This window comes from Penicillium solitum (assembly GCF_028829755.1).
Source record: "Penicillium solitum strain IBT 25940 chromosome Unknown utg000003l_segment0_segment0, whole genome shotgun sequence".
Taxonomy (NCBI): Eukaryota; Fungi; Ascomycota; class Eurotiomycetes; order Eurotiales; family Aspergillaceae; genus Penicillium; species Penicillium solitum.
In genome coordinates this window covers 68368-1043000 of record NW_027072123.1, presented here as the reverse complement: position 1 = coordinate 1043000, position 974633 = coordinate 68368, and the positions used below count along the sequence as shown (strand labels likewise).

At 46.7% G+C, this 974633-nt stretch overlaps 340 protein-coding genes across 340 annotated transcripts in view; 154 read left to right on the top strand and 186 right to left on the bottom strand.

Moving 5' to 3' along the window:
- Positions 1 to 45838: 45838 nt before the first annotated feature.
- N7455_004282 (uncharacterized protein) lies at positions 45839 to 46198 on the top strand (the record flags this gene model as incomplete). The annotated part of the gene is made up of 1 exon (XM_065604769.1): positions 45839 to 46198. The coding sequence occupies one exon, from the start codon at positions 45839 to 45841 to the stop codon at positions 46196 to 46198; it is 360 nt and encodes a 119-aa protein (XP_065461669.1).
- A 13636-nt stretch (positions 46199 to 59834) lies between these two features.
- Positions 59835 to 60074, bottom strand: N7455_004281 (uncharacterized protein; the record flags this gene model as incomplete). The annotated part of the gene is made up of 1 exon (XM_065604768.1): positions 59835 to 60074. One exon carries the CDS (start codon positions 60072 to 60074, stop codon positions 59835 to 59837), a length of 240 nt encoding a protein of 79 aa, XP_065461668.1.
- Positions 60075 to 60638: 564 nt separating this feature from the next.
- On the top strand, positions 60639 to 61856 carry N7455_004280 (uncharacterized protein; the record flags this gene model as incomplete). The annotated part of the gene is made up of 1 exon (XM_065604767.1): positions 60639 to 61856. One exon carries the CDS (start codon positions 60639 to 60641, stop codon positions 61854 to 61856), a length of 1218 nt encoding a protein of 405 aa, XP_065461667.1.
- A 1817-nt stretch (positions 61857 to 63673) lies between these two features.
- N7455_004279 (uncharacterized protein) lies at positions 63674 to 63907 on the bottom strand (the record flags this gene model as incomplete). Its single annotated transcript, XM_065604766.1, has 1 exon — positions 63674 to 63907. One exon carries the CDS (start codon positions 63905 to 63907, stop codon positions 63674 to 63676), a length of 234 nt encoding a protein of 77 aa, XP_065461666.1.
- Positions 63908 to 64535: 628 nt separating this feature from the next.
- N7455_004278 (uncharacterized protein) lies at positions 64536 to 64949 on the top strand (the record flags this gene model as incomplete). Its single annotated transcript, XM_065604765.1, has 1 exon — positions 64536 to 64949. The coding sequence occupies one exon, from the start codon at positions 64536 to 64538 to the stop codon at positions 64947 to 64949; it is 414 nt and encodes a 137-aa protein (XP_065461665.1).
- Positions 64950 to 65087: 138 nt separating this feature from the next.
- N7455_004277 (uncharacterized protein) lies at positions 65088 to 66090 on the top strand (the record flags this gene model as incomplete). Its single annotated transcript, XM_065604764.1, has 3 exons — positions 65088 to 65784; positions 65833 to 66003; positions 66053 to 66090. 3 exons carry the CDS (start codon positions 65088 to 65090, stop codon positions 66088 to 66090), a joined length of 906 nt encoding a protein of 301 aa, XP_065461664.1.
- Positions 66091 to 67151: 1061 nt separating this feature from the next.
- On the top strand, positions 67152 to 67718 carry N7455_004276 (uncharacterized protein; the record flags this gene model as incomplete). The annotated part of the gene is made up of 1 exon (XM_065604763.1): positions 67152 to 67718. The coding sequence occupies one exon, from the start codon at positions 67152 to 67154 to the stop codon at positions 67716 to 67718; it is 567 nt and encodes a 188-aa protein (XP_065461663.1).
- A 4032-nt stretch (positions 67719 to 71750) lies between these two features.
- Positions 71751 to 72358, bottom strand: N7455_004275 (uncharacterized protein; the record flags this gene model as incomplete). Its single annotated transcript, XM_065604762.1, has 2 exons — positions 71751 to 72140; positions 72272 to 72358. The coding sequence occupies 2 exons, from the start codon at positions 72356 to 72358 to the stop codon at positions 71751 to 71753; spliced, it is 477 nt and encodes a 158-aa protein (XP_065461662.1).
- A 1714-nt stretch (positions 72359 to 74072) lies between these two features.
- Positions 74073 to 75304, top strand: N7455_004274 (uncharacterized protein; the record flags this gene model as incomplete). Its single annotated transcript, XM_065604761.1, is given in 7 exon segments — positions 74073 to 74274; positions 74288 to 74553; positions 74571 to 74640; positions 74662 to 74810; positions 74830 to 74953; positions 74993 to 75041; positions 75094 to 75304. The coding sequence occupies 7 exon segments, from the start codon at positions 74073 to 74075 to the stop codon at positions 75302 to 75304; spliced, it is 1071 nt and encodes a 356-aa protein (XP_065461661.1).
- A 3230-nt stretch (positions 75305 to 78534) lies between these two features.
- Positions 78535 to 80085, top strand: N7455_004273 (uncharacterized protein; the record flags this gene model as incomplete). Its single annotated transcript, XM_065604760.1, has 6 exons — positions 78535 to 78616; positions 78640 to 78668; positions 78722 to 78799; positions 78863 to 78916; positions 78944 to 79051; positions 79462 to 80085. Coding segments are annotated over 6 exons (975 nt in total), but the record flags the coding sequence as incomplete, so codon positions are not given.
- Positions 80086 to 80300: 215 nt separating this feature from the next.
- Positions 80301 to 80902, bottom strand: N7455_004272 (uncharacterized protein; the record flags this gene model as incomplete). The annotated part of the gene is given in 5 exon segments (XM_065604759.1): positions 80301 to 80405; positions 80437 to 80522; positions 80551 to 80626; positions 80752 to 80803; positions 80817 to 80902. Coding segments are annotated over 5 exon segments (405 nt in total), but the record flags the coding sequence as incomplete, so codon positions are not given.
- A 1226-nt stretch (positions 80903 to 82128) lies between these two features.
- On the bottom strand, positions 82129 to 86584 carry N7455_004271 (glycoside hydrolase family 55 protein; the record flags this gene model as incomplete). The annotated part of the gene is made up of 6 exons (XM_065604758.1): positions 82129 to 83051; positions 83109 to 84957; positions 85016 to 85163; positions 85223 to 85560; positions 85615 to 85824; positions 85880 to 86584. 6 exons carry the CDS (start codon positions 86582 to 86584, stop codon positions 82129 to 82131), a joined length of 4173 nt encoding a protein of 1390 aa, XP_065461658.1.
- Positions 86585 to 87312: 728 nt separating this feature from the next.
- N7455_004270 (CAZyme family GH18) lies at positions 87313 to 91305 on the top strand (the record flags this gene model as incomplete). The annotated part of the gene is made up of 6 exons (XM_065604757.1): positions 87313 to 87583; positions 87655 to 87930; positions 88025 to 90273; positions 90334 to 90469; positions 90531 to 90748; positions 90808 to 91305. 6 exons carry the CDS (start codon positions 87313 to 87315, stop codon positions 91303 to 91305), a joined length of 3648 nt encoding a protein of 1215 aa, XP_065461657.1.
- A 706-nt stretch (positions 91306 to 92011) lies between these two features.
- On the top strand, positions 92012 to 92602 carry N7455_004269 (uncharacterized protein; the record flags this gene model as incomplete). The annotated part of the gene is made up of 1 exon (XM_065604756.1): positions 92012 to 92602. The coding sequence occupies one exon, from the start codon at positions 92012 to 92014 to the stop codon at positions 92600 to 92602; it is 591 nt and encodes a 196-aa protein (XP_065461656.1).
- Positions 92603 to 97467: 4865 nt separating this feature from the next.
- On the bottom strand, positions 97468 to 98032 carry N7455_004268 (uncharacterized protein; the record flags this gene model as incomplete). The annotated part of the gene is made up of 2 exons (XM_065604755.1): positions 97468 to 97580; positions 97633 to 98032. 2 exons carry the CDS (start codon positions 98030 to 98032, stop codon positions 97468 to 97470), a joined length of 513 nt encoding a protein of 170 aa, XP_065461655.1.
- A 651-nt stretch (positions 98033 to 98683) lies between these two features.
- Positions 98684 to 99320, top strand: N7455_004267 (uncharacterized protein; the record flags this gene model as incomplete). The annotated part of the gene is made up of 2 exons (XM_065604754.1): positions 98684 to 99012; positions 99140 to 99320. 2 exons carry the CDS (start codon positions 98684 to 98686, stop codon positions 99318 to 99320), a joined length of 510 nt encoding a protein of 169 aa, XP_065461654.1.
- Positions 99321 to 100296: 976 nt separating this feature from the next.
- Positions 100297 to 101142, bottom strand: N7455_004266 (uncharacterized protein; the record flags this gene model as incomplete). Its single annotated transcript, XM_065604753.1, has 2 exons — positions 100297 to 100866; positions 100972 to 101142. The coding sequence occupies 2 exons, from the start codon at positions 101140 to 101142 to the stop codon at positions 100297 to 100299; spliced, it is 741 nt and encodes a 246-aa protein (XP_065461653.1).
- Positions 101143 to 101330: 188 nt separating this feature from the next.
- N7455_004265 (uncharacterized protein) lies at positions 101331 to 101575 on the top strand (the record flags this gene model as incomplete). Its single annotated transcript, XM_065604752.1, has 2 exons — positions 101331 to 101456; positions 101486 to 101575. 2 exons carry the CDS (start codon positions 101331 to 101333, stop codon positions 101573 to 101575), a joined length of 216 nt encoding a protein of 71 aa, XP_065461652.1.
- A 1782-nt stretch (positions 101576 to 103357) lies between these two features.
- On the top strand, positions 103358 to 104461 carry N7455_004264 (uncharacterized protein; the record flags this gene model as incomplete). The annotated part of the gene is made up of 1 exon (XM_065604751.1): positions 103358 to 104461. The coding sequence occupies one exon, from the start codon at positions 103358 to 103360 to the stop codon at positions 104459 to 104461; it is 1104 nt and encodes a 367-aa protein (XP_065461651.1).
- A 3072-nt stretch (positions 104462 to 107533) lies between these two features.
- On the top strand, positions 107534 to 108479 carry N7455_004263 (uncharacterized protein; the record flags this gene model as incomplete). Its single annotated transcript, XM_065604750.1, has 2 exons — positions 107534 to 107540; positions 107587 to 108479. 2 exons carry the CDS (start codon positions 107534 to 107536, stop codon positions 108477 to 108479), a joined length of 900 nt encoding a protein of 299 aa, XP_065461650.1.
- A 4573-nt stretch (positions 108480 to 113052) lies between these two features.
- N7455_004262 (uncharacterized protein) lies at positions 113053 to 114321 on the bottom strand (the record flags this gene model as incomplete). Its single annotated transcript, XM_065604749.1, has 1 exon — positions 113053 to 114321. One exon carries the CDS (start codon positions 114319 to 114321, stop codon positions 113053 to 113055), a length of 1269 nt encoding a protein of 422 aa, XP_065461649.1.
- Positions 114322 to 120962: 6641 nt separating this feature from the next.
- N7455_004261 (BTB/POZ domain-containing protein) lies at positions 120963 to 121993 on the top strand (the record flags this gene model as incomplete). Its single annotated transcript, XM_065604748.1, has 3 exons — positions 120963 to 121102; positions 121145 to 121271; positions 121328 to 121993. 3 exons carry the CDS (start codon positions 120963 to 120965, stop codon positions 121991 to 121993), a joined length of 933 nt encoding a protein of 310 aa, XP_065461648.1.
- A 1189-nt stretch (positions 121994 to 123182) lies between these two features.
- Positions 123183 to 123671, bottom strand: N7455_004260 (uncharacterized protein; the record flags this gene model as incomplete). The annotated part of the gene is made up of 1 exon (XM_065604747.1): positions 123183 to 123671. One exon carries the CDS (start codon positions 123669 to 123671, stop codon positions 123183 to 123185), a length of 489 nt encoding a protein of 162 aa, XP_065461647.1.
- Positions 123672 to 130780: 7109 nt separating this feature from the next.
- N7455_004259 (uncharacterized protein) lies at positions 130781 to 131432 on the top strand (the record flags this gene model as incomplete). Its single annotated transcript, XM_065604746.1, has 2 exons — positions 130781 to 130994; positions 131044 to 131432. The coding sequence occupies 2 exons, from the start codon at positions 130781 to 130783 to the stop codon at positions 131430 to 131432; spliced, it is 603 nt and encodes a 200-aa protein (XP_065461646.1).
- A 653-nt stretch (positions 131433 to 132085) lies between these two features.
- Positions 132086 to 134415, bottom strand: N7455_004258 (uncharacterized protein; the record flags this gene model as incomplete). Its single annotated transcript, XM_065604745.1, has 3 exons — positions 132086 to 133540; positions 133601 to 133947; positions 133998 to 134415. The coding sequence occupies 3 exons, from the start codon at positions 134413 to 134415 to the stop codon at positions 132086 to 132088; spliced, it is 2220 nt and encodes a 739-aa protein (XP_065461645.1).
- Positions 134416 to 135094: 679 nt separating this feature from the next.
- N7455_004257 (SUR7/PalI family protein) lies at positions 135095 to 135883 on the top strand (the record flags this gene model as incomplete). Its single annotated transcript, XM_065604744.1, has 2 exons — positions 135095 to 135628; positions 135677 to 135883. 2 exons carry the CDS (start codon positions 135095 to 135097, stop codon positions 135881 to 135883), a joined length of 741 nt encoding a protein of 246 aa, XP_065461644.1.
- Positions 135884 to 136227: 344 nt separating this feature from the next.
- N7455_004256 (uncharacterized protein) lies at positions 136228 to 136578 on the bottom strand (the record flags this gene model as incomplete). Its single annotated transcript, XM_065604743.1, has 1 exon — positions 136228 to 136578. The coding sequence occupies one exon, from the start codon at positions 136576 to 136578 to the stop codon at positions 136228 to 136230; it is 351 nt and encodes a 116-aa protein (XP_065461643.1).
- A 393-nt stretch (positions 136579 to 136971) lies between these two features.
- On the top strand, positions 136972 to 137685 carry N7455_004255 (uncharacterized protein; the record flags this gene model as incomplete). Its single annotated transcript, XM_040959545.2, has 1 exon — positions 136972 to 137685. One exon carries the CDS (start codon positions 136972 to 136974, stop codon positions 137683 to 137685), a length of 714 nt encoding a protein of 237 aa, XP_040810069.2.
- Positions 137686 to 139393: 1708 nt separating this feature from the next.
- On the top strand, positions 139394 to 139949 carry N7455_004254 (uncharacterized protein; the record flags this gene model as incomplete). The annotated part of the gene is made up of 3 exons (XM_065604742.1): positions 139394 to 139445; positions 139490 to 139704; positions 139902 to 139949. Coding segments are annotated over 3 exons (315 nt in total), but the record flags the coding sequence as incomplete, so codon positions are not given.
- A 706-nt stretch (positions 139950 to 140655) lies between these two features.
- Positions 140656 to 141015, bottom strand: N7455_004253 (uncharacterized protein; the record flags this gene model as incomplete). The annotated part of the gene is made up of 1 exon (XM_065604741.1): positions 140656 to 141015. The coding sequence occupies one exon, from the start codon at positions 141013 to 141015 to the stop codon at positions 140656 to 140658; it is 360 nt and encodes a 119-aa protein (XP_065461641.1).
- A 1008-nt stretch (positions 141016 to 142023) lies between these two features.
- Positions 142024 to 142362, top strand: N7455_004252 (uncharacterized protein; the record flags this gene model as incomplete). Its single annotated transcript, XM_065604740.1, has 1 exon — positions 142024 to 142362. The coding sequence occupies one exon, from the start codon at positions 142024 to 142026 to the stop codon at positions 142360 to 142362; it is 339 nt and encodes a 112-aa protein (XP_065461640.1).
- Positions 142363 to 143634: 1272 nt separating this feature from the next.
- N7455_004251 (uncharacterized protein) lies at positions 143635 to 144141 on the top strand (the record flags this gene model as incomplete). Its single annotated transcript, XM_065604739.1, has 1 exon — positions 143635 to 144141. One exon carries the CDS (start codon positions 143635 to 143637, stop codon positions 144139 to 144141), a length of 507 nt encoding a protein of 168 aa, XP_065461639.1.
- A 1180-nt stretch (positions 144142 to 145321) lies between these two features.
- Positions 145322 to 145964, bottom strand: N7455_004250 (uncharacterized protein; the record flags this gene model as incomplete). The annotated part of the gene is made up of 3 exons (XM_065604738.1): positions 145322 to 145505; positions 145559 to 145576; positions 145639 to 145964. The coding sequence occupies 3 exons, from the start codon at positions 145962 to 145964 to the stop codon at positions 145322 to 145324; spliced, it is 528 nt and encodes a 175-aa protein (XP_065461638.1).
- Positions 145965 to 146501: 537 nt separating this feature from the next.
- On the top strand, positions 146502 to 147080 carry N7455_004249 (uncharacterized protein; the record flags this gene model as incomplete). The annotated part of the gene is made up of 2 exons (XM_065604737.1): positions 146502 to 146898; positions 146950 to 147080. The coding sequence occupies 2 exons, from the start codon at positions 146502 to 146504 to the stop codon at positions 147078 to 147080; spliced, it is 528 nt and encodes a 175-aa protein (XP_065461637.1).
- A 2329-nt stretch (positions 147081 to 149409) lies between these two features.
- Positions 149410 to 149679, top strand: N7455_004248 (uncharacterized protein; the record flags this gene model as incomplete). Its single annotated transcript, XM_065604736.1, has 1 exon — positions 149410 to 149679. The coding sequence occupies one exon, from the start codon at positions 149410 to 149412 to the stop codon at positions 149677 to 149679; it is 270 nt and encodes an 89-aa protein (XP_065461636.1).
- Positions 149680 to 150091: 412 nt separating this feature from the next.
- Positions 150092 to 151798, bottom strand: N7455_004247 (reverse transcriptase; the record flags this gene model as incomplete). The annotated part of the gene is made up of 1 exon (XM_065604735.1): positions 150092 to 151798. The coding sequence occupies one exon, from the start codon at positions 151796 to 151798 to the stop codon at positions 150092 to 150094; it is 1707 nt and encodes a 568-aa protein (XP_065461635.1).
- An 83-nt stretch (positions 151799 to 151881) lies between these two features.
- On the bottom strand, positions 151882 to 153666 carry N7455_004246 (exonuclease/endonuclease/phosphatase family protein; the record flags this gene model as incomplete). The annotated part of the gene is made up of 1 exon (XM_065604734.1): positions 151882 to 153666. The coding sequence occupies one exon, from the start codon at positions 153664 to 153666 to the stop codon at positions 151882 to 151884; it is 1785 nt and encodes a 594-aa protein (XP_065461634.1).
- Positions 153667 to 153725: 59 nt separating this feature from the next.
- On the bottom strand, positions 153726 to 155549 carry N7455_004245 (uncharacterized protein; the record flags this gene model as incomplete). The annotated part of the gene is made up of 1 exon (XM_065604733.1): positions 153726 to 155549. The coding sequence occupies one exon, from the start codon at positions 155547 to 155549 to the stop codon at positions 153726 to 153728; it is 1824 nt and encodes a 607-aa protein (XP_065461633.1).
- A 255-nt stretch (positions 155550 to 155804) lies between these two features.
- Positions 155805 to 156074, top strand: N7455_004244 (uncharacterized protein; the record flags this gene model as incomplete). The annotated part of the gene is made up of 1 exon (XM_065604732.1): positions 155805 to 156074. The coding sequence occupies one exon, from the start codon at positions 155805 to 155807 to the stop codon at positions 156072 to 156074; it is 270 nt and encodes an 89-aa protein (XP_065461632.1).
- A 1115-nt stretch (positions 156075 to 157189) lies between these two features.
- On the bottom strand, positions 157190 to 157477 carry N7455_004243 (uncharacterized protein; the record flags this gene model as incomplete). The annotated part of the gene is made up of 1 exon (XM_065604731.1): positions 157190 to 157477. The coding sequence occupies one exon, from the start codon at positions 157475 to 157477 to the stop codon at positions 157190 to 157192; it is 288 nt and encodes a 95-aa protein (XP_065461631.1).
- Positions 157478 to 160809: 3332 nt separating this feature from the next.
- On the top strand, positions 160810 to 161261 carry N7455_004242 (uncharacterized protein; the record flags this gene model as incomplete). Its single annotated transcript, XM_065604730.1, has 2 exons — positions 160810 to 161140; positions 161233 to 161261. 2 exons carry the CDS (start codon positions 160810 to 160812, stop codon positions 161259 to 161261), a joined length of 360 nt encoding a protein of 119 aa, XP_065461630.1.
- A 1210-nt stretch (positions 161262 to 162471) lies between these two features.
- Positions 162472 to 162773, bottom strand: N7455_004241 (uncharacterized protein; the record flags this gene model as incomplete). Its single annotated transcript, XM_065604729.1, has 2 exons — positions 162472 to 162543; positions 162645 to 162773. The coding sequence occupies 2 exons, from the start codon at positions 162771 to 162773 to the stop codon at positions 162472 to 162474; spliced, it is 201 nt and encodes a 66-aa protein (XP_065461629.1).
- Positions 162774 to 170826: 8053 nt separating this feature from the next.
- Positions 170827 to 171228, top strand: N7455_004240 (uncharacterized protein; the record flags this gene model as incomplete). Its single annotated transcript, XM_065604728.1, has 1 exon — positions 170827 to 171228. One exon carries the CDS (start codon positions 170827 to 170829, stop codon positions 171226 to 171228), a length of 402 nt encoding a protein of 133 aa, XP_065461628.1.
- Positions 171229 to 172284: 1056 nt separating this feature from the next.
- Positions 172285 to 173244, top strand: N7455_004239 (uncharacterized protein; the record flags this gene model as incomplete). Its single annotated transcript, XM_065604727.1, has 1 exon — positions 172285 to 173244. One exon carries the CDS (start codon positions 172285 to 172287, stop codon positions 173242 to 173244), a length of 960 nt encoding a protein of 319 aa, XP_065461627.1.
- A 719-nt stretch (positions 173245 to 173963) lies between these two features.
- On the bottom strand, positions 173964 to 174368 carry N7455_004238 (uncharacterized protein; the record flags this gene model as incomplete). Its single annotated transcript, XM_065604726.1, has 1 exon — positions 173964 to 174368. The coding sequence occupies one exon, from the start codon at positions 174366 to 174368 to the stop codon at positions 173964 to 173966; it is 405 nt and encodes a 134-aa protein (XP_065461626.1).
- Positions 174369 to 175835: 1467 nt separating this feature from the next.
- On the bottom strand, positions 175836 to 177071 carry N7455_004237 (uncharacterized protein; the record flags this gene model as incomplete). Its single annotated transcript, XM_065604725.1, has 2 exons — positions 175836 to 176947; positions 177041 to 177071. The coding sequence occupies 2 exons, from the start codon at positions 177069 to 177071 to the stop codon at positions 175836 to 175838; spliced, it is 1143 nt and encodes a 380-aa protein (XP_065461625.1).
- A 1005-nt stretch (positions 177072 to 178076) lies between these two features.
- On the top strand, positions 178077 to 178799 carry N7455_004236 (DJ-1/PfpI family protein; the record flags this gene model as incomplete). Its single annotated transcript, XM_065604724.1, has 1 exon — positions 178077 to 178799. The coding sequence occupies one exon, from the start codon at positions 178077 to 178079 to the stop codon at positions 178797 to 178799; it is 723 nt and encodes a 240-aa protein (XP_065461624.1).
- A 1550-nt stretch (positions 178800 to 180349) lies between these two features.
- Positions 180350 to 180640, top strand: N7455_004235 (uncharacterized protein; the record flags this gene model as incomplete). The annotated part of the gene is made up of 1 exon (XM_065604723.1): positions 180350 to 180640. One exon carries the CDS (start codon positions 180350 to 180352, stop codon positions 180638 to 180640), a length of 291 nt encoding a protein of 96 aa, XP_065461623.1.
- A 1389-nt stretch (positions 180641 to 182029) lies between these two features.
- On the top strand, positions 182030 to 183654 carry N7455_004234 (zinc finger protein; the record flags this gene model as incomplete). Its single annotated transcript, XM_065604722.1, has 2 exons — positions 182030 to 182265; positions 183261 to 183654. 2 exons carry the CDS (start codon positions 182030 to 182032, stop codon positions 183652 to 183654), a joined length of 630 nt encoding a protein of 209 aa, XP_065461622.1.
- Positions 183655 to 190440: 6786 nt separating this feature from the next.
- Positions 190441 to 190715, bottom strand: N7455_004233 (uncharacterized protein; the record flags this gene model as incomplete). The annotated part of the gene is made up of 2 exons (XM_065604721.1): positions 190441 to 190469; positions 190523 to 190715. 2 exons carry the CDS (start codon positions 190713 to 190715, stop codon positions 190441 to 190443), a joined length of 222 nt encoding a protein of 73 aa, XP_065461621.1.
- A 4608-nt stretch (positions 190716 to 195323) lies between these two features.
- On the bottom strand, positions 195324 to 195623 carry N7455_004232 (uncharacterized protein; the record flags this gene model as incomplete). The annotated part of the gene is made up of 1 exon (XM_065604720.1): positions 195324 to 195623. One exon carries the CDS (start codon positions 195621 to 195623, stop codon positions 195324 to 195326), a length of 300 nt encoding a protein of 99 aa, XP_065461620.1.
- Positions 195624 to 195850: 227 nt separating this feature from the next.
- On the bottom strand, positions 195851 to 196112 carry N7455_004231 (uncharacterized protein; the record flags this gene model as incomplete). Its single annotated transcript, XM_065604719.1, has 2 exons — positions 195851 to 196004; positions 196105 to 196112. The coding sequence occupies 2 exons, from the start codon at positions 196110 to 196112 to the stop codon at positions 195851 to 195853; spliced, it is 162 nt and encodes a 53-aa protein (XP_065461619.1).
- Positions 196113 to 196133: 21 nt separating this feature from the next.
- Positions 196134 to 196425, bottom strand: N7455_004230 (uncharacterized protein; the record flags this gene model as incomplete). Its single annotated transcript, XM_065604718.1, has 2 exons — positions 196134 to 196314; positions 196394 to 196425. The coding sequence occupies 2 exons, from the start codon at positions 196423 to 196425 to the stop codon at positions 196134 to 196136; spliced, it is 213 nt and encodes a 70-aa protein (XP_065461618.1).
- A 1374-nt stretch (positions 196426 to 197799) lies between these two features.
- On the top strand, positions 197800 to 198315 carry N7455_004229 (uncharacterized protein; the record flags this gene model as incomplete). The annotated part of the gene is made up of 3 exons (XM_065604717.1): positions 197800 to 197919; positions 197965 to 198093; positions 198118 to 198315. 3 exons carry the CDS (start codon positions 197800 to 197802, stop codon positions 198313 to 198315), a joined length of 447 nt encoding a protein of 148 aa, XP_065461617.1.
- A 768-nt stretch (positions 198316 to 199083) lies between these two features.
- On the bottom strand, positions 199084 to 199806 carry N7455_004228 (uncharacterized protein; the record flags this gene model as incomplete). Its single annotated transcript, XM_065604716.1, has 3 exons — positions 199084 to 199167; positions 199571 to 199612; positions 199738 to 199806. 3 exons carry the CDS (start codon positions 199804 to 199806, stop codon positions 199084 to 199086), a joined length of 195 nt encoding a protein of 64 aa, XP_065461616.1.
- A 2757-nt stretch (positions 199807 to 202563) lies between these two features.
- N7455_004227 (uncharacterized protein) lies at positions 202564 to 203716 on the top strand (the record flags this gene model as incomplete). Its single annotated transcript, XM_065604715.1, has 3 exons — positions 202564 to 202871; positions 202941 to 203348; positions 203401 to 203716. The coding sequence occupies 3 exons, from the start codon at positions 202564 to 202566 to the stop codon at positions 203714 to 203716; spliced, it is 1032 nt and encodes a 343-aa protein (XP_065461615.1).
- Positions 203717 to 204421: 705 nt separating this feature from the next.
- On the bottom strand, positions 204422 to 205176 carry N7455_004226 (uncharacterized protein; the record flags this gene model as incomplete). The annotated part of the gene is made up of 2 exons (XM_065604714.1): positions 204422 to 204564; positions 204636 to 205176. The coding sequence occupies 2 exons, from the start codon at positions 205174 to 205176 to the stop codon at positions 204422 to 204424; spliced, it is 684 nt and encodes a 227-aa protein (XP_065461614.1).
- Positions 205177 to 210072: 4896 nt separating this feature from the next.
- On the top strand, positions 210073 to 210541 carry N7455_004225 (uncharacterized protein; the record flags this gene model as incomplete). The annotated part of the gene is made up of 2 exons (XM_065604713.1): positions 210073 to 210321; positions 210452 to 210541. Coding segments are annotated over 2 exons (339 nt in total), but the record flags the coding sequence as incomplete, so codon positions are not given.
- A 2044-nt stretch (positions 210542 to 212585) lies between these two features.
- N7455_004224 (DUF3435 domain-containing protein) lies at positions 212586 to 215334 on the bottom strand (the record flags this gene model as incomplete). The annotated part of the gene is made up of 5 exons (XM_065604712.1): positions 212586 to 213745; positions 213803 to 214194; positions 214329 to 214651; positions 214710 to 214962; positions 215018 to 215334. The coding sequence occupies 5 exons, from the start codon at positions 215332 to 215334 to the stop codon at positions 212586 to 212588; spliced, it is 2445 nt and encodes an 814-aa protein (XP_065461612.1).
- A 14495-nt stretch (positions 215335 to 229829) lies between these two features.
- On the top strand, positions 229830 to 231854 carry N7455_004223 (uncharacterized protein; the record flags this gene model as incomplete). Its single annotated transcript, XM_065604711.1, has 3 exons — positions 229830 to 230420; positions 230470 to 231214; positions 231268 to 231854. 3 exons carry the CDS (start codon positions 229830 to 229832, stop codon positions 231852 to 231854), a joined length of 1923 nt encoding a protein of 640 aa, XP_065461611.1.
- A 9623-nt stretch (positions 231855 to 241477) lies between these two features.
- N7455_004222 (uncharacterized protein) lies at positions 241478 to 243742 on the bottom strand (the record flags this gene model as incomplete). The annotated part of the gene is made up of 7 exons (XM_040962509.2): positions 241478 to 242766; positions 242825 to 242836; positions 242905 to 243049; positions 243108 to 243212; positions 243266 to 243361; positions 243414 to 243606; positions 243657 to 243742. The coding sequence occupies 7 exons, from the start codon at positions 243740 to 243742 to the stop codon at positions 241478 to 241480; spliced, it is 1926 nt and encodes a 641-aa protein (XP_040807051.2).
- A 1484-nt stretch (positions 243743 to 245226) lies between these two features.
- Positions 245227 to 245619, bottom strand: N7455_004221 (DNA-directed RNA polymerase core subunit RPB10; the record flags this gene model as incomplete). Its single annotated transcript, XM_040962508.2, has 4 exons — positions 245227 to 245269; positions 245322 to 245408; positions 245465 to 245523; positions 245584 to 245619. The coding sequence occupies 4 exons, from the start codon at positions 245617 to 245619 to the stop codon at positions 245227 to 245229; spliced, it is 225 nt and encodes a 74-aa protein (XP_040807052.1).
- Positions 245620 to 245966: 347 nt separating this feature from the next.
- On the top strand, positions 245967 to 248777 carry N7455_004220 (WD repeat protein; the record flags this gene model as incomplete). Its single annotated transcript, XM_040962506.2, has 3 exons — positions 245967 to 246262; positions 246322 to 247043; positions 247099 to 248777. 3 exons carry the CDS (start codon positions 245967 to 245969, stop codon positions 248775 to 248777), a joined length of 2697 nt encoding a protein of 898 aa, XP_040807054.2.
- A 330-nt stretch (positions 248778 to 249107) lies between these two features.
- On the bottom strand, positions 249108 to 251112 carry N7455_004219 (Clr5 domain-containing protein). Its single transcript, XM_040962503.2, has 2 exons — positions 250899 to 251112; positions 249108 to 250836 (listed from the first exon to the last, which is right to left on the bottom strand). Exons 1-2 carry the CDS (start codon positions 251012 to 251014, stop codon positions 249159 to 249161), a joined length of 1794 nt encoding a protein of 597 aa, XP_040807050.1. The 5' UTR covers positions 251015 to 251112; the 3' UTR covers positions 249108 to 249158.
- A 500-nt stretch (positions 251113 to 251612) lies between these two features.
- Positions 251613 to 252920, bottom strand: N7455_004218 (uncharacterized protein; the record flags this gene model as incomplete). Its single annotated transcript, XM_040962507.2, has 1 exon — positions 251613 to 252920. The coding sequence occupies one exon, from the start codon at positions 252918 to 252920 to the stop codon at positions 251613 to 251615; it is 1308 nt and encodes a 435-aa protein (XP_040807053.2).
- A 1168-nt stretch (positions 252921 to 254088) lies between these two features.
- N7455_004217 (Het-C domain-containing protein) lies at positions 254089 to 256897 on the top strand (the record flags this gene model as incomplete). The annotated part of the gene is made up of 4 exons (XM_040962505.2): positions 254089 to 254420; positions 254485 to 254657; positions 254714 to 256589; positions 256648 to 256897. The coding sequence occupies 4 exons, from the start codon at positions 254089 to 254091 to the stop codon at positions 256895 to 256897; spliced, it is 2631 nt and encodes an 876-aa protein (XP_040807048.2).
- A 76-nt stretch (positions 256898 to 256973) lies between these two features.
- On the bottom strand, positions 256974 to 259001 carry N7455_004216 (FAD-binding oxidoreductase; the record flags this gene model as incomplete). The annotated part of the gene is made up of 4 exons (XM_040962502.2): positions 256974 to 257066; positions 257176 to 257351; positions 257415 to 258689; positions 258770 to 259001. 4 exons carry the CDS (start codon positions 258999 to 259001, stop codon positions 256974 to 256976), a joined length of 1776 nt encoding a protein of 591 aa, XP_040807047.1.
- A 703-nt stretch (positions 259002 to 259704) lies between these two features.
- On the top strand, positions 259705 to 260876 carry N7455_004215 (NAD(P)-dependent alcohol dehydrogenase; the record flags this gene model as incomplete). The annotated part of the gene is made up of 3 exons (XM_040962510.2): positions 259705 to 259719; positions 259771 to 259893; positions 259950 to 260876. 3 exons carry the CDS (start codon positions 259705 to 259707, stop codon positions 260874 to 260876), a joined length of 1065 nt encoding a protein of 354 aa, XP_040807049.1.
- A 258-nt stretch (positions 260877 to 261134) lies between these two features.
- N7455_004214 (putative Ras family GTPase (Rab4b)) lies at positions 261135 to 262366 on the bottom strand (the record flags this gene model as incomplete). Its single annotated transcript, XM_040962501.2, has 4 exons — positions 261135 to 261982; positions 262046 to 262080; positions 262196 to 262260; positions 262310 to 262366. 4 exons carry the CDS (start codon positions 262364 to 262366, stop codon positions 261135 to 261137), a joined length of 1005 nt encoding a protein of 334 aa, XP_040807056.1.
- Positions 262367 to 263504: 1138 nt separating this feature from the next.
- On the top strand, positions 263505 to 264401 carry N7455_004213 (uncharacterized protein; the record flags this gene model as incomplete). Its single annotated transcript, XM_040960960.2, has 1 exon — positions 263505 to 264401. One exon carries the CDS (start codon positions 263505 to 263507, stop codon positions 264399 to 264401), a length of 897 nt encoding a protein of 298 aa, XP_040808582.2.
- A 760-nt stretch (positions 264402 to 265161) lies between these two features.
- Positions 265162 to 265569, top strand: N7455_004212 (putative extracellular serine-rich protein; the record flags this gene model as incomplete). Its single annotated transcript, XM_040960970.2, has 1 exon — positions 265162 to 265569. The coding sequence occupies one exon, from the start codon at positions 265162 to 265164 to the stop codon at positions 265567 to 265569; it is 408 nt and encodes a 135-aa protein (XP_040808568.2).
- Positions 265570 to 266318: 749 nt separating this feature from the next.
- N7455_004211 (putative mRNA processing protein (Mss51)) lies at positions 266319 to 268000 on the bottom strand (the record flags this gene model as incomplete). The annotated part of the gene is made up of 3 exons (XM_040960958.2): positions 266319 to 266349; positions 266402 to 267059; positions 267136 to 268000. 3 exons carry the CDS (start codon positions 267998 to 268000, stop codon positions 266319 to 266321), a joined length of 1554 nt encoding a protein of 517 aa, XP_040808592.2.
- Positions 268001 to 268305: 305 nt separating this feature from the next.
- Positions 268306 to 272466, bottom strand: N7455_004210 (OSBP family protein; the record flags this gene model as incomplete). Its single annotated transcript, XM_040960989.2, has 5 exons — positions 268306 to 269076; positions 269154 to 269507; positions 269562 to 270943; positions 271016 to 272229; positions 272447 to 272466. The coding sequence occupies 5 exons, from the start codon at positions 272464 to 272466 to the stop codon at positions 268306 to 268308; spliced, it is 3741 nt and encodes a 1246-aa protein (XP_040808579.2).
- A 336-nt stretch (positions 272467 to 272802) lies between these two features.
- Positions 272803 to 273974, bottom strand: N7455_004209 (ATP synthase complex assembly protein ATP12; the record flags this gene model as incomplete). Its single annotated transcript, XM_040960965.2, has 2 exons — positions 272803 to 273596; positions 273680 to 273974. The coding sequence occupies 2 exons, from the start codon at positions 273972 to 273974 to the stop codon at positions 272803 to 272805; spliced, it is 1089 nt and encodes a 362-aa protein (XP_040808584.1).
- Positions 273975 to 274925: 951 nt separating this feature from the next.
- Positions 274926 to 276072, top strand: N7455_004208 (uncharacterized protein; the record flags this gene model as incomplete). Its single annotated transcript, XM_040960955.2, has 4 exons — positions 274926 to 274929; positions 275252 to 275747; positions 275800 to 275877; positions 275934 to 276072. 4 exons carry the CDS (start codon positions 274926 to 274928, stop codon positions 276070 to 276072), a joined length of 717 nt encoding a protein of 238 aa, XP_040808565.2.
- A 1618-nt stretch (positions 276073 to 277690) lies between these two features.
- N7455_004207 (glycosyltransferase family 2 protein) lies at positions 277691 to 279594 on the bottom strand (the record flags this gene model as incomplete). The annotated part of the gene is made up of 4 exons (XM_040960996.2): positions 277691 to 277804; positions 278100 to 278391; positions 278629 to 279498; positions 279557 to 279594. The coding sequence occupies 4 exons, from the start codon at positions 279592 to 279594 to the stop codon at positions 277691 to 277693; spliced, it is 1314 nt and encodes a 437-aa protein (XP_040808569.1).
- A 4576-nt stretch (positions 279595 to 284170) lies between these two features.
- Positions 284171 to 285121, bottom strand: N7455_004206 (SSH4 family protein; the record flags this gene model as incomplete). The annotated part of the gene is made up of 1 exon (XM_040960944.2): positions 284171 to 285121. One exon carries the CDS (start codon positions 285119 to 285121, stop codon positions 284171 to 284173), a length of 951 nt encoding a protein of 316 aa, XP_040808585.2.
- A 529-nt stretch (positions 285122 to 285650) lies between these two features.
- N7455_004205 (uncharacterized protein) lies at positions 285651 to 288576 on the top strand (the record flags this gene model as incomplete). The annotated part of the gene is made up of 2 exons (XM_040960969.2): positions 285651 to 285933; positions 285991 to 288576. The coding sequence occupies exons 1-2, from the start codon at positions 285847 to 285849 to the stop codon at positions 288574 to 288576; spliced, it is 2673 nt and encodes an 890-aa protein (XP_040808605.2). The 5' UTR covers positions 285651 to 285846.
- An 809-nt stretch (positions 288577 to 289385) lies between these two features.
- On the bottom strand, positions 289386 to 290495 carry N7455_004204 (5'-methylthioadenosine/S-adenosylhomocysteine nucleosidase family protein; the record flags this gene model as incomplete). Its single annotated transcript, XM_040960986.2, has 1 exon — positions 289386 to 290495. The coding sequence occupies one exon, from the start codon at positions 290493 to 290495 to the stop codon at positions 289386 to 289388; it is 1110 nt and encodes a 369-aa protein (XP_040808564.2).
- A 2994-nt stretch (positions 290496 to 293489) lies between these two features.
- Positions 293490 to 295325, bottom strand: N7455_004203 (uncharacterized protein; the record flags this gene model as incomplete). The annotated part of the gene is made up of 2 exons (XM_065604710.1): positions 293490 to 295168; positions 295220 to 295325. The coding sequence occupies 2 exons, from the start codon at positions 295323 to 295325 to the stop codon at positions 293490 to 293492; spliced, it is 1785 nt and encodes a 594-aa protein (XP_065461610.1).
- Positions 295326 to 295592: 267 nt separating this feature from the next.
- On the top strand, positions 295593 to 296392 carry N7455_004202 (LysM peptidoglycan-binding domain-containing protein; the record flags this gene model as incomplete). The annotated part of the gene is made up of 3 exons (XM_065604709.1): positions 295593 to 295732; positions 295799 to 296024; positions 296270 to 296392. 3 exons carry the CDS (start codon positions 295593 to 295595, stop codon positions 296390 to 296392), a joined length of 489 nt encoding a protein of 162 aa, XP_065461609.1.
- A 241-nt stretch (positions 296393 to 296633) lies between these two features.
- Positions 296634 to 297725, bottom strand: N7455_004201 (NADPH:quinone oxidoreductase family protein; the record flags this gene model as incomplete). The annotated part of the gene is made up of 2 exons (XM_040960991.2): positions 296634 to 297626; positions 297693 to 297725. 2 exons carry the CDS (start codon positions 297723 to 297725, stop codon positions 296634 to 296636), a joined length of 1026 nt encoding a protein of 341 aa, XP_040808610.2.
- Positions 297726 to 298362: 637 nt separating this feature from the next.
- On the bottom strand, positions 298363 to 299556 carry N7455_004200 (Clr5 domain-containing protein; the record flags this gene model as incomplete). The annotated part of the gene is made up of 2 exons (XM_040960980.2): positions 298363 to 299335; positions 299429 to 299556. 2 exons carry the CDS (start codon positions 299554 to 299556, stop codon positions 298363 to 298365), a joined length of 1101 nt encoding a protein of 366 aa, XP_040808561.2.
- A 1390-nt stretch (positions 299557 to 300946) lies between these two features.
- Positions 300947 to 301180, bottom strand: N7455_004199 (uncharacterized protein; the record flags this gene model as incomplete). The annotated part of the gene is made up of 1 exon (XM_065604708.1): positions 300947 to 301180. The coding sequence occupies one exon, from the start codon at positions 301178 to 301180 to the stop codon at positions 300947 to 300949; it is 234 nt and encodes a 77-aa protein (XP_065461608.1).
- A 1733-nt stretch (positions 301181 to 302913) lies between these two features.
- swr1 (putative SNF2 family helicase/ATPase (Swr1)) lies at positions 302914 to 307950 on the bottom strand (the record flags this gene model as incomplete). Its single annotated transcript, XM_040960959.2, has 1 exon — positions 302914 to 307950. The coding sequence occupies one exon, from the start codon at positions 307948 to 307950 to the stop codon at positions 302914 to 302916; it is 5037 nt and encodes a 1678-aa protein (XP_040808601.2).
- A 474-nt stretch (positions 307951 to 308424) lies between these two features.
- N7455_004197 (uncharacterized protein) lies at positions 308425 to 309021 on the top strand (the record flags this gene model as incomplete). The annotated part of the gene is made up of 3 exons (XM_040960975.1): positions 308425 to 308547; positions 308616 to 308927; positions 308995 to 309021. The coding sequence occupies 3 exons, from the start codon at positions 308425 to 308427 to the stop codon at positions 309019 to 309021; spliced, it is 462 nt and encodes a 153-aa protein (XP_040808577.1).
- Positions 309022 to 309816: 795 nt separating this feature from the next.
- Positions 309817 to 314042, top strand: N7455_004196 (C2 domain protein; the record flags this gene model as incomplete). The annotated part of the gene is made up of 4 exons (XM_040960961.2): positions 309817 to 311735; positions 311797 to 311982; positions 312035 to 312503; positions 312558 to 314042. 4 exons carry the CDS (start codon positions 309817 to 309819, stop codon positions 314040 to 314042), a joined length of 4059 nt encoding a protein of 1352 aa, XP_040808607.2.
- Positions 314043 to 314425: 383 nt separating this feature from the next.
- On the bottom strand, positions 314426 to 315205 carry N7455_004195 (uncharacterized protein; the record flags this gene model as incomplete). The annotated part of the gene is made up of 4 exons (XM_040960987.2): positions 314426 to 314572; positions 314697 to 314870; positions 315021 to 315034; positions 315160 to 315205. The coding sequence occupies 4 exons, from the start codon at positions 315203 to 315205 to the stop codon at positions 314426 to 314428; spliced, it is 381 nt and encodes a 126-aa protein (XP_040808611.1).
- Positions 315206 to 315598: 393 nt separating this feature from the next.
- N7455_004194 (uncharacterized protein) lies at positions 315599 to 317559 on the bottom strand (the record flags this gene model as incomplete). Its single annotated transcript, XM_040960990.2, has 2 exons — positions 317334 to 317559; positions 315599 to 317143 (listed from the first exon to the last, which is right to left on the bottom strand). Exons 1-2 carry the CDS (start codon positions 317487 to 317489, stop codon positions 315599 to 315601), a joined length of 1701 nt encoding a protein of 566 aa, XP_040808570.2. The 5' UTR covers positions 317490 to 317559.
- Positions 317560 to 319613: 2054 nt separating this feature from the next.
- Positions 319614 to 320283, top strand: N7455_004193 (adenine phosphoribosyltransferase APT1; the record flags this gene model as incomplete). The annotated part of the gene is made up of 2 exons (XM_040960981.1): positions 319614 to 320079; positions 320138 to 320283. 2 exons carry the CDS (start codon positions 319614 to 319616, stop codon positions 320281 to 320283), a joined length of 612 nt encoding a protein of 203 aa, XP_040808602.1.
- Positions 320284 to 320680: 397 nt separating this feature from the next.
- On the bottom strand, positions 320681 to 321394 carry N7455_004192 (gamma-glutamylcyclotransferase family protein; the record flags this gene model as incomplete). The annotated part of the gene is made up of 1 exon (XM_040960999.2): positions 320681 to 321394. The coding sequence occupies one exon, from the start codon at positions 321392 to 321394 to the stop codon at positions 320681 to 320683; it is 714 nt and encodes a 237-aa protein (XP_040808566.2).
- Positions 321395 to 321793: 399 nt separating this feature from the next.
- Positions 321794 to 323118, bottom strand: N7455_004191 (cytochrome P450; the record flags this gene model as incomplete). The annotated part of the gene is made up of 2 exons (XM_040960947.2): positions 321794 to 322442; positions 322496 to 323118. The coding sequence occupies 2 exons, from the start codon at positions 323116 to 323118 to the stop codon at positions 321794 to 321796; spliced, it is 1272 nt and encodes a 423-aa protein (XP_040808599.2).
- A 763-nt stretch (positions 323119 to 323881) lies between these two features.
- N7455_004190 (EXPERA domain-containing protein) lies at positions 323882 to 324901 on the bottom strand. Its single transcript, XM_040960976.2, has 4 exons — positions 324666 to 324901; positions 324438 to 324601; positions 324151 to 324385; positions 323882 to 324081 (listed from the first exon to the last, which is right to left on the bottom strand). Exons 1-4 carry the CDS (start codon positions 324868 to 324870, stop codon positions 324005 to 324007), a joined length of 681 nt encoding a protein of 226 aa, XP_040808600.1. The 5' UTR covers positions 324871 to 324901; the 3' UTR covers positions 323882 to 324004.
- Positions 324902 to 325815: 914 nt separating this feature from the next.
- On the bottom strand, positions 325816 to 327346 carry N7455_004189 (uncharacterized protein; the record flags this gene model as incomplete). The annotated part of the gene is made up of 2 exons (XM_065604707.1): positions 325816 to 326582; positions 326647 to 327346. The coding sequence occupies 2 exons, from the start codon at positions 327344 to 327346 to the stop codon at positions 325816 to 325818; spliced, it is 1467 nt and encodes a 488-aa protein (XP_065461607.1).
- A 1691-nt stretch (positions 327347 to 329037) lies between these two features.
- N7455_004188 (uncharacterized protein) lies at positions 329038 to 329388 on the top strand (the record flags this gene model as incomplete). The annotated part of the gene is made up of 1 exon (XM_065604706.1): positions 329038 to 329388. The coding sequence occupies one exon, from the start codon at positions 329038 to 329040 to the stop codon at positions 329386 to 329388; it is 351 nt and encodes a 116-aa protein (XP_065461606.1).
- A 486-nt stretch (positions 329389 to 329874) lies between these two features.
- Positions 329875 to 330870, top strand: N7455_004187 (sugar phosphate isomerase/epimerase family protein; the record flags this gene model as incomplete). The annotated part of the gene is made up of 1 exon (XM_040960992.2): positions 329875 to 330870. One exon carries the CDS (start codon positions 329875 to 329877, stop codon positions 330868 to 330870), a length of 996 nt encoding a protein of 331 aa, XP_040808562.2.
- Positions 330871 to 331071: 201 nt separating this feature from the next.
- On the bottom strand, positions 331072 to 334491 carry N7455_004186 (glycoside hydrolase family 47 protein; the record flags this gene model as incomplete). The annotated part of the gene is made up of 4 exons (XM_040960952.2): positions 331072 to 333294; positions 333345 to 333886; positions 333982 to 334343; positions 334418 to 334491. The coding sequence occupies 4 exons, from the start codon at positions 334489 to 334491 to the stop codon at positions 331072 to 331074; spliced, it is 3201 nt and encodes a 1066-aa protein (XP_040808609.2).
- Positions 334492 to 335366: 875 nt separating this feature from the next.
- Positions 335367 to 335645, bottom strand: N7455_004185 (uncharacterized protein; the record flags this gene model as incomplete). The annotated part of the gene is made up of 2 exons (XM_065604705.1): positions 335367 to 335523; positions 335602 to 335645. The coding sequence occupies 2 exons, from the start codon at positions 335643 to 335645 to the stop codon at positions 335367 to 335369; spliced, it is 201 nt and encodes a 66-aa protein (XP_065461605.1).
- A 61-nt stretch (positions 335646 to 335706) lies between these two features.
- N7455_004184 (uncharacterized protein) lies at positions 335707 to 335895 on the bottom strand (the record flags this gene model as incomplete). The annotated part of the gene is made up of 1 exon (XM_040960953.2): positions 335707 to 335895. The coding sequence occupies one exon, from the start codon at positions 335893 to 335895 to the stop codon at positions 335707 to 335709; it is 189 nt and encodes a 62-aa protein (XP_040808590.2).
- A 989-nt stretch (positions 335896 to 336884) lies between these two features.
- N7455_004183 (WD40 repeat domain-containing protein) lies at positions 336885 to 338205 on the bottom strand (the record flags this gene model as incomplete). Its single annotated transcript, XM_040960985.2, has 5 exons — positions 336885 to 336937; positions 336991 to 337746; positions 337813 to 337893; positions 337951 to 337996; positions 338068 to 338205. 5 exons carry the CDS (start codon positions 338203 to 338205, stop codon positions 336885 to 336887), a joined length of 1074 nt encoding a protein of 357 aa, XP_040808589.1.
- Positions 338206 to 338920: 715 nt separating this feature from the next.
- N7455_004182 (TRAPP complex core subunit BET3) lies at positions 338921 to 339599 on the top strand (the record flags this gene model as incomplete). Its single annotated transcript, XM_040960946.1, has 3 exons — positions 338921 to 339148; positions 339215 to 339406; positions 339480 to 339599. 3 exons carry the CDS (start codon positions 338921 to 338923, stop codon positions 339597 to 339599), a joined length of 540 nt encoding a protein of 179 aa, XP_040808594.1.
- Positions 339600 to 339636: 37 nt separating this feature from the next.
- N7455_004181 (uncharacterized protein) lies at positions 339637 to 340712 on the top strand (the record flags this gene model as incomplete). The annotated part of the gene is made up of 3 exons (XM_065604704.1): positions 339637 to 339661; positions 340105 to 340413; positions 340549 to 340712. The coding sequence occupies 3 exons, from the start codon at positions 339637 to 339639 to the stop codon at positions 340710 to 340712; spliced, it is 498 nt and encodes a 165-aa protein (XP_065461604.1).
- Positions 340713 to 341394: 682 nt separating this feature from the next.
- somA (putative cAMP-dependent protein kinase pathway protein (Som1)) lies at positions 341395 to 343963 on the top strand (the record flags this gene model as incomplete). Its single annotated transcript, XM_065604703.1, has 6 exons — positions 341395 to 341874; positions 341944 to 342092; positions 342171 to 342504; positions 342559 to 343419; positions 343476 to 343736; positions 343793 to 343963. The coding sequence occupies 6 exons, from the start codon at positions 341395 to 341397 to the stop codon at positions 343961 to 343963; spliced, it is 2256 nt and encodes a 751-aa protein (XP_065461603.1).
- Positions 343964 to 345931: 1968 nt separating this feature from the next.
- On the bottom strand, positions 345932 to 346192 carry N7455_004179 (uncharacterized protein; the record flags this gene model as incomplete). Its single annotated transcript, XM_065604702.1, has 1 exon — positions 345932 to 346192. One exon carries the CDS (start codon positions 346190 to 346192, stop codon positions 345932 to 345934), a length of 261 nt encoding a protein of 86 aa, XP_065461602.1.
- A 1786-nt stretch (positions 346193 to 347978) lies between these two features.
- On the bottom strand, positions 347979 to 348806 carry N7455_004178 (uncharacterized protein; the record flags this gene model as incomplete). Its single annotated transcript, XM_040960967.2, has 1 exon — positions 347979 to 348806. The coding sequence occupies one exon, from the start codon at positions 348804 to 348806 to the stop codon at positions 347979 to 347981; it is 828 nt and encodes a 275-aa protein (XP_040808598.2).
- A 1003-nt stretch (positions 348807 to 349809) lies between these two features.
- On the bottom strand, positions 349810 to 351611 carry N7455_004177 (uncharacterized protein; the record flags this gene model as incomplete). The annotated part of the gene is made up of 4 exons (XM_040960994.2): positions 349810 to 350963; positions 351021 to 351032; positions 351171 to 351214; positions 351271 to 351611. 4 exons carry the CDS (start codon positions 351609 to 351611, stop codon positions 349810 to 349812), a joined length of 1551 nt encoding a protein of 516 aa, XP_040808603.2.
- Positions 351612 to 352974: 1363 nt separating this feature from the next.
- N7455_004176 (RNA-binding protein) lies at positions 352975 to 354353 on the bottom strand (the record flags this gene model as incomplete). Its single annotated transcript, XM_065604701.1, has 4 exons — positions 352975 to 352977; positions 353050 to 353794; positions 353859 to 354002; positions 354061 to 354353. 4 exons carry the CDS (start codon positions 354351 to 354353, stop codon positions 352975 to 352977), a joined length of 1185 nt encoding a protein of 394 aa, XP_065461601.1.
- A 56-nt stretch (positions 354354 to 354409) lies between these two features.
- N7455_004175 (uncharacterized protein) lies at positions 354410 to 355472 on the bottom strand (the record flags this gene model as incomplete). Its single annotated transcript, XM_065604700.1, has 2 exons — positions 354410 to 354492; positions 355265 to 355472. The coding sequence occupies 2 exons, from the start codon at positions 355470 to 355472 to the stop codon at positions 354410 to 354412; spliced, it is 291 nt and encodes a 96-aa protein (XP_065461600.1).
- A 2759-nt stretch (positions 355473 to 358231) lies between these two features.
- N7455_004174 (general transcription factor IIH subunit TFB6 family) lies at positions 358232 to 359524 on the bottom strand. The gene is made up of 2 exons (XM_040960974.2): positions 358873 to 359524; positions 358232 to 358735 (listed from the first exon to the last, which is right to left on the bottom strand). The coding sequence occupies exons 1-2, from the start codon at positions 359255 to 359257 to the stop codon at positions 358281 to 358283; spliced, it is 840 nt and encodes a 279-aa protein (XP_040808591.2). The 5' UTR covers positions 359258 to 359524; the 3' UTR covers positions 358232 to 358280.
- A 512-nt stretch (positions 359525 to 360036) lies between these two features.
- N7455_004173 (putative ribosomal small subunit assembly protein) lies at positions 360037 to 361034 on the bottom strand (the record flags this gene model as incomplete). Its single annotated transcript, XM_040960962.2, has 2 exons — positions 360037 to 360045; positions 360117 to 361034. 2 exons carry the CDS (start codon positions 361032 to 361034, stop codon positions 360037 to 360039), a joined length of 927 nt encoding a protein of 308 aa, XP_040808606.1.
- A 310-nt stretch (positions 361035 to 361344) lies between these two features.
- Positions 361345 to 362743, bottom strand: N7455_004172 (recombinase DMC1; the record flags this gene model as incomplete). Its single annotated transcript, XM_040960982.2, has 7 exons — positions 361345 to 361412; positions 361465 to 361627; positions 361680 to 361702; positions 361764 to 362191; positions 362259 to 362458; positions 362538 to 362630; positions 362702 to 362743. 7 exons carry the CDS (start codon positions 362741 to 362743, stop codon positions 361345 to 361347), a joined length of 1017 nt encoding a protein of 338 aa, XP_040808613.2.
- A 766-nt stretch (positions 362744 to 363509) lies between these two features.
- Positions 363510 to 364575, bottom strand: gisB (putative zinc knuckle nucleic acid binding protein; the record flags this gene model as incomplete). Its single annotated transcript, XM_040960971.2, has 6 exons — positions 363510 to 364007; positions 364076 to 364194; positions 364250 to 364291; positions 364349 to 364360; positions 364430 to 364465; positions 364521 to 364575. The coding sequence occupies 6 exons, from the start codon at positions 364573 to 364575 to the stop codon at positions 363510 to 363512; spliced, it is 762 nt and encodes a 253-aa protein (XP_040808604.2).
- Positions 364576 to 365300: 725 nt separating this feature from the next.
- N7455_004170 (UDP-N-acetylglucosamine diphosphorylase) lies at positions 365301 to 367228 on the bottom strand. The gene is made up of 3 exons (XM_040960948.2): positions 366373 to 367228; positions 365571 to 366305; positions 365301 to 365517 (listed from the first exon to the last, which is right to left on the bottom strand). The coding sequence occupies exons 1-3, from the start codon at positions 367087 to 367089 to the stop codon at positions 365446 to 365448; spliced, it is 1524 nt and encodes a 507-aa protein (XP_040808581.2). The 5' UTR covers positions 367090 to 367228; the 3' UTR covers positions 365301 to 365445.
- Positions 367229 to 367535: 307 nt separating this feature from the next.
- Positions 367536 to 369068, bottom strand: N7455_004169 (PPIL4 family peptidylprolyl isomerase; the record flags this gene model as incomplete). Its single annotated transcript, XM_040960978.2, has 4 exons — positions 367536 to 367913; positions 367968 to 368164; positions 368216 to 368916; positions 368989 to 369068. 4 exons carry the CDS (start codon positions 369066 to 369068, stop codon positions 367536 to 367538), a joined length of 1356 nt encoding a protein of 451 aa, XP_040808580.1.
- A 2884-nt stretch (positions 369069 to 371952) lies between these two features.
- N7455_004168 (uncharacterized protein) lies at positions 371953 to 373405 on the top strand (the record flags this gene model as incomplete). The annotated part of the gene is made up of 3 exons (XM_040960993.2): positions 371953 to 372036; positions 372088 to 372195; positions 372263 to 373405. The coding sequence occupies 3 exons, from the start codon at positions 371953 to 371955 to the stop codon at positions 373403 to 373405; spliced, it is 1335 nt and encodes a 444-aa protein (XP_040808560.2).
- A 3030-nt stretch (positions 373406 to 376435) lies between these two features.
- On the bottom strand, positions 376436 to 377142 carry N7455_004167 (40S ribosomal protein eS24; the record flags this gene model as incomplete). The annotated part of the gene is made up of 3 exons (XM_040960956.2): positions 376436 to 376512; positions 376612 to 376859; positions 377066 to 377142. 3 exons carry the CDS (start codon positions 377140 to 377142, stop codon positions 376436 to 376438), a joined length of 402 nt encoding a protein of 133 aa, XP_040808573.2.
- A 282-nt stretch (positions 377143 to 377424) lies between these two features.
- Positions 377425 to 378759, top strand: N7455_004166 (protein-lysine N-methyltransferase; the record flags this gene model as incomplete). The annotated part of the gene is made up of 4 exons (XM_040960995.2): positions 377425 to 377661; positions 377833 to 378387; positions 378438 to 378573; positions 378638 to 378759. Coding segments are annotated over 4 exons (1050 nt in total), but the record flags the coding sequence as incomplete, so codon positions are not given.
- A 476-nt stretch (positions 378760 to 379235) lies between these two features.
- On the bottom strand, positions 379236 to 381888 carry N7455_004165 (uncharacterized protein; the record flags this gene model as incomplete). The annotated part of the gene is made up of 2 exons (XM_040960964.2): positions 379236 to 381359; positions 381721 to 381888. 2 exons carry the CDS (start codon positions 381886 to 381888, stop codon positions 379236 to 379238), a joined length of 2292 nt encoding a protein of 763 aa, XP_040808575.2.
- A 75-nt stretch (positions 381889 to 381963) lies between these two features.
- On the bottom strand, positions 381964 to 382314 carry N7455_004164 (uncharacterized protein; the record flags this gene model as incomplete). The annotated part of the gene is made up of 2 exons (XM_065604699.1): positions 381964 to 382175; positions 382308 to 382314. 2 exons carry the CDS (start codon positions 382312 to 382314, stop codon positions 381964 to 381966), a joined length of 219 nt encoding a protein of 72 aa, XP_065461599.1.
- Positions 382315 to 382486: 172 nt separating this feature from the next.
- N7455_004163 (uncharacterized protein) lies at positions 382487 to 384813 on the bottom strand (the record flags this gene model as incomplete). Its single annotated transcript, XM_040960979.2, has 6 exons — positions 382487 to 382617; positions 382699 to 383208; positions 383265 to 383511; positions 383565 to 383695; positions 383747 to 383973; positions 384032 to 384813. 6 exons carry the CDS (start codon positions 384811 to 384813, stop codon positions 382487 to 382489), a joined length of 2028 nt encoding a protein of 675 aa, XP_040808572.2.
- A 1065-nt stretch (positions 384814 to 385878) lies between these two features.
- N7455_004162 (uncharacterized protein) lies at positions 385879 to 386764 on the bottom strand (the record flags this gene model as incomplete). Its single annotated transcript, XM_040960998.2, has 2 exons — positions 385879 to 386284; positions 386373 to 386764. 2 exons carry the CDS (start codon positions 386762 to 386764, stop codon positions 385879 to 385881), a joined length of 798 nt encoding a protein of 265 aa, XP_040808571.1.
- Positions 386765 to 387831: 1067 nt separating this feature from the next.
- Positions 387832 to 389026, bottom strand: N7455_004161 (J domain-containing protein; the record flags this gene model as incomplete). Its single annotated transcript, XM_040960966.2, has 3 exons — positions 387832 to 388335; positions 388396 to 388920; positions 388982 to 389026. The coding sequence occupies 3 exons, from the start codon at positions 389024 to 389026 to the stop codon at positions 387832 to 387834; spliced, it is 1074 nt and encodes a 357-aa protein (XP_040808578.1).
- Positions 389027 to 389327: 301 nt separating this feature from the next.
- On the top strand, positions 389328 to 390491 carry N7455_004160 (DNA-directed RNA polymerase I subunit RPA43; the record flags this gene model as incomplete). The annotated part of the gene is made up of 1 exon (XM_040960977.2): positions 389328 to 390491. One exon carries the CDS (start codon positions 389328 to 389330, stop codon positions 390489 to 390491), a length of 1164 nt encoding a protein of 387 aa, XP_040808612.2.
- Positions 390492 to 390707: 216 nt separating this feature from the next.
- On the bottom strand, positions 390708 to 392876 carry nfr1 (putative AIF-like mitochondrial oxidoreductase (Nfrl); the record flags this gene model as incomplete). Its single annotated transcript, XM_040960997.2, has 3 exons — positions 390708 to 391947; positions 392382 to 392574; positions 392654 to 392876. 3 exons carry the CDS (start codon positions 392874 to 392876, stop codon positions 390708 to 390710), a joined length of 1656 nt encoding a protein of 551 aa, XP_040808595.2.
- A 1303-nt stretch (positions 392877 to 394179) lies between these two features.
- Positions 394180 to 398341, bottom strand: N7455_004158 (uncharacterized protein; the record flags this gene model as incomplete). The annotated part of the gene is made up of 3 exons (XM_040960968.2): positions 394180 to 395446; positions 395494 to 397929; positions 397989 to 398341. The coding sequence occupies 3 exons, from the start codon at positions 398339 to 398341 to the stop codon at positions 394180 to 394182; spliced, it is 4056 nt and encodes a 1351-aa protein (XP_040808576.2).
- Positions 398342 to 398912: 571 nt separating this feature from the next.
- N7455_004157 (uncharacterized protein) lies at positions 398913 to 399819 on the top strand (the record flags this gene model as incomplete). The annotated part of the gene is made up of 3 exons (XM_065604698.1): positions 398913 to 399439; positions 399514 to 399591; positions 399645 to 399819. The coding sequence occupies 3 exons, from the start codon at positions 398913 to 398915 to the stop codon at positions 399817 to 399819; spliced, it is 780 nt and encodes a 259-aa protein (XP_065461598.1).
- Positions 399820 to 399981: 162 nt separating this feature from the next.
- Positions 399982 to 402334, bottom strand: N7455_004156 (arrestin (or S-antigen), N-terminal domain protein; the record flags this gene model as incomplete). Its single annotated transcript, XM_040960972.2, has 5 exons — positions 399982 to 401000; positions 401053 to 401613; positions 401670 to 401882; positions 401932 to 402045; positions 402122 to 402334. The coding sequence occupies 5 exons, from the start codon at positions 402332 to 402334 to the stop codon at positions 400293 to 400295; spliced, it is 1809 nt and encodes a 602-aa protein (XP_040808608.2). The 3' UTR covers positions 399982 to 400292.
- A 659-nt stretch (positions 402335 to 402993) lies between these two features.
- On the bottom strand, positions 402994 to 404489 carry N7455_004155 (triglyceride lipase; the record flags this gene model as incomplete). The annotated part of the gene is made up of 9 exons (XM_065604697.1): positions 402994 to 403019; positions 403076 to 403110; positions 403161 to 403397; positions 403447 to 403576; positions 403638 to 403676; positions 403727 to 403841; positions 403925 to 403934; positions 403999 to 404239; positions 404291 to 404489. 9 exons carry the CDS (start codon positions 404487 to 404489, stop codon positions 402994 to 402996), a joined length of 1032 nt encoding a protein of 343 aa, XP_065461597.1.
- Positions 404490 to 405513: 1024 nt separating this feature from the next.
- N7455_004154 (uncharacterized protein) lies at positions 405514 to 406396 on the bottom strand (the record flags this gene model as incomplete). The annotated part of the gene is made up of 5 exons (XM_065604696.1): positions 405514 to 405784; positions 405855 to 405955; positions 406099 to 406132; positions 406190 to 406228; positions 406280 to 406396. The coding sequence occupies 5 exons, from the start codon at positions 406394 to 406396 to the stop codon at positions 405617 to 405619; spliced, it is 459 nt and encodes a 152-aa protein (XP_065461596.1). The 3' UTR covers positions 405514 to 405616.
- Positions 406397 to 406490: 94 nt separating this feature from the next.
- Positions 406491 to 407090, top strand: N7455_004153 (protein PET117). Its single transcript, XM_040960973.2, has 2 exons — positions 406491 to 406655; positions 406713 to 407090. Exons 1-2 carry the CDS (start codon positions 406560 to 406562, stop codon positions 406884 to 406886), a joined length of 270 nt encoding a protein of 89 aa, XP_040808559.1. The 5' UTR covers positions 406491 to 406559; the 3' UTR covers positions 406887 to 407090.
- A 698-nt stretch (positions 407091 to 407788) lies between these two features.
- Positions 407789 to 408885, top strand: N7455_004152 (glycosyltransferase family 34 protein; the record flags this gene model as incomplete). Its single annotated transcript, XM_040960988.2, has 2 exons — positions 407789 to 408138; positions 408189 to 408885. The coding sequence occupies 2 exons, from the start codon at positions 407789 to 407791 to the stop codon at positions 408883 to 408885; spliced, it is 1047 nt and encodes a 348-aa protein (XP_040808588.2).
- Positions 408886 to 409809: 924 nt separating this feature from the next.
- N7455_004151 (uncharacterized protein) lies at positions 409810 to 410796 on the top strand (the record flags this gene model as incomplete). Its single annotated transcript, XM_040960954.2, has 1 exon — positions 409810 to 410796. The coding sequence occupies one exon, from the start codon at positions 409810 to 409812 to the stop codon at positions 410794 to 410796; it is 987 nt and encodes a 328-aa protein (XP_040808586.2).
- Positions 410797 to 411976: 1180 nt separating this feature from the next.
- Positions 411977 to 412639, top strand: N7455_004150 (uncharacterized protein; the record flags this gene model as incomplete). Its single annotated transcript, XM_040960983.2, has 1 exon — positions 411977 to 412639. The coding sequence occupies one exon, from the start codon at positions 411977 to 411979 to the stop codon at positions 412637 to 412639; it is 663 nt and encodes a 220-aa protein (XP_040808558.2).
- Positions 412640 to 413794: 1155 nt separating this feature from the next.
- Positions 413795 to 415577, top strand: N7455_004149 (indoleamine 2,3-dioxygenase family protein; the record flags this gene model as incomplete). Its single annotated transcript, XM_040960134.2, has 5 exons — positions 413795 to 414288; positions 414396 to 414712; positions 414774 to 414934; positions 414995 to 415297; positions 415362 to 415577. The coding sequence occupies 5 exons, from the start codon at positions 413795 to 413797 to the stop codon at positions 415575 to 415577; spliced, it is 1491 nt and encodes a 496-aa protein (XP_040809427.2).
- Positions 415578 to 416061: 484 nt separating this feature from the next.
- On the bottom strand, positions 416062 to 418128 carry N7455_004148 (Leucine Rich Repeat domain protein; the record flags this gene model as incomplete). Its single annotated transcript, XM_065604695.1, has 6 exons — positions 416062 to 416760; positions 416811 to 417351; positions 417404 to 417531; positions 417623 to 417733; positions 417794 to 417925; positions 417982 to 418128. 6 exons carry the CDS (start codon positions 418126 to 418128, stop codon positions 416062 to 416064), a joined length of 1758 nt encoding a protein of 585 aa, XP_065461595.1.
- A 481-nt stretch (positions 418129 to 418609) lies between these two features.
- N7455_004147 (uncharacterized protein) lies at positions 418610 to 420444 on the top strand (the record flags this gene model as incomplete). Its single annotated transcript, XM_040960181.2, has 4 exons — positions 418610 to 418789; positions 418841 to 418921; positions 418978 to 420180; positions 420247 to 420444. The coding sequence occupies 4 exons, from the start codon at positions 418610 to 418612 to the stop codon at positions 420442 to 420444; spliced, it is 1662 nt and encodes a 553-aa protein (XP_040809425.2).
- A 344-nt stretch (positions 420445 to 420788) lies between these two features.
- Positions 420789 to 421892, top strand: N7455_004146 (NAD(P)-dependent alcohol dehydrogenase; the record flags this gene model as incomplete). The annotated part of the gene is made up of 1 exon (XM_040960158.2): positions 420789 to 421892. One exon carries the CDS (start codon positions 420789 to 420791, stop codon positions 421890 to 421892), a length of 1104 nt encoding a protein of 367 aa, XP_040809398.2.
- Positions 421893 to 422317: 425 nt separating this feature from the next.
- N7455_004145 (RTA1 domain-containing protein) lies at positions 422318 to 423302 on the top strand (the record flags this gene model as incomplete). The annotated part of the gene is made up of 3 exons (XM_040960167.2): positions 422318 to 422474; positions 422535 to 422783; positions 422842 to 423302. 3 exons carry the CDS (start codon positions 422318 to 422320, stop codon positions 423300 to 423302), a joined length of 867 nt encoding a protein of 288 aa, XP_040809356.2.
- A 166-nt stretch (positions 423303 to 423468) lies between these two features.
- On the bottom strand, positions 423469 to 424766 carry N7455_004144 (Zn(II)2Cys6 transcription factor domain-containing protein; the record flags this gene model as incomplete). Its single annotated transcript, XM_040960166.2, has 2 exons — positions 423469 to 424632; positions 424692 to 424766. The coding sequence occupies 2 exons, from the start codon at positions 424764 to 424766 to the stop codon at positions 423469 to 423471; spliced, it is 1239 nt and encodes a 412-aa protein (XP_040809357.2).
- Positions 424767 to 425244: 478 nt separating this feature from the next.
- On the bottom strand, positions 425245 to 425856 carry N7455_004143 (uncharacterized protein; the record flags this gene model as incomplete). The annotated part of the gene is made up of 1 exon (XM_040960201.2): positions 425245 to 425856. One exon carries the CDS (start codon positions 425854 to 425856, stop codon positions 425245 to 425247), a length of 612 nt encoding a protein of 203 aa, XP_040809386.1.
- A 1169-nt stretch (positions 425857 to 427025) lies between these two features.
- N7455_004142 (putative nuclear pore complex subunit Nup85) lies at positions 427026 to 430606 on the top strand (the record flags this gene model as incomplete). Its single annotated transcript, XM_040960199.2, has 3 exons — positions 427026 to 429536; positions 429593 to 430094; positions 430152 to 430606. The coding sequence occupies 3 exons, from the start codon at positions 427026 to 427028 to the stop codon at positions 430604 to 430606; spliced, it is 3468 nt and encodes a 1155-aa protein (XP_040809404.2).
- A 1686-nt stretch (positions 430607 to 432292) lies between these two features.
- Positions 432293 to 432562, top strand: N7455_004141 (uncharacterized protein; the record flags this gene model as incomplete). Its single annotated transcript, XM_065604694.1, has 1 exon — positions 432293 to 432562. One exon carries the CDS (start codon positions 432293 to 432295, stop codon positions 432560 to 432562), a length of 270 nt encoding a protein of 89 aa, XP_065461594.1.
- A 1302-nt stretch (positions 432563 to 433864) lies between these two features.
- Positions 433865 to 434863, bottom strand: N7455_004140 (uncharacterized protein; the record flags this gene model as incomplete). Its single annotated transcript, XM_040960169.2, has 1 exon — positions 433865 to 434863. The coding sequence occupies one exon, from the start codon at positions 434861 to 434863 to the stop codon at positions 433865 to 433867; it is 999 nt and encodes a 332-aa protein (XP_040809371.2).
- Positions 434864 to 435612: 749 nt separating this feature from the next.
- On the top strand, positions 435613 to 437181 carry N7455_004139 (carboxylesterase/lipase family protein; the record flags this gene model as incomplete). The annotated part of the gene is made up of 1 exon (XM_040960159.2): positions 435613 to 437181. One exon carries the CDS (start codon positions 435613 to 435615, stop codon positions 437179 to 437181), a length of 1569 nt encoding a protein of 522 aa, XP_040809407.2.
- A 721-nt stretch (positions 437182 to 437902) lies between these two features.
- On the top strand, positions 437903 to 439486 carry N7455_004138 (carboxylesterase/lipase family protein; the record flags this gene model as incomplete). Its single annotated transcript, XM_040960193.2, has 1 exon — positions 437903 to 439486. The coding sequence occupies one exon, from the start codon at positions 437903 to 437905 to the stop codon at positions 439484 to 439486; it is 1584 nt and encodes a 527-aa protein (XP_040809355.2).
- Positions 439487 to 439679: 193 nt separating this feature from the next.
- N7455_004137 (uncharacterized protein) lies at positions 439680 to 440474 on the bottom strand (the record flags this gene model as incomplete). Its single annotated transcript, XM_040960132.2, has 1 exon — positions 439680 to 440474. The coding sequence occupies one exon, from the start codon at positions 440472 to 440474 to the stop codon at positions 439680 to 439682; it is 795 nt and encodes a 264-aa protein (XP_040809384.2).
- A 3411-nt stretch (positions 440475 to 443885) lies between these two features.
- N7455_004136 (glycoside hydrolase family 76 protein) lies at positions 443886 to 445253 on the bottom strand (the record flags this gene model as incomplete). Its single annotated transcript, XM_040960190.2, has 3 exons — positions 443886 to 444464; positions 444523 to 444996; positions 445050 to 445253. The coding sequence occupies 3 exons, from the start codon at positions 445251 to 445253 to the stop codon at positions 443886 to 443888; spliced, it is 1257 nt and encodes a 418-aa protein (XP_040809405.2).
- Positions 445254 to 446516: 1263 nt separating this feature from the next.
- Positions 446517 to 448173, bottom strand: N7455_004135 (uncharacterized protein; the record flags this gene model as incomplete). The annotated part of the gene is made up of 6 exons (XM_040960133.2): positions 446517 to 446606; positions 446662 to 447359; positions 447411 to 447742; positions 447800 to 447872; positions 447931 to 447944; positions 448010 to 448173. The coding sequence occupies 6 exons, from the start codon at positions 448171 to 448173 to the stop codon at positions 446517 to 446519; spliced, it is 1371 nt and encodes a 456-aa protein (XP_040809379.2).
- A 1832-nt stretch (positions 448174 to 450005) lies between these two features.
- On the bottom strand, positions 450006 to 450913 carry N7455_004134 (uncharacterized protein; the record flags this gene model as incomplete). The annotated part of the gene is made up of 3 exons (XM_040960174.2): positions 450006 to 450174; positions 450221 to 450298; positions 450354 to 450913. The coding sequence occupies 3 exons, from the start codon at positions 450911 to 450913 to the stop codon at positions 450006 to 450008; spliced, it is 807 nt and encodes a 268-aa protein (XP_040809373.2).
- A 1692-nt stretch (positions 450914 to 452605) lies between these two features.
- Positions 452606 to 453582, top strand: N7455_004133 (uncharacterized protein). The gene is made up of 4 exons (XM_040960142.2): positions 452606 to 452934; positions 452991 to 453125; positions 453185 to 453271; positions 453327 to 453582. The coding sequence occupies exons 1-4, from the start codon at positions 452706 to 452708 to the stop codon at positions 453455 to 453457; spliced, it is 582 nt and encodes a 193-aa protein (XP_040809397.1). The 5' UTR covers positions 452606 to 452705; the 3' UTR covers positions 453458 to 453582.
- A 266-nt stretch (positions 453583 to 453848) lies between these two features.
- Positions 453849 to 455405, bottom strand: N7455_004132 (uncharacterized protein; the record flags this gene model as incomplete). Its single annotated transcript, XM_065604693.1, has 3 exons — positions 453849 to 454255; positions 454346 to 455008; positions 455057 to 455405. The coding sequence occupies 3 exons, from the start codon at positions 455403 to 455405 to the stop codon at positions 453849 to 453851; spliced, it is 1419 nt and encodes a 472-aa protein (XP_065461593.1).
- Positions 455406 to 456292: 887 nt separating this feature from the next.
- Positions 456293 to 458178, bottom strand: N7455_004131 (uncharacterized protein; the record flags this gene model as incomplete). The annotated part of the gene is made up of 3 exons (XM_065604692.1): positions 456293 to 456867; positions 456926 to 457178; positions 458134 to 458178. The coding sequence occupies 3 exons, from the start codon at positions 458176 to 458178 to the stop codon at positions 456293 to 456295; spliced, it is 873 nt and encodes a 290-aa protein (XP_065461592.1).
- A 2645-nt stretch (positions 458179 to 460823) lies between these two features.
- Positions 460824 to 462401, top strand: N7455_004130 (nicotinate phosphoribosyltransferase; the record flags this gene model as incomplete). The annotated part of the gene is made up of 5 exons (XM_040960195.2): positions 460824 to 460929; positions 460981 to 461064; positions 461120 to 461739; positions 461800 to 462127; positions 462181 to 462401. 5 exons carry the CDS (start codon positions 460824 to 460826, stop codon positions 462399 to 462401), a joined length of 1359 nt encoding a protein of 452 aa, XP_040809412.1.
- A 236-nt stretch (positions 462402 to 462637) lies between these two features.
- Positions 462638 to 463715, bottom strand: N7455_004129 (protein kinase family protein; the record flags this gene model as incomplete). Its single annotated transcript, XM_040960188.2, has 2 exons — positions 462638 to 463636; positions 463695 to 463715. The coding sequence occupies 2 exons, from the start codon at positions 463713 to 463715 to the stop codon at positions 462638 to 462640; spliced, it is 1020 nt and encodes a 339-aa protein (XP_040809429.2).
- Positions 463716 to 464259: 544 nt separating this feature from the next.
- Positions 464260 to 464620, bottom strand: N7455_004128 (uncharacterized protein; the record flags this gene model as incomplete). Its single annotated transcript, XM_065604691.1, has 2 exons — positions 464260 to 464404; positions 464577 to 464620. The coding sequence occupies 2 exons, from the start codon at positions 464618 to 464620 to the stop codon at positions 464260 to 464262; spliced, it is 189 nt and encodes a 62-aa protein (XP_065461591.1).
- A 946-nt stretch (positions 464621 to 465566) lies between these two features.
- Positions 465567 to 467993, bottom strand: N7455_004127 (transcription factor domain-containing protein; the record flags this gene model as incomplete). The annotated part of the gene is made up of 2 exons (XM_040960131.2): positions 467333 to 467993; positions 465567 to 467282 (listed from the first exon to the last, which is right to left on the bottom strand). The coding sequence occupies exons 1-2, from the start codon at positions 467906 to 467908 to the stop codon at positions 465567 to 465569; spliced, it is 2292 nt and encodes a 763-aa protein (XP_040809383.2). The 5' UTR covers positions 467909 to 467993.
- Positions 467994 to 470468: 2475 nt separating this feature from the next.
- N7455_004126 (uncharacterized protein) lies at positions 470469 to 471084 on the bottom strand. The gene is made up of 3 exons (XM_040960192.2): positions 470909 to 471084; positions 470790 to 470839; positions 470469 to 470721 (listed from the first exon to the last, which is right to left on the bottom strand). Exons 1-3 carry the CDS (start codon positions 471032 to 471034, stop codon positions 470715 to 470717), a joined length of 183 nt encoding a protein of 60 aa, XP_040809375.1. The 5' UTR covers positions 471035 to 471084; the 3' UTR covers positions 470469 to 470714.
- Positions 471085 to 471355: 271 nt separating this feature from the next.
- On the top strand, positions 471356 to 473604 carry N7455_004125 (beta-catenin-like protein 1; the record flags this gene model as incomplete). Its single annotated transcript, XM_040960182.2, has 10 exons — positions 471356 to 471382; positions 471432 to 471486; positions 471541 to 471773; positions 471830 to 471936; positions 471988 to 472222; positions 472276 to 472369; positions 472421 to 472935; positions 472986 to 473270; positions 473319 to 473436; positions 473482 to 473604. The coding sequence occupies 10 exons, from the start codon at positions 471356 to 471358 to the stop codon at positions 473562 to 473564; spliced, it is 1752 nt and encodes a 583-aa protein (XP_040809416.2). The 3' UTR covers positions 473565 to 473604.
- A 908-nt stretch (positions 473605 to 474512) lies between these two features.
- N7455_004124 (DNA-directed RNA polymerase II core subunit RPB2) lies at positions 474513 to 478343 on the top strand (the record flags this gene model as incomplete). The annotated part of the gene is made up of 2 exons (XM_040960144.2): positions 474513 to 478120; positions 478181 to 478343. 2 exons carry the CDS (start codon positions 474513 to 474515, stop codon positions 478341 to 478343), a joined length of 3771 nt encoding a protein of 1256 aa, XP_040809423.2.
- A 968-nt stretch (positions 478344 to 479311) lies between these two features.
- Positions 479312 to 480097, bottom strand: esdC (GTP-binding protein EsdC; the record flags this gene model as incomplete). The annotated part of the gene is made up of 1 exon (XM_040960183.2): positions 479312 to 480097. One exon carries the CDS (start codon positions 480095 to 480097, stop codon positions 479312 to 479314), a length of 786 nt encoding a protein of 261 aa, XP_040809413.2.
- A 1565-nt stretch (positions 480098 to 481662) lies between these two features.
- On the top strand, positions 481663 to 483272 carry N7455_004122 (class I SAM-dependent methyltransferase; the record flags this gene model as incomplete). The annotated part of the gene is made up of 11 exons (XM_040960187.2): positions 481663 to 481683; positions 481731 to 481786; positions 481836 to 481892; positions 481942 to 481971; positions 482022 to 482063; positions 482116 to 482188; positions 482248 to 482288; positions 482338 to 482363; positions 482431 to 482617; positions 482708 to 483136; positions 483191 to 483272. 11 exons carry the CDS (start codon positions 481663 to 481665, stop codon positions 483270 to 483272), a joined length of 1044 nt encoding a protein of 347 aa, XP_040809354.1.
- A 992-nt stretch (positions 483273 to 484264) lies between these two features.
- N7455_004121 (ankyrin repeat domain-containing protein) lies at positions 484265 to 485476 on the bottom strand (the record flags this gene model as incomplete). Its single annotated transcript, XM_065604690.1, has 2 exons — positions 484265 to 485179; positions 485234 to 485476. 2 exons carry the CDS (start codon positions 485474 to 485476, stop codon positions 484265 to 484267), a joined length of 1158 nt encoding a protein of 385 aa, XP_065461590.1.
- Positions 485477 to 485961: 485 nt separating this feature from the next.
- Positions 485962 to 487244, bottom strand: N7455_004120 (uncharacterized protein; the record flags this gene model as incomplete). Its single annotated transcript, XM_040960196.2, has 2 exons — positions 485962 to 486986; positions 487049 to 487244. 2 exons carry the CDS (start codon positions 487242 to 487244, stop codon positions 485962 to 485964), a joined length of 1221 nt encoding a protein of 406 aa, XP_040809353.2.
- Positions 487245 to 490066: 2822 nt separating this feature from the next.
- Positions 490067 to 490606, top strand: N7455_004119 (uncharacterized protein; the record flags this gene model as incomplete). Its single annotated transcript, XM_040960162.2, has 1 exon — positions 490067 to 490606. One exon carries the CDS (start codon positions 490067 to 490069, stop codon positions 490604 to 490606), a length of 540 nt encoding a protein of 179 aa, XP_040809408.2.
- Positions 490607 to 491521: 915 nt separating this feature from the next.
- Positions 491522 to 492284, top strand: N7455_004118 (uncharacterized protein; the record flags this gene model as incomplete). Its single annotated transcript, XM_040960130.2, has 2 exons — positions 491522 to 491549; positions 491656 to 492284. 2 exons carry the CDS (start codon positions 491522 to 491524, stop codon positions 492282 to 492284), a joined length of 657 nt encoding a protein of 218 aa, XP_040809392.2.
- A 1369-nt stretch (positions 492285 to 493653) lies between these two features.
- Positions 493654 to 494758, bottom strand: N7455_004117 (SMP-30/gluconolactonase/LRE family protein; the record flags this gene model as incomplete). Its single annotated transcript, XM_040960164.2, has 2 exons — positions 493654 to 493960; positions 494037 to 494758. 2 exons carry the CDS (start codon positions 494756 to 494758, stop codon positions 493654 to 493656), a joined length of 1029 nt encoding a protein of 342 aa, XP_040809389.2.
- Positions 494759 to 496047: 1289 nt separating this feature from the next.
- Positions 496048 to 496650, bottom strand: N7455_004116 (UbiX family flavin prenyltransferase; the record flags this gene model as incomplete). The annotated part of the gene is made up of 1 exon (XM_040960175.2): positions 496048 to 496650. One exon carries the CDS (start codon positions 496648 to 496650, stop codon positions 496048 to 496050), a length of 603 nt encoding a protein of 200 aa, XP_040809419.2.
- A 758-nt stretch (positions 496651 to 497408) lies between these two features.
- On the top strand, positions 497409 to 497914 carry N7455_004115 (Carboxylyase-like protein; the record flags this gene model as incomplete). Its single annotated transcript, XM_065604689.1, has 2 exons — positions 497409 to 497540; positions 497573 to 497914. 2 exons carry the CDS (start codon positions 497409 to 497411, stop codon positions 497912 to 497914), a joined length of 474 nt encoding a protein of 157 aa, XP_065461589.1.
- A 15-nt stretch (positions 497915 to 497929) lies between these two features.
- Positions 497930 to 498383, top strand: N7455_004114 (uncharacterized protein; the record flags this gene model as incomplete). Its single annotated transcript, XM_065604688.1, is given in 3 exon segments — positions 497930 to 498061; positions 498131 to 498340; positions 498351 to 498383. 3 exon segments carry the CDS (start codon positions 497930 to 497932, stop codon positions 498381 to 498383), a joined length of 375 nt encoding a protein of 124 aa, XP_065461588.1.
- A 942-nt stretch (positions 498384 to 499325) lies between these two features.
- On the bottom strand, positions 499326 to 500435 carry N7455_004113 (alkene reductase; the record flags this gene model as incomplete). Its single annotated transcript, XM_040960151.2, has 1 exon — positions 499326 to 500435. The coding sequence occupies one exon, from the start codon at positions 500433 to 500435 to the stop codon at positions 499326 to 499328; it is 1110 nt and encodes a 369-aa protein (XP_040809360.2).
- Positions 500436 to 503960: 3525 nt separating this feature from the next.
- On the top strand, positions 503961 to 505399 carry N7455_004112 (uncharacterized protein; the record flags this gene model as incomplete). The annotated part of the gene is made up of 2 exons (XM_065604687.1): positions 503961 to 504151; positions 504202 to 505399. The coding sequence occupies 2 exons, from the start codon at positions 503961 to 503963 to the stop codon at positions 505397 to 505399; spliced, it is 1389 nt and encodes a 462-aa protein (XP_065461587.1).
- Positions 505400 to 505761: 362 nt separating this feature from the next.
- N7455_004111 (uncharacterized protein) lies at positions 505762 to 507526 on the bottom strand (the record flags this gene model as incomplete). Its single annotated transcript, XM_065604686.1, has 4 exons — positions 505762 to 505767; positions 506051 to 506425; positions 506507 to 507244; positions 507332 to 507526. 4 exons carry the CDS (start codon positions 507524 to 507526, stop codon positions 505762 to 505764), a joined length of 1314 nt encoding a protein of 437 aa, XP_065461586.1.
- A 1811-nt stretch (positions 507527 to 509337) lies between these two features.
- On the top strand, positions 509338 to 510585 carry N7455_004110 (putative PHD finger domain protein; the record flags this gene model as incomplete). Its single annotated transcript, XM_040960138.2, has 1 exon — positions 509338 to 510585. One exon carries the CDS (start codon positions 509338 to 509340, stop codon positions 510583 to 510585), a length of 1248 nt encoding a protein of 415 aa, XP_040809395.2.
- A 150-nt stretch (positions 510586 to 510735) lies between these two features.
- Positions 510736 to 512334, bottom strand: N7455_004109 (RPC34 RNA polymerase subunit family protein). The gene is made up of 2 exons (XM_040960139.2): positions 511952 to 512334; positions 510736 to 511890 (listed from the first exon to the last, which is right to left on the bottom strand). The coding sequence occupies exons 1-2, from the start codon at positions 512194 to 512196 to the stop codon at positions 511080 to 511082; spliced, it is 1056 nt and encodes a 351-aa protein (XP_040809396.1). The 5' UTR covers positions 512197 to 512334; the 3' UTR covers positions 510736 to 511079.
- Positions 512335 to 512619: 285 nt separating this feature from the next.
- Positions 512620 to 514515, top strand: sti1 (Hsp90 cochaperone STI1; the record flags this gene model as incomplete). Its single annotated transcript, XM_040960189.2, has 4 exons — positions 512620 to 512684; positions 512749 to 512942; positions 513013 to 514298; positions 514363 to 514515. 4 exons carry the CDS (start codon positions 512620 to 512622, stop codon positions 514513 to 514515), a joined length of 1698 nt encoding a protein of 565 aa, XP_040809377.2.
- A 1606-nt stretch (positions 514516 to 516121) lies between these two features.
- On the top strand, positions 516122 to 521336 carry N7455_004107 (uncharacterized protein). The gene is made up of 5 exons (XM_040960148.2): positions 516122 to 516330; positions 516405 to 516666; positions 516738 to 516800; positions 516859 to 519532; positions 519586 to 521336. Exons 2-5 carry the CDS (start codon positions 516460 to 516462, stop codon positions 521196 to 521198), a joined length of 4557 nt encoding a protein of 1518 aa, XP_040809415.2. The 5' UTR covers positions 516122 to 516330; positions 516405 to 516459; the 3' UTR covers positions 521199 to 521336.
- A 1848-nt stretch (positions 521337 to 523184) lies between these two features.
- Positions 523185 to 525043, top strand: ugp1 (UTP glucose-1-phosphate uridylyltransferase; the record flags this gene model as incomplete). The annotated part of the gene is made up of 2 exons (XM_040960165.2): positions 523185 to 523274; positions 523580 to 525043. 2 exons carry the CDS (start codon positions 523185 to 523187, stop codon positions 525041 to 525043), a joined length of 1554 nt encoding a protein of 517 aa, XP_040809382.1.
- An 845-nt stretch (positions 525044 to 525888) lies between these two features.
- N7455_004105 (uncharacterized protein) lies at positions 525889 to 528385 on the top strand (the record flags this gene model as incomplete). Its single annotated transcript, XM_040960204.2, has 6 exons — positions 525889 to 526071; positions 526147 to 526761; positions 526864 to 527015; positions 527067 to 527243; positions 527295 to 527642; positions 527713 to 528385. 6 exons carry the CDS (start codon positions 525889 to 525891, stop codon positions 528383 to 528385), a joined length of 2148 nt encoding a protein of 715 aa, XP_040809380.2.
- A 657-nt stretch (positions 528386 to 529042) lies between these two features.
- N7455_004104 (uncharacterized protein) lies at positions 529043 to 531774 on the top strand (the record flags this gene model as incomplete). The annotated part of the gene is made up of 3 exons (XM_065604685.1): positions 529043 to 529525; positions 529744 to 530381; positions 530439 to 531774. The coding sequence occupies 3 exons, from the start codon at positions 529043 to 529045 to the stop codon at positions 531772 to 531774; spliced, it is 2457 nt and encodes an 818-aa protein (XP_065461585.1).
- Positions 531775 to 532111: 337 nt separating this feature from the next.
- N7455_004103 (tetratricopeptide repeat protein) lies at positions 532112 to 533848 on the bottom strand (the record flags this gene model as incomplete). The annotated part of the gene is made up of 1 exon (XM_040960157.2): positions 532112 to 533848. One exon carries the CDS (start codon positions 533846 to 533848, stop codon positions 532112 to 532114), a length of 1737 nt encoding a protein of 578 aa, XP_040809394.2.
- A 687-nt stretch (positions 533849 to 534535) lies between these two features.
- On the top strand, positions 534536 to 534898 carry N7455_004102 (uncharacterized protein; the record flags this gene model as incomplete). The annotated part of the gene is made up of 2 exons (XM_065604684.1): positions 534536 to 534761; positions 534804 to 534898. The coding sequence occupies 2 exons, from the start codon at positions 534536 to 534538 to the stop codon at positions 534896 to 534898; spliced, it is 321 nt and encodes a 106-aa protein (XP_065461584.1).
- A 1212-nt stretch (positions 534899 to 536110) lies between these two features.
- N7455_004101 (uncharacterized protein) lies at positions 536111 to 536600 on the top strand (the record flags this gene model as incomplete). The annotated part of the gene is made up of 3 exons (XM_065604683.1): positions 536111 to 536155; positions 536177 to 536375; positions 536434 to 536600. The coding sequence occupies 3 exons, from the start codon at positions 536111 to 536113 to the stop codon at positions 536598 to 536600; spliced, it is 411 nt and encodes a 136-aa protein (XP_065461583.1).
- Positions 536601 to 537413: 813 nt separating this feature from the next.
- N7455_004100 (sugar phosphate isomerase/epimerase family protein) lies at positions 537414 to 538589 on the top strand (the record flags this gene model as incomplete). Its single annotated transcript, XM_040960129.2, has 1 exon — positions 537414 to 538589. One exon carries the CDS (start codon positions 537414 to 537416, stop codon positions 538587 to 538589), a length of 1176 nt encoding a protein of 391 aa, XP_040809421.2.
- A 932-nt stretch (positions 538590 to 539521) lies between these two features.
- N7455_004099 (MFS transporter) lies at positions 539522 to 541263 on the bottom strand (the record flags this gene model as incomplete). The annotated part of the gene is made up of 9 exons (XM_065604682.1): positions 539522 to 539667; positions 539691 to 540108; positions 540161 to 540324; positions 540377 to 540474; positions 540529 to 540814; positions 540869 to 540928; positions 540987 to 541044; positions 541102 to 541122; positions 541180 to 541263. The coding sequence occupies 9 exons, from the start codon at positions 541261 to 541263 to the stop codon at positions 539522 to 539524; spliced, it is 1335 nt and encodes a 444-aa protein (XP_065461582.1).
- A 461-nt stretch (positions 541264 to 541724) lies between these two features.
- N7455_004098 (putative NRPS-like enzyme) lies at positions 541725 to 544170 on the top strand (the record flags this gene model as incomplete). The annotated part of the gene is made up of 2 exons (XM_040960170.2): positions 541725 to 542252; positions 542326 to 544170. The coding sequence occupies 2 exons, from the start codon at positions 541725 to 541727 to the stop codon at positions 544168 to 544170; spliced, it is 2373 nt and encodes a 790-aa protein (XP_040809372.2).
- Positions 544171 to 544882: 712 nt separating this feature from the next.
- On the bottom strand, positions 544883 to 547315 carry N7455_004097 (uncharacterized protein; the record flags this gene model as incomplete). Its single annotated transcript, XM_040960184.2, has 1 exon — positions 544883 to 547315. One exon carries the CDS (start codon positions 547313 to 547315, stop codon positions 544883 to 544885), a length of 2433 nt encoding a protein of 810 aa, XP_040809390.2.
- A 1449-nt stretch (positions 547316 to 548764) lies between these two features.
- Positions 548765 to 550328, bottom strand: N7455_004096 (uncharacterized protein; the record flags this gene model as incomplete). Its single annotated transcript, XM_040960141.2, has 6 exons — positions 548765 to 548948; positions 549017 to 549161; positions 549215 to 549362; positions 549419 to 549712; positions 549773 to 550028; positions 550093 to 550328. The coding sequence occupies 6 exons, from the start codon at positions 550326 to 550328 to the stop codon at positions 548765 to 548767; spliced, it is 1263 nt and encodes a 420-aa protein (XP_040809376.2).
- Positions 550329 to 551865: 1537 nt separating this feature from the next.
- N7455_004095 (uncharacterized protein) lies at positions 551866 to 552468 on the bottom strand (the record flags this gene model as incomplete). The annotated part of the gene is made up of 3 exons (XM_040960177.2): positions 551866 to 551971; positions 552032 to 552252; positions 552316 to 552468. The coding sequence occupies 3 exons, from the start codon at positions 552466 to 552468 to the stop codon at positions 551866 to 551868; spliced, it is 480 nt and encodes a 159-aa protein (XP_040809364.2).
- A 1251-nt stretch (positions 552469 to 553719) lies between these two features.
- Positions 553720 to 554184, top strand: N7455_004094 (uncharacterized protein; the record flags this gene model as incomplete). The annotated part of the gene is made up of 1 exon (XM_040960163.2): positions 553720 to 554184. One exon carries the CDS (start codon positions 553720 to 553722, stop codon positions 554182 to 554184), a length of 465 nt encoding a protein of 154 aa, XP_040809411.2.
- A 536-nt stretch (positions 554185 to 554720) lies between these two features.
- On the bottom strand, positions 554721 to 556176 carry N7455_004093 (uncharacterized protein; the record flags this gene model as incomplete). Its single annotated transcript, XM_065604681.1, has 4 exons — positions 554721 to 555065; positions 555121 to 555461; positions 555515 to 555837; positions 555896 to 556176. The coding sequence occupies 4 exons, from the start codon at positions 556174 to 556176 to the stop codon at positions 554721 to 554723; spliced, it is 1290 nt and encodes a 429-aa protein (XP_065461581.1).
- Positions 556177 to 556996: 820 nt separating this feature from the next.
- Positions 556997 to 558147, top strand: N7455_004092 (Glycoside hydrolase superfamily; the record flags this gene model as incomplete). Its single annotated transcript, XM_065604680.1, is given in 4 exon segments — positions 556997 to 557224; positions 557300 to 557372; positions 557383 to 558029; positions 558052 to 558147. The coding sequence occupies 4 exon segments, from the start codon at positions 556997 to 556999 to the stop codon at positions 558145 to 558147; spliced, it is 1044 nt and encodes a 347-aa protein (XP_065461580.1).
- Positions 558148 to 558362: 215 nt separating this feature from the next.
- N7455_004091 (polysaccharide deacetylase family protein) lies at positions 558363 to 559499 on the bottom strand (the record flags this gene model as incomplete). Its single annotated transcript, XM_040960160.2, has 4 exons — positions 558363 to 558531; positions 558596 to 558699; positions 558760 to 559337; positions 559394 to 559499. 4 exons carry the CDS (start codon positions 559497 to 559499, stop codon positions 558363 to 558365), a joined length of 957 nt encoding a protein of 318 aa, XP_040809409.2.
- A 587-nt stretch (positions 559500 to 560086) lies between these two features.
- On the bottom strand, positions 560087 to 561712 carry N7455_004090 (uncharacterized protein; the record flags this gene model as incomplete). The annotated part of the gene is made up of 4 exons (XM_065604679.1): positions 560087 to 560176; positions 560233 to 560306; positions 560363 to 561631; positions 561694 to 561712. The coding sequence occupies 4 exons, from the start codon at positions 561710 to 561712 to the stop codon at positions 560087 to 560089; spliced, it is 1452 nt and encodes a 483-aa protein (XP_065461579.1).
- Positions 561713 to 562304: 592 nt separating this feature from the next.
- Positions 562305 to 564241, bottom strand: N7455_004089 (MFS transporter; the record flags this gene model as incomplete). Its single annotated transcript, XM_040960154.2, has 7 exons — positions 562305 to 562537; positions 562589 to 562876; positions 562931 to 563298; positions 563351 to 563497; positions 563557 to 563873; positions 563933 to 563984; positions 564051 to 564241. The coding sequence occupies 7 exons, from the start codon at positions 564239 to 564241 to the stop codon at positions 562305 to 562307; spliced, it is 1596 nt and encodes a 531-aa protein (XP_040809367.2).
- Positions 564242 to 564699: 458 nt separating this feature from the next.
- Positions 564700 to 565840, bottom strand: encD (Fe(2+)/2-oxoglutarate-dependent oxygenase encD; the record flags this gene model as incomplete). The annotated part of the gene is made up of 3 exons (XM_040960137.2): positions 564700 to 565038; positions 565092 to 565570; positions 565615 to 565840. 3 exons carry the CDS (start codon positions 565838 to 565840, stop codon positions 564700 to 564702), a joined length of 1044 nt encoding a protein of 347 aa, XP_040809391.2.
- A 507-nt stretch (positions 565841 to 566347) lies between these two features.
- On the top strand, positions 566348 to 568093 carry N7455_004087 (Major facilitator superfamily domain general substrate transporter; the record flags this gene model as incomplete). The annotated part of the gene is made up of 5 exons (XM_065604678.1): positions 566348 to 566491; positions 566648 to 566813; positions 566872 to 567413; positions 567457 to 567851; positions 567898 to 568093. 5 exons carry the CDS (start codon positions 566348 to 566350, stop codon positions 568091 to 568093), a joined length of 1443 nt encoding a protein of 480 aa, XP_065461578.1.
- A 685-nt stretch (positions 568094 to 568778) lies between these two features.
- On the top strand, positions 568779 to 571311 carry N7455_004086 (uncharacterized protein; the record flags this gene model as incomplete). The annotated part of the gene is made up of 2 exons (XM_065604677.1): positions 568779 to 568938; positions 568988 to 571311. The coding sequence occupies 2 exons, from the start codon at positions 568779 to 568781 to the stop codon at positions 571309 to 571311; spliced, it is 2484 nt and encodes an 827-aa protein (XP_065461577.1).
- Positions 571312 to 571395: 84 nt separating this feature from the next.
- Positions 571396 to 572809, bottom strand: N7455_004085 (alkene reductase; the record flags this gene model as incomplete). Its single annotated transcript, XM_040959619.2, has 3 exons — positions 571396 to 572003; positions 572051 to 572381; positions 572441 to 572809. Coding segments are annotated over 3 exons (1308 nt in total), but the record flags the coding sequence as incomplete, so codon positions are not given.
- Positions 572810 to 573498: 689 nt separating this feature from the next.
- Positions 573499 to 574480, bottom strand: N7455_004084 (uncharacterized protein; the record flags this gene model as incomplete). Its single annotated transcript, XM_040959613.2, has 4 exons — positions 573499 to 573565; positions 573620 to 573950; positions 574006 to 574130; positions 574185 to 574480. The coding sequence occupies 4 exons, from the start codon at positions 574478 to 574480 to the stop codon at positions 573499 to 573501; spliced, it is 819 nt and encodes a 272-aa protein (XP_040809936.1).
- A 1000-nt stretch (positions 574481 to 575480) lies between these two features.
- On the bottom strand, positions 575481 to 577505 carry N7455_004083 (uncharacterized protein; the record flags this gene model as incomplete). Its single annotated transcript, XM_040959591.2, has 5 exons — positions 575481 to 576353; positions 576408 to 576718; positions 576765 to 577128; positions 577179 to 577353; positions 577405 to 577505. The coding sequence occupies 5 exons, from the start codon at positions 577503 to 577505 to the stop codon at positions 575481 to 575483; spliced, it is 1824 nt and encodes a 607-aa protein (XP_040809882.2).
- Positions 577506 to 577624: 119 nt separating this feature from the next.
- Positions 577625 to 578642, bottom strand: N7455_004082 (uncharacterized protein; the record flags this gene model as incomplete). The annotated part of the gene is made up of 5 exons (XM_040959655.2): positions 577625 to 577783; positions 577831 to 577887; positions 577941 to 578301; positions 578353 to 578515; positions 578576 to 578642. 5 exons carry the CDS (start codon positions 578640 to 578642, stop codon positions 577625 to 577627), a joined length of 807 nt encoding a protein of 268 aa, XP_040809972.2.
- A 205-nt stretch (positions 578643 to 578847) lies between these two features.
- Positions 578848 to 580463, top strand: N7455_004081 (uncharacterized protein; the record flags this gene model as incomplete). Its single annotated transcript, XM_040959649.2, has 5 exons — positions 578848 to 579553; positions 579599 to 579737; positions 579787 to 579933; positions 579981 to 580308; positions 580355 to 580463. The coding sequence occupies 5 exons, from the start codon at positions 578848 to 578850 to the stop codon at positions 580409 to 580411; spliced, it is 1377 nt and encodes a 458-aa protein (XP_040809941.2). The 3' UTR covers positions 580412 to 580463.
- A 920-nt stretch (positions 580464 to 581383) lies between these two features.
- On the top strand, positions 581384 to 581808 carry N7455_004080 (uncharacterized protein; the record flags this gene model as incomplete). Its single annotated transcript, XM_065604676.1, has 2 exons — positions 581384 to 581530; positions 581587 to 581808. The coding sequence occupies 2 exons, from the start codon at positions 581384 to 581386 to the stop codon at positions 581806 to 581808; spliced, it is 369 nt and encodes a 122-aa protein (XP_065461576.1).
- A 1365-nt stretch (positions 581809 to 583173) lies between these two features.
- On the top strand, positions 583174 to 584873 carry N7455_004079 (uncharacterized protein; the record flags this gene model as incomplete). The annotated part of the gene is made up of 4 exons (XM_040959641.2): positions 583174 to 583293; positions 583346 to 584469; positions 584527 to 584635; positions 584685 to 584873. The coding sequence occupies 4 exons, from the start codon at positions 583174 to 583176 to the stop codon at positions 584871 to 584873; spliced, it is 1542 nt and encodes a 513-aa protein (XP_040809884.2).
- A 568-nt stretch (positions 584874 to 585441) lies between these two features.
- On the bottom strand, positions 585442 to 586915 carry N7455_004078 (uncharacterized protein; the record flags this gene model as incomplete). Its single annotated transcript, XM_065604675.1, has 3 exons — positions 585442 to 585884; positions 585967 to 586223; positions 586458 to 586915. The coding sequence occupies 3 exons, from the start codon at positions 586913 to 586915 to the stop codon at positions 585442 to 585444; spliced, it is 1158 nt and encodes a 385-aa protein (XP_065461575.1).
- A 563-nt stretch (positions 586916 to 587478) lies between these two features.
- N7455_004077 (uncharacterized protein) lies at positions 587479 to 588359 on the top strand (the record flags this gene model as incomplete). The annotated part of the gene is made up of 3 exons (XM_040959595.2): positions 587479 to 587705; positions 587793 to 588000; positions 588063 to 588359. The coding sequence occupies 3 exons, from the start codon at positions 587479 to 587481 to the stop codon at positions 588357 to 588359; spliced, it is 732 nt and encodes a 243-aa protein (XP_040809887.2).
- Positions 588360 to 589399: 1040 nt separating this feature from the next.
- Positions 589400 to 590579, bottom strand: N7455_004076 (uncharacterized protein; the record flags this gene model as incomplete). The annotated part of the gene is made up of 4 exons (XM_065604674.1): positions 589400 to 589660; positions 589723 to 589934; positions 590143 to 590165; positions 590203 to 590579. The coding sequence occupies 4 exons, from the start codon at positions 590577 to 590579 to the stop codon at positions 589400 to 589402; spliced, it is 873 nt and encodes a 290-aa protein (XP_065461574.1).
- Positions 590580 to 591519: 940 nt separating this feature from the next.
- N7455_004075 (MBL fold metallo-hydrolase) lies at positions 591520 to 592829 on the top strand. Its single transcript, XM_040959682.2, has 3 exons — positions 591520 to 591634; positions 591703 to 592312; positions 592364 to 592829. Exons 1-3 carry the CDS (start codon positions 591561 to 591563, stop codon positions 592784 to 592786), a joined length of 1107 nt encoding a protein of 368 aa, XP_040809959.2. The 5' UTR covers positions 591520 to 591560; the 3' UTR covers positions 592787 to 592829.
- Positions 592830 to 593239: 410 nt separating this feature from the next.
- Positions 593240 to 594346, bottom strand: N7455_004074 (zinc-dependent alcohol dehydrogenase family protein; the record flags this gene model as incomplete). Its single annotated transcript, XM_040959579.2, has 2 exons — positions 593240 to 593766; positions 593836 to 594346. The coding sequence occupies 2 exons, from the start codon at positions 594344 to 594346 to the stop codon at positions 593240 to 593242; spliced, it is 1038 nt and encodes a 345-aa protein (XP_040809953.2).
- Positions 594347 to 595526: 1180 nt separating this feature from the next.
- N7455_004073 (uncharacterized protein) lies at positions 595527 to 598060 on the bottom strand (the record flags this gene model as incomplete). The annotated part of the gene is made up of 3 exons (XM_065604673.1): positions 595527 to 597810; positions 597862 to 597913; positions 597970 to 598060. 3 exons carry the CDS (start codon positions 598058 to 598060, stop codon positions 595527 to 595529), a joined length of 2427 nt encoding a protein of 808 aa, XP_065461573.1.
- A 768-nt stretch (positions 598061 to 598828) lies between these two features.
- N7455_004072 (aromatic ring-hydroxylating oxygenase subunit alpha) lies at positions 598829 to 600153 on the top strand (the record flags this gene model as incomplete). The annotated part of the gene is made up of 3 exons (XM_040959629.2): positions 598829 to 599625; positions 599683 to 599908; positions 599959 to 600153. 3 exons carry the CDS (start codon positions 598829 to 598831, stop codon positions 600151 to 600153), a joined length of 1218 nt encoding a protein of 405 aa, XP_040809950.2.
- Positions 600154 to 600839: 686 nt separating this feature from the next.
- On the bottom strand, positions 600840 to 601170 carry N7455_004071 (uncharacterized protein; the record flags this gene model as incomplete). The annotated part of the gene is made up of 2 exons (XM_040959680.2): positions 600840 to 601093; positions 601152 to 601170. The coding sequence occupies 2 exons, from the start codon at positions 601168 to 601170 to the stop codon at positions 600840 to 600842; spliced, it is 273 nt and encodes a 90-aa protein (XP_040809906.2).
- Positions 601171 to 601816: 646 nt separating this feature from the next.
- Positions 601817 to 603340, bottom strand: N7455_004070 (uncharacterized protein; the record flags this gene model as incomplete). Its single annotated transcript, XM_040959602.2, has 1 exon — positions 601817 to 603340. The coding sequence occupies one exon, from the start codon at positions 603338 to 603340 to the stop codon at positions 601817 to 601819; it is 1524 nt and encodes a 507-aa protein (XP_040809948.1).
- Positions 603341 to 604473: 1133 nt separating this feature from the next.
- On the bottom strand, positions 604474 to 604982 carry N7455_004069 (uncharacterized protein; the record flags this gene model as incomplete). The annotated part of the gene is made up of 2 exons (XM_065604672.1): positions 604474 to 604758; positions 604800 to 604982. The coding sequence occupies 2 exons, from the start codon at positions 604980 to 604982 to the stop codon at positions 604474 to 604476; spliced, it is 468 nt and encodes a 155-aa protein (XP_065461572.1).
- Positions 604983 to 606265: 1283 nt separating this feature from the next.
- N7455_004068 (uncharacterized protein) lies at positions 606266 to 606594 on the bottom strand (the record flags this gene model as incomplete). The annotated part of the gene is made up of 2 exons (XM_040959650.2): positions 606266 to 606355; positions 606418 to 606594. 2 exons carry the CDS (start codon positions 606592 to 606594, stop codon positions 606266 to 606268), a joined length of 267 nt encoding a protein of 88 aa, XP_040809944.2.
- A 2155-nt stretch (positions 606595 to 608749) lies between these two features.
- N7455_004067 (uncharacterized protein) lies at positions 608750 to 609192 on the bottom strand (the record flags this gene model as incomplete). Its single annotated transcript, XM_040959684.2, has 2 exons — positions 608750 to 608905; positions 608968 to 609192. The coding sequence occupies 2 exons, from the start codon at positions 609190 to 609192 to the stop codon at positions 608750 to 608752; spliced, it is 381 nt and encodes a 126-aa protein (XP_040809940.1).
- Positions 609193 to 610392: 1200 nt separating this feature from the next.
- Positions 610393 to 612036, bottom strand: N7455_004066 (uncharacterized protein; the record flags this gene model as incomplete). Its single annotated transcript, XM_040959610.2, has 1 exon — positions 610393 to 612036. The coding sequence occupies one exon, from the start codon at positions 612034 to 612036 to the stop codon at positions 610393 to 610395; it is 1644 nt and encodes a 547-aa protein (XP_040809963.2).
- A 3031-nt stretch (positions 612037 to 615067) lies between these two features.
- On the top strand, positions 615068 to 615588 carry N7455_004065 (uncharacterized protein; the record flags this gene model as incomplete). Its single annotated transcript, XM_040959672.2, has 2 exons — positions 615068 to 615361; positions 615421 to 615588. The coding sequence occupies 2 exons, from the start codon at positions 615068 to 615070 to the stop codon at positions 615586 to 615588; spliced, it is 462 nt and encodes a 153-aa protein (XP_040809970.2).
- Positions 615589 to 616397: 809 nt separating this feature from the next.
- Positions 616398 to 617778, top strand: N7455_004064 (uncharacterized protein; the record flags this gene model as incomplete). Its single annotated transcript, XM_040959621.2, has 2 exons — positions 616398 to 616429; positions 616482 to 617778. 2 exons carry the CDS (start codon positions 616398 to 616400, stop codon positions 617776 to 617778), a joined length of 1329 nt encoding a protein of 442 aa, XP_040809872.2.
- Positions 617779 to 618207: 429 nt separating this feature from the next.
- N7455_004063 (uncharacterized protein) lies at positions 618208 to 619884 on the bottom strand (the record flags this gene model as incomplete). Its single annotated transcript, XM_040959636.2, has 2 exons — positions 618208 to 619459; positions 619517 to 619884. 2 exons carry the CDS (start codon positions 619882 to 619884, stop codon positions 618208 to 618210), a joined length of 1620 nt encoding a protein of 539 aa, XP_040809928.2.
- Positions 619885 to 620676: 792 nt separating this feature from the next.
- Positions 620677 to 621625, top strand: N7455_004062 (uncharacterized protein). The gene is made up of 4 exons (XM_065604671.1): positions 620677 to 620846; positions 620908 to 621079; positions 621133 to 621307; positions 621332 to 621625. Exons 1-4 carry the CDS (start codon positions 620729 to 620731, stop codon positions 621551 to 621553), a joined length of 687 nt encoding a protein of 228 aa, XP_065461571.1. The 5' UTR covers positions 620677 to 620728; the 3' UTR covers positions 621554 to 621625.
- Positions 621626 to 622995: 1370 nt separating this feature from the next.
- Positions 622996 to 624196, top strand: N7455_004061 (uncharacterized protein; the record flags this gene model as incomplete). The annotated part of the gene is made up of 3 exons (XM_065604670.1): positions 622996 to 623569; positions 623651 to 624027; positions 624086 to 624196. 3 exons carry the CDS (start codon positions 622996 to 622998, stop codon positions 624194 to 624196), a joined length of 1062 nt encoding a protein of 353 aa, XP_065461570.1.
- Positions 624197 to 624508: 312 nt separating this feature from the next.
- Positions 624509 to 626677, top strand: N7455_004060 (putative cholinesterase; the record flags this gene model as incomplete). The annotated part of the gene is made up of 1 exon (XM_040959583.2): positions 624509 to 626677. The coding sequence occupies one exon, from the start codon at positions 624509 to 624511 to the stop codon at positions 626675 to 626677; it is 2169 nt and encodes a 722-aa protein (XP_040809883.2).
- A 471-nt stretch (positions 626678 to 627148) lies between these two features.
- Positions 627149 to 628798, bottom strand: N7455_004059 (uncharacterized protein; the record flags this gene model as incomplete). Its single annotated transcript, XM_040959623.2, has 2 exons — positions 627149 to 628648; positions 628700 to 628798. 2 exons carry the CDS (start codon positions 628796 to 628798, stop codon positions 627149 to 627151), a joined length of 1599 nt encoding a protein of 532 aa, XP_040809967.2.
- An 816-nt stretch (positions 628799 to 629614) lies between these two features.
- Positions 629615 to 630244, top strand: N7455_004058 (uncharacterized protein; the record flags this gene model as incomplete). Its single annotated transcript, XM_040959637.2, has 1 exon — positions 629615 to 630244. One exon carries the CDS (start codon positions 629615 to 629617, stop codon positions 630242 to 630244), a length of 630 nt encoding a protein of 209 aa, XP_040809955.2.
- Positions 630245 to 630808: 564 nt separating this feature from the next.
- N7455_004057 (Zn(II)2Cys6 transcription factor) lies at positions 630809 to 633109 on the bottom strand (the record flags this gene model as incomplete). The annotated part of the gene is made up of 6 exons (XM_040959651.2): positions 630809 to 631492; positions 631542 to 632048; positions 632101 to 632651; positions 632706 to 632806; positions 632860 to 632988; positions 633042 to 633109. 6 exons carry the CDS (start codon positions 633107 to 633109, stop codon positions 630809 to 630811), a joined length of 2040 nt encoding a protein of 679 aa, XP_040809977.2.
- Positions 633110 to 633501: 392 nt separating this feature from the next.
- N7455_004056 (uncharacterized protein) lies at positions 633502 to 635977 on the bottom strand (the record flags this gene model as incomplete). The annotated part of the gene is made up of 4 exons (XM_040959611.2): positions 633502 to 633704; positions 633759 to 634814; positions 634897 to 635340; positions 635398 to 635977. 4 exons carry the CDS (start codon positions 635975 to 635977, stop codon positions 633502 to 633504), a joined length of 2283 nt encoding a protein of 760 aa, XP_040809971.2.
- Positions 635978 to 637893: 1916 nt separating this feature from the next.
- Positions 637894 to 639116, top strand: N7455_004055 (uncharacterized protein; the record flags this gene model as incomplete). The annotated part of the gene is made up of 2 exons (XM_040959594.2): positions 637894 to 638035; positions 638089 to 639116. The coding sequence occupies 2 exons, from the start codon at positions 637894 to 637896 to the stop codon at positions 639114 to 639116; spliced, it is 1170 nt and encodes a 389-aa protein (XP_040809886.2).
- A 921-nt stretch (positions 639117 to 640037) lies between these two features.
- On the top strand, positions 640038 to 640354 carry N7455_004054 (uncharacterized protein; the record flags this gene model as incomplete). Its single annotated transcript, XM_040959656.2, has 2 exons — positions 640038 to 640144; positions 640198 to 640354. The coding sequence occupies 2 exons, from the start codon at positions 640038 to 640040 to the stop codon at positions 640352 to 640354; spliced, it is 264 nt and encodes an 87-aa protein (XP_040809946.1).
- Positions 640355 to 640950: 596 nt separating this feature from the next.
- Positions 640951 to 642861, top strand: N7455_004053 (putative acetamidase; the record flags this gene model as incomplete). The annotated part of the gene is made up of 4 exons (XM_040959668.2): positions 640951 to 640991; positions 641047 to 641450; positions 641511 to 641981; positions 642038 to 642861. 4 exons carry the CDS (start codon positions 640951 to 640953, stop codon positions 642859 to 642861), a joined length of 1740 nt encoding a protein of 579 aa, XP_040809885.2.
- Positions 642862 to 645052: 2191 nt separating this feature from the next.
- On the top strand, positions 645053 to 646969 carry N7455_004052 (uncharacterized protein; the record flags this gene model as incomplete). The annotated part of the gene is made up of 2 exons (XM_040959588.2): positions 645053 to 646134; positions 646197 to 646969. 2 exons carry the CDS (start codon positions 645053 to 645055, stop codon positions 646927 to 646929), a joined length of 1815 nt encoding a protein of 604 aa, XP_040809908.2. The 3' UTR covers positions 646930 to 646969.
- A 741-nt stretch (positions 646970 to 647710) lies between these two features.
- Positions 647711 to 649903, bottom strand: N7455_004051 (putative MFS transporter Fmp42; the record flags this gene model as incomplete). Its single annotated transcript, XM_040959666.2, has 3 exons — positions 647711 to 649199; positions 649261 to 649423; positions 649492 to 649903. 3 exons carry the CDS (start codon positions 649901 to 649903, stop codon positions 647711 to 647713), a joined length of 2064 nt encoding a protein of 687 aa, XP_040809982.2.
- Positions 649904 to 651653: 1750 nt separating this feature from the next.
- Positions 651654 to 653688, top strand: N7455_004050 (Zn(II)2Cys6 transcription factor domain-containing protein; the record flags this gene model as incomplete). The annotated part of the gene is made up of 9 exons (XM_040959681.2): positions 651654 to 651664; positions 651728 to 651756; positions 651808 to 652002; positions 652051 to 652349; positions 652401 to 652668; positions 652734 to 653201; positions 653253 to 653359; positions 653408 to 653507; positions 653558 to 653688. 9 exons carry the CDS (start codon positions 651654 to 651656, stop codon positions 653686 to 653688), a joined length of 1608 nt encoding a protein of 535 aa, XP_040809954.1.
- An 889-nt stretch (positions 653689 to 654577) lies between these two features.
- On the bottom strand, positions 654578 to 655834 carry N7455_004049 (uncharacterized protein; the record flags this gene model as incomplete). Its single annotated transcript, XM_040959624.2, has 1 exon — positions 654578 to 655834. The coding sequence occupies one exon, from the start codon at positions 655832 to 655834 to the stop codon at positions 654578 to 654580; it is 1257 nt and encodes a 418-aa protein (XP_040809964.2).
- A 305-nt stretch (positions 655835 to 656139) lies between these two features.
- Positions 656140 to 656433, bottom strand: N7455_004048 (uncharacterized protein; the record flags this gene model as incomplete). The annotated part of the gene is made up of 2 exons (XM_065604669.1): positions 656140 to 656374; positions 656411 to 656433. The coding sequence occupies 2 exons, from the start codon at positions 656431 to 656433 to the stop codon at positions 656140 to 656142; spliced, it is 258 nt and encodes an 85-aa protein (XP_065461569.1).
- Positions 656434 to 656570: 137 nt separating this feature from the next.
- Positions 656571 to 658694, bottom strand: N7455_004047 (NADPH cytochrome P450 oxidoreductase family protein; the record flags this gene model as incomplete). Its single annotated transcript, XM_040959618.2, has 1 exon — positions 656571 to 658694. One exon carries the CDS (start codon positions 658692 to 658694, stop codon positions 656571 to 656573), a length of 2124 nt encoding a protein of 707 aa, XP_040809912.2.
- Positions 658695 to 660386: 1692 nt separating this feature from the next.
- On the bottom strand, positions 660387 to 661044 carry N7455_004046 (uncharacterized protein; the record flags this gene model as incomplete). Its single annotated transcript, XM_065604668.1, is given in 3 exon segments — positions 660387 to 660422; positions 660436 to 660662; positions 660900 to 661044. The coding sequence occupies 3 exon segments, from the start codon at positions 661042 to 661044 to the stop codon at positions 660387 to 660389; spliced, it is 408 nt and encodes a 135-aa protein (XP_065461568.1).
- Positions 661045 to 662170: 1126 nt separating this feature from the next.
- Positions 662171 to 663839, bottom strand: N7455_004045 (cytochrome P450; the record flags this gene model as incomplete). Its single annotated transcript, XM_040959642.2, has 2 exons — positions 662171 to 663654; positions 663725 to 663839. 2 exons carry the CDS (start codon positions 663837 to 663839, stop codon positions 662171 to 662173), a joined length of 1599 nt encoding a protein of 532 aa, XP_040809899.1.
- Positions 663840 to 664627: 788 nt separating this feature from the next.
- On the bottom strand, positions 664628 to 667420 carry N7455_004044 (putative C6 transcription factor (War1); the record flags this gene model as incomplete). Its single annotated transcript, XM_040959676.2, has 3 exons — positions 664628 to 665721; positions 665775 to 666058; positions 666120 to 667420. 3 exons carry the CDS (start codon positions 667418 to 667420, stop codon positions 664628 to 664630), a joined length of 2679 nt encoding a protein of 892 aa, XP_040809895.2.
- A 607-nt stretch (positions 667421 to 668027) lies between these two features.
- N7455_004043 (phosphatidylinositol-3-phosphate-binding ubiquitin-protein ligase) lies at positions 668028 to 669653 on the bottom strand (the record flags this gene model as incomplete). The annotated part of the gene is made up of 2 exons (XM_040959576.2): positions 668028 to 668588; positions 668646 to 669653. 2 exons carry the CDS (start codon positions 669651 to 669653, stop codon positions 668028 to 668030), a joined length of 1569 nt encoding a protein of 522 aa, XP_040809893.1.
- Positions 669654 to 670526: 873 nt separating this feature from the next.
- On the bottom strand, positions 670527 to 674608 carry N7455_004042 (uncharacterized protein). Its single transcript, XM_040959599.2, has 2 exons — positions 673827 to 674608; positions 670527 to 673767 (listed from the first exon to the last, which is right to left on the bottom strand). The coding sequence occupies exons 1-2, from the start codon at positions 674420 to 674422 to the stop codon at positions 670983 to 670985; spliced, it is 3381 nt and encodes a 1126-aa protein (XP_040809915.2). The 5' UTR covers positions 674423 to 674608; the 3' UTR covers positions 670527 to 670982.
- Positions 674609 to 678874: 4266 nt separating this feature from the next.
- On the top strand, positions 678875 to 682608 carry N7455_004041 (uncharacterized protein; the record flags this gene model as incomplete). Its single annotated transcript, XM_040959654.2, has 5 exons — positions 678875 to 681734; positions 681786 to 681983; positions 682031 to 682082; positions 682134 to 682480; positions 682535 to 682608. 5 exons carry the CDS (start codon positions 678875 to 678877, stop codon positions 682606 to 682608), a joined length of 3531 nt encoding a protein of 1176 aa, XP_040809938.2.
- A 167-nt stretch (positions 682609 to 682775) lies between these two features.
- On the top strand, positions 682776 to 684025 carry N7455_004040 (cystathionine gamma-synthase; the record flags this gene model as incomplete). Its single annotated transcript, XM_040959593.2, has 2 exons — positions 682776 to 682937; positions 682994 to 684025. The coding sequence occupies 2 exons, from the start codon at positions 682776 to 682778 to the stop codon at positions 684023 to 684025; spliced, it is 1194 nt and encodes a 397-aa protein (XP_040809980.1).
- Positions 684026 to 684315: 290 nt separating this feature from the next.
- On the top strand, positions 684316 to 684576 carry N7455_004039 (MoaD/ThiS family protein; the record flags this gene model as incomplete). Its single annotated transcript, XM_040959662.2, has 1 exon — positions 684316 to 684576. The coding sequence occupies one exon, from the start codon at positions 684316 to 684318 to the stop codon at positions 684574 to 684576; it is 261 nt and encodes an 86-aa protein (XP_040809905.2).
- Positions 684577 to 684668: 92 nt separating this feature from the next.
- On the bottom strand, positions 684669 to 685529 carry N7455_004038 (uncharacterized protein; the record flags this gene model as incomplete). The annotated part of the gene is made up of 3 exons (XM_065604667.1): positions 684669 to 684878; positions 684940 to 685268; positions 685368 to 685529. The coding sequence occupies 3 exons, from the start codon at positions 685527 to 685529 to the stop codon at positions 684794 to 684796; spliced, it is 576 nt and encodes a 191-aa protein (XP_065461567.1). The 3' UTR covers positions 684669 to 684793.
- A 941-nt stretch (positions 685530 to 686470) lies between these two features.
- Positions 686471 to 688224, bottom strand: N7455_004037 (FAD-binding oxidoreductase; the record flags this gene model as incomplete). Its single annotated transcript, XM_040959587.2, has 6 exons — positions 686471 to 686794; positions 686853 to 687048; positions 687099 to 687465; positions 687518 to 687631; positions 687684 to 687916; positions 687968 to 688224. The coding sequence occupies 6 exons, from the start codon at positions 688222 to 688224 to the stop codon at positions 686471 to 686473; spliced, it is 1491 nt and encodes a 496-aa protein (XP_040809877.1).
- Positions 688225 to 688270: 46 nt separating this feature from the next.
- Positions 688271 to 688574, top strand: N7455_004036 (uncharacterized protein; the record flags this gene model as incomplete). The annotated part of the gene is made up of 2 exons (XM_065604666.1): positions 688271 to 688312; positions 688347 to 688574. 2 exons carry the CDS (start codon positions 688271 to 688273, stop codon positions 688572 to 688574), a joined length of 270 nt encoding a protein of 89 aa, XP_065461566.1.
- A 3261-nt stretch (positions 688575 to 691835) lies between these two features.
- Positions 691836 to 692875, top strand: N7455_004035 (uncharacterized protein; the record flags this gene model as incomplete). The annotated part of the gene is made up of 2 exons (XM_040959603.2): positions 691836 to 691939; positions 692005 to 692875. 2 exons carry the CDS (start codon positions 691836 to 691838, stop codon positions 692873 to 692875), a joined length of 975 nt encoding a protein of 324 aa, XP_040809976.2.
- A 1651-nt stretch (positions 692876 to 694526) lies between these two features.
- Positions 694527 to 697808, top strand: N7455_004034 (exoribonuclease II; the record flags this gene model as incomplete). Its single annotated transcript, XM_065604665.1, has 2 exons — positions 694527 to 694641; positions 694735 to 697808. The coding sequence occupies 2 exons, from the start codon at positions 694527 to 694529 to the stop codon at positions 697806 to 697808; spliced, it is 3189 nt and encodes a 1062-aa protein (XP_065461565.1).
- A 133-nt stretch (positions 697809 to 697941) lies between these two features.
- Positions 697942 to 698626, bottom strand: N7455_004033 (MARVEL domain-containing protein; the record flags this gene model as incomplete). The annotated part of the gene is made up of 4 exons (XM_040959616.2): positions 697942 to 698080; positions 698133 to 698258; positions 698309 to 698421; positions 698483 to 698626. The coding sequence occupies 4 exons, from the start codon at positions 698624 to 698626 to the stop codon at positions 697942 to 697944; spliced, it is 522 nt and encodes a 173-aa protein (XP_040809951.2).
- A 222-nt stretch (positions 698627 to 698848) lies between these two features.
- Positions 698849 to 699752, bottom strand: N7455_004032 (Frag1/DRAM/Sfk1 family protein; the record flags this gene model as incomplete). The annotated part of the gene is made up of 4 exons (XM_040959615.1): positions 698849 to 698985; positions 699036 to 699508; positions 699565 to 699646; positions 699698 to 699752. 4 exons carry the CDS (start codon positions 699750 to 699752, stop codon positions 698849 to 698851), a joined length of 747 nt encoding a protein of 248 aa, XP_040809889.1.
- Positions 699753 to 700313: 561 nt separating this feature from the next.
- N7455_004031 (uncharacterized protein) lies at positions 700314 to 700626 on the bottom strand (the record flags this gene model as incomplete). Its single annotated transcript, XM_040959685.1, has 2 exons — positions 700314 to 700537; positions 700590 to 700626. The coding sequence occupies 2 exons, from the start codon at positions 700624 to 700626 to the stop codon at positions 700314 to 700316; spliced, it is 261 nt and encodes an 86-aa protein (XP_040809927.1).
- Positions 700627 to 701350: 724 nt separating this feature from the next.
- N7455_004030 (uncharacterized protein) lies at positions 701351 to 702818 on the top strand (the record flags this gene model as incomplete). The annotated part of the gene is made up of 3 exons (XM_065604664.1): positions 701351 to 701763; positions 701874 to 702274; positions 702523 to 702818. Coding segments are annotated over 3 exons (1110 nt in total), but the record flags the coding sequence as incomplete, so codon positions are not given.
- A 3343-nt stretch (positions 702819 to 706161) lies between these two features.
- Positions 706162 to 707656, top strand: N7455_004029 (uncharacterized protein; the record flags this gene model as incomplete). Its single annotated transcript, XM_040959659.2, has 2 exons — positions 706162 to 706300; positions 706368 to 707656. The coding sequence occupies 2 exons, from the start codon at positions 706162 to 706164 to the stop codon at positions 707654 to 707656; spliced, it is 1428 nt and encodes a 475-aa protein (XP_040809894.2).
- Positions 707657 to 707926: 270 nt separating this feature from the next.
- Positions 707927 to 709884, bottom strand: N7455_004028 (acyl-CoA synthetase; the record flags this gene model as incomplete). The annotated part of the gene is made up of 4 exons (XM_040959606.2): positions 707927 to 708194; positions 708258 to 709162; positions 709215 to 709516; positions 709572 to 709884. The coding sequence occupies 4 exons, from the start codon at positions 709882 to 709884 to the stop codon at positions 707927 to 707929; spliced, it is 1788 nt and encodes a 595-aa protein (XP_040809983.2).
- A 174-nt stretch (positions 709885 to 710058) lies between these two features.
- Positions 710059 to 710661, top strand: N7455_004027 (BolA family protein). The gene is made up of 3 exons (XM_040959600.2): positions 710059 to 710209; positions 710272 to 710378; positions 710438 to 710661. Exons 1-3 carry the CDS (start codon positions 710108 to 710110, stop codon positions 710634 to 710636), a joined length of 408 nt encoding a protein of 135 aa, XP_040809933.2. The 5' UTR covers positions 710059 to 710107; the 3' UTR covers positions 710637 to 710661.
- A 494-nt stretch (positions 710662 to 711155) lies between these two features.
- N7455_004026 (syntaxin) lies at positions 711156 to 712389 on the bottom strand (the record flags this gene model as incomplete). Its single annotated transcript, XM_065604663.1, has 5 exons — positions 711156 to 711223; positions 711283 to 711562; positions 711629 to 712101; positions 712154 to 712313; positions 712384 to 712389. The coding sequence occupies 5 exons, from the start codon at positions 712387 to 712389 to the stop codon at positions 711156 to 711158; spliced, it is 987 nt and encodes a 328-aa protein (XP_065461563.1).
- A 2326-nt stretch (positions 712390 to 714715) lies between these two features.
- Positions 714716 to 715060, top strand: N7455_004025 (uncharacterized protein; the record flags this gene model as incomplete). The annotated part of the gene is made up of 1 exon (XM_040959614.2): positions 714716 to 715060. The coding sequence occupies one exon, from the start codon at positions 714716 to 714718 to the stop codon at positions 715058 to 715060; it is 345 nt and encodes a 114-aa protein (XP_040809888.2).
- Positions 715061 to 715233: 173 nt separating this feature from the next.
- Positions 715234 to 717325, bottom strand: N7455_004024 (peptide MFS transporter). The gene is made up of 2 exons (XM_040959577.2): positions 717201 to 717325; positions 715234 to 717147 (listed from the first exon to the last, which is right to left on the bottom strand). The coding sequence occupies exons 1-2, from the start codon at positions 717233 to 717235 to the stop codon at positions 715443 to 715445; spliced, it is 1740 nt and encodes a 579-aa protein (XP_040809907.1). The 5' UTR covers positions 717236 to 717325; the 3' UTR covers positions 715234 to 715442.
- A 3940-nt stretch (positions 717326 to 721265) lies between these two features.
- N7455_004023 (uncharacterized protein) lies at positions 721266 to 722132 on the bottom strand (the record flags this gene model as incomplete). Its single annotated transcript, XM_040959677.2, has 1 exon — positions 721266 to 722132. The coding sequence occupies one exon, from the start codon at positions 722130 to 722132 to the stop codon at positions 721266 to 721268; it is 867 nt and encodes a 288-aa protein (XP_040809979.2).
- Positions 722133 to 723082: 950 nt separating this feature from the next.
- Positions 723083 to 723913, bottom strand: N7455_004022 (uncharacterized protein; the record flags this gene model as incomplete). Its single annotated transcript, XM_040959653.2, has 3 exons — positions 723083 to 723550; positions 723610 to 723681; positions 723737 to 723913. The coding sequence occupies 3 exons, from the start codon at positions 723911 to 723913 to the stop codon at positions 723083 to 723085; spliced, it is 717 nt and encodes a 238-aa protein (XP_040809939.1).
- Positions 723914 to 724457: 544 nt separating this feature from the next.
- On the bottom strand, positions 724458 to 725240 carry N7455_004021 (Mpv17/PMP22 family protein; the record flags this gene model as incomplete). The annotated part of the gene is made up of 5 exons (XM_040959575.2): positions 724458 to 724522; positions 724588 to 724893; positions 724952 to 725057; positions 725117 to 725171; positions 725230 to 725240. 5 exons carry the CDS (start codon positions 725238 to 725240, stop codon positions 724458 to 724460), a joined length of 543 nt encoding a protein of 180 aa, XP_040809892.1.
- A 520-nt stretch (positions 725241 to 725760) lies between these two features.
- On the top strand, positions 725761 to 727045 carry N7455_004020 (40S ribosomal protein uS5). Its single transcript, XM_040959660.2, has 3 exons — positions 725761 to 726107; positions 726269 to 726526; positions 726604 to 727045. The coding sequence occupies exons 1-3, from the start codon at positions 725841 to 725843 to the stop codon at positions 726859 to 726861; spliced, it is 783 nt and encodes a 260-aa protein (XP_040809942.1). The 5' UTR covers positions 725761 to 725840; the 3' UTR covers positions 726862 to 727045.
- Positions 727046 to 730120: 3075 nt separating this feature from the next.
- Positions 730121 to 731993, top strand: N7455_004019 (uncharacterized protein; the record flags this gene model as incomplete). Its single annotated transcript, XM_040959631.2, has 3 exons — positions 730121 to 730238; positions 730340 to 731516; positions 731588 to 731993. The coding sequence occupies 3 exons, from the start codon at positions 730121 to 730123 to the stop codon at positions 731991 to 731993; spliced, it is 1701 nt and encodes a 566-aa protein (XP_040809901.2).
- A 374-nt stretch (positions 731994 to 732367) lies between these two features.
- N7455_004018 (opsin family protein) lies at positions 732368 to 733578 on the bottom strand. The gene is made up of 5 exons (XM_040959640.2): positions 733397 to 733578; positions 733276 to 733342; positions 732721 to 733208; positions 732523 to 732657; positions 732368 to 732469 (listed from the first exon to the last, which is right to left on the bottom strand). The coding sequence occupies exons 1-5, from the start codon at positions 733531 to 733533 to the stop codon at positions 732388 to 732390; spliced, it is 909 nt and encodes a 302-aa protein (XP_040809937.2). The 5' UTR covers positions 733534 to 733578; the 3' UTR covers positions 732368 to 732387.
- Positions 733579 to 733925: 347 nt separating this feature from the next.
- Positions 733926 to 736916, bottom strand: N7455_004017 (isoleucine--tRNA ligase ISM1; the record flags this gene model as incomplete). The annotated part of the gene is made up of 1 exon (XM_040959674.2): positions 733926 to 736916. The coding sequence occupies one exon, from the start codon at positions 736914 to 736916 to the stop codon at positions 733926 to 733928; it is 2991 nt and encodes a 996-aa protein (XP_040809968.1).
- A 210-nt stretch (positions 736917 to 737126) lies between these two features.
- N7455_004016 (uncharacterized protein) lies at positions 737127 to 738188 on the top strand (the record flags this gene model as incomplete). Its single annotated transcript, XM_040959671.2, has 1 exon — positions 737127 to 738188. One exon carries the CDS (start codon positions 737127 to 737129, stop codon positions 738186 to 738188), a length of 1062 nt encoding a protein of 353 aa, XP_040809969.2.
- A 578-nt stretch (positions 738189 to 738766) lies between these two features.
- On the top strand, positions 738767 to 743040 carry N7455_004015 (ABC transporter ATP-binding protein; the record flags this gene model as incomplete). Its single annotated transcript, XM_040959584.2, has 9 exons — positions 738767 to 738859; positions 738909 to 739096; positions 739154 to 739810; positions 739866 to 741043; positions 741100 to 741275; positions 741326 to 741855; positions 741948 to 742063; positions 742122 to 742309; positions 742366 to 743040. 9 exons carry the CDS (start codon positions 738767 to 738769, stop codon positions 743038 to 743040), a joined length of 3801 nt encoding a protein of 1266 aa, XP_040809896.2.
- Positions 743041 to 744022: 982 nt separating this feature from the next.
- On the bottom strand, positions 744023 to 745656 carry N7455_004014 (uncharacterized protein; the record flags this gene model as incomplete). The annotated part of the gene is made up of 5 exons (XM_040959683.2): positions 744023 to 744442; positions 744502 to 744896; positions 744950 to 745141; positions 745200 to 745461; positions 745522 to 745656. 5 exons carry the CDS (start codon positions 745654 to 745656, stop codon positions 744023 to 744025), a joined length of 1404 nt encoding a protein of 467 aa, XP_040809947.2.
- A 1318-nt stretch (positions 745657 to 746974) lies between these two features.
- On the top strand, positions 746975 to 749802 carry N7455_004013 (uncharacterized protein; the record flags this gene model as incomplete). The annotated part of the gene is made up of 3 exons (XM_040959597.2): positions 746975 to 747728; positions 747812 to 748447; positions 748499 to 749802. The coding sequence occupies 3 exons, from the start codon at positions 746975 to 746977 to the stop codon at positions 749800 to 749802; spliced, it is 2694 nt and encodes an 897-aa protein (XP_040809924.2).
- A 742-nt stretch (positions 749803 to 750544) lies between these two features.
- On the bottom strand, positions 750545 to 752249 carry N7455_004012 (UPF0183 domain protein). The gene is made up of 2 exons (XM_040959608.2): positions 752085 to 752249; positions 750545 to 752025 (listed from the first exon to the last, which is right to left on the bottom strand). Exons 1-2 carry the CDS (start codon positions 752143 to 752145, stop codon positions 750563 to 750565), a joined length of 1524 nt encoding a protein of 507 aa, XP_040809926.1. The 5' UTR covers positions 752146 to 752249; the 3' UTR covers positions 750545 to 750562.
- Positions 752250 to 752520: 271 nt separating this feature from the next.
- Positions 752521 to 756189, top strand: N7455_004011 (putative kinesin family protein (BimC); the record flags this gene model as incomplete). The annotated part of the gene is made up of 3 exons (XM_040959648.2): positions 752521 to 752985; positions 753038 to 755185; positions 755236 to 756189. The coding sequence occupies 3 exons, from the start codon at positions 752521 to 752523 to the stop codon at positions 756187 to 756189; spliced, it is 3567 nt and encodes a 1188-aa protein (XP_040809962.2).
- A 387-nt stretch (positions 756190 to 756576) lies between these two features.
- On the bottom strand, positions 756577 to 757689 carry N7455_004010 (uncharacterized protein; the record flags this gene model as incomplete). The annotated part of the gene is made up of 1 exon (XM_040959646.2): positions 756577 to 757689. One exon carries the CDS (start codon positions 757687 to 757689, stop codon positions 756577 to 756579), a length of 1113 nt encoding a protein of 370 aa, XP_040809929.2.
- Positions 757690 to 758132: 443 nt separating this feature from the next.
- On the bottom strand, positions 758133 to 758793 carry N7455_004009 (anaphase promoting complex subunit 11). Its single transcript, XM_040959592.2, has 4 exons — positions 758631 to 758793; positions 758539 to 758570; positions 758415 to 758478; positions 758133 to 758364 (listed from the first exon to the last, which is right to left on the bottom strand). Exons 1-4 carry the CDS (start codon positions 758770 to 758772, stop codon positions 758339 to 758341), a joined length of 264 nt encoding a protein of 87 aa, XP_040809903.1. The 5' UTR covers positions 758773 to 758793; the 3' UTR covers positions 758133 to 758338.
- A 158-nt stretch (positions 758794 to 758951) lies between these two features.
- N7455_004008 (sulfurtransferase) lies at positions 758952 to 760192 on the top strand. The gene is made up of 2 exons (XM_040959669.2): positions 758952 to 760021; positions 760092 to 760192. Exons 1-2 carry the CDS (start codon positions 759060 to 759062, stop codon positions 760147 to 760149), a joined length of 1020 nt encoding a protein of 339 aa, XP_040809956.2. The 5' UTR covers positions 758952 to 759059; the 3' UTR covers positions 760150 to 760192.
- A 172-nt stretch (positions 760193 to 760364) lies between these two features.
- N7455_004007 (uncharacterized protein) lies at positions 760365 to 762493 on the top strand. Its single transcript, XM_040959607.2, has 3 exons — positions 760365 to 760426; positions 760563 to 760783; positions 760863 to 762493. Exons 2-3 carry the CDS (start codon positions 760663 to 760665, stop codon positions 762032 to 762034), a joined length of 1293 nt encoding a protein of 430 aa, XP_040809930.2. The 5' UTR covers positions 760365 to 760426; positions 760563 to 760662; the 3' UTR covers positions 762035 to 762493.
- A 303-nt stretch (positions 762494 to 762796) lies between these two features.
- On the top strand, positions 762797 to 763382 carry N7455_004006 (RPEL repeat-containing protein; the record flags this gene model as incomplete). The annotated part of the gene is made up of 3 exons (XM_040959657.2): positions 762797 to 762927; positions 762984 to 763084; positions 763207 to 763382. 3 exons carry the CDS (start codon positions 762797 to 762799, stop codon positions 763380 to 763382), a joined length of 408 nt encoding a protein of 135 aa, XP_040809919.1.
- Positions 763383 to 763864: 482 nt separating this feature from the next.
- N7455_004005 (translin family protein) lies at positions 763865 to 764778 on the bottom strand (the record flags this gene model as incomplete). The annotated part of the gene is made up of 2 exons (XM_040959667.2): positions 763865 to 764513; positions 764573 to 764778. 2 exons carry the CDS (start codon positions 764776 to 764778, stop codon positions 763865 to 763867), a joined length of 855 nt encoding a protein of 284 aa, XP_040809920.2.
- A 769-nt stretch (positions 764779 to 765547) lies between these two features.
- On the bottom strand, positions 765548 to 766153 carry N7455_004004 (YwbE family protein; the record flags this gene model as incomplete). Its single annotated transcript, XM_040959626.2, has 1 exon — positions 765548 to 766153. One exon carries the CDS (start codon positions 766151 to 766153, stop codon positions 765548 to 765550), a length of 606 nt encoding a protein of 201 aa, XP_040809873.1.
- A 654-nt stretch (positions 766154 to 766807) lies between these two features.
- N7455_004003 (uncharacterized protein) lies at positions 766808 to 767839 on the bottom strand (the record flags this gene model as incomplete). Its single annotated transcript, XM_040959625.2, has 1 exon — positions 766808 to 767839. The coding sequence occupies one exon, from the start codon at positions 767837 to 767839 to the stop codon at positions 766808 to 766810; it is 1032 nt and encodes a 343-aa protein (XP_040809935.2).
- Positions 767840 to 768426: 587 nt separating this feature from the next.
- On the bottom strand, positions 768427 to 770449 carry N7455_004002 (uncharacterized protein; the record flags this gene model as incomplete). Its single annotated transcript, XM_065604662.1, has 10 exons — positions 768427 to 768561; positions 768620 to 768802; positions 768874 to 769202; positions 769267 to 769585; positions 769635 to 769766; positions 769825 to 769854; positions 769911 to 769925; positions 769986 to 770186; positions 770242 to 770319; positions 770384 to 770449. 10 exons carry the CDS (start codon positions 770447 to 770449, stop codon positions 768427 to 768429), a joined length of 1488 nt encoding a protein of 495 aa, XP_065461562.1.
- A 730-nt stretch (positions 770450 to 771179) lies between these two features.
- Positions 771180 to 772324, top strand: N7455_004001 (uncharacterized protein; the record flags this gene model as incomplete). The annotated part of the gene is made up of 3 exons (XM_065604661.1): positions 771180 to 771223; positions 771276 to 772148; positions 772207 to 772324. 3 exons carry the CDS (start codon positions 771180 to 771182, stop codon positions 772322 to 772324), a joined length of 1035 nt encoding a protein of 344 aa, XP_065461561.1.
- Positions 772325 to 773415: 1091 nt separating this feature from the next.
- Positions 773416 to 775356, top strand: N7455_004000 (flavin-containing monooxygenase; the record flags this gene model as incomplete). Its single annotated transcript, XM_065604660.1, has 5 exons — positions 773416 to 773627; positions 773679 to 773773; positions 773846 to 774466; positions 774516 to 774813; positions 774864 to 775356. 5 exons carry the CDS (start codon positions 773416 to 773418, stop codon positions 775354 to 775356), a joined length of 1719 nt encoding a protein of 572 aa, XP_065461560.1.
- A 661-nt stretch (positions 775357 to 776017) lies between these two features.
- On the bottom strand, positions 776018 to 777616 carry N7455_003999 (general substrate transporter; the record flags this gene model as incomplete). The annotated part of the gene is made up of 5 exons (XM_065604659.1): positions 776018 to 776390; positions 776442 to 776765; positions 776826 to 777046; positions 777106 to 777200; positions 777556 to 777616. 5 exons carry the CDS (start codon positions 777614 to 777616, stop codon positions 776018 to 776020), a joined length of 1074 nt encoding a protein of 357 aa, XP_065461559.1.
- A 252-nt stretch (positions 777617 to 777868) lies between these two features.
- On the bottom strand, positions 777869 to 778090 carry N7455_003998 (uncharacterized protein; the record flags this gene model as incomplete). The annotated part of the gene is made up of 2 exons (XM_065604658.1): positions 777869 to 778011; positions 778042 to 778090. 2 exons carry the CDS (start codon positions 778088 to 778090, stop codon positions 777869 to 777871), a joined length of 192 nt encoding a protein of 63 aa, XP_065461558.1.
- A 629-nt stretch (positions 778091 to 778719) lies between these two features.
- On the bottom strand, positions 778720 to 780833 carry N7455_003997 (uncharacterized protein; the record flags this gene model as incomplete). Its single annotated transcript, XM_065604657.1, has 6 exons — positions 778720 to 778950; positions 779027 to 779130; positions 779190 to 779615; positions 779683 to 779944; positions 780008 to 780588; positions 780818 to 780833. The coding sequence occupies 6 exons, from the start codon at positions 780831 to 780833 to the stop codon at positions 778720 to 778722; spliced, it is 1620 nt and encodes a 539-aa protein (XP_065461557.1).
- A 702-nt stretch (positions 780834 to 781535) lies between these two features.
- N7455_003996 (Transketolase) lies at positions 781536 to 783978 on the top strand (the record flags this gene model as incomplete). Its single annotated transcript, XM_065604656.1, has 6 exons — positions 781536 to 781803; positions 781872 to 782189; positions 782258 to 782955; positions 783008 to 783139; positions 783208 to 783374; positions 783444 to 783978. 6 exons carry the CDS (start codon positions 781536 to 781538, stop codon positions 783976 to 783978), a joined length of 2118 nt encoding a protein of 705 aa, XP_065461556.1.
- Positions 783979 to 784528: 550 nt separating this feature from the next.
- N7455_003995 (SDR family oxidoreductase) lies at positions 784529 to 785749 on the bottom strand (the record flags this gene model as incomplete). Its single annotated transcript, XM_065604655.1, has 2 exons — positions 784529 to 785434; positions 785492 to 785749. 2 exons carry the CDS (start codon positions 785747 to 785749, stop codon positions 784529 to 784531), a joined length of 1164 nt encoding a protein of 387 aa, XP_065461555.1.
- A 613-nt stretch (positions 785750 to 786362) lies between these two features.
- On the top strand, positions 786363 to 787538 carry N7455_003994 (uncharacterized protein; the record flags this gene model as incomplete). The annotated part of the gene is made up of 6 exons (XM_065604654.1): positions 786363 to 786471; positions 786536 to 786680; positions 786744 to 786821; positions 786878 to 786959; positions 787017 to 787240; positions 787304 to 787538. The coding sequence occupies 6 exons, from the start codon at positions 786363 to 786365 to the stop codon at positions 787536 to 787538; spliced, it is 873 nt and encodes a 290-aa protein (XP_065461554.1).
- Positions 787539 to 788550: 1012 nt separating this feature from the next.
- On the top strand, positions 788551 to 790185 carry N7455_003993 (NAD-dependent succinate-semialdehyde dehydrogenase; the record flags this gene model as incomplete). The annotated part of the gene is made up of 3 exons (XM_040959605.2): positions 788551 to 788845; positions 788898 to 789499; positions 789574 to 790185. 3 exons carry the CDS (start codon positions 788551 to 788553, stop codon positions 790183 to 790185), a joined length of 1509 nt encoding a protein of 502 aa, XP_040809910.2.
- A 1846-nt stretch (positions 790186 to 792031) lies between these two features.
- On the bottom strand, positions 792032 to 794796 carry N7455_003992 (beta-mannosidase; the record flags this gene model as incomplete). The annotated part of the gene is made up of 5 exons (XM_040959586.2): positions 792032 to 792829; positions 792877 to 793112; positions 793163 to 793593; positions 793663 to 794613; positions 794675 to 794796. The coding sequence occupies 5 exons, from the start codon at positions 794794 to 794796 to the stop codon at positions 792032 to 792034; spliced, it is 2538 nt and encodes an 845-aa protein (XP_040809904.2).
- Positions 794797 to 796773: 1977 nt separating this feature from the next.
- On the top strand, positions 796774 to 799151 carry N7455_003991 (uncharacterized protein; the record flags this gene model as incomplete). The annotated part of the gene is made up of 2 exons (XM_065604653.1): positions 796774 to 798057; positions 798121 to 799151. 2 exons carry the CDS (start codon positions 796774 to 796776, stop codon positions 799114 to 799116), a joined length of 2280 nt encoding a protein of 759 aa, XP_065461553.1. The 3' UTR covers positions 799117 to 799151.
- A 245-nt stretch (positions 799152 to 799396) lies between these two features.
- On the bottom strand, positions 799397 to 800806 carry N7455_003990 (DUF3712 domain-containing protein; the record flags this gene model as incomplete). The annotated part of the gene is made up of 3 exons (XM_040959632.2): positions 799397 to 800055; positions 800116 to 800540; positions 800604 to 800806. 3 exons carry the CDS (start codon positions 800804 to 800806, stop codon positions 799397 to 799399), a joined length of 1287 nt encoding a protein of 428 aa, XP_040809890.2.
- Positions 800807 to 802576: 1770 nt separating this feature from the next.
- Positions 802577 to 803959, top strand: N7455_003989 (glycosylphosphatidylinositol-alpha 1,4 mannosyltransferase I; the record flags this gene model as incomplete). The annotated part of the gene is made up of 3 exons (XM_040959638.2): positions 802577 to 803560; positions 803610 to 803717; positions 803789 to 803959. 3 exons carry the CDS (start codon positions 802577 to 802579, stop codon positions 803957 to 803959), a joined length of 1263 nt encoding a protein of 420 aa, XP_040809978.2.
- A 543-nt stretch (positions 803960 to 804502) lies between these two features.
- On the bottom strand, positions 804503 to 806241 carry N7455_003988 (uncharacterized protein; the record flags this gene model as incomplete). The annotated part of the gene is made up of 2 exons (XM_040959598.2): positions 804503 to 805728; positions 805797 to 806241. The coding sequence occupies 2 exons, from the start codon at positions 806239 to 806241 to the stop codon at positions 804503 to 804505; spliced, it is 1671 nt and encodes a 556-aa protein (XP_040809934.2).
- Positions 806242 to 807122: 881 nt separating this feature from the next.
- Positions 807123 to 809449, bottom strand: N7455_003987 (DNA damage response protein RcaA; the record flags this gene model as incomplete). The annotated part of the gene is made up of 5 exons (XM_040959581.2): positions 807123 to 808908; positions 808961 to 809112; positions 809166 to 809245; positions 809302 to 809364; positions 809413 to 809449. The coding sequence occupies 5 exons, from the start codon at positions 809447 to 809449 to the stop codon at positions 807123 to 807125; spliced, it is 2118 nt and encodes a 705-aa protein (XP_040809922.2).
- Positions 809450 to 809608: 159 nt separating this feature from the next.
- Positions 809609 to 811511, top strand: N7455_003986 (Y-family DNA polymerase; the record flags this gene model as incomplete). Its single annotated transcript, XM_040959580.2, has 2 exons — positions 809609 to 809746; positions 809802 to 811511. 2 exons carry the CDS (start codon positions 809609 to 809611, stop codon positions 811509 to 811511), a joined length of 1848 nt encoding a protein of 615 aa, XP_040809952.2.
- A 643-nt stretch (positions 811512 to 812154) lies between these two features.
- Positions 812155 to 813972, top strand: N7455_003985 (uncharacterized protein; the record flags this gene model as incomplete). The annotated part of the gene is made up of 1 exon (XM_040959589.2): positions 812155 to 813972. The coding sequence occupies one exon, from the start codon at positions 812155 to 812157 to the stop codon at positions 813970 to 813972; it is 1818 nt and encodes a 605-aa protein (XP_040809909.2).
- A 536-nt stretch (positions 813973 to 814508) lies between these two features.
- N7455_003984 (uncharacterized protein) lies at positions 814509 to 815662 on the bottom strand (the record flags this gene model as incomplete). The annotated part of the gene is made up of 3 exons (XM_040959645.2): positions 814509 to 814908; positions 814972 to 815558; positions 815606 to 815662. The coding sequence occupies 3 exons, from the start codon at positions 815660 to 815662 to the stop codon at positions 814509 to 814511; spliced, it is 1044 nt and encodes a 347-aa protein (XP_040809984.2).
- A 1175-nt stretch (positions 815663 to 816837) lies between these two features.
- N7455_003983 (histidine phosphatase family protein) lies at positions 816838 to 818394 on the bottom strand (the record flags this gene model as incomplete). The annotated part of the gene is made up of 1 exon (XM_040959612.2): positions 816838 to 818394. The coding sequence occupies one exon, from the start codon at positions 818392 to 818394 to the stop codon at positions 816838 to 816840; it is 1557 nt and encodes a 518-aa protein (XP_040809925.2).
- Positions 818395 to 818871: 477 nt separating this feature from the next.
- N7455_003982 (DnaJ domain protein) lies at positions 818872 to 821022 on the bottom strand. Its single transcript, XM_040959658.2, has 5 exons — positions 820797 to 821022; positions 820696 to 820739; positions 820540 to 820633; positions 819429 to 820480; positions 818872 to 819374 (listed from the first exon to the last, which is right to left on the bottom strand). Exons 1-5 carry the CDS (start codon positions 820900 to 820902, stop codon positions 819198 to 819200), a joined length of 1473 nt encoding a protein of 490 aa, XP_040809943.1. The 5' UTR covers positions 820903 to 821022; the 3' UTR covers positions 818872 to 819197.
- Positions 821023 to 821313: 291 nt separating this feature from the next.
- On the top strand, positions 821314 to 822802 carry erg9 (bifunctional farnesyl-diphosphate farnesyltransferase/squalene synthase; the record flags this gene model as incomplete). The annotated part of the gene is made up of 2 exons (XM_040959661.2): positions 821314 to 821381; positions 821449 to 822802. 2 exons carry the CDS (start codon positions 821314 to 821316, stop codon positions 822800 to 822802), a joined length of 1422 nt encoding a protein of 473 aa, XP_040809875.2.
- A 601-nt stretch (positions 822803 to 823403) lies between these two features.
- Positions 823404 to 824123, top strand: N7455_003980 (hemerythrin domain-containing protein; the record flags this gene model as incomplete). Its single annotated transcript, XM_040959675.2, has 2 exons — positions 823404 to 823592; positions 823652 to 824123. The coding sequence occupies 2 exons, from the start codon at positions 823404 to 823406 to the stop codon at positions 824075 to 824077; spliced, it is 615 nt and encodes a 204-aa protein (XP_040809931.2). The 3' UTR covers positions 824078 to 824123.
- A 1154-nt stretch (positions 824124 to 825277) lies between these two features.
- N7455_003979 (A4/G1 family peptidase) lies at positions 825278 to 826090 on the top strand (the record flags this gene model as incomplete). The annotated part of the gene is made up of 1 exon (XM_040959617.2): positions 825278 to 826090. One exon carries the CDS (start codon positions 825278 to 825280, stop codon positions 826088 to 826090), a length of 813 nt encoding a protein of 270 aa, XP_040809918.2.
- Positions 826091 to 826457: 367 nt separating this feature from the next.
- N7455_003978 (uncharacterized protein) lies at positions 826458 to 826994 on the top strand (the record flags this gene model as incomplete). Its single annotated transcript, XM_040959585.1, has 1 exon — positions 826458 to 826994. One exon carries the CDS (start codon positions 826458 to 826460, stop codon positions 826992 to 826994), a length of 537 nt encoding a protein of 178 aa, XP_040809902.1.
- A 340-nt stretch (positions 826995 to 827334) lies between these two features.
- On the top strand, positions 827335 to 828962 carry N7455_003977 (FAD-dependent oxidoreductase; the record flags this gene model as incomplete). Its single annotated transcript, XM_040959633.2, has 8 exons — positions 827335 to 827436; positions 827496 to 827621; positions 827681 to 827755; positions 827808 to 827993; positions 828060 to 828318; positions 828376 to 828567; positions 828630 to 828830; positions 828880 to 828962. The coding sequence occupies 8 exons, from the start codon at positions 827335 to 827337 to the stop codon at positions 828960 to 828962; spliced, it is 1224 nt and encodes a 407-aa protein (XP_040809923.2).
- Positions 828963 to 830905: 1943 nt separating this feature from the next.
- N7455_003976 (uncharacterized protein) lies at positions 830906 to 832369 on the bottom strand (the record flags this gene model as incomplete). The annotated part of the gene is made up of 1 exon (XM_065604652.1): positions 830906 to 832369. One exon carries the CDS (start codon positions 832367 to 832369, stop codon positions 830906 to 830908), a length of 1464 nt encoding a protein of 487 aa, XP_065461552.1.
- A 452-nt stretch (positions 832370 to 832821) lies between these two features.
- On the top strand, positions 832822 to 834654 carry N7455_003975 (LipA and NB-ARC domain protein; the record flags this gene model as incomplete). The annotated part of the gene is made up of 1 exon (XM_040959635.2): positions 832822 to 834654. The coding sequence occupies one exon, from the start codon at positions 832822 to 832824 to the stop codon at positions 834652 to 834654; it is 1833 nt and encodes a 610-aa protein (XP_040809958.2).
- Positions 834655 to 834839: 185 nt separating this feature from the next.
- N7455_003974 (TauD/TfdA dioxygenase family protein) lies at positions 834840 to 836059 on the bottom strand (the record flags this gene model as incomplete). The annotated part of the gene is made up of 3 exons (XM_040959582.2): positions 834840 to 835269; positions 835328 to 835907; positions 835957 to 836059. The coding sequence occupies 3 exons, from the start codon at positions 836057 to 836059 to the stop codon at positions 834840 to 834842; spliced, it is 1113 nt and encodes a 370-aa protein (XP_040809916.1).
- Positions 836060 to 836566: 507 nt separating this feature from the next.
- N7455_003973 (proline permease PrnB) lies at positions 836567 to 838268 on the bottom strand (the record flags this gene model as incomplete). The annotated part of the gene is made up of 2 exons (XM_040959639.2): positions 836567 to 838017; positions 838082 to 838268. The coding sequence occupies 2 exons, from the start codon at positions 838266 to 838268 to the stop codon at positions 836567 to 836569; spliced, it is 1638 nt and encodes a 545-aa protein (XP_040809891.2).
- A 1096-nt stretch (positions 838269 to 839364) lies between these two features.
- Positions 839365 to 839973, bottom strand: N7455_003972 (uncharacterized protein; the record flags this gene model as incomplete). Its single annotated transcript, XM_040959678.2, has 1 exon — positions 839365 to 839973. One exon carries the CDS (start codon positions 839971 to 839973, stop codon positions 839365 to 839367), a length of 609 nt encoding a protein of 202 aa, XP_040809914.2.
- Positions 839974 to 840997: 1024 nt separating this feature from the next.
- On the top strand, positions 840998 to 841279 carry N7455_003971 (uncharacterized protein; the record flags this gene model as incomplete). Its single annotated transcript, XM_040959578.2, has 1 exon — positions 840998 to 841279. The coding sequence occupies one exon, from the start codon at positions 840998 to 841000 to the stop codon at positions 841277 to 841279; it is 282 nt and encodes a 93-aa protein (XP_040809975.2).
- Positions 841280 to 842675: 1396 nt separating this feature from the next.
- On the top strand, positions 842676 to 844752 carry N7455_003970 (uncharacterized protein). Its single transcript, XM_040959647.2, has 4 exons — positions 842676 to 843357; positions 843418 to 843617; positions 843684 to 844264; positions 844331 to 844752. Exons 1-4 carry the CDS (start codon positions 842758 to 842760, stop codon positions 844567 to 844569), a joined length of 1620 nt encoding a protein of 539 aa, XP_040809880.2. The 5' UTR covers positions 842676 to 842757; the 3' UTR covers positions 844570 to 844752.
- Positions 844753 to 844957: 205 nt separating this feature from the next.
- N7455_003969 (uncharacterized protein) lies at positions 844958 to 846408 on the bottom strand (the record flags this gene model as incomplete). The annotated part of the gene is made up of 4 exons (XM_040959601.2): positions 844958 to 845253; positions 845313 to 845441; positions 845498 to 846193; positions 846252 to 846408. The coding sequence occupies 4 exons, from the start codon at positions 846406 to 846408 to the stop codon at positions 844958 to 844960; spliced, it is 1278 nt and encodes a 425-aa protein (XP_040809881.2).
- Positions 846409 to 848603: 2195 nt separating this feature from the next.
- Positions 848604 to 850326, top strand: N7455_003968 (sugar porter family MFS transporter; the record flags this gene model as incomplete). Its single annotated transcript, XM_040959590.2, has 2 exons — positions 848604 to 849590; positions 849661 to 850326. The coding sequence occupies 2 exons, from the start codon at positions 848604 to 848606 to the stop codon at positions 850324 to 850326; spliced, it is 1653 nt and encodes a 550-aa protein (XP_040809911.1).
- Positions 850327 to 850940: 614 nt separating this feature from the next.
- On the bottom strand, positions 850941 to 851906 carry N7455_003967 (glycoside hydrolase family 75 protein; the record flags this gene model as incomplete). Its single annotated transcript, XM_040959664.2, has 3 exons — positions 850941 to 851333; positions 851392 to 851760; positions 851811 to 851906. 3 exons carry the CDS (start codon positions 851904 to 851906, stop codon positions 850941 to 850943), a joined length of 858 nt encoding a protein of 285 aa, XP_040809973.2.
- Positions 851907 to 855386: 3480 nt separating this feature from the next.
- N7455_003966 (uncharacterized protein) lies at positions 855387 to 856757 on the top strand (the record flags this gene model as incomplete). The annotated part of the gene is made up of 1 exon (XM_040959652.2): positions 855387 to 856757. One exon carries the CDS (start codon positions 855387 to 855389, stop codon positions 856755 to 856757), a length of 1371 nt encoding a protein of 456 aa, XP_040809949.1.
- A 634-nt stretch (positions 856758 to 857391) lies between these two features.
- Positions 857392 to 858202, bottom strand: N7455_003965 (uncharacterized protein; the record flags this gene model as incomplete). The annotated part of the gene is made up of 2 exons (XM_040962592.2): positions 857392 to 857984; positions 858037 to 858202. 2 exons carry the CDS (start codon positions 858200 to 858202, stop codon positions 857392 to 857394), a joined length of 759 nt encoding a protein of 252 aa, XP_040806966.2.
- A 1045-nt stretch (positions 858203 to 859247) lies between these two features.
- On the bottom strand, positions 859248 to 859634 carry N7455_003964 (uncharacterized protein; the record flags this gene model as incomplete). The annotated part of the gene is made up of 1 exon (XM_040962589.2): positions 859248 to 859634. The coding sequence occupies one exon, from the start codon at positions 859632 to 859634 to the stop codon at positions 859248 to 859250; it is 387 nt and encodes a 128-aa protein (XP_040806968.2).
- Positions 859635 to 861893: 2259 nt separating this feature from the next.
- On the bottom strand, positions 861894 to 862658 carry N7455_003963 (GNAT family N-acetyltransferase; the record flags this gene model as incomplete). The annotated part of the gene is made up of 1 exon (XM_040962591.2): positions 861894 to 862658. One exon carries the CDS (start codon positions 862656 to 862658, stop codon positions 861894 to 861896), a length of 765 nt encoding a protein of 254 aa, XP_040806967.2.
- A 4381-nt stretch (positions 862659 to 867039) lies between these two features.
- Positions 867040 to 868876, top strand: N7455_003962 (uncharacterized protein; the record flags this gene model as incomplete). The annotated part of the gene is made up of 6 exons (XM_065604651.1): positions 867040 to 867151; positions 867202 to 867286; positions 867345 to 867594; positions 867645 to 867678; positions 867735 to 867992; positions 868101 to 868876. The coding sequence occupies 6 exons, from the start codon at positions 867040 to 867042 to the stop codon at positions 868874 to 868876; spliced, it is 1515 nt and encodes a 504-aa protein (XP_065461551.1).
- Positions 868877 to 869450: 574 nt separating this feature from the next.
- On the bottom strand, positions 869451 to 869840 carry N7455_003961 (uncharacterized protein; the record flags this gene model as incomplete). Its single annotated transcript, XM_065604650.1, has 2 exons — positions 869451 to 869602; positions 869651 to 869840. The coding sequence occupies 2 exons, from the start codon at positions 869838 to 869840 to the stop codon at positions 869451 to 869453; spliced, it is 342 nt and encodes a 113-aa protein (XP_065461550.1).
- A 26-nt stretch (positions 869841 to 869866) lies between these two features.
- N7455_003960 (uncharacterized protein) lies at positions 869867 to 870512 on the bottom strand (the record flags this gene model as incomplete). Its single annotated transcript, XM_065604649.1, is given in 4 exon segments — positions 869867 to 869925; positions 870023 to 870041; positions 870063 to 870237; positions 870253 to 870512. 4 exon segments carry the CDS (start codon positions 870510 to 870512, stop codon positions 869867 to 869869), a joined length of 513 nt encoding a protein of 170 aa, XP_065461549.1.
- A 9-nt stretch (positions 870513 to 870521) lies between these two features.
- N7455_003959 (uncharacterized protein) lies at positions 870522 to 870994 on the bottom strand (the record flags this gene model as incomplete). Its single annotated transcript, XM_065604648.1, has 2 exons — positions 870522 to 870816; positions 870903 to 870994. 2 exons carry the CDS (start codon positions 870992 to 870994, stop codon positions 870522 to 870524), a joined length of 387 nt encoding a protein of 128 aa, XP_065461548.1.
- A 1110-nt stretch (positions 870995 to 872104) lies between these two features.
- On the top strand, positions 872105 to 874483 carry N7455_003958 (dynamin family protein; the record flags this gene model as incomplete). The annotated part of the gene is made up of 4 exons (XM_040962330.2): positions 872105 to 872476; positions 872526 to 873122; positions 873187 to 874025; positions 874084 to 874483. The coding sequence occupies 4 exons, from the start codon at positions 872105 to 872107 to the stop codon at positions 874481 to 874483; spliced, it is 2208 nt and encodes a 735-aa protein (XP_040807232.2).
- An 8956-nt stretch (positions 874484 to 883439) lies between these two features.
- On the top strand, positions 883440 to 883916 carry N7455_003957 (hydrophobin family protein; the record flags this gene model as incomplete). Its single annotated transcript, XM_040962331.2, has 3 exons — positions 883440 to 883707; positions 883764 to 883831; positions 883893 to 883916. The coding sequence occupies 3 exons, from the start codon at positions 883440 to 883442 to the stop codon at positions 883914 to 883916; spliced, it is 360 nt and encodes a 119-aa protein (XP_040807227.2).
- Positions 883917 to 888374: 4458 nt separating this feature from the next.
- Positions 888375 to 890853, top strand: N7455_003956 (uncharacterized protein; the record flags this gene model as incomplete). Its single annotated transcript, XM_040962325.2, has 4 exons — positions 888375 to 888766; positions 888823 to 888934; positions 889032 to 889708; positions 889773 to 890853. The coding sequence occupies 4 exons, from the start codon at positions 888375 to 888377 to the stop codon at positions 890851 to 890853; spliced, it is 2262 nt and encodes a 753-aa protein (XP_040807226.2).
- An 8378-nt stretch (positions 890854 to 899231) lies between these two features.
- Positions 899232 to 906567, top strand: N7455_003955 (uncharacterized protein; the record flags this gene model as incomplete). Its single annotated transcript, XM_065604647.1, has 4 exons — positions 899232 to 899579; positions 899626 to 899801; positions 899867 to 906463; positions 906519 to 906567. 4 exons carry the CDS (start codon positions 899232 to 899234, stop codon positions 906565 to 906567), a joined length of 7170 nt encoding a protein of 2389 aa, XP_065461547.1.
- A 5087-nt stretch (positions 906568 to 911654) lies between these two features.
- On the top strand, positions 911655 to 912124 carry N7455_003954 (uncharacterized protein; the record flags this gene model as incomplete). The annotated part of the gene is made up of 3 exons (XM_065604646.1): positions 911655 to 911922; positions 911972 to 912039; positions 912101 to 912124. 3 exons carry the CDS (start codon positions 911655 to 911657, stop codon positions 912122 to 912124), a joined length of 360 nt encoding a protein of 119 aa, XP_065461546.1.
- Positions 912125 to 915457: 3333 nt separating this feature from the next.
- Positions 915458 to 915985, bottom strand: N7455_003953 (uncharacterized protein; the record flags this gene model as incomplete). Its single annotated transcript, XM_040962335.2, has 1 exon — positions 915458 to 915985. One exon carries the CDS (start codon positions 915983 to 915985, stop codon positions 915458 to 915460), a length of 528 nt encoding a protein of 175 aa, XP_040807223.2.
- A 1066-nt stretch (positions 915986 to 917051) lies between these two features.
- N7455_003952 (uncharacterized protein) lies at positions 917052 to 917231 on the top strand (the record flags this gene model as incomplete). Its single annotated transcript, XM_040962327.2, has 1 exon — positions 917052 to 917231. One exon carries the CDS (start codon positions 917052 to 917054, stop codon positions 917229 to 917231), a length of 180 nt encoding a protein of 59 aa, XP_040807224.2.
- A 5093-nt stretch (positions 917232 to 922324) lies between these two features.
- On the bottom strand, positions 922325 to 922801 carry N7455_003951 (uncharacterized protein; the record flags this gene model as incomplete). The annotated part of the gene is made up of 3 exons (XM_065604645.1): positions 922325 to 922348; positions 922410 to 922477; positions 922534 to 922801. 3 exons carry the CDS (start codon positions 922799 to 922801, stop codon positions 922325 to 922327), a joined length of 360 nt encoding a protein of 119 aa, XP_065461545.1.
- A 6791-nt stretch (positions 922802 to 929592) lies between these two features.
- N7455_003950 (uncharacterized protein) lies at positions 929593 to 930069 on the top strand (the record flags this gene model as incomplete). The annotated part of the gene is made up of 3 exons (XM_040962528.2): positions 929593 to 929860; positions 929917 to 929984; positions 930046 to 930069. The coding sequence occupies 3 exons, from the start codon at positions 929593 to 929595 to the stop codon at positions 930067 to 930069; spliced, it is 360 nt and encodes a 119-aa protein (XP_040807035.2).
- A 6469-nt stretch (positions 930070 to 936538) lies between these two features.
- N7455_003949 (uncharacterized protein) lies at positions 936539 to 936841 on the bottom strand (the record flags this gene model as incomplete). Its single annotated transcript, XM_065604644.1, has 1 exon — positions 936539 to 936841. The coding sequence occupies one exon, from the start codon at positions 936839 to 936841 to the stop codon at positions 936539 to 936541; it is 303 nt and encodes a 100-aa protein (XP_065461544.1).
- Positions 936842 to 949526: 12685 nt separating this feature from the next.
- On the bottom strand, positions 949527 to 950370 carry N7455_003948 (glycoside hydrolase family 12 protein; the record flags this gene model as incomplete). Its single annotated transcript, XM_065604643.1, has 3 exons — positions 949527 to 949612; positions 949677 to 949897; positions 949955 to 950370. 3 exons carry the CDS (start codon positions 950368 to 950370, stop codon positions 949527 to 949529), a joined length of 723 nt encoding a protein of 240 aa, XP_065461543.1.
- An 11663-nt stretch (positions 950371 to 962033) lies between these two features.
- On the bottom strand, positions 962034 to 963321 carry N7455_003947 (uncharacterized protein; the record flags this gene model as incomplete). The annotated part of the gene is made up of 6 exons (XM_065604642.1): positions 962034 to 962315; positions 962376 to 962713; positions 962734 to 962768; positions 962789 to 962919; positions 962980 to 963047; positions 963108 to 963321. 6 exons carry the CDS (start codon positions 963319 to 963321, stop codon positions 962034 to 962036), a joined length of 1068 nt encoding a protein of 355 aa, XP_065461542.1.
- Positions 963322 to 966202: 2881 nt separating this feature from the next.
- Positions 966203 to 967902, bottom strand: N7455_003946 (sugar porter family MFS transporter; the record flags this gene model as incomplete). Its single annotated transcript, XM_040958846.2, has 3 exons — positions 966203 to 966887; positions 966940 to 967667; positions 967720 to 967902. The coding sequence occupies 3 exons, from the start codon at positions 967900 to 967902 to the stop codon at positions 966203 to 966205; spliced, it is 1596 nt and encodes a 531-aa protein (XP_040810661.2).
- Positions 967903 to 970716: 2814 nt separating this feature from the next.
- N7455_003945 (Major facilitator superfamily domain general substrate transporter) lies at positions 970717 to 972516 on the top strand (the record flags this gene model as incomplete). Its single annotated transcript, XM_065604641.1, has 4 exons — positions 970717 to 970933; positions 970987 to 971256; positions 971311 to 971984; positions 972052 to 972516. The coding sequence occupies 4 exons, from the start codon at positions 970717 to 970719 to the stop codon at positions 972514 to 972516; spliced, it is 1626 nt and encodes a 541-aa protein (XP_065461541.1).
- Positions 972517 to 972874: 358 nt separating this feature from the next.
- Positions 972875 to 973637, top strand: N7455_003944 (uncharacterized protein; the record flags this gene model as incomplete). The annotated part of the gene is made up of 3 exons (XM_065604640.1): positions 972875 to 973059; positions 973122 to 973196; positions 973394 to 973637. 3 exons carry the CDS (start codon positions 972875 to 972877, stop codon positions 973635 to 973637), a joined length of 504 nt encoding a protein of 167 aa, XP_065461540.1.
- A 930-nt stretch (positions 973638 to 974567) lies between these two features.
- Positions 974568 to 974633, bottom strand: part of N7455_003943 (glycoside hydrolase family 16 protein) — a gene marked incomplete at both ends in the record, with an annotated part of 1256 nt that continues 1190 nt past the window's right edge. The window contains one exon of the mRNA XM_065604639.1: positions 974568 to 974633. This exon is cut by the window's right edge and continues 234 nt beyond it. Coding sequence (XP_065461539.1) covers positions 974568 to 974633 — 66 coding nt within the window.

Below are 974633 nucleotides of genomic sequence, written 5' to 3'. Positions count from 1 at the left end.
GCTAGAAAGAACTCCCGTCGTTAGGGACTAGCGTTAATATAGACTGCAAAAGCACGGATCTAGAAATAGTGTAAGTATGCTTCAATAAAGATTTTGAATAACTAACCTTTATAAGTGTATAGATGATTCCTTTCTCAGATTTAGCCTTTTAGAGAGCCGACTTATTCTCTTCCTCTGACTAGATAGTATCGGCGGTATCATTGTTTAGGTTGGCTTTTATCAATCCAAAGAGGTCCTTTAAGCTGAGCTGAATCATATAGGTAAGGCATAGAATTCGTACAACTCGTATACTATCTAGGAGATTGAGCTATTCGATCGACTAGTAAAGGCTCTCTATAAGTGTTTTATTATTAGAGGCGTTATCAGTAGTCACCGCAAGCACTCTATCAATAATATTATACTGCTATAGTACATCCTATAGTATCTCACTTAGGTAACTACCAGTGTGCTGACTATATACTGGCTTAAAGCCTAGTAGTATCTCATAATAATTCCAGCCAGTAATTGCCATAAACGCTTATTAAAAAGGTGAAGTCTAGCAGTTAAGTGCTATTGAAAGCTTAGCATTCTTTAGTAAAAGAGAAAGGGCCTTTTAATAATCCCCCTTAACTATCATTTATAAGCGACGCCGTGCTGTCTTAGGAGTCAAGATTGGAGGTATATCTTTTAAGAGGCGAGCAAATCGAACAAATTCAAATATTTCCGGCCTTCCGAGGAACTGGAAGGGGAGCTAACATATTGTGATTAAATTGATTTGAATTCGTTCCTAATCCTTAGTATTAAAAGTAGTCTTCTGCTCCGAAGGACACTTAGACTAAGATATATTAAATTAGTATATAGTTCGTTTTAGGGTATAATAGTATATATTACCGTAAGCTGTAGCGATTGCCTTAATATATACTGAAGAGAAGAACTCCTTCCACCCTACTGATAGGTCTTACTCTTACGGTGCTTTTTTAACGAGTAAAGACCTCTAGACTGTAATAGATAAGGAATCGCCTTTCTATATCGTCGACAAAGTGCTATCGGCTGTCTAGTCTAATAGTGTACGACCTAGTCGAAGTACTCCCAATGTAGTGATATATAATTCGCTTTAAAGTTCACTTTACGTCGTAAAGTATTTAGCTGGGCGTATATAGTATATCGCCACCACTTAATAAATTGTGTTTTATTTATCTTCGTATAGTATACCCAAAGCTTCTTAGCTCTAGGGCCAATTCGTTCGAGGGTTGTTAGAGTAGTGATAGTATATAGAGCCTAGAACTCTGAAATACTAAGGATTAAGAGGGCTTCGGGATTTGGTATTTATTAGCTAATTGACTGGTCAGGAGTAAGGGGATCATACGTTAAATCGTATAAAAGAAAGTCGTAGTCGGTAAGGCGGTCTAGATATCCAATTTACGATAAAGATACCTACGAAGAAGGGCCAGCCTCAGCGTACTATCCAAAATATAACATATTGAAGGTTAAGGGCAAATAGTATATATAGTATAAGGTAAAGGGGAAAGCAGAAAGCACAAATAGCCTACCTAGACAAAATCTACGACCGATATAACTAACAATAAGTAGGGAGAGCGTCTACTATATTAGGGCTTTAGTAGATAGATCATAAAGCCGAATATAGATCTCGGTTTCTATTGGCTATTTACCTCCGACTCCTATAATAGCCCCACCGTAGTGCTGCAGCACTCCCGTAGCACTCCTATAGCACTCCCGCAGCACTCCCGTAGCACCACGATATAGTGCTATGATATAATGTATTTCGGGGTCTATATTATCCCCTTATTCTATATAGCTGCCTAAAGTCCAATTTTCTGACCTCGGTCAGAAAATAGATAGTATATTAAATCATTCGACAAAGCCTTTATACCTCATATTTCTAACCGGGGTCAGAAAATAGACAGTATATCAAGATAGTATATCAAGCCTATATAATATATTAATTATAAAGATCAAAATAAGATATAGGGTAATTCATCCGGTCGCAGCACTATACTATTTAAAAAAAGGGTGAAATACAGGCTTTTACTATAGAAAAATAAAATCGAAACTGGAAGGTAGAAACTGGAAGGTATATATATAGAGTAAATATATATATCTATATATAATACTAGCACATTCTCTTCTATATAATATCAACCACTAATTCTACACTGTTTTAGGCTGATTTTACTTTGAATCTACATTTGTATAGTACTTAAAGCTTTTAATCTATTTTTTTGAACGTGAGTTGATACGAATCTTAGCAGTGAGTGACCATAACTGCCTCCCAATGCTAATACATGAGTAAAAAACAGTAATTTATCAAAATAAGTCAGCATTTTATCCATCCATTTTGGGTAATCCTTGGCAGAATTATACTAGCGCAGCACCATATCGCAGCACCAAAATTGCCTTGGTGCTGCGGGACTTGTCAAGGCCTAACGAGGCCCTATAGCTATATAGTTAGTTATAAGTATCCGTCTAAGGTTTACTAAGAAAGGGGTAAAGAAGACTATCCCGCTAATTTATAACCGTAGCCGTCTACTTTATAATAATAATAATCTAGATAAGCTATATAAACGCTAGAGGACTACTATATTAAGGCTTAGGTATCTATTTAAGATAACTCTTCGCCTATATCTTAAGATAGGCCTTTAGTATCTAACGATCGAGAACCTGACCTATAACTATAAATCCTTACTAGTATTAACCTATCCGATCTAACGAGCTCTTAATCTTACCTATAAGAAGAGCGAGCTAGCGTATACGCTTTCTTAAGGCTATATAACTAAGTAGACTATTACTAAGCTATATAAGACTAATCCTAATACTATCTTAGTTCCCTAGGATATTTATAACGCTCGTCGGAAGCTAAATAAGATCTTTCTTACCGGTTATACGCCTCTTTAAGTATTATTAATAGAACTTTCGAAGGATAGTAGCTAGATCTTTAAATATAAGCTAGATAAATAATCCTATATATCTACTTTATTTTATATATATAAATTGAGCGTTATAATACTTTAGAAGAACCCTTAGATAATCTCTATAGACTATATATATAAGACTAATCGGTACGCTCTTCCTTTACTAGATATTATAGGCTTTACTACTACTAGATCGATATTCTAGATTATATATAAAAGGAATAGATCGATAACCATCCGGAGAGATTTCTTTATTATATATTATATAATATCTCTATAAGATATACTTTTAGACTATAGAATATAATATCCGATCTACTAATAAAAGCTTAGATATTAATAATCCTAGTAATCTAAATAATTACCTAAGAAATTAAGATATAACCCTAAAAATAGCCGCGAAATTAGTTAAATTTATAAGTAATATATTATTCGGAGACTATAAAGATCGAAAGAGCTCCGAAGCTTACATCTATAAGTTATATAGTAGCCTAATTAATTAGAAGACTACTAAATAAAAGACTATTACTATATTAACTATCGAGGCCTAATTACTAGCTTTAGTAGAGATAGAAAAAACTATATAATAATAGAGAAGAGTACTTAAATATACTAGATTTTTAACTAGATTACCTACTATCTATTATATATAATAACTAGTAAGCTATAAATCTATTAACGAAAGAAGGGGCTATAATATATATAAAGCTTCGATATATCGATATTAATCGCTACTAGATAAAGTAAGAATTGGTATAGGCTAAGTATATATAAACTAGATACTAACCGCTATAATATTAGTAGATAGGCTTATAAAAAGCGCTTCTAAAATAGAAGTAGATATATTTTAGAGAGTTAGTTAGAATATAGGATATCGGTTATATAATCGGTTATATAACCTCTAAAAATAGAGGCTAATTACGAAAACTATATAAATCGACGATTTAAAACGAAATCAGTAGAAAAATCGGTTAGGGATAGGTAAGGCTAGAAGGAATTACTTACGAACTATTTATAAATTATTTATAAAGTAATTAAGAGATAGTTAGAGAAGGTAGTTCTTAAAGCTCTAAAAAGCTTTAAAAACTAGGGGGTATATCGAGTACTATATATAAAGTATAGTAGAGATTACTATATTAATACAGCCCGGAAAATCAATAGACCGTTATAATAATAATATTATATAAAAACATATATATTACTTAATTATCGATATCTGTATAGATTAGAAAAATAACAGACTTTATTATTTTAGTTAGAGATTTTGTATATAGGTTAATTTTACATATGTTATCGTATACATCTTATTTCTGTTATAAATTATAGCTCTAGAAAAAGATAGCGAGGAGATATTAAGAGTCCCCTCTTTAAAAGAGATAACAGATCTCCTATTAGTATCTATATTAATAGCGGAGCTAAGGGTTAAGATTATATCTCTAGAAGCTTCCCTATATTACTATAAAGAGCTCTACTATAAAGGGTTTTACTATAGAGAATATTATCGCCGTCGCTAAAAGAAAGATCTCCTATATTATTATTATTATTAGATCCGATTAATATTATATAGTAGATTAAAGCTAAAGGGGGAGAGGGAGATTAATATAATAAAGATAAAATAGAGATAGAACCTTAACTATATATAATAAGAGATATAATATATACCTTCTCCGCAGCTAGAAAATCGGCTTATTAGAGAGATCTCTATCATAATTAATAAATCTAATATTATCTTAGGCCCTAAAATACGAAGGCTAAAGGTAAATCTAGACTTCGGCAGAACCCATTTTGGGTCGGAGCCTCCGACCCAAAACCCAATGGGTTAAACCTAATAACCCAATAATAACTAACCCATTTGAACCTATTTTGGCATAAAATATAGGTCTTGGCGTTTATAGTAATACTAAGTCATCGAACAAAATTACTGTTTTTTATAACTATTCTGGTTTGTCTATCGAATATTACTATATTATCACGGTGATAAGTTACAAATTTTATATAATTACTCTGAATTTAAAGCCAGTTTACTTTATATTATATTAATTACTAATAAAAATTTAGATTAATCATAGTATAGTGGTATTCTATCAATTTATATATTTATTAACCATAGACTATTAGAAATATATATTTATAGCAGAGGTAAGTCTATATATACTTAAATATAAATAGAAATTTCTTAATCTTAGTTTATTTTCTATATAATTAATATTATTTTAAAGCTATATATCTCTTTTCTTATATTCTTAATTATTATATCCAGTAATTAATATAGTATACGAATTAGGGTAGTTTATAAACGATCTCTATACTCTTATACGTACTCTAGATAAAATATTTCTAAGTGATCCTTAGGGGGAATAGGTTATTAATAGGTTTTATTAGGCTTCGATAGATTCTATTAGGTTAGACCTATTTAAACATAGCTTATATAGCTAATTATTTAATCTTATATCTTATACCTTTTAATATATCTACTTTACTATAGGATTTAGCCTATTTAGGTATCTATTATCTAAACCTCCCTTTTTATAAGTATATACTCCCTCTAATTATCCCCCTTATATCCGCTATAGTATTTATCTTTATAATAATTATATCCTAAAGCTAGTATTCTAACTTCCTACCTACTCTTCTCGATAGGGATATAGATAACCTTAGCTATCTTATTCCCTCTTCTCGGGCTCTAACCCTATCTAATAGCTAACTTATAATTAAGTCTTTTAATACTATTAATACTGTTAGCACTCACGCAGATAATATATTATAGCCTAACAGTAGGTTATAATATTATATGGGGAAGTAATATTAGGTAAGCCTTATATCTTATATAATAGGTTTATATAAGGTATAAGAGAGAGGTTATACTTAGCTGAATAGGCAATAGTAGTAAGCAAAAGGCAAGTTGATTGTTCATATTGTTCTTAATTAACATACCAGCTAGTAGGAAACGTTGATTCCTTATATAGCTAGTTGGGAGGCAATTATAAGAGAGGTTTTGCCTCCAAATGATGCTATATTGTCTTGTGACAATATAGATGACTTCAATACTTATGGCGATATTGAGTGAGTCACAATATAGTTTACCATATATCATCTGTCTAGGGATCATTTAGATAGTGCCGGTAAAATATATATAACTCTTCTTCACACCATAGTATATATCTTACATAATAATATACTAGTATGCTAACAAATACTAACTTCCTTCGGCCTTCTAACCTTCTACCGATCCTACCTTGTCTTACCTACGTTAGCCCTAATCGGAGAAAGGTATATATACTTTATAACAATATAGTATATAAATAATAGGTTAACTAGTAGCTATAAACCGACTATAGATAGAAAAGTAAGCTTTCCTAGGACTTAAAATCGTAATTTAAATATATAGAGTAACTTCGACTAAATTGCCTATACTAAAGATAGTACACTAAAGGTAATATATAAGCGCTACTTAAAGATCCTAAAGTATCCTGATTCTTTATCGCCTAGTAGAAAGGGCTATTATAGTATATTAATAATATTAAAGTATTTAAAGATAGTAGGCTATTATAAAGTTTAGTAGAGAGGGAAAAGAGAAATTAGTAAGTTCCTTTAAAAGGTAGTAAACCCTGATCTATTATCTTATTAATCTTTAGAACTAGAGTAGCTCCGGTATACTAATTATAGAAGCTATTACCACCTAAAAGACTATAAAGATATCTAATATCTAATACTCTAATACTTAGTAATAGAAAAGAAGTCCGATTCGAAACCTACGAAAATATAATCGAATAGAAACTTAAACTAAATACTAACTACTAGTTAACGTATTTCACATACTAGTGGTCCACACAAACGAGTGGTCCACCCCATCTAACCTATTAAATTTAAATGCATTTATCTCAACCATCACGCCATTAAATTAAATCAACTAACTAACTTGTCTATCTGGACATGTTTCTCTTCTATGCCCTGGCAATCTGCATATTCCACACCCCCGGGGGGGGGGGGCCGCGTACGTGGCTGAATAGTCGATTCTCTAGGTATGCCGGGGCCGGGGGGAGGTGCCTCAGTTGCCTCCTGTTGCTGCATAATTAATGCAGAGGCTTCTTGAACTGAAAGGCCTTCTTCGGCGGGTATATGCCTCCGAGATCTAGTACGCTTTTGCTTCTGCTTCTCGTTGGCGGCGCGTAAATCGCCTACTTCTTTCTCGAGAAATGCGGCGGATTGCATAGTGATCTGGCATGCCTTTAAAACCTGGTTTATAGCAGAATTGAGAGGACTTGGAGGGCTCCTTGATCTTATACGAAGTAATGCTTTAATTGACGAAGTTTGCTTTTGCAATTGAACGTAGTTCGAAGGGGTTTAGGGGTCCTAATCACTGCCCCGGCTAGGGGGGGGGGGGGGGGGGTTCGAAGCCGGATATTGAGTTTTGAAATCACTCTCTCTAGTTCAAAAGGGACTAAACCGGCTGTCCCGAAGCTATTTTAATGGTCTCCGATTTAAAAGCTTCAATTCGGGCGAGGGGATATACTTCGAGGAAGTCAAATTTGTCAATATAGTTGATCCCGGTCCGTATCTTATTTTCAACTATCTGACCGTAGGCACGTTTTAACACCGCAAAACAACTAATATCTAGAGGTTGTAAAAGATAGGACGAATGAGCTAGTATATAAATTGGTATTACCTTATTTTGCTCACAAATTTCGTCAAATTAAGGTATTAAATGACTTCCGTGGCCGTCGAGTATTAAAAGCCGATACCCCCCCTTAGTATATAAAGAAGTACTAGGAATAAAGAGGTTCTTAAGCTAACGAAGTCCAATTTTATTAGAGGTCTAGCCGTTAGGACTAACTTCGAAACGCTAATTATCCGGAAGGCCGTCAAACTATAATTTAATAAAGACTTTACCTTTAAAAATCATATACGGAGGAAGGGCCTAGCTAGAAGTATTCGTATATTTAACTACCGTCACCTATTTATAATTTCTAGGTTATAAAAACTAGTCTCCGACTATAGTATTTACTCCGTATAATAACCTTTATAATTATAGTTAATCTTATCGCGAAACCGGTCTCGTTAAAGTTATAAATATCGTCGGGATCGATTCTATATTGAAGGACTGTCTTTTGAACTAAATTAAACCACTCTATAATGATTTTAGGGTCTTCGTATTTCGCACGCTCGTAATTATACCGTTTCGAGAATCGGGGGGAGAGGAGAGGACGCCTTTTAACGAAATTCGTAACCCAATTTTCGCCGACCGAAAGAACCGGGGTAGTTCCACGCTTTTGAAGAAGAAGATCCGCCATTTCTCGTACCATAGAGGGCCGGGGGGCTGCTCCACGTAGATCCATAGAGAGAATCCATTTTTCAAGAGATTCCTCTTCAATTTCAGTCAATTTTTGTAAATTGGCGCGAGATATCGCGCGGCTAGGGGTGCCCTTTAGTCGGCGTAGGAGAGTCGACTTTGGGACTTCGAAACGGCGCGCCACTTCACGAATTGAAGAGATTTCTTGATTCTTAAAAGCCTGTATAGCTAGTAAGATCCTACCCTCTTGCTCTGTTGAATCTTTAGAGCTTCGGGAGCGTATTGGTGGCATAGTGGGTGGTTGAAGAAGAAAGGGTTAAATTAATTGACGCGTTTTAGGTTAGGTGGACCACTCGTATGTGAAATACGTTACCTATAACTAGTTTATTATAAGCTTTATATATAAAGTCATTATAAGAGAAAGGCTTAGTTATATATTATACCCTAAATAAGTTCTAACTTAAGTAACCTATATATTAATATTAATAATATAATTGTTTACTTAAAGACTATTTTCGCGAACCCGAATCGCTATACTAAAGCCTATATCTTATATAAAATCTAAAGATAGCTTTACTAATTTCCTTACCGAATTTATATAGCTTATAGAGGAAGCTATTATTATTAAAAAGAACTAAAAATATAACTTATACTCGAAACTCCTATATCTACTTTAAAGCTAAATAATATAGATAGTTAACTAAGATTTAATATCTTTTAAAGTCTTTATATAGAACTACTAGAGTATATTATATAAAATTAACTTATAGTAAGAGTCTAAGAGTACCTCTTATAACCGCTTAACTATCTTAGCTAGAAGTAGAGGTAGTACTATCGGAGTCTTGGAGGTTATAGGGAAAAGGATTAGGAAGGAGAATAGATAACAAAATTAGTATCAAAAATATAAGAAGTAATGTAAATCAATCCATTCAGTAAGAAAAAAAACCCGTGAAGAATAAAAAAAATCTATATACTAGGGTCATTGCCCTGTATTTATAAATATTATAATCATAATTAGTTTTAGATATAATGATTTCATTAGATTCATAATGCAACATTAATGTTACATTTAATTTAGATTAAATGATTTCATTATATTATAGTATAGTATTAATATTACATTTAAATATTAATGAATCATATATTTGAATTAATTATGATCTTTATAATATTATGACTTTATATTTATTATAAGATTATTTATTATAAGTCATAAGTTATAATTAAACCTTATATTACAATTATATTTTGAATGTCTAGTTATGTGAGATTAGTTATAATTGTATTTATTTATATTTAATATAATTGGTATTTTATAATTTATATACTCTAAGTTGTAAGAATATAAATTTTAAATATGATACGGAGTAACTACTAATGAATATACTCCTTATGTAAAGAAAGTATAAAATAAGTACTAGTTTAACTAGTCTATTAGTAGGCCTTAATAAGTCCTATAGTACTACGAAATATTATAGGACTAAGCTAATGTTAGTACTATACTAGTATAATTCTACTAAGAATTATCTTAAATAGATAGATAAAATACTAACTTATTTTAATAAATTATTATTTTTTACTTATATATTAGTATTAGGAGGCAGGTATAGTCACTTATTACTAAGATTTATATTAACTTATATTAAAAAAATAGATTAAAAGCTTTAAGTACTATATAAATATAGATTTATAGTAAAGTTAGCCTAAAATAGTCTAGCATTAGTAGTTAATATTATATAGAAGAGAATATACTAGTATTATATAAGGATATATTTATTTACTTTATATATATCCTAGGATATCTACTATTATAGATATAGATCTTTTAATATAATAGCTATTTAAGATCCAATAATACTCCGTTATATAATATATTTTAATATAAATTATACTTAAGACTAGCTATCTACAGAAAGCTAGGATCTAAGTAAAAGGATAGAGATAGATAAGGTAGAGGCCTAACCATCTAATTATAATATAGCTAGTATTAGCGATAATAAGGAACTTAAGCCTAAAAGTAAATATATATCTAAAGCTAATAATATAGACGCATATAATGATAATATTTTACTTAGTCTTTAGGACCTAGACCTACCTCTTGATTAAGAGATAGACTTAGTTAAGCTTCTAAATTATCGCCTAATAGTTAGAATTATATAAAGTAATAGTTAATATCTGTATAAGGAATAAATATATATATACTAAGAGGACTAAATAAAGCGTAAATAATTAAATAAATATAATAATAATCTTTTCTAGATTCTATATTTACTATAAGTAAAATACCTAAAGATTACTAGCTTTTCTATATAACTTATATATATCGCGAGGTTAGTTATATTTATACTATTTATAGTACTATAGTACGCCCGCTATAGTATTATAGTATTAAATTAAATATCTAGTACTACTATAGTACTAGTACTATAATACCGGTACTATATGACTTATTAAGGCTTAGTTATTAGTAACTAAATCTTAGAATTACTACTATAAAGCCTAGATCTTAAATTATTAAGATTAAAGAGTTAGAGTCTAATTCTAACTAGCGAAAAGTTACTATCTAGATAAAGTCTCCTATCTAGGTAGTTATAAAATATTATTTTACAAAATTTATAAAAGTTAATCGGAGGTCCTTAAGATAGCTTAATATTTAATATATAACTAATATATAATAGATATTCCTTTTCTCTTTTAGTATTAAGTAATATTAGAGTAAATAGTTAAATATAGTAATAAATCCTAATATTAATTATAGATCTTAGAAAATATAATATCATCCTTATATATATATATATATATATAGTTTATAGAATATAATATTCTCCTCGATTATAAGCGATATTATATAATCTAGCTATAAGAAAAGATACTTTTTAATAAAGTAGTAGATAAAATAATAGTATCTATATCTATCTTTATCCTTTAAAAACTAAAATATAATGTTAATTATTAAGTAGATATAGATTATAGAGATTATCTCTTTAAAAAGTAAGAGAAGCAGTAAGGCATAATAATTAAAAACTATTTTTATTTAAGAGAATATTAGTATAGATACTAATAAAAAAAGAAGTAGTAGAAAATAACTTAGAATTTAAATAATGATATAAAAATAGTTATCTTAAAGATTAAAGATTAGAATAAAGAAGTACTATTAGAGGTATTAGCTTTAATAGACTTTATAAGAAAGAGAATATTAATAAAGAAGTTAAAATCTTTATAATCTTCCTCTATAAAATTAATTATATTATTAATATAAAAAGTATATATCTAAAATCCTAAAATTGATAAAATCTTAAAGATTCTTCTAAAAGTAAAGAAATATATCTTTAATAATCTTAAAAAATGATTTATTATTCTAAATTTAGCTTTATATATCTTACTAATTCTAATAGTAAAGAAACTTAGTAATAGTCTCTATTTTTATATCGATTTTTTAAAGTTAAATACTATTATAAAAATAAACTATTATTCTCTACCTTTAATTAATGAAGTCCTATAATATATAATAAGTAAGGCTAAATTCTTTATAAAGTTAGATATTTATTAAGATTTCTATTAAATCTATTTAATACTAAATATAAAGGATCTTATAATATTCTAAAGATTTATAAATAGTATACTAAGAATATATAGATAAATATATTATTATTTTTATAGATAATATCCTAATTTATAGTAAGATAATTAAGGAATACTAGTAGTAAGTCTATAAAGTACTTTTATAACTTTAAAAAGTAGGTTTTTAAATTATACTACTAAAATATAAATTTATAGTATAAAAGATAAAGTTTCTTAGCTTTATTGTAAGTATAGATAGTATAGCTATTAATCTAAAAAATATTTAAGTTATATAATTATAGACTATATAACTACTATAAAGAGGGTTTAGTTATTCTTTAGATTCTATAGTTTTTATAGATAATTTCTTTAAGGATATAGTAGATAGAATATCTTATTTAAATAGTTAATAAAATATAAAGAAGTATTCTAGTTTTTGAAGAAGTTAGTTAATATATTAATTCTTTAATACTATAATCTAATTTAATAAACTTAGATTAATATAGATATATCTAGTAGAGTTCTAAGAGTAGTACTCTTCTAATACTATAAAGAATTAAGACTTCTAATATCTAATAATATTCTTAAAAACTATATAATCTATAGAATTAAATTATAAAATATATAATAATTAACTTCTTATAATTATATATATATTATAAGAATAGAGATCTAAATTAAAGGATCTATCTTAAAAGATCGTTTTAAAATCCTTATAGATTAATTAGTTAAATATTTTATAATAATTTATAATAATTTAATAAATAAATTATTAATAAGATAAAATAAACTCCTTTTTTTGTTTTACTTTATAATTAAATATTATCTTAATAAAAAAATATGATTACTAATATCTTATTATAAAAAGAATCTCTTTATATAGATAATAGATAATAATCTATTATACTTTTAAAAGACTATTTAGATAAAGAAGTTCTTTTAGTTTATTTAGTTCTATCTAATTCAAAGAAATTCTTAAATAAGTAAAAGAAGCTAATTATTAAAATCTAGAATTAGATAAATTCTACTAAGAAATGTTACTTCTCTATTAGGATTATCTTAAAATATCTAATAAAGAAGATCTCTATACTTATTTATTTAATAATATATACTATTAACTATTAATAGTATATCTAAATATTAAGAAGTTAAAGAAACTTATATCTAACTATAAGATATTATTAGCCTAGATAGATAACTAATATAAAGCGCTATATTAAGAATTATTTAACCTATAAATATATAAAGACTTAGAGAGATTATATATCTAGATTACTATAACTATTATCTGTTCCTAATAGATCTTAATAATATATCCTTATAGATTTCTATTTATTCTTAAAGGATTATTATAACTATAATATAATTTTTATTATAGTTAACTAAAAGGCTAATATCTTCTTTATTATAAAGATATAAATATAAAGTAGATAGCTGAACTATTCATCGATAATATTATTCGAATGATTAGTATTCTAAAAATAATTATATTAGATCGAGGATAGTTTATTTCGGAATTCTAGACTAAGTTGTATTGAATGTTTAATATTAAGAGGAACCTATCGACTATATACTATCCTTAAATAGATAGATAGAGTAAGATTACTAATTAGTATATAGTATAGAGACTATATCTATATATTAAATAAAATTAGGATAATTAGTTAGAGGTTCTACTAATAGTTAATTTTATAGCTTCGATTCTTCTATAAGATATAACGAGGAATTTACCTTTTTTTATAGAAAGAGGTTATAAACCTATAATAACATTCCATTAGAAAGATTAAGAAATAGTAATATAGTATAAATAACGTATTTCACATACGAACCGCCCACCCCACCCAACCTATTAAATTTAAATGCATTTATCTCAACCAAAACACCATTTAAATCAACTAAGTAACTGGTCTATCTGGACATGTTTCTCTTCTATGCCCTGGCAATCTGCATATTCCACACCCCCGAGGGGGGCGCGTACGTGGCTGAATAGTCGATTCTCCAGGCATGCCGGGGCCGGGGGGAGGTGCTTCAATTGCTTCTTGTTGCCGCATAATTAATGTAGAGGCTTCTTGAACTGAAAGGCCTTCTTCGGCAGATATATACCTCCGAGATCTAGTACGCTTTTGCTTCTGCTTCTCGTTAGCGGCGCGTAATCCCTTATTTTCTTTAGCGAGTAGGATACCACCTTATATTATAAGACGGAAGCCTTTCATAAACTAGTTTAATATACGATCTGACGGGCTAGGTAGGCTTCGAGATCTTATATAAAGTAGAGCTTTAATTAACGAAGCCTACCGATATAGATCTTTCTCTGTAATTAGTATTTTTAGTATAAAATTTCGACTTAATTCGCTCCCCCGGCTAGGGGGGGGGGGAGGGGGGGTAGGCGTTCGAAGCTAAATATTAAGCTTTAAGATCACTCTCTCCGGTTTAAAAGGGACTAAACTAGCTACTACGAAGCTATTTTTAATCGTCTCTAATTTAAAAGCTTTGATTCGTACGAGAGGGTATACTTCGAGGAAGTTAAGTTTATTAATATAATTAATCCCGTCCCGTATCTTAATTTTAACTATCCGACTATATATATATTTTAATACCGTAAAATAACTAATATCTAGAGGTTATAAAAGATAAGATAAATATACTAGTATATAGATTGGTATTACCTTATTTTACTCGTAAATTTTATTAAATTTAGGTATTAAATGACTTCTGTGGCCGTTAAGAATTAATAGCCGGTATACCCCCTTTATACGTGAAGTACTAGGAATAAAGAGCTTCTTAAGCTAACGAATTCTAATCTTATTAGAGGTCTAGCTATTAGGACTAACTTTAAAGCGCCAATCCTCCGGGAGGCTGTTAAACTATAATTTAATAAAGACTTTACCTTTAAAAATTATATATAGAGGAAGGGCCTAACCTAAAGTATTTATATACTTAATAATAGTTACCTACTCTCGATTTCTCGGTTATAAAAGTAAATACTAACTATAGTTTTTACTCTTTATAATAAATAACCTTTATAGTTATAGCTAATCCTATTATAAAGCTAGTCTGATTAAAGTTATAAATATCGTTAGGATTTATTCTAAATCAAAGGATTATCTTTTAAACTATATCGAACTACTTAATAATTTTAAGGTCTTTATATTTCGTACGCTCGTAGTTATACCGTTTCGAGAATTAGGAGGAGAGGAGAGGAAGTTATTTTATAATTTTTATAACCTAATTTTAGCTAACCGAAAGAACTAGGGTAGTTCTACGCTTTTCGAGGAGAAGATCCGCTATTTCTCATACTATAGAGGGCCGGGGGGCTACTCTGTATAGATCTATAGAGAGAATCTATTTTTTAAGAGATTGCTCTTCAATTTCGGTTAATTTAGATAAATTGACGCGAGAATTCGCGCGTTACTAATAGCTATATAGTCGATCTTAAAGTATTGAACGTGGTATATTAAAACGGCGTACGACTTCGTGAATTGAAGGGATTTCTTGATTCTTAAAAGCCTGGATAGCTAGTAAGATTCTACCCTCTTACTCTACTAAATTTCTAGAGTATTAAGTAGACCTGGCTTTGAACCGCCCATAGGTTCCAAATCTCAGAACCTAAACCTAACCTTAACCTTAAGGAGGGTCGTTAAGGTTCAACCTCATGAACCTATATGAACCTACATATACATAATTTTTCGACGCTTTTCCTCTTTTAGCTGTATAAATTTTGGGGATTGGTACAGGGACACCCCCCCCCCTGTAATCGGACACCCCCTACCTGAGGATCCAGGCATTAATTATACCGCCTTCTCAATCGGGTGCGACACCGGATTCCGCCATATATTTCTGCCAGATACAGAATTTTCTGCCATATATTCTGCCACCCCCATATAATTCTGGTTTATATAGTAAAAAACACTACATTTTGATCAGAAAAAATCGTACATTTCATTGATTTCTGTATTGATCTACTCTACATATTATATATACTTCTTTTTAGGTCCCTCCGCGCGCGCGTTTTCGTCCTCGACCACGTCCTCGACCACCACTACTAGCTTTACTATTACCAGTTTCACCACCCCCGGTTCTACTACTACCCTATCCTCGACCGCGTCCTCGTCCTCGTCCTATACCACGTACCCGACCTCGGCTTAATTCCTATAATAATGGGTCTCGGTAGATAGAGGAGCTCTCTTATATTAATAGATCGGGGGAAGACTAGGTATTCTCGGTCTAGATAGTTGGTAAATTCCTCGCACCTCGGGGTCGTCCTCGTCGATAAGCACGAAGGGGATCTTATATAAGAAGCGAGGGGTCAATTAGAGGAGCATTATTCACACTATATAAGTACTAATATTGATAGAAAAGGTCTAGTTCTAGGGACTTCTTCTCGTTCTTATACTCCTTAATAATATAAATATACGGAAATCTAGAGGTATTCTTCGAATTACAGTCACAGATAGGGTAGATTAGTCGCTTCCCCTCTCCTCCCTCTAGTAGATATCTCTCGTATACCTCCTTTATAAGTTCAATCGCCCGTAATAAGATCCGATTAGTAAGAAGGCGGTAAAGTAGCGGAACTTACTTTCTTAGCCTCCGAATCTTCTAATTATTAATTCTATTCTTAAGCTTAGTAAATTGGAGGTTAACTAAGCGATCAAAACTACAAAGTATAACTAGTAAATCGTTATTTAATACCTAAAGACTAAGCTTTAGAAGCTAATAAGTACCTTTAGCATAAGAAATCGCAATTTTATTAAGATAAAGGTACTAGGAGGTATAAATATAGAGAAAGCGCTCGGGGCAGTCATTAAGCTATTCCTTTTATATATACTCGACTAAAGGCTAGAAAAGGGGATTATTATACTATTCTTTAAAATTTACCCACTAACGATAGTATTCCTCTATTATTATCGCGTAGATAATACGGCTCTATCTTTAAAGTATCTTCTTCTACCCCTCTTCGACTTTTTCGCGGTCTTCTTTAGCTTATTAAGCTTTATTTTAGCGCTAAGAAGACTAGGTAGACTAGGTAGACTAGGCCTTAGTAGACTAATTACGATTACGGCAGGCTTATACGACTTAATCGGCTAGAAGGGGACGAGCAAGCTTCATAATCCTTATATTAATATACTAGATACAAAGTATATACTTTATCTCTAAGAAAACGCTCTCAATAGCAGTGATAAGTGCTTTCTCTTTATCTATAAAGATTATATAGGGGTAAGGAGGAGTAAGACTAAGGGACTAGTATACTTCAGTAAGGTAGCTAAGCATAACTTTATATATATCCTCCTTCTTATTACGTATAAAGGTAAAGCCAGTATAGAAGGTTAATCCTATCGTAGCAAATCCTATAATATTAAGTAAAGGAAGACTATATTAATTAGTCTTATATATACAATCTATAGAGATAACCTATAGGTTTATTTATAGTATTTTAATACTAGATTTATATATATAGAATAAAGCAGAGACATAGTATTAATCGTCGATTTCGTATTTAAAGATCTAATCTCCGTCCTTTAGAAGTTCTTATAAAAGAGCTTAGATAGGTATTCGGCTAGCTAAGAAAAGCTAATTTAGCTTCTTACGGGTATTATAGATATCCTAGGCAATAATAGTACTCTCGGGATCAGCCTTACGTAGCTTAGTAAGGATTTGACGGGTTATACGGCCTTAACGAAATACGTTCTCGACCTTATCTCTCTTATATATAAGCTCGAGCGCCCGCTAAGCAGGGTAGGTTGACGGCGGCGAGGGTTTATAGTTATATATAGAATTTCTCACTATTATATACCAAATACCACTCTAGAGATTAAGACGAAGCACGATTATAAAGGGGCACCTAAATACAAGTATACTAGTATTCCGCCGTTTTACTTAGGGGGGATCCTCGGTTATAGTAAAGGGAGACGGTTTTCTTAATACCCTTTCCCTTCTATATAAACTTTAAACGTCGTATTATAACGGTATAGCTATACGGACGTACGAAGGAATTGATAGCTTCGACCCCTTCCTCTAGTATATAGTATATCCGATCTATCGGCGGAAGGGGGAACGTAAAGCTTAGTATTAGCTCCGCGGGAAGGGACTCGGTAATTAGCGTATTAAGTAGGGACTCGGTGATTGGCGTAGTAGGAGATCGAGACTCGGTGATTAGTATAGCAAGTGGGGACTTAGGAACAATCTCTAGGTCGGATTCCAGATATTCTAGGCCTAGGGAGGCTATATTGATAGTTAAATTTGATAAATTTGACGAAGAAAAAATGGGTATAAAGAAGGTAGGTTAATATATGTAAATCAGAATTAGAGTATCAATTTGTTTGATCCTATCTATATAATTGTACAAAGCATAATATAACAAAAGTGACTTAATTTTGTTAGGGGCTTATATATAAATTGTAGGTACTAGACTGCGGCACGATCCGCAATATCCGCGGATATCCAATGGATATCAAACAGAGCAAACATGCCAAGAAATGCAAAGGAATTACCTATTTGGGCGATCATGTGACTAAAATCTATAGTGATATCAAAAAGATTACTAGATATAGTAAATTTAGCGGGATTTTACTAGTGCGGATATAAGGATCGACCTGATATCCATTGGAGCGGATATGCCGCAGTCTAGTAGGTACCTACCGTCTGGCTAGTATTATATAGGTGGTTTGATATGAAGGCGGTGTGGAGAGCGGTAGGAAGAAGTAGGTGTTAAGGTAGTAGTGACACTTAATTAGGTAGGCGGTATAATTAATGCCTGCATCCTTAGTAGTCTTCCGCACGACCCAGTAAAACCTAGACCTTGCCAACTCCCACCATTTGGTCCCATGGGAGTGCCAAGAGATGGGATTAGGGTACCCAGTCCGGTCCCATGGGACTATGATGGGACTCCCATGGGACTGTAAACAATGCAAACATGCAGAAAAACGTGACCTGCATAAGATATGAAGAAATGCCCTGTATTAATAGGTATTTGGCTTATAGTGAGAGTAGAGTGCGCTAAAAACAGCAAACCCAAACCATACTTTCTATAACTAGGATTTCTAACCGCGGTCAGAATATATGCTTATTTAGCTATTATAGGCTTTTGACCGCGGTCAGAATATAGGGTGGCATAGAATGTAATGATTGAACTATCTAGTATACTCGTATAGATCATCATCCCTACGCCTCTTACGATCTCTTTGGGGTCGAGCTTGACTTGTACTATCAATAACAATAAGAGGTAATGGATGTAGTGCCGAATTATCCTCTGACTCCTCAGCAGCCTCCTAATCTATATCAATATTAATACCTCCGACTTTATCTAAGTCCTTACTATCTTCACCCTCGCTAATTCCCTCTAATATAGACTCGGGAAGATTTGCTTCCCTTACCTTATCAGCCTCCGTCCTTTCGTCTGTATTTAGAATAGATTTAGGTTAGAACTCTTTACTAGTTTCCTCGCTCTTAATATCAAACTTAGACAAATAACGGAGTATCATTAGATCCTAGATTGTTGCTTCGTTTAATAACCCTCGTCGATAATGGTAGATATCGCGAGCAGTATTAAAGAGGCGCTTAACACCTACACCGGTGGCTAGGATAGAGAAAATATCCCGTGCGACCGCTACGAGTGTCGGAAACCGATACTCGTTCTCTTTCTAAAAGTAGTATAGGTTGATTAAGCTCCGTTCTATATAGAATTAGATTAGTTAACTTATGATTATAATTATATAAATATACTAGTATTAAGATATCCCTTTAGTTCTTCTTGCTACCTAGTCTTCGGCTGCGGTAGTGGCTCTAGCTGATCCTCTTCGAAGAGACTTATTATTATATTTATACTATACAAGGAGGACTTTACCTTCGTAAGTACTTACTTTTCTGGCTGGCGTTTTGAGTATTCCTCTAAGTGCCTATAAAGAGAAGTCTTATATATATTATACTAGGAGGAATCTATACTATTAATATTACCTGCCTATTCTGGCCCTTTAAAGAATTTAAGCTTATACTGGGGTATAAGAATTGTACTAATTGTATATAGGCTACTATATGCTTGCTTAGTCGCTTTATAGTATATTGAGAGTTTCTTACTTCCGGCCTTAAGGGCCTTTAGTATAGCCTTTTTCTAAGGTACTTTCTTTTATCGAAGGCTGGCCTATACCTACTTAAAATGGGTAAATAGTCGGTTATAGACCCGGAATATATTATATATTGTTGTCGCCTTGATCTTTAATAGGCTAACGGTCTATCTATAGAAAGGCTTTATGATATAGAGTAAGTATTCGATCTGCCGCTACTCGCTTTTGCTTAGCCGGAATTCTAGGCGCTAATGTTCTACGTAATACCGTTAGTAGCTACCGGAAAGTCGATTAGCGCGCTAGAGTATAAGATATATTGAGTTCTACCGAGTTCGTATATTCTAGATCGGAGTAAGCCTTAGTTCTTCACTTTATAGATTTAGAAATGCCTCCCGTCGCTATAGACTAGTATTAATAAAAACTATAAAGGCCCGTACCTAGTAGTATAGTGGTTAGTATAAAATGAAATTGTAGGAATGCTTTAATTACTATACCTTAGCTAGTGTATAAATGATTCCCTTTTGTCTCTTTACTTATTAAAGAATACTCCCGTTTTCTTCTGACCAGACTGTTACTATTTTATCGTTTTTTAGATCAGCCTTTATTAGGCTAAGGAGATCTTTTAGATTTAATTAAATTATATAAGTAAGGTATAGAACCCGTATAATTTCGGTGAAATTAGGAAGCTCTATCCGTTCGATTGAATTATATAGACTATTAACTAAGGTCTTATTGTTTAACGCGTTATCTATAGTAATTGTAATTACTCGATTTATAATATTCTGCTGCTAAAGAACCCTAAGGAGAATATCTGCGAGATTAGAGCCTATATACTAGCTGTAAACTAGTATAAAACCTAGAAGGATCTTATAATAATCCTAATTGGTATCCACAAAATAGCCTGTAATTGCTATAAATGCCTATTAGAAGGGCGAAGTCTAATAATTAAGGGTAATTGATAACTTTGCTCTAGCTAGGAGTAGAGAAAGAAGCTTTTACTGCTCTGTATAGACGATTGACTAGAGCCGACGCCGCGCGCTCTTTAGTAATAGAAGGGTAAGCTTTTATTAAGAAAGCTAAGCCTCTGTAATAAGGTCTTCGAATTCTTTATACCGGAGGACCTCGAATAGAAGGCGTGAGTTCGCTATAAATTTAACTTAGGCTTTTTCGAATCGCTGTTAGTTAAATACCTTCCGGGTAGTTAGGCGAGTGGACTAAATATAATAAAAGTATTAGTATTAGATAGATAGAATATAGAATCAGATATATATAATACCGTAAGTTCGAGTGATTGCTATATATCCTATTATATAGACCCCTTTTTCGATATAGTTATATATACGCGACTAGATAAATGCGTAGCGAGTGACTTTAAACTATTTGCTGATAAGGATGGGTGTAAAATTGCTTTTCTATATCTCCGATAGAGTGCTATTAGTTTCCTAGTTTGGAAGTAGGCTACTTGATTAAAGTGCTCCTAAGCGGTAGAGGTATACCTTATATTAAAGTTCACTTTACGTAGCGGAGGGTATAGTTGTGTATCTACTGTATAACGCTACCACTTAATAAAGTCGGTTTTATTTATTAAAGTCTAAAGAACCTAGAACTTCTGATATTTAGGACCGATATAACGGAGGGTTAGAGGAATCGGATTCGGCTCTATTTAGAGGATTGAAGATTCGGGCCCGCTGTAGATCGGCTGCTAGCTAATTAAATAATCTAGCGTAAGGGGCTTATTAATAATACTAATACTATAGACTGAAGAAGGTGGAGGGTTTCCCGCTTAGGAGAACGAAACCTAGGATAAAGGGCTAGCCTTAGTATATAGTTTATATTGAGATATACTCGAATAATAATTTTATTAAAACGGAAGAGGGTATAAAAAGGATATCTCTAAGGCCTACCTTTATAATTAGGAGAGTCGCGTCTAGCTACTAGTAGATTCTAAATAATAAGTAGCGCGACTATATATTATAAATAGGTAACGACCCACTTATTATATCTCACTTATTGGTTTATTTGATAGGAGTCCTACGGGAGTCCCGTAGGACTCCTGTAGGACTCCTATATAAAGGGGAAGTTGATAGATCTAGGGGTATCTAGAATCCCTTATAACTTCAATTGGAAAATCTTCACTTTTAAACCTACTTTATCCTAAAATTCTGTAATAACCATATAGTAGAGAATAGTAATTCTAAGATAAAAATAAATAACTTAGGGGTAACGTTTCTTATGGTATAAGAATTAATTATGTTTTACTATATATCTATCGAATTTTTGCAATCGCAATAATATTTGAGAAATGTAGTTTAGTACCTTATATGAATATATATATCTTGTTCAACTACTTCCACCAAATACAATGTTTATATCTCTTTTATACTAATAGGCGATAATGGTCTATTATATAACTTTTTATCTCAAAGGAAGATACTTTTTAATATAGACTCAAGTCATTTATGCACTTAATTGCAGACTATGTCATATAAAAAAACCATATTGGTTGATATTGAAGGTAGGGACGCTTATACACCTGTAAATAACAGTATTTTATCTGATTACTTTGCAGATTTGTGCAGCCGAAAGAGGAAATTCTTGGTAAAATTATACTAGCGTGGGACCATATGGGAGTCCCATAAGTCCCACGGGAGTCCCATGGGACTACTAGGGTTATGGGACCAGAATTTTTTTAGTCCCATGGGAGTAGATGGGACCAGGATATGGGACCAAAAATTTTGTAGTCCCATGGGAGTTGTCAAGGCCTAGTAAAACCCAGACCCAACCCAGACCCAACCCAGTCTGGGTTGGGTTTTGGGTCAAGACCTTCGACCCAGTAATGGGTCTGGGTCGGACTGGGTAACCCAGTACTGGGTCTGGGGCCCCAAACTGGGTTACAAATAGGCCTTGACAAGTCACGCAAGAATGGTACCGCCAAGGCTTCTTGGCAGGAGTAAACCTTAAATTCTATGCCAAGAGACGTTGAACTGCCTATTTAGGTAATAAAATTACCTAAATAGGTTTAGTTTAGTCACGTTAGTCACGCGGTACCATACAGCACCGAGCAACGGTACCAAAATTTGCTTGGTACCGCGTGACTTGTCAAGGCCTATCTACTAGTACTAACTAACTAGTCTTAGTATCTCGGGACTCGGGGTATTCGGGTCGTAAGTAATTATATCCTACTTATTACTATCTTCTTTATTAGGTATAATAACGGGTTGCTTACCGCGGGTCGCGGGTAGGTTTCGTTTCGGTCCGACTATCTTAATTAGTCGGATTTCAGTTTAAGTTCGGTTCGAGTCTTAGCTATACGGTGCTAAGGAACGGAGAGTGGGGTAAAGCGTAACTGAGACCAATTAGGACGATAGTCTATACAGTCGTACTACTTTATTAGAAATGAGAATGGTACTTAGTATTATATTACCAGCCAATTCTTCAAAGTAAAGAGTGTATTAAACGAAAATACTAAGTATAGAGAAAGGAAGAAAAGAGGAAGAGAGGAAACAAGTCTCATAGGACCTTTATGGGGTCCTGGTCGAACAACAAACAAACTATGCAAACATCCATCGAAGTCGGAATCTAATGGCAGAATCCTCCTTCGCACCTCTTCCAGATCGTAACACCTATTTTATATTATTTGCCCTATTATATACTCCTTCCTATTATCTATCACCCCGCGTAAGGGCATACGATCTCTAGAGAGGGGATAAATTGTTACGATATATCTTTATAAGTAGACTGCGACAACGCCCATGAAAGTGGAGACACTTTTAGCGTCGCCAAGACATATGCGGGCACTCTTGGCAAGGTGGGTACTGCCAAGAACTAATTATACACATAAAATAGCCTAATAGGGTAATTTTTGCATTATTTTTGCATAAGGGTGGGCGATGGGCGTTAAATTCCAAAAGGCCCACGGGCCGTGGACACTTCCTAGTGCCCATGGACGGGCGATGTCGCAGTCTATTTATAAGGTTATTCGCGGAAGGATGCCTTAGGCACGTAGTGTCTGATAGAGCGGTAACCTTTCGATAGTAGAACGGTTATATTCCGCCCGCCTCTCGCTAAGGAAATCCTATAGAGGTGACTTCAATTCCCTTCGTCATATTATATCCGGTTTTACCGACCTACCGATCTATCCGGGGAGGACTATATATAATGAAGGATCATAGAGAAAACTTGAGGGGACCTTAAGAAACAGTCCTTAACTTTTATGACAGTTTTGTTGACTTCCATTCTCTTACCTGACTGACAGGCATCTACCCTGACTAGTAGTATATCCTTACACCACGATCATGCTCAGTGAGCAGGAGCGTGATCAACCCTAAGTAAGACCCACTATCAGGGACGGAGCGATATATATGCATCTATCCGTACCGGATAGTACCCACACTGACAAATTACCCATTCGAGCATTACGGAACACGTGACCGTGACTCCCGTATCGACTCTAGAAAGTATACGTAGGAGTATGCGGTGACTCTAGAAGTGACTCCGAGAAGTCACCTAAGGAGTAGGATACGAAGGATATATAAGGACACTCCCTTATATACTTAGTTTAGTTCTTCGTCTTCAATTATATATTATTACTTATATTTACCTTTTAGATTACTATAACTCTTTAACTTAATTATAACTTAATAATACTTATAAGTAGACTAATACTCCGGTATAAATCTACTCGGCGCTCTACCTAGTATTATTCCTCGATCTCTTAGAAGGACTTAGGCTATAGTAAGACCCTACGTAGTAATAGCTTAGTTACGACAGATCATTAATATTAGATATATAAGGAATACTAAGGTAAGTATAACCGGAACCTATCTAACCTAACTATAACTAGTTTATAGTATATAATATATTAAAGACCGTCTTAAATTAAGTTTCGAGTTATAAGTAAATATATTATCTAGTAAGGTACCTTTAGCTAAAATACCGGCTAGATAGGAGTAGGACAACTAGGAAGAAGCGTAGAAGGTAACTAAAGACCTAGGAACTTTAATAGTAGGTTAAAACTCTATTAAAGTAGCTCGTAGAATAGGAAAAGTATAACTCTTAGGTAGAAGGCTATCCAGTATAGATATATACTTAAGTTACCGCTTTAGTACTAGCTAATACTATCCAAAGACCGCGAATCCCTAAAGCTAAGTACTTTAAAGGAAACCGAACTAAGCTTTAAAGATTCCTTACTTGGATATATATATATATCGATATAAATAAAGTTAAGCTACCTAGCGAAGCTAGTAAGATAATCTTTATATTAACTTACTTATATAGCCAAGCTTAAAACTAGCTTAAACTATATATCTAGGACTACTATAAGAAAGTAACCGACGAATAGTTAGCTATAACTACCGAAATCTTCGGAAGTTACGGTAGTTTCTAATAATACCTTAAGCGAATATTCGGAGATATCGATACTACTAAAATAGCTAAATATAAGGTATAGAAAATTAGATAATAAACTAGCGTATCGGTATACGCCTTTTAAGTTCTAATAAATTATATCCTACCTAGATCTATCCGACCGAGCGTATATTTTATACTTCGAGGTAGGACTTAAACTAGATATTAAGGATAAGTTAATACGAATTAATAGGCTATAAACCCTAGACTAACTTATTATAATCGTAATTAAGATCGATAATCGTATTAACGAACGACGATATAAACGTCGAGAAATAGATTAATAAAAAAAGGGAAAAAGCCATAGATTTAACCGATTTAGTAACGGGCGCTATAATAAGGTACCCCGAGACCCTAATCTGTATAGCCTAAAGCTAATAGAGTTAGACGCCACTTAAGATAAATAAAGGGAGCGCTGATAAAAGAATCTTTACTTTATATATAGGAAACTAGGATACCGCGCGAGAGAATATAAATAGAAGAAACCGTACGAGAAACGGTAATATATACGAGCGATATACGAAGAACTATATATAGACCTGGCACTTACCCGCGGGTGACCCTGAAGAACCTAACCTGAACCTCCATTTGGGCGGGTCAGGTTCTAGGTTTTGGAACCTGAGGGAGGTTCCATCCGAGGACCGAACCTTAGGTTAAACAAACATGACAAACAGCTAAAAAAACGTGACTCGGGCTCAGTTGCATAAATTATATAGAAACAGGCTGTATTGCATTATAACTGTAAACCAAAATTTTTATACTTTATAGCCTTATAGAAGGACACTATATGTCTAATATTATATATTGTAGCTTTATCTTCGATAGGGATTTTAAATATCAGTTTTCTATATTATATCTAGAATATAGGGTTCTTAAGACTTGAACTGTTAAACTATATACCTATCTAATAGTCTCGACCTCTTCCGTATTCTACCTAATATACGCTACTGCGTATTAGGTAAGGGTAATTCTAAGGTCTCTTCTAGATCTATAATATTATCGGTATCAGGGTCTTCCTTATTATTAGAATCGATAGCCGGCCGCTTTCTAGCGGTAACGGCTAAGAGTAGTGCTACGGCCGGGGTATTAAGGTATATTTCGATATCTTCCTTAGTATCACTAATAGCTTCGGTATAATATATTTTAATATAAAGCTCTTCGGACGTAGTTACGATCTCTTACTCTAAAAGATATTATTAGAGAATCTAACGCTACTCCTCCTTAGTATTAAATCTTATTATATATATATATATAATATAATATTACGGATAGTCTCTAGGCTTAACGACCCCTAGTAATAGTAGTAAATATCCCGGGTAGAGTTAAAAAGACGCTTAATACCGGTACTAGTCGCTAGGATAGATATTATATTATAAGTAATACTTATAAGGATAGGAAACTCCCTCTTATAGTTTCTCTAGAAGATCTAAGCGGATTTATTAATAGTAGCTAAGAAGATTAGTATTATACTTTATATCGAAGACTTCCTTACTTACTACTCTAGAGGTATCTAATAAGCTTATCCTACTATAGACTACTAGTTAATCGTTATAAGGAATCGCCTGTAATTATCCTCTCGAGCGCTGATTTAGCTAGGAATAATAAACTATTAGACGGTAATATATTTAATAGTATACGAAGGCGGTATTTCTTAAAAAGGGACTAGAGACTCCGATAGTATTCCTTTTTATAGTCTCTTCCTATATTATCTAGGGCCTAATTACTTATTAAAAAGAACTCTATTTTATTAGATAGATCTAGGATCGTTCTAATAGTATAGAGATTACCTTTAATAAGATCTATTTAACTATAGTACTTTAATAGCTTATCTTTTATAGCCTTAAGGGAGGAAAGTATTAGCTATTTCTAGGTAACTTTCTTACGACGAAGCTAACGTATCGATCTTTTAAGATAATTAAAGAGCCTATTATAAATACTAAAGATAAGATAAATACTCGAGTTATTAGTCTAGTAGACTAGGGTAGTATATATAAAAAAGGGCTAGAGAATATAAAGTAGATAGTCGATTTACCGCTACCCCTCTATACTTAATATAAAATAGGGTTAGTTAAAGAACGAGATAGAATAGTACTCGTTAAATATAGTACGAAGCCTTGTTACCTAGCGAAGTATAAGAAATATTAAATTCTATCGCGTATAGATATCTTAGATTAGGATAAGCTTTTACCTATTAGACTCGAGCTTTAGAAACCCTTCTTTACGTTAAAGACTTCTATTAATAAAGACTATAAGACCTCGAACCTATAATAATAGTTAGTATATTAAATATATAGAATATTATCTACTAGAAGTATACCCTATTTAGGGTATCGGTGATATCTCGCTTCTACTAGCGCGTATAAAGCGATCGAATACGATCCTTAGACTATTATAATTTAGTATTATCATTCTTTAGTAAGGCCTTGATTTTACTAAGTAATTTAACTAGACTTAATTAGATAATATAAGTAAGGTAGGGCATTTAAATAATCGTTAAATCTATATTTAGTTATAGTTCCCGGATTGAATTATTAATCGCGGCTATAAATATCTTATTATTAGATATATTATTAGTTATTACCGCTAGTATATAATTCGTGATTCTATGCTTCTATAGAATCTAGAGAAGAACTTTACCTAGGTTTAAGCTAGAATAAGTTCTAGAAAGTAGCTCGAAACTAAGAAGGACCTCGCGATACTCCTATTCGTTATCTAGGAAGTATCCTATTATAGCTATAAACGTATTATAGAATAGTAAAGTCTAATAGTTAAGTATAAGTAATAGCTTTACTCTAGATAGGAGTAATTATAGTATCTCTTATTAATATTATAGTATAAAACCCTAGAGGCGCTTACGAATCACCTTTCTCGATAGAAAGCTAGATAGCTCGGGTACTAGCCGTATAAAGGAAAAGAGGTTATAGAATTTTTAATACTCGATAAATAGAAAGGGTAAATTCGATATAGTAATAAGATTAAGAAGTATCTACTCCTATATTTATTAGATAAAGGTAGGCGCTAGTCTTTTCTCGGCCTATTTAATAGTAAATTTATTATTAGTGTAAATATAGGATTTAGACTATAGAGAATATACCGCGTTACTAAGTAATTATTAGATACTACTAGTACCCCTCTTCGGTAGTTACTTTCGGTACCTTAGACTATTAAGATATTTCTATATCGATAACGTTCTAGTATAATTTGTAGTAGGATACGTAAGAACTATACACTTATTATATATAACTAGACTGCGACATCGCCCGTCCATGGGCACTAGGAAGTGTCCACGGCCCGTGGGCCTTTTGGAATTTAACGCCCATCGCCCACCCTTATGCAAAATAATGCAAAAATTACCCTATTAGGCTATTTTATGTGTATAATTAGTTCTTGGCAGTACCCACCTTGCTAAGAGTGCCCGCATATGTCTTGGCGACGCTAAAAGTGTCTCCACTTTCGTGGGCGTTGTCGCAGTCTATATATAACGCCTAGCTTACTATCTTTAGTATTTATAACTTATTAGAACCCTTTCTAGTACTCTACTCGACGATTTATTAGGTTTATATTATAGTTAATCTATTTCGACTTGTTATAGCTAGTATTAAGCTACTACTTTATAAATTCCGCTATTATTTCGGGTATATAGATAATAAATTTATTAATATAATTAGGCTTAATTCGCGGTAGGGTGCTTAGGGCCCGATATACTATATAAGATTGATAGTCTAGAAGGTCTAGAACTAAGTTAAGTTGGCCTTTAGATAGTATTTAGCTCTAGCTTTCGCGTTAGGATAGTGAATTATTAGGGAGAAGGTATTAGAGCGCGTCGAATAGTAAACTATCTATAATATCGAAGCTAGATAATACGTAGGCGCCGGAGGACTAAGATATAATAGATTTAGTAAGCTAGTAGAGGGTATAATTATTAAGGAGGAAGAGAATAAGGAACTCACTTATTAGTTCTTTTAAAAAGATATATAATATTCCTAGGGGATCCGTTTAACCCTATTCTACGTACTAGAATTGATCTATTATCTTTTATATCTATCGACCTATATCTAATTAGCTATTATAGTAGATTATTTTAGAAGAGAACCTTACTTACCCGTATAGAACCTAAAAGTTAACCTTATTTATCCGTAAAGAACCTAGAATTTAACCTAACTTACCTATATAGAACCTAGAGGTTAACCTCGAGTTAGGAAAATCGTCTTGTTAAAATTAGCTAAGTGTAATAATAAGAACCTTTAAACTAGCTTTGTAATATATATAGATAATTTAACCCGAATCCTCTAAGACGAATTTATAGAGGGAGGTATAACGGTTTAATTAATATAAAAATAACGGGATTTTAACTATATCCTAGTGGTTTTCTTAATAAATTATAGTTCTATTAGTAAAGATATATATAGGCTATAGTATTTAGAATATATATATCTATATCTTTATATACAATTTCGCTAATAACCTCTATTAACCACCTACCATATAGATATCATCGAATATTACATAATTTATTAATAACTGTGCCTTCTATTTACTTCTAAATAATTATTTCTTTATAATTCACCACGTTAACAAAGTAATCAGATAAATACCGCTAGATCAACGAAATAGCTATAAAAGATTATACAGCTAAAAGAGGAAAAGCGTCGAAAAATTATATATATGTAGGTTTATGTAGGTTCATGAGGTTGAACCTCAACGACCCTCCTTAAGGTTAAGGTTAGGTTCAGGTTCTGAGATTTGGAACCTATGGGCGGTTCAAAGCCAGGTCTAACTATATATAACTCGAGAATCTAGATAGGATATTCTAAAAAAGGAAACCTTAGAAGATCTCTTAGTAAAATTAGAAAGCCTAAGCCTAGAAGAGATAATAGCGGGTAATCTATATATTAAAGGATTAGCCGACGAGCTATATATCGATTATCTAGAGATTAACTAGGATATAGTAGAGAGTTAGTGTTAGACCTAATATATCTCTTAGGAGCTAAACTACTCCCCGGAATAGTCTAATAACCCCCAGGAATAAGAAGTAGGGCTCCTAGGAACGCTAATTATATTCCTAGGAACCACTATTAGTCTAAGAACGCTACGCGCGCTCCCGGGAACAGACTAAATAATCCTAGAAATACTACTTACTAGAAAGTCCTAGGAACTATTATTAACCGAGTAACGATAAATAAGCCGACGAGCTTATCAGTTATCTTTAGAATAAGATTTAGACTAGCAGACTAGACCAGCACCTTATTAATGCGATTAAGGAAGGCGACGACCTAGTAGGATGCCCTTATAAAGATTCCACTTACGCGTATAAAGGATATACACGACACCTAGGATATAACAGAATAGCCAGTATTATATACTACGACGAAACACATACAGTTTATAGGTCAGCAAAGTTAGATCGAGGTATCGAACCTAGACCACTGAGGTAGATAAGGAAGCTAGAATGGAAACAGGAATACCAAGAGATTTGGTATAACAGGTAGACTTCGGCAGAACCCATTTTGGGTCGGAACCTCCGACCCAAAACCCAACCCAACCTAAAACCCAATGGGTTAAACCTAATAACCTAATAATAACCTATTTGAACCCATTTTTGCATAAAATATAGATCTTAGCGTTTATAACGATACTAAGTCATTCAAATAAATGACTATTCTTTACAACTATTCTAGTTTGTTCATCGAATATTACTATATTATCATAATACTGAGTTGGAAAATTTATATAATTGCTCTAAATTTAAAGCTAATAGGCTTTATATTATATTGATTACCGATAAAAATTGATATTAATTATAGTATAGTAGTGTTCTATTAATTTAAGTATTTATTGACTATAGACTGTTAAAAATATATATTTATAGTAGAGGTAAGTATATATATATTATAGGATAACTATAAATATAAATAGAAATATCTTATTATTATTTTATTTTATATATAATTAATATTATATTAAAGCTATATTTCTCTTTTCTTATATTTAACTTTTTATATATAATCCGAATTATATTTTCTAACTATAGTCGGAAAATCACTTTTAGGAGGGTAGGTATATATATTATTATTTCTAACCGCGGTTAGAAAAGCTCTTTTAAGAGGGTAAATAAAATATTTTTAATGGATCTTCTAGGGAGTAGGTTATAAATAGGTCCTCTTAAGTTTTAATAGGTTATAAATAGGTTCTCTTAGGTTTCGATAGGTTATAAATAGATTCTTATAGGTTTCGATAGGTCCTATTAGGTCCTATTAGATTCTCTTAGGTTAGACCTATTTAAATAGAGCTTATATAGCTAATTATATAATATAATAGCTTATACCTTTTAATCTATCTACTTTACTATAGGATTAAGGTATTTAATATTTATATACCCTTCCTTATAAGTATATACTCTCTCTATCTCTCCCCTTTATCTCTATAGTATTCCTCTTTTCGGTTATAATATCTTAAAGCTAGTATTCTAACTTTTTACCTACTCTTTACGATATAGATATAGATAACCTTAGCTATCTTATACCCTCTTCTCGAGTTCTAACCCTATCTAGTAGCTAGCTTATAATTAAGTCTTTTAATACTATTAATATTAGCTTCCTTTAGCCCTCCCTTCTACCGATTCTATACTCTCTTTTCGCGTTAGTCCCGATCGGAGAAAGGTATATATATATACTTTATAATAATATAGTATATAAAGAATAGGTTAAGTAGTAGCTATAAACCGACTATAAGTAGAAAAGAAAGATTTCCTAGGATTTAAATTATAATTTAAATATATAGAATAACTTCTACTAAATTATCTATACTAAAGATAGTACGCTAAAGGTAACATATAAGCGCTACTTAAAGATCCTAGAGTATCCCTATTCTCTATTACCTAGCGGAAAGGGCTATTATAGTATATTAATAATATTAAAGTATTTAAAGATAGTAGGCTATCGTAAAGCTTAATAGGGAGGGAAAGGAGAAATTATCTAATTCCTATAAAAAGTAGTATCTCCTTACCTCTTTATTTAGTTATTCAATTTCCCTAATACTCCTAGATATATAGGATTATAGCTTATTAAAGGCTCCTTTTTTATAATTAATATAAGAAGAGTATCTTCTCTAATTTCTTACCCTTAATCGACTTCTATTTTACCTTATCGAATATTTAATACTTTATAAGCTATTCCGATTAGCCCGCTCTATACTATCTCTCCTTTCGATACCCTCTACTACTATAATATATCGTCGTTTATATAATATTATTATAAAACGATAGAAATTTATCCTTTAAATACTACCTAATAATATAAAAATCTTAATTATATTAGATTACTAGACTTCTCTATATAACTAGGCGTTTATAGCTATTACTAGCTATTTTATTAATAGTAACTAGATATACTAAGAGTTTCTACTTAGATTTAAACTACTTTATAGCTCCTATACCGGTTTAAATCTAAGTAGTATACTTCTTAAAACTCAAGTTAAGTATAAGATCTAGGATCAGGTATTTAGAGTTATAACTAATAATAAGATAGTAGTTAAGGCTATTTAGTAGGCGCTCTCTAGTAATATAATAGTAATCCGAATACCCTATCTTACCTATATTATCTAGCTTTATTTAAATTAGCTCCTTAATCGTTTAAAGGCTATCCTTCTAAATAAGAATATAGAAATAAAGTAGACTAACTAGTTATCTAATAGTAAAGATAAATACTTAGTACTAGATACGGAGGATCTTATATACCTTAAATATGGTCTATTATCTTACTATATATATCTATATAAGTCTATAATACTAAGCGGCCTTTCTCCGACTTTAAGAAAAGGGACTCTAGCTTATTCTAATCTAAGATATAAGGACTTAGTAGAATTCCACCTTCCTAATACTTCGTTATATAAAGAGACTACGTAGTTTCTTCTAGCCCTTCTATAAGGAGTATAGCTATAAGGAGATATTACTTAATAATTAAGAATAGCGTTAAATCGACTATCTTCTATAAATCACTCGGCTATTCTTTAACTATATAATAGAGCTCTCGAAGATAAAGGAGGTTACTATAATATATATCTTATCTTTAAGATTTATAATACCCTCTTTAATCACTTTTTTAAAGTAGAGGCGCTACTTAAACGTAAGTATTTTCTATAGAAATTAGATATATTTAAAAGTACTTACAGCTAGTCGCTTAAAACTTAATAAGTACTACTCTTAAACTAATAATCATAAAGGATATATCTATATAGTTAGGATAATACTAGTACCTAATAGTAGATTTTAGTTCTTTCTATCTAATAACTAGGAGCCTTATTAACGTAATACCTATCGGAAATCGTTTTAGAAATTATTAATTCTGTATTAAAAGTGTTTTATAATAAATTAAGGATCGATTAATACTCTAATAATAGTATTATCTAGTTCTAGACTAAATAAGATACTAAAGAGTAATAAGATATCTATAAAGCTAGCTAGTAATAAGATGACTTAATATCTCGATAGTAGTATATTTATAATCTATTTCTTCCCTATATAGGATAATATTAATATATTTATACTACTAGATCTAATTAATATTAAACCTCTTTAATTCTAGTAGGAGAACTAATCTCGTTTCCCTATAATTACGTTATTTACTCGCGATATTCTCTCTATTCTAATAACTAGTACTAGTATCGAACGGCTCTTTAATACTACTTAGGATATTTATTACTACCGCTATAGTTATCTAAAGTCCGAAATAATCGAGAAGCTTATATTATTTCTATATATAATAAGATTTAATATTAAAGATATTAAGATAAAGTAGCTTAAGCAATTTTTTATACTAGCTAAGATTAAATCGGCGAAGGAGTAGAACGATAAATATATAGAGGATACTAAGCTTAACCTAATTAGTGATAATAAAGAGGAAGAAGGAGTAGATAATAGACTACGAGAGATATCTTCTTATTTAATAGATATAGATATAGAGGTAATAGAGTCAGAGTTACTAGAGACTATAACTTAAATACGGGCCTTAGGGAGGAAGCGTAAGAGTAGGGTAGATAAGGATTTTTCAATAATATTAGAGAAATATATCCTAATTCAATTATTTAATTTATTCTTAATTTATTCTAGAAGAGCGCTATAAGTAAAATACTCAATATTATAAGCAAAAAATGCATTAATTATATAGTTATACGCTAGAAGTCTATTTATCTGGTTTACACTATATTGGGGCCCTAATGGTAACCGTTACCCAATGGGTTGGATTGGGTTGGGTTGGGTCCGGGTTAGAGTGGGTCGTGCCGAAGTCTAGAAAAGAAGCTTTAGTTATATTAAGATAGCTATATTAAGAGTATAGCAGCTAAATATAACTTAATTACTACTAGGAAAGTAGGATCTCCCCTAGCTATTAAGTAACTAATTCCGTACGATAGAGTGGTATTACCGAGTTAGATTTATAGTTTCTAGGCTAAGGTTAGATCTACTTAGTATATAACTACTACTACCCAGCTAGATACTATAAAAGTAACAGCTAAACTAGCTGAATTCTTAATAAACCCCGGTCTAAAGTATATTGATATAATTGACCGAGCTATTTATTACCTATACGAAACTACCTATTATACCACCAATACGCTCCCGGAGCTCTAAAAATTCAATAGAGTAAAAGGGTAGGATCTTACTAGCTATCTAGGCTGTTAAGAATCGAGAAATCTCTTCAATTCGTGAAACCGCCCGCCGATTTAATATACCGAATTCAACTCTCGCTATACGCCTCTATAGTATACAAAACCACGCGATTTTTAGCGTTAGCCTATAGAAATTGACCTAGATTGAAGAGGAATCTCTTAAAAAATGGATTCTCTCTATAGATCTACGTAGAGTAGCCCCCCGGCCCTCTATAGTACGAGAAATAGTAGACCTTCTTCTTTAAAAGCGTAGAACCACCCCGCTTCTTTTAGTCGGCTAAAATTGGGTTATAAAATTCGTTAAATAATATCCTCTTCCCTCCTCCCGATTCTCGAAATAGTATAACTACGAGCGAGCGAAATATAAAGACCTGAAAATCATTAGGGAGTGGTTTGATCTAGTTTAAAAGACAATCCTTTAATTTAGAATCGACCCTAACGATATCTATAACTTTAATAAGACCGGTTTCGCGATAGGGTTAATAGTAACTACGAAGGTTATAACGAGGAGTGAATACTATAGTCGGCGAGCACTTTTATAACCTAGAAATCGAGAGTAGGTAACTATAATTGAGTGTATAAATACTTCTAGTTAGGCCCTTCTAGGCCTTGACAAGTCCCGCCGATTTGGTCCCGCCTTGGCGCCTGCTTGGCGCCAAGGCGCTAGTTTCAGTACTCTCTTGGCATTATCATGCCGATCACTTTCCTATATAGGTAATACTCTAACCTAAATAGGTATGGTCGCAGCACCACAGCACCAGAATTCTATTTAGTGCTGCAGCACCGGAACCAAAAATTGGCTGGTGCTGCGGGACTTGTCAAGGCCTAGGCCCTTCCTCTATATATGATTTTTAAAGGTAAAGTCTTTATTAAATTATAGTTTAAAGGCCTCCCGGAGGATTGGCGCTTCGAAGTTAGTCCTAACGGCTGGACCTTCGATAAAATTGGGCTTCGTTAGCTTAAGAGGCTCTTTATTCCTAGTACTTCTTTACGTACGAAGGGGGAGTATCGGCTTTTAATACTCGATAGCTATAGAAGTCATTTAATACCTAAATTCGATAAAATTTGTGAGTAAAATAAGGTGATACTAATCTATATACTAGCGTATTTATCTCATCTTTTACAACCTCTTAATATAGGTTGTTTTACGGTATTAAAACAATCGTACGGTTGGATAGTTGAAACTAAGATATAGAGCGGGATTAACTATATTAATAAACTTAACTTCCTCGAAATATATCCTCTCGTACGAATTAAAGCTTTTAAATCGGAGACAATTAAGAATAGCTTCTTAGCTACCGGTTTAGTACTATTTAGACCCGACCGAGTGATTTTAAAGCTTAATATCCGGCTTCGAACCCTAACCCCCCCTACTAGCCGGGGTAGTAAATTAAGCCGGAATTTTACCCTAAAAACCCCTTTAACGGAGAAAGACCTACGTCGATAGGCTTCGTTAATTAAAGCTCTACTTCGTATAAGATCTCGAAGTCTATCTAGCCCGTTAGATCGTATATTAAACTAGCTTATAAAAGGCTTCCAACTCTAGATATAAAGTCATATTCTACAAGCGTAAGAGATCAAGGAATTACGCGCCGCTAACGAGAAGCAGAAGCAAAAGCGTACTAGATCTCGGAGGTATATACCTACCGAAGAAGGCCTTTCAGTTTAAGAAGCCTCTGCATTAATTATACAGCAACAAGAAGCAATTGAAGTACCTCCCCCCGGCCCCGGTATGCCTAGAGAATCGACTATTTAGCCATATACGCGCCCCCCTCGGGGGTATGGAATATATAGATTGTTAGGGCATAGAAGAGAAACATGTCTAGATAGACAAGTTAGTTAGTTGATTTAATTTAATGGCGTTTTGGTTGAGATAAATACATTTAAATTTAATAGGTTAGGTTGGGTGTCCAGCTATAGGGTGTGTCTAGCAATGGGGTGAGATACGTTAAAGCTTAATATCTAATAAAGATTCTACTAGATCCGGTTAATACCTAAAGTAGAGGACTTTATTATATTCTATATAAGATACAGATCTTTAAATATAAAGTAATACTATTTAGATTAATAAATAGTCTAATAATATTCTAGAGATTTATAAATAATATACTCTAAGTATCTAGATAAATATACGATCGCCTTTATAGATAATATCTTAATCTATAGTAAGAATATCGAAGATTATTACTCTATTATCTATAAGCGGTAGGACTATAAGTTATATTATAGAAATTTAAATTCTTAGTTAAAAAGATTAAGTTCTTAGGCTTTATTATAAGTAGACCTGGCAGTGACCCTCCGGGTGGTCCATGATCTTGGACCCTCCACCCGCCCCTCCGAGGGTCAGGGTCGCTCGCGGGTGACCCTCCACGACCCGCAGCGACCAGCAGCTGCATAAATCTATCGCGCTAAGCCTAATTAAGGTGGATAAATCTGCTTACCTGTCTTAATAAATTACTGTTTTTTACTCATGTATTGGCATTGGGAGGCAGTTATAGTCCCTCACTACTAAGATTCGTATCAACTCACGTTCAAAAAATAGATTAAAAGCTTTAAGTACTATACAAATGTAGATTTAAAGTAAAATCAGCCCAAAACAGTATAGAATTAGTGGTTGATATTATATGGAAGAGAATGTGCTGGTATTGTGTGTGGATATATATATTTACTCCATATATATACCTTCCAGTTTATACCTTGTAGTTTGGATTTTATTTTTCTAAGTAAAAGCCTATATTTCACACTTTTTTTTAAATAGTATAGTGCTGCGACCGGATGAATTATTCTATATCTTATTTTGATCTTTATAATTAATATGTTGTATAGGCTTTATATACTAACTTGATATACTGTCTATTTTCTGACCTCGGTCAGAAATATAGGGTATAGAAGGCTTTGTATAATAACTAGATACACTACTGGCTTTCTGACAGGGGTCAGAAAAGTGAGGTTTAGCTAAGGAGATAGGGTAGACCCAGAAATAGTTGAAAGGGGAGGTTTGCTATAGGTTACTGCGGGTCGCTGAGGTTCGTTGAGGGTCTAAACGAGGGTCGCTGAGGGTGACCCTTATAAACTAACCAATAGTAATTGTTGTGATAAGTTGAGAGATCAACTTCGTAAATTGTAAATGTTAGTCCTCTACACTTTAATTATAGAAAGTAATTTACTGTAAGTCCTCTCCTTACTGCATTTATATTTACATATCTATATTGAATATGTCCCAATTTTCTAACGCTTATGCTTCCTCAATATACGAGGGGGTACCGTTAGATGCTCTTCAATATATTCTTCCTACCGATACACCATTTACGACCCCTCACGCGTCGGAAAGTCAATAAACCTTAATATCGGTATACGATAGTTATCCGTTCCCTCTAAGCTCTCCGCAACGTCTACCTCTACCTCCTTATCTTACGATAATCAATCCCGACCGTATCAATTCCTTCGCCCTATACTGTGATATAATAAGTAAGGAATTCGTTGAATAGTGGCTTTAGACAGAATTCGGGAAGTCTAAGCGCGTCAACTGGGACGCGCGCTATCAAGCACTATGCTAGGATAGTTTTGAGTAAGTGGCGAATACTAAGGATGGGAAACCAGGTGTAATGTGTAAGCAATGTCGGAAGGTTCTTAACTATCTAGCAGCTGCTTATACCGGTACCTTATCTATGAATAAGTATAGGAAGGGGATCAATTGTGCTAGATATGCGTTAGGAAGACCGAATATCAGGAATTTACTAGAGAAAGCTGTATATTATATTTTTATATATTACCTTCTTTACTAACTTGTCTATAGGTAGTAAATGTACCGGCTCCTATCTTCTTATAGGATATTTGGGAGCAGAAGCTACTGAACCTTATTACTGTGTTATATCTTCTATTTTTGTTCCTTGAATACCAGGAGTTTGCCGATATAATTAAATACGCACGCCTTGCTCCAGCTATACTAACTATTCCCTCGCGACGAACTATCCGTGAGCGGTTAAAGGCATTTATTAATGAATACTAAGAAAGGCTCCTTCAGAGTCTACTACCGAATGGAAAGCTTTCCCTTACGCTAGACTGTTGGATATCGCTATTCCAGTAGGCGTTTATGGTAGTAACGGGCTACTTTCTTAACGAAGATTGGGAGTACCGAGAGGTTCTCCTTAGCTTCGAGCCACTCTCTGGTATATATTCTGGGTCGTATCTTGGTAAGGTTGTTACCTGTATATTATAAAAGTACAACATTCTTGATCGAGTACTCGTAATCACTACCGATAATGCCTCAAACAATATAACACTGGTTTAGGCTGTAAACGACTTAGTAAGGACGATCCAATTAAGCACTGATTCTACGATTATCCGTGTACCTTGTATTGCTTATGTTATCTAAATCAGCCTTATAGATCTACTCGGGAAGATAAAGGCTTCTCTAAGTAATGACACTGCTGAGTTATACTGGTCTGATGATCGTATAAGGGCACTACGTATACGTTAAAGAAAGTATGAGATCGCAGATACACTTAATAAGGTAGGCTATATTCTAAATATTACTTCTATATACTAATATCTATTCTAGGTTCGGAATCTTGCTATTTATATTAATATAAGCCTATAGCGGCGGGATACATTTTATACTCTCTAGGATAAAGAGCCTAAACTTATTCTAATCTAAGATATTAGGATACGGTAGAATTCAACTTTTCTAACACTTCGGCGAGCGAAGAGACTATAACTGGTATTCGATACCTTCTACTCGTAGTACGAGCAGCCTCACTTTGCGTTAAGTCTAGGAGAATAGAGGCAGATTAAATATCTACTCTTTATCCTTAAACCATTCTATAAGTTTATAAGTCTTATATCTAAGACTAAAGACTCGAGTATTTACGTTATTTTTAGTATATATAATCGCCTTTTTAATTACCTTAAGAAGGCTATTGCTACACTTAGACGGAAGAAGGTTCCTTAGAAATAGCTTATATAATCTACCCTCGAAGCCGCGTTAGAGAAGCTTTTAAAATACTATAAAGATATAGATAGTATCGAGGGGTATCTTTATACTATTAGTACAATTTTGTCTCTATCTTAAAAGCTTCAGTTCTTCTTATTAAAGGAATAGGAATCTGAGAATCCTAACGAAGCTAGTTAGAAGGATATTTACCGAGGTAGTCTTAAGACTTAAGTTGAGCGCTATAAGGAGCGGCTTAATATTAGGGAAGGTCAGTTATCGCTAAGTGGTCTTTTATCTAGGGTTAAGATATCCGAGCTTGAATCTGCGTTAGAGATGAATGACTCCTAGTAGTCTATCGCTCTATAGGAGGATAAGCTAACTTAATATCTTTAGTCCGGTAAGTCTAACTACCGATCTCAGAGCTTTATATCGAACTAATATTAATATATATCTAGCACCGTAGCGTTTATTACCTCGTGCTTTCTGGAAAGAAAACTAATATAAATAGCCTATTCTTTTAAGTATTGCACGTGATATTATGTCTATTCTAGCTACTGGTATAGGCGTAGAGCGACTGTTCAACTCTGCGCGTGATATTTGTTATTACCGGCGAGGTTCACTTAAGCCGAAGACAATCTAGGATATCATAATGTTTATATATATAACAAGGTTTGATCTATAGGAGAATTAGCGGCTGATTCTCCACGAGTACCTATCTTCCTAGGAGATTGCAGCTTCGATGGAGGCAAGCAGCACAGAGACCGTATCATTTGAACCAATTAGTGATACCGAGGAAGATATGGTTGAACAAACTCAGTCCCGACCGACTTTACAACCATTATCTAACACTATACTTGGGAGGAGATAAAGAAGTGGCTCACTAAGTGAAGGTGATAATATATAAACCAATCCTGAGGACGGTATAGATGAAGATAGTGAAATTCCTCTCCCTCGATCGTCTGGAAGAGTTCGGAAGGTGTCAAAAAGGCTCAATGGATATGTAGTAGATAGAAACTAGGTTTAAGAATATATATTAGAAGTTGTTGCAACAGTATATCACTAAATTAATTGCTCAAGAAGTTCAGGCATGTAATCAGGTTACTTAAAATTACAGAGGAAATCTGCATAAATTATACATGTCACGAGATTTGCCTGTTTGTACTGTTTGACGACCCTCAGGGTCACCCGCGGGTGACCCTCGGACCACCCTAGTGGCGGGGCGGGTGGAGGGTCGTGAGGGTCACCCGCGGGTCACTGCCAGGTCTAATTATAAGTATAGATAATATTACTATTAACCTAATAAAGAAAGATATAAGTAGTCTAGTTATAGTTAGTACTAACTATAGTAAAAGGAGTTTAGTTATTCCTTAGCTTTTATAACTTCTATCGATAATTTATCTAAGGATATAGTATAATCTTAAAGCTATTATATCGACTAATAAGATAAGACGTTTCTTTCGAATAGTTAGTTATATATAAAGAAGCTTTCTAATATTTAAAGTAGAAGTTAATAAGTATATCGGTTCTTTATTATTCTAATCTAACTCGATAAACCTAAGTTAAAACTAATATATTAGATAGAGTCTTTAGAGTAGTACTAAATTAGTATTTTATTCGAAGATAATATAATCTACGGAACTAAACTATAAAATCTAAGATAAAGAACTCTTAATAATTATCTATATATTATAGGAGTAGAGACCTAAGCTTAAAAGATTATTATAAAAGGATTATTTTAATATCTTTACCGACTACCAGTTATTAGAATACTTTATAATAACTTAATAGATAAACTAGTAATAAGTAAGATAGAGTAAGTTCCTATTATAGTTCTACTTTATATAGATAAGAGTCGACATTTTATAATATTATTAAAAAGCTATTTAAATAAAAGAGTTTTATTAGTCTATCTAGCTCTAATTTAATCTAAAGAACTAGAGATTATTAAAGTTATTAAAATAGTTCGAGAATCTAATTATCGAAGTTTAGAATTAAATAAGTTCCGCTAAATAGTATAAATAAGAGATAGTTCCTAATAGATAATATAAAATAGATTACTTCTTTATAAAGAACGACTTAAAGTACTAAATAAAGGAGATCTCTATACCTACCTATTTAATAAGATATACCGATAGCTATTAATAGCTTATCCTAAAATTAAGAAAATAAAGAAGCTAGTCTCTATAAGATATTATTAGTATAGATAATAGATAACTAATATAAAATAAGGGGATTGATCTATGTACCCCCCCCCCCCCCCCTGCCTGAAATAATCAGGCATCGATACTACCGCCTTCCCGATCGGGTGCGACACCGAATTCTGCCACAATTTCTGCCAGGTTTAGAGTTTTCTGCCATATATTCTGCCACCCCCATATAATTCTGGTTTACATAGTAAAAAAACATGCATTTTGATGAGAAAAAAATCGTACATTCTGCTTGATTCCTGCCTTAATACTCTACATATTGATTATTCTGCTTCTTATGCACCCCCCCCCCCCCCCCCCCCCCCCCCCCGAGCCCGTTTTCCTCCACGTCCACGTCCTCGACCACCACTGCTAGCTTCACTACTGCCGGTTTCAGTACTATCAGTTCCCCGTCCTCGGCCACGTCCTCGTCCCCGTTCCTGCGAAAGTATATGTTCGAATCCTGATGGATCTCGCTGGGTGGATCGATCCTGAGTGAGGGGATCTGGTGAAGAGAGGATATCCTGGGTGCTTTGCTGGGTGGCTTGCTGGGTAATGAAATTTCGCGCTCCTCGCGGACGCGCTCGTCGGCGAATATGGAGGGGGTCTTGGAGTAGGAGTAATGGGTTAATTGGAGGTGCCTCGACGCCGTATAACTGCCAATACTGGTGGAAAAGAGAAGGTTCAAAACTCTTTTTCTCTTCTTCGTATTGCTTGATAAGATGGATACACGGGATCCCAGCTGTCTCCTTAGAGTTATAGTTACAAACTGTAGGAATTGGCGGTTTACCTTCCCCTCCCTCTGGGAGATACCTTTTGTAAATGTCCTTTGTATGTTGAATTGCTTTGAAAGAGACTCTTCTAATAAGGAACTTGTAGAGCGGGAGAACGGTGGTTAGTAGACCTGGCTTTGAACCGCCCATAGGTTCCAAATCTCAGAACCTGAACCTAACCTTAACCTCAAGGAGGGTCGTTGAGGTTCAACCTCATGAACCTACATAAACCTACATATATATAATTTTTCGACGCTTTTCCTCTTTTAGCTGCATAAACTTTTATAGCTGTTTCGTTGATCTGGCGGTATTTATCTGATTACTCTGTCAACGTGGTGAATTATGAAGAAATAATTATTTAGAAGTAAATAGAAGGCATAGTCATTAATAAATTATAAGTAATATTCGATGATATCGACGTGGTAGGTAGTTAATAGAGGTTATCAGCGAAATTGTATATAAAGATACAGATATATATATTCTAAACACTATAGCCTATATATATCTTCACTAACAGAACTACAATTTATTAAGAAAACCACTAGGATATAGTTAAAATCCTATTATTTTTATATCAATTAAATCGTTATACCTCCCTCTATAAATTCGTCTTAGAGGATTCGGGTTGAATTATCTATATATATTACAAAGCTAGTTTAAAGGTTCTTATTATTAGACTTAGCTAATTTTAATAAGACGATTTTCCTAACTCGAGGTTAACCTCTAGGTTCTATATAGGTAAGTTAGGTTAAATTCTAGGTTCTTTACGGATAAATAAGGTTAACTTTTAGGTTCTATACGGGTAAGTAAGGTTCTCTTCTAAAATAATCTACTATAATAGCCAATCAAATATAGGTCGATAGATATAAAAGACGATAGATCAATTCTAGTATATAGAATAGGGTCAAACGGATCCTCTAGGAATATCGCGTATCTTTTTAAAAGAACTAATAAGTGAGTTCCTTATTCTCTTCCTCCTTAATAATTATACCCTCTACTAGCTTACTAAATCTATTATATCTTAGCCCTCCGGCGCCTACGCGTTATCTAGCTTCGATACTACGGATAGTTTACTATTCGACGCGCTCTAATACCTTCTCCCTAACGATTCACTATCCTAACGCGAAAGCTAGAGCTAAATACTATCTAGACTTCGGCAGAACCCATTTTATAACCCATTCTTGGCATGCCAAGGACCCATCGGAACCCATCGGAACCCATCGGAACCCAAAATACATAAAACCTGCACAAAACCTGCATAAATATACCTAATTAGGCAGGTCTTGGCATTTTTATGCCTAAACTTTAATTTTGGGCTCTTGGCATTGGGTTTTGGGTCGAAACCTTCGACCCAAAATGGGTTTTGCCGAAGTCTAATACTATCCGAAGGCTAACTTAGACTTCGCCATAAACCGCAAAACCCATAAACCGCCCCACCCCAAACCGCAATTGGGGTGGGTTTTGGGGCGAGGTCTATAAACCGCAATGGTTTATGGGGCCCCAATTGGTTTTTAAAGTGGAGTAGAATTGTAGAGCATGTGACCTTCATAATTTATGCAATTTTCCTTGAATTCTTCTGTATTTCATTTACATATCTGAGATTATTTTGATAAAAAACAAGATTGTATGATTGTATTCTCTCCCTAATGATAATCATATATATCCTTATCGCGTCTCACACGCTTACGAGCTCGTAAATTAGCCCGTAATTGAGTACTACTCTCCGAATTAGAAGGTAGTGTAGGCTTAGCTGTGTGATCCACTATATCAACTGTACTATCTAGATCCTCTATATCCTACCCTTCTTCGTGACTAGTATCTTCCTCTGTATCACTGATTGGATCAATATCAACTATATCAGATGTAATCCCCTTCTCTTCCTTAGCTTCTTCAATCTTATCCCGTGTAAAGAACTCTTGTAATAATGCCGAGTCCTATTCTTTGTCGAACTTCGATATATATAGATATATTATCAATTCCTGGATTGTGGACGTATGTAGCCTACCATGGCGGTAGTGATAGTTATCTCGAGCGGTATTAAACAATTGTTTAATACTAGTACTAGTAGTAGGGGTTGAGAGAATATCCCGAGTGAGAGCTAAAAGAGCGGGGAAGCGAGGTGTATTAGTCCTCTAGAACTCTAAAGGGGCTATATTAATAGTAGCTAGATTAGTTAGTTTAATAGAATAAAGGGCAAAAGTAGAGGTAGACTGCGACATCGCCCGTCCATGGGCACCTAGGAGGTGCCCATCGCCCGTCCACGGTGGGCGGTGGGCTATTTGGATTTTCGAGTGCCCGTCCATAACGCCCACGGCCCGTGGGCATGCCCACTATGCCCACCATTGCATAAATTCTCCCAAAATGGACGTATAACTCGCTGACTTCGCACAATAAATAACTGTTATTTACACCTGTTTTGCCAACTCCATGTAAAATCGCTGCTTTAATCTACAACATCTATGAATTTTATTGAAATATCCAAGTAAATGAAAAACTATAATATACATGATACGATTTGGAATATATTTCTTATCGAAATACACCATATTATGTGGTATTTTTATTAACTTACTAAATCATGCTGTAACAGTTTGAAGATATATATTTAAGTTAGTAGTACATGTCTACCATTTTCTATAAGTAAAATACTACTTCTGTCTTCTACTCTATCGTTCGTTTAGATATAATTCTTTCCGGTAGATCGAAAGAGTATTGGTATAATTATTATTATATAAGATTATATCATTAAATTCCGTCTATTCTATTACTAAAAGACTTGTTTTATCATTCTGAGAGTTTTAAATCCTTGGATTCTAACTCGAGATGGGCGTTTGGGCATAGTCCCGTGGGCACGCCCATGGACAAAAACCCTTATAGCCAATCAGCTTATAAAGGATAGTGGGTCTATACTCAATTTATGATATATCAGATCTATACAAAGCCCCCCTTGTACTAGTAACCCCCGTTTCACACGGTCGCAAGTTACCTATTGTAAGTTAGGACTACACACTGTCCCTTAGTCGTTGACTCGTTTATACTATCCCTTACAGCATATTAACTATGTCTCAACCTAGTGCGTATACCGCAGGGCCTTCTTCACTTCCTCCGAGCTCTCAACCAGACCTCTCCTACGTCGCCGATATCTTTGATTCTACCTTTGATCCAAATATTGATCCTAGTCTCTTCAACAGCCAACAGACCTCTATATCACTGATAGAGTCTGAGTTCACTCAACCGGCCCTTCTTGATTGCTCACTCAAACGCGTCGGCCCCAATCGGAGAAAGCAGTTTATCCTCTACGACGCGATGAACAACGCGTCTAAAGCAAAGTTTATTGAGTGGTGGCGTACAACAGTACGCGGCAGTGATACTGAGACACAAAGGCTACGATGGGATGCAAAACATACATCAGATGTCTAGGAGAACTTCGACCAGGTAGCACATCATATTACAGGCGAACCTTTGGTTATATGTCGGACGTATGGGGCCACATTGCCTCATCCAAGAGCGAAGCAAAGCGGCACTAATACACTGAAGCGGCATATGACCTCGGGCAAATGCCAAAAGGGTAGTAAAAGCAAGTCTACACAACAGTCGATTAAAGAGACTATACAGCATATACCGGTAAGTCTTATATGATTATACCCTTTAAGATAACTAACAAGTTGTATATTAGGCACTAGCGTTATCTCATATATCAAAATTCTCGAATGATAAATGGGAAAGAGAGCAGATTGAATATCTTACCAGTCTAAACCTACCTTTCCGGATACTTAAGAGGAAGTAGTTTGCTTCCTTGATTCGAATAGCACAAAAGGCTCCAGCTGAACCTACCCTACTCCATCCTCGTACTACTCAACGCCGGCTAAAGAAATTAGTCGATAACGAGCAGCATACAATTCTCGCTACCTTACCACAAGATACGAAGCTCTCAATCGCCCTTGACTGCTGGATATCGCCTTTCCAGCAAGCATTCATAGCGATCACAGGATACTTTATCGACCGAGACTAGAATTACCGTGAGCTTCTACTTAGGTTCGAACCACTTGATGGAGCGCATTCTAGTATAAATCTAAGTGAAGTGCTTATAGATATATTCAAGAAGCTTGATATTACTGATCGTATATTAGCGATTACATCAGATAACGCATCTAATAACACAACTCTAGTACAGGCGGTTCAAGACTCTATTGACTCCCTTAAACTACCGAATAGCCCAGTGGTTGTTCGAATCCCTTGTCTTACACATATTATCCAACTGAGCCTTCGCGAGCTACTTAGATCAGTGAAGGCCGACCCCCAGAACGATACGACAGATCGGAATGTTTCTGATATCCAAGCCCACGCCCAAGCTCGATCGCTCCGTACTTCCCAGAGTGAACAAGTCATTATACAAACCCTTATTAAGGTAAGTGTATCACTTTATTTATTATTTAATATACCTAATAAATATATAGATTCGAGGGCTTACTGTGTTTATTAATGCAAGCCCCCAACGTCGTGATGATTTCTTCCGTCTCCAGACCAATAGAGCAAAACTTACGCCTATCCAAGATGTCCGCACACGCTAGAATTCAACCTTCTTAATGCTTCGTCGTGCGAAACGCCTTAGCAAGTCATGTGATGAATACTGTGACAACATTGGGACTCAGAAATACAAACTCAGTAAGGCAGAATAGCGGCAGGTCGACTACCTTCTATATATCACAGAGCCGTTCTACCGCTTTACTACAGTACTTTCAAAGACCAAAGAGATAACAGTACATCATATTATTTAGTATTTATAATGCCCTCTTCGAGCACTTCGAGGAATCCATCGCACGACTCACCCCGAAAACCATACCATAGAAGAAAGCGATACTACAAGCCCTCAATACTGGGATAGCAAAGCTTACATCTTACTACACAAAGACAAAAGAGATCCATAGTAGTCTCTATACGATTGGAACAATTCTTACACCCCAGTATAAGCTTCACTTCTTCTCAAGTAAGGCATGGGGTACGTCGGAGAACGACACAGACTGGAGTGATCAGTACAAGGAAACGCTTCGCCAGTTCATAGCTCCTTACGCCCAAAGACACACCGAGGCACAGTCCATACGAGGAGAGCAAACTCCCAAGCGTCACTCAGCTAGTACAAGTGACCTAGACGCTCTCCTCGACATTCGGCCTCACATTCACTCTAATCTATCAACATCAGAGCACGAACTCGCTAGATATCTTAAAAAGCGTACGTTACATTCACTATTATTACGATCGGGAATACTTATACCTATTATAGCAAGGAGAAAGGTCGATCCTTTAGAATTCTGGAAGGAATATGAGAATGAATTCTCGATTCTTTCAAGTGTTACTCGCGATATTCTCTCCATTCCTGCAACAGGTGCTGGAGTTGAACGTCTATTCAATTCAGCACGGGATGTCTGCCACTACCGACGTGGGCGGCTAAGTGCGAAGACAGTCCAGGATATCATGATATTCCGGTGTAAAACCCAGTTCGACATTGAAATGGAAGAACTACCCGATGACGATACGTCCTTAGATTCTATCCAAGAAGCAGACGAGCAGAGAGAGGCTGAGCTTACCACTGACATACCTGAACCAATCAGCGATGGTGAGGATTCCGAGGATAATGATCCTATCGGACTGATCGAGCACGAGTTTATAATGGAGAGTCAGCTTCCTTGTCCTTCCATAGTACTGAGTACGCGGAAGCGACAGAGAAGTGAGCTAGTCGACAGCGAAGATGAGAGCAGTCCTCATCTCCCTCCTTATGGAGATGAGGGTGGTACTCAAAGGCGGCCTGGGTTAAGAGAAGCAAGGAAGCGTGGCAAACCTAGTGATGATCAATTTGTATCGTATTAGTATGAATACATGACTATAATGAATGCCGATATCATTATACAGCGGCTTCCAAAGCTCATTTCTGACCTCGGTCAGACAATTGACAGTGGTGTCAAGTCATTGTATAAAGGCTTCCAAACCTACCATATTCCAATGCCACTACTATATACATGTAATCAAATTACTTAAAAATACAGAGAAAAATTGCACAAATAATGCAAGTCACGAGGTCAAGGAATTTTGCTTACTAAAAAGGCCCATGGGCGCCCACGACGCCCACGGCCCGTGGGCCCTAAGGGTAGGGCTAGACTTCGGCAAAACCCATTTTGGGTCGAAACCTTCGACCCAAAACCCAATGCCAAGAACCCAAAATTAAAGTTTAGGCATAAAAATGCCAAGACCTGCCTAATTAGGTATATTTATGCAGGTTTTGTGCAGGTTTTATGTATTTTGGGTTCCGATGGGTTCCGATGGGTCCTTGGCATGCCAAGAATGGGTTATAAAATGGGTTCTGCCGAAGTCTAGGTAGGGCCCGTCCATGGGCCTCTCCATAGGGCCCATTTCCCGCTTACATAAGGCCCATGGGCTATGCCCACCCGCCCGTCCATGGGCGATGTCGCAGTCTAAGTAGAGGCGAGGATATACCACTATCTAAGTACTGTGTAATCTTATCGCCCGAAACCGTAAGATATGGACGGTTAGGCTTTAATATAGAGGTAAGGCGGGACTGTGATCCGATTAACGAAGGCGCTTCGGAAGAATTTGGCTGAAGATTTAGGCGCTTTTTATATGGAGATAGGTGATCTTCTAGACTTTGTCGGTATATTGCTCGCTAATTATTATCCTAATCGTTAGTTTGAAAGAACTGGAACTTATTGATAGGATTAAGTATTGTACTGATCGCATATAGATGTCCCCGAATATTATCAGTCTCAGAGTAGTACTGACCGAGCTTCTTCCGGGATGCTTGTAAGGCCTGTAATATCTGTCGCTTCTAGCTAGTTCGTTTCCTAGTAAGCTGGGAGATTAATTTCTTAAGGTATTTAAATAGCTTATTACAAATTAGGAAGATATAGTGTGTTGTAGCGTTACGTGTCTTCGAGAGTTTAATTGTAAAATCGAAGAACGGCTGGGTGAGAAAGAGAAGGTAATCAACCTAACGCTATTCTTTATTACTAAGCGCTATATCAGCTCGCTTATACTTATTATAGAAAGGCTGGAAGATTGGCCGTAGGCGTTTTATACGTCGAAGTATTAGGAATGTTAAGTTCTAACGCGTTTTTATATCCTATAAAGGTATAATCTTAATAGTATCGCTTTGTAGGTTATAGAATGTCTCTCGGCGTTGAGGGCTTGCGTTTATATAAATAGTAAGATTTCGAATCTAATAGTAATAATAGTTAGTAATATATATTAAGAGAATTGAGGAATATATATTACCTTCGAAAGTGTATAAGTAATATTAATCTTCCCCGAATTAGTATATATAGATAGTGATCTCTGCTTATTCTATCGCGTATCTGTTGATTTATTGAGCGGGTAAGCCTTAATATAACTAAGCAGCTTATTCAGACTAAGCTGAATTATATGTATAAGGCATGGAACCCGAATAAGAGTAACGTCTTCAGATATAGACTCTTTTAAGGTATTAACTATTGTTTAGTTGTTTGATATATTATCTATCGTAACTGTAAAGACTCGGTCCTCAATCTTATGCTGTTTTAAGATATTAAGGAGGACGATACTTAGATTCATACTAGTATGTGATCTATGAAGCGGTTCAAACCTAAGAAGAACCTTACGGTATCTCTAGTCTGTATTAATAAAGTAGCCGGTAATAGCTATAAAGGCCTATGTAAAGGGTGAGGTCTAGCAATTAAGGGCAATAGATATCCTTATACCTTAAGGAAGTGTTCGTAAGATCCCTTCTTATTAGTCTTATATAGAGGCCTTAAGCCGGCGCCGTAATATCTTTGCTAAGGGGATAGATAGTGTAAGAGGGGCGGATTAGGCTTACTGAATTAATTTATAAAATATAGGATGTTCAACTAGCTGAAAGGGAAGCCGTGTATCCGTAATAAAGGTAAGAAGGCCCTACTCCTAGCGTTCCTAAGAGAATTCTTCGATATCCGGTATATTCTACTTATAGTAATTAGAGCCTAAGTAATTATAATTATGTAGAATATCTATATACCTTTTATAAAAACCGAGTAATATCCGATTTCTAACCCTATAAGGCCTTAATATAAGCTACAGTTTTAAGGTATGTTTTTATAGTCGAGGTTCCTTGACGCGATTTTCTTCTATCCTTAGTCTCTCGGATAAAGTTTGGATACTTAAGAATCTAACTACAGCGCTTATATATAACTTTTAGTGCTCCGTCCGAGATATTTGCTACTTATTAGAAATCATTCTAAGTAGTAGATTGATGTGCTACGTCCTAGGGTATATTATGCTTTTTCCTAAAGCTAGTTTTAAGCCACTAGCTTACCTATTCGTTATAAACTATCCCGTCGTAAAGAAGATAGTTTTTTACACAATTAGGGCTAATACGGGTTAAGTATAATAGAATTGAGAAAGGAATAGCCGGTCGGAGAAAATCCTCGGTTAGTAGAGTCTCCTAGCTCTCTAAGAAATCGGGAGTAAAATGATTATATGGAATAAGATTGTCTAAATTACTATCGTAGATAGACGAAGAGAAGGTTGACTGCTAAGTTTGAGATATAATAAGTTATAGAAGGTAAAATGTAAGGGGAAAATAATAGAACGGAGGGAATAATACCTATAGAAAAGCTTTAGATCCTTATAAACGCGACCGATAAATAGGAGAAAGAAGAATTAGTTGATATATCGCGTTTCTAACCTATATCTCGCTACTAATTAGTTGACTAAGTAGGTCAAGCTCCACTGTAAACCGTAATAAACCACTACAAACCACTATAAACTGTAATAAACCACTATAAACCGCATATAACCCGCAATAACCTATCAATAAACCGTAATAACCTATCTACAACCCGCAAAAAAACCACCAACTCCTCTTAACACTTCGTAACTATATATAATCATTAAAACAGTAGCTTTGAACTTAGATATAGCCTTACCTCTAGTACCTTTCTAGTTAAAAATAATACCTGATTTTAAACTATGGAATTCCCTATCGAATGATATTAATAAGGTATAATAACAAGGGAAATCATAAACTGTAGAACCCTAGCTTTTACTTCGAGGAAAATCACTCAGCTTACACTATATCAAATATATATCTCTATAGCAAAATATGTAAAAAATTACAACACTTAATTCAACACACTACTTTTGCTTAAAACTAATAGAAAAAAAGGCTAAATAATATAACTATAACTAAATTTTAATAATATCTGTAAAGCAATATAAAATTCGAATATTTTGTAGCCCATCCAAGATAATAGTTAGAAGAGTACCTAATATAAGGTTAAAAAACAGTAATTTATAGTGATAAATAAGCAGAATTATGTATACCAAGACCTTAAGTTTATGTAAAAATGGGTTGTAAATAGGTTTTTTGGGGCCCCAACAGAACCCATCAAAAACCGCAGTGCGGTTGCGGTTTGGGGGTTGGGGCGAAGGTTTGGCCCCAATTGCGGTTTATGGCGAAGTCTAGGCTAACTTAACTTAGTTCTAGACCTTCTAGACTATCAATCTTACGTAGTATATCGGGCCCTAAGCACCCTACCGCGAATTAAGCCTAATCGTATTAACGAATTTATTATCTATATACCCGAAATAACAGCGGAATTTATAAAGTAGTGGCTTAATACTAGCTATAGTAAGTCGAAACGGATCAACTAGGATACAAACCCAACAAATCGTCGAGTAGAGTACTAGAAAGGGTTCCAATAAGTTATAAATGCTAAAGATAGCAAGCTAGGCTTTATATATAATAAGTGCCGTACAGTTCTTACGTATCCTACTACGAATCATACTAGAACGTCATCGATATAGAAACATCTTAACGGTCCAAGATACCGAAAGTAACTACCGAAGAGGGGTACTAGTAGTATCTAACAATTGCTTAGTGATATAGTATATTCTCTATAGTCTAAATCCTATATTTATACTAATAATAAATTTACTATTAAATAGGCCGAGAAAAGACTAGCGCCTACCTTTACCTAATAAGTATAGGAGTAGATACTTCTTAATCTTATCAAAAATTCTGTAACCTCTTTTCCTTCGTACGGCTAGTACCTAAGCTACCTAGCTTTCTATCGAGAAAGGTGATTCGCGAGCGCCTCCGGGGTTTCGTGCTATAATATTAATAAGAGACACTATAATTACTCCTATCTAGAGTAAAGCTATCACTCGTACTTAACTGTTAGACTTCACTATTCTATGACGCGTTTATAGCTATAATAGGATACTTCCTAGATAACGAATAGGAGTATCGCGAGGTCCTCTTTAGTTTCGAGCCACTTTCTAGAACTTATTCTAGCTTAAACCTAGGTAAAGTTATTCTATAGATTCTATAGAAGTATAGAATCACGGATCGTATACTAGCGGTAACAACTAATAATATATCTAATAATAAGACGCTTATAGCTACAATTAATAATTTAATCTAGGAACTATAACTAAATACAGATTTAACGATCATTTCAGTGCCCTACCTTACTTATATTATCCAATTAAGTCTAGTTGAATTATTTAGTAAAATCAAGGTCTTACTAAAAAATAACAATACTAAATTATAATAGTCTAAGGATCGTATTCGATCGCTTCGTACGCGCTAATAGAAGCGAGATATCGCCGATACCCTAAATAAGGTATACTTCTAGTAGATAATATTCTATATATTTAATATACTAACTATTATTATAGGTTCGAGGTCTTATAGTCTTTATTAATAGAAGTCCTTAATATAAAGAAGGGTTTCTAAAGCTCGAGTCTAATAGGTAAAAGCTTATCCTAATCTAAGACGTCTATACGCGATAGAACTCAACGTTTCTTATACTTTACCGGGTAAGAAGGCTTCGTATTATATTCGACGAGTACTATTCTATCTCGTTCTTTAACTAACCCTATTTTATATTAAATATAGAGGGGTAGCGGCAAATCGACTATCTACTTTATATTCTCTAGCCCTTTTTTATATATACTACCCTAGTCTGCTAGACTAATAACTCGAGTATTTATCTTATCTTTAGTATTTATAATAGGCTCTTTAATTATCTTAAAAGATCGATACGTTAGCTTCGTCGTAAGAAAGTTGCCTAGAAACAGCTAATACTTTCCTCCCTTAAAGCTATAAAAGATAAGCTATTAAAGTACTACGGTTAAATAGATCTTATTAAAGGTAATCTCTATACTATTAGAACGATCCTAGATCTATCTAATAAAATAGAGTTCTTTTTAATAAGTGATTAGGCCCTAGATAATATAGGAAGAGACTATAAAAAGGAATACCGTCAGAGTCTCTAGTCCCTTTTTAAGAAATACCGCCTTCGTATACTATTAAATATATTACTGTCTGATAGTTTATTATTCTTAACTAAATTAGCGCTCGAGAGGATAATCAAGGGCGATTTCTTATAACGATTAACTAGTAGTCTGTAGTAGGATAAGCTTATTAGGTACCTCTAGAGTAGTAAGTAAGGAAGTCTTCGATATAAAGTATAATACTAATCTTCTTAGCTACTATTAATAAATCCGCTTAGATCTTCTAGAGAAACCACAAGAGGGAGTTCCCTATCCTTATAAGTATTACTTGTGATATAATATCTATCCTAGCGACTAGTGCCGGTATTGAGCGTCTTTTTAACTCTACCCGGGATATTTGCTACTATCGCCGGGGGTCGTTAAGCCTAGAGACTATCCGTAATATTATATTATATATATATATAATAAGATTTGATACTAAGGAGGAGTAGCGGCAGATTCTCTAAGAATATCTTTTAGAGTAAGAGATTTTAGCTACGTCCGAAGAGCTTTATATTGAAATATATTATACCGAAGCTATTAGTGATACTGAGGAAGATATCGAAATATACCTTGATACCCCGGCTGTAGCACTACTCTTAGCCGTTACCGCTGGAAAGCGGCCGGCTATCAATTCTGACGATAAGGAAGACCCTGATACCGATGATATTACGGATCCAGAAGAGACCTCGGAATTACCCTTACCTGATACGTAGCAGCGTATATTAGGCAGAATACGGAAGAGGTCGAGACTGTTGGATGGGTATATAGTTTAATAGTTTAAGTCTTAAGAACCCTATATTCTAGATATAATATAGAAAACTGATATTTGAAATCCCTATCGAAGATAAAGCTACAATATGTAATATTAGACATATAGTGTCCTTCTGTAAGGCTATAAAGTACAAAAATTTTGGTTTACAGTTACAATGTAATACAGCCTGTTTCTACATAATTTATGCAACTGAGCCCGAGTCACGTTTTTTAGCTGTTTGTCATATTTGTTTAACCTGAGATTCACCCGCGGGTGAACCTGATGAGGTTCGGTCCTCGGATAGAACCTCCCTCAGGTTCCAAATCCCAGAACCTAACCCGCCCAAATAGAGGTTCAGGTTAGGTTCTTCAGGTTCACCCGCGGGTAAGTGCCAGGTCTAATAACGTAGTTGCTAAGATATAAGGTTGTAAAATATCGTATTTATTATGGTGTTTTAGGGTGGCCACTCGGTAGTGAAATACGTTATATTACTCTCAGATAGATAGGGTAAGATTACTAATTAGTATATAGTATAGAGACTATATCTATATATCGAATAAAATTAAGATAACTAATTAGAGGTTTTATTAATAGTTAATTCCGTAACTTCGATTCTTTTATAAGATATAAAGAAATTATAAACCTATAGTAATATTCGATTAGAAGGATTAGGAAATAGTAATACTAAATAAATAAGATATAGTATAAATACTCTCCGAATTATAAGAGATTTAATCTTAGACTAAAGAGTAAATTATAAAGTTATAGCGGTTATAGATTTATTAAATAAATAAGTATTAAAGAGAAGAAGATTTTAGAGTTAGAGATTTAGTTTTTATTATAATAAAAGATTAGTTATAAGTAGACTGCGGCACGATCCACAATATCCGCGGATATTCACAATCCATATCCGCAAACTGCGGATATAGATATTTTTTGATATCCAAGATCCGCAGCCTTACAGATTTGGATATAGACCTCATATCCATTGGATATTTGCGGATATCTAATAGATATCAAACAATATAAACATGCCTAGACTCGTGACCTCGAGGGGTGTGTATTAATTTTATGTTTTCCTCTGTATTTTTCGTATAATAAATAGTATATCATATTAAATAATTAAAATCTAGATCTTTTTAGGTTATATAAATATAAATCTTATTTATTTATATATACTATTTACAGATCTAACTAGAAGCTATCTAGTAACCTTAGCTGTTTTCGAATTCGCCCTAAACGACCTAGTATACTCCTATCGACCGGTATCTCTAGAAGCTTATTATCCTCTTTAATAGCCTCGTATAGTCGTTTTTAAGGTTATTTTCCTTTTACCCGTTTATATCACTTAGTACTATTATTATCCGAGTTATTATTACCGCTCTTAGTATACTAGGTAGCCTCGAGTCTAGTCTCTTAATCCTCCTCCTCGTTATTACTAATAGGCTCTAAGACCTTAAGCTATAGTAATAATCTCTAGATTTAATCTAGTAAAGGAGCTTTACCTTAGGATAGATTAGACTACGACATCGCCCGTCCATAGGCACTAGGAAGTGTGCACGGCCCGTGGGCCTTTTGGAATTTAACGCCCATCGCCCACCCTTATGCAAAAATAATGCAAAAATTACCCTATTAGGCTATTTTATGTGTATAATTAGTTCTTAGCAGTACCCACCTTGCCAAGAGTGCCCGCATATGTCTTGGCGGCGCTAAAAGTGTCTCCACTTTCATAGGCGTTGTCGCAGTCTAGGATAGATACTCTTTAATAATCCCTAGCTCCTCTTACCGAAGATTAAAGTTAGTAGTAAACTAATATAGTATTAGGCTATAGATTATACTCGGCTTCAATTAACTACGATAGTAATAATAGATATTACGAGTATAGTTAAATAGTCGTTTAATACTAGTACTACTAGTAGGGATAGATAGAATATCCCTTACTATCCTAGCTAGGGTCGGGAAGCTCTTCTTATATTCCTTTTAGAAAAGTCGAGGTTTCTATCGCTTAATTCTATAAGTAAGATATTATATAATCTCGTCGTTATCTAGTTTTATAAGCTCCTCTAATAGCTAGTTCTAGGATATATAAGTAGTATTAAGATTATAGTTATTATTCTTATCGATAGCTACTCTAGAAGTCTCTAGTACCGCTAGATTATTAGTATTATCTAGCTAGGTCTTAATAAGCTTCTTAGGAAGCTTAAGGTAGTACTAAGTAATAAGGAGATCGAGTTAGAGTAATCTAACGAAAAAACCTACTCCTTATAGAATAAGCGTAATACCTCCGGCAGTATCTAGATTATAGATATATTAAAAAAGGTATATCTTCTACCCCTAGATCCTTATAATAGCTAGACTAATAAAAGTATAGAAGATCCGAGGACTAGCAGTCTTTATTAATATAAGCCTATAACGTCGGGAGATATTTATAGCCCTTTAGCCGGAGCCTATACTAATTCTAATCTAAGATATTCGGATATAATAGAACTTAATATTTCTAATACTTAACCGGGCTAAGAAGCTCCAGCCATTTTATAATTAGTATTATACTGATTATTAATATCTTTATTTCAAGCTCGATTAAGAAGAGTAGCGTTAAGTCGAATATCTTCTTCTAATAAAGCCCTTCTTTAATTTCATAATAATACTATTAAAGACTAAGGATATTACCGTATATAATATCTATAGTATCTATAATAAGCTTTTCTCCTATCTCGATATAGCCGAGGCGAAGCTTAAGAATAAAGTTATAATCTAGAAGAAACGGATATTATAGGCACTCTAAATAGTAAAGAAAAAGCTCTCTAAATACTATATTACTACCGACTACAAGCCTTATAGTAATATCTACACTCTAGTAATAATCTTCTCTCTATTAAAGAAGCTCCGGTAGACCTTGCCAACTCCCATGGGACTAAGAAAATTTTGGTCCCATTTCCTGGTCCCATCACTCCCATGGGACCAAGCTAAACCTATTTAAGTAATAAAATTACCTAAATAGGCGAAGATCACGACTCTTGGCATGCCAAGATATTTTCATGGGAGTGGGTCCATGGGAGTTGGCAAGGTCTAAGCTCCGGTACTTTTCCTCGACTAATTAGTAGGGCGATATTAATTATACGAATCGTTATTAAGAGGTCCTAAGCCGAGAGTTTAATAATAAAAATATTAAGGATTATAAGCGATAAGTTAAAGAAGTACTTTATTATTTATAGGAAGTAGGACTATAGGTTATATTATCGAAATCTAAGTTCTTAGATTTTATTATAAGTACTAATAGTATTACTATAGACCTAGTAAAGATTAAGGTAGTCTAGTTATAGTTAGTACCGACTATAGTAAAAGGAGTATAGTCGTTCCTTAGATTCTATAACTTCTACCGACGATTTATTAAGGCGTATAGTATAATCCTAAAGCTATTATATCGGTTAATAAGGTAAGGTATTCCCTTTAAATAGTTAATAAAATATAAAGAAGCTTTTATACGCTTAAAATAGAATCTAGTTAATATACCGGTTCTCCGCTACTACAATCTAGCTTAATAGACTAGAGTTAAGATAGATATATTAGATAGAGTTCTTAGAGTAGTACTTAGTATTATAAATAAGAAGATTTCTAATATCCGGTAGCGTTCTACTTAAAGATAATATAGTAAGCCGAATTAAATTATAAAGTCCGAGATAAAGAGCTTCTAGTAATTATATATATATTATAAGAGTAGAGACCTAAACTCGAAGTATTATTACGAAAGGACCGTTTCGAAATTCTTACTAATTATTAGTCCTTAGAATATTTTATAACTACTTAGTAAATAAATTAGCGATAGGTAAGATAGAGTAAATTCTTATTATAGTTCTACTTTATAATTAAATATCGGCCTAGTAAAAGGAATATTATTACCGACGCTCTATTAAGAAAAGAGACCCCTTATATAGATAAGAGTCGTAATATTATAATATTACTAAAGGCTTATCTAGATAAAGAAGTACTACTAGCTTATCTAGCTCCTATTTAGCCTAAAGAGACCCCTAGAGAGACTATTAAGATTATTAAGAGAATCCGAGAATCTAATTATTAGAACTTAGAATTAGACGACTTCCGGTAGATAGCGTAAGTAGGGAATAGCTCCTAATAGATAATTTAGAATAGATTACCGATATAAAGCGATATATTAATAATTACTTAATCTATAAGCGTACAAATATATAGAGAGATTATATACCTAGATTACTATAACCTCTACTAATTCTAGAGCGACTTTAGTAATATCTCTATAGATTTCCGCTCGTTTCTAAAGGATTATTATAGGTACGATATAATTTTTATAGTTATTAATCGTTTAAGTAAGAGACTAATCTCTATTCTATACTAAAAGAAGATAAAGGCTAAGTAGATAACTCGATTATTTATTAATTATATTATCCGAATCTTAGGAATCTATAAAAGCGACTATATATTTATCTAGATACTCTTAGAGTATATTATTTATAAATCTTTAAAATATTATAAGGCTATTCGTTAGTCTAAATAGTATTATTTGACACGGTGAGCGGGGGGCCAGAAACGGCTCCCATTGCACCGCCGTCCTGCCGCCCTCGACCGCCTACCCGTCTCCGCCATTCACTTACCCCTTCAGGATTAGCGTCCTCATACTCTACCCGTTTGGGGTTAGTGCCCCTCTGGCCGCTTTTATCGCGCCCAAAGCCTGCCCTCCATCTATAAAACACCGCTCGTCCTCTTCGCAGCTTTGTCGACGCACTTTCACTTTGTTTTCCCATCTGACCCCCTTTTCTCTCGGCCCCCACCAACTTATCCGCACTGGCTTGCCACCTCATGTACCACCCCTTTCATTTCCACCGGAGACGCCGCTCGATCCACCGTTGAGCCCGTTCTGGCCGGCGTTGCAGGCAACGCCGGCCGGTCTCTTGCGAGTTGATGCACCGATGTCATGAAACCCTCGGTCATGTGCAGTATTATGCTAGCCTCCGCGCCAACTGTTGGTTATACTACGATGATCTCGACTTGTCCTCCTGTTGCAAGCCTTTCTCGCCGAGCGTCTCGCACATTTCGCACATTTCGCTGGTGTTCCTTGCGCGGCCAAAGAACAGTGTCTCGGAAACCCTCGGCATGCGCGCTCGGATTTGCCACAGTCCGCGCGAGGTTGCATTGTCCGGCCCCCAATGGTGAGAGTGCAGCCTGGTCCGCTCGTTCGAGGGTGCCTCGGGGTAAGACTGTCGTCATAGTCCGTTTCACTTGGCCGCTGTTACCCCCGATGTTACCCAATCGACGAAAATTCGGACGACTATGCCATTGTACGGACCAATTGCGAAATTGCCGCATTCTTGCCTGATCTAAATCAACGCCAAGTACTGCGTCACCGAGGCCGACGATGGTCTATTCTACAGACGGCCCCTGACCACGCGCATAGATGGGCAACTGGAAACTGGGCTGACGACCACTGTGGAACTAGGTTATGTTGGGGCGCCACCGAGGTGTGCGGAAGCTTTTGCCGACGGCCTTCGGTTCCTGTTGAGCAACCGGTGTGGCTCCGCGCCTTGGATTAAACGCTTCGGACTGAATGACATAGAGGGAATTCTCTGCGCCGCTTCACTGGCAATTCTCATCTATAAAAGAGATGACAATCCTCTTTGCATGGCTCATGTAGACAGAGACCCATCAACACTTCCCCCTCTCCCTTCCCCCTTACCCCTGCTCTGTATCCTATACCCCCATTTCTGAGTGCCCCGTTCTTACAGGTTCGAAGTATACCCACAGGATTCTTCTGGCTATCTGCCTTTACACAACATGTCGAGCACTAATTTTCGCCTGGAATTGTTTCGTCCATGGAATCCTTTCCAAGACAAAGCTCAGCCATTGCACGATCCCTCCGGGACTTGTCGCTACCCAAGCCCGGTCTCGATCACTGCCACCCCGCCAAGTTCCAATTCTAGCGATCATGGCCCAAAAAAGCAAAATATTCTTTGCCCCAAACCTGAGCGACACCCCCTTCCTGCCCGCCCGCCGACGGAAGTCTGCTTAGATGGGCAGAATTCGGAGGTTCAAACCACTCGACCGGGATCGGAGGGCTTGGGCCAAACACTCTCCGCTGTTAGTGATCAAGAGCCCTTCAACTTCGAAAACATCTTGCAACCACAAAACATAGATGGTGCCGATGACGTCGCTTCTCCAAGTTTTGCCGATGTTATCTATTGGGAAAGAGAGCATGAATTCCTGGAATTGGGATTGGATGACTCGGATCCTGTCGATTTTGCCCGTCAGCATCCTCAAAGTGTTGATCTTGGAATTCCTACTCAGAATGGAGAGCTTCTAAATTTTGAGAACGTCGATCCTGCAATCCTTGATGACCATGAATCTCCGGTTGCCGAACAGGCTGAAACAACTATGGATATCGCCAGTATCGTACCGCCCCCGGAAGAATGCCCCGCGGTGTCCATTCGCCCTCAGAACAAGGTCTCAACTCTCCATCGTCGACGGAATTCAAAGGGAATGGTGGACAGTGACCACCGTCAGCCCACAAAAATAAAGAAGGGTTCGGGTACGGGAAAAGGGGATACAAGGATTGGCTCTACTCGGCTCAAGAAAGGTTCGGGTCGTCAGAGCACTTCTTTCACTACAGTCCGTGCCCAATTCTCGGCCCTTTCAGTCGAAGACCGACTACAATTCCTGTCCTGGCTCTTTGAGGGTGCGTTAACTCATTGTGCTTCTGCTGTTGCTTCTCCCTCAATCCAATGTGATGACAGAAGCGACAACCGTGTTCATGCGAGCTTGAACACTGACGCGACTGATGCGCAGCACGCCTCTTCAAGAAAGGGACTAAAGTGGTCTGCGGAGGAAGATCATCTTCTAAGGAAGTTAAGGGACGAGCAAAACCTCGCTTGGTCAGAAGTGGTCAAGCAATTTTCACGAGAATTTCCTGGGCGGAGCGAGGGGTCAATCAAAGTGTACTACAGCACAACTTTGAAAAAAAGACGGCCATCTTTCCCCATTGTTCTTATCGCCTGACATGATTAACATGAGACATTACCGATAGAATCGTCTAGAGTATCTAGAACATTATGTGTGGGGATGATCAATTGTATAAATGCATAGTCGAAGACATGGTGGTATAGTGGGACCGGTGGTCTGGAATTTGTCTGGAATTTGATCGGGCATCACAATATTTATTTTGAGATTTTGTAAGATATTGATTCCAGTATTCACTTCCTGTTGGTGTGGTACAACCGCAGCGGCGTTGGTCAAATCCGAAGCTCAGTACGGAGGCACACAGGTTCCCAGGTTAAAAAAAATTCTCGACGCGCCTACTCGCTCGAACTAGAAGAGGGTACCCAGACGCTGGATGCCCGGACTAGCCAGGATGGAGAATGGGGCATTAATGACATGAAACGCCGGGATGTGTATTGAGTGTTACGCCGCAGTTCTTCCGGTATGTTTGTTTTACCATACATAACACGTAGGCGTTAGGATGGGTACTGGTGATCATGTACGACAATACAATGCGGAGAACTCGCGGTATTTTTCCCCTCATATACGATTACATAATCCCGGCGGCTCAGGGGTGGCTCAGGGTATGCTCAGGGTATGCTCAGGGTATGCTCAGGGTAAGCCCAGGGTTGGCTCAAGGTTGGCTCAAGGTAAGCTCAGGGTTGGCTCAAGGTTGGCTCAAGGTTGGCTCAGGGTTGGCTCAGGGTTGGCTCAGGGTTGGCTCAGGGTTGGCTCAGGGTTGGCTCAGGGTTGGCTCAGGGTTGGCTCAGGGTTGGCTCAGGGTTGGCTCAGGGTTGGCTCAGGGGTGGCTCAGGGTAAGCTCATGGTAAGCTCCGGTCTGGCTCAGTTGTGACTCAGAGATACTTACGCCGCCTGTGGATCGATTAATGGCCACACTGTAAATTGCGAAGTAACTTGGCGTTGTCTTCGCGCCTCCGTCCCAAGCTCAAAAATCCTTGCAGTTGGAAAAATTAAAAGAAATTGGAGAAACCAAAGTCAGTCCTTGTGCATTCCTGACACACATCAGTTATACTTGATTATTATTTCATCGATAATTGATATGTTGATACCGTAGGGCTAAATTTTGAACCAATGTAGAGAACAACTAAAGAGGCCATCCACCGTGCGAAATTCACGGGGAGGATTAAGGTTGCCTTCAAATCCTTGTAATCCTTGTATTGGTGGCATGCTCTAAGATAAAATGGGATACGTAGTCTACTTCACGACTTGGAGTAACGCAGGGAACGATGTATGAAGAGCCTTGACAATAAGTATCATTCGAGATGATCAACGGTATCGCATGTCTTGAAATCGTTAATTTCCAGACTGGTTGTGTGGCTATCAGTTCAAATTAAATTGAAGTATAGCTGGACTGCACCTATGTGGTGCCGGTGGGCCGGTTCGTCCTCCTAGTAAGCGAATCGTATCTGATATCTTTGGGAAGGAAGGTGTTGATAAATAGGAAGCCACAAGCTTCTCTAGAAGTGGAAAGCAGCAGCAGCAACGGGCTTGCCTTAGGTTGCCTAACCAAGGTTGAGACACTCCGCTGATTGCTTTAACGAGAGGAGCAGTCCATCTATATGATTTCGCATAGTTCTTATTTGACAAAGTCAAAGATAAATGCATATCAATGGCCATATAAGAAGATGTATGTTACCTTCTACGAAGGGTGGTGGAAGGTGACCCCCCGTCTTCATCACATGGCTTTTGGGAATTGGGCTAAAGCGACCTCGAGGAAATGACGAAGAAAAATGGCGGGGAACTACTGAGTGTAATAGTATGCATAAGAGATATAGTTTTTCGACCATTCTCAATCCCCCTTCCTACCGAAAGGCATTTTAGACCTCTAACTTTAGTTTGCAGCAGAGATCCGAGCACAGGTAAGGTGAAGCAACTCCCAGGATATGCAATGCAAATCCCTGGATACTGGTCTTTTCTGGAACTCCTTCCGTCAGGGCTCGAGCATATTGCCAGTTCCGATGTCTGATCGCGGAATAAACATTGTGCTTTTCCGGCCAGCTATCGTATGACGCATCCCAAGCACCAGCATCCCCTACATCTCCGCGAGGCATTCCCAAGGTTTCATGATGGAATGGATGGTTGGTACTTAGGGCAATATCTCGACTACTCCTAGGACGAAAAAGCATTTCCTAGGAGCTTAATCTAGCTCCGCAATCCGACTGTGGTCATCAAAGAACCTGGCAACATATTAGAACATAGGATAAGTTACGATGCCAACGGGCATTATAAGTAGTGTTCTCCTCCTCCATCTAAGGATACACTTCTACCCATATAACTTTCCGTTTATCTCAAACGTATTGCGCTACGATCACTACTTCTGTACACTCATTTCTCTGCCTACTGTACCGACGTCGCACCATTCACAGGGATTACCTGGCAGCAATACAGATACCGCCTCCCGAGAAGATCATTCCACATATCTTTCTGCATTACATGCCAGAGTTATCATCTGCCACCAGTTCTTATACCCAAGCTTCCAAATAGCTGCTATACATCTTTTTTCACAGGTCCAAAGCAATGGTGTACCGCTTCCCCGTTATAACCTTCGATTCCTCCGAAACCCCTCTTCGTTCCTGTCGACCATGCTACTATTCAAAAACTCGATGCAACCGTGGATTTCCTCATTGTCAGACCTGCCTCAAGCGTGGCAAACCTTCGTTGTGCGTCTATGAAACGCAAATGCCAGACCAAAAACATGCTCTTCCAGAGCCACAACCAAAGCGGCAAAAGCAAGAGCAGGAGGGTGAATATGAGGATAATCACATTCCATGGAAGACTTTGGAGCGGCAATCCGAACAGTATTTGCATCACGAATCAAGTACAAGGAAGGAGATGCAACACACCATTGAGCCTGCAAACGAAGAACATATCAAGCACACGAGTCATATACATTCTGAGCAGGGCAATTTAGCACCTCATGAGGCCCCACCAAAGAGTATTGCGGCTGCGAATGCGGAGAAAGCTTCGATTTTCCAAACGAAACATGTTGAGGATACTTTTCAACGGCCGCGGTGCACATCAGTACCTCAGAAAACAGAGCCCTATGTGCAAATGATTCCTCCGGTAACCAATTCCAACTACGAGGAAATCTAGATTACGACGCTAACACTCAACAAGGCTTCTTTGCCTCCACGCCCAAATTTTGATCTGACCATATCTGGGAGACATATTTGCGGCCCACATACGCCCCACCAGCTCTTGTTGGTGTTAAATTATCTTTTCATCTCTTCAATGCTTCCTGCAGAGGAGGGGGCTCTGTGGAAAGTCATATGTCGCCGCCACCATGACTGGGAAGAGAGCTTTGTCTTGCAACACGAGCAGCTTCAACAGTGGCTCATCAGTGTCCGCAATGTCTTGACCAATTCTGATGGGCTTCACACAATAACATTGGAAGACATAGAGCGCCAAACAAGATATATTCTGTTCATTCTTGGAGAGAATACATCCCCTCACTCGAGCTTTATATTTGAATGTTTCCGAAGCGAGAAACCCCCATACCGGCCGTTTGGAGTGAGGGCAAGTATTGCTTTGATTTGTCATGCCTTTGGTGGAATCCAGGCCGATGAGCTTGCAGGATATGAAGCAAAGGAAATTTGGACCCGCGATCAAAACTTTCTGTCGACCATGGCTTTCCGGCTCAAAGAATCGCCACTGTTTGGCGCCGAAGTTTCAGTGAACCATTTACAGTCTATGATACTAGGTCTCCAGAAGGCTTTTCAGTGCGAAGAAATCCGTGTTTCCGGGATGGAGTTCCAAACATTGAGAATCGAAAGCGAATTAGAAGTGCTGGGATATTACCGACGGGCATTTCTAGCTTTCAACCCAATTCTATTACCAAAGATTCTAGCCCCTTTGAGAGAAGCGAATGATCTTACTACCCTACTATGGCACTATCAGCTTATCAATATGGAGAGAAACTTGGACAGAAGTAAGTGAATCGATCTTTAGGCTGATATGGTGTTTGACAAGAGTATAGCCAATTTGGCCTTGCGTCTCGCCAACATATTCATGTCACTGGCACCAGAACGCTTGGACGCTGCGTTCCAGAATACACGCGAGATTCAGCTATCAAAAGCGGATAGAGTCGTCGCTATGGAGATGATGCACGTCAGGTCATTCGAAGAAGCATACAAGTTGAACCCTACTGGTAGGTTCTCTCATTTCGAACTAAAAAAAGAAAATTCTAATTGTTGCAGAACCTACCACTGTCCGTGTTTTTCATGTTTCGCCGTGAAAATGCGAGGGGATATCGGAATGCTTCTCTTTTGACGAATTCAAGGCTTGCATACTATAAGGAATGTGTTGGAATCTGGAATTTGTGTTGAAATAAACCTTCATAAAGCCTCACGCGCCGGAAACGAGTCTATCGACCTGGCTCTTACGGATTAAGCTTCTATTGTTTCTCATGGAGGGCTTGAACCGATCCTTGCTCTATACCGGCGAATATCCCTCAGGATGTATAAAAATTAACAGCTCCTATTCATCTTAAATGCTGGCCCAATGACATATCCAGCGTCAAATATGAAATTCATTCGATAAGAGCCCACCGGGCTGTTATGAACTCGAAGGAAAGGAATCGCATAATTAATGGAAATGCACCAAGTGCCGAACATGGTTCGTAAAACTGCAACCGACTATCTATACAAGATATAGCACGAGAAATCCAAAGATAGAGATTACCTATATTCAGGGGAGTCAATATGCACCATGTAGGTCCGGCATATCATATCTCTCCTCATATCATAGTTTTATTTACGCATGTCCCTGAAACCCTTAAGTATACATGGATGGGACAGAATGGTTGGCAGAATTTTAGTTGGACTGGCCAGCCTTTCATCTTGGAAGCCTTTTTGAGAATATCAACTTGCAACGAGAAGTATTGTTGAAAGACTGCACTAAATGAGATACACGCGGTGAATAAACGCTGGTGACGAAGATACAGCGTTAATTCAATTGGATTAACCGTGGCTTTCTCTAAAATGCGTATTGAAAGTTTTCTGTGCTAGTAAGAGAGTTGTAATATTTACTCAGGAACGTGGTCTGAAGATTCAAGAGGTAAATTTTCAGCTCCACGAGATATATAGCTTCTACACCTGCTTTTGAGGTTCACAGGGCCAATTTAATAATCTCCACGGCCCATTCAACCTATGCACTTAAATGTTCCTTCGTGCTTTTAGCCAGCCCTGAATCTTCAAAGTCAAGCGACTCTCCACTTCACAGCTCAATTCTCCATTTCATTATCAAAATTCCAGCACAAACCACAACATACACAACCTGCATCTTCTAACCCCCAAAATGAAGTTCCTCGCATTCTTTTTCATGCTGGCTACCTTTGCCACCGCCGCACCCGTCGCCATTTCGTCCTCCAAGCACTTCAGACCCTCAGTGCAGCAATCTGAGCACCTTAAAATCAAAGAAAATATGATTGCAACTCCCGACATGGTGCTATACATCGTCATACATGATACCGGTCTTGAGAGGGGCCAGATTCTGCTTCGCCATGATCATATTGATGTCAACCTCAAAGACTGGTGGCTCGAGGATATTTTGATGTTGGTAGCCAAGGGTGGACATTTCCCCATCGCAGACGGGTTCGCGGTGGATGGCAGACGAAATGTTGGCAATTTGAAAAGACCGTTGTATTCCGCGCGGAATCACTGCATTCGGATGGCCATTGAGAGCAGATGGAACACCACAACTATCATCAATACTCTTTGGCGCCGTCACCGAGAGGAAGGTTTGGTGGTCTCTAAGACATGGCAGCATCAATTTCAGATAGCTCCCGTGATATGCAAGGTGGGCTTTTCTCGGCACAAATACTCTTTGCATATTATTGAGGTGCATATGGGACAGAGCAGCTAAGTGCCATACATCTCAATGCGGTCTTCCATATCTCCCAGTTATGTATTCAATTTGCTACCGTTTCCCAAAATGTATATATCAGACATCGCACAACAGTTTGTACATTTATACTCGTATTCACCACTGACGCATTTGTTAAGAGGAACCTCAATCCTTTCAAAATGATACTGCAGATTCCTGTAAATACACACTAGAGATTTTTCTGTAGTAACGCACAGTCTATGGATTTCCAGAACGCACGAGTGCATCCTGATTCAACAGACTCAGCGCTCACGGGGCGGACCATATCGTAGTTATTCAATGGTTTACATAAACCAATATACAGTAATCGCCGTAGATACCCTACTTGCTAGTATTACTAGCACGACAGCCGGGCTGTCCCGATCACGGAGTTGCGCATATCGATGGACTGGGTTCTAAGTGGCAGCTACCATTCCTAGGAGAGAGACTATCAAGGAAAGACCAGTATTGTGATACATGCCGTTTATGGTGGATCTTGCAAATAAAAACTCCAAGGTGATATGTTCTGTGCGAATCTGAAGGCTGATGGAAGCTGAGGGAAAGGTTTTTATAAATAAGTTGCGGTCCAGAGGGAAATTTGAATTGGGGGGAGAAACAATAGAGTCGCGTAGCTAAGCTTGTGCGACAACCAACCCTCACAGCTTACTATAGTGGTGAAATGAATCAACTGGTGCTGGCTCTTTTCAACTCAACTTCAGATATAATGTTAAAGTCGATCACTAGCCAGCCGTTGGGGGTGGTAAAATCCGGATACATTGCCCCTGAATGCCGTTGCTTACCAGTTGTTTCAGCTTCCCAGTATTCACCACTGGTTGAAGTCTGCAAGCGACATACATACGTACTTCTGAAACATTCACATTAGTTTAGCTGTTTCCCTCGTTACTTTACTTCTTGCGTTTAGGCTGCTTAAAATTCATCTATCATGGATGTCTAGCAATCCAGTACCGCTACGATCTCAAGTATTGGGCTTTGGATGGCTAGGTTTATCTTTTAATATAGAGATTGTGAGCGCTTTGAAAGAATATCTAAGGCTTTATTATCGAATACAGATTGCCCACATGAAATCCTTTAGACTCGGCTCTTCAAAGGTTAGGTATATCACCAGAAGTCCCCATAGTATTCAAAGTTAGCCTTGATTTTTCACCAGCAATATAACGTTAATTATGTAGCATTCAGTTCACAGGAGCGCAATATTAGAAGAATTTCAGCAGAGCAACACAATGAATTATGCTGTAGAAGGGAAAAAGCGCCCTAATATATACCAAGAGAACTGTAGGAGAGGCGTGGAATGTTGGATATTGGTAAAGCCTACGACCAGGACGCGAATTCGCGAATATCCGAGAGTGTGCGCCAGATCTTTATCCCTTAGCAAGTTTTAGGACCGGGGTTATAAATACAATTCAAGCTACTAGAGAGCAGAGCTGCTCTTGCGAGAACCACCAGATCATCGTTTAGGCGGTGCTTCCCCGCCAATAGGGGCTACTACAGGGCATTAGCGAAACACAATATCTTGCTAGTATGACTCATATTTCTTAGCGACCTGATTGATTCTACCGTCTCGGTAGCGGACAAAAACTCCACAGCGGCAGAATCGATTAGCCATCGCTCCAGATCATTCACACCAACAACGCCTTAATCTTTGCCATTTTCCTACATAAGCCGCATCATGATCGACAGAAGAGCCGCAATATATACTAATTCAGATTGCTTTAGCGTGCAATCTATATATAGGTCCAAACTCGCTGCGAAATGTTAGTCAGATAATACAAGGATATAGCCGTCAACAAACCTATCTTAATGATCCCATCAATGCCAAATAATATATCACTATAGGTCAGTAATTGGTGCGCAAGGCCAAATAAAGATAAGTAGTAGGCACTATCCAGGATCTAAAATATTAGAACAGCTTATCGAAGGGAATAAGGGATAAACCTAGTATATAATAGATCCTATTTCTGTCTCGCTAGGATAAACAGACAGAAAAGCGACAATATACGCTAGCGTTAGCGGCAAGTCATTAACTAAGAAGAACGCGAGATCTTCGTGTATATAGTATTCATGTAAGGAGAGAACGTTCCTATTTTCTAGGCGTCCGAATCTATATATCAATCTTCGAGTATTCTCTTTCCCGTATATCCGGATAGCTACTATACGAGACGGGCGAGTACAGCGTGTGGCAATTGTAACTTTACCAGTATTCTTATACGTAATGACTTTCCGATAGGTATCCTATGGTGACTCCTACCTTACAATTAGGATAGATACAATATTTTCTAGACCACACAAATAGGGTAGGTAAAGGCTTTTAGTAGGCCCCATAACAACCTTCAATCTACCGCGGCGGTAAGGTTCTGTTAGTTTCGTAGTGGCCGCCGTATGACTCTCACGGGTGGTAGGGGCCGATATCGAAATAGGGAGCTAAGATTAGACTTTGATAGTGCCAAGGTCATATATCATGTTGTCTTTAGGTAGGTTGGATGATATGATAACAGGGCGGTGTTTTTCTCGGATTCGGGATATGTAAGAACTAAGAGAGAAAGTGAAAACCCGTTTGTTTTGTACGCGCGGTATTAAGGATTCGGCTCTCGGCTGTGATAGGAGATACTAGCTTCGACTGACTATCATAAAATAAGGCCGATCAGCCATAGTGCTTATATACAAACTACTAACGGTACGTGTATCCTTTTATAACTGATAATAAGCCGTTCAGCCATCTTAAACCTGAGTTTCGAGCTAATTAAAAACCTAATGCGAATTGACAAATGACCGCACTACTTAACATAACTCAACTTCCTTAGGATCTTGTTACCCTTAATAGCGCTAGGGAATGATATCTATGGACAGATTCTAGGTTTCCTATAACCGCCAACGCGCCAAAAATAAAGAGACGGAAGCTATCAAGCGAGTCAGAGTCTACAGCAGCTTCTTTGTAATGGCGGCCTCATGTTTCGCTCCTAAGTCAACAAGCGTATCGGATCAGACATGGTATGGTTATTGCAATAATTGGTAGGCCCATGAAGTGGCAAACTTGCCAGTAATTATTGCGTTATACAGAGTTCATTTATATGGCCATATAATGATCACTCGCAACTTCTATGCGACCAGCATCTAGTTAACGCTATAACAACCATGTTGGCCAGGTAAAGAGAGATAACCCGGTGGACTTATTTATGGCTAGGTATGCCTTTGGCTTGGAAGCTCGCTTTTCAGCAGGGCAAGTCGCTCTCCCACAATTCTCGGACGAATACTGGCATAGCTGGCTTGGGCCTCGGTGTTCTAGAATTACCTGCCTTACCAATACTACAGTTTAATATAGTCTACAACTGATGCCATAATGAGTCACTTGGATTAATATGCTGACATTTAGACTCAAAGTGACAGCCAAACTGCCGAGTTATCAGGACCAGCAGCCATGAGCTGATTAACGGAATAGCACAAATATTTCGATACTTGTAGAGCACGGAGCCATTGTACCATTACGAAGGAAGTGGGTTGAATAATGTAAGGAGTGGCTGATTTTGATATTCGAGGCAATTTGATTTGCGAAATTGCGATTTCTTCATTGCTATCCCCGATTGGCCTCGCACACGCTGTCTGATTTCTCTAATATATTGCATTAATTGAAGATCAAGATGCAGCTGGTTTTGCATATTTCTTTCTGCTTGCTGAGCGTACTAACATCGCACAGGAAACCGTTCAAATCCTTCGCACCTGAAAGTCCCTTAGTCATATACTGATAGATTTGGAGCTCAACAGGTTCTCAAGTACCGATTAACGGTTACATAACACTATAATTGCTCCTCAAGTTCAAATGACCGGTTACGCTATTAAAATATAGCCAACAAGGTAAAAAGAACGGGGTGCGTCTCAGTCATACAGCCGCTCCTCGTCTACAGCAGCACACTTCCGGCACTTTTCTTCTAGATACACTGGTGGGGAATCAAAATCGGGGACAGCAGCCGTTTACATCTCTTTTCTCATGATGATCTCTTCGTACCTACTCTGTAGCAATTAGGTGGCGAGATATATAGTGGCCCACTCCCTAGGGGAAATGGTGTCGCAGATCAAGATATAGTCGGATAGCATTTGTAGGTATTGAATTGTATCATTGACCATTTTCCTACTAATTTTTATAAGGCATAGGGGTCTCTTTTGATACGCCAGTTGTGGGTGGCCCGGTATTTGAGAGGTGGAGTATGAATCCCGGCGTCGCTTTCGTGGGACGATTGAGGATTCGGCTGCTCCCTTTTTCACGTTCAGAGGGGGCAGGTCTTGGTTTTCAGCCCTTATAACGCTTAGAGACAACGTAGAGGCCCTTAAGCTACCAAGAGAGGTACCAACAGAAGTAACTGCCTCTATAGCTACAGAACCGGTGGACTGGCCAACAAGGGTTTGTGAAACCTATCTTATATGGCTGCGATTCCCGTGGATGAATAGGCCAACGACCCGACAGAAGTTATTAGCTGATTCATTGCCTTCATAAAATAGATTTGTTAGCCGATGGATTCCTTGAGAAGGGGATCTAAAATAACGATACCAGTTTTGCCTATATATCCATTGTGACCTTCTGTGTCTGGGGTATTGGACTTCTTTGGAACCTGTGATAGGTTGTGATCCATGATTGATTGGCTTCGCTGGTGATGGTGTTATACTGGCAAGTTATTGGAGCAAAAGATGGACAAGAAAGCATCAACCGTGAGGACAATTACGACCTTTTAAATGTTTGGGGCTGAAGCGGTCATGCCCACCGTCCACAGTCAAGATTTTGCGGGTTATTATTATCAGCACCGGCTCCTAGGACGACTATGGATGCCAGTATGTGGCCAAAATAGTGGTACGTACACCCATGATCGAACCAAGGATGTTTTAATCCAGTGCCGTATCCACATGGTTCTCGAGCCCCCAATTGTTTCGAAGCATATTCCCAGGAGCAACATGGCTGCCAAATAATTGTTGTTCATGAATAGGGCGTATGGAAGGGAATTCCATTTCTCACACCTTGGGGGCTATTAGAGGGCGATGATTGAGCCGCGCCGCGCTGCCACGATAAAGATTCGACTGGCCGAGGGTCTTTTTTGTGCTTCCAGGAGCTCTGGAGATTGAGTGTTTTCATTTCAGCACCTCTAGAGATGTACGAAAGGCGAATGATGTCAGGAAGTTGAATCAACGTTCACATCAACGTTGAACATAACCGTTGAGCACCAGCAGAATGTGTTTTTTCCGCCCATAAAAGATATCCATCTGAGCCATGTTGTTTTTTTGCGAATACTGTGACTTTATTCAGTTTCCCACTCGAAACTCGTTTCCTAATCGGCCGCGTTGGTTCACCTAACAGTGATGGTTTTGCCATGGCTTAGAGACGCATCCTACACTAGCTGACTACATCTTTCTGGGGAGGACTGTTGGGTAGATTTTCTATCAATAGAAAACCGCATTTTCCTCGGGTACAGCGGAGTGATAAATCGCAAGCAGACCAAGGCGAACTACGTCGGTATCAGAAAGCTTCCGTCGATGTTCGTCCAAATTTGAAAGATGTCATGCGCAATCACGACACATATAAGGAGGTTAATAGTATAGTATCAGGAAAGTAAATCCAAGGAACAAACGGTTGATTTCCGGGACCCGTACTGAGAGATCAGCACTCCTGTAGGAATAGTGCTTCAACTTGAAATATTTTTGCAAGGGCAAATAATGCACTGCCGTCCAAATGCGACACAGTTCACAGCAAAAGCTCGTTGGGCAGCTCTGTAAGGTTTCGCTCTGATGTATTAGCTCATCGGTAAAATCAGCAAGGAATTGAAACAGACCATGATTGGAGAGGATTGGAGCTAGGAAGCAAATGAAATGTAAATGAGGGTGAGGTCCGAAAGTAGGACGCCTTATATATCTCGCGTCAGCTAAATTCTGTGGTCAGCTAGAAATGAAGCCCGTCACTCCGCTGAGGCGCGTAGCAACCACACGGCAGCATCAAAGTCTTGACAAGATTGTTTGCGCGGCGTTGAAGAATCTCTAGCGTCTAGCTCCCGGGAACGCCAAATCAGTTCCTAGTTATGTCGATAGCCTAGAGACCGAATCTACCTTGGTACCCACTTCTCACATCTAGCTCCATAAGAGTAAATCATAACCTATCACGCGCTTCAAAGTTCCATAGGCAACCCAGAATTTCACCCAGCGTTTGTCGACTTTGCGGCTAACCGCAGTAGATAGTCTTTTCGCCAATGCATGGCCATCTCGATGGACAGTAACAAGTGCAGCTGATTGCAGCAGTGGTCTGAAATGATATCCCTTCTCGCAGGCCACTGATCGGTCTATACCGGCACGTACTGCATCCAAATGCATTCTTCGACGTACCTACTGTTTCAAGGAAGTGTTCCATGCCCACCACGTAGCCATATAGATAAGGAGCCACGACGATGGCATATAAAGCTGGCGAGGGAACGCCGCAGTGGATTGCCCAACACCACCACAATCCGAAGCATTTTTGCCTTTGACGACCACCTCAATGACTACCATGCTGCCTTGGAATCCGCTTCTGGTTTGTGAGATAGAGGTCAGCCCCAATGGCGGTCCTGGCTCCTGTTGCGGGATGACGAAAAAAGGCGAGCCATGCAAGAACTCGATCAAAGTTAAAGACACCAAGATCGGCCATCAAAAGTTAGCCACTCTCGCCAGACAGCCATTTGACGTGTCATCGTTGCAGCCGAAACTCTGTGATATCGCCAGAGACTTCCTCTGCGCGAGGTGGCACCGGCATCGGCAGGCCGACCAGGTTGGCCAGCAGTGGTATGAAGCCGCCGTCCGCAACCAGGCGCGAGTATTATATGGCTCCAGAATGGCTTCTCCATCAGTCATAGTACAGCGGGGCTAGCGTCAAACATCGTCAGCCTCCAGGCGCCGCCCCGTATCAGACAACACTGACCAGTCACCTCGCGGGCTCAGACAAGACCCCCCGGTGCACCTGGCAACCAACCCCGAGCCAGTGTAGCCTTTCAATCTATTTATGACCTCTATAATACTACGGACGAACAGTGTTCTATGGCGTGTTTCGCCGGCCTAACCGGCTATTCTGGCGTCGGTCGCTAATATCTAGGCTGGTTTCCAAGAATTGACGCTCCGGAGTCTAACCACGAGTAAAGAGGTCAATAGCATCCACTATGTGTTCTGCCTAACCGAGGATGAAGACCATGCAAATAAGTGCGTGATCTTGCGCTGCCGTTAGTGTATATCCCTCTGTTATCTATCCTGCGCGGAAGAATGGTTGCAAAAGCGAGATATAGACTTTAGCACCTCATGCTGTGTGTGGTAAGTGTGGATGACCTTATTTCTGCGACAACCAGGATACTGATGACTTTAGTCGAAACGACGGAGCCCTAGACGCCTTGGTTCGCCCTTTACCGATCCCCACGTCGGATGCCGAGACACATTCCGTCCACACAGCAAGCGAGTCGTCTCCCGCTAGTGGGCCCCGTCGCTCAGCCAGACTAGCTGGGCCTCATATACCGGGAGACCCGTCCACCTCTGTAGCGCTTCGCCGGTCGGCACGACTCTCCAATCTGCTTGGGTGATCGTAGGGTGCAGGCGAGTTAAGATGGAAATAGAACAAGCGACAGCCAATCAGACGTAAGTGCACCGGACCGACAAACTTTCGCCATAGCATTGATATAGATTTTTGAAGCAAGCCTAGCAAGAAATGAGTTCCAGATTGTTTAGAATTCAGATTACAAGGCGACCGTTCATCTTTGCAAGTGCTGGACACCACTAGACCTTAGCCAAAATTTACTGGCCGCGTCGCTCAATTCGAATCTGACATAGTTACCCTACCGGCGATGACAAAACGACACGGATTCAGCTCACTGGAGCCGCGTCGAATAAGGCGGAGATTGTTGACAGAAAACGCAACGCGTGGGGCTGGAGCAACTGACAGATCTCTGTGCTTGTTGAATTGACTGTAGAAATCACTATGTGGACCCTGGAACCTTCAAAAGCATTTCTAAGGGCTATTTGTCCCTAGGAAATCGTCATTAGGCCCTGGGGCTATTTCTCTTTCTAGGAAAGCGAGGTTTACCCCTGGGATCTTCACTTTTTGTTCCTGATTGAATACGGAACTGGCTCTAGGAATACATTGACAAGATCTAGGAGCTATAGGGCCCCTAGGAGCTTCCTTTAGGGTCCTAAAGTCAATTGCTTGCCTTCCGAGATCGGCGAAAGCCTCACAAAACACCTTCGCCGGGCCTACGCAATTCTACGTCATTGGATCCCCCAGGAGGTCAAATCATCACCCCAGGGATCAATAAGTCGTCAATAGGAACGCGGCTTTGATTCCCTGTGGTGGTGATAGCAGACCCTAGAAGCTACATCGGGTTTCCTAGGGGCTCCGTGGCTCCTAGAAGCTGCTTCTTTGCTCCTAGAAATATTTTAGGAGCTCCTAGGAGTAAGATAAGTCCTAGGGTTAAGAGATAAACTCCTAGCACTAATCGAATCGTTAATAGAGCGTAAGAAGTTTCTCTATAGTACCTATAGGTAGTCTTTACGAACCGCGAATAAAAACCCGTGTAGTTAACTCTACGTCCACACTAGCCTACGGTTTCTAAATATTACGTATCGATAGCTTTAAATAGCGTTGACTCTAAATATTCGACACTAAGTATTAGTTACGCAATATAGATCTATCGCCGAGCGGAATTTAATAACTCATAGAGCTTTATCACGTTTAGGGGTATCTAGACGCACTCTGTGGGTCCTAGGTAGATCGTATAGCCATCCGTCCTATATATTTTATACGTATCTCTCACACCGATCAGTCAGAGTCCTAGGAGGGAGCCTACTGTCCGATGTCTAGGTAAACTCCAACGTACAAACTCTTATAAGGTCGGACCCCCTCTAAAGATATTGTGTGGGTAGAGCTCCCAGGAATTAATAACCGCTTTCCAAGAACAATATAAGGAATGATAGGAACTAGATAGGTTAAACCTCTCCTACGCGGGAATATAGGCAAAAGAGCAAGATGAAAAGCCTACTATTTACTTCCTAGAACTTATTTAATTATACTCTCCCTATATGATCATAGATATTAGCTCAACAATAATATCTTCTCTAGCTAGTTATATACAAACCTCGCGATTGACCCGAGACGCTTTTACACTTACTTTTTCATCATGTCCTGGAATCCTGCTGATTTATAATAGGTATTAGGCCAAGTATTAGGTGATTCCTTGCACCGTGAGCGGTGTATATGGGTTAGAGATAACGGGAATCATTGTCAAAACACTGTGCCGCTTAACTCCAGGATAAATGGAGTATTGTGCTTTCAGCTGCTCCAGGCCCCTTAGTTCGTGTATCAACTAGCGCAGGAATTTTTTCTTTGGCTGCAAAGTAGTTACTTTGCTTTAAGTGCAGACACTATCACTATCGCCGGAAATTGTGGGCCACCTAGATTTTGCAGTTATTAGATGGTCGCTAAGATAAATCCAAAGATATCTCTATACACTCAAAACCACTTGATTCGGCACTATTGGTACATCAATGGCCAACCACCATATCCCACAATATCGCTATAGCCATGCGCCCCGAGGAGCCCTTCCTAGAAACTGGAAGTAGCAGCCTGGTAAAGAAGCCAAACTAGCAATATACCCCTAGGTACATTTAGGTTAGCCAGAGCCGGAAATTCCATTCTCCGAGCCTTCTTTAGACAATAAACAGCTTCAATTGCGCCATATTTGTTACACGCGTTGGTAATAACCGTAAAATATACCGATAATAATAGTTAGCTACTTATCCACGCAGTGCGATCGCTTAAGTTCCCTCACTCGCGAGGCTCGCGCGGAATAGCCACCGGAAAGCTCTGTGTTCTTACACGGCCGACCCCCTAGGTCATTGCTCTCCTTTCAGGCTGTGGAACTAAAATAAGTTTAGCTCTAGGCTGCTTATTGAATGCTCGCGGTATTAGATCGAAACTAATTAGGGTGCCTTCGTCTTATTTTCATGATCTATTAACTTTATTTAGGGACGCCTCTGGAGATAGGGCTACTGATTGTTGTGTGCGTTCTAATTCGGAAGCGGCGGTAGGTATCTCTGGGAGAGATTCTGATCGACTGAAAAGAAAAGCATATTTGAATTCATGAAGCTTTCGCTTAAGCCTCTGAAATCTCGAAGAACAAGTTTTCCTCATATCTCACAGTCAACGTGCTTGTGGTGTGTGGGAGGACAGCAGTTTGAGGAGATCGTTTGGATCTGGGAAATAACAATAATGCCCGGGGGCCTATCCAAAACAAAATAATATGATAACACTCATCGAACCTTTTGGTACAGTCACTAAGGATTGGTAGCCTAGAAGAGCTAGTGAAATCTACTTTTGGTAGGTCCGTACCACAATGCGAGATTCGCGGTTACCAACGTCAATTGGTATCGATATTAAGGTCAAACGCGGTATATCTATTTCCTTCGTTCCAAATGATTTGCAGTCAAATTAATATCACGGTTAAGTTTTAACGAGGTCTACTTGATGTCTAACATTAAACGCGTCATAAGTACACTTATAAACTACCTTCAGTAGGTTCGGTAACGATTTTTCAACGTTTACTATTTCTCCCTTTTCGTATATCGTTAGGTGATTCGTGAGTAGCCGGTAAGATCGAGTATCAACAGCTAAGCTAACTATTCACTGGCCTTTCGAGAGTGCGTTCGATCCTAGGTGAAGAAGCACTGGTAGAAGTAACAGTAGCCTCGCGTGAATTGTTAGCTATAAATACGCCTTAAGCGTAATTTCAGATCCAATTCATCTTGATGACCAAAATAGACCATCCCACTTCGCCTTCCCCTATTGATCGGCCGGCCAAGAGACAGTGCCGAGTATCCCAAGCTCCAGAAGATAAACCCACGTTGGAAAACCAACCATAGCAAGTCACAAACGGCATAACCATCGAACCTAAGGTCGGTCATATCCCCCACGGCAGGGAATGAAAACCCCCACTAATACTAAATAGATCCCAGTGAGAACACGCGGTACCCTTACAGCGGAGTTCATGAAAGTAGTAAACCTCAATGACTCCCTCGCTACACTAGTCCTCAAATTGCTCGACTTATATATTTGCCTATAGGAATACTACATCGTTAAATCGGCCTAGAAAATACGACTCGAGGAGGGGCAGCGACAGCTTCAAGCGTCAAATGACTTACTAGTAAGCGATAGCGATATCCTTCTATAGCTCTACAATATACAAGCGTCAGTATTGTGGGAGCGCAAACGAGCGGTTCAGGCTCTTTGTAATGGCGTTGTTTCAGCCTTAGAAGCGAGCGATCTTCAAGCCTACTCTGTCGATAAGCCTGAGCCTTGATAAAGACTCTATGTGGTAGAGCGTTTATGGGCAGGATGAATGATATTTGGTTTTCCGCTATCTATTTGTGCTATCCCTAAGGATAGATAAGGCCTATACTACTAGTGAACTTTCGTTGGGTTGGTGACAGGTACCAACAGTGCACGCTATTGATATATTCAACGCATTCGATAACTTAGCATATGGTTATAAATTCCCCTAGTTTATCCTCATTCTGTGTAATAAGAGAGGAATAAAAAATGCTCCGTCTCCAACTTTCCATCCCTCCCAACCCATGTTAAATCGCTGCTTTACACACCTCCATATTCTCCCTATAGCGTTCGACGGCCAGTCATATAGCAGAAATGGACAGATTGAACGAGAATGGTCTGTACCCGTTTCTTTGTTAGGGGTTTACGCTAATACTACTAGACTACGATTTGGATCTCGATCTTCACGCTATTTGGCACGAACCTTCTGGCATACCGACACCGCCTCCCTGTCTCGCTACTGATCCCAATGATATGTGGCAGGATTTCCTTGGCAAAGACGACCCTACAGAATACGAAACTCAAGAGCCTTCCTTGATCGAATGCCTTTTCTATCCCAATCTCGACAGTCTATCCGGGTTCAAGTGGATAGGTCCAGATCCTCTGACCAACTCTACTCGGGCTAACGATATTTTCCTCCATATGTCAGCGCTCCTTTTCCCTAAAGAGGTACACTGGATAGAATTTCGGTTTGTGCGGTTTGACCGGATATCTAGTGAGACTATAGGAGAGGACCTGTTCTTCCTGCCACGGGTTGAAACAGCCATAGGGAATCTCTATCGGATACGCAGACAGCTACTAGACACAGTCACCTGGCATGCTGTCCGTGCAACCGGCACTGGCTTCCGACTGTCCCTTTGGCCTCGTACGGAATCTCTACCGTATTCGAGTCTCTCGATATATTCTCTGTTGACTAGGCTTCCCCCGACGCTATCCCTAGACCCACAGTTTTTTGTACATAATATATCGAGTAATTACGAGTGAGATTAATCTAAGTCAAGCGGGATTGTTCGTATACTCATTTCAGTAAAGACCACAATAATGAATAATAACTATTTGGTGCCCTTCTTGTTAAAAGTCTCGGGAATATATAACCTGCTTTGCATGCGGTGTAATTTCCCTTACACTGCGTCGCCGCTTATACAGTAGTATTTATATATTTTCAATATAGGACGGGGCAACCCGGAATAGGCACTTTCTTACTCTTCTGTTGCAATGTCCGGTAGCCCTATCAGACTGGAACTAGAGGGGTAGTTCCAGTCATCTAGTAGGCTAGTCAGTCGTTCCCGAGATGATTCTAGTGCCTACTCAAAAAAGCGCAGTCGAGCTAGCTACTTGTCGTGGCGAAGCTGAAGTCCGTCCCTCTCTTTTCTCAGGTGTGTACCAGCCTCCTTCAAGTTCTGATTGCTCTACTCTAGCCTCTGGCCATCGATATACTTGGACACACACGACTCCCATAGGCGTCGATAGAGTCCAACAAGTCGAGCTGCTGGAAAGGCAAATTTGGGATCATCGCGTTCGAGGTCTGCTAGCACCTTCAAGATTGGTTGAAACAGCTCGGTCGCCAAGGTATGTCTTGTTTCTTCGTGTTACGAAGGGGAGGTCTACGATGGTCAGCCAAAACATCTGAAGCCGAACCATTTTACTTACCCTTAGAGGAACATGATCATAAGTTTCCAGATTATTGTCCTTATCATCAAGGCTAGGCCATTTACCGGGCTGCTATTCTCCTTCTTCCTGGTCTGGCGAGCTGTCCGAGGCTACCATTTCGCCCGCAGGAGAAAGTCGAGATCTGGGCAGTACTGTTTCTATCATGCCTTGGTGTCTCTTATAGAATATGCAGATGCAGGTAACTATGCACTGGGTTTTACGATCACCGAGTTAGGTTGGTCAATAAACGCAAGCAGCTTTTGAAGGAATTGTTTTTATTTTGAGTGGGTGATTAGCAATAAATTTGATAGAAGGGATAGTGATCAATGGGTTGAAGGGGAAACTAATAAAGCCTCACTATGTTAAGGGCCTGATAAAAACGCTCATTGAGGAGAGATACATTTCAATTAAACATCTCTACCACTTTCGTTGAAAGCCTGAAACTCAGTGAACAGTATTTCAGAACTTACAATCACCGAAAAATAAGTTCGGAAAAATAAACGGAAAAGATAGAAAGAAATGTATCCTTGTCACAACTTCAAAACTTGAGTGTTGACCACGTTTGGCGAAGCTTCAATGGGTTGACGGGTCGAGCACCCGCACAATCTACCGTGACCTCGTATTCTGCAGTCTCGACAGACAGATCCACACAGCTCAACACAACCAAAACAACACTAAAGCGAGGCCAGTGTAAAAATTCCATTATTTCTAGGGGTGAAATTGTAGGCGCTTTCGGTGATTCAACGTTGAGTCGCTCACAGATGAGATTGATTACAACACGAAATATGAGCCCTGTCATTACGGATTGAATATCTCCCACAAGCCTCAGTTTCAGAGGGCCGTGGATTTAACAGACAGGCAACGTTTTTCTGACCGGCTCAGCATTCCTTTTCCCAACACCACTCTTCCCTTTCCCTCTCGCTGGGCATCTAAAAGCAAAAGCAGCTGTCCCTGGAAATAATTGAGGTAAAACGAAATCCACGATCGGCAGCAACTGTGGTTAATTTTGCCCATTCAGGCTATTACACTAATTCTGCCATTCGTCATATCCTAGAAAAATGAGATTGATAAATGTTCGATATATAGGATATCCACGTTGTGGCATGTCATGCCCACCCACATGGTACCCCCGCATTTTGGGTTCCCGCCCTGACACGGATTTGAAATTCGGTCGCCGCGACGATATAAGATTATTTGTTCAAGTCTGACTTACCTGAATATTCAAGCTTACACCGCATAATACCTAGGTACTACATTATTTGGTGGGTAAGACAGCCCTGCCTCACTGGTAGCCAACGCTTTAATAAACCATTCATACCAGCTGCTAAGTATTGGTGTACATTGTCAATGCTCTATTTTAATTTTGCTATCTAAAATCTATGGTAGGCCCGTCGAAGAACTTGCTGAAATAGCACTACTAGTGCTCTCACTAGTCTGATTCCAGGAATAGGTCGGGCCAACACAGTAGGTCTTTCCAGCCTGCAAGCTGTCCGAGCAGGTCGCCGAACGTAAAGATGGGTTCACCATAGTGAGAACTGCATGAGTGATACTGTAGCTCCCACAGATACCCACGCAGCTGTCTCCATTCTTTGACTCGTGCCATTTTCCACAATTTTTCGTTGTTCCCGTCGCCAGAGTCGCATTCGAAGGTGGAGCCACGCTGCTATACACGAATCCATCTGATCCAGCAGGGGCAAGGCTGCCGCCCCAGGTGCCATTCCCGGTATGCTCGCCACCTTGAGGTGAGAGACAGATGTTTGTGCCGTAGATCTTGCTCGCTACCTGCAGGTTATCGCAGTCATAGGAGACCCAGGGGTTAAACTTTCGCACATCACGCGTGTTCAGAGAATATGCGTATTCGATGTCAGAACAGTTGTCGCTGGGCTGGATAGAATACGTCTTTTCGCAGGTAAGAGGAAGACAGAATTTCAGTCCTGCGGAAAGAGAATCACAGTCAAGGATGAGATTCTGGTTTCCCATGTATAATGCCGCGGAGGAAACGCTCTGGGCTTTGCCAATCGATGTGCAAGTATCACCCTTCACAGTAGTGTAGACATTGTCCGATGCACAGAACTCATCTTCCTTTTCTGGGGTATTGCGAGGAATTTCAAGAATCGTGGTAGGCGCGTTAAGTCCGCAACGCTTGTTAATTGCTTCTAGGACTGTCTGATAATAGTTATCGTATGCCGAATAGGGAGTACGTTGCATCATTTGAAGGCGTTCGGTGTAGCAGTAAGAGCATAGTTCGTCATCAGGCATTGCTGCAGTGTTGGGAACCAAGGTAAAATCATCGATAACAGCTGTTTCCCCTGGTCAGATAATTCAAGCAAATTGGGTGTACCTTGTGGTATACGTACCATTGCAATATTTGCCCGAAGTTTCATCCTTGCTACATGTTTCGTTATAAGCAGTCCACATTCGACCACCGAAAAGTTCTGGAGGAGCTCCACTGATATTGTATCCAGCGCAATTTTGCTGAACTGTTCCATACCACTCTTTGAGACTTTGGCCACAAGAAGTATTACACAACGATTTGGTAAGCGTGTCATTGTTGAGGGAGCCATGATACCCAGCAGCCATCATCGTACCCAGAAAATCGTCGCACTTGAAGCGATCCATCATTGCAGTCTTGCAGCTCGCTGGGATATCAAGGGATCCCAGCGAGGCGCTGCTGTATATACTAAACCCGGGTAATTCTCGCTGGCCTGCCATTTGGTTTGCACCTCCAAGCCAGGCAAGAATGGAGGAGAGAAGTCCATTCACGTTATCCTTGGCGTATGTGGGTGTTCCCTTGAAAGGCGAGATCATCTCCATGATGGATTTGGTACAAAGATTATAAATCCAGATATCCTGACTTTGTTCGATCTCGAAAGCTCGCTGTTGGCAGTTGTCTGTGTCAAGACAGGCTTGGGAATAATCCGAGAACCAGCTGTAGATACCACTGCCCAGGATCCAAATAGAGGAAGAATCGACAATCCGCACAGCCCAAGAGACGGCGCAGTTGTCTTCACCATCACAGTTATTAAACTGTGGATCATTGGGAAACATGCCAGGCGTAAATGGACTTGGGGCTTGCGGGACGGGTTGGTAATAAGGTGATTCTGTCTGAATCATTCCCATGAGAACATTTTGAGCGCCAGAAAGTTGATACTGATAGAGAGTACTGTGCTCAGATGCAGTGCCATAAAGCCATGCTACATGGCTCTCGATGAGGATTCCACGGGCTGCATACACATCAATCTGATCTTGAGAAGAAACGTCCAGATCGTGGTCGGCCACCCAGACCCATATGTTCTCAAGGTAGGCCGTAGAAGACGCAGTCAAATGCAATAAAAGGGATGCAGCAATACAGTCCTTGTTGATTTTCCCGGTCTTTTTAGGACATTGTTTGTTCTGAAGCTTTGAGCCGATCGCACCGCCAATGCGAATGTGAGAATCCCACATGGCAGCAGATCCCTTCACAGATTGCTCAACATTCCACTCGACTAGAATCGCACCCGCCGTAGGACCAGACACAGTGAAAAGTAGATCCTGAATTTCTACTAGGCCAATGTCACCAGAGTACCCGACCATGACGGCAACTCGGGGATCTTCGGCATCTGCAAAGTTATCGCCAGTTGCCATGATCTGAGACCAAGCTTGTCCTATGATGCGGGATCCAACAGGAATATGCAACGTATCATGAATCATGTATATACCATGAGGAATATAGACGACAGAAGAAAGGTTTGCAGCGTATGAAAAAGCGTAATTGAGAATCGCAGTGTCATCCGTGGATCCATCACCCTTAGCTCCGAAATTCTTGACATTGACGATTTGATCGGCTGCGAGATTTTCGTATTGAGGTCGGCGACGAGTGAATAGGTTGGCCCTGACATAGGACTGGTTTCCTAGTAGCACACTCGGTCGCAAAATCGCAGGGATATCCTCGCCATTGGCAAAGGATCCGACACCAGATGCATCGCTGATCTTGCCGAAGCCCCATGAAGACTTCAAGACCTCATCACCGCCAGCGAGAAGAATCTTATTCTTGGCGGAATCAATGACCGCAGTCTTGACGTTGAAAAAGCCAACATTCTGCAAGAGAAGGGAGGTGGAATTCTCTGCATGAAGGGAAGTAACGATGCCATTCGGGGTGTTGGCGATAATGGCATCTGCTAAGATGAGAGATCCAACACCCTGGCCTGTACTCGAGGGTCCACCGGCCTGTCAAAGTTAGTTTATTTGGGCCAAAAAAGGTAGATATGTTCTGATGATGCCTTACTCCGCCCACAATCGTGAGTCCGTTCGTACAAGACTCAATAACGTAGTCCTGCATGGTCCACGCCCAGTCCCAATGTACTTGGAGAGCCGTGTTACAATTCACAAAGACGAGCTGACTTGAAGTAAACTGTTGGTTACCGAAATAAGCGCTATAAAATCTTGATATTAGCTTCGACAAGATAACAAAAATCAGGCAGCATGCAATTACCCGAAATTGCCTCCCACAAATGTGAGGTCAGCCAAGAAGCCTCCAGAACCATTTTCCATGTATATACCTTGCTGCGTATTCGACGGAACGTCCGAGTTGTATAACATGTAGAACTCAATGTTTTCCAAAGATGTACCTTGACCAACTTGCCAATGAATAGCACAGACGTATGCTGAGGGATCGGTAAGCCGAATATCGATTTTGAAATTTCTCACGCTGCGCAAAATATTGTTCTGGTTGATATACCACTCTTCATCGTCGCTCACGTAGACATCGGAGGTTATGACACCAAGGCCGACGAAACTTGATGCGGCCAGGATAGTAGGAACATTGAGAGGCTTGTGTTTGGTGATTGTCAGTAGATAACAGCGTCGTGATCGAGAATAACTAACATCACCTAAGAACTCGGTATTGTAGTACTGAATGATTGGCGAGCTGATCAAGTAGGTACCAGCAGGAAACCAGACTGTTGCAGGGTAGATCGTACTCGAACCACATCCAACACCACAGCGTCCACCGTCGGAGATGGCCTTATTAATAGCCGCGGTATCATCTGTGACACCATCTCCCTTTGCTCCATAGTCGCGAACATCTCTCCATACCTATTCATCTGTCAATATAAAAATAACCAAAGTGAAAAAAAGAACAGCGAAATACATTGTAGCCAGTTGGAGCAAATGGACTTTGTCCATTTTGCTCCACCGTAGTCATCCAGTACTTCGAGGTGTCTCGTTTTTGAATTTTACTCTGAAAAGTATCATTGCCAATTGTAATCTCATCACTAGTGCCGGTCGATATATAGTCATAAAGACCGTTCGAATGTACCAGGGCCTGGCGGGGAGTATTGGTATCCCTACGACCTTTCCCGTACTTCTTGCGAATCTGGGAAGCCACATTACTATGGTTTCCTGTTGGCTTGTTTGGAGTAGTCTCGGCGACGATTGCAGCCGCGCGGGCGAGTTCACTTGGAATTGAATACGCCCGGTTGCCACTAGGCGTAGCAGTCGTTGTGTCGCGGTGTCGAAGATGAGAACTTTCGACAGTCTTGTTGTATTCCAGAGGTGTGGCAGTTGACTTGGTATTTTTCTTCGCTCTCTGCGCCTTGTCAAATGCGAGGTTGTTAAAGTTGGGGTTCGATGTTCGATCTTTGTTGACTTTTGCCAGAGCTGCCAAAGCATTCTTGACCAAAGCAGCTGGGTCATCACTGGTTGTGTTGGTATCAAGACTCCGGTGATGAAGTCTCGCATGGCGGTGGTGCAGATGATGATCTCCGAGTACACAGGCTGTGAAAGCAAGAAAGACCAAGCTGACGATCAGCCCCGCTGATCGTAAATGAATCGCCAATCTCCCGTTGAACTTCATCTTGACAACAACAACATCAAGATATTCTATGTCCAAGGAAAACAATGCCGGACTCTCGATAAGCGAGACTGGGGGCCATATGATATTTGACCTAATTTCAATTCATTCAGCTCGCTCTTCTTCCACACAAATTTTAGCGGCAATTTCCATGATACGACTATAACCCCCCCCCCCCCCCCCCAAACTAATTTCGCCGCGGATCCTTCGGGTATGTCGCCATGCCAAGTCCTACCAAGGAGGGTCCACTACGCTCTTAGCTCAACCTAAGGACGCTCGACCTCGGATAGCCCATCGCAAAGACTACTAGGGCCTTGGCTGTCTCACTTTAGTCTACGGAGTATCTCGGTTTCTATCCTAGCAATTCTCTTCGCTATTTTCACTAGCAGACTATTGACAGTTAAGCGAAATGATGCTCCACTACCACCCAAAGTTTGTATATGTCTCTGCAAGGATTTCGGGTTTTGTGGAGCAATTCCGAAAAAAGCTCGTCCGGTCAGTAGGGGGGCCAAAAACATCTCATGCAACATCATTCCACTTAGTGCTGTGGCAGTCCTGGAACGAAATTAATAGACTAATATGAAATAGGTTCGGTGGAATGGACAAAGCAATTGTCTCGGTGGGCTCCGTTCCGGGCGGGTTTAAGAAAATAAATTACCGAGTGATATACGAAATATAATATCTCGAAGCCTTTCTCTTCTAGTTGTCATGTTGGGACTGTTCAGCCAGAAATGAACAGCTTACGCCCAACTGGAGGAGCCTTCCTCTGGCTCCTTCTCGTCTCCTACTTTATTTTCTTGACTGCCAATGCACAAGATTGCAGCTCTCTCAATCCGTGCGGCACTGGTTGCTGCAACAAAAACGGATACTGTGGTGTCGGTGATGATTACTGCGGTGCAGACTGCATTGCAAACTGCGATTACGAGCCCGAGTGCAGTGTCTCGAAGCCATGTGCAAAAGGATGTTGCAATGAGTATGGCTACTGTGGTTTAGGACCAGACTGTACGTTCCCTGCCCCTCTCAAATGAAAATTGTGTGCTTTCATAGATAAAGATTCTAACAAAAGTATTCAGTCTGCGGAGACAAGGTCTGCGTGGGAAACTGCGATAGAAAGTCCGAGTGCGATCCTGACAACTACGGTGATTTTGCTGAATCTTCCAAGTGTCCGCTGAATGTTTGCTGCTCAAAGTTTGGCTTCTGCGGTACCACTAAAGAGTTTTGCGGCAAGAAAACGGTCAAACGTCCTTCGTGTTCCAAGAACGGCTCACTCAACAGAGTTGTTGGTTACTACGAGGGTTGGAGTCCTGAGCGTCCATGCCATGCCTTCTATCCCGAGCAAATCCCTCTGGGTATCTATACACACCTAAACTACGCCTTCGCCTCGATCGATCCTGAGACATTCAAGATGTGATCATGAGAAAAAGCTTATGACACGCTTGACAGATCTGAAGAGGATTGACCCTGATCTCAAGGTCTTCATTGCTGTTGGAGGATGGGCTTTCAATGATCCCGGTACCACCCAAACTCTGTTCTCAGATCTTGCTGCATCGGAGTCTAATCAGAAGAAGTTCTTTGCATCACTGCAAAGCTTCATGTCTACATACGACTTTGATGGAATTGATCTTGACTGGGAGTACCCTGTTGCCGATGACCGTGGTGGCCGAAAAAAAGACTTTGATAACTTCCCCAAGTTCTTGGCGAATTTGAAGAAGTCTCTCAAATTGACTGGTGGTCGTGATGGATTGAGTATTACACTGCCAGCCTCCTACTGGTATCTCCAGCACTTTGATATTTCGAACCTTCAAAAACACGTCGACTTCTTCAACATCATGACCTATGACATCCATGGAAAATGGGACCTGGGCAATGAGTGGCTTGACCCAGTACTCGATTCTCATACCAATCTTACGGAGATCACAAATGCTCTGGATCTGCTCTGGCGAAATGATATCGACTCCGATAAGGTAGTTCTGGGACTTGCCTTTTACGGTCGAGTTTTTGCTGCTGCCGACACAAGTTGCATGGAGCCGGGCTGTCTCTTCGCCTCCGGAGGTAATCCTGGAAAATGCAGTCACGAAGTTGGAATTTTGCTGAATTCTGAAATCATGGATATTATGGATGAGCAGAATCTGAAGTCCGAGTTTGATAAAGAAGCCGCCGTCAAAATTCTCAAATTTGATGATACTCAGTGGCTCACCTACGACAACGGGGACACCTTTAAGTTGAAAGCTGACTTTGCCCGGAGTGAATGTCTTGGTGGCGTGATGGTGTGGGCAGTTTCTCATGATTTACCTCATGGCAACTTTTCACGGACACTTGGAGATGCGGTAGATCGGCAAGTGAAATCCCTTGACAATAGTGGCCAGGCCGAGTCAATGCAAATCAAAAAGAATCATTCTCAATGCAAATGGACCAATTGCGGCATCGATTGCCCCGCTGGATGGTCCAGGGTTCGCCGTTCAGATGATGGTGCCCGTACCGACGAACATATGTGGGATCTTAGCTCGTGCAGTGTAGGACAGCATACTTTCTGCTGCCCACCTGATGCTGATCTACCTAAATGCGGATGGTATACCCATAACAATGGCAAATGCAATTCCAAATGTCCTTCAGGTACCGTGGAGGTCGGATCTGACAATAGACATTGCTCCAACAACAATGACGACTACCAAGCTGCTTGCTGTACGACTGACACTCCAAGCATGAAGATCTACTCCAAGTGTGACTGGGAGGGCAAAGCGCGAAAATGCAACGGCAAATGTCCCAGTGGAAAGACCGAAGTTGCTTTGTCGACTTCCGGCAGTGGTGATGTATTCTGTAATCCCACAGCTTTCCATTATACGTGGAACGGCCAAGAGGCCGACGATTGGGAGAGACGCAGCTACTGCTGCACTGAGGAAGATGACCTTAAATGGAGTGAATGTGAATGGCGTGACGACATTGGATTCGCCGACGTCGACGATGTTGTCGATGGGTACTGTTTACCCGGATGTCCGGATGATTACGTGCGTGTTGCTATTGATAAACATGGTGGTGGCTGCAAAGGCTCTGGTGGTCGAGCCAAATGCTGCTTACCGAAGTATAGCACAACCACCAAAAGATCCTATACCTCGGAAGAAAAGGATGTAGAAGACCTGGTGAAATCATTCATGAAAGACCCGACTTGCGACTTGGAGTACGAATTCAAGAGGGATTTGGACGGCCTTAATTTTCTCCCTTTGTGGAATACTTCGATGATCAAATATTCTGGTTCACTTGCACGTCGCTCACCAAGCAAAGAACTAGAAACTATGGAAAGCGTCCTTTACAGCCTCGTCATATCATATGCGGCCCACGCGGTCTATACTGAGATTTGGAACAAATACGTGGTATCTGTTTACTCAAATCTAGCAGCTCACACTATTCGCACATACTTGAACACAAATAGAGACTGGGTTGATCGAGGATCAACGGTTATTCTAGATGAGATCATCTGTGACATGGCCTTGTACAACAGTCGAATTGGAGGCCTCGATTATGTCTCTTGCGAATGCGAAACAGATGATTGCTGTGATTCGGACGACTCTTGCCCGGGGCCTGATGATGATACTACTAATAGCAAGAGAAGCCTAGAGAAGAGAGTAGCAAGTGCTCGCGATTACGATGTCGATTTGCAAGACGGTGGAAGAGACGTTGTGGTCCTTTCTTGGACGGTATGGATGCTAGATCCCCAATGGCTCTACTTATTTCCAGTCTTCTAACCAAGCGAGCAGTATATGGAACGTCAAAGTATTCAAGCAAATGATCCCATCTTACGTCGAGGCTTTGAATACGATGAACCGGAAAACTGCCTCAATAGTCAAATCGGCGTCGTTACAATTCCTATCACGAGAATCACATCTTATCAAAGTAAGCTCCTCTTCTTCTCTTCTTTTATCGGCTTTCGAGAGATGGTTACTAATTTGGTTAGTCGAACATGTCGTAGAATTGAACACCCCCGCCTTTTTCCTAAGAGATGCAGCTCGAGGGATCATTCCGTCCGGGACTACTACCATGCTGGGCGGTGGACTGTCAGCGACTTTTGTCAGACAGGCTCTATTTAGACCGATTCTCAATAATCCACCGGTAATGACGGGAGGCGACCAATCCTTGGTCCCCATTGAGCGGGTCATGCAAGCTTTGGGCAGCGTGAACAATCGAGCGGAGTTCACACTTATGCTCACAAAATTGAACGGTTTGAAATCTAGGGTAATTCATCCTTTACTGATTGCTTATTTGATTTGATCATGATACTAACCGATTTTACCCTCCAGTTCTGGCGTGCAGAAACCTTATTCGCTGATACGAAAATGAAAAAATTACTCGACGCCACAGACCCCAAGAACTTCCTCAAGAATCTTCGCGCGCCTCTCACTGTGATCACCTACCTCAATCATTTCACAATTCAGGATCATATGGTTGAGACATTGAACACGGTCCGGGTAGAGTTCGGTCGAGCAGAAACTTGGTGGGTCAACGCTGGAAATGCGCCAGTACAAATAGAACGCAGATGGGATCAATGGATCCGTGACTCTCTGGATTACGACGTTCAGCGAGTCCGCACCTTCATTAAAAAATGGGGTAACGAGATCCTTAAATACTGGGCAGTTCGAACCGGTCCCCAAGCTCTTCAAGTGAATGAAATTGTGCGGTCCTTGATGAGCCAGGCCCAAACTGCAGCGATCAATCTAAATGGTCTGGCTTGAAGTGCAGCCGAGAGAATTTCATATTTTGAAAATAAAAGATGTATTTATTGGAGCAATACATATACGATGATTAACATTCCGGGCAACAGTAATTCACAGACAAAAATTGTAGCCAGTGTTTATTAAATTCCTCCTACTTCAATGTCTAGTAATCAAGCATGAGAAATCTGGAAGAAAGGCAATTGAGCTGAAGCTAGACTTAGTGGACCCACGACTTCCACTGGTAAGACTCGCACACTCATAAAGATTTTTAGTCAAACTCATAAGAGACGAAATAATAATAATTTATCTTCTACATAAATCACCAGAAACTCGAAGAGCAAAAATCGAAGAGTAGTGTGCGGTTGTAAGCAGTGACAAATTATGTATAGCCATTCCACAAATTGACTTCATCATACTGAGACACCTCTTTGCTAGTCCCACTTTGAAGAACTTAGCACATTTTATTAATTGGACGAGTCCGGACCCATTTTATGTTGGCAAACTCGGTTATTTTTAATTAACCTTGGCAGCGATACCCGGATCTTGCCCTTAGCAAATCTGGGTGGCTTTAGTTGGCCTTGGCATGGACACCCTTAGTGTATAACAAGGCAAACACGCCGGGACTCAGAACTTCCCTTCCTCACATCCTCTTCCTTCGCGAAACCACCAAATCCGATTGAAAACACTTGCCTCGACTACACCCTACCCTAAACCAGTTGCGAATATGGAAGAACTCCATGGCAGACTTTCTGTTTTTCCAGACTGGGGATATGTCATTTATCGCACGACCTACTCTGCCGAATCGAATGCTTTTTTCCCAGACATTATCAGGTTCATCGAGGCCTGTATTAAAAAGCAGTTTGTGAGCGCTGGCGCTGATCGTCCTCGAAACTATGTCTCCGAAGATTGGCCTAAGTACCGATCGACGATTATGGAAGACCCTGCACAATTCCAAGGAGCATCTCTCGACGAAATTCGCACTCATTTTGAGACATGGGTGGATGCGCAAGGCATGCGAGATAAATGGACCAAGTTTCGAATGTGCATTATTATTGATGAAGAATCTCTACAAACGCTGAAAGATGCAACTGTGGCGGAAACTGAAGCAGAGAATTTTCATGAGCCCTTAAGATATGTGAAGGTTCTTGAAGCATTCCCGGACGTCGATCAGTATGATATTTTTCCCGGATGGATGAAATGCTGGACATATGCACTCTGGAGTCTCTGGGAGAATATGCAGGATGGCGACGATATGAAGATGCAACATGCATTCATCGAAGAGGATGACCCGTGGCCGGATGTTTATATCGGGTGAATTGAGAGTGCTGATCAGTCACTTTGAAAATGATCTTTGCGGACGATCGTATGCTTCCGAGGAGCAACTGAAAAGGCCTAAGCGAACTGCATTGGATTTCTATGGAGCGAGCGCTTATCTATTCCGGCTGTTATGACATTCTTTGGATAGTTCAACGCCGTATGTTATGTCATTCATGCGATCTTCACTTCGTATATTCTGGCTTCTCACTTCCTATTTTTACATGTACAAAAACGCAGAGTATTACTTTTGTGAGATGAAGTTGAGGCGTTATCGGATAGACTCGTTCGATGGGAGCACAAACAGCCCTATTATTATATTGACCAATTGAAGGACGACAGATGGGTGAAACGGAGGTTGAAAATCCACGATTTTGGGTGTTAAGTTGGCTCTCTCGAGTCCTCGCTCATGTCTATTATTAATTCCAGTGCAGTGTTGTCTAGGATACGGGAATACGATCTTTTTTTTTTTTTTTCAAAGGCTAACACCGGCCGGAGTATACTACAAAACATAGACAGAAATTAGAAGCTGGTTGTGCTTTCATGTACGGCGAGATATGACGACTTACTGCCAGTCTACTTTCCTGCTATAGTCGTTACGTTCGTGTCTGGGGAAAGTGCAAGGGATCACATGGTGGATGACACACCCAGGACATATCCAAAACTGTGTGAAATCCGCCAAGGAAAGCAAGCCATCTAGGTTGATAAAACGATCGTTTATTACTCTGTACTCCGTACTGTAAAATATACCAAGGTAATCAAAACTTGGTCATTGTGGATTCGAGTTCTCCGGTTTAACCCGATAGCTCGGAACGTAGCGGAGGTGGCCAGGGGTGAAATAAGTGCAGCAGAGACCCGGGGCATGCAAAGGTATATGGAAATGCACGGACCTATGCTTACGGTGGAGAAAGTGTCTTCAGATGGCCATCCCTTCCTACAATACACTAATTTTGCGCAATTTTCCTAAGCTTGGCACGGGGCTTGCCCAGGACATCTCTAACCTGGGTGAAATGAATTTTTTGCTGTAGACCTTGGGGGTGTCTAGGTATTAGGAAAATGCGCTGATTGGAGTGGAGACGGTTGTCTAGCCAATGATATTCAATAAACGCCCTACTTCTTTCAGTTATTTAGAAAGAAAATGAATTATTTAATCTTATTTCAACCCTCACATTTCTAATAACCGATCGTTTAATCAACAGCTGCAAGTTTGCTTGCCGTTGGCCCTAGTTTCTCACCACTATGGAGAGTGTACTACTCGTCGATTTTTTACAGACTATGTGTTTATTCTCGTTATTCTACTGTACTGATTATGGTGGAAGGCGTCGTTACCGGTCAACTCCCAAATAATCGTTGGCTGCATGTTATTTATTGTTCATCAACATCATGTCTCTTCAACTGGTGTCTTTGCACTTAGCCCGCGCTTTGATTTGCATTCTAATATTGATTAACTACCCATACCAGAGCCACTCTTTATCTCGCGGGTGGGACCCTCACTTTTCTGGTATCGAATATGATCCCAGAGTCCATAACATGGCTCCTAAGCTCTTAGTCACTTCTAGGAGTCAAGTCATGGTTCCCAGGGGATCTCCAGCTCCCGGGAGTGGACTGTTCTCTTATCAGCAGAACATGGTTGATTGCATTAACTTGGGACACCACTTCCCAAAAGGCAATTGCCGTCACTTCGATCCGGGATTGGTTGAAATATGATCCGTCGTTGCCGAGGCATAGTAGGAGCCAACCGGGTATTCTTGATTGCTTGCTTGTCCAAATCTCTCAGCAACATGGTTGTCTCTTTGGTAAAGTTACTTTGATTCTTGCGCTCTCTGGGATATAAGAGAGATGACTTTGACTTCGCAGGGCACAAAGCCTACCGCATGGCTAATTTTACTTAAGCCATTCGTTCGGCACCTCATCACATGCTTCTACACGTGGGTCTTGGGCGTATTGCTTGGTCATAGTCGAACCAGTGGATCTACTATCCCTATCGGATTGAGGCTGTATGCCAACTTCACCGAGTGATCAGAATGGGACTAGAAATTTTCGCTTACGAAATAGAATCTATAGTGATTGATACATTTATCCATGTGGGTGAGATGGCATGAAAATCTCCGTACTATGTCCGTGAGACATTGATAAACCTCGCCACGGGCCATGAGGCCCATGGATTCACACTGAGTTATTACCCCCTGCCTATGGGCGGGCGGGCGGTTGACCGTAGCCCCGTGTCATCTAATTGGCCCATGGGTCGCTTACTAATAAGCACTTCAGTCACTTATAATTTTATAATGTTTAGCTACGCACGTATATGTCCTATAATGCTACGTATTCAGGTTATTTGAGTAGAAAGTTATACAATGGATGTGTTCAGCTATAACCAAACCTAGTAAAAGCAATGGACTATCCAGTGTAAGTGAAATTGAAAGTGTGATCCGAAATACATAGAAATTGTGATGCGTCTGCATTGCGCGTATATATATATATGACTACAAAACATGCTGAACCTACAAAACCACTCACAATATAATGCCTACCAGCGCATCAGTAAATTTATTATAAACACGACATACTAGTTATACTGCATACTAGGATTCGCCTTTATTATGATCAATTATCTGCTATACTAGTGGTTATTGAGTTAGGTGACAAGTGATAGATTTCCAAAAGTTGAACCCCCTATTCAGGAAACTTACATAATCTGAGGGTGGCATGGACCGATGGCAAGGTCTAGACGTTGACCACCTTTTTCACCGCCCGACCATTCACCACCACGCTCACCACCACGCTCATCAACACACATCAACACTCACATCAACACTCACATCAACACTCACATCAACACTCACATCAACACTCACATCAACACTCACATCAACACTCACATCAACACTCACATTATCACTCACATTCACACTCAGGGTTCAACGCAACAAGCATTGCAAGACAACACTCATCTCTGTTTGCCTACATCTGAATGAAAGATGCCAATTTCTATTGTAGCGAGGAAGCTATTGGATCACAAGCTACTTCAGAGTCAAGTCTCGACCTGCTTTCAAAAACTTGCGTTCAGTATGGTGAACCACTTTTTCGACTGTTGAAAAGACAGTGATACTGCAAGGATATGATTCTCACATATCATTGAATTTGCAATTAAACCGCTCAACGCTGTGGCAGACTGACTACTCTGCCCGTTTTGACCATGGCCACTAGCCACGGTCACCGTCTCTTTCATGAGGATTGAAGTGCTTCAACAAATGCCGCAATAATGGGTTGGAGGCTTTGTGTACCCGTGGTTGGCCATAAGACGTGCCTCCCATTGATCCCTCTACAATCCCTTTTGCCTAGCCTCGCGCTAACGGTACTTTCTGTGTTGCTCGCAACCAACTGATGTTGCCTCTGCTAATACTTCTGCTACCTGTCGGTACAGATACTATGAATATACTCCCAAATCCAGGGTATTGGTTGTTTTCCTTGACGGAGAATAAAAAGTCTAGACCTTGTTGGAAAGCCCAGAATAGAAACCCGACTCCAGTTTCCAGGACAATGAAGTGAGTTATTTCAGCTCCCATGGCTCACGAGCTAGGTTTTCGTGATCGCCACCCCCTCGCAAGATTGCAACGCTACTATCACAGTCATGAGACCCTGGAGAAGAATAGCACCCGACGGGCCAATCAAACACCACGCGCGAATTTAGACAGACGCAGGTAGGGTTCCGCGATGCAGATCTCAGCAACGACCCACGGGACAGTAGATCAAGGAGGTTCTATTTGTGGAGAGAAAATGGAAACAATTGCAAAGGTCTAGGCACGATCCACAAGCCCAAACTTTTCGGCCATCAGTGTACGATGGACCGGGGGATTGTTGCCTAGGTACTGCTGGGGCAGGTGAGTATTTGGAATAATACGCAGGCTTTGGCGACAGAATGGTAGGCTACAATCCGATCCGTGGTTGTGTTCACTTGGTCGCAGTCATTAGAAAGTAAGTACCCCTGTCAAGTGGGAAGCAGAACTTTGCCTATCTGGTCAGTAGAACGTTCTAGAAGCTATGTATCTTCTCCTGCACCAAGCTTTCCCCTGATGATTATACTATACTCTCTTCGAGCCAGACAATTCCTCTCCATATGCTCAATTCTATCGCCAGTCTGGTAACTCTAGCAGATGGCTTGTAGAAATAATGCCAGTGGATCACATGAGCTTACGTAAATATCTCCCGGTTTTTGAACTAAACCCGGAAAACCGATTGGCTCCCGGGAGTGGGTTCTGTGGGCCGGCCCACCTGCGGCACCTAACCTGTATTCCAAGCACCCTGCCCATCTCGAGAATGACGCTGAATGCAGTATCTTCTAATAAAATATTGTCCTTTCCCAATACATGAGCAGCATGAGAATTTGTTGGTCCTGCTCTGGATCTCTTTTTTTGGGCTAGCAATCTACAAAGCATGTGTAGCAGAGGCTGTTTAGATAAGCTTTCCATGAGGATCATTCGTGACAGCCGCATCCTCCCGCATCCTCTCACCGAGGGAGCATTCCATGGCTTATCGAACTTTATTTTCCGGGGTTCGGCGATCGATCGACGATCCCGGCCATGTTCTACGATCTCTGGGGAACTAACTTTTGTCAAACTATAACCTTGGTACTCCCTCGCTATTGTCGTAATTCCAAGGAATGGTGCTTGTTTATATTTTGATAATATGTGTATTCGTACATACAACAATCATGCAGTAGCTTGATTGCTCAGCTGCCATGTTTGCCATTTTCCCCGTTCGTAGCACATCAAACAACACTAATTCATCGAGGTAGTTGCTATTGCTGCTTCGAGATCGCGATGTAGCGCAGATACCAACAAACTGCTGGTAGCATGGATGTTCCGCTCATCGGTATCTCAGCTTCCTGGCTGCACAGACACGATGTACATAGTTCCAAATCTGCGATGACGATCGTGATTCTTCACGCCGTAAAGGGCGGAGTAATGGCATCGCGCGGCCTGTGATGTGTGATTAGCTTGTGGTCAAAGGGTGGTAAACATTAGTTCGTACCTGGTCTCGAGCCTTTCCTCTTCGTTGATTCAATGCTGTCGATCTGGCTAGTCTCAGTGGTTAGGATTGTTTGAATCCATTTTTCAATATTACTTTGCGCAGGCCTTCTGCTTGTGAGATTCGCTAATGAAGCCTTATGGCCGGCCGAGCGATGAGCTCCTGCTCGGCTTCGATGGCTTGGACGGCCTGGATGCTTGAGCGGTCTGGCACCAATTCGACGTTGCTTGCGCAAAATATGGTACTTTTTCCCTCGCAGAGACTCAACGCTTCGGTCCACCTGATATTGTTCAGAATATGCGTGGGAGCGGGCTTTCCACGGCAGCGCCCGATGAGCGTCCAGCCAGGCGAGAAGGTTCTTTTCCTCCCATTCCTCCCAGGCCACCTCGCTTCGAGGGGACATATCGCATGAACTAGCAGTAACCAGAATAGACCTTTTCGGACAATAGCACGACTTGAGCTCCTGATAGAAGGGAAAAGTGAGCATAAATCCTCTCCAGGTCCCAGTAAAAAGTTAAGATAGTACCCTTGGTTCACGAAAATTCTTCTAAAGTCTCAATAACATGACCCATGGACCATTCTGGGGAATCGGTTCGGTGAGTCTGAATTGTGAATTATTGACTCCGTATTTCAGGCTCCCCCAAGCCATCTGTGTTGAAACAATCCCTAGCTATAAGAACGCCTAACTGTCAATTTCGTACTCCTGGAAATTGTTCTTGAATGCAATTACTGTACGCCAAAAGAACAAGCAATGAGTTCCCAGACCAAGCCCCACCGGGTACTGAATAATGTAACCTCAAACAGACTTTAGAGGCAAAACTTGCCTTCCTACAAAGTTCATTCCCCTAAAGTTTAATGAAAATCGTGACTGATTGGCTGAATGTATTCCAAACCAAGCGAAATTTGCTGCAAGTACGGATGTAACATAGTGGCCTAGCACACCCCGATCACAAGTTCCGGTTTGGAGAACTAACTCTTCATATCAGCCTGTGCGACTTCTCCTGTAACATCTGGCTGGGAGAGCTCATTATCTCACCTTGACACAGATCCAACTATGGGGAGAATTCGAAAAATTCCGTTCACTGATCAACGACAAAGCTTTCGGAGCCGATTACAACGTGCACTGTCCCTGTCATCCTCCGGGTCCGAGGATATCTGGAGCCCGCCAGGGTCAACGGTATGCGATACCACGGAGGAAGAGTCTTCTTTGCAGGAAAATGGCTCCTTTGGCAACTACCACAACGACATCGTAGTGGAGGATGGCCAGGAAAGTCCTCCACACACCTGGAGTATGGGCCCGAGACCAGAAGAAGAACTGGAACAACCCGGACAGGCTAATGTCGCGGAGGACTGCAATATGATCGCCTTACAATGTGCCGCAGAGTGAGTGCGGATTTGCCCCTTATAATAATGTTTTGTGATGCGTCTGCTTACAACAATTAGACTAGATATCCGAACGAAGTTAGTTATGCGACTCACCAGAGAACGAACAAAGACTGACTTTTCCCAGGCTCATGCAAAAAGCATTGGAGAGCTCTAACAGCTTGATTGCAACTATTCGCAGTGACCTGGAGGACATCTGCAGCCGGCTGGCGGTCGTGGAGACAGCTATGGAGATGATGGCCAAAGAGGGGAAGAACAGTACTACAGAGGATAATGCAACTAGGCGAACCCTTCGGTCGCAGCAGTGATCTGGATCGAAATATGATGTGGTTGTGGAATATATCCCAGAGCCTGTTGTCAGCCTTGTTAGCTGAGGTATCACCATCGCATTGTGCTTCGCGACCAACCATATCTCACTGGGGCAGACTGGAAGCTGTAAATAACCGTAAGGCTGCGGAAAGTAGACAAATATCTACTATAATTGCGCTGTAACGAACTGAGCTCCTTGGAACGAATTCTCTGACTCCGCCAGTGACAGTTGTAAACCGATTCGTGCCATTAAGGTTTCTCGAGCGCCCGGGTATCATTTTTATCGGCTACCCTCTCCCTGGCCCACTGGACCCTCACGTCCACATTCAGTGGTGGATCAATTTGAGATATAAATTGGCTGTCGTACGCTTGGTAGAGTATTCCAAATCTTATGTTATGACCCGCGGTTAGCCCGCTCAATTGGGTTTCGGCCACTTTGGGCGGACCGGAAAAATACCGTAGTTCGTGCCAGCGTCGTAGGCTGTCGCTTGAAATCCTATTATCTGCCAAGTGGCAAGAAAAGCATATGTGAACCAAGCGCCAAGGAAACAGCCAAATTTCTTCATGAATGTCGCCGAGTCATATTGCCTATCAAATGCTGGGTGGAGACCACGGACATGATTAGTTAGATTCGGTTGCTTCCGACGGATCAGCGCATCATCTCTCCGGGCTGTGGGCCCTGCCGCTAACCACATTCAGCGATCATGGAACATTCTCTCTGCCTTCCAAGCTGCGCTTGGCGGAGCGAGTCAAATCGTCAGAGGATCTACGTCAATATCCTTCCACGGCAGAACACCGATCGACGCAATCTTTGTTTTCTATATTTACTGTTGTCATGGGACGGTGGTGGCGTTACTGAAGATTATCTCATGAGCTATCCACCTGCTAGTGCTTGTATAAACTGACTAGCTGGTTCCTCCATAGTAAAGCCAGGACCGCCGGACACGCTGAATTTGCCATGCTTCACACAGGTGATTAGTATTGGTTGCTTGAAACTGGCGCCTCCTGATTTACAAGGGCATAATCACACGGAGCGGAAAACTGAGGCAGGGCATTGTGACCTAGAGTCCCAAGCGGGCCATCCTGCTCGGGCCAACTTCCGTTGATGCCTCCCGAGCTAGGCAAGTAGGATGCCAGTCTACGGTTCTGGAGGGCGTCGATCGTGTTCCAGAACCGAGTAGTCGCCGATACTAGCTCGCCATGCGTTTGATGCAAGACCGGCTGAATATCGTGCCATGAGACCAGGCCCTGCATGGTGGCGTGAGATGACTCCTGCGCCTGCTGCAGTTGACAGAGCTCTCTTTCAAGCCTCTGGTTCTCTCCCAAGGCTTTGTCTCTTGCTGTGATAGCCTCCTGTAGTTTCGAGGTGTCCTGGGCTTTTTCAGCATGCAAACGCTGCATCGACAGGGAATCATGGGCTCTTTCTTCGTCTATCTCCTCAAGAGCCAGCTGGACCTCCTTTTGGATCTGGTCCATCACATCTAGGCACTTTCGGTGGGTCGCTTCATGGTCTTTCTTTCGGGTGCTTTTCGCTGTAGCATGTCCCTAAAAGCTAGCGTCAGCAAGGTGTAGTTATAAACGACTGATGGGATAAAGTAAAAGAATACAACGCAGCTCGAGCAAGTGAAGGAAAAACAGAGACTAACATACCAGCCCTTTGTGATTCCCTACCGCCTTGAGAGGGTTACGTTCCGCCTTGGACCTAGAGGCCGTGGACCGATCAGAACAAGGCGAGGAGGCACATGCCCTGCCAGTCCCGGGTTTCGTTGTGGCAGTACCGCAGCCTGCACCTCGCCGAGAGGGCTTGTGGTCTTTTGCCATGCTGGATCCTCCGTCCGGTGAGTCAATGCGGACTTAGCGAGACGCCGGGCAAAGTGAAGGTATGATTGATCGCAGTGGCCTTCTGGGGGGTCTCGACTTTAAAGGTTTAGGTGGGGACAATCGAATGCCCTGAAACGAGGTGAAAGCGTGACTCCCTCCTGCCAAGCAGCTGTGCCAGCATCAGCATCATGAGCCTGAAAGGCAAGTGCCCATTGACACAGGGGCCCCACGGTGCGCTAGTGCGAAAGCACAAGATCTGCGATTTTATTGTGGAGGAAAGTGATCGACTGCCCCGTACCGGGATCTACGTTGAGGTATACGGTTGTGTCTCAGTATCAACCAGAGTCGAACCATCCGAGCCGCTCTTGGAAACAAGAAGGGCTCCCTGGCCTCAGCCATGTGTGGTGTAGTTGTACTACTGTCCAAGATGTAACTTCCACTATCTACACTGTCCCACTATTGCAACAGTTTCTGAAAGTTGGGCCCTAAAGACTTCCATTTCATTTGGAGAAGAAAACAATCCAGAAATATTAGGGCATGTATTATGGAACTAGGATTTGGAATCCAAGTTGGACCAACCATTGCCACTGTCGTGCTAAATTTTCCTTCGTCAAAGCTCACCAGGGTTCCATAGCTGACCATGAGACTTCTAGATCGTGTCGAAAAAGCCATAGCAGGAACCTGGGCTTAGTTTCCGGGGCAACCATTTGAGGCATTTCAACTACCAAGGCTCATGAGCTGGGTCCTCGACGATCGCCATTTTACCCCGCGAGATTGCAACGCTACTGTCACACTCTGGTAAGACCCTGAACAAAGGAAGCACTTGTAGGACCAATCAAAAACCGCTTGTGAATATGGACCGATGATGGTACGGTCCTGTGATTTAAAAACTCGGCGATGACCCATGGGGCAAAAGATCAAGGAGGTTCTATTTGTAGTCAAGAGAAGAAGTAGCAAAGTTTTTCAAAAAGGTCCAGACACGATTCACAAGCCCAGTCTCGACAGAACAGTAATGATGCAACATACCTTTGTTGCTTGGTCCTTCTGAAGAGGCCACCCTCACAGGTACGGTAGTTGAGGTATTTGGAATATCACGCAGGTGTCCAGCAGAAGAATGGTACGCTGAAAGCAATCCATGGTCGGGTTCTCCTACCTGCTCTCACAAGAAAATAACTTGGTCCTCCGTCGAGTGGCGACCTGTTGGTTCTCGTTAGCCTCGTTTTTTGAGGGATGTTCAAGAAGGTATGTAACTTCTTCTGTACTAGCTTCCGTAATGAGTATACTCTCTTCGAATGCGAAATCTGCGCTTTCTACCTGCTCAGATTCGATCGCCAGTCTTACAACCCGAGCAGACAATTTATAAACATTGAATACGGGTTGGAAAGGACCAGCTGGGGTTACATAATCATATTTTCTGGTTTTTGCTTGAAAAGCCGAGAAACCGATTGGCTCACGGAAATGGCAAGAGTCGGCGGTGTGGGCCGCCATCTGCGGTCCCACTCCTTTTCCAGCATCCGGCTCATTCTACCCGTCCTCAGACTCTGGAGATCGAGAATATTTTGAATACAGTAGTGCTACCTCATAATATGTCAAAACACTACGTCCGTGGTGAGCATACCCGATTCTTCTGGATTCTCCTATGACTGTAGGGACAGCTTCAACCACGGCCGACCTAGAAAGCAGGTGGAGCAGAAACTTTATTGGTAAGGTTTCCGATGAGATCGAAACTAAATCCTATTTATCCACGGATAATACCATTTTCTCCCCGAACCAGCATTTCCATGGTTCATCGAAAATCATTTGTCGAGATTCAAGATGAGGCGATCAGCCATGGGCCGACGATCCCGCCCTCGGTTTTGCAGTCATCGTGAAACTAAGCCTATGACTTGCGAACGGCGGGAAAGCTTTCACTTCACGTCAAAAATAACTATGGCATGAATTGAAAAACAATTTGATGCCTCAGTACCAACTACAAACCACTCTGGTTTCGATATAGCTACCCGTTAGACCCATTCAGACCACTGGAAACCCAGCCAAGCATGTCCCGAGCCGATAAGAGTCCAGACGTTTTTAGAGCTTCAAAGGAGCCCCCTAGCTACAATGTCATGATCTCATTGGGGGGACAGTTCTCGGTTCGGAGGCTTTTATAAACCAAGCTGCGGATCGTTTATTCTCTATACCTCTGGCCTTTGTACTCGTTAAGCCATATTAGACCATGGATACACTCATGACCAGCCTGCCACCAAAAGTTGGGGCCATCCTCATGGAGAACATCTCCATCATCCAGATCGTGTCCATGTTCTCTATCGGTGCGTACAATGCCCTAGAAACAGGGATTGTCACGTTCGACTCATTCAAGCGCTACCGGGGCCTCTATTTCTGGAGCATGCAATTTGCATCCTGGGGAATTCTCGTGCATGCCATTCCTGCTATGGCTCGCTTTATTTCTCAGGCGTCCAACCTCCCGACGTCCATCCCGTTCATGATAGAATGGTACGCCATGGTTACCGGCCAAGCTGTCGTCCTCTACTCGCGTCTGCACCTCGTTTTCTCCGACATGAGAAAGGTGCGGTGGGTTCTATGGATGATCATTACAAACGCTTGCTTCCTACATATCCCAATGACCGTTTTTTTCTTCGGCCTCAACCGCGGCGATGCACGCTTTGCTCGCCCTGCCGCGATATTTGACCGGATCCAATCGACGGTTTTTTGCATACAAGACTTCGTCATCTGTGGCATATATATATATAAAGCGGTGCATCATTTCAAGAGCGCCATTACAATCCGCGGTCGCGACGGCCGCAACGCCATTATCCATCTATTTTGCATCAACATCCTCGTTGTAATCCTGAACGTCTTACTACTCCTCGCGGAGTACAAGCTACACTACATTCAAGTGAGCTTCAAGACGGTGGTGTACAGCATCAAGCTGAAGTTGGAATTCTCTGTGCTCAACCGTCTCCGGTTGCTGACGAGTACGAAGCCCTGCGTCTGCCAGCATGGACCCGAGGGAAGCCGTCCATCAAACGATAAGAATATTTTTGGCATGGTCTCTTCACGATCAGTTGTCGCACCAGATGTGAGCTCGCAATCTGGAGCTGCCCAAACCAATATGCCACGTTCGTTGCGGCCAAGCATCTATGGATACGATGAAGCACTACGCGAGACGTCGTGCGAGAATATGATGTCCCCTGGAGACGTTTATTCTTCGGCAACGCTATCAGAGGGCCACTCAAACACCCTTCCGGGTGGCTCCTCAGAAACCCTGCCTGCGCTAGAATTGAGCCTATCGCAATTCTCGCCAAAGTTCGACGTCTGAGCATTCCACGAGGGAGTACTGCTCGGTTATTTCGGCTCATCAACAGCGGTGCGGGGATCTTGTGCCTTTATCCCAGACGGGCATAATTCCGTACAACCTTGCTGGTTAGTAGGTGGCGACATCCTTACTGAGACGTTTGATACCAAGTCTTTTTAGACGGTGTGATTGATGAATCGTGCCTAAGAGGATGCTGTTCTACGCTTGTTAAGCGAATGTCGTCAATGTCGGTCGGCGCGATAGGCCAATCGCAGGATGGGATAGAATGGGAAATACATGTACAGATCAGCGATGGAGTATACAAGGGATATGTCGTCATACAAGTCTCGTACTATCTGCACGCAAGTTCGTTGTCCAACGATGTTTGCCAAGATGCCTTTTGGTTTCAGCCCACTGGATGTGAACCTGATTAAGAAGGGTCACTTATTGCAATTCGTACTTGGAACCATGATGAAAGCTGAAACGGGGTACCAGAGAAGGTTTAGCTCAAATAAAGGCAATCCCTATCTGGCTAGGTGAGCCTACCGCGTTTTACCTTTGGGATGGCGGATCCATCGTTAGTCCCTTTGGTGGAAGTGAATTTTCATAGCATTCAATGCGATCGACTAAGTTTGACATACATTTTCCACAGCACTTGTACATGAATCATAAGGTTGATCGACTTTGAACAGTCTTCAATTCCCAGAGCATATGTTCTAATTAGTAGAGCACAGCAGAAGCCTTTGGGGAGTTAATATCTTGCACAGAGTGATAAGAGAGAACGACCTTGGAGGGATATAGGTTGCAAGGGGTACTGAACGAATCAGGAGGCCCCTACAAGTGCATCCAATTGAGGGAGACGCTTGTTGCTAGTATAGTGGAGACTCACGGCTTGGACACTGGGACGCCTGGAGACATTTGAATGGGTGTAGGGTGATAAGACCTCTTGGAATCAAGTTAGTACCTTTCTGGCGACAAAATCGATGACCCAATGATCTTACTAGTTGATGTTGGGAAAGAGGCCAATCTTTTGTGTTTGAGGCCAGAACGAAGATCTTCCCGGATTTCTTCATCCGAAGAACGAGATGGATATCGGCATCGCATTCCGAACTATACTCCGATGCCTTTTTGAAAAGAGACTTTCTTCTCCTGCGTGCTTTTTGATTCACTGCGTCGGCTGGTTTGGTTCTCACATTTGGCTGAACATCCATATTGGGATTCTTCGCTGGCTCTGACGGAGAGCGGGCTCTACCGGTCCGTTCCCTTGCGGTCTACTGTATGGAGTGGCGCGAGACAGTCAATAATAGGAGGGTGTTTAAGGACACGGAGGAAGATGTCGTTTTAGCTATTAGCGCTTTCTGCTAGCTGTCCTTGGGAAAAACACGTTAGAAGAATCTTTACGACGCAAAATTGCTCGTCATCGCCAAGTGAGATCAGATAATACTGTCGTAGTCGCATCAAGAACCGATCATACCAAGAGACATCTGATCGAAGATTTGACGATACTGATATACAGTATCCTGGATCGCCATCAAAAGCAGCTTCTGATATGGTCAGATCTTTTGCTCTATGGTGGAGAACCGATGTTAAAATTCACAATCAACTATGTCGATGATCGTCATTCTCTATCCGCTGGCCTGAAAGGAGAGGAAACTGTGCAGGAGTCAAGATAGGTATCGCTCGACGTTTTGTAGAGGACATTCGTGAGAGGGTTTCAGAACGTGAAGAACACGATACCTGTTCTAAAAATTATTTGATCTATACTGGTCTTCATTTTGGCGCCAGTGCACCATCTGGCAGTGTGTTTATATACCCAATGTAAAAAGGGAAAAAACAAAAGCACCGTTGTTGAGATATCAAGTTGTAATATATCGCATTTACAATGGTGTTTTGGGATGGCCACTCGCTTGTGGAATACGTTAAATTTTGAGACGGTTCTTTGCACCTTTGATATTAATTGAGCATTAGATACATACTGAGGATGCGGTGGTGAGATAAAGTGGGCTTTGCAAGGCAAATATTTGATGAGTGGCAAGGAAACATTTTTGGGGCAATCAAAAATTGCGGGTCCAGCTACAGTAGCTGAACTGCTTCCTGGGATCGCCTTATCGTGCGTGTGATTCCACTCTTTGACAGCCACGAGTCCACGACTTAGATGACCCACCCCCGCTTTGCTATTCAATCTGTGACATGCTTGACAGCCTTCTCATCTGTTTTCTGAAGCCAGTACTTTTTCTCTCTTCCATCTACTGTAGCTTCGTTCCCGCTGCCAGCGCACAATCCACGAACTTCCCAAGCGTTGGGCGAGCGTTTCAAACTTGTACAATGAACCAAGCCTTGGTCCCCGACGATCGTCACATCGCAATCCAGAAGTCGCTTTGCTGCCTCCGTTGTGGCGGATTCGCAACAAAAAAGCCTGCCAAGCCTTGGACTGAGAATCGCAATGGTCGTCGTCCATACTATGTCTGCCCCCGCCTCACTTGCCAACCAACCTCTTGCTTTACAGGTATGCGAGGTGTGTTGATCCAAAATCCTACGTGCTTCTGTGACCACAGAATACAGTTCAGTAGACAGATTATTGCGCTTCGAGCGGCGTAGGGAAAACCAAATAGCACAAATGAGGGAGCAACACGTTGTGCAGGCCATATTTGAAACAGGAATACGCTACGCAGCCGCTTCTGCGGGCTACCAAGTAGAGTATTTCCTCTAGGCATAGACCATCGAAGCAGTACGTGTATATTTATGATTGGCTACTTACATTGCCATCGTATTTATTTGATTCATTTTGTCGCAAGTGAACTATGAAGTGGCTTAGTCTAGACTCTTTTGCTTGCATAACACCGAAAAAAGATACTCCAACGAGGACTAGAGAATTCATGCGTACGTGAATGACGAATAAAGGGCCCGCGAGTAAAAGTAATCTAAGTCAAGGTATCGCTCATTCATCTGCAAGGTTGCCTCGTATCTGTACAGTATCCTTGGACATAAAGACTTCGCATTCCCCCATTTTACCAGTAGTTGCTGCACTGGTGACATTACTGCCTGTTCCATCTTTACTCCCCTCAAATCCTTGACTCGGACGCCTTTAGCCTCGAGATGTCGAGTGAGTTGGTCTTGCTAAGAAAAATAAGCTGCGCTGACATTAAAAGCTATCACCACGGCTTCTCTCGCAAGTGCAAAAGAATTGACGCCGACACCGACCACCGAGCAGTCTCAGGCACCACATGCAGTATCGGTGAATCTTGATCAAGATGCTTTGGAATCACTGACGGCGGCTTTCCAAAGCTCAGCGCTGGAAGACAAGGCTTCTATTACTTTTATCGATACTTGTGCAGGGGTGGCTGAGTTGATCGGAGATTTGACTGATCTGCCGGCAAAGCCCCCATCTTTGTATATCGACCTCGAGGGCGTCAACCTCTCTCGACATGGAACAATCTCGATTCTGCAAATTTTTGTCCTCCCAAAAAGATCAACATTCTTGATTGATATATACGGCCTGAAGGATAAAGCGTTCTCTTATCCTGGACCGAGCGGAACTACACTTCGGGCTATCCTTCAGTCACCTTCTATTCCAAAGGTGTTTTTCGACGTCCGCAACGATTCAGATGCTCTTTTCAGCCACTATCAGATTGAACTATCAGGCGTGCAAGATCTTCAGTTAATGGAGCTTGCGACGCGCAAGTTTTCGAAAAGATGCGTGAATGGACTAGGTAAATGCATAGAAAACGATGCTCCAATGACTGCGGATGAAAGAGCGAGTTGGAAAGCTGCCAAAGACAAAGGAAAAAGATTGTTTGCACCTGAATGTGGAGGCTCTTACGAAGTTTTCAACACTCGACCCCTTCCAGATGAAATTCGACAATACTGTGCGCAGGACGTACAATTTTTGCCCAAGTTATGGCAAAGATATGATCACCGAATGACTCGACAATGGGCAGCGAAAGTAGAGTTGGAAGTGAAGAAACGTGTGCGGCTTTCCAAATCCGAGACATTCAACGGCAAAGGAAGACATATGGCCTTAGCACCTGCAAGCTGGGCTTAGCCTCGTCAGATCAACGATCGGGAGAGCGCCTGGCGTCCGTGGTGAAACAACTGCGAAACGCTAGACAGAAGATGATTATATGAAATGCCAATCGAACAATAGAGCTTTTTGCTGGAATCCCGTGGTGTAACTTTCTAGTGTCTTGCTGAGTGTTTCATAGTGATACACATCCTCGTTGTAAAGGACTGGGCTTTCTATCATATTACGAATCAGATGAAAGTTCCAAGTAGGAAGCCTAGGAGTCATGTCGTCTCATCTGATCTTGGACTCTGAATCTCGCAGAAAGGCGGATGGTCACAGAGGAAATACCTCCTACCATGGATGGAGGGGCACACCAGATAGCATGCGTATAGCACTTTCGTGTAAAGTACATCCAGTGATGTTATACTACTGTATTGTAAAATACACCTACTAGTCTAGAAAGCGGTCTAAAAGGCGGGGCCTTCATCGCCTATCCAATCAGGTCTCACGACCTTCGGGTTTAATCTCCGGGAACCAAGTCGCAAGAGTGTGAAGGTATAACTGAATTCGAATATTACTGTACGTCGCCGTAATCAACTCAACTATGGAAACCTCGAGCCGGAGTCTAGGCTAGACAGCGATTGGACCACAGCGCAGGATGCTTCGTCTGCGGGTGATACGGACATGGAATCCGTTGGCGCTTGACGCTCAGATGACGAATCTAGAATCGTCGCAGGCGCCTCAAACTCTACTAAGAGGTGTACATGATGGCCGGCGATGTATCCCAGATATACTATATATACAAGGATTAGTGCAAGCGATGTCTGCTCTCCTGGCATGCAACTAAGTCGATTGAACAAACGGTCGAATCCCAATTCTTATAAGTTGGACTGCATGATTTTTCAAGACCCATCAAGTAATGCTGTACTATTTACAAGACACTGGAGATCGAGTGGTCCGCAAAAATAGTAGGTTCCTCCGACTTTTGGGGAGCATAGGATGAATGTGTCTTCTCGCCTTATTATGATGCGGTAATTATGCTGCTGTCCTGTGCATTGTGAGGAAGCAAGAATGATAGAAATGCATTCTTTGGTTATGGTAGGATGTCTCCTCATCGAAAGACATAAACAGATTGGATTGGTCTCGCACATATGGTCCCTTTCGCTTACAGCAACGAGATCTCTCAAAAAATTAACTATACTACTTCAGCGGGGATATTCCTTCCAACAATCAAACCGATATCATGGGAAGGATTTTAAATGTTCTTACAAGAGCTCGGAAAAAGCACCGTACCAAAAGATTCGGATTAAATGACGTACCACTATGCACGCCTCAGTCGGCCGTCGACAAAAAGATCTTCTATCCCGACTGGACGCCTAGGCCGGATTGGAAACACTATAGAGGCAAGGACTTTGTTGGGAACAGGTGTTGGATTTTCACGAGCCCAGATGACCCAAACCTCCGACTTGACGAGATGCAACTAAAGCTCTACCGAAATCTCTCCTTCCAACTGGTATTCGTGAAGGGCAAAGTGGAGTTCGTGCATAAAGAGGACCCTCCACTTATTTGTATCACAAGCCCAGGTGCTTTGGAAGCCGCAAGACCGTATTGCGTCGGCAATTATCGGTAGTCGACGCCGCGTGCTAGAGAAAGGGTAGCTGTGCCTTATATGAAGCTTGTTATGTCTCCTCTGGAATAGACTGACCCCCCATGTAGGGCTAGCGGCGACCCTTGGTTTAATGAGAGTGTTCGCGGGCTTATTTTGATTGAATTATTAGGTGAATACATCATCCTGGGTGCTATAAGACCGTGTTTAGTAAGCTGAGCATCAAAGTGTAGAAGATACAGTGTGTGCGTTGGAATGGGTGTGGGAGAGAGATTCATTTACGCTGACCTCTCGTCGAAGTTGGATTCTAAACCACAACCCACTAGGCTGGGTACGGATTTGTATTTTGGTCTAGTGGATAAATCAACTGTCGAGACGATACATAGCTTATCACTGATACGGAAACCCAAGGAACCGGATTAGTCGGTCCCTGGGGCCTATCGCCCAATCTCACTGCTTAACACGCTAGGCAAACTTCTCGGAGCGGTGATGGCGCGACGAAGAACGCATTTCCTCTACAGTCCGTCCCGAAACTTGTGCAACCACCTACACTCTTCGATTGTTTCTCTAATCTTGATTACCAATTCACGCTAGTACGCATTAGTAGTTTTTCCGGAACACCACTGCCCATGGGTATTGTACTGTTTCTTACGTAGAGTACCTGCCACAAAGGTGGGGTGTATTCGCTTGTAATATTAATATACACCTCACACCTCTGTGCCCCACCTTGAAATACGTAAGAAACAACAGATGCTAGTTACAGTGAGACCTCCAAAGTAATTGCACCCCTAGACCCACGCCTCCTGATTACATAATATACTGCAGTACAAAAACTCCATAAATTCAATGGTACCTAGTACGATGTATACCAGCCCTCACTTTCAATAATAGCCTGTACACGACGGGGCATAGTATCAGATAGATGTTTCAAATGGTCCAGATCTAGCCTCCCCCATGCTATTTGGGCCGTTTCCGCAAATATTGCCTTTGTTTCATCGTTGTTTCTCGTATCTAATAGATCAGGTCGAATCTTATAGATTTCGGCCTTTACCAACCCCGGAGGTTCTCAATTGGATTCAAATCAGGAGAGTAAGGAGGCCATTACATAACCTCAATACCCATCTCACGTAAAGCGTCCCGAACAACGTACGCAGTATGCGTTGGGGCATTATCATGTTGAAAAATGCTACCTTCATTGGCAAGAAGAATAGGGAGATTTCGGGTATATAAATCCCGAATAACGAAACTATTTACGCCTCCACGTTCAGGTTCTGGGCCTCCGAATAGTAGAATCAAGCCGGATCGTTGTTGGGCGCCGGAGAATGCATAGGAGCTCAATTAGTGGTTCCTGGAAGTACTCACAGCCACTAATACTCATCTAGCGGAAGGTTAAAGATTGGCTGTACAGTTCTGGCTTGGGTCGATCCGATTCCTGGGAAGATGATAATTACACCTCACATAAAACTTGGTCTGCACCAATCTGATTCCCTGTCCTAGAATAGGAATCATCTGATGGTGGATCTGACGATCTGACGATATCTAATGGTCAAATAGATGTGGGGGGCATCCATCCACTCGAACCATCACTAAATGGAGATCACCGCCTTTCATCGCGGCAGTTTTTGGTATTTATAATCCCGCACCTTCCAGGCACACTAAATCATTTCACCCCTCATAAAGCCGTACGACTCATGAGCGCTTTTTGGAACCTCCTTGTCATGTCTTTCTGGACATGAGATCTCATTGCTTCTTCCTGCCTCAAAATCCTTTCTACACGCACCAGCGTTGCGCGTTTCGACGAAATGACCACAATAGAATCACTACCGTTTGATATTATATCAATAACTCTCCATACTCTCGATTACCCCGCTCCCAAATCACTTTGTTGCGTCTCTCAGTTTTTTCGATTTTGGACGCAACCCCTCCTTTTCAGGAAGTTTCAATCAAGTTTTGACCAAGAAAAACACCAATCCGGCTGCAAGCATTTGGGAATGCTCTCAAACAAAAACCGTCTCTTTACAAAGCGATCCGCATCATCGACATCATCGAAATACCATTTTTCCGTTCGGCACCGCAAAAATTGCTTGCCTACTCAATCCAAAACTCGCTAAAGCTCCAAATATTTGCGAACTTGCCATCACAGTCGACCAACATACAGTAGCGCCCAACATCGCCTTCCATGTCGGAAATATAGAGATGCTCCTTCAAACGCTAATCACATGATACCAGAAACCTGACACGTTTTGTCCATACCCGTAATAATAATACGAACTCTTGAAATCTAACCATAGTAAAGTGTCACTTCGCTATTCTGTATCTCGCAGGTGCTTCATTGCAGAGAGCTTTGTCTTCCCTGGGTCAATTTGGTGTCAAGGTGATAGGGATAGACAAGGCTCAAATATAAGGTCTCCAATCGGTCTTGCTAGGAATCACTTATTCCCATATGCGAGCTGCGCAGCCGAAACACCATAAGAAATGCGATCTATGCTACAGTACACTTACATCTCCACAGCCAACGCTTCCTTATTAAGTGTCTATCTGCTGATGGCTATTAATAAAATTTTGAGGCACGGACTACGAGTCAAGAAAGAAAATTGAAAGCTGCATTATCATTGTATTGTACTCTACGCCACTCGGCCCGAGAAATAAATTTATCGCAATTGTGCAGCAATGAATATTTTCGAAACGCCCTAGAAAAAGATGTTACAGAGGAAGCATCCGCATATAAGCAAAGATCCATAGAGGCAAGAATCGCTGAAACATCCATTTGTATTTATTGCCATTGATATATAAGTAAGTACTGGGCTGCGCAGGTCGCTATAGGTCCCTATCCATCTGATCGATATCAAGTAGAAGCCGCACCATCTTCGTATGACCACATTCTCTAGCCGCGGATAAAGGCGTCCAGCCCTCATAGTCTCTTGAGTTGACATCGACCTTGCCAGTCCTAAGAAATACTTGGACCAGGTTCTCATACCCACTTGCTGCGGCAAAAAATAACGGTGTTCAACCTTGCGAATCTTTCAAATCCACATTCACCCCTTCAGTCTCGAGTAATAATTCTACCGCTCTATCGCGGCAAAGAAGTGACGCCCAGGACAATGGCGTCCGACCCTCAAAGTCCTTTGAATTCACGTCCACCTGTCCAGTCTCAAGGAGCAATTGCATTACCGCCTCCTGACCACTTATCGTGGCCCAGGAAAACGGCGTCTGACCGTCACAATCCTTTAGGTTCACGTCCACCTGCCCGGTCTTGAGTAACAACTGCACCACTGGCTCATGACCCAGTCGCGCGGCCCAGGATAATGCTGTCAAGCCTGTGGAGTCCTGTGAATCCACGTCCACATGTCCAGTCCCAAGAAGTAATTTCACTACTGCCTCCTGACCACTTCTCGCGGCCCAAGAAAACGGTGTCAGACCCTCACAATCCTTTAAGTTCACGTCCACCTTCCCAGTCTTGAGCAACAACTGCACCACGGCCACATGACCGCGTCGTGCAGCCCAGGATAATGGTGTCCCGCCCCTGGGGTCAAAGGACTCCACGTCCACCTGTTCAGCCTCAAGGAGTAATCTCACGACCGCCTCATGGCCATTTTCTGCAGCCCTGGATAATGCCGACCGGTTTTTACCATCGTTCGAGTTCATGTTCATCTGTTTAGCTCCAAGTAATAGCCTCACTACAGGCTCACGGCCATTTTCCGCGGCATAGGACAGTGGCGTCTGGCCCATACAATCCTCCAAGTTCACATCCACCTTCCCAGTCTCAAGAAATAGCTGCACCACTTTCTCATGGCCACTGAATGAGGCCCAGAGTAATGGTGTTCGACCCTGCTCATCCTTCACGTCCACGTCCACCTCTTTAGTCTCGATTAATAGCCTCACCACTCCATCGTGACCTTTCATAGACGGCTTGAATAATGGCGTCCAACCATTAACGTCCTTTGACTCCACGTCCGCCCGTCCAGCCTCAAGGAGTAACCTCACTACCATCTCATAGCCATTTTCCGTGGCCCAAAATATTGATCCACAGCCACTATCATCCGCGAATCTGATGTCCGCCTTTTCTCGTATTGACTTTCGAGCTGTATCCTCATTTTCGCATGTGGCAGCCCATACCAGCGCCGAGCTTGATTTTCGCGAGTTCACGCGATAGAGATGTCGAATAAGATCCACGTAGAGTCGTTTGCTAGTTTGACATAATGCGTTTATATCACTCTCCGCTTCTAAATGTGTGCCTATCATTTGGATTAATTCCGACGGCAGGCGGAGAGGCATGGTGCGCCAATATAAAATAGTTAAGTCAGGCCGAGCGGAAAATAAACTCAAATCGTTGTGAACAAAGTGAGGATTGGGTTTGTGGTGGGCGCTGGTGCCTTGGACAAATTTGAGATGATGCGCCCGTGAAGGTGGAGGGTAGAGAAATGACTTGAACAGTCTGAGAGTTTAGGCGCCCCTTTGGATACCGCCTTCTTAAATAATCTTAGTATTGTCTGAGCGGTCATAGATTATAGGTCTCTAATTGGTGAACTTGGCGCGGCCAGAATAGGGGTACCCAAACTTACTGACAGTCACTGTACGGTATAGTTTGGTGTTATACGTTTTCGCCGTGTGACGGCATTTGAGATACGAAGCTAATCATATATGGTTTAGCGCCGCAGGTGATTAGGGTTTGAGAAAGCTACTGCGTGTTATCCATGGAAGGCGAAAGCGGTCGCTACTGTATTCTGCGGGAATCGACACTAGAGAGACACACGGAGAGGAACGTTGTGGTCGATATAAAAGCGATACAAAGCTACTGTGTTGTGTACCGAGCCGGAACTAACCCCTGACCGATGGCGGACCCACCCACGGGAGGGCCCGAGACCCCTCCCACAAACACGCAAGAAACCACCGCCAGCTTCACGGAGGACGACCTCGAAGCCAGAACTACCGTCGAAAGCCGGAAGCGAACCCGGAGTGGAGATGCCTTCGCCCCGTCGGACCCAGCCGGTCGAATCACCACTAAGGAGGTATGGAAACTGATCAGCACGCTAAAGGACGTCATCCGCCACCAAACCACAACCATCGCATCTACCCAAAACGAACTCCAGGAGATCAAACACAACCAGAATGTCCTCCAGGAACAGAACGAGAGACTCCATGAAGAAGTGAAAGCACTACGGGCGCAGCTCGAAAGCGCCCCAGCAGTGGCCGCGACTACGACCTGGGCGACAGTTGTAGCCAATGGAGGCAATACCACACCGTCACTAAACCACCAACAACCTAAGAAGGAGCAAAACTACGTCCGAATCAGCACCCAGAGAACCTTTGTCGATCTAAGAGACAGGGATGACAGCGAGGGAAACGCATTTGGACGATATCTTCCCACCGATACCGTCAACACCCATATTCGCGCTATATTGCGGAGCGAAGACGTAACGTATAACGTCTAAGTGGCGGGCATCGGCACCACCAAGACCGGCTATCTTATTCGATTCAAAAATACGGAGTCAGCTAAAGCAGCGCGCAATAACACTCGATGGCTACATAAATTAGGCAACAACACGAAACTGGTCAAACCACGATTCGGGGTTATAGTCCACCGTACCCCTACCGAGGAATTTGACCTAGAAACGGGGACCACCTAGGCAGCGGAGAAGATCATCAACGATAATGACTTAGCGGAACTCGGTTTCCATATCGACGAACTGGCCTGGATGAAAGCGAAAGATAAAGCCTTGGGGAAGTTCGCTTCGTTAGGAATCTGGTTTGACTTAGTAGAGGGAGCAGAATATATACTATAGAACGGCTTCCTTGCCAGCCAGCACTATATCCCTCACGTTGAGCGACGTGAGATCAAGAAAAGAGATATTTTCGGTGCCAGCGGTTCGGACACTTGGCATGGACGTGCAAGGAAACGCCTCGATGTGGACACTGTGCAGGACAACACGAGCGTAAACGATGCCCACCGGGAGTGAGAGCGCGGTGCCTAGATTGTAATGGCGAACATCCGACTAGTGATCGACAGTATCCAGAGCCAGCAACCTCTAACCCCGTCAGATACTAGAGACAAACCTCCGCATCCTACAGTTAAACATAATAAAATCTAGACCAAGAATGGAGGTACTGATCAATAATCCTTATAGCCAAGATTTAGATATTCTACTAATCCAGGAGCCCTCTATCACCATGTACCGTATATACGTCAATCACAGCGCCTAGCGACTACATCGGCCTACCGCACAGCTCGATACTAATCGGTTTCGTAGTCTGATCTATGTTAACAGACGAATCTCCACCTCCTCACACCGTTAAATATCATACGACCACCCAGATATCGCAGCCATCAAGATCTGGATAGCTAACTCTCAAATACTTCTCTTTTCAATCTATATACCGCTAGTACCACTTTTCACTAGCGGCGACGTATCGGCGTTGCTAGCTTTCACTACAATTTAGAGCTCTATCGCAGCTACCACCCAAAACGAGCATCGCTCGACTAGTATTATTGTTTCTAGCGACTTTAATCGATACCATCCGATATAGGGCGGCAATCATATCGCGCCCACATTTATCGAAGACGCCAGCGACCTAATCGACTTTTTCCAGGCTCATAACCTCCAAAGCTACCTCCCCCGAGGCATAGCAACTTACTAGGCCTTAAATAACCCAGGCCAAAACTTAACCATTGATCAGACAGTAACAGACAGCCTAGGCCTGCTTATCAAATGCCATCTATACCATAAGAACTACGGATCTGACCACCGCGCCACCTACTCGGAATGGAATTTATAGCCTCAGACTAAGCCAAGAACCAAAGCGAGGAAAGCGTACGAGCGGGCAGACTAGTCTAGAATCGGCGAAGAAATAGCTCGTCGGATTTCTCCATAGAAGGACATTAAGATCCGGCTAACACTCGACCGAGTGGTGGAGGAGCTTATATCAGCAACAGCCCAGGCAGTCGACCGATTCACGCCCGATATACGCCTAACGCCATACTCTAAGAGATGGTTTACCCCGGATCTCAAAGTGCAACAAGTTGAAGTCAATCAACTACGTAGGAGGTGGTAAGCGAGCTACGCGGAGCTCGGACAGGACCACGCTAGCACCACAGCTACCTTTGAGGCCATATAACAAAAGCGGCGAGCATGGACCCAGACCATCGAGAAAGCCAAAGCATCGCACTAGAGACAGTTCCTAGACGAAGCGGGCAAAGGAAAACTCTGGAAAGCCGCGACCTATATAAAGCCTCGGGAAGCATAGGGTTGTACCCTAACATTGCGAGCTAGCCCTAAAGAGATTATCCAGAACGAAGATAAAGTAAAGACGTTCCTCGACGCGTTCTTCCCCGCAATAAACATACCCGAGCCTAGCCCACCAGCTTCACCACCCCCGGAGCTACCATGGCACCCAATCACGGAACTTAAGATTAAGCGATCACTAAGGACAGCGAAAGGGACGACAGCGCCAGGGGAGGACAATCTACCAATATTGGTCTAGAAAAATCTATGGGTATATCTAAAGGCCTTTATTATCCGTATCTTCACGGCATGTGTAGATCTAGGACACCATCCAAAACAATGGCGTAGTGCGAGGATCATTGTGTTACGGAAGCCAGGTAAACCAGACTACTCGCTTCCCGGCGCCTATCGACCAATCTCACTACTGAACACACTCGGCAAGCTTCTCGAAGCGGTTATAGCGCGACGGCTATCCTATCTAGCAGAAAAGCACAACCTACTGCCGAATAGCCAATTCGGCGGATGACCAGGCCGAACCACCGAGCAAGCCTTGTTAATGCTGTCAAATACGATCGATCAAGCTTAGTACAAACACAAGGTAGTGACTCTAATTTCGTTCGATCTCAAGGGTGCTTTTAACGGGGTGAACTGGGTGAGCCTAGACTACTCTTTACAGGCGAGAGGGATTCCGATGGTAGTACGGAAGTGGATTACAAGCTTCATAAGTGACCGCTATGCCAACAGGATTTAACGATTTCCGCACCGAGACAGAGCCTCTCGCGCATACGGGACTAGCGTAAGGGTCTCCACTCTCTCCTATCCTATTTATATTCTTTAACGCCGATCTGGTCGACCAATCTATCGACTCCCACGGAGGCGCGTCGGCATTCATTGACGACTACTTCCGATAGTGAGTAGGCCGCTCGGCCGAGGAAAACCTAGCCACTATACAGTCCGAAGACATTCCTCGTATCGAGAAGTGGGCATGGCGAACCGGATCTAGCTTCGTAGCAGAGAAAACCGAGCTAATCTACCTCACCAGAAAGAGGGATAAGCACCTAGAAGGGCAACTTACCTTCGATAGAGCCGACGTTAAACTGTCACCTACAGCAAAACTGCTGGGGGTGATGTTTGATTAGAAACTCCGCTAGAAGGAACACGTTCAGTAGGCCATCAAACGTGCCACCAAAGTGACTATCGCTTTAAGTGGGCTACGATATCTACGCCCAGAGCAAATACGACAGCTTTACCAAGCGTGTATCACGCCTATCGTGGACTATATATCAACAGTCTGGCATGACCCGCTTCGGGACAAGACTCACCTCCGACAACTAAACACGATACAGAGAGCGTTATTGATCCGAATTCTCTTGGTATTCAAGACAGTAGCGACAATAACGTTAGAGGTAGAGGCCTATATACTTCCTACCCACCTCCGCCTCCGCCACCGAGCGCAACGCACCATCGCAAGACTACACACTCTACCTCGCGATCACCCTATCTGGAGTGCCCTATCACGAGCCCAGAGACACAGGGACAATATAAGATCACGCTACAGGTTCCCCCTCGCGGAAACTCTCAAGACCATAGACCCATCCAGGTTAGCAACACTAGAAACGATCAACCCTAGACCGCTACCACCATAGCGTGCCGAGGCATTCGCGGAGATTGAAGTCAAGTCGGACCGGGAGACAGCAAGGGAACGGGCTAAGACCATACGGGCCACATCTGACCTCGTCGTCTATTCGGACGCCTTAGGGCGCGAGGGCCACCTCGGGGCGGCTATCGTCACATTCAACGAAAATGACGAGGTGACTAAACTCCAATAGGTCCAGGTAGGCCCGATGGACCGTTGGTCAGTTCACGTAGCGGAACTCATTGGCATCTTCTATACGGTCAACGTGGTGTTCAAACTGTTCCACCAACGCTTAAATACCGTAAACAGGGTTCCTATAATAGCAACAATCCTATACGACAGCAAATCGGCCTTACAGGCGATCCAGAACGTGAAGAATAAATCAGGACAACGCATTATCCATGCGATCCTCCAGGCAGCCACCGAGGTTCAAGGGGAGAACATCAGGCTTCGCCTCCAATGGATGCCAGGGCACTGTGAAAACCGAGGGAACAACACTGCAGATCGACTCGCCAAAGAAGCCGCGCAACCGGGTAAAACCCACCCCTTCCGACCGCTACTATCGAGGGAGAACGCGTTTGTCCGCAACAGGATTTATGCCCAGTAGGAGCAAGAGTGGAAAACAAGCACCAAAGGTACTCACCTACGAAAGATAGACGGTGGCCTACCAGCGCGGTACACGAGAAAGCTTTACGGGAATTTACCTAGGAACCGCGCCTACCTGCTGACACAGCTACGCACGGGCCACAGCTGGCTATCCACCTACGCGAAGAAATTCGGCTTCCGCGATAATAATCTATGCGAATGCGGGGCGCAGGAGACGGTCACCCACGTGCTGATAGAATGCCTGAAACTCCGAGAGCTGAGGGTAGAATTGAAACGGAAAGTCGGGGACACGCTGAGCAGCGTATCGAGTCTGCTGGGAGGCTCAAACGAAGGTGAGAAAGGTAAACCAGACATCGTCTCGAGGACCAAGACAGTTCAGGCCGTATTGGACTTCGCCGAGGCGTCACAGAGGTTTCAGAGTCGTGCGCCATAAGGGCAGCCTAACAATGGGAGCGGCAATGGGCCATGAGAGGCCGTGACGAGGCTCTAAGTTCATGTCAGGAAGTGGATCATTCTCAATGTACATACTAGGATATATAGTTGTCGTATACTGCATATCGCTTCGGCGAGGGGCCAGTGTAAATGAATACTACTACTACTACTACTACGCTAGCAGTGATAAGCTATATATCGTCTCGACGAGGTCAGCGTAATTGAACCTCTCACACAGACACACCTACCAACACACACACACACACTGTATTTTCTACAGTTTGATGCTCAGTTTACTAAACACGGTCTTATAGCACTCAGGATGATGTATTCACGTAATAATTCAATCAAAATGGACCCGTGAACACTCTCATTAAACCAAGGGTCGCCGCTAGCCCTACATGGGGGTTCCGGAGGAGACATAACAAGAAGCTTCATATAAGGCACGGCTACCCTTGCTCTAGTACACTGCGTCGACTACCGATAATTGCCGACGCAATACGGTCTTGCGGCTTCCAAAGCACCTGGGCTTGTGATACAAATAAGTGGAGGGTCCTCTTTATGCACGAACTCCACTTTGCCCTTCACGAATACCGGTTGGAAGGAGAGATTTCGGTAGAGTTTAGTTGCATCTCGTCAAGTCGGAGGTTTGGGTCATCTGGACTCGAGAGTCAGATCACCGCTTAACACTTGGGACATGCCATCTACGCGAAATTTGTTTCCGGACTTTGCTACCATCACGTATATATATTAAAAAATTGAGTCCATATAGGCATAAATCATGACGTCGTACATACGTGACTGCTCTTTTACACAGCCCAAAGCCCTAGGAAACTATTAATCATGATCGGTTTCTAAAATTAATCAATGACCTCAAGACACAGGTCCAGAATGAAACCGATCATAATTCGCCACAGCTACATATGATGCCTTGCAACTGTCTCGGCCTCTTTTGATTGTTGATATCCACAGTATCGAACGCTTGAGGTGACACAAATTACCAGTTCCACGTCGTCGTGATTATGCCGAAGAAGAAGGCTTGTGCCGCGAAAATAGTTGAGAAGCCGTCATGGATTCCAGATCCACCAGATTTGTCCCGGGAGGGGGTTATTCAAAACAACCTTCCCGGCAAAGAGCTTCTTCATGCTCTAGCAAGGTACCAGTAAGCCTCTGAGGCGCTAATGCGGATCTAATAATACTATAGCCTACGTCTTGACTCGAAATATAGCGATATGTCGATTGCGTGTGGTGACGCTGTGTATGCGGTGCATAAGTGTATTGTTTGCACGCGGTCGGAGTTTTTTGCAAAAGCCTGCAGCAGTGGATTTAAGGTGAGATAGTGACGACAATGGAAAAAGAGAACCCCTTGTCAACTCATCATACTTAGGAATCCTCCACAAGTACTGTTGTTTTACAAGAAGAACCATTATTGGTAGAACGAATGATTGATTATCTCTACTCGTTGGATTATCAGGTCAAGGATTGTCATTCGGAATCTGGCCACGATATTCTAGAGGAGACGTCGACCGTCAATGAAGCCGACAGCCCTACGGTCTTTGCTGCCAAACTAATCTCCCACAACGCAGAGAGTGGAGCGGATGAGGACAGCCTACCGAGGACCGCTGAGCCTGTCGAAGATTCAATTGCTGAAATTGATCCCCTGTCATTTCATATTTTGATGTATTCTCTCGCAGACCGAATGTTTATCGCAGGTTTGAAAGCACTGTCGAAGGCTAAAGTCGAACGAGAACTACTACGGCGGCTGGATGCCAACACATTCCAGAGCGCTATAGTAGAGATATACAACTCTACTCCGGCAAGTGATCGAGGTCTACGGGACTTGGCAGTGGAAATAACTCTGAATCATCTTACGGAACTGAGAACTAGCAAAGAACGAGCTGATTTTGCTTTTCCAAACAGCCTGGCGAGATCCGTGCCACAATTTGCGTCTGATTTGCTTGTCGCAATGATGGATAATATTGTCTTTGATTGGATCCAACACGGCGTGTGCAGGAGAAATTGGGCTCACGAGAGAGATCCATGGTCTTATTGAATGTATCAACTGTGCAGGGGATCTGCAAGCTTCCAAAATAAAATTGTACTGTAACATTAGGAAGGAGGTTCGGGTGAGGATTCTGCATGGAAGCATATCGGGATTCGGATAGGTCAATAAATGCGTTTTTGAAATTAGCGCGACCACTCACTCCCGTAAAGATCATTGCAATACAACGTTCAAAATACAGTGTGAAAATGCGAGAAATTATAAGGGTCATAATTCCCTCCACTTTCTCTTGTCTCAGTAATCGTTCTCCCTCAAGCATCCTGGGAGGGGACGCGGTATTTGGGCGACTTAATATTCCAAGATGGTTAAGCCGTGCATTGGGGGGGGGGGGAAGTGGGGCAGCGCGGCGCTTTATTAGCGACATCAGCAATTGGGTGATGCGGCATAAAGTAACAAACGGCCATGAAGAGCTTTTGTAATCTGTTCAAAATTTATATAGTGGTTAAATAACATCCATGGTCTTATTCAGGAGCCGCGATTTAACTGTTTTGAGTTGTTTATGTCGCATGCTAGGTACGTCCCATCCAAGTACCAAATGGAGCGAATCACTGTAGCAATGGAAACTTTAGTATTACAATGGCAAAACAGCGAGAAATCGCCTTCTACGTGATATTAGAGTCATTTAAGTCATTTATCTGCCCCACCAGCTTTTGTGACACGTTTGGAAATATCATGTAACAAAACAAGGAGCCTCGACCAGAGAAATATGCCCGTTATGGAACTCCATTTGACATATCGTCTCCAAGAATCAAGACCTATTAGCGCAGGCCACGGATCCCCGTATCAATCACAAATGCCTCTCTAGCGACGCGCAACGTGGCCCGACCGCGATTCATGCACTGAAGGCTTTCAGTAGGTTCACCAACCACAAATCTAGTACTTGTCGATGATGCACGTGCAAGGATTGGTGCAAGCGGTGTCTACTCTCGTGGCATGCAACTAAGTCGACTGAACCAACGATCGAATCCCAATTCTTAAAAGTTGGGCACAGGAGTTGGAACAAAGAAAGAATCCTTTGTGATCCTGGTCCCTGATTTGTTTAAAGAAAAATACATAAGAGAATATTTGAGCACACGATGGGACGTTAGTTGGATTTGTTATCATTCAATAGTTATCTTAGGGAAGACGAAATGCCAATTGTAGTATCTCCCGCCTTTCCTGTCTTTCCTGTATTCTGCCATCAGATGTCCCTTCCAATTTGGAATCGCTTTCCGAAGTACCGACAGTCACCCGTATTTCTCGTTTCTACCGACCCGTCGGCAAGCCATGGGATTTCGTCCCTCAAATGGCGCATGCGCTGTGTGGTTTCATTGGGGCTCCTTTCTGTAAACTGGACTCTCTCTGCCTTCATATGTAATCCTAGCAGCGCCCGTGTGGTACGTTCATCCAAACTGCCTTCAATTTTCAGATTGATGCGGAATATCCACGTGTTGTACCACACCTTGTTTAGAAGGTTGAGTCCGTTTCCTCCTCCACATGCGTAAACGATTCCCCTCCGGAGCCAGGATGGATGGGGCCGTCTGCGATCTTGGTGCAAACAAATACCGTGGCACTGAGCATTCTCCCCAAATTTATGCTTGATGGCTTGCTCTAGAAGTTGGATCTGTTGTTGTGCAGTATCTGTAGTAATTCCATGTTGCCTGCCATACACGTGGATATAGTGAACCATCTTGTTTTTCTGGCAATGTAGCCCCTAAGCTCCCATTGAATTGGCCTGATTTATGTATTTCAATGATACTACGTGCCCAATAATAAAACCAATTTAATATGGGTGGTGGCACCAATTTCCTCCCGTTTGGTAGGCTGAAGTTTTGACATTGCACGCTGAGGGGGATAATGTAGAGGAGTGCTACCGATAATTGAGCCTTCACAGATTCAACCAAAAAAAGGCTCGCATCTAGTACAGCTACTTTTTTATTGTGAGGGCTTTCGTTAAAATTACTACCCTGGCCAGGAACATTTCAGGGTGGCTGGAAAGCGGAAAATGGAATATTTTTATAAACCATCTTGCATGGGAGAGAGAGGGGGTGGTAATTCGAGGGGCAATCAACCTATTCAATTGATTTCTATGGAAGCAATTATTTCTCAGACATCCAACCGGTCTGGCCTGATAGTTTGATTTATCTGGTCATATTTGTGATCTTAGAGCATTCGGTGTGTAAAACAACTGTTTAATTATAACTCCGATCGAACATGTTGAGATGTGACTGAACTGAGCGTTGGGACATCACTTCCTGCCTCGGCATTAAACTCATAGCAATCAGCACTCTTGTGTGAGGGCGAACAATAGACCTCATGAACAAGCCCTGGTTGGACACAGCTTATCAAGCGAATTGATCGCATCTGTTTGTGTTCGATACTGTAAATAGCCGTACTCACAATAGAGAATATAATAGACCTAAATCATCTCATTGCTCTGCATGTACCAGTACTATAATAGACATCCACCTCAACTTAATACAACAAATTGTTCATTTCGTCGAATCCACCACTGCACTCTATCCCAACGTAAAGTAACCATTCAGGTTGCCTGTAGCCCTGGGTTGTTCCACAATCGATGACATGTAAATGGTGGTGTGTTGTAACATGACGTACTTCCATTCATCGCATAGTAGCTCTGCAGAAAATTGGTGCATGAGAAGCCATTATGGGAGTACTCATACTTGTCTGGATACCACGCTGCGAAGTTGCTGGCCACAGAGATGTCTAACTGTTCTTGGTTTTCGAGTGTGCGATTGAGCCGAAAGCTGCGCGCAATGACAATGTTTGACATGTTTTGTCCAATGAAAGGATGCGCGAAGGTAAATTCCGTCTGAGCGTCGCTATTACCCGGGCAATTTGGCGCTTTCCAGGCATCGAGTAGTAGTGGAGCAGAAAGATTCTAGAGCGGGTTAGCAAATTGCGTCGCATGGCGTTGCGAAGAATTTACATGTCTTGATGCCCCGTCACGCATGGTGGGATTTGGAAGAGCCCATGTTGGAATGCCGAAAAGTATCGCTATCGCGAATGTTTTGGTAAACATGGCCGTTATCCTGTATTCTATTGGATCGGATTGCAGCAAGGAATTTTTCAAAGGGCGCAGGTCTGCGCTTTAAGTTATTTGTAGTTTGTTGTCGTTTGTCTCTACAGTCATCTCGAAGTTTCGGCTTGCAGATACACACTTAATAACGAATAACCACATGCTATCCAGCCGCAGAGTTGAACAGAAGTGCGATACGCGAAATGAACACGCTTGACAGCGGGAGGAATAACCTTCTTTTCTTTCGTTGTGTCCAGCCATTTTCCTTTACCCAGGAACCCACTATCTGCTTAACTGGAAGAAGCCATTGGGTTGAAGTTTCTCCAGAGCCAAGGATAAGCAGGATGGTCGACTGTTCATCTCGTTGCAGGATTATTGCGTATCTAGATCAGGACTTGCTAAGGCCGGTGAAGTGAGCATCAGTAAGGCCAGCTTCTGTGGAAAGAGATTTCAATCTTTCATTGTTAGATCGTGACCAACATTGGTGTTCAACTGAAAAATCTCCTACCCTAGCACTGAATGCCGGTGAGATTGCCCGCGAGTCTCCCCATTAATTCCTACATAGACCTGTACTCATAGCCCTTTTCTGTTCTACAACTGTGGATAAGCTAGTCCAGACGTAGATTAAAGTGGGCCTGGCCAACACTCAAAATGAATTAGAGAGAATAAAGTGATGAAACCAGTTTTGAGCGGACCTGTAGCGCTGGCACCGGACTCACAGACTGTACCTGGCGGACCAATGCAAGTCGCAGTCAGCAGCTCGACACGAAATGGGCTCGTAGGATTTGGGTGGCGATCTAGAAGCAGCCACCTCGATATCGAAAATTGAGACTGAAGACCGTTTCCGTGATCAGGGCGAATCCATTCTCCGCGGAGCTTGCAGCAATGACACATACATTGAACATGCTAGTGGGACTGAAGGATTACAGGATCATGCTGCTCACGGGCAACAAACCAGCGGCTTCCACGATAAGGAATCCTCGACAACAGTCAGGCCAGGGATTCGTCTGCCAAACGTACAAGTTGATGAGATGACTGCGGAGAAGTGGAAACCACATCAATATTCTTTGGGTCCCTACTAGCAAAGACAATAAACTGCTAGGTATGGCTAAAGAGCAGGCCAGAACCGCGACCCAGAAGGATGCTGCCCTACAAGAATCAGTTTCTAGGATGAAGTCGACACACTGAAGATCGCTCGGTCCCAAGCAGTGGCCAGCAACGATTTTCCAGAGAACGTAGGGAGACACGTGAAACGAGTGGATGCAGCACTCCCTGGGAAACACACCCGGCAGGTGTATGACCGACTATCGTGGAAAGAAGCGAGCACGTTGGCTCAACTACGGACTGGCATGGCAAGGCTAAATGGATATCTCTTTCGAATCGACGTAGCGCAGACGGATCGATGCTCAGTTCAGCATAGTCATCGTTTGCTGCCCCCGGTCGCTGCTGAGTCGGTCGACATTTCAATGTAGGGCGACGTTAAGTCAATGATCAAAGCACGCCCAAGCTATTCACTCCAAAGGAAATTGTCTCGCCTGAGGTCTCCATGTATTATTCCGAGGGCTTTGATTCCTTGTTCGATTTGTGAATATAGCGATATACTCCCCTCCCTGAGGCATCACGAGCATACGAAGTGATCTGAAGGCATTTCCGGCCATCTATACCAGAAGATTGTACGGCAGTCTGCCTAGGAATCGTGCGTATCTATTAACTCAGCTACCCATAGGACACAACTGGTTATCCACGTACGCCAAGGCCCATCGATTCCTCGACGACGATCATTGCGAGTGCGGCACACAAGAAACAGTTACCCATATGTATGCTGGTGGACTGTCCAAACCTGAGGGAAATCTGACGGAAGGTCAGGAGTGAAGCTGGGGACTACTCGTTCAATAGCATATCGAGTCTGCTGGGAGGTTCAAGTGAAGGTAGGAAAGATAAACCAGACACCCTCTCGCGGGTCAGGATAACAAACGCCGTCTTGGGCTTCGCAGAGGCGTCAAATGCCAGAAAGACACAATGTTTGTGGTCAGCGACAAAACACCTAGCTACTATATGAGCTTGAACTCTGACACGAGCCTCAAACACGATATCTTCCTCTGAAAGGCCCTCAGAAGCAAAGGTTTACCAGGAAAGTTTCATAAATTAATATTTGTTAGATAGCTCCCCATGATTCATACATAGTCGACGTGATAGTAGGCCAAAAGTGGTATAAGCCGCAACGACGAGGAGTGATTACAGTATCATACATAGCCATACCTGTTTCAGGTAGCTCGTAAATTACAGTTGTTTCACGCACTGTGGCTGATCTGTGTCAAAGCGGTGGCTGTGCGGGTTGGACAGAAATTTGGTAATTGTCTTACGACGGTAATTAATAAGCAATTGTACCAAATACGAACCCAGAACAGCCCTGACTAAGCGATTGCCGAGATGCTCTCGACATCACCCAGGCTGTCGATTTTCTTTGCGATATCAGATAATTTGCATAAAGAACCATGTTATGCTTTTACTCTGGCTGGAGGGTTGGAAGGTGGCAACCCTATACGACAGCAGAAGCCCGGTTGGACAAGGTAGGGAGGGCTAGGGGGCAAAAGGAGTGGAATGACACAGACTGAAGACTGGCAAGCGAGGCTCTTGATTATTGTGGCATGGCCGGTAATAGTCATATGGGATCGTGCTCATTAGTGATGGGAGGGAGCGAGGGCTCATCTCTATGCGTTTTTGTAGCAACTCCAAACTCTCCCTTTCAGGTGAGATACTCTACCTCTGGGGCATTCTGGGTTTCCAAAGTAGTATTGTGCCGTATAAATCTCATCTAGATAAGTATCAGTTTAGACTAAGTTTGTGAAAGGTTCAGATCCCTCATAGCCGTTGGTCTATGGCGGTGCCTGGCAATTCATAGAGAAGAATGGGCATCACTGATCAAGCTCGCTTGCGTGGGAGGTTAGTCTGGCTCAATCGGCGGAAGCATGCCATACCCGATTTACTATTTGCGTCTAGCTCAATGACAAAAGAGCATGCGCAATTAAAGTGGGTTTTAGTACGTGTAATTAGACCGGCAAATCAAGCTTGGATCTATTTTCTCTCAGGTTTCAGTGGATTTTATGCTACCAAATTCAGTCAGCCACAAGCCCCCTGCAAATTCTCGCCTTCTCCCCCTGGTACAATGAGAGTCACTTACATCTTCCCATTTAGGTCTTGACCATTAACAAACTCAGAACTCTGGAATTTGCAGGAAACTGTCTTGCAACTCTCATCGAATGGGAAATATTAGATGTCAACCACGATGTCGCGTTAGAAAATCTGCATACTAGTTAGGCTTTTGCTCTGGCCGAGGGCCTAATAAGAGACAGACTGGAATGCTGGTGGTTGCTTGAACTTATGATAAGTCTTAAACCTGGATATTTCCTTCAAGGAGGGATCGGGGTCCCATTTATACACTTTGACACTCACCATTATTAGTCACAGTTCTTGCGAATAGGTACTGGCACTTAAGCTCCTAGGACTGATATCATTCACATTGTGGTGGCGCGAAAGGTCTGGAGCTCCTAGGAAGTCCTCTCGGACTTCAGCTAGGATGAGGTATTTTCTGATTGCTAGTTTGAATATGTTGGGCAAATGAAGGGCCGCAAATTTCGTCATGGACGGCTAGATCATCCAGTAGACATAATCGATTGGTCTAGAATATTTTTGCGGATGTCCAAGTCGCTACAGCTGAAGTGGTATTCCTAGGAGCAAGTGGGCAGGCAGCAAGAGCGATAAGCCAGTGTTATTCAAGAGAAAAAAAAAATAATAATAAAATTTTAAGAATAAAACACTAAACTACATTTATGAACCACTCAATTGGGGTTTTCTGAGTTATTCTTAGATATTGTAGAACCAGATATTGAGGGCTGGACATCTTCCGCAACTATGTAGAGACGGTATTGTAGAATGCGAGACTCGGCGAGTTGAGTAGTAGCATAGCCGCAGAATAGTAAAACCAATAAACGTAGCCCCACTATCAATTTGCCTCTCAGCTGGAGGCGAAATAACCAGGATCGACTGCCAAATTGATGACGCCAGCCTTTCGTTGAGGGGACAATGGTCAAGAGTCTGGTGAACAGCTGCATTTGGATGGGGCTAGCGTGGTGCATTTTATTGAGGTGAGCTGCTGACTTAGCTGCTCCCCACGCTTTGCTCCAGTGAGCACGTCTTGAGCTTATGTAATAATCAGGTCGTGCTCAGTGAGCTAGTCAGAGCGCTCAGGTCAAGCTCAGTCAGTAAGATCAGGCTACTCAGTGAGCAAATCAGAGCGCTCAGGTGGCGCTCAGTGAGCGAGTCGTCCAGCTTATGTAACGATCAGGTGATGCTCAGTGAGCGAGGGTGGTGATTATGTAATACTCAGGGGCGTGCTCAGTTCTACTCAGTGAGCAAAAAGCGGCAAGGACTGAGCACTAAGACGGAAATGGATGGCCAAGAAGTGGCAGAGGAAATCAAGTACATAGGAAAAACAGCTCCCTAATTTTGAGAGTTCTATAAGAATCTACATACGAAAATGTGAATCACATCCGTGCTACGCTCCGGCAGCACCTTAATTGGTCCACCTCGAATACCAATCCGACTCAGTGGCAAGGTCGTGAGGTCTGAACTACTCTATAGGATACCCCATGGTTTCGCCCGCAACTACCAAGTGAAAGTCAATCGAGTAACTCGCGTTTTGAGAAGAGCCGCCGATTATTCCAAACGTATAAAAGTTGTCTACCTGGCATGTTTGTTGAACCTTTGTCGCCAGGGGCACAAGGCTTCCACAGTTTGTTGAGATGCGCTCGAGGCTCTTAGTGCCGTCAGCACGGAGCCCTATTTGCCTTGAAGTTTGGAGCACTTACATAGTTGCAAAGGAATATACCAGATAGGTTGGCATATGACAGACGATGACGATTTCCAGCATCAACGTTGCACGAGGTTTCGCTGACTTTGCTCAAGTGGTCAATGTTCTCCGTCGTAGCGTCCATGTAAGCAATTCCGTGCGAATATACACAAGCCGGAGTTTGCTGTTGCGACCATTAGATACTTGCAAACAATCAATGATAGGGACCGACCTCTATAATCATTTCGTACGGTAGTTTCGGCAGTGGGAATGTTGGCGAAGAATGATACTAGAAAATACGTCAGCGGGTCACGGTCGCGGATGCGCTTTCTGGGGATCGCACTGGATGGGTGGATGTTGCTGTGTGGATAGGGTCATCATGGGGCCTTGCGACCTATCGAAAGTCAGTATATGAAACCCCCATAATGCAGAGCGAATGTGCAGCCACTCACGACTAAAACGGCGAGAAGAAGCAACAAAATGCCAGCAGAATCTACACTGGCCCTCATCACGTTAATGCGAAATAGACAAAGTCCGTTACAGAGAGGGGGATCGAGGGTAATTTATATCTCTTGGGTCTTGGAAATGGTATATTTCTAAAGTTATAGCTTCACACGCATGGAATCTTAAATTGAGCTATACGGGCACAAATGTGCTGTCCCAAAATTAAAAGTTGATTCTTCTGCTGACATCAATTTTCAATGTCATTGGCATTTCTTTGATGCCAGTGATGCCAACATAATGATGCACCACCCGTCGTTCTTCTCTATTTCTTTTACTTTCATGGATTGCCACGCCTCCTAGGTAAATTGGCGCCTCGGAAATATGCTCATCGAGCCTTGATGATATAAAAGCGCTTCGCAGCACTACCCGCCAAAGTCAGGTCTTCGGATACCAAAGTAGTTTGGTCATGTTCAGGTCTCTGCTCACAGTCATCGCTATCCTCGGTCAGGTTCAAGCCCTTGACCTTAGGCCCCTCATTCAATCCACATGTAATACAGTCAGCACATGGCACCAAGCTATGGGAGGAAGCTTGAATGCCACGCTTTCAACTTCTGGACACACGCAATCAGTTTCCTTGTCGTCTGACTGTGAGGCTGAGATGGAAAGCGCACTCAGTAGATGTAGGTATCATACTACCCTCGCATTATACCTGACTGCTAATCTTTACAGGTGTTGATGGTGCTTCCATCGATTGTCGTGGTATTGCAGTCTCCCTGGACGGTCAACTTCCCCTGATGGCTTCGGTGAGGCAACATGCAGAAAGGGCAGCTGGTGATGAGGTTCCCTCGCAACAGCAGGGCAATTGTTCATGCCAATCGCCGCCACTGAATAAAGAGACTACGAGACCCGAAAGCACTCAACAACAGACAAGCACCAGTACCGAGAGTACCGGGTCTGCTACCCATACTGCGAGCTCTAGCTGCGAGCTCCCGAATACATCAAGCTTTGCGAGCATCTCGGCATCTCCAAACACACCTATCGAGACACATGGCCCCACCACAATACCCTCACCGAAGGGTTCTGGGGAACTCGACCTGAATACCTGCCTCATCAAGTAAGCCACTCTTTGATTAGGAATTCAAGTTGTGTTGTCTAATTATATCTTTAGGGAGGCGGACCATCGTGAGGGTGGTCTTTGTCATTGCGCCTCTGGGTCAGCAAAGGTATTTGAGTCGGCGGAGTGTACCATAGTCCATTGAGATAAAAGAGGCAGCACCTCACTTGTTAAACTTGAAGCGATGCCAGTTGGTGTAGAACCCTTGATGGTGGCCAGAGAGTGAACTACAAGTATGACGCTATGTGTTGAATGGAAGAAGAGTATATAAATCAGAGAATAGTTGAAGCCATTGAGATTCCTCGGGCTATGGAACTTACTATCTAATGTGCCAGGCTGTAAAATATAAATAACGATCAGTGCCGGACACCAAGCATATGTCTAATTCTATTTAATCGAACCACAATGCTTCCCAATAAATCAAGAAGTGCATTATCATCTATTCCTAAGCACTATATAAGATAGATACCATAGGCTTGCTCGCTTCAAGCTAAAACGTTGCCGCTTAGATGACCATGCTCCGAGATATGATAGGTCATTAGCATATGAATTTTTTAACATGCCCCACTCATACCATCTCTACCAGACCAGGCCTCCTCTATACCGTGAGCCTCTTCAAGGCCTTGGTGAAACCCGAATTCGATACCACCTTTCCCGTCAAAGGTCTTCGTCGCCGTCATGGGGATCTATAAGCCGCGCAATTTGCTCCTGTAACCATATTTCCGCTCTAGCCATCTGCTCGTCTTCATCAAGCATCCTTCTCTTGCTCCCAGCGCCGATTTGCGAGGGTGCAATAGCGTAGGTAGTATGCTCATTTTGTCTGAATTCGGCGTGTAGCACCGACGACGGATTGTGCAGATAATGAGAGTAGCACGTATATGGGGAAATGGATCGCTTTTCCCTCTCATCGGTCTGGACGTTGAAGTTGTTGTTGAATAGGCCAGTCGAGAAATCTTTCATAAATGAGTCGTGGATTGGTAGGTCTAATACTCGTGTAGTTCCTCCAACCGTGATGGTCATGACACCCAACGGCGGCAGTATGTCAGCTGGTGAAGCAGTAGCCGCGGCATTATGCGTCCGCGCTGCTGAGGTGACGAGAGGGTTTGGCCTGAGGCTCCCAGGATCCACGTCCATGCCGTCTGTGGCCATCATGGCCCGACCAACATTTGCTGTAGTCGGCCTTTCGTAGCGATGGTGAACTTCAATGTTGTCATCAGGAGGATCACCACCGGCCATTTGACTATTGTTATTCCACAGATAGCCAAAGAACGCCTTAAAAACAGACTGTCGGAGAAACCCCGCCGTCACTCGAACTGAGGCTTGACTCTGCCGCAGCGACTCTGCGGACAAAGCGAATCGATCTGCCTCGACAGTATTCGAGTACGGCTTTCCACATCTTTTCGCAACTTCTATTTCTTCGGCTAAGTCTTCTGGGTATTCGCACACTCTAGGGGAGGGTAGCTCCCCTGTTGCAAATGACGTGTCGTCTGTGACGGATGCTTGGAAACCTCTCGCTCTCACCAGTGTAAAGAAATGGCGCCATATTTCCTGCTTGGGAAGAAAGGACGATCCGGAGCTCCGTCGACTAAGCAAGTCCTCAGGATCAGCGTCTGTCGGCCATTTAAGGCGTTGGTGATCGGTCATTTCAAATCCATACTGGAAGCTGAAGCGCCAAAATTCGAGCAGGTCGGACCCTAACCATTCCTGTCTCAGCGCCATCGAAACGGGAACCGGAGTGTCATACTTCCCATACACACCCTGGTCAATGGTAATCTTTTCCCTTCGCGGCTGGACGAACAGTCTCTTCATGACACTTTGAGCCACCTCAAGATAGAGCCGATCTTTGAAAAATGTTTTCAAGGTTGGAATTGGATAATCGATCTCTTTCAAACGCGCCCATATGTCCTGCCGAGCCTCTTCCGAGAAGTTCGGGAAAAGCCGGCCCTCCTCCAACTCGACCTGCAAGGATTGCAAATCTTTACGGGAGATTTTAGGGACGCAAGATTGAAGCAGCTCGACCGTAACTCCGTCAATCAGCAATAAAAGCTCTTCCCTTCCTCCAACCAGTCTCGAAAAAGTGGAGAAGATCAAGTCCCAGTAGCATGCTACTGGCTAGATTTGCAATCAAGTTAGCTGAGATGGAACTGGCTTTGTGGTTCAGAGTAAACTTACCTCGTCGCAATGCATGGCTGTCAGTTTATGAAGTAGCCCAATCCGCATCCCTCCCCAGAGACCCGGAATAACGAGCAAAGAATTTAGCTTTTGGTGTAAGGTCTCGTGTTTGAAAAATTGCTTCAAATACTTTCCTTTCTTGCTTCCCGCGAGGGCCTCCAGTACAGCCCACCAGTTATTCGCAGCGAGCGGATCCCTGGGCGTATCAAGGTAGCCTTCGTACCGGTTAATCCGCTCGTAGATCAGTCCATCAGGTGGGCGATTGTCGTTTGGATACCGCTCCTTCAGCGATTGGATGAATTTGTGACGAATAGACTCCGCTTCATTTCTGTGGTCGTCTGGCGACACTATAAACTTATCAACGACGATCTCTGAGAGCTGAAACTGAGCAACGCACCTTCCTCATTATCCGTTAGATAGACATCAACGATCCACCACTGATCGTCGTGGTCAAGGAAATTTCTTGCAGCTGTTATGAGGTTCTCGTGGTCGTATGCGCACAACCTATAGTCCAGCTCCATATCCAAGCTAGGAATGATTCCACCGCCAGATCGGGGCCGCACGCGATCTTGCCAATGAGCCCTGGGGACTATCACCGGCACGTGGTTGTCCCTCATCAAGCGTTGACAGCCTTGCATCTTCATCATTTGTGTCAATCGACGGATATTCTGCCGGCCGTCCATCCGTCTTCTGAACCCACTCTCGAAGACGAGGTGAGAGATGTGCACTCTGGCAGATAGCTCGAAATGACTTTCTCGATAGTCATATAATTTCCGCTCCCAATGTTCAACCTCTGACTGCCTAGAAAATGACATGACGGGGTCTAGTACAAGTCACCTGTGATTTACAGGTGAGGAGGTGTATGGAATAACGAGAAAGACAACTTAGATGTCGAGGGTCACTCCGTGCAGTAGTATTTATACCACCTTAACTATTGAATCTATCAGGGAACAATTGTGGGCCGAAGATCTGACGCGCCAGCCTGATCACTTGTAATTGCATGCCCTCATATTCCGGCGGTTAATGCTGTCAATTATTTGCCTGCCCTCACAACACCTATGTATTATGGATCCCCATTCTCTGGTAGTTTATCTGACACATTTAGCTACTACTGCCCATAGAATGAGGCGGAAAATTGCGCCGGCCTCAGTTAAATTTGCAGAACACTGCCCACACGGGTTAAGTTGACCATATCTGGAAAGCTTATATATATGCTTCCCTGAATTGCGATACAGCATAGTTCTCAATTGTTCTCTCGATCTCAAAGTCTATTATTCGGTCAAGAGACACTCCTCTATCTTCTCCCTTCTGAAGCCATGAAGTTTTCCACCAAGAGCAGATTAGATTCGCTAGTTTCAACCACAGCATTGTCATTTACCGTCGCCGTTCTAGTGTGTCTATCTTTTGTCTTTGTGGGATGTTCGTCGTCTTCCTCGCCGAAGGGTCTACATTTTCTAAAAGTAAGATACGCCCGAGAAACTTCCATGCTAATCAATGCCAAGCAATCGGCAGGTAGACCTGAAAGAATTTCCAAAGCTGCGTGATTTGCAAATCCGGGACTCATTCAATATTGATACTGCGCGTATCGAGAGCGGGGGAAGAAATGCCGTCGAAGGCGTGGCATCTAGCATCCATACCAGTACAAATGAAGCAATCCATGAGGCAACGTCAGCTGCCAGCAGCATGGTCGAAGCCCAGGTACACGAATTCAAGTCACATCTGCCTCAATACTATTTGGTCGGCCTCTGGAGCTACTGTAAAGCCAAGGATGGCTCGGAGATGGTTTGTTCCGACCCCAGCACCTCTTTTACTTTTGATCTATCCGCCGTGCTTGATTCCACACCCATAAATCTCAGCAACATACTTCCAGATATTGACCTAAGCTTGATTTCCGGCTACCGACGGTTTTCCCAGAGTGTGATCTGTTTGTATATTGCTGGGTTTGTGGTAACCACATTATCCGGAGTTTTGGCTTGTCGCAAAGTTTTCTTTTCAAAAGGCAGCAGACCCCTTGCCATATTTTGCACGGTATGTGATACTTGGACAAATATCGAAGAGACATGCTGATAAATTAAGCTTTCCTCGATGCTGATTACGACTGCCACAATTGTGGTCACGGTGATGTATGGGGTTTTTGCTTCCAAGGTCAAAGACACCCTGCAGCCTTACGGCGTTGAAGTTACCCTTGGAGCTAAGATGTTTACCACAGCATGGTTGGCAGTGTTCTTTTCTATTGGTGGTTCAACCATATGGTTGGTCCATCTTTTCTGCTGTTGCATCTAATTGGCAAGCCCGTAGATGGTCATTCGGCTGGGAGTGTGGGAAATGATATATAGGGACGGTGGCAGATGGTGGGCTAAACATTGCTCGCCTTTATGGTGCACATTCTGTGGTAATCGAAACTTCTTGATAGCTGCGTCTGATTCATGAGAGCTTTGTGTTGGTGGGCTCCTACATGGTGTATGAGCTTTTTGAGAGAAATACTGTGGTACACAAAGTACATTATGATTTTCACGCGGCTATATAGAATTACAGAAATTCCGCCTTTGAAAATATCACTATAGTAGAGTGACCAGTCGTGCTCGTCCATCTTCCCAGGCGACGATGCCAGGCTAGTAGTTCCACCATCATCTTGTACCCTGCAATGAGGCTTGTGGGTCGGTGTACATTCTCCTAATGGGCTCGAAGACAACGCGCGCTGAGTGTGATTCATTCACTGAGCAGAACTCCTCGCATTCCGCTTGGGCTTCGCATGCTCTTTCAACCAGATTACAGATTGTGTTCTGAAAATTTCGGAGAAGTTGATGGACAGAATTGGTCGAGCGCTCGGTGCCGGATTTGTAAAGTCTTTGTAGTTCGGTGAACGTATGTTCTGTGAGCTCTTGGAGTAGCTTGAAGAGGGAATAGCAATCGCGATAATAAGCATTATGAGCTTGTTGTTGACCGATCTGGCGTACAATCTGTACAATATCTTCCATGGTGCTATCATGGAAGAGAGATAGAATCACGATTCTCAGGTCTTGCATTTGCATAATGAGAGAGACCAATTACATAGTCAGGGAGGTCTGTCGGTCGGTTGGTAAGATTGAATATCGATGAGGCAAAAAAGGAGTTTCTGGCAACTCAACATAAACGTGGTCATTTCTGAGGCGCCGGCCGTTGAGGTGGGTGGTCATTACAGATATGATGGTTCCTCACCGTTCTTGTGATCAACACCGCACCCATCAGTATTCCAACACTTACTGTATGTTTCTGCAATACCTCTCCCACGGTCAATGAGTAAATCTGAGTTCCATTCTTGTCTATAAAGCCAAATGCTCGCCCGAGGAATGCTGCCTCAAGAGGGCCGGTGCTTACCCCAACTTTACACAATGGACACGCTCGATTACCGAAACCTGCGCAACTGCGCCATAGGTGTCATCATAGGCACGCTTGGATTCTCGTACTTTGTCATTTATCTACTTATGTTCTTGATCTTCCATTTCCCCTCATCTCAACAGTCAATCCCATACGCTCTAGCAGTGATGGCGTTTGGTGGAGGAAGTGCCATATGGTATCTGTACGTTATCTTTCAGAATGGCTTCAGTGCATTCCAGAAGGAGAAAATGACGAAAGAGCAAGATTCCCCGTGGTTTGTTGGTTTATTCCTGGTCTGGACCACAGCTCTTCCCACGATCGCTTTTCTCTTTCCCACCCAACCATTGCTACAACTTGGGTACGCATCGGCTTTCACCATGATCGCGGCCGGAAGCCTCTCGGACGGCTATCTCAAAGACGTGGACACGGGGGCATTTCCCGCCCGATTATCTCTTCAATTCGCCTCAGTTGGTCTGTTGGCCTTGGTACCGTCCATTCACGCATTGGCCGAGCCGCTCCACGCTCCCTCTCCACTGGCCACTGCATTCGGCAAACTGGTACTTCTCAACTTCTGCGGTTGTGCTCTGTACGCTTTGCGCCCTCTTGAGAGAATTGGAATGGTCCAGTTCTGGCAGCCCAGTCTCCACGGCATGTACTTGGTTTTGACATACAGCCTCGTTGAGTATTCCAAAGCGGTGTTGCAGGTAGCAATTCCTCACATGTCTTGATATCGAGAAGTGTGTGGAAGTATGGGCAATAGTGGACTACAAAGGCTCGCACGCATGAAACTCCATGTCCTGTTGTCCATCGTTCATTTTATTCCTGGTGTACTGTCTAGATGAGCCGTTAACATTGAAGTGCGTGACTTATTCACCATATGAAATGTCTGCGTCGCGTTGATCCAGATGCTGTTTTCGATTTTATTATTATCTCTTATTTATGTGATTATTTTTTGTTTCTTAGTTTGAGAATCCTGCGTGTATCTTTTCGAGGAGCAAGAGGAATATATCAATTTTAGAACACATCCCTCCCGAGCAGATTGAAACTTGGCCTAAAATAGCAGAAGTATTTACGTCACGTCTATCGACGTTTAGTTGCATATCGCATGCTGTAAAGTATTGAGAAATGCCTCGTATCATCAGTTGCCTGAGGCCCTCTAATACGCGAGTGAGAAAAGGGAAACACAGTCTTTATATCATTGCAGAGCTTGGCCACTTAGCGCTGTTGGAACAACTACTTATTAGCTGACACAATATAGAGGCTCTTTAGAACGGCCAGTGAAGATTATAAGCGATTAAGACACCTAAATAGAGCATTTTTCACTTACTTTGATGTTTTAGTGATGTAGCTATCCATTTTGCTCCGTTCCATTTCATAGTGTGCCGACGAATAGCAAGATACTATCATGACGGTGAACGGATATTGTAACCCCGGCCTCCGCATTTTCTGATCCCAGCACCCTTTGAAAAGGAGATACGTATTGAAATTTGCCGATGATAAAACATTATCAAATCATGGGTCTTGAGCAAGGGTTAGTTACGGTTTTCGGCCTAAGGAGTAAACACGATAAGCTAATGAGTCCGTCCAGGGCAGACAACCATGGGCTGCTGAAACTGACACGGAGAATCCGCGGTGCATGAAAACTGCCCTTGGGATATACTCATTCAAGACACCGTATACTCTATGGCTATTTCCAGCCATTTTACACGTGAATGCTGTTTTATCGAAACATTGTGTGACTTCCAGGCATTTTGTAGCGAGCACACACTTTACTTTTGCTACGGGCCCAAAGACTGAGTCCTGAGAGAATGGCAGTGCTCTCCAGAATTCGAGTTATGCATTTATAAATGTATGCACCACCTCTGTATATCCTCGATGTCTATGTGAAAGCAGGACACTGCAACTGTGATTGGCCCTTGTAAATGTGGTCTTACATGATGCAAGCTAAATCAGAAACTATACTGCAAGCTTTAAATGTGGTATCTATTTTCAGGTCTGCGCAGAAAAAGAGCCAAAGTGTTGCTCCGAAGCCGCAAATGAGAATCCTCAGTTAACCTTCTGTGCCATAAGATTGATGGCAGCTGCTTTTTTATAGGCAGGAAACTCAGTATAAGAAAGTCCTAGACTGAAGTGAAGACATCCTGGGAATTTATCCACTATTACCTGGCCAATATGTCTCTGTCACAGTATATAAATCTCAAGGGCTCGTTCAAACAAGAACATTAACTGGCAGTCAAGTATGGTTGTGGTTTCACAAAACATCATCAGATCCGTCTTGGTGACTATTCTTCTACTTCTCAACTTTGGGAGACTATTTCTTTTGTATTGCATCCAACCACGCTGGCGGTGGTATAAAGTCGATTTAGCGCCGTGTGCCTTGTCTTGTAGTTCCTTTGCCATTCTTGCTGGGTTGTTCTGGAGCAACAGGTTTCCAGCATGGAGTCAAGTACTCTTTTGGATTACCCCAATATTCCCACCACTACAAGCGGTAAGTTGACAGCACACCGAACTCGGTCACATACAGTGTTTTAGTTCTAACTAACAATGCTGCAGTACATCCGCATAGTCTTCCAGCAGCGCGAAAACCCGCTCACGCCTCGATTACTACGTTTCATATGCCCTTCCTTCTCTCTGGCTTCAACATTGGCGAAAATAGCAGTCTCCCTCGTTGGGACCTTCCTTCTGAGCTCTGCTCATCTGGGTGGCCTCTATATTCTCTTCGCGGACTACCTTTGTGTAGTTGCATGGTATTGGTGGTTGTTTCAACAGTCAACTGCCGGTCGAGCTAAGTTGCGGTGTATCTCGTGTCATCTCTCTGCAATGGCACTTCTTTTGCTTGTGATTGCCGTCATTGGTACGTTGGAGAGATCGTGGATGATTGCATTGGAGGTAATCGCGGATTCCCACGTTATACCGTTATACCAATAATGCTGACACTCAACAGTTCGAACTGGTCATCATCGCCATCTGGGCGTCGTCCTTGCAGTCAATTCCGTGAGCCAAATAGGTGATAGGTGGGTCCTTGGTTATCTCCAACTAGCTTGTGGTATGTGGACGGGTGGCTCAGACAAGGCCATTGAAACCAGGAGTTTGTTAATCGTGCTGTCTCTAAAAGATTAAATGTTCACAAGAATCACGCAACGGATCGTTTTCAAGTCTAAATTAGGTATATAAAAATAAAACTTGACGGCCCTCTGTCTACACCGTAAACTGCGTTCTCCTTGCTTTAGTGCGTGTAGAGTAGCAGGTAGCATGATCTCTTCTCAGAACAACTTGGTGATACAGGCTTTGAAGAATATGTATTTTGAGAGACCTTTGCGAATTTCGAGAATGGCACGGATAATGGCACACCTATCATGCAAGCAAGCAGCATTAAATCCCAGTACACTTCTTCTGGCCGTTCTATGCGCCCCAATTACAGTAAGCACTTGTATATGCAATTGTATACAACAGGCATCATAAAAGTGTACAGAATATCCTCTTGTATACTGGCAATTTTGCGTATACCAATCGATAGGATGCCTAGCTGAGCAATCCGCTACATAGAGTCCATGTTTACGGGCTAACTCATCACGCACTGCATTCTCACTCTCATTTTCTGGCAAGTTATTTTCATCTATTCAACGATGTAGGAGCGAAACTAGAGATTGCAACATGCCGCCCTCTGGGTCTTCATGTCTGCCCTATCCTTGTCCGATCTACCAACGTCTATGGGGCTTGGGACGAAGTCGCCGCATCCAATCCAGTCGAATTGCCTCTCGCTCTGAAACAGCTCGCTTCCGGCGCCGACGTTCTTTGGAACCCTTCCTTTGGGGTCTGCCAGGCTGTCCTTCTAGGAACGTAACGTGCGAGCCATGAAATCGACGATGAATCCTCAATTCAAGGACCTTCTTGGCTCGCTGCAAAGGTGGGCTCGATGAGTCAGTGCGAATGTTACGACCGGCATGGCGAGTGATCATCTTTGATGGCAGAAGATTTGAGGAGTCACACAGTAGTGGCATCAGATCGTAGTCGCTGGCTAGTCTTTGGCGGCGGGGCCGGCGAGCTGTTGGAGTCATTGCAATTTTAACAGATAGATGGCACAAAAGACATGGAGTCGACCCAATCTTGCTCAATATATATATTCCAATATTTGCTGGGTCTTTGGGAATGTTGTTAGCGAACCCGACAGTCTGCTCAGTCGCATCAGCTTTCCACCCTCCATTAAGTTACTATCGGTTCCGCCGGCACCTTGGAAGGCAGAAATCTTTGGCAGCGTGAAGACGCCCCAACCAAATTAATTCCAGCGTTTGCCGACCAAAAGTTAATGATTGAGGATGTATTTGAACAGAAATTGAGGTTACTTTTTCCTGTGTTTTCTTTAGTAGCCCAGTTTATTTGATGAGGTCTCAATAAAACTTATACCCGACTTTCAACCAAATCTCAACTAATCCAAGTTTTCAGCTGAAACTTTATTTACCCAATTTGAATGGATACTGGTGGGCCCCACCCACGGATACCACTTTCGACTTGAGAAAGAACGAATCATCGATCCTACATTGAGCCGGTGTTTTGGCGGAAGGGTCAGTTCCGAATCATATTTTAAATACCCGCGTCCCCATTCCCTTGATATTCTTTGAGTGCTGAAGGTACCCTACGATGCCTAAGCGTAGCAACGAGAAGCGCTTAAAACTGAATCAGCAATGTCGAGAAGCCCTAGCGGCCAATATATGTATTTGTGGCCCTCTACTGACAATAACTCAGCTAATACTCCTAGATGACCGACTTCGCATCGTAGTCGCTCCTGAAAAAGTCCGTCTCCAACCGCGACCTGAAGATGGATACGCTTGGTCCGTCACGAGCGCAAATGCTAGTGTGCTCAAATCTAGCTTGAGTAGCGGTAAGATTCATCTTTACCGGAAAATTTGCAATGAGATCGGCCATTCAATCGAGGCTGTTTCCCCGCACGCGTTGGGACACTCACAGTCAAATACGAGCTGTATTTCAAGGGGGGTGAGCATTACTAAACATCCTTATTGATACAGCATTGCTGACAGAGCCTGGAGACGGAGAGTTTTGGTGACGGAATGGATGGTTCTTTCACAGCAGAGATTTCCAAGCTTAAGGCTGCTAATAGCAGCATAGAAATCGAGTTGGAACGCACTCGTGCCCGACTGAATGACTGTCTTGACGAAAGTTACACGGTCCGGGCTGAGGCCAATGAACTCCGCCACGATATGCAAATTCTTCGGTCGCACAATAAGAAACTGCATGATGAATTAACAGAGGCGAAAGCGGGAATTGCTGGAGCAAGGCGGATATTAAACTCATTACAAACGGAGGGAATTGGGATCGAACTTGGCACCCGCGATATCCAATCGTCAGTCAATGGCATCCATGAGGTAGCGAGCGAGGTCTTGGATTGACGGGAGCACGCGGCAGAGATCCCATATGCGCTAACAGCCTACTGAGTACCCTAGTTGTCATGCGTCAAAGACAACGTTAATGTTACCCTCCAATAATACGCCTTACAATTCGGTAACAAATTCATCTAAACTCAAATCATCGCCGGTGTCGTGATGTATAGTATACATAGACTGTGATCGTGGCCTACCAGGAAGTGAGCCGTAGGAGTCTCAAGCTGGGTGCTTGATAGCAGAACCCTCAACGGGTGAAGGCCGAGACCCATGCCGTAGCTTAAACTAACAATTATAACATGCTCAGGTACCTGCTATGACTGCCGCTTGATTCGTAGCACTGGAGGTTCCTATCCCCCCAAGCATGTCTATGCCATGGTGGACACTAGATTGATACCCTTACTACTGAGTCTTGGCCGCAAGAAATGCCTTTCCCCCGAGGCTCAAGTAACGGCTTGTTAAGGAATCCAGACGTATGGGGACAGGAAACTTAGAACTGTTAATTCGGAAGACAACGCCGCTATTTTCTAGGGCTGACCAATGGATAGTCCTGGGAGTCGGCAAACTTCACAAAACATTGAAAGATGACATTTTACTCTTAGCTCTACACTTTGGACGGGATGTAACCGATTGGTCCTTTCTATCATGAGACAGGGTTGTATGCAACAACTACATATTTGTGCGGACCTGTGGCTCGCACCCTCCATAATCGAGCGGTAGGTATTTTGTGCGTTCGCACTAATGCCCAGTGCTCAGTTTTCTTAGGATTATGACCCTTGTTTGGCATACGTCCTGGGCAGGAGCAAGAGCGGTTTCATTCGGGTTCAAGTCCTGCGCTTGGGTCTCCTCGTACTATATAGTTCAGCTTCTCGAAACACACTTCTTGTATTACTTTCAAGCTTCTACGTCTCGTTGCGCTATTGTTCATCTCACGATCGAACACACCTGGCATGGCAAAGAATCACAAGGCTTTCCGGGAACAGGCAGATTACTGTAGCGAAGTACAGCTGCGTGCTGCGTCTTCCTGTTATCCCCTTCGGTCTACGCGGTCTAGATCTAAAGACGATCGGAACCCTCTCAAACCGGCGACTGGGTTGCACAAGCATACGGTACCCAATCTTTACCTTCCACCATATGTTCTGGATTTGCCTTGGCCAACATTGCCCTGGTGACATACCTTGACGTACTCCCAACTGACTGTGTTAGGCATCCTCCATCACGAGAACACGAAAGCCTAGGCTGAAACTTGATAAAGCGTCCCATAGGACATGTCTTCATATTATGTCCATCGTTGAGGAAGAGATCCAAAAAGCGCAGGAGGAGAGAGAAAAGGAGAGAGACAAGCATTGCCAGCTGCTGGAACAACTTGAGGCCGAGAAAGCCGATGAAACTTCGAAATTGCAGCTGGCTATTGCAGCAAGAGATGCAGCGTTGGCTGACAGTCAACGGGTCAGGCACGAGGTCTGTGAGTTGCAGCAGCAGCTAGAGTCCACAAATGCCGCTCTGCAGGATCTGGTGCCATGGAATGATATTCAGCTGGTTCTGGATCAGGTACACGGGGACATGGTATCCACGACCACTCGATTTTGGAACATGATCGATGCCCTCCAGAACAGACGACTGGCATCCTATTTGCCAGGCTCCGGGGTGACTCACGCGGACCGGGCCGAGCAAAGCGGCCCGGCTACTCAGGGCCACGATGCCCTCCTCAGCCTCTCTGAATCGAATGTCCCGCTTCCTAGCCAGCAAGAGCCGTCTGCGACCAACCAATTCGGATCTCTTGTCTGAAAAGAATAACTGCGTTGAACTTGCTGGGTCTTAATTTCCACTGGATAGAATTGCCTTTTTAATGAAGTCAACGCGCAGATAGCTCATGAACAGGCTTCCTGCAACATTATCACCAAACCATTCTTAGGGTAGTGATTACGAAGTATGTGTATTGCCAATTTCTTGCTCCGAAGAATATCGCTGGGCGCCTTGGTCCAAGAACTACCAGTACGAGTAAGCACAGGCGTCTCGATACAGTCAGTGTTCGGCGCAGGTTAACGGCGGGTTCACCACTCTCTAGGCCGACCAACTCCAGACTCCTTGGTTGTTTTTTATACATTAAGAAATGTAATGAGTAGGTGGGACTGATACTTGTAGAGACGCAGTCGTGGTGAATTCAGTATCACACCTCTTAGATACGCTTCAGAAATAGGAAAGTCCTTGGCACGCTGCTCTGTGGAGATGATATTTATTGTAGTCCATGTAAAGGGAATGCATCTTGATAGTCCGATCAGGACAATGCTAGGCCTTGTGGCTATGGGTCCAATGGAGAAACCCCCGCTTCTCATGCGCACTACAGTTGTTATCTCTTCTCGTTCCTCAATCCAAAGCTTGCCGTAGTATGTCCTGATCTAACTCAATCACAAATAGCAATTGCTCAACTACTAGGCACATTGGACTACTCTACTAGTATCGATCGCGAAGGATTGCACCTTAATAGTCGCAACCAATATGCAATCATCTTTACATGGCGTATAATTCCTATGTACTACTGTGGCTTTAGCCTTTGGGGCATGTCTCCAGTTGTACAAATTGTGCAATACTGGACTAGACAGTACAAATCATCTTCAATGGTGGAACTAATGAAAGGCTTAAAGTACTCGTTTACATATAGTGGGTCGCGACTATAGCCACTCGGCTCGGGCGAGATAGCTTTGGTGTGCACAACCTAGGCAAGCATTGATAAAATTCGAAGACCCAAATACAACGACAAACTATACATGGCTCACCTGGTACCAGCTCGCATGGGTCAATCAGACCTTTTCCTGTGTCCGTCCAACTCAGCGTCCATGATGAGAGTGTCCATATTCAGTAATATTTTCAGTCGGTGAAGCAATCGTATTCACAACTCAAGACCAACACGAATTATATCCTTCCTCTGGTATATATGGTCGGATATCAAAACACAGTTTGGGTCGCATCACTGCTGCCGCCGACGCATGGATCGCCCAGTCTTCTGGCCCTCTGTAGATTTGTTTGTACCCTGTCCGGTCACCTTCTGTACCTCAGTCTCGACGATTGCCAATCGGCCCAAGATGTCAACCAGGTCGTTGCGAACGGCTTCATTCCAGGCGCCTTGGTCATGCGATAAGCGCTCAATAGACCTGCGGGGACAGTTAGTGCTTTAAATTCTCACGCATTAGCGACCGCAACTTACCCCATTCGGTTATGTAGTCTGGACATTGTTAGCAGGCCAATTCCCAATTCTAAATTACGTCCGTGTGGGATTGTACTTACTCCGTCAGGCATTCAAGAGCAACCATATTACTGTCTCCGGAGGGCTGAGTTTGCCCACGTATTTCCAAATCCGTTTCATGTCCAAACACAGTTCTCCGCTGTCGTGCAGCTTCTTGCTCACTCTCATCAGCTGCGTCACTATTTTGCTGGTCGCCTGAGTCATTTTCCTCCTGAGGTGACTCGCCCCTTGTTGTATCACCTGTAGCGCTGCTGGACACACTGCCGGTATCCTCAGACTCTAAGGACGACAAAGACAATGCACGTTGCAATCTGGTTCGAAAGTCTGGTCGTCGAAGAGGGCGCGAGGCTTTTCGAATTCCACCCATGTCTGCGTCTTAGTTACGCTGAGGTGAAGAGAGTTCCCACTTCTGGTTGAGTGTGATAGGAGAAAGCACTCCGGCTTTATAGCAAGTTGTATCGCGAGACTAGAATTAAGTGTTGTGCTTGCTCACGATAACGGGAATCTCAAGCGCACGCATTTTTCACCCATGCGTTCTGATTCTGCACGTAGAAATCTATTCTATTTCTGCATGGCTCACTAAGAGTCGGACATGTTTCAACGAACTGGTGAAACCATGTGATATTGTCAACAGGTGCACGGTGGCCGTTCAACGTTGTTGATTCTCAACGAAACATAGTACATCAAAAGTTGAAGGCTTCTGGACTTCAGAAACTTGAGCTGGGACGAGCCGTGAGAGTCTGGTACCAGTTCACCAAGCTGAGCCATGGCTCATAAACGCAATCGCCATTTTTATGTAGAACACTATGATCTTTTAGACTCAACAACCCTTCCTCTTCGAATTCACTTTCTGCTGTTTTATTCAACCGTTCTTCCCACTTTTGTGACTTGCCCGAGCATCACCATGTCCCCACGTAGCGCATGCGGCTGGCCAGAATGGGAAGAGAAAAACCTTCTCTCTTGGCTGGATTCCCATCGGGGCCTGTCGTGGAAAGCCCTCTCCGACGCATATTATGAAGAATATCTGGTGTATCGAAGCGTTGAGTCTTTACGAGGGAAAAAGTACCATATTCTGCGGAAGCAGCGTCGCACTGGCGCCAAAGTTCCCGGACGTTCAGGCAGACAAAAGCGCCCAGGCGACGTGCGGCGCTCGCTGGTCGATAGCGGTTCACGATCACCCCTGCCAGACAATAACTCTGCCCAAAGGAACATTGATAAATGGTTTCAAACAATTCTAGCGGCCGACCCTAGCCAGTCTGGCGATAGCGATAAACCAGCTCAAACAGCACGCTCGAAAATACGTATGAAATACTTTTATTCTTCCTATATAAGAGGCTGACCTTTTGCCACAGGCTGCGTGACGCCAGCACCGCTTCCGTACTCGCCTCAAAGAACACGATCATCGTCCTGGATGTGGGACTATGTACATCGTGTCTGTGCCGCCAGGAAACTGAGATACCGGCGAACAGAACGTCCACACTAGCAGCATGTTATCGACTGGAGCGCTACATTGCTAGGTCGAAGGAACAGTGGCCAACCATTTCGATGAAATAGTCCTGGTGTATGTTATTGCCATAAGAGGCAGTGATTACTCGACAATAGATCCCTCAGCATGAGAGATATGAATTACTCCATGGATTTCGTATAGGAAGGAGCAATCACCCTTTTTTGGAATTACAACAGTAGTGAGGAAGTTCCAAAGTCAAAGGTGAACATTCGAGCATGGTCGTGGTGCCTCTGAGCAGGCCCAGCTACACAGTTTCGTCCTTGTCATTCTAAACCAGGGGCATGGCCCATGTGGCCTGCAAAATACTGCGGACAGTGTATAAGGATTCACGGTACTATGAGTTTTCCCATAAGCAGATAGGACAGGGTAGCAAGACTAAAAATATATGGGTTCTTGTTAGCCCAAGGAAACATGTCCGCTTGGATTTAATTGGATCGGTGGTCGAGAGCGGAGTGATCTTTGGAATGAAGCGTCCGATCTGCTTTCGACCCACGCGCAAGTCACAAGTAAATCAAGTTTGACACAGACTGCGGAACCACGAGCGGGACTGCCGATCAGTCGCGGAACTGCAAATCATTTCGAGAGTTTGTTGTAATGAACCATGGAAATGCTCGCTCGGTGAGAGAATGCGGTTTTAATGATGAATTCAAGCCTGGGTTTCTGCCCACTTTCTGGTCTGTTCGTGACTAAACCTTGCAGCCCAAAAATGAGAACTAGAACAGAAACACTACAATCTCCGCCGGGCGGTATGTAGGATAAATTTACTGCGGTAAGGCCAACATTTTATTAGAAAGTTTCTTTAAATTCAGCATCTTGATAGATGTGCAGATCGATTGAAATAAGGTTTAGGGCCGCAGGAGGGCCGGTCCACATCGAAATCTTGTCCGGGGCCAATCGGTTTTAGTAAAACGGAGGCATTTTATTTAAGCTCATGTGGTTTGTCCATAATTAGCATAGTTCTTTACAAGCCGTCTGCTAGAGTTATTGAAATAGCGGTAGATTTGAAGAGATGGAGAGGAAGTGTTGTTATGGTCCAAAGAGAGTAATAATCATCGGAGAAAGGCTTATTGCAGGAGAAGATACGTAGCTTCTAGAACGTTCTACAGACCAGATAGGCAAAGTTCAGCTTGCCACTTGACAGGGGAACTTACCTTCTCATGCCTGCGACCAAGAACACAACCACGGATCGGGTTGTAGCCTACCATTCTGTCGCCAAAGTCTGCTGTTATTCCAAATACTCGCCCGCCCCAGCAGTACCTCCTAGGCAACAAAGTCCCGTTCCATCGGACACTGATGGCCGAAAGCTTTGGGCTTGTGGATCGTGTCTGGACCTTTGCAATTCTTTCCAATTTCTCTCCGGGCCACAATTAGAACCTCCCTGATCTACTGTCCCCTGGGTCGTCGCTGAGATCTGCATCGCAGAACCCTACCTGCGTCTGTCTAAATTCACGCGTGGTGTTTGATTGGCCGGTCGGGTGCTTTTCGTCTCTAGTGTCTCAATAGTGTAATAGTAGCGTTCAATCTTGCGAGGGGGTGGCGATCTCGAGAACCTAGCTCGTGGGCCTTGGTTGCATCAGTTCACATGGTTGTCCTGGAAACTAGACCCAGTTTCTTGTCTGAGCTTTCCAAAGTTCTGGGCCCTTTTTGGCTATCATGCCAAAGAAAGACAATCTTCATCCTGAGATTGCAAGTATGCCAAGGCCTACGCGCCCAGGGAGTAGAGATTTAGTAAAGGCAACATAAGTTGGCTGCGTAAAAAGGAAAGGAATAATATTCAGCGGCGCGAGCCTAGAGATGGACAGGATTGATTCTAGTGAGTCCAAAGGGTCCTCCGGTCAACCGAAGGTACAGCACAGCGTTTCCGTCAGTCACAAATTCTCCAACCCATTATTTCGGCATCTGTTGAAGGATATCAAGCCTCATGAAAGAGACGGTGACCGTGGTTAAAACGGAGAGATATAGAGTGCAAGCGCGTTGAGCGATTTAATTGCAAATTCGATGACAGGTACGAATCTTACTTTCGCGGCATTACTTTCTTCTCAACAGTCGATGAAAGTGGTTCACCACACTCAACGCACAATTTTGAGAGGAATTATTCCAGGTCGAGGCTTGACTCTGTAGGCCACAAAGTCTCCAAACACCACTTCAACGTCGTTGAAATCGCTTCAACGCTTATTAACGAGACCGTGGCTCTAGTAAGTAAGTAAGTAAGTAAGTAAATTTCATTCGCGGATCTGTCAGGCGGGGAAGCCCGATTTGCCGGCAGGGCACTACGTGATAGCCGGGACAACTATATCACATGACGATGGCTGTTTACTCCGTTGTTTCCGACGATCCGCTCCGACGCCCCTTTGTTACGCATTTCACCTACCCGGGTCATGGCAACCCAGAATTCACCAGGGCTGTCCAGGCTTGGCAGAGCCATGAACAGTCCGGCGGCGTACAGAAGGCGTGCTCTCTCCAAGGAAACAGGGCAAACTTGCCATCCCCGTCTTCAGTTGATCGCTTTCATCCCTGCGGGACCGAGGCCTGTACTGTCCAGCAACTCGCACAGCAAGCCGTGAAGGTGATCTAGTGACGTAGGGGGGTACTCACTGTAGTTCTGGGGACCCGAAATGGGGCAAGCGAGAGGATCTATAATCCTAGGGTCACGAGTCTACTTTGTTAGTGACTCGGTAGGTGGTCGGCAGGCTCCTAAATTGGCCGAGGAGCTTACTTTGCATCAGAAAGTTGACTGCTTTGACTGCTAACGTTGGCTTTGAGAGCCATTCTTTCCATGGGTCGTGGCCCCCTCGGTCAAGACCAAGAATTCGGTGACGGAGTTCTGTGAAATGGGGGCAAGAGAAGAGGATGTGTTGTGTGTTTATCGTGCCTTGATCACATGTGCAACGCGATGGGTTGCGTAGTGGGTTATTTTCCAGGGCCTGTTCCCTCCACTGCGGCAGGGCAGCGAGGTAAGCGGGGAGACCTATCTTACCAGTCTGCATCTACACCAGCACTGAGCTGGCTGCGCGTCTCAGAGACTCGTGTATCGCGAAGATCGCTTTCGTCGGTTCAGGGAAAAGTGCGCGGAGGTGAGCACCACTGTTGTTGGACGCCCACTCCTCCTTCCACCGCTTCGCAGCGAGTTCGCGGAGCTTAGTGCGGCAGCCGGAAAGGAGGATGACCGCTTCGGCGGGCCCATATGTGCTTGCTGCGAGCTTCGCTAGGATGTCCGCACGCTCGTTTCCATGCACTCCCATGTGACCGGGGATCCAGTGGATTCGGACGCGCCAGGCCGCTAGTCGTAAGTTTTCTATCTGGATGGCGATGTTGCGGAGAATCTGCTGTCCGGAGCTGCGTCGCGGGTGAGCACATGCTTGGATGGCGGCCTGGTTGTCCGTGAAAATGGTCATTGTGCGGGTGGGAGCTCTCGAAGTAGCGACAAGCTCCCTCACCAGGTCATCTTTGATATGACCGAGCGCGAGTAGGATACCCTTGAGTTCAGCCGCGTAGACCGTATCCTGGTCGTTAAGCCTGGCGGTTGCATTCCCTCTGGATGTGACTGCCGAGGCACCAACGCCTCCGTTCTCTGTTTTGCTCCCATCCGTGTAGGCGACTGCCGAATTCGGTCCGTAGAGAGGCGTCGCGCGGAGAATCAGATCATGTTCTTGGATGGCGGTGTCCTTATCTGGGGCTATCCGGGTCTCTGGCGGTTGCCACCACGGGGGAACCGCGAACGGCCGGATCAGCTCCAATCTGTTGACTTCAATCCCTTTGAACTTGAGATGTGTCTCCAGTTGTTTGAGTGGCGATATCAGTCCGTATCGTCGTCCTTCGTCGCTTCGTCTAGCGAGTGTGGACCTAAGAGGTGATGCATGTATGCGAAGACAGGCCTCTTCCGCGAGGCGTTGTATGGCGATTGCTGCCGGTGGGACGAAGAGACATACCTCTAGGGCTGGTCCCGCTGTCGTCCTGAAAGCGCCTGCGATACACTGGAGCACGTGTCGTTGCATCGACCGAAAGGCGCTATTGGCTCGATCCTCGAAAGATTTAGACCCGTATGCTCCTTGCGTATACCACGCGGAGCAGGCGAATGAGATCTGAGGGAGTAGGACTGCCGTCCACATGCGGCGGAGGTGTAGGGTCGAGACGCCCCACGTCATCCCCGCGATTGATCGTAGCGCGGCAATCAATTGTGCGGCCTTCTTGCGGCACTGCGCGATTTGGCTTTCTCCCGTGAGGTGTTCATCTAGCATGACGCCCAGGTATTTTAGCGACAAGGTGGGCCGGACTTCAACACCTTGAAGGGTGATGCTCTCGCCCGATGGCGGTCGATCTACTCTTCGAGCCCCCCAGCCTTTCTTCCACATGTGTATCAGTCCGTACTTGGCGGGTGCGAAGCGTGATGCGTGGCGACTGGCCCAGTCATCTGCGACTTGGTGCAGTCTCTCCAGGAGCTGGCAGTTGTCTAGCGCGGATTTACTCCATACCAGGATACAGATATCATCGATGTACCCGGTGACAAGAGCTTGTCCGGCTGCGGCGTCATGGAGTTCGTCGATGAGGTCTGCATTGTAGAAGAGGTAGAGGATCGGTGATAGCGGTGAGCCCTGTGGAATACCTGTGGCCACCGGGTGTGTGCCCATCGAGCCTTCCTGTAGAACCAGCGTTGTTGAGCGGTCTCTCAGGAAGCTGAGGATCCACCGGACCATTTGCTCCGGTATCCTCCGTTTCCTTAGACAGTGGGCCAGTCTCTCGTGCGCCACATGATCGAACGCGCCGGTCACGTCAAGAGTTAGCAGCGTAGCGACGTGGGCGTCTTGCCTCCATGACTCGTATATCCGCTCAAGGAGAAGGTGTAGGGCATGGTCGCATGACCTTCCGACTCTCCCCCCATGTGAGTATCCGGTAGGAGTGTGTGGGCCTCGACTAGGTAGCTCAGTCGGGTAGCGAGCACTGACTCGAGCGCTTTCCCCAGCGTGCTCAGTAGAGTGATCGGTCTGTAGGCCTTTGGTATGGTATAATCCGGTTTCCCAGGCTTTCTGAGGATGACAGTAGTGGACTCGCGGAAGTGATTAGGGCAATACCCTAGCCGCAAACATTCGTTGAACAGATGTGTCAGAAACGTGAGGAGGCCTGGTATCTCGATGGCCTTCTTCAGTGCGGCATTCGGGATCCCGTCCGGTCCCGGTGCCTTGTACGATGCAGATCTCTGTATAGCGTGCATGACTTCGTCGGAGGTGATTAGTGGCGCATTGACTGCAACAGGGTAGTCGTACCCCCCAAGGTCTGATAAGTCCGCAGTGGGTGCAGGAGGGAAAAGGACCTCGCGGAGGATGTCCGCCTTCTCTTCTGCCGTCACGTACTCCCTGTCCCCTTCACGTAATGTCGGAGTGTGGGTCGCCCGCGGGGTAGTATTCCTGGCCCATCTCGATAGCTTCCAGAAGTCGTCGATTGATTTGGTCGCTGCTTCCACCCGTTCCCTATGTGCTTCATTGGCAACCTTCGCGCTCTGGCGGCCAAGTTCGTGGCGTAGCTGTCGGAACAGCTCCTGGTCTTCGTCACTTCCGGTCTGTTTTGCCCATCTTCGCGCCCGTTTAACTTGGCGTCTTAGATTTTCTAGCTTCTTCGTGTATGTGGGAAAGGAGTATGGACCGACTCTTCTTGTCGGGACCGCGTTGTGGGCGGCGTCCGCTATTGCGGAGATCAGTTCTTCGACTGCCTGGTCAACGTCGTCGGTGTTGTGAAGGAGACGATGGGACCACGTCTTGGATCTGAGTACTTTCAACCACTCATCCCAATCGGCCTCCCTCCAGTTCGTGGTCGTCCGCGCGGGCGCTTCGGGGCATTGGATGTCGAATTCGGTCAAGACTGGCACATGGTCGGCTGCATATAGCCACTGCCTTTGGGTGGTGCACCGTGTACATCGCTCGGCTAGGGATCTCGACGCCCATGCCAGGTCCAATGTGGTCTCAACACGGTTACCATACACCAGGCCCTCGTATGTAAGCGCGCCTCTTTGCGTCAGCAGTTGCATGTCTCTATCGCCCATGATGCTGATTAGGTCCTCGGCATCTTCATCCTCCTGTTGTGATTGCGTCGTTTGCGACCAGAGCGGATGGTGCAGGTTAAAGTCCCCTACCACCACGTGCTGGCCCGCACCGCTATTCCTTAGCAATCTTCTGACTACCTGGAGCGTGGCTTTGGCGGTCGCCGCTCGTAGTTCTTGCCGATTTTCGTCACCCTCGTCTCGGACCTTGCTCTCCACATATATGTTGTGTACGTGTATCGCCCCACGATCAGTCTTGACTGTGAGTGTGCTTGCGTCTCGTGTGTGGTAACGGATCGACCATGATTTCGGGTCGATTCTCTTGTTGACATAGAAACAAACTCTCGGTTTCGCCGCGTTTGCCTCAGGTTTTCCTCCGTGTACTTGTTCCGTCGGACGGAGAAGGACGTGGAAGCGTCCTCCCAACGCCTGGGAGTACGTCGTCATGGGGTCAGTGTGGTTATACACCTCTGGCTCCTGGATCGCCAAGATCTCCATCTCCCGCACTCCTTCTTCGCCGAAGAGGTGCATCATGACCTTGTTTCTCGACTTCCATGTGTTGGCCTGCAGTATTCGAAGCTGGGTGGATTTTAACATTTAGTGGGTCTTTCAAGGAGAGCCTTCCGTGTTTGTCGACGCGTGGAGCGCGCCGGGGGAGCTTCCTCGCTAGTCCCATCCTGGGGCTCGTCAAAGCTCTCACTACGTTCTCGGTGCTGTAGTTCGATCTGTAAAGGGCCCTCTGGATGGCCAGGTTCTGTCAGCGAGTCGATAACCACAACATCGTTCACTGAGTCTACTGGTTGGGCGCCAGAACCGGATTGGGCGCGAAGATCTTCTACTATCTCTTCCTGACTCTCCTCTCCGGACTCAACAACGCGCCGCTTCTTCATCCGTGAGCGGGAGCGACTTGAGGACTTCTTTTTCGCTGCTTTCGCTGCCCGTGCTTCCGCCGCTCGTGCGTCTGCTTGAGTTGTTTCGGATGGTGTAGGGTGATCTTCTTCTCTCGGCGGCGATGTACTAGGCTCGCTGTGTCGTTCCGGGTGTAACTGCGGGCCCAGGCGTCTGTTGAGCTGGATTTTAGCCAGCTCCTCGCCTCGAATAGGGCATCCCCGATCAAAGGCAAAATGACTGAAATCGGGTCTCTTGTGCTTAGCACATTCAGCGCATTTGGCCTTGCGGCGATCATGCGCATGTGGGCACTCCTTGGAATCATGATCCCCTGCGCAGTAAGCGCAGTGAATGTCTCGCTTGCAGTTCCGAGCTATGTGTCCATACATCTGACAGCGGTAGCATTGCTGGAGGCGGTGACTGCCGTCAAATAACTGACAGTCGTGGTTCCTTCCGTAGATCGCCAGACCACGTAGAATGGCCTGGTTGGCGGCGTATGGGTCGGCGAACTCGATCAGGAGCTTCGCCGACTCTGGCCTCGTTTCATCCATTTTTCTCTTGGTCATCAGCCAGTCCATGTAGACAATCTCGGCAGCGGTGGAGATTCGTCTCACATTCTCGGCCTTCAGCTGTTTCCGCGCATCCTGGACGGACGGTGAAAATCGACAGGTCACGCCGTGGGCGACCACAGTGTAAGTCTGTCTTTTCAGTCCCGCGTTCTCGCCTAGCACCTGGCACCAAGTGTCGGACGACCCGGCGGGAGCAGCCTTGACGAGGTCTTCGTAGTCTTTGATGTCATCTGTCTGGACGAGAACGTCGCCACTAGGCAGAACTCGTGCTGCGGAAACGACTCGGTCTAGAAGTCTGATACTAGGCTCGGTATTGCCTGGCTCCCTAGCTACATCATTGATGGATCTGTTCAGCCGTTTGACGAGCTCATCCTCTCTCCTCCGAAGAGGGTCAACGATGGCACGGTCAGTGCCGCGGACGGTTAGCTGAAGATGCTCGCGCATCATCACTGGGGCAGGTGCACTGCTGTTACTGCTTAGATCATTACTCGGGACCGAAGTCCCATTGGTCTGCGTCCTGCTCATCCATCCTGACACCATCGAGGTTTGTGTTGTCACGTGACTCGCTAGCGCATCGCGATATGAGGTCGATCGGGGGATCGGGAGGGGATTGACGGATTTGCTGGTTGCTGATGTCTTTGCGGCCTGGACTTCGATGGTGTGTTGCATTCTTGATATCATATCGGAGTGCTTTCTGTCGTGCTCGGTCAGCAGGGCGCGAATGCGTCCTAGTTCTTGGAGCATCTCGCTATCGCGCATCTTGGTCGTCAGGGACGTCACTGCGTCGAGGAATTCGACGAATCGATCATGAGGAGGAATTCCGCCTTCATCAGCTGTAGCTTTCCATTGCTGGGTAATCTTCAGGAGTTTCTTCGCATGCGCTCGTGGTTCTAGTTCCACGTGGTCGAAGTTTGGGTCGGCCGACGTGGATGACCCCTTTTTCCTTTTCCCACCCATGGCGGCCACCGCAGAGGCGGAAAACGGATAAATTTGGGGTCAATTGATTCGTCTGGTTGTGGAGAGTAAAATGAGGTAAGTCGCGAAGCGCCAAACCTGCTGTTTCTGCAGTTCGTGTTTCGCAAAGAGTTTTTAGACCGTGGCTCTAAGTAAGTAAGTAAGTAAGTAAATTTCATTCGCGGATCTGTCAGGCGGGGAAGCCCGATTTGCCGGCAGGGCACTACGTGATAGCCGGGACAACTATATCACATGACGATGGCTGTTTACTCCGTTGTTTCCGACGATTCGCTCCGACGCCCCTTTGTTACGCATTTCACCTACCCGGGTCATGGCAACCCAGAATTCACCAGGGCTGTCCAGGCTTGGCAGAGCCATGAACAGTCCGGCGGCGTACAGAAGGCGTGCTCTCTCCAAGGAAACAGGGCAAACTTGCCATCCCCGTCTTCAGTTGATCGCTTTCATCCCTGCGGGACCGAGGCCTGTACTGTCCAGCAACTCGCACGGCAAGCCGTGAAGGTGATCTAGTGACGTAGGGGGGTACTCACTGTAGTTCTGGGGACCCGAAATGGGGCAAGCGAGAGGATCTATAATCCTAGGGTCACGAGTCTACTTTGTTAGTGACTCGGTAGGTGGTCGGCAGGCTCCTAAATTGGCCGAGGAGCTTACTTTGCATCAGAAAGTTGACTGCTTTGACTGCTAACGTTGGCTTTGAGAGCTATTCTTTCCATGGGTCGTGGCCCCCTCGGTCAAGACCAAGAATTCGGTGACGGAGTTCTGTGAAATGGGGGCAAGAGAAGAGGATGTGTTGTGTGTTCATCGTGCCTTGATCACATGTGCAACGCGATGGGTTGCGTAGTGGGTTATTTTCCAGGGCCTGTTCCCTCCACTGCGGCAGGGCAGCGAGGTAAGCGGGGAGACCTATCTTACCAGTCTGCATCTGCACCAGCACTGAGCTGGCTGCGCGTCTCAGAGACTCGTGTATCGCGAAGATCGCTTTCGTCGGTTCAGGGATAGACCGTGGCTCTCGCTACCAACTGCGCAACTGGTTCCTTGGTAGAGACGTAGCCGAAAAAATATAAAAGGAGCCCGATTCCCAGCCCAAAAAAATATCAGGACTTCGGTCCTCACACTCCGTTGTGTCATGGTGTCCCTCTCTTGCCTGCGGGCTTGAGCGGGCTTGAGAGTCTCCGTGACCACGGCTGTCGCTGCCACGAGCCCAGTGATGTAAGACTTGCGCTCCCTCGCTGCCACGAGCCCCGCGAGTGTAAAAAGGTGCTTCGCAGGATAGGTCTGCGTGAACAACAATCCTCGCAGGGGGGCGCTGCGTTACCAAGTGAACTCCGCAGGGGGACGCTGTGATGACAAGTGAGACCCGCAGGAGACCGCTGCGTTAACAAGTTCTCTGCAGGAGACCGCTGCATTACCAAGTTCTCCGCAGCCTAGGCTCTGCGTCAACAACTGTGTCTCGCAGGGGGGTGCTGCGTCAACAAGACTACCCCGCAGGATAGGTCTGCGTGAACAACAATCCTCGCAGGGGGGCGCTGCGTTACCAAGTGAACTCCGCAGGGGGACGCTGTGATGACAAGTGAGACCCGCAGGAGACCGCTGCGTTAACAAGTTCGCTGCAGGAGACCGCTGCATTACCAAGTTCTCCGCAGCCTAGGTCCTGCGTCAACAAAGCGTCTCGCAGGGACATCTGCGACAACAAGAGTCTCCGCAGGGACATCTGCGAAACCAAGAGTCTCCGCAGGGACATCTGCGACAACAAGAGTCTCCGCAGGGACATCTACGAAACCAAGAGTCTCCGCAGGGACATCTGCGACAAAAAGTCCCTCTAGCCCGTGCAGGCACCTCTTCGTGGTGCTAGGGACCAGTATTCGAGTATTCAAGAGTACCCGAAGAAGCAAAGACCTGCGCAACATCTTCATCGTCTGTTTATTTTTCCGAAGGGTCATCATTGGATACATAGAAGGAGCCCTAGTTAGATCTTCGCCAATTCAACAGCCAAAATCATAAACTAACAACTGAAGCGTCTTCAGTATCAAATGACGTATTTCACATTTTTTTCCCTTGGTAGCTTGTGATCCAATAACTTCCTCGCTACAATAGAAATTGGCATCTTTCATTCAGATGTAGGCAAACAGAGATGAGTGTTGTCTAGGAATGCTTGTTGCGTTGAACCGTTAGCGTTGATGTGAGTGTTGATGTGTGTGTGTTGATGGTGAGTGTTCATGTGTGTGTGTTGATGTGTGTGGTGGTGAATGGTCGGGCGGTGAAGGAGGTGGTCACCGTCTAGACCTTGCCATCGGTCCATGCCACCCTCAGATTATGTAAGATTCCTGAATAGGGGTTCAACTCCAACTTCTGGATTAATCGGTTATTTACGTCTATCACTGTCACCTACCGCCATAACCACTGGTATAGTAGGTAATCGATCCTAATAACGGTGTATCCTGTTATATAATTTATTAGATATATTGCTTTCATTATAATTTAATGGTGAGACTAGTAGACAGTATAATGTGAGTGGATTTGTAGGTTCAACATATTTTGTGGTCATATATATATATATATATTTGCACATATTGTAGTCGCATCCCTATTTATATTTATTTTAGATCACACTCTCAAGCCTCATTCAGACCAGACTCAACAGTCCACCGCTTTGACAAGCTTGACTCAATCCATCTCGCCCTTTATGTATCCTTAGCATTGTGGGACCTGTACGTGCCTAAAACATTGTAAAGTAAATGCGTGCGTGAAGGGCTGGTTAACAAGCGGCCCATGGGCCAACCAACGCCATGCCCGCCCATAGGCAAGTGGAAGTAACTCGTTGCGAATCTATGGGCCTCATGGGCCGTGTCGAGATCGATCAATATCCCCAGACGTAGCACAAGGGTTTGCTTGCCCTCTCATCCACACGATAGATGTATCAATTTGTATTGATTCTATCCCGCAAGCCATCTCTAGTGCCATTCTGATCAGACGGTGAATCTATACGGCCCCCAATTCGATTGAGCTGATCAAATGCAAAGACCAGACTGCCCTCCGTCGGTCCAACTATGAATAGGCAATACATACGCTCAAGATCAGACCTACCAGGTGCAGAAGCATTTGATGAGGAGCCGCTCGAAAGTATCATTTGTGGCCCAACTAAACATCGTGATGCGATAGACTCTGCTCTGCCTTGCGTAGTCGAAGTCAGAGCTTCAGTCGGCGATTGCAAGTCACTTAAGCCTACTCTACTGTAGGATGGCTATATTCTAGAACCATCCCCAGTGTGATAGTGGATTCGCAACAAAGAAAACCAACCAAGAATATCCGATCGGCTCCTACATTCGGGAGTCACCGCAACATTGTAAGTAATCCCCCCGTTGGTAACTACAATTCATATCGTACCCCATGTATCAATATCCAGTACTGCGTCCGAACCGCCGGTCGTTGCTTTCTGGGGCGTAGTACCCGGGTTCATGCGATCAAGCTTGCTCTGCTGCCGATAGAACGCAGCAGGATGGCTCTGGGTGGTGTTGTTACAGACTGAAACTCATCTTCACAAAGGATCTGCTTGAACAGTGATCTGTCAAATGTCGTCCAGGGCGTGGTGAGTTTGACAAATATATACTTAATGCTGAAAGGATGCCGACGCTGGTGGACAGAATCCGACGAGGCCCCTGGCAGGAGCTGCTTGCGCGATAGGTTAGAAAACGACATCAAAAGACAGAGACACGCAGCCAGCTTGGTGACCTGCAGTTTCAGTGACATCCAAAGCATATACGACTTTCTGGATAGTTGCTGGGCTTTGATAGAGAAATGTGTGCTTGGGGTCCAAATACACCAAGCACCTGTTCCAAGGAGACATTTCTGACTCCGACTTGATGCAGCTCCGTATATTTCCGCTTGGTTCATTTCCGCTCGTTCGTATATGTCGAAGCCTGAGCAACACGGAGTAAGAGGTGGGACAGTATCGGACGGTATTTTTGGCTCTTTAGTTGGCTCGGCTGTGCCTCGGTATAAACGGCCTTGTCTTCTCGGTTCGTATCTGGTACCGAAATTAGCCTGTAGGTCAGAAACGAAGGGAGTTGTGCCTCACCTTCTCCTTGCACGCCGATTTGGACTAACAACATGGCCAACGGCGAAGGTAGGAATCCCCTGTCATTATGCAAGACGAGACATCGGCATTTCTCGGCGCCTGCCAGATATTCAGGCTTGAAAAGATGCCATCCGAGAACGTGGGGCCACCCATTGGACGCCACTAGTCCAATTCACGAGGGCTATTCGTCATGGTGTTCGAATAAGATACACGGTGGTATAAGCAGTGGAATTTGGGGTATTTATCGCGTAGACACATCAGCATATGACCTGACGTACAGAGTCGACTGAGAGAGAAGGGCGAAGGTAGAGACGATCAGAACCTTACATTGACTCAATATCGACGCCACCAATGGCCATGTCGGGGTGATAGAGCGTAGGATCGCATCGGTATGATTCATGATCAACGGTATTCATGACCGGATTACGTTAAATGAGAGCCTAACAAAAACAGCGGAAGTGCAATGTTTCGGGACTCACAAAGTGGAGGGATTCAGTGGGTTAGCTTCAATTTTAATGAGCAAGAGGGGCAGTTCTAGGCCATGTTGCTGAGATAGTAAAATCCCGCAGCGAAAATGTCCAGAAGCTGTCATCCTCTATCATTTAATTGCGTGCAACATCACCTCGCCAGTATTGGTGTGTTTGGTCAATGCCATGCTTTGTGACTCCTCAGAACTAAACATTTGTTTGCGGGATCCCTAGGTCAGCAGAAATATTGACAGCTTTGCACAGGAGATAGTACTGTATCACGAGTATCTCTCGAATAGTCATTATTTGTTGCTCTCCAGTAACTAAATTTAATTGGTGGGTCATATGATTACGAGCTCCGTTTACCCCGCACTCAGGTGCTAGATTTCCAAATTTTGATTAATGACATATATCAATATTTAATATTTTGAACTTTCGCTTCCAAACAAGTTACGCTGACGCGTGCTGCTTTTGGAATGGCCGACCTGATGGTTCCATGGGGATTTAGACAAACCATCTCGGCGCACGGGGGTGATTGAAATCATAAACCATCCACACCGTGTTCTGAATCAAGCCAAGATATTTTTCGGGTAGATCAAGGCATATACCTCGTATTGCTGATTAATAAGCTTCACTGCTCGCGGGCATCGGCTTTGAACTTGGATTCACCTTATCATTCTTTGCAATTCTTCTACCGATCACCATGGATACTACCGAAATTCATACTTGCGAGGCCAGCGCATGGAATGCACTTTGCCAGTCCAGAGTCGCTCTCATCCCATTGCTCGCAAGAGATTGCGTGATGCTCTTCCCAGGCGGGATGATGCTCGCAGACGAAACTCTCCGATCCGCTCTGTCCGGCGATGCTTTTCAACCATGGAAAAAATACACTATAACTGATGCTCGAGTGCTTCCCATCGACAGAAATGGAACATGTGCACTGATTGTGTACAGGGTAATTGCTGAGCGAGAGGTGGGAGACGGAGAGGATAAAGCGGTGTTCAATGCTCTTTGCTCCAGCATATGGCGCCGTTGTATGAAAAACGAAGTACCGGAAGGTTGGGAAATGGTGTCTCATCAACAGACTCCTGTGTATGTTTCTGACTCTTTTGACTATGCATTATAGTACTTTATACTTATGCGTCAGGCAGGTAAAAGTACATATCCACCTATTAAAGCTCTAAATGTCTTGTCAATCTCCTCATCAAAAATCAAATGCCCCAGATGCCATAAGCATGATCCTAGGATCGGTGATTAAATATAGCTCCCTAACTCAGCATATCGTAGGTTAATAAAAAAAAACAGCTAGCTGGGTTTAGATCAGAACGAGACAGGCAAACGCATTTAAGTGCGGCGGCGTTGAAGAATTGAGAAGCCGCTCATTTTCGATGGCATTAAAGGCCGATTCAACATGTTTGAGCTCTCGTCATAGTAGAGTGAGGAAACGGATGCCCTTCAAGAAATGTTATTGTGGAAATCGGGTGGATTAGTTGATCCTGGACGTGTGTTGACCATTGCACACGTCGAACCCGATAAACGTTGAGTAATTAGGATGTCAACAGTTCTTGACGGCAGTGTTAGTTCTCACGGACTTTGCCCTTCATGCGCATGTCAAACGTGAAGGGGTTTACTGGGTGAATGTTTTAATTGTTCGAAGAAATCATATTGTTTAATTATTTAATCAAATTGATCACCACTTAGCAGAAAAGGAAGGATGGTGTTTATTAGATGTTATTGGCTTATTTGTCTCCACTTGCTCTGATGGATGTCCGTGCATTCTCTAATACCCTGCCACCCCCACGTCTACCAGCGATAATTTTTCACTCCGCTCCTACAAGATTGTTCTCAGCCGATTGCGAATACTTGAGCCAAGCCTCACTCTCGCGAGATAAGGGAAAAAAAAATACCGGGACCTGCTGTGGGTAACTGATACTTGGAAGGCAAAGTGCAAAGACACTGTTTGAAGAGACATGACGTTGATAAATGCACCCAACAGTTATTTGGAGTTGACCGAAAGCACAATCAATATCAACGATATCTTCCACGGCAATCAGTAGAATAAACGAGAATAGGACACATAGTCTGTAATACATCGTCGATGAGTAGTACAAGGCCCATGGTCAACGGCGCTCTCGAATTTCTCGACTGTGTTACTGGGAAGACGGGAAGGCCTAGAACCTTCGATTTAGCTATTTCCCCTCGCTTCCTCCATAGCTAGCTAAACGATGAAAGACGGTGATTGTGTGATCTACACTTAAGTCAACTATCGTAGAGTATTCCAGCAATCATAGTTCGAAGGAGAACTCGCTATTTCAAAACATTTTATCAAGAGCTCGTTCTACCATATGCATCAATGTCCAGCCCCTCAGCCGCCCATCTCATCGAAGTTTCGGGATTCGCCAAAGTACCCGGATAGTTTAAGTCCTAGGGAGTTTTCCTGTTTCATCAAGCAAGCTCGTACTAAATCGACAGCGTTGGCAAGGTGTAGTTTGCGTAGGGAGTATGGACTTAACATTTGGCAGGTGCGGACTTACACACCGCCTCTAACCTCCATCCATCAGGGTCAATAACGAAGGCAGCAAAATAGGATTGACCATAATGTTCCCGTAATCCAGGCTTGCCGTTGCAAATTCCCCCATTCGCTATAGCCGCCGCATAGAAGGCCATAACTATATTGTGACTTGAAGCATTAAAAGCAATGTGACATCCTCGCCCGGGCGCATGTGCTTCGTCACCATGCTCAAAGATGTTAACAATCTCGTTGTCTTCGTCGGGGCCATATCCTAAAGTGCGGGGTTCGGATCTTGATGGAGAAATGCGGCTCTCATACACAAGACCTAGACCGAGAGGAGAGAGTGTGGCAGAATAAAATTTCCTTGATATCTCAAAATTGCGAACCCCAATAGAAATGTGACTCAAAGCAAGATTGTCTTGGGGCATCCTGCGCTTAAGTTGTGAAGAGCTCCGTATCGCAGGTGTGGGGGACGGGAGTGTTGCATGGAACTATGAATCAATGCGTCGCACAAAGACGGTGGTCTTATTAGTAAAGCGATACGAGAGCAAGATTACAAGTCTATGCTAAAACTACAATATCGTTATTTACTATTGTACTACAATACTGCCAAGAAAATGTGTCAGAGCCATAGTAACCGTAATAGGTATAGCGTGTTTCGAAATAGAGTTCGAGAAAGAAACTCCGTGTGCAAGTGATGAAACTGATTTTGATCCATCCCGTATAACTTGCGATGCGGAGAGGGAGGGGAGAGCATAGCCTGTATCCACCGATCCTGTACGACAAGGGCGGACCTTTTCGACGTTGAACTGGGACGTCGTGGTTGATATCATTTTCAATATAAAACTGTTGTGGATGTGTACCGACCGGGAGCTAACCCCGGAACGATGGCGGACCCACCCGCGGGAGGGACCGAGCCCCCTCCCACAAACACCCAAGAAACCCAGGCCAGCTTCTCAGTTAAAGACTTCCAACCTCGAGTATCGATCGACGCAGGCCAAATCATAGGGAAAAGAACGAGAAATGGCGAAGCTTATACACCCGCCGAGGGCACAGGCCGGATTACCACCAGAGAGATATGGAAGCTCATCGACAACCTCAAGGATATCATCCATCGCCAAACCACGCTCATCGAATCCACCAAAGCCGACCTAGAGGAGGTCAAGCATGACCAGAACATCCTCCGAGAACAGAATGACAGGCTCCATAAGGAAGTCAGGGCCCTAAGAGCACAAATCGAAGCCACCCCACAACCAAACCCGCCTAGAACATGGGCAGCGATAGCAGCCAGCGGTACCAGTGACCCGCAACCAAGCCTCCAACGACCAGAAAAGGATCGGAACTACGTCCGCATTAGTACACAGAGATCATTGGTGGACCCAAGAGACAATAAGAACAGCGAAGGGAATAGTTTCGGCCGATACCTCTCTACCGACTCGGCTAACACCCATATCCGTTTAGCGCTGTTAAGCGCACCTTCGACTCAAGATACACAAGTGGCCGGCATTGGCACCACTAAAACGGGATACTTAGTTCGCTTCAAAGACCCAGGATCGGCCGATACAGCCCGCAACAACACTGAATGGTTAAATAAGCTAGGAAACAATACAAAGCTGGTCAAGCCGCGGTTCGGCATCGTCATGCACCGCACTCCTACAGAGAACTTCGACCTAGAGAATACGAACTCTCAAGCCATTCAAACAATTATGGAAGAAAACGACCTAGCCGAACAAGGCTTCTAAATCGAAGAGTTAGCATGGCTTAAGCGGAAAGATAAAGTTCTGGGGAAGTTTGCGTCGCTTGGTATCTGGTTTGACTCTACAGAAGGAGCAGAATACATCCTTAACAATAGTCTCCTTGTTAGGCAAAGATATATCGGTAGCGTAGAACGCCGCGAAATCAAGAAAAAGAGGTACTTCCGGTGCCAACGTTTCGGTCACTTAGCGTGGTAGTGCAAGGAAACACCACGCTATGGGCACTATGCGGGTCAACACAAGCGGCAACGATGCCCTCCAGGGATCAGGGCCAGATACCTGGATTATAACGGCGAACACCCAACTAGTGACCGACAGTGTGCTACGCCCGCAGCTTCCAACCCCCATCAATGTTAGAAACGAACCTACGCATACTACAGTTAAACATCATAAAATCGGGACCTAGGATGGAAGTACTCATCAATGACCACCAAACCCAAAACTTGGATATACTTCTGATCCAAGAGCCCTCGGTCACCACCTACCAAACACATATCAACCATAGCGCCTAGCGGCTATACCGACCAACCCCAGAGACCGGCGCAGATCGATTCCGGAGTCTAATCTACGTTAACCAGCGAATCTCAACGTCTTCACACCGGCAGATTCTTTGCAACCACCCAGATATCGCCACCATCAAGATCTAGACAGCCGACACTTAACTCCTCCTCTTTTCTATTTATATCCCATCTATCCCGCTATATACGCCGGATAAGGCGTTGTCAGAACCAGCATTCACCGCCATCCAAAACACGATAACAGCTACTCTACGCGATGGTCGACGATCCACAAGTATCGTTCTCACAGGAGACTTTAACCGCCATCACCTAACCTGGGGCGGTAACCATATCCAACCGCGACTTATCGAAGAAGCAAGCGACCTTATCACCTTCTTCCAATCCAATGGTCTACATAGCTACCTCCCCCGGGGGACAGCGACATACTGGGCTCTAAATGACCCCGGGAGGAACTCCACTATTGACCAGATAGTGACGAACCGACCAGACCTACTCATCAAATGCCATCTCTACCACAACAACTACGGATCAGACCACCGTGCCACGTACTCAGAATAGAATCTCTAAGCTCAGTGTAGACCTGCCACCAAGGCAAGGAAAGCGTTCGACCGGGCGGAATAGAATAAGGTCGGTAAGGAGGTATTGCGGCAAATCGGTCCATGGAAGGAAATCAAAACACGACCAGCACTAGACAGGATGGTGCAGAAACTCATAGAAGCAACAAACGCAGCCGTAGATCGGTATACACCTAATATACGCCCGACTCCATATTCCAAGCGATGGTTTACTCCGGACCTCAAGGTTCAACAAACCAAGGCCAACCAGCTTCGCCGAAAATGGCAGGAATCCTATGCCCAACTTAGACAAGAACATTCTTCATCTATAATACTCTTCCGAGAGATACAAGAAAAACGCCGAGCGTGGACCCGCGCCATTAAAAAAGCTAAAGCATCACACTAGAGACAATTCCTTAACGAGGTAGGGGAAGGGAAACTTTAGAAAGCGGCCACCTACATAAAACCCCGAGATACCTAGGGGTATACCCCAGCGCTAAAGGTCGGTACAAGCGAGCTTACCGGGAATAAAGAGAAAGCACAGGCCTTCCTAGACTCCTTCTTCCCCGAAATAAATACGCCCTACGACAGTCTACCAACCTCAACACCACTAGAGCTCCCGTGGCAACCCATCACTAAGCTAGAGATCCAACGATCTCTCAAAGCCGCTAAAGGAACCACCGCACCGGGAGATAATAACCTACCAATACTTGTGTGGAAGCAACTATGGGCACACCTAAAGGGCATTATCACCAACATTTTCAACGCATCTATGACTCTAGGCTACCACCCTAAGCAATGGCAGAACGCGAAGATCGTGGTGCTAAGGAAGCCTAGAAAGCCAGATTATTCAGTCCCCGGGGCCTACCGCCCAATCTCACTCCTTAATACGCTAGGCAAGCTTCTCGAGGTAGTAGTAGCCCGTCGACTTTCCTATCTCACAGAAAAGCATGGCCTGCTTCCGGATACCTAATTCGGTAGGCGCCCGGGAAGAACCACCGAATAAGCTCTACTAGTGCTCTCTAACGTAATCGACCAGGCGTGGTATAAACATAAAGTGGTAACTCTCGTTTCATTCGACCTAAAAGGTGCCTTCAACGGGGTCAATAAAACAAGCCTAGATACCAGCCTGCGGGCTAGGAGGATCCCCGCAGTCGCAAGAAAATAGATAGCAAGTTTTATAAGCGACCGCTATACCAGCATAGGATTCGATGACTTCCGCACAGAGTTAGCACCACTCGCGAACATAGGACTCGCACAAGGATCACCACTGTCCCCGATTCTATTTACATTCTTCAACTCCGATCTAGTCGACCAACCTATCACCTTTCATAGGGGCGTATCAGCCTTTATCGACGACTACTTTCGCTAGCGAGTAGGACGCTCGGCAGAGGAGAACCTAGCCAAGATACAGTCCGAAGATATCCCCCACATCGAAACGTAGGCGCAGCGAACTAGGTCCTACTTCGCAGCCGAGAAGACCGAACTCATCCACCTAACCCAAAAAAGAGGAGAACACTTATAGGGCCATATTATCGTGAATAGCACAACTGTCAAGCCATCACCCATAGCTAAGCTACTAGGCGTGATCTTCGACCAGGAGCTAAGATAGAAGGAACATATACAACAAGCTATCAAACGCGTAACCAAAGTCACTATTGCCTTAAACGGACTACGACACCTACGCCTAGAGTAGATACGACAACTCTACCAGGCATATGTAACGCCAGTAGTAGACTATACGTCAACGGTCTGGCACAACCCACTGCGAGACAAGACACACCTCCGATAGCTAAACACGATACAAAGGACCTCACTGATCCGGATCCTATTAGTATTCAGAACAGTAGCCACCACGATATTGGAAGTGGAAGCACACGTTCTTCCCACCTACCTACGTCTCCGCCACCGAGCCCAGAGGACCATCGCTAGCCTCCACACTTTACCACGGGATCACCCTATCTAGAGTGCGCTCTCATAAGCCCAGAAACAAAGGGATAATATCGGCTCGTACGCTCGCTTCCCGCTTACGGAAGCGATAAAGACTATGAACATCGAGAGGCTAAACGAATTAGAAACCATCGACCCACAACCACTACCGCCGTGGCATCTCGATCCCTTCGCTAAGATTGAGATCGGGTCTAATTACAAGACAGCGGCATAGAAAGCCGAGACCACTCGCTCAGCATCCGACGTTATTATCTACTCTGACGCCTCTAGTCGATAGGACTACCTAGGCGCTACCGCGGTAGCACTCGACAACAACCAAGAGATACTCGAAGCGCAGCAGGTCCAAGTAGGACCGATGAACCGCTGGTCTATCCACGTAGCGGAGCTTATAGGTATCTTCTACGCGATCAGCGTAGTGTTCAAGATCGCCCACCAACACTTCAGAACAGCAGACAGGCAACTAACAGCGACGGTTCTATGCGACAGCCGATCCGCCCTACAGGCGGTTCAAAGCGCGAGAAACAGATCAGGATAGCGCATCGTTCACGCAATCCTCCAGGCTAGCGCCGAGGTTCTAGTAGTGGGAATCGCACTCCGCCTTCAATGGTTGCCAGGGCATTGTGACAATCCTGGAAACGACGCTGTAGATCGATTAGCAAAGGACGCCGCTAGCCCAGGCAAGACCTATCCTTTCCGCCCGCTCCTCACCAGGGAGAGGGCGCTTATCCGTCGGAACATCTACTCTTAGTGGGAATAAGAATGGAAATCATCCGCTAAGGGTGGTCACTTACGAAAGATCGATAACACCCTACCAGCAAGCTACACTAGAAGACTATATGGGAACCTGCCAAGAAACCGCGCGTACCTCTTGACGCAGCTACGCACAGGCCACAACTGGTTATCCAGCTACCGCATAAATGTTGGTTACAGTGACGACGACCAGTGTGCATACAGCGCACAAGAAACAGTCACCTATATGCTAGTGGATTGTCCGATCTTAAGGGAACCTCGGATAGAGCTAAGGAGAGAAGTTGGAGACGCGTTTAATAGCGTATCAAGCCTGCTAGGAGGCTCAAAACAAGGTGAAAAAGGTAAACCAGACACCGTCTCGCGAGCCAGGACGGTCAACGCCGTGCTGGACTTCGCCGAGGCGTCACAACGGTTTCGGAGTCGCGCGCCACCGGGGCAGCCTAACAACAGGAGCGGCAATTAGGCCACGATAGGCCTTGACGAGGCTCTAAGTTCGTTTTCAGGAAGTGGAACACACTATATGTACGTACATGGATATATATAGTTGTTGTAGCCCACATATCGTCCGCGAGGGGTCGGGGTAAATGAAATCATCATCATCATCATCATCATCATCATCCCGTATAACTTGCTCCCAATGTGCACACGGTGCAGTGCTTCGGGAATGCGGTGTCACCACCTACGTGTTCTTTGATTGTTTCTCGGAGCCTAATGTCAAGGGAGGATAACATTCTTTAGGCGACGTACAAAAGCATCACAGTTTCAACGACATGGGTATCGTAAGACTGAAAAGTATTCCGTAACACCCCGTAACACAAATAGAAAAGCTATCGTAATATGCCTCGTTGACAATTGTGCTGGTCCTGATGTCCTGCAGAATGACATACAATTTGTTTTCAATCTCAAGGCGATAACTTGGGCTTAGCGCTCGTGAGAGGTATGATCGTCCTGTCCCTCCTTGCTTATCGGTTCATCTTTAATATCTGCTTGGTGAAGGAGAGGACTCTCATCAATACTCGCGCTTTTCATATGCGTATCTTGGTTGGCATCTTTGTCAACGTTACTAGAGGCAGGGACGGGGGCATAAGGGTGCGAAATGCTTTCCCGATAAGGATGGGATCTGCCCGTTTGAATAGCGCCGTTATTAGTCTCGCGATGAGCGGAAGAAAGAGCGAAATCGCCAGAGTCAAGTATGTCCGTTCCTACCGGTTATTGCTTATCGCGCGTTATACGAAACTGTATTCTGTGTACCTTGTAGTAAGCCTCCACGCCGCAGCTTTCCGTACTTTTTGAGACTGTTATCGGATTTAGACAACAGCGGAGAGGATCATTAGCGTCGTTCGTTCCAGGAAGGGTGGGACGTACTCCGAGATCTGGTCCTCCTGGCTGCATTCTGAGGGATGAGTCGTGTATTTTCAGATGATTTTCCAAGCCTGCGATAGGGACTGCATCTGAACAGGGAATACTAAAATTCTCGAAATTATGATGTTCGTGACGTTATTTGCCCTGCGCGTGCGTGACCTTTGGACCTTCCAGGTTCCAAGGTTCCAAGGTTGGGATCCGAAGGCGATCGATTAGTCAGCTAGATCGGCTGGGCAATTGGAAAGCTGTACAGATTAAGTCGTCATTACCAGAGGCATATTGGTATTCCCGAGCTATTCTCAATACAATTAACGAATCCTGGCATTAAGGCTCGAGAAGTAATCAAAGAGGTGATTCTATCTTGTCCCAGGAATGCATTAAGGCGGTCAATTTAGAAGATATGGACATAGCAAGCAAAGGGAGGAGGGAGATAGCTTCCTATCCCTATGTGAGATATTAAGTGGAGTTGGGATTAGAGATTTGAGTACTGCATACAAGGCACTAGATGTTAGAAGACGAGATGTGGAGCTCCCGATGACATAGCCGAGTGGGTAAGACGGGACTCAAAGAGAAAGGCTTAAATGTACAAAAGTTAAACTACCATATACTGCATAACTATACGTATATAAGTATGTAAAGGATAGAAGATATGTCCCCTTCTATATATATCCGCGTGTCCGCATTCGACGTTCTAGACCAATGTAACCAACCATCACTCTTCATATATTTTCCATTGCAACGGCAAAAGATCTTGATCTGATAGACATCTAGAATCAACCTTTTTTTGACAGTTCACGACCCAACTCGGCCTACGTTTGCCCGAATTGGCAGGTTAACAAGAAGAAAATCCCTATGACGGCCTACCCGGGTAGATCCATGTTACGGATACCTCGGCTTGAAGAAGAGCGAGTCTAGGCAGATGTGTTTGTACGAGACAAAAAAAGTAGTCATGGCCAACCAATCGTTTCTATTAGATTGGGGCTCAATTTTGGTCCAGACGCGCGTATGTTCTATCATGTCTGAGACTTTAACTGGTGAGTTTTTTTACTTCGATCACCATGCTCTCTACATTTCTGGATATCCAGTGTATCCTATGTATCCTATATATTCTACATGTCCCTGCTTGCTTTTCTAAAATAATAACCACCCCCAGAACCGCAGTCCAATCGAGCCTGGGATTACGATCAAAAGAACCCAAGTTAGAGTTGTGAAGGCAATATTTCTATATTCGCCGCCCCCCAATCACTACACCAACATACACAACTTCGACCAGAACCCTCGAAACCACACATATCACCAACATAAGTCTATGTCAACATAATGTCCCCAAGCATAACTCCGACCCAATTGGACCCAGTCTCTGAATGGCGCGCCTGGCAAACGCTCATAATAATCTACACAATGCTTGTAAACCACCAAATCCGCCGGCGCTGGCTCCTCGAACAAAAGTGCATGCAAAACAGACCACTCCGCGAACGCTTCCTACCTGTACTTCTCCTCGAACCTATCCCGACCCTACGCAGGCCTTACGTACACCTAATCAACAAAGAAGCAACCAACAACCCTACCAACGAAACCATAATGGACAAACTCCGCACGCGAGTCGCGCTCCTACGCGCGCGCGTCGAAAAGGGGAAAAGAACTCGCTTCCGAGATCGAGCGTCGTATGGTCCAGCATCCGCCCATTCGCTTTCCGACGCATTTCTGTCATACTTGCGTTGAGGATGGGGAGAGGGTTAAAGTTGTGCTGACGACGTGTGGTCATCGGGTTTGTAGGATTTGTATCGAGTATTGGGTTAACGAGAATGGGGTTTATGAGTGTAGTATTTGTTTTGCGCCGACGAGGGTTGTGGCGCGAAGCCCTGTGGTGCTCGGTAAGGATTATCCTGGGAAAGTTGCGCCAATTTTGAAGAAGGGGAAGGTTGGGCGCGATAGAGATGTAGAAGTGAGAGAGAATTGATTGAAAAGGGTTTGCTGTTAATTAGGATGACTAGCGTTAGGTTATCACATTACGGAGGACAAAGAAGCTGATCGAAGCGCCGAACAGATCAAAATTGGCATACTGGAAGGGCTTGCGAAAAGCAACATCAGTACTAATAAAACTCCGAAGGGGATTATGGAGCTGGCGGAATACATCGATAGAGCTCGGAGAGGAGATGCTAACGGAAGCAAAGGCGGCGCCGATCGTGGATCGTGGCGAGGTTCATGATCGCAACGGGACTCCTAGGAAAGTTTCAGTTAGTAGACTGGGTCGCGATAGAGAAGGGGCAGGGGTAGGAGAAGAGGATTTAAATCCGACAACAAAACCAAATCATAAGACTACAAGTGCTAGAGAAACAGGAAGCATAATATAGTGGTCTAGCACTAGGTCTGGTGAGGCCACCTTACATCCACGAAGACAATGAAACATAACATCGTGATCCGGGCCTGTTCGTATACGACCTGCCGGCGTGATGTAAGATGGAGGACTGGCGACCCGAGTGATATAGGGACTCAGTGACAAAGGCAGATAATGTGAAAGGAGTGAGAGGCGAGAAGGGGCGAGAGGTCCAAAGCAGAGAAGGGGGACACTGCGCCCGCGGGAAATGCGTGATTGGCCATCTACGGATGGATTGACTTTCTTTACAATTCTTCGTCTATCATACTGCTTATTAAGCATGTCAATGTATCTAGGTAGGAATTTAAATTTTTACAGAGTTTTTGCACATCGTGAATCTGACCAATACGTTCCTCATACACCTGATTTTCCCAAGAATAGTTCTTTACGCTGAGATTACCATGCACCTAGATCACAAGATCCCTTGGAATACAGTGTCATCGCACTTTACCTTCATAAAAGACGACCCATGCATACGCAACGATCTTATCATCCATGATCGCTTCGCTGATCGTGAATCCGCCGAATTTAAACATTTCACGCGGTCTCTTATCTCCACTATCGAGGATTTCTCAACTACAGAGCGAGCTAAATACCCACATCCTACCGCTCTACCAACGTCTGGTCCTCTATATCATTCGTCTATCCTACCCAGCATTGAAGGGAAATACCAGCTTGGACCACACCACCCTAGCTCCGCGATATCAAATCCACTATGTGAGGATTTTCAAAATGTCGACTACTGGGTCGACAAAGCCCCCTATAGCACCTCTACTGCGTATCTGGCCGATGCAGTAAAGATGCTTATTATCTCGAATGAGATGCTCGCTCCCTTACGCCTAGCAAACCACGAGGAAGTCCCATTAGAAGATCTAATCCATCTAGGCTGCGGTCACAGTTTTGGTGTGGTGCATATTGCTGATGTGGCTCTGGAAATTTATATGCTGCTTAATATCGCTGCTTCTGTAAAAGCCAGTGCGAAACCAGGATCTGTGAATGCCACCGGTTATCTGGTGGAGACGCGGCCGTTCAGAAGTTTCGTCAATTGGGGATTGGCCGACTTTGATTTTCCAGCTCAGAATATACCACATCGGTTGTTTTGGAATGCGAAGGGCATACATGATGGTGTCTCATCGTGGGATGGTTTCTCATCGTGGGACCCATTGAGCCTTCAAAGTGATGATGAAAGGAGGGAGATGAAGGAGTATCTGAAGATGTGCTTTGAGTTGTTGTATCGATACGACCTTTTTATAAGGGAGATTGGGAGGGATCCTGAGTGGAATAAGAAGATTCTAGGGATACTGAGTCAGTGGGGGGCAAGGTCTATTACTATGGGCGCGACAGGGCTCTGTTTCATTTGATCTCTATTCTCACCATGTGCAACAATATAGGGGTTCGGGACTATGATTGGTTGATTAATGAAAATGATAAAACTACCCGCCGTGAATGTACTATGAAAAATAGGCCAGTTTGGTTCCTTCCGGAAACAACTGAGCTTTTTCCGCCCTGGTAAACTTGAAACCAATCCTCCAGGCCACGTCCTAGTCTCCCCACGACGTGTTGTCTCCCGCGTCACAGACCTCAAAAGGGGCCGGCTTCTCAGCCTTTTTTTTTTTTTTTTTTTTTTTTTTAAAAAAAGGAAAACATTAGGACTTCGGTCCTCACACTTGATGTGTCATGGTGTCCTTCTCTCTTCTCTTGCCTGCGGGCTTAATATTCTCCGTGACCAGGGCTGTCGCTGCCACGAGCCCCGCACGTATAAAAAGGTGCTTCGCAGGGACATCTGCGACTAAAAGATCCTCTATCCCGTGCAGACACCTCTTCGTGGTGCTAGGGACCAGTATTCGAGTATTCAAGAGTACTCGAAGAAGCAAAGATCTGCGCACCATCTTGATGACGTTTTCGTATTTCAAAGGATATTCGCCGGAGAAATAAAATGAGCCCTAGATAGATGCAAATCAATCGTCAGAATCGTAAATTCAAAATTCAACCTTTGGTATCGAGTGCTGTATTCCCAACCCTCCTGTCTTCATGATTTGCGGTCCGCTAGTCTTTCCGCCACAATAGAATGCATCTGCCATTAGGGCGTAGAGCGAATAAAAGGGTGGGTATTTTGGTGCGTCGCGGACGTGTTGATGATCGTTGATGGTCGTTGATGGTCGTTGATGGTCGTTGATGGTCGTTGATGGTCGTTGATGGTCGTTGATGGTCGTTGATGGTCGTTGATGGTCGTTGATGGTCGTTGATGGTCGTTGATGGTCGCGGATGAACGCTGGTGAATGTTGACGAGGGAGTTGTTGTGTGTTGATGTGTGGTGTGGTATACGGCCGGGTGGTGAAGGTGAGTGGTGGTCAACACCGCACCGACGTAGCGTGAGGTTTTCCTGCCATCTTACCAACACGACAAATGTATCACTTGCATTGTTCCAATTCCGCATCATGTGTCCCCAGCTGATCACTCGGTGAAGTTGGCATACGGCCTCCATTTCAATTGAGCTGGTCGAATGCAAACACCGGATTTCCCTCCATTGGTTCAGCAGCTATAATCAGGCAATACGCTCAAGATCAGACCTACCAGTTGTAGAAGCATTTGACGAGGAGAGCGCGAAATACCATTTGTGTTCTCAACTAAACATCTTGATGCAATAGACTGTTCCTTGCGTAGTCAACTTTATCCCTTCAACCGTATCTCGTCTCCCACTCTTCTTCACCTGCTCGCCGAGTTTCTTTTTCTGCCACGTCTTCTTGTGGCTCCCAGTTCATTATTTAAAGACTTTGCTTTTGTTTTCCTTCAGTCCTACTCCTCTGCTTCTTCCCCGAGACGTTTCTGGTGCCTTATTGCCAACCCCTTGGTCTTTGCTACCAGCATGGTAGCTTTCCAACGCCGCTATCATGAGTTTCCCACTGATTTCCTCTTATTTGAGAGTTGTTCCATCGAGGCTATAACCAGGAAAGAGTTTGATAAGAGATTACAATATCTACTACTCTTGAGAGCCTTTGATGCATCGCTCAAGACTCGTTTATGCTTTTATTTCTCGATAGCCACACTCCTCAACAACAGACGTACATGTAGGGGTGCATAAGAGGCATGGGTCTTTGTCAACGCATTCGAGGAACTAGTTGAGCAAGATACTATGGTTTGAAAGAGTCTGGGGGTGGACCGAACAGTGGCCCCATCCAGTCGCCCTTTGCCATCCATATTTTCAACCCAACCATTGTAGATTCATAAAGTACGGTGACCGATGACTTTACATGACGGGTCTATCATCTGACCACTGCTTCATGTTTGATGAAATTTGTCGCCAAGAATGAACCGATGATTGTCTTCTTTTCTATACTGAGTATCCACGCTGCCCCTAACGACACTTTATTCAAAAAGTCACGGGAAATGTGTCAGTAACCTCGCCCCACTACTTACCAGGAGGGTCCCGGTCGAGGAGACTGGCTGCTGCCTTCCGCTCGTTCCATCAGCAGGGATTCTAAGACCCGTATTACTAACAGTCCGGTGGGATAGCCCGACAGTTCCTCGGGTCCGGTGGAGTTTAGCGGGAGTTCTAGTCCCAAGTTTGTTTCAGAAACTCTGTCTTTTCCCGCCTTTCTCCGCGGTTCTACCTAAAAATCCTCAAAAAAAAGAGTGGGAATCTACAAAAATAGTCGGAAAAGACTATTTCTTGTCTCAAATTACCAGAGGGGAATGCGTTTCGTATCAAAAACATATCCACAATGAAGCATACATGTATTTATCATCTTCCGATGTGTTAGAATAAACTAATTACGGGTACTATATCACGGCTGGACGAGAACTAATCACAGTCCCGAACATGGTTATGTTTTCAACATACATGCTATGTCTGGAATGCATTTAGTGTGTATCTAGCGTACAGTTAAGCTTCCATTCAATGCAATTTATTTCCTAATATCTATGTAAGTCCGACTGTGAAAGAGTCAAATGATTACATTTGATCCATATCCTTGGCGTAAGGAATCCGATACATAAATTTGAAATAGTTCAACCACGCAATTCCCGTATATGTGACGGGAATATATCTGGCACCTCGTCGGATCCACCAGATTGCACACTTAGCTGCCCAGTCTGCAGATAATGCAGCAGCCCCCATGGGTGAATGAAATGCGGACGGCACGATATGGCGGTAAATGATATCTGGGTCGTCAAAAAAGGAACGAGCCTGCGGCAGGAACATTCGTTTTGACCGAGAGTTACGTTGTAGTTCTTTATTTCCCCAGGCAGGATGGAGCTCAATCTCGCTGCCAACGTACCATACCTCCGGGAGCGTCGGGCAGGCTGGGTTGGCCACTCTATGCTCCTTGAATAACTTGATAAGTCGAATAGCTGCATTGCAATTCGACTCAACTGCGTCCGCGCCTTTAGAGCCGTGAGCGAGGATCAAGATATCGGAGTTGGAAAGTACTGGGAGTGCCTTTTCAAAGTGATGGTGATCCCAATCAGTACCGAATTTCAACTTGCGAATGCAGCTTCCCCTTTCCTCACGATCGAGCTTTTTCACAATTGCTTGGCCAAATGCTCCGTTTCCCCCGGTGATCGCAATGCGCTTCCCTTTGAAGGTGTAGGCAGTACCCCAAATCCAGTCGAAGGCTTTGACAAACGAACCCATGTAACGATCCGGGTAGATATGATGGAGCGAGTGAAACTCCGGGCCCACAAATAACCAGTTGGTATCCTCCGGGGGCGTTTGGTAGGTGGTATGGTTCGTGTCGCGGCCACTTGAAAGGATCACAAAAGTGGTTCTCAGAATTTGGAAGATAATCGTAATCCAAAGGTGATTCCTTGTGACCCAAAAGACGCCCTTAGGCGCCACCAATCTGGCAAAGATATACCCTAGTACGGTTCCGATGATTTGAAGTACTAACTCAAGCGGTAAGGCTTGGAATCGATTCTGCTGAATATATTTTTTGTCGAACTTCAGATGCCGTGTGAAATAGAGGTGGTGGAAACGGTGGATCCGTGATAAGTATCGAAGGAAAGGATGAGATGATTTGTTGCATTGGTGGAGCATATAATGAACTGCGTCGAAAAACACAGAACCTATGGAAAGTAGGTAGAAAAAAGATAGTAAAGGTGGAAGGATACAATGTCTCAAGATGCTGAGGTAATGAACTACCGAGTCGGCGATCATACCGGTCGAGCGCACCTCGCCTGAGTCGTTCATCTCTGTGGGTTTAACTAAAAATACAAAGAAGGATTGAGTAAGGTCTCTCTTTATGTAAAGATTCACATTTGGCTCATTGACATACACTGATCATTTTCGGTGCCATCTCTATCTATAAATAACCGACAACATGGCGACTACCCGTATACGACTCAGCACTATTCGCTATGTTTTAAAACAAAACCCAATCTAGTGTTTCAAGCAGAGGAAATGGCACTTTGATCTACACATATTCAAGCAGGTGTACTCCGCCCCACGTAGGTTAGAGAATCTTCGGGGAAAATGTAGATTTTATCGAGACACGCACGGCGATGTCAGTCACGTGGAAGGGAGCTAGACCCAAAGAGGCACGCTAAACTGAAACTGGTAATTCGCCGTCACCGAAGAGTACGGAGTATTGTACACCTTACTTATTCAGTCCATTAGTTACGCCGAGCTACTACCGACATGTATATCCTCACAACCTTATCTAACCTGTCAACATTACTGGACTATTTATCACTGCAATAATGTACTTATAGCTAAGTGTGGGTCTCCATACCTCTGGTAGGTGCTAAACCCAATTAAAGTAACTGATCAGCCAGTAAGACCGAAAAGCTTAAAATTTGTACCTTGCAGAGTTCTATTAGCCCGTCCTCGACGCACGAGAAGGAGAATTGATAAGGATTTCTGAATTTGCCCCTAATAAGCATTTTCAAAGTATATCGATTCGTTACTAACTCGGAAGTAAGATCATACTACAAAGGCAAGTTGTAGTTAAAAGGATTGAGAATTAGAGGTATGCGCTTCACATATCGTTAGCAAGAGAAACCCCTTTACCGCTGTTCGCGCGGTACTTTATCTTAGAACGGCTAGATTCCTCGCCAAGCCTTTTCACTGAACCAGATCTGCGTTAAACGTCTATTGTACTCGATATCCGACCAAGTGTACTACTGGTACTGCGTAGTACTTCAGGGTGTAAGACGAGTAAGAATGGAATGATCTCTTAGAACTCACATCCTATTTATGCTTGCAACGGCGCCTATTCACCTTGGTATTCTGGTCTACGACTACCAGGCCATTGATATTGTCGGCCCAATTGACCTCCTTCACTCCGCCAATTCCAGGTTCTTGGAAGTGTCCAAAATGTTTGGCCCCATCAATGATGATGCTATCTCTCAGGCGCCAGACTTTGTTTTTCATCATGTTGGCATCACGAAAGATCCCTTCCGCCTATCCACCAGTGCCATTACCCTCAGCCCAAATACAACGGTGGATGATTGTCCCGAGCTTGATATTATCTTGCTAGGAGGTCCGAGTCCCGAAGGCTTCAAGCTGCACCTGAAATATATTGAGCTCATCCGTCAACATATCAGTACAGGAAAGCTGCTTTTCACAACTTGCACTGGCTCAGCCGTACTTGCGTCTACAGGACTCCTTGACGGAAAGAATGCAACCATCAACCATGCTGGGTATAAATGGGCGAAAAAGAACTATCCTGTCGTCAACTGGACCAAGGAAAAGAAATGGGTTGTTGATGGGAATATCTGGACTGCAGCTGGTGCTGTTGCAGGAATGGACATGGTTGCCTGTTGGCTCAAGGAGCAATTCGGACTAGAGGTTCTTACATATGCTGCCCGGAATCTGGACTACGAGCCTCGAGGGGTTGATGGTGTCTCACTTGTGATTCCTAGGAGATACGACGAGTGGGGAAGGCAGATCAGCACCCACGAATTTTTCTATTATTAGACAGTCAATGTTAGATTTCAAAGAATTAACGTACTGCACTCAAAGTAGTGAGAAATCCCAATGTTATCATTTCTTCAACTGCGTGTGCCCTGAAATCCTTCTGTAGGACCAAAAAGGAAATGTCCGAAACGGAAAGGTGGGGCGGGGCCAAACCCCGATTTGGTTGCATATTCCGCCAAGTCTTCATACGTCACAACAATTGCGGTATCCTCGACTTCCACGGCTTGGGGACTTTCGATATTTCATCTCCGCAAATACAATGAAAGTCAAGCAGAAATCTGTTTGTCAGAATTGTAGAACCCGGAAGCTAGGGGTATGTGCTCACCTCACTTGCCACGTTAGGATTGGACCACTGACGTTCCTATAATCTTAGTGCGATGGGAAGCGCCCAGAATGCGGCCAGTGTTTTCTCTCGGGCCACAAGTGTGACGGCTATCGAACCGATTGGAAATTTATATCACACACTCCGATGATTTCGTCTACTTCACAGCAACACAACCAAGCTGCTCTTGTTCGAAAGGAGAGCCAAGAGACCTTATCACGTGCCGATCAACAAGACTCGCCAACCGGACCTATACCTCTTCAAGTCTATGTGAACCCCCTTAGCGTATGTAATTTGACAGAATTAATAACGTAAAGTTATATTCCCCAAACCGAAAGGATTATACAAACGCGCAATTCGGACTATAATGAGCCTCGAATCTGCGGGTCTTGGGTTGAAGTGCTGTCGAGCCTTCCATCCCTGAACACCCCCAGTCCGGTTCTTTTGAGGGCGATAGCAGCATTGGGAGCTTCACTATTATCTCAGCGAAGTGAATCCAACATAACCTGCTCCCAAACCTACGACATGGCAATCCACACACTCCGACAAAGCTTTGGCTTGAATCCCCGTTCCCTTAGTACTGAGCAGATACCAGCTATCATGTGTCTTACGCTAGTGGAGGTACTATTCCCCAAGTCCGATATTTATCCACGCGCTCGCTAACTGGTCACAGCTTATGCTTCCAGATTCCGCGGCTGCTATAGCGTCGCACACCTAGGCTGTAGGCATGTTGCTACATGCCCACGGGCCGCACATGTGTAGCTCGGGGTTACTACATAAGCTATTCGCCGGTTTTCGACCTCTTCTGGTTCGTGCTCTGCCACTCTGATCTTTCTGTCTGTATGGCTGTTGAGCTTGGATATAGGTAGTGCAGGCGTTACGAAGCCGCCAGCCTACATTTTTAGCATCGCAACCATGGATTGACATCCCATTCTCTCATTTCTGCCCATCACTCACGCAAAGGCTCCTGCATGAAGTTGCCATCCTTCCTGCTCTCCTGTACCAAAGCGATTGTGTCCTAGGACGCTTGGTCCAGGCCGACTTGTCCGATATCAACAAAATATTCGGTTCAATCACCAACGTACTTACCCGGCTTGACGAAATGGAAACAGCGTTGCAGAAATCAGACCAACCTTACTATTGGCGATGTGGTTGTGTGTCACAAGAAGTACAATCAAGGGCCTCTGACGATACACATCTACCTCATTTTTGGTACCCCAATATCACCATGGCCAACACCTTTACCCACCTATGGGCCTTCCGAATTATATGCTTCTCCGAACTCATGAGATTCATTACGCATTTCCCTTGCCATGGCCAAGAACAGCCGATCTGGACCGGGAAGCTTAGTATGGAATATGATGACATTCAGGCCCAGATGATTGCGTTTGCGAAAAATATATCTCTGAGTATGGTTTACCTATTACAAGAGGAGATGAGACTTTTTGGGCCGGCATCTACCATCTTCCCACTCCAGATGGCCTACAAAGTATACAAGTCACTTGGCTCTGGGCATTAGGTTGATATTGCCTACATTGAGAGAATCGTTGATGAACTCCATAAAAAGGGTCTGAAGTCTGCCAGAGCTCTTGTATTTGGTGACTAAATGCAACGATGAAATGGAGCATACTTCAAAATTCCATAAGATACATGTAATGGCACCAAGTCTGGTTGCCTTTGATATCCAGAACACATCTGCCTGTCACATTCATATCTACCTACCTACCTAGGTAGGTGCCTACATAGTACGTAGCCTCCAACTTTAGGCACAGGATTAACCGTATGGCTGGACAAATGGACCCATGGATCTTTAAAAGCATGGTAAGCAGGAGCCTTGGAGTTCCGTAAATGGATTTGGTTTTCTCAGGCCACTCTCAGGTCTCCCAGTTCTCTCATTCCACTACGTCTCTCGCATCTCCATAATGTAGCGACGCCATCAAAGCAACGAGTCTGACATCCCCAGTTCTGCCATCACATCTACCTTGCGTAATGATATTGACCTTACGGACCGGTTTCCGCCTTACTTGATGCTGCCCGAAATGAATAGCTGATATCCGAACTGCAAATCCTTTCCTCAGCAGAATCTCATGAAGTGCTAAGCCGGGTTCTATCGCCAAGTCCCGTTGTTTCTACAGCCTCCTCTTTCGCATTTTTCAACCACGCACAGCAAGCGAGTTCTGTTGGGTTTCGCAGTGTCGGGTTTGGTCAATGTGGAATTGTCTATGAGCGGCCAGGCCGCGCGCATGTGGTCAGGTTTGCGCCCCCCCCCCCCCCCAACCAATCATTTGAAGATGCCCGTTGGGCGGATGTTCAAGCCTATTTGGCAGTGTACCACGCCTTCGCAAACCAGCAGTCCGTTGAAGTACGAACTCCCAAAGTCTTCTCATATGTGCCAAAAATGGACAATGAATGGTGGGACGCGCATCTTGAGCTTTGTCACGGACCCCACCTGTCCTTCCTCTACCGGCAATGGCGTTGATTACAGAACGAATACTTCCGCTACTAAAGCTCGCTCGACAAGCTCTAATAGATGCCTACTGCCCTGCACCATCGCGACTTTCTGACTTGTTGTAAGGGCTCAAGGCACTAACCGTGATTGTTTGGCACGAATATATCTTGGCCGTCACCGAGGTGTAAATGGCCCGCTTCCTGCAAACTTCACCTTAAGGAATCTCAACTTGTGTCTGGATCAGGTAATTGAGTTCAATCTACCCATCCAACATCACGCCAAAGCTATCGGCGAGGCTATGGCAATTATGCATTGGTCAGCAAACGTGGATTGCTACGGCGTTAAATTTGTCCTTGGTAGTGAAGGCGAAACAACCTACATCCAAGAAATCTGTCGTTCGTCGGGGCTCAGCGTGGAACAGCTGCATCAGTGCCTCCTCATACAAGCCTTGATCAAATGATGCGTACCAACTTTCGCCGCCGAACCACTTGTGTCTGGGTCCTTGATTTCAATTTGTACAGTAAATGGGAAGAACAAATGGGCCTTCAAAGGCCGGATGACTTGATCGCTCATCTTGTGGCAACATTCTTTGAAAATGACCCGTATTACCCTCGCCCATCACAAGATATTGAACCTGACAAGTCCCTCTGGTTCACGTTCAGCTCCTCATACCGTGACGCAGCAGCGAGTGTACTGTCAGTGCCAGGGAAGGACCCACGACTGGCATTGCTTCCACAGAAGTTTCTTGACGCTTGTGTACTGCGACAAATCGGAAGTTCAGCTTAGCGGGGATTGGGGAGAATCTCTTTAGTTGTGTTGGAAGGGGTGTGTTCTATCATGCTGTTGCTTTTTGAGGTCTCCATCAGGGATCAAACTTGCTTTGCTGAATGGATTCCCTATCATTATCATGCTTGTTATGAACGTGTTCAATGATCCAGACTTGCTATATCCAAGCAAATTGAGCCACGGAGTATTCTCCTATGGAAGCCCATCATATTCGACATCCAACACGCCGTTACTCCTGTATAAAGTTTTTGTGGTTCCATGACAATAACACCATTCAGCTAAAAGTAATGGACATCCATATCAGAGTACACTACACGTCAGCGTGCTAAAAGTATATTGTAGACATCATGGGCTCTGCTGAGATCCGAGTCAAAAACTCGCTGAGCGAGCTTACTGGATGAATTTCTTCATACCAATTTCTTCCTCCACTCCATTGTTCCCACTTACATGGAGAACTGTATCCTTCCTGTTTGACTTGACCTTTGTCATGTGACGGACTGGCTAGTTCCTCGTCAGGACTGTCCAAGTACCCAAACCCCCTCGTCACCTTCTGCTCTGTCTATTCTTTCTCCTCTCTCCAGTGTAGTCACAATGAACCCCATGTGAGTGAAGTGAATCCAACCAAGGCCATCCGCTAATGAGGGAATACCTAGTACTGGTAAAAGGCGTGGCAGAGTTGACGGAGACCAAGACCAAGACGACTACCCCCCGAGGTACAGGTCACCACCCTTCTGCCAGCACTGTGGAGCAAAGTATCACCCAGGAACATGCGGCCCCCCGCTGCCCCCGCTGCGACAAGAAGCATCCTGGAACGTGTACGGCGTTCTGTAGAAAGTGCGTAGGTATCGGTCACTCCTGGCGCCATTGCAGGTTGTTTGTCCCCGAGCACATATGGCGAAAGCAGTGCCGCGGGGTGCATACGATCAATTGAAAATGCCAACATCACTGTCCCTGTGGTCGACCCTGCGCCAGTGGTGACTTCCACTTCTCTGAACACTGCCATCCTCGCTCAGCTCCAGACAGCCCTTCGTGGGCTCCACGACAAGGCAGGCGTCCCCACTCATGCACGTGTGACCATAAACAACGTGAACATCACGACGAATATCATCGTTAAGAAAAGAGCTCCTCCTATTGCTCCTGATACCTCACTACTGCAAAGAGTTAAACGAGCCCCCACTGAACCTGGGTCCAGCATCCCTAAGACTGGACCTGTTCCTACAAGCACTACACATACGAAACCTGCTTTTGCCCAGCCATCCTTTGCTAGTCATGGGAGTCGTGTGTGTCCAAGCATTTAGATGGCCAAAAGCTAGAGCAGGGTAATCAGAACTTGAAGGAGGCTGGTACACACCTGAGAAAAGAGAGGGACGGACTTCAGCTTCGCCACAACAAGCAGCTAGCTCGACTGCGCTTTTTTGAACATACACTGGAATCGTCTCGGGAACGACTGATTAACCTACTCGATGACTGGAACTACCCCTACAGTCCCAATTTGGCCGGGTTGACGGACGTCGTAAGAGAAGAGTAAGGAATTACCTATTTCGGGTTACCCTGTCCTATATTGGCAACATAGAAATACTACAAGCGGCGACGTAGTGTAAGGGGAATTACACTGTATATAAAGTAGGTTATATATCCCCGAGGCTTTTAACAAGAAGGACACTAAATAGTTATTATTTATTATTGTAGTCTTTACTAAAATAAGTATACAAACAATCCCGCTTAACTTAGATTAATCTCACTCGTAATTACTCGATATATTATATACAAAAAAACGTGGGTCTAGGGATAGCGTCGGGGGAAGCCTAGTCAACAGAGAATGTCGAGAGACTCGAATACAGTAGAGATTCCGTACAAGGCCAAAGGGACAGTCGGAAGCTAGTCCCTATTACATAGACAGCATGCCAGGTAATTGTGCCTAGTAGCTATCTATGTATCCGATAGAGATTCCCTATGGCCGTTTTAACCTATGGTAGGAAGAATAGATCCTCTCCTATAGTCTCATTAGATATCCGGTTAAATTGTAGAAACCAAAATTCTATCTAGTACACCTCTTTAGGGAAAAGGAGCGCTAATATATAGAGGAAAATATCGCTAGCCCGAGTAGATTAGATAGAGGATCTAGACCTATCCACTTAAACCCGGATAGATTGTCGAGGGTAGGGTAAAAAAGGCATTCGATAAAGGAAGGCTCTTGAGTATGGTATTCTATAGGGTCGTCTTTACCAAGGAAATCCTACCATAGATCATTAGGATCAGTAGCGAGATAGGGAGGCGGTGTCGGTATACCAATATTTATACTAGATAGTGTGAAGGTCGAGATCCAAATCGTGGTCTATTAATATTAGTGTAAGATATTATCAAGGTAATAGGAATAGACTATTATTGTTCATTCGTTTATTTCTATTATAAGACGAAAATACCTAAGTGTATAAAGATTTAACGTAGGCTAGGAGGGATAGAAAGCTAGAGGCTAAGTAGTTATTTTATTCCTCTCTTATTATATAGAATCAGGACAAACTAGGGGAATTTATAGCTAGATACTAAGTTATCGAATACGTTGAATATATCAACAGTGTGTACCATTGGTACCTATTACCAACCTAACGAAAGTTCACTAGCAGTATAGGCTTATCTATCCTTAGGGATAGCACAAATAGATAACGGAAAATCAAATATTATTATTTCTGCCTATAAACGCTCTACCATATAGAGACTTTACCAACCCTTAGGCTCCTCGGTAGAGTAGGCTTAAAGATCGCTCACCTCTAAGGCTAAAATAACACTATTATAAAGAGCCTAAACCACTTGTTTACGGTCCCACAATACTAAAACTTATTCATTACAGAGCTATAGAAGGATATCGCTATCTCTTACTAGTAAGTCATTTAACGCTTAAAGCTATCGCTGCTCTTCCTCGAGTCGTATTTTCTCGGCCGATTTAACAACGTAGTATTACTATAGACAAAAGTATAAGTCAAGCAATTTAAGGACTAGTATAGCGAGGGGGTTATTAAGGTTTACTACTTTTATAAACTCCGCCGTAAGGGCACCGCGTATTCTTACTAGGATCTATTCAGTATTAGTGGGGCTTTCATTCCCTGCCGTGGGGGATATAACCGACCTTAGGTTCGATAGTTGTGCCGTTTATGACTTACTATGGTTGGTTTTCTAACTTAGGTTTATCTTCTAGAGCTTAGGATACTCGACACTATCTCTTGGCCGGCCGATTAATAGGGGAAGGCGAAGTAGATGGTCTATTTTGGTCATCAAGATAAATTGGATCAGAATCTATACTTAAGGGGCATTTATAGCTAATAGTTCACGCGAGGCTACTATTATTTCTACTAGTACTTCCTTACCTAGGATCGACCGCACTTTCGTAGCCAGTGAATAGTTAGTTAAACTACTAATACTCGATCTCGCTAGCTACTTACCTCGAATTACTCACCTATATACAAAAAGGGAGAATAGATTAAACGTTGAAAAATCGTTACCGAAACTACTAAAGGTAGTTTATAAGTGTACCTATGATACGTTGATTGTTAGATATCAAGTAGACCTCGTTAAAACTTAACCGTGACATTAATTTGACTACAAAATAGTTAGAACGCAGAAAAACAGATATACTACGTTTGAGTATAATATCGACACCAATTGATGTTGGTAACCGCGAATCTCCTATTATAATATAGACCTACTAGAAGTAGACTTTAATAGCTCTTCTAGGCTACCAATCCTTCTTAGTGATAGCACCAAAAGGTTCGATGAGTTTTTTATTATATTATTTTGTTTTAAATAGGCCTCCGAGTATTATTGTTATTCCCTAGATCCCAAAGATCTCCTCAAAACTATAGTCCTCCTTCTACGTACCACAAGCACGTTGACTATAAGATATAAGGAAAACTTGTTCTTCGAGATTTTAGAGGCTTAAGCGAAGGCTTCATGAATTCAAATATACTTTTCTTTTTAGTCGATTAGATTCTCTCCCAGAGATACCTACCGCCGCTTCCGAATTGGAACGCACACGACGATCAGCCACCCTATCCCTAGAGGCGTCCCCAAATAAAGTGAATAGATCATGAAAATAAGACAAAGGCACCCTAATCAGTTTCGATCTAATACCGCGAGTATTTAATAAGTAGCCTAGAGCTAAACTCATTTTAGTTCTATAGCCTAAAAGGAGAGTAATAACCTAGGGGGTCGGCCATGTAAGAACACAGAGTTTTCCGGTGGCTAGTCCGCGCGAGCCTCGCGAGTGAGGGAACTTGAGCGATCGCGCTGCATAGACAAGTAGCTAACTATTATTATCGGTATATTTTACGGTTATTACTAATATATATAATAAATATAGCGTAATTAAAGCCGCTTATTGTCTAAAGAAGGCTCGGAGAATAGACTTTCTGGCTCTAGCTAACCTAAATATACCTAGGGGTATATCGCTAGTTTGGCTTCTTTACTAGGCTACCACTTCTAGTTTCTGGGAAGGGCTCCTCGGGGCGTACGGCTGTAGCGATATTGTGGGATATAATGGTTGGCCATTGATGTACTAATAGTGCCGAATCAAGTGATTTTGAGTGTATAGAGATATCTTTGGATTTATCTTAGCGACCATCCAATAACTACAAAATCCGGGTGGCCCACAATTTCCGGCGACAGCGATAGTGTCTACACTTAAAGTAAAGTAACTGCTTTATAGCCAAAGAAAATCCCTGCGCTAGTTGATACGCGAATTGAGGGGCCTGGAGCAGCTGAAAGCACAATACTCCATTTATCCTGGAGTCAAGCGGCACAGTGTTTTTATTGTAGTTCAGAGGTATGAATTGTATTATTATTCCAGAGGGATATATGAGCCTATATATACAACAATTAGCCAAGTTGATTTCTAATCAACTTGGTTGTCTGTATAGACACTACGGAGCTAATTCGATGGTGCGGCTTGGTTCCTGATCTGCACCAGCCTCATATCACAACAGTTTTGACAATGATTCCCGTCATCTCCAACCCATATACACCGCTCACGGTACAAGGAATCACCCAATACTTGGCCTAATACCCAATGTAAATCAGCAGGATTCCAGGACATGATAAAAAAGTAAGTGTAAAAGCGTCTCGGGTCAATCGCGAGGTTTATATATAACTAGCTAGAGAAGATATTATTGTTAAGCTAATATCTGTGATCATATAGGGAGAGTACAATTAAATAAGTTCTAGGAAGTAAATAGTAGGCTTTTTATCTTGCTCTTTCGCTAGTATATTCCCGCGTAGGAGAGGTTTGACCTATCTAGTTCCCATCATTCCTTATATTATTCTTGGAAAGCGGTTATTAATTCCTGGGAACTCTACCCACACAATATCTTTGGAGGGGGTCCGACCTTATAAGAGTTTGCACATTGGAGTTTACCTAGACATCGGACGGTAGGCTCCCTCCTAGGATTCTGACTAATCGGTGTAAGAGATACGTATAAAATATATAGGACGGGTGGCTATACGATCTTCCTAGGACCCATAGAGTGTGTCTAGATACCCCTAAATATAATAAAGCTCTATGATTTATTGAATTCCGCTCGGCGATAGATCTATGTTACGTAACTGATACTTAACGTCGAATATTTAGAGTCAACGCTATTTAAAGCCATCGATACGTAATATTTAGAAACCGTAGGCTAGTGTGGACGTAGAATCAACTACGCGGGTTTTTATTCGCGGTTCGTAAGACTACCCACGGGTACTATAGAGAAACTTCTTACGCTCTATTAACGATTCGATCAGTGCTAGGAGCTTATATCTTGACCCTAGGACTTATCTTACTCCTAGGAGCTCCTGAAACATTTCTGGGAGCAAAGAAGCAGCTTCTAGGAGCCACGGAGCCCCCAGGAAACCCGATATAGCTTCTGGGGTCTACTATCACCACCACGGGGAATCAAAGCCGCGTTCCTATTAACGACTTGTTGATCCCTAGGGTGATGATTTGGCCTCCTGGGGGATCCAATGACACAGAATTGCGCTGGCCCGGCGAAAGTGTTTTGTGAGGCTTTCGCCGATCTCGGAAGGCAAGCAATTGACTTCAGGACCCTAAAGGAAGCTCCCAGGGGCTCTATAGCTCCCAGATCTTGTCAATGTATTCCCAGAGCCAGTTCCGTATTCACGGTCGTGGACTACGCGTCCAATGTCTGGATGCACGTGTGCAAGGATAAGGCCACGGGCCCGATCAACCGCGTCCAAAGGGTGGGAGCGCAGGCGATTGTAGGAACATTCCTCACAGTTGCGACCAGTGTAGCAGAAGCGGAGGTCCACCTTACCACTGTTCAACACCGTTTCTGGAGACGAGCCGTGAAGATGTGGACGGACATACATACCCTGCCAGAAACCAACCCTCTCCGCAGGAATACAGCACGGATCAAGAAATTCAGAAGATTCCATCGTTCGCCGTTGTATCAAGTAGCACACCCACTGAAGAACATTGAGATGGAAACACTGGAAACCATCAACCCGTTCACATTGGCACCATGGGAAGTACGCGTACAGGCTGGCGTTGAAGCAACTCCGCAGTCACCAACCGTACCAGGCGGGTTAATGCAGATCGCAACCAGCAGTTCGGCACGGAACGAGCTAGTCGGATTTGGGGTTGCGATCGAGAAGCAGCCACATCGGTACCGAAAACTGAAACTGAAGGCCCTTTCAGTCACATTGGGTGCAAGAGCAGAGCAAAATCCGTTCTCTGCGGAGCTAGCAGCGATGTCACATGCATTGAACATGGTAGTTGGTCTGAAAGAGTACAGTATTACGCTGCTCACAAGCAACAAAGCGGCGGCTCTGACACTAAGGAATCCTCGACAACAGTCAGGCCAGGAATTCGTCTGCCAACTCTACAAGTTGATGAGTAAGCTACGGAAAAATGGAAACCAGATCAATATCCGGTGGATCTCAACGAGCGAAGACAATAAACTGCGGGGTCTGGCTAAAGAACAGGCCAGAGCCGCGACACAAGAAGATGCTCTCCCGCAAGAACGCGTCCCGAGAATGAAGTCAACAACACTGAATATCGCACGATCCCAAGCAGTCCCCAGCAATGACCTGCCAACTAATGTAGAGAAACACGCAAAATGAGTTGATGCAGCACTCCCAGGCAAACACACCAGGCAGCTGTACGACCGATTATCTTGGAAAGAAGCGAGCGTGCTGGCTCAACTCCGAACCGGCATGGCAAGACTCAATGGATATCTCTATCGAATCAACGTGGCAGACACGGACCAGTGTGTATGTGGACAAGCGAGAGAGACCGTGGAGCACTTCCTATTTCGATGTCAAAAATGGACGGCGCACCGGACGGAACTACTACAATGTACCAACACCCACCGAGGGAATATATCCTTCTTCCTAGGAGGAAAGTCGCCTTCCGATGATCAGAAGTGGACGCCGAACTTAGAGGCGGTACGGGCCTCAATACGATTCGCCGTCGCCACGGGCCGACTCGAGGCCACCTAACCATGCCAACGAACATAGATCACCCCCTTTCGCCGATCTAACCCGCCAACCACCTCGTGTTACAGATGGTAGACGCGCTTCAACTGCCGAAAATAGGATGTTGAACACTTGGAGAAGCGCCTTCAAGCCAGCCTACTAACAAAATCATTAACCCATGAGGATCCGCTGCGATACGGACATCTGAGATGACATATATTGCAAGGCTTCATGTATGGGCTCGGAGGAGACACAGTACTATATATATTATGACATGTATAGTAGATCAGAGATAGTTGCCCTTTCGGCTTAGCCGCCGGGCGTTAATAAAGTGTGTGTGTACCAGAAGATTATACAATCAACGCATATCTCTCTTGGATATAGTGACTAACGCGCTCGGTGGAACTTCCATATCATTTGTCTGTTACTTCTCATAAACCAGTTCGCTTGTATCTATACCCGGCCCCTCCCCCAAATGAGCAAGTTTGGTTCAAAATCTTCTGCTTGCTTTGTACTATTGGTAGCACGCGCGGCGACAGGTAATTGATAGATCGGTATAGCAGGCGGTAAACTCCTTGATAGCGAGATAACTCGCCGGGTCTTTTGACCGTAATCCATGCTCATGTCCGAAATAATGGAAATCGGTACTCTGAAATCAATTAGTTTCCCAATATTACCCTGGTAATACCATAGACGCCTTACCGGTCCAGGATTCGAGATCATTCATACCATCAGCATAGAGACTGAAGACAATTTGCCTTTTCTCTTCCACCTCTTGAGTCGTTAAAAGCCCCTTCTTGACCTGGTGTCGGAAGGCTTTGACCTGGCAGGAAATCTCTTTGTAATGTGCTTTCTTAAGATCAAGGGCGTGAGACGACATGTGAACACCGGACATCGTGATCGCTTTCGTCATACGATACCCATCTCTCCACCTTCTGATAAAAGATTGTGATTCATAGGCCAATTGATAGTGCTCCGCACGTTTCCAATCTGATTGCTGTTAGCACGACATTTGAAGCATAAGGGACATACAAACCATATCTAGCCCCGAGAAAGGGATCTTTGCAATGCATTGCTATCAAATGATGTGAATGCAGCCAATTCGAGTGTGATCGTCTGCTTTTTCGTCGGGATTGGATACAGTATATATATACCCAAGGTGGAACATGTATATGTATATCCTATCGACCGGACCATTCACGTTCCTCAACGTTTAAAGTGAGGCGCGAAGTGACCTCAACAGGGCAAAAGGGAAACAATAAGGGATAATTTCTTGGTCTATTGCTGGCTCCTAGGAGGTATGCAGTATTTGTGTTGCATATTTGATCCTAGACGTTGAGCATTGAATACCAGCACCATTCGAAGCCACCAATATGTAAGAATAAAAAGACTTTAGGCCATGGTGTGACGCTAGAATCAACAACACGGAATTCGTTCGTGGCTTGTAAGACTGTCCAGTGTCACTACCAAGAAATCAGTCTCGTTCCTAGAGATGGCTTTATCAGCCCTGGGAATGCACATCTTGGCCCTGGGAGTTCTCTTGCTCCCGGAGACTTTAGTGCGCTTTCTGGGATCATACAAACGCTTCTAGGAGCCTCGTAGGCCCCAGGAAGCCCAACGGAGGTTCTGGGGTCTTGTGTCCCCACCTCGAGGAACCAAAGTCATGTTCCTGGGGCTATTGCTTGCCTTTCCAGGAGTAATTGAATGCCGCAGATTTGTGCGCAGGTCTGGTGAAGGTGTCTTGTGAGGGCTTTCCGCGACCTCAGCAGACAAGATATTGACTCTAGGATCCAGAAGTGGGGCCCCAGAAGCGCAATAGCTCCCAGATCTAACCAATGTGTTCCCAAAGCCAGTTCATATTCAGTCAGGAACGTAGAGTGAAGATCCCAGGGGTAGATTTAAATTTCCTGGAGATTAGAAATATCACTGTTAGGGTTTCACGCGTCCGTAGATGAAGACAGGGTGTTCAGATGAGTAATGACTAATTAAAGAAAGATATAGTCGACTCTAGATACAAGACGTAGCGTGAGGAAGTAAAAAAGGTACTGTAGCTTCCTCGCGTTCAGGGGAACCTACATACGCCATGTGGGTCTCGCATAGCCCATAACTCCATCCGTCCTGTATACTTCATGTATATCCCTGACAGGAGCTATAGTGCTTGGAAAATTCGGTGCCGTGGTAAATCAGTGAGATCACTTGCCGGAAATTTTTCAATAGCCGCGCGAATCGGGGTTTACAGGTTCGCCCTAACGTTGGAAATGAAGGAACCGGTTTGTCTAAATGAATCTTCTGGGAGAACATGGAGGGAGTTGCATTTGCGCTGCTAGAGCTTAGCGGTCTTCCGGCAGTAACTTGTATGGCGTTTCATATTGCTCAACACAGAGAATGCCCTGTCGCATCCAATGTTAGGGCAGTGGAAGGGCTTCTCGCACGTGTGAGAACGGAAGTGGATGTTGAGTGCTGAGGGGCGCAAAAAGAGCCTGTCGCAAGATCTACATTCATATTGATTGTTGTTCTTGCGCATTGCACGTATACCTCGCGAGAAGACACGTTTATGATATCCGGGCTGGCTGACTATTTGGGTCAAAAGCGGAGATTCAACCAGTTGCTGGCGGCCCCAAGCTTTGTGTATGTGCTCGATAGGGTCTGGCTGAAACGAACAGCAATGTGACATGGGATCATAAAACGTGGTCGTGTCCGGTGTGCACATGTAATTGCTTGCAGAATTAGTAGCGGGAGGAGAAGGGAAATAGATGAGGGAAGAGTAGGGATTCACGCTGGGCGCTGAGGAGGGGAAGAATCCCTGAACGTGTGTTCCAAAACTACCTGGACAGGCATTGGGGATAGAATAGTGCGGATAGCAACATATCGAGTTGGCGCTCTGGTGGTCTGTTGGGAATCTCAGTTTCTGGCTGAAGCTGGGGTCTGGATGATGTGGTTGAAAAGGGTGACAGATGGGCACGTGGGCGGCGTCACGGCGACATGATGCTGCTTGAACGGATCGATTTCCTGAATACATACTGTGAGTGAATAAGTATTGGGAAATATCTACTTAAGATGCACTGACTATCATTATTTGTTGCATAGTCAACGCTTTTCGCCAACGTCGAAAAGGATGGCAGCATGTTAGTCTGGACTGAAGATTGCCGCGGATGTTGTTTATTGGGCCAAATATACGCTGTGGGCGAGGAAGCATCGTTGAGAAGTTCATGCAAATCCATAGTGGAAATCAATAATCTAAAGCAAGAACGAAGGACATTGGTTAAATGCATTAAGTTGATGTGGCGTGGCAGGACTTCCGGCGAGTGATCAGAATACGTCATCACTCTTTAGAAAAGCATCCTTCAAGAAAGCATAAGATATTTTCGGAACATTGTTTTCTATGATTCAATAACTGTCTCAGCTCGGAATGGTGTCTGCAGAGCGAAATTTGTTTTAAAATTGTTACCATCTATGCTCCCGGATGTGAGAGTTTGGTATGGTTCGAGGCTCAAAGTTGTTGAGGGATGAACCAGCTTCACAAGCCCGAATGCCAACAAATTGTTGCTTTCATGTTCCTGGTCTGGCAAGCTGTTCGGGGCATCCATTTTGTCCGCAAGAGAATGTCAAAAATCTGGGTAATACCTCTCCCATCAATCTTTGGTGTTTGAAGTCTATGCAGACGCAGCTGACTAAGTATAGAGTTTTACTACAGCAGTAGTCAATCAATGTAGTCAGGTTTTGACTGGGGAATGGTTATTCTTCGGCGGTTGTTGGCGGTCAATTCGATCATAGGATAGTGATCAACGAGTCGGTCGGGCAAATTTGATCAGTCCTCAAAATGTTGAGGGTCAGAAGACACTCGGTGAGGAGGTATATATTTCAATCACCCTTTTCCACTTTGTTGAAAGCCTCACTCGATGAACAAAAACCTGTAGAGTTTACTGCCATCAAAATGAGAAAAATGTAGAAGCAAAAAGTATCTTGATAGTCTCGAGTTCAAAGATTTAGTCAACGTGTGGCCAAGCTTCGACGGGTTCACGGTCGTCAGCATTCGCACATCCGACCGTGACCGCAGTCTAGACAGACAGACCCACAGCTGAACTCCAGGGGTTCTAGAACGTTGATCCAGCAAACAAGGCAAATAGACAGTAGGGAGCCATTTAAAGCTGCGGACCTCAACAAATGTGATTGTTAGACCATGCATAAGTTCTACTATAATAACCAAAAAAAAAAAATAAAAAATATGAGATCTCGCATCTCTATTAGCACACTTGAAACGGAGGATAGGGGATAAGATTAGGCTGCTCATTGCACTCGAACTCGGATTAATAAGTTCCTAGGAGAGCGCTAATCCCACTCAGGCCACCCAGGATTCTGCCATTTCTTTCCGTCTTCTCAGACGCATAACACAGTTCTCCCTCCCCTCTCCATGGAGGTTCAATTCAAATTACTTGATGCTAAGTGATCGGAGCCACCAATCAGTGTATCGGGAGGCGAAGCGCTTGGCTGAGCAAGGTGCAATGTTCACATGCTGATATTTAAACCCCACGACCACCCTCAAGGCGACTCAATCCATTACACACCATTATTCCAATATCAAAATGGCTGAGAACACCTGCGCTCGTTCGTGCCAAAATTTGGCCTATATACACTCCAACCTTGCGCAACTGCCTCAGAGGGACACCAAGAAAACTGCAGACTCAAGTGACGTCCACAAAATCAACGCCATACCTCCACTAGTTGCTCTACCTCCTGAACTGCTCTTAAAAATCCTCGGAAATTTGCAAGATCTCGAAGACTTTTTTTCTTCAATACTTGTCTGCCGCCGGATTTTAAATGTTTTGCAAGCACAAAGACCACAAAGGCAAATAATCGAGTCAACTTTCGCAAAATATCTTCATCCAAAGACCGACTGGGGAACATACAAAGTGCTGATCCAGCTCAGTCAGATTATCCGGCGAGATATCGTACACAGAGATACTGTACGACACGTCTTTGAGACCGGATGGGAAATTTTTAAACAAAGACATCAAGAGGAACTACTTATTCCATTTGGAAGAGCCCTCGCATGGTCCTATGTCTTAGATTATCACCGAAATGATGCAATCTGTCTTTTGCAACTGATACAGAAGGGAGAGCCACCCTTTGGATGGTCGACAAGAACATCGTCACAGCGGCCCATTCAACCGATCAGTGAGCTTTTGGACCAACTAGTCTCGGAGGAGAATGGTGTTGATAGAATGTACATCAGCTCTGACTTGGACCATCCGCTGGTTGAGATTAACGGATATTCCAAACTAAGTCTCAATGACAAGGAGCGGGCCATTCTTTTGAGGAATGGAATCTTATTCAGGGAAAACTCAATTGTGACAAGAAAGCGCAAACCTTGTCCGCCGAGGGCCTCGTCCAGGCCTATGTTTTCCTCCAGGCCTATATTTTCTTCCAGTCTTGCCTACACTTTTTATCGCAGACGAATCCTCAATGAGACCATAAACGGGGACGCTATGGAAGCTCTAGCTCATCAACGCCCAAGTTCATGTGCGTGGGATGGACAGCACGGGTCTTTACGCGGACTATGAATGGCGGTAAGTCGCTGGCGACGCGTCGTCCGAACCGCTTCACGTTGGGCTACTGGCTTGCCCCGGGTTCTCTTCTTCTGTTGAGAGCGCGCATTTCTCTGCTGGATTTCGATCTCTTGCTCTTGGTCATAGTTGTTACGCGGTCTGGTGGTGCGTCTCGGTCTCAATAATGGTGGCGGCGATTTTTCGTGTTCGTCGCGGTCGGGCGGTTCAGGGGTTCGCGTCTCGGCCTGTCCCGACATTTCTGACCCCTTGCGTCGAGTAACAATGGGTCTTCGCTCTCCGAATCTGAATTCTATACAGTCGATCGCAGATACAGACGCGCTCCGTCCATTTTCACTCCATATAGTTTGCAGAAGTCCGTCTTGCCCTGAAGTCAGTACAATTGATCACGCGCGTTACTGTACGAACCCACCCGCGATAAACATTGCACTTCCATGGCAGATGAACGTGTCGCGATGCCAGAGGTTCAGGACTCCTCAACAGTGCGAAGGCGGTGGGGACGAAGGCGGAAGACGCGATGCGATGGAGCACGCTGTTCGGCCGCCACCTTGGTCTTATCTTCGATCTGGCGGAATATGCCACTCGCCACAGTATATTTCACCGTCAATGATGTGGTGCGTCTACAATAGTGTGAAGATGTCAGTGGTGTTCGTGGTTAGGGGAATAAGGCTTGGCGCGGATAATCAGACAGCGCAGCTGTAGGCGTTAGATCTCACTCACCTTAGCATGGAAATGGGAGTCTCAAGGTTCTATGCAACAAGTGGATGGCCGCACCCTATTGTTGACCAGCTACCTTGCTTTGCAATCTTCCACCTAGGACATGCTGCATTGTTCGAAGCAACGGGGCTATGAATAGTGTGCAAGCCATGGCTTTGCACTGACGGTAGTGCAGGGTTATCAGGGCCACTCTGGTGAGCTCCCAAAGGTTCACTGTCAATTATTAGCCAGTAGACCAGCGTGGAATTCCATAACTCGCATTTTCTGATGGTCAAGACCAGGATAAAGAGACCACAAGAAGCTGTGGCCCTTGCTCTGGTGCATTGTGTTCGAACGTCTACGGATCTGGCTGTCCCGCGTCTTTCGGGTCAGTGCAGTTTCAAGGATTTGTGGGCCCATATACCTAGAGTGTGAGCAGTTGCACTTCAAATCTGTGGTCAACCAGAGCCGCGACAGTAGATCAGCTCGCTATAGCAGAGACGTCTTCGCATAGACGCCTTGACCAGCTAATCCAAATCCCGTATCTCCCATCGGCTGGCGTAAATGGGGCTGTGAATGCTTGGAACCACGTCTCTTACAGTACAGGAACTGTCCGGTTTGCTGGTCCACGATGTATACTATAAATGTCAGCACGGTATAAATTCCAGTACTCGATCAAAGGGGGGAACTTATCGAGTGCGCCAGACACAAGCCTGCTCGACTTTGCAGAATCAAGTGAATAAATAGTAGAGCAATTGCAGGGGTAGAGGACGTATTTATAGGCTTTTCGGCTTCTGTCACTCACCGACCTGGTTGGAAGTGTTGAGGCCTGTTGAAACCCACGTCTTCTTTTACCGCAACTATTTGCAGCGACATTCTTGATGCCTTTAGATGCCTAGCGAGAGAGGCGAGTAAGAGTGGTGCTGAGAGAAAGGGACGCTGAGTCGGTCAAGCAACGTTGGCTAACTGTTGAATCCTTCATGTCCCTCTTAAATTGAGGCTTTGTGGGAGATATTCAATCCGCAATGACAGGCACATATTCACATATTTATTGTCCTAGTCACCTCATATGTTGGCGACTCAACGTTGGATCACCGAAAAGCTCCTACAATTCCATCACTAGGAATCATGGACCTTTGTTTCTGGCCTCGCTTTAGTGTTGTTGGTCTGTGGTGAGCTGTGGGTCTGTCGGCCTAGACTGCAGAAAGCGAGGTCACGGTAGGATGACCTGTCAACCCGTTGAAGCTTGGCCAAACGTTGTCAACGCTCAATTTGAGTGATGACCACCAAACTTCGAAGATAAATTGTATTTTTTTCTTTTTTTCTTTTTTTCTTTTTTTCTATTTTTCTCTTCGTTACTATCCGAACTACCCATTCTGCAATGCTGTTTGCCGGGTTTCTCAGGCTTCCAACGAAAGTGGAAGAGGTGTCTAGTTGAGATATCTCTCACGTCAATGGGCGTCCATATCTGGCCCTCAACATCGTCAGGCTTGATCAGTTTTCCCGGCCAACCCGTTGACACTCCTCCTCTCAAATTTACTACCAAGCGCCCGCTGAAAATAAAAGCAAATTCTATTCAGAAGCTGACTGCGTTGATTGACTGATGTGGGGATCGTAAAACTCAGTCTATAGCCGTCTGCGTCTGCATATTCTATAAGAGATACCAAGGCTAGTTGGAAACAGTACTATCCAGATCCTTGACTTTCTCCTGTGGACAAAATGGACTCCCCAAACAGCTCGCCCGACCAGGAAAAGCAAGGAGAACAGCAGCCCAATGAATTGCCAATCCTTAATGATAAGGACAATAATGTGGAACCTTCTGATGATGTCCCTCCTTTGGTAAGTGAAACATTCGGGTTCAGATGCTTTGGCTGACAATAGTAGACTTCCCCTTTACAACACGAAGAAGAAACAAGACATACCTTGGCGACCGAGCCGTTTCAACCCACCTTGAAGGTGCTAGCAGACCTCGAATGCGACGATCCCAAATTTGCCTTTCCAGCAGCTCGACTTGTTAGACTCTATCGACGCCTATAGGAGTCGTGTGTATCCAAGCATATCGATGGCCAGAAGCTAGAGCAGAGCAATAAGAACTTGAAGGAGGCTGGTACACACCTAAGAAAAGAGAGGGACGGACTTCAGCTTCGCCACGACAAGCAGCTAGCTCGACTGCGCTTTTTTGAACATACACTAGAATCGTCTCGGGAACGACTGATTAACCTACTCGATGACTAGAACTACCCCTATAGTCCCAATTTGGCCGGGTTAACGGACGTCGCAAGAGAAGAGTAAGGAATTGCCTATTTCGGGTTGCCCTGTCCTATATTGGTAATATAGAAATACTACAAGCGGCGACGTAGTACAAGGGGAATTACACCGTATACAAAGTAGGTTATATATCCCTAAGGCTTTTAATAAGAAGGACACTAAATAGTTATTATTCATTATTGTGGTCTTTACTAAAATAAGTATACGAATAATCCTACTTAACTTAGATTAATCTCACTTATAATTACTCGATATATTATATACAAAAAAACGTAGGTCTAGGGATAGCGTCGGGGGAAGCCTAGTTAACAGAGAATGTCGAGAGACTCGAATACGGTAGAGATTCCGTACAAGGCCAAAGGGACAGTCGGAAGCTAGTCCCTATTGCACGGATAGTATACTAGGTAATTATACCTAGTAGCTGTCTACGTATCCGATAGAGATTCCCTATGGCCGTTTTAACCCGTGGTAGGAAGAACAGATCCTCTCCTATAGTCTTATTAGATATCCGGTCAAATTGTAGAAACCAAAATTCTATCTAGTACACCTCTTTAGGGAAAAGAAGCGCTAATATATAGAGGAAAATATCGCTAGCCCGAGTAGATTGGACAGAGGATCTAGACCTATCCACTTGAACCCGGATAGATTGTCGAGGGTAGGGTAAAAAAGGTATTCGATAAAGGAAGGCTCTTAAGTATGGTATTCTATAGGGTTATCTTTACCAAGGAAATCCTACTATAGATCATTAGGATTAGTAGCGAGATAGGGAGGCAGTGTCGGTATACTAATATTTATACCAGATAGTGTGAAGGTCAAGATCTAAATCGTGGTCTATTAACATTAGTGTAAGATATTATCAAGGCAACGGGAATAGACTATTGTTATTTATTCGTTCATTTCTATTATAAGACGAAAATACCTAAGTGTATAAAGATTTAACGTGGGCTAGGAGGGATAGAAAGCTAGAGGCTAAGCAGTTATTTTATTCCTCTCTTATTACACAGAATCAGGACAAACTAGGGGAATTTATAGCTAGATACTAAGTTATCGAATACGTTAAATATATTAATAGTGTGTACCGTTAGTACCTATCACCAACCCAACGAAAGTTCACTAGTAGTATAGGCTTATCTATCCTTAGGGATAGTATAAATAGATAACGGAAAATCAAATATCATTATTTCTGCCTATAAACGCTCTACTATATAGAGACTTTACTAACCCTTAGGCTCCTCGGCGGAGTAGGCTTAAAGATCGCTCGCCTCTAAGGCTAAAACAACACCATTACAAAGAGCCTAAACCGCTTATTTACGGTCCCACAATACTAAAACTTATTCATTACAGAGCTATAGAAGGATATCGCTATCTCTTACTAGCAAGTCATTTAACGCTTAAAGCTATCGCTACTCTTCCTCGAGTCGTATTTTCTCGGCCGATTTGATAACGTAGCATTGCCATAGACAAAAGTACAAGTTAAGTAATTTAAGGACTAGTATAGCGAGGGAGTTATTAAGGTTTACTACTTTATAAACTCCGCCGTAAGGGTACCGCGTATTCTTACTAGGATCTATTCAGTATTAGTGGGGCTTTCATTCCCTGCCGTGGGGGATATAACCGACCTTAGGTTCGATAGTTGTGCCGTTTATGACTTACTATGGTTGGTTTTCTAACTTAGGTTTATCTTCTAGAGCTTAGGATACTCGGCACTATCTCTTGGCCGGCCGATTAATAGGGGAAGGCGAAGTAGATGGTCTATTTTGGTCATCAAGATAAATTGGATCAGAATCTATACTTAAGGGGCATTTATAGCTAATAGTTCACGCGAGGCTACTATTATTTCTACTAGTACTTCCTTACCTAGGATCGACCGCACTTTCGTAGCCAGTGAATAGTTAGTTAAACTACTAATACTCGATCTCGCTAGCTACTTACCTCGAATTACTCACCTATATACAAAAAGGGAGAATAGATTAAACGTTGAAAAATTGTTACCGAAACTACTAAAGGTAGTTTACAAGTGTACCTATGATACGTTGATTGTTAGATATCAAGTAGACCTCGTTGAAACTTAACTGTGATATTAATTTGACTGCAAAACAGTTAGAACGCAGAAAAATAGATATACTACGTTTAAGTATAATATCGATACCAATTGACGTTGGTAACCGCGAATCTCCTATTATGATACGGACCTACCAGAAGTAGACTTCAATAGCTCTTCTAGGCTACTAATCCTTCTTAGTGATAGCACCAAAAGGTTCGATGAGTTTTTTATCATATTATTTTGTTTTGAATAGGCCTCCGAGTATTATTGTTGTTCCCCAGATCCTAAAGATCTCCTCAAAACTATAGTCCTCCTTCTACACACCACAAGCACGTTGACTGTGAGATATAAGGAAAACTTGTTCTTCGAGATTTTAGAGGCTTAAGCGAAAGCTTCATGAATTTAAATATACTTTTCTCAGTATCAGCCGATCAAAATCTCTCCCAGAGATACCTGCCGCCGCTTCCGAATTGGAACGTACACGACGATCAGCCGCCCTATCCCCAGAGGCGTCCCTAAATAACGTTAACAGATCATGAAAATAAGACAAAGGCACCCCGATCAGTTTTGATCCACTACCGCGAACATTCACAAAGCAGACTGAAACTAAACTCTTTTAGTTCCACAACCTGTCAGGTCGTCGTGCGAGAACAAAGAGCCTTCAGGTGGCCATTCCGTGCGAAACTCGTTTGTGAGGGAAGTTGAGAGACCGCACTACGTGGGCAAGTAACAAACTTTCGTCATTCATGAATTACATAGTTTGTACCGGATGCATGTAATAACTGCACAATTGAAACCGCTTGTCGTCTGGAGAATGCCCGGATCCTCGATATTCACGGCTCGGGCCAACCTAAATGCACCTAAGGGTATGTCGTAGTTTGGCTTCTTCACCAGGCAACCTCCGGTTTTGAAAAAAGCCCATTAGGGTAAACAGCTGTGGCGACATTGTGGGACATGCTGGTTGGACATTGATGTACCAGTGGAGCCGAATCATGAGGCTCCGAGTGAACCGTGACATCTTTGGCTTGATCCAACAGATGCAAAAATCGGGTGGCCCACACTTTTGCCCGACAGCGATAACGTCTACACTCAAAGCAAAGTAACTGCTTTGCAGCTAAGGAAATCTCCTGCTACGCTAGTGGATACACTAACAGAGGGCCCTGAAGCAGCTGAAAGCACAATACTCCATTTGTCCGGGAGTCAAGCGGCACAGTGTTTTGACAATGAATCCCGTCATCTCCCGCCCATATACACCGCTCACGGTGCAAGGGATCACCCAATACTTGGCCCAATACCCATTGTAGATAAGCAGGATTGAAGGCCATGATGAAAAAGTAAATTTATAAGCGTCTCGTTCCAATTACGAGGTTTGTATGTAAGCAGCTAGAGAAGACATAGATTGTGAGCTAGTATCTGCTACCATGTAGGAAGGGCACAGTATATATAAGCTTCCGAAAGTACACAGTAGGCTTTTCTTCTTGCTCTTTCGCCAGTACATGCCCATGCAGAAGAGGCTTGACTTAGCTAGTTCCCAGCACCCCTCATCTTGTTCCTGAAAAAGCGGTTATTATTTCCTGGGAGCTCTAGCCACATTTGTCGGGATACGCGCGAGGCATACACAATGAGTGGAGATACGATATGCGGGACTCACACGGCATCTGGTTTCACTGGGATGTATATGCGACTTTCCCCTTACAACTGGGCCTCAAGATCCAAGAAACCGGCAAATAATTCATATAGCAGTGTAGCAATAGAGCCTAGGGGACCCATTTTAAGGGGGAACATACCACATGTCGTATCCAGAGCCTTCGGTCTTGAAGCTCATGACCCAACACGCTCTTCAAAATGCCCTTAGGCGACTCGCAGTTTGCCAGCTATGCCATTCCGCGAATGCACGGTCCAAATGCACGGCCCACTGAATCCAAAGAGTGAACCAGAATGAGACATCCTTCTTGCAACCCACTGATCAGCGGTGTAGCGGTAGATACTGCATCGCAGTGCATTCTTCGACGTTTTGACTGATTCAAGAGAGAATTTCCACGTCAGCAGCCCTGACACGATGTAAGTATAGTTCCCATGATGAAGGCATATAAAGCTGGCGAGGAAACCCTGCGGAGATTGCGCAACATCAATACCCATTCGAATCTTTTTCTGCCTTTGTCATCAGCTCAATGTCCTCTGTCCTACCTTGGAACCCATTTGCTGTCTGCGGGATCCCTTATGGTGGTCCTGTGTCCTGTTGCGGGGTGACGAAGAAAGGCGAGCCATGCAAAAACTCTGTCAAGGTTCAAGACACCAAGATCGGCCATCAAAAGTTGATCACTCTCTCCAGAGAGCCATTTGACCTGTCAACTTTGCAGTCAAAGCTCTATGATATTGCTAGAGTCTTTTTCTGCGCGAGATGGCACCGTCAACGGCAGGCCGACCAAGTTGGCCAGCGGTGGTATAAAGCAGCCGTCCGCAACCAGGCGCGAGTGACGTATGGCTCTAGAGTTGCCGCTCCATCCATTGCGCATCCGGGCTAGTGTCAGATGTTGTTAGTGTCTAGGAGTCGCCCTGCACCAGACAACACCGACAGGTCACCTCACGGGCTCAGACAAGACCCACCGGTGCCGCTGTTAACCAACCCCGAGCCAGTGCAGCCATTCAATCTATTTATCACTTCCGTAATGCTGCGGACGAATAGTGTTCCATGGCATGTTTCGCTAGCTCAACCAGCGATCCTGACATCGGTCGCTAATATCTGGGCTGGCGTCCAAGACTTGACGCTCAAGGGTCTCACCCTAAGTGACGAGTTCGACGATATCCACTGTGTATTTTGTCTGGCCGAGGATGATGACCTTGCAAATAAATATGTGATCTTGCGCTGTCAGTGTAAGGCGCTTTCCCACCTGGCCTACGCGGAAGAGTGGCTGGAAAAACGAAGTACAGGTTTTGGGACGTCATGCTGTGTGTGGTAAGTAGGGCTGATTCTGATTATGCAATGCCCGAGGTGCTGATCAATACAGTCGAAACGAAGGGCCTTTAGACGCTTCGATTCGCCCACTACGAGTCCAATCGTCGGATGCTGAGACACATCATATGCGCACGGCAAGTGAATCATCTCCCGAGAGAGAACCTGCCACTATCACGAATTCATCACTAAATGACCCGAGTCAGAGCCAGTCGCGTCAGCGGTCAGTGGGACCCCAAGGGAGATCAGTTGAGCAGAGCGTGGAGGATGGCCCCTGTCGCTCGGCTAGGCTAGGAGCTCATCTACCACGACGCCCTTCTACGTCTGCACCACCCCGCCGGTCAGCACGACTAAATTCCACTCGAAGGTGATCTTGGTCACAGCGGAGGTGTGACACAGTCGGCATTGGGATTAGTATCAGAGAGCATAGCCATGATTTAGACCTTGGAGTAAGCTTAGAAATGATACAAATGAAGTCCTGAACGTTCAAAATCGCAGAGCACCAAAACCACGCGACCTTTTCATCTTTGCAAGTACTAGATGCCAATACACCCCCAAAACCTGTTGGCAGTTTCGCTTAATTTCGGATATTTTAAGATCGAAACCATATTCATACCTAACGGTGGTGGCCAAAGAATTGTAGACATGGATTTATCTCAGTGGAGCGTGTCGCGTCAAGACGGAGATTGTTGACAGAAGAAACACATCTCGGGCCGGCAAGAGACTCTGGCAAACTCCTATGCTGGTTAGGTTGACTCTCGGAATCACTATGTTGAATCTGGGAAACTCAAAAGCATTTCTAGGATGTCAAGGATATACATTAAGCATGCGGAACGGATGGAGATATGATCCGCACGGGACCCACATGGTGTACATGGGTTCCCCTGAACGCGAGGAAGCTACCTTTCTTTTGCTTCCTCGCGCTACGTCTTGTATCTGGAGTCAACTATAGTTGTTTTTAATATTGATTATTCATCTTGAAACACTATCCACCTCTATGTATACGTGAGACCCCGCCAACCCCGACAACAAAGACAACAAAGACACCATGACCTCCAAGTCCAACAATGGGAATCCTAACGCTCGAGGAGCAGAGGAAGTAGAACGGAGAGGACGGACAAAATCAACGCACTGAGCAATCGCGCACACTTCGTGCCATCTTTGCCCATAGCTTGCTTTTCATATGACTTGGACGAATGATGTGGTTTGTCTTCATATCCTGGTTCAAAAGTGTAACCCTGCAACCGTTTTTTATGTCCCTGCCCTTGCAGGCTGGACCATACCACCTACCAAGCGCATGTGGATGCGGTCTGTAGTCAGGATCCCATTTCGCGATATCGGATGACCGAAGTTCCTTTATCGCCGGATATCTGTAGTAACAGTATTCCGAGTAGACTCCTTGCTTTGTGTTGGTGAAAACCTTTTCCAAAGGTAGCTTTACCGATTCATGACATTCAATAACATCGTAAATATTCAAGGTAATGCCAGACGGGAATTGCACCTCATATCTATTCTTGTCATATTTCCAGCCATCCCGAAGAGCGGCAAAGAACTTTTCACTTTCGTATCTGAGATCGCCTGAATAATCACCTGCGATAAGAGCAAGGTAGAGACGGGTTGACGATTTTCTGGGCCGATAGGCGCTCAAGTTATGGCCAATAAGAACTGGAGAACATCCATCAAATGTCAGAGCAAACTCCAGCCAACTAGTATTTTTGAAGATCTGTTTCCAGAGGATAGAACTGGTGTTTATGATGTTTTCGACATCTGCTGGCGTCAGAAAGTCCTTGATACTTAACCAAATATCAAGTGGGGTTTCAAAGAGCTTCATTGTGAATGACTGGCCCTGGTGCCGGTGTTGATCCAGATCGTACCAGGGAAAGTATTTATAACCCACAGCGCTATTTCAGAAATGCCTTAATCTTACAAAATAACAAGCAAGAGTCCTGCATTTTTGTCAGGCCCTCCGAAATGCACCTATACCTGTGGTTATAGAGCTGGTCAATAACAGAATCTATCCTCCGGAAAGTTGCGGTGGCCTAATTCCTTACCCATCCGAACCTCCCTTATTTGCACCCTAGCTCAAATAGATATTTTCCATAGGCGAGAAAACATGCTGTTGATGTTCAGTGGTTGTCATGTTCAACGTTCCGAACGTTAACATCAATTTTCTGACACCATTCACCACCCATACATCGCCAAAGGTTGTTATCTGAGAATGTTCAGCGAATGTATCAGCATGATACTACCAGGCTGTTGTGCCCCAGTGCTACAGGAAGCACAAACAAGACTCCGCCGGTCGCTTTTTTCTTTATTAGCTGAATCACGACGGGATAGCAACCCACGAGATATCGGAAATGCTACGCCCTTCCACATGTCCCTATTCACTACCAATTCCAATCTAGCAGCCATGTTGCTCCCGGGAATACACTTTAAATCAATTGGTGGTTCGGGCAACACGTGGATATGGCAACTGGATTGAGACATCGTTGATTGGATCGTCTTGATCTACGTACCGTGATTGAGGCAACAAATTAACATCCGCAGTCCTCCTGGGAGCCGGCGCCGATGTTGCTAACCCGCGGAAACTTGACAGCAGATATCTTTTTCATGGTGGACATCAAGCATTCAAATGCTCATGATTGTCCCATTGTGGAAGCTATTACACCCTTATTTTCCTCTTGCCAGTGCAGCACCATCACCAGCAAGAAGGAATCATCATGGACCACAAGCTGTCATAGGTATCAAAGGGTCCAATACCCCAGACATAGAAGAAAACAATGGACTCACATGGCAAACTGGTATCGTTATCTTAGATCCCCTTCTCGAGGAATTCATCGGCTGACAATCTATCTCGTGGAGGCAATGAACCGACTAAAAGCTTCCGTCGGGTTGTTGGCCAGTTTATCCTCGGAAATCGCGGCCACACAAGCCAGGTTTTACAGCCATCTGTTGACCAGTCCAGTGGCTCTATAGCTACAGAGTTAGCTACTTCTGTTGTTAGCTCGAGGGACTATATGATCACTCCAAGCGCCATAAAGGCTGAAAGCCACAACTTGCCCCCTCTGAACGTGAAAAAGAGACCAGCGGAATCCCCAACCTTTTCACGAAAGCGACGTCGACATTCATACTCCAGCTCTCAAATACTAGGCCGCTCGCAGACTTGTGTATCGAAAGAGACTCCCAAGCCTTACAAAAATTAGCAGGCGAATGATAAATAATACAATTCAATACCTACAAATACTATCTGACCACATCTTGATCTCCGACACCATTTTGTTTAGGGAGTGGGCCACTATATATCTCGCCACCCAATTGCTACAAAGCTGGTACAAATATATCATTGCGAGGTAGGAGATGGAATCAGACGCCGTATCCAAGTGTACTTTGCCACCGATACAGCCAGAAGAGAAGTGCACGAAGTGTGCTGCCGCGGATACGGACGAGCTGTATGATTAAGAGGTTACTCCTTTACTACCTCGTTGGCTATCTTTTGATAGAATAGCTGGCCCTTTTAGAAATGGACGAGCAAATATAGTGTTTTGCAACTAAGGGACAGTATTTAAGATCTTGTTAAGCTTCTAGTCTATCAGTCCGCGGACAAAGAACATTCAGGTGCGGAGACCACTCGACAAGCAAAAATAAATATATATAAGCCAGCTGCATCTTGATCTCCAAATAATGCAATAGCGACTAAAGATGCCTAGAGTACATGTATGTACCAGAAAAATCGGAATTGGAAGGATGAAGCAATAGCATTCTTCAAAATGCTATTGCCTTGAATATCAATTCCAGCCACTCTTTGGTTATTCAGCCCGCTTCACTCGTAGAGATGCAAATTTTTGTGCTTTACCATCTACAATAACTGGACCATTTTTGCCGTTCTGTTAATCGGCTCATGACTGCTGGTCCTTACAATTCGGCTATTTGGCGGTCATTCTGTGTCTAAATGTCTGCATATTCATTCAGATGAACCAATATAGAACAGCTTGGCCCTATCATTGGTAAGACAAGAAAATCAGAGCGCCGGGGCCCAATCAGCTGTGCCAGTATTCGTCCGAGAATTGTGAGAGAGCGACTCGCCGTGCTAAAAAGCCAGCTTCCAAGCCAAAGGCATACCTAACCATAACCAAGTCCACCGAATTCTCTCTCTTCACCTGGAAAACATGGTCGTTGCAGCGTTAACTAGATGCTGGTTGTATAGAAGTTGCGAGTGGTCATTATATGGCCATATAAGTGGAGCTCTGTGCAACGTAATAATTACAGGCAAGTTTACCACTTCATAAGCCTACCAATTATTGTAATAACCACACCATGCCTGATCCGGTGCGCTCGTCGACTCATAAGCGAAACATAAGGCCGCCGTTACAAAGAAGCTACCGTAGACTCTGACTTATTTGACAGCTTCTGTCTTTATTTTTGGCGCGTTGTCGGTCCTAGGGAAACTAGAATTTGTCCGTGGATAGTATTCCCTAGCGCTATGTAGGGTAATAAGATCCTGAAGAAGTTGAGTTTTGAGCAGTGCGGTCATCTGTTAATTCGCATCGAGTTTCTAATTAGCTCGAGACTTAGCTTTATGATGGCTGATAGTTTATTGTCAGTTATAAAAGGATACACATGCCGTTAATGGTTTATATATAAGCTCTATGGCTAATCGGCCTTATCTTACGACTATCAGTCGATGCTAGTATCTCCTATCACGACCGAGAGTCGAATCCCTAATACCGCACGTACAAAACAACCGAATTGCACTTTCTCTCTTAGTTCTTACGTTTTGAATCCGAGAGAACACCGCCCTGTCATCATGTCATCCAACCTACCCAAAGACAACATGATATATGACCTTGGCACTATCAAAGCTCAATATTAGCTCCCTATTTCGATATCGGCCCCCACTACCCGCGAGAGTTATACAGCGGCCACCACGAATTTAATAGGACCTCACCGCCGCGGTAGATTAAAGGTTATCACGGGACCTCCTAAAAGCCTTTGCCTACCCCACTTGTGTGGCCTAGAGAAGATCGTATCCGTCCTGATTGTAAGATAGGAGTCACCGTAGGATACCTATCGGAAAGTTATTACGTATAAGAATACTAGTAAAGTTACAATTACTACACGCCGCACTCGCCTATCTCGTATTGTAGCTATCCGGACATACGGGAAAGACAATACTCGAAGATTAATATACAGATTCGGACGTCTAGAACATAGGAACGTTCTCTCCTTACATAAATGCTATATACACGAAGATCTCGCGTCCTTCCTAGTTGATGACTTACTGCTAACGCTGGCGCATGTTGTCGCTTTTCCGTCTATTTATCCTAGCGAGATAGAATTAGGATCTATTATCTACCAGGTTGGTCCCTCATGCCCTTCGATAAGCTGTTCTGATATTTTAGATCCTAGATAGCGCCTGCTACTTATCTTTATTTAGCCTTGCGCATTAATCACTAGCCTATAGTGATATATTATTTGGCATTGACGGGATCATCAAGATAGGTTTATTAACCGCCGTATCCTTATATTATCTGACTAACATTTCGCAGCAAGTTTAGACCTTTATATAGATTGCACGCTAAAGCAATCTAAAATAGTATATATTGCGGCTCTTCCGTCGATAATAATACGGCTTATACAGAAAAATAGCAAAGATCAAGGCGTTGTTAGCGTGAATGATCTAGAGCGATGGCTAATCGATTCTGCCGCCGTAGAGTTTTTGTCCGCTACCGAGACAGCAGAATCAATCAGGTCGCTAAGAAATGTGAGTTCTCCTAGCAAGGTATCGTGTTTCGCTAATATCCAGTAGCAACCCCTATTGGCGGAGAAGCACCGCCCAAACGATGATCTGGTGGTTCTCGCAAGAGCAGCTCTGCTCTCCAGTAGCTTGAATTGCATTTACGACCCCGGCTCTAAAAAGTGCTAAGGGACAAGATCTGGTACGCAACTCAGATATTCGCGAATCCTTGTCATAGTCGTAGGCTTCACCAATAAGCAACATTTCACGCGTCTCCTAGAGTTATCTTACCACTTATTAGGGTACTTTGTTTCTTCCTCGACATAATCCATTGTTTTTGCACAAATCCTTCTAATGTTGCGTTCTAGTGAACTTAATACTACATAATTAACGTTACATTGCTAGTGAAAGATCAAGGTTAACATTGAATACCGTAGGGACTTCTAGTGACATAGACAACCTTTGAAGAGCCGAGTACAAAGAATTTCATGCGGGCAATCTCCACACGATAATAAAACCTCATGTATTCTTTTGGAGGAGCTCACAATTTTCCTACTAAAAATAAACTTAGCTCTTCAAAGCCCAATTCTTGAGATCGCAACGGTACTGAATTGCTAGACATCCATGATAGATGAATTTTAAGCAGCCAGAACGCAAGAAGTAGGGCAGGGAAACAGCCAGATTTCAGAAGTACGTATGTATGTCGCTTGCAGACTTCAACCAATGGTGAATACTGGGATGCTGAAACAACTGGTGAGCAACGGCATTCAGGGGCTATGTCTCCAGCTTTTATTACCCCCAGCGGCCGGTTAGTGATCGTCTTTAACACTCCAAAGTTGAGTTGGAAAGAGCCAGTACCAGTTAGTTCATTTTACCACTAGCAAACTAAAAGGTTGGTTGGCGTACGAGCTATCCACGCTGACTCTATAGTTTCTTGCCCCCATCTAAATATCCTCGGGAGCATAACGTATTTATAAAGACCTTCCCTCAGATTCCATCGGCATTCATGTTTACACAGAACACATCACTTTGGGGTTGTTATTTGCAACACCCACCACAAATGCCATACATTACATTACTGCTCTTTTCTTGACAGCCTCCCTCCTGGGAATGGTAGCTGCCACTAGGAACCCAGTCCATCGATATGCACAACTCTGTGCTTGCGGACAGCCCGGCTGTCGTGCTAGTAACCTTGGCAGGAAGGTATCTACGGCGATTACATTGGTTTATGTGTGCCATTGGGTAATTACGATACAATCCGCTCCGTGAGCGTTGAGTCTGTCGAATCAGGATGCACTCGTACGTCCCGGCAATTTTTAGACTGTATATTACCACTAACAAATCTTTAGTGTACATTTACAGGAATCTATAGTGTCATTCTGAACCGATTGAGGTTCCTCTTATAAAATGCGTCAGTGGCGAACACGAGTATAAAATGTACAAATTGGTATGCGATGACTGAGATGTACTTCCCAGGAAGTGGTAGCCAATCGAACACATAACTGGGAGATATGGAAGGCTGCATTGAACTGTATTGTATTTACCTGCTCTGTCTCATATGCACCCCAACTTATGCAAGAGGGAGTTTTCGAGACCCGCACTACAACCGAGAAAATCACAGGGAGATAAACCAGTCAGAAATTCCAGCAAATTAACTTCTCAAAATGTCAAAATGGCCTCCTCGAACTTGATTTGAGCAAATTAACATTTGGTTTCTTGATACACCAAACGCACTTGACCGTCCCAGGTTGACCATCCATGAGTGTTGGTTGTGGAGGATTGAAAGAGGCCTGCTATCATGTGCATAAGCTGACAATTCATTGAATTGTTTTCCTTTGAAGGCTCCTCAACGTTAGTCAATATTATCGGCAATGGAAGTCGTTTGAAATGTTGCCGCATCCCTGGCTTTGTGCTCTAAAATTCCTCGTGAAGCGTTCTTTTCAGTAGACGCAATGTTTCTTTTTATTATAAGCTGCCCCCCTCATTTACTGTATCTTTTTGCTATCCGAGAATTGACACACAAATTAGTGGCTCAATGAAAGGCCGAAAACCAATGTCAATGACAACTTTAGAGGCGTTGTTCTTCTGATATATATCTCTACAGTACTGATCATGAATATAAATAGTTGTAACTTTTCCAGCCTCCATCAATTGTCACAGCCATTACTCGCACTGGAATCGCCCCAAGTGCTCTCCGGCCAGACTGTCAAAGTGCCAAAAATCACTTTGAGCTGGTACTACTACTGCGTGATGGATGGTTCTGAACCACCACAGAAAAAGGGCACTCGCTATGAGCACACGCTTACGTAAAATTACTACCAGCCCCTCCGGGACGAACCCAGACTGATTTGATCATTGGGTAGCGCGTACTTTGCGCGTGAAGCGTAACCTTGCCTATTCCTTGTAGCTCACTGGGTTCTAACGCTATCAAATTTACATTGTATGTCCGCATTCTATTCAAATTACCGTGATAAAATCTAAAGAAAATGTAGTCTTGATATAGATAATATGCAAAAGTAATAGTCCTTACAAAAACCTAATAGATAGTAAGACAGAAGGCATTTTTATTACTGGTCTTCTGAAGAAAGAAACAAACAGAGCTCAAATTAGTATTTCGAAGATACCTCACTTTTAGATCGGGATGGGCTCAAGGTAAGCTCAGGGTAAGCTCAGGGTAAGCTCAGGGTTGGCTCAGGGTTGGCTCAGGGTAAGCTCAGGGTAGGCTCAGGGTGGGCTCGAGATAAGCTCAGGGTAGGCTCAGGGTAAGCTCAGGGTAGGCTCAGGGTAAGCTCAGGGTAAGCTCAGGGTAGGCTCAGGGTAGGCTCAGGGTGGGCTCGGGGTAGGCTCAAGATAGGCTCAGGGTAAGCTCAGGGTAGGCTCAGGGTAGGCTCAGGGTAGGCTAAGCTGTGGCAAAATTGGACTCAACTCCGATGGGGGGAAATTCTGTAAGTTCCCCGCACTGTATTGTCACACTTGGTTATCTGTTACCCGTCACTCATCGCTCTATGTTTTGTATGGTAACCTTGCACCATACCGGAAGAATATGCTGTAATACACCGTAATCGTGCCACGCGCCAACATAGCTTTCAATACGGGAGGGTGTTGATGGCCTTTGGGGCGATTACATAGATCATGGACCAATTTAATAGATCCTCAGATCAATTGTCTTTTCAATCTAGTCCTTAGCTGTGGTACTATACTACAGTTTCATGATTCGGACTCGTAGTTGGCAGCTGCCTGTATGTTTAAGAGCACGACATGACAAAGGAGGCACATATGACGATACCCCGTTCCTTCCACCAACATGACGTCTTTTACCCGAAATTGGCCAGGTTTATGGAGGCGAAAATCAAACATTCTTGTTACACGGCAAAGACCAGCTCTACCAAAATTTAAACGAGGCTATATGTCCCAACCAAGATAAAAAGTATCGCACCCATAACCCTGAACTACGAAATTCTCCGATAACATCTTCACGAAGTGAGGAAACGGAAACTTCTTCCTATTCATGTCAGACCAAGGGCTGTTTTAGAAGAGCGGGAGACAGTCCCATGCACCCTTTCCGCATGATTCAGTAGCGCGGACTTTGACTCCAACTTCTCCCCGCAAATAGAGCACTCACAGTGCATGTCATTTGAAAACGGCTTGATATGCCTGTTGACGAAGTGTCGGCTCAGAGATCCAGGGTTCTTGTACATCCACAAGCGCTCTCTTTGTGGCAGACTAGGGCTACCAAGGCAAATGAAGCAGATCGTTGGTCTCTCTGTTGGAGATTTAACGCAAACCGAAGCGATAGCCTTCGAAAACGTATCGTCGCTCTTATCTGAAGCGGTTGGATTCTGCCTTTTAGGCAGGGGGGCAGCTGGTGGCATATCGACATCATCGGCGGAGCGTTTTTGGGTGACACGACGCCGCGAGGGTGCACCCTCTTCTGCATCGCATACCGCAATCACTGCATTGATCGCAGCAATTCGACGCTCATATTCTTTCTCGATCGTCGTACCAGGCATCGTCAGGACAGTGTCAATAAGTGTCATATGCTGCGGTGTCATGTAGCCTGTTCGCTCCAGCGCAACCAATACTTCTTCGTCAACAACCTTTCCGGAAAGTTGCCGTTCGCTGTCGATCACTGGCTGCTCGTTCTTGTAACGCTCCAGGTTCTCACGAATCAAGAGGTTCCGTTGCCGCCCTTTCTCATTCCGCAGTTGCTTAACTGAGCGATCATACTGCTCGTCTGCATTATCAAACTTTTGCCATAGCTTTTTCACTCTCTTCTCTTGAGCTTTCCGTCGCTTGCGGATCGTTCGGGGTTGAGGGAAGTTCCTCCGCACAAGATTCTCACCAAACTCCCGCTGTAATGCAGCCTGGGCATTTTCATATGTGCGCTTTTTAGCATCTCGGTCTTGTTTCCGCACCTGCTTCCTCTCTTCTAGAGTGCGGACACGTGGAATGTCATTGATACAGCTTGAATCCTCTAGTCGATAGGGTCTGCGGGGATCGATGGACCGACTCATCGAGCAGGCAAACCGCAGGAGCTGCTTCTGAGCGGGCAGGCCCCGTACAATTGCCTGGGCATCTACATGAATACCCACGCTGTAGTGTCGAACAAACGTATCGATACTAGCATGCTGCAGCATAACGTTCTGTAGTTCATTGGACACATCCGCTGATTAAGAGGAAAGCATTAGTCTGGGGATACCATCATGCACGTTGTTTCACTCACGACTGTCGTTGAACGCTTTTGCTGCACCGTATCGGAGGCAATATGGCTTCGCGACTTCTGCGAAGCCCGTAATTTCACCACCTCGTTTCATTCGGTAACTCAGCCATCCCCTAGTAAGTCTTTCTTCTAGTGCGATTCGAATCCCATTAGGCTCGCGTAGTGCTTGGCAAAACACGTTTTGACTGAGAATTTCGTCTTTCAATTTTAATTCCTGCTCACCAAGTCCATGGAGGACCCGAAGACGGTACAGTTTCTCAGGGTTGTCCATCACAGGGCCGTCTTTGGACAGACTTTTGAATGCGCCAATCCTAAAGAGGATACCTAGCAGAAAGACATGAGGACTGAGAACCAGGGTGGGATCAAAGATGATTTCCGGAATTGGGAACGTATTCCTATTTCAAAATGGTAAGCAAGCTTTGACTGGATCCGTTGGCAGAAGAACTTCGGCATATAGAGTTGCGCAGAGAAAACAGCCATAAAGTGAAAGGGGAAGGAAAGGAAGCAAAAAGAGAGGGGACGTTCTTACGATTCTTTCTCGCCAAGAAATGTTTTTGTGAATTCCGGCCTCAAATAAATGAAAAGTCGGGGCCGTCCACCATTTGGATCTCGAACTAAGGTCAGCTTGAGGTCCTGGAAGCGAAGTTTCAATAGTGCCCCCGGACGGCTACCGGTGATAGCGGCTAGCTGGCAGAAAAGAAGGAGTTGTATCCGGTACCAGCCACAAGGAAAGGTCATTTCTGTTGTGGATAGGATCACTCGCGCAAACTCGGCCACATCTTCGACATACATCGTCGCTTTCGGTCGACCTTTCAGAGAAAGACCTTTTTCTGTCGCAACTATCGCAAGCACCTATAGAAAGTCAGCCGCGTCAACTGATATTGATATCGATACTCAATCGGAATCTCACGTCACGGATCTTAACATGGACATCTTTGCTGAGCTCATGTCCAACCTCGGCCTTGTAGATCAGATGCCACCACTTCCAAAATGCATCGAGCGTGCTTTTGGTTTTCACTCCCGCGGTGCGACGACGTCCGTCCTTTCCCCGTCGCTGGTCACACCGCCATGAGAAGAGAGCCTTGAGGAAGCGGACCGTCTCCTCGTTATCAGAAAGCCAAGACAAACATTCCACAGGATCGCGCTTGGTGCCCTTGCAGAACCTAGAACAATCAGCGAACCAAGCAAGGTAGGGGGGATCTTGAAGTGAAGTCTCACTCGTCCCAGAAATGCTGCGCCTCATCCAATCTCTCTTGGGTTTTCGGGCTGTAGCGTTTCTGTCGAAGCTGGGAAACATCAAGAGACTCGGCCTCGTGGAGGTAATATTCGGGTGGAAGTTGCTCCTCTTCATCTTCCGATGCTAGGTCATCTTCGGACTCAACTTCAGACTCAGACTCGGATTCGCTGCTTGAGTCGAAGACACTGGGTGCGGTGGAGGAGGAATCAGTGTCGGAAGCGTGGTCCGAAAGAATCTCAGAATGGCCTGGGCTAATATCGCTCTCATCCCCGGACGGAATAGAACCACGAGATGCCATGGCAGGAGGAGATGGGTGCTATCGAAGAAGGTACAAGGAAGAAGGCAAGTCAGAGACATGGAATTGGTAGAAACCGGTTCTCTTTTCACACCTGAGTGGTCGTGCCATTGAAGAGACCGACCTGAGAGTGGAAGGGTTGCTTGGTGGCAAGAAAAAACTTTTGTCGGGGTCATGGCCGTTGATATTTATAAAATCTGAAGGAAGGAGGGAACCAAGGAGGGGAGCCATCTTCGGTTCCTCTCCTTCAGGAGGATGGCTGAGGGTGGGGCGGCGGCGGCGGTTGCTATAGCAGAAGGGGCCTTTGTTCGGGCCAGGTACCAGGCACAGCCAACGCAAAGCATGAGTGGCAGTAGAGAGAGTCGGCCGTCGGCATTGAGGCACGTGATGCCAAGCCCAGAGACGGTGAGTAGAAGGCTTAAAACGGCCTCCGAGGCGGCCATTTCTGGCCTCCCATTCACCGTCTCATACTTATGTGTAGTATTACTTTATATTTAAAGGATCTATATCTTATATAGAATATAGTAAGGTCTTCTACTTTTAGTATTAGTTAGATCCGATAGAATCCTTACTAAATATTAAGCTTCGTATAGATCTTCGCTTTACTTATTTATTAAATTACTTTATTAATTAATAGTAGAGGGTAGTAATCTTTCTTTATAATTATATTTAACTTTCTAAAATCGATATAGAAATATAATCCTCTACCTAGCTTCTTTACTATTAAGATCGGCGAGGTATATAGAGAGGAACTTGGATAATAAAACCCTTTTATAAGTTCTTAAGAATATACTTCTTTACTACCTTTAATTCCTCTAATAATAGCTTATAGAGGGGAGAATATCTAAGCTACGCTTCTACTTTAAGTATAATATTATAATTGACCCTAGGCCTATAAGGCGGTAATTTATCTAACTTCTTTAAAAATATTTCTATAAGTTTATAGTACTCCTTTAGAAGCGTCTTTTTAATCTCTTCGATCTCTATATCTCGGATTTAAATACTCTTAATATTAATAATATAATCGATTTTATAGAGCGAGATAGAGAAGATTTTAGTCTCTTTATTAACCTTTCCTTATTTATATAAACGATTAAATCCTATACTACTAATAGTACTAATATTAATTAATAGTAGTGCTTCTTCTTAACGTCGAATTTTCGAAGTTATTATCTTACCTTTATCATTTAGGTTCCGGTTTATCTTTCTTTATTCTTTAACCTATTAGTATCTATACTAGTATTTATAAGTACGCCGATAATCGTCCTTTATCTTTAATTTCCTTTAGCCGAAAAGACAGTCTTATCGGTTAGTATTAGCTTAATAATTAGGGTTTAGCTTTAGTTTCTAAAGAATAGTAATAGATATCGGTACTACTATCTTACTTAATATATTATTAAAGAGTGTCTTCTTATCTAGCTAGATTATTCGATATCGACTATAGTCTAATAAAATATTATAATCTATAAACTATTTTCTAAAAATTATATTATATTTTCCGAGATTAGTAATTAGTATCGGAACTTATTACTATACTCTACTATCTATATATATTATAAAGAAAGTAATATATATTATTAGCTTACTAAGCTTTCCGTTAAATCTTTAGACAGGATATTCCTATCTAATACTCTCTACTTTTAATCTAAATCGTTTACTAGGAAGTATATTTAATCCTCGGTTTAAGAATACGTATCTATCTACTCTAGTATTACTAAACGCTAAAATAGAAAAAGAGTATCTATTATATATTAGTCTAGTACTACAAACTAAACTATCTATCTCTAGGACCTTTAATTAACTTATATAAATTTAGCGAGTATAGTAATACCTTCTATCTACCTAGGTAGGAGACTTAACCTAGATATCGGCTTTTCCCTAATTATTATCTTTATTATCGTTAAGTTTAATAATATAAGGAGAAGGGTAAGCTATAGTAACGGTACTAATTAGCTGCTTCTTTAGATATTTATAGATTATATATTCTTATTCCTTATAGTTAAAGTATCGACCTTCTCTTATTAAGGTATCTCGTTTAGAATTCGAGAGTCTACTAGGATTAGAGCTTTCTTTATATTTTATATAAGAAGTATATATTAACTTCGTAGTCGTTCCTATTCCTATACTACCGCTAAAAGTAGTAGTAGATTATATATGAGAAGTTATCTTCGCCTCCTACTAAAGATTAATCTCGTAAGATATACTCTAGTAAGTCTAAGAGAACTTTAAAGGTTATAGTATCCTAATTAACTACCTATATAATCTAACTCTATAGTAGGTATAGTAGCTTCGAGTATAAATTATATTTCCGGTTTTCTTTAATTATAGTAGCTTCTTTAGTAAGCTATATAAATTTAGTAAGGAAATCAGTAAAGCTATCCTTCCGCTTTATTATTAGTTTATAGTATATAGTATAAGCTTTAGTATATCGATTTAGATTCGCGAAAATAGTCCTTATATAGATAATTATATCTTCGATATCTATATATAGATTACTCGAGTTAAGAGTTTATTTAGGGTACGATATATAGTTAAGTCTTTCCTTTATAGCGACTCTATATATAGAGCTTACGATAAACTAGTAATTTATATTAAAGGATATAGAGTTATAGAATTTATAGCTCCTATATATTAAAGTAATTATAATTACTTATAAAGTATAGGACCAATACGATCTATCTCTAAAGGATAAAGATCGTCGTAAATTAGAGCTACCGGCTAAGATTATCTCTATTAATAAAGCTATACTCGACCCAACGCACGGCCCAACTCCCACCGGGGAGTTGGGCCGCACGGGTTAAATGCAAAAACGAGTTGAATGCAAAACCTCGCCTACCCACCATTTTTACACTCAATTTACTACTATTAAACATGCCTTTTCAGCCCAAAAATTGGAGGATCGAATCTAGACCTGGCTTTGAACCTCCGCATGGGTCCCTACCCCGGAACCTCGAACCTCACCTCAAGAGGTGAGGTTCCAACCTTACTAACCTCCAACCGCCCATTAACCTCCAGAGGTTCTTTGAGGTTCAACCTCCATCGACCCGCATGAACCTACATATACATAATTTCTTAACGCCTTTCCTCTTTTAGCTGGATAAAATTGATGATTCATCTCTATTTTTTACAGCTGTTTCGTTAACCAATAGACTTTCCACTAAATACTTTATTAACATAATAAATTATAAAGATATATTCATTGAAAAGTAAATAGGAGGCGTGGTTACCTACAAATTATAGGTAATATTCGATAATATCGACGTAGTAGGTTGTTAATAGAGGTTATCGATAAAATGGTATATAAAGTTATGGATATATATATCGCAGACATTGTAAAGTATATATATCTTTATTAGTAGAACTACTGTTCTTTAAGAAAACTATAAAGATGTAGTTCAATTCCCCTTATTTTAATATTATTTAAACCGTTATATCCTCTTCTATCACTTTGTCTTTTAGAATTTAGATTAATTGATTTAGATATACCGTGAATCCGGTTCAAATGTCCTAATTATTAGACTTAGACATTCTATTTTTCCTATATTAAGGTTCTCGTTAAGGTTTGTTGAGATTCGTTGAGGTTCGATAAGGTCTATTAAGGTTCGTTAAGGTTAGTTGAGGTTTATTGAGGTTCGTTTCTATAGTGATCTACTATACTAGCGAATCAGATATAGATAGGGCTTATAAAAGTTGATATATCAATTTGAGCATTATAGAATAGGGATAAATAGATACCCTAAGAAGACCCCGTAACTTCTATAGAATAACTAGTAAGTTCCTTATTATCTTCACTAAGTTACACTGGTTTACTAGAGTTATTATATCTTAGATTACCGACGGCTACGGCTACGTATTATCTAGCTTCGAAGGGTTACCTCTAGACGCGCTACAATACCTTACCCCTAACGATACGCTATCCTAACGCGAAAGCTAGTTTGATTCAGTTCTAGACCTTCCAGACCTTCTAGACAACTAAGTCCGATCTCGTGTAGGACCTCGGGCCCTAGATACCCTTACGCGAATTAAGCTAGATAGTATTAACGAGTATATCGTCTTTACTACCGATATATCCGCGGAATTCGTTAACTAGTGGCTTTAAACCGATTTTAGTAAGAAAAAGCGGCTAAACTAGGAGGTTAGCTGTCGCGTAGACTACTGGACTAGGTTTTAATAAGTTGTATATACTAAAGATAGAAAGCCTGGCGTTATATATAATCGGTGCCGTATAGTTCTTACGTATCTAGCTATAAATTATACTGGAAACTTATCGATACAGAAGTATCTTAATAGGCTAAGGTATCGACAGCGAATTACGAAGAAGGGTAATATCTAGTAACTACTCAGCGACGCGGTATATTCGAAATAGCCTATATTTAATATTAATATTAATAATGAATTCACTATATTTTAGGCCGAGAGAAGACTAGCGCCTCTCTTTACCTAACAAATATAGGAACAGAAGATTCTAAACCTAATCACTATATCATATTTACCCTTCCTCTTCATCGAGTACTAAGAATTCCATAACCTTATTTCCTACGTACGGCTAGCACCTATATCACCGAGCGTTCTATCAAGAAAGGTGATTCGCGACCGCCTCTAGGGTTTCGTTACAGAGTATCAATAAGAGATACTATAACAGCTCCTATCTAGTACAAAAATGTCGATTACGCTTAACTACTAGACATCCCTATTTAAGTACGTATTTATAGCTATTATAGGATACTTCCTAGACTAGGAATAGGAGTATCGTAAGATCCTACTTAGGTTTAAGCCAATTTCTAGATCTTATACTAGCGTGAACCTTAGGGACGTAGTTCTCTAGATCCTACAAAAGCACCAAATCGCTAACCAAGTGCTCGCGGTAACAACTAATAATACGTCTAACAATAAGATACTTATCGTAGCAGTGAATAATTTAATCAAGAAGCTACATATAAAGACGGAATCTACGATTATCTAAGTGCCCTACCTTACGTATATTATTCAATTAAGTCTAGTTGATTTGCTTAGTAAAATCAAGGCTTCGCTAAAGAATAATAACGCCAAGACAGAATGGTCTAATAATCGTATACGTTTACTTCGTACGCGCTAGTAGAAATATAAGATCGCCGATACTCTAAATAAGGTATACTTCTATTTATAAATCATAAATTATAATTTAATAATACTAACTATTCTAATTCCTAATAGGTCCGAGGTCTTACAGTTTATATCAACGGAAGCCCTCAACGTAAGGAAGCCTTCCTAAATAGACCTGGCAGTGACCCGCGGGTGACCCTAAGGGTCGTCAAACAGTACAAACAGGCAAATCTCGTGACATGTATAATTTATGCAGATTTCCTCTGTAATTTTAAGTAACCTGATTACATGCCTGAACTTATTGAGCAATTAATTTAGTGATATATTGTTACGACAACTTCTAATATATATTCTTAAACCTAGTTTCTATCTACTACATATCTATTGAGCCTTTTTGATACCTTCCGAACTCTTCCAGACGATCGAGGGAGAGGAATTTCACTATCTTTATCTATACCATCCTTAGGATTGGTTTGTATATCATTACCTTCACTTAGTGAGCCACTTCTTTATCTCCTCCCAAGTATAGTATTAGATGATAGTTATAAAGTTAGTCGGGACTGAGTTTGTTCAACCATATCTTCCTCAGTATCACTAATTAGTTCAAACGATACGGTCTCTATACTACTTACCTCTATCGAAGCTGCAATCTCCTAGGAAGATAGGTACTCCTAGAGAATCAGCCGCTGATTCTCCTATAGATCAAACCTTATTATATATATAAATATTATGATATCCTAGATTGTCTTCGGCTTAAGTGAACCTCGCCGGTAATAATAAATATCACGCGTAGAGTTAAACAGTCGCTCTACGCCTGTACCAGTGGCTAGAATAGACATAATATCACGTATAATACATAAAAGAATAGGCCATTTATATTAGTTTTCTTTCTAGAAAGTACGAGATAATAAACGCTACGGTGCTAGATATATATTAATATTAGTTCGATATAAAGCTTTAAGATAGGTAGTTAGACTTACCGGACTAAAGATATTAAGTTAGCTTATCCTCCTATAGAGCGATAGACTACTAGGAGTCATTCATCTCTAACGCAGATTTAAGCTCGGATATCCTAACCCTAGATAGAAGACCACTTAGCGATAACTGACTTTCCCCAATATTAAGCCGCTCCTTATAGCGCTCAACTTAAGTCTTAAGACTACCTCAGTAAATATCCTTCTAACTAGCTTCGTTAGGATTCTCAGATTCCCATTCCTTTAACGAGAAGAACTAAAGCTTTTGAGATAGAGACAAAATTATACCAATAGCATAAAGATACCCCTCGATACTATCTGTATCTTTATAGTATTTCGAAAGCTTCTCTAACGCGGCTTCGAGGGCAGATTATATAAGCTGTTTCTAAGGAACCTTCTTCCGTCTAAGTATAGTAATAGCCTTCTTAAGGTAGTCAAAAAGGCGATTATATATACTAAAGATAAGGTAAATACTCAAGTCTTTAGTCTTAGATATAAGACTTATAAACTTATAGAATAGTTTAAGGATAAAGAGTAGATATTCAATCTACCTCCATTCTCCTAGACTTAACGCAAAGTGAGGCTGCTCGTACTACGAGTAGAAGGTATCGAATACTAGTTATAGTCTCTTCGCTCGCCAAAGCATCAGAAAAGTTGAATTCTACCGTATCCTAATATCTTAGATTGGAACAAGTTTAGGCTCTTTATCCTAGAGAGTATAAAATATATCCCGCCGCTATAGGCTTACGTTAATATAAATAGTAAGATTCCGAACCTAGAAGAGATATTAATATATAGAAGTAATATTTAGAATATAGCCTACCTTATTAAGTGTATCTACGATCTCATACTTTCTTTAACATATACGTAGTACCCTTACACGATCATTAGACCAGTATAACTCAGCAGTATTATTACTTAGAGAAGCCTTTATCTTACTAAGTAGATCTATAAGGCTAATTTGGATAATATAAGCAATATAAGATATACGGATAATCGTAGAATCAGTACTCAATTGGATCGTCCTTACTAAGTCGTTTACAGCCTAAACCAGTGTTATATTGTTTAAGGTATTATCGGTAGTGATTGCGAGTACTCGATCAAGAATATTATACCTTTATAATATACGGGTAACAACCTTACTAAGATACGATCTAGAATATATACTAGAGAGTGGCTCAAAACTAAGGAGAACCTCTCGGTATTCCCAATCTTCGTTAAGAAAGTAGCCCGTTACTGCCATAAACGCCTACTAGAATAGTGATATCCAACAGTCTAGTGTAAGGGAAAGCCTTCTATTTAGTAGTAGACTCTAGAGGAGCCTTTCTTAGTATTTATTGATAAATGCCTTTAACCGCTCACGGATAGTTCGTCGCGAGGGAATAGTTAGCATAGCTAGAGTAAGGCGTACGTATTTGATTATATCGGCAAACTCCTAGTGTTTAAGGAACAAAAATGGAAGATATAACATAGTGATAAGATTCAGTAGCTTCTACTCCCAAATATCCTACGAGAAGATAGGAGCCGGTACATTTACTGCCTATAGACAAGTTAGTAAATAAGATAATATATAAAAATATAACATATAGCTTTCTCTAGTAAATTCCTAATATTCGGTCTTCCTAATGCAGATCTAGCACAATTGATCCCCTTCCTATGCTTATTCATAGATAAGGTGCCGGTATGAGCAGCTGCTAGATAATCAAGGACCTTCCGACATTACTTGCACATTACACCTGGTTTCCCATCCTTAGTATTCGCCACTTACTCAAAACTATCCTAGCATAGTACTTAATAGCGCGCGTCCTAGTTAACGCGCTTAGACTTCCCGAATTCTGTCTAAAGCCACCATTCAACGAATTCCTTACTCATTATATCACAGTATAGGGCGAAGGAATTGATACGGTCGGGGTTAATTATCGTAAGACAAGGAGGTAGAGGTAGACGTTGCGGAGAGCTTAGAGGGAACGGATAACTATCGTGTGCCGATATTAAGGTTTATTAACTTTCCGACGCGTAAGGGGTCGTAAATAGTGTATCGGTAGGAAGAATATATTAAAGAGCGTCTAACGGTGCCCCCTCGTATATTGAGGAAGCATAAGCGTCAGAAAATTAGGATATATTCAATATAGATATATAAACATGAATATAGTAAGGAGTAGAGAGTACTTATAGTAAATTACTTTCTATAATTAAAGTATAGAGGACTAACATATACAATTTACGAAGTTGATCTCTCAACCTATCATAACAATTACTATTGGTTAGTTTATAAGGGTCACCCTTAGCGACCCTCGTTTAGACCCTCAACGAACCTCGGCGACCCTCAGCGACCCTCAGCGACCCTCGTTTAGACCCTTAACGAACCTCAGCGACCCTTAGCGACCCTCAGCGACCCTCGTTTAGACCATTAACGAACCTCAGCGACCCGTAGTAACCTATAGTAAACCTCCCCTTTCAACTATTTCGGGGTCTACCCTATCTCCTTAGCTAAACCTCACTTTTCTGACCCCTATCAGAAAGCTAGTAGTGTGTCTAGTTATTATATAAAGCCTTCTATACCCTATATTTCTAACCTCGGTCAGAAAATTGATAGTATATTAAATCATTAGATAAAGCCTTCTACACCCTATATTTCTGACCGAGGTCAGAAAATAGACAGTACATCAAGTTAGTATATAAAGCCTATATAACATTTTAATTATAAAGATCAAAATAAGATATAGGGTAATTCATCCGGTCGTAGCACTATACTATTTAAAAAAAGGGTGAAATATAGGCTTTTACTATAGAAAAATAAAATCGAAACTATAAGATACAAACTGGAAGGTATATACATAGAGTAAATATATATATCCACACATAATACCAGCACATTCTCTTCTATATAATATCAACCACTAATTCTATACTGTTTTAGGCTGATTTTATTTTGAATCTACATTTGTATAGTACTTAAAGCTTTTAATCTATTTTTTGAACGTGAGTTGATACGAATCTTAGAAGTGAGGGACCATAACTGCCTCCTAATGCCAATACATAAGTAAAAAACAGTAATTTATTAAGATAGGTAAGCAGATTTATCCACTTTAATTAGGCTTAGCGCTATGAATTTATGCACCCGAGGGTCGCTGCGGGTCGTGGAGGGTCACCCGCAAGCGACCCTCGGAGGGGCGGGTGGAGGGTCCAAGATCATGGACCACCCGGAGGGTCACTGCCAGGTCTATTCCTAAATACCTAGCCTAGTAATACGCTATAGCTTCTTCTAATCTAGGATATTCGTATACGGTAGAATTCGATATTTCTAATACTCCGATAGGCGAAGAGGCTTTATATCGTATTCAATAAGTTCTATTCCGACTATAATTAACATTATTTTATATTAAGTGCAGAGGGGTGGCGACAGATTGACTATCTACTTTATATTCTTCAGCCCTTTTTTACGCTTACTACGCTAGTTTGTTATACTAAAGACTCAAGTATCTACCTTATCTTTAGGATTTATAATAAGCTCTTCGATTATCTTAAAAGATCGATAGGTTAGCTTCGTCGAAAGAAGGTTCCCTAAAAACAGTTAATACTTTCCTCCCTCGATACTACAAAAGAGAAACTAAAGAAATACTACGCCGAGATAGATAGTATCGAAGGTAATCTCTATATAATTAGGACGATCCTAGCGCTATCGAGTAAGATAGAGTTCTTTTCAATAAGTGATTAGGACCTAGATCCTAAGTAGACTGCGGCACGATCCACAATATCCGCGGATATCCACAATCCATATCCGCAAACTGCGGATATGGATATTTTTTGATATCCAAGATCCGCAGCCTTACGGATTTGGATATAGACCTCATATCCATTAGATATCTGCGGATATCCAATGGATATCAAACAATACAAACACGCCTAGACTCGTGACCTCAAGGGGTATGTATTATTATTATACATTCCTATATATTTTTGATGTAATACTTGGTACTCGAGGTTATTGAATATCACTAGGTAAACCGTAAGTATAATTTCTAACCTCGGTCAGAAATTATAGGTAGAAGGTCAAGTACTATTCTACTCACAGTAGTATACAATTGGAATCTCTAACCACGGTCAGAAATTCAGTCTATACATTTTTTAGGGGGTTTATAAATTTGAATCTTCTAGGCCCTATTTGCTATTTATAGATCTAACTGGAAGCCATCTAGTAACCTTAGCTATTTTCGAATCCGCCCTAAACGGCCTAGCATACTCCTATCGACCGGTATCTCTAGAAGCTCATCATCCTCTTCAACAGCCTCGTATAGTCGTTTTTGAGGTTGTTTTCCTTTTGCCCGTCTACGTCGCTCAGCACTATCATCATCCGAGTCATTATCACCGCTCTCAGTATACTAGGTAGCCTCGAGTCCAGTCTCTTAATCCTCCTCCTCGTTATCACTAATAGGCTCCAAGACCTCAAGCTATAGTAATGATCTCCGGGTTTGATCTAGCAAAGCAGCTTTACCTTAGGATAGATACTCTTTGATAATCCCTAGCTCCTCTTACCGAAGATCAAAGTTAGTAGCAAACTGATATAGCATTAGGCCACGGATTATACTCGGCTTCAATTAACTACGACGGTAATAACAGATATCACGAGTACAGTTAAATAGTCGTTCAACACTAGCATTACTAGCAGGGATAGATAGAATGTCCCTTACCATCCTAGCTAGGGTCGGGAAGCTCCTCTTATATTCCTTCTAGAAAAGTCGAGGTTTCTATCACTCAATTCCACGAGCAAGATATCGTACAATCTCGTCGTTATCTAGTTTTACAAGCCCTTCCAATAGCTGGTTCTAGGATGCACAAGTAGTATCAAGATCACAGTCATCATTCTCATCAATAGCTACTCTAGAAGTCTCTAGTACTACTAGGTCATTGGTATCATAGGTAAGCATCTTCCTATATCGATCAAACTCTCGGCTTAGGACCTCTTAATAACGATTCATATAATCAATATCACCCTACCAATCAGTCGAGGAAAAGTACCGGAGCTTCTTTAATAGAGAGAAGATTATTACTAGAGCATAGATATCACCATAAGGCTCGTAGTCGGTAGCAGTATAGTACTTAGAGAGCTTTTTCTTTACTATTTAGAGTGCCCGCAACATCCGTTTCTTCTAGATCACACCTTTATTCTTAAGCTTCGCCTCGGCTATATCAAGATAGGAGAAAAGCTTATTATAGATACTGTAGATATTATATACAGTAATATCCTTTATCTTTAACAGCATTATCGTGAAATCAAAGAAGGGCTTTATCAGAAAAAGAAGATACTCGACTTAACGCCACTCTTCTAGACTTCGGCAAAACCCATTTTGGGTCGAAACCTTCGACCCAAAACCCAATGCCAAGAACCCAAAATTAAAGTTTAGGCATAAAAATGCCAAGACCTGCCTAATTAGGTATATTTATGCAGGTTTTGTGCAGGTTTTATGTATTTTGGGTTCCGATGGGTTCCGATGGGTCCTTGGCATGCCAAGAATGGGTTATAAAATGGGTTCTGCCGAAGTCTACACTCTTCTAGATCGAGCTTAAAATAAAGATATTAATAATCAGTACAATACTAATCATAGAATAGCTAGAGCTTCTTAGCCCGGTTAAGCATCAAAAATATTAAATTCTATCGTATCCGAACATCTTAGATTGGAATTAATATAGGCTCCGTGTTAGCACTCACGCAGATAATATATTATAGCCTAACAGTAGGTTATAATATTATATGGGGAAGTAATATTAGGTAAGCCTTATATCTTATATAATAGGTTTATATAAGGTGTAAGAGAGAGGTTATACTTAGCTGAATAGGCAATAGTAGTAAGCAAAAGGCAAGTCGATTGTTCATATTGTTCTTAATTAACATACCAGCTAGTAGGAAATGTTGATTCCTTATATAGCTAGTTGGGAGGCAATTATAAGAGAGGTTTTGCCTCCAAATGATGCTATATTGTCTTGTGACAATATAGATGACTTCAATACTTATGGCGGCGATATTGAGTGAGTCACAATTAGGCCTTGACAAGTCACGCGGTACCAGTACCGCGGTACCAGTAACGTGCCGTGACTAAGGGTCTACTCCGGTCTCTACGGTACTAAGCTTGGCGGTACCAATGCTCTGGTCCGGTGTCGTGGTACCGCGACGGTAGTACCGCGGTACTGTAAACAGTGCAAACACAGCTAAATTTATCAAATCCCGTGATTTGCACAAGTTATGTAGAAAATCTCTGTATTTTTGGGTATTTAGCTTACAGCTTCAAATCGCAAATCTTTAAATCGCAAATAGTTCCAATACACATAATTTAATAATCTCAGCAATCTTCATTCTAAAGTCTACTTCTGCTTCTTTGTATATATATATTCATTCTCATCTCTACGGCGCTTCCGTTCTCTCTGGGGACGCTGGCTGTCAGAAACCTGTGCTTGAGGAATTAGGACTCTCGGTAATGGGAGTTTAGTCGAGTCATCCTCAGTACTATCAGCATCGTTATCCTGTTTATTAGGGCTAGGCTGTATAGTATGTTCCAGCTGTATATCATTTTCACTATCACCTTCCTCTTCATCATCACTAATTGGAGTTACATCATAATCAAGGAGCCGTTCTTCTTCTTCTTTATCAGCCTCCAATCGTTCAGTTGGATCTTCACTTCCTGTAGAAAGCTGAGGTTCGGAACTTTCTATATCAAATCGGGTTAAACAACGAAATATCATTAGATCCTAGATAGTCCTTGTATTAAGAGACCCCCGTCGGTAATGACAGATATTACGAGCGGAGCTAAATAAGCGCTCTACACCTACACCAGTAGACCTCGCTTTGGGTCGGGTTTGGGTCCAACTTCAGGACCCGTACCCACGGGTTGGGTTTATACCCAAGACCCAAAACCCATACCCGTAAAACCCGTGGGTTCTTGGCGGGTACCCATGGGTACCCGCCAAGAACCCATTATAGCATAAATCTCCCAATTAGTTCATGCGAAAATGTATAAAACTGCTGATTAACCATAATAAAATACTGTTATTTACATGTGTTCCGGTCACCTCTTTAACTTTTGGTCATGAATGTCTTTTCTCCTACGTAATATTGAGAAATTGCCTTGTTTTCAAATCAATAAATGATGGTAACAGATTGCATTTTGATTTTAAGGACTTCATGACATTATCGTGGTTGTAAAAATCAAAGTTAGTTGAAACGGTTCTTAGGAGTGCGGAAATATATATATAAACATGAAGTATAGTTGGAACATTTTCTGCATAGACAATATGAATTGTAAAATCACAATTTTTAGAACTGAACATAATCGTTTGGTCTCAGAATGGTCGCTATACATTCATTTATCTATAAGTAATCTAACCAAGTGCTCTTTTACCTTTGCTGCGTCTTAACTTAGGACCTCTACCCAACCATGGACTTGGTCAACTAATCGCTACAAGGCTTCCAGCGGGTTACCCATAGGTTACCCATAGATTTACGGGTTCTTGGCGGGTAACCCACGGGTTACCCATTATTCATGTAAGCCGTAAGCCAATCAGTATAGCTTTTTTCTACCTATGTGGGCCTTTATTGATCTATCATCTTTTTCATCTAGAAGAGCAGGGTTTCGCGAGGCCCCAGAATCAATGTCCACACACTAGGATTTTTTTTGTAAGTCTTCCAAAGTTCTCACAATCCTTACCCAAGTGCTCGTCTATTGGTATCTTACTAGATGTCTCAATTCACTGATGCTTACGGATCATCTTCATATGATTTAGACCTACCACTGCCAAATAACCTTCAACTTCTCCCATCAGACGATCTCACCCCTGATCTATCTGTGAGCCAACGAACATTTCCATACGTCGCAAGCTCAGTCATCGATTCCGATTCTATTCAACCAGGATTATTTTCACCTCCTGTTCCATCTAGCCTCGAGACTATTCGACCCGACCGTGTCAATCTATATGTGGTGTACTCTAAAGCAATGACAATTGAATTTGTACAATGGTGGCTACAAACAGACTTTGGAAGAAGAAAGCGCTTGCGTTGGGATTCACGACACTCTTCTGATGTTTGGAATCACTTTGATCAAGTGTCTAAGGCTACTAATGGGGAACCAAAAGTGATGTGTAAGTATTGCAGAGCTCTTCTCAACCATTCAGGGCTTGGGGATGGAACTTCAACGATGAAGAAACATGCTGCAAGCTGTAGCAAAAAGCCAAGAAGCCAAGATTTGAGGCAATTTATCCAAGCGGTATAATAGCCTACTTGTTCCTTATTAAGAAATACGCTGATTTTAACTACTTCTATAGGCGCCATCCCTTTCTACCGAGACCCTATTCAGCCAAGAAAAATGGGAACAATGTCTTCTTCGATTTATCACTGAATCAAGAGTACCTTTCCAGCTCTTAGAGCACCCAGGATTCCAGGATATTATTACTATGGCCCAAAAAGCCCCAAAGAAGCTTAATATTCTATCTGCAAAGGTAGCACGGAGCCGACTACGCACCACAGTGATCGAACGCCATCAGAGTATACTAGAAAGCTTACCTCAAGATGGAAAGATTTCAATTGCCCTTGACTGTTGGACATCTCCTTTCCAGCAGGCATTTATGGCAGTCACTGGATATTTTATCGATACGGACTGGAACTACCGTGAGCTACTTCTTGGGTTTGAGCCACTTAGTGGAACACACTCTGGTGTCAACTTTAGTGCTGTTCTATTACAGCTTCTACAGAAGTACAATTTAACCGATCGAGTGCTTACAATCACTACCGATAATGCATCAAATAACAACACCTTGGTAGCAAGCATCCAAGAAACGGTCCAGTCCCTTAACCTTGGCGATAACACAGCAATTGTTCGAGTTCCATGCATGGCCCATGTTATCCAACTAAGTTTGAAGCAACTTCTCGGTCAGATGAAGGCAGAGCCAAAGAACAACACTACTCAAGTCGAATGGACTGACTGCCAGGAGCAATCAGTTCGTTCTAGGCATCAGAAGCGGGAGATCATTGACACTCTTAATAAGGTTTGCTCCTCTAAGAGTTATAGAAGATCTAATTCTAACCTGGTTTTAGCTTCGAAGCTTAGCCGTTTTTATTAACGCGAGTCCACAGCGCCGTGAAGCTTTCTGTAGTCTTCAGACAAGCTCTAAAGCCCTTGTTCCAATACAGGACGTCCGTACGCGATGGAATTCGACGTTCTTAATGCTTCGCCGTGCTAAACGACTGCAATCTACCTTAGATGAGTTTTGTTCGAAGTATGGCCATCCTTACCTCCAGCTTGATCAAGAGCAATGGCGCCAGATTGATTATCTACTCTTGATCACACAGCCATTCTTCCGGTTCACGACTGCACTATCAAAGACAAAGGATGTCACTGTCCATCTTATCTTTGCTATCTACAACAAGCTTTTTGATCATCTTGAGAAGTCGATTAAACAGCTTACAAGGAAGAACGTAGCCTGGAAGAAGCTCATGCTTACCGCTCTTCATGCGGCCGAAGAAAAGCTGAGACAGTACTACAGCAAGACAGAGGATGTCCATGGTGATCTTTTCGCTATTGGTACAATGCTTGCTCCACAGTATAAACTCCGGTTCTTCCGGAGTAAAGACTGGGGCGGCGGCCCCGAGTTGGTTACTAGATATCGGCAAAGCTTTATGGACTACTTTGAACCGTATAAGCAACGTCGATCGGAGGAACAGACCGGTAGCAGTCAAGAGCCTTCTACGCTTAGTTTAAGCCTAGATCTTGATCATATGATTGGCCTTCCGGTACCTCCAGCTTTTCAACAGGACGAGCTCGCAAGTTATCTTGATAGTAGTAAGTATGCTCTCTCTGCAAATTACTAAATTTCGCTACTAAATATACATTAGCAACTACTCCTGCTGTAGCAATACGCACATTCTGGAAGGAAAACCAGGCTACATTCCCCACACTTGCAAAGCTCGCGCGTGATGTTCTCTCGATCCCTGCCACTGGCGCGGGTGTTGAGCGGCTATTTAATACTGCTCGGGATGTTTGTCACTATCGACGAGGTTCACTGAGTGCTACAACAATTCAGGAGCTTATGTTGTATCGTTGTACAACAGAATTTCAGATCGAGGAAGATACAATTGCTTTTCGGAAAGAGTATCTTTCTGAGGGGGAAACAGAAGTGGAGAATGAAGAGAAAGATAACCAACAACTTGAAGATACCGTGGAGCCGATTAGTGATAATGAGGAGGATAACAGCGATGGTACGCAAGAGGTTGTACTCTTTGTTCAAGCTGAATCAGCAACGCAAGGTCTCTCAGAACGTGTTCTTGGAAAGAGGAGAAAAAGTGTTACATCTGAACCGGATATTGAAGGATATAATGATGACAACGAGGAAGAGGTTCCTCTACCCGAGACTCAACAGCGTGTCTCTGGAAGATCTAGAAAGCGCCCACGGCATCATGATGATCAGTTTATAGTTTATTAGTTAGTTATACAATTGAAGCTGTTCATACTCAATCTAGTTCCTTCAAAAGTATACCGCTTGTAAGCCAAATACATATAAATACAGCACAGAAATGCACAATTTATGTATATCACAAGATTATCTATGTTTGCATTGTTTATCAACCCGTGGGTAACCCGCGGGTTGGGTACGGGTCTAATATCAAAACCCGTACCCGACCCTGGGTCCGAACTTTGAACCCAAAACCCGCCAAGAAATGGGTATGGGTCGGGTAAAACCCGTCTACCCACGGGTAAGGGCGAGGCCTATACACCAGTAGTAGGAATTGAGAAGATATCTCGTGTAAGCGCTGTAAGTGTTAGGAACTCCTTCTTATAGAGTCTCCAGAATCGACATGGATCATCTTTATCAGTACCTAGAATGATCAGTTAGCTATAGACTTAAGATCAGTAGATGATATATATACGAAGATTGAGATATCCTTAGAGTTCCTCTTGCTAACGTATCTTTCCTAGTGCTGGAGCCTGATTCCTTGGCTTAGCTTAGGCAAATAGACTAGACATTGCAGTACTAGCTGGAGCCTTACCTTTATCCGCTGCCTATATATTCGGCTGAACCTGGAAGTACTCTTCAAGGTAGGAATGTAGAGAGCTTTTATACTCATGATACTAATCCCGGTCATCACCAACCTAGTCGTTACCTTTAAAGTAGTCCAACTTATACGACGGGGCAAGAATTGTCCCTATCGTATAAAGATATCTATAAGCTTCTTCAGTATCATGGTAGTAGACTGAGAGTTTCTGTTCACCGGCTTTTAAAGCTCGTAACATAGCCTATTTCTAAGGGACTCTCTTCCGAGCCAATAGACGCTAGGCGTCTTCAAAATGGCGGAATAGTACATTGTATACTTCAAAGACTGAGGAAATAGTCATATCCTTAATCTTAGAGAGTCCAACAGTCCATATATAGAATGGCTTTGTGATATAAAGAAGGTAATCGACTTGTCGCCACTCTTATATACTGAGTTGAAATTGAGACTGGTTGTATACTGAGCAGTATTGGTTGAATACTTTAGAAAGGCGGTTTACGCGTCGGAGCATCAGATATATAGAGTTCTAGCGAGTCCGGACATCCTGTATTGGTGTAAGCCTTAGCTCAGCCTCTTGAAGATTCAAAAAGAGCTCTCTTCGCTAAGGGCTAGCATTAATAAAGACTGCGAAAGCACGAATCTATATTGATTAGATATATTTAAAGAAGACATAGATATAAAATATAGCTTACCTTTGTAAGGGTATAGATAATACCTTCTTCAGACTTTATTTATTGTAGCATAATACCATGATCTTCCTCTGACCATATAGTATAGGCTATATCATTCTTTAGATTAATTTTCATCAGTCCAAGAAGATCTTTTAAGCTTAGCTGAATCATATGAGTAAGACATAGGATCCGGACAATACGTGTATGATTTAGGAGGTTTAATGCTTCAATTGACTGGTAGAGACTTTCCACTAGTGTCTTATTGTTTGATGCGTTATCGGTGGTTACTGTAAGTACTCGATCAATGATATTATACTTATTGAGTACCTGTTGAAGGATCTCACTAAGATGACTACCAGTATACTGACCATATACTGGTTGAAATCCGAGGAGAATCTTATAGTAATCCCAATTGATATCAAGGAAGTAGCTAGTAATGGCTATAAATACCTGTTAGAATGGAGATGTCTAACAGTCAAGAGCAATTGAGATCTTTGCCCCGGTTAGAAGACGGGAAAGCACCTTTTGGTGGTCTGTTTAGACGATTGTTTTAAGGCGACGTCGTGCGGTCTTTAGTGTAAGGAGTGGAGGCATCTCCTTTGATAGACGGGCGAAACGGGTGAACTTAAGGAGCTCTAGCCGCGCGAGGAATTGGAAAGGAAGTTAACACATTCCGAGTAAATTGATCTAGATTCGCTCCCAGTCGTTGGTATTAAAGGCTGTCTTCTAGGGGGTTGGGCAATCAGACTAAGAAGTTAGAATATTGATTATCTGATTTAAGGATAAATACTTTACTGTAAATTGTAGCGATTGATATAGGGTTTATTGAAGTGATATATTAGTCCCTACCCTAATATAGGACTTACTCTCCTAGTGCTTTTTCAGCGAACTAAGGGTTCTAGTTGCTGATAGGTGAGGTATGGTCTTTCTATACCTCCGACATATAACCATCGGGTGGCCACTTTGGTAGTGCGCAACTTGATTAAAGTGCTCCTATAACTGTGATTTGTATTCAGCCTCAAAATTCACCTTACGGCCTAGAGGCTCCAATCGGGCCCTAGAGGTATATCGCCACCATTCAATGAATTGTGTCTTATTTATTTTTGTATACCGAACCCACTCTTTATTATGACCGCTACCAATTCTTTCAAGAGTTATTAGAGGAGTAGTGGTTACTAGAGTATCGTACTCTAAAACACTGAGTGTAGGGTGATCAATAATATTTAGTGTTTGTTAGCTGATTGATTGGTCTGGTGTAAGGGGGTTTTGGGAGAGAAGATCGAAATCGGTAAAACGATAAGGAAACTTAATTTGAGATGATGATACCTGAGACGAGGGACTAGCTTTAGAGAATGGCCGGAAATCTGACATATTAAAGTAATAGAAATAAAGGTGGTATATAGACAACTTAGGGAATAGAAGGAGTGATTAAAGGAATATACTCACTCATACAATCAGGTAGCTCTAGTCTATAAGAATAAAAGGAGTCGGGATTTAGTAATAATCAAATCTATCTTTATAAAACATGATAGTTATGATAGATCTTAAGCTATATAGTATTGTTATATTTTGATTGGGTAGTTCCCTCGTATTCTTATATATACCCCACCGGAGTACCGCGGGAGTACCGCGGTACTCCCGCGGTACCTTCTTTAGTACCGTAGGAATAGGGGTTTTCAGGGTCTATACTAGTCCCCTAGTCTATAGGTAGAAAGTTTTAGCTAAGTTAGCATTAAACCATTCTACATAGTATAGACTGAATTTCTAACGTTAGTTAAAGACTGGATTTCTGACCTTAGTCAGAAATTACTATTATATATTAAATTTATACTACTGTGAGTACTACTATATATAGTGCTTAACCTTCCACCTATAATCTCTGACCGCGGTCAGAAATTATACTTACCTAGTAGTATTCAACAACTTCACATAATAAGTATAAATCAGGATATAGTATATGGTCTGAAGTATAGAAGCTCAATATAGTACGAAATACAGTCGAAGGATAAAACCCTAAAAACGTTCTAGATATATATTTCTATATCAATATTACTTCACTCAGTCTAAAAGAATAATATATATACCCAAACACTAGATAGAAAGAACAATATAGATATGGAACGAAAGCAATAACAATATATATCAATAATTGTATGTCCAGGTACTTTGTCAAAGCAGAAACAGGTAGTTTTGAATAGACCTCTGCATAGCCCACAAAGCCCATAGCCCAACCCAACCCAACCCACGAATGGGTTGGGCTTTGGGCCCATCCTTCGAGCCCATCGGTGGGTTATGGGCCCAGAGTGAAAGCCCACAGGGCCCATTTCGGCCCATAATGGGCCCCCATTATTCATCAAACAATACAAACATACCAATGTATCGCAGCTGCATAAGTAATGCATTTTTCCCTGGTTTTTTTGGGTATTCCAATTACCGTCTAAGCCGTACATGAACCATCTTCTTCTTATAAGCTTATATGATTGATTGAGAAGATATTAAGTGATAGATGCTAGGTGGTTGAATTATATTAATAATGCTCATACATATCATCCTCAACTCGCATCCTCTTCCTCCCTGATGTACGCTGCTGAGTATGAGTAGTCGGTAATTGTGGTGCAGCAGCATCATCATCATCTCCGTCAAGACTATAGTTATCAATATCTATCAAATCCCTAGATAGATCACCCTGTTCTTCAGTATCACTAATCTCATCAATCTCAACATCATCCGGCGTCTCATCCTTCTCTTCCATCAATGCGTCGATCTCATTAGAAGTAAAGAACTGCTTCAATTCCTCCGCTTCCTGTACATCAAGGTCAAACTTAGATGTACAGAGGTATAGCATTAGCTCTTCGATGGTGCCCGATTTCAAAGAGCCGCGGCGATAATGGCAGATATCGCGCGTAGTATTAAACAGACGTTCCACACCAGCACCCGTTGCTAGGATTGCAAGATAATCCCGTGCAAGTGAAGCGATAGCTGGGAAACGAGATTCATTCTCTTTCTAGAATGAGAGCGGCTCCGAATCAGTTATATCTATATCAACATTAGTATCTATTAGATAAGTGATCGGAAGGATTCAACCTACTGCCATTAAGATACTGCGTTATTTTATCAACAACCGGCTTTGACTTGGGGATAGATTTCTGGCTTCGAATAAGATTGTGAAGAACTGATCTTGGTGTCGATGTAGAAGACCCTTGCGGGCCCTTAGCACTATTAAGACGTTCCTGGATTGGAGTAAGTGTATCCTGGAATGCTACTCGATACTGATCCCGTAGCTCTTTAGCGTCGGACCAGTCATCAGAAAGAAAGAATTGGAATCTATTATCCGGCGACAGTATTGTATAAACTGTATAGATATGCCCTCGCATTTTATTAGTCTCCTTGTAGTAGTCGCGTAATTTTGACTAGCTAGTATCGAGAGAAGCAAGTATCTGCTGCTTCTATACAACTCGCTTTCGTTTCAATTGTCTTTTTGATCGTTCAATATGCTCAAATAGCAAATTATAGATCTCAAAGACAAGATGTGATGTCACATCTCGTGTCTTTGAGAGAGTAAGTATATAATCAAAGAATGGCTTTGTAAGACAAAGAAGATAGTCAATCTGACGCCATTGATTATCATCTAGTGCGAAGTCTTGCTTATTGAACTGATCACAGAATTGTATGATAAAGATACGGAGTCTCTTGGCTCGCCGGAGCATAAGATATGTTGAATTCCACCGAGTCTTTATATCTTGGAGAAGTATAATCCCTTGCCCTGAAGGTTGAAGTGCGATAAATGAATCTCGGCGCTGAGGACTAGCGCGGATGTATATAGTAAGTGCTCGTATTCTTTTCAAAGTATGCGAGATATCCCGTTTTTTTGTATTCGCCCTTGCGAGAGTAACTTGTTGCTTAGTCCATTTGGTTTCTGTAGTCTCATTCTGAGGGACTGCTTTGAGACGGTCAAGTAGCTGGTTTAAACTCAATTGGATCATATGCGTAAGACAGGGGATGCGGATGATGTTGATATCCCGTGTATTAGATAAAGATTGTTGTAGTAAAGATTGCTGTAGTGTATTAACCAGAGTCTTATTATTCGACGTATTATTAGTGGTCAATCCAAATATCCGGTCCTCAATTTTATGCTGAGTAACCGTCTGTATGACAGTTGTACTTAGGTTCACACCGGAATGTGTTCTATGAAGGGGTTTGAAACCGAGTAGCACCTCGCGGTAGACCCAGTCAGTATCGATAAAATAGCCAGTAATGGCTATAAATCCTTGCCCAAATGGAGATGTCCAACAATCTAATGCAATTGAGATCCTTGTATGCTCCGGTAGCATCCTAAGTATATTCTTTTGCCGCTCTTTCACACGAAGAGATAGCCGACGTTGAATTGTAGTAGCGTATGGTATATCTAAAGGGCTTGGGGCTAACTGTGATTGCGAAATTAAGAGACGAAAGGATGGGTTTTCGATAAGTCGGAATGGGAGTCGGTTGATGGTAATGAATTGTAGGAGTTGATCGTTCCAGTCCTCTTGTGAGAAAGATGCTTCCGCTTCGGTATGACCCTATATTGATATTGATATAAGTAAGTAGTATGAAAGAAGGATAGGACTGTATATACCGATTGAATAAACCCTCTTATTACCCCCTTTTGCTTCCGTATCCCTGTAGCTTTTTTATAAGCTGCAGTTTCTAGATGACGAGTGATAGTCGTTGTACCATGACGGTTGACCTTTTTAGTACTCTTACCGTTGCCAGTTTGTTTCTTAGTGCCATAAGGATGCTTAAGGATAAGACCGTAACGCTTGCATATCACCTTCGGGCTCCTAGAAACTACATGCGCCACTTGTTTATACTGTTTCTAAGTCTCCGAAGCAGAACCATGCTGGGAGTCCTATGGAATCATCGTGTTGGTAGATCTATAGTCGGTCTGTAACTACCAATCAACCCAATTGCTGTGATTTATCGCGTCGAAAAGAAAATAAGTGCCTATTCTACTAGGACCAACTCGTTGAAAGCACTGAAAATGTTCTGCTTCTAAGGCAATTGACGAAGGAACAGACGGCTGAAGAAACGATGAACGACTACGGTGGTAGCTGCTGGATGCCTGGTGAGAGGTAGTAAATGATATAGTATCGAGGTTAGGTTCAAATGGGTCGAACTGAGATGATCCAAACTCGGTTTGCTGGCTTTGCGATATGATCAGTTGACGATTCAATAATGAAGATTGATTCAAAGATGAAGATGTATAGTATGAAATGTATAGTAGGAAGGATATAGGGCTTTAGGGGGATAGCTTCAAGGTCATACATTACAAAAGGCCACTTCTTGAATCTTGATAGTAGCATTAAACAGCAAATTGATGCAATAAACAGAGGATTTATCATAGTGCTAGTCAGAATTGAAACGTATGATTATAATACTCGTATATGATTGGCTGCATCGTGCATATTAAGTGGGCTTAGCCCATCAAAAGCCCATAGATAGCCCATTCCCAGCCCATTTCCCGGTCCATTTCGCAATATTATGATCCAAAAAATTTCACCCGATGGCTTAGGATATATTTTTAAACCTCTATTACCTCGAGATCAGCTATAATATCACCTATCTATAAAAGCAGAAACAAAGAAGGAGAGATAGGTATCCGTCAGTATAAAGTTCAGTCATGTAAACCTACAAAACATGAATTTGATACTTGGTTTTATACTTCAACAGAAAGATGCACCTAGTTCAATCTAGATAATATATATATCTCTTCATACTGATACTCAGTACGCTATAATAGTATGAATTCATGGTCAAATTGGATCTTTTTTGGGTGATTTTGTATGAAATCTGGCATCATGATGTTGAATTCAGTATAATATCTACTCAATTCCTACAATATTGTACTTCTGATGGTGATAATATAATAATACTGAATATACAGGCTGGAACTTGCGTAAAATACAGCTATTAATCAGCTACTTTATGCATGCCAAGACTGTATTTGTGCGTAGAAATGGGCTTTGATGGGGGCCTTATGGGCCCCCATTAATGGGCTGTGGGTTGGGTTGGGCTTTGAATATTGGGCCCATAGCCCACTGTGGGTTGGGCTTTGGGCCGGGGGTATGGGCCCATTTGTGGGCTATGCAGAGGTCTAGTTTTGAATGTTCATACTGGTCACTGATCATGAAGATAGAAGACTTGGGTCGAGATACAGCTCATACACTCGTAAAAAACAGTATTTTATCGACTTACACAGCATTTTATGCAACCCAAATAGGTAATTTCTTGGCAAATTATATAGGAACGGTACTATGTAGAGACTACCGTTGGTACCGCAGCACCATGCGGTACCGAGACCGAGTAACGGTACCAAAATCCGTAAAGTCACGCGGTACCCCGCGACACCGAGCAACGTTACCAAAATTTGCTTGGTACCGCGTGACTTGTCAAGGCCTAGTAAGGCATACTATATATATATATCTTGAATATATATCTTCAAATTGTTACAGCATGATTTAGTAAGTTAGTAAAAATACCACACAATATAGTGTATTTTAATAAGGAATATATTCCAAGTCGTATTATATATATTATAGTTTTTCATATACTTAGATATTTCAATAAAATTTATGGATGTTGTAGATTAAAACTGCGATTTTACGTGGAGTTGGCAAAACAGGTGTAAATAACAGTTATTTATTATGCGAAGTCAGCGAGTTATACGTCCATTTTGGGAGAATTTATACAATGGTGGGCATAGTGGGCATGCCCGCGATGGGCATGCCCACGGGCCGTAGGTGTCATGGACGGGCACTCGAAAATCCAAATAGCCCACCGCCCACCGTGGACGGGCGATGTCGCAGTCTACCTACCGGTAATATAAAATATACGCCGAGGAAAGTATAAGAATTCTATACGTTTATAAGAATAGCTCGATACTAATAAAGAGGACCGAGTTCTCGAAGACTATATTGACGATGATAAGCTAGTATTTAGGGACTAAATATAATTTTAGTTGGGGAGTATGTTACGATCTAGAAGAGGTGCGAGGGAGGATTCTGCCGTTGGATTCCGACTTCGATGGATGTTTGCATAGTTTGTTTGTTATTCGTCCAGGACCCACAAAGGTCCTGTCAGACTTATCTCCTCTCTTCTTCCTTTCTTCTCTTCTTTGTACTTAGTATTTTCGTTTAATGCACTCTTTACTTTGAAGAATTGGCTGGTAACAGTAATTATAGATTTATTAAGCGAATAAGTAGACTTCGCCATAAACCGCAATTAGGGCCAAACCTTCGCCCCAACCCCCAAACCGCGTTGGGTGCGGTATACAATCGGCCAAACCCCAACCGCACTGCGGTTTTTCCTGGGCTCTGTTGGGGCCCCAAAAAAACCATAAGTAACCCATTTTTGCATAACTTTTCATAAAATTCATAATAATTAATTACTGTATTGTAATTATATCATACTAATACTTTTTGAATTAATTTTGTACGTCAATTTACTAGTAAATTAATGATATATTTCAATTTATTTAGGTATGAGACTTACCATAATTACTAGGCCTGTAATTAATAACCCATTTGGGGCCCCAAGAACCATTGCGGTTTGAAAGTAAAAGCCCATAAACCATTGCGGTTTCCAGACCTGGCCCCAAAACCCGCCCCAATTGCGGTTTGGGTTGGGGCGGTTTATGGGGTTTGCGGTTTATGGCGAAGTCTAGTATTTAGGGACTGAATATAGTTTTAGTCGGGGGTTATATAACGATCTGGACTAGACTATATTCTCTACCGTTACTTACCGCCTACAAAGATCTTTTTGGCCGAAGAGTTTTCTACCAGATGTTTCCGCCTTATCGAGGTTTGCATTGTTTGTTGACGAGATAGGACCCCACAAAGGTCCTGTCAGATAGGTTTCCTCTCTTCTTCTTTTCTTCCTTTCCCTGTACTTAATGTCCTCGTTTAATGCACTCTTTTACTTGAAGAACTGGCTGGTAACATGGGAGTGGAGCATGTGAAATTAATTAAATGCGATGTAACTAACCTCTTTAAGAGGAATCTTGGCAACATAATAATGATGTGAATATATTTATATAAAATATATATGTATATACCTAGGTATGCCATTATCTTAAGTAAAAGAGGCTGAGAAACAGATCGAGATCCCACCCAGAGCTACGGATATATGGACCATGACACAAGCCCAAACTCCAACGGAATCCCCAAGGGAGAACACCCCGAAACAAGGAATATAGAACCACCAGCTCTGTACACAATACGAACGCGACGAAACAGCTCGTCCCCACTTCCCGACTTCGAATGGTGTTGGATATGCTCCTTTCCGACGGGGCTGAGCACCTTCCATAAGAAACAGTACGACACGGCGACGTGTGATGGGCCGAGACGCTAAGTTTGGATAATAACACCTTTGCGGCCGATCGCTTCTTCAATATGGAATCCAAAGACGAGTCGGTAGAGGTCACGGAGCCAGGAGTATTGGCCGCTTTGCAGCATTGCCTGGCATGCATGCGCGACATCAATGGCACTCACCCGGGCCTGCAGACCAACGCTTCTGAACGTCGGGTCAAACGCCACAACCTTTCTATAATTCTTCAATAAGGACGTCTGCCACATGGCGGAGCCAAATGCATCCGACGGAAGTGATTTCACAAAAGACGAGAGATTCTGCTTCCCACCCCGTTGATAACCACTCATGATAGCGGCTTTGGTGATCAGGATCTTTAGTCGCGTGAGGTTCGGATCTTCCGAGATAGTGGTCACCGTGTTGGCCGAGGATGCCGTGTGACTAGATGACCTAGACTGCTCCGAAATGCTGGATGCATTGGATGACCACTTTGTATGAGGGTTACTATGCCCGTTCCCATAACCCAGTACAAGTATATTCGGAATCGGAGCGTCGTCAGGTGAGGCCGTTGCAGTGTCCTCGAATATGGTGGTTGGAGTCTCGGGGTTGCCGAGTTGGCTCATTGGGTCACCGAAATCCAGCTCCGATTGTTGCGACGTTTGATGGAATGCCTGCGAGAACGTGGTTTGGCTCGGACGAGGTGTTCCCCGATCCGAGTTACGCAAATTATGGAGGGTCCAGCCCTCGCGGAAGAGATCGCAAAGCTCCCAGCAGGCTTGAACCGCAGACCCCAACAACTCCTCATCCAGTGGCTTCTCTTCCCTCTTGCTCTGGCGAATGCTGAACAACATCTCGGCTAATGTCCAACATGCACTCAGCAGAGAGTCTGTCTCCGTGATGCGGGTGCGCTGTTTCATGAGACGGTGGCACAAGGTAATATAGAAATCCAAGGTTCTTTCGCGGAAGGCATCGGGAAGATTCCGATCGTGAGTGTTGTAGAGATGGTTATTCAACTCAAAACTCACTCGTAAAACTGAGTCAGATAGGTCAGTGTCACGAATACGGGCTTCAAATAGCGCCTGGCAGAAATCCCGACAGAGATCAAGAGTCGGATGGATCTGCGATGCGTAGTCGTCGTCGCGTGTGTCATAAAGTTTCTGGCATAGTCTCCAACATGACCGCCATGCATCCTCTTGCATATCAACACTGTGGGATTTGAGGAGACGTTCTCGATGGATATAACTAAGATTGGCCAGCGTATTGCATAGTGTCCAGCATTCGTCGAGAGCAGCTCTTAGGGCATTGATTTCAGCCTCTTTGCTGGTTAGTCCTGGATCAAAATTAGTCTCATTTTCTAGAGCTCAAATGTATCTGCGTTCATGTTATACCTTCAGGGATATCTTTGGCAAAGGGTCAGCAAGGGCTAGCATGGATCGACGCATGACTTGAAATAAATTGGTTATAGTACCTTGTAAGCTACTCGAACGAGTGCGTCTCTCAAATTCTTCAAACTCATATCTTGTTTGTGCGCGTGGTGTCGCTCGCTCGGTACAATCGTTGTCGAGACTGAGGGATGTTGTCAACGGAGGTGGCGATATTGGACTATTACCGAACTGTATGGATAATTCTCATTAGATATATAAGCGGGCGAGGGGCTTATCATGAATATACCTTTCTCGGCCTTGGAGGTACATTTATTATGTCAGTTTGCTCATCTGAACCGACTGATGGCGACTGTGACTCCGCTGCGTCCTTGAAAGTAGGCTGCATTGGCGCCTAGGCAGATTCACCATTAGCCAATGCGACAGTCATCCTCGTGGGATTCATACAAAATCACCAAATCCTGGCGGAGCATGTATCACCGACTGCGGTTCATCGTCGTCCGACCTGCTGTTTCCCACATGATTTGGGTATTCGGTTTGAATCTATATAGTGTGAGCCCGACTGAGATGCCTGAGCCACGATTTTTGCACATACTGTAAGCTCTGGTTGAGGAGGAACCCCAGATCCAAGTACAGGATCAAGAGAGCTATCATTTCCCTTTGAATAGTCGCAATCATCACAATCGTCGCAATCCTCTTCATTGGCCGAGGCCCCCGATAAGCTGTTTATCGGCTCGGAAGCGGAGAAGTGGGAACTCTCATTTCCATCGAGGATCCCATCGACAGACCTATTTTTATCCATCAGCGATGTTTGTGAAGAAACTAGTAACTGTCTTACATTGAACCCGGGCGTGGAGAATAGTAGGCCAGACTTGTAGAGTTGACACGGTATGGTAGGACAGATAGCGGTGACCTGACGGCCATGGCCGAGTGTATATGGGGTATCAGAAAACAAAGCTCAAGTGAAAGTGGAATAAAAAAAAAGAGGAAGGGGGAGGGGGGAGCAACACTTGAGGGAGCTGAGCCCGGTCCCTTATCGCTTACCTAGCGCATCCTACACGTGATGTCTATTTCTTCAATACATCATCCTACTTTTTGGATGTTTAGGATGAGGGGGGAGGGGGTGGTTATATTAGATATGGCGCTGAGTAGGAGTTCCCCATTTGACATTGGCAATGTCCTAATATGTAAATTGAGGGTCAATTGCAGAAAAGAAAGGCCTTGGAGAAAAAGTGTGTATGGAGTACTCTGTACTACGTACTGTGAAGCAATTTCAAGGTTGTACCTAGGTATAGCTCTTCCAAGTTATTTTGTAATCCATCTTCGGTCTCTGATTGGTTGGAATTGAAGGAAGCGCTTTGGTCCTGGATGCGGTATAGTCTAATGCAGCTCCCCTCAATTTTAAGTGGCTGATGGAGTTCGAGATGCATGTTCATCACGGCGCCTATTATTCGACCCCTCGGGGATTTACGAATGGCATTTCTTCTTGTATTGCATATCTTTGGGCTTTGCGAATTCCAAGATCAATTCAAAATAGTAGAAATCCATATTGGGTACACTGCAGATCTAGCATGGGTCTCAAAGCTGAGATTATCTGAAGCGTTCGAGCGGGGAATTTGCCTGTTTATATCGGGTTAGACTGGTTGGGAACAACTCATCTAATATACCTACGTATATATAGTATATACACCGTATACATCTTTGTTTTTCACCTGGCCATTGCTAATTGCCATGTAGGAACATGGCAATACCTATTAAGGTCTGAGTATGTTATGCCAGAGAATCAATTCACTCTGTAATCCCGGCAAATGTACTTCTAACCAACAGAGGGCCATTATGCACGAGTGAAACCGGCCACAGCTCAAGGGTGGACGAAGAGGGACAAAGAACCAAGCAGAGTGGCGTGTGGGGGGAAATAGGGTAGGGCTGGGCTACAAATGGTGCTTTCCCAATGTTGGGCCAGACTGCAAGCTGCTGAGCTGTAAAATTCATTGAAGAAGATAATAACCAAAACGCAAATACCTCCCTTGACGCCATATGTGTAGAGTGCAACGCCCTAAATGCAAATACCGGAAACACCTCTGAGGAACTTCCTCCCATCTCCGGTGGAGCCTGGGTCACCCGTCGCATCCCAAACCACTTCACTGCCCCCAGAGAAATCCCCAAATCGGCATTTGAATGTGGAGATCAGCCAAAAACCAATGACCACGCCATTTAGCTTAAGATGGTGGTTTTTCTTCTTTCGCAAACTTCAATATGTTCCTGATGTCCTCTGGCTCACAGAACGTAAAAAGTCGGCCTAGCATGACCCGGCAGTAGGGGAGAATGGGGTATTTGTGTGATTCTTGGACCGAAAAGCCTCGGCTTGAGTCGATGGACAGGTTGACGGGCGTGAGGAATTGTTTGGCTTATACTTGAGCCTTGGAGCGATCTTTCTCGGCAGAATTGTAACTGTACAAAATGAGCAACAATTCCCAAAATCCCCAAATAACAAGAGACGTACCGGAGAAGTTTCTCGATCAGATCAACGTGGGTCATGATCATTCGCCGGCAGCAGTACCGCCTGCAGCCAAGCTGGTCCATAGCGTCGCTGTAAAAAGAGTTTGTTAGCCAGACATAGACGTCATAGACTGGAGGCTGTCATACCCATCTGGAACCCCGTCGTCCAAAAGCTGCAGGTAACGCTCCCAAAGGTCACCGACAACCTAGAATCGGGAGTTTTAGTTAAGGATCATGTTATCACGAACTCCAAAGTAGCTGCTTACCTTGCCACAGGAGAAACAACGGACGGGGATAATCATTTCGGCGATTCAACTTGGGATATGATTCGGAGAATGAGGAAACGAACAAGCAAAGGTCGATTGGAGGTGAATGATGTCGCTTTGAGCCAGACTTTTTTTCCCGCGAAGATCAAAAGGTCGATCTAACCCAATCAGGAGAACTGCGATTTTCTGCCAAAGATTCCCGCCTTAATTTTCCCTTGGGAAAAAAAAGTAGACGGATCTGCCATGAATATCCCCAGACTCAAGTCTTTACAACTGTGACTCAATTCACAAGAACTATGATTGTCTGAGTCGCACCAACTTACATTTGAACGTTTCCCCCCCTCCTTTTTGGCCTTTTTCTCGATCTTGCTTCACCCGCAAAAATGGTGGCCAATCAGTCAGCACGACAGCAAAAACGATCCCGGCTTAGCGATGCGGCCTCGGAGAAGCCTGCCCGGTCAAATGAAGAGCGATCCAAAAGGCGTAGAGTCTCGGGAGCCAACGAAAACCAAAGCCCGCAGACAGTTGAGCCAACCGACGGTGTGGAGGAAGGTTCCAATGGCGATGTCCAGACACAAGATGTTGAGACGAAGCAAAAAAGCCCCGCGCCATGGTCTTTCTCACGACCCGTTGGTGGTCGCTACAACAATTTAGATCCAATTCTGACCGAAGATGAAGCGTGAGGACTCTTTTCTGTCGACAGAGAGTGAGACACATTCTGACCTTTTTTTTTCATAGATATCTCCTGGTAGGACTCGACACGGCCGTTCAAGTATTCGCAACCTCAACCTCTCGCCTGTCACGTACATTGCAAATGGAGGCTGGCCAACATATCATTGGGTTCAGCATCTGCCCCGAGGACCAGGAAAGCCTCTATATCTTCACGTCTTCGGGCTCTATCAGCAAATGGAATTGGAGTTCCGGGAAGCGTATCGCCCGCTGGGAGACCACTTGTACAACCGTTTCAATGAGCCTAGCCTCGGTGGGAAAAGAAGGAAGTAGAGCTGCTATTTCCTTCTCTATCATCTCGCAAAAGGATGGAAAAAGACAAATTTCGATCAACACACTGGGGGACAAGAAGATCCAAGGCACCATCGCCCTCGAGACTAACCAGAAGGTCAATAGTATCAAGGTCACCCACGACGGCCGAGTGATCATCGCTAGTGATGGTAAGCATCTCTTTATGGGTACTACAACCAGCGCAGAGCTTGAAAACCTTGAGACTGTCCAGTACGCCTGGCGCGAGGCGACCCTGCCTGTCAATGCTACTTGCTTTGACATCCAGATCCAAGGCTCGGAATCCATCGATCTGGTAGTAGGGGAGAGTGCCGGTTCTATCTTGATTTACCAGAATGTCTTGAATACCCTCTTCGGCAAGGATTTCAGTGATAAGAGGTCTTCGCCTAGGAAGTTACATTGGCACCGCGGCTCTGTGAACACCGTGCGTTGGTCTAAAGACGGTATGTCCACTTGTATACATGTGTTTTTGAGAGAGGTGTTGCTCACATTCGTCAGGAAACTACATTATCTCGGGTGGTCAGGAGTCGGTCATGGTTCTCTGGCAATTGGACACTGGCCGGAAGCAATTCCTTCCTCATCTTTCCTCCCCTATCTGCAACATCGTCGTCTCCACTAGTGGCAGCTCATATGTGGTTAAATTGGCCGACAACTCAGTTATGATCTTGTCGACAAGAGAATTGCAACCTCTCACCACCATCACAGGATTGCAGTTGTGCCCAGACATGTCAGGCTCTGTGGAATCCTCAAAGGGATCTGTTGTGGCGAAATTGCACCCGCAGCAACCAGAGCGATTGATTGTGGCCGTCCCCGCTTCCCACCAGCTTACTCAAAACCAGCATGGCTCTCAGCCTGCAAATGCGGCTGTGCTTCAGACATATGATATCCGTGCCAACTCCAATATCTCCCGCCAAGCCCTTGCGCGAACCAATGCGACCACTTTGAGCGTCAGCCCTGAAGGGTCTCAAATTGTCGCACCCGATGTTAAGCACTTGGATATAGTACACGATGCGAAGTGGTTGGCTACGGTTGATACCTGGGCCCCTCATCCTCAGGACGTGGAAGCCCTAGATCGCTCTTCTAAGGCTAAATCCACCGCCACCCTCCGTCCGGAGGTCTTTTTGAAGTTCTGGAAGTGGGACGCTTCGTCTGTTACATGGGAACTGGTCACACGTGTGGACGGTCCTCATTTCTCCAAAAACCACCACTCAGCTGTACTTGGTCTGGTGTCTCGGCCCGGTGCCCACGAGTTTGCAACCCTAGGTGCCGACTCTGTTCTCCGCTTCTGGTGTCCAACTGCGAAATACCGAAGCGGGCTAAAGGCTAAAGATCAACCAGAACAGCCTCTGAACACATGGAAGTGTCGTGGTACCGTTGACCTGGAGGGATGTCTCAATTCAACGGAAGATTCTCCTCTGGATGCGGCTTGCATGAGTTTCTCCGAGGATGGTTCAGTACTGGCCGTCTGCCTGCCGTCGACATCGGCCGCAAATGACGGTCTCGTTCTCCTGATCGATGCACGAAACTGCTCTGTGCACTACCGACGCACCGGTGTTTTCCTTGGAAACCCCTGCTCAACGAGCTTCCTGGGAAGCCATTTGATCGTTGCTTCTACTCACTCGGTGGCTGTCTGGGACACAGTCGACGATGTCGTCAAGACTATTCAGTCGTCGGAGTCTGTGGATTCCCCTGCCGGAAACTCACAGCTCATTGCTGTGAATGCGAGAACGAAGTCATTGGCAATTGTTACGAGTTCGTCACACAAGAAACGGCGCAAGGTTCGATTCCAAATCAAGATCTACGACGTCCCATCCTTCGAAGTGGTCTTCCAGGAAATCCTGCAGACCTCCCCGGTTGCACTGCTCTCAGATGCTTATTCCGGTGATTACATCGTCGTTGATTCCGCGGCAACTGTGCAGCGACTTGGCTGTCTGGATAAGGCTTCCCAGAAGAGCCAGAATAACCAGTCTCGTGATGTGTCCGGCCAAATCGACAATGGATTGGCAACTCTCTTCAACCGGGGACCGGAGAGGCTTCTTGCTCAACCTGACGAGGTGGAAGACTTTTCTGCTCAAACCAAGGGACTGGCTAGTGTCTTTGGTGAGACTCCATCATTCTCCTTGCCCGCTATTGGGGTCCTTTTCAGGAACGTGGTCCAAACACTCAGCGCCAACTAAGCTGATTGTTTTGGTCTATGGCGGTTTCTTATTCGGTGCACGGGTGTAGCGGTTGACAGGGGTTTTCTGTTTTTGAACATTGGAATTGTGAACAGCGAACAATGTAGCATATGTATATGGTTCACCTTAGGTAGCCCCCAAAACTTCATGATTTTATCTTTTACTACACAAGCCCTGGTGGTGCCGACCATCTTGTAATGCGCACTTGTGTCACTTGTGTCAGAGAACCGGAGATTGATGTATTCCTAACCATCCAAGGAAGAAATAACGTCATATTTATCTTATTCCTTACAGTAAACTTTCATTTGTTATCCTAAAATGGGGGTAATAACGCTGTTTAGCTAAACCGAATATATGCCTCGCCACCAGGGCTGACAGTTTTCAGATCTGTCCCAAGGTAAAATCAAGCAACGCCTTCCTGCCGTGGACATGGGTCAAGTACGCATCCAATTCGTGATCATCGTCGATTGAGAATGGAATCTCATTCCCTTCCTCATCCCTGTCAATGCCCTCGATTCGGGTGATGATTGAATAGGGATACCTGGCGCCGATCAATTGCCGGAGCTCTTCCACTGTTCGTGTGGCTAGCTTTTCGAGCCAGGGTTTTTGGGTTGATTCTTGCGACTGGTCCTTCGAACTAACCTGGAACCAGACGGGGGTATGTAGTAGTGCGGAGCTTAGCATAGGATCCACATACTCAAAGCCATTGCCTGCGTCGTGGTGTGGATTGGCCGAGAAGGATGGGTCGTTCGCAGCCTGGAGTAGTGAGGGGTCAATCTGCATATCGCCAATCTCAGTAGCCGTAATGGGTGCACTGGCCAGCGCCTGAGAGGCCAAAGTACTAATCCCATTGCTGATCTCGTTGCCTAGCATGCTGCCCATAGAGGAGGTTGTTGGGGTTGGGTTTCGAGATTCGGCACGTGCCGAGGATCTCTTACGTGCCGGATCTCGCTTCGTCTGGTCGTCTCGAAGTCTCTTCATTACATCGCGACAGAGTACTTCCAGAGCCTTTAGTTTGTTGCCGTGATCTGGGTCGGCTGGCCCAGGTGCGAGGATTTGCTGAAGCAACTCTGAGTTCGCAATCCATTGCTCTTTGAGCTCTCTCCAGTGTTCATCGCCGGCCTCTAATTTGCTTGTGAAATGATCTACCTTCAAGGTGTCATAGAACGCATTTCGGATCTGTCGACTTTCTTCCGGGTTGATCCCCAGGGCGTTCTTCGCCTCCGCGATTGTCATGCGTCTTTCCAGAGTCCGCATTCGTTTGGTGACATCGGTGCACACAACATCGAGGGCAAGGGCCTTTGCGTCGCGTTGAGTAGGATCTGTATTAAACACCTGTTGGAGGTGTGGGGATTCCTGGATCAATTTGTCTTTCGCAGCTTGCCATCTCTCAGGGCCAGCTGCGGTTTTCTTGATGAAGCCTGCTTCTTCGCAGATTCGCTGGAAATGGTCTCTGGTCTGGCGGTACATAGTGTTGTCTAGGCTGAGATACTGCTTGCTCTCATCGATAGTTGTCTCCGACGGAAAGCGTGGAGGCCCGGGAGGGTCAGCCGGCAGCCCGGCCCATCCTCGAGTTCGACGACGACGTTTTCGCGAAGCCCAACGTTCTGCACTTTCGGTCTTTAGGCGGTCCAGTCGCTCTTGACGTTTTGCGATGACCTCTGGCGAAAGGGCGGGGGACTCGGTGGCTGGACGTTCGGCATCTGGTTGTGTAGGAAGAGGATGCGGATCATCGAGTGCGCTTTCGACCTTGTATACCTCCTGTTGCAGGGCAAGTAGGCCCTCGTCCTCCGGCGGGACAGCTTGTTCCTCGACACTTGACTGTGACTTCATTCCGTTGGGGACTCGCAGCAGCCAGCGATTCTTTGCACGCACTCGCATTAATTCCCTCTCTTTAATCTCAAAGCCTTCATCATTCAAGATGCGAAGCATATCCCGCTGGCTTGTGTTTCGTTCCCAAAGCTGTTTGACTCGGGCGACGAGCTCGATATTCTTGTGCGCTGGATTCTGTTTTGACGGAAAGCCCCATCGTTTGAATTGAGTCTGAAAGGCACGTTTGCTAGAGAAGAAGCGAAAATCAATTGGTGTTCAACAGATAAAGGCAAATATATATACACTTACCTTGGCGCAAACTGACAGGCAGTTCGCATGTAGTCCATGATCTCCTCCAACGCCTTCTTTTCCTGAATGTACATCTGGAAGCAGATTTCCCGCTTGCCAGACCAATCGTACACCATAATGAAGGAGACGCTCCCCTCCGTGGAGGCGCGTCTGTTGGAAGAAATAGATAGAGCTGGAAGATGTGGAGCTTATCAGGCGGTTGTTGTCGCTGCTGTGCGCCGTAGTCTTTGGGGGAAATTTGGGGAAGACGCGGACAGCGCAGTTTAGGCACGTGACCACATATATCCCTTGACAGCATTTACAACATTCGACGTTTACATCTACAAAGAACGATTGAATAATGGTATGAATTTCATTTCATAATTTGGCCTGGTACCTTTGGGGAATCATATCCCACATTTCTCGTTTCCCATGCATAAAAAAAAGAATGCCCTCGGAGATGCTATGTCCTTATCCCTAGGACACTCGACCTGCGATTGCCTAGAGATGGCAAACGCATGCGTTGCAAAGACAGCAATCCAGACGCCGTGTATCCCGCTCATATCGAGCCATATCCCCATAAAGGTGCAAAGAAAAAAAAAAGGAAAACTCCTAGATCAAACACCAGGGGAACAAACAAATCGCTCGCTCATTGGAAGTATGAACTTGGAAGAAAAAGAAAAGGGGGCGAAACAAAGGAAAAAACATAAGAAAAAAGTACGAAAGATATTAGAATCAATGAAGTTTCTTGATCTTTCGTCGCAGTTTGAACACTCGAGTTCGAAGCCAGGTCATAAAGAGAACCCATGTGCTCTTGGATTGGGATTTCCATGACGCAGAAGGTTCTTCGCTCCCATGCACGATGGATCTTTGGGGCTTCTCGGAGATCTCCTCTCTAGATTGCACAGGAGACTCAAGATCTTCCGACATGTGTCGTTTCAAGCGACGTCGGGAGCCCCTCTCTTCGGCTTTAATCTGTTGTTTTTCGAGCCGACGGTTTTTAGCGGCCTCTTTTTCCTCAAATGCCTGGCGGGCAGCCTGGACTGTGGCTGCACGGGAAATAGGATCGGTGCTAGTTCGAGTTCGGGATCGGAAAACGAAGTCGAGAGACGTCCTAGACATCGGAGATGCAGTACCATCAGTCTCCCGCGAATACCCAAAGGACGGTCGACTGGTCACATTGGTTTGTGAAATACCGGGGAGACGGGTGAAAGAATCATCTTGGATCTGCAATGACAGCCGGGGTAGGGCCATGCCTGAAGAAGTACGGGTTTCCTGGATAGACGAAGGTTCCGACTCGGGGCTTTCATCTAATTCTTCGCTATCATGGCTCAACTCCTCGTAGGACTGGCCCAATGGTGGAGTGTACGCTCGAGGCGTCTGTCGCATGGGATGCACGTACTGTGATCCGGGCTTGCTCGCAGTTGAACCTGAGCCATTTGAGAACTGAGATGTTCCACTGGTAGATCGATTGTGAAGACCAGAAGGTGTCCTCTTGTAAGTCACACCTGCGAGGGTCTCGCTGCGTTGCTCCCGCTCGAAGTTCATGTAAATGCCCAACCCCTCTTGGTCAGTGGAGGATCGGGACAGATCGATTGAGGTCGATGGTGCATCGTCCCGGGAGAGTTTCCGCAGAATGGGTTTGATATGGACCTTGGGTTTCATGGACTTGTTTTTGTGAGAGCGAGAGTCAAGCGCTTCGGAAGATATGTTGTGTGCAGAAGCATTCATCAACTGGTATTCCGAGTTCCACGGTTCTTCGCCGGGTGTGGTATCATGCATGGCCATGCTTGAAGCCATGGAGCTGCGCTTTTTCAGGTTGACAGGAGAATGCGAGTTGTCGGCCACATTGGAAAAGGAGAATTGATCTTGGGGGTTGTTGAGATCTCGAGACGGAAAGATATGATAAGAGGCAGCCCGTCCAGTTTCAATGCCTGGTCTCGCCTTTGTAGGACGCTGGAGCGATCCAGACTCCCCCACTAGTCGGTTTTTCATAGCGGGAAAGGCCGACTCACGGGAGTACGAATCGTCGGCACGCACCATAGTCGGAACCTCTTCAAGTCACGGCTTTTTAGTAACGAACTGTGTGATGCATGATTGTCAACACCAGCCGAATGAGAACCAGAGTATGGGGAGTTCAGAATTCAAGACCGAGGATGAGTGGGGAAGAGTGTGAAAAGAGGAGGCCGTAAGAGATCCCAAGTAATAGTAATCAAGAGGGGGCGCGCATCAGCGCATCAGCACATCAGCGGGGAAATGGAAGACTAAGATAAGCGCTTATGGCGGGAGAGATAAAGGATCTGACATTTGTGGTCAGGGCAGAACCTTGAAAGAGTAGAAGAGAGAGAGAGAGAGAGAGAGATAGAAAGGAAGTAAGCAAGTAGTTTTGGAGAGGGGAATAGCAATAGATATAATTCAACAAGAAGAAAAAGGAGACGGCGGTGAAGCCGGAGACAGACGGGATCGAGACCGCATGCGGCTTTGACTTCTCTCTCTCCTATTTTCCCCCCTATATTATCCCCTTTCCTCCTATTATTGGATCTTCCAATCCTTCTAGTTCTTCTAGTTTTGTCTAGTTTGATTATTTTATTTCGATTAGTTTAATGAGTTCGTTTAGTTTGATTAGTTTGTGTGGTTCGTCTGATCTCATCTTATTTTAATTTATTCCCCCTATACTCCGTAATCCTATCCACACCCCATCTACACGATATCCCAAGGTTTAGACATAGAAAAGTCCTCTGCACAGTTTATGATTTTTACTACCTTCGTATATACCTAAGCAGACATTTAAAAAGACACATTAAAAGAATATTAAAAAGAACATTGAAACACACACACACACACACACCAGAGGGTTCTTAGATCTAAGATCTCTAATACCATGATATATAGTACCTTATAATACAATAACTCCCCTGAAATATGTTATACGTATACGTATTGATATGTATCTATACATATCCATACGTATCTACACGGACCGATGCCAAGAGTATGCCAAGACCTACAAGCCAAGCCCGTCTGACGATTCCCCCACCAAAAGAATGTTTGACACTGTGTTGTTGTACATGGTGGGGTGGACTATTTTGGTCTTTTCTTCTTTCTCTTTCTCTTTCTCTTTCTCTTTCTTGTCTTCTTCTCTTCTCTTCTTTTTCTTCCCTTCTTTCTTGTACATACAATATCATCCCCGATCATTGTACTATTCTCAACCATGGGTCTGTCTCTGCAGAACCTGGGGTTGTCCCTGTTGATTCTGGTTGCTTTCTCCGGTCAGGCATATGCATTTGGCGCTGGTAATATCGCTTCTATTTCCCGCCTCGAAGGTCAAAACTGGCGTCATGGAGACATCGAGGATGCCCTTCTGGCTCTCTATATGGCAAGAGTCGCCGGTGGTAAGAAATTCGGCAAGCTGGACGTGAAGCGCGTCTACTTCGGTAATTGGTTACGCGATTACAGCCAAGCAGTCGATGTGGGCACCGTCAAATATGTTAGTGCCGAAGCTATCCGTATCCTGCTCTGGGTGCTAGGTTTCATGAGCTTTGGGTGAGTAGTAAATGTGGAGATCGAATATCGAGGCTGTTGGACATTGCGCTGAGACCTATAAAAGATACGGAACCAAGGAGTTTGAAGTCACGACGGAACGCCTGGGGTGTTACCAACCTACGGAGCATATCGATAACCCCTTGGGATACGCCACGGGTGAGGATGCGCGTGACTACGATCGTCGACTGCGTGGCCCCGTCGACGAAGAGCGAGAGCTTTCAGTGGACCCCCGCACCGGTATGGACTCTGATCCTGCGGTGGTCGATATTGGACTAACCCAACTGGAAACACAGGCTTGAAACATTACATCGCAACGGAGGACGTAGGTATCGATACCTCGGCTGCGTTGATTCGCCGTGTGCTCGGTCGCTCAATTCAGATGGGTCGTCGTTATGGCCAATCCAGGAACAAGGACGACCTATATGAAGCTCTACGATTGTTGGGCACTGGATTGCACTGCCTGGAAGATTATGCTGCCCACTCTAACTACACTGAGCTCAGTCTGATTGAACTGGGAGAGACAGAGGTCTTCCCTCACGTCGGACGTGACACCAAACTGCAGGTTAACGGTGTCGATGACGAAGTCTATCCAATCGTGACGGGTACATTTGGTGGAGTTGATTTCTTCCATTCCGTACTGGGAGAGTTATCCGATAAGACAATGCAGTCTGAAATTGAATCCTTGGAGAATGTTGTCGCCCAATCGGAGAACCAGGATGCCTCCGAGAGTTTCTTGCAGACTCTCCTAAGCAAGATTCCCGATGGTCTGCTTGGTGACAGCGGCGACCAGACTGGCCAGATGGATGACTTCAAGTCAAAGGCAGATGATGCCAAGCATGACAGCGAGAACGTCAATCCTCGTGAACCTGAAGAGTGGACACTCTACCTGGACAATGTTCAGAAGCAGATCTATCCGGTCCTCGAGTGGCACGACAACCTGTTGAAACGAATTAATGAGGCCATCGAAAAGATCCCAGTCTTGCCCGAGCTGGTCGAGCAAATTCAGGATCAAATCACCATTTTTGTCTTCTCTATTTTGGCTCCTTATGTTCTTCCCATTATCAAGCAGGTTAAGTCCGAGCTCGAAACCGGTTCATCCGAAGTGATCCAGAGCAGCCGGGAGCAACAGCACATTGTGTTCAACGATGATGACTGCTCAAACCCGACCCACTCAATGCTCTCAAAAGACCACTTCTCAAACATTTTGAATGAGCCCGCTGGTCGTATTGCGTCAGCTGTTGTCAAATGGTCGGTACCTCAGCTTATGTCATGCTGGGACGATGAGAATGCCGATATCGACCGGACTCTCGACAGAATCATTTCGGGTGTTTTCCATCACCCCGCTCTTCGTGAGTCTGGACGTGACGGAGCTACCGATATGCGTCAAATCATGTTCTCCACGGTCGAGAAGTGGTGGAGCGAGAAGGATGATGAGGAGCGGGACATCCTCCGCGAGCAGCTTAGCCGCGATGGTGTCCTTGAAGGCAGGAACCATAAAGATGGCGTGCAAGATTGCGGTCACGGATGTGGCAAGCCGCTCGCTCTTCCCAAGTCTCACGGCAGCTCTGGTGAAAGCCAAGGCTCCGGTGGCTCCGGTGGCTCTGGTATTGAGAACCTAGCCTCCGAGGCTGTAGGAGGAGGCGCATTTGGCGGTATACTCGGTGGACTCGTAGGAGGCATGGGCTCTATGCTTCTCAACAACAGCGGTTCGAAGCCTGATAGGGAGAGTCCAGAGCCTCAGAACTATGACAGTGGGAATTCTTACCAGAGTCGACCCCAACATGAGAGCCACGAACAATACGGAGGGAACTCGTTCAGTCAAATGCAACCCCCTCACCAGAGTGGATATGGACAGCCAAGCGAACCAGGCTACGGAGGCTACGGTCAGCCCCCAATTCATCACGAAGAATACCGTCCTCGTCCCGACGGATACGAATATCAGAGTGAAACTGTCTATCAACAGCCACCTGCGCGCCGCGATGAGTACTCTAGCTACGCACCTCCAGCGGAGAACTTCCGCCGCGAGGAGCACCACCAATACCAGTCGGAAAGCCAGGGATACTATCAAGAGCAGACACGGGAGACCTATCAAAGTGGCCAATCCGAATACCAGCGTACAGAGACACACTATGGACACGGAGGCCCGCCTCCCCGTGAGGAATATGGCCAGTAAGTTAACTTGATTATTTGTTATTGGCTAGTCTCTTATATTGACCACAATATACAGGGAGTTCTCTGGATATGGTAGACCGCAGCCTGGCTACAATGAATTTGAGAATTCTGGCTATAGGCCCCAGGAAGGATATGGTCAGCGAGAGGGCGGCGATGGATACCGCGCCGAGCGGCAATATGAGGGCGAGGAGCGCCCTAGGTACCGTTCGGGCTCTCGTAGTGGGGGTAGCGATGAGGAACGTTCTCACCGACACCACCGACACCACCATCATCACCATGAACGGTCTGGTTCGGATTCGGATTAGGTAGCCTCGGCAGTGCCCCCAGATATAGTGTTGGGCTAGTGGAAGATCCTGTCGCAATGGATGAATATACAGGCATCTACCATTCCTTGACCTCTCCGGGGGCCGGTTGTTCAGTGCGAACAACCTTGTCGCAGTTGAGCAGGCGGAGTGGATCAAGAGCCAATTTCAGCTAGGAATGCAGATATGAGTATTAGTGGCGTGCTTCATGGGCGTAGACAAAGGTATATTAGGATTTGGGGCAGGCGGGGAAATGAATGAGAATGTATGTGAAAGCTTACCCGGCGCATTGTGTCGACTGTAGTTTCACCCAACTCGTGCTCGAGGTAATCTCGCTTGACGAGACCAACACCGTGCTCCCCGGTGACAGTGCCCTCCATCTCCACAGCGCGTTTCACCATGCGGTGCACGACTCCCTCCGCTATAGCCTTCTCACTGTCGCTGAAGAGGATGATCGCTATCGACTGTTAGCGCATGTCGAATGACCTCTGGGTTATGTCAAATCAAGGCAATAGCTTACCGTGGAAGTTGCCATCTCCAACATGGCCACAGATTCCGGCTAACAGGCCATTCTTGGTCATATCTTCCTTGGTTGCCTCCATGATATCGGGCAACTTGCTCATCGGGACTGCGACATCGGTCGTCCAGACGTGGTCATCCGGGTTCTTTTTCATCGCCATGACACTCCACAGCGCCTGTTTGCGAGCACTCCAGAGTTCTTCCATTTCAGACTTGCCACGGGCAAACTCGAAGGTATTTCCCGAAGTTTTAGACACGATCTTTTGCACCATCCCAATCTGCTCCTTAACCGCATTTGGAGTGCCAGTGAATTTGAAGAATAGGGTGGGGGACTCCTTCCACTGACGGCTGGTAGTCTTGCTGGCATTGATGCACCTCATCTGGATATCGTCCAAAATCTCAACACCAGCGACGGGGATACCAGCCTCCACCACGTTGGTTACACACTCGGCGGCATTCTGAATAGTGCCAAAGCTTGCGACAGCAACATTCTCGCTCTGGGGCTTGACCGTCAGCTTCAAGGTCGCCTCCGTTACCAGACCAAGAGTGCCTTCGCTGCCAATAAACAGCTTAGTCAAGTCATAACCAGCGCTAGACTTCCTCGGCCGTTGCCGAGTCTTGATAATGGTGCCATCGGCGAGGACGACAGTGAGCGACAGCACCCACTCACGCATTGTCCCGTACCGGTAGGCATTAGTTCCCGAGCATCCTGTTCCGACCATACCGCCAATCATCGCACCCGGACCAGGGTCGGGCGGGAAGAAAAGGCCATCCTTGGCAATCTCCTCGTTCAACTCCTCCCATCCAACAGCAGGCTGGACAACAACATCCAAGTCACGCTTGTGGAGCTCCAAGATGCGGTCCATGCGACGGAAATCCACGCACACGCCACCTCTCGTAGATGCAAAATGGCCCTCCAAGCTCGTGCCGCCGGAGTACGGGGTGACGGGAATAACGCGCTGGTGACAGACCTTCATGATGCGCGAGACCTCCTCGGTACTTGACGGGTAGAGGATCAAGAAGGGCTTCTCATCCTCTTTCTGCGAATAGGAGGACCAATCGGATCCGGCATGCGATTCCAAGTCGCCACTTGCAGTCGAGACATTTTCCTTGCCCAGAATTTCGACGAAATCAGCCCACGCCGCCTGGAGGTTGGAAGGGGAGACGTTGTGTTTTGGAGCCTCGATCTCAGAGAGGGGGGTCGTAGACGAGGAGGGTAAAGCTGCGGGCTTGATAGATCCGAGGTAGTAAGCACCAGTTGAGAAGAAAACCAAAGCTACGGCGCGATTACAGATTTAGTTAGCCAACGACCTATCCAGAGGGAAAAAAAAGCAAGATTATCTCGGCATCGCATACCGAAGACCAGGGCGGCAGAGCGACCTGCGGGGGACTGGGTCTGATATTGGGCGAATTTCTCTTGTTCGGCACGCTCGCGCTTCAGACGTTGTTGGGTGCTTTCGTATAGTTGACTCTTGAATGATTGGTTTTCCTTAGCTTGCTTAGCCGAGGACGCAAAATGGCGCAGCAGGCGGGGTGATGGTCGAGTCCGGAGACTACGCGCCCCGAGAACGAGAGCATTGAAGACCATTGCGATGTGTAGAAGAAGTGAAGCTCTCAAGGCTTTCCAAGCAGGGCTGTCAGAAGCTCTCAGAGACCGAGAGAGAGGTGAGAGGTGGAGGACGGACCGAGTTCCGGGGTCTTGGCACCCGGGCCGATACTTTTTTTTTTTTTTTTTTGTTTTCGCTTGAAGGGGATCTATAGAGACACTGTATAATAGTATATAAGTATATAATAGGATATAATAGGATTTAATAGTATCCTATATGACTATATCCGAGTACTATATACTCCGTACTACTGAGTACAATATATACTATATATAACTATCTTTATATCCCACTTACATATGTACTATACGTCACTTGACCAAAAATGGTAGGTCACATGCCCCCCTCTATTATTACCGCTTGTGACTTCACACAGGAAGGATAATCCCGCACAGGAAAAGAGTCCGGTTAATATCATCGCGGCTAAAAAAAAAGGCAGAAATGGCTCCACATCCAAAGTGGAACTTGTCTCGACCTGCGGGGAGCTCTTCGGTTCAATTCAAACTGGATTCTCCCGGTTATTCTTTTTCCTTTTCTAGAGATCTCTTATATATATATATATTCAAAGATTCTACTAGTCTTGCTCGGTATATTCTCTCTTTCTCTACTATCCTCTCCATCCCCCCCCCCGGCCGCATTGTTGCCAATTTCCCCCGGAATTCCCATTGCCCCTCTAAACACATAATGGCCGCAGCTCAGGTAAGACTCGACTCACTGTTGAAAATGACACAAGTCTTGACACCTATCCAGAACCTTTCATTCGTCCTTCAGGGCATCCATATGGTCCAGTTTGAAGACCGCCCAGTTCCCGAGCTGAAGAGCCCTCACGATGTGATCATCAACGTCAAGTACACCGGTATCTGCGGCAGTGATGTACGTACCATGCCCCAGAAACAGTTATGACCCAGATTAATTAATCCTCGCCATAGGTGCACTACTGGGAACACGGCTCGATCGGTTCATTCGTTGTGAAAGACCCCATGGTCCTCGGACACGAGTCAGCAGGCATCATCAGCCAAGTCGGATCAGCCGTGAAGACCCTAAAGGTGGGTGACCGGGTCGCTATGGAGCCCGGCACCTCCTGCCGCCGATGCGAGCCCTGCAAGGCCGGAAAGTACAACCTATGCGAGGACATGCGCTTCGCTGCGACCCCGCCCTATGACGGCACCCTCGCCAAGTACTATACTCTCCCCGAGGATTTCTGCTACAAGCTCCCCGAACACATCTCTCTGCAGGAGGGAGCACTCATGGAGCCCCTCAGTGTTGCAGTGCACATCGTGCGCCAAGCCAACGTCAGCCCGGGCCAGTCGGTGGTGGTGTTCGGTGCCGGCCCGGTGGGCTTGCTGTGCTGCGCTGTGGCGACTGCGTTCGGCGCCTCCAAGGTCATCGCCGTGGATATCCAGCAGCAGCGTCTGGACTTTGCCAAGGATTACGCCACTACGTCGACATTCATGCCCAGCAAGGTTGCGGCCACCGAGAACGCCGAGCGCCTGAGAGAAGAGAATGGGCTCGGCGCCGGCGCCGATGTGGCGATTGATGCTTCGGGCGCTGAGCCTTCCGTGCACACGGGCATCCACGTCCTGCGCAACGGAGGCACATACGTGCAGGGTGGCATGGGCCGCAGCGAGATCCAGTTCCCTATCATGGCGGCTTGCTCCAAGGAGCTGACCATCAAGGGTAGCTTCCGATATGGTAGCGGAGACTACAAGCTTGCCGTTGGGCTGGTTTCATCCGGCAAGGTTGATGTTAAGAAGTTGATTACCGGCACGGTCAAGTTCGAGCAGGCCGAGCAGGCCTTTATTGATGTCAAGGCTGGCAAGGGCATTAAGACTTTGATTGCCGGTATTGATGTGTAAATTCCGTTCTAGAATTGAAACACTGGGGATAAACGGGGCGTTGGTTTTCTATTTTTTTCTATGGCCGATTTTGAACGAGAGATGAATCAAAAGTTGATGTGCAATAACTCCTCTTGGAGGTCTGAACTGTTGGGCAAACACAGTAACATGTAGAAATGATCAAGGTCAACGAAAGGGGGGGTATCGTGCAGTGTAGTAAAGCGAAAGACCAAATCAAAACAGGGACAATAAAACAAATGTACTCAGGGTGATACAATACTAACAACACCCTTGATTTGGGCGACTTCCAGAGCCCAGGCGGAAAACATCCTCCCATTCCCTCATCCCGCTCTTCCAGTTAGGTGTGCCAGGAGCTTTGGCTTTTCGACGGCTCCTGCGCTGCAGAGGCACGGAGTTATCGTCCAATGTCGCTCGACTTCTGATACTCGAAGCATCGCTACCTCCATATAAACCTCCATCCCCGTACTGAATGCCACTCTGTGGGTCATCGGGGTCGATCTCACCGAGCTCGATCTTGGTCAAAATGATCCGCGCCAGCCGATTAAAGACTTCCTCCACGCCATCCCCCGTCAGAGCCGAGATCTCCACAGCGACGGGGATATTCGACTTTGCAGCCCAATGGGATGTCTCCTCGGAGCTAACCTCTCTGCCTTCCGAGGCACGAGTAGCCGTCAATCTAGTCCCCGTCCCCATCAGGCTGGTGGAGCGAATCGACCCATTCACATCCCAGGGGATCGACGACTGTCTGCTGGACGTACTAGACGGGGTCGGAGGCGGGCGGGAGTTATCTTCGAAATCGGACTGGGCGTCGGAGGTCAGGTCAGCTTTATTCCCCGCTAGGATGACGGACAGGTTTGGGGAAGCGAGGGCGCGGGCGTCCATGAGGAAGGTCGGGAGGGAGGCGAAGGAGGCGTAGGAAGCAACATCATAGATGAGGATTGCACCTGCTGCGCCGCGATAGTATGATCTTGAAACCGATCGAAAGCGTTCTGTGCCTGCTGTATCCCAGAGCTGGAGTTTGATGCGTCTCCGGCGTGAACCCGTGCCGAGTTTCACGATGCGCGAGGCAAATTCCACGCCGATGGTTTGGGAGGAGAGTACTCGCCCTGGAGAAAAGATATGTCAGTAAGAGAGAGAGAGAAAGAAAGAGGATTGGAGGGTGGTTGTACATTCATCTTTCACGAAGCGGTGTAGTACACAAGACCTGTAATTCAAGGATCCAAGGATCCGATGTCAGCAGATGATCTAAGCTTGTATGTAACCATCCATGGATCCCTAGGTACCTAGGTACCTATAGGATTGAGATAGTTGGTACTCACTTTCCAGCACCGCTTGGTCCTAAAAGGATGACTTTGGCGAGGTAATCGTACATGCTCCCCAGCTCCTAATTGTATTAGCGGTCTCTCGGGGGGATTAGGGGGAGGTTCATGTACCTGGTCTGGGAGCGAGGAAGTGGACGAGGCATTTGAAAGACCTCTTTGACGTGCCATGAGCGTAGGGAACTGAGTTCTTGGGGTGGGTGAATATGAAAGAGAAGGGTAGCTTTGACTTGAGGGGGAAAGCTGTTGGGTGCCCGACCGGTGATCTCGCACTATTACTCTTTGGACTGTATAGTTTCTATATATTATACATTATTGTATATTAACTATACTCCGTAGTTATATTAACTATCTATTACTTAGTTCTAATAGAAATATCATGTTGGAATCATCCTTTTATAAAAAAGAAATAAAAAGAACCGAAACAGGCTAATAGCCACAGTGCTTTGATACTTCACTTCGTATTCAAACAAGGCGCATTCCCAACTCTAGTTATAGACTTTCTACTCTATTACTCTATTACTCTAGAACAAAGTAGAGTTTCTCACACTTTGGGGCTTGGAGCAAGGCTCATTCGATGTGGATTTACAGGGCGTAGATTGACGTAGTGCTTGGAGTATGGAGTATTATGAATAATATAGTAGTATAGTAAGATATAGTAATATATAATGCTCGGGCAATGAGACTCAGTAGATAATACCTAGGTACTCCGTATAGGTATATCTAATGCCTATCAGGCTACTCCGTACTTCGTATAAAGGTCATCCATACCCATGTGGATGTGGAGAAACAGGGATTGAGAGATCTACAATACATATGTACATACGGAGTACTTATGTAGTGGCAACTTTGAAACTTTGGAACCGTGGAAGTTTTCTAGAAAAGAAATGAGATCGTGGCAGTGCTTTATATACGGGAGCACTCCGTACTCCGCTCATAATATAGTTAATCCCTTCGTATTCGCTCTTTGGCTAAAAGGGGGGAGGGGGGTCAGGGTCCGAGGCTGAGTATTTTGGCTTTGATGAATTTTTTTATCGTCATTTTTATTCCTTGGAATTGCTTAAATCTGGGCACTTTTTAACACTTTTTAACACTTTGAACACTTTTTTAATGCTCTAAAAGGCCCCGAAATCTGAGGAGTCGGACTGAGTTCATCAGAATTTCGTCATACCGTTACTTCACTACTTCAGTACTTCAGTACTTCACTTCGCTTGGATTTCTCCTTATTAACATCTTCTTTATTACCATATCCCTCTATTCCTCTATCCCTCCATCCTTCTATTCTACTACTCAATACTCAATACTCACCATGAAGTTCACTTGGGCGACAACGCTCCTTCTACTCTCTACCAGGGTCACGGCCCTGACCATCCCTCACACAGAGTCTACCGATCTCATTGAACGAGATGTGGTCTCCCTGGACTCCCTGGATTCCACCCAGGATACAGATGTCATAACCCTGGAGAAACGGCGTGGCGGTGGTGGAGGAAGCCGAGGCGGCAGCAGCGGTTCGTCCGGCAGTTCATCCAGTAGCGGAGGAAGCAGTGGAGGCCGCACCGGTTCTTCCTCTTCCGGGTCCTCCGGCTCCAGTGGCAGCAGTGGCAGCAGTGGCAGCAGTGGAGGCCGCACCGGTTCTTCCGGCTCCTCTGGTTCAAGCAATGTTGGTGGTACAACCAGTGGCGGCTCTGGCACTCGAGCAACCTACGGTGGAGGAAACTACTATGCCGGTGGTGCACGCACTCCCTACAAGGCGGGCTCCCGGTCCGCTGGAGGAATCGCCCCCTACGTGCTCGGTGGAGCTGCACTGGGCTTCTTCCCGGGTCTTTGGCTGTACAGCGCCTATGCCTACCCCTACAGCCACCACTACAACTACTACAATGACAAGGACCACAAGAACGAGTCGCTCCCCATTGTCTGTTTGTGCCAGGAGTACTCCGAGTGTGGCTGCGACAGCAACACTAACCGCACCTACTACGAGTCCCTCTTCAACGGCACCGTGCCCAAGAACTCGAGTCTTGTGCGTGTGGTCGATGTGAACGGCACTCAGACCATCTACATCAATGGCACCTTGGCCAATGGCACCACTGCCCCCGAAAGAAGCTCGAGTAGCACCTCCTCGGCATCTGGGCCTATCGCGATGGTCCTGCATGCTAGCGGGTACTGGGTGACGGTTGCCGTGGTAGTGGCCGCCGTCTGGGGATTCTAAATGACAAACTATGCTTTTGCTTTCTGCTGTTTTTGCTTTCTGACTGCTGGGTTATTATGGCTCCACCTGGCTTGTGTTGATGATGGGCCTTAATGCTATGATAAAAGATGATTGGGATGGATGTTTGCTTGTGACTTTGATACCCCCGGCTTGGGAACTTGTGGCCTGTACCACAGTATTGTTTATATCCATAAGCGTTTTGCTTCTGATAATGTGAAGGCGAAATTGAATTGGACCTGAAACTGGATCGAAGTAAGAACAAGTAGAGGCGTGGATATTCCTAAATTGGACTAGTTGTATTGTCCGAAAGGGTTGAAGTAAGTATGAGTTTGAGAAAGACATTCAACAGTAGAGAAGGATACATCGCAAAATCTCTGATCTATGAATTGATATAACTATAGTTACTATAGATACATAGTATACATAGTATACTATGCAGGTAGGAATGATATTCCAACGAAGAATCCTTCATGCCTTAGTGCCTTGCTGCCTTGATACCTTGCTGCCTTGATACCTGTCCCGTAACGATCGATACAAGCGCCTTGGAACTCCCTTTCTCCCCTTTCCCTCTCTTGATCTTGCAACCTTCTCCTGTTCTAAACAGTGTCACTCTTTTGTTCTCCCAGCTATTACATTCTTTTATAAGCTGCATTCACTCTTTTGACTCGAATCACTCTCTCTTCGCAATTCGTAATTCTCAATTTGCAATTCTCAATTCTCAATTCGCAATATCATAACAACTTTGAACGAAACATCAACAATGCAGTTCACCAAGGCTCTCCTCTTCCTCTCGGCCCTCGCGCCCGTCGCGTTCGCCGCTGAATCTGCCTCAGCCGACTGTATCACCAAGACCGTCACTCTGGTGCCCTCCGGATACACTCCTCCCCCGTCGTCCACCCCGACTCCTACTCCAACCTCAACCTCGACCGAAACTTCTTCGTCGACCTGGACGCCTGTCATCACTAGCACTCCTTCCTCCAGTGCTACCCCTTCCATGAGCCACATTGCCAGCTCCTCTACCCCCCTGATCAAGGCTAGCAGCACCCCCCTCGGTGAGAGTGCCTCGGCTACTCCTTCCGCCCCTGCTACCGCCGGTGCTGCTTCAATCCACCTCCCTGGTTTCATGGCTGCTGGTGCAGCCGCCATCGCTGGTGTTCTTATGATCTAAACTCCATTTCCTGACTCATCTGAACGAGTGAATGTTTGAGTTGCCCTCCCCGATCTTGGTGTCGACTTTTGTCGCATTGCATCCAGTGTCAACCTTTGATACTGGACTGCTTCAGCCATCTAGAATGGCCTCCACTTGATCCTTCCCCTGTTTTCTTTTGGGGATATATTCTTCTTTACATATTCTTTCTTCCTAACATACCGTTTCTTTTTAACCTACTTTCTGGTTACGGTGGTTTTGATGTGTTTTCCGATGTTGATTTCCTGATGTTTATACCCTTTTTTTTCCCCTTCGATACTCCCCTTTTGATCTCATCCAAGCATTTTCTGACCTTAATGCTACTTCTTTTCTGTCTTGGTTGACCTTGGATTCTTTCTCCACATTGATGCTTGCATCTTTGCTCTTGGATGTCATACTACTGTTACTTGACGAGTGTAAGACTTACGAGCTTTACTTTTTATGCAATTGATACATTTCATTGTGGCTACATTCGACCTTTTGCTTAATCTGTAATATTTCAACTATGAGCGGAGCGTGTGGTCTTTAGATATATAGTATGAATTTCTAGCTTTTTGATGATAGGTTATGGCTTCATCTACGGCGTATGCTTGACAAAAGAACTGGCTGAATCAAGCGCATCGATAATCGTGAATAACTTAGGAGAGGACTGAAACTGATCTTATCTACTACAATGACCCCAAGAACGGGCACCAAAAAAATATCGTACAGAAAGGTGAGCTGGAACTAGTCTACTCCTCTTTGGAGAAAGCAGCTTCGTATCTGTCGAGCAAGTTAGCCAACATCCCTCGACTCAGCAAATGACACCACATACCTCTTGCCTCGGAAGGCCCACAATCCCCAGTTTCCACAAGAAACATCATGAGGATCCTGGTCATTCAGATCCCAGCGCAGACTGCGGAAGATATTCTCTCCGGGCTCAAGGAGCACATCAAATTCTCCACGACACTTCTCACCCACCCAGTTGATATCACGCTCCAGATCCCACTGGGTATACCCAGTACAGATGATAGGAACCTTAGTCTCAAGCAACTGAGGCAGCGTCTCCTCCCACTCATGCGAGCTAGCGGGGTGACCCAGACCAGGATGGAAGAGCATAAAGCAATCCAGATAAGGATCGAAGGGACCGAAATACTGCGCCTTGTTCATAGTGTGGAAGTAGTCCACGTAGGTAGTGATCTTCATCTGGCCACCAAGTCTGTCCTCGACGATGCCGCCGAAGGGGTTCTCGGGTGTGCGCTCGGGAAGCGGATACTCTCCGTCTCGATTCGCCATGCTCTCCGGCCCGATGAAGATGAGGTGCAGCAGGGCGCGGGGGTACATGTACTGCAGCTGCAGCCAGACGTCGCGGGGGAGGGACGACTCTGCGCGGGCGCCGAGAATGAAGATTCGTACTGGGGGCGCCTTCAAGCGGAGACCTTTAACGTCGATGCTTTCACCGGCTTTAGGCGGGTGGAGGGAGTAGCGGAGGGCTGGGGGGTGAATTAGTTTTCTGTGTGGAAATACTGCTAGCAGTCCTCTATTATGCTGCACAGAATCAGGACTTACCACTCAGACTCTTCAATCCCTCCGGTGTGAGCCGTCCATCGGAACGAACACTGTACGGGCTAAGCTCGTGCAGGACACTGCCGATTGTCTGGGGGTAGGTTAGCATGCGCGTAACCTGACGCATGGAGCGGTCGTCGTTGATAGCCGCGAATTCACGGGTGTAGAGATAAGTGTCCCAGTTAGTCATGTTGATAACGAAGTTATCATCCTGAGGACCGGGGTAATGGAATTCAGGGAAGACGCGGCCGGAGTTCAGGTCGTGGTCGTCTTCATTGATCTGGCGCAGCGTGTCACAGATCTCGAGGTGAGCCTCGAAGTCGTCCATCCAGTGGCCCTCGGAGCAGTAGACTGGCACACCGCAGTCGGGGCACTCGAAGTGCGAATGGGCCGGGGGCAGGTTTGCATCGTCGGTGGTTTTTCTGGCTTCGGGGTCGTGCGGCGAGACGGCCGCGCGGGTCTGCTGGTGGCTTGGGTGCGGGCAAAAGGCATTCTGCTTGATGAACTCCGCGCGTTTGCGGATTGCCGGCGAGGGCGAATTCGAGAAGGAGTGGAACAGGTTGTCGGGTTTCAGGACGGCCCGAGGGTTGACGGAGGACCCGGTTGCCGTGTGAGCTGCCCGCAGGGGGACAGGCGAAGGCGAGGACTTGGGAGCACAGCAGGACTGGCTGTGTGTGTGCTTGGGCTGCTCTGGGGCGCTGCCCAGCGATCGGTTGTTCCGTTGCGAGCCAAAGCTGCGGATGAAAGACGGGGAGATGGGGCTTCTTCTCCGCGCCGTGGCAAGGCTCTGCAGGCGAGCCTGAGGGGCTGAGGCCCGGACTCCTTGACGGAGAACCTGTAGGCACTGGACACAAGTGTATCCTGCCATTGTGATGTCAATTGGTTGTGGAGGGGAACTGATCAGACCACGGGATAGCTCTGGGGATGTTTTTGCGGCGACACGTGACTGAGACCATCTATGAAACGGGGAGATATCTTCAACTTGGGCTTTGAATTGTCGATTTTATTATCTCGATTAGGTGGATTTTACCTAAAGATATACCATTTACTGATCTGATCTTGTTCAGATGAGCCCATGTCCACAAGAAAGCTATCCAGAATCCATTCGTTTATTTATGACAATTGAGAGTCTTGTACAACGCAACCAAGCCAAAACAACAAGCCAAGTACCTCTCAGAAGATATCCTCGGATCGACTCCAATCCTGCGCATCTCTGGACTCCCAGTATTTTCCATTATGAGCCCAGAATTCCTCTCCAGTAACAGGGCACTTGTCACGAGCGAACCATTGCGGCGCGTAGACCTCGCCGTTGGTTTCGCGTTCTCTGCGCTTGGCACGCTGCTTCTCTTCCACACGGTGCTTCTCATCAGCGGCCAAATCATATTCACCATCTTCCATGGCACGCTGGTCGGGTCGCCGTCTGGTATCGGTAGGAGGGAGCCACTCCTTCAAGGGCTCGGGGAGAGCATTGAGCGTGATGACGAATGGAGTCAGGTTGAAAGGTATACCAGTAGGACGAGCATGAGCCTGCCAGACCAAAAAGGTCTTGGCAGACTCGGGATCCTGACCGGAGACAGGTGCCTCAAAGCCGGGGGTGTGGCGAGCGTAGATTTTATCGTTCCAGCGACCACCAATGCTCCACTTGGGGGAGCCTTCGCTGTCGACGACCTTTCCTGTCACCTGGTAGGCTGATGAGGCCTTCCAGCCACGGGGCTTGAAGTCAAGGTAGCAAACTTCGCCAGTGGTCCAGTTCTTGATTTCCATCAGACCGTAGTTGTCCACTGTGGGGTTACCGGTGATGATGCCGATGACCGACGAGGTCACCTTCTTCCATGTGTAAAGTTCTTCTCCGCCGGTGGAAGGTCGCAGCTTCAGGAACCATGTGCCCAGCAGGTTAATGTCGAAGGACTTGCCGTAGAACTTGGACTTGAGGGAGGATTCACCCTGAATACGTAGTTTTGGTTAGCCCTGTGGACAGATGCGGACAGACATTATTGGGTTACGAAATCGGATGCACTTACCCAGTAGTCCCATTTAGGCGACTCGGCCCACGCAGCTCCAATCGGTGGGTGGTGGCTGACTTGCTCCACAAAGAATCGATAACCCTTGTCCGGACGCACATACTCGAAAGTTTCACCCAGAAGGGGATTGAAAGGCTTTGCGACACGGCCGATGGTCGAGGCATATTCACTTGCGGCGTACGAGGCGACGTATACCAGGCGTTCCATTGAATCGGTCCGACCAGCAGCGATATCAAGGAGGTCAGTATATTCAAGATCCTCAGCTACTCGCTGAAGCAGTGAAGTTGGTTCGTTGAAGGATACCGGGAGTGTCATCTTCGTCATGTCCTTTCCAATCATAGATTTCAGAATACTCTAAACGGTAGTTAGCACTGCCGAAGAAAGGAAGAAGCAAACACCACAGCTTACCCATAAAGAGATCTTTGGCCGATCATCAGCATCCATCTTAAGTCGCTCTCTAATGGGATCTTCATAACCCTTGAAGGAGGGTGCAATGATAGTACTCTTCACAGCCCGAAGCTCAGCACCTTCATCTTTAGGTTGTTCCATATTGTCCTTCTTGGCGTTCAAGTCCTCCACCTCGATTTCACCAGCATCAATAGCATCGAAGAATTCTTCTCCGTCTGACTCTGAACCATAGAGACTGCTCAGCTTGGAGTAGGTCGATGGGTTGCGACTGAGTGCGGGTATCGTGGATAGTTGCTGTGCAGGCTGATCCGCCTCATTTGTCGTCTCGGTAACGCCAGCTTCAGTTTGGCTGGCCGCAAGATTCTGGGTGTCTGTTGCCAAACGGGGTGTCCCACCGGCGATAGAACGGCTACTGCCTGTCGCGCTCTCCAGGGCTTCCTTCAGAGCCCGCTTGGTCCGCTTCCGCTTCTCTTCAGACTCGCCCATCTTAGATTGCAGCTCCTCGTGCTCGCGGGCCACACGTGCCATGCTTTCTTCCCACATATGACGAATGGCCTCCTCTCTACTAAGACGAGACTGCCAATAAGAGTCTCGGTCCCGTGAGATCTTGAGTAGATTCTGCACTAGACCCTTGAGGCTGCTGACTGCAGCTTCATAGGCACCAAGGGCCTGTTCCAGGGCTGGATCCGCGATGGTCATTTCCGGATTTTTGGATTTCTCGGCCTGTAGCGAGGCAGCCACATTTGCAAGAAGATCTAACTGAAGCTTCGCGGATTGTGCGGTGATATTGAGAGCATCCTTATCAGCGGCCGGCATCTCATTCTCGTGGCTTGAACCATAGTCGATGAATTCTTCATCCTCGCCCTCTCCGTCTGGCGCAGATGTGACATGACTGATTACTCTATTCATGTCGTTTGGAGCAAGGACCTGGTCATAAGAACCACCATAAGCGGAGCTATCCTCGTCTCCGGGCGGGATATCCAGGGTTGTGCGGGATGCATATGTACTGAGCCTTGTACCACTGCTGCTACCACCGCCCAAGGATGGAGGAGCGAGACCCCTCGTGCTGGGCTTGTGAGAAAGGCCAGACTCCGATGGTGTATCCGTAGGGCGTCCTTCTGTCTGATCGATCTTAGCCTGGCGAAGCACCTCTGCATTCTTCGACCGCTGACGCTCCTCCTCCTTCGCCTCATCCTTGGCCCACTGAATAGCATTGTTGAGGGACCAGAACCAGCGTTTTGCCTCTACAACATGGTTGGCCTTGAGATGGTATTTGACCGATGATTTCCCGTGGATTTCAAAGCGTGTCTTGTCCTGCGCATCCATGTTAAGTCTAGCAATCTTCATGTTGATCGCACCGCGACAGGCAGAGCCTGCATCATCTATAGAGCACGTTAGCAGGGGTCGATGGCACGAGAAACGATGACAAGACTGAAGGTAACACTTGAACTTACCCTGGTGCTTATAATAACTCAAAACTCCATCCTCCAGAACGAACCAGCGCAACTTGTACCCCGTTGTGTAATTCGTCCATTTCTTGAGATAACCTCTCATCTCGCGGGCGTCCTTGCCTGCAAGCGGTGCATCGCCGACCGAAACGCGCCCGGCAAGGCCTTGGGCATTACTATTTCCGAGAATAGCCCTTTCCTGAATACCGCGCTGGGCAATAACAGCAGCGGGTGATCTCTTCAAGAGAGCGCGGGTTTTATCATCTTTGGTAACATCCTGCGGTAGCTTCCCCTTCTTATCACGACGGAAAGGATCCGCGCCATGTGTCAGAAGGATTTCAATGAGCTGTGCATCTTTATTTCTAGCACCCTCATGCAGAAGGGTGCCACCGGAATGGGCTGTCGTCAGGTCGGTAACCAGATCGTAGCTGTTCACATCCATGATACCCTCTACTCGAGGTTCCTCGAGCAAAGCTTCCAAGCCCTTATAATCAGAGTTTCCAATCAAAGCCTGGATTTCCTGGTTCTTGCTATCGATGAAGAGAGACCGCGCAAGCTGAAGTTGCTGGAAGATTTCAGGGGTACGGGCCAAATCGAGAGCCGTCTGACCCCGATAGTTGACAATGGAATCGTTGATAGATGGACGGTTCAACAATTCACGAACGAGCGGGGCCCGGCCCAGTTGGGCGGCAATGTGAAGTGGCGTGTTTCCATCCCGATCTCGCGAGTTGATATCGAGGTCCTCCGCAGTGGACAGCACATATTCCACGACCTGGGGTTCGGCACACTGCAGAGCCAAATGGAGGACGGTTGTGCCGTTGAGAGCACTCACGCCCTGCGGGTCGGTAGTATCCTTAATGGCATTGGAGATAGCGGTGGTATCACCGCTGCGCAAGATCTCGAAGAGACGAAAAGTGCGAACGGACTGCTCGAGTGACATGCTTCCAGTCTCCATTTGGTTCAAGGAAGGCAAGTCTTCGACTGGGTCCATGTCCTCGGCGGATTCTTGAATGGCCGGTGGCGGACTCAAGTCTTGGCCTTGTTTGCGACGGCTGTGGCGGCTGCTGCTGCGGGTGTGTTTCAACGAGCCGGGGCTTGAGGAGGCGGAGGCGACCGAGTTGGTGTCTCCGTTATCATCGGGGTCTTTGTCTTCGCCCCTGGACTTGTCACGATGGAGGAGGGCAAGTGCTATTGAGCTTCGAGAGCGTTTGTGTTTGTGCCTGAAAGACAGTGGAATATCAGTACAAAGTACGTACACCGTGTACACCGTTCACATGTGACTACTTCGAAGGTCGAAGGTCACAGGCTCAGGACAAATATACTAAGGCAGTTAAGCCAAGGTATTCCCCGGGGTCTCATAGCTGTCATGATGCATGATGAACCATGGATCGAGAGTTTCCTAGTACCAAACTCCAAACTTGGAAAACAAAGACTTACCCTTCTGGTTTATCAGACATCCTTGCACACTGGATTATATCCAATAGTGTTGTCTGAGGTTGAGGACTTTGGAATGAAATTCGAGAGGGGGGGGGGGTTTCTCGGGCCCTTGTTTGGGGGGCAAATGATGTTGATCTCCGCCTTGGCATGAGGGTACACTACAAAGTACATAGGTAGGAACCTCTCGAGTCATTTATTTATTATTTCGATGGTACAATATGGTGAAGCTGAGGATGGTAGTATTCATTGTACAGGTATTTATACAAAGCAAGCCCATATCGGCTATACAGGCCATAGATCATCTAGACCATCTATATCTATCATACAGTATAACCCAATATCCAGACGCTCGTAGCTTATCGAGTCTCCCCACTAACCAAGATCACAACACTACCCAATTGTCGCTTCAAGTCTTCCTTGCCAACATCGTGAGTATCCTCTACCTCACCCCACATATCAGTCTGCCAGGTCACCTCCAGACTCGACGCCTCAGCTGCCTCCTCAATACCGAACTTTTTCGTCTCGGGTCGTTGAATGTGGCGGAAGTTCTCACTCCATTCCACCACCAGGCGGACCGCGATGAGAAGACTCTTGGAAGCAAGGATTGCCCGCTCAAGACCGGCCAGGTCATATGCAGATAGTTCCGAAACCCAGGTGCAGATACTGTCTTTCGTACCCTTCGGCTGGGAGAGAGGGATGATGCTGTTGGCGTCGAGAATAGGGATGATTTCAAGGCCAGGCCAGACCTTGGTGGACAAGAAGCTCATGACATTCCCCGCGATTCTCGTTTGAATCTGGCGAAGAGACTCGATGGGCTTTCCGTCGTCCGTCGTCCGTTCCAACGCATGTCTTTGTCGCTCGGGCTCCCAGCAGAGTAGAGTATCGGTATCTAGGTAACGCATGGCAGTGGCGATAATCTGTTTTCTGGTGATGCTGTTGCCCTCGGCATCTTCGCGGGCAATATCGGTGGCGCGGGCTGCGAGGGAGGTCATGGGGATAAGGTGGCTTCTGAGAGCCTGCTGGGCGGAGGTCATCACATCCCACTCCAGTGCAACCGCGTGGGCGAGGTGAGGCTTTGTAGAAGGAATAGATAGGACTTCTTTCGCCGGAGTTCTGACGGGTCGCTTATCAAGCAGGACTTGATATTCGTCTGGAGAAGTGAATATGTTAGCTGGAGAGCTATTACCGGACGAGATCAATGAGAAAGACAGCCAATGGTCGTTCCGCTCATACCTGACTTCCCATGCACATGGACATCCTTCCAAAACCGCTTCTTCAGCGCAGCAGTGAGCTTGTATCGCGATGCTTCACCCTCGGAAGCTGGGAGCTCTGCATCGCTGGATTGTGAAATGTCCTTGAACTCTGATGACGGGGTAGCCGGAGCTTTAGGAGGAGGGCCGTGTGCAGTGACTGGGTGTGCCACGGCTGATCTGAAGGGAGACGAGTGGATGCGCCGGCATAACGAGACGGGGTGACGGGCAACGGCGGATAGCTGCGAGGGAAGCGCAGCGCGAGCAAAAGCGACCATTTCTTAAACGAAGGGCCCTTGGCAATGGATTATATTAGAGAAAGAAAGGGTTGAAGGACGATTATTGGTTCCTGGATCCAAAGGAGTTGGGGAACTCGAACATTTTGGCCCGGGAAGTCTTGGCTCGCCACACGCGCCACATCTTAATCCCAAAGGGGATCTGTACATACAAGTACGACCTACTCCGTACATAAGTAACTACATGGATTGTCTCGCTTATATACATCTGCACCGGACTTTTAGGCCGCGCGACATGGCTTTCCCTTTCCATTTTAGTGCTCACCCCTTGCCGCCCTTTGCTCACTGAGTAAAACTGTTATCAAACTCGCTCCACGTACTCATAGGAGGAGCCTGATGCTCACAACACATTAATTTCTAGGAGACACCTCGGTTGCATGCGAGGGAAAGATTTTACAAAATTAGCATCGACTAAAACCAAGCTTCGACATTATAACCTAATAAACACCACGGACAGACTGATACTTCGGTATCGATCTATCCGGCGCCGCCCGCCTAGTATTGTTTTCCGATTCCCTTGAGGACCGAGGCAGATCGTTAACGTTGGAAGGTAGAGCGGTACAAGGTAAGGTTATCCAATCTTCGAACACTAACCGTGACTAATTGGCAGTGCGTAACACCAAGCAGAAGTTAGACTGAATGAAGTTGAATAAAGGCACGATGGATATTTTAAGTCTGAAAGATCCAATAAATCAATCTATCTATGCGACACGAAGTTCAATTTGACCAAGAATTGACATTCTTCTTCGCACAGACACTTCGGGAGTCAATCCCAACGGCACAGCTTCGTTCCCAGTCTGCAACAGCCATACTCCGGGCATCACCCATCGCATATAAACTGGCACCATTTCGCTCTATCTAGCCATTTGAGCAGTTTAGCTCGGCGGGAAAACGGAAAATCACCGCAATTCCGTAGGGGTGAGTAGGGATAAGATGGGTGAGCGCAGGACTAGGCTGAGAATCACCCAAGTCGCACAATGATCTTGCCTTGTATTGAAGCCGGCTGGGTTCTACACAACTTGCCTATTGAGATTCTAGATGGAATGTGCCTGATTGACGAGGCTGAGAATTTAGGCAAACATAACTAGTTAGTTAACTAGTTACACAATATCATTGTTACGCCTTCAATCTTTTTTTTTCCCAACTCTATTTCTGAACTTTCACCTCTCATTATTCTTTTTTCCAAGCTTCTTTTTTTACGGTCTCATTAAAGTTCTTCGTCAAAATATCTACTCTCGGATTCTCTGGGCTTTACATAGGCACAGAAGTTACCTTCACCACACCCTCACTCCAAAAGTGGGTTATCGAGGAGAAGCTCACCGAGGATGTCCAACAAATGTCAAAGTGGGAACTTGATGGTGGCGCTGGGTCTCCCTTTGCCGTGTTCAGATATCTCTGCCACAGTGCGACAGAAAGCGATACGAAGGCATTCATGAGAATCTATTTTCAGATTCCTATCGCCGGAACTGAGCAGCAACGCCCTGAGGTTCGACAACGACAGGCCGCTCCGCCACGAAAACATCGTGAGCTAGACGTGCTAAAGGATCTGAAACTACGACAGTGTCCCGTGGTCCCAACTCTCCTCGCCTATAAAGAAGGAAAACAAGGAAATGATGGCGTGGTCCCAGATGGATACATTACATATGTTGTGTGGGATAAAGTTCCCGGAAAGTCACTAAATCAGGATCAATTCTGGGATATTAAATCAGGTCCATTACGTGAGGCCGTCCGCGCAAAGTTCCGCGATGTCTGGGAGTATGTTTAAACCCCTCTTTCACTAGTCGAGAGTGAAGCTAACAGACCTAAGAGAGTTGAGACGTTATGGATGGGAGCCAGGGATGCCTGGACTGGAGAACATCATCTACGACGAGGTTACAGAGACGATGTATGTGGTATCTTCTATACACCCAGTGCTGAACAGAATAGGCTGACTATCTTTAGGCACATTGCTGGTTTCCGACTCTCCGCCCCCCTTGACCCCGAACATAAATTTACCGATATGACCTTTGTCGACTGGGGCTTGGCTATACCACCCAATAACGCCGATTGGGAAAAAGACAGTACTAAGTGGGCTTGGTGATCAACATGCTTGGTGATCAACATGAATGTCCATTGCTTTAGCTAAAGTGCACACTTCCAATGAATCCAATCTTTGCTGCATATCTAGAAGGATAAGCTGATTTCCATACAGGAGGGATCGAAATCAGTTTCACCACTTGTACACAGAGATTCTTTATCGAACGCCCTTTTTGAAACACGCTATACCTATGATAGCTACTCTACCCCTAACTCCTTTTCTTGGCAGTATTCTAGTAAAGTTGTAAATAACCGCACCAAAATAGCTTCCGTGTTGCGCTTGTAAGGCTTTCGAAGCTTCTAGAATGTTGATCCTGCAAACAAGGCAAGAAAAAGGGTTAATTTGAGAGAGGAAATCTTGGCGCCATGTTGCGAAGAGAAGTCTAGACGCTGATAGAGAGAGCTTTGGCAGGGGCGGTGGTCGACCGTCGAGGAGGGATGAGAGCGAGTCTATCTGCTCATCCTTGCTCACCCCTCTGCTCAGTGAGCAGGGGAAATGATTTTGGGTCAAAAGTCTGGGGAATGCTAGGTATTAGGAAATGCATTTGACTTGACGGTCTCATAGTTCCTAGGAGCGTGGTCGCCATCTCAAAGCTGCGGGCCTCCGTAAGGTGGTTGCGGGCTGGAAAACCATGCGTTAATTTCGGCATTCAGCAACAAAATGAGATTTCGTACTTTTCATTCGTGCCAGTTGAAATGGAGGGGGTTAGGCTAGTTACCGCGTGCTACTCTAAAATCCGGTATATACTGTACATAAAAAATGATAATGATCAGCTCACTTTGACACTATTTTCTTACCACATCCACACCTCTTTGGACTGGTTCTAGACCAAATCATCTGCATAGCTCATCTGCATGGCATCAGAATTGGAAACTATGACATGCCTTTCCTTCGAGGTAGCTTTACAGATAGAGCTCTATTCTCTATATATCCCTGGTCAAATGATATGCGTATATTCCAATCAATTAGAAATTATCTGCAGTTTGGAAAAGCAACGAGAAAAAGACTAAAAGTTCAGAATACAACCTCGCATCTAAGAAAAAGGACCAAAAAGCTCTCACAGAAAACTCAGGGGAATCAAAGCTGAACAGCAAAATGAGACGCAAAGAGTCAAGCACAGAACAATCGCAAAACGACCTCCGCCCATGCTTTTGTAATTTACAAGAAGAGAAGGGGAAAAAGCCTCGATGATATCGAGACCACCATTTTGTTTTTGATAACCAGGCAATGTGCAGAGAAAAGAAAAACAATGGGCAGAAGTAAGAAGCCAACCACGAAGTGGTATCACTGGTATCACTCATTGGTTGGGAGGCTGATGTTGGAGAGGAAGAGCATTGCCACTTTGAAGCTCGTATCACACTCTCGGCAACTTGGCGACACAGGCCGAATAGACTGGGTAGAAGGTTTGGGGGGAGGCGGGGGAAAGATAAAAGTCAGGGCGGATCTAGAATCAAAGCAGAGCATATGGGTGTCGTCACGGCGTTTCGTCATGATATAAAGGGCCAAGTCAATGGGCTAGAAGTTCTCCCCTGTTCCCAGTACAACCGATGAGATATGGTAAACCATATCTCCGAGGGGAAAGAGAACAGGAAATGGTTCTTCGGTAAAAGAATCGAAGAACTCATTTAATGAGATATTGCGGATAATACGGTTGCTTCATTCGATCGGCATCCGTCCGCTTCTTCATACGCTCAGCGTCATAATCATCGGCACCATCACGGCTACCCCATGTTGTCTGTAAAAAAAGAAAGAAAAAACTCAAAGTCAGTCCAGCTCTGTATGTGAAAAGTATGTGAATCAAATCAGAAAGGCAGATGCGCGATCTACGGGGAAATAGGAGAATAGTGGGTAAACGGAGCAAGCGAGATGATCAAAGCGCTGTGATGCTGAGTTGTCATAGGAGGAGGGTTGCGCTTGGATACACTCGTATGCAGATAAGAAAAGAAAAAAAAAAAAAAAAAAAAAAAAAACAAGAAATGGGGAAAAAAAAGCGAAAGATGAAAAGGAGAAATAAAAAGAATTAAACATACCACATTCAATGTCATTACGGCATACATCTTGATTGCACCGTGTAAATAACCGAAGATGACGGAGACCGGTAGTAAGAACACATCGACGGGATAGCGAAGATAATGACCCAACAGCTTAATCCACTTGCTAGTGAAGATCCAGAGGTAGAGCATAGTCATGGATTGATCGTGGAATGACTCTCCCCACGATCCAGTTGCCTTGTGGCACAACCAGACAAGTAAAATGTCGCCTAAAAAGGCAGGCGGCGACAAAGTGGTCAGGTGAACGGCATAGGCACTCCAGGGTTGACGACTATAGAAAATGTTAGCTCTGTTCTGCATGCGAGAAGTGATTTCTTTGTTTTCTTTGTTTCTCCAAGGTCACACCAAGACCTTACACCTAGACTCGGAAAGAAAAAGTCTCTTTTTGACCCGATCAAAGAGAAAGGAGAGCCAAAAAAAAACACAAGACCGAGATGGAGGGAAAAGGAAAGGTAAAAGAGAAGAAAGAGAAGGTAAGACAACTCAAAAAGGGAAAGGTTGCACTCACTGCCAAATGTGCTTCTCGTGAAACATCGAGGTCAGATTGCTCCGCCAATTACTTCTGGACCAGCGGGCGCATTGCTTCAAGAAACGAGGGTTGTCCTCGAGAGTTGTCAGCACCTCCGCCTCTGGGTGGTACTGCATATAAGTTTCCCATCCGTGCGAGACCATCCAACGGGTGATAAAGTTATCATCGTCGGCGTTGAGTTGATACTTGCCCCACCACCATTCTTCATTGGTGAAAGCGTAGGTGAAGGCCTCATTCTGCAGAATTCGCGTCCGATACGCCACCGTCCGTCCCGACATGCAGGGAAGTCCACCGTCCACATGGGTAGTCGCGCCGCAGTCGAAGTTGCGTCGTTCCAGGTACAAGGCACCCAAGAAGCCCCAAAGGCGCTGTGAGAGGCTCGGCGCAATGGCCCGGCGCAATCGCTGGCAGGTCACCACACCACCATATTTCTCATCTTTTTCGAAGGGAGCTAGAATCCAAGGGAGCAAGGTACGTGGCCAGCTCACATCGTCATCGGCGAGAAGGGTAATGGCGGTTCGGACCTCGGGAATGGCTTCGGTCATTTGACGGCGCTTGTTGGGGTGCTTAACTGTGAACAAACGGATGCGAGATTTCGATGCTGGCATGGCGCTCAGCATGCGCTCAGCCTTGGTGCGATTGGCCTCGATTGTCACCAAGAGCAATTCGAAGGGTTGATTGTCGAGGATTGTCCGGATCGTCTCCACCAGCTCATCGCCACAGCCCTCCAACGAAGGAATGATCACCGTCACATCTTGCGATGTCAGTTTGGGATTCTCCGGTGGTGGGATTGGCTTGAATGACCAAAAGGAGAACAAGTTGAACACGAGCCGGGTATAACGATAGAGACTGGTTCCTGGTTAGCTATATTGTCGTGGTCGGTTTGAGCTCCCAGGCATGTACTCACAAGAGTGTGACGAATGCTCGCATAAATGGGAATGCCATGGTGTGAAACTCGATTGTCCCCACGTAACCCTAACTATTTTCTTTGAGGGGACGGATTCTCTTTTAGAGATGTGAAGGTATACAGCATCCAATGTGCTATAGCTATTGACCAAGTCTGGTGGTCAATTGCCTCTGTCGGCTTAGTCGATCCAAGTCTTTAACGAATGTCAAGGAGACAATGCTTCCTTCAATTCCAAAGGAAAATAGAGGAGAAAAGGAAAAAGGAAAAAAAGAAGATGAGTACTTTGATTGAGGGAGGGAGAGATTAAAGTAGGAAGAAAGGCAGCACATGCGAACTAAACAAAATAAATAGGATACTCTCGAATCTAATATTTTAATATTTTAATATTTAAATGTTTTTTTAATATAAAATGATTTAAATGATTTAAAAAATAGTTCCATAATAGTCAAATCACTAAAATCACTAAAATCCAAAAGCCGAACTAAAAAAGCTATGCCCCAGTCTTGGTTGTCGTTTCGAGTGTGCTGCAGGTAGGTTTTGCCTCGTGCGTCAGAGACCCTGGATCTAGAGGCCGTCCATGAGTGGGGGATGTTGGCGGCCCATGCAGAGTATTCATTTTACGTATCTTACATACCAAGATATATTTATATATTTATATAAATACATATATAGATGTACATACCTTATATCAGGTGGACAAATATATATCAAATTTCAAGGTTCAAAAACAAAATTACAAAGTTCAGCTTGCTCATGCTCAACATGTTCACCCTGTGGGGAACATATGCATGTACCTTTCTTGTTTTTGTTTTTGTTTTTGTTTTTTTTTTCCGGTTCTTTTTACTATTTAATTTAAACTAACTCGTTTAGTGATTTAGTGGGTTAGTGATTTTACAGTAAAAAATAAGATCGTGGATAGGCAACGGATTGGGTTGGATGCATATGGGATACCTGATAGTTTGGTTCTTTCCAAGCAATGCAACCCTACGAAAGGTACTTTGTTCCCAGGTACCATAAAAATCAATATATGTATTATTATTTTTTTATATATCGGCAAAAAGGCAACACAGCAATTCAAAATGGAGAACATATCCGATCATGCACGACTACACTCTTTGCCTCGGAACTCCAATGACCCGTCATTGGTGCTCAGGCAACCGGAACTCATGGCTGGCCACAGATCTGAGATATCTCTATTTATATATACGCTCGGAATTGACCTTGGACAATATTATTCTATAGCTTTGATAAAAAGGTGATTTGTGGAACAATTGCGACTTTCTGACAAGACACCATTCTAATTAGCGTGGTCCGCAGCAAAATGGAGTCCAGAGAAGATCCGCCAAAAGTACCCGGGCTAAGAAGGCGTTCTATTTTTTTTTCCACCTCATTTCTTTTTTGTTTCTGTACAGAGTAAGATTAAACAGGTTAAAACTAACGTGCATATTGGTCGGAACCAAGTGCCTAGGTGTAACTTGAAGTCGAATGCTTACATGTAGTACTAGTACCTCACTAATAGTAGTACTAATAGTAGTACTGGTCGTCCAATGTAAAAAGGTCAAGTGAAAAAACACAAAAAACACAACAAAATACAAAATACAAAAATACAAAAATACGGGTAACGGGTAATCCTGGTGGCGATCGCTAAAGGTGCCCGTGTAACAGCCTGTTCCTCTTCACAGTGGGGCAATACCCGGTATGCCCAGATTGGATTTTTATATAGGAATATTACTAAGAGTTTATAAAGATATGAGAAAATGGGGAAATTGAGAGCAAGGCAATGGGGGCAGTGAGGGAAACGTGTGAAAACGTGTCAAAGGGAAAAATGGGAAAACAAGAGCATGTCGACAGATCGCCTGATTGCGCGTTTAATGCCGAAGGGCAACCAGCTGCCTCGGTGGCGTGAAGGTAAATATCCCGGTCACGAGTAGACTGGAATGTGAATGAAAGTGAAAGTGGAAGCGAACCTGGACCGTGCTTACATTAGTACAATATGAGTAGTATAATATAACTCATATTGGCATCAGAATCTAGTATCTAATAACCAAGTATGTTGTATATATACTCCGTATGCTATACTACTTACTCTATTCTATATCTCCTATACTACCTAGGCAGTTACTCTAACTAGTTAGTTATACCACGTAACACGCAGCATATGCTCAATCCAGACACATCCCCTCATGAAACCAGGATCGTGATTGGTACCATCCTCACAACCCCGGTCACCTCCTTCCTTTCACAGGTAACAACCGCTGACTTCGCGCCAGTATGTCGCTTTGGCGTCTAACGGTGTTCCAGCCTTAGCGGAATGGGGGCACGGCCGGAGAGAATGGGATTAATGCATCTGCAAAAGGCCCAATCTGGATATCTCGTCGGTCGTGATCGTCCAAACTCGCAATCTGGTACTTTTGAGATCAATGGCTAAGACCTCTTCTCTCTTCATCGGGTTCTACAAGTGGTAATCCAACGTGTTTTTTTTTTCCCTTCTTTTCTTTCTCTTCTATTTTCTTATCTGCAACCGTTCCATCTGGGTTCTCTGCATATGCATCTTCCGTACCTTGTATATTTAGCGTGATGTGCTCTACTTCTCCCGGCCGAGCCGATGAGGACTCTTTTGAAAAGTACAAAATAGCCACGGTCTCCGACCGTGCCCAGATCACGTCTTGAGTGAAACAGACGCGTATCTCGGCTGCACGGACTCCCCGTAATGTATTGAACCCGCTTCAACTCCACCGGCAGCCGGGAATGGCCGGATTTTCTACTTCACTTTCAATATGATTTGTGAAAGGGGAGAGAGGGGGGGTTGTGGATTTCCGTGGGTTTACGCATAGACCCGAAGTCAGTCCGGGATATCAAATAACTGAGGTGGGGGCTAAACGGGATCCTCGACTGTCACGGGAAAAAGGGGCGATGACATGCAGTCGATCAGACCTTTTTTCTCTTTTTTTCTCCCTTTCCCCTTCGGCCAAACCCATTTTGAGATGATACTCTGTTACCCCATTCAGCTTTAGTTCAACTCTTCTATCGTACCTTAGGTGCCTAGTATTATTCAGAAATTTAGATCGGCTGTGGGGGGGATTCGTAACTTTCTCAGTGGATCGAACAAAGATACTACATAAACCCATTGTGATATCCTGATTTTACCCCTCAGTTAGGAGAGAGAGAAAAAAATAAGTCCACAATGACAACCCACATCACATCATACAATGTCTGAAAAACTGAAAATACCTAGATAAAGTATATCTGGCAACGTAATAGCTGTAGGAGCTAGGACGATCGAGCTGTAGTTCCCGTGTAAAAAAGGATGATCTTGGCCGGGGTATCACTCTCTGATTTCAAAAGTGGAAACATCCGTGCCATTCTAGCCGCTCTCTGGTGGGTTAGCTGCAGCAAATATGCCCAGGGCTTTTTGGTGGCTGGTCTCGGGATTATCGCCGACTTTGGTTCTCCACTTGGTATTTAAAATACAGGCATTCGTGTTTTTTTCGAACGTAAATTGTGTTTAGGAGAACATACGGCCGGCTTCTCCGTTTTAAAGCTATATTGCTATAATTCATGGATATATACACCTGGATGTACATATACTGGCAATTATATTGGTTATCCCTATCCCCTATAGCACTTTAACTTTGATGGCTTTTATCATGAACTCTGAACTCTCGGTCCGACACCACTGCGGCTCTTGCGTAATTGCGTCTTAAACACTCGTGGGCAGATCAACAGACGCATGTTCGTAAACGAACGTGGAGAGCACCGAGCGCACGCTTATCTCTGTATTGCTGACAGTGCGCATTACTCTTTCCTCCTTTGTAGGTATTGACTACGGAGGTCAAGTCTAGCTACATGGAGTATATTTATATATTTAATATATTGTGTATATTTAGTACATTGATTGAGATGAGCCTCACTGGTACTCTCCTCTTTCAGATCTCTATTGTCTCTCTTGTCTCTCTTGTCTCTCTTCTTTCTACCGTTGTCATACATAGATATACATAGCTGTATCAATATCAAACCCTAGGATATGAACCAAGAACTCTCCGAACTCGTACCTGCAAAAGGACAAAGATCGCAATGCCCTCGGCGCATCCTGACGTCAAATAGAACGATTTCCTGCCGTTCATGCAGCTGGGATAGACCGGGGATACGGAAAAGCGGCAGAGATGCACCTGCTCATCAGACATAGGACCGTGGTAGCGGAACTGCACCTCGTGCATCCCCCCGGCCACTAATGCGCTGCAGTTACCAGGAAGACTGTGGCCGAGAATAAAGGGAAATTAAAAATAAAAATACCGTTCTAGAACACACGTGCAGAAGCTCATTTACGCTATGCAGGGTATGTCTCCTCGGCGTTAGCCGTTGAAATCGGCTGTGCAAATTAGTCCACGGACATGGAGACGTTAGCTGTTTTTTTGTTGGCTTTTGATACATAGTATGTGCTTCTGATCTGAGCTCATATTAAAGCTATTTTGGATTGCGTTATCAAGCTATAGCTAAACGAGCATATCAAAGTATAAATCCATAAGCCATAAAAAAGCGAGAAAAAAAATTGTAAGAAAGAAAAATTCAGCCCTATGACCTGGCCCTATGACCTCCTTGGCAGATATCACACGTTCACTCTGGCTTCCATAGCCAGCCTGCAGGGTCAAAACAAGACTCGAAATCGACGCCACCGAACAACCCAATCGCCCCATAGAGGTCATAGTCACCTTCCAAGCCTTCAACACCCCCAGAATCCGCATCGACCTCCTCATGCAGATCCCAACCCCCAGATCGGCATCCATTCCGCGTGAAGAAGATATGCACCTTGCATCTCTTGCTCTTCTTATCCCCACTGTAGATATTCTCCGGCAGCTCAAACTCCATCCCCAACCCAACCGTCTCACCCACCTTAAACGCCGTTGTAAAATCCCGACCCCCAAATGAATCATTCACAAATCGACATCCATCATCCGAGAACACTCCCAACCCACCTCTCTCCCAACCAGGCGATCTCCACGACGGATAAGGCTGGGCAGCAAACCCAATGGAAATCCCACTACAATCCTGGGATGTCGGTCCCGCCCTCAGGGCCAGCAATTTCACCTCAAAGTAGATGGTCTTCTTCTGCTCCCGCACAAACGGCGAGTCCGCAGCGGGGAAGTACATGGGCAACTGGGTAAGAATGACACAATCCCCATTTCCATCAGCACTGTGTCCACGCCAGCGACCACGTGCAATAGCCGAGACATGACCACGCAGCTCGGCTGGCTGCACGGGACGAAGATCGTAAGCTTGCACGTCGTGATAGACCGCAGTTGAGGGCTGAGTTGGGAGCCAGAGGGGCACGGAGTCACAGAAATCATGGGCGCGTTGGGCGTCGTCTTCGGAGGCGTTCCCCGTACCTGAAATTAGATAGCCAGTGATTGGGGGTGGTGGAAATGTGGCTGTGTCTGGGACTGCTTCTTGCCAGTTGTGATATGGAGGTGGATGGCCTGAGGCTGCAGTCTGTGGCTGGGTGCCGGAGATCCCCCAGGATTGTTGTGATGCATCATAACTTGGCGGTAAGTCGTGGGGTTGGGACATTGTGTAGCTTTTGGTATTCTTTTTGGGTATCACCGAGGAATAGTTTTTAAGGCTGGTGGTGCAGAGTCGGGGAGATGTAAAAGGTGAGATTTTGATTTTGATGCCAAGCGGAGGGGTGTGACTCCTTGACTTTGGGCTTCGGATTGGATTCTCTCATTCTGACAGTTTCACCTTTCCACGAGTTTGGAATTGAACCGATTTCGTTTCTTTGGATTAGGGTGTTGCTTTTGGGTTTGAATTATCTAATTTACATATATACAATAATATACAATAATATAGTATAGATTGTAAGTAGATATATATACATCTAACCATCTAACCATCTATAAACCGACAGACCAGAAAGAAAAAGAAGAAAAAAACAAGAAAAGCACTAAGAATAGCCCATAGCCCAAATAGCCCAATAGCCCCCAGCGCGGTGGGTTTCAGCTGCAGCCAATGCACATTCGGAATTTCTTCGATTCTCGACTGTTACTGCTTTCTTTTTTATCTTTTCCTTTCCATCTTCTTTCTTTTTCTTCCTTTTTTCGTGTTTTCCTTTGGCCTTGGGCCTTTGTCCCTCGTTTTTGTTTCTCTGCTGGACTCGCAACTTACGACTCACGACTCCCTCACGTCCCACGTCTCATGTCTCACGATTCATAATTCCTTGATCTCCGGGCTGTTTCCCAGTTCAATGTCACTCGCTTCCTTTCAGATCAGACATTCGCTCAACCAGTTCAACGCCAATGGAGGCCTCCACAAAACCGCCCCGCAGGGCCCGTCGATCATCCATCTCGGACCACATCCACCGCGTCTTTAGCAAATCCATGGATGTAAGTGAACCACAGTAAAAAAAAAAAAGTGAAGGAACTTCATTTGACCCCTTGAAGAAACGACATAGTCAAAATGGTGAATTTGTTCCCCCGGTTCTATTTCAAGCCCGCGAAGCTCTCGCACATGAGGCGGCAACCGACAATAATTCTCATCCGAGACACTCTCTGTACGATGAGACAGGGCCCAGCTCGCTCTCTTACTCCTCCAACTCTCGCTTGCCCTCCACCGGTACACCTGGCTCAAGTCTATCAGTCGCAAACGGGCCCCCTACGGAGGATGAGACTCCGACCCAGCAAATGACGCCCTTGCCCAACCATCCCAGCGCAGATGTAGACAATATATGCAAATCGCCAACCTGGGACAAACCCAAAAAGAAAGAAAAGCGGGTCACAAAGCGCCTGGAAGCCGAGAGAAAGGAACTAGAGAAGCGCTTGCTAGCACTGGAGGATGCCCAATCCAAGGCCGACCTCGGAGTCTATGAAAGATCCTCTCGCCGCTTGACCAAGAAACAACCCGTGAGCAGCTCAAGCAGAAGCTCCAGTGCAAATGCAGAGCGTCCGAGATCGTCAAGTGGCCTGTCCTCGATATTCCGGCGTTCACGCCGGAATTCAAATTCGAGTGAGCAAGATTCTCCGTCTGCCGAGTTTAGCCAGCTTAGGACTGATACGAACCCACCATCTCTGCCTTTAACTCTACCGGAAAGGTTTGGAACGGCCATCACCCGGGAGCTACAGTCCACGCATGGTACTGCACTCAACCTATCCGCTTCGCACAAAATCTCCAACCCAACCCAGAATAACCGGTTACACGCCTCGGCAAAGTCTGATGATCTTCGTGAGAACTGGAGAATGGCTGAAGCCTGGAAGACAAAGGATGGACGTGAAACCAATCGGTCAGTGTCGGAGCAGATTTCCAGCCGTACTCGGTCCATGATTGGGAAAGGTGCTCGAAACGGCAAGACACCAGCATCCTCGGGCGATCTGGACAGGGAGTTGTTTTCGGCAGCTCTGAAGCATGACCGGAAGAGTGTGCCCGCGGCAGATAATCCCCTTGATCGTGCGACTCGCCATGACCGTTCTGTCAGGGCCACTAGCATGCCAATGTCGCAAAGCATGAGCCAGCCTAACTTCTATTCATCCGGTCATCCTGATTCGTCTACTCAAGTTACCACGGCTCGTCAGTTGCAGGAGTTAACACCTCCAGAAACTCCAGACAATCCACCGAGTCCATCCAGTGCCAGGCCGTATCCACCACCACTCAACCCAGCACTAATACTTGCTAGGAAAAGCCGAGTGGATCCCTTCCCGCGAGCATACAAGTCATCTCCCCTCGCGCTGAACCCTGCAAATACGGCTGAATCGTCCCAGAATGATTCCAGGAGTCCAACCCCACCGACAGCCCAAAACCTTGATGCAAAGCCACTCCAGCCCCCACAACCCCCCGCTCAACCTCATCCCGAGGATCGGGGAAGAAGCCGATTGCCTATCGCTTCATCGCATACCCCCAAGCGAACTTCAAGTCGTTTCAAGGAAAACTTCCAAGAAACTCCGCAGTCGAGTGAACTGCCACAGATCCCAGTCAAGAGCGACAGACGGAGTCTCGAAATTCGGAGAATGCCAACCACGTCAAACGATACGCCAAAAGACATCCCGGCGTCTCCTTTCCAGGTAGCCGTCAGATCTCCATTCCATACAGGAAGTGTTTCGCCCGGCGATAGAAACAACCGAATGTCTAAAGACCTGTCGGATGACAATTACACTGTTCCTGCGAGATCTCCCCGTCGAGCTTCTCGCACTTCCACCGAACTCCCTGGAAACATTCTTGCTATTGGAGGCCCCGGAAGATTCATACCAGGACATAGCCGCAGTCCTTCGCACGCCTCCTCCCATGATGGCCATTCAAATTATGATACTGCTGACGAAGATGCACCTGAATCTCCTGAATTCAAACGAAATTCGCTGACTCGCGTGGATACCACATCCTCGGTCTCTGCTGCTGAATCTTCAGTCGTACAGGAAGCTCCCGTTAGCCCCCTCATTCAAGCCAGTACCCAGCCAGGCATCCAATCTGGCATCCAATCTAGCATCCAGCCTGTCTTACAGCCTATCCAACAACCTGCTTCTCACACCGATAGTTACCGGGCCATACAACCTGGCATTCAGCCCGACATTCATCCTAGCATGCAGCCTAGCACGCAACTGGGTACCCAACCCGGCAGCCCCCAAACCCGAACAAGCCCCATGAGCATCCTCAAACGAAGATCCCAAAAAGCGAAAGCAGCTCGTTCCCCACAAACCATCGCCAAGATCTTCGTAATCTGCTGTCGCTGCAAGTACTGGCACGACCTACCTTCCGAAGTCTACGCGCGTCTCGCCTGCCCCGAGCGTCTGGGGTCGGATCCCAAGCTGGGTGGATCCCGCTCCAAGAAACAACCCGACAGTGGTGCCCGCAAGCTGACAGGCTCACGATCACTGCCATTCGGTCAATTCCCAGCTCCCCATGCTACTCAGGGCACACCCGATCTACGGCCTGCGCCTCTTCTTCCCCGCAAGGTTACCTGCTGCTGGTGTGGACATAACATGAGCCGGTCTTGTTGTGAGGGTTGGACCACTGTCGTTGAGATGCGTGAGCGTCATCACTGAGTGTGATGGGCTTCACGGCATTAATAACACTTATTGAAAAATATTTGAAAGCTACCTATGATATGAACGATTACCATGATGTTATGATCTTCTTTCTTCCTCTCTTCTCAGTTTCATGTCTTGTGTTTGGGATTTCTGCATCTGCATCTGCACCCGTGTCCTTGATGGTTACGATCTTTGGGCTATCTTACAGACAGTTTCCCATAGAGTTATTGAATCAAATGTATGTGAATTGAAACATGACTCTAATCAAAGCTACGCGTACTTGACTGTAAATGTATTGGGTGACTACCTAGGTGACTAGCTCTGTAATTAAAGAGGAGTGAGTAAACACCCCTAATGTATTCCGTGGGACTTGTCAAGTGACTATGGGGCCCAAACGCTTAGCCACTTGTCAAAGAACACACACGAGAAAGCCCCGTTTGATTTGGGTGTGGATCTGCATGGGCCTCAACAATGTTGATGTCTCATGCATAAGCACCCGGGTTGCTACGGGACCCTCCCCCTATGCTGTCTCATGGGGGCTACGGTGAGATAGTGGTCGAGAGGGAGAGGGTTGAAAGGAGGAAGAGAGGAAGAAGAGGAAGGGTGGGAGGGGACCTTTTATATGGTCACATCCCAGGTACTTCTTAGCAATATCCTAGGGTTTTATATCCAAGAGAAGAACTAACTGTCCAATCATTCTCGTGTGCTTTTATGGGTTGGATTATGTATACACACCAGAAGAGAGAACCTTGGAAATAATTGCTGTTCTAATTGCTGTTCTTTTCGCGAATTGAAATAGAGATCCCTAAAAAACAAAGTTCTCCTCACCAACCCGAACGAGTTGCTCCATGCGAGATTGTGCCGTTGTTCTGGCCAATTTGGAAGCCGGAGTTGTTGCCCCCAAATGTGATACTTGTATTGTGATGGCTATTGTCGCTATTGTCAGCCTTTAGCACTAGAGTGGCCTTTGGTTCCTGCGCGACCTGAGCTGGGCCAAGACGATTTAGTAGGTCCTTAGCATAGGCCGAAGCAACCATCGCCGCATAGCCCTGCCACTCCTTGTTTTTGTGGGAATCGGAATAGTCGCAAATCCCACGGATCACAAGACAAGGGAAACAATTGACCAATCCAGCTGCTTCCATCTCAAAGCATAAAACGTCGTGCTGTTCGATAAATTGGTCCCTGACCTTAGCATCTTTCATAAGTTGGTTGGCAGATGCGATCAGACCGTAGTGGATTTTAGGGTTATCGTCATATTCGTTACGCTTCTCTCGGATGACTAGCGAGGATTCATCATCACCGCAGGCAGTAGGGCAAGGTGTCTTGCTCCGAGACGGATGGACAACGTCAGGCTTATAAAGTCGATCTGTCGCTGGATCCGGCCGTCCAAATTCTCTTCCCAGCCGCGGATATTTCTTCAGTACTTCCTCGACAGCCTCTTCAATCTTATGACCCTTGATTGTGTACTGTTTTTCGAGTCCATGCACCGCCCCACGTAGGGATCTAGGCGCCGGACTGAGGAACCCAGTTGGTGTGAAGTCTTCGCCCTGGGTTGTCTTGCCAAAGTCATATTGCAACACACCACATTCACCATTACCGGGGACTCCAACGACTATATCACCAAGCCGAATGTCGTGCGCAGAGCTTGGCGCCCCACCGCCGATGCCAACCATCAGGGCAACCCGGATATTAGTGAAGCTACGGATCATATCCTTAGCCACACCAGTAGCCGAAGATATGCCGTATTCTCCTTTCGGGAGAGCAGAGATGACCACATGATGCTTCCCAATCCTTCCATAGGTATAATCGTTGGTGTCATCGGGCGATAGATCGGCAGGGCAATCGTGGGTTTCATCCAGGAATACTTCTGCGGCAACATATTCCGACTTGATGGCCGAAATCCAGCCCACGCTGTAATCCTTTGTGCTTGACATCGTAAAATGCGACACTCGAGTTTGAAAAGAACGGGAGTGAGATCTTTTTTTTGGAAGAAATGAGATCGTGGTTTTGGCCCCCTATCGACGAAACGCCTTGCTATTTATTCTATACCTAATTGGCTACTTGGCGGGTAAAGCCTAGGGTAACCCCCTCACCTGGGCATTCCGACGATCGTATCCTTATTCGGTTTTCTGACTGCATGAATATAGTTATCTCCCGTGCTATAGACTCCAGATTCTAGTATATTTTGCTAGCTGTGAATAGGCGAATGGGATTTCCATCATACGGAACCATAGGAAGGTCATCAGAACTTTAGAATACATTAGAGGACCTGCTAGAAGTAGATCCTAACGCTTTCAAAAGTTGCCGTGTTCCTCTGATTGCAGCAGATGGCATTCGCCGCCGTGATAATATTTCACAGTTAATGGTCGACATTGCCGAATGTAGTGCTTCGTTGAAGGGATTTGATGCTAATACCCACGCCCGACCAGCTGCGAGTTTTCATCAAACCAATCACGCAGTCATTGTTTTCATTCCCTCATCGAGTCTCACAAACAACGGCCCATTGAAACGATCACCGAATGTAATTGTATGGCCATCGATACCTCGGAGTAAGTCTTGGTATGCAGGTGGAATCGCCAAAATGTCTTCATCATCCTCCTGAATCCAAGATCGCGTGGCGAATAGAAGTGGGAATGGAGGTGAAGCACCAGGCAGCAGGTCATTCCCCCGCTCCGTGATAAGGTGTGTTCCAGACGGAGAAAATTGGATATCCCTGGTCTGGAAGTCAAGTTGAAGCCTAAACAAAGCCTTCAAGTCGCGTATTTTGAACAGATCAATTTGATGGCGTGGTTTATTATCCCAACAGGGAGATAAGAGTGCCAACAGCTTCCCATCCGGAGAGACGAATCCGTCGTGATATGGCGGCCCATACTTTATTATCTTTTCATCCTTGCTCCACCCTTTGCGATAATCACCCAACTCACGTAGTTCAAACGGAAAAAAAGGGGGAAGGTCGATATAGACCTCTCTGAGACCCTCCTGCTCGATGTTCCAAATCTGAATAGCTTGTCTTTGTCCTTCCTCCAGTTCTCCAAGAATCCAGATATGTTTACCATCTGGCATGAATTCTACCAGTTTGGCAACGCCTCGTAAGGCTGTGTGTCGAAGGTTATTGCTTGAAAAACTTCCGATTTCAAGGACTGCTGATTCTGGACTCCATAAGCAATACAACTCCTCGTTGGGTGAGAGCACAATCCTCATGCTCTTCTGAGACCGGACCGGAATCTCAAAACTGGAGATTTTGCGTAGGCCATCAAGTTCCCAACCATAGAATTGGGAAAAGACTTGGAGGTTCAGGAAAAGGCTCCTGGTGTAAATGACTCTTTCACCCTTCCCGGATATTCGTAAATTTCCAAATCCATATGTTTGCTGGCCATCAATCTTGAGTATGTCTCCTTTTTGGCCGGTTTTGGTCTCCCAAAAATGAACCCCAGACTCCCCCACCGCTGCAAAAACATTGCCTGATTGAGAGAATTCTGGATCATGGAGAAAGTCGGGTGCATTCAAGCGAAACTTCTCCTCTCCTGTTTTCGTATCCCAAATTGTGATGGTAGAGCCTTGAAGAGCACCAGTTGCTAGCAGACTTCCATCGTGACATCGAACCCACATACCAAACTGATCTTCAATAGCTTTTGTCCGATTGACATTCAGAGTCATACTCATTAATCTGCCCCAATTGGTGCCCCTTTCCAGAAGGCCCTGATAAATCTCCATCAATCGGGATGGCTTCGACTCAAATCCTTCAATGTTCCATATTATCACTCCATTGGATGAAGTGGCCGAAATGAGGTATTTTCCATTTGGCGAAAAGTCGATGGTTTTAATGTTGTGAGAGTCTTTGATCAGAAAGGTTTCTTTTTTGTGTTCGCCAAGCACCCACACAATAATGCCATGTCCTACAAGTGATGCAAGTAGGAACCTGCCGTCTGCGGGCCTACAAAGAGCTTTGATGGGTTGATCAGGGCCAAGCGGAATTCCCATGTCATCCAAGCCGGTACGGGCATCACGAAGAACCAGGCGTGCTCCGCTGTTCGATACCCGAGGGGAAATAGTAATATACCTCGTCCCAGGCATGATTCCCAGTAAAGGCCCTTTGACAACGCTTTTCTCGGTTGAAACCTTGATCCCAGTCGATGTATCCCAAGAATGGAGAGTTTCACTGCCGTTGGGATTTTCTGGCAAGACTGTAATGCAAATCAACAATGATCCATCCGATGAAAAATATACCCCAGTGATGGGTCGGAATAGGGACTGAGTCTGAAAATGGTACTTGACTGATTGCTTGACCCTCATATCCCAAACCCAGATATGATTGGGTTGATCAACGACTGTGACTAGATTCCCGTTCGGGGATAGAGCACAAATTGGGTGAGGGCTAGGTACTTTCCCAGACCCTTGACGGTTGAAACGAAACTGACACTCTGGCTGACACTTTGTACCAAGGGCTGCTTCGATGTTCCATACGGATACACAGTTTTGGGCAAACGAAGCAACAAGACACCCGTTCGGTGAGAAGCACACACTTGCCACCCCATCCGGATTCCCCTCGAGTCGTAATCTTTCTGCTCCAGTAATTGCATCCCATATATGTATCATGCAGTCCCCGCAAGCTGTAGCAACAAGAATACTGTCCGGTGAAATCGCAACAGATTGAATCCCGGAAGAATGCGCAATTGAAACCCCGTGAGGTGACTTGCTCCGATTATCTGGCACGCAAGGCTCATTCAAAATCCAGCTTGGTATCTCCTTGCGATTGTTTTTCCTCACTTCACTAGAGTTTGGACTGAAGATCAAGGCCGAAACATATAGTTGTAGAGGTGCTTCCTCTATCATCAATTTGTTGCTCAGTAGAAATTGCAGAGCGTCTGGCACGAATGTACCAAGCTGTGAAGATGTCTTCGATTTGCGATGGTTGGATGGCATCGACGTTAAAAATCCGCTCTGCATTGATTTCCCGGTCTATAAATCATCAGTCCTGCAACACATGATCTGGGTAGAGAATCAATCACAAGAATGGCATCCAGGTTCAACATAGCTTCGATGGCGAGCCCGAGCTTTCCGGGCCATGCGAGGCATTCAAGCCAGAAAAGATACTTGTCTTCCAGAAATTCCAGAAGGGGCAGCTCTTTTCGCGAGTGGTCATCGCTCTTTTGGAAGTGACCCCACCAGTATCTTGAGGAATATTGAAGTTCCATTGGAATCTGGGCGTCGATTCTGTCCATTGATACATCCCGGACTTTTGTCCCGGGCTTTGAAATGTCGAGGATATTCCGTTTCAGCTGAGACATCAGATACGCAACGCATCGTGTAAGAAGACGGCCGTGGGCATCAGAAACCAGAATCGAATAAAAGTTGTTGGTGCAACGGTTGGGATCTAGCAAAAATTCGCGAAATGACGGGTGGAGGATTCGAATAGGTTCAGACCGGCGTTCCGGGACATAGATGACCGAGTGGAGAGCACTCAATGTTGTGATGATACTCTCCCTCTTCACTCCAAGAAGATTTGCCAAGCTCTCAGAGCTCATCGTATCGAACATCACAATGATTGCGCCAATGACACGTTGAAACAGTTGGTGGACCTTTTCAACCTCGTCCGGGGTGATCCCATCTGTGACCGAAGCGAAAGAGTACTCTAGAACTACCGTGTACATCTTATTGAGCTCGAGCTCTGCGTCGTCGGACTTCTGTGTCTCCACTAGACGATTCAACCGTTCGACTGCATGCCATCCGCCCTCGCGCACAAATTTGCACACGGTGGCCGCGTGAATGAACAGCCCATTGGATCTCTCGACCAACTTTCCTATCGCTCTCTCAGAAATAATGTCCTCTTCGGAGGACATCATCGCCTTGATGCGGCAGAGCTGGTCTCTGTAATACAGTTGGAGGTCCTGATTGACAATCGATCGTTCAATATTATGCAAGATGAAGTTTTCCCGGGGTGCTGATGCGCTGTTATTCATCCCAAGCCTCATGGATTGGTCAGGCCTGCTGGTAAGAAAAACCCGACATCCAACGCCCTCTATGTGTGTCACCTCTTCAAGGCATCGGATGATGGCGTTAGTATCATTGGCGTCATTACATTCATCCAGCGCGTCAACAATCAGTAGAAGGGTCGTCCGATTTCCGGAAGTTTGGGAAAGCAGTGAAAGGGGCTCAATGACGAGTTTTTCCCACTGCGCTCGGATGCCCAAACTATTAAGACGAGGGTTATCTTCGATCACACTCTCAATCAGCTTCCGAAGCTCTCCCGAAGCCTCAGCAAGCTGTATCGCTATTGTTGCAGGAAATTTGCTCGCGGACGAAAGGTCGCCACCTCCTCTCGAGAAAAAGAAGGTCGCTCCCAGACACACGTTCCTCTGGCGATCTTTCGTTCCTACCGTGCGCTTGTTTGTTCGGGCCAGTGTCAGGGCGATGGTGGACTTTCCTGTACCGGCCATGCCGCTGAGCCAATAGACCTTCTTGGGATTATCGCCATCGATCCATGCCTGTATTTCTTTCAACACCTCGACACGCGTGCCTTGCAGACAACTTGGCAGATGTTCCTTGTTTGCAGCATCGAACGTGGCGTTATAAACCGCTTTTGGCAAAAGGATTTGCCTAGCTCTCTCTGTGACATTCAATCAATGTTTGTCCAAGTTGTTTGTTCTGTAGCCCTCACCGTTGATATTGATTGTCCCATTGTTCACACCCGCCTGGAATGCGATACCATTACCACTAGCGCACGCGTCCCCGAACTGGTTCTTGATATGTGATGGAATCTCCATCGCCGACTCGGTTCAAATTTTTACCATATGTCCTTCGAAGGGGAACCAGGAGCCTAACGAGTCCTCCTCATAGAAAGTTTCGAGCATCATGAGGGGAAGAGTTTGGCCACCACCGCATTTGGCGCTGCGGCTGAGACGTGCATTAGCGGGTGCCTGCCTGGGTGTGGTGTTATATATACGAAGGGGTATAGCGCATCCACCGAAGAACTCGAAATCAATCTTCATTTTTTTTTATTTTAATTCCAACATCCTTAGTAATCTCGGCAAATGGTCGCGCGAATGGCACCTCAGGGGAATTCTTGCCCAGCTCACCTTCCTATCTATAACCAACTCGGCCTGCTCATCTGTCGCGCGACACTAAGGCGGCGCCCATTCCTCGCCCAGCCAACACCTACAACACCACGGATGTGCACTTAGTTACCCCCTACATGCTTTGCTTCTCCTATATAACAATTCTATTAATAGAACCCCAGTGTTGGCTCTACTTGTACCAACTTGTGGCTAGGAGAAGCATACTGTGTCAAGGGACCGGCATCGTCGACCAGCGCAGCAGCAAATGCACCCACTCAGACGGGGATCGCGTCGAACTGCAACCAGTATTACACGGTGGTGGCGAACGATTCGTGCGTCAAGATCGAGACCGCGTATGGTATCACTTTTGCTGAACTATACAAGTGGAATCCTGCTTTGGATCGGGCTGTAAGTATCTAGGAGGGTATTGGGTATGTGTGGGGGTTTCTTCATAGATGCGACCCCAAGGTGGCAGAAAATTGGCGGTATATGTATGCTGAGTCATCGTCCTTTATTTTTCCCTTTTTTTTCTTCTTTTTTTTCGCCAACTTCCTCTGGACACTCTCTGGAAATTCAAGCCATTCCTCGGAATTCAATGCTATTCTGATTTATGGTGTCTATCAATACAAAACTCTACACTAACCCAATTTCAGATATACAAACTTCCAGACACGTTCTGTCATCCGCAACTCCTCAATCCAGCTGCCCCAGTCCATTTGGACATGCTCAAGGGCTCTCCTTCTGGAGAACAGTCACCACAGCGCTACGTCTTGTAGCCGTGACCGACTGGAGCTGGATTGCGAGCTGGGTACTTTCGGGTACTCATGCTCACTTTTGAAATACAAAAGTTGCCAGAGCAAGCAAAGGGCCTTCATAGTTCATGTTATACTTGCTCGAGTCTTTCCCTTCGGGGATTTCACTTTGTCTACGAGAGCATGACTCCTTGCGCATCTACATTCATCAGTTTATATCGAATCGAATCTATTGCTTTCCCTCGTATCTATCTTTCTCCTCAAACTACAGCTTGCTCTTTGAGTCCCCGACAATATTCACAACAACCTTTCCCCAAGTCTCTCTCCCACCCAATGCCTGCAAAGCCCTGGGCACACTCTCCAACCCAACAAAGCTCTCATCCTTGAAGGCTGTCCCCTTGAACTTCCCCTGCTTAACAAGGTCAAAGATTCCTTGCCAAACCTCACCCACAGTCTCCGTCTCGAACTTGGCATACTGCCCCCAATGCAAGCCAACAATACTTACATTCTTCAACAGCACCCGATTCAGCGCAACCTTTTCAATCTTTCCCGCCGCAAACCCAATAACCAACAACCGCGCATTCCACGCCACACACTTCAAACTCGTCTCAATCATCCCAACAGGATCATAAACGATATCCACCCCAACAGCCCCATTTCCCTTCCTATTCTCCTTGCAGATCCCCTTCACAATCTCCGGCCACGCCTTATTGGTGTAATCAACCACATAATCCGCACCAAACTCCTTGGCAATCTCCCTCTTCCTCTCGGTTCCGGCAGTAGCAATAACAGTCGCCCCCATAGCCTTAGCAATCTGCACAGCAGCAAGTCCAACTCCACCCGCAGCCGCATGAACCAGAACCCAGTCCCCGGCCTTCACGCCCGCGCGCTGCACAAGACCGCCATACGAGGTCGGCGCCGTGACGAATAGGCCCGCGGCATCTTCGAAGCTCCACCCCTCCGGCACGGGGAGGAGGGTTTGCTCTGCGGCTAGGACATGTGTTGCGTAGGCTCCTTGTGTAGCGCCGAAGACACGGTCACCGAGCTTGTAGCGGTTGTTTGTAGAGGTGGGCACGGCGATGATTGTGCCGGCGAATTCAGCGCCACCGATCCAGGGGAGCGGTGGTTGGTTTTGGTATTTGCCTTGGATTTGGAGAATATCGAAGAAGTTTGTGCCGGCCGAGTGGATTTCGATTAGGTATTTGTCCGCTGTTGGGGTTGGGGTTGGGACTGTTGTTACTTTTAGGTCTAGAGGGCCCTGTAAGTGGGTGGTTAGTTTGGGGTTGGAGTTGAGGTTTGGGGTTTGGGGATTGGCTGTAGGTACCTTGACGTATTCGCTGACTTGGACGGCACGCATTTTGACGGTGGTAAGGATGTATATTGGGATTGAGGTGATAAGTTCTGAAATTTTGGAGTGAAGAGATCGAAGGGGATGTTCAAATAAAAAGAGCTCTGGAAGGGGCGCATGGGGTTTCCCCGCAAGATGCCGAGGTTCCTTTTCGGGTAACTAATTGGGTCTTGGCATTTATAGAACACTTGGTCTATTTGTGCAGTTGATATTGATATAAATAGTATACATGGGGCCTGCGTAAGCCTTTAATGGTCTCATATGGTTGGCCTAAGATTATACTAGAGATGTTCTATGTAAGGACACTCCGATGGGTGATTGCATGTTCTTGGATGTCATTTTAGATGTATGCGAAGGATGATATGCATAAATGTACTCCGTACAGAAGCTTTTTCTATATATAAATAAGGATAGTATACATATGCATAATATAGATGCGTCAAGCTTAATTAATCAATAGGTATCAATATATACAGTTTCCTTTTCATCCAAACTCCCCAAAACCAAAACATAATCGGGTATGACAAAACAAACAACCACCCATATTTCACATAAAAGGTATCGAGGTATCGAGGTATCGAGGTATCAAGGTATCAAGGTATCGCAGGTATTTAACAGAAAGAAGAGCGTCAGTGCAAGTTACCACCTAGTATCCAATGCCGGGAGGCTTCTGCACATAATGGTCATGGCCCATGTAAGGCATTGGAGCACACATCACCGAATGAGGCCCACCGGACTGGGTATGCGGCGGTGAGGCCATAGGATGCGACTGGCCATGAGGCTGCGTATGCGGGAGCATCTGCTTCCTATCATGTTCGGGCCGAGCAGACAGATGGCCAGCCATATCATACTGCAACGACATAGCGCGCTTCCAGTTCTTGGCATCATAACCATGGGGGTACTCCGGTACCTCACCGTAGTGGTGGTGGTACTGGGGATGGTAGAGCTGGGCTTGTGGGAGGTAGCCGTTCATTGAAGGCGTCATGGGAGCAGCCGTGGATAGGGGGATGGCTGGGGGAGTGATGGCTTCAAAGGGCAGCGAGTACCACTGAGATGGGTTGAGGCCGTAGTCTACTGAAACAGCGCGGGGCGACCAGCCAATGCCGCCGGGGGTCGTTGCCGTGCCTGGGCTTGGGAGGCACGATTCGGGTGAGAGTGGGTAGGCTGGGTAGGATGGTGCCACGGCGGAGGTTGTGTTCAGCATGAGACCCTCTCCGACTGAGGAGGTGTGGGAGTGGTCAAAGGATGTTGTTGTTGGACTGAGGTCTGAATAAGAGACGGCTGTTGTGCGGTCTGGGATGAGGATATGTTCGTCGGAGGGGCTTGGGGTGAGTTGTTGGATCATTGGAGAGCTCCATTTCCGGTCCTGGTCTGGGACGGGGTGTTGGAGGGTGGACGGATGTCCGTAGTTGGATTGTGTCATGGGCCATTCATGGCGGGCTGATGCCTCTCTTGTTGGTAATGATGGCAGTGGTCTTTGGATGGTGGATGTTTTGCTCTTCGCATCCTTGTCTGTATCTTGGTCTTCTCCAGAGGCTGAAGCCAGACTCTTCTTTCGGGTCTGACGGGATGGCTTGGTCACTCGCCATTTCTTCAGTCTGCTTCGTAGTTGGGTTTCACTGGAAGTGTTAGTTGATATAGTCCATGATAATCCATGATAGAATCCGTATCGGTATCGGACAGGGAATATGAACGTGAATGTGTGTACTCACCTAGGATTGAAATCATCGGTACGTATCTGCTTGATGACTTGCTTCAAGGGCCATTCATCTTCCATATACAATTTGGAAATCAACGCCTTCTTCTTCTCCCATACATCGGATGAGATAGATGTCTTCATTATTGACGCACAGTCCAGGGGAGAGTGGAAAGGGGGGGGGGAATAGTTAACGAAGATCGAGGTGATCAACAAAAAACAGACAGGAAACGGGCGAGACAACGATTATTATATGTTAAGAGGAATAAATAATAAAAATATCCAAATATTCAAATATCCAAATATAAAAAAAATATAATAAGGTGAGTGGTTTGTTAGAGCCACACCCACATCTCCCATCACCCACTTCCCAGTTTCCACTTCTCACCTCTCACCTCCACATCTCCGTCTCCATTGTCTCGGTTCTGTCATTATGGAACCCTATAACACACAATCTATCCCTTGGGGATCCATTGGGCCTTAGCGTCTGTGGCGTCCAGCACGCGGGCGATCATCAACGAGATTCGCAAAGCAAACTTCATTGGTTATGGATCTCGACGATCAGGGCGATGTCATTACTCCAAGTGGATCACATCATCCAAGCGGACCAGCTCACCTACTAGGTCTTACTATCCCCAGTTGAGTGCTTGGCGCGTTGAAACAAAGCGGATAGAGGAATTCGATTGATCATCTCCCTCTCTACGGTGTACGGGCTTTGAAGGTTTCTTTTCTTTTCTTTCACCATTTGACCTATCGAGAGGATATTCAGATCCCATGTGTGAGGACCATTAACCCGATCAAGTCCGACGAGAATCGGGGAGGGTTGAAATCCCAGTGAGAAGACAACACGGCCTATAGTTCCCCAGGAGTGATTTACTGTGCATTGGGACCTGGTTCAAGGCCCCAGTTTTATCCCAATACGGTCATACTCCAAACCAGATAAGCCCTCCTCTCACTCGCGGATGGCGTCTTAGGCCTTATGGTCGCCGATCACCGCCACGTCGGGATCCTCTCAAATGGACGGTACTGACGGTTCCGACGGTTCTGCACCGGACGTCTATCCAAAAGCAGAGAGCCGTTGACTCCAAAACCTTCTATCAACTGGAGACAACCATGTGCTGGAAATTCAATTCCGCAAAAAGTAGAATCATGTGGTCAAATCCAACATTCGAAAGGGCCCGCATTACTGTAGGAAAAGAGCGGTGCCTATCCCCCAGACCACCAAGGCGCCTATGATTTTCTTTTTTTTTCTTTTTTTTTTTTTACGGCTGGAAGTGAATCCGCTAAGGCACATGGTGTCAGAACTAGTGTAAAGCCCCCTCTTAACTCACACCAATGGTGTCAAGCTCGTGGAGCACCAGTTCGTGCGAGTGCCAATCGATCTGGCAAATTGATCGGCGACGATCTGCCCGGGGGGTACTCAATTGTGGATTTATTGAACTCCACGTTGGTGACAATGCTGGGTTCCCCCTTAAACGGGATTTCTCAGACCAGTACGGAGTACCACTACCTTCTACTCCGTAGGGAGTATGTATCAAGTAATCGACAAGAGAAAAGATGAGAGACATTCAACATCCAAAGATGCACGGTCCCGACACTGCATGAAAAGCCGCCCAGTGCCAATCTTTACTTGCGTTCTTCGACCTGCATATGTCACATCTCGCGCGAACTGCAGATGTCCGGCTTCGGCTGTTGGATCTCCCATCTCCCATAGTCCATCTCCAGTCCATCTCCAGTCCATCTCCATATCTTCTTCACCTTCACCCATGGGTGAGAAATTCTTATTCCGTCCCCATCCGCCACCTCGGGAATGAAAATCTGGAGAAATGCCGACTTCTGGTCTGGATATTTCTGTCATTGGTCAGATATGAGAACACCCTCTCTTTGTTTTCTAACATATTATACTCCCTAAGCTACTCCATAACGAGGCAATGGGACATCCGATAGCGCAATCGGCATTTGCTCACCCGCGCGCCTCCAAACTAAAAGGGAGATCCCTTCTATGACATGTCTACAGCCGCCCTACAAAGAAATGTCCATTGGAAAAAAAAATATCTGTTGTTCTGGGCCCTGTGGTTTTATCTTTTTTTTTTTTTTTTTTTTTTTTCTTTCTCTCCCCGGTCCAATAGCAAAAATGCCATATATCTATCTACCAGCATGTCAAAACACCTACAACATCATTCGGACAGGGATAAATCAAGTCAATGATGTAAATTGTATCGAGATCCCCGGATCACCGTGGATCTGCTGCACCTCCAACGAGGTACTTTCCAAAAGCTTAATGGAGTCCGGAGTCTCTCCGTGAAAGCCCTAACTTGCTCCCTATTTTCCTCTCACCCGAATTCGGGGGGAGATATTTGGAAGATCAGTGGACAGTGGAGCCCTTACTCCAACAAGTCAAATTCACGTCAAATCAACGTGCACATCGGTAAATACTCGGTAACATGCTCAATCTCTCGGTTGCACCCACTTTTTTTAGTTTTCCTGAGATCATGTGCAAGTGTGCTCCGTATCCAAGTCGTATCTGAGGGTCGAACTGCAGAATGAGGCTCCACTTCCTACTTCCTCATGGTTCGGGTTATGGTTCACGTTTTCTCCACCGTTACTTCAACCACGCGGTCGCTTTCAAATTGAATATCCTTGATCGGAGAACACTTACCGAGGTAAGGGAGAATTGGGTTTGGGAGGGGGAGATCGACCCATGGTCCTCATTGGAGTATTTGAAGATATCAGACAAGAATAGGGGGGGGGGGGGGGGGAAAGCCGAGATGATCGCCATTTGTTTTTCTTCAACTTGATAGTGTCCATGGATGCCATGGATGCCATGGATGCCATATATATATTATACTATATTTACATACGAAGTATAAATATACAGATATCAAGATAGGACAGACAACATAAAGACCCAATTCACTATTGAGTACAGACTACTACCCCATACACGATGTAACATAGCTCTACTCCACAGCAATCTACTCCGTATGTACAATAACAATAGACAATCCCCCGGTTCTCACACTATTGATATTAATATATAAAGATCAAACTAAATCTCAATAGCCTCTGAGATCCAAGGGTCCAACAGTTGGAGTCAAAAAGGATCTACCTAGGCCGACCCAGGATGGATATGCCGGTCCACTCGTCTAGTTAAGGATAATCTCCGGGAAAATAGACTATTGATTTCAAAATTAATTAGTTCGGATTTGCGTGGATGAGTCTATTTCTGCCAATTGATTTCTATTGTCTTTGGGTAATATAGGATTTGATTGAACACATTGGAATGGGAAAAGAATAGAGCAAAAAAGTCATGAATAAAGACAGCTAATCAGAAGAGAAGAGAGAGAGAGAAAAAAAAAAAACATTATAACATCTCAAACGCCTAGAGTATACATAGAGACTATTACAAAGCTCATAGAGAGAAAACACAGGGGAATATTGAAACATGAAACGGAGTGGAGTCAAAAAAGGAGGGAAATGAGCATTGATCTCGCAATGGCTCTAGCGACGCCTCTTGAGATGGTGCTCCTTGCCCTTCTTGGACTTCTTCTTGCTCTTATCCGCCGGCAGAACCAGGGGTTCATCCCTCATGTTCCACTCCATGAAGCGCAAGAGATAGTCATCAATGTGGCCGGGTTCCAATTCGGCATCGGGCTGGTCATCAGACACGTGTGGAACCGGCGCAGCCCCATCTTCCACGGGTAAGGGCGTTCCCGCCTGAGCCGGAGTTCCCTGCGAGACGCTGTGCTCCTCGAAATCACCATCGTCGGCGTGCTCCTGTTCTTTCTGAGCGTTCTTCGCGGCAATCAGATCCTCCTTGTCTTCAGCGGCTTCGAAGACCCGGGTTCCACCGACGCGGTTGCCGAGGACTCGATCCATGGCGGCACTTGCTTCGTCTTGGCCGTCGCGCTCGTCGGGTTCGGCTATCTCGTGCGCGTTCAGCTTGGTGAAGTAGTCGGTGGTGAACTCGCCTTCTTGGATGATGACATCGTCCAGCATGCGCTTCTGGTTGGCTTTGCGGAGAATATTGGATTCAATGGTATACTCGGATACGAAGCGGTAGATGTGGACATCGCGTGTTTGACCGATACGGTGGCAGCGATCCTGACATTGCTTGTCCATAGCCGGGTTCCAGTCTAGATCGTAGAAGATGACCGTGTCGGCGCCCGTCAGATTGATACCGAGACCACCGGATCGACTGGATAGGATGAAAGCGAGGATACGGGGATCGCTATTGAATCGTTCCGTAAGCATCTGTCGGGACTCCACTTTCGTAGTTCCGTCGAGGCGGAGATAGCGATGGCCATGGATATTAAGGAACTGTTCGAGGATATCGAGCATCTTGGTCATTTGAGTGAAGATCAAGGCTCGATGGCCACCGGCTTTGAGGTCACGTAGGAGTTTGTCAAGGCGCTGCAATTTTCCGCAGTCGTATTGAAGCAGTCTCTTATCCGGGAATGCAATAGAGAGGCGCATCCGTGCCTCATGGAAAGGATCGTATGGCGGGTTTGGGCGATTATTCGTCAAAAGCCGGGTCTCGACAGGAGTCAAGGCGGCTTCGTTCATGCCCGCGGCGACGGCAGCGGGGGTGACGCAGGCGAATCTCTGGACATAGCCATGCATCTCAAGCGCCCGTTCCTCAACCGTCAAAATCATCGACGCGAGGACGGAGGATCGGCTTGACAACCAGTCGGCCATTGAACGCTTGCGCAGCGGTGCATTAGATAGCGCGTGTTCCTTGGTCCCAGCCCGGAGGAATTCGATAAGGCTACTACCGTATACAGGCCGACGGCCGTGCCGCTTGGACTCGAAGTAGAGACATCGCTCTAATTCCGCCATTCGCCTCTTCCGACAGGCGTTTTCCAATGACTCTAAGATGGTCTGCATGTTGGATCCATCAAAGCCCATCTCCCAGTTGGTCCGGTTGTACTGGCGTTCTCGGAGAGTCTTGAACGGGCCAATAGCCATCAGCCTGATACTGTCGTCGGCCAGCCGTCGTGAGATATCTTCCCGTGACACGGGTGCGAGGTTGAGGAAATCCAGGTCGATTTTGGTGAGTGGATGTTCAAAAAGGAGTCGTCGTCGAACGAGAGATTCCTTGATATTGAAATCCATGGCCACAGACCGCGGCATTGCAAAGGAAGTGGAGATGGGTCGGGTTTCAAAGAGATCGGGGTGGTTGCACACTTTGCGGAGTTGCATTAGACAGTGGATGATGGAGAGGAAGTTCCCGGACGCGAGCGTCTCCTTGGTCTGGGCCATCGACATGAAGCCGTCGTAGAGGTATCGCTGACGCTTTGATAGCCTACAGTAGACCACATGCTCGTATTTGCCAGGCATTTGCTTCTCGACATCGGCCTTCAGTCGACGAAGAAGATACGGGCGGAGAACGGTGTGAAGTTTGGTGATCACACCCTTGGCCTCTTCATCCATAGTCTCCCTGCCGTGCTCCAGAATTTGTTCAACGGGGCGCCGGAACCATTCAGAGAAATCCTTTAAATCAGCGAACCCATCAACACCACCATTAGTACCGTCCGAAGGCATCAAGAAGAACAAAAGAGACCACAGTTCCGTGAGGTTGTTCTGGAGGGGTGTACCCGTTAGGAGAAGCCTAGCACGGGACTTAAACGTAAGAAGGGCTTGCCACCTTTGTGAGCGGAAGTTCTTAATGTTGTGTGCTTCGTCAAGAATCATGTAGTGCCAGTCCTTTCGCTTGAGAGACATTTGGTCCTGCAAAACAAGTTGATACGATGTAATCAACACGTTCCAGGCGTTGTCATCTGTCCAGCCTCGGCGTTTCTGTTTGCGTTCTTCTTGGTTGCCGTAGTAAGTCATGATCTTGAATCCCGGACACCATTTCTTGAACTCCATTTCCCAGTTGAGCATGACACTGGTGGGCACGACTACCAAATGCGGCCCCCAGATACCATGGTCCACGGCAAGGTGGGCAAGAAGGGCAATGGTTTGAATCGTTTTGCCCAGACCCATCTCATCTGCCAGGATACCATTGATGTGGTTGTTGTAGAGACCCGCAAGCCAATCCAATCCGTAGTGTTGGTATTCACGTAGTGTACCACGCAGGATCTGTGGAATGGGTGTCTGTAGGCCTGGGGCAGGCGAGTGGCTTATTTGCAACGCCTTTTCGATTGCAGGCTCAAGCGATGAGACCGACTCAGGCTCGGATGGCTTGGTTGCAAAGGTTCCCGGCGATGGCTCACTGGACATATCCCCGCTTGGTCGAATGTCATCAACGTGATCTACTTCCATGGCTTGGGGGTGATCGATGTCATCCGCGATGTCAGCAGGAGTTGCCTCCTCGGTCTCTGGTTTGGAAGAGTCCAACTCGTGGGGTGGGTCAATGCCATGTACGATATCAGCAGTGGCTGCATCATCAGCTTCGGCTTCAGCTTCGGCAAGGTCCTCTTCCATTGGGGTGTTCACGGCAGGTGTTTCTCCTCCAGTAGCAGGAGAGGTTTCAGAAGCATTGGCAAGATGTAAAGGTGTGCCTTCTGTTGAAGTGCCCTCGCTGGTCGTTGGTCCAATTGGGACCAGGGAGACTTCATCTTGGTCTTCGAAATCAATGTCATCTTCACCCTCCGATGCGGATTTGATATCAATGTCTTGTTCGTGGCCCACAGCTGAAGCCTCATCGCCTTCTTCGCCATCTTTTGGTACAGGTGTTTCATTTTTCGAGAAGAAACCCAGCAAGCCAGATCTGGTTTCATCGTCCTCATCCGACTCCTCCTCACTCAAGTCTTCTTCCTCTTCGTCACTATCACCCATATCATCATCCATGTCTGTGGAGGCATCACTGTCATCCATCAACACTGAATCGACGTCGTCTAGCTGGTTGTCGTCGGGGGTAGCGTGTGAATCGAGGTCATCTAAAACAGCTTCAGGCTCCAAGGACTCGTTGGGGTTGGTCATTGCCGTGCTGGCTGAGGCTATAGACATCCGGTCGGTATAGTCCTCAGCCGGTAAGTTGGCGTACTTTAGCCGGAGCTCTTCTGCGGTCAATGTGGCATCATCGTCCACATTAGCCTCGTCGTCGGTTCCGGATTCAGAATCTGACATGTTACTCTCGTCTTCTTCGCCGGGGCCAGACGAAAAGCCTGACACGTTATCCTCATCGTCACTCGTCACCGGAGCATCACTGGGCAATTCACCCAAAATCTCCGATCGACGTTTCTCGAAGAGCATAGTCGACTTCTTTATTGCGCGATCAAGAGCCTGCTGGTCTTCCATCTTCCGCTCTTCTTCCCAACGTGCTAGGCGGACCCGATCAATATCGGCACGGGTCAGGTCGAACATCTTCTGGAGATCCTTTGACAGCTGCTTGCGTTTTCCACGCATCTCCTCCTGCTGCTCACGTAGAATATCTTCGGGGTTCTTGTGGCGTTTCCGATAAGCGTCAGCACACCACTGCGCAAACAGTTTGGCTGTTTGCCGGTGGCGTTTGTGTTCTTTGTCGAGGAGTTTCTGGAAATAGAGCGCGTGGGAAACCAAGTGATCCTGGTGCGAGTATTGTGGGGGAGGTTCCTCTTGCTGTTCCGTGATATATGCCGAGCAGACTTGCGCACTCAAGGGTCCACCGGGCTCAGCGGCAGTCATAACTTCATGACGTTTGCGTGCCTCCACTGCGGCCTCATCCTCTGACAAGATATTTGACGTATCATTTTGGTATACCCATTCTCTGAAAGACGTGTGTTTCTTCTGCGGTATGTGGCCGGGGTGTCGAATAGGAAGGACGGGCTTGTTCAATTTAATGCGCAATTTTGGAATTTTCAATGATCCTTGTTCGAGCTCCTTGCCATCCATATTGACATCATCTGAAGCTGCATTGACCTCCTGTGATAAATTTGAAAGGGATTGGCGATCGCGAAGAGAGCGAGAACTGGTACCGTTCGCATTGGCGCCAGGCGGGCGAGGAAGGGTAGCGGAGCTGCGGGATTTGGCGCGCGAATGGCTTGGTTTCGGTGCTGGAGATTGTGAGATGCGTGGCGGCTTGTTGGCCGCGACGCGCGACGGCGCTCTAGGCGATCCATTGGCAGTGGCCTTTCCACTCAGTTTCCCATTGACGTCGGCGCGTGACTGTGTTACCGATAGCGGCGAGGATGTAGCCGGCTTGCTTCCATCACGAGCAGACTTGCCAACATTCTTGTTCTGAGCCCCCCGCGTATGTCTCTTGTCCAACCCAGGTTGAAATTCGATGGGGACGGCGTTTGTCCGCGAAGACCTGCGCTTGCCTTCGGAGAGGAACGATGTAGGTCCCTCAAAGCCAGCCTTTTTCCAAGGCGGGGATGGTGGTCTGGGAGTGGACCGTTGCGACGAGGAGGAATCTGTGAGTCTTCGTTTCTTCGATGGGGGTTCTTCGGGTTGATGAACAGCTTCGACGTCTTTCGGCTCGGGAGGAATCGACTCGCGAGGGGCAGAATCCGATGAGTTTTCGATTACAGACCCGTTGAGCGGTGTCAAATCGGATACAGGCGTTACGCGTTCATCTTGGGGTGATGGGCCGTTGGGGGTGCCGTTTTGCATGACTTGTAGCCGCAGACGACAGGGGCCGTTGGCGGCAGGTGACCCCAGTTATCCCAGCAATGACGCGGTCGAAATAGAAGATTTTGGCATCAGCAAATAGGGACTATCGAGTAGAGATACTACAAGAAGTTTGACATGCTTATCGGCGCTGTAGCGTGGATGGGGACGGAAAAACAACGGAGATGATGAGAATACGTGGAGAGTGGTTTTTTTCCTTCGGGCGAGCAATTACCTGAGTCGCGCCGGCGCGTGGATGCCTGAAGTCTTGTGACTAGCTGCCTCAGGCCACAACATTCCGCAAACCTCCATCCGTTCATCATCGATATTCAACCCCCTCTACCCAATTGGCTCTCTTGCCTTCCTCTGACAACTCATTTGTTGCCTGTCTTTCAGCATAACTGTGAGTCTCTTTCTTTAGCTCCATCTTATCTTCAACGACTCTCCAGCCTTTCTGACCTTCAATTCCTCTCACAGATGCTGTCTCAACGAATCCTAGCCCGGCGCCTGCCCCAGGTTGCCGCCCGAGCAATTGCTCCTCGCGCCTCCTTCTCCCAGATCCCAGCTCTCCGTGCTGCTGAGGTTGACGATCCACTACAGGTATAGCATCCATATGGCACATTTACCGTCTCCCTACTTGGTATCCGGGAACCTAACCTCCGAGACAGAACAACAACTACCCCAACCCTCCCGCAGTGAAGCGGGCACACAGAGACCCCCACGGTGGCTGGTGGGATGCGCAAGAAAAGCGCAACTTTGGCGAGCCTGTGCACGAGGATAACGAAATCCTCGGTGTCTTCAGTCCCGAGCAATATACCCACGTCACGGCCGGCAAGGGTTTCTTCCACCTCGGATGCTTCGTCGTTGCTTTCCTCGGCCTGGTCGGCGTTGTCAGCCTTAACTACCCTGACAAGCCGAGTGCCCCCAAGGCCTACGTCGATGGTCTGGAGAAGGAGTTGGGAGGTCCCAATGCTTTGCCGGTATGTATTGACCATGATATTCACAAGAACCTCTTACAAGGGAACCAGAGCTAACCATTCGCTTTAGGCTCACAAGTCCGGCGACAAGTTGTGATTGACATCTGGTTTCTCTTTTTGTTTGTGTAAATACCAGTACGATTTTCTACCTTCGGCGTCTTTGGGGACTGGTGGTCGATTCACCAGTCCCATGTTTCATCAAAACCCGAAAAAGCCCGATCACATGCTCGGAATGAATTTGGATTAAAACTACTTTGTTGTGCTTGTCGTATGTCCCGATATCTTACATTGATCCATTTGATATCATGGATGTTATAGTTAAGATAACACTACGATATCCTGTTGGGCTGTCTTTTTAGATATTTTTGGGGGATATCCTTCTAGATGTCTTTTTAGATTTCTTCGAATGATCCTTCTGAGTATCTTTTTAGAGGGAATCTTTGACTTTGATGTCAATATTGATCTTCTGAAATAACCACGAAGCCCTTGCAGCTTTATCAGTTCGGCCCCAGCCAGGGAGAACAAGGATCAGGTCTCCTTGGACTAGCAATACGAAATAAGCATTTTTATGTAGAAGGAAAGGAAGAACAGAAATGATAGTAAATCCAGAAATATAGTCTGGTAAATATAGCATTGTTTTTGGACGGGGACGCCTCTACGTCAGTTGGTTCGGGAGCTTTTTGTTTCACTTCCCACCCCTCTCCCTCTCCCCCCTTCAAATAAACAAACCCACCACTCCAGCTTTGTGCCTTTCACTTCGGACTGAAAGAAAGAATCCAATTCTTTTGAAAAGCTTCTTCTCGGTGCTGGGTGCTGGGTACTTCCCAACTTTCTCCATGGTCCCACGCTATCTATCACCTCCTAACGTTGCACGAATTTAATTGACAACTCCATGTCGACAGCATCTACCCAATCCCGAGGAGTCAACCGACGGATTAACAGCCTCCAAAATGAGGGTCGTCATTCGCGCAACTCCTCTCTATCGCGGCGCCGCCCCCTAAGCGCCAACGTGGCATACAGCCATGCCATTCGGGTCGCCTACCTTGCCTATCTGCTCAATCCTCGCTCCCGTCGCATCCAAAATGCCCCCGTCGCGCCGGCGCGGCCGAAACGATCAGCTACCATGCATGATTTAATGAGCGATTTCTCCTTGGTCAGGGACTCCAAAAGTACCAGGATTCCGCATGGTTTCGTGTCCGAGCTGGAAAAGCGGTTGACGGGTGTGTTGATGGGAAAGGAGAAAAGGAAGGAATATCAAGATCACCTGGTGGTGCGGACATTCGCTGTCTTTCTCAACGTTCTGAAAGAGGACTCGTTCCGCAAACGCATGGAGAAGGACCGCCGAGCTGAAGATCTGCTCCTGATTTTCTACTCCAACGCAGTCAAAGAGATGGGCAAGGGCAAAGAACAAGACGATGACAGCTGGAAGTTCATGGTCGATCGACATGTTGCGCTTTTTGTCCGACTTCTCGCGCTCACCTTGAAAGATCACGAGTGGTCCAAGGACCGCCCAGAATTGGCCAATCGATTAACGGTGCTGGAGAACAAACTTCTCCTACAAGATCAGGACCTCATGCAAACGAATGGGCCTACGTCTACGACAGAGAGTGTTGGCACATTGAGTTATAACGTGAAAGATATGCCCCTGGTGCAACATGTGGCCAAGATCTTTGGGATGACCACATCCGAAGCACAATCCGAGATCGATAAACACAAGTCCACCTGGACCGAAAAGGCCGCTCTGCAGGACCTGAAGACCTATCAAGCCCATCTGAACCTCCAGACACATAAAACCCTATCAAGAGATGATTTTGAGTCGGACGAGGGTTATGATGGCTGGAAAAAGAGCGAAGGCCCTGATCTCTCACAGATGATGCTCTCAATCATGCAATCCCACCCCGACCTGGCCAAAAGCACCCCGGGGTCTCTTCCTCAGTTCAATTCGAGTTCTCACGACAACTCCGACTTGTCAAGGACATCGTCTGGTCGGACTGACAGAACATCTTCTATCATTGATCAGCCTGTTGATTTGAGTGGGCTTTCTCTAGAACAGTCAGATGAATCCGATACATACACATTCATACCATCTGACCCTAGGTCTTTGTACAAATACATCTTGACTCAGACCTTGACCCATGATCTGCGGGATCGGGAGTTTGAAGCTACGCAGGCCACCTCCGACGTGCCTTCAACGAAACTGTTGTCGAAGCAGTCAACGGAGATGCTTAATGAGATATGTCTCCGCTGGCGGATTCCACCCTGCTCCCGGGTTGTGCTGTTCCTCGAGGTGGCTCAGACTAAATTTGTTGACAATGAGATTGACCTCGACACCCTTGACTCGGCGTTTACTTTTGTGAAAGAAGTGCCTTCCGGGGAGAACCGCAAGCGCAGTAGCTTTGCGCCTTCCACGGTCTTTGATCGGCGACGATGGACCATACATGATCTTCAAACAATGCAAATGCTGCTATCCAAACTTCATGAGGCTTTGCTCCGGGAGCTATATGAGGCTATGATGGACTGCTTTGAGGCAAAGCCACGCCCACTCGGTCCAGTTATGTACATTCTTGACACCCACGTCCAAATGGATCCCAGCTACGTTGAGGACCCTGAAGACATCAATCGGTTCAGCACGTATGTGCAAGAAGGACTTGCCGAAAAAGCAACTGCAAAGTATCAAAGCCTTCTTAGTCAACTAATCCCCATGGAACAAGAGGCTTGGGATCCCGACCATGTCATTCAGCTTGGAGATGCAATCTCAAAACTTGCGCTAAAGATCCAGAAACGCTACCGCAATAACCCAGAGATCATGGGGTGGGTTTTTTTTTTCTTCTTTCTCGTCTGTCTAGTTGATCAGTCTCTAACTTACAAGTAGTGTGAACCCCTATACCACCTTGTGTCATAACGTTCTCCCTATGTTCGCCGAGGATGTACATGAAATGATCATTAGAATTCTCGAGCAGGCAAAAGCGCGAGGCGAGGAGATCGCCATTGATGACGGCTTCGACTTATACAAGCAGCTCGCTACGATCAGGCGGTTATTCCATAACACCCATGAGGAGTAAGCCCCTAGACTCCCATGCTATTCCTATGAAATTACTAACTTATCTTAGTGCTCCATTCCCATTCCATGTGGAGAGTCTCCTTCAAGACTTCGTCTGGAGATGGCTTCGTCTGACTGATCAAAAGATCATGGATTGGGTCAGCCAAGCCACAAGACAGGATGCATTCGCCGTTCGTGTAGATGGAACGACAGACCTTGCGCCTGAGGACGATCGTCACAGTGTGTCAGTTATTGACATTTTCCGGTCTTTCAACCAAGTTGTTGAAAGTATGGTGCAACTGGAGTGGGACGATGATCTTCAATATGCGAAGTTCATGACGCATCTCTCCAATTCAATTGGAAAAGGCGTGGCAACGTACTGTGACTCCTTAGAGAAGATGTTCACGCGGGAGATGGATCGTCTCACACCCGAGCAGGAGGCAGCACTGAACCAAACCACTCAAGAAAAGCTGATGCAGTTCGCCAAAGACACCTGGACAAACAAGGATAAAATCGAGCCCTTCCAATTCTCGTCGGAGGTACGTTATTGTCCATTTCGACTAGGTAAATATCTCAGCTAACATTTTCCACAGTCCCTGGTGAAACTGAACAATATTGAGTATGCACTTGCTCAACTCGACAAACTCGAAAGTGACATCAACGTCGACGGGTGCGCCGAAATCATTGCAAGAAATACTCCACCGCAGCTCAAGAAGGTCCGCAAGTCTACCACCTATGTCTTCACAATCAAGGTGGTGGAGGCAGAGGACTTGAAAGCATGCGACATTGGTGGTGGCAGCGATCCATATGTCGTCTTGACGGACGAATATCAGAAACGAATTGCCAAAACTCGCATCATCTACAATAATCTTAATCCCCGATGGGAGGATGCCGTGGATCTCACTACACAAGGCCCTCTGAATATGATCGCTACCATCTGGGACTGGGATGCAGTGGGTGATCACGACTATGTTGGTCGCACGTCAATCAAGCTGGATCCCGTGCACTTCAGTGACTTCTTGCCAAGAGAGTATTGGCTCGACCTGGATACCCAGGGTCGGCTTCTGCTCCGAGTTAGTATGGAAGGCGAGCGGGACGACATCCAGTTCTACTTCGGCAAGGCTTTCCGTACACTCAAACGAACTGAAAGGGATATGACTCGAAAGATCACAGAGAAGCTTTCGGCATATATCAGTCACTGTCTTTCCCGGCGAACACTCAAGTCTTTGCTCTCTCGTGGACTTAGTATATCTAGTGTCTCGAGCTTCTTGAATCGCAACCGAGCGCAACCAGCTCCTGCCGGACCCACCCCGGCAGATGTCGAAAATGCACTGACTCCTCTGTTCAATTACTTCAACGACAACTTCGCCATCATGAACAAAACCCTCACACCCGAAGCCATGAAGATGGTGATGGCTCGCCTGTGGAAGGAAGTGCTCGCTACTATCGAGAGTCTACTTGTACCACCTCTGTCAGATAAGCCATCCCATCAGAAGCCATTAACCATCCAAGAAGTCGACATCGTATCACGCTGGCTCGTGCTACTATTGAACTTCTTCCATGCAATTGACGACGAAACCGGCGAAGCAAACGGCGTCCCAATCGATATCCTGAAATCACCCAAATATCACGAAATTCAGTCTCTGAATTTCTTCTACTTCGAACCAACGGAGCATCTCATTCGCACCTCCGAGCGAATGGCCTCGGCGACTGTCAACCGCCAACAAGCAGCCCGCAACCGCAATTCCGCGCCTGTCCACCTCGGTGCCACAGGTGCCGGCTACGGCGGCTTGGGTCTTCCTGCTGCCCGTCGCGCCAAGAGCATCATGCTTTCCCGCAATTTAGGCACGATGAGAAAGGCCAAGGAAGAGAAACGGCGGGAGGCGCAGGCTGATCCGAACGACGACATGATCCTGCGCATTCTTCGCATGCGCCCTGAAGCTGCCGGCTATCTTCGCGACCGTAGTCGTCAAAAGGAAAGACTTGCTGCCGCTGCTGCTGCCGATGCTATTGTGAAACAGAGTCTGATGGCCGGTGCTGGAAGCCGCATGAGCGGTATCATCCCCCGCGGCAGGTGAACATCCACCTTTCTAGCAAGCTCTCCTACCTTTCAGCTTTTATTTTCCCTATTTTCCTTATCCATCAAGCCAGCAATGTTGTGTTCTTTTTCTTTTTCTTTTTCTTCCCTCTTCTCCATTTCCTTCGTATCTTGCATTCTGTCTCATTAAGCATGGACCCTTGACTCTTATGATTCCCAATTTGGCATCTGCTTGTACTCGCGCATGTATGTTCCTCGAGAGAAACGGGATCGGAAATGGAAATAATCAAGATGAAGATTTTCCCGAGGATTTCTACAACATAATTCGATCGAATTCATTCTTATTCTTATTCTAAACTGTCTTTTATATGGTTTTTCATGACTTGAATAGAAGTAAGTCCTAGATTAAATAGATTCCAGAATCTACTCCAGAGCAATGCACTCAATCTCAACGGGCACACCCTTGGGCAGCTGGTGAACAGCAACACAGCTACGAGCAGGCTTGTGAACGAAGAACTTCTCGTAAGTAGCGTTCATCTCAGCGAAGTTGGCCATATCAGTCAGGAAGACCTAAGAAAAAGAAATCAAGATCAGCAAAGCGGTCCTTCTTCTCATAACTTGTGTATACATCTCCCTGACAAAGCCAAGTCCAGAAACACCACAATAACAAAAATCCAAGGGAGAAAACACATACATTGACCTTGACGATCTTGTCCACGCTGGAGCCAGCAGCGGTCAGGATAGCCTTGATGTTATCGCAGCAGACCTGTGTCTTGGCGCCGATGTTGCCCTCGACCAAGTTGGCGGAGGCGTCAGCGGGGATCTGGCCGGAGACGAAGATCTGACCGTTGGCGCGGATAGCCTGGGACTGTAGTTGGTTTGTTAGATGGTTCTTTTATAGTCTGGAGAATATGTGTGGGTGTGGAATTGGTGTTTTGGAGTGGATTGTTTTGGTATGGAGGGGTAGCTCCCAAGGTAGATGGAGCTGGAGATGCAAAGGGAGGGGAGGACGACATACGTAAGGGCCGGCAGCTATAGGAGATGTGAGTTAGCTATTGCTCCTTGTTTGTTTTGATTCCTTTTCTGGTATTGAGTCTGCTTTCGATGTCTAAGAGACAGGGGAGGAAGCATAGCTGGCGGGAGTTGGCTTGACTTACGAGGGCAGGCATCCTTAGCGGAGATGATGGACATGTTGGCAGACATTATAGAAGGGAATTGAGGTCTGAGTGGGATTGAAGGACGGATGATTCGAGATAGAGATAGAAGACGAGGAGTAATTCGCAGCATGGGGAAGAGAAGAGGTTAATTATAGGAAAGGTGATGATAACGAAGGTGCCCCGCTCTGCAAGTTTCCCTCGGAGAGCGTCGATGCTCCCCGATGAAGTCATTCTTTTACTTTTACATTATGGATTTTGTTGCTATTGTAACTGTTGTGTAGCTGTTGTAGATATTATATTGGAATTTGTATTAAATCAGGATTCAATTGAGCTAATGCAATAGCAATGCTTGCTTAAAAAAAACTAAGTCGTTTCGTCGTGATGCGTTAAAAGCCTGCGCCTTCCATGAACATACTATACAAGTCAAGTTTCTTTAGGGTCATGATTTGCCCAGGTTGCCGAACTGCCGTAATAGGTTGGCAGTCTCCTCGGCGGAGTACCCGAAGAAGACGGGGCCATTGAAGATGATGTGGGAGGGAGTTGAGAGTGTCGAGGGCATGTCGGGTTTCGTAGTCGAGTCCTCGCTCACAGGGGCAGTCGGAGCAACCTGGGGAGCAGGCACTTGATCTGCGATAGCATCCTTGGGCCATGTCTTCGGCCACTCACCAGTCCAGGGGGTCTCGGTTTCAGGCATTGGAACTTCGGCCTTTGGTTTATTGTGGCCGAATGGACAACCGGTTTTCTTTGGTGTAGCAATGTCATTGTCGTCCTTGGACCTTTCATCACTCCAAGATGTTTCCATTTCGGGCTTTGGGGCTTCGGGCTTTGGTTTGCCGTGACTGAATGGACAGCCGCCGGTGGGCTTAGCATCAAGGACGTTGACATCGGTGGGTTTATCAGGGTTGTCGGCTTGAGGGTCGGCATATGTGGGGATAGACGCCGAACCAGGGAACGGCGCTGAGGCAGGAGGTAGATGTGTGACAGGTACTGAAATACCCCAAGGCCTGCTTGGGGATTCACCCACGCGGACTTCACGGAGGGGACGGTCGAAGTGACTCTGGCGGTTATCATCCTCATTCTTATCCTCTTCGTTCTTCTCCTCGTCCTCCTCATTCTGGACACTGGGTGTACTGGGGTCCACGTTCTCAGCCCATTTCTCAACACGTTCACTCGACGCAGAATGCGAGGAGTGGCCTTCGCCGTTGGTATGACGGTCCGGCAAGAAAGCTTGGTGCTTGACACCTAAGCCAGCGATCATGCTAGTCAGACCGCCATATTTGGCATCCAGTTGTCTCATGTCCTGTGGGTTTCGCTGATAACGCTTGACGCAAATTGCGTGGCTGCGGGGGATCTCATGTTTGTGTCGTTCAACGTATTCGGCGATTTCTTCTGGGGAGTGTTGATCGAGGAATCGGATCGGGCATCGGGAGACGGGGCATCCTCCTTTTGATGACGGGGCCGACGGGGTATGGCTAGAGCGTCGGTCTTCGAGTTCAGCCTTGATTGGGTCCAGATGCTCGTGGCCGCAGGTGGCTTCGATCTGGACCTTCGGCGCAGAATTTTTCCCACTGGGGGCCTCACTAGCATTTGCACTCTGCATCTTATTCGGTTTGGAGAAGGGGCAATGTAGATTTCCCTGGGTGCCATTCGTTGTGAAGTCCTTCTCCAGCGCGATTGCTGGAGCCGGTGCTTGCGCGAGGATGCACGAGTTGGAGGATATTTGGGAGGGGCTATCTTGAGAACGGAGCAGAGATTTGCATCCTTTGACTCCATTCTTGATGGCCAAGAAAGTATTTTCGTCTACATTTTGATGTGCAACGAGGGTCTTGATTACATCCATGGAATTCAACGGTTGTTCTTCAACTCGAGGCTTGCTGTGTACGAGGCCCTGACGGTATTCTTCTTGCTGGGCGAGCAGCTTGTTTTGAACGTCAAATGCACGATGTCTATCTTGAGGAGGCAGAATTTCTATCACATCTGTGTACTGCAAGATACAAAGTTAGCAATGTTCATCTTGTCAAATATCATAACAGCAAGGCAGTCATGGTCTCAATCAGATAATACATGTTAATCCGTCATCGCCACAAAAGTGACTCCTGATCTAGAGCTTTTCTTCGTCATGCGAGACCAGGATGCGGAGCAGGGGAAAGAGAGGGAGGGGGGTGTGTATTCACCTGTTTGAAGACATTATCCATGTGCTGAAACAGCTCATTTTGTCTGTGAGTCAGCCGGTACACGGTTAGTAGGAGTGCATCGAAAGCTTTGCCCACAGCCTCGAGCTGGTCATGGTGCAGATCCGGCTGCATCTCGGCAATCACGGCAGGTGACATTGAATGTATTACAGGGTATCAGAAAGAATTCATCTGAGATGGAAGTGGCCTGTTGAGGCTCTCAAACATCAAAAGCATGAGAGATGGAAAAAAGGAAAACAGGCGAATTTATAGCGATTGGGTCGACACCGGAAAAACTTGAAGCGAGGTGGTCTGTGCTGATCATGTGAGGGGGCTATCCCGTTTTAGGCTTGGGGCCGAGGCCGAGTATACTTCCATCGACAAGGGGGTACAAAGATCTACCTTTTGTACATTGAATAGAGTATCTATATGCAGGTACATGCAGGTACATAGAGGTGGAAAATTATTGAGGGACGATGAGAGTTTATAGTGTCTTGGAAGGGTAAGTGCGAGACAATGAGTCAGTACAGCCAATCTGCCCACCTGGGGGTATCCAGGTGAGATTACTTCGAGAACATATGATTGTTTTGGTGGCTTCTGGTATTTGGTGCTCGGGTTTATGGGGTGTACATAATACAAAGCTACAGGTTTATACGATTCACAATCCATGAAATCGACACTCGCCGAGCCGAAGTTGATATATATATATATATATATTCGCAATAAGCAGTCCAAATTAAAACATATATATATGTTATGGAAAAGACCATTGGTAGTAAGTAGGTAGATTATAGTAGAAGCCAAAATAAGGTAGATATCATATTGCACAATAATTCCAGCTTAATTAAACCAACCACAATTCCAACCTTGAAAGCGTTGGACTCTATTTCCTAACTCCCACTATTTCTGGCTTATGTAGCACTATATCGCAACCTCTTTCAACAGCCCAGCCGGGCTAGCTCAATCGGTAGAGCGTAAGACTCTTAATCTTAAGGCTGCGGGTTCGACCCCCGCGTTCGGCTATTCCTAAAAACCAAACCTGAGATTTCATTTTTTTTGCGGTTTTATTTGATTTAGGAACTATGATCTACAACTGAGTATCCATCCCCTTATCTTGTTTATCCTGGTTATTTTATTTAGTGGTTTGTTTATATCGTACTTTTGTTCCGGTTTCCCAGCCAAAACGAGGGGCGGATCATTATACGATTACACAGACAACGGACAAATCCCCCCCCACCATCTGCACAACAGACATCCCGACATGCAGCACGCATGTCTGTTTCCAGTAAAGCCACTGTGATGAGTTTCAGATCACGTCGTGGCCTAAGACATTCTATTGGCCCGGGGCTAGGTGTAATGGCTGTATGATGTGTCAAGGCCATCCGGCGCATATCCGTTCAGATGGTCTGATCCAATGCCGTTCGAAATCTCCGGCCTGGACAACATCCAGCGTGAGTCATTTATGATGATCTCTTGAGATACTTTGATAGTTTTAGTTATAGTTCGGGTGTCTGCCTGCTGGACCTCTAAAGTAACCGTAAACCCCAGGTCGTAGTCCAACGGTCTAGGCTTTTGGAGAACTGGAACACAAAGGGATGACGAAGGAGTGGTATCAGTTTGCGACAACAGTCCCCTGACGATGAGGGGACTGAGCACTAAGTTTACGGGGCTAATTAGGGTCTCGCAGATCCGACCCCGGTTGGGCATATCTAAGAGCTACGCTGTACTCCGTGGACTGTACGAGTATAGTAAGTATACTTACTAGTCTACTAGTTTACTAGTGTTAGTTAGTAGTAAGTACGGTAGTTTTACCCTTCTAGAAAGAAGATGCAATTGCGTGACCGCAGTATTTAAGTATTTAAGTATTTTACCGTAGTGGCGGGATCTGACCGCTGATTTGTATACATACTGTATATAACTTGGTATATTTGATATAGAATATCTAATATATCACACTATATCATTATATACAGTAGTATATTATTATAATTATATATATATATATACACATATATAGAGTATATAGAGTATATAGAGTATATAGAGTATATAGAGTATATAAAGTATATATAGTAATACAAATATAGGATATAAAATACTCCAAAGGTCAAAAAAACAAGTAACGATCTAGACCTGAGGGGCAAACCGATTATCCTTATCTGTAATTTTCACCCATTTCCTTTTTTTTCCCCTCCAAATATTTTTTGGTTTTTTTTTAATTTTTTACACCCTTTTACTTCAAAGCCTCTTTCCCCCCTCTTTCTTCTCTTCCTTTCTATCATCATGTCCTCCACTCTCCCAGATGCCTCCAAAGTCGGACTCCCCGCCTCCGATGCCACCAGCGCCGCCGAACTCGCCAGTCTTAAGGTAAGACTTCGCGCCGCCCTGCGCCAGTTCCCGGATTTCCCCTCTCCCGGAATCTTGTTCGAGGATATTCTTCCTATCTTCGCCGATCCTTCTATCCACGAGGCCCTGATCCGCTCCCTGGAACTTCACATCATTGCCAACTACGGTGGCCAGAAGCCCGATGTCATTGTCGGCCTCGAGGCCCGTGGCTTCCTGATGGGTCCCAGCCTGGCGCTGCGTCTGGGTGCTAGCTTCGTCCCCGTGCGCAAGCAGGGCAAGCTCCCCGGTCCTTGCGAGACCCAGGGCTACGAGAAGGAGTATGGTCAGGATTTCTTCCAGATGCAGGCCGATTCCATCAAGCCCGGCCAGAAGGTCCTCGTCATTGATGACATTATTGCTACTGGTATGTGATGAGAATCTTCGGTAGATAAATACCCGTCATACTAATAAACTATTTTTAGGTGGCTCCGCCAAGGCCGGTGGTGAGCTGATCCAGAAGATGGGCGGCGAGCTCCTCGGTTTCATCTTCCTCCTCGAACTTGAGTTCCTCCACGGACGCGACAAGCTCCCCGCGCCGGTTTACACTCTCCTCTCTGGCCAGGCATAATTTATACACACACCGCTTCCAAAAAAATCATTTTATTTCTGCGACGATCTCAACTGCCGATTATAATGACCCCATCCTTTCCAAAAGCCCGACCACACCCGATCTTGCGGTGAGCGTCTGCCATCCGCTCCTCCCGGGCCCAATCAAACCATTCACTCGAACTTCGAGTCTGGAGCCTTGTTTCGCTGGTCGACGGCACCCGCCACAGCTGGCGCAGAGCTGCCCGGATAATATCCCCAATATAGACAAATAGCTTTTATCAATGCAACTTGATATGTGTATAAACTGGCTAATCATCTCTTCTTATTTTAATAGAGTAGCTTTCTGTTGAACCTGACATAACCCAAAGATATATTGATATACTTTTTTTGAATGGATCTTATCAATCTATAGTATTTCACTCCTTAGGAATGAACTTCCTCATAACCTCCTCCACCCATTCCTCGGGAACCCCTAAATCCACCGATTCCCGAATAGCCCGATTCATCCTCGCAATATACTCAAATCTCGGTCCTGAAAGCTTCACACAGTTCTCATCGACATAAACCAAAACAGGCACCTTCCCCTCATCCAGCCCCGCCTTAAACTCCTCCGCCCCATCCAACCATTTCACAACATCCGCTTCGACAAACCACTTATTATAAGACCCCTCTCCCTGCACTTTGGGCCGAATAGAAACAGGCACACCATCCTCAGCCCCCGCATCAATAGCAGATGTATCAACACCCTCATAACCATCTAGAATCCTCTCATCGCCAAGATCCATCTGATAAAGAACACCGTAGATGGTATCCTCGGACCCGGAAATTGGGATCTTATGCGCAGTCTCGGAGTCTTGATTCGCGACGCGCAGACCAGGCGGTGGGAGGATATTTGCGTAGCCCGCTTCGCAGATTAACCAGCGCCAGTGCGCGAGGGTTGCGATTGCTAGTGGGGTGGAGGAGTGAGTTGGGTTTATGCGACAGCGGGTTTTCATTTGGGATGGCGAGAGATTGGAGCCGTAGGCAAAGTAGAGATATTTTGGATATTCAAGTGGGTTTAGGATTGGCGGGGGGATTGGGGCTTGGGTGTGTTTTTCTGCTGGTTGCAGGGTGATTGGACCGGAGGACATGGTTTCTGATGAAATTGGGTTGGGTTGGTTATGGTTATGTGTATTTGGATGTGGAAGGGAGAAGTTGAGAAGAGGTAGGAATATGAGTCAAAAGAGTAAACGTGTGCATATAAGCTTAGCTCCGATTGCGTTATTTTTATATTAATTTCTATGAGTCCAACCCATCTCTACTACTATACTTTTTAATTAGGTGTATACGAAGGAAGAAAAGCACTTTTCTATGTATAACCTTTGATTATCGCGAATCTTTGCTTTATAATTTACCTGCATTGGCCCGAAAAAAGTACTTTCAAGTAGTCTATATAAAGTACTAAACTACCGGGGACTGGCCTGTATAGATATTGTTGGTGGAATTAGGAAAGCCCAAGCTGGTCTAATTCTTCCTATTATCAAATAACCTCATTCTGTGTGTCTTCGAAGTCTCACGGCCACCTTCTTCGTAGGTGGTAATGTTCCATAGGGCACCCATCTTGTGTCCGGCCTGACCTGTTCAGCTTGTTGAACATCGACCAGCTCACATTCAAACAATTCCATGAGCAATCCCAGCGTTCCAATGATTTCATTCTTGGCGAAATGGCGACCTGGGCACATACGGTGACCTCCACCGTAAGGCATCCAACATTCAGCCAAGCCTTCAAGGCTGAATTTCGCATCTTTGTCCTTTCGAACAAGAAAGCGCTCTGGCCAGAATTCATCCAGAGGTTTAGTAACGCTCTCGGGTCTTGTGGCTTCCCAGGCTTGTCTGTTATAAGCCGTAACCGAAGAGAATATTGTCATTAGTATGTTTTTGCCAATAGTATAATCTGAATCTAGCTTGAAGTTGGCATCCTCATTTGTGCGTATCATGGTGGTTGTGACGCGGAGGCGCAATACTTCTGCGTAAGTGGATTGCAGCAAAGGTTTCGTGGAAAACTTGAGAATATCCAAATCGCCAGTTTCGGGCTTCAGACAATCCTGGAGCTCGGTCTTTAGATTTTCTTGTAATTCCAAGTCCTTGAAAGATTCGAAAATATACCAGAAAACAGCGGGAACGGCATTTGCATTAGATCTGGGGGTCATTCAGTTGAGAAAGTTTCCTTTTTAAAATGAGGAATTACTTACCCAAAAAGAAGGGCAAGGTTCTCCGATACGATTGAGTCGTCATTCATGCCATACTTCCTCATATAATCCTCACGGGCTTTGATGTATTTGGATCCGAAGAATTTATCCCACTCAGGCCCGTCTTCCCCATGCTGCCTATAATCCGATTCGCGATTTGCAAGCCGATTCCATGATTTGATATTCGCCAGCAAACGATCCCGAGTTTTGTATGCCGATGGAATCATCCAGCGAGGCAAGCCACGGGAATAGTTGGCGACCTGATGCTCGAATTCCCAAAAGTCCTCCACGATGCTGGGATACATTTCCAGCAGTTGCGAACCCATCATAGCTTCAATAACCGAGGGAGTAATCTGACTCTGAAGCCATGTGTAAAAATCCGAGATCTCTATCCAACTATCAGTCGGAACCTCGAGCTCCACTAGCCTGCTCTTGAGAACTGAAAGGTACCTCTCTGAGATTGCCAGGAGGTGTTTTCCTGACAAGTACTTGAGACTTGTCTTTGCTTGGAAATCATGCATATGCTCCGGCTTTTCTCCCGGTATTGAGGCGCTGGGATCATGGGCAGCATACAAGTGCAAATATTCTTTGGGCGTGCAGAACCATTTCTCCATGACAAATGCCATCAAAGGTCTGTTTGTCAAGGCTCTAGAAGACCGTAGTATGGATCTAATATGAATTGGGTTGACAATTATTGTGAACCCGAAGGGTCCAGCGCGGACTCCAATGGGTGAAAGATAGCCCCAGTGTTTACTAAAGTATTTGTTAGGTAACATCACGACTGCGTATAACTAAGTGACTGACACCGTGTTAGCCAGGAAGCTGGCCACGCTCCATCCTAGACCAAAGGCATGGCATAGTCCTGGAAGGTAGTATGGAAGGATTGGTGCTGGCTTTCTGCGCCTCTGGCTTTTTCGAGTCCAGATGAAGTTAAATAAGGATAGCGTATATGTTGAAGCAAGAAGCGTCAACAAGGCGAGGACTGCAACTTGGAAAGACGTAGAAAATATGCTAAAGGCTGGATTGACAAACAACGGACTTTCCTAGGAAATAAACAATGCTGTTAGCAAACTGAAGCTAAATCTGGTGCACTTTGAGACATGCATGGATTGGATACCTGGTGGAGTATCCGAAGTATGCCATGACTCTCAGAGATGTTCTCTATGCTTGAGGAGACCCTTTTCAAAACATTTGAAGCCATGAGGGCGGAAACAGAAATATTTTGAATGTATCCCTGGCGAAAGGGCATTATAGCCGATTTAATACAAAAGTGCGAGTGTATGCTGGTGTGTACTAGTTCAAAATGGGTAAGCTTATAGTGTACTCTGCATCCACCCTTGTCAATCCCGTCGGTGACCGTTTATAAAATAGATTATTTCATTATTTAGCATCCAATGAGACAGCTTCAAATACAAAATGAAGATATCATGGCATATGTTTGCTGGCGTATCCACAATGCATCATGTCTAGGGAGGGGTAGTTATCACTAGCTTTGAAGACACCAACCTCCGTTTATAGGTTCTTTTTGCAGTGAACGATGGATTGTCGGGACACTCCCACCATTGCCGAGTAGCTTTGGTACATGCAGACTATGGTGACAAATTAGCATTGCCACTCAATAATAGGCGATAAGAGCTCAGCGAAAGTGAATTGCTTACAGCCTGGAATAAGAATCCAAAAGGAGTTGAGAAAGATGAAGTATCCCCAATAGTAGAAAGTCTCTGGACGAGAATAAGACACTCCATGGTAGGATTCCTCCAAAATGCTTGTCCCATAATACAAGACGTCGCCGTAGAATTGGCCCATAGAGACAATGATCTGCGTTGGATGGCGGTGCGGAGACTCCGTAATGATCATCCATGCAATGAAATAGCACAGAGGTCCCCATGCAAACTGTGTAAGGTTTTAGTATAATCATTTATAGGCGAAGATGTAGCACACTTACGGCTGTAATCGACTCCATACAAAGTACGAATGGCTCCATAGTCATGTATCGAGAATCAGCCTTGGAATACTCCTTCCACATTTGACCAAGAAGATCTAGCCTACGTGGCATTGTCTTGTGGTTATACACAAAGTACCCTTCTAGAACAAAGTGTATACATCCACCTATAGAATTGCGTTAATAAAGCTTCATAGACAGACATTGTGACCGAGGTAATATTAAACTTACTAAAGATGAACCATCCCACCAGAATCTTATCTGCTCGCGATATACTCGGTTTTATCGTTTTTAGAACAAACGAACTGAACCCGATAATACCAACGGTTGCAATAGCGAAAACGCCAAGAAGTGCAGGGATGCTCATCGTATTGGCGGCATAACCAATAGCATTGAGACCAGGGGGGTAAAATGGGTGATCTGGTATGGTTGCCATATTCTTCAGGGAAATGGATTCCAGGGAATCAATCTATAAGAGTGGTGTCCACACGATTTGGCGTTTGCTAATGGGCCAGAAACCAAACTACATAGCTGATAGCAGCTTTTAAGGCCTGGGCGAGATTGAGACGGGCCGTGCCTGGATATGACCACGCCACTCGGAACGAGCTCCTGCTCCGATTCTTATTAAATATAGCAAAGATTGGTGGTAGCCTACGCCAATCACTCCGTAGTGCGTGTGGACTTCCCCGCTTAGATATGAACAGCGGCGGGTACCATGCGTATATTAGTTTCAACTCCCCGAGCCAATGACGAACATTCAGTTGGAGAATAACAGGGCGTGGTTGGTCACAGACAAGGCTGTGGGCTAGATCTATGTTGTAGAGCAAAAATGGCCCCTATCGCAGTCCCCTTTCCACCTGGGCATGCTCGGACATTCCAAACCCGCTAATCCCGAGGGTCCGAAAATAATACTCTGGTCAAATATTCTCACGTCAATTGACAAGAGCCATATGGAGTATATAAGCTCGCACTGGGAGATTGGTCTTGAAATGTTTGGTCTCATAATATTACACTTGTTTAGCTCATTACTTTACTGCATGACTGATACGTATCATCTTGATTGTATTTAAGTGGAAGCTCAACTCCAAGGATTTAGTGTTAGTTATCAAGCGATATTTAATACAGACCAAGTTGGATACATGAAGGATTGAGAGTAATATCCCAAATAAGTGCTCATAGATAGCTTTGAATACCGATTTATTGAAGCGAAGTAGATTCCCTACCAATTAATACCTATTTAAACTTGACCGTCACCTGTGGAGTGTTAAAAAATCGAACATTCTCAAGCAAATCTACTCCCAATGTCACAATGTCATAGATTAGAATCGGCAAATCAAGATGTAGGCGCTATAACGCAGATAAAACAAACTTATAATTCGCATTACAAGGGGGCAATCTCAACTTCAAGACCACCCCCAGTGTGTTCCGAGGCAACTTGATTCCAAAGTTGCAAGACGTGATTGTTTGGGTGAAATGCTGAAATAGCTTTCGCTCTCCTCGTCTCTTGTTCCCAGGGTTGAAACGAGGTACGCTTACACGAATTGGACCAGGTCGCTTTGGCCACTCCACCCTCCACTAGATACTCAAACTCGTGTTTTTCGCAGTTGGATGTGCCCAGCTTTATATATTTTAGCTTGGGCATCCGCAGAGCAGCCTTGCCAGCTGATATATAGAATTCATTGAACAATTCGTGATTGAACTTAGTTCGGATCGACTTGAACTTGCGGTCTTCGGGAAAAATCCAATATTTATCGATATCCTCCATATCATCATATATGGAGCTTGGATAGTCCGAGTCATAACCGTCATCTTCATCTCTAGCAGGCTCTTCCTTTTCGAAAAGCCACTTTCCCGAAGGTGTCACAGGCACATATGTCAAGTACACATAATTTAAATGTGGCCAAAAAGGAAGTTGGAGATTATTATCCTTCAACGGCCAGAAAAATTCTTTTCCTAACACACATCGCGTACCGGCCATTCCCGTTAGTTGTTGGGAGAAATTCCGTAAGCCTAAGCTGAGCGGGTCTGTGTTTCCTTCTGCCGTTAAAATAGTCGGAGGATAGTTTTCATCAGAAGGAGGTATATGGCAGAAGTCAATTGTAAGTTCACATACACTAGAAAGCCACAAATGAAGAGAGTTCGCAAAGTCTATAGATTTTTGATTAGTACATCACGTCGAACATTTACTCTAGGTTTTTGGTATATGACATACTATTCCGGTGACGTTTTCTAAGCTCTGGATCCCATTTGCAAGCATCAGACAAGTAAAGATGCAGGTTGTATAATCGAGGTAACTTCGACGCGATAAGAGAACTAGAGGCCGGTTCAATCTTCCTTATACACAAGCCGATAGTAAGGGTGGTAATTATAGGAACGGCTGCACACTTAACACCGATACTTTCATCGAAGTGAAGGTATGATCTTTCAAATCTCTTATTAAGAAGATCATCGGTTAGGTAGGCTTGGTGCCGCTCTTCGCATGCCTCGTCGGTCGTCGCTCCAGTGTCACCGGGGGACTGCGCTTGAATAGAAAGAGAAATACCTACTTCATTTTCTGGCCATGTGGCTAGAGTATTGAATAGGGAGTGGATGGCTCCGGTGAAAATCTTGCTATTTCGCTGCATCTCTTCTTCAGTCTCGTAACGTGTGCGTGCCTCTCCATAATATGACTCTAGTTCCACAAGCAAATTGATTTTCCGAACAAAAGATGTTCTGTAGTTCCATGGTAGTTGTCTGAATTCTGTTAATCGCTTAGCGGTGTTGATGTTGATGACCGAAAAGGTTCGCTTCCCGACGATTGCCTGCCAATAGCGGTTGATAGTGGCATATAGGCCCAAATGAGGGTTCTCTTGGCTGTCAATGACATACTCCAACACCATGGACATTAACTCTGATGGTAGTAGAACCCCCATATTGCCTTGTTTAAGGGAAGTTAAGGAAAGTCTTGGAGATATGATATAGAAATAGTTTGGACAAGAACTTCTCTGATAGGAGGCTGGGGTTGAGCTACTTATTACTTTGAAATTACCATTGCATGTTGAGTTGGAACCGGTGGTAATCATATTTTTCAATTTAGAATCTTAAATTTCAATCTTAAATATGGTTTAATGTGTTAGTTAGGTACTTCCTTATTTGGATGTTTTGAAGGTAAAATACATACCTACCTAGGTAGGTCCCTACTAAATCCAGCTACATCCATGGATACAGCGACAAGTATCCATGGAGATCTAAGTTGCCTACCATGGGACTGGTCTACTATGCCTTTTGGAGAGCTGGACTGGCAATCCTCCCATCTTTCTTTCCCACGTCTCTAATATGCCCACCCTGCAGGACCATTTGTCGGCCTTAAACCTTCATGAAACAAACTTGTCCATTTAGGTATTTCCGTCCGAGATATTGCTCATTATCTTCGACTGTCTACCAGCAGTGGACCGAGTCTACTTCGCATTGACCTGCAAAAGTCTCTATGCCCATTTTATCGGATCTCTCAAAACCAAACCTTTAGACCAGAGTCTTCCTAAGCACCTGGTTCCAAGACCATGCCATACATTCCGTTACCGCAACCTCGACCTTGAGAAACAAAACCGAATGCAGCTACTCCGTCGGTTAGAAAACCCCCGTTGGAAATGTTGCATCGAGTGCTTGAACCTTCATCCACACTCCGCATGGGAGAAGCCCAATGACTGCTCCGATCCCCGATTCCCCTCCGGAAAGGACTGTATGCCTTGGGCCGGCCTTGTTGATATTTGCCCCTGCACCCGCATCACTTTCAAAGACCGACTCGGCATTGCGGAAGACCTCAAATCCGGTGACAGTCCACGATACGATGGCTTTTCTCTGACGAGGGTAAACGGTTGTCGTCAATTCTGGCATCGGTGCGAAGTCACCAGTCACCGCGCCAAAGTGGTAATTCAGGCTGTGCTTCAGAAAAACCAAGAAGCACCCGCTTTACGGGTAATCAATGTCTATACGTTCCATTTCCCCAAAGGAATCCACTAGAAAAAGATGGAATGTCCTACCTGTCTACACGAGGACCCTAGGAAATGGCTCAAGCGATTCTTTGGAGATGCTGGAGTGGAATTTGTAGGGTGGGGCAAAGGTGAAACGTCAACTTTTGATGTACAAGGGACCGAACTCTATCTTTTCCAGCTTCGAGTTCATAGGTATTTGGGGCGTCGGGGGTGGGTTGATGAAGATTGTGAATCTAACCGCAATGATCATGAATAAATAGGATCTTGGGGGTAACACGGTCCCCTAGGTTGATGGGGTTGATCGATGGACTTGATGAAGTTATAAAGGTCTTTGATTGTGATTGCTGGCTACAAAAACACCGAAATATATTACTTAAAGGATGGTTTGCTATGAAGGTCTAGTTACCCGTTATACCAACTATCACAGTATAAGAAAATATGAAATATATCCCAAAGGAATACTTCAGAGCAGATTCGTTTGGGATTTAGTTCTTTTCTTATTTATGACATCTAGGCACCGGTAGATGCTCTATGACGTGGTAGCACTAGCCGCATCCAAATCGGGAAGTTCGATGTACCTGGTGCAATCTGGCATAAAACTTCCCTCTCCAATAATACTTACCACAGCCAACATGACGCTCAACTCAAGACTTCGACTGGCCGTATGCAGAAAAGAAGAGAAGCCCATCTCTCACCAACCCAAGACCTCAAAGCTTCACAATGGAGAGATCCCAGCAGAGATATTAGACCTTGTATACGAGCAACTCCCCGCGCTAGAACAAATTTATTTTGCACTAACCTGCAAATATCTCTACATCCACTTGGTCTCGTTTCTCAAGGCAAAAGACCTAGACCATGCAAAACATCTCATACCGAGAGAAGAGCGTCTACCGATACGCCACAATGCCGAGCTCGACGGCAAATCCACTAGTGACAGAGCCTCATCTTATAAAGATCTCTACTTCGAGGAATTTGGGTTCTAGAAACTGGAATAAGCGAGGATGGAAGAACAATCGGAATGATCGCGGTTGAACTTGTTATATAGTGTGGACACACTTGATCTCTGACTATATTGTGAGACTGGTTCGTCCGAAGGAACTTGCTGTTGATTAATCTGTGTTTATGTGTTTGCTATTTGCTTAATAAAAGACATTACATCGTTATATCGGATATTTTTTTTACCTGAGGCTGAAGTCCGGAGTTATAGTTCCAATCCTTGCAAGGCGATGATTAACCACTTCACACTTTTCGGTCATTAATGACCGATAGATATCCACTAAATATCCACTGGATATCCCCACAAATGACTATCCGACTGAAATAACTCGATGGCCAATTGCGGGGGTTGTCTATTCGTGCATCCACATACCGGAAACCGAGTTCCGCCAGAATTTCATATATCAAGTCTCCCAGAAGTCAAAGGATTCAATATTTTCAATTCTAAAAGAAAAATACAAGAACAATTCAAAATGGCACCCAACAAACTAGCAATCGCCAGCCTCTCCCTGAGCCAATATCCCGGCCACCTCCTCGACCACAAAATCCGCGCCGCAGCCCAAGCCGGCAGCGCGGGAATCGAAATAGTCTACAACGACCTCCTCATCTACAGCCAAACCCAAAACATCTCCATCCACACAGGAGCCCAAAGAATCCACACTCTCTGCCAGGAAACGAACATTCAAGTCCTCTCCCTAGCCCCCTTCGAAAACTTCGAAGGTTCAACAACCCCTCTAAAAGAAAGACTCGCTCTCGCCGCGCACTGGCTCGAGATCGCCCGTCTACTACACGCACCTTACCTCCAAGTCCCATCAATCTTCACAGCAGACTGCAGCCGCGATGAAAAAATAATCATCTCCGACCTCCAGCAACTATCCGATCTAGCCAGCTCCATAAAGCCAATAGTATCAATCGCCTACGAGCCCCTGTCATGGGGAACAAACTGCTCAACCTGGGAAAGCGCGCTGTCAACCGTGCAGCGGGTTGATCGTGCGAATTTCGGACTGTGTCTGGATACCTTCCATGAAGGGACGCGGTTGTGGGGTGATAATGCTTCTCCGACGGGAGTGCAGATGGATGCGGAGACGAAGCTGCGGGATTCGCTGAGGAGGTTTGTGCGGGATTGTCCGCGGGAGAAGATTTTCTATGTGCAGCTTTCTGATGCGGAGCGGTTTGAGACGCCTTATTCGTTAGCGCATCCGTGGGCGTTGTCTGGTGAGGCGAAGGAGTTTACTTGGTCGAAGCATGCGAGACCTTTTCCTTTGGAGGTTGAGTTTGGGGCGTATTTGCCTGTTGTTGAGATTGCCAGGGCGTGGATTGTGGAGGTTGGGTTTGAGGGGTGGGTTTCTATGGAGGTTTTTGATCGGAGGATGAGGGATGGGAAGGTTAGCCCTGAGACCGCGGCTAGGCGGGCGGTTGAGTCGTGGAGGAAGGTTCAGGTTGAGATGGAGGGTAAGTCCAGGCTTTGAGTTGAGGGGTGTGGGTTGTATATAGAACTAGGGTGGATGGTGAGTATAGTAGATTGTTATCAAATGAATCCAGTTCGATTCTGTGTGAGCTGGAGGTTTGACTATACAAGTCTAAACCTATGTACATCGGTGAAACATAAAACAAGCGCCACATATGATCTGAGAGTCTTCCAAAAGGGTATAGTATATCTGTGTGAATATTCAAACAATGTATAAATTCGTGATTGGGACGCCACGAGAGCGCATGCTATATCGTCTCTTGACTCCGATGCCGTTTGCATGGCGCAGTAGCTCGTATGTTTCCTCTCCGCCGCCGACCATGATCATGCTGATGAGGTAGTTTCGTGGAATGCCGCTGGCTGTCATTTGGGCTTCGTCGAGGTGTGGACGGATCAGAGTGGATTCGGCGCGGACGGCGGCGAGCGCAGAGCGAGACCCAGGTTGCTTCGTTGACTCTTTCCTCTGCTCGTGGAACCCGTGTGGTGGGATGTCATCGTATGAAACGACGACAATTAACTTCAGTGCGGATCGCGTTGGTCGGTATGCGGGGATGTTGCGAAGCTTTTCCGAGAATGTGCAGCCGCCACGTTTGATAACAAGGACTTCGTGGTTATGGGCAACCTCACGGGGAATACCCTCGTTACAGAGGTCGCCCGCGAAGTATATACTTGACCACGACAGGCGGTCTGTCGACGGGTTGCCGAGCAAAGACAATGTAACTGCATCTTCAATATCTGGAAGCGGGCTGGCCCCAATGCCTGAAGAGATAGCAGCGGGGAGAGTCAACCTGAGTGGAGCAGGTTCGGTCGGTTCGTTGTGAAGTAACGACGACACCGAGTGCATCAGAGACGATAGCATGGCTCTTACTGTTGAGTCCGGGGAGTCAACAATTGCGGCATCGTTGACAGAAGAGGCGGGGCTGTGGCCTGCGAGACGGCGCTCTGGCGGGTGTGGACTTTCTGGTTGAGTCTCTTCATCTCGTGGATGAGCCGAATCATTACGTCGGCGAGAGGGCTCTGGGAGAACGTCAATGACAAGGTCAAGCATGGCATTGTCGCGAACACGGGTGAAGTTCGGATCATACGGATCGACGACATCAAAGGTGATTTGGCGAGAGAGATATACCTTCTCATCTTTGCCTAATGGCACATTGTTGATCACCTGCACCCGGTACCCGTCTTCCTCCTCCCCAGTGGTGGCCGTTGGGGGTTCTAACCGTACATCCTGAACCATACTCAATCGGAGTCCTCCAATTGTTTTCACAAGTACCCCGTCTAGGACACGCTCCAACGCTCCAGGTCCCATGTTTACACCGCCTGGGAGTGATGGGAATGAGATGTCGAGCGTGGGTCGAACGGCCATAGGCGCGCTGGTGGCGTTGAATGGGACAAGTTGAGGTGGCAGCGTCCACGGGTAGAATGTGTAATTGGTTGGTGACGAAAGGTCAGACACAAAGACACTTTGATGTCCAGGTGAGTCTTTCAAAATAGGACCTGCGGCCACTCCTCGATCAGGCATCAGATCCAGCCGCGCCAAGTTGGCAGCATGGAAGATGTCTGTTCGGGATGCCGTGGAGGACACGCCGAAGAACGGAGAGGGGATAATTTGACATACTCCCCCGGCGATGTCCTGGCCTTGAGATGGGGTTTGCGGCGGGCGAGGTGTGGATGCCGATTTTCTCGGAATGATGAGAGGATGGCCTTCGGTGTTAAAAACCCAGGGAGCATCAATCTTGTTCAATGGATGCTCCTGGTCAAACAGCAGGTAGAGATATTTGGCTGTCTCTCCAATGAAGAAACTTTCCATCCGGTCGATGAGCTCACCAGTCAAAACATTCCGAATGCCAGCCCAACCACACTTGGTCCAGCAACGCCGCTTGAGGTCGCTGAGAACCATTTCTCCAACATGTAGATACCAAGGATCTTGGGTTGCGCGATAAATGTAGTAGTTGGACTCGATAAACTCGGGCCGACCTCCATACCACGGCATACCGTTGTCGATGTCACCAGTAGCCACGTTCCATCGCTCAGGGATGCCCGAGTAGCGTGTCCAAATGGCGGTAGTCAGCAGATGAATTTGGATAGCTTCATCTAACTTTCCATCCAGGGCAAGGACTCCTGGATAGAAAGCGCTCAGGCTATCAATCCAAAACGCTCTCGTGGCACCGGTGATCACATCCCCTACAATAAGGTGGGGATGTTGATAACCTTCACCTCGGAATAGGTGGCGATTGATCGCAGTGTGCGATTCTTCCCAAACCTGTCGGAAGGCCTCGGCAGTATGCTGGTAGTCCGTTAGAGGAGCATAGTACGAGTCCAATGCTGCCCAAGGGCTGTCGGAGTTGAAAGGCAGACGCTCGCCCTCGGACAGAAGAACATGAGCTTTGACGGCATACTCGTAGAAGCTGTCAATACCGGCGCCGATCTACTGACAATTAGTTTATGCTTCTACCTGTCAAAAGAGATGCTGCTTACCCCGGCCCATGGTCCCACCCATTTCCCCGACTCGACATCAATGCCAAATCCAAGCAGTCCGATGTCACTCCGGCGGTTCCAGACCGCCCAGAATGCTCTCTTACCCAAATCCTCATACCGCCCATCACCGGTGAGTCGGCTCAAGACGGTCAGCTCAAGGACTAGACTCCCTGCGCCGGCGCTACAAGTCTCAGCAGGCTCAGATGCCGAGTTTTTGGATTTGCGCTTGCCCCCGGCATCTCGGGTGTTGACATTTAAAGGCGCATTCTCGTAGAATGGGATCCCGTGGCGCAGGTTGACCCGAGGGTAGGGAAGGCCCGTCTCGGTATAGAATGCAGGGAGCAAACGGTGGGCCAGATCCACAGCAAGTCGAAGTAGTTGGCCATCATAAACAAAGCCATTGCTCCATCGAATGCCGTGGTCACTTTTTATAAACATACTTTTATCCCATGCGCTGGCGAAGGCAGCTCCCCGTTCTTCAGGCTCGTATCCGGTGATGGGTAGCTCGCCGACGGCGAAGAGATGGGCACTGAGCAATCCACCTGAAATAGGTTAGCACTAGAACATAAAGAGCCGGAAGTCGAGCACATGCGACATATCGATAAGTCGATAAGCTATGAAGGGGAAGTAATCATACCGAGTCCTCGAATCACAGTTTCAAACAATTGTACCTTGCTATCCAGATCAAAGCCCCTCGACCGCTCACCCTGACCAGCAGGGCCGTCCGAGCCATCACCATACAACCTAACAAAACCCTCGACACCATCCTGGAAATGCGCCAAGGCTCGCTCGCCACTGTCCGGGCTCGAGGACAGGATGGCCAGCGTCGACAAGCTGTCAATCAAGGTCAGGGAATAATTTCCCAGCACATCATTATTTTCGGGGTTCTTCTCGTCGCGAACAAGAGGGCCACATGTCAGGGCGCGTAATTCGTCTTCGGGGAACGCGTATTGGAGGTAGTTCTCGAAGCCATGGAAGAACATGCGCTCAGTTTCTTGTCTGTGGGAGGACAGGGGTGTATTAGTTAATTTGCAGGGCCTTTTGAAGAGGATTAACTGTAGCATATAGCATACCTTAGTTCTTTGACTTGGCTATCTCGCATGCCATGAACGACGGTGAGCCATAACAGGATGGCCCAAACCGCCATGCAGGCGGAGCGGAGGTTAAACATCACCTCCGTCGCGTGCGCTTCGAGCAGATCTGAGCGCCGTAGGGGTCATGGATAGGGCGCCAGATGGCCTTTTATTTAAGGCCTCTCTGAAAGGAGACTGTTCAAGGTGATCACCCTGTTCAAGTGGAGTGGGAAGGGGATTCGGCCAGATAAGCCTCTGGGGAATCTTTTTTCTTCCCGCTTATTGCATCATTCCATACTATACTATGTTGTATACTTTGTTTGTACAACTAGTTAATAGAAGGTTGAATATTTATAAATGTAGTTTATTATCAGTGTATACTAATTTATAGATGTAAACATATTATATACTGTAGACTTTAAGTCCACTGCTACCCTACTATAAACCATGGATACAGATACCAGATATAGAATACACAATGATAATGAGAATGTATGAAATGTCTTAATTATAACCATTTACGTACTACAGAAACTGGAAAAACCAAGCTTGAATTATTTACTTAAGTCGAAGGAAAAAAAAATTTACATCTATTAAGAGGTAGCAGTACAGGTATCAAAATGAATACATGTACCACTCTCTCATCAACCCTACTTGCCCAGCGAATCAAAGGCTATACATATAAAAGGCGTTTTGCACATTCTAAGTCATTATAGCTACAGCACTAATAAATGGAACATATTAAAACTTTGAAAAGGACGCCACCAAGCCGCTTATGACCACTCTTCCATAGGGTACATGAATAAAGCTAAGATATACGCAAGCACCTCAACCCTGCTTAACACACAACGACTGCAAGATCACACTCTAAGCTTATATGTCAGTAGCAGACGCATCGAAAACATGGAGTGATATAATCTCACCATTCCCTTTATCCTTCAAGAGAAACCTACTCTGTGTTCCCGGAAACGTAGGCATCGTCAGGATCCTTCCATGGCAGGGGAACACCCAGTCCACTGTCCACTGGTGGCGGAGCGAGCGTGTATGTGTATGCTGGTCCAAAAGAGAGATCATAACCACGACCTTTCTGTTCCCAACCTGCACGCCTAAGTGCCAAAAAATGTCTGACCACACCGTAGAATTGTACACATAGCATAAAGACCTGCAAGATGAGCACGGCATACCTAAAGGCGCTTGAGGCGTGGGGAGCTTCGATGTGGATGGCCATAACTACGTTGGAGTTTAGCAACGAATCTTCCAGATAGCTTGCATAAGTTGCAGTATTTGATTTAAGACGCACGGATCAAACTAAGTATCAAAACAGCGATACAACATCGCTCAATGCGGGGCTGCCACTTTTCTGATTCTGGCTTCACATTGGGCTTGAGGTAGAGCATGCGGTAGGTGATGGTGGTATCGGTGACAGAATCCACTTTGTAGTAGTAAGGGAGTCCGGAAGTATATTGTGGAACAGACATATTGTGGAACAGACATATTGTAGGATTTGAACAGTTGTGTTGAGATGGTAGAAGGGAAGAAAAGAAGAAAAGAAGAGACGAAGAGACGAAGAGACGAAGAGACGAAGAGACGAAGAGACGAAGAGACGAAGATACGAAGATGTCAAGGAGTGTTTGGAAAGTTAAATACTTCATTCCTACCTTGGAAACTTCCATGGATAGTACATTCATGAAGTATTACGTCTTAGTTACATGTACTCATCTTGGGTACTGAACCTTATACTTTGAGAAAGTAGAAAATGCGTTAAAAGACTTGAAAGTACCTGAAACTTGCAATATATGGTATATTTCTTCCAAAGGTTGGAACGATATACAAGTTGTATAATAATCTAAGATGGCAAAGGCACTGCCTCATCCACAGTATTCCCGTAAGAGGAGCAAGGGGATTACGATAGCCATCATCGTACCCTTTACATCGCTAGAGCCTACGATGATTGAAATAGTTGCTACGATGAAGTTAGTAACGAGGGCTTCAAGTAGCATGCTTGTAAGAGTATCACTGGAGCTCAAGAGCATAATTAAGGCCATACTGTTTGGGGTGATGTGTGAAGAGGTAGTATTTTCGGCGGCTCGCTGAAGAGGGAGATCGTGAGGCTGAGCCATGATATTGGGTAGAAGGTCAATCGAGAGTGGAAGAGCAGATGTCGAACTAGCCTGATATTTAGATTGTCCAATCTAACTCCTACATTGTCCCAAGGTCAACCTAATACAAAAGCCGCACAAGACTTGAGATATCCAAGAGCAAGATTGCTTTGAAATTTAGTTCTTATTGTACAATTCATAGATCCGGATGCATAGCCGGACAAGTCACCTCTGGAAGCTGGAAGATGCTCTCTGACTTGGGTAGCACAAGCCGAGTCCAGATCGGGAACGGATGCACATGGCATTTTGAAAAAATGAATTTGACGCCCGCTGATCTTCATTAAAACATTAATACCTATCATATATGCTTATTTGCCCAGCTCTCCAAGCACCAGGTTCCGATCGGAGGAACAAGAAACGACTGTGACCATGTTAGAAATTGTGGGCTTGCTTGCAAACAGGGGATATACTCACTGATCGGTTCATCATTGGGGGAGAAGCGCACGTCATTGACAGTGCCCTTATGACCGGGAAGTTTATACAGCAATTTACCCGTCTTGGCCTCCCAAACAACCACAGTTTGATCGCCACTGCCCGCAGCAATCTTCTCGCCCTTGGGATCCCAGCTGGCACGGATGAGGTTCTTCTCCAATCCGACAGGAGCGCCATCGTAGGTCTTCACTTGACGGTTGGTAGGGGCGAAGGGACGAATGTCCCATGTGCGAACAGTAGAGTCATGAGAGTTCGACAGCAAAGTCTGTGAGTCTGGCGAGATTTGTAGCGATGTGATGGTATCTGTGTGTCCGGCCATCGAGTAGACTATGGCCTTCTTCCGAATATCCCAGGCGTGGATTGTATTGTCAATACCTCCACTGTAGATTTCATTACCTGCTTCGGACAATGCCACTGCGGTAATAGGGAGTTCGGTCTGGAGGTAATCCAGAGCGTCCTTCTGCCGAGGATCCCAGATACCGATGGACCCATCATCACTACCACTGACTAGAAGCTCCTGTCCTCTTTTGCTGATATCGAGACAGTTGATGATCTCCTCATGGCCCACGTGACGACGTACTCGTTCCCCGGTCTCGACATCCCAGCTTCCGAGGGTCATGTCTGCGGATGCCGAGAACAGTGCCCGCGAATCGCGTGACCACTGAAGATCTAACACAGCTCCCCGGTGACCTGTCAATTGGCCGTAGTTTTCGCATTGTCCGTATGTATTCCACAGTACTATTCAAGAAATCTCGATCAGTAACGAATTCGGCGGCCGCATTCCCGGATAAGGATGAGACATACAGATGGAACGATCCATGGATCCAGATGCGATATGTTGCGCGGTAGGGTCGAATCGAACTGCGAAGACTTCGCCAGAGTGGCCTAGTAGGTTCCTGCTATTAGCGCATGTATAGCGACAAATTGGCGACAGTATCTCACCTGTCAGCTCCATGATAGGAGCATCCAAACCACTTGTGCGAGGAACCTGTACACTCGAATTAGCTGGTTATATTCTGTGAAAGCCCCTTGAGCTTCAGTGATAAACCCGGCGCATACAGATTGAATGAGAGCTCCATTTTGAGAGGAGCCCTTCACAAGCTCGGTTCCTGCGTTTTCGGCGGCCTTGTTCCGCTTGACCACGAGCTGGTGCGAGGTACCAAAGCCCTCTGGAGCAGGGCGCTTTTCACCAGACATTATCACAGCAAGCACCTCGGTTTGAATTTGGAGAGGTAAAAGAATTGGTTGGTGACCAATCGCAACTTAGAGCGAAAGTAGTGGAGAGCAAAAGTTCAGGGCGAGAAGCTGCGGGAAGAACGATAATCCCACCTGGGCTCGGCGGTGAGCGGGCTGTGTCCGGCGGACGAAAGCGACCATCGAGGCTTGATCGTATTGGGGTTATTTTTGTCTGGCAGAAAATAACATGGTCATTTACCCCACTCACCGAGCACAATACGTATTAATTAAAAGGCGGAGAAAAAGGCGGCGAATAACGTCAACCAATCAAATAAAAGTTTAACATGGTCAGTCTCGTCGGCCGTAGGATGACTGTGTACAATCAGCAACTCCAACAATCACGGACTCCCCACAATCACCCTGATCAACAGTTGACCGTCACATTTACCTGTGTTTGTCTGGATTTTACTTAATTTTCCTCTTTCACCAACAACCAGAGCTACCAGAGCATAATCCTAAGGATGTCGTCCACGAAAACCTCAAGAATAGGAGAAGAGTAAGTGGAACTCCCAAGGTCGGATGCCTTATCCAGTGTACCTTCTACTAATCAATGACCTTTGAACAGAATATGGAAGTCAGTAAGCCCCAGTGCCCGAATACTGGGACCCCAGAAGCGATGACCAATTGACTTCGCTGTATCTCCGTCCTCGAACTCGAACTAATCGGCTTTCTTCACATGCGCAGAACAAGAGTCGATAAAGTCAACGCGGAGCTGGTCACATTAACGTACGGAACAATTGTCGCACAATTATGCCAAGACTATGATAGCAACTACCAGGATGTCAACAAACAGTTGGACAAGATGGGATACAATATCGGAATGCGGCTCATTGAAGACTTCCTGGCCAAGTCAGGTGTCGGCCGATGCGCCAACTTCCGGGAGACCGCTGATATGATCGCGAAGGTGGGAGTCACTCCAGGACATGGCGAATGGAGATAATAAAGCTATGATGGCTGACAATCCGATCAGGTTGGCTTTAAGATCTTCCTGAACGTCACACCTACAGTCACCAACTGGACGAGTGATAACACCCAGTTCTCCCTTATCTTTGAAGACAACCCCTTGGCGGACTTTGTGGAGCTTCCCGATGATGGGCGGGCTCAGGACGAGCTATGGTTCTCCAATATTTTGTGTGGCGTCCTCCGGGGGTCCCTGGAGATGGTAAGTTACTAGCACCCCGGTCAATTGCAGTGGGTTCCCTTGTTCCGGGCCCCATCACTGACCCGGCTTTTAGGTTCAAATGCAGATCGAGGCGCACTTTGTCAGTGATGTGCTGCGCGGAGATGACACTACGGAGATGCGGGTCTCTCTCGTACGATACATTGAGGATGAGATGCCACCGGAGGAAGAGTAATAACCTTGTGAGATGTGCATTTACACTACTTTGAAGAATGGGCGTTCTGGGGTTCCTCGTTGGTTCTTTTTATTTTATTTTAGGGGGATAGGGTCTTTTTTTGCCCTTACTCGTCATTATTGCTTCCGATAATCACTTTATTTACACTCCGTACACCTGTCTTTTCGCGAATTAGGGTTTATGATATATCCTACACTAAACCACGCGATTTATCACTGGCATAGGTTGATACATTATAAGAATTCATTTTGGTATCAGATTTTGGAAGAAGAGAAAAAAAAAAAACCACTAAAAAAACTGGGAATAAGGGCAAGGTGAAGTTGCGATCAGTCCATCGAAATCGCATGATCTCCCTTTTTTCCCTTTTTTATACGTGTAGATCCTCGGTGAATCTGCCGCTCAGGAGCTTGATCTGTATGGTCATGACCAAACATGTATTGTAGAGTAAACCTGCAGTTCGGTCAAGTATTTTAACGTATATAATTTCGTATGGGCACCTAAATAGCGGTCAAGGGAACATCCAAGTTGGTGTATTTGTCAAGTATTGTATGTCATAAACGCAACACCATACCGGTTCTGTACCACTATCTCCGCCGCCCCTCAACTCTTTACAGATCGAATTTCCCTCCTTTCCATCTTTTTCTCAACCTCTACCTAGACAGGACTTTTCCACAGCAATTGATTCTTCTCTCAAGTTGTTCAATTCTCCTAGATCGCTCCATCTTCGGTATATTCAACCTTCGTGGTGGTCGCGAAATAGTGGCTTACCCTTACTTTTTAGACTCCCGCTGGGATCCATCGCAGGGCCCATCAGGTATCATATCACCCTTCTGACTTTCCTTCCTGCTTCCCTTTCTTTTTCTATATTTGTTCAAACCACCATATTCCCACGTATATCTCGGATTTCTTTTTCGATAATTCGCTGACGACTGTCTCTATTTTGTCGCAGACCGCAAATTCAATGGTTATCAGATCGGTGCATTCCCAGAAATACGCTTGACAGCGCCATCCCCAGCCCCGACCTCCGACCAGGTTGATCCGCTCCGAACAAGCGATTCTCCCGCAGAGCGCAGCGCCTGTCAATGTACGTCCCCCCCGGCTCTCTCTCACTGAATCCGTCCTCCTCTTCCCACTGTGAGATCCACATCTCTTAGACTCCCCTTTTCTATTCTTAATCTGTTCCCTTTTTTTTCCCCTCCCGTTTCTTGTCCTTGGGTCTTCTTTTTATTTGTACACGGGCTTGGTGATCTCCTGTCCGCGATTCTGCCCGATCGGGTGTCTGGCGCCGCCCCCCATACCAACCACCTCACTTGTGCGCTTTTTTCCGCCTCCTTGTACCTCCGTCATCGCCCACCCCCATATAGACTGCGCACTTGCTCCTGCACTAGGTCATTTGAAACGTTTAATCCTCTGGCAAGCGCTCATCAATTTCTCTAGTCAGAGACACCGAACATACTTCGTCTGCGCCTCCGAGCCTCCATCCTCTCGTTTCTACCTCGTCGCGTGGTTTCTCCGGAAGAAGACGCCACCGGTGATCCTGAGTTCTCTCATATTTCGCGATAATATACCCGTTTCATCGTTACGCACACGCGTTGCTCAGCCTGCGAGCATTCGATATTCCTTCAAAAGCGCTGACCGCTTTGCCTCCGCATCAATTCCCACGCGTCGCTTCTATCACCCCGCGTTAGGCTTGATAGCCTGAAACGGAGGTCGCGCGTCGGAAGCTTCTTATATCCGATTTGAAAATCTCACGATACAACAGGCAAGGGTGGCTGCAGTCCCACCGTTCGCCACCATGAACCAAATGAATGTCGGGATGAACCCCGGGGCTGGGGGCCCTGTGGGTGGAGTTCCTATGATCAACAACGGATCCACGGCTTCTCGTAACGACGGCACTATGAACAACCCCGAAGTCATGATCAACAACCTCAACACCTATATCTATGATTACTTTTTGAAGCGTGGGTACCATGACTGCGCCCGCGCTCTCTTGCAAGATGAAAACATCAAACTCAACACCGACAACAATCCCAAGACGAGTCCTGGAAATCGGCGTGATGGCGATGTCAATGGCATGGACCCTGATGCTATGATGACCGATGGGAAGGATGGTGACAAGATCAAGATCCCAGATGATCTCCCTCGCCCGAATATTCCCAACGAGAGCCCCTCTTCATTCCTCCTCGATTGGTTCAGCCTTTTCTGGGAGTTCTTCTGGGCTCAACGTAAGAAGGGAAATAGCACTGATATTAGGCAATACCTACAGCACAACCAGGTGTGTGAACGATCGTCTTCATCGAGGGCTTGGAAGATGGACTAATCCTGATTATTATTACTATCCTAGAACTTCATGCGTCTGCGAGAACAGCAACACAATCAATTTATGAGGCAGCAACCCATGATGCCCGGCCAGATGAACCAGCTCCGGAGACAGAATGGCATGGTGCCTCCTAACCTGCAGAAAACAGTGCTGCAGAACAACACCACTGGACTGTATGCTCTATCTGAATATCTTTTTCCCCATGCGGAGTGTTAAGTTGGGGGTGGACGTGCTGATGAGATTCTTTCTAGCTCGCAACAACAACAACAGATGGCGCAGTACCAGAAGACCCAGCAGTTGCAAATGATGCAACAAATGCAACGGGATCCGGACATGGAGATGGGGGGACATCGACCACAGTCACCAGCCTCTGCCGACAACGCCCCTTCGCCGTCGAAACGCCCACGTCTCGAAGGCGCCGTCAACGGACAGCAACTGGCACCGAATGGCCGTGGACAAGTACAAGGAATGCCTGGACAGCCCAACCCGCAGGCTATGATGATGCAGAATGGAATGCAGAGGGGAATGACTCCGGCACAATTCCAGCAGTTCCAGGGACAAGCTGCGCAACAGAAATCTATGCAGGTATATGCTCAAAACTTGGCCCTTCATCACTCTCGCTCAGCATCGAATTCCCAGGGTATCCCGAATGGTGGCATGATGAATCCCGGTGTTATGGCGAATCAGGCGGATCTGGTGCCGATGCCGGATGGCCAAGGAATGTATCCTATGGCCGCTGGTCCTGAGTACTACGGTGCAAACGGTCAACTCGCCCAGGTCCGACCCGGTGGTTTACAGACACCTGGCAGTCAGCATGGTAACCATGCTCTTCAAGATTATCAGATGCAGCTTATGCTGCTTGAACAGCAGAATAAGCGGCGTTTGATGATGGCTCGTCAAGAGCAAGATAGCATGGCCCGCACTGACGGCCAGCCCCCGATGCCCGGACAGGGAGGTTTGCCGCCAGGCACTTCCCCGGGCAGCAGGGCGGGCGCATCTCCCAATCCTAGCGACCAAATGAAACGAGGCACACCGAAGATGCCTCCGACTGGACTTCCCGGGTCGCCAAGCGCCGGCGACATGTCCCAGCGTGGATCACCCGGATCCATGAACCTCAACGGTGGTCCGATACCCCCAGAGATGGCAGCTCAGTTCTTCCCCGGACCGAATATGCGACCTCCTAGTTCTAACCCTGCCTTCACTGGAGCTCAAATGGGTCAGCCGATTCCGGCCAATGCCGGCCAGCGTATGCCTAGTGGACAATGGCAGCCAGGACAACCGCAGATGCCCCCGCAGCATTCGCCTGCGAACCAGCCCCAGGCTGGAACCCCGCAGGAACGAAGCGCGATGCCTCCGCCCTCGGCGCCACCCGTCACGGGTCCTAACGCTGGTCGTGGCCAGCCCGCGTCACCTCAGACGGCTGGGAACGCGCCACCAACGCCCCAGCAGACTGCCAAGGCTGCACCCAAGGGCAAGAAGGAAGCTAAGGACACCCGCAAGGTTTGTATACTCTCAAATGATGCTGTAATCTTTGTATCTGCTAACTTGAATTCAAGCGACCCAACAAGAAGCAAGCTGCTGCTGCTGCTGCCAGTGCGGCCGCAGGCGCGACTCCATCCACAGAAGCCGCAGAGCCACCGACCCCATCGACCCCCGTCACGCCCCAGCATCCTAACTCTTTCAATACTAAGAATGGAGCGAATGGAGCAAACGGGCCAGCTCAACCGGCACAGCCTACCTCGGCACCTGCTCCTCAGACCATGGTGCAGCAGCCCCCTGACCAACAGCAATCCTTCACCGACCTCAGCATTCCTGATGTATGTTCTTCCACCACCTCCTGCCACAATTATGCGTTTACTGACTCATATCAAAGGCTTCCGCATTCAACCTTGACTTCAGCGCACTGGAAAATCCAGACATTCTGGAGAACTTCGACTTTGACACATTCCTCAACACAGATGCCGACGCCACTGGATTTGGGTTTGACCCCAGCATATCCTATTCGGCCGATGGTGTTGAGACAGGTGCCGGTGATGGCCTGTGAACGTGTAAAAGTCTTGACGGTCCTTCAGGTGCTTCACCTCCGATATACCCTTGTTTGTACATTTGATCATTGCTCTAGTGCGTTTTCGCGGATACTCGATCTGTTCTGTTTTCTTGTCTCCCAAATATCTGGATATGTGTGTTCTGCGCATGTGCGGTTGTGAGATTGGCGTTGTTGTATCTTGTTCATCGCATCCTCTCCTGTCCCTCTCCTTGCTCGTCCTAGGAAGCCAGCATCCACCAACTGATACCAGGGACTGCTTGGGCTGACCGGGGCTCTTCTGTATTCGAGACTAGTGCACTGTGACCTACGAGTTTTCTTGGCTTCTCTTCCTTTCTTTCTATTATTACTATTATTACTTGTGGATGTGGTTACTTAATTCCTTGCTTTGCCTTGTCTGTACGGGCAACGTTGATACCTCTCAGTATGAAGTCCAATTCCCCACGGCTGATCCAGTGCACTTTCTTCCTTTCATTTATCAGGATTTCCTTGACCTTTTTTTTTTTTGTCACATCTTCTCTCTTTTGATTCAACTCGAACAATCTTCCAACAAATGCCGGCCGTTTTTTCTTTTCTTTTTGTCTTTGATTACCAGTATCACTGGTAGTGGACTCTTCCGTCTCTCTATTTCTATCACCCAGGCCATATATCCTGTGGTTTTCTTTTCTTCTCCTTTTCTTCTCTCTCCACCTTGCCTGTACTCTCGGATCAGACCCCTTTACCCCCACCCAGCCCGTATCATCACTGAAACCGGACACAGGAGGGACCAGAAGGGAAACGGGGACTGGTACAAAAAGGAACCAACTCAAAAGAACCAGGAATTCCTCGACTCTACTTGTTGCTGTTGGTGTTGGTGTGCTGATGGGATGTGACCGGATTGATATTGGATTTGGATATTCCCCTGCTAGCAGATTCCAGGAGTTTCGATGTCGTTATGGTTATGCGTTTCATGTTATTTTTTTCTGGTCTCAAAATATGGATCTGAATTCACATCTGGACAGTTTTTTCCCGTCCAACTTCCTCCAGTCTCCAGTAGATGTAGACACAGCCTGCATGATAGAGACAGTATACGCAAGTCAATTTAGTAGCCTGGTCTTAATGTAGATCTGAAGTCCTTTGTGGACTGTCTACTTGGTAAGTCTCACAGACACATAGTATGTCATCTTGATACTGTATTACCATATTGGAAGTCGGAAGGAAGTCGGAAGTCCATAATGCTACTTTTCCTAATTAGGAAGGGGCCTCAGATATAAAGTCCCCCCATTTCCTCTCTTCTCTTTATTTTCACCTTCCCTCTTCACAATCCCTCTCTTCCCCTATCCTCCCCTCTTCCCTCTCCATCTATCCATCCCCCATCCCCCATTCCCATCCTCATCCTCATCCTCCATCTCCCCCATTACCCATCATCCATTCTTTTTCATCCTCTCCCCTCCATGGACTCCCCTTCATGGTCTGCCCTCCATCGTCTACCATCTCCCCTCCATCCATTTTGTGAACCACACTCTGTTTGTTCCCCTTTGCATTTGTTATTCTTCCCTGCTACCCATATAACAGTGCACCACTCTTGTTATTTTCTCTCACCCACTTTGTGAGTCTTTTCCTGTCAATCTTTCCCGATGTTTTCCCTGATCATGTTGTACTATCCTAATGCTTGCATGATCTGCCGTCTTATACGGACACATGACTTGTGTAAGACAACAACTGGCTGACACTTCTGGTTCAACCCTCGTCTCAGTCTTTCGACCTTTGGTTTGAGACAGGTCTCGAGACAACCCTCCGAAGGCACAGCTCACTGTGGGATTCCTATTCTGAAGGCTGCCACTGATCACACGTTCCAAAGCTGATGCTTGAACGCTCCGACAGGGTCATGAATCTTATTATGTCACCCAAAGGATCATGGATTGATAAGTCCCTGTGTACTCATGAGACAACACATGGCTAACATTGCTCCTTTCACAGGTACACCAGTCAACCGATATCCTGACCTCCGGCTGGAAACAGCTTTCGACACAGCCTTCCACCGGACATGTGAGCTTGCCCCGTGAAGAGGACTCTGAGGGCATTCTTTGACGTCTGACTGCGCGCAAGCGTATCACGTCTCTGGAAGCCTGGGCTCTGAGACCCACTGTGGTATCGTCCCGGGGGAGCTGAGTGATGGGATATCTGAGACCCACTGTGGCCTCGACCCAGAGGAGTGGGGTTGCCCAGTGAAGAGAAATCTGAGAGCATTCTTGACGTCTGACTGCGCGCAAGCGTATCACGTCTTTGGGGAGGTGAAGGATGGGCTACCTGAGACCCGGCGTGGCCTCGTCCCAGAGGAGGAGTACTCCGATGGCAGACAGGGGGAGGACATAGGACAGTCACCCACCGGGGCTATAGACTTACATCCTACGAGATGGGAGGCGGAGGATAACCCATGGTACCCGAGGAATACACTTCCGAGGGATTACAGGCATGGATTCTCTGAATCCTTGGGTGGCCACAGACGCCATCAAACTCCAAATTTTTGGACCTTTTTCACCAGAGACAGCCCTCTGGTTACATTTTCAACAGCTTGATCTATTGCACTTTGAATCTCGCTGATGAGACGGACACTTACACTCTGCAAGTTTGACCTCGGTCTGCTTGTTTGTCTTGTCTCTCCAACCACTTGAACCATTTGCCAGGGACAGCGCCCTGGCATTAGATAGTATCTGAATCAATCATTCTTTTCATTTGATTTCCTTTTGTAACCAAATGTGTTCTTGTAGAGGGGTTGATGAACTGGTCCAAGGTATTTCTGTGTATCCAAACTAAGTATAGCAGATTGAAATTGCCAGAAGGATGTTCGAGAATCTTGGAGTTTGTTAATATTAGGGAGATACTTCGAACATGGTTAGTGTAAGTGTCTTGCAATGCTACCACCTATGTGGTCATTTGGTCTTGTGGTGTTTTGGAAAGTAATTGCAACACGTTCTTGAGCAGATTTCTAGATTCAACTCAATGATTGATGTTGTAGCTGGAACAGTAAGCAGAATCAGGCATAAATTGTAGAACATAAGGCCCATGGAAGCAGTGTACAATGCGATGTAGCCATATCTCAATCCGATTATTCACTGATGTCTTTTATACCACGAAATCCACGATGGATGATGGATGGATGACAGACAGGCATGTACAGGGTAACTATATAATATTTAAGCAATTGAAGGAGTTGATTCATACTAATACAGATTATATTGAAAATAATTCATTTCCTACATCCCTCCATCTCTATCGGGCATGTAAACCAACAATGTGCAGTCTCGAATCACCCACGAAATGCAAGCTACCAATCCACATCATCCATTGAAAGTTGGCAAGGGTCGGGAATTTCCCTCGGAAATCGAATTCAACCAGGCTAGTTGCACCCTTGGCCAAGTTCGGTATGTACTTGATGCAATGCAATGCTTTGTTGCCATATCTCCAACGGCCGCAGGGTCAGCGTGGTCGACTATGTTGAACTCGAGTGGAGTTGACGCACAGCGATTTCATGTGATATTGGTGATATTGGTGATATTGATCTCGAGTATTTCGAGGACACATTTGCCAGCAATTAGATGAGTCACTTCCCCTAAGAATGACCTTTTAGATAGCAACAAGTAAAGATGAAGTGAAGCAATGGTCAATGACTAGTGAGTACAAAGAGAGGAGAAGAAGAAGGATTGATTAAACAAGAAGCCGAGTACCTATGGCATTTCTTAGGGCTACGTAGTTCCTAGTGTCTCTCCCGCTCACCAGTGGACTGGCTTCACGAGAAACTCAGTCTCTACAATACAAATGAAGAATCTTAGTTTCAGATCAAATCTGAATTGAAAGAGAGATAAAAAAAAGATGATATTCCTATGACCCAACAACTATTCTTCTCACAAATCTGACGGAAGGCAGTATTCCTACCTGCGCCTCCGATCAGGCCCAGTTATCCAGCAAAAAAACAAAAAAGCAAAAAAAAAAATTAACGGAACCGATTTCCTCCCCCCCCCCCCCCCCCCCCCCACTAATGGGGGCGTCGCCAAGGAGGGGTGACTGCGAATCGGCGCCAAGGAGGGACGCCGCCAGCAGAATTGGCAGGAACAGAGGGAGAGGGAGGCACATCACTCGCAGTGAATGTGTTGTTGGCGGGCGCAGAATCCTGAATCAGTGTCAGGCCAGGGATTGATGGCCGAGTAGGAGATTGCTGGCCGTGAGGTTGCTGGCCATGTCGTCGGTGGCCGTGTCGTCGTTGGCCATGTCGTTGCTGACGCTGATCATGTGGCTGCGAAGGGTGGCGAACCCAAACTGGCTGGCCCTGAGGATACGACTGCCTCGAGGAGGTGGACGTGTTATTGGTAGGTGCAGAACGTTGAATCAAGGTCAAGCCAGGGATCGGCGGCTGAGCGGCAGGGTGTTGGCTGTAAGATCGCTGGCCCTGAGTACCCATGGGCAATCCAGCGGACAATTGGTTCTGATGACCAGCCATAGCACCATGTTGGCCCTGGTAGTAGGCGTACTGCTGTGGACGGTGACCCTCTGTCATGGTCAAACCACTTGGAGCCAAGTTGCCAGCCGTGGGCTGGGGGTTGATGGAGGCGTGAGTGTGAACCATATACTCCGGGCGCTGGGTCAATAGCGAAGGGTTGGCAAGTCCAGCTTGGAACGGAACCTGGTCAAGATAGAAAACGGCAGAACGCATGGTTGGAGCAGCGACAGAGCGATGAGGCTGGATGGCTGGGGCCATTGACCCCGAACGCTCGATGATGGGTGAGGTGGGGGCTGAGCCTGAGCCTGAGCCTGAGATGGATGATGCATCCATCCCAAGCCCAGTTTCATCCTGGCTGCCAGACATTGCTGTCTAGGTGGTGTGCACGAAGAAACAAAGAAAGAATACGGATGGTAGATGCTCCTGTGAGAGAGAGATGCGTGCGAGATGAGGCACGAAGATGAGAAAAGTCACGAGGAGGGAGACAAGAAGAAGAGAAGAGAGAGGGAGGGGGGGAGGAAAGAAAGCGAAGCCTTTTTAGAGTCGTCGGGTAGACCAGAAGGCGGTTGAGAAGGCGGTTGAGAAGGCACGAAGGCACGAGGTTTGAAACTGCCTTGTGCCATCACGTAATGCCAGGTATATGCCAGGTATCCCATGCCCATACTACTGCCATTGTTATATCATGTTGAGGGATAAAGATCATTCGTAATACCATGCAATGGAACACGGATTGATTGAAGTTAGCATAGAACAGTGTTCCTATCGACTCCATGTGTGGAAGGTATTGATTGAAGTTCGGACAAAGATGTAGCATTGTGGACTTCACAGATATATGAATTACATTTCATATAGAGCAGTATTCTTGTTAAATTTGGTCAGTATAAGACGTCTCAATTGCTTCGAAGGGAGTCATACATTGGCCTGTCAGCTTGATGTAGTAAAAAGTGTTGATCAAAGTTCGCATAGCATGTTTGTTGGCTTCAGACAGTGTAAGAGTATCGATTGGAGTTAGTATACAAAAATGTACACTTCTCAACTTCTACAGCAAAATACGTAGAAGTCGAACTTCATATGGAACGTATACCTGTCAATTTCGATTAGTAAAAGATGTATCAACTGCAATTCAAATAAGGGTTTGTACCTTTATCTGTTAACTTCATGTAGTAGAAATTGATCGAAGTGCACATAAAGTATGTTTGTCGATTGAAGTTCGTATACAACAGTATACTTGTCAGCTCCACAGAGTAAAAAGTGTATTGATTGAAGCTCGCATAAAAGATACATGTCGGCTTCATGTCAAGACTGAACTAAAAAAATGAATCAGGTAGGTAAGTATAAGTTGAAAAGCATCACCACAGCCAGTTCGATCCTACAAAACCGACTCATTCTCGTCCTGCGCATTTTCGACGTCCTTGGAATTGCAGGTTTCCTTCGCAGTCTCCTTACCGTTAGGTTGTGCTTTGGGGGTCTCCTGACTGGCCTCTTTCTGAGTCTCCTTTTTGCTCCGGACTTTGTCACTTGGACTTGCCCTAAGTTTGGATGGAGTCAAGTTCTTGGGCTCGCTCGATCCCGAAACATCACGGGTGCTTGGTTGTGAAATTTCTCTGAGTGTAGATGCACGGCGGCTTCGAGACTTGTAGCTTGCGGATCGAGCTTCGGCTGCGGCAGAAGGCTTTGAGGCAGATATTGCGCTAGCAGCAGTGGAGGGAGTATTAGAGGGCGCACGAGTACCCGCTGGAGGCGCTTTTGTTGGGGTCAGAGCTTGAATCAATTCATTGTATTGCTCATCGTCAAGGCACGAATTGATACTGGGTTGCTTGCTGTGTTCGTAGCTCATCCCAGTCATGCTAGATGAAATGGCCCGGCTGCTGGTTGATCCCGTAGAAACATAATCTGGCATTGGGACATCCTCGCGGGAGGATCTAGCACCACGCTGCCGCCATGCTCTATCATCAACGAAGGCTTCCATGACAGGTTCCACAATGTATGCATCCTGCGGGTCCCATCGAGGTTCCTGGGCATAGCCATTCCACTGTGTGGGAGGAATCGGGAAACCACGGTTAGGAGTCCAAGCATTGTAAGTTGATGAAGCACTGCCGCTGTAAGTAGCTGCATTGCTGCTAGACTGACTGCTCGTGTTAGCCGTGATTGTAATTCGATGTTCGGGTCTGCCAGGCTTGCTTGGTGAATGCCCATGAGCGCCGTCGCCAACTACCTTGGAGGTACCATATCTCGCTGCCGATCCATACCGGGATGCGTTCGGCATAGCAAGCCACATGCTGGGATTGGGCCAAGCAATGTCGGAGAATTCCAGCACATCTAGTGGCGCATGCTGGAAAGAAAAAGCAATGACATGCTTGTATCGTTCAAATGGGGGTGAGCGATTGGGGCGAGAGAAACCTTCTGCAATGACAACCTTGATTCTACCTTGAGAATCCCCGGCATCCCAATGTTTCTGCTGCAGTATCTCAGAATGAAATGGAGGGAATCGAAGGGTGTCTTGGTTTCCATCTCGGTCAAGATCTGCTTCAACCGTGAGAACTTGGAATCAAAGAAAGGGAAAGAAAATGAATTGCATACCAGAGCTCAGATCTGCCAAATGAATGTCAGTAGCTATTCAATAAAAAGCAGGACAGGGGAATGAAAGATGAATTCAGGCGAGGGGAGATTTCTAGAAGCTTGAAAATGCGTCCGACGATGTAAGCGATGATGTAAACGCGCGCAACTTACCCATAATCTGTGGCCAAGTAGTTCTCTGTTCATAGATACTGCCCCTGGAAGGAAGGAAGGAATCAGCTTAATCCCTTCATCAGACCGTTAAAATACTCACGCAGCAAAAACACCATCAATGAAGATCCGAACCTCGAAGAGTAAAACGTCTTCTGGTTCCATGTTGGACTCGATCTGGACACTGGGACGTGGCTTCTCCCAACTATGAACTGAGACCTGGAACGGACTGTCTTTGGGCAGACTCGGAATGAATGTTGTGAGAACTGGCAGCTGGTTAAAAACGCCTTGCTCGGGATGGTGTGCATGATGACCAAGGAAGACTGCACTGGGTAGATAGGGCGAGTCTTTATCCTTGGTCACAAAGCATTGGGTCTTGAACTCTTGGATAGGAACCTTCGAGCCTTCAGGGAAAAGAAGGACATCCCAGTTTCTGTACCGCATGGTGTCATGGAGGGTAAAAAAAGGATGAAGGATGGATTGCTCATGACGAAGCTGGTCGAAGCTGGGTATATACAAAATGGAAGCCGTGTAGGCGGTATACAGCAATAGGGTCGTTGTTGCCAAAAACAATATCCAAAGATCCGAATAACATTGAAAGTAGTAGGCGGTATTTCTATGTGCCTATCGATAGACTATCGATAAGAAGTAGACCTCCATGGATGTACGTACCTATGTACATAGTTATGTAGTTATACAGTTCATACAATTTGAAGTTCACCATACTCATGCGGTGAATACTAGCCCTAAAGACTGTAACCATATAAGCACACCAGGAATTAAAGAGGTGAAGGGCCATACATTCCAGCGTCTAGGAAATAAGTTTACAATGGTCCAGAAGAATTGTCTCAGGATCAATCCAGGTGAAATCTTAGCCCTAACCCAGTAGACTCTCAAGACATCAGATAGCAGACAGGAGACAACAGACAACAGACAGCAATACACGAAGACAAACCACCAGGGACCAACTACCTGAACAACCAGATATGCTGGAGTCCATTGAAGCCTCCACCTATTGGACCAGCCATAGGGGCAATGTTTATATAGGTAGATCCAGAAGCAAAGAGCCGACAATACAATACCGGGAAAATGGAGAGCTTGATAGTGCAATGCAAACACCAAACAAGCATACAGGACATTATTGCATACGATCAAAGCAATTTAGAATCGACAAACGCTGAGGCGCACGAAAGAAAGCGTGTTGTACAAGCCGGCAATCAGTCTTAACAAGGAAGAAACGAGGGGGAAAAAAGGCACAACGCAAAGATTCTCAAAGCGAACATAATTCAATTTAGCTGCTTGAAGAAAAGAAAAAAAAAAGAAAAAAAAAGGAACAAAGGAAATAAGGTGGTAGCGGTGGGGGAAATGGAACTTTTCGCAGAATGCCTGCCCAAGGAGTATAAGGGAAAAAGAAGCGCATGACAATTCGGACTTCCATTACACGCAAACAAAGACCCAGTGGCGGGAAAACCCGTAAGCATCAGGGCAGAGAGACATCGAAAATAAGATAACGAAAAAATAATAAAATACGAAAAGGTCGCAAAGGAGGAGTGTGTGTGGGGGGAAAAAAGGGGGAAATCAAAGGAAAGATACATAAGAACAAGACAGATCAAAAAGGGGATAAAGCTCAGATCTTGCTAAGGTAATAGCGCTCACGTAAAAAGGAAATGCGTAGCACAGGAGACAAATGCTCATCAAGAGCTATAGCCTTGGCCAAGAAACCAGGGAACGAATTTGTTACACAATAGAATCATCATTGGAATGACACAAATAACTCCTGCTGGTGCTTTCAATCAAAGGGAAACGCTTACTGGAAGAGTGTGTCAGCCGACCGCCTGCTTCACATTTGATCCGGGATCGGGCTGCCAGGGTGATCGCTCACCTTCATGGGGGCAAACCCGCCATACTGGTGGGCCGGGGGCATGCCCATGGAGGGGTACATGGGAGGCGGCGGGGGAGCAGGGCGGTAGGGGCTGCCGGCGGGGCCGGAGTTGTTCTGGGAGCGGCCCCAGCTCAGGCGCACGCGGGAGTTACCGATGGGGTAGCCCTGCATCTGGTTGATGGCCATCTCGGCGGCGTGGCGCTGCACGAACTGGACGAAACCACAGCCCTTTCCGGGGGGGATCTTGACGTAGGTGATTTCTCCGAAGCCCTGGAAGAAAGAACGGAGCTCATCCTCGGTGACGTAGCCGGACAGACCACCGACGAAAACAGTGGTGTTGTTGGGGTCGGTGAACTGGTTCATGGGCTGGGGAGCACCGTAGAAAGGCATAGGAGGGCCACCCATGGGAGGGTACATGCCAGCGGGACCGGGCATACCCATGGCAGCACCACCGTTGCCACCAACACCGGGACCCTTGTTCTTGGGGGTAGCGGTGGAGATACGCATGGGGCGGTTGCCACAGTAAACACCCTGCATCTCGGTGAGAGCACGCTGCTGGTCGTTCTCGTCGGAGAAGCGAACGAAGCCGTAGCCGCGGGACATGCCGCTGATGGGGTCGGTCATGATCTTAGCAGACTTGCAAGAGGGGAAGCGGCTCTGGAAGAGGGAGACGAGGACGTATTCGTTCACCTCAGGGCCGAGGTCACCGACGAAGATGGAGTACTCGGGTCCACGGTCATCACGGCTGGAAACAAGGGAGGGTCAGTTTAAAGACGGGAGGAAACGAAACGAACGAGATTCTCGCTTACCTGCGATCGGCAAGGCCGCCACCGGTAGCCCAGTTGAGCTTGAAGACCCGGTTGGTGTTGGGCATGGGGGTACCGTTCAGAGAAAGGGCCTTGGCAGCGGCGGCAGGGGAAGCGAAATCGACGAAGCAGTATCCAGCATTGCTCCTACTACCCACATTAGAAACAATTTTGGAAATTCCAGATGATAATTACGGTGTCTTACCCAGAGAACTTGTCACGGATCATCTTGACGTTGACCTGCTCACCCATCTGGAACCAGAGGTTGCGGATGAAGTTCTCGTCGATCCAGGGCTCGAGCTCACCCATCCAGAGGGTGGTCTTGCCATCGGCACCCTGCTGGGGGACGGGAGCGGAGTTGGCGTCACCAGGAGGGGGGCCCTGGAACTGAGCGGCGGAGGGGTCGGCCTGGCCGGTCATGGTGGTATCGACGGGAGCCGGGGCGCCAGCGGCGGCGGGGTCCTGCTGAGGGAAGTTTTCGTAGCCGTTGTAAGACATGGTTGCAAGAATCAAAGTCCGGAAAGTCGACGTAAGAATATAAGATGGCTGAGCGACTAGAACTTCGTGGAGTCGTTAAAGAAAGACCGGCGTGAGATCAAGTCGTAACGAAGCCAAGCAAAGAGGCGGGCGTGAAAGGCTGGTGAAAGATACAAATGTTAGATTATATCGATATCGATTGAAATTAAATCAGATCTGCACATGCGCAAAGAAGTGGAAGTGACAAGTGAAGAGTGAACAGCAGACAAAGGCACTCAAATCAAAAGCAAGTGAATGAAACGACGCGGAAGAGAAAAAAAAAAGTGGGTAGTCAGCATTTTGCGGGTTCTTCAGGCGCATATATATGATTCCGAGCCTCAAAGAGGTGCCGGAACTCGCCAAGACCAGTGCTTCGGGCACCATCTCATCTTAATGATGATGGTAGCTATGATTGGAGGGTGGATTGGCCGAAGACGAACAATTCAAGGGCGAAAATCGGGTGCGCGAGACGAAAATAGACTTGTTTCCACTCGGATTGCTAGGCGATCATCATGCGTCGACCGTTTCCGTCGATTCGATGTCCGAATGCGACCGTCCGCCCTCTCAATCCAGCACAATTTTCGGGCAATTCAGGCATCCCAGATCTGACCGATTCCTCATATTGACGATGTTTTTGAGGTTGGAGTGTGTGCGACCGGTAGATAATCGTCCCGAAAGCGCTGGTCAAGGCGAAGGCGTTGGAAGCGTAGGCGAATCACCATAGTAAAATCGTGGAGAACCCTGCAAAGAAGCTTGCGATCTAGGGCTAACGCGCGCTGCGCTGCGCCAGGTGACATATATGGGGAAAGGGCATAGTTTATTGAAACGATGAAACAGGTGATATGCGACAAAAAAAGACCAACCTCAACTTACCTAGATGATTCGAGGAAAACCTGGGAAAACACTGGAAATGCGCGAGGCAAAAAAAGAGTAATCGGCAACAAGGGAGGAAAAGCAGAACTCCCGATAAACTAAACAGAAAATTGAAACCGAGATCTTCGAACAATAAGAAAAGGGAGGGGAAGGTAGGAGGGGAAAAGAAGAAAATGAAGAATTGGAAATCTCGCGAGATGAAGAGAGAGGGGAAGTGGGAAAACGCATTACGTGAGTCTGTGTATGGTATGTGTATTACAAGGTATGGTATGTTCCGTTCCAGAATTGAAGTATGTAGTCATTACTAGTAGCCTACGGAGTACGGAGTACAATATACTATATTGTATAATAGTAGCAGGTAGAAAGTTCTAAAACTATGTTGTACTTTATGTATGTACGTTTATCAGTATCAATAGTATAATATCTATCAACTAGTCGTACACTTTTAACCGGTAGTTGCAGAGTGCCTTGCCTCTGCCGATCAGAACTCTTTTCCTTTCTTTGACTCCAAGGCAGGTACGAAGTACAGACGCCGACAATATATAAACCACCTACATAATACTTATACATAACTATCCAAGCTGTCCCCAGATTCCTGTCAATGCTGCATGATATCAGTCATGCGGGGGCTTGCTAGATTCTTCATCGTTCCAGGATCCCGGGAAGCCCGGTAGAATTCAAGACGATACATCATAGCCTCTGACCCGAGGTCTACATTCAAAGTTCTTTTGCCGATGATCGACCCTAGCCTTTTTTTTTTTTTTTAAGAGTCGGCTCTTCCGCTTGTCCGTATGTTCAAACACACAGCAAACACGTCGAAAGTGAAAGAGAAAGAGAAGGGAAAAAAAAATCAGATCTAAACAAAATCCGATCAAATCTCGGTGAAAGACAGGCGATCAAGGGGCAGGAAGCCCCAATGCATGAAATCTGCAAGGACCTGTCGCCGTCCTCGCAATGTGACTTGTCAACCGATCAGGTCTGTGTGGGCCTCTCCCGAGGTCATCGTCATATGCTGAGTAAGAGTACAGAGTACGGAGTAGGCGGAGCAGGATCAGGTACCTGTTGGGTACATACAGTCAATGGATCTGATATCTCATATTATATGTGAAACTAGGGCTATCCATGAATGCATTATCAAGTATATGTAGTACATATTATCCGATGTAGTTAGTTATTGACTACATATATAGTAGGTACTAGATCATAAATAAGCCCTGGAGCAAGAAAGACAACTCTTGCAAACCTTGGGAGCAGACGCCACCGAACCATGGAACCCAACAGCCCCATACGGTAATTCTATTTCCACAATACAGCAAGGTCACCCCAGATACCCGTCTAGCTGCAGCCCTGAGCTGAAAGTCCAGCAGAGCTCCAATCTTCTCGAAGCAAGGTTCTCTAATCCATGTCCTGTAACTGCCCTACACGCAAGGACTTCGCAACCCGGTCACCCCTCCCTTCGTATTCCAAGAATACGTCAGCCGCGCCCGTCCGGTCATGAAAGAATATGAAAAAATACCAGAAAAAGACATCAAAGAGAAAGAATGAAAAAAATTAAAAGACTCCATCCGAACCATGGGAGACTTCTGATGCGGAGTTCTGCTCTTATTGGCCGGGCTTTGGGGGCGGCTCGTATTGGAATTACTACTTTACCAGCAGAGATTTTCATTCCATTCAAACAACCTGCTTGGCTGATTTCACTTTACGCGGTACGCGAGACGTTTTTTTTAAAATATTGAATTACTGTATCCAGTAAACACGGTCCAGTGACATGCTTCCTACTACAACATACCTATGTACACTCCCATACATGATCTTTTATTTTATATGGAAGGGGTGTGCAAGGGATGATATTCATAACGGATGTTAGGTTTCAGATCCAACCCTCTTGTATGGAAATAAGCTAATCCAACCCTTGCATGGTAAGACACGGCAGACTGGGAGCCTTGTACAGAATGCTTTAAGAGTTAATAAGGTATAGCCCTAAACAATTAAGATAGACTACAACCTACATAAACCATCCCACTATATCTATAGCTTTCTAATAAGATGTAATATATAATAATTCCAACTCACCTGGGCATATTCCAACCAAATACACCAACCATGGAAACAAAGCAACTTGTTCCCACTAGCGGAAATATCATCCAAGCACACCCATATATATGTATATATCCCCTCTATCATACCACAGTTACAATCTTATTCAATTTCACATGACAAAAAAAACAAGTCAAAGTATAATCAAGTATACAAAGTATGTTGTATATCGTACATCTAAATTATAGCCCCTCGGACATACTACTGGTCATTGCAGTCCCCGAGCTGCGCAGCCCCAGGCCACTAGCTGGCCCCGATAACCCCCACTTTCAGGGCTCACATCCACTTAGTTCACTCCATTCTGACCAAAGAGAGTGCAAGCCCTGTCTGTGACTGATACCTGAATTCTAGGTACGGGAACGCTTACTGTATACTCCATTACTTTGATTACCGATTCCAGAGTCGGCATTTGTATGTTGAGTGAATAATATTCGACCATTCGACCATTTTTTTTGCCTGGACCCCACTGGCTCTTGTTTTTTATTTTTTGGTCCGGATTTTTTTTTCTTCTTTAACGAGCTAGAAGTTTCTAGAAGAAATATCTGGATCCATAAGTAATATTAGTACTATTTACTACGGAGTATCTATTGTACAGTGTGCAAATTGGAGTGGGACTTGCTTTCTCCAGAACTATGTCACTGTTTTGTGTGTGGCCTGAGCGTCTCGTATATATTGAGTGTACACCGACGTAATTGCAAGAGATCTGTTCTAAAAATATCCTCTTCAACATCTATTTATTACTTGGAGCCGCATGGGCAAAACATAGATCAGGCAACAGGATAGAATATATACTGTAAACAGTTAAACCCATCCATCCCCTCCTCGGGATCTTATTTAGTTTGTATACTCTGTGGAGCCGCATAAGCAAAACACATACAACATAGAACATAGACACAACCGCGTAGAATATATATATATATATATATATATATATATCAATTATAAACAATTAAACTCATCCATCCCAGCCTCCACGTCAGGATCCTGCTCCGCAAGTAACATAAGGCTCTTCTCATAAACCCGCGTAGCCTCCAACATCCACGGCTCATCGATCTCATCGCCACTATCCTCATCTTCATCATCCCCATCCTCATAACCGTTAACAGCATTACCTCTCTCATTCGACGTCGCCAAACAAGAAAAAACTTGAAACCTAGTCCTCTCCGCCAAACTCCGAATCCGCACTTTCTGCGTCTCCGTCACGAGAGACTGGCCCGGCTGTGCGCCAGGCAGAACGGCACCAGTGAGTGGATGTGTGCTTGTACACAGTGCTGCGAAGACGGAGTCGAGCTTGTGGAGGATGTTTAGGGTTGGTGGGGCATCGAAGGGGAAGGCTGGGAGGGAGGTTTGGGTTAGGCCTGCTAGGGTTATGAGGGCTTCGGTTTGGATTGCCGCTGGATGGATTAGTTAGAATGTAGACTATACATGTAACAAGAAAATGGAGGGGAAAAAAAAATAGTAAAGAAAGGGATATAGTATAAAACAATATAATCCTCTTCTACAACATGGATGTATAAAATATAAAACTCACGTGTTGCCGACGCCCAAAGCGTATCAATAAGATCCTCCACATCCGCAGCAAGGTCTTTGAAGCTATCATACCTGCGTTCCGAAGCGGGCGTATCCGGGGCATCCATGCCCATGTCGGATTTCATTTTTCGGTACGTGACTCTCTCTATCCCGGTGCTGATTTGGCCTCGGAGCTGGGTTTCTTCCTGGGAGCCCGAGGGGATGGGTTGGCTTCGCTGTTGAGGAAGTGATAGAGTTGGTGTCCATTGTGGCTGCGGATTTGAGCGGATGGTTATCGGGATTTCTATGTCTTCCCTGTTTCTGGACCTGGTTGGGAGGGAGATTGGGACATCCTCGAACTCGACATCAGAGTCGGAGTCGGTTTCTTGGATTGAGGCGGGGGACATCTTGGGTTTGTCTCTTTCTTTTGATATAAACAGAATGGGTCGAGCCCAATGATCAGGATGTTCACTCTTGTTGATGCTTTTATAGAAAGAGGAGCAAAAAAATCCCGAAAGAGGTGTAGTATGCTGGTGTGATAGGGCTGATCTTGCTGGATATATCGTGTGAAGCTTGTGTCTCAGGCTGAGCTTGGAGAATGCGATTTAGCCGAGAGTAGTATCACATGATACAGCTAACTGTAGCCCTTGGTCTCTGATGTTTTCAAATTGATCTATACTTTGGCAGAGCTATCAATCCCATCCATAGGAAAATGTACGGTTTCTCCAGAGGTGGGATGTAATGCCAAGCGTTGGTCTGTGCGGATCCGGAATTGGAGGCATCTACGGGTTGGCTACGGATGATACAGACAATTGGAACTACTTGTATATATATAATTGGATCATAAACTATTGATATTGAGATAACATGTATGTATGTATCTAACCTATTTTGAACCACAATTAGCAGATGCAACACCAAGAAGCACAATAAATCCCAACAAGACAGAAGCTCCAGTTCAGAAGGCGAGAAGATAGATAAGCTGGTGTTTGAAGTAATGGCATAACAGCGAACAAAGCGCGTTTTGCTACTATGGCCCCAGCGTGCTCATCATCGGAGCGAACATAACGAAAAAAGAAACAAAAGCAAAAGCAAATACTCACATGTACATAGGACACCACCTCGAAACCTTTTATCCTGTCATCGAAAAAAAGACACCCAGAACGCCATGCTATCATGCACCAGATCACTCAGGCTGTATAAAAAGTTAGCATCACCACTCCCAAAAGACCAACCGAACAAGCAAGAGAAGAAAGAAAAACTTACTCGAATCTTCCCCTTCCGAGCCTTAATCTCCGCCAACTTCTTCTTATCCTCATCAAAGCGCCTAAGCAACTGATTCTGTCTCTCCTTCCTCTTCTCCCTAGACTGGAACCGATAAAAGTCCTCAAGTCCCTCACCCTTCTTCTTCTGCTTCTCAACAAGCTCCCTCATCTCCTCCTCCCTCGCCACAGAATTCAACTTCGGTCCATGCGAAACAGTAACGAATCCATCCTCATCCGGCACAGCAAGACGCTTGTGATCCTCGCGCTTGCGCGCCTCAGATACCTGAGTGAACGTAGTCATGAACTCACTCACCGCTCGAAGCAACGTCCCGCGATCGGGGTACTGCATGCGCTCGTGCGCGATGTACCGGTTCAGTCCGAGGACGGGGATGCGGTCTGTTGGCAGGCTGTCACCCCAGACGATGGTGGTGCCGCGCTTGGCGGCCTTGGTGGCGGCCTTCAGACTGGATTCCATGCTGGGCTTGTCGGCGAAGATGACGACTGCGTGGGCGCCGCTCTTTTGCAGTTTGCGGTCCCAGGTTGAGGGGAGGGTGATGTCGTCGAGGTAGCGTTCGAAGTCGTCGGCGGTTACGCGCTTGCGCTTCTTTTTGGATTGGGTTAGGTTGGTTTCTGTGGTTGTTGCCGCTGCGCGCTTTTTGGTCTGCACATCTTCGAATTGGACTTTTTCTACGCGGCCGGCGGCGAGTTGCGTGCCGAAGAGGTGGCGGAGGTGGGCTTCTGTTGTGTCGATTGGGACATTCACGATGAAGAGGGAGCGGGTGGAATCTGGGTCTGGGATTCGGGGCTCGTGTGGTCGGATGTAGAGGTAGTGTGTTGCGGGTTTGGGGAAGAGGGGGGTTGTTGGGAGCTGCACGGGTAGGGTGGTGTACCCTTCCACCTGCACGGATTCGACCTTCATTTTGAATGGAGGTTTGATTGCCGGATTGTTGCGTTGATTGAGCTGAACTTTTTCTGCAGATTTGCTCTTGGCACAGAGTTTTGCCGGGGTGTCAGAGCGGCGGTGAAGGCGGTGAACCTCATCGTTAGGGCTTCGACTACATCGGCATGAACATAACTTGGAATCTTTGCTATTCTAACCTATTATCTATGATATAAATCGACTAATGGTATAATATTATCGTGGCATCAAACCTGATGCATCATGGAGATCATGACTGTAGAGAATTCCCTCAGCATCGATAAATCGTCTCGACCATACCATACCACCTTCAAGCCTTCTCAGGATCATTGATCCCGCCATTGGTAATAACATAGATTGCTTCACGCTCAGCGCAGTCTTAGAAAGAGTTAGAATAGTGATAACCCCCAGAATATATCGAGGTACTCACCAGGAGAATCCTGAATCTTCGCAACTCGCTCATCACCACGACCCTTCCGAAGGAGCACACGAGTAGTGGAAGCGTGGGCGAGAACATGGCCACCAACGGGCTTGCGACCATCAGCTCCAGCAAAGAGAGCACTAGCACCAGGGTCACTCTGGACTTGGTTTGTCTGCCCCGAAGCGTGAGCCACAACACCTCGAAACACATAAGCTCGCACTCACCATCAAGACACAAACATTGAACTCTGCAAGTCAAACAAAGTCAGCCAACAGCCACCAAAGAAAAGCACAGAACCAAAATCTCACCTTCGGCCATATGCGCCAGTTTCATCAAAAACTGATTCAACTTCTGCTGCCGATCCGCCAACTCCCCACGCCCACAATAATCAACCCGAAAACAGTTCATGATACTATCAATAACAAGCAACCGGTACTCGCCACTCGCGAACGCCTGAGAAAGCGTATTTAGTAGCTCGAGCTGGTGCTCGCTGTTCAGCGCGCGCGCATACGAGATATTCTCCTGCGCGGTATCCGGGTCCATACCAAACCGCTCGGCGATTTGGGCAATGCGCTCGGGTCGGAAGGTGCCTTCTGTGTCGATGTAGGCGACTCTACCGACTGCTCCGCCGGATTCTTTGGGTAGTTGGGCGACTACGGACATCGTGTGTGAGAGTTGTGTTTTGCCACAGCGGAATTCCCCGAAGACTTCGCTGATGCTCATGCTTTGGAAGCCTCTGGTATGGTATTAGGTAGGGCTTGTCCGGTGGTTTTGGATTTGGGGGTGGGTGTTATTGTACTCACCCATTGAGGATTGAATCGAATTGCTTGCTGCCGGTTGATATACGGACGACCTTCTTGCGTTGGTGGTGGAGTTCCATTGCTGTGATGAATCCCGAGGCCGTGGGGAGACATTTTTGAATTGCTTCTTTGACTTTTTCGACTTTGACCTCGCTGAAACCTTTTATCTTCAAGAGGGTCTTACGGGTGGCGCCGTGGACGGACTGGATGAATGGTTAGGTTGGGGGTGGCATGGGCTTGGAATATGCTTGGGGATGAGGTGGTTAGGGTTGAGGCACTAACGGCAACAGTGTAGAATCCATTGGCCTTCAGCTTGGTGATGTCGGCTGCGCCAATGCCATGGGCCTGGATGCCATCGATGTCTAGAATGAAGTTCTGCAATTGTAGACAATTCACTGGTTAGATTGACACCTCGAGGGTATGCGTGTGAATGGAGTTTATTGTACCTCGTCATCGTCGAATTCATCACTTCCTACCGAGCCTGGCATCTTGGTGAGATGAATTGGAGATGGCTATGCTAAGACGAGTGATGGGGGAGATTGTAGAGTGGACAAGAGATGTGAAGGGAGACTCGACTCAACCTGAGTGATCAAGGTCACGGGTTCAGACTGCTACTAGGCACACCACATCTATACACTACAAGAACAAGACGATTGAGATATTTCTTTTTTAGATTCTCGAAATGTGTTCTCAGGACTCTTCCCATCTGGAAGTCCTCTTTCTTTCAAGTTGCAACGGTCCCCGAATCCAATTCCCCTCAGCTTCCAACATATCCTCTCAATGCCACGCTTCATCTCCTCGTTCTCTCCTTGGCCCCATTCAGGAAAACCGCAACCAAGAGTCGATCGAAAACCAAGAAAGATAATCCATGAGAATAGACAACAGACGCCAATTCATAAGACTTGAAAAAAAAAGTCAAGTCGAGGACATCGCGAAAAACAAAACCAAAAAGAACTTTTTCTGTTTGTTCGTCGTATACATGATAGGGTGATAAAAAAAAATAAGTAAAAAAAAAGAACAAGTTCCAAAAGGGTGAAAAGGGGGAAATCAAAAGCTGTTGTTTTTAAGGTCCAGAACCAGACCCTCCCCAAAATAGAGGTCGTGATTTAAATATATGCAAAGGAAGAAATGGCGGAGGGAAAGGATCGATCGGGGTGTAGGGAAAGTGACCGTAATACGGAATCAAGGAAGAAAAGGAACTCCAGGCATTTCTCCAATTGCAGATGCATAGTGGAGAGACAGGGCCGAACACATTTAAGCGACGGTAGTAGTAGGAGCCGCAGCAGGGACAGTGTTAGCCTCAGTGGGAGTCTCAACAGCGACGACAGCAGGGGAAGCAGCGACAACGGGGGTGGTGGCGGCGGCGGCGGCAACGGGGGCAGTCTCAACGGCAGCAACAGGAGCAGCGGCACCCTCGTTGGTAGGGCAGTCGCGGGAGATGTGGCCAGCCTGGGCACACTTGTAGCAGACCTTACCGGCGGAGCTGAGGGGACCACCGTTAGGAGCGGTGCAGTCACGCGAGATGTGGCCGAGCTTGCCGCAGGCGTAGCACTTCATGGCCTGAGCCTGGCAGTCACGGGCGAAGTGGTTGGGACCACCGCACTTGTAGCAGGTTGCGGCACGGGGGTAACCGCTGAATCCACCACGGAATCCACCCTGGAAACCACCGCGAGCACCACCGGCACCGCGGCCAGCGGCGGGGCCGGTAGGGGGAGCACCGGCTCCGGGAGCAGCGGGGTTGGTGCAGTTGCGCTGAAGTGGAGTTAGTAACTGGTCTGGTCCAAAGGTTCGAGACCTGGACTCGGGGATCGGAAACGTACGGCAAGGTGGCCGGGCTGGCTGCAGTTGTAGCAGCGGCTGTTGGCACCGCCGTTCAGGCGCAGGGTGGGGCAATCAGCCTGGACGTGACCGAGACCCTGGCAGTTGTAGCACTGCTTGGCTGGATGGTGTTAGCAAGCTGGAATGGCGGGAGTGGATATAGAGTGATCGCTTACTCTCGGTGGTACGGGGCAGAGGGCAGGCGCTCGACTCGTGGCCTATATGAATAACTTAGAAGCCTGTTTTGGGGTACTATGACTCGTGATCGAACATACCGGGCTGCTTGCCTATGAAAGAGATAAATTAGCACTCAGTTAAGTAAAAGAGTATGACCTCTCGGGGAGATCTTCACGTACAGTTGTAGCAGAGACGCTCAGTGGAAGAGCAGACCTCTACCGAGGAATTAGTTTGACCCCCAGATATAGCAAGCTTCGAAGCTATACTAACCAGCATAGTGGCCAATAGTGCCACACTTGTAGCATGCGCGACGAGACAACATCATTCTGGCGGTATTCTATCCATCGCAAGTCAGCCCGGTGCCGGGTTTATATGGTTTCGTTATAGCTCCGTCGATAAGCAGCGTCTTCCCCTCCATTGCCGGAATTGTCGAAATGTGTAATGAACATACGTCGTCTGGTTTTGCTCAAATGTTTTGACTTCAATTCCATTGTGTATTGTATCCGACGTATTCCGAGTTGAGCACAATCGAATTTGCGCTCAAAAATTTCGAGCGAAAGAGGGGAAGACGTAGATCGGCGGGGGAGAGCACGAGCTTGAACGGCGAAACGCGAAACGCCATATCTCACTCACCCTCACAGTAACTCTTCTCAAATCCTTGTCAAAATCTATAGTACCCTCTTTGGTCAGCTTTTTTTTTTGAGAACCCTTGGAGAAAATGAGGCACGTTTCTGACAGCCCACTCGATAAAAAGTGGGACAAGGGAACCACACAGAAAAGAAAGAAGAAAAAAAAGCAAAAACAAAGAACAAAGAATTAAAAGAAATAGAATTCACTCACACTCTCTCAACAACTTCAATAACCTCAACTCCAACTGCTTTTTTAATTAAGAGAATGGACACAAAGAAGAGAGGAAAAGTGGAAAAAGAACAAACTCGTCAAACGGCTTTAGCTCCCGGGCTTTTCCGTATTGCGTAAGGCGTTTATTTACTATTTCTATGTTGTATATGTTGTATAACTCGACCATATAACAAGGTAGGAATATAGGTAGTATGCTATATATTTTCTATATTGAATGTTAGGGAATAAATACCTTAACCCCTACATTCCTACAGATCCATTCTCCCCAAAAAGTGCAATGCAATTCATTTCTTCGTTCCAGATCTCCGTGAGATCCGACTGGTTACATCCTAATCTACTCTTCCCGCTCCAGGATGGCCGGTGCCTTAATTTCCCGTCCCTTGAGGAATTCCAGGTTTTCACCGCCCTGTAATGCATGTTAGTTGAGTCAAGATGAGAGAAAAGAGGAAAGACACATACGTAGCTGATCAGAGGAGAAACTTCAACACCAACGGCCTCGCCATCGGTAATAACAATACCACCAGCAGCCTCAACCCACCGTTGACCTTGGGCCATGATGTCCGCACGGCTGGTATCAGGGTCGTCCTCACCAGTGCCCCGGGCGTTCTTCAAAGGAGAGAACTCGTCGTGACGGTGCACCTCGAGGGTAGCAAACTTCTCCAGCGGGGTCATGGGGAACACGTCAAAGACGAACTGCTCCAGCTTGATGCCGTTAGGCTTCTCGGGCTTGACAAGGTTACCAGTCTCGGTATCGACACAGGCAATCTTCTTGTGCGCCACGTGGTGGGGCAGCTGGTGAGCCCAGTTCTCGATCGACTCGAGGAACCGGAAGGAGTAGTAGTGATTGACGATGTTGGCGGCACGGTACTTGAGGACGTCGGGCTGCTTGGGGTCCTTGGCCTCGGCAGTCTCCTTGTCAATCTCAGAGTACTCGACCACATCGGGCTTGCCGTTCTTCAACAAGATCAGGCCGACGGACTCAGTGGCATTGCGCTTGCGCACCACCTTGGTAGCGATGTCGACGTTCTTGGAGGCAGCAAAGCCAATGAAGACTGGGTCGGCGACCTTGACAAGGCAGTTGTCCACTCCGTAGAGGTGGATGTGCTCGATGCCACGGCGGCGCATGTCCTCGCGCACACCGGAGACCACGAGGGCCTGGTAGATGCCACCGTTTCCATCAGGGGCCACGGCGACCTATAATTCAGGGTCAACAAATCTCTCCCTACATGGTTTTTGAGCTACGCCCGTATACTACACATACCTTGCCCTTGGTCTCGAGCAGAATCTTGCCGTCATTGGAGATACAAGGCAGAACACCCTGCTCGAAGATCATAACATTGCTCTTGTCGAGACCGAAGTAGTTGTTCTTCTCAAAGAACTCCTCGGTGGGTTTGCGTGTAGGTCCACTGGTCATGATGTACCAGGGGATGACCACGTTCTGACCACCGATGAGAGACTGCAGCTTGAGAATACGCTGAGCCTGCAATTGGAATAGCGACTTCTCACTCAACAGACCAATGTCGAAGCAGCCCTTGGGGGCAGAGCTGCCGAGCCGGGTACCCTGTCCACCAGCCATCAAGACCACGGCCACCTTGTTCGCCGCCACCTCCTTCAGGCCAGCTTCGTACCATTTCTGAATATCTGAGGGGTCGGAGTCGAGGATGGAGGCGGAGGCGACTTCAGGGAGGGGCTCGAGGGTCACGGCCCCCTGCTCGGCGGGAGGAGGGTTGACGGACTTGTCGGCCAGCTCGTTGATCCGAGTGGGGTCAAAGTTGGACAGCTGGTGGAAGAGCTGTGACTTCTCGACGGTGGTCAATTCCTCGACGAAGGCGAAGACATGCCCTTGTCCAGCATCTGTGTATTTCTTTTGTAGTGCTTGGAACTCCTCCACTGAGGGTTCACGGGGAACCTCTGGAGTGGCGGTGCCCTGGATCTTTCCAAGAACATTGGAGACAGCATCTTTGATTGCGCTTGCCATTTTGGAATATTTTTTTGGGAGAGAGAAAATCAAGAGAGATAATTTGGGAGAAAGGAGAAGGAAGAAGAGGAAGGGGAAAAGTAAATAAAAATAAAAAAAACGTGGGGTGAAGCTCCAAGCTGATTAAGTACTTCAAGTTACACCTTAAAAAGTCCACGCCACACGGTACATGTGCTCCAGTTGGCTAATATATCCCAGACTATTACGAACTTAGTGGACTCCGGTTTATTTTTAGGGATCTGCAAAGGCGAATAATAGCGAGTTGTCCATACAAGAAAGTGGCTAGCGAGCGCCGAGTGAGACCTGCCCACTGCCCAGTGGTATCCCACTAGTCAAAGCGGGGCCTTGGCTTGTTGCTACGGTAAGGGGCGAAGTCAAGTGGATAAATACTATGTTCAGAGGATGTTGTACTATTTATTTGACATCGAATAGGGGATATTTGAATACTATCGTCGGTCACGATCATTGTACCGGCCTCGTCCTCTCCGTGAATCTCTTGAATCCCGTTGTGGACTCCGACTATAGGATCGACGACGGTACCGATCCCGTCCATCCCGGCGGGGGCTTCGACTCCCTCGATCTCGACGAACACGAGTGCGATCTGACGGAGCTTCCCGTGGAGCCTCGCGGGGTGGAGCTGGAGCGCCCCTATTCTTGTTCTTGTCAAACATCATCCGATATCTAGCATCATCCTCATCGACAGGCGCATCATCCAACTCTCGGTACTGGCGTTTCGCTTCAAGGTCTGCAACACCACCAAATCCACCTCTCTCTCGGCGCTTGGTGACAGTGGAGTTGCGCCAGCTTTCGGATAATTTGGATACCTGGGATGTATTAGCATATTGGTCTAGGCAATAGTGGTGATGAGGGGTTCTTACACTCTGTGAGAAATCCACATGTATCCGGTGGTCATCGATCAAGACACCCTGCATCTTGAAATAGGCCTGTTCACAGTCCTTCTGTTCCTCGAATTCAATGAACGCATATTGTAGACTGTCCCCGGTGCGCTTGTCCCGAATAACTTCGCAAGATAAGATTGTTCCAAAGCGGCTGAAAATAAGATTCAGATCCTCATCTAACATGGGTTAGCACAATCTCACGGGGTCCGTAGGGGAATGCGACAAACCTTGTGTGACCGGATTAAGCTTGCAAACAAAAAGAATATTCTCTGGTGGCTTGACATCGGCGAACGGCAGATCTCCCACCATTTCCAATGTCAAGGCTTGTGCGCGAGCCTCACGCTCGCGACGCAGCTTGTCCATAGCCTCTTCATCCATATCATCATCCAAGTCCTCATCGTCCGCGATCCTGACCGTGGCCAATTGGGCTTTGGAGGGCACCGGGCTTTCAGGTGGTTCAACCAGATTCGGCGGGTCATCGAAGGGATCGTCAAGGACAGTAGTGTGACGAATGCGAATATCTTTCAACGGTCGACCTCGGTCGTCAATAAAGGATTCATTGATTTTCTCCAGGACATCGAAGCCCTCGACGACCTGGCCGAAAATCACGGCCTTGCCATCTAAATAATCCAGATTGTCTCCGAGTGTAATGATGAATTGACTGGCGGCTATCCGTTGGTCGGGATCGTTCTTGGACGGTACCGTGGCCATGCTCACCGTGCCGCGTTCTAAGTGTTTCAACTTGCGCGATACCTGGAGCGGAAAAGTTCGTTTCGACGGTCCGTCCAGCAGACCCCAGACTGAAGAACCTCCATCGCTCTCGGGTGCGTCAGGACCGAGCGGGTCGCCGGTCTGGAAGGTGAAGTTCTTTTGGACGCTGTGGATGGGCGAGAAATTGTAGTACTTGAGCTTGCATAGCTTCAAGAAGCTAAAAGCACACCAAATGAGCTTAGTTTCAGGTTTCAGCAGACTGGGAAAGCCAAGGAACGGAGCCACTCACTTGTCACACGCCTTGGGTGCATCATCGACCAACAGGTCAATTACAATATCGCCTAGGGAGGTCTCTAAAAGCGCGCTCATGGCGGGGGAATCGGGCGCGAGATACCGAATTAGGCGCTTGGTTGACAACCTTGAAAGGCAAACACTAATTTGGTAATAAGAAATAAAAGAGAGAGGTAGAGACAGACCAGCGACAGAGAGACAGAGACACAGAGAAAGTGAAAGTCCGGGAAATGTGAAATGCAAGAAGATGGAGCTTTGACCAATCACCGCCCGCGGGGATCCCCCAACCGCCGGGAACTGAGCCTCTGTGTTTCTTTTTCGTTTTTTCTTTTTTCTTCTTCTTTTCTCCCTTATTTTTACAAAGTTTTTCCACGAATGGGTACTTGCTGCGTAACAGCTCTAGGGCTCTCCGGATGATCGACCCGGGAGACTTGTGCAACGGTGCTTGTCAATCAAGCTGCATATCTTCCGAATGTCCCCGTTGGACATAATGAACATAACCTTACGCTTTTGAGATCGACGTGCAGCGGATCTTATTAAGGGCCTTGATCGACCCTGGGATTCCAAGTTTGAACTGTTTGTGTGCTTATATCCCTCATGCAGCAGCAGGCCCAGCCAAAAGAAGCATCTCTTGGCAGAAATTCGACAGTGGCTGATTGTTTACTGGATGCCAAATCCTGGGAGAGAGACCAAGCCACCCTGTTGTACTGTTTCGTTTTCTCTTTCTTTCTCCACTGAGATCATGGTGTCTCGCAGCCTCCATGGGAGGTACACAGTCCTCCTTTTTTTCTCTTTTTTTTTTTTCCTTCCTAGGACAGTACCAACTTCCCCCGTGAGCTGTTCCACAACAGAAACGTTGGGAAGGGGAAACGGGCGGCCTCCTGCAGCAGGATCCAACGGGTATAATCATCATCACAGACTAACTTCCTGGAAAAGAGCCACACACGTGGGATGGGATATGATCAATCCTGAATGAGCCTCTTGCCTAGACTTCTCTCGCCTTCTCGATTCTAGGGAGCAAAACTCCGGTCAGCCAGGGGTTGCCTCCACCGTATCGTCTGCAACAAAAGCCAGTCTCAATCCCAACATGTGTTCCTGGCGAGTCAACTCAGAGTCAGCTGGCATAGCCAAGGGCTTTCTCCTGACTCTAGAATCGTAATTCCCACTTCCCCCCCCCGGATGTCGTGCATCGTCAAACCTTGAACTGCCGGACACTTGTCTAAATACTTGCTAGAGACTCCATGAGGGTCTAGATTTGTATTTTGAAACCCCAACTTTGATTGCCTTCCCCACTGTTTTGATTTTTTCTGTCTCTCGTGTCCTGACACTGGATGTCTTGAGGTGAGTTAGAATGAGGGTTTACTATACTAATACTGGAGAACCCCTTCTTAATTCTCTGCCCCATGTCCTACTGTAACGTGAAACCCACTCTTCACATTAGCTCCAGGTAGCAAAGTGTGAACCTTGTAAGTATCCCAGAAGTTCATGCATCCCAGTCGGCACTTTTTAGATTCCCCCCCTTTAGCCTTTAGCGTCGATCGTGATCAAGATCTGATGGATATCAGAGTCCATGTACTTGGGTAAGTACTATATCCCTTCCTCATTTTATGGACTTGATTTGCTTTTTTTTTTCCCTCTTCCATTTCGATCTAGCTGCGTACCGGAAGCGCTAAAGAACACTGGGATCGACCCCCCATGTCGATGATCAGCCTTTTAGATCGTTGATCCCTGGATTTTTATAGAGCGTGCTTGGCTCGGGGAAGCTAACTCGTGCGCTTGTCAAAGTGACAGGTGTCATGAGAGATATTTTGCTATATTTTCTTTTTTCTTTTCTTTTTTTTTTTTCTCTTCTCTTTCTCTATTGAGACATTTGAAGCATCCTGAGACAGGCGTTTGGTTGTCTTCCTCCCTTTTTCTTATATTATTATTATTATTTTCTCTTCTGAAAGACCGTGCGTTTGCAAGATAACCCATGTTCCAGACCTCGACAACCGAGGAAGTTCGGACTATTTTAACCTGCAGCAATACCAAAACTATCGAGCAAACATTTACGGACATCGGGACAGACTCCCCCGCGGATCGTCAGGTATCTGCAAACAGTAGCTCGGCAGTTGCCCGTTTTATTTTCTCTATCTCTTTGAATATCCTGAGATACACCAAGTTCTTGACTTTACTGCTTCCTCTTCTAGACATAAAAAAGAAAGAAAAAGACGCCTTCAAATTGGCTGAAACACTACCTACCGGAGCCCTCTCTGCCTGGTTCTCGTCATGGCTATCAGGTCATGTCCGTGTGACGTTACCTTGTGAAACCTCTTCTTAAAACGCCGGGGGGACAGTTTTCTGTTTCTATCTGGGGGCAACTGGGGCTAACTAGGGCCAACTGGGGGAAATCTGGGCGGAAGTCTGCATATCATTTGGAAATAGAATAATAGAATAGAAATACGAAACACTGGTAATAAAATAATAAGATAAATAAGATAAATAGGAAATAGAAAATAAAAAGAAATAAAAAAATAAAAAGAAACCAGGTCCAGGGTACTTTTGGCCTATGTACTGTGTATGTCTTCTTCTCTTGGATCTCAACACACAGACAGCATCGATAGAATAATAATAATAAAATATATAGAAAAAAAAAAAGGCAGGGGGGCAAAAATATCGCTTCATGTCTATATATTATAAAAAAGGGAAGGCAATCAATCACACCGATTGTTACCAAAACATGGCTTAAATCTAGCCCTATTTCCCAGAGACATCTCTTTCACTTTCTACTTTCCACTTTCTTCTCAGCATTGACTTATAGGCATTCACTCTGAACTTTTCTTTTGGGTATTCCAAGGTTCTTTACTTTGCTAAACAGTGAGACGGGTTATTGTTCTTTGCCAATATCATGGATCACACATACGACAGTCTTTCTGGACTAGACCAAGCCCGGCATAACTCAACCATTTCTATGGCTCGATCCATGCGTGTGGCCAAACAGGAGCGCAGTCTTGTTGTAGAGCGGGATGAGAAGCCACGGAAACAGAGGAAGCGAGCCCTAGTCGCAGTAAGTTACTCTCTCGATCTAGATCACCCGGCGATTTCTAACCTCCCCCAGTGCAATCGATGCCGGAAGAGAAAAATCAAGTGTAACGGTGATCTCAACACCGGTCTGGCTTGCTCCAGCTGCCGTAGTGTTGGAGCTACTGAATGCCAATACATCCGAGTAAGTCCGAGTCCACAATATCCACAGTGAAAGAGTCACACTAACCTAGTTTCTTTTTGCTCCTCAGGTCAACTCTTTGGCCCCCGAAGACGCTGCTAGAGAAGCAGCTAGGCTCTATGCAAACAAGGGCCAGGGAAGGTCAATCCTCATGGGCTCCCCTCAAATGCGAGCTCCATACCAGCGAGAAGAATATGAACTGGACGTCCAGTCCAACTTCTCACGACATGTCGGCATGGACCACTCCTATGACGACCAGTCAGGCTACCACGGCCAGGCATCACCAGGGTACATGCTGTCCAACTCTCAGGGAGCAATGCTCGACTATGGCACCGCATGGGGCAACCGGGCCTGGGATCTCAACGGCAGACCCAACGGCGAGTTCTTCGAAGAACAAAGCACCAACATGAACCATGCGTACGGCTTCGTCCTCCCAGGCCAAGCCATGTCAACTGAAATGCCCCAGTCAACAGGAGCAATGACAGCCTACACAGACGCTGTAGCCCGCACCCTCCCAACACCCCCAACCTGTCGAAGCCAGCCCCAGCAAAACATCAACCTCTCCACCCTCCCAGACGGCCTCTCGGGCATGACCCTAGCCGCTGACCCAAAGGGTTGGAACTCGCGGTACGCAACCGGCCCAGATGGGCGGGCAGTGCCCATGCCCACCGTCACAAGCAACGGTCTTTACAACAACAGCCCCCCAGCCCCAGCACGCATCAAGTCAACCGACTCAGACGATGGAACACCAGACCTCGTCTTCGGATATATCCCCATGTCCACAACAGAAGATCCCTCCCCACTCCCCGCAGCCACATCCTCATCCATGGCCACCTCCGTTGCAAACCCACCTTACCCAGCCCTAGACACGATAGAGAACACTCTCGTGGGCGATTACAACACATCAGGACGCAATTTTTCTCGCGATAGCAATGCTGGACAGCGTCTGCTCACGCTGACTTCTGATTGTGCTCCTGATGTGTATGGGTATGCACGCAGTGAGCACAGAAAGTCGAGGGGCGTTGTCGAGGGTGATGTGCGTTGCTCGGCACCGACGCTTGTTAATGGCTTGCCCTATACGCGTGTTCGACATGCGGACTCGGCGGTTGGGCTGCCGTATGGTTTTTTGGCTGATGGCTTGTCGGATTATGGACGGTCGGTTGACCTTCATCGGTCTCCTATTTCACCGTTGGGTCATCAGGGGGCGTATTGAGTTGACTTCAATATGTCTTTTGGTCTCGTTATACCGAACGCGAGGTGTATACCTACCCTGACGAATTCTTTGGTCTTTGCTGTTCTCTTCTTTTCCTGGTTGGTCTCTTGCTTGGTTTCTTTCTTTCGCACAAGATACACAAAAGAGATACCCATATCAAGGCCGTTTATGTCTGCCTTTGTTCTGCCCATTTAATGTCTTTCTTATGTTTGCTCTCTGTTTATTCTGTATGTCGATTTGGTCTTTTGCTGTTTATTCTGTTCTGTTTTGATTTATTGTTCGTTCTGTCGTCTTTTTCTGTCTGCTTATGTTCATCCAAAAGAGAAAAAAATATCCATCGGAGGGACTTGAGGTGTCCATCCTGTCACACCCGTCCAAGATTACTCCCTAATACCCCAGAGTGGCTTTATGCAGTGATTTATATCTGTGGTTCTATGTCTGTTTCAAAAATATGCTTCTTTTTTTTTTCATGCCATGTGTGTTTAATCTTGTGGAATGTCTTATTTTATATTGCTACTACGAGGAACTCTCCGGTCTGTGATATGTGATATCCGTGTCTTGACTCGGGGAACGTGTTAATTCTAGTCTTGTGTGTTCTAGTCATTCTTCAAAGCGTGGAGGGTGTTTCTTATTTGCCTTGTATGGCACATCTGAAAGTAATGTCTTGAAAGTAATGTCTTTTATCTTCTCTATCTGTCTATACTCGAGTATCTATATCTCCATCTAACACCAAATAAAACCTAGTTAACTACCACATCCCCATGTATCTTCCATCAACTCCAATAATAAAAAGCACAAACTAGGGCTCACCATGTGCCCTCAATCAATCAATCAATCAAAGTTCAATTAACCTGTTGCAGTCTAACTAGTTGCGTATGACTATGCAGGCGCTTCATCCAACTGAAGCAAGAACTCGAAGCCAAACGCCGAGCGGGATCTCTCCCAGAGTATACAGGTAGATGCTAATTGTAAGGAGTGCGGAACCAGCCCATTCCTGTAGCCCGTAAAAACCCCAAATCCCCAAACCCGTACATAAGAAATAACATAATGACTGCATGGAGTGCACTCTCCATCTTCCATCTCTCACTTCCATCTCTCACTTCTCTCACTTCCATCTCTCCCTGCTCTCTCCCCTGCCTCAGTTTCAATTGATGGTGACGTTGTCCTGGCCAGTTGATTGGCATGTTTGTCGACTCTGGCTGAGTTTCTCGTTTCACAGCATCATTTATCGTCATTGGCTAATACCCATCGTCTTCCACACCTATAACCATGTGCCCTGCACCCCAGGACCAGCACCAGGATCCTTCCTAATTAACCAGAAAGTAGCACACAAATCTGTACATCGGCGAACTCCTGACTCCCGCCCTGAACCAGGATGCAGTGATACAATGATCCAACCGGCAATGCCGTATACAACCCTGACATGGACGTGTTCGGGTCCTGCCGAAAATCCTACGGTAGTAGATATGTATCTACGCCTTTAGTCAGACGACCAGTATCCTAACTTGAACAATTCTACGTGGAATTGAAATGTACTATTTTCATATGGGAAATGGGGGTTTAATGGGGAATATTGTGGGATAGGGAATTTGTTCTAGGTTGTGTAATCTACGCCCATCGTACAAGCGATCCACCCCCGAGGGATATACTTACATAGCCACTCCCGGTTGGGTTCCGTTCGAGGGCTTGTTATGCTAGATTTGATAGTTTGGCTTGAGAAGTTGGTTCCTGCATTTTCCTTACTGGTTTATTCTCTTTTTAATATTCTTTTTAATATTCTTTTTAAGAAAGAAGTCGGATGGAGTGACTGGTTGGCTTTCAGCTGGGGTGGCTGTAGTGGGATTTAGATCGTTGTTGTATATGTAGCCAGACACTACATACATATGTACATATTTTGCTTACTCTATATAACTAGATGAAATAGTTCCATTATTTCAAAAATATCACAATTAATCACAAGTGTTGGATTGCTCTGGCAATGATCAGCTGCAACATTCAGCAAGTTAGTATGAGTCTTCAATGGCCCTAAATTAGGGCTTTAACGCCTTGGACAATAACCTTCAAGTGCCTATGTAACCTAATGCATTGACGGAATATTTTCCGAAATTTTATTGCGGAGATGAAAAAGAAACTTGATTAGCATGCTTGCGCCTACCAAAATTGTGTTTTCTGAAAAACGAGGACCAATCGCTCACACCACGGCGGTTAGTGTTTTTTTTAATAGACATTCCCTTGCCCATGCCCTACCACCCCAATTGGTTCACATATAATTACTTTGTATATCGAGATATTATAAACGCCCGCATTTGACTCATAGGAGTATAAACGCTTATAAGATATACTTATAGTCAAGGAAATTCCGCCCGTAGACACCACACCCCGCATTGAAGTATAGAACATGGAGGGGCATGGGGACATGGCTTTATATAGACTGAGCCTAGACTACGCCGCAGAGGGTCTGGAGGCTACAGTCTGCAGATCCAACTACACCAGAGGATCCATGGCCCCGTACAAGTGTACAAGACGTACAAGTACAAGTACAGCTACAAGACCGCCAGACCGAGTGAAGAGAAACAAGTAAAATGTAATTTCATCCCGGGCAAACAGCCGAAGCCCGGATTCTCATAACCCCGGCCGTCTTCACGAAGACTGATGATCCCCTCCCCAAAAAAAAACATACACACAAAGAACCACAACACTGACGCCCTGTTTGTAAATTTCCATGGGGATCGCCAGGTCTTTTTTTTTCTCTCGGGAATCACCAGCTCCAACAAGCACAGGAAGAAAAAAGAGTATCCGTCCACGATCTTCACCAATCAACGGGCATCATTTTGGATTTTAGTCTGATGTTCGCTGAAAAGGAAGATAAACCACTCCCCCCACACACGACCGACCGCACCTGGGTCCAGACGAGCCATAACCAGGTGGGAAACTCCAGAGCCAAAGCCGTCACCGCCATTATCTTTTCCATCGCGCCATGCCGCATCATCGGTCCATGTTGAATCGTGCGAATAGTTACAGATGAGGCGTTTAATCCTTGTTCTTCTTGGGGCCCTTGACCTTGGCGATACCGCGGAACTTCTTGGAGCGGTTCTTCCGTTGCTTGCCTGTAGGGAGAGAAAGGGGTTAGCAAAAAAAAAGGATATTATAACATCATGTCTTTTGCGATTATCAATCGCAAAAGACGAAGAGGAAGAAAAACATACGCTGCTGGCGGGAAGCCTTCTCGATCTTGCTGGCGGCACCGATACGGACGAGACGGTAGTGGGGCTCGAACTTCTTGAGGGCCTCGGCGGAGTCGTAGACCAGAGCGAAGCCGGTGCTCTTACCACCACCGTACTGTGTGCGGAAACCGAAGACGGAGACCTGGTCCTTGTTGGACTTGTACAGGTCGGCCAGCTTCTCACGGAGCTCGTCCTTGGAGACGTTAGGGCGGTTGGGGTGGAGGACGTCCCTAGATATTCGCGAAAAGATGTCAGATCGGTGTTTTCTGGGTTTTCGATGCTTGTTTCTGTGTGTGTGCGTATTGCGAGTTCCGATTGTATTCCCATTTCTCTTTCTTTTTTTGTGCTGGGTGGTTGTCGATTCCATGTTGCGCGCCTGCGATGCATTTCCCACACACAGATCCAAAACGAGGGGGAAAATCAGGGGGGTTCTTACACGACCATCTGCTTGCGGGCAAGCAGAGGGTTGCGGATGAACTTGCGAGTCCGCAGAGTGACGGGAGAGTCGGCCATTTTGGTGTGTGCGTTGGATGGAGGAAGTGTCGACGGGGTCTCTGAGGATGTCGAACTTTCAATTTTCGTGTGGTGTGGGCTCGGCTAGGGTAGACGCTAGCCTAAATAGGCTATCTGCCTCAGGCTATAATGACTAAGGAATATTCTGCCTAAGGCGGAAAGGTGTTGATCAGCCCTTGCTTATCTCATTTCTGACTCATCCACTTTTTTCGCCCGGGCTCCAATGATATCTGCCGCATTGATCTCTTGGGATATCAAATTCATTACTATGTGCATTTAGCAACCATGACCGACTCTATTGATAAATTAGCAGCGCAATATTTCCAGCTGGTCGAGCTACAGAACTTGGCCCTCCCACCAGGCCCTGTGCTGATCCAACCAGCCGTGCAAGCAGCCTTGTACGAGCGCATGTTCAACGAAAATGCAGTCTTTCCTATCCCACCAGACAGCTACCGAAGCCGAGTGCTGAAACAGATTCTCTCGCGCATCGAAGAATCAATTACCAACCCCGAGGAGGATGTATGCTTACCCACCTGTTTAAATCCTTTTGTTTTGCATCTTGCATTTTCCATTTTAAACTTCCTATCTTTTCCTTTTCTATCCCATGTACATCCACCTCACACCAATGCAAAACCTTTTTATATTCCTTGATGTTCCACCTATCTAACCTCTTCCCTCTAATGAACACAGGAGATCAACGACGATCTCATGGAAAGCTGGAGCACACTAGTCTCCCAGCCGAAACCCTCAGCGCTGCAACAAGCGCAGCAGCTGTCCTTAGTCAAGTACACAGCACCAAAATCCAGTGCAGGAACCTGCCCAGAGCGCACTGTGACGATCTCTGAATCCCGCGGCCTGATCCTTTCCGGTGGAACCACCGGGAATAGAACATGGGAGGCTGCTCTGCACTTCGGTTCGTTCCTGGCGTCTGAAGCGGGCGAGGCTCTTGTGCGCGGTAAGCGCGTTATCGAATTGGGTGCTGGAACGGGCTTCTTGTCGCTTGTTTGTGCGCGCTATCTTGGTGTGCGCTCTGTTGTTGTTACTGATCGTGAGCCCGCGCTTATTGATAATATTCGTGATTGTGTCAGGCATAATTTGAATGGGCGCGAGTCTATTCCTATTTATCCTGCTGTTTGGGAGTGGGGGACTCCATTGGTGAGGGAGGGGGATCTTGCTGGGTTGGGTTCTGATGAGGATGAGGAGGGAACTGGGCTGAGGTTTGATGTTGCTCTCGGTGCTGATCTGGTAGGTGTTTTTATGGACTGTTTACTTGGGTTTCATGCTTACATGCCTAGATCTATGATACCGATCTTGTTCCCTTACTCCTGTCTACTGTGCGGGATCTTTTCGAGAACTACCATATTAAAGAATTCATCATTGCTGCGACTCTGCGCAATGAGGATACTTTCCGCACGTTCTTGAATGCCTGTGGTGAGTCTTGAATTCTATATACAACGTTGATGACCATGGCTTATGCAGCGCTAAACATTCACAGAAACCAACTCATTCGCTGTTGAAACCCTCCCGTTCGAATCAACACCATCAGAAGACCAGACAGGTTTCTTCCATTCGGCCAGCATTCCAATCCGGACGTATCGGGTTTCGCGGACGAAATAAGCAGCCATTCGAACTGCGTTTACATCACGAGGTAATGAGTATGAATAGAGAATGTGATATCATGCAAATGATGCAAAAGTTAGTGATTGCATAAATCTTGTTGCTACTGTATATAACTAGCCCCAAGGGAACTCTATGCAAAATTGTTCAACTCGATCTTTTTGACGGGTAAAACTCCAATGGTATTGAGGTACTCAATGAAGTCAAGTCCAAGACAGATGATCCTGTCTAAAACATACATTGTGAAAGGACCAAAGAAGTGTACATCGTATCATCTAGACAGGTTAGGAAATCAAAGATGAAAGCATGGGTATCATCGCAACTCGCGCCATTCCGAACCAGGAATCCAAGAAATGCAACAAAACCGTGATAGCAGGATGCAAAAGTAAAAATAAAGAGATAATAAGTGCAAGATTAAAACGAGTGTAGCGGCGCTAAAGAACAATGAATTTGCAGGTATTTAAGTTGCGGGGAATCTAGTGATTCTCTTCAGCCAGACTCTCGCGCAACAGGTTTTCGTCTATGCTTTCAGCATGAATTGAGATCGGAGCAGGAGGTGGAGGCCGCAGGCCCATTATCGGACCCTTCTGGTTCACGCCTGGATATCTGAAGCGGAGAGCTAGCGGGTCAACCGCTTTGGGCATAGATGTAGAGGTAGAAGGTGAGGATGCCACAGACGTGGTTGGTGAGTTTGTCGGATCTTGCGAATCACTGTCAGCCGAGACAGGTGCCACGCCCCAGCGGCCTAGGACCCAGCCTCCCATGCGGCGACCTAGGGTCGTAGCTTTGCGAGGCCCGAGGGTTGAGGTTGAGCCGGTGCTAGTGCTGTCTGTGGATACTATAGAGGCTGTATCGGACTTGGTGGGGTTTCCGGCAGCCATGGAAGCAAGCAATGATTGGGATGTGTGCTCCGAGCTCGCTGCACGATCGGCTGTGATGGCCGGGGCTGAAATCACAGGGGGTGTTGATAGGAGTTCGACACTGGGTGACAAGATCCGTCGAGGAATCCGCATGCCGGGATGCCAGTCTCCCATTCGCTTGTGGCGACTAGTGGGTGTATGGATGTCCATTCCAGCAACGGAGACGGAGAGCAAGCTATCATGAGAAGAAGATCTGCGCAAGGAGGAAGGCTGTACATGCATGGTAAAAATGTCGTCGGTGGTCGCCAGTGACTCACCCATGGGCGGAAAGTATGCTACTGATGGCGATGGTTCGGATTCTTCTGGGATAGCTGGCTCTCTCGTGGCATTATCGCCCATGTTCGAGAAGTCTTGGCGGATGTAGAGATCATCTTCATATGCGGATAGCTCGTCGGGTGCATCGTGGTGATCAAATCCACCCATTGGCCGGAATGGTATATCAAGACCCTTCAGGTTCCGTGCCTGCATCAAAGGCGAAGAAAACACGGTACTTTCAGGGCTGGTAGGCTCAGAGTACTCCGCGCCACGCTCAACACGATCAAATATCGATGACGTCCGGAACGCGGACCGAGGAGAGCTTGCCAGCGAGTCTGGAGCATGCGATTGTGAGGACCAGCGGCGGGAGGATGAATGGGGTGGGATGGATACAGAGGTCTGCGACAGAATAGTTGACATAGAGGATCCAGATGACTGGGAGCGATGAAGGGCTCTTCGAGGCGATTGCGCCCGTGCCGCAGAGTGCATTACTACCGGGCTTCCCAAAGTGGGGCGGCGTTTCTTCACGCGACGGTTGAGCGTGCCTTTCTCCTTCTTCGTAGTTGCAGCTGGACTTGGTGTGTGGAAATGATGATGAATATGTAATTCCTGAGATACGCGTCGTTCTTCCTTCGCTCGTAGCTCCTCGCTCAGCGTGGTCGAACGCCTTGGCTGTGTATTGTCCTCCTCATCGACGCCGGCCAGCGGCTGATGAGAGATAACCTGTTCCCGTAGATTCTGTACTTCTTCGTTCGAGCTTTGAAGCATGTCACGTAGCTCCATGATCCCGACCTGCAGATTGGCGTTGTCTTGCAATATGTCCTTGACGAAACGAGAGACCACGTTTGTACCACCGGCGTTGCGGTTGAGTTCGGAGGCGGCGGCGGCACCTTTAAGACGCCCCGCTGCATTGTCCAGCTCGCGCTCCACAGCTCTCTTGCGCTCCATGCGTTGGACGAGGTCAGTATGTCGATCCCTCTCCTCGCGCGCCTCTTTCTCAATGCGGTCGACTTGATCATGAAGGTCTCGCAGGATAGTTTCTGCTTGTTTCCACCGTTGGACGGCGGATTTCTCGTCTTCTTGTACTGACACAAGGCTCTCTTGGAGCTTAGACTGCTCTGTCTCCATAAGAGCTAGTTGCGCCTCGAGTTCTGCGGCACGCGTTGCAGCTGCTGTCAATCTTCGCAACTCAGATTCGGTGTTCTCCAGAGTTCTAGTTAGGGACTTGACATGGTTGTCAGACTCGGCGACCGCTTGATTCAAATTGTCAAGTTGCTCCAATAAATTGCGATTCTCTTCGATGATGCGCGCATTTTCCGCTTGAGCTTGTTGCTTCTCACGCTCTAGATCGTCAATGCTGTCGACCAATCGATGCCGGTCCTCTTCCGCTTCGGCCATATAACTTTCATGACGATGGAGCAAGGCCTGTAGGGCAAAAGTCAGTGATGATGCCTCAACGCATGCTGCCTGAGCAGTATAATCATGAAAGGTAGCCATGACGGACGCCAACACAGTGCGAGAGAATGGGAGATCGTGATCTGAGGGAGGCCATCTTTCGAAGGATGTGGAGTCTGCACAAGGTATGCAGAATGTGCAAGCCGAGTGGTATAAATGAAAGGGCAAAAGTAAAAAAAGTAATTAGATACAAAGTGGTCTGTGAGGAATGATAAATTGATATATCAAACAAACATGCATGGCTCAGCCAGCCCAAAAACAGTTTGGCGTCTTGTCATACCCAACCGACAGCACATCATTTTGGGCAGCTATATTTGAACAAGATACGTACCTGACCCAGCCTAGCAGCAGTCTCTAGATCCTTCTCCAAGCCCTCGAGAGCTACATTGTTATGCTCTAGTAAAGCACAATCATTGCGGCCACAGCAGCAGCGTAGGGTGGTGGAACCGCTGGAATGGGTAGGGATGCTGAGGATCTCAGCGCTATGTGGAGGATCCATTAAGAATGTGGCCCCTTGGGGGAGCTGAGTGTGTGCAGAGACCTGATCATCAGAGAACCTTGCAGCTTCGAGGTATCACAGACTCTCACAGACTCCATTTGATTTGAGAAAGCGGAGATCTCCGAATTCAGCTTGGATGAGATAAGCCTCCAGGTGTTCACGACCTCGGGAGGCCTTACCGCTTTGATATTGCTGTGTTTCACCGCCTCTAGGTATAGGAATGAAGTTGACGTCACAAATAATTAGATACAACAATGCTACTACATATGTAGTACTGAGGTAAGGAGCTCAAAAGTGTTATTATAATAAGCTAGGAGGCTCTTAAAGGGAAAGTGAAGATAAATTCAAGTTAAATTAAACGGACAAAAAAAATGAGAACAAGTCACTCATGAACATTCAAAAAAGTAATCCCAGCGGACTCATCATTCTGGCTAAGAGATACGTAGAATTAATTTGACAAAAAGAACAAAACCCGGGCAAAAAGAAATAGAGAGTCATGAAAGTAGAAGTAAATCAACACGAAACATCTGAGATCGGTAGCTCCCTTCACGAGAAAGAAACATTAGTGAAGAAACGAAAAGAACCTAACCAGCGCCAATCAAAGCAGAATATCATCCCGAATATTAATAAACGCCCCAGCGCCGCCGTCTTCACTGATCTCGTTAACCAACACTTCAGTTTGCTGGTATAACCTTTCCAGTGCTGCAGCAGATGATTTGCCCAATGAGACTATACAGTGCTGTGTTAGCGTTGTTTCTTGCAAGTAGGAACATAAACAAAGAAGCAGAATAAATAGACCAAGCAACATACCAAGAATAGCCGAGTTCAACTCCTCAGCTACAGCCACCCGCCCCTCGGCATCGAGGTAATGGCCATGCACAGACCTCTTCGGATCAGGATAAGCCACCAATGAGAAGATATCATCCAGCAGCTTCTTATCACCACCATTCTCATCAGTGGGGTAATCAGCACGCAGCTGCTGACCATACTGTACTGCCTCCGTAAGGAGCTGGTTGAACTGCGCCACAACCTCAGGCTCTTCGGTGTCCATGCCGTCCGCAGCCCAGCTATCGCCATCCCCGTCGTCGAGCTCCATCTCCTGATCGAAGACGGCGTGCTCGTGCGAGTTGGATGTCGAGCCCCGGCGCTTCGCGGCGGATGCTGCGGAGAGTTCGTTGGATCGTCGCATCATTTCGAGGAATTTGCGGCAGCGCAGTTTGAAGTGGATTTGCGGGTGGTCTTCTAGGACGTTGGAATAGTAGGCCTTGGTATGCTTGAGGGCCTTGTCGATGTCGCCGTCTAGGATTGCGGAGCGGATTTCTATGGGCTGTGAGTGGGGGCTTGGCGCTGGGAGGAATGTAGAGCTATAGACTTACTGTTCCGGTTGATGGCTTCGCGGTCTTCCTCGACCTCGTATTTCTTCAGTGGCTCGTTGCGGCCGTTCTGCAGGGCCAGTGTTTCGGTGGCCACCTCTTGTGCGAATGCACGGGCTGTGTCTACGTAACCGTCATGGGCTAGGAACTGCGCGACTAACTCTTGCAAAAGTGTCGACTCGTCCAACGGCGGCTGCAGACCAGCCGTGGATGTTTCGTTAATCTCTGATAGAACATTGAATCTCTCTTGCTGGTAGGAATTAGCTTGACAGCTTCCGAGTGTATAATGCAGACAGCACATACCTTGACCATGCCATCGATATCAAAAACGAAAGGTTCCTGTCCAAAGTTCGTTTTGAGATGTACTGGCGGTAGTTTCTTCATTCCGACAGACGGGAAAAGGTTCGTACTGCGCAGATCGTGAAACGCATTTCCTGTCAAAGTTAGCCTAAAATATCCGCGTTATAATCAATATAAAAACCTACCCAAGAAGACACCGTTCTTAGTGAAGAATGCAGACCCGGTAGAGAAATTGACACCACATCCGACTGTATCGCCAGCACCAAAAGTCGGTCCATATGCTCGACCTTGTCCTTGACTCTCACCAAAGAATGACTTTCCGTCATCACCATGGTAAGCCCAGGATTCGGTCTCCCAACCGGGCAGCCTCTCGACGGACGCCTTGGGGCTAGAAAAACCGATACCGATCATGCTAGAAAAGAACATTTAGCATTAACAATCAATATCCACCAACTAGCTAATTCACATACCCTTCCTTCGGCTTTGACTCAATCTTCACTTCAAAGTAATAGATCCCGCACTGCGGCGGCATAGGGTGATCCGCGCGCAAGGCAGCGGCTTCATGGTCATGCTTGTGCATAGGACCAGTGTAGCGCACATCGAAGTTCTCGTTCGACAATTCCAGGCCGGAAAACTTGTCTACAGAACTCCACTGACTGGGCAGCGGCATGAGGGGATCGGCCGGGGCGGGCGGTTCTTTCTCTATGATCTCATATGTCATGCCGCGGTGCGACGGGGCGATGCGGGGCAAGTGGACATTGCTGGATGAGGCGGATAGGGGAGGATTGGATGTTGCGGATGAGGGGTCTCGCTGTTGGGTAGCGATCTTAGCGCGGTGAGCAGTCTCGAGACGGGCGATGTAGCGGGAGTTGCGGAGGTAGGATGGGATGAGGGAGGCCGGGGCATCGGTGAGGCCTAGGCCGTGCGGAAACTCGGCCGAGCGTAGAAAGCCGGCATATTTGCGAGACCAGGGAGGAAGTGACTCTGTTGAACCTGTGTTTCTCCAGGCGGAGTTCATGTGCATGTCTGCGGCATCCACGCCGAACGGAGCCCGGTGGACTCGGCTGTCGGACGGGGGGTAGAAGATTGGGTGGGAGTCGTTAAGGAGATGTGAGAAGGAACTAGAGATTGGGGGAAATGGGTTGCCAGATACTACTGAGGCGTAGGAAGAACGGCGTGGGATGGAGGAGATGTTGGGGTATGAGGTTGGAGCTCGAGCTCCACCGGATGGGGGGAAAGGAGCATCGGCCATGATGTTCGCGGGTCGCCCCCCAAATGATGCCACGAAATCAAGGCCACCGTTTTCTGCGTTCCTGTTTGTTCGCTTCTGGCTTTTTGGGGGGGGGTCCACACTTCTGATTTCGTTGATTTCGTTTGACTTGTTAAGATTGAGGGGTACTGTAAGTGCGTGGTAGTAAACATTAGCCATTGTAGTAGTCTGAAGTGCGTGTGGATATACTAACCTCTTTAGTACTTTGTATGTGGTAGTCGAAGTTACAGGTGGGTAAAGTGCGTGGAAAGTAAAAGATAAGTAAAATAATGCGTGGAAACAAGACGCTCACGGCAGAAGGCTGACGTTGCGTGACAGGTCCGAAAGCAGCAGAGCTTACCACGTCCGACCTCACTATTCTATCGAAAGAGAAATACGAAGCCGTGAGATCCAAAATTCTAAAATAAAAGAGACGTGTAGAGCCTAGTAATAGCAAAATAACTAGAGAAGAAATCACGAATTCTCTTGCATAGATTGCGGGGAAAAGGGAATCCGGATATTATACGGAGTAAGGATAAGAAGGAAAAGAGGGGAGAAGAGTCTAATGTCACGAGCTGAGGTGGACTTGGACAATAAAGCTCGGCTACTGTACTACTAAGAGTCGGGCAGACAAGGACTTTGTTCAGATGTATACTTCCAAGTACTATGGTACCTAGGTAGATCCAAGCATATAACCCTATACCATCGAGTATAACCAGAACTTGAGCGAAATTAACTGCGTTATGCTCCCAGAGCAAAAGATCCTTGAACAGAAGATAGAAACATGGCCGATAAACAGCAAAACAAGAAGAAGTAAAGGGCTATAATACAGAACACACATACCGAGTGAAATAAGCCAGATCCCCGGCTAAGAACCCCGTGCACATAAAATAAAAAAAAAAAAAAAAAACAAGCCCTTCGTACAGAAAAGCCATTAGCCATAAACACTTCCCTCCGACGCCAAACCCAGATCCGACATAAAACCCAAAGAAAAAGAAAAGAAACAGAAGACGCGCGAAATCTATAAGTACAGCACGAAGACCACATCCGAACTCGTCACAGTCATATTCAAGCTGCCATAGCAATGGCCGGCGACGAGGGCTCCACGAGATGAGAAGCAGGGGTGACATCACCATCCCCGGAGTTGCTCTTCTCACTAGGCACTGCACTGCTGCCATTGGCCGTATCGGTGCCGGGGGCATGGAGTGTAGGCTTGGTGTCGCTGTCGCCACTTTCCATCGCTGAGACTTTGCCATCGACCGAGTCGTCGGACTTGGACATAGTGGGTGTGCGCCAGGATGGGAGTTGCCACATAATGCCGGTGAAGCTGCGTAGCTGCAGGGGCTTGCGCTCCCATCTGCGACACGCGGCTCCGGTGCGGTCTAGTGCGCGCAGACCGGCATTGATGGCTCCCGTATTGGCTTTTGGTCCCAGGCGCGCTGCGGCCGGGTTTTTCGTAGCATCGCCTTCCTCACTAAGATAGATGAATATGTTAGTATTTAATTGTTTTTTTTTCCGGCATTGTGGTGCTGTATTGGAGGGTATGTGTTAGGCTTGCTTACAGTCTGGGTTTCTTCTTGGGGCCAGGGCGTCCCCGTGACTTCGCAGTAGGGTCGGTTTGTTCTTTTGTTCTTTTGTTGCCAGGCTTGGGTCCCGGAACCCCTTTCCGACGCGGTGTATCGCCTGGAGTTGCCCCTGTGGCGGGTGTAGAAATGGCGTCGGCGTCGGAGCCATTGTCGGCAGAAGATGGACGGACAGGAGGGAGCTCGGCGGATGAAGCTGGTGATGAGTTGTCGTTGATTTTAACGTTGGGGGTATTATTTTGGCTGAACTTGATCTTGGGGCTGGCGAACTGCTGGAGGGTATCTCCAGATAGCTTGAGAACTACCATCAAGGAGTTGGATGAATTCTTGGCTCCAGCGCGAGAGCGACCATTTGGAGTGGCGGCGGGCATGATGGATGATTGAGGGGGGTCGGGATTGCGCGAGGGTACCGGGTACGGTTGGATGGTCGAGAGGGGAATTTCTGGTGACGGAAGTGTAGGCAATTCACCGTGACGTGGTTTGTGTCTCTACCGCCCGTCTCTTATAGATGTAGAAGAAGTATGTGATAGTCGATCGCATAGTCCGGAGTGAAGAAGATGGGGGGAGGGGAAGAAAAGGAAAAGGGAAAAAGGAAAAACAAGGAAGGGGCGAAGTAAAAAGGGATCGTGGGCCCTCTCATCGTAGAAAAACTCATTCAAGGTGAAGCACAGGGGATGTGTTGAAGGTGTGGACTTCGGGCCTTGTACGGTCATTTTCGAATGTTACAAACTTCCAAAAGGGTTGGAAAGTCACTTCGGGACCAACGGGGAGACCTTAATACGGGATTGTGACAATACAATACCACATCATCGATATACATATGTACTTCCTTTTCCTTTTCCTTTCTTCTCGAGACCTTCCTTGTGATTAATTTTGGAGTGAATACTTGAACATCTTCAACATCTTCATGATCTTTAGGGTCATCAGGGTGTTTCTTCCTCTTTGCTTAGACAAGAAAACCGACAGTCTGACCAATCTCCAATCTAACACATAACCCAACCCTAACCCGTTGATGGATCTCATTCCACCCGCTGCATCCCGAAAAATAACTCATTGACCGCATGATGTTTCGAGAGATGCGCCCTTTTTTTTTCTTCTTTAAGTCTTTTACAAGCAGAGAAACCGCACATCTCTTTGAGATCAAGTCCAGGTGGACCCATTCTGAACAGATCTGGTGAGGGTATCACGAGTCTTCTCACAAAGCCCCCCCTACAAAGTACGGGCACTACGGGTCGCCACTTCGGAAATGTGAACTTCGATTAGTCCACGGGTGAACCAAAAGAATTTGCCAAATTACGCGACTGCCAAGGGATCGTCCAGAATAAAGCACAAAATACCTATATACTTAATCGATTACGAAGAATTCATGGATACAATATCTGGAAATATGTAAATATACATCTAACCTCAAGTTTCAAGTCTACACCTGAAAATCCAATCAATCGCGCTTACTGTCACTCTCAGCCTTGCGTCGTTCAACCACTTGTGCCACGGCACGTTGCACCTCAGGACTGGACCGCACCCCGCCGAGGATCAACCCTTCCTTCATGCCCCGCCGGAGTGTTGATACACTCTCACGGTCACCACGGAAAGGTGCCAGACCCATCTGTAGCGTCCGTGTCGCCTCCATATCCGTGCCGCGCGTCAACTGGATCAACTCTCCGATCCGCTGCACAGTCTGCGGCGATATCTTATCGTTTCCATTCCCATTCCCGGCAACTTTGGCGGTGGGCGGTGCAGCCTGGGAGATGAAAATGTGCAACATGATGGAGGCGCGGCGTGCTAGCGTCAGGATCTGGAAGGGGAGGAGGTAGAATGAGTTTTTAGGGAGCCAAGCTTGTAGCGCCACGGGAAGGTATGTGGTAGGCATGAACACAGCCTGGGGGTGCGTAATCAAGCCAAGTTCGAGGGTCAGCATTGCGGCGAACGTGTAGAACCGCCACTAACAACGGAGTCAGCTTATGCAATTGAAAGTCTTCCGGTAATTATCTTGTGCACTCACATAACGGCCCCAATTCGCCCACCATAGCCAGTTAAGCACAAGCATTGTGACAAACCCGCCGATATACTGCGGGACAATCGACTTGACCAACGAAGTCATCAGGAAGTCGCGCATGGTCTTCTGCTCGCCCCATCCGAGCATAGCTGTCCCGAACCGGTCATACGCAAATCGTTTCACTGGGTCCACCAAGGTTTCCTGCGCCTGTCGAAGGTACAGGAAGTAAGCATCGGATCCGCTGTCCAGCCCGACCTTATCGGGGTGATATTGAGCTGCGAGCCGGCGGAATCGGGACTTGATTGCGCGTTCATCGGCAAATGGTGATACACCCAGGGCTTGGTAGTAATCACCTGCAAGCTGTACCTGGTAGAAGGTCTCGTAAAGCGTGTAGAGGAGGTAGCTGGTGATCACGAAGATGAAGATACGGCGACGGTGGCGCTCGTACCGCGGAGTCTGAGGGAGTGGCTTGGGTTCACCCGCGCGTATGGTTATGCCATAGTAGACACTTTGTAAGAATGATGTGGCATACTGTCATTCATATCAGCTTCCATTCCACGTGTTGTATAGCTCCGCATCGCGCTCCACTCACATTGGGGAGAAAAGCCCATCCGAAGAAAGGCAAAAGCGACGCCATGTCGAGTAAATCAATATCACCTAAATAACCTCAACTGCACCATAGCAAACAAGAAACCAGAAAAATAAAAGATAGATCTCTAAGCGCCACTTGGCGTTTACAAACAATAAGATCCCCAAAGAGCAGTTCCCCAAATAGTCCCGCCCCGTCACCGCCCAACCCCACCGCCTTCCCCTCTCGTCATACCAAAAGCCAAATGAAAAAAAAAAAGTTCTCGACGCCGAAAGGAAAAAAAAAAAAGCACTCCAATCCCTCCACATCGACACGACAAGCTCCGTGGAGCGCCCAAATTGCCTCCACGATGGCAATTGACGCAATGGAAATCGACAACCTGCCGATGCGCACAGCAGACGCAGAGCGCAAACGCAAATCCAAAAAGGACGCATCCTCATCCGCATCACCATCCAAAAAGCGAAAGCAAGCCCCATCTTCAAAAACTCCACAAATCCAAGACTCAAATCCCGAGTCTCCCTTCACCCTCACAACAGCAACCCTCTACCTGCCCCTGTCGCCCATCTCCATCTCGCCAACGCACGCGCTGGCCTCGCTGCTGGCCGAGCATCTCTCGCCACTGCTTCTGACCTACTTCCCCCCGTTGAAGGGTGTCGTCTTGGCTTATTCTAATGCCTCGATCTCCAGCAAGCCGCCGGCTCATCCTCGTGCTTCCTCGGATCTGAACCCGCAGCCGCTTACACTCGCCACAACAGCGGACGAGTACGGTGTCTTGTACGTCTACCTGACCGCTACGTTCCTGATGTTCCGGCCGCAGCGCGGACAGACCCTTGACGGATGGGTGAATGTGCAGTCGGAGGGATTCCTCGGTGCTGTAGTGTTCAATTTGTTCTCTGTCGGTGTTGAGCGCAAGCGTCTGCCCTCGAACTGGAAATGGGTTCCGCCTGGCGAGGAAGCCGAGACGCCGGCTTTGACCGATGACGACTCAGGCTCTGATAAGGATATGGCGGATTTCGACGCCGAGAAGGAATGTTTCAAGCCTGCTTCGCTTTCTGCGGAGGAGATCGCGATTAACGGTGAGGAGGAGGAGGATGAGTCTGCTCACACCGGTTACTTCCAGTCTGTTTCTGGACACCGCGTGAGTGGCTCTGTGCGCTTCCGTGTTGTTGATGTGGATGTTATTCCCGGTTCTGAGCGGGATCGTGGGTTCCTCAGTATTGAGGGAACTATGCTTTCTGTTGAGGAGGAGGAGAGGCTCTCTGCATCCGAGCGTCAGGGACAGTCTTTGCCTCCGTCTTTCTTCCCTGCGTCTCAGAAGGTCTCTGGGTCTATCCCCGTGATGAACGTCCCGGCGGCGTCGGCGGTGCAGGAGCTCTCGACTGTGGATGTGCATGTTGATGCCAGCCCCAAGAAGGAGAAGAAGGAGAAAAAGGAAAAGAAAGAGAAGAAGGAGAAGACCGAGAAGAAAGAAAAGAAGTCCAAGTCTTCCAAGTCGAAGAGCAAGGACGAATAAATTCGCTCTGTATACATGTCCGCATGAGCACCGATATCATACATCACTGTTGACTACATCCTGGATGGGCGTTCCGGTTTGCTTGCTCTTATTTTCCCTTTCGAATTCGAATGTGTATATGCCAATTGAACATTTAAAGAAAACACTTGATTCAAACTATCCGACATATCCATTAACATCCAAACCTCAAATCCCCTATTATATCCCAATATCCCATCAGACCTTAACAGCCAAAACATCCGCACCACCAACAATCTCCCCCTTCTGCAACATCTTCCCAACCCTCATCAACTCCGCAGACTTAACCATAACCGGATCAACCCCCATAGTAGCAACCGCCACAACCGTCTCCCCAGCCGTATAAAACGCAACGAACTTCGCCTCCCCCATCTCCTGCAGAACAACATCATCATACCCATTAACCGGATTGCCACAGTATCTCAACTGCGCTCCAAGCGCAGACCAAAACACCGGAATAAACGCCTTATATTTCAAAGACGACAGCGGACCACGCTGCGCATGCACGATGGCACGCGCAGCCGCACGTCCGGAATTCTGCGCGACGTTCCAGTGCTCGATGCGGACAGGCGAACCGCCAGCATCAGCGCCAGGGCCGTGATAAGGGTATGTTGCTATATCGCCGACGGCGAAGACAGAGTCTTGCAAGCCTGGCACGAGGAAGTGGGAAGTTGTTTTGATAGAGTCGTCTTTCTCGAGGGTTATGGATTTGTTGTCGCGGAGGAAATCTGTTGCTGGACGGACGCCGACGCCTAGGATGACGAGGTCGGCTGGGAGGGTTGTTCCGTCTTTGAGATGGACTGCGCCGACGGTGTTGGTGCTTGAAGGGGAGGGTGTTGCGTGGCTTACGTTTGCTGACAGGTTGAATTTGATGCCGGCTTTTTCGAGGTTTGATTGGAAGATTCGGCCAACTTGGGTGCCCATTACACGCTCCATTGGGGAGGTTTCCATTCCTACTATGGTCACGTTGTGGGATTTTGAGAGGGCGTTGCCGACTTCCATGCCGATGAAGGAGCTGCCGATTACCACGATGTTTCTTTTTTCTTGGCCGGCGGCTTTGAGGATGGACTCCACGTCTTGGATTGTGCGAAGGGTGAAGATGTTGTTTAGTTCGCCTTTGAAGCCTTGTAGTGGCAGTCTGCGTGGGACGCCGCCTGTTGCTAGGACCAGTTTGGTGTAGGGGATGCTCTGGCCGGATTTGGTGGAGATGGATTTCTGCTCAAAGTCCACGGCTGTCACTTCATCTGTGATGGTTTTTATAGCGGCTTCGGCGTACCACTCTCGTGGACGCCATTGGATCTTGGCAGGGTCTGTGATTAAAGCTTTGGATAGCTTGGTTCGATCTATGATTAGATCGGGCTCTTGAGAAATGATTGTAATCGACCCCGGGTATTTTAGCTCGCGGAGAGCTTGAATCAGGCCAAGAGTTCCACTTCCTCTGTTTAGTGTTAGTGTGGGTATCTCATTATCTGAATGAGAGGAAATGTAGAAACATGTGCATAGGGCGTATGGGACATAGGGCGGCACTGTGAAGCACTGTGAGGCAGCGTAAAGCAATGTGGAGTACTGTGAATAGCATCCCCGAAAAAAAGACGAAAAATAAAAAAGTCATCGCCCGGAGGCGATCCGGCAACTCGAGATCAAGCGGCACTCGAGTTGAGGATGGGCGGGTTCCAAACAGGCGGTGCTCTATCTCCATGGCTCTATCTCTATAATTGTCGCCAGCGACAACCGCTTGGCCAAGTGCCCGCCCATCCATATGTCCATACCGACAAGTTAAATATAACACGCGAAATGTGCATAATGTTGAGGTAAAAAGAACAAAAAAGAAAAGAAAAAAAAAGAAAAGAAAAAAAGAGAGATGAGACTTACCCTCCAACGACAACAACCTTCTCCTTCGGCTCTGACACGCTACATTTCACAACTGGATTGCGCTGTCCTGCTTTGACATCTTCCTCTTTAGCAAGGATGTATACGCCATCTTCTTTTTCGAAGATTTCGAACTTGTTCAGCGCGTTGGGAGCTGGGGCATCCTCCACATCACCAGTTGTGACATTGTAACAGGCTATATAGTATTGTGTTAGCTCTTTCTCTTTGTTCTTTACTTTTGGTTGAACAAAAGGAGACCCAAACAAGGAACTTACCTCCATGCCAGGGGCATGTAAGCCTTCCGTCTCCAGTAACAACACCATTCTTCATCGGTGCTCCGTAATGCGTGCACCGTGGGCTTAGGGCGTGGACTTTGTCTTCCAGCTTGACGAGGAGAACCTTTCCATCTTCAATGCCTTCGATTTCGGCCTCAATCTTGTCTAGAGAGTTGAGGGAAGCGAAGGAGGAGATGTCTTTTAGTTTGTATTCTTGGGCCATTGTTGATAGATTGGATAGATAGCGTTTTGATTGGATTGAGTTGAATGGAGATGAATGGGCGTTAGACGTTGAATGGATAGAAGAGGAAGAAGAAGCAGAAGCAGAAGAAGAAGAAGAGGTCCAGAGTAAGCTGGATATGCGGGGTGAGGGAATATGGCGTAATGACGAGAGTAGACAGTTACACCGCCGGGATACTTGGAGAGATGGCCATGGACTTAGACGATACATGATTAAAGGGGAGGAAAAGGAGAGAATGGAAGAAGAAGTTGTGTAAATAGGTTAATTTTTCTTTGTTTCAATCCATTGACTGGAATGCTTTTGAAGAGTCTCTGCCGTGCAATATACCTGAAGTATACACAACTCCCATGACATCAGTGGATAAATCAATCCAACCAATCATCGGCAGGGTTTTGTCATTGATCTACAACATCCGAATATCTTGTTTGAGTATTGACCAAAATATTAAGGAATAAAATAAAGAGACTTATTCTGGCTAGTATATATTAAAAAATAAATTGAATGTAATTGTGAGCAAAATGCTTAACTATTTACCTCCTATAGGTCATATATTTACTGTGACGTGGGGGTTAGTTAACTAAAGATGTATACCCGAAATAAATAAATAGTAGATAAGACCTCACTTGTTCTAGCTGACCAAATGATCCTTTCCTAGCATCCAGTCCAATACTCAGAATAGTACTCCGTATGCACACGTATATCTTGAAGTCCGTACCCCGCGCACCATGGGTGGACAGTCCAGGATCAGGTGATACTATGCAGCTGAGCAGCACAGCCCGAATGAACCCTGCGGTCAAGATATTATCAAAATGGCCCAAAGGAACCAGAAGCCTGCTAACTATAGCGAGATTTCCCAACACGATTGAAGTCTATGCGCACTGAGGATGTCATTCAGCTTCTCCATTGGTGACTTTTTGGCCGTCGGTCAGTTAATAGCCAAGATAGTGATCAGTCTGAGAGAGTCGGGCGGTGCAAATACCGAATATCAAGATATCATTCTGGAGCTCGAATCACTTCACCATGCCCTTCAGCATCTTGACAAGCTACAAGCCAAGACATGATCCTCTACTATGACATCACTAGGGTTTTATCATCTGCAAGAACATTCAGAATAATCATAAGATAGTATTGACTTTCAGCCGAAATAAAATAATGTCCAGGAATAAAATGAATGTGCAAGGTTCCTAGACGCCATCGCTCTGCGTCCATACATATACAGACAAGGTAAAATGCCAACAGTACATCCATATCTCCTCAACTTCAATAACGATCCATAAAGCATATTTCAGAATTTTCGCGACGACCGCCTCTTCTTCTGACTGGAAGGACTGATACTCACTTCCACCATGTGTTGGAGTCTCCCCGTAGAAGCTCGGGGTGGACGTCCAGACGAGCGAGGAATGTCCTCATCACGTTGTGACTTCCCATACACTGCAGATTTGGAGCGCTGGGATGGGTTCGAATTGGATGTGCTGGGTTCAGGTGATTCACGCGGGCTAGAAGTGAGGTCAATCACTTCGGATGCCTGGGAGGCGGGGATTTGGGAGGCGGATTCGGATTCATGCACCCGCTGGGAGAGTTTGGAGTGGGTAGATGTGGCGGGGGATCCCGTTTCAAATGCCGAAGGGAATGAGGCTTGTTTTTGAGATTGGGCATCCTGCTGGGCACTCGTTGGTGGGTTGGGAGAGCGCGAATTGGATACCCGTGGGGTGTCAAGTGGTGAGAAATTGAGGTCCAGGTAGGAGTGCTGTACACTGTCTTCCAACCGCTCGGGACTCTGATTGCCTTCACTGTTGTTGTCTTCGCTGTTGTTGCCGTCGTCTTCGTTGCTGTCGGCACCGCTCGTGATGAGTGAATCGCCCGGCTCCGATGGACCATTCCTTAATCTGTTCAAAAGATCCTTCCACGATTCAGAAGAGCTGTTGGGAGTGGCACTGCCCTTTTCCTTTTTCGTATCTCTTTTCACAAACAGAGAGTCAGAATCAGACGCACCATCCTGACCATTACGGTCAATGGTGGACAAGAGTGAACCAGACTGAGGACCGCTCTCTCCTGACTCGCCAGGCGGCACGAGATTTTCAACAACAACCTGGCGTTCATGCTCTTGATGCTCAGACATTTCTTGGTCCTCAGGATCATCGGCAAAGGATTGATTTGCAGAAGCATATGACACCGCGGAAGGATCCTCGTCTCGATTGACTAAAGCAGATGGCGTTTCTCCTCCGATGAGAGTATGGCCTTCAAGCTCGCGACTGAGCTCAGCACCAGGGGTCATTTGCTGCCAGGATCGAGCAGAGTGAAATCCAGTGAAAGAAGGTGAAGGGATTGGAGGTGTAATACTGCGCTCATCAGATCCTCTCTGGACTTGGATATGCGGCACGCCCCTGCCAGGGGTTTGTTGGATAGGTTCATCGGGCATTCCAGGGGATTCACGGGGGGACTCAAGACGGCTGACTTCATTTCCAATGGTGACAAAGGTTGTGTCGTCAAGGTACATTTCCTCAGATAGGGTTGGTTGGGCATTCGGTACGGATTCTTGAACTACAGAGACACTTGGACATGTAAGCATGAGCCATCAATCAGAGTTTATTTCACTGACATGCTACCTTCTCGAGTATTATTCTGGTCCTCAGATTCAGCACCCGACTGTGCTGCGGGTTGAAGAAGCTTCGGATCGCTGAGTTCCGCAAAGGCAAGCTCCCGATAGCCGTCATCCTCTCCCTCGTCATTGGCTAGGTCTGGTACTTCAAACTTGCTGAATTGACGGGGCTCGTCATACTCGCTGGATTCTGAACGGGGCTTTCGGTCTCGCTTGGCCAGTAGTACATTAATCACTCCATGATCTTTAACAGAGCGCACCTCAGCTACTCGGTACCCAGACATCTGAGGCTGCCAGTTCGTGGCTTTGGACATGTCTAACTGGCGGAATGCAATGATTGCGCCGACCTTCGCTTCGCTCTCGGCCAAATCAGGCACAGAACTTATGTCGGCGGGGATCGCAGGTAGGTCATCGAAGGTAGATTTTTCAGGTTCAGGAGCATCGTCATAATTCATCTGATCTCCTTCAGCTTCGCCAGCATAATGACCTTCATAGTAGGGAGCAGCTTCGCCTTCCCAATGACCCTCATAATGCGGATCGGCCTCACCTTCGTAATCACCCTCATGATTGGCTTGGTCGTCTCCGCCTTGGTATTGCTCATCATAGCCGTAGTAATTCCCATTTTCATCGTATTCCTGCTCCTCATATTCCTCGTAGACCTGGACACGCTGCTTTCTCTTCCGCTTCTTGTTGGGGCCCTTGAGCTCACGGATCAATGCATTGGCTTCTTGGTCCCAACGTTGAACGAAAGGATATGGAGGCGCGGTCATATCAACTTGAGGGTAGAGACACTCGACAGCACGGATGACAAGTTTGTTTTGCCAATCAATGTCGGATGCATCTTCGTCCTCTTGCATCTGGTCGGTCTCTTCTTGGGTGTCTTGCTTAGAAGGTTTGTTTCGGCGCCCGCATGCACTAGCTTTGGCAGCGAGCTTTCTCCGTGTTTCCTCTTCGTCTTCCTTGGTCTTCGGGGTTCGCATTCCGAGAGATCCAAACAGCATGCGTCGTGAGCTAGCTATGTCCAGGGAACGTCGGTTCGAAGGTTCCTGCCCCGGCTGATCTTTGCCGGGCACTTCTTGTGAAACAGGGATCTCTCCGACGACAGATGCGGCAGGCCGGACATTTTCCTTCTCTGATGTCTCGCTTACATCAACACCATTACCCGAGGCAAGATCGCGAAGCAGTTTCTGGCGCTTGGCTTCGAACTCCTTCTGCTCCTGTTCTTTCTTTTCTCTCTTTTGCTTCTTGCTGGAAGATTCGGCAGATACTTGTTCCGGTTCCACAGGTTCTTGGGGTTTCACGAATGGCTCCGGGTTAAGGTATTGTTCCGGAGTATGCCAGCCTCCGTGGCTGTTTTCCCACTCCCGCAATGCATCGAAGCCTGCTTTTTCGGGGAGAGCACCAAGCTCTTTGAGCTTTGATAGACGGCGGCGTAGTTTGATGCGGTTGTTACTCTTTTTGGTGCGGATGGACCCTTCACCAGGAGCGCCCACGGAAACTGGTTGCACTTTTTTGACAGGCGCGGGGGCTTCCTCTTCGGAATCCGAGTCTGATGAATCAGAGTCTTCGGAGCTTGAGGAAGAATCAGAATCAGAAGGTGCCTCTGCCGCAGGCGCCACCTCGCTCGAAGAATCATCATCGGAATCATCATCGGAATCGCTATCGGAGGAAGACGCAGACGAGTCGGATGAATCAGAGTCGGAAGATTCAGCAGCACTTTCCTCCGCCTGTGGCACTTGCGGAACTTGCGTAACTTGTGGGAGATCGGGCATATCTTCGTCCTCCTGCTCATCCCCCTTGTTGAATCTCACGGCCTTGGAGGTCCTGGGAGATGAGTCTTCTGCGCGAGACCGCTTGCTGGAAAGAGATGAGGCAGCTGCAAGTGACCCCTTGGAAGTTGGTCGCTTGACTATCGAGGTAGCACGTAGTGGGTGCCCACTGGCATTCCGAGTCTGGTTTCTGATGTCAACAAATTGAGAAGGTTCTTCAAAGTCCTCTTTGAGCGCTTGGAGTTCGCTCTCCAATTCATCTTCCTCGATTTCAGGCATATCAGACATGTCCGCTTCACTGTCAGATTCCGCGGTGTGGTCAACAGGATGGCGAATAACCGTGGCCATAGACTCTTCATGCTCGGGGGGCACAATAGAAAGCTCCTTTCCGAACCCAGTGTTTGGAGGCGGAAGCCACTCTCCATCACCTTCCTCGTCGGCATGTCCTTCGTCAGCCACAAATTCTGGAGCGTGCTCCCAGCCAGAGAAAACCGTGCGTCGCTTCTTCCTTGGGGGTATGGTGATTGCAGGTCGCGTAGAGGTAGTTCTTTTCAGGAACGGTGACCCAAAGGGCACGCCGTCGATCAGATGCTTGCCCTCGGCAGTAATTTGGTGGCGACCACAGAGCCTTCTGGTCCGGAGATCTGCCAATTGAAGGGCGCGGATACTAGAAGGTGAGAAGTTAGTTCAGTGTACGATATTAGAACAACCATTACATGCACATACACAACTTCGTCTCCATCTCGGAGTAACCCATCAACTTCCATAAAATGAAGGCATTCCGAGCCAGCAACTTCGACAACGTAATCTTCCAATCCCCACTGGCCACTGAACTCCGCATCAAATATACTTGGTTCGGTTTCCAGCGGCACGACTTCATTCACATCCTCGAGGAGTTGTGCAACCGTGTACCCGCCATTCGAGAAGGCGATGTTCGGGGTGCGAGACGATGCGACAGCTGCTGTTGATGCCGGGCGTTGAGTCCCATACTCGCCTAGTACAGAAGTAGACGAAGTCGTGGTCCACAGAATGCGCGTGACCGGCAGGCCATGCCGTGAGATAACAAGGTGGAGACGCATGGTGGATGGTCAGTCGCGAGCTAAATCATTGACGCGGTGAATGGACTTTTTTTCGTGTTGCTGTTGGGAGGTTTCGAGTGGAGTACTCGGTAATGTTTCGGTGCGGGGTTGATCCAATCCGGGCTGGTTTAACGGGGTTTGATTAAGATACAATGTGAGGACAGATGCCCATAGGATTGGACATGAGCTCAAGTGGAAGAAGAAAGCAGAGCTCAATCCGCGTGGAGGATACGCTAGCCGTTTTGGGACTAGCGCACATCATATTCCTTTTTCTATACATCCATCTTATGCCTTGGGACATCTTTGGGACATCTTTTTTCGTAGTCTTTTGAGATGTCTTTTTAGATGTCTTTTTCCAGTTGTAGCTAGCATGTAGTAGAAACGGCTTAAACCAAATCGACGTTCCTATGTATAACCTAACTATTCATACATACCTAAGTATGTGGTGATTTGTAGTAATAGAGATGATCTAAAACTTTCAACCTCTTTCTCCCACACCTCAGGTCATCCCGTCGATTCTATAACATATCTTCATCAAGAATACTCTCTTTGTATTGATAGCCAAACCAACATGACATCTCAAATAGAATACTTCACCGACCTTGAAGGAACTGAGATCACGCTTGACGCTGTTATCGAAGAGCCATTGCACATCCCCGCCCAGACCTGGGTAATTGTTGAGAAACTGAGAGAGGATCCGTGGCGGTTGACTCGAAAAGATGTCAGCGATGGTATGGGAGTCTCATACACTTCAGCAAAGTTCCTTTGTCACCCTGCCGGTCCCGGCAACGAAACCAAGCTCGCCTTCATGCGCATCCGCCAACAAGTACCTATTGCTGGTACCGAATTTAAGCCAACCCTCCGAGCTAGCCAGGCCGTTGAGGAACCAGAGAACAAAGAACTGAACGCCCTGAAATTTTTCCTGATACACGGATGTGAGGTCGTCCCGAGACTACTGGGCTATCAGCAAAGCAAGCAAAAGGAAGACGACATGGTTCCTGGGGGCTTTGTCACCTATATTGTCTGGGAAAAAGTCCCTAGCGATTCCTTTGATCTTATTAAATTCTGGCTTCGGCCCTTCAACGAGAGAGGTCATCCGTGACAAGTTTCGTCAGGTATTCACGTATGTTTGCGAAGCCTTATCATGGTGACTGCTAGCTAACATTAAACAGGAGGTTTGTGAAATTCGGGTTTATGCCACTTCCGGCTACTTCATCTAAAATCATCTATGACGAATCTTCTGGTCAAATGTATGCCTATGCTATCATTTCAAAATAGGGGAGTATTATCTAACGCTCTATAGGCACATCTCCGGGTTTACATTCGCATATCGTCTCGACGAACCACAGGAGTTCAAAGACCGCTTCTTTTATCAATTTCAACTTGCCCTCCCAGACGGTCACCCCGGTGCTCTTATACCAGGTATCGAAAAGAACAATGCGGATTGGAGGGAAGATGAGAACGGCTGGCTGTGGTAGGAGCTATGGTCACACTGAGTGCTACGATAAGTGGAAATGGATACCATGTCTGAGATATTCCCATAAACAAACCTATTTCTATACTGGCCTGATGCACACTGAGTGATATCGGCTTCATTGAATTGGGCTTATTCTTCAGACTAAGCGTATTTCAAACGAATTATCGCATTCAATAGACCCTACACCCGATCGGTTCAATTAAAGATCCCTTAGACACTAACACCTCCAGAGACCTTTGATGCATTTCAAGAACAAGATATTAAAAACACTTTTCATCACCGAAATTTGATGGGGTATCGAGTTCGAAGGTAGCAATAATGCAGTTTGTTTGATGGGTAATGCTATGAGTGCTGGAATAATCACTAGCGCAAAGTGCGATGAAGCTCCAATTAATTCCAAACCCATTGAGCATGAAAGAGGGGAGAATATGACCAAATTAGTGAAAATCAAACAACCTATTGAGCCCATTAGCCTCAAGGATTTGAACTTCGCGGCACAGGCTTCCGATTAGGAACACCCAAGTTCATAGGACGAAGATTATTCCGTGAAGGCTGGCGTTGCACAGCTTGGGGAGCGTCCAGCTGATTCCCCGCAACAGGCTCGTATTGCGGCGGGCTTTCTTCATCAACGGTGCTCCGAGGAAGTTTCATCATACTCGCGGGACGTCTCACGGGGGATGCGGGAGGCGATCCAGATGGTGACTCCGGGGGTGTGGTAGGTAGCATATCGAAGGACTCTGTGGAGGCACGATGGCCTCGACGAGGCGCCGAGGATCCTTCTGCTGCGGGCTCATCCTCAAGTGCCTTACCCGGTGGGGCTGCGGACTTGGAATCAGTTCCATATTCTACTGTGCGTTGTGATGAGGCGTCTGGTGGGTGATACTCGCGGCGTGGTCCATCCACTGGACTCAGGTGGTCTCCCATGGTATCCTCGTAACTGGGTGGTGCGTCGTCATATACATCTCCGGAATTGACAGGTACAGGCTCGCCGGTTGGCCGTGGTGGCATGGGTGGTCGGCTGCTTCCCACCTGTGCTGGCAAGCTGGGCTGGGGTTTCTGTTTAGAGCACGATGATGATGGCTGAAGTGATGCAGCGGCCATTGCATCCAGGAGGGCCTGTGGTGGAGCGATTCCCGAGAATACTCTGACTGGCATTCGTAGGGGCAGAACAATAAGTTGAGGCTATGCCATGGTCAGCGAAGAGACAACTCTAGGGGTTGGTGATTCAACATACCTGGAATCCATGGGTTAAGCCCACTCGAATTTCCAGCTCGTAAGATCTTTCAATGTTACATGTCTCAAAGGACGGTGCCACCGAGTTAGGTAAGGGATACCGATTCCACAGAGCTGGATCAATAGTCCAATCAGTGCCTACGGGGTCCTCTGGCTTGCCTAACGGGATACCCATATTGCTGCGGCTCATGATAACCCATGAGTTAATTTCAGTGCGGTTGAGGTCATGAGCCAAAATTTTAGTGTAGGATATTAGTTCCACCTGCAACATCTGAAGGAAGATTGCGTCGGGTCCCTCGCTCAGCCTTTTGGCGAGGAGACGGAGGGGGACAGGTTCGTTGCAAGTGAGAATAGATGGGTTGGGGAGTCGAGCATCCACAGACACCCGAGGAGGCTCTGGATATGAGTCTCTGGGTGTAGAAGCAGATCCCCGCGAGAAGATACTCTTTTTCTTAGATGCCATCTGCATTTTGGAGAATTGGTGTTGCCGCCTGGCGTAGGTTTCCTCATTGGGATTCCCGACTCTTGGTGGCTCAATTGGAAGGAAATTAAGAGGCACAATCTGAGAAGCCAATTAGCGAGTGCGACAATGGCATATTATCTGAGCATATCACTTACCGATCTGATGTTTTCTTTGTAGAACTGCGGCCGGATGACTGTTGCCTTGACGAAGTATTTGATATCTGCTACGCCCGGAAACCCGCTTAAAGATGGCGGGAGAGTCTTTCTGACGTGTCGATTGGTGTCTTTAGCTACCTCAACTTTCAACCCGGAGAAGCTTAGATTGGTGAGCATGCTGTTGGTGGTGCTGCATGAATTATTGAAGGGGAACTAGCAAAGCGTTAAAAGAGTTCTAATTGCCATAGAAAAGACTCTTTACCTTGAATTCGAAAGGATACTCATATGACCCTGCGGCAAAGGTATATGTAGGTGCAGGGGACTCATTCTGCATCACACCCGGTGTCGGGAAGACGGTAGCAACCTTGTACAATATCTGCATTCGTTGGTTAACCAATGCTCCAGTCGATATTTTATCTCGCCGATAAGTACGATAAACCACATCCTCTCACCTTGTGAACCTCAAGCTCCGTTCGCTTTTTGTCCGAGTGCACATTTTGAGGGTTCTTGGGACCGGATAGACGAGTGCGACTCTCGCACTCCAGTTTGACCTGAATGGCCCCAATGGCTGCTTCCGTCGGTAGCTGTAGCACAACTTTGCCCTTGAGGAAGTCCAGATTTGTATAATGGGTGTGGCGGCTGTCCAAGACGATATTTGCGGACATGGTGGCGGGCGCCCGGGCCCTGGCGGGGCTCTCTCTCTTCGGTTGGTGCCGGCGTTCGAAGGGTCAAATAGGGGAAACACGGTCGCTGGAAAATAATGCGACAAGTATCAAGCTGTTGAAAGATGCGAGTAAGGCAACCTCAGCGTGAGACGTGGGCCTGTGAGATGAGGGGGGGGGGAATGCAGATTATATGCGAAGGATCTCGGAATGACGTTTTGAGCGTTCGCGGGATCAACTGATTGCCAAGCAATATACAACTGCCACAGTCTCCAGCATAATCAGGGACTTTTACAGGATTAAAGGCTCCAGGGCTAGAGGTCTGGATTAGACTTATATGCTGCGCCTCAATCACATCACAGCCACATTTCTAAGACAAAGGCCTCAATTCCGTTAGTACCCGGAAACTATAAGTTCAACGGTTTATATCTGTACACTCTTTCATAGCTACTTGGATAGTAAATAACTTATTTTGAAATGCAATCGTCTATTGTACTAATCGACAGGTTTACTGGCTTGATTCTATACAATAATATGTCTATACATAAGTCTATAGGCAAGAAGAGAAAGAAAAATATCCGGTTTCCAGCTCCAGGCACCAGAATTTCCCATATCAAATCCGAAGCCACAACAGGGCTGATGGAAATCCAATTATATCTTTCTCAAAGTCCCTCTTTGGCCAACATGTCTAGTGAACAGCCAGCTTATTAGTCTCAAGTGATCCAATCAGACCGTAACACATACCTGCAATATCCAAGTAAAATGCAATGGCGTTAAACCTGCATGAAGATCAGCATAATTCCCAAAATATAATCTGCAATCAACTAACTTCCGTTTGTTGCCTGTTACTTCTCCGGCTAGCCACTTAAGGCGGTTGGTCCAGTTGATCAGGTCTAGATGGCTCACGCCCATCAGGGTTCCCTTGTAGCCTGCATCGCCACCCCAGCGGCTACTAGACACGCTGACTAGGCCATCATTGGGTCCTTCAATCTCCGCAAGTACTCGGTGTGAAAGCCGAAACGCAGACCATATACTTGGCTCCACTGCTGCTCCATATGAGAAATATCTGGGGAATGTTGGCAGGGCGTAAAGTGGGGAGAATATGTGGCACGTACCTGACATCATCCACATCTGGGGTATTGGGGTTGAAGGTCTCGGTCATGTATTTCCGTGTTAGTTGAGCGAATGCACCTGTCTCGACATTTAGTCGATTAAGGGCATAATAGATCTGAGGTAGGCGATCGGCTGCACAGAAATCAATGTTATCTTCTAAGCCATCCCAGTAAGCGAGTAAATAGTGACGAACCTCCAATTTGATCAAGTACATAGTCCGCCACAGATGAGCCTGCTAGACAGTTAGCAGGAAGGCGAATGAAAAGCTATGATGGGCCAGACCTCGATGCGGAGAGGCGATAGTGGTCAGTGACAAGACTTTGAACTTCTCCGGTCGTATGTGACTAATCATATATCGTGAATCAAGACCACTTTGCAAGCCATTAATTAGCTTGCGCTGTATAGTATGATCCTCTTGTTATGTCTCACCCCTAATCACAGGTAAGCATTAACTTCATCGCAATGATTGAGGTGTCTCACCATGCTATGCCTATACAGAAATCAGTCAGAATATGTATGTCCATATGCGTAACCAGTTAATGAAGATAACATACGCAATAATATTAACATCTTTTCCTCGAGCCCCAGCCTCGATATTTCGGGCCAATTGCTCAGCCCGCTCCTCAATGGAAGCCGATGGGGGCACTGTCGCCGTGATAACCTCAATACCTCGTGCCGTCAGGGCCTCTTTGATTCCACGCCAGTACTGAACACCGGGGAGATATGGGCCAGCAAGGCGTAGTTCATCAAACCCGAGCAAGCCATGAGCGAGAACGACAGGGTATTTTGGTGCGGCTAATCGCGAGTCAGCAATTGTCCACACCATTCAAGTCTAAAGGAACAAACCATATTTATCACGGATGATTGAGTATTCATCGACAATTACTTTGCCATGGTCCTCTAATCGCGGTTCGAGACTTGGTCTGGGTCTGCAAGGAGACCCGTGATACAACCTGTTGTTAGAGTAGCATGCAGTCTGGCCGTATGAGTAGGAGGTTATTGAAGACCGTTTAAGTGCATTCCGCGTAAGAATTGCATATTTCATTGTTCTGCGTCGTCCGCAGATAGGTTGTCGAATGAGACTCCGCGCGGAATGACGCAACGGGAAAGAGGGTTGGTGCCTCAGGCCAACATGGACTATACTTCTGTTTACAAAAGAGCATAACCTATACAAAAAGGAAAGAAAAGTTTCCTCAGCTAACTCTTCGAAAGTCGATGCATTATAATGAATGCTTTTTTTATGCGAAATTAATTCAAAACGACAACCAATCATTCCAAGATCTACCAATAGACAAATTTCAACAGCCACTCTCTTACATCGCAGCAATTTTGACCATTCGATGGGAAAACGTAGTCACGGTATACTCCAAGGTTGTTGTAGCGATATAGAAGCTGTAGTAGTAGCGAGAACTGTGACTGACTTCTCTTGTGCTGCGATTGCCTGTTGTGAGGGCCATCGAACTGCCGGGGAGAAGGGAGTGGCCCAGGAGAAAGACACATAGGAAGAGGTCGCTTTTTGGAATATGACATTACTGTACATCTAAAATTATCTTGTCTCGAATGAAGCGGAATCTCCTTTTATAATAACAGGCAACTGATATAGCCCGACGAAGGATCTGAAGTAGTAGAGACACCCCTTAAAACCAACAGCGCCACTGGCGCCAGCATGTGTTGCCAGCAGGACTCGTTGCCCTGAAATCCATTCAACGGGAATGAATACTGACACCTGCCTGGGGGTTCATCTAGCGCATTGAACCATCCTGCGCCTCTCGTTGCCATCACCTGGTATCGAGTAAGAACAGCCACGGGTATCAGGGGTGTGTTGTCTGGTTTGGTGGATTCGTGATGTAGTTTGAAATTCGTCAAAGCATAGCCCTCCACAAGAGGTTAAGAGTAATCTGGGTCAATAAGGACGAATAACTGTGTTGTGGTGCTCAGTACTCAGACAGGCCGCAGATTGAAAAGCCTAGATTCAAGCCTGATGTTTGGGAACACCATAAAATATGAATACGACATGCGTATTCCAGCATGAGTGAGATCCAGACTCCATCAAGATCATATACACAGGGTTAAACCAAAAAGAAAATCATATTGTCCGACAATTGGATATCGATGAACAGACACGCAAGCGCATTCACGCGAGGAAAGAAAAGATAACCCAGAATATCTACATTATGCCTTGATCTTCTCAGACGCCACGGGCTTGACGTCGGTCGTCACACGAATGAGGTCTGCGATCACCTTCTCGCCCTCCTTCTTGCCGGATTCCTTGATCTCCTGGAGCTTGACCTCGGCTTCCTTGTCGGCCTCCGCCTCGGCTACCTTGTATCCGCTTGAGTGCTAGCGAAACAGTCAGGTTAGCACTGTGAAGCCCCCTGGGTATAACCGCCGTTTAGAAGCTGTATCTCACCTCGCCCTCGAACTTCTTGTACTCCTCTTCCTTCTGGTTCTTGTATTCCTCGATCTCCTTCTGGGCCTCTGACTTGGCGTCTCTTATCCGCTGAGTACGGTCTGTATTGTTGCGAAACAATTAGTTCGATGAAGCGAATGGTGACAGGTAAGTTTGTATTGCGTACACTCTCTGGCTAAATGTGATGTGACGTATTAGTGTTTGTGATAGGCAGCGATGAGGGGTAAGCATAAGTTGGACTTACCTTTCTGCACAATCTTCTGAGCCTCTCTCTCGGCCTGGCAGTTCTGTGGTTAGTATCTCCACGCTGCGTTCAACATACAACCAAGACCTACATCGAGGAGGGTCTGAATGCCCGCGGAGTTCTGAGCCGACTGTTGTTCACCGTTAGCGACTGGCCATCAATTCCGAGATGGACTGCTCACCATATTTGCTAGAGACCTCTGAGCTTTGGAAATAGGGCAAAGGGGAAATAGGGCTGGACAGGAACGATTAAACGGCGAGTCTGGAGCTCCGAGCCTAGGTCGATCGGAGCCACGCATCGCCCCCCAGAGCGGTGGGGGTTCTGCCACCAAACGCCGCCCGGTGATCGATAAACTGATAATCCCGGGCCTCGTTTTGATGAACAGCTAACACGCCAGAACATTGTTTGTGACCATTATTTGCTGAACCTCTGTGTCGAGCCGTGTTCTCATTTATCCTGCCATGTCTCGCGCATCAAAACTCACATTCGCAGCCACTGGCCTCGGCACAATGGGTATTATCGGGTTTGTCCACTGGGCACAAGAGGCGGATAGAGCGGTATGTTACAGATTCGATTCTCTATTTCTGGCATATACTTACTTTTTTGGATGTTAGGCTATGCACAGAGGAGTCGAACGTGATATGGAAAAGCAGCGTGTCCGACTAGAACGCCAGGCCGACTTTGAAATGCAAAAGGCCCTCGAGCAGGAGTACCTCAAGCTCCAGACGGTACATAGCACCACCGGCGACTCAAATACAACCAGCCAAAACACGAGTCCAGGGTCATAATGCATGTGTTTGACTATGGATATCGAGCTACGTTATTTTGCGCGATCCAGTTCGCGATTCGTTCTGGATGGGTTCTGGCTATACCAATGAATTCAACGGCGGCCAGGTCGCTGATGCATGGGAACAAGGAGTTAAAGTTGTTTGCATATGTGATGCTGTACAAATATTTGAAACATGTGGTGTATAATATATGCTCATCTGTACCATATAACATGGAAATCGTCCCTCTGCCAGTTTTGGTACTATTTAACCGATATGTTATACCCAATGCTGTAATTTCCAGGTAATCTGGGTTGCTCTGTGATCTCAAAACAAGCTTAAGACCTACAGTATATACACCAGTGCGGTGACAAGAATCGGACATTCTGTTATGATTTTCTGGTCTATAATATAGTATGGGGCCATGTCGTGTGGGCGGTTAAATGCTCTTGTGTAATATATTAGGTGTCGCTCTTAGTCGCGGGAATGTTTCTTTGGAGATCTGGTGACATTCCTTCTTATCATAAATCTACTCCGAACACCCACCAAAGGTGTTCCTGGACACCACCGTTGCGGGCTTCATACGCGCCATGTGGGCAGTGGGCCCGTACCCGTACGCAACACAGATTTCCATGGGTTCTAGATTAAATGAACCTTTTGCTTACAATTATTGAACTAATACCTATTTATAAATCACCTTAATAGGACTTTATTCGTTGCTATCGATTGGATATGGTTGAGTTGCCGAAAACGGCATTCCCAATCCGGAAGTACGGATTCATACAACTCCCGGGCCTCGAATCAAACATGGACTCTAAATCCAGCAATAATCTCATCTATCTCAAGCAAGCATTATTTTTCTTCTCATCTACCATGAAAAGTCTGGCACCTGCGCGGTGATGTCAGCCATGATTCAGCACCAAATGGGATTCAAACAACGACCCATGAACATCATCCTGGTAGTTCTATCAGTTATATGTGTTTTTTGGGTCTCAATCAAGTCTTACAAGACGCTTTATATCCCCCAGTCAGATGATACTCCCAGCAACAAGTTGCAAAGAGTCGCCAAAGTGTCCATGCTATACGGAGAGACGAACCATATGTACGAAAGAGCGCTGCAGAGCCATGAACGCCACGGGAAGCGATGGGGATACCCCATGCATATCCTGCGACAGGACATTGCGGTCGGATTTTGGAATAAACCGAGCTATCTGCTATCTTTGGTGATCAATGAATTGACCAAGCCAGCCGGCGAGAGAATGGAATGGTTGATGTATGTTTTTTCTTTCTGTGTATCTGCTTGAGAAATACTGACTTTTGTAGGTGGGTAGATGCAGACTCGATTATACTGAACAACGACATCCCCGTTGAAGTCTTCCTTCCGCCATCAGACCTGAAAGATATCCACCTGGTGGCAGCCCAGGACCAAAATGGCCTCAACACAGGAATCATGTTCCTCCATGTCCATCCTTGGATGATCAGTTTCCTTACCGAAACAATGGGCTACCCTCTTTATCTCCCTCAGATTGACCTCGGTCGATCTGCCGACCAGGAAGGCATGAGACGTGTGCTCAACAAGACGACCGGGGGTCCAAAGGGACAGGGTTACGCGGATGGAGTCTCCTACCTGCCACGGCCATGGATCAACACCTACGAATGGGACTGGGCGTATGAAGGCAAAAGGGGAGATCTGCTCGTGCACTTCCCAGGCCTGGGGGAGCGCCGATGGCCGCACATGGCTAAATGGTTGGATATCGTCGAGACGACTCCTCATGAGTGGAATTTGCCTCTTGAGGAAACTGGATATCTCAACAAGACCACAGTGTACTGGTCGCAGATGCGAAGTGCGAAGGAAAGTATCAAATCTGCGGAGAAGAAACTGCAGTCTGGGGAGGCAGTGTCCGGAAATACCAAGGAAGCAGTCGGTGCGCTAAAGAACGCATTGCGGGAGAAATCAGACAATATGGAGCTGGTACAGCAGCTGCTCCAGGATCTTAATGGGTTGATCGGGGTAGCGTAGGCGTTCAATATGGGAGGCATCATTCGTTATTGGCTTGTTCAAAATGTCTCTCACTGGATGAAATATTTCAAAATCTAGATTCGATTTAAGCAAATTCTCTTGCTCCTTCACCCTCCCAGACCTTTGTTTTAGAAAATTCCAACGCGACACATCTCAAGAGGTCTATGACTCGGCCCTAGACTTTCGCCGGTCTCCGACAAGTGAACAGGGGTACCAGGGGCTCCTAGACTCCAAACAACAACATAAATTTCCAACGTTCTTATATATCCAGTACTTCGGTCTAAATGGATCGCGAAAGCTCTCCCGACTACAAGAAGCTTTTTCTTAAGTCCACCCAAAAGACGACCTTCATTGAATTCGTCCAAACCTGCCATGAATTGCTTTCTCAGCCCTTGCAAATCAGAACCACATCGCGTTCCACCCAAGGGACGCCCCCCCCCTTACCCTGGGGGAAGCATTGCCCTACCAGACTTGATAAGTGGGAAGACTGTCATATAGTACAGCAAAAGATATATAACCCAGTTTGCGATTACGTTCAGGCGGACAGCGAGCATCCATACCGACTTTTCTGGTCTGTGGCTGAACTTAAGAGGCGTCGCCAAATCATTGGGCATTCTACGCTATGAAGACGAGTTGGTAACTTACGAAAAACTTGGCGTTGAAAACCATGTGTGCAATCTAATTTCAGAGCTATGTAATCGATCCGAAGCTCAGCAGCGTTTCAGACTTGGTAAGGGGGTTTCCTTTGAAAGTCATACCAATAGCTTTGAAGCTGGTGCCCGTGATGATCCATCGCAACCACCGAGGCCTGATCGGTTCTGCATCCATCACAAACTAGATGGTAGTAGTGACGTTCTCGTGACTGTCGAATATAAGCCACCCCGCAAGCTCACAGTGGAGAATCTTAGAATAGGCCTGCGTCCAATGAACTTCAGGGATGAAGTGGCCCAGCGACAATCTATCCCTACAGACAAGGCATCAAAACTGCAATACAACGCAGAACAGATGGTCGGGGCGGTCCTTGCTCAAGAATATCACGTTATGATCTGTGAAGGGCCTGAATACTCTTATGTGACTATTGGACTTGCGTTAGTCCTTCTTCGTGTACCGCTCGAAGCCCCCGATACCCTATTATACTTTCTGTGTGAGCCCAATATGGAGGTGCAGGATGACTTGAGCTACCGACAACCGACCACGGCTATCGCTCGAGTTCTCTGTCTAGCTCTGATGAGCTGTCAATCCCATGTCCGCGATAATGCCTGGCGAAAGCAGGCTAAATCCAAACTACATACCTGGGCAACCAGCTTTGCTGTTATACGGTCACAGATCCCCGAGATAGAGTTACGGGAAACCCCATCAGGTTCAGAATACACAGGCTCTGACTACGAACCATCTTCATCTCTGCAATCGCCCACGCCTAAAGCTCGGGCACAGGTTGAAAGTGGCTGTGCGCCTACACGAAACATCAACCAACCTCCAGATTCAGGCTCAGACTCGGATTCGAGCCAGGGAGCGCCTGAACCTAGAAGAAAGCGAAATCTTAGCCAGGTCACATCATCCCCTCAGCAATCGTCGCGGTCGGGAGGTTTTCATCATAACCCAGGAGATAAGTCCCGACAACATACAATGCAGTTCTATACCCAAAAATGCTTGCTTGGGCTTCAGCATAATGACATCCTAGATCAGAATTGTCCTAATGTGGCTTTACATACACAAGGCCGAAGTAGCAAACATCAAATCACGGCACCGGACTTTCTTCGCCAGCTCAACCAGCAATTAGATACAGATATCGATCAACATTGTACACCACTCAACAAGTGCGGGTCATATGGTGCATTTTTCAAGATCACATGTGCCGTCTATGGCTACACAGTCGTCGGCAAAGGGACTACAACGCATCTCTGGCCATAGGTTTCTCTTGAAACAGAGTTGTATCGTATTCTTCAGAGAGCCCAGGGGTCAGCGATCCCTGTGTTCCTTGGCCCGATCGATCTAAATATGAGTTACTTCCTCCACGGAGCTGGTGAGATTCGGCATATGTTACTCATGGGGTGGGGTGGTGAGACTATTAATAGTATAGAGTATTCTCCAGAACTGCGAAAGCAGACTCGACGCTCTAGGAAAGAAATAAATTCCCTAGGGGTGATGCATGGGGGCCTTCGCTTAGGCAACATACTGTGGAATGAGGAGTTGCAGCGTGTTCTAATCATCGACTTCCACCGTTCGCAATTGAACTTCGAATTGAAGGGACGGGAAGTTCGGTCAAAGAAGAGGAATTCAGGAGAGGCAGCGTCGAAACCCCGGAAATCCATCCGGTTAGCTTTTTAGTCAATAGCGCAACTACATAATATAAGAAATGGAACGAACGGAAGCGAGAAGTAAATAAAGGCGTGTTAGTTCTCCGGAGCAAAAAGCGGCAAGAGGTGAGTATTCAAAATGGAATGGCAGAGGAAATCTGGTAGATATTCCATACTTCATCAACATTATGTCATGTCATGTCAATCCTATTCTATATCAAATCAACAGATTGGATCTCCATTTTACATGCATACACCATCTCCATGCGCCATCCAAGGTCAGGACTCATGTTTCCTCGCCGAGTCACCGCCATCTTTACTTCGAGTCTGATAGCGTGTGCGCTCTTCTGGGCCTACTCCTGCTTGAACAGTGTATTGATTGATCAACCAGCGCAGTGCGAGATCACCCAAAGCAAAACATTGAAATTAAACACTAACTTTGGTATAGAAAACACTTTCAATGGACTATCAAAAGCTCCCCATACTCCTCCACGGTTCGCAAACTATACAATCCGTATATACATCCCATTACGAAAACCATATTTGTCGGCCGCACAGGGAAAATGTTTTGGCTTGCGGAACCATTGAGGTTCACTGAACCATTAGGCAAGAAAATACTCATTTTAGACGTCGACAGCCGCCATCTTGATGGCCCAAAAGGTGTTTTGAGCAAGGCTCCATTGAACGCGACCGGACTTCCTCCAGATACTAGTGGAAGACTCAACCATTTCATGTTCGGTAATTAGTCCGTCCCACTTCTATCTGCTTTTACTTTGTGATTGACGAGTGTAGCAATGATTCACGGCTACGACTACCGACTCGTTCAAATCCCCCAGACAGTCGGTCGATCTGCAACATGGACCAAGGTCACTGCGATCAGGGAAGCGTTGAAACACTACGAATATGTTGTATTTATAGATGCAGATGCCATCATGCCCTACCCCAATCTACCCATGGAATGGCTATTCAACTACTGGGAGATCACTCCAGAGACTCTAGTTGCCATGGCTCTTGATCCAGACGCACCCCACAATCGTGATTGGAATAACCGCACATTTCTCAACACGGGCTTTATTATTGCCCAGCAGAGCCCTCGTACCCATGAACTCTTTGAGGCGTGGGAGAATTGTCCCAACGAAACGCGCTATCCAGAGTGCGGGAGGTGGGGTGGGGAATGGCCACATGAGCAGTCTGCATTTGGGAACCATGTTAGGTATGACTTCAACAGATCGCAAGACATTCGTGTCTTGCCTTGTACAGAGGCAAATGGGTGTCCCGGGGTCGCAGCTACCGGGTGTGCTGGGGAGTTAGTGCGGCACTATTGGGGTGACAAGAGCTCGCTGCCGGCTGGTGTTGCGGATGCAGTCTTACAGTATTTTTTGCCGCAGTTGCACGGGACTTTTTATCACAATTCTCGGACTTTGGTGGTGAATAGGACTGAGCGTGTTTTTGCATGAAAACGATATGGAAGGGAACGATGGATTGTGAGATTGTCAACCATAAAGAAAATTTAAATTTACATTCAGTTGTTTGGTATATAACATATAGAGTGGCTGAATATATCAAGTACTTTTGTGACGCAAATGTACTATAGGTTCTTTTGTTCACTTTCAATATATATTTGAAGATGTACCAAGTGCGACTTCAAATTTGCTGAATAGCAAGATAATAAAAGCTCCAAAGATATAAAACTGTCCATAGGTCAATCTTCACTTTATCTCGAGAATCACACAAAGTATAACACAAGTCATACCAATTTAGGGGTCCTATGTTGTGTATCAAACCTACCCAGGACATATAACGAGGCCGGCTACTCTCGGAGGCCGGTAGCATTCCGGCCTCCGAACGCTAGGGAAGTTAAATTTGTGCTTATCGTCCAATCAAAAGGTGGGATCTGGTCATCAATGCTTGGCAGCGCATGGACTATAGAGCATACATCATAACTTGAGTAGACAACATTGGTCATTTATCCGTAATAGATCACCATTAAGTGGCCAATTTCTTCGTTATAAGCATTTTAAACACCAGGTTTAACATACGCCACCATGGAATTTCATCAAATCCCAGGCAAAGCATTGAAACCGCCTTTCAAACCCCGTGCCGTATTGGGCCTAGCGCCATCCCGTGACTGTCCTCTGCCCTCTCTCACTGGGCAGTTGTATAGATCATATAGATGTCGAGATGGATGTCAAAGTATCTTATTTTGGCTGAATATACTCATATAATGTGCCTCGAGTCTTAGCTAGGATAGACAAAACCAATTTCCATGATGTAACATCGGATATCGCAGGATCCACGCTATCTGCTATTCTCTTTCGTAATATGGACTTGAGGCCGGAATTGTTACCGGCCTCAAAGTATTATAAGAATCTGCTCCTCACCCGCCCAAAATCTCAGAATTCCAAGTCTTCTTTCATCTCTCAGAGTCTCCTGGCTTCTTATTCATCCTTTTTTACCCATTTTCCCTACTCCCTAGGCTCTTGACTTGGTCTTTAGCCTTTGGCTTATACATCTACACTCTTCCCTACATTACCCCAACACACCCTTTATTCCCATACCCATATTGAATAGACTTATAGTCTTTTCTTTTACCTGGTTCATCTTATATCATCATGACTCGAACCCAAGTGCCCTACCCTTCCCCTACCACCCTGAAGCGGTTCCCTCACATCCATGATGACCCTTCATCCATCTCCCACTCCCTAGACCCCTTCACTATCACTACCAGGACAGGCTTCTTGCCCTACGAGACTGCCCCTGTCGAGCTGCCAGAGGCCTTCAGTGCCCTGCTGTCTCTCGTCAATCGTCTCCCTGTCGTCAGGCTTGATGGCAAGCCCGGTCTGTTGGCTACCTATGAGCTTGGCCCTGCTGTCAAGGCTGAGCTTACCGACTTGACTGACGAGGTCGAGAAGCTGGTCCTCGCTGATGGCTCGCATGATCGCTTCACTATTGCTGCAGTCTTCCGTGACTATACCTTCCTGGCCTCGTCTTACCTGCTCGAGCCTTGCTGGGAGCACTGGAACAATGACCCGGAAGGTGGCTATGGACTTGGTCGTGATGTCCTACCTCAGTCTGTTGCTCGTCCTATGTATCGCTGTGCTGAGATGTAAGTTTATCTCTTCTTTCCCTTCTTTTATTACCTTAATATCTTGTGGATCATATCGATACACATCTTCATCATATAACAAGAGTGTAACTAACATCTATCCTTAGCCTGAACCTACCACCTTTCATGTCATATGCTGCTTCATATGCTTTGTTCAACTACACTGTCGCCGACCCTGCCAAGGGTCTGAGCGAGTACTCCAATCTTCGTCTGATTCGCTCCTTCGAGAAAGGTCTCGACCCTAAGAGCTCCGAGGCAGGCTTCATCCTGACTCACGTCGACATGGTCAAGGAGACTGGCCCGCTCATTGGAGGTGTCTTGAAGATCGTTGATTCCCTTGAGCAGCATGGCTCCCGACAGGAAATCAACGATGGATTCCGAGAGATCCTAAAGTCGATGGAGAAGATCGAAGCATCCATGGAAGGTATACAGCCCTAATAATCATGATTCCATCTTCTAGATCGTCTAACCTGACATTAAAATAGACATGTGGGGCAATTCCAAGCCATCAGAATACCTCTCATTCCGCGTTTTCATCTTCGGCATCACCAATCAATCCATGTTCCCGAATGGCGTGGTTTACGAAGGTTGCGAAGACAACAAGCCCCTCTACTTCCGCGGCGAGAGCGGCGCCAACGACAGCATCGTAAGCAACCAAACATTACCAGAAGAAATAAACGATCAGCTCCAACTAACCAAACCACAGATCCCTCTCCTAGACCACCTCTGCGAAATCCCCATGCCGGAAACACCCCTCACCAAAATCCTCCACGAATTCCGCGCCTATCGCCCCCTCCCCCACCGCGAATTCCTCACCTACATCCGCGAAAAATCCGAAGAAATCGGCGTCCAAAAATACGCCATCCAAGACTCCGAGACCGCAGTCCTCTTCCTGCGCACACTGAACCACATCCGCAGTTTCCGCTGGCGACACTGGCTGTTCGCGCGTGAGTATATCATTCGTCGTACGCCGCATCCTACTGCTACTGGCGGTAGTCCCATTGTAACCGTGAGTACAAGTCCCATTTCTCTACTGTGTGAGTGTCAATATGCTGATTGTTCTGGTGTTATAGTGGCTTCCGAATCAGCTCTCTGCTGTTATGGAGCTCATGGTCAAAATCTACGATGATAATCTTGCGCCGAAGGATGGTGTCGCTGTTGTCAACGATAATGAGGACCTTGTTGCCTCGCACAGGAAGCAGGTTGAGCCTATGATGGAACTTGTGCGTGATCAGAAGGAGAAGCTCGCTAGAGAGGTTGAGCGGTGGTGTCAGGAACGGGGGGTTTAGGTAGCTGCCCAGGTGGCCTTTTACTTAGTTCTCGCTTTATTAACGCATTGCTTGAGACTGTCAGACTATGTTATCTTCTATTCTCGTGTGTGTAACTGTCGGTATCCGCTGTTATCTTGTATATTTACCGATTCAAGCCGATGTTTCACTACTAGGCCCAGGCTCAGTACGAAATCCCAATTGTAGAACTGTGATTCTTGGATAGAAGAATTTGACTTCTGTGTTTTGTATCAGCTGATGCCTATGCAAGGGTCTGTGCTAGATAGTTCTTGGTCGGATTGTCTTTACCGAGACGGACTAATAATCCGCGAGGCTACGATATGACCAAAATAATGAGGATAAAGAAGGAAGTTTCAAGATCAATTTCATAATCATATCACGTATCGTGTCCATCTAAGTCCACGTCATTGTATTGTACAGGGGTGATTCCCTAGGCCTTTGCGTATCATACGCCAAAGAGATTATCACCAAATGTTGTCAACCCCTAGGTGACAATCTTGAGTCCCATTTGCCGGCCATAGTCAATGGCATCACGAGACACATCGTCGCATCCTTTTATGATTAAGGCGTCAAGCTTTTCAATAGCCAATTCATCATTCCGGGCATCCGCAAACATGCGAATGGTACAACCGGTAATTCTGGTCTGCGACAAGTCAAGGATTTTCAGGTTTGGCAACATTTCCGACAGACGTTTGACGAACGAATCGTCCATGCCAGCCATGCAGGCAACTCCCAACTCGGTTAATTCTTTTAATTCTGGATTAAATTCGTCGAGCATGTAAAGAATTTCGGTGAGCACCGCGCTGTCCATGTTGTGGCAAAGGTTCACATGAAGGGTTCGAAGGGGAGCTTCGGAATGAAGTAGGAATATAGCGAGTGTTGAGTGATTGACCCATGGGGTGTCATTGAATATTAAGGTCTTCAGGTTTGGGAGTTTATTCTGTCCCGGCGACAACGTATCTCTACCAAGGTGAGTAGGCCCGATGGACCCTGAGAAAAACCGTAGGGTCTCAAGGCTGTTTGGAAGCATTGAATAAAACGAGGATTGGATAGTCGCGCCGCGAAGATCTAGTATGCGGAGCGGGGGAAGATATTCCTTCCCTGCCATCGGGTGAAATCGGAATGATTGTGATCGAGCAGGATCCCAAACTAGCCCCAGCTCCTCTAGATTGGGATATACAGCCTGAGTTGTGTTAGCGCAAGGACGAGATATCAAATGCAGAGAAAGATTACCAATCCCAACCCTGGAATTACCTCCTGGAAGATCAAGCCGTGAGGATTTTCTTGTGAAGACCCAATAGTTAGACTCTTCATATTTGGGAGATGTTCAGGCCATGTCGACGTGGGTTGTGGCTCTCTGGTAGGATTGTCCCAAACACGGAGAAAAACAGCTTTCTCAAGTTTCGAGAGGGTAGATAAAATACTCCCAACACACGCGTGAGAAAGGCTGATGTCAGCTCCACAGACGAGGCTCTTCAGGCGTCGAAAATCTTTGATCTTAAGGTAGAACTCTTTAGGATAGTCATAGCGAACCATCAACTCCAGGTGCTCTAGTTGGGGGCATCTGCTCAGCATGTCGAGCACCTTGGACGTGGTAGAGGGCACGATATTTGTAATAGTGGCATTGGTCAGTTGCGCCCGCGATCGATGGATGTAGTTTCGAATAGATGTCCATGGTACTCGAGATCTAGCTCCGGTGAGGTCAACACGCATCCAGAGGCTAGTCAGACCGCCTAAAAACTGGCTCCATCCTTTGCAGACGCGCATGATTCCCCTATATGATGTTGTGAGCTAGTGGGATCTCGGAGGTGAGGATGGAAACTTACGCGACCTGCTTGAAGGATAAATGCCGAAGCGTGAGTTGTGCGATCTCTAGTGGCAGGATCGTGAATGGGTCGCGCCGGTTACCTCCTGCAAGCTTATCCTGTAGTTTCTTGAGTAACTGCTCGAGAAGCTGAAGATAGTTAGCATGGGAAAAGAGATATAACGAAATAAATATCACATTGAAAGTGAACAGAACAGAAAGCCAAGGAGAAGAAACTTACCCCACGGCCTGAGTGATCAGCTGGAAGTTTTTGGAGGGCATATTCGTAGATGTCTCGGGCCTTGTTAAAGTTCCCATCTAGACATAGGACTTTGGCCAAGCGCAGATATCCCTTTTCCAAAGTCAGCGATCAGCCCACAATTGAGAAGTAAGCATCGAGGCGGATAATTACGCGGTCGTCGTTGGGTGCAAGCTTAACCATAGCTCTGGCATCAGCGCGGGCCTGGCTGTACTGCTTCAGCTTGCAATATGTGGCGGCACGATTATCCAGAATTCTAGTATCCTCATTGTTTGCCACCAATGCCTAGATATACACATGATTAGTATGAGTCGCGACGGAACAAACACGATGGGACGTACTTGGGTGAAGGACTCGATGGCGCCCTGGAGATCCCCATCTTTGTAAGCATTTTGGCCTGTTCGCTGAAGCGTAGCAGCCTGATCTATGTCCACCTTCTTTTTGGATGTTACTGCCCGTACTACACGCATATCTGGCCTTGAAGCCATATTGAAGAGCAGATGCAAAGGCGGTTGGTGAGAATTAAGGAGTGGGGTAGGAGGGAGAGGTTTAATGCCACGCAAGGGACAAATAAGACGTGGGGGGTTGGGTGATTGCTTATCTCCACGCGGTATGCACATGACGACGCACTATGTTACTATCAGGATATCATTCAATTGCTTCTGGATTCTGGGTTGGCTCTTCTAATTTTTGAAAAACAAAAAAAAAAAAAAAAAAAAAAAACAAAATTTGTTATGCTCAATTTTAATACCTCTCTCTATGGAAATCTTAGAGCATATCAAACTAAATTGGAGCTTGTCTTGACTCGCGACACAATTCCGCAATAAAAACGGCAGAATAAAAACGCCTTGCCTCACCGCCAATATAGCTGCACACTTGGCACGAAAGGGTCACCGCACCTCCGTGTTTACTTTCTTCCCCATTCGGCATTCGGACTTATCTGCGTCGACAATAGAAGTGATCGCTGCCATGGAGTCGCATAACCTGCAGGCAGCTTCGACCTATGTCAACAACATCTTACTGGCAAGGGGATTGCTAAAAGGTGGTCGTGCGATCGATTTTGCCGACCCAGAAAATGAAGATGGAGGGATAGACGGCACCATGGCTCGTGTGATCAATTTGGTCAACGATTTGGTCTTGAGACGAGACGTGCGTGTGCTGCACTGAGATACGACTTGATCGGCGACTGACAACTTCTAGCGCGAGTCCGAACACCGCGAAAGCTTATCTACAACTATTCGGACGCTGCAAGCCAGCGAGGTGGAACAGACCGCGGAGATCGTACGTCCTCACTCTACTCATGTTGCACAGCGCGCTAACGTTCGTTCTTTGTGCAGGGAAAACTGAAAACGAAGACATCCGAGTTGACTCGCTCGCTTGCTCTGGCAGAGGCGCAAACGCGCACGCTCAAGTCCAACATGTCCAGCGCCGAAGCGAACATCCGAAGTTTCAAGGAGCAAGTCCAGCGCATGAAGAGTACCGTCCAACAAGTCCGAGCGCAATGCGCCAATGATATCCGCAAGAGAGACCTGGAAATGCAGAAGCTCAAGTCGCATCTGGCTGAGCGACAACGAGGCAAGCGCGAGGGTCTGAGTGTGACTACTATCAACATTAACCCTGCCTCGGATCGATCCCGTCTTTTGGCTAGCGGCGGAGAACGGGTAAATGACCCCGGTTATAGCTTGAAGCAGGAAACCACCGACTTCTTGACCGAGTTATGCCAGCATCTCAGTGATGAGAATGATACCCTGATTGAGCTTGCGCGAAGCACTGTTCATACTTTGAAATGTCTACAAGGCTTGACGCAGGCTGAGAATGGGAATGGCGAGAATGAGCAGTCGGGTATGGCTATGAGCGTAGGAGCTCAGAAGTCTTCTGCGGGGCCTGTTACTTCGCTTCCAACCTCGTGTGAAGAACTATCCGTTCACATGGAAGGCGTACTAGATCATCTACGCACATTGCTTACCAACCCGTCATTCGTGCCTCTTGAAGAGGTTGAGATGAGAGACGAAGAGATCAAACGATTGCGAGAAGGCTGGGTGAAGATGGAATCCCGGTGGAAGCAGGCCGTTACTATGATGGGTGGGTGGCAGCGTCGTCTTGCAGATGGAGGAGACTCTGTCCAAGCGGATGAATTGAAGCGCGGCATGAATCTCGATCTTAGCATTAACTCAACCGAGGACATGAGCATGCAAAGCTTGCCAGAGTCCAATCCCATCCCGACAATCCTGGAGGACCAAGATGAGGAGGAAGGTATGAGTGAACCGGAGGAGAAAGCACCAGACCCGGAGATGCTCAATCCCCCGAAGATGAGGTCCAAAATTCGCAAAGTACCCGAGCGACCCGATCGTGTTTTGAGGGAACGCAGTGAAAACACCATGACAAAGCGTCCCCGGAAGGTCTCATTCACGCCAGGTTTACAAGGCTCACCATGTGTGGACACTACCGACGACGATACCCTTAAAATCAAAGCCTACAAAGTTGAAACCGTGACCCGCAGGCCAACCAGGCGAAAGACCGAAACAAAGGAACCCCATCAGGTATGCAACGAGAATGATTTCCCAGGAGATTGCCCCGGAGATTCCCAGGACTAATTCGCCCCACAGCTCAAATCCCACGAATCACTAAGCGTGCACCAAAAATTGGCCGCCGTCGAAGACGAGGCCCGTGCCGCTCAAAATGAGCAAAAGGAGCGCGAATCACGAAAGAGAAGCCGACCCGAGAAAGCTTCCAGACCAGCAAACCGGCGTCGAAGTACTCTCACTACTGATGAGCTTGACGATCTCATGGGCGTGGCCCGGTGAAAAATCAATTGATACCCCCCACTAGTCTGCACTGTACATACATACTTGGAGCGAGTGCATGTAAATATGGAGTCACTTTTCAAAATCGCGTACGATCGACATGAATCTAATAATGTATGCCTATTCCGGAGTTAAGATGGACCTCGGTAACTTTGCCCGCGGCTTCTCCGCATCATATGCCGAGCTTGTTTTGAGAATTTACCTTAAACCATTCAACCTCATAACCTTCGATCTCTAATTCTATAATTCTACACCCCAGGAACCTACCAAAAATCTCCCAATTACTCAATTCCATCAAAACACCTACCTCGGCACATACACGGCGCAACCACCATCACCAAACAATGTCCCCTCCCACAGAACCAGACACCTTCAAAGGCTGGGTTGCCCACGATGCCAAAGGCCCCCTAACATACACAACCTACACCCCCAAACCATTCACACCCACCGACGTCGAAATCTCCATCTTCCACTGCGGCATCTGCGGCACCGACATCCACACCCTCCGCTCAGGCTGGGGTCCCACCGACTACCCCTGCGTAGTCGGCCATGAGATAATCGGCACAGTAACACGCCTGGGCAGCGCCATCGAATCCGACTCCACCCCCCACGCAATCCGACTCGGCGATCGCGTCGGCATCGGCGCACAGAGCGACGCCTGTCTACGCGCAGACTGCGAAGCCTGCGCCGACGGCGAGGAATCCTACTGCGCCCGCATGACAGGCACGTACAACGGGCGGTACAGCGACAAGTCGAAGTCGTATGGCGGGTTCGCTGATAAATGGCGCGGACCTGCGCACTTCGTATTCCGGATTCCCGATTCTCTTCCCTCGGCTGAGGCGGCGCCGTTGCTGTGTGCGGGTGTAACTGTTTTTGCGCCGTTGCGAAAGTACGGGGCTGGGCCTGGGAAGACAGTGGGGATTGTTGGGGTTGGGGGGCTGGGACATTTGGGGATTTTATTTGCGAAGGCTCTTGGGGCGGATCGTGTTGTTGCTATTTCGCGGTCTTCGGGGAAGAAGGCTGATGCTGTTGGGGGGCTTGGGGCTGATGGGTTTATTGCTACGGGTGAGGAGAAGGGGTGGGCGAAGAAATACTCGCGTTCGCTTGATGTTATCTTCTGTACGGTTTCGGCGCATGATATGCCCTTTGCGCAGTATTTGAGGTTGCTTAAGCGGGATGGGACTTTTGTGCAGATTGGGGCGCCCGAGGATGCGTTGCCGCCGCTTATGGCTTGGAGTCTTATTCAGAAGGGGGTTAAGGTCACTGGGTCGAATATTGGTTCCCCCGGTGATATTAGGGCTATGTTGGCTTTGGCTGCGGAGAAGAGGGTCTTGCCTTGGATTCAGAAGAGGGATATGGTGCATGTTAATCAGGCGCTAGTGGATATGCATGAGGGGAAGGCCAGATATCGGTATGTACTGCAAAATGGGAAGAAGGCGAAATTGTAGATTTTAGAACAAATTCCCAGCCCCTCTATACGAGATGAGTTACGAACAAGCATCCATGGGATTCATCTCCACTTACAACGTTTATCTTTGGGAAGGTCCACGGGAGTCTCCACTTGATAAAAATAATTAAGATTTTAGACTCTCGTATCTCGTACTCCGCTCCATATTGGGACTAGTGGATATCCACCCCTCCACATCGGGACAAGATTACGAAGGTACGAAGGTACGAGTATACGAAATCTCCTTTCCATAACTCTACGAGTTTTCTTTTCCAAGGGTTACCTAGATCCCGTTTTAGATTTAGGGGAAAATTCTGAACTAGAACATATATAAGAGTGGAGAGAATGGTCTGTAGTTTCAGTTTTCCAAGTCATTCATTCAATCCAACCTAGCCTTACCTCCTACCTACTCAATCTACATTCAAGATGGCTCCCGCCGGCTGGATCGCCTATGACTACTACCCTTCAATGGGTGCTGCAGTAGTATTCATTGTCTTATTTGCAATTGTTACTTTAATGCACACATTCCATCTGTTCCGCACAAGAACATGGTTCTTCATCCCGCTCTTGATTGGCGGATACTGTGAGTATATCCATTACCCAAACAACCCCCAGACATCTCCAGTACTAACATACCTCCCAGTCGAGCTAGTTGGATATATTGGCCGCGCCATGTCATCGAAACAATCCCCCGATTGGACCATTGGACCCTATGTTATGCAGAGCACATTGCTGCTCATTGCGCCGGCACTCTTCGCTGCCAGTATCTACATGGAATTGGGTCGAATTATCATTATGGTCAAGGGAGAGCAGTTTTCCCTGATTCGGGTGAACTGGATGACCAAGATCTTCGTCACGGGTGATGTGTTGAGTTTCCTGATGCAGGCTTCTGGTATGGTTTCTTCCCCCTCTTGGCTCTTTCGAAGCTTAATGCTAATATACTCTCACAGGTGCGGGAATCATGGTCACCGGTGCAAACTCTACCGACCCCTCCTCCTCCACCAGCACCGGCCAGAACGTTATCATCGGCGGTCTCATCGTGCAAATCGTCTTCTTTGGTTTCTTCCTGCTTTCGTCGCTCGTCTTCCAGAAGCGTCTGGGCTCTAACTCCGGAGCTCTTACGGTGGCGGACCAGTACCCATGGCGCAAGCATATGTGGGCGTTGCAATCGTCCAGTATCCTTGTTCTCATTCGGTCCGTCGTTCGTGTCGTGGAGTATGCCCAGGGCACAGATGGTTATCTCATGCAGCATGAGGTTTTCATTTATGTCTTTGATGGATTGTTGATGTTTGCGATGATGGTCATTCTCGTGGTCATTCACCCTAGCGAGGTGAATTACCTTCTTGGACGGGGACATGCCGTCACGGCTATGGGTGGGTTGAAGGTCATGGAGGGCTCGAACGCGGTTTAACGGGTTCGGATCGGAATTTGTTGTGATTATTGTGGAAAGATTCAGGTGGAGATTCGAATTGTTTTTTGTTTTTGTTTTTGTTATGGAATTTCTCCTGCGGTTTCAGCGCTTTGAACTTGGGTATACGAATATGAATATGAATAGAACAGAAAAATGCTTCAGAATGTCAACCCCCAACCTTTTCCAGAAAGTTAACACCGAGAATCTCTTTCATGGCCCACTGGATCAGTGGCCTCCACTGATCGTCCAATATTGCCCACACGGCTTTGGAGACCCTCACACACCACTCGTCAAAACACCAGCGATGCTTCAAATATTGCAAGAGCACGCCATAGTGCGCTAGCATGACTAGCGCCAAGGGCTCTCGTTCGCGTAGCAACTCCATAAACCGAGGCTTCAGGCGGATCGCCCACTTCCCGGCAATCGTATTTGCCCTCATCCCGCTGTAGCACCAACTGAGCATTTCCTCGAGATTCGCAATAGACCCTTCATAAACCTGCAGTTCATGTCTCGGATCTCGCGCTGCGCAGAATTTGTTTGCCTCGCGCAGTTGTTTGAGCATAGCAATGGTATCCGTAGGCATCGGACCCTGAGTCTCCTCAATCTGCAAAATCGGTCCGAAAGAACTGTCCACTAGGAAAGTCGTAAAATCCTGCGGGGCATAGATAACCTGCTGCACACCGCGCGTCAAAACAAGAACCTGGTACAAATCGTCGACGCAGGCCCACGGATCCTGCGCGCCGGGCGTATGCGGGAATGCAAACGTGTAGATAACCACGATTCCCGCAAAAGCAAACATTGCCTTGGCATTACTCTCATTCACGTCACCCAGCATCTCCCGGAACAGCGCCAGCGCTTGATTCTGGTGCGCGACGGCACGATTGAGATACGACCCTCGACGGGTTGGATCTGGTCCTGTTCGAGCGAGATGCAGCGATGACAGGGCCAGGATGCCATGCATCAGAAATGGGTGCGAGAGGGCCTCTTCGGGCACGATGGTGCGCCAGATTGGATCGGTGCGCTCATTGCGTGACAGTGTCTGGAAGGTCGTGTTGCACCACTGGATCATCAGCTCTAGGTCGTTGAGGTTCAGTGCGGACCCGGCTGAGGTGGTGGCATTTTCGCTGTTGAGTTGGGTCAGGATTCCGAGGGACTCTGCTGCCGCTGTGTCTGTGGCTGGACTCGAAGGTGAACGAAGGCCTGAGACGGGCTCGCCTGTCTGTCCGCTATCGGACCCATCATTTGCCCACAGTATAGATGATGACGACCCGTACTCACATTCGGAGTGGCGATGGGCGCAGTTGTTGCAGGATGGTCGGGACTCGTCGCACTATGATGGGATGAGTGGGTTATTTTCTTCTTTTTTTTTTTTCCCCTCTTGTTTCATACCTTCACTCGGCGCCTCTTACATTCCACGCAACCGTGGCGAGATTTCCGATGTGGTCGTCGGAGCGCCATAGTCATGTGGTTATTGGATTCATAGTTTGAAAGAGAAAGAAAAAAGACCGAGGCTCTTGGTTTCCCACTATTTAGGGTTGTTTTTTACCTTTTTAAGGGTAGGCAACAGGATTCGATCTATTCGGGGGCCTCGGACCCCGGGGATAGTATAGGGTTATATAATCAAACCCTGTCGATCAAACCATTGAAAAAGGCTTGTCCCATTTGAAACATTGTCTCGCTTGCACTGCCTCCTTTATTTTGGGGCATTCGGAGCGAGCCTTTTATTTAACCGTTCAATTAGGTCTACACAAAGTACTTCGTACTTCGGTACTGTTGTATGCGTCGTACTCGGTAGTTTTAAACAAATTTAAGAAATTTAAAAGAATGTAGCAGTTGCGCTAAGGGTATTTCTCATAGCTAAAATAACGCTAAATAAACCGCAAGTCTCATCCAAGATTTCCATGACCTTATAATTATGTGCTATTAATGAGACATCCTCGGCCTAACAAATTCCTCCCCCACCGGCAGAAGAGCCCCCCGCAGCTCCCCCCGCCGCGTTTGGTTTCGCACGTCTGATCCTCTCGACTACGGCAATTCCAGAGATAAGAGCCACAAGGTAGAATCGCGGCCCTAGATTCGAGTAGATATCCAAGTAGCCGTAGCCGATTTTCTTTGAAAAGATGCCATCAGAAGAAAGCACCGCGATAACGGTCTGACTAGTCTCCTCGACTAGTTTATGGTTTCCAGATCCACTGCCATGCGAGCGGGTCTGTTTCCAGGTGAAAGTTTGCTTGGTGCCATCGTCTAGCTCCATGCGGAACCAATATGCGCGCTTAAAGATAAAGCCTTCTTTGTGCAGGTACTCCCAATTCATTTTGTTGGGCCGTTCCGGGTCCGTTAGACCAATCTCACAGTCCGAGGAGAAGTGTCGGAACTTACACACTCCCACAATGGGCCCATTGGAGTCAGGGCTGTGGTGGAAAGTCAGGTCTGGTTTTCCTATTGTGAAGGAGGAGTTGTCGATGTGGTAGAGGTGTATTTTGTCTGTTGTGCTGACATTGTAGCTCTCACACTTGGAGCGGTGGGTGATGTGATACTGGGCGGCTGGATTCATGATGGATGTGATGAACTTGAGAATGGTCTCATTCGGAGTAGATTTGTGAACATTTGGGATTATTTCCCCAAGGACTGGGGACCAGTGAGTTCGTTATATATCTAGATTCTCGGATCAATTAGAAGCTCAGCCCTCTTCGAGCAAGTATTATACGAGCCTACCCTTACAAGGCTGAGGTCATTAGGTGTGCCTTGTGAGCCCCCATGCAATCAGATGCGCGGGGTTTGGCCCCCAACTGCTGATCCCTGCCTGATGATCCTGGCAGTGCTTTACTTTGTACGGAGTACGGAGTGCACCTGACGGGGGTTACCGCAGCCAATTTAAAGTGGGGGGGACCCTGGCTTGGCACAACTCCTCACCCCCCGCCAACTACTCCGTACGTGCCCCGACGGATCAATAGAGATGCTTGGCAGAATTATTTAGGCAGACGGAATCGCTTTTGGGTCCATAGTATGTAGACTATGTAGCATGTATTGTAACATAATCGTAAGCTCTTCCGTATTAACCCTAATTAGGCATAGCCAATACATCCTGTAATTAATTAGGTGTATACAAAGACACGGGAAAAAGCATACTTTCTGCAAGAGACTTTTCTATTTATAACCTCACAAGACAAGAATAGTCGGCCTTGTCATGTCGTTTCAGGTGTTCTTGTCAGGTGTCTGTTAGGTGTCTTCTTAGATGTATACGAAGGTGGTAGAAAAAGTATATTCTGTGTTAGACACTTTTCTATGTATAACCTTTCATGATAGTATATGTACATTGCAACCTTCCAAGGTGGGAATCATGGTGATCGCCACGTGGTGGCCGTCCGCTCTTTGGCCTGATCTTCAAGGCTCCAAAGCAGCATGAGTAAGCAATAACACGTGACTAGCCTCAAGTAATATCACATGATCAAAATCTTTATGCCTGAATGCCTGATAACTTTCGCCGTCGCGTCGAAGCGGAAAGTGAAGGGCAAGGAAAAACAAGCAACTCTGGAGAAGAGGGAACTTCTCCGACAAACAATCAACTGCATCGACCTTCTTCGCTGCCTGGCGAATCAGTCTTTGTCGATTGATATCGTCGTTTGTTCCATCTAACAGTTCTTAGAGCTGTTGCGGCCTAAAACTTGCATCCTCTGATGCCGTCAACCCGTCTCTTCTCATTCTGAACAACCCCACCCCGCGATGTCGTTCCAAGTACCCTATGAGTCCAGTCCACCTGAGACTCCAGATAAAGATCGCTCTCGCAGTCTCTGGAGCAATGTGTCGACAACGCCTGCTGGCCCGCCGCCGTCCACTGCAGGGTCATTTATACCGCATTCTACATCCAACATCAACGGTGGCTCGCGCATCAACTCCTTCTCCACAAACAATAGCGCATTCTCTACAAACCAGAACTCCTTCTCGAGAAATGACTTCTCCAACTCTGTCTTTACCAAATCCGGTAACATCAACACAAATGACAGCATCTTCGGGTCATCCTTTGGATCGACGGATTATGCCATGCCCAAGCAGAACAAAGCCCCTTCCTTCAAGCCCACAGCCAATTCTAGCCTTCGCTTCGGTGTGCCAAACGGAGGCGGATTTGGGGATTCAATGGATTTCGGACAGTCTAATGGGTTTGCCTCGTCCCAAATGAGTGACTTTAATGAAGAGCAGGAAGGCCAGATGGAACCGGAGGAAGAGGAACTCCCAGAAGAGGAAACTGAAGAGGAAATGGACATGAGCACCAAGGATAGGTCCAAGAACTTCAACTTCTTAGACTCGGCTTTCGGAAACCCCTTCGGATCCCAGCCCTCCATGGGTGCGCAGCGCAAACCGATCTATTCGAATCCAAGCGATGCCAAGCGACCGAAGCTTGACGAACACTGGGCGCACCAATCGCCTGTCCGCAAGACCAACCTAGCCCCCAAGAAGCCGTCCGCGATGCCATCCATTCTTCACAACCTTGCGGCCAGGTCCCGCATTGCCCTTGTTAAAGAGCCAAGTGAGATGATTCTCAAAACGGAGGATGCCCTGGGCAAACTTTCCGACGAGCTCAAAGCTGCCGAATTCAAACACGTCGATTTTGATGCTGTATTGTCCAATGTATCAAAGGAACTGGCAGAGAGTTGGCAGACTTTCGCCGATGAAAGTGGGATTGACCGGCCCTACGGTGCCCATTCTGGCATTGGACCGGGGGAGAAGGCTCCCAACCTCGTGAAAGCTACCTTCTTGGCTTCGTTGCTGCTCCAAATCCACCACCCTTCCCGTGAAGCACCTTCAACTGCCCACATCAACCCCATGCGCACCGGGGCTGCTGGTATGGTGAAAGCCATGACAAGACCCCCCGTTCCTAAGTCTCTGCCACTGATCTTGCTTGACTGGCTCAGTGAAAACCACGCATCGCAGACCAAGGATCTCCAAGCATTGAAATATGTGGAACCAAACCCGACCGCATCCACAAACTTCTGGGATATTATCATTGCCTCTGTGCTGCGTGGTCGGTTGACTGATGCCGCAGATGTTCTCCGTTCCGCAGACTTCAACTACGCCCGCTCAGCGTTGGAGGATGGCCTCCCACAGCCTGGCTACCGCGGCGCACAGCTGCAAAACATCCAGCGCTGCATCAACAAGGCTCTTCAAATTCTAGAATCATGCCCTGGGACTCAATCTGAAGACTGGGAGGTCACCGGTCTTGATTGGTCTCAGTACCGGAAGCGAGTTCTTTCGGCTGTCACTGACCTGGAGGAATTCGCCGAGGGAGAGGAGCGGGATGAATCGATTGTGCCGGTCCCAGAGAATCGCTTCCAGGCAGTCAACTTTGGACTGTCCACTTTTAACTCAAACAAGAACCCAATTTCATTCGCACAATCGGCTCGCATGGCAGAAAGCCGTGTCCCATGGTCAATTTACCAGAGCTTGAGATCTATCTACAGAATTATTCTGGGCGACCCATCTGCCATCAAGGGCAAGTCTCAAGACTGGGTGGAGGCGACCATTGCTTTGACAGCATGGTGGGATGGTGAGGATGACACTGGTTCTGGCATGGACTTTGGTGCTACCTCATCCAGCGACAACTTCCAGGATTTCTTGCGCTCACGCGGCCCAAAGAACCACGTTCGCCCTGTTGATCGCAACATGCGCGGCGCTTACCTCGACCGCCTCGAACTAGCCCTTAGCCACACCACCACCGATGCGTCCGACAACGCTGATTTCCGACCCAATACACTCAGCAGCGTGGAGGTCGGTCTTGCATCTGTCTTCGAAGGCAACGTGCAGGGCGTATTGGAGCTAGTACAGGCATGGTCACTTTGCGTGGCTTCCGCTGTCGCAGAAGTTGCCAGCCTGGGAGGCTGGTTTGAGTCTGGAAGCAGCCAAAAGACACTACCTGGTCTGTCTGAGAATGATCTTATGGTTCTTTCGTACGGGCAGGATAACAAGTCTCCGGCTCGCCATTTGCACAAGGACGACATTCTTCACAGTTACGCATTCGGGCTGTATGACCGAACCGTTATTGAGGACGAACACAGCTCCCGTGAAGGCTGGGAGCTGGCTATTGAGGTATTGAGCCGCTTCGACGATGCAAACCAGATGAAGAAGGCCGTATCCGAGATCGTGGATAAGCTTCCTTTGGAAAGCCCTGATCAGTTGGATAAACTAGTGGTTCTCTGCTCGGAACTTGAGCTGGAGGATCAAGGGCGTCGGGTATCTGAGGTGAGTTGATGGAAGGGAATTGCTGGCTATCTGACCCAGTGCTAATTTATTGACAGCGATTTGGCGACATGTTGACTTCGAAATCCGAAAACTTCGGTTTGGCTCTCGTCTGCTATGCTCGTGCCCAGAGCCGACGCAAGGTCAAGTCAGTTGTTGATCTTTTGATTTCCTACAGCTTGGTTCAATCACGCGCGTACCCTGCGACGGCCGATCTCGATGAACAACTGCGCGCTTTGATGAAGGAACCCAAAGCATGCCTGTCGTTCATTGCACAAATCGACGAAGAAGCTGCTCGGATTCTCCAGTTCTATCTTAGTGGTTACGCGACGCTGCGCCGGTTCTATGAGATCCGCGACGAGGAATTCGAACTGCAAGAGGGTCAGCGACCACGGTATAAGCCGTTGGCTCGGCGACGCGCCGCTGCGCAAGCCCTTGCGGCTGTCATTGGGAGTGCGGCAGATAATATTTACGGAGGTCTCTATGACCCAGACCGTGATTCCGCTGTGCAGGTGGATGGACTGCTAGCTCTGCTGGGTGAAGCCTGTGCGTTTGTGAATCGTGAGTCTCCCAATCTAACCACATCACATTTTTTCGTTGATACTAACCCCCAACCAGAACCCACTGCCGTGCTCTCTGTGTCTCAACAATTTACCATCCTGTCCGCAATCGAGGATCTGGAAACCGTCACCCCCCGTGTATACGCACAGTGCGAGGAATGTTTCCGGTCTACCCTACTCGAATATCAATCCTCAACTCGCGGGGGACTAGATGGACCCCCCTCCCCGCGCGCGCTATTGAAGAAATCCGTGTCCAATTTCTCCGCGTCCAGCTTCGCCTTCATCGGCAATGACATGCTCGAGTCAGCGCGCACACGCTCCGGTTCAGGATCGGGCCCTACCTCTGTAGGCAGTTCTGGCGTCCTCGTGCCCGCGCCAGGTGACAAGGCCGCCGGTCGTGGGTGGGATTGGCGTGCCGGGCTTCCCGAGACTGCCAAGGGTGAGGATATCCTCCAGATGCTCCGACTGGGATTGGCACGCGGGTTGAGTCATGGCGCAATGGGATCGATGTGAAATTACGGAGTTCGAGTAAAATGGAGGCCTAGTTTTGGAAATGGGTGTTTTTAATCTGGGAAAATGAATTTAGCTTAGCCCACTTGCACACACACACACACCACCACTACTTATTCGGGACCCCGCTTTGTCTTTGTGACAGGCGCTGTACGATATCAGACCTACTATTCCACTTAATCCTCTTAGAGCCAGTACCTAAGTTCCCTGCATATCTTGCTGCAGCAGTGTATATGCAATGTAATGCGAATACGTACTCAATTCGACGTTCCTATTACCGAAAACGGCAATCATCAGCAAGTGGGCTTGACCCCTCAGCCCTACGGCCTCTGACGGTTAACCCACAAGGTACCTCCGCCCATTCAACGGGGAAAACGTAGTGATTAGCGTCAAACTAAAAAAAAAACCGGTTCTTGCGAATCGCTCCATCGGTATTCCGTACTCCGTTCTCCATACACAAGGCAACTCGGTTAATGTTAGCGTCAGCAGCTGAATGCGGGCGCCTAGTTCGCTCCACTCCAACACAACTTCACACAAAATATCACCGCTTGAATGTTACCAATTGTAAGAGAATAGATAATATTTTGTATAGAAATATAATTGTCAATATGCGGTCAACAGCCCTATATCCCTTGAGCCGCAGTACTCGGTACTAGTCGTGGGAATGACAGGGGGGGCTGTGTTAGAGGCTCTCTGACTCAAAAACGCCCCGATGTCCACTTGGGGCACTTTGGATTGACGATCGAACGTCTTTCAGCCAGTTATATTGCGATCCGTTATTCCTGATTCCAGTGATAATCAGTGATAATCACTTATGTTGGTATTTCGTTTACTGTGCTGTGGCTGCACAGCCTGTGGCTCACCGACTCGCTGTACTGAATTGCTCATCGCGGGGTGGCCTTCTTCACTATGTGTTCACCGTCTTTACTTCCCTGCCACACTTTGTAGATCATTTTAGTGGTGTTATTACTGTTCCTGTTACTATTACTCTGCCAAGTGAGACTTTAGAGTCAGAGATGTGAACATTCCAGCTGAGGGGATGGGACTGGACTGGTCTTTTTACTATGCATCACCCCCCCACTATCCTCGATAGTCACCCACTACATACAGCATAGAGGGGTAAAATGGATACTCTGCTAGACTCAACCCATGTACGGAGTAGACAGCATGTAGATATCCAGTCCCTGTCTACATAGTGGAGTATCATTCACACTTCTCTTCAGCCCTATTAGCCATTTGGGCGCGCCCCGTTTGGTTTCTGCCTGGGGCTACAACCCATAGGGCTGATGGATATGCATTGATCCCTTTGGATCTACATGTTATTTTATTTTATTTCATATTTTAATATTATTATTATATAATTATACTATTATTACAGTAGATTATTATATTATATATTCATAATTATAGATAATATCCATTCTATAACCACGGCATATATAACGCCTACTCCCTATACAACAACCCCTCTCGGTTTGTCAAACCAGTCACTCCCTCTGATTTCGTTTCGGGTCATTCTTTCGCGAGACAGCGTGCTTTTCTTCACTTGTCCGTTCTATCTTCTATTTTCTACTTCTTCTGTTTATTCAATCGACTGGTTCGCTTTCTCCCTTCGAGTCTCAAACAAACAACCCAAAACAACCATCAACTATCAATCCATTACCCCGACACTCCAAATACCCATACGAAATGTGTTACAAAGTCGTCGAGCGATACTCTGTCTGTAAATGCCTTTACTTCGAGCACTCCATCGACCCTTGCTCTGCTTATGGACAGCGCGGCCATGGAGTACAGGAAAAGACTGTGCTGGTTGGTTATACCTGTGACAAGCACTCGGGACGAGGGATCTATGCTGTTTCGCCTGGTGCGAGGCCTTGGTCTGATTCTGGGTATGGGAGTCACGATTTGAGTGGAAATGAGAGTGGGAGTGAGGGTGAGGAGGGAGATTGGGAGATTTGAAATGGACTATGTATTATGGCTGTGCCATTATCGCTCCACGAGGGTTTCTGGATGTTCCGGGTTATTTTTTTCCTTCTTTTTTCCCTATTTGATGTTCAATGTTGTGTGTCGAATGGGGGGTTTCTTCCGGTACTTATTGTCGACACTGGTGTTGATGATTCTTGATGCCGGGGAATTGGTGGGAATTGTTCTGCACTCTTTTTTTTCTGTGCCTTAGCAATGCTTTGTGGAACAGTGATTGATTCCACTGTCTGCATTTTACTCAACCAGGTGTTGAGTACCATCAAAATGCGCCGACATGAAATGCTAGTCCACCTCTGGGACGAAGAGTGCAGGGCGAGCGTGCGAAAGAGAACGGGTAACGAAGATACGTGTGAGATTATGCGGTATGGGTGATTGACCAAGGAAGGAGCATGATGTTTTCAAGATATAATGCATTGTGGGCGTTTCTTTTGTCTTTGAACGTGTCTGTCGCTATATATCCTGCTTTTCTAATTTGTATGAGGCGAGGACTGGTTCCTTCTTGTAGCAAGTGGTAGTAATCCATTGCATTCATTCTTTCCGTGATTCATTAAAAAGGACAGTTGGACAATACGAAGTTGAGCATTATCGAGATAAATAGTGACGGGATTGACTTGACGTGCTTAGGCCGAAGTGTCTACCACGGATCAATGGTGGTAGGCGCAGACGGTAAACAGTAAAATCGGACATTTGATGCGCGACATCGCCTCATGAAAGGCAACCCGCTACAGCATTGGCATCCCGAGGAACCGTTCATATCAATGTCTAGGCTCTTTTACGCGGGAGGTTTCCCATAGCGTCACCTTCCGGTCGAGGATTCGACATCCAGACACCAAGAAAGGAAGCCAGGTATTTCAGCGGCCCGAAGCGTGGCTGGTTCTTTATATGTGACAAGGTGTCAAAGCTGACTAGCGAGCGAAAATACTATACTGAGAAGGACATTGAAGCCCTCACTGCGGAGTTTGTAGATTTCTGCTGGCTCGCACGGCCATGGTCGAATATGTCTGGCCGAGGATGTTGGGCACAGGCCTGACGAAACTCCAGGAAGGAATGGGAATCTTTCAACACGGGAGTCTCTGGAAGATTGTGCTCCTGGGCGAATTTGTCATAGGTTCACGACTGTTCAGCAATGGTGGTCAGGATATTGTGGTGGTACATAACCGTCTCACGGGGTACTCAGCATAAAGCCATTAGCTCAAAATATTGAAATTTCAAGACAGTACATTCCATTATCCGAGTGCATAATATCACCTCTGCTATAGTACACGGTACTTCTCTAATCTAGTTCAGCTGTATTTCTAGCAATTGCGCACCGACCGCAGTCTCAGTACCATTCACATCGACGTTGACACCACTGCCACCACCGGTGGTGACATAAATCTTATTCAATTGATCCTCACCTCTTCCGAAGAAAACACCCGTAGGCTCAGCAACTTCCGTCGAGTCCTCAGACCCGGCAATAATCTCACTATCGATGGCAGTTCCATTACGGGTAAATATAACCTGCTCGATTGTATTTCCAGCGGAGGTAGAAAGGTAAGCGAATTTGAAGTTGGAACCGTAAGTCGAGTTAAGGGCGAAACCACTGGGAGCAATAGCAAAATCATCAAACGCGCCGCCCTGGAAGATCAGCTGTCCCGTGCCGGCAGTGATGTTGGGGTATAGCTTTGCGCGATACAAGGCGCTGTTGGCAGTCCAGTAGAGGAAGTTGTCTGACACTTTGATGCCGTTGATAGAGGACATGAGGCTTTCTTGTTTGATGGCCTCCCAGGTACGACCGGTGCGGGTGTCGATTGCGAAGATGGAATCTTGAAAGGAGGCGGTAGCGAGTATAATTGTATCGTTGAATCTTGCCAAGCCATTGAATCCGGTGGGTGCTGTAGGGCGGCACAGGAGTTTGATCTTCGGATTGTCGCCGTCTTTGGTGAAATCGACCTCCCAAACGTGAGTCGCATTCTTCGGTGGATCGCGGATATTATCGGATGTGGTATTGGCTCCAGTCACATAGAAGACATCGTGGGCACCTTCGGTGATACCGGAGAGACCCAGGACGGAGATGAAATCCTTAATCACCTTCTTCCGTGGATGTTTTTCGCTGGGATCAAAAGATAGGAGATTGGCTGGAGGACCAATCTCGGTGGTTAGGATGTTGCCATTGGATCGTATGGCCAGGTTCTCTAACCAGGTGTCGTTGGAGGAGAACTGATAGACAGCACGCGTCTTGAGCTCGGAAGCAGCGACAACGCCGAGATACAGAGCTAATGTAATGAATGAACGCATGTTGGAATGTATAAAGGGAGAAAAGCCTTGCGAGGAAAGCGCACTGACAGCATTCGTCGATGAAAACTAGACTGGTCCCTATGGAGTTTTATACCTCCAGAGTTATTATACTAGTGCAGAATGATTAGATTATTGGTCGGTTTAGACCACGCGGCATATACTCATGCTTCACCTATAGCTTCAGTCTCACATAAGGCAAGATCAGCCAAAGTTTTTGGGAGACGGAAGAGGGACGCGACTACGTTGAAACCCCTTCCAAGGTTGGCTTCGTTTAACTCCGAGGGTGTCGGTCGATATACCCATTTAGGCGTTTAAGGCCGAATAGCTCGGTGGTAACCTCAGTCGATCAGAATATCTACATATTATTGCCTACAATACTCCGTACGGAGCTACAATACGAAGCGGTTGGCTTATTCTGCTTCTGATTCACGGTAAATTCCGGACATCCGGACATCCGGTTTCTTAGTATTTCCTTGAGGTTCCAATTAAATAAGGTGTGGCGCTAAAATATGAGTGTATGAAGTGGACGGTGGGGATGCAACGCGTATGTGGCTCGGTATAACCTTGGAACATCCAAGCGGATCTTTCAGGGGGCTCTAATGAGAAGTGCCAATGCATATGATGACGACCACCGGTTGCACTTAAAAAGATCGAAGTATAAAGTCCCCGACCATCCAACAGCTTTAATCCTTTCATTTTTCTTGGCTTCTGTTCGTCCTTCGTCTTTATCAGGAATTCCGGCATTATCCATGCATTATAAATCAACTGCTGCAGCCATCTGCGGCATAGTGCCCATCGTCTCAGGCGCACTTTACAACACCGTCATCGAAACCAAGTATGGAGGTGTCCAGGGCTACCCTGCTTTCAATGCCTCCAGCACCGGCAACTTGACTCATTGGAAGGATATCACCGTGTGGAAAGGCATCCCGTTCGCTGCCACGACTGGAGGCCAGAACCGGTGGAAGGCCCCCCAAACGGCTAGCGCATGGAATGGGACTCTGGATGCCAAGAACTGGGGAAATGTTTGCCCTTCAGCAACTGATGGCAATAACGACTACACCATTGACGAAGATTGCTTGAACCTCAATATCTGGAGTCCTGCCAATTCCACCGATGCCAAGCTCCCTGTGGTCATGTGGAGTTACCCAGCTCTCTCGACCGCGGCAGACGCCCTCTTTGATGGTGGTGGGATGGCTGACCAGGGCATTGTCTTTGTCAATTACAACTACCGCACTGGTTCCTTTGGATGGCTGGCCTCTCCAGAACTGACTGAGGAGTTTGGAAATGGACACAACTCCTCTGGAAACTGGGGTATGCTGGACCAGTTCGCTGCCCTCAAGTGGATCAAGGCCAACATTGCTCATTTCGGTGGTGACCCAGATCGCATCACTGTTATGGGTCAATCTGCTGGGTCTGCTGCAACTCAGCATATCTTGAATAGCCCCTTGACAAAGGGATTGATTAATGGGGCTATTATTCAGAGCGGTGTTCGAGATCCACATGATCCTTTGTGTACCAGTCTCGCTGAGGCCTACACGACCCTTGATTCCTCCTACTCCACAGCGAGCTCTTACTTGGAGAGTCTGAATGTCTCTAGTATTGCCGAGGCCCGTGAACTGCCTATGGCGAGCCTAGTCACGAACTTCCTGAGTTCGAACTATGACTTCTCGGCCACGCTTGATTACTACGCCATCCCTGACACTTACTACAACACTTTGACCTACAAGTTAGCTCAAGATGTGCCTGTCATCACCGGAAACACAAAGGATGAAAGTGGTGCGAGTTACGGTTTGGATATCACCATATCAGAGTACCTGACAGACCTCAACGAGACCTACAGTGGCGCCTGGGTGCAGCGCTTCCTTCGTCTCTATCCGGCACATGACAACACCACTGCTTCTGGAGCATACAATTCCCAGTTCACAGACCGCTCCAAGGTTGGCACTTGGCTCTGGTCTCAGATGTGGAACAAGGCTTACAACAGCCCGGTATACAACTACTTCTGGGACCACGCTCCTCCTGGACAGGACCAGGGTGCTTACCACGAGTCTGAGATCAACTATGTGCTGAACAACCTTTATGCTACCGACAACTCATGGACTGCAGAGGACTATGCTATCGCCAAGAAGATGAATGGATACTGGGCCAACTTCATCAAGAATGGAAACCCTAACGGTGATGGGTTGGCTTCTTGGCCTGCCGTAAACTCGAGCGAGCTCGTTCAGCATGTTGGAAATGGATGGGGCCAGATCCCTGTGGCATTGAGCAAGAAGGTCGCCCTCTTTAAGTCATGGTTTAGTACCTTGAAGAAGTACTAGATTGATTATAAACTACCCTATGTGGATAAATGTAACGTGGATTATAGTTGAATTAACTGATGTTTATATGCAATTAGGGTTTTCATGAAGAGAAGATGAAATCCTACCACTATTAAGCAAATGGTAGGTATTTCATAGATCCCGCAATAGACGGGATGAAAAGCATGATCATCACCATTCCTCGCGTGCGCTGACACCTCCTCGGCTGAACTACGATATAATATCATTGCATCGTACCATGTCTCTGAAACGCTTTGTGTCTTGACCTCAGCCCGGGAAAGATATCTACCGGCCTTATTATAAGGCTAGGATAATATTGTGGATGTAAACCACATGCATAAGGCAGGGGATATGGGTAGTAGCTTAATACAACTAAGCCGGACAACGTAATTCATGTACGAGCCCAGTCCCACATATATTCAGGATTCTTCCACAACTTCAACGGCATTGACTACCTATTGAAGTTTAGCGCTTCGGTTTTATCAGATCAACCCCTTGAATTTCCCACACACCGAGCGATCCCCGGCTGATCATAGCTTTAATAATAAAGCATAACGGTGGGAACGCGTCAGCAACTCTTCGGATCGCGTCTCAATGCTAGTATTATTCTCCTACCTGGGCACTCTGCCGCTAATCAAGTTTCTAGTTTATATAAACACACACCCTTCGGATTCAATGTGTACTTGTCACTCTAGGGCCATTTACCTACGTCACTGGGAAGATGAAGTTTTCTGAAGACCTCACCCGCGCGGCTGGCATCTTTGCCCTGCTTGCCATGGCAGACGCAGCTCTATACGACCATACCATCAAGATTCCCCAGGGAAAGTTGCAGGGTGCTGCTGCCTTCAATAGCAGCAGTGCACCATCCACCATCTCTAACTGGAAGGACATCTCCGTTTGGAAGGGTATTCCGTTCGCAGGCACCACGGCCGGCGAACACCGCTGGAAACCACCCCAATCTGCCCCATCCTGGAACGGAACCTACAAGGCTACTTCCTTCGGAGCAAGCTGCCCCAGCCAGTCAGCTGGTGACGGTTACAGTGAGGACTGTCTCACCATCAACATCTGGAGTCCCGCCACCTCGGCCAATGCCAAACTACCCGTCATGTTCTGGTCGTATGCTGCTGGCGGCGAATCCTCTCAGTCGACCTATGATGGTGCTGGTATGGCTGGTAAAGATATCGTCTTTGTCAGCTACAACTCCCGCACCGGACCCCTGGGTTGGCTCACTTTGCCTGAGCTGGAAAAAGAAACCGGCGCGACGGGAAACTACGGCCTGTTGGATCAGATTGCTGCTCTCAAATGGGTTCATGAGAACATCGCCGCGTTCGGTGGTGACCCTGAGGCCATCACCGCCGCTGGACAATCCTTCGGCTCAGGAGCCAGCTACCACATCCTTAACAGTCCTCTCTCCAAAGGGCTGATTAAGGGAGTTATCGCGGAAAGTGGTATCAAGGACCCATACGACCCGAACATGGTGGGATACGGCAGTGACTACCGGAATATGTCCTGGGCATTGGATTTCAGCAACACCTTCTATGAATCATTGAATGTTTCCAGCCTGGTTGAATTGAGAGCCTTGGACCTTTCGACTGTGTTGACCGGAACTGGTACCACCGACTTCACCGGTTTTGACCCGGTACTGAACAATCACTCTATTCCCCACAAGTACATTGTTAGCTTGGAGGAGGGAGCGGCGAACAACGTACCGATCCTGGTTGGTAACAACAAGGACGAGGACGGTATCGATCTGACCGCAACCTACAACGTGATAGAGTATGAGGAGGAGATCACCTCGACCTATGGAGACTATGCCGCCGAGCTGCTAGCTCTTCACCCGGCCAACACCACCACCGCCGCTACGAATGCTTACAATGCCATCTTGCGTGCGGGATACTGCACCTCCACCTGGTCCTTCGCCAACCGGTGGAGTAAGACCTCCAACCAGCCCATTTACAACTACTTGTGGAGCTACTATCCCTCTAGCAGTGGCGCCACTCATGGCTCAGAGGTTGTCTACGCTCTGGGTAACCTGTATGCTCAGTCCTCAAGCTACAGCGAGACTGACTATGAGGTTTCCGAGAAGATGTCGTCTTACTGGGCCAATTTCGTCAAGACTCAGAACCCCAATAAGGGAGGGTCGAGCACCAATGGGACATTGCCATATTGGGGGGCTAATGTTCCCTCGCAAAATAGTCAGTTTGATTTGGGCACTTCCTGGAAGAAGATTCCCATCGCTTCCAGTGCCAAGGAGAAGGATGTTCTGTTGAAATATTTCAAGTCGGCTACTCCTAGCCCGTACTAGGTGTATGTATATATTGTAGTAGATGGAGGGCGCATGGCTATTTAGTGCACAGAAACTTATGATTCATGAGTACTCTAGCTATGCCACATAATGTACGCTATGTTCTACTGTGCTTTCATTTAATTCACCAACTACGTACTAGATGTTTATATGTATGACTTCAACAAAGTTAATATTGTTGAATTTATTCAACTCAAAGGTCAACAAAAATCTTGGAAATATTCACATCCGCCGGTCGGAAGGGATACGAAACCTCCCCAGACGCATCTTTCTCTTCGAACGCGCTCGTATGAAACTGCCCAATAATAGTCCCCTTGAACGGAGCCGGCGGGTTCGACCACACCTTTTGCACAGCATAAGAAATACTCTCGATCTGGATACCCCGATACCCTTCAGCCGCCGAACGTCTCATCATATCCTCAGCCAGAATTCTCATAAGGCCATGACCAGAATAAGATTGAAGGGTATTGGTTGCGTTGCGCATCAGCACTTGTCCACGAGCAGTGGGTTTCCACGACGCAGGATCGCGCTGGTCTCGTTCTTCGAGGCTGCGGTAGACTGTTTCGAATAAGGGGAGTGCTTCTATCAGAGGTTTTATCCCAGCCATGTCTAACTCGTCGATGCCATCGTAGGCCATGGCAATTGAGACTAGTGGGAAGTCCATTTGCTCTGCGAGATCGCTTTCGGTGGCATTTACATCTTCTAGATTCCAGTACAGTTTGCCCCCCGTGGCTGCGGATTCGGGTCGTTTGAACTGGTATTCTTTGTCGAAAATACCAAGGGACTTTCCTGAGTCGATTTGGTGTTTGATTAAATAGTGCGCATGTTGGAAAGTCTGGTAGGCTCGCTGGGTTTTGTTCTCGGGATACACAACCGGCCAGAGCGGGGAGTGGAATAGATTTGTATGAATGCAAATTGCCCGGGCCCATTCTTCATGCTCTGGTCCAAGAACGCGGATTTCGTACTGAGGTGGGAGAGATGGGGCCATTTTGGTCAAAGTACGAAAGTTGGAATGCGTCAGATGAGGGGGACAAGAAGACTATTAATACTATTAATACTCGTGCAGATCACGAGGTCGTATTAGTTGCTTACTTAATTGTCAACTGTGGTGTAACCGTTTCCTCTCTGGTGGAGTGATAAATATATAATTCATGTAACTAATGTAAGTATGGGATGATGTTATTTTATGGAGATAGGATAATCAGCATGGCTGCCTAGATGGATTCATTAAGTGGATACTTAATCATTGGAATATGAAACTAGAGAGTCTAGGATCTCGATGACTACTGTTTCATCGAGCGCACGCCTCCCAATGTGGACATCATTAAGAGCTAGAATGAAAATGCTCAGAAGATGCCCTATTTCCTTCAAAATGACTATAATAACACCTTTGCGTGGCCCAAGCATGCGTGCACCCTTTTCTTTGTTTGTTGAGCCCTTTGGAGTATTTGCGGTTCCGGTTCTTTGAGAAATGGCTCATCCCCCTTCTTCGGAGGATAAATTTCATCTTCCTGGAGTGAATAGAAGACTCGAAGGTTCATGCCTCCGACGGAGGAAGCGCCTTCCAAATTATGGAAAGAAGACAGCACCGAGTCAAGCCTTGGGTGGGTCATGGCGGTTTTTTTGCAAAGCCGTGTAATAGTGAAACTAGTTAGGTTCTGTACACAGTGGCTGAGATTCTCGAGAAAATATGGGTTTTCGTCTGTAGTTTTGTTTTTACGACAAAGGCTCGTAGGATGCTGCAAGTACTGGAATCTTACCCGGAAGATGAGGTCCCATATATATAGTATTTCTTTAGGCGCCCTCATGGTGCTCTTGTTCACTTTTGAACAGAGGTCAATATATGAGGAGGGTTGCATCCAGGAGTTGGGTAGAGTAGTATTTATGGAGGATGGCATTGACAGCCTAGTCCTCGCGCCAACACCTTTCCAACTAGCTTGAACACCGATGTTTGACCAATGAGGCAGCCTATTGATTGGACGACACTTCTTCCTGGACTCTAGTAGCATGAGTGATCGAGTATGCCTTAAATGATAATCATCTTATACTCCTTTGCTTCCAATGCGTTCTTTCGAGGAGATCATTGTGTTTTCTATGAAACGGGGATTATAGAGACATTATAGTGATTGAAGAACTACTGGTTATTAGTTACCGGTGTCTATTAGCGAGATATCCAAGGCGGATTGTGTTCATGTATATCATATATAGAGATGTCGTTGATCGTCGGACTCTAAAGGGCGGCTATACGATCACTGAACAGTTGCCGAGTTCGGTCAGGGCTCAAGTGGGTCCAATACTCGGATATTGGGCACCAAATAGGGATAGCTAGAACACATTGAGCACAAAGCGAAGGGAGAAAGTAGTGAACAGCAGAGTGAATAGAATAATAGAATAATAGTAGAGGTTAGGGGAGGGGAGACCACCTATAAAATGCCCTTAGGAAACCCTCTTGCCACCTCTTCTTTTTTTCCCCAGAGATCTCCCAGACCAGCTCCTAGCACCTGAGCCATAAAAAAGCGAAGTGCAATCGGCACACCATGGCAATACGGTGGACAAGGGTACGTCTACGAGGCCTTCTCCCTTCCCCCGTCTTTGTGCGGTCAGAATTGTACTGTCTTCCGGATGACACGATCCATGCATACCACGACTTTCCGTTAGGAAGTCGATGGTCCCTGGATCCCCGCTAGAAGAACAGAAAAAAGAGGTTCACACTGTTGTTTACGATGTGATGGCTTTGTCACCCATCATATCTGAAGAGTTATGGATATTGACTCTGACGGGCTGATCTGATCCCCCCCCCAGTTATCTCATATCCGCGGGTCATTGATGTGAAGATATCGACGCCGTGTCTTCGAATATTTCGAACACGCCTCGTGTCTATTGGTCGGATGTATTGACACCTAACTCTCTTTTGAACCCGACAGAAGACTTCGTCCTGTCGAAACAAGGGTTCACTGATGACGGCAATGGGCCCAGAAATCCAATGAGTAAACAGATGGTCTAGAGAACCTTGCAATCTGCTAGAACACCGATGAACCAGGTAATGCCTATGATGTTTGGTAACCGGAAGATTCGTGTCGTGATAAGGCAGCCCCCGAATGAGAGGTGATTGCAAGCATTTCTCGTGGCCAATGACTGCTGTTAAAAAGATGGTTAACTGCGCTCTGTTTGTGCTGCGATGATGAGAAACTAGCAGCGTGGCCAGCGCCCCTTCATGTAACCTCTCACCGGCCATTCATCGCCCGCTACCAGTGCGGTAATGGGACTGGAAAATGGGAAATTGCGCTCTGTTAGGACCACAGCACTAAAAGCTTTTTGTGAATTATCATTGTCACAAAACCATGAGCTACTTGTGAGTTATCATCATCACGACCTTCATAAGTCTCAACCATCATCGCCCGTCATAGTACGGAAAGAGGTAAATTCCGAGCAGCAAGATGACGAAGATTATTTTCTATGTTCCAACCTACTGCCTCGGAGGTGTTAGTACGGAGCAGCAAGTGGACGGGCCTTTGCCTACATTCTAGCCTACTGTTCTGGAACGCATCTTATTGGTCTGATCACTTTATCTGTTGTTTTTTTTTTCTTTTACTTTTACTTCTGGCATGCCCAGGAGGTTTTTTTGTTGAGGCTATATGCGATTTTCGGATCCGTAATCCTATGGTCTCTTCAGCGTCCGTTGAGAACTATACTCATGGTTCGCGATGTATGCTGAAGGGTCCATACGATCGCAGCTCCGACTTTTTCATCGAGAGTCATCAACAATATTGAAGGCGAAGTCAATCTTGGTAAGCATTGGGTTGGTCTTATGTGGTCACTAGCTAGATTTCAATATCATCACACCTTTTTATCAACTTGTTCAAATTCAAACCATGTCATTGAGTATCAACCTGACTTCCTTTTCTCGAGTAAAACCAACTTGCGTGCTCAGTCATTTCTACAATTCAGTCCAAACATCCATGGATGCTCACGGCAAAACCTCCCCCCCCCCCTCTCCAATACCACTACCTCCCTCCCCCTCCCCTACGCTCCGCCGACAAGCCAACAAGAACCCCAACGATTTCGTCGCCGAATCAGCCGGCTCCAATCCCTCTCATTCCAGAACTCCGTGAAATCCGTGCGGACAGTCCCAAGATACATCGCAAAAGAATCCGCTCTCTTTCCGTTTTTCGGGCGTTGATCTTGAAGCTGTCTAGCCCCATTAGCGGCGCCACTTCGACAGGATGATTTCTGGTCTCTCTACGCAAGGTACTGGGAATTATAAGGCCCAGTCTGATTAGTGTGTCCGGGTATTCCTGGTGGATTGTATCTCACAGGATACAAGTAAACAGAAAAGAATATTTATAACAACTCCAAATATACATTTGCGTAAGCTTCACCCATCTTCTTATTACAGAGGTCAGGGGTCCATAAACAAAAAGACCAACCCGCCTATCGTAACACACACGAAAAACGCAGTCAGGATTCCAGCTCCTGCTTTATCTCCCGTCGTGATAGGTGCCAACGTCGCAGGCCCCGAGGTTTTCCTCGTACCAGCATTCGGGTCACTTGTGCCATTTCCTCCTGTGGCAGTTGACACTGGTTTTGAGGATGAGCCCAGAAATTTCAGCATAACAGCACTCATGATCTGACTCCCACTGATGGCATTCTCCATTGAATTCTGGCCATCGTATCCGCCGTACCAGTGGTTTCCGCAGAGATTTTCGTTGTTGCCGGTGCATGATTTTGCAGCACCTTCAGCGGAAATTTGGAGTTTGGGTAGGATCGTATCCTTAAGCTCGGGGATGATCAATGCAATATCTGCAAGCCAGGACACCGTAAGGCCTTTGAAAAGTGGGCCGTTGGCGTCCAAATAGCATCGGCTCGATGCTTCGCAATTCCAGTCTGTTATCACACCTCCGTGTTTGGGTAGGGCAAATGTAGTAAAGATTGCGTCCACTAGGCTGGTTGTGATATTGAGCCACTTAGAGTCGTTCGTCTGCAAGGTTTGGTATTAGCATGTCAAAACAGGTAAGAAATAAAAGAACGATACTCACGTAGGCGTACATATACGCAGCACCAGATGCATAGGTACCATAGTTGTAGGTCCATCGGGTGTTGTCAGGAAGACTGCAACCATCGGGACCTCCAGTGCCTTGTCGGACACTATCTGCCACTGCCCAGGTTGTATCATTGACCAGATTCACATGGGTCGACCAGTCCCAGACTTTCTCCGCCCATGTAGAATACCCTTTCTCTTGTTTGAACCAAGCGAGACGAGCTGCGAGCATGAAAAAGCCACCGTTCGACACCGCGTTCTTCATGGTATAGCCACTTTGCCAGAGTTCCTTCTGCCAGCGAAGACCACCTCCGCAGACAGTCGTGTCCCACCCTTTGCCGTCTGGATCTTTCTGGTCATTGAAAACACCCTCTGCCAGGGTGAGCCAGGTGTCACCGGTTGGTCGATTCGGGAAATTATATTCCGCTGCCGTGATCGCCGCGAGGCCCCAGAACATTTGATCGTCATTTCCCTATAAAAGAGGTCAGCATGGTGCCATTTCAAATCTCGAAGCGGGGCACTTACTATGCCTGTTGCCCACGAAGGCATGAAGTCTCCGGTCGAACTCCCCTGGTGTTGCATGCCGATGCTGACCTCCTCGTTATAGGTTGTGTCGTTCGTCGCATGCCAATAGTTGAGACAAGCCAGAAACAAAGCGGCTCCTGTCCACCATGATCTTGAGATAAAACCCGGGTTATCCGTTCCATTCTCTTTGTACCATGTCATCATGTTGTATGTCGCGGTACTCCCGGCATCTTTGATGGATTCTACTCATTGGAAAAAAAAAGAACACAATGGCAATTAGCAATTCAACTCTTCGAAATGATAGGGAGAATATATATATTCCCCGCGATCCCACTCCTTACGTTGATCGTTAACATCGAGGTTAATCGCGCAGACATGACTGGCAAACGGTAGAATGCGCAAAGCCAGTATGGCCATATGCCCAGCACCTTTGAACCTCATCGTCCTGATAAACCGCAGGTGCCGAGAGTAGCCAAGGAGATTTATTTCTTGGCCGGTGGAGTTCGTTAAAGAAAAGGAACTTCAGGAACGTGATTAAGCAAATGTTTCAGCCTGGACGAGGCGAAGCATTCGAGATTGTCTTTCATTGGAGTCCCTCAAACAAAGTGGGACCCCCTGAAATGGGGCCAAACCCTCGGGGTGTGTTTCAATCAATTGATTCGTTAGAAAAAAAATACTCCGTAGTTGTGTTGTGTTAATATAAGTACGGATACGATGACTTTGAAAAGACTCCTATCACCGTCCCACACCATGTCTTACCCAATCTCCGTGCTGACCGGCGACGTGCAGAGGTACCCGGATACTCCGGCTCCCCGCGGAACCCTCACACTATTTTTATAATTTCCCCTTTCCTCTGCTCTCATTAAGTCCGAAAATACGAAGTAAGCGCCAAGCGTGCAGCTCTGCAGGGTCAAGATCAGGGTCAAATCAGGGTCGAGGTTCCACCTTTCGGCCCGTGGCGCAGGGCCCAGAGCCAAGACTATGTCTGTGAGGTCAACAGCTTGAGCCTACCTAATGTTGTATAAGACACTCACATTTGCTATCCCAGAATATAGAATATAGTATTAGTTCACTGCAGTCCCCATTGAGTATTGTGCGACCACACTGACCCCCTCTGTCTTTGGAATCATATTCTAAATTAGGGGATCTGGTCAAGGCATAATATATATGCCGCTGCAGACAACCAGACGTTTTGTTATGTATGATCTTTTACTCCATAGTCTAGCGGTTAAATGCTCTTATCCCTTAGGAGTACCTACCCAAGTCCCGCTTAGGTAAGCGGGCAAATCGTTCCGTAAAAAGGCCATTTCTGTCGGTAGATCCTCGGTTAATTAACGTACACAGCTAAAACAAAACGTTGGGTTATGGATCATTGAATAATATGAACAAATCCGTTTAAGCAAGTAACTTATGATAGCCATGTAATCTACAAGAATAGCCCGCGAAGACCAGACACAAAAGAGTCGTTTAGGCATTGGATGCGCAGGAGAAAGGCTTGTGTGCAGACTGCGCATTGATCCTGATGCTCGTTCCTGTAGCCCAAAGGCCCATTCCACACTATTCCGTGTTAGCATCACATTCTCGTCAATCAAATAGGGAAAACAAAGCTTACAATCAAGCAGCACAGCGCAACAAGAAAGACGTTAAGCGCAGTTAAAGCCATCTTCCGTTTGCTCGCAAGGTACTGTCCACGGTTCATCTTCAACCAAAAGAGACCCTCCAGACCAAACGAGAACCAACTGCAGAATGCCGCAGCGATCATGTTGAGTAGATCATTAAACACAGGGATCGCGTTTGCAATCAACCACGCGATAACCCACATGAGGAAAGTGATCAACACCCAAGTACCGTATGAACGGAAGGATCTCTCGCTCATCATATGCGTGCCACGGAACATCCGCACGTAAATGCACTTTGCGCCGACGTGACAGATGACCACGCCAGCAATGACGATCGTACCGATGGAGATGCCGAATGCGATTTTCGAAACCAGTTCGCTTGCACTCAGCAGGGCGGGGCTGAGGACGTCCGGTCCGGCATATCGGTAGATTACCAGGGCGGTAACGAGATACAGTGATGTATCTGTTGCTTGGAAGACAATCAGGGCCTTGGGGTAGTCACGTGGATCTGCGAGCTCGGACTGGAAGCTGAAGAATGACATGTGGCCGGAGTAAGCAAGGACGATGTTGAGAGTAGCGGAGAAGCCGTTCATCAGAGTTGGGTTGGTGATGGCGTATGCTCTGGGGTCGGGGGCTTCAATGCCAACGGCGATCATGGTGATCATCACGGCGGTGAAGATTGATAGCGAGGCTAGTAGCTGTTAGTTTTAGTTTCCAGCAGCAGAAAAGAGCTCTGTCATACAGATAATTCCCAGATACGAAACTTCCTCCAGGCGTCTTGAGAGGGTCAAGATGAAGCAGATGACGGTTCCCACCAGACAGAAAATGATGGTACAAGCACCGTGGTTAGTAAGAGTGTTCATCATGATGGAGAATGTTAAGACATGAGCGCCCATAAGGAAGATGAAGCAGATGACCTGGGCGACATTAACGATCTCACGACCCCAGGGACCGAATAAGATATCTGCGGCATCTGCCATGTTGTGGACCTGGGGGTATCGCAATTTGAATTGGCCGACGACATATCCAGTGTAGGTTGTCAAAGCTCCGATACCAACAATAATGATACAACCACTGCCAAGATTAGCATGAGTCCATAATAAATTTCAGAAGAATTCTCATCAGACATACGGGACCAAACCCAAAACTGCCATCGAGGATGGGAGGGAGAGAACTCCCAATGAGACAGACTGAGCAATCATCACTATTGACTGTTTAGCTGTGGACCATGATTGAATTTAGTTCATTTGGGGTGTATTTACAAATTGCACAGTTCCTGAATACAAATCTGATTAGCTTTCTGCATTGACTTGCTGAGAACCACTGTGTGTGTCGACTTACCACCATTTCATAGTCCTGTAACGCACTCCACCGACCTCTTCTCCGGCGAAGGGATCTTCTGATTTGTCTAGATCCATGACTTTCTCCATATCTTTCTCCATGTCCTTTTCCATATCTTTCTCCATGTCTTTTTCCATGTTGGTATTATCAATGTCTTTCTCCATGTTGGTGTTGTCAAAGGGTTGGTTGTAAGTTAGCGTTGACTCATTGAGCACCGGCGGCGATGTTGGAGAAATCTCTGACAGCCATGGCCGGCCCCACTATTTTCTTGGTCTGGGGAAAGAGAATTACGTACGAGACAGATAGAGCGAAGCAATGATTGTTGAAAGGTGCAAACAAAGGTGAGATTTTGAGCGGGATATTCGGAATATTCGAAATATTCGAAATATTGACCGAGATGATCTTTTTATCCACTGATTCTTCACCCACGTCGGAGGGAGGACAGTCGACAGGCATTATTTGGCCCTGTGCCTGGACAATGGCTATCACATTGAAAGATATAAAAGAAACCCCAGATTCTTACTTCTTCCCCGCATTAGGTGGAGCGTATCTGTAACGAGTAAGACTCTAATCTCTAATCTCCCCTATAAAAAAAAGGGTTCGTTGGCGTCTTCGCAGGGGCATGCAGCACTTCCTGTTCCGTTCCGGTTCCGGGCCCACAGTTTGATAAGCTAGGAAATCTCTTTGCCGTAAAATCTGTTGAAAATAACTGAACATGATTGAGTAGGAAGTACTTCTCATAGTATTTTATTCATGTTATGTGCTATTAAACAGAGTGTTCAACCTTCATATTCTTCCATTTCAGTGAGTGATGCCCAAAGCAAATTCAGCCGGTCTGCCCGGAAGCGGATATCCCCTTCCGTGTTCCGTCCGGCTTAGCGAACATGAAAATCGGGATAATAATATTTTCATGTCAGCAAAAAGAGAAGGGAAAAAAAACACTTCCCTTTTTATTTGACAGGGTCATTGAAGTTCTATAAAATATAAATTAATATTGAAGCTCATCCTTATCACGATCTATCATCGGCCTGATCTATTTTGTCTAAAAGCAGCTCACACCAACTCGTGATAATGCACAACCTGCTTATCTATGACGTAAACCTACAATTTAGTCCCTATGTAGACTATCCATACATAGAAAACCCCCTATACGGTTTATGTTTTTTACCCCCTTCATATACATCTAAAAAGACATTCAGAAAGACCATCTGAAAATTATCTGAGAAGAACAGATAAAAACACGTTGGTATATTCTTATGCATAATATCCCTGATACTATCTAAGACCAAATAAATGGATCGGATTGTTGAAGTCTTATATCGTCAAGGACAAAAGCCGTATGAGAGACGATAGCAGTCTTAAGTGCAAAACAGCTAGCAAAAGACTTCGTTGCGGTGCGCAAATTGCTGAATTGGCAAGCAATGGATGGAAATGCAGGTTCAGAAGCTAGCGCATGAAAAGATTTGGAAGAGTAGCGTGGAAGGGAAAGAGAAGGTGGATGAGAGAGAAGCTAGTAGCACTTATTGACACCTTTGGCACTGGTAAACTCGATCACTTCCGTACGGCGTTGTCTGCTCTATATCCAATTGAATGCTATTCGTACCATTGGCCTTTGGTTTATGGATCTGCGTACTCCCAACAGAGCAGATCGCAGCCATAACCACTGTTGGAATCTACGAACTAGTAGATGAGATCATGAAGGCATTCCAGCTAACCAGTGCACTTATACTACAGCGTGATGTGTCCAAACGCCATATAGGTGCCCGAAAGTCTAAACTCGGTGTTCAAATGGTCGTTTTATTCGACCGAGGGAAATGTGGTCAGCCATCCTAGGCAGGTGATGATTTCCTCATATACGGAGGAACTAGAGATATCCGTTCTTGATAGATCTTGGTAGTATTATTTTTTTAAGCTAGCTGACCAAATGCATGAGACCAAGTGACAAGGAATCGACGAGGGTTACCCCCTGGTTCATTCTGCGCATCAAATCTCCTTCTCACCACCTCCAGCCATTGTTTTGCACGTCTTTGAGATCGTTCGCCATGGTGGGAAAGTCCTTATCCTGCCTTGGGGAGATCAGAACCAGTGTAAACTTCACAAAGTTGTAGTCGTTCCATTCCGTCTCTGGCTGGATGGGGGCAGCCCAGCTGAAACCGGAGATTTTACTGTGTTTCATTAGCTTGAGACTTCAATAGATAGATTACAACATACATATCACCTGTGATCTTATCGAGTATGATCTTTGACGGGGTTGACAAAATCGGCTTATACCCAAAACATAGAACTTCCCTAATCCCAGTCAGCTATAAGTACATGCTTATAATCAAGTCGTTCAGTAACAAACGTATATGCCTTTCTAAACTTATCACGGATGATTTGTCGTCGGCTAAAGGGAAGGCTCCAGAACTCATTAATATCAAGTGGATCGCCTGGGACTTTTCCCCACGCAAGGTACATAATATATCCGCCAGGGACAAGGTCATTTACGTCTTGCTTGGCGATTCGATATCCAAGGAGTTTGGGGGTAGCAGTGCAATTGTTTTCTGTAAGATCCTTCAAAGCATCTAGCTCCACGTGGTTTCGTGGCTTAGAAGCCTGTGCTTCCCGAACTTTCATGCTGTCAAGTCTAGTGCCATATAGAGGAATTTGTTTATAGATACGCATAAAGGCGAGCTTGTCCTCGTCCCCGGCACTAGGCCGACAAAGATATTTTCCGGCAGTGAATGCGGGTCCCATACCACTAGCGAAGTCACTTTGGGTAATATCCCTCGATTCCTCACCCAACTTTTCGATGATGATCCAGTCGCGAGGGGGGTAATAAGCAGAGTCCTGAGGGTCACAGTATGTAGTAATTGTTTCACCAATCATCTTGGGAAGAACCTGGACACACTCGATTTCGGGCATGGTGAACGTAAGAGGTGATGGTAAGAGACGAGAAATCATACGAAGGTTTGATCAATGTGAAGATGAAAATGACGATATACCTAGGTCACGCTACCTACCTTTACCATGCGGGGCTTTCCTTTCTGAGACGCGGCCGCTTTTACGAATAAACATTATAATAGAAGACCGGACTAAAATAACCAACGTAAGTCGGGTTAAGTTGACTTTCTGTTTTTTTATATGCAAATCAATCTCACCGCAATATAGTGGTCTAGGAGAACATTGATGGTATAGGAAAAAAAGGTTGAAGATATAGAGGAACTAGATCACAGCTTTACCAGGAAATTCTAGAAATAAATCCCCAATTGTTACCAATCTGCTGCAAGGTATAGCGATTAGGACTCACACCACCTGTATTTGGTCGAGCCCATTGACTAAAATCTTTGCTGATCATGGCGGAACTTGAGCCCTACAAGGGTGGCTACTATTCATGGAAATATGTTCCTTCAATCGCCGCTGCCATTATTTTCCTGCTCTGCTTCCTTGCCGTAATAATATTTTACTTCCGGAAGCTTTGACAGACTAGAGCGCGCTTCTGCACGGCATTTTGTCTACCACACATTCACCGATGTCAACTCGTGAGCAAGATGTTCCTAATCAATATAAAACCAGGGAAGCCAAAATAAATCGCCGCTGGCTATCGTTGGGATTATCGAGATGGGAGTATATTATCATTCTACAAGAATAGTTAGCCACTTTTGCGGTCTTTTTACGTTTTTTTCGGTGGTCTTTTCTTCGGCCTTTTAAATAGTCCTTTAATATGTCTTTTATCTAGAGATTCCCCTCTTATTGGCGTTAACGTTGGCCTGTAGGTAACTTGGTGTCTCCCAGGAATTAGAGTCGGGTGTCAGAGCGGGTTAGTGAAGAGAGTACATCATTTGATCCTGCGCACATTATTTTCATCAACCAGCAGTGGTAACTCAGCGGTAGAGTGTGAGATTGCAAATATGCATCTATCTTGAAGTCCCGTGTTCGATCCACGGTCACTGCTTTTTTTTGGGATTTCTTTTTATTATTATTTTAACAATTTTAACAATAATGGTAGAACTCAGTTATTTTTTGATAAAGTCTATCTGCATTAAGATCTACGATTCCTCCACGGTCCTACCATATAAACGAAGTGGTAGCTTCATACACCTCTCATGGAGTTTATGTACGGTAACCCCTGTTTTCCTTTCCTGTGTAGAAAACTAACGTTATTTGACTAATATTTTCATTCATTGAGGTGAATACTGTTATGGAAGGAAAACCATGGGTTGCATTGAGCTAGCTGCCAGAGATAGGGAGAGAAAGACCAAACAAGGTAGGAGGACATCTAGAGGCTATCCGCCTGATGCGGAAACGCGGTCTCAACAAATACGTATTTGTAGCAATTCCAGTAAATTACGGTATTACTGATCATGTGACTTCTATATAATACCAGTTGACGTCACGCTATGTGTAGAAAGAAGTCCAAATATAGAAGCATGTGAAGCAATGCTCCAGGTTGGGTGATATTTAAAATGATGTGAAATGAACATAGGTATATATACATGTTGTATCTTTAAAATTGTAAAAGTCCATGTACTTGGGAGAGACTGGAGCTCAGTAAGGGCCACTTAAACCTTGTCCCAACGTAATGTTTATCACGTCACGGACAGGCCCGTGTTCCTTTCCCCATCCACAGTCCAGTTTCCATATCTGGAGGTTAATTTAACCACACACTTGAGAATTTTACCCCTACAGCATTACCTCGCGACATACTCTAGGGACCATGCTCGCCACTCACTGGCTACCAGCCGCCCGGCTGAACATCAACCAAGCGCGAAAGTTCTCCCTACTTTCCACCCATGCTTCATTCCCCGCGACCATGTATCGATACCAGCTGGAGCGCAAGGCCACACTATATGATGTGACCCAAGACGAGACCCGCCACAGGAAGGATGCAGTCAATGTATCTGCTGATGGGTTGGTTCATGCAACAATCTCGAAGTCAAGCCCCTGTCTGTAAATTCCTGTCGAGGTATTGTGCAATAGAGTCTAACTATCTACATATCAGACTCCAATGGGCCAATCTTCATGCCGAATTCTCGTCTTATGCAGCAAATGCTGCGCTTTGATTTCGACCGGTACCAGGAAGAGATCGGCGACGGGAAGGCTCTTATGGACCCCACTGTTATCTGTATTCCCCGAGGTATGTATGATTTTTTTCCATGTTGGATTTTGAGTGAAAATAGAAGCTTATGGGTTTAGGTACTCCCATCCCATCTGCGCTGGTACTATGGAGAGAGGGCATGTCCCGCTTCTCCTTGCAGCCTTCAGGTCCTATGGAAATCGAAAGTGAGTTCTTATACCAGACACCGGGGTGGATTGACCGGGTATTAACGATTCACAGAGCTGAACGACGCGCTCAGCGAGTTCTATGAGAAATCTGCTACCGTTGTCGGCGCACAGGAATGGATTGAGAAACATCCATACCGGGAGAGTTCTCCTGATGACAACGAGAAGGGATGGATGGAGGTTTAAATACCTGGGGGCTTTCTCTGTCAACTGTAAAATACGTACAAAAATGCATGGATGGCATTATGGACTGCAGATTAAGTAGGCACCACTTATCCCCTTGCCATTCGCGGCCACCTGTAAGACGAGGCAAGTCAAAGTATCGCCGGTGGGTGGTTGAGTGCATGCAATTATATCTCTCTTGATTTGAGAACCGGAATTGCGATTATGGCAGGGGACAGTGCCAAGGGAGGAAAGTACGCAAGTCGGCAAACATATTCTACCGCACACAACCGACCTGTCAGTCATACATTCGATTGTCAACAAGCTCCGCAATAATTCTAAGGGCACATCTGATCCAAGTTAGAAGTTTGATCATTTGAAAGATATTTGGCACGATGTAAGAATCGGCATCCAATCACTGCCTAAAACGAATGTCCTTAGCACCAGTGCGTTCCTTGATATCTTCTAAAAGATGATATGTGCGCATGATGTAGCCAACATTGCTATTCGCACCATGTCGCCCTCCATACAACATCCCCACGAGAATGTCATCACCGGTGAACACAAGGGCGCCAGAGTCCCCCGGGATCGTAAACGGTTTACCATTCAACCCAAGTACAAGATCACGATAAATAATAATGTTTTCCTTGCGTCCGTTTTCCTTGAGCGTCAAAAACGCTGCTTCCTGGGGGCCATTGGCGAGACCCCAGATCAACCCCTGCCTGCAACCGTATGCCCAGACTGGTTTGCCCGCAATGGGTAGTCTGGGGTCCAGGGATCCAATCTCTCTGACTTTCTCTCCGTCGGGCAGCTGTACATTGACTATTGCGTTAGCTCGAAACTTTGGAGGGTTGCCATCAAATTCCTACCATCGTCCAAAACAACCGAGATCCCATTGCCCGTCTGGCATACCTGGCAATCCCAATAACTCGACGAACCCCGTCAGAGTTCCCCATGTCTCATCGTCAAGCCTGGGGGCGATTGTCTGATACAACCTATTGAGACCATGCAAACTATCCAGATCCACTTGCACATGACGCTCTTCTTTGTCCCAGTCAGAAGCCGTGGAAATCTCCACGGCCACCATCGGAAGGCGTGCTCGGTCGAGGAGTTTGACAACATCATCTCTGAAAGGCTTCCAATCAATTCTGCACTGCGGATATGCCAAAATCAACACAGTCGCGGGATTATCATCCGCTTCACGACTTCTGCCTCGACGATAGCATCCAATGGATAAAAGATCAGTGTCGCGGATGTCCAAAATATGTGTCCGAATCGTTGGCCATTGGTCGTAGATCTCATCTTGCTCCAAAACAGGAAACATGTACATTGGGTAGTTATCCGTGATTTCCAAAAACTCAACCGCCAAGCTGTCGAGTAATCTTTTTGCGCTGGCATTGTTTTCTGTCTCTTTGTGTAATATAACAGAAGCTTGAATGGCTCTAGCCGCATTGAGCCACGTATCATCCACAACCGTGCGTACTGCAATAATAAGTACTGTCAGTTGAGAATTGACTTGGGAATCGCCTTTCTCTGCTCTTCCCACAACCTCCACGGGGTCAATATGGTCATCTTCTATATCAAATTGTCGGAGGACGTCAAAGATTCAAGTCAGCATTCGACGTTCTAGGACGTCAATGATAAGATAAAGCGGATGGCTGTCCTGAATTTCGTAGGTTTCGGTGGGTAATGAGCATAGGTTTGGCCCCCCAACCCGAAAGTCTTGGTTTATGAAACCGTCATCCGTGAAACCGCCGTGATCATCACTGGAGCCCAATAGCCGTCTATTTCTGCCGTCACTGCTCGCTTTGCCATCTTCATCCCTGAGGCGTCTGAGGGGTTGTGTTTGCTTGCTCGTATGGCGAATATGACTGTTTCTTTGGGCTCCTTTCTCCGGTACAACTACCGGAGACGCATATACCATCTCGAGGTCTGGGCCACTCCAATCAATGAAAAATGGATCGACGGGCATGGTGCGGGTGGATGATGACAGATGTATTTGAGTGAAACTGGAAATATGGATTGGTGATTTGATGATTTGATAGCCGTTCAAATGAGGTGAGGAAGCGCAGGTTCGAGATTTTAATAGGAGAAGGGTGCAAAGAACATCTTCATTTGTTTGCATAGTTACAGTTTCTACATTGCCTAGCACATAGAGAAAGGACAAACATCAACCCTGAAAGACGCCTAGCAATTCCAACTCGAATGTGCTTGTAGTATTAAGATTTATGCCCTGTATCGTATATGCTATATTTTGGGGTATAACAGTACATATATAGATTATTTAGGTTTATCACATACCCCTGGGCTTAGTATCACATATATCGAATCCTAAGAATTGTTTTAATTTATTTGCAATATGCAAGTAGCAGTGGATATATATATCTCAAGTTTTACCTGCAAAGATAGTGGATATTCCTTAGTGCAAAATTTAGCCACAGGCGACCACGGAAGATTTTCTAACAAAATAATCTAGCAAGGCTTGAATATTGAAGACATAACAACAATCCTACCTAGGTAATAATAGTCTATAGACAGTAATAAAAAGAGCTTAAGATCTCTTAGTGTATAATAGTGAGCCCTGTTATAATAACTAGCATCATTGGTCTAGTGGTAGAATTCGTCGTTGCCATCGACGAGGCCCGTGTTCGATTCACGGATGATGCACAACAATTTCTTTTTTTATTTTTGCAATGGATTTCTAGGAGCAATGGTTTGCCCTTTTGTTTTGCAGATCGTCTGAAAGTTGTAGCCGCTATCCTAGGGAATGTAGTGAACAAAGTCAGATTTCAACACGTGCGGTTGTTCTAGCAAATTATATTGACTTCTTACTCTACTAGAACATAGAATTGCTGCAGTCTAGCGCACCACTGTGCAGCTAAGCCAAGCCTTTGAGATCGTTTCTAATCCGTCTTTCAACCAATCCGTCTCCAACGTTGTCGCAAAGTCAAACCCATGATCACCATCTTGGCCGTGAAGATCAATAATTGCACCGGGCGCTTTTTCTCGCACTAAATCGGAGAACCGCTGAGAGCCTTCAAATGGCACGGCTGAATCCTGTTTTCCATGGAAAATGAAAGTTGGAGGCAGTTTCAGATTTCCAGCAGCAGCGAGATTCTCAACCCTGTTCATCGGGAAGAGATTGCCTTCCGACCCGAGGAACTCTAGTAATCGACCATTTTGAAATATCGAGAATGCCAGCTTGAGACGATCTGGGGGATTTGCAGCAGTAACCACAGTGGGCGAGGGCGCGGCTCGCGTGGCTGAAATGTGTTCTTCAATAATCTCATTCGGAAAGTTGGGCACTCCAAGAATAGGTTTGGAATATGCCTCTGTGTAGAACTTTGATTTCACATCGAGAACTGGGTAGGCTGCAATGATAGCACGAATTTCCGATGGGTAACTGAGTGCTAGTTGCATAGTCAGATAGCCGCCTGATACTCGAGTTAGATCCCTTGTTCGCCATATTAAATACTACCACGGAAGACTTACCAGCGCTTTCCCCAACAACGAGGAGCCTGTCAAGGTCTGGAATAACAAGACCGTCGCTAGCATCTTTGATTGTTTCAGCAAATTGCGGACTGTGTACCCAATGCCAAAAATCATCCATATCTTCCAATATATCGTTTCCGGATACTTCGGGCAGCAAACGGTAATCTGGAGCCACAATAATTGCCCCTGTTGATATGGCATAGTCTAATGTCCAATTGGCGAACCAAACAGGGTACCGACTAGAACCGGTGACCTGTAGGTTGGGTTAATTCTCGACCGAAGGATCGTAGCGTAGTCTGCTCAGCGCAAATGTAACTCATACCAAAAATCCGCCATGGATCAGTATCATGACCGGACATTCCGAAAGTTCTTGCTTCGATAATATGGTCCGAGGGATGAGAATATCGGCATTGATGTGAGAACAACCCTCGTCAAAGCTTTTGTAAGTCGTATTGATCACTTTGAACGGTTGATATTTATCAGCGTTGTCAAACATCGAAAGCACTTCCACCAGATGCAGATAAGGGTCGGTTGCCATTTTGACGCTTAATTTGGGAAAAAGGACAGGAGGAACGGAGCAAGGAGGGGTTATTCGTTTATATACCCCTGCCTTTCGTAAGACCTAATACCATTTTGGAGTTGGGCCCGAATGCGAGAGAGGCCGAGTACCCCGAGACCCACATAGTCGATGTCTACCAGTTGAGATAAGCTTTGGAGCTGCCCAGGTGGTTATGTAGATTGTCTACATATATGTAAGTAAGTCAAATGGACTTCGAACTAACTTGCGATTGATCCTTCTGTGCTACCACGCAAGAAATTACACAGGAAATCGAGTGCGTTGTATTTTGGATTAATAACTATTACTTCTAGTCAAAGCACGGATAAGGATCAAACGCATCCTCAATCAGATCCACCGGACTGTAAAGACGGACCTCATGGACATTGTCTTGTTAATGATTGCCAATAAGGCAAATCCTAATCTGAGAAATACAGATGGATACAGCCTAATAGATTAAGCTACGAAAAAGGGCCACGACGGAGTACTTCAATAGTTGCTCATCTATAAAGATATTTACAGCGCACTTCCTTGCATACCGTAGCAGAATATGACCACAACACAATCATGAAGCTTCTTTTAGCCTCTGATTGTGTGTATATTAATAAATTAATGATAATGGAGCAACACTACTTTACTTAGCTGCACATACGACCCATCCAGCTGTGGCCTTGTGAAGCCCCATAGAGGATGACATGGATGCTAATGCAACAGGCTAAATGACAGAACAGGTCTTTATAATGCGGCGCAGAAAGGAAACTTCCTATCACATATGCCCTTCTAAATAATAAAAAACTAGATTCGAACTATCCTGATGCCAACGAATAGGCGCCTCTTCAACGTCCTCATAGATATTGCTCTACTTAACTGCGAGGGAGTTGATACCTACATTGAATGGAGTGAGTCATCTCCGAGAAAACTAAGTGACGCGTAGTCAATTAACGTACCTTTCCGGCTTTACTCGTGCATATCTCCGAACATGCACGTTATAGCCGAGCAAGTGGTAAATGCCGTTGGTGGGGGCCAATGCCCTGTACAAATAGATATTGCGGGAGATAGGAACATAGCCTTTGATTTGAAAGCTTACATAAAATGAGCACAGCAATCAGGACAAGCTCATTAAAAGAAAAAGAAAAAGCAAGATAAAATAAAGATAGTGAACAGGAATAAGTACATAGCGAGGATGTAGAAAAGGTGCAAACAGGACAAACAGCTATCGGCATAACCGTGACTAAGCATTCACCTACACCCGTCCCGCGTGTAGGTGAGCCAATACCTATTAACAAACCAATACCTATTGACAAAAAATTCAACCTTTCAATTTCAGACCTATTTTTCAGCCACCATATCATCTGTATTTACATATTTAAATAGCTCATCGTCAACATCGAGGTAATCTCTACCTCCTGATGCCTCTTCTTTTTCCTTAAGAGCTTGGTTGGCGCGAAGCCAGTAGTCTCTAATCCTTGCGTCCGCACTCTCACGCTGAATGTCCAATCTGGATTCCTTCGTACAGCGCCGATAAACCCTCGAATTGCCTGCAATTGACGATAACGGAGACTTAGAAGCACCCTTTATAATACGCTTTGACTTTTTAATAGGAATTTTGTGGCTTTGCATCTTTTTGATCGTCTGTTTTGTAAGGGCTAGGTCTTAGATAGCCTGCTTACCGCCACGAATCGCACGGTTTATATGCTTTTGAACCTTCGGAAGGTCTGGTTCGTCGTTTTCAAATATCGCTTGAAGCTTATTCTCAATTTTTGAGAACCTTTGATCCGAATTAGGCGGCGAATTGGTAACTGAACTAGGAATTTCTATCCCTGGGTCCGGCGAAGGTGTATGACCATAGATCTCAATCATTGGTTCATCTTCCTAGCTAGGATCAATCTAATCACAGACAATATGTGGATTCTAAGGCCAAATGCCAGTATCATAGAATAATGATTTAACAGTTCGTGCTTTAAATGTGTCCTTACGAACTGTCTTAATCATCTGAAGAAAGTGCCGTTTATCGTCAACATCTCCACCCTATCGTACGATCTCGTTATTCTTCTTTCGGAACTTCTGTTTAAGGACCGAGAATGGCTTACCATCAAGAGGTTGGTATCGATATATCAATTTTGGTATAAACTACTAAGGTATAATGTTTAAGCTTTAGCAGATATATTCGAACTCCGGGGTTCCATAAGAACTATGGTTATCCATAACCAATACCCTAGGTCTGCCTTTAGTAACTCGCTTTTTGGTGGTATAATGGAAATCCAATAGCCATTGAATAGCAGTTTTATCGTCCGTCCAGCCTTTTGTAGTTGGTTTAATAACCCGGTAATTCGAAGGGTCATTATCGTTGTCGTACTAATCTTCCATTTATTCAGAACCACGTATTAAAAACCATGGATGTATAACCCAGCCATCGGCCGAAATACACTCAATACCAGTGATATTCTAGTCTATTCCACCGGTCGCAATAGTCTCATGTTCGCGGGTAGAAGCCACGTTTTCCTTAGTTCCAACGCCTAGCTGAAAGCCAGTTTCATCCCAGTTATATAGTTCGTGGGCCTGGATTTTGTTCTTTTTAAGGAATTGGCCAAAGACCTTATACCAATGAACTAATTCACCGTGTAATTCGGCCTCGATTCTCGCTTTTTCCATAGGCTTTTGTGTACGGAGAGTGATATGTGATGGTAGGCGCGCGACGAATTGGTAGCCGTACATTTTACTGACCTGCCGGTCGGAACCGCAGTGCTGTAAAATGCGGTTTGCAGCGCCCTCAATATCTAAAGCAGTCGGTGGTGTATATACTGAATTGAGTAGCTCGATCCAGCGAATAAGAGAGGCTTCTTGCGAGGAATTCAGGGCTTTTTTGGTGGCTATACGGCCTTTTCCATTTGTCCTGCCGTCCTTCCGGTTCCGAAGCTTCCACTTTGAGACGCCAAAATGAGAAGCTGCGGCCTGAATACTATTAAATTGTCCTGATTTATAGGCTTCGAGGGCATTTGAGAGAAGGATCTCTTCTTTTTCGGAGGAAATTGGCATTGTTTTGGTGGTAAAAAGTAAGGTTAAAAATTGAAGGTTGAATCTTTTGTCAATAGGTATTGGTTTGTTAATAGGTATTGGCTCACCTACACGCGGGACGGGTGTAGGTGAATGCTTAGTCACGGTTATCGGCGCGTTTCCCCGCTGTAAATTGATTGCGCAACTAAAGGAAAAAAAGAAAAGAAACTACAACAATCCGGCTATTTTCGCCTATTTAGCTCTCCAACTTGCCCTGCAACTTGTCGCGATCTACACCTCTCCATTGATCTACTACTGATAGACCGGAACCCCCGGTTAAGCAACAAGATGGGCAAAGACGCGTCCCCGCCACAGGGCGTCACATCCCTGCTAGACACAGATCTGTACAAGCTGACGATGCAATGCGCGGTCCTCAAATACTTCCCAGATGTTTGTGAGTAGCTCTAACCGAGGAATGGGGGATCTGGGGCTGATCTGGGCGCAGACGTGACCTACGGCTACACGAATCGGACCCCGCACATGAAACTGCGACGCGGGGCATACAAATGGCTTTTGGAGCAGATGGACAGTAAGGATATCCCTTATTGTCGCAATCCTACAGCTTCTAACTAATGCGCGTCTAGAGCTGGCCGTGATCCGTGTCACTGCCGAAGAGCGTGAATGGCTCCGCCAAAAGTGCCCCTACCTCAATGACGAGTACCTCACCTTCCTAGAGACCTTCCACCTCAGACCCTCCGAGCAAATCAAGATCAAGTTCGTTCCGGAACAAGATACAGGCAGTGATGACGATCAAGGCAACGTGGAGTACATCATCGAGGGTCTCTGGCTCGACACCATCTTGTATGAAATTCCGCTGCTGGCACTGACCAGTCAGGCATATTTCATGTTCACCGACAAGGACTGGGACTACGAAAATCAGGAAGAAAAGGCATACCAGAAGGGTTGCACTTTGCTCCAGAACGGCTGTGTGTTCTCTGAATTCGGCTCGCGCCGTCGCCGTGACTACCATACCCAGGACCTGGTTATGCAGGGACTCTGCCGTGCCGCAGAGGAGGGAAAGAAGCAGGGCTGGCCTGGTGTTATGGCCGGAACTAGCAATGTGCACTTTGCTATGAAATACAATAAGGGTGCCGTCGGCACCGTGGCACACGAATGGTACATGACCATTGCGGCTATCACGGACGACTACCAGAAGGCCAACGAGTTGGCATTGAGTTACTGGCTTGACTGTTTCGGGGAAGGGGTATGCAATTTTCAAATTCTTAATATTCAGAAATGTCACAGACTAACTAGAAAAACACAGGTTCTTGGAATCGCTCTCACTGACACCTTTGGCACGCCGGCTTTCCTCGATGCGTTCAGCAAGCCTATTTCAGCCCCAAACCAAAAGGGTGACATTAATCCGAGCACAAAAACCTACGCTCAGAGCTTCGCCGGTGTCCGCCAAGATTCAGGTGACCCAGCGTTCTTTGTCAAGCGGGTCCGGGACTTCTACGATAGCCAGGGTATTACCGACACCAAGGCCGTGGTATTCTCAGATTCACTGGATATTGAGCACTGCCTGGAATACAAAGCAATTGCCGAAAAGGCAGGCTTTAAACCTACCTTTGGTGTGGGAACATTCTTCACCAGTAAGTTTGAGTTTCGTAATCCTGCAGCAAGCAACACACTAACAAATCCCCAGATGATTTTATTACCAAATCAACCGGAAAGAAATCCAAGCCCCTCAACATTGTTATCAAGATCGCCACCGCGAACGGCAGTCCCGCTGTCAAGCTCAGCGACAACTTGGGCAAAAACATGGGCGATTCTGCCAAGGTCCAGGAAGTCAAGAAGAAGCTGGGCTACGTCGAGCACGAGTGGGAAGAAGGTGATGAGAGTCGCCGCTGGACGAAGCAGGCATAGACTGTCTACCCTTGCCATACTATTACCCACTGAGTCATAGAATATTTGCTAAACATTTGCTGAGCATGAGTCATGATCATATTGATATTGGGGAGGCTGTTATTGATTTTCGCTAGACATAATGTGCCAACTCCATAGAGAATAAGAATACACGATATCCTTGAAGACATCTCAATCCCATCCTTCTGGAATGAGACTTCGCAGTGATGTACATCTGAGTCATGCGCACTCAAGGCTTACAACACCTCGACGTCCTCATCGTCTTCGTATTCTCCGTCCTCGTCATCCTCGTAGTCTCCGTCCTCTTCATCTTCATACTCTTCGCCCTCCTCCCCTTCGATCTCTTCTTCGTACTCTCCGTACTCGCCCTCATTTTCAATCGGCGCATCCACATCCAGCTGCTTCAACGCCTCATCAACAAACTTGACAGCACTCTGAATCTCAGCGATATCAATCGAAACTTCAACAGCAGATGCATACTCCCCTCGCCAACACTTCTCCACGATATGACCACCGACATAATCATTCTTCGGATACTCCCCATTGGCAAAGCGAGCACTGATGATCTTCTCATCGTCAAAGTTGTCCAACTCAGGGAAAACCTCATGGCCATTAATAAGATGATAGAGAGCCGATCCGAGAGCGAAGAGATCAGTCTGATAACTCGCAGACCAAAGATTCTCCCTCGGCATGTACGACTTAGCGCACTCACGGGTCAATCCATCAAGCATGGTCAAGCCGGTCTCGCGCGAGATGACCAGACCCTGGAAGTCCGCGAGGACGATATCGAAATTGTCGTCGAGGAGGATATTGTGCACACAGATATCGCAGTGGATGACGCGCTTGGAGTGCACGAAGCACACAGTATCGACGATCTGCTCGCACCAGTCGATGCGGCGCTCGAGTGACTCGTATGGGTGGTTCTTGAGGTAGTTGCGGAGCGTGCCGTTGGGGTAGTATTTCAGGATGAGACCATCTTCGGCGAGACCCTTGGATTCGACGATTCGGGGGTGAGGACCGAGGATTTGTAGAATGCGGTACTCGACCTTGATGCTCATCAGATAGTTGGGATCGTTGAAGTCGGAGGCGTACTTCAGGACTGATTTGTCGTTTAGTCGTCCGACATGGCAGGAGCCACGTGAGATCACTTCTTCCACACCCGGGGGGATGCGTTCGTTTGGATCTTCGTAGCTGTGTCGGCGGACTTGGCGGAGCACATACCCGGACACAGGGAGCTGTTGGGATGTAGGTTAGTTGTGTTCGTGGTTAGGGGATGTGTATGTTGGTACTCACGGCCTGGCTAGTGATATTCATCGTGCATAGATTCCGTGTCACAGTAAACGATGATTATGGCTCAATGCAAGCACTGAGTAGATGGGGAAGCGGAGCATGATTGGAAATAGAGAGAAGAGACAGGTAAATATACTCTACGCGCGTGAAGAGAGTAACAAAAGATCTTGATGCTGAGTTTGAGGGCACAGTGGAGAGTACACGACAACGACTAAGCGGTTATTCTCGCCCTGGAGGGCTTGGGAAGCCACAACATTCTATCTAAATATGAGGAATTGGGAATATTTACCACGTAGTTAATCATCTGAATTGGAATGGCTAAACAGTCTTCATTTTGTGCAATGCTTTTGATAGCTTCTGTTCAGTGGCTACCAGATCATAGTAGACTCCGGAGACACCTTCCTGACAAGCTTGGACTTCAGTAAACATAACTCATGGTAACTATAGTTGTATAAAAGTTGTATAAAAGAAATCAGCCTATCAAAATCCCTTTGATTATAGAAATGCATCCAGGAAGCCAGCCAGACACCGCTTCTCCACTTTGATCTTGTCAATCCATGCACCATGTCTAGCCGTTGACAGTGTCACGCTCTTTGAACAACTCTGGTAGAGACATTTTGTTGCCGGGGGCATCCTTCTGAGCAGCACAGATGGGGATTTCACACGGCAAACTTATACTACGAATCACTTTCTCCCAGTGGTCCACAACATGTCTAATCCGGAATGCAAGGCGAGAAAGACTTTTTATACCGATCCTAGATGCTTCACACCATGATTCTGGTTTTGAAGAAGCCGAGGATATCAACTAGCCTTGTCAATACTTCTCCAAAATGAAATTGTAATTGGGGAAATGGAGAAAAGAAAAAACAAAAACAAGAAACTTACCTGACTGGAACCCACTCGGTGCTCAAGGGGGTCATATCATGCATAGCAAAGTCATGTTAAGAGGCTTGCAGCCTCAACAAACAACCAAGAACAAGACGTGACGACTCCAAACTCTGCTTGGCTCAGATAAACATCTTCTTCCACTCTCACCACACCACGCGCACATTCTGCACAGTGTTCGCGCTGCTTGAGCTGCCCAAAGTAGCTGTATCCCTGGGGTCCAGCATCCAACGCATTCTTCAGAACATCCTTGAATTATATCAACTTGAAAAGGTCGGCCACAGCCATCCAGGTCATGGTGTCAAAAAGGCATTTTAGGGGACGCGCTGGGTATCCCTTAAGAGACGCTGAGGTGTCTGAGGTGTGACTGGATCTTGTTAGACCTGTAAGTGTGCTCCAAGAGACTTTGATGCCCAGCGCTAAGCTATTTACTTGGCTCTTGATTCTCCATAATGGAAGGGATGGGATTGGATGAACAGAGTTAACTTTTGATAAGAAGAGGTTGATTTCAAGGGGATCTGAGGGGCGCCTAAGATTTTATCTGTCCCAGAAGATTTCCAAGGTCGGAAGGGGCCAGTATTACTCCTGTGAGGGGCAATATCCATGGATGATGGGTATCAAGTCGAGATATTATAATAGATGGGAAATGGCCGACTTGAAGGATTTATAAATCTGGGAGGTGGTTCAGAGACGGAGAATGATGGCTTATATGCCCACCTGGGCAGGTGGACAAATATAGTCACTCAGGCCTAGGCATGTGATTCACAAAGAATACGATCACGAAATTACGCAATGCGTGTTTGCTTTGCTTGAATGTACGCCTCGTAGGCCATTTTCTTTAGTTTAATGCATACATGCAAAGGTAGACCCATTGCTATCTACTTCCATCTTCTTCCATAAAGAACCAGCCCTTTCATCAAATATCTCAGACCAACGGATCATGAATCGAGACACGACAACAGTCAAATGTCAGTTTTTTATACTTATACACTAGAACATGTCATCCTCAGACTGGAACCCCAAATCCCGATCCAGATCGCCAGTGATTTCGGGCCTTGCATCATTCATTGATTGATGACGAGAATGAACGGAGCGAATGTCATCTGTATCCTTCAAAGTAAAAGAGAAGGGATCGTGGTGGGTTTGATCATGATCTAGTGGAGGTGTCTTTTCGGGCTTGGGGAAGGCTTCTGTATTACTGTACTGATTCAAGTCGGTGTCTTGGAACAGCTCTTCTGCCCAATCAATGGTGTCTGGGTCTTGGGGAGGTGGTGATATATAGGGTTTATCTTGGTTATTGAGTTTTGTTGGATTGGGAGGGGTTTGAATGTCGGGGAAGGAGTCGATGTCGATGGAGAGAAAGTTGAAAGGATTGTTGTCTATGATACCGAGGTCCATATATTGGTCGAAATCATTGGGGAATAAAGGTGGCGCAGGTTCATGTGTGCTTGCCACACTGGGAGTTCTTTGATGCATGTTTTCTTGCGTAGATGAGGTTCGTGCTTGTGGCCTGGGAGTCTCAGTTACACTAACAGGTGGATGTGGTTGGGCTTGGGAGATGGAGTTGGCATTGCTTGGTTTCCTAGTCGCCAAAGATGTGGCAGGAGCGTCGAGGTTGTATTCCATGACTTGGAAGAATGTACTGGAGGCACCTGCCTGCATCTTGATAGCGGCCTCGATGTTGGCAAACTCTTCACCGGCGGCTGGATAAATATCCTTAAGACAATGAAGAACTCGGATACAACGATGGAAATTGTCCACACTGGTTTCGCGGACAGCGGGGTCATCGGACATAGTGTTGGTTAAATGCGCCACAGCGGCAGGTAGAATCACAGTCACGCCAGACTGCGGCAGGAACCTGGTCAGGTTGAGATGATTCAAGCCTTGGATGATATGTGTGATCCCCGCAGCAGCGTCGTTCATTTTCGCGCGGGCAGCATTGCGCCAGTCCGTCCGCAATTTGGATTGATCTTTTGAAGCACTCGTCCATGGCCGGTGAAGTGCGCTGCTAGTAGCATGGTAGAGCATGCGTAACATCGCTCCGTGAAGCAGCAGCACATCCTCACCATCATGGAAATTATTGCCTGACTTCGGAATGAATTGTGCATCTTTAGGGAGCGCGCTAAGCCACGAGTCGAGTTTCTGGCCGCATCGCGCAAACTCAGAATCGGAAGCCTGTCGAGGGATAAGTGTGACCGTAGTTCGGTCTGTGGCTCCAAATTGGCGTTGAGATGGTGTATATTGTGCAAACAATACCCTACCAATACATTGACAGAGCTTCACTTTCTCGATGAACATGGTGGCGAGGCGTTTTTGATGTGACACATCTTGGAGTTGGCGGCAATAGAACTTGGAAACCACATATGGAGAGAAAGGTTCAAAATCAAAATCGTCCAGCTTGAGCATGGGGACACTGCTCGTTCCATCGTTAACCTGAAGCGGGCGCCGCATACCCATGGCGATCAACCGATCTCGAGAGTACAGACACCACCAGAGCCGGGAACGGAGCCTTCGAGTCTTTATATCAATTTCACCCGATGCAGGGTCTTTGTTTAAACCGATCGATTGTGCTTGTGTGTTGCAGACCCCAATCCAATCCCAAATATCTCGCTGTGGACTGTTCTCCGAATCGGACCAGTAGGTCATCAATAGCAGTGTTTGGAGAATCTCAATGCGATCCTCTTCGCAGTCGAGGGAATATAGTAGCTATCGATTATTAGTTAAATAATATCGCAGCCGCTTGAGGAAAAACCAACCCTTAATCGAGTAAAGAACGCATTACGCGCACTTTTCCGGGTTGAATATCCGGCATCTTGCAGATGCTTGAGGTCGACAAAAGCCGTACCAACAAACATGACCGCCTGGAAGAGTAAGATGCTAACATTTCCCTCCGGATCATTTTCAGCCACACATCGTAAGAACTCTTGCAAATTCAAAACTGGCATGAAACTGTGCACCCATTGGATGTAGCAGCGCAGAAGCTCATCCCTCAATCCACTCTCTGGAAGTGAGAGAGCACCACGAAATCGCAAGAATTCCAAGTCCTCCGGGGCGATGCGGGCTGGTAGGGGTTTTAAAAACCGGGGCTCGTCGTCCAGCATCGCCGTCAGTGGATCAAAATCCGGGTCTATCAGATCTTGAACGGCAGACACCATATTTGATAGAGGCATCGCATGTTGTACATCGGGATTCCCACGTGTCCGCCATATCCCGGTAGGTGACCCGTGTAGCCATGGGGACTGCGGATCGTATCCATGAAGATGGTGGCGCTTAGCTGTCGGCTCCTGGCGAGATTCTGCCAACTTGCGCTTAAGACCGGGGGTGGAAGACATAAGCTCTCAGGTATGTATCATTTGGCCCTGATTGGGAGTAAAAGTATGCGATTTCGTTACACAGAGACGTCAGCACAGAAGCCGTTCTGCAACTGCAAGAAGGCGGTGTTCGGAACCGGGGAAATGTGGGGGCGTTCTGCGGGGCCTTGGCTGGGGAGATCGCCGCCTTTCCCAAATTTGGTTTGTCACCCTTCATCTTGTCCACAGGTTCCATTAGAGACTGAGATTGGTAAAATTTAATTGGCCGGATTTATAACATTTCCAAAGTTGATATAAAAAAAGTGGATGATAATTTACATAGTTAGGTATATAGTTACATGTATCTTGATCATCTTACGTGTCACTGTACGTAAAGTACCAGAGGATGCAATATTTTCACCAGATGCAATATCCAGAAATCAGGTACCTTTTGTATGACTTTCCTATACAAAAGGTACTTAGGAACCCCGTAGGTATAACACACTTTTTCTCAGCCCTCGAACTAGCTAAAGTAATAGAAAGTATACGAATATATAGTGCCAGTATAGCTTAATTAGCATAATGGTAGTATTAATTCTTAATATCTAATATGGAAGAAGAATAATTATTTAGAAATAACACTATAACTAACGTATCTCACTACCGAGCTGGACAAACCCCCGAGCTGGACACCCGAAAACACCATAGTAAATGCGATATATTCCACATTTATACCTCAACAACCATATATTGATTTTATCTCCCTTTTTGCCGATAGTTATTGATAAGACCTGTTAGCAATATATATCAATTTTAAAGAGGGTAGAGTACTCCCTTACTACCATTTCAAAAATTACCGAAAATTACGTGATTAGAATCTAGAAATATATGTATCGCTGTCATAAAGATATTAAATTTCCTTAAATTCCCTAGGTATGCTAGGTATTACCTATAAAGCACTATGCTATAAGGAAAAGTCCCTATAGACCACGGTTGTTGAGATATCAAGTTGTACTTTACTATGTGTTTTTGGGGTGGCCGGCTCGGTGGTATGGCCGGCTCGGTAGTGAAATACGTTATAACTAGAGTATATAGCTAACTAATGGTTAGATACTTAGATAATTTCTTTGTTTTAGTATACTTAACATTCCTTACTAAGGTTCACACCATATATATCTTCTTACATCTTCCCTGACTAGTTCGACGGCCGAGAAAAAGGGTGTTATACCTACGGGGCTCCTAAGTACCTTTTGTATGGGTACTTCATACAAAAGGTACCTGGTTTCTAGATATTGCATCTGGTGAAAATATTACATCCTCTGGGGCGCCCCAACATTCGGCAGGTGTGTTAAGCGCTTGGCACGGCTATGCACTGACTTCCGAAGGAGCAGTCGGTACCCACAATACCGTTTATGTATTGGTGAAACATGAAACACTTTCTAATGGCTCAGACTATCCATTTGTAAAAGTGCTTCATCCTCCGATTTTCAAAATACAAGTTATATCGAGATTATGTAAATAGAGAGGCCCGGATTCTATGTTGAACGGTTGTGCAGGCGAAAAGGCCGTTTAAGGCCTTTTAGTCGCTTATGTAAAGTGGCACGAGCATCCATAAGTGCTTGGATATACATTGGTTCTATATCCCATCCATATTTGGAGCATCCACGTAGCCTTTACCCTTTAATTGTATCGGCTTCTTAGTTATATCTTTAGGATTCTTCTGGCACTTGCTCAGTCATGGGTAGAATACCCTTCTACGCTAGAAGGGAGGAGATTGCCAAAGAGAAGCGCTGAATTTGAAGAGAGCAGCTATGATTTTCGCGCTCAAATGGGCTCTACCCGAGAGAAAGATCGAAAAATAACTGACACCAAGGGGATGTACTCATCTGGTTTAATCAAATTGTTCTACTATCGGAATCATTTTAGTCCAATGAAATGCAATATCTATGTTTTTCCACCTAGTGCCCTGATTGTGTCGACTGGGACGATGCGCTAGATGGGACGGAAATGGTCATGTTTGAAGTACTTATCGAAGCTGTAATGGTGGGTGCGTGAATATTTTGGGTTAATGTTCGTATAATTTGCATCGGTGTTAAGAGTGACAAGAGGGAAAAGGTGAATGTCATGGATTTTTATTGGGTAGTAGCTCTACGTACCTAATGCGAATGCATATCTCTTCAGCACCATCTTGGATTGGAGAATGGATGAGGAGCAAGAAGGTCCTGCTAGATCTGTGGTACCCTGATTGAATATAGAGGTCACTATAGTGCGTTGCCAAGATAATTATGTCAAGTAATATCGCTCTCTATTTCAAACATGAATTTAAGATTGCTTTAACTCTCTTGTTTTACCTTAGGTATTAAATGGCGCCTCACATGGATTCAATATTCTAGACAAGAAATGTACACATTTATCTCTACTTGTTGCAGTCACTAACGGCCGTCCGTTCATGTTGCCCTCTGATGATCGATATTCATACTATCGAGGAATATAGAAGAAGTGGACTCTATTGTCACCAAGCGCGGTAGCCCAGATACCTATTTCCGCCTCTTCCAAATCTCTAGGGACCAGGTCGTAATTATCATAGACCAAGGATTGGATTGTACCATAGCCGGACATCCGGCAAATAGCAAAATTCCTGATATTCATGAATCTCAAAACAAGACACAGCATGTCGGATAGTACATGCCCTGCCAATAAAATATTGTACACATTATCCAATCGAAAAACTACCGAGCGAAAGATGCCCACGCATCATGTTTTCCTTTGACCGACGCCGATATGTTTCCACAGTTTCAAAAGATGGAGTCCGAGTCGTGTCACCGGAGGTATAAAAGGCGTGAAGATTTTACATACTGCGTGAAGTTAGATGATGTTCGTTCGGCTGATCTCGATGCAAACGTGTCGGGTTGGCTCGACTTACGGAGGAAGGAGGAACTCTCCGAAGCTGGAGTGGAGGAACGCGATGCCGGCCTAAAACGGATATCGTCAGTTTCATGGATCACAATATGATGTTGAAATTGTTGATTAGCCAATACGTACACCGAAGATGACGATGCTGCGGACAATGGTCTTGTTCTCGGGGTTGGTGGCCTCGTCGTAGAGGGTGCTGGCGAAGCCCTTCTGGGGGCGAGAGCCGGAGGGAACGATGCGCTGGTTGGGGGCCATTTTGTATGTGATGTGAAAGACGAAGGTAGAGGGCTTATGTTGATGTTGATGTTGGAGTGATGATCGGTCGTCGAGAAATCTGCGGCCTCGGAACGCTTGGCGTCACTGCGTCTTTAGCTCTTATTGGCCACCGTATTGCTTTTGCCCGCGCAGTGAAGGACGATGCGACAGCGTCGTCTGGCCTTTCCTTTATATTTATATTTTCCTCACTGCTGCTTTGAACGTTTCTCTCACACAATCAATCTCATTTGATATACTAGCGCGTCAGAGATTGGTTGTCTTCACATTGTCCACTTAACAGGCATTTTAGCCGCAGCAACCATGACGAACGTCGATGAGCTCTTTAAAGTGAGTTCCATGTCTGTCTACTTAACGAAGGCATATCTGACGCGCAAAGAAACCATCTGCCACAGGGAGCGCTAAGCGCAAGTTCGAGCCCGTCCAAGATCCAAGTACGCCCTTTCCCCGCAAACGTGCTGGTCGCAAATCCTGACGATAACCAACAGATGAGGTCTACAAATCAGCAAAATTAGATGCAAGTGGGGATGTGAGATCAAAGGGGAAAGCGCCCATGGTAGAGGACGACATTGACGATGGTGAAGCTGGACCCGAGCTCCCTCCAGACTTCGAGGATGAAGTCCCAGACGACGAGGAGGGCCGCTTCTTCGGCGGTGGAATGGAGCGGAAGACAGCTCAGGCAATGGAATACATTGACCAGCAAGAGGAAGACGAGGCTCCGGTATGGAACTTTGGGTACGCGGTATTTCTGTCCAGGTGCTGACAGTCCTCATCTAGCCCGAGAAGTTCGACTCTGCGTGGGTGCGCCGCTTCGCATTGAATTTCGAGAAGAAGATCTCCAAGAACGCTGAACTACGAGCAAAGTTTGAGAGTGATCCGCAAAAGTAAGTGGATGGCAGAACAGCTGTATGTACTAGGTGCTAATTATGCTGCAGGTTCATGACTTCCGAGGCCGACTTGGATACTGAAATCAAAAGCTTGTCGATCCTGTCTGAGCATTCTGATCTATACGAGGAATTTGCCAAGATGGGATGCGTCGCATCATTGACCTCTCTCTTGTCGCATGAAAATGCCGATATTGCAATTGATGTCGTCCAGATAATCAATGAATTGACAGACGAGGATGTGGAGGCAGAGCAAGAACAATGGGATGCTCTTGTTAACGCAATGGTATGTTGTGGCATGGTACTATGTGTAACAACGACAACGCTAACTATGACTAGATGGAGGCCGATCTCATCGAATTGCTCGCTCAAAATCTCTCTCGACTTGATGAAGGTTCTGAGACAGATCGTGCGGGAGTATACTATGTTCTAGGTGAGTATCCCGTTTTAATGAAAAATGGGAGGATATGCTAATTAGATACAGGTGTAATGGAAAACCTGGCCTCCCAGACATCACATGCGGAGAAAATAGGACAGGACGCTGCAATCTTGCCTTGGATCCTGTCCCGTATTCAGCGAAAGGAAGCAGCCGTCAGCCAAAACAAACAATATGCCGCAGAAATACTCGCAATTCTTTTACAGTCTACCCCAAAGAATCGTACGAAATTCATTGAGCTCGACGGCATCGATATTCTCCTCCAGCTGCTCAGTGCGTACCGGAAACGGGACCCAGCCAAGGACTCTGACGAGGAAGAATATGTGGAGAATCTCTTTGACGCTTTGATCTGTCTTGTCGAGGAAGATGCAGGAAAAGACAAATTCGTGGAGGCCGAAGGAGTTGAGCTTGCGCTGATCATGCTTAAGGAAGGTAAGTTCAGCAAGCCGCGTGCTTTGAGAGTTCTTGACCACGCCTTGGGCGGAGTGGGAGGTGCACCAGCCTGCGAGAGGTTGGTCGAGGCAGCTGGCCTGAAGACAGTTTTCGGAATGTTCCTGAAAAAGGTAAGCTCGGTCTCTCATAGTCAAATTGCGTTGTGCTAATATCCATCCAGCAAGAGGGACAAACCATTGAACATTTCTTGGGTATCTTTGCCTCCCTTCTCCGTCTTCTGCCCGGTGGTTCTGCTACTCGCATCCGGACGTTGGCCAAATTTATGGAGAAGGACTACGCGAGGATCGAGAAGCTCGTCAATCTCCGGCGCGAGTATGCCGCGCGCGTGTCACCTGTCGAACAAGCCATCGAGAAAGAGCGCAGAACGTTTGACAAAGAGGAGCAAGAACTTATGGCTGGCGAATGGTTGTCGAGGCGGTTGGACGCAGGCCTGTTCTCATTGCAGGTATGATTTATCTTCTTTGCTGGCAAGGCTGTTCGCTAACTGCTCCAGACAATTGATGTTATTTTGGCATGGCTCATTGCCGAAGATGATGGAGCGAAGAAGAAGATCGTCTCACTTCTTGCGGACCGTGACGAAGATTTGTCCCTAATCCGCGGCACATTGCAAGGTGAGTAACCCACATCGCTATAATAGTCGGAGCTAACTCGAGTAGAACAAATCGAAGGTCTCGGAGAGGATGAACCGGGCCATAAGGACTTGAAGGACATGCTGAGCACTCTTTTGCAGTTTGTTTGAATGATGACGGAATTGTAATGTATCATAATATCATTGTTATCAACAAATCACATCCACAAGGTCCACACATAGAAGCCAACATTCATACAGATACCACTAAGATATAGTAGGCCGTTGGGATTGAATGTCTTGCTCTTATAGACCTCAATCCCGTCACTTATCTATGAAGATCCCTGAGCATGGTGCTTCCAGAAATTACTACTGGCATGAAAGTTGGAAGATTCTAGGGTAGGCACCAAAGTGAATTTAATTCCGAAGAGAAATATATAAATAGGACTCTATGAAGTTTAGTGTAAACATAACAGGAATCCAGTAGCTTTTAATTGGACCCTGTCATAGTGAGAAAATGAGTTTGTGCTCACAACATAGGAGTTTTATAGATCAAGGTTGTCGGGGAACGTGCGTAAAATGCGTTTGTGGGCTATATACATTCTTGTATAGGTACATAGAACTCAATTCTTGCTGCGCGTCTCCGACAATCACGGCTCAATACGATTCATACAATTTGTCAACATACATGGTTCTATACTCATCTCTCCCTCGTCATGATCTCCGCCATATTTCCTTGGCGGTCAGGAGGAATCACGTGCAGCATCGACCATAATATTGCAAGGGCGGTGAGACAAAATCACGTGCAACCCACTCCATCGAGACTAGCGCCTGGCTGAGAAGCATCCAAACGTCTGGAGATCAGTCCCTTCATCGGAATATTGTCGGGGAGCCTCTCATTCATCCCCCCCAGTTTGTCAGCCTTGCCTTTTGCATCTGTCTCTGACTTCTTGACTTCTTTACAACCCCCATTTTCAGAAACTGACAGGCGGGCGTTGCAGCGCGTTGGGCGATTCTCGCGGAGCTGCTCCCACGCCGACGCGCCTTGCGCTTTTTTTGTTTCCTGTTCCTCCTCTCTTCATTATTTTAATCAATATCTAACCCCAGTTCGCCGCAACCATGGCGGACTACGACGAGACATACGAGGAGGAATTTTACGATGAGGCGGATGAGGGCATCACCTCCGAGGATTGCTGGACGGTGATTTCGTCCTTTTTCGACTCGAAGGGTCTCGTCTCTCAGCAGCTAGACTCGTTCGATGAATTCATCTCCTCGACGATGCAGGAGCTTGTGGAGGAGCAAGGCCAGGTGGTTCTCGACCAAACTCTCCCCCCATCCGAAGACGAAATCGAGCCGATCGTTGTGCGCCGTTACGAGCTCAAATTTGGCACTGTTATGCTTTCGCGCCCATCCGTTACAGAAGGCGATGGCGCAACCACGATCATGTTGCCTCAGGAAGCTCGTCTGCGAAACCTCACTTACGCTTCCCCACTTTACCTCGGCGTCACAAAGAAGATTGTGGAAGGTCGTGAGAGGATCGGCAAGCCCAACAACGACGATGATGATAATGATGGCGAAACCGATACAAAGACTCAAGGCACATATCTCGAGTGGAAAACGAAGGAGCTGCCCCAGGAGCAGATGAAGGAGGAGACAGTCTTCATTGGAAAGATGCCCATTATGCTGAAATCTAAATACTGTATCCTCAAGGATTTGAACGAAGCGTCACTTTATGCTTGGAACGAGTGTCCCTACGACTCTGGTGGTTACTTCGTCATTAACGGCAGTGAAAAGGTTTTGATCGCACAGGAGCGCAGTGCGGGCAACATCGTCCAAGTCTTTAAGAAGGCACCCCCCAGCCCGACACCATACATTGCCGAAATTCGAAGTGCGGTCGAGAAGGGCTCGCGCATGCTTTCGTCGCTTACTTTGAAGCTTTTTGCCAAGGGTGACAGCGCCAAAGGAGGATTTGGCCCGACTATTCGCTCAACGCTTCCATACGTTAAGGCCGATATCCCAATCGTCGTTGTTTTCCGTGCGCTGGGCGTCGTTTCCGACGAAGATATCCTCAACCACATTTGCTATGACCGCAACGATACCCCCATGCTGGAGATGCTGAAGCCGTGTATTGAGGAGGGCTTTGTCATTCAGGACCGTGAAGTTGCCCTGGATTTCATTGCCAAGCGTGGATCGTCACAGTCGAACCTGAACCATGATCGTCGTGTGCGCTACGCCCGGGATATTATGCAGAAAGAATTGCTGCCTCACATCTCGCAGAGCGAGGGCAGCGAAACTCGCAAAGCTTTCTTCCTTGGATATATGGTCCACCGACTTCTTCAGTGTGCTTTGGGTCGCCGTGATGTCGATGACCGTGACCACTTTGGAAAGAAGCGACTCGATTTGGCTGGTCCGCTTTTGGCAAGTCTTTTCCGGACTCTTTTCACCCGAGTCACAAAAGATCTTCAGCGTTATGTGCAGCGATGCGTTGAGACCAATCGCGAAATTTATCTCAACATTGGTATTAAGGCTAGCACATTGACGGGTGGATTGAAATATGCTCTTGCTACTGGTAACTGGGGTGAGCAGAAGAAGGCGGCTTCCGCCAAGGCTGGTGTGTCCCAGGTGCTGAGTCGTTACACATTCGCTTCCTCCTTGTCTCACTTGCGCCGAACCAACACACCCATTGGTAGAGATGGAAAGATTGCCAAACCCCGCCAACTCCATAATACTCATTGGGGCCTGGTCTGCCCGGCCGAAACACCCGAAGGTCAAGCTTGTGGTTTGGTCAAGAACCTGGCACTGATGTGTTACATCACAGTTGGTACACCTGCCGAGCCCATCGTGGACTTCATGATTCAACGCAACATGGAAGTCCTCGAGGAGTTTGAACCGCAAGTGACGCCTAACGCGACAAAGGTGTTTGTCAATGGTGTCTGGGTGGGTATTCACCGGGACCCTTCGCACCTTGTTACTACGATGCAGAATCTGCGTCGACGAAACATGATCTCCCACGAAGTCAGTTTGATTCGTGACATTCGTGAACGAGAGTTCAAAATCTTCACCGATACTGGACGTGTCTGCCGGCCACTGTTCGTTATCGATAACGACCCCAAGAGTGAGAACTCGGGTGGATTGGTCCTTAACAAAGACCACATTCGGAAGCTCGAGTCCGACAAAGACTTGCCAACAGACTTGGGCCCAGAAGAACGCCGTGAACAATACTTCGGATGGGATGGCTTGGTGCGTTCTGGAGCAGTTGAGTATGTCGACGCCGAAGAAGAGGAAACCATCATGATTGTCATGACCCCCGAGGACCTTGAGATCTCTCGCCAGCTTCAGGCCGGTTACGCTCTGCCGGAAGACGAAACCAGCGACCCCAACAAGCGTGTTCGGTCGATTCTCAGCCAGCGTGCCCACACCTGGACGCACTGCGAAATTCACCCTAGTATGATCTTGGGTGTTTGTGCCAGTATTATTCCTTTCCCGGATCACAACCAGTCGCCGCGTAACACCTATCAGTCTGCCATGGGTAAACAAGCCATGGGTGTTTTCTTGACGAACTTTTCCCAGCGCATGGAGACTATGGCCAACATTCTCTACTACCCACAAAAGCCTTTGGCTACCACTCGGTCCATGGAGTTCCTGCGTTTCCGAGAGTTGCCCGCTGGTCAGAACGCTATTGTCGCTATTGCAACTTACTCTGGTTACAACCAGGAAGATTCCGTTATCATGAACCAGAGCAGTATTGATCGTGGTCTGTTCCGCAGTCTCTTCTACCGCACCTACGCGGATACTGAGAAGATGGTTGGACTGCAAGTTGTTGAGAGATTCGAGAAACCCATGCGGATTGACACCCTTGGCATGCGCAAGGGTACTTATGACAAGCTGGACGAGGACGGTATCGTTGCTCCCGGTGTGCGTGTCTCTGGAGAAGACATTATTATTGGAAAGACCGCTCCCTTGGCTGCTGATGCGGAGGAGCTCGGTCAGCGCACCAAGGCACACACCAAGATTGATGTGTCGACGCCTCTGCGTAGTACCGAGAACGGTATCGTTGATCAGGTGTTGATCTCCACTGGTAACGATGACCTGAAGTTCGTCAAGGTTCGCATGCGTACCACCAAGATCCCCCAGATTGGTGACAAGTTCGCCTCTCGTCACGGTCAGAAGGGTACCATTGGTATCACCTACCGACAGGAGGACATGCCTTTTACTCGGGAAGGTGTCGTTCCCGATCTGATTATTAACCCCCACGCCATTCCGTCCCGAATGACCATTGCCCATTTGATCGAATGTCAGCTCAGCAAGGTTTCCGCTCTCCGTGGATTCGAGGGTGATGCTACTCCTTTCACTGATGTCACTGTCGACTCCGTCTCCCGTCTGCTGCGTGAGCACGGCTACCAGTCGCGTGGTTTCGAGGTCATGTTTAACGGCCACACTGGTCGCAAGATGGTGGCGCAGGTGTTCCTGGGTCCCACCTACTACCAGCGTCTTCGCCACATGGTGGATGACAAGATCCACGCTCGTGCTCGTGGTCCCACTCAGATTCTGACTCGCCAGCCTGTGGAGGGTCGTGCCCGTGATGGTGGTCTCCGTTTCGGAGAGATGGAACGTGATTGTATGATCGCCCACGGTGCTAGTGCTTTCCTGAAGGAGCGTCTCTTTGACGTTTCTGATCCGTTCCGTGTTCATATTTGCGACGACTGCGGCCTGATGACACCGGTTGCGTAAGTTTAATCCCTACTCTGTTGGCTTTTCATCGCACACAGAACTAACCGTCTTTATAGGAAACTGAAGAAGGGCCTTTTCGAATGCCGTCTTTGCAACAACAAGCACCGTATCTCGCAAGTCCACATCCCCTACGCCGCCAAGCTGTTGTTCCAAGAGCTGGCCTCCATGAACATTGCCGCTCGGATGTTCACCGATCGCTCTGGGGTTTCGGTGCGTTGATTTACGGTTGCTCTCTTCACATTTGTACTTTAATGATCTTGCTGGAAAAATGCGCATCTGCTTGGCCTGTTTCGCGGCGTCTCGGAGGATCGTTGGCCATCGCATTACAATAACCGGCCCTACATACTTGAATTGAAACACTTTTTTGTGGTTTTTTCCACTGCTTCTACCTAGGTAGACCTGTCAGTAGAGTTGATGCTCCAACACGTTCAGTACAGATAGCCTATACCCCTTTCTTCACGCAACCTTCACCCATCCATCTTGTGTCCTGTCGCCACACATATTCGAGTCTACTCGGGTATCCCGATCCCCGACTCTGGTATACCTAGTCAGGGACTTGGGACTACAATTACAAGAATCTTCAATCTACAGTAAACATGAACGCAGGTCATATCTCATTATTCATTGGCATCTCAGAGTAAGACCTAAACCAAAGCATGAAATAATTTCATGACATCGGGGGGATGTTCTTTGGTTGACGAGATACCGTTTTTCATCTTGGTCAGGCCTCCTTTGGATCCAGGAGGCGCAGGACCGATCTTGTCGTCTTATGGCTTGTGCTAGTCAGATCGGGATCTTGACCAGCTCAAGATAAGCTTGTCGGAGTCCACGAGGCTGGAATCGATGATCCAGGGTGGATGTTGTCCACATCGAAATACCTGGGTATTGTAATCGATGGCTTCTTCTTCTTTTTCTTCTTCTTCTTCTTCTTCTTCTTCGGCACTCTTCTTCCCATTCCCCTTATTTCTCCTCCCCTCTCATCACATAATCCTCATCCCCGCCCAACCGCAGCGCGAAAACCAGTCCACCCACGGCCCGGGCTGTTTTTAGTATTTTTTTTATCATTTTCAAAAATCAAAACAAACGCAATGACCAAGTCTCACCAGACCAGAACAAGTCAAGCGAAAGAACAAATAGAGCAAAATAACCTAGCAAGGTCCCAAGAACCCGCCACATAATACCCCCATCTACCGACGAACAACAATACCCTGACGACGAACAGCATTGCGAGCACGGTTGTACTCCTCATCACTCTCATACTCAGACTCCGAGCAGCTATCATCCGAAGACTCGACGTATCCACAGCGCGAACCACCACAGTCAAGCTTGACACGGTCACCCTTGCGAGTGATACCGTAGCGTTCGCAGCGGCAGTGGACAGGGGGCTCACTCATAGACGAGAGCGAGGAAGGCGAAGTCGATCCCGAGGACGACCGCGACGAAAGAGATGACCCCGCAGAGCTGGGTGGGCTGTTCGAGTACGAGTACTCATCTGACAGACGGGAGCCCGCGAAGCGACGGGTAAGGTCGTCGACGGTTGGAGCGAAGTCTGCTTCGCGGAGTTGGCGGGAGGCGTAGTGCTTTGTTGGCTTTGGGTGCTGGATGCGCGAGGGGGACAGGGCGCGGCCGGTGGCGATGTTACCGCGGCTGGTCTTTGGGGCGGATGATCGGGTGGTGGGCTTTCCGCCGGGAACATCGAGGATGTTGAGCTTGCGGCCGGTGGTGGGCTCGACGGTGTATTCGACGGCTGGGTCGTGCGATACGTGGTACCCGTCCATCATGTAGTAGTACCAGTAGCGGCCTCCGAGTTGGAGCATTGAGGTCTGGAAGCGGAATTTGCCGACCCAGGCGCCGGGCTTGTCTTCGCTGGAGAGCGGGATCTGGCGTTGGTAGTTGTCCCATGAACCGACCAGGTGGACGGTCTTGACGTTGGACGAGGTCCGGAGGGAGAACTTGAGTTGAACGGCGGCCATGATGAATCAAATGTAGACACAAAAATTGGAATTTTAAAAAAGGGTTTTGTCGTAGAGGCAAAAAGATCAAGAGTATCGTATATAGCTAGAACAACCTAAAACTACCGGAGTTTGGGTTGTCAAAGTTGATTGGAAATATTGGACTCTTTGTTGATCTTTGGGGAACCGGTCCGACAAAGAAAAGAAGAATAATCGAGCGAGATTATATTAAAGTTGAGTTTGTTGTAAATATCTGTTGAACAGTGAAATCAAGTCGACCGGCGACAAGTAAAACTGTTAATAGTTGTAAAATTCGAGGGAAATCCGTAGCAAGGCAGAATCTCAAAGAGCACAGCTCGTTTGAGAGTAAAAGGGTAAAAAAATTAGAATAGTATAGAAGATAAAGAAAGAAAAAAAAGGTCCAGGCAACCAGTGCTCAGGATCACTCGAATAGGGCAGGTAAAACACAACAAACACTCGCTGAAGAAAAAAAAAAGAGAGAAGAAATCCGCCTTGAGGTGGCTATGGCATTCTTTTAAGCAGGTCGATTCGATCAGCAGTGCAGAATCCATCGTACTGGAGGTGAGCGGGTAATTGACGATGTTGGTTGGTTCAATGCAGGTTGCACTGTGATGTGCTGCCCTCCTGGCTGTGGCCAATGACTGACCAGCATTTAACGCTGGCGCTCGGACCAGAAGAGGAGAGAGTTTGCTGTACGAGAGGGTCATTGTCCAAGCAACTTCAAGGATTGGAAGTCTGAAGAAGTTGTCAGCCTCATTAATTGTGGGAGGGGGTATGTGTTGTCATGTCTAGACTTTGTTGAGAAAGCCTGGGGGGATCGGAGCCTCGGGAGATGTGGGATGAGGTTGGATCGTCTCAACCCCTCATCTTCGTAGATATAGGCTCTGGAAATATGCGGGTAATGTGGTCTCTCATGCCAACACAGAGACCTGGCAACATTAAAGACTTGATTTCAAAGGATCCTGGTGTGTGTTAATGTACTCCCCGAGATTAAAATATCCGAGTCACAGACGTCACCAGTCCTTCCTAATTGAAAATCCACCGAGACTAAGACACGGGATGAGATGCATTAGGCCCTATTCAATCAGATGCAGGCTGACCGGGATTATTGAACAGGGATGATGACAAGGATGATGAGGACGGTGATTGTGCCATGTGGATGAAGTGCCGACTTTCTCCTTTTCCGCCTTTTCGGCAATTAACTCTGTCTGCCATTGTCTTCATCTTCTTTCCCTCTGTTTGAGAACAAAAAGAAAGAAAAAAAAGATACTTCAGTATAGAACTTGCGACCGATGGATTTCCTTATTTGTCTGATTGGTCCAATCCTTCAATCCTTCTGCAATGGTCGAGGTGGGTAAAATATATTAACGACCAGGGGGCAACTGTAAGGCCGTTGGTCGATCCATGAGACACTCAAAGCACTAAAGCTGAAAAGAGTCATGTATCCGTCTGGATCCTTGATGGGTTCTTTTGTCTTTTCAATCCACACAACGTGTTAAATAATGGAGTTCTTGTCTTTGTCTTCGAAATTGCACTTCTTTTATTTTCTTTGAGTACTTCTAGCGATGGACATATCAATCGAGATTGTAGGTGAATACTTATAATCTAATTGACGGGGGTCTAATATCAATAGGATCCGGTTTACTATGACCGTGGAGGTGATAATTATGTAGATAGTGACTTTGCTTCGTGGGTATATGCACTACGGTACTATCAATCATTCTAACCTAGACTTCAGTGAAACAACCTCTCTATCATCATCTGTCTACCGGGGAGTGTTTGAAAATGGAAGACGGTATGCATACCTTGGAATCTACCGAGGTCGAGTATTGACAAGATATCAGCTATCAGACTGTGAGGGAGGGTGCATCTTGGTACGTACCCGAATATCAACTCAACTATATGCCTTCTAATATTCCCCCAGGTTTCCATCCGACGAGCAACAATTTGAGAGTTTAGAGGCAGGGTGAGTTATGATATCGCCACACTAACACACACACATACACTAACCCAGCCAGTCACCTCCTGTGTATACTTCTAGACGCCGATACCGGCAACCCACTCTACCAGGCACCACTGAAAGACCCCAAGGTATACACACACACCCAGAAACTAAAGAACCATGAAAGCCCCGACTGACCAAATGCAAGCAAATCCTGGATATCGGCACAGGCCGAGGCAACTGGGCCATGTAAGAGCACAACTTCCCCGACCCAAGAACACCAACTGACAAAATACAGCGATGTAGCCGACATGTTCCCAAATGGTAAGCACCTGCTGCATCCATACATATATTTTCATACCCCATAGACAGCGAGCTAACCAAAACAAAGCAACTGTCAGAGGCGTAGACCTCTTCCCCCCACCAGGAGACTGGCTCCCCCCAAACTGCATCATGGAAGTCGACGACGTCCTCCAGGAATGGACCTGGCGTCAACCTTTCGACCTAATCCACATGCGCCAGCTAATAGGCGCCTTCACGCCTGTTGAATGGGATGGTCTATTCGCTCAGTGTTACAAGTAAGTCTATCTATTCTCATCACAGCACTCAATACGCACCACCCATACCCCCACTGCTTCCTGAATACCAATCTAACACTAAAGTACCAGAAACCTAACCCCAGGCGGCTGGATCGAACAAATAGAAGGCCACCCCCGAATCCACTGCTCAGATTCCAGCATGTCCCCAGACTCCAGTATGGTCCAGTTCACGGAAGCGGTATTCCGTGCCGGACAGGAATGGAATCATCCCCTCGATACGCTGGACACGATGCGTACAGCGATGGAAAAGGCCGGTTTTGTGGATATCCATGAGAAGTCGTATAGGTGGCCTGTTGGGCCGTGGGCGCGTGATCCTATACTCAAAGAAGTAGGGAGGTTGCATTATCATCAGTGGACGGCTGGTATGGAGGGTTGGGGCATGTATCTTCTTACTAAGTTTGGGGTTCCGATGCCGTGGGAGAAGGAGGAGGTGTTGGTTTTGTTGGCGAAGGTTAGGAAGGAGTTGCAGGATCCGCATATTCATATGTGGCAGTATGCGTGAGTTTTCTTCTTTTTATTATTTGATGGAGCGGTTGAGCTAACGTTACATAGAAGGAGGGTTTGGGGGAGGAAGCCTACGGCGGAGGAGGAGGGGAAGGTGAAGAGTGAGGAGGTTGATGCTAAGATAGTCTGAGTTATGTTTGTTTACTTAGTGTAATTGTTTTGAAGAATATGAGGTACTAGGTTGGAAAGTCGAGATGACCGGCAGATCATCCCTTTCCAAGGTACATCGCGATATACGAAAAGAATCACAGCAGGTCAACCCAAACCGAACAATGATTGAGTTTGCTTCATCCGACCTGCATAGAAGGCCCGATATCCCGTTCATCGAACGACTCGGGCAGAGACACTTTGTCATCGAGGACATCCTTTCAAGTAGGACTGACGGGGATTTCACACAGCAAACTCATATTGCAAATCACTTTCTCCCAGTGGTCTATAAGGTATCTAATCCGGAGTATAAGGCGATAGCGGCTTTCTGTGCAGATCCTAGATGCCTCACGACATGATTCAGGCATCAAAAAGGGGATATCAACTAGTTCTGTTAATAGTTCTCCAAAATGAAATGGTAATTGGTGAAATGGAGAAAAGGGGAAAGCAAAAACAAGAAGCTTCCCAATTAGAGCCCAGTCGGTGCCCAGGGAGGTCTAGTCGGGACCCAGTGCGAAAAAGGAGCGAAGATTCCGATGCAGGTTGGTCTGCGTTGCTGTAGAGGCCAAGAAGAAGAACTGAGATATATAGGAAGCAAGATAGCAAGATATATAGTTGTAGATGATGAATATACCAACCACCGTGGAGCCCTTATATAGCCCATGGGGACAAAGAGAGGTCTGACTAACCAGAGGCAAGCACATGGGCAAACAAAGCTTCGCTTCCTTGTTCGTTTATGTCTGTGCACTGAATTCTTACTATGTTCTAGATACAACGCTGGCGAAAGCCAGCTAGCCCGTAAATTGAACTGATCTACAAGTGGACAATACTTTACCACTTGTCCCAATAAGGGCTCAGCTTGTTTCGGGTACGGGCCGATAAACAAAGTGTGAGAGTGTCTGGTCTGGGGAGGGCACTGTTTTTAGAAATCGCTGTATATAACTGGTTCTCCGGTCGAATATAGCCTTGTGTTAGTTAATTCACACTCCCATACCAACTCCAAATACGCGCTTCAGCACCACTACAGGCACAATGCTCTCTAAGCAGCTGGGCAGTCGCCTCATGCCCACCCTCGACGGCGTAGTCTAGTGGTGTCTTGAGTTCACTGGATTCAGCTTCCCGAATGGCGCCCGCATCAAGTAATAGCCGTACGGCCTCCGTTTTTCCCCACTGAGCGGCGAAGTGTAGCGGCGTCCGACCATACAGTCGATCTTTATCCTCCTTTTTAGCATTCGCGTCGAGGAGTAGCCGTAAGACCGCTTTGTGTTCGTGCTCAGCGGCGTCGTGCAGTGGAGTTCCCGACCAAGAATTAGTAGCATCCTTATCGGCACCCGCGTCGAGTAATAGCCGTGTGGTTATGCTTTTGTTCAAAAAAGCTGCTCTGTGTAGCGGCGTTTGTCTCAATTCATTGAGAGCGTCTACTGGAGCGCCGGCATCGATGAGTAGTCCTGCGGCTGCCGCGGATCCATAATCAACGGCGAGGTGTAGTGGATCGCTCTTTAACGTACTATGCAGTCTCTTCTTCACGTAGGCAATATAGGGGCGCGCGTCGAGGAGCTGCTTCAAGACGGCTGTGTGCCTCCCCAGGACGGCTTGGTGTAGCACATTTCCGATTTCCGTATCAGCGCCCGCGTCAAGTAGCTGCCGTACGATGGCCTTGTGCCCACCCTTGGCGGCGTAGCCCAGTGGTGTCATCTCAGCGGTGTAGCCTAGAGGTGTCATATCCTTGCTTATAGCATTCTTATCAGCGCCCGCGTCAAGTAGTAGCCGCGTGGCCACCTTGTTCCCGTGCTTTGCGGCCCAGTGCAGCAGCGTATTATGCTTATCTACCATGGAATTGACAGAAGCTCCCACTTTGAGTAGTCGCTGGATCGTGGTTCCGAGCTCGTTCTCTATAGCAAATAGCAGTGGTGTCCAACTCTGACCTTTATCGGTATACTAGACCTCAGCGCCATCACCGACCAAGACCTTGACTATTCCGGGTTTGTTGTTGATCGCATTACAGTGCAGTGGTGTCCAACGGTCATTGTTTGCAGAGATGGCGTCAGCGCTCTTGCTATCTTTGCTATCCAGCAGCTTAAGTACCCCGACATGCCCATTTATTTCCGCGAATTGTCGAGGCGTCCAATTGCACTTGTCTTTAGGCGTGCTGTCGGCGCTCCTTTTGAGCAAAAGTTCGACGACCATTTTGTGCCCGCTTATCGCCGCGAGATGAAGGGGTGTCCAATTGACTCGATCATCTTGCGCGTTGACTGCCGCGCCACGATGGATCAGAAGTTCGACTAACTCCAGGTCCCCATGATCAGCTGCGCAATGTAGCGGAGTCCAGCCAATCTTATTATCCTTCGCTTCGACATTGGCACGTTTGTCAAGTAGAAGTCAGTATTGCGTATCAATTCGAAAAGAACAAGATAATTCACAATGCTGAGTCTCGTCGGTCCTATTGATCTAACAGCAAATAATCAGTAAACACGTATATTGGCGCTCACTTCCACTTAACAGCCTAGGTATCTAAGAATGACTTTAAAAATGACAAATACAGCCCATAATCAGCGTTTGAACAAGATCGTCCACGCTCTCCAAAGTTACATGGCTGTCTTGAGCGCGCCCGTATATGTTCGGGATAGTTTTAGAATAAGATTTCAGCCTGACGCTCCTCGGCTTTGAGACTGCTAAGCTTGAGGGGATTGAGCTTGCTGCTGTTGGGCTTGGAGCCTTCTAGCTTCATGGGATTTATCGATCTGTTCCCACTCTTTTTCTTCGTCTGGACGAAGCTTTCCAGGGAAAAACTCTTGCAGCATGCTCTGACCTACATACTGATAGCTTTTTTCAACGCCCTGCAGTGTTTCCATCACTTTCGTTTGGCCGAAGACATCCACGAAATCAAGAGGGATGCCGAAATTTTCTGGTCGCCGATTCCATCCAGCAACGAAAACATTCTGAACAATGCCAATAGCACCAATGCCAAGAAGAAACCAAGTGTTCGTCTTTAGACCCGATGCGGCGATAAGAAAAAGAACCCAAAGAGTCGAGAGTATTAGAAGAATAATTCGGGTAAGATTATTAGTAGAGGCATCAATGTTGCTCTGCCCCGATGCTAAATCTTCAAGATTCAAGCCATGTTTATTACCTAGGATGACGATAGCATGTTGGGCGCCATTGCCTCTAGTAAGGACATAGGTCTCCTTAGACTTAATCCGACATGCCCACTTTTCCTTCTTCCATTGTGGGAGAAGGCCCGTTGCAATGGCAAGCGCATTACCACATACTGTGATTAACAAAATACCCCAATCGCCAAACAGTCCACAGGGTATAGCTGCGATTCCCAGCTGAACTACCAAGACAAGCAAGCCACTCCAGTAGACCATATCGCGCTTTGCTACACCAGCGGGACTTTTGTCACTTGGCTTATAGATAGTAACGACAAGGCCAGCTCTTGTTGGCTTCTGTGCATCAGTATCTCGGGCTTTCATCTCGATCCACTTTGTGACCAAGAGGTCTCTAGTCTTTTTCTTGGTCGCAAGGTCGCTCCATATCTCAAAATCGCGCACAATTCTGCCTATAACCCAGCTCGAATTGTTTCTTATATGCCCATTCTTGCCGTTGATGACTTTGCATTGGCAATCTGGGCTCTGTGGCATAAGCTTGTTTTCGCCAACGGCAGAGACAAGCGCGGAGACGGAATAAGCGACCCATCCTGTTTGAGTATGTTGAGTTAGCATATAAATAGGGTCGGAATAGAGTATAGAGGCGCAATACCAAATGAGAATGTGAAAGGCGTTAGTCCACCATCTGCGAGTTGCGCTAAAGCGCGAGCGACGACATCACCGCCCAGAATGAGTAGGACACTAAAAATATCGCCTGGGTGGACCCATTGATCCCTGAATTCATTCGAGGTTGTAGCTGGATTGAATCGAGAGTCGCGGGGTATTAAGGTAGCGAGCAAGGGCGCCATAATGTCTAACTCGGGGTAGGTAGGTAAATTGTATAAAAATAACAGAAATGCGATGAAGACCCCTTGGGTGCGAGTGAGAATACGAATTGAAGGTGTGCCGGGGAAAATCTGAGGAAATAAGGCTTCTCTGGGTCCGATGGATAGGGAATTCTGGGGGCTGGCGCAAAGCCACATACAAAGGCCACTTAGGTTATTGCGACTAATCATTGGATATAACGGCTGACATTGAAATATCAACCTCTTGGCACCTGTATACTGTATATAGCCACGTCAGAGCGTTGTTGATTGGTGTGTGGCTACCTCTACGCGCCCGCTACCCTGAAGATCTCTGCGGGTTGGCTCTCAAAGGGTGCTCTCAATGGGTAATTTGTGAATAGTGTGTCTGTAACAATAAAACAGTAACATCACTATCAATTACCCTCGAACCTTTCATATGTGTCTATAAATAAAATTCACAGCTGGTATCACTCTTCTCTGCCACTAGTTAACGCGACAAATAGTCTTTGTTAACAAAATAACCTATTTATCAACAAGGCGGTTTGGCCGAGTGGTTAAGGCGATTGAGTACGTTTCTCTTGCATAATATACCCCAAAAATTCTTACTAACCCTCATCTCTAGCTCGAAATCAATTCCATTCGTGGGCGCATGTTCGAATCATGCAGCCGTCGTGATCTATCTTGATCTTTCTTTTTGCCGTCTAAATCTAGAATCTAGAGAAAACTTGGCTCGAAGGCACGCAGTATTAGTCTATTTAACTAAGTGAACTAAGTGATGGGTTTCTAAGCCAAGAGGCAACTAGTATTTTGTACTGATGGGGCAAAAATGGATAAAGTTTACTCCGGCGACGTACTCCGAACCAATGGAGGTGGATGAAAAGACCATAGTTCATCAAGCATTCATTGTTCAAGAATCAGGATATTGAGACTGCTCCATAAGATACATCAACAATATCTACTACATAACGTAACCCAATTCAATAGTAGCGTAATATTACTTCTCGTCATATTATTGACGGATTACCACTTTAAGATTGAGGGACTTGACATCACCCGTTTATTTCCTGCAACGATATCCTGGAAGTGATCTCACCGAGTCACCAACATAACCCCACGGAGGGCCACAGTTTCCGGTAGCGCGGTTGAAGAGATAAAAGCATCCTATTGCGCATATGAGTATGTGTCGTTCAAATTGGTAATTTTCCAGGAGAGTTATAGAGATCTTACCATCTCTACACTGGCAGAAGGTGCTGGCAACACCACAGTCAGGGTCTGCGCTATAGGATTGTCAATAAATCATTTGATACGCCCGATATATTTCAATACACAATGGATAGCATCCACTTGCAGAGGGAGGAGCTTTGTTATTCAACTCGATTGCCGGGATCGCCATTACCATGGCTCCATTCACAAGAACAAGGAAGAAGATAGTGGCCTTAATTCTACAGAAGAGAAAGAGATCGTTGAGTTGTTTATAAAATAATTACTGGGACAAATAAGAGTTGGGGCAGATGGCTCAGGTTGTCTTTATATCTTTTGATGTAGGAATGTGTCAGCTGGTCGAGTGTCAACATCACAATCTGTCCCACAAACTTTGATCCACAAGATTTTGCCTTGCTTCATCTATCGGTATAATTTTCAGACTTACTCCCTTGAGGATACAGTGAGCGAGATAGGAATTCGCTAGTAGCGAAGTGCCGAATGTAACACCATTCTGTCTGCTTTTGGACATTTTCTATATAGTATTAAGTTTTGCATGCGTTTATATATGTATAACGCAGTAGAGTAATCTATCCATAAGGCTAAGGCCTTTTATAATAAGGAATACATTCCTAGAAACCCCATGTCATACATAGAAATGCGCATTTAATTCGGAGTTTCCTTAGACCGAAAGATTCCGGATTTTGGGTTACAAAGTTAATGAAACTCCATTTCTCTTGAAAAGGCAATATATCGGATTTCAATAAATGCTCGGTGGCTACTCGCTTACCGAATACGTCACCAATTAATCAATAAGTAATCCTATCAAATAATTTCCGATATCGATCTCGGACTTACTCCGTATGTTGTAGGATATTACCGCCGATTCGTATTTTTCTATTATAATTAGGTAACTGATATAGAGTTTCGGGGTTATAACAAATACGAGGCCTATCATATCCATATAGTGATTCGATTGCGATTCTAAGGAAATACTTGCCGATCGGACATTACCCGAGCCGGCCGCTAATACCTATAAGGGCTGATACTATATCGTTATTACCAATCTAACCGAATGGCCTACTGTTAGCGAAAAAGTCGAGTCTCCAAAACTTTTATACGATCAGTTTCCTTTTAGTGGATATAGTATCTTTCTGCCTTAGAGGCTTTTGATCTTATCATAATGTGCGTAGCTAACATACATAGCCAGTGTCCGTCATGAATAGTATGAGGCTCTGTCAAAAAGATTACGGGTAAGACACTTTATCCTACGATGAACATATAATATATGTTCTATGTAAGTATATAGAAGTCGACAGAGCGCCAGATTAAGTTGTGTTAACTTTACGGATAGAATTTGATGATATATCTTTTTCGCCCCAAATAGGAAGGAGACGTAGCACCAAAACAGTGAGACGGAGAGACGGAGCAATACTTGCCTTTTCCCTTCGGCGATATCATCGGGGATCAGGAGATAGACTAAAGGTCAAGGGAATGTATATCAAGAGACACGCTATTATAAAAGGGCGACTTCAGCTTGTCGAGAGCTTGTTCTAGCGTGACTCTATAACATTTTTCGAAAGCTCCTCTCTGTGGTATCCTCAATACCGTAGCAATCTCCAAAAATGCATTCAGCCAGCACTGCCCTCACATTTGTGCTATCCCTCGCGACCCCAATCGCAGCCCAGACCATACCCTACTACCATATGTGGGCCGGCACGACCGGTGTGCCTCATGTCTCCCAATGCAACTTCACCGACTTACAACTTCAACTGCTATCGACGGGCGAAAGTCCGCAATACCTTGACAAAATCGGCTCAACTTTCTCCAACGGCACTTATTCAAACACCAACTTTACCACCGATATCACGTTCACCGTGCAACCTGCAGGATGGTCCACAGGGTGGCACGAGAATCCCAAGGTTCAGTTCATCGTTCCACTAAGCGGAAGCTGGACGATTCATATGACAGATGGCAGCATGGCCACAATGGGACCAGGGGAGGTGGCCCTCGGAGAGGATCAATTCGCTACTGCCATCTCAAGTGGAGAATATGCTGGTGCTATTGGACACAATGCCACCAATGTGGGTGATGAGGCAGTGAATTTGATGATTGTTCAGACGGACTGGATTCCAAAAGTTGGAGAGCCATGTTGGCTGGAATAAAGTGTTACTCGCCCCCTTTCCAATGGCACGGGTATCACGACGCAAGAATAGACCAGGCGGTGACACGGCATGTTGTCGCTCTGGTTATGACTACCCTGTAATGGAAGGACGGGTCATCCTGTTGGAGACCATATCAGAGTTCTCCAAGGATCACCATGATCACTACGATCACCACGATCACTGGTATACGTGACCAAAGTGATCACCACAGAACTACATATATCACAGTAATTACCTTAGTTTAGCTATTGGATAGTCCTCAGCTATAAATAAAGATTACTCAAGTTGTATACGTTCCGCGCGCCCATTCATATAGACTTCCGCACGACCCAACCGGGTCTGGGTCGAGGCTAGGCAACCCGGACCCGACCCAGGACCCAGACTGGGTAGATCAACGCCGTCAAGAGGCATAGGTAGATGTTCGTGGAGACTTACCTTAACATTCTGGTGTTCAATATATATTTCCACCAGAGACAATATCCGGTCCAATCCCTCTGTCACCACAACATTACCGGCACAAACGGCCAAGTCGCTGCTAACACATCGTTACAGATACTTGATCATGAAAATACAATCGCGTTTCCTTACTTTTCAAACCCTTTCGTGATTATAAAGCGACATCATTTCTATGAGCCCCAGGAACGGTGCGCTACCGGATTCAGGTTATCATTGGCTCGGTACAAATCGGTGATGGAACAATTCATGAGATGTAGGTTTTATGCGCCAGATTACAAAGCTATAATGACACTACGATTTGGGTTATTTTATTGAAAAGATAATTACAAACTTATCTTCCCCAATGCACATGTCAACGTTCAAGTATCCTAAATCTCTGATGAAGCTTTACGAATACATTTTCCAAAATCTTAACGAAGTATACTGGAACAGTGAACTTTGGCAGTGGGAGAAAAAAAAATGGCTGCAATGATATGGAATATCACAGGTGAGAAAGTCAAAAGCAGTTCTCTACCTCGCACTGTTACTGAATTTTCACAGGTGAGAAAGTCAAAAGCAGTTCTCTACCTCGCACTATTACTGAATTTTCACAGATGAAAAAGGAACTCTCATATTTATTCTCTGTGGGGACCACGGACAACTAGTACCCCTGGAAGAGTTGAAAGAATCTTTGGTTGACATCAAGATCTATCTACAGACACGACGGGCGTTAACAATGACTGTTGTTGCAGAAGCTTCATGTACGAAAGCTGAATCAATTTCCTCGTATTTTACCCTTTTAATCCGCATGCACTTCTCGAAAATCCTAACGGGTTATGTTGAGCAATTGAAACCTGAAAAGAATGCCCTGTTTGAGAAGGCATCAAAAATCGTGGGATGTTTTGCCAATGATTCCCACGTCCGAGGCATTGCCTGCCTGCCCCAGACAAACTCAATTCAGACGACACCCATGTCCAGCTCGACGACACGGTCTGGCATATTCCATGACATGCCGCCAAACAAACCCATAGCGCAGCAGATTATCGCTTCTGATGAGGTCCTTCCCCATACCACAATAGCGAAGCCTTGTTTCCCCGACCTAGAGCGTCCCTCCGTCGATGCCAAAACATCTTCGAAGCCTCTCTATCCTCAAATACCTCATTGTGTAACTGGCTGCATCCGCACCTTCTCACGCAGTGACAAGCTTCGAAATCATTATATCGGCGTACATGGTAAGTATTGAGACTCTGAAGTTCTAAGCCCCGCGACAAACTCTACCCTTTTTAGGGCGGGTTATTCCCCCCCCCCCCCCCCCAAAACGCGATGTCTCAAATTAATTTTTTCCTTAAAAAGAATATCTTACTAATCTATATAAGATAACGCCTGTATATATACCAGTAGTATTATGAGAGAGTGGTTAAAAGGCCATAAGGTATACGTCGAGGACTTGCCTCTATATTTACCCGACCTAAGCCCTATTAATCCCTGTTGGTGGCTATCAAAGGTTAAATTATTTAAACTATACCCCTAATTAGTAGAAATAGGTATGATTAAGATAGAGTAGGAGTATTTTAAAAGAGCTATACGCTGTATAGGATGCACTTGATTAAAGACAACTTGATCCGCTCTGTACCTAGGAGATTGATTGCTTACTACGCGCAAAGCAAAGGGTTACTACACTAAACATTAAATGCATTGATTTCTTTGGCCAATTCCCTATCTTTAAATGTTAAAATTAATATATATTTACTATATTGGTGTGGTAAAATGCATAGTTGAATGTAGAGAAATATATTGGTTGGCGTGCGGGTAAAAACCGATTGTCGCAGGACTCAGCCTCATAGGGTGTATGACCTTCTTCTAAAGACACCAAACACACTCTACAATAATACCGAGAAAAGTCCAGAGACTACTCGGTTGATAAAGGACGAATCGAGAGATTGCGCCAGATTGAATGCATTACAAAAATTGACGCAGAGCTCCAAGATTTCCGTCTCAAGGTCCCCGGATCACAACATTGAAGATATTGTGGGATAAGTGCCAGGCTGTTGTTGAGCGCCCGAAAGACCACAGCAAAGTAGCAGGGCGATGTGCCGGTAGCATGGAGACGATTTGATCAAAGTTGTTGACCGCTCTGTCGGGTAAGAGATCCATCCTTGGTATTGATTGATGTTAAGCTAATTCGAGAAACAGAAGGTGACCAACAGCAAGACCCCAACGAACAACCTGACATAGCAGCGCACAGCATTGGGCAAATGCCGTTTCCGGAAGATCTTTTTTGTGACTTCGCTTTCGATAACCAAATCTTTTTTGACCCTTTTTGGTATGATTTGGAATTTTGATGATTTCCAGCTTTAGTTGGGAAATCGCTCTCTTACTGCAGAAACTAGTGCTTTGTGAAAGTTCGAAGGAGAAGTGTAGTAGTAAAATAAAATTATAAAGGATGAATAGTGAGCGTACGAGGATAGAAGTGGCTTGACGCGTATCAATTTTAGAATTTCATAGGCAATATAGCATGTAACAATAGCATAATACATAGTATAATACATAGCCCCTATAAGAGAAGTGTGCAGACTTCACATTGTCACTGACCTATACACTTCCGTGCTTCTTTAGTTGTTCCAAAGAGTGCTGCGCAGAGTGCTATTCAACTGCGCACGGTAGAGCTTGTGCTCGTTGAGAATGTACAATTGCCCTTTCTTGCCGAAAGAGAAGTTTGAAGAGCCACCGTTGACCAAAATCTTTCCCAGTAAGACACCGCCAGACGACCAGACATTGACACCGTCACCGCAGCCAGCGTACACATTACCGTACTGATCAACCTTGAGACCATCAGGAATACCATCACTAGGCATGGCAAAGACCCGACGGTTAGTTAAGAAAGGCTGTCCGTTGATGGTGGACACATCGAAAGCATAGCTAGACCATGTTAGTCAAAATTCCCCATCGCATCTCATTCATGCATAGGTGAAAACCATTCCAGAGCTCAACTTACATAGTGGCAGGCTTCAGCACATCAGTAGTCCCATCACCGATTGTCTCGGCAGTATCGGAAATATACACGGTCTTCTCATCAGGCGAGAAAGAAATTCCATTAGGCCGAGCGAGTCCATCCGCAATAACGCGCACAGCTTTGGTAACAGGATCATACCGGTAAACCTGAGCCGGCAGCTTGGGCTTCGGCCGAATACCCTGGAGCCAGCCATAGATGGGATCCGTGAACCAGAAGGAGCCGTCCCCGGCGACAACAACGTCGTTAAGGGAATTGAACTGGCGGCCGTAGAAGCCTCCCACGATGAACTCGGCCTTGTTCGGCGATTGTGCGGACATCTGCCATAGACCACCTGTGGTGTTCATGGTGCCTTGATTGGTCCAAAGGATACCACCATCGTGGTTTACGCCGCCATTGGGCATGGGGATGGTCGAGTTGAGGATCTCGGCTGTGACGGGGTTTGCGGTCACGTTCACCTTCGAGATCTTGATGGTCGTTTCATTGGTGACTGGGTCAGTGAACATGTTGCTGGACACGAACAGTTCATCTGTTGTTGGGACATAGACGCTTGCCTCGTGGGCGAAGGGAAGGTCATTGTTCTCCAAGATGACCTCCAGCTTCGGGGCTGAGCCGAGGATGTTATAAAAGCCATTGTCATACACGGTGAATGCAGATGGAATGGAGGTACTGGCCGGGGAGGCAGCGTGTGTGAGAGAGGTGGTCATCGTGCGTTTGACTTTCTGTCGTAGGGATGGTAGAAGTGTCTCGGAGATCTTCATCAGGGGGGGGGGGACCCGCGACCTTATTTAAGGTTGGATTGAGAGTGGCTTAGATTTATTGACTGAGATGATGTCAGCAAACAGTGAATCCATGGATCCATGGATCCACTTCCTGCAGATGGATAACCTTACCACCTGCCCAGGTGGGCAAGCCCCTCCAGTCCACCTCCAGTCCACCCGTGGACGGGTAGAAGGTGGGGTTAAATAATGGCTTGGCGGTAGGAATTTCGCCGAGAATTCACCTTATAGATCCACTATTTTAAGTTATCATGCATGATTGTTGACCGGGATATATTTAATCTTCTCGGTTTGCTGGCTATATCCCCGGGGTACAATGACTTGGAGGACTCAGGGTTCAAACCTCCTTTTGTAGGTGGCTTGGTGCCTGAAGGCAGAAAAATTAAGTTACCAGAATTACTACTACACAGGGCTCACTGCCTATGTTGTAGGTGATTCTGGTCGCGTTTACAAATCTAAAAATGAAGCTTCTGATCCCATACAAACCCCGGTATCTCTATTTTGTCTGGGTGTTTTGCAAGTGTCAAAAATGAATATACCTCCATTTTTTTTTTGATTAGTTGACATGTATTAAAAACAAACCTTTTGATATATAAATTGATACATCTCCATATTCCTAGGGGATTTTGCAAGTCCAAAAATGATGGTCTTCCCACCATGCAAAAAAATACAGAGATCTCTCGATTTGTATATGATCAAAAGTTTCATTTTTAATATATGTCAACCACTCAAGAAAATGAAGATGGATTCATTTGTATGGGGCCAAAAGCTTCATTTTTGACAGCTGTAGGATTAATAAATTTACCATACACTGTATAGTTGTAAAAAGCGGTTCTAAATAAGGCATTCTGGCATCAATTCCCACCTACAAAAGGGGGTTTGAACTCTGAGTTCTATAAGTCTTTGTACCAGGGGTAAGTTTCATCGACTTCACGGGACTATGGTAGACCACGATGCCCCCGACAGCTCTTGGATCACCGAGCCAGGCCGCAAAAGGGACTATCTATGAAATACAACCATCATACAAATGCTACACGACCGCTCTTTGAGATCATGTATGTAGCGCTGCTATGCGTGCAGTCGTACAGTATCGCGATTCATGCTAAGAGTTTTAGTTTTCAGCCTAACAAAGTCAAGTCCCCCAAAACAGCAGTTGATTGAGTTTTAACACGACGGCGACATGGGCTCGGTGGTATCTTCTGACTGGCTTTACATTATTACTCCTTTTCCCACCCGTTCCATCGTTCAAAATTTCCCGCATCGAGGTTGAACATATCCAGCATTCTCCCCACACTCTGACTGACCAGATCTTCCACCGACGAAGGTCGAATGTAAAATGCTTGCACAGGTGGAAATATTATCGCTCCACTCCGTGACACAGACAACATATTTCGCAGATGAATGTCGCTCAATTGCGTTTCTCTGGTCACTATGACCAATTTGCGCCTCTCTTTCAGCGTCACATTTGCGGTCCGAGAAATCAAATCATCGCAGAACCCGGAATTGATCGCTGCAAGAGTCTTCATACTGCAAGGCACGATGATCATTCCATCTGTGTGGAACCACCCACTGGATATGGGAGCTGCCATGTCACTGATATTATAGACGTGATCAGCGAGAGCCTTCACGTTGGCAGGATGATAGTCTGTTTCGTATTTGATGGTTGCTTCGGCCCATTTGGATATGATCAGGTGGGTTTCGACGTGAAGATTGCGAAGGGCGACAAGTAAATTGATTGCCAGTGGTGCTCCGGTAGCGCCTGTAATTGCTACCACAATCTGCTTTCGTGGCTCGATTGCTTGGGGCTGACTGACGGACATTGTCGGATTGCGAGTATCAGGAGAGTGTATTCGAAGCTATCGGAGGAATGAGAAATGAAATAGAACAATACTATGTTTTGGTGCTAGTAGTTATGGAAGCGATGGCTAGGGTCGAGAAGGGATCCCTTTCATTTAAATAAGCCCGCATCTTCCTTCGTTGTCTTATCGGAGCTATTAGAGTCATTTGTCCTGCTTGAAACTATAGTGGTGGTTATCTTTAGCTTGGCAATTGCTGCCCGGGTGTGGGACATTTCTCACAATGCGGAAACTGCATTAGTAATTGGGTCTACGGGGACATCATCGGCCTATCGGGCCGGTGCGATGGACCACTGATCATGGCCTGCTGCCGTCGGGAAGTAATAATCAAATTACCACGGATAGATCGGCCGGGGATATATGATGAGATCTGGAGTTCAAAACAGGATTTCGGGGCCACAGAAAATAATGATGTGGCCATAGTGTGGTTATGCACGGCTGCTTCTGGCATGATACTTAGATGATAGGATGTTGGGAATATGATTGGTATGCCGCGGCTTAGCGAACCCTACGATATCCCTATCTCCCCGGGGATAGTTTACGCCATACATCGCAGAATCAGAGAAGCTGAAGAACGAATATATTTAGCTGGGCCTTAACCAAGATGAACCAAAAACCAACTCTACTGACTCGACTTCCAAGAACTACTTGAAGACACCTTAGGAACAAAGCATTTGCTGTCATCGACCTCTCTGTCATTCCCGGAACTCAAGCATTGAAACATGTCTACAGGAAAGCTCTCTGCCGCATCATCCCTGCGCACATTCCTTGAAGAATGTAAGGCGGAGAGAGATGTTGTGGAAATTGATCCGGAAGTGGTTCCCCATCTCGAGCTCGCCGTGCATACGAAACAGGTAGTCCAATGCCGCTCATCAACAATCCCAAGGGGAAAGACGGCCCAGAAGGTCTCTTCCGTATCCTCGGTGCTCCAGTGGGTGTCCGATCTGATCGAGCAACTAGATACGCTCGTTTCACGAAGTCTATTGGGCTTCCTTCCAACGCAACTGGACATAACATCATCCAGAAGCTCCTAGCCTACAAACGAACCGACCCAATTCCATCTGTTCTCGTTGATGATGCACCGCTCAAGGAGCACAAGATCTCTGGTGATGAAGTTGACCTTCTCAAGCTTCCAATTCCACAGAATCACGCAAAGGACGGAGGCAAATATTTCCTCACATACGGGCTACACAGTGTTCAAACTCCGGATGGGAAATGGGTGAACTAGGCTATCACTCGTTGCATGGTGATCGGTAAACGGCAATTGACCGGCCTCGTGGACGTGAAGCAGGACATTGGGGTCATCTGGGCGATGTGGAAGGCTCAGGGAAAGGACACACCCTGGGCTTGCGCTCTTGGCGTTCCGCCAGCAGCCGTAAGTTCTATTCTACTCTTTTTTATATTTTATGTCAGCGCCATACGCTAACATTTGAAAATTTGCAAGGGCGTGGCTAGTGGTATGCCACTCCCTAAATTTGTGAACGAGGGTCTTCAATCGCCGTATGCTTTTGATATGAAGACAAATGCTGATAGTATTCTAGCATTCAATGCCGCATTGGTAATAGTTGGCTGCATGGTAGTAGCTTGGAAAAACCGAGATGACAGTCCTTCAACATGGGACACGGTGGATAAGTCCAGGGGTTATATTGAGAAGGTAATTTTAGCGCTTCGCCGACTTGATTCCGGAAATTGAGTAATAGCACGATGCATTGAATACCTTTCGCAGCTTGTCCTCATCTTGGATACTTTGAGTAAGTTACGTGTTCCCTTTAGGATCGGTGGCAACAGCTTAATGCAATTACGCTGGCCACTTATAAAACCATCAATCTTGCAAAGCTACAGTCAGCCAATATATCTTTTGAAATTCACCATGGCTGATGAAGTTTACATACAGCCTCGGATCGATGGCATTCAAGCAACACAGCGGCTTCCAGTATGCTCTCAGAATACTTCGACGACCTTTTCACATCCGACTACACCGGCGCATTACCTCGCGCATCCAGGGGGTTTTGTTATTGATTCGGATCTGGAATTTCTTAGAAACGTTTTCAATGCAGATGCGGAATGAAGCTGGAAGGGTACGGAGAACCTTGCCTTTAAATAATTTGTATCGCACACTGATCAAGTAACCTGTCGATGATATTATATCGCGGTCTTGCACAGATTTCTATATTTTACATTTGTATGACTACGTTGAATCAAATCCTGTGTTTGGTGAAGTCAATAGAATACATTAACCAAATTCCACGAACTCAATGAATTGGACCTCTTTTGTGTTGTAATTAATTGTACAGTGCATATCCGTGCAGGATATGCCTTTCTCAGGCAGGTACTATACAATCTACCAGTTCTACTGATCTCCACTCTTGATGCTTTTTTTCTCAGCCGAGACCTCGGGAGTTGCGTCCCCTTACGCTACCATGTTTCAACGGGCGCCATCATTCTTAGTGCGCCTACGTGAGTACTCTAAGGATATTGGGCCTCATAACTGGAGGGTTGAGGATAGAACTTGTTAGTTACTCTAAATTTCTCTTACTCTGAGGGATAGGTTTGAACAGTGAATGAACATAGACTACCCCCTCAGCACCATCGTCATATTCATCATAGGTATAGTATCTTCCCCCTGTAATTCAACACCCTCAAGCTGCCACCTGGACAGTCTTAAACTCGGCACTAAACTCATAATCAATGTACCCCTTCGGGTCCTTGGCGGGATAGAAAGTGTCCCTATTGTAAGGAACCAGCTCTACCCCCTTGAGAATCCTGAACACCAGATCAGGGTTTGAAATGAATGGCCTTCCAATCCCAATAATCGCATCATAATCCTTATACTTCCCATCAACTGCCTCCTTCGTTGAATCAGGCTTGTATCCTCCAGCAATAATAACTGGCCCTACCTTACCATACGCCTCGAGGAAGAAGTCCAATTGATCCGTCGCCCCAACAACATCCGTGTTTCCGGCAATCCGAGATTCGACAACATGCACATATGCAAGCTTGAACTCCGCTATCTTGCTCGCGAGGTAGCTGAATTGTGGTACTGGGTCATCCATGCGCATTCCCTGGAATGTGCTGTAGGGACTGAATCGGATACCTGTGCGGTCTGCACCCACGGCATCGACCACGACGCGGGTTACTTCGAGTGCGAAGCGGGCGCGGTTCTCGACGCTGCCACCCCATCGGTGTGTACGAGTGTTTACGGTGTCCTGATTGAACTGGTCGATGAGGTAGCCGTTCGCGCCGTGGATTTCGACACCGTCAAAGCCCGCGGATATGGCGTTGCGGGCCGCTTGAGCGTAGTCCCTGATCCAGTCTTGAATTTCAGATTCGGTGAGCTCGTGGGGCACTGCTGTGCCGGGCATGATAGGGTTGGGGCTGCTAGAGACGAGTTGGAAATCGCCTTCCTTTTTGAGCTGGTCAGGGCTTGCGACGCAGCCTAGGGCCCAGAGTTGGAGGTAGATGTATGAGCCCTTGGTGTGAACGGCGGAAGTAACTTCTTTCCAGGTGGCGATTTGGGAGGAGGTGTAAATACCAGGCACGTTAGGTGCGCCGACGGCACGTGGCGAGATGAAGGTTGCTTCCGTGATCAGGAGAGTTCCCGGTACTGAGGCGCGCTGGGCGTAGTACTCTACCATCATCGGTAGAGGTGTATGGCTGTCGTCGGCGCGGAAGCGAGTCATTGGCGCCATGGCGATGCGATTGGAAAGGTCTAGCCGACCAACGCGGAGAGGGGTGGAGAGCTTGGTCATTACGGGCGATTTGTGTTCGATTTCTGTTCGATTTGTGTTCGTTGAGGTCGCATATAATTATATATATGGAGTGAGTAGTCTAACTGGATTGACAAGGTTAGTAGATACAAGGTCGGGTGTCTTTATGGATGGACACTAGACCTACGGGGTGATTTCCAAGCAGGTATGCATGCCGGTGGGGCAAATCCCACACTATAACCAGGTCCAGATCACTATTTCCTATGTCCCCGAAATCCTCTTTTTGCACCCGAGAAGCCATCCTATCTCCCCGGCCGATTTATCCGTGGGAAATTGATTGTTTTTCCCGACGGCGGCAGGCCATGACCAGTCGGTCCGACTGCTCAACAGGTCTGGCATGCCGATGATGCAGGCGGGTCCTAGTGGTGTATGTTCTGCTAACTACTTAAAGCTCTTATGCTAATTCCTTTGGTATATATTACATACCAGCTAGGGTGTATAGTTTAATTTTAACCTCTATGTACAACATATATTGATGGAAAAGTGCTTACTATTGTTCAATGTGAATCGCATATATCGTCGCTATGTCGTGATATATATAAACTGCTATAGAACTGTTACGTCTGGCTCGTTTTAGAAACAGTACACCTTCCCGCAGTGATAATGGAATAGGCTATCGAACAATTGGAAAATACATGGGAGATGGTGTCGAAGGGTTAGATATAGGGTACTCTACTTGGAAAATTATCATATGATCATAGATTGGGAAAGCTCATACAAATAATTGCACATTGTGCTTGGTTAGATTGTCCGCTGAAATTCTCGCTTATGTTTACTCGCACCTTAAAACTCTGCCAAAGTTAGACTGCGCCAAAGCCGGCAAACCTGGTAGACTTTTATAACCCGTAGTTAATAACTAGGTTTCGGGTTACCTATAACTACGGGTTGCTAGATAGTACAAATATAGGAACAGTTATAGCTATATAAATTATGCACTTCTTGGCTGTATTTTGTTATATTTCCTTTTTACTTTAAGAGGGTAAAGCCCCTTCGACCGCGATAATTTCTAACCGCGGTTAGAAATTCCTAGTATACTTATATAGTAAATGAAATAGTCTTTAATTTAAGACTAATAATATTCCTACTTATTGTTGTCTTTTCTTATACGTTTCCGGGATCTAATAAATTTATAAACCTAAGTATCGCTCTCTTTAGGTATAGATAGTAGGAAATCACACTCTTAATCTCGATCCTTAATACTAGTTGATAGAGTAGGTTACTCTGCCTTCCCTTTATTACTAGTCTCTACTATTATCCTATCTTCTGTAAAGATATACTACTAGTCAGGGTTAGACCTGGCTTTGCACCTCCATTTCGACCCGCCAAGACGCCAAGGAGGTGCCAAAATCCAGACCTTCAACCCGCCAAGAAAATTATATATGTATAAACCACCCCGAAAAGAAAATATTCTGCTTATAAGTCATGATTTATGCATATTTATGTAAAATTGAGGTTCCTTGGCGGTGCCCTTGGAGGTGCAGGTTCTGGAGCTTCGCACCGCGGGGAGGTTCAAAGCCAGGTCTAGTCAGGGTAGATGCCTGTCAGTCAGGTAAGAGAATGGAAGTCAACAAATCTGTCATGAAAAGTCAAAGACTGTTTCTTGAGGTCCCCTCAAGTTTTCTCTATGATCCTTCAATATATACAGTCCTCTCCGGATGGATCGGTAGGTCGGCAAAACCGGATGTAACATGACGAAGGGAATTGAAGTCACCTCTCTACAGGATTTCCTTGGCGAGAGGCGGGCGGAACACAACCGTTCCACCCTCGAAAGGTTACCGCTCTGTCAGACGCTGACGCTGCATGCCTGAGACATCCTTCCGCGAATAACCTCATGAAGATATATCGTAACATCTTCCTCGTTATCGCTAATCGGATTAAACTTATATATATTAAGACTATTACCCTACTCTTTATTAGCTATCTTAACTTTATTACGAGAGAAGAATTCCTTTAGAAATATATATTATACTTCTTCAAAATTAAACCTTAATATATATAGGTATATTATAAGATCCTAGATGTGACGATCTGAACTGGACTGGACTGTCTTTCTGCCAGATGTCTCCGCCTTGTAAAAGGTTTGCACTGTTTGTCTGACGTGACAGGACCCCAAAGGTTCCTGTCTCATGGTTTCTTTCCTCTCTTTTTTCTTTCCCCCTTTGTACTTAAAGTTCTCGTATCAATGCACTCTTTTACTCGAAGAACTGGCACGTCACACCAGATAGACTTCGGCACAACCCAACCCAACCTAGGTGTGTCGGCGCATGAAGCCCGGCATACCGGAGGATTTATTAATCCTACATGTTTTGTAATTTATGCTATGTAATCGAGGCTCCATAACTATAAATTGTTAAGGAGAGCCGATACAGAAATACAGAGAGTTGAACCCCATTGATTGGACCCCTGATTTTACAATACCACTTGTTCCAACACTATTGTAGTGCCTCAGGCATCAACCCCTCGTAGTCGGCAGATCTCCATAGCAATCAACTCTCTCCCTCATCACTTTTCGGCCCCTACAATCTGTAGTCGCCCCAAACACAGAGTCCTATATTATTAACTTATATACATAGACTGCTGTAGTGGCTGGTAGTAAAATGTAGAGTTATTAAATAAAAAGACAAAATTGGATCAATTTTTTGATATAAAAAAATCAACACAAAAAGAGAAATAGCACGACGGCTGCATGATTCGAACATGCGCCCACGAATGGAATTGATTTCTGAGAAAGAGGATTAGTAAGGGTTTCATGAGTTGGACAATGATTATGATATGACATACCGAGTCAATCGCGTTAACCACTCCGCCAAACCGCCTGGTTGCTTATAAATCTGATCAATATATTGCATTCTGAAATCTCCATAAGTGTTTTCAATATGTACCAACTAATCATAGTCGTGCTAAGCTCACCAATACCACCCGGTATTGGCCACTGTATACCAAATTGCAAAATTAAGTATCTTTTATATAACTAGCAACCCCAAAAGATATTTTACGCGTGGTATGTAGTCTGAACTATTTATACTAATGGGTTATTGTAGAAAGAATGGAAAGTTCCATAAATTATTTTCAAAGTTGAACCAGGACTAAGACTGCTGCAAGCAACTTTGGAATGTGCTCATTCTTCATCTTTGTTGATGCCGTACCTAGGGGCACTCTCACTTCCCTGAGGATTTTTAAGGTTTGCCCAGACCATTGAGCCGCACATACTCCACCAAGGCTATCTCCCATGGTCTCTCTACACTTTCTCATCAACTCCCATCTTTCTATCCTTTCCAAATTCCTCATCAGTTTTAGCAGATTCTTTTATCCCATATTTTCTCAAGTGGGCTCAACAGCACCATCTCCTCTCGGATTTCAACAACTCCCTAGCCTGCACCTTCTTTTCTCACTGGTACTTTCAAACCAACCTTGCCTGAGGCGTCCACTGGTCCCAGCTCCGAATTCCTGCCTATCACGATGCGTGACAAGCATCTCCGCAAAAACTGTGACCTTCAACCTGTCACCATGTCTCATTCCCTCACCGCAACCAGTCTCCATATTGAAGCCAAAGGGAAGCCCAACTCATCATCATCTCATGCATCTCATGAGGTCCCCGGCACTAGAAGCGCTATCGCATCCGATAATTCCTCCACTGATAACTCTGATCCCTCATCTGATGATGGATCTGACACATTTTCTTCCAATGGCTCCGACTCGTCTTCGCCTAATAGCTCATCCCCCACTAGCCTCAACACGACCTTTCCAGAGGCAACGTCTTGAAAACAAGCGGTTTGTTTGACGATTGCCCTGAGGAAAACTCGAATAATCAAGCAAACACCATCTGTGACACATCCTCCGGGTCCGATTCCGACGCTGAAACTGTTATTTTGCGCAACCCTGCTGCTCCGAATGACTCTGGCGCGGTCCTAGCCGATAACTCTAAGGAAAGCTCGGACACCCAATCGAGCGCCATCTGGGACACATCTTCTCAGTCTGGATCTGATGCGGAAACTGTCATTTTGTGCAACGCTGCTGCTATGAATGGCTCTGGCGCGGTCTCCACTGATAACACCGGCTCCGAAGAGTCCGGCGCTGTATCCGGTGGTTTCATTCAGGGGGATCATGACGTTGAAAAGACTGGCACGTCAGATTCTGCCAGTGACAACGGCTCCGACTCGTCCTGTCAGAATTGCTCCGACACGTTCTCCCTATTCGGTCCCCTCCCTCTCTCGCCTGCTAGCTCGACTACATCATCACAAGCCTCCCTCGATATCGATGATGATGACGATGATGAGGTAAACCGCCCCAAAGGCTCCCATAAAACTTGTGCCTACGCTTCTCCTGTCCAGGATGGCCGTCGCATCAAGACCAGCTGCGATAGCAATGATGACACTGGCATTTGGCACGTCGAACCGGATGGATTTATCAACGAAGCCCAACGAGCCGGAGGGCCATTCCTTTGCTCTTTCCCAGTCAAGATGCAAAAATTAAAACCGAGTGACCCTCTTAGCGACGTCATCGAGGATTGTGTCCTCATTCGAAAAATTCTAGCAACTCTTGCTAAACACGATGTCTACCCAATCTCCATGAAGCTTAGAGAATGCGAGCACGAAAATGACCTTTTCAATTGGAAGCCCACTTTGATATTCTCTGCCATTCGCAACACCTTCGACGACTCTTGGATCTTGGCATGTCGCCAGGTCTGGAAACACTTTTCCGATGCCGGTCTTGCACACCTCAATGTCGAAATATCAGACCCGGATGCGTACACATTTTTCGTGCGGTGCCTTGAAAAATCCGACCCGCTTTGGCCAGTGAGCTTGGAGTTAAAGCAAAGAATCATGACCACAATTGATCTTACAGATATGCAACTACTTTCAATGCCGCGTGTGGGAATGAACCAGAGCGAGAAAACATCACCGGCCGTTTTGATGGCCGTACGCTTGCGGAGCAATCGAGACTAGCGCAATACGAGGGATCAGATTGTGGAGATTCTTGATGACTTCAATCTTCCTATGGTAGAGGTGATCATCATGAAGGGCGAAAACTCGAGAGGGTGAGCTTAGCGGTCAGAAAGACATTGAGCAAGTCATGGGCCAGCAAAAATTGGCCACGCTACATAGGAATAATCAAACTAGTACTATGTCGCTTTTCATTGTTATAAGGTGGTAAGATAGAATTAGATCGGAGTAATAACTGTACTTCTATACCTGAAGGTTATTCAGCTATTCGAGTTCTTCTAAGTGTAGATCGTTCTCCTACTCCGCGATAGGTGTCCAGGGGTGGTAGCACTACATTCACATTAAGGTGTATTATCCGCTCTAGATCACTTCTATAATATAATAGTGTTAGTAGGTAAGTAGACTCCGTGTTCTACGGCTACTTTAACTAAGTGTTCTTATATATATCCACAAGAAGTTCTGGTTGCGACTTGGATTCCGCCGTCAGTGGAAAATATTGCAAAAAAAGGAAAGGAAGAGCACAACGGCCGCATGATTCAAATGCGCCCACAAATGGAATTGAATTCTTGAGGGGGATTAGTATAAGGGTTTAATCGTTAAGACAGTAATTATCATGAGACATACCGAATTAATCTAAGACGTACCGGGCCTCACCTTCAGCCGCACATCCACAGCTTTGGTGATCGTTTTGATATCGTTCAAAACATCCCCAATCGGCGTGAATAAGGACATCATGTGGCTAGTTCCGCCGGCAAAAAGCATTCCTACTACCACATACGATTCAGTAAAGACGAACGAGCCCGAGTCCCCATCTTGGGAGAACTGTGCACCACCCTGTGGGCGAATGGGGTGTTCGTAGGTGGTGCGGGCAATGGCCGTATCTTCTTCAATTTCGTGAGATAGGACGGCAGTGTCGAGGGTATCCTTTTTCCCTCGGCAATATCCAGACCGCTGCCCGTGAATGAACAGCGGTATGCCATCGAGGTCTTTAGGCATGGGGGAGTCTTTCAGATAATGCCCGTCGGGCGTCTAAGAGGTAATAGTATTAGCATTTGCTTAAGCCAGAAGCACGCGAAAAAGGGTGCTTGAAGAAGAGAAGAGAAGTCTTACTATATTTTCCCCAACCCGGTCATGCGGGATCTCAATAAGCGCCCAATCGAGATTGGATGGGGTAGTTGAGCATGTTTCTCTAAAGCCTGAGCCAGCATACACGGGGCCGAAATACCCACGGTCTGCTTGTTTGAAGGCCTCGATATCTCGGAGAAATTCCTTCAGCTCGCACAGGGTACTGGTCATTCTGGAGAAAGCTTTTGCCGCAGATCGGCCGCAAATAGACTCGATATCGCCCTCCAACTCGCTGAGTTGGACATATTCGTCATTCTCCTCTATCGCACAGATTGCATCTTTTAAGGATTTAATCTTCTCTTTGACAGCCGTACGACTCGGGTGTTGGACCTGAAGCTCCGTCCTCATATTGTCGTCTGGCGCGATCCCTTCCTGACGCCACACTCGAAGCCTCTTGACGAGGGCACGGTCTAGCCCGGTCTCGCTCGGGTTGACGCAGTGAAAGCAAGTGAGTGCCATGGTCCTGTACTTGGCTTCCCCGGGCATCTTCAGTTCCAAAAACCCACCAAGCGTGCCAGAACCCGAGGCATTATTCAGTGCCAGACTTTGGCCGAGCATAGATGGTAGCTGTATCGCCCGACGGTCGAGCTCATTTGCGTTGAGGCCGGATGATCCCCGGACAAAATCCCCCCGTACAAAGTCGACTGCCACACCCGACAGGTAGTTGTTGTCGAGGAGCTCCCGAATTTTAGAAATCGAGTGTTCTCGGTGGCTGGGCGGTTTCTCGGAATTTCAAATAACCAACACGGTGGTTGTACTGTCCCTAGGGTCGGGACTTCTTCCTCGACGAACGCACGTAATCATACATACACCGGGGTGGTTCATCTTGCGCACAATTGTGCGCAAGATCATTGGCCACTTTTGGCATATGGAGTCACACTTTGGGACAGGGAAGATATTGGTATTGCGCGAAGGCCCGGGGGCCTTGTGTTGGTGGATAGCTGTAGAGCTCTGTGACTTGGGGTCACGCTGATGAACGTTCCGCATCACCTTGGAAGGTGGCATATTGATGCTGAGTGAGGTGATTGTTGGGAACGCGTGAGAGATACTCTGAGAGCACGATCTGAGAGAACTGAAAGAAGACGATCGGAAGAAACGACTGTAAAGTCTATTGAAAAGATGATCGAAAAGAGGATTCAAAAGACGGGCGAAAAGACGACTAAAACGACCGTTGGCCTCACAAGAGAGAAGACCTCTGAAGTTATATCCGAAGTGGATAGACCGAGGAAGGTATGTGTCCAGGTTTCAAACTGGGTGAAGGGTCGCCAGGAAAAGGAAAAGGACTTTGAGAAGATGGAACTTCTAGGGGGTAAACGCTTGATGGTAATAGTAAAGTTTCCGAAGATGGCTTCAAGTGGAAGAGGGTTGACAGTTGAAGAGAGTAGAGACTTGATCAACAGACTTCGTTTTGATAATATCATGAGCCCCGAGTGCTCTATTCAGGGTAGAGAGGTTTGCTGAGACGATAAAACGCAAGATCACGCAGCTCTGTTTGCAGGCAGGCCTTCTTGCATAGCTCTTCAAGGTTATCAAGTAGATGGGAACAAAATTAAGTTCCAGGCTTGTTATGATATTCTTCTCAAGATGAATTGTTTCGTTTCTCAAAAGTGACATATTGCACTTCTACAGGCCAAGCAACGCCTATGATTCTCTAGAGTTACTCTCTTCACACGTCTGTCTCCTTCACCTGCTTTCCTCTAGCTCCCTGAATATTCCTATCTTCTGTCAAAGTTTATGATCGCTAGGGTTGCCGGTTTGGTATATGTGTTTCTAGCGCTATAAAAAATTGTGGTGGTTAAGCCAAAAGGATCCAGAGCCTAAGAAGTAGTTGGTCCCCAACTAGAATCAAAGAATTGTGCTTGGTTATAGTACGAGGGCTCGAGGATTGTAGACCATATGTATCCTTGAAAACGAGGCACACAAGGATGTAAGATTTTGAAACGTTTGTTGCGTCTTTGAACTCGATCAAGCAGAGGGTATACAAGCATAAGAATGTTGTCGATTTATTTGAGTGTAGCGCTTGAGATTGGTCAAACGAGTCTAAGATGGCAGGTCATATATCTCCCATGGGTTCTCCAAGAAATGTATAGGACGTCAATTTATAAACATCTAAAATGATAAATGAACAATGAATCGAAGGCAGCGAAACATCCAGAACAAGACTCAGAAGATTGAAATACGGTAAAAATTCATTTAGGGTCAATGGATCAAATCCTTGACGACCAGTTTCTTTCTCGAAAGGCGCTTTCCAGATGGAAAATGCAAAATTCTCTAACCCCATCGCTATAATCAACAACTTACCAATTCCAATGAGAGCTCCATCGAAGTACGTCGAGCTTTGGTCCCATAATATTCTAGTGGACTTGTTTAGAATCCAAATTCGCTCCAAACGGAGCCAAAAAGGAGTCGTTTTTGACCAGTGGTATCAGTGATTGTATTTTCAATTTCTAAAATAAAATCCAATAGTCTATAATTATATAGATAGAGTTCAACCCCCGGCATATAGTAGTGGTTCAAAAATGTAGATGTATAAGGTGGGAAGAGATGTCTAGTTATACTTCGGACAACCAGGGTGCCGATCCGAGTATTAGTCATTAATGAGTCAGCATATGTTCGACTTCAATCAATTTGTCCCCTATGATGGGTGTCCGAATAACGACGTGAGAAAAGGCCAGGCGTTCATCTAGTCATCCAAATTCAGTGCAATAATATAAAAACCGAAACAAGCGCTTACATCGAGCCCGGTTGAGTTGTATTTCACTTCCTCAACATCCTGATAGGAGCCACCTTCAACCCGCCCTGCGACCGAATCCAAAATGGCACACGGTGCAGAGGACTGCGCAACTGTCCTGGAGCAGTTCGTCCACGATGTGGCGAATCTTCCAGCTGAGATCAACCACCTCATGGAGGAAATTCAGGCCAAGGACAAGGTTATGCAGGAGTGTCGCGCTACAATCAACTCTCGCGACAGCAGCATCCAAAAGTTCATCAAACTAAACGGCAGTCTGACACCGAACCCAAAGGAAGAGCCATACAGCAAGACTATCCTACAGAATATGGACAAATCCCACGAACTGCAGAACGAGAAGATCCAGCTCAGCGAGAAAGCATGTGTCCTCCTTGATCGTCAGATAAAACGACTCGACGTGCGCATTCGCGATCTAGTCAACGAAGGTCTCCTCACCAACGATCCGCCTCTCCCTTCCTTGTTCGACTCGAAAAACAAATACCGCAACCCACCCAAGATCTTCCTTCCTGACTCCACACCCACCGATACCCCCGCCTACTCAACACCCCTCAACCCAACTTCCGGAAACGCGAACCCCATCCTGGCTGCTGCACAGCGCTTGAATCAATCCACAACTCCTCGTGCCACCAGCTCTGCAGCCCATCTCGGACAAACCACAGCACGCAACTCTGCACCGGCTACTCCAGCAGCAGCAGCCGTCGTACACCTCCAGCAACGTCAACGCGAATCCTCCGCTGGAGCTGTGGACAGCAAGCGTCGCCGCCTGAACCCATCCCTCAACACCCTCCCCGTAGCTTCGTCGAACCTCCGTCAGTCCTCCATGGGCCCCGGTACACCGAAACCTGGTACACCGGCTGGCAGTCGTGCAGGCAGTGCCGGTCCCCGTTCTAGCATCGGGATCAAGAAGGCACTGACTAAGAAGGTCGCGCCGCACCAGCAAGTCAAGAAGCTGAAGACTGCGAGCGGAAAGCCGATCAAGCGCTCTTCCAGTGCTAGTGGTCGTATCAAGTCTTCGAAGAAGTCTCCTAATGGAGGCGATGAGGATGATGACTCCATGCTCAGCAGTGCTGATACATCGGACTCCGACAAGAGTGATGGTGCTGCTGATGAGGATGTCGACGACGAGGATGAGGATGAGGGTAATGAGGATTCCAAGGTCTATTGTACCTGCCGCACTGTTAGCCATGGGGACATGGTGGCTTGCGATAATGACGAATGTCCCTATGAGTGGTTCCACTGGAAGTGTGTTGGTCTGACGCGCGAGCCGGTTGGGACTTGGTACTGTGATGAGTGCAGACGTACTCTCGGCAAGTGATATCTCTGTTCTCTTCTTTTTCTATGATCTGTATGACGGTTGATATACCCATGGCGCTTGAGGGACTTTTATGGTGTTGGGCTGGACTGGAGTGGACTGGACCGAGCAAAAACATCTACTTGTTACTACTAGTTTTACTGCATAATTCGATTTTGTTTAAACGGAATCAATTTCATATTCTGCCTATTCTAGACAAAAACTGACACTAATCCCCGAGGGAAAAGGAAAACAGTGAAGCAGATTTTCCCTCCCCTATGTATCCATTCCCAGCTACAGCCAAGCGTATGTCCAAGCCGTGCACATCCAGCGCCCAATAATTCCCAGGGTCACCAGTGAGCCGGAGCCTAACCAAATCAAGTCGAAAACGCCATCGCTATGCACATATCCCCTTTTTTTGTTTCTTCCATGCAAAACATGTTGGCACACGGGCGCACACAGTACGCCGAAAGTCAGAAATCAGATATTCGTGGAAAAGCCATTGCCCGCCAGTCCACTTAGAACCCAAGCCCATTGCTCAGCCACGGATCAAAGTACTCACAGGTCTCGGGGCTGACTGCGCCGCCTGGTGCGCATAGCTTAAACACTGGGCACTGGCCGCAGGGGGCTTCCGTCATACCGTTCTTCACCAGGTGCTTGTTTGCAACGGAGAGATCCTCGCCTTCGACGGGCGGCTTGCGGGATTGGTTCGCTTTGACGGCCTCAGGGCTCTTGAGGGATCTGTACCATTCGCCGTTTCCTAATGCGACGAGCTTATTGTCGTAGCAGAGCATTTCGAGGAGTTGCACGACGCTCTCTTCACCCAGGCGGACGGGAGTAATGCCACTGTCATTAACGGCCGTGGTGATCTGCGCCACAGTCGGGTATCCTGTGTAGCCGTGGGGGTAGGGGAGGTAGGTTTTCTCATCGGACTTGACATCTGCCTTGCCGGAGGCGGTTTTGATGCGCTTGTTCTTGCGGTCTGAGGCCGGGACTTCGAACCAACTCTTCCGGCTCACGGTGTACTCGATGTAGCCTGCGACACTGTTGATGAAGTTGGCGTCCAGTACACCGTCAGTGAACCAGGCTCCTCCGGTTACTTCTTCGCTTGGAGCAAGCCCGGCCAACATGTACATCTTGCGGCTGGGGTATTTGACATTGTGGAGGGATTTGATGTAATTTTTCCCTTCGAGGGCTTTCAGGCATCGGTCGAGAATCGACTTGTGCAGGTTCGTGCGGTTTCCGATGTGCCGCACCCAGATACCTGTTCGTTCTGTAGAGTGGATGACATTGTAGACCATGGCCTCGTCCGGGGTGAGGTTGCGGAGCCTGAAAGGGAGAAGGGGTTAGTTATGTGGTTTATCGACACAGAGATGCATGCGATTCCTACTTTTCGGCATCCTCGCGGTCAATGAGCTTCCACGTGAGCTTTCCATCTTTTTGGAGGAGTCGAAAGAGATTTTGATTGACGAGGCTCTGTGTGCATTCTAGCAGTAGCGCAACGTCGTTCTTTGGGATGACTTTGAGATTGAGGAAGTCGTTCTGATAGAACAGGTGATCGGAGTCAAATTCATTCACGCATGCGTCGTAAAGCTTGGAGGCAAGCTCGGCCACTTGGGACCCCGCGGAGGCCATTGTTGGAGATGCGACGGAGATATCAGGCAAAATCAAGGTTCAGTCGAAGAGGCTCGTGGTTTTTCATGTTCAAGGGAGGGTGCTAGAGTCAGGGAGTAAGTTAGAGGACCATGGTGTGTCGATGTCGGTAAATTTGAGTCACGAATGGATCACAAATGGTGTTTTTTTGGCGACTTTTTCTCGGCGGGGACTGGCTTTGACCTAAAAGGGTTTAGCCCCGCGGAGCTTCAATGTCAGCGTTAATGCCTGAGGCGTTTGTTGCCTGAGGCTTAAATAAATGCTGCCTGAGGCAGTGGACTCCAACGGAAATTTCGAGAAGCTCCGGCCGATTGAGCTCATGACCTCAGCACTTTCAGTTCCTCGTAGTCTTGTTTTTGATCTGCATTACTCCTTTTTTTGAGCAATTTAACATATAACTCAAAAATGGCTGACGCTTTGAAGGCAGAGGGCAACAAGGCCTTCTCTGCTAAGGACTATTCCACTGCTGTGTACGCGCTACCCCACCTTTTAACATTGTGATTCCGTCAAAGCAGAAACTGATAAAAACCGCAGTGAGAAATTCTCCCAGGCCCTTGCCATTGAACCCGAAAACCACATCCTCTACTCCAACCGTTCCGCTGTCTACACCGCCCAGAACGAATATCAAAAAGCCCTCGAAGATGCCGAGAAGGCGATCGAGATCAAGCCCGATTGGTCCAAGGGCCATGCCCGCAAGGGTGCTGCGTACCGCGGTCTCGGAGATCTTTGTATGTTATTCTAGTTGCGCACAAAGTGGTGGCACAACCTGCATTATGACAATGTGCTAACTGACAGCAGTGGCTGCGCACGATGCCTATGACGAGGCCCTGAAGATCGAGCCTGGCAACGCACAGGCCAAGTCCGGTTTGGAGGCAACCCAGCGCGCCATCAACGCGGAGGCTACCGCGGATGGTGTCAGCGGAGACCCAACAGGAGGTCTCGGTGGCATGTTCAACGACCCGGCTCTGTTCCAGAAGCTGGCCAACAACCCCAAGACCGCCTCCCTCCTGGGAGATGCTGAGTTCATGGCTAAGCTGCAGAAGATCCAACAGAACCCTAACAGTGTTGGAGAGGAGATCCGCGACCCCCGCTTCCTGCAGGTCATGAGTGTGCTTCTCGGTATTGATATGAACTTCGGTGGCGAGGGAGCCGAGCCTCCTGCCCCCGCTGCTACCCCCAGCACCTCGCAGCCCAAGAAGGAGCCCACCCCGGAGCCCGAGCCAGTCGACGAGGAGGCACTCGCCAAGAAGCAGGCCAAGGAGGCTGCTGATGCGGAGAAGAAGATTGGAAACGATTTCTACAAGAAGAAGCAGCTCGATGAGGCCATTGAGCACTACACCAAGGCCTGGGACCTCCACAAGGACATCACCTACTTGAACAACATTGGTGCCGCCAAGTTCGAGAAGGCCGATTACGAAGGCACAATCGAGACCTGCCAAAAGGCCGTCGAGGAGGGCCGCGACTTGCGCGCCGACTTCAAGCTGATGGCCAAGGCCTACACCCGAATTGGTTCTTCATACGAGAAGCTCGGTGACCTCGCCAAGGCCATTGATTTCTACAACAAGTCTCTCATGGAGCACCGCACCCCTGATACCCTGACCAAGCTCCGCAATGCCGAGAAGACCAAGAGCACGACCGAGAAGAACGCCTACATTGACCCTGCCGAGGCCGAGAAGGCCCGCGAGCTCGGCCAGCAGAAGTTCCAGGAAGGTGACTGGCCCGGTGCCGTTGACGCCTTCACCGAGATGACCAAGCGTGCCCCCGAGGACCCCCGTGGTTACTCCAACCGTGCCGCCGCCCTCATCAAGCTGATGGCATTCCCCGGTGCCGTGCAGGACTGTGACGAGGCCATCAAGCGCGATTCCAAGTTCATCCGCGCGTACATGCGCAAGGGTGCTGCCCTGATCGCCATGAAGGAATACAACCGTGCCCTGGATACCTTCACCGAGGCCGCTGACCACGATGACGGCAAGCACGCCCGCGAGATCGAGCAGCAGCAGCAGAAGTGTCTGGACGCCCAGTTCAGCGCTCGTGCTGGTGAGACCGAGGAGCAGACCATGGCTCGTATCCAAAATGACCCCGAGGTAAGATTTGATATGCCCTCTAACTAGGATTATTCAACATGAAGTATACTAACCTTGTTTCCAGATCATGGCCGTCCTCCAGGACCCCGTTATGCAGAGCATTCTCCAGCAGGCTAAGAGCGATCCGGCTGCGCTGCAGGAGCACATGAAGAACTCGCAGGTGCGGATGAAGATCCAGAAGCTGATGGCTGCTGGTGTTATCCGCATGGGGCGGTAAATGCTTTGAGGGTGTAGAGCATTCGAGGGAATTGAATACGAATTGACACGATATATCTTGACCAGCATATTTTTTAGTTCCATATTGCTAAAATCCCATTCTGCTTCCATACATTGAAGTTCCTAACAATATTAATAGTGAGTTCATATATGTAGTACCTAGATTGTGTATTAGACTGCTGCAAACAATATATAACATTGCCATTGTGTATGCTGCGACTATATCAACCAGTTTTCGTAAATATACATATGTACATCTCGGTCGGAATTGAATTGTACAATATATACTCCGTATACGGAGTAGACATTTGGAGACACCAGTCCCGACATTAATCGTGTCCAACCTCGGCCTCAGCTCGGACCCGTAGACTTTATCTGGGCAGTTCGTAAGCCGAAAAAGTGAAAACGAAAAAAGAGAAAAAAACGCCACGCAAGTGGATGAGTGGGGGGTTCCCAGTAAAGAAAATGAGAAGATCTTTCCGAACTGCTTTATCGATCCAATCATAACATCACCATTGAGGGATTCAACATGGGTTTTGCTTTTATATTGTAGTACAAAACACACAATAATACACAATAATACACAATATACGGAGTACACAATACACACAAGTGAAAATAACCTCTCAGAAGGACCAGTCTAGATGTGATAGATCAATTCATCATGCAGCACTTGGCTTGTCTATCATAATTCAAATCTACATATATGTATGTACGTATGTACTTTCAGTCCGTATATTATTGTACCATTACGATTTCCGTTACGGAGTACTCCGTAGAGGTTCCTCGGTAAAGAAAACCCGGTGGATAGAGCTTTGGCCGATCTACCTAATCGAGTATAGGGCACGATGTGTCGTCGATAGTGTGCGATGTGACCGGGTTTTTTTCTTGCATTCTGGATGCATGCCACGTGTACCTTGAGATTGTTGGTTATTCGAAAGTACTTTGGCAATTGCAACATACCATACTTCGTACTAGTACAACATGCAGAGGGTAGGTGCTCAGATTGCCTAAAATGTCACATATCTCGTTGCCTAGAGTGGTAGCTGGGCTGGGATACATGATCACAGCCTACGGAGTACAAAGTACATAGAGGCGAATATGAAATAAAGATCTCCGCAAAAAAAAAGGGGGAAGCCAAGAGATAATTTCGAACCCTAAGAAGATATACGTACTAAAAACCATGTGAAAAGAATTATCGACCCTCTTCATCCCTCATTGACCCTCTATTGACCCTCTGTGGCGGTGCGGAAAGCTCGGGTCGAATCTAATAGTCGGAGTTTAGTCAATTACTCCCCTGGTCCTCAATTGACATTCTATAGGAACAATTGAATAGATACGGAGGTACTCTATACAATTCTGTAGACTTGCACACTCATTGACTTATACCCTCAAGAGGTAGATCCAAGATAACCCCAAAATGAAAGGAATCTGATCTAGGGCGGCGTACGTCACTGATCTTCGATCGACCGTGGAGCTTACGATCTCCCCTTTTTTTTACTCTTTTCTTTCTTTTCATTGGGCTTGGAATAATTACACAGAGGAAATAATAAATCAGAATTTACATTATAAGGTATCTAGGTATGTAATGGTAATATTTGATGTATCGTAAGAATCCCAGCCACAGTTCCCCTTGACGCAAGCGGCTGGGCAACAGCTGTGCCTTTCGGTCCACTCCTCTCTTTTGTTTTTTTCTCTCTCTTTCTTTTCTCTCTGTAAATCAAGGACTTCGTACCTTGGTATACAATAAACACAGGTCATCCCGTCCGACTACGACCTCCACGCCCTATTCCAGTACGTTACTCAGGTGTAGACTGTATGCAAGTCAACATTCTTCCCCTCCCCCTCACCCCGTCTGCCCACCCATGGATCTAATCTGACCACCTCCAGAACATCCCCGGCTCTCTCAATTCCCCCGACCTGAACACAACAACCAACCGGCGATATGGCGTCTGCCGACGCGGATAACACAGTGAGCAAGATGGAAGGTACCATCGAGACTGCACAGGAATTGCACAAGGACCCGGAGTCACACGTCAATCCGGATATCGTCGAGGAAAAGGTCGTCAAGGAAGCCCGACAAGCTGGTTCTGCTGCATACCAATTCGACCCCGATGCCTCGCCTGAAGATAAGGGCGATTCTGCCATAGGGGTGCGTGTCGCATAATGTCTGAGTTTCGTTTCGGCGCAATTACCGTGCTAACTGCTGTGTCTTTCTTCTAGCGATTGCCGCCTGATTTCCACCACCCCCATAAACCCAAGGGTGTTGCTGTAATTACAGATAAGGTGAGAATCACTGGGTGTTTCTCGATGCGATCGCGATTTCCATACTAACCCCACGTAGACCGATGGCAAAGCAGACTATGAGCTCCCTCCACCGGAGTCTGCGACCGCCATCATGGCCGAGGAAGCCACACGAGAGAGTGCGGGTAAGCCCCTCGATGAGGATCTTCGATGGGCCCGCGACAGAACGGGTTGGGCCCCAAAGTTCGTCGATGAGAAGCAGGCAGCGGAGTTGGCCAATGAAGGTACATTGCTGGATCACGAGACGTTCTTGGAGGGGAGAATCCCCGATAAGTTCTTTGGTGATTGGTACCACAATTCTGGGATTATCGTCTTCGCCTGTTTGGCCTCGTGGATGGTCGCCGTGCTAGGTGGTGGTGTGGGTTGGGTTCTTATGGTCATGGCAGCATGCAGCACCTACTACCGTACTTCCATTCGACGAGTGCGCCGGAACTTCCGCGACGATATTAGCCGTGAAATGTCCAAGCAGCGCCTCGAGACCGACACCGAGAGTTTGGAGTGGATCAACAGCTTCCTCGTCAAGTTCTGGCCTATCTACGCTCCCGTTCTGTGCGACACTATTATCAACACCGTCGACCAGGTCCTTAGTACTTCTACCCCCGCTTTCTTGGATAGCTTGCGTCTCAAGACCTTCGTCCTCGGTACCAAGCCTCCTCGCCTGGAGCACGTCAAGACCTACCCCAAGACCGACCCTGATACCGTTATCATGGACTGGAAGTTCAGCTTCACACCCAATGACATTACGGATCTGACTGCGCGCCAGACAAAGGACAAGATCAACCCCAAGGTTGTGTTGGAGGTTCGTGTCGGTAAGGGTGTCGTGAGCAAGGGTCTCGACGTGATTGTCGAGGATATGGCTTGCTCGGGCTTGATGCGTGTCAAGGTCAAGCTTCAGATTCCCTTCCCCCACATTGAGCGCGTGGACGTCTGCTTCCTGGACAAGCCCGAGCTCGACTACGTCTGCAAGCCCCTTGGTGGTGATCACCTTGGATTCGATATCAACTTCATCCCCGGTCTGGAGTCCTTCATCAAGGACCAGATTCACGCCAACTTGCAGCCCATGATGTACGACCCGAACGTGTTCCCGATTGAGATTGCTAAGATGCTTGCTGGAAACCCCGTCGACCAGGCTATTGGTGTGGTCGCGATTACTCTGCACGGTGCTCAACAGCTCAAGAACCCCGATAAGTTCTCTGGTACTCCTGATCCGTACGCCGTGGTGTCTTTGAACAACCGTAATGAGCTCGGCCGCACGAAGACCATCCATGATACCGACAGCCCCCGCTGGAACGAGACTATTTACGTGATCATTACCTCCTTCTCTGATGCCCTGTCTATTGCGGCGTATGATTGGAACGAGTACCGCAAGGATAAAGAAATGGGTGTTGCTAGCTTCGCATTGGACAAACTCGAGCAGGAGCCTTCCCACGAAGGTATCTATTTGGAAGTGCAGGCCAGTGGCCGCCACCGCGGTGCCATCCAAGCCGACATCCGCTTCTTCCCCGTTCTCGAGGGACGGAAGAACGAGGCTGGCGAGGCTGAACCCGCCCCTGAAGTTAACACCGGTATCGCCCAGTTCACCGTGGAGCAGGCCAAAGACCTCGACGGGAGCAAGAGTCTGGTTGGCAAGCTGAACCCTTACGGTGTCCTCCTTCTCAACGGAAAGGAGATTCACATTACGAAGAAGCTCAAGCGCACCAACAACCCTATCTTCCAGAATGCCTCCAAGGAATTCCTCGTCACAGACCGAAAGAACGCTCGCCTGGGTCTTATCCTCAAGGATGATCGCGACATCATGCAAGATCCCATCATTGGCCGCTACCAGATCAAGATGAACGATATGATGAAGATGATGGAGCGTGGCCAGCAGTGGTTCCATCTTCACGGTGCCAAGGACGGACGTGTCAAGTTGACTCTCCAGTGGAAGCCCGTCGCCTTGGGCGGCATTGGCAGCGCTGGCTACATTGACCCAATTGGTGTTATGCGTTTCCACTTCAAGCGTGCGTCTAACCTGCGCAACCTGGAGGCCATGGGCAAGTCTGATCCCTACGCTCGCGTGTTGCTTTCCGGTGTGACCCGTGGCCGCACTGTCACTTTCCGTAACAACCTCAACCCCGAATGGGACGAGGTCGTTTACGTGCCTATTCGCAGCGCACGCGAGAAGGTGACCGTGGAAGTCATGGATGAGGAGACTATCAACAAGGACCGAACTCTTGGTTGGTGTGATCTCAATGCCTCCGACTTTGTTCGCGAGACCGAGAGCGGTGAATATGAGATCGACGACGAGAAGCAGGATATCACCAGCAGTCTGAAGATTAGCGGTGGCGCTGCCAAGGGAGAACTCCACTACAACGTTTCCTTCTTCCCATCTGTGCCTGTCATCAACCCTGAGGATGAAGCTGACGAGGAGGAGGAATCCTCAGACCTCCCTACTACTCCTGGTCCGGACTCCACCGAATTCCCGAAGAAGGCTTTGCACGCGAAGTCTGCTAGCGTTGACTCCAAGGCCTCCAAGGCCTCCAAGGCTCTGTCTAATGGCGCTGCACCCATCACTAACGGAACTACCAATGGCGAGCCGGCTACTAACAGCCGCACCAGTCTGGAAACCACTACATCTCGCCCCATCAATGGTACTCAGTCTGAGACCGCGTCTGTTCGTTCCGTCAAGTCCATTCCCCGCACTTTCGTCAGTGCGGAGGATCTCCCTAAATATGGTATGTCTTGCTTCGATATTCACGGCATTTGCACAAAGCTAATTTGACTATAGAATCCGGTTTCATTGTATTCAAGTTCCACGAGGGCCAGCTGGCCGTTCCCCACGTCCAGTTGGAAGTCCTGATGGACGATTACATGTTCCCCGCATATGTCTCATCTAAGATCCACACCACGACCGCCAAGTTCACTGACGTCGGCGAGGCATTCGTTCGCGAGCTGGAGTTCTCCAAGATCACTTTGCGTTTAGTTAACAAGGATGATCCCAAGGACTCCAGCGAGGAGCACACAGTCGCCAAGCTGACTGGTGACACGCTGCCCACACTGATGCGTATGCTGTACACACCCACCGAGCTCGTCCTCCGCTCCCCATCCGGCGAGGTGAGCAAGGTCACCGTCAGCGCCCGGTACATTCCGACGGAAATGAAGCTCGACCCCACGGAGAGCATCAACAACATGGGTACCCTGCGCGTGGACGTCCACGATGCCGCCGAGCTGCCCGCTGCCGACCGCAACGGATTCAGCGATCCATTCTGCAAGTTCCGCCTGGACGACGAGACTGTATTCAAGACCAAGGTCCAGAAGAAGACCCTGCACCCGGCCTGGAACGAGTACTTCGAGGTCCCCATCAAATCCCGCATTGGCGCCAATTTCCATGTGGATGTGTACGACTGGGACTTTGGTGACAAGGCTGACTTCCTCGGTGCCACGCCCATCGACCTGGAAGCCCTGGAGCCCTTCCAAGCCAAGGAAGTTACCCTTCCTCTCGACGGCAAATCAGGCGCGATCCGCCTCAGCCTGCTCTTCAAACCTACCTACGTGATCCGCGCCCGCCAAGGCTCCTCTACCTTCTCCGGCACCTTCGCCGTCCCCGGCAAGATCGTCGGCGCCCCCGTTAAGGGTGTTGGTTTCGTCGGTGGCAACGTCGTCCGCGGCGCCTCCTTCCTGAAGCACGGCCTCATGTCGCGCATCCACAAAGACAAAAGCGAAGACACCGCCTCCATCATGAACAGCATTGAGGAACCTGACAACGCCAGGGGCGACCGTCTCACCCCAGCCGCCTCCCTCGTCGAAGGGTCCCCTTCCCCCGGCACCCCGCAGAAGGAGCACAGCCGCAACCGTAGCACAGCCTCGCAGTTCGGTGATCGCCTCAGCGTCTTTGGCGGTGGCGGTTCCGGTGAGAAGGGCTCCGCCAACATCACCATCGTCTCCGCTGCGAACTTCCCCACCGATGCCAATCTCCGCGTCATCATCCGGGTCCAGGGTTCCAAGGGCTCCAAGGAAGTCCACAAGACCAAGGCGCACAAGAACTCTGCCGGTACCGTCACCTTTGACGACTCCTTCCGTGTGCCAAACACCACCGCCGACGCCCAGTACCAGGTCCGTGTCGTCAACCACGCCACCTTTGGCTCGGACGCTACCCTCGGCGAAGCGCCGTTCTTCGTTGATGATCAGGGTTCCGTCGCCGGCCAGGATAAGGCTATTACTGTTGGCGAAGGTGTGGTTACCATTCGTTCCAGCTTTGCGCTTTCAGATGGTGGTTTGAGACCTACTACGTCGCACTCGACCGCTGGTACTCCCGAACCCACTGATGGTCCGGGTAGTCCTGACTCGAGAAAGATGCCCCGTCGCAGCTTCTTGAGTAAGCGATCTGTTAGCGGTGTTTAAATCACCCTTTTTCTTTCCCCCTTCTCATTATCCGTTTTGGAATTGCTTTGCCTGTTGAGGCTGAAGAGTATATGAAAATATGAATTGCTTTCCCTTGTTACTAATTGTTCTTGTTTTTTTTGTGTGCTTTGTTGTGATATCCTTTTTTCTCAATTTTTTTTTTCTCTCTCCCTATCAATAAGAATTCAATTGTTGAGATGGTGGACTTTTTGAGACATATCCCACGTAGCATGGAGATGACAGAATTAAAATAGCCGAGTAAAAATAGTCAAATCGAGAATCAATAGTTCACGCCACCCAAAAAAGCCGAAAACAAGGCTGAGAGTCTAAGTAAGACCTCAGACCCAATGTCTCACTTTGGAATCTTAAAAGGGGCTCCCGACGAGGGCATTCTGACATTTTATATTTGGTATTCTCGTCACATTCTCGTGGTTTTAGCTTCTTTATATTAAAAAAATAAAATTGGTCTCGGGCCCTTCCTTTCAAGTCTTTTTTTTTTTCCTCCCCAAAACTTGGTTTGCACAGCCCTGAGTGATCTGCGCTTTGATGTTTAGGCCTCTTAGAGTGTTTGGTATGTACCCCATGAGTATGTGGTAGTGAGTGTTGTAGATATATGACTGTCGATGACAGTGTTAGGGATAGGGATTTATTGAGATGTGTTGTATTATTCAGTTGGATATTATTTTTAGATCCCTTCAGCGGTACGGAATATATTAGCCTCATTTATTTAGGGAAGAGGCGTGGTGGAGTCGATAATTTGCTTGTCCCACTGTTGCCACTTTGACCGGAGTTTTGTTTAAGAACTCCAGCAGGATAGAATAATTAGTCTAGAAGAATCACGGAGTTGAAGGGGAGATATTATTTGCAATAGTATGTGTTTGTAATGATAATAGGGAAATATAGGGAATATAGGGAATATTAGTGAAAGAGAAAATTCTACTTGATTCTGGGCTTTGCAATGTGTCTAGACAGGTCCTCACGTTGTACATTTTAGTAAAACAGTACGGGAGTACTTCGTGGTACAGACTTAGCTATATTGTATATACTGTTATATTGTGCACTAGACAGGTCAGGTGAACATCCTATGCATCTTCACGTCTTGGAATAGCACAACATTTGATATAATTAGGAACCAAAGTTCGAAACCATTGAAACCGACAGTGAAACAAGACGAAAAGGAGGATGAGAGCTTGTATCTGGTGGGGGTCGAATCCAATAGGGACTAGCCCTTTTAAGGTGGAGAGGGACGAAAAAGGGGTCTGGATTGACCGTGGACTGGACTTGTGTACTCCGGGCTTAGGGGTCTTAGGGTATAGTTGATGAGTTTGATGGTTAAGATGGTAATTCTGTCTAACTATTACTATCGAGTTAACAGTGTTGTATATTGTAGGTGTTTGTTTCCGAGCTCTAGCCCGTGGGCATGTCAGTGGCTGGTAACTGACGACATCGGGATGCAAGGAGGACTGAGCGAGATAAGAGAATGGGAATGGCAATTGGAATATGGCAATGATATAGGAGGAGGAGGATGAGGAATACGGGAATGTAGATATGTACAAAGTACTAGATATAATTAGGATATTTATGAATATTCTCTTGTAAACGTAGCTAAATACCTAAATAGGTCACAAATAACAAATAATATAAAATCACGGGGTCTCCCCCACTCTCCCTTTTTCCCTTTCCCTTTCTTTTTATAACTGGAACTCTTCCTCTTCTCTTCCCTTATTGCATTTTCCGTTAGGAATTGATCTGTGAGTTGTTCTACCCTATGACGGCAGCTTGACATCCCAATGGATCGACAAGTGGCAATAATGAACCCCTCCTTTTTTGTGGTGTTTGGCCATTCTGGAGAGCTCTGAGCTGCTTAAATGGAGCCACGTTTCCCCCCTTTTTTTGGCCTGGAATCTTATCACTAACTATCATATTCCCTGATAATAGCCAGTTCCCTTCGAATCCATACCCATATCCCATAACCTATAACTCATAATGGGCTCCAAGGCTCTTCCCACTCACCTTCGGGCCCCCGAGAGTGAGGCCTTTGGTGGAAAGCACCATGGCAAGACTCAGTCGCACATGGTAAGTTCACTTCAGGCGGTGAATCCCTGAATCCTCGAATCTCGAAGCTTCGTGCTTGCCATTTTGGCCGTTCCTACTGTTTTTGGGGATTGTTTTGTTATTTCCTGGACGCGTCAGACGAAAGAGACAACTTGTTCCTCTCTTTTTCTTCCCTTTACCATCACGCTGTTCTCCCCTGCTCTATTTGTCGAATCATCCAATTAGCTTGTATTCATCCCCCTGCAATTGTGTCTATCCCTCTCCTGACAATGGCTACCTTGGCCCCCCCATTTGGTCCAGAGCTGACCCGTGAAACCTCCAACCAGGCATTCGAGAATGCCTCCACTAGCGTCGCCGCCTCACAAATGCGCAATGCCCTCAACGCCCTTGGTGACAGCGTCACCGACCCCAACGAGAAGAAGCGCTTCGAGGCCGAGATGGACAACTTTTTCGCCCTGTTCCGCCGTTTCCTGAACGACAAGGCCAAGGGCAACTCCGTCAACTGGGACAAGATCGCCCCTCCCCAGCCTTCCCAGGTTGTTGGCTACGATGACCTCGGTGCCGATGCCTCCGTCGAGTTCCTGAACAAGCTCGCCGTTGTCAAGCTCAACGGTGGTCTCGGTACCTCCATGGGTTGCGTTGGTCCCAAGTCCGTCATTGAGGTCCGTGAGGGCATGTCCTTCCTCGATCTCTCCGTGCGCCAGATCGAGCACCTCAACCGTAGCTTCAACGTCAACGTGCCTTTCGTCCTCATGAACTCCTTCAACACCGATCAGGACACCCAGTCCATTATCAAGAAGTACGAGGGCCACAACGTCGACATCATCACCTTCAACCAGTCGCGTTACCCCCGCATCATCAAGGACTCGCTCCTGCCCGCCCCCAAGAGCTTCGACTCTCCCCTCCAGGACTGGTACCCTCCCGGACACGGTGACGTTTTCGAGTCCCTGTACAACTCCGGCACTCTCGACAAGCTGATCGAGCGTGGCATCGAGTACATCTTCCTGTCCAACGCCGACAACCTCGGTGCCGTGGTTGATCTCCGCATCCTGCAGCACATGGTTGACTCCCAGGCCGAGTACATCATGGAGTTGACTGACAAGACCAAGGCTGACGTCAAGGGTGGTACCATTATTGATTCCGACGGCAAGGTCCGCCTGCTCGAGATCGCTCAGGTGCCCAAGGAGCACGTCAACGAGTTCAAGTCGATCAAGAAGTTCAAGTACTTCAACACCAACAACATCTGGCTCAACGTCCAGGCTATCAAGCGTGTCGTTGAGGAGAACGAGTTGGAGATGGAGATCATCCCCAACGAGAAGTCCATTCCCGCCGATAAGAAGGGTGAGGCCGATCAGGCTATCTACCAGCTGGAGACCGCCGTCGGTGCGGCTATCCGCCACTTCAAGAACGCCCACGGTGTCAACGTGCCCCGTCGCCGCTTCTTGCCCGTCAAGACCTGCTCCGATCTGATGGTCGTCAAGTCTGACCTGTACCGTCTCGAGCACGGCCAGCTGGTCATGGACCCCAACCGTTTCGGTGGTGTCCCCGTCATCAAGCTCGGTTCCGACTTCAAGAAGGTCTCTGACTTCCAGAAGCGCATTACCAGTATTCCTCGCATCGTCGAGCTGGACCACCTTACTATCACTGGACCTGTTAACCTCGGCCGTAACGTTACCCTGAAGGGAACTGTTATCATTGTCGCTTCCGAGGGTAGCACCATTGACATTCCCCCTGGATCCGTGCTTGAGAACTGTGTTGTGCAGGGTAGCCTGAGAATCCTCGAGCACTAGATGTTTTCTGATTCTTCTGTCTTGGATCACAGATCCGCCGTGTTTGATTTTCTTTTCTCGTTTTAACTGGTAAATCCGAGGCTATGGATTCCATGGAGTATGCAAAAGAAGTACTTGTATTACATTACAATAATCCAGCGTCTTTTTTTCTTTCTTTCTTAATGGGTTTTTAGTCTAGACCTGACTTTGATTCCCAAGTACTATGATGTTGCTCCCCATTCTCAATGCATTACCAGTTCACTCGTTCAATATATTAAGACCATTATTTTGTAGTTGTATGGCCATCCATGTAAGTGTCTCTTCGCCACCAACTTGATATATATCCCCAAGAACTCCCCAAACGCCTCACATATAGCCTCGATAACATAAAATCCAAGCTTCAACTCCAAGCAACTAATCTCAAACACAAAATACGCCATTGCCTGCAGGCAAATTAAACTCCTATAATAATAGGCGGGGGAAAGTTCCCCGTGATATATTCCCAACGTCATTCGCGGCAAAACAAGCCCATTTGCCCTACTAAACCCTGTCCAAGTAGAACATCTCAAGTATATCGTCCTACAATCATTTGAAACAGGATATACACTTGCACAACATGCATTCCTGATCTTGTACATTATCAACTTTTGTGGTTTTTATTGTATATTGTCAACAGTACATATTCGACTGTATATCTCATCTTTTCTTACATATTCCATTTTTTTACGTACGTTTTCTTTCACATATTCATATTTTGAACCGTTCTTGTCTATATATTTCAAAGACATATTTTATATTCTCCATTCAGAAGAAAACAAAAAAGCAAACGCAAAAGTACATCCAAATCCACCCACTCATGTCGGAATATGAGTGGGCATCAACGCCGTCTTGTACAAGGTCCCTCCCCTTCCGAGGATGACCAACACGAAAACTACCATGAACATGACCTTGAAAATGGTAGTCCACCCGCTGAGGAAGGGAAAGGTTCTGGGACGTGGAAGAAGAGGGTTTCGACTGCTTGTTTGGCCTGTAAGAAGTCGAAGAGGAAGGTAAGATTTATATACTCCTACACCTACATCTATATCTATATCCATATCTATTACAAAACAAACTAACAAATCCAGTGCTCCGGCACATCCCCCTGTGCAAACTGCCAAACCTTCAAAAGAGTCTGCATCTTCGACGAATCCCTCGACCAACGCCGCCGCGTCGCCGCAAAAAGAACAGCAGACGAACTCTCCTACCACCGCGACCTCCTCTCAGACCTCTTCAAGCTCGTCCGCCAAGCAAACGAATCAGATGCTCTACAACTACTCACAATAATCCGACACAATGCCCCCGCCGACGAAATCCGCGCATACATAAACGAAACACTCGCTTCGCTCACCTCGACCTCAACTTCAACATCGACAGCGCATAAACAGGAAACCGTCGCGAAACTCGAAGATATGCGCCAGCTTATCAATGTCGAGGGTACAGGTCCGACTTTCAGAAGAAAGGTTATGGATATACATTACCTTTGTGATTCGGCGCCCTGTGAGGTTCCTGCGAAGCCCTGGACGAGGGTTACCGCTGATGCGGATTTGGTGTCGCATCTTGTTTCGCTGTATTTTGCGTGGGATTGGCCATTTGCGGCGGTTTTGGATAAGGAGGTTTTTGTTAGGCATATGGCGAGGGGGGTTCTTGGGTCTGAGTTTTGTAGCCCGTTTTTGGTAAATGCGGTCCTCAGTAATGCTTGTGTGGGTATTTTCCTTTTTTCCTTTTTCTTTTCCTTTTTGCTGCTTTTGGTTTGAGGTTGGAGTTGGGCTGGTTTGGTTTCAGTGGCTGATTGGTTTGTTTAGTACTTCTCTGAGTTCTCTGAGGCTTATGTTGTTCCTGGTGATATCTCCTCGAAAGGATGTGATTTCCTTGCTGAAGCGGAGAGGTTGAGGGACGAGGAGAATTCGCAACCTAGCTTGGCGGGTTTGCAGGGGACGTTGTTGATGTATGAGAGGTTTGTATAGACATCTCGGTACTGGTGATTGGGCTGCTCTGACATTGACAGATATGCAATGTCCCGCGAAGATGATCTGGGATATATTATGCTGCACCAGGCTATCCGAATGGGTGAGGCATTGGGTTTGGTCGGTAGTACAGGACCCAGAATGGCTTCGGGAGAGTTCTCTCAGGATATGGATATCTCATGCAAACGCACCGCTTGGGGTTTATTCAATGTCGACACGTAAGTGAACCCTCTAACACTTCCCCCTCAAGCTCACGTTGACATTCGCAGCATGGTCCACACATCCTTCCTCCGGCCAAGTCTCATAGATCACGTCAACATGGCCCGTATTGATATCAACCAATCCGAAGACCAAGCCCTCTGGCAGCCATACCCAACCCATCGTGACCCACGCCCATCATTCTTCAGTCAGTACTTCGACGAAGCATGCAACCTATCAACAATTGCGCGCAATATCTCACGCAGCATGTTCGCAGACCACAGGAGTTACAATAACCTTGGCCCCATCCACCGCCAGAGCCGCGAGGATCTATACGACCGTATCCGTCGCTGGCACGAGCTTCTCCCGGAGGACTTTGATGTGCGGTACAGACCAGCTCCGCATATCATCTTACTGAAGTGAGTAGCAAACCCCAAGAAATAATCCGTCAGCGAAAGCGACAAAACAAAAAATACTTATCCCATACAGGATGCGCTACAACGCCCTCATCATAAACCTCTTCAGCTGCATCTCCGAAGACGAAGTCCCACCTATCCCCTTCGAGCCCAAAACACCCGAAAGCCCACCGCGCCACACGCCCGAAACAAAATACAACGCGCGTGAAGTAACGCAGAGCGCGGCGCGCGGCATCGCATCATTGACACGCCTCCACAGACGCGAGTTCGGTGTTAGTCGCGTGCATCAGTTCGCGATGTATGCGATCAACCTTGCGCTATTTACGATGCTCGAACACGACTTGTTCGATGTGTTAGATGAGGATTTCCTCACTCTTGCGAGTGCGTTCTGTGTTGTTGCGAGTCGATCCACGCTGGGACGCAATCTGTTTCATATTTTCCGGCAGTCGGTGAGGGCCAAGGCTCAGGGGTATCGGATTCGAGGTGCGAGTGCTGTCCCTGATGAATTGAAGGATTTGGTTGATGAGGCGTCGAAGGAGAGGGGGTGCAGACGGTTTGATGAGTATGCTGATGGACTTGAGAAGTTGAATCAGAAGGATAAGTATCATGGGATTGGGGAGGGGGATGGGAAGGGGTTGCAGGATTATCCTGGTCTTGGACTTTCGGACATGTTGGATCGGTATGAGAGTCTTAGTCTTGGAAAGGATGATGTTTTGGTGGAGAGGTATCGACCCGTTGGATGTTGATTGGAAATGAGAAAAGGGAACTGGAAAGTGGGAAATGATTGAGACAATATACATTGTATTGTCATCGTCATCATCGTCATTTCTTTCCATCTCCGTCATGTGTCTCCAGGTACAATTCGCCTTAATGGAGTGGCGACCCGGTTGTATGGATCTGCTCCATAGATATACATCGTCCAGAGGTGTTCAGGGTGATATTCAAGGTCACAAGGTGACACAAGGAAAATTCTTTTGAATGAGACAGTTACTGACAAGTCATTAGCAATGATTGACAGTAAATTATGGGATAATCCCAGATGATATGGAGTTAATAGGTGTGTTAAGTGTGTTAGTGTGTTTTATAGAAGTTGACGGTTAAGCTGTTCTCTGACGTCAAATCCACAGTTCATCGACCCACCCCAAGTGGCGAGGTGAATATCATGTCCACGTTGGGCGATTCTCCCATGTCTGGGAATATTTGGGAATATTTGGTAGATTTGGAGAAGATTTCCAAAGTTGTTAAAACCAAAACATTCGAAACAAATCTTCAATCCCTGTCTTTCTTTGGAAATATTTCTTAGACATGGACTTGTTCCGCCTTCTGTATAACCTCCCCCCCTCCAATCTCATGAATAAATATATTCATATCGATTATATTCAGAATATTGAGATCGATTAAATATGGATAATCTTGATTTTCAAGATGACACTTACGACGACTACGATTGGATGCCATTAAATGCTGAAGCTGTACCTCAACAGTCATATCCTACGCCTATTCCCTTCTCGCCAATTCAGGCCCCCGCCCAAGCCTATTCACAGTATATGTCTGCTCCGTTAGCAGCTGGATCAGGAAGCACCGCACCAAAGGTAGCAATCCCTCGCCTAGCCGGTTCTGATGCCTTGTTACACGGGCGCCGACGGTCAGCGCGGGCCTGTGAGCCCTGTCGCCAGCGCAAGATCAAATGTGACGGCATTCGACCGTCGTGCGGACAATGTGCATATCACAATCACAGCTGTTTCTACGAGGATGTGAAACGAGTGCGCGACCAGAAGCGACTCGGCTCCTTAGTCAAGCGAGTGGATACATACGAAGCCCTTCTTCGAGAGCTAGAAGGTGAGGTGGACCCTCCCACAGCTCGAAAGATCAAAAAAGCATTAAAGGTACGTTCAGTCAATGTCAAATGAACTCCCGCGTGTCACCCGAGACTCGGATCTTTGATTTGAGTCCCGAGTTCAGACTCTGACTGTTTGTCATTTGGCAAATTAAGTCCAAAAGTGGGAAATCCCCTAGAACCCCTAAGACCCCTAGAACCCCTAGAGACCATATCGACTCAGATGATTCCGCTACATCTATGGGCTCACTCGATGCTATCGACCAGGTTGACGAAGACCTCAATCAGAATGAGGACACCCGTGCTGCAGGCTTCTTTGGGAAGAATTCAGAGGTCAATTGGATTCGCAAGCTGGAGAGCGGCCTGGGGATGAAGAGTCCACAGGAACATGAGTCGAATCATTTCCACATGGAGAGTCACCGTGATTCAGCATCTATTCATCATCAGCAGCAGCAGTCATTGGAAAAGCAAATTCCTACTTCGATGATGGATTATCATCTCGACAGTCTGGATATTCCATTGATTGAACCATGCGACCCGTTAGATGTGCCCCCGCGGGAATTGGCAGATCGATACTTCGATGCATATCTGACCAACGTCCATCCGACATTCAGTGCAATTCGGAAGATGACTTTCATCTCCCAGTATCAGAAGTTCTTCAATAATGCATCGACACCGCCCCGGAAATGGTTGGCCATTCTGAACATGATCTTTGCTATTGGGTGTCGCTATTATCGACTCATAGATGACCCCCAAAGCACGGACGAGGAAGACCTAGTATACCTGACCCGGGCACGCTATCTCAGTCTACACAGCAATGTGCTATTCGAGCACACCGATCTGCAGCAGATTCAACTCGAACTCCTCGTAGCAGTTTACCTGCTTTGTCTGGGACAGGTGAATCGGTAGGATCCTACTTCCCCATTCTCCCAGAACCACAATACTAACTCCCCCATCCTCAGAGCATCCAAATTCTCCAACATGGCCCTCCGCTCAGCTCTATCCCTCGGCATCAACCTCCGTCTAACAGACGACCGCACCAAAGCCGCCGCCAAAGAAAGCCGTGGCCGCCTCTGGTGGTCCATCTACTACCTCGAACACCTCATAGCCTCAATGACCGGCCGCGCCTCCTGCGTCGGCGAAGGCCTCTGCTCCGTCCCCCCACCCCTCCCCTACGAAGAAGAAACCTTTGACCAACCCTCCGCCAAACACCTCCTCCAAGATCCCGCCCTCCGCCAAGTCCAACTCCGCTCCACCTTCTTCGAAGCCCCCAGCCAACACCACTCCGCCGCATGGGTAACCACCTGTCCACCCTGTCCATCCCTCTTCTTCTACTTCCTCATCGACCTAGCCCTCATAACCCACGCCCTCATGAACAAAGTCTACAGCATCGAAGGCCTCCGAAGAGGCCCAAGTCAAGTAGAATACCACGTCCAGAAATTCAGTCTCCAAATCGACCGCTGGCTCTCAAAACTTCCTTTATTCTACTGCTTCACCCTCCCAAACACAACTTCCTGGCACATAAATCATCTCCAACTAGAAAACCTTTCCGCTCCTTTCGTCCGCGAAAGAGTCTGTCTAGCAATGAACTACTACTCCGCCCGCATAACCCTCTGCAGGCCATGTCTAAGCCACATCCACCAATCCCCACACCATGCCTTGCCAACCGGTGAACCAACCGCTCGCGGGAAACTCCGCTCTGAAATGGCTACGCGTTGTCTGCAAGCTTCCTGCGCGCTTATCTCCGTCCTCCCAGAAGACCCGAACACGACATGGCTAGCCCGTGCCGCACCCTGGTGGAGTATCCTGCATTTCCTCGTGCAGGCCACGACGGCTCTATTACTAGGGTTATCGCATTGTTCTGGACAACATACATCTAACAGTCCGGAGCGTACGAATCCACCCATTTCGCCTACTACGCCGTCCAATTCCCAGGGAGTTGGTGTTTACCCGCCGCTGCTGGAGAAGGATTTGGGTACGGTTGTTTCGGCGGCGAGGAAGGCCCTGTTTTGGCTTCATAGTACTGCTTCTGTGGATGCGGCGGCGCGGAGGGCGTTTCTGCTTTGTGATGGAATTGTTAGGAAGATTGCGCCTGGGTTGGGGATTGATTTGAGTGAGTGGCCTGATGGGAGTTGTTTTGAGGGGTTGGCAGAGGATAGGGAGAGGGGGTCTAGTGGGGATGGAAATGGGGATCCGAATGGGAACTGGGGGGATAGTAGTGGAAGTAATGGTCATGATAGTGGGAGTGGGATGGAGGTGTTTGAGGAATTAGTGGATTTTGAAGGTGGTGTTTTTTAGTTTTTAAGTTGTATACTGATGAGAATGTGATTGATGAACAATAATAGTCGCTCATATGGCCTGTGTAAGTCTTTTATATTGAGTATACTTTTTTTACGGCCTTTATATACACAAAGAAACATCCAAAAAGGATGTCTACAAAGACCACCAAATGACCACTAAAAGATATCACAAGGTCGCATAAACAGCCGACTATTCTTGTTAGTATACAATTAAAATTAGCATACCGGTTTCGAGAAGACGGTGATCCCTGCGATGAGGCAGTACTCAACGAGAGAGTTTTCCGCGTGAGTCGCCCGTACTCCTGGTGAAATCGCAACATAGCATGGCCAAACCTTTAGCAACATTTTCCATTTGAAGAATATTGATCAAGCAGCTGTGGCGACTGGGAATTATCCAAGCGGCAGAAGCACGATGCCTTTATCGGGACATCGGCTACAGCAAGGGCTAGTTTAGCCGGCTGCTCAATGACAGCTGCTTCGTCCATTTTCCCCAAACGAACTAGACACTCATGATATCCCTTCAGCGACCAGACATTGTTCGGATGACGACACGGCCGGATGATTGAGGTATCCATACCCAAATCTGCGCGATATGTCTTTGCTGCTTCTTCCAAGTGGCCCTGCTCCATCAACAGTGCTGCATATGCATGGCGAACAGGTTGCATCCATGACCAGGGTTCGCTGTATGGCAATTTGTCCTCATAGTCAATTGCACGGCGGAGAGCCACAAAGGCCTTATCGTAGTTGGCGCAACGATATTCAATTTCTCCTTCTAACATTGCCCCGGCCACTTGGAGCACGTCAACAATTTTGCCATTGTATGCGAGACGTGACACGGGAACACGATCCCACGCTTGGTGGAAGAGCTCCTGTTCCTTTTTGGCTGACGCTACGTCCCCTGTGGCGGCGAATGCAATGCCTCTGGCATAGTGGGTGACAGCAGTGGTGCCTGCATACAGCGATTGGTCCCGGGGTAGCGCTTTCATCTTCAGCTCCTCCCACATGCCGAAGCGTACCATCACATGTATGCGAATAGACATGAACTGCTCTAGCCAGTCAGCCATGGGTGGGGACTGGATTCGAAGGACTTCTTCAGGCACGGTGGATTCCATGCGAGTGACGGCTTCAAGGGCAGCCTTGGATTTGCCGGCAAACATTGCGGCATAGACTAAGGAGTGGTAGTCGTGTAGCCGATAGAAAGTATAAAAGTTGTTGGCACCTGACTTCCGGAAGTACTTGTCATCGGCGAGCGTTGATTTGTGGTTTGAGGCGATGGAGCGCCGCCAATCGCCCATGAGAATATCCAAATGGGTAGGCATGTGGTGGATGTGACCAGCGTCGGGAACGAGGTCGCGGAGATGATCCGCAGCGTTGATACCCAGCTCGGGAGTGGGCGACATTTCGATGAAGTGAATATATAAGTGAAGAAGCCCGGGGTTGAGATTTGCACCATCTTCTTCCTGTGCAAGTGCCTTTTCGAGCACTGCTTTCACCTCCATGGTGGGGGCCATCGGGTTCGGCTTGCTTGTGAACAGATCCCATAGAGCCCAGGGGGTCATATTCATCAAAGCATCGGCATAAAGGGTGGCAACATCCAAGTCACTTCCGAATTCATCATATACTGGTTTCATCGCTACGGCATAGCCCTTATTCAGGGCCGGGTAGTCTGTCGCAGGCTGGTTGGTCGGGAATCTGAATTGGATCGCGTCGATTAGAGCTTGTTCAAGTGGAGTTGCATTTCCTGCGTATCTCTTTGCTTGTCGTGAGGCATTGTATCCTCGTTGCACACATGTGTGGAGATCTCCTTGGTCAAACTTCTCCCAGGGCTTGTTGTAGTTCGGCCCAACCGCATAAGCCAAGCCCCAATAGGCCGCGGCGCACGCAGGATCATGGGCAATAGCCTGCTCAAAGCAGTAGGCGCCTTCCACGTGGTTGAAAGAATATACCCATATCAGACCACGATTGAACCAAATCTGGGCGTCAGCGCTGGTGGTGGTGATGGAGTGGCCAAACGAGCCGAGGTCATAGTACTCGTCACTAGCTGGCACCGGTGCAAGTCTTTCTCGAGACATGATGAGGGTCACAAATGTAAAACGAATGGAAGCTATTTCAGGTCGAACTTATCTGGGCTGTATATAACTTGGGATTGATGGGCGCAATCGGGGTCCAAAGCAGAAGTGGGGGACTACGGAGAAAATGTGGAGACTCCAGCGCTTCGACTCACATCAAACACCGAACACCGAACACCGAACATCGAAGACGCCGAAGATTCAATTATGATTTATACCGTAAATTTTCCCAGTAAATCGTATGATCTAGAATGTATCCGCCTTCATTTAGCTGCGGACAGCTTGAGGAGCTGCTTTAGTTGACAGCCTTCTCGATACCGTTCTAGAGCCTCTGCTTTCCAAGTTTCCCAGTTTGAATCCCCTTCTATGCATAATATCTTGAGCAGCCCGAAAAAGAGCCCAATGAATCCATCCCAATCATCAAGGTCATACCCGCAACAAAATTGGATTCGGTGAAGAAGCCGCCCACCTCTGACTATCTTCCCAAGATCTTGATGTCCTTTCTCTAAGATACCGCTAACAGCACCTGGGACTACGACGATGACGACAAGACACCTAAGATCGCTGGTAGGTACTTCAGATACCTGGAGAGTTCCATGCCGCATCCTACGGGAGGAAGAAGCAAAAATGCCAGAGCATCAAGAAAATTAACTCTCCAGCCTTGTCAAGTGGTCCCAGGACTCCGGGACCATGTGGCTACACATGCTCATCCCGTCCGGCTTCAACGATACCCGCAGCTTTCCGTTCACCCAGTTGCGTCAACATATAGGGGAGACCGAGTGGGCGAGGCGCGAGAAAGAATTTTACAACTCGTCTGAGCTTGAGGCATTCGCAGAACGGAAAGTAAATGAGTTAGATAAGTATGACGAAGCCTTGGAGAAGTTGGAGCAGACCAGATTGCTTGTGGACAGCGGGGGTATGACAATGCGGGAATTTATTTCCAATTGCTCTAAACCAGTCGGTTTGACTAACTGCGCGGCAAAAGGATTAGAGGAACGCCGACTTACATCCAAATTGTGTAAAAAAATCCAACTAAGCAGCACTGCGGTGTAGTGAGGGAATTAAGAAGGCGGAAAGAAAAGCGGCAAAGGCCTCTCTGTACCTACCGCCGTATGTTCGAGAGAGACGTACTTGATTTGCTACCCATTGATATGATAGATGTCGATATACCCCTGCTGGCTGATGTTACTCCAGTCGGTAGGCTTAATGGAAGTCGATGGTTCTTCTTTTCATCGACCAACGCAACATGGAGAAAAGACGACTACTCCGTTTCCGAATACTATTTCCTATTCCATTATTGTCACATCATTCGATCGCAATCTCCGCATTTCGACATATATGCCTAAGCAAGCGTGGCGCGTGGCTCATCTTCACTCTCGCTCCAAACCACGCGTCTTCCCCAGGTCAGGGTGGGTGATCATCGACCCTTCCATTCCCATCGAGGAAGAGTCAATCCCCACCTATAGACCCGAAAAATTCTATCCGGTCTATATTGGTGAGGTTTTCAACGACCGATATCAAGTGGTGGGCAAGTTAGGTTATGGATCTAGCACGACAGTGTGGCTAGGCCGTGATTTATTGCAAGACCAACCGATCTCTATCGTATGGATGCAAACTAACAACATGTCAGGGATCACCGCTACATAAAACTCACGGTCTACGTCTACACAGCGCCAAGGATAGTGACCCAAGAGATCTATCCAATCCAACCATGTCGGTCAGACTTTCTTAAGACCCCTGATCGAGGTCTTTCACATTCACAGTCCAAATGGACATAATGTTCACCCCTGTCTAGTCCATCCGCCACTTGGAATCAGCCTCAGTCAGCTCACGGAGCTACTTCCCGGCGGAGTGATGAACAGCTTCATGGTGAGAATCCTCATCCGCAATATCCTTGTCGCTCTAGACTTCCTCCATGCAGAGGCAGGAGTAATACATACCGATTAGTACCAGTTTATTCAAAGAAGCTCTCACCTCACGAGAACTAAAGCTAGAAAGTAACAACTGACTACATATATATCTCCAACCTAATAACATCCTCCTGGGCATTGACAATGAGGAGAACTCAATTCTATCCAAATTTGAACAGGCAGAATTGCCTGTACCGCGAAAGATCCTCGAGAATCGCACTATTTATCTCTTACGACCTCTCCCTATCTCTTATGGGACTCCCGTTCTCTGTGACTTGGGCTGGGCTCGATTGGGCACCAAACATCAAGAGGGAGATATCATGCCAGATATCGGGTGCCGGAGGTCATTTTAGAAATGACTTGGGACTACAAAGTTGACATATGGAGTGTTGGGTTGTTGGTAGGATAAAAGACTACGCAGTCGCTTGTGGCCGCCATAAAACTGACAACGGCTCAGATCTGGGATTTATTGGATCGTCGCCACCTTTTCAGGGCTCGAAATTCCGCAGGTAACCTCGATGATGGGTTTCACCTTGCCAAGATGCAGGCAGTCCTAGGAAACCCTACTCTCAAATTTCCCCGACGGAGCGAAAGGAGTTACAAGTTTTGGTATGCAAAAGGTTTGTACAGTCATACCCCGACAATTCTTCAAATGGCTGGTAACGTTAACGGGTACAGGTAATTGGAAAGGTGTAGCTCCTGTACCAAAATCCAACCTGGAGACACTCGAAGAGAGCTTCAAAGGTGATGAAAAGGAGGACTTTTCACGTAGTCTTCAGCGAATGCTATGCTGGCTCCCAGAAGAAAGACCGTCTGCTAAGAGTTGCGTTTTGATCCTTGGTTGATACATGGTCTCTTTAAGTGAGACCATATATAGATTACGTCTTATTACACGTATTCGTTCATTCGTTCATCCTTCATTTCTCAATTGCTACAATGTTCTGCTTTTAAAGCGTGAAGAATTTCAAGGATAGATGGTTTAAGGATCAAGAATCGGACTAACTCCTGCAATATTTACTCCCTCTGACTCCCAGAGCTGTTATCTCAAGCCAAAAGGAATAGCTCTTCTCATGAGAAGACCATGTGATATCACCACCGAAGTCTAGGCTTAATATATTGCTGTATCTCTGCATACAATAAAATAACGCTAGCCAATTCAATTAAACACTCGGGATACATTTCACAGGGAAGATTTTACTATAGGGGAAACCCGCAGTGGCACACTGGCGCTTACAAATCGCTTCAGTTACCATCAATTTCACTTATTGTGACTGTCCTGAGCAATTAGTATCCCCCGAGCGCAGTCTTTGTTGCGCAACGCCACGAGTATTCTCATTTGCTCCAATTTGAGATACGTCGAGGAATTCAGTTGAATTATGCGCGCCACTGGTCATGGGTGATGCCAGCTGAATGATGCCTGTTCTACATTATGGGCACCTGCATAATCACCGTAGAATATCGATCATTATTTCGTCCAGATACGATCTTCCGACCTGAGCAACCACTTAGGTTGACGATGATTAAATCCTGGTCCGTTTAGAAAAACTACGCGTTGCGCCGTGTATATAATATCTATCCCTCGCAATTGTAGGGTTGGAATCGCGACCCTTTCCATTCAGCAATTTCTTCGATTCGAATTCATCATTTCAATTTTCAAGATGGAATGTAAGTTAGCTATCACCACAATCTCTCTTGAGTCATGCAAATTCCACAGCATCACCGACAAGATTGATGAAGCCGCACGAAATGGATTCAAGGCCATCGAACTCTTCATCGATGACCTCGAGGCCCTTGCCAGAGACATCAAGCCTGTACCTGCCACCTTGGTACCTTCTCGCGACTCTGTATTAGCTGCTGCCCATCAAATTCGCCAGCAATGTGACAGGTTAGAAATTGACATTCTCAATCTTCAACCCCTGCGTTTCTACGAGGGTCTGGTTGATCGCAAAAAGCGCAACAAAATCCTAGACGAGGTGCTTCCCGTGTGGATGGACGCGCTCAAAGTCCTTGGCGCAGACACTATTTTAGTCCCCTCAAACTTCCTCCCCGAAGACCCTGTGACTGGACTTCCTCAGACAGTCGGCGACTTGGACATACTTGTCGAAGATCTCCGTGAACTGGCTGCACGAGGCGTTCAACACGAACATTCCATCAAATTTGCTTACGAAGCACTTGCTTGGGGCACGCATGTCAACACCTGGGAAAAGTCTTGGGAAATCGTCCAGGCAGTCAATCGGCCCAATTTCGGGCTTGCCCTGGATACGTTCAACATTGCCGGCGCCATCTACGCCGATCCCACCACAGAAGACGGTCGCGTTGCGGACACGGCTGAGGCCGATCTATCCGCCTCACTGGACCGTATGGCTTCTACTCTGGATATCAGCAAGCTGTTTATCGTCCAGATAGCCGACGGCGAGCGTCTCAGCCAGCCACTGGGCCCAAACCATCTTTTCTATGTTTCCGGTCAGCCCAGTCGACTGAGCTGGTCTCGAAACTGTCGGCTTTTCCTTTGCGAGAACGATCGTGGTGGCTTCTTGCCTGTCCTCACCATATTGAAGGCTATCCTCGATCTCGGCTGGACTGGATACCTTGCGTATGAGGTCTTTTCGCGTTCATTGGCAGATGCTGATCACCGGACACCGGCGCTACATGCAGAGAGGGGAAAGAGATCTTGGCAGCGGCTTTGTAAGATTGCAGAGACCCCAATGAATCAGTCTGAATCTTCCAGCCCCAGCGCATCCAAATTACGTGGAATGGAATTGATAGAGACTGTGGTACATGAGGTGGAGATAGGGATGGATTCAGGGGTCTCGCATGGTAGAAGTGTGATATAAGAAATTTCTATATCTGGGCATGAATGAATCCAGGCAGTGTGATATTTGGAAACAAAAGATAGCCATGGTACTCCGCATGTTCGTAAAGTTCTTCATAATTCTTTCAAAGCCGAGCTAGTTGACCAATAACAATATTGAACTTCTCAATGATTTGTGAAAGCACATAGCGCAGTCAACTAAAAGTAAGTATTTTGCTCAGCACTTGGCTACGTAGGTAGTGAGGATTATTGGTCAGCCGCAAATGAACAAACACGGTCAAGCTGGTTTCCTCGCAGACGGACAAAATGCATTACCATGACGCCACTTCTGCCATTAATAGCCACATGCATATACTAGCCACGTTCAGGATGTTTGCTTTGGTCGGTTGTGGCTGGCTAAGACGTGATGGCATATTTTCCGTGCATGTAAGTGGGCAATCACCAAGACAATATGACAGCAGCTGAAAACAAAGAATGAAGTTAATCTGGAACCTGTCATATTACGGGGAAAGGACCTGAGTGATGCCCTGCACGTGTGATCAGAGAATAACAGATCATGCGGGGAGATATGTATCAAGACATGATCTTCCACTCAGCTGTGATTGATGCACTATTATTGAGTGGACTCAGCTCGCCTCTCCATAATTCAGTTGCCCAATAAGTATTCTCTCTTCTTCTGCTTACGCAACTAAAAGAAAACAACCTCGCCGCGCCGGCGTTCATGCAGTCGAGTAGGTTACGGAGACCTGCAATGTACAGAGACCCGTCACTGTCACAATTATAATTTTGCGAGCATAATATCGCTGTCAAAATGATGATCTACAGTGCACATCATGTATCTACCAGTGAACAAGGTTTTAGTTTTTCCTCGTGGTGGATGTCATATTTGGTCTCAAATGTCACCATGTCCATTTTGTCACTTATTGCTCAGGAGTATACATGCATATACATACATTATAGTACAAAGCACACCCAACATCCATCATCGCTGACCTTGACATTGTTTCCGTCGACTTCAGGAGCCGCCGACATGGAAAAGAATGACGAAAGGCCAGCGACCAAACATAGAATCCCAAGCACTAGTGTCATAAATCCCCAGCCTAATTCATGTTGATGAATCCACCAGCAATGGGACCAAGCGTTTGACCGGCAGCAAATGCCATGTTACAGAGTGCGTAGCCCCGTGCCTGTCCGCTGCTCTTCTCTTCTGTAATCCCGTGAAGGCTTTCAATCTTCCGGACTGCGTTGGAGACATCCCCCATAATAATCGCTTGCACTGTTGTAAGACATACTCCGACGACGAACAGTAAGGAAATAAGCCCGATTTCATGGTCGATAGTGTTTGCTTGTGTCCACCGCAGTGATATCATCGGTATTGCGATCAAAAAGAATCCACTCACCACAACCGTTCGTGGCACAAAATGCCTTACAAAGTGGGCAATTGGAATACTGAGGACGGAAGGGATCGTCAATGGGAGGAATACAAGTCCCGCGCCCAGACTAGACCAATGATATGTGTCAAGCACGTACAGTGGAAGTGTCTGCATATCAGTTAGCCGTGCTGTTCCTTATGGGATAAGAATTATAAGGTACCGTTTCAATGGCAGATAAAATGGAAGAAATGACAAGAACTGAGAATACCAGACCCAGGATGAGTGGATGCAAGAATTGGTAAAAGCTCAATGAATTATCGCCAGAGACACTGTCACTGCTTTCCAAGAGAGGAGAAATCTCCTGTTGATCGTTTTTAGGGTCATCTGTTCTTTGAATTAGCATCTAGGAGCAAGAAAAAATGAATCTGCGACATACCTTCATCTTCCTGTACAATCAACATTCGCAGAATAATGTCAACCACAAGCAGTGCAATTGGGACTCCGAAAGCACCAACAGTGCCAAATTGGGAAAACCTGTTTTCTCAGACATTTAGATCATCAATGGGATGGAGATTGGAGGATACTTACAAGAAACCACTAGTCATGGGGCCGCAGAGCATTCCCCATGTCAACGATGCTGACCCGCAAGCCACATGCGAACCCAACTGTTCCGAACTGGATGTTTCGGCGATCATGCTCAGCCCTAAAACCCCCACGACCGCTCCTGACAGACCCTGGCATACTCGAGCTACGAGCAGCACCCAAACATTATTTTCAGACATAAACAGGGCGGTCGTTAGGGCCATGGCAATGAAACCAGAAACCAGTGGTGCTGTCCGAGTGCGATATTTGTCGCAGAAATATCCCACCACAGCTGGAACTCGATCGTTAGTAGCGGGGAGAATGAATGGATTTGAGATTTACCCACGAGAGCCAAGTAAAAGAGCAGCGCCATAAGTCGCTAATAAAACAGACGACCATTTTTGAACTAGGAGATGTCAGTCAAACAGGGGTTCCCAAGTTATAAAAACATAGATTGAAATTACCGTCCTTCGAAGGCATGTTGCCATGGCCCATCAATAAGAAAGGAAGAATAGGTACGATCTAGAAATGGGTGTGTTAGACTGATGTGGTATCTTGAGATGAGCTAGAAATACTTACAATGCCATAAACGAAAGTGTCCTACCGTAACAGTGCAAGGTTAATTCGTGAGATGTGATTGGATTCAAGGCCATCTACCGTGAATAGTGCAAAGCATAGAGCCACTAGTATAAAGGTACTAGAGGACCTCGCTTTCTTAGTAAATATTTGTTGAATGCCCATGGTGAATGTTGAAAATTTGGTGATCTGGTTAGTTGACAAATGTGAGACTCGGGAAAATAAACCAAAAGATGGAGAGACGAGGGTGGCTCGAATTATGAGGAGCTGAAGACAAGGATATGAAAACAAGGATGTGTAGCTGAAATAACTAATAAACATACAAATAGATGAGGAACAAGGTCGTGCAGTTCCTTACAGGCGAAACAGAAAAGAAAGAAAATCGTCTAGTATGTACTCCATACGGAGTACTCCGTACATCAAATCCAGCCGGTTCTAATTACAATAATGTGCATGATGTATAAAAAGAATCCACCGTGAATGTAAGTAGAAGCTGAGCTCTTGTAATACCCCTATTCCTACTCTGTGCATTCTCTGGAATTTATCTATTTATTCGGCCGTGGAACACATGGTAGATAATATACAACTGGATCTCTAACTTCTTCACTCATTCATTATCCTTCATCATGGCACCCTCAATCGCAACTCTTGAACATGAGTCTTCGATTATACCCATCAACGGCTTCAAGCTACCAAAGAAAGTCCCCCCTCCGATCCCACAAGGATTCGTCGATATTCCACTTACCCTGTGTGAATCTCATATTCTTGAGGCTGCAAACTCCCAATACTTGGAATACTTGGATCCAGAATTGGCCCAGAGTCTTGACTTCGAGTCTATTCTCGTTGTTTGCTGGTTACTGGTCGTACATTGTTTCTCTCCTGTGAGAACCATGTACTTGGAGTTCCACCCTGGGTCTAATCTGTGCTACATAGATGGCAAATCCCAAGGGACCGATTCGTACGCTCTGGAATTTTCCTCGGAGCGTCCACTGAAGGATCTCGTTCGAGATTTCTGTCGTATCAAGGCAGGCATCAGCTCGACTGACCCCGACGAAGAGTGGACTTCTGATGAGAGGAATCACCTCACCTCGGCTATACGCTATGCCGGTGACCGTCCAAATTTGAGAAGGGCATCTCTATCTGCCAATTCGAATGTACCGTTTACCTATCCTCATTCATTTATTTATCCCCAGTCCCACAGCAGAAGCTGATTCTCTCTCGGTCTAGATCCCCAATCCAAAGTTGATGCTCAATGTGACAAATGACAATGACAAGCTACACGCGAGTCTTGCTTTCTCATCACCTGAGATGTCCAAAGCATTCGCAACAAGTCTCCTTCACTCCTTGAACAAGGTCATCGCCTCCATATATCGTTCCCCTGAAACATCCTTGGGCGACCTTGATCTATGCTCAGATCTTGACCTCATTCTTGTGCAAAAGTTCACGAAGGAGGTTTCGGACTCTCACGAGGTCTTGTTACACGACATGGCATTGGAACATGCACGACTCACCCCGGACGCTCCTGCAATCTGTTCGTGGGATGGAGACTTCAGCTATAGAGAATTGGATGATCTCACAACTCGTCTTGCTCTTTACTTGATCGATATCGGTGTTGGTCCGGAAACCTTTGTGTTCAGTTGTTTTGAAAAGTCCTCTTTTGCGATTATTGCTCGTCTAGCTATTTTGAAAGCCGGCGGGGCGTATATATCTATTGACGCTAGTGACCCTCCCATCTTCCTCGACTCAGTTGTGAGTCGTGTCAACGCTAAAATTATCCTCACATCACCTGAGTATGCATCGAAATATGCTTCACTTGTTTCGAATGTCATTTCGATTACAGGAGATATGCTAAAAGACCTTCCCACGGGACCGGTATCTTCCACTGTCCAACCAGGAAATGCCTGTCTGATTCTATTTACCTCCGGGAGTACGGGTCAGCCCAAGGGAATCATCCAGGAACATCGGTCTTACGCCACCGCAGTCCGCGATTACAACAAGGTCCTCGGTCTAGGCCGACACAGTCGTGTATTCCAGTTCGACGACTATGCATTTGACATCAGTAACAATGATTACCTCACAGCATTGGCTGCGGGTGGGTGTTGTTGTGTTTCCACACCCGAAAAAACCATATCTGGTCTGATTGAAAATATCAACCTCACAAATGCCAATATGAGCTTCATGACTCCAACAATCGCCATCCAACTCAGTCCCAAAGATGTCCCATCGCTACAGCTGCTATGTGTCGGCGGTGAGCCCATGTCAAACGATCTACTCATGAAATGGGGTCCTCATGTGAAGCTTGTAAATCAGTACGGAATGGGCGAGGCCGCTACCTTCTGCGCATACAACGACAACCCAAAACCAGGCCATAATGCCGTGGTCGGGAAATCCGGTAGCGGTGCCATTTGGATTGCGAATCCTTCCTCGCCTGAGCGACCAGTGCCTGTCGGCGCTGTTGGCGAGATCTTGATTGAAGGACCCCATCTCGCCCGTGGGTACTTGGATGACCTTTGCCAGAAACCAGATGTGGGATTCCTCACTACAGTCCCTCGGTGGATTGCAGATCTCCATCCATCGCGAGCAACAACCTCGCGCATCTATCGGTCTGGTGATCTGGGTCGATATCGCCACGATGGAACGGTGGAGCACATGGGTCGAAAGGACACACTTCTTAAACTCAACGGTGGTCGTGTTGAGTCGACCGAAGTCGAGTACATCCTTCGGAAGACTCTTTCGCCGGGTGATTTCACCGTCGTCGATATGCTCGGCGAGATTGACGGTACCGACGACCCCATCCTAGTGGCCTTTGTTTATCTCGTGGACAACCCGGCAAACCTTCTTCCGGGAATTTCAGACCACGAAATGTCATTCCTTCCAATAACGAATCGCGTCCGGGTGAACAGTCTGGTCGAGGCGATGCAGAATGAAGTCTATAACACGTTGCCAAAACACATGATGCCGAGCTTGTTTCTCCTTGTCGACCGGATACCCCGTACAAGGTCTAACAAGCTTGATCGCAGAAAGTTGCGTCAAATCGCTCAAAAGTGGTATATGGGGAGCCTGAGTGTGTAAGTATATTCAATTCCTATTTTTCGCCCGTTTGGGTTTGGGTTTTTCTTCTTTTGGCCAGGTCCATGCGGGAGGCTAGGGGAGTTTCAGCTAACGCGTCGTTCTGGTGTCCACTCATCATGTACATTTACGCACATGGCTAGGGTTTTCTCAAAACAAAACCAAGGAGGTCCTTGGGGAGTTTAGAAATTGAAATTGCGCCATTGCGTATCGGTAGCATTTACATTGATTTGGATTTTTTTGCCCAAGAGCTACCCCTATACGGAGTAGGGAAACTAGGACTAAAATAGTTATAGTTAGAGTTCACTATTTAATCTAATTAATTAACGATGTGGAGGTTAAAGAAGGCTAGTCATGCACAAATTGACAAAATGAGATTAGAACCGAGTATGTACTAAATTGAGAACATTAGATATATATATAAAAAAAAAAAAAAAAAACCACAGGCTAAGTAAACAATAGACGGAAACTGGAAAATGCCTGAGATGCCAATCACACAAAAGCGCGTAACGCCATAATAGGCCCACCAAAGTACTTGATACGAGACTTCATGGACGTAAAACGATCGATAAAACACACGTGACAGAGCCGAGGAATGATATTAACACCGATGTTCTTTAGAATGAAATTCAAAATATACTGGTCAGAAGTGAAACTTCGGTCAATGAAGGTTGCATTTATTGAATGGAAGCCATATTGGGAAGCGTATTCAGCACTAGGTTGGCTGCGGCTGCATCTGGACCTGGAAGGTATGCTGATGTTCATGCTGTGGTGCCGGTGGGGGAGGGGCCTGGCTCCGTTGCGGAATCGGAGGTCTGCGTTGTTGTCCTGGCATCCCGTGAACAGGGGACTCGGATGACATCGGGTGCTGCATCTGTTGTTGCATCGGAGATTGAAGATACGGCTGATGAGGGAGGGGCCGAGGGGGATGGACAGGAGAATGGTGATGCATTTGCATGTGTGGCATAGAGAGCGGTTGGCCAGGCTGCTGGGCCAGAGATTGGCTATGCGGCAAGTGGGAACCAGGTTGCGAGGCCATGTGTTGGTTTGACTGCTGGTGCATGTGCTGGACTTGCGGCTGCCCAATATGTTGATTGGCCTGCGCCTGTGAAGCTTGATTCTGTTGGAACATGTGGAGGTTCTGCTGTTGCGGGAGAGACTGGCCTTGAAGCATCTGCGGGGGTGTCGGACCAGGTCTTTTGTGCGCATCTTCATCGATCGAAGAAGTTGTACGGTTTAATGCCGTCGCTGTATCTGTGCCCTCACCCAGTTGAGGGTTGACATCTGTCTGTGTCTGATCTCCACTGGCCGCAGCAGCAGCCGCAGCCGCAGCGGCCACATCAGCCTTGCGAGGTCTCCCACGTGGTCGGCCCGTGCCAGGTGCCTTTGGTTTGGCCGAAGCTGGCTTCCTTGGTTTAGGCGGAGGTAAAGGTTGACCCGTTGCGGCTGCCCACGCAATTTGATCAGCCTTGCGAGGACGTCCACGTTTTCGCTTCAAAGGAGTCCCGTCCGGTCCTAGAATAGGTGTCCCCTTAGTTGTGACGTTTGCAGAGCCTGGAGCAGTCGGCGTCATATTGGCAGTGAATGAAGCCTGTCCTGGTTGAGGTACTCCTGGAATAGGCTCGCCGTTTTGGGCAGCCTGCGCGGCCTGCGCAGCAAGCCTAGCCGCGACTTCCTCCTTCCTAGGCCGTCCCCGACGACGTTTCGCAGGCGGAGTGGCAATCTGGTCGACCCCAACTGCGGCCACAGTGGGCATCTGCCCTTGTCCGTTGGCCTGTGTGGGGTTAGCGCTAGGAATGGTCGTGGGGGCATTTAGTTGAGGCTGAGCATGAGGCTGGGCCTGGGTCTGAACAGGCTGGGATTGAGCCGGAGCAGTCTTCTTGGGTTTCGCTTTCTTCTTCGGTACAGGACTAGAGTCGTCAGCCTTCATGACCGGGCTGTCCGTGACCGAAGGAACAACCGGCGCAGCTGGCTGCGATGAAGGCACGGCAGCTGAATGTGGTCCCTGGTAATGCTGGAATTGAGCTTGGTGCGGAGATGGCTGGAATTGTGCCTGCTGCTGAGAGAACTGCGTCTGGTGTGGGGCGTACGGGTGTTGCGATTGGGCTTGATGCTGTTGATATTGAGGTTGATGGAACGGAGGCTGGGTGTGCTGGGAAAATGGTGACTGTTGTTGGTATGGGTTGTGTGCCTGAGTCTGGTGCTGTAATTTCTGCAACCTCTGCTGCTCCAATTGCTGCTTCTGCTGGTGCTCAAGCCGCTGCTGCTCCACCCGTTGCTGATGCTGTTTCTGATGCTCGAGCCTCTGTTGCTCTAGGCGTTGCTGCTGCTGTTGCTGTTGCTGTTCCAGTATCTTTTGCTCGTCTAGCTTTTGCTGTTCCAACTCCTTCTGTTGCTCAAGCCTCTGCTGCTGTTCTAAGCGTTGCTGTTGGATTTGCTTCTGCTGTTCCATCCTTTGCTGCTGCTCAAGTCGTTGCTGCTGGAACTGCTGCTGTTGGATCTGCTGTTGCAACTGTTGGTGTGTCTGCTGAGGCGACTGCGGTTGTGACTGCGGCTGGGCCTGTCGCTGCTGATTCATGGTGAACATGGACGGACTAGCCATAGACGGACTGGCCGATGTATGGGCATCCCTCTGTTGCATGCCTGCATGAGGTAGTCTGTTCATCCCCTGCTGTGGCGAAGCAACACTCATAGGATGTCCGTGAGTGAGACCGGCTGTGCCCGGCTGCGGCCGAAGGTGGGCCATTGGATTAAACCCACGCTGGAGGTTCTGTAGGCCCATGGGGTCTGGGCCGCGAGACATCAGATCTGGGGAGCTCTGCGCCGCAAACTGGCCCGGAAATTGGCCAAAACTGCTGCTGGTTGGGTACCCACCTAATGATCCCGATGTCGGGGTCATCTTGCGCATATCAGGAGATTGTGATGCAGCGAAGTTCTGCTGAGGTTGGCCCCGAAAAATTGGCTTGTTGCCCGGGAATGGACTGCCATGCTGTGGCAGCGGTGGCCCCGCACCTAGCAATGGTGACTGGGCATGCTGACGTTGAGGCTGTGGACCCAACGGATGCTGGGGTTGGACACCTTGATGTTGCTGTTGTTGAGGCTGCTGCGGCTGTTGAGGGTGGAATGGGTGACCACCGTAGTTCATCATTTTGACTCGATTTTAGAGATGCGCTGGCCTTGGCCGTAAGCGGCAGAGAATGGAGTGATCCAAAAGGGATCACGAAACATGCAAGGGCGAGAACGGCCAAAAAGATCGCGAGCTAACTTAAAAAAATGAAAATGTAGAATACAGAAGGGTAATTCTAAGCAAGACTGTCACCGATGTCGCGCCAGCGCCGCTGATAATTCTATGCGGAGAATCGCCACCTGAGTCGCGCCGAGGCCGCGTGTTTGTTGTTCCTTGAAAGCCTGAGGCCACAAGGCAACAAGGCAATAAGCAGCCGCGCACTGATTCCCAATTAGGCCTAGCGGCTACGGAGACCGAGGCGAGTCGGTAAGCGCAGTTCGAGAAAATGAGTCGACGGTCGCTCAAAGGGATTCAGGGGGGGGGACCAGCTGGAGGGGATCCAGAGAGGCAGCGAAGGTGATCCAAATCTATTTGCTATTGACCTTAACGGGATGTCAGGGCCCAGCAAAAGTAGATTGGAGATGAAGTGGATGACGCTGGGCTGGAATCCTCGATGGCGAGGGAAAAAAACATTAAAAAATAAAATAAAAAATAAAAAAAGAAATTGAAAAAACGGAATTTTCAGATTCTCCTCTCCACATCACGTGATGACACACCAATCATCGATAACTAGTTAACTAGTTACTTCGTATATTGGTGGACAACCTAGGTAGATATCACAGTCTATAGTTATTTATTGTATCATCTCAAGTTGTCTAGTTTGGGCTTTTGAACCTTTGAACCTCTGAACCTGCATTTCTCTCCTCAATTCATCAATCCCCTCCCTCACCACTTGGTCATCTGCTTATCTTCCGCAATCCTTGTAAAGTATAGAAGCACAGAATCACACCACTCACAAGTACTACACAAAGTACGTGCTACCTGAAAAAAAAAAAAATTTATATCAAGACATCATGCTGCTTTCCCAACATCCTTGTCCTCCGCTACCCGAAGATCTGCCAAACAGGGCGAAAAAAAAAAGCTTGAAACCAACCCCTTACAAAATGCCAATACAGATGATGATCCACAATCAACCACAAATAGGGAGCGGATCCGCAAAATATTAGCCGAGCACTATATTGCACAGAGGTACTCCGTAGATCTTGGATATATCTTGGATCTTATGTTTTCGAGAATATTCAATAATTTTCATTGAAGCTCTTTTCTATCTTTGCTTTTCTGACAAGAGTACTTGTTGCGTGTGCAACCTCTATCTTTAACGATGTAGGACTTGAATAATTTGATTTATCTGGGTCAAGATGATACAGGGGACGAAGATTTATGTTGTATATCATATCATAAACACTTCAGAGGACCTTTCCATGTATAATGGGAGATATAAACAATGACTCACTAACATGTTGTAAAATCTATTGGAAGTAACTAGTACAGGCAACAACCTCAGATATATATATTTGATATCCAAGCGGATTATAACCCTGTCTGCTCTGCCGCAACATAATCGTCCCAGACTTTTTTGATGTCATTCTGATAAATGAAATCCTTATCTCCATAAAGGAAAGAGTCGATCTTGGCTTGCAAAAAGACATCAAAATCCTTCTCCTGTGCTTGGAGTTGTTGCGTGTTGTCACGTATTTCGTCTAGATGCTGATACCTGCGAAGGGGTGGAAAAGTGTGGTCAGACACAAGCCATTTTGCGCATAATCTCAAGTCCAAACTTACATCTTGGCATAATAGGGAGACCGGATTAGTTCAAAAATCTCGAGAGCATCGCGTACAGGACGAGAAGCAAATCGAGTAAACTCGAGGGCCCGTGCGAGGATCCAACCATCCTCCATGGCAAACGTCGCTCCAGAACCAAACGCGCCTGGAAGGCCGTTAGCGCATGATAATCAGTCAAACTATAACACCTGGACGTACCAGAAAGAGGATGACTGGCATCTCCGATAAGGGCGACCTTATCCCAGTGGGTGATCTTGTCCAGACGAGGTCCAGCGAATGTCGCAAACTCCCGCCATTCTCCTTCAGCCACCGCGCTTACTGCGTCTCTTATTCTTTGGTCGAATTTCTGTTTTACATGTTAGCAATTGATGAGCTTTTTCGTTCCTACAAGGCATGTCGTACCTCAACACGCGATCCCACTTTCTCGTTGGTCGCAGGGATGCCCCAAAAGACTGCCTTGCCCGAGACGTCAGGCTCACGATAGGAGCGAACGGTGATTTCAAAACGCGGATCTTTGGTCTCTTCCTCATCATCCACATCGGAGAGATATACATGGCCAGCTTCGCCCCACCACCATGACGTTGTAGTCGTGATGTCCGGGATATGAGCCAGACGAGACTTCGGAACAAGAACACGGAATGCACTGTTGCCTGTAAAGTGAAGCCGATGATCAGGCAATAGGACCTTACGTACAACCTATCTCATGAAGTTGCGTCAGTCACAAGTGCTAGTTTCAACGTAGGAGGGTTGACGAACAGAGTGTAGCCCGTCCGCCCCAACGACAATGTCTGCGATCGCCTCTGTTTGATCCTGGAAAACTAAACGAACTCCCTGACCCGAAAGATTCTCCAATGATACCACCTTCTTGTCAAATTGAATCAGGCCCTCCGGAACTCGAGATAAGAGAGCTGACTGCAATCGGGTTCTGCGAGCACGGATTGCTCCGCGAGAATCTGCAGCCGAATTTTCAGGATGCTGAGGGACGTTCAAAACCTTCCCCGTGTAGGCATTTCTTTCGAGAATTCAAAGTCAACATATGGGTTAGCTAATACTGTGGTTAGAAAAGCACCGCTTACCTTTGGTGTGTATTGGATTTAGAACCTCCCTTTACCCCATCACTGGCCCCAAGTAAATCCAGAACTCTCCACGCGTTCGTACTTAGACTGATACCCGCGCCAGCCTCTCGGGGCTCTGTATTTTTCTCATACAGAGTCACCTTTAGGAATGGCAGTTCCGAGAGAGCAATCGCCGTTCCCAATCCTCCAGGTCCACCACCAACGACAGCAACAGAAGTCAATGCCTGTCCGACCATATTTGCGAAATAATTTTACGTCTGGATGTGTCAGTTCTCAAAGTTGGTCTTGCTTATATATCCGAAATATTGCACCTTGTGGTCGGGAGTGGCCGGTAGATAACTACTTCGCACGCCATACTAAGCATTGAATGTGCCATGCCGCACTAGTTTCCCATCCACCAATCCCACCACAACGAGCCAAACAGTCAGTCAATTTGGATAATAAAACCCCGCGTGTGAAATGTCATGCAATACTTCGTTTTGGCACGTGCTGGCCCGTTGGTGGTCGGTCGGACTGTTTCCTACTAGATGGGACAACCAACGGTCAACACGGAGAGGCTTCTCTGTAGATAGACCTGTCTGTGAGTTAAGTGGTTATTTGGGGAGGGAGGGGAAGCCATGTAGAAGCTAGTAGACTCCGCTCGCTGGTAATTTTGGTAATTCAAGTGTGGCTTCAGCCGAAGTACGCGGCCGCTTTGGAAGCAGCGGAGGGGAATTGTGGTATTCAACCTAGCGTGGTAAATACCCCTATAGGGATGCACAAACTTCTGCACAAGTTAATGTGACCTTGAATCATGGTTTACTTGGGCCCGATAAGAGTACGTCATTCCCGAGTGTCTTCAAACTCGAAGTCCCAAGCTAGGTCCCGTGTCAGTGTGGCTTATCATGGACGTATGGGGAGGGTATAGCCGCATCATATACATTATTGCGATTAGCACGACTACGAACAAGACTTCACGAGTCGATCGACCAAGAGGTGCAGAATTAGGGAAAATGAGATCGACAAGGAGTCGCAGATATTTGCTTGCTGGTCTGCCTTCCACTGAAGGGTATCACTGTAGGTCTTGCTCAGCCTTCGATGCTGATTTGGGACGGAGTCGACGGATGTTTCAGTTCTCTCCGTGTGCGAGAAATGATCCTGAAGTATTACCAGCGCCATGAGTTCTGGGACCAGAACCCGCGCCAGCGAGTCGATTAAAGACAAAACTCATTGTTTACCTTCACCGACAGGGTAAGTGAGGTGTGATAGCACGAGGACAAGTCGGAAAGGTATGATTGTTTGGGGATATGTATCGGGGAATTCTACGACCCACGAAATTATCTTCTGTTGTAGTGGAGTACTACGAGGGGTAAAAGTAGAAGAGGAAGTTATTATTTGTGAGAACTAATAATTGAGGGTTTGAATACCCTATCCATCAAAAATCATCCGAAGTACGCTCAGTCTGTATGACAAACATGTATGCCTGCATGCCTGCATGTTCAACATCTTCGATTGGATGAAACAATATCACCAAAACAACCTTCTTTCTAGTCAATTATTGATTTCATCAATATAACTTCGAGGGTTTGTTGTGCTTATAGTTGGGTCATCCCGAGGTCTTCTAACTGATTCCGGGCCCGATATTGGAGAAGGACATGTCATTTTCATAAATACGTAAGCAATGGTCTAAAGGGGGTGCCAGTATCAATGCCCTAAAACACAGGGGAGGTAGCTGAAACAAACAGAGAGATAGAAAGGTATAAGACAAAGCACAGGAAGGACCTGCTTCACCCTTCAACAAGAAGCATGAACCGCGGGTTTGGCCCCAGGAAGAAACCCATGAGCTTTGAAGAAACGCCTGTCACGAATGGATACAAAAGCCAAAAGCCCAGAAAGTCCACTTAAGAAAAATAAAGTTAGTAAAAAGAGCCACACCGTCGCTTCAATTGAAACGACTTACCACAGAAAGAAGACCAAGGTAGCCGTAATGCCACCCAACGCCCGACTGCTCCCACTAGTCGACCCTGTAGTACCCATGATCGTGATAATAAACAGAGCAAACCAAAACACAGTATCAATAATATTCAATATCATGTACGCTTTTGTGCTTGCCCATCGTTTGAGTCGATCCATGTGAGTCGTCATTATTTGATAAGCCATGAAGACGGCCGATTTGATGCACTTTGGTTCTGGGTTAGTGGATTCCATACACGATATTAGAACATACTCGGAAAGCTAACTTACCACGGCAATGCCCCAAACATTAGTTCTTGTCTTCGGAGTCCCACTGTTGGCAATCCGTGCAATGATGAGAATGAAGACAATGGAGACCCAGACCCCGATTATAATGTGGAGTCGGAACTTAAGCACCGGGCTTCTTTCGATTGATAGGTTCATTGTTTTGACGTGTGGCCTTTCTGTCGCTTTCTGATTTAATTGGCACCAGGGGGTTTAATGTGAGCACTGGTATGGGAGTGGTCGATTGCGGGGATCTTGGATAAATCTTAGATCAGTCCTTGGTATGGGGAAATCGACTTCTTTAAATATTGCATTATGGTTATTAGGTCTCGTAATCGCTTAGATTACATATTTCAGGCAGTAGAATTTAAGATAATTTAAGAATAATTGTTGGGACCCTGACGAGGGCTAGTCTTGGCTCTACTTCGCATTCGTATTCTTACCTGTATGGGGAAATGATCACCCATAGCAACCAAATGTTCTGGATAAGACTTCTTTTATTTCTAATTCATATTTCCTCCTGGTGATTGCCGAAAGATAAATGTTGCTCAAAAATCTATTTCAGGCTCGCTGTACCAAAATATCGAATTTGAAGAGATTTTTAAGTCCATGCTCGGCGTCCAAGGTGGCCATTTTCTGCAGTCGATTTACCGTCAATTAGCCTTGTGGTGTACGATAACACTCGGATGTGTTTTAGATAGTTTTTCTTCGCGGTGTTACGGCTATATAATTAAAAATCAGCTATAAAGTACCCCCGGGAACAAAGAGAAGACCAAGCCCATTGTAGGAGGACGTAATGTTCAGATTACTGAAAGGCACTGGTAAGATAAGTTACGTGGTGCTTCTCGGATCTCGGAAATATCCATGGGTACTCCAAGAGTAATCGCCTCATAGAGCCCCAGAGTACTTCCTTCTGAATCCAAAGGCATAATTTGTGGAATGAGATACATCAATGCGGTTTCGTCAGGGCCTTGCTACACTATCGTGTGAGAATGGCGGAGAATGACTTCTGAAGGGAGTTCCGAACAAACATTGTGCTAGTAAACAAGTTGGCTGTCACAATTCATTTGTCTGTTATATGGTTGTTAAAAATTGAATTGGGCCTATTTGCAACGCCTCCATGTTGTGTACTTTATTTCTCAACGTATTAATTCGTTAAAATCAAAGTACTGGACGACTAAGTGAGTAGTGGAAGCACGGCAGCTCAAATGTAATACAGCAACTAATTCAAACAATTCCGCCATTGCCAACCCAACCATTAGACCAAGGAAAGTCGCCGCGTGCGTGCACAAGTGTCATATATTGCTAGTCATGTTACAGGAGGGTAACCATACAATCAACATCAACCACGTAGCATCCGCTGGATCAATGTCTTAGGGGATCTGATATAAGAGTGCGTGTCATGGAAGCATGATCTATCCACAAAATACACAATCCTCCCTTGGCGTCAATATCACCTACCGGTCTTCAAACCCTTACTTTAATCTGGTTGTTACTATGCCTGAGTCTCAGGCCAATCCCACCGGCTCCAATGAGCCTAGCAAAGTCCCATTCGGCAAATGGGACTCTTTTTCTTGGGAAAAATTCCCTGAATGGGAGGGAACGAAAGCTATCATGTTCCGCTCACCGGATGGTAAGCGCGTGGCCGGCGCTTTCCGTGAATCTGCAACCGCCACAATGACATATCCATGTGACGAATCCAGTTATGTGACGGCGGGGTCGATCAAGGCTCATGTCCATGGCGGCGAAACATTCATCCTCAAGACCGGAGACTGTGTCTACTTTACCAAGGGCCAGACAGTGGACTTTGAGTGCAGTGAGGATTATGCAAATGTCTCTGTGTTCTTTGGTACTGAGCCTGTTGCTATCGTTTAATCTCTGTGCTAGGCCAATTAATAGTGAGACGGAGAGATATTGTGGATGTAATGGAGCATGTATTGCTGGCAAATTGAATTGGGGATAATAACAAGTATGCCCGCTCCTTTTACTGTTCCCTCTATACAAAATGCCGCCATTCAACTTGGGAGTCGGTGTAGTGAAGGAACTTAATTTTCAGGCATTTACTGTTACTTTCGTTGAGACGATCCAATATTATCGTTTCATTCTGCAAACCATATCGTGTCCTGGCTATCGTTGATTGGGAACAGTCTGGTTGGTTGCCTGAATACTGGGAGGCCCGCAAAATGGAGTGGACTGTAAGTGACAAAGAGTGGCCAAAATACCTACCATTAATTTTAGATCAGTACAAGGGTACTGTAAAGCATGGTGGTGGTATATGGGGTCTCTGAGGTGTTAAATCAGGAGTGACCCATATGAACCAAGTTGGAGACCGATGAAATTTTAGAACTTTCTTGGATACAGATGTTTGAAAACTAGCTCTCCACGACTCTCGACGTAATGGCTAAGGTTATTTACCCATTAAACCAAGGATCATCCAAAACTTGTTTTGCTGACGCTCTTGCTGACGGTTCAAACAGCAATAAGCTTCCAATGATTTGCCCCAGTCTCGCTATATCCTCTTTGGTGAGATCAGGACTGTGTGGGCTATCGAAGTACAGTTCTTCCAGCCATTCCTGCTGATTAGGAACGGGGCCTTCTGTGGGTTCACTGTCATCTGCCTTCATCGTCTCCCATATCTTGTGCCATCTTTCGGGTAGATCATCGCTTGCCATCTCTCGCATCTGGTCAACGAGAATTGGCGGAGTTATCAAGAAGGCGTCGAAAGGCGGTTGACCCACGAAAAGTTCAAAGAGCTGCTATAACTATCAGTTCACTATTATGTTGTGTTCAGCGTCGAATAATTTCACCTACCATACATCCCATACTCCATAGGTCAACGCGATAATCAATGCGGTCTTGAAATATAACTTCAGGTGCCCGAACAGGTAGAGGGGTGTGTAGTGTTTGAGGAACAATAGTGTCTGAAAATGATTCGCCGAAGTCAATTATTTTGATTGACTGGGTCGAATTCCAAGAATGTATCCAATATGAGGTAGGCTTAACAATATACCCAGGAATTCCCGGTTCTAGGTCTCTACCGTCGCTCCTTCGGACGTGGCCAATTCCTGGCTTTCCTAGCATCTCAGTAAGCTGCTGTTCAGTTACCTTGTTCATGCAAGGCATAGTAAAAGTCAAATTGCGGGTATGCAGATCTATATTATATGAGAATAATTCGAAGTGTTCCCAGGACAGTAGATTGACTTACCTCCATGTGCAATATTCATTTGGTGCAAGCCATAAAGTCCGATAAGACTTTCCTTGGCAATTATTTTGGCGAGCTTCCCAGGGAGTCTTCCGCCGGGAAAGTGTGCATCAATTGTGTCCGGAATGTTAGGCCCCACAAGCTCATATACCAGGCAATTGTGAGATCCATTTGGACCCTTCAGATCGAAGTTATCAAGCAGGTGCACAGTATGTTTTAGAGGAGGGTGACGAAATGCCAACTTTTTCAGAGTTTCTAGCTCTCGCTTCTGCTCAATATGGTACATTTCAGCAACGGATATTTTGACAGCAACATAAACATCATCCCTGCAAACAGGTAACTTTTCGGTTAGCTAGAACTGCGGTAAGCGACACAATTCTATACAACCTTTGATCTCTGGCCACCCACACCGTCGAGTAACCTCCCCATCCTAGTTTATGCAGCACTTTGTATCGTCCGGATTTCAGGCATTCTCCCAAGGTGACTGGGTGGTAGCCGCCCTGGCGGTAGCGATGAAGTGGCTCCGCATCAACCGTGGAAATATAAAGGGGCTGATCGATCTGAGTCTTCCCTGGGTGTGTAGATATGGACTTGGAGAAAATGCAACGTCGCGAGATGCTTCTAAAGGGAACAGCACGCCTCGATACGACCCAGGCAACTGCCATGTAGTGGGTGTCGAAGAATATTAACAGGTCATGGGATGTAAACAATGGCCAATCACATGATCTGTCTAAACGGTAAATTATGAGCCGGCACATGACATCTCGTTGACTCTCCCCTTCCGCTCTTTTTATCTCAATACCATAATGCATTCAAAATTCCCCCAAATACCCCTTGCTATCATTGATAGGTGGCTATAAATCCTCACTTCCCCCAGAGGTCCTATTTGCTCCTGCCGAGGCTCAGCCTGTTTTAACCTTCGCTGGACTTAAAATGAAGGCGACTGAAAGGAGATCTCGAAAGACATCTTGAGCCGAATTAGACTCAAGAGGATAAAATACCATGTATTCTTCCGGATGATACCAAAAATGAAGAGAATTTTCGCCTAAGCTATAATCAGCTATCAATGTTGTCTGACGATCTGGCTAAACGGAAAATCCGAGATAAGTACTACGTACTGCAGAGCTAGATTAGCCAACGCGCTACACCCCCCCCCACTTATTTTTTCCTGTCGAAGCGTTGTCGTTGTGGCGTCGACTGGCAAGGAAAATTCGAATCACAATGTCTACCCCAGACTAGCTAGCCGCACTTTAGGCTAATTTCCCCACGCTACCCCGGAAAATCGTCTATAGCAACCGAACCGGCAGATGTTTAGCTTCACCTGGGAGATTGCATGCCAGGGCCTTCACAAAGCCGGCTTAGCTTCGTTTTGTCAAGGGGGATATATGCCTAGGGTCCAAAATTTGTCCGGTTTAAAATGAGCTTCTTTTCCGCGTCGTTTGCTGCAGTATCCTCATTCGCTTCTTGGGTTACATGCTGGTCACAATGCGCTCTTTCGTTGCAATCACAGCTTTCCTCGCTGGTCTTGCCCAGGCTGCACCCAAACACCAAGACCGCAACAATTACAATCTCGATGCCCTTACCCAAGCTCGGGGTAAACAATGGTTTGGAACAGCCGCCGATATCCCCGGGACGGGCGAGACGACCGATGCTGCGTACCTGAAGATTCTGAAAAGTCAGTTCGGCGAAATTACCCCGGCTAATGCGCTAAAGGTACATAGAATCCCATATCCGAATCCTACCCTTGAGCAATTCACGACTAACAATTAATTATTGTCGCGCGACCAGTTCATGTACACAGAGAAGGAGCAAAACAAGTTCAACTTCACCGATGGCGACTACTTCATGGACTTAGCTCTACGTCTCCAAAGTCCGTTGCCACAATCTCGTCTGGATGAGCCAGGTGTCAGATTTTGTCACCTCCAAGACCTGGACTGCCAAGGAGCTCACTACAGTTATGAAAAACCATATCTTTAAAACAGTCCAGCATTTTGGCAAGCGCTGCGCTTCGTGGGATGTCGTCAATGAGGCCATCAACGATGACGGCACTTTCTCATCGAGTGTCTGGTACGATACAATTGGCGAGGAATACTTCTACCTTGCCTTCCAGTATGCGCAACAGGCTCTATCTCAAATCGGTGCCAATGATGTCCAGCTCTACTACAATGACTACGGCATTGAGAACCCTGGTACCAAGGCCGATGCTGTTCTACAGCTTGTCAAGAATCTGCGCAAGCGCGGAATCCGTATTGACGGTATCGGCCTCGAGTCGCACTTTATTGTCGGCCAGACGCCTTCCCTTGCCGATCAGCTCGCTACTAATAAGGCCTATATCAAGGCTGATCTGGACGTTATTGTCACGGAACTTGATATTCGTTTTGCGGAGGAGCCGTACTATACTGCTGATGTGCAGAAACAACAGGCTGCGGACTACTACCTCACTGTTCAAAGCTGTCTTCAGGCTGGAAGTCGCTGTCTTGGTGTTGTTGTTTGGGACTTTTATGATAAATACTCCTGGGTTCCTGAACTTTGCTGGTCAGGGAGGCGCGACTCTTTTCAACGATACCCTTCAGGCTAAACCGGCGTATTACGCTGTGGCTGAAGCGCTTCAGGGCAAGAAGTGCACTATTTGCTAGGTTATTGGTACTGTGCCTTATGTGAGACATTGAAGTCTATAAACAGAAATCAATTCTAGAATTCTCTGATGCCTTTGTTAACACTGACTGATACTTTAACTACGGAGGGTGCTTGTTGTTTTTGTCAACGCCGATTTTATTGAAAGGTTTGCCTCACTGAGCGGATGATTTAGGTAATCCTATAACTATTAAGCCGCATTTATCCAAATCTAGGTTCACATTTGTATATTTGCCTGTGCCTCTGCCTCTGCCTTTGCAATTGCCCCCGGAGCAGCTGGCATTAGTGCGCCTGCTGGTGGCTCGTTCTTCCCTTTGAACTCATCGCACATTTGCTCGAACGTTACCCACTCCACTCCCTCGTGGCTGTTGATATATTCAATAAGTCTGCATGTACTGTGTTAGTCTCACATTCGCCAACGGCGTTTGATTGTGTAAAGTCTGAACATACCTCTCATGCATAAGCAAGACATGAGGCCGACCAGAGACATCGGGATGAATTGTCATGGGGAAGACAAACTCATCATACTCTCGATAGAAATAGTCGAAGTGATCCTGTATTAAGGAATCCTGTCAGTGCGACCCCCCATGATCCGGAACAAAAGAAATACTAACCTTCCAGATATCCTCAACATCCCGCGGATTAACCCATCCATGGCTATTCGCCGAATTCTTGATAAACATCATCGGGGGCAAATCATCAATGTACCAACTCCCAGGAATCTCCACAAGACCGGTAGTATTACCCTTGACGAGGGGCTTCATCCATGTCTCCGCCTTCTGCTTGTAATCAATCTTCGTCCACGTATCCCCAGTCCGAAGCCAGTACATCTGACAATCCTCATGGGACATGGAATGATCATATTCAATCCCATAAGCGAGCAAGAGCTCAACCATCTCCGCACTGGCCTCCCACCACGGGGCAACAATTCCGCGAGGCGGCTTTCCACAGAAATCTGTCAACATCTTATATGTCTTGTCGAGGATGTCGCGTTGTTGCTCCGTGGAAAGGTCGCAAGGATTCTCGTGCGAGTAACCGTGTAACCCAATCTCGTGCCCGGCATCCCGGACCATTGCGCATTCTTCGGGGAAGGTGTCCAGGGTGTGGCCTGGGATAAACCATGTTGCTTTGATGTTGTATTTTTCGAATAGTTTCAGCACGCGGGGTGTGCCGACGTGTCCGGCCCAGAGACCTTTTTGGGAATTTTGTTAGTGTTACAGATATAATTTTGGAGACACATTAGCTTACCTCGACTGATGTCGCTCACGCTGTCCTCGCCTCCGTATGAGCCTAGCCAGCCAGCTACTGCGTCGATGTCAACGCCGTAGCCAACAAGAACGCGCTTTTTGCCCATGATTATGGTAATTGGATATTGTTGGTTATGGAGGAAGTTGAGATTGAGTCTAGAAAAGAAGAAAAGATAATTTCTTTTGGGAATTGGTTGAAATCAAGTAGGAGGGGTATTGTTGACGTAAATATATCGTCCCCTCAGAGCTACCCCCAACAATGCATCGCAACAGACAAAGGTGGGGTGGTCCCTAAACAGTTTGGATTGGATTTCTAAAATCGGAGATATGGACATTCGTCTACTGGATATCTATTTATCCTGATCCCACTCATGATTGACCCCAACTGCCACATTTGAGGCCGTATTTTCTAGATTATGATATTATCCCTATTCGAATGCGACGTTCATACCCCCCGACACTGCTAAATGGAAATAGAACATAGTGAATACAATGAATGCAATGAGTACGGTTGGAATGAGAGGAAGGGTCTGTGAGTACTACTTTAAGAGGTAATTGTAAATGAAGGAAGATATGTGAGAGACCCATTTCTTTCAATGATTTTAAGATATACTTGACTAGCCCATCATACAATTTCAGATTTTACATGTATCTTCAAAATCATCTTTTAGTAATCGGCACTGGTTTCGATCCTTCAGAGTTTCCCTTTCATGAAACCCTGAGTTTCGTCCGCCAGATGCGAAGATCCTAGGTATATTTGCTGCTGCAGTATAGCCGTGTTGACCTATTGAGTGAGTGTTAGTAGTATGAACAACACCCATCATAGCAAGAGGGACATACGTGATGAGAGCCAAGATCGTCCAATGTTTTCGCACCAAGGAGGCGCATGCATGTTTTCATCTCATCGGAGAGAACTGATAAGTTCATCAAGTCAGCAAGAACCAAATCCATATTTTGGGGGGGAACAAACTTTGCAATGTCCTTTCGACCCCCTCGACCCCACCGGCAGCGAGACCCCAAAGAGCCGGCCTTCCTATCCCAACAGCCTTGGCCCCAAGGCATAGCGCCTTGACTGCATCTGTACCACGACGAATTCCACCGTCCACCCACACTTCGACCTTATCAAAAACATCCGGGCAGTATTTTTGAAGTTCAAGAAGAGTATGCACAGCAGGAGGCGCTGTATCAAGTGATCTCCCACCATGGTTCGATAGCACAATCCCCTTCACCAAGGGTGCATACCGAGCCGCCAGAATGGCATCCTCGTGTGTCTGGATTCCCTTCAGTAAAATAGATTTGGTTGTATGCTGCGACAACCACTCAAGTGTATCCACCCAGGTGAGGGATGGATCTGTCCCAGCAAAGAGCTGGGTGCTGACACTTGCCGCTGTGTTGGCTTGGATGTTGATCCGCTCATCGTCTTCCCGCTTACCCGATACCGGTGCGTCGAGTGTCAATACGACGAACTTGATGTGGTCCAATCGATTAACACGCGCCAACATACTTTCGCTCAATTGTCTGTTCAGCTGGACGTAAAGCTGCCATCCGAATATCTGTGTTGAGGGCGCGTTCGCTACGATTTCCTCCGGAGACAGTGAGGAGTTGTTCGCGATGATTTGGAGACCGCCGAAAGAGCGACAACCTTCGGCAATTCCCTTTTCTCCTGCGGGGTGTCCTAGACGCGCCATTGCAGTTGGACTGACAAAGATCGGTAAGCCGACTTTGTGGCCTAGGAGGTTGGTTTCCAATTCACAGATGCGGCAGTCAACAAACACCCGTGGTCGGAACATAATTGAGCGATAGGCTTGCGTGTTCATATGTTTTGATATCTTGTCGTCGGCAGCGGAAAAGTAGTACCCCCATCCCTTTTTGCTGATGACTTTTGTGGCGGCAGCTTCGATCTCGTCTAGGTTCAGCAATGTGCTTAATGGCGCTTGGGTAATATCTTCGGGCGTAGAATCGGTAATTGGTTGTTCTTGTGGCTCGACCGTGCCCAGATATGAGTCCTCAATTTCTTTCAGGGTCTCAGGAGGATGGATCATGTCGAACTCCTCGGTGGCATCTCGTCCTCCCCAACGGAGGATTGCTTGTGTTCCGCCAGGATGACTGTCCAGGATGCTTGTAACCTCGTGGAAGTTAGGTAATTTGAATTTGTTAATAAAGGGTCCGAATGCTCTTACATCATACACCTTCCCATAAAGTATAACCCAACAACTAGCTTCAGTGTTGTGTTCAGAAACTGAGAAGGTTAGTTCAATGGTCCGTACTCCCGATGTCCCTCATCTGATAATGATCACTAACCTTCAGAAAGAGTAAACATTGTGACTCAATTGCTCAGTTTAGATTGAACTAATCAATGGTCTCTGTATCTAAATAGGCGTTATGTAAATGCCTATAACTAGAATAACCTTACCTAGATTTCACTCCCATAAAATTGACATCGCATGCCCCCACCCTCAAAATAGCCATTTTAGATCGATGCTTTAGTATATTTCAATATTAATTGGATTGTGAGTCAATAGGAGTAAGCTATGGTGCTACGTATACTCTAGGTAAGGATCGGAGCTCTTATCTTGCAATTGAGTTATGAGCACCCCCATCTTTGACCAGCCTGCATACTGCGGTGTGGATACCTGTACTATTTCCTAAAGTACTTTAATTATTTAATGAGTTTATTTTAGGTATTTTCGTACATTCGAATATTCTAATTGGGCGATTAATTTTACGGGGCGCTTGGGATCTATGAGTGTGGAGGATTTGATATTCCATGGTACGACTTCAGGGATAATGGGACAATGTATTCATACTGTCTAACCACAACTGACTAAATAAAATTGTAGTATAACCATCTGTCCAAATTCCAATCTATGATGGTATACACAAAATGGCAAAGTATTTCCTCGGCGTGTCCATTACAGCGCATCGTGACCATGTGTCTCAAAGGGCAATCCTAGACACAACACGCCGACAACAACCCACAATGCCGCACTCGCATAGATTGGCGCAGTAGTGAATCCAGTCTGTGATGAGATAATACTAGCAACGAGTCCTCCAAATCGAAGAAGGGCAGCCGCTGTTCCAGAACCTGTTCCACGATGAGGAGCTGGGAATGATTCGGGAGTGAACGCGTACATGATAGCATATTCTGTAGTAATGATTAGCTACGGAGTTAAACATACATTCAGTAGTATCTCACCAAAGTTGGCCAGAAGGCTGGTAATGCAAGAGAATGCCAAGTCAGCCGATGGAGTGTTGACTCCAACATATGCGAAGAGAAACACGCCTGTCACAACGGCTGAAATTCCCATCATCCATCTTCTGCCCATGCGGGTATTTACCGATACTGCGGCGGATAATGGTCCGACTACTCCGACAGCTGATGTGATACAGTAATTCCGATATGTTAGGGAGAGAGAAGATGTTTCTGTGAATTTGGTGGCCAGGTAGGATGGCAAGAAGGCGAAGAAAAGCGGGTATGCAATTCCTAAATAAAAGTGTGAGTAGAGATAACGACAATAAGTAATACCATCAGACTTACCGACTGTCAACCAGATGGCCCAGATGATCAATGTCTGTCTTCCGAGCTTTCTAGTCGCGAACAGCGCACGGTAGTGCTCTCCTTTAAACGCTTGCATGTTCTCTTTCACGATTTCCTTTGTTGTCATCCGCTTAGATTCTCCTTCGCTGGGCATATTTCCAAACCGAGCATCAATTGCTTGGAGCATCTGAAGTGTCAGGGGTTCTGGTTTGCCATTTTGCTTGGCAACGTAATTGATGGCGTTGACCGCATCCTGGTCTCTTCCCTGGGAGAGGAGATATCGGGGGGTTTCGGGTAGTTTGAAAACGAAAATGCGAACAAAGGTAAATGTGAGGGCTAAACCACCTAGAGTGATGAGTGTGTATCTCCTAGTGGTTGGCCGTTAGTGAGAAAATGTGTTGTGGAGCTTATGACACTTACCATCCCATGTTCTGACTTCGTGAACAGGTTTCAGGGGTGGCGTCGGTTGGGCAACTGAAGTGGGCTAAGAATACCCAAGAAATCAAGGACACGATCAATTGGCTCAGATTCCACCATGCTGAGAGAGCCGTGAGAAGATATTGATGACTGGGAGAATTTGGATTAGCGACAGTCCAGAGTGATACGGCCAACCCGAGGGTTCCCACCTTCCTGGGACAAATTCTAGGAATATCATGGAGTCAACAGGAACATTTCCACCCGCGGCAGTTCCAATCACAGCCCAAAGTGCACTGAATGCGATGAAATTCATGGATCCAGCAGCCGCACAGAGGAATATACCAGCAATGAGGAGTGTAGAATTGAAGGCTGGCTTACGTCCGATGAGATCACTCGATAGGCCCCAGAACGAAGCGCCCAGAATCAGTCCAACATAATACGCAACCGAACTGTAGCTGACTTGCACGATGCCGGAGAATTCTTGCTTAATAGGGGGTTGGACACTTCCAATGCCTTGGGAAGCAAACTATTGAGATGGATGTTAGGAAAAGGGGGTGCCAGGAGAAAAGGAGTGATATTGCATACATTATCGACTATCCATCCGAAACCAGTAACGACGAATAGTTTCCATTGAAACCTGGTAGTGTCGTGTCAATATCTCAATACCTCAAAGTAGTGCTCAAGATTTGAGAGGTGTCAATACCAGCCCATGCCAATTTCTTCCATGCATTTTCCAACTAACTCGGACTTCAAACGGTATGCCTTAGTAGTTGAGGATCCGTAGAAATCTTCAACCTCATAATCATCAATTGTCGTCAATTTAGCAACTTCATAGTCAGGAGTGCTATTCTCCGCTGGCTGACTCTGCTTCTTGTCGGTTTGAATTTCGTCCATCTTGCAATTGGTAATTTGGTGAGGAATTTCTTGGTCTCATTGCAGGCAGATCAGTGTCATATGTCGTTCTCTTTTAGGGCTACAATGTGCCTACTAATCCGGTGATCTTGCCTGATAGTCCGTATAGTTCAGATTGATACGGATGAATCCGGTTACCAAAAGTGGAGAAGAAGCAAATGTGCCATCCCACTCTTGGGATCCGGGGATGCCTTGGATCGGATATCACAACAGTTTAGACCAGGCCGAGACTTACTTTGTGGCGTTACTGCACTTGGCACTTGTCGACCTATTAAGCAAAAAAATAAGACATCATTATTCCGTTGTTTTTCGTCCTGCGTGATGTAGACTACGCAAATACTGAATTGACCATACTCTGTGTTCGTTCTGTTCTTCAATCTTCTTCGGCACGGGACATCAAATACGTAGAAGGATCTCAATGAATTCCAATATGAGTAACACTAAGCACCGACCGCAGCAACAACCGGAATAACATCTGCCTTCTTCACCTCCAAATCCTTCTTAAATGCCTCAGCGCGGCCGTAGCTCTCCTTGTAAGACGCCGTAACCATATCCTGCACAGTAATAGGACCGTATTTGGCAGCTTGACCCTCTTCACGACAGTTAGGCAAGCACTCGCAGATATAGTCCGGGTTTCCACTGAAGAAGAACGGAATCGAGTATCTTTCTTTGCCAGATTTGTTGATCACACGGTGGGTGTTCGATTTATATTTGTCGTTCGCCATGCGCATGAATAGGTTACCCAAATTCACCACGTAGGCTCCGGGAACGGGTTTGACCTATCGATCGCAGTCAGAGTCAAGCTTAGGAACATACTTTGATTGTAACTCACATCCAACCATTGTCCCGATGGCGCATCCAGTACTTGCAGTCCATCGACCTCGTCCTGCAGAAGGAGAGTAATGCATCCAAAGTCCGTATGCGCTCCAATTCCCCGGTTCAATTTCTCGTCGGTATCCTGCGGCTGCGCCGGATAGTGTAGGTATCGCATTGTTGCGACAGCTCCGTCTGTGAGAGGATCGAAGAAGGTTGATTCAACTCCCAATGTTTGAGCCAGGACTCCCAAAACATCCTTTGCAAGATCGAATGTAGCGTGGTAATATTCCATAGTTGTTTCCTGGAACTCCTCCTTGTTGGGAACGGTAGGTGGCCATTGGTTGGGACCACTGTTCAACTTCTTCTCCAAATAGTAAGGGTGGTCTTCGGGGATTTCCTCGCCGACGTACAGGCCTTCCTTCAGCTCAGGGCCGGTGCCCACTTCTAACATTTGCGATCGGAGGAGTTCGTAGCCTCTGTTGAATGTAGTGAGGTCTGTTCGGTTAGCAGAATTCACGATGAGTAGGCAAGGATCTTACTCTTGTCAACTTTCAATTTCTCTTCCAAGGGGAGATCAAAGAACCGCTTAGAGCAATCCATGATGCGGCGCTGCAAGTCCAGCGGGACGCGGTGGCCGGTGATCTGGAAAAAGCCGTTATACTGGCAACATTTCCGAACCTCTTCGATCAACTTGGTTTTCGCATCGCTATCCTTTCCGTAGAATGGAGAAAAATCCAAGATGGGCGGAGCTGCTGGTAGTGACATTTTGGTGAATATACCGATGAGCTGTGCTTGTGCTTGCTTGCTTGTACAGATCGCGTTGCGTTCAATATATTTCCTTGGAATTCAAAAAGAATCACCCCAAGTCTGTTGACCTTCGCAGAGAAGTCCGACATCTCAACTCCAACTAATACGCCTAATCCAGCTCGAGCTGGAGCTCTAGCATTTGTCATGAAGGATGGGGGTAGGGACAAGGATGCACCAAGGATGGGGGTCAACGGTTGATTAAGCTGCGATAAGGGCCCGCAGGCGTGCGGGGAAGACATGGGGATAACAAAGAACCAAAGTACAATTTATATCCTATCTGGAAAATATAGAGACATGGGATTGGTCATACTTGGACATGGCTTGTCGCACTGTTGTACTACGTCTGTGAACGTGAACGTCAAGGGGTTGGAACGCTATACGAGGAGATGTTGCTCAGTATAAGAACCCGGTCAATTGACCTCCGCGCTATATATTTGGAAATGAGCAGTTCAAAAATCAATCATGATGTCTGAATTAAAGTTCACTGCAATGGCTAAGATGCCCGACGCTGAATTAAACGTCGGCGAAAGCACTACATATACAGACCCCGACGCCGAGAGGTCCTATGTTAGGAAGATTGATTTCATTGTGCTTCCAACACTATGCTTGGTGAGTTCTCGAACAAGATAGACCAGGATATATAAAATATACTTGCTAACCTGGAGGCTTGTTCGATCGCACAGATGTACTTTTTTGACTGCATGGACCGGGTAGGTGCTTAGACGAAGGCATTATCCTTTCAAACCGTGCTAACTATCATCCTAGAGTAATTTGGCAAATGCAAAGACAGATGGCCTTGAAAAGGACTTGAATCTGAAGGGGAATGACTATTCTCTATTAATTCTCCTCTTCTATATCCCCTTCGGGCTGTTCGATCTTCCGTGGAATCTTTTGATAAAGAGATTTTCAGGAAGGATTATGTTATCTATCAGTGAGATTCTTCAGCCCTTTCACGATAGTCATGGGATTTGCTGACAGGTATATGAAAGTGTCTATTGTGTGGGCAGTTCTAGCACTCTGCCAATGTGCCGCTAAGGATTTTGGCTCTCTACTTGCAATTCGCATTATATTAGGTGTTTTTGAAGCTGGTTTCTTTGCCGGAGCTACATTTTACCTCACCTTGTTCTATACACGAGGAGAAATGGGATTCCGGCTGGCTATCATGCAGTCGTTTGCAGTTCTGGCGTCTGCCTTTAGTGGGCTTATCTCCTTTGGAGCATTCCAGATAAATGACCCGGCAGTCAAAGGGTGGCAGTGGCTATTTATTATTGAAGGATCCATGACACTACTCACCGGAGTTCTGGCATTTTTCCTACTACCAGATGGGGCACAGAAAGCCTGGTTTCTGAGTGACAGAGAGAGGGCAGCAGCGACGGCACGTCTACTTCGGGATACTTCATCGGAGGTGGATACCCCATTTGATCTCAAGTCTGCCTTTGAGTCGTGGAGCGACTGGAAATTCCCAGTATGGTGTCTGATTACGTTCACTTACCCTGTTGCCTATGCAACTGCAATGAATTTCTTCCCGTTGGTGAGTATCGAACCCCATATTGTCTTGGGTTGGCTAACAATAGCAGATTGTTCAACGATTGGGATACTCTGTCATTAAGACTAATCTCTGGACGGTGGCACCTAATCTCGTCGGGGCAGTATTTCTGCTATGCGTGGCCAAGTCATCCGACTATTTCCGTGAAAGAACCCTCCATATTGTCTTTTCTTTGGTAGTATCATTGGTCGGAATGATTATATTAATCGCGACTGACGTTCAGAGTAACAAGGGAGTAGCATACTTTGCTTGTTTCTTAATGGCAGCAGGGTCCTATATTCCATCGTGTCTCGTCCACGCATGGCACAACAATAACAACGTACACGAGAACTCACGAGCTGCCAATACGGGCTTCTTTGTGGGACTAGGCAATTTCGCTGGAGTGTTGAGCGCCGGTACATTCCGGACTCAATATGCACCAAAGTGAGAAGCTCCGCCCGCCTATTAATAGCCATAGCTAACTGAGTAGGTATCTGCCAACTCTCATCGCAACTTGTTGTTGCAATGCTGTCTGCATTGTCCTTGTTCTCGGATTGGGAGGCTGGATGCGTATGGAGAATCATCGCCGAGACAACAAACAGGGACTAAGACTGAGAGAGAATCAGACTGATACGAGTCAGTTCAAGGAGGGCGAAAAGAGTCCAGAGTGGAGATACTTCCCTTGATATCTTTGGATCACTATAACGTTGCAAACTATCCCTAGCTGAGAGAAATCCATGTTTCGATATAATTTTGTTATACAATCAACCTGCCGGAGTTCGTCCATCTCGGGTTATATATCGCAGTTCTCTGTGTGATTTATGCCTTTTAACGCGTCCGTATGTTGTACATATTAGAGTGAGAAGCCCGACATCTTTACACCTTGAACTTGTACTATGGTTCTCATTTCTGGCTGTACCTCTATAACTAATCATTACTTTTCTCCTTCCAACACCCTAAAAAAATCACCAAACAGATAAATCAAATCACAAAGTCCTGCATCGTCAAGAACAGAGATTGTAGACGCGCCCAATTACCGTTGACTGACTAGTTTAACTGTTGATGCCATGAGCTTCATACTATACCACCTTACGATGTCCCCTGGGACATTTGGAGAATAGTCCCAACCTCCGCGATGTCCCGGCCCTAGTGGCAAATCCAAGAGCTCTAAGTGGCCGACACATTCATTGGCGCTAAATACTCTCGATAACAGCTTTGCATATCTCATAAAAATAATACCAATCAGCCATTAGCGCGATGCCGTCCCCGCATTCTTATCAGTAGACATCGGGGTTTACCCCGAGGAAATTATTGGCAAAAAAACATTGAAGTAGGCGGGCAGATCTCGTTTCGCACATTAGCAACTTAACCATGAAAAATCAGGAAAAGCACCCCTGTCAACACCCAGGTTGCACTAAGAGCTTCACGCGCGCAGAGCACCTGCGTCGCCATGCGCTCAACCACGAGCAGGCGCGTAATGGGTATACCTGCGAGCGTTGCTCTGTTCATTTTCAACGCTCAGATCTGTTAGGTAAGAGAAGCTAGCGTTAGTTGTTAACCTGGTGCTGATGCGTGTTCAGCACGACATATGGAGCGACACGAGAAACGGGATCTTGAAGCTGGAGGGCCTGGGCAGGGTACTTTGAAGACCAGAAAGAGGACCCGAAGGGCCGAGGATGGTTCTATTATTGTTCGTCCTTCGCAGCGACAACTGAGGACTGCGGCTGCAACTCGATCCCCTATCTCCGCAAATAGTTCCAGCCAGGAACCAGAATTGCGAGAGGAAGAGTATTTCCACGATGGTGTCCCCTTGTCACCACCTGGCTCGGGCACTGACCCAACTTCAATCTCTATGGATGATACGGATCCTTTCCTGGCTTCTTTGGTGCCAGCTGGGCCTTTTGAGCAATATGTTGAGCCGATGCCTGGACAGTTCGATGCAGCGGATGGATCTTTTGGAGTAGAGTTGGATGGGATAGGGGATTATTTTGGAATGGACACTGGTATGGATATCCCCAAGTGGTCGCTCATAATTCATATGCTAACCTCAGCAGCAACCGACTTCAACCTCCCATTTGCAGCAACTTCCAACTACAATTGGCTGTTTGATGTTTCCTCGCTCGATGATGCTTTCCACCAATTCAATCTCCCGCTCGGATTCGACACAGCCCCCATTTTGGAACAATTCGATTCGAATCCGACAGAAGTAATGGAGAAATACGATGGTCCATCGGCCTTGCTCATGGCGTCAATCATGGACAGAGCCGAAGTATTTGGAGAACCCAACTCACCTGCAGTACCGAGTCTCCCTGACCTGGACTGGATGTCCGGTGCGGCAACACTTGACCCGAACCCTCGAACAAATCTACCGATAATATCCGAAGAAGCGCGCAAGGGGATTCTAGCAATGGTGGCACACGCACATCCGACAAGTATCGATGGACACCCCATGGTCCTTGACTCGCCGCTTCTGACACTCCCTGCGCTCCAGTCATACTGCGATATGTTCTTCGATCGGTTCAACACGACCTACCCTCTGATCCACCAACATACATTTGATCCAAGCACCGCGCCGCCAGTCTTCCTCGCATCGATCCTCTTTATGGGCGCGACATACGGCTCCCGTGAGGCCCATCAATTAGCAGTGGAGGTCCACGATGTCCTGCGAAGCCAGCTTCTATGCCATCCGGATTTCTCACCGCAAGCTGACCTATGGGTTTTGCAGACCATGCTCCTGATAGATTGTTTCGGCAAGATGCGAGCTGGACCAAAACAGCGAGAGCGTGCCCAGTTGTTCCACTGTGTGCTGATCAAAATGATTAGGCGTAGCAACTGCTGTGGTATACGCGACTTGTCCAACGTGAATCAGTCCGGGGATTTAGATCAAATCTGGCGACAAGCTATGGAGGAAGAGCAGCGCAAGAGGGTAGCCATACATTGCTTCATGTGGGATACGCAGCATGCAGTGCTATTCTCCCAATCGCTGTGTATGTCTGCGTTCGAGATTAGATCTTCATTGCCCTGTGGTCCTGCAGTGTGGGATGCCTCTTCCGCTCGAGAGTGGTCACAGCACGCCTTCCGTGAAGATAATCGCCCCTTCCTCACTGTTTTGAAGGGGTACATTACACCGGCGGCTGTTGCCAGACCTCGAGATCTGAATGTCTTTGCGCGAATCGTCGTGCTACACGGGTTAATGTCTGTGTCTGCAGATCTGAAACGTCGCGATCAAACAACCCTACGGTCCGAGACCCCGGAGCGTGTCGGAGCTTGGACACCGCGCATGGGTCGGTCCTATGATCTGTGGAAAGTTGACTTCGATGCCGATTGCCTTGCTATTAAACTCGCTCAAACTGCTAGTCCTCGGCAATTCACGGGGCTCAAGATCTCCGGGTATGCCCTTTACCATGCAGCATATCTGGCGTTGAATGTCGAGGTTCTCGACTTGCAGATCGTTGCCGGCGCGTGCCAGATCTTGGGGCGTACAGTGACGGAGGCTGATCAGGCACGGTCGCTGCGGAATATTACGAGATGGCTTCAGGAGGAATCCGGACCATCCTGTACAACTGCGCGACAAGCGGCATCTTTACTCCAAGACGCCGTGTTGAGTCTTCATGACTGGGACCAAGCCGATTCCTTCCACTTCCCCTGGTGTTTGTATCTCTGCACGTTAGCCTGCTGGGTTTTCCATCGTGGGCCCAATGTCACCTCTGACGAGAACCGAGTCAACACCGACCTATCTTCATTGATCGTCATGCTAACCAATTGTCCCAGTTTACCAGAGCTAGCAGCGTTATCTGGGAAATACTGTCCTCGCCCTCTCGCAGCGGCTATGGCTAAACAACTAGCGACAGTCCGATGGGCCGTTGTTCACGATGCTATGAAAGTTTTGATGAGATTGTCATGATAGTCTTTTTATTTGATAGTCAATATGTAGTTTATCCAATCCGACATGTTGATCCGAACAAGCGCGCTCTATCTATGTCTATATCTATTTGGTATAGAAAGGATAATCGGTATAACCCTTCTCAGCTGGATCAGCACCATAGAATGTCGTGCGATCATAAGGAGTCAAAGGCAAACCCTCCTTCAACCGACGCGGCAGATCAGGGTTCGAGATGAAATAACGACCAAACACGACAGCATCCGCTCCATCGGCTGCAAGCTTAGAACCCGCATTTTCAGCATTGAAGCTTCCAGCTGCCAGGAGAGAGATGCCAGACTTCTTCAGCGTCGGCCGGAACACATCCAGTGATGGCTTATCCGAGGCTAAGGAGTCAATCTTGGCCGCTTCGTCCATAACCTCGTCGAAGCGAGGCTCGACCATGTGCACGTATGCAGGTCGTGATTCCTCGGGAAGTGAAGCAATCAGCGAGCACAGTGCGAGCCAGTTGGCATTGGGGTTTGAATCCCGTGTGTCTTGGAAATAATTGTAGGGCGACAGACGGATGCCGACGCGACCAGGTCCGATTTCAGCACTGACTGCTTTGAGGACTTCCAGGATGATGCGAGATCGCTTTTCGATGCTGCCACCGTACTCGTCGGTGCGGGTGTTGACATTGTCGTGGATGAATTGGTCAAGAAGATATCCATTGGCACCTGGTTTTTTAGTTATAGCACATGAATAAGACCGGAAGGATTCTTACCGTGAACCTCAATACCATCGAATCCAGCTTCACGGGCTCGCTTTGCTGCACCAGCGTACTCCTTTACTGTGTCTTGGATTTCCTCGATAGTCATGGCGCGGGGTGGTGAAGCAGCGTACTCAGATCCATCAAGTGCGTTTCCGCTGATTGGGATCTCACTGGCTCCAAGAACTTCCTTTCCTTCGATGAAGGAGGAAACAGTGGCACGGCCAACATGCCACAACTGACAGTATATATAACCACCCTTAGCATGCACAGCATCGGTAACCTTCTTCCAGCCAGCGATCTGCGAGGAAGTAAAGATACCAGGGACACCTGGGTATCCAGCAGCCTGAGGATGTTAGTTTCATGAATCAATCAAACCACTCAAATGGAAGAGAATTCACATACATGCCTGCTAATTGGGGTAGCCTCGGTCAACATAAACCCTCCCTCTGAGGCTCGCTGCGAGTAGTACTCGACATTAAGCTCATTGGGAACGTAAACACCTTCAGACTCCTTGTCCGCTCTCATCCGCGTCAAGGGTGCCAAAATGACGCGGTGCTTAAGAGTGAGAGCTCCCAGACGGACAGACTCAAACAACGGATCGGTGATTGCGATTGAGCCCATTTTGCAAAGATATATTGATTTTGTGATTCGCCCATTTTGGCTTTGGCTAGGGTGGTATATATAGCTTGGAGGGGTATTCCATTTTTGTTTCCATTCTTGACCTTTCCATTTAAAGTGGGATCGTTGGTTTGCTTGAATAGTGGGATGAAGCTTGAAGGTTGGTGATCGGCAATCAAGGAAGCAGATTAACCCCCACTATGAAACGAGCTCCCCCCACCCTCGGACATATGCTATTTCCTGGCGGGTGGGGCTTTCCTATTTGAGCTAGCGCCGCTTTTATAAGGGCATGCTCAGTGATCCTCAGTATCAGCAGACTTGACCCAGAAGGGATTAGCATTAACCTACTAGGTTGTTTATACTTAGATCGTTGATAGCATTGCTAGATTTAGAACCGGCTTCCTTGGGATTAGCTTCTCAAGCTGTGGGCTAAATTGTTTAGATCAAATACTCAGTGCCCGTTTATATTAATGTTCTTAGAAAGAGCTTGGAAGAGTATATACCTATAATTTGGTGTTGATATTATTTTCTTTTGGCGTTTTTATATATTGAGGCTTGTTGGAATATAATGTGTTTATGATTTCAAGAAAGCAATCATGTTTCTTCCTGTCCCGGCGCTTACGAGCTTGTCACGGTTATGGCTTAGGATGTGAGTATTGCTAGCTCATCTGTATTAAGGGTTGTTCGTGTACTTTTCGAGAAATGGAATTAGTGTAGGGATAATGATACAGATCTAAGAATCGCTTCGCGTCACCACCGAGCGAGCTCTAACCAATTCGCAATAAATATGTTACGACCCATGAGACCCCCATAACGGACCAATTGTCAATACTGATCGATTTTTATGCCAGGTTGATCTGCAAACCGAGGGTCGAGTTCATCACCGCATTTCCGTAGAAGAACTCCGTGCTGTCAAGATCCATTAGTGAACATAGAGCAACAAGAAGGACAGGCAATACATACCCAGCATTGCCGACATTGACATATGTGGACTCCGTAAATATTCCCAGATCGGCCAGAGCGAGCAGCCAGTCCTTCAAATTGCCAGAGAAAGAGCCCTCAAACTGCTTGGTGGGCATTAGGGTGCTGACCGTTATCCCGGTGTCAGTATTGACGTCTTCGTACAACGTCCACGAGGTCCCGAAGAGGTTGTCAATCGTGCCGGCCGGTCCATTGGTCCAGCCGATAGGGAGTTGACCGCCCTCGTACTGCAGCCACAGCATAAGCTCGTGCGAGGAGGACGACGTTGAGTCACCTTTGATATCATTGGTCATAAAGTCGAAGCAAATGTTTCCTGCTCGAATGGATGATCAGTATAGAAAACGGGTGTGGGTACTGGGGGATCGCACCTTTAAAATCAGTGGTGTTGGTACGCGTCCAGCTGTAGGCCGCCGGGATGGACTCGATAACGGACAGTTTGGTCTCGAGGTTCTGGGTCAGACCGACAAAGGAGTACCCTTTGGGGACATTGTTCCTACAGTATATTCTTAGTAAGTCCTTGATATCGACGCAGGGTCAGGATCCTTACGTGCTCTCGACGTAATCGATGTTGGTCACGCTGCTCCAGAGTACCTCCTCTGTGCCATTTTCGCTTGTCGTGGCCCCGTCATAATTTGTACATTGCGTGCCGACAATCTGAGCAGCATTGTATAGCATGTTGTAGACAATCCATGGCGTATTTGGAAGAATAAGGTTAGCGTAGTCTCCGCAAAGATCAGCGGGGGATTGAGCCCGAGAGGAAAGATCGTTCAGTGCCGGAAGGGCGGAGGCAGCATGGGTCAAGGACAGGGCTGCCAGAGCAAGAGACTGTCTGAAGAAAACCATCTTGAGAAAATACAATCTCCGAGACCAGCGGAGTGAGTTGCTTGAAAGGAAAGTATGAAGATGAGGTAGAGTACCAAACAAATCCTAGGTCTAGTTCTTCAGGGGAACTTGTAATTTTATAAATCGTAGCTCTTGTCCTTGAGCATATGGGGTTGATCTAGTTCTAACACCTAAGTGGGCCCTGTTAGCAGGGGCGATAGTAATGTGAAACTACGGATCGAAACCCCCTGTAACAGACTTTAATTAAGAATGACTTACGAGTTGTATGATTACACAAGGATTGCCTAGCCATCGAAAGGTCATGTAGCGGAGATTAAGGGAGCTGTACTCAGAAATCGAATGCTATCGGTGATCCGCGAAGGGTGCAATAGGTTGGTTGGGCGAGCGAGTACCCATACGTTTGGATAGGGGTTGCTGGGCGTTCAACTTCTTCCGAGGTAGCCCCCTAGTCTGAAAAATCTATTCCCGGTCAAATATTGGCTAGATATGTGGATTTTAAGTAGATTTGGCCTTTCTTGTTGTTCTTTTGTTGGGGTGCGACCGACAAATTTTGACTTGGGCTCATAGGGTGTATGTCTCCACCTCCCTTTTGGGATGAAGATCTTGTTGATCGTGATAAATCTGGGGTTTAAGAGATCGGATTGCTAATTACTCTCTTTAGAGTTGTCATGTTTATAGTCTCGATGTCAATGATGGGTACACAAAGAAACACAGACATTGTTGGAAATATATATCTGCGTGTTCAACAGTATCCTAAAATCTTTATGTTACATACTACTACAGAATTGTATGAATATGAAGAATACACTGGTTTGAACCATATTATTAGAACAAACAAGTCTCCCCAAACAGAAAGATAGGTCGGGTTGAAAAGAAAGCATCATTATCGTCATTTTACAGATCAAATTTAAAGAAAGAAACCCAGGTATCCAATGTGTGACTAACTCCATTTGTCTTAAAATTTCTAAATACACATTCAACAAAGTTATTTAATGAAATATTACACCATGAAAGAGAAATAATCCTGCAACCATTGCCCAATACCACCCACTTGTTCGGCATCCCAAGTATCAATAGCTCCAACATATCCATCGGGCCTCACAACAGCGATTCCGATCTTCTCCTGGTTCAAATCACCAAACCACTTCTCCGTGCAACCTGGCCCTCCAACATTATCAACATATAAAGTCCACCGACTAGTCTGCAGTATCTCCGGTAGATCGACAATCTCAAACTCGGACTGAGCAGACTGAGTGACCATCGCAAAAGTAAAAGCATTGGAGACAGCAGTGTAGCGCTGAACCTGAAGGAATCCATCTGAGGGGGAGTGCCCCCTTGGATGCTTCGTATATGACTGATTCGCTGTCACGCTGATACTAGTAAGAATAGACTGCAATTGTTGACAGATATTGTCAAGTGACGCCTGCGAGCGAGAAACATCCGGCACGAAAATATAGATTTTGAATTGACCCAAAAGAGGAATATCCAACTGAATATCGACCGGGTTAGCATCAATATAGCGGGTGACTTTAGCTGGGATTTGGAGCATTCCGGGTTGGAGGCGGGAGGTGGTGGCTGGAGCTTGTGTCAACATTCCTGGACCATACTCGGCCCCGAGGCCGGATATGAATCGAATGTTATCGTCGAAGTTCTTGGCTAGTTCTGCGTCGCCTGCCGCGAAGGCTTTGCAGTGCTCCACGTCGAAGTTGATGAGGTCGTATGCGATCTTTTGTCTTTCTTCTTCGTAGGTCTGCAGTAAGGATGGTTTGGCCAGACCTCGGATTAGGAGGTTGAGCTTCCATGCGAGGTTGAAGCTGTCGTGCATACTTGTATTAGCTCCTTGGGCTGCAAGGGCGGAGTGACAGTGACCGGCCTGTATATTGATTAGATTGTGCGCGACATGGGTTGGAAATCAAGTTCGATATACATCACCGGCAATGAATATCTGTGCCTCCGAGTCCATGAAGCGTTTCGCAACCCGTTGACCCACAACATATGTTCCGAACCACTCCACTGTCTTCCATTCTAGGTTAAATGGATGCATTGCCTCTCTGGCACGGCTCATGACATATTCAGTGGTGGCTTTTGATTTTTCTACCCGCTCCCCGTCGGTGGAACTCAACTCAACGTATAATCGAGTCATGCCTTTCTCACGCGGAATCCACAAGATCGAACCTGCCGAATGAGACCGTAACGCGACTTTGCTCCATAGATCAGGGAAATCGGTATCGATCACGCCTACATTATTAGCCAAAGTTCCTGCCAGCAGATCGGAAACACATACCATCTAGCACTCCCCATGCCGCGTTTGTTAATTCTCCCTCAAGCTCAGCATCTAGAATAAACGATCTGACTTTAGATCGAGCTCCATCACACCCAACCAGGTAATCCGCCCTGATCTTGCGAGGAGTATTTGTAGTAACATCCTCATACAAAATATCTAATTGTCTTGTTCCACCCACACGCGCGCAAGATACGAACCTGCTATTGCGTGTGACGAACACACCCCGGGCCTCCATATCATCGATCATGACCTCTTCAACCATTCCTTGGTGGGCTAGCAGGATGTATGGATCGGAAGCACCAACGTGCTCGGGATAGTGGATTTTGCGACCAGTGCGTTTGAGGGACTCGGTGGCGGTTGATTCCTGGTACTTTGTTAGCCAGATCCAACACCGGAAAATGATTCGAAACATACCCAGAAAGAAATATCGTAGACCCGAGCTCCATTCTTCAGCAATGGATCCGCCAAACCAAGTTGTCTGAATGTCTCGATGGTCTTGGGTTGCATTCCATCGGCCTTGCCTGTGGATGTTTTGTCGGGACGATCATCGAGAATCACCACGGCGATTCCAAAGCGAACGAGATTACATCTTCAAAGCTGTTAGTATCTCATCAATTGAAGAAGACGAAGCTTGACATACGCTAGCATCAACCCCGAGGGTCCCGCGCCCACCACCACAACGGTAGTGGTAGCATCGACAGGGCCAAGTCTGTATCCTTCGTGGTCTGCACTTGGTGACATTATTGAGATTCAATTTGTTTATTGACTTGATAAATTTCATAATCCTTTTCTATCTTCTCTATTTATTCAAATTGTTCAAATCGATGCGGGGGAAAACCCCCACTCTTCACAGGTGTTTATCACCATCGTGTCACCCCACCGTCCACAACAATGTCCGACCCAGTCATGTACGAACTTGCATCGCTTGCGAGGAATACACACGCCCCCATGATATCTTCTGGTTCGGCAATTCGACCGTTCATGGCTTCGGACTTCCAGCCGTCGAGGAGATGGGGGAACTGGCCATTAGCGCATATCGGAGTACTTTGCTTGGGTGGGGACTTACTGAAGCCGTCATCTCTGTCTTCACGAATCCCGGAGAGATGGAATTGACTCGAATACCCTGTCACGCTGTGTTAGTGATAAACCTTTGAAGTTGGGTTGCGATAAACTCACATATTCCGCCACCTCTTTTGCGATAGCAGGACACATCGATCTCACTGCGCCTTTTGTACCACAATAGGCGGAACATAGCTGGCTGCGCACAGCGATATGGCTCGCCATACTGGCCACTAAAATAATGCTGCCATGCTTTGTCTCGTTGGAAATCATCTGCTTAGCTGCGAGCTGGGCAGTGAAGTAAAGTCCGAGTACGTTGATAGATAGTAGATCCTGATGATCCTTGTAGGTAAATTCGAGGAATGGGAGGTGGCGATTGATACCGGCGCATGGAACGCAAATATCAAGGGCATTGCTAAAATCTTTCTGGAAGCTGGCGAAGCCGTCTTCCAATGATTCCTGGGATGAGACGTCGACCCTGCTGTTGTTAGTGATAGAACCTCAAATGAATAATATTGAATCCACCCACTTGTAATACGCAGTTCGGACACCGCAGTCCTTCTCAATTGCATAAAATCCTTCCTCAGGTGCAACGAAATCAAAGACGGCTACATCAGCGCCAGCCTCGGCGAGTCCCCGCGCGAAGGCCAGCCCGCAACCCCGAGCACCACCCGTCACCAGTGCCGTGCGCCCTTTCAAAGAAAACTTTCTCGGTTAGCTCGGATTCTCAGGAGAAAGGTGGGAGAACTCACTCTCGACATATCTTAGTGTAGCTGAATACCGTTTTGCTGCGTAGTGAAGCCCTTTCCCCTCAGACATTCGTGCCTTTTAAGCTATCCGATAGTGGCATACCCAAACTAAGCTAACCCCCATCTTTGTCCATAGTTGGAGTCGAGTGAAGTAAACATGGAGGGATCATATCCGATGGGCCTATCTATCATAAGTAGTCCTGTGCCACAGGATATCGGACGGTATTCAAAAATCGAAATATCCCTCATCTGGGTTCCGTTACACACCCATCACAATGGCACCTCCAATCCCCATCAAAGAGCAAGAAGTCCGCTCTCTATCATGTCAACTAGAGATAGTCATTGTCGGCGCAGGACTTGCAGGTCTTGGATCTGCGATCAGTTGCGCGCTCGCTGGACATCAAGTTCAGGTCCTCGAAGCAACACGGGAAATCAAAGAGGTCGGCGCGGGTATCCAGATTCTACCCAACAGCTCGCGTGTACTCCAGCATTGGGGTCTTGAAAAGGCTCTGACGCCACACATGACCGTTCCTCGGGTTTGCAACTTCCTTGGATGGAAGGGGAATCATATTTCGTCCTTGGACTTCCACGCATCGGAGAGAAACTACCCGGGAACTTGGTATCGCGACTTCCACCGTGCAGATTTACAACAATGTCTGGTCAAGAGAGCGCTCGAGCTGGGGGTCAATATTACCTGCAATGCCCGTGTGGCGGATGTGACCGTGAGCGAAGATGGGACCACAGCTACAGCCACCGCGGCGGATGGGAGGCAATGGATTGGAGATCTTGTCATTGGGGCGGATGGAGTGTTTGGAAAATTGACGCAGGGATTGCTGGGTCGAGTCGACCCTCCGGTGAAGACTGGAGATCTCGCATACCGCTTGTTGTTGTCAACGGAGGAAATGCGGAAGGATCCTGATCTTGCGGAATTGGTCACAGATCCCCAGGTCAACTACTGGTTGGGTCCGGATGCTCACGCAGGTATGTTCTTCTCTTCATCTCATGGGTGCATTACTAATTATGCAGTGAATTATGTGCTTCGAGGCGGAGAGTTGTTCAACATGGTACTACTTGTCCCCGACGATATCCCAGAGGAATCTTTGGCATCCACCATCGAAGGAAATGTGGAAGAGATGTGTGCTTTGTTCAAAGATTGGGACCCTCGGTACGTTCTATACTTCCTCTCAACCGCGAGTACATACTGACAGCCACAGCATCCCCAAACTCTTGAAGCTTTGTGAATCTGTCCAGAAATGGCGACTTTGTATCCGATTCGGAGACTTCGATTGGACTCACCCGTCCGGGGCGTTTGTGATGCTGGGTGACGCAGTCCACGCTACATTGCCGTACTTGGCCTCTGGGTAAGATTCCATTTGTTTTTGACTTTTACATTCGTTAACGGTCGCAGTGCTGGAATGTCCTTCGAGGATGGAGCAGTTCTAGGCGAATGCCTCTCTCGACTCCCAAATAGCCCCAGTATCTCCAAGACCTCAGCCGAGTTCCTGACTGCCAAGCAACAAGCCCTTGCTATCTTCCAGGAGTGTCGCAAGCAGCGAACGAAGATGATTGTCGAGCGGGGAAATATCCAACAATATCTCTATCACCTCCATGACGGCGTTGAACAGCAAGAAAGAGATCGCAAGATGCAGATGGTTCCCACGCCCAAGGGAGAAGCATTAGCTTGGCGAGATCCCGGTTTGGCACCTAAATTGCTGGGATATGACCACATCGCAGACGTATGTATTCCTTTCTCTGCCTCTGGCCTTCACTAACTGTACTAAGGTCGATCGTCGGTGGGGCAAATCAATAGGAACCAGTGTTGTTGAGTCAAGACTATAGATATTTTAGATTACCTATTCTAGCTCTTTTAAAGTCGGTACAGCATACGCAGCGGTATATATAATATACAGATCATAATGTACTAATTTGACTTTTACTTGTATCTTTAACAGCTTCTGGTTTCTCATTCTAGTTTTCATCGTAACCAAGTACTCGCTTTTGCAATGTAGGATCTGTTTCTTAGATAGCCACCATGTAGGAGATGTAGAGACAGCTAAAAGCAGAATCATAAACTCGGCGGTTGGGAATACGTAGTTCCATGGTTGGTTTGATATTTTACTATTTCCTACACGTAATACCCTGTTTAGGTCAGTAGCTACCTGTTTCGCTACAAGTGATTGGATAATGGTGTGTGTTCGGCCTCAGTTTCGGCTTATGTGGGCAGGCCTGCCTTGGAGAGCTTGTAGCAAAGTCACCCACGTAAACTTGGAACTGCTGAGGGAGTTCCTAGCAAGGCATTAAGGCACCAAGGCCCGGTAACTGTGTCAACAGTAGGCCTCAAGTTACACTCCATGTTCGGTATGATAGTCTATATGATAGGCTCACATTTTATAATCATCTCACTCTCATCCTCCTCTCATCCTCCTCTCATCCTCCTCTCATCCTCCTCTCATCCTCCTCTCATCCTCCTCTCATCCTCCTCTCATCCTCCTCTCATCCTCCTCTCATCCTCCTCTCATCCTCCTCTCATCCTCCTCTCACCTTTCTCTCATCTTACTCTCATCTCAGTCTTATCTTCGAAATCTCTTCCTCAATATATCCGGTATATCTTCGATCAATCGAGTCCCGATGCCCGGATGGCCGTGATCCTATCCTCTTATGACACCCACCGAGAGCGAACAGCGGAGATTGAACGGACAGAACTACTCCCACCTGTCTCGTACGATCCACCGAGATACAATGATAGCGGCACTGGGGTGACGAAGGACTTTATTGAGTACTGGGTATCACCTAACCACAGTGCCATCTTCAATGTACTCGTCTTGGACGAGGCTCACCGAGCCAATAACAGCTCACCGAGCCAATAACACACAAACAGCTATCTGGAACATCCCAAGCCAGCAGAACTTCGAGTCTGACATCCTTATCACAGCAACACCTATGTTCAACGCCATTGATGTGAGCCCTCATCCACCTCTGCCTATATACATATTGTACCAAGCTAACATTCATAGGGTCTTACGGGCCTGGTCAGCCTCCTTGGCTCACGCGGCGTAGCTCGCCTGAAATCCAAGTTGAGCTGGGATCCTGACTTGAAAGCAAGATCTAGCTCTTTAGACCCGACGCCTTTCTCGAAGATCAAAGAGTATTTCGAGGACATTCCAACCACATCACCTTTGCGATTGAATCTCCTGAAATCTTCCATGCTCCGGAGGAGCTCAAAGAGGAAGACTTAGTGTCTACGCGGCTGTTGCTGTGTATTTCGCACTTGTACTCGACACGGTCGCTATCCAGAGATCGCAGGTCCCTTCCCCAGAACTTCTAGTCCTTACAACTGATAGCACGTCCTGGCACGGCCAGAATAAAATTTTCGACGGAGAAAGCCGTGCACAAGGCTGGGGCTCGACCAGAGTACTTTTACTGAGTCTGCAAAGACGACACTCACCTCGAGCTGCGAACAGCCAAGCAAAACGCCAAGTTTATCGCTTCGGGATCTCCTCGCCTACGGGTGGTTCCCCAAAAGCTGTTAACTTGGAAAGTCCTGGAACCCCTAGATCCCACTAAGTGGGGCCACCATCAAAAGATTCTCGTTGTGCAATGTCTCCCAGTGACGGCTTGGTTCATGGAGCTTGGCTTATGGGCTCTTCTTGTTGGGGTCCGAACACTGGATGCCGGCCTATCCACTCTGGAACGAGATGCTCGGTTCAATGACTCAGAGAGTGATTTGAATGTAATGATTACGACCTATGATGTTGGGGCCGTTGAACTCAATCTCCACCAGGCTTGTGATAGCATGATTGTCTCAGTAACCTTTTAACATCTTTCCATCTCTCTTTTCGGTCGTCATTTCAGCTGTCTAAATATCTGCTCAGAATACACAGCCGTAAACTAGTAGACAATACGTACAAACTCACTTTCGGATCTCTATGATAGGAAACACCGTTTTAATTAGTTATTAAGTTATAGTCATGTCATAAAAAGTCTTCTATAGACGTCCATGAGTGCGCTAATAGTACCAAAACCTTTAGTGGTAGCCATAAACGGTGATATCTCAGTCCACCTTGTCGGCTTTTTGTTAGCTCTGATTCAAGATCAGCGTTTTGGCGTTGCTGTCGGTAAAGAAGGTTACAGCTCGATGATGTACAACATATCACAATACTTACATGAGATAGAGAAATTGCGGCCAGCGGTAAACATACCCAAACTAGCCAGTGAAAGTGAAGCAAAAACAGTATACTCACTGTTCTTATTTTAAAGTTATGTGGGTCAATTTCGTGTATTTAATCTATGGGTTGTATAAGAAGTTGGAATCAAATATACAAAATGACGAGGTTGGGCGTTGCTATATATATCATCGGAGTCCGCGGGACCCGAGTGAGACCACTTTTATTTCAGGGCAGGGATGTGCATTCTCCATCGTCTTCAGCTTTTGACTGGTGCCTTCGGAACTCGCGGGAAGCCACAGGGCTCAGGGTTCCTACAGGGGCTTGGCGGGTTCCTATGACGAAACAATCCCTAAGGGGCTTGTTCCTGCGCTCTTCCAACTGACTTCGATTGTTTCTCATCAATTGCAGCAAAACAGATGTATCAAAGTGCCTAGCATGTCTCGGAAAGAAACAAATGATGTCACACTTGACAGTGAGATTGATTTCATACAGACACCGGTACCCAAGGCCTCGGCTTTCGCAACAACTGAAAGCTGTGGAATTCCCCTGACAGATGTCAGTCTCTCAATAATCCTAACCTTGCCCGATAAATTGCTAATATCCCCAGTCACCCGCCATCCACAATCCTCCTCTGCCGGCGGAAGGTGCTGGCAATGAGAGCTTTTCCAATGTCGTGTTGATCAGCGCGCTCGTGGGAGTTCCAACTCTCCTAGCCTACGTACTAGGCGGAGGTGTGAAAACGACACTATTCCTCGGTCTCATTACTGGTTTACCGGTCCTCATTGGTTTCTGGGCTTGGAAATCCACCTCTAGTCCTCGCATCAATGACAAGGTGAAATTGCCGGGTCGGCCCATAGAGCACTATGTGACATTCAAAAACGAGGCCGATCGTGCGAAATGGCATGGAAGAAAACGCGTCCCTATGCAAACCTTCTGCGAATTGTACCTGGATGGCGCGGTGGATTTTAACGGGGATTGTTTGGACATTCTGGAATATCGACACGATTGGGCCCACTTCGGATTTACCTGGGACCTGTTCAAATTCATTTTCCTAACCTTCGCAAGGGATGTGTTGTTTCACACTAAGTCGCAGGATGAAGAGCAGATCCGTCCAAACTACGACCGCGGCAACGATCACTACGCCTGGTTCCTCGGTCCTCGCATGATCTACACCTCCGGTATCATATCCGACACAGAGCGAGAGGAAACTCTGGAAGAAATGCAGGATAACAAGATGGCGATTGTTTGTGAAAAGCTCGCACTCAAGAAAGGCGAAACAATGCTGGACATCGGCTGTGGGTGGGGAACATTGGCGAAGTTCGCGAGTCTCAACTACGGAGCAAATGTGACAGGTCTCACTATTGCACGACATCAGACCGCATGGGGAAATGACGCTCTCCGAAAGGCTGGTGTCCCGGAGTCCCAAAGCCGTATCCTCTGCATGGATTACCGTGACATTCCCCAGATGAAGTATGATAAGATCACGCAGCTGGAGATGGGCGAGCATGTTGGTATCCGGAAATTGACCGGCTTCTTCCGCCAATGCTATGATATGCTGCAAGATGATGGTGCCATGTATGTGCAGCTGTCTGGTCTCCGGCAAGCATGGCAGTATGAGGACTTCATCTGGGGTTTGTATTTGAATAAATACATTTTCCGTGGCGCAGACGCTTCTACTCCTCTTTGGAATTACGTGAGATCCCTGGAGCGAGCTGGATTTGAAATCAAAGGGTGAGTCCTAGAAGCGCATTCAAGCTGTTGGGCGAGACTAAAGATGAACATCAATAGTGTTGACACCGTTGGGGTCCATTATTCTGGAACACTTTGGAGATGGTACCGTAACTGGCTCGGCAATACCGATACAATCAAGGCCAAATATGGCCAGCGATGGTTCAGGGTGAGATTCCTCCCACATTTAACGCCAATATTTATCTAATCTGAAATAGATCTGGGAGCTCTTCCTAGCCTGGTCAGTCATCGCTTCTCGCCAAGGGAGCGCCACTTGTTTCCAAATTCTGGTCGTCAAGAATTTGAACTCAACTCATCGTGTCAATGGAATCGGATCCCAGTTTGGCTTGTCTGCTGCCCTTGAGTCTAGCAGAAAAGCCGGGAAGTCGAAGTTGCAGGCAGTGTGAGTGTACCAGAGTCCGGCCGGCTGGGCCATGCTGGTAACAAACTATCCTATCCGAACCACACCGTGTAGCAGGGCAATGGCCCTACATAGCACTTAAAGAACACCTATTATTCTCGCGGAATAATATGGTTTGAGTGGACATAGGGCAAACCATACATGTTACCCTATGTTATGATATACTCACGTATTGAATGAAGACTAAGTCATACCAACTTATGATGCGCGAGGAACAAAAGCGTAGAGCAGCGATGACGAAGCCCGAGATATATCCGGGGTAACCTGCTGGGCTGGCCTGGAGGAGTCGGGTCGGGGTCGGCACACCGAACGCCGACCCTGGAGCAATAAGACCCCGAATACAGTAAATCTCAACCCAGGGTTGCTATTGACACTCATTCATGTATAACAATGCTAGATCTATTTTTCGATCCCCTTAAAGGTAGGATATTATATGGGGGTCGCAATGCTTCGGGCATATTGAGACGACGACGTAAGGAGAATAGCTAGTACCAAAATATCCACCGAAACTCCGAAGTACATGAATTAACTCATCATAACACCTATACAGAAAGTCATTCACCCCCTAAGGATGCATCAAAGCTACCCCTCCACCAAGCATCTTCGAGGAACAAAGCCTCGAGCTGCGTGCCACTGGTTCCATCTAGTTGAAAGCCAGTATTCCCGCCTTGTACCCCATGTACGCCTTCGACATCACCCTCCGCCAGTTTTGCTGCACACCATGCTCGAACCGACGTGAAGATCCACGTCGATTTATCCAGCGGGCCACCCATACACTGATCGCCATCTGCGGCTTTGGCATGCTGAATATTATTGATCAATTGGTCGATCACTTGCAGTACATCCACCGTTGAGCGTGCCAGCTTGTTATCCCACCTGGGATCGTTCAGAGTTGATAGCTTCGATAGCACGATGAGGTAGCGAGCAAGCTGAGTAAAGAAGGGAAAGGAAATTCCATAGTATTCGACAAGCGGGATCTTGAAGAACGTTTCAAAGGCTAATTTGACCGTGTTGAGACATGCGTAGAGACAGCCAATTCGTTGAAATCCAGGGGAAGGTATCTGGTCATCCCAACTCACCCTCCTGCTGCAGATGTGGCGAGATTTGTGCCTTGACTTCATTCACCTTATGTTGAAGAGCAATCAGATAAAAGGCCGGTGGACATGTCGTTGTGTTTCTCGCATTTTCTACCTCCCCTGCAATGCGCTGAAGTCTGACCTGATGTGCAAACATTTCGTCGTAGGGAGATTCTCCACTTTGACTCACGACATCTAGACATTCTTCCATATAAGGGGTCCACTGCATTGCATCAATCTGCGCAAAATACGAAGAAACACTAACGTAGTTAGATATGTACGGTTGCAAGGACGAGAGATGAACATTGAGCTCATTACAAAACACCCTAGAACACCACGTCTCTCCTCCAGAGATCTTGCGGGACTGTCTGGGACCAAGCACCTTCCCCCGATAGGAAGCATATTGGGATCATCCGGGGGCGGCTTATTAAGACGAAGGTCAAATACTAACGACATGGCCAACTGGGTAAAACGCGATACTCTCGCCGCAGTACCGTGGAGTAGATAGATGGTCATGGCCCCAAGCGAGAAACGTCAACAGACCGAGCAGCAGATCAATGCTGACAGCAGCCGAGTCATTGTCTAGAAAGATACGTTCTGTTAAGGTCTTCTTAATTCGTTCTCCGAGTTCAATCTTCGTCTGCGTTGATTGGGTAGATGCAGCCATAATACAAAGCAGTAAGAAGGGTCGTTCTCGGCGCATACATTGTGCATCGACGGGAATATGCAAAAAAGCGAAATATTTGAGCATATGAGTGCGAAACTCAACCAAATATTGTTCCGACAGGTCTAATGTTAGGGATGAGGTTGCCGATGAGGCTCCGCTTGTGGAGGTGGAGGCGGGTGTAAGATCATCACCCGGATCGGAGGCCCTGTTCACGACAACTGGCCCACCACCTAGCAGGTGAACAAGGCTATCTAATTTCTCTTCCAGTCGGGAGATGCTAGGCATGGGGTTATTTCTTTTGGCGTTTGGAGGGCGAGTCGAGTCGCCGGGCAGGCAGGATTTCTTTAGACGATAACACCTCTCGCAGCCTTGACCACCAGGTCTCCAGACACATTTACATTTAGATCGAGAACAGTTCGCACAGGCCTATCTAACAGTCAGCAAATCTATCAGAAATGACTACAACAATGGGTACGTGCCCGTCCGGACCGCTGGGCGGAATTGCGATCGGGTGGCATCGTCGGCCAGATGCACACTGGACCTATTGAAATTGGGTGACTGTTGATATTCCACAATATCGACAGCCTCATACGGCATCCGGGGCCGATGGGAAGGCATATTAGGAGTCACGCACCTTTGTAACAGAAGAAGTGAATCGGGATTCGGATATCAGTTTACCGATTATTTATGGACTGGGCGACTGGGACCGGTTCCGAATCCCGATCAACTCCTGGGATGTATCTACGACATCTTGGAAAGTGAGATATCTTCTTTCTCCTAGCATTGAATAATCATTGACATCTTGATACAATACCCGATAACTATACCGAGCTCGAAATAATATCGCCATGAAGCTCATTGTAGCTGGTGCAACCGGTCTGGTGGGCTCGGAGATCATCAGGCAATGCCTGCAAATCAACGAGATCACCCAGATTATCGCACTAGCTCGGAAGCCCATTGACGCCGAAGACGGAACAGACCCGACATCTAAACTCAAGAGTGTGGTGATCCGTGACTACGGAGAGTATTCCGCCGATGTGAAGGCTGAGTTTGCCGGGGCGGATGCCTGCATATGGTAAGCATCAACCGCAGTCTCGTGAATTATCATGACGAACACCAAACAGAAGACCTCGGAAGATTATTGACTCTCGCTGTTTTTAAGGACTGTTGCTGTGACGCCATTCAGAACAAGCGGCTTTGACTTTGCCGAGGTCAAGCGCGTGTGTCAAGACTGCACTCTCGCGGGGTTCAAGGCGATATACGAGGCCGGTCCCGCGAAACCCTTCCGTTTTATCTATTTCAGTGCGGATGGTACACCCAGAGATCCGACCAAAAGGCCAAGTATCATGGGTGACTATCAACTCATGCGCGTAAGTCATATTTCCACAAGCCTGCTTGTATGTTCTTGTGCTAAAGATGACATACTGCTTAGTGCGAAACAGAGCTCATGGTCATCAAACTTCCAGCAGAGTACTCTGGGGTAGATATCTGCATTGTTCAACCCGGAGTGGTAGTCAATTCCACTTCCTTTGGGAGATCTGTATTGGCCTTGGTGTTCCGTGTTGTCAACACTTTCACGCGCGCGATCCCAAATATCCATCGAGAGGAGCTTTCGGCAGCAGTCCTGGACCTAGCTCTACAGGGACTTGATCAAGAAACAATTAAGAATAATGACCTGGTTCATCGTGGGCAGGCAGTGCTGAAAAGGAAGGCTGGATCTAACCCTTGAACCAGTGTGTGGGGAGAGATAGACTGTTGTCGATCCTTTGGATTGTTGATTGTGCCTAAATACTCACATTTTAATAATATGTTCCTCGCCTGATTCCTTCTTGTGGCTAGGTATGTTTACTCAAGTGGTTACCGTTCAGTTATATGATGGCAAGAGGGCAAAGCACCAGATTCCACTCTGGTGTTCAAACCCATCACGGAGTTCTTCCTGGAGGTAGAATCAGCGTCTCATAGCATGTCCTTGGACTCCGCAATGAGCACATTTGCCATCTTCATATTGGGGATTCTTTTCTCTCTGTTCTTCAGCCCAGTCTTCTGCAGAGGTTCCTTTGGGAGGTGCGTTCTTCCATCGGGGCTTCGAACTTTCCTCATCATCCTTCTTAGATTTGGGTTTAGTGTCCTCCTTCTTACAGTTCTTCCCCTTGGCTGGCTTGCCTTCCTGATCCTTTGTTTTCTTGGAATCACGTGCGGTATTTGTAACTGCGATGCCTTTGTCACGCGATTCAAGGATCAACTTCGAACATTTGTTGGTGTCGAACTAGGAATATGGCCCCCTTAAGCCCTAAACAAGGATCATGGTCTTTGTTATGGTCTAGTAGTAAAATGGCTGTATCTTTTCCCACAGTTGGCTTTGCCTCATCTTTGGCGCTTGGGGAGGGGATCAACCCCCTAGGGATGTCTTGTTTGATTGATTCAGAAAGCCACCTTGCCCTGTAGACATTAACCTTTAATTTGGTGTCCGTTTAGGTGTTCGTTGATTCACCAAGAGCAAAATGGTGTCTATAGATTGGATTCTAGAAGTAAAATTGGTGCCGGTTGCGGTATACCCGTGGACTTTGCATCGGATATATAAGCTTCACCCTGGCGTGGAATATCGGGAGCGGTGGAGCTGTTGCCTATCAAGTCAGCCTAGGCAACAAAACAATATATACCATCCTAGCCGACTGGGTGGCATCGGCATCGGAGGCCCAACTCGAGCGCGTAGTTTCCGGAACATCTTCTGAATCGTTCCGCCTTTCTTGGGTTTTGGTGAGCTCTAATTTATGGCCAGCGCGTTTCCCGAGTACAGTCTATTGTATCTGTAGTACAAGCCTTTGGGATATATGTGGGAATTGCAAGTCCTGTAGGATCTCCGATCAGGTCGCCAGCCATAAATCCAAGCAGAATATCCATATTCTTGTTCGCCGCTTGGTTGGTTGAGAAATCAAGAAGCTGGGTCTTCTTGATAGCCAGCCCTTGTTGGGTGGAATGGGCTTCGAGGACTCGGGCTTTCATTCGTCCGAAAATCGTGATACATATCGCCTATGTCTATAAAGACATATTAGCTTTTCAGTAATATAAGAATATTTCGAATATATTCTCACCGGAATAGTGTTATAATCCAAGCATTCCTCTCCCTTAAGACGCGTGATCATAGCTGCGGTAAGGACCATCACCTCTGCCTGGAATAAATCTTCGCCGGGCTCTTCTTTGATCAAAAGAATAATTAGAGTATGTGGTGGTTTTGCCGAATGATCCAGTGGCTTTTTCGGGACAAAGGCAGCTGCAGGCGCCCATCGCGTCGATCCCCATAGAGCTGATTAGAATTTCTCGGCGAAAACCGATGGTACAATAGTCCCACTAGGAAGCGAACGTTAGTATACCGATCCTGACAGAAATTGACGTGCCACCATGTATGCTTCATGGTACTCGACAGATCCTATCGTAGAGGCGGTGGGTTGGTCTCTTACCTCTTCACCCATTTGGATATTTGCCTTAGGTTAGGTGGCACTCTATCGTCTCACTCAGGGTAGCACTCTCGGCAGAACTGAAAGAACATCCGTTCTAAACTCAAATAAACATACCACGCCTGGGAATGAACCGTCTGGACTAGTCGGTGATCTTTGGCATTTTCCCATCCGTCGATGATTGCCTTGAACTCTTTCTCACATTGGGCATCGGGTATACGAACAGGGGCCACCCACGTAGCACCTCGGGGTTCAAAGAAAGTCGGCGGGGAAGGATCGGAGTTCGGGGGATAAAGATGTTTCCCGTCATCATCTAGTTCAAGAAATCGACACTCAATACTAAGAGACTCGTAGGAAGCGGGGTCGATCTGGGCGGAGCTGGGAATCTCGATCCGCGCATAAATTCTCTCAAGCGCGGTGATGACTTTATTGCGGGCTTGTAAGTAGGTTGCAGCCCGCTGGCGCTCACGATAGCTGGAGAAGTCGGTAGGCATTCTGATTAGACGAGGGTGCAGTAAGAGCAAAATGGACAAATGGATGTTGGTTGGAGAGTCGTTAACAAATTGTGTGGGTTATGAGGAATGTTGGTTTGGGGTGACAATGGGAAATGGATAATGACCAGGCGAAGTGTAATACACCCGTGCTCCAGCTTCCACTATAGATAGGTATAGGTAAGGTGTGTGGCTGCCTAAGGCGCCCCCTCCCTCTCTCGATCGTTTAGAGTTACTACCACATGTGTCTTTGGTAAGTAGAGAGATATCTCTATTATCTATATGTACGTAGTCAACATTGTTCCTTGTCGAATATCATGGTGTCATACATGTTAGAAACATACATGTTAGAAACATACAGTATTGAAACCCGGAAAATCCACAGACCACTATGATAGCGTGCTCTATACAAAAGTGCCCAGGTTTATACTATTGAATTTTGAAAGAATACGAGCCCAGGGCATATACTATGACACTGAATATGGAGTACAATTTCCCCCAGTCACCGGGCCTTAGTGCCTTGGTGCCTTGGTCCCTCTTACTGGCTGTTTGATAACAGACAACCAACCTTTCTTCTCTCCTTTCTCGTTGAGACGGATGCCTGGTTTGTCACGCTGGCCGCTACATAAGTAGCTCTCTGTTTGTTTGTAGAGAAATGCATCCTTTTTTCTTCTTCGGCGGAAGCCTCCCGTTTCTACTCCAATAACAAAATCCTCTTTCGAGAAACATGGCCACACGTTGTACACGAAATAAGGAGCCAACAAAGATAATAGTAAGTAGACGATTAGTTCTGATACGGTTACGTATATCGTGACATATATAATCCATATCATCACGCAATAGGCTATCGACTTAAAATACCTGAAGTTTTCACTCAAGCATCATATGTGCGTAATGTGGGTCGGCGTTCTCTTTATTACTATTTCACACTCTCAGGCCGTTTTCTCCTTGCCGTTCCCAATGTGTCTCTAAATACCATCCGAAATGGTATCAGAGCTTCACCCCGTTCTGGGGTTTCCAATGTCAACGCAAACTGTCTCCGTTTCCTTGATTGATTGGTATATTCCCTCCCTGTATCAATCGAATTTCAAATCCTAGACATGAGCAATATGCTAATATTCCACAGTGGTGCTCGCCTCGATCTTCCAGCAGAACAGTTCTTATATCCAAACATCGAAGGCCACGAGCGCCTTCGAATCCCTTCCTATTCATTTCTAATAACACACCCATCGAAAGGCCGGGTACTGTTTGATTTGTCTCTACGAAAGGATCTTCAGAGCCTCGCCCCAGTCATGGCCAATCGTATAAACAATCCGACTATGGGGTGGAAAGTGGCAGTGCCTCAGGACGTGCCCGACACACTAGTCGCGAACGGAATTGAACTACACGAGATCAAATCAATATTTTGGTCTCATCAGCACTTTGATCATATTGGGGATCCATCTAAATTTCCAAGCAGCACGGAGTTAATTGTTGGGCCGGGATTCACGGAGGCATATACCCCAGGGTATCCCGACAATCCGGATTCGCCGGTGAAATCGGCTGATTTGAAGGGGCGTCGAGTAAATGAACTTGATTTTGACAATTCTAAAGATTCCATCTCCATTGGGCGCTTCAAAGCTTTTGACTGGTTTGAAGACGGGAGCTTCTATTTATTGGATGTTCCAGGTCATGCGGCTGGTCATATATGTGGCTTTGCTCGTGTAAAGCCTGATTCTTTCATCTTAATGGGCGGGGTGAGTAGTCATTGGGGTGTTTATTACAACAGCGGTACTGACAGACATCAGGATTGTGCCCATCATCCCGGGGAACTTCGCCCGTCGAAGATTGCCCCTGTTCCTAAACATGTTATTCCTTTGCATGTAGCAGTACATTCGAAACAGGCGTCCGTGTGCCCCGGGGACATCACTGGAAAAATCAATAAAAAGAGCGACATCGAACGGTCACCAATCTACAAGGCCGCTGCAATGTTTACTCACGATATTGACAAATACCAGTGGAGTGTGGAAGGTATCCAAGAACTTGATGCCTGTGAAAGTGTACTTGTGATCATAGCTCATGACGGTGGGATTTTACCTATACTCCAACGGGCAAACGGGAAAGAATCATCCTTCCTCTTTCCAAAAGGAGAATTAACCGAATGGCAACATAATGAACTCAAGGAGGCTGTTAAGTGGGGTTTCTTGTCCGATCTAGCAGTTCTTACTTGATCACAGCATGGAACCTCTGCATTCCTTTGGTGCTTTGCGAAATCGCCCGAGGGCGGATACCACATTGATCATCTCTCAATGACTATATAGAATTGAATTGGAAAACACCTTCCTGTCAGTTTTCTTCGGTTGTATCGTAATGCTTGTGCGGTATAAATTCCTAACTATTCTCCGGGTCTTCGTACTCGTTAGGTTCTCACCACTTCTCCCCGAGCAGGGCAAGGGCGTTTTCGCCAGGCATCAACAGATGCATGGGTCTACGAACATATTCTAGAAAGATGTAGCCAGCATAAAACGTTTGCATTGGTTTGTGGGGTTCAAATTGAACACGTCCAATTGTTTATTTACATATCACTGCGCTCCCAATTCATTGGTTGGCTAGGTATGTATAGGGAATGACTAGGTAGATGAATGATCTTTTGGAAAAAGAAATGCTCGTCAGGAATGCACAGCCTAAAAGTCGATACAGATCTTTCCAATATGCTGCCCGCCTGTCATGAAGTCAAGAGCCTTGATGACATCATCACGGCCAAATTTGAATACCTTCTCAACCGGAATCTGCAGGTTTTGCTTGCCGATGAAGCGAACAGCATTCTCAAGCATCTCCTTCGAGCCGACCATGATGCCACGCACAACGGCTCCCTTGCCCAAGGCAAGAAGGGCGACATCGGGCATCTCGTCTTGGGATGCAAGAGACAAGAATCCGATACAAGAAATAATTCCACCGTACGCGATCGCTTCCAGAGATTGTTTCATTGTACCGGAGCCACCGTTCTCGAGAATGAAATCGACACCTTGGCCACCGGTGATCTTCTGGGCTTCGGCTGCCCAGTCGGGGGCCTTTTTGTAGTTGATGACGTGATCGACGCCGTACTTCTCCTTCACGTAGGCTAGCTTCTCATCGGAAGAGGATGTGATGATTGTGGTCGCACCAGCCGCTTTAGCCAACACTAGGCCGGTGATAGACACTCCTCCCGTACCTATCAATTAAATGTCAGCGCCATTATCTAAAGAGATAGATTAAGGAAAGTCGTATAGACGTAGCATACCCTGGAAAAGAACGGTCTGGCCGGGCTTCAATGCCACGTTTCCATACAGAGCATTCCAAGCCGTCACACCCGTACAGATAACACTAGCCCACTGAGCATAGCTAAGGGTCGACGACTCAGGAATCTTTACCACGCTTTGGGCTGGAATCGTGATGTACTCCCTCAGAACCCCATCTGTAGGGCCGCCTAGGCCTGTCTGCCAGGTCTTCATAGGTCCGTACAGAGTGGCCGGATCGAAGGCAGCGACAACTTTGTCGCCTTTCGCAAACCCGGTCACTCCTTCGCCAACTTCGACGATATCGCCCGCAGCATCTGATCCCGGAACCACATTGTCCTTCACAGGAAATGGGTACTGGCTAGTGGCGATAGCAACATCTCTGTAGTTGAGAGAAACGCTGCGGACTTTGATGAGGACTTCATGTTTTCCAACAATGGGACGAGGCTCAACGAATGTTTGGATGTTTTTCCAAGAATCGCGAGTTGTGTGGCGAAGAACAGTGTGAGAAGACATTTTGATATGAAATAAGGAGTTGGAGAGTCAATTGTCACGGTTAGGTTTGAATTGTAGTAGGATGAAAGGGTCTATTTAACGTTCACTTCTCTACGTAGTTAAGGTAAGAATTTGATAGTTTTACTAATTAATCTGTTGTTCTGTTCGCAATTTCTACCCCATCCGAACCACATCGCATTTCTACCCCAAAACTTATAGATTTGCTTACATATCAGCTTTTATTGCCCCAGTGGATTAACGAAGGCAGGAAATTACCAAACTATGGAAACAGTGGAGCAAAATATATTACAAGTCCACCGGACTACCCGGAGCCGTCTGATGCCGGATGGGGTAGATATCGGGCATATATGAAGTAATTACCCCAGTACGGGCGACTACGTAAGTAGCCAGCAGTTCATAGTTAACTCTCTCATTGGATATTACTCACCGCTTCATTCATCGCCGGAGGCCTATACAAGACAAGAATTGCGATCAACCGCTTATACGGCCTTGTTCTATTCATTTTAGATGTCTTTTGAGATATCTTTTGGGATATCTTTTAAGCTATCTTTTTAAATGCTGTTTAGATGTCTTCTTAGACATATACGAGGGCGGTAAAAAAGTATATTCTATATAAGAGACTTTCGTAGACTTTTCTACATATAACCTTTGACTATATAGTTAATAATAGTACGACCAACCATTAATCTTAAACCCTATAAAGATCAGACTATATCTCTTTTTTAACCCAGCGTTATCTTCAACTATATAGTTAATTTGTTTCTACTTGTAAAATGAGAGTGGATAAATTAATGCCTGGTAATATGACCCAATGAGAGAGTTATGAACCAGTGGCATACTTAGTTGCCCGTACCCCAGTTTCTTCAGGGGAATGGGAACCCGTCTTGCGCCACATTCCCCTTCCACAATACAGTCCAGAAATTTTCATATTGTCGTTAGGCTAATGGTATTCTTTATTAGATCGGAGGTCAGTCTAGGCCACAGTTAATTGCGCAGAGCGAATTTGGCAGGGTAATCAAGATTCGTTTTGAAAGGGATAGACTGGCGTAGAATGAACCAGAAAATTGTGAGGGAACTGTGACAGAAATGGCCAGACTTTCTACTCATCAGATTTCCTCCTGTGTCAGTCAGCGAGCCTTAGGCTGTTCGAATTGTGAAGTTAAATCATTGTTCCCCCATGTCAAGCCGAAGAAGCCAGCCGTGAATCCAGGATATCAGCGATAATTGTAACGCTCTCGCCTATCACCTGAGAGATATTGAATACATGAAACCCTCCAAATGTTTCGGCCCACAGTCGAGCGGTAGATGCTGCTAGACGGCGGACTGCATCCGCATCATCATCCGCCCAATCTGAAAGCTCAGTAAGATCTGCCTCTCTGATAACAGTATGGATCATGCTGAGGAGCTTACGCTCATCGTCCCGTAAATTCTGAACGCCGAACACCTCGATACATCGAGCAATCTCCTGGAGCCAATGGTTGAGAAGGAATGTACATTCAAGGTTGCAAAGCGAGTGCTGCATGCTCCAGTTCAGCATTTGAGTGCGTGCTATGAACTGTATTCCCGACCGGACAGGAATACTTAATGCATGGATGCACTGCAAAACTGCACGGTCGAGAAACGGGGAGCGTTGACGGACAGCAGGTCGGCCATCGATAAGCGCACGGGCAATTTCCTCGGGATTCCGAGTGCTTAGTTGACGGTGCGGTCCTGTGTTGGCATTAAGACGAATATATGCTAAGCGCACAAGGGCTGTCGCGTTGAATCCCATAGGACCTCTAGGAGATAAGGGATCCAGGGTGGATTCATAGGTTGCCTCCCAGGAATTTTGCCACGCTCGCAGTGCCGATTCCATTGCCTGCGCGAAGCTCAATGAAAAAGACCCAGTAGATTGGTCTACCAGAGAAGATGTGTTGCGAGCGAAAAATATCTCTTGAAATATGCCGTGGATGAGTACATAATTCGCGAAGGCAGAGATTGCCACCGGCTTGTGAATTTGATGCCCCTGGAGAATTGCTCCCAAAGCTTGCTGGAAGTTTCTGGAATCAGGTGTATGAAATCTTCGCATGTGTCTCCATTCGTGGGAATTCGAGGCTTTCCATTCTTCGCCGCAAGATGGCAAGCTCAAAAACACTTCCTGGTTCAGGATCGTGGGCGGGAAATGAAATGCCAGGCACTGTAAGTTGGATTGAGCATATGCCACCCATAGTGTTCGACGGCGCTCCTCCTTCTCCACCCAGTCTTCCCAAGAAGATGTCTCGTGGCCTGCGTCAGGTGCAGAGATGCCGATTTCACGGACTAACATAGCGACTTGGCCGGACATCGCGAGTGAGTCACCCACTACAGCGCGATCGGCCCATGATGCCAAAGTCATCAAGGTTATAAGTCCCTGCAACAAACGTAAAGGCGTTGGGTTTTTTCTAGATAAGCCAGGATGAGCATCTTTATCATTATTGATTGTAGGGGAGCTCTGCGGGGGACCTCGTATATTCGAAGTGTCCGCGTAGCCGTGGGAAGTCTTTGTTAGATTCGAAATTCCTAGGCCGCTGCGTTGATCGAGACGCCAGTTGATAAGTGTCCGTGCGGCGTGGTAGATCATGTACCCTTTTGCATCTTCAAAGCGATAGAACGCTCCAACCGCCGCTAGTGATAAAATGAGTTCGGTGCCGAGCGAGGACGCAGAGGAAGATGGGATGTGGAGGAATGGCATGTGATCATGATAACTGCGAAAGAATCCTTCCAGGAAGCGAGAGACGGTATGTCGGGAAGGCAAGGAAAAGGATGACGGGAGAACAAAAGCGAGCTCTTTGATGTCATTGGAAAGCCCTGCATAATCCGAAGGCGTCAGTTTCCAAGGGGAAATTGAAGGAGCAAAATTCCCTTGCAATTGACGGTTTTGAGATGGGTCGCCCTCTTCCTCGGCAGCGATGGGGTGATTTTCGTGGTCCACGTTGGGCTCTGTGTTTACGTCTAGAGAAGCATCGACGTTTTGTTGCCCTTGCTCTGCTTGTTCGAAGCTTTGCTGTTGCTCCACGAGAGGAGCTTGATACTGCTGGGAAATATCCACCAAAGAGAGGTTCGTGTCGAAGAAACTGGCAGGTAGAACCTCCGAAAATAGACGCGAGTCGTTCCAAAGAAAGTCTAAATCATCGGTCTCATTCCACAGTAATGTTTGGTTGGCAGTTTTTTCCGCCGCGATTCCCATGAGATCTGCTTCAGGGGGTAATCCAATAGGATCACTTTGCATAGCTGGCTGGTCGCAAGTAGGAACAGGTTGGGATAAAGCGAACCCAGCCTCAGTAATGGTGGAGCCGGTCCCCTGAGTGCCATCAAGCTCAAGGGTACCGAAAGAGTTGCGCGATTCCCCATCCCGCTGGGGTAGCGAGGATGGATCGTCAACAGTTACATCGGAATAATCGGGGCTGTCCTTGTGGGACAGCCGTAGATGGCGCGTCAACATATCTCTTGAGAGACGGTCAGTACGCGCGATCTTATTAAAAGTCACGCTTGCTTACTGTCGTGCAAATCTTCCGCCACATTCACATACAAAGGGCTTCTCGTGTGTATCTCCACAAAGGTTAGTCAATTGATAGGAGGATTTGGTTGGGAAGTTTATCTCTTACGGGTGCGCTCATGTCGCCGGAGATGTTCTTGTCGCTTGAACTGCTTTTGGCAGAACCTGCAGGGCGGTACAAGAGAGCGTGGTCGGCCCATGGCCCCTGGCACTGGACCGTCGCGTCAATGAGCGCAGAAGACCTGTGGAGCTTTGGTGATAGAAATATGGTGGCTGACCCGCAAGGCGTTGATGAGCCGCAAATAGCGGGTCCGGTCCTCATCATGTGACGAAAGCCACGTGAGAGGATCCAAAGCTTCCAGGCCAACGACGCAGCAATTCTAAAGCTACTTGGAATGATTAAATTATTTAAATATTGGAGACACTATTGTAAGGATACGCCTGGCCTTCAGGCTGCGGCTAAGAAGATACATAGGATGAATGTGGAATCTGGAATTATGAGACTGAAGGTATATATATTATAGTAGTACGGAGTACTAGGGTTCTAATATATCTAGAGGGGGATCAACCTAAGAATTAGCCCCCTCTAGGCCATAAGTAGACACCATGGTTTTTGGAGTGGGCTAGTGGTAAAATGGCTGTATTATTTCCCACAGTTTATAATATTTGCCCGTAGAGGTCTATGGTCTATCGTTAGTCGTTAGTCGCTGGGGTAATATCGTTATCGGGCCAAGGCTGTAGACCCCCATCTTTGACATTTTGAAGTTAACATGTTGTATAGGGTGAAATCCAATTTATTGACATAAATTATAATAGTATCTTATCGCTTCACACATGCACTTCCCCACTCCCCCATTTTCAACCCCCTCACGACAACCAAGAGTACCATGTTATATAGACGTGGTAGCCATGGTGCCTCGTAACCCAAATTTGACCCAAATTTGATTCAAACACATCATCCATTCAAAATGTGGCGGATTTTCGGCTCAGGAAGCACGGGAAAAGAGGACCCTCCACGCGGTCTACCAGCATCATGGTATCGCTCAGAGGCAATGTACCAATTGGAGAGACGGGCAATCTTCTCTAAGCGATGGATGCTGCTCACCCACTCGAGTCGTTTCAAGAAGCCGGGGGATTATCTGTCTTTCACCATTGCCAACTTCTCCTTTTTCCTTATCCAGGACCGAGACGGTACAATCAACAGCTTCCACAACGTTTGCCGTCACCGCGCATTCCCCGTTGTCCAATCTCCCTCCGGCACAACATCCATCCTGAGCTGCAAGTACCACGGATGGTCATACGGCCTGAAGGGCAATCTCGCCAAAGCTCCGCGATTTGAAACAGTGCCTGATTTTGATAAAACCCAACACTCGTTATTCCCAATCCATGTGCATGTCGACAAGGTTGGCTTTGTATGGGTCAATCTGCAAGCCGGTGAGACGGACGTGAAATGGGAAGATGATTACGAGAAGGTTGATGAGGAGCCTCGCATGCAGGACTTTGATTTTGCCGCCGAGTTCAAGTTCGATCATTACTGGGAGATGGAGTTGGATGCGAACTGGAAGGGTGTCATTGAAAATTATAATGAGTGCTACCATTGCGCTACTTCCCATCCGCTTATCAACGGCGTTTCGGATTTACCAAAATATCGGGTTGAGCCCAAGGCCCGGTATATGGAGCATCATATTTTCAATAAGGAGGGCTCTGATAGCCAATTTCGACGGGCGATTACGTACTTCTATCCTACGACTTCTGTTACGGTGACGTGAGTAGTATATTCCTACCCTTTCAAGTTGGTAAATGGCTGGGCTAACTGTGCTAGTGATAAATTTTTCTATATCCAACGCATGATTCCTGTATCTGCTACTTCGAGCAAGATTGAGAACGAAGTTTACCGTCACCGGGATGCCACTGATGAAGAGTTTGAGAATATCAACGCGTTCTACAGACAGGTTCTCGACGAGGACAAGGAGCTTTGTGTTGGAACGCAGGAGAACCTGAGTGCTGGGGTTTTCACCAACGGCGAACTACACCCTAGCAAGGAGAAGGTGACATCCAACCGTACCAATACTATGGCAACAACTAACCGAGACATTAGGGACCTATACACTTCCAAAGTAGTGTCAGAAGAATGCTCATGGAACACCGAAAAAATGAAGAAAAGCAAGGAGGAGCGGAGATTTGGCCGGCCACCCCGAAGGCTCAGTCGTCGAAGGATTCGGCGCAAGATGAAGCCTTTTGTTCGCAGTTGGAGGCGTCTAGTTGTATGGCCAAACCGGAACTGGCGTGGTAGCTAGATGCACGAGGTTCTTGCTCTACTTATGTACGTGCTAGCTATACAAAACAAACTTGTAGCTATGGTGTATGCTATCTCAGTCAATTACTATTATATAGTTTATCATTGCCTGTACAACGCTCATATTGTTCACTTTGGCCTAGTAGGAGAGGAAGAAGAATAGCAATGACATGTTGTCCACCTAAGCAACGCATAGATGATTTCTTTGTTGATCTCTTTCATGTCCCAACGTTGTTCACAGCTGAGGTATTACGTACGCAAATATGTACCCAGGGGCCTACCTACATATATCCATGGATATACTAAAGGGTCCCTGGTTATACGTAGAAACAACTTAAGAAGGCTTACGAAAGAGACTCCAAAGGAGGCTCACCAAAATACGATATCTCATATATTAATTCCCTTATATAATCTTACATACGTGGATCGACAGACATGGGAGGATTTGTTGGATCCATTGAGTGGCATATACAGCAGACCTCATTTTAACAAACGAACCCCCTTCCACACCTATTCACGAAACCGCCAATCTCTGCGACCGGAATTATCAGATACAATCTTACAACCTTGGCCAGGGTCGCATTCAAAAATCACCCGAGTCATCGAATAAAAGAGAAAGACAAGCACGACGACCCGTATCATAAATTCGCTAACCAATATAACCCCTCCAAACCATCAATAACCTATTTATTCAGCCCAAGCGGGTTATCCCCAGTCTGCTTCTGTCCCCCAAGACTAGATACACCACTCTGCACCCCCTGTCCTGCGCTCTTCGCTGTATTGCCGACACCCTCCGTCGCACCTGAGACGGTCTGTCCAACGCCTGATGTTGCGTCACCCACGGTTGAGCCGAGCCCGCCAACTGTGCCGCCCACTGTGTTTGTCACTCCGCCGACTGTCTTGCCCAAGGTATCGCCTAGGCCGCCGAGGAGTCCGGCTATTGATGTTTAGTTAGTTGGGGTCCGGGTTTTAGGTTTGGTGTATGGGAAACGTACGGTTTTGCTCGTTGGACATGGTGGTTATGTGGAAGAGGATGTGTGATTTGTGTGTTGGAAGGAATATGTAATTGGAAGTGTTGGGTGTTTCACGGTGTTGATCGAGACTATGGTAGAGTCGCAGGCCTTGCCGTCTGTATTTATACCAACGCCACGCTCCAAAACCGGTTACATAGTCATGATATCAGGTGCGACATCCACTACGTACTTTCTGGCAGCCACCGCGATCTAACAATACCTTGGATGTATCGATCTGACGTATGGCTGTCCCCTATTTTCCCCGCAGCGTGAATAATAACACATCCTGATTCGTTGATATTCTCCGATTACTTGTGGGGAGTGGCTGAGAGACAGTTTCTAGAAAGTCTGTTATATTAAACGACAGTGGCGAATGGTGGATGACTGGTGAGGGCCTATTGTTGTGATGTTGTTTCTTTCTAATTGGGAGAGGCCAGGGGTATGATGTCATTGGCTGTCCGATGCCTCAATTGGGCGGACCTGGCCAGGATATTTATATTAACTTTAGGATGATCTCATGTCCGACAAAATTATTGTCTGCAGGGGTGAATTGGTATTTGCGATTTAGAAGCACAACGTCCTCACTCATCCTGTGGAGCAGATCAATGTCCATCTCTGAATATTATGGGTGTAACGCATCGGCATATTTACAAACTCGCCTTTCCGCGAGACTCATATGGCATGAACAACACAAGAATGCCTGCTGCGATGAACAGGGCCCCGCTCACATAAACAGGAATAGCAGTCGTGAGGTCAGCGAACATGGCAATGATGGGAGCCATGATGCCAAAAATCCGATTTGCAGACGCAGTTAATGCGTTTCCCGTACCGCGGTCCTTCGTGAGGAAGATCTCGGGAGTATATGCATATAACACAGCGTACATGAGACTACTCATGAAATTAAAGGCGCAATTCCAACCCAACAGAGCGTTTGATGTGGTAGCTGTTGTCGACGCAAGAAGGAAGGCTCCAGTTATAGCCGTCGAGGAGCTGAGAGCGCCCTTCCGGCCAAAGCCTGGTAGTTCAACCAGCATTCCACCAAGCAGACAGCCTGGGATGCCCATGACAGCAATAATCAGCGAGTTCCGATACGTGATGTATGTCGACCCATCGCCGAATTCGGCGCCTCGGGACTGCTGAATGTATGGAAGGAATGCGTTGTATAGTGGGAAGCCGAGACCAATGAATGCCCAGACGAGGATGATCAAGGTTGTAGCCCATGCTCGCTTGGGGGTATCAAAAAGAGCGCGGATATGATCGAACCGCACGGTCTCTAGGCGTTGGCGGACGATGTTTGCCGCGGTAAAATGCTGTATCTCGCCCTGGTCCAAGGCGTCGAGCTCAGTTCTCGTCAAATCAGATGTTTTTCCATTCCTTCTGGCGACTTCGTGCACGACTTCCACAGCCTGCTCATTTCTCCCCTTCCCCATTAGGTATTTGGGGGACTCGAAAATCGTGAAAAACACAAACCGACCAACAAACATGATCATCGCGATGCCACCCATCGTGATCATAAACCACCGCCACCCCATGTTGTCAGATTTCGTACATCCTTCCGCTGAATCACAAGTTCTATACCCAAGCAGCGGCCAACCGATCAAATTAGCGACCACCTGCGCCAAAGCCCAGTAAATCGACAATATAGTTAATAAGTATTGATGTGATCCAGGTAGAAACTCGAGAAAGATGGCCGAGTCAACCGGCAGATTTCCACCGACGCCGACAGACCACAAAGCGGCAAATGTACATATAGCCGCGAAGTTGGGCGACCCCGCTGCGATCAGGCCAAACACCGCCGTGATTCCGATCGTCAAGTTGAACGCCCATCTGCGACCGAAAATATCGCATCCAAATCCCCAAAACACCGCACCGACGAGCAACCCGATGTTTTGCGCGAGCGTCAACAGCGGCGCTTTTGATGGATGGAACTCGTTTGACACTGCGGGAAGAACCAGAGAGGTGACAATTGGCCACAGGTTGTCGCTCGCCCAGCCAAATCCAATCACGACGAAGAGCTGCCATTGGTATCGGCCCATGCCGATCGTCTGAATGGCGCGGTTGAGAACCTCAGCTTTGGCTTTGTAATTTGCGTCAGGACCCTCATCTTGAGGGATAGTTGAGCGCTCAATCGCCGTTGGCTCGAGGCCCGGCGATTTGATCCCTTCTGACATGTCGTGTTGAGAACAGGAAAAAGGTAGGAACGCGGCATCGAGGGGGATACCCCGGCTTATATGGTGACTTCCCGCATTCTCGCTCTGACCCCATTAGATTGGAAGGTCCATGTGTCTAATCATATCCCATGCAGCAACCTTAGAACTTGCAGATCATCATAATTCAGGGTTTTATTTCTTTTCCATCCACTTCGATTGGATGGTTTGATGGCGTGATCGATTGGTGGTTTGGTGTCAGACTCGGCCAAGCATTTCCCCAATTCAGAAAGGAGCGAGCGATCCTACCCTGCAGCCTGTAGGCATTCCTGACTCATTGCAGGGGTGTTTTCCATATCACGTGGAAGGCCTGGAGCACACCGTTTTTGATAAAATTGAAGCTTTTGAAATATGTTTTGAAGAGGCAATACCCACCATTGAAACCCAGGCAAACTTCAGCCTATGCTATTCATCCCTGGGGGGGGGGGGGGGGGGGGGGGCAACACCATTTCTGCCTCAGTGCCAAGGGACACATGGAGAACGGATAGACAACCTCCAACATATTCTCGGAAGGGCCTCAAGCAGGCATTATGCATTCAAGATGAAGCTGCCTAAGTCACGATCATCTCTCAGTAAAATCGTTAAATTTCCATACCGTCGCTACTAAAATCGTAGCTTCACTTCTTTATGATCCCAAAAACTGGAGTCTAGACCATTCCGGTCACGGCATAATACTTCTCCCAATAACGGACAAGTTTCTTAAGCACGTCCGGCTGAGCCCTGGAAAGATCGTTGATCCCACTAGGATCATCTTGAAGATTGTATAGTTCCTAGTCATCTTTGCCTCAGGGCTTGTTCATCCATATCGCCTTCCAATATTCCTCACGGATAGCTCTGCATCCAAAGAGGTCCCAGTCGTGGGTGTGTACGTCTTCTCCGTGGATCGTAGCTGTTTCTGGGGTGGTATCTTGTGTGAGAAATGTACATTGGCTCGATTGATAATAGGAGGTCGTCAATTCACCCAAATCACTTGAACCCAAATGCTCTTCCTCGCGGGGTCGCTACTTCACGACCGCGAAAAGACGTTCCAAGATAGGGGACCCCCGCTAGGTCTAAAAACGTTGGTAGAACGTCCATAACCGTTGACAAAGAGTGCGTTATAGTCTGGCCGGGTTGTTCAAATTGAAGATATCGAACAGTGCAGGGATAGCGTATTCCACCCTTGGTGATCCAGCATTTAAATCCTTGCAGTGGTGCACTCGCTGTACACGCCCATCTGGGACCTGCTTAAAATCTTGATCAAATAGATTCTTGATATACGTGGGATCATTGATTCCAAACATACCGTACCAAATGAACGAGTCCTTGTCTCCCATATTCTCAAGACTATTATCGTAATACTTCTCAATAATTGATCCGAAAGTTTCCTCTCCTTCCATAATCTACAATAGTTAGTAGCCAGTCGCACTAAACGCCAAGATACTATGATATCTCCAAGGGCAGCCCCCTCGGCGCCATCATCACGTATAAACAGTATCAATGTGTTCTCAAGTTCCCTTGTTGACTCGAGATAATCGAGCACACGCCCAAAATTGTCACCAATCTCAACATAGCTGCGAAAATCTCTCATTGGCCTTCCGGACCTCTTTCGCTTCTCATCAGCCATTTCATTCCAGCTTTTACCCAAAGACCCCTGAGCGGGGGTGCCGCCTTAATTTGGATATGGCAATCTTGGATGATCCCGAGTCTGTGTATAAGGTCTACCATGATATGGCGCGACCTGGCTGGCACTATTCGTATGCAAATGATGCCTATACTAGCTCGTAGCAAGTTTTTTAAGTCCATACTGTTTTGAATAAAGACTTTGCGGAGTTCGCGGACTCAGGGGAAGATCTCAGCTGTGCAAGAGTTCCCGCTTAGCATCTCCATCATGGGTGTAGATATATAGGAATAAATCCAGGCGGCTGTAGAATTTGCTAAGGTGGTAAATAGGTGGTTTTCGGGGCTTAGATTCACGAATACACCCGTGAGAAACGAACCGGTACACAAAAGAGCGGCAATGGCGATGGGGGCACACAATGATTTGTGGGGTTATTATATTACCATGTCAATAATTTCGAGGGAAAAGTGCGCTGACAGCTGTGCAAAGTAGGTCACATTCCTACGATGCACCATGCAATGTGAAGCTGACTGCATAAACGCCAGCAGACCGGATCGGCAGCGCTAATCTTAAATCCGGAGGCTGACTCCATTTCGGGCTGCCCGAAGCCCCAATTAGGATTAGCATTGAAAGAACCCCAATTCCAGTCCATATTGATATAAATCTCGTATAGGTCAATCAATGCAAGTATTCCAAATTCATTTCTCAAATTTCCGGCGTGAGCTTGGGTAACGCTCGAATGCTAGCCATATTCTTCCATCGGCTCATAGTGCTCGTTTCAACCTACCGGTACGGAGTACTATGAGAAATGCTCATGTCAAAGTACTTGATTTGACCTGCATCTAGTATAATCATTTAAAAGAACGTATATCTTAGAGTATCCTATTATCCACTTTGATCAAAGGACGGTATCTGAAGTTTCTATTCCCCCCAGTTTGCCGTGAGAAATTATATATTTCTGGGGATTCAAGGAGCGAGTAGTGCGCCTACACAAACTTCCCATCGCATACTACAGCTCAACACAAATGCTAACGTCACGGTGTTCAAAATTAAGGGGTCCAATATAGGATAAGTTTAACATTTGAATAAATTCTGCGAACCATCTACCCATTAATGAGTGACAAGTAACATCCTCGTTCGAAGTTCGAACTTAGTATTGAGTTGAGTTCCGAAACATGACTAACAAATTGGTCGATGTTGGATCATTCCAAGTTGCTTCAGTAGTTCCAGCGGGAGATTGGCCAAAATACCACTCAAGTCCCATTGTCAGCACACCCTCTGCTCTCCCTCTAGCACTGGGCTCCACCCTCAGTTCCACCGTGGCACGAGCTCTTGCCACAGTCTTTAACCTCAGTCCACTTTCCATTCTTGCACTCGACCTTTTCATACAAAAATACGTTAGCAAACATGATGTGATATTTGAGGTAATATGTTAACATACAATACCGGTTCTGTCACAGCCGCAGAAGTGTCGGTCTCCGTTGGATGAAGCGCAAGGGCTGTTTGTGCGTCTTTGGGCGGGATCATAGCCGGCTCCGCAGGCGTCTCGCTTGTCTAGCGCTGAAGCACTGACGGCAGTGGCGGCCATGAGAGTGAAGAGGATAGCAGTGACCTTCATTGTGAAAGAGGTGTATATTGGAACGGAATTGTTTGTTTGAGATTGTTGATTGGCTAGGAAGGCTTGATGTCTAAGATCACGTCTTTCTGGCAGGATATGTCGACGTATTTATACTTCTTCAGACCAAATGCCAAGTCGTCTTGGCTGTCTCCATATCACGGGCACTCTTCTCAGATTGTTGGAGTTGGGCGCCTTGTTTGCCAAAGCTATTTCCCAAAACCAGCAACTGGTCCTCAATTCGAGGTTGCATTGCAGCAATTTGATCAGACGATACTTTTAGGCCCCCGAGTTGCAGAAAAAACAGCTCATAGAAAGGTATATGCCTTTACTCGAATAGTAAAATCTCCGGGTAGATCAATCTTGGCAGTTTTGAAATACGAATGAACATTTGTGACGATCATTCCTATATGATTGATCCCATGCATATAAGCCTGCACTAGTCATGGGGGCCTAAATGGAAAGAGGAAACTCCGTTTTCTGTAGCGAAAAGCCATCATGGATTGAGCAACTAGTATTCAGATAGTATGCAATCGAAGACATGTAAAACGTAGGAATTGAACTTGGGTGTAGCCTAAGAGACAATCATCAAATCTTTGAAATTTCAAGCATAACATTGAGCTTACCATCAGAAACTCAATTGCATATCCCACTAACTGTATCAAGTATGATAGAACGCCCAATGATGTCCAATAAAATACCTAGGAAACTAGGAGCTACCCCAATGTCAAAGTAAAAAGGGGTAGTACAATTTATCAGCTACGAGGGTCACACACCTGCTGTTGACCAATCGAGTGGGCTTCCAAGGTTGTCCTCTGCATGAAAACGTGCGGGGTCCATATAAGCACGAGGACTAGGAGATGGAAGTAATGGATAATATAATTCATGATTGTTAATTATGCGTCTACATTACATAAACTGTTTGTCCTGGTGGTCAGGTACCAGCATTGGAGGCGTCACATCCATAGTTCACTATGTAGATAGTAGCCTGAGGCATATCCAATACATATAACTACTCCGTAGCTCAGTTCTTCCTCTAATTACCCACATTAATGATTGCCGATCTCAACCATTAGGCCCGCACATTTGTCGCCTACTCATTAGCTCATCTAGGTAAGCTGTAAGGAGTACGAAGTACGTAAAACCAACCTGCCTAGGGTTACATGCATCAATTGGATTTTTGACGGGACGGGGCGGAGCGCGGGAGATCCACATCCCTCATTACCCCGTCTTTGGCAGAGACCCCTTTGCACGGCCTAACAGAAATCCCCGGCCTAATGGGAATGTACGTTTTGTTAGGATTCAGATAAAAATGGTACGAGTGGTGAATTCTCGGTTTTCAACATTCTGGCCGGGTAAAGATGTAACTAAATTTGACATATTGTAGAGAGTACTATTTCAACATCCAAAGTTGTCGTTGTGATGGTGTGAATCGCTGACCTACATCTGCATGAGCTATAATCTCTTGGCGAAGACTAGGTCTACCCCGCACAACATGGCGTAGCCCAAAAAGGTCAGAGGTGGAAGCCAAGGCCCGAATAAATATGTAGTATGTACTCCGTAGGAATGTATCCCTGGAACTTCTCCATGGAATATTTTATTCCAAAAACGGGACGACCCAATCAAAGATGCAGAGACCCGTCCACAAGTGCATGGCCCCCAGCCTAGATTTCAACACCAAATAGTGTTGATATAAGCAAGACCGATACCGGCCATACATGTAGTCCCCTGTGCACACCACACCCTTCCAACCTTGGAATGTTCAGCTGAATTTTACTTGTGTTCAGCCCTGGTATGAGACCTGACAAGGCAAAGTAAGTGGCTCGAGGCAAACATTATCTTCGCCTTGCGTCAGTCTCAAAACCAGGGTAACCATATGACCCGCTAATAAAGTCGGTGGACTACATCTCTCTACAATGGTCTCGCAAGATTCACTACGACGTCGATTCAAAGTTCGAAGTGTTTGAATTGTCCCGGCTATATACGCAAGCAAAACCTAGCATCCAAATATAAACCAAGCGAGTTGCACACTTCGACAGGAAGAAGTCCTCATATCACAGAAGAAATCCTACTGCTGAAGCTAACAGCCATTTCCAAAACCACTTGTTCGGACTCCAATGCTCCTCCCAATCATGTCCAAGATGACATCTTAAATCTCTTAGATCATGAGACGCTCGACCTGGTTCTTGATGGCGCGGATCTGAGCGGTCAGGTCACTGGCCTCGTTGGTGGTGATAGAGGCAGCGATGACGGGGCGGGAGACACCGGTGGCACGGCCAAGAGCCATCTTGCTGGGAACGTAGACGTAGGGAACCTAATTTGGATGGGATGATTAGTCTTGGTTCAGGACGTAAAGCTTTGAGGTATTTGACTCACGTTCTTGTCCTCAGCCAAAAGAGGCAAGTGAAGGACAATAGCGAGGGGGCTGGTATCGGCGGCCATGATGACAAGCTCGGAGGTACCGCGGTTGAGGGACTTGGTGCACTCGTTGGCACCCTTCTTCAGCTGACGGTAGTGAGCGGCCTGCTGCACAAGGTCGAGGAGGCTCTGGGCGAGGGCCTCATCGGCGATGGGCCACGCTGCGGAAGTATCTTCGGCCATTGTTGTATTGTAGTTGGGAATTCAAACACCAGATCTTGAAGAAATGGCTCACTCGGGGGATCACGGCCGTATAATTAAAACGGAAAATAAGTGAGATGTAGATTGAGGATGAGTTGAAGATGATCGTGGGAAATTTCCTGAGAGCGGACCGTTCACGCACACCGCCTGCTGAATTTGCACTTTTTTCTGCAGCTGGTGGGTACCCACTACTCTTGTCCTATTGGTCACCCCGGATATCCCGCCACCAACGATTGGTGCCATTTTTGTTAGGCCAAAGGGCAAAATCGGTTTTGTTCAACATAACTCCAACCATGCCCACGAATACACTACATTGTTTGCTCAGTGGTCTGCTGGCCATTCGCTTAGTATCCCAAGAATCAGTGTTGAAACGTGTAGATACTGGGCTTTGGTTTATTGGTTGCTCTAACCAATGGTAGAACCACCAACACCGTGTTATATATTTAAGAGACTGACTGTACTGACACACTATTTTATCCTCCAACGCACACCTGTTAAACTACTTTAGGTATCTTTGCCGCGGTGTTAAAAATACTGTAGGGATACCCTCAATGCACACCCAACTCTAGATATACGCATATAATTTAAAGTACCTTTTGTATGTGAATCGTATAGAAAAGGTACATTTTGCATTCAACCCGTGCGGCCAAAGCCCCGTTTGGGGTTCGGGCCGACTGTTGGGCCGGGTATACAAGCTGGCTGAGAACTGCGGCCAGCGGCAGGCATACCTAAAGTAGTCTAGCGGGTGTGTCGGGACAAAATAGTGTGTGGGCAGTCGTTCTCTATATTAAGTTCCCATCCCTGTCACCCTGTAGTGTTCTTACTTTCTAATTTTCCTAAGAAAGTTGTTTCCACATTATCTCTACCTCGGATACCTATACGCAACGAAAATGGACCGATAATTTCGCTGAATCGTTGAAGAAATTGGCGAGGAATGGCGTGAAATACGAAGAGCTAAAGGTACAGAAGGGTGTCGCTGTCTTGCACTAACCACACCTACACACTAATCGAGATATTCTACAGCAGTTTAGGCCTTCTTCAATGCGTTGTCCATAAGTCATAATCAAGGCTTTCATTTTTTAACCAAAATTATTGGAGGCCTCAAACAATTCTCTTATATACAATTGGAATTATATAATTCCATGCGTTCTAATATGCAAATTTCACGAAAACGTCAAACATTCAGTCGGTGCCGTTTACAGTGGCAGAGGCAAGTCTGGAGCGAGCACGCAGTGCAGGACCAAACTTGAACAGAATGAACGGAATGAACGTCAAAACAGTCGCCACCAATGCCAACAACAATCCAGCGTACTGACTACCCATGTTGTGGAAGAACTGGGAAGCAAACAGCGGCGACACAGCACCGAGTGTGTTACGCATGAAACCCTGACCGGCAATGGCAGAGGAAGAGTGTTCTCCGTAACAATCGGCCGTGTAACTGTAGCACGACTCGAAGATGAAGAAGATACCAATGGTGATGAGGGCCAGTCCGATGACGGGGCCCATCCAGTGGAGACCCTTGTACTGGGTGAAGCTGTAGATGAACAATCCGATGGGCAGCCAGACGGCTCCGCAAAGGGCACCATACAAACGAGCTTCGGGTGCGATCTGAATGTTAGGGTCGGAGGAGAGGGACTTGTATTTGCGAATTTGGAGGAAGTTGAGACCGAATCCGATGGTGGTTCCGAGGCAGAGGGAGATGTAGGGAAGACCCGAGACTCCCTCGTTCCAGCCACGCTTCTCCTGGAAGGTGATGGGGATGACGGAAAGGAAGAGGAAGGTCAGGAACCAGGCGAAACTGATCCAGAGACCGAAGGCGAAGACGACAGGCTCGGTGAAGAGCATCTTGACGGCCTTGACAGAGGAGTTGTGCAACATGTGCTTAATTCCAGGGGCTTCGATGTCGTTGTTGGTAACGAAACGCTCATCGCCAGTAGCCTTGCGAATTGCCTTCGCGCGCTTGGTAAGACAAACACTGCCACGAGTTTCAGGGAGACAAATGATAATGACGATACCAAGGGGAATGTTGGCCAAACCCTGGATACCCTCGAGCCAGCGCCAGCCGAGAGCTTGGTCGATGAAGCCGGCGTAGATGGGTGCACCGACTGTACCGAGGATGGCGATGAAGGCGAAACAAGCCATAGGGATGGCACGGTGGTCAGGTGTGTACATATCTCCGAAAGTACCACCGACAAGAATGGTGCCGACACAACCAAACAGACCGAGCAGAGCACGGCAGACTAGGATAGTGGCAATGTTCTTGCCCAGAGCGAGACCGATGAACATAAGACAGAAGCAGACGTAGGCACCGATATAGATGACTCGTCGGCCGGCCAACTCACAGAAAGGAGCGAGGAAAAGTGGAGCAATTGCACACGTAAAGTTGAAGGTGAATAGACCAAGCTTGCCGATTAACTCTGTTGTACCAAGATCCTTTGCCATGCCTCCAATTCCGGAACTGTATGCTGTCGTGGCGAGACCGATGAAAAGTGTCATTAGGCACAGCTGAGTGCTGATGAAGGCCTTCCGGCCTGAACTCCAGTTGAAGGGGTTCTCCTTGTCTCCATCAACGAAATCAAGTACGATGAATTCTTGGCCATCGTGCTGCACAGGCTTGGTGGCTGTAAGGGGAAGATCGACGTCAACCTCTTGCAATAGGCTACTGTCGTAGTGGTGGGTTTGCTCTTCTGAAAGTTCGTCTCGGTATTTTCCACCGACAATTAGACCCTTTGTCGTGTGTGTGCCGTGGGTTGGGGTAGTGTCAGGTGAGGGAACATTCTCGTTATGGGAAGCCGATACTGGCTGAGGATTCTTGTTGGCCTTCATATTGTGTATAGTGTGGAGGGTGAAGGGAGGAAATGTCGATTCAGGGGAGAATGAATAAAACGGGGGTTGGTCCCTTTCTATATTATTATTTAAGCGTTCACGCTGAAAATTTGCCTGTTGTACGTCATGCTCCGGACTCCAGAATTTGGTGAGAACCGGGGCTGCGGGATTATACGGAGGGGTGGGGAAGGGTAATTCCAGGCAATGATCGATTATGATCGCAGCACCGAGCCGAGGAAGAGTCTGCTGATCAATGAATGAGTTGGACCACTATGTAAGTGGGTACGACGATAACTACGGATACGTGGAAACCCCTCGTGCCTGAGCCTTTTTCTGAATGCCTTTGTTGGATGTAACTACTGTCTGGATCACTGAGAGAAATGCTACAACAACTATTTTCTCCAGTTCTCGCTCGTTATATTCTTTTCTCCTTTGTGCATTCTCGAGCTCCAACCTCTGGGGCACGCTATGACTGCGTATAGATTTCTACACACCGTGTCGGAACTAAGGGATTCATGTTTCGGACAAGTGCCGGGGGATTAACTTTTCAATATATCGCCGACGATGGTCCGAATAACCTCCCGAGCCGGCTTGATATTATTGGCCAACGGCCCCACATCAGGATGAGACTGTCGGCATGCCGTTTTTCACTTGGCCGATGTACCCGAGTGAAGGAGGAAAGCGTGAGAGTCCAGGAACCTCCAATTCTTGAGTAGCAACTCATTTTCTAAATGCAATGAGATACAATTACGTCGTAACTGACCCTTGTTAGTGAGGTTATAGCTATGCACTTCCGATTTATTAAGCTTCGGGGTGACCCACTCGGGACCTGTTCCTCTTCCCAAGATTCTTCCCGGTGAGGCCGATTGCAGCAGAATGCCCGAGATTTGCCACTTAGTTGATCCCGAGGATATGATTGGCTGGGTGATCTTCGGGATTTTGTATCCATTTCTACGATCATTTCCAATAATATCCTGTGCCTGGACCGGCGTTTTCTGACCTTCCCCAACGGGTTTCTATTCCACCCCAAGTCTCCTCAAAGCCTCCGAGCCCGCTAATCCTTTTTCTCCTTAGATTCCGATGTGTGTGCCATGGGGAGACGAAAACGCAATTGCAATAAATCCATCTTGTCTCCACTGGCTTAGTTGTCAACCGGCCGATCCGGCCATCTTGTCGGTGCTCGGGGGTAGGTCGGTCTCTTTCTCACGTTATGCTACGTGTCTCGTGTCTCGCAAAAGGCAAGTTATCCTTATGCAATGTGTCTCATCATACCCCAAATCCACTGTACAAAGTAACTTGCCCCAATCTTTGCATGGATCACACGGCCGAACAGTCTCTCTCTACAGAGTATACCTATCATATTGCAGAGGCATTTAATTTCGATTCGGACCCTTTCCACCATATCCATATTGAGGGGCGCCACAACAAGGTTCTATTTCCCCATCTTTGCTCCTCACTTCAGTTTTCCGACCAGCTCGCAAATCCCACACCATGGGGCAAGTAGTGTGGGAGGTCTTCTCAATGATTTCACTTGATGTAGCCTGGAGTTTATTGTCTCTCAATTGGTTGCTGGCATTCGAGACGTTCTGTAATCGAGATCACACAACGTGTCCCGTGTAGTATGAACATAATCCCACTTTCTTCGGTGCGCATGATACATTGTAGAATGAATTAGTGGCGAGCTTCTCGAACTGGATTAGGAGCACTTCAGAGTGTATACAGTGGCATGCAGATGGGGTGACAACGGGATTGGATTAAGTAACTAGTTGGACGGATTTATATCGGTCGCCTTTTGCGTCTATTGGGGGACTGGACCAAGAGATTTCGCCTCAGAACCGGTATGTTTGATGTCAAATGACCCGCGAAGGATTACACCATGCGTGATGACGCCGACCGCATAATTCGGGCGTTCGGTGGGATGACAGAAGAGGGGTTTGTTGACCTCATCGATAATTCCACAACTGCTTTCGAGGAAGAGAATAGTCGATTGAGGTGTCACTCGATGGTTCAGCTGTTGTAGTGTAGAGGTTGTCTACGTCGCCTTGACAGAAACAATGAGATTGGTAATGTGGCTTGAGGGTTGGGTGCTTCGAATGATTGATGTGCGGCCAATGTGCCGAGACTAACGAGACATGCACTCTGGGCTTTTTCTGTGTAACTAAGGTACAGTTGGATAACTGCTGGACAGAGGTTGGGAGACTGACGCTGTAGAGTAGCCCAAGGGCATGTTAGTGAAGTCAAGGGACACATTTGGGCAGTCTGGGGAGGGATAACATGGCAACTTTGAGGAGCATTTCCCCTGGGAATATGTCACCGTCGAGGTTTAGAGGCGCCTTCCGTGCTCTACGCATACCCTGCGCCTTGGACTCACATTCTTTCGATGATTCAGAATTTGGTTTACGTATTATTCAACATTTTATTGGTCGGAATGCTGGTAAATTATTTTTGGATATAACGTCTTAACATCTGCAGAATTAGAGACCTTCACCTTGCCTTCTTGGACATAGAGCAACTCCCAATAGAAAATGTTGAGGGACCTTCCAGAACCACACGTGTTGTATCAAATCCATATGCGGGAGCAGGCTCCGGCTTGTCGCTGTAGTCGGAAGGACGGAACTAATTAGTGATAAACGATGTTGAGGCTCCATTCGCATTGATAGTTCCAAAAATATCACCTAGGGCGTCGAATTAGCCCCGAGGTTCGCAGCGACCAAATACCAAATTGAACACACACAGGGGTGCTCTCCGCGTGCGGAAACTTTTGAAAAAATGTCCTCTAGCTATTAGGGACATCTCCAAAGTAGAGTTGGTATACCCCGTGGGGAGTCGTTCAATGTTAATGGAACTAACGGGCCAATCAGCTTTTAATCCTTATTTGGTGGACAACGGTGATTCGACAGCGAATTGCCTGTTTATCCGATCTTTGCTTGTATCTGCTAAGGTTATATAAGTTTGATATATTTCATTATTGGGGATTATTTCGGTCTCTTTCATTGACTTACCTGTTGAACGTTCTCAAACATATTTCAGAATGCCGCAAAATTACGGTTCCGAATATACCGGCTCCAAGCTTACTAGCCACGGGTTGAAGTTTCATAACTGGCCAGGGGCTGGTGAGCAGGCCGCGGAGCATTTTGGCCTCTCCCATGCTGTGATCATTCCTGCAAATGCTCGCCGCATATTGATCGGAGGTCAACTGGAAATTCGAGATGACGGTTCCATCCCCACAGACCCGGCGGAGGAAGCGGAGATCGCCTTTGAACATGTTGAGCGTGCCCTGAAGGCTGCTGGAGTTGGAGATAATGCGTGGGAATATGTCTACAAGGTTTGATATACTGAATGTGAAGTGAGGTGGAAATACAAAACTGATACATTTCCCAATAGATTAATACATACGAGGTTGCAGCAGAAGGACTTCAACACGGTATTGGGAAAGCAGCCCAGAAGTACTTGAAGCAGACACGCCCGGCGTGGACTGGTGTGAATATGGCCTCTCTCGTGATGCCAGGCCTCCATTTAGAGATTGAAGTTGAGGCTTATCTTCCCAACTGACACTTGTCGCAATTGATGCAATTCATAACCTCATATATCGTCTGCCTTTTTCGGACTTTCTTTGTAAATGAGTAATCAATGTTGGAGAATTAGAGTATATGTGCGGAGGTCGGTTGATAGTAAAATATGTACTTCATCTGAATACGGCTTAGATGTTCCTATGTATTTACAGGCAGACATTGTATTTTCAACCAATCAGCATGTTAGCTCAGGGGAAGAGCGCCGGGCTCATAACCCGGAGGTACGTTTCACCGCAACCAATTTGATCCGAAAACATTCAACTAACAATCACAATAGGACCCTGGATCGAAACCAGGACATGCTATGTCTATCTTTTTTTTTTCTTCTTTTTTTTTGTTTACGTTTCTATCGCCATTTAAAAATAAAACACTTGCACTTTTGTCAATATTCTAGTATGTCACATGTGGAGGGATTTATTTGAAAGTCCATCATTGACCACACTCGTGAGTCGTGGGGGGACGATATGACATCAGAATGTCCATCCATGATCTATTCACTTTGCAAATATGTAGCTCTGGAGCTGCAATTAATCAGATCTGTATGAGTTGTCCAAGAGCATCATGACTTCATTGACTCTCAGATATACCCATATACAAGATTCTTTCAATCATCTAGAAGCCTTGTCAGGCCGGTTTGTTCCCCAGAGCATCATACTGATGTAACATATGGGTGTTTGAATTTACATTGGACAAGCATATAAATATATACATACCTAGGTGATCAACCATCCCAGAGGATAGTTGCAGTCAAAGTTTTGAGCTTAATTTAGTTTGCTACTTCCTAAAAAGATGACACAAAGCAATTCACACCACCTTCACAGGTAATGCATCCATACCACCCCAACGTTCACATGCCGCTGACACTTAAAAAAGGGTCGGCAACTGGATGCCAGCCGACCACCAAGCCCACAAAGAATGGCTTGGGGGAATAATCAAGAAAGTTGACGAAAACGATGACAAAACCCTTCATCCGGTCCTAAAGGAATTCAAAGAACTCATCGAATCCAACACACGCATATACATGCTCCTGAGTTCAATGTTCAACGAAGTCCCACGAAACAAGCGATACGGCCACGACCCAACAGGTAACCCCGAAATCCGCAACTATAACCATTTCCTGCTTGTTATCAACCACCTCCTCACCACTGCGCCTTCCTGGACCGACAAGGCACACCGCGTCGGGCTAGTCGGTCTCCCTATCAATGCCGTCCTCGACTGGCCCATGGGTACACCCAGTGGATATGCAGCCTTCCTCGATCCCGAGATCAACGCGATGCTCAAGAAGGTCTTGAATGTGTGGGGCGAGTTCCTGCGCTCACCCGCTTCCGCTGATGTGTTGAATGACACCTCTCACGGATGGTTCGGTAAAACTGGTCGTCGGGATCTTACAGCCGTTGCAAAGATCGGCGTGCTGGCCGAGTCGGATTTGCAATTCCATGATATGTTCGAATGTGACCCCACTGCGCCAAATCACGGATTCCAGTCGTGGGATGACTTCTTCACTCGTGCCTTGAGACCCGGCATACGTCCCGTCGAGGACCCGCAGGACGGAAAGGTTATCGCTAACGCCTGCGAGTCGAAGCCTTACAGGCTTGCGCGCCATGTTCATGCGCGTGACAAGTTCTGGGTTAAGGGTCAGCCGTACTCTGTGCTCGACATGCTGGGTCATGATGCTCTTGCATCGCAGTTCGTTGGCGGCACTGTCTACCAGGCCTTCCTTAGTGCCTTGAGCTATCACCGTTGGCATTCGCCTGTTAGTGGCAAGGTCGTTAAGGCTCATGTTGTTGACGGTACTTACTATTCTGAGCCGCTGTTTGAAGGTGTTGGGAACCCGCAGGCTGAGCAAAAGGATATTGATATGGCGGGGCAAGTCACTTCGCAGGGATATATTACTTCAACTGCGACGCGGGCACTTATTTTCATTGAAGCCGATGAGCCCGCCATTGGGTTGGTGGCGTTTATTGGAGTTGGTATGGCAGAGGTGTCTACTTGTGATATCACTGTCAAGGAGGGGGATAGACTGGAGAAAGGAGATGAACTTGGTATGTTCCATTTCGGTGGTTCGACACATTGTCTTCTTTTCCGGAAGGGTGTTCATGTGTCTGGGTTCCCAGAGCCTGGGATGGAAGAGAACAAGCCTGTTCGAAGCAAACTGGCAGTTGTCTCGTGAGAAACGAGATGTATCTGCTGAAATCGCCGATTTGGAGAGTAAACGACGGACCTGTGAGTTACTGTATCCGGTTAGCTTTGCTTTTTGGGACGCCCCAATTCGCTATCACATACCTTCAATGCCGCCAATATAAAAGACCCGTCCTCGCTGCTCTTCCTCTCTCTTACTTTGTCAAATGCCTACGGATCTACTAGTACTATAGATTCAAATTTTACCTAATCTCTTCGAGCCCATGAATCATTACTGGAAAGATCCATCTCCAGGCTGACTGTAAACCACTACATACCACATCATAACTTCAAGCTGAACGACTACTTCGGAGAGTTCGCACACAGGCCAATTGGCCAAATATATGTCATTTTGATTTTCTCCTTCTCTTTGCAACATATCCTCTTGTAAATATATCCAGCTCTATCAGGAGGAATACTGTCAAGAAAGAACTTCAACCTTCTTCTCGAACCAGATCATTTCCTTGAGCATTTCCTCCAACTGTAGACCCAACCTTGTGACTTGAGCACCTTCTATTACAAACTCCGCTTTTACTATGTCATCACTGCCATCAAGCCAATCAGTAAGATGGGCATCGAATGTTCGGTCATCGGACACATGTTCGAATTTCAAGGTAAACCCCATTGAGCGATCTGTAGCATCGATGAAGAGCGCATCATCTCTGATTTGAACCAGTAAGTTATGATACCCAGGATTCCAGTAGTTGCCAGCGTAAGCACTGAGAGGCATTGTCGGTGGCTGCGGAGTATTCCCTTTTGGTCTATATTCATTTACTTGGCCCTTCTGGATACCTTGAATTTTCTTCGCCTGGGTTTTCTTTTCCTGCTTTTTCTTCTCCTTCTTTTCCTGGTTCTTACTCATTGGATTTGCATCTTTCGCCTCGGCCTGGGGTTTTGGACCGCGAATTTCAACAGGTCGTGTGGCTTTGCTTTTGCTGTCATGAGGTCTTTCGTCCGTGACTCCATGGAGATTGTCAATTAGCTTTTGGACAAGGGTCGTCGCAACGCCATTTGCTCCATCTGAGTTTCCCATAATAACAGCACCGAATGAGAAATCAGGGAGAAAGAAGAAGCGACTTCCGAATCCGGAGAATACCCCATTATGGCTGACAACCATATGCCCCTTGTAAAAGTAGATATCCAGGCCAGCAGCATATGCTACCGGTGAGGTGTACCGCTTCCGTCTTCCTGGGTTTGGATTCACAAAAGTTCGTAGGCGAGTGAGCCCTTCATAAACATTTTTATTGATAGGGTCTTCGCGATTGATAAAAGCCTTGACAAATTTGATGAAGTCGTTCACGCTCGAAATGATAGACCCTGCACCTTGGCCTTCTGGACAGTCTGGATTTTCTAACCCACGATATGTTGAGTCGACTCTTTTCCATGTGTAGCCAGTTGCCATGCGAGTTTCAAATCCTTTTGATCGTGCGCTGCTGGGTTGAAGAGTAGTTGATGCCATGTTCAGAGGCTTGAAAAATCGCTCTTCGAGGAATGTACCAAAATCCTGTCCGCTCTTGACTTCCACAAGATGGGTTGCCACTGTATACATCATGTTGCAGTAAATATACCTTGATCGAATGGGAGCCGCGACAGGGAGATTCCTGAGGTTTCTCGTAATGGAGCGAGCATTGTCTGGCTTCGCCGCTCGCACGCTCATATACGAATCGTCATGGCTGGCGCAATATCATTAGTCTTGAAATCAAACATGGAATTTAAAAATATTAGCTCACCTAGGCATTCCACTTCTATGACTTAAGATGTCTTCCACGGTGACTACTTCTGTGTATCCTTCTCCAAACATAACAAAGTCCTCGGGAAGAAGAGTCGACATCACAGCATCGTACTGAATATCCGGGAACATGTCATTATCGTCGACTAGCAATCCCACAGCCGCAGCAGTGAGTGATTTAGCAGACGATGCAATGTCAAACAGCGTATCTGCTGTGCAAGGTATTTCGGGATCCAGGCTCGCATGTCCATATCCCGCAGAGACAATTTGGTCATTGTGTATGATTGCAATCGCCAGCCCCGGGACATGCTGCTGCTTCATCAACTCTGTCACGTCTGACGCAAACCCTGACGAGTGAAAAAGATCCATATTGCTGATTTGACGAATTACCGGTGTGCGTTATGGAATGCCACTGTATAGGCCTGTTCATGTAGGTTCCAGGCAGTTTCTTTGCGAAAAAATCCCTCAGTTCAAACTTTGAAATGACAGATGCCACCTGGCATGAGAATGGGGGCCGGATTGTAGCACGCTTGGTCAGCTGCAAAGCTTAGTGTTCATGCCAGTGTAGTTTCTGCCTGTTTAAAGTAAGGCACCAATAAGGCACTTTCAGGCACTAACTAGGCCAAAAAGCCCATTAGGACACTGGCCATTATGCCCCTTCGCAGGATATCATTTTGGATTGTATAGGAAAGATTTCGAGTTGTTTTGGAATGGCAGGGCATTAAACACTTGAGAATGGTCTTTAGTTGAGATAATAGCGTTTTTTATTTTAGTCTACGGGTAGTCAATTGTTACAGTAATCGCAATTTGAAGACGAAACATACCGATGTTGTTCGGTATTCATCGATTCCGTTTGTCGCGGAGATGTTGTGATAGTCTAAAGGAGATCCTCCGTTTCCTCCGACTCCTCCGTTGCCGCATCCGGAAAAGGATATAAAATAACCAAATATTCCGTTCAATCGGAAGTCGCCATTCTATCTTTCGTACCCTGATATATTCTGATGAAATGATTCCCCCACTTCGACTCCCACATCGCACTTCGGTCGCGCCCTTGAACGCGCCGAGAACTAGCTTGACTAGCTTGCGAGGGAATGCTATCGCATCACAGACATGTATAAGACCGACATCTCGCCCGGAATGTTCAACCGGAATTTCTAGCTGTTCATCCCGAAAGATCCCTTTACCTCCAAGTCGACCTCTTCAACTCGCACACATGTCTACAATGCAGGCAACTCATGGCCACAGCCAGGCCTGCTGCAACATCCCACCTGTTGTATCGGAGGGCTATGTCCCCAAAGGCTCGTATGAGGAGCTTGGTGGAATGAAAAGCTGTAAATCCTAACGGCAGTCCTCAAGTTTTGCTATGACTAGGGCTAACAAAGACCCATGCAGATGTGACCGGCCCAGAGGAAGCGACCAAAGGAATTGTTGCTGTTTTCGACATTTTCGGCTACTTTGATCAGACTCTTCAAGGCGCCGATATCCTGGCAACCAGCGATCACCACCAGAAATACAAGGTCTTCATGCCTGACTGGTTCAACGGCAGCCCATGCCCGGTTGAATGGTAAAGCGTACTACGCCACTTAAAAAAAAAACCGCTAACCAAGCCGGAATTAGGTACCCCCCTAACTCTGAAGAGAAGCAGAAGGACTTGGGTGAGTGGTTTGGTAAGAACATGCCACAAGGTCCTGCGGCTGCTTTGCCTGGTTACATTGCCGCCCTTAAGGCTGCAAATCCATCTATTACCTCCTGGGGACTCCGGGGTGAGTTGGCTCTCTTTTACACTATGTTCGTTTCTTAATATTGCCTGGAATAGTACTGCTGGGGAGGGAAGGTTGCTGAAATTGTGACGTCTGGCGAGGACAATCCATTCAAGATTGCTGCCGCCTGCCACCCGGCCATGGTCGATCCATCTGGGGCGGCGAAGATCCCAGTGCCGTACATCCTATTGGCGTCGGGGGAAGATCCAGCTGAAGATGTCAGGCAATTTGAAAACAAGTTGAAAGTGCCTCATCATGTGGAGACTTTTGGGGATTAAGTCCATGGCTGGATGGCTGCCCGTGCATATCTGTCTAATCCCCGGGTACAGGAAGAGTACATTCGGGGTTACAAGACTGTGTTGGAATTCTTTGGGAAGCACTAGAACTAGGTCAAATGAGGCTATCTGTGTCCAAGTTTGTAAACCGTACAGTTTTACATCCGGAAGATTGTTTGCGAAGCAAAGTATACCAATTGAATCCTCTCAGCTCTTTGTGGCATCCTTTGGATCGATCAGAATCTCGTCCAAGTAGAGTAAGCTTACCTGAGGGATGCAACAACTGCGAGGAAACTCTGTCAATGACCTTCGAGGAAAATGTCAAGCTCGATATATGTCAGGCAACAAATGGGCCTGAACTCCGGGCCCAAAGCCCGACCCAACCCACGGCCCATTCGTAGGGGCCCATAAGGCCTCCATTAATGCCTATCTTAGGCGGGCTCTGTAATCGCTATAATATTCTAACCTTCTACTTATTATGTAGAGTTTAAATTTTTGGAATTTATAATATTAATAGCTATATAAGTATATATTTCCAATTTAAATAAAATCCGATCAGAAGAGCTCGAGATACTACGAAAAAGGGTAATAGATGTTTTAACACTCGATATATATCTAGGATCTAAATGGGAATACTACTACTTTCTAAGTGAACTTTATAATTTATAAATTATCTAAAGAACGCGCTTTCCCGCGTTTTTAAACGTGATATAGAGAGATAACTCGTAATTGATTCTAAATGATTTAAACTAATAAAATATTACCATTAAAATAGGACTTAGAAACGGGGGTAAAACGAAGGGTAATTTTAAAATCCCTAAAAGGGGTTTCAACTTCTGAATTCTCGGCATATTTATACTATTTAGGGCCTATTTAGGGGCCTATTAACCCGCAGTAGGCTTCTCCTTAGGCCCATAGCTCACCGGTGGGCCCAAAGGTAGGGCCCAAAGCCCAGCCCATTTGCGGGTTGGGTTGGGCTGGGCTATGGGCTTTATGGGCTTTGCGGAGCTCACCGTGAGACTATTGTTGAAACTAATTCTATGGAACTAACAGCGCAATATTATATGAGATAGTCCATATCCTAACCTAGATCCCCTTATGAGCTCAGCGATGTGGACTTTTGAAGAACCAGATCGGATACTGACCAACTTCAGTGGGTTGTACACAGCATCTTACCAGGACTAAATGAGGATCCAACGATTAGTGATGGTCTAAGTGTGCATCAAAAGAGTGTTGTGGCGGTGTAGTTAGCGGAGAGAGTGCGGAGGGACTCCAATATGACACTGGAATACAACGTGATCTATCATAGTATCATTAGCGGTTGCTCCAACAACAATCTATCTGGGGGGAGATTCCAAACTACCTGTCTTCTCACTTGTCACGAGTGCCCCCGTGAAAGGTACGGTTGGCTTTACAGTACACCATGTTGCGTTCGATTCGGCCTGATGTCTGCTGAGCAAACCCCCGCCATCTTGTCTTGGATAAAAGAAGTTGCGAGGAGCGTGCGTAAATCCCCACCTAATACCCATCGGTTCAAAAAGTCGGTGGGCAACCGAACGAGCCCTCCTTTAACTCCAGCATCCAAGCACAAACGCAAGAGGTCGGTGCCCGGAGCCGAGAATCTGATATCGCAGTCAGATCCTTCCAAGAGAACCCGCCATCCCGCTTTTGGAACACCCGACGACATCATCGCTCTAGCCATATCAAGCCCCACGACTAGCCAGGGTGAGCGAGCACGTCCATCCAGTCCATCGCGCGTGAAAGCTGAACTAGCCGCTGCCAGCCCCCGCGTGGTCTACATACATGAATCTGCCGACCCGACAAGCCTCGCTGCGAGTCAATTACTAGCAATTCTAACTCAAGATTCCGAGTTTCACGATATTCACGATGTGGCTCGGAAAGTGTCGAATGCTTCGTGCCAATGTGCCTTTGAACTGCGTAGTAAAGGTTCTTGGGTGAATAAGGTAGCGCTGCCGCTATTGGAGGGTGCTATTGGAGAACTACCGTTAAAGTGTTGGAGTGTGTATGTTTCACGAAGACTCCGTGTATTCCTACCACTTGGTAATTTTTAGTAGTCAAACTGAGTCCGTTGACCCCCAGTACCAACCTCGCTACACAGCCCGCGATACATACAACCGCAAAATCGATTTGGTGGTTGGCTTCCCGTGAACGATTGGGAAGCTGAATATGAACGGGCCGGACTCCATACCGCCGGGAAATCTTTCAGTCATATGACCTATCCATATACCGGGAAACGTGTTCTCGGCCCTGGTGTTGAAATCAAAGCCGCGGATGGAAATTTGGTAGAAGCGCAAGTCCAGATTGGGGTATGGATGACAGGACTCTTGATGTGGGCTTTTGAACAGCGCAAGACTACGCAAGACTTACCTCCACTAGTTGGCTGCACTGCTGTTGGAGAGGATTGGAAATTCTATATTGCTATTGGGGTGGAAGGGTCCGGTGTCTTGAAAGAAGTAGTAGGTATTATATTTTGGTGACTTGGTTACAACAGCTAACCAAATCTTTGTCCCACAGCGTATATGGGGCCCTTTGTCCGACCTTGATGGTCGTACAACAAGTGTGAAACATACCACGTCTCTTTTGAAAATTCTTCGCCGAGTCATGGAGTACACAGTCGGGCAGTAAAAGGATGGGATTTTCCAAGCAATGGCTTCTGGGAATTATAGGCTCGTAACTGCAAAATCATTCTATCAATTATAATTTGTCAAACATATCCAATAATAAAGCTTCATTTGCATCTTCAACTCACCACTGCAATCTGATTCATTTCTCTCAATGCCGAGCATGACGAGCATTGCCAAATCCGGAAGATCCGCAAACTATAAATGCATGCGGTGTGTGATGTTGCCCCAAGCGAAATTCTACCACCCTATTTTAAAGAAGCTTCTATTTACAGACTCATCCCCCGGCTCCAGCTCTTTGAAAATATACTTAGATATGAAGTCCAGGCTCGTGGTGTTTGTGTCGTCTTTGCTGTTCGGCCAGGTATTGGCTGAAGAACGCCACCCCCTTGTTGCATCCCTTGGTGCTCTTAGCGTCTTGCACTACAACAACCTTGGCCCTCAGAACAATGGCACTTCGGCCGTATTAGCACATCAGCCCTCGAGCTATGCCGATGCGACTGCAAAATGCACCGCCATTGGCGAGAAGCTCTTCCCGTGGTCTTGGAAGCAAAACGACAGTCAAACCGAACTCGGCTATGAGCTAGACTACCTCGTCTTTACGAAGGAGCTAGGAGCCGATGATTACCTGTGGCTGTCAACAGAACAGGACTCTCACAAAAACTGTTTTGCTCTCTCGATATCCCATCGCCAGATCATACCGAAGCAATGTAGAGAGAAGCTACCGGCCCTCTGTACTTCAACTCCTCCCGCAACAACCGATCTTGACGCAACCGCAAGGGAAACTGCGAAGCTGACTGTGACATCCAATGATTATACCATAACCGGATATCGGGATGCACGATCCTTCCGCTTCCTGGGCGTACCTTTTGCAAGTCCCCCAGTGGGGGACTTGCGCCTTGCCCCTCCCCAAGGCTACACAGGACCGAAGAATATCGATGCGACTAGCATGGGGGATATATGCATTCAATCCGCCTCACCTCTTAGCAAAGTGCCTATTCGTGGAATGTCTGAGAACTGCCTTTATCTGAACGTCTTCACCCCATTTCTCCCTCACGACAACACAAAGAATACCGCGCTCCGCCCTGTGGCTGTTTATGTGTATGGCGGTGGGTTCACAAAAGGCGCTTCATCTCTGATTGAATATGACGGGGGAAACTTCGCCAGCCGCAGCGATGTGATCGTCGTCACGTTTAATTATCGCCTTGGAGCATTGGGCTTTCTCTCGACGGGGAACCTCACAACCGGAAACTACGGTATTCAAGATCAGATCATGGCTTTGAAATGGGTCCAAGAAAATATTTCTGCCTTAGGAGGCGATCCATCCCGTGTCACTGTCTTCGGGCAGTCCTCTGGAGCTCAGAGTGTCGTGGCCCTGCTCTCTTGCACTGCAGCAAAGGGTCTCTTCTCCGGCGCGCTGGTGCAATCAGCAAATTTCGATCTCCCATGGCTCCCTCACGAACTTTACACCAAATACATCACCCCAGAAGTCGCAAGAGCAGTGGGATGTGAGGGCAACGATTCGGAAGAAAGTCTCGTCAAGTGCCTTCGTTCCGTCCCGACTTCAATGTATCTCGACAACTCAACCGAGTTCCAGGCTGCTTTGAAGACCTTCTCATCCAGCATCGCAACTCACTTCTACAACAACACACAAGAAACAGGTGCAGATGAGCCATTCATGCCAATGGTAGATTATACCGGGTCGGGGGTAATCGACGGCCAATTCAACGCCCTCCTAGCCAATAACAGCCTCCCCATCAACGTCCCAACCATGTTCACTACTGTGCGGGACGAGGCAAGCCTCTACATGAGTATTCTCAGCTTGGTAAAAGCCCCATTCGCTACATTGCTCAATGCCACATTCGGCGAGACTCTCGCACAGAATATTATCGCTTCGGGTGCATACAAAGTCGATGATTCAGACACCAATGCCGTCCTCAACGCTGTTTCCGATGCCCTGACACACAGTGAATGGACTTGTCCACAGGGTTATCTTCTCGATAACTCCCATTCCGCCTTCCCTTCACTATACGAAATCCAAATAACAGATGGTCACGCACAGACGGCAAACATGCCGGATATATGTTACCCGAATAGTGTATACAACGCTTCCTGTCATACCTCGGATAACCTGCCCGCGTGGGGTACCCTAAATGCCAAGACGCAAGATGTGAAACCGTACTACGATGATCGGGACATTCTTCACTCGCAGCTTGTTCATGATGTATTTGGTGCGTTTTTCCGCGAGAGGAACCCGAATCCGGATTTGGAGTTCTTGGAAGTCCGTGGCCCTGCGTATGCAAGTACGCTTTCTATATTTGGTGGGGAGGCTGGTTTTTCTATTGAGCAGTATACGCCCAATGAGAAGAATATGACGATGCTGGGGATGCCGCCGTCTAGTACGGCTAATTTTGAGGACGAAGAAATTTGTGCTGTGCTGCGTGATTACGGGTTTACTTTCCAAAGGGCCCATCTCCATGATTAAATTCACATTGGGTTATGTTTCTGTCGTTAATCAAATCCTTACACTGAACACTGAAGCCTGTAGAGCTCATATCAAATTCAAAGCGCAGCGTTGCAAGATTTCATCACCCCTCGGTTACGCCGCTTAGTTTCAACCATCATAGAATCTACACGATGCACCTTCGAGCTTGAATTCGTGTGCCCTGATTATTTGGGCTAGTCATTTGAAATTCATTCGAATCATGAGAATCATTGCTGCGAAGAAGCGTAAAAAGCCAGAGGAAACGTAACGTCAAATCAAGAGGCCGGCCAAAAGCGAGAGTGGAATGCTAGGTCTGTCGTGATAGAGATGAGATGCCAAAGTCAATGACCAGGCATGGTGATGGAATATGTCGATGGAGCCGAAGGAAAGTAAACGCTTATATGCTCAAAAAGGAGAGAACATGGCAGAAAGAAATTCGTTAAATGTATCAATGTGCATCAGTCGTATAAATTATTCGTAAATCGGGACCCTCCTCGAGGGAATGTATCCATCATCCTCAGGCACAGTTGCCGGGGGATATCGCTTTGAGGCAGGGTTCCGAGGGCTCGCCCATCCGGTTGTGCGGGGGTGGAATCCGGCACTGCTGTACGATCGCGGCCGCTCAGACCCACTGCCTCCGCTACTGGGTCGACTGTTACCTGTACTACCACCACTGTAGCTTCCTCTTCTCATGTCATCTGCGGCGTAAGTACCTAGATGTCTCGGCACCGCTCTTGGTGGTGGAGGGGTTGGTGACCTGTAGAAAGGTGGTTCTGGAGCAGCTGGAGCAGGGGCCGGGTCGCCAAATATAAATTCACGGAATTTGACACCTGCTGTACGTGATCGAGAACGGTCCTTTGGATTCTCCTTTGGGTAATCTCTCGGATCCCTATCTCTCGGATCCCTATCTCTTGGATGATCCCTTGAGTAGTCTCGCGGGTGAACCTTTGGCGAAGGCTCAGAGTTAGATTTGCTAGATCGCGAAGGGTGGCTTTCGTGCCCGCGGCGCTGTCGGGAAGGACTTGTGGGCGACAGATCTCGGAAAGGTCTGCGGGTATAGGCCTCGTGGGAGTGCCGTCTGGCACTACTGTTGGAAGGTGGTGATAGATGACGCCGCTCTTGGTGCTTATTGGGCTTCGCACGGTCCTTGCGGCGGCGTGCAATCTCATCTGACGACACATCGGAGACATCTGGAACCTCACCTGTCCCTGGGCTCAGTGGATGGCTGTGCCGGCCACCTTGGTCTCGTCCACTTGAACGTTCTGGACGCTCTCCCCATGGGGGAGGGGATGAAACCCTTGGGGTTGAAAAGCCCGGTCGGTTCGTCCCCGGTCTGCGAGCAGAAAATGCGGGATATTCCCCGCTGTAATTTCGGCGGTGATGGCGATGATCACTGGGCCGATCGGGCTCCACATGACTATAACGCTTTGACGCCGCCCGGCGTGGACGAGAGAAGTAATCGTCTTCGCCGGGTAGAGGATCCTTGCCACTAAAATGATAATGATATGTCCCAAAGTCTGGTGGCGAAGCACGCTTCATGTGTCTTTTTAAATAGTCCCGCTCCAATCGCCGACTCACGCCTTCATGCCATTCCAGCATCTCTGGGTCGGGCTCGGAAGGAAATGCGTCGCGAGGAATTGTTTTCGGAAAAATCTCGCCATTTACGTCTGGAATATCCCAAAGGTTGACCGCATTTTGCAAATACACCGAGTGTTCATCTGGGTCCATCAACAGTTGTATTGTCTGCCACCGCACGAAGCCATTTGGAAGTAGGGACGGAATCGATGGGGGTTCGTATGGGTTTGCTGAGGGCTGGAGGCTGTGGAAACATCCTAGTGACTGGTAGATGAATGACAGAGCTTGTCCCTTGGTCTCGAGGAATAAAGGGTCGTAGTTCCCGCCGACTTTGCGGTAAAAGGTAGCGAGTCGGTCGGGGGTGATATCAGTGGTGCCGTTGGTATCAAAGGAGGACTTGGGGAGATGTCAGTGTGGTGTCCAATACAGGTAGGGTCTAGAACTTACCATCAACTGCGCGATCCCCAGGCATAGCTGTTCCAGCAGTGGGGCTGGGCTCTTGTCTGGATTGATCAATGTACCCCATTGTATATCCGCCGAAGCCATGAATGCGGGGTATGAGGTAGTGAGAAGTGCATGCAAGCAAATGCATCAACGCATTTTCATCTCACAGGCTTCGAGGTTGGGCGTGTGTCAAGAGAAAGTGACAGCGAAGACAAGAGCGGTCAGGCACCCACGGGACACGGGACCCACTGCGGGGGGAACCAAAGAACTGCGAACTATGAAAGTTCGCTGAGTATAGATCTGATAGACCAAGTACAAAGAGAAAATTGAAAATACTGAGAATACTGAGATATTAAGATGTGAAGACATATCTATTTACTAGAAACAAAATATATGTGACTTGATGTCATTTATACCCGTGACTCACATACAATGTTGCATGACTGTGAAGCCTGATGTGGCGCCGTGTGACCCAATCAGCAGGTAATTAAATGAGTCTCTTTGGCTTTAAACATAATAACAATCAATATAGACTTCCCTAGGCCAGGAATTCCTCCTAGGTGCCTACAATAGGCGGATGACAATAGTAAGAAGAGTAGTACCTCCGAATCTGTTGTATATCTCTCACTTCACTCCACAATGAATTGATGAATGCAAGGTTTGCTAAAAGAAAAAAAAAAGGTCACTATGACAATCATTTGATTGGGATGGCAAGTTTCCAATCCATACTGCCCACTTTCATACCCGATACTCCAAGTCCCATATGTTATTAGCTTAATGGCTATAGGGGTCATGACATAATAGCTGCAGGCATCCAGGGACCCCCCTGATCCCCCTGCAAGGTTAAATATTAAGCCACAAAAGCACCCAGTAAATTATGTTACCACAAACGTATTCTATATATTCTCGAGTTCCAATATGTCAAGTCTCAAATTACGTACCCTCTCCCACAGGCCATTTTTGCGAGCCCATCTGGACCGGAATGGCCGTATTAACCCTATAGGGTTCGGGTTATTCATTCTTTTCGACGAGCAGATATCGATAGTCAAAATTGCAGTGATTGAGGCTGTCGCTGGGTTTGGCGTAGGCATGAATTTCCAGGCGCCTCTGATCGCGCTGCAATCCCATGTTGCCCCGGACGATTTTGCGACTGCGACTGCAACTTTTGGGTTCATTCGCAATATCGCCACCTCCCCTTCTGTTGTCATCGGAGGAGTGGTCTTCCAGCATAGCATGCAAACTCATGCCACAACACTTACAAGTGTCCTTGGAGATGAGATGGCCGCGCATTTTGACGGGTCTAGCGCGGAAGCTAATGTTGGACTGATCGCATCATTTCCCATCCACCAGCGTAATGCAGTCCGCGGAGCGTATGTCGCTAGTCTTCGTTCCATGTGGATTTCGTATGCCTGCGTTGCCGCGGTAGGGCTTCTGGCTAGCATAATGGTTAACAAAAAGTCCCTTGAAGGCCCGACCGATAGAAAGTCAAATGGCCAGGCATCAGAGGAACTGCCGTCCCACGAGCTGCCGCATATAACTCAAAGGTGATCTCTCACATTTCAACATATTTCGAGGCGAAGTGCCGTTGGAATATAAAGGATGTTGTCAATATAAAAGTTTGGTTCAAAGTGCATACTGCTAAATGTAAATATATCACTACCAACCCATTTTAAACCGTTCATACAAATGCTTCCAAATCCCTTCCTTTTTATCTTACGTATAATTATATAGAAACATCGTCGCGATACTCATCTTGCTTGTAATCAATGATCGAGAATCTAGTCGGTATGGCTTTTTGAGGTTACACGGTAAGCAATAGAACCCTGATGACATGCATGGCTGCAGAAATGCATTGAGATTCATTTTTGATCAACGAGAAGACTTTGGTATTATCCCCTGCCCGGGTTCTCTCATAACGCCGGATTTCCCTTTGCAGTCATCTAGTTGTAGTGAGTTGCAACTTCGGTCTATATGTCTACATAGTAGGCGATATTGTTTGTTCTGGCAGAACTGTAACATCGTTCACTATCTGTTTCAATGACCTTGGTTCATGGCTGATTCATGCGTTCATTCATACCTACATAGGTATGTTGCAAATATCACAGTATCCTTTCACGCGGTCCACAACGAAAGATTCGGCCACGAGTATACAGTATCAGTAAGAGAGGGGTCGAGCAAGAAATCAACGTCTGGCTGGGCCAGGAACTCCTCCATGCTCTCTCCTAAGAAGGCCATGTCATTTGCATAGTTTGCCGGGACAGTGGGTTCAGGAATACCGGAGCCAGCGGCATTACCAAAAACTCCCAGCTGGTTAGGGGCAATGACAGCAAGAGAGTCAGTCGAGGTCTCTGCGACACGAGATAAATCACTCTGGAAATGACTGCCTTCTGACATTTGAATCTTATCCAAGCACTGCTTCACACATTCCAAATTATCGTAAAATTCAGTCGCAGCAAGATTCCCGTGGCTGCTCATCGCCCGAAGAATTTCGAAAGCTGCCTCGAACAGAGCAAAGTCATTGCTGTTCTCCGGGTATACCAGGCTAGAAATAACCATTATCAGTGCTGAAGAGAAGAGATAGTGAGCATAGAAATATCCGAAAATTGGGACTGATCCGTTGGTCCATTCTTCCACAATCAGCGAGTGGGTATGTCTTGCAGCGTGAATACACGCATCACAAAGTGTTTTTAGAGTCTGGCGAATGTTCTTCTGCGCGTTATCCTCCGCAGTGGACTCGGGGGATGTAGCTTGGATCAGCGCGTGCAGAAGGATCGGCCGACTGGCCAGCATTATACACTACATTCGATTAGCCGACAATACATTCCTACTTAGGCTATGCACTTACCTGGTTGAATTGAAGGTGCAGTGATATAACGTTCATCGGAACGGGACCGTCGCGATTGAGCCGAATCTGCGGGGGAAGAGCACAGGACCACTCCTTGAGAGAGATGAGCAACTTTTGCTCCCGCTGTAGGAAAGACTCCGGGAACCGCTTTCGGCTATACACACGGTCAATGACCTGACCTGTGATCTTGGCCAACCCAATACTGGCGGTGAGGAATTCAGTGTCGGATGTGTGGTCATTGTGGATATCACCAGGTACATTTGATGGCATGTCAACGTAGATGTCCGCGTCGGAAATTTGAATCGGCCAGCCGACCTTCGACCCGTACATTCGATCAAATACATATATTGCCCACCATAATCTGGTCCGATGCTCACGCTGCACGGGGTCCGGGCACTTGCTTTCTGGGATATTGTGATTCAGCCCCACAGTCAAGCCTAGACGCATAGCACTGCCGACTAACAGAAATGCCGAATGGCGTCGATTTAAGAAAAACGAATATAGCGACTGAAATCGTGAGAACATAACCCATGTGCAATAGAAGTGATAAATATCTTACCAAAAGTAAAAGAGTTTCAACATGTGCCAGGCTTGGCCGCTCCGGCAAGATGGGTATCATCGTCATCGCATTGACGTAATAGGCCACGCCGGGGACATTGCATTCAAGGCTCGGGGTTGATCGCGCAGAATATACTTCTCCGAGAGCGAAGAGAGCAAAGAATTTACACGTCAACACGGCGTCGTCGAAGTTGTCCTTGCGATATGCATCCTCGAGCTCGTCGATGGTCGACTTTCGAAGAACCAAATGGTACACCCGTGTAACTTGACTGAACACAATTTGAAGCAAAAGCCGAGCTCTGGGCAGGCTCGGCCATTTCATTGCGGGATTGCATATTTTCATTAATGCAGTTTCCGGTGTGTACTGCGTTCGAGGCATGTGAGAAGTGATCTCGCTTTTGGTAAGAACCTTTCGGAGTCTGGTGGCGAACGCCGTGCATGCTGCTTCACAGACGTGGATTGGTGGTAATGAAGGGTCATATGGTAAGAACCATGCCCGTTCACCGAGCATTGGATTTCGAACATGTGTATCTGCGTCTGGTTCGGGTAGATCTAGAAAAGGGCGTAAGTCGGAGCCACCGGAAATACCAAGGAAACTTTAAGTACCTTCATCATGCCCTCGGTGTTCTGTCGGTGTTAGGAGCCCGGGGGATTGTGACAATTGACTACGCAAGCGCTGGTTCTCGGCAGCCAGTTCCTCGAGATAACTAGTTGAATATTTAGTCTTGCGAGGGCGCACGCTATGCTTAGTGGAGCATACCTCTCGTGCACTTTAACTTGACGATCTCGATTGACATAGTGACATTCGGCAGGACAACCAGCCTGCCGACATTTAAGACATGGCTGGCCACCAGTGCATTTGATTTTGTGTGAGTGACATCTCCGGCACCTTGAGACGTGACATTAGCGGCTAGACTCGGAGATAGGTTCTCCGGGACTTACGCGATGGACTTCTTTTTCTGTTTTCTTATGGCTGCATCGCTGCTCGATATCTTTGATGAGGACGTCATATTTTAAAATATAGTAGATGGGCTATCGAGGAGTAAGGAGTAAGGAGTAAAATTGAAATTTCGCCGGACGATGTTGACCGGCAAAATTTCATGTTGCCGAGCCAATCATCGTCTAGGATTCGACCTTTTAGGGGGGCGACTAAATGTTGCCATCTGGGACATAACTTTCTCATTGTATAACTCATGGATATTGCAGTAATTTATATAGTTATCCTCTCTCGCTTCCAAGGTTTCAAGGTTCTAAGGTAAGGAGTCATCAGTATCAAATATTCTTTTTACGGCCTTTGTGTATATATATAACCTGACATTTAAACCGATATCTAAAAAGACACATTTAGTTGCCCTTATAAGTTGCCCAAAAGAAACCATAATATCTGATCACCTATTCCGTGTCAAGGTAAATCGAAAGACATAGGGTGTTGAGAAAACCTATGGTTCAGGTCCGCTACCATATCATCTAGAGAAGGATTGTTCCACGTAGGTGAGGTTGACGTTAAAGGGTCGGTGAAAGACTCCGGTGTCTCAAGGTATTCATTTTGATCTTGGAAAAGGCCCGGCGAGACATCTCGTTCCCCACACCTGCTCATTCCGCAATCTTGAATCCAAGTCAGTAAGTTTCTTGATGGAAACCGAGAAGGGTTCTCCATACCAGAGTTCAGGTCTTCGCCTCGCTCAATTGAATCACAGAGGTTGTGAAAATGCTTCGCCAACTGCGCTCGTGACTTCGCGACAAATTCGACTGCTGTCGTTCCATGAGAACCAAGAATACAATTCATTTCTTCTCTCGCTCTGTCTGTACTCCAATCCAGACGACCTGTCAATGCTTGGCCTATGCCACTGGAGGCACTATACCAGCTGTCCTCAATAAGGCCCGCTTTCGCGGTATGATATTTGTGCGCTATGCTTTTGGTATCGTGAACCTGCGGTTCTGGCTGCTCCCAGACCTTGTCGGAACCACCCGTATCGCAACTCTCACTCGCTTGTTCAGGGGGTGTGGGGAATCTGTTGTCCAATCCAATCTGTGACAGGTTGAGAAAGTTTGAGGAGGAAAAGGTCGTTGGCCATAGGAGAATTTGCGGGAGGCACACAACCAAATCACCTGGCTGTACCACGATCTCCTGGGCTTCACCAAATACTTCGCATCCATCTCCATACTTCGGTTCTAACGGGGTCTGTGGCCATGAGTTGCATTGCCGATGGAACACTGGGACTAGTCGCATATTTTGTGTAGTCTCACATATCGGGAATATGATGGTACTATGGATGTCGCTCGTGCCTTCTCCTTGGGCGAGTAACTTGGTACGGTCGATTGGGACACCGAACCCTACATTGTCGCATTGGGAAACAGTGCTTTGTTGATACTGTCGTGGGTGATGGATGAGTTTTCGATTTTGATCCGGTCTGCATGCGACTAGAACAGCATAATAAGCCGGATCCCGTTGTACCATTTGAGATATCATCCTGTAGCATTGCTGGACGACGTTTTGATTGAATGTCGAATTTGTATCTTCTTTAGTACCGCTTTTTTCAATGTACTTCCGAGCCTGCCTGAACACACCAAACTCTTCCATGTAAGAAAAGAACCCAGGGATGTGGAGAAATCCATCCCTTTGCCAACGCCACCACGCATCGGCAGACCCTGTATAACGACATAGCAGCTCCGTATTTGAACAAAGGTTGGGGATAGCGGTATGGGTATGGCCGTCTATTGTGAAAGGCAAGTTAGCAGATATATGACAGTGACTGGACATCTCAAGTAGCAGTCATGAAGGTGGAATTGGCTGTACCTATGGAACTGTAGCATCCACGAGAACAGAATGCCTCCAATTTGTGAATTACTTCTGCTCTAGTGTTGTCACGTATATCCTCTGTGGGAATAAAGTGGGCAAGACGCATGAGATGCTCAGAGCAAAAGCTACCCCATGATATTGTGTATGCCCAGTCCACCAATGCCGTCAGAAGCTTTGTGTCGAACCTCGCTTGAGGAGTCGTGATTAGGGCGATCAGTGGCAAGCATATAGGAATACATCCGCAGCACTGCCACTCATTTGGGTCTTTATTGGTTGATGGCCCTTGTGTAGGCGAGGCTCCCAATGGTAATAGCCCTTGCCATTCTGTGTTTGGGAGGGATGGCATTTCTGACTGGATGGTGGAAGGTGGAGTGTCAACCTCAGCGCAACTATCGGTGCCTTTGTTCTGAGCTGAGCTTGAGGAGGTTTGGGATTTTCTTGCTTGAAACACCGTAAGCCGCATTCTTGGAGGTTCAACTGGATAATATCATGACTTACATCCCCGTGCTGCCAAGCGTGTCTGCGGTATCCCTAAAGTTTCCAATGCCCGTTGGACATCACTTGCCATGAGTCGATTCCGAGTGCGTCCACGTTCTGGTCTGTTTCCCATGCTCTCTTCAAGGAGTGATATGGAGTCCAAATGATTCAGGTGCTTGCTCAAACATGCTGTCAATGAAAGCAAATGTTTGCTCCAAGTTAAGGGGCGAGTATGAATTGGAAGAGCCTTGTCGAAGGGAATTTTCCAGTACCGAAATATTGTTTGGGTACTTGATCGTTTCGCTAGCTCCGATTTCTTATGTCGCTGTACAATCGGTCGTACCGTTTCTGTATATCCGATAGCTTTCCGGTAGTCACCGAGGCTCTCATACCTCGTGGACCAAAGATTATTCTGGCATATCCAGTGCCACGCGGCACTGATGGATGAAGCGACTCGCTCATCGATTTCGGAACTTTTAGTCAAAAGGTCGGTCAACACATCCAAGTGTTTATGCTCTGGCTTTCCATGTAATAGAGTCGCGATAAATGATTCAGAGGAGTACTCTATATCACTCGAGAAACTTCGAGCCACATGATCCATGGTGAAATATTGGTCTTGATCTTCAAATACTCGATGTATGTAGTCTTAATCGTTTCTTTTGACTCTTATCCTATTGTTCAAAGAGAACCGATCGGTATATATACTTAGAACTGGAACTAAATTTGGGAATTGCCTCTTTGCGCTTCTGGCTAGCTGCAGGGCACTTCTTTCAGTTGCCACACGCGCCATGTATTGGTGGGTGGTGGTATCCATCTACAACTAACATTGATTACTGATAGTATATCCGGAACTATCACATTTGATTGCCTATAGGGCGAGGTTGTTGAACGGTGGTGGCGGATATGAACTAACAGGTCGCACGGTTCCCTCTTACCTAGCTTTGATGGCACGGGAGAGCCGAAATCATGCACATGCTAGCCGCTTGAGTGGTTAGATCGACATTGGGGGAGGACAAATTCTTCTGACTATACTAGATTGGACTTACACTGACATGATGGTTCGATTCGTGTGAGACTGTGCGCTCAGGCGGAAACCTGGATAGACTATTTCCAAGATTACCAGGCCTTGTCTCCATTATTGTTACCGAGTTTTATTCTAGATGCTTCCATCCCGTTGACATCTGTCGTAAACCTTATTGTCTATTCTGTGCCCCTTGTGGACCGGAAGCGTGTGTGATTGATTGGATTTCGATACATAAAGGTACCCAGATATTGAGAAGAAGAAAAGGTTTACTTTTCTGCTTTAAGCGGCTCTGTTATTCTCTTTATTTTCATTTCCTTGACAAATAGAACGCAATAAAAAGCACAACACATGATACTCTATTTATTATATATAGATGCACCAATCATAGGCATAGATTAACCTATATCTAAGTAGTTGGAACCTCGTCAGCACCCTTCTATCAGGTTTTCTAGCATTGGCAGGGATAGCAATGGCCCCCTTTGGCCTTTTGCTTCGTTCATTAATCACATGCCACCCGGACGCAGTCTGGTGCATTTCTTCAAGGAATTGACGTAATGATGGTGGACTGAGCTACGTGTCACTGCACCCAGAAAGGAGAGGATATTTACCTGTTTCTGCATCTCAGATAAAAATTCTCCATCTCCGCAGAGGGTCTAGTGTTTAGGGTAACACAACTTATATCAATTTCGCTCGGTCCCCTTCGAATGATATGGAGTTTCCTTAAACGACAGTGGCCTGCATGGAGCCGATGTAATAAGAATCAAGGATGGAAACTCGTTAGGGTACACATCCTGCCCCTTATTGGTAGGAAAAATTTTCCTCGCTGCTTGATGTGCACGGTTCGTATATGCAAGCCCAACACCTCACCAATACTTTTGCTCAAGTTGTTCCGATATATGCTTTTAGAGGGTCGCTATTATATGTCCGTATTCGACTGTGTGACACTAGCTTTCAATTTATCTTTATACCTTGGAGGTTAAGTGTATATTTATAGGCAATAGAAATGCAATATAAAAAAGCGCTTGTAGCTATAGACACTAGGAAAAGTGGATAGAATCATTCTTAAATATATATATACATGTATATACATATTCAAATCTCACGAGTCGATCAAATGACAGTTAAATTAGAAAGCAACATGGAAGTGAGACACTCTAAGAAGAATCAATGCTGAAATGATCAAGAAAGGTCGAGCACCGGATTACTGTCGATCGGTGCCTATCGAATTTCGGCTAAAGTCTTTATAGCCGCATCGAACATTGCTTTTGGGAGATGTGAATTTGCCGACTCTTCACAATTTAGAATAGAAAGAAAATTCAGAACTCTATCAAGCGACTCGGTGGATTTAATGTTTCTGGCATAGGAAGCATCTTCCGTTCGGGAAAATGATATTTGGCCGTCGCCTTCTCCGAACTATAGTCGAACACAATTAGTACTTAAACAATGCATGCCGTATGTAGGGATTTGATTAAATAAACACACATATTTGCAGGATGAAGTTCTCAAATGTGGAATTCGTGGTTAATAGCTTGTCTGACTCGCCAACTTTCAAAACCCACGACATAATAGATGGCGAGATCATATTTACACCTCACCAAGAAACCAACATTGAAGACATAAGCATCACATTTAAAGGTACGCGAGTGATGGAAGTAGCACCACTTTCGTGATATTAACACAGCGAACAGGCAGGACACGAATCGAACTGGAGAATATGAATACACATATTGCTCTGCCCCCAAGTCGGCTCCTGAAACCCTTCCTAAGCATGGAATTGCCGATTTACGATTACTGCTGGGATAAAAACACGCTCAAGCCTGACAAGAGGCATCGATTGCCCTTCAACTTCGTCGTCCCCGAGGAACTCCCCATCCATGCGTGTCAACACCAATGCGCCAATCACCAAATCCAACAAGAACATCTGCAGCTACCTGCAAGTCTCAGCTACCGTGGCACGCAGTACCACAAAATTCACGACATGTCACCTGAAATGGCAGAAGTAGTCTACAGTATCAACTTTGAGCTGCGGCAGCGAAATGGCAAGGCAGGGAGGCCAAAGAAAATCCAAGAAGCAACACATCCCGTGCACATCCTCCCAACACGAGATGAGCATCCCCCAATTCTGGTCCCGAGAAAGAGTAAGTATTATCGACAGCGAGCAGAAAGGTCGTTATCCACCGGGTTACTGCGACATTCACGTGGCAAACTCGCTGCCTGCTCTGCTCAACCACCAGCCATCCAGTTGCAAAGTTTCCAGCCAACGAATACCGACGCGTCAACTTCTGTGAAGATTGACCTTCGTTTTGACCCTTCTCATTTGGGTCAATTGCCACCAAGTCTTCTTGCTGCCGAATTTCAGTTGCGAGCAATGACTTTCTTTGGGGTTGAGACATGGCAAGATTATCCAGATCTGAGTGATATTTCTACCTGGGGTTCACGGCGAGAATTCTGGTCTGATTATGTGGCATTAACACTGAACGACGAAATAAACTTGGACTGGAATGCTCAAGGAGAAGGGGACCGCACGATCTTCACTGGATCGGTCGAGGCTTGCGTTTCACTGCCTACCCATCGACGCTATCCCCCAACTTTCCATTCGTGTTTAGTGTCTCGGGTTTATGCCCTGAAGGCAACGTTGTTCTATCGAGTACATGGAAAGGCTCGAAGGAGATCATCCATATCGGTTTCTGTTCCAGTCGAGATTTGTGCAACATGAGATATTCCAGCGACGATAGAATATTACGGATTATAGGCCATTTACAATATAATTTTGTTCAGGCAATGCAGTCTAGCTGCCATGCGGCGCAATGTCTATTTATCAGCTACCCACGCGGCCCAGCTTCGGGAAGTGATATAAGATACAATCCCTTCTTCGGCCATTACTACAATGCCCTCTTCGATCAAGACCCCGAGTTAATCCCGTCGTACCAAATTCAGGCCCACATTCCTAAACCCCCTATCTACCAATATCATTGCTTGAATGTCAGCGATCAACAATTTCATCACTGACGAATCTTGCATTTCAGTTTCGAACATTCCGCGATCGACATGCCATCCTTCCCTTGAACTGACACTCAGCCACAACAATAACAAATACGAGCACCCCATTCCCACCTCGCAGTACCTGCCTGCCTTGGTTTCTTGTCCATGGCCTAGCCTCGGATGCTTTTCACACAAATCAGAATGGACATGTCGCCGATCATCATTTGATTGGTATTTCGGTCCTTGGGGGAGTACGTACATGTGTCGGCGGTTAGAATTCCACACGCGGAATTTGATCACTAAGGCCCATCTCGCTGGAGGATAAGTGCAGCTGTTACCCCTAGCCCGTTTTCTCACAGTTGGCGTGTTTATCCTGTCAGCCGGTGAATTGCTGTCCACCTTCACCTCACTACATCAATCGAACACATCAACTCCCTCATCGATTGGACATCTCGACTTCAATTCAATTCGATTGGATAGCTGGACCTCAATTCGATCAATCGTTTTACTTGTTCTACTATTGCATCCTCACACATCGGTGGTTGCTCTCTTCTCAGCCGGTCACGCGACTATCCCTTGAATCATCCCATCGACCATAACACAACAACATTGGAACCAACACGTCCATCTCGGCTCGATAGCACATTATATCATCATGGCTCTTGTTCGGGACCCATATTTCTGGAAACGGTTCTCAACTGCGGTCCACATGGACGAAGAGTCCAGAGCAGTTATCCAGGGAACCCAGACAAAAAAAGATGAGTAAGACACCCTCATCTGCCATATCTTTGGTGAATCTCAACTCACCCCTACAGGACATCATGGCTTGACCGCGAACGACGAAAGAGCAAGCGATCAATCATTTGGGGCTTTGTGATTTTCTTCGGCGTTGTGCTCGTTATCATTGTTAGCGTGGTTCTATGGTGGCTTTCCAAGAACAACTGGCTCCAACCTCGTCCGGATAGCACTTGATAATCGGACTTTGGCTAGGGGCGGCGTTTTCGGTTTTGAAATTTTGCGTTTATTTGGAGTTTGCATGGCATTGGAGATATACCCGCCGCGCCTGCATACGGCGTTTGGCATTTTACTTAGATAGCTTTTACATAGAACTGCATACAATAGATAATTTAAAATCATCCATCTCTATCTCATCTACTATTTACCTCGTTTATCTATTGATGTACCCATGGACCTATAATATACTTCACCTGCTCTATCTAGCGCATACACTTGCCGTAACGGGCATAGCGTGTCTGGGGGTATGACTTCTTATCTCTCCTGCGGACAAATCCCCGCCAGCGTTGTGTTTGCCAGCACTTAGTAAATTTTTTCAACCGTTTTGATTATTTCGAACACAAAAGCAGACATCAGATCAAATACAAAGTATATCTACGTAGCTTATATGCACAAATAATCCCTACAATCAAGAAAGGACCGTGTATCCACGGCTAACCTCGGTGCTACCCGTCTAGCCGGGTCCTATCGCATTCCCCACTTCTCCAATTCCCCGCATCGTATAAGTACCCCGACTTCCCTTCCCCTTGTCTTCCTGTACACACACCGCCATTATGCTTCCTCCATTCGACTACTTTGCCTATCGGCGCATACGGTAACCTTGTCTTTATTTCCCTTATGTACACATGATCTGGAGCTAATATCTACAGCAACCAAAAACAAGCCGAACGAGAACTCCGCTTTACAGGTCTTCCGCACCACTATCACCTCCGCATCGCCGACCAGGACCGAAAGATCATCGACCAGCCTATCGAGGATCTTGTTCACGATGTGCAAGACTTGGCTGTCTCCCCTCTTGATATCCTCCACACCTATGGAAAGGTAGCCAAGAGGGCTCAGGAGCGGACGAACTGCATTACCGAGCTCATGCTACCCGAGGCTGAGTCGTGGCTAGAGTCAGAAATCAACCTGAAGGGTCCATTGGCTGGTATTCCGGTCTCTTTGAAGGATTCTATTCATGTCAAGGGATTCGATGCCAGTGTTGGGTATGCTGCTCTGGCTGGAAAGCCTATCTTGGAAGATGGGCCGATGGTGAAGCTCCTGAAAGACGCTGGTAAGATCGTGATCCTTGAGACAAGTTTTCGATAGCTTGGTTCCATACTGATTTCCACAGGTGCTGTTCCATATGTTAAGACTGCTCTGCCAATCACACTGCTCTCTTTTGAGTCAGATAACGGCCTCTGGGGTCAATGCCGCAACCCGCATGTCCCAGCATACTCGCCCGGTGGCTCAACCGGTGGAGAGGCAGCGTTGCTGGCGCAGGGTGGCCGTATTGGTATTGGATCTGATGTTGCTGGCTCGGTCCGCGTGCCCGCCGCCTGGAGTGGTATCTATTCACTCCGCTGCAGCACTGGCCGCTGGCCCAAGGGCGGCGTGAACACCAGCATGCCCGGTCAGGAAGGTATTCCTAGTGTGTTTAGCCCTATGGCCCGCACCTTGAACGATTTGACTTATTTCACTCGTGCAATTATCCGAATGGAGCCCTGGAAATATGAGCACACAGTGCACCCCATTGCCTGGCGCAGCGAGGTGGAGTCTGAAGCTCAAAATAAGCCGCTTCGTATTGGTCTGATGACCTCCGATGGTATGTATCAGTCACCTCATCTCGACAATGAACGCCAGCCACTTACAAATCCCTAGGTGTCGTCCCCCCAACCCCAGCCATCGAGCGCGCCATCGCAACAGCAGTAGCCGCCCTCACTGAAGCCGGCCACACCGTCTCAGAAATCACCACTCCACCCAACGCAGACCCCTTCACCGGCCTAAACCTCGCCTCACAACTCCTCAACTCAGATGGCTGCCACCACTTCAACGCCAACCTCAAGAGCTTCGAGCCCTCCGACCCAGGTGCCATCCAACTCTCCCGCATCGCCCACCTTCCCCGCCCCCTCCGCTACCTCTACTACCTTTACGTGCGCTACATCCGCCGCGACAAGGTGTCCGCCACCCTCATCCGCGACTTCGGTCCCAAGTCCTCCGCCCAGCTGTGGACCCTAACCGCCCAGCGCGAAGCCTTCCGCGCCGTCTGGCACAAGTGGTGGGACGCCGAGCCCCAGCAATTCGATTTCATCTTGTGTCCTGTCAACGCCACCCCGGCTCTCCCGCACAAGGCCATGCACGATGCCGTCTCCTCGTGCGGTTACACCTTCTTGTGGAACTTGCTCGATTACTCCGCCGGTGTTCTCCCCGTCGGTCACGTAGATCCCATCCGCGACGCCCTCGCCGCACCTTACAAAACTGCCCTCAAGCGTCTGGGCTGTGACCACGGCATTGCTCGCGGTGCGTGGAAACACTATGACTCAGCCAAGATGGCTGGTCTCCCCACCGCCGTGCAGGTCGTCGGTCGCCGATGGCAGGAGGAGCACGTGCTTGGTTACATGGCTGTTGTGGAGAAGGCGCTTGAGCAGTATAACGATCCGCAATCCGGTGAGAGCTGTCGGTATACCCTCTTGGAAATTGATTAAGCCGGGCTAGCCCGGATTGTGTTGATTCGACGGGGAGTTCTTCCGTACTATTTGGTACCCCTCCATTACCCGTTAGTACATGCATGCAGACATATGTAGCTAGATCTTATTTGGTATAGTTGCATATGCTCATCGGATTGATTGGGTTGTTAGGTCAGAATTGAGACAATGAAATTCCAGTTCTCTCTGATTTAAAACCCTGTCTTTTTTTTTTATTTTCCTCCTCTAACTACTCCTGTCATGGTCTAAATGTAGTGTAATAGTGTAACCTATGATATGTGGGCTATAATTGACCTGGGGAGTGATCTGTATGTGGGGGGATTACTCTTGGGATTCGGTCGATCTGCAGCTTTGACGAGTTTCTCACTTTGTCTGCACTCGACTGTCTATCCTCGTGGACCACATGATTTATTTCCCCTTTTTAACATCTAAAATACTCCCTATTCGGTATTAACTACATACATATAAATGTTAATAAATACTAAAATCAATTAAAAAAAATTAACTCGCAATGGGTCAATACCCAGTGGGCCTGTCACTCTTTGTCTTGGTCCATGCAGACCTGTCAGCGCTAACCCTAACCCCCTGTACATATTTCATGTATCCATCGTGTCAGGCTTTCAAAATGAACGCTAATTATTCACTGGTCATTGTCTAGACTCGCCCATTAGTATTGCGTTCGGTGCTATTCGTCTATTATTCCCGCTACTCTTCGGTGTCGCAGGGCGAAACTGAGAGATATTCAGCGCCATTTGCGCATTTCGGATCGGAGTTGACCGGGGTTTGATTAATATAAGCTGCAGGTGCGCCGGATCGAGGAAAGGCCTTGTCTTTGGTCTCGATGCTTACAGGTGGATAGATAACTGAAGAAGTCTGCATGAGTCGCGAGGTATACATAGTAATTGTCGGGGGACGGGGCTGACTTAAGGTCCGTGTAGATGACTAGGTCGTTGCCTACTCCGTAGACACAGGTGAGAAGCGCATATTGTCTCATATTCTGGATAGCCTGCATTAGAGAGAGAACCTATCAAGGTCTGAAAGGAAATGAGGGGTTCAAAGAGTGGGTGAAGATTAGCTGCATAAAGAGGGTAATTGTAAGACAAATACAAATATAGTTTGTCTCTAAACTACTACGGAGTATATCTAATATCATAAATAGTACCAGTACCCTCGATTTTGTCTACTGGATTGCCCCTCGCGATCGACGGGGTTCCACCTGTCAGAACCACTTTTTTTTCCTTCTTATTTTCTCATAGGCCCCATCAGCAAAGGTTAAAGGCCGTCGAATTATTATATCTGTCAAGCTTTGGGGATATATAATAGTGGAATAGTATAGCCAGGCCCACTCATGCCACTGCCAAGCTCAGGCGGTTTCATGTCCGGGGTGATAGAATCCCAACGGGGACTGACAGTCTTGTAATACAAGATATGTGTAATAGTCTGGCATTCTGGATTATTTCCTCTGGGACTAGCCATTATGTGTCCACGATACTGGGATTCCCGGGGAATGAGGGGATATTACTCGGTCTAGCCCATGCAAGAACATTGTAAGGAGCACACCCCGTCCCGTACCTATTAACTATATGTAGGTTGACAATCTTACTACATGTATTTATACCATCGTCTTCAACGGCCATACGGAGTTCTTTTCCTGGAACCTTCCAAGGGCCGGAAGGTTTGAAGGTTTCGATGAGTTGAGTCTATTCTACTCTGTAGATCTCATATTCCGAATAGTCTGTGCCTACTAACTAGTCTACTGCAGACTCCACTAGATCGCCAGAAATGCATGTAATCGTGATACGTGGAGGATTTGAATGAAATAAAAGCCAATTAATGGAATAAATACAGAAATAATAGCAGAAATAATAGCAGAAATAATCGTACTCCGTACTCCGTAGAGAAGAATTAAAAAGGAGTATCAAAGTACGAATGATCTGCGGTCACGGGGGGTTCCGAGCTTCTTCCTTCTTTACCCTCTTTTTCCCCACTGCAACACCTTCAGAGCTGTCAAAAAAAAAAAGAAAAAGGAATATCAATGTCAGAAACGGGATGATCCATATAAGGGTCAATATCAATATCCCCAATATCTTGTTTAAAACTCGATTACAAACCTCTCTTCTGAAAAGATCATGCATGTTCTAGCTATCACATACATCTCTCACCGCTCACCGAGCCGGTGATATAATCTGAGATGGCATCAAGAAAGAAACAGTCTGCCTCCAAGAAGGATGGCATCCATTTCGTCAATGCCAGACCTGCCTCCGAGACCGAACGATTGAAAGCCCAGCGTCTGGTGCGTGCGCACGTTGGACGCTGGATTTCAGATCAAACAAAGGACCGATCCGCAGGCGAATCATCCAATCCACGCGCCCGACCTATCCTCAACGCCGTTCCCCCCATACCCGCCATTGACCGTGCCCGTACCGGTCTCTCCACATTTAGCATCGTCTCGCGTCCCTCAAGCGCTCATCGTAGGAACAATCCCGGTCAAAGCTTCGTCTTTGCGAACGACTCCCGCTCCAACCAGGTTGCATACCGAGACTCGCCGTTTCCGCCATCGCAGGCCAGCGATAGCAGTGATAGCAGTAGCAGCGACGATGCCAGTACCGTGACCGGATTCTCCTCCCAGGCCCTCGCGGTCATCCGGTTCAATGATCGCTCTTCTCCTGAGACGTTTGAACGCAATGTCTCTGGAGTCTTTGACCCGTTCGCCACATATCCTGCTCCGAGGAGCTTCGAGCCAGAGATGATCAATCTGTCGGAGCGCTATCTCACAGATGTAGTGTGGCCGGTGCTCGCTCCGCGCCCACGGAATGTCAGAACTACAGCGAATAAGTGGTTCGATCTGTCCATGGCGGACCCAGCTTTGTTTACAGCATTCATGTTTGGTTCGCTGTGTCACCTCCGTGTACAATGGCAGAATAACTGGGTACCCGGCACGGTATTTGGTCAGAAGGAACGTCGTGCGCTTCTGCTGTGTGAAATGGAATCCATCAAGCTGATCAACGAGGCTGTTCGCGATCCCGACCGCGCGGCCAGCGATGCTGTTCTCCTCAGTGTTATTTGCATGGCCCATCATCAGGCAGAGGAGAAATCGGCACACCACCATCGCAGAACACCATTTAATCCGCCTTTCCCGCGACTACAATGGATCGATGTCTATGGATGTCTGCCACCGAATATGATCCACATCAAAGGTTTGTTGCAGATGGTCAAACTGCGCGGGGGCTTGGCAAACATTCACACAGAGGGTCTGGCCGCGACAATTTCCTTGTATGTCTCGGTTCTTTTTGTTTGTTTGTTTCGTATTGACTGCCCATACTGACCACCCACAGCTCGGATATCATGAGCTGCAGCGTCCTCTGTGTCCACCCGTGCTTTGATTTCTGGCCCCTTGCCGATTGTCGATTAGGCTTATCCCTCCAAGAACTGCTCTGCTTCGGCCCATCAGACGTTGACCAGGGATTCGCCCGTTTGCAGGAAATCGGTGCCACCCGCCAAATGGCAGAAGCTTTCCAGGCGGTGCACACTTATATTGGCATCATCAAAGCGAGCCCGACTGTCACACATGATGTCTCCTTGCTCGTCGACCAGCGCAACCTGACACAGCATACCCTCCTCTGTCTCGCTCCGGCCTCAGAGCTCCACACCTTCTTCTCCCATCCCACACACGCCGCCACCTACGAAGCCTGTCGTCTAGCGGCGCTAATCTTCGGGGTTGGCGTCCTCTTCCCAATCCCCGCACAGAATACACCCCTCAATACTCTAGCGCGCCTTATCCAATCCGTCCTCCTCCAACCCTCCTCCACAGGCCTGTGGACTTCGTCATCCACGCGTCTCCCTCTAATCTGGGTCTTGACCCTCGGCGGTATCGCAGCGAATAGTACTCCCGAGCGCGCCTGGTTCGCCTCTGCTCTGGGAGATATTACCCGCAAGACTGGTTTGAATTCATGGGCCAACATCAAATCAGTCCTTGCTTCCATGTTATGGTACGACGCTGCCTGTGATACTGCTGCGGAGGCTCTCTGGCAAGAGAACGCGAGCAGGTATAACTACGCCATCCAATGAGCCCCAATTCCAGCATTGGGAAACTCTCCAAACCTCCAGAAGCGCGAATCACCCACTTCCTCTCCGGATCTATCGTCAGCTGTAATGACACAGTCCAGCTCCCTTAGCTCCCCCTTACCACCGTCCCTCCCATCTCATCCCACTATCGTTGTCATCCTCGGTTTTCTAAATATAGGGCTTTCTTTTCCTGGGATACATACCATCTCAGTCACCAGCGACAGGCTGGAACTTGGACATGGGGCATACATAGATATACCCGCCGGTGCTTTGGACCACGCCGGATATATATAAGTTGCATATACTTGCCTAAACTCGCCGTGCTGTGAAACCCGAACACTGTCACCTGACCCTAGACACACCTGGCAGGGTCTTACTTTTTTTTTTCCTTTTTTGGGTTGCACTGGATATAATGCATCTACTTTTGGGTCTGCATTTGGATTATAATATCCCCCGCAGCAGAGGATGTGGCCTTCTCATATCTTGTTGTTGCCTGTGGATGTTTGGGATACATCCGTATATAGTACATCTCTGTTTGGATTGGAGCTATTAGAGATATAATACATAACATTCCAATATTCTCACCGCATTCACAAGCTGGGCTATTCCACTCTTCCTTGCTATGTCTCTCTCATGGTAGTAGCTGTAGGGATAAATATACAAGGTACCATTTTCATATCCAATCACATTCATGTCCATGTTCTGTTCATCCTTGTATACTCAATGCAAGCAAATCACAAACACTAAACATATGTACTCGGCGTGTCATATAAACCCCATACCATCAAGCGCCATACCCTCTCCGAGGTTCTTCATTCCTCAACAACGGCTCCCTCTCCCTGACGACCTGGCCCTGATCAACACCATCCCTTCTCTTAACCTCCAAAACACCAGTCTGATAAGCAACAAATCCAACAAGCCCACCCCCAACCCCAGCAACTAGAACCGTAAGCCCAACATTAACAGGAACAGGATCCCCCCTCCAAACCCGTAAGGTAAGCGCATCAAGTCCCGCCTGTGCAAAATTCCCAACACCAGCAAGACAAATAATAAGCCCGTACACCTTCCCAAACGTCGCAAATCCAAATACCTTAGCCGCGTAGTCTGACACTGCTGTATAATAGAACGGTCGGTACAACACGAAGAGAATGATATTCCCATATGCCGCGGTCGGATGCGGTATACAACCCAGTACGCCGATGGCAGTTGCCAACGCCACCAGGATGAATAGTACAGTTCGTGTCTGGAATACGTCTAGGAATGTACCGATGAACGGGACAGAGATCAGTCCGCCGACGGGTAGGAGGATGTCGAATATTGTGTTTATCTGTGCGGCTTCATCTGCGGAGAGTAGGTAAGTGTATTGTGATCGAAGTGTTGCGACGAAGTAGTTTATTCGTAGCATCATTAGAACAGTGAAGGCTGTTATTAGAGAGAACCATGGTGTGCGGAGTTGGCGCAGTGCGCTGTGGCCGTGGAGAACGCCCCAGATTCCGCCTGGGGTGGGGTCGGGGGTGATTGGTTGTTGTTGGTGCGTGTGGGAGTGCGGTGTTGTAGTGCCGTGGGTTCCCCTGGTTGGGGCATTCATATCGAGCGAGGTGTCGATGCTGGTGTGGAAAACGGCGTCGTTGATCGTGTTGCCGGACATTATGGATGATGTGCCGTCCTCTAGTAGATCTTGGATGTGGCTGACGATACTTTGACGACGGAGTCGTCTGTTCATACGCTGGCGCTCGCGCTCGCTGCAGTCGTTGACGGTATCGTCTATGCGATCGTGCATCTCGTCTGAGACTTGCTCTTCGGCTTGTTGCACGAGCTCGCCGGCGGTTTTGTAGGACGTTGGTGGCATTATGATGATCTGCGCTGCGATGATGAATACCGGTACGATGAGGTACACCGCGAAGAAATTGTTGATTGATACCAGGCCATTTGTATATTCGCTTAACAGCCTGAAAAGCAGGAATAGAGCACTCGAGGCATCGAAGGCGCCTGTCAGCATTGATAGGATCAGGCCTGATCGCGTGGGGAAGGTATTTGATAGATGGAAGGATGGGATGAATACGAATGGTCCACCCAATGCCAGGAATAAGTAACCTGGGATGTATCCATCAAATGGAAGCTTGCTAGCTGTCCCAAAGAGTACTGCGCCTATGGCGAGACAGATACTGCCAATGACCCCACTGACTCGTGGTCCATACGCGTCTAGGATGGTTCCTACGGGTAGGGCTGAGACATTGGTTACTACAGCGGCGATAGTGAACATCAAGTTCAGCCTGTTACATGTAAGTATGAGAGAGCTTGAACCAGGGTGAAAAAAAAAAAAAAAAAACATACCGAATCTCTTGCCCATAGCAGACATCGACATCTTCCTCAAGCTCCGCCTGGGAGCAGAGGTTGCGATATACTTTCTCTCGAATAAGGACGGGTTTGAGAGCTGCGAAGCCGAAAACGACTCCAGCAGCCAGAAAGCAGTATACAACGGCTGTGCAAACCTGGGCTTTTACAAGTTAGCATATCCCTGTATATTAAAATGGAAGTATAATGTGGGTTCCATTATTAACCTACCAATCCTCCTAGCAGCGCTTACTTCATAAGCACCAGTAGTATCCGCCCAAGGCGTCCGAGCAACGGCTGTCCCTGGATCCTCGTGCACAGTCCCCTCTGCAGATCCCAGTCCCTGTGCTGAACCCGAGCCCGCACGTCCTTCACGGGTGGTCGTCGGTGAGAGAGCTAGAAACGAGGGTCCGAAAAACGAGGATTGATTGTTATGTGGATCCTCCGGGGTTTCATTCCAGCCTGGCCCCGCATACGGGTTGAAATTCAGTCTGCTGTATGTGGAGGGAAATGAAGACGACATGGATCCTTCAGGCAGATCTTGGTAGGAGTCCGGATCCGAATCGGAGGATTCGGGGTGGTTGAGAAAAGCTGCGGGGTTGCGCTCCCATCCTTCAAGGAAGGAGATGCGGTTCAAGGACATGATTATGGCATTATAATTTGGATATTGGGAACTGGGTTTCACAATAGTAATAAGCAGAGCTGTGTAGTTCTAAGCTCTCCAGGAGCTACGTGGCTAGCAAGGAGCTCCCAAGATAAGGAACTGGGAAGTTGAAAGAGCTTCACGATATGCATGGGTGCCTTATATTCAAGGCTGTCGTCTGTCTTAATTTCAGGCATCATAAGGCATCAATATCACAACCTCTCCTTCCCTCTCCCTTTCTGTCCTCTCTCCCTTTCCCCCACAATTCATTCTCCCAAAGTTCTTTTCATTCTTCGCTGCAACCATGGATTGAACCGTTGCTGATGAAATGATGAATAATCCACTCGGTTTTTTGTTCTCCCGGAGCATTTGGCCTAAAAAGGCAGCTGATAACCAACGAAAAGCACTCCCCCCACATATCCAGAAAATCGCCATTTGTTTAGTGTTTGGACATGCCGGATTTAACTTTATAACACCGGGACTCGTCTCGCCTCTTCGGCACCCTACGGAGTACAACTTCGGGGAAGTACCAAGATCGACAGGGTTCGACTAGTCTGGAGTACTTTCTTTCAGCTTTTCCACGGGTTTGGATTTAAAATTAAACAAAAAAAGCCAAATCTCATTTTTATCGGCAAAAGTTGACCCACAAAGCCAGGTTATCAAGCCAATCCGGGGGTATATTGCCAGCACAATTGTCACAGGGCAAATGATAAACAAAAGTCCCTGTGAAAGATCAATCTTTACCACCATGTGGCTCCCTGGGGGACCGAGCAACCCTTTTTTTTTTTTTTTTTCACGGGTGCCTGAACCAAGCCCGGTGAGACCAATCGGCAAATGAAAACCCCAAAATTCGAATAACTTCAACGCTAATTCCGTTCCTAATTTCGTTCCGAAGCTTGTTGAACGCCTTTCACGTCTTTTTTTAAGTTGAGCTGACAAACCGGATGTATACCAATTCATGCCAATCCTCCCGGTGTGGATGGAGACCATCCCGTTCCTAGTTTCGTTCTATTGGCCGACAATCCTCATCTGAACCAGGGAGTGAACCAGGAATCTCCTTAAAACACATACACCCCTTTTTACGTCGCAGAGATAAGTGCGGACTATGGCAAAAGAGGAAAAAGGGGGTCTCGGCCATGATACAATAAACTAAGCTTGGCATCCGCACATCGGCCAAGTTCCTATGCCGAGAACCCGATACAAGCCGGAACTCCCATAGGGATGACATGTCCCAGGATCTTCCTGGTTAGGTAACCGATCAGAACCTTTCGATCAAACCTTTAGTGGGATATGTGGGGGAGCCATTCATCCAACCAGAACCAGCAGAGGTCTGCCTAGACTCTGGTGTAGTGGAAATTGGACCTTTTTAGACCTGAACGTTTTCCAATTCGGGTTATCCTTATGAGATTTGAGCTAATTTCGAGTACATTTGAAACCCGCTATTCTACATTTTCAACCACTGTTAGCTCTCCTTCTCGAACTAATCTCCAACTAAACCCACGTACGGAGTACGGAGTACCCGCTGGATATGTATACCCCAACAAAGATACGCAATTCGTTAGTGATCTGCCAATTTATTTTTGTACCCACCCCATCTCCGGCTCTGTGTGGGCGTTTGGTCATCGACATGGATGAGTTTAATAGTCGGACTTGAATAACTTGCCTTATTTACCTATTTACATATCCTCGGGCATTCTGAATATGCTTTCTGGAAGGTTTCCTTGTTTCCGATTGTACTTTTGACTGCGTAATGAGGGGATGGTTAGTTCTTTTTTTGATTCGTTTCCATATATTCAACACACTCGACTAATCCGCCTTTTTCAGCCTCACATGTCGTCTGCGCCATCTGAAATGTATGTCGATGAATTCTACAATCTCTTTCACTTCCGCACTAACAGAAATAGGTGATAAATCCGGCTCGAAATGTCTCCGCTGTCAACGCTCTGGCCGCGAATGTGTGCCGGCCCCCGGCAAATCTGAAGAGGTCTCTTTCCGACATGGTCAAAACCCGTCCCTGCGTGGAAAGGGGCCCCCGAGATATGGCGAGAGTGATCTTGCTTTCCCGGATGATCAAGTTTGGGTTGAAACATCTTCCGACTGTACGTGAAACGACCGCCGTGTGTTTAGGGTATACTAATTGCTCGTAGTCGACTTCAAGGATGAAACAGATCAGACGGCAGCTGAATACTATGTGATACCTGTGCCAAGGCAGGTGTCAACTTCAAGGTCATCGTCTGAACATTCGACACCTCCATCTACGATGGATTCTTCTTTGACAACTCCAAACCTCGTCATTCCTGCTTACGCCGCAGGATCTCAATTGGGGTCAAGATCGAATTCGGTGAATTCCCCACGTGCACCTAACACGCCCATCGGGCAGCCGAGGCTATCAAATGTCACCGAAGCCTTTCTATTGCGGCACTTTCAAAAGTACTTAGCACCGTGGGTAAGTTGAACCTTTTGATCAAAATTACCCACCATTTAACTAACAACCCAGCTCGACGCATTCAACCCTGAACGACACTTCTCGACAGATGTCATCGAGCGCGCGACTCAATCCCCATTATTACTGTATGCATGTCTAGCAGTCTCAGCATGTCACCTATCCCGAACAACAAACTCCATCGCCGGCGACGTCGCGCACGGATACCATGAGCGCTGTATCTCAATCATGCTTCCGGTCCTCGACAAGCCCGAGTTCGAAATCGGAATCGAAATCCTCCTCTCATCAACAGTCATTCTACGATTCTTCGAATCAATCTCCTGTGCGTGGACAACCAATCATCAATCTTCACCGCAAAAGAATTACCCCGGCTAATCCACCAAACAGCCCATAGTCCCCCAAACGACAAACAACACCATCTCCTGGCCGGTTCCGTGTATATCAGCTCCCACGTAGACTCCGCTATCTCCGGCGGACTAGCGTCAGCTTCCTTCTGGGCATACGTCATTCAAGACATTCAATTCGCGCTCACCTATCAGAAATGCCTTCGTTTATCATTCGCCCCGTTCGATGACCGCCTGCGACGATGGTGGGCCGCTAAACCTGCTCTGAACGACGGAGACTGGACGAACCGGGCTATTTGGCTATTGGCTGAGACTATCGATTTTTGTTATAATATTCCCGGCCGAAGCCACGATGCTAGACTCGGAAGTCCGGGGGAGACTGCCCTCAGACATCGCATTTTAGAGTGGGAGCTTGGTCGACCGGATACGTTTGTACCGTTGCATGTTTCGCCGCCGGATCCTGGGAATGGGAAGCCTTTCCCTGTAGCTTGGTATACGAGCTTGTGGCATGGTATGTGACATATTCCTGTGTGTGAGTGGGATATACTGATTCCGGGTTTAGCTACTGCGATTCAACACATTTGTCTCACTAAATCGCTGATGCTCATTCGCGAACTCGAGTTTTATGATCGGAGCATGTTAAATTTAGAGCAGCCTGTCAAATTGAGGGTCCGTTTATTTTCTCCAAAACATCTCGTTCTCTACTGACTCCGACAGAATGATCTCGCCGAAACGCTTAATTATATGTTCGGAATCGCCATATCTGCCGACGACGATCCTTCACTGCGTATCACGGCTTGCCACGCTCTTTTTGCTTGTAGGTTTTGTTCGAATTTGATACTCGGCAGTTTACTGATATGAACACAGGCGGCTTATGGGTCGAAGACCATGTTGTACAGGGTTTGCTGATTGATCTCCTTCGCCGAACGGAAAGGGAAAACGGCTGGCCGTGGGGATTTGTGCGCAACCAAGTTGTGCAAGCGTGGAGGCCGATGTAGTTATATACCCAGTTTCTTTGCATATACCATGATATAGACCGATTAGAATGGCCCTTCTTGGGTGGTAATCGTGCTGTGAGGCTCAGGCAGCTCCACAAATCTGATCATCCTGCTTATTTATCTCTGCATTCAGAGGTAATAGCCATATAAACTATACACTAATTACAGAGACTTTATAATGTTTGTGCTTATTCTTCTTAGACTGATATAATAAAGAAGACTATACTATGTACCATCTAAAGCAAAACTCGTAGTTGTGACCTGTAAACGTCGCATGGGAATGCAATACAGAGATAGTCAAAAAGAAATATACAATGCATTTACCCACCATAGGAGCAAGGTATCCAAGTCAGAAACTTTCTCTAGCTAGTTTCTCTTACTCTCCTTCGCCCGAGTTGAAAATACACGAAATTCGCGCCAGCTTCCTACTCTATGTAAGAAGTAGTTTGCGTTTTATGAGCACCTTTATATAATTTCAACTCCACCGAAGAAGAAAAAGAGAAACTAGATAGGGGAACACTGTTCTTAGACTATGTGTAATAGTGTCAGACAATCATAAACAACGACCGAAAAGGAGAAGATGATGTGAGTTCAAAAATGGATGGCTCTGGAGGAGAAAAGGAAAAGGAACAAGCTTGGGAATCCCGCATGGCTAAATACTCTACTCCACTGGTTTGGGATTGGGAGATAGACTGAAAGAGCAAAGAAATAGCAAGACATATCTGGAATCAACATCAAACAATGAATAAAGTTATACAAAGAACTAGTAAGCATGCAAGCAGTCAAACAACTAAAACGCATAGATCTAGCTAGTACTTTTGCACTATTCAAAAGCTGCAGTTGAAGTGATAGTAACCGTCTATTCTTTTTTAATCTATAAATAGAGATCCTATATCCGACTCCGGATATTCTGATACAGCCAATCCCTCCACTCCTGGTCATTCACGATAGATCTTACACGGGCCTCAAGCCACTCTGTATTCCCCCAAAATCCCCATGAAGCCTGGAATCTACACCAGTCAACCAAAGCCGTCTCCCAGTGTCGTTTAAATGCTTCCCATTCATATAGTTCCGATTCTTCCGACTCCTCATCCTGGAGGAGACTCATGCGATACCGCTCAAGCAGTCCCCTCTCACCATCACACATCGACAGCTGCTCGGGCACACTCCCATTGCCATCAACCAGCATATGCAGAGGGACCGAGCAGGTAAACAACTTGGCAAGGTCACAGACTCCCAACCCGAGTCCGACGTACTGGAAATCAAAGAACGCCACTTTGTCTCCATTAGTCGTCGTGAAGAGATTCTCCGACTTGACATCGCCATGGATATAAGACTCAATCGCCCTTCCACAGGGCGTTAAGAATAATGCAACCATCTCCGCCACGGAGAGAGAACTCGCTTCCAAAGCTTTACACAGCACATCTGACCACTCTGAGTCTGTGTCCTGCGCAAGAGATGCGTACTCTTTGCCTCGTGTCGCGAGGTACGTATATCCCCCATTCAACCACAACCCGTTGCCAACATCTTTCCCTGAGCTCTGTCTTCTACTGCTTTCTTCAAGCGGCGGCAGAACATATTCATCAAGGGTTGCTGACACTAATCCTCGGGAGCGACTGTGGAAACCAGCTAACCAGTCTAGCGCCGCGCGCACCTGTGTGCGATTCAACGCACCTCTTTTCTCGCCCGCGACGGGGAATCCAGGACGCAGATCGACCATGATGGTAGCCATAAGACCTTTCAGTTCCGACGACCCTTCCGCGTCATCCATGTCGCGCGTCGAGGCAAGGCATTTAGCAATGGCTGTGTCGTCGCCCAGTTGCGGGACTATTTCGCTATAGAAGTACTGCTCTACCTCGTAGCTCAGCATTTTTCGTAGGTGGCCCTCATCTGCAGTGCTGCCGCTTTTTCGGGGCGGTGAGATGAGCTTTAGGATGAGCGGATATGTCGTCCCCGCAATGTCTGGTTCTACCCCATACAGCTTGCTGAGATGTTCGGCTGCTTTGGTGGTGGTGGCTCGCGCTGTTATGGCGCATATTTGGCCGTAACCGGCCCATAAAGTCTGTAGCTTGGTGCATGAGACGAGGTCGAGTGAGTGCTTTGAGAGCATGATGCTAGCGACGCGGTTGGGGTCATGAGGGGTCATTTTGACTAGACGCAGGTCAAATTAATGACTGCAGGCCAAGAGAGTTATAAGTTCTTGGAAATTATTGCGCTGTTTTGGGACGTGATGCATAGTGGACCCTGATTGCGAAGCTGTTCAGACTGTAGCTACGGAGCTACGGAGAATGGAATTATCCGAGACGATCATATAGCTTCCAATGAGATGTTGATATAAATTGATATAAGCGATGAAGTGTTATTAGGTGGTCTCTTTATATACTTACATGCTAGTGACATGTGACATGTGATATGGGACTACGAGGGAAGGTGCGTTGGAGAGTGTCCATTTTAGGAAGGCACCTGGGATGTGACCATATAAAAGGCCCCCTCCCACCTTTCTTCCTCTTCTTCTTCTTTTCTCTCCTCAACCCTCTCCCTCTCGACCTCCCACCGTAGCCTCCATGAGACAGCATAGGGGGAGGGTCGCGTAGCAACCCGGGTGCCTATGCATGAGACATCAACATCGTTGAGGCCCATGCAGATCCACACCCAAATCAAACGGGGCTTTCTCGTGTTGTGTTCTCTGACAACTGGCTAAGCGTTTGGGCATCATAGTCACTTGGCAAGTCCCACGGAATACATTAGGGGTGTTTACTCACTCTTTAATTGTAGAGCTAGTCACCTAGGTAGTCACCTGTAGACTCAGTATGTCACATCATTAGAGAAAGTAACTGTTATTATATTCACTAAGCTCAACAGTCTACATGTAAATGTAAACCCTATCCCCAAACATCCTCCTGCCACTTATTCTTCTTCTTAATCGTCTTACTCCAACCATTTACCTCATCATCACTCCACCCCTTAGCACCCTTCATACTCCGCCCAACAACCTTCTCAACTTCACGAGCCATACCTGCCCGTCCACAGACATAGATATTACCACCCTCATCGATAATTCGAATCACATCCTCCCCAAACTCCGCAACCCGGTCCTGCACATATAGACGAGGCGTCCCCTCCAATCGAGAGAAAGCAGTCACAATACGCAACCGATCCCCCAGCACCGCTTGCATTTCTTCCAATTCCTCGCGGTAGATGTAATCTTCATTCGGGTTCCGACATCCAAAGAACAGAATCATTTCACCAACTTCCTTCCCGATTTTCAGAAGTTGACATCGCTCAGACAAGAATGCCCGGAAAGGCGCGATCCCCGTTCCGGCACCAACCATGACCAACGGCGTCTTGCCCAGAGCTGGGAGTTTGAATTTGCTTCGGCGAATATGAGCGAAGACTTTGCCGCCTTGGAGTGCGTCACTAGGACCGTTTAGGTGGTAGGTGATTCCACTGGGGTGAGATTTGGAGCGGGCGTGTTGGGAGATGGCGAGAAGATAATTGGATGTCACACCGTGGATGAGCTCGTCAGGGTTCTCTGAGAGAGGGGTTGTTGATACGATCGCTGTGATGGAAGGTTTGCGGGGCGAGACCACGCTGCTGGATGAGATGGAATAGAATCGCGGTCGGATGTGAGGTAGTGTTTCGACAAGGTATGAGAGTGGAAGATTATCCCAAGGTCTATCGGGACAAGCCAGTTGCAACAATCGGCCGAGGTTGATATATGTTTGGCTGATAAATCTGGCGTATGCATCCTTGTCTTGGCCAAGCGCGAGAAGATACGCCTTTGCTTCCGGGGTGGGTGCGAATTGTGCCAGGTCGCGAACGGTATCGCGGTTGACGGGTGCGCAGATCTCGAGGTAGTAACGGAAAATGGCAATGGAGCTGGTCGGGGTTGGGATCGTGATTTTAGTTGCCGAGTCTAGTGCCTTGATACCAAGTGGTATATCGCGGCGTGAGGAGATCCCTAGGACATCGAGGAGGCGTTCAACTTCAATATCCGGGTTTCCAGGCCAGATAGCAAGGTGATCCCCAGTCTTGTAGCCCAGCTCTGGCTGGCTGGTTAGGTCGATATCCATGTGAAGACAGTGGCGGTCGGACGAGGTGAAGAGTTCCCTAGAGTCTGAAATGCTCAAAGTACGGATGGCTGAGGATTGGGCTGCTGCTTTTGGAGATTCAACACGGTTGTTGGGTTCACCGTGATGCAGGTCGATAGGCTCAAGAGATTCATCTTCCTCGACTTTCAAGCTCGGGATGTATTTGGCTTCGGCCTCTTGGAATCCCAACTTGTCTTTGAAGATCGTGAAAAGATCCTCTTTCCATGACATGAAGTCTTCCTCGGTTGCTCCCTCTGCATCATTTGCCTTTCCAACAGGAAGAAGAGTTTGAGCGCCGAACTTATCCAGACCTTCAACTATAACATCGACAACTCTGTTGTAGAACTTGTAGTTGGTGTTTCCCAAACCGAAGGCAGCATATCGCAAGTTGGATAGCGAGATATCGGTGGCTTTGGAGATCCAGCTCCAAAATTCCGCTGTGTTATCACTAGGGTCTCCTTCACCGTATGTAGAAACAATAAAAATAGCTAACTTGGCGTTGGGGATTTCATTGATGGTGATTGGGTCATAGTCCGAGAGGTCGGCCGTCATAGCTTCTTGACCCCAGCGAATGGAGATCTCCCTAGCCAGACGGTGGGCAAACCCCTCTGCTGTGCCGGACTGAGATCCCCAGAAAACCACTATATTCTTGCCTGTCTCTTCTAGCCTCAGTGCGATGTTGCGAGTCTCCTTGTTGGCTGAGCCAGCTTGTCCACCATTCTTTAGCTGAGGTCGTTCGTACCAGAGATGGTGTAATGGGTCTGGTTTGTCCCATAATCGTCCTTTTGAAAGGTATGTGGCTCCAATTCCACCTAGCAGTGCCAGGGCGGCATAATCGGCAAATCCTGTAGGTGTGGTGTATTTTGAGAGCTCTTGCAGGAGCTCTGGTGGGATATTGAGTGGGAAAGTCGCCATGGTTGAAGACAGGATTGTGGATATTGTGAGGGGGGTATCAATTATGCACACAGGGGACACCCGGCTTTTATAGTACACGTACTAAGTATGTCAAGTGGAACTCGGGGAATCATGCCCATGGAATAGGGTTTTGAGGCCAAAGTGGCAATGATTATATCTAAGTGTCTAATTCTAGATATGGAACATGGATCCCGGGCAAAGGTGCACAATTTGGATTTAGGCGAAGACATCACGAATTGGGCTATATTCACCGCAGCTGGTCAGGATCCACGTGGATGGGCAATAAGAAATGAGGGCTAATCCAACGAGAATCCCCCTGAAGATTGCGGGGGAGATATCGCGGGGTAATCCACTGTGGAATGAACATCATAACCCTAATAAGAATTATCCCGAAGTGGGAATATTGCCCGGGGATCTACCCCTCCAAGCTAGGGCGGGGATATTATCCTTTCTCATCACTTTAGACCTTCCGTTGGAGTGCGGAGCTTCACCTATATTCTAGCTACACCCAATTTTCAATACGAGGCCATTTATTATGTATACTAACAAGAATCGAGCTTCTCCGTTTAAGGCCTAAGATGGCCATATTCCTAGTTCGACATATCACTATGGCAAAAGAAAACACAATTATATATACCATCCACATTGATATCAATTTTTAAAATCATGCCCCTCATGGTCTGGCCGAACTGGGATCGAGCACGAAGTCGAGTCATTCCGCTAGTTAAACCCCCCGCAGAATTCAGGCGCTTGTTTCCCTCAGTTGAAGAAAAGGATGCCCCGCCAGTTCGCCTGCTGTCTTCCTCGCATCTGGATGCCAGACAAGCATTCTCTTGGCCAAATATGTTTTGATAAGAGGCAGTGGCATCTTTCTATCCTCGAAGCGCCACTGATATATCGACAGCGGCTCCCTCATGGGCGGATACACAAGACACGAATGAGAACCTTCTGGACCTTTAATCTCAAAAGAGTCTAGTAATGTTCGGATAAGGGAGTAACCGCGATGTGATGGGTCTGCTGTGGAAATATGCTCTTCAACTTCACGCTCATGACTAGCAGAACTCGCATTTTTATTGGCAATATTCAATCCCACGATGTTCTCGGGCGTTTCGATATGCCTGTCAATTTGTTAGAGAAGAGAGAGAGCTTCAAATTGAAGAAGAAACCATTGAAGAATGCCCTTGCAAATCACGTGCGAGCCATACTGTTGAAGATACGCCCGAACCAACCTTGACCAAGGTTTGGTAACGATCGGCGAGTACCTCTCCAGGTTTCACTGGGTAGAAGTACTTGGAATCGTATACTGGCGAGATCTCTTCATCAACGAGTATGTCCGGGGTAAAAGTGGGCCGGGAGAAGGCATTGGGAACGGTTTCCTGCGAAGCAAGGCAGAGAAATGAGGATTAAACGGCCTCGTGGTGTTCATTGCAGAGTTACTCCTAAGTCAACACGAGAGAATGATAACTCTTATCGAAGAAGAAGATCAAGGAGCCCGAGCATATGGTATCCCTGACAATTGTGGCGTGATATATATACTACAAAGGACAGCACACGATGTATTATGATACTTTGGCCTATTACCTAGTTACATTAAAAGCTCTTATGTAATGAATCAGACAGTAGAAAAGGGGGAAACCAAAAGGCGTCGAAAGTAAAACTTAGAAAGTAGAAATGAAAACAGAATTTGGCAAATCAAACCGGTGACCCAGTCCCCTGGTCTGTCTTGTGCTGTAGCAGATACCTCTGAAAAGAAAAGTGGCTTATGGATAGGACATCTTGCCCGGATTCTGGTAGCCAGAAAGCTGAGGTCTTGTTCGGAGTTCCATCTCTTTCTCTTCTTGAACCAAAGCACAGCAGCCGCACCAAACTGATACGCAGCAATCGCCACAACAGGATCCTTCAATGCCATATTTTTCTCGCATTTCGCCTCGGGTAATAGTTTGCATGATCCACTGAACGCATCCCAGGCTAAGTACAGTCCATATCGCGCACTGAGATGGAGATGATGGTTAATAGGTGTTCTTGTCAGGATGGCTGCAAGGGGGGCTTACAGGACTGTTCATATAGCTAAAACTTCTCAAGTTGGGATCTTTGGACCTAGATTGAGTTTTCCCATATGCCAGGCACGGCAAAAAGCAGCTTTCTAAGCCTGTGGCTAGTTAGCTGCAATCACATCTAACAATCATACGCATGGTGCCAACTTACAAAGCGTGCCAGGCGAACAGCAGTCAAATAGAGAATAGTTCCATTCTCGGCTTTGCGTAATATCGTGTCCATCTGTATTGGCTTGTTGATATGTTGGTGGACCACTCGGCCAGGACTGATAAATCTTCTGTGATGGGTCCGCCATCTCAAGAGTAGGTATGTGTAAGGAATTGAAGAAAAGGAGTTATCGAGAAAAAGATAAGCTTACATGTTGGTTTTTATATTCAATTACTGTGGGGCAGTACACAAGCCTTTCATGAACCACAATGAATGAAAATTTGGATGTATAGTGTATGGGTGACCATCTCTATGAAGTATCCTTATACAAACCCGATTGGGAAGTTCGTATTCGTTTTCTATGATTGACCAATTACAGATCAGGATTTCAAAATACATAAAAACGGGGAATCCAATAGTGGAGAACTACTAACTACCGACCCCCGTACAACATACGCCAATTTCTTTTAATTATGGGTACCTAGAGGGCCTCCCAAGTCACATTTTACTCCTTTTACGTGATTGCCCATTTGGTAAGGGGTCTCTATTCACTTCTGAGATAGGGCTTAGGGTAGGGGTGATTTAGCAACCCCAGATCTCGTAATAGTCCCAAAACATAACGCCCATTTCGCCCCCATCAGTCTCATCACTCTGCCTCATCACAATGCCTTGGAGCTGCCATATCCAGTCAAAATGCTAGTGGCCTGTCCCTGCCCCGTGTTACAGGGAAGCTACCAAAGTGATCAACAGTATTCTTGTCATGATCCTAGTTCTACGATACTCGCAACAACCAACCACCCCATATTGAAACAGATCTAACAAGTCCACCCAAGCGCTAGGTCTGGGACTAAATACAAAGTACGCATTTAGATAGACAGAACTTGGTCGGCCTGCATTGGAAGAATTCAGTGATGTAACCTCAGGTGACGATCCTTGCGGACATGTGGAAATGCTTGTTGTCCCTAATCGACCGAATTTCCACCAAGCAAACCTTCGAGGGTAAACTTCGGGCTTCCGACCATGTGTTATCGGACCCAACTTATATTAATTGAGTACCCTGCGGGCCGAAAACAACGATGCGGAAACGGCGGGAGTATGGGCGACTAGCCCGGGCCGATGGTACTGCTCTCTGCCGATCACTTCCCGTACAAATGTAATATTCAGTTATATACTCCAGTTGTAAAGTCCTTCATATCGGAAATATATTCATCAAACAAGGTCTAGTAAAAAAAAAGTATAATTAAGAATAGAAAATCCTAGTCAACATGATATCTCTATGCTTCAGCCCCCAAATCACGACGCCAAATTTTCACCGGCATATCCCCCAAAATCAAATTCATCGTCTCCAACCGCTTCAATTCCCAACCAGGATGAGCAAGAGCAAAATCATACCGATGTACCATGGAAGCAACAGCCTTAGTCTGCTCCAGATATGAGATGTTGCGACCAATACAAGACCGAGCACCAGCAGAGAAGGCAATCAAGTACGGCTGCAATGCTTTGCCTTCTTCTCCGAGCCATCTCTCGGGAATATACTGGTCTGCATTTGGGAACACACTCTCGTCACGGTGTGCCACGAGTGCAGACATGCTCACTGTTGTCTTACCAGCCACCCATTCACCGAGAATATTCGTGCCTTCGGCGGGGGTTTCACGTGGAAGACCGTGTGATGTCGGTGGGAAGATTCGTAGAGATTCATCCAAGCACGCTCGGAGGTAAGGCAGATGCTTGACTTTGTCGTAGTCGGCTACAACCTCGTCTTCATCCAGAATCGCGTCAAGCTCCGAGCGGAGCTTGGCTAGGGTTCGAGGGTTGCGGAGAAGCTGGTACATAACGTTGGCGATGGCAACGGCTGTAGTCACACTACCGGCGTTCATCATGATGTTACACTCGGCAACGACCTCGCCCCATTCGAGGTTATTGGCATTTCCGTTCTTGTCTTCCATCAGAGCCTGGAAGAAGTCCTCGAGCTTTTCGCCGGCTTCGTACCGTCGTAGTCTTTCATTGCCCCGGCGCCACATGATGTTTTCCCAGTTGTCCGCGGATGTTTGCATTCGATTAAAGAATGGAATCACGTTGACTAGTTTGTTGACGACGGGATACCATTGGTAGTTCCAAACAATGAGGGATTGCTTTCGAGCTGTTGGGTAGAGGGCTTCGCGCAAGTTGGTCTCATAAGTTGAACCATCTTTCCTTTCGGCAATGCAAACATCAGTACCGGAATCCAAAAAGCCCAGTTTCTCCGAGAGACCAATGTCGGCAATTGCATCAAGGGTGAAGAAGTTGGTCCAGGCTCGGAGGTCAAGTGTGAGGTCTTTCTGGTCGGGTGCGACTTTTCCAGATGAGACCTCCGCAGAGGCGGGCGCGGTGCAGACTTGGTCAAAGTGCTTGAACATTCTTTGCACCTTGTCGGTCACTTTATATTCCCATGTCTCCAGGTTCTTGAGGGCATATGCAGCAGAGAGGACCTTGCGCTTTCGGGCATGATCGGGCTTATCCACAACATCTGCCAGATTGTAGTGGGTTCCAGAGGTGATCACATAAGATTCATCCTTGGTACACTTGGTACTGTGGCCATAGATGTCTTTTATGGCCTTGACATCGCCATAAGACAGCTGGTTTGGCCCTGTTCGAATGACGGGGTTCTTCTTGTGCAACTCGGACAATTCCATTGACCGGAACCCCCGCGAAGCCATGATCATGAATGGCACTGCTGAGAATCCCGACAAGGGGGTGAGATTGGGGTATCTCCTCAAGCCTGTATGAATCGGTCAGCAGTTGCCCTAATATGTTCAAGCAGAGCATTGGGCTAGTCTCTTGGCAAATACCTTTTGGATCCCGAAGATATTCAATATAAGGGAGGACGAGGAAATATCCAAGAAGGAACAAGCCTAGCCCAACTGCATATGGAGCAGCCGAGATGGCCGTCAATACAGTGATCATGATGTGTGGAAGATGATAGGAGGTTGAATTGGGATTATAGACTGTGCAAGGCAGTGGAATGCCACTTCTAGAAGCAACAAGTCTTTGTCCGAATTGGTTCGTCTCGAGCTAAAAGAATTTGAGAAAGTAGAAATGCTTGGGGTGCTGGCACGCAGGATGGCGCTGGTTTATATATCATCCATATGTCGTCGTTCCCTCAACCTCTTGCCTTGTGGATTGGGAGCAAATCTACCCGGGAATGACATCTTCGGTTCCCCATATTGACAGCGTCAAGGTTCAAAGTGCAGATCCAAGCATCCAATAATCAATCGTGTCTTGTTGTCTTGTGAGTTGGACCAGATCAGTTGCCCGTGCAGAGACGGGGTAAATTTCCCTCGTCGAAATATCTCGAAATCGGGAAACATTCCCCGCATTTGCGGGGAAACAAATCCATTACCGATCAAAAGATGAGAGACAACACATATCAAACATACGTAGGTGTGAGATATATGCTATATGCCTGGATTAGAGTAACAGGCTTTGTTTAAAAGTTAGATAATGCCATGGGGTATTTTATTCCTGATCAATGGACATCCATGGTGGTTCGCCGTTTGCCTTGACCACACCTGAATGCGAAAAGGCATGGCTTCTCTCCGAATTTTCTAATTTTTCTTTCTTTTTCTTTTTTTTTTTTCGAAGATAATACATTTTGCAAGATGAGCAAAGTTGATATACATTCAAAATAGCAACGGGTATCATATAGCAATAGAGGAGAATACAAAACACCCAACTAGACCACAACCCAAACTTTAGAATAATCCGAAATTCCCATCCAAAGAAAGTGGGAATGGAAACAGTCCATCATCCATCATATTCCCCAACGTAAACCAAGGATCACTGACATTGGGGTCCATGCCTACATCAGGTGTCATTCCCATCGGAGGAGCAAGTTGCATCCCAGCCACGGTGGACATGTCCGGGTATCCTTGAGTCTGCGTACTCGACGGTAGATCTGGGTAGTTCTGTGTGAGTTCCGTGGATGGATAGGGTTGATAGTAACCTCTTGTCTCGATTTGGTTGTCTGAACTCGGGAGATTGGTTGAGTATGATGCGCCAGACCAGCTGGTTTGGGGTGGGTCTGGCCCGAAACTGGATGATCCTGGCGTTGTCATTGGGTTGACTGTTGAGCTTGGGCTGTGGTTTGAGGAATAAGATTGTCCGGTTATTGAACGTTGGGGATTGGGATTGTTCGCTCGGTGTGCTGGGTCACCCATGGCTACTTCGCTGAGGAAATGGAGGGGTGTCATGCCCGGTGCCATCTGCGTTCTTGGATTGGCAGATGCCGCGGTCGGGGTATCATGGCCTCGATGTGCCTGTCGGCGATCGGAGGGTTTCTGATCGTTTGAAAAGGCCTCTTTCAATTCCCGGCCATGATCTCCCTGGTCACGCTTTTTGATAAACCAATTGCGTAACAGCACCATTATGTTTCCAAATTTCGCTGCTCCACGGCCACCATCACGCGCCGCGGCGGCACGGTAATGTGCGATGACTTTGTCCAGATAATAATCCAGTTTGAGACTCTGCACATCGAGAATCTGCCCGATTCGGCTGTCCGGCGACATGAACAGAGAGTATATCTTTATCAAACTGACCACGGGATACGTCGTCCGCGCTAATGACGTCGTAGGCAAGGATATAAGTCGGTCAACCTCGATGGCGCAAATGATATCCAGACTCTCGTGAATGCAGCGGATGGCCGTAGTCAGCGCATCAATAACCGCCGCAATTGATGACGTGTGCAACTCATTCTGAGATGGAGAGTTGTTGCCAGTGTTGTAGTCCACGCTCATTGCAGATTCATGTACGAAGAGATTCAGGACACGTTCTGTGTGAACCATTGCTCCTAGAGGAATGTCAGCCAGAAATTCAAAGACTATTCTCAAGGCCAGGGCTTACCAGTGTAAAGTTCCTCCGGGACCTCTCCTCTCCACTGTGCCAATCGACCCTCAAGCAATTTTATATTATACCACGCATTACTGTCCGCGAAGGTAGCAATGGACCCAGGATCATCCGCAGAAAAGCGATGCCCAGCATCCTCCATTATCGCTCCCAGCTTTGCCCACCATTTCAATTTCCGGTCGGAGGGTAGGGCATCCGGGTGTTTTTCCAGAATTTCAAGGCACTCATCCATGTACGGCTGCCAGGTGATCAAGTGTACTCTCCTCAGAGCCGCCGACATCCTGTCAAAGGTTAGTTGCCGATTCCCACACAACAACAACAACAACCCGGCCTAAAACTCACTGGACAGGTAAATAATAGCAGCCAACCCAAGTCCGCCTTGCCTCCGGTCCATCTGGATCAAACGCTGGACCCGTTGGCTTTTTCATGATCAGCTCGCGGATCATATTGAAGCTCCGTCTATTTCCGGAAATGGGACGGTTCAATCCAAGTTCCATTGCCATGACCGCAGCCATATGCGTCAAAGAATAGAACTTGATTTCGTCGAAGTTATCTGGTGGCAGATACCAGATAGAACAGACCATGATAGTCTGAACCAGCTCAAGTGACTTTTGGCCTTTGATAACAACATGCTCGGCGATCAAACGATATGTCTCATTCACGAGGGTCAGCTGTGCATCGGGACTAAAGACGCCAACGGCAGCGGCGATTATGGCAAGGAACAAATGAGGTTTGTTGCGTCGAACCTCGCCCATCGTAGTCCCCGGCGGGAAAACAACAAAAGGCATCTCTGGTGCCATCTGGTAGATATACCGCTCAAACGCCGCGTTGGCAGTGGTGTAATCTATAATCCCCCGGTCGATCATATCAGCAAACTCATTGCCAGCCTCGGGTTTCGGCGGTGGCGCAGAGTCACCACCAACAGGTCTGCGCCAATGCTTCGATGCATGGCTAGGAATCTGTTCCGCAGATGGACTACCCGGCCGTGAGTACTGCGGCGCTAGCAACCCACCAGATGAATCCTTAACTTCGCCGGTATGCTGCCGTTTGTTCCCGGCTATCTTCGACTCCCCGCCCATCCACCTCCGACCAACCACCTGCTCATCCCGCTGCCCAGACGGCGACGGTTGATGCCCCGCCCCGCCAGAGAACAACGCACCAGTTGAATTCGACGCCTGCAGCGTCGCCGTCAGAGCATCGATTTTCCGCTCTAACTCCGCTACCCGGCTGTCGGTCTTTTTCTGTCGCTTGCGCGTCGGCGCGGTCACAACGCATGTCCGCCGCGCTTTCGCGCACCGCTTGCACGACCCCTCCGGGTGCGCTGGATCTGGGTCGCAGCGCACTTTCAGCTGTCGGCAGGGCTCGCATGCCCGCGATCGCTTGGCATCGCCTAGTCCGTCGTGTGGCTCTGGGGATTGGTTGCTGTCTGGACCCATCCCGAATGATGGGTGCATGTCCCCGTGTCCATGCCCGTGCCCACGCCCATCACTATGTATATCCCGGCTTTGGTAGGGGTTTAGAGGTGCGTGGGAGGGTGGCTCCGGGTATTCCGGGCCTGTGCTCATTGTCGGTCGGGTCGGCGTGTAAAAAGGCCGTTGAGGGTCCCCGTCTCGGGTGTGCTGCAACTGCGGGTCGATTTCCATTCAGTGCGGGGTTGTAATACTGGTTCGACGGCTAGATCACTGTTACACATTAGCGCCAATTCGCAACTAGTGTAATTATTGGTTGTTGCCATTGTTTCTATGTCGTGACCGCTGCCAGCTCGTGTGGCTTGCGATGGGAGAAATACACGGAGAACGGTGATCACAAACACCGATCACCGATGTGGAGGATCAACATGCCTCGGCGGGGTGGGTTCTGTCAAGGAAGGGGATGAATACAACCAGTATAAACAATGCTTACCTCTCTATCTTAGAATATCACTTAGTCCTGCTTGACTCGTTCGTCACTTTGGGGCCAGAAGTGAAGTGAAGTGCTTTTGATTTTTGAGTTTCAACTAACATCTTAGGCGCCACGTGACCAGAATCCTGCCAGGCTACGCATTATCATCTACATCGTATTGTTTTTTTATATTGAGATTGGAATAGATTCGTTGATCATTATATCTCAATTGAGATCCGTACGCGGAGCGGGGGATATCAGAAACAAAATTCCCAGACGCCGTGAACCAGAAGGTAGAAAAAGCAAAAAGCTAAGCTAAGGTAACAAAAAAGATCTCTTGAAATTCACGCGAGATGGATGTGCCCCTTATTATGAAAGCTTGTGGACAGGGCACTCCATCTTCCTCTCAAACCAATCAACAATGCAGTGCTTGTGGAACTTGCACAGGCATTCAAGGCGGGCCAGGGTCTGCCCAACCTCGTAGTCCTCCATACAGATCGTGCACTCCGCTGCCTGGCCATCCTCGCCAAGGCAGTCCTTCTCCGTGGCCACAAATGGAAGCATGCGGGCTGCTGGTGGAGGATGTGGCAGCGGAGGACCCTGTTGCACGGATGATGCTCGGGGCGAGGCAGTCGGTCTCAAATAGCCCTCGATGCACGCCCGGGTGTGAGCTTGGCGGGCCTCAAGAGGCTGCTCGGGACTAAGTGGGAGAAACTGACGTCTGCATACGGGGCAGAAATCACCCTCGTCCGGCGCAGGTCCGCGGGGTGGGTTGCCCTCGCGACTGGAAAATGAACGGCGTGGTCGGCCTGTGCCGGTGGCTGAGGGAACTAGGCGGGGTTGTGAATTTAGTTCGCTCAAGAACCGTGGCCGGTCATTTGCACCCACGGTCCGTCGTTCCTGACGAGCTTCGTGATTCTGACTTGGACCCTGCGCGTTTCGTGTCAGTTCATAATGTATTGGGCAAAGTGATAGGGGAGAACTAACTGATGAGGCATGGTACGCGTTGGCCATAGTAGATGAAAGAGAATGAGTAGGTCGGTGGCCGTGTGCTCGCACGGTACTGTAACCAAGGGGATTTGGGTTTGGATCTGGCACACATGGATTGCAAAGTCGTACTTCTTCACCTCCACCAAGCGCAGGATTGAGTGACGTTGCTGTTCCTGTTCCTGATGATGATGCTGATGGTGGTGATGATAGCATAGGGTCGTCGCCTGTGAGATCGACGACCGGTGGAGGGTGGGAAGGCATTGCCGGGGAATCGGGGAGGAAGTCAACAAAGTCAGGAGGGCGGACAATATACTGTCTGGGAATCGTGATCCGATGTGGGGAACATGATGCACATACAACCCTCCCACACTTTCGACAGTGGTGCTTTCTATGCCAGAAGCTGAAGACTACCCCACAGATCGGACATTCTGACACATCCGAATCTGCCTGCCATTTCGGGAGAGCCATGTCCGTAAGTGGTGGGGATATATCATTAGGAAGAGGTGTAACGGAGCGGGGTTGATTAATCCAGGGTGTTGGATTCTCCCGTCGAGAAAGCCCCGGCAGTTGTTCGCCAGAAGTAGAAGCACGAGGCGTCCCTGGGGGAGAGGAAGAGATATCAATTGCTGTTGCAAATGACGAGCCAGGTGCTGCGGAAATAGAAGTCCTAGTGCGGGACGAAGGCAATACCATCGAAACAGATCGATGCGGCAGGATACTCCTAGAGGATCCCCCATTGTCTCGGGCCGGTCCAGCCGTGCCTCCAGATCGTCCCCATTGTGACCTCGTATCCTCGCCGGTATTGGTCAACCGTCTTTTACGCTCTGAACCGGCGAGAATGGGAAAGGCTCTCACCCTGGAGCTGCCTCCTTCATGGCCGCTGTAGCTTCCAGGTTGGGCTGTGCCTTGTCCCTCTGGTCTTTCAACTGGTCTCGTGCCTGCCCGCATCCTCGGCGGGGGGCTGGACGGAATCGGACTGGAAGATGCCGTGCTTGATCCAGGCATTATTATTGCTGGGTCGAATGGAATGAGCCCTCTGTGGGGTTCTGTTCAACACAGGCAACGAGATCGATCTCGGCCGTTGGGGTGACAGTCTTCATGAACTAGGTGGCGATGGAGAGGGAAATGGATGGCGGGGAAGTCGGAAATATAGATTTAGAGGACGGTGAGTGCCTTTTGCAATCTCGGGCTCAGCCTCAATGACGTTGACGCTTTTTGCCGAAGATCACATCAAGGAGTGACAGGATGATGCTTATCATGGAGCCAAGGCTGATTGGATCGGATTTAGGAGATGGATGAGGCTGAGAGTATCGTGACTATGTTCTTGGATGCTAGCAACGCAGTAGCGAGTACCAACAGCAGGTGGAAACGATGAAAAAGAGCAAAATCAGCAGAGCAACACTTGATTCGGAGAGAAAGAGAGGAAATGATGCAAAGCATTGCGTGTTTGGCCCAGATACGGCTGTTATCGTGGGGCGGTCAGGGCGGTGGCGATTGACAATATCGGCCCGATATGCCCGCGTATCATCGGCCTCGGTCGTTTCTGGTTGATGCTCTACTCGAAGCCGCAGTGCTCTGTGCTCTGACCTAGATCTCATATTCAAATGAGAAAAAAAAAACATTCAGTTATTATAAAGTATCCCCAAAGAGGTTTCCATGAATTGCCATGTCTACATATAGATGTTATAGATTAAGGACGTTTTCTAATGCATAAGCATGGCCGCAGGATCCTTGCATGATACTGTCACTAGACAGCGAGCCCTGCATGGAGATGCAACAGGAGACATACACTGCTTGTCTATGCGTAAAATCACTCGTATCAATATTTCAAGGTATATCGAGGCCTTAACATCACTGCTAGAAATGAGCACTTATGAACAACCCTCATTAATTATGATCTCGGTACTACTGTGCCCTAAGATTGATACAAGAATAGCGAAAAGAGACAAGAACAGAAAGAAGCAAAGCCTCCAAAAAACAAACAGCATGTCGCTTGGATTCAGCGACAGCCAGAAAGATAACAAAAAGCCAATGAGCTCACTCCCCATTAAGTGTACCTCGGGATCAGAGATAGAACGCCATCGCATCGATTTTATGTAGACGCAAAAAGCAAGAAATGGATGGACAGACAGCAAGGAAATTCGTGATAGTGGCATCAATTCGCCGGTATTTCAGGGAGGGGATGTGGTGACGATATCGATAGAGGTAAATAGGAAATAAGTAGGGGGTGGGGGGATCCATGGAGAGGAACAGAGACAGAGATAGAGAGAGGTAGATATCGAAGAGGAGGAATATACTGATCCAAAATACATATGATTGCCTTTTGTTATTTTTCTAGCGTCCGTGCCCGCTCAGCGCAGCTTCGTCAACAAGTTCTGCTGAGCTGCCTGTAAACGATGGCTCGTCGGGGCTCGCCTCGTGGATGTGGTCGTGTGCGCGATGTTGAGGTACATACCCCATACTCGAGGGCCGTTCTGCTCGAGGTCCCGTTTGCTGGCTCGAGGCGTTTGACCTTGTCCTTGAAGTAGAGGTCATAGACAGACCTCGTTCACGAGATGGCGAGCTACTTCCACTGAAAGGCAGGCGCGCGGTGGTGGCACCTTCTGGCTGGAGATGGTGCGCGGAGTGCTCAGAGCGCTGGCCCACCTCAGAGTTGTGCGACAGGGTCTCGGTCACAACTGGAAGGCCAACCGCAGTTCCACCTACGTCTTGTTCCCCGGGCGCCTGTGTGTGTCGAGAACCCGTTCGACTAGGCAACTCAATGCCACCGCCAACTGACGTATTAAGTGGTGGCAGTACTGGTGGGCGTGTCTCACTTGACCGCTCGGGGTCTTGGTCATTATCGGAATCCTGATAAGGAACATTGCTAGTGGACACATTCCGAGAATGGCTGGCGGATGGCGTGCCTGTATCATCCTGATACTGCTCGTTATAGTCTCCTCCTCGCGGGAATAGACCTGGAGGAGGCGCACGAGCACTTCGAACCACCTCAAATCCTTTGGCGTTGTCCTTGGTCTTCCCTTGGAGCAAGCCTCGGAACCAGCCTGTGGCAGACGAGACTGGGCCTGTGGGGTCGGCTGGCCCAGTTTTCAACTTTCGGGTGCCGCTGTGGGAGAGCGGTGGTCCTCGAACACCGTAGTAGAAATCAACCTCACGAACAGCATAATCCTTCGGCTTGCGTGGGGTATCAAGCTCCATATCATCCTTCGGTGCTGCTAGATATGCCGGGACAGGCGTGGCCCGGCCAGACATAGTGCCGTCTCCCAGATCGTCTTCAGTTTTGACTGTTCGGCGGCTTGCTCTTGATTTCAAGAAGCCCCTTGACGGGCTCTTCCCTTTCTCGAGAGCAGCACTTCCCGGGGGGGTTTTGCGCCCTGGGCGGGGTGGTCGATAATAGGGATCACGAGGGTTCGCTCCCATCATCGTACCACTGCTAGGCGAGCTAGGGAAGCCGGCTCCTTGATAGGCGGTTGAAGTAGGTGTGGGGAACCCTCCACTTGGAGCACGACTGTGGGTGCCCCCTTGCGAACTAGGATAATCATAGACAGCGCTAGCTCTGCCATCACTGGCTGTGGCGCGGTTCAGCAGCAGACCGGAGCTCCCAGAGAAACTGCGGGGGCGGGATCCATCAAACTGAGAAGACATACGGTCATCACCGTGGCCGAGCATAGCAGCCTCCGAACCCATGCTCTGACGGGTAAGATCACGGCGCGGAGTACGCCTAGAGAGCTGGCGCATACCAAGCACCTTGGTCAAGCCACCACGAGTGGCACCACCCGCACCAGCCAGTCTTGCCAAGACCTCGATCAATGTCTGCATGGCGTTGAGGAAGAACCCGAAGATGAGAACCATGGCGTGCAGCACAAGGATCAAATATCCGATCCAGCCTCGTGCCGCATCCGAAACCGTCAATGACGGCACAAAGATAACGCTTAAGATAACTGTCAAGAAACGCACAATGGAGAAGAGGCAGTGATACAGGTTCATGTGAGTCGGTCCTGAGAAAGGTCGGAAAGCCAGCAGGGTTAGTACAGAGACAACTTCGCAAATGGCCAGCATTACCACCTGGGCAATGCCAGATGGCTGCAAAGCCCCAATGGCTATCCCGCGAGCGATGTTCAAGACGATCGGGACGATACCGAAGGCTGCTGCGTCGTCGCAGTATGTATTATATAACGGCCCATACAATAACACCGTAGGAAGATCATCGAAAAGGTGAGACTTGGGTCGGGTGGTAAGAATCACTCGGATGACCCAGATGGAGAAGCAAGCGACAATGACAAGCACCACGGCTGCCAAAGCAACACAGTAAGCGGTTGATTCACGAGCAAGCACCAGTTGGAAGAAGGAAAGGGAAACGATTGGCAAGAGAAGGAAATTGAAGACAATACGAATGAGGTTGCCCAGAGTAAACGGCATATTTCTGGCACGCAGATCCTGATCGGTATTGTTTGCCAACTCACGATACAGCCATCGAAGAGCGAATGCGATCTGGAACAGCACCGTCACACAGGCCAGGATTACCAGCACCCATATCATCATACCGGGCCAGATATCCTGGGACGAGGCCATGCCAACCAGGTGGTTCAATCGGTCGAGGCCATAAGTTCCATTGACGACATATAAACCATCAACAACAGGATCACGACCCATGTCAGTGCTCACGAAACTCTGGTTGAACATGAGAGTCGACCATGCTCCCTGGCTCACTGCAGGCTGGAAGAAGCCTGGATAGTCCAAAGAAAGCGAGCCCGTCAAGACCACGAATTGAAGGTATTGCAGGCAATCTGCGAACCCAGGAGTGACGAGCCGAAGAACGTCTTCATCGCGGCCATAGTTGCTTGTCCACCGAAACAGATCAGTTGTGCCCCAAGGGCTATACATGGCGGCAGTGATGGTCGCAATCCCCACGAGTATCAAAATGATAAGAGGCACGTAGGCGATGGCATTTTTGAGGGGTGCTCCGAAGTCCGGCGTGGCGCTCACTGAAACACAGGCGAGCTCAAGCGCGGATGCATCTCCAGAGCGAACCTTCAATAACGGGATGATTGTTCCGAAACGGTACGTTGAAAGCATATCATGTTCAATAGTGAACGCTCGTAATTCGTCCAATTCACTCCTGCAAAAGACAGATGGATTAGTTACACAGCAGAGCTTTCTGTTTCGGGAATAGCTTACAGGTTGTGGTAGAAGACCGGTCCCAGCGGGAGGGTACCTTGCGTGACCGAGTCACGGAAACGAGAGGCATTGTGAAAGGCCGTGAAGCTGAGCACATTGAGATCCGTCATCAGCGTGCTGTATTTGTTGTTGGTACTGTACACATCCTGAATCTTGCCATCGGTCCAATTGGGATTTATCCAGTCGCGGGACTCCGGTGCCGGGTAATTTGCAGTTCGAGACACGGTTCCCGAGACATTGCCATAGACCGTGATGGCGAGTGGGTGTAGAGGGTCGGTAAGGTTGAATTTGACGGACACGTTGGTGGGAACGAATTGAAGTTGTAGAGGGTCGGACTCGAGGATGGTTTTCGATAGACAATTTTCAAAGTCCAATAGAACAGCAGCGGCCGGTGATGCAAAGCTCACTAAACAAAGCAGTGCAATCCACCACACGGGGCTCCATGGTTGTGCTCGGCGTTTCCAAATGTTGCGCCATGGCCGACCTTGCAAAATATGTAATCCACTGCGTCGCGGCCACCTGGTTCCTTTCCGTCGAGAGAAGGATGGATAATCATCCAGCTCGGTCTCCGAGCTGTACATGTCCACTTCGGGCATCCGGGATGACCTCCTCGGGGAGGTCAACCCCCGGCGTAAATGATCGAATCCACGTTGTATTGACAATGGGTCGGTGTCGGGGTCTCGTCCACCGTGCGCACCCCTTCTCAGGGTCGATATTCACTTGAGATTTGATAGGAATCACACCGCAGGGAATGAACCAAGGATACTGAGGTCTTGCGTAATGGGGTTTGGGGGGGGGGAAGGTTTCGAAGTTAGTTCGGTGCCTTGAGGTACGTAAACCTGCGTGCGTTGTAAGTCGGCCGCTAAGTGGTCAAACGCGGCATATCCCGGAGGAAGATCGGAAGTCACAAGTCGAGCAAAACACTAGGAAAGTTGGAAAAAATAGTGGCTCAATTTTTGCAGTGGGTTGGTCTGTTGTTGTTGCTGCGCCTTGTTTGGTCTGGCCCTGGTGGAGTTTGACGGCTGACTACTCGACTATGGCTAATAATAGCCAGGCCTATACTCTGTGTTTTTTTCTCGTTTTAAAAAAACAAAAACAAAACAAAAAACAAAGTCGGATGAGCTAAATAATATGAACTAAATACATGTTATAAAATAGAAAAATGATCCTTTATTTACTATTTCCAATTTCACATAATTGCACCCACTATGTCGGCTAAAGCCGAAACCCCCGGAAATAAATAAGAGACCCTGAACTGAGTCTCTCGATATGAAACCTACTATTCTGTGTTAACATACCCATGGACAGAGTTATCGACTTCAATTACGAGGGGGGCATGTCTTTATACGTTTTTTTTTTCATCTTATAATGATCATGTGTTCCAGAACTCTTCTTCATATGACTTGGCCGACTGTAAATAGTCGCTCAACGCAAAATGTCTCACTTATTGATCAGTGATCCTATCATTCCCGAAGCTGAAAGCTTTAATTCGTGCCGATCAGTTTCCGGCAAGACCTGACGTCGGCTGTGCCGTGGAACTATTTGGAAGGTTACTGTGGTGATATTGTCTCGGGTGTTGAATAATAGGTTGTCACCTTGCTACAAAACGGGGTGAGCCTGATCGATATTTCAACCCAATCGGACAGAGTCAGTTGAGTGACAACGAAGCTACCCCGTACAGGTAATGGCAACCCTTTCAGGGTCTAGTGTCCTGCATTAGCTCTCTCTAACTCCACTGGGGGTTTCAGCGAGGGAGATATTGTAGTGAGACAAGTACGGTGGCTTTAGACCCTACTCGTATATAGGTGCCGGTATGGGATGGGTATGGGATGGGTATGGAAACTGCTGTTTAGATCCCGGTTACCTATGTACATGTATATCATGTAGTGGTACAGAATACACATAATACATATTCATCTTGGAATGGTCAAGACATAGTTCTAGAAACTTGGAAGCGCATGGAGTCACGAAATAATCCATGTGTACGGAGTATGTACTCTGTAGGGCTATACAACATCCTGTAGGGCTATACGACATGGCCCAATGTTTCACTCCTTAAGCCACTCAAAAATACCAAAAGTTTAACGCCACATGGAGTTCCTCATTTAATAGTCTCATTTTCATCTCATTTTCATCCCACAAGTCTAATCACCTGAACCAACCCGGCCCCGTCAACCAAAAGCCACTTGCCTAATCCAGTACAATGTCTCTCCCTCAATAAATTGTGCCAATTCAACATTCCTTTGTTACTCTCTTCAATCTTTGGCATTACCGTCCGGAACGAATTAATATGTCCAGTCATTAAATCGGGATCTAACATTGCTCCTGGCTGGTTTCGATGTCTGGGCAGGCTGCTGTGTGTTTCCCCGTGGTCTTCCAAGATATATCTTTGAATGTCTCTGTGTGTCTTTGTTTGTAACAGCTCCATGCCTCTCGATACCGCTGCTGTGAGATGACGGCAATGAATACTCCTATTGTAGCTCACGGTATAAATGATGGCTAATAACTTGCTCTAGCCCTGGGGGCTTAGTATAAAAGAGTTTACAGTGAACCTGCCTGGCTTCAAATAGGATAATGCCCTTTCTGGTATATGGATGTCTCTTAAGGTCACATGATCTCCTACCGTAATAGGCAATCTTTATTCCCCTCTCTTGTTGCATACATCCATGGATAGCTCTCAACTGTCCTATGAAACTATTGTATTGTCTTATGTCTATGGTATTATGTACTATCTAATAGTACTTAAATACCTTTTGAAGACTTTGGAAGACTTGATTTATTCCCTTTTAGTAGTGTCATTGTGATGATATATCGCTTCAAATGGGGGGTATTTAGCATCGGCCCGACACAACAAAGATCACGCAGACAAGGTCCCAACCATCACAGACAAGAGACAGAAAATAAAATCAATCGGTCAGTCACATTGCAAACTAACAGAGAACCAGAGAAGAAAACAAAGAGAAGCTTTCACCCCACACAAACAAGCAATAGATAGCCTAGGGAACACAATCACGTGACATATATCCCAACACAAGGATTGCAACTTATTTTCCCGAAATTGTATGAATAATTTAATATAGACCTCAATGAGGTGTGATAACTTTGTTAGTTAGTGTTGGAATGTAAAGCTCGAACTTGACACCTTCGGCTTGCTGCAAGGCCTTCCCCCATGCTTCTAAGAATTCAAGATGAATAGAACCCCGGATTTTGGTATGCCAAGCCACTGTCGTCTTCATCATACGTTTGTCCGACGCAGCAATGAGATTGGCTGTACTTCAAACCTTGTAAGCTCCACCGAAGACTACATAGTGAGTAAGCCGTTTTGTGACCGAGGTCCCGAGGCCGAGACGATCTACTTCAGGGTGTATGTAGGTATGAACCCTGGGTCTCACAGGCGGATATTAATTGTCTATATGCGGGGTGGTCCGAGCTATGTTGTACCGTTGATCTCAAATTTATTTGTTCCTTGTTCTTTGTATATTGCGTGAGTCTTCAGTCGACTGATCTCCGGTCAGAGTGGCACTAGTTAAGGTCGGTCAAGGGATCAGGCTATAGAATCCACTGGATAAGAGCAAGACATATAGCGGTGACAAGCACAAGGACATTATACTCGCAGCTTGCATGCAGACATCTGCCGACATTCAGGCCATACATATCCATGAATATGTGGCTGTACGGGGTAACGAATTCGAGACTCGAGCAAAGTAAGGATCTTGCATGCCACTCTATGGCGGGAGGACGAAAGGGGGAAGCCGACAGGCGGCCATCTGATCAAATGCCAAATTGAGGGAGAGACATTACAGCCAAGCCTCCAATCTAGAGAGAAGCCACGAGGGTTACGAAATAGGACATATTAACAAATGAACCAGTTAATCTGCCCATTACCTAGATTAGTCTCCAATTTCGGGCGCTAAGAAGCCCCTAGATGAGATTAGGTGAGATAGGGTAAGTTATAATATAATTTTATATATAATTTTATTAAATTTTTTCCTTCACATTAATTATATTAATTACATTAATTACTATGGAGTCAGAAGGACAATGTTGTAGTAGATCGTAAGGATAACCCATCGAATTATATATGACAGTAATGTCATAATGGTGTGATTTAGGAATATCTTTGATCTTCAAAGCTCTCAAAACTCGTCAGCGGTGGGTCTGTCGTTCCGATTGGGCCTAGTGGAGTTTCAGTATGAGACGAGTTGTCTATGCTGATTGGATTATATATAGCCCTTGGTGGCTTGAAAAAGGCGTTCGATGGGTGTTTGAGGTATGCATACGGAGTACTGTAGATGTATGTATAGATATGGCATTGGAGCACATGTTATAGATTAACGGTGTTCCTAATACCCTTATTAAATGTCTCTTAAGATACCTATTAATATAATTATTAACCCTATTAATATCCATAACTATCCATACTATACCTAGGTACTACCCTCCGTAACCAGAGATCCACAGAAGCCCGTCTCCACTGCGGCAATTGGTACCTGCGGAGTATCTCCAGGGCCTCCCCCCCCCCTGATGTCCACGGGTGTGTGTGTGTGTACCTTCTTTTCTTCTTACCATCTGTCTCAGGCTGCTGGTCCAGCTACAATATCAATTTAATCTCTACTCCGTATACGGAGTCCGATGTAAGTTGCTTTTTTTTATTATTATTCTGTTTGGTATTTTCAGACTTTGAAATGAGCTAATCTTCCTTTATAGTTGGAGCACGGGCGCTTCGATTAGCCACCCCTCCTTCCTCACACTTGATCCTGACACTTGACACTTGACACTTGGGGGACTATTTTGAGACACTCCAACACTCCAATACTCTTTCACTCTGAACACTTAACCTCCACCTCTCCCTCTTGTTCTTCCTTTGACTCTCCCCTCTCCCCTTCCCCCGCTATTCGATCTCAATTCTTATCAGACCTAAAGCCCCTGTCGATCCTTCAACCCTTGAACCCAAAGAGAGAGAGAGGATATTCCACGAGGACTGGTATCCTTGGTGTGTGTGTGATTGAGTGCGATGTGGACTGTGTCTACTCGCCCTCTTTCTTGTCATGTCTGCCGATGACCCGTTCTCCTTTCTGCCCGCGGAGCAGGCCAAACCCGCGAAAAAAACCCATTGGAAAACCAAACTGTTCTCCAAAGATAAGACTAAAGCTGCGCCACATCAACATCAAGAAATCGCAGACTTCCTGAGCTCTCGTACCCCAGAATCCGCCCCAGCTCCCCCGCCTATCGACCCGAGGCACATTCCGCAAAACGTTGCCCATCGCTTTCCTTCCTCACAAGACATCTCCGGATACCCTCCCTCCAAGCCAGTGGCAGCGCCAGCACCAACATCAGCGCCCGCCTTGCCTCGTGAGAACTATGCCCCTTACAATTTCTCCGACCAATCTTCTACAGTGCCCCCAACTCCTCCCTCCGTTAAGCCCGGTGGTCGCAAAGGCAAAGGGCTGCGGGTGGGTTTCAGCCCGCAAACCCCAGAAGTGATTGGTGAAGGAGGTGACGAGACGGAATCGCCAACAATTGAGATTTCGCGGGCTCGTGAGAGGTCGGACAGCAGGGGAACCCAGTCTGGCAATACCTCCATCTCGGACCCTTCGCGATCGCATCTGCCAAATCTCCGACTTGACACATCACTGGGCGATGACGATGCGCGACCCCAACAGGCGGCTTACTCGCCTCAGCGTAATAGATCGGACTGGAAACCCCCGCTGATGCAAAATCCACAGGATGTAGACTTCCTGAGCGCGTTGCCTTTGAGCGACAGCGGCTCTCGATTGTCATTCCGTGGCGATAGCGAGGCGAGTTCGTTCGCACAACGCGTCCGCGACAAAATGCAAGCGGAGGAAGGTCGCGCATTGCATCATCGCTATGAGGAAGAGACATTGTCTCCCGGAGCCGAAGACGATGATGTCTCACCTCCCCCCAGCCCTCCCAGCCCTGCCAGCCCTGCCAGCCTGGACCCGCCGATAAAAGCTTACAATCCTGAATCGGCCAACCAAACAGGTCCGACAGCGGGACTTCCGCATGCACCGTCAATTTCTCTGTCGATGAGGTCCATTGTCGATTCGATTCGGAACCCCCCAAGCCCCTCAACACAACGCGCACCAACGAATCTCAGTCCCATTGACCCACGAATGCCCACGAATCTCATCCCAGGTAGTCCCGGCAAGGTTTCACCAACACAGCCCAAACCGCCACCCCAGGACCTGCCTGCATCAAACCAGACGTCACCTCCCAGTCGCGAAAGCCAAGAGCCACCACGCAGCACCCAACCCCCCAAGTTCTCTCTTCGAAGTATTGCCAACCAAGTTGGCGATACCGCATTTTCTGAATTCAAAGAGTATAATGCACGATATGAGGGCTCTATTAAACTCGCAGCATCGGATGTTAAGCCATTGGTAGAAACATCGCTAGCAGAATGGATTCGGGCTGCGGTCTGGTGGTTTTTGCGAGGAAAGACACGATTGGAAGCATATGCCCGTTCTCGTTCGACATTGTCACCTACTTACGCCAAACAGGCCGTGGTAGATCTTGGAAAGGCATTATGGATTAATGAAAATATTGTGCCCAGCCATCATGAACTCTCTCGATACGGTGCCAAAAGCGTTGACGCCGTACTGGCTGTTGCGAGTACCACCGGGGACAAGGAGTTGGCTGATCTTCTGAGTATACATCACACTCTCATCAATCACCTCCGGTCGCTATCCATGTCTATCAAACGAAATAACATCCTCGCCTCGGTTATCTCAGACGAAGGCTCTCCCAGTCAACTGGATACTAGTATCTGGCTGCGTTACCCTTTCTATGCGCCTGATGTCTCAGCAGTCTTATCTGGTGCGGCAACGAGATCAATGTTGGTAGATAACGCGGGCAAGATACCAAGTTTGGTCCACATGATGCCTTTGGCCGACACAAGTCGGTACTTCACCTATGGTAGCATGTTCGTACAGGTCTGCGTCAGCTCCAATGATGATGATGGGCAACAGCAATATGCCATGCCCTGCGCATTGACCATCCTTCGCGAACGAGCGGATTGGTATGTTTTTGCGGCAATCACTAGCCAAAGTCAACTTCTCAACATTTTGATTCAGTCCGACCGCAAGCAGGGACCGACTTGGGAGGATGTGGATTGGCAAGTCCGCTCCCATTCTATGCGAGTCAAGCTTCCCCGAGGATTCGAGTTGGACGTTATGTTCAAGGAAGAGGATTTCAAGACCCTTTGGAATATCGTCAAATACACCCAGAAATCGGAGAACAGTCTCCATCCGGAGGCAGGCGAGACTGTGGTATTTGAGAATACTCTCAAGGTTTTCCAATATATGGATCCGGGCACACCAAAGGCATTCCCTTCAGACCCCACAGAAAGATGCCGACTCCGTTTGTTTGAGCGATCTGTCACCGTGACAGAAGGCACTGGTACTCGCAATGCGCATCGGGGATTCCGACTAGCTATCCTGACTAGCCCGAAGGTCAAGACTTTGAGCAGCATTCGCCATATTTTGGGCAACGGGTCACCGATAGTATTTGGTCTCTTGCGAGGAGAGGACGGTGCTCCCGCTCTTCTTCTCAAAGTGACCGAGGACGGCCGTACGAGATCCATGTTGATGACTTTCCACGAGCCTGCCGAGCGTACGAAAATCCACTCCATCCTGCTCGGCATGATTCCACGGGAGGGAGAGATCAAGTCGCCCGAATTCGCCATCCAGTCTTATTGCATTGAGCAGCCCGAAGATCCATTTACCGGCCAGCCCGCGGTCAAATACCTCCAGTTCCCTGCTGGAAGCGTTTCCGTTATTGATCAGGAGCATGCTTACGTCGAACATGGTTATGGTCCGACTATTCTATCGGAACATTTGAGGGCCTTTATTGCCACTGAATGGGGCTCTGTCACAGATCGCATCAACTTAGGTGGGGTTTCTCTTTCTCCTCGCACAGAAACGGGATGCTAATTTTGTCTAGGACCCGGTGAATTGAAAATTGGATTGGATGTCCAGAGCAAGACGAGCATGAGCTTGTTCCGCTCCGCGCAGCAGGATTTGACCCTTTCGCTGGCGGATAACCTAATTCGCCCTGAACTGGCAGGACAATTAACCGGCTTCCTTGAGAAGCTTACAGCGAAGCCTATGGTCCGCCGACTGGAGTTCCCTACTATGCAGGGTATGTCTACTTGGAACATTTTGTTGGCTTTGCTAATCCCATTGTAGATCTTCATGCCTTCGAGGCAGCTGTTACTGGGTTCCAGGTGCTTTACGATGGGTGGGTCTATCATATCTAGCCTTCTAGTGGAGATCTTGCTGACCAAACTAGTATGGCTACATCATTCACCATCTCCCGCCGACGGAGTATGGTGCCCATTTACAAGAAATGGGAAGCTGCCCTGGCACGCGTTCAGATCGTTCGACAAGAAAAGGTCGTTCAAATGCTTGCTTTCTTCGGGGACTTCCAACATGGCACATGTATGAACTTTGTTCTGAAGGGCACTGATATCATGGAGTCCTTTGGCCGGTCCGGCAAGTTCGGCATTCGTATGGTAGATGCCAAATTCGCACTGCCTAAGAAGGATGATAATCCAGCTTCCAACTTTGTGTGCCTTGACATGCCCGAGTATCCCATCGAACACGACGATCTCACCGTTACCTTCGATACAGAGGCTTGTGAGTTTATACCTGTCTATCTTGTGCTGCTCTCTCACTAACTTTGTCCGATAGCACGCGCAAGCTTCAAGGCAGCTCTTCCTGGATCAGTGCGAGAACCATCTCGCATGGGCTCCATCCGTCGATAAATCCCTTTCTCTTGATTTGATGGCACGTGACCTGACTCATTACGTGCCTCCCTTCCCCCACTTCCCCCCTCCCGAGACCGGATCCCGCATTTTCTGGTGTATTATAACTTGCTTGATGGGCCCTTTCTGTGCATACAATTCAAGAACCAAACATAGCATTCTTTATCATGTCTCATTCTAGCGAAGCCATTGGCGCCTCCACGCGCTCCCTGCATGCCGATGATGCCTTGAACCTTGTTAAGGATGTCGCTCCTCCTATGCATCTCTCTACTACATTTCGTTATTCCAATGATCCAACCCAGCTAGTCCCGGCTGCTGATGCCACCCCTGTACGCATCTTGCCTCAACGTTCTATGCCCCATAGCCTAACACATATCCAATGTAGTCCGACTTTGATGCAACCTCCCATATCTACTCGCGCATGTCCGCACCCAATCCTACCCGTTTCGAGACAATCCTCTCCTCTCTCCTCCACGGTCAAGTTATAAGCTATTCCTCCGGCCTATCAGCCCTGCACGGCGCCCTTACCCTCCTCAACCCCCGCCGCATCTCCGTCGGCGATGGTTACCACGGCTGTCATGGCGTCATCGCCCTCTTCACCCGCCTAACAGGCCTGCAAAAGCTCCCCCTCGACTGCTCTCCCGACCAACTCGAAAAAGGAGATGTAATCCTCCTTGAAACACCCGTCAACCCACAAGGCACCGCCTTCGACATCGCCTCCTACGCCGCCAAAGCCCACGCCCGCGGCGCATACCTTATCGTCGACAGCACCTTCGCCCCACCAGGCCTGCAAGAGCCATTCCAGTTCGGCGCAGATATTATCATGCACTCAGGCACCAAGTACTTCGGCGGCCACAGCGATATGCTGTGCGGTGTCCTCGCTACAAACCGCGACGACTGGGCCGCGCAACTGAAATCCGACCGTCTCTTCATCGGAACCGTCATGGGTAGCATGGAGGGCTGGCTCGGTGTCCGCAGTCTGCGTACACTCGAGATTCGCGTCCAGCGCCAGAGTGAGAATGCCGCCCATCTCATTTCCTGGCTTGATGCTGCTCTGCATGCGCCTAACCCCGCGCCTGACAGTGACGAGGCGGCTGTGCAGGCTGTTCTTGGTGAGGTCCTTCATGCTAGTCTGCAGAAGGTTGAGGGTGACTGGTTGAAGAAGCAGATGCCTAATGGGTTCGGGCCTGTTTTCTCGATTATTATGAAGGAGATGCGCTTCGCTCGGGAGTTGCCGAGTAAATTGCATTTCTTCCAGCATGCTACTAGTCTAGGTGGTGTTGAGACGCTTATTGAGTGGAGGACTATGACGGATGCGACGGTTGATCGGAAGTTGTTGAGGATTAGTATTGGGTTGGAGAACTGGGAGGATTTGAAGGCTGATATGGCGAGGGCATTCCGCGAACTTGCTAAGTAGATAGTTTGAAGTAGTGTGAACTACATAGACTGAATTCCCAGCTAGATACTGTTACTTATACGATTATAGACCTTTATAGATTGAAGTATACAACCCTTATATGCTCATATAACTTATACATATGCTCTTATATACAACCGTCTATTTACCCCGCATTGGGCAATTCTATTGGTCATCTAATCTCTTATCGAACTTCCTCTTATACCTCCAGACCTACAACATACACTTTCAACTTTCAACCTCTTCCCTCCTTCCAGCCAATTCTCTTCTCTTCAGTCCTCACACCCATCATGCCGGAAACATTCACAATCCACTATTTCGCAACAGCATCCCAATACGCATCCAAAAACACAGAATCGCTCCCCGCGCCCCTGAAACTATCCGCTCTGTTTGGCGAACTCGAGCAACGATACCCCGGCATTGCTCCCAAGGTCCTGTCTACCTGTGGTGTTAGTCTGAACGGGGAGTATGTTGATATCGAGGAGGATGCGGAGACTGTCATCCAGGCTGGGAGTGAGGTGGCTATTATTCCGCCTGTGAGTTCGGGGTAGAGGTTATTCAATTGAATGCTTCTTTTTATGTTGGATATACTTTATGGATCTTGATTTGATTTGGTTTCATCTGAAATGGATTATTAATGCATGTGCTATACAAATCATCATAAAGAAAGACATAAAAAGCATTTAATCCAACCCGTCCACCACATAACCTTCCCAGATCCCTATATATCTTTTTCCAATCATATAACCTCATAAACCAGCCGATCCATTACTCCAAACTCTTCACAGCAAGAGCCTTCTTCTTCTGCAACCACAAACAGACATTGCAAATAGCGGAGAAGAAAAAGAGAATACTAAACGCTAAAAGTCAGCAAAACCTCAAAATAAAAACCAAAAGCCAGAATCAGAACTCACCAAAGTGCAATACTCAACCCCCAAATAGCCTTCGTCTCAATACAAATCGCTTTCGAAGCCCCGATCCACGAAACATAGTCAATCTTCCCACTAACACTAGCAATATAACTCGAAAGCCTCGATGCAAACGCATACGCTGTAGCATCCTTATCGCCCAGCTCCGCCAGCGTTGTACATTTCAAGTACGAGAGGGGCTTGCCGACGATGACGGCGACGACAATCAGTGCGATTAGTAGCAAAGTGTCGAGCACTGCGCAGGGTAGGAATGGGAGGATGTCGTCTGTGTACAGGATTGCGGTGATGATGCAGTAGATTGCTGCGATGCAGGTCTGTGGTTGGAATTGTTAGTGGGATTGAGGATTTTTGATAAGGGGATGATGGCATGAAGGAAGTATGCAGCCGTGTATTGGAGGAGACTTGGAACTTACCACGCTGATTGTTCCAATTAGGATGTTTGGGGGTGTGGCATTGCTGTTTATTATCACGCTGATGAACTTGGCCGTCATGCCGATTATGGCGATTAGGGAGCAGACTTGGAAGAGGCGGGATAGTTGGAAGGTTGCGCCGAGGGCACCATAACGGGGAGACATTTTGGAATAGACTGGATTGGAGTAATGAATGGGTATGGAGGGTCGACTAGCCGGGCTCGTTGTGTATGTGCCGATGTATCGAGAGTCGAGGATAGTATTCAAGCAATGATGCGGTAGATATATATGGAATGAAAGGCTTTGAAGACTAGAAGAAAGACTAGAAGAATGTAGAAAATAACTAAGAACAAAGGGAGTGTCTGAAAGAAAGTGAAGCTGATTGTGAGATTGAAGACCAGACTAGTCCGGCTCTTTATATAGATATCAACAAAGGTCTCTCAATGACATCAATTGCCCGAAGTCTAGACCAAATTAAATTAGCATTGAATCTAGACTCTCCCCCAAGCCGGGCTATGTCTTTGTGTGTTACAGGTTGGAGAAGCGCCATACTCAATTGGATGAGTTGGCTTTCATTGAGCTCTCTGCCGTGTACAGCGATCGGCATGAATGGTAGCTTAAGATAGTACGGGAGCTCATAGCTCTTTGCTAAAGGTGACATACGATTGGAAGAATGCTTACAATAATATTATAATATAAAAAATAGATCCGATTGACGAATCCACCCTGGCGCTTGGAGGGGAAACCCTAACTCCCCGCGGGTCGCTCTCAGCCACTCGTTCCCTGGGCGTCTGCAAATCTGAAGCAGGCGCTTACTTTTGATCTAATTATTGACTGGGGTGGGAAATGCACAGTAGATCATGTTTCAGGGTATTGAATCTAGGCTCAATTATCAGCAAGGGTGTTTATTTTTCCGATTGGGGTCGCTTGGTAGGTACTGTAGTTACGGGAAGTCCATACTACAAAATATATAATGGGCGGATCGCTGACGCATCTACTTCCCAACACTGTCCTGTCGAGTCATAATTAAAAACAATTGATTAAATCTTCGTAAATACAATTATAGGCGAGATAAATATATCCAATGCCTGGACCGTCCTTGAAGTTTAGCCTAGCCTCCAGCCTCCACTGGTCCGCTTCTGGAAGAACCCTTGGGGATCATATGCCTTTCTCGTCTTCAGAGCAAGCGCCTTGGACTCGGGGCTAATGCGTCCCCAGTAATCCTGGCGGTAGTATGCGTCATTCATAAACAATGGTCGATACACGTCGGGAAGAAGGCCCTTATCGATGTTCTTCTGCACCAGGTTGCCTATTCCCTGGTAGAGTTCGACAGTGGCTGCATCGATCTTGCTGTCATCGATGGATAGACCATGGGAGAAATCGAGTTCAATGATAATGTACGGTTGATCGGAGGGAATGTCGAGGAGGTCCTGAGGGTTTGTTAGTAATCTGATCTCCCTTTTTGTTTTCATTGGGAATGGTTCTTACTCCACCGCGGTCCTTGGCCTTCTGGGAGAATGTCTTCGGTACGGGCTGGAAGGCAATTGAGCCTATGACCCCGGCCACTCCTAGTACGGACCCGGTCACGTCACGGAAATGATCGTAGTAATCCTGGAGCGGGGCCGTTCCCACAGTTTTGTTGGGAAGGGGCGTGGTCTCGGTGGCGATGCTATAGCGTTGCCCCCTAATAGATAGTTAGCAAGCGATCCAAGGATTAGGAATTGTTCGTCTTACTTAAGAATGAAGAAGTCGTTGTTCTTGAGTAGGTCGTAGTAGCTGTCAAAGGTCTTGGCTGTTGAGGTGTGTTTAATAGCAGTGAACTCGTCGAAGACTCCAGAGGGCGGTTCGGGGCCGTCGTAGAAGAGGAACAAGATACAGAGGTCAACCAAGGTACCGCGCTCAAATGTCACGATTATTGCCGCCTTGTCGTCAGGATACTCGTCAGTGAAATTGCGCAATGCCGTGAGAATCTCGGGGGCTTTGTCGGCTGTGAAAACATAGTTGCCACCCCAGACCTTGTGGTCTTGAGGATGTGTCTGCATGGTGTATGCAGTAACAACTCCGAAGTTGTTGCCACCTCCCTTCAAGCTTTGGAAGAGGTCTGCCGAGTGTTAGCGTTTCGACGATTACAAGGTTGGTATATTATCACTCACCTGAGTTTTCGCTTTCGGTTGCGTGGACAATAGTGCCATTGGCTAGGACAACTTCGTAGTCCAAGACATTGTTCGCAGCCCAGCCGTATTGGGTGCTCAGAAAACTCATGCCACCTATAAATCCTTAGAGATAAATATGGATGGCGCTCACGTCAGAACCACATACCTCCAAGCATATATCCACCGATTCCAACTCCTCCCATTCGACCTCCAACGATAGTCCGACCAGTTCCTTCAAGTCCTTTCTGGGCCTCTTCCCATGAAAGACCAGGACCGATAACAGCAGTATGATCCTTGGGATTATAGTCAACCTGATCTAGATTCTTAGTCGAAACCAGCAATCCGTCCTGAATACTAGCGAATCCATTGTTGGGATTATGTCCTCCGCTCTTGATGGCACTGTTTAAGGTTAGCCGACATTATTGCTATTAATTCAAGGACAGAACAGACAAGAGTGTATCCACATCGTGAAGATTCCTGATAACTTGTGACATCTCCGCTGCGCTAGATGGAGCTGCAATGCATGTTGGTTTGAGATCACCGCATGCTGTGGACCAATACTCGGTCAGATCGGTTTTGTATGCCGATGAAATACGGTATTCGATATCGATGCCGCCGGCCTTGAGTGTTGCGCAGATATCTGCCATTGCCCGAGGGACAAGAGCCAGGGACAGCGCCAGGGCGCGCCATTTGTTGCTTGGGAGCATGTTGTCAAAGAAAAGTAGAAAATATAATATATATATGATTCCAAAAATGTACAAAAGAAAGGAATACGGGATGATCCAGGGTCAGGAGGTATGACCTAACAGATACACAAGCTCAAAACCAGTTTTACGGCGCGGCCTATGGCTTTAGTTTATATAACACTTCGATAGCTTCGGCTTGGGAGACTCTAGAATCGGAGGATACTCTTCAAGCCACTGACTGCACCCCTCTTGGAGAGTGGGCCAACAGGAACGGAAACCAAGCCATCGGAGCCAAGCGATCCTATGCAGAAGCACTGTTTAGGGGCTCCATTCCATCCAGGCCAGGGTCAAATCACGCGATTCTCAATTGAGCAGGTGCTCCTGCTTATCTATTCCGGAAGAGCTCACAAATTGAACATCAATCTGTGACAGTTCCTTACCGGACTTGGTGGAGTGGATGCATTTGGCTGCAGCTGCGGAGTATGCTCACACTTCGCAGATAAAATCGCACATGGCAGCGAAACGGGCAAAAGCAAAACCTCGGATGCTTTGTGCATGCCTGTGTTGGACAGGTCGTCCGAGTCAATTGTGTCTGTGCTTGGGTTGAACTTGGCATAGCCGAATGCCTATCTTATGCTGATCTCGATACATACTCCGTACAAGCATCGTATATTGCTGTAGACACCTAATTTTCAAGCCAGACAAGGCCAGGATATGCAGTAGGGGGTCCCAATCGGGCAATTTCCGTGTTCATCGGCTAAACTTGGGGAATCTGTAGTGTGAATTGAGTGGGAGGGTAATAACCTTGTCCAGTGATCGACAGATCACCTCTGAGCGTTTGACTTTGTCCAAACATGTACGGAGTATTCGGTGTTGGCGTGCCACGAGAGTCAATCGTTATTCCTGGACGAACGGGGCTTCACTAGTTAGAAGTTAGTGGCACTAACCCAATCAACCACAATATATTATTGGTTGACGTTCACAAAAATTGAGACAAAAAGAAGTCGATCAAGTGAAACAAAAAAAGATCAGCAAGTGGAACTCACTTCGGCTTCAACCCGCCAAAACTTGCGGGGATTTACCCCTGACATGCTGAAATCCTGAAGTTTCCCCTGGCCTCGCTTAAACCAACTAGGAAGTGATACTCGCGACCTGTCAAGTTTTCCTTTTGTGGACTTGTGGACTTGTGGACTTTGGCTCGATCGATAGATAATCATAATCCTATTTGACTTATATGAAGTATGCAGTTCGCTCCGAGGGGCCGAGGTGAGCCCAAGGGACACGGAGAATACGGAGTAAACGATCACGAATACGTCTTCCCCGCTAATCAATCTTCGTCAATCTTTTCGGATAGAGGAAAAATAATTGGAGATCGCGGGGAAGTCAGATCGACACGCTCATGCTGAAAATAGTCTGTTTACGAGGTTGTAGAGTTCGGGCATTGGTACTTTCGGAGCAAGGGAGCACAGGGTATGAAGTATAGTGCAAGAGCCAGTCCGATAGGCTGAACCAAGAGGATGTGTCAACGCACGAGTCAACTCATTGACATCTCCGTACACCCTTGTGCCGCTTCGGAGGAGTTCACCGGGATTGCAATAGTTCGAGACCCGTGTCTCGGGGACTATTGTACCTTGGCACTGTCTGCGGACGATGTTGTTTCTACAACATGTAATATACAATATAGGAGAAATGAGACCGATGATCTCTCGCATTGATTAGACTGGATTGTTAGATCTTATACTGTTATCCGGAGAATAACATCCTGCATACATATCCTACAGGCCAAGATCACGACTACGGGTTGCTTGACCATTCATCATTTACAGCCTATTTTGAGTACCTTTTTTTTTAAAAAAAAGGCTGGCCAACACATTCTCGCATTTGATTGTATTGTGGCCCTATATAGGCCGGTCATGATCGTTTGACGTCAAATCATCCCAGTTTCACTTTGAAACTACCTGATAAACACGATGTTGCAACGGGTTGCAATTTTGATTCAATGAGCTACCGTAGATAGGCCCTGGTAGTATAACACAGGAAAAGTAGAAAGCACCATGAGCACAAACGGATACTCCGTCCAAAGAAGCATGAATGGCCCCAGCCCCAAGTTCCTGAATAGGTAACCTAAGGGTACCGAGGAAAGAATTAAAACAACAAGTGCCTTCCTTCGATATCTCCGACTATACATAAATGTCAACCATGAGCCTAGAAAGGTATACCCCACTGCGATCAACTGGAGCAGGTCCATGCCATCCCCGAGAAACATTATGCATAGAACCGTAGTTAGAATTGTAAGAGGCACATGCGTGAATGCTAGCCGACGGAGGATCCGAAGGCATTTTGCATGGGAGGAATCGTTGCTTATGTTCGCCTGTTCCAATTGAGCTTCTGGCTCATTGTCTGCGTCTCTGTGTATTGCGTAGATCTGCGATGTGATCATCTGCCTTCTAAAAACCTCAGACATGTGCCTGTATACTATTCGCAAGCCACGAAGTGCTGCCACCTTGTGGTGGTAGAGAAAGCGTTGGTGTGGTATCCTGCCAGCGGCCTCTGTAGTTGTACCAAGTGTAGAGGTCTGTTCACTCTTGCGCAGGGCGTGTTGTAATAGCATCTCGGAGGTCATAGAATGCACCCTTGCCGGATCTTCCAACTGCAGCATAGCCAAGTAGAGGCTAAACTTCCGAGACTTTCCATAACCTGCATATTGAAACACAGTTGCAAGGTGTATCAGATTGTTGAAATCGGCGTGAATTCGCTCTGTCATAGCAAGATCGGCGCATCGACTTGCATGAGGAAGAACCCGTAACAGACCCTTGTGGTAGATCCCAGATTTGATCAATTTCTGGGAACAATGTATGACGGCTGAAAGTGCTAGTGATTCAATTGACGGATCGTGCATCAAGTTACGAATGCGAGTCGGGAGCCACGCGTGGAAAGATATCTGCATATTGTATTCACAAGAGCCAATGCTATAGTCGCCTGGGAACTAAATTCAAAAATTCCGTAATCAAACAGTAGCCTCATTGCCGAATCGAACTTCATCACTAAGATTCCGGGCCATATGAGTCCATTGGGGTCAAGTAGTTCAAACCAGACATCTTGGCTCTCAAGGCAAGCCCAGCATACCAAGACATGGAGTACATCTAGTTAGAGACTTTAACAACTCATGGAATGTGATAGCCCAACAAGAACACAAGTTTCCGTTGTAGGACGGCACCGGAGTCGTGTGTTGCTGTAAAGTATGCCAACCTTCGTGTAGTTTGAGATATTTCCGACAATCGATGTTAATATTGGACAGGTAACTGCCAGCTGCAACCAAAGCTAAAGGTAATCCATCCATCTGATCAACTAACTTCGAGGCTTCGGCATCTGTGCGGATTGCTTAGTTGGGATACTAATATGGGGTGGGATGGTCCACATAAAAATAAATCCCTGTTCGGAGTTCTTCCCGCCCAGTTGCCCCCAATTCTGCTACAGCTGCAAACTGAAGTCAAAACACAGCGGACTTCGGGGCCCAACTCCGTCTGACACGGATATAACTCCGGAGTTACCGGCGGAGTTCTCTTCGAACAATAAAGTATCTAGGAAGCCTGTCCACCTACTTGTCTTCTAGCATAACTTATCCAGTCAATATGGAGAGATCAAAACCGGCCACCCAATCCAGCACCTATGGCCAAGCTTGCACGCACTGCTACAAGGCAAAGAGCCGATGTGTGCGTACCCCAAATGGCGATAAGTGTGAAAGGTCACAATGACAACCACCCTGGTAATTCAATGATACTCGGCTAATTATTTTCTCAGATGTTTCCGTCTCAAGAAAGGGTGCCAGCCATCCGAGTCGGTTCGCAGGCGTAATTCTCAGATGGCCGAAGAGTTCGATACGCGCATCGCTCGGCTGGAAGACAAGATGGAGATCTTATTATCTGCAATGCAGTCGCTCGTTTCCCAGGGGGCTTCGGGGACTTCTGCCAATACCCTTCAGTCACTTCAGCCAGTTCACTCCCTTGACGGAAGCAGCATTTCATCATCCACCTCTTACTCGAATGGCACCCTGGTAAACACCAGCGCTGGGCTGACGGACTCGATCGCCACAGCATCATCACATCCAAATCTGTTATTTTCGTCTCATCATTATTCTCTACCTTCCTCTGTGCCATCGCCAAATCAAGCAGACGAACGCCTGGATTTCTTCCGCTCCCGAATGCTGCCATATTTCCCTTTCATCAATCTTACCCCCGATATGACAAGCTCGTATCTACGCCAAAACAGACCTTTCTTGTTTCAAGCTATCTATACTGTTACTATATTCTCAACACAGGAAAGGCTGACTCAAGTTGAGGAGCTAAAGCGTGTCTTGTTCACCTCTGCTCTGCTCGAAGTCCAGTCAAATATCGACTTGCTGCTTGGATTACTAACTTACCTAGCATGGAGTACCGACGCTTTTCTGGGCAGAGCAGACCTCGTATCTCGCCTCATGATGCTCGCCATTTCACTAGTATATGACCTGCGGTTGTTCAAGCCATCATCACCAGACGTGCAAGTCATGATGTCTATTACCCAGGGGCGGGATGACGACATTACTCAGAGCCCTGACGATCAAATGCCCGACGAATTTTTGGAAAAGCAGAGGGCATTGCTAGCTTGTTTCGTTTTGAGCTCCAAGTGCGTGTAGCCCTGGTAATTCTCTTAGGGCCAACACATTCTAACATGCTATAACTATCCCCAGTGTTTCGTCACACCTTGGACGTCAAGATGCTATACGATGGACACCTCAGATGGAGGAGGCGCTTTCAGCCATCACACTAAGCAAGTCATGCCCCGCGGATGAGTTATTTGTCTTTCAAGTACGCTTGCAGCTGTTAAAACAAAGAGCGGATTGTGTTCGGCAACAGGAGGAAACGGATTACGCTCGTACAGGAACAGCTTCTGTAGCAGCCTCAGGTCCTCGCTTCTTGTATCTTAAGACTTTACGAGTGCAGCTACATGAGCTAAGATCTTCATTTCCCCCGGATCTCCAACATATAGGTAAGCAGTTTCTCGGGCGGATAACTTGGCATATTATCCCCGCTGTGGTTGCTGATGCCTTCACCTGGGGCCAACCCAGGTTTACCATGCAGACATCCTCAACACACACGCTCAATATGTTGGATTATATATAAATCAGCTGGGTTATTCCATAAGTCGAGACTCGCTTGCTCTAGGTCAAACTGGACGGATCGCGGACGGTGGGACGTTATTGGACTTCCAGCGCCTCGAGTGCTTGTGGCAGTCGGTTGAGAATATCAAGTCGTGGCTGGACGAGTTTTACAGAATTCCTTTCTCGAAGCTTGTTGGACAACCCTTTCACCTTTGGTCACAGATGATTCTGAGTGTTACGCTTTTGAAATATCTATCAACACTCAAAGACCCGGAATGGGATTGCGAAGCGGTGCGGAGCACAGTTGACTTAACATCGACGATGGAATGTATGGCTCAGAAGCTCGATCAAAGCAGCAAGGAGCCAGAACTCCAATGCGATGATCATTTGCTCAAGCTTTTATCCAAGCTTTTAACCAAATGTCGGCTCTGGGCTGAAGCTCGATGGACCATGGCTTCTCCGTTACAAGACGTGGAGACTAGGCCGTGCGGGAGTGCCAACTCTGAGACAACCTATCACAATCACCATATTCCAGATCTAGACCAGATGACTTGGATGCAGTCAATGGATTTGGGAGATGACCAGTGGCTTGAAGGTGTACTGGGGATACCTACAACGTTCTACTAGTTATCATTGTTTTGGGAATCCATGGTATTATGACAGGAAACAGCATGATTTTCCATTGCAGACTAGAACTACCCACAAAAGGCGAAGTGGTGCTACTAGCTCTTCTCGGAGACTATGGACTATGTATGATCTATTTGTGAATTTATACGGTTATATTTTATGACTTAGAGGGAGAGCGTGATACCGGGTAATATCGATGTCTTATAGCTTTATGACTCCTCGGTGATTGATATCGTATTGGGGAAGGCTTTTTAGCTATAACTCCATCTAAATATAAGGATATGAGACTATCTACCCAGTGTTCATAAAAGAAATGAGGTCCTCCCCATATAAACGGCATCTATTATACTTCTGTGCTGCGATGTGATTGGTCAAAATGAACTCCAAAATCACGGGACAATTTTATACCGCCGAGGGCGGTATAGCAATTGCAGGCAGAATATACTTAGTTTTCGAGCCACCAGCGTATTCATTCTGCGCAAGCTCTGGCAATGGCACTTACAAGAATAAGGGCTTTGCAGAAGCTGACTGGTGCAAACTGGTCACCTGTGCTCTGCACATGGCGACAAAACCGCACGGGATGTACGTCGACCGCGTCCGCCACTCACCTTCCGGTGTTGTCTGGGGGGCGACGCTTTTTGTCTACCACGAGAACATTGCAGTCAACTGGAACCGTTCCAGCCTATAATGAGGTATGCTATACTAAGCAAGAGGTTGATATTCACAGCTAATCTTCGTGTTATCTCAACAGGAAACATCCGAGCTAGACGAGCCCCCGAGAGTTCCCATCGATGGCAATATCCTTCTCAGGTCCCAATTCGAATTGCATGGAGACATTCGAACATATCTACGGAAATGGCAGGATACAAACCCCAATGATTTGGATCCGGTGCGCCGATCCGACTCCAAGCATCGGCCATTGGAATTGCCAGGTAAATCCATTGGCACAATGCCTAATGGCCGTGACACAGTCGATGCTTGGGGTGACCCAAACAGGAACCAGGAGCCTATGGATAAAGATGAATTTGAAGGTGAACACCTCGAGCAGGGCGACTTAATCGCCCGGTTGAACGCAGACGGAGTGTTCAATTACGGAATTTACGTGCGGTCTATTCACAAACAGAAACAGTTCTACAATGGCAACGGGAACTGGCGCATTTGCTCCAACGCGGAGCTCGACTACGTTATCAAAGGATTTGCACCTACTGAACTTGTCGAGCCTCTCACACCATGGTTCCCGGATGGCGAGGCTGTCGCAAGCCAAGATATTCAGCTGGCCCCCGAGGGAGGTCTTCCGAGGCCACTGGGTGCTCCTCTTTTGAAGATGATGGGCAACTTCAAGACCCATATCTTGAAATTCTATAGAGAACATTCCCAGATACTGGATAATCTTCATGATAAGGTGGCAGACGATACCGAAGTTCTCTGTTTGAGCCTTGAAAAATTGACAACGACTGCCCTTGGCATTGAGGAATCTGAGTTGAATAGCGTGAATATGTTTGCTGTTCATCAAGCTGTTCGCCGACATGCTTTCCTCATCGAAAAAGATGGCAGCTCCTTGTTCAGTCGGGTGTATATTGTGCAGCCAAAACGGATTGCCAACATTGTCAAACAGGTCGTCGATTGGACTCATGAACACCAAGAACACTGCGTTCGTGCCACAATGCGAAAAGACACCCCGGGGTCCAAAGACCACCCCATGCACCGATTTATCACTAAAGCACAGCGGTTGATTCGCCTTAGCAGAAGGCTCCGTTCACCGACTATTATGTCCAGTGTCGGTCCATCCTCCAACAGGTATTCGCCCGGTCAGGATGGAAACCCACTGGTGTTCCGCGAACTCCCCACCGAAAAGTTCACTGCAGAAGACCAAATGATTGTTGAATATCTGCAGCTGTACTCGGTCCCTGCTATTGTCATGCCGTCAGGCACTTTGAGATCAACAGCAACACATATTATGCGTGCCACGGGGATGTACAATACACTTGGTCTGAGTGAGGCTTCAACGCGTCTTTTGTTGCAGGAAATCGGCATCATAGCGCCTTGGGAGAATCTTCTACCCCTTGACCAGTATCTGATGCTGCCTGGGCATGGCATATCTCTCGCAAGGGACATGGAGTTGGAAGAGATTGAGGAATCTTGCAGTAAGCTCACTGTCGATCAGTTGCAAGATTCCATGCAACACCTGAGAAAGGATTGGGGAGATATGCCAGTCTACTGTATCGATGATGTGACCGCGCAAGAAATTGATGACGGTATCTCGCTGGAGCCCATCCCAGGATCTCGTAATACATTCTGGGTGCATGTCCACGTTGCCAACCCAACGGCCTTTATTGAGCATGATAACCCTATCATCCAGTATGCAGCCTCACGACTCTTCACTTCCTACATCCCGGAACGCACTTATCCCATGCTTCCCAAGACTCTCACTGAGCCCCATTTTAGTTTGGCGGCTGGCCGGCCAGTACTCACATTCAGTGCGAAGATGAATCTTCGAGGAGAGATCTTGGATAGTGAGATCAAGAACGGGACAATCCACAATGTCATCAATCTCACTCACAAAACACTGCGCGACTTCTTCGACCCCGATTCCGAAGAACAGCTGAAATCCTTCACCATAGGTGGCGAGTTCACCGAACCACCAGTACCACATGGTAAAACAATCCAGCAAAGCCTGGGGCCCGAGGATAAAGATAGATTCCACATCATGCGTCAACTCATGCTCGCATTCCGCCAAACCCGTAGAAAGAACGGCGCCATGGACCTCACTCCTCTTAGCCCAGAGCTTTCTGTTTCAGTCCAGTCAGGCGACGCCCCGATGCCGCCGTACGATTTACAATCGACAACCGGACGCCACTATCTCGGTGACCCAATCATCCGTCTCAATGTGCATTCATACGATCCATACGACGTTCGCGACCAATCGCGGGACAATTTGGTATCCCTGATCATGAATTTGGCAGGGCACATCTCCGGCCAATTCTGTGCCGCACGCAATATCCCCGTTGTTTACGACGGCACTTGGTACGACCCGGAGTACGGACGGGTCACCAACAAAAACTTGGCCAATTTCGGCGGTGAGGGTTTCTATGAGCTCAGCGTGCCGCTGGCCTACTCTTCCACGACCCCAACTAAGCACCACACCATGGGCTTAGATACGTACGTCAAGAGTACCAGTCCGCTGCGTCGATACACGGATGTTATTGCGCATTACCAGATCGAGGCAGCATTGCGTTTCGAGCATGAACATGGCCGTCAGTTTGACGCTCTTGTTGATAGTCCCGATCCTGCGGAGATCGATATAGTGGAAACAGAATCGGCACAGACAGACCCGGCAGAGACAGACTCGACACAGACAGCCCCGGTAGAGACAGATCTAGCAGAGACCGCTACTCAAATTACCACCAATGACACAACCGTCACTCCCACCTCTCTCCTCCCCTTCTCCAAATCCGACATCGACGCCCACCTCATCTACTCCCAGCCCCTGCGCACACGTCTCAGAAATCTCGACAAATACTCCACACAGCACTGGGCTTGTATGCTCCTCTTCCGCGCTTTCTACTTCTCCGAGTGCAACCTTCCCGTCACATTCCCATGTCTGCTACGCACCCCGCGCATGAAACCTAGACATCTGGACGAAGAGTATGCCGGCGTCATCACCAGTCTCGGCGTGAACTGCTCGGTTACCATCCCCCAGGATTTCCCAGATAAAGATAAGCTGGATATCTTCTGCATGGTCGAAGCTCATATCACAGCTATTGATATGGCCTCTCTACAGGTGACTATGGAAGCGACTGAATTTGTGAAGCCATTTGAGAGGAAGGGCGAATGGGCTTAAGCTTGAGTTTGAATGACTACTTGTACAATACTGTATTATATGCATATCCAATAGGCATTGCCAATCTTTATATAATTGAAGGATTTTACGCCTTGGAGAACATCGCTATGAAGCATTCGCAGGCACTTTCTGTTCAAGGACTCATCACCCCGGCACCCCGGAGGTTATCCTCCAAGTGTGTCACCCCATTTTGCTTCTCCCGCACTGGGGTATCGTTCTTCGGGAGGTAAGTATACAAAACCTCGAATGCCAGAGCCATGAGTGTAGCAAAGCTGCGATGCAATCAGCCAATGGATGCATTGTATCCAAAAGAATGGCACTTACAATGCAATGAAACTGAATGCCTCGGCCGAATACTTCCGGCTACATACCGTCTGTCTGTTCCAGAGGTGGACACTGCAGCTGACGTGGTTGAAATTTAGAGACAGGAAGATGAATGCAGTGAGCCAGCTAGGGAGGAGATGAGTATGTTCAGTATAAACGTATATTGTCATGCTTACAGGTAGGAAATTGTGGCGTCGATCACCAGCAGAGGGAGAACGTGCCATCTGCGACGTCTGGTAATGCAGCTGATGCTTAGTGTTATGCCGTAGAGGATTGGAGTCAGGACCGCCTGTCAAGATTTTAGAATTTCTACAATATTAAGATATTAAGATCTGGTTGGAGTGATGTACCACCACCAAGGAGAAGATCACTGTAAGGGTTTTGGTCCCGCGGACTGCCCAGGCTGTGATCCCGAGGACGATCAATGAACTAATGCATTGGATGATATGGGCAATTGTTGAGATTGCACCACAGGGATGTTTGAAGAAACCCATTTTGAGAATCAGTTTTTAATTGATCATTCTCTTGAAATCAGTGAATGAATTGTTCGGAGTTGTTTTGCGAGAGGCTCGGGGTTTTCTACCCTTTTCCCCCAGAATGGATGATATCACCACATGTGGCCAAAGTCCAAAACTGGTCTCTTATTGGCAAAGGCTATTCTCACTTCCACGGGTATATATGGATTAATTATGAAATGTTAGATCAGATTGGGCTACCTAAAAGTCAACTGGACGATCCGCCGCGGCTCGCCCAGCATACTTTTCACCCTGAGGAACGTGTCTCTTAGTACGAACAGACGGTAGGAGATCAATGACAAATGAAAAGACAAAGAATGCGAATATAAGGGCGGCCACTGTTCGAGTTAGCGTCTTTTCCTACAACCAAACAGGGCTGCAATCTTACCCCATTCACAAACAGCTGCTGCGTTCTTCTTATTTCCAGATTTCATGCAGACGCCAAATGCAATTGCGACACCGAGTTCGCAGATAACGAAAAGAGCTTTGATCGCGAAGCTGACTATTAAGATGCGGGCTTGTGGGTGGTAGAATCGGCCGATTTGGATGTATTCCAGACACACCAGGATGGCGCAAACCACGTAGCTCGCTATGAACATACCCAAAAACCCATTGTGGAGGTTATTGTGGTTCTTTGTGTCGAAGATGGATAGGAGAATGAGACCTAAAGCCCCGGCGATTGAGAAAAGAATGGACCCAACGGCACAGGTCTTGTCGAACCTCCCTTTGTTTCTGGCAAGTTGGCCGGCATGGCGAAGCCATCGTTCAGAGAGGAGACCGAGATCCATGAATACGACTGTTACTACACTGCCTGCAATGAACAGCGGTTTGAGTCCCTCGGCTCCGATATGGGAAATGTAACTGGTTGTTCAATTGACTCAGTCTATGTTGTCGGGAGGTTCATTGTTGAGACTTACGGAATGGTGAGCCCTTCGCTCATGGTGGTATATATTGGCTTCCCGTCCGCCGCCCAGGTGGACAGCATGGCTACTAGTGTAGCTACAAGGCTGTTAGTAAAGTAAGCTCAATCCCTCGTGTATTTCCCCTTACCTATCCACATGCACCCAGATATGACGGGGAAAATCCAGAACGAGAGAATCCACATGGTGGCGTCTTATGCGACCCGTGGGGTACCGGAATCTTCAGATCGAAAGACTGTGGTGCCTGGGAAGAGCTTGTGTTTATGATTGGTTGCAAGGGATACTCCTTTCCACAATTTCAATGTAAATGTCGCGCCGAAACATGAATGTGAAAAGGTCAGGGGTCGCAAGCAAGGGGGAAAATGCCAGATCTACCACGCCTGACAGCACAGGTCCCTAGGAAATTGGAACTGCAACCCCACAGATCTGAATTGCCGGATTCAGATTGTATGTAACTTCGCGGCGGACAGCTTCTATCTCAGACGCGTCCCGGATCGGACCGGATGCTGACATCAGCAGATTTGGCGGAGTTCTTTTTCAACCTCATTCTCGATTGACCAGGGGGGTGGTCGTGTGATCAAGGTGAATAACTTGGAAGTAGTATGTATTTCGTTCAAATCATTTCCAACTGAGAGGCCTTTGATATATTTGGTGGCAGTAATGGTCATCATCGCTGCTCATAGATGGGCCAGGAAATTTCAAAGTGAAGGAGGCGATCTGGTTCACGATGACTGCAAGTGCACTTCTTAATTGGAAGGTGGTGTAATAGTTTGGAAAACAGGAGTCTCAAAAGGGTACGAGCTCCAGTCGATTTGATATTTTATCGAGTCTAGCTGCTTGTTCAATCCAGCAGGGTGAGGAACATGTGACTCAATGAGATACTTAAGCTTGGCATTAGAACATGATGCTTCTTGGAAGACTATGCAGCGAGAAGCTCTGGAAATGCATCCAGTGATTCTGTGGAATGATTCTATAGATGAGTTAGCTAGAGAAGATTTTTGAATTATCGTTGCGTGACAAACCGTGGAAAACATTCTGGATCGATATCTTCTCAGCCATAGTGGCATGAGAAATAATATCGCTCAGCAAGGCCTTATAGATATTAGGTTTGCCCTGCAATGGCTAAAGCTGCCATGGCTGTTAATCTTGCCTGGAGCCCGTGTAGATGCAGGTCTGATTCAAGCGCTGGCAGACCTAGCACTTCGCCGCTCATTAGTTAGGAATAAAGTGGCTTAATACTACCACTCTAGATAACCAAGTCCTTGGCCTCCTATTGGTCTCACAAAGAATTGCGGCTCACCAAATCGAGCTTCGGGATTTGGTGTTTGCAGGGGCCTGGTATGAGGGCACCAAGAGATTGGAGAGATTCATCCCACATGGTCCATGTTGAACAACTACCACAGATGCAGGATTTGTGGATTTTATATTTTCTTGGAATACAGTACTTCCCGAAACTGATGTCACCACCTACACTCTTCGATTGTTTCTCAAGCCCTAATGCCAAAATCCACTATTCCGTATTGAGAAAAGGCCCGGGGTATCAATAATCCTGTTATATTACATATACGGTACTTTACGCCAAGTAACACATGTCTCGTAACTGTATCCGCAATTTCATGGGAGCCTCACATTAGAATAGTGTGCGCATAGCCACCTTCCCTTCCCCGCACTCGCCGAGATAAAAGAACAATTCTAGTCTCTGTTCTCAAACGGCTTTCTTGTCAAAGTTTTTTAGTTTTTCCTAATTGACAGCACCATTCGTACAACAAAACACACCACCAATATGGACATTGTAGCTTCTGCTCAAGCTGCCGCTACGCTAGCTGGCATGTTTCTCGAAATTGTGCAGGTCACAAAACATGTTATCGAGACCATGAAAGGAGCACGAACCGCCTTAGTGGAAATGTTTACTCGCGCAGAACGCATCCGTCTAAACCTGGAGCTCTTCCGCTCGCTCACTAACAAACTTTCTGACCCGATGGAGAAAACCACTGCCCTTTCATTCAATGAGAATGCATATAGGCAGACTGCAGATGAGGTGCTCGAGCTGGTGCGCAAAGTTGCTGATTCGGGCAAACGCCACGACCTCGTAATGAAAGTCAACTGGTTATTTTACAGATCAAACGTTATCGCACTCGTGAAGAAATTGGAAGAAAGAGAGAGGGATCTGGAACTTGTATTAACATTTATTGCTGCGTATGTACTTAATCTTCCTCGTGATTTTGATATTTATTGTGAGACTAAGCTGGATATTATTCGGGTATGCTTTTCTGACTGTAAACACTACTAATTAAAAGGTTTCCTAGGCAATCAAGTGTCATTACTAAGAGCGAAGTGCTCAGGTTGAGAACTAGAGTTGAGGAGCATACGAAGGTGAACGATACCTACAGCAATATTCAACAGAGAGAAGAAAACCAAACTGCGCCAGACAGTGAAACCAGTGACGAAGAGCAAACGATCTCTGAGGAGTTTAATATAGATACAAGACCAAGAGCTGGATGGCCCAATATCGTCGCAACTCCCTCACAAACATCGCCTACTCTGTGGCTTGGCGTTCTGATCAGGAAGTCGTTTACTCCAGCCTATCTATGCAAACGGGATGGATTAGCCGATGCATCATACCGGGGCCATTGGGAGACTATGTTAGAATCCCTCGATGAAGGAAGGAAGGTCTTCAATGAGGCATGGCCAAATGCCGTCCGGCTTCGTATGTATTGCGGGCTATCAATGTCTACATCTGGAGTCAACTCACGTATCAACAGACCCAACCAAGAATTATCATGAATTATCTCTTTGGACCCCACTCCATCAAGCTGCCTATATGCGAGCTCCTGTTAGCGTTATCTCGCAGCTGATTGAATATGGGGCCTTTCGTACGAATATCCCGTTTCTTTCCTCGAGACTAATGAATTGGCATGTTGAGTTTGTCCCACTGACATGATTCTTCTTTTCTAGGAACCCTTCCGACTGGTCAGACAAAAGGAGAATTTCAATTCTCAGATCTCACAGCCAGTGAAATTGCTCGCGAACTTGGTTACGACGATATATACAGCATTTTGGCCCCTGTGGTCCGGCATGCTTTGCCTGCCGCAACCTTGACCTTTCTCCAAGCAAAATTTCATGAACTTCTCTGGGCAGAACTGGAGGATTGTGGGCCCTTTCCCCTAGGGGGTATACGTCTACCTCCGTTGGCTGCATTAACGGAGCTGGAACGCCCGGAGATGTGGTTTCCTCTTGCGTTATTTCGGAAGGTAAGTGCTCTCGGAGTGAAGATTATTAATAGGGGTAATAACATGATTTTTCCTTCTGGCAGGCGTTTCTGTGTCGCTTAGATGGAAGGGAATTGGTGATCCTCAGTCTTGGACGTAGACAGTCGCCGTCAAAGCAAGTGTTCCGTATCACAGTTGAAGGGTGGACTGCGATTCACGGTGCCATCATTAAAGGTTAATAGTGGAATGGGAATCAACATATCATCCTTTTTCGAACAAACTGCTTGGAAGTCTGGTGAAAGGGTGTGTTGTCCACGACTAACAAAGACTTCGGCTCAGGCTATTTCCCGTAATGCTGCTAGGACCTTCGAGTAGGTGGTTATAAAAGGCTTCCAGCATAATTAGACTAATCTTTCGAGGTCTAGTGCCTCTACTAGGCGGTGCTTTAACGCCGCCGAACGTTCGTATATTTAAATACATTCTTAGTGTTGTGATACAGCCGTTCTCGAAATCGGCTTGACAGATACACTCTTCGTCACTCTTTTCTGGCCCCACCGCCAAGATTTTAGCGCAGACCAAATATTGAGCGGGCTGCATCAAATTGATGGACACTGGGACTGAACCAAGGTGGCTGATGCTGGTGAGCGTGTATGGATGTTCTGGTCCCAGCACATTCTCATACCCTTCCAACGCCCGCCGGTGTATGGCTTCGGCATCTTCGTACCTGCCCTAGCTATCCAGAACTAAGCCAAGGTTATAACGCTGATAAGAGTGTCTGGGTGTTCTGGCCCTAGCACCTTCTCTGACCGTTCCAACGCCCGCCGGTGCATGGCTTCGGCCTCTTCGTACCTACCTTGCCTATCTAGGACTAAACCAAGGTTGCTGACGCTAACTAGTGAGCGTGTCTGGATATTCTAGTCCCAGCACGCTCTCCCGATATTCGACGATAATTTGGTACATTCTTTCTGCTTCGCGGTATCGCCCATCATAGCTCAGACAGTCCCCACACTTCTGCGCAAGATTGACTTCTTCCTTACTACACTTCTTCTCATCCCCGCCCACAATATATTGTGCATAGGCTATATATAGCCGCCAGTGCACCCGATTTATTTGGCTGATATTTGACAGTAGTCCACTCAGTCGCACTGCCGCTTATTCGTGGCAAGCTACAAGCTCTCCGTTCTTTTTCAGCCACTCCCGCGTCACTAGATATACCAGATGATATAGATCAAACGCCAATCTATCATTATGTCTAGTGATGAATAAGAACGCATTAAGGATATCGAGCGCATCAGTTCGCTATTTAAGCAATAACCTCTCGGAAGGCGGTAATAGCGACCGCGGAATATCTTTAGGATCCACACAGGCCATGAATCCTAGATATTCAAACGCGAGAGAGCTACAGCGACGGATCTGCTCAAATGAAATAAGCCATATTTTCGCCACAGCATTCTCTATGCCTAAATATCTGCCGTTATCTTCAAAATGTTCACTCAGGAGCTCAATCGCCTCGTTATCCTAACTAGACAAGAGTGCTCCATATAGCAGGATACATCCCAGACCAGGGTTCCGTTGTTTGCTAGCGCCAGTGGAAGACTGTTCCAACATATCACACCAAGCAAGATGGCACCGAACCTGAAACCCTGACAACTGCAGCTTATTTATCACATGTTTCAAAGTAATAACTCACTAACGACGTCTCAAATGGCCCGTGCCGCTAGTTGCAGCAGGCAGTCAATTGTACACATTTGCTCCAACCTACAAGCGTTCGGAAACGTTAAGAGCCCCCCGAAACGGCGTCAGTCACCCACGAAGCATTACGCCCACTATGCTGGAAGCTCTCTGTGAACACCTAAAAGAAAAGCCGACTTTATACTAAGACGAGATGGCTTTCTTTCTCTGGGACGAGTTTAGGAAGTATATAACGATTCAAAGTATTAGCAGAGCTCTTACTTCGGCGGGTTGGTCCAAAAAAGCAGCTCGACAGATTGCAAAAGAACAAAATTTCTGCTTTTCAGCCGTACCATTTAATCTTTGTGGGCGAGTTAGGTTGTAATAAGAGGGCTATCAACTTGGTTCTCACATTGTATATATAACACTTGAATCCTCTCAAAAATAAAAACAATCAATCATTCCCCTGAACTACAACACTTAGGATAGTACGCTTCCTGCAGCCACCTACCTATGCTATCTACGATATAGATAGCTCTCTACTACGGACTATGCCGTAGATAAGCTCGTCCTTTGAAGGGCTAGGCTAGGCGCCGTCCTACCATGACCATGCGTGTTTAATTAAAGACTACGCGTACCAAGGGACGATGGTTTTCGAAGTAGGGTATTGAGGTGTCAGGCGTATCGAGTTACAAGTGAATACACTCCCCGCCATGTGTCCTGGTTACTCTGTGTAAGTTAAACAGTACAGGCCCCACTAACAAGGACACTCCGGAGAAATTCAAGATATAGACTAGCGCATCTTGGCAATTAGGGTTCGAGAAAGAATCAAAGAGTATAAGTGGTGACACCAGTTTCGAGACGTACTGTATCATGGTCAATGTCACTTTGACGAAGAAAAGAGTAAACGCAGAGAGGAAGATCCCTGGTCATGTGACTGGGAACTATATATCTCGATGACGTAGCCACGCAACTACAACTTCAAAAGACACACTGGCAGGTCTTTGAGTTTATATTCTACGAATAAATAGATTTTGGGTCTGTCTCTTGGGCTATTGGCTGGGTTGTAGATCCACTAATAAACAAATAAAGGAACCTGTCTTTCGTTGCTTGTACTTCCACACCCTATCACAAGCTCGGGGTACAGGAGTACAAGGTAACATATAACCAAGATGAGACGGTGTAAGAACAAAATACGAAGTTTTAGCCACAGTGATCTCATTCCAGTTTATGCTGGTTGGCTATATTATTGACCAGGATATACAGTAGTACAAATCCTGGCCAGGTGCATATAGTTGGCATACTTCTTGGCAGGGCCCGGATCATGACGCAATTGTTTGGGGTTTCGGTCTATGGCGTTTAGCAGATCAAGGATGAGGGCCAGTTTAGCTCTTTTAATGACAATAAGTTGATTTAAGTGGCTGACTATGTAGCTAATAAGAAACCTATCCCATGTACATCATACGCAATAGTAGATCGTGACACCTGAAGGCGTTTGTTATACTTTGTGAATGTCTGTACACCATCACATTGGAAATACGAACGTCATGAATTCTAATGTTTGCTCAAGTCTGTTGATGTACAATAGGATATAAATACCCTCTTCTTTTCCCTGTTTTGGGAAATCAGTTTTTACCTCCATCAACCATATCCCACCATTACTTGATAACAACTTCAACAATAAACAACTTCCATCAATACCATCAATATCAACATGCAGTTTGTACGCAAGGCTGAAGAGGCCATAAGTGGCAAGAAGGGCGAGTCGCACGAGTCGACCAAGTCCTCCAACCATGGACCTCACTCTTCCAACTTGGCCAACAAGCTTGACCCCCGCGTCGATAGTGATAAGGGTTTGTCATTCACTTCACCTTTTTATCTCCCATCCGTCGGGGTATTCAATGATACTAATTACCTCAGTCAACCGTGCTGCTCACACTGATGCGGCTGGCGCTGGTCTTGGAACATCCTACGACACCACAACCGCTACAGGCACTCATGGCACTCACGGCACTCACGGCACTACCCACGGCGCTACTCAAGGAACCTCAGGTGTGACTGGCACTGGCGCTGGAACCGGTGCCGGTCTTGGATCAACCCACGGCACTACCGCCACGGGTACTCACGGCTCGGCCCTAGGTTCTGGCACTACACACGGCACCTCAGATGTGACTGGCACCGGTGCCGGTCTTGGATCAACCCACGGCACCACCGCCACTGGTACTCACGGCTCGGCCCTAGGTTCTGGCACTACACACGGCACCTCAGATGTGACTGGCACCGGTGCTAGTCTTGGATCTACCCACGGCACTACCGGTAGCACCAATGTCGGTCCCCACAGCTCTAACATCGCCAACAAGCTCGACCCCCGCGTCGACTCGGACCATGACAACCGTGCTCGTCACGAGGGCCTCACTGGTGCTGGCACCGGTGCCGGTCTTGGTTCTACTCACGGCACTTCCCATGGCACCTCTGGTGTGACTGGTACTGGCGCCGGTCTTGGTTCTACTCACGGCACTTCCCATGGCACCTCTGGTGTGACTGGTACTGGCGCCGGTCTTGGTTCTGCCCACGGCACTTCCCATGGCACCTCTGGTGTGACTGGTACTGGCGCCGGTCTCGGATCTACCCATGGCACAACCACCGCTACAGGCCCCCACAGCTCTGCTCTGGGCACTGGTACTACTCACGGCACATCTGGTGTGACTGGTACTGGCGCCGGTCTTGGTTCTACTCATGACACCACCGCTACAGGCACTCACGGCTCAGCCTTTGGTTCTGGAACTGGCGCTCCTCACAGCACTCCCATAGCTACCCCCGGCAACAGCAGCACCAATGCTGGACCTCACAGCTCTAACATCGCCAACAAGCTTGATCCCCGCGTTGACTCGGACCGTGACACCCGTCCTCAGCAATCTACTCTCGTTGGTACTGGCCCTGGTACTATTACCCACGGTTCCCACACTCGCGGTCCTACTGTTGGCTCGGCGGTTGGTGGCTCTGGTCTTGGTACTACTGGTCACCACGATGCTCTTGCTGGTAGTAGCTACAATACTCCTCCCGCTGGAACTACCACCGGTGCTACTGGTGCTACTGGTACTACTGGTACTACTGGCCCTCATAGTTCAAGCATCGCCAACAAGCTTGATCCCCGCGTTGACTCGGATGCTGCCCGTGCTCAGAGTGAGGGTCTTCACCGTCAGATCTAGGGACATTGAGAATTGGAGATTAGTTTCCATTTTTATGGGAAAGGATCGGCCACAAGGGTTTTGACATGATGCCACGAATTTGAAATTAGGAGCAAGCAATTTGGTTTTTTTTAACACAACAAATGATTTACATTTTTCAATCTATTTTGTTGGATAGTATTGTACATGTTTTTCCCCGAGTAGAGAGTATTAGTACACAGATCCTCATCACTCACCTCAACTCTAGGTCCAGGTAGATGTTCAATATTGTACAGTGTGGGTGTTCGATCTTCAAATACCAAAGACCTCTTTCACAAGTGCCTTCTTATTAACCTTCCCCATCGCATTCCTCGGAATAGCATCCAAAACCTTCATCTCCTGCGGAATCTTGAAAGAAGCAAGAGAACCTTTCAGTGCGCGCCGCATATCCATGGGGCCCCACGATTGACCATTACGACCCGAAGCAGCTGCATCAGGAGCAAGAACAACCACAGCAGCGATCTTCTGACCCCACTGTTCAGAAGGGAGACCAACGACCGCAGCTTCGGTGACTTGGGGACTAGAGCAACATCGTCAGTATAGACCTTTCAAGTGAAATCCAGAAGAAAGAGAAACAACATACAGAGAAAGTAACTCCCTCTCAACCTCCAACGCGCTAACCTTCTCCGCTCCAGTCTTGATGATATCAACACTTTTCCGCCCCTGGATGAAATACATCGGTCCCTGAGCCCAAGCTCCGCTAGCTCCACTACCAGCTCCACCAACTACTCTCCGAGTCGCGACATCGCCTGTGCAGAACCATGCTCTACCTCCATCGTCACTCTGCACGAAACTCTCGCGTGTGGCTTTCTCGTTTCCCCAGTAATGATCAAAGATTGTTTCGCCGCGAAGCTGGATCTCGCCCTCGCGTTCTCGGCCATTGTGATTATTTTCTTCGATTGGGATGACCTCACCCGTCTCGAGATCGGCGAGTCGGGCCTCGACGCCTGGGAGTGGCCAGCCGACGCTGCCGTCGACGCGGTCTGCGCCGTCGAGGCCGCAGCTAATCGCCATGCCGACTTCGGTCATGCCAAAGCGTTCGAGGAGGACGTTACCGTTGCTGAGGTTTGTCCAGGCGCTCTTGGTTGGAGTTGGGAGAGCGGCAGAGCCGGAGATGTTCAGTCGGAGGTTCTGTGGGGAGATTCCTTCCTTTGCGGCCTTTTGAAGCTCTGGATTTAGTTTGGGGAAGGTGGCCATGAGGCGGTTGTAGATTGTTGGCACGGCAGTGAGGAATGTGATGGGTGAGTTTGAGGTGTTGGATGGGAGGAAGGGTGCTGCTAGTCGTTTCCAGACTTTGTCCGGGTTGAACGGGTACATGAACTCGATTGAGGAGCCTGCTACTATCGGTGCCACGATTGCATTTACCACGCCGTGGATGTGGTGAAGTGGGAGCAAGTGAAGAAGTCGGTCATCCGGTGTGTACTTCCATGCTTCTAGTAGTGAAGATGCTTGCGCGGCCAATGCCGATTGTGGGATCAGAACACCTTTCTGTTTCGAGTTAGGACTAGTTCCTTGGGTGTAGGGAATTAACTGAACCTACCGGTCGATTCGTGGTCCCAGATGTGTACAACATCATCCCGCCAGACGACGGCTGCTTCAGATCATGTAAGGTTATGCTCTCGCGGCTCGATGCGCCCTCTGTGAGCTTATTCCGGATAGCAAACAGAGGCTCGTGCTCCAATCCCTCTCGCAGGATTTCCAAGCCTTTATCAGCATACTTCTCAGTTGTCAGCAGCATCTTAGCCTGTGAATTATCCAGGATATACTTCAGCTCCCCAGTCGGGAAAGACGGCGAGAGCGGAAGCGCAATGGCATCACTAGCAAAGATCGCTAGCAGCGTCACTATATGTTTATTAGTACTCTATATATGGCCTTGGGGGGATCAAGACAACAGTACCTACGTAGTCATAGCTGTTCTCCGCGAGGAAGGCAACCCGCTCGCCAGCCAGTTGGCCCTGCGCTTTCACGGCCTTTTGTTCCAGGTCATCCTTAGCGCGGACGATGTCGGCAATTAAACTACCGTAGGTGAATGATCGGGAAGAGACGCTATGCACAACTGCTAGACTTTCAGGGTCATGGTTCTGGAGTGCGCGGAAGATATGTGTGTTGGGGAGCGTTGACAAGAGTCTCGCGCTGAGAGGTGTTCGCCGCGGAGTGAAGCAGACGCGCGCATTGGAACGCGAAAGCAGAGAGAGTAAACTGCCAGACATTTTGAATTTCGGATCTTTAATATTAGGAATTCATCTCACAGCATACACCCCATATCAAAAAAAAAAAAAAAAAGAGGAGCAATTGAGGTGTCGAGGGGAAAAAACAGGTTGATGTCATGAGAGTGAAGTTCCGAAATCGAAAACATCCGATTGGCTTCAATTGCGGACGTTTCTCTCCTCCTCCCTCCTCTCTTTGATCGCTTCTTTTCTTCTTTTCTTCTAAATGCTTCCTCGCAGTCTTCCGGGTCTGATCCCTCGCCGTCTCTTCTCTGTTTCTGCTAGGATGGCCTCCAATACCCCGCTGGAGGATGTCATGCGCGACAAGGTGAGCCACTCCGCATTGTTGTTGACTACATTGCTAATATATCTTCTCTTTTTTTTACATAGATCGCTCACGCATTCACACCTTCGAAACTCGAGATCCGTAATGACTCTCACCTCCATGCGCACCACGCTGCAATGGAAGGGTCGGTGTCCAAGGAGACGCATTTCCAGTTCGTTCCTCCACATCCAAACATACACGGTGCACCAGCGAATATCTAATACCCCGCAGCGTGACAATTGTCTCTGATTCCTTCGAGTCGAAGATGCAACCCGCTCGACACCGCATGGTCTACGCATTGCTCAAGGAAGAGATGGCTCGCGAGGGCGGACTACATGCACTGCAATTGAAGACGAAGACACCGGCTGAGGAGCAGCGCGAGAAGGAGAGGAAGGAACAAGAGAGGAAGGAGAAGAAGGAGAAGGCATAGAAAGCCGATTGATTCGGCGTTCAGGTGCTCCTTATTCTGAAAGTCTTGTCGAGTCGGATACCCCCAGACCATGACTCGAAAAGCATTACACATTACACTGCACAAATCACCTACAATTCCAAAACTCGACTACAGGCGATATACATCAGACTCATGCGTGAAGGGATCGATTATTAGACAGTATTACATAGGTTCTAACGCCAAACAGGGGGCCGAAAAAAGCAACACTCTAGTATATACATCCATGCGCCGCGACATCATGAGTCCCGAGGACAATAATCAAGGGCCATCGCATGTTAAGCGCGGAGCAGCTGTACACGAACAAGCAGGCACAGCTAGGAGGCAAATACACAAAGAAAAGAGGAGTCGAAAGAGATTGCTTTTACACAAGAAGGAAAATGCGAATGGGTGGTATAACGAGGGGACAAAGAACAAATGGGAAGATGCGGAGATGCGGAGATCCCCGGGAAAGGTCGTACATGGAGAAGGTAGGAAAGGGGATGTAGTGCAACAGAAAGATCAGGACTTGTTGTTGTTGCTGCTGGTGACACCGACGGCCACACCGACGACAATACCAATAATAATGACTGGATAACTAGGTTAGCGGGTCGGCCAGATCTTGGTGGGCGGGCAGGTAAATACTCACGAATGATAATCAGCGCATACCACTTCCAGCGCCGAGCGTTCTTCGCACTCTGAATAGCGGTGTCCAACTTGGTGGTGCCCTGCACGACGTTGCGGTGTGTCTCCTCAGCTCCCTGTTGAATCTGCTGAACTGCAGGCTCCTGCTGGTGCACCAGCTCCGCGACCTCATTGTACAGGTGGCTCAGTTCGATCAAATCCTGCTCGATCTTGCGGATGGCGGCGGAACGCTGCATAGTAGCCTGGCGGGCATCGTTGGCTTGGCGAGTGCGAGTACCGGGAACCTATTCCTCAAATATTAGCAACTGACCACTCAAAAAGAAATTTGTTTCGCCTCGGGCAAAACATACAACAAAGCTCTGCTCCTGTCCCATGAGGACATTCTGCACACCCTGCTCCAACTCCTCGGGGGTAGCTTCGGGGTTGGCAATCTCGTAACGGCGGCGCACTTGCTCCTCCAGGCGCTTCTGGAAGTCACTCTGTGCGCGCTGGTACTGCTCAATCTCACGACGCAGGTTGCGGCTGACATTTTCGACCTGGCCCTGCACACGCGAGTCACCGGATCCGGGGGTTTCCTTGATGCGCTTGAATTGATCGCGCAGGTAGCGCAGCGCAGTATTGATCTCATCCTCAATGTAGTCGAGTGTTTGGCGGGAGGCCTGGTCTTCCTTGCCGGTGCTTGAGTCCAAAAGAGCCTTTTGGGCGGCGACCAACTGAGTCTCGCGCTTCTTGGTCAGCTCGGTGATGCCCTCGTTCATCTCCTTGCACTTGTTCAGAATCGCAGTGGGACCACCAGATGAGGCCTGGTTGACGTTGGACATCTCTGTCAGGCAATTAGCATTGTCGCAAGGTACTCGATGATCGGGTCAGCATACCATAGCCACCATTTCCCTGCTCTGCGGCATCAGCCTGGTTATAACCAGCACCATATCCATAGCCCTGCTGTTGTTCCTGGCCCCCATAGGGATTGCTCTGTTGCTGACTTCCGTACGGGTTGTACTGGCCGTAGCCGCCTGAGTTGTTATCCCCTAAGCTCTGGTACTAGGGAAAGTCGCGTCAGAAAGCACATTCAGGGAATCAAGGAGGTTGGCATTGGTTCACTCACACTCATGATGTGCAGATTCTCAGGTTCTCAAATGCGTGAAACAAGACAAAAATGGTAGGGGGGGAGATGAAGGAGGAAAGGGTGAGACGGGAGAAGTGGAGGTTGCGGCAGAAGCGCTGGCGGTGTCAGGACAGCAAAGCCAATAAGGTCCGGGTGTTAGTCGCGCTGAGTAGCGAAATTAAGCATTAATTTGGGAAATATAAATGGGCTTGATGGGTTTAACGGGGTTTAATGGAGTTTCATGGGTTTCATAAATTTCATGGGCTTCGAATTTCCTTTTTCTTCTTAGGGGTCCCCCTATTTTTAACAATTTCCGGCAGAGTGGACAGTGCACCGTTGTTCCTACATTAATACGGGATACGGACGGATACTACAGCCTGCATGGAGTCGAGATTGACCATTCATCCTGTGTGGCTGAGCCTGTTCTATTTAAGACACCGTCGCAGATTGTGATTTGATGACCAGGAGTGGATCGACATGGAGGTGGGATATATTTTCCAAGGTATAAGGTACTTGGCTTTGATAGTAAATACCCACCTTTGGGAAAGTACCTAGTACTTGTTTTAAGGGTCTGGCCGTGGCAATGGCAACGTGAGTCTGCACGTCATGATTATGATGTATCAACTTGATGAAAGACATATGTATGTCAACTCCAGATTCCAGGAATCCAATCCAGTCCATCAAATGCCGTTACCTTGTCCGGGAGGCAAGTCGGAAATAGCATGCGTAGGGTGAGTATGTACAAAGTAGGAAACCTAAGCTGAAAATTGAACGTGGAACTTGTGGAACTTGTGAAACTTGGCCAATCAGGACAGTTGGGGTCCATGAGCCTCATCCCAGGCATCAACTAAATAAGTTATTTGTTCGTATAAAGTATAGAACTAAGACGTCAGATCTATAATACTGATGCCTTTGTATATAGACGAAGGCATCAGAAGTATGGCTGCCTGATCTAGGTATCTCACCGCCAGGCTAGCCAGGTTCATATAGGAAAATATTATGGAAGATCATAGAATATAGCAGCTATAATGGCTACTAACTGGCTACTAACTACTAACTGGCCATGTTGCCTAAAACGGTGATTCGTTCCTTCCATATCACTTTGTTCACGCGAACATGAATACCCCTCCTTTTCACCAACACACTCGTCCCCACAGCCGCTCGGACGCATCTGCCACATGTACCTCGCGTAAATCTCTCGGGATATTCTAGGGTCGCCATGGATTTCAGCTAACGGTTGTTGTATAGGTAAATCGCAGGCAACTTGATTTGTCCTCGGGATTTGAGCTTCTTGAGGTCAGTGAGTGGAGTAGGTCTCATGCGTGGGTCTCAACTTCAATCGCCTGGACATATCTCTAAGGAATTACCTCCTACATGACACGGGAACTCTATCAATGGCCCCTTCTTTTTGTGAGGTGGCTGTTGTAATAGGACACTCATTGCTCCTTCCAGTTGAGAGAACGCTGTCTATATTTATTTGCCGTGTCCGTTAGTCGACTCATGGGATCGACGACAACGTCAGTAAATATGGTCGTTTTCACTACAATCACCATGTGCCTGGGTGGGGAGTCTTTGCGCAAGTCCAATGGAAGACAAGTCCTTCTCAAACCTCTCCGAGAGCTTTCCCCACATGACGAAGGGGCATGGTGTATAGATCACGGGCCTTCCAGGTTGGACCGATATTTCTTCGGATTTTCTCTGCCGGTCTATGCGATACGTCCTCGAGAATTGTCAAGTTTCTAGACTTTGCTCCTCCCAAGATGCTCGGTCAGGCCTCATGCTCCAGTTGGGGGGCTTTTTCTACGACCTTACAGTCCATCGAGAGCTGAACTATCTCTACCGTGATAGGACATCAAACTAGGACGATTATTTCGCTCAGAGTATTCCACGAATGGACCTTCTTCAAGGATGAGGCTCAGCAGACAATTCGAAATATTGATCTCAATGGTCCGAGTTGCTTCCCAAAGCGATCCATATCGAAAGTTCATCAAGGACACTCCACCATTCTCATTTATAGCACTGGAGTGTGGCAGCTCCGATCCAAATCTCGACCATGGTTCCTTCTTTTGATCATGGGGCATGATAAAAGCCATTTCAATGGCCGACGATCAAGACAAATCGTCGAGGTTTATCGCAGCATGGCACATCTATCTGGGAACAAGCTACATGTATGGTGAGCCGCAACCAGAATAAATTCAACCACATGTCGCGCGAGGGCCGTGTTACCATAGCAGTTCGACTACAATGGAGAGTCTATTATCATCATATACCATCCATGGATGCAACAAGTTTTAGTATACCGTAGCTGTGTAGTATATTAACGTCAGCCAGGATGTACTTCGCGTATTTCTGGAACAGGAGCTATTTTGCGAACATTACGTGTGACCCAGATCACCCTGATTATCCTGTTACCGCTGTTCTGGACTGGGAGTTCAGCAGTGCAGTGCCCACTCCTCGCTGGAACCCACCTCGTGCCTTTTTGTGGAATATGAAATGGTCCCCTGAGGATAAAGAGGAGCAGACGCATATGGAAAAGCTCTTTGAATCCATCTGTCGCGAAAAGGGAGCGGGGAAGATCCTCGAAGATATGGAGTTGGATCCACTTCAAGAGTCAATGCAGACGGCAGTGAATTACCTTCGTGCTATTGTGGAGGTCTGTCCCCGCGGCCAGGCTTAAGACCGAGTTTCACACTGGCGTGGGGTGGTCGAGGCGGCGGTGGAGACGTTTGGAGTGTAGGATTACTATACCACGAGGAAATGGAATGTGGTAGTACATGTTTATAGTTCATAGAATGAAGATGTAGAGTAGGTTTGTTTTATATATTGATTATTTTCATTTAAATTTATGAGTCATATATACTAAATTAAAAGCATCATATCATACCACGTCTCACGATCTGCACAGCAGTTTTAGAACACACAGAGGGTCCTGCTCCGATGATGCAAGTAATGAAAAAGAAAAGTACGATCCCAGCGTAGAGATACTTACAATGCGAATGCCAATGCCAAAAGAACAAGAAAGAACAAAATATTACAATAACACCAGTTCCCAAGGCATATTATTCCTTGGACTGGCGCCGTTCCGCCTCGGCGACAATGTCGTCATCAGCATCGAGGGCGTTCATGTCATCTTCTATCGCGTTCAGGTGACGGAAGATGGTGTAGAAGATGAGACCACACAAGAAGGATGCGCAGGCAAGACCGGTGAACATCCACATGATGGCGGGATCGAAGGCGGCGGGAGTGAGGGCCTCGGCGAGAGCGGATCCGAAGGCGTTCGTGAGGAGGTACATCGACTGCACGAAGGACTTCATGCTGGGAGGTGCCTTGGTGTAGGCGTACTCGAGACCGGAGACGGAGGCGAAAATCTCAGACATACCGATGAACACGTAGGCCGGGGTTTGAATGGCGATGTGCACTCGGTTGCCTTGGGCGGAGCCATCGACCTCGGAGGCTGCGCAGAGAGGCTGACCGTAGCAGGGTCCGGCGGAGTAGATCAGGTGCTGCACGATAGCGGCGTACATCATGGCAAGCGAAGCGACGATGAAGCCAAGGGCGATACGGGTGATAGGGGGGAAGGGGATCTTCAGGCGGCGCATCACGGGGTAGACACAGGTTTCGAGAATGGGAATGAAAACAATGATGGAGATGGGGTCAAAGTTCTGCATCAGATCGTTAGGAATGCCGTGGCCTTCCATCTGGCCGGCTTGGGTGACGAAGTTGCCGGAGAACTGGCCGTAGACAACCCAGTAGATCGGGTAGAAGGCGAACACACGGCAGGCGACCAGAGCGCGCTTCAGCTCGTCGATGAAGTGGTCGTCCCAGTTGACAGCCGACACGCCATTGTGCTCGTTCTGCCATGAGGGCTTGGGGGCATCCATGTTGCGGTTCTTGACCATGATCCAGAGGGCGCGGAAAGCGTCCGTGATGATGGAGCCCTGGGGCGGGCGAACAACGTAGAACTTGCGGCCGAGAACGATGACCAGGGTACCGACCATGAACATGCAGAGACAGAGAAGGTAGGCGGGCCAGAAGTCGATGTACAGCTCCATGTAAGGGGTGGCGAGCAGGGAGAGCGAACCGAGGTTGATGCATCCGTAGAAGATCATGTAGATACGCTGAATGGTCAGGGCGGGGTCGATAACCACGCGCTCGCCCTTCTTGGTGGTGGTGATGGCCATCTTCTTCCGCTTGTACTGATCGGCAATCAGAGGAGCCACGTTACTCTTGATACCACCGGTACCCAGACCGATGATCAAGATGGCGACAATGAAACCACCGATACCCGAGCCGTGATCCAGGGCCGTGGGGATGGAGGTACAGACGAGGACGAGCAGACCAACCATGTAGACGATACAGAACAGCACAATGGTCTTGTACTTGCCGAGATACTGATCGGCGACAATGGCACCGAGGATGGGGGTAACATAACACCAGAACTGGAAGAAGGTAGTGAGACCGGTAGCACCCTGGTGGTCCATACCGAGCGCACCACGTCCCTCGCTACCATCCCGAGGTCGCTGGACGTAGTTCTGGAACAGACCAGACATTCCGTAGTAGGTGAAACGCTCGCACAGCTCGACGACGGCCACCAACCAGGCGGAGAGGGGCAGGTTCTCTGCGACATGGCGCAAGGAGGTCTTCTCCGAGAGGGTGGGTTCGCCGCCATCCGGGGTGATCTGGTTCTCCTTGTCCAAATCGGCATCCATAGCCTTTTCATTCAGGACGACATGCTGGGTGACCTCCTCGTTATCGTACGGAGCTCTACAGACAGGGTTAGTTGGACTCTGGGAGCTTCCAGACAGAAAGATACATACCCAGGAGTATCGATCTCACGGTCTGTGGACGCCATGGCTACGAGACCAGATTATACCTTCTTGTTTTCAAGAGGGCAAGGGAAAAAAAATCACAAATCGGAGTAGAGAAAGAGATCCAAAAAAAAGGGTGTGAATAATACTATATATGCAATTTTTCATTACTCAACAACCGAACCTGAGTGGGACCGGAGGAGAGAGTCTTATCTCCAAAAAAAAAAAGAAAAGAATGAAAAAAAAAAAAACCAAATTGCACGCCATCCCCCATGCCCCCATACCACTAAGGCTCATCTGAGCAGGTCGGACATGGCCTATTGTTCGCACGACCATGGACGCGATCGGCAGTGTTATCGTCCAACGGCGAATGGCTGATGGCGAAAGCCAATGTAACCAGACGGCACACGGAAGTGAACAGTCAAGCAATAAAAGACCGAGCATCGGGTGGACTTTGACTCAGGTTTGGATCAATCAGAGCAGCGAATGAGCTTGTCTTGCCATTTTGGCATCTGGGGATTTCTGGAAGGGCTAGTCCGAGCCCACTTTATGTTGTCGAATCACATTTGATATGTCCAGTCGGAGATTGCCGGTGAAGTTGAAAAATTTCCCAATTGAGAACGTTTCCGGAATTCGCCACGAGGGCAAATTATCTTTTTTGTGTTTTTTTTGTTTTGGTTTTTGTTGTTTTTTTTTTCAATAGCCGGAGTCAAGTCGATGCTCCGATCTTTTGATATCTTAATATATTAATATCATTGACCGGGGATCTGAATCTGAATTGTATACTGTCGGCCTTTCCAATGTTGTGGACGCCTTCGGGTGAGGCGGCAAGGGTTGAGACCAGGGGGGTCGTCCGTTTTCGTCGAAGGGGACTCCTCTGATTGCAAGGTCAAAATACTCCGGACTCCGTACTCGATCACCATATGATTGTAAAGATCTCCAGTCTTTCTTTCCGAATGTAACGTTGGGGCCCATTTCCCCTCATTTTCCCATTGAGCTGCGTACGTCTCAAAGCTTGACCTTACCCGCTTACCCCGGCAATGACCTGCAACAATAGCCAATGCCATTCAATAGCAGCCGAGGTGATGACCTGAGAGAAACCATTTGTCGTTCCTATCGTGGTTTGGTCTGGTCTCGTGGCTCCGGGGTAATTATTCTCTCGTAAAAAAAGGGTAGAAAGACGATGGGAGGTGGATCTGTGTTTGAGTGCTCGGTGCCTGCCAAGCCCACAGAAGATAAGAGAGGGTTTCTGTTAGTCTTGGTCATTAGTAGGTATGTAGGTGTATATAGCACTAGTCATCAAATGTCATCTCATAAGATGAACAAGTTTTTGGGGTATGTGAAAGGGGAAAAGAGGAAGAAAAAAAAAGTGAGAAGATCCAAAAGATCCAAAAGATCAAGAGGGACCCTCTCATAAATATATAAACACCAAGGGAAACAAGAGTCATAGCACACGCCCTTTGGGGCTCCGACTTCGCTTATGGACAAAGATGGACTTCAGGTCCACCAACAGGAGAACGGGAGAGCTTATCACCAACATTTACCCTCGGATGGCGTAAGCTCCCAAGCCTTGGGGACCTCTTGGGTGCCAGCCAAGCGACCAACGCCTTAAGAAGAGAGTTCCACCAAGACTTCTCCAAGATATTGGCAAAATCCGACACTGTCCGACACTGTCCGACACCGGCGCTAGACATATATCACCCGTCAAGTCCCTTCGATGAGAAAAATATGTTGTATGTCAACTTCAAACTTGGATTCCATGAGGTTGTCTGGACATGTGAATTGCGTACTCTTCCATTGGCTTACCTAGATAGGCTTACCTACCTCCAATGTCTTACTTGCCAAGCCCAATTCATTTATAGTGCTTATAGGGCTCTCGCTATCTCAAATCCTCCAAGCCCTGTGTGATGTCCCCGCGACTTTCCGATTGAACAAGCTAGGACCACTACTCTGTGTACGAGTCGTTGGACCAATATGAGCACATCACCGTTCCGACATCGCAAGAGGTCGGCTCCCGGCCGATATTATAGAGGGCTCTCGATGGAGTTCGGGGCAGGCACTCTGATATTGCGACACCAGGAGCCACTTAGAACACCACGGTGGATATCCGTCGGTGACGACGTACTATCCTAGTGCTGACCGATGAACGCCATCGTATTTGTGTTGAGAATGGCTATCCATGGACCATCTCAAATAAACACGATAGTCATATCTTGAGGTATTGTTTCTACTTGCTAGGGAGTTTCATTCCCAGCTGAGACCTGGAAATATATCAATGGAGCATACTGCGCCGGTCAGAGATTTTTCGGAGGCTTCCAAGGCCGCTTACCTCTATAAATAACTATATCCTATTGGCTAGCTCGTACAGGATAACCTTCCACTATAAGGCAATTGGACGCCCTTGGTCTCTCTACTCTCTCCTACTGGTGTGTTCGGCTATAGTGCGGGAGCAGTTGGTTTGGAGTAAACAGAACATCCAACTTACTAGCGTGTTCATGACTTCTTGACTTCATTGGAGATAAAGCATGCTTAGTTGGTAGGGTTCCCAGATGCGCGTCATCACTTTACAAGGGTTGCAGAGCAACAAGTCTGGTATGTGCATTCTATAGGATCGATCATTCAAAGGCTACTAGGTCGGAAGATTTGGAAGGATGAATCTCAATGTTGCCTTTACGGGCGACAGTATCAATGGTTTATAGTGTCAGAGGGCGGACATCTCCATGGGCATAAGGTCAACACCTTGCCTTTGAGCATCTGCAATTTTAAGTTATACGAGCATAACCTAACAATAATGATTCTACTCCCTTCCAAGCTTGACAACTTTGAAGCACTCTTTGCACCTGGGCCCTGGGGTCTTTTTAAGATACTGAGCCACGAGGTCCTGTGCCAGGGAGTCTACGGAGTAGCTGCTCCGGCTTTTTACCGTTGTCAGTTCCTATTCGGAGTACTCGAGAGTGAATCGTGGGGCCATTTTCGCTGCAATTTTCACCATTGATTTCCCTTTGCAAACCCACCGGCATTAGTTCGGACTATTAATCCGGTACATAATTTATCTACTCCACAGTCTCAAGAAGCCCATCAATCGTCCATCTAGCTTTGTCTTCTCTTTGCTACGATCGTGGCTCCTTTATGTACGAGAACATCGTGTAATAGAGTGGGTTTGGAAAAAGTGTAAGATAATTTCGATAATATCCACAGACTATCTACCAACCCTTGGTGATAGGCCCCGGGAAGGTACAAGGGATTTGTCCCCTTCGGTTAACAGCCTCCAGAAAGTCAGAGAGCTAGTTCCTATGGTCAATAATAAGCCAACAGGCAGTCTATATCTACAGGACATGATTAATACTGTGGTGTCACATTGTGACAACTACAGGGTGGAGAGAATCCCTGGTTGATGCTCGTCTTAAACGTGTGCTTCTTTTTGGAAATTTCACTTTGTTTCTTCAACATTTTTTCCTCCGCATATTCCCGTTAGTACTGGAAGGCTAATGGAGGCTTTTTGGCTAACGGGGTCTCCACAATCAACTCGGGTTTGTTTTCAGCTTCTGAGCAGAGTAAATATATATCCAAGACTGAAACTTATGTATGGTGGGAGTGAAAACTCCACACTACATCTATATCATGTGCTTCCTCATAATGTATTATCCGATACAAATCCGTAGCGCTTTCAAAATAAAAACACAGAAATAATACATGGGAAGAACCAAGACATTTAATAGACGTTGGATCAGTCCCCGTGGAGAGCCAATTGCCTATTTTAAATGTCACAAGTATACAGCTTCATTACCCCAACAAGATATGGATCGCATCGTAAGTGACAACTTTTTAGGTAGTGTAGAATTTACACAAGGCTTTAATGTGGTTCATTCTGTACGTTCTGTTATCTAACAAATGGCTAATTCAAGCTGATTGAGCAATCTTTCAGTCATCAGCTACTGCATCCATACTATCTTTGGCTTTCTTCAAAAGCCTGCTTTGGGGTGGCCTTTGCCACTGACAACAGTATTGTCCTTTCTCTAGTGCAGTGCGTCTTATACGTGCACCCGTTTGCCAAATAGTTTCCCCTTCCTTCGTTCAACCCATCTCATAAGGCACACTGTAGTCCGGAGGGGTTGGGAGCCCCGGCCAAGTAAGCCGCTTGGGTGCATTGAGATATCGTTCCATCGGTCTGTCAGTTCTCGTTGCTACCAATTCATTCAAAAACTTGCGGAACTTCGACACATCGGAGTCTAGTTCGCGGTGACAAGTCCATTCGATATTCTGCACCATATTTATGTTTCGGTCCCAGTAAGGAATGCTCGTAAAATGTGTATCGTTTGTGATGATCTCGTATAGTGTGAACACAGCACTAGACACATCGTCTCGACCATCTAGTAGGTAGTCCTTTCCATTGGCGCCCCAGTCAAAATCGAAGAGAAGAAGCTTATCTGTTTCGGGGTCGACAAGCAAATTTTGAGGTGCAATATATTGATGCATGATCCCTAATTCTAGGTTCAGGAAATCCATCACTTGGGTAAGCTGTTGTAGCCATTCAAATCGGAAAGGCCTTTTCGGATCGGCATTTGCTAGCGTTCCACCTGAGATGTACTTTGTTGTGAATCCAATCACTCGAGACTCCACGTCTTCGAGAACGACGCCATCAAACGGTACTATATTAGGATGCGGTGGCAGTTTGCTAAGCAGGTTGATCTCCTTCCAAGACATTTGTAGTCTTCGAGGCATGCCCAGAGGGTTGGATTTGAATGCGACCCTCTGACCATTATATGATGAGAGATCCACACCTGGTCCAAGCCGATCAAGCTCTTGAAGTTGAGAGAAGTAGATTGTAGCACAATGCGCAAGCGATTGGCAGTGTGAGAAGGGAATATATCCAATGAAGAATGTTTCATCCTCTTCCATCCTCTTCCGGATTTGTCGAGACTCCAGTAAGAAGCCCGTCATCATCAACTGTGATTGCACGGACTTTAGGCGAAAGGTAATCGGCGAATCGCGCAAGAACTGAGTTCTCAATATCTTCGTCAGGTGGAAAAAGCTTGGCCGTTCCTTTGACTTTGATCAATTGAAGCTGATCCCAATCTCAGACGTTGCAGTGGGTTTCGGTTTGGGAGTTGTCTCTTGAGCCAACATAGCCCTGGCCCCCTGAGTAAAACCTGTCTTCTGGCTTGATCATGACGAAAATATCAAGAGATTGATTTGATATTCGTGTGGTGGTACACTGTCTGTCCTGCAAAAGGCGTTTTATATCTCCAAGGAAGCATGGCGGTGTAAATCCGCAGAACATGTTTGAAACTGAGCGCTTACTACTAAAAGTGTCCGTGGCTATACATTATAGGGAGCGCTATTAGAACCCCTCCAGAAGCCTTCCAACTCGCGACGCTGATCGGATGAGACATGGAATAAAAACCTATAAGACAGGGCTTAGACATTTGGACTGCTGCTGAGCTACACCTACAGCATAAGCGCATCCAAAACTAGCAGCTATACTCAGGTGCTTGATCTCGCCAAAACCGACCCAGCACGCCAACACCAAAAGTTGAATGCATCCATGAACAGGTCATATTTGTATAGAATAATGTAAGGAAAATACCATCATACCGACACGAGCTCGACCTCAACCACGGCAGAAGCCTCGTAAAATGTGTTTGGTAGAGTAAGATACAAGTCGCAAGCAATCAGGCCGTCCCTGCAGAACTATGCAGCGGGGCGGGCATAAAAGGGGGGGAACCTCGGTCCCTATGTGAATCACCCCCAGTTTCCAGCACCGCACATCGAGTCGAGTCAATTCCCCTCGATTCGTGTCGTCCGTAATCGTGAAATCTGCGCATCGCCATCCGTCCCCTGTTTTTCGTTTTTCATCCTCGTCTGCACGTCAACACCTCAGCCAACCCCGTTTAAACGGTGTACTTGGCCTTGGCGCGCGTGCTACCACTGTGTGCGCTGTCGGTGTGGCCAGAGAACTCCACCACATCCGCCAAGTTGAGCCGCAGCACGTCCTTGAACCGCTGGCCAATTGCCTCGAGGACCTCCTTGCCCTGCGCCTGTGTGCGGGTGTGCTTATCGCCCTGGATGCTCTTGCCGACTGTGCGTGTCCATAGACCGACACGGTAGAAGCCCTTGCGCACATTCACAACCACTCCCATCACTTCGTTGTCGTCATCTTTCTCGAGGGTCTCACCGATCGCGGCGAGCTGCGCGTGCAGCCAGAGTTCGTCGATGGGGACGGAGCGCTTGTCCTTGAACTGGTATGACCACTTTCCACCGTGCTTGTTTTGAGGGTCCTCCCACTCGGGTCGTACGCCCTTCTTGAAGAGGTGGTAGTCGGCCTTGAGGCCAAGTTCGGAGGTTGGCGTGATGTTGTTCTAATAGCGATCGAGGTTAGTGTGATTGTTGATCGGAGGAGACTTCGGATTGGACCTACATAGATGCCCCAGAATTCTTCCACGGAGCTGAAGGTAACCACCTCCTTAAGCAGATCGTTCCAGTTGTCACCCTAATTTCCATGAGTAAGTACACTGAGCTCGATATATCCAACTGGTATCTCCTACCTTGCCACTGGGGGGCTTGGTGAACCACAGAGTCCACTCGTGCATAAGAGGGTGCTTCACGTTGAAGTCATCGGAGTTGTGGAAAACAGTGACGGCATCACCAGTCTGAGTCTCGGTGACAGGAGCGGAGTTCTCATCGGCAACAGCCGGAGTACCGTTTTCTGCGACAGTAGCCATGATGAATGGATATGGAGGGGGGGGGGGGAATCGAGTCGGAAAGTCGGAGGGGCGAGAATTTCAGGGAAAGCGCAAATCGGAGCTTTTCACACAAAGAAGGTAAGATAAATCCAAGCCTGGATCGAGTTAGCAGTAATAGTCTGCTCCAGGCAGTGTGAGATCAGAGTGGAGGTGAGCGACAATCGACTGCAAAGAGTGGAAGTTTTGAAGTTCGAGCCACAAAAACTTGCCTTGCCTCTTTGGGTTCTTCCGTAACATAATCAATTATCACTCCTGGGCACTAATACAACATCAGATCTTCGCTTTACTCTTATTTCTACTTTGTATATCATTCATGTATTCTAGTAATTCAATTTGAATATTTAGTTTTACATTTATACTATCTAGAATCCTACATGGCCGAAAAATGGTGAATAAAAATCTTCCCGGACATGATGCCTGAGGAATATAACCCAACAACCAAAACGAACATCCTATATAATGGAGCGCCAACGTGAAAAAAACAAGCTCAAAATAGCTGATAATGAAAACTTCAAAGGGTATCTCAAATTGCGGCTTGGAATTCTAGTTCCTCGCCGCTGTTCATCAAGCTAAGGAAGCAGTTCCACCCTGTTTAATTGTTAGTGCCTGAAGTAAGGAGTATAACCGGCAATACTTGGAAGCAAAGTACTCACCCAAACTGATAACGTTGACAAACAACAAGCGCAGCTCTAGGGGGACAAATGTAAAGTTGACACCCTGTACAAACGGCCATACCATCAGGTTGGCCTTGTAGGCGGGAACAAAGGCAGTCTTCAACCGTTCCACAGGATCAACACCTTCCATAATAGCCATCGAGGATAGGAAACAGGTGAGTTGGACTGGAGCAAAGAAGATTTGATCGGCGGCAACACGAGCGGCGGTGGTGGACGCGGTGCCCTTGAGAACGACATGACGCTGGAGAATGCCAAACCAAGTAGTGGCAACTGGACCGAAGACGGCTAAAAGAACAAGGCACCGATCAGCAATGTACAAGACAATCGAGACTTATAAACATACCTCCACCGTATAGAGCCATTCGCCCAGTGCGGGCAAAGTCGTGCTTTTGGAGACCTTTCCGATCAACAGCTTGCTGTGCTAGAACATCACCGCTCCCGAATAAAAACTGTTGTAACAAGGATCAGGAGCTGGTCCGGGGAAAAGGGGGAAAGGAGAGGATCGTACGGCGCTGGTGATGCTTGCGGTGAGGATGGGCCTCTTTGCCAACTTGGATTGGTACCTGGTTGGAGAGTGTTTTGAGCTTCGATTCAAGGAGATAAGTAGCAAGGGAGACTTACCAGCGCAACATAACTGCAATTAAGTGGTTGTGGAGGATGAAACAAGTAGAGAAGAATGGAATAATGCAAAGAATGAACCGAAACGCAAGAGGAGAGACGCTGAAATACTATTGAACTGGGGGCAACTGGGGGGAAACAATCTTGAAATTGCGGAGTCGAGATTGCCCTGTCGCGTTGCTGAAATAGGAAATGCATCCGCCTGAAGCAGATTTTTGGAGTGACGTAGGGAGGTAGAATAACAGCATTACGAGGGCTCAATTTTGGGCATAAATATGATATATTGTTAGATACAGCGATAGCTAATAACCTCAACATTAAAATAAAATCAATCTACTCCGTATGCCTTCTTGCACAGCTTCAATGCTCCCCCTCTAAAGAACGACGATCAATCGATCTACTTCTGGGCCCCGTCAGGTGACACCGCCCTGGAAACCTTAAGTGCACGTGCCACTATCCTGATCAGGAACTTAGGGCATAGGGTCCCCGCTAGGGCTGCCCGCTCGCTTAGCCCACCCGCGCAAATTTCGGGCAAACAGTGCTCAGCGCCGTGAATCTCGACGACCAACTCAATCCCGACAACCCTCCCCGTCGCTTCCCATAACAACATCAATATGGCTGACGCTGCTCCCCGTGGACGTGGTGGTTTCGGTTCGCGCGGCGACCGTGGTGGTGAGCGTGGACGTGGCCGTGGTGGCCGTCGCGGCCGTCGTGGCCCCAAGCAGGAGGAGAAGGAGTGGCAGCCCGTCACCAAGCTCGGCCGTCTCGTCAAGGCCGGCAAGATCACCTCCATGGAGCAGATCTACCTCCACTCTCTGCCCGTCAAGGAGTACCAGATTGTCGACTTCTTCCTTCCCAAGCTCAAGGATGAGGTTATGAAGGTACGGATCGACACCCACACACACTTTTTTTGAAATTGGAGGATGGAGCGGGATTCGACTGGAATGCGACAATTGCACGCAATTGCGCAGTGGAAGCTCGAGCGGGGAAAACGAATACACCGAAATCAGACCAGAAACTAACGTCAAATTTCAACCTACAGATCAAGCCCGTCCAGAAGCAGACCCGTGCCGGTCAGCGTACCCGTTTCAAGGCCATTGTCCTCATCGGTGACTCCGAGGGCCACATCGGTCTCGGAATCAAGACCTCCAAGGAAGTCGCCACTGCCATCCGTGCCGCTATCACCATCGCCAAGCTCGCTGTCCTCCCCGTCCGTCGCGGTTACTGGGGTACCAACCTTGGTGAGCCCCACTCTCTGCCCGTCAAGCAGAGTGGAAAGTGTGGTTCCGTCTCCGTCCGTGTAAGTTTTGTACAGTGGTTTGGCCCTTGTTTTCAGGGGTCAGTTGATCTGAAGAGACGGTTTCTAATGAACTACAGCTCATTCCCGCCCCCCGCGGTACCGGCCTTGTCGCTTCCCCCGCTGTCAAGCGTCTGCTCCAGCTCGCCGGTGTCCAGGACGCTTACACCTCCTCTTCCGGCTCCACCAAGACCCTCGAGAACACCCTCAAGGCCACCTTCGTCGCTGTCGTCAACACCTACGGTTTCCTTACCCCCAACCTGTGGGCCGAGAACAAGCTCATCCGCAGCCCTCTGGAGGAGTTCGGTGATGTCCTCCGCCAGGGCAAGAAGTACTAGGTTATGGATGATGCATGATTTTTGTTCGACAATTCCAATGGGTTTCTTTTAAAACTTCTCCCTCTGTGCTTGGCGATTAAAAGATGGTTCGTGTGTGCGAGAGACATCTCCGCACCGCTCTGGATGTATTTATCATGGGGAGGGACACAAAATAGCGAAGTCCACGGGCCATTTGCCAGCCAAATTGTTCTTTGAGCAGTAGTTGTATACAGTAGGGCAGTAGGTATTTTTTCACTTGCTCGATATCAGTTTGGCAATGTGCCAATCTCTGGGTTTAAGCTTGCTATAGGTCGCCCAGGCAGCTCGATATGTAAATAAGCACTAGTCTGGAGTCCAGTGGAGGCCGACATGTCTGACATCAGACCACGAGATACCACATACCTGGAGAAACCTTTATATATAGACAACTCACAGCTCATACCCCAGGTTTATCAGAAGCCCAATATGGATGCTTGATGTATCCACACTGGGGCACATAGGAACTATCAAAGTTATGTACTACATAATTATACTAGTTAGTATATTACAGATATAGATTCAGGAACACCGAGGGTGTCATCAAATCTTACGTCCAACAGATATTCAGAAATACATCAAAGGAAATACCCAAAAAAACAACAACAACAAGAGAGTATAATGATTTCTAATGTATCCATGGATATATATATTTCACATCTGTGTATGCTGAGCGGGTCGCCCGAATTAGGTTTAGCTCCTCATGTGTCTTCATCCTCATCTTCATCTCATCTCAGTTCAATCATGTCTCTTGCCTTCTTTCCAAATCTTGATTATGAGGGTCCCAACATGACGCGAGCAAACCCCCACCGAATCCGCTCTAGAGTGCTTGACCACCACGATCACCAGTGACCCTTCTACCAGCCAACTCAGCGAAAGGCTAGACGAGTTCAGGCCATTGAAATTGGCAGTGGCTCAACGGAGATCGTTCTTTTTTATTGAACCCGTCGATTCATACGGTAGGCTAGCCGGACCCAGCAGACTTCCCAAAGTACCTCTCTCCAGATCGCCATATCTTTGTAGAGAAAAAGCTCTAGGATGAGTCCTCCGCCGTGCGAGCCGTGCGGGCCGTACGGCCTCGAAACATATAGTTTGAGTACATAAAACAGGCTGACTTAGTGGCACCAATGCTGATGGCGCGGCTGCCCGCTCCTATAATCTCGCTTGTGGATGCCAGCCGATTCTTTGGTAACGGATAGTGGGAGGAGCTCACGCAGTACGACGATAACATAGAAAGGGTTGGGTTGCGTATCCACCAGGCCTACTAAAATTATAATTGGACTTAAATTAAGAAGCATTCCTGCCGCAACCCACCATTATATACGGGATGTCGCGTCAGTTGTGGGCTAGGGGCCGTGTTAAAATTACGGTTAGGAATTACGGTTAGCTGCCATTGCTTTGGTTGAGCCGTCAATGAAATATTTTCCGCCAGTGTGTTCTTGCGAACATGAGAGGTGCCGGAGAGAACATCTCGAATCGGATTTTTCATTAGGCGAAGAAATGTTAGAGCCGTTCAACGAAGCTCCTTATAGCCGTGAAAGGTTTGAGATGGAATTGTATCACAGACTTCGGGTATAGGGCGGATAGAACGCAAACCATAGTCGAAGATAATTGGAGTATGTTTCAGGTGATAGGTAATGCAAAAAAGCTTTTCACTTTAACAAATATTCATCCAGTATTATTCTAGTTGTTGAACAGATTACCGCTAAAGGTTAGCTATGTCTGCCGGTTTTCGTGAGATGGAATGGATAAGCACCACGATTTCGAAGCAAGAAATATCGTAAATTATATCTGAAGACTGGAATTCTTTACAGCTAAGGTGATGTCACTGTGGATTTTGAGCAACGAAGCGAACACGAATGTAATTGACAGTAAAAGAACCATCATGCTGCTGTCTTCCAACAGTCTCAAGAACGTCAAGCGTGCTTGATGGCTGCATCTCGTGCCTCGATCGTCGGGAGGAGCTCAAGAAAGGGCTCTCCAAACAGACGAATCCTATATGCCATCAGTTATAAAGTCAATAATTTATTAGTATCAGACCTACCATCCTTCAACACCACCTTTCTCATTCTCTGTCAACGTTGCCTGAGTTGGACCTCGCCCTCGCCCTTGATCCAGTTAAAGCCTGCTCCTTCGACAAGCTCCTTCATAGCCTGCTGCGATGGGAACCACCAAGGTAATGCTTCTCGTGCCTGCCAGACCGCTGATTGTTGCGAATGCACCTTGGCCATATTACCTAGCGCACCGGACCCACTGACCAGAAGACCACCCGGCTTGAGTGCCTCGAAACAGCCTTTGATTGTATTGGAACTTGGTTCAGGGTCTCCCCCCCCCCCCCCCCCAGTTTTACAAAGATCCCCTGGTCCAGATTTGAGTGGTGTTATAAAGCCATTCGAGATGTTACGAGGAAGTATGCAGCCCCGACATCGGCATCAACTGCCCAGGATTCTGGGGGTGGACCGCCGGATGTCCGCCGCGGGCCGTCACTAGCCAAAACCTAGACCTGAAAAGGATAAGTGGATCGGCGGATCCGAGACCGGCGAGTATCAAGCTTGGAAGCATTCCACCTTTTTAGAAATAGATACCAGGCTGGCTAGTACTATAGTTCGTAAGAAGCGACATCGGGATAGCTAGTACTGTTGCTGTTATTTGTAATGTTGTTTCTAGATTGGCATATGTTATAGATATGAAGCAAAATGCTTCAACATAGCGATAAAGGCATTTCTGAGGATTCTGCAAGTATGATGGAGTCCCGATCCATATAGTTGGACGAGAGTAATGTCATTCCCTTCTTAGTTATACAAAACAAGCTGGCACACCGACTTGCCAGGGTAAAAAAGCTGTTCGTCCTCGTCGCTGGGTTGGTGATAGTCATGAACAGCACCCTTGGATTACGCTTGGAAACATAACCCGACAACAATGATGCAAGTTATACTAGCCAATTTAGTGTACACCTTCGTAGAGGGTCTAGCATTCTTAACGGCGCAGAGCAAAATATAAGAGCGAACGCACAGAATTGAACCGGAGCCCTCGATCTAGATCTCGGCACTGCCTGTGCGAATAGTACCTACCTCAAGTTCCTGTTTATACGGCGAGCGCACGCTTGAAGAGAACGCGCGCGCAGTACCTTTCCCTCATCTGACTGTCTCGTTCCAACTATCCTTCTTTCATCTCCTCCCATCTCGTCTCATCCTTCTAATAATCGCTTTCATCCAATTTCTGTTATTATTGATTCAAAATCAAGATGAACAATCCATACAATCGTGCCACGCATGAGCAATGGGAGTCAAGCCTCATGGGAGAGCCGTTCTGGGACTATGTGACAAGAAATGTCCAGGAACGTGCTAGAAATGAGGGACAAGGTATGTTTTCACATGTGCTGCATGTTTGTTATATTGAATGATTGACATACAAGCGTGTCCATTGATATATACTTCGTGCTAATGATATCATCTGTGTCTAGCCCTAACTGGCCAATTGCCGCATCAAAGCCCTACCCAGTCGCCCTCCAACAGTCCTGTTCAGACTACAGTGACAAGCTCTACCGAGAAGAGTCCAAAGAAGCAGAAGAGTCGCTTGGAACTCTCTCTTCTGGCTTCTTTCAATAGTGCCAGACTCCGAAACACCATTCATCCCTCCCCCGTAAGGACTCATACTCCAACCTCACCTTCAAAGAGTCCCGAGACGAGCCAGAACAGTTCAAAGAAAGGTAACCTGCGTCTTCCAAAACTACCTTCCTTTAAGTCTCCCAGTCTCAAGCGCCGAGGCCCAATCCTCGCATCAACTGCAGGCATTGTTGAACTCCAGAAGCCTGCCCGGCCTTCCATCCTGTCTCCTTCGACTTTCCTTCCACCTGAATCTCCTCCTACTTTCTTCCCTCCCGAATATCCTGTTCCTCCCACCCCCAGGGCCCCCCGTCCTGCCTTTCGGTCTCTCTACAGAGGACCGTCTGCTGCTAATCTAGACATTGCACCACCAAATGCTCCCGAGGACTCTTATCCTTTTTCCACAATTTCTCCCGACCGTCGGAGCATTATCAGTTTTCAAGAGTGGCTTGAGCGACCAAGTGACCCTCGTCTTGAACCTGTGCCTACTCCTCGCCCAGCTCGCAGTTCTCAAATCAACTTGATGGCTTACCTCAACGATGGTGGCACTTGGGATAATATCCCACGCACCAAGTCGGTCCTCAAACTGAACATGCTTTGCGATGCTCGCAAGGGCTCACCCAAGGACCATATTGATATCTATGGTTCCCAGACTATCTACAAAGGCACCATGTCTGATGCGGCCATTGAGGCCAAGGTTCCTGTTGAGAATGAGACTGCCGCCGACGACCAGGGAGCCCACCACTCCCCCAAGGAACCAGAGGGTGAGGTTGAGATCAGAATCACCCTTCCCACCGAGGAGAACTTGCAGCCCTTGGTCGAGTTCCGCAGCCTGCGTGTGCTGCGTCTAACTGGTATGTTTAAATCATACCAGAGTATCATCTGGCTGGCGGTCTGGTTGAACCCCCAGCTCACCACTCTGGAGCTGGAGATGGCAGTAGAACCGGAAATCAAAAAGCCAGGTCCAAGGGGCTGGAAGCCCATCACGGATGGATGGGTGATGAATGTGAAGTCGTTTGGCGCACCCGTTTACTAGTAAGCGATACCGAACTGAGAGTTATCTGAAAGTGAGAGATGTGACATATTCTAACCTGACTGATCTATAGTGGCGAGCACGGCGACGGAGAGATCTCGAGCAAAATCGGGTACGGCGAGTACCTTGACAAGTTCTGCATCGAGAAGGCAAGGCTTCGTGCCGGCGCCACCGGTTTCCCCGTCCCCCGCTACCTGCCGGTCAAGCATCTCACCTTGGCCGGCTTCGCCGTGGACGGGGACGCGTTCGGGATGTGGTTCCGGAACCTCGAGGAGGTTCACTTCAAGAAGGACTGCATCGACTGCGGTTTCTGGTTGTCTCGTGCCCAGCGAGACGTTCGAGTTCGTCACTCGAACAACCTCGGAGTGGCCCGGGGCAATGACGGGCCCTCCGGGGCCAGCTCCATGGAGGAGCTCGGTGAGAAGGAGCTTGCCGAGCTCACCGCTGCGGTGGGAGGTCTGGGGGCCTCCAGGATGTGAACGGACAGTGTTCGTGTCAATCGGCGGCGGCACGCTCGCCAGAGCCTTCCCCAGGGGGTTCTGGTGAGCGTGCCGCCAGGGAAATACTATCATTCCGTTGTGTACGAGTAACAAAAAAAAAAAAAAAAAAAAAAAAAACCAATTGTTCAAGTCATTCTTGCTCCTTATGTAGAGTACATAATAAATGGAATACATGTAAAATGGTAGGACCAAGGCAAAATATCAATATCATCATGCTCATACCTCATACCTCAAGACCAAAACTTAAATAAAACCGAGAAAGGTGAAACTGACCCGCAAATGGGAGAAATATGACGGTAAACTGAAAGAAAAAGGACGAATACGCTATCATCTCATTTCCAATCTGAATGTGAGTGAAGTGTCATTTTTGTGCTTACGCACCCTCTTCGTCGGCGATACGAATAGCTCCCTCATTGCCGACACCATGGGACCAGAATCCTTCCATGTAAAGCGCACTGTAGAAATTAGCATGTCATCCGCATACAGAGAGGTTCAACCTAAAACTCACATTCCAGACGCGCTCTCATGAGCCAACAGAAGCCAGTATCCAAGGACACCTTGCGTAAAGACATCCTGTATAGCGAAGAGGATAGTCTCCGCATCAACGCTCAATTTAAGCGCAAGAGCACCAGCCGCGAGAGAACTACCCAACATTAGCAATCGTCCTGAACCGACTTTAGAATGCTCTTTTGGATATATAACTCACATAGGGAACAGCGCTAGCATGGCAATGGCGGATCCAGAAATAGAGCCAAAGAACCGTTGTGTCTGAGCATCCTTGCCCTTTGCCGCTTTCTGTCCATGGAAGCCTACATGGTGGATCACGACCAGGTAGGAAATACATGCAAAGGTCAGCCAGACCCAGCGCTCACGGCCGTGGCCTGCAAAGATGCCGAATAGAGCTGTTGCCAGCATTACCAGGTGGGCGACAATGGCGATGAGTAGGTTTGCACCTGGTAGGCCGGACAGAAGGGCGAAGTTGATGAAGAGCAGGGGTGTTGTTAATGCCCAGTTTACATAGCGCAGCCATAGGACCTGGCGGATGTAGTCTGTGTGGGTGTCTGGGACATGCTTGTGGGATTCGTGGACTCTGGCATGTTTGGTTGTTATGCCTTGGCCTGTTGCAAGGGCTAGGTAGATTATGAAAGAGATTGTGGTAATGAGGGAGGTTAGAATGTGGAAGATTCGTTTAGGCTGTAAAGATGTTAGGTATATATATATAATAGAGAGGGTATAGTATATAAAAGAGATATGAACTCACCAGGGGAGCACGAGCAGCCAGAGCATAGAACACCAGCGAGGAGATGCCCATCAAGACAGTGACAACCCTATAGATGTTAGTATGATTAGGCATTCAATATATATCTATAATATATTCATACCATAGAGTCCGCTTTCCCACATCATGAAGTTCCTGGTATACCTCAGATCCCGGAATGACAGTGGGAATAGGCGCCACTGAGGATGTGGTGGTGGGTGCCGTGAGAGTAGCAAACTGATCAAATGGAGGTTGAATCATGTTGAATTTGAAGAAGATGGGTAAAAGAAGAAAAGAAGAAGTGAATGAGTGAAGACGTGAAGAAAGAGAAGAAGCAAGAGTATATGAATGATGATTCAATGTTGCATCGAAACAGGATTGGGGGATGATAGGGACAACCGTCATTGACTGGATACTGTCGTCATAACCAATTATAAACATTCACTACATTACATGGATTGAATGGATTAAAGAGATTAGTTAGATTAAATTTCATTCAGCTTGGTTTGGAATTGGAAAGTTGGATGTCTCTAGATTATTGGCTGCACTGCAGTTGTTAAATTGGCTGTCATGTCCAATCACTGCCTGGAGATGATCGATATAATACATAAGTAATACATAAAAGAAATAAGTATACAGACTTGTAAAGTGATCTAGGCGTTTGCCTCATGCACCACTGTCTCACACCGGTCGCAGATCGCATTTTCGATCGCCACCGGCTCCGGAATGGCGTACCGCCAGCACCGTGGGCATTTGGAGGCCTGTGGCGCATACACATACACTTTGCCTGGTTGGCCACTCAGCTCAAATGTCTCCTCATATTGCCAGTCAGCATCCTTGATGTCATCCGGGAGAGCTTCACTGGGGGACGCCAGGGTGATAGAGGACACAACAAAGAGATCAGGGAGCTCGGACAGATACTGCTGGAATAATCCAGAGCTGCTGGGGAGCACAATGTGGACAAAGGATTGCAGGGAGGAGCCAAGCTGTTTTTTACTACGGGCCTGCTCCTGCAGATTTTTGATGGCGGAGTGGACCACCGTCAGCTCCTGGTAGCTGGTGTCCAGGGCTAAATCCTGCCACTCTGGAGCCGGAGCGGAAATAATACGCTGCAGGGGGTGTTCAGATTGGGTGCGGATGGACTCGGGAGTATGTTCCCAAGTTTCTTCCACAAGTACTGGTGTGATGGGACCCAGTGCCTCTTGAAGATGATTGTAGATGTAGAACAAGGTCGTTTGCGCGGCACGGCGACTTGTGCTGTCCTCACCAAGGGTGTAGAGTCGGTCCTTGATCGCCTCCATGTAGAAAGCAGAAAACTCGAGGTTGGCCCACCGGTTCATCGTGCTCACACCCTTGTAGAACTCGAAGTTGTCACATGCCTTCTGCGATGTGAGTACCATGTCCGAGAGATGCTTGAGTGCAATTCGATCGACCAGCTGCAGCTGCCCGTATGGGACAACGTTCTTTGGGTTGAAATCGGCAAGGGCACCCAGTAACAACTTGAAGGTGACACGGAACTTGTGGAGACTGGTGTTGACGGTCTGGAGCACCTGTTTTCCAATCACCACGTCGCGCGTGTAGTCGCTGCTTGCCGCCCACATGCGAAGCGCATCGGGGCCAAGAGCGTCGTACACGGGTTCTTGGTTCTCCGGCTGCTTCTTTCCTTTGCCTTTGCGGGGTTTGAGGGGAGGCAGCAGAGTTCCATCCATGATGGTCTGCGGGTACATCACGTTGCCAATGGATTTGCTCATTTTCCGCCCATGTTCATCCAGGGTGAAACCGTGGGTGATGAGATTCTTGAATGGCGCATGAGGCGTGGATTGACCCGAGCCGAGTTGGTGTGAGATATACGTGAGGAGGCCAGACTGGAACCAACCGCGGTGTTGATCAGTACCTTCGAGATAGACGTCTGCTGGATGACTCCGACCTTCCATAGGGACATCGATTTCGGCCCAGCTAGTACCACTGTCAAACCAAACGTCCATGGTGTCCGTTCCACGTCGATACCCCGCTCCAGCCTCGTCCCGCAAGGACGGAGGAATCCATGCAGCATCATCCGCACTGTCGGTCCACCAAGCATCGATTCCCCGCTCTTCAATTGTAGTCATAATATGTGAAACACTATCTTTAGTCAAGACAGCCTCTCCAGTGGTCCGGTGATAGATTGCAGGAATTGGAACACCCCACGCGCGCTGACGCGAGATACACCATTCATTCCGATTCTTCACAAAGTTCTCGAGTCTGTTCTTTCCAGTCTCGGGCACAAACCGGACATCTTCCAACGCTCGAAGAGCACTGCTGCGAATATCGGCTACATCGGCAAACCACTGTTCGGTTGCCCGAACAATGATCGGGAGCTTTGAGCGCCAGTCGTAAGGGTACTTGTGCTCGTACTTGTGTTGGGCAAGCAACTGATCACACGATTCGACCCATTCCAACACTGCAGTGTTACCTTCTCCCAAGACAGGCTTTCCGGCTAAACGTGTAGGATCGAGGGGCATGGCTTTATCTGTGAATTTGCCTTCATCGTTGACGGGAGCGAACACAGGAATGCCACGTGCAAGACATGCTTCGTAGTCGTCCATTCCATGACCAGGCGCGCAGTGAACCATGCCAGAGCCAGAATCAGCAGTAACAAAGTCCGCAGCAAAGATGGGTTGTGGCTGAGCTTCAGGTCCTTTGAATAGAGGTCGATACGTAGTTTTCTCTGCCAGCTCGGACCCCAGGATAGAGGGCACAATAACAGAGAGATCTTCTTTCAACATACTCTGGAGGTATTCAAACCGCGACTGAGCGATAAGAAGGTGGCCATGTTTTTCCGACAAGACGATAGTGTATTCCAAAGACTCGCTGACTGCAATGGCAGCATTGGCAGGCAGCGTCCAGGGGGTTGTGGTCCAAATCACAGCACTCACATCCTTTCCACGAAGAAGAGGATCCTCAGCGAGATACGTGGGGATATCGACAAGAGGGAACTTGACCAGGGCAGCGGTCGAGATATGGTCATCCTTGTATTCGAGTTCAGCTTCCGCAAGAGCGGTACCCGTTGAAGGCGACCAGTAAACCGGCTTGAACTTTCGGTAGATGAGGCCTCGGTCCACCATTCCCCGGAAGATACCCAATTGTCGCATCTCGAATTCCTTGTCCATGGTCTTCCAGTGGTTCTCCCAGTCGGCCATGACCGCGCAGCCACGGAACACTTTCATCTGCTCCTTCACAGTTTGTCTTGCCAATTTCCGCGCGGACGTGCGAATAACGGCCGCGCTGACCGACCCGCTTGCAATGTCTGCATCTCGCAGGCCTTGGAGGGCTTTGAGCTCGATCGGCAGTCCATGGCAGTCCCAGCCCGGGACGTACCGCACTCTCTTCCCGCGACCCAATTGTACGCGACAGATGATATCCTTCAAGATCTTGTTGAGCGCGTGTCCGACATGGAGGTCGCCGTTCGCATAGGGTGGACCATCGTGCAAGACGAATGGTTGGTCGGCGGGCCTTTCGCGGCGTTGCCAGGCGTAAAGATCATCGGTGCATCGTTTTAGGTATTTGGTCCGATCGACAGGCGATACGCGTGGAGGGAATGAGGATTTAGGAAGTTTCAACGTCGAGGTCCATGAGCGAGGGATTGACCGCGCCAATTCGGGCATTGTCCAGCATATCCTTAGAAAATGCTAAGAGGTTAAGAAGAGAAGAGAGTCTTGGCGTTGGACAAAACATAGCTTCTTCCCAAACGAGTTTAGACTCCGCCCTGGACCTTTGACCTCAGGAACTCCCCTGTTGACTACCTTTGACCACTTTGTATATATATATATATATATATATTTCTCCAAAGTACTCCAGTCATCAGAAACCTAACCATGTCTCTGTTTCTTAATCTCCCGTTTGAGCTCCGAATACTCATCATCGAGCATGTGCTCTACACCCCGCTCAGCCCGCCTCCGACTCCTCTTGAATCGGATAGAATCGAGTATCATGACCTTACATATAATGCGTGGGTCAATAGAGGTCGCAATGCGTATTATAACCATCAGAGCAAGGCCAATCCTTCAAACTGTCTGCCTCTACTCCTCACAAATCATCAAATTTCGACCGAGACTCAGGTGATCCTCGGACGCATGAAAGTCGAGTACATTCTTGACATATCAGTCAAGGATGACTTGCGCATCTTCCTGACTTGGCTGTCAGTACCGTGTCTCACAACCCACATATCGACACTTTACGCGAATGTGCGTCTGTTCGGTCACATTATCGAGAAGCGCACCATCCGTAGCCAACTTGGCGACGGCGGTCGGCTAGGCTTCCACTGGTACTTCTATGCGGCATTAGAGCGATTTTTCCGCTATGGTCCCGTGGGAGAAAAAAAGCGCAAAGAAGAAGACGAGACTTCTGAACATCCTCAAAACACGAAGGAATTCGAGGACCGGGGGATGCTGATCGATACACTCGTTCTCGACTTCCAGTCTGCGGAACTGGAACTTTCCTTCCCACCAGAAGATGTCACATACAAGCAGTGGTCGGGGCGGCATTGGGGTCGGGATCGGGGCGACCAGAGCGAGTCTTCAGAGACATTGTCATCATATAAAACGCGCCCGGAGTGGCTCTGTGAATATCTGAAGGCCTGGATAAGCGATCTTCTTTATATGAGTTATCATACTTCCAAATTTGGGCAGCCACTCTATGAGCATATTGGGACGATTCAGATGCTTGTTGATGGACAACTATATCATGAATTTGATCTTGCAGCTTGGTTAGCTCGCCCACGGTTTACCGATCCAATCTCTATGATAGGTCATCTATCTACCAATGACAGGGAGTCTGGATTTTGGAAATGGAAAAAAGAGACATTGCTGAGAAGGAAGGCCCAAGGGTTTCCCGTGATATGGCCATCGGATGATGAATTAGGACGAAGTGAGGTGTGATCATTCTATATGTTCCGTGAGATGTTGAAGGACGTCTGTAATATCAATAGGAAAATATAGAGAAATGCATTTCATACTTATAACATATCTAGTCAGATTATCCGTCAAATATGTCGTTATCTTATTCTAGACGGATATCCTGATGGAGTACTATATATTTCTGCCATTATACCGGTACTCTTCAGCTATATTGGAATATACCGTTTGAGTGATATTAAATCATGGCCCATTACCTCTCACTGATAATTTTAAAATAATTTCAACTAATTTGGATGCCAAGTTCTTAGCTATACATTTCATACTGGGTCAATCTGGAGTGTCTTATAGGAGCCCGGGGCCATCGGGGCCCGTGGAGTCCGCGGAATCCGCGGAACCCGTGAGCACTCTGTAATCCCCCTGGCAGAGTTGCCTCCATGAATCAGCATTGGAAGCTCAAAAAGAGCGACATATCTCGATAACTGGCCCATAATTGTCTTTTATTCACACACTGTGCAAATCGAAAATCGGTTTGGAAGCAAAGTCGACTTGACTCTCTAATCGCCTGAGGGTGTTTCACATGGATATCTAAATTATCTACAATGGAGAAACAATCCGAGAAAGATTCAATTGATAACCAGGGGTCTAAGGACCAGGGGTCTAAGGAAGAAACAAGTGCCTTTGGTGCATATCTGGTAGGGACATTCCTTTTCCTTTGCTGGTTAAAAGTCTAACACCAAGCAGAGGATCTTTCACTATGGCTCCTCCAAAGACTATACCTTGCAAGCCATTGCCACTGCCTGCGCATTAGGGTCCGGTGTTGGCATGGCTCTTGTCAATCTGGTGTTTGGTCAGTTTATCACACTGATCACCGACTACACGGCGGGTCATACCGATGCTTCGAAGTTCCGAAGTGAATCTGCAAGACTCAGGTATGTGCAATGCCCTTCAATATAGATGGACAGGAAGGATCTAATATATAAAAATAGTCTCTTTTTCTTCGTCATTGGCCTTTGCCGATTCTGCCTCACTTATGGATACAGCACACTCTTTACACTTGCCGCATACCGGATCACACGAAATATTCGCCGCCGGTACCTGAAAGCAGGCCTGAGCCAGGAAATTGCCTTCTTCGATTCTGGCACTAGCGGATCGATTGCGATGCAAGCTACTTCGAATGGACGATTGGTCCAGGCTGGAATATCGGAAAAAATGGGGCTAATTGTCCAGGGCCTGTCCGCTTTTATATCAGCCTTCGTGCTAGCATTTGTCACTCAATGGAAGCTGACCCTCATTTGCTGCTGCATTCCCCCATCAATGCTTCTAGCTGTGGGCATCAGCTCCACATTCGAAGCTTCGATTGAAGCACAAATTCTCAAAGTTCAGGCCCAAGCTGGATCTTTTGCAGAGAGTATCCTGTCAAGCGCTCGGACGGTACAGGCATTCGGGCTTCGAAACCAACTAGTATGCGACTTCGACAAGTTTTTGCAAGTTTCAAGAAAGCTCGGAAATAAGAAATCTCCTCTTTTTGGTTGCCTATTTGCCACGGAGTACGCCATCATCTTTGCAGGGTTTGGCTTGTGCTTTTGGCAAGGCATAAAAATGGTATCTACCGGGGAGGTGGAGCAATCTGGGGATATTTTCATGTTTGTTCAGCCTTTATTCTTTCACAGCTGGCAACGCTAACCATGATACTCGCAGTGTGCTCATGTCCGTGATTGTGGCAGCTACAAGCTTGACAGCTATAATGCCTTATTTGATTGAGTTTGTCCGCGCGGGCTCCGCGGCGGCAGAGCTATTCCGGCTCATGGACCGAAAGTCAAGAATCGATCCGTTCGACGACTCCGGAGAAAGACCGACAGATGTGATGGGATATCTCGATTTTAGTGGCATTTCGTTCGCTTACCCTACGCGCCCTGATGTCAAGGTATTGAACGACTTCTCACTGCACATTCCCGCCGGCAAGACAACTGCGCTCGTGGGGGCAAGCGGGTCTGGAAAAAGCACTATCGTTGGACTGGTTGAACGATGGTACGACCCTTTGTCTGGAACGATCAAGCTTGATGGCCAGCCTATCGAACTTTTCAACCTCAAATGGCTACGTCAGCAGGTTAGGCTTGTTCAACAAGAGCCCGTTTTGTTTTCTGGGACAGTCGCTGAAAACATCGCGAATGGGCTTGTGGGTACGCCTTGGGAGAATGAATCCCCAGCTGAGAAACTGGCCCGGATACAGGATGCTGCTAAAATTTCCTTTGCCCATGATTTCATCACCCAACTTCCTAACGGGTATGATACCGTTATTGGGGAGAGAGGCGGGCTATTATCCGGAGGTCAAAAGCAACGGGTTGCAATTGCTCGCAGCATTGTTTCCCAACCACGGTTTCTTCTTCTGGATGAGGCAACGAGTGCACTTGACCCTCATGCCGAGGAAGTCGTTCAACGGGCACTGAACAATGTGTCCAAGGGACGCACGACAATCACCATTGCACACAAATTAGCCACCATCAGAGATGCCGATAATATTGTCGTCATGGAACATGGCCGTATTCTCGAGCAAGGTACACATAACTCCCTTTTGGAATCGAATGGTGCGTATGCACGATTGGTGCAGGCTCAGGATTTGTCTGTGGCGACGCAGGACCCCGAATCTGCCTCGGATAGCCAGGATGAAACAGACAAAGAGGATCATGTTATACTTGCTGGTGAATTGACCCGCCATTCGACTACGACGAGATCAACTTCGGAGAAGCAGTTGAGTCGGGATGATTTTGACAATTGGAAAAGATTGGGTCTTCTCCACACAATCTGGAGATTGGTGAAATCCACACCTGAGCTCAATTGGACTTTGATGATGATGGTTCTGGCTTGTTTAACAGGAGGTGAGACTAGCATTTTGAACCCCTATTTTCACAGATTGAAACTGATCAAATTGTAGCTGCTGCATATCCCGGTCAAGCTATTTTGATGTCCAAGTTCATCGAAGTCTTTCAATACACAGGCGCAGCTATGCGGACAAAAGGGAACTTTTTCGCTCTCATGTTTTTCGTTCTCGGTCTTGGATCTTTCGTGGTCTATTTTATTATCGGATGGACATCAAATATTGTTGCACAGGTAAGTCTCCTTTATTGATGGGTGCATCTTGGCTTGACTAACCCAACAAGACAATGAACCACAAATACCGGAAGCAAGTCATCAACGACATAATGAAGCAAGACCTGCAATTCTTTGATCGCGCCGAGAACACCACGGGGGCACTGGCCAGTCGTGCTGACTCTTATCCACAGTCCGTATTTGAGCTTATGGGCTTTAATGTTGCTCTGATGCTGGTTGCAGCGACTGGTGTGTTTTCATGCTCCATCCTGGCAATAGTATATGCATGGAAGCTAGGCCTTGTTGTTGTTCTAGCAGGACTTCCACCCATGCTCACTGCCGGTTACGCTCGCATCCGAATGGAGGGTGCCATGGACCACAAGATTTCAAAACTATTCTCGAGGAGCGCATCCATTGCCTCAGAGGCCGTGACAGCTATCCGGACGGTGTCTTCCTTGGCAATTGAGACATCAGTTTTGGAGCGATACACCCATGAACTTGACCAAGCAGTTGCCACATCTACGAGGCCAGTGCTTCTCGTAATGCTTCCTTTCGCATTCACTCAGACGGTTGAATACTCTTTCCTGGCTCTCGGTTTCTGGTATGTTTGTCCATCGTATTTTTTTCGCAGGCTCAAATGCCTTGTTCTCGGGTTTGTGATAGGATGCTAACCATCGGATCATCTCGACATAGGTATGGATGTCGGCTTGTCTCATTTGGAGATGTGAGCATGGTCAACTTTTTCATCTGTTTTCTAAGTGTTTTCTTTTCTGGCCAACAAGCTTCAATCCTTTTTGGCTTTTCAAGCAGTAAGATGCATTCCGAGGCTGTGTGGGAGGTGAAAACGGGTTGCTAACAGCTATCCAGGCATGACAAAGGCAACAAATGCTGCCAACTACATATTTTGGCTTGAACAGCTCCAGCCTACAATTCGAGAGACTGACGAAAACCGCGAAATTGGCCCTGGTGGCTTTAAATCTCTCCACTTGGAAAACCTGCAATTCTCTTACCCAATGAGACCTCACGCTCGCGTACTACGTGGTATTGACCTTCATGTACGGGACCCATATCATCACAAACTGTCCTTTTCCGCTGCTAATACATTTTATAGATTAAAAAGGGTCAATTTGTCGCGTTCGTCGGCGCATCCGGCTGTGGAAAAAGTACCATGATCGGTATACTCGAACGTTTCTACGATCCAGTAGCCGGTCACATCAGAATCGACGCCCATACATTAGAGAGCATGAATCCTTGGCTGTATCGAGCGCAAGTAGCACTTGTACAGCAGGAACCCACCCTCTACCCTGGCACCATTCGCGAAAATATCTCCATGGGGACACCGACTGGTAGCCCGTCGACGGTTTCTGACAACGACATTGAGGCTGCCTGTCGGGCTGCCAATGCGTGGGAATTTATCTCTTCTCTGCCTGATGGCCTTATGACCCTCTGTGGTACCAATGGGACACAGCTCTCTGGCGGGCAGCGCCAACGCATCGCCATTGCCAGAGCGTTACTCCGTAATCCCCGTCTACTCCTCCTAGATGAAGCAACAAGCGCGCTGGACACCCAATCGGAGAGAATTGTCCAAGATGCACTGAATGAGGCGGCTTCCCAAGGGGATAGAATCACGATCGCGGTTGCTCATCGCTTGTCAACTATTCGTCATGCGGATATGATTTGCGTGTTTGATGGGGGCCGGATCGTTGAGTCCGGAACTCATGAGGAATTACTGGCGAGAGGGCGACTTTATCCGAAGATGTGCGAGGCTCAGAACCTAGGCACTTGATCAGGTGAAGCATCATATCTTCTGTCTTTTTAAGGCGTGAGTTGGGTGAATTTGGCATATTGCGAGTATTTATTAGACAACGGCGACAATAGGACATCTAATTGATGGACTAGAATATATATTATTATGTAATTAAATTGGAACAAATATATATACATTATGAAGCCATTCGATCCATGTCCAGTCTCCTAGATCTCCATATCTCTTAGTCTCAGCAACTTGTCAGTGCCCCCACCCATAAGGATCATTGTTGCTCTCTAGTAGTTGTAACTCTTTTGATTATCAATGCAGATTGCCTACCTCATTACAGATATTTGGTGCTTCTTGTTCCGTTGAGATCCGAGAGATTCGACATCTTCACGTTCCCATTGAGGGGAATGTGGGGTAGACATGACATTACCCCAAGATAAATTGGAGTATAGAGCGGCTTGGAGGCCCGAATGATTCACCGCACTGGCCAATATGAGTCTTTCGATATAAAATGGCGTCCTTCCCCGGGTTCCTTGCCGGAGGTCCTTCAGGTCAGCGGGCCCACCCGGCGCAGCAGCAATTGTACATACAACATTGTAGGGGAAAATATCGGGATAGATCCCGGTTTCTCGTTCAGTTATCAATGCTTATGAAGTCGGTCTTGTCAGACTAATCAAGTATAGAGGGACCTTGGCTCAAATGCCTCGGACGTTCCACCATACGCGTTTACACTGTTCTCTGCAAGTGCATCAAAATATTCCCTTGGCCATACTTCTATACCTGGGAATTATGGAAGCGTCCGATATTCTGTGATTATAACACTACGTTGCTACAATGTTTCTTTTTCCATAGTTGATGTCGCAGAAGTATAATTTAAAATGTATAGAGATCAGTGATATAAGTTAACTTCGGCCCGTTGAGATAGTTATAGGAGACACGTGAAACACCAAGCCCTCGAGGACGATTGTACATGAATCTAACTCAATCCCTTCTCTGCCGCCTCTCAAGTATTTTAGGTAGAATTCGAGTTATCCGCACAAGAGAAAGCAGCTGACCCGCCGGACTCCGCGTAGGAGTTGATGATCCCAACTACTGTCCCATAGGTGCCAGCAACTGTCAAAAAGCATCCAAATGCTATCACAAAGGCACTAAAGCAAACCATGGGCAGCCACGCTCTGGACTTGTCTCTACCCGTAGCCCAGTTGTCATACAGCCACATACAACCGTAAGGTTGAAAACATAGAATAGTTCCAAGCAAAGCACCGATGAGGGAGACCAGAGCATCAAAGGCAGGAATTGTGCTGGCAATGATGTACGCAATCACAGTAACGCCAAAGGTGCAGCCAAGCCAGGAGAGCCAGTGGGTTGGAGTGTTGCTATTCAAGTGTGGAGACCCGCGGAGAAGGTGGACAAAGATGTACTTTGCAGGTATCTATAGACAGTATAGATTAGTTGGATGCGCTATGATGTTTTGGTCTCTGTGGGCCTTACATGTATGACAATCGTCGTGGTAACAACCAGCCCTGGCAAGGCAACCCCATAGGCAATCTGCTTCACCACCCCGCCAGCTGAGCCCAGAGCTGGTGAGGCGACGTAGGAGCCGCAGTAGTAATAAATAACGCAGGAAATGACAGTGTAGATGGAACTCACGCAGGCCTGGCAGATAAGCAAGGCTGGCGTGTATCGGCGAGGATTGCGCATCTCGGATACAATAGCGAAAAACCCAGGTGTGCCCGAGAATGCAAACGTGAGATTAGAGATCGCGGTAATACCCTCGACGAAGGAGGGATTACCAATGATCTTGAAGTCCGAGGACCAGGGTGTCTGAGTCTGCGGTGCAGAAGGGGGGCGGTCTTGGACGCCAACGGCGATAGACACAGTCAGAACTAGAGGAGAATTTAAGTATATGCTTTAAATATGTACCAGGAGAGAAACAAACCTGCAGCAAGAATACATGGCAAGCCAACCCATGCTAGCCAGGTGATACGACCGAGTGTTCTCACACTACTAGTAGCGAATCCAAGGATGGCGGCAATGGCAGCGAAAGCTGCAGTGCATATACCATGAGTAGAAACTGAATTTAACCCGATGGTAATCCCAAGTATACCAGAGGCACTGACAAATATGTAGTCTGGATGGTCAGATGGTCAGTAAGATAGCCTATATATTTGTTATTGGGGTGCACTTACATAGGCAAAACACAACGGACAGCACCCAACGACCAATTGGGCCAAACATCAAAGCTCCGGCATCATCGATACCATAAACCTCGCGATGGTTTAGTTTGAAGGTACCAATCACATATTCAGACCACGTAGTGATCCCACCGATGGCAAGTAGGCAAATCACGCCTGGAACAATCCCCAGGGCATCGAAGGCACTCGGAATGGAGAGAATCCCCAATCCAATCTGAGACTTCATCATCAGAGTCACAGTTCCTAGAAAACCAACCTAAAGAAAGGTCAGCTTGGTGTGAGAGTGACTATGCAATTCCAACTCGTTAATATGCACATTGCGGTAGTTTGGCCCGTCTTCTGTGATTTCTCCAAACACGACATCGTGAGTCGTAGTTTGTGTGGGCTTTATAGCAAGATCATCTTTTTTTTCGTCTGTGGGCTCGTCCTTGGGTAGTTCGTAAGCATCCATGATCAAGGTTGATGCAGAGTGTAAGTGGAGTTGTTAGTCCTTTCGAGAGGTCCCTATATATTCCCTTTTATAACCTGCAAGGAAGTATTATTGCACATTCTTGACACCAATGAGAGCCAATGCGGATTCTATTACTCGTTTCAATCTATATAGATCCACACACGCCCCCGCACCCCCCACATCTCTCCCTGAGGAGATTCCTGTTATCATTTCAGGGGTGGGGGGTTGAAGTGTGTGACTCGGGAAGTAACCCGAACCATTCTCTACATCGATATAGGCTTGGGGCCCTTGAACTTGAGTTCTTTCCTGTTTTTCTTTTTCTTCTGAGTATTACTCGACTTTGAATATATCTAATTTTAATTAAACCAAGGAATCAGCATCCCGAAACATTGGGATCGGCCAGACCGAGGGCAATTTCCTGCATCGGCTAGCACACCGACATGGCGTGGCAATAGGTTGAAGGTGAAGGTGAAGCTATTGGAGAATGGACATTAGGCACCTCCAATCTACATGTTTAAACAATACCCGTTACCCTGAAGAACATGGAGAGAATCTGCCTCGAGAGAAAGAACAAGGGAAATACTACTAAGTCCAAATTACCACCCAAAAGGGACAAATCGCCTATTTAAAGATGCTATACAGTAGCGACCGGTATCGCCTTCCACGTCAAGAATAGAGAGATCGTCTTTCAAACCCTAATCACATGATACGCTCATCCAAACAAGAATAGCGCGTGAATAATTCGCTTTGTAGTGAACAAGGTAATCAATACCAGAAGTTCAAAATACCAGTATGGAAGATACAAGTCTGCAATTTGAGGCTTAAACTGGAAGTTCGATGCAAATTGGGCAAACATGGCAGCCCTTGAAAGCGCAATCTATCAACAGTTCTCCACTACACAAAAATGATTGGTTGTGAGAGCCTTTTGACTACGCCTCACTTTTTAACCCCGCTCTCCATTCCTGAACTCTAGCTTTTATTGCCTAAACTTAGGGTAGGCTGTATAATAAATCTGTTTGTCTCATGTTCAGAGAGATTCATAAGCTATTCGATCTTCAAACCTAAACGTTCTTTTTATTTTTTTCATTATGGCAGCCAGGGCCTCTCTATCCCATGGCGATTACACAGTCGGATGGATATGCGCTTTACCCTTGGAGATGGCAGCCGCAAAGCTGATGTTAGACTCCATACACCCGAGTCTACCACGGCCGCCGACTGACCAAAATACGTACATTCTGGGAAATATCGGGGATCACAACATCGTTATTGCCTGTTTACCAAGTGGTGCTATGGAAACGTATCAGCTGCTACAGTAGCGATGCAGTTGCTCTCGACTTTCCACTCTATCCGGTTCGGTCTAATGGTCGGTATCGGTGGAGGGGTACCAAGCAGCAACGCAGATATTCGACTAGGCGACATTGTGGTGAGCCAGCCAGCGGACACATCTGGAGGCGTGATTCAATACGATCTTGGCAAAGCGTTAAGTGGTGGTCAATTCCAGCGAACAGGGATACTGAATCGGCCACCTAAGGTCCTGCTGACTGCCCTCGCTACACTCCAAGCCCACCACTTCACCGAAGACAGTCGAGTCTTTGAATTCATATCCGACATCCAAGCCAAATTAAAATCGCGGACGGCTGCGAATTTTGTACGACCGACTAAAGGCGACTTTTTATACCAAACTGAATATAACCATAGAGCATCAGCTACGTGCGTCGATTGTGATAAGTCAAAACTGATTCTACGGCCTTCTCGGGATCATGAAGAGCCAGTGATTCACTATGGACTGGTTGCATCTGGAAATCAAGTAGTGAAAGATGGCAAACAGAGAGATCAGCTAGCTCAGGAGCTAGGAGTGTGCTGTGTGGAAATGGAAGCGGCCGGGCTTATGAATGACTTTCCTTGCTTGGTCATCCGGGGCATTTGCGACTATGCTGACTCACACAAGAACAAGGAATGGCAAGGATATGCGGCAGCAGTGGCAGCAGCCTATGCTAAGGACCTTGTTTTAATGGTTCCAATCGACCAGATTGAGACTACTCCAACAGCACGGAATACTCTAGCAAATTCTGGTAAGAGTTTCTAGATCTAAATTCGTGGCACTCCTTAACTATCTGATTTGAATTGATGACTAAATCAAGCTTTCCGTGTGTAGTCCACCGCTTCAACATCCCCCTAGACCTTACCGCAGTTCCTGTGATTGAGGAATTTATAGGGCGACAAAACGAGCTAGATAATCTATGGCAGTATCTCCAACCAACAAATTCGCCATCGTGGAAAGTTGCAATCCTTCATGGGCTTGGTGGGATGGGAAAAACACAGCTAGCGATTCGCTTCGCGCGAGATCGTAAAGATGATTTTACGGCTATCTTCTGGCTTAGTGGCAAGGATCGAGATACGCTCTTACAATCATTAAGCTTTGCCTTGAACCGACTACCAGGACAGGGTTGGGATAGCGAGACGACTAATAAAGGAGAGGTAGAGCAACGAGCCAGACATATGCTACGGTGGCTAGCATTAGAGGGCAACTCGCGCTGGCTGATCATTTTTGACAACATCGATCAATACTCCCCTTTCAATAGCGCTGCTGATAAGGGATATGATATTGCCGAATTTTTCCCCAAAGCAGACCATGGCTCTATCCTTATCACTTCTCGGCTTCAAACGCTAAGTGAGCTAGGGAAGTCTTTCCCAGTTCACAGGCTTGACTCTCATACCTCAATTGAATTACTCCTACAGAGCAGTGGTCTATCAGCAAGGAACACCACCAGCAAATATGATATCGATCCAGGTACTAAAGCACTTCCAAAAAAGACGTTACAAATAATACTAATATATACAGATCTCCTTACTCTTGCCAATCGTCTAGATGGACTACCTTTGGCCATTGTTATCGCCGGGGCTTTTATGCGGGAAACTGGAACCAGTATCACTAAGTACTTGCAGTACTACCATGAAGATTGGTCTAAGCTACAGCGGCAATCAAATCCTGGACGTCAGTACCAGCAAGGCAATATGCTACAAACATGGATGATCTCATATCGTGAAATCCAGAGGCGTGACCGAGGGGCAGCAAACCTTCTACTGCTACTTGCCTGCTTCGATAATCGTGATATTTGGTTCGAGTTATTAGAAAATGCATCTAATAGCTCCGAAGTTCCAGATTGGCTCGAAAGAGCCATCTCAAGTGAACTTCGGTTCAGAGATTGCGTGAGGCCCTTGATAGAATTCTCTGTTGTTTACACAAAGCAACAAAATGGAAGCTATGCGATGCATCCTGTAGTACAGGATTGGTGCGTCCATATAGCCAACACAGATAAAAGTGTGAATTCCCTCCAGCTTGATGAGCTCGCACTCGTATGTGTTGGATACTCGGTCCCTGATGCAAGTAAACGTGATTATACGACGCTAGAGCGACGCCTTATTCCACACGCGATTGCAGTGCGCAATAGACAATACTCTGCCGACAATATTTCCATTTTGGGAGGATTTCATGGACTTGGCAATCTCTACTCTGATCAAGGGAAGCTGAAAGAGGCAGAGGAGATGTACCAGCGAGCATTGGTAGGCTATGAGAAGGCCCTCGGCCCAGATCATACATCCACTCTAGATTCAGTCAACAGCCTTGGCCTTCTCTACTCTGATCAAGGGAAGCTGAAAGAGGCAGAGGAGATGTACCAGCGAGCACTGGTAGGCAAAGAGAAGGCCCTCGGCCCAGATCATACATCCACTCTAAATACAGTCAACAACCTTGGCCTTCTCTACAGAGATCAAGGGAAGCTGAAAGAGGCAGAGGAGATGTACCAGCGAGATCTTGCAGGATGCGAAAAGGCCTTAGGCCCAGATCATACATCCACTCTCACAACAGTTAACAACCTTGGCCTTCTCTACAGAGATCAAGGGAAGCTGAAAGAGGCAGAGGAGATGTACCAGCGAGCACTGGCAGGCTATGAGAAGGCCCTCGGCCCAGATCATACATCCACTCTAAATACAGTCAACAACCTTGACAATCTCTACAGAGCACAAGGGAAGCTGAAAGAGGCAGAGAAGATGTACAAGGGAGAACTGCCAAACAATGAGAAGCTCGAGCCCAATGCTAGTACGGCACGGCGGGCTATTAAGAAATTCGCTAGATTGTTTAAATAATAAGACTGCAAGACTTCCATGCCTGTAATGGAATTCGGAAAAATAGCTACATCACTGCAGTTTATCTTCTGCATGACTTAAACAGGATCATAATATCACAGCGTCCATGTAAAGAAGGCTATGGCGAAATCATTGATATAACCGAAGCCTGAATATATCTATCCTGTGGACACATGATGCACGAAAGATACCATTAATTTACTCAGAGTCCCGTCCGGTAGATAATACTTGTTTAAAGGTTGGCCTGGTACGTTTTAGATCTGTACTACTAAATGTACAGATACCCAAGTTGGTAATTTACTTGTTCCGTCGTACGATTCACACTTGAAACAGATATTGAAATATTACTTAACCAAATATGGATTAACGTATCATGCGATTAGGTATGTGTTGTTCGATATGGAAGGCGATAACTAGCGGTCGGCACTGTACATACTCATAACAACCGCCCATCAAATCGTTATGTCTCAAGCGCAGCATCCCCATACCGACACCCATCATGAAGTCTCAAGTCTGTATTCCCATCCGCAGCATCATACAGCCTGGATATTTGAGAAAGAGAGAGATGGGAGAGTAATCAGGACGGAGGCCATTTTCAGATTCTCCACCTTAAGGTTATCTATCAATCACAGCTACACTCTACTTGTGTTTAATGGTCACATATAGTTTCACATTGAAAAAAATACCTAAGATTATCATGATTCATAATGCATTGAAATATAGTATAGAGTATAAAAAAAGCGCTTGCGATAGTCTCAAATCAGTACACTGTCAAACAGCTCACGGCCCCATTCTTGAGAACTTCAAATAACAACCCAGGGAACCCAAAAAGCTCCGTGTTGCCTAATCCACCATCTTGCCCATCGGAACCACTCCGAGGACCTTTAGCCGTACTCTCCTCCCAGCCACCGAGGAACTCAACACTGCTCTCGGGACTGTCTCCCCAGCCACGGTTCAGCACCATTGGCCGCTGCAGAGCACGCTCTTCGGCGGGGCTGGCGTAAGATCCTTTCCAAGTAGCGCGCAGCCGCTCTGAGACTTCGTCATAGGGTGACTCTGAAGTCAGACAGTCCCCAGATTCATCCAATGGAATTAGCCAGCGACTGCGGCGGTGACGATTGAATGGATAAGATCCTGGGACATTCCCATGAAGAATAATCTTTGTCACTGTCAGCTGGGAAGATGGTGGCTGCGGCGATGGATCTGGAAGACCTGAGGCGGGGAAAGCAGGTCCAGGTGTTGTGGGATACGAGATGAAGGCATCGAACCCATGGTGGAAGTAGTTCAAAAAGTAGTCTGCAGGCAGTGAGGTGGGGTCTCCAATATTGAAGGTAGCCATCTCTTCGTCAGAATCATCAGTTACGCTGTTAGTAGATGAGTGATCGCCGTCCGGAATCTCGATTCCTCTGCCTGGAGAGGGACTCAAGTGCAGGTCCCCACCCCCAGTTGCACGATGAATCGAGATGCGGCGGTCATTCTTACGGTAGATTGCGTCGGGTGGACCGAAGTCAGCAATCAGATCCTGGGGAGTCGTCTCTCCCAGTGTTATGTATAATGGAGAACCCGTCCTTCGAACCACTTCAAGTTTCCCAGCGCCCAGAACATGCCACTCCTCGATTTCATCCGCCAGTGATTCTCGGGATTTGCCAATCAAAGCCGACGATCGTGGGTACTGTGTCTGTTGCGTGAACAACTTGCCTCTAACCTCAGGCCATGATGACCCTTGGAAGACTGACATGGATGTGGCCGGAAGGGCGGCCGAGGAGGATAATAACGCTACAAAATCACATTGGTCGGACCAGGCAGAGTGCTGAAGGGGGAACGAGAATGCCACCCCGGGATACGAGAGCACGTAGGTGCCATATGGCGATTGAGGATCTGCCGGTGGTACATATTCTCCTGGGTATGAGGGACCAAACAAGCGATTGTAGACGTGCCGGAAGCTGGGACCGTGCGAAGACAAGGGTTGTTCTGCTGACTTCCCACCTTTGAGAACATCCTGGTTTTTGTATACCAGGTTCACTCTAGAGAAGTCGAGAACTTCGATCAAACGGAGCCTCTGATCAGGACCGTCAAATCGAAGGCGCAGGCCATTTGAAGGTAACTGCAATATCACCGGTTTTCGAAGCGGATCTGCGGGGGAGTAGGATAGGTCGATGGCGGGATAGGTTTGTGGATACGACTTGACGCGGGTGAGGACATTATGGAGGGAAGCGCCCAGTGCTTTGTAAGTATTAGCGGGAGTAGCTGAAAGGGTTGTGAGACTAGACAAAGAGACATACTGATAAACCCAAGTCCTTTCCCGGGGAATATCTGCGCCTGCGATGGGGAAGTAGTAGTCATAGTGGTCTGTCTGTTTTTATGACCCGTCGACTATGGGTGGACGAGAGTCCATGCGATAGTCGAGCTATGCGTATTAGTTAAAGGGGGGGCGCCTAGAGGTGCGGAGATGTAGGGGAGTCAACATGATATGAGGGGGGTGGGATAGCGATAAGAGGGCGATGACGATAGCGCAGCCGACCGAGTCATGTGAGAGGGGGAAATGACTGGATTACGTAAGGTTTGTTTATGTTTTCCCGTTTGAGACGGAGCTCCACTGATATACACAACGCTGAAAGACTCCGACGCAGTTGGTGAAAAGATCAAATCGACTTTTAAAATAACCCTCGAATCTTACTACAAACCCCACAATTACACTCCGAGTGTCGCATTGTCAACATGGCCGGCCCACCAAGGCCCCCGTCCACCCTCCCCACCACGAGGAGGTCGGGTTTGCGCCAACCGGTTCGACGAGCAGGTTCGGCAGTCCCAGAACGCCATGCACCGCCGGCAGTGTCTACACAATCAGTCAGGTCCTCTGCAATGAGTGCACCGCGTGTGGCAAGGAGCCCCGAAAAGTCGAGCGCCGCGAGTAAGAGGAAGGAGAAAGATTTTGAACGAGAAATCAACGAGGACACGAGCATTCATGTGGTGGTGCGCTGTCGCGGCCGCAGCGATCGCGAGATCAAAGAGAACAACGGTGTAGTCTTGTCAACACCAGAAGGTGTGAAGGGCAAGACCCTCGATCTCTCAATGGGACCGAATGCAGTTTCAAACAAAACATATGCTTTCGACAAGGTCTTCTCCCCCGCCGCCGATCAAACCACTGTCTACGAAGATGTGGTTGTGCCGGTCCTCGACGAGGTTAGTATAGTTACCACGTATAAAACCAAAGGACCGCGTTAATTCCTTACAGATGTTGGCAGGTTACAATTGCACAATCTTCGCATACGGCCAGACTGGAACGGGAAAGACATACACCATGTCAGGTGACATGACTGATACATTGGGCATCCTGTCTGACGATGCAGGAATCATTCCCCGTACCCTTTACGCCTTGTTTCACAAGCTCGAAGACACAGAAAGCACAGTGAAATGCTCCTTTATTGAACTTTACAACGAGGAACTCCGCGATCTTCTGTCATACGACGACAGCACCAAGCTCAAGATTTTCGAAAACGAGAAGAAGGGAGGACACAGCACAATGGTTCAGGGCATGGAGGAGACCTACATCGACTCTGCGTCCAGTGGAATCAGATTGCTTCAAACAGGCAGCCACAAGCGCCAAGTGGCAGCGACAAAATGCAATGACCTCAGTTCCCGAAGTCATACAGTTTTCACTATCACCGTTCTCACAAAGCGCACGACCGAATCTGGCGAGGACTATGTTAGCTCCGGCAAGTTGAACCTAGTTGATCTCGCGGGCAGCGAAAACATCGGACGGAGCGGTGCAGAAAATAAACGAGCAACGGAGGCAGGCCTCATCAACAAGAGCTTACTCACTCTTGGAAGAGTGATCAACGCTCTGGTGGATAAGAGCTCGCACATTCCTTACCGAGAATCAAAACTCACGAGACTGCTACAAGATTCACTTGGAGGACGAACAAAAACATGTATCATTGCCACTGTTTCGCCCGCCCGCAACAACCTAGAGGAGACCATCTCTACCCTAGATTACGCCTTCCGAGCCAAGAACATCCGCAACAAACCCCAGATTAATTCTATCATCTCCAAAACCAAGCTTCTGCGTGATATCGGGATGGAAATTGAGAAGCTTAAGAGCGAGCTCATTGCCACCCGGCATCGCAATGGTGTCTACATGACGCCTGATGCGTACGAAGAAATGACGATGGAAAGTGAATCGCGGCGAATCGTCAACGAAGAACAGCGTGCCAAGATCGAGTCGATGGAGGCAAGCCTTCGCCACAAGGTCCAAGAGCTACTTTCTATCACGGGCAATTTCAACTCATTAAAGCACGACAATGAGGACACTCAATCCAAGCTCAAAGAAACGCGTGAAGTTCTCAACGAAACAGAACGGTTCTGGAAGGATACCCAGGAGAAGCTGGACGAGGAGAAGATTGTGCGGAAGGCCCATGAAAATACGGAAAAGCAACTTCGTCACATTGGTGCCGGCCTAGTGACTACTTTAAACGGTACCATTCAAGACGTGAATGGACTGCACGCGAAGTTGGATCGCAAAGATAATTTGGAGACTGACAACCGCCAAACCTGGCAGACCTCAACCGGTGAGGTATCGCATGTCACAGAACGGGTGGATGCGCGCATGCAGATCTTCCAGACGCAGCATGCGAAGCTGCTCGAGGAGATGTCTGGCAAAATCCACCAATTCGTAGACCATGAACTGGACACTGTGCAGTCTACCCGCTCCCACCTTAAGGATCTTGATGCCTCATTTGACAAGGCCGAAGCAGAGGCCAAGAATAACACCTCCACTGCCCACAATGAGATGAATGAAGTTCTCGAGGAGATCAAGGTCCTTCGAGAAGAAGTTAAGTCCAAAGTTGGCGAAGGCCTGAATGGCTTGTCAGCTGCTGCTGCTCGGATCTCCGAAGAGGTTATTGGGGAGTTCTCGGAGTTCCACTCCCAGCTTCACTCGTCGTACAGCACACTTGGTAAGGACTTCAAGACCATGTTCGAGGACATGGCAAAGCACCTCGACGAACAGAAATCTGAGGTTCACAAACTACGTCTCGAGCTCCAGGCAGCTAACCGCCAGACGGTGGAGGCCAATAGAAAGGCTTCATCCAATCTAGCACAGGTCCTGGAAGAGGAACATGCGAGTGCACAAGCCGAGCGTGAAAACCTTATGTCTCACATTCGGGGACTCCTCGAGGACTCAAGCCATAAACAAAACAACCGTCTCAAGGGCAAATTTGATACCCTTCGCACCGACATCTCGGCATCAGGCGACTCTCTTGAGCAAGCGACTGCGCAGCACGACAGACATATTGATGAATGGATTTTCAAGGAGGAACAGTTTGCCAAGGACATCACTGCATCCAAGGATGAAATCAAAACCAGGATGCAGAATGATTGGGAGGTAAGACCGCCTGACATCTTTGGGTTGCGAAAGGAGGCTAACGACAGTAGACTTTCGACCAGCGTAATGCCTCAATTCATCGGGCAACGGAGTCTGTGCACCAGGAGACTGTGCGGATTGTTGATGCTCAAATGAGCGACATGGGCACACAAATGGAAGCTTTGGATGACTTCGTTGCGAAAGCACGGTCCCAAAATGGCCGCTTCCATGAATCACACCTCGGCAGTTTGAATTCCATGGTTAAGAATGCCCGAGAGTCCCGCTCAAACGTCTACGGGCAACTCGATGGGTTCACTGGACGAGTCGAGCAACTCCAGGATGATGTCGATATGCATACCGAGAACCTGGAACAAGCCACTGCACCTTTACACACTGAAGTCCGCCAGCCACTTTTGGAAATGCGGTCCAACATCCAGAGCCACCCCCTGAAAGCGTATGTCCCAACAGGTATAACCCCTCAGAAACGACGGTACGAATACCCTTCGGAAATGCCTCAAACGGAAGCTCACGACGGTCTTCGCACTCGACACCGGACATCCAAGCAGTTTACGGCTCTGCCATTCAGTGAGGAGGAACAACAGGACTCCCCTGCTCCCACTTCGCCCCAGGCTTCATCGCCCAAGAAATTCGTGTATAATGATACCCCGGAAGAGGTAGGCCATTCTCTTCCATCATCCGCAGCCCCACATTCCAACACTGGCCTTAGAGAAGTCGACCTCAACGTCGCCAGACCGGTCGTGTCTGATGGCGACGATGCACTACCTCCCACCAAGCTGGAAACCCCCGCGTTGGCCACATCCATGGACCTGGACGAAACGCCAGAAAAGGAAGAGCCAGAACCTTCCCGCAAACGGCGCCGCTCGAATTCAAACAACATTCCCGAAACCAAACTCCCCAAAACCATGCTCTCAAAAAGGATGGCTGGCATGAAGGAGGGTCGTGAAAATATGCCCCCTTCGGCCATTGCCAGTGGCCGAAGATTCAGAACCCGCACCTCTGATTAGGTGGATTCCATGTTATTTTCTGCGCTTTTTTTTTGTTCTTCTTTTCTGACAATTTTTGATACCCGATAGTCGCTGGGCTTTCCACTCTAGGTTGGAGTTTTTGGCTGAGAAAACAGTGTTAGGTTGGACATTCTCTTGTATCTCTTCTTTTGTCTGAGTGCCATAGAAAGGCGATTGTACTTGGCGTTTCTGGTTTGGCTACATTGATATTCCTATAAGGATGTCAAATTTGATCTTAATACCATACTTGATCTCCCCATTTGGGTTGATTCGTCTTGTATTCAAAGTATATTCATGAGGTTTACCCGGCACTGGCCTGGTAGGCTAGATTTAATACAAACACCGATGATTTCCCCGTGAGGCGCCAAAAACAGGAATAATAAATCATCAAGAGTGTTCCGCCTTATGTTCTGCAGCATAAGCGGCACTATCACCCTCACCCTGAATAGTCTCTTCAGCCGTGTCTGGGGAGAAGGGATGCTGCACAAGTTCTTCCTCGACGTGTTCTTCCTTCGAATCCGTATCCTCCGCAGCATCAATAATAACCTGCAACTCGCTCATCCGCTTCGCAAACTGATCCATCATCTCCTCGAGTGTGCTCTCCTTCTCCTTGCCACCCACCTTAATCGGCAGCCCACCTGTGCCACGGATCTTCAGCATCAACCCATGTCCTGGTAACTCTCCGGGATTATTATTCTCAAAAGTGGGCGCCGGCACCACTTCCGTGTTGAGGACCTGCCATGTTGATGAGAAGCTCTGCGCCGCCGTAACGCGATACTGTGGGTGTAGCTGTCCCTGATCTTGTGGGGGTGGGGAAGCGTTCGCCGGCGACGTGGATATGGACCTTGTGCCACCCCCGCCTTTTCCTGGTGCTAGCTGTTCGGTTATCGGACTAGTTTGCGCTGCCCCAGGTATGTGTGGTGAGGGCTCTACATCGAGGATGACGTAGTTATCCCGGACGCCGGGAATGGGCGGTGGGAGAAGGGTGGTCTTGGCTAGGTTTGGGTCGGACGGGTCTTTGATCTCGTCCTTCAGATTGGACGCTTGGGTCTGCGCGATTTGGTCTTTCTTGGAATCAGAGAGGGTTTCTTGTTGTGCGGCCAAACTACGTAATGCTGCCTCTGTCACGATATCGGTGTCATCGTCAGAGAATATGTAGTGGACCGTTGGGTGGTGGTAGTCTGAGGTATGGGCGTCTTCGATCAAGGTGAAGAACGGCTGGAATGCGGGGTGTGAGAGAGGCTGTTCTTGGCCTTCCTCGTGGTGATCTTCAGGTTCATCCAAAGCTGCATCCTGGGAAGGCGATTCAATTGTTCCTGGGAGTTGGTGGGTTTCGTCTGTTGATGGGCGGCCCTCCGGCAGTTGCCCTCTTGAGTGTCGATCACTTGGTCGCGAAGAGGCGGTGCCAGGCTGAGAGGGTATTTCCTTACGCAGGGACTGCCGGGATGAGGAAGTGGACAGGGGAGAATGATAGGGAGAGTTGTTCAGAGACATCTCCATAAGCCGAGGCTACATCATTCTGGAGAAGAGCTTAGGATAGGATGAGTTCTGTATCGCGTGCGGAGAGCTTCTTATCGATAGCGCCACGTGACGATCGGACGAGAAGTGACGGTGTAGTTCCAAGGTTGAACTTGTACCTAATTACATGTAGTTATTTAAATTATATTGGTAGATGTATTATCTCCTAAGGCGTCGCTTTTATTCCCCATTTTTGAGGGTGATCGAATGTTACTTGATAGGTTGCTTGGATATGATCTACATTGACCCATCTATGGCCCGATCTGTAAATATATACATCGACGTGTCGAACATCGAACAATATAGACATGATGTGCCTATACAATTTGTAACCACAATAATCTACTTGAAAAGTTAATTACGTGTGAGTAATAGTCGTCCTGGTAGGAATAGCCCTGTTTTGTAAGAATGAAGTATAAACTGGGATCCAATCCGGTGTTGATTGATTCATCAACGTCCTTCCAACCCAACCACGGCATTAATTTGATGCTCAGCTTAGACTGAGGTCCCATCAACTCTTCCAATTCAAGTTTGAATGCCCGATAAAAACACAAAGGGGTATCTCGAATTCATCCGACAACGCCTTGATAACCATTGATGAGAAGGAAAAAAAAAACCACAAATTATACCGTTATTCCTTGTCCTTCCATTCGAATTCTGGAGACAAGTTAGCTCAATATCACACAGGCAATGCAGAGAAAGCATACTTTGTCGGCACATTGGACATAGTCCCTTGGAAGACTCCAGGTCAATCCAGGTCATCAAGCAATGCTGTTTCAAAAGGGTTGATCAGTCCAGTTCTAGCTTGAAATGTTCATTCCGCGGTCTTACCATGTGAAACGCGTGGTTACATCTTCCTTGCACTATAATAGCCATCATAATCAGTATTCAGCATGGAATTGGGAGTAGGAAATGTCCCTCACCAAGCGCGCAGTCGTCACCAGGGAATTTGCAGGTTGGACAAGTGCCATCGAACTGAACCCGACAGATGCCACATACTTCATCCTCAGGAATATTCCAGTGCCAAGTAGCAACGGCATTCCATTCTTTAATGGCGACCTTCATTGTGGGGGTGGGATAGTGGAGAGCCAAGCTGAAGAGGTGAAGAGAAGGGAAAAGCATCGGTCAACAGCCGACGCTTATCTCTTATCGGCCTTATCACATGTTCTCCGCACCGTGGGACCTCCACATATGCCGCCATAACACGCAATAGTACTCCTCTTATTGCTCTTCCCTGCCCTTCCGCTTCCTCTTACTCGTTGGTCTGACTTGCATTTTGCATATCTCCCTAAGCCTTTGCTACCTCGTTATGTAAATTGGTCTTTAAAAGGCTCCTTTTCTCTCTCTCCACCATGGCTTTCGCAGCTAGATCTTTTGCTCCTGCTCGTCTCTTCCGCCCCAACATGTCCATCTCCACAGGGCTCCATACTCAGCGCAATGTCTCTTTTTCTTCGTATCTAGTGACACCAAAGCAGCTGAATGAAGCCCTCAAGAAGAACCCCACGACAAAAATCTCAACTTCCCCCCGCGTGATTCCCCTCTGTGCAGCATGGTTCATGCCGAACGACCCAGAGGGTCGCAAGGGAATTGACTCGTTCCACAACTCACGCATCCCCCAGGCCCGATTTTTTGACCTTGATGCTATCAAAGATCAAGATTCACCCTATCCACACATGCTTCCCACTTGCGAGACCTTTGCCGAGGCCATGAGTGAACTGGGGATCCGTCGGGACGACTCGGTGGTGGTTTATGACACTGCCGACGTAGGAATATTCAGTGCACCCCGTGTAGGCTGGACGCTGCGCGTGTTTGGCCATTCTAATGTGCACATCCTCAACAACTATCGTCTCTGGGTCAAAGAAGGTCTTCCCACTGAGAGCGGCGAACCCGCAGTGGTGGAGAAGTCCAAGTACTCTGTTCCAACATACGACTCGCGACTAGTGATCTCCTTCCGGGAGATGAAGGAGTTGGCATTTGACTATGGAAAAGAAGGCGCAGAGGAAGTAGAGATCCTAGATGCACGCTCCTATGGTCGTTGGGCTGGAACCGACCCAGAGCCGCGCCCTGGCCTGTCATCGGGCCATATCCCTGGCTCCAAGAGCCTGCCCTTCCAAGAACTGCTGGACCCTGAAACAAAAGCCTATCTCCCTGCTGAAGACCTGCGCAAGGTCTTTGAGGCCCACAAGGTGGATCCAAACCAAACAATCATCAGCTCGTGCGGTACTGGCGTGACTGCCTCCATCATTGAGACAGCCCTGAGTGAGGCGGAATATGGCGATCCAAACCTGCGTCGGGTATATGACGGCAGCTGGACGTAAGTATATAAAGTTCCCCCTGTAATCCAAATGTTGCGACTAGTACTAATATGAACATATCCAAACCAGTGAGTGGGCGCAACGAGTTAAGGAATCGGATGGCCTCATCAAGAAGGTGAAGTCATAGGCCGGAATGATGGCTCTCCAACCCTTTTCTTTCACGAACATGATCGTTTTCTTTCTCTTTCTTTCTCTCTACTCTTAGACTGTATCTCTCTTCGATATATAGAAACCCTCACTTCTCTCTCTTTTAAATCCGGCCTTGTTCCTGAAATCCGCTTAGTCAGCATATTTCCATCTCTGCCCATCGCATCATTTCTCAAGGTGTGTTCTTTGGCCCCAAGTAGACTGTATTGTTACAAAGATGCTGCAGATGGAAACATCCTGTCAACTGGATTCTCATCGTGAGTGAAAATAATCTCGGCTTTATCAACCGACATCCCACTCCTCCCTCTTCCCTTTCCCCCCACATTCCCAGGTCCCTCCATCATCAAACCTCCTTCCTCAGCTCTAGGCCCGTGCTGACCGGCCCCGATTCAGTCGCGGTTGTCTACATTTCTAGTCTTCCGATATAGGGCGGTCTTTGACCTGTACCTCTCACTCACTACGAATACACGAATACACTCGTTCAATATCTGCCATGTCGACCGGACGCAAGGTCTTCCGATGTGCCGTGGACGAGACGGCCTTGTCCACCAATATTAGCGAAATCAAGAAATGGACCACTAATGGTGCTATCGACCTCGTGGTTCCTCTTTACAGTAAGTATCCGAATGTTGAGGAAACTCTGATTGCCTCATTTCAGCGCGCTTGCCGATCTAACCATTGTTCTCTAATTAGCACTTGAACGACTCCATGCGCTGAAGCGAGCAGGATCACAGGTCGCCATCAACGCCCGCGAAGCAGTTCGCTTTCTTGACCGGGTCACTTCCGGCAAGGATCACATCGCCACCGACCGAGTTGTCCTCCAGGGCCCCATGGAACAATACGAGCGCTGGGAGGAGGCCGAGAAATTCTTCCTGCCGGAGTTCGAAGAGGAACCCGAGGTAGTTGACGAGGCACTTGACAATAAAGAGCCAGTGGCTGAATCCAGCGCCAAGGATGATTTGACCAAGAACGAGTCGGATGATCTGTCGCAGATGCTGTTGTCCAAGCTGAACTTCAAGAAGGACCCGGAGGCTGTGTCGATCACCTCCGTCGGCACCCCCAGCGGACCTGGATCGCGCACATCCTCTCGCAGCTCCCGTACCAGCCCCGAGTGCGCCCAGCATGAGTCCAGCAATGGAACTGCCAGGAATAACAAGACCAAGAGCAAGGCTTCTACCCACCAGCGCACCATCTCCGGATCCGTCATCCCGACCGCGCCACCCGCTCTGCGCCCATTGCTGAGCGCTCTGCTCTGGCGGTTGCATACCGGCCCCGATGCCGAGAACTCGGCCAAGACCTGCATTCTGATCTCCAATGACCGTGCGACCCAGGTGTGGGCTCAAAAGTTTGGCATTGGTGTCAAGAACATTCTGCAGCTACGCACCGCTATCCAGTACGAGGAGCGTGAGTACAAAAACCGCTGCAAATATGTTGAGAAGACTCAGACCCAACCCGCCGAGCCGAAGACCTTGTTGTCCTACGAGGAAGAGAGCGACGAGGATGAGCTAGTGTTTGTCCCCCGCGGTCGTGGAAAAGGGAATCCCCGAGGTGCCTCGCGTGGTGGGGGTCAACGAAAGGCTGCTCCGAAGACTGCCGCGAAGGCTGCGCCACCTCCTGTTGAGCCTCCTGTCACCGTGGAAGTTCCTACCAAGCCCATCGACCCGGACTCTTTTAGCCGGTCTCTGGGTGGTGCAACCAAGCCGCAGACTGTAGACTTGAGCACCCAACAGGCTGCCGCCGGTGCCACTGGTGCCTCCCGCGGTAATGCTGGAGCCTCTCGCCGCTCATCCAACGGTCGCCGTGGTGGATCCTCGCGCGGTGCACGGGGCAATGGTCGTGGCCGTGGTAAGCTTTGGGTTCCTTGATTAACACGAGCAGAACGGTCTACTCCACGTCATCTCTTGATGATAGTAGACTGGAGTGTTTTGTGAACCAATGCATCCAGAACCGGACAGGGGTGTCTCTTTTCTTTTTGCTGGACTGCAATAACCCCCCCTAATGCGGGGGATCTGGATCTGGTGATCTGTCTTGCTGTGATTGCCTGCAGAGTGTGTCTTTTCCCTCTTCCCCCGGCATAAACCATTCCAGAACCCCGGCATGATCGGATCTCGGACACGAAAGGACATGAATCCCATGGTGGATTCAACCCGCGGCTGTGATGAGCTGCTTGGATATGTCTACTTCGGAAAACCTGTGCCCTCCCCCTTTTTCCCCTTTTCACCCTTTCCTTAGGAGACGGAGATGGGAGATCGTCAAATTGCGGAGACGTTGAGACGGTTGCTTTTCTTTTCTTTTTTTTTGCGCTGGGAGATGGTATGATAATGGATTGTATCTTTTTTTTATGATCTACTAGTGTGCTAGTTCTAGATTATCCCATATTATCCCAGTGAATTCAATTTACTCTTCGACTTTTTCCCCCCTGTTATAGGTAGTTATCGTAGTTATAGTAGGTCGTTGTCCGTATGATGTCGATGTATAGACCGCCGCTTTCCCCGCGTGATTGTCCCACGGGACAATCACTTGACTTTCGCCTTCTCCGGCGTTTTAAATACTTCACTCCCTCTCATTCCTCTCCATCTCACCTCTTAATAACACTTGGAACACTTTGAATATCATTACTTGCTACAATGTCTTCCATCGAACAGTCCCTTCCCCCAACCCACGAGCGTCGCAACTCGCTGGAGAAACACCTTCAAACCCGCCCCGAAATACAGGACCTCAAGAACCGCCACATCCTGCTGGACACCAATGTAGCCCCGTGGGTGTTTCCGAGAAATTGCCCAGTTTCTTGAGATATGATTAACACAATCACAGAGCCCTTCAATCCGCCCGCCAGGAGCTCGATCGCCAGCGTGCTACAGACAGTCTGAAGAAGAACCTGGAGAAGAGGCCTGAGAAGGACGAGCTGGTTGAGCGTTTGTTTCCCTTTCTTTTCTCCTTTTCGTTCTGAGTTGATACATTCTTATTGTCTACTTTATCTTGTACCTGAGACTGGTACCTGGGATTCCTCTCAGAGTATACTAACAACCCCGCCAAGGTAATATCCTCCCCGCAACCTCCGCTGCCCCCGCGTTACAGGCCCATGCCCGTGAACTCGAGAAGCATATGCTAGCCGATAACCTCGAACATAAGATTCAGAATCGGCCACAGCCTGAAGATCTGATTTCACAGGGTATTCTCTCTGAGGATGAGAACCCCCGCTCCCCGGTTTGATTGTGGAGTCAACATTGCCACGGCTTTGGCTCTTGGTGCTATGAGATATGGGTGACACGATCGTTTTTATGAGGGCGTTTTTCTTCTTTTCTTCTTTTCTTCTTTGATTTCCTGATTCTCTTTTCTTACACCCAAGTGCAATGTTCAATGTTCAATTGGTGTTTTCTACGGTTTTCTACTGTCTTTACCCTTCTGAACTGGTGATGTCACCGTGACGCTACCTGTATAGCGAATGTCAAATACGGAAATATGCGATTTCGATCAAAACATGTAGAAATGAGTCACTAATGGGATATTGGGGGGATATGGGGGTATGGATATAGCAAAGGACTCGATCAAATTCAATATAGTGGCAGATGGGAAGCCATGCAGACCCTACCGGACTGAACTATAACGGACTACATCAATGCACAATAGTCATTTAAAATTGATCATTGCTGGATACCTCATGATATGTAGTTTTCTTTTCTTTTCTTTTCTTTTTAGTAGGATGACACTTCCACCGCAGCCGACAGATCAGGTGTCCATCCACTCGGCCTCTCACTCCCACGAACGACAATCCCATACGCCGCCCGCTCAACCTTCTCCACACTGTTCTGCATCACATCCAGCTTCTTCGCCATATCCCGGAACATGTAATGCCGAGGTGGCACACTGAGCGCCTCAAACCCTGCGCGCATAGCACGTAGATCAACGACGATGCCACCCTGTGACGAAGCGACCGTCGATTTCTCGCTTTCGCTTGCTGTGGTCTCGGTCGTCTGGATAGCGGTTGCATTTCCAGAGCTCAGTGATAGAACTGCAAAGCGCATCATCTCTCCTGTGAGATCGTACAGGCCCATTAGGTAGTCTTCTTCTGAAACGAGGATTTGTGATGGGATGCGGGCGGAGCACTCGGCATGAGTGATGAGCGTTTGTGTGCGTAGGTAGTGGTCAAAGGAGATGGCCTCGATGAATTCTTGGATTCCGGCGCTGATTTGGCGCTGGTATCGCCAGCCATTGATGCCTAGTTGTTCGGGGACGACAGCTTCAAACAGTTCGCGGATTTGATCGAAACGGGCTTGGTTTTCTTGGGCGATTTTGGGTGGGAGGGGTTGGTTCGTTGTGCGGACTCGTTGAAGGGCGAAGATACTAGATATCTCTCAGTTAGTGATGCTCTTCTTCAGTGGGAGGTGAGGTGGAGGGCCTACATCTTCTTGCTCAGGGCGGTAATGTCGCGGCTTTTCTTGATAATACGCTCGCGGCGATCATGGTGCTCGTCCAGTTCGTCACGGAAGTTCTCAAAGATTGAGAGGATTGAAGGAGCTGACTCTGCTTCTGCCATGATCGTATCTTTATTTGTATCTTCAGGATTTAGCTCGAGTGGCTGGCCTTTCCAATCGCGTTTGGTACCCATTTGGCAAAAGGTTGGGAGGTTGCTAAGTTCAGATCTCCCCGATCTCCCCGATAAGATACGAGATAATCTTCTTTTTCCACGTCCACTAGGTAGTTATACGTACCATATTTCCTCTGCCGGGTGGGGCTTTCCTATCTTGGCTGCTGCCGTCTTTATGAGGGCGCTCAGAGTCAGGCTCACTGAGTAAATCTCAGTCCGGGCTCAAGCTCAGTGAGCTGCTCGATATAAACACGTGACTGAAATGTGAGGCCCACTGAGCGCTCACTGAGTGTGTTTGATTACTCAGAGATTTATCGGGGGCATCTATTGTGCACTCAGTCACGCTCCGTCCATACCCAAAAGGGCGCAGGCCCCACAGTACTGTTTATTTGTGAATCACATTCTGATGGCCTGATCAGCTTCAGTTTCTTCAGGTGTTCCATACTCCTCTTCCACCCTCAGCCCCGACCCGCCCTTTTTGGGCGATGGAGCGGAAATTATGCCAGAATTAAAGACACAGATTTAACCTGTGCTTTAAGGACGCAAGAGGAAGATCCCTCTATCTACGGCTGCCTTTGCCTAGACTCGTAGGTATAAATTGAAGCTATGTTACCTCCCCCTCAAACGGAGAAATGGGGATGTCCTGGTCCTATATATAGTGAAAGAGGAAGAGCACAATGGGAATGTTGATTCTTACGCTTCACCTATGTATAGATCCACCCAAGATTTGAAAGCCCCAAGGCTAAGAAGGGAGATCGCTGAAGTATGCCGCAACTTGTCTCTGGTTTATTCAAAACTCATCTGATTCTCCGAAATGACCAGCAACGTGGTGCGCCACAGCAGCTTCATCGCCCTCGAATTCAGCGCACACAGGACACTTGAGGGAGCCCGGTACCTGAGCAGCACCACCTGTATCCTCAGCCCTCTCCTCCAGCCGCTCATCCCGTCCAGCCTGCGTCTTCTTCCCCTTCTTCCCCTTCGCAGGGCGTATGTACATATCCAGCCCAAGGGGCTCAGCCGAAGGCTCCTCAGGCCCATCAAGACGCATATCACGCGAGGTAAAACGATTGCGTCTCCCACTCACATCCCCTCCCTCTGCTCTTACTTGAATCCCAACGCTCTCTTGTGCGCTCTTTCCGTCATCTTCCGGCTCACCGCTCCGGAGGCTCTGGACTCTTCCGATGCGCCCGTCGGTCAGCCGCACTTTGACGCCTCGTGGGTGATCACCACGCGTGAGTAGTTCGCTCACTGTCCCTGATACTGTCCGTCCTGTGGGCTGGTCGGCTTTGAGGATGATGTTGACGGCCGTGCCTGGGGTGATGGCTTTTGAGGGGGGCACGCGTGGGTGGGAGGGGTGCGACCCCCCGCGTCCGCCGCGTCTTTTTTGATTATTCATTGGGAATGTCGCGTACAGAAGGACTCCGTATTGGGGTGTAGATGCAGGTCTTGGCTGGCGTTGAGGCAGAATTTTCCAACGCGGTGTGGGCTGTCGGGTAGATAAACTGGGAACATCCGACTGGGATGTATCTGCGTGTCACGGATTATAGCAAGTGAGGACTCTTGTTCACTTCATCTGAAAAGAATGTAAACTTGTGCTGTTGATTTGATTTTTCGATTTATCTTGCTCCCAAAGTTCGAAAGAGGCAGGGAAGTCATGGATATTGACAGAGAGCAGGCGACATCGATTGGTCTGTGCTGAGCCTGGCAGGTATCCCCCGTTGGCAGTAGATAAATCTAGCAATTACACTCTTTCAGGATCAGACTCTTCTTGTCGTGGCCTCCCAGGTAACATACAGTATCCACTGCCCTCAGGGCCATAGTTCCATCGTCCCATGGAGATAAATATCCCCATTGTCCACAGGTGTCCTATAGATGGGTCTCATGAGTTTGATATTGCAGTATTCAAGAGAAATCATAAGCCTCGGGCCAGAGTTGCCCTTACAACACTCATTTCCAGGTATCCATGAACTGTCCAATTGAACTAAACAGACAAGACTAGCTGCTGGGGTCCAATTGATCTTTCTCACTTCCATACCCTACCCTGGGCATTTTAATTGGGAGGATCAAGGAACAGGTTTTGTCCGTCCCCGTACAAGAATTCATCAACCTCATTTCCAATACATTCCGCACGCCCTGGAAGAGAGATATCTTGATTGCAGCCGACAGTCACATTTCGCCGTCGATCTGACCAGAGACGGCTTTCCCGGATTTCCTCGCGCACCTTCGCAAGGAAAGAATGCCAGTGATTTTCGCTGTCCACGAATATTAAGAAACTTAACGTCACAGATCGCACAGTTGCAGGTAGCTCTGAAAGGAACGATATCACGTCGGATTCGCTGACTATCAATCGTGATAGCTCAAAGTGTTGGAGTTTGGGCCAGTTCTCAAAGGGGAATATGTCCTTCAAGGGCACAGGCGTGACGTTGTGCAGATTCCTGTGTTCGTTTTCGGCGTCAATTCCTGTGGTGGCGAGGCTGAGCTCTTCCAGATCGCCTGCTTCGCGTAATATATCATGGAGCTTTTCATGGGGCAATGATTGCCATGTTCCGGCGAGAGTGAAAGAAAGATCGAGGTGACGGAAGCCCGGTTTCTTGAGCAGTGTGGCCAAGTGATTATATTCCTCACAAGCGTCACCAAGAATCGAGCAGTTAATTCCCGTGCGAAGTAGACGGGAATCTACACTGAACTCGACGACATCATTCTTTTGTTCAGCGAGCGCGCGTGCTACGATCCGGAATCCGTGGAACTTTTCCTTCTGCACTTCGTTGAGCCGTTTCCAAGGAAGCGAATATACCTCCTCCGGTTGATCGTGACTAGGAAGTGGCCATCCGCGGGGTATGGGATAATTGAATCCTTCCGGGAATGATGAAATCATGGGAGTTTGATAAAGCGGGTTGAAAAGAAAGCCATGGGCTGCAGGCGTGACAGTCACTTTCGTGAGTACGGGGAATCGTTTCAATCCATGAATGAATGCTTCTTCGTCGGATTTCCCAGCTAGGACATCGCCTTGCTGCCGGATCAAAATGCGGTAAAACTTCCAGCACTCACTCAGCGGAGGCCCTATCGAGCCCAGCTTTCTCATGGTCTTTTGCCTTCTGATTGTATAGAGTCCGCTTGAGGTCTGTTTTCTGAAAGGTTGCAGAGTGAGAAGGCATTATCAAATGGTTTCGCGCTTTGTAGGAAAAACTCACTATAACAGTCTGTAACTAGACTAATTTGCGACATTTCCTTCCTCTCTCTTTGATAGGCGATGATCTGCGTTTGAAGAGTGTCTACTCCTCCTCTTGGCGTCCTTCAGGTAGAATTCCCCGACTGAAAAATCACGGTCAACATCTCCGTGTCTTGGCAATACTTCCATAAGCTGTGAATCTCTGTTCGTATTCTTGGTTAAGGTAAAGGATCTACCTCTTTGAACAAGGTTGTGGTTATATTGGCTATATTAGGTTCCCGTGGTTCATGGCGCATTGCTGGCACTGCAAAGACAAGGACAAACCGCTCAATAATCACCAAGACCAGACAATGTGCTGGTAAAACATAAGATATCTGGATCAGCGACAGATAGCATGCCCTCCACGAATGAACACACTCCCGACTCTAGATTCGATCATCTAATGACCCACCCGATATGTACTGGAACATAGATCCATTAAGTAACCCTTGAGTAATCGCCTAGGCCACCCGCTCTATCCTTTCACTAGTGGCTTCGCCCTTGTGATCGTGTATAGGCTGATCAGCAAGGATGGTGTCCCGAACGGAATCAACGGCGAACAAGAAATCAATCTCCTCGAGCGTCTTGCCATTTGTCTGCAAACAATGTAAGCCAGGTGCTTAGAATCTGATCGCTGCGACTTGATCAACATACCTCAGGGCACATAAAGTATATAAAGACTACAGCCGTTGCGCAGGACAGAAGCTGCCAGATATAGATTTTCCAGCCAACGTTCGTGATTGCAGTTCCACCTCCGAATACGGTGGTGAAGGAGAAAGTCCATTCTCCAAATGCGCCGGCAGCGGCACCAACATGTCTGTACTTCAAAGGAGCGATCTAAATAAACAGTATGTGGTCAGCTCCTGTCAACAGGTGAAGCAACGAAGACGAGATTGATGGGAACAAACCTCAGCAGTGTAAAGCCACGTGATGCCAATCCAACTATATCCAAACACAAACATGAACAAGATCACGGCTGCGACTGCTGTCCACTGGGTGGCGAGGGTGCGATTCTCCAATCCAATCATGACGACAAATATGAGCATCAAGATGGTACAAGCTATCGCCGACCATAAGAGAATAGATCTGCGCCCCAATCGCTCGATAGTGCTTGGTAGGAGATATGTTCCAAAGGCGTAGATAGTCATCATAACTGCGGCGAGCAGTTGCGAGAGGAAGGGCGATAAGCCAACTTGGGCAAATATCGTAGGACTGTAGTAGACCATCATGTTGATTCCTAGAATAGATTAGTATCATCAGTAAGAAGTGAGTCTGCAAACGTTGCTGTCACTTGATCTTACCCATCATCTGCTTGATTGATAACATCAGAAACGCGATACGAATACGTCGCCCGATTCGAAGATCGGTTGTGTCCCACAGGAGTAGACTCATGTTGAACTTGGACTTTCCACTTTCTTCAAGTCTGATCGATGCTTGGATTTCTTCTTTCTGCGCCTGTACTCGATCGTCATCCAGCGGTAGCCCATGTAGACGGGCAAGAACATTATCGCCCTCTTCTATTCGGTTTGTCGCGTAATACCATCGGGGTGTATCTGGGAGCAGAAGCATTCCAGAGACCGACACTATTGCTAAAGCTGCCTGGAGGCCAATGGGAATTCTCTGGACCTAAGTATTAGCATAATACTGTCAACGATGATGCGTGATTTACCCAGGAAATTTGATTGTCCATGCGGGTGAAGCCAAAGTCAACCCAGTACGCGAGCGCAATGCCTGAGATAAGGACGGCGCATTGAATGGCGACTTCTGGTCCACGCGCTTTTGAATCTATACTCATCTCGACCTGCAAGCCAAAGATATTAGTACAGGCCAAGGCTTCTTTTAAACCAAAGTGAGCTTACCATATAAGTCGGTACGGTGCATGAGATATACTGAAGCTCGGGTCAGATTATCCTAGCGTCATGCGAAAGATGAGGCCGAAACGTACCCCCAGACCGAATCCCTGTGCTCAGTTTAGTACTTTCACTTGCAAGATATATAACCAAGGGCCACGCACACAAACCACACGCCCTAAAATTATCTGAGGTACAGACCAAGAAGATGCTTGGAGAACTGCACCGATAATGGCGCAAACGTTACCAAGGACAATGCAATATCGGCGTCCAAGCACCATTCCAAACATCATCACAGTCAATGAGCCCACCGCTGCTGCTAGGGTGTAGGAGGAAGCAACCATAGGTATGATATACGACCCCTTGGGGTACTAAGAAGGGATCTGTCAAGATGCTGCTGGTGAAATTCAGTAACAGTAGACAAACCTGTAGTGCTTTCAAGTATGCATCCGTCTTTTGGAGTTCACCGAGAACGCCGGAGTCGTATCCATACATACAGAACGCCTGATAGTCTTGTCAACTTGCATGTCTTGTTCGAAGCAGGATATCGTCCACGAGTAATGCTTACAAGAGAAGAGGATATACTCATCATGCGGTATAGCGTTCGGCCTTTGGCCTCTTTGAAAATAGACATGATGTCCGGTTTACTTAGAAGAGTTCTATCTATATAGTAGATGAGTTTTGCCGTCTCTCAGATATAGGTGTTGTCTTTTGTTCAACACGAATCAATCGCGCTGCTTTTTTAGTCCACTTAATATCCTAAATCACTGTATATTCAATGCTCAGAAGCTAGCATCCTTTCACTTGTTTCCCCCGCATTCTTCGAACTCAAATGCGCATGTCACAGAGAGTATATGCAATCCCCACGGGGAAATTCTGATGCATGACATCTTGACTTCTCGTATGTTCTTGGCTATATTGCCCTGTAGATATGGCGATTAAGGTTTAGACTCGGCGTCCATCCTTGGATCTAGGCCGTACCGAACTAGCTTTGTGGGTCTAGGTTACTAACTACATTGAGACATCGATACGACACCCTCAAAGAGGTAATATCGGCCTCTCCGAGACCCTGAAAGGTCCACACAGGTCATTACTAATCATTTACATGACGTTTTCCATTAACTATTAATTTGACGATTGGACCTTCCTGGGAAGTTTCAGAGAAACTGAAAGACGACTTCAAAATTTCTATCGTCTTTGATTTCAAAGCAGACGAGCAATATAAAATCAGTGCTACTTGACTTGTAGCCAGGATGATCCATCAGAACTTCAATTCACCAAGGACTCTCTGAATAGTCGTGAAGCCAGCTCTTTGATTGTCAAGAAACCACTCAATTATCGATCTAAATACTCTCTCATTCGCAATGTCTCAAACAAAGATCCTGATCCTCGGAGCTACCGGTTATATGTGGGTATAACACCATTGGCATCGGACTTTCATTGTGCTAACAATATGACAGCGGCGGAAGCATCCTTACGGACTTGCAGAACTCGAAGAATGTATCCCAGTATTCTTTCTCTGCGCTTGTCCGCAACCAAGAGCATGCCTCAAAGCTCAAGGCCAGAGGCGTTGAATCTATCTTTTTCAAGAGCTTAGATGATTTGGACATCGTCAAGAAGGCCGCCAGCGAACATGATGTCGTCATCAATGCGGCATCAGCTAGTAATGACAAGGCTGCTGCCGCCATTGTCCAAGGGCTAGCAGAGCGAAAGGAGCGTACTGGACGTGCGGTGAACTACATCCACACTTCCGGAACCTCCATTCTCGGCGATCAACACATTTCTGGAAAGTTCGTTGACCGTGGCATCTACTCTGATGCAACTGGTGATATCTATGCGTACGAGAAGGGCCGCGGTCCCTACGGCCAACGTATCACTGATATCGTTGTGATTGAAACCGGAGAGAAGCTTAACGTCCCCACTTACATTGTTGTGCCGCCGACCATCTACGGCGAAGGCAGTGGCCCTGTTGCGACAATCTCCCAACAGGTTCCCAACCTTGCACGTGAGGCTATCAAGAGAAAACAGGCAATTGTGATTGGAAAGGGAGATGGAATTTGGAACCATGTCCACATTCTTGATCTCGCTCCCTTGTACACTCTGCTTCTCGAAGGCATTTTGGCTGGTCGCCAGGATATTCCTTCCGGGCGCATGGGCATCTTCTTTGCTGAGACAGGCGAGCATATCTGGCTGGATGTGTCTCGTGGCATTGCCGAGGCCTTGTACGCTCGGGGCTTGTTGCCCACGAACGAGGTCAAGGAAGTTTCACTCGCCGAGGCCGCCCACATTGCTGGAGGCAAGGAAGATCTTTTGGAGGTCACATTGGCTAGCAAGTAAGTATCTCGTCTTGGAGTCTACAAGTCGGTCAAATGGTTACTAACGTCATTCAAGTTCACGATCCCGCGCCGATTTGAGCAGAAAGCTGGGATGGAAGCCGACCAGAGATGATGCTGATTTCCACAAGCACTACGATGAGGTGATTGCTGCTGTTGCTCAGGAGTTTCAGTAGATCTTTCTCTATGAAGTGCCTCTATGAAGTGACGAAGTAGCATGGTGGCCATATTCAATATTGATCTTTTCGGTGTCTTCATTATCTCCACGGCATGTCACCAATAACTCCATATAGTTCAAGAGTAACAACAATGGAAGAGCCTCAATTTCTAAGCACAGCCAGCCCTATGTAGTACCCAGGTACCGTGAATGATATGAAAAAGACTCTTTTGTGTTCACTGAAATAACCCTCTTGCAAAGTCACATAGTTACCCCTTCTTCATTACAACCTAGCTCCTGGGTACAGTGGCAATTGGATGCTAATTTTATTTCAATGTTTACAAACTCACCATTATCTTTGCAGGCATTCAGCAAAAGACCATTTGATCTCACAAGAGCTACGAGACGGACAGTTATTGAAACACAGCTTGAACAAAAATATTTTACCAGCTACATACTAGTATATGTTGTAGGGCCAGCTCAGATCTCCGTCTACCCCATCGCATTCCTCATTCGTGGCTAAGAAGGCGACACAAATCACGATTAAATGTACCAAAAGCCCTGCCAATAAGAGATAAAAAAAAATCTATCAATCGGGAATTTGGTAAAGATCATACAACTGACCTGAAGATCGCCAAGCAACTCGACGGAAGTCTAAATCCATTTGCAAGTTCGCCACCTCGACTCGATGCCTGTATTCGGACAGGAATGAAGTCGCTCGTTTCAGTTCGTGTCGTTTAAGGTAGGTAGGCTCCGCCCATCGTGGTCGCTGCCCAGAACTGCCCAGAAGACGCAAGTTGTAAGCTGTGAGACCGAGAGTCTCCCCCAAACTAGGGAATTGACGCGATGTGGATTTGCGACAACATCACCTGGAGCGGACCTGGACTTTGTGGGGAACTGGGGAAGGCAGTCGACTATTGGATTACTAGTCGCAAGCCAGGTTGAATTATCAGCTTCACCTAATAGGTCAACATTGGTTGGGGTATGTGCCATGGGGACTAGATAGTGAGCGGTACTTAAGGTCATACTGTTGCAGTGATCTCGAATTCCAAACTCGTCAAACGTTTTTCGAGATCATACCGAAGTGATCATATCCTTCGATGCGGCAAGATGTTGGACGCAGAAGTTATCATTGTCGGCGCTGGCCCTTCTAGCATTGCGCTGTCGCATACTTTGAAGCACAAGTTGGGATTAAATGACTTCACCGTAAGAGCCTCACTCCAGATCGAGGGGAATAACAGACCCATACCTAACTTTGGTCAGATATACGAGAAGATGGATGGACCGGGCGGTGTATGGAGGTCAAACACATATCCTGGAGTGTGAGTAGCAGTCCACGGGGACACAATTCAGGTTCATTGACCATCATTCAGAGGCTGCGACGTGCCCTCAATCTTGTACTCCTTCTCTTTCAACCTGAATCCCAACTGGTCTAAGGAGCTATGTGGAGGCTCGGAGATCTTACAATGTGAGTCACAATGAAGTTCCTGCGCTGGCAAAAATGCGATTTGAAACAATATTCTGACCCAACGCGAATTAGACATGGAGTCCACCGTGGACAAATTCGACTTGCGCAAGCACATGCACTTCCGTATTGAATGTATTTCTGCAAATTGGAACGAAAAGGGGTTCTGGGAAGTCCACCTCCGAGATCTTTTAACCAATCTCGAGTACACCAGAACCGCCAAGGTCTTCATCTCAGCCGTGGGAGGTATTTCCAAACCCCGAGACACCAAATTCCCAGGAATGGAAACCTTCCAGGGTGAAATCTTCCATACCGCCCGCTGGAATCACAGCTATGACTATCGAGGCAAGCGGATGGCCATCATAGGCAACGGATGCAGTGCAGTGCAAGTGGTTCCTGAGGTCGCCAACGACGTTGCCTTTGTCAAACAGTATGCCCGCAGCGCGCAGTGGTATCATGAGCGTCCGAATCGGAGTTTCACGGCGTTGGAAAAGTGGTGCTTCCGCTATATTCCTCTCCTGGAGCGCTTTATCAGACTTCGCATCTTCCTCGCTAGCGATCGGATGGTCGCAGCCTACGGGTCCACAGTGGAAGCTGAAAATCTGCGAGCCAAAGCAGAAGTCCATGCACGAGACTACATATACTCTACGGCGCCTGCGAAATACCATCATTTCCTTGTTCCGGAATTTCCACTAGGTATGTTTGCATGCTTAATATCTTCAAGACATCTGTTGATTAGATATAGGGTGCAAGCGTCGAATCTTTGATCCTGATTATTTGGAGACTCTTCACAACCCTAAGGTTGAGCTAGCGCCCCATGGAATTGAGTCAATCGACCAGACAGGCATTACTAGCACCGATGGTGTGAGAACCGAGTTTGACGTCATTGTTCTCGCAACAGGCTTTGAGGTCCAACAATTCCTAGTGCCAATGGAAGTTTACGGACGAAATGGGCGCAGTCTCCTCCAGCAATGGAAGGAGAATCGAGGAGCCCAAGCTTACATGGGCACCTATGTACATGGATTCCCAAATTTTGCAACCTTGTGAGTAGTTCATCGCGCAGGTGGAAATATTCGCTCTAATCATCAAGCAGATTTGGACCGAATACCTTCCCAGCCCACAACTCCGTCCTCTTTGCAGCTGAGGTACAGGTCGCCTATATCGCCAGAACGTTGATTGCCCCTTTGATTGATCGTCGCATATCGACACTGGAGGTGAAACAGACTGTCGAGAACCAGTGGGTGAATGGTATCCATGCCCAGTTGCGAGGAGGAGTCTTCGAGGCAGGATGTTCAAACTGGTATATTAACAGCAACGGTCGGAACTCTGCTTCGTGGCCCGGATATGCGTCGACATTTTGGAAGCAGTCACTGCAGCCGCAGTGGAATGTCTTTATCAAGACACCTCATTCGCGACGGTGGGTCCTGCATCGGCTCAAACGCTTGGTTGTGACGACCAGCCCCCAAGTCTACGCCTTGTTGGGGCTCATTCTGTTGCTGAATTCGCAGAACACCATTGTGGCGAATACAGTGAGCAACGTCCTTGGTGCTGCTAGATCATTTGTGAATGCCTTCTTGGGCTATTGATCATTTTGTTAGATTATTGGTTAGATAAATGTGTGTTTTCCTTGTTTAATCCATCTGTTAATGATTTCCATTTGCCTTATAGACATAATATCATTATCACTCCTGAGTAGAATGGCTTGGCTTCTGTGTTTTCTTTCTTTCTACGCGCTAAATGTACAAGTGAATCAAGTGAAATTATCGAATTATGCTGAAGTTAGATAGTTCAACATCCTCAGAGGTTACTTAAGCCTTACCCATCTGGCATATGTTGTAGATGACCACTCACCTATCAACAAAGGATTTACAGCTCTATGAGATCTCAAGTAGAGGTTCCACCACTCATAGTACCCTTATTTTCCTGGAAGGCTTACGACATTGGCATAAACGAGCGAATGTCTCCATCGACTACGGATGTTTGGTCCTCGTGGTACATGTAAAAGACGATATCACAATTCAAATAACAAGGTCCTCGTTATCACTAGTTATACTTATATTCTGATATGAGAGTTCCTTCTGCGCGGTGAATCGCAATGCTCATTCTGTATAGACTGTATCTGAATCTAATCTGAATCTAATCTACATCAACTCCAAGACTGACTCCGCATACCACACCATTCCAAATGTTCCCGATCTAGTGAATTCCAAGCACCCGGTATGATTCCCTTCCCCAGTAACACGATGCTCAAGTTCTCTCCTCAAACTCAATCGCGACTTTGCCATCTTGATTCTCGCTATCGTCGCTCGCATGGGTTGTCAGAGTATGCAGCTGGATAGGCTCTTTCACAAACAAATTGTCAATCTCCTCCATGGTCAGGCGTGCAGTTTCTGGATAGAAGAGGTACAGCAATGGAGCCCAAGTGAAGTTCAACACCGCGAAGATGATGTATGTGCGCCAGGAGATATTTGTAATCGCCGACGGAACAAACTCCACAATGGCAAAATTACATGTCCAGTTCACGGCGGATGCTATCGCACAGCCACGGGCGCGATTCCTGAGGGGAAGTAGTTCAGGAGCGTAACTCCAAGGGACACCCAAGTAGCAGGCTCCAAATGCACTGAAAGTTTTGTCAGATCGGGTTGAGTGAAGTGAACTCTTGGGGACTCACGCCATGTAGAGGAAGAAGAAAACGACTGACGCCTTGCTGGCGTTTGTATTGTTGAGAGATAGAAGAATAGCCACCAAAGTCATGCTCAGGCTTTGAACAAGACTTGTGATGATGAAGGGCTTTCGTCTGCCCCATCTATCGATAAAGAAGAATGCGTAGGCGGAGAAGACGACAAAGACTACACCAACTAAGCCCGAGATCAGAAGAGCCATGTTTGCTGCAAGTCCCACGGAGTTTTCCAAGAGATATGGTATGTAATACACCAAGGCGTTAATCCCGGACATCTGTTGAAAGACCATGATTCCGCATGCTAGGATAAGGCGTCTACAGATAGAATGGTCAGCAAAGATGAAGACAGAGAAGAGCTTTCATAGATGAACATACTTCCTGTTACCAGTGACCTTGTTCTCCCACAATTCAGCCCACTTCAATGGTCCCAGTGCTTGCTCTGCATTCAAAGCAAGCTGAATATCCTGACACTTGGCTACAACAGCGGGGGTCTCAGGAGTTGAAGTTTTTGATTCCAAGCAAGCAAGAACATCCATTGCTTCATCGACTCGTCCTTGGGCGATCAGCCACCGAGGTGACTCTGGGAGAAAGATTGCCTATGTCACACAGAGTTAGGGGTTACGCGACCCAATATATAATAGCACATCGGCTGAACGACTGAGGTCTCACCATGAATAATGTGGCACCCGCGAAGAGTAGTTGGATGGCAATCGGTAAGCGCCACTGTATGGAGCCACTGGTGTATGCCATCTACAAACAGTCAATACAGCTGCCCCGCCGCGGTATCTCGGTCGATGAGCGGACTTACCCCATAATCAAACCAATAACTCAAGCAAATGCCAAGCTGCAACAGTGAAGAAGATTGAGAGTCAATGAACATTCTAGATTCAGTAAGAATGAGATGCAATTGTGTCTTACCCCGATCATAGAACCTGAGATGGCATTCAAGCGGCCTCTGGCGTAGGGTTAGTTGGGCAAAGCAACAAATAGGATTCAACATCCGGTTCTGACCTGTTATGAGAACCAACAATTTCAGAGTTCCAAGCTAGATACTTCTTAGTCTCTCTCTCTCTCCCTGTAGTAGAAAGTGTATAGTTCAACTTACTCGGGACTGTCGCTGTGGAGATGCCGTTTCCAACACCTGCGATGATGCGACCTGCTATCATTTGTCCGCCTGAACTGTTCAGTTGCAAAAAATAATATGTCAGTCGCTCGGATCCTCCTCATGCACGCCCCGACGGATCAACTTACAAAGTACAGGTTTGCAATATGGCTCCCACTATAACAATACTCAGACCAATCATGGTGGACCATCGTCGTCCGAGTTTCTCGCCATAGAACATCGTCATCAGACTGCCACCTAAACAACCCAGATCATACTAGAGTAGACAGTTAGGTATGTAGCGGACTTTGTCGTGTCATTGGATAATGCGTTTGCCTACCACAGCAGTGATGGTTCCCAGCTCGCTCGCACTAGGGTTTCCCAGGGTCGAAAGAAACAATTTCCCTGAAAGTAAACCACCAAGCACTCCTGGATAGCGGCCATTAATTGAGATGTCCACTGTATAGCGAGGAATATTGAATTTCTTACCTTGGTCCCATCCAATGAGGAGAAATGCAATTGATGAGGCTGAAGACATTGCTCCAACGAGCATGCTTCCACGAGCCCCGAAAAAATACCCCATGCTGGCGACGATTACTGAAGTCTGTAGTGATCAGCAACAATAAATTCTTATCCCTCCTCTTGGATATCAATCCATCCTTCGGTTCTTATATTCATCGGTATACTTGTCGGACGTAAATTCATAGCTTACCCCGGATTGTGGAGTCGCTATGGGATCTGGGGCAAAGTCTGAATGAAGGAAGAAAGTATGTGAATCCTTCGACTGCGTTCGGTAAGCCAAGGCCACCACTGTCCACGGTCGATTCGATCAGCCGAAACCTTGCGAGGTTTGTTCTGTGGAAAATGACTACTTACAGGAGACATCGTTTCGAGGTACCGAATATGGAAAAGGCGCCAAGAATATCCACCCTCATGAGTCATTCCGCTGGTGCTACGTGAAATACTTTCCACAGAAGACCAGATAGATGAAGCGCCGAAGTCTTGATTTCCAAGCAAAAGGGACCGGGAAAGCTCGGCTGATACCTCTCAGGCAAAATGGTTCTATTTTGTGGGTAGTTGACGAGCATACATGTCCTGATCCATAATGATCATCGCAATATCCTCCGCTACCAAACCAGAGGAAAAACTGCCCGTCTTCTCCCGTCGTCAGCCGATGATGTCCCACTCCTCCTTCAATACTTGGGATATCCGTGCTGTGGGCCATTGATCTTCTATCTCGGCTTCCTTTAGCATATCGAGAATAGCCAGCTGCTCCATGGGATTTGTTATATAACGGCAACAGAGGAACATTGCATAGCAAGCCGTTCGACGTGTCTCGCTTGTGGGATTCGATAAACAGATTCCACATATTATATGAGCGTGATGGGCTACTTGGACCTGTGTTGGATGGGAACAGATTGAGTAAGTGCCATTTAGAATTGAGTATGGGAGCAATCATTTCAAGTATACATACCTCAAGTACCCTTTGTTGACGTCGGGCATTGATGCCCATTGCGTGGTTTGGGTCGTAAATAAGGAGAAGCGCATGGCCCATGTGGTAGTAGATAATCGCCGTAACTGCAGAGCAGCCATATCAATGAATTGCCGAATTTTTACAACATGAGTGGATTACTCACCATGGCATTGTTCGAAAAGCCAAAAGTCAGGGAAGCACCTCCCAGCAGCCATGTTCCTCTCATTATAGTAATACGGTTCAAAAGACGCAGGCCGGGAGAATGCCCAATTGTCCAATCTTTCACGTAGGGATGCCCATCTCTCTGCTGGATCATCCCACAGCGTGGAAAAACAAAAGCCAATTATATCGGCGACAATGAGCATAATGGCTTGGCTCCATTCGCAATCATTGGTTGGTTCCTCATTTGCCCATGTCGTGCAGATTGATAGATCTGTTTTGATAGGTCGCTGGTCCAAAATCGCCATGTAGATGTCTTGACGAAGATAGACCCAGAACGCTGCCTTCCAGAGGCGGCCGCTGGTAGCCGCTGGTGCCGAAGCTAGAGCGGAGGCTCCTAGTAAGTGACACTCTTCATCGTTGAATGATCCTGCAAAGACTCAGTGTCAGCTGTCCGAGGACGAAAATTAATTGATGGTGTTGGCAAAATCACAGACCATTCATTTGCTCGTAAACGCGCAGAATTACAGTGGTGGCCAGGAGTATCTCATCGATTGGTCCATCTGCCTGGTTGAGTATGCCAAGAATCAGTTTCACGCATTCCTCGTGGTACTGCTCTGCAACCACAATCGAAGAACCGGAAAGTCTGCTCTGGTGAAGTGATGCGACTGCCAGAATCGCGTTCAGTAGAACCGGAGTTCTCGGTGCACGCTGGTGTACCTCCAGCGCAAAGTGACGATTCGCATCTTGCGAGTCGAGCTATTCCTATCGAACCGTTATCACTCGGTGTGCGAGAGTAAACCTTAGACCGGGGATGCATACGCCCGGGACCCAATGCTCCTTGAAGAATTTGAGAAGCGCTGCTTCTTCACGGCACCTCAGACCGATATCTTCCCGAGAACGCGCATATAATTCTGAAACACCTGTCACTGTCATCGTCCCCGCGATACTGACGCTGTTGTTGCTCTGTGGCGAGGGCCCATGGTAGCTTGTCGAGTCTGCAACACTACGGATGTGCATGGGTTCACAGGTGACCGTAGAGAGGGTGGGATCTATAATGCCATTATCTGACATCTCTGGCGATAGCTCTGCTTGAAGTGGTGGCTGGCTGGCTGAATCCAATTGCTCTTCATCGTGAGGTATGTAGGGATAGACATCTTGTTCTAAGACACCGGGAGATGAAGCTGTTTCTAAATTGTCCCCCGGGCTATGAGCAGTCGTATCGCGATCATCAGTAATCAACGTAGAATGCCTGACTGGCCGAGTCTTCTTCTGGGAGGCTGCTGGGGGTTTGACCCCTGCAGCGGTTGTGAAGACATATCGAAAGTTGGCGGCTGGGTCGGCCTGGACACATTCTCGCTTTCCGCGCTTACAGCGGTTACATATTGGTTTCGTCTCGTCGCCTGGTATATGAGTCAGTCATCGCCGTACATCATTGAAAATATGTGTGATGTGTTAGAAAGGACCTACATTTCAAGTGCCGAGACCGACAGGTGACGCTGATATGGATATGTCAGCACTCCGTCGGATGTGGATGGTATTAACCTTACCAGCCAGTTCGAGTCCTCATAGTCACGAGAGTGGTTATTAATATTGTTATGGAGCACAGGATATTCACTTAATTGAAATTACTGGCAAAGATAGACATTGTGGATAGTATTGAGACAAGAATCCTACGAAGCCAATCTGATAAACTACGTAACGGATCAACTTATCATCCGTAATCATTACCTAAGGCTGGGGTAACCACCTGGGTGGCTGTTATATCAACGTCCTTGGGTTTGCCGGTTAGGATTTCCTGCCTAGGTGAGACCTCTGGCTGTCCAATACGAAATAAAATTTGGCCTGGAAACTATGAGCAACGAACACGCGACAGGAAAAGCCTTCACATATGGTGACAGTGGCATGAGGGCAGTCGTTCCACGGCCCATGGCGAGTCTCCAGCCAAATGGAGGGGCGAAGACAATTTAAAAGGAAGTGGCTAGAATGTGTTTCTTCTTGGCGTGATTTTCACACCCAGATGCATCAAACCAATCGAGCCCACAGGAGACAGATCTGGCTAAAATGAGTTGATCCCACTTGACCTCTAGGAGGGTCGATACGACATACCCAATCGGGAAATTTAGCCGTGCCTTACTCCGCGCCAGGGCTCTCCGCAATAGTGGGCCCGAGTGCAAGACTCATGCTTATTAGCTTTGTTGAACATCATATGGACATGGAAGTGACTGTCTGACTATTGGGGATAAATATCAACTGCCGAACGTGGTCGCGATGGCTGTTGGTCAATATCTTTCTATTCACTTTCGATATAGACAATTCCTCGACCTTGAATTGTCAGAACAACGATACAATGGTGCCTCATTTGGATGATAGCGAGCGAGGCTCGAAATGTGATGAGATACTGCGGAAGCCAACATGGAAGCCAGAAACAGATGACGACTATGCCGTCCTCGCAATTCGAAACCTCGTCTTTGACATGACGATGCAAAATGGCGGGGGCCACGGTGGCTCAGCGGTGGGAATGGCAGCTATTGGTGTAGCCTTGTGGAAATACGCTATGCGATACAATCCCAATGACCCGAACTGGTTCGACCGGGATCGGTTTGTCTTGTCTAATGGTGAGACTGATGAAGGCCATTAGCTATCCCTTCTATGCACGAGACACTAATCACACTTGATCGCGCAGGACATGCCAGCATGTTCTTATACGCGATGAACTACCTTGTGGGATACGATGCCTGGACGATGGACGAGCTGAAGGGATATGGATCTGCGAAGCTGAATGGATTCACCACTTTGTCTCATGCCCACCCCGAGATCGAATGCCCCGCAGTAGAAGTCACGACCGGCCCATTGGGACAGGGGATAGCGACTGCTGTGGGGCTTGCGATTGCTTCTAAAAACTTGGCTGCCAATTTCAACAAGCCTGATATCGAGATTCTCCAATCCCAGATATACTGTATGACGGGAGATGGATGTCTCATGGAAGGAGTTGCCCTAGAAGGTTCGTTCATCAATCTTCGAGTGAGACTTTTTGAATTGCATTCGCTAATTGCTGTTGGAACTACTTAGCGATCTCACTAGCAGGAAGCCTACAGCTAGATAACTTGGTCCTCCTCTACGACAACAACCAGGTGACGTGCGACGGACCCCTGGATTGGATCAACACGGAGGATACCAATGCGAAAATGCGTGCCTCTGGCTGGGAAGTGATTGATGTCTACGATGGAACATATGATGTCAAAGCCATTGTGGCTGCCTTACACTTGGCTCGTGTCTGCCGTGGAAAACCAGTGTTTATCAACATTCGCACTGTGATCGGGACAGACACTGCATTTGCGGGAACTGCTAAGGCCCATCACGGTCCCTTCGATCGGGAAAGTATCGCCAGATCGAAGGTTCTCGCCGGAATTGATCCCGAATCCACCCATGTCGTTCCTCCTGACATGTTGGAATTTTTCCGTGAACGTAAAACGTACGGGAGCCGTCAGCAGCAGGAATGGAACGATCGCCTTACCAGGTACAAGTCAAAATACCCCATGGATGGGGAGCGTTTGGCGGCCCGCATAGAAGGCTCATTTGGGGATTGGGCTGGCACATTGGATGGTTTGGACAGCTGCAAGTTTCAAGGCCTGGCAACCAGAGAGTCGAATGGAGAGATCTTGGAACTGTTGTGGCAGGCGAATCCTGCTCTATGCGGTGGCGGTGCGGATCTCGTGAATTCAAACAAATTCAAATACTCAGCAGCGGATGTCTTCCATCCTGCAACAGTGAGTTACGCCGAGGTGGTCGCAATATATGGGTCAACTGACAGATCGATAGGGCTTTACTGGTAGATATATTCGACATGGCATTCGAGAACACGCGATGGCCGCCGTTGCGAATGGTTTAGCTGCGTTTCACCCCGGCACCTTCCTTCCTGTCACTTCAACGTTCTCCATGTTCTATCTCTACGTAGGTGGTTCTCTACAGCTCTACAGTCTCATTCACATTTCCCCGTTAACATATTTTCAACTACACAGGCTGCCCCCGCCGTGCGAATGGGCGCATTGAGTAACCTGCAAGTGATCCATATTGGAACACACGACTCTTTCCAAGAAGGGCAAAATGGACCAACCCACCAGCCAGTGGAACTCGATTCACTGTTCAGAGCGATGCCAAATTTGACATACATCCGACCCTGTGATGCGTGAGTGACAGCTGATTGGGATACAATGATACTTGCCACTACGGAAACGCTGACCACTGATATCTACAGGGAGGAGCTCATCGGCGCTTATCAATATGCCCTTGGGGAGAGACATTCGCCGTCGTTCATTTCGATTGCCCGCGATGCTGTCGGTCCTGTGCCATCTACTAGCCGTGAACATATAGCAAAAGGTGCATACGTAATCTGCGAACGGGTCGGGGCTAATGTGACCCTCGTCAGTTGCGGCTCCGAACTTCACTACGTGGTTGCCGCTGCCGAGATTCTCAAACAGCGAGGTATCACTTCTCGGATAGTCTCAGCGCCCTCTTTGGACATATTCAGTAAGCAATCCAGGGAGTACCAAGACTCCGTCTTCCTCATCAACCGCTCTCCTATCGTGAGTGCAGAGGAATATGTTCCTCTTACTTGGTCCCGATATGCCACCGCCAGCATTGGAATGAAAGGCTTTGGATACTCTGCGTCGAGAGAAAGCAACTATGACCGATTTGGTCTTGATGCGATATCTATTGCTAACAAGGTGGCACTTTACTTGAAGAAACTGGATGGCAGGGATGCTAAGCAACAGGCGTGGGCACTCTTGTAATCTTTGGCCAAGTCTGGTTGATATAGAAATAGATTAAGATGAAAGATGTACTTACTACAACAATAAATTGTGATTTTCTTTATCCTACTCTTCATCCATACTAATTCGATCTTGAAACTTTTAACTCATCATCGAATTTGGCGACTCTCTCAATGCTGGGCTTAACTTCAGATTTCAACCGCAATTCGGCAAATTGGCTAAGTCATGAGCACTGCACAAGGCAGGACATGATTCTTTTCCCAGTAAGCCTACGTAAAAACTTAATGTTAATTGGAATAAAAGGAGTGGGCGCTTTATGGAAGAAGCAACCACCGAGAGTAAGTGAATCCATGCCTTCAGACTTGCCAGAGCTTGGTACGTACTCTACCTCGGCGAGGATATAAATCTAGTGTCTGAGACGAAAGGAGGCCAATTCACACGTATTTTGTTTGATTATTGACAGTTCAACTCTAATTTTGTATATAAAACCTCAACATTTGCATACGAACAATTGTACAGATCTATATCACAACACTGATACCCTCCTTCGCCAAAAACAGAAGTCAATGGCTCAAGGGATAATCTTGGCCTGTCTGTATCTGTCAAATGCTTTGTGATAGCTGTCGACAGTATCAATGGTTTCATGGAATCTAAGGCTCCGAGCAGCGCTCAGATCATACTGACGATCAAAGTCCGACTCCGCTACTAGCGCTTCCAGGAAATCCCAGCTCGTGCCCTCAAATGCACCCTCCCTCAACTGGAATTCCTCAACCCATCGCTGACAATGGGCACGGTGATCTTCGATCCAACGAGATACGCTGAAAGTGTGATCAGGCTGAGGCGATACTCCTTCAAGCCCAAAATACTCGCAAATGCCACTCCACTTGGACTCCCACGATGTACATTCATCCGAGCAACCGATGTTGTATGCGTGACCATTCGTCTTTTCGGCATTTAAACTGACAAATATTGTGAAGCGAGTCAGAATATCCTGGCTTGTATCTGTGTGTTTGGCTTTGAAACTCGCCAAGTCACCCGGGAATGGCACCTTCGCTCCATCTCCATGAACGTATCGGTAGAGCGAAAGGAACACCGCGAGAGCCTGCGCAATCCCCATGGCATTGTTCTGGGGCACGAAGCCAACGATAGCGTCGGGTCGGATGTCAGCCCATTTCCAGGACTTTCCCTTGCTTCGCTCAGTCATCAGGTCGATTTGTGCATAGTAGAAGATTTCGTTCGCGAGCGGCTGCGGGATCCGAGGAAAGCTCTCTTTGAAAGGCGGGTTGAGACTGACGTCCTTTGGGAATTGGACTCCGTAGTACTTTCCTCCGGTTTGAAGCGTGACGAACTGGAGGTTGGGGCAGCAAGCATCGACTGCTTCGATCAGATTCGAAAGCAGCGTGGTGTTGAGACGCTTGATGTCTTGCAGGTTCTCACAGTCTTTGACGGAATAAGCGGCAAAATAGACGTGAGTAATCTATCATAGCTCAGGTTAGTGATGGTATACCTGGCGCAAGATTTTACATGCACTCACCAGCTCAATTTGAGGGATTGCCTTGAGAAATGCGACCACAGCCTCCGCGTGGGGGGTGTTCAGGTTGAGACCCGAGACCAGGCGTAGACGGAATTCGTCTGGAAGCAGCGCCTGTGCCTTGTCCATGGGCCGGCTGGTGAGACCGGTGATACTCGTCCAGTAGTCCGCAGTCGGATAGGACAGCAGATTTTGGAGAAGACCATACCCGGTAATTCCAGATGCGCCGACAACAAGCGCATGTTTCTGAGTGCTAGTCATCCTCACGATGATTCCTTTGTAGACTTGAGTTGTTCCAAATCAAATGATTTTAAACTGGCACCTCAATAGCAGGTTGTGGCCTTTGTATCAACTCTCCGGCTCGGTTTGAAATTTAAGGAGAGACTTGCAGATTTTCACCCCAGAAGCCATTCCCGTGGGGGTTGCACAACTAGCTTCCCTTCCCCCATGAAGCTTGTAATCAACGTGCTTGGCCAAGATTGCTTGGTAAGATCTTGGTTACAAATCGAATGTTAGTCCTGGATAACCCCAAGTCTGCCCACATCGGTCCCATTTCCTATTTAGGAAGGTCGCGACGCGTACCGCATGAAGAAAAGATGAAGATCCCAAGACAGCGAACCCCAAGCAGGCTGAGCCTTGAGTATGTCATAGATGTACCCCACGATGTACCCCGCCATGGTCTGGGGGGAAGCGAATACTGTCGTTGGATTGGGAAGGCCGCCCGTGCTGTCATAGCCGAATGGTTCCTCGGTAATCGTCGAAAATTTCACTAAGATTGATGTCGCTTTCTATTAATTCGAGTCATCAGCACTCGATATACTGACTGTTCAACCTGGCTACTGTTCTTGGGTAAATCTGCGCGACCAGCATAACAATGTCACCTTCATTGCAATTTCAAAACGGCTTGCCTTGTTTGGCAGATCATACCAATGGCACGGATGCTACCTCGCCCCGCCTTCGAGGCAAGGTCACTGTTGTCACAGGTTAGAGCCCACTGTGCGCTCTTCATCTATCTTGATTGCATAGAACACTAACAAAACGTTCCAGGAGGTGCGGCCGGTATTGGGCAGGACTTGGCCCAAAGCATTGCGGAGGCTGGAGGCGACGTTGCTATTTTGGATATAGCAGAAGGCTCATCCTGCGACCTGGTGAAACTTGCGAATTCTTTCGGAGTTAGAGCGAAGTATTATCGGTATGTTCATGTTCTGCGCGAGAACAGTCCTTACTGTAGTTGCCAAACTGACCGATAAATCAGGACCGATGTCAGCGACAAGGACAAACTTGAGCAGACCTTCAATGAGATTGTCCGTGATTTTGGTCACATTGATGGCTGGTCAGTAGCTTTCAGTTCCTATACACCAGGCTTCAACTAACAGACTGCCTATAAAGTGTGACAGCTGCTGGAGTCATGGTCATGACAGATTTCCTCGACTACAAGTGGGAGGATGCAGTGAGAACACAAATGATTAACGTCAGTTTTCTCTGCAGCATTCATACCCTGTATATCCAGTGCTGACGTTGAATATAGGTGGTGGGAACTTTCATGACGGCCCAGCTCGCAGCCAAACAAATGAGACTGCAAGGAAGTGGGGGCAGCATTGTGATGATTGCCTCAGTAGCAGCTCACCTGAGCTCACCTGCACTGCCGATCTCTGCATACACTGCATCGAAAGGTGCTGTCAAAGCATTGTCGCATGCTCTCACGGTGGAACTTGGACCGATAGGGATCCGTGTCAATACTATTTCTCCCGGGTAAGTTGCTCATTCGATCAGATTCGTTGTAGCAAGATACTAATCAATCTTCCCATCGCATAGGTATATCAGAACAAGCATGACTGGAAAGGTCACAGTTGAGAACCCAGAGCTTGCCTCACGCTTCAGCTATGAGCCTCCCCTCGGTCGGATGGGAGAGACTCGTGATCTGACAGGGGCTGTTAACTTCCTCCTATCCGAGTCGTCGGCTTACATCTCTGGCAGCGACATTCTGATCACAGGCGGATTACATGCTGGCCGATATGCGAAGGATCGAGAGCCTCCTGTGTCTCAATGAGAAACTGCCATATCCTGTACAGTTATCCCACATACTCAAAAAATCAATACTCAGATATGGCGGTATAGTCCTTGAACTTGCAAAAACCTCAACTCTCATGGGGTGATTTGTAAAGCAAACTTCACATCCAAAAGTTATTAATAGTTTTGGTGGTAGACAATCCATTTCTCTCTTGGTCGTCCTCTACACTCCTCAGTTACGTTGTAGCGCAGTATTTGAGCAATTTGAATCTACAAAAGATAAAGCAATGGATTAAGCTGGGCAGGTTATCAATGCCCAGAACCATATATCGTGGCGTGAATACATAATTCCATTTGTTTGGCAACGAGATGAGTCAAAAACAAACGAGTCAACAGATAATATGGATGGTCAAAATGTGCGGGTACTTCGCTAGTACCTGGCCTCATACCTACCTAGGTATGACGATCCAATAATTCAAGGCAGCCTCCGCTAGGCCAAGTCTCCGCGCCAATGGAGAATTCAAACGCGGGGTTATGCGCATCAAAAGTCTTCGGTTCGAATACTGCATTTGGACAGACTCTCTCAAGCGAGCAACTCTTGTATTCTTGTATCGGAATTCGATTCGACTCTTGCGGCATTTCCTTCGCTGGGCCGATCAGTTAGAGAGTTGGATTGAACAGTAAGGATCTCGGACGAGAGTACAGTATAGAGATTCAGCAGCCAATAGTAAATACGTAAAATAGCGATGAGACGTGAACTCTCCGTTATCTCTCGCCGACATTGCCTAATCAGGCAATATGCCCTGAGTTTCATCTAGACACTGTCAGATGTGCTGGTTAGTAGCAAGATGACCCAGCCATAGACAACCAAGAGAGGCTGTTCATTGAATTGATCTCACCACTTGTATAACCTTATGTGATCAGATGTTATATATGTTCGATGTGCAGGCGCCGCTGCTCTGCGTCCTCAAGCACAGAACTTCATTTGTGAGCCTCGCTCAATCTTAAAAGCCTCACAGACTAAAGCAACAAGGTAGCACCCTTCCAACAATATGGGGAGCAATGATAGCTTTCCTGTCACCCTGGACAATCCCTCCCTACTCGAGTCCCGGGGATTAATTGCAGGAACCTGGCGAACTGCCAAAGACGGGAAGAAATTCCCCGTCTATGAACCCTCCACTGGCACAGTTCTATACTCCTGCTCGGATTTCTCTCGTGAAGACTTTATCGAGGCTATCGAAAGTGCCTCGAACGGCTACCGAGTGTATTATGAAACGACTACCGCAGCAGAAAGGGCGGATATCCTTCGAGCGTGGTATCATTTACTACAGGAGAACCGCAATGATCGTAAGTCGAATTCTTCACTCCTAGCGTGCAGTAAATTGACAATTATCCGTAGTCGCTCTGATCCTTTCCCTTGAAAATGGCAAGACCTTGGAAGAAGCAAAAGGCGAAATATCCTATGCCTCCTCCTTCATCCTCTGGTTCGCCGAGGAGGCCGTCCGCTCATACGGAGACGTCATCCCTTCCGCCAAACATGATCGAACGGTTTTCACACTAAAGGAACCCGTTGGTGTATGTGGGATCATCACTCCGTGGAATTTCCCAGCCGCCATGATCACGCGCAAGGTTGCACCTGCCCTGGCAGCAGGATGCGCAGTGGTAATCAAGCCTCCCAGTGAAACCCCGTTTACTTCTCTTGCTCTGGCAAGATTGGCTGTTCAAGCGGGTGTACCCCCATCTTGTATCCAGGTTGTTCCGACGAAAGATCGAAGTGCGTCTTTGGAACTTGCTACCCATCCAGATGTGCGGAAAATCAGCTTTACTGGGTCGACGAAAGTTGGGAAGATGTTGACTGAGCTGGCGGCTGGGACTTTGAAGAAGGTTAGCATGGAGCTTGGGGGGAATGCACCGTTCATTGTTTTCGAGGATGCCGATTTGGACAAGGCTGTTGATGGAGCTCTGGTGTGCAAGTTCCGCTCCTCTGGTCAGACTTGTGTGGTGAGTATCTTGAATTTTGTCTGTTCTGACATCTGGGGTGTCATTTACTAATGAATTTCCACTTGAAACAATAGTGCGCCAATCGGATATTTGTCCATGAACGCGTGTTGGAGGATTTTACCAGCAGACTGGTGAAAAAAGTGCAAGCACTGAAGCTCGGACGCGGTATTGACGTTGGAACGACCCAAGGACCCCTGGTCAATAAGGCTGCCGTCGAAAAGGTTCAGTCCCATGTCCAGGATGCTATAGTGAAGGGGGCGATCCTCCGAGCAGGAGGCCGACAGCCGAGGGATTTGCAAGACGGATACTTCTATGAGCCCACCATCATCACCAACGTGACCACGAATATGACAGTCAGCTCTGAAGAGACTTTTGGACCTTTGGCGGCGATTTTCTCGTTCAGTAGCGAGAAAGAAGTCGTTCAGAAGGCAAATGCCACAGAGTTCGGGTTGGCGGGATACTTCTTCAGCGAGAGCCTGGAACGTGTGTTACGGGTGGCCGGTCAACTTGAGTGTGGAATGATTGGTGTCAATACAGGCTATATCAGTGCTGTTGAGACGCCCTTCGGAGGAATCAAAGAAAGTGGCTTGGGGACTGAGGGAAGTAAGTATGGCCTGGCTGAGTACCAGAATGTCAAATCTGTGACGATTGGAAATTTGAACCCCAGTCCTAGAGATGGGCTTTAGAAAGCGAATTTGCCTTGATTGCATTTATCTCCTCTAGTCATCTTTTGGACTTGACAATCTGTATGAATATAGGATAGACATTTCAATGGAAGTGGATCATGGCATTACATCTTCAGTCTATGCAGAGAACTAGATCAGTGGTCAATGGGTAAGAGTTAGACTATCTGCTTGTAGATAATCTCACTCGATCTAGAATCCTACAATATCAAATACTATTATGAATTCCGCGTCGGAATATATAATAGTAGCTATGGCGTAGATAATACTATCTTATATAGTAGTATATTCCGGCAACTAAGGTCTAGTAAGACTGTATTTGTTAGAGGGATATATACCGAAATAGGTTTCGTATTTTAGGTCGGCTATAGGAATACCGTTTCCTTTGTATAGTTCCTTTAGTTATTCTATAAGGATAGGGAATATAAACAGTGATTGGTAGATTGCTATATATTAGAGGGCTTTTTAATATCTATCTAGGTAATAACTTCTAGTCTAGTTATAGGCTATAGATACTATTATAGACTAAGTCTGTGAAAAGTTTAGATGCCTCATAGCCGTCGGTCTATGACGGTGTCTAGCAATTCTTCAAGGAGAATGGGCATCACTGATTAAGCTCGCTTGCGTGGGAGGTGCTATCGTTGATCTAATGACAAAAAGAGCATGCGCTAAAAGCGGGTTTTAGTACGTGTACTTAGACCGGCAAATCAAGCTAGGATTTGTATTCTCTCCTGAATTTGCAGGAAACTGTTTTGTAACTCTCATTGAATGGGAAATATTGGATATCGACCAGGTTGTCGATTTGCTTTGCGGCATCGGAAAATCTGCATAATAGCTAGGTTTTTGCTATAGCTGAAGGGCTGAAAAGAGACAGACCAGGATTGATGACAGTTGCTTGAACTTATGATCAGTCTTCATGTGACCTTGAGGAGAAATGTATTTTCCTTCAAGGAGGGATCGGGGTTCCATTTATATACTTTAACTCTCGGCATTAGTAGTCACAGTTCTCGCGAATGGGTACTAGCACTTAAGCTCCTGGGAGTTGTAACACTCACATTGTGGTGGCACGAAAGGTCTGAAACTCGTAGGAAGTCCTCTCGGACTTTAGCTAGGATGAGGTATTTTTTTGGATGTCCGGGTCGCTAGAGCTGAAGTCATATTCCTAGGAACAAACGGGCAGGCAGCAAGAGCGATATATTCAAGCGGGAAAAACAAAGCGGGACACACTAGATTGGATTTACAAATTACTAAATTGGGGTTTTCTGTGATGTTCCTAGATATTGAAGAACCAAAAATTGAGGGCTGGATATTTCCCGCAACTACGTAGAGACGGTATTGTGGAATGCGAGACTCGGCGAGTTGAATAGTGGCATAGCCGCAGAATAGTAAAACCAATAATTGTGTCAGCTGGAGGCGAAACAATCAGGATCGACCGCCAAATTGATGACGCCAGCCTTTCGTTGAAGGGATAACGGTCAAGAGTTCCAGTGAGCAACTGCATTTTGGATGGGGCTAGCGTGGTGCATTTTATTGAGGTGCTCTGCTGACTTCGCTGCTCCCCACGCTTTGAGGAAAGTCCTTAAGCTTATGTAATAATCAGATCGTGCTCAGTGAGCTAGTCTGAGCGCCCAGGTTATGCTCAGTGAGCAAAAAGCGGAAAGGGAACGCCAAGAAGTGGCAGAGGAAATCAAGTACATAGGTAGTACCTAGGTATCTATCTATCTATTGACATTTACAAGAGTCCGGCATTTTCAAGTACTTTTGCTCGTTGAAATAATTATTTCCACTGCTATATAGTATAGGTACTAGTTCATTCAACAGCTCATAGCTCATTCAATCTTGGAACAACTCATTCAACAACTTCGCAAGATGGTTGCCCCAGGTACCGGTATTTCAGAGGCTCACTTCCAAGGCCAGTAACGATGACAGTCTGCTCATCGCCAGGGACAATGTCAATAGCGTTGTCTCCAAGCAGTACACCCTCTTGTTCCTCAAACACAAGACACTTGACCGGCTTGCGGGCACTGATCACCAACACCGTCTCACCAGATTTCCCTGTCTGTTTCTTGACCTCGACCTGTCGCTCGGACAGATTGAGATACTTCAATGGCTGTGGCCAGTCGATATCCCGTGCTACAACCTGATTGTTCACCCACAACCGGGCGGCGAGCACGTGCGGTTCACGCTCGGCGATGTGGTCGATAACACCATCAGTGATGATATCGGTGGTGCCATTGGCAGTAATAGTGATGTTTTCGTGCACGATAGGAGCCCGAATATCACGGCCGGTATTGACAGATAGGAATCGCAGCTCGACACTGCCCTGGACGGTCTTTGGTTGATTGCTGGCAATCCAGAGCTCGTACTTGCTGGTCTTGGGTGGTTGGGCATGTGCCACGCTCCAGTCGTGGTGCTCACGGCGGACCCCGACGGCGATTGGGTTCATGACGCGCTTGACGGCGTAGTATGCGGGCTTCGGCTTGAGGAAGTAGTCCACGATGGCCCATGAGATTGTCGGCCAGCAGTCGTTCAGCTGCCAGAGCAGTGCACCACCACAGTGTCGCTCGTCGCCCCATTGCCGGCGCCAGCCTCGGTAACCAAACATCATGGTCTCTGCTTGTACAACTTGAGTGAGGTAGATGTAGGTCTAGAGATGTTAGCGTGTATCGATGGTCATCATGGTGGTGGTCATACCTCGAGGTCTGTGGCGGTCCGTAGATTCTCTACGAGGTACGTCGCCAGTCTTCGTTCATGACCGTCGGCCTTGTTGTGGAAGTCGATCACATGGGATTGGGGGAACTTGTCTTCCGGGTTCTCGACAAAGTAGTCAATGGTAGAGAGGTGGGGGAATGCCTCCATTCCAAACTCGCTGTTGAACCGGCCGCCGAGAGTATCGAAGATTTGATACTTCTCCTGCGTTCCATGCCACACTATTCTGGTGATTAGCGCGATAACTCGAGGTGTGTTGGGGAATACATACCGTTCCACTGGTGCATGTCACCAACAGTGGCATCTGACGATATCTTGCCATCTCCCCATGGACTTCCAGGGTGGTAGAATGTGCCGGGTGAGTATTCAGCCACTACGTCTGGGAGCAACTTCTCATAAATGTATCGTGCCGGGAAATCTGTTTTCAACCAGCTCTCTGGGTCTTTGTCCTCGTAGTTGTAGGTCAAGCCTTCCGACTCTGCAACCTGATAATCCTCGTTGTTACCCGCATATAGCACAATCGAAGGATGATGGCGCATACGCTCCAAATTGTAGATTGTCTCTTGACGGACAGACTCGAGCATCTTGGGCCATGTGGGATAATTGCCACATCCAAACATGAAGTCTTGCCAGACCAGCACTCCCAATTCGTCGCAGGCCTCATAGAAGGTATCGTCTTCATAAATACCACCACCCCAGACACTTGTTCAACGTTAGCTAAATTCACGTAAATCCTGGACCAAAAAGAAAAGAAAAAAAACAACAACTTACCGAATCATCACTTGTCTGCCAGCGACCATAAGTTCAATCCACTTGCGGTATCGCTCGGCACTAATAGCAGGGAGCAGACTGTCCGCCGGAATCCAACATGAACCGCCGCAGAAGATGTCCATCCCATTAATTCGGAAGAAAAAGGATTTGCCATGCTTATCCGGTTGTTGAACTACCTCGGCGGTCCGGATACCGAACTTCTTAGATGTCTGGTCAACCTGTGCACCATTGCGAAGTAGCGACACCGATACATCGTACAGAGTCTGCTCGCCATATCCATGGGGCCACCACAGATCCGGCTTGTCGACTGGGAATGTTACTTGAGCGGTCGTCCCAGACACGGGGATAGTCTTGCTTGCAATCTCGTTCCCTTTCAAGCTTAAGCTAAACTGGGCCGTATATTCCCCATCACCGACGCTCTCCACATCGATAACGGCCGTCACCTCAGCTGTCTGGTGGTCTGCAGAGAGCTGGGTTTGGGGCCACAGATTGGCCACGCGGGCTTGATACACTTCGAATCGAACGGCACGCCAGATGCCCGCAGTCATCAACACTGGACCCCAGTCCCAGCCCCAGTGGTATTGGGCTTTCCGCACAGCCATGCGCGATGGGTCGCCGTTGAATCCGACCCATTTGTGTGTGGTATCCTGGACGCGGAGCTCGCGTGCTTTGATGAGTGCACAGTCGAACTCAATCTCGAGTGTGTGTTCGCCCTCTGCTTCCAATGCTTTGGTTACATCCACCCGATGACCCAGGAACATGTTATCACTCTCCAGGATCACTTGTCCATCCAGCTTGACCTTGGCAAATGTATCGAGACCGTCGAAGACCAGGATAATTGAAGAACCGGCGGGAGCGGATGGCTTCTCTATCACATTTCGGTAGACCCATGACTTCTCGTTGACCCAGCGGGCATCCAATTCTTTGAACCCAATATAAGGATCATCGAGCCTATTGGGAGAATAGTGTTAGATTTGAAATATTTGGTCTGGCGGGGGAAAAATGAGCTCACTTGTTGTTCGCGATGAGATCCTGCTGTACTACGGATGGGACCGTAGCTACTGGCAACCATTCATCTGTGTCCCGGTCCTTGAAGGACCAGCCAGAAGACAGGGAGTGCACAATCTTAGCCATTTTTGAAAAGCAATTGGCAATATATGAAGAAAGTAGCTTTGTCTGCCCCGGATTTATACATTGGGGAACGACTTGTCCTTATCGATAAGGCCGGAGAACCCCTTTCCCTTTTGGGAATGACGAAACAGGCCGTGTTCAAAAAGGACTAGTGTGACACATGACACTGTATTTTTGCAACTTATGCTCTTCAAATACAATAAAACAAGAGGAATTTGCAACTCTCGAAAATTACCGCGGAGTCTCCCCGCTATTCAGCAAATGTCCTCGAACCCTCTGGGGTTGGTATATCCCGAGGTTCATCCGGGAGCTTTGTTAGCCACGGCAAAGGTCCCGTCAAGCTCAAAATGCCATGCATTGTTGATGCCCGGCTTCCTTTTCTATGAGTTTCTGCCATCGTGAACTTGGGAGACTCACTGGACTGATGGACATGTACGGAGTATATCATATGCTCCCCCCCTCCTCCTGTGCAGGTAGCTTCTTTTGGGCATCGACAGCCTACACACTTAATTTATTAATTTATTAATTTATTATTACGCTTGTTGCACTAATTACCGTTAGTATGCATGAGTGGTCACAAGTCACAGCCGAACCAATGACCGTTGAACATCGGCAGACAGTGGGCGTCCTGCATCCTTCGGCATCCTTTTCATTATTCCACAGGCTTGGCATGCCCCATGATAACTTCCATAGAGATCAATGATCAGAATACGGAGCTCTGCAGAGTGTTTGAAATTCACTTTGCCGAGTTTGTCTCTCTTGGCCTCTTTTCTCCTTTGGAATGAGAGAAAAATAAAGCGAGAATTTTTAACCGCCTTATGTCCCCATCTCGGGCACTTGACTGGAAAGAGACTTTGGCGCGAAATTATCTTGGCACCGAACCCACCTCCCCCCCCCCCCAGTGGCAAGTTGCACCATACAATTTAGGCACAATGCCCCTCCTGATACACGGGGTAAGCATAAGTGGACATGAGCACCAGCCCCTTGATTCGTGAAAATCCCTCATTTTCGGCGCCAGGCGTCGGGCTTAGAGCCATTATGGTATTCTCCGTACGGAGGACACGGAGGATAGTCATAAAAATGAGAAGGTTTAACACTCGCGATTGGTGAAACCAGTTGAAATATCCAGTCAAAGAGAAAATTTGCTGGTACTGGGCCACTGGACCACTGGACTACTGGACCTCCCCCGGACTTAATCTCCCCATGCAAGAACGGACATGCACAGTGATCTTCCCCATATGATCGTCTAGTCCTGCAGGGCTCAAAGATTTTGCCAAAGTGAGTCTGGGGAAATTGCCCCTCACTTTGGGGAATCCATGCCACACACTATGGGGTATCGAGTACCCTGCCATGCACGTTCGGTGGCGTGTGAATACCTGGAAGCGAAATTGGAAATTTCCCGTGAATGGCAGACATCTGCAACCCCTGTTCATGCTGGCGTGGCAATTCCCGGCTGAAATGTTAGGCAACTCGGGACTGGAAACCCTACTTGACCCTATACAGCCCCCTGTTGATCTTATATGCCGGGAGTTACTGATGGGGGAATCTTCATGTCAAACCGGAGGCTGGGAGGCCTTTTCGTTTCTTCTTCTAATAGATCCGAGAGAGAGAGAGGATGTGTGTTCGTTTTCCCGCCAAGGAATAGTCCGGAGTCGCGGAGATCAGCCCATAAGAATCCCAAGCTAGACCAATCACTATGACCCGACTGAGCCCGGACTCGCAAAAAAAGCCTTGCAAGCTCGAATCCATCACCAAAATGCGGGGATATTAAGCGGATCAGCCTATTTTTTCTTTCATTTTAATCTGCTTTTTCCTTTTTAATCTTCTGTTCTTTTCCTATCTTAGATGACTAGCCACTTTTCAGCAATATGAAGCATCAACTGTCTCATTTATCAACATCATAGGACATCATTCTACACATGTTGCCCACTCAGTGACCACACGGTGGTCGTGAATTTTATACCCCCCATATCAGTAACAATGTTCCATACATTCGAGGGGTTTGAGAACCCTACGGCAGCAACTCCTGCCCGCAACCGGTCTACGAGTGAAAGACGGGAATCCGTTAGTCGCCGGGTGACAACCTTGCGCGCCTGTACATCTTGTCGCCATCGTAAGATCAAGTGTGATGGCGAGAAGCCATGTGAGGCATGTCGGTGGTATAAGAAGTCTGACCAGTCGATGCTATACAGACATGTAGAAAAACTATCTACAACTCTGGAAGAGTATCGAAGTATCCTGGGAAAGTTATTCCCAAACTTCTCTCCAGAGTCTTTGGCAAATCTGCCACGGGAGAAACTCCTCGAGCTCACAACCGCTCCGTCGGGCTCTCACATGCAGACACTGTCACATCATGCCGATTCCCCATCAACATCGGCTTCCCTGGAAGCACATGTCTCACCTTTATCAAATGACGATGACAACCTCGAGGCTCTGCAAACTATGCCCGAGGAACTTCCGGATAGCCGTAATACTAGCTCTTCGGATCTAGTAGAGGGCGTCTCGGATGACGTTAATGGGCTGTCGCTGTCGGCTCGCCAGCCTTCATCTTACCTCGGTGTATCATCTATCCAGGCTGTGATCAAGGTCATTGTCTGGTTAGATCCAGGCTGTGCCTCGTACTTTTCGCGAACTCCCGTGAACGAACAGGAGAACGCGGTAGGATGGTCGCATCATGGGCCTACCACATCCCCACAACCCCTGATTCCACCCTCAGAGATGCAAATGCTCGATGCATATTTCCTCTATTTCCAAGCCTTCGCTCCTATGATTGATGAGCGCTCCTTCCGCGAGGCTTACTGCGCCGGTCGTCGGAGAGATGATCATTGGCTTGCTCTGCTGAACATCGTTCTTGCTCTCGGTTGCATTGCGGCTACAGGACCCGATGATGTAACACACCAGACATACTTCTTGCGATGCAAGGGTCATCTAACTCTGACTTCCTTGGGAAGTTCCCATATCGAGACTATTCAGGCGCTGGGCCTGATGGGCGGCTGGTACTGCCACTATATCAGTCAGCCGAATCTGGCGTACTCCATTTTGGGTGCTGCATTGCGTATGGCGGCTGCTCTGGGACTGCACAAGGAGTTTGCGGAGACCCGTCAAATACCGAGTTCAGCGAAATTAGCCTCCATGGATCTCAAGCGTCGCGTTTGGTGGTCTTTGTTCTGCATGGATACCTGGGCCGGCATGACACTAGGCCGGCCTAGTATGGGTCGGATGGGTTCCAACATTACAGTCAAACCTCCCCTTTGTCGAGACAAGGTAGGTCGTGTTCCTTTCTAGGAAAGAATGATCGTTTGACTAATGACGCTCTCGCTCTAATAGGGAAACGTCCTCGAGATTCTCCCCCTAGTGGAAAATATTCGCTTCGCTAAGATTGCAACCCAAGTCCAAGAGTCCCTCGCCGCAGCCCCGCTAGTCAAGCACCAAGAAATGGCCCACGCAGATGCACAGCTCCTCGAGTGGTGGGACAACCTCCCCTCCGTCCTGAAAGACCACGAGCCCTGCTCAGAGTCAATAAACACTGTCCGTACAGTCATGCGCTGGCGCTACTACAACCAGAGGATCCTCCTGTACCGACCAACACTGCTCAGCTACGCCATGCGCCGCGTGCCTTATATCGCACTGCGATCCGAGGAGCGCACCGCGATTGAAAAATGTCGCGAAGTCGCAGAGGAATCTATTCGGAATATCGCTGCCACAGCGCAGCTTAATCAGCTCTGCGGATGGAATGCTGTCTGGTGGACCTTCCAGGCGTCTCTGGTTCCCTTGGTGGGATTGTTCCTCAACGATCCAACGGTAAATGATCCCCGCGCGTCCGTTGAGTCCTGTCAGGCGCAGGTGGAAATGGCTATGATGACCCTCGCCCGTATGCAGTCCTTTGGCCATACGGCGAAGCGTTCGCTGGATGCAATCTCGCGTATCTACGAGGCCAGCAAGCGGGGGCAGGACCTCACCGATCCTGATTCTTCCGCTAGTATCCTTAGTGAATCTTATCCCGCTGGTCGGGATATGTCACTCGTTTTCCCACCGCCTGAACCGGGTCGTGGTAATATGGCTATGGGCGAGAATGGGTTCCTTGACCCCCTCGCTAGTACCCCGTTTACGGATGATTCTGGGGGCCAGTATCTCTGGGAGTATCTGAGCTGGAGTGACAACAACCTGTGGCCGGGAATTGTCACTGATACTGACGGGGGGAACGATGTGATGACTTTGTTGACCTCCGATCACGACAAAGGCCCCAAATTCGGAGAACAACCTGCGTATTTTGATCCCATTCCAGATCCTGGGTATTTTGCAAATGGTGGCCTTTATTACTGAACACTTTTTCTCTTCTCTTCTCTTCTATATTCTACTATTTTTGTTTCTTTGAAATCTTTCGACTCAGCATGTTAACATAGGGCATATGTGGGAAATGAATGTATGACAGAACTTGACTTTTCATTTCAATGCTTCAAGTATATCAATGTACTGTATGATTTCTTATTTTTCTCATATTTCTTACCTCTTACGATACCTTCCACAGGCCAGGCATCAAGATTCAATTTAGACAGAAAAAGTGTGATGGAGGCGTCGTCAACTCCCAATTTAAATCGTACATTCATAGTGCTGCGTAATATTGAGCCAGCGAATCTATCATTGTGTCTCGTCGTTCGAGACTTTCGTCCTCAAAGATCTTTTGAACGTGTCTGTTGTGTTTCAGACTTGCAACCTGGCTATACGCATTACCGTATCCAACTGGACCGTTCAACTGCACAGGGCCCCTCCTGCGTTTGTCATCGGAGTCTGACAATGTTTCACTTGAACCCAGGTGAGCAAGTGAGTTTCTGAGAATATCGCCAATGCTCACGTTTGCTACCAGAGGGAGTGAACCGAGGACCTTTGTATAGTACGGGATCAGAGTGTCGTTGGATACGATTGATTTAGTCACAGCTGTCAGGCTCAGTGCACCTCGCCTGATGGCGGGGCCCTGTGAGCTGAGAACTTCGGTGAGGTTGCCTATCATCGTACCGATGTCGATCACACCTCTCAACGGGAAAGTGTTATTGCCTGGTCTAAGTGTGACGTCTTTGACCGTTGCTTTGCCGATGACTAGGTCTGTATTGCCGCTTTTGATGTCGAGTGTGATAGTACCAACTTCGAAGCTGAGGGTGGAGGGGTTTGGAAGTGTAATATTGGCAACGAGGTTGGATCCATCGTCCTCTGCCGGTAAAAGGAATGTGCTGTTTGCGATGGAGAAGCCTGAAAACTTGTTCAAAGCTATTTTAGACATTAGTAAAACCGTCCACGGGTGGAAGACCACTCTAGTGAAGAACTCACTTGGAATTGCCACATCTTTATCCAGTACAATGTGGTTTTTCAGGACCCCAAGATATCCAGTGGTCACTCCATATAGCGAGAGTGCTGTTTCCTTTTGGAAGACTGCTTGGCTCACAAAGGTTTCCCAGGAAGTCATATTGAGAATTGGTGTCAACTGGTCGGAGACTCCGAGCGAATAATTCCCCTTAATGGTTTGCCCAGGGATCTCAATTCCTGCATATGCATTTTTATGACCGGCGGAGCGCACAAATGCGTAGAAGACAACTGGATCGAGTCGAACCCCCATTGCAAGCTTCAGGTTTACCTTTGCTTCTAGTGTCATCCGTACTGTATCTGCTGTTGGATGCATCACTTCGACATTGACGATTCGCAGATCCGATTCATTGACAACTAGTTGGGCGATGGCAGGGATCGCGACCAGAAAGCTTGTTTGGTAGAGTTAGTTTGATGATAAACAGGAGAATAAGCAAAATAGCACCTTGACTTACAAAACGGGTAAGAAAATAGCCAAGAATATCACATTGATGATGAGGTAGATGCACCAGAATCGCCTGCAATGCCGGCGGAATCTATTCTTTTTCGAGGCCGAGCTCACTGATCCGACCTTCTCGATCTTTTCAGACTCATCAGACTCTGGCTTGAGAAGCCCTCGATTGCCCCCAATAATATACTTTCCTATGTCCAGCGCCATGATAAGGTCTCTTCAATGGAGAGAAGAATACACAAGGAGATCTATATATATAATCACCAAATCTTTATGAAATTATCATATGTCTATGAAAAGATACCGCGGACCGGGGCGACAATGAACTTTATAATATAGCTTCGTTTGCTTTGCGGGGTGATCGTCATCTTCTTGTGCCATTGTACGGTGGTATATGAGGTCCGTAGATAAGGAGGACGACCCTGAAGTACGTCTCTGCCTAATCAACTGTGATCTCTGTCAAGACTAGCCAGGTTTGAATTGAAAGATTCATAACTAGTCTGTCATATTGCTTTTGGTATAAAAGTCGACCACGTAATCTGACGGCATCTAACCTATCAGATTAAGTTGTCCCAATTTACCCAGGCCAAATTCCAAAGTCAGACAATGGCTTCTTACGCAAGCGGTTCAAGTGATACAGGTCCGAGGTAAAATAATGTGCCTCACTTGGCAGGGAGTGTGCTTAACATCTTGGATGCCGCTGCATATGCCTTTTGTCAATGGTCTCTTTCAGAGTGCCTCGGTGTGGTTTATGGCTATCATCTCACACGGTGTAAATGAAATTTCTTCTAAATCTTCGCTTATTGTAACTAGGGATATCCACGCAACCATAGATGTGGGAATTTCAAGCAATGTCAATTTTGAGGCATTTAGCTTATTCCCGGTAGCTGAAACATCAAGGCATGGACCTGGGTATAGACGTACAAGTCCGTACTAGAAGCATGGAAATCCCTTGAAGTGTCTACTTTTTCACATGAACCATTCTGTCGGCATTTCTGTCAACCGATTTCAAGGAGTTGGGACTTGAAGGGAGGTCTCCGTGTGTCACCGAGCCTATCCAGTAGCCCCTCTTAGTGGCGTACCACCTGCATCAATGTGCTAGCCAAGACATCAAAACATTCGATATGACTGGCTTGGATTACCTCCAAGTTTGTCGTTGATCAAAAAATATTGACATCACACTGCTTCTTGTGGGCCGTTCGTCGTAGAAACGTACGAAGTAGCCCTGGAGTACAGGGACGTTGAAATCCCCGCGATTCCATGGCGACTTTCCCCGCATTTTGCCGTTCCAACGTGGATCAGTGGAGATTCCTTGATTTTGTGGGGTTAAGGCCTTGGCTAGAGCAGTTCATTCTCCTTGATTGCATAGTATATGGACGATGTATATGTGTCTTATATCTATCTGCTATATAGTAATGCAGAGGCTAGTGGAGACGCCGTGAAACCAACAAAAGATATACTATGTCCAACTTTTAAGTTCAAAGAAGGCACCAAAAGTGACAAATCAGTGGATAGTAGCGTTCTAGTCTTACGGCTGCTTCAATAACTACATTATTTATGTACATAGCCTCCAGGAGTCCAGGGCTGTATGCTTCCAGTCCCAAATAGGCAATCTCGTGGACACGGACCATGCTGAGTCAGCCTGGCATCAGGCCTAGGCGGAATGCGGCCCTGGTGGCATCAACATCTTCCACGTAAACATCCGCCAATTTACCAGACACGAATTACATGGAATGGAATTGATGTGAATTTATCCACACTCACAGTCACTACGGATTTCAAGGACGAAAAAAATTGGTTGGATGTGCAGCTCCTTACTTCCCTCGAAATACGCCAAGGGGTTCACCAAGCCGCCCAATTATGCGAGCTAGCCACAACAGACTATCTAGCAGCCTTTAATTTCTTCATTTGGTTGTCATCAAAGGACAAAAAAGAAAAAAAAGTGGAAAAAAAAAAGAACGAAGTCCAAGATAGAGAATGGCTCTCTTCAACTCTCCAGCGCGAGTCTTCCTTGCCGCAACAGCCCTCCGCCTCATCCTCCTCGTGTATGGAGGCTGGCAGGACGCGAATTCCGCTGTGAAGTACACCGATATTGACTACATGGTGTTCACTGATGCTGCGCGCTATGTTGCAAAAGGAGAGTCGCCCTATGCTCGCGATACTTACCGCTACACGCCACTCTTGGCGTGGATGCTTCTCCCGACTGCGTGGGAGGGTGCCGCACCTTGGTCAACATTGACTTTCGCCTTTGGAAAGGCGCTTTTTGCATTGTCTGATGTCCTTGCTGGATGGCTTGTTGTTCAGCTGCTTGTCCGATGCTATCGCTTTCCTGTCGAGCGCGCGCTGCGATATGTTGCCGCTGTTTGGCTGTGGAATCCCATGGTTGCCAATATCAGTACTCGTGGTAGTTCGGAAGGACTGCTTGGCGTGCTTGTTGCGGCGCTTCTGTGGGCAACTTTGACCAAAAAGCCTATCCTTGCTGGGCTTATCCTGGGTCTTGCTGTACATTTCAAAATTTATCCGTTCATCTATGGTGTCTCCATTCTCTGGTGGTGGGATGCTGAGCGCGATGGGTCTGCAACGGCTGGCTCAGGTCTGCTGTCAAAGACTTTCGGATTCATTACCCCGTCCCGGGTGAAGTTTACTGTCGCAGCGCTGGCCAGTTTCGTGGCATTGAATCTCGTCATGTACCTTCAGTACGGCCAACCATTCCTGCATCACACATTCTTCCATCATCTTACTCGCATCGACCACCGCCACAATTTCTCTCCCTATAGTACACTACTATATCTGTCTGCTGCCGGAGGGGCGGAAACTCGCTTCGAGGCACTGGCATTCCTCCCGCAGCTAATCCTTGTGGTTGTTGCCTTGCCTCTTGTTCTAGCAAAAAAGAGCTTGACTACTGCAATGCTCGCGCAGACCTTTACCTTCGTCACTTTTAACAAAGTCTGTACTAGCCAGGTACGTGATCTCACTCGAAAGTGGTGATGCTGGTAGCTGACATATCTAGTATTTCCTCTGGTACCTCATCCTGCTTCCGTTTTACCTACCCTCCTCCTCGCTTATTCGCAAACCGACTCTGGGCATATCAGTAGCCATCCTATGGATTGCTGGACAGGTATGTATTGTCTACTGATCCTCTGATGCCACAATCCTCACTTGGGACTTCAACTCTAACAAACCATGTAGGCTCTCTGGTTGCACCAAGGCTACAACCTCGAATTCCTAGGCCTGTCGTCCTTCGTACCTGGGCTGTTCCTCGCAGGGCTTTTCTTCTTCGCTGTGAATGTCTGGATTCTAGGCATCATTGTTCGGGATGGAGGGGAGGGTGCTGGCGAGATCACAGTTGCACTGAAATGAGAGGGGAACTACATGTATTTAATAGAGATGTGTACATAGTTACGGGATCTTAGATAAAAGCAACAATGATTGATCGGGACGACATTGAACTACATACAATACATACAAACCAACCCACGAGACATGCGTTATGGGTCAACATGACGGAGAGAATCAAGCCAACCGGCAAGAACACATGAACATGATTCTCCCCGTTTCTCGGATTCCCCACATTAACATTAACAGAAAAAAAAAGAAAAGAAAAGAAAAACAAAAAACAAAAACAAAAAGAAGATAGAGGAGCATGAGGGTGATCATGCTAGAATTGCACATAGAAACCCAGCTATGTCCTAAAATGACATCCACTGACGTGATATCACAAAAGGGTAGATTTTGAATGCCGAACAAGAAACTCGCTGAGATGACGGAAACGATGAAGGGGTATTATGTTGAACGACGAGATGAATAGATGAAAATCTGGCCAGAACGCCCAAGAAAAGATCAAGGCCAGCTGTGAGCCTAGTAAGGGTTGGAGCTGTCGGCAAGAAGACTGTACGTGTTCACTTAGATACCCAGAGGGCGAACTCGGGGTATCAAGGCGCCCACAATTTGCTGGTCATCGTACTCCGCGGCTGTTCCATCTGTAAGTGCGATAAATGAGGCCGATGGTCGGTTCATGCGCAAAGCTTCCAGAATGCCCTCACTCCACAGGCCTGTGCACTCGTCATTGACAAGTTGGAAATACGGGTTCAGAGGCGGGCAGGTTGAGTCGAGGTCGATGAAACGGATCCGCAAGTACTCCAGGGCAGGGAGGACGGATAGACACTCAATTGCCTTGATCACCATGGCCTCAAACGCACGAATAAACGCGATGCTGGTAATTCCGCCTATTCCTTGGCTCATCTGCAACCAGTGGTGCGATTTGTCTACCTTTGTATTGTGGCAGCACGTCTTGACTACAAGGTCCAGGGACCTGAGCCGAGAATCAGAACCCATTGCTGTTGCCCCTTGCTTTAATGTCTCAAAAAAATACCAGCACACACGGCCAGTGTAGGTAAATGATTCTAAACGCGGGGCTGTGTCTCCAAGCAGACTGCAGATCGGAGGAAGTGAGGTTCGAGGCCCAAGCAGCCCACCTAGCAAACTATCATTGTTGTAAAATCCCTCAAGGCTGAGATTGATGTGTCGGATTGTAACTCGAGGGCGGGTGAGGATGTGTATCATGATGAAGTAGGCATTGATATGGGGTTGGACCCAAGCACAATGCCATTCACTCAAAGCTGGCAATGCCCGTGAAATGTTGTGCCAGTCATCAAGTTGTCGCATCAGGTTCCAGGCACCTCGCATGATGAATGTTTGTATGTTTTCAAGAACAGGTAGGCGCCGTTGGATGAGAGCCTGCAGACTGTACATGCCACGACCATGGCGGAAATGTCGGACCATTGGCGGGTTCTTACAGTGGCCACCCTCCAGAGTGAGAACTCGGGCAGCGGGGAAAAAGCGCCGAATAACCCCGAAGATTTCCTCCAAGGAAGCGTTGTTGGTTGCACGGTGATAATAAAACATCTCGTTTCCTTGGTGGTGATCATGATGCATGGGTACAGCATGTCCTGCAGCTGTCCGAGTGGCATGCTGTTCCGCATTCAAGCGAGAAATGTTAGACCGAAGAGCCCGATCTCCCCAGATAGGCATCCAAATCTCAATGTGACAGACGTAAGGAATCAAATGCGGGTTTCTCTTGAACCACCGCACACAGTGGGCCAGTTCATCTCTGCTGCCCTTGATTCTGACTACAGAAAACAGTCAATTGTCAGTACAATCCATTTGAAATTTCGTTTCAAATTCAGATAAAACTCACTATGGCGGTAAATTCGGCTTTGAACAAGTCCAGTCCATACCCGGCAAGTCAAGGCCAGGTTGGAAAGGGCCTTCCGCCGCGGATGATGGAGAGCCTTACTCCAGTTCTGAGCAGAAGATTCACCATGTGCTGTATGATTACCAGCCGAGGCTCTTTTCCCAAAGATATGATCCAGAATAATCTCATGGATCTCAACTGGAAGGTTCACGAATTGGATTGCCGACTGAGCTGGGGCTGAGATAGTCGATGCGGGGACTTCTGCGGGGATATGAGATTGGTCCTCACTCGCAGGGATAGGGCTGGAGGTGCGGTTTTCACAAATATCCCCGCAAAGAACATTTGCACTGGTGCTGCAGTTTGATTTTCCTATGCTTGCAGGAACTGCAACCGGTGCACTATCTAGCGAATTGACTGACATCAGCCCGGGAGGGGGAATTGCAGACATCATGAGAGGTGGTAGGAATGAGGATGGGAGCTGAGGAGAGTTAGAAGTCATTGATTTGACTTGCTCTCCTTCGGAAGAGAAACTGCAACCTGATTCCTAGAATCTGGCATACGTCAGTTAGCAAACAGGCCATGTTAGACTGTGCATATACACTGCACTCACCTCACCGCTGTGGTTAACTGCTGATATCAAAGCCGCACCGGCCCGGTGTTCGGTCTCGCTACAGACGGGTGATCTCGGTAGATCAAATTCACGAAGACAAATTACAGTAATAGAGGGGGTCGCCGATCAGGCTCCTAGGCAGCTTGCTGAGGCGGATTGGACGGGGGGATGGCGGGGAGAGAGATAAGCCCCGGCTGAAAATGAAAAGTTGAGAAGAAGATGAAAAGAAACAGAGAACCTACTAAAGAAGAAAAGAAATGCAAAGATATGTAGAAGAAGAAAGTGACGATGTATGGGGGAAAGGTGGTTAAATGTAAAAGAGGAGGTTGCGCGACACGGACCTTTTACTATTAGGACACTTGATATTGAGACTTCTAAAGAACGGAAACGAGGATTGTGATCAATAAAATAACTTGGACATGGTTAGAATAGACTGGACGTTGAATTATACATGTTATATTGATTTATGACTCTATCATGTTGTAGATCGTGTACGGCCGCGATAGTTACCTTGGCCCCTATAGTGATGCCATCTTCACGGAAAATGAGGAAGATAAGGAACATGACAGAGATGATCCATAATTACTTATGGTGATTGAACTTGGGCATTATTTACTTACAAACATACATAACGCACAAATCGACTAAGGAATGCAAGGGTATCGATGCAGAATAGACGCTACAAAACTATTGCAAAGAAAAAAGGAAAAAGGTGTAAGCTACCGCTTACGTCTGAAACGGAAACGAAGGCCATCATCGCTGTCCGAATCGCGCTCCTCGCGAGCTCGCTTTGGGCGTCGAGCCGGAGTTGGGTCTGGAGTTGGTTCGGGCGAGGTGCGTACAGTTGCTGACAGCTCGGAGCGTGATGGAGCAACTTCACCGTGACGATCGTCAGAGTCCGGACCTTCAGGCTCGATCCCAGAGTTCGTCTCAGCGGAATTGCTGGCCCAATAGTGATCGCCGATTCCGTAGTCTTTGCGAGTCACTTCTTCTAGGGGAACGATTACCGTCTGGATCCGAGCTCGACTACGCGGCTCGCCTTTTCGCCGGAATTTCTTGAAGTTCTTGCGTCCATTCCATTGGTCGTCCCATCGGTCCGAGCTTTGATCCTCACGCGCTGGTGCATTCCGGACGGGAATTTCCATTTCCTCCACAATGGCCAGGTTCTTCAATTGGTCCACATCTACCTCGCCTATGTCGACTGGATGTGACTCTTCCTCGGCCTTCCGTTGTTGCTCTTCATCTTCTCGGTGCTTTCGCGCGGCTTCGAGCACGTCGAGTTTAGGTCGCTTGCGTTTGGGGGCCTCAGATTCCGGGGCTACAGCCTCACCCTCTGGGTGATGGCGAGTCATCTCTGCACGACGACGCTTCATTGCACGGGCGCCCGGGAGAAGATCAGCGACCGTATCCTCGGGATCTTCCTTTACTCGATTCAGGGATTGCGTTGCTTGGGGGAGCACTTGAGTTTCGAGATCCATGGTCTGAGTGGAGTTGATATTGGTGTCCTCTTCTTCAGGTGCATACACTGGGACAGATTCCATGTCAAATCCGTCATCGAAGGTCTTCATTTTACTGACGTATGCACGCACACGGGATGTTTTGGTCCGAGCTGTCAAGGGCTGGCTAGGCTCAGGATCAGGGGGCGATACCGACTCGGACACCACAGAAATTGCTCGTTGGGTTGGTTGTTCAGTCTCAACCGCTGGTGTAGATGAGGAGATCTGACTAGAGCCCTCCTCCGTGGGCAAGGCACGACAGAGGGGTGATGCATCATTTCCCAGGATAGCGTCAAGGAACTCTCGTTGCTCTATCACGCGCTGGTCTGTCATTAGAGCAACTTCATTACCGACGTCAATAGACCATTGCTCGAGGTCTCCTTTGGATCGAAAGCGAACAAGAACGACACCACCGGAACCATGCCGCTCGCTACCCACGCCTTTCCCTCCTGCTGCTTTTTTCATGAACCGAACGATACCTGCGGCAGTTGTGACCCCATCCTCAACCTGGTAGAAAAGCGCCTTTCCTTGGCCATTGTTGATTGGACCTTGCAGGTTTTCAAACTGGGCTGGATCACCGAAGATAAACGTATATCCCTCGAAGACATTAAGACGTGCGGAATTCGGAGCGAAAGCAGCGGCTGGGCGCTGCGTTGGCTCTTTACCGGGAGCCGGGAGATGTTGAGTTGGATCGGGCCACGCCGATTCGAAGTCTGTTTCGAGAGGACAGAGTGACTCAACGTTCTCAAGATCGCCGGGGGTAGCCGCGTAGACAAGTGCATCGATATATGAATCATCTACTATGTACTTCCCGTTGACGAGTGCCTGAAGACCCTTGGCTGTATTCCGTTTGCGTTGTACCACATGTGTTGTGCGATCAACAATATAATCCATGATGGTTTTAATGTCAAGGTCTTCGAGACGTGAGCGAACATGGGCCAGAGGATCTTCACCTCGCACCTGCTTGGAGGAGGCTGACAAGGTGAGAACCACGGGTTCCCATTTGATCCTATGAAGATCATCAGCTGGAATTCAATCCTATCATAAGCAGATATACGCACCGGAGTGTATGCTGGTATTTCGCGAGCTGGATGACATGCTCATCGCTCTTCTCCAACTTGCATTCCCCTTGGATTCTCCTTTCATCAACGACTGTTCCTTTCTTCGAATCCAAGTCGGTTATAGTGATACAGGATCGCGCTCGTGGTGATAACTGGGTTGGAATTAGCCAGATAATGCATATCGTCGCGGGGAAGTCAACCGTACCCCATCTCTGGGATTGACTGGTGAGATTTCAATGGTCATATGCTTGCGGGATATCGAATTGTGGTTGACAGCATGGCGGACTATTCAATAAGAGGTCAGTCAAACTGTGTGATTCTCCAACTGAAGTAGGCCATACCTCCATCTCGATTGAATCGACCGAATAGATACTTCTTTCCAGGGCGCAACCACACACGCTTCCCTATAAGGTTTTAGCAACCGATCGATCCCTTTCGATCAAATATCCCACCTTCCAGAAAATCACCGGTCGAATCCAGAATCCACATGACGACGAGTCGGAGATTATTATTGTTCAGCGTTGGGCTACGTCGCTGAGACCCGCGCAGATTGAAACGCGTGTCCACGTGACTCCGCGTCAAAGTGATATCTGCGATCTCACCTCTTTCATTTATCATCCATCAGCCATCGATGGGACTATGGAAAATATGGAGTCCCCAGGGGAGAATCCTGCCAGTGACCCACAGCCTGATTCTGCTCCTGCCGAGGATTCTGACACTCTGAAATATCAACTACTCGGGCCCTCTTTAACTAAAGCGGGCCAAGACGCGGTAGATCAGCAAAAGGTGCGCTTGATGGTTGTATCTATATTTTGAGCTATAGCTGAAGTCGAGTTTCTAGGTATCAGAGGTTATCTACAATGCTTCCAAGGGCTCTAAGTTTTTTAATCACGAACAAGATCGGGATCGGAATCTCACGCTGAAAATCGAACGAATCTTAAAAGAAAAGGCACGGCTAGAACGTCTAGACTTGGGAAATGAGCTACGACGTGCCGATGAGTACCTCGCTGAGCTAGAACTGAGCCGCGATCTTTCTCAGTATGTCATTCATGTGGATTGCGACGCGTTCTTTGCCGCCGTCGAAGAGCTTGACCGGCCCGAGTTAAAGACGGTGCCTATGGCGGTGGGTAAAGGAGTCTTGACCACCTGCAATTATCTGGCGAGGAAATTTGGCGTTAGAAGTGGTATGGCTTCTTTTGTCGCGAAGAAGCTCTGCCCGCAGCTGGTTCTTTTGCCGATGAACTACGACAAATACACCGCCAAGGCCAAAGAAATCCGCGCCATCATGGCCGAATATGACCCTCTTTTTGAAAGTGCGAGTATAGACGAAGCCTATTTGAATATCACAGCATACTGCGACGAAAACCATTCGGAGCCTCATGAGGTTGTGCAACGGATGCGTGTAGAGATATTGGAAACAACCAAGGTGTCTGTTTCAGCCGGGATTGGTGCTAATGCGAAGATCGCAAAGATTGCTTCCAACCTCAACAAGCCCAATGGGCAATTTCAAGTCCCCAATGAACGCGAGGCAATCATCGAATTCATGCGTGGCCTGCCGGTCCGCAAAGTCAATGGAATTGGCCGAGTGTTTGAGCGAGAGCTGGAATCAGTAGGCGTGAAAAAGTGTGGTGATATCTTCCCACATCGTGCTTTATTAACCAAGCTATTTGGAGAGAAGGCTTTCCAATTCTTGGCCCAGTGCTACCTCGGGCTTGGGCGGACCAAAATCGAACCTGTCGAGACCCACGAACGAAAAAGTGTCAGCACAGAGGCCACGTTTCATGAAATTGGAGACAAGGAGGAACTGCGAGCGAAACTCTGGTGGGCTGCGCAGGAGCTTGAAAAGGATCTGGCACGGACTCAGTTCAAAGGCCGCACGCTTGCCTTGAAAGTCAAACTGCATACCTTCGAAGTGCTCACACGCCAGACCGCTCCACCTCGTGCCGTCTTCCTGGCAAAAGACTTGTACTCCTTTGCTTTACCCATGCTCGCCAAGCTCGAGAAGGATATTCCCAACATGAAGCTACGGCTTCTTGGTCTTCGCTGCTCGAATTTGGTTAGCACTCAGAAGGTTGGGATTAACTTTTTCGGCGTACCAACACAACCAAAACCCGCCCCTGAACCTACATCTGAGCCCACTCCTGCATCGACCTCTGGTATAAATACAGATCACGAGATTTGTGCCGAGGAGGCTTTCGAGGCAGCAGCTCGCCAGGAAATCCAGGACGAGATGAATGATTTAGAGCAGCTGAGCCAAGAAACACCCGATATTACTGTTATTCGTGGGCCAGAGGCCTCTGCGGCCCCAGAGGTGGTTGAAGCACCCCCGATGTGGGATTGTCCCATATGTGCCCGGCCACAGATTGCGGATGATCGCACATTCAACGAACATGTGGACTTCTGTCTCTCTAGACAGACAATTCGCGAAGTGGTGCAGGACACCTCGGAAGAAACATCCTCAATACCTCACAATTCCAAGAAAAGGAAGACGCCATCACAGGGTGGTATTCCTGAAATGGACCCAAAACAGAAGCGTCTTTTTTTTCAATGATTTTTTTTTTTTCCTTTCCAAATGTCTTCGTCGATTTAGCGTAAACATTGATGATTGTCTGAACTCACGAAACATGCAATATGCCAGTCATTCTGACAGAACAGCACCGAGCTCCTGCTCTCCACAGACTCAGTGCTTAGTGCGGAATGCAGCTATTATTGTATTTTTATTGCAGGCTCACCGTTTTTCCAGTCCCCACTTGACAGCAGCCAGATTGGGGATAGTAGCGGGATATCTAGGGGCAAGATACAGGGGGTGGTTCTTTTTTTACCTATGTACGGAGTATATTGGCAATTACATGCCAATCGAGGGATCTTGTCGAACTTCCCACCGATAATAATATATACAAGATCGAGGTCTCACAAATTTCCTCCCAAGATCCCAATATCAATAGTTCGACTCCCTTGAAGTAAGGAATTCCACGTTGCGGTGAAGCGGCGCCCTAAACCCAATCGGGTGCCATTGTTTTCGTCACTTTCTCGACTTTCTCGACTTTCTTGATTTCTTGACCTTTTTCCTTTCCCATCAGGCCATTCCACCTGTTAAAACGAAAATAAACAGGGTGATTATTTCTATTGGCTGGTGCCATCATGCTCATGTCCTGTGGCACCTCGCAATGCCATGACTTGCACCCCCCGCAACTATGAACTACGATAAACAAAACAATGGCAGTCTCGCCAAACCATTTACGCCCACCCTCAGCGCTGCATTCCATAGGAGCAACAAATCTCCTCTGACACCAAAGCTTGCAAGTCCAAGTCCAGGTCCATGTTCAGGTTCAGGATTTCCACGCCGCCTCGCACCACCCGACCCCCCCTATTCCACCCCCTCCAAAGACGACTCCCCCGCGGTCCCGACCTTTCTAAGCGCCAACGTCACTCCACGATCTGGTCCTCGAACCACCCGGCGAGATGGCGCTATCTACTCCCCAAATACATCGCCTGCCCCGTCCCCCTCTCCACATACGCCTTACTCCCAGTCCACAATCGGTTATGGCCGTCGAGACCGCAGCCCGGCTCGCGGGGTCAAGCCGGAACAACCCCGAAGTCTGAGGGCGAAGACCTTGACAGCAGAGAATCAGTCTATATCACGTCCTAATTCTTTCGCGGATATGACATCGGGAACTCCGCTGTTCTTCCATGCGTCCGATGCACGATCATCACATCCTTCGGAGCCGCCAGATGCCCCTCGCCCAAGGCCCCAGGGGAAGACATCCCCAGCCTCAAGCTTCATATATGCGAACGGAGACCAAGAGCGAAAATCTCTAGGGGAACAATCGAATGGTACATCAACTTCTGCTAAACGTCGATCGGGTGGTCTTCCCCGTCCCCTATCCGCCAGCAAACCAACACCTTCCTCCTCGCGCTTGAGTTCTCCCGGTCTTTCAGATGTGGCCTCACATCCCCCGGAAGATATCAGGTTACCATACGTCGCCAGCGCTGAGAATGGGCTAGGAATTGTCCCGCGTCTTGGCTCGCCGTCGTCCAGTACAATCGGCGAGAAACCACGACCGCAGCCGATCCGACATACCAAGTCGTCAAGCGTCGACTCAGGTCGCCATGGCAATCATCCACAAGATAGCCTGCGAGCAAGTCCAGTCATCGTATCCGGGAGCTATTTCGGTGAAGGAACAGCGCCCGTGATATCGGAGCAGATACCCACCCTTCGCCCTCGCATCTTCAGCAATGGATCCACCACCTCAACCGATACATACCCTCCTCCGCCACTCAGTCCCGGGAAATCTGACGGTCCGAGCGAGGCGGCTCTCAATGCGCGCACCGAGCGTAAGATCATGGACTTGGAAATTAGCAACTCTTCATTACTAGCCATCAATCGTACTCTAGAGCGCGAAATGCGGCAACAGAAGGCGGAGCTTCGGCGGTTCCGGCGACTAAGCCGCTCCGGACGGATATCAATGGCACCTTCAACCCCTTCATTCTCCGGAGCGGCACTATCAGTAACTAGTGAGCTGGATGAAGGCGAAAGCGAGATTTCCAACCGGTCACAAGATGATATGTCCGACATTAGCGACGAGGATTCAACTGCAGACGAAAGCATCCTGAGTCCGAGCTCGCTGGCCGAGCATGATGCCAAGCACCGTGTCAATGATGAGAAACGCGTCATGCTTGACTTGGCACGACATCAAGAGGTGCTGGTGGACAGCCAGAGGATGAATCAAAGTCTCAAGCGCTGTCTAGGATGGACCGAAGAACTGATCAAGGAAGGCCAGCGGGCCCTTGAGTACAATGTCCACGTTCAAGATGTTGAACTAGGTGGCCGAGTCCTAGCACCTGAAGAGTTGGGCGAAATTGGTGAAAGCGGTCGTGGTCTTCTGAGCCCTTCAACTGAATATAACGTCGTCTATTCTCCTGTGGAGGTGTCCGAATTGTCATTTGTTGAATCGCCATCTATTGGAACACTATCTCCTACACCCTCTATTTCTGCTGATCCGAGTACATGATCCCATTTCTTGCCCTCGTCTCCCGGCGGGACGATCGATTTTTTTTCTTACTTGTTCATACATTTGCACAATACCCCTTTTTGATGCCTTTCATTCTGAATTCGTCCCTTCATTTCTTCGATTGATACAGGCTATTATTTCACTCTTTTGGGCTTAGCGACTTGTACTATGAAACTCCGGGCTGCATACCTTTGTATCATTGCGTTCACATTTTATTTCCATCAGACAGGATGGTCAACGATAGACCTCTATACTCGATCATTTCATCTTGAACGCTTTTTCTTGGCTATTTTGAAAGATACCCGATGTGCAATTATTGTTTTGTGTTTATGTTTTGTCTCCATGCGCCCCTAATTGACTCAACTGTTGGTTTAGTGTTGTGTTCTTCGCCATTCCATGTCTTGATTCTTCTAGAAACGAAAGCCTAGAATACACTATGATTACTCACAGTCATGCAACTTGGAAAACGCGATTGTCATTATATCATGGTCAACATCATCGACATCACCAGCAGGGTTCACCCCAGGAGTCCCACATCATGGAAATGGACACTGTCCCATCCGCTGCTGACGAAGTGTCTCCTTGAAACCCTGCAATTCCTTGTACCCTTTGCCCTCAAAATACTTCGGTCCCAGCTCATGGGTATGATACCCCTGTGGGTAATACTTGTCGCCGTCATCACCTGGTAAAGGTTGCCCGAGCGCCCACTTAAACCACGCCATCGGCCCCCAGCGGTTCCAGACTGTGGGCTGCACATAGAATGGAGCACCTTCGTATATCAGCACCCAGTTGCGGCCATGTTTGTTTGGTTTATCAGTGAACACGTCTAATCGCATAAAGTTAGGACGTGGGAGTGATAGGTATCGCAGGTATAGTTGGCGGAGCTTGAATGTCAAAGTGAGCATGCCGCTAAAGAATGCGGGTGGTTCTTCCATCCTAGAAAGCGAGCCCATTAGACGTTTTGTGTGTGTGTGATCATCAATGAATCAAGATACATACATCATCGCAGTTCGCAGTCGATCTCCCATGAGATATGACACGAAGTATCCACCGAACGGCTTCAAGAAGTTTGGCACATTATATACCAGCACGTCAATCGTCTTTTCCGCAATCTCCTTGTTGCGAGGGTGTGGCTGCATGTGTTGGAGTTCGTACTGCTCGCTCCATACACCAATCTCCTCCAACCAGTGAATCCCGTCTTGGAAGCCGGTCTTTCCAGAGGGCAAAGCGGCATAACTTATTCCCAGCGCATCGCCGAGACTCTTCCAGTATGTCCCGATAGCGCAACCTTCCATTTCAGTCATCTCGCGCCACTCGAATTGTTTCACGAACCGGATTGGCTCGAGGGCAAATAGGCTTAGTGTGTATAACATGTCCGATTCGAGGATCTTGCCGCTGGCTCGGTAGCCTTTGTGCAGGAAGTTGGTTCGGGCTATTGCAGTCTGTGCTCGCTCGGAGCGTGGGTCGAACGCCATGAATTCACCGATCAGTGCGCCTGTGTCGGCATATCGTTTGAATGACGTTGCAGAGTCTGATAACTGGGATGTCTTCAGGAGCAGGGTGGAGATGGTTGGAATGCCATATGTCTGCCCATGTTAGCGTTTAGTCATACCCTTGGATGAGCTTCGCATACACGGAAGAGGGCAAACTGCAGCGATTTGAGCACAATAAAGGGGAACTCGGTCTGCATGATTGTCTTTTGAATTGCCCAGGCATCTTGATCGGTCATGCTTCGCATAGATTGCCTCGTTCCATAGTAACTATATTTATTGTGGAGTGTCTGTCGTCGTTGGAAACGCAATGAAGATACCAACGCTAGATATGTTGCTAGTCCTAGCAGCACACATAGTATCTGCTGATACGGTGAAGCTTGTAACAAGGAGCTGAATAGCGGAGTATCCTTGATGCTGGATATAGGGAGTAATGCCATCTCTATAGCAAGGCAATGAGAATAACTTTGTGAATATATATTTGAACGATCCTCAAACGAAAATAGTTTCTATTAAGATCCCATCACCACACTTGATCTTATATACATTCATTCTTCTATTAACACACAGTCTCTATGACGGTGAATACCTGTCAAGTGAAGCACAATATGGTAGATCTCATGTACAAACGAACGGACCGAGGAATATACTAGCAGGCTCACGCGGGGAAATCTCACATTCCCAAATGCATAAATTTATGTATGTGTGTATACCATATACCATGGGGTACATATGTATTGTGTTAAATAAAACACCTACGAAGTATATCCAACTATACAACAGAATTGTGTCTCCAATATACCGAGGTTTGCAATCAACTCCGAATCATTCGACCATCCAAGTCCTCTACGCCGGATTTGGGGTAAGATGTGAGATCCAATCAGATCCCCATGAATCAGCCTGATCGACAATATACCTTGCTATCTCGGCCGGAGGGATCAAACCCGACATCGTACGATATATGTACATCCCCTCTGTCTCACCCCAGGTAGACTTAGCCAAGAGTTTTCACTTCGGTACCTAATGGAGCATACATTTTGCGTCTGATTCATAGGACAGTTTACTCTGGAGATTGAGCCCTAATGTCACATGGGAAACAAAGACTCAAATCCTAATCAAATGCCCGTTGTCCCCCGTTAGATGTGGTGGCAAATTTCAAAAGGACGCTCGTATGGTCTCTTTCTTTCTAGTCGCGCACAACATGATGTTGCCTGGTTCACTTGGTTTTGGGGACAAGAGAGAATCAAACGTGGTTATATGCCAGGATTTCATCATGTGCCTACGAAAGCAAGCCCTTCAAGTGCGGCAGTTTATGGGTTACCAGAGTCTATGAGAAAAAATGTGTATTTATCTAGATAGAATTTCACATCCCTATTCAAGGCTTTCTCGGCTGCCCATTGCCCACTTCGCTGGTGATGTTGTAATCACCATAGCAAGCTTCCTGGTACATGGCCTCCTTGTTGAGATCGGGAATAGCGCTAAGGAACTTTTTGACCTTGCAGAACCCATTCACAGAACCATCACAGACCTTCAGACCATCCAGAGGCACGGGCGCATTATTCAACACAAATCGGATGTAGTCGGTAGTGTCAGACTTGGATGACAGATCCGGGTTCTTGTACTTCTGCACCTGGAGATTTTTGAACGAGACATCCTTGGGGCAGGTCCAAATTTCAGAGAACAGACGAGCGCCAAAGGGAGTCATCTGATTCAGGTTGAAGTTGCGGGGTGGCGCGTGCGCAACCGAGACAGGCAGGCCATGAGGACCGTACTTGAAGTAATCCAGACCCAAAGCAGCCAGTACGGAGACGATGATATCGTCGTGGGACATGTCCATGTACAGTGGCTGGTCGAGCGGGAAAGTCTTGGTGTTGTCATCGTACGTGTAGTTGATGCTACTGTCACTGCTCCTGATGAGCTTGGACTGTAGGCGTGCTGCTAGCTCCTGAACATATCCAATTCCCTGGGCACGGCCACTGGGGGATCCAAAGCCATAGTCGCCGTAGAATTGGAGATCGATGTAGTATTCAAAGTCGCGCCACTCCTGCTCAGTGAAGAGCGCGCAGAAAGAGGACTGGCCCAGAGTCGCATACTCATAGGGGCACATATTAAACATGGCCAGAATATCGAGGGTATCGAGCTTGAAATCCCCGGGAAGGTGTGCAGCAATGCGCTTCCGGGCGCCTTTGACCAAAGATGAAGCGAAGACCTCGGCAGCGTTGTCACCCGGCCCCATGCCGTTGGGACAGGACTCGGTCGACGATAGGGTGTTGTTGAAATCTTCGACCTCGGGGATAATAGTCAGATTATATTCCGGCTTTGAGCTGTTGGCTCCTGTGTTTCCAAAGAAGCCACTTAGCCACCAGCGAGCACTCTCCAAAATTCGGGGGTACGAGGTCGTGCGGAACGTCGGTTTTGGGCGTGCGGTACCATTGGGATACACATTCAACGATGCATCCCAGGCCGCGTCACCATTTTCTGCGCGATACAGCAATCGGCCGTACTGACTCCAGAATTGAGCACCGGAAGTGGCTTCGGTGGCGGCGCCTGTGGGGAGTAGAGTGTTCAAACCAAGCATATACTCCCAATCATTCAAGAAAGCCAGAGATCCAGAGCCGATCTTCTTGTTTGGATGCTTCTTGGTGTAGTTGACCAGTTTTTGGGCGAAGTTCTCCATGCCTTCTCCATCCAAAGGCCATTGTGTCGGATACCGTTGGGCATGGCGGTGTAGCACATGGACCTGCGACAGTTCACACTCCGATGGGAACCCCTTGGAGACATTGAAACCTGATGCATCAGTATAGGGGCTGAGGTTGGCCCAGCTTGTTTTCATATCAAACCCGGACGGATATGAGAGACCGGTAGGACCGGCTGCGGCCGAGGAGGTTGAGGCCATTGCAGCAGTGCTGCCCGCAAGGGCCAGCAGGACCATGGTAGATGAGTATAGAGATGTCATATTTCGATGCTATTGTCTTCTTCTTTTCTTTTTCTTTGGGCACGCGACGAATTTCCGAAAACAATTGCGAGGACCGACTTATTAGAAGACCACTCTTATCTGCCCTTGTGTACCCTGTCTGCCCTGTGGAGAGGGGAAAAAGGGGATCGGCCAATTCTCTTTCCTTGTGTGGAATCGCGCAGACTCCCTTTCGCCGTTTAAATCCGGCACGATGTGACCTTAGCATCCTCATAGTTGTTGTATTTTGTTCCAAAGATAAACCTCTTTGGGTTGCGGTGATGCTCCAAGATATATTCAATCAGCCAAGGCCCAAGGGCCCGGGGAAAATGCTTGGCCCCCCCCATAAGCCAAATCCGATCACGGACACAACAAAAGTCGAACAAATACATCTTCATGTTTTCAACACTATACCACCTACAGTACTAATAATAATAATATGTTATGTTAATATTTGTTCCAATATGATTATCAAGAGCATCTATGTCCATACAATCCGCATCAAACCGCTACCGTGCTGTTGCGACTAATCAAAGGGCATGAGAGGTATATAGTCCAATCTATCGCTCGAACAAACTGCGCGTCGCAAGCCACAGTCAATCCAGTCGCTGTAAAAAGCAGAATCGTCAAGCCCGAAAAAAGGGTGAGAAGGTAAAAAGCAAACCCAACATGTATGTCCAGGATATAATGAACCGGCTATCAAGAAAGACCAGGTACGAGATGGAACTCAACCAAAAAAAAAGAAAAACGAGAAAAGAAAAATGAGATGGATACAGAGGCAATCAAACAGTGGTCTCTTCCACAGGCTCTTTGCCGCTGTGGGTGTCCTCATGGTCGTGCTTGGACTTCTTCTTCTTCTTATCCTTGTCCTTCTCATCCTTGCCCTTTTTGCTCATTGCCTCGGCCATAAGCTGCTCGAAGGCCATGTAATCGCCCTCTTCCTCGGGGTCGCGTGCGGCCTAAAAGCCAGCGGTTAGCATTGTACTCTAATATATGGGAAAACGGGTATATACCTTGGCGTAAATATTGCCGGCAATCACCAGCGCATGCGCACGCTCGATGCGTTTCTCAAGTCGGGTCCGCTTGTCGCTCAGAATCTGGTCACAAACATCACGCAGGACACTCTGGATCTCGAACTTGCTGCCACGCCACGCCGCAGCGAGAATCTTGCCAGTAACTCTCTTCTCGTATTCAGCCTTTTTCTCGTCAGTCCAGTCTTCACCACCGCGTTCTTCCATCTTAGCCATCTCCTCCATAGTCATCTGCGCATCAATGGCTGTGGAGATGGTGGTCCATGTCTCCTTCGCGAGGGTGCCCTTATCCTTCAAGCGGGAGAAGAAGCCAGAGATACCTAGGAACTTCTGTGACTTGAGGAAGGAGGTACCCTTTTGAACATAGGTTTGACCGACGGCGTGGAGAATTTCCAGACCGAAAGATTCCATCTTCAAGTTCTCAACCTCTAGTCGGATCTTCTCCTCGAAAGCATGAGACACATCCTTGCCCTTGTCAGTCTCAGTCCAAACGCTCAAACGATCAATGAGCTTGTTTGCCAGTGTGTTGACACGATCTTCGCGAGCCTTTCTGCGTTCATCCTCGAAGGCAGTAAGACGTTCCTGCTGCTCCTTGGACAGACCCTTCTTTTTCTCCTTCTTGCGCAGCTCCTTCTCCTCCTGGGACAGACCGGCTGCCTCCATGCGAGCTTCTTCTTCGGATTTGTCCATGAGGGCCTGTTGGCCGAAGTTTCGTCGAGGAGTGCTGGTGCCAGAGCTCTGGTCGGAGGTTGGCTTCTCGGAGGGGCCGGCAGCTGCAGCTGCAGCTGCCGGTGCGGCTCCTGCCGCGGGATCGTGGGTTTCGGAAGCAGGAGCCGAATCGCCAGCTGTAGCCTTCACTTCCTCGTCGTGGATGTTGAGTTTCTCTTCCGCAGACTGGGCCAGTTCTTCCTCCTCCATTTCCTGCATCGTAATGTCCATAGTCGCGGTGAGGTCTTTCATAAGAGAAATTTCGCCGATAAGATCAACAAAGGCCTCGCCGCCGAAAATCATGCTGAAGAATTCAGACGGATCCTCTGCACAAGACAAATCAGAAACTTTGTGCTGGAAATTGGCATACATGTGATGGACCTACCGAAACCACCACCAGGCACCGACTCCTCCTTGCCAAATTTGTCATATCGCTTGCGGAGATCTTCATTGCTCAGGACTTGGTACGCCTCACCAATCTATAGTAGCAGGATATCAGTCTTGTGCAATGTGCATCATTTCTGGGGGTTTGCAATCATACCGCCTGGAAGCGTTCGTGCGCGGTTTCATCTCCAGGATTCTTGTCTGCGAGAACATATTAGAGGGGCTGGAAAACAAATATAAGGTCAGAGGCAGTCAAACCCGGGTGAGTGACAATAGCCAGCTTCCGGTATGCCTTCTTGATTTCCAGTTCGGTGGCCGTAGGTGGCACACCTAGGGCATCGTAGTAGGCAGTATCGGCAACCATCGCAGCGACCGAGCCTAACTTGAGAATGGAGTGGGTTGAGAGAAGATATAAGTCCAAAAGAGTCAAAGGTCTGGGAAAAACAATAGACCTGTGTTGTTTAGGCAGAACCTCAAGATATTTTTCAGAAGTTGGCGCTGATATCATGTGGGGGGGAAGACTTGTATGCATGGTTTGTTCCCAGTCACGTGTTAGCTAACTCTTCATTTAATCTGCTCTGGCCTTTTCCCCTTTTCCCTCCCCCCTCCCCCATCTGCCGTTCCCCCAGGTTCTGTTGTTTTTTTTGTTTTTTTATTTTATTCTCGCCTTCAATTCCCTATCTCCCCCCGGATCCTATTTCTGTTCAACATTGGGCTACTTTGCCTTCTACCAATTTCTTAAATACCCGGCTTACGCGCCTCTTCCCCGCCCATCATGGGTCTCATCGGCAATGCTCTCTACTACTCCTTTCACCCCATGCAGCTGAGGGCGATTCTCCAATGGTAAGCCTCGATATTCGAAATTACCGAAATTGTTTTGCTTGCGAAGCTAATCATCGACGTCGCATAGGAAAGTCTGGCACAACCCGCCGCATGAGCGTAACGAGAAGAACGAGACCGAGAATCAGAAGACTTGTTTCAAGTTTTTGGATAAAACCAGCCGTAGCTTCAGTGCTGTGATCAAGGAGTTACATCCCGAACTATTGATTCCTATTTGCATTTTCTACTTGGTCCTCCGTGGGCTAGATACCATCGAGGATGACACTTCCATTCCCCTGGTTACCAAGGAACCTCTCCTCCGGGACTTCAAGGATATCCTGACGCAAGATGGCTGGACTTTCACTGGGAACCGACCGGAAGAGAAGGACCGTGAGCTGCTGGTTCAGTTCAACCACGTCATCACCGAGTTCATGAACATGAAGCCTGAATACCAGACCATCATCAAGGACATCACCGAAAAGATGGGTAATGGCATGGCTGACTATGCCGTGAAGGCAGAGAAGGAGGATGCCAGTGTGAAGACCAAGGAAGAGTATGATCTGTACTGCTACTATGTCGCTGGATTGGTTGGCGAGGGCCTCACTCGCCTCTTTGTCGAGGCCGGGTTCGGTAACCCCGCTCTGTTGAAGCGCCCCAAGTTGCACAAGTCAATGGGTCTTTTCCTCCAAAAGACCAATATCATCCGTGATATCCGGGAGGACTTCGATGATAACCGACGATTCTGGCCCCAGGAAATTTGGTCCAAGCATGTCGACAACTTTGAAGATCTTTTCAAGCCAGAGCACCTTGACGCAGCCCTTAATTGCAGCTCGGAGATGGTCCTGAACGCACTGGAGCACGCCGAGGAGTGCCTGTTCTACCTGGCCGGGTTACGGGAGCAGAGTGTTTTCAACTTCTGCGCAATCCCACAGTCCATGGCTATCGCCACAATGGAGTTGTGTTTCCGCAACCCCGATATCTTCAAACGAAACATCAAGATCACCAAGGGAGACGCATGTGATCTCATGCACAAGTCTACACAGAACTTGTCAGTGCTGTGCGACAGCTTCCGTGAGTACACGCGCAAAATTCACAAGAAGAATACTCCCAAGGATCCCAACTTCCTGAAGATCAGCATTGTCTGCGGACAGATTGAGAAGTTCATTGAAACCATCTTCCCGACGCAATCCGCCGAGGCTGCCAACCGCAAGGTCTCTGGTGAGCTCACTGAAGCTGAGCTACAGAGGAAGAAAGAAGACGACGAGAACAAGAATGACATCTACTTCATGATGGCTCTCATGGGTGTTATCGTGGTCATTATTGCTAGTCTCATGATCTTCGCCGCCTGGATGATGGGCGCCCGGTTCGACCTTGCCTTCAAGGAAATCACGTCCGGTAACTTCCGGCCGCCGGTTAAGAACCACCCTGAACACCCCGAGCTTTGATTGTCTTATTATTCTCACATCCACGGCGTTACGACCTTTTACTGTCTAATATTTTCGATTCCCCCTCCCGGCGGCATATGTTTTACTATTTTCTCGCCCATCCCCGGTGCCCCCGATGTGTATTGATAATAACATAACTTTTTTTTTCTTTTCTTTTTTCTTCCGCCTGACACATTTACTAACCCTCCAACCCACCAAACTTTCCAGCACGGATGTCAAATTGCGATCTGGCCCTTTCATGGCCAAGGTCGCGCCGAAGAAGTGCTTATATCGAAATGGAGATTTATCTCCCTAGCCAGTGAGTACTAGATTTTTGTCCAACGGTTCGCCCGAGGTGGCAAACATCCATTGAAGATCTGGAATATTTCGTATATGTAAATTTTTGTATGTCTATAGGAAATGAACCCATCAACTTGGAAGCTTGACTCTGCTGTACTTTTCCAAGATAGCTAAAAATAGACAGAACTGGAGAACAGGCCCCGAATCAGAAGTCTCTGCTTTCTCATCAACCCCAGATTGCCCTCTCTGCATTACTCCGTACTAATAATTTCTTTTATATCTTTATATTTCTCGGCAATAAATTGCTTCCAACTGCCGTCCCATGCATTTTCGTTTTCTTCGCCCATCACTTTTGACATCTATCCCTCGGCCAGGTTTCCTTCCCCGAAACCTCCTCAATCCAATGGGTGCCAGCAAGATGGCCTCTTCTTCTGGGGACTCGGGCGACTCTCCATTATCCGCGAGTGATTTCCGGACTTATAATCGCATGTCGGAGCAAATGGAAGGATTTGTAAGCTTAATCGTACATTTCCGTATTTCCTTTGCACAATTCCACTAACTCTCATGCAGCACAGCCATTTCCGTTTAACATGGAACCAGCTCTGGGGGGCATGCGAAAGCTCTGGAAAACGGGGACTCTCAGCCCGCCAGATGATCATGATGGGCCTTCAATTCTGCTCACAATTGGATTTCCATCACTCTATCGAGGAGCAACACATCTTCCCCGTGCTGGCGAAAAAGATGCCTGAGTTTCGAAAGGAGCTCGAGCTATTGAGTCAACACAGACAGATTCATGCGGGACTTGAGAAACTCGAGAAATATCTTGAAAAGTGTCGGTCCGGCGAGGAAGATATGCGCCGCGAAGAGGTCAAGCGGTTGATGGAAGGGTTTGGCAAGGTTCTGTGGACACACTTAGACCAAGAGGTTCAAACACTTGGAGCTGCCAACATGCGCAGGTTCTGGTCTCTTGCCGAGATGCGTCGGCTCCCCATGTGATGCTGAAGAACGGTGGTAAGGTCTTGCAGTTGAAGGCAAGTTTTGACGATTTCATATGACTTTGATCTCAAGACTATATATATGTGTGTCCGTTTGAATGAATTTGAACTTTCTTATTTCCTATTATTTTGAAAAAGGCAGTTTTGTTTTGTTCCTAAAGGGTCTGATTCTGCTTCATCGATATCCATCCCACGCGAAAGGTGTGCAGTTTGAACTGGCAGCCACTGCACAAAAATAGTTGGCTTCGTGTCAAACGACCACTGCTAACAGGCTATACTGTTCCCGGAGGCTTGCTCATGGTGGACTCAGGAATGTGAACACGTTGTCATCCCTTGCTTGGTACCTAGGTATGTATGCAAAACCGCACCCAGGTGGGTGGCATTGCAAGAAGGCTGTCACGAGTTTTTCTGTTCAAAAACTCTCTATCACTGGACCCAGTTTAGTTGTTTTTTTCTATTGATGATGACGTTTTTCAGAAGAAGGACCGTCAACATCGCTAGATGCATTGAGAATGCCACGGTTAAGAGTACGAAATGGTCACATACAACCCACCAATATTGCACAACGCGGAGCCTACATATGTAGGAATCTTCAAACGGTATACAATATGCATTGTTAGTCTTGAATGAGGTGCGTATCACTCCAATCTGGTGAATCTCGTGGCAAATATCGGGGTCGTCGATCTTCGTCTGATCCGTCGTGGCTCCGCTATCAGATGTTTCTGTCTTCAGGAATGTGCCTTGTCACAGAAACACGCAAGCCCGGCTGAGTTGCTCACTTGGTCCAGATCTCACATCATGACGATAACGGAAAGGCAGCCTTGGCCTGGATCATAGTCAATCAGCGGGAGAGAGAGAGGATCAACACAACTGCGCCAATCGCAGGTCATAAACCCGTGAATTGATGCTGCTCAAATGCCCAGGAATAACCTGCTTTTCTTCGCTTTCCATATATCCACTCTAGTGGGTCCGTCAGTGTGTCTCATCTTGTGCTTGGGGTCATCAGTACCATGCCACGAGATCTGTTTCCCCATGCGGATTGGGCATGATGTCGTGCCGCATGCAACTTGTATGAGATGCAGGATATAAGTATCATCAAGACTAAGCTCAAGAGATACCAGGCTAGTCATGTCATAGCTTCATCCTCTTTCTATCCATACCGTTCCAAGATCTTCTCAATCCCACTCCTGCCACCGCCAATATGAAGTTCACAACCACCACGATCCTGGCCACTGCTATACTAGCAGGCAGCTCTCTCGCTGCCCCTCGCAACGGACTTGTTGACCGCCTGCAGGCCCGTGGCGCTCTGTCACGCCAGTCACTACCCGCCGAAAAGAAGGGCGTTCTGCTCAAAGAAGGAACCGAGGGAGCCAATGTCCAATACAGCAAGAACTGGGCTGGGGTGGTGCGCGAGAAGCCACCCGCCAGTGCTACCTACAACGCCGTGTCTGCAACTTTCACCGTCCCCGAGCCAACGGCCACCGATGACTCTGGCGATATGCAGGCTGTATCCGCCTGGGTCGGTATTGATGGTGATACTTACACCAAGGCCATTCTACAGACTGGTATCGATGCCTATACCCAGAATGGCAAACGGACATACGACGCCTGGTACGAGTGGTATCCATTAAGTGCAGAGAATTTTGACTTTGAATTGTCCGCAGGCGACGTTGTCGTCGCGAAGGTCGAGTCATTTTCGCCCAGCAAGGGTGTTGCCATCATCGAGAACAAATCAAACGGTCAGAGTGTTACCAAGACTCTGTCTGCACCCTCGAGCTCCGCCACCCTTGCAGGCCAGAATGCCGAATGGATAGTTGAGGACTTCAACGCCGGTAACACCATGGTTCCCTTGGTCAACTTCGGTAAAGTCGACTTTACCGGTGCCCTGGCCGAGGCTGGTGGTAAGAAATATGGTGTCAACAACGGTGCCATTCTGGATATCCAACAGAACGGCGATGTGAAGGCCCATGTGGAAATCCGGAGTGACACTGAGTTCTCTGTCACCTACCAGTAGTTCAGTATGCGTATCCATGGAGGCCTTTTGATTTTGAAGTTGATGAGTTTGGCGTTTTGCACAATGCATGATATTCAATGAGACAAGAGAACATTTGCCATCAATAAACTGGGGGGGATTTTGTTAACATCAATTTACTTCAATTTATAAACAGAAACAAATGATTTACCACATTATATTACTCCGGGGTGAAGCCACTGTCCTATGGCAGATTGTAGAGGTTGAATGTGAACAAGCGAACACGAGAGACGGTCAATCGCACTTTTTCCTCTGGGCCAATTATGAGTCATCGCAGTTGTCTGTTAACCTCAAGTTTTAAGATCTATTGACTTTTGAACGTCCCAAATTCGTCGTCTTTCTGCTCGTCATGAAAATCCAAATAGAGCCGGCGCAATTCCCCGAAGACGCCGATTCCATCCGGTTGTTGTTTTCTGGCTATGCCGCATCTCTCGGCATCGACCTCACCTTTCAATCGTTCCAAGAGGAACTTGATTCCCTTCCTGGGAAATATGCCCCATCGCAAGCGGGGTCTCTCTTGATCGCACGAGCAGACACCGGTATTCGAGAACATAATACGAACGGACTAGTCGACTCAATAACTTCCCGGTTTCCCTCCACCCTCGGATGCGTGGCACTCCGGCGTAGTTCCGATGGTTGGTGCGAGATGAAGCGTCTATATGTTCTCAAGGAAGCTCGTGGAGAACGCCTGGGTGAAAAACTCGTCGAAGCGATCCTCGCGCAAGCCAGAGATCTGGGCTACCGCGGGATGCGCCTAGACACACTGCCTGAAATGACAGCTGCACAACGGTTATATCGGAAATATGGGTTTGTGCATATTGCACCGTATTATGAGACTCCAATTCAAAGAACGGTGTTTATGGGTTGCGAATTCTTAGGATCATGATACTTTGATCTTGATGTGATCTGTTCTTTTCCCTGGCCTGTATGTTGTATGTATCACAAGAAATTTGTGCCCAACCATGCAGTGTCTGTCGATCATATCGACCCAACGATTTTCAACCCCTTTTTAGGGATCGGGTGTCTTCCGTTTCATCTTGTGTAATTGACGAATTGCTACGACAATCTAGTGGCATTTATAAATCCGCTTCCCCGAATCGACTCGGAGATAAGTATCGGGGATTTCCCAATCAGGAACGCGGATAAGAGAGCATAACGGTATAAGTATGAGAGATTCGTCACAGGAAACCAGTCGATATATCTAAAAGTCCTAGAGCCTCTTCACTATGACAGTATCAAACCAGCCTCTTGACGTCCTCGTCATCGGCGCCGGCATTGCCGGTCTTTCAGCAGCTATTGCTCTCGGAAAACAAGGACATCGCGTTGTGGTATGCCCCCAGAAACAGCTATCAAGTTTGCTGTAACACCAGTTTCTCATTTCCCTCAGATTCTGGAAAAATCGGCTTTTTTGAAGGAGACAGGTGCTGCAATTCATTTGCCGCCGAATTGCACTGCCTTGCTACGCTGGATGGGCATTGATCCGACTGATTTCGGGGGCACATTGCTTCGTGAGGTTAGATATGCCCCTTGATCAGTGAAGTGGTTTATACTGATCGTTTGTGATTTGTTCAGATCCACCGCTATGGATTTGACGGGAAGTTGAAGTACAAGAGGGAGTTCGCCGACACTCGTCATCATTGGCAAGCAGTAGGCGAATGAAGCGGACTAAAGCTCGGACAACGGTCTAATTTTATTATAGGAGTGGTACCTCGTGCATCGAGTTGAGCTTCACAATCACCTGAAGCAACGTGCCCTTGAAACCGCAACGCTATATACACAGTGTCGAGTCACCGAGGTCGATCTGGAAAGGGATTGCCCGTCGGTCACCCTCGATGATGGTCGAACTTTCAAAGCCGACCTGCTTCTTGGTGCAGATGGACTGCATGTATGAATATCACATTATCAACGCCGGTTTTATCCGACCCTCGTCCCTATTCTGACTGTTTTATAGTCCCAAATTCGCCAGAGTATTGCCCCAGAATCCCCCTCCCCATATCCCGTCGGCAAGTCATGCTTTCGTTGGCTTCTCCCCACAGATCAATTAAGGCAACATGCAAGCACTGCGGATCTTGTGCGAGACACTGGCGTGTTTATTGAGTGCGGATCTGGTGACCGACGGCTCGTGGCGTATCCTTGCTCTGATAGCAAAATCCTCAACATTTGTGCTTTTGTCCCTTTGAATGAAGTTCAGGCAGATGATCAAAGTGACGGTAAGGGCGTCACTTGAAAGTTGACATAGAAAGACACTGACAAATTGGCATTAATAGGCTGGCAGGCAGCTGGAGACAAGACTACAATTGTCAAGGCCTTTTCTAAGTTTTCACCCGGTATTCAGCACATCATTGCAAGCGCAGACAAGAATCTCAAAGTATGGGATTTGTACGATATGGAGGCGCTGCCGTCCTGGACTCGAGGCCACGCTGCTCTTCTGGGAGACGCAGCACATCCGTTCCAGCCATGTAAGCAACGGAATAGCTTCAAACCGACAACGAATGTGTGACATACACTGACAACTCGATAGATATGGGACAGGGAGCAGCTATGGCAATTGAAGATGCTGTCAGCATTGCCACCTTGCTTCCGTGTGGCAGCACACCGCACGATATCCCCGTGCGACTTGATTTGTATCAAACGGCTCGTCGGCCAAGGGTCGATTTTGTCCTCCACTACACTCGGATGAATGGACGGAATGAAAACGATGCAGCCGGTGATAGATTGTCAGGTAAGTTTGCTTTTATAGCTGAGGAATACACTCAAGCTGACAGTGATAGGTGCGGAAATGGTGAAAATCATGAATATTTGTTTCTCACATAATGAGATTGAGCACTCTACAAGCTTGCTGGATGGTAAATAAACAGATAAATGTCGGTAGTACATGTACTCTCAAACGGTTGACAGTGCCTTGGGAAGTTATACTATTTGCGATGTTCACACGGAAGTGGCACTGAAGTCAAAGAAAAAGAATTTTGTTCCGGACTATTATGTTGTATGTAAGATGGATGCCAAATCCAAGAAATAGATGTCTAAATCTATGGATTATGCATATTCTTCCAGAACGTGTTGTGTCGGATAGTGTTGTATCGTAAATGTAGGGGTCCAATCAATGGTATTCAATTCTCTGTAGAAGCATGAGAGCTTCCTAAGGATGCTCAGGATGGTGGACATAGGCTACCTAATGGCCTAGTCATTAAGCAAGATCAATATGCCGATCTACCAAGTCCAGCAACCCCATACTGGGATAGCTGAGGGGGTGTGTCGGAGCATGACGACCGGCATACCGGAGGATTTATCAATCCTGCATATTTTGTAATTAATGTTATGTAATCATGGCTCCATATAAATTGTAAGAGCCCTGGGACCCTTCTGGCTGCGTATACGTCGGTTTTTCTTAGCCTAGCTTACTATTTAAGAATATAGTGACGGCATCTCGCTGGCGAAGATCTAGAACAAAGGCAGCGACTAGTGCAAATATTATTCTTGCTGTTCTTACTGCTAGCGTAGCAGCTCTCTTTTCTTTATAGGTAATCGTCTCAAGATCCCCACGAACATAAATACGGGCCTTTAGTTTTAGAAGGTAGCTGTCTTAGTCGAATTTGTATACAAAAACCCATAGTAAGGGAAGGATTTATATCCCTCGATCCTTTGGCTTTTCAATGACTTCGAATGGCTCTTTTTCAGATAGAGAATTTCATCTTGCAAGGCATCTTGCAAAGTATCGGGTAGAGCATTATATGGAGTATCGACGGCTTTATCTTGTCGATTTTGATGCTCACTTTCTGGCGTACTAGTCTCTTCTTAACTAGTGATCTGATGATTGATGATTTGTGCCGCTTCGTCGGGCGTGATCTCTTCCGGCTCCCTCGCTAATGGTAGTGGAATAGGCTGAGATCTCTCATAGTCCGGCGAGTACTTACGTGCTTTATCAATGACTATATCTCGTATATGCTTCACTTTTCCACTGTGTGGAAACTAGATTTATAGATGTTAGACGCCACATATCCTACTAAGAAGCCGATCTTAGCGCGTATATTTATTTTGTCCGATTGAACCAACTTCTCAATACGATAGTAGGCCAAGCTCCTATATAATCTAACATTTGCTAGATTGATCTTCGGGGCTATTGGAGCAAATTCCCTTTTTACTTCTTCCTATGATATTAACCACTTATTCTCAGAAGCAATATATGTAGGGGTGCGGTTCAATAACCACACTGCAGCGCTTATGAATTCAGGCTATAGATCTCTCGGAAGCTTGCCTTCGAGAGAGAGTATGCACATACGGGTAATGATCATCCTACCAGATCTCTCGGCATACCCATTCATCTCTAAGTAGCCGGGTGGAGTATGATATACTAAGATACCATCGCTTGCTAGGCTATGCTCCGCTGCTTTGCCTGCTGCGGCTTCATTGTCATAGTGAAAGGCCTTGATAGGCAGCTTCTACTGATTCCTTGCTAGCTATACGAACTGGTTGATCGCTAGCTGGCATTCAGGCTCTATCTCATATGTTATGATCCAATAGAACCTTGGCCCTTCTATATAGAAGTGAGATATCTATCGGTATCTTGTATGCTGGCGGTAGTTGTATTAGATCAAAGTGGATTCTTCCAAATCGTCCAAAAGTGCGTCCTACTGCCCGGCGAGAGATCTGCTTTGGAGCTCTCTCAATATGATAAGTTTCATATCGTGACGCTTCTTCTATCGGGACAACACCATCTGCCGGCTTTATAACGACGCCATCTACCATAGTAGCAAGCTTTGCTACTGTGCGTGGGTCGATGTGTACGAGACGCCGATGCTAGATGTCGGCCGATGCTTTTGATTCTTGTGGCTTCACCGAGGCTCTCTGTGTAGCCTGTGGTGGCGATCTCTGTGTGGCATATGCTTGCTGTGGTGGTGTGGTCTCGTTTGGTTCGTCAAAAATCCATAGGTTAAATTGATCCCATAGATGCACATTGACTACAGGTAAACCCTTTGGATCTCGGATGCAGTTTGTATGTTGACACCAGGTGCCCCCCTTCTTCTTTAGCATCGCGTACGACACTAGATTTGTGTGGAAGCTAGGCGAGTAGAGAGCGTCACTCAATGTAATCTCCATTCTTCCTTTCTGTGGATGCTTGCCGACTAGTCGAACTTTGCCTCTCCCTAGCACCTGTATGGTACTATCTCCTGTAGTCAAATTTATGACTTCCGGCGTAAAATCAATGAACAATGCTCTGTTATTGCATACATGTGAACTTGACCCAGTATCAAGAATCCATCGATTGTGGAGAGAGAGAGAGCCAGTCTTTGCAGCTGAGAGTGCGTGCTTGCCAATCTGGCTTGCAGATTCATGATGCTTTGATTTAGCTTCATTAGTAGCTTTGTCGACCCATTGTTTCCACCCTGGATCATTTGCTAGCTTCTTTTTTGCTTTCTCTAGCTTCCCTTCGTCTAGGGTATATCCTTCTGGACGTATAGCTTCATTCATAATCCAGCAGTTGGCAACCTTGTGGTGGGGATGAGTATTACCACATGGGCATTTTCTCTTCTCGAATGGAAGCTTCTCTTGCTTCGCTTCCGGCTTTGCTTCCGGCTTTGCTTCTTGATGACCTTGCCAGGTTGAAAAAGCACTTTTTGGGGCATTGGTTGAGGTCACAGTTTTGACGCCTATCTCACGATTCATTGCACGGAATGATTCAAGAAGATCTCGAGTGTCGTATACCTTCTTGTCCATAACAATTTCTTGGTATTTCCCTTGCCACCAGATTGGTAACACTTCTTTTATTGCATGTAAGAAGTCTCGATTGGAATCTGCATCGCTAATGCCGAGGCTGACAGCTTGCTCTCTTAGTGAATTCCACTTTTGAAGCCATTGTTCAATGTCTCCGGTTGGTTTCTGCATAGCAAAGACCTTCCAATTCATACGGATTTCTTCTTCGTACGCCGTCGACCGAGCAAATCTAGTCTTTAGGTATACAAGCCTATCATACGGAGTACGATATGTGATCAGAGCAAGATGATGTATTGGGTCGAGGTAGGTAAGGATGTACTCGTTGACATCACTTAGTCCTTTTGCTTGCTTCTCCCATTTAGTGCACTTCATTTTATACACATCCATCCGATCTCGCCATTCGGTTGTCGTCGGGGGCTCTGGGTTGCAAAGGTCCCATACGTTCTTTTGCATGGCATATAGCTGCACCTTTGCGAACCAGGTGAGCCACTGCGGCGAGTCCTTCAGTTTTTCGCCCTTCATGGCGGAGAGGATTGATGCTGCCTCCATTGCTGGTTTCAGGGGTTGAATAGCTTCACAATTGCTAATTCAGGGGTAGCTGGGAATAGTTTCAAGGGGTAGAAAGCTGCCTTCTAGCAGTGCACTAGATACTATATCTCAAATAGTAATGCTTTCTTCGATGCGAACCGGGCTCATAACTGTCGGATAGTGTTGTATCGTAAATGTAGGGGTCCAATCAATGGTATTCAATTCTCTGTATTTTTGTATCGGCTCTTATTACAATTTATATGGAGCCATGATTACATAACATTAATTACAAAATATGCAGGATTAATAAATCCTCCGGTATGCCGGTCGTCATGCTCCGACATGTTGATACAACCTCAGGCATCAATTTAATGCCTTAGGCTTTTATCAAGCTCGGGCCAATCACCATTCTTAGCTGCCGTGCCCCTTTAATAAACAGTTAAGCCGGGGACCCCGTGAGGATCATATAGAGAATGTCATCTGGATATTTAAGCCCAAGTTATCCGCCGGATTCATTTCGCGTCAAGCGGAAGCCCGTGTCAAACCCGAACTTGCGTGCTACGGCGCATGCCGATCAGCGGGAAGCAACAGCCTGGGCTGCCAGTACCCCATCTCTTGTGCCCCCATTACAGCCCCCATCACAGCCCCCATCGTATACGGACCTTTATGGACCGCCACCTCCGAGGCCTATAACTCCAGGTTCACTGCCACGACCAAGGACAGCGGGGCCAACTTCATCCCCGACTCCTCCGCCGCCGACGCCTGTTCAAAAGGCATACAGCGAAGCGCGGCATTTCCTCACCGGTCTAATCAATCGTCCAATAGAATCAAACAAACATGTCACTATTTTGCGACATTCCCATGGACTAGTTTTCTACCGTGGGCCCACTACCTCGGTGGCTATATCAATCTTCTCTGATGCCCCCTTACCACCTGAACACACCTTGTGGTTGCAGAGCAAAGGTTGGAGCGGGAAGACCGGGATGCAATTCAAGTCGTTCCTCCGTCTCCGAGATAGCTGGCTAGATGTGACCCCGGGTATGCCATTGAGGGCCGACCAGGTGATTCCAGATGATGAACGAGCTTGGCAACGCGACATCAAGAAATTTCGGAAGAAAGCCCCGCCTCGTCCGCGTGATACACATCAGCTACGTGAGACTGCCGTTGTGCGGATTCCCGCCGAAGCCGGCGATGGTTATTTCCAGCTAGTTCTCTGCCAAGGACTCAAGAAGAAGGTGCTGGGCAATAGCCCCGTCTTTCGGGTGCTCTCTACATCCACTGCCCCCAGCTCTATCCGTGGCGCAAGCTTGAGCACGCTGCCCCTGGAGGTTGGGGCTATGATTGTGAGCCTTTATGCCCAAACTGCAGCGCGAACCGCGGCAGGTCCGGCTGCCATGGCCATTCAAGCCAAAGCTGCCCCGTTTCAAGCCAAAGCTGCTGCGATTCGTCCATCGTGGGTGACAAAGACTGCGGTCCAGAAGGCCTACACTACTAGTGGCATCGAAAATCGCGTAGGCGGTATTATCAATGGCCCTAAAGGTCCTATTGGGCGCTCTCAGATAAATGTAGCAGCGCCAGAAATAGCTGGAAATGGCCCGGTTTCTATCGATGTCGGCCCTCAGCCACCATTCCCTATGACATTCAAAGCTCGCTGTCAAACAGATCAAATCTCGGTACCCAACAACCTTGACGATACGCCGAAGTTGAGCTTGATTAGAATGCCCGACTGGGTGACGGAGCAGTTAAGGGGCTACTTTTTCGGCTGGGCTCGATTTGACACTGGGCCGAGCAAAGGTTCCTCGACTGGTGAATGGTGCCCAGCTATCTTGTCTGTGCGAGCACTGGATCCCCTCCAGGCGGTGAGAGTGAACTTGGCTCAAATATCAAAACGCGTGGTTGAAATTCGCCTGCTCGAGGATGTTCCTCTCCAAACAAGCAAAATCGAGATTCGGGTTTTGGGATACCTTCGCGCTGAAATCCCACCACCCACCGGGACCACGAGCAAAGAACTTGCCGAGGCACAAGCGGCAGCTGCAGAGGCGGCTTTGCTCGCTGATATATACGACGCATCTGTTGTCCAGGATACTCTGGCTCATCCCACGTGGGCCGCGGAACACCCGGCGATCTCAGACCTTCAACAAAACTCGAGTTGGATTGATCGCACGGTCGAGGGGTATACCAATATCATCACCCGTGGGCAGAAGTTGGTAGAGCAAGTTCCATTGCACCTGGTTGGAGTCCGCTCTGTTACCGATGAGCTCCGAGAGAGCCAAGTTGCTGTAAACGGGTTTTATATAGTCCGCTAATCCTTGTCAATACGCTCGTGGACCCTGTTGCAGATCTATCACGGAGTTTAATATGTACAACATCCGACATATAATATTTCATTACTCAAGATATGATTCCAGCCAGGCTAAATTCAGTTGGATGCCTCCACATGGCGATTATTTACAAACATGTATAGTCTTCGTCAAAACAAAATCAACAGCACTCAGGGTCCAACCGGAGGCTCCGAAGCCGCCAAGTTACATTGGCGGAACAATCGCACCTCGTCAGGTTTAAACGCACCAACCACGGAATGCAGCACGCCGCGGTTGTTGAATAACACCAAGTCATTATCCTCCCAGTCATGCGGATACACATATTGAGGGCTGATGGCTGGCCGCTGCAACTTATAGACAATATCCCGCACGCGGACCAAGTCGTCGATCGTGGTTCCATCGGCGCAGTGGATACGGCGCACGGCAGAGGGATGTATCTGCAGGGCCAATTTGCCCGTCACTGGGTTTTTCCAGGTCATCGGGAAGATCATGATCTTACGAGGGTCGATAGGTGGCAGTTCTGAGTCGGATAACTCAAGGCCTTCCGAGTGCATACCGAGCCCCGTGGATCGGGAATGGGCTTGGCTCATCCAAATATATCTGTCATGATGTTTAGTGCATTCGATCAAAACCATAGACATATCACAGGATATCTTACGGATGAGGGGCATATTCCATTTTGCTCGTCTTGACAAACTCCTTGTCTTCGGGAGAAAGAAGCTCAAACATCCGCTCACCACTGACAAATGCTGTTGTGCCAAGTGGTACATCCATTGTTTCCCCGGTTCCATCATCATACAATAATGTCTGTCGGCGGCCTTTGGGCACACTCACAGCCATGAGCGTTGTCACCTGGGGTGGGTATAGATCGTATAGTGCAGCATCGATGTGCCAGCGATAAAACCGGGTGAATTCATAGTCCTCTTCGTCCGGGATGTGATCTTGGTGGAATGTACGGTGGTGGGGGTGTCGTAATGTGATATCTTTGAGACCCTCGTACGAATCAACGTGTCCATTCCCAATTACCTGCACTTGTGGCTGGTGAGGGACAGTTTTGAGATCAGGATGAAGAATGCTTCGCTTCGCATCAATGGTTTTGCCATGTCCATAGTTGTCGGAGGCTGGGTCGAAGCGCTTGGTCAGCTCATACTGGGCTTTGGGTGATAGCCCTTTCTGGTGTTTGAACACCACAACGTGGTGCTCGTAGAGGGCCTTCCGAATTGTCCCAAACTGCTCATCTACATAATCATTAACTTGTGCTCTTGTAGTTGGCAGGAATTCACGAACCTGTTAGGTTTTCCAGATCAACACCTTGAATCTCAGCACCGAAATCAATGCTTGAGCCCGGAGGAGGTTGAAGCGGGCGGACAGTAAGTGGTAGCACGGCCATGGTTTCGGGATTCTTCGAGTTTTGAGGTTCACAGATCACAGTAGGATTCTCGATGTTCTACACGACAGCCTTTATAGTTATGGGCCGATAATAAAAGGTCCAGTTCTCTAGACCAGATTGTGGACGGTCAACGGCGTATACCGAGTCTGTACCGAATATGAGGGAGAATATATGGGACGATGGGGAGGATAAAGGGGTTGTCACTGGCTATTTCCCCAGAGGAATCGTTTGATAAGCCAAAACTCTGAATTACGGAGCAATAAGATGTTGGGGCATTAGCTGCCATTGGATATTACGGGGTGTTAGGATGGTGATAAGGCGGATGAGCAGTAGCAACCCGCCCGCACAAATATTGGATATTATGTCATAGAAGCAGCAAACGCAACAAACACAGCAAATGCAATAAACATAACAAACATAACAAACAAATATAGAAAGGTACCGAGGTTCCAAGAGCCTACTTCATCCCTCCATTACCCCCGGGGTCCCCTTACATTGCTATATATATCACCAAAACTTCCACCATGACCCCCGTGGTTTTGGTGGTTGCTCAGCAGCAATAATTTCATCCAAACCAGTGTGCATATCAACTTCTTCTGGGCGCCATGCCCATGGATCACTCCAATACAGTGCCCGGTGTCCGAAGTAAAGAATTAAGAAAGCAGGAATACCGATGTATGCGGTAAAAAAGTTGCTCACAGACCATTCTGATGGGAAGAAAACTGTGAACCCGTTGATGAGCGCCATGAGAGTGGCACCCGCGAGGCCAAAGTAAACCCCATACGGCTGCAGTTTTGATTTGTACGGTTGTTCAATGCCCTGTGCTTTGACGGCTTTGCGGAAGCGGAAAAACACCACAGAGCAGCAGATCCATGAGATGAAGCCAGAAGTGTTTGTGAAGTTGACGAACCAGTTGAACACAATCGAACTGGAGTTGCCAACAGCAAGATAAGCCAATGCCGAGAAGCATGCTGAAGCCGAAACAGCCCAGTATGGGACACCCCATCGGTTACATGTCTTGAACACATGCGGTGCATTTCCTGACATAGCCAAGGAATAGAGCGACCGCGAAGACATGTACAGGAAGGAATTTCCTGCAGACCAGGCAGATGTCAAGACGGCAGCGTTCACGATGTGGTCCAAAACCGGGATGCCGGCATTCTGGATGCCGATCACGAATGGAGATGAGCTTACCGTGCCGTCGCCCTTGGTCAGACGACTAGCATCTGATGGGCAAATAACACCAATGGCTAGCACACCAAAGATGTAGAAGAACACCAATCGGTAAATGTATCTCCGGGCTGCCCGAGGTATATTGCGCCGAGGGGACTCCATTTCACCACCACTGATCACAATCAGTTCTGGGGCGAAGATGAACGCAATAGCGCTGGATACTGTGCATTTCAACAAACCCACGAACCGGCCCGAATCTCCCGTCGTGATATACGCGTTGAATGGGCGCGGATTCTTCCAATAATGAAAGCCCAGTCGCTGACGATTAGGTCCCCCACCCCAGAAGAGGATGAAAGATACCATCAGCAAGCCGATCAGAGTGATGATCTTCACCCCGGCGAACCAGAATTCCGCCTCACCGTATACTCGAACGGGCATAAAGTTGAGGGCGATAATGATGACCATCATGATTGTGATCCACACGGCGATGTTGATCGAACCACTCTGGTCCCAGTATCCAATAACCAGTCCGGCAGCTGTGATCTCGTACGGGACTAAGATTCCGAGAGAGTACCAGTATAGATATCCCATGGCGAAACCCATACTCCGCGACACATAGCGGAATCCATGATAACTCATTGTTCCGCCATGTACTGGAAGGTAGGCGCCAACCTCAGCGATAGCTGTAACCAAACCATAAACCATGGCCGAGATGAAGATATAACCTAAAAGAAGCGATGCAGGGCCTCCAATGGCCAGGGATTGACCGGAACCCACGAAAAGTCCTGACTTGTGTGAGTAAGTCTTTTTCTTTTTCTTTTTTTTCACGTTGAAAACCCGTAGACTTACCAGTTCCGATTGTGCCTCCGAGGGCCATTAGCTGAACATGGCGATTCTTCAAACCACGTTTAGTGGTGGTTGCATAACGATCATCGAGTAGATCGGCTTCGACCAAATTTCTAAGTTCTTTGCCCTTCTCACTGATGGGATGATGATCACCCCTATAGTTGGGGGGTTCGGTCTCTACTTTCTCCATCTTGTGCGATAGCGAAAGGAAAGGGGGAAATGCTCGATAAAAAAAATGAAACGATCAAAAGGGATGTGTGCTACATTTAAGTGCTTTTTTTTTCTCACAGCGCAGTTTTATCCCGTCGTACAGAGACCCTCAGCCACGCGATATTAAACCGCTATATTTCGGGTCGATGACTGGTCAGTAGAGGGGTCCGTGGCCGCTTAATGGCAGTTAGGCCCGGACAAAGGTACAATCCTGGGGTAAGCGACTAGGCTTTTTACTTGAAGGCAAGACTACCAACTTGTGTGAGATCATGTCGGCGCTGATTCTGGTGATATCGATTATTGTGACGTCTTATTCCCCGAGTTTCCTGGTGTCTATAGCGAATAATCTACAGGGAAAGGCGATAGTCTAGTGGGATCAGGTAAACGTAAAACTTACCAGGCTACTATGATAAGTCCCACCTTGGCGTTTGTGGATGGCATCGCGGTAGAATGAAAGAAAAACATATCACCTCAAACATTCTGATATAGAACACGAGTAACCAAAGGCCCATAAATGATAAGAGCACCGGTCCGGTGACCGGTCCGGGGGATACTAACTACAGGCCACAATATAAGGGAAAAGAAAACGCTGGGCAAAGAGACTAGGCAAAGAGCAATATTAAAAAAAACCTCGTATTGGAAAATGATGGGGGAAAGTCGATACTACGCTAGAATAGGAAATATAGTTCAGATCCAACGAATCAGAGGTCTTTATTATTCCATAATAGAACTAGCCTGCATGGGTCAAAGGTGCATACTAAGCTCAAACAAGCTATGCCGGGAATACATTTGGGCACATGGCACTTTCCAAGATCTCGTATTGTTGCATGACATCTCGTCTCTTTTGCTGTATCCTCGACCATGTGATCAACCAAAAAAATAAAAAAAAACATACCCAGTAATACAAACCCTCCAAATCATGAAACCAAGAGCAACCCCCTGATCCGTCCATCCTCCCATTCGCACTATTCCATGACGCCGCCGGAAAGGAAAAGGCCCTCTTATTGGTTGTGGCGCTACAACCTAGGCTTGTCGATCAAGGACTCGTTTAGGTTCAATGCCAGCCTTTTTGCTGACTACCACACCCGAGGAAGAGTAACCGCGGTGGCGGGTGTAGCATCCACAGCTTCCCGTGTAGTGCATATATCGAATTTTCCGGAAGGGTCCCAAATGGTGTGCCAGGATCGTTCACAGCAACCACAATCACGAGCGCAGCACCCGCCACGAAGTCGGCAGTATGTCCGTTCGATATTCCAGAGCTGTTTAAGTTTGTGTCGCAAACATTTTGTATAGCGATGAACCAGTTGTCCCGGTGGCTTGCGCTTTATGAGTTCTGCCATTCGTTCTAGGTGTTGGAAGTATTCAATGTTGAGTAGCTTGAGCTCGATATCGCATTTCTGAAGCTTCTTCAGGGTAGAAGGTTCGGGCGGGCTTTCATGCTGAACTTGGGTTTCATAGTGGTGAGATGTCGCACCCACGTGAATTTCTCGTTGGATGATATTGTTAGCCCTTCTTATCTCCTGGCGATGTTCAGAGATCCAGTCGACTTGGATCTTGGTATGTTGTGCTTCTTGGAGTGCTTTTAAGAGGAGTTTGAATCCGTTAGCTTGGACATGATTGTGATACTTGGCTTTGAGATGATCGGTAGTAGTGAAGATAGAGGAAAATATGTTATCGATTGGCATGGTGAGGTATGTAATTAAATATTGATAAAACAAGTTGGGGAGTTGGACAGCAATCCCGTATGATGCTGTGCTCTGGAAGAGAATAAGGGAAGAGATCCCTTTAAATACTTCTGTCCTACTGGTACTTGTCCTCATATAACCATTAATGACTCAATCTTTTTTCTTGTGGGACATTTTCATGGCCGATGCTTAATTAGGAAACCGACGTCATTTTGATAGAGGAACATGAAGCATAGATGGTTGATATTATAGCTGTACGGCTATACAATGTTAACCTAACTTAGATTTGTAAATCTACCACTGGGGCATAGAAGATCAACACGGAGAGTGACTTTACAAAGTGTAACATGGTAGTATTCTCCTTTGGGAGATGAGACGAGATCGCTCGATACTTTGATAATGTCAAAGCGATGACTCGCCCCTGCAACCTAGTCAAGAATACTTCAATGCCGTTTAAAGGTAGTCTATGTATATCCTTCAAGCCCTAGACTTCCCCCACAATTTTCTAATCCTGGCAAGGCCCCTCATGTCATTGAAGACCCCCACATCCCCCACCGCGGACCGAGACGAAACCTTCGGCATTCCGTGGATATTCCATTTAGAGTCCAGATTCACTATTGCTTTACATAGATGGCTCATTCGAAATCAGTCTATGTCATCTCCGTAGGTTTATTATTTGTACTTGATCGTCCATCCAAGGCTATGAGCATGAAAGCACTCATCTCCACCAGACCCAAGCCCGCGGGGACTTGGAGCGCCCAAAGCCGACCGGCCACGTACCCCGACGCTGTCATCCGTTTGTTTCATGCTTATATCTGGGGCACTAGGTTCCATATCCCCCAAGGCGAGATGCTTAGTGCATAGCCAGGGCTGGTGTTGAGACAGGAAGGACTGGGAGTCGTCTGAGGGCTTGGGCTCTGTCATAAACCTGGGCACACCTTGTGGATTAGCGACCACCAGTTAGAATCTTATTAGGCCTTATGCGGTCTGTATAAATTCTACCACCGAGGCATCACTGCACGCTATGACTGGCGGGTGGACACTGGGAACCCGCATTGACGGCACGCAAGTTGGATACGTGCGTGTTCGTGATCCCTCATATGTTGCATTCATTGCGATCGCTATGTTGGGTACAAGCCTCACGGGCCTCGAATATGGTCTCCTGGGCGCAAATATCCAAACCGGAGGATCTCTCACGACGCGCCTATACAACCCCACTTTAATTGTCGACCTGGGTGAGACACACCTGGCAACAACTTGTAAGCTTCGGGTGCATGTCACGCTCAGCAGGAACCCATGGACCTGACTGGACGTCAAGGGATTGACCCGGTCATTGAAGTGGATGTAATTCCTGAAACGTTCGTATTATGTGAGGTGAGAAAATTTGGATCGTTGGTGTGCACGGTAGGAAGTACTAAAGTGGATTTGCGCCCGAAACTGTTGGGGGCCAAATCTCAAATGGAGACAAACCAAGGCTTGGAAGGCCGACACCTCAGGCATCAACATGTCGCTAGTCCCACTCGTTTGTTACGACTATGGATCCGAATGGAGTATGATGTTGAGCATTTATCAGACCCATATATATTGCGATTTTCATTGGAAGGAATTTACTCCGTAGAGAGTGCACCGTTTAATTTCTGCCTAGGCTCTCAATAGGAAAACCTCTCGGCACCGGACGCTTCAAGTTGCCATCTGACTTTTGATGATTGACAATTGACTACTCCATACGGAGTACGCCGTAGGGAATTGAGTAAAAATTACCAGCCAAGATAGCTGTGACCAATGAAAGATTTGCACCGAGAGCCTGTGCCCCCTTTTTAATTGAGGCTATCTCTATACTTGCGGGATGGCCTGTCAGAACACGGCTGGTATCGGAATCTGTCAGAGTCAGGGGGATATTTTAACTGCATATGTACAACATAAGGTACACCGGATTTGGGGCATCAGTCCTGTTGTTATCTGAATCCTTATACTGTAGTTTGTACCTATACTGAAGAATAGAAAATAGATGATGTAGAAAAATAATCAGGTTTTCATTTGCGCGGAGACCATTTCCCAGGACTGCCCAGGTGGGATTGCGGCCCCAGACCAACGCCTCCGACATCATGTTAACGGTGGTTCCATAGTACGTAATTAGATAGTTAAAGGTAACTCTGACACTATGTTATATCTGTGTACCATATGTGTAGGTCCGAAGTAAGATAAGGATATTTCGATAACCCGTTCAACCCAGCCCTACAACATACTCCTACCTCCTTACAGGCTTACAGGATAATAGACCCCGACAACGCAACCCCCCCGGTCTTCTCAAAAGCTTCCAAAGTTCGAAACAAGGATGGACACTAGTCAGGTTTTGGATTATAGAAGCAGTCTGATTGGTTGTATCAGCAATCTCCCTGTCTCTTCACGTACGTTGATTGGTTCAAAGTTAAATCGCGCTCGTGTCCTATGGATCAGGGTGGACCAGGGTGGATCTGGAATGGGGCGGGTGGAACATAGTGGAGCCTATGGGCGTATGTGGATGTCATTCGCTTGCATTTTAATCTGCTGGTCACATTTTCTCTTTGGGTTTTTTTGGGTTTTTTGAGTTTTATTTTCCTTATTTGCCGCTAAGTGGCGTTTTCTTTTTTTTCTTTTTTTTTTTTTTCCTATCTTTTGTTTTTGTATTTCTTATTTCTCCATCTCTTTTTCACATTCCTCTACTACTTCCGATATTTCTAGGATATATATACCAATCTGCACCGCATGCAGATCAGAAACATCACTCAATAACTTTCATTCCTAATGGCTGCTGATGATGCATTCCGTCGCCCCTCCGCGGTGACGGTCGAACAGGGTGTGAGCACCTCCAATGCGGATCGTACCCTAGAGGACATGGGATACAAGCCTGAATTGGCTCGCAATCGATCGATCTGGCAAGTCACTTTTATGTGCTTCATTCTCTCTTCAGTTCCCTACGGCTTGTCGACCACTCTATACTACCCACTCGCCGCAGGTGGACCTGCCAATGTCGTCTGGGGCTGGGTGATCATCTCTTTCTTGATTCTCTGTGTGGCTATCTCATTGGCAGAAATCACTTCGGTCTACCCAACTGCAGGTGGTGTATATTATCAAACATTCGTCTTGTCACCCTTGTGGTGTCGTCGCGTTGCATCGTGGATCTGTGGCTGGTCCTACGTTGCAGGGAACATCACCATTACCCTCGCCGTCAATTTTGGAACTGCCTTGCTCTTCGTGAGCTGCCTGGATGTCTTTGAAAAATCGCCAGGTGTCGGAATCACGGATGATTTCCAAACATATCAGGTCTTCCTCATCTTCTTGGCCATTACCCTGTTGACGCACTCCATCTCGGCGTTTGGCAATAAATGGCTGCCGTGGTTGGAGGTATGTAGTCGCACGTGCCCCTTTGCCCTATCGGGTAATAGTACTGATTATCGTTTTTAGACATTCGCCATTTTCTGGACCATGGCCGGTCTACTCGCCATTATCGTTTGTCTATTAACTATCGCCAAACAAGGTCGTCATGATGCCGCATGGGTCTTTGGTCACTTTGAAAGTCAGGCTGGGTGGCCCGCGGGGTGGTCGTTCTTCATCGGTCTCTTGCAGGCCGCCTATGCCACCTCGGCGACCGGCATGATTATCTCGTGAGTTTGACCCTCAATTAAACTTTCCCTAAGCCGTTACATATGCTAACATGTGGTATCCGTTAGTCTCTGCGAGGAAGTGCAAGAGCCCGCCGTCATGGTCCCCAGGGCCATGGTTGGAACCATTATCATCAACTTCGTCGCCGGTCTTCTGTTCTTGATTCCCGTCTGCTTCGTGCTTCCCGATCTCACATACCTGGTCAATCTGGCTTCAGGTCAGCCCACCCCTGCCATCTTCAAAGCCGCTATCGGCAACTCGGCAGGCGCATTCTGTCTGCTGGTTCCCCTCCTTGTGCTGGGTATCATTTGCGGCGTCGGCTGTGTGACGGCCACCTCTCGCTGTACATGGGCCTTTGCCCGCGACGGCGGCATTCCCGGCTCAAGCTGGTGGAGCACCGTTCACAAGACCCTGGACATTCCTTTCAATGCTTTGGTATTGAGTATGGTTGTGGAAATTATCCTCGGTGTGATCTACTTTGGCTCTACTGCTGCGTACAATGCCTTCTCGGGTGTTGGTGTCATTTTCTTGACCACGAGTTATGCCTGCCCGATCGCCGTTTCCCTGATCTTCCGTGGCCGTGAAGATATCAAGAACGGTAGCTTCAACTTTGGAGTCTTTGGTCTGATTGCTAACGTTATTGCTCTTGGTGAGTTACCTCTGGAAATTCCGTTTGTTACATACACACGTGCGATTCAACTAACCGTTCGATTAGGCTGGAGTCTTCTTGCAATTCCCCTTTTCTGCATGCCAACACTTAAATCTGTCACCAAGGAGAGCATGAACTATGCCTCTGTGGTGTTCGCTGGATTCATTGTCATAGCTGCTGTCTGGTATGGTGTTTGGGGCTACAACAATTACCGTGGACCGCCAACCGATGCTGTAGAGCGGGATGAAAACTCCCCTGAGCCCCCAGCCTACGCTGAAGTCCCCAAGAAGGCACCCAGTCATTGAACTTCTCTTACCCTCGCGACATTGAAATTCTCTTGCCATTGCGACATTGAAATTCTCTTGCCACCGCGACATTGAACTTCTCTTGCCCCCGCGACACCGAACCATTTATACCCTCTTGAGGATAGCCCAGTCTAATTAATTCTAGAAAAGCACAGAGTTGCATGTATATAAGTATAAATACCCAATCAAAATAGTTATTTCTGCGTGACTTACATATCACAACCTACGCAGCTAATTCAAGCACCATGAAAAGAGCACACAGTTCGTGGTTCTTGTTTAGTAGATACAATATATTGAGGCCGATTGAAACAGCCGGATCCTGATTATCTGCATGACATGGATCTGTATCCACCCCCTCCCCCCAATATAACCCCACGAGTTCTGAGGTCTAGGAGTCAATGGCTGCGACGTGGTCCGTCACCAGACAAGTAAATTCGCTAGTTCCATAGTAGAAGGTGTTTCCATCATCGGCAGATTTTCCCGAACTCAGCGTGTCTCCATACTGCCAGTAGAGATCAGCTGCAATGCCGGTGGTGTCCAGCGCCGTCTTTTGCCATGGAGCCTCAATGGCACAGTGATCAGAAGTGACACCGTACTCTTCAAAGAGACAGGGCTTGCCAGCTGCTGCACAGGCAGCTCCGTGGGATTTGACCCACCCGTTGCCCCAATCATTGGTGGTTCCCCCTGGTGTGAATACATTAGCAAGGTCTAGACCAAGGGCAATGGAGAAACGATATACATACAGCTCGATGGATAGAGATGGAATGTAGCAAAATCGATGGTATCAATCCCTAGATTCATTGTGAAGTTCAGACCCTCGTTGTAGCTGTCGGGATAGCTGCCATCAGACCCGGTGTCCAGTCCGAAGCCCTCTAGAAGGTGAGTTAGACAATTGACCGCGTGATAGAGATCTCAAGGGCCTAAATACCATCACCAATGGCAACCATATGCTTTGAGTCCAGGGACTTGATATAGGCACTGGTAGACTGGATCCAGTTGTAAAGAACCGACGTGTCACAGCCATTGCAGCGAGGCTCATTGGCCAACTCCCACGCAAAGACGGCAGGCGAGTCAATATACCGGGAAACAACAGCTTTGATATAAGCACGGTAAGCCATTTGAGCTGCAGTATTTGTATACCAACTTGTCTGGCTACCACCAAAGGCAGTGACATACGCCGCCATACCCCCATAATCCGACCAGTTGTTAACAAAGTTAATGACAAGTTTCACATTCCGTGCCTCGGCGGAAGCAACCACATAGTCCAGGCGCTGTAGGCCATCTGCGCCGGTGTTGATGGTAGCGGTTCCATCTTTAAGGAGTTGGTAATAAACAGTCCCAGAAGACGGAACAGTGTTGACATCGTTGAATCCCCAAACTCGGAGGATCCGGAGCCCAGATTCATCCATGTGGTCGAGTACAAGATCCACATCGTCATTTTTAGCGAGGAAGCCAATCCAGTAGGAATTAGAACCGGCAAAGTAGCTTTTCTTTCCATCAATTTCAAAATCCAGTCCGTTCGTAGTAGGAAACCCTGTCCCTCTAGCACTGATGACGGTTGACTTCGTTGTAGTGGTCGTTTTAGTTGTGGTTGTCAATAGAGTAGCGGTACTACCGCCAGAAGCTAAAACGTTCCGTCTTAACCGATTGAACATAATTGCAACTTATGTGAGCACACTTACATGCGAGGCACTGGCTAAACCAGTCATTCTGGTATTGGCAAGCCCAGCCAGAGACACATGTTGTGGAGCCAGAATAACCGCTTCCACCACATTGAGCGTACGGGGCGGCTTGGGCAGAGACCAAGCCGGTCAGAGATAAAATTGCTAGCGTTTTCATAATGATCCTATATTCTTGGTGTGCTGCTGTTTGGCTGTGGATGCATGTATGTGTATAGATATAGATATAGATATAGATATATATTTCGGGAGTGCGAGGAATATTGAAAGACGGGGAACAACATCCGCCATGAATTAGGAAATCGAAATTATTCCATCGACTAGAGGATACACCAGGCCATAGAGTAGTCCCATCGAGCTCATGCCGCAAGGCCCCCGTGTTGTTTGCGGAATAATCGAGGCGGTAGTCCGCTTGCGATACACCAATGATTCAGCCTTTTGAAGAGCCGAAGTCCATAAGCCAAACCACTTGCATTAGTATGCGGGGTATCTAAGAAATCCAGGATTGCATGAATCATCCGCACCTGCGGGGGGAAATCCTGGAAATTGAAACGCGGAGTAATTGACGCACTTGTCTCAATCTGTCAAGGCGTTTCAGCCGTTGTACTTGAGAGATGAGGAAAATGTCATTGAAACTCAGTAATAACATATGGGGTCTCGGCTAGCTAGCCCGACAATTATACTAACTAATTCGTGATAACTGCTAGAGTATTGCTGCATACAACATATATCAGTGTTATATCTCTCTTTCTATTTCATTGTTCACAAGTTTTTCTGAGTTATCGCCGATTGCATAGGATGAAGGACGCCTCATTCGTCATGCCCAAGGTGCGATGTATAAAGCAGCCCTGTTGTATTTATTCATATCCGTTACGATCCATGGATGTCCCTGCTGTTTAAATAAGCGGAACGGGTTTCCTAAGTTCCCGATAATTTCCCCGACTTGGCACGGAGTATCAAAAATGCCGGTTTTTCTTTTGGCGGATCAACCGGCATATGTGGGGGAAACTACGGGGAACTCCGGACAGAAATTACAAATTACGCGATATTTACCCCATGGGTGTTGCCTAAATAATATCAATATCGAATATGCATAATCCTGGCTTATTTGGGGGGGTTTTCAGCACAAAAGTAGAAATGAACCATGGAAATAAATCTTAAGATTTTGTATGAAATTGTATATTGTGGACGAGATGAAATATAAAATACACATAAATTACAAATCATTACGAAGTTCTTCTTTTTGAAAAAAAAAACAAGAAAATTGAAAAATTCTTCCATGACGTAAGGGCAACGGGTGTGGCGCCTCAGATGTCCCACCACTGACGACCTCGGGGCTCGGCATCGGAATATCAACACAATGCCGATGTGTTACGGGATTTATAACGGGATTGGCCTTTACATAAGCTGGACACGGAGTAGATGCAAGGTCATTTGTACAGTAGATATAGTGTTCTTCTGGAGCAAAGAGTGGCAATAGTAGTGATGTCTCAATAGTATGTACTCCTTAATATATCGCCATCGACCCCAGACTCCGCATTTCCCCTCGAACAAGCCCCCCTTCATGTCTGGAGATGATAATTATCGGGGATGTTTTCACCGGGATACCGATCAGGAAATGAATTACATGGTTTTAAATCCGGAGAGAACCCGGAGAGAACCCGGAGGGCCTGGGGAATGCCCGGGTTTTCTCGGCATATGACCCACTGTGATTTCTCCAGATACAGGATTTATCTGAGTATCCTGGCCCTGACATTCTACAGAGTACGCTGATACGGTCAAATCAAAATGAGAGAGTCCTCCTTCTCGGCCTCTTTCTCTCGGCCTCGACTAAAATATTCGAGCCCGAGTAAGTTCGGCACGGCCTTGGCCTATGAGCTTGAATCCGCCACCTCCCGACCCCTGCGCCGAACAAATAGGCTATCCACTTAAAAACGGCGAACCAGAGGCCGATGATTTTTTTGGAACCTGCCCTGCATGGCTCTTCCCCCTGGTGGGGTGGCAGTGCAAGTCGGCTTCCGCCGGCTTGTTGACTGTTGTCATTCCTACTTGTACAGCGGCCATGAGCATCGTCATCTCGCACAACTCACCTCTCCACAATTCGCTCCCCACTTTGAGTCTGGGTTTTATTTTATTTTTTTCCCACCATCTGATTGCTGGATTACAAAAAGGCCCCTTCTCCCCAATGTTCCCCCAGGTTTCTTTCTCCCCATGGGCTTGTTTCCCTCTATTCTTCTTTCATCATCACATTTACTTTTGAGCTGGTCCTCTAGCCCTATTACATTTGTCGAATACAACTCAAGTATCAACCATTAGGACAGCCCGAAATACATCCCTCTTTCCCCAACCTACACCATGGGTGTCGAAGCGTCTTCCCACCATGGGGAGTCTATCACCCCGGCTCAACAGCCGAGTGTTGAATCGTCCTTTCAAAACAGCCCTATTGAGAAGCCCATGCACCCCGAGGGCATCGATACACCGATCCCTCGGATAACCGTGCGCTCCTTGGTGATGGCTCTCTTTGTCTCGATGGGTGGTCTGCTGTTTGGATATGACACGGGTCAGATTTCCGGCTTCCAAGAAATGAGCAACTACTTGGAGCGGTATGGTGAACTGAACGCAGAAGGTTCTTACGCATTCAGCACCGTGCGCTCCGGTCTCATTGTCGGCTTGCTGTCCATCGGTACCATGATCGGTGCGCTGGTTGCAGCCCCCATCGCTGATATGTTGGGCCGAAAATGGTCCATTACTCTCTGGTGCATTATCCTCAACATCGGTTTGATTGTTCAAATTTCCTCTCCCGATGGTCACTGGTACCAGATGGTCGTTGGCCGTTGGGTCACTGGTCTCGGTGTCGGTGGCTGCTCGTTGCTCGTGCCCATGTACCAGGGTGAAAGTGCCCCCCGTCATATCCGTGGTGCCATGATCAGTTGCTACCAGCTGTTCGTGACCCTCGGTATTTTCTTGGCGTACTGCATCAACCTGGGTACTCACACCATGGATGGCACTGCTCAGTGGCGCATCACTCTCGGCATCACCTTCCTCTTTGCTCTGGTCCTCGGCGGTGGTATGGCATTCTTCCCCGAAAGCCCACGTTATGAGTTCCGCCACGGAAAAGCCGAGAGTGCCCAAAGCACTTTAGCCAAGCTCTATGGTATCCCAGAGAACCATGTCCGTATTTTGGAAGAAATGAGGGAGATTCGTGAACAGTTTGAAGCCGAGTCGGATGACCAGAAGTGGCACGAATTCCTCACTGCTCCCTGCATGTTCTACCGTATTGCTCTCGGCATGGTCTTGCAGTCACTGCAGCAGCTTAGCGGTGCTAACTACTTCTTCTACTATGTAAGTTCCTACATCAATTGCCATTTTTGTATTTTACGGGAAAAATCGCTGACAGCAATATTTTTGACAGGGTACCACTATCTTCGAAGGCGCTGGTCTCTCCGACAGCTTTGTGACCCAGTGCATCCTCGGCGCTGTGAATTTCGGCACTACATTTGGTGGCTTGTATGTCGTGGAAAACTTCGGTCGTCGCAAGTCCCTAATCTTCGGAGCGATCTGGATGTTTGTCATGTTTATGATCTTCTCGTCCTTGGGCCATTTCGTTCTGGATGTGGAAACACCTACCAATACCCCGAATGCCGGCAAGGGTATGATTGTTGTCGCCTGTCTGTTTATTGCGGCTTATGCCATGACCTGGGGCCCCATGGTTTGGGCTATTGTCGCAGAACTTTTCCCCTCCAAGTACCGTGCCAAGGGTATGGCCTTAGCTACCGCAACCAACTGGCTATGGAACTTCCTCATCAGCTTCTTCACAACTTTCATCACCAAGGAGATTGACTTTGCCTATGGATACGTCTTCGCTGGTTGCCTTTTCGTGGCTGTCGGCGTTGTCTACTTCTTCGTCATTGAAGGAAAGGGTCGCACACTCGAGGAGCTTGACTGGATGTATGTCAACAAGGTTGTCCCATGGAAGAGCAGCAACTACGAGATTCCAGAACGCCACCAGGACTGGATCGCGGATGAGAACCCGTACGGTCGCAAGTCGCAGGGAACCCTGCACGCAGAGAACGCTTGAGTTCAAAGGCCTCTTCAGGGGGAAAAGCCATAGTTTCTTCTCTTTTTCTTTTTACTGGTGTTGCATTCTCATTTCATGATGCATGAACCTGCATGACACGATATCATCTTGGGCCTGGAGTACTGGGTGGAATTATTGTGCACAATTACTTTCTTTGTATATATATAAGAGATCGATTATATACCTTGCATTTATAGAATACAAGGCATTTTGCCTTATTTAACTTGACAACCTGAATTACACCCAAACTACGATCAATGAAGTAAAGTTTGTACGTAGACGATTTAAGTCGTTAGGAGCATGTGCTGATACATGATGATTGTTTCCTCTGAGAAGAATTGGTTTAGGACAGGAGGAATGTAACCATCTTAGAAAGGCTAGATACGAGAGGAGAAGCTGGCTTCTACGAGAGATGGAATGTCAATACCCCCTTGCGTAGCCTTTGTAAATCAAGTACCACAAAAGTAAAGTAGATTCCTGACAATTTTACAATTAAAAACTTTCGAATAACAACATGGCACTGCGATCCATAGCTAGAAGCCGGGCCAAATCCCCCTCTTCACAAGCCCGATATACACAAGCAAATTGATCAAGGCCTGTGCATTCAAGGGGATTTAGTCCGTGCGACACGCTTTCGATGTGCCTACAGGAGCGCTAGAAGAAGTGCGACTCTTGGTGGAAGTTGTGGTGGTAGTCCGCACGGAGGTGATGAATGAAGATGTAGAGGCTTTGATAGAGCTTTTGGACCCATCCGAACCAAGCCCTGCGACCAATTTATCACCAAGAGACTTGATGCTCTTTTCAAACGTCTTGCTGTCCTTCGCTTTCCAGTCTGCCTTGGATCCCGGAACTGCGCTCTTTCCGGTGAAGCCAATGTACAAAACATCCTTTTCGCTATGTCCGCTGTCACCGGTAATGTCCTCCTTAGGGAAGCAGAGTTTAGCTAGAGAGATAGAAGCCTCTCCGGTGGAAGTTCCACCGTTAGTGTCACCCCAGATACCATAGTGCTGCGATAGTTTTAGCAGGGGAATGATTAAATAAGTTGAGGGTACAGTGGTGACATACCAATTGACCACCACACACAATCGCCATCACACTGAGATGCTCCATGCCGTGCTCATCAGGCATAAAGGAAGGCTTATGTTCTTCATTTCCAAAGACAACATAGGGGTGAATGTTGGCATCCAAGTCCTTGATGCCAAAGTGTTTCACTTCATCCTGGAACGCTGTGACACCTAGGCCACTTGGATCATTGGAGCAGCCGCCCTCGGAGTTATTAGCGCCATCACAATCGACGTCCATGTCAGCGTACGCTCCCCCTTTGGAGGTACTGTGCAAGAAGATAGCGCCGTCTATGTCGCCGCAATAACCCATGTCGGTGCCTTTGCCTCCATCGCTGAATCCTTTAGCAAGTAGGTTGTCGCATTTGGCAGCCTATATATGTTAGGGCTATTGTACATGATTGACAGACATGCAAGGTTTACCTTGTGGGATTTGTAGATTTCTTGCAAATTGGCGGGCACCTCATATGCAAAAGCAAGTCCCGCGGAGCACAGAATCAAAGTACTGAGAACCTGCATTTTGAGAAGAAAAGATGAACTGTATTGAGGTGCTGAGTTGGAATGGATACATCATGAGAAAAGCGAAGGAGGTTGTGGAATATATAAATACCAACTATAGCTGCAATGTATGTTGGATATGCAGGGGTAAATGAGAACAGTGGTCCACTCGGGCGAAATGATATAGTGTTTCGAAACATCCTGATGTGAATATTGACGGTAGGGCAATGTCCAAAACGGGTTACAGCACAACTCTGCCTATCATTATCCCACTGACATCCCATCAACGCCCAATGAGAGATCGCAAATCCGGTCATGCACCAATAGGCAAGTGGGCCCTAAATATCTAGTCTAGGAAAATGCATTGAATATTGGACACCCTGAAGGATTATCATTGGCTAAAAGAGGCACACCATGCACGGCGATTGTCGATCTTAGCCCTGTAACCTTGGGGAAGGGGTGCTGATCATCCATCTTAGATCCTTGATCCTTGATGCAATTCTGGGGTAGGCCATGGTGTTGTTTACATCAACATAGGAAGCAAACAGTAAGGACTTTTGAAAAAACTCTACGAAATGGTCATCCAATTTTTTTTTCTTTCATTCGCTTTTCTCCACATACAACGTATATCAGATTTGGCGAGTGGGCGATTAAAGTAAAAAAAATAAGTATGAAACCTGGACAAGTCGATCCATGTAGGAGACCGTGCCGATCAAATTGGAAGAAGTCGATCATGAGTCCCTCCGCCATGCAATGCGACGTCGGCTGAAGCATGTGAACCAGAAGAAAGAGAATTAATTACGAAAAGACCAACTAACCAATCGGGAAGGTATTAAGAGGAATATGGCTTGGTATTATTCGGCCCCCACTGCACTCCGTCCCAGGATATACCTTTGCAAAATCTATTTCTAAAGTCAATCTTGCTACTTTTGGAGCTTGATTTTGTTTTTCTGGTACGCGAAGTAAAGGATTTTGTAAGTCGGAAATTTATAAAGTAACCTTGGAGGTTGAGATTTGTCGATTTCGGATGGATGTTATAAGCGATAATTTGGGCATGACAGTTTCCAGACCACTCTCATCAGCTTAGTGCAATTCCTTCTTTTGGAAGACTCAAAATTGTAGCTCATAATGTCAAATGATCTAGTCCGTACTACGAACTGATATATAGCTACGCGAAGTCTCGGTGTTCAATTCCTCAATAGGGAGGGATAATCAACACTGTAGAAAGCAGTGTTAGCGTCGTTTATACCGGTTGTACAAGGCATTACAAGTCAAGGATATTAGGCTTGGTTCCGAAAAGTTGTCCCTTAATACAAAAATTATCAAAGTAGGTACCTAAGTGGTCTTTGGATGGTTGCAAAGGGGTTCTGTTCTTTCGCACGTGGGCGAAGTCATATGGGGATGGAAGGGGAGCATGAAAACGCCGAATTAAGGAAGTTGGTTCAAGTAATAGCTTTTGGGTTTAACGCTGGATCGTACCTTCTAGCATAGGCTGCATTGTCAACGACGGAATCTCACTTTCTAAATTTCGGAATATATGGATATGTATTTGGTAGGACTATACTGCTTTGCAGTATACATCTGAGGTAACAGGTTTTGCTAGGGAAGTTCACCGTAAAACAACGGGAGGGCTGCGAGTACTTTGTTTGTGTAAGTTGAAATCCCGCAGCGATGCCCAGATTGTCATGGGGCAATTGAAGGGGATGCAAATAAATGTGCACCCAGTGATCCGATCGCCCATACAGTGTGCGGAGTCAAGGTAAGGATTCAGAAATAGTTTGCAGAACTTGTCCGTATATTAGAAGCAAGAATTGCAGACCGCTGCTCAGAATCTCCAAATCATTTAGTGCCAAACGTTTATCTTGGTCCGTAAGACTCAAGGTACTCCTCCTTGTTGAGAGCACCGATTTGCGTGTGGATATGGTTACTGAATTGTGATAGTGATGCCACAACCATCCAATACTTGAATAATATGCTTGGTCTGTAGCGTGCCTTTGCCCTGAGAAATTGACGCCCGTAGAAGTCATGTTCGACAAAATGCGAACCAAATGTGAACAGCTTATATCAAGGTATGGAGCGCAGGTAGAAATCAGTCGCAACCAGAATGAGTTGTGCGAGCGAAGTCGACTAGAAGACAACTCTTTATAAACTTCCTTGATAGGAAACCATATGGTATCGTTTTCGGCAAAGGATATCCAGGGTGTAATCAAGGATAATTCGGAGGGTTTTATATCACTGAGAGAGGGTATTGTTCTTCTTCTCAGTTCTTGGTGTAATAATACCAAGGCATGATTGTAGAGTTCGGGGTTGAGCTTGGTCGCAATGACAGCAAACCGGTGGATGGCCGATATGGCCAGGCTATTACAGCAACATAATTCGAGGACACACCACGGTCGCTGGAGAATCACGAGTAAGGACCCAACAATGTCTTTGCGACCGACGATCTGGTGTTTAGAGAATTTTGATGCATTTATAAGGAACCAAGGAAGGTTATCGTGAGGTGATATCTCTCGCGCAGGGTTGAAAGGTGGATGCTTTAAACATGGCAAGGAGACAATGTTCACCGTGAATACATTTTCCGTATTGACTAGGACAGGAATCACGTTTCCAACGGCAGAAGCCGCCGATATAAGTTCTGCCTGAAACCTAGAGTTGGATGTTGTGCTGCTCCAATCTGGTGAAGACGCGACGATGGAGTAGATAGCGAATGCGTCTCCTAGTGCAACCCCACCACCTTCGTCGAATGAAGCACAAAGTTGAGAGAGACCTTTCGGGTCGTAATTTTCAGTCTTATCCATAAATTCCTCGGTAGAGTGTGAAGCCCTCACACCGAAGATGCTGTCACGTACATGCTCCGGTTAGGATTATGGTGGTGGTATATTGTATGTTGTAGGATGTGGGTGGATTTTCGCATGGCTGATCACGTGCTATAATACCCATTATTTGAGAATGTGGACATTGTGATTCGCCCAACTGGGAGCTGAGAGATCAGACTCAGACCCCGTTTGTTCACAAATAGAAGGGGCAGCCCTTCTTCTTTTCCATGTCCCCCCCTTGGTTGCCTATGAGGAAATCATACATTACAAACGATATAAGAATTAGAGGGATAAATATGTAGGTGATAGACTATGTTGTAGGTGAATAATAGGATAACTAGCTGCGGCACACACTGAGACTTAATAATTGCGAGTTCAAGCTCCCTTGCCTGCGGGAAAGTTCCTCTACCTTGTCAGGCGCTGTTTTGCTCACTGTTTATTGGACGAGGTGCACCCATTAGTGGATCGCTCGAGATCGTCGGGTACAAACATACAAAGTACATACCTAGGTAACTAGCGACTTCAGCTAGTAAGCACTAAACCTAATAAAGAAGGATTAGCGAAGTCGCGCGGGATCTTCAGTGGCCTTCCTCGTGTTTATTATTGACCTGGAAGACTTTTAACACTTTTTTTTTTAAAATAACAATGGGCCGCAAACCTTGGAGACTCGTCTGTCTTCCTTAAAATGCCATCATTGTCGCTGTATCTTTCAAGCCTCCTCTCAATAATTGGGCAAGCACAAGCAGAGAAGTTTCCACAGTCACTAACAGACTTGCACGCTCAATTGAAGAGAGATGACGGAGTCACGTTTGACCCGCTTGGCGTCGCCGCCGTTCTCTACAACCCTCGCGTTGACAAAAGTGCAGCAAGACTTTATACTCAGTTTGATCGCGGATTATTCATATGGCCACACCTGACAATGATCGGAGGAACTCTGCCACCCATGCAAATGCTCGTTGAACGCCTCAATGCCACGATGAAGTGGATCCATCCATCTATCAAACTATGCGCACAAGATACCACGATGCTCCCCGTACGATCAGACGTATCGGGAAATGTATTTCGCCAGCTGCCACTTAATTTGAGCAACGCATGGCTGACTGATATAATATCCTTTCAAACATCCAAGCAACCTGGAAATGACTTCGTTGTCGTTTGTGTGGATGCCATGTACCAAGCAATTGAAGAACGCCAGAAAAATGTGCGTCAGCAATCAGGAAACCTAAGATGGCTTCTCGGGAAATGGACATTGGACTCGATTTGTCTGGTCAACGGAGCCATGCTAGTAACCGGTATGGTGTGCGGGATTTTGACAGCCGACCTTTGGGCTTTCACCTTGTTTTTCCTATACAGCAGTCATTGGTTCGCCTCGGTGCTTATTTCCTTCACTTCAATGGTCAAGATTCACAAGCCAGATCACATCAAAAATGACATGCGGGATAGATATGCGGTGTATGAACGTGATGAGGGGGGCACCGTGATATTCAAAGGACCACAAAGGGAGCTTGAGGAATGGGCACGTTCCACTTGGGAATATGACCGGACTTGGATAAAGGATTCTTTGCACTGGTTCTGGACCTTGACAGGGACATTCTCTGGCATATCTTCGGTTGCATGTATGGTGAATATGAAGGGCGCTCTGCAATTGGCATTTTTGGGGGTTCTAGTATATTCATCACTGGCTGAGATTGGAGCTACCAGGATTGCGCGTCATCTGCAAACCAAAGCCCATGGCCATATCTCTGTGGACCGAGTCTTGAATAACCGAACTCGAAGCCTAGCAATTATCCGTGCCACATTACAAATTACCCCAGAATGTCGTCTCAAGGGTCTGAATTGGGTCAAGATGGGACTACTTCCTCCAATGCAGGTTTTTCAGAAGATGCAGGAACTATTGAGAGAGATTTCAGAAATCGAACAAAGCATAGATCACCCTGGAGTGGCGGTGAAAGAAAAATGTGACAACTTCCTCAATGACGTGGATCCCTCCGAGCAGATGTTGGCTAAAAGGATAGTCAAAGAAGTGACGGAGACACTGGGGTTTAAAGCCTGTTGAACAAGTCAATGGGTTTTACCTGGCGTTGGCTCAATGTATGTGATTAGCGTTTTGGTGAATGTCCCATTTATCTTGAGGATTGTTGCTTTCATGGTATTCTGTGGTTTCTGGTTTCTTTTTCCTGCATACATACCAGTCCAAAGAATCCCGTGAAGTTGTATACATTGCATCTGGCGGTACACGAGAAATGTGAGAAATGCCAAAATGCGACCCGACGAGAAGGCCACCTCTGGCTTACTATAGAACGTTTAAAACCTTGCTGCCAGATCTTGTGTCCGCACGCCTGTTTTGGATCCAGAAGATTGAGATTTGTAAAAAAACAAGAATCAGTCCTACAATCACTAGGCCAATCATGATCAGGACTCCTCTCGGATAACTACCAGGTCGGTAGACTCATTATTAGTGTTGTAACATGGGTAAGATCTGAAAGCTTAGGACTTACAATATAGCCGACTCGTCCGCTCGAAATATCTGGGTTCCCGCCATAAGCCCCCCCGTAGCTGCCATGACAACTTCGTTTAGTCAGTAAAGAAAAAGGACGGCCGCAATAGGGTAGCAGTCTTACACATTCTTCGTGTGGAGGCAAGATTGTTAGCTCATCTATTTGGAGGACAGCCAGTAGGAAAGAATTTACTCACGCAACGCTTATGTTCCTCTCCTCGGAGCTCTTGCAGTTGATTTGGATCCAAGAATTGTGGATTGGGTGATACCCCACAGCCAGAGCATTAACAGCTGTCCAGAGTCCGAACTTCCCCCATTTATCCACACGGTGCGTCATAGTTCTTAGAATTACCAACGCGATCAAATAGACGAAGATAGCAACCATGACAGTAAGGCCCCTTTTGTTCGATTTGTCGCTCATCCACGCAAAAAGCAAAATCACAGGGAGAGTGAGCAAACTTCCGATTGCAGAAAGTGCATTTGCCTCGATCCGAGCAAAACCAAGTTGCATAAAGATACTTGGAGTATATGTTGTGAGAGGGCTCCATGTAGCGAAGACGCAGCCTGTGGCAATGAAGTGTGGCCATTTGTGTACGTTTGTCAACGTCTTCCAAACCAATATGAATGATATATGCGTTTTGCCAGGGGGAGCCAATGGTTTCTTCATTGAGCGAAGCACTCCAGCCTCCGAAATGTTTGCCTCATTAGATGACACAGAGAGTTCCTTGTGCTCAGGAAGGAAGAAAAAGAGAATAATGGACACAGCAACGGAGAATAGACCCTCGACTACAGATTTGTTAGCATAGTTTGGTGTTTAAGGTATCAGCCATAATCGTACCGAGGAAGATCCATTGCCAGCCAAACAGACCCTTCTTCCCGTCCAGCTTCAAGAGAGCAGCCCCAAGGAGCGGAGAAACAGCTGTTCCACCAAACATGCCGAAGAAGAATATGGCGATTCGTTTTGTCAACTCTTGCTTGGTATACCAGGTAGAAAGTGTGTACATTGCACCGGGAATATATCCAGCCTCAGCAAGACCCAAAAATGTTCTGGTGAGTAGGAAACCTAACTTATTGCGTACAAAAATTTGTAGGCACGCTACTATCCCGAATACGCAGACTTGTGCACTGATCCATTGGCGAGGACCGACCTAATTCAACTTAGTGAATCGTGTATCATGTCGCTAGGGATACGACACACCTTATGTAGAATAATATTTGAAGGTATCTCAAGTGCAATGACACCCAGGAACATCAGCTGATTCCCGAGATTGATAGTATTTTGGTCGACGGATATGACGGATGCAAAATTTCCTGTGAGTGCGCTGGCAATGTTGGTTCTGTCGAGCTGATAGCTAGCGAACCCAACTACCAAAAGGGGTAACACTCGGAGGTCCGCCCTGTTAACCTGTCAACTCGATCATCCACTGGAGCTTTTGGTGAGTTGGTTCAAAAGGAGGACATACATTCTCCGTCTTTGGTGGGAATACATATTGTCATAACCCTCGATGTTGTCCATGGCATCGCGATGAGAACTGCACTTTGTAGATTTATTCACATTGTCATTCAAGGCAGACTCCATGTTCTCCGTTTTCAGAAAAGAATTGGCCAAAAAATTCGAAAGGCCTCTTTTCGTCCTTGGGGGACCTTGTGGCCCATTTGAGAAGTTGAAAACCTTGGGGGTGATAAGATAATGTTTTCGGCAAATGACTAGAATGACAACCTTGGAAAACGTACAAGATTAGTAAAATTTAAAAAGAGAACTACACGGAGTTAATGGAAACGAGCCAGTACAGGCGCTACAATGTGGCTCCTATTAACTAGTTACTAAGCCCTCAAGATGTCCACAGATGTCAAGATCTAGTTACGAAAAGTCATGTTCAATGAATTGAATAGCTAGGTATTTATCGACATATGTTGACCACAACAAGACATTCGCCAGAGAAAGGAGCATGATGAGAACAAGACACCGAATCGATTTCAGCTCAGCTTTAGTACATCCTATCACTCGAAGGATTCTTGGAGTTGTGGCGTCTGTGGAGAGCCAGGTATTCAAAGATGGCAGTGAATCTGAGCATTGTTGAGGTTGATTGGAATGGCGGCGTGAGAACTTTCATCAAGGTCCAGATAGGTTTGCTGAGCAGTCAAGGTACCGATGGTAGCGCCATTGTTCGTGATGACACAATTGATAGACGGTGCAAAGTTGGTGAGCTGGGCGGCGGTTGCCTTAACAGTACCACCTGCTCCAATAGAGGTACCACTGAAGAGCGAGAAGACGCTCTTATCGGCGTCATCGGCTTGGAATGTCACGCCAGCATATGCTCCAGATTGGTCATTGGACAGAGCTACGGTAACTTGGTTGGATTGGCGGACTTCCAGAGGAGTGGCAGAGATAGCGACTACCATAAGAGGGACGATAGCAGAAATGTCAAACTTCATTTTGAGATGTTTGGAGGGAGCTTTGCAAAATGCAATGACGTTCTTTCCAGGGAAGATTGATTGAAGCTTTGAAAACAAGATTGGAGTAGAATGCTTTTCGGAGTGAACGGAGTCACATTTCACAGGAAGAAGGTCGATTTTATACCTTTCTTATTGGAATGCTGAGCTCCAAACTAAGGCTGAATCCTCCATAATCCTCCCACCTATGCTATTATTAGCCTTGGATTTGTACACATCTAGCTGTTGATACGAGCTGCCGCAACCGAGTTGGGTTTACTTTAGAACACAGTTAGCACAGCCCTTCGTATACTAATCAGGTGAGCTTCTAGATTAAGGCCACCCATTCACGTTCCATATCTACGTACATGCGAGGAATACCTTTTACGGCCGAATGAAGATTCCTTTCTTATGCACCTTGGGTGATGCGTTTTAGCGACTAACGTCGCTTTCAAGAGATCCAAGCAATAAAAGAAAGCTACTAGTTCAACTGTGAATAGTGAAATGAAGTTACAGATAAATATGGTATTCACGCACGAAAGCCATCGCGCCACAGAGAATTTCTCTACAGAAGGGTCCCAAGACTCGAGAAATGTATTTATGGAGTAGCATTTCAGACACTAGGTAATCCTTGGCTGCTCCGCAGATATCTCAAGGTTCAGCTCGTGTCTCTCCCTGTAGTCTGGTGAGGGCCTGGGTGCATATTTATGACATATTTGGTTTGTCTAAGGTTTGCTTTGTCTAAGGTTTGCTTTGTGTTACATTAACCAGCGTCTAAATGAGTGCGTTATTGGGTCACTAAAATTTAATGTGTTGAAAAGATTATATGGATGTTAGTAAATTATTTCTTTCGGACAGGGTAATTGGTTTGGATGAAAACCTCTTATTAAATAAACAAAAAAGACAACAAGAACTCTCGATCAAATACAAAGCCATGCTACCACGGGACCTATGTCTCATTCTTCAATGCCAACCATAGAGAATATAGAAATCAAAGACATTTACCGGGCGAGTTATCTCGGGTTGACAAATACGAAGAGGCTCTATCTAGCATTTCAATTACGTGGAGCTGATGGCCAACCTCGTATTTCACCCCGCCATGTCTTACCATCTAAAAATACCTGGGTTAATTGTAAATAAGAGGGCCGAGTTCCACTAAGCCACTGTCATGATTCTTGAAAATGTCACACGACGTACTATACACTGTTGTATACTTTAGATCTGATTTCGCTGTTTGAGTTTTGGATATGGATATGCTCCAAACTTGATTATCCGCAATATGCGAGTCTGACAAGCTACTACGTTGGTGAACTGTTTGGCGAAACATATATGAAAAACAACTGAAATCAGATTAAAATAGAATAAAATGGGCATGGCCTATTAAGAGACATTGGAAAAGGATGCGTAAATCACCTTATTAGTCGAATGTTAGAAGTGTAAGGATATACTATATAGTAAGGCAGGGGGATAATATTTACATATGATAGTGTTTATATGTCTTTAAGGGCCGGATAAAACAACCTGGTTACCCTTAGTCTATATCTCTGTACCTAAAAATGGGCTGCTTATAAAGCTTAGCAGGATATAGTACTGGCGCGCCTGAGTGAAGTCTAAGGAAGCGTTACACCTTCTGCAATATTGTAGATAGCTATAGATTTGCTTATTCCTTGCTTAAAGATATCTGCGACCTGGCTAGTTTGTCTGCTATGTTCAACCTACCCTATGGAGATCAACAGTGTGGCAAGAGATGACAATTCAACACCTAAACTATTATCCTGTAACATATGGCCCATTGTTACTGGCACATGTAAGAGTAAAAGCAATCGGTATCTCTATAACTCGGCTTATCGCGTTGAGTAATGAAATTGTCAAGTTATAGGAGTAATTGAGTTCAAATTAGGTCGAAGAATGCCGGAAGACGGAAGGAGTCTTCTATGGCAAATCACGAATGATAAATTGGAGTTTATCTGATACTCAATGTATGCAAGATGGGGGGAGATATAGGCCATAACGGTGCGAGACATTGGCAAATGAAGGGCATTCTAGGTCGCGGTAGTCTAGCGAGGCCTGGTAGTTCATGCCGATTTGGAGTGGGCCAGTTCGTCGAGAATATTTGTAATGTTTCTCGCGGTTTCCTATAAGACTCGGCGGTATACTATAGTAGTTGGTTCTCTGCATCTTAAGACATACAAGGTAAGTGGGTGTCTAATAACACTAGAAAAGAGCCATATATTAAGGTACAGTTCTAATACTAAGACCAAATCAAACAAAGGTGCCATGAGTGCGCATAAACAGGTTGGGCGGTCTCTCGCGAGAAGCAAATTCATCGTCCACAACATATTCGATTTCAGGCCCGTCCGCTTTGAACCCCATCTGTCCATACACATGCCGACCCATACTGGACGCTTCGGTTATGGCTTCTAGGTCTCCACGTCGTTGTGCTTCATCAATGCCCCACTGCACAAGCGCTCGCGCGATGCCTTTCCGTTGGTGCGACGGATCGACGGCGCACATGTCTAGGATCATAACCGCCGGCAGCGCTGCAGTGGCTTTCTGTTTGATGACCGCGGTGCGTCTTCTATGCAGAGAGGAAATTGTTTGACAGAGGTACCGTTGTTCGGGCTCATTTGCGGGGTACAGCGTATTGAGGTCCATCGAATGTGCTAGATCCTCCACCGGAGGATCACCATAGCCCTCTACACTGGAAGCTTGCACCCAAATGCCGAAGCCCACAATGATGCGCCTCCGCTCAAACTGCGGACACGGCAGCGTAGCCTTGAGAAATATGGTGTTTGGGAGACCGTTTCTGTCATTGGTTTTGTGGAGCCAGCGGGCGACCATCCTCTCGGCTCCAGATGCCCTCCCCTGAGGTGTGTCCCACCCTGGGTTCATGGCTATCCAGATCCCATCATGCACTTGATGACCGAATGCCTCGCATACGCAGTCAAAAGCCTGAATGATATCCTCGGGTTGATCTATGATATCGATACGCAATCCGATATCGGTTGTCCGCCTCTGAGGAGCCATAATTGCGGGGTTGACTCGTCCGGTTGGTGTTTGTGTGCGTCGGAACCAAACGACCTTTCAAGTTGAATACGTGTGAAGAAAGAAAAGGACGTGTTAACGCCAAGGCTCTAATGGAGTGTACAATTCGTTGATTGGGTCTATATGACCACTCGTGTATAGATGATCTCATACACTGACTAATAGTGGACCATCTAGGTAGTGGGCGACCTCGGAAGGCTTTACTTTTACATAATACGCTAGGCATAACTAGTTACCAAGTGAGGACCACGTGTTCGAAACCAGGTCAGGAAATGCAACTTACATCAGTTGGCTTTTTCCTTTTTTTCAGATAAGGATGTGCGTTCGGGTATAGAATAAGTGTTAGGGCGGTATCTTACTCCTGCCTCAGGTCCTTTCAGGAGCACACAGGTTCTTGGCAGGCATTGGAAAGAACATTGTGTTGACCGGTAGCCTCGGTGGACCGACCGCTGTGACGATCTATCGAACGTGCCTAGTCTTGGTGTGATCATTCTTGCTTAGCTTAGCCCATCCTGACTAGACTTCCGCAAAGCCCAACCCAACCCCCAAGCCCATGGGGGTTGGGCTTTGGGCCCCCCCCAAAAACCCAATTTCATGCATAAGCACAGTCTTGGCATTCATAAACCTGATGATTAATGCCTGTTTTTTACGCATGTTCCGGTCTGTAAGCCCATACCTCGGGCCGACGTTTTACCATGCCTAATCTGGGGGTTCAACTCCCCCAAGAAATTCTACATCACTTATGCAAATGCCAAGAATTGGCATGTTTGCACTGTTTGGGACCCAATGGGCCCCCCCAAAAGCCTCATGGGCCCTTACTATAGGCCCACGGCCCATCGGTGGGCCCGAGAATTGGGCCCAAACCCAACCCATTTGGGGGTTGGGCTGGGTTGGGCTTTGGGCTTTATGGGCTCTGCGGAAGTCTAATCCTGACTGCAATTAGCAATAGCTTCTGCTAGAAGGCGCTGAGTTCTACCCGTTGTTATCCAACTCTTAATATCGGGGTAAATATTTGTTGTGTCGGCGTGGGCCGTATCGTAAATGTAGGGGTCCAATCAATGGTATTCAACTCTCTGTATTTCTGTATCGGCTCTTCTTACAATTTATGAGCCATGATTACATAACATTAATTACAAAATATGTAGGATTAATAAATCCTCCGGTATGCCGGTCGTCATACTGACATGTTGTGTCGGATTCGGGCGTATCGTGAATGTAGGGGTCCAATCAGTGGTATTCAACTCTCTGTATTTCTGTATCCGCTCTTCGTACAATTTATATGGAGCCATGATTACATAACATTAATTACAAAAATATACAGGATTAATAAATCCTCCGGTATGCCGGTCGTCATGCTCCGACATGTTGTAGTGGCCTTAGGCATCAACCCCTCGTATAACGTAATCGGTAAGCGAGCCGGCCATGTAAGCCAGCCGGCCACCCAACCCAAAACGCGTCCATGATTTAGCACTTAGTTAGTTCAACCACCCACTATGCCACCAATTCGCTCCCAATCCTCTAGAAATTCAATAGAGCAAGAGGGTAGGATTCTGTTAGCTATCCAGGCTTTCAAGAATAAAGAAATCTCTTCAATTCGCGAAGTGGCGCGCCGTTTTAATATACCACGTTTAACGCTTCAAGACCGATTACGGGGCCACCAAAATCGCGCGATTTCTCGCGCAAATTCATCTAAATTGACGGAAATCGAGGAGGAATCTCTTGAAAAATGGATTCTTTCTATGGATCTACGTGGAGCTCCCCCCCGTCCTTCTACTGTTCGAGAAATGGCGAATCTTCTTCTCGAAAAACGTGGAACTACCCCGGTTATTTCGGTTGGCGAGAAATGGGTATATAACTTTGTGAAACGGCATCCTCTCCTCTCCTCCCGATTCTCGAGACGCTATAATTATGAGCGTGCGAAATGCGAAGACCCGAAAGTTATTGGAGAGTGGTTTGATCTTGTCCAAAAAACAATTCTTCAATTTGGAATCGATCCCGACGACGTTTATAACTTTGATGAGACGGGTTTTGCGATGGGATTGATCTCTACGGCGAAAGTGATTACGAGGAGTGAATATTACGGTCGGCGCTCGCTTTTACAACCTGGAAATCGTGAATGGGTGACTGCTATCGAATGTATAAATGCTTCGGGTTGGGCCCTCCCTCCGTGTATTATTTTTAAAGGCAAAGTCTTTATTGAATCATGGTTTGACGGCCTCCCGGAAGATTGGCGATTTGAAGTTAGTCCGAACGGTTGGACTTCTGATGAAATTGGACTTCGCTGGCTTAAAAAGCTCTTTATTCCGACGACTTCTTCGCGTACGAAGGGGATATATCGGCTCTTAATACTTGATGGGCATGGAAGCCATTTAACCCCGAAATTCGACGAGATTTGTGAGCAAAATAAGGTTATACCAATCTGTATGCCAGCGCATTCATCTCATCTTTTACAACCTCTTGATATTGGCTGTTTTGCGGTATTAAAACGATTATATAGCCGGATGGTTGAGATGAAGATGCGGAGCGGGATCAATCATATTGATAAACTTGACTTCCTCGAAGCATACCCCCTCGCACGAATTGAAGCTTTTAAATCGGAGACGATTAAAAATAGCTTTAGAGCCGCTGGTTTAATACCATTTGCGCCTGATCGAGTGATCTCAAAGCTAAATATTCGTCTTCGAACCCCTACCCCCCCTCCGAGTAGGGGAAGCGATTGGGACCCGAAAACGCCCTCGAATTACATCCAATTACAAAAGCAAGCTTCGTCAATTAAAGCATTGCTTCGTACAAGATCAAGGAGCCCCCCAAGTCCTCTCAATTCCGCTATAAACCAGGTTTTAAAGGCATGCCAAATCACTATGCAATCCGCCGCATTTCTTGAGAAGGAAGTTGGCGATTTACGCGCCGCCAACGAGAAGCAGAAGCAAAAACGGACTCGGTCTACTAGGACTATCGTCCACGAAGGGGATCTCTCAGTCCAGGAGGTTCGTGAGCTACGTGCAGAGCCATTTGAGACCCAAGTAATGCGTATCAATACCTATCGTGAGCAGGTTTCGCAAGGTTTACAACAATCTGTACGGGCCGGGCGAGCATGTGGAATATGTAGATTGCCAGGGCATAGAAGAGAGACATGTCCAGATAGAGAAACCAGCTAGTTGAATTAATTTAATGGCGTTGTGGTTGAGATAAATGCATTTAAAATTAATATATTAGGCTGGGTGGCCGGCTGGCTTACATGGCCGGCTCGCTTACCGATTACGTTAACTATAGTATCCATGGATGTAGTCACCAGATCGCCCTCCTTAGCAATCAACTCTCCCTCCTCACCTTCTAGCCCCTACAACCAGTAGACGCCGCAATAACATTGTCGTATCTCCAAGACTCGTCTTAATATCGCGTCTCCGATAAGAATGGGCATCGAAGAATAGTAGCTCGGAAAAGCGCCTGCATTTGTCATAGTGCATTTTGGGATTCCATCATTGGGCCCTGTCGAACTCGCCGTAACAGTTGATCCTGGGAGAGACTCGCTAGGCATGTTGTTGTGCGTGGGTACCTCGGTTGTTTAGGGACTTTGGCATCCCATCCTGCTGGCTTGACAGTAAAAAAGTGCGGCATAAGCCACAAAAGTGCTCAGGGGTGTGCAAACAAGGCAAATAGTGCAAACATACCGGCTTTCCAACCAGTGAACTGATTCCATTGGCCGGGTATTTTCACTACGTCCATGCATCCATGGATTTATCCGCTCCCCATATCAACAGTCCACCAATAATGACTAACAAGCAAAAACACCTTGGCAACACTACATATTGTAATTTCCACTGGCGCAATCATTGTCTCACCATCCAATCAATAAAATGATTTCACCTAGCATTGTGCTTTCGGCAAATTTCGTGATTCGTCAATCTTTGAATGTGTACAAAGTGAGGTTCGGCTCTCTCGGTCGGCTTCCACGTTGGCGTACAAATTCGCCAGCTATAATGTACAGAGACACGGAGTAGCGTATCCAGCTCTAGAGGTACTGGTCAATATATATGAGGATGGGCCAATATACTACTCCGTACTCTCATTGTTTATCTCTCAAAAGACTCTCCGTATTATGTCCGGAACCTTACCACGTGGGACAGCCGTAGGCGTTCATGTATTGGGCTAGTCAGGGGACAGTCGACGCTAACTGCTAGGATGTTGTATAATGGAGATGGACCCAATTTACATTTTAAAGTCAGCACCTCTTAAGCTCTACTGTCATTATTATAAGAAGCAAGACTCTCCACATCATCCCTTGTTAGATCGTGAAGTCAGAATATCATCCAAGATTAGGATGATGAAGAGCTCGGTATTCTGTGCCCTAGCAGGTCTAGCCATGGTAGGTCTTTGCCAACCACTAGCTCCGGAAACTGACATTGTGTTTTCATCATCGAAGACCTCTTCAAGTCCTCTTCAATATGCAGGCGGCAACGCCCCGTACTTTGCAGGTAAGAGTCTCGTTATCACGAATCTCCATGTTTACTGATCTGTGACTTAGGCCCAAATGTGAACGGCATCGAGAACAAGACCCCAGAGCAATGCACTGTTCGGCAGGCTGCTTATGTTGTTGGACATGGTAGTAGGTATGTACGCTATCAAACTACGTCATAACTGTAATAGTTTTGACCTCAAATCTGGTAGATTTCCAGATACTGGCTCATATGAGTCATGGGTTGCACTTTACCACAAGGTGCGTTATTCCTGCCTATATCCGCGAGTTTTTAACTCTGCTAAATTCTCACTCTTCATCCCTTACGTTCAGATTCAAGCTGCAACGCAACAAGACGGTTTTGAGGCACGGGGATCACTCAAATTTATTCCTAAATGGAAGCCGGTATTGACAAATCCTGCCTCGCAATTGGCACAGGAATCGATGACAGGGTGGAAAGAGGTACATAACCCAACATGCAAAACGATAATTAATTCGCTGATAAACTCTAGGCAGGTGATCTTGGTTACCAACTACGGTCTAGATGTAAGGTTTTATTCATTTTGCAAGGATGAAGTACTTGAGCTTATAAGTTTCAACAGATCCCGGATTTTATCAGGACGGCACTCCCTTCCATGTGTGGGCTAATCAATACAAATCCCCAATCAATGAATCACGGGTGGTTCAAACCGCCAGAGCCTTTCTCAATGGCTACCTCTATGAGTATGCTGATAGCTATGGTACTGTTGTCAGCGTGAACTCTACAGGATCCCCTGCTGCTATTGGCAACTCTCTTGGGCCTTCGGATTCCTGTCCTGCATTTAGTTCTATCTCTAGTGGGGGGAATAACGTGACGAATTGTAAGTTCAACGAAGAGAATTCTGTGCTTCTTGTTAAGATCAGTGTTCCTCACCTCAATCCCCTTTCCGGCGCAATATCTTTAACAATGTATGCTTAAATTTCCATAGGGGATGCTACCTGGCTACCAAGAGCCTTACATCGTATCAACTCCCAAGTGAGAGGAAATCTTACGTTTGACGAAACTGATATACTCTTTTTCCCCTACCTATGTGCCTACGAGAGTCAGATTGAAGGGCGCCTCAGCCCCTGGTGTGATGTCTTCGCAGAAAATGAACTGCGAGACTATGCATACTCACAGGACCTAAGCTATTTTTACGGTGTCGGGCCCGGTTCAGTTGGCCCATCCAAGGTGCTTTTCCTTCCATTCCTGAAAAGTTTGCTTTCTCTTCTAGAGGATGGTCCTGGACAGGTCGGCGTGGGAGCCAACGGCACTGGGTTCAACATTCCAAATCTTATCATGGCTTTCACGAATGACAACCAACTCGCCGAGATGACTGCTGCCATGGGAATTTTCGATTTCGAAGCGCCTCTTCCCGACGATCACATACCAACCCACCACTTGTATAATGTGGCGCACTTCATCACCATGCGAGGGACTGTTGCTTTCGAAGTCATGGATTGCAATATCAACAAAGCCATTGGCAAGCCCCACATTCGTATATTGTTCAATGACGCTGTTTATCCTATAGCCAGTTGTCAGAATGGCCCTGGAAGGAGTTGCGCATTATCCGATTACATTTTCTTGATTGATAAGAAGATCAATGAGGCGGGTGACTTTTCGGATTACTGTAACTTGACGGAGGCGGGCCGCCCTGAAGCCGTTGCTGGGGCTAGTTTCTTCCGGGATCTTTCCCTGGACTTCTTAAACTTTATCAATCCCTGATCTATAATTTGCTATAGCTTGAATGTTTATGTTTATACGGAGATTGGGGCTACTAGATTGAATCTAGGGACTGCTACACAATGAAAAACCTTGTTGATCAACCCCATGGGATTTCCCACCTGTTCTGGAAATCGGTCGACTGGTGCCAAATCTGCAGGGGAGAAGAATATGGTTGGTAGATACGATTGTATACACCCCAAAATTCCAAAAGCTGTATGCCTTGACATGGTTGGTCACTAGATGTATCAAATAAGCCCAGACGAAGAGACTGTTTCAAAAACTGTTTATAATGCGGAGCATCTTGTCGAGGCCAGTAGTCTTCCGCAGGACCCAGTAAAACTTAGGACTAATATAATGGAGTTTTGAAAGATTAAACATTCTGTCCTACTATAGATTAACTACTAGCGAATTACATCCATGGAAAGATAATTCAAGAGAGGCGTATTAACAATACTAATACTATAAACTAAAGAAGTAAAAGAATTGCTGTTTAAAATTACATAATCTAGGATATAAAGAGGCACGGCAGTGACGATATAAGCGTATTGGTTGCCGTCGCAAAATACTTAAGACCTCACGACGGACAATAGGATGCCTGCAATTGACCCCGATTATGTAAATAGCGGGGAGAAATCCGATCTCCGGCGTAAAGGTCGACCTTGACGACCCCGAATACCGCTGATACGCCGCCGCTACCTCGTCCGCCAATGTGATGCATTGCTGGAACTGGGGCAGGAAATTGTTATAGTCCATTTCGCTGCCAGGTCCGCAAACACCGAGGAGAGTCCATGCGATAGTATGTTGTAAGCGCAGGAGTGATATGAGACGGTCGGTTTCGAAGCTGACTCAGAAGGCTGCCTTGTTGCAGGAGGCTCCCAAAGAGACTCGACCACGTTTCCAACTGCCCGAGAACGATATCCTTGAGTGAAGAAGGTAACGCCGGCATGGCACCCGTCGGGGACATTTGTTGATCTATGCTACGCAACCTCATTACCTGAGCAATGAGAATCTGGAGGTGGTCGGCCGGTTGGTCGAATTACCGAAAGGTACTGTTGAAGAGTGCAAGATGGGATATAAATATAAATGTCTCTTGGATGTTGGTTGGAGTCCAGTCAACCAGAAACATGACGACCTGCATGTCAAGACGGCGAATCTGCTTTGTGACCTGTCAGGTAATCGCTTCAACCCCCGAGGATTGGGAATCGCCATAGGCACAGTTGTTCAATGTAGCGTTGTCGATATTGCGCGAGAGCGCCACACCTCCGCACAGGTGCTTCACTGCTTGTACGTTGTCCCCTGCCAGATGATCAAAACAGGTAAAGAGATAACAGACTAAAAGTTTGATAGCTGTTATTTCGGCGCTATCACCAATTTACGGGCTCAGTAGAAGTTGAATGGCACGGTTATAGTGAAACAAAGGATCTTTATCCCGTATCCGGTCTATTAAGGAAGGGGGTTTATACACCCGATCGTTAGAATGACAATCCAGGTAGTTTCGGTCAATCAAGGCTAGAGCAATGGCAGCATGCCGCACTGATGGCACTGTTTGGGATAAGAACATAAGAGTCTTCCGCCATGGTTTGCAAGGGCGGTATTCATTCAGATGCTTGATAGAAATATCCCTGAAAAGGCACATTACCTCTGCCTAGGTTGACCCAGTCACTGGTAAGATCATAAGGGATTCGAGATTCTGCACATTAAGCCCATAGTATTTCAAGTACCATCGCTTTGACTCGTGTGCACTGATTGTGGTACAGCGATGGTTACTGTCGCAGCTATCCGTTCTCTCGACCATCTCCTTGTGATAATGAGTTGATTCAATCTCGCTTCTATCTGTCTTGAATGGAAGGGGCATTTCACTATAGCCATCGCAGGTACGACCGGTAGGAAGGCATTTCACGCACGAAGGCCGAGATAGATCGCATTTAACTCGTCTTATTCTGAGGCATGTCAATTTTGAAGTCTTTGAACATAATCGATCACTCTGTAGCAATACATAGAGTCAAAGCATACTTGCAAGTCTTACAGCCTAGTTTTGACTTTGGAGCGAACTTGCGAGGCTTTTTTCCTCCACGCTTGATTGCCCGTCTTAGTGTTCTTGTTTATCCCATCCATCATGGTGATGTGGCCTAGATAAGATTTTCAATACGCACCGGCTCAGGCAGAGGTCAATATCGAGGCCACCACGACCCGTACGCTACCACTTTCTGGCATTGGCTTCGACAGGGAGCTTATGGAGTTCCGATGAAAGGTCGGATGAAGCGCCCGCATAGTCATACGCAACTAGTTAGACTGCAACAGGTTAATTGAACTTTGATTGATTGATTGATTGATCCGATGAAAGGTCAATATAATGATCTGTTCGTCAGTCCGCACGCCAGTGAGGAAGCTATTGCCACATCCGTTGCGATGGACAGCGCAGTGAGAAAAGGTGGAAGCTATAGAGTACAAAAAACCAAAGCTTGGAGAATTCTATAAATTCTATAGAGATTTACTAGAGCCTTAGTAAAATAGCTTATCACAGATAAAGAGAAGCGCTAATAATCCTAAGACGTATACTCCGTATCATAGTAAGAATTACAATCCGTGCTGTATGTAAATATGCAGGTGTTGCCAGCGCACAGCATATGGATATGTACCCTGCCACGTCAGCCCGGGAGAGAACTAAACCAGTTACTATGTATGCACTTACTTGCTTTTTTGGATTGTAATACCAATACTGATAATTCTTATCAATCAATTACTCATCCAGCTTATAGCTCTGTCAAAGCAGATAGTCCACTTTGTATTGACCAGCTAGCCGCTAACCCCATTTAGGTAGACTCTTAGCGCAGTTATTTGACTAGATTTCCCCTTATTCAATCAATCGATTCTCTCATCCTGAATTGGTTCCGCTTGACCTTAATCGTCCTAAATGCATACCAGTCCATACAACTTTAGCTTGTTCTGACAAGCTCTATATTTTAGCTATTGTATGAATTCGAAAGAATACCATATTTATTACAGATAGCGTGCATGCATTAGCGTAGTTCTCGCCCAGGCTGTCGTGGCAGGTAGACGAAGAGGTCCAACGACATGCTCTGACGTGTCTACTGTTCTTGCTGGCAGTGTGAAACTAATAGGTACTTAAACTTCATGTCTTCTCGCAGTACGAGAGCCCAAAAAGTGCTGTGCTCCTCTTATATTCTGTTATTGTTCAAGTCGAAGAAATAATCCCTGATGAAAACCATGGAGAGTGTCCAGTTGGGGACCACTCCGGCATTGGCAGACCCCGCATTGCTAGAGAAAATTGACAAATTATTCGCTTACAACGTCGGAGAACATATCAATTTGCCACAATTGGTTGTAGTCGGAGATCAGTCTAGCGGAAAGAGCTCTGTTTTGGAAGGCCTAACGAAATTGAAATTTCCCCGGAATAGTGGCCTGTGTACTCGATTCGCCACTCAGATCATCTTCAGAAGGGCTCCCAACTTGGCCACCCGCAAAGTAAATGGTTCGATCATTTCAACAACGCATGATAAGGGAAATGAGGCTGTTGATTGGAGTATGTCTGATATCGAGGTATTGAGTGAAGGAGGGTTCGAGGATATGATGAATGAGGTGAGGCCAAGCCTTGAAGCGCAACGGTATGGTGCTGACCTCCCTTCAGGTTCATGAAGCAATGGGTTTATCAACTTCAATCAACGATGGCCTACCCACTTTCTCCCACGACGTCCTTCGATTAGAGATCCACGGGCCACAGGAGAACCACCTCAGTGTTATTGATGTTCCTGGAATTTTCAAAACGACCACCCCTGGACTGACTACCAAATCGGACATTGTCCTAGTGAGAGACATGGTGCTAAATTACATGCGCAATCCTCGCTCTATAATGCTTGCGGTTGTTCCAGCAAATGTGGATATCGCAACGCAAGAAATCATTGAAATCGCTAGAGAGCTTGACCCTGATGGACAGAGGACATTACGGATCCTCACTAAGCCAGATCTTGTGGATGAAGGAGCAGAAGATAAAATCATTGAACTTGTCGAGAGAAAGCCAGAGACACAAGGACTGGGTTGGGTGGTAGTCAAGAACCTTGGACAAAAGGATCTCCAGGACAAGTCCAAGATTCGTGACATTGAAGAAGATAAGTTCAGAAATTCACCACCTTGGAGCCGCCTCTCCAAGGAAAACTACGGTATTGAAGCCCTTGGATTGCGACTCCAGGCTCTTCTGGCTTCGAATGTGCGACGGGAATTCCCTAAGGTGAGCTTCATATGTAGAGGGATATACTGACCCATTCTATCCGTCTGAGCTAATTGGATGATAGGTACGATCTGAAGTCTCTAAGCGCCTCAAGGAATGCAAAAAGGCCCTTGAAAGCCTTGGGGATGAACGCGAGTCCCCTGAGCAGCAAGGGAGATATCTGCTTGAAGTCGTATCTAAGTTTCAGCGCATCACGGAGAATGCTCTCCGTACGAATTACGGGTCCCAGGATTCTTTTGATGAATATCCCAGCTTGAGACTGGCAACTCTAGTGGCTAACCGCAATGCGCAATTTTCGGAAGAAATTTCCACCCAAGGACATGTCTATTGTTTCAAAGCGCATGACCATGATGATGACTTGGAAAATGACCTCAAAATATCAGTAACCTCCACACCGAGTTCTGTCAACTCCCAAGTTGGGGAAGATGACTATGAGGAGAAGGAAGCCTACGACGAGCTCAATTCTTTACCTAGCAGGAAAATCGAAGTTTGCCACGATATTGAGGATATCCTGCATGATGGTGTCCAAATAGAGTATTCAAAGGCGCAAGGTATCCTTCCTTGGATTGAAAATCTCTATCTAGAATCTCGTGGCTTTGAGCTAGGAACATTCAGCTCTTCACTCCTCTCCACCGTCATGAAGAAACAATCTGCAAAATGGCCTTCTCTAGCTGAGGGGTACATCTGCGATATCATATCCATCGTTCACAATTTTATCAGGGCGGCCTTGACAATATCCTGTCATGATCACATACTCAACTCAAATGTTCTCTCATCTTTAATGGAGGGGCTGATCGAGAGGTATCGGAAATCTCTTTCAATGACGGACTTTCTCCTAAAAGTCGAAAGACAGGGAACACCGATGAGTCAAAATCATTACTTCAATAGTAATTTACAGAAGTGGTAAGTCTTTGACCTAACCTTGAGCTGATTGCAGCTTATTGAGAGACTCGGATTTTAGTCGCCATGAACGAATTGCGTCTGCTGTTAAGAAGACTTCATTCTCTGTGGATATGAGTGATGGCTCAAGCCGAGATTGTTATCAAGTTTCTGATCTCGCACGATTCCATCACATGAGTAATTCAAAGCAGACGGTCGAGGATATTCATGACATTCTGAAATCATACTACAAAGTCGCACGAAAAAGATTCGTTGACAATTTGTGCATGCAAGCGGCGGATTTTTATCTGGTCACTGGACCTGAGGCCCCAATGAATATATTCTCGCCATCTTGGGTCTGCTGTCTTTCTAATGAGGAATTGGAACATATAGCAGGGGAGGAATTGTCCATTCGGAGGACGCGTCACAGATTGCAGAAGGAGACTAAAGATCTCGAGGCTGGCCGAAAGATTCTGCACTAGATACAGATATCATTTTGAGATACATCGGATTGCTGTCAAACACAGAACTCTCATAAGATTGATTTGAAAACTCCGATTCGTCCGTTCTCGGAAATCAGGAAGATCCAATTTCAGCGAGGGCCGGAAAGTGGGAATTCTTTCAGCCTTTTGCGACGTATTTCACCCACTAGAAACATTTGCACCGAATATTCTATCTTGGGCATTTAGCTGCTCACGATCTACATGACTGGTCAAGATACACAAGATACCGCATACATTGATACAGGATAGCGGACCGTCTCCTCGGTGTCAGAGAGCCAGGACAAACATTCCACCGAATCGCGCTTTGTGCCTTTGCAAAACTAGAACAATCAGCGGATAATCAAGGTAGACGGATCTCGTAGTGAAGTCTTACTGGTCCCAGAAATGTTGAGTCTCGTCCAATCTCTCTTATGTTTTCGGACTATAGCGTTTCTGTCGAAGCTGGGAGACGTTAAGAGACTCGGCCTTGTGGAGGTAGTATACTAGTGGAAGTTGCTCCACTTTATCTTCCAAAGCTAGCTTATCTTCGGGCTTATCTTTAGATTTATCTTTATACTCGCTGCTTAAGTCGAAGACGCTAGGTTCGGTAGAGGAATTAGTATTGGAAGTGTGGTCCAAAAAAAACCTTAGAATAGCTTAGGCTAGTATTGCTCTTGTCGGATGGAATAGATTAATAAGATATTATAGTAGGAGGAGGTAGGTACGATCGAAGAAGGTAACTATAAGTAGACTTCCGCAAAGCCCAACTTTGGGCTCAAGGTCCGGGCTCGAAACCCGACCCGCAACGAGCTGGGGGTCGAACTTTTCAAGCTCGACCCGGACCCCGGCTCGAAGGGGGGGGCTCGTCGGGCCCCCCCCCCTGGGCTCGAAATTGCATAAAACCATGGTCTTGGCGTTCATAAAGTGGCTGAATCACCCAAATAAATGACCGTCTTTTACCTATGTTTTGGTTCATACATGCAATTCTCCTCTATTATCATAATCAGGAATGGGAAATATTTGGAAATTCTAGTCAATAGATATATATCCTTAATATATTAGCATAATAACTACGTCGATAAAATACTAATTTTTTTTTGTGTATAAGCTGTATCTGGACCCGAGTCTTCTACCTTCATGAACCATGATCATTGACCAGTACAAATCGTTCAAACTACCTGTTCTTGCTTTAAAAAAAGGACTTGGAGATATGACTATCCATGTGTTATTATTGCTATCTTTATTGCCTATATGGTTCTGAGTATTCTGTGTTTAGGTGTATGGATCACTCTACAGACCGAATTAAGCAATGCTGATATACAAATATATATTCTGGAGTTTTCGGGGTTTCATCCTTCATCTACATTTTGGACTATATTGAGCTTCTACACTTTAGACCATACACTATATCCCACTTAGTCCTCAATATTGTTGAATATCACTAGGTAAGTATAATTTCTGACCGCGGTCAGAAATTATAGGTGGAAGGTTAAGCACTACTCACAGTAGTGCTCACAGTAGTGCTCACAATAGTATAGCATACAATAGTAATTTCTGACCGCGGTCAGAAATTATAGGTGGAAGCTTAAGCATTGTTTACAGCAGTGCTCATAGTAGTACAATATATAATAGTAATTTCTGACCGAAGCTAGAAATCTGGTCTTTGACTAAGGTCAGAAACTTAGTCTATAGAATGGTTTAATACTAACTGAACTAAAAACCTTTTACCTAGGGACTAGCGTAAGTTGAAATATTTCGTGGGAAATGAAGTGACAACGAGCTGGGAATGGGCCGGGAGTGGGCTTTTGATGGGCTTTCAGTGGGGCATTCGGGCTTTTTACGGGTTATTAATGGGCTTTACGAGCTTTTTTCGAGCTTTATGGGCTTTTTTCGAGCCGGCCCCACTTATTGTAGATAATTCAACTAATCATCTACTAGTATTATTACCCTCTATTTTGAGCTATCGATTATTGATTCAACTAGTCAAGTAATACCTCTAGGTGGTAGAGCTTCTGGTAATGTATCGACCCTCTTTTATGTATTCTCAAAAGCCCTTACTGTGTCAGGTCTTTTAACTCTACGATGTCCCAAAGTCAGCAGTCCGAGTTTGCATCATCACAATTCGGAGGTGACTACGAGAACTTACCCTACCTTATACCCTCTAATTACCCAGCTACGCCCTCGACAAGCCAACAGACTTTTGATGTATCTGTGCCGGCTTTTCTTCGACCGGACGACCCTCCCTTACTCCCACAGCTTGAACGATTTGAACGTGTTGGACCTGATCGGAAAAGGTCATACTTCTTATATGATAGAATGAATCACCAAGAGTGGGTAGAGTGGTGGTTACAAACCGATTATAGATCAAAGGGCAAAGTCGCATGGCACTCAAATCATCTTTCACATGTCTGGGAGCACTTTACCTAGGTAGCCCATAGCAGCAATGGCAGCCCAAAGGTTATGTGTAAGCATTGCTCTGCGATCCTTGAGCATCCCTATACAGCCAAAAAAGATATAAACGGGAAGGATGCGCGTCATGGTACAACTACTATGACTAGGCATTTCAGGACTTCTGCCTGTAAAAGGGCTGTAAGTGGAGGTCAGCAACGAGGGGGACTCGATAAGTTTATTCAGTCAACAGTATAGATATCCCTTTGATACGATTCGTACCACTAATTGAAATAGGATAATACTGCCCGAGAGGTTTTCTCTGAGGCAGCTTGGGAGGACAATCTATTACAGTTTCTCACGATCAATCGACTTCCCTTTCACCTCATCGAACATCCAACGTTTCGACGGATAATTTCACAAGCACACTCGGCCCCAAGCCCCCCATATATCCCCTCTGCTGATACAGTTCGACGTCGACTATCTGCTCGTGTTAAGGAACGCCAAGATTCTACACTCAAACTGCTTCCGGCAGATACGAAAATCTCAATTGCGTTGGATTGCTGGACTTCACCATTCGGACAAGCATTTATGGCTATCACTGGCTATTTTGTTGACATTGACTGGTCCTACCGGGAGGTGCTTCTTGGGTTTAAACCCCTCGAAGGTGCTCATACTGGTGCTAATCTAAGTGGTGTTCTCTTGGAGATACTTACTGATCACAATATCCAGGATCGTGTGTTTGGATTAACCACGGATAATGCATCGAATAACAAGACCCTCGTTAACTCGCTTCAACAGGCCTTGTCGAGCAATGTTCATATTATCCGAATACCCTGTCTGGCATATGTTATTCAATTGAGTCTGAACCAACTTCTTGATCGCTTAAAAGCAGTCCCTCAGAATGATACAACTGAGACCAGATGGTCTAATCGTCAATCAATTCTCGCGAAAGCAAATGCCCAAAGCAAAAACCGGAGTATATCTCATACTTTAAACAAGGTACGGTATCTTGCTGTTTATATCCGGGCTAGTCCCTAACGTCGCGAAGCATTTGTTAGTCTTCAGCCCTTAGAGCAGGCACTTATGCCACTTCAGGATATAAAGACTAGGTGGAACTCAACGTTTCTTATGCTTCGCCGGGCAAAGAGGCTCCGTGAATTCCTTGGTACATTCTGTACAGACTACAACTGCGAGGAGATGGCACTCAATAAGGATGAATGGCGCCAGATCGATTACCTTCTTTGTCTTACAAAGCCATTCTATGAATACACTCTTGCGCTTTCCAAGACTCGAGATGTGACTGCACATCTAGTATTCCAGATCTACAATATGTTGTTCGAGCACCTTGAGAAGTCTATCAAGCAGCTTCAACGAGTGTCCCATAGAAACAACAGATGCTTTCCTCCCTTGAGGCTGGCCGATTGAAGCTTGATGAGTACTATTCGCAGACAGATTATGATCGTGATCATATCTATGCGATTAGTACTATGCTGGCGCCAGATAACAGGTTCCAATTCTTTCTCTCTGATGATTGGACAAAGGAATGGCGTGATAAATATCGAGCCTCGTTCCAAGATACTCTCTTACCTTACCAAGAGCGTCATACTACTAGTCAAGGCCTACCAGTCTCCTCTCCTGGATCAAGGCCAAGCACAGCTCTTCATAATCTGCTTCGCCCAAAGAAACCCAAAGCGAAGCCGGTTGGTGACGAGATAACCCAGTATCTTGATGGTGGTAAGTTATGCTCTTCTTCTAGTCTTATTTCGATGAATATCCGTCACTAATTATATATAGATGTCGTTGATTCTGAGCCACTACCCTTTTGGCGAGAGAATCAGAGCCGTTTTCCTGCGATTGCTTTACTTGCGCGGGACATTCTTGCAATTCCAGCAACTGGTGCAGGTGTGGAACGATTATTCAACACTGCTCGCGATATTTGTCATTATCGCCGCGGTCGTATGAAGGCTGAGACTATTGAAGAGTTAATGCTATTCCTTTGTACATCAAGATTTGACCTTGAATTACATAAGGCAAAAGAGCTTGAACGATTCTTCTCTTTGAATGAGATCGAAGCATTGAGAGAGGAAAAGGACGATAGGCTTGATGATGTTGAAATTGAACAGATTAGTGATACAGAAGAACAGCCAGAGAGCTTAGGTGGTTTGATTGATGTTGATGATGATAATACTGGTGATGATGATGCTGGCGATCCTCCATTGCCAAGTTATACTACTCAGCCACGTATGTCAGGGAGGAAAAGGAAGCATATAGAGGATGATATGTATCAGTCTCATTAGTTCACACTTGATTTAATCATAATACATTGATATATGCTTAAACGAATCAATGATTTGTTGAATTTAAAGTGAACGATGTAATCGAAATACTCAAAAATACTGGGAATTTCTGCATTATTTGTGCAGTCACGAGAAATTAGTATGTTTGCACTGTTTAGTCGTGAGGGGGGGCTCGTCGGGCCCCCCCCCTCGAGCTATGGGCCCAAACCAAAAGCCCGAAGCCCGCTGCGAGCTTTAGGAACAGGCCCGAAACCCGACCCTTTTGAGGGTCGAGTCGGGTCGGGTTTCGGGCTTTTCGAGCTTTGCGGAAGTCTAACTATAAGGAGTAAAGGTAAGTTAGAGAATAGGTAAATAGTAGAGACTAGTTCTCTTATTATACTTAAGTACTATACTGTTAAAGAGACCGACCTAGGAGTAGAAGGGTTGCTTAGTAGTAAGAAGGAATATTATATTAGGCTATAGTAGTCGATATTCATAAAAACTAAGGGAAGAAGGGAACTAAGGAAGGGAGCTATATGTAGTTCCTCTCCATTAGGAAGATAGCTAAAGGTAGGTCACTATAGTAGTTACTATAGCGTAAGTATTCTTAGTCGGGCCTAGGTACTAGCTATAGCTAACGGAAGGTATACCTAAATCGTACCGGCCAGTTGTATTGCTGAACACACTCGGCAAGATCCTCGAGGCGATTGTCGCTACCCAAATCGCCTGGCGTGTGGAGGGACACAATCTGCTCCCGAAGACATACCTTGGAGGACGAAATGGGGTCTCGGTGGACTATATAATACAGCTGCTCCTCGGGAGAGTGCACTAGGCCTAGGGAGAAGATAAGATAGCAAGTATGTTGCTTCTCGATATAGCTAGAGCGTATGATATGGTACCTTACGAGAGATTACTGCTTGATATGTATATGTAACGGCTAGGCCTAGGCGCGCTTACCCCATGGGTACAGTCATTTCTTACCGATAGGAGTATACGAATTAAGCTTCCAAATGGCTACCAAAGCGAAGCATTTCCTATACCAACCGGCATCCCGTAAGGTTCACCAATCTCGCCGATCCTTTTCATTCTCTTTAATGCACCACTAGTACGAGCATGTACACTACGGGGCCTACACTTCGGAGAAAGCGAGGTATATAGCTGGGTGGACGACGTTTATATTCTAGCTATCTCAAAGAGCTATGCAGAGAACGTTCAGGTGTTAGAGAAAGCGTTGCAAAGAGCGGCCTCCTGGGTTAGCAAACATGCAGCAAAACTCGCACCCGACAAATTCGAATTGATCCATTTCAACAATCCAAAGCCCACTACCACCAAGCCAAAACCGACCACCACCACCACTATCACCACCATCACTACTAACGAAGCGTCTCCCAGGGGTACATACATCTGGGAGATCCCAGATGACCCATCAGGACATAACGGCATGCCAGTCATTATCCTAGGGGACATACCGACTATTCTCGCACCATCTAACATAACCAAGTACCTCGGTGTGTGGCTTGACAAACACCTCAATTTCACAACATATCGACAGAAGATGCTTACGAAGGGGGCCGGCAGTCTCGAGGCACTCCGCGGAATCTCAGGGTCCACTTGGGGGTCATCACTGATCGCGATGCGGCTGGTATACCAGGCAGTCATCATTCCACAGATGCTATGTGGACTCTCTGCGTGGTACTGCCTAGCTGCAAGAGCGATGCCAAGAGGGAATCTCGACAAGCTCACCAACGAATTGACAAAGATACAGAAGCGTGCAGCGATCTTGATAAGCGGTGCCTTCCGCGGCACGGCGGAAGCAGCACTTGATATAGAACTATACATTCTTCCCATCAAATTACGACTACAGCAAATCGTCGAAGAAACAACAATAAGAATCCTTACCGGCCCACAATGGGCCTGCCCACAAACGGCTAAGGAAGCCAGGAAACTAAGGGAGCGGAAACCGACCGAAGCGATTGCGTGGAAAACACTCCAACTACAATACGAGAAATGGGAGGAAAAGTACGTATTTACCGATCCCTTGCTTTATTGAGAATCAAAAAGCCGCACTGAAAACCTACAATAATATCTACGAGAAAGCAGTTCTTGAAGAAAATAGACATGATTTTTACCGACGGAAGCGGTTTTCCTAGGCATATTAGCGTATCAACAGCCAGTAAGCTAAACGGGGTAATATCTCAAAGACATTATCTTGGAACGGACTCCCAGTCCATAGTATACGCTACCTAGCTTAGAGGCGTTGAGATGGTACTCGCGAAAGCAGAAACCGACAACGAGAAACATGCCAATCAGCTGGCCACGACAACATCACCATCAATTGAGACCGAGGCAGGGGGGGTGGACAGAGTGCACCCCACAACAACCATTATGTGGTTATTTCTTTTGTATGGGTTCGGAAGGGTTTGGATTTACAGAACTACGGGGGTGCAGGAATTGGCTGATTCCACTCTTTACAATTAGCATCGAACTGTATACTATGGGAGAGATCCCGCTCGGCGTTGAGCTTCGAGTTCTTGCTTCAGTTGGATGAAGCGCCTGCATAGTCATACGCAACTAGGTAGAAGGTTAATTGAATTTTGATTGATTGTTTGATATAAACGTACAAGAACATAGATATAGTTTATGAAATTCGTATACTAGATACTAGATATATTAAGTAAGAATATAAGAAAAGAGAAATATGGCTTTAATATGATATCAATTATATAGAAAACAAAATAAGGATAATATATTTCTATTTACATTTATAGTTATCCCATAATACATACACACTCCCCTCTACCACAAATATATATTTTCAACATAGTCAACAAATGCTTGAATTAATAGAACACCACTATAACATGATTAATATCGATTTTTGTTGGTAATCAACACAGTATAAAGCCCATTACCTTTAAATTCAGAGTAATTACATAAAATTTCCAACTAATTATCGTGATAATGTAGCAATGTTCGATGAACAAACCAGAACAGTTGTAAAAAACAGTCATTTATTGCAATGACTTAGCACCGTTATGAATGCCAAGGCCGATATTTTATGCAAAAATGGGTTCAAATGGGTTATTATTGGGTTATTGGGTTATTGGGTTCTGCCGAAGTCTAGGTTTGAGCGTATCTTCTGAGGTGAGGTATGTAGGATCGGGGATGTACATAGAAAAATAAAAATAGAAATTCAGGGGTAAAGAGCCTCCGGAGGCCTCAGCGCACGAATTCTAATTATTCGGGTAAATCTGCCGTACGCGTGGCGTCTGCCAAGGCAAGGGAGGTACAATATGTGGGATCTAGGGATAAAGATAAAAGAACAGAAATTTTGTCCCTTATATTATAATTGGTCGGATAAAGCTGCCGTAAAACGGTGGGGCGTGTGGCGTCTGTCAATGCCAACCTCATACAGTACATACAGTACATATATTGCATGGCTTCCGTCCAATCATAATACGCACTAGCAACTAGGTATAGTATTACAAATTATTAACTACACTATTCTAGTTAAAGCGCGTAGACGGGAGGGAGTTTTGAAATACCGATAAAACCTTAGGAGAAGACCTGGTAAACAAGGGTATATAGCTAGGTCGAATCCCTCCTCCACAAGCTAACAGACAAGTAAGAAAAGGGATATTACCTAGCGTAAACGAATTGTATATAACAAAAGGCCCTATAATTTATCTCGCTATATATAGCTAGCAAGGGCACCGTAACATCGGATCTTAATATGATGTCTATACGTTCAGACTCTTTGAATTCTACAGCTATAGGGATACTGTTACATCCTCCTTCTTCTCTCTTCTTCTCTCTTTTTAGCAAAGGTACTATGGTATTTGATCATATTGCAGATCATCAGAGTCTTAGACTTAAGGATTAAACCCCCCAGGCCAGTAGTGTTCGACATACCAGATATCCTATTTAGGTTAGTCCACTTAAAGAAGCTAGATGAAAACGCCAACCGCGATATTCTTTTAACGGTTAAACCGGAAAGGAATGTAATAAGGGTGGCATAACTATGTTGTATCTTTCCTCTCTCCCTACCAAAGCCTAGGGCCTCTGAAGGGTGTAAATGCCTAACAAAGTATTCTAGATACGACCCTTAGGGGATTTGAAGGAATGAGACATAGATCCTATTACGTCCTGGAATGAGAGTATAGTGTTAGGAAATTTCCCTACGAGGGTATAAAAGGGTAGATAATTCCCAGGTAAAATACATCAATCAACTCACACATATCTACTTTCTCCTTTTCTATCTATCATTTCGAATACCTAAATCTTCCACAATGAAGGCCTCGATCATCTCCGTCATTTCCTTCGCTCTTGCCGTTGCGGCTATGCCACCAAGTGCGCATTCGGATAAGCCGAGCAAGCATTCGATCATCAAATCCGAAGGCCAATGCCAAGGCGGAAAGGTCTCTTGCTGTTCCCCTAAGACCGAGGACAAGGACAACAGTCTCCTCTCATTGCTCGATGGGCTCAATGTCCTAGGTGTCAAAGATTCCTACTGCTCACCTATCAGTGTGATCGGACCTTTGAACCTGGCCCTCCTAGGTACGCTAAGCCTTAAGTGCGAATAGGCGAATTAACACAACTAACTTCCTTTGAAGGCAAGGTCGACGAATCAAAGGACAACTTTGATTGCAAGCACACCGTCGCTTGCTGCAATGGCGATGACGTAAGTCCCCCGTATGAGCATCTAGTCACAAAATCCAGTAGCTAACCAGTCATTTCTACAGTGCCGTCCCCTCAGCCAGGAGTAACCGATCTCAGTCACCTCCTGGTGAAGCGAAGCTTTCAATGCTTATAACGATCCCTTACAGACCATCTTCGCCGACACTCGGAAGAAGTTTCATATTCTCAAGTCAATCGCTTTTCCCAATGCCTGGGCGGTTTCTGATCGGATGTATGAGCGGAAGATAAAGTGTCCTTCTCCAGGCCCGTGTTATTCCCTAGTGGTCCAAGAGGTTTATCATTTTTGGTTTCAATTTGATTGGTATATATATATCAATCGTCCACTCATTCTACCTAGCTATTTTTAGATAGAATCAATACTACTAATATTCCATTCGACCGATTTTCCTACGAATTTCACGGGTTTAGGTCCGGAAGGGACCTCCCTATACTCATAATTCACACCTTCCATGCAAAACATTTTCTTCTTATATATTCTTGATCGAGTAACTACCGACAATATCTCAGACAATACAATACTAGTTCAGGCTATAAACGACTCAGCAAGGATTATCCAATTAAGCACTAATTCCACGATTATTCGTATACCTTATATTGCTCATATTATCCAAATCAGTCTTACGGATTTGCTTAGGAAGATGAAGGCTTCTCCAAGTAATAATACTACTGAATTGCACTAGTATAACGATCGTATAAGGGCGCTACTGCACGGCAAAGAAAGCATAAGATCGCAAATACACTTAATGAGGTAGGCTATATTCTAAACATTACTACTATATACTAATATCTCTTCTAGGCTCGCAATCTTACTATTTACACCAATGCAAGCCCACAGCGGCGGAATAAAATTTATACTCTCCAGGATAAAGAGGCTAAACTTATTCCAATCCAAGATATTAGGGCACAGTAGAATTCGACTTTTCTAATACTTCGGCGAGCAAAGAGACTACAACTGGTATTCGATACCTTCTACTCGCAGTACGAGCAACCTCACTTCGCATTAAATCTAGAAGAATATAGACAGATTGAATATCTGCTCTTTATTCTTAAACCATTCTACAAGTTTACAAGTCTTATATCTAAGACTAAAGAGTCGAGTATTCCACCTTATTCTTAGTATATATAACCGCCCTTTTGACCATATTAAGAAGGCTATTGCTACACTTAGACGGAATAAGGTTCCTTAGAAACAGCTCATACAATCTACCCTTAAAGCCGCGTCAGAAAAGCTTTCAAGATACTATAAAGACACAGATAGTATCGAGGGGTATCTTTATACTATTAATAAAATTTTATCTCCATCTCAAAAGCTTCAGTTCTTCTCATCAAAGGGATAGGAATCCGACAATCCTACAGAAGGGAGTTAGAAGGACATTTACCGAGACAGTCTTAAGGCCCAAGTTAAGCGCTATAAGGAGTGCCTTGATATTAGGGAAAGTCAGTTATCGCCAAGTGGTCTATTATCCAGGGTTGGAATATCCGGGCTTAAATCTACGTTAGAGCTAAATAACCACCAGCAGTCTATCGCTCTACAAGAGGATAAGCTAACTCAATATCTTGATTCTAGTAAATCTAATTATCTATCCTTATACTTTATATATAACTAATATATATCTAGCCCCGTAGCGTTTATCACTTCGTACTTTCTAGAAAGAAAATCAACACAGATAGCCTATTCTTACAAGTATTGCCCGTGATATTATATCTATTCCAGCTACTAGCGCAGATGTAGAGCGACTATTTAACTCTACGTGCGATATTTATCATTACCGGTGAGGTTCACTAAAGCCGAAGACGATCCAGGATATCATGATATTTATATATACAAGGTTTAATCTACAGGAGAATCAGCGGCTGATTCTCCAAGAGTACCTACCTTCCCAGGAGATCGCAGTTTTGATAGAGGTAAGTAGTACAGTTACTACCTCGTTTAAACCAATCAGTAATACTAAGGAAGACGTGGCTAAACAAACTCAGCCACTGCCTACTTTAAAACTATCGCCCAATACTATACTCGGGAAGGGACAAAGAAGTGGCTCACTAAATAGAGGCGATAAGATACAATCCAATCCTAAGGATAGTATAGATTAAGAGAGTGAAATTCTGTAACGGATAACGATCCTTACAACATGGGAACAAGAGTTGCTGCCTAACCTTGCCGGTTAGGTTACGGGAGTCGCCTGATCGTCACATGGTCTCCACGTGATAGAAGCGGGGTACAGTGATACATAGTCCGGGGTTCCCCTGGATCCCGCTTGGCCCTGACAAGAATTAGTCTTGTCATACAAAGGCAATACAATCTGTTCCTCTCTCCTACTATGGTATCTTACCCGGTTGACAGGCCGTACACCTGAAAACAATATACCTTTACAAATTCCTCTCCCTCGATCGTCTGGAAGAGTTCGGAAGGTTTCAAAAAAGGCTCCATGGATATATAGTAGATAGGAACTAGTTTTAAGAATATATATTATAAGTTTATATATCACCCAAAATTATTATTTAAGAAGTTCGGGCATATAATAAGGATACTCAAAAATACAGGGCAAATCTGCATAAATTATATATATCACGAGATTTGCCTATTTGTCTCGTTTAACGACCCTCAGGGTCACCCGCGGGTCACTGCCAGGTCTACAAAACAGCATGGATGGTTAATGATTTAGTAGGGCGGGGGGGATCAGGCCAATCAATAATGTGGGGCTGATCATAGAAGTAACCAACTAGTTCGGAGGCTGGGCTTTTTATTAAGCTGTTACTTTAACAAATGGCACCTACATTGAAAATAAAATTCCAAGGGGTACTATCCAAAAGGGGTATAGTGTTTGTTCTATGCCAACAGGGTCTACCATCAGAATATGATATCACTTCTCCACAAGACAAGGAATATTTGCAGACTTACATTAAGGTTGCACTGGGTATGGGTCACACGATTGTTATTGGTCGGCTGATTGGTCCGCCGGAAGGAACTATTGGGGTAGAACCTTGGCTGTCACCCGGACCCTTTATTTAGTTAAATGCCACATAGTGTACAGAGATAGATATTGAAACCCCGGTATGGTAAAAGTTTTGGTACGCTAATTACGTGAGTAATTTCCTTTTTTTTCCTTTTCCTGTAGAATGTTATATTATCAAACTGATTGCGCCCTGGGCGTTTGAAACTTTTGAACCGTGACTGTATATTTATGCGTTGCCCTTTTTAAAGCACGTGTCAGTAGGACTGATGGTGATTGTATTACATAGGAGGCCTGGCCGAGAGACTGGTATTGAAGTTTACATTCTGGCATAAGCCACATGACTTTCATTGGACGGCTATTTTATCCACCGGTATATTGTATACTTGACACCCTAGTTTAGCATTTGTCGAGAATATCAAGGTTCCGTCATTTAATTACGCTTCTATTACTTGCTTCTGTCATTTGAGAAATTTGCATCATAATCTCCTGCTATAATCACAAGGACACTACGGCGATTGTGAACTGCGTATGAAAAAAAAAGCTGTATTGTCTAGCTGATAGCTTTCTGGATCTTGCCCATGACTACTAAATGTACTAAATAAATCCGGGGACCTGGGAAAATAAACATTTGAGGCTGATACTGTCCCCTCCATGTTTGTGGGTTTCGATTGACAGAATTTAATAGGGATTCCAAGCTTTTGGCCCCCAACGGTTGGTGGGCTCATATCCAGTATTCCGATTCAACGGCCGGTGTGCTTTTCTCGAAAATATTGAGAATCGCGTCCTGATAGCAAAAGTACAGATTACTGATTGAAACATAAGTATCTAAGCTGGTAAAGTACTATGACCAATAGCAGCAGTTAATGTCTTGATATATGCAGTAATACACATATGTAGGAGATAAGAACAAATTGAGTTCTAAGTGGGGTATAAACACTGACAACCTGCCTTACCCCTTGAATCCGAACCTGCAAATACGGCTTTGGAAGTCTGCTCCTTTTTACCTCCGTATAACACGTTTAAACATTCCTCATAATATTGTCTTAGGTGACTATTGATACCGTACAAGTATACTTTAGAGCTACCCCTAGGTGAACCTGTCACAGCACCTCCAAATGTGACTACAAGGTAATACAAGGCACCTGTAACGAGAGTGCAATAATGGAGCTTTTTATACTTCCTATCAGCACCTCAACCATGAGAAATACACATCGCGACCGTGCCAGCATAGTATTACCCTTTGCACGTCGGTCCTACATTGCCGATCAATGGTGCTTTGCTCCCCAATGGTCTGAGCGTTTAAACGTAAGGGCTTTGATTCCACGAGCAGGAACGGTTGAGCTGTCGCATTGGATTGTTGAAGGGATGGGTGATGTACGCTCGTTGGCACTTGCATTTTGCTGCAAATTCATGTAGCCAAAATAACTGTATGCAGGGAGAGACTCGAAGTCGAAAATGTTAGCTAAAGGCCTGCAGATCCTCGAACGCATGTAAATACAATACTGAGGTATGTTTCAATATATACCTTAAGTCTTTATCAATCATTCAAGCTATCAGGCAACCAAAAAAATAATGACTGGGTATCCTGAATCCCATCTGGTGCCCTTCTTTGGAAGCACTTCAGCGTCGAATATGCTCTCTTTGAGTGACCACGAACGTCTTGAAAGTTCCCAGTTGCTTCATTGTCCTGATGATTTCTTCTTTGACATGCTTCCAATCAATCCCGAGGTACCACCCGAGGGACTCGTTCTCACGTCAAATCACCGCAAACCAAATCCTAAGGTTCTAATATCTCGCACACCTACCCAAACAAACTGGAGCAGCAGATCCAGAGTTAGTCAAGCATGCAAAGCTTGCCGTGAGCTAAAGACCAAATGCAGCGGTCACCGACCGGCGTGCCATAGATGTATAGATCTCGGGATCGACTGCAACTACAGCGAGCGAAAGCGAGAGTTAGACAACAAGTATGTGACAAAAAGACCCTGCATATAGAATATTCAATACTAACTTATATCATCAGAAGAATGGAGGACCTGAGTGCACACATTGGGATGTTAGAAAACTTGCTGCGTGACCTCTACCCCAAACTTGACAGCAGCTCTGCCCAGCAGATTGACCAAACATTGAAGAAAGTAAGATTCACCTATTACAATTTAGCTCAAGCTAGATATCCGAGCCGAACTAGCTCCTTTCCGCAGCATTTTGAGCTCACTATCTGACTATATGTAGATTTCGGACCACGATCGGGCTCGACTGGCTTTGCCTTCGCTTGCAGAGACTTGCAATTCATCAAAAGCTCCATCGGCTGCTGCTAGCTACACAGAAGAGGATTTCAATCGAAACGGGGAATTACAGGCCTTAGGGTTTGTTGGTGAACACTCGGAAATGGCATGGCTGTACAAAATCAAGTGTACACTCGACCAAGCTTCTACCACATCACTCCCCTCGCAGGATGATTTCAGTCGATCATCTATTGCCTCTATAGACTACTACAAAAACAACTGGGAGATGGAGGTGCATGATAAAATTAATGTGTTAGAGAGGCCGGAGAAGACCGTGGCGGACCGGCTCATTGACACATACTTTCGAATCATCCACCCATCGTTTCCTATCATTGGCAAAACAACCTTCCTTGGTCAACATCGATCATTAAACGTATATTCAACCGCGCGACCTGGAAAACAATGGTTGGCTATCATGAATCTCATGTTCGCTATTGCGGCAATGCACCTGTTACCCACACAAAAGACTGCCGAGTGTGATGAGACCCCACATAAAGTATTCTTTTCACGGGGTTGGGTCCTTAGTATGGACAAGACATCACTACGCGATCATTCAAGCCTACAGCAGGTGCAAGTCGAGGGTCTAGCAGCGTTCTACCTCCTTACTTGTGGGCAAGTTAATAGGTACTGATATCCTACTCTCAGATTTAATCCTCTACTTTTTTTGCTAATCACCTCCCGTTACCAGGTCATGGAAGTGCTGCGGTATCGCAATCTGCTCTGCTCTAGCTATGGGGTTGAACCTCCGGATTGAGAGCCAGACTGTGGCCCCACTATCAAAGGAGATTAGATATCGGGTGTGGTGGGCACTATATGTACTTGATACTTCGCTTGCAGAGATAACTGGCCGTCCTCCGAGAATAAGCGAGGCTTTCTGCACCACACCACTTCCATTGCCATTTGAGGAGGGGGACCTACATAGCCGACTTCTTCAGAAGGATTTCGATGACAAAGCGGCTCGAAGTTGGCTCGATTACAACTTGCTTGACAACATGAGGAGAAATTCTCCTATAAACGACCAGACAGAAGATGAATCACTGGGATGTCTTACCCCGAGAAAACGATCGCTAAACAAAGATGACAATGACGCCTTCACGGTTCCAGAATCGCCCCAGCCAAGCGACTCATTGTGTTTTTCATACGGTTTAGGTTTGACAATACTCATACGTGAGGTGATTGAAAATCTTTACGCTCCCGGTACAGCTCATAAAGCATGGGTAGAAGTGAATATTGCAATTGATTCTTTGAATATCAAAGCCAACAATTGGCTTGCATCGCTCCCAGCGCCTTATCAATTCCAAAAGATTTGCGTGGCAGGACCTCTGAGGCGCCAAATTTCCCGGCTCGCTTTTCAGTTCTATTCCACCAAGCTTCTCATCACACAACCATGCCTTGGGCGGCTCATCCATAGCTCCGCAGAGGTATCTAATGCGCCTGAAATTCCTTCCGATCCAATGGCGGAGATATGCATCCAGGCCGCATGTCAGCTACTTGACTTACTGCCAAATGAACCAAACCTGACCTGGCTGTATGGGATTATTCCATGGTGGTCCGCTCTCCATTATCTCATGCAGGCCATTACCATCATGTTGACAAGATTATTCGTCCGCACCACCGTCGGCACGATTGATACCAATGGCGTCTCCCTAAAGTTGGAAAAGGCTTTAGGATGGCTCAAGGCGTTGTCAAAGGTGGACATCTCTGCGCAGAAAGCATGGCTGGTTTCAGCAGATATTATCTCACGCCAAAAATATCTGAATTCGGATTAGTTCTTTAGATAGAAAAATAAAAATACAGGAGTTCGAACCTCTTCCAAGTGGAATATTCAACACTACTCATCACTGGAGCCGCAGCTAGAATCGCGGTGTTACCGTCAAGGACTAGGGGTGAAAGTAATAGCAAAAGTGCTGCAAATAAGGGCAGCCCTCGCGTGCGCTGTCCTATTGCAGACAGCATGACTCTGAAATAGGCCCAGGCCAAATGTGGTGACCAGGCACAGCTCTCCCTGTTTTAACCATAATACCTCTGAGTCTGACGAGGTGACTCGAAGTATCAGCAACGAAATCTTTATTCATGTCGCTGGTATCACAAACGTAGGTGCCATGGTTTCAGCAGAAGAACTGTGCTTGGTCACAACATTCGGCCTGGGCGTGTTTCATAGTCATCCTATCTGGGTTAAGGAGGCACAACGAGCTCCCTTATATTCGAGCTAGATCGGATATCGTTTCGCTTAGGACCTGGCTTCAAAGCTCTAATAAAGGGATTTGCCCCACGGAGGAATATATCCAGGGGACTTTGGATATTTATAGTAATAAACTTGATGGTAAAGTTAACATATCGATTAATGCCTAAGGATTATCTTCTGTTTTCTGAACTCCAAGCCCCTAAAATTACAGGCCTGTTCATTAGACGGATAATATAAGCGTCCCCCCAGCTATGCTCCGAAACGAATAGTACGCTCCACATAGATGATAGGGCACAAATCTCTGCCTTTTTCATTAGCCGGATAATATAAGCGGCCATCGTGTGGTATGAAGCAAGTCTCTGCATATTTCATTGGTTGGATAATATAAGCGGCCCTACGCCTGGCGTAAATAGTTGCTTCGTATAATCGGCGGTTTGTGTGCCCTACAAGAACTATGTAACGGTCCCCAAGTGACCGGTTGCGGACCCACTAACGAAGCTTTTCTAGCCCCTTCCGATATACACCCCAGAGACGAAGATGAGCTTTGCCGTTAAAGGTTTTCAGCTCACAGTACCTTTTAGTTGAACTCCTTGAGTCATAGTTACTGTGAAACAGCCTGTTGCTGAAAGTATCTTACATGGATGGAAGATCATACTAAGATTCCATAAGTCGAATTAATCAACGTTCAATTAACCTGTTGCAGTCTAACTAGTTGCGTATGACTATGCAGACATTTCATCCATTAAACCAGAACTCAAAGCTAAACGCCGAGCTGGGATCTCTCCCAAAGAGCATACAGATCCTGATCGCAAAGAGTGCGGAATCAGCCCATTCCTATAGCCCGTAAAACTTGTAAACCCACAAACCCATACCCATACAAAAGAAATATATAACAGTATAACGATTGTCAGGGGTTGCCCCCTCATCTTAAATCGTCCACTTCCTATTTTTGGGTTCACTTGATAGTGACGTTGTCCTGGAAATACAAGCAGGATTACTAAAGTGTCATCTTTTTCTCGGCGGACGATGACGACTCGGAGTCCTAGGGATTGGGTTTCTTCGAACTACTTTTGTTAATAGTTCAATTTGTTCTAAATAGACAATCGTCCGCTCCTTTTGTAGTTGGTTCAATTCGAAAGCATTAGCTATCAATAATAATCTACATTGTCATCTTTTTATCTATTTTCTTTACCTCCTAAAAATTCCCCTTAAGATCGCTCTTTTCTTAATATTTTCTATAGCTCCCTTACCCTAGTTAAAAAAAATAGATATCTATAAAACGCAAGAAGCCCCTAGATCTAAGTGAATAGTGACTACCATAGCTTGGTCCATTATATCTCTAGCCTCTATAACCCTAGATCTTTAGAAGGCGTATATAACATTTGACTAGACTTTAGAGCTGACTTATTACTACTATATGGAGTGGAGAAAACAAAATATTAGGTATGCTTATAAAGCTAAATAATAAATAATTTCTCACCCCTCCCTATCCTATAGTGTTAAGTCATATGCTGATCCCAGGCTCCACATCATGGTCGCATTCTAAGCTCGGCTCCCTAGCCGAAATGAGGGGAATTTCAATAAATTATAAAGTCTAAATATACACGTAAGGCATCGAAAATGGGCGAGGGCAGTTCGATCCCTCTAGTCCTTGTGATTGGTCGGAGAAAGTAGCCGTCCATTTAAATGCCCCACTATGTCGAGCAATCGCTTTCCGGCGTGGCTGTCACATTTGCTAATCAGAACACATGTTCGGCTGATAGGCGGTTACTATAGCCAACCAATAGATGTGTTTAGGGGGCGCGCCCCTTTGGACCTCCCGACATTCTATGAGCTTGACAATCAACCAATTAAACAATCAATCAATGTTTAATTCACCTGATACAGTTTATCTAGTTTCGTATGAGTGTGCAACCCCTTTTTCTAGTGAAAACAAGAACTCGAAGCCAAACGTTCAGTTGGAGCCACATAATGCCCCCAAAGAGCAAACAGAGGCTGTTTTTTAAACACTAGAATCAGCTCATCCCTACATCACGTAAAACCCGTACATAAGAGCTATAATGTTACCAGCCAGTTCATCAAAAAAGAGTGCATTCAACTCAAAATACCGACTAAATACAGATTGGGGAAAGAAAAGAGAGTATTGGTGGGTTCAGAGGTTTTGTGGATCCCGCCCCAAGCTCGTAATGCCAACACTGCATAGTGTCGAGTACCATGCATGATGCATGGGAGGAATTACCGTGTCAATACAGGCCGAAAAATCAATGGACCGTCGTGATAACGGTACCATAAAAATACATACATTGTTTAATCATCGATGTCCGCACAGATTCGAAAACAGCGGACTTTGTCAATTTAGAGATTTTTAGATATGTGAATTTTACATACATTGTCGTACACGTCTATTTCTGTCACAGAGATTAAACTTCTCACTTGAACAAACGAGACAAACAGCTTAAGCGAAAACTAGAAGCAGAATTTTAGGTCCTCAAGTCGCCACATAACGCCCGGCTAAGAATGCATTCAGTCCCTGAATACTGGTTTATCATTATTAATGTAATCCTCTCTTCTTCCCCTCTCCGTCCAATAACATGAATTCATACAGTACTTACTGCACTTGACATTCATAAGTATTGCATTAGGTTATGAGCCTTTTATCAGTAGGACCGCTAGCATCTCTTTCTCTGAAGCCATTTCCATCCGGAAAATCGACGATCTCGCCCCAGAGTGGATCCACCTTTGTGTGTTACACTGTGCTGTTCCAGCCAATCAATCCAGGAATCCTTCAGCCTGCCTGTTAACGTCCCGTCTACAGTAGCTTTACGATCAACCAATCATGGCCGACGTCGACACGGAAAATGAGGGGGACACCAACCCTCAGCCCCGCCCTTCCGACGCATCGACTAACCCGATTGATCCCAATGAAGTCCCATCTTTGAACGATTCGATCCGATTTGAAAAGGATGACAGTGATAGTGATGATGAGGACAGCAAACCGTCCCATCAGGGACATGGTCTACCAGCGATTGCAATGACCAAAATACAGAATGTGGGAACGTTGGAACATAATGACACTGAGCCGAATGCATGGAAACAAGCACTAGTCTTCCAGTTGACCCCGTTTGCGCTGGAATGGCTGCTTGATAGTGACATTCCTCAACCCGCCAAGACACACGCTTCGTACGAAAGATGGAAGTATTGGTCTCGTTTGGTTGCAAGCTGGATGTACAATTAGGTTGACAAGACGTTGCAGAGCAATCCGAGTAACCTGTCGAAGATATCGAAATACGCTGAACAGATGTGCGAACTCATGTCAATGGCGCAAGGCAGTGATCGGATTCAAACTGCATTCCTTGAGATGAGGAAGTTGACAAGATGAAACGTTCGGGCTACAATTCGGCAAGCGAGTACATCGAGGCGTAACAGCGTCAGTACCACGTGCTTGCTCGTTTCCAGGCAGTACCACAGCCGGTACACGCCCTATCACAAGTTCTCCAGAACCTAGAACTTGATTTGAAGAAGGACCAGTTTATCAGAGAGGAAGTCGGCAATTTGGAGGCTAAGAAACTCAGTCTCGCCAAAGTGGAGGAGTACTGGAAAGGACTCCAGGCAGCAGCCGACATAGAAGGTGTCACAAACGCTGTCTACAATAACAACGCCGGCCGAGGCCGAGGCAATGGAAGAGGTGGTGGTGGAGGAAACCGAGGTGGCCGAGGTGGTCATAGCAGCGGTCACAGCAATGACGACAACACCCAATCCAGCAAAGATAACAACGCTGTCGACAACGATACCGCTAAGAAGAAGAAGAAGAAGAAGAAGAAGAAGAAGAAGAAGAAAGATCTTCGCAAGTAACCCGCCAACCATGACTACGCAAGAGGGATGCGTAACGGCAGGATGCGTAACGGCACACAGAGGGATGATAACAACATGTGTTCCTTCTACGGTTTCGGACCGCACCCTGCAAGAAATGTGCCTATCTCAGTGACGATCCACCAGCTTGGTGGGAGCCATCCGGTAATCTGTGGGCCTATTCAAAGGCTATCCAGAGGGCTTGGTAACAAGACGGCCAGAACAACATGGTTGTTACCGCCGCTATCAACTCCGTCGACAAGAAGAACGATTGGTTGCTTGGCACTGGATCTGACAAGAGGTTGACGCATGATATCGAGGATTTTCATACGTACCAATTGGATCACCCTGACACTGCTTATGCGTATAAAGTTTACTCTGGCAATAGAGTTGTCACGCTAGGCCATAGTGAAGTTATGGCAAGGGCTGCTTTACCCAATGCAGGAAAGTACACGTTTATAACAACTGGCTGGTTACTACACTCCTAAGGGACACGGCAAACTGTTCGGCATACAAAAGTTTCTTGAAAAGCAAGGCATCTCTTACGACACACGTACCAAGGATCTCGCAAATGGAAGGGGATACATTCTAGGATATGCAGACACATCAACTGGCGTACCGTACTTTGTCAGTCCAAAGGACGACGATAATTCGAATAAGATCAAATCGGACACTGATTCCGATGATGATGTCGATGACGTTGGTTTTGTCAACAAGGTGACTGCGTACGAGATCCACCGACGTCTCGGTCATGCTGGACAAGCTCGCATTGCTTCCACCCTACAGCACGCTGAACAGCTAGGTGACGATAAGCAATACGGCACACTTTGACTGTGACGCCTGTTTTCGTGGCAAATCAAAATTGAAGATCTCTCGTCAACCGTAGGCTAGGATACAAGATGCAGCATGGAAATTTCGACGTTGACACCCAGCCAATGAAGCCGACAGGGCCGAATGGAGAGAACTACTGGATGCCAGTCGTCGGTGATGCTACTGGATTGACTAAGGGGATAATGCTAAAGAACAAATTGCTCACTGGCAGATACCCAGGCATCTGGCGAATGAATGGCGGTACAGAGTTTAAAGAGTTCATTAAGTGGGGTGAGAAGCAAGGAATAACTTTCGAGATCACACCTCCATACACTGCAGAACCAAATGGTATAGTCGAGCGTTTCGGTGGACATATCAATGACATACAAAGGACAATGATCATCGATGCAAAGATGTCGGAAGGGATGTGGCCGTATGCGACAGATGCAGCTATTTACATCTACAACAGACCAGTCAATCCAAAGACTATGATCTCGCCGCTGACGCACTGGCGTCAAGAACTCGACATTCCAAACCCAGAGCCTTCGTTGAAACACCTGAGCCCATGGGGATCCACTGAATACGTGCATATCCCTAAGGCCAAGAGGACAAAAGCTAAGAAAGCAGCACCCAGAGCATGGAAAGGAATGCTTCTTGGCTATGAGGGGGACGGTGGCCACGTTTACAAGGTGTGGCATCCAGCCACTAAGAAGCTAGTGGTGTCTCGCGATGTTGGTTTTCCACAACCTGGTGACGGCGATGATATGGGACCAATGCCGGCCAGCAACGCTCCTAGCAATCCTAAGGACCCAGATGACGATGGCGATGTCGTCGGATTTATGCCTATCTCACTGACACACAACGATGAGATCTCGAAGCCTGAGAAGCAGCAAGAGATCGTTAGGACACTGCCTGTACGCACACTGCCAATACATACGCCTACGCAAATTTCTGCACAAGAGCCCGTCACGCCATCTACAGTTCACCTTCCGACAATTCATGGAAGCGTTTCGATTATGTTTGAGACACCGCGCGAGAAGCCGCAGCAAAATTCTATCGCTGCACCCCCAGTACGACAGCATACGCTATTTCAAACGCACCTTCCTACTGTGCAAGAGGAACCTTTTATGACATGAGCGAGGATCACTGACGTTACGAATGTACCTGCCGAGACTAGAAGCTACGTCTATGGCGCAGAGAAAAGCTGACTTCGGGAGAAGACTTCGAACTTTGACAGCCCAGGTTTCTCAGTTAGCTGAGAGCATGCAGGACGTTCGAAAAGAAGCTGACAACATTGAAGAAAGTGTCACTGAACAAAGCTCGGACACAGCTGTTAGGGGGACAACCCCGTCTCCGGAGCAGAGGATGAATTATTGTTACCCCTTCTCGTCTCCAATTCAACAAGCCAGAGTGTCACCAAGTCGTGAGATCACACAGGCTGTCTCGAGACAGCGAAGACAATAACAAGCACTGAGAACACACCGGTTACAGCGAGATCTGAGATGTCACCTAGTCGTGAGATCATCTCAATCGAATCGTCGCCGGATCCTATCCCCCAGACCCAGCCACGCCGGGCTCATAACCTAATGCAATACTTATAAATGTCAAGTGCAGTAAGTACTGTATGAATTGATGTTGGGGGACGGAGAGGAGAAGAAGAGAGAGAGAGGGAGAGAGGAAAGCTATCTGCATGTTCTATCTACAGTTGATGCCTGAGGCATCCGCCAATGGTGTTCAACTGATGGGCCTTGGCCCATATCGAGGCCTAGACTGTACCCGTGCAGCACTTGTCTCACCGCCTTTGAGGCAATACCACATCACGACCGACCGCTTCTTTATTTATAGTGTCAAGTACTAACTAGTTAGTTAAGGTTGCAATGCCTAGTTGATAAGGGTTGGAATACCAAATGTCGGTAGATACCACATTAAATCATGCCATACAAAAGTACATATTACACGTCAGTCGTCCTGTCTACACAGATTGTCCAAATTGTGAATTTTGTCATGTTCAGTTAGTTAAAGAATTACATATTTTCCTGGATGACCCATACATCGTCGTACAGGCAGATTTCTAGGGGAAAGTGTTGGGACACGTGATTACATTAACCCGTGGTACCAGGATTGTAGATAAGAGGGCTGGCTCTTTTATTGGGAGTCAGTCCTTCAGTTAGTCCAACACGTATTGTCTAGCCCCCCATGGATTCCTTCCCACCTCATTTACCTTTGGCATTGCGATCGACCGATTTATCATAAGAACATATTGGTTTGTTGCTCAAAGGAGCTAAGCAGCAAGCGGTCCCACTTATATAGCGTCAACATCTCTCCTCGCCAACGTCGTATTTTCTAGTGGTGGGATCTGCCAATAATTTGTTGGCGATATTACTGCTGACTCTAGGAGGAACCATGGACGTATACCCTCTTGAGGACATTTCAAGGCAATTGAAATTACTCCACCAGGGAGTTTCCTTGAGTCTCCCCTGACACCGCCGCTTACGAAAGAACAGGAACCCAATTTCCGTTGAGACGAAATCTTGACGCGGCCGAGTTCATGGGCAAAACCGGCCTTCTACACTAGTTTTAGGCACGGAAGAAGGTCATGAGATAGAATGATCCCTATGCGGATAAAGTCAAGTGACAGACCCGTTGTATTCCTTTGATCCAAGCGACTAGTGGGATATATTTAAGGCGAGCTACATCGATTGGAAAAATGAATTTATCATCATCATGCTCCTGATAGTGGGATGGCATAGTATGTTTCTTAGACAATAAGAGGGGCGCCCGGTATCAAGGCACGGTCAAACTAGCACATGAGGTACAGGATTATTCGGATGCCTCAATAGTGGTGACGCAAAGATGCGCCGAGAATCCATGGCAATAAATAGATTGTATAGTCAATAAAAATAAATTAAGCAACGTTGTAAACTCTAAATAGCATTTCCTGCGGCAGCTCGGTAGTGAACTACGCTGGTCAATTACTCGTTCCTTTCACAGAAAAATATAGATAACGTCAGTCCGAGGAATCGTTCGGAGTAATGTTACACCTATTTGTCGGTTTGCCGTGGATGGTTCGGGTTTTGGTGAAGTCTGGGCTCCCTACTACACACCCAACCGTTTGGCCCGGTTCGCCCTTTGCTTGTATTCTAGTCATTCATAAAATCCCAAAACCATATCTAAATAGAAATCCCACTTTCTCCTTTGTTCAACACCTTTCTGTGAAGTCCGCATACAAATTCATTCCCAAGCCTTGAGTCGCACAATTACCAGGCAGCAGGCCCCCTGCTAGATATCTGAGTATATACAGAGATGCAGTTCTCAGCACTTTTCATACTGTCATTTCTGAGCGTCTACGCCTTCTGTTGGCCCTATGTCGAGTCACTCGCTGAATATAATCTAAACGAAAACAAATCCGCTGAAACCCCAGCCGATTATTGGGGAGCATGGCCAGACCATGAGTATCACCCGTCGCCAGACAACTGGCGTTTCCCTGTTTATACGATATTTTTGGATCGCATCTCCAATGGCGACCCTACAAATGACGATATTAACGGGACCACGTTCGAGCATGTGGTTAACTCCAATCAGATGCGTCATGGCGGGGACCTGGATGGCTTGCTAGATACACTAGACTACATCCACGGAATGGGGTTCAAGGTCAGTTATCCCCACCTCGATATGGTTCTATGGCTAATCAAGATAGGCCATTTACTTTGCCGGGACGCATTTGATCAATTTACCATGGGCCTACGACGGCTACTCGCCGGCTGATACCACCCTTCTCGACATGCATCACGGCAAACTGGAGGACTGGAGACGAACTATCACGGAGATACACAAAAGGGATATGTACGTGCTAGTGGACAATACGCTGTCAACGTAAGTCATTACTTCAATTTAACTTTAGATCTTTCGGGTCCCCAGGAGCTCATCTTAGGACACAGACTCAGCAACCTTATCGGGTTCGAAGGCCACCTGAACGATTCGGCCGATTTCAACGCCGGCGAATACAACACCGAATGGATCACAGAGAGACGATATGCCGATTTCCAATTTGGGAACGATTGGAATGAAACGTGCGACTATCCCAAATTCTGGAACGAGACGGGGTACCCGTTGACAACCGGTGGAGTTGAAGACCTCAGAGGTTGCCATAATAGCGATTTTAATCAATACGGAGAACTCGAGGCATTCGGGAATTTCCCTGACTGGCAGCGTCAGCTCACAAAGTTTGCCTCGGTTCAGGATCGCCTGCGTGAATGGCACACACCGGTCCGCAATGTCATCACACGACATTCTTGCCTTCAAATTGCGAGTCTAGATATCGACGGCTTCCGTTTTGATAAGGCTGTTCAAGCAACTCTCGAGCCCTTAAGTGAGATGATCGCTATCTACCGTGAATGCGCGAAGAAGTTCGGTAAAGACAATTTCTTCCTTCCCGGAGAAATAACGTCTGGAGATACATTTGGTAGTCTGTATCTTGGCCGCGGTCGGCAGCCAAATATGCGTCCAGCTTCCGCAAGTGCTGGTGCCAAGCTGACAAATACCTCGGATGGGGTTTTTATGAGAGAGGATGGGTTGCAAGCATTGGATGCCTCGGCATTTCACTATACAATCTACCGTTCGATGACACGCTTCCTGGGAATGGATGGTAACCTAGTTGCGGGGTTTGACTTGCCTACGGATTTCATTGAAGCCTGGAATGAGATGCTTATCACAAACGATTTTCTCAATGCATTTACAGGAGAGTTGGATCCCCGACATATGTACGGCGTCTCTAACCAAGATAACTTCCGTTGGCCAACAATCAAGAATGGCACGGCGAAGTACCTTCTGGGTTTGAACGTTATCACATTGGTCCTTCCGGGAATCCCTCTTATCTTGTGGGGTGAAGAGCAGGCAATGTATGTGTTCGATGCCACTGCATCGAACTATCTCTATGGCCGGCAGCCTATGTCATCTCAGACCGCATGGTGGACAAATGGATGTTTCAACCTGGAGACAACAAAGTTCTACGATTTCCCTATCGAGAAGGGACGCGATGGCTGCAACGACATCACCGTCACATATGATCAGCGGAATCCTGCCCATCCGCTTCGCAATATTATGAAGCGAATGTTCGAGATTCGGACCCACTACCCGGTTGCAAATGACGGCTTCAACCTCGAAACGATCTCCCAACTCACAGAAAATATCTACCTTCCTGGTTCATCCACCACTCCCACTGTCACTGGTTTATGGTCGGTCTTACGAAGTTACTTCCCTGGGGCCCAGACAGATACAGTCCTAGGTAACCAAACCATGTGGCTCGTGTATCAAAATGGAAACACGACGAAAACTTTTGGTGGCAGCTGCAGTGACAAGAGTGTTGCCTTGCTGTCTCCATTTGACGCGGGAACCAAGTTGAAGAATCTCTTCTACCCTTACGATGAAGTCACCCTAGAAGATGGCCCAGAAAATAGTAAATATGGATGCGTCCGCCACATGAAGTTGCTCCCATGGGAATATCGAGCCTATGTGCAGACCGAAATTTTCGTGGAACCAGGCCCTACCGTCACCGAATTCCTTCCCGGTCATGATGCGCGGTTATTATCTTCACAAGATACGGCTGACACTATTCCCGTGCAGCTTGGATACTCCAAAGCAATGGATTGTGACAGTATTACAAATGCGATTTTCTTGAACTCCACGACAGAGGCAGGCATCGTCGCCTCTCTTGATACATCCAGTGTCAATTGCACCAACATTACTGCCAGGACGACCAGCAACAATTTCATTGGAGAGATCCCGACCGTTTGGACATGGAGTGCAAACTTGAAAAATGTCCATCACGGAATCCATAAATTGACCGTCGCCAACGTCTCCACATCTGGTGTTTACACTAATTCGACTGACGGCTTTTTGCTCCGCGTCGGTGTTCATGACAATCCCCTGATCTCCCCGCTATCCAACCACTCCACCAGCCTAGTTCACAAATCCGATGGAAAATTTTACATCCATCACAGAGCCGCCGGCGCTGATAAGTTCAGATATTCAACTGATTTTGGGAGCACTTGGTCTAAATGGACGCTGTACTCGGGCGGAAACACGACTGTTACCATCCCGACTTTCAGCGGAACAGACAAGCAGTCCTGGGAGGGGACTCATATCCGTGTGCAATACTTTTCGAAGCTCACTGGGAGCAGTGATTACATCCAAGAAGGCGATTACAACTGGGATAACGATGCCGTTCGCAGGTTCCCTCACTTGTGGTTCAACGGTCCGTTCAACCAGTATGGTTACGACGCGGGATTGGACAACGAAATGCAGTTCGACTCCAAGTCTTTACGCTGGAACTACGACTTTGTCTACGATTGGCCAGCTGTGGGACAGCTAAATGTCTGGGGTATAGGCCCGGGGGGTATTCCTGACAACACAGAGGTCTACGGTGATGTGGGCAACTCATCCACAATCCTACAGCTTCCTCCGTCTTACCTCCAGTCCAACGTGATTAACATCACCAACTTGCCTCCATTCCCACACCTTGGCTATAAAATCTCACTTAATGATGGCAATCTGAGATATGAACTGATTCCCATCGGATCTGGATGGGCCCAACTCGCCCTCTTCATTCTCCTCTGGCTTATTCCAATCCTAATGGGCCTGGCTGGTGTCTTCATTTTTATTCAATCCTTCTATCAAGTCAAACTCAACAAAGATGGCAACGCCAAGGCCGAGAAATTGCCGGTCCTGTTTTGGCGTAGAGTCAAGGACAAGGTTTCCCGGCAAGATCACGCAGAGAATCTAGTTGCAGAAAAGACTATGCTAGCAGATACTTCTGTACCCGGAGTGAGCCACCGCCGACGCACAGTTTTGATTGCTACTATGGAGTACGACATCCAGGACTGGAAGCTTAAAGTCAAGATAGGTGGCTTAGGAGTCATGGCCCAGCTCATGTCCCTCAACCTGAAGCACCAAAATCTCATCTGGGTGGTGCCATGTGTCGGTGACATTGATTACCCCGTTGACACTCCTGGTGAACCATTCGTGGTGACGATCCTGGACAGGCGCTATTTGGTGAAAGTGCAATACCATATCGTGGATAACATCACGTATGTCTTACTCGATGCTCCGGTTTTCCGACAACAAACTAAAGCGGAGCCATATCCACCTCGAATGGATGACCTTGAGAGTGCAATCTACTACTCGGCTTGGAATCAGTGCATCGCGGAGACAATAAAGCGAGCACCCTCGATCGATATGTATCACATCAACGATTTCCATGGGTGCGTAGCACCACTATACCTACTACCGACGCGAACTATTCCGGTTTGTCTGTCTTTACACAATGCCGAATTCCAAGGCCTTTGGCCACTTAGAACTCAGAAAGAGAAGAAGGAAGTCTGTGCTATCTTCAATCTCCCAGTTGAAATAGCGACCAAATATTCCCAATTTGGGAATGTTTTTAACCTGCTCTATACCGGCGCTAGCTATTTGCGGCTCCATCAACGCGGCTTTGGTATAGTGGGTGTATCTGAAAAGTACGGAAAGCGCTCGTGGGCCCGGTATCCTATCTTCTGGAGTATTGGCAGTATCGGCAGTCTTCCAAACCCAGACCCCTCTGACACTGCTGCCCTTGAGAAAGATCCAAATGTGCAAGTCCCGATACAATCAGATTCCGACCTAATCCATGATAAGCTTCAGGCACAGAAATGGTCCGGGCTGAACGAGGACCCCGACGCTGACTTGCTCGTTTTCGTGGGACGATGGTCAAAGCAGAAAGGAATAGACTTGATTGCGGATATTATACCGGGAATTTTGTCTGCCAGACCCTTGGCACAAGTGATCTGTATCGGCCCTATAGTTGATCTTCATGGCAAACTGGCTGCTATCAAGCTAGGGCGCATTATGGAACTATACCCCGGCCGTGTGTTCTCGAGGCCGGAATTCACAATCCTCCCTCCATATATATTCTCCGGTGCCGATTTTGCCTTGATCCCATCTCGAGACGAGCCATTTGGTTTGGTTGCTGTCGAGTTTGGTCGGAAGGGGGCTCTCGGGATCGGTTCCCGTATTGGAGGTCTTGGGCTTATGCCTGGCTGGTGGTATACTGTGGAGTCAGACTCAACTCGCCATCTCTTACAACAGTTGAGGACTGCCATCGAGTCCGCCTTAGACTCATCTCCAGAGATTCGACAGGAGATGCGTGCAAATTCGGCCAAGAAGAGATTCCCCGTTCTTGAGTGGGTACAAAAGCTCGAAAAGTTGCAAGGAACGGCAATCCACATCCATAAGGCTGAAAGCAGGAACAGGGCGACAGGCTCGGTGCGAGAGACTCAGGTTTATTCCGATACGGAGGGCCCCCAGCTGCCCACCGCCCCTCGCCCAGTATCGAACCAGTCTATCGCGGAGATATTACATACGCCACCAGAGGGAACATCGCAGCGCGCTGAGCATTCCCTCTTAGAGCTACCAAAATCCAAACTCGAAGAGATGAAGGAGGCCGGCGGTAACATGAATAGCATTCTGGGTCTCAAACTGTTCTTCGGTCGACGATCTGGGCCTGGACAAGGCAGAAATCGTCTTGCCAAGACGTCCTTGCCCGAGAGTCAGATGTTTGAACATCCGTTCGGTGGTGATACCAGAGACACCGACGCAGAAGAAACAAATACAACACAGAAGAATGACATCTCTCCCGAGGGGGCGATAGCGGCAGTCAATCAGGCTTTCGGATCCCAGCATATCAGCGCATCCTCCGGGAGTGACAGAAATCACTCTAGCAGCAGTGCCTCCAACTCATTGACTCCAGACTCATCACGTTTTACCTCTGAGGACCCTTCTCCGGCGAGAACACCTTCTGAGCCTGCTGGTGATCTTGACTCTGGTAAAGCTACGCCCAATGTCCACGTCAGAAACATCTCAGTTCTGTCTTTGCCCTCCGTTTTTGAGGATCACGACCAACCCATCTTCAATTTGCAAAAGGTCGACCCGACCTTTACTGATAGTATGGGTCACTTCACGCGACACTTCGAAAGATTACTTGCCAGCCTCAACAAGAAGAACTCGATAACAGAAAACTGTATCGAAGCATACTTGATGAAAAGTGAGAGGAAGTTCTTCGACATGTACACCGACGCGCAGTTGAAGAAGCAGCCCAAAGAGCGCCGGGACACCCAGAATGAAGCTAGCTTGAACGATGCTGCCGAGGACACGTCGTATAACCAATCCCCTGATCCGTCAGACTCAAACGGATCAGATGACATCGATCAATGGCTCTCTCGCCTAGGCTACAGGAGGCCTATTGCCATTCAGAGATTTATGAGATGGCGTGTCGGTAACTGGCCTATCTATGCTCTATTCTTGGGTCTCGGACAAATAATCGCGACGAATTCGGCGCAGATCACCCTTCTGGTAGGCCAAATCGGCGAGACTGCGGACAAGCTCTACGTTATTGCCGCTGTCTATTGTCTCTCTTCCATTGTTTGGTGGTTCCTATTTTACCGCTTCCCGTCCGTAATAGTCTTAACTGTTCCGTGGTTTATATATTCCATGGCATTCATCATCATTGGTATTTCACCGTTCGGCCGCTCGGCCCTTGGTCGCGCATGGGCGCAGAACATTGCCGCAGGCGTCTACGCTGCTGCATCCTCCAGCGGCTCATTGTTCTTTGCCCTCAACTTTGGCGACCAAGGTGCTGTCCCCGTGAAGGATTGGATGTTCCGCGCAAGTTTCATACAAGGTATTCAGCAGCTTTACACTGTTGCTTTGTGGTTTTGGAGCTCCAAGGTCACTTCGGTGGAAGTTGCAGGCGTTTCGAAAGCTGCCATAGGTACATGGAAACTCACAGCCGTGGTGATACCTATTGCTGTAATATGTTTGGCCATTGGGGTTCTCCTTGCTCTAGGCCTTCCAAAATACTATCGTCAAGCGCCTGGAAAGACTCTCTTCTTCGACACTTCCCTCTTCCGCCGACGCATTGTTCTCTGGTTCTTCTTCATGGTCATTATTCAGAATTGGTTTCTCTCCGCGGTGTTCGGTCGAAACTGGTCATTCCTTTGGTCTTCTCAACACGCTCAGTCATGGCAAGTCCTTATCTTAGTGATCTTGTTCTTTATTATTGTTTGGACTCTTGCTCTATTCATCTTCCGCTTCTTGTCCAAGGAGCATAGTTGGATCTTACCCGTCTTCGGTCTGAGTCTCGGTGCACCTCGCTGGGCCCAAACATGGTGGGGAGTATCTAACATCAGCTACTATCTGCCATGGGCCGGGAGTCTGACTTCCGGGGCCCTCATATCGCGATGTCTCTGGCTCTGGCTTGGCGTTCTTGCTGAGATTCAACAAGTCGGTCTAGGGATGATCCTCCTACAAACGCTAACAAGGATTCATGTCTGCTTCGTCCTGTTGGCTGCACAGGCTCTTGGATCCATCGCTACAATTTGTGCCCGTGGATTTGCGCCCAACAAGCTCGGTCCAGCAGGTATCTCTCCGGATGTTGGATCATCGTTGGATAGAATTGGCAATGCGTGGTTCTGGATTGCCCTTTTCTTTCAACTCTTGGCAAGGTAAGTCTTCATTTGCCTCTCTCGTCTTCTGAACTCTTACTTAACGGTACTGCAGCTTTGGTTTCCTTCTGTTTTACCGCCGAGAGCAGCTTAATAGACCTTAAACCTTTGGTCCTGAATTACTGAATGAAGCTTACAAATCCTTATATACAAGATTGGTTTAATGGGGGAACTATATACAATCAATCAGTCAAGGTTCGATTAACTTATTCAATCAATCAATCAATCAATCAAATTTCAATTAACCTGTTGCAGTCTAACTAGTTGCGTATGATTATGCAGGCGCTTCATCCAACTGAAACAAGAACTGGAGGCCAAACGCCGAGTAGGGTCTCTCCCAGAAAGCAGATACTGATCGTAAAGAGTGCGGGATCAGCCTATTCCTGTAACCCGTAAAATCCACAAATCCCCGAGCTCATACATAAGAATCACATATAATGACTGCATGGAGTGCACCCTCCATCTTCTCTTTCCGACTTCATATTTATCTCTCACCTTCTGTCTCTCTCCGCCCTCCCCTGCCTCAGTTTCAATTGATGGTGACGTTGTCCTGGTCAGTTGATTGGCATGTTTGGTCGACTCTGGCTGAGCTCTCGTTTCAGAGCATCATTTGTCGTCATTGGCTAATACCCATCGTCTTCCACACCTAGATCCATTGCGCGAGGCCTGTCGGTTCGTCCGTACACTGTGGACTGGGAGTCCGTACCGAGATAACGTCTTCGTTATGTCACCCGTTTTTGAAGACTGGCCATTGATGCGCCAAGGTGTCCCGCAAAGCCGCTCCCATCTGTGAAAACTATGGTGGTCTTATCTTGCTTGTTGCAAACAGCTTCTTCGTAAATGCTGTTTGTTTCCAAATGCAGCTTCTCAATTCTCACGGAGCAAGAACAAATGCAGATTTTTCCTCCCATACTTCATGTTGCAGATTGAGTGTTTTCCAAGCAATCGCTTCGGTCGGGGACCATCCACTGACCTTTCGTTCCCTTGGCTTTCTCTAGATTCGGATCTAGATTCCGATCCAGAGATCATCCCAGAGTCCCCAACGGCCATGCGAAGCACTGAGTCTCTCTCTCCCGGAATACCAAGTATTGAGACCCCCTCCGCTTCCCCCTCTCGACCAAATATATCCTATAACCATAGTCTATCCCCTCCGTCGACTTACCGTGTTCACCGTTATAGTGAGCTTGTGGGTAACGCAGAGAGTACACAAACCCAGCTTTAACAAAATATCCCTACCCGTCAGATTCTTATAGGCCTTCGAGAGAGCAATGCCAAGATCTCGACAAGCTCACAAACGAACTGACAAAGATACAAAAACGTGCAGCAATCCTGGTTAGTGGTGCCTTCCGGGGAACAGCGGGATCAATCAAAGTTCAATTAACCTGTTGCAGTCTATCTAGTTGCGTATGACTATGCAGTATGCGGGCGCTTCGTCCGACTGAAGCAAGAACTCGAAGCCCAACGCCGAGCAGGATCTCTCCCAGAGTATACACATAAATGCTAATTGTAAAGAGTGGAATCAGCCCATTCCTGCACCCCGTAGTTCCGTAAATCCAAACCCATCCGAACCCATACAAAAGAAATAACGACATAATGATTGTTGTGGGGTGCACCCCCCACCTCCCGTCTCTCACTTTTCTCTCTCTCTCTCTCTCTCTCTGTGTGTGTGTAAAACCCCCCTGCCTCAGTTCCAATTGATGGTGACGTTGTCGTGGCCAGTTGTTGAGTGGCATGTTGGTTGACTCTGGCTGAGTTTTCGTTTCGCAGGATCATATATCGTCATTGGCTAATACCCATCGTCTTCCACACCTAGATCCATTGCCGCGAGGCCTCTCGGTTCGTCGTCGTCATTTTCCTCCTCGATTCCAACGTGTTGAAACTGCTGGAGGAGACCTGTTCGGTGCATAAAATTGACCACTTAGCGGGTGGCCCGCGGGTTCGACACGATCTTGTCGTAATCCATCTCGTTGATCCCAATACCCCACAATTGCTCCCACAATTTTGTACGCGGCACTACTTACCGCGGACACTGCATCAGGATATGCTTTGGTGTTTGTAAGCCCTCATCACAATTACACCGGTCTGTCTCGGCTGCCTTGATTTTGAACAAGAAGTGTCGAAGCCCGATCCGCATTGGGAACAGCGGGAGCAGCACTTGACACGGAACTATTCATCAACCCAATCAAGTTACGAATTCAACAGATCATCGAAGAAACCGCCATACGAATCCTCACCGGCCCGCAATGGCCGTGCCCAAAAATTACCAAAGCAACGAAAACCAGGAAACCATCGTAAAGGAGATTCGGAGGATGGTCTCGGACCGAAGCGATTGCGCAGAAGAAGCCATTACGCCTACAATTTGGCGAAAAATGGGAAGAAAAGCAGGCGCAAGCACGAATGTCATGTTTTTATTGAGAATCAAGAAGCCGCATCAGAAACCCACTAACGACATTTATGAAAATATTGTCTGCGACGACAGCAATCTAGGACGAACCAACATGACTTTTACAGACGGAAGCGGATTTGCAGGACACATTGGAGCATCAATGGCCAGTCTTATACACGGAGTGACTTCGCAAAGACAATATGTTGGAACGGACTCCCAATCCACAGTGTACGCTGCCAAGCTCGGCGGCATTGAGATGGCGCTTGCCAAAACTAGAACCGACGAGGGACAGGCTCGAGGAGTGATCATTTTCTCTGACAGCCAAGCTGCCATCCAGGCAGCCCAAAACCCACAACGACCATCTGGCCAGTACGTGCTCAGTCTGATATACAATCACGTACGGGCCATCCGGTCGCAAAACCAGCCAACCAAAGTCGTCATCAGGTGGATCCCTACACACATTGGTGTGGACGGAAATGAATTTGCCGATGAAGAAGCAAAAGGTGCAGCGCTTCTTGGTGCGGGGATGGGAGTTGCGACCGGGCTGGATGATCCGATAATCCGCCTCGCCGCAGCTGCTAAGAGAGCGGTACGCCAGCGAATCAGAGAGCGGTGGGAGAAGCAGTGGGAGCGGGAGATAACCTCCGCTCCGACAAAGCGCTGGGTGCAGGCGCCGAACAAGACACTCCGGTTGTACGCAGGGCTCGCGAAGCCACACTGTGCGATCCTGATCCAGATGCGTACAATGCGAATTGGCCCTCAACAATTCTTGTTCAAAATCAAAGCAGCCGAGACTGACCGGTGCAACTGTGACGAAGGGTCACAAACACCGAGACATATCCCGATGCAGTGTCCGCGGTACGTTGTGCTGCGTACAAAATTGTGGGAGCAAGTGTGGGGTATTGGGATCAACGAGATGGATTACGACAAGATCGTGTCGAACCCGCGGGCCACCCGCTAAGTGGTCAATTTTATGCACCGAACAGGTCTCCTCCAGCAGTTTCAACACGTTGGAGTCAAGGAGGACGACGGCAACGAACCGACAGGCCTCGCGGCAATGGAGCTAGGTGTGGAAGACGATGGGTATTAGCCAATGACGATAGACGATGCTGTGGAACGAGAATCTCAGCCAGTCGAACCATGCCAATCAACTAGCCAGGAGAACGTCACCATCAATTGAAACTGAGGCAGGGGAGAGAGCAGGGAGAGAGCAAAGAGAGAGAGAAGTGAGAGATGGAAGATGGAGGGTACACTCCATGCAGTCATTATGTTATGTCTTATGTACGGGTTTGGGGGTTTGTGGGTTTCTACGGGGTACAGGAATGGGCTGATGCCACCCACTACGATTAGCATCTGTATACTCTGGGAGAGATCCCGCTCGGCGTTGGTCTTCGAGTTCTTGTTTCAGTTGGATGAAACGCCTGCATAGTCATACGCAACTAGTTAGACTGCAACAGGTTAATTGGACTCTGATTGATTAACTGATTGATGCTTGACCGACTCGAGTCCCTTTTTTTCCAGCTCACGGGTGTAGTTGTTCGAGGGACAGGTACTTTGGGGACTGGTCTCTGATGAGTAGGACAGAGAACGATTCTTCTCAATGGATCTCTATAGTTGAGGAAACGGCCGTCTGTGAGGGTAAGTTTGGGTTTGAGCGTATCTTCTGAGGTGAGGTATGTAGGATCGGGGGATATACATACAAAAATAAAAATAGAAATTCAGGGGTAAAGAGCCTCCGGAGGCCTCAGCGCACGAATTCTAATTATTCGGGTAAATCTGCCGTACGCATGGCGTCTGCCAAGGCAAGGGAGGTATGTGGGATCTAGGGATAAAGATAAAAGCACAGAAACTTTGCCGCTTATATTATAATTGGTCGGATAAAGCTGCCGTAATACGGTGGGGCGTGTGGCGTTTGTCAATGCCAACCTCATACAGTACATACAGTACGTACATATATTGTATGGCTTCCGTCCAATCATAATACGCACTAGCAACTAGGTATAGTGTTACAAAGTATTAACTACACTATTCTAGTTAAAGCGCGTAGACGGGAGGGAGTTTTGAAATACCGATAAAACCCTAGGAGAAGACCTAGTAAACAAGGGTATATAGTTAGGTCGAATGCCTCCTCCACAAGCTAACAGACAAGTAAGAAAAGGGATACTACCTAGCCTAAACGGATTGTATATAACAAAAGGCCCTATAATTTATCTTGCTAGATATAGCTAGTAAGGGCAGCGTAACTTCACATCTTAAAAATGATGTCTATACGTTCAACCCCTTTGAATTTTATAGCTATAGGGATACTGTTACATCCTTCTTCTTTTTCTCTTTTTAGCAAGGGTACTATGATATTTAATCATATTGCAGATCATCAGAGACTTAGACTTAAGGATTAAACCCCCAAGGCCAGTAGTGTTCGACATACCAGATATCCTATTTAGGTTAGTCCACTTAAAGAAGCTAGATGAAAACGCCAACCGCGATATTCCTTTAACGGTTAAACCGGAAAGGAATGTAATAAGGGTGGGATAACTATGTTGTATCTTTCCTCTCTCCCTACTAAAGCTTAGGGCCTCTGAAGGGTGTAAATGCCTAAGAAAGTATTCTAGATACGACCATTAGGGGGTTTGAAGGAATGGGACTTGGATCCTATTACGTCCTGGAATGAGAGTAAACTGTTAGGAAATTTCCCTACAAGGGTATAAAAGGGTAGATAATCCCCAGGTAAAATGAATCAATCATCTCACACATATCTACTTTCTCCTTTTCTATCTATCATTTCGAATACCTAAATCTTCCACAATGAAGGCCTCGATCATCTCCGTCATTTCCTTCGCTCTTGCCGTTGCGGCTCTGCCACCCAGTGCGCATTCGGATAAGCCGAGCACGCTTTCGATCATCCAATCCGAAGGCCAATGCCAAGGCGGAAAGGTCTCCTGCTGTTCTCCTAAGACTGAGGACAAGGACGGCAATCTCCTTTCATTGCTTGATAATATCAATCTTCTGGCTATCAAGGATTCTTATTGTTCGCCTATCAGTCTAATTGGGCCTCTGAACCTAGCCCTCCTAGGTAAGTAACGTCCTAATTGGCAAATTAACACCACTAACTTCTTTGGTAGGCACCGTCGATGAATCAAAGGACAACTTTGATTGCAAGCACACTGTAGCTTGCTGCAATGGCCATGAGGTAAGTCTCCCGTATGAGCATCTAGTCAGAGAATCCAGTAGCTAACCAGTGATTTCTACAGTGCCGTCCCCTCAGCCAGGAGTAACCGACCTAAGTCACTCCTGGTGAAGCGAAGCTTTTAACGCTTTTACCGCTCCTTTACACGGCATCTTCGCCGGGTTTGGGAAGAAATTTCATATTCTCAAGTCAATCGCTTTTCCCTATGTCTGGGCTTGTTCTGATTGGATGCATAAGCGGAAGATGAATTTTATCCTTCTCAAGGCCGGTGTTATAGTGTAACGTTCCAAACTTCGCTTACTTTTTGTATTCTATTTGATTGATATATTTATCAATCGTCCATTCGTTTTGCTTAGATAAATTGGATAGAATCAATAGTACTACTATGCTATTCGACCATTTCTTCTATTGAAAAATTGATCTTCATTATGCCCATATAAGCACCACGGTTAGCCAAAATAATATAGCTTATTTCCTATGACTACTTTGTAAGGCCCATTGGATTATACGAATGGTTCCCACCCTAGGCATTCACATCGGAACCTTGATCCAATCCATTTACACCACCCCTTTGTGGCCTCCATTTGATGCAACTTTGAGTCCATTTAACCTAAACTCTTTATAACTACTCTCGTTGACCACTCTTCATAGCAATCTGCCCACCTTGGTCTTATTGGCTTGGAAATGACTTGGGCTTTACCACATCACATCTCATATATAGACCTCTTAATAGGACTGGGTTTAGCGCGCCATGGTATCTCAAGTGCACAAAATCAAATTGCATTGATAGACAGGACTGGCTAACGTGAATCTTGATTTGACTATTATTCTTTCAAGTTAGGGACAGTCATTTGAGTTGAGATTTCGGTAGTTACGTCCGAGGTACAGGAGTGTGTGTCTTTTATTTGCCCTGAGCCCTCGAAAAGATGAAATACCTGAAGTTATACGCCGCTTTAGTGTGTTGGCACCGCTTTGCTTCGCGTTTAAATGAGGTAGTATACCCCCACAAAACCGACATATAACCAAATGTTCGCCTGTAACATAATGTGCTATCTGGTCAAAGTTCTCCACAATATCCGATATGTGTTTTGCATCCCATCGTAGCCCTTGTTGTGTCTCAGTATCGCTGCCGCGTACTGTTGTCCGCCACCACTCGATAAACTTTGCTTTCGATGTGTTGTTCATCGCGTCGTAGAGGACAAACTGCTTTCTCCGATCGGGCCGACGCGTTTCAGGGAGGAATCAAGAAGGGCCGGTTAAGTGACCGCAGACTCTATCACGGACAAAGAAGTTTGTTGGCTGTTGAAGAGATTGGGGTCAATATTTAGATCAATGTTGGGATCAAATATATCGTCTACGTAGCAGAGGTCTGGTTGGCAGCTCGGAGGAAGCGAAGAAGGCTCTGCGATATACGCACTATGTTGGGCCATAGTTAATATGATGATGAATCGTGATATCTACTTACATTGGGCAACTTGCCACCGCGTGAAACGGGGTTTACTAGTATTTTACTTGCAGAAATAGCAAGCTTTTATCATTGACTTAAATATAGGGAATTGATATAGTTACGTACTCCCCTTTGGATAACTAACTAACGTAATCGGTGAGCGAGCCGGTCATGTAAGCTAGCCGGCCACCCAGCCTAACATATTAATACTGCTAGCTTCACTATTGCCAGTTTCACCACTGCCAGTTCCCCGTCCACCTTCCTGTGAAAGTATGTGTTCGAAGGCTGATGGTTCTCGTCGGGTTGATCGATCCTGAGTGAGTGGATCGGGGGAGGACTGGATGCTTTGCTGAGTACTCTGCTGGGTAGTTGATTGAGTATTCTGTATAAAGTTTCTTGAACTACGGGGACGTCCTCGCCGTCAAACTTGGAGGGGATTCTGAGTTATGAAACCTCCATAAAGTGCTAGAACTCATGGGTATGTATAGCAGTTTAGAAAGCTTCATATTAATCTGAGGATCCTGTAACATTACCTGATCCGATCTCCCTCATATGAGTCCACAACATAAGTAGGACAAGTCAATAGACAGCCGGTCCAAGTAATGAGAGGAAAGGTCTTTAATTTACTGAGTGATACAAAGGTTGATCGACTGAAAAGAGGACGCAGGTTTATTATTTGGTTTCAGTGCTTCTTATTCCATTATTGTTTAAATGGCTGGATCAAGGATTATGGATCATAGAAAAGGTATTTTAGTACTGAGACCAAGGACTATAGCACAACTACCTAGGGAGAGAAAACCAGTTAAGATATCGGGGTAGTGAAAGAGTTTAGTTGAACATGGTAATGTGGGATTATGGTGAAACCTTAAGCCTCTTGGAACGGGGAGGTTGGGAGGTCGCCTGATCAGCAAACTGATGCCCCTGGAGAAGGTTCACTATATGGTGGTATTCTCCCCGACGAGCAGCTTGAAGGGCATTTCCGTAGTCTCCACCCTAGGCCTTGATATCGGCTCCTCGCTCGAGTAGCATCTGTGCGATCTTGTCGTATCCTCCAAAACAAGCAGCTTGAAGGGCGTTTCCGTAGTGTCTACCCTGGGCGTTAACATCAGCTCCTCGCTCTAGTAGCCTCTGTGTGATCTTATCGTGTCCATTTAATGAGGCCCATATGACCGGGTATGATTTTGTACCATCAGGTCTATTCACATCACTTTTATCCACACTAAGTATAGCATATACCTCCTGCTCATGGCCATTCAAAGCTGCTAGATGTAGTACACTTATTACAGGAGCTTTTTTGTATGGTCTGACTGCCTTCCAAAAAATGGGAAACCACATTGAGAACGGTTTCCCGCTTATGTCGTATAACCGATACACTCGGTCGGTTTCCTCTTGGATTGAAGTCAAAGCCATGTTTCGTGCGTGATCGGACCAGTGTGCTGCTGAATATTCCAAGAAACATCCAGTGAGGGCGCCTAATCTGTCTTTATCGTATTCTAAATCCTCCATCAACAAGTATCTCAAACAGATCTCAGCCATCTGATCTTCCGTATAAGTCAGGCTATTCCAGTACGCAGAGTTAGGATAGCTAGAACTTTTCTTCCTAATAAGAAATTCCCTAGCTGTTTAATAGATAAGATAGATTTTCGAATTATTCGTAAAGACAAATAAGCCGCAAAGTTGTCGGAGCTTCTCTTCTAATTAGACTGGATTTAGCTTAGCCTGTCTTATCGTTTACGGGTCTGAGATAGTGGCAATACCCAGCGCAGTAACCATATGTTGTATTGTCAGGGGACGTCGTACCGCCATAATGATTTCCAACACCTTTTTGACTATATCCATTTCATTGACTAGGACTCGACAAATGATTTTCTCATATACTGCATTCACAGAATATGGTACCAGCGTGATCGAGTTCTCTCCGGGCCGAAGGCTATGCTTCAAGGTAGGACAGATATCATCAATAGCTAGATACAGCTAAAGATGTATATAGTGTTCTATTTGAAGCAGCCTTTTTTCAACTTGATATATCTCATATTGAGATCGGATACCCGATATTGCAGCGCGCAAAATAGCTGGTGGCTGGTTTAAGAACCGTGTGTGCTGAAAGCTTTGGTCCTGGATCGACTTGCCAAAATCGTATTGAAACAAACCACTCTCGCCATCGCGAGGCGCACTGACCACAACATCGCCCAGCCGAATATCATGGCTCTCGCTTGGTACACCCCCGCCAATCCCAACCATGAGGCCGATCCTGATATTGTGAAAACTGTTGACCATGTTTGTCGCTACACTAGCGGCAGAAGCTGTTCCATATTCACCATCGGGTAAGACGGCGATGACAACGTTGTGCTCTCCCATCTTGCCCAATGTATAGTCGTTGGTATCATTTGGCGACACAAAGCGGGGTTTGTCGTGCTCCTCATCGAGGAATACTTGTGCGGAAACGTATTCCACGGGTAAGGCGCTGATCCAGCCCACAGTGTAGTTCCCAGGGTCTGACATGCTTGCTACTCGAGCAAAAGGCGTCGAGGCTTACTATACTGCTTGGTTTGAGTTTGAGTCAGGCTCAGGGATACGACACAGTACATCGCTCGCGTCTAGTTCTTGAACAATAAAAGTAAAAAAGAGTTTGAAGGGAAGAGAGGAAAGGCTCACAAGGTTTACATGAGGGAGACAAAAAGACAACCCATCACCACCTCAGAAAGCTCAGCCTCACGGTGGACATGTAGCGCAGCAGCGGGCGGCAAGATGGAATATGCTATTGGTGGGAGGCGCCTACTCTATCTCCACTTAATATAGAACTACGTAACACCGTATGTCAGTCCTTACACCCATCGCGGGAAATATTGATTGCTCTACCATACATGGGTTGTGGAACAAATAGCCTATGAGTAGGATATTTCTTGAAGTCCCATTTCTGGTAGTGTATTTGATCGGCTATATAATACGAAGCGTAGCAGCGAGCGGCAAGAAGAAAAACACTATTGGCGGGAACCGCCGCCTTGTCCCCACTCAAGGAGAAAGACACTCACTAAGATCTCGATCTCAAGAGAGCACTCATCCCCCATCTAAATTATCGCTCGATAGATTTCACGGTTTGGAAGATGAATTGCTTATAATTACTAGCTTTTTTCATCTTTCATTCCTTGTCCTCGCAGTTATATTATGACAACTGTGGGTCGTGCCGTACCGAAATCTCCTCCCAGCCTCGCCATATCACGTGCATTATCTAAGAAAGACCCAAAAGCAGAATCCAGCCTATATCCAGGCCTATTGAGCATCAGAGTGATCCGACCCACTATACAGAACAGAATATTTTAAGTTCCACGCTACCAGCAGGATATAAGTCATTTGCAATGTTAAGCAAAGCAAGATTTACGACTATATATAATATCTGGGACGGCATTATTGTATAGACTAATTCCAATTTATATCAATGTTGGTGTTCAGAGAAGAAGTGGTTGAAGGAAGTTCAGACACGTGACAAAACTATGGGTCTGTGCTGATGCACCTCATGCGGTGTTCCACAACAAACCACGTCCTCCTGTGACGCTGCAGTGGGACAAACATGGCGCCAAGACTTGATTCATGGCAGCTCGACCTTATTCGTGACATGATCCAGGATAGCGAGCCGTTCACTAACTCCCAAATTGCTGGAGCCGCCCACTGCACCCCACGGTCTATCAGAACCATCCGCTCGAATTTAACGTGCTTTGGAAAGGGCCGGGCACCACCCAGCGGCATCTAGTAGAAGTAGAGGGTTGATCGGTGGTGCTAATACTGTATACAAATGCTAATGTTAATGGAATAGCTTAGGCTTAAATGGCTTATTCTTATCTTGGCATTGCTTGATTTGGTGGATATACGGAAATCCGGACGTTTCTTTCGAATTACAATTGCAAACTCGGGGAATTAGGGGTTTGTCTTCCGCTTCTGGAGGATATGATACAATACGTGTAAGTTCATAGAGAAAGCACTGTATGTATTCTTGTGGACGAAGAGGAGAAAGAGAGGACGAGAGAGCAGGCAAACTATCTGGGTTCTATCTACATGTGATGCCTTAGGCATCCAGGCATCCAACAAGATACCTTACTGTAAGCTCATTTATATAGTCAATTACCTTTGCTGAGACCCTTCTAATAAGTAGTTTATGACTTGGTAGAACGGTGGCTAGCCTCTTAATTTTATCGTTTTCGATCTCGTTCTGGATCTTTGTAAATTGAAGGTTTACTACGCGATGGAAGGCTTGGAGTAAAATTAGTAAATCACTTATTGAGACCTGTAGCGCCTGTTTTAGGAGCTAATGCGCTCCTTCAGTCAGAGATATAGCTGTCTCGACGAGATAAAGGTATTGGGCAGTATGAATGTTAATAAACTTCTCTGGGTAGTTATTAAGCCACTCTTTTGGATGTAGTTAATTAACGGCTTCAAGATTGGATCGTTATACTTCTCTTTGAAGCATTCCCACTGCTAGTTTATAAATTCGGGGGAAGTGGCGTATATAATCCGGTTCTGGCACTAAAGCATGTTCTTCCACCCTTTATCTACCTTCTGGGTAAGCTCTCTCTCCCGCCAGGTCTTTGTTTAACGCTGAGTAGTGCTTGACTAGGTACTTGACTGGGTACTTGACTGGGTAGTAAACTCTCTCTGGGCCTTTACGATCTACTCTCGGAGGATTGGGCGGGCCTTTTTGAGAATATACATATTGATATGCTAGATACAAATCATACTCTTTGTATCTGGAAAAACCATCTCTATCGCTTTGATCTAGCGCTTCTTCTTTATCCGTAAGAATAGTATACGGGAATCGAAGACTAAGAGATTCATATACGTCGGCAAGGCAGTTGAGAATGACTTCGTATGTATCCTGTTTCTCGTCCTTAATAAATGCGACGCTAAGGTGGAACGTTGAGCCCGTAGCCCGTAGTAACAAAGCCAACAATATTAAATAATGGGAGATCGTATCGATTTGTCTTAAAATGACCTAAGGGTAAAGCCTTAGTATCGCAATACTCGTTTTGTGTATACAAAAGAGGCTAGTTATATGGTTGTCTTTATTAACTTCGTACTTGAAAATCTACTCTCTGTTCTTAGGAAGCTCTATTAAGAGCGCTTGTTGGGGGGTACGGCCAGCAAGGAATTCCATATTAACCTTCTTCCGGAAGTTGTAGATATCACGGGGTATAATATAGGAACCAGAATTGCTGTAGCAGCTGGACAGTACCATGCAGACAGTCCCCATAGCATCTGTGGAATGATGACTGTCTGGTAGACCTTCCGTATCGCGATTAGTGATGATCCCTAAGTGGAACCTGAGATCCCGCGGAGTGCTTTCAAACTACCAGCCCCCTTTGTAAGCATCCCCCTCCGGTGTATTGTGAAATTGAGGTGCTTGTCGAGCTATACACCGAGGGATTTGGCTGTATCGGTTGGTTTGAGTATTGTTGGTATCGGATCTGCAGGTATCGTAACTGGCATACCGTTATGGCCCGATCGGTCATCTGGCACTTCCTAGATATCTATCTGGTCGTTTCCAGGTCGTATGGCGATTTGATTCGGTCGTATCATGATTTGACTCGGTCGTGTCGTGGTTTGGTTCGTTCGTATTGTGGTTTCCGGGATTTTCGGGTTGGCAAAGTGAATCAATTCGAACTTGTCGGGTGCGAACTTGACGGCATGTTTCTTCGCCTAAGTACTCGCTCTCTGTAGTGCCTTCTCTAGCAACTTGATATTTTCTTCATAGCTGTTTGCCATTGCCAGAATATATATATTGTTAACCTATCCATATGCTTCGCTCTCCCCGTAGTGTAGGCCCCGTAGTGTACAGGCGCGAACAAGCGGTGCGTTAAAGAGGAGCAAGAGGATTGGCGAGATTTGGCGAGCCCTGTGGGATGCCAGTTGATGTAGGAAATGCTTCACTGAGATGGCCATTCGGTAGCTTGATTTGCGTGCTCCGGCTAGTAAGGAATGACTGTACCCAGGAGGTAAGCGTACTAAGTCCCATTTGTCGCATATTGTGCAGCAACCTCTCGTGAGATACCATATCGTATATCGTATGCACCAGCTACATCTAGGAGAACCATGCTTGCAATTTTGCCTTCCCTCCATGCTTGGTGATCTCCCGAGAATCAACTGGATTGCATGGTCGACAGATACCCCCTTCCGTCCCCCAAGTTGTGTGTCCGGGAGCAAGTTTGTGTTCCTCCACAAGCCACGCAATTCGAGTCGCAACGATTGCCTTAGGGACCTTGCCGAGAGTGTTTAGTAATGCTACTGGCCGGTACGATTTGGGGACTCGGTAGTCTCGTCGGCCGGCTTTTCGCAGTGTCAATGTGACGGAGGTTTGAAAGTGCTGGGGGTTGTGTCCAATTTGAACATAGGCATCGAAGATCGCGGTAAGAAGTGGGATGAATCCCTTCTCCGAACGTGACCCTAGTTCCGCCAGAACCCGCCATGATTTGTTTCGGTAATATGTTGTATCCTGGTGCTTTGTTCGGTGGCGCCTTCATAATTGCAGCTCTCACTTCGGTGTCGTTTACCGGTGGAAGCTGGAATTGCTCTCTATCTCTTTGAGTGGTATGGTTTTGTTATATGTCGGATAGATCTGCCTCCCTTCGCTGCGGGAAGAATACCTTGCGGAGTAGATTTACCTTCTCTTCGTCTTCTCTTCAACCCTCCCTCAGCTGTTTTTAGGACCGGTATCTTTTTTCCTTGTTGTGGCTCACCCCTATTCCTAGCCCATTTAGCCACTCTCCATAGCACCTGGGGGCCTTAATTAATGGCTTCTTCAATAAAGTCCCGGAAGCCACGCCGGAGAGCGGCTTTGATCACCTTCCCCTTCTGATTCCTGGCTAGTCTATACGTCTCCCAGTCCTCCTCATTGTGTGTTGCAAGATACAGACGGAACATGCGGCGAGAGTGTTTGACAGCCTCCCCGCAGTACTTGGTCCACAATGGGTTGGCACAGGGACTCGGTTTGGCCCACGGTGTTGATTCGTGGGCTCCTCGTTGTACGATGTCGATTAGATGGGTTACTGCGTCGTCAATTTGCCGGCGGGTTGTCAATGGCGGTGGCATAGGGAGGTTGTTAGCCACAAAGGCGTCGAATTACTCGGTATCCATGGCCTTCCACAGCCTTCGCCTCGGTACATTAGTGGTCTGCTCCATGTCAACGTCGAGTAATATACGGATTGGTAAGTGCTCGGAGTCAGCATGACAATCTAGGGCCAGTTTGCATACCACAAGTCTCTCAGTGAGGGATGGCGTACCCAAGAACAAGTCAATCGTTGTTTGTTCTCCATTTTGGTCCCTAGTGATTGTGCCAGGGTCCAACCACGGATCGAAGTCTGCTTTGTCACAGAGCTCAATCAGTCTCTCGGCACCTGCATCCTGTGTGGCTTCAATGCCTCCCTAGGCAGGGTGGTGGGGATTGAAGTCCCCGGCAATCAGAGTGCGTTCTCTGTTGCTATCCAGCAATTCACTAAGATGTTCCACTGTGCTAGTAGTCCCACCTTCGTTTTATATATTGAAGAAGCGGATCTCGACTAGGCCGGTTTGGATCCTCGCTTCCTGACAAATCTACTATGTGTATAGTGCGTGCACCCGGCCACTTTCTTGGAGATATATATACACACCCGCGCTCTGCTCCCCGTCTCCGAGCTGGACGGAAAGAGAATCTCGTGTGTCTGTTTCAATGGGTGGTATGTGGTGTCGTTGTATGGGTTTTCCTATGGTTCTTGCACTGCAATAATTTCTGCCTTTGAGACCTCCGGCCTCTCCAAAAGGTCCGCCATAACGGCATCTCTCGACCGGTGCGTGTTGTATTGGATGATGGTAAATGGTGTATTATTCATTAGAGGGTGTCTCGGTGTGTTTCTTAGTGAATTGGCGTGTTCTTCTCTCCTCCTGGATGTCTGTCCTGGTGGTGAATCTCACTGATGGAGCCGACAATGTGAGGTTGAGTTGATCGTTGAGAGTGCGCTTATTCTTGCCCTGGGGGCCTGTTGTATGCATTGTGGCACCCTTTGTCGTATTGGCTTTGAAAATGGTAGCGTTTTCCTTGCCGGTGGTATTTGGCCTACCGACGGCTCTCTGCTTGCCTGTTGACATACGTCTGTTCACGCTGCTACGGGATAAAATCGACGGCTGGTACTCGCCGGCCGATGCCGCCGGTACTGACGATGACTGTGTGTCTGGCATTGCCATTTCTTGATCCTCGAGGACATGTGTCATCCCTTGCTCGCTTGTGCGCTTTGCCTGCATTTGTATTCAGTACTGACCGGATCAGGCCTTTGCTCCTGGTTGTCATTGACGATGACGTCGATGCCCGGCTAGGTGCTCTGAACGTGTCACTGGTGCGTGGATCGACCTTTGGAGTCCCTTTGGCGGTTGTGTCGACTGGCAGATTGACTCCCCAATTGCACTTGTCTGGGTGGTACCCACCGCGAAGCCGAGGATCGCGGTGTCCAAATTATGAGTATAGGGAGGTCCCTTCTGGACCTAAATCCGTGAAATTCGTAGGAGAATTGGTGGAATGAAATATTAGTAGTATTGATTCTATCTAAATAGCTAGGTAGAATGAGTGGACGATTGATATATGTATACCAATCAAATTGAAAACAAAAAAATGATAAAGCTCTTGGGCCACTAGCAAATAACACGGGCCTGGAGAAGGACAGAATTTGTCTTCCGCTCATGCATCCGATCAGAAACCGCCCAGGCATTGGGAAAAGCGATTGACTTGAGAAAATGAAACTTCTTCCGAGTGTCGGCGAAGATGGTCTGTAAGGGATCGTTATAAGCGTTGAAGGCTGCGCTTCACTAGGAGGTGACTTAGATCGGTTACTCCTGGCTGAGGGGACGGCACTGTAGAAATCACTGGTCAGCTACTGGGTTTTGTGACCAAATGCTCATACGGGGGACTTACGTCATCGCCATTGCAGCAAGCGACGGTATGCTTGCAATCAAAGTTGTCCTTTGATTCTTCGACGGTGCCTGCCAAAGAAGTTAGTGGTGTTAATTTGCCTATTCACACTTAAGGGTTAGCGTACCTAGGAGGGCTAGGTTCAAAGGACCGATCACACTGATAGGTGAGCAGTAGGAATCTTTGATAGCCAGAAGATTGATATCATCAAGCAATGACAGGAGACTGCCGTCCTTGTCCTCAGTCTTAGGAGAACAGCAGGAGACCTTTCCGCCTTGGCATTGGCCTTCGGATTGGATGATCGAATGCTTGCTCGGCTTAGCCGAACCCGCACTCGGTGGCATAGCCGCAACGGCAAGAGCGAAGGAAATGACGGAGATGATCGAGGCCTTCATTGTGGAAGATTTAGGTATTCGAAATGATAGATAGAAAAGGAGAAAGTAGATATGTGTGAGATGATTGATTCATTTTACCTGGGGATTATCTACCCTTTTATACCCTTGTAGGGAAATTTCCTAACAGTTTACTCTCATTCCAGGACGTAATAGGATCCAAGTCCCATTCCTTCAAACCCCCTAATGGTCGTATCTAGAATACTTTCTTAGGCATTTACACCCTTCAGAGGCCCTAAGCTTTAGTAGGGAGAGAGGAAAGATACAACATAGTTATCCCACCCTTATTACATTCCTTTCCGGTTTAACCGTTAAAGGAATATCGCGGTTGGCGTTTTCATCTAGCTTCTTTAAGTGGACTAACCTAAATAGGATATCCGGTATGTCGAATACTACTGGCCTTGGGGGTTTAATTTTTAAGTCTAAGACTCTGATGATCTGCAATATGGTCAAATATCATAGTACCCTTGCTAAAAAGAGAGAAGAAGAAGGATGTAACAGTATCCCTATAGCTATAAAATTCAAAGGGGTTGAACGTATAGACATCATATTAAGATCCGATGTTACGCTAGCTAATCTCCCTTTTCTTGCTTGTCCATTAGCTTGTAAAGGAGGGGTACGACCTGGCTAATACTATATACCCTCGTTTACTAGGTCTTAGCCTAAGGCTTTATCGGTATTTCAAAACTCCCTCCTGTTTACGCGCTTTAACTAAAATGGTGTAATAATTTGTAATGCTATACCCAGTTGCTGGTGCGTATTATGATTGGAAGGAAGCCATACAATATATAAGGTTGGCCTTGGCAGACGCCATAGACCCCACTGTTTTACGGCAGCTTTATCCGACCAATCATAATATAAGAGACAAAGTTTCCAGGGGCTCCGTATACCGATGTCCTGTCATCTTTATCCCTAGATCCCACATACCTCCCTCGCCTTAGCAGACGCCAAGCGCACGGTAGATTTACCCGAATAATTAACATTCGTGTGGTGTAGACCTCGTACCCACCCGCGAGCTGCCCTCTGAGGGCCGACAAACAAGACAAACATAGAGTCATTTAACCCCGAAATTTGATGAAATTTGTGAGTAAACCTGTATTATACCAATTTTTACGCCACTGCTGTTACGTGCCAGGTCGATTAATGAAGAAAGAGTGCATTCCAACCAGAATAACAAAGCTAGTAAGGAGACAGAGAGAGAGAGAGAGAGAGAGAGAGCTGGCAGAGCATGGGTTTAAATAGTAGAGCGCTCCCCCATGCTAGCAAACAATCAAAGCAATCAAACATCCCTCTTTCCTAATTAGGTTTAGTAGCTATTACCCGATTAGGCATAGTAGCAATCTGTAGAACAAAGGAAATAAACCTTGGAAGCAAACGAATGTGATGACAAACAAGCAAGCATGTGACAAAGGAAATAATGTAAGCGAGCGTAATGCATACATAGTATGCAGAGTATGCAGAGTATGCAGATCGTGACAAATGCATTCATCCCATCATTTACAGCCTCTCGATATCGCTTGTTTTGCGGTCCTAAAACGGTCGTATAGTCAGATGGTTCAGACAAAAATGTGGTAATCATATCGACAAACTTGATTTCCTCGAGGTATACCCAAAAGCATGAACATGAGTTTTTAAATTAGAACCGATTAAAAAAAGCTTCGGAGCTACCTGTTTAGTACCAATTCTACCTGATGAAGTGATTTTAAAGCTCGATATCCGGCTTCGAACACCTACACCCCCGACTCCCAGCCGGGGTAGCGAATCAAGCAGGAATTTCACCCCGAAAACCACTTCTACAGAAAAAGAACTACGTCGACAGGTTTCATCAATCAAAGCTTTACTTCGTACAAGATCTCAAAGCCCACCAAGCCCATCAGATCGTATTTTAAACCAGCTTATAATGCAAGGTGCCATCTTACTAGCGAAATAGAATACGGAATTACGCGCCGCCAACAACAAGCAGAAGCGAAAGCGCACTCGATCTAAAAGGCAGATACCCGCCGAACAAGGCCCCTCAGTCCAAGAAGGATCTGCATTAATTATACAGCCGGAGGAAGCAATTGAAGAGCCTCCCCCCTGGCATACCTAGATAATTTGCTATTCAGCCACGTACGTGCCCCCCGGGGGTGTGGAATATGCAGGCTGCCAGGGCATAGGAGAGACATATCTAGATAGAATAATTAGTCAGTTGAATTCATTTAATGGCGTTTTGGTTGAGATAAATGCATTTAAAATTAGTAGGTCGGGTTTACGATCCATTTGCTTGTGCAATACGATAACGTATTCTAAAGACTGGATCTAATGAATCCTTTCTTTTTATCTCCTCTTATTCTCCATAGGATTTTGAACGAAACGCTGACTTTTGCTCAAAGAACTGGCAGTTCAAGATTGCAGCAAATTTAAATTGATGCTCGCGTGAAGCTCAATGGAGGGCCTCTAATAGATCAATTCGATGATAATTCTATTACATGACAAAAATATCGGAATATTTACATTGAAGTTTTGCCTTGGCACTTATTCGTCGGCTGATTTATCCGCCAAAAGGAACCGGTGTGGGGTTCATTCTTTTCGGATGGATACATACTATAGCTGTCACCCGCGTGGCAGACCCTTTATTTAGCTCAATTCCGTGTCATGTACATGGAATTTTTGGGAACTGGGCATGGTAAATACCCTGATAGGCTAGTTTCTTGAGTTATTTATTTACTTATTTGGAACCGAACAATGCTATATTATCAAAGTGCCGGACCATTGGGTGTTTAGAAATCATGACCAGTGACTGTATATTGAATCGTTGCCTTCCGAAGCACATGTCGGCAGGACTGATGGTAATTGTGTTTATTACATTGGAGCCTGGCCGAAAGCCCAGTATTAGAGTTTGCGTTCTGGTATACGCCACATAATCTCATTTGACGGCTATTTTATCCACCTGGTGGAAGCGCGCCGAATTGGTATATTGTATACTGTATATGGATTACTTGGCGGAGACCCCCTTGCTTGATAGATATCCTTCGTTTAGCATTAGTCGGGTTGAAAATTTAGCTTCCCGTCATTTTATTACGCTTCTATTATTTGCTTTTCGTTTTGAAATTTTGCAACACAATCTTCCGCCATAACCACAAGGGTACTGAGAACAATTGCGAACTGTGTACGAGAAAATGATATATGATCTAGCTGATAAATAGCTTTTTGGATTTCTGGCTTTTTTCACCCATGATATACTACATCCGGCCTGACCTCTAATCATGCCTATGACTACTAAATGAATTCGGCGGCCTGGGGAAAAGAAATAGTTGAGGCTCATACTGTCTATATCTTTGGGTTTCGATAGAGGGTTTCAGCCTTGTGTTTTGAGCTTTCTGAATCTCCATAACATACTATCCACGGACCCCAATGGCCGAAATTTTGGTACCTCAACAATTGGTGAGCTTATATCCAATATTTTGGTTTAACAGCCGGCGTATTTTATCGCGCGCTGAACGCAGAAATACAGATTACCAGCTGAAACATAAGTCTCTACGCTGGCAAACAATGGCGACCAATGGCAACAGATAATCTTGTGATACATGCTCAATATGATGCAGACTTTATTAGAGTGGCAACTGTACAGCAGCTTGCTGGCAGCACTTCGATCAAGTCGCTAATGCAAAAACTAGAAAGCCAGTGTGAAGTACAGTTAATGCCATAAAGTCCTAGACCATCCGGCGAATGGACGATATGGAACGACTACACTTCATCGGCATTTAGCTGGACCAACCTACCGTAAATTTACTAGCCAAAAAACCAATATCAAGTGTTTACTTACAATGCGGTATGTTTGAACCAGGATTTCGGGGTTTAATTTTCGGGGTTTCTACTCGTTCCCTTTATCTAAAGGTAAGAAACATACCAGCTACCCCGACAGCCTTTATGCAAGAAGTATGGGAACAAAAACTGTTAAAACTACTTTTCCTTTCACGCCTCCCCTTCCGGTTCATCGGGCGTAACGAATTTCGTGACGTTATCGTATATGCTAGATTGCCCCTAATACAAGCCAAAATAAAACAATGCAGTCTCGCCTACGGGGGTACGCCTAAGAGCAGCAACAGTCTATACTAAAGCAGCCTCCACCTAGTGTAAAGCTTTCGCTTGCATTAGATTTCGGATATTTTATTTGGATAGACCTTTATTTGGTTCATATACAGGTGTGAACCTAAGTGAGGTGGTATTAAAGCTCTTTTAGCAGCATGAAATCACAGATTGAGTGCTTGAAGTGACAATTGATAATGCATCAAACAACAAGACTATGATATTGAGTATCCAAGAATCATTACAGTACCTTGAACTAAATCATAGTTCAATAATTGTGTGAGTTCTCCGTATTGCCCAGGTGATTCAATTTAGTCTGAATGATCTTCTTGGGAAGATGAAGACAATTCCAAAGAATGAGAACGTAGAGATAAACTGGTCAAAAAACCGTATCTGTTCTCTTCACGCAAGGCAACAAAACGAGAGATTATCGATAGACTAAATAAGGTATGTATTCCTAATCCTACTGCTATTCTCTAAAACCCTTACGTTTCTCTAGGTCCGAAACATTGCGATCTATATCAATGCAAGTCTACAGCGGCGGGAGTCATTTTTATAATGAACCAAGACTTGTTCCAATCCAGGATGTCCAAACGCGCTGGAACGCGACGTTTCTAATGCTACAACGTGCGAAACGGCTTCAGTCAGACTTTGAGGGATTTTGTTCCCAGTGCGGCCAGGACCACTTCGTATTGAATCAAGAAGGGTGGGGGCAGATCGAATATCTTCTTTGGATCACGCAGCCCTTTTTTAAAGTCACAACTCTTCTTTCAAAGACTAAGGATGTGAGTATTTATACTTACTCTATCATCTGGCCAATACTAAGCTAGATTCTAGGCAGTGTGAGAACTTCGACCGCTGTATTCTGGAAGGATCACCAGCGCCAATTTCTAGCGCTTGCAAACTTTGCTTGCAATATGCTTTCTATATCTGCTACTAGCGTATTTGTAGAACGTCTATTCAACTCTGCACAGGATGTCTGTCACTACCGTCGGGGTTTACTAAACTCATCAACAATTTAAGATCTTATGGTATTTATGTGTATATCACGGTTCGAAAGATAGTCAACGGGCATTGATTAATAAATATCCCTCACATGAAGAAATACAGGCTAATAAGGAGGCGAAGGATACAGAGTTTTACCGACTAGAGCGCATTAACTAGTGATCATGACGAGTATAAAACTGATGGGGCGGTTGATCATGAGATTAGACTAGTCCCTGATCCTATTCCGGTTCAACCGTTAGTGGATGGGCCCCAATCACAACGCCGACAGCGTGCACCGTCGGAGCTAGAGGATAGAGAGCACGAAGATGATGGTCAGCCCGGCCTACCTGATACTGAAAACCGGCATTCAGGCAGGGTTCGGAAGCCCTCAAGGCTTCTTGATGGATATAAAGTTGTTGCTTAGTCTGCATTGTTTACATGTATGCTAGACGATGTAATTGGAACTCAATTAAGTACATGATTTACCATTCGATAGGCTCCCTGATTTAATGCGGTCTGAAGGATGAATTTATAATCAAATCGCAAGTCGAAAATACAGGTCAAAATAGCACAAATTATACAATCATAGGACGTTCTTTGTTTGTCTTGTTTGTCGGCCCTCAGAGGGCAGCTCGCGGGTGGGTACGAGGTCTACACCACACGAATGTTAATTATTCGGGTAAATCTACCGTGCGCTTGGCGTCTGCTAAGGCGAGGGAGGTATGTGGGATCTAGGGATAAAGATGACAGGACATCGGTATACGGAGCCCCTGGAAACTTTGTCTCTTATATTATGATTGGTCGGATAAAGCTGCCGTAAAACAGTGGGGTCTATGGTGTCTGCCAAGGCCAACCTTATATATTGTATGGCTTCCTTCCAATCATAATACGCACCAGCAACTGGGTATAGCATTACAAATTATTACACCATTTTAGTTAAAGCGCGTAAACAGGAGGGAGTTTTGAAATACCGATAAAGCCTTAGGCTAAGACCTAGTAAACGAGGGTATATAGTATTAGCCAGGTCGTACCCCTCCTTTACAAGCTAATGGACAAGCAAGAAAAGGGAGATTAGCTAGCGTAACATCGGATCTTAATATGATGTCTATACGTTCAACCCCTTTGAATTTTATAGCTATAGGGATACTGTTACATCCTTCTTCTTCTCTCTTTTTACTATTTAGCAAGGGTACTATGATATTTGATCATATTGCAGATCATCAGAGACTTAGACTTATGATAACTTTGATGACGTTTTATGCTTTTTTTACCTATTAAACTATGCTCTTCGGAAAAAAGTGTAGATCATCAGAGACTTAGACTTAAGGATTAAACCCCCAAGGCCAGTAGTATTCGATATACCGGATATCCTATTTACGTTAGCCGACTTAAAGAAGCTAGATGAAAACGCCAACCGCGATGTAATTTTAAGGGCTAAACCGGAAAGGAATGTAATAAGGGTGGCATAACTATGTTGTATCTTTCCTCTCTCCCTACCAAAGCTTAGGGCCTCTGAAGGGTGTAAATGTCTAAGAAAGTATTCTAGATGCGACCCTTAGGGGATTTGAAGGAATGAGAGTTGGATCCTATTACCTCCTGGAATGAGAGTATAGTGTTAGGAAATTTCCCTACAAGGGTATAAAAGGGTAGATAATCCCTTGGTAAGATGAATCAATCATCTCACACATATCTACTATCTCCTTTTCTACCTATCATTTCGAATACCTAAATCTTCCACAATGAAGGCCTCGATCATCTCCGTCATTTCCTTCGCTCTTGCCGTTGCGGCTCTGCCACCCAGTGCGCATTCGGATAAGCCGAGCACGCTTTCGATCATCCAATCCGAAGGCCAATGCCAAGGCGGAAAGGTCTCTTGCTGCTCCCCTCAGAAAGAGGACAAGGACAACATTCTCCTCTCACTGCTTGATGGGCTTAATGTCCTAGGTGTCAAAGATTCCTATTGCTCACCCATCAGTGTGATCGGTCCTTTGAACCTAGCCCTCCTAGGTATGCTAAGCCTTAAGTACGAATAGGCGAATTAATATCACTAACTTCTTTGGAAGGCACCGTCCACGAATCAAAGGACAAATTTGATTGCAACCACAACGTCGCTTGCTGCAATGGCGATGATGTAAGTCCACCGTATGAGCATCTAGTCGCAAAATCCAGTAGCTGACCAGTGATTTCTACAGTGCCGTCCCCTCAGCCAGGAGTAACCGATCTAAGTCACACATCCTGGTGAAGCGGCGCTTTTAACGCTTTTCAACGCTCCTTTACAGGGCATCTTCGCCGGAATTGGGAAGAAGTTGAATATTCTGAAGTCAATCGCTTTTTCTTATGTCTGGGCCGGTTCTTATTGGATGCCTGAGCGGAAGATGAGTTGTATCCTTTTCCAGGCCCGTGTTATTTCCCAAGGCACCAAGAGCCTTATCATTTTTGTTGAGTAATACACTATAAAGTATACTAAACAGCATGTAATAACGGATTTTTGGAATCTTTCACAAAGGTGTCAAAAGTAAATTGTAGTAATGTCTAATCGCTTCATACATGGAAATGGAGCCATATTTATACCTTTCCTCTCCCTTTTTAGAGTCATCTATGTCTTTCCATGACAATTGCTTTTTGTGATGAGAATCAGAAGAAATTGTAGGCAATGAGCGGTGTCATTCCTAAGCGCTGTATTCTTCCATGTTTTCATGGTTCGTACATGGATTGATGAAGGCGACGAGGTGTAAGAGTCAGTCTGAATTGGAATCCTCGAGTCATGATTTCAGTATCCTCGAATTCGTGTGGTGGAATAGTTGATAGAGGCGTCAAACTGCATTAACGCCGCTAGTCTCGATTCCGTAGGAGTCTTGAGTTCTTTGGCCTGTAGGAAATGCAGAAGGGACACGTTGCAGAAGAAGCAACATATGCATGAAATCAATTAGGGTTTAGCGTTGAACAAGCTCATGACAAATCCAAAACCAAAGGCATGTTAATTATGGTGAATTAACTTGGGATTTCAACAATTTTTTGCTTGCTATTTGATATGGTATATATATATATATATCAGTCATCCACTCATTCTACCTAGCTATCCTTAGATAGAACCAATAGTGCTAATATCAATCAATCAATCAATCAAAGTTCAAGTCGTCTGTTGTAGTATTAGTAGCATATGCCTATGCAGGCGCTTCATCCAACCGAAGTAAGAACTCGAAGCCTAACGCAGAGCTGAATCTCTCCCAGAGACCATACAGATGCTGATCCTAAAGAGTGCGGAATCAGCGCATTCCTGTAGCCCACAAACCCATACCCATACATGAGAAATACATAATGATTGGATGGAGTGTACCCTCCATCTCCCTCCTCTCTCCCTCCTCTCTCACTTCTCTCTCACTTTCTCTCCTCTGTATACGCCCGCCCCCCCCCCCCCCCCCAACAAACCTCAGTTTCAATTCATGATGACGCTGTCGTGGGCAGTTGATTGGCATGTTTGTCGACTATTGCTGTGTTTCTCTCCATTAGCTAATGCCCATCGTCTTCACACCTAGATCCATTGCTAGAAGCCCTGTTGGTTCGTCGTCGTCGCGTCCTAAGATCCCACGTGTTCAACCTGTTGGAGGAGACCTGTTCGGTGCATAAAGTTGACCATGTAGCGGGTGGCCTGCGGGTGAGACATCATCTTGTCACAGTCTGCCTCTTTGAATCCGATCCCAATTCTGTCCAGTTGCTCCCACAGTTTTGTGCGCGGGATGATATATCTCGGGCACTGCATCGAAACATGCCTTGGTGTTTGTGAGTCTTAGTCACAACTGCATCGGTCTGTTTCTGCTGCCTTGATTTTGAACAAGAAGTGTCAAAGTCCAATTCTCGTTGTACGCATCTGGATCGGAATTTCATGTTGTGGCTTCGACCGGCCTCATACAGCCGCAGCGTCTTCCCCACTGCTTCTCCCATCGCTCTCTGATTCGCTGGCGTACCGCCGCAGCTGCGGCGAGACGGATTATCGCGATTATCCGGCCCGGTCGCAACTCCCATCCCCGCACCAAGAAGCGCTGCACTTTTTGCTTCTCCATCGGCAAATTCATTGCCGTCCACACCAACGTATACAGGGATCCACCTGATAGTGACTTTGGTTAGCTGGCTTTGCGACCGGATGGCCCGTACGTGATTATATATGTGTGTGAGTACGTACTGGCCAGACGGTCGCTGTGGGTTTCGAACTGCCTGGATGGCAGCTTGGCTGTCGGAGAAAATAATCACTTCTCGAGCCTGTTCCTTTCTGGTTTTGGCGAGTGCCATCTCGATGCCGCTGAGTTCGGCAGCGTACACTGTAGACTGGGAGTCCGTTCCAAGATATCGTCTCTGTGACGTTATCCCCGGGTAATAACTGGCTGTTGATGCGCCAATATGCCCTGCAAACCCGCTTCCATCTGTGAAAATCATGCTAGTACGACCGTGGTCATCGCAAGCAACGTCTTCGTAAATGTTTTTGTGGCTCTCCAGTGCGGCTTCTTGATTTCTCAGTGTCCACGGCCTTCCAAAGCCTTCGTCTCTGCGCCTCCGCCGGCTTTGTAGGTGTGTCTATGTCGATCAGTACACGGATCGGCAGGTGATCTGAATCTGCATGACAAGCTAGGGCCAGCTCGCACACCACTAATCTCTCAGTGAGATCCGGCGTACCGAAGAACAGATCAATCGTTGTCTGCTCCCCGTTCTGGTCCCTCGTGATCGCGCCAGGTTCCAGCCACAGATCGAGGTCTGCTTCGTCACAGAGCTCAATTAGCCTGTCAGAATCTGCATCCTATATAGCTTCAATGCCTCCCCAGGCGGGGTGGTGGAGATTGAAATCGCCGGCAATCATGGTATGTTTTCTACTACCTTCCAACACTATACTAAGCAGGTCCACAGTGCCGGTGGTACCACACTCGTTATAAATGTTGTCGAAGCAGATCTCGCCAAGGCCGGTTTGGATCCTCACTTCCTGGCAGACTTCACTATGTGCATAGTGCGTCCAGTTGGTGCCTATTCTCTTGGAGATATATATACACACTCTTGCTCTCCCTCCGCCGGTCTCCGCGCTAGACGGGAAGAGCAATTCATGGGTCTGCTTCAACGGGTGGTACGTTGTGTCATTGTATGGGTTTTCCCATGGTTCTTGCACTGCAATAATGTCTGCCTTTGAGACCTCTGGCTTCGCCAAGAAGTCTGCTATGACGACATCCCTCGACCGGTGCGTGTTGTATTGGATGATGGTGAACGGTATATTATTCATTGACAACTGGCGTCTCGGTGTGCTTCTTGGTGAATTGTCGGGTTCTTCTCTCCTCCTGAATGTCAGCCCTATTGGTAAACTTCACCGAGGGGGCTGACATTGTGAGGTTGACCTGGTCGTCGAAGATGCGCTTGTTCTTGCCCCGAGGGCCTAGTGTATATGTTGTTGTGTTGTTCTTAAAGATAGCGTTCTCTTTCCCTGTGGAACTTTTTCTGCCGGTGGTACTACACTTTCTGGCCCTTCGTGCGTTCCCGCTAGTACGGGATAGCACTGATGGCTGGTATTCACTGGCTGATGCCACTGGTGCTGATGACGAAGGCGTGCTTGGTAGTACTGCTTCTTCATCTTCGAGAACGTATACTTCGTCTCTTGCTCGCTTCTGTGCTACACCTGTGTCAAGCATAGATCTGATCAGGCCCTTGCTCCTGGTTGTCGTCGACGATGACGTTGATGCCCGGCTCGGTGCCCTGCGCCTTGGAGGTTCCGAGCGTGTTACTGCCGGTGCTGTCATCGCCGGTGCGTGAATTGAACGATCAACTCCCTTGCCGGCCTCTGTGCCGACTGGCGAATCGACTCTCTAATTGCACTTGCCTCGGTACTGCCAACTGTAAAGGTAGGTATTGTATCCTTTGGCTGGGGTTCTTGGGCCTCCTGCATCTCGGTATCCTCCGATGCTGGCCCTTCCTTGCTGCTCGCCGGTTGGCCTGAGCTTATTGCTCCATTTGATGCCTTTGTTAGGCTTCGTCCTCCCTCCCTAAAGCTTTCCTCGGTGGGGGTCCAGGAGCCGCTACCTCCTGAACTCCCGGGTCCCACTGTGGTGGCCGCTGGCGTCCTTCCGGCGGCCATCGAGAGGTATGCCGGCACCCGGTGGTACCGCTCTCTCGCCTGTGCAAGAGCCTGCACCCTCTCAATCTCTCTGATGAAGTCGGGGCACCGCTTCGACCATCCGTTGTGTGCGCCCCCGCAATTGGCGCACTTTCGTTCACTAAGAGTTGCATCCCTCTTACGCTGGCAGTCTCGAGAATGATGCTTCTCGGCGCAAAAGACACACTTAGTTTCGTTAGAACAGGTGTTTCCTATGTGTCCAAACTTTTGACATTTATGGCATTGGCGAATACGCGCAGCCCGGTCGTACAGGACCGTGGTAAGCACCTCTGAATCCCAAAGTGTTCCATTGTTGATTGATTTGTTCGCAGTATGCGGTGAGGTGAATTCAACGATCATTGAGCCTGACTTTTTCCCTTCTGGGAGGACTAGCCACGAGATCTGGGTAATCTCTGCATCGTCTCCCCAGTGGAACAGGATCTCAGTAAGCAGCTGCTTAATGATCCCCTGCTTCCGGCCTTGCCCATTGAGTCCAGCAGCTCTATTAATCCCGAGAGACCGTACATTGACATCATGTACGACTACCCCCCAGCTCGGCAAACGCACTTCCGATCCCTTCCACAAATGCTTTACCCAGCAAGCACGGTGACATCGTATAATCTCTGCCTCCTTCGCAGTACGAAGGCTCAGCGAGACATCCCCCGATTTCAATTGCTTGGCACCAACAAATTTGGCGGATGCGACTGTTATCCCGTACGTGGCCTTTGCCGCTTTTACTCGGGCCTTCTCGGCGAGCTTCGTGATCTCGGCCGGCGTTCGCGTGAGGAAGTGCTTAATGCCGTCGGAATCACCCAGTTTGACAATGATTTGACGGTCCTGGAGGAGATCGGATGGCGATGCGGGGTTGATCGATGCCGATCCATGGCTGGACAAAAAGTGCGTCGGCGGCGGGGCATCTTTGACGGCATCAACATACGAGCGGATCAGATTTGATCCGCTGGGCTTGCCATTGGCATTAACATTGGCATTCGAAGAAGCAATCCTTACTGCATGGATGTCCTGTTTAATTTTGCTAGTCTCCTGGCGCAGCTGCTCAAATTGCTGCTTCCAGTCCTGACCGATTGGGTTCTTAATCAGGTCTGCAGTGAGCTCCTGAATCGATTTGAGCTATTCCAACACTGGTTTCGGGACTTTGACGGAGTTATTACTGCTGATATGATTCAGCAACTGGCGCACGTCGTAATTGGCGTCCAATATGCGCTCATTGGTGTTTCGTGCAGAGATTTCACGGCCCCCTGAAAGGGGCGACCATTGGCTCCCTGGCGCTGCCATGCCTTTCACCAATACGAAATTAGGGTCAGGAGATAGAGTCGGAAGTTACAATTAACTTGCAATTAAAATGAGAGCTGTAGCCCTCGGCGTTGTGGTGCAATTTCAAAAATTAGTTTCGCGCAAAGATATGTGTTTTTCGTGAACTTTCATATGAGCTTCGGGGTATGGTCGAGGTTTAAGGTCATTTAATGATATAGTTAGTCGGGACAAAAGTTGCTGGTGATATAACATTCCTATTGTCCCGGTGCTTGAGTCCAGATGTACAGGAAGTAGTAGTAGTAGTATTCATTACATTGATCCCTCGCAAAGCGATATGCAGTATACGACGACTATATATCCGGGTATGTACATATGGATTGATCCACTTTCTGACATGAACTTAGAGCCTCGTCACGGCCTATCGTGGCCCATTGCCGTTTCCATTGTTAGGCTGCCCTCATGGCGCGGCTATAGTGGAATTGCGGATGAGACGGATACGACGTATCCGATTTTGGCTGCATCTCTGTTAGCAACCGTGAGAACGCGGGCAAAGCAGAGGCTAAGAATCTGGACAAAGTATGTGTGACACATGCGGTTTTATTCCGAGTTCGTTTGACTGAGCGTTGGCTTGTCTTATTCTCGAGCTGGAACGGTGACGGTTTATTGTGAAAACGGAGATGAAGATCTTCAATTGTGAGTATAGGTTTGGCGGCAAGAAAAGGTTCTTGCACTGGAGAAGTCGGTTGCGGTATGGATGTGACAGGTCGCTGGAGGACGGAAGCATAGGTTTGTTGGTTTTGGGGCGAGGAAGTGATGGACGGTATCGTTTGATGAAGCTGGGGAGAGTGGGCTGTTGGAGGTTGTTGAGGCTCTTGGTCTATTATGGCGGGTAGCGGATTGGAACGGCAGTCCGCGTTGTTCAACCGTTCCTTCACTGTAGTAAATGTAATCGGCGCGGATTGAGTTTGAGACTTTGTACTGGAGTCGTCTGTAGTTTGTGTACTGGAATTGGCGGTAGGAGTTGACCGCTTAGAGGATGAGAATGCGGTGGTTGAGGAGGGTTTGTTGGGAGTTCCGAGATGGTGTTTCAAATCGCACGAGATTATCTGCTATATGCAGTCTTCCTCGTGTAGTTGTTGCACTTCCTCGAACCGGGTGCATTGGAAGGTGGATAAGTGCTTGGTCGATTGGCAGGCAAAACAGCATGCCACATTGCTGACTCCTGAAGGTCGGTAATAAAAGCCATTTTGGGCCAGTTGGAGCGGAGTGGCCCCAGCAAGCACTATTCCTTAGAACAAACGAGCTCGGGCTGTGATGGTTGAGTAGTCGTAGGTCATTAAGACGAGAAAGTAATCCTCACCGTGAGAATCATCCTCGACGTGAGAATCATCCTCGACGTGAGAATCATCCTCGACGTGAGAATCATCCTCGACGTGAGAATCAACCTCGGCAAGAAAAAAGTCCTCAACGTTGGGGTATTCGAGTGAGATTGCGGGGTTTGCGGCTTCGGGGGTGGGAGATGGGCGACGGGTTGGGGGGTTTGGAAGCTGGGGGTTCAGCCCCACCCGCTGGCTTCTCGTGGTCATCCCCATGGTCCGGTCAGGTAATCCCAAGATGCTTCGATTTATCTTGTGCTCCTCCTTTTTGGTTTTTTCCTAGATGTACAGGAAGGATCGAACTCAGTTCCACCATTTGCACACAGAGGTTCTTTTTCGAACCCTCTTTCGAAACACGCTATGCCTTTTATGGTTACCGTTCCTGGAGCTGGGGGCCATTTCAAAGCTGCGGGCCTCAAGAAAAGACATTGCTATGCTAGAAAACCATAAATTGGTTTCGCCATAGCAGCAACAGACTACGGTCTCGCATTTTCCATTGCTTTGCTCAAAACGGCGGAATGGGGGGAATGAGGCTGGTTATCGCGTCCTAGACTTAATCTAAGTGTATGGGCTCGGGTCTAGTAAGATCGTGGGAGATGCTAATCTCACCCTACTCATGACTGTTGCTGCCAATCGAGTCCTGTGTCCTAGCGCCGAACAAGTCACCTGACGGTGAACCTCACTCAGTGAGATTCTGTTAGGATCGCATGGTTTCCATTGGGTAGTACTAATTACTAGCTAAATGCAGAATGTATTACATCAGCGCCAAGCATGGGCTTGGCCTCCAATAAAACCCCTGAGTGCTTACTAACTAGCAAGTAGTAGTAAGCACTCGCTACCAGGTACTTGCTCCAGTACTAGGAATGTAGCGCCTGAGGCACCAATAAGTTGTGGCCTCAGGCACGGAGAGTAAGCAAACCCTCCAAACCTCTCGGAAGCACATCCCTCCCCACCAGATCTAGCTTACCGCCCCGGAAGCTGCAAAAATGAAGCTATCCAGACTTCCCGAATAGGCAGTATAAAAAGACCCAGCAAGATGAGAGATCCAACAAAGGCCGACAAAGACTTGCCCGGTAGGCAGTGAAAAGGCTCCTTTGTGTGGCCTCACTTTGTCTCCTTTGTTCTTGCTTGCTCGGGTATTCTAAGCAAACAATCAATCCTTTGTTCTTGCTCGCTTAGGCATTGTAGGCAAGCAAGCCTTCTGAGTATAAATACCCCCATCTTTTCCCCTCAAATATTTCTTCTCCTCTTTTCTCCCCAGTCTTGCTTCCTATTCCACTCTTTGACGACATTGAACAACTTGTTGGTAAGTGATCTATCCCGTGTCTCGCTTGTTGTCGTTCTTGTCAGGTACTAACACGTCACTTTGTCACAGTAACAATGTCGTTCCCAGCCGTGAATTCACCTGCTGGTCCCTCGCCTGACCCTCTCGCCGTGCCAGATGAGAACTCAGAGGGAAACACCATGGACCTCCGGTCGCTTGGCGCTTCGTCTCCTTTGTCGGTGCCGCAAGACTCGCCTGACATGGAGACCTCCTCTGCGGGAGCCTCGCAGTCTTCTGGTAAGTCTCATCCCTCCCCCATCCTCGCTTGTTGCCCCACTTGCTAACTTTCTTTAGCCGGCCCGTCTCCCTCCCCTCGCTTCGTCAATCTTGACGCTGAGGATGCCACCGAGTTGCCTACGGGCCTCGATGATGCCCTGCAACCGGTTCTACCTGAGGAAGTGAGAGGTATGTTGGCCGCGTTGCAGGAGGAGTGGGAGAGGATCGGAGGTGAAGTGGATTGGCCCCAAGCTGATGGAGTTTTCCAGCTTCGCGCGGTTACATCCCACAACCATCAGGTGGCCGTCATTGGCCAGTGCATCGGTGTCGCTGCTCCCTCCGGGGAGGAGTGTACTCGGTGCCGACGCAGTGCTGGCTGCTTTGCTTCTTGCCGGGTCGTAGCTTTCCGTGAAAGCCCGAGCAAGAGCACTGTGGTCAGCCTGGGTTCCTGCATGTGTTGTCACTTCGCAGGTGTGGCTCGTGCTTGCTCCTTGCGCGTTGACACCCCTGCCTGGGCACTGGACGCGCTTCGTGTGCACTCCCCCGAGTTCCAGTACCCAGCGGTCACTCCCACTAGTAAGTCCCCCGCCCAGCCCACTACCCCTTCCTCCGCTCCTCCCTCTGCCCCTCGTTCTGCTGCTTCCCGCTTCTTCAACTCTGTGTCTAACCGCTTGTCGTCCCGCAAACGTCCCCGTACCTCCCCCTCCGCCCCCGACTTGCCCCTTCGCCCCCGTGTTGAGTCTCGTGAGGAAGTGTTGCAGGAAAGTGAACCTATTACCCCCCGTTGGCGCAGTGTACTTACCCGTGAACTTTTTGAAGCCCCCCCCCCATGTACGGTTGCAGATGGAGCGTCGTTTGACGGAGGAGATAGCGCAGATGCAGGTAAATGTTGATCTTGTTCGTCGGGATTTGCGTGGGTTGGAGTCACTTCGTGGTCAGGAAGCGATGGAGCGGGCTGTTGGTGAAGAGGAGGTGGATGCTGTTTGGGCTGAACATGTTGCTGACCTCTAGTTTGTTGACCTCTAAGTAGTACTTGCCGAATACAAAACACTTGTTCTAATCAATGACTTCTTCGTAGTCCCTTGTAGATTGTTCTTCGTAGTATTGCGGGAGTCTTCGCTTGCTCGCGTACTTGTTGCGGCAGCGGAACCTTCACTTATTGTGAATCCATTGCGTATCGACGCGGCCTGCGGAAAAGGTATGGAGATGCTTGTTGCATTGTCGGAGCGTCCTCCATCTGCTGATCTCCTTGGCCATCCTTTTCAGCGGTGTCGTCGCTCTCTAGGTTCTCTCGTGGAACCTCTTCTACCTCTTCCTGGGTAGGTATCCAGTCCACTTGTTGGGACTCTTCTACCTCTTCCTGGTAGTCCTCCGGTCTACTTGCCGGTACTCCTCCACTTCTTCCTGAGTGGGCGGATAGTCCTCCTCTACCTCTCTGTGGGTAGGGGCTGTGTGTTCTAGACCGTTCCTCTGGGTCTCTTCCACTTGTTGTTGAGTGGGTATCCTAGCCGCTTGCGGCCATGTTTCATCCGGCGCGTGTGCCATATCCTTTGCTTCCGGCGCAGGTGCCGTTCTTTTCGTCGCTTTAGCGGCTAGCGGTTGCTTCCTCGCTTTCGCTGCGATATGTCGAAGTGCTTCTTCCCTTCCCACCAAGCGTGAGCGTACCCCTGAACGCTCCAATGTGTCCCATTCAGCCCGGGAAATCGTGGCTAATTCATGGTAGCTAGGCGGTTCGTCGGAGTCCCTATCGATCACTTCGCCTCCGTCAAGTGGATGGCGAATGTCTACACCTTTTCGCCGAAGCCGATGCTTACCGCCCGACGACGTCCACAACTGGTTGGGGTTATCGACGAAGGCGTCGACAAGGCGGCGACCGTTCACCAAGTTCCTCAGCACCCGGCCACCCGGCTCAGCGAGTGCATACGTGCCGAGTGGGTGAGCTTTCAGAATCTTATACGGCCCGAACCATTGTGATTCGAACTTCTGCTTTGCCTCATTCCGGACCAATACCCACTTGCCCGGTTGCAGTGGGCAAGTGGTTACTTTCTCGTCGTGAATTTTCTGCGCCCGGATGGCTTTATACAACAACTTCTCGTTGGCCTCGGCTCTTGCGTGATTGACGGCCATGATCTTGCTGTCTAGCTCCGCTGGGTCTCGAGCCGAGGTCACCGGCTCGGTGTCCCCCGGCAAGCGTGGATGGGTTCCGTATACCAAGTAGAAGGAACTCTTGCCCGACGTGGCATGTTCCCTCACCCTTGTGGCGAATAGGGCTTGTGCCAAGTACAGGTCCCATACTCTGGTAGGCTTACCCATGCAATACTTCGTGAGCATCCGTCCCAGCAAGCCGTTGAGGTTCTCCACCTTCCCGTTCGTCCGCGGGTGGTATGGCGTGGTCGTCCGGTGCTTCGCGTTGATCAACTTGATGAAGTACTGCACGGAGGTGGCGAGCAAGTTGGCGCCATTATCTGTCAGGAACTCCGCAGGTGCACCGTATACCGTGAAAATGTCGTCGTGGAGGAACTCAGCGACAGCTTCCTCTGTCGCTTCTGGCAAGGCCTTCGCAAGTGGCCAACCGGTGGCGTAGTCGATCGCCGTGATGATCCACCGGTTGCCGCTTGGTGTCGTGGGCAGCAAGCCGATGAGGTCGATCCCCCACCTTTCAAATGGTTTGATACCTGCGCTTGCTAGGTACTGAGACGCCTCTCGCTCGAAGCTCTCGTTTCTCGATCTTGACACTTGGCAGTTCGGACAGAGGTGCACCACCTCTTCCGTATCCTGCCGTATGCCGGGCCACCAAGCGCGGGTGCGGAGCACTCCACGCAGTCCTGGGTGGCCCAAGTGTCCATATTCCCTATGCATCCTCTCCAGAAAGTCCTTCCGGAAGGGTGGCTCTAGGTATGGGGCGGAGGATCCGTCCCCATGTAGGTAAGTTAGTCTGGTATTCTCCTCCTGCGTTGCGGCCGTCGGCAAGGGCGACTCGTGTATCGCTAGCTTGCCTGCCCAACGCATAACTTCTCGGCGGAGTGACTTATCGTCCGGCAAGCTGCCGGCCGACAAGTATTGGATGGTAGCGGCGTACCATTCCACTTCGTCGAATCCGCCCACCTTTTTCATCAAGTTCAATCTCCCCCAAGTGGGTGCTCCCTGGGCCACATTAGCTGGTCCCTCTCCGAGAAAGTCAGGGCGCCGGCTAATGGCGTCGGGGACGACCGCTTCTTCTCCTTTCCGGTACCGAAGCTCGAGGTCGTATGCCTGGAACTCGTCGATCCAGCGAGCAAGTCTCTTACTATATGCTCGCGTGGTGGTGAGGTATTGGAGGCCTTCGTGGTCGGTAATGATAGTGGTCCTTGTTCCATTCTCCAAGTACCTATCCCAAGTCCGGAGAGCTTCCTTGATCGCGAGAAGCTCTTTCTCGTGGACTGGGTAGTTCAACTCTGCACCTTTCAACTTGCGGCCGTCGAAGGCGACGGGGTGCATCTTCCCGTCATCCCCCACTTGGCAGAGCACGAAGCCGATCGCCCATTCGGAGGCGTCGGTCTCTATAGTGAATGGCTTGGCCCGGTCGGGTTGGACAAGTACCGGGGCGTTGACAAGCGCCTCCTTCAAGCGTATGAAAGCCACTTCGCATTGCTCGGTCCAAGTGATAGGTCTAAACTTCTGCTTACGCAGTTCTTCGTCGGCCTCCTTGGTTAGGTTGTGCAGAGCCACCGCTATCTTCGCGAAGTCTTTGACGAAGCGTCGGTAGTAGGTGGCTAAACCTAGGAAGCGGCGGACTTCGTTGACGTTTGTTGGCCGTGGCCACTCCTTGATGACGTCCAGTTTCATTGTAACGGCATGGACCTTGCCGTCTCCGATAACGTGGCCACAGAATTCGAGCTCCTTGGTGACGAATACGCACTTTTTCGGTTTGGCAAAGAGCTTCTGCTCGCGTAAGCACTGCAGGACTTCCTCCAAGTGAGTATAATGCTCTTCCAGTGTCCTCGAGTATACTAAGATATCGTCCAGGTATACCACTACCGACTTGCCCAGGTAGGGGCGGAGTGTCTCATTCATCAAGGTCTGGAAAGTGGCCGGCGCATTGCAGAGTCCGAAAGGCATCGCTTTCCACTCATACTTCCCCCATATCGTGTTGAATGCCGTCTTCGGTGTCGCTTCCTCTGCCATCCGAACCTACCAATACCCAGCCACCAAGTCAATCTTCAACAGGTATCTGGCTTGGCCGACGATGTCCAACAAGTCCTGGATTCTTGGAATGGGGTACCCGTTCTTGGCAGTGAGTTCGTTAAGGCCTCGGTAGTCGATACACATTCTCCATTCCCCTCCCGGCTTCTTGACGAAGACCACCGGGAAGCCCAAGGGGCTCGCTAACACCTGGATCAACCCTCTATCCAGCAAGTCTTTCACTTGCTTCCTCAGCTCTTCGAGCTTCTCGTGGGATAGGGGGTATGCGTTGACGTTCACTGGGTCAGCCGTGCCTGTGTCGATGTGGTGAACAATGTTCCGCTTGGGGGGCAGGTCTGTTGGCAAGTCGTCCGCGAAGACATCCGCGTACTTTTTGAGCAACTTCGCTAGGCGAAGGTCCTCGGTGGACTGGTCACTGTCCTCGCTCTTCGCGGCGTAGAAAACCGCGTACTCGGTATTCTTATTTTTCAGGGCTCGTCGAACGTCCTTCTTTGATAGCAAGTTCAACGTCCCTTTCTCTTCTCTATCCAGTACTCGGCCATCCACCGCGTGTACTTCGTGTTCTCCTTTATGGTCAGTGAGCCACATTCTTCTTGTCGGGAAGCTAACCTTCGGGTCGTGCGTGCATAGGAAGTCGTTACCGAGCACTACATCGTACCCCTCAATGTCGACTGCCCACACCCTTTTTGTGCCGGCCCACTTGCCTAAGCGAATCTCCAGGTCCATTGTACCCTGAGTGTGTAGGGTCTCGCCGTTCGGCAGCGACACCGGCAACGGCACGCGCTTCTTCCACTTGCCGCCTAGACGCCGGGCAGTCTTCAACGATACAAACGTGTGGCTTGCCCCGCAGTCTAACAACATACGACAAGTGACAGAGGGTCCGGTTGCCGTGGGCCGAGAGAGTGAGCCGTCGAAGAAGTTGAGATGTTCTCCGAGGGCGTTCAGCCTCATCACAGCCCGCGGGGTATCCCGCTCTCTTCCATCCTGGCTAAGCCCGGTACCCTGCTTGTCGGGGCGGCGGGGCTTGGGGAGAGGGTCAGCAAGCTCGCCTAAGCTTGCTGACCCTGCCCTTTTCCCTTCACCTTGCAGTTTCTCTTGAGATGTCCGGGCTTACCACACTTGAAGCAAGTCCTTGTGTCCTGCATGGCAGATAGGTCCATGGCGTCAGGGCTTGCGGGAGCCCGGCCGGCCTTAATATGCCGTATGGGACGGCCATACCCAGACGCTTCCTGGGTACTCCGTTCGAGCTCTAGCAAGAGATTGACTGCTTCCTCGGCATTTGCTTCAGGTCGGCCCTGCTGCCTGAACCACTCTGCCCTGAGAGTTGAGTTCAGGCCCGATACCAGTTGCAGGATATACCCTCTTTCCGAGGGGCTTTCCGACAAGTTGCGAGACAGCTCCAACAAGGCAGCGTGGTACGTAGACAGGGAGTCGTTTCCCTGTTGCTTGTGCGTGTACTCGCGCAAGCGGTCCGACTCTGCCGTCTTTGGCTCGAACTTAGTCCGGATCCAAGCCTTGAAATCCGCCCAAGTGGTGATCCGTTCTCCAAGTCCCGCATCTACCTGCTGGTTGGTCGTTCTCCACTTCACCTGAGCGTCTCCTGTCAGCAAGCCCGCGGCGAAGGCCAGCTTGTACGCGTCGTCATCGCTTCGGCCGCTCACCATTTGGCGGCGCATAAAGTAGTCATCGACGTCATACAACCAGTGATTGGCAGCGTTGCTTTTCTGGTTGCCTTGGTACTTGGCCGGCTGACCTAAGTCCTTCAGGCGGCCAGCAATCTCCGCTGGGTGAGGGCCGGACTTTGGCCCTGTGGCCCCCGGGCTCTGGCCGAGGCCCGGGCCATACGTTGTAGACATCATGACGATGGCTTCGTATTGCACCGCCATCATCTCTGGGTTGGTGGTTACTTGCTGGAAGATGGCCATCCTTTGCAGCGGTTCTGGCAAGTGGTCGAAGGCTCTCTGCATATATAGCGGCAGGTGAGCCCTAAACGTTGCCGGCGTCTCCGCCTGACTTGTCGGCGGCATTGCCTCCGCTTGCTGGAACTGCTGTTCCTCTTCAAAAGGTTGATTTTCCATTGCGGCAAGTGACCAATTGGGGTTTCGGCGAGTCGGTATCTTCCTTGTCAGAGGCTTTCTTACTCTGACTTCTTCCAACTGCCTCTGCTTCTTGGGGGCCCCCACTTCGCCCCTAAGGATACGGATCCTTGACCTCTCGCAGCGTTTCCCTTGGTGTACCGCCGCCAGCAAGTTCTTGGTACCGGCTTAACGAGCGGTCCACCGCACACTGCTTCGTGGTCCCTGGATCGAAAATTCCTTGCAGCAGGGGCTTGCTCGAAGCCCTCGCCTGCTGCCTGGCTTCCTGGGTACACTTGTTGGTCCCAGGAACCGGTGAGGAGGCGCGGTCTCTTATGGGGATGCCGCTGCCTCCCTCCGGCTTACCGTAGGAGGTAAGGCCTTAGCAAGACATGCTACCAGATGAGATTCTGTTAGGATCGCATGGTTTCCATTGGGTAGTACTAATTACTAGCTAAATGCAGAATGTATTACATCAGCGCCAAGCATGGGCTTGGCCTCCAATAAAACCCCTGAGTGCTTACTAACTAGCAAGTAGTAGTAAGCACTCGCTACCAGGTACTTGCTCCAGTACTAGGAATGTAGCGCCTGAGGCACCAATAAGTTGTGGCCTCAGGCACGGAGAGTAAGCAAACCCTCCAAACCTCTCGGAAGCACATGTGAGGGTAAGCGAGGTCACGTGATCCTTGTCGCATGACTCTCAATACAGGTTCCGCATGTTCGCATAGATCATGTAGATCCATGTCGAGTCCTGCGACCCTCCTCAGGGAGTGTGGGACATGACACTACCACCCAGAACGCCACAGTAAATGCGATAAATTACAACATAGTATCACAACAATGGCAGGTTATAGGAACTTTTCCTTTTAACCGAATGCTTTTCAGGTGGTATCTAGACCTCTGCATAGCCCACAAAGCCCATAGCCCAACCCAACCCAACCCACGAATGGGTTGGGCTTTGGGCCCATCCTTCGAGCCCATCGGTGGGTTATGGGCCCAGAGTGAAAGCCCACAGGGCCCATTTCGGCCCATAATGGGCCCCCATTATTCATCAAACAATACAAACATACCAATGTATCGCAGCTGCATAAGTAATGCATTTTTCCCTGGTTTTTTTGGGTATTCCAATTACCGTCTAAGCCGTACATGAACCATCTTCTTCTTATAAGCTTATATGATTGATTGAGAAGATATTAAGTGATAGATGCTAGGTGGTTGAATTATATTAATAATGCTCATACATATCATCCTCAACTCGCATCCTCTTCCTCCCTGATGTACGCTGCTGAGTATGAGTAGTCGGTAATTGTGGTGCAGCAGCATCATCATCATCTCCGTCAAGACTGTAGTTATCAATATCTATCAAATCCCCAGATAGATCACCCTGTTCTTCAGTATCACTAATCTCATCAATCTCAACATCATCCGGCGTCTCATCCTTCTCTTCCATCAATGCGTCGATCTCATTAGAAGTAAAGAACTGCTTCAATTCCTCCGCTTCCTGTACATCAAGGTCAAACTTAGATGTACAGAGGTATAGCATTAGCTCTTCGATGGTGCCCGATTTCAAAGAGCCGCGGCGATAATGGCAGATATCGCGCGCAGTATTAAACAGACGTTCCACACCAGCACCCGTTGCTGGGATTGCAAGATAATCCCGTGCAAGTGAAGCGATAGCTGGGAAACGAGATTCATTCTCTTTCCAGAATGAGAGCGGCTCCGAATCAGTTATATCTATATCAACATTAGTATCTATTAGATAAGTGATCGGAAGGATTCAACCTACTGCCATCAAGATACTGCGTTATTTCATCAACAACCGGCTTTGACTTGGGGATAGATTTCTGGCTTCGAACAAGATTGTGAAGAACTGATCTTGGTGTCGATGTAGAAGACCCTTGCGGGCCCTTAGCACTATCAAGACGTTCCTGGATTGGAGTAAGTGCATCCTGGAATGCTACTCGATACTGATCCCGTAGCTCTTTAGCGTCGGACCAGTCATCAGAAAGAAAGAATTGGAATCTATTATCCGGCGACAGCATTGTACAAACTGCATAGATATGCCCTCGCATTTTATCAGTCTCCTTGTAGTAGTCGCGTAATTTTGACCAGCTAGCATCGAGAGAAGCAAGCATCTGCTGCTTCCATACAACTCGCTTTCGTTTCAATTGTCTTTTTGATCGTTCAATATGCTCAAATAGCAAATTATAGATCTCAAAGACAAGATGTGATGTTACATCTCGTGTCTTTGAGAGAGCAAGTGTATAATCAAAGAATGGCTTTGTAAGACAAAGAAGATAGTCAATCTGACGCCATTGATCATCATCTAGTGCGAAGTCTTGCTCATTGAACTGATCACAGAATTGTATGATAAAGATACGGAGTCTCTTGGCTCGCCGGAGCATAAGATATGTTGAATTCCACCGAGTCTTCACATCTTGGAGAAGCATAATCCCTTGCCCTGAAGGTTGAAGTGCGATAAATGAATCTCGGCGCTGAGGACTAGCGCGGATGTATACAGCAAGTGCTCGTATTCTTTTCAAAGTATGCGAGATATCCCGTTTTTTTGTATTCGCCCTTGCGAGAGTAACTTGTTGCTCAGTCCATTTGGTTTCTGTAGTCTCATTCTGAGGGACTGCTTTGAGACGGTCAAGTAGCTGGTTCAAACTCAATTGGATCACATGCGCAAGACAGGGGATGCGGATGATGTTGATATCCCGTGCATTAGATAAAGATTGTTGTAGCAAAGATTGCTGTAGTGTATCAACCAGAGTCTTATTATTCGACGCATTATCAGTGGTCAATCCAAATATCCGGTCCTCAATTTCATGCTGAGTAACCGTCTGTATGACAGTTGTACTTAGGTTCACACCGGAATGTGTTCCATGAAGGGGTTTGAAACCGAGTAGCACCTCGCGGTAGACCCAGTCAGCATCGATAAAATAGCCAGTAATGGCTATAAATCCTTGCCCAAATGGAGATGTCCAACAATCCAATGCAATTGAGATCCTTGCATGCTCCGGTAGCATCCTAAGTATATTCTTTTGCCGCTCTTTCACACGAAGAGATAGCCGACGTTGAATTGTAGTAGCGCATGGTATATCCAAAGGGCTTGGGGCTAACTGTGATTGCGAAATCAAGAGACGAAAGGATGGGTTTTCGACAAGTCGGAATGGGAGTCGGTTGATGGTAATGAATTGTAGGAGTTGATCGTTCCAGTCCTCTTGCGAGAAAGATGCTTCCGCTTCGGTATGACCCTATATTGATATTGATATAAGTAAGTAGTATGAAAGAAGGATAGGACTGTATATACCGATTGAATAAACCCTCTCATTACCCCCTTTTGCTTCCGTATCCCTGTAGCTTTTTTACAAGCTGCAGTTTCCAGATGACGAGTGATAGTCGTTGTACCATGACGGTTGACCTTTTCAGTACTCTTACCGTTGCCAGTTTGTTTCTTAGTGCCATAAGGATGCTCAAGGATAAGACCGCAACGCTTGCACATCACCTTCGGGCTCCCAGAAACTACATGCGCCACTTGTTCATACTGTTTCCAAGTCTCCGAAGCAGAACCATGCTGGGAGTCCCATGGAATCATCGTGTTGGTAGATCCATAGTCGGTCTGTAACCACCAATCAACCCAATTGCTGTGATTCATCGCGTCGAAAAGAAAATAAGTGCCTATTCTACCAGGACCAACTCGTTGAAAGCACTGAAAATGTTCTGCTTCTAAGGCAATTGACGAAGGAACAGACGGCTGAAGAAACGATGAACGACTACGGTGGTAGCTGCTGGATGCCTGATGAGAGGTAGTAAATGATATAGTATCGAGGTCAGGTTCAAATGGGTCGAACTGAGATGATCCAAACTCGGTTTGCTGGCTTTGCGACATGATCAGTTGACGATTCAATAATGAAGATTGATTCAAAGATGAAGATGTATAGTATGAAATGTATAGTAGGAAGGATATAGGGCTTTAGGGGGATAGCTTCAAGGTCATACATTACAAAAGGCCACTTCTTGAATCTTGATAGTAGCATTAAACAGCAAATTGATGCAATAAACAGAGGATTCATCATAGTGCTAGTCAGAATTGAAACGTATGATTATAATACTCGTATATGATTGGCTGCATCGTGCATATTAAGTGGGCTTAGCCCATCAAAAGCCCATAGATAGCCCATTCCCAGCCCATTTCCCGGTCCATTTCGCAATATTATGATCCAAAAAATTTCACCCGATGGCTTAGGATATATTTTTAAACCTCTATTACCTCGAGATCAGCTATAATATCACCTATCTATAAAAGCAGAAACAAAGAAGGAGAGATAGGTATCCGTCAGTATAAAGTTCAGTCATGTAAACCTACAAAACATGAATTTGATACTTGGTTTTATACTTCAACAGAAAGATGCACCTAGTTCAATCTAGATAATATATATATCTCTTCATACTGATACTCAGTACGCTATAATAGTATGAATTCATGGTCAAATTGGATCTTTTTTGGGTGATTTTGTATGAAATCTGGCATCATGATGTTGAATTCAGTATAATATCTACTCAATTCCTACAATATTGTACTTCTGATGGTGATAATATAATAATACTGAATATACAGGCTGGAACTTGCGTAAAATACAGCTATTAATCAGCTACTTTATGCATGCCAAGACTGTATTTGTGCGTAGAAATGGGCTTTGATGGGGGCCTTATGGGCCCCCATTAATGGGCTGTGGGTTGGGTTGGGCTTTGAATATTGGGCCCATAGCCCACTGTGGGTTGGGCTTTGGGCCGGGGGTATGGGCCCATTTGTGGGCTATGCAGAGGTCTAGTGGTATCTAGTCTCTAGAAGTTTAAAAAATTTCTATTACTTGGTGATTGATATAGATATATCTGGCCCCGAGCAACGTAATTTTCGGTACCGTAACAATGTAGATTTTCGATGTTTCCAAATCCAACCGGTGATACTGGCCAACTACACACCGGTTCCGCTTTCTCCTCCCGTACGTGACTTATCCAGGGTCAAGTCGATCCACTCCCCGGCCGCCCGCCTAGCCCTACAAACCAGCCGTACAAATCAGCCCTAGAAAGTCAACCACAATTAGGTTGACTCAACACTCGCAGACCAATTCGAAACAGTCATTGTAGCCTCCCCGCCAGTGAAAGGCTCAGTACCGAATTGCAGAGCTGAGTCGAGGAGTTCTATCAGTACGTGCCACATTTTGATACATTTGTCCTAGGAATCACTTACCGATGAGGTATTGGCTACTGGCTGGGTATTCCTCATTCTCAGCCAGGTATTTGAAAAAGTCCTGAATATCCCCGGTCCAAGATGTGATCGGACTAGAGGAAATGAAGCTGTAGGTTTGCTGATCGCCATTGACGCCATACCACAGCTCCCACGTTTCATCTCCAACAGTGGCCGTCGCGATCTGAGTACCGATGGGCTGAATGGTTCCATACTTTCCCAGCCTAAACATTTAGCCTGATTAACAGCCGACGACAATGAGTGGGTATAGCCAAACATACCAAATCATGAGTTCATAGTCACCACTGGAGGTAACGTGATCAGGGTCCGCCGCCGTAAAAAGGTCGTACGCGACGTCGGCGTTGATCTCGGTATTGTCATAGCTCCATTCAACGGAACTGGGAATGCTACTGATGTCACTGACGTACATCTGCATCTGGCCAATATAACCTGAGTTGGCGTAGCTCTTCACATTACCCTCGCCGCCAGACCAGCTCCAGGTGGTGTACCAGGAAACGCCCGACTCCGAAATTGAGTTGACGTAGGTACACTGAGAGCCAGTGCCATCATCCTGCCCCCAGAGGTTATTGTTGACAGCGTAGTTGTCGGAGGAATAGTAACCATACTGGTCGCAAAGCGTCTGATCTTGAGCGAATGCAGCTGTAGCAAGTGCAACGAACAAAGAGATTGTCTTCATTTTGAGCGCAAAGAGAATAGATTGTGATGTTATGACACGTTTCGAGTTCTGTGAAAGTTGTGATGAATATTTCCAACTACAGCGAGAGGGGCTTGCCAACTTTATAGTGGCAATAGAAGCAACAACAGAGCCCGACCCGTAATAAATATTGCTTGTTTATATACGGAATATATTCCTTTCTGTATATGGAAGAGATCATCAGATGAAAGGGGGGAAGGCATAAAACTAGCGAAGGTTACGTTATCCTTTGACATTAGGGCCTTTGAAACCATTCGTGAGAGGGACACGGATGCAGCGGATGTCAGACGTTGGATTCTATTTAATTTATTTCAAAAAAGGGAGGAAGATGAGCACAGGATGGTACGTGGAGTAGAATTGTCGCGGTAGATCACTGTCCTTTTCATGTTAGTCTGCTATTTCCAACACCAATAAAAAGTGGATTTCCGAGTAGATGGGGGCATTTTGCAAGCGCTAGAGGATTACGAGAACATATCCACTGAACTGGCGAATCGACGGAGGAGCATATGTTTTCAAGCTCAACACATGGGCTGAAAATGAAGTAACGGAGATTAAAACCACTTGTTGGTATTCTTAGAAAGGGAATAGAGTAGCGGACCACGTAGGAGGTTACATTACCTAGACACAGAGTGGAATGAATATAAATTTGAAACTGCCTAATAAACTCTAGCTAAGTACAGTGGAGATATTAATCTACATCTACAATCAACCTACGAAACAGGACTATGGAATAGTGTAAGACTCTGTGACCAATGGTATACTGCAATACTAAAAGGAATTATATCTGCTTCTTACGGAAGCAGCCACATTTCAGAAGTTGCTACGTTGCTGTTAAATAAACTTGAATGGGCCTTTTTAAGAAGAGCCGGGGCTTTATTACAAGTCTCGCAACAAGTGTGAAGGAGAATATAGATGGTAATTGCTTAATCGGCTTATAATATTTCCCACGATCCCTTGGAAAGGGCGTGGCTGACTGTCCGTAGCTATAATCCCTGCGGAGGGGATAATAAGATGAATAGGATAGCCTATTTTTGCTGACATGGAAACCCAACCCCGAAGGCTCTTCAGCTACATACAGGTTAGTGTGGGGGCGAGATGGTTGAATGTGAATCAAACCTGAATATGATAAAAAATACCGGTAGACAGGCATGGAACGCGGATGGGGATTTATGTTATTATTTGCTAGGCGTTATAAACCAGGCTTCAGTACTGGGCCTGCTCGATTAAACATTCTCGCTGGACATGACAGGTCTTTCGTAGTTCCGAATTGGGGACGAATCCTGTGTCAACTTGCTATGAAAGATAGAAATAAGCAAGTCTTGAGAATCGAGCTACGATGAGGGAGATCAAAGAGGAAAGGAGGAGAGAGAGGAAGAGAGAAGCTATCTAGCTGTCTACATGTAGGATCTGTCAGATTAAGCGCGTGAGAAACCAACCACCTAACAGTAAGTCCTAGGGAATATGTCACTACACACCAGTAGGGTTACCCTGACCTAATCAAATACACCATGGCCCCCTCGTATGATTTCTGGGTAATATTGGAATGTTTAGAACGGTCTGCGACCACGCCATTACTATCTGGTCGTTGGTTACTACATACTGGGGTTCAATTTATGATTAGTCAACTGTGGGTTTAACCTTGGAAGGTTGAAACTAGGCCTAGCCATATTGCTTTTTCCGGTACCCGTGGGTTTACCCACGACCCGCCAAGAACCCATGGACCGTATATTACAGAATTACATATGTAATACATGAAGAAACACATATAAAGCTCTATAATATAGTATACATTACTGTTATTTAAATTTCTTGGCGGATTTTGGGTCAAGGGTCGAAACTCAACCCACGACTTTGGCGAGGTCTGGTTGAAACTATGGCGCCCGTGGGCGCCCGTGGACCCCCGCGGAAATGGAGAAGTATACATACTACTTACCCAATCAAAGGCCAAGTATTTTCAATCTCCACAGTTTAAAATTGACGAAACAAAAGGCTAGGGCGGAGTTAAGATGGGATTAGGACGGGGTTGGCCGCTCTTACATTGGTTTTCGGTGTGGTTCCTCTTAGTCACTCGTAGCACCATGATCCACCCAATATTCCCCCCGTGGGGAATATCAGAGCTGATCAGAATAAGTGCCATTTAAGCCGTAAGCCTGATCTGGTATATGGGGTTGTAGGGAACTTATCCTCTTTTGTTAGTATTCCAACTATACTAATGTTCAATACTAATTAGCCTTGCAAGTAACAAGTAACGTATTCGGTAAGCGAGCTGCGTGCGCAAGCCAGCTGCGCAGCCCAAAACACATAGTAAAAGCGATGAATTACAACATGACATTGCAACAACGGTTGTGTATATGAACTTTTCCTTATGGCCTAATGCATTTTATGTGATATCTAGCTATTGTATAGACTTTATAGGAATTTAATAAATTTTTGATAGAGATATATATATTTCTCGGGTGCAGCGATGTATTTTTTGATACCAGGACAATGTAGGTTTTTGATTTAGTCGAAATTGCTATATAACACTAAAAATGCTTATCGGTTTCTATCGGCAAGAAGTCCAATATGATAAAAACGTTGGTTGTTGAAATATAAATGACAAGTGCATCACTTTTACTATATGTTTCGGGCTGCGCAGCTGGCTTGCGCGCGCAGCTCGCTTACCGAATACGTTAACTAACGTCTTAGTTAGTCTCAACTGTCACTATTTTTGACTACATAACGTACAGCAGGAACTGTCTGCATCGCAGCGCTAGCATTGTCGAGTTCTATCTCACTAGCAGTTACTCCGGCAAAACACGTCAGTATTTGTTTCAAGCAATATAAGGTCGGTTCTCAAATGTAGTACGTCGTCGAGTGAGAATCAGTCGTCGGGATCGGTCTTCTGAATACCGAGGTACCGAGTGCCGAGTAGATATCTTCTTATCAAGTTTTGGCCAAGACGGTCGAGCATTATTCATGCTTTATCATGATCTTTCTTTGGAGATGAACAGTCATCATTCAGATGGTAAACAATATTTTGTATTCTACTGCCTTTGTCGTGAGGCACGGCAGATTCGAGAGAGAAATCTGGAGGCTAAATGGGCCCGATGTGTGGTTCAGTGAGCGGAATATCTTTTTTACCTTTATTCATATGACGAGGCCCACGGTAGCTTATCACGACACATAATTCCGCGGGTCCATTGGGGACGGAGTTGGCGGAATTGACGAATTATGCAAATACAATGTGGATGCCCGTTCCATAGCAAGTGAGAAACGAATAGTACAACATACATATTTTGGGGCCGAGGGCACTATGTACGGCAATCCCCAACTCCCAGTGCGTCATAACTCATTTTTCCCATAGTTATTGGCACCCTTGCTCACCGCCGGTTTTTCGCCCATAACTTTACACAATTACGTGCAATGAGGCGGGACAGCATGTGAAGATCTTGCTCACTCTGTTTTGGCTGAAGACCAAGAAGAAACCTCCGATGATGCTTGACCGCCTTGGCTGAAACTTAAGTGAGAAAATATCCAGTCGGCATTCGGTGCCTCGGTATTCCGAAGACCGATTTCCACAACCAATTCCCACTCTATCGCCTGCAACGATGTACCGCATTTGGGAGCTGAGCGTATATTGCTTGGAACAAATACTGTGAGCTAAGTCCCGGGTAAAGGCTATATACCTCCATAGTTAGTAACGTTTATTTTTAGAGTATTCATAGTTGCCGGTTGACGGATGTGTTAGGGAAATGTGATAGGACAGTAGCCTATGCCCTATAGTTAGTTCTAAGTTTTCTAGATTAAAAACCAGTTCGATTTAGTATTAATAATGTAATATACTGTATCAATAGTAATTATCTTAATATAGAAATTTAGCGCCTATGGTATTACCATCCTCCAGTCTGTGGTTTGAATCTTGATATATTGCCCTTCTTGAGCTAGAATTTTACAATCCCTTCGTGTTGCATCAAAGCGGCCCCAAAAAACTTTAGGCATAGAGCCGATGCATAGATGTGAATATGTAACCCTTAAGAGAACCACACGTACATCGTACACAAACTGCCGAGGATCGAGCCGGGCCTTCTAGAAATCTTCCAAGCCTCAAGTACTATTAGAGATCAGGTGGGTCTTTGCATGTTAATGGTTAATGCTCTACCAATCAAATAGTACATGTGACCTGTGATATATGTTCCTATCCGATCGCCCCGGTTTTAGGGTGGCGGCGATCACTTGCCCAGCGATGTCAAAGTGAGAGCGAAAGCCACGATTAGTCGAATGTGTTTGATTGGGAACAACTAGTTGATCTATACATAGATGCGTAACCAATACGTCCAAAGGCCTGCAATCGAAGAGTTCAATTGGGTACGCAATAAACGTGCACACTATTAATATTGCTTCCTATTGTTAGTTGTAGATATACTATCACGGGGGTCGACTATTTGAGATCGAATTAAAACATCAGAAAAAGAGAGCTTGTTGGCAAAACACCTGGAGCGCCAAAATGTAGGAGGTGATCGAATATGGACCCTGTAATTGGTATAGTATTCAAAATGCTTGTTCACGCGTTGGTGGCATCCCTTATGCTATGATACGAAGAATATCATCCATGTTTCAGATTTTTACTTACCGACGTGGAAGATCCTTGAATCGGCATATGCCTCAATGGTCATTTCGGCGCTTGAAAGGGCCCCCAGCAAAACCCGAAGTCGCCATGGCCCTGTCTGGCGAATAGCGACGTTGACGTTGTTGAACAAGGCAATACCATACGCATGTTGGTAGGAGTGAAACTGTACAGTAGAGGTCAGACTGCCTTGTAGTCCTCCGCTTATTTTTCTACCATTTTCGTCAACGAGAGACAAATTGACAGCAAATGCTTGTGTGAGCGCCCTTGAGAGTCTTCCGGACTCTTCAAACACTACCACGATGCATACAGTTGCGGTTCGGCAAGGTTCCGTGGAACAATTTTCGTCCGTGGAAAATTTTCGTCCGTAAACCTAAACGCCCCATAATCGATTTGTGGGACGCTTCATAAAGTTTACAAAGACTGAAGGACCGAGAAGCCCGCGGCTCATCGGAGCTACAGGAATTTGTCCTCTGATCCTCTATTCTCGCACTTCACTTAAACCCGACCCCCGAATACCAGTCTTCCCACTTGGATGTTCTGTAGAACCCAGCCACTAATATTGTATGAGAGTCACTATGGTGATATCAATTTCTCTGGTCTCAATAGAGCTCACAAAAATCCATTTAACGTATTCGGTAACCGAGCCACCATATCCAAAACACATAACGTATTTCACCACCGAACCGGCCACACCACCGAGCCGGCCACGCACCCAAATGTATTAATTTCAAATGTGAATTTCTCAACCAAAACTCTATTAAATTAATTCAACTAACTATCTGGTCTATCTGGATATGTTTCTCTTCTATGCCCTGGCAATCTGCATATTCCACACCCCCGGGGGGGGGGGGGGCGCGTACGTGGCTGAATAGTCGATTCTCCAGGTATGCCGGGGCCGGGGGGAGGTGCCTCAGTTGCCTCCTGTTGCTGTATAATTAATGCAGAGGCTTCTTGAACCGAAAGGCCTTCTTCGGTAGGTATATGCCTCCGAGATCTAGTACGCTTTTGCTTCTGCTTCTCGTTGGCGGCGCGTAATTCCTTGATTTCTTGCGCTTGTAGAATATGACTTTGTATCTGGAGTTGGAAGCCTTTCATAAGCTGGTTCAATGTACGATCTGATGGACTTGATGGGCTGCGAGACCTTATACGAAGTAAAGCTTTGATTGACGAAGCCTGTCGACGTAGATCTTTCTGCGTAGCTAGTGTTTTTAGTGTAAAATTTCGACTTGATTCGCTCCCCCGGCTAGGGGGGGGGGGGGTGGGGGGGTTGGAGTTCGAAGCCGAATATTAAGCTTTGAAATCACTTTTTCTAGTTTAAAAGGGACTAAACTAGCTGCTCCGAAGCTATTTTTAATAGTCTCCGATTTAAAAGCTTCAATTCGTGCGAGAGGGTATGCTTTAAGGAAGTCAAGTTTGTCAATATGATTGATCCCGGTGACCCGGTCCGTATCTTATTTTCAACTATCCGACCGTAGGCACGTTTTAATACCGTAAAACAACCAATATCTAGAGGTTGTAAAAGATGAGATGAATGCGCTGGCATAAAGACTGGTATCACCTTATTTTGCTTATAAATTTCGTCAAATGTAGGCGTTAAATGACTTCCGTGGCTATTAAGAATCAAAAGCCGGTATACCCCCTTCGTACGCGAAGTACTAGGAAAAAAGAGCTTCTTAAGCTAACGAAGTCTAATCTTATCAGAGGTCTAGCTATTAGGACTAACTTTAAAGCGCTAATCCTCCGGGAGGCCGTCAAACCATGATTTAATAAAGACTTTGCCTTTAAAAATCATATACAGAGGAAGGGCCTAACCGGAAGTATTCGTACATTTAACTACCGTCACCTATTCACGATTTCTAGGTTGTAAAACCGGCCTCCGACCGTAGTATTCACTCCGTGTAATAACCTTCGCAGTTGCAGTTAATCCTATCGCGAAACCGGTTGTTACGATCTGGAAGAGGTACGAGGGAAGATTCTGCCATTAGATTCCGACTTCGATGGATGTTTGCATAGTTTGTTTGTTGATTCGTCCAGGACCCACAAAGGTCCTGTCAGACTTGTCTCCTCTCTTCTTCTTTTCTTCCCTTCTTTGTACTTAGTATTTTCGTTTTAATGCACTCTTTACTTTGAAGAATTGGCTGGTAACACCGATTTCGTTAAAGTTATAAATATCGTTAGGGTCGATTCTAAATTGAAGGATTGTCTTTTGAACTAAATTAAACTACTTCTCGATGATTTTAGGGTCTTTATATTTCGTACGCTCGTAGTTATACCGTTTCGAGAATCGGGAGGAGAGGAGAGGACGTCGTTTTATAAATTTTGTAACCTAATTTTGGCCGACCGAAAGAACCGGAGTAGTTCCACGCTTTTGAAGAAGAAGATCTGTTATTTCTCGTACTTAGACTTCCGCACGACCCAGTTTGGGTCGAAGGTCTCGACCCAGAACCCAACCCAGTCTGGGTCTGGGTCGAAACCTCATAACCCAGGCCCAACCCAGACCCAGTGACCGGGGCCCCAGAAAACCCAGTATAGCCCCAGTTCGACCCAGTTTCTGCATAAATTATGGCATAAATATTTAAATAACATACTGTCATTTTCCCCTGTTATGGTTTCTACATCGAAATGCTACACTCTCTACCAACAAGGCAAAGGAAATTTTAAGAAATAACCTCGTTCTTCAAAGCAATATATCTGGTTCAAGATTAATTACTTCTTCAAATGCTTTATTTCATATGGAAAGGTGGTATGTGTTGGCTGCTGGTTTTCTCAAGCGTAGGATAGCATTCCATTTAAAATACAAAGTATACCCCAAGTTGCAGATATATATATTCAACATACATCAACATAATATATATTTTCATCTACAGAGTAAAATAATTTTTGAATTCATTTATTTCTCTTCTTCTGTTTAATTTTAGAGCTTATATAACTATGGATAGATATCTAGTAAACTTTTATATTCAAAACTACTTACTACCTCTTAATCTACTTGGTATATGCGACTTGAAGGGAGGGTAGGAAGAAATATTTTGAGAAGGATTAATGGAACTGGGGTGGGAATTGGGGTTTGACTGGGGTTTGACTGGGTTTACTGGGTTCTTACTGGGTTCTTACTGGGTTCTTACTGGGTTCTTACTGGGTTAAATGGGTTAAATGGGTTCTTACTGGGTTCTTACTGGGTTAAATGGGTTATGACTGGGTCTTGACTGGGTCTTGACTGGGTTATCTCAGGGGTATTTCTTTAGACCCATATAATTTTAGTATAATAGACCAATCAACAAGAGTAGGATAATTTACTATATTTGATATATCAATATTCCTAGACACTTCTACAACTTTAGTGCATTTCTACCTTTGTACGTTAAAGAATTTCTCCCCTTACATCCCTTTGTATATATTATATGTCATTCTTATGTTATGTCTCAAAGCCAACTTTCCGACTTTGCATCGTCGCTCTATGGTGGTAATCTTGACGATCTCTAATATATTTCAACTGGACAAGTCACACCATCCGCAAGTCAACACACAATCGACTCAAACTTCCGAAGACCAGATGATCCCCTCCCAATCCCCCCTTTATTGAAACGCGTTGGACCCGACCGTAGGAAAGGGTTTATTCTATACGATACAATGTCACATAACGATTTTGTGGACTGGTGGTTAGAGACTGACTATGGGAGGAAAAGCAAGCTTAAATGGGATTCGAACCGCCATACAGAGATCTGGAATAGCTACCATCAGGTAGCTCAGGGTATTGATGGCGCACCAAAGGTTATGTGCAAGCGCTGTGGGAAGATCCTAGAGCATCCTTATACACTAAGCCCGAACAGTATAGGCAAAGCGCAGTATCATGGCACATCAACCATCCAGAAACATCGGAAAACGGCTGGTTGTTTACGGTCGGAAAAGGGGAAGAAAGCAGAGATTACAAACTTCCTACAAAGAGAGGTATATTTTATATCATAAAACTAAGTAACTATACTAATTTATTATTATTCTAGGGAGAAGTTTCAGCAAGCATACCCTTCTTACAAGAAGATTGGGAGGAGGATCTCCTCCAATTTCTTACTCTCAACCGGCTCCCATTCCATCTGATCGAGCATCCATCATTCAAACGCATCATCAATAAAGCTCGTTCCGCCCCATCCCCTCTAGTGATCCCATCTGCCGATACCATCCGTCGCCGATTGGGCAGTCTAGTCAAAGACCGGCAGCAGCGTATCCTTCGTACGCTGCCTTCTGGCTCAAAGATATCCATTGCGCTTGACTGCTGGACATCTCCATTCTCGCAGGCATTTATGGCTATTACTGGCTATTTCATTGATAGTGATTGGGTATATCGTGAGGTACTACTTGGGTTTAAGCCGCTTCATGGTACACATACCGGCTCTTACCTGAGTAGTGTTCTTATAGAAACCCTAGTGGAGCACAATATTGAAGATAAAGTATTCGGGTTGACAACAGATAATGCATCAAACAACAAGACATTAGCTACTACTCTCCAACAGGCTTTATCAGATGATACTATTATCACCCGAATACCATGTCTTGCCCACGTTATCCAGCTCAGCCTAAATCAGCTTCTTGCTCGGATCAAGGCAGTTCCATTAAATGAATCAGCCGAGACAAGGTGGACAGAGAAGCAGTCAAGGCTAGCCCAAGAAAATGCGAAGCAAAGTCAGATCTCCTCCACACTGAACAAAGTCCGTTATCTTGCGATTTACGTCAATACAAGTCCCCAGCGCAGAGAGACCTTTTACAATCTTCAGACAACTAATATCAAGATCGTTCCAATCCAAGATGTAAAGACACGATAGAATTCTACGTTCCTCATGCTTCGCCGGGCAAAGAGGCTACGTGCTATCTTCTCTTTATTCTGTACAGAGTATGATTGTGAGGAGATGCTACTCAGCGAGCAAGAGTGGCGTCAGATCGACTATCTTCTTTGTATCACCGAGCCCTTCTTTGATTATACAACACAGCTATCAAAGACTCGAGATGTCACTGCCCACTATGTGTTCAAGATCTACAACAAACTGTTTGATCATCTTGAGCGATCACAGGCACAGCTACGCCGAAAGCGTGTCCCATGGAAGAAACAGATGCTAGAGGCCCTTGAAGCTGGTCGGTCTAAGCTTGATGAGTATTACTCCCAAGCTGATGATCTTCGAGGGAATATCTATGCAATCAGTACAATGCTTGCACCGGTGAACAAATTCAAATTCTTCCTCTCCAGTGATTGGGATCAGAAATAGCGAGATACCTATCGACTTACTTTTGAACAAGCCCTTGTTCCATATCAAGCACAAGTTAGAACAAGCAGTCGTGATCTACAAAGCTCTCTAACGATAGCCCATCCAAGCTCAAGGCTAGAGGAGATGCTTGATGGAAGGGATATACAACCACGAGCCATTACTGATGAAATCAGTCAATATCTTGACAGCGGTAAGTAAATACAAAGAGTATATGTAATAATAATACTAATATATATATAGATACTGTTTCTGTTAGGCCGCTTACTTTCTGGAAAGAGCACCAGGCTCGCTTTCCGGCCATTGCTGCCCTTGCGCGAGATACACTCTCATTTCCAGCAACTGGCGTAGGAGTTGAACGCCTCTTTAATACCGCTCGAGATATTTGTCACTATCGTCGTGGTAGAATGAAGAGTGAGACTGTCGAGGCATTAATGATGTTTCTTTGTACAACGAAATTTGATATGGAGGAGCAGGAAGCAACACTTCTTGAGAAATTCTTCTCCCAGGATGAGCTTGAGGCGGCAAAAGAGGAGAGGGAAGAGAAGCTCAGTGAGATTGAGGTTGATCCAATTAGTGATACAGAGGAGCAGGAGAATGAACCGGAAGATAAACCAGGGGATACAATTGAGATTGTAGTTGAGGATAGACCAGAGGATGTATCGGAGGAGAGGCCCTTACCTACAAGTGAACATGGTCGTCCTTGCTCGCCATCATTACCACCAACCTGTACACAGACACGAGCATCAGGGAGAAAACGTAAAAGCAGGGAAGATGATTTATTTGAATACCATTAGCTTGCTTGACAAAGAATCCTCAATTATACGCATCTCTTTTACCCTTTTTACAAATAAAATTAGATATAATCAAGTAAAGCAAATACTCAAAATTACCGCGAACAAATGCATAAGTTATACATTTAGAATCCTTAGCATGTTTGTTTAGTTTGTAACCCAGTTTGGGGCCCCAGACCCAGTACTGGGTCGAACCCTCCGACCCAGACCCATTACTGGGTCGAAGGGTTCGACCCAAAACCCAACCCAGACTGGGTTGGGTCTGGGTTGGGTCTGGGTTTTACTGGGTCGTGCGGAAGACTACTCGTACTATAGAGGGCCGGGGGGCTGTTCTACGTAGATCTATAGAGAGAATCTATTTTTTAAGAGATTCCTCTTTAATTCTAGTTAATTTAGATGAATTGGCGCGAGAATTCGCGTGTTACTGGTGGCTACGTAGTCGATCTTGAAGTGTTGAACGTGGTATATTAAAACGACGCGCCACTTCGCGAATTGAAGAGATTTCTTGATTCTTAAAGGCCTGAATAGCTAATAAGATCCTACCCTCTTATTCCACTAAATTCCTAGAGGATTGAGAGCGAATTGGTGGTATAGTAGGTGGTTGAAGAAGAAGGGGGTAAATTAATGGACGCGTTTCGGGTGGGGTGGCCGGCTCGGTGAAATACGTTAGTAAATGAGATAAATCACAACTTAATATCTCAACCACTACGGCATAATTCAATTTTCACTACTGGTAGATAGGTATCGACAAGCATTTTTAGTAGCATTTATCAGTTCTGAAAGCATTGGAGACCTAAATTATTGTCATAAGGAAAATTTACGAGAAGGCAGAGTTGAAATCTGTCAAAACGGAAATAGAAAAGGTTGAAGAGGGAAGAAATCCCCTAGAATTGAGGCTAAAAGTCGCCGTGGGCTTTATCACCTCTATAATTGCGGTATTTACAGTAATAAATCAAAGGGCAGCGCCAGACTCAACTGTAAACTCCGAAGTCACATATACTTTAAGTCCTCCGCTTCCGATAATATATGCTCCTCGCTATCCCCATCATTTGTTTGCGCCCCGGATCGAATCTCAGTAAACTGCTGCCCCTCGGACTCATATATTGGCTCGAAATTGCTATTTCTGCGCGCAAGCCCCGTAACCGTCCCCGTGCCTTGGCGAACAGAATTAAGCGCACAAGCACGCGAAGTCTCGCGGTTTCGGTATGAGTTAACAGTGGAAGCGAATGACTTGAACAAAGGTCCGTACGTGGGAATGCAGGCGGTGATAACCTATACATTTTTTTTTGTTAGTTTTCCTCGGACGTGAAGAAATAGTAAAAATTAACTTACGCCCAGGCTGATCTCTAGAGAAGACCAGATCACGATATTTTTGCTATCGGTGTAGGTTTTCAAGTCCCAGACTGTGAAGATGGGGATGATCTGAATCACGGTCATGAAGAAGCCGAGAGCAAATAGGCAGGCTAGAATGACTTTTTGTTTAAGACGGAGCTGGAGTTTCCAAAGGACTGGTAGAGGCAGTGCTATGATTATCAGGTCTAACGCGATACTTGTACCTCCAAGGGCAAAGTAGAATGGTATGGCTTGGATACAATGCCCTTTGAGAGAAGAGTCCCATTGTTTTGCGACCTGTTCAACGTCAGATACCCGTTTTCCACTACTGGTGCTCACTATATAAGGGGGAGCTGACCGGTATGCAGGTGATTGATATGATAAAAGTGAAAACTAATTGATTAATGACACACACGATGATGGCGGCAATGATAATTTTGCGATATCGCTCAACGATACCCGCAATACGCAAATAGGACGCCAATAGCGCGATTTTGAAGCCGAGAACAGCCAGACAGTAGATCGGGCCGCCGGCATATTGGAGCTATGGACCAAAGTTAGCGTCAGGCTCGAGTTGAAACAATGTTAGTCTTGCGATGCGCACCATGCTAAAAGGAATAATATTCACCTTTGGTAAATAGCCGGCGCTGAGCCCTTGGCCCCATCGTGTCTCTGAAATAAACATACCGTCAGTGCCACGGATAACTTTCGCTTCTCAATGAATCGACTCACGAGCAACGGCGACCCCTGCGTACGCTAACGTTAACAGTGAACCCGCCAGTGCCGCATAATCGTCAATCCATGGAAAGCGCTTATTGCTTAGTCGCACATAAAACCGCAGACATACAGCCAGGAAGGCTATAATTGAGCACACCAAGCTAATTGCGATCACTCGCGGAATATTGCTGTTTGGATCGATCTCTTGAAGATTGTATACCCATCCCATGACTGGATCATTATCACGGGTAAGTAAAGCTAGCAGCCTCTGCAAGGGGATATGGTATTCTTATTCATAATTGTCACGGAGTCCACAGGTACACCGTACATGACGACAAGAGTTCATGAGTCAGGTGGGGCGGCGGGGTGCTTCTATTGGCGTAATTAAGACGCCGCGCTAGATGCACAGCCGTGGAAAACCGTAGGGATATATATGAATTAGGATATGTCAATGGCTTTTTTCCCCCTTGGCGTAGTTAGCTATGAGCAAGCCACTAGATTATGATTCTGCAGTATGCATTCTACGGACTGTGTGGTCTAGGGAAAAAAAAACAAAAAGAAAAAAAACATATCATCTTTTGGAACATCAAAAGTAGAAAGCCGTATCCATCAGCAAAAGAAAAAAGTGAGATCTGACCCGGAACATATACATTTAACATGTGAATATGTATTGTCGGTAAGCGACCAAGCTCGAACCTTTGAAACGTGGGATTTGAGGAGGTCCTCTTGGTTGGATTAATTGGAGTTTATTCCTGAGCATGATATGGGAAACACAACTTACCACTCGAGCAATCGATCGGAAGAGACATAGTTAAGAGTGACAAACTAGGTGCAGTTCAGCACGGTGGAATGTCACATATTCCAAGTTTGCTCAAAATTGAAGATTCCGATGTTGTTTGGTGGTGCTCTGCTTAGCGTATGGGTCTACTCTCTATGATTGGCCAACAGTGGGCTCAAGGTTGACACTATGGCGCTCCTAGTAGATGAGGAAACGTACCATCTACCGGATCAAAAGTAGGGTGGGGCGCCTCTGATCATCATTACGGAGAAACCTAATTTGTCGGAGCAGATGCATTGGCATATGGGCATACCGGAGGATTGGTTAATCCTACATGTTTTTGTAATTTAAATTTGTAATCGGCGGCCCATATAAATTGTCAGGAAAGCCGATACAGAAATACAGAGAGTTGAACCCAACCCATTGATTGGACCCCTACATTTGATAATACGGCCCACGCCGACATAGTTAGAGCGCCTAAGGTTGCGATACCTAGTTGATATAGGTATTCGTACCCTGTATATCATGTGACAACTGGTACGAGGAATACCATACAAAAGCGCCATTAGTCATCGATGTCCGTACAGATTGGTAATAGTGGACTTGGTCCATTTTTAGTTAGTGAATTACATATTTTGCTGGTTGACCCACATTGTCGTACAGGCTGAATGAATTGGAAACGATTGACCCCCGGCCGCTGCCGCCATGGCTTGCCGATGCCTTTACAAAAATTGAGATCGAACCAGACCGAGAAATAGCGAGGGAACGGGCAGAAACTACGCGGTCCACGTCTGATGTGATTTTGTACTCGGACGCCTCGGGTCTTGAAGACTATCTTGGCGTGGCCGTGGTCGCACTAGACGCAAATCTGGAGGTAGTGGGATCTGAACAAATTCAAGTGGGACCGATGGACAGCTGGTCGGTTCACGTAGCGGAGCTGATAGGCATCTTCTACGCCATCAATATGGTGTTCAGATTGGCTCGCCAGCGCTCACCCAACGCTTGCAGACAGCAATCAACTGCAACTATTCTGTGTGACAGCAAGTCAGCGCTACAATAAATCATAAATCCAAAACGCAAGAAATAAATCAGGACAACGGATTCTCCACGCGATTCTATCGGCGGTCGCCGAAGTCCAAGCAGCGAACATCTTGCTTCGTCTCCAATGGATACCGGGACACTGTGATAACCCAGGGAACGACGCGGAAGACCGACTAGCTCGGGACGCTGCGCGCCCAGGCAAGATCCAGCCCTTCCGGCCGTTGCTGACAAGGGAGAACGCGTATATCCGTGGTGAGGTCCGAGCTCAGTAGGAGCAAGAGTGGAAATCCAGCACCAAAGGCGGTCATTTACGGAAGATCGACAATCAATGCGTCTGCGACGCGCAAAAAACTGTCACGCATGTTCTGGTGGACTGTTCAAGGCTAGTGGATTTGCGAAGGAAACTCAGAACAGAAGTGTGGGACGCGTTCAATAGCGTGTCGAGTCTGCTGGGAGGCTCCAACGAAGGTGAGAAAGGTAAACCAGACATCGTCTCGCGAGCCAAAACGGTGAATGCTGTGTTGGAGTTCGATGAGGCGTCACAACGGTTTCGCAGTCGCGCGCCACGAGGGCAGCCTAAGAATGGGAGCGGCAAGTAGGCCACGAGAGGCCTTGACGAGGCTCTAAGCTCGTTTTCAGGAAGTGGATCACTCTACATGTACATACTCAGATATATATAGTTGTTGTATTCTTCATATCGCTTTCATAGTTGGATTCTAAACCACAACCCACTAGACTGGGTACAGATTCGTATTTTGGTCTACTGGTAAAATCAACTGATTATGAGCCCGGATGGAAAGCCTTCCCTTATACTTTTTCAAGTCTATCGTATAGACTACCCTGCCTTTTTATTATCTTTCCCCGAGAAATTGCTGCCCACCGGAAATGAGTGATTTTTTTATTTTACTATTAGCTAACCATTTTTAACTATCTACCAAGACGCAGTCCATTGGGTGGCTTCTATCATGTATGTCAATGTAAGATTATGCCTCCGACGTCCGTGGATACATTTGGTACTAAGCATCGTGAAAAGATTAGAGGACGCCCTGGGGCAGCCCCAAAATCTTGTACTTAAATGCTTGCCTACAATAAGTAAGGGGGAAATAGTATCAAAAGCCACGAGAATCAATGTGCGTATTTATACATATTCGTGGATATCGGGGGCAATGTTGCATGGAACCGTCAACCCATAATAGAAGCCATAATTAAAGCAAGTGCCGAAGTGAATGGGCCAGAACTACCCAATAGGCAGAGAACGAGAGAACCAACATAAATGAACCACTCCAATAGATTAGGCCTCCTGCTGGGTCACGCTGGGTGCATGAACAGCCTTCTCGTCCATTCCAATATCGGCAGCAAAGGTGCTGTGAGGCTGCCACTTAGAAGAAGTGCGGGGAGTAGTCTCTTCCATCATCTTATCAACCTGCTCAAGGGTCAGACCCTTAGTTTCGGGAATGAGGAAGTAAGTGTAGACAAGTGCGCAGGTGCATAGAGAGCCCCATATGAAGAACACCTTAGGGCCAAGGTTACCCTTATCGACATCGGTCATATAAGGAGTGATGACTGCAATGATGCAGTTCCAGAGCCAGTTAGAGGCAGTGGAGAGGGCAACACCGCGGGACCGGATAGGCAGAGGGAAGATTTCACCAATGACGACCCAAGCGCCGGGGCCCCAGGTGCTAGCAAAGAAGAAGATGTAGATGCAAATGAAAGCGATCATTGCACTAACGGCCTTGGGGTTGGCACCATCGGTGACACCAATAATGGCAACAATAAACTGGCACACAACCATGCCTAGGGCACCCCATAGGAGCAAAGGACGACGTCCGTATTTCTCAATGGCGTAGAAGGAGAACGGAGTGGAGAAGACATTGACAATCGTGGTGATCATGCTGATTAGGAAGGGGTCATCAATTGTGCCAAGGTCCTTGAAAAAAGTGGTTCCGAAGTAGAATATGAAGTTGACACCAGTCCACCTATGGTACATTAGTTCTTATTCAATAAGAGGGAGAAGAGAGTGAGACACACTGTTGCATCATCTGCAGCGAGGTACCTAGAATAGTACGACGAATGTTGCTATTAGGGTGCCAAAGGCTTCCATTAAAGCAGTTGAACCAGGTGGTGAAGTATCCACCCTGGGGGATTGCTGTAAGTTCGTACTGGTTGTTGGCGTCGATCTCATTCAGCTCCATCTCGACAAACGCTGAATCCTCGGCCTGGCCACGGATACGGGCCAGGACAGTGCGAGCCTTATCCTTCTGGCCCTTGCGGATAAAGAATCGAGGGGACTCAGGCAGCAATAACAGTCCAAGGCCCAAAATGAGAGCCCAGAGTATCTGGAGGGCAATAGGGATCCGGTATGACCCACTATCTGTACGGTTCTGGGTGCCGTAGTTCACGCATGAGGCCACCATCATACCAATGGTGACGCAAAACTGGTAACCCGAGACGAGGGCACCACGGACCTTGCGGGGTGCAATCTCAGACATATAGAGAATGATGATAGCCGAGACAAATCCGATACCGAAACCAGAAATGAGACGACCAGCAACGAGAAGTCCAATACTAGTAGAAGCGGTCTGCAAAACAACACCGACGATGAAAATGGCGCATCCAGTAATGATAGTAACCCGGCGACCGAACCAGTCAGCCAGGTCACCGGCGATAAGGGCACCAGAAAAAGTTCCAGCGGAGAGAATGGAGACGATGAGCGACTGGTGGGAGGAGGAGAGCTTGGGGTCGGTAGTGGCGGGGTCCTAGGTGTGGTTAGTGTGATCCTAGGGACTGTGGGGAGACATTAATACTCACAAGACCCTCGAACTCCCGGATGAAGTACTTCATACCGAGAACCCCGTTGATGTAACCGGAGTCATAACCGAAGAGGAGACCACCAAAGGCAGCAAAGCCACACATCAAGTAGGCCTTGAATGTGACAGGGGCCTCGACGCGCGTGGCGTCGACAGGCCCAGAGACGACTTCTTCACTAGGCATGGTAGGTAGCAAGTCGATGAGAGTAGCTGTATTAATGAAACCCAGAAAGAGACGAAGTGAGATGCCTCAACACAAGATAATGTGAAGTGAGAGATTTGAATAAAAGAAGAAGAGAGGAAGGGTCTAGGGAGGAAGAGAGTATTTATGTCCTAGGGAAGCAGGCACTTGACCTTCAACCCCCGACACCCCCCATGTCCGGTAAAAATAAAAGAGAAAAAAAAGAAAAATCTATAGGAAAAAAATTAGAATCTAATCTAATCCATATTCGGCTTGGTTACTATCGGCATAAAACATAAGAAATCTAGAAATCGGCTGCAATGACTGTGTAGCTAAGTCGGCTCTGGAAAGTTGACCACGGAATAGAAACGGCAAGTATAGGAAACCGGCAAAGCGCTGCACGGCCTAAGCGGTAAAACTGTAAGACTAGAGGATCTGATTGGCTGGAATCCCGAGGAATGATCTGCCGATCCCTTCTGTCATGGCTATCTGAAGTCGAATATTCGCAGTCTATCCCGTGTCGAATATGGCCACAAGATGAATGAGCGGGCAATTGTCGGCAGGATTTTGTGTTTGTCCTTTAGCTGCCCTACGCTATACCGACGGCGTGTTTGAGCGTGGTATGCTATTGGGTGTCGCAAAGTGACTTTATAAGACTTCCGAACCCTCCTCCCCATGTTACCTAGCCAACTCGGAGCGGCCAAATATAGCAAATGCTACCCCATGCGCCACCCGCGCTCGGCTTATAGAGTATATAGGGACCGATGGGAAGTTTGCCATATATTGTCGGTTGAAGTGGTGGGATGACTGACCCACATTGGCCATGCGATAGGGACTGAAATTGGGGAGTTGAGGAACTGGGATTCCGGCACGAGCCAAGGAAATCAAACCCGATGCCGGTGAATACTTGCGTTAAAATGGAGATTTTTGGTCCTTTTGAGGGGAAAATATCCATCGATGTACGGGGGTGGGACTCGGTTATTGCCTTGTAAGATGGATGTACTTATCCACTACTCCACACCCATTAGGCCTTATGAACATGGGGAAGTCTTCGGATCCCACGGCTTGAGCTTGGTTTTTCTAGGGAAAAATCATAAAGTAATACACTTTCTGCTATAGTTATGGAAACCCAACCCCGAAGATTAATCACCTATATAGAGGCTCTATAGGGGCGAAACCATAGAATATTAATCGAACCCGACCTTGACCGGATATAAAAGGTCGAACTAACTCCGAGTCTGGTGGAGTGAGGTGGGGTTCTGTATCAAGTCGATACGAGAAACAGCAATAAGCAAGTTCTGGCGCTAGGGAGGTTTGAAACGACCCGCGCGCCCAGCCCTAGCCTAGCGTATGGATATCCATATAGAATTGGCCAAATACGGTTGAAGATCTACCGACACCACTATAACCCTGCTAGGACTGCGAGGTGAACTGTGGTAGGGACGAGCAGCGCCTATAGTATTAAACTTAGTCCGAACAATAATCTAGGGACAAAAAGGTTTCCGGGGATGAGCTCGCTATTCTATCGAGGTTCGGGTCTCGGGCCGATAAATGGTGGGGACCCCTTTACAAGCTAAACTAAAAGTGAACTGATAAACTTCTAGAGACAAAAGGCTAGCGCGGGGATGAGCTGTTCTATTGGAGTTCGGTGTCTCGACATTCCGCTTCTCCGATATAGCACTCCCGCCCCCACTGAGGTTTAGGGAGCAGAAAGTTTATATATATATTAAAAGTTTTCGGCTGTCCCTATAAGCTGTCTCTTCTATGAATGGCTCTGCCATACGTGGGGTATGCGTCTTCCATCCTTCAGTCTGTGGTTCGAGCTTGTGTATATTGCCCTTATTGAGCTAAAGATTTACGATCCCTCTGTGTTGCACCAAAGCGGCCCCGAAACAATCCGGGGCGCGGTACTAATGTTTAGATGTGGATCTATAACCCAACGAACCAGTGAAGCCATTAGAATCTCTTAGTAAAAGATATAGAACATATATTTTTACGGCATAATTCGTCTCTCCTATTACCACAAGTCTGCTAGTGCCTTTAAACGTTGCGTCATCAACACGCTCTAACGCCAGATGTTTCATTGAAACTTTCTTGATTGGAATATGCTCATTTACCCTGAACATTATAGATCATCTCATGATGTCATCTGACCGAGAATAAAGGGAGATCCCGTTGGTGTAAAAGCAAGTCGGGACAGGTATAAAAAGCATGTAGGATAGCCGTTTGCGGGTATCCCTTGTCCGCTCTTTACCTCAGATTTATAGAATCGAAGGGTCTGCTTTGAAGATGATAAAAGCAATTAATAAGAAATCATATAGAATTTGACTGAGACTGGTACTAGTCTATATCCGCAAAATTATCGTTTTGACCGAGAGGTGCCGTAATATTGGGACCGAAATTCCGGACACGTTAATCCTAGGAAAATAAAGGCGAAGTATTACCTTTTTCCTTTTTAGGTCAGGCGTAGGCGCCGAGCCATTTTCGGAAGAGAGTGCGCTGCCGGGCGAGTTACCCCAGTTTTCATGTAGCGATCGGCTTCGATCGCCCATTCGGGGTAACTATCATCCCCACCGAGGAGCTGAAGGGACTCTTATGATTGGATAAACCTAGGGGAAGGGATTTGACCAAATCTATTTCAGCTAAAGACACCCGACACATTCACAAACGTACCACTTCATACCGCCGAGCTAGGAAAGCAAGTCCCATCACGGTAAGGATAAATATCATGCCACAGCCATCCTTTCCGCAATGAATTGAGTCGTTCTTTCTGTGAATGATATCCCTCGACGTGGAGAACACGACTTTCTTGACATCATGGTAGGGGCTACGCATCCAGACCAACCAGTCGAGAAAGAAGGTGCCAGCGATGCCACGTACCAGGAGCAAAAGGAGGGCATCAAGGTTGAGACTGTTCGTGGCTCACTGGCTCTCGACATAGCCAGGCGGACGAATCCCCCGAATCCGTGGAGCGTTCAGATGAGAAAGCTATATTTATTCTTGGCTGTGGCATATCTTTGCTCAGCCTTAAATGGTACGACAGAGACACTTAATAGCTAATGGACAATTCGTCACTAACTGGTTTAGGATTTGATGGCTCACTCATGGGTGCTCTGCTTCCTATAGAGCAGTTTCGTGAAACCTTCGGCTCTGGCTTAGTCGGTTCTAAAGCCTCCTTGATTCAGGGAATGTATACAATTGGCGGCGTCTGTGCGCTGCCATTTGTCGGAATTATCCTAGATACTTGGGGTCGACGGTGTGGCATGTTTGCTGGATCCTGCGCTGTCATCCTAGGTACCATTATTGGTGGTACTGCCAATTATATGGATCAATTGCTCGCTAGCCGATTCTTGCTTGGTATATGTCTCGATATCACCCATTTTGAATGGACCTACTAACAACATTTCTTAGGTTGGGGATACTCCTTGGCCTCCTCTGCCGCACCCGCCTACGTCGTCGAGATGAGCCATCCTGCATACCGTGATATTCTAACCGGGTTATATAATTGCCAGTACTTCATAGGCGCCATTGCTGCTGCTGGTGCTTGTCGCGGATGCCTGCGCTTCGAGAGCTCCCTTGCGTGGCGTATCCCCATTTGGTGTCAGTTGATTTCGTCTAGCATAGTGGTGTTATCTGTTTGGTTCATCCCCGAATCACCTCGCTGGCTCTACAGCCATGGGTACCACGAGAAAGCCTGGGATGTTATTATCAAATACCATGGCGAGGGCTCCCAGGATAATCCCTATGTCCATCTACAGGTCCGAGACTATGAAGAGGCGATCAATCTGGAAGGCTCTGATAAAAAGGCATGGGACTATAGAGCTCTTGTTGATACAAAAGCCGCGAGATGGCGGCTCTTATGTGTGGCTATTGCATCTTTTATGAGTCAGTGGGCACAGGCTGGCGTCACGACCTACTATATTGGCGGGCTTTTAGCGACAGCTGGTATCACTGATACAACGCGCGTGCTGGACGTCAATCTTGGTAACACAGTCCTTTCTGCTGGTCTGGCCTATCTAGGAAGTTATTTGGGCCCGAGATTCCGACGCAGACCTATGATGATTGGTGCGTCGGTTACTTGCACTGTACGTATATATATCTCGCGTGATTCTTCTTTTATTAACGTTCTCGGCTAACCTTTTCGATATAAAGATCTGCTTTGCAGGTTTCGCAGCCACAACTGGGGTGTACACAGAGGCACTGGATACAGGAGCGGCCACTGCTTCTATTGTCTTTATATTCTTGATCGGCGCTTGTTACAGCTTTGGCTGGACTCCATTACAAGCTATGTACGCCGTCGAATGTCTTTCATACGAGACTCGCGCCAAGGGAATGGCTATGTACTCTGTATTCACCAATATTGCCTTGCTAGTGAATCAGTTCGGGGTCGGAAATGCCATCGATGCTATTGGCTGGCACACATATATCATTTTGGCTGGCTGGAACCTTGTCCAGGGGGTGTTCATCTACTTCTTCGCAGTTGAAACTAACAACCGCACACTTGAAGAACTCACGGATATCTTTGATGCGCCCAATCCCCGGAAAAAGAGCACGGAGAAGCAACAGGTGTTGGTTTCTGAGACAGAGAAACAGGTGGTGCAGGTTAAAAGTGCATAGGTTATTCAACCTGGTCTTTTCCAGTTCTAGGGTCAGTTCATCGATGGTGTATATTTAGATTGTCCCAGGTATCATCGCGTAGTGATGTTATGCAAATGCCCAATGTTTTTTTCATCGGGGCTTCTTACCGGCTGGATTAATATGAATCAATAAATCAAAGTTCAATTAACATGTTGCAGGCTAACTAGTTGCATATGACTCAGTTCAATTGCAGATTGTCTTCGTCACGACCTTCTCAATATGGATCTGTTTGTAGATGATCAAGCTCTCATTCTTGTAGACATATAAGCGGTTATTAGTCCGGAATGCATACATCATCGCTTGATGGATAGTTGTGGGATCATGTGTTCTGGTACGCATGTCCCGGTCAGCTAGGAGGCCGCGTATTAAAAAGGAATCTTCTAGTTTAACACCAGCTGCATTCTCTGATCATGGCTTTCTTGCTCCAGCTTTCATGCTTGGTTTACCGCGGAGGAATGCGACACCCCACAAGACCATCGCGCCGCCATCATCAGCTTATACTATACATACGCTGTGGACATAGTAACTGACAAAGCGAGTACGTATCATTCTCAATTACCTTCAAATGATCAATAGTCTGATAGCTGCCTCATTTATGGCCCTACCGCTACGCCTAATCAGGAATGTGAAGATGAAATTGAAAATGGAATTGAGCACCGGTAGCTTGTTCTGCTTTGCCAGGGCCTGTATAATTATTTCCACTATCCGTGTCGTTCAGCTTTGAGAGATTTCTAATAGCGTCCCAGCTCCATCATGGCTAGCTCTGTGGGCAACCATTGAGGCATCAACCGGGATGCTTTTACCTTCCCCATCCTCCACTCGCTTATTGGTATTTTACTAACTGTCATTCTACCAGTTGTTATGATCGGTTGCTGCCCCGCCTTCATCGTATCACCAAAGCCGCTATGTCGCCATCCAAGAACTCAAACCCGCATAACAAGCGGGACCGTAAAGGGAGTGTTATGCCACCGTATCTAGTAGGGGCATTCAGCCGAACCTATGTTGTTTTATGTAGCCTTACAGTTAAAGAGGAGACATATCAGTCAGCCAGTGTATACCCGTCGTCCAGCCCGGCAGGAGGTCGAGCGAACTTGGTCTAACCAAGTGCTAGGAACAAAACATTCGTTAACTATAGTGTCGCGGTGACGGTAGCTGATGGGTTGAATGATTATGACCGGACGGCGCGGTTTGTGTGACATGACATATAGAGATATAGTCGGCATGGTGAAAACATGAGCTAACGTCCCCCTACTGAATATTTGATCGCAGGAGGCCAGACTGCACATGCCAACGCCCGGGTTCAGAAGCTTTGCAAACTTAGGCTGAAGGTTTGATCTTGAATGCCTTGCAGGTTGACGCTCTGAGCAGTGCCGCACTTCGAGTAGAACGGGCAGACATACCAATCAACAAACGGGGCACCGCAGTGGTTGGTTAGGTATACGTTGCAGAGAGCTCCAGTAAAATGAAGATCTAGGAAAAGGAAGGGAGGTAATCGTGCTACACCTGTCTCGTATGTCTGTGGTGGCTATCTGCTAGTTATGCTCCTGACCACCTCAACTGTGGCGTCAACTATTTTAAATTCTTTATAAACCAACTAAGCGCTCGCTGTGTCGATATTGTAATATGAAATTTGTATATTAATTAAATTTCTTGGCTACCACTCGGCTGGTCATACAAGCTATGCAAGGGCAAGCAAGTCATGTTTAATGGGGCCGGTGAGAGAGAGACTACGGAGGGGTGCAGGAACAACAGCGTGGCGAGGAACATGATATGATCACAGACGAGGAATTGTATTGGCTATCGAGTGTGGGAAAGAGAAGATAATCAAGAGAGGGTTGTGCTATCTAACACGGTGCTCTCAAATAAACTCGGCCTCTGGCCGTCAGAATCCTAATCCTAACCCATAGAGGGAAAGGGAGAAGAAGAAGAAGAAGAAGAAGAAGAAGAAATCTCAGATCTCTGCCCAATAAAAAGGCTCCCCGAAAATCAAGCGCATGCATTCATAGCAACACAGGTATTCAGTATGCCATTTAGTGTCCGTGCTGGTAGCCGTTACGGCGGTGCTTCCACGCAGGACGAGGCGTGGGAGAAACGAG

Coding starts and splice junctions, on each gene's coding strand:
- N7455_004126 (XM_040960192.2), bottom strand. CDS start 471,034: ATGGCCCCCAACCAGCGCATCGTTCCCTCCGGCTCTCGCCCCCAGAAG. Junction 470,840..470,908: donor GCAGCATCGTCATCTTCGGT/GTACGTATTGGC, acceptor TATCCGTTTTAG/GCCGGCATCGCGTTCCTCCA.
- N7455_003970 (XM_040959647.2), top strand. CDS start 842,758: ATGGCTGCTGATGATGCATTCCGTCGCCCCTCCGCGGTGACGGTCGAA. Junction 843,618..843,683: donor GCGACCGGCATGATTATCTC/GTGAGTTTGACC, acceptor GGTATCCGTTAG/TCTCTGCGAGGAAGTGCAAG. Junction 844,265..844,330: donor TGCTAACGTTATTGCTCTTG/GTGAGTTACCTC, acceptor CCGTTCGATTAG/GCTGGAGTCTTCTTGCAATT.
- N7455_004107 (XM_040960148.2), top strand. CDS start 516,460: ATGGCGTCTGCCGACGCGGATAACACAGTGAGCAAGATGGAAGGTACC. Junction 516,667..516,737: donor AGGGCGATTCTGCCATAGGG/GTGCGTGTCGCA, acceptor TCTTTCTTCTAG/CGATTGCCGCCTGATTTCCA. Junction 516,801..516,858: donor TTGCTGTAATTACAGATAAG/GTGAGAATCACT, acceptor AACCCCACGTAG/ACCGATGGCAAAGCAGACTA.
- N7455_004020 (XM_040959660.2), top strand. CDS start 725,841: ATGGCTGACGCTGCTCCCCGTGGACGTGGTGGTTTCGGTTCGCGCGGC. Junction 726,108..726,268: donor TCAAGGATGAGGTTATGAAG/GTACGGATCGAC, acceptor TTCAACCTACAG/ATCAAGCCCGTCCAGAAGCA. Junction 726,527..726,603: donor GTGGTTCCGTCTCCGTCCGT/GTAAGTTTTGTA, acceptor AATGAACTACAG/CTCATTCCCGCCCCCCGCGG.
- N7455_004042 (XM_040959599.2), bottom strand. CDS start 674,422: ATGCCCGAAGTGGACATGTACAGCTCGGAGACCGAGCTGGATGATTAT. Junction 673,768..673,826: donor CCGGTCTTCTACCACAACCT/GTAAGCTATTCC, acceptor TGTCTTTTGCAG/GAGTGAATTGGACGAATTAC.
- N7455_004009 (XM_040959592.2), bottom strand. CDS start 758,772: ATGAAGGTCGCCATTAAAGAATGGAATGCCGTTGCTACTTGGCACTGG. Junction 758,571..758,630: donor TGGTGACGACTGCGCGCTTG/GTGAGGGACATT, acceptor TGGCTATTATAG/TGCAAGGAAGATGTAACCAC. Junction 758,365..758,414: donor ATGTCCAATGTGCCGACAAA/GTATGCTTTCTC, acceptor ACTTGTCTCCAG/AATTCGAATGGAAGGACAAG.
- N7455_004153 (XM_040960973.2), top strand. CDS start 406,560: ATGTCTCGCGCATCAAAACTCACATTCGCAGCCACTGGCCTCGGCACA. Junction 406,656..406,712: donor CACAAGAGGCGGATAGAGCG/GTATGTTACAGA, acceptor TTTGGATGTTAG/GCTATGCACAGAGGAGTCGA.
- N7455_004012 (XM_040959608.2), bottom strand. CDS start 752,145: ATGACTACTACTTCCCCATCGCAGGCGCAGATATTCCCCGGGAAAGGA. Junction 752,026..752,084: donor GAAAGGACTTGGGTTTATCA/GTATGTCTCTTT, acceptor ATACTTACAAAG/CACTGGGCGCTTCCCTCCAT.
- N7455_004219 (XM_040962503.2), bottom strand. CDS start 251,014: ATGGTGTACGATTGGTCTGGCAAGCGGGAAATCTGCTTCCAGATGTAC. Junction 250,837..250,898: donor GCCTGTCAGTTTGCGCCAAG/GTAAGTGTATAT, acceptor CTTCTTCTCTAG/CAAACGTGCCTTTCAGACTC.
- N7455_004075 (XM_040959682.2), top strand. CDS start 591,561: ATGGTATCAGAGCTTCACCCCGTTCTGGGGTTTCCAATGTCAACGCAA. Junction 591,635..591,702: donor TCCGTTTCCTTGATTGATTG/GTATATTCCCTC, acceptor AATATTCCACAG/TGGTGCTCGCCTCGATCTTC. Junction 592,313..592,363: donor CTTTCATCTTAATGGGCGGG/GTGAGTAGTCAT, acceptor GACAGACATCAG/GATTGTGCCCATCATCCCGG.
- N7455_004027 (XM_040959600.2), top strand. CDS start 710,108: ATGCTTCCTCGCAGTCTTCCGGGTCTGATCCCTCGCCGTCTCTTCTCT. Junction 710,210..710,271: donor AGGATGTCATGCGCGACAAG/GTGAGCCACTCC, acceptor TTTTTTACATAG/ATCGCTCACGCATTCACACC. Junction 710,379..710,437: donor TCCAAGGAGACGCATTTCCA/GTTCGTTCCTCC, acceptor AATACCCCGCAG/CGTGACAATTGTCTCTGATT.
- N7455_004024 (XM_040959577.2), bottom strand. CDS start 717,235: ATGGCGTCCACAGACCGTGAGATCGATACTCCTGG. Junction 717,148..717,200: donor CGTGAGATCGATACTCCTGG/GTATGTATCTTT, acceptor CCCTGTCTGTAG/AGCTCCGTACGATAACGAGG.
- N7455_004170 (XM_040960948.2), bottom strand. CDS start 367,089: ATGGCAAGCGCAATCAAAGATGCTGTCTCCAATGTTCTTGGAAAGATC. Junction 366,306..366,372: donor TGCTCGAGACCAAGGGCAAG/GTATGTGTAGTA, acceptor CCTGAATTATAG/GTCGCCGTGGCCCCTGATGG. Junction 365,518..365,570: donor TTTCTCCTCTGATCAGCTAC/GTATGTGTCTTT, acceptor CATGCATTACAG/GGCGGTGAAAACCTGGAATT.
- N7455_004008 (XM_040959669.2), top strand. CDS start 759,060: ATGGCTTTCGCAGCTAGATCTTTTGCTCCTGCTCGTCTCTTCCGCCCC. Junction 760,022..760,091: donor GTATATGACGGCAGCTGGAC/GTAAGTATATAA, acceptor TATCCAAACCAG/TGAGTGGGCGCAACGAGTTA.
- N7455_004018 (XM_040959640.2), bottom strand. CDS start 733,533: ATGATTCAACCTCCATTTGATCAGTTTGCTACTCTCACGGCACCCACC. Junction 733,343..733,396: donor GTGGGAAAGCGGACTCTATG/GTATGAATATAT, acceptor TAACATCTATAG/GGTTGTCACTGTCTTGATGG. Junction 732,470..732,522: donor CATGAGAGCGCGTCTGGAAT/GTGAGTTTTAGG, acceptor TAATTTCTACAG/TGCGCTTTACATGGAAGGAT.
- N7455_004007 (XM_040959607.2), top strand. CDS start 760,663: ATGTCGACCGGACGCAAGGTCTTCCGATGTGCCGTGGACGAGACGGCC. Junction 760,784..760,862: donor CCTCGTGGTTCCTCTTTACA/GTAAGTATCCGA, acceptor TTCTCTAATTAG/CACTTGAACGACTCCATGCG.
- N7455_004190 (XM_040960976.2), bottom strand. CDS start 324,870: ATGGCAACCATACCAGATCACCCATTTTACCCCCCTGGTCTCAATGCT. Junction 324,602..324,665: donor GGTGGGATGGTTCATCTTTA/GTAAGTTTAATA, acceptor GCAATTCTATAG/GTGGATGTATACACTTTGTT. Junction 324,386..324,437: donor GTATGGAGTCGATTACAGCC/GTAAGTGTGCTA, acceptor AACCTTACACAG/TTTGCATGGGGACCTCTGTG.
- N7455_004133 (XM_040960142.2), top strand. CDS start 452,706: ATGCTCGCCACTCACTGGCTACCAGCCGCCCGGCTGAACATCAACCAA. Junction 452,935..452,990: donor AATCTCGAAGTCAAGCCCCT/GTCTGTAAATTC, acceptor TCTACATATCAG/ACTCCAATGGGCCAATCTTC. Junction 453,126..453,184: donor TGTTATCTGTATTCCCCGAG/GTATGTATGATT, acceptor TTATGGGTTTAG/GTACTCCCATCCCATCTGCG.
- N7455_004109 (XM_040960139.2), bottom strand. CDS start 512,196: ATGGCCTCCGCGGGGTCCCAAGTGGCCGAGCTTGCCTCCAAGCTTTAC. Junction 511,891..511,951: donor GACCGCGAGGATGCCGAAAA/GTAGGAATCGCA, acceptor TCTCCCTTTCAG/GCTCCGCAACCTCACCCCGG.
- N7455_004174 (XM_040960974.2), bottom strand. CDS start 359,257: ATGTCCCCCGCCTCAATCCAAGAAACCGACTCCGACTCTGATGTCGAG. Junction 358,736..358,872: donor GCTTTGGGCGTCGGCAACAC/GTGAGTTTTATA, acceptor TAATCCATCCAG/CGGCAATCCAAACCGAAGCC.
- N7455_003982 (XM_040959658.2), bottom strand. CDS start 820,902: ATGGTTGCCGATACTGCCTACTACGATGCCCTAGGTGTGCCACCTACG. Junction 820,740..820,796: donor GGCTATTGTCACTCACCCGG/GTTTGACTGCCT, acceptor ATGTTCTCGCAG/ACAAGAATCCTGGAGATGAA. Junction 820,634..820,695: donor CGCACGAACGCTTCCAGGCG/GTATGATTGCAA, acceptor CTGCTACTATAG/ATTGGTGAGGCGTACCAAGT.
- N7455_004062 (XM_065604671.1), top strand. CDS start 620,729: ATGTCTACAATGCAGGCAACTCATGGCCACAGCCAGGCCTGCTGCAAC. Junction 620,847..620,907: donor GCTTGGTGGAATGAAAAGCT/GTAAATCCTAAC, acceptor AGACCCATGCAG/ATGTGACCGGCCCAGAGGAA. Junction 621,308..621,331: donor CTCTCTTTTACACTATGTTC/GTTTCTTAATAT, acceptor TGCCTGGAATAG/TACTGCTGGGGAGGGAAGGT.